The sequence below is a fragment of the Choloepus didactylus genome, chromosome 24 (genome assembly GCF_015220235.1).
Source record: "Choloepus didactylus isolate mChoDid1 chromosome 24, mChoDid1.pri, whole genome shotgun sequence".
NCBI classification, from domain to species: domain Eukaryota; kingdom Metazoa; phylum Chordata; class Mammalia; order Pilosa; family Megalonychidae; genus Choloepus; species Choloepus didactylus.
This window is the reverse complement of record NC_051330.1, coordinates 6,121,559-7,274,991: the sequence shown is the minus strand read 5'-3', so window position 1 is coordinate 7,274,991 and position 1,153,433 is coordinate 6,121,559. Positions and strand designations below refer to the sequence as shown.

General features: G+C 38.5%; 6 protein-coding genes, 2 long non-coding RNA genes and 5 pseudogenes across 27 annotated transcripts; 7 read left to right on the top strand and 6 right to left on the bottom strand.

The window, feature by feature from the left end:
- Positions 1-188,135: 188,135 nt before the first annotated feature.
- Positions 188,136-226,347, bottom strand: THBS2 (thrombospondin 2). Its single transcript, XM_037817632.1, has 22 exons — positions 226,270-226,347; positions 223,205-223,279; positions 221,114-221,670; positions 219,905-219,989; positions 215,008-215,204; positions 212,603-212,743; positions 211,700-211,796; positions 208,945-209,115; positions 208,392-208,568; positions 207,216-207,389; positions 205,953-206,080; positions 205,702-205,854; positions 204,948-205,166; positions 201,507-201,614; positions 199,408-199,567; positions 197,087-197,205; positions 196,150-196,384; positions 194,149-194,376; positions 193,424-193,695; positions 192,787-192,884; positions 191,424-191,563; positions 188,136-190,305 (listed from the first exon to the last, which is right to left on the bottom strand). Exons 2-22 carry the CDS (start codon positions 223,254-223,256, stop codon positions 190,298-190,300), a joined length of 3,519 nt encoding a protein of 1,172 aa, XP_037673560.1. The 5' UTR covers positions 223,257-223,279; positions 226,270-226,347; the 3' UTR covers positions 188,136-190,297.
- Positions 226,348-226,855: 508 nt separating this feature from the next.
- On the top strand, positions 226,856-348,123 carry LOC119519862. Its single transcript, XR_005214099.1, has 3 exons — positions 226,856-226,875; positions 311,006-311,070; positions 348,058-348,123. It is a non-coding gene; the product is annotated as an uncharacterized LOC119519862 (long non-coding RNA).
- A 79,036-nt stretch (positions 348,124-427,159) lies between these two features.
- WDR27 (WD repeat domain 27) lies at positions 427,160-891,627 on the bottom strand. Of its 8 annotated transcripts, none has more exons than XR_005214116.1 (26): positions 891,466-891,627; positions 877,738-877,933; positions 865,895-866,030; positions 860,774-860,898; positions 845,473-845,586; positions 844,176-844,227; positions 843,048-843,118; positions 841,995-842,115; positions 840,683-840,803; positions 840,090-840,193; positions 838,680-838,747; positions 838,242-838,363; positions 837,751-837,833; positions 836,607-836,685; positions 826,754-826,831; positions 824,181-824,278; positions 812,624-812,713; positions 805,881-806,002; positions 804,534-804,667; positions 793,011-793,108; positions 774,917-775,038; positions 734,993-735,090; positions 728,366-728,468; positions 692,844-692,942; positions 677,858-678,004; positions 505,350-505,434 (listed from the first exon to the last, which is right to left on the bottom strand). XR_005214116.1 is itself a non-coding variant. In XM_037817758.1 (26 exons), the coding sequence occupies exons 2-25, from the start codon at positions 877,924-877,926 to the stop codon at positions 546,225-546,227; spliced, it is 2,481 nt and encodes an 826-aa protein (XP_037673686.1). In that variant the 5' UTR covers positions 877,927-877,933; positions 891,466-891,627; the 3' UTR covers positions 544,465-544,476; positions 546,177-546,224. The 8 variants fall into 8 exon arrangements, 5 of the variants coding, with proteins under 5 accessions (XP_037673685.1, XP_037673687.1, XP_037673686.1 ...); XM_037817758.1 differs by lacking the exons at positions 505,350-505,434; positions 677,858-678,004 and adding exons at positions 544,465-544,476; positions 546,177-546,278; XM_037817757.1 differs by lacking the exons at positions 505,350-505,434; positions 677,858-678,004 and adding an exon at positions 427,160-427,350.
- LOC119519699 lies at positions 531,139-532,751 on the top strand (annotated as a pseudogene).
- LOC119520015 lies at positions 561,455-562,667 on the top strand (annotated as a pseudogene).
- On the bottom strand, positions 585,554-585,863 carry LOC119519698 (annotated as a pseudogene).
- Positions 891,628-891,742: 115 nt separating the features above from the next.
- On the top strand, positions 891,743-895,022 carry C24H6orf120 (chromosome 24 C6orf120 homolog). The gene is made up of 2 exons (XM_037817630.1): positions 891,743-891,815; positions 892,223-895,022. Exon 2 carries the CDS (start codon positions 892,257-892,259, stop codon positions 892,812-892,814), a length of 558 nt encoding a protein of 185 aa, XP_037673558.1. The 5' UTR covers positions 891,743-891,815; positions 892,223-892,256; the 3' UTR covers positions 892,815-895,022.
- PHF10 (PHD finger protein 10) lies at positions 893,769-917,617 on the bottom strand. 7 transcript variants are annotated; one of them, XM_037817623.1, is made up of 12 exons: positions 917,496-917,607; positions 913,953-914,059; positions 907,691-907,821; positions 907,002-907,085; positions 906,087-906,220; positions 905,852-906,001; positions 905,120-905,229; positions 902,294-902,447; positions 900,072-900,227; positions 895,501-895,609; positions 895,029-895,217; positions 893,769-893,918 (listed from the first exon to the last, which is right to left on the bottom strand). In XM_037817623.1, the coding sequence occupies exons 1-12, from the start codon at positions 917,586-917,588 to the stop codon at positions 893,833-893,835; spliced, it is 1,503 nt and encodes a 500-aa protein (XP_037673551.1). In that variant the 5' UTR covers positions 917,589-917,607; the 3' UTR covers positions 893,769-893,832. The 7 variants fall into 7 exon arrangements, with proteins under 7 accessions (XP_037673551.1, XP_037673552.1, XP_037673553.1 ...); XM_037817624.1 differs by having other exon boundaries at positions 907,002-907,079; XM_037817625.1 differs by lacking the exon at positions 917,496-917,607 and adding an exon at positions 916,621-917,306.
- A 9,476-nt stretch (positions 917,618-927,093) lies between these two features.
- DYNLT2 (dynein light chain Tctex-type 2) lies at positions 927,094-955,662 on the bottom strand. The gene is made up of 4 exons (XM_037817852.1): positions 955,485-955,662; positions 934,393-934,599; positions 929,428-929,586; positions 927,094-927,357 (listed from the first exon to the last, which is right to left on the bottom strand). The coding sequence occupies exons 1-4, from the start codon at positions 955,608-955,610 to the stop codon at positions 927,247-927,249; spliced, it is 603 nt and encodes a 200-aa protein (XP_037673780.1). The 5' UTR covers positions 955,611-955,662; the 3' UTR covers positions 927,094-927,246.
- Positions 955,663-955,724: 62 nt separating this feature from the next.
- Positions 955,725-1,083,547, top strand: ERMARD (ER membrane associated RNA degradation). 7 transcript variants are annotated; one of them, XR_005214100.1, is made up of 27 exons: positions 955,725-955,809; positions 959,902-960,070; positions 961,412-961,551; positions 962,488-962,589; positions 962,856-962,945; positions 964,088-964,185; positions 965,044-965,180; positions 966,381-966,495; positions 967,266-967,368; positions 971,712-971,741; positions 972,864-972,932; positions 988,851-989,024; positions 993,296-993,379; positions 998,374-998,447; positions 1,002,290-1,002,415; positions 1,002,830-1,003,048; positions 1,004,482-1,004,595; positions 1,019,232-1,019,436; positions 1,051,777-1,051,829; positions 1,054,746-1,054,786; positions 1,056,051-1,056,192; positions 1,061,658-1,061,765; positions 1,067,824-1,067,878; positions 1,076,527-1,076,610; positions 1,076,709-1,076,809; positions 1,078,280-1,078,342; positions 1,080,458-1,083,547. XR_005214100.1 is itself a non-coding variant. In XM_037817610.1 (18 exons), exons 1-18 carry the CDS (start codon positions 955,801-955,803, stop codon positions 1,019,233-1,019,235), a joined length of 1,857 nt encoding a protein of 618 aa, XP_037673538.1. In that variant the 5' UTR covers positions 955,725-955,800; the 3' UTR covers positions 1,019,236-1,019,960. The 7 variants fall into 7 exon arrangements, 4 of the variants coding, with proteins under 4 accessions (XP_037673538.1, XP_037673535.1, XP_037673536.1 ...); XR_005214101.1 differs by lacking the exon at positions 1,061,658-1,061,765; XM_037817610.1 differs by lacking the exons at positions 1,051,777-1,051,829; positions 1,054,746-1,054,786; positions 1,056,051-1,056,192; ... (4 more) ...; positions 1,078,280-1,078,342; positions 1,080,458-1,083,547 and having other exon boundaries at positions 1,019,232-1,019,960.
- On the top strand, positions 980,521-983,667 carry LOC119519865 (annotated as a pseudogene).
- Positions 1,014,937-1,018,025, bottom strand: LOC119519866. Its single transcript, XR_005214103.1, has 3 exons — positions 1,017,894-1,018,025; positions 1,017,363-1,017,470; positions 1,014,937-1,015,088 (listed from the first exon to the last, which is right to left on the bottom strand). It is a non-coding gene; the product is annotated as an uncharacterized LOC119519866 (long non-coding RNA).
- LOC119519827 lies at positions 1,042,314-1,045,744 on the top strand (annotated as a pseudogene).
- Positions 1,083,548-1,153,433: the final 69,886 nt, after the last annotated feature.

Sequence of the window (1,153,433 nt, the reverse complement as noted above, 5' to 3'; positions counted from 1 at the left end):
TGTTTTCCACAGTGGCTGTACCATTTTACATTCCCACCAACAAAGAATGAATATTCCTTTTTCTCCAAATCCTTTCCAACATTTGTTTTACTTTCTGTTTTTCTAATAGTAGCCATTCTAATGGGGGTGAAATGGTATCTCACTGTGGTTTTCATTTGCATTTCCCTAATGACTAATGATGTTGAGCATCTTTTAATGTGCTTATAGTCATGCATATACCTTCTTGGGAGGAATATCTATTCAAGACTTTTGTCCATTTTGGGGTGGTTGCTTGTCTTTTTGTTGCAGTTATAGGATTTTCTTATATTTTCAGGATATTAAACCTTTATTAAATATGTACTTTTCAAATATTTTCTCCCATTCTCTGAATTGTCTTTTTACTTTCATGATGGATTCATTTCATGCAAAAAAAAAAGTGTTTTTAATTTTGATGAAGTCCAATTTACCTATGTTTTCTTTTTTTTTGCTCATGCTTTTGGTATAAAGGCTAAGAAACCAATTCTGAACACCAGGTCCTGAAGCTGCTTTCCTATATTTTCTTCTAGAAGTTGTATAGTTTTGGTGCTCGTATTTAGCTCTTTGATCCATTTTGGTTTAATTTTTGTATACGGTGTACAGTAGGGTTCCACCTTCTTTCTTTTACATATGGATACACAGTCTTCCCCATACCGTTTGTTGAGGAGACTATCATTTCCCCCTCAAGCGGACTTTGCCCCCTTGTCACAAATCAATTTGTCCTAGATAGGAGAATTTATTTCTGATCTCTCAATTTGATTCCATTGATCTGTATGTCTGTACTCAGCCAGTGCCATGCTGTTTTGATTACTGTAACTTTGTAATAAGTTTCAAAATCAGGAAGTGGGAGTCCTGCAAATTTGTTCTTCTTTTCCAAGATGATTTAGGCTAATTAGAGCCCCCTTACTCTTCTATATACATTTGATTCTTGAATTTTCCATTTAGGCAAAGAAAGGTGTTAGAATTTGGATTGGGATTAAGTTGAATCTGTAACTCACTTTGTGTAGAATTGACTTCTTAATGATATATATTCTTCCAGTCCATGAACTCTAAAGTACTTCCCATTTATTTAGGTCTTCTCTGATTTCTTTTAGCAATGTTTTGTAGTTTTCTGAGTGCAAGTCCTTTACTTCCTTGATTAAATTCATCCCTAGTATTTGTTTTAGTTGCTATTGTAAATAAATTTTTTTTAAATAATTCTCTTTAGATTGTTCATGGTTAGTGTACAGAAACACCAATGATTTTTGTATGTTTATCTCGTACCCCACCATTTTGTTGAATTTTTTTATTAGCTCTTTTAGCTTTGTTGTGGAGTTTATAGGATTTTCTACCTCTAAGATTCCATCATAAGCAAATAGGAGAAGTTTTATGTCTTCCCTATTTGGATGCTTTTTATTTCTTGTTCTTGCCTAATTGCTCTGGCTAGAACTTCCCTGATTTTAGAGGGCAAGCTTTCAGTCTTTCCCTTTTAAGTATTATGTTACTTGTGTGTTTTTTATATATGACCTTTACCATGTTGAGGAAGTTTCCTTCTATTCCTAGATTTCTAAGTGTTTTTATCAAGAAGTGGTCCTGGATTATGTCACATGCCTTTTCTGAGTCAATTGAGATGATCATGTGAGTTCTCTTCCCTTTGTTCTATTAATGCGGTGCAGTTCATCAATTGATTTTCTTATAGTAAAGCACCCTTGCATACCAGGCAGAAACCCCACATGATCACATTATATAATTCTTTTAATGTACTGCTGGATTTGATTTGCTATTATTTCACGGACAATTCTTGCATCTATATTCATAAAGGATATTGGTCAATACTTTTCTTGTGGTATCTTTATCAGGCTTTGATATTAAGGTGATGTTGGCCTTGTATTCAATTTTTTGTAGAATCTGAGCAGGATTAAAGTTAATTTTTATTGGAATTTTTCATAAAAATTCACCAGTGAAGGCATCTGGTCCTGGGCTTTTCTTTGTTGCAAAGTTTTTCGTTTTGAGTGAACCTGTTTACTTGTTATGGTTCTGTTGAGCTCTCCTATTTCCTCTGGAGTCAGTGTAGGTAGATTGTGTTTCTAGGAATTTATTTGATGGCATACAGTTGTTCATAGTATCTGCTTATAACCCTTTTTGTTTCTGTGAGTTAGCTCTTTTTTCTTTGCCAATGTTGCTAGAGGTTTGTTGATTTTATTGCTCTTTTTAAAGAACTAACTTTGGTTACACTGATTATTTCATTTATGGTCACTCTAATCATTTTGCTCTCTTTAGGTTTAGTTTGTGCTTTTTTTAGATCCTCCAGTTGTGAGGTTAGGTTTATGATTTGAGATCTTTACTACTTTTCAGTGTTAGCATTTAAAGCAATAAATTTCCCTCTCAGCCCTGCCTTTGCTGTATCTCAGAAGTCCTGATATGCTGTGATTTCATTTTCATTGCCTCAAAATATTTCCTCATTTCTCTTGTGATTTCTACTTTGACCCATTGGTTGCTTAGGAATGTGTTATTTAATTTTCAAGTATTTGTAAATTTTTCAGTTCTTCTGTTATTGATTTCTAGCTTAATTCCATTGTGGTTGGAGAAGATACATTGTATGATTTCAACATTTTTAAATTTATTAAGACTTTTGTTTTCCCGTTACATATAGTTTATCCTGGAGAATGGACCATGTGCCCTGGAGAAGAATGTGTGTTCTGCTGCTCTTGGTTGAAGTGTTTAGTGAATTTGTTAGGTCTAGTTGGTTTATAGTATTGTTTAAGTCAGCATAAGGCTGCTGGTTTTGAATGATGACCAGAACCAGAGAAAGCTTTGCAGCAAGTTCAGACTGCATACAATATGCTCTACCCCTTAGACTTCATGATCTACCAGAACCTATTTGTCCACAGCTCACAGGAATGCTGTATCAAACCCCTGGCAAAAACCAGTTGGAGAATCACAGCCCAGATCTTTAGGATTTTGGAACAAATCTGTAGCCTCCCCCTTAAATAATTATTTTCCTTTTGAGGAACAGCTCCTTTTTTTCTACTGGAATATCTAACTATAGGGCATCAGATAACAATATGGCCCGATTTTCCCATCATGGGTGTTGTTTTATACCCTAGACATAAATTTGGGGGAGGCTCAGTGATTACTCCATTCTTTAATTGACACTTTCCCTTCATGACTCTCAGAAGCTCCAACAGTACTACCATTAGAAGGTTTTAGAAAGTTTTGTCCACTGACATAAGGTCCCGTCTATAACTCCTCACTTTGGGAAACATAAAGGAGGTATGAGAACATGTCCATGACTGTGGGATAAACTGGTCTCACCATGTACCCTCAGCAATCTGAGTCCGCTGCTCTATTGATAAATGGAATGTCTAGTTGAAGGCCTAGCTGAAATGTCAGTGGAGAGACAATTTCTTAGATTAGGCTTTCAACCAGTGACTGATATATGGTACTCTGTAGCTTACCTGTGCATTTACTGTGTAGAGCCATTTACACGTGCTAGAATGCATAGAAAAGGAAGACAAGAGGTGTGCCCACCCACAAATTCATGCTTCCTGCCCTTGTAAACGTGCCCCCTTAGAGGTTGGAGGGTCTGTTCCCTTGGTAGGATGGCAATGCTTCAACTAGAGATACAGTGAGGGTTCCACTGAAGTGGAAGTTGTGATTACCACAGGCTGCTCTGGGCTCCTCATGCTAAGGGACAAATAAGCAAAGAAGAGAGTGTCTGTGTTGTTATCATAAGGAACTAGTGTTGTCACTAGACCACAGGAATGTGTGTATATGTGCAGAACGCAGGTGATGTGCATGGGAATCAGGACATTTACAGAGGCATCTCTTGGTACTTATGTGTCTGGTAATTGCTGTTAATGGGTGATTACAGCAAGAATGAACCAACTACCACAAGGCAAATCAGTGTTGGGGATGAATGGCTGCATTGCTGTACCAATTTACCAAATCACACCAAACAAATTTCTACACAAGACTGAGGGAATCCAGAAGAGTAGGGAGGATATAATGAATTTCATTTATGGCCCTAGCACTAGCTGCTGCTACTACTACTACTACTACTAGTGTGTTAACGTCTTTCACTAACTTTGCATTAAGTATTCAGGGAAATTACAACTGATCAAGTAAAGAGCCCCACTTAAAGGGAACTCTGACCAAAATTTTATTGCCTCCCCTTTCAGGAAAGAGCAAGCTTTGAATTTTATTACCTCCCTTTCAGGAAAGATCATGAGCTTTGAATGCTGACAAACAAGGATTCATACGTACAAATGGATTCCCCATATTTAGTATGGGACTAGATATGGGGTAAACGGTTGCATCTGAGGCACTCAGGAGGTGGGTTTACAACAAACCTTGTATACCTTTTCAGATTTCCAACTGCCTCCTTCCTTTGGAAAGCTTCTCTTCACCTTTTGGACCATGAAAACATGGCCTGCCTGCTTATCACATTCCAAGTCTCTTTTCACCAATTCACACTCAACTTCCTACCTGGGATGAAATGCTATGGACATTTGGCTTCTTGAATGGTTGTGGAGGGGCCAGATAATGTAACCCAAAAGTATATGTGAGTTAGCTCCCCTTAAGGTAAACCTTGACCAATAAAAATAGGAGACAGGAGGTGGGAATTCAGCAGATAACCCCCCTTCTTTAGCCTCCATGTACTTCTCTGAGCTGTAGTTGCTCTTTCTCCTAAAAAAGTTTTCAGAGAAGTCCCATGTTCTGAGTAATCATGCCTGTCAAGTAAACTGCATTCTCATCATTTATTTTTGGTAGCTTGTCGTTAACACTGACCAACAGAGCAATGCATGCATTACATTCTCTCACATCTTCCTTTGCTTCTCTTCCCCTTGTTTCTCACCCATGCAGTCCAGGGCTCGTACCTGCCAAATAAAGTGTCAATACTTTAATCCTTGCCTCAGGCTCTTTGAGCTAAGACAAACACTTTCTAAAAATTTTCCACAGAACTGTATCCAGAATGGAAACACTACTTCAGAAATACAAAGATAAATTAGATGTCTACATCAATTACAAATAAATTAACTTTCTGAAATTTAACTTTCTACAAGTCTTTAAAATATCTCTTACACTACCTTATACATGAAAAATTAATTCTAAGTAACAGAAGGGGTTATAAATAGTCTCTTATTAAAATTAGAATAAAATATTTTTCTTATGTTACCTGTATTGTATTAGGCTTGCTTGTGTGTGTGGGGGGGTGACAGAGTGAATATTTTGGAATGTATGTTGAATGTCAAGTCACTATTTCCAGTATTGAACTAAATGAATTATACATTTTAACTCATCTGCTTTCTCTGGTTTATAAACATAAAAACTCAGCTGCTTTTTATAACGACATAATCTTGAAACACCACCATAAGAATATTTAACAAAAACATAAATCCCAATACTCTTTCTTATATAACTAAGTCTAAGAGTATCACTTATTTTCTTCCCAGTGAGCTTCATGAATTTCAATGCTTTTCTATCATAATAAAATACATATATCTGTTTTTAAGGTGAAGACAGCTCCCAGTGTGTTTTGGATATGTATGTGTGTGTGTGAGTGTGTGTATTTGTGTAATGACTAAGGTGTACTGGTCTTTTTGATTATTCTCCCTTTTCCTGTAAGAATCTACAGAGTGGTGCACTAAACTGCCTCAGTGAGAAAAAGTATGCTGATATCCAGCTATCTCAGGCAGGCACTGTGGTCTGGGCACGGATCGTGAGCTTTGAATGCTGACAAACAAGGATTCAGATTCCAACTCTTCAATGCATTAGTTACATGAAACTGTAAAAGTTTTAAAACAGATTAAATTTCAGTTTTCCCATCAATAAAATGAGAATTATTTTACCCAATTCTCAATTTCTCTTATCAAAGCAGAACTGCTAATGAGCTATATTGGACAATATGGTGGCAATGACTGGGAATGGAGAATAGAACAAAGAGTGGGACAGAAGATGGACTTTTTTATTAGGGAGTTTTTGTTAGCTTAGTTCACTGTGCTATTTGAACTCTCTGTGAAAAATCTTATTTATGTGCATTTTACCAAAACAACATAAGGTTTATTAATTCTTCAGCTTTCCTGTTTGTGATAGCTTTATTAATAAACTTTTATTTGAAATACTTTCAAATGTATAGCACAGTTGCAAAAATAATACATGATCCATACAGAGAACTCCAACATATTTCCCACCCAAATACCAAGATCCACCAATTTTTAACATTTTGCCACACTTTCCATATCACTCTATTAATCTATTTCTCTATGTATCTGATCATATCTATGTCTTTCTCATTGTCTATGATGTATCATCTTCCTAATCTATCTATGTATCTAACTATCTATCTAATCATTTTCTAAACATTTGAGGAGGTTGTATGCATCATGCTCCTTGAACACTTAATACTCCCATAAACATTTCCTAAGAACAAAGACATTCACTTATTTAAAAATAACCACATTAAATACAGTTATCGAGTTCAAGAACTTTAACATTGATATGAAGCATGCAATCTATATTTCAACTTTTCGTATTCCAATAATGGCCTTTTTGAGCCTTTTCTCCTCCCTTGTTAGATCCTGCCCAGGATTAAACCACATTGCATTTAATTGTCATTTCATTTTAGATGTGATCTCTCTTTTATTTCATTATGGAAACATACATACAACATAAACTTTTCCATTTCAACCACTCCCAAGCCTACTATTCAGTGAGATTATTACAATGTTACATCCACAATGTTCTCCTGCCTTCATCACCATCAGTTACCAAAACTTTCTCATCACCCCAGACAGAAACTCTACACCCATCATGCGTTAACTCCTCATTTCCCACCCCCACCCCATCCCCTGGTAACCTGTGCTTTACTTTCTGTCAATGTACGAATTTGTATTTTCCATCTATTTCATATAAGTGGAATCATACAATATCTGTCCCTTTGTGTCTGACTTATTTCACTCAGTATGCAGTCCTCAAGGCTGATCCATGTTGCACCATGCATCAGAACTTCATTCCCATATAAGGCTGGATAATATTCCATTATACGGATATATTGTATTTTGTTTATTCATTCATCTGCTGATGGACATTTGGGTTGCTTCTACTTTTTGACTATTGTGAATGATAATGCTATGAACATTGGTGTGCATATATCTGTCCAAGACTCTGCTTTCAATTATTTGGGGTATATACCAAGTATTGGGATTACCAGGTCACAAGGTAATTCTAGGTTTAACTTATGGAACAGCCAAACCGTTTTATACAATGACTGCACCATTTTTACATTGCATCATTAATAGGCTAAGGTTCCTATTTCTCCTCATCCTTGCCAACGCTTGTTATTTTTGGTGTTTTTATCAATAGCCATTCTAGTGGGTATGCAATGGTAGTTTGTTGTGCTTATAAATTGCATTTTCCTCATGATTAATAATGTTGAACATCTTTTCATGTATTATTGGTCATTCATATATCTTCTATTTATGTTTTTTGCCATTTTTTAATTGGGTTGCCTGCTTTTTTATTGTTGATTTTTGGTGGTTCTTTACATATTCTGGATATTAAACCTTTATCAGATATATGGTTTCCAAATATTTTTCTCATTCTGTTGGCTGTCCTTTCACTTTCTTGATAATGTCTTTTGAAGCATGACAGTATTTAATTTTAATAAAATGCAATTTAGTTATTTTTGGTGTTATTGCTCATGCTTTTGGCATAAAGTCCAAGAATCCATTATCTAATACAAGGCTCTGAAGATAGTTCCCTGTGCTTTCTTTTAAGAGTTTTATAGTTTAGCTCTTATATTTAGGACATTTGATCCATTTTGAGTTAATTCTTGTGTGTGGTATGAGGTAGGGGTCCACTTTCATTCTTTTGCATGTGAATATCTAGTTTTCCCAGTGCCATTTGTTGAAGAGACTATTACTTTCCCACCTTTTATTGAACCTGGAACCTTGGTCAAAAATCATTTGTCCTCGGTGTGTATTTATTTCCACACCATCAATTCTATCCCATTGGTCTATGTGACTTTCCTTGTGCTAGTACCATGATATAACACTGTAGCTTTGTAATAAGTTTTGGAATTGTGATGTGTGTGTTCTCCAACTTTGTTATTCCTTTCAAGATAGTTTTGGCTATTTGGGTCTCTTGCCCTTAAATATGAATTTGATGATTAGCTTTTCCTTCTCTGGAAAGAAGGCTGTTGGAATTTTGATTAAGAGTGTGTTAAATCTATGTCACTTTGGGTAGAATTGCTATCTTAATGATATTAAATTTTTGAATTAATTCTTTCCCTTTTATTTAGGTCTTTAATATTTTTACTATTCTTTGTAGTTTTCTGCATGCTAGTCCTTTCTATCCATGTTTAATTTTATTCCTAACTTTATATTCTTTTAGTTACTATTGTAAAATGAGTTGTTTTCTTGATATTCTTTTCAGATTGTTTCTTGCTGTCATATACAAATATTACTGACTTTTGTGTCTTGATCTTGTAACCCATCACTTTGCTGAATTTATTAACTTTATAGTAGTTTTCTTGTAGATTTGTTAGGATTTTCTATACAGATAGGCAAATAGGGATAGTTTTTCTTATTTCTTTCAATTTGGTTGTCTTTTGTCTTTTCTTGTCTGATTGCTCTGGCTAGCACTTCCAGTGCTGACTATCGATGGTGATAGCAGACATCCTTACCTTGTTCCTAATCTTGGAAAGTTTTCAATGTTCAGTATGAAGTTAGCTGCAGGTTTGTGATATGTGTCCTTTCTCATGTTTCCTTTTATGTTTTTGCAATCTTTGATATTTATTCTGTTATCCCTAGAATTTAGATACTGAGGCATCTGTTCCTTAAGCATGTAATATCTAGAATTAGATTTAATTGAATACCAGGCGCTAACAACAACAACAAAAGATAGAAAGACAAAGAAAGCACCTTTCCCTGTCTTTCAAATTGGCCTTTGCAACTGCTCTTTTTCAGAGTTTAAGGTCCCTAAAGACACATCTAAAGAATAGCCTGAGGCAAAAGCATAGGCCCCTCCCCAGTCATTGCTCTGCATTTACCATGCCCTGGGCTTGTGCACGTGGCCCTAGGATTTCTCCCATTCACAAGGATCTAAACAACCCTCTTCCTCAGAAAGTCCCTCTTCCTCGTCCAGGGTTCCACGCTGCATGTACCAAAGTCAGCTCTTTGTTCCAGATGGCTATAACTTGTAACACAGTGACTGCCCTGCAAACCAACTCAACATGCAAGGGAAGTTCTAGGATAGCAAGCTTGCAACAGGTGTCCTGATTCTGTCCTTCAGTCTACCAACTGAACTGGCCCACACATACATGGACCCAGTGTGTGCACAAGAGTCCCTCTGCCTCCACTAGAACTGGACCAGGGATGCACACTGGGGCACAAGCCTGAGAGGATGAGAGTGCCACAAATGTACTGTGGGGTCCTACTGATTTTAAGTTACCTTTTCCTTGAGTTGGAGCTTACCCTGTTATTGCAACATTTTAATTGTTTTCCAGAGCTTTGAGAAAGATGGTTCTGGCAGCTCTTGTTTATTGCTCCAAACTTCTGGGGGTGGGGGACAGAGCCCTGGAGTGTCTCATTCTACCATCTTGATGTCCACTTTGTGATAGCTTTTTAATGTGCCAGTTTTGCTAGGTTACAGTGCATAATTATTCAATAAAAACTAATATGATGCTGCTGTGAAGGAATTTTTCAGATGTAATTAAAGTTCCTAATCAGTTGTCTTTAAGTAAAAGAGATTATCCCGTGGACCTGCACTAATCGGTTTGAAGCCCTTAAAAGCAGGACTGGCAATTTCCCAATGGAGAGAAGGAATTCTGCTTATAAGCTCAAGCCATGGAGTTCCAGGTAGTACATGATCTTCCCTTCCTGCTCTCCAAATTTTTTGGACTTGCTTAGCCAGCCCCACAGTTGCATAAATCAATTCCTTGTAATGAATTTCATACATACTTCTCTGGCTGAACTTTGATGTCTATGCCCTTCATTTCAATCCAATTCTACAAATACTTATTGAGCATCTACTATGTGTCATAAACTTAGCTAAACACTAATGCTAGAGAGCTGTGTAAGTCATGGTCTTCATTCTCAAGATATTCAGTGACTAGTAGGAGAGATAAAAAGTAAGCAAAGGGCTGCACAGCATGCTAAATGTAGCATTAGAAGAAAATCTTGGGTAGAGAGGAAGTGACCAATTGTTTGTGAAAGGCCACAAGAGACTTCTTCTGAGAAGACATGGGATAAATAATTTTTCAGTATTCATTAGACAGATCAAAACGGAGCAGGGAATTCCAGTCAGTGGGAACAGCCCAGATATATGAAAGGCATTCTTATTACTATAGTTATTCAATAATACCGAGGCAAAAAGGAAGAGGCAAGGGCAGTGATCTTGAAGGTCAGTGTCTGGTGCTTGGACATTATCCTGTGGCAATGGGAGTCAACAATATATTGACATTTGCATTTTAGACCTGATGCATTTTGCACCAGTGTGGACAATGGATATGGACTGCACAGGTAGAATTGTCTGTCATCACACCTGCCTATGGAGAAGGTGAACCCTGCTGAATGGAGGGCCTTTCCATCTACTGGACATCCTGATGGCGTGGCGATAGAATTTGGAGGTAGAAGTCATAGGGAAATAAATGGCTCTAAAGGGAATAATAGAGGAAGAAGAATCTGTAGTTCATGAGGAAGTATGATCAGAAAGAGATTTAATAAAGGGAAGAAGAAAAAAAGTTTTTAATTTTTTAAAGATCTATTTGATATATGACTTTTTGTGTTTTCTCCACATTGGGATTTGGGACCTCTCCTTTTGATTCCCTGCTTTTCTATGTAGTATATTTTACACATTAATCCTCTAAATATTTAAAATTTAATCTGTGGGCTGTGCAGGAAGGATCAAAGAAAAAGTGCTGTTGGTCCATGATTGGGTTTTAATTCCAGCAAAGATTTGAACAAAAAAACCAGTCTAGAGACATAGTAATCCTCAGTAATCCTCTGATGAATGGTCATCAGAGATGACCATGAAAAATAAGATCCTCTCCCTGGATTAGCCATATAAATAAACATTGGGAGGAAGCATTAGACTTTCCCGTGTCATGGAATGTACATTTGAAGTAAGCTTGTCTATACACTTCAAGGAGCCAGGGTCCCATCTGTTACTTGGTTACATTTGGAAAGAGCCAAAGGTTAGATGTGCTCCTCTCCTTTATTCTGTACGCATTGTGGTGACCTCACTCCTAGTTCGTTCACATCCAAGAGTTACAAGAGGGGTTGTTGCCAGCGGAACATCTTGGCCGTTATTTTTCAAGTGTGTTTGGAGGCTAAGGAGAAATTTGTTATTTTCCTTGACCAAACAGAACATGTGAAATATAATGATTGCTATAAGTATATTTTGGGCAGTCTTCCCCAGTGGTCAAAGCTGTGAAATTTAAGTATTACAAAAACATAATCACAAGTTTTAATACCTCAGTTTAGGACTGCAAAAATGTGGAAACACAAGAAATATGGCTTAAAATTAACTGATAGCTGAAGCTAGTTCCTCTCAAGTCACAGGCCAGTCTACCAACTCAGGAGTCAAATGCTTTCATAATTTTTAACTAAATTCATATAATTTTGTATTCAAATTCGGTATGTGCAGAAAAAAGTCATTTATAATTACATATTATTTTGTGATTTTGCTTAGATGTTGTAAGGTTTCAATTTACAGTTAAAAAAAAAAAAGGTTTCCTCTCTTTGCCCCTGCCCAGCATCAAAAATATATGGAAACCACTGTGGTAGCAGCATCAGTAGTTTGCAATGTTATCATTGAGCCAATCCACAGTTCTCACTGAAATAAATTTTGAACACAGCAGGCCACATTGTCAAGCACCTCCCATCAAGTACCAATTTTTTCATAACTCAGAGTCCCAAATGTCAAGAACTGCAATCCCCCACAGAAATAGCAGTTAAAGTTTGGACATAATTACATTGAAACTTTACCCAGGAGGTTTTATGCACATGGTGATTTTTAAGCATTAGAAAAAATGGTTGCACAGCAAAATATTCATTTGGGAACACATAAATTCTGATTAAAGTAGCCCACTAAATTATATTTAAGTCATGTTGTGACTGTTCTGGTATACGAACTGTTCCGGTTTGCTGATGCTGCCATTATGCAAAATACCAGAAATGGATTGGCTTTTATAAAGGGGTTTATTTGGTTACAATGTTAGTCTTAAGGCTATGAAGTGTCCAAGGTAAGGCATCAACAATAGGGTACCTTCACTGGAGGATGGCCGATGATTTCCGGAAAACCTCTGTTAGCTGGGAAGGCATGTGGCTGGCATCTGCTTGCTCCCAGGTTGCATTTCAAAGTGACATTCTCCAAAATATCAGTGTCAGCTTTCAACGGCCATCTTCGAAATGTCTCTGTAAGCTGCTGCATCTCTGAGTTCCTTCTGTTTGTGAGCTCTTTTATATGGCTCCAGTGATTTAATTAAGACCCATGCTGAATGAGTGTGGCCACACCAACATGGAAATAATCTAATCAAAGGTATTACCCCCAGCTGGGTGGGTCACAGCTCCGTTAAAACAACCTAATCCAAAGGTTCCAACCTAATGAAGACTAAATATATCTGCCCCTACAAGATTACATTAAAGAATATGGCCTTTTCTGGGGGACATGATATATACAAACCAGCATACTAACTAATGCCATTTAGCATGCTATTAACAATTTAGGTGGTTCAAGCATTCATTTTATTGTTGGCTATATAAGACTCAGACACATGAACCTTTAAATAATTTCTTTTCCCATCTAATTATAAAAGAAATGTAATTATTGTGAAAATGGGTTTCTTACAAATTTTTAAATATCCTGTAATCATACTACTCAGTGATGATCACTGTTAACATGATAATAAATACATTGACATATGCATTTCTCAATTTCCATAAATAGTTTTTAAGTGAACCATAGTGTACCTTTGAAACTTGTTTATTTTATAACGTAGAACATCTACTGAAAGCTTAAAACATAATTGCAGAGCTTAAGATCTTACTATATAAATAGGAACTCTCATGCATTGGTGGTAGGAACATAAAATAGTTCAGCCTTTGTGGAAAAGAGTTTGGCGCTTCCTCAGAAAGAAAAACAAAGAATTACCATACCACCTGGCAATCCCACTTCTGGGTATACACAGAAAAGCATTGAAAGCAGGTACGTGGACAGATATTTTACACCAATATGGATAGCAGTGTTATTCACAGTAGTCAAAAGGTGGAAGCAACTCAATGCCCATCAGCAGGTGAATGGATAAACAAAATGTGGTTTATACACTCAATGGAATGTTACTCAGACATAGAAATGAATGCAGTGCTGATTCATGGCACTAGATGGATGAGCCTTGAAGACATCATGTTGAATGAAGTCAGACTCAAAGGGAAATATATTGTATGATTCCATGTATATGTTATAGAAAATGCGTAGAAACAGAAAGAAGAGTACATGTTACCAGGGTCAGGGGTCAAGGGGGAATAGAGAATCAATGCATAATGTGTGCAGGTTTCCGTTGGGGAGAAGGAAAAGTTCTGGTAATGGACAGTAGTGAGGGTAACACAATATTGTGAATGTGATTAATCCCATTGAGCATTATGCTTGGGAGTGGTTGAGATGGGAAAGTTTATATACATATATTTCCACAATGAAATAAAAGAGAGATCACAACTAAAGAGAAATGACCATTAAATGCCATACATAATCCTGGGTGGGATCTAACAAGGGAGGAAAAAGGCTCAAAAGTTCATTATTGGGTTATGAAAAATTGGAAGTTGGAAGAAAGACTGTAAGCTTTGTATAAATGTTAAAGTTCTTGAACTTGTTAACTGTATTTGATGTGGTTACATAAGTGAATGTCTTTGTTCTTAGGAAATGTAGATGGGAGTATTAAAGTATTCAAGGAGCATGATGCATACAACCTCCTCTCAAATGTTTATTACAAAGAAATTTCAAGAGATAGAGTGGTAGGATGACACAGCAAATATGGCAAAATGTTGAAAGTGATTAAACAGATGGGTCATGTATTATTCTTGCAACTAGTCATAAGTTTGGAAATATTTCAAAATCGAAGTTTAAGAAACAAAAATCTTTTTATATAAAGTAAAACCCTATGTAATCACCAGTCAAGTCAACAAATACAAAGTTACCAGGGATGTGGGAACAGTTTGCTGAAGGGCTGCATTGGCTGGGCAAGCCAGAAAAACTCAACTTTGGGGAGCCATAGGAGAAAACTTTGGCACCCTTCTTAATCCCCTCCCAGGGCACTTCGGAGTACTTTTGGACCCCTTCATGTGTCCCTGGCTCTTTTGGCTGGAAATATCCTCTCCAAGGTGACACTACCCCTCCCTGCCCCTAGAATTTGCCCTCCAGGCAAAAGCAGTTTGAGATAACGAATGGAGTGTGAAAACTATAGAGGTAGACAGTCTGGGACAAAGTCTTGCTGGTTTCAAGCAGCCAGAAAAGGGAGTTCTATCTCCTGGGAAACAGAGGGTACAACCAAAGTCCTGTAAACAGGGGAACTGTGAAACAACCAACAAGCAAAAGCCCAGGAGAAGACAGAGCCCAGAAAGACAGGGAGAACCCAGCACACCGCATTCACCTTGGGCAGACCTTCCTGGCAGAGGGGCAGAAGCTCAAGAAAATCCCTGTGTTGACTCCAGCTGGCTCCAAAACCAAGAAACAGACATCTCAGGGAATAAAACTCAGAGTTAGCATCTTAAAATATTAAAATTTACAGTGCACAGCAAAAGAGTACATGACAAAGAAATGGGAAATGATGGCCAATCCAAAGGAAGAGGCTCAAAATATAGCAAACAACAAGGAAGAAGATAAGAATGTGATTATACCAAACAAAACCTTTAAAAAAATGGTCTTAAAAATACTCAAGGAGATGAAGGAAAGTATAAAGGAAGAACTAAATGATATTAGGAAAGCAATGAATGAGGAATATGAGAATCCAAGTGTGGGAACCCTGGGCCCCAAGTGTCTTGAAGAATGCACACAGCAGTTTGCTTGACTTAGGACAGATAATGCTTGACCTATTCCCCTTGTCTAAATGTAATCTATAGCTACCTCCTCCCTGAGACTCCCTGAGATACAGTTATCTTCAAGATAATCTATAATCCTCCCCTCCTCCCTGATGATTACAATCAATCCCTCCCTACATTGCCAGGCTGCCTTATGCTCTCATACCCATTGGAATGTTGAGCCCTTATAAGCAGCTTATTCAGCCTCTCCAAAGGGCAGAATATTTTCACATTGAGCTCTGAACCTGCTGCCATTCAGAGCAGTTCCTGAATCCATTCAGAGAAGCTCCTGCATTCAGGGCAACATGACTCAACTTCCTCACCCTATAGGTGAGCACCCAAAATAAAAGCTCATGTCTCAGAATGTATCTGGTGCTTTATTTAGTCCTTTGGCTACAAAAGCTTCTTGGACCATGACACCAAGTAAAGAGAGAGATTTTAAAAAGGAACCGAAAAAAAAAAAAAAAATGGGATTGAAAACCACAATTACTGAAATGAAAAATGTCCTGGAGGGCTTCAAGAGCATTGTGGAGCTAGCAGAAGAAGGAATAAGCAAATTTGAAAACAAGCCACTTGAAATCAGTCAGGCTGAGGTGCAGAAAGAAGAAAGGAAGTATTAAAAGTGAAAATACTCTGAGACAGCTGTGGGACACCATCAAGCATAGCAAATATATGCATTGTGAGTGTTTCAGAAAGAGAAGAAAAAGGTATAGAAGGAATAGTTGAAGAAACAATAGCAGAGAACTTCCCAAACTTGGCATAAGACATGATTAAGAGTCTCAGAGAAGACCTACTGGATGAATACAAAGAAAAATATATCCCATCATATATGGCTTACACTACAGAAAGCAAAGGATAAGGAGAGTGTTCTGAAAGCTGCAAGAGAAAAGCAACGTGCTACATACAAGGGAGTCCCAATTAGACTGAGTGCCAATTTCTCATCAGAAACCATGAAGGCAAGGAGACAGTGCATTGAAATACTTAAAGTACTGAAAGAAAAGAGCCGCCAGCCAAGAATTTTATATCTGGTGAGACTCACTTTCAAAAATGAGGGAGAGATTAAGACATTCCTAGATAGATGAAAGTTGAGGAAGATAATCACCACTGGATCTGACCTACAAGGAATGCTAAGGGAGTTCTTCAGGTTGAAATAAAAGGACACTAGACAATGGTTCAAAGCAGCATAAAAAAATAAAGACCTGTGGTAAAGGTAACCAATTGAGAATTTATAAATATCAGTATTACTGTATTACTGTATTGTGTTGTTTATGAAAGTTGAATTGTTATTTCCTGCAGGTGCTAAAATCCAAACACATAAAAGTAATGACAAACCTACATTTTTGGAAATACAATGTTCAAGGATATAAGAGATAACAAGTCCAAAAATGATGGGGGTGGGCAGAGAGGTATAAGAAAAGTACATGTATATCCTATTGAAGTTAAATTGGAACTGAACAAAATTTCATTTTATATTTAAGATGCTAAAAATGTACCCTGTGATAACCACAAGGAAAACAGATGAAAAGTACAGTCAGACAGAAATGAACAGCACTCATATGGTACAACACAATATAGTAAATAAATATAAAATAGGCCTCAAAAGAAATGAGGGGCAAGAGGGTAAAAAATTTCCAAAGGCATTCTGGTTTTCTAAAGCTCCCATTATGCAAAATACCAGAAATGGATTGGCTTTTATATAGGGAGTTTATTTGGTTACAAGTTTATAGTTCTAAGGCCATAATAGTGTCCAAACTAAGGCATCAACAAAGGATACCTTCCCTGAAGAATGGCCGATGGCACTTGGAACACCTCTGTTAGCTGGGAAGGCATGTGGCTGGCCTCAGCTTGTCCTTTGTTCCTGGGTTTCTTTTCAAATTGGCTTTCTCTAAAATATCTCTGGGCTTCTGTCTCTCTTAGCTTCTCTCAGCTTTCTGCCTGGTTCTCCTAGGGAATTTCTCTCTAAGCATCTGGGAGTCCTCTCTTAGCTTCTGCAGGACAAATTCTGGGCTTCATCTCTTAGCTTAGCATCTCCAACATCCTTCTGTCTGCCTCTCCCAGCATCTCCAAGTGTCTCTGCTCCAGCTGCCCTCTCTCTTCCTGAGCCTCTTAAAGGACACCAGTGATCTAAATTAAGACCCACATTGAATGGGCAGGGCCACACCTCCATGGAAATATCTAATCAAAATATCTCACCCACGGTTGGGTGGGTAGCATCTCCATGGAAACAACCCAATCAAAAAAGTCCCACCCTAAATCAAAAACTAATAAGTTTGCTCCCACAAGACTGCATTAAAGAACAGGGCTTTTCTGAGGTACATAATATATTCAAACCAGCACAAAAGGCTAAATAGCAAAATGGCAGAATAAGGTCCTGTATTATCAATTCTGACTTTAATTGTAAATGGGTTAAATTCTCAAGTCAAAAGGCAGAGATTGGAAGAACAGGTAAAAAAGTATGATCCAACTATGCATTGTCTGCAAGACACTCATCTTAAAGTCAAAGCCACAGCAGGTTGAAGGTGAAAGGATGGGAAAAAACGTACCATGCAAGTATTAACCACATCCTCTCCAACACTTGAAGTTTTCTGTTTCATTAATAGTTGTCATTCTAGATATCTCATTGAGGTTTTAAATTACATTTCTCTAATAGACAGTGGTGTTGAACTTTTTGTGTGTCTTTTAACCATTTGTATATTATATTTGGAGAAATGTCTATTCAAGTTTTTGCCAATTTTTAAATTGAGTTGTCTTTTTTTTTTTGTTGAGTTGTAGGTTTTCTTAATGTATTCAGGATATTAGACCCTTATCAACTATGTGGTTTCCAAATATTTTCTCCCGTTGAGTAGGTTGTCTTTTCATGTTCATGGAAAATCCTTTGATAATCAAAGCGTGGGTACCAAATTTGATGAGGTTCCATTACCTTTTTTTTTTTTTTTTTTTCCTTTTGTTGCTTGTGCTTTGGGTGTAGAGTCTAAGAAACTATTTTCTAACACAATTTTGAAGATGCTTCCTTATGTTTTCTTCTAGGAGTTTTATTGTCCTAGCTCTTATGTTTAAGTCTTTGATGAATTTTGAGTTAATTTTTGTATATGATGTGAGATAGGGGTCTTCCTTCATTCTTTTGCATGTGAATATCCTGCAAGCATCATTTGTTGAAGAGTCTGTTGTTTCCAAATTGAGAGGCCTTGACAGCCTTATCAAAAATCAATTGACCATGGTTGTGTGGGTCTATTTCTGAACTTTCTATTTGATTCCACTGGTCTATTGATCAATCCTTGAGTCAGTACCATGATGTTTTGACCAATGTAGTTTTGTATTATGTTAGAAAGTGTCTGTCCTCCAACTTCATTCTTTTTCAAAGTTGTTTTGGCTATTTGTGGCAACTTATCATTCCAAATAAATTTGATGTTTGGCTTTTCTATTTCTTCAAAATAAGTGTTGGAATTTTCATTGGGATTTTGTTGAATCTGTAAATCATTTGGAATAGAATTGACATATTGCATTATTTAGTCTTCCAATCCATGGTCATGGAATATCCTTCCAATTAATTTGATCTTCTCTGAATTCTTTTTTTATATAACTGCATAAAAGAACATTAATTTAATTTTGGCCAAATCTTGTGGTTTGGAGCAGACCCACGGTGGTTTAGTTTTTCTACTCACCCCTACCTTCCTTAGATTATTATGAAGTAAATCCTAGACCTTCTCAATATATTTTTTGTATTGCGAAATGAGGTGGAAAATTTTAATTGCATGATGGGAGGACATAATATGTATTTGAACCCTGTAACCACATAAGATTGCAATGAAGAGGACACAATTTAAATTTTAAGTTAATACATCAAGCCTAAATTTCAAATGAATATGCAGGAGTAAAATTCTTTATTGAAGACTTTCCTTTTAGTGTATGATTAAGTTTTCAGATTCTAATAACTAAACAGGATCAACATGTGGGGCATACACACCTCCTGGCAAAGAGGCTCCTTATTCTTCATTCATACTCAACTTTTTAAAATTCAGTTTTATTGAGATATATTCACATACCAATCATCCATGGTGTACAATCAACTGTACATAGTACCATCATATGGTTGTGCATTCATCACCCTAATCTATTTTTTGAACATTTTCCTTATACCAGAAACAGTAGAAATAAGAATGAAAAATAAGTGTAAAAAAGAACACCCAAATCACCCCCCACCCTATTTTTCATTTGGCTTTTGTCCCCATTTCTCTACTCATTCATCCATGAAATGGATAAAGGAAATATGATCCACAAGGCTTTCACAATCACACTGTCATGCCTTGTAAGCTACATCGCTATACAATCATCTTCAAGAGTCAAGGCCACTGGATTGCAGTTTGATAGTTTCCCATATTTATTTACTTCTAGCTATTCTAATGCATTAAAACCTAAAAAGGATAGTCTATATAGTGCATAAGAATGCCCATTGGAGTGACCTCTTGACTCCATTTGGAATTTCTCAGCCACTGAAACTTTATTTCATTTCATTTCACATCCCCCTTTTGGTCAAGAAGATGTTCTCAATCCCAAGATTTCAGGTCCAGATTCATCCTCAGAAGTCATATCCTGCATTGCCAGGGAGATTTACACCCCTGGGAGTCAGGTTCTACATAACGGGGAGGGCAGTGAGTTCACCTGCTGAGCTGGGTTAGCTAGAGAGAGAGGCCACATCTGAGCAACAAAGAAGCACTCTGGGGGAGACTCTTAGGCACAATTATAAGCAGGTTTAGCCTCTCCTGTGCAGTAACAAGCTTCATAAGGGCAAGTCTTGAGATAGAGGGCCTGGCATACCAAACCATCAGTCCTCAGTGTTTTTGAGAACATCAGCAACAATCCAGATGAGGAAGCCCAACACCTCTGCATTTTCCCCAGGTCTTCAGACGGCCGTGTTTACTTTGCCCAAATTACTTTGGGATGCCTCACTATTTCACAATAACTTACACAAACCTACCAGGTCTCACTTCCTATTCAAAGTTCCATGCAATTATGGTATTTGAACAAATTGTATGAGTTAAATTGTTTAGAAAGTATAGATCCTGCACCAACTAAACATCTCTTCCCTTGGTCTCACATGGAATTTGAAGTTCTAAAACACAGTCAGTATTGTCCTTTACCCTTTGGCCCAATTTGCCCTAGTCCTAACCAGATCTGCTTCATTTATGTCCCTAATTGAAGTCTAGATTCTTTTTCAGCTTTTTTAACAGTTTCTGTAGGTGCTGATATTGATATTCATATCTGCTGAGCTCTAGCTCTGAGTTCAGGTGTCATGCAGATACCCAGAGTTCCAAGGATTGATCAGGTTATACACAGCAGGATCAACATCTCAGAATCTTGAGATAGCCATTACAATTCAGGAATAAATGTGAATGCTTAAAGAGTTTACAATGTAGGGACCCCTGATAAGCTGTGCTCTAACATTCACTTCTGAGTTTACACATTGTAGTTAGTCCATATTTGCAAGGCATTATTGTGTTTGCCTTTGTTTCTGGTGTAGTTCACTCAAAATGCTGTCTGCAGGATCCATTCACCTCATTGCATGTCTCACAGCTTCACTCCTTCTCACAGTTGCTCAATATTCCATTGTATGCACACACAAGCGTTCACCATTCTGTTCCTCAGTTGATATACCCTTAGGCCACCTCCACCTCTTGCAAATCATGCGTACTGTCTCCATAAACACCAGTGTGCAAATGTCCATTCATGTCCCCACTCTCAGATCCTCCAAGTATATGCCCCCTAATGAAGTTGCAGGACCTTATGGCACCCACATACTTAGCTTTTTGTGGAAACACCACATTGTCCTCCAAGAAGCTATACGATTCTGTCTGCTAACCAACAGTAAATATGTACATCCCTCTCTCCATGTTTTCCCCAGCACTTTTATCTCATTTTATATTTTCCTTACAGTTTTATAGAGCTATATTCACATGCCAGATAATTATCCACAATGTGCAATCAGTTGTTCATGGTATCATCATATAGTTGTGCATTTATCACCACATTTGGCACTTGAACATATTGATTACTATGGAAAAAAGTTATTTTTAATGAATAATAAAAAAGATAATAAAAGTGAAATTGTACACTAGGGTCAGAAGACAACACAACTATCAAGAATCACATATCCATCCCTTATATCCCCTCTCAAACACATTTAGCTTTAGTATATATAGCCTTTGTTACATTTAATGGAGGGTTATTACAGTGTTATTTTTGAACATAGACTCTAGCTTGTTTTGATTATATTTTTCCCCAATACCATCCATTTTCCAACACTCTGCATGGCTGATATTCCTTTGTTCTCCCACATGCAAGAACATTTTTATATTTGTACATTCAGTCACAATCATTGACCACTCCAGTTGTTGCTAAGTTAAAGAGTCCCAGTCATTATCTTCTGTCTTTAGCTCAGGTGTCATAGATGTCCCTAGCCCACCTCTTTCAGCTTTACTCATGGACATCTTTGATCAGTGTATTTACAATATTGTGCTACAATCACACAATAGTACACTATTACTGGATCTATACAGTCAGTCCTGCTGAACGTTCTGTAGTCCTTCAGCATAACGAGCTCAATCTTTACCCACTTTCTCTCTCTTGATAGTCTGTGTTATCAGCCTTTAACTCTTAAAGTTTGCTCATTAATGTTAGTTCATATTAGTGAGACTATACAGTACTTGTCCTTTGGTTTCTGGCTAACTTCTCTCAATGTAATATCCTCAAGATTCATCCATGATATTATATGTCTTTGTTGTGTCTGACAGCTGTGTAATATTCCATCATGTGTATGTACAACAGTTTGTTTATCCACTTATCCATTGATGGACATCTGGGCTGTTTCCATCTCTTGGCTATCGTGAATAATGCCATGATAAACATTGGTTTACAAATGTCCATTTGTGTCTTAGCTTTCAGTTCCTTTGAATATATACCTAGTAATGGAATTCCTGAGTCATATGGCAAATCTATACTTGGTTTCCTGAGGAACCACCACACTGTCTTCCAGAGTGGTTGAACCATTCTACATTCCCATCAACAGTGAATAAATGTGCCTCTTTGTCCACATTGATTTTCATATGTCGAACCACACTTGTACACCTGGGATAAATCCCCTTTGATCATCATGTGCAATTCTTTTAATGTGTTATTGAATTAGATTTGCTAGTATTTTTGAGGATTTATGCATCTATTTTCATAAGAGAAATTGGTCTGTAATTTTCTTTCCTTGTACTATCTTTATCTGGCTTTTGTATTAGGGTGATGTTGGCCTCACAGAATGAGATAGGGAGTTTTCCCTCCTCTTCAATTGTTTTGGAAGTTTGTGCAGGACTGGTATTAGTTTTGCCTGGAATGTTTGCTAGAATATATCTGTGAACCCATGTGGTCCTGGGCTTTTCTTTGCTGGGATGTTTTTGATGACTGGTTTAATCTCTTGTAATTGGTCTGTTGAAGTCTTCTATTTCTTCTATATTCAGTTAGGTTGTGTTGTTTGCATGTTTCTAGGAATTTGCCCATTTCATCTAGGTTGTCTAATTTGTTGGCATATGGTTGTTCACGGTGTCCTCTTATGATTCTTTCAATTTCTGTGTGGTCAGTAGTAATGCCCCCTCCCCCATATATGATCTTATTTATTTGTGACTCCTCTCATTATTTTCTTGTCAGTCCAGCTACAGGTTTGTCAATTGCACTGATCTTTTTCAAAGAACTAACTCTTGGTTTTGTTAATGCTGTCTAGTGTTTTTTTATTCTCTATTTCACTTATTTCTGCTTTAGTTTTTGTTATTTCTTTGTTTCTGCTTCCTTTGGTTTTAGTTTGCTGTCCCTTTTCTAGTTCTTCCAGGTGTGCACTTAGGTCCTTCATTTTAGTTCTTTTTTTTTTAATGTAGGCATTTAGGGCTATAAATTTCCCTCTTAGCATTGCCTTTGCTGCATCCTATAAGTTTTGATTTGTTCTGTTCTTGTTTTCATTCATTTCAAGATATTTACTGTATCTCCCTTCTAATTTTTCTTTGACCCACTGACTGTTTAAGAATGTATTATTTAAATTCCATATATTTGTTGATTTTCTGGTTTTCTGCCTGCTGTTGATTCACAGCTTCATTCCATTATGGTAAAAAAAAAAAAGATGCTTTGTATATTTTCTATCTTTCTCATTTTATTGTGACTTGTTTAGTGACCCAACGTGTGGTCTATCCTGGAGATCAATCCATGTGCACTTGAGATGAATGTATATCTTGTTGTTTGGGGGTGAAACATCTGTATATGTTAGGTCTAGTTGTTTAATCATATTGTTCAAGTTCTGTTTCATTGCTGATCTTCCATCTAAATGATCTACCTATTGATGACAGGAGTGTATTGAAGTCTCCAAATATTATTGTAGAGACATTTATTTCTTCCTTCAGTTTTGCCAGTATATGCCTCATGTATTTTGGGGCACCATGGTTAGATGCATAAATATCTACGACTATTATTTCTTCTTGTTGGATTGCCCCTTTTATTAATGTATAGTGCCCTTTTTGTGTCTTGTAACAGCTTTTGACTTGAAGTCTATTTGTCCAATATTTGTGTAACTGCCTCAGCTCTTTTTTGGTTATTATTTGTATGGATTATCTTTTCCATCCTTTCACTTTCAACCTGTTTGTTTCTTTGGGTCTAAAGTGAATCTCTGGTAAATAACATATAATACTTCTTTTATCCATTCTGCCAATCTGTATCTTTTGATTGGGAAGTTGAATCCATTAACATTCAGTGTTATTACATTAAGGCAGCACTTACTTCAGCCATTTTGCCCTTTGGTTTTTATATGTCATATCTTTTTATCTTGCTATTCCTTTATTGTAGCCTCCTTTTCTGTATAGCTGATCTTTTGTGAGGTATCTGACTGATCCCTTTCTCATTTCTGTTTCTGTACATTTTTAAAATACTTTCCTTTTGTTTACCCTGAGGTTTGTACTACACAACTTACGTCTATAACCTACTAATTTGAAAAGATACTGACTTAGCTTCAATAGCCTTCATGTTCTCTGATTCCATATCCCTTGGTTTCCTTTCTTTATGTCATTTTTTTCTCCCATATTTCCTCTTTATATTTTGCATGTCCCTTATCAAGAAACATGACTTTTTCCTGTTTAATTGTTTCCTGATCCTGGTAGGAATTAATGAGTAGAGCTGTATATTGAGGATGCAGTACTCTTGTTTTTTGCATTTACCCTTTAGTTACCTTTACAGAAGATCTTCACTTTTTTATATTACTCTAAGCCACTATTTCCTGTCTTTTCCTTTCAATATGCAGAGCTCTTTTTGGTAATTCGTGTATGGTAAGTCTTTTTTTGATGAACTCTCACAGTGTCTGCTTATCTGTGAATATTTTAAGCTCTCCCTTATTTTTTAATACATTTTTTATTGTGAACTTTAACATATACACATAACAGTGTTAACTTTCAAAGTATGATTTATCAAGCAGTTAGAGAGCAAATTTCAAAGAATGTCATGTGTCTCCCTTATTTTTGAAGGGTAGTTTTATCTGATAAATAAACTTTTTTTCTGGCAGTTTTTCTCTTTTAGTACCTTAAATACATCATACCACTGCCTTCTCATGTCCTTGGTTTCTGATAAGAAATTGGCATTTAGTCTTATTGACGCTCACTTATATGTGACAAATTGCTTTTCTCTTGCTGCTTTTAGAATTTCCTCTTTATCTTTGACATTGATATTTGGATTGTATGTGTCTTAGAGTAGGTCTATTAGGGTTTATTCTGTTTGGAGTATGTTGAGCTTCTTGGACATGTAAATTTATGTCTTTCTTAATATTTGGAATTTTTTTTGACCATTATTATTTCCTCAAATATTCTCTCTGCCCCTTTTCCCTTCTCTTCTACTCCAGGGAGACCCTTGACACATATGTTAATACACTTCATGCTGACACTCAAGTCCCTAAGACACTGTTGAGTTTTTTCTATTCTTTTCTCTATCTTTTCTTCTGACTGTATGATTTCAATTGTCTTGTCTTCTAGTTCCCTGATTCTTTCTTCTACCTTTTCAAATCTGCTGTTGTATGTCTCTAATATATTTTTAATCTTCATTTTTTGTTCCTTCCATTAGCATCATATTTGTTATGCTTCTTATTAAACTTCCAAATTCTTCTTTATGGTCACATAGACTTCTTAATAGTCTTTAGCTCTACATCTATTATTGGTTCATTTCTATCCATATTTTCTTTCATCTCTGTGAATTAACTTTCATCTCCTTGAATTTTATTTAATTTCCTTGAATTGATTTATATTTGTTTGAACCTGTCTGATTAGTTGTTCTAAATTCTGTGTCTCCTCTGAAGTTTTAATTTGTTCCCTTGACTGAGCCATATCTCCCTCTTTCTTATTATTGCTTTCTAATTTTTGGCTGATTTCCTCATGTCTGGTTATTTTGAAGCATTAATTCTGAAGTTCAGTGTCTCCCTCTTGCTTAGGGTTTTATTGTTGGTTGGCTTTGCATTAAGGGTATTCTTGATGCTTGGTGCAACTTATTCTGGACCTTTAGAATAGCTGTGTTATCCTGTTCAGGTTTTCTCAGCTCTTCTGCATGTGATTCTTGCCCTGGTAATGCAGTACAATTTTTAAGATTTCCCTTTTTGTGCTTATTTTGTTTAAATTCCAGAAGAAAGCTTCCTTTCCTCTGTTCCCTCTCCAGGACCTTGATCTGTTCTGTTTGTTTTTGTGCAGATTTTTTCCCCCAGCTCTTATGATTTGTTTACATTCTCTCCCTTACTCAGTGTCTCTTTTCATTATGCTTTTCAGTTCTGATGACCATCCTGTCTTACAGCAGTTTAGTTCCTATTCTGGTTTGCTAAAGTTTTTATGAAAGAGTCCAGAAATGGATTGGCTTTTATAAAGGGGATTTATTTGATTACAAATTTAGAGTCTGAAGGTCATGAAAATTTCCAAATTAAGGCACCAACATAAGTATACCTTCACCAAAGGAAGGCTAATGGCATCCAGAAAATTTCTGTTGTCTGGGAAGGCACGTGGCTGGCATCTGCTGATCCCCAGTTGTGTTCCAGCTCCATTCTCAGCTCCTGTGCATTCTTCAAAATGTTGCTCTTGGGGCATTTTTCCTCTCTTAGCTTCTCCCTAGCAAAGAATCAGCAAAAGTTTGCTTTCAAATGCTGTCTCCAAAATGTCTCTCTCTAAGCTGTAGCTGCTCTGAGGTCCTTCTGTTTGTGAGTTCTTTTATATGACTCCAGTGATTAAATCAAGACCCACCCTGATTGGGCAGGGTCCATATCTTCATGGAAACATTCAATCAAGAGGTTGCACCCTAATCAAAGGTGTCACTCACAGTTGGGAGGGTTACATCTCCATGGAAACACTCAATCAAAAGGTTCCAACCTAATCAACTCTAATATGTCTGCCCCCACAAGAATGCATCAAAGAACATGGCATTTTGGAGGACACAATACATCCAAACTGGCAGAGTCCCCCATCCCCCTTTGCTTGTGAGGCTTTTCAGCCTCTGCTTTCTCCCCAGTGGGGTATATCCAGAAAGGTTCATTTTGCATTTAGGTGGTCCAGTAAACAGACTGGATTGAGTGCATGCACCTCTTGACATCAGTTCTGCCTTTGTCTCTTTTTTTTCCTGGGTGCCCTTTTGTATGTTTTCTGCCCTGGATCTCTGCTGACTTGGGTCCCAGTGTCTGGATATGTGTAGGGTTCTGACTTACTGCTGTGCGTGGCTCTATGGGCTGCACCTGTGGCAGGATGGATCTGGGCTGTGATGCCTCTGTGCAACTTCCAGGTCACACTGTATGGAGTGAAAGGGGGAGTCCAAGCCAGCAGGTCCAGAAAAATACCCCCGCTACCTGATTTTAGTGTTTGTTTTTCTTTTTCTTTAATTAAGTGTTTGTGGAGTCCTTCTCCATTCTGTACCGTACTCCAGAGAGCCAAGCAAGTGGGATTTGTCCTTTTATTAGTTGATTTTGAGGGGACACCTTTCCAGGGGATGATCTACATTACCATGTGGTTGATGTAACCAACCCTACATATAGATTTTTGATCAAATCATTTCACTTTTCTTAGCTTCAATATCTATATGTCTCTAATAAAAATACTAAAATAAAGCATCTCAATGTTACATTTCAATTTTAATATTCTTCTCTGATCCTTTGAATTTATTGTCTCTATCATGGAAAAACACATGGTATTGCATATTCAAACTCATATGTAAGAAGAGGTGTATCCATGAGAGTTCTATAGATAGAGTGTTCTGATTACATTACATTGTATCACATTACAATACATTACATTACATAACATTTTATCAGTCTCCATACAAACTTGACAATCCAGGCTCTGCTTGTTGGGATAGTTTCCACATGAAATTGAAGAAGAAAATAATAGATGATAGACAAAATCTAATTTAATTTGTCTTCAACTAAGCTACTTTGCCTCTTGATTCTGTATGCCAGATATAAATTTGAGAATGAGTTTTTAAAAATCCATGCTTTATTTTCCTTTAAAATACAACCATATTTCCAAGCTATTTTTTGTTGAAACACATGTGTAGCTTTTAAATAATTGGCACAGCTGGATATGAAAGATTGATTGTGCTTGATGACTCCTTTGAAAGAAGGTGAAGTAAAATTCCCAGCCTGAAGGATTATACTAAATGTAGAGCAACCTGGCTAGAGATTGCCCTACAGATTGAAATTTCTTTTCCTGGAAGTTGGAATACAAGCTTACTATACTGTTGGGAGATGTGGGATATAGATTTTTTAAAAATATTTGAAAAGATGTATTATTTAAATTAGGGATAAAACAGTCCTTTGAGCTACAATACACATTTATCAGGATTAAATAAAACAAATGTGTTTGAGGCATGCACAAATGGTCTGGATCTTGGATTTAAACTGCCAATGTCCAGGAAAAAAAAAAGACTAATTTTTCTTATAGTTTGTGTTTTCTTAAATTTATTTTAAAAATGACTTTAAAATAATTCCATCTTCAGTGCAGTTCAAATTCTGGGGCAGTAAATGAACAACATATGGTGATTGTTGAATTTGTTAAATTTTATAAACTGAATAGGTTAGCCTTCTCAGATCACCCAAGCTGGCCTAAGAATAACAGCTGGGAGGTCTCAGAAATGCCTTGCATTCATCTCTCTTATAGCCCTTTGCACATTCTTATCTATCATTTTGTAAATTACTCTTGGAACGTGAAACCATAATTTGCAATCTTCTTAGCTTACAGAATAGAGTGAATAATGTACCTATATTTGATTTGGGGAATTAAAATATGATAATATTACATTGATGACATCTTTACTTTGATATCAGTGCTTTGATGAAATATTTAATGATGATGCTATCAGCGCTTGGAGGTATGATGACATTATTACAATATGATGATATTTCTTTGGTAGAATATAAAAAAATTGAAACATATTATCCCACCTCAGTTTTGGTATTTTATCTCTCATCTCTTCATGTCACCCTATAGATTTCATATGACTCTAGTATGACCCTTTATTAAAATAGTACCCAGAGCTGGACAGCAGTCGGATCTCTTTCTGCCAACTTCACACTCTTCATCTCTTTTCACAAGTATGAGTTCCATCTCATTCTGAGGGCTTTCTTGTCTACTGTTCTCTCACCTCTTTATTTTACACAGCCATTAGGTCTCAGTAAATGTCAAGTTCTTCTAATACCATCTTAGCGTCTGCTTCCAAGAGGACCACAATAGAAAAACTTAAGTATAAATTAAATATAATTAAATACAAGTTTAATAGTGTCTATTTTTCTAAGTTGGATCCTCTGTTTTGGTAAATTTCTCTTAAATTCTATAATATATTTCAAACAATATAAAATTGTTCATTCTCCAGCACTGTGATTACAGAGTATGTATCATTTGCTTTTTAGCAACTTTCACTTTCAAATTCTTGTGTAAGGTATTAATATAAAATGTCTGTTCATGTAATTAATTTTTAAACCATTTTAAAATAACCTGGAATCTTTTACTTATAAATGTGAGGAATTGTTCTGTGATTTAAAGTCTTTAAGCATGGAACTTCAATATGTAGGCAAGATGCAACAGATTTTCAATCCAGGATCTTCCTTAAAGGTTTAAAACTAAATGAAATGATCACTGCTGGTGGAAAGAAAAAAAGGCCAAATTTTAGTGGGAATTTAATTTGTATCTCATTGTTCAAACCCTGGTAGAAAAATATTTCTAAACATTTACTACTTTATTGTTTTAAAAGGGGTTGGGATAAATTCTGATAAATATAACCTATGTGGCAACTTCTTGATTATAAATCTTAGTTTTTAAGTTCTAAGAATTTCCTCAATATTCAAGATGAATAATTCAAATCGACTCAAGTTATTTAATGACATTATTGATTTTTGAATTTTGACTCAAAGAATATTTATCACATTATTGAAAAAAATAAAACCTTGTATGTTTTTGGAAAAAAAAATTTCTTTTCTATGTATCTTCCTTCCTGGCTGAGTCTACAACTTTAAAAAATAATACTCATATGCCTGTGGTTACCCTTTATGCAGTACTTTTGCATACAAGTCTACTTGAATCTGTTCATTACACACCTCTAAAATTTGTTTCCACTTGACTTTTCCAAATCTTTCTTCCCTGTGCAAACATTCTTCTCATTTCACACTTCCCTAAATTATGGTTTCATTATTTAAATTGATTAATGGTTACTTAGTTAAAGACACCTTTGTATAAAACACATTTACAAAAGATAAGTTCTTCAGGAATCAGAAGAGTGTCATCTCACAGCTTTTGAGGTTTTATATAAAATTTGTAAGTTGTTTCTGTAACTAACAGATTTTATTCTGTAATAACTTCCATATTTTTTTCATTAAATTTTTATTCCCAGTTATTTCATGTAGATTTCTCTCTCCAAAATTTTATACTAAGTTCATATTACTTTGTTTTTTTTTTAATTAAATTCAGTTTTATTGAAATACATTCACACACCATGCAGTCATCCATGATATACAATCCACTGTCCACAGTATGATAACATAGTTATGTGTTCATCACCACAATCTATCTCTGAACATTTTCCTTACATCAGAAAGAACCAGAACAAGAATAAAAAATAAAAGTGAAAAAAGAACACCCAAATCATCCCCCCATCCCACCCTGTTTGTCCTTTAGTTTTTATCCCCATTCCTCCACTCATCCATACACTAGATAAAGGGGGTGTGATCCACAAGGTCTTCACAATCTTTCTTACACAACTCCAAAAGCAAGTTTTCCTTTAACTTGCCTAGGTCAGTAACAGTTTCTCAAACAGAAAAACAGTGCACATCATCCATCTCTTCATTCCGGTATTTTTTCCAATAAGATGAAATCTTTATTAATCAGGGAGTCACTTAAATAATCACGTCATTTAATGTTTCACATGTGCATAAATTTTATGTTTGCATTATATTCAGAGCATGAAATGAAATAATCACCTAATGTTTAAAAGTATTATTTATTTCATCACCATTTACATCCTCTCAAAGCTTTGACTTAGTACTTAGGCATCTAGAAAATAATTTAAGGTTACATTTTCCATTTTTGTATTTTAGCGGATTATAAACTAGAAGGGATTGTGGTGGTTTGGAGCTAAATGTACCTTGGAAAAACATGTTCTTAAAATTAGTCCATTCCTGTGGGTGTGAACCCAGTGTAAGTAGGACCTTTTGATGAGGCTACTTCAGTTCAGGTGTGCTCCACCTCAATCAGGATGGGCCTTAATCCTTTTACTGGAGTCCTTTATAATAAGAGGATGAAATTCAGACAAAGAGAAAGAGAAAGCCATAGAAGCAAGAGGCTGAAATCAATGAAACCCAAAAGAGAAGGGGGAGACCAGCAGACAGTGTCATGCGCCTTGCCGTGTGGCAGAGGAGCCAAGCATTCCTGAAACCCAGTCTTCAGGAAGAAGATGCCTTGATGTGGCTATTTTCTCAGCCTCTGAACTGTAAGTGCATAAATTCCCATTGATCAAGATGAACCATTTCAGGGTATTTTGTTTTAGGTGTCCTAGGAAACTCAAATAGGATTACAGATATAAGAAGAGAACAGACAAGAAGTGCCTGATCAGTGTTAGGTATCAGCGAGTGGAAAACCATTAGGGAGCTGCCAGTTAAGAAAAAACAAAAACAAACAAACAAAAAAAACCTGTTTGCTATTTACCAATAATATTTACTTCAGAAAGTACTATACGCATGACTCTGTTCTAAATCCTCATTTCCCAATATAAAGTTTAATATAGCAATATTTTATATAAGAATGCTGAATAAATTTATAAATGGCAACATCATTTCATGATGTCAAATATAGGCCCACACATATATTTGTGATTAGGATGGATAATCTCAGTATTTTTCAGGTGGTCATGATATAATGGAATACAGTGCTTGACCTAGAGTGCTAAATTACTGTTTTCTATATGAATGTATGAATGAAGGAACAAAAAATTGAATGAATGGGTAAACAAAAAAATTTTTCCATGTGCTATTTATGGAGAATCTGAGGTATACTTTGCATATTATAAATGTGGCAGCATTATGGGATAACTAACAAACATCATATATGGAATTTCATAAATTGGGTTCAAGAATTATTCTGATGGCCTAAAGCAAGTCATTTAACACTTTGTACCAAAGTTTATAAACTGTGTCACAGTTTATAATTTTAAAAAAATTATAAAATAAAAATATGTGTTTGGTCCACCTTACAGTGTTTTTAAGATAATTAAGTTGGAAAATATATGTGGAAGTGAAAGTACTTTGTAAATTCTACAGCACCAGAAAATCTATGAATTTTTTAAGGATTTAAAAAAATAACCCTTAAGACATCCTCCTTACTTTGGTAACTCAAAAATGTGTTTATATTTTCTGGATTATCTAAGGTCAAACATGCAATATCCCCCAAAAGCTTGTTTTGAGAAGGTCTTTTGTGGACCTAAGAATTCAAATTTTGCTTTGTTCACTGACCCAGAAAATTCCATTCCCATTTTATGTCATTTTTACCATGGAATAAAAAACAGTTTCAAAATAGATAATACGACACCAGAAATTATTTGCTTGACATAAACACAGACAAAATGGCATTATTGCTAGCATGGATTCATTAAAATCTGCTTTTTTCCCCAATAAGAGTTGAGAAAATCACCATATGTCCTTAAGAGAAGGCTGAGGAAAAAAAAAATTCAGATAAGGAAAGGAAAGACTTCTTTGAATGGGGCTGTCTTTTCTGGTAGTTGCCATAAAGACCGAACCCTTACCAAAGGTTGACAGCTGGGGTCCAATTGCAGAAGATAAATGTTCTGAGACTGAGAGATACAGAATCCATAGTCTAAAATGTTTCACAAATTCCTTTTGCTGACTATGGCTTTCCCATTCTACATTTGCCTAAATACTTTTCTTTCTGAATTATTTTATTGTGTATGAAAGGGGGGAAGGGATTTTTAAATCCTTACACAACAGTCCAGCAAATATTCAATTCTTACCTCTTATACAGGTAAGTAATGAACAAAAAAATAGCAATTTCTTATTGTGCACCTATTATGTGCATGAAGGCACTATTAGCACTGGTGATTAGAGCTAATTCATAATTTCCTTGCAGTTATCAGGCAGGTAGACCTGGGTTCTTTTTTAAATAATTTGGAAGTCCTAAATGGACTAATTATCTATTGAGCCACTCTAAAGTTCCTGACAATTCTTAGGGAAATGAACAAAAAAACTAGTGGGAAGTAAAATTTGCATCAAACTGCTTGCAAATGCGAAGCTCAAATGCAAGGCCTCTCCTTTCAGCTCTTAAGAGGGTCATCCAAGAACCTAAAGGAACTGGAAGCAGAAAAAGAAAGGAGTCATTCAAGAAATTTAAGGGGAACTTGATGGCTGCCAAGCAATTCCACACTAGATGACTTATTGATCACGATTTGTAAATGATTATGTTCTCATTTTCGAGTGATATTTAGAAAGAAGCTCCATTAGAAATGTTTGCTCTGAGGCTGAATATCTTTTGAAAAGGTCATGGTTTTTTTCTTATTTTAAGAACATTCTTCATTTTCCTTTGACCATTGACTTTATCCTTTAGTTTGAGTGCTATGTTTCTGCTTAGGCCATCCAAAATACAAAGATACAAGCATATTCATCAATATCCTAGACCTATTAAAAAAAGAAAAAGAAAAAGAAAAAAAAAGGACACTAGTTGGCATATGAGTAACCAATGAAATCTGCCTGTAGATTTTGGAGTAGCTCCTGCAATTCTCTGTAAAAACTCTTAACAATATGATGCTCTGTGTTTTTGGCATAATAGAAAGCAGATGTCAGATTCACAATGTGTTTTCACAGGAGAGAGGAGTGGGAGGATTTTGAGTTTTGGTCACTTTCTTCAAGATGTTTTGATCTTAGTGTGTATCACACTGGTGTTTCTTAAAAAAGAATGATTCCAGATATTTCGCTCTGTTCTCATCAAGAAAAGTTGAATGCTAACAATTAGTAAGTAACTCGATAATCAGATACAAAGTGGACTCAATGAGATGTTTAAGAAATTTGGAAGAAGCTGTGATTCTGAGCGTGAGTCACACTGAGGTCACTCTAGATGGCTGGAGATAAGGATTGAGTCAACTTCCCTAAGGAAATGATACAATGCTCAAGGCCCCTCCAACAGTAGGTGCTTACAACATCAGGTCTGGCTGAGTTCTCAGTGAATGAATGAGCCTGCAGAAGAAAATTGGTTTACAATTAAAAGCTGGGCTTGATGCAAACTTCGGCCTTGTGTTTGAGCTTCATGCAACCAAATGACATTTCACTTAAACACTGTATGCACCACTTACAAACAAGGAATTCTAGACACCATATCTTGGGAGGAGAAATTCAAGTTAGACAGATCACAGATCCAGTACAGAAAGTTTGGAGACTTTTATGCATTGCTCGGCCAGATACCATTTCAACATCTATTTCTGTAACTTTTCAAAATATTATTTTTAACTGACTTCAAAATAAACAAGGCCAGCAATATCCAAGCATTTTTTTTTTTTTTTGCCTTGTACCCAGGTTAGCTCATGAATTGAGTTAGTAACACTTCTACAAGCTATAATATTCTTTTATATCATTAACCAAAATGAAAATAAAATATTTTTACATACTGTGGTTCCTTTGGGGAACCATCTACATATTTATAGAAATTATTTTAAGACAGGAAATTTGATTCTGCATTAGGGAAGTTCAGTATCAAGTGATATACAATGGCGAGAGCTAGGTTTATATTTCATACACACAATAATCCATTGTAAAAAAAATTATACTATAATACTTTGATCCATATTACTATTGATAGACATTTGTATTGTTCCAAGTTTTAGGCCAGGAAGCTATAAACATACTAGTACGTTTTATTTTGGTGTGTATATATACATATTTATGCTGTCTGAGAGCAAAATGGTGGATACCTTGTGCAAAACTGAAAATGTGCTTCATCAAACTCCAACTACAATTAGCATAACTGATGAAGAGCCCCAGATGCTGCAGTCTGAAACCCATCGTCATGCTAAGGCTGCACTGCTCATGGGCTATTTTAGTCAATGACTGTATGAACCTTGTCACTATGGCAGAACCGTTCCACAGAACTTCAGGGAGGCCTGTGGTTCTGAGGTTGGCTCTGACAGTGGACTTTGACTTTAGGATTTCTCAACAGCATTGCCAAAGCATCTGTAGACTGTCTTTAGGTCTAGGATATGTCCACCCAACTTTCCCTCCTCTGCCCTTCATCTGGTGTCAGATTTGCATCTCAGTCTGATGTTTCTCTCAGTCATCCCTGGACCCTGGCTGATTTCCCCTACACAAACATTTCCCCTTGTAAAATCTGTGCACATTGACTCTCATCTTAGTCTCTTCTTTTGGGGATACTAGTTGATCAGGGTGCCCACTAACTTTCTTTCACATCTCCTTGATAGTGGTATCTTCCCACTTCCCAGTTTCAGTTTGTTTTACTGCTACCGGCTCATCTAAAGAGTGTCCTTAGGCTATGGGAGCAGGTTAAACAACAGGGAGAGAAGAGACGCTTAGGAATTTATAGCCCTTCAAAGAGGCCATCTCCCTTGTCTCAATGCAGGACAAAAGCAGGGATTCAGTTTTGACTTCAGAGTGCTCCTGGATCAGGTGAGGCTGAGACTTCACTGGAAATCTCTTCCTTACTTGGCTTTTTACATTTTCTTATCCTCTACACTGAATTTACTTTACCAGTTTCTCTTTGGTATACTTTTTAAATAAATTACGTGAAGTCAAACCCTTGGATCAGAGCTGCTGGGAGAACCCATCCCAAGACAACATTTACCTGAAAGTGGAACTCTTTGGTCTTAGCATGTGTGTATATTCAATTTTAGTAGATGATACCAGCAGTTTTTCAGAAGAGTAGTGCCAATTTACCACAAATAATATACGATACTTCTAATTGCTTCGCCTCTTTGCTGTAATTTGGCACTGTCAATCATTTACCTTGTAGCTTTGCTAATGGATGTGTAGTGACATCAAACTATAGATACAATGTGCATTTTCTTGATAACTATTGAGGTAGACCACCTTTTCCTGTGTTTATTGGGATGAGAAAATTGTTTGTCCATTTTTCCTCCTGGATTGTCTGTTTATCATGATACTCTGTAGTAGTAGTTTTCATGTGATTTGATTACAAGTGCTCTATCATATTTTGTGTGTGGCAAATGTCTTCTGTGGCTTGTCTTTTTAACTCTTACTGGTAGGAGTTTTTGAATGAACAAAGTCCATAATTTGTATGTATTCCAATTTATCTTTCTTTTTTCTGTTTATGGCTAATGCTGTCTGTTTGGTTAAATAAATCTTTACCTTTCTCAAGTTCATGATGATATTCTCCTATGTTGTTTTCTAAAAGCTTTGTTGTTTATCTTTTAATTTTAGATATAAAATTTATAGTTTTACATTTTACTTGAAATTAATTTTGAGATATGATGTGAAAAAGACACAAATTTTGTATTTTTCCCTCTGCTTAGCCAAATGACCAGAACTTTTCCTTTGTCATAAATCAGTACTCATATATGAGAGGGTCTGTTTTTAGACTCACTATTCTGTTTCATTGACTTGTTTATCTGTCTTATGCTAATATCACACCATCTTAATACGGTATCTTTACACTTACTCTTGATATCTGATAGGGTAATTCTTTTCATCTTGTTATTCTTCCTCAAGTTTGCCTTATCTATTCATGGAACTGTGAGTTGAATTTCTCAAATACATTTAGAGATAAATGTATAAATTTTATTATTATCTTGTCTATTTTCTCAGGAAAAAAAACTGCTATGGTATTGATTGGAATTGTATTGAATCTATAGATCAATCTATAAACAGCTAATAACCTTTCATATTTTGCCTTTTTAATTTCTCTTGATGCTGTGTGTGTGTGTGTGTGTGTGTGTGTGTGTGTGTTTAGAGGTTTTACACATCTTTCACCATATTCTTTCCTGTTGAAATTTTGATAGTACTGTACATAATACCATCGGATAAATTTCAAGTTTTTTTTTGTTGCTGGTATACAAAAATAAAACTGATTCTGCATGTTGACATTGTAGCCTGGGACCTTGCCAAGTTTACATACACGTTTTTATAATTCCTCTTTACATTCTTTCTGTTTAAGTCACATCCTGTGGGAATAATGTCATCATCTTATAGTTTATTATTTTTTTATATTTTTTGGCATAAATGTTGATTAACAATAACCTATTTTCCATTGCTTAAGAGGAATTCCAGACATCACACATATATAAAATACCAAATAGGGAGAAAATTTTAATATTAAACCACAAAACATAATTTAAAAAAAATAGTTATTTTTAAAAATATATAGAAATTCAAAGCCAATTTTTTTACTTGTTAAAGCAGGCTTTAATGAACAGGTAAAAATAATTTATTTTAGGGTTGATATGTAAGCAAATTCCTCACTGTATTTAAGTTTACAATCTTTCCAAAACATTTTTTTCCTATAATTTAATTTGTTCTGATACTCTATGGAATGGAGATTGTGCATCATAATTTTCATCTCTAAATTAAAACTTTTAAAATAATTGTGAATGAAATTCAGGAGGTGGTGAAAAAGTGGCCTTAAGTGAAGTGACAAGGAGATAAATCATCCCCTGGCCAGTGTTGGTCTTTAACCTGAGACTCCCAAATACAATAGCACATGAAAATAGTAGAGAGACAGTGCTGGTCTGCAAAAATAAGCATTGGTACTGATGGGAATGTAAGTCTTTCCAGTCTATCTCATGATGCCCTGAGGGACTGAAGCAAGGGTTCGTCACCGGCTCGCCATCCCAGAACTTGCCCTGTGTGCAGAAAGCAGGTAATAGAGCAAGAGAGCAGTCAGGTTGTTGCTTCCTGGAGCAAGGGATTGCATCTGTAGGACATACAGGGAAGTGTTTAGGACTGGGAGGAGACCACTTTCTATAGACAGGGGACATTTGTATCCATGTAAACAGGGGAAATCCTAGGGCCCACATGCATGCCCTAGACAAGATGCATATGCAGAAAGGAGCAGGGAGGCCCTTATGTTTTTGTCTCAAGCTTTTCTCTAAACTCATTGTATGGATAAGATCTGAAAGACAACACTCTCTGAGGCCAATCTACAAATACTGGGAAAGGTGTTTCCTTTTTTCCTCATTTTTTTTTTTTTTTTTTTTTTTTTGTGATAGCGCCTGGTATTCAAGGAAAACATTGTCATAACACTAGCTGAATACAAGCTTGCAGAACAGACACCTCAGAGTCTAAAATCCATTGATAGCAAAATATCAAAATGCCTATCCAGGTTTCAACAAAAGATTACAAAACATACAGAGAAACAGCAATGGCAAAGGAGAAGATTAAATCATTAGACACCAATTGGAGGATCCAATCTGGGACATACCAGGCAACGACTTCTAAAATTGATCCTAAATATGCTCAAGGAGCTAAAAGAAACATGGACAAGGAAGAAAGAAATCAAGAAAACAGTAGATGAACAAAGAAGATATCAAGAAAGAGATGGAGATTACATAAAGGAAGCAAACAGAGCTAAAAACCGCAGTAATGGAAATTTAAAATTCCTTAGAGGAGTTCAATGGCAGAATGGAGCTGGCAGAAGGAAGAATCAGTGAACTTGAAGATAAGATAATTGAAATCATCCAGTCTAAGGAGCATAAAGAAGGAAGAATGAAGAAAAGTGAACAGAACCTGAGGAATCTGTGGGACACCATTAAGCCTACCAATATATGCATTGTGGGAGTCCCAGAAAGAAAAGAAAGAAACTCTGCAACATATTGTGTCAAGCTGTTGATAGGAAAAGATAAAAAGAATTCTGAGTGACAAATAGAGAAGCAAACTGTCACATACAAGAGAGTACCAATAAAATGCAGTGTCAATTTCTCATCAGAAACCATGGAGGCAAGAAGGCAGTTAGATGACAAAAAAAAGTATGGAAAGAAGAAAATATGTCAACCAAGAATTCAATATCCAGCAAAACTATCTTTCACAAATGAGGGAGATATTAAGACATTCCAGATAAATAAAAGCTGAGGGAGTTCATCACCACTAGACCAGCCCTATATAGATGCTAAAGGGAATTCTGCAGAGTGAAAAGAAAGGACAATAGACAGTAAATCAAAGCTGCATAAAGAAATAAAGATCTCTGGTAAAGGTAGCAACATGGGTAAATATAAATACCAGTACTTTTGTACTTTTGTTTGTAGCTTCAGTTTATACTTCCTACTGCATCTTAAAGACAAATTCATAAAATATAAAGATAAATCAGCAGTTTTGGGTTCATAATGTATAAATGTAATTTGTGAGAAGAACTACATAAAGGTGGGAAGATGGAGGGGTATAGGAAAGTAGTCTGCGTATACTATTGAACTTGAGCTGATATCAAAGATATAAGATCATTATAGATTTAAGATGCTGAATTTAAGCCCCTGGTAACTACAAAAAAAAAAAAAAAAAAATCAGAGGAAATGCAAGCTCATAGAGAAAGAAAGTAGAGTACAGGATACCAGGGGCAGAGGGTAGGGGTAATGGAGAGTTAATGCATAAAAAGTACAAAAGTGTAGTTTCTGCTTGGGAAAATGGGAAAGATGTAGTAATGGAAGGTGGTGAGGATGCCACAAATTCTGGATGAGTTCCATTGAATGGTATGCCTGGGAGTGGTTGAGATGGGAAAGTTTATGTTGTGTACATACTCCTATAAATAAAACATTGAAAAAGCAACATAAATGCAATATATGATCCAGGATTGGATCTAACATGGGAGGAGAAAAGGTGCAATATGTAATTGTTGGGTCATATGAAAATTTGGACATAGACTGTAAGGTTTTATCAATGTTAAATTTCTTGAACTTGATACCTGCTCTTAAGATTGTTACATAAGTGAATATCCTTGATCTTAGGAAATGAACATGGCAGTATAAAATCCTCAAGGAGCATGATGCATACAACCTACATGCAAATGTTCAGAAAGTGGAATGATAAACAGACAGATAGATGGATTGATAGATAGAAAGATGTGGAAAAATGGGTAGGGGTATTTGGAGTTCTCTGTAGGGTTTGTATTATTTTTGTAACTGTCCTGTAAGTTTGAAAGTATTTCAAAATACAAAGTTTTGTTTTTAATCTTCAATCTAGGTCTGTTTATGTGTTTTTAAATATTTCATATTTTGTGATTTTTTTTCATTATAGTCATCTGTCAGCATTTTAGTTATGAGCAACAGAATCTAACTCAGCTCACTGAAACAAAATGGTGATATATTAGAGAATAATAAGGATAAGCGAATTGACAATTATCCAATTGAGGAAATAGTTGCAGCAGAGACATTTATGGCTTACCGTGTATCCAGCTTTCTGTTTTGTTGATGAGATCTTTGGAGTAGAATGTTTCACCACATTTCCTAGCCCTCTTTCATTTAACCAGTTGAGACATCTATAGTGGTGTTCTTATAGATTCACATTGTATATGCTATGTTAAGCTATGAACTTTTAGAATTAATAGTTCCTCCAGAAAAACCTGGCCCATGTTGATTGATAAAACAATATTGGAAAATGAAGACAATGCATTGAAAATGTGAAGATGCAGAAAACACAACTACTATTTTTTTTAGAGAAAACACCAAGGGTAAATATCCCCTTGCATAAAAAAAATAAAATAAAATAAGCAGACATCACTTCGACTGCTTCTAATAAATAATTCTTATCTATTTCTACATCTTTCATTCCTTACGGATTAAAAGTCCCAAGTGGGAGAATAAAATTGGTGCAGCTTGGCTCAGTTGATGATTGTGGTAGATTGAATCATGTTCCCCACAGACATGTTCAAGCCCTAACCCCCGTCCTGTGGGTGTGGACTCATTTATAAACAGGGATCTGCAAAGACACTGTCATGACAAAGCCAAACTGAATCTGGGTGGGCCTTACTCCAGTTTGACCAAAGTGCATGGAAGCAGAGGAAATTCAGATGCAGTTAGTTAGTAGGAGCCAGGGGAGGAAACAGGGAGACAGATGGCCATGTGACAGAGGCAGAGATTTAGCTATGGGCTGCTGGCAAAACACCACCAGACAGTTACAGATCTAGGAGAAAGCCTGATCTTGTTGACAACTTGGTTTTAGACTTCTAGCCTCTACACTGTGAAACAATTAATTCCCATTGTTGAAGTCAATCAATTTGTGGTATTTGTCAAGCATCCCTAGCAAATGAACAGACTGATGTTACGGAGAAAGGAGATCTGACCTCTTTGATTTCCTTATTGGGAAACATTATTGGCAGTATTCTTTCTCTTACCAAGACTAACTTGCAAGGACTACCAAAAATAGAAAGGGAGAATGACTGCAGATAAGCCCCCAAATTACAAATGTACCCTGTAGTTCACCGCTTGGCAGCCCAACTATCCACACCCATCCAATTATCCCTATATACACTTCAAAAATAAACATTTGTGCTGAAATAACATGCAACTTGAATAGCGCTTAGACTATAGGAGAAAACTTTTGCACCTTATGCTATGTTCTGGTTTGCTAATGCTGCTGTTATGCAAAATACCAGAATGGGAATTACTAGGTTACAAAGTTACAGTTCTAAGGCCATAAAAACATCCAGAGTAAGGCATCAACAAGAGGATAATTTCACTGAAGAGAGGCGGATGGTATCTGGAACACCTTTGTCAGCTGGGAAGTCATGTGGTTGGCGTCTGCTTGCTCCCAGTTTGTGTTTCAAAATGACGTTCTCCAAAATGTCTCTGGGCTTAGCTTCTTGGGGCAAACTCTGGGCTAGTATCTCCAAAGCATCGGCAAAACTCTGCTTTCGATGGCCATCTCCAAAATATCTCTTTCAGCAGCAGCACTGAGATCCTTCTGTCTAAGCTCTTACAGGACTCCGGTAAACTAATCAAGACCCATGCCAAATGGGCGGGGCCACATCTCCATGGAAGTAATCTAATCAAAATTATCACCTGCTTTTTGTAAGTCACATCTCCATGGAAACAACCTAATTGAAATATCCCAAAAGATTGGATTAAAAGACCATGACTTTTTTGGGGGGGATATAATATATCCAATCTGGCACACGTTGTATCTTCGATCTGTGAATTTTGGCGCTGGCTGAAGCCAAGAGTTCCCATGCATGCTGACAGTGTACACCTCTGCTGCATCTCTCACCTATTCTGCTTCACAGATTTTTCTGTAGCTGCATAAGCCCCTTCAACCAGTGCCAACTAAAGCCAAGCACAGGCCAATCATAAGGACTCTACAGTTCTAAGTTGAGCTATGGTGGACAGACGCTAGGGTCTCCCTCAATAATTCCAGCCTCCCGGTGTTAACATCTTAGTATAACATCACACTTCTTGGGTATAATGGGACCTGTGACTTGCTTCTAACCAAAAGAGTATGATGACGAAGGGGATGGGATTCCGTTCTTTTGATTAGGAGAGTTGTATGGCAAAGATGATGGGTTATCATTGTCATGATTATGTTGCATTTCATAAGACTCCATTTAAGCAGATCTGAAAGAGAGGTTCTCCTGCTGGGCATGTAGAATAAAGCTTCTATGAAACGAACATTGTTTCATAGGCCAATGGCGGGGAACTGCAGGTGTCCTCTAGTAGCTGCGGGCCTCATCTGCAAGGAACTGAAATCTGTCAACAACCTCGGGAGCTTGGAAGAAGTCCCCAAATTCTTCAAAACAGTCCAGCCTGGCTGATGCCTCTACTGCACCCCTGATGACTCCTGACTCATGGAAACTATGAGCTAATAAACGGGTGATGTTATAAGCCATTGAATTTGTGGAATTTGTTATGCAATAATAGAAAACTAATACAATCCAAAAGAAATTAGTGCATATTTATCAAAAGATGCAGATGAGAATGTTGACCTCAGATTTTTTCACAATAGCCCCAAACTAAAAACAACACAAATGTCAGTCAAAAATAAAATGGAAAATAAAATGTTCTATTCATACAATAGAACACTCCAAAGCAATAAAAAATAACTATTGCTAAACCTAAAAACATGGATGAATCTCACAGAATTTATAGTCAATGAAAGAAAGCAGCACCCAAAAGTGGCTAAAGAAAAACTAAAGCTAATTATCATTTCTTAATCTTCTTTTCTTAGGTGATTTTCTTAGATAATTATTTTTTCCTAGGTAGCAGTGGTTACCTCTGGAAGATAGGAAGAGGATATTGAATGAAAAGGTTATGAGGTTACTTTCCAGAGTGATGGAGATGTTCCGTATAGTGATTTGGATGTTGATTACTTGATTAACTATATGGAAATTCATTGAACTGTGCATCCAAGATAAGTGCATTTTTTACACTTTATGTATGATACACTTTAATTTAAAACATTAAAAAAATAAAAACAAAAGGAGGGTGAATTACATCTGGGCAAGATTTTTTGCTATCAGGGATGTGTAGTTCCTTTGAATAACTGCATTTTATTTTCTTTCAAGTAGGGGGATGTCACCTGCTTACATAAGTGACACATGGGATGAGAGATCCAGGATTTGAGGAGAATGCCAAATGTTTGAAATAGTTGTTTCAAAGAGTGACCAGAGAATCATCGTTGGATTACAGGGCAGAGTTAAGGGTATGTTTGAAACTGTGGTCATGAGTTTTAGTAGAGACAACTTGTGTGAAGGACTTCTTGTTTGCCAAGAAGAAAGAGGTTATGAAGTTTGGAATTTTGCAATATGGGCATAAGGGAAAGATGGATAGCAAGATTCTAATTGGGAAAATAGACTGTGAAACACAATGTAGAGGAGGAGGGAGAAAAGAGACAGATTCAGATATAGGAATTGAATGGGAGAAGGGAACAAACTATAGGAAGAGATCCTTTATAGGAATGGGGAGAACAGTTTGTTCTAGGTGAAATTCTAAGGTTCAGTTATACTTTTTGGTGGTCTGAAGTAAGGTAGAGTTGGATGTTACCCAAATTGGAAATGTCAAGAAAATGTGAGAATAAGAAGCATCAGAAATGATATCACTTATTTATTCAGAACATATGTGATAAAATAACAATTACTTTGAAAAAAAATTCTAGAATTCCTCTATCTTTTAAATTTGAGAATATTTCAAAAAATGAACAGCCAAGAAAAAATGTCAAAATAAAAGGTATTATATTTGTTTAAATTGTTATTTTATACTTGCAAAATTTCGACAGGAGCATCTAAATTATGCTACCAGGGGTGACAAGTTTTATTTTATTTTTGCTATTTTTCAAAGATTATATAAAAAACTGGTATTATTTTTTTAAAGCAAAGACACTAATAAAATTTTATGTTTATGTTCCTGAGTTCAAGAATATCAAATTTATTCTTAATGGTTGTGCTAAAACTATCTTTCAAGCTGATGTACCTATTACAGCATGATAGCTGATTTGAAGTAGCAAACAGTAATTTTTGTCACGTGAATCCCTTAATGAATATGTAAATGTATATCAAAACTATTTCTCTATAAAGACAATGAGTATATATACATGTGCAATTTAGTTTCCTCAAAAGTAAGTGTAAAGGTTTAAAACTATTGCTTTTGTCAAGAAGTGGTAGGAAATCGTCTTGTGGATCCTATGAGAAACAAAGGACAATTCTGTCTAGATAGAGCTGGAAAAATAAAATTGAAACTGGTTAAGTAGCTTTCCTTTTAAAAAATTTATTAATTATTTATGACAGAGAATTCTTATATGAACTCCATGCATATTCAGGTAGTCACAACCCAACTGACAAAATAAAATGCTATCAGTATAGTTATAGACACCGATTCTTTCTCAGAATGCATCCCTTTCCTTTCTCCCATCAAGAAACAACATTAATGGAAGTTTCACCAAATTTATGATTCCCACAATATATTTAGTTTTTATAAGTCTACCCTTTTCTTACAGACATACCAAGTGTGTACACAGGGACAAGCAAAAGTAACTAGCACTTAATGATGTTTATTTATTAGAAAGCATGCACTTGAGAAGTGGACAAACTTAAGTGATCATGAAGTCACATTCGCAAATCAGCTCTGGACATCCGAATCTGTCATAGCAGCTTGCATTATCGAGGAAACTGGACATGAGCAGACTTGGTTTCCCACACCAGCTCCACTCTTGGTATTCTGGGTGGCCTGGGGAGTAAGATGATACTCGGTTTCTCAATCTGTATCTGGAGATGATATACTAGCCCCAGAGTAGCTTCAGCTGAACACTGATGGAACACCAGCCAGGCACTGGGGTCAGCCTGAGTTCTTTCAGCCCCTTACAGGAATTTTGACCATCCCATGGACCTTGATATACTGTGGCCATGGAAATATTTGGGACTCGACCAAGATATCCCAGCTGCCCCTCTGCAAGAATTCTTCTTATTGACCCTAGATAATTGCTGCATTGCAAACTCAGGAAACTATGTGGTCTGCCCCACTCCAAAGGAGCACTTGGAGCTCTAAAAAAAATTCCACCATTGCAGACAGCGCATTATAGTAGAAAGTTTCAAATCTTGATTCCCTCTGTACTGTAAGATCTTAGGAAAATTCTTTAAATCCCCAAAGTGTCAATTTCCATCTGCATAAAATGGGAAAAAAATAACTCAACCTCGCAGGAGCAGATAGTAGGCATTCCAAATTCGCTGGTGTTATTGATCAAAATTTGTGGAATGTAAAATTTTGATAGTAGATAAAAGGTAAAGTATATTTTTAAGACAAGGCATGGTTTTTTTTTTTGAATCTGTAAAATGACATTGGCAGATTATGTAGCTTACTAATGAGTGTAGTATGTTGGAAAGAAAGAGACAGGCTTTGGAGTCTAACATATACTTGTTCCAAATTCCTGTCTGGCACTAGTGGTTATATACATAAATTAAATAAGCATTTATTTCTCCCTTACCAAGAAGTTGCTTGAAATATTTAATATGCAACTTTAGTATCCCTTTCCCTAAAGCTACCTTTAGGACTAACTCCAGACTACATACATATGGATAGTCCATAGCAAAACATCCAGCAAAAGGTCAGCCACATAAGTGTCTATATGCTTACTTTTCCCTTACTCTTTTGCTCCCATGGAGCTACCATAAATCAATCATGTAGAATTCTCATTTATTCTTGAGGGATAGTTGGTCTTAGCAGATTCAGGGAAAAGAAAAACAAAAACAAAAATAAACAAGCAAAACATATTGGGTAACTTGAGATTAAGCCAAAGGCAACCCTATGCTATGCATATTCGGAGATGAGTGAGGATAATCGCTTCAACACCCCTTGGCTTAAAGATCTGGAAGTCAGTCAAGGAAAATTATATATATGATCAATGCAGAAGGTCAGAGCATACGCAAAGGCTAGTGAGGATTTGGAGAAGATGATGGATTCCTTTTTTCTGGCTACATATTACCCAGCAGTCATTAAATAAATAGTCACTAAATCTTATCATGTGCTTCCCATGAAGAAGTTCTTGTTTGCAAGGAATTAACAATTTATTTGGTAAGACAATATTAGTGCATATGGAGCACAATAGAACAATCTGAGAAAAGTAAATGTAACTGTTCATGTGTATGATGTCCACTTAGAAACCTGGAGAAAAGGTAGACTTTCAATAAGGACTGAATGTCAAAAATGATCATTCTTTGGGGAACTGTGGCTACATATCTTGGTTTTTGTATATTGCATGTGGCCAACATCTAACATTTCTGTCAAAGAAAAGATGGGTTACAGACTCCTTGATTTTCAGTGGTGGCATGCTAATATGTGAAGATTTTTTTTTTTTTTTTTTGCTAGGTCATCAACATATGTTCAGCTTCTCGTTTCACTGAAAAAGTGTCCATATGCAAAGAAATCCTACAAAATAAGTACCAAAAACATAATTTACATTGCAACTGAATGACATGGCCAAACTGCATATATTGTATAATTTCTAATAGGTAGGATTAGGAAGAAAATAAATCAGTAGGAAAATAAAACAATATCTTCCATTACAGCAGTTTGGATTCTGCCCTATCTGCAGAATGTTAATATCTTCATTGAATAATAACAGCACGTGAAAACAAGAGGAGTATTTGAGGAATGACATTTAAGTCAGTGATGTTGCACTGTAGAAAATGTAATGGCAGTTACTTTAGATGAACCTATGAAGGTAGATTAGGGTTGCTTAGCAAGCATTTGAATGCCAGATGAAGGAGCTTCTACTTGATTCTTTACACAATGAAGAGTCAGACATGTTTCCTGAAAAAAAAAAGTATACATAATTTGACCAATTCTAGCATGCAGTTAGAAATTTATGTCTGGAACAGATCTAAAGAGGCCCATTTACAGCCCCTAGCCTCAGTTTTTCAAAAGCATTATAATGGCTAGATCCATAAACACAGGGACATAGGTAGTAATCCTAAGGTCAGCTGTAGAATAAAGTGGGTTCTAGCAGCCAAAGGCCAATCCTGCCTTTGCAACCACCCCTCCCGCTCCAGAACTGTGTGTCCTTCATTTACCGTTTACCTCCCTGACCTGCCAAATTTGCCTTCTGAATCCTTACTCATCCTTCCAGTTTCACTTGCTGATGAGAAGGCATAGAATTGTACAAAAATATCAAATAATACTGGGGGATAGTCAAAGGCATCCTGAGTTTTGAGGGAGATGTTATAGAATGCACTGCCTCAGATAAGCAGGAAGTTGTAATGCAGAAAAGTAGGGTCAGAGGAGTATAAAATGTGGCTGTAGAGGTAGATATGGACCAGGTCAAATATGGCCTTGGAAGCCATATGAAGTATTTTCATCAATATCCTAAGGGTAATAGAAAGCTCCCTAGAAAGGGAAAGATATGTGCGGTATCATTAGATTTTTTTTTTTTTTCCTCCTGCTCTTGGACAGAGGCAGGTGCAGATAGAATAGATACGAAACTATTGCAGGTGTATAGCAGAGATCTCATGATATTTTGGACAAGAATGGTGGGGTAGTGGATAATTAAAATTTTAATAGACTTGAGAGCTTTTTTGAAATGTTATTTGATATGCCTTGGTTAATGGTTGGCTATTGCAGGAAAGTTAAGTAGAGGTGACTGCTACGTCATTAGCTTGCATTGCTGAACTGACGGTGGCACAGTCATTCTGAAAAAAAACATTAGAACATCAAAACTAGGATTTAATAGTGGGGAGGCAGAATTTATATTCAGCTTGCCTGGTGCCTTTGAAAGAACCAAAAGGGAGTGTCAAACATCCAGGCAGATACGTAGTTCTGGAACTCAGAGAATACATTTGGATTGGAAACTCATATTTGGGAATCATTTGCAAATAGATGTCAAACCAGGGACATGGCTGAGATTGCCTAGAAAGAGAGTCTAGAATTGGAAGAGAAAATGGCATGGGTCAGAGACTCGAGAAATTCCAACATGTTATGACTGGTAAGAAAAAGTGTAGGCCTTCAGTAGAGGCTGTCAGTGAGAAACCAAAGAACGTCAAGAAAACTGGGGAAATGTGTTATGGAAGCAAAAGGCAAAGATTATGTTTAGAAAGTGGGTATATTCAATAATCCAAATTGCTGCTGAAAAGTTGATTAGGGTGAGACTTACAAGGGTCCCTGAATCTACAGACATGGAGGTCATTGGAAGCCCCAGCAAAAGGTATTTTTGTGGAGTGATGAGGAGAAGTTAGTTTAGAGTGGGTTGAGGAGCAAATGAGAGATTATGACATGGAACTTCTGACTGTTTGATAATACTGCTAGTGCCGATCCAATATAGACTCATATTCTTTACTAATTAAAATCCATTTCTATTAGGTGCAGCAATGTGCCCAGATTAAAAAAAGTAAAATTTAAAAAAAAAATCAAACTAAATATTTTGTATTCTCTTGCAAATAAAAATGTAATTTTGGCACAGTTTAGGCTGATGACATATCAGGTATGACTTCTTAGAGTGCTACTTTTTTTTTTCTTTAGATTTTAATTCAGTTAACTCTTTCTTTTTGTCCTGCCCCTTATTCTCCCTTACTACCACATGGAATGCAGTTTCAGTGAGGACAAGTGCAGGATGCTAAGGAGGATGGAGCAGGGAGCTAGAAGGAGCCAGGGCCTTTGATGAATTTCTTGAGCAGTTGCTATGGCCCCGGACGGCTTCCTTCAATATTTCTTATTACCTGAAATAAACAGCTTCCTTTTGTTTAAGCGTCTATCATGGGGTTTCTCTTATATGAAGCTGAAATCCATTATTATCGATAAAATGAATAGCGCCAACTCTTTAGAGAGATCTCATTCTAACAGAGGAGAAACACAGAGCTATCACTGAAGCATGTTTAAAAGCTACGGGAGGGATACAGTTGTGTGGGAATGTTTGAATAAACAAAGGAGAAAAGAAACGATCGTCATCATGACTGAGAAATTAGTCTCAGTGAAGATGGAGTCTGTACTCTCTTAAATATGTCTATACTCTCTTTTAGTCCCATTTTTCTGGTCTCTCTGGAGACTTACTCTCCTAGCTCCTGTGATCTATTATGACTTGTGCCCTTTTTAACCTATTTGCTTCATGTGTAGCCTTTAGTACACTGATGACTATAAAAAGTCTTGCCATTTTCCCAGCAGGTTCTAAGCATTCTGTCTGTGGCTAAGGAATGCTGTAGCTTTGTGTAATCTGCAGGCGTTTGGTCTCATGCTTTCTGAGGAAATCTAGAGCCTCTGTACAGCAAGGAATAGTGAGTTTTAACACACTTCTGTATAAAGAATTGTGTCCTACTTTATTAATAGAGTTAAAAATTGATGTTGCTTTATGCCCTTCCTGCTGGACATAGTAAAATTTTCCCAGCAGCTGCAACTCAATGGAATTTGGAGAAATAGACACTCAAGTGATAATAAAATTATGTATTAAGTGTGAGGGGAACTCAAATAAAAGAGAGTCCAACCTTGGGAATATCTGAGCCACCCACTGAGAAGGTGATATTGAAATTCTTTATAAAAGGATGAATAGAAATTTGCTCGGTAAGGAGTGAAGAGACAGTGCACCAGGCAGAGGGTGCAAGCCTTGTGTGCTTGAAATGTGGTATTGGGTTCACATCTCTGAACTGATGTTTGTATGTAGAAGATCATTGAGAGCTGAGGGTAGAAAGACGTGGGAGTTGGATTGAGCAGTGATCTGTGGAACATTCCTTCGAGTTTTAACTTAATCCCAGAAATTATGGAGGATCACTGAAGGAGTTTAAAGACGTGAGTGAAAGGACATGAGTTATATTTTGCAAAGTCAAAATTATGGTGGAGAGGAACAGTTGGACCACTCACCATTTGCTCAGCTAACTTCACCTCATAGTGCATATATTAACTGTCATTTTCCAGAAGGACAGACTCTTTTCTATGCCATATCTGTCTCACAACAGTTATAAAGGAGAAGATAGTTTAGGCTTATAATTATAATAAATCTTAAAATGAACCTGGAAATATGACCTTCAAATGTGTAATTTTAACTTAAAAGAATAACCATGTTCAATTCGTGTAGTTTGATAAATCATCCTTTCATTTGTAACTAAATCTATGTTCAGATTAAAGCCTACTTCACATGAAAAAATTCTCTTACTTCTCCTTTTCATCGTTATCTTCTCCCAAAAAACTCCATGAGTAAATTTGAACAACTTGATAAATGTGGAAATATATGCTAACTGATTCTTTGGAAACAATTTTGGTAGATTGATTTATGTTGCATTATACAAAATCAGACCACAGTAAAAAGAATATTACACTTTAGAGATCTTTGTGTTTCATTAGAAATGTATTCAACTAAATTATTTTTACACTTGGAAAACTACCCATTTTACACTCTTGTAATTTTTTCTGTGTGCACTCTAACTTGGGATACTTAAAAATATTTTTCACATTGTTTAAAAGTATATATAATTCCATATCTGTAATTTAACAGACAAAAACCCATTAAGTAACTTTGTGTGTTTGGGATTCATATAATATGATGTAAAACATATCACTTTTAATGGTTTCTAAAGGCTATTACAGAAAAGTAATTCAGACAACTATGCATATTTTTCTTTTTACCCAATGGCATGAGGATTTGGGATATATAAACAAAGAGAAACAGACATTAAAACCAAGTGGAAAAAAACTATTATATTGTCTTAACCACGTCCTACTGTAATATGCATCTCTCCTAGAGTATATTAATTGTTGACTTGGTGTCTCTATGGTGTCTCTAATGTTGAGGCTTCTTAGTACTTATGTACTTTAAGAAAACAAAGGTATTATTTAGATGCTTCTTTTTCAAGAAAAAATAAAACAGAATTGCATTGAATTAAAATTTGTAAAAATATGAACACTGACATCTGAGTCTCTGTACAATTAATTGTTGAATAGGAGTTAAAAAAAAAAAAAACAACTCAGAAACTTCTAATTCAACTAGATATTGCTAAAATCCTTTTTCTATCATCCAGTGACAACGAACTGACTACTTCCAAGGAGGATCAGCCCATTGTGCCATAACATGGGCTTTGGAAAATCATACCTAGTGTACCTATTTTTTCTTGAGATAGTGAAAAGGCAAAGTGGGGTTCTTCCTGCTATCTTGAAAGTGGAGAAAACCACAGTCCACAGCTGAAGACTGGTCTCAAGATGCTTTGTATTCTACATTTTTAAGTTCAGTGAACCCCAGTGCTTGGGGCCCACCAGTTGTTATATGGCTTATCATAGGCTGTTGATCACCAGTCTTCCTGCATCCCCCACCAGGTCCTTCAAGCAGATGTGCACACACCCTCCCACAATATAGAGCCAGCTGGGAGGAGACAAAAGTTGACTTTTGAATGAGGGCTACTCCCATCCCCACCACCACCACACCACATGGGCACACTTCCTTTCCCTATGAAGGGAGAAAGGGACACCTGCATTTCTCTCTTATCCACAAGCTGGGGCTATGAGTGAAGGGTGAGTGTGCATGCATGTGTGTGTGAAAATACAGAGAAAGAGCTACAGAATGGCTACTAAAGTATAGATGAAGACTGGTGTCTTATTCCCTGGTTGGATGTCAACTTAGTCACCATTCTGTTGCATATATCATTCTAGCACACAGGGAAAAGAAGGCTGCAGGTGTTAGTGCCAGGCAGAGAGGAAGAAGGACTTAACTCAAATTTCTGGTTCTGGGCAAGTAGAAAAGGTGAACTTCAAATGTGTGTATGAGCAGCAGCCTTGAGGCTGTCCTGAGTAAATGAGGTTGGGGACTGCAAGGTTGTTAGGAGTTATAGGAACAGTACACAGAAGACAGTAATAAGAGGCCAAGTTGATTCTGATAATTATATATATGTGTGTGTGTGTGTGTGTTTGCATATATATCTGTAGTAAACACTTGGAAAACCACTAAATTCTTAAAAAGATGTACAAATCATAAGTTAATAAAGGAAATAAAACAGAACCATGAAAAATTCTCATTTACGTAATGGAAGACAACAAAGGGAAAGAAAGGGGAACAAAAAATAGAGCAAACAGAAAACAGCTGGCAGGATGGTAGACTTTAATTCAATCACATCAATAATATAACCTTAAATGTGAATAGTATAAACACATTAGTTAAAGGAAAAAGATTGTGAGCTAGGATAAAACAGGGAAAGACTCAACTCTTTAATATACTTATAGACCCTCTGTATGAGAAACCCAGATTAAATATAAAGATATAGCTAGGTTAAAAGTGAGGACATGGAGAAAGATATACTGTGGAATCACTAACCAAAATAGAGCTAGAGTAGTTATATCAGAAGGGAGACTTCTGAACAAGGAATATATCAGAGGCAAAGTAATCAATCTTCCAAGAAGACATAGCAATCATAAATGTGCATGCACCTAACAACACAGCTTCAAAATACATGAAACAGCAACCAATAGAACATGGAAGAGAAATACACAAATCCACAACTATAGGAGTTGTGATGATTTGCAGGTTTTATGGACCCCGAAAAAGTTCATACTCTCAAAGCTAATCCATTCCTGTGGGTATAGACCTATTGTGGGTAGGACCTCTTGATTAGTTTATTTCAGTTGAGCGCGGCCCAGGTGGGTCTTATCCTCTTACTGGAATCCTTTATAAGAGGATGAAATTCAGAGAAAATGCAGAAAAAACCACAGAAAGTCAGAGAGAAAGACACAGGCACACAGAGATGAAGACACAGAAGACAAAGAAAAAGACAGAAACTCAGAGAGAAAGCCATGGACCCAAGAAGCTGAAAGGCATGAAGCAGGAAGAGAGGGGAGAGACCAGCAGGTGCTGACATGAGCCTTGCCTTGTGACAGAGGAGTTCAGGTATTATCTTGAAGATACCTTGATTTGGACATTTTCATGGCCTCAAAACTGTCAGCTTGTAAACTAATAATTTCCATTGTTAAAAGCCAGCCCATTTTATGGCACCTGCATTTCAGCCACTTTAGCAAACTAAAACAGAAGACATCAACAGTTCTTCCTTTTTTCGTTTTTGGCAAACATGTAGGCAAAAAAGTCAGTATGGCTATAGATAATCTAAACAACAACCAATCTAACCTAATTCATATTTATTAAACAATACACAAAATAACTGGCCAGGACTCTTTAAAAGTGCCAAGTTCATCAAAGATGAAGAAAGATAAGGAACTGCCATAGAATGGAAGAGATGAAGATTTATGAGAACTAAATGTAATATGGCATCCCAAATTGGATCCTGGAACAAAAAGGGACAATGGTGGAGAAAGCAAGGAGATAAGAATAGAGCCTCTGGTTTTGTTACTAGTATTGGACCAATGTTAATTTCTTAGTTTTTATCATTGCATCATGATTGTGCAGGATTTTAACTTCAGAGTGAAGGGTATATGGGAAATCTCTTTGTAACTCTTCTGTAGGTCTAAAATTATTTCAAAATAAGATATATATATGAATATAATTGTGTAAATAAAAATTGTTTATCTGCTGCAAAATAAAAAAAGGGACTGAGTAACTGAAATAAGATTATTTTAATAATCAAAGTTGACTCAAAATTAATGATAGTGACTGAAATTTTCTTATTGGAATCACTAGAAGAGAGGCACTCAGTAGAACCCTGTTGGTAGCTATTGACAAAAATAAAATAAATTTAGACCCCGATGTGTTGTGATTCTCAATCAAATCAGTTTCATAAACACTGACCTAAGTTTTGTTCTACTGAGAACAGTATCTCCTCTTTAAGGAGCCCTGACCATGATTTCTTGCAAATAAGGGGAACATAGATATTTCCTTTATTACATTACAGCACTTTAACATGTAAAGACAAATATCATGTCTTTCTTTAATATTATTTTAGCTTATTTCAATATGTTGGGCTACTTATGGGTCATATTATATTAAATTTCTGCTATGTAGAATTTAATTTCAGGGAATATCACAATTCTAGTGAATCAATGATGAAAATATGATAAATATTGCTAAAACATGGAATTATCTTTAAATAACTAAATAATAATATCAATTAAATATAAAAGTTCAAGCCCCTTTTATTTTTCATGTTGTCTTGATAATTACCAAAGAATGCTTCCTTTTTACTCTTCTAACAAGAAGAAATATTCAAATGACACATCAAGGCTTTAAGTTACTAAATAAAGCAGCAACATTTCATCTGGAAGTATAAAGCTTTTCCCTTGAAACTGCTTCTAGTTTTCCACATTAAATCAAGGATAAAACTTGGCTCAGTGCTTGCCATTTATTAAGCCTTTCTTTACTTTATGCTAAGCATGCATTTCCAATGTAACTCTGTTTTCTCCCTGTTGGGTAGCATGTAGGCTCAAGAAGGCAATCATTTCTGTTTTAGATTGATACTTCCGTTCAGTAGTGTGCTAAGCTTATCCATGTTTCACACCAATGTTTTAGCTTAAGAAAAACACACTGCATCAGTGACTCCATCTACACTATAAAGTGTTTGGGGAAAGAATAATCCTGGGCATATAAGCAAGGCCAACAGTTTAGTGTGGGAACTGGATCCAGCCTATATGACATTTCATGGCATTGTTAGATCTAACATGGTGTGTTCTATTTCACTAAGGGGAGTTTCCCAGCTACATGAATTTCAACTAGTGTATGATTATGGCATTCTCACCTTAAGTACTATCTGAATAAACATAAATAACCCCCATCACAATATCATGTGATACAATAACAATCTCTAGAAATCAAAGAAACAGACATTAAAATAAAAATGAAACATCAAGCATGCAGTACCATCAGATGATATATTTCAAATTTTTCAAGATTTAAATTTGATAATTCTAAATGGTGCTGAAAGTGAACATTAGATTTTTTCTGGGAGGTGATTTGCATATACATATCATGAATCTTTTAAATGGCTATATCCTTTGACCTAATATTCCTACTTCTAATAATCTATAGTAAGGAAATAATCAAAAATAGTCAAAGATTCATAAAGATTCATGCACAATGATGTTTATTATGATACTAATAAAACTAAAAACTTGAAATTGCCCCATAGATATAAAAAGAACAATGGTTAACTTATATTCCGTCTCTCTCCTTCACTTTCCACTCCCCATAGGTGTGCAAAAATACTTTTGCTACATTTAAATATCACATATTTGAAGAATATTTAATGTCATGCTAAAATGCTCACATTATAATAGTATCTGAGTAAAATGAGGAAGAGATTCACCAAATATTGATGTTTTATAAGTGAGACTGATACATTTTAAAGTTAGAGAACTGAAGCACATCATATTTGGGTAATGTGGATCCATACAGGTCAATGAACCGTTCATATACTTAAGAAAGGAAAAGGAAAACTAAAAAGTTTCAGCTTAAAGTATATTGGGAAATTGGGTTCATTTTCCATATTCCCTAAATATATCAAAACTCCTGGCTTAGCCAAAAACTAACCCACAGAATATCTGGGAACAAGTTTCCTTTTCCTTTTTTAATTTAACCCAGTTTTAAGGTTTCATCTACACCATCTATATCTGGTACTCCAAAGGCAGAATGCAACTTTAAAAAGCCATTTTTTTTTTAAATTTGTCTCATGCAACTCATTCATTCATTTAGTCAGTCACTTATTTATTTTAAAATTCAAAATATTGGGGACTTTTAGGGAAGATGGCAGAATAGGGACTCTCAGGGCTCAGTGCTTCAACCATAGTAACTATTAAATAAGCGGGAATTGTCTGAAACAACTACTTTAAAACTCCAGCTGCTAGAAGGAAACTGAACAGCATCCAGGGGAGAGGGGTGTAGGAGGCTGATAAATAACAGTAAGGAACTATAAATTGCTCTCTGTGCAGTGGCTACCAGCACCCACCACCCACTCTCATGGCAGGCTCTGGATAGCTATCTCTGTATAGCTGCTACTGGCAGAAAGGGACATAAAAATCCTCTTCCCCAAGAACAGGGGTGGGTATGGCTGATCCCTGATCATGGCATTTGATTGGCAAATTTGGACCACTGGGGACACAGCTCTGAGGGCAGCTATTGTTTCAACACACCTGGACAAGGGCAATGGGAGTCATTGTTCCACCCCTCCTCAGACAGGGTCACAGATGGTGGGGATTTAAAGAGGCAGCACTTCCTCAGGAATGTGGGGGAGAGTTAGGTGAAGGGCTGCATTGGTTGGGCAGGCCAGGAAAGCTCAGCATTGGGGAGCCACTGGGGAAGCTTTTGGAACCCTTCTGACACCCTCCACAGGTACTTTGCAGCCAGTAGAAGTGCACTTCATAGGGCTCTGGACCTATTTTGGCTGAGAAGGACTGAATTGGGAAAGTTCCTCCAGAGCTGAGCCTCCTCCCAGAATTTGCTCTCCAAGCAAAAGCAGTGTGAGACAATGAAAAGAGTGTGCAAAACTATAGAGGCAAGACAGCCTGGAACAAAGGCCTGCTGACGTCACACACTGGGAGAGGGAGGTCTGTCTCCTGGGAAACAGAGGGGACAACAAAACTCCTGCAATCAGGGGAACTACAAATCAACTAACAAGCAAAAGCCAAGGACAAGACAGAGCGCCAGGAAGATAGTGAAAACCTTGCACACAGACCTTTTTTTCTTGAGGGGTGAAACTCAAGAAAATCTCTGTCTCACCATAAACTCATTACGATCTAGGAAACAGGAATCCCAGGGAATAAATTCCAGAGTTAACACTTTAAAATATTAAAATGTATGGGGTGCAACAAAAGAGTACAAGACAAACAAAGAAACAAAGAATAAATCATGGCGTATCCAAAGGAAGATAATAAAAATACAGAAAATAGCAATGAAGATGACAAGAATGTTCACATATTGAGCAAAGCCTTTAAAAAATATTAAAAATGCTTAAGGAGATAAATCAAAGTACAGAGAAAGAACTAAACAGTATCAGGAGAGCAATGAATGAACACTATGAGTGTCTAAGGAAAGAGAAATTTTATAAAGGAAACAAACAAGACTACTGGAGTTGAAGCCCACAATAACTGAAATGAAAAATGCCCAAGATGGTTTCAGACACAGGATGGAGCTGACAGAAGAAAGAATCAGTGAACTTAAAGATGAGACACTTGAAATGAGTCAGGCTGAGGACAAGAAAGTAAAAATAAATGTCAAAAGTGAAAATACTCAGATACAGCTATGGGGCACCATCGAGCACACCAACATACATGAATGAGAGTACTAGGAGAAGAAAGCAAGAAAGGGGCAGAAGGATTAGTCAAAGAAATATTGACAGAGAATTCCCAAACTTAGCAAAAGATGTGAGTACGAACATCTCAGAGAACACCAAACAGGATAAAAATGAAGAAAGATACATCCTGTCATATATTGATTACATTGTCAAATACAAAACACAAGGGGAGAGTTCTGAAAGCTGCAAGAGAAAAGCAGCATGTTACATGCAAGGGAATCCCAATTAGATTGAGTGCTGATTTCTCATCTGAAACCATGGAGGTAAGCAAGCAGTAGGTTGAAATACTTAAACTGATGGAGGAAAACAACAGCCAGCCTAGAATTTTATATCCAGTGATGCTGTCTTTCAAAAATGAGGGTGAGATTAAAACATTCTCAGATAAACAAAAGCCGAGGGAGTTCATCACCACTAGACCTGCCCTACAAGCAATGCTGAAGGGAATTCTTCAGACTGAAAGGAAAAGACACTAGACAGTGATTCAAAACAGCATAAAGAAATAAGACCTGTGGTAAAGGTAACCATTTGGGTAATTATAAATGCCTATATTATTGTATTTATTATTTGGTATGTAACTCCACTTTGTACTTCCTAAAGGTACTAAAATGCAAACGCATATAAAGTAATGATAAACTAGGCTTTTGCACATACAATATACAAACATAAAAGTGGTAACAAGTAAAAAGATAGTGGAGGAATAGAGGGTTATAGGAGAAGTATATGTGCATGCTGTTGAAATTAAGTTGGTATCAATTCACATATAATTGTTATTAATTTAGGATGTTAAACGTTAACCCTATGGTAACCACAAGTAAAACAGATGAATATTGTATCCAGATAGACATGAGAAGGCACTCAATATGGTACAACATAAGAAAGCAAATAATTATAAAAGCAGGGTTTAACTGAAGTGAGGGGCAAAAATGGTATTCAACTTACAAATCTAAATAGCAAAATGGCAGAAGACCTGTACTATCAGGAGTGACTTTAAACGTAAGTGGATTAACCTCTCCAGTCAAAAGGCAGGGATTGGCAGAACAGATGGAAAAGCATGACCCAATAGCTAGAAACTCAACTTAAAGTCAACGATGCAAATAGGCTGATGGTGAAATGATGGTAAAAAATATGCTATGAATGTAGTAATCAAAAGAGAGTGGAGTTGGCTATGCAAATATCAGATAAAATACTTTAAGTAAAAAACATTTATGAGGGACAAGGATGGTCATTACATATTGATAAAGGGGACAATTAAAAGGGAAAACATAACAATTAAAAACCTATATGCACATAGCAGCAGAGCTTCAAAATATATGAAATAACTGCTGACAGATTTGAAGGGAGAAATTGATGCTTCTACATTAATAATAGGAAACTTTTAACACACCACTCTCAATAACAGATAGATCATCTAGGCAGAAGGTCAATAAGGAAGTTTAAGACTTGAATGATACACTGAACCATCTAGACCTAACAGACATAAATAGAAGACTGCACCCAACAAAAAGAGAAAACACATTTTTCTTGAGTACATATAGATCATTCTTGAAGGTAAACCATATGTTGGGTCAAAAACAAGACTCAGTAAATTCACAAATATTGAAATCATAAAATACATATTCAATGACCACAACATAATGAAGCTAGAAATCAATAACAGAGGAAGAAAGAGAAATGCACAAATAGGTGGAAATTAAACAGCATACTCTGAAAAGCCAATAGGTCAAAGAGGAAATCAGAAGAAAAATTTGGAAATATCTTAAGGTGAATGAAAATTAAAATACACTATACCAAAACTTATGGAATGCAGCGAAGGCCATGCAGAGAGGGAAATTTATAGCTATAAATGCTTACATGAAAAAAGAAGAAAAATTTCAAATCAGAGCCCTAACCTCAAAACTGGAAAAATTGAAAAAAGAAGAGCAAAGGAAACACACAGCAAACAGAAGGAAGGAAATAAGGAAGATTAGAGTAGAGATAAATGAAACAGAAAACAAAAAAACAATAGAGAGAGTCAACAAAACTCAAAATTGGTTCTTTGAAAAAATCAGCAAATATGACAAACCTTTAGCTATACCATAAAAGAAAAAAGAGAGGATATAAATAAATAAAATCAGAAATGAATAGGGGGACATTACTATTGACCCCACTGAAATAAAAAAGACTGTAAGAGGATACTATGAACAAACAGTACAACAATAAATTAGATAACCAAGATGAAATGAATGAATTCTTAGAAACACACAGACTATCTACATTGACTCAAGAAGAAATAGAAGATCCTAAGAAACTGATTACTAGTAAAGAGAGTAAATTGGTAACCAAAAACCTTCCAGCAAAGCAAAGCCTGGGACCAGATTGTTTCACGGGAATTCTAGCAAACATTCTAAGAAGATTTAACTCCAATTCTGCTCAAACTCTTCCAAAAATTAGAAGAGGAGGTGACAATCCCTAACTCATTCAATGTGGACAACATCACCCTCATACCAAAGCTTGATAAAAATACCACAGGGAAAGAAAAATGCAGACCAATATCTGTTATGATTATAGGTACAAAAATCCTCAAGAAAATACTTGCAAACAGGATACAACAGCATATTAAAACAATTATGCACCATGATCAAGTGGGATTTATCCCTGGTATGAAAGATCAGTTTAACATAAGAAAATCAAGTATTGTAATATACCACATTAACTAAGTGAAGAAAAAAAAAAACATTATAATCTCAATCAATGTAGAAAAGCATTGACAAAATACAGCACCCTTTCTTGGTAAAAACACTTAGAACACTAGAAATAGAAGGAAACTTTCTCAACATGATAAAGGCCATATATGAAAAGCTCACTGCTAAAATCATACTTAATGGCGAAAGACTGCAGGCTTTCCCTCTAAGATCAGGAACAAGACAAGGATGCCTAATGCCACCACTCTCATTCAACATTGTACTGGAAGTTCTAGCCAGAGCAATTATGCAAAAAAAAAAGAAATGAAAGTCATGCCAATTGGAAAGAAAGAAGTAAAACTAATACATGAATTCAGCATAGTGGCAGAGTAAGAGATCAACACCCAAAAATGAGTAGTGTTTCTATACACAAGCAATGAACAATCAGAACAAGAAATGAAGAAAAAATTCAATTCAAAATAGCAACCAAAAGAAACAATTATCTAGGAATAAATCTAACCAAGGATGTAAAGGACTTGTACACAGAAAACTACCAAACATTGCTAAAAGAAATTAAAGAAGACCTAAATAAATGGAAGGATATTCTGTGCTGATGGATTAGAAGACTAAATATGTCAATACTACCAAAGCAATTTAGAGATTCAATGAAATCCCAATCAAAATAACAAAAACCATTTTTGCAGAAATGGAAAAGCCAATCATCAAATTTATGTGGAAGATAAGGGGCCCTGAATAGCTAAAGCCATTTTGAAAAAGAAGAATGAAGTTGGAGGATTCACACATGATCTTAAAACTTATTACAAAGCCACAATAATCAACACAGCATGGTAGTGGCACAAGGACAGACATATAGAACAATGGAATCGAATTGAGAGCTCAGAAATCAACCTTTACATTTTTGGCCAACTCATTTTTGATAAGGTGGCAAAGACCAATCAAGTGGGAAACAATAGTCTCTTCAACACATGGTGCTGAGAAAATTGATCTCTATTTGCAAACAAAAAAGGAGAACCCCCAACTCACCCCATATAGAAAAATTAACTCAAAATAGATCAAAGGCCTACACATAAGGGATAGAACTATCAAACTTCTGAAAGAAAACACAGAGACACAGTTTCAGGACCTTGTATTAGGCAATTGTTGCTTAGACTTTACAATGAAAGCGCAAGTTAAAACCGAAAAAGTAAAGAAAAAGTAAGAAAAGGAAACAACAAAACTTCATCAAAATAAAAAACTTTTGTTCCTCAAAGGAATTCATCATGAAAGTAAAAAGCTAACCTACACAATGGGTGAAAATATTTGGAAACCACATATCCGATAAAGGATTAATATTCAGCATATATAAAGAAATCCTTCAACTTAACAAAAAGATAAACATCCCAATTGAAAAATGGGCAAAAGACTTTAACAGGTATCTCTGCAAAGAAGGTATACAAAAGGCCATAAAGCACGTGAAAAGATGCTCAGCGTCATTAGCCATCAGGTAAATGCAAATCAAAACCACAATGGGATACCATGTCACACCCATTAGAATGGTTACTATTAAAAAAGAAGAAATTAAAAAGTACTGGAGAGGATGTGGAGAAATAGGAATACACATCCATTGTTGGTGGCAACATGGAAGACTATTTGGCATTTCTTGATAAAGCTGAGTATAGAACTTCCATATGACCCAACAATCCCACTACTAGCAGGGGCGCGAGCATAGATTTTCACAATGATGTTCATAGCGGCATTATTCACAATTGCCAAGAGATGGAAGCAACTCAAGTGTCCCTCAACTGATGAATGGATAAATGCAATATATACATACAACAGAATATTAATCAACCATAAAGAGGAATGAAGTCCTGATACATGGGAGAGCGTGGATGAATCTTGAGGACATCATGTTAAGTAAAATGCTCTAGACACAAAATGACAAAGATTGTATGATTTCACTGACTTCAAATAATTTGAAAAAGCAAACTCATAGAGTCAGAATCTAGAATATAGGTTACCAGGGGATGATGTGAGGAGAGGGAATGGAAAGTTAAGACTTAAAATATACAGGGGTCCTTGTTGAAATGATGGAAATGTTTTGGTAATGGATGGTAGTGATGCCAGTACAATACTGCAAATGCAATTAACAGCACTGAAATATATATCTGAATATGATTAAAAGGGGAAACGTTAGATTGTATATATGGTAACAATAAAAATTTTTAAAAATCCATGGATCTACACTACACAAACAGTGAACCCTATGTTAATCCATGAACTTTAATTAATAGTATAATTATATAAATGTGCTATTATCAATTGTAACAAATATTTCACACCAATGCATGGTGTTGGTTGTTGGGGGGCATATGGGTGTCATGTGTTTTATGCATGGTTGTTCTGTAACCCACAACTTCTCCAATAAAGGCAAAAAAAATCAAGTATTTCTCAAAAATAATCTGAATTTAGGGCCTCTTTTGAAAACCCACAAGGGGTGGTAACACTATGCCAGAATCCTATGTCACACTAACCATCCTTTCATCAAGAGCTTGCTCTATGTTTTCCCCAAATCCCTGTCAGGCATCAATTATGGGCAGCTACATGATTTACATAATACCTAGTAGTTGTAAGTATTTGAATTTCTTTCTCCTGGCCAATGGTTCAAATCCTGACCCCTGAGTATCTGTTGAGGTCCTTGAATCCAAATGAATTCCAAACATAGTATGTACACTTAATACATAAAAGTTCAGTTAAGATGACATGCAATCCAAAAACCTTTAACATTTAAAGAAGAGCCCTCATGTTTAAATAGTCTGGAATCACAGAATCAATGATTAGTCGTTAATCTTTATCAATGTAATGACAAAATCAAACGTGTTAACCCTCTAACCTTGAAGGTAGGGAACGTTATGCTGCAGTAACAAACAAGCCACCCTCACATCTCTGCGGCTTAAAATAACAATTATTTTTATCTCACTTATGCTATATTTTCAGCAGAGGCTTTGTTCCTGGCAGGATTTTGAGAACAATAGGGATTGCTTGTTCCTGTGTCAGAGGCAGTATCTCATACTGGAAATTAAATGTTCATTCCAGAACTGAACCTCTCCTCTTCCATCCCACTAATTTCCCCCTGGCTTGTTGTTTCAGATTGAGCCGTGTCCCCCAGAAAGATATGTTCATGTCTTAGTCTGCAGTACCTCAGAATGGAAATAGAGTCATTAAAGATGGAATCAGTTCATCCAACACGACTGGTGTCCTTAGCAGAAAAGCAGAGGGGAAGAAGGCTGTGGGAGGCAAGAGGCAGAGGCTGAAGTGCTGCAGCTGCAAGTTACTGAAAACAAAAGATTTCTGGGCAACCACCAAAAGCTAGGAAGATCAGGGAAGGACTCTGCCCCACAGGTTTCAGAGGAGTGGGGTCCTTCCACACCATTGAATCTATCCTTCAGCACCGCAGGACAATAAATTTCTACTGTTCAAGCCATCCAGCTGGAGGCAAATTATTCTGGCAGCCCTTGAAAAACTAACACATTTGGTGTCTCCCAAATATAAGGAGACAAGTAATTACCATCTCCCCATATGCCTGAAAAGCAAAGGACTGTGAGTATTTGTGGGGATACCATGAAGGTCTCCCAAAGTCCAGGATCTCTGGAGCAAGCACTGGAGTTGGAAGCAATGATGCAATTGTCTCTAAATCTGGTCCCAATGTGGCTTTTCTTAATTCATAGATCTGCAAATAAAAAAAAAATTAAAAAATGGTATATTCTCTCTCAACACCCAATAGGAACACAGACACAAAGGGGGGGAAGGGTGGAGCGAGAGTGTCACTAGTCTGTGAGAATTCCAAAATCCCCGGAGCAGATATGAGGGTCCCCAATCCTACGATAAGGAAATGTTCCAGAGCATTCTAATGGTTCAGACAGCATTCTCACTGGGCCCTTTGAAAGGTCTTCTCCCCTATCTTTTGTGGCCGTATCTGACGTAAGTATTGGGGACTGGAAACTTTCTCAGCCTGCTGCATCCCCACAAACTTTGGGACAAGAAGTCATGTTTTAAATATCAAAAAGCAACAGGCATGTTAAATCCAGCACATGTTTTATTGTTTGTTTTTGGGGTTTTTTTTTTGTTTGTTTCTTTTGGGCAATACAACTCGCTTTAAAATCTTAGTAGATTTGTTATCTATTTGGTTCTAATTTGAACCCCATCCCCAAAACCACACTCATGATTCCTTCCCAGTCCAACTTCTTAGATTTATTCTATTTCTTTGCTTTCTTTCCTTCATGTCCCTTCTCCCTATCAGGATTTGGTGGGAGAGTTATACCTTTAGTCCCTTTTTTTCAAAGCTCTCTCTTTTTTTTTAACCATGTAAAGATTCTACTGAGAGCTGAAATCTAAATTGTGCTTTTATCCTGTGACTTCATAATCTATTCAGAGGTTTTAAAAATTGAAGCAATGACTATATCTTGATTTGTTCTCTGCACCAGCGTTGGCCTTAATTGCCCTTTGTCTCTCAAAGGCCCTGTCATGTTTTTATCTCTATTTATTTACATATCTATTTTTCAGTTTGACATTTTGAGTTTGAGAATAAGTTGCTTCCTCCAGCCCTACAAGTTCCCAAATTCAGGAGGACTCTTTCTATTCCCTTTTTATTCCTGCTTGCAAACTGGTCACTTGTTTTAGTTTATTTATTTATTTTGTTAGGACATTGTCAAATGCAGCCAGTAGTAACTAATATATGCTACTAACATCCTATTTTCCAACCTCTTCCCTTAGAGCTACAGGTTAATAGGATAGCTGTAGCATCTTCCTTTCATTTTATCACCAATGACGGTTTTACCAAATGTCTCTCCACCATTAAAATATGGTTTTGCCTTTCTTTCAGTCTCCAAACGCAGTTTTCTCATTGCCCGCTTCCTGGCCCCTAAGTTAGTGCCACATATTTTAGCTCAGCATCCTACTTCTAGGAGCGCATTTTTGTAGTACAGGTTAGGTGTTTCCATAGTAACAAGCAATCCCCTGCATCTCAGTGAATTTAAGCTACAAAATGTTCTCATTCAAAGTGCGCATATGTTTCTGGTCAGCAGGGGGTGCAGCTCATCAGAGACACTCAGATACCCAGGTCAAGAGTCACCATCATTCTGAATTTCACTATTCACCACGCTAGGGTAAAGAGAGCTCCTGATGGTTTCATACCTACAATTAAATGCTCAGCCTGAAAGTCCACATCTCACTCGGCCAGACATAGTCACATGGCCCTACCCATCCACGAGGTCATGCACCTGTCTGGAAAACAGACAGTTAAGAGATATTTGAAGAACTGCCTTAATATCTACCACCCTTCCCAAACACCTTTCATACCCCCGATTCTGAAATAATAGTTGCGTTATTTTTTCCTCTCAAGTCACCTGAGAAAAGATTGGGTTTCAAAAATGATTACTTTCAAAACCAATAGAACTAGTTAAGAAGAAAAAAAAAATGAATTCCTAATAGCCTGAAAGAGCAAAAACATTTACACTCAAAGAAGTATTAATTAATCATCCTGATTTTTCTTGGCTTGGGACAGCATAGGGCACATGATTCATCAAATGTTTTCCAATTAATTGGCAAGTATTATCCTCCAACACCATTTAAAAGGTGTGACTCTAAAATCACAACATGAACACAGATATCCAAACTCTTGAATCCTGGACTCCATCTTGCCAATCCTGTATTTTCCCAAATTCCCAAGTCCTTTGATATAGGGAGTTAATTGATTTCCTTTCTCTCAATATGCTTTCGAGTTGTTGGAAATAAGTGTGACCCGTGCATGCTCTAAGTACAATTCACCCATGTCCTCCCAAACCTGTTCCAGGATTCTAGGAGATTTCACTAGGCATCAGACACCGTTGGCTCATCACCAAGGTTTCCACTATTTTCAAGTGTGTCACTGAATATTTCCATTTGGCTGATGTTACTCATCATTTGAAAATCTGCGGCTGTATCTCTGTAATAACTATACATTGCATTTTTTTCATTCTACAATAGAGGTTGAGAATATAAATCCTATAAAGCAAAACACATGTAAGAACTTGCAAATGCTTTTAATTACACAAGTTAAGCTTAAATCATGGTATATATGAAAATGATTATTTTATTAGGCAATATGGCCAACATAATTTCAGAGCCTTCCTATAGTTCAAAGAGTATACTCATAAATGTACTTATCTTAGTGTCAAATTTTATTTAGCTAGTTCAGGTGGGAATTGCATATCTGAAAACATAATTAGATCTAAAGAATTAGACTATAACTTTTAGTTATAGTCACTAAAGTTTGCTTGTGTGTTAAAAATATTGAAATTTTAAACAACTGTGAATAAAGCGTGCAGCTCACAGAAAATGCAAAAAGCAAAAAAAGGGTTTCCGTTAAATGTCTTAAATGATTAATAAGACCCATTGCACATTAGCATGTGGACAGCAGGAGTCAAAGAAAATATGACAGATGAGCACTTAACACATTGGGCAGGGAGAAAATGGAAAGGAAAAATACCAGCTGTCTAATCACTGTCAGGAAAGAAGGGACAAAGAACAACTGCAAAACCAATGTTTGTTCGTAAATTTTCAAATTACTCTCAAGTTCTTGTTTTCCATCTGCAGGCCAGTCTTCCCACTCCCCCACACTACCTTGGAAAAAGTAACATTCCATTGAATAAAGAAACAAAGGAAAGAATCTTTCTGGAAAATGGGGGAAACATACAGAATATAAATGCTCCTTCATGTGGTACCTAATAACTGTGGAGCAAGGAATTTCCACTGGAATGCTGGCATTTCAGATCTTTCCAAACCGGCATTTTTGGTGGAATTACTGAATAAGCATATACATTTACTGTACTTCTTTCTGAGCTCCCATGACAGGGTCTTATTTTCATATGAAAGTATGATTATGGGGTGGAAGTTTATTTTAATCTACTGAAAATTCCAGGTCCTTTGAGGCTTTGTTAAAAATCGATTCAAAGAGAATATCAATTTTGCTCTTGAAACTAGTTAACAAAGAATATATTCAGTTTTTTTTTGTAATGAATGGATTGTTGAGAAGAAATAAGGATATGTTTTCCAGGGGTAGCTGTTTTTGGACATTATTTTTCTTTGCATCACAGCCTTCTGAAAAATTTATATCACAAATAAGAAATATGTAGACCCTCAAAGTTAAAAATTATGACTTCCACTAAATCTATGTCCTATAGCAAAAATAAATTCTGGAAATTGCTCATATAAGGAATAAAACTGTGAAGTGTCATACTACTGCATGATAATCTGATCTGCCTGTCATAAACCTGATTATAACTTAAATAAGACAATAAATATTCGAGACTAATGGATGGTAGGAAACTAGATATATATTCAACTTTAATCTGCAGTATTGACCAAGTTACAAAAATATCTCCTCTATATCCAAGTGGTGAGATGCAGGCAATGTAGCGTCAAGATATAACTTAGAAAAAGGGTAGCAGTAGGTCATGTAAGGTAATGAACAAATGATAAGAATGTGGTATAATATTAAGCATGGGTATATATCCATGAATAGTTATGACAGTTTTGAGAAAGTTTACACCACTACACTTATTTTTCCATATCTTCCAGACTTTCTCTACATTGAAATTCACAGTTAATTGCAAACATATTTGAGATAAGCAAGAATCATAGGTTCCTGAACAGTTCTTGGAAAGATAATCTAGTCTAACTGCCCAAGCATTGTATCCCTTCCACAAGTTGTCATTCAGCTTTTGCTGGAATGCATGTTGTAGTAGGGACTCCACAACCTCACATGTAATCCATGAGAATTATGTTCTTTCTTTAAGCTAAAAGATGTTTCTCCTCAACTTCCATTAATTGGTTTGTGGAATATACCAGTAACACAGAGATAGGGCATGCTTCTACTACCTTCCACAATCCCAGTTTTAAGATAGCTGTCATATCCCGACTCCTTTATTCATTCATCTCTGCAGCTCAACATTTCTTATTTCCTTCAATTCTAGTTACATGACTGTGTTTCCAGAAATTTCACTCTGCTGGTGAGAGTTCTTTACACTTGAGTTCTTCAGGACATTTTAAAAAGTTTTTGAGTACTGAATTCAATACCTAAGATGTGAAATAGTGAAGGATCATACCTTACTTGCCTTTAAAACTTTCGTAAATAATTCAGTGTCTGGTACAAAGAAAAAGATCAGATAAGAAATAGATTAAACTCAGTTCAGTTATCTCCTTAGAACAGCATTAGACTCGGGGTGACCACATTACTCTGTTGAATTATACTGAGCTTGCAAACAACTATAAACTTCAGCTCTCTCCCACTTTAACAGTTGTAGAGCATGTTTACCCTTGGTTCCATATCTGCTTGTTTCCCTCCCCCAACCTCAATTTGTGCAATTGAAAAATTTTCCACTTATCAATTAATCTGTCAATATTTTTTCATGTACAACTCAACCCAACATTCCATTTATTGGAAATTTTTGCACCTTAAGTGAGTCTTTTGGAATATCAATTCTTCCTTCCAGGCTTTCATCATCTACAAAGTTGGTAAGAAAACCTCCAAGCTTTTGTATCAGTTATCTATTGTTATAATTAGACTATATAACCAGGACCCACAAAATCCTGGTAGCATAAAAGAAAACATTCTCATTGCTCATGCATCTAGAGTCACCTGAGGAATGGTTGGTTGCCTCAAGATTCAGCTGCACTTGTTCACATGTTCTGAGAGTCAGCTAGCTGTTGGCTGATCCAGATTGAGCTTTGTGATTAGGGCAATTTAGCTCTGTTCAATGTCTCTCATCCCCCAGCAGACTAGCCTGGACATGTCCCTAAGGGGATAACAGAAGCCCAAGAAAGCAAGCCCATTTTGCATATGCTTTACAAACTTCTGCTTTCATCATGCTTGCTGACATTCTATCACCCACTGCCAGTCATATTATCAGGCTCAGAGTCAGAGTGAGTGTACTGCAGAAGAACATGGAAAAGGACTTGGATATGAGAAGAGAAGACGCCACCAATGTCGTATTGTTCTTCATGAGCGCAATTATTCATGTCTTTCCCTGTGAAAAATATACTCACTTCCATCCCAGGACCTCCAAAAATCTCGTCCAATCACAGCATCAATTTGAAATCCAAGATATCATGATCTATATCAGCTCCTCTTTGTACAGAGACCTTAAAACAAAAAAAGGAAAGTTATATGCCTCTTTCTCCCACAAATGCATACAACCAATATACAGTTGAGAAACAGAGCTAGAATAACATCAATTGGCAATCCTATTCAAGTAGAACATTTATTTAATTGACCCATAGTAGTCATTGGTGCAAAGCAATTTTAAACCCTGATAAGTAAATGTTGCTAGTACCCCTGCCAGGAGGTAGGAAATGTGCTTTGATGAGCCCCTATTTCTTCTTTGAGGGTAGCTTCCTTATCCATTGTTCTCCTTGGCTCTTGGCCTTGCCTCCTGATGTCTTTCCTTTCAATCATTCCATGTGGCCCCTTCTGAAGAGAGTATTGCAAAATATCCCTTTGAAAAACTTATCATTTTGCTCCTTGCCTATAGAAAGTTGGGAATCCAGATGTCCTATTGCATTTTGAACAATCTCATTGCTGTTTTATTTCAGGCTGGAGGGGCATCTGCTAATATAACTATCTCAAAAGTTTTGTGGGGTTTTTATGCAACTGACTCCATTTCACAGGGTGTGCCAAATGTACATTTAAAATTCTTTTCAAGACTTGACTCCTAATCACTGCTACTTCCGGAGCATCAGGCTGCCATGCAAACCCTTTGTCCAGGTGAAACAATGTGATAAATACCACTTCAATATTTTTAGAAAAGTTATGAAAGGATCTTACAGCTGCAGACCTGGTTAGAGCATTCTCTGAGATCTTTGCTTGCCTCATGTTTGCTAACATGTCATTGGCCAAAAAGTATCTCATGGTGAAGCCACGTGTCGGACTAGGGGAGGTGCAAAATTACATGGCAAAGGGTGGAGAATTGAGGTCACCAGTGGGATCTACTACCTGTCTCAAGAACAATGTCTGGATATCCTGACTGGGAAGGGCAGTGGGAAATTGTCTGGGGCAGGAGGAAGGGGAATCTCTGTTAATATTTCAAAAAAGTAATGGTAATGTAATGTACACTATATACAGATAGAATAAAATTTTGAAGCAAATAATAACACCTTTCAGTATCTTTTCCCAAATGATGAAAATAAGGATGATTATTCTTTATTTGTAATTTATATCATGTTTCAAATTTTCTGTCATCACTATTTGATTAAATGATAATCTAAAAACAAGGAAATTATAAAAGAATACATGTATATCTAAACTATATGACATTGGAACATGATTAGACCATAACATTGAGGGAAAAGAGCATGACATAATAAAGGCAAAGAAAAGAGACCTGCCAAAATGGTAATAGTTGCTACTTTTGCAGAGTAGAATTGCAGTTATTTTTACTTTTTATGCATTTCTACATTTTTTCATTTTTCTCCAAGTGTTTAAGATACTTATAAGATCATAAGTGTATATTAAACAATATATTTTAATCATCAGTGCAAGACAAGAGATTTAGCATATATTTACTTCTTATGTCCACTTTTCTCCCATACCATACACAATTCCCTCCCAGTCAATATCTCCTAGAACTGGAAAATCAGATATTGATGGGCATAAATGTTTTGGAGGACAGTAATGAAATAGAAATAAAAGCATTCACAATGTAGTGAAATAAGTGCCCTAAAACAGAATTAAACAAATAATCAAGTTACAGTCATGGGATATGGGAGAGATATTTATAAGTCATAGGATGGAAATAAGTTTTAAGATAAGTACAAGAACTCAGTGAAGATGAACTATAGGATGCTGTGAAGGAGGGATGGGAAAGAATAGCAGGAGATGAAGCTGGGAATATAATCTGATGGGGAAGAAATTTATATTCTACACTGAGCATTTCATGCTTTACTTTGTGAGAACTAGAGAAGCATTTGACATTTTTAACCTGTGTTGGGCCAAGATCTAATTTGGTGCTGTAGATAACTCTGGAAAGGAATGAGGAAGCTGAGTCTTCCATTTAGCACTGATGGAAACCGGACTTTCTTTTAATAGGAGCTCAGGGTTAAACTGTTAATTGATTTGTTAATTTGTAGAATTTGGACATCTTCAAATTACAATTCCTATATGGTTTCATCCCCATTCCACACACAAGTCACTAGCCACTAGCTTCAGCTTCTTGGTTCCTCCTTCATGCTCTTTGCATATGTTAATCATCTGATCTCAGATCATATTTGCCAAATCATCTGATCTCAGATCCATCTTCCCTTCTCGACATATTAGAAAGGGCCTGTGAGAGAATTTGGCATCAGAGTCTTGGTTGCACTGTTATTAATTCTTTTTTTCTGAGATTCAGTTTTATCTTTTGTAAAATAAAGATTATAATAATACCTAAGTAACATGCTATGTTAAATGAATGAGATAATGCATTAGGAAATATTTTATAGATGACAAAGCTATGCTGCTTTTCTCCTCTATTGCTATTTTTCTAAAAGATTGCAAAGTAGAACTCACTTCTATACTTTACAAACCCATGCAGAAGTTCACAGAGAATATAACTCATCACAGAAAATACTTGGCTCCCTCATGCTGACAGTGATAGATTTGAAGCTTCAGGATAGTATTTCTGATACAATTCCAAAAGGGTCAAAAGTTTAGATATTCCTAGCATACTAAACACTCAAAAAAGTCCTGTTCCCTTTTATATTTTCCAAGCCTCTTTCTTTTCAACTCTTCCAGAATGCCAGCTGAAGGACAAAATAAAACAAAGAAAATGTGTTTCTAGTCAAGAAATTTTAAAATAAATATGTAATGATATTTTGGACAAAGTTTTCCTTTCCCAAGATAAAAATAATTGGAAGTTGCATATGATAATGATTAATGTTGCCTTTTCATATCACAAAGCACAGTATTCTACAACAATTTACAAGCTGACAAGTAAGACTGTAGAGCACTTAAAGTTCAGAGAATTGTGAGGCCAACCAGAAGTTACTGCAGAAGGTCTGTGCGTGCGTCAATGTGAAACAGTCGAGGGAAATATACATCCCTGTTTATATAACCACAAAAATCTCTATATACCATATTTACCAGTGTAAAATATCAATGGCATATCTTCACCAAGTTTTCTTTTAAACTTTATTTCTTCCTTCTTTAACTTCTAACACCATTGTGCTACTGCTTCTTCTGTGACACTGGATATAGTTGAAGCTGATGGGTTATGATATTTTGAACATAATGGTCCTAGATTTTATTATATTGCTTGTCAATAGTTTTTCAAAAAATTCTCCCCAGCACTCACTCTCCATCTACCCCACTCCATAAAACATGGACTTTATATTTTTTCCCCCAAATGAATATCCTTTACTGATGACAATACCTTGGTTCCTCCTTCATGCTCTTTGCGTACGTTAATCATCTGATCTCAGATCATATTTTCCAAATCATCCCCAGGTGAGGAAGTTTGATATTTCCACAATTTCCCCCAGTCTCTCAAGGGATCTTTGCAAATACTTTTTTATTCTTTGCCTAAAGTACTCTGGGATGTGTTGGGGCTTCATGCTAGCCTGTGCAAGTCAACCAGATCTCACTCCCTATTCAAGATTCCATGTAATTATGGTGCTTGAATAAACTGACAACACAAGTTAAATTATATAATGTGCTACAGAAAATATAAATTTTGAACCAAATAAACATCTCTTCCTTTGGTCTCACACAGAAGTTTTAAAACACGGCCAATATCATCCTTTACCCTTTAGTCTAATTTGCCTTAGTTCTAACAAGTTCAGCATCATTCATATCTCTAATTGAAGTCTGATTTCTTTTTCAGCTTTTTTATCAGTTTCTCTGTGGGGTAATGCTGACTTGCATAGCTGCAGAATTCTAGTTCTGAGTCTCAGGTGTCACACAGATAGTCAAAGTTCCAGGGAAAGACCAGGTTATATACAAAGAGTACCAAATCTCAGAATTTATAAGTACCTATAACAACTCAGGAATAGATAAGACTGCTGTAAGAGCTTACAATCTAGAAACCTTTAAATGAGCCTTTCCCTGATAACCTGTTTGAACACTCTTGATACATAGTACATACTCACTGAGATTCAATTGAATGAATGGAAATTTTTCTTTGGTCATAACTCTTGAAGAAAGGGCTTTATAGTTACTTGGACAGTTGATATAGAAATATGAATTGCTTATGATGTCAGCTCTATTGGTGAAAGACCTTCATTTCTCTTGATTGATTCTCTTTATTGTAGCTATCCTACTTCAGGTATTGCTTAACACTTACTAAATGTGCCTGATGGATTGCTGCTCTTGGGATATGCTGAGAGCAAACCATGTTCATGGTTAAATAAATGCAGCAAAATGTTGCAAACTACACCCCCTTGCCCTTTGGAAAGTGTTGCAGTCAAAAATCAAGAAAACGTACAACGACAAAACTGCTAAGCTTCTTTTTCAATTACGTTTGACCACAAATCCTTTTGCTTGTAATATTCCTTAACACTCAGCAGAGTTAGCCTCAGAAAATACATTTTAGAAAGTGCTTCCCAATATTGGATCATGCAAGATTGTTGAGGTGTAAGAGAGGGAAAAGAAAATCATCATTAAAAAAAGTTATCATTTTTGGGGGGTAGGATGGAGAGTACCAGTGCTCCTAATACCAGTCCACCAGAAGAAGTTCCTGATGACATTAAATTATGGGGAAGATGTAAGAGCACTCCCACTGCAAATCAGAATAGCATGATGGCAGACACAAGCACAGCAGATGTGGGAGTTGGTCAGATGTCAATGTAGTGTTGGCCATATGACAGCCTGATAGCTTGGTTTAAAAAGACAGAGCTTTTTAATGGAAAGACAAATAAAAATTAAAAAAATGAGGCACATTAGACATGAAGTCATTAATTTTGTTTTTTGTCTTCAGGCAGACAAGAAAAGAGTTTTTAAGGATAACCCTACTATTCTGCCTAGCATGTGAAATCCCTCAATGTCTATATCACTGTTCTCATCCAGAATTAGTTATCAGCCCAATAAGACATATCCTACAATTTAAGACTTATTTTATGTATAATTGACATAAAAAAAATTTATATTTTTAAAGTGGGCACTTTGGTGTTTTCACATAGATATGCATCGGTGAAAAGATCACCACAATCTAGAAATGAACATATCCATCTCCCCACAACAGTTTTCTCATGCCCCTTTGTCATTGATCCTTACCATGACCCCTTGCTCCTATTTCTGGTCTCCAGGTAACTACTGATCTGTTTCTGTCACCTATAGATGAGTGTGTATTTTCTAGAATTTTATATAAATGGAATCACATAATATATTATCTTTTTTATCTGGATTCTTTCACTCAGTATAATTATTTTAAGATTCATCTGTGTTGTGGCATGCACACAGATTAATGCTGCATTGCACAGCTGTACAACATATAGTCATTCACCTCTTGATGGATATTTGGGCTATTTCCAGTATTTTGCTATTACAAATATAGGTGATGTGAACAGTTGTAAACAAGTTTTTGTACAGACAGATGTCTTCTTCTCTCTTAGTTAAGTACCAAGGAATGGAATGACTGGATTATATAGTAGGATGTAAGTGTTCAATTTTAAGGAACTTCCAACTTGTTTTCCAAAGTGGTTGTGCTATTTTGCATTCCCACCAGCAGTGTGTGAGAGCTCCAATTCCTCCATATCCTCAATAACTCTTGGTGAGATAAGTCTTTTTGTAATTTCATTCATTTGATAGGTATGTGGCTGTATCTCATGCTAGTTTTCATTTGTGTAACCCTGATGACTAAGCATCTTTCAGTTGCTTATTTGCAATCCATATATTTTCTTGAGTGAAAAGTCTGACAAAATATTTGGCCAGCTCATTTATTTGGGTTGTTTGTTTTCTAATTAATAAATTTTCAGTGTTCTATATATTCTGGATACATGTCCTTATCAGATAGACATATGATGTGTGAACATTTTAACTTGTCATTTAGTTTTCTTGACACTTTCTTTTGAAGAGCAGCAGTTTTAATTTTGGTGAAGTTCATTTTTTGTGTGTTGTATCTAGGAAATATTTTCTAATCTAAGGTTCTAAAGATTACCGCCTATGTTTTGTTCTATATTTATAGTTGTAGTTTTGACACTTTGACTTACCCAAAAACAACAGCAATATTTCCTGTGAGCATTCATGGGTTTCCAGAAAGCAATAACAGAAACATCTCTTGTTCTAAAACACTATCTAAAACAAGGTAGGCACTTAGCAAATATCTGCTGAATAAATGAATCAATAAATGTCAAGTAGTAAAATTATATTTACTCATTTTTAGATTTATTTTGAAAGCTCTTTAATTTAAAAAATTGTTAATTTTTTTTTATTCATTCAGCTGAATTTGCAGCCTTTTATTTTGAAAACATCTCTCTACTCAGCAACTACTTTGTCAGGAATGATGACCAGTTCAAAATTGTGACAACTCCTAGTCTCCATCCTTAAAGATCATAAAGTTTATCATGGAGACAAATCATATTTGACATCAAATACCTTTATCTTAAATTGGAAATTCTAAATGGTGTGCACTGCATACTGAAAATAATTTATTGGTGTGCCAGGTCACTGATTCCTCAACTCACAGAGCAGCCAAAAAGCTAGCCAGCTAGAGCTCCTGGGATGTTATCCTCTGTTTACCAATAGTTTTAACAATTAACTCCAATGATGCTGTTAAATATTATCACTGTATGTGTCTGCCATGATCTGAACACATTTGGGGAATACTGTCACTAATAAGCCAAGACTATATATGGTTAATGTAAAAATGAGTTTAAAAGTGAGACTACTTTGGTTGGAAGCAATAGAAGTTGACTACTGCTAATTTAAAAAAAAATAATCCAAAGGTAGAGTACCAAGACTTCACAGAACTGATTGTTCAGGAATCGAGAAATTTCAGGATCTCTGTGAAATTTAAGCCAAAGGCAGATGATCATAGCAAGAAGAGACTGGTTAGAGTATTACAAGTAAGATAAAGGCATTTCAGCAACTTCATTGTTCTTACAAGAGTCAAAGTCTAGGGCGGGCATGTCCACCCGGCTGATCTTCGGTCACAAGTCTGCTTCTTAGACTTTGCCTTCAAAAAATGATCCAAAGAAGGATCATCCCTTTAAGATTCTGTAGTGATTGTAAAAACCTAGATTTATTAACTCACAAAGAATATAAAGAAATTGAAATTCTATGGGAAAGTGATGACATGCTGAGTGAATGACAACAACAAATGTCCATGGCAATGGGCAAAATAAAAAATATGTTTTATTAATACAAAAGCAGCACGTTCCTATGTCAACTTACAGAGATATTGAACTAGAACTTGATAGACAAATAAAGGTGAGGAAAGCTTTCCAGGAAGGGGAGATCAGAAACACGAGCCAGGCAAAAGAGGGGGTCCGTATGTGAGGGCCATGTCACCATGACATCTGCCCACCTTTGATCTCTGGGATTATTGTCACTGTTTTGGCAAATTAAGCTGTATCCACCTCATCCCTCGCTACCCACAGGAATCCTTCCAGAAGCTGTAGGCTCAGTTCCAAAGGAAAGAATTTCCTAGACACAGAAGGACCTACCTCCCAGGGAGAAGTATGTTCAAAAGTAGTAATTAGGGATGACTAGACAATTCACACAGGAAAACAGCTGGAAGGTTTTTATGGAAAACTAAGTTGGATTCAGATAGGGGAATATTGGTCACCTGTGATATTTAAAAATTAAACAGCTGTCTGAATATATATTCCAGAAATGCATCTGGAGTTGCCCAATAAAAATATTTTAAAGGTTGTCACATTCCCAAACTGTCTCTATAAATCAACAGCGTATCCTTCAGTCATCTTTCATGCACATGTTCTAAGTTTTAAAGAATTTTATGGACTTTGAAAATATTTTATATGTATTTTTTAACATCTTGATGTTAAAATACTAACTTCTTTTTCTCTAGTAAGTCCCTTGCAGTGCAAAGGCATATTAATAAACATAGAAAAATCTGATATAAAATCAAAATTACCATTATTTCCAAAAATTTTGCAAAAACAGACTTTCTTTCATTAGCTGACACAAATTTAAGAAATACTAGTTGTGAATGGTCATATATTTACATACTGGATTATTTTTCTTTATAATACTTAAAACTCTCCTCTCTTTGAGAGGAAAAGGTGAAAATGCATGTTTCCCCTAACACACACACACACACACACACACACGTGTGTGTGTGTATGATTTAGAATTTTGGTGGCAACTGATGGGACACTGGTAATCTAGTTTGATGCATTAAGTTAAGGATCACAGGTTAGATAACATCAGAAACCTCCCTTATGTCCCTTTTGTTATCTGGGTGAGCACAGTAAAATGAGTAGAATATCATTTTGAGAAGAATGTGAAAGTTCATTTTAGAAAACCATGGTGGAATTTTCTCTCCCCGAATTGAGCTGGGGAACTGGGAAAGTTGTCCCCTAAGGACTGAAGACGGTTTTGTTCCTGAACAAATGGTGTGACGGGGCCTAAGGGTTCAAACCACTGCTTTTCAGCCAGAGGATAAGGAAAAAGGGCTCTTGAGCTCTAAAGAATATAAGGAAAGTCATGGGAAAGAGGGATCAGGAGAAAGGGATTTCCTAAATCTATGTTGAAGAATATCAATAAGCTCAGAGAATGAGAAAACATATTTGTAAACTCATATATCTAAGGGATATGTATCTATATAAAATCTGTTAAAACTCAATAATAAAAAGGCAAATAACTTAAATTAAAACCTAGTTACAAAATGGGAAAAGGATACAAAAAGACATTTCCCAAAGAAGACATATAAATTACCAGTAAGCACATTAAAAGATGCTCAACATAATCAGCCATCAGGCAATTGCAAATCAAAATCACAATGAGATACCACTTCACCCACCCACCCCCAGATAATAACAAATAATGGTGGGAGTATGTATAAATTGGAATGCTAAAACACTGCTGGTGGGACAGTAAAATGGTGAAGCCACATTGGAAAATAGTCTAGCAGTCCCTCAAAAGGATAAACATAGTTTACCATATGACCCAGAAATTCTGCTATTAGATATACATGCAGGAAAAATGAAAACATACATCCACGCAAAAATTTGTATGGAAATGTTCATAGTAGTATTACTCACAATAACACAAATGTAGAAACAACTCAAATGCCATCAACTAATTAATGGGTAAATAAAATGTGGTATATCCATTCAATGGAGTTTTATTTGGCAATAAAAAAGAATGAAATATTGATATATTCTATAAGATGGATGAATGTTGAAAACCTTATGTTAAATGAAAGAAGCCAATCACAAAAGACCACATATTGGTGATTTCATTCATAAGAATTGTCCAGCATAGGCAAATTTATAAAGATGGAGAGTAGATTCATGATAACTGAGAGCTAGTGTTTTGTAGGAAATGAGGAATCACTACTAATGATTATGGGGCTGCTTTTTGGAGTGAAGAAAATGTTCTAAAATTGATTGCAGTGATGGGGCACAATTCTGGGAATGCACACAAAAACACTGAATCTTTCATGCAAGTGAACAGAAGAGTATGTGAATTATATCTGCGAATATACAGTAGAGTATGTGAATTCAAGCTGCAAGTGTGAACCGCAAATAGGAGGAACTCAGAGAAAATCATGTTCAACACATCATAATTAAATGGCTGAAAAACAAAGATTTTTTTTTAAAAAAAGCTTTTAAGCAGCCAGAGAGAAACATCACTTTACATATAAGAGTCATCCTAGATGGGGAAAGGGGTTTTAATTTAGTTCCCAGAAGATATTTGGCAACATCAGGGAACATTTTGGTTGTCAAAACGGTGGGAGGTGGTGCAAATGACACCTAGTAGACAAAAGCCAGGAATGCTGCTTAAATTGTTCAGTGCATGGGAAAGACCCCCAAACAAAGAATTATCTGCATCAAAGTATCAACAGTTCAAAGACTGAGAGACCCTGTAGGGGGAGAATGATTCAAAGGAAGACAGATTTCTCATAAGAAACAACAGAGGCTAGGAGATAGGGGAACAACATTGTTAAAGTTCTTCAAGTGAAGAACTATTAACCCAGAATTCTAAATGCAATGAAAATATCCTTCAGGCATGAAGGTAAATGAAGTCATTCTCAGAAGAAGGAAAACTAAGATAATTCATCACCAATAGACCTTCTTTAAAAGAAATGTTAAATATGTTATCATACTGTGGACAGTGGATTGTATATCATGGATGATTGTATGGTGTGTGAATGTATTTCAATAAAACTGAATTTAATAAAGAAAAAAAGAAATATTAAAGAAGTTCTTCAGGTGAAAGGGAAGTGATGACAGGGGGAAAGCTGGGACTTAAAAATGAAGAAAGAGCAACTGAAATGGGAAGATAATCTGGGAAATGATTACAGACTATTTTTCTCCTCTTCAGTTATTTAAAGCAGTTTTGAAAGCAAAAAATTTAACATTGATAGGTTGTAAATGCATAAAGATATAATATTTTTAAATGCAATTTTATTGAGATATGTTCACATACCCTACAATCCTCCAAAGTGTACAATCAGTTGTTCACAGTGTCATCACATAGTTGTGCATTCATCACCAAAATCAACTTTTTGAAAATTTTCATTATTCCAAAAAAATAAGAATAAGAATAAGCATAAAAATAAAGGTAAAAAGAACACCCAAAACATCTCATTCTTCTTTTCCCCCTATTTTTCGTTGACTTTTTATCCCCATTTTTTTCTACTCATCTGTCCATACATTGTATAAAGGGAGTGTGAGCCACAAGGTTTTCACAGTCACACAGTCACACCATGTAAGCTACATAGTTACACGATCATCTTCAAGAATCAAGGCTACCAGATTGCAGTTCAGCAGTTTCAGGTATTTCCTTCTAGCTATTCTAGTACACTAAAAACAGGATATCTATATAATGCATAAGAATAACCTCCAGAATGACCTCTCAAATCCATTTGAAATCTCTCAGCCACTGAAACTTATTTTTGTTTCATTTCTCTTCCCCCTTTTGGTCAAGAAGATGTTCTCAAACCCTGGATGCTGGGTCCAGGCTCATCCCCGGAGTCATGTCCTGGGTTGCCAGGTCCCACGTACGGGGGAGGGCAGTGAGTTTGCCTGCTGAGTGGACTTACAGAGAACAAGCCACATCTGAGCACCAAAAGAGGTTCTCTGGGGGTGTCTCTTAGGGACAATTATAAGTAGGCTTAGCCTCTCCTTTGCAGTAACAATCTTCATAACAGCAAGCCCCAAGATTGAGGACTTGTCCTACTAAGCTGGTGTCCCCAATGCTTGCAAGAACATCAGGAATTCCCCTGCTGGAGAAGTCTAATATTTCCACATTTTACCCCAGGCCCTCAAGGGAGCCCTGCAAATACTCCTTACTCTCTGCCCAAATTACTCTGGGATATATCAGGGTTTCATGCTAACTTGTACAAACCAAACAGCTCTCACCCTCTATTGAAGGTTTCATGTAATTATGGTGTTTGAATGAACTACCATATGAGATAAATTACATAGCATGCAACAGAATGTACTGATTTTGCAGCAAATAAACATCTGTTACTTTGGTCTCACGCAGAAGTTGAGGTTTTAAAACACAGTCAATATCATCCTTTACACTTTAGTCTGGTTTACGTTAGTTCTGATCAAGTCCATTTCACTCATATCTCTAATTGAAGTCTGATCTCTTTTTCAGCTTTTTTAACAGTTTCTGTATGGGGTAATGCTGACATTCAAAGCTGCTGAACTCTGGCTCTGAGTCTCAGGTGTCACACAGATACCCAAAGTTACAGGGACTGATCAGGTTATACACAAACAGCTCAGCACCTCTGAATTTAGAGATAACCACTATAACTCATGAGTAGATGTGACTGCTATAAGAGCTTACAATGTGGGAATCTTCACCATAAGCATTCCCCTGATACCCTATGCTCTCAGATTCAATTCTCAGAGTTTAAACATTATAGTCAGTCCACATTAGTGAGGCATTATCATGTTTGTCTTTTCGATTCTGGCTTATTTCATGCAACATACTGTCCTCAAGGTCCATTCGCCTAGGTGTATACCTTACAACTTCATTTCTTCTTGCTGCCATTCGGTATTCTATTGTACTCTGTTTATCAGGTGATGTACCCTTAGGCCACCTCCATCCATTGTGAACCAGGCATATAGCTGCATAAATACCAGTGTTCAATGTCCATTCATGTCCCTGTTCTCAGTTCTTCCAATTATATAGCCAATAACCTCTCTCTATACCCTGATAACCTGTGTTCTCAACTATCAAATTTCATTCATCAATGTTAGTCCATGTTAGTGAGACCATACAGTTTCTGTCCCTTTGTTCTGGTTAATTTCACTCAACATAATGTCTACTGCCTACCATTTTGTCTTTTGGAATTTATATGTCAGATCTTATTTTATTTGTAATTTTTCCTCTCGTTCTCTTTTTACCCTTACTGATAGTTTCATTTCTACACTCTTCTCCAAATCTCTGTCTCATATTTTTTCCTATCTCCCCTTAGTGCTCCCTTTAGTATTTCTTGTAGAGCGGGTATCTTGTTCACAAACTTTCTCAGTGTCTGTTTGTCTGAAAATATTCTAAACTCTCCCTCATTTTTGAAGGACAGTTTTTCCAGATATAGATTTCTTGGTTGGCAGTTTTTCTCTTTCAATATCTTAAATATAACATACCACTGTCTTCTTGCCTCCATGGTTTCTACTGAGAGATCCACACATAGTCTTATTGACCTTCCTTTGTATGTGATGGATTGTTTTTCTCTTGCTGCTTTCAGAATTCTTTCACTTTGACATTTGATAATCTGATTATTAGGTGTCTTGGCATAGGTCTATTTGGATCCAGTCTTTTTGGGGTATGCTGTGCTTCTTGGATCTGTAATTTTATGTCTTTCATAAGAGATGGGAAATTTTCAGTAATTATTTCCTCCGTTATTCTCTCTGCCCCTTTTCCCTTCTCTTCTCCTTCTGGGACACCCATGACACATATATCCATGTGTTTCATGTTGTCATTCAGTTCCCTGAGACATTGCTCATATTTTTCCATTCTTTTCCCTATCTCTTCTTTTGTGTGTAGGATTTCAGATATCCTGTTCTCCAGTTCATGAATCCTTTCTTTTGCTTTTTCAAATCTGCTGTTGCTTGTCTCCATTGTGTTTTCATCTCTTCTACTGTGACTTTCATTCCTGTAAGTTCTGCCAATTGTTTTTACAAACTTTCAAGTTCTTCCTTTGTTTGCCCAATGTCTTCTTTACATCCCTCATCTCTTATTCCATATCTTCCCTCAACTCATTGATTTTTTAATTGATTTAGGAGATTTATTTGATTAATTAGCTGTTTCAATTCTGATATCTCAGTCGAAGTGCAAGTTTGTTCCTTTGACTGGGACATATCTTCACTCTTCCTAGTTTGAGCTGTAATTTTCTGTTGTCTGGACATCTGTTTTCCTTGATTACCCCAATCAGGTTTTCTCAGGCCAGATGGGCCCAGGTTTCAGGAGGAGGCTATATTTATTATCAGGTTTCCCTGAGGGTGAGACCTAGAAGATTGTCAGACTTCCCTTTGAGGCCTCTGGACTCTGTGCTTTTCCTAACCTGCTCAGCAGGTGGTGCTTGTCAGCCCACAGCTCCAAACCTGCATAAAGAGTTTCAGTGTATTTAATTCTCAGTGGACCCTGTCTGGGCTAGAGACCAAAGGTGTCAAAAGCCAAGCTTATGCTGTTTCTGTTGTTTTTTTTTGGTTGTTGTTTATTTTTTTTCCAGTCCCTAGGGTCTGAGTTCTCTGAGGTAGGGCAGCCACTTGAGTTGGGCCCCACACACCCCTTTTCTTAGGGAAGATAATTCCCTTTAGGGAATTATCTCCTACACTTGAGTTTTTCCTTTTACTCTATCTTAACTTCACTCTCACCTGGGTCAGTGTTGACAATTGAAAATGCCTGAGGCTTTCTCTAATGAGCTGCTTAGAATGTGAGAGAGAAAAAAAGGAAAAAAGCAAGAAGTCCCCTTTCAGAGCCAGTCCCCAGCCCTCCAGTTTACCAGGCAAGAACTGCAATTGTTACCTTGTTGTGTTGCCCCTTTTCTTGGGACACAGCCTTTTCCAGTAATCTGAGCTCAGTGCACCCCAAAAGCCTCTGTTCCTATTTATTTATGTACTTTTTTTTTCCGTCAGCTCTGCCTCCTATTTACCAGGATAAACCTTTGGGTTCCTTTCCTGCTTGCCTGGGTTTATCTGTGCTCATAGCATGCATTCAGTAGTCCAAATTTGTCACTTAAAACAGCAATTGGAGCTTGGTTGAGCTACATTGCATTTCCCCAGACAGATACTTCTTCTTTCTCCCAAATCAAAGTGTTCTAACTTGGCCTGCCATGCCAGTGGGGGAGGGTTGCCAACTCTGCAGTTGGGGGAGATTTACTTACAGTTCAGTGCTGCAATCTCATCTGTTTCACCCATTCCTGACTGGCATACATTGTTGTCTGATCATGGATGTCACCCCATCAGTTGTTTCAGACTATTTTCTCATTGTTCCTGGCTATTTACTAGCTGCTCTAGGTACTAACTAAATTCCACACCTCCCTATGCCAGCATCTTGCTCCATCTCACAGTAAATTAACTGTTAAGTTCAATGAGGCTCTCCTCTGCTCAGAACTCACCAATGAACAAAGTCCTCACAGTGGTCACCAAGGCCCCACTATATCTGACCCCATTTCCTCTCTGACCTCCTCTCCTACTGCTCCTCTCCAGCCACACTGGCCTCCTGCCTGATCCTTGCACAAGACAAGTGCATTCAAAGATATAATATTATACCTCATTCCCTATACAGAAATTAACTCAAAATGAATAATACACTTAGATGCAAAATAGAAAATGCTAAAAGTTCTAGGAGAAAATATAGGAGAAAATCTGTGTGAACCTGGTTTTGTCAATGAGTTTTCATATCTAACACCAAATCCATAGTCCATGAAAGAAAAAAAGTCAATAAATTGGACTTCATCAGAGTTAAAAACTTTTGCTCTGCAAGAAACATTGTTAAAAATATGAAAAGATAAGTTCAGCCTGGGAGAAAATATTTGCTAATCATTTATCTGACAAAAAACCTTGTATCCACAATTTATAAAGAACTCTCAGAACCCAACAATAAGAAAACAAAGAAGCCAATAAAATATTGGCAAAGAATTTAAACAAAGACTTCACTAAAGAAGATAAGAAGATACACAGGCAAATAAGCACGTGAGAAGAGGCTGAAAGAAGTCATTAGGGGAAAGCAAATTAAAAGGACACTAAGAGACTACCACACATATTCAGAATAGATAACACACACGTACCCACACACACATATACAAACACACAAAATAACCAGTGCTGATGATAACACTACACAATAAGAAATATATTGAATAGTTCAGAAGTAAATCTATGTACTGTAACTCTCATACATTGCTGGTGAGAAAGCAAAATGGTACAACCACTCTGAACAATATTTTGGCATTTCCTTACACAGTTAAATATACACTTAATCATATGACTCAGACATCTCACTTCTAACTTACCTTTTAGAATGAAAACTTGTATTCACATAAACCCTGTACATGAATATTTATAGCAGCTTTATTCATGACCACCTAAAACTGGCAAGAACCCAAATATTCTTTAATGGGTGAATGGAATACCACTCAGAAAGGGGAAATAAAGAATTATTGATGCATGCAACATGGATGAATAAATGCTTTATGGTAGGTAAAATATATAGGCTCTAAAGATTACAGATGGAGTGATTCCATTTATATGACATTCTGGAAAAGGCAATATTCTAAGGATGGAGACCAAATCAGAGGTCCTCATGGATTAGGGGTAGGGTGGGAGGTGGCATGAGGAAATTTTTGGAGGGTGAGAAACTCTTCTGTATCCTGAGTATGGTTATTGGGTATGTGACTTCACACATGTTAATACTCACAGAAGTGTACACCAAAAAAGAGTGACTTTTACTGTAGGCACATAAAAAATAAATTAAATAAAACCTCAGGTGTGGATAAAAGGATATTATACAAATAATTCATATAAGCTGAAGCCTATATAAAATACAAATTTACTGGGGTAAAAAATTGTGCTTGAGAAACCAGTGACAATACATATGTCAGAGTATTTTACCATTTTCTTACCTGCTTTGTTGAGACGTCTCTGGGGCATTTAAATCTCTTCTATTGAGTATTCTTAAAATGGCGTAGAGACGGTTTTCATGGCTATCATTTTGGATCACGTAGTTCCTTATTTAAAATCTTGGGTTGTGTCTTTTGTCCTCAGAAACAAAATCCTCTTTGGGTAGATATTAGGGGGTGTCTTTCTTTCAACAGGATGCATCCAGTTTTGCCAAATGATAATATATCATCCCAAACTATAATCTTGATCAAAATCCATATATTCACTTTGGAAACTATAGGGAACATAGAGGTAAATAGTGTGGGAAGGAGCTCATGAAGGGTTCCCGCCACTGTGTACAAGTTTATAGTGTTTTTAAGAAAAGCAACCACCATTAAAGCTCCCCATGCTATACCTCTCAAGGAAAAAAGAAATTCTGTTCTTGAGGCTTAGTGTCTCCTGGAATTGAATTAAATTAAATGGTTAAGTGTTTTGCCTTTTGCCCATTAAAAAAAAAAAAAAAAAAAAAAAAAAGGAAAAACCAATGAGGTTCAGTTACCCAAAATCCATGAGCCAAAGATTAAAATGGAATTTTTGTACACATTATGTTTCAGACCACTGAAATAAAAACTTCTCCCTCAACACTGGCATTTCAAAGGAGGTAGAGAAAGAATTTCCTGAATTTTCTTTAACAAAGAATCTTAAACATTGGTTTTCTGTTTCGTTTTGCTTTGCTTTGTTTTAACTTTACATAAACGTACAGAGTTTTTTTTTTTAAATCAAGACTTTAATGAACTCAAAGGCATTTTGTAAAAAGGAACGCTGTTTGATACATGTTATATTTTGGTACTTTAAACTGATTTTATTTCTGGCTTCATGTTATCTTGAGTCTACATTTTGAACATTGTACAAATTATGTGGAGATAGTTTCTGTCCCTGACTTTTTCTTATAAATTCCAGAAACTTGTTATTATGAGTGACAATTATATATCATAAATATACATATGTATTTAGGAAAGAGATAAGCTACCACAATTCACAAGACCAGTTTGCAGGAATAATTTAAGTAACATAAATTAAATTAAGAACTAGCCTGCTTTTTCAATACTGGCATATCTGAAGTGACCAATTTAGGATTACAGATAAATGTATTCAAGATTAGATTCAGAAAACATTCACTCAGTTAAACAATTATTATACTTTGGGCTTGAATGTCAAATTACTATCAGCTTTTTACTTTGGATTAATTTAATGCCTAACTGTTCAAACTCTTGAAAATTGCCTGACTTGTCGTCAATTCAGAATCTTAAACAACTGGTTGAGCTGTACTATTGTGTGGGAATATTTTCATTCCTGCTGGATTTTTGATTCTGAAAATTTTCTTAAATTATTCCTTTTATGATTTTCTCATCTCCATGTTCTCTGTTCTTTCTGGCATATTAATATTCAAATATTGGATTCTTTAGGCTAATTGTCTAATACTCCTATTTTTTTCTGTCTTATTTTTCTCTCTTTTTGTTTGTCTTTCTAGGACATTTCTTCAGCTTTATTTTCCAAACTGCCTATTTATCCTTCCTCTCCTGGTATTATATATTGATTTCCAAGAGCTTTTATGGGTTTCTGCATATATTCTGCTTTTATAATAACTGGTTCCTGTTCTATAGGTATAATGGCTTCCCCTATTTCTTATAAAAAATAGAGTTTTTAAAACATGTTTTCTACTCTCTGAATAGTCTCTTGTTTCATACAAGTTGCTCCTGTTTGCTTTGGTCTTTGGCTTTCACAGGAGATACTTTCCTTAAATATCTGCCTGTCTACCCATATTTAAGAGGGGCATTTGAAAGTTCATTGGTTTTATGTGCTCATTCTGTTCTTCTTTAGAGGATTTCCCATCAGGGATGTTTATTGGGGTTGCCTGTCATGTAACTATCTTTTGGTCTTTTCTCTTTGGTTGGCCAAATTGCCCAAAGAAAACTGTTCCAATCCCCTGCCTGGGATGTTTGTATTTGGCTTCTATTGTTTTGACAACCAAATGGGTGATAAAAGCTGAGTGTTTTAACACTAAATGTTTAAACTTTTGCTCAGTTCCCCTAGTTTTCAATTTAGTGCCCCATTCTCAACTGTACCTGGTGTCCTTAGTCCAGACACATTCTGTTTTTACCTCTCCGGAAAATGAACATCTTTTTTTTTTTTTTTTTTTGCTGGCAGCAGCAAAGCAGAAGGTGAAATATCTACCTGCTTCTTGAACTTCCATCCTTCCAGTCTTCCAGCATTTACCCACAACTACCCCTCTACTTTGGACTTGCTTAGAGCCTCTGATTCTGAAATTGTTGCCTGTAGCCTATGTTACTCCATGGCTTACTCCTTCCTGCCCACGTGTAATTCAGCTTTTTCAGATTTTCTGTTGATTGTAATTTACTAATCTGCTTTTCAGCTTCCAAAGTGTTGTTGTTGTTGGCCCTCTTTCTATTCTTTTTTTCTCCTTGCTGGTTTCTACCTTTTTAAATGGGATCTCTAGAGAGAAGAGAGATAAATGCATTGCATTTGGTGTGATGTCTATAGTTCTTCTGTATTTTCGATTCCAGGGAGTGATACCCTGTTCTCCCAGGAAGTCAGCCAGACATATGAGATCCATCCTATACTTCTTCTTCATGCTCATTTCCCCACACCTAATCCACCACTAAGTCTCATGGATTGTACATTATTACTGGCATTGCCATGAATCCATTGCCTGCTCTCTAATGCTGGTAAGAGGCCCATATCACTTCTCATCTGGATTATTGCTATTTTATTTTATTGGTCTTCCTGTCTTCCGTTTAGTCCCCTCTGATTCATCTTCTTGGCTTCAATCGTAATTTTCCTGAAATGTGAATGTAATATATATTACCTTCCTGCTTAAACCCATAATGGTTCCACGTGGCTTTCAGAATGAAATACAAATAGCTTACTTTAGCACACAAAGCATCAAAATCTGCCCTCTGCCTCCATTCTATTCCTACTTCTTTCCACTCTCTTCTACATAGTGTTCACTCCAGCTACAGACTATTACTTGCATTTCCTGAAATTGAGCTTCACATTTTTATGTAAGCAGTTGTATTTCAGATGATACCCATCCAGTATCTCAGGGCCTCACCTGTCCGGTGATGTTTTGCAAACTCATAGTGTTTGCTGGAATGGCCGGGCACGAGTGAAGGAGCCTGTAGCTGATGGTAGTCTGCTGATTCCAGCTGTGTAGCCCCATTAGTGTGGCTGACCCTCATGTCTCTTTTACCTTGTGATGAGGATGCACTCTTAACTCCTGTTGAATTTATCTGAGTCAGTTGTTTTTATCTGGACTACTCTCGTGGCTTGTCATGAGCCTCTTTTATTTTCTTCTGGAGAATCTGTGAGATTATGTTATTTATTTACTTAATTGTTTGAAATCTGTATCCTCTTCTCACTGGAATGTCGGTTCCCCAGGCATTATTTGTCTTGCTCATCATAGTAAGTCCTGCTCGTGCAATAGCCAAGGCTCATAGTCAATATGCACTCAATAATATATTCATTATGAAGTTCAATAACAAATAGTTGCTTAGAGAATAAATAAATGAAGTAACGGCTTCCTCTCTGAAGCTACAATTAACTCCCCTTTCCCAGTATCTACCATAACCAAATAGGAAGGTTTTACTGTCTGTTATAGTCTATGTATTCTGCCTTGTCTCTCAGCAGTTAATTTTTTGGTGCTAGATGTATGCCCGAAATGATACTGATAATTTCTATCATCTCCATTCTTGGTCAACCTCTGGCAAGGACAAGATTAAAACCTCCTCATCATCCCTAACTTGGTTTTCTGCCAAGGTTTTGAAACTTTGAAATTCCCTTCTTTGCCAGTATGGACACAATAGAACATCTGATTTAGAAAAGACATGACCCACTTCCCCCCTAACCCAGTTCTGCAATCTCAACCAGTGTGAAAGACACTGCAGATTAGATGGTGCATCTTCTGTTTCCAAGTCAGTTCTCCCTCGTGTACCTCCAGCAAAGCAGCCGTAGAAATGAAGCATTTGCTTCCCCAGCCTATCTTGCATGCAGGTGTGGCCACATAACACAGGTTGATAGGTGAGATGTTAGCAGAAAGTGCTTTTTAAACACAGTGCCAGGCACATAGCACAAATGAATATTAGAATTCATAATGAGAATATTGCTGGTGGTGAGTGTCAGCTTAAGAAAATGAATTATTGTTAATAAACCTATGTTCAACCTTTTCTGCCTATTTTAAAACAAACTCACTGTTTCTAAAGTTTCTGAAACTTTATGAAATTAAAATAACATCAGTTTGTAAGAAGATTTATTTTTGTGCTTTGCTATGACTGGAGGTATATAGCCCATTAATTTATCTCTGTATAATATTTGAAATACAGCTTAGAGAGGAAACTAAAACACAATGCTCTTTTCCAACAATTAGAATTGGAATTTCTTTCAAAAAAAAGAGGAAAAAAAAAACGACTCGCCAACTCATGCTAATTCTGGAAATTGGCTTTGAGGAATTGTCTCCATTGATTCAGAATAAAATAATGTGGCTTGATTCACCAGGAGTTCTTCTGTGTGGGGGCATGAGCTGGTGACAGATAAGAGGCTATGGAAGACTATAAAAGTATCACAAGGTGCTGTGTAACTCCAGCTGCAAACCTGCAACTTACTAAGGGGTGCATATGCAACTCTGAAATATGTTTGAGATTTTCTTGCTTAGATGAAAACTCTCAAGCAGTAAAGAGCTCATGGTGATAGATTCTCAATACTCTTTTTCAAGTTAGTTTTATAATGGTATGCCAACATTATTTTTTCCCAGCTATTTCAAGTACTGTTTTATTTCTAGGCCCAAGATTTCAAATTTTTCATGGCCGTTTATTAACATTAATTAACATTTATATCTTATTTTAGTTTCTAAAACATTATTTAATGTGTGTTATCTAATTGTCATAAGGGAACAAAAAAATCTATGAATCTTTATAAGATTATACTTCCATTTTACAGATAAGAATATGAGGTTTAGAAAAGATTAAGTCTCTTGTTCCAGGTAAAAAGCAAATTGATGACTCAAATCTAGATGTGCTGACACAGGCTGTGTTCAATCTACTCCACTACAAAATCAGTGGGGATAAAAAAATTAAGCAGACAGAGACAGCAGAGATAGAAAAGAAAAATTTAGGTGAATCTTTCTGGGCTGCCAACAAACCTAAATCTAATTCAAAGAGGTGGTATTAGATAAAGAAGGTAGGATAGGGCATTTTCGTTTATCTTCTACCCAAGTAGGTATTTCTCATTTCTCAATCCTGTCATTTATATAATCTTCTCAAGAAAAAAAAAAAACTTGAGTGTGTGTTTTGTCTACCTCTGCTTTCTCCTACAGCCCTGTTTTCCCTTCCCAAGTCTATCTTTCCTTCTGTCCGTCTTTCCAGCATCATCACCCACCACCCTTCTATAATAAGGCCAAATGAGCTGCCATTATGTCCAGAATTGGATTGGATCATTCAAAATGCCCACAAGGGCCAGGAAATGTACAAAAATAAAAGTGGACCAGATGTGAGATGGAGATGGGGCACACGAACTAGTTTAACACTCCACTAAAATTGCTATAATGAAACACTACAAACAGGGTGAAAAATGTGAAATGACACCTGGTATCAGTGCAGGCGAGCAATGGGGAGTCACGAGAACTGTGTGGGACTGGAGAGCAATTGCTTGTATCAAAAAGCCCACTTCACTCAGCTTCAGCTCATGGTTGCCTTGTAAGATGGGGACTTGCTATACTCCTTTCTGGGTCCTTCAGTTTGGTTTACCCAGAAACTTCAGCATCCAAATTCATACATAAAATCTTCAAATTTAAAAATTCAATTTTAAAATCTAGAAACTAATTAAAAAACATTTAAGCTCCGCATGAACCTAAGGGTCATTTATTTGCTATGTAACTTTGGGCCCATTTTCTAACCTCTCCTGAGTCTTAGTTTCCTCATTTATAAAATGGAAACAACTATGTAAAATTTTTGCATGTGAATTGAGTTAATCCAATCAGCACAATGCTTTCACCCCACCAGCACTAGAAAAATATTATCTAATATTATATTGCTATTTGATTTGCCTGTATCTCCAGCATATTTCTCCAATTAGATTTTAAATAATATGAACACAGGGAGTAAATGCACACTTGGTGCCCAGGAAATATCTATTGTTTGATTTTAATATATAGGGTAACTCTAATTAGGAATCAAATATATAGGGCAACTCTAATTAGGAATCACTACAGAGATGGAGAAAAATTGGTTTCTCTTTTTTTCTTCCAGGAGAAAAGTAAAAAAAAAAAATCAGACACAGCATAAAAAAATAAGCAAATACAAATGTATTTTCTTAAAAACCAGCAGATGAGCCTTACTCAGCACTCTGCTTTTCTAAATCTCATTCTCAGAATATTTCAACAGCTTCTATAACACGTAAGAATATGTAATCCATTTAAATATCAATTCCTAGAGTAGCAATTTCTTCTGAACTTATTAACTAATTTTAATAGTGGCTTTTCTGCCTTAAATTTTGAGAGAGGGGTACCTTTTGTGCCATATTTGAATAATAAGGGGGAATTTTAAAATATATACAATCCAAGTTGAAATGGCAAAAAATATACTCCACATCTCCCAAAGAGATCAAACATACCAAAAACACTAGTGGTCCTTCTTAATAAGAAAGTGATTTCTGGTGCTAGAAATATAAAAACAAAGTATCCGTTTCTGGCAGGAAATCTTAGTTATTTCTGGAAAACCTTGTTGGAAAATGGGGAAAAAAACGTGTAATAACATAAAGTGCATATGATTTGTTCTCATAAAAAAAATTTTTTTTTGTGGAAAGATTTCACTTTTACATTAGTCAGTTTTAACATTGTTAAAGAAAGATTCATGTTGCTTAGATGACGGATCATTGAATGCAATGAAATTGCCTCGTTGGCGGAAAGATACCTTAATATAAGCAATTGCTGGCCTTGATGAAAGAGAAATAATTGGGAGCAGAGCTGGCAGGGATTAAATTCCAGGGCTCAGTCTTGAAATAATATCCTGAAGAAGGTGTGTGTTCGCCAGGAAGCAGAAGAGGGGGTGGTGTTGTTGGTGTGTGGAGATAGCATTGCTGTGAGCAAAGTTAAAGTTCTTAAAACACAGTTCCTTAGAAACTTTGAATAAGAATTTAGTCTCACTCTGTTATAGAGATGATAGATGGACTCACTTTCTTTGTCCCTTAGTCTTGTTGTGCTCACCTTTCTGACTGTCCCTGATGTCTTTGGAGGTAATTTGCGCCTTATTATTCTACCAAGTAAGGGAAGGCAGACAAAAAAGAGCAGAATGTGCAACAGATTTAAGCAAATGCCTAGCAGGAAGGGAATGGGTATTTGCAAACAGCTTCTTGGGAAGATTTTACAATTGACTATTTTTTTTTTTTTTTTTAAGTCTTTCATTGAGCAATCCTTCAGATGCCCACCCTGCCCCAACAGCTTCTTTTGTTCTTTGCTTTTGGAAAGGAATCCAGAAGAAATAGTAGCCTCCGGCAACTTGGGCCTTCAATAGCCAGCAATGGCCTGGACACACACGAGCCTTGGTCCAAGCATTTGAGAGCTACTGGTAGCTATGGCAACCTCAGTGTTCTCTGATCCAGGCTGGACTCTGGCTCCAGAACAGCTTTTCATTCCCAGACTAATAGGCTCCAGCAACTCCTGAAAACATACCATCCAGGAAGTCCAATTCCCTCCCAAAGGACATTTCCATTAAGCTCACCTCCACTTGAATAAACCGCCCAACCATCTTTCTGTTATTCATCCATCTCACCTACTCCAGACTTCATTAAAACAAACCCATGTATTTCACTTTCTTCACAACAAAACTTTGCCTCTGGGTACACTTGTGCTTTGCCATTCCTACGGCCAGAGGAGGAAGGAATCCATGTGGTAATGTCCCCGAAATTCAATGTCTTCCTTCCAAAAGTTCACTTGGTTTATGTTGGCCTAAGAACAGGCATTGGTAAACCATGGCCCATGGGCCAAATCTGACCCTCCACCTGTCTTTATAAACAAATTTTATTGGACTACATCCTGCTCATTTGTTTACCTCCTGAGTAGCTGTGCTTTTGTATTTCAATGGCAGGGTTAAGCCATAAAAACAGAGGCTGTATGGCCAACAAAACCTCAAATATTTACTGTCCAGTTGTTTTCAGAAAAAAAGTTTGTTAATATCTGTGCCTAGCTATTAGGAACTCCATGTTCTACCCAAATTTGCATCAGGGGTTTGTATTTGACTAGGAACTAACAATTTTCACTTCCCTCTTTTAATACTAGTGATACATCATCTTATTTTGCATATACTCTTCAGTCATCAGAGCACTTTAACAAACATCTTCTTTGCTGCCTCACCAAAACCCTGTTTCTACAGGAATGGCAAGACTTTCAATCTCCATTCCACAGAAGAGAAAACTGAGGCTGGGGAAATTTAGTGACCTTCTCAAGTTCAAACACTGAAAAGCAGAGCTGTGCCGTTAGCCTCTGTGTGAGGATGTGTGTCTTCCGTGTTTTCTCTAGTAGTTCTGTTTCTCAGCCAGCATGAGGGGCACAAAAGAGAATTGGGGGCAAGCATCTTTAAAAAGACAACCCAACCACATCCCCTGATCTCCAATCCCTTGGCTCCAACCAGCTGCAAGGGAGACTGGAAAAGGTATTTTGTAGTTGAGGAACAATGTCCTAAAAGAAAAGGGACAGAATGGCTCCAGTCAATGGTTACTTTTCTCTACTAAGAGATTCTGTTTCTGTAGCATAGATCTAACTGCTGTCCAAGGATTTACAGTATAACATGGCAGATGAGAAAATAAGTCCCAAAAGACATCTGGACAGGTTAGGAACATGGTATGAAAGATTTTTTTCTGGCCTCTATAACATTTTTTTTTTAAATTCAGTTTTATTGAGGTATATTCACATACTATACAGTCATCAACATTGTACAATCAGCTGTTCACAACACCATCATATAGTTATGCATTCATCATCCCAAGCAATTTTTGAACATTTTCCTTACACCAGAAAGAATAAAAATAAGAATAAAAAAATAAAAGTAAAAAAAGAACACCCAAATCATGCCCCCAATTCCACCCTATATTTCATTTAGTTTTTGTCCCCTTTTTTCTACTCATCTGCTCATACAGTGGATAAAGGGAGTGTGAGCCACAAGGTTTTCATAATCACATTGTTATACCATAGTTGTGCAAATCATCTTTAAGAATCAAGGCTATGGGGTTGCAGTTTGAGAGTTTAAGCTATTTCCTTCTAGCTATTCCAACACACTAAAACCTAAAAATGGATATCTATTTAATGCATAAGAATGCCCTCCAGAGTGACCTATTGACTCCATTTGAAATCTCGCAGCCACTGAAACTTTGTTTCATTTTGCTTCTCCCTTTTGGTCAAGAAAATTTTCTCAATCCCATGATGCTGGGTCTGGGCTCATCCCCAGGAGTCATATTCCATGCTGCCGGGGATATTTACACCCCTGGGAGTCAGGACCCACGTAGCAGAGGAGGTCAGTGAGTTCACCTGCCGAGTTGTCTTAGCTAGAGAGAGAGGGGCCACATCTGAGCAACAAAGAGGTTCTCTGGGGAGACTCTTAGGCACAGTTATAACTAGGTTTAGCCTCTCCTTTGCAGTAACCAGCTTCATAAGACAAGTCCCAAGATCGAGGGCTCAGCGTACTAAATTGTCAGTCCTCAATGTTTGTGAGAATATCAATAATAACCCAGATGGGGACATCCAACATTTCTGCATTTTCCCCCAACTCATCAGGGAGGCCCTGCATATATATTTTTATTCTATGCCCAAATTGCTTTGGGATGTGTTGCTATTTCACACTAACCTGTACAAACCTACCAGATCTCACTTCCTATTCAAAGTTCCATATAATTATGGTGTTTGAATAAACTGATCATATAAGTTAAATTATTTAGTTTGCTGTAGAAGATATGTATCCTGCACCAAATAAACATCTCTTCCCTTGGTCTCACACAGAAGTTGAAGTTTTAAAACACAGTCAATATTGTCCTTTAACCTTTGGCCTGATTTGCCCTAGTCCTGACTAGATTCTGCTTCATTCATATCTCTGTTGAAGTCTGGACTCTTTTTCCACTTTTTAAACGGTTGCTATATGTGCTAATAGTGACATTCATATCTGCCGAGCTCTAGTTCTGAATTTCAAGTGTCACATAGATACCCAAAGTTCCAAAGACCAACCAGGTTATACACAAAGAGATTGGCGTCTGAGAATCTGGAAATAGCCATTACAATTCAGGAATAGATTTGACTGCTGAAAGAGCTTACAATCTAGGCTCCATTATAAATAATTGTTCCCCTGATAGGCTGTGCTCTAAGAGTCAATTCTGAATTTACACATTGTAGTTAGTCCATATTGATGAGGCATTATAGTGTTTGCCTTTTTCTCTGGTGTACTTTATTCAAATTGCTATCTACAGGATCCATTCACCTCGTTGTGTGTCTCACAGCTTCACTCCTTCTCGTAGTTGCTCAATATTCCATTGTTTGCACACACCACAGTTCACTATTCTACTCCTCAGTCAGTGCACCCTCAGGCTACCTCCACCCATTGCAAACCATGAATACTGCCTCAACAAACACCAGTGTGCAAATGTCCATTCATGTCACTGCTCTCAGATCTTCCAAGAATATATCCCATAATGAGGTTGCAGGACCTTATGGCACCCACATACTTAGCTTCTTCTGGAACCATCACACTGTCCTCCAGAAAGGCTACACCATTCTGCCTCCTACCAACAGTAAATAGGTGCATCCCTGCCTCCATATTTTCTCCAGCGTTTTTATCCCTGTTCATACTTTTCCCTCAATTTTATAGAGCTATATTCACATACCATATAATTATCCACAATCAATTGCTCATGCTACCATCATTTAGTTGTGCTTGAATCACCACAATCAGCACTTGAACATATTCATTATTATGAAAAAAACTGTTGTAAAGAATAATAAAAAAGATAATAAAAAGAAAAATAAAGTACCATACAATTCACTATAATAGTAAGCTCAGACAACAACATCACTACCAAGAATCCCATATCCCTCCCTTATGTCCCCCTCTCATACACATTTAGCTTTGGTATATTGCCTTTGTTACATTTAATGAAAGCATACTGGAATGTTACTATTGACCATAGACTCCAGTTTGCTTTGATTGTATTTTCCCCCATCTATAACTCTTGAAGTAGTGGAAACAAGAGTTTATTTTGAGATAAATAAAAACCCATCCATCAAATTTATCATCATTATACCTAACACAAGTGTCTTCTTTCTCATTAAAGCAAGTAAGTGAATATTCTGTCAAATTATGTTTTAGAAGAAACAAATAGAACATCAGGAGTAATGTTTACAATCTCCAACACTTTAACTTGTTCAATATTGCACCATTTGAGAACTAAGCAAAATTTGGCCTATTTTTTATGTGGCTGGGAAACCTCCTGGAATTACAAGGTGTGGTGGGCCTTTGGGAGGTATCTAGAATAATAGAAGAATAGGAGCTGTGAAGTCAGTAGACTTCTGCAAAAATTCTCACTCTCCCTCTTACTAGCTATGTTACATCTGACAACCATTTAACCAGCGAATTTCAGTTTCCTCATTTACAAAATGAGAATAATATACTCTATACCTTCAACTGAAAGCCATGTAAACATTAAACAACAAAAGGTCACAATTGCTAGATACATAGAAAGCCCTCAGTCAATAAATACTAGCTCTCCTTATATTTCCCTATTGCAAACATTGTCAAATATTTAATGATTATTAGCAAACTTCATGAAATGCTTCCATGGTTTGTGTGCATATGTGTGTGTGTTCTTACATTGTCATTTGAGGAGCAAAATTTAAGCAGATTGCCTTCATACCAGTAATCACTCTTTTCATAGAGTTCATTGTCCTAGCACAATAATCATAAACGTCAAGGATCTTTATATTTTTTGGGTGTGGTTCAGAGAATGCTTTGGATAATCCTGGAGATTTCCAAGCAGGACTGGGAACCATTATCAGTCAATATAATTGTAGATAATACCCTTTTCATACTCTTGGGCTTCCAAGAATTTCTACCAACTAAGCTAACTATAAAACTATCTTTAAACATAAATATAAATTTTAATAAAATATATGTATTCCTGAAATGCTGATCCTAAAATAAATATCGGTAAAGTGAATCATCTTCTCTGATGGATCACATTTCAATGTAGGAAAAAATTTTTGTGATTATCCCTGCTTGGCATTTTGGATAGACAGAGACTCTCAAGCATAAATTGTTTTTTTTTTTTTATTAGTTGGATTTGTAAATGTGTTGGTGTATAAAGTTGTATACATTTCCATAAGAATTTCCTTAATTCATTTCTTTAATTCAAAGCATAACAGAGTTTGTTTTTCACTCTACTGATGTAATTTCACAACTTTTTGGAGTAGTGTATATAGTTTACATTTTATTTAATTTACATTTTAAAGTGGAATTCAAAGGTTGATTAGAACAAAAGTACTCCAATTGGCAAAAATCTATTTTACTCTTAAATAAACTTTAAAGAGAGGATGGGAAGGCATTCAAAGATGCTTAAAACCATGCTGTAGAATGCGAGGTAGAAATGCTTTCAGAACCCCATGTTCATAGCAGCATTATTCACAACAACTAAGAGATGAGAGCAACCCAAATGTCTGTCAACTGATGATGGATACACAAAATGTGTAATATACCTACAATGGAATTTTATTCAGCCATAAAAAGAATTGAAGTTCTGATACATGGACAACATGGAAGAACCTTGAAGACATCATGCTGAGCGAAATAAGCCAGACACAAAAGGACAAATATTGTATAACCTCACTAATATGAAAGAATTAGAATAGGCAAATTCATAAGTCAGAGACTAGAATGCAGTGTACTAGGTGCTGGGATGCGGGTAGGGAATGGAGAGTTAACACTTAATTGGTACAGAATTTCTGTTTGGGGTGATGGAAAAATTTTGATAATGGATGGTGGTGATGGTAGCACAATATTATGAATGTAATTTATACCACAGAATTATATATTTGCATAGGATTAGAAGGGGAAATTTTGGGTTGTATATATGTTACTAGAATAAAAATTAAAAAAACACATAGGACTGTACAATACAAATAGTGAATCTTAAAGTAAACTATGAACTATGGTTAATAGCACAATTATTATAATATCCTTGTATCAGTTGTAACAAAGTTATCATACAAATGCAGATCATTAATAGTGGGAGGGGATAGAGGAGAACTCTGTATTTTATGTATGATTTTTCTATAAACCTACAACTTCTCTAATAAAAAAAGATAAAGTCAAAAAAGGAAATGCTTTCAGAAACTAAGCCATCACTACTCAATGGGCACTGAAGCAATGCAATAGGACTTAATCAACTGTCATTTATCCCCTTTAAGATTTTTTAATATTGCAAAGGGAAAAAATAAATTAAGACAAAATCTAAGTAACCTTCTATATTACAAAGAATAAAATATGTTGAAAAATGCACATTTTCATTTAAAACTATCATATACATTGTTTTTTTTTTAATTTCATGATCTTTTAGCAAATAATTCTACATATTAACCAAATAGAAGTAACTACTGCAGTGAGATGCCAGATTTAGCTTCTCTGTGCCTTTCTGTAAATATTTCTTCTAACATTGCTAGCCACCGTTTACTGACAAAAAAAAAATTCACTCTAAGTTCCACATCACATTTTGTATGGGTAGATTTAAAAACGGAAAATTCACCTTTTGAATTGCAATACATTCAGGAAGGAAGAGCAGGTTTATCACCAAGAATTGTTTTTTTAATTAGAGTAGAAAGAAGATGGTGGCATAGAGAGGACTGGAAGCTAGTTAGTCCCCTTGGGACAACTAATAAACAATGAGGAACAATTAGTAAATAATCTGGAATAACTGCTGGGGGGCAAATGTGACTGTCCACACATCATACACCAACCTGGATTGGGAGAAATGCCTGAGATCACAGCATAAAATCTATAAGTAAAGACTGCAGACCAAAGCCAAAAGCCCCTCCCCATGGCAGCCTGAACTGCAAAGCCTTGCAGTGCTAGAGAGCAGCTCTCTCTGAACAAGCAAATATAACTCAGCTGAGCTCCAGCTTGGGTTTTGATTAACAAATGTAGGCTGCTGAATACAAGCTATGAATCCCCAACAAGCAGACTGAGGCTTTTAGTGATGACGGACCTTGAAGAGCCAGAGGATATCTCTGTGACGGGAGGGGAAGCCCAGAAGACTGGGTGCTATCTCTGGTCAGTGGGTGAAGCTGCGGGGACTGTGGACTGGCCCTGAAGGGGGACTTTCTGTCTCTTTTTCTCTCTCTCAGCCTGGGGGCTCAATGGAGAAAGCTGCAGCTATTTTCAGGTCACAGCTCTCTGACCCAGACAAGAGTGGAGATAGCAGAGTCAGAGAGACAAAGAGCCTATTTAAATGCAAATGAAAACTCCCTAGGGGGCATTTCTTCCCTAAGAGGAAGGAGGTGGTGCCCAGCCCTACTGGCCTCCCATTCAGAACCAGACCCCAGAGCTTGGGGGGGAGGGGACAGCCAAAACAGAAACTAAGGACTAAGGGGGCCACACCTCCTCACACCAGTCAGGAGCCACAGGCTGACAGGTGCCACCTGCTAGGCAAGTTAGGAAAACCACAGCGGCTTGAGGCTTACAGGGTGTGTCAATCTTCTAAGACACATATTCAGGAATACCTGGTACTGAATATTGCCCCCTTCTGAGATCTGAGCCTGTTCTTGTCTGGGAATACCTGACTGGGGTAACCAAGGAAACCAGATGCCTAGACAACAGAAAACTACAACCCCACTAAGAAAAACAAAGTTATGGCCCAGTCAAAAGAAGAAACTTACACTTCAACTGAAATACAAGAATTGAAACAACTAATGGTAAATCAAGTCAAAAAGATTAGGGAAGATATGGCAAAAGATGTGATGCATATAATGAAAACACTGGGTGAATATGAGGTAGAAATCAAAAGTTCAAAAAAACAACTGGCAGGATCTATGGAAATGAAAGGCACAACACAAGAGGTGACAGACACAATGGAGACACATCACAGCACAGCAGATCTCAAGAGGCAGAAGGGAACACTCAGGAACTGGAGAACAAAACACCTGAAATCCTACACACAAAAGAACAAATAGGGAAAAGAATGGAAAAAATATGAGCAACAGCTCAGGGAACTGAATGACAACATGAAGCGCATGAATGTACATGTCGTGGGTGTCCCAGAAGGAAGAAGAGAAGGGAAAGGGGGCAGAAGCAATAATAGAGGAAATAATCGATGAAAATTTCCCATCTCTTATGAAAGAAATAAAATTACAGATCCAAGAAGTGCAATGTACCCCAAACAGTATGGATATGAATAGACCTATGCCAAGACACTTAATAATCAGATTATCAAATATGAAAGACAAAGAGAGAATCCTAAATGCAGCACAAGAAAAGTGATCCATCACATACAAAGAAAACTTGATAATACTGTATGTGGATTTCTTAATAGAAACCATGGAGGCAAGAAGGAAGCAGGGTGAAATATTTAAGATACTGAAAGAGAAAAACCTCCAACCAAGAATCCTATATCTGGCGAAACTGTCCTTCAAATATGAGGAAGCGTTTAAAATATTTTCTGACAAACAGACAATGACAGAGTTTGTGAACAAGATACCTGTGCTACAGGAAATACTAAAGGGAGCACTACAGACAGAAATGAAAAGACAGAAGTGAAAGGTTTGAAACACAATCTTGGGTGATGTTAGCACAGCAATGTAAGGACACTGAACAAAGATGACTGTGGGTATGGTTGAAGGAGGAAGGTTAGGAGCATCTGGGGCAACAGCAGGAGAGAGGAAAGATAAAGACTGGGACTGTATAACTCAGTGAATCCTAGAGTGTTCAACAATTATGATAAAACGTATAAATATGTTTTTTCATAAGGGAAAGCAAATGAATGTTGACCTTGCAAGGTTTTAAAAATAGGGTGGTATTGGGGGAAAAATACAATCAATGCAAACTAGAGACTATAATTAAGAGAAATATTGCATCATGCTCCCTTTAATGTAACAAAGGCAATATATGAAAGCTAAATACATATAAGAGATGGACATAAGGGAAGGGTATGGGACTCTTGGCATTGGTGATGTTGTCTGACTCTATCTATTTTAGGTTAATTCTATCTTTCCTTTTGTTGCCTCCTAGCTGTCATGTTTTGTTTTGTTTTGGTTTTCTTTTTTCTATTTCTTTTTTTCTTTTTCTTTTGTCTTTCTCCCTTCTTTGACTCTTCCTCCTTCTTTGTGGAGGAAATGGAGATGTCTTTATGTAGATAGTTGTGAGGGTGGTGAATACATATATACGTGTCTATACAGGGAATTATTGATTGTTTACTTAGGATGGAATGTATCGGGTGTGAACAAAACCATCTTAAAAAAATGAATTGATGAAGAAATCTTGAGAGCACTATATTGAATGAAATAAGTCAGACACATAAGGACAAATATTGCACAGTCTCACTGATATGAACTAATTATAACATGTAAACTCATAGACATGAAATATAAGTTGTCAGGATATAGAATGAGGCTAAACAATGGGGAGCAGTTGCTTATTATGAGTAGAATATTCAACTAGGTTGAACTTAAGTGTTTGAAAATGGACAGAGGTGATGGTAGCACGTTGTGAGAATAACTAACAGTGCTGAATGGTGTGTGAATGTGGTGGAAACGGGAAGCTCAGAGTTACGTATGTCACCTGAAGGAAAGTTAGAGGTTAAAAGATGGGAATGTATAAAACAGTGAATCCTGTGGTGGGCAATGTCCATGATTAACTGTACAAATGTTAGAAATCTCTTTCATGAACTGAAACAAATGTATGAAACTATAACTAGAAGTTAATAATAGAGGGGCATATAGGGAGAAAAGTATACCTATTGCAAACTATATACAACAGTTAGTAGTATTTTAACATTCTCTCATCAACAGTAACAAAGTACTATACTAATACTATGAGTCAATAATTGAGGAGGTGGTGGTTAGGGGTATGGGAGGATTTAAGTTTCTTTTTTCTTTTTTTTTTTTTGTCTTTATTTCTTTTCTGGAGTAATGAAAATGTTCTAAGAATTCAAAAAAAAAAATTAATTGTAATGGATGCACAGCTGTATGAAGGTACCTTGGGCAATTGATTGTGCACTTTGTATCTTTGGATAATTGCATGGTATGTGAACAATCTCAATAACAATATATTAATTTAGAATATATTTTCTTTGCATTCAACAGGAAAAAGAAAAATTAAATATTGTGATTGGACATCAAGAAAGCTTCTGCATAGCACAAGGTTAATAAAGAAATGTTTAAAGCTCTGCCTCTAATTCAAGCAACATCAATTCATTCAGAAAACATGTATTTGGAACTTACTCCATGTCTGCCTCCAGGTGTTTGCACTTGCTCTTTTCTCTACCTGGAATGCTTTTCTAGGTAGCTGTGCAGCTGTTTACTTCCTCTTTTAGTTCAGTCTTCACTGGACCTGAGCTCTCTGCTGAACATGGCATTTCCACCTTTGCTATTTCCTGCCACCATCCCTACCCCTGGATAGCCCGTCTTTTTCTATTGTAGTATCTGAATTCAGATTATGCATTTTGTCTATTTCCTATGTCTCTCTCCACTAAAAAGTAAACTCCATAATAACAGGATTTGCTCTGTTGGAATAAATACATGTTGATTAATTTTTAATTTGGATTGATAAATGATTGTCAAGCACTATGAAATGCATATCTGCGACTGCGTGGAGTTATAGAACTCAGTGTTCTGCTGAAAGAGCTCTATCTTTAATATTCTTGCTAAGGCCCATAAGTACATAGTCAGCTATTAAAATATATTTTGTGTGATATGCAAAATCCATTGGAATATGAACAAAGAAAGCTTTAAGCTACATCATTTGGAACATGGATTACAAGTTCAAATTTTATGGGGATTATGTTCTCTGAAATACTTCAGAGTCACTGAAACACACCAAAAATGGTTTCCAAATATAAATCTGAATAGCAGATCCTCCATAAGTACAAATATCCTATTTCGTTCTAGCATCCTGTGATTCACAGGCAGAATCAACAAAAATCTCTACCATACGCCAAACATAACCACTGGCAGCACTCATCACGTAAAACTGTGGTGTTTATTTGAAGAAATGTTTACAAGTCTCCAAAACCCTCCACACATGAAGAAGATAATTTCTCTGAAGAATTAAAGTATACATTCTGAATTGGGCCCAAGAGCAAATCCCATGGATTTTCCACCCAAGGCAAAATGCAGGCCTTATAATGAATGCAATGTGTTTTCAAAGATTGGAAGAAACAAAAACCACCAGGAGTAATTCTCTTCTTCAATGTCTTTGGCAGAAACTGATATATAAACAGGACATTTTTTAAAAGCAGCTAGCCTGAGAATTGTTTATTTCATTCTCCTAAAAGTGGGAGCATCATCTATTTCATCAAAACACAATGGAATAATTTTCTTCTTTTGGAAATGTAATAACAAAGACACATTATTCACTGTAGCAGGAGCAAGCTGTCTTTTCTCATTTCCTATATTAACCACCATCTGTGCATATAGCTACAACAGATCTTTATTTTTCTTGAGGGAGACAAGAGTAATGCATGATAAAATTCATTAAGAGTTCCTCTCTGGATATGATCCAGAAAGGAAAAGGAATTCAGATTTAGAGAAAAGGAAAGGGCTGGTCAAAGGATTCCAAAATTAAGTCTTTACCATAAGCTGGGTGGAGACTTACATGACTTTACCCTCAATAGAAATATGAGAGTCATTAAATAAAATGTTCATGAGTTCTTTTCTATACTGAATGCATATGCTGTTTGGCTCTAGTTTGAGTCTGTAGGGGTTCTTGAGGTTCCTTCTCAGTAGTCGATAGTTTTTTATTTTTCCTCCACAAACAGATCCCTCTTCTCCAATTTCCAATTCCCCAATTTTCCAGTTTCCCAGCAAAGTCAGTGGTACCCTAATCATCCTGATTCTCCAAGTTCTCAACTTTGAAGCCATGTTCTAAATCCTCCTTTTTTTCTCCACCACCTCCAGACAATCAATTGCCATGTTGTATAGTTTTTGCCATTTCTCTCAAAATGGAAACCTTGCCATCATCACATCTACCACCCAGTTCAGGCTGGTAGAGAGAAGGAGAGAGATCATTCATCAAATAATGCCCCATCCAGTATGTGGGACCTGACTTCCAGGGGTGTAACTCCGGCAACGTGGGAAATGACACCCAGGGATGAGCCTGGACCTGCTCCAGTGGCTGAGAGATTTCAAATAGAGTTGAGAGGTCATTTTGAAGGTTATTCTCATGCATTACATAGATATCTCTTTTTAGTTTTTAGTGTACTGGAATAGCCGGAAGGAAATACCTGAAACTGTTGGGCTGCAACCCAGTAGCCTTATTTCTGGAAGATGAGTGTATAACTACATAGCTTATATGTTGTGACCCTGTGATTGCAGAAAACCTTGTGGTGTACACTCCCTTTATCCAGTGTATGGACAGATCACTAGAAAAATGGTGACAAAAAGTAGATGAATAATAGTGGGGTGAGGGGATGGAATATTTTGAGTGTTCTTTTCTACTTTAATTTTTATTCTTTTTTTTTTTGGAGTAATGAAAATGTTGAAACATTGATTGTGGTAATGAATGCACAACTATAAGATGGTACTGTGAATGATTGTACATTTTTGATGATTGTATGGTATGTGAATATATCTCAATAAAATTGAATTAAAGAAAAAAAGTTATTTTATATTCTTAGATTATTTTTATAGTATCCTGAGTGTTTACAAAAACAAATAATTATATTGTTTTAAGGCATTGTCTTATCTGAACCATCTATTTTTTTCCCTGTGTCACTAATACCATTTAGCTTAGTATTTTTCTCTCATTCTACTTGTTTTCTTTATTGAGCTTTGTGTTCATATTTACAAATGGGATACTGAGTTGAGTTTTCTAGGTAGTTAGTGTGGGTTTCCTCTGGTGCTTTATAGCAGATCTGCTCCCAGAATTGCGTAAATTCAAATCTCTATAACAAATATCTATATGTGTGTGTTTAATATTTGTACATTTATATAGTATATGTAATATATATGCATACAATACATATGACTATACTGGCTCAGTTTCTTCGATTAAACCACAATTTATAGAACTTGCTATATCTTTCTGATTAGTACAAAGATTAAGAATTAACTGTATATGTGTAGGGCTTGATAATTGATGAGCAGGTGGGAAACCGGTCTTTTGGCTACGGATCCCTAATTACTGAAATGAGAGCAAACAATTGGAGTGTCTGAACTATGTACATGGAATGGGAAATGGGAAGAAGTTAGGTATATATAGGGAAACAACTATAGCATCCTTACTTTCAGACACAGCCCCTTCTCACTCCCACACTCTGGAATTTCCTGTCTGCAATTTTGTCAGATAATTGTATTTCTTCTCTTCTATGTTTTCTTCCTGAATATTTGGAGCCACTACTTTTTCTATTTCTTTTCTTCTACGATTTCTTCCTGAATATTTGGAGCCACTACTTTCTCCACCTTTCATCAGTCAACAATTTTCCATTTTTCTACTATCTTCTGGGAGATTTTTGGAATTTCTTGTACACAACTAATAAGTCCCCTTTTCTTCCCTTTGCTCTTGTGGGTACATTCTTTTTTTCCCCTCTTTATTAGAGAAGTTGTGGGTTTGCAGAACAATCATGGATAAATTTCCCATTACCCTATTATAAACACCTTACATTGGTATGGAACATTTGTTACAATTGATGAAAGCACATTTTTATAGTTGTGCTATTAAACATGGTTTAACTTAGAGTTCACTATGTAATGTAGTTCCATGAATTTTTAAAAAATATTTTTATTCTCTTACCATTAATATAATCTAACATTTCCATTTTAATCACATTCAAATATACATTTCAGTGCTATTAATTATGTTCATGATGTTGTGCTGACATCACCACCACCCATTACCAAAACATTTCTGCCATTTCTACTAGGAACCCTGTATATTTTAAGACTTAACTTCCAATTTCCTATCCCCAACCCTTCCCCTCGTAACCTATATTCTAGATTCTGACTCTTTGAGTTTGCTTATTCTGTTTCAAATCAATGAGCTCATTAAATTTTTGTCCTTTTGTGCCTGGCTTATTTCACTCAACATGCTGTCTACAAGTCTCATCTATGTTGTCACATGTATCAGGACTTCATTCCTTTTAATGGCTGAATTCTATTGTATGCCTATAACACATTTTATTTATCCCTTCATCATTTGATGGACACTTTGGTTGCTCCATCTTTTGACAACTGTGAATAATGCTGCTATGAACATGTACATTCTTTTGATACCATTATATTCAAGTCTCAGAATGAAAGAGAAAATAAGATTGTAGTAGCTCTTTTCTCCTTGAGTTACATCTACATGAGCTGAAGTTGAAAACATAAATGGAGGTTATATTGCAAACAATTGAAAAGTGAATGAGAAGGGAGAATATGCAAGCAAAGATACAATGTATTCTTTTTGAGGACAAAAACATTATAAGATAGAAAAGGTTGTGTATGATTAGCAGAGACTTTTTTTTACCTTATTTGTTTAGAATCAAATACTTCAATATTTTTGATATACTGACACAAAGGAGCCAATTAAACAGAAGACGTTGAAGTTATCATTTCATATGCGTAGTATAGTGGCTATGGGCTCTACTCATAGGATGTATTCTTAGAGTTAGAATAATGGCTCTTCCAAATACGCGCTCTTTGGTTACTTAAGTTTACTGTACATCAGTTTCCTCATCTGTGGGATGATAATAGCAGTATCTAACTCATAAGATTGAGGACAGAAGTGGATTAATTAATTTATGCCAAACATTTGGAGTAGCAAAGAATAAACACTCAATAAGTGTTGAGTATTATTTTTACAAAGAGGGTATCAAATATATAATTAGCCAAGTTAAAGTTTATGAGCAGGGCATTCATTCGTTTTCCCATTTTTCTGATACGTTCTTTCAATACCTGGGACTATGTCTCTACATTTTAATGATAGTATTAGCATGTTTGAGAAATATTCAGACCTGACTCATTCTTTACATGTTAACATTTGAATACTGGACCTGAGACAACCTAATTATGAAAAATAAGTTTTATTTAATATTAAATATGCTCTATTGGAAGTCAGAAATATAATACAAGAATGAGAATTTGATTTTTCACCAGAAAATAATTACAATATTTTTATTTATGAAAATTTAAATGACTTGCAGAATTAACACATGAATAGAATCACGTATTTCAAGCCCAATTTTATGTGATCACTTGCCCACTGAGTAATACAGTTCAACAGTGTTCTATGGATCACTTACAAGTTGAAAGCAAAATACCTGTTTCTTTTACATAATGAGAAACATCATCACTTGGACACGATGGGAATAATTTGACCATTTGAAAAGTAGTTGCATCTGCTGTGGATTTGGGTATGTTTCACCTCAGTGATCAAGTTTATGAGAAAACAAGCATTTCTGGTTGGGGGTTTGCTGGTGAAATAAGTCACAGCAAGGGGAGTTGCTTTTCTAATAGCAGAAATCCGTCCCTTCCAGGTTTCCAGATTGGTAGCTGATGTATTGTGGGACACTGTTGATATTTTAATATTCTACCAGTTTGTCTTGAAAACACGTTTTTAGCATGAAAGGATGTCAATGTTCAATACTTACAAAATGAAAGTTTTATCTATGTGTTCACCACTCGTTACTGTTGACCTCTCAGATTTCTAGACTGGCGTCACATGGAATTAAAAATCTAGAGAATTCAGTGTATATTCTTTTCAAGCATCAGTCTTCCTGGTATCAAAATCTTACTCAAATAGTATTTACTGGTAAATTTAATTCATTCAGTCACTGCTTAGAGTGTCCTGAGAATTCTGACTCCTTTTACCTCGATTCATCAGTTCACCAATAATTTGCTGAGCACCTGCTATATGTCAGGCTCTGTTACATGTTTTTGAAAGACAAAAAATGGGAACAGAAAAAAGAAAAAAAAAACCTACTTTCATGAGGATTGATACTCTAATGAGAGAGGAGAGGAAATATCATAAAAAGCAAATATAATGATTAGTAAATTATATGTTAGAGAATGATAAGAGCTATGTCAATAAAGAAAAAAATAGAGCAGAATAATGAGATGAAGAGTGTGGGTAAGGGAAGCTGATATTCTTTTTTTAAATCTAAGTTTAGTAAGAATGACATTTCTAAAAAGAGTTGAGAAAATTGGCCAGGTGTGAATCTAAGGGAAGGGGAATCCAGGAAGTTAGAAAACCCTGTGCAAAGATCCTAACTCAGGCACATCTCCAGTTGTGTTCAAAGAATAACTAGGAGACCAGCATGGCTAGCTCTGAGTGAGTGGGGGGTAGGTGTTTGAGTTTCCTAGGCTGCTCAAGCAAAAACCATGAAATGGCTTGGCTTAAACATTAGGAATTTATTAGCTTACCATTTTGAGGCTAAAATAAAGTCCAAATCGAGGCATCATAAAGGAGATGCTTTCTCCCCAAAGACTGTGGTGCTCTGGGGCTGACTGCTGGTGATCCTTGGTCCTTAGCTTGTCACATGGCGAGGCACATGGCGGCCTCTCCTGGTCTCTTTCTTCCCTAGGGGCTCTGTTTCAGCCTCTTGCTTCCTATGGCTTTCTCTCTCTTTCTCTTTCTCATCCTGATTGAGGTGGGCCACACCTTAACTGAGGTAACCTCATCATAAAGTCCTACTTACAATGGGTTCACACCCACAGGAATGGATTAGGGTTACGGACATGTTTTTCTGGGGTACATGCAGCTTCAAACCACTGAAGGGGGAGAAAGTTAGGAGATGGGATCAGAAAAGTAATGGGGATGGAGGGCATTAGGATCCATGGTCAGGATTTTGGATCCCCTGATAGAAGTGGAGAGCCACTCAGAGTTAAAAGAAAAGTGATTTTTATGTATGAAAGTTCCCTCTGCAGGAAAGTGAGAGAGAACACAGGAATGTCAGTGAGAAAGCTATTGTAATAATTAAGGCGAATGATGATGGTGGCTCAGAGCAGAAGGTAACAAAGGAATGTCAAGAAGATAATTGTATTCTGGATGTGTTGTAAAGGAGATCCAACAGAATTTGATAAATTGTATGGTAGTTAAAAGTTAAGGAGAAGAATCAAGGGACGTTTCAAAGTTTGGGGCCTAAACAACTGAAAGAATTTTTTTTTTTTTTTTTTGCTTTTGTTTTGTTTTGTTTTTATCACCTAAGATGGGAATGGCTGCAGGTAAAGCAGGCTTCAGGGAAGGTTAAAAGTTCAGTTTATACATTTAAAAATTTCAATGTCTATTAGACTTCTAAGTGGAGTGTTGAGTGGACTCTAGCATATATGTTTGGAGTTCAGTGGAATGATTTCAACTTGAAATATAGTTTTAGGAGTCATGAAGCTGGTGTTTTAAGCCAGATAGAGAAGAGAAGAGAAAAGGACAAAGGAATGGATCTTTGGTTACTTCAATTTTGAGAAGCTAAGGAAAAGAGGAAGCAGTTAAGGTGACTGAGAATGGGCACCCAGGAAGGTGAGATGGAAACCAAGAAAATATAGAGCCATGGAAGCTAAGTGAAGATCAAGTAATGAGATGAAGAAATATTTGCTGACAAACCAAATAAGATGAGGATTAAGGACTAACAACTGAGATTGGTAGTGTGTAGTGATTTCCTAACATGGTGTCCATCAACTATTGGGGACAAATCCTCATTGGAGTGGATTTAAGAGAACAAGGGGGAAAAGTAATTGGAGGCAGTGAATATGGACAACCATTTCAATGAGTTGTGCTAGGAATGAGAGCAGGGAAAAACAGGTTAGGAAGATGTTTTATTTCTTCTGTTTTAAGGTGGGAGAAATAACATCGTGCTGGTCAACGGTTGGGAATGATCCGACATCAGTGGTCCATTTTTCCATTTCTGGTAGCAGTTTCACCTTACTGATGTAAACATAATCCTACCACAACACCACCATCACTAATTTCATAGATTATTGGGCAGCATTTGTGGTCCTTATTCTTGAATCAGTAAAAGACATGTTAGTTTACTGCAATAAAACCACACAGTGTTATCCAGGCGTTATAACTGGTCTCCAAAATGGCCACCAACGATCCCAGCTTCTGATATCCTCTCATTTCTGTACTCCTCCATCCATTGTATCAGGGTCAGTCTGTGTGATCAACAGAATGTGGCGAAAACCATTGTATGTCTCTTCTGAGATTCGGTTACAAAGGACGGTGGCTTCCTTCTTGCTTGGTCTTGCTCTCTCTTTGGTTGTTCTCTCTGGGGAAGCCAGTAGCCATGTCCTGAGGCAGCCCAGGGAAGAGGCCCATCTGGAGAGGACCTGAGGGCTACAAACAGCAGTGTGAATGAACCTTGAAGCAATCAAGCCTTCAGGTAACTGCAGACCTAACCAAAACCTTGACTGCAGCCTTAACACAGCCTCTGAGCCCAAACCACCCAGCCAAGCCATTCCTAGATCCCCGAGTCTTGGATAATGTGTGTAATAGAAATCATTTGTTGTTTCCAGTTGCTAATTCTGGAGGTAAATTGTTATGCAGCAATAAATAACTAATACACCAATGTAGACAGACTTCATGGAATGGAGATTTTGCCAACCAGAAACAGGCTTTACTTTGAGGCTTACTTAGTACCGAGGGAAGAAAGAGACATGAGAAGAGTCTGGAACATCCAAAGTCAACTTTCATTGTATATTCATTTCTGTTTCCTTGCTGAAGAGGCATTAAGCAAAAGTTTCACTCTTTGCAAGTCATCTCTTACATGATAAGAGATCATGTATATTATGTACATAGTTCACTCTCTATCATCTTCATCCCTGTGGCTTCTACTATTAACTTTTTATATTCTCAACATCTCATGAAGGAGAACATAGATTCTATCCCTGTGGTCAAAGATTTCTGTAAGTGCCAAGTAACCCAAGGGGTGCAGACTTCACATTTCCTCTCTGAGGAGCCAATGATGATTTCAAAAGAAAATAATAACATTAATAGCTAACATCCGTGAAGCCCTTTACAACTTACAAATGTTTCCCCTAGCAGTAAATCTCATTTTACATCTGTAACAAACCAGTGAAGCCAAGGCATTATCCCCATTTGCCTGATAAGGATGTAAAGTTCTATAGAGGCTAATTAGCTAGTCCCAAGTCAGAAATGAAAGGTTGTGATGATCACTGGGAACAAAACTAACAAAAATAGGCTACCAGTTGAGTTCCTTTAATCCACTATTTGTGTTGCACAGTATGTGTGAGAGATGGGAACAAGACCAAGTGGGCAGTTTGGGTTGTGTTGTGTTTGTTCGATTCTTTATGATCACAGCATGTACCAAGATCCCCTGCCTCCTTCCGAGCCCCTCTCCTTCAAGACGGGCCCTCTCAGCACCATGTATTTCGTGATCCAATCATCACTAGGAAACATTTCCAAAAGAAATAAGAGGGTTTCTGAGTTTTTTCCTTGTTTTTATTCCAGTGAAGACTCTGAAATAAAGAGGAGACAGCAGGATACCAAATAACGAGGAATGTTAAATAATGAGGGATGTTAAGAACTTGCTGGCAGTGGGATATCAAGAAGAAAGTAAAAAGAAACAATAACAACATCAGTTCCCCAGGACCCTCCTCACCCTCTTATCCTAACATTCCCTTTCTTCTTGAATTCTTTCCAAAGGAAAAGCTATTAAACAAATAAATCCTATCTGAGGTAGGCAAGGGGGGAAAATATTCATTTTTGTTTGTTAGAAAGTGAAATATGACAGTGTATCTTACATACAATCTGGTTTGTACTTCTTTGATTTCTTTTTCTTTTTTTAAAGAAGAAAATAAAAATCTTGCATATTAAGTTCTCATATTGGAATTCCTGGAAATCATTCTGGAGTCAAAGACTTTTGTCTGTTTAAAAAAAAAAAAAAGAAAAAAAACATTTAGAGGTTTCTTGCAGCTCTGGGACTAAGGCCCACAGACAGGGGTTTTAATCTCTTGTTGCCAAAATTTAAGCACTACGTGGCAGCCGCAAGACATGCAAGCATCTGAGTCTACAGAGCAGGCTCTCGTTGCTGAGGAATGGATTCAAAGAGCTGACTGACCCCAATTGTTTGCCTTTGGCCTCTAAAAAGAAAGGTAGAAAACATAGGTGGCCTCTTTCATAATGTAAAATTAAATGAACTTGATTACAGATGCAGGATAATGAAAATCACAATCTGAAATGTGGAAGTTTTGTTACATTCCAAACCGAACATTAACTGTCAGGCATTTTTCTTCTTACCCTCTTGCTAAAGGATGGCCTGGAATTCAGTTCTCTTTTCTGGTGCCTTCTGAGAGTGGCAGAATAATCAACAATGCAATACTTTTATGGAAATTATTTAAGATTTTTATTCATAAGCTATGGATGATGTTGGTAATCCTTTCTTCCTAGTAGGCTCATAAAAGTTTGCAAACTACTCCTAAAAATGGTCCAAGAGTCGCCAAATGATAGAACCACAGTGTGTTAGAAGTCATCCAAACCAAGGGCTCATGAAACCTATTAATATCCTCCAATCTGTGCCAAGGAATCAGTCAATCTTTGAAAACCTTCAATGACAGGGTCTCACTGCTGTCAGGGGCAGTTTGTATTACCTAATGTAAAAATATATGTGACTAATGTACTTTTCCAAAGCCAGAAGCCTATCACATTCTATTAATGGGCCCCCTCCTGGAAATTCAGAGCTACCAAAATTTAGAAGTTGTTTGGCAAATAATATTAACTTTGTTTTTCATTGAAAAAAATTCTAGTGCTATTGACTGATTTTCCTGGAATCCCATAATATCTCACTTATTTTACAATGTAACTTAAAAATCATGTGTTGGCCATTAATTGTGCACTTTTCCTTTGGTATTTTCCCCCCACGATTGCTTATTGCAAAGGAGGACTCTTTCAGCTACATTTTTGTTAAGTAGATTTTTGTAAGATTGTTGGAGGAACAAACTACCATCCATAGCATTTTTCCCATGGGAAAATGTATCTAAGTCATTCACCAAAGTATGAGGAGTGTTTTTGAAAAATATTCTTGTGTTCTTGAACACATCCCAGTGGTTTCCCTTATGAGAAGGGGTGTAAGAAACAGTACTATGTAATATTTTCTACATATTTGTAATAAGACTAGTCAATATCCCATCCTCTCCCTTCCTCCTGTTATTTATATGCCCTTCCCCTCTGATACCCTATCTAATTTTAGCAGATTATATAGCCACCCAGCTAAAGCCCATATTTCCCTGCCTCCCCTGTTGCTAAGTGTGACTATTGGATTAAGCTCTTCCAAATGACATCTGAACAGATGATATGTGTATAATAGCCAAGCTACTTCCTTAAAAGCAATATGCTTACCATCTGCTTCTATGCCCATTTTTAGTTTCTCTTCCTGTGGACTGGAATTTGGAAATGTTGCTGGTGAGTGCACAGCTTTAACCAAATGAGGTAGGAGGTCAGAGCAAGGACACTATTTCCCTGGATGCCCTACTGCAGCTGAACCTCACATCTGCTCTGGACCTCCTGCCTTTCTTGAAACTGTGCTGTGGGGAAAAGCTAATCATCTACTTTGCTTGAGAACTTGCATTTTGGTAACTTTTTTGCATCAGCTTAGCCTGCATCCCAACTGTGCCAGTTCGATGTGTTATGTCCCCCAAAACACCATTATCTTTGATGTAATCTTGTGGGGGCAGATGTATTAGTGTTGATTAGATTGTAATTCTTTGAGTGTCTCCGTGGAGATGTGACTCACCCATCTGTGGGTGGTGACTCTGATTGGATAATTTCCATGGAGGTGTGGCCCCACCCATTCAGCATGGGCCTTGATTAGTTTACTGGGGCACTATATAAGCTCAGACAGAAGGAGCAAGCTTGCTACAGCCAAGAGGGACACTTTGAAGAACACACTGGAACTGAGAGAGGAGCTTCAGCTTACAGAGACATTTTGGAGATGGCCTTTGAAAGCAAACTTTTGCTCTGGAGAAGCTCAAAGAGGACAAACACCCCAAGAGCAACTGAGAGTGACATTTTGGAGAGAAGCTGAAGCCTAGAGAGGAACGTCCTGGGAGAAAGTCATTTTGAAACCAGAACTCCGGAGCAGACACCAGCCACGTGCCTTCCCAGCTAACAGAGGATTTCCGGACACCATTGGCCATCCTCCAGTGAAGGTACCTGAATGTTGATGCATTACCTTGGACACTTATGGCCTTAAGACTGTAACTGTGTAACCAAATAAACCCCCTTTTATAAAAGCCAGTCCATTTCTGGTGTTTTGCATTTGGCAGTATTAGCAAACTAGAACCCCAACTAAACCAAGGTTTTCAATGTTTTCAGTCCTGTGTATGATAAGAAGTTGACTCCCACTGCCTCATTTTATCTCCATAACAAGTTAATGAGATTAGTACCTCTATTTTTCAGATTTTACAACTGAGAGAGAAAAGTATTTTTTTAAACATAATGACCTAGTAAGGGAAAGAGTGGGGATATGAATCTAGCTCTGGTTAATGTTGAAGCTTCAACATGTGCATCTGCAGAGCATTACCTGTGTGAAGCAATCAGGGATATAGTTTTTCTGTTTCAATAGCTAGAGAAGCTGTAAGACTACTCACGCTGGTAGTACTTAGATAGCTAGAGTGTGATTGTCTCGTGGAAGATTTCCCCTTTTCCAAATCCAAATTCATCTGAATGTTGTGGTCTGCATTACAAGCTTGGAGTGAGCAATACATCATCCAAATCGAACAGGGAATTGAAGCCAGTTACCCGGAAGTCAGTGACAGAAAAGGGGTGTTGATCTTTAGGGTCACCCCTATTTTCCTCTCTGTGACCCTATGAGGACTCTGTGAAGGGAAGGGAGTTTCATTTCTACTAAAGCAATAAATCAGAAATGTAAGAATTTATGCAACTGCTCCAATACTAACTCAAATCACTTCTTGGCAATTTCAAGATCCAAATGCATGATACTTCTAATATCCTGGCTTTCAGTTCTTTGTGCTCTTAGGAAATTGTTCTCCAATGACTTCAGCTCCTCTCTTGCATGACTTTTCCTTTGTCATTATTGATACCTTCAGCCCCTTCATAATCTCAGTTTCTGCATCTTGCTCTGTGACCAGTATTCCCTATTTTTCAGTTCATTCTCTCCAATCTAGTGACACTGACAACCCTTTGGCCCTACAGAGAGCTCCAATCCATTGATCCTTATCAGAATTTTAGGTAAATTTCTCATCCTTTTGATGTCCAATCTCCCTTCTTTAGTCCATCCAAATTCCATGATCAATCATCATAATTGCCCCCTTGCCTACAATCTTAACCTTTTTGGATTTCTCTTGATTTATTGAACTCATGTGGTTAAACCATAACTCTGATTAAATCACTCTGTTTCAACTCCATGTCTGCAACTATGCAAGGAACCATAGGTGGTGAAAAGCTTAAAACCGTGACAGGGTTCTCCTTGCTGCCAATAAGTCATAACATATTTCCCTGTACATTCATCCTCCCAATTTCCTTGATGACTGTTTTATACTTTCTCTTCTTTCCTCAAACCTACAGCAATCCTGACCTCATGCTTGCTCTCAGCTGCTGGCCCTACTTCCTGTTCACTGAGAAATAATCTGACGAAAGTCCACGCATACTCACAACTGTCATGGCTTCTTATCTCCCAGCATCTGTTCCAGTGAATCCTGCCTTCCTCCCTGTTAACCATGATCTGTACTTGCTCCATCAAAAGCAAATCCCTCCATTTGTGTACAAGATTCCATTTTGTCTTGTCTACTCCAAGGCATCCATCTACTAAATCTCTATTTACTACCCTGCATCTGTTTTTTCCTACTGGATTTTTCCCATCAGCAAACAAACATGCTGTCATTTGTCCCATGTTAAATGAAATTGAAGAAAAAAGCAAAACAAAATACTTCTTTTGACTATACTTTCCCTGCCAGCTGCCTTTCCATTTCTCATCTACCTTTTGCATAAAACCTCCTTGAAATGCTCTCTATACCCCCACCCACCAATTCCTTTCCTCCCATTCTCTCTTTCTCCCAATCCAATCAGATTTTCATCGTCACCACTTGTGGTAGGTTTAATCATGTACCTCCACAAACACATATTTTTAATCATAATCCTTATTCTTGTGGGTGTGAACTAATTGTAAATAGAACCTTTCATTCTATTTACCCAACTGAATGGGAGTGGGTCTTAATCCACTGGATACCTTGTAAAGAGAAGAAACAATGAGCTGTGGGGAGGAGATAGCCACAGAAAGAAGCCAGAAGTCAGAGGAAATAAGAAGAGTAGACAAAAGGAGAGTTCATCGCCATGTGACTGGAGGCTGAGATACAAGCCAGGGAGGTCCAAAGATTAACAGCAGCCAGCACCAAAATGCTACAGGTTTCAGAAAGCAAGCAAGCCATGCTGACATCTTGATTTTGGACTACTTATAGCCTCAAAACCATGAGCAAATGAACTCCCATTGTTTAAGCCAACCCATCATGTGGTATTTGTCATAGTGGACCAGCAAACTAAGACAACACTCCACTAAAATTGCTCTTATTGTTGCCAAGAACTCCAACTTTGTCAGATCCAAAGATCTGATCACTTCTTCCTGCTTGGTCTGAAATTCCTTTCCTCCAGATATCCACATGGCTACTTCATGGCCCTCCTTACATCACTGATCAGGTGTCACCTTTTCAATAAGGAGTATACTGAGCCCTCATTTTAATATCTCCACCACTACCTCAAGTACTCTGTGGTCTCCCTACCCTGGTAAAGATTTGTCCATAGCACCTATCACCATCGAACACACCATGTAATCTACCTACTTTCTCACTATCTCTAGAATTTATTTGTTATTGCCACTTTGTAAAATGTAAGTGGCACACAAGATTCTATCAAGGATCTTTATTTTTCAACTGATAAACCCCAGCACCTAGAATAATCTATATATTCAATCAAAGAAGGCACACAAAGATTCGTTTTTGAATGAATGAAAGACAGCTATTGCCATTTATTGAATGACCACTTATCATCGCCAGCTATGCTAAGTGCTTTATGTGTATTAGCTAACTAAGTTTTACGTTCAGCCTGCAGGTAGGCTTTAGTATTTCCATTTCATGCATGAAAACATTGGAGCCCAGAAGGGCTAAATAGTCATTAAGTAACAGAACCAGGGTATTTTGGTTCTAAAGTCCACACACTAATACAATAATGCTATACTGTCTATTGTAAATTATAACCAGTAAGATACATTGAGGGGGAAAATGCCTTTTACCCAACTCTCCCTACTGAGGATTTTAAGATGAAGAACACGGCTTAGAGAGTTTCCTAACTGATGTTCCCTCCCAATCCAATAGTCATACTACTAACAGAGTTCTTATTCTAAAATGCACATTTCATCATTAAATTCTGATACTTAAATTCTTTCAATGGTTCATCTATGTTTAAAATTAACTAAAAACTCCTTAGCAGAATATATCAGTTAGGATCCAGTCAGGAAAACAGAATCCTCTTGAGATATTTTAAGCAGAAAGAATGTTAAGAAGAGAATTGGTCACTGCAAGGATGAAAGAACTCAGAAGCCAAACAAGGAACAAAAAGTCCACTTAGAGAGCCACACTAGAGAAATCTGTTACTATAGAGGGACGATGGGAGAAGGTGCTGGTGCAGCTGGGGAGCTACGATTACCCCAGGAGCTAGAACCAGGGTAGGGGCCGTCAGTAGGGATCTGGGACCAGCGGTTGAGAGGGGACAGGGAGCAGCCTGTGGGAGATGGAGCCACGGAGAAAATGATGCAACTGCTGCAGACACTCTGCCCAGGATAGACAAAGGGCAGGAGAAAGCTTGGCTTCTGCCTTCTTCCCAATTTCCAATCTCCTGCCAGCACCTCCCACTGATCAAATGCAGTCGAAAGCCAGGGAAACAAAATTGGCAGGAGTGAGGCTGCCTGCAATACAGAACAAAGCAGGGAAGGGTGAGGACTGTCCCAGGGCAAAGAGACAAGTGACAGCACACATGGCAGAGGCACACAAAGCTCTTCACAGTTTGCCTCCTGGCCACTTTCTCCGTTGCTCACTCCTCTCGCATCTTTTCCTTGCCCTTCAGTGGTAACGTACTGCTTGTATTTCTTTCTGTGTGTCCTGAGTTTCACATATCTGTGCTTCTGTAGTGCTGTCCCCTATGTATTTTCAAGAACCAGCTCAGCTGTCACTTTATAAAGACTTCTCAGGCAACACAACTTTACAGGCAACCTGTTTTCTCCTGGGGAATACCTTTTACTTTGTACACACAACAAGCATGGGGTTTATCACAGTTTAATTTTTATGTGTGGGTCTCTCTTGCCAATTTTGGAGATTTTGAGGGATGGTATCATATTTTATGTGTGTCTTCTCCTGTGCACAGCTGGACACAGAGTGATAAGCCTTTGAAGAATTCTGGAGAATATTTTTATGTTTATTGAATAAATGAAGGAACCAAAAAAGTGATTTAATGCCTTTGGAAGATGCTCCAAGATTCTCAGGAGACGACTGGCCTAACAGGACAGTGTGTGTCACCCTCGAGCAGAGCCAACCCTGTCATTCACTGGACCATGCAGAGGTGAGGCACAGAAGACAAATAATGCCCCATGGCGTATGCCAACCATCAGGTAACAGAGCAAAGCATGCTGCAGAGGCCCTGGTGCCAGGGGGATGAACTGACTAAGTTGATCCAATCAGGAACAGAGAAGAAATCACAGGAGGTATTTTCTATATGCAACTGGCACCTGCAGCGTCTTTTTATAGGGGAAAAGTGGGGAGTAATAAAATGACCCAACAGAGTCAAATCAGAATAGCCGATCATCTTTGAAGGCATACAAAGAAAAGGCATAATGTTTTCTAGAAAGGAAAATTGGGTAGAATTTATTTTTAATTTCTTTTCTTTGATCCTTGGCACACTCACCTTGGTGGCATGCTATTACAAAGGAAAAAGAAAGAGTAAAGTAATTGTGGATGGCATGGCCAGCATAATTCTTCCTGTGGAATGACATGCTCCAAGCGGGGATGAAGCATGGGCACTTGATGCTGGTCAGAGCACTTACCTTCTCTGGGCTTGTTTGCTCATCTGTAAAGGATTGCACTGAACTGGTTGCTTAGCAGTTATTAAGCGCTTGCTGTGTGCTGGATACTATGCAAAGTGCTTAATTTTAACCCTCTGAAGTCGAACCTACCCAAATCCTTGCTAAGATCATTTGCTATCTATGATTTTAAGATTGGCATGTAAGAAGGGAAGGGATATTAAGACTAAAGGGGAAGAATATAGGGGTCAAGGCTAAATTTCACTGTCTTCAGAGTTATAGAAAGAGCTGACACTAGAAAGCCCACTACTGTGATAAGACAGTTGTTGGGGGGAAAGCAAACAGTGGTGTTTCTTTTGCTTAAGTAACATTATTAGTGGCCTTTCTACTAACGCTTTTAAAATTTTACTAAATAGCAATAACTGCTGTATTTCCCATTATGAAGTTTAAAAAAGAATGTGTTCAAAGATTAATGAGATTTGTGGGTCAAGGTTGTATTTTTATCTTCAAACAAATGTTACACCTTATGAAGATTTCAGGTTTCTTGAGAAAAGACATAACTTTTTTTTAATAAAAAATCTTATGTTCATTTCTTATATCCACCATTAAATAATTAGTCAAGGAGAACTGATCCTGAGCCTAGTTTAATGCCCCATACCCCTGTGAGACCTTAATAAATATTAATAGCAGCAATTGAATCATTAATAAGGAAAATATATTTTCTTAAGAGGAACCAGAACAAGTGTGACTCATAAGAATAAGCATTTAGCCAGTCATATAATGCTGTCTTTAAAAACAAACATGTGTGTTGGACTAAATAAATGGGGATTTACCTTTTTAACTTAACCTTTATGTCTAATTTAAACCACAAGAGGATTTCAGCTTAAATCTATGTTTATTTAAAAAAATAATAAAAATCACTTCCCTATTTATGAAGTTCCTGCATTAACAACAATGAAACATGTTGAAATTTTAGAAATGAGTATTCTAAAATATATTTTGCTTTTCCATGTTATATACCCAAAAAGAGATATTATTTAACAAGTCACATATTATGGTTGTAAGCACATTGTTTTTAGTAGGATTCTAAAATTTTGCTCTCTTACACAATTAGAAATATGTTTTCAAATACTCACTTCATGACTAGCTTGTCAATTAAAATTGATTAAACTCTTCTCTAATCAGTATGTTTATGAAAATATCCAAATGAATAGATTAATTGCCCAGTATTTTTTAACCTATCGCTGTCTTCATACTTTGTCCTGATATAGCACTTAGAACTTCAGTTCAGTGATGCAAGATTTGGTGGGCACAAAGGGTTAGCAAAGATTAATGGGTATTAAATTAAACTTTCTTCATTCTGGGTTCACGTTTCTTTACCAAAGCCATCTCTATTGGTTGATTCTATTAGGTCCTCTCAGATATTCATGATTTCTTAGCTTAATACTCAAACTATAGAGATTGACTCAATCAAGCCCCAGTGGAATGATTTTTTTAAAAAATGCAATTTCACACACCATACAATTCATCCAATTGTATCATAAATGACAGCCCCTATCATCACGTAATTGTGCAATCATCACCACAATCAATTTTACAGCATTTTCATTACTCCAAATAATAATAAGATAAAATAAAATATAAAAGAAAACCCAAAATATCCCATAAACCTTGTCTCTCCTATTGTATTGGTTTGGTGCATTTACTGTTGATGAAAGAATATTGATGTATTATTGTTAACTATAGTCCATAGCTTTCAATAGATACTTTTTCTCCCATATTCTCCTCTATTATTAACTCCTTGTAATAGTGTCATATATTTGTTTTAGTTCATGAAAGAACTTTTTAATATTTGTACTGTTAATCACAGGGATTGTCTACCAGTAGATTCACTGTGTTTTACATTCCTTCCGATGTTTTCACCTCTAGCTTTCCTTTTGGAGACACACATGACTAAACTACCCCTTTCAACTCACAATTCAGCACTGTTAATTATACTCACAATTATGTACTACCATCACCTCTATCTGTTTCCAAACATTTAAGAACAAACTCGTTAAATATTCTGCATGTATTAAACAACCACTCCACATTCTCTAACCTTATTCTATCCCTTCGTAACCTACAATCTAGATTTTATGTCTATGAGTTTACATATGTGGAATGATTTTGGTGGCATGAACATACCAAAAGTTAACAGAAAATAAATTGCACCTAAAATTAAGCCAGGTTTTCCTTGTACATTTCCAATTTTGAAATGGAATTTAGATGGTTGACTAATCAGAGTGTATTATTTTACTTGTGTCTTCTAATATAAACCTTTTCCTTAAATACGTATTCCTTGTACTTTATTTTTATATACTGGATTTTTTTTTTAAATGGAAAGTTTTGAAAACTTGGAGGTTAACTCATTTGTGCTGAATGTTTCCATTACTCTGATTGATAAAGTATGGTTTGGTCATAGCTGCCTCTCTTCCTTCAACCTTGATGTTGACAAGGAATTTGAGGCTAGTTGAAGAGTGATGGCTTATACTACCCAGATAGTACAAATCACTGTGCTTTAATAACCAAATGAACTATTTGTGGCTCTCAGAGAGAATCATCACCACCCATTCTTTACAAAGATCCTCTTTGGGGCAAGACTAACATCACATAAACCTTCAGTGTTGCACAATGCTCTCCATAATATGAAGGCATTCACAATAAGCTTTAGATAGGAATCAGTAAAAATGCATTCCCATTTCCTGACAAGTACAGAAACTGTAAGGAAATGGAAATAAAAGGAATGTTCTCTTGTTCTTATAATTCCAATCTAGTTAAGGAGGTGAAATGTGCATGAACACACACAAACAGATGCACATACAACTCAACACATACGTGCGATACAGTGCTTCCAAGCTAAAAGTGAAACATTTAGACCAGAAAATAAACTGCCCAGATTTAAACTCTATAGTCTAAGAGCAAATCCAGAGTCATGATTGGTGTAATCCAAATTAATGTCCCTTCATAATAAGGGCCAATGGTAAACAGAAGATAAGGAAGAGACACAGAAAAAATGTGTAACACTCAAAACACCAAAAGTCAAACCACAATTGCCGCCATGCCTTCTGATTTTCATGAATGTATCATCTCTTCTTCCCCCCCTCCATGTATAATTTTAAGTAGCTCATCACTCTTAGATGTGACTACATGCTACAGCAGGTGTCTTCATTACCAAGACATTTCCTTAATGATGTTTGAACATGCCTGTTTAGCAATTTGACTATTAGGACCCCTTACCAACACGTTCTGCTGATGAGCACTTGGGGAACTATCTCTGGATGCCAAAGAGTTTAAAATTGTGTTTGTAAACCCCCCTTCTATCTCCCTTCTGACTATATTTTATTGGTAGTGGAGTTTTGGAGCTAATGGAAATGAGTGGAGAAATAGCTGTTCCATTATGCTAATTAATCTATAAGATTTACATATCTATGGGCCAGAGTAACAAGCATGTCTATGTATAGTTGTAGTTTATCACCAAAACTTTCAGCTTTGTCTTAGCTTAGTATGCTTGCAGAAAAGCACAATAAGGAAAGAGAACAGATAACTTATTTTCAGATCTAGGGTCAAGTGATAGGTAATGAATACCTTAGAGTTTTCTCAAGGTTGCTCATCTCAGTTAATCAGAACTGGAAGCCCGAATTTAGTATTTAAACCCTTGGAATGAGGACTTAATTGGCTGAAACATACCCTGGTTTGGGCTATTCAGGACCTTGGGCATGAAAATTAGGTTCAGGAGTATAAGGAGGTTCTAACAACGATGACTGGATAGAGACACGATTTAGTGAGAGGTACAGAATGCATCTGCAGATAGCATAGCAGAGTGAATAAAGATATTTATTAAGCACTTTCTATGTGCCTAGTTCCATGTTAACTACTTTTTAAGGATTATGTCACTTTCCTTTCACAGAAACATATGCATTAGGTGTCATTATTATTCCACATTTCCTGGTGAGGAAATGAAACTTAGAGAAGTTGAGTAAATTACCCAAGATTATTCATTTAATAAGAGCTACAGTCTGAATTCCAACCCAGGCAGAATTCCTCAAGAGCCAGAGTGTTAATCACTAAGCTTAATCGTACTGTGTCTAGAACCTGGTTTCAGATTTAGGATCCATCACAGAATAAATGCGTGACTTTAGGCAAATTATTGAATGATTCTGTACCTTAGTTCCTCGTCTGTAAATACATGAAAATACTAGGACCAATGTCACAGAGTAATTGTGGAGATAAAATGAAATGTTTTCGTTATAGTTCTTAATACAGTGCCTGGCACATGGATAATGCCGGAGAAATATTGTAGCAATGATAACGATGATGGTGGTGAAGATCACGTTAATGATTAAGATGTTCTTTTAGCATGGGTTAAAAGCAATGGAGTGCCAGGATTCTGGTAGTTGAGCTTTAATAAAGTGAAGATATAAGTAAATTAGCAGCGTTCAATATTCTGAAAGCAAAATTTAGACTTCCGGTGGACCAAGATGGCTGTATAAGATGCACGAGAGTGCTGTTCTCCAACATAATCTTTGAACTACTAGCAAAACTGGCAGAACCACCTTCCTCAAAATTCTGAAAAAACAAGTAAAGGGTTGCAATAACTGGGCAGGTGACAAATCAAGAAAACAGAGCTGTAAAAATGGTAGAAGACGCTCATGACACCCCTACTGGCCTCTGTCCTACCTCTTGCCCAGTGGACGTGGTGTGGAGCCAGACTGCACTTCTGCTGTGATTTCCTGAGCCTATTTTGGGGGCAGCAGAGCATCTCTGTGTGGATACCTGCATTATGGGATGCCTGTAAGCCAGCATCAGCCTATTGGTTGGGAGACTGAAAGCCTGAACCAGGAAACTTTGTCTCTGGCTTGGCCTCCCAGAACTTGCCCTACAAACAGAAGCAGCTTGGAGACAACTAAAGTTGTGTAAGAAACAATTCAGTTAAAGTGGTGTGATGATTGGCTCTAGCACATACAACAGAGTACAGGGAGTAGAGGGGGTGATTGGATGTCTGTAAATGGGGACATTCCTAAGGCCACAAGCAAGCACAAACAAGGTATAGGCTCAGAACAGATGTCGCGGACCCTATCCATCACTTTTGCATCAGTCTAATCATGATAAGAGGGTTAAACTCTGAAAGAGAGCACTAACTAAGGAAGAGCCAATATGCAAAGTCTGTAAAACTTGTTTTCTTGGCATTGGTTTGGCTGTTTTATTACTGCCTAACACTCAAGAAAATGTCTGGCATATCACTGGCTGGATACAAAATTAAGGAATACTCAGTCAGCTCAGGGACTAAATGCCAGAATTAACACATTAAAACATTACAATTTATGGTATGAAAAAAGATTATAAAATGAAGAGGAATGGAAAATGATGGAATATCCAAAGGAATAAGATAAAAATGCAGAAACTGCCAACAAAGGAGACCAGGCATTGTACTTACTGGACAAAGATTTTTTTTAAAATGATATTCAATATGCTCAAGGAAAGGAAAATACAGAGAAAGAACTGAAGGCTTTCTGAAATGCAATGCACAAACAATATGACAATCTCAAGAAAGACACAGAAATTTTAAAAAAGAACAAAACAGAAATGCAGGAGTTGAAACACAATAACTGGAATGAAAAATTTCCAAAAGGGTTTCAACAGCAGATCGGAGTTGGCAGAAGAAAGAATTAGTGAAATCTAAGACAAGACAATTGAAGTAATTCAGGCTGAGGAGCAGAAAGAAAAGAGAATGAAAAAAAGTATGCAGAGTCTATGAGACATGTAGGACAATATCAAGTATATCAATATAAACACTGGGAAAGGCCGAGAAGGAGAAGAGAGAAGAAACAGTGGCAGTGAATTTCCCAAACTTAATGAATGACATGAATATACAAATTAAAGAAGCCCAAGGAAAGCTAAACAGGAAAACACAAAGAGAACAATGCTCAGACAAATAGGAGTCAAATTGTCAAGGGACAAGGACAATTAGAGTTCTGAAAGCTACAAGAGAAGAGCAATATGTTATGTACAAAAAAGCCCCATAAGATTGAGGGCCAATTTCTCATCAGAAACCATGGAGGCAAGAAAGCAGTAGGAGAAAATACTTAAGACACTGAAGGAAATTAATTTCTAACCAAGAATTATGTATCTGGTGGGGCAGTCTTTCAAATATGAGGGAGGGATTAAGAGTTTCCTAACTAAACAAAAGCTGAGGGAGTTCATCACCACTAGACCTGCTCAACAAGAAATGCTAAAGGGAATTCTTCAGAATGAAAGGAAAGGACTCTAGACAATAGATTGAAGCAGTATAAAGAAACAAAGGCCCCAGATAAGGATATCCACATGGATAATTAGAAATGCCAGTACTATTGTATTGTATACAGATAAAATTTGTAACAAGTACAATGAAAAGGGGGTTGAGAGGCATGGGGACAGTGTCTGTGTATGCTGCTGAAATTAATCTGGTATCAAATCAAGTTTACAATGTTAAGTTTAATCCCCATGGTAACCACAAAGAAAAGATCTGAGAAATATATTCAAAAGGGAATGAGAAAGGTCTCAAAATGGTACACTAAAAAAAAAAGAAAGAAAGAAAGAAAGAAGGACATATGCTAATGGATATAAAGATTGAGGGTCAAAAGGTTTAAGACTTACAAAGATCAAATATAAAAAGGGCAAAAGGGTGGAAGGGAGTAGTCCTACGTTATCAGTAGTCATTTTAAATGTAAATACATTAAAATCTCTGGTCAAAAGGCAGAAATTGTCAGAATGGATAAAAAGCATTAACTAACTGCATGTTCTTTACAAGCTACTCACCATAAATTCAAATTTATAAATATGTTATAAGTAAAAGGAGGGAAAAATTATACCAAACCAACAGGGAACTGGTATCTATACTGACATCAGGTACAACAGACTTTAAGTCAAAAATTTATGAGAGATAGAAAAAGGTCATTATATACTAACAAAGGGGTAAATTCAACAAGAAGACAAAACAATTATAAATATATATGCACCTACTGACAGAGCTCTAAAATATATGAAGCAAATATTGACAGATGTGAAAGGAAAAATAGGTAGTTCTATATTAATAGTAGGAGACTTCAATACCCCACTTTCATAGTGGATACAACATCTAGACAGAAGATCAGTGAGGAAAGAGAAGACTTGAATGACACCATAAACCAGCTAGCCCTAACAAACATATATAGAACACCTCACCCAACAGCAGAAGGAAACACATTTTTCTCTGGTGAACATAGATCATTTTCAGGGATAGACCATATATTAGGCCACAAAAAAGACTCAATAAATTAAAAAATATATATTGAAATAATACAATGTATCTGCTCTGATCACAATGGAATAAATCTAGAAATCAATTGCAGAGGGAGAATGGGAAAATCCACAAGCACACACACATAAACAACCAATGGGTCAAAGAAGAAACCACAAGGGAAATTAGGAAATATCTTGAAATGAATGAAAATGAAAATACAGCATACCACAACTTACGGGATGTAGCAAAGGCAGTGATGAGAGGGAAACTGACAGTTCTCAATGCTTACATTAAAAAAGAAGAAAGATCTAAATTCAGAGATGTACTCTACAACTGGAGGATCTAGAAAAAAAGATCAAACTAGACCCAAAACAAGCAGAAGGGAGGAAATAACACATAACCAGATGGCTTCACTGGTGAATATTACCAAACATTCCAAGCAAAATTAATACCAATCTTGTATTACTGCTTCCAAAAAGTTTTAGCAGAGGTAATAATTCCTGACTCATTGTTTGAGGCCAACATCACCCCAATATCAAAGCCAGATATATACCACAAGAAAAGAAAAGCCCAGACCAATATCCCTTATGAATACAAATGCAAAAACCCTCAACAAAATATCAGCAAATTGATTCCAACAGCACATTAAAATAATTATACACTGTGATGAAGCAGAATTTATCCCAGGTATGCAAGTCTGATTCCACATAAGAAAAGCAAGTAATGTAATATACCATATTAATAGAATAATGGGAAATAAAGCAAATCATCATTTCAATTAATGTAGAAAAGACATTTGATAGTATCCAGCACCCTTTCCTGATGAAAACACTCAGACAACTAGCAATCAAAAGAAATTTCCTCATATATGAAAGACTCACTGGTAACACCATACTCAAAGCTCTTAGAGCTACTAAATTCAGCAAAGTTGCAGGGTATATGAGCCACATGCAAAAACCAGCATTGTTTCTATACACTAGTAATGAACAATCTGAAGAAGAAATCAAGAAAAAATTCCATTTATAATAACAATTCCATTTATAATAAAAATTAAAACAATCACATATTTAGGAATAAATATATCCAAGGGAGTATAGGACTTGTACACAAAAAAACTACAAAACGTTGCTAAAAGAAATCAGAGAAGACAAATAAATTGAAGGACGTTCAGCATTCATGGTTTGGAAGAGTAATACTGTTAAGATGTCAATTCTACCCAAAGTGATTTACAGATTCAATGTAATCCTCATTAATATTACCAAAGCCTTCTTTGCATAAATGGAAAAGTCAAACATCAAATTTATTTGGAAGTATAATGATCCCAAATTGCCAAAATCATCTTTAAAAGGAAGAATTAAGTTGGATGACTCATGCATCCTGATATTAAAATGTATTACAAAGCTACAATAATGACAACACTATAGCACTGGCACAAGGACAGACATATAGACCCATGGAATAGAGTTGAGAGTTCATAAGTAAACCCTCACATCTATGACTGTCCTAGTTTGCTAATGCTGTTGGAATGCAAAACACCAGAGATGGATTGGCTTTTATAAAAGGGGGTTTATTTGGTTACACAGTTACAGTCTTAAGGCCATAAAGTGTCCAAGGTAACACATCAATAATCGGGTACCTTCACTGGAGGATGGCCAATGGTGTCTGGAAAACCTCTGTTAGCTGGGAAGGCATGTAGCTGGCATCTGCTCCAGAGTTCTGGTTTCAAAATGGCTTTTTCCCAGGATGTTCCTCTCTAGGCTTCAGCTTCTCTCCAAAATGTCACTCTCAGATGCTCTTGGGGTGTTTGTCTTCTCTTAGCTTCTCTGGAGCAAAAGTCTGTTTCAAAGGCCATCTCCAAAATGTCTCTGTAAACTGTGTGTTCTTCAAATTGTCCCTCTTGGCTGTAGCAAGCCTGCTCCTTCTGTCTGAGCTTATATAGTGCTCCAGTAATTTAACTCAGACCCACCCTGAATGGGCGGGGCCACACCTCCATGGAAATTATCCAATCAGAGTCATCACCCACAGTTGGGTGGGGCACATCTCCACGGAAACACTCAAAGAATTACAATCTAATCAACACTGATACAGATGCCCACACAAGATTACATCAAAGATAATGGCATTTTGGGGGACATAATACATTGAAACCAGCACAATCACCTGTTGATTTTTTACTCAATTAAAAAAAAATGGGCAAAAAGTTGAACAGACAGTTCTCCAAAGGAGATCTACAAATGGCCGATAAGCACATGAAAAGATGCTCAACATCATTAATCATTAATGAGATGAAAAGAAATCCACAATGACATACCATTTTGCTCTCCCTAGAATGGAAACAGAAAGTGTTGGAGAGGATGTGGAGAAATGGGAACATTCATTCACTGTTGCTGGGAATGTAAAATAGTGCAGCTGCTGTTGGAAAACAGGTAGTTCCTCAGAAGCTAAGTTTAGAATTACCATATGACCAAGCAATCCTGCATCTAAGCTTTTTCAAGCCATCCTCTGCATGCAAATTTTGATTCTGTCAGCTCTATAAATTATCTTACAATTATGGATAAGATGTGGGGTCTTATTTTAATTTAATTAATTTCATTAAAATTGCTCATAAAATCTAATCACAGTAGGGAATTCCAGCTGGCATAGAGTTTACTTGATGGAGCAAGAATCCCCAACATCTTCTGTCACGTAAGTCTTCTGAAACTCCTTGTCGGTTCTCAGAATGAGGCATTTCTCTATTTTTAAGACAGCAAAATCTGATCTCTTTTATTGTTCTGGTACTCAGCTGTATATCTCTTTGTTTCTAACCATGGGGAAAAAAGCTTTTATTTTTATTGCTTTCCAACCACACAATAAGCATTTTCTCATCTGTCTCATGAACTGAAGAAAGGCTCTTGATACAGTGCTACGGCTGTTTCATGAGTTGTTTTATTATCTTCTGTCTTCAGCAGAGCATCTACAGACATCCAACATCACCCATGATGCCCCATCATGGAGTGGTTATTTCCTTAAACCCTTAAATACACCCATTGAAACACTCAACACCTCCACAAAAATTTTGAAGTAGAAATCATAAGGTGGTAAATAATGATACATTACCACAGGCAAATAGGAAATTGAAAGTTTAAGCAAAAATGAAGACCAAAGCAATAGCCCAAACCAAGAAAGCAAGGCCACAGTGAAATTGCTGCGTGCGTGGCCCGTGCGTCCGGGATGCGCTGGGAAGGCAACGCGGGGGTGGCGGTGGCTGTGGGGTGACTCGCCCCAGTGACATTTGGCCCTGGGAAACATATGCTTATCAAAGGAATATTTTAAAAACGCTCTATGAAAAGGAACTTTGACTGAGAAAGGAAATGGGAGAACCAAGATATTTAATTTGTTTCAAAACTGTTATCAGCCAGGCAAAAAAAACATAGATGTTTGTGGGCACTAAAGGTGAATAATTTCAAGTTGGTTTGCACTATTTGCAAAGCATGTCTGGAATTTACCAGAATTTTGTTTTAAGCTAGTCTTCAGCATTTCATCAGTAAGCAAAGAATGCTAAAGGAAAAAGGAGAGAAAAGAATGAAGAATGCTCACCAGGAATTTCCTATTTGAGCCGGGTTTGCAGGATTTGGGCCCAGGAATGTATACGCTACTGTCACATTACTGCCTATTTATATAATGTGTAGGACAGTATCTACTAAGTTTATTATTAGGCTCATTTCCCAGAAAGAATGAAGAAGTGCAAAAATATTCACAAATCCCGGAGCCAGAAGTAGCACACTTACTTAGCCTCTGGATGTATGTGCCCCCTTATATGTAAAACAAAGAAATATTCTTGACTCCAGACTCACAGAAACCTCCAGGATTAGATGAGGGAGAAGGAGGTATCACTATAGATAGTTTACAAAATGCTACTTCATGTAATTTTTTCTTTCCTATAAGAAAATAACATATTCAGTAATTTTATTTTGAAATTAAAAAGCTATCTCTTGAAAGTGTGTTGAAAAATACATCTTCTGGCATCAGTTTCATATAAGAAATAGGTCTGGAACGGTTTGATGGAAGAGGTGAGAGTTATGCTGATGGAAAAAAGAGGGGCAGAGAGAGAGAGAGGCCAAGAGCCAATGAAGTTTAGGGAAGACGAGCACGTACAGTCTACAGGGGGCAAGGGCAGAGAATGTGGAAAAAGGGAATTATTGCTTAATGGATGCGGAGTTTCCATTTGAGGTCATGAAAAATTTAGGTAATGTATGTTGGTGATGGACACACAATATTGCAAATGTAATTAATGCCATTGAATTGTGTGCTTGAAAGTTGTTAGAAAGTAGAATTAAAAGGGAAAAAAAATTAAAGGACAGTTAAAAAAAACATTCCTTGAACATCAGCCGATCTCATCGGGGCTGATGAATGCAATGATGTTGAAGCAGATCCCACACATCAATGAACGAACAGCACAAACAAACTTGGTCATCTCGTTTGAGAAAACAATTCATCATTTACTATTGAGTAAAAATTCCTCAAAAAGTTGAATATGTTATCTGAGTTAAGACTAACTTAGATCAACTTCAGGCACACGTTTCTTTTGGTTCTAAAACATGCCAGTCTCATTTCCACATTGGAGCCTCTTCATGTGCTATTATCCGTCCTCAGAACATTCTACCTCAGATATCACCTCCTTTCAGCTCACTACCCCATCCTTCCTGACTCCCAGCTGTTGATCTCTATCTCGTGACTATGTTTTATTTTCCTCACAACATGTATCACTCTCTGAATTTCTCTTATGTTGGCATTTGTTTATTTGTTATAGCTTAGCTCCGCTAAGTAGCTTGTAAGCTCCATGAAAACAGGGACCTCCAGTGTGTTGTTCTGTGTTGTCTCTTTAGAACCTAAACTTGCCCGGCACAAAGAAGGCTCTCAAATAAATAGCTTTTGAATGAACAACTATCCAAAGAAGGTCTAATAAATGCAAGACACACAAGGATGTAAAGTTGAGAAGAACACAATCCTTGCTCTTGAAAACAAAAAACTACACTGCCAGGAAGAGTGTGAGCAGAATTTCAGGAGGCCTTGAGTATCGTAGACATGACTTAATGAGATGGCGGCATCTGGGATTGAAAAATATAACTGTGCCATGGCATGGTACTGTACATTTTACAAAGGTTTTCAGTTACATTTTCTTATTTTGAGCATCAAAATAAGGGTAAAATGTTTATTACTATACTCATTTTACTGATGATGAAACTGGAAAGCAGATTTGGTCAGGACACACAGCTATTTAATGACTTAACTGTCCTTCCACCAGAACTGGGGAAGACAATGTAAGACCATGCAAAAAAATCCATAGAGAATGATAGAGCAAGAAAAAGTTTCCAGCCTAGAAGAGTGGAAGACTCATCAGAACTGAAAAAGTGGGGAAGATAGGATGTTTCCATTTGGAACATGCTGAATTTGAAGAGCTTCCAGAAATCCAGGTTAAAATGATCCATTGGCAGTGTGAGATAGAAGATAGAGTAAGAGATAATGGTTTGGAAATTGAATGTCTATAGAAGATTGCTGAAGCTTTTTATGTGGATGTGATTAACTGAAATATAGCATTAAAGAGTAAAAAGAAAACATCAAATGACAAAACTTAAGAAGTATTTGCAATGTGACATCATACTGAGAAAAACAGATAATATAGAAGAAATAGTTCCAGGAGACTGCTGCACCATGAAATGCAATAGAAAGGTGATTGCTTAAAGAAGTTGGAAGTCACTGTAATGGTATGGAGCTATGGACCTCAGGAAAAAAAAAAAAAGTTTATAAACCTAATCCATTCCCGTTGGTGTGAGCCCATTGTAAATAGGAATTTTGATGAGGTTACTTTGGTTAAGGAGCAGCCCATCACAATCAAGATGGGTCTTAATCCTATTACTGGAGTCCTTTATAAGCAGAGTGAAATTCAGACACGGAAAGAGAGAAAACTACAGAGAGAGAAACCAGAAGCTGAATGTCAGTGGAACTCGCAAGAGATGGAAGAGACCAGGACACACCACCATGTGCTTTGCCATGTGACAAGCCAAGAACCAAGGATCACCGGCAGCCAGTCTCAGAGTGTCACTCTTCAGGCAGAAAGCATCACCTTGATGACACTTTGATCTGGACTTTTCCCTAGCCTCAAAACCATGAGCTAATAAATTCCCATTGTATGTGCCAACCTATTGCAGGGCATTTGCTTGAGCAGCCAAAGGAAATTAAAGGTCACCCATGTTGCAAAACCTGCAAGTATAACAATGAGAAGGAGGCCTAAGGAAAAGCTATTGCATTTAGTCACTGAGATGAAACTGATGGTGTCCTTGGGAATTACTTGTTAAACTTCACTATGTATACTGATGGCCCGTACATCTTGAATTCAGATTCAGATTCAGCAGGTCTGGGTGGACCTGAAGTTTTTCCTTTCTTACAAGCTCCCATTTGATTGGTGATGCTGTCTGTCAGTGGAGCACATACTGCATAGCAAGGTTGTAGAGACTAATGTCGATAGAGGAGTGGAGTTGAAGTTGGGTTCTATGTAAAGAGTTCAGGAGTAAGAGGGTAGTGAGGAAGCAGGAATAAGACACACAGACTACCTTCAAGGGATTTGCAATTGAAGGTTAGGAGAATGGAAGTTTAAGGGGATAGTCGGGTTAAAAATTACATGTTTATTTTAACGTTTTGTTTTGTGTTGTTAATTTTGGACAGAAGGGTCCTGGAAATGTTTGCTGTCAAAAGGGTCATTTGATAAAGGAGTCCCTTAACATATGTTATGCTACCAAAATGTCAGAATCAGGGAGCATTTCGAGTTGCCCTTGGGGTTTGAGTGCACTTTCCTCTATTATGATGTCAGCACAAGCTATGAAGACATGACAGCCTTCACCATCAGTCCAGTCATGAGTAAGGGAAGGCAGGGAAAAGTGGAAGGAGAAGGTGGTTTTATGTTGCAAAACGAGTTAAGAATAGGCATATCCCCAGCAATTTTGTCTGACCAAATTATACTTCTAGACTCATGCCTGTATTTTATATTTTTAAAAGCTCAAATTGTTTTACAACTCCTGAAACAACATCATCTTGCCATTTGTTTCCAATAACGTATTTGTAACATTGGGAATATTTTAAAATCTTTTCCCCTTTTGAACAAACAAAGAAACATTATTCCTTAAGACTGATGACTGAATTATTTTTATATAGCTCCCTTAAAAAGAGAAAATAATTGTTGCATAGCATTTTGAAGACATCAAAGACTTCCATATGCATCATACCATTGAGTACTTCCAAACTTTGAGGTAGATGATATCATTCCCATATTATAGACAAAGAAACTGGGACTAAAAGAACTTAAGGAAATTGCTCAGGCTGGTATAGACAGTGAAGATGGAGCCAATATTCAAGCATGAGGCTCCTGACTCCAAAGGATCATGGTCTCTCCCCTCAAGAGGGTCAGACTCATTTGAATGCATTTTTATTTCAGCAGTTACTGGAAGAAGCAAGGGAGCAGACCATGGATTATTCAGTGACCAGTGCCAAGGTTGAGAGATTCTCACATTTGTAATCACTGAGGCAATAAAACGGTGCTTTGTTTTACTAGAATTACGTCATCTCTCAAACAAAGAACCACGTTAGAAGTCATGTATTATTTTCTTTATATACTTCAGTATTATTTGGTGCTGTGAAATGTGAAATTGATTTTGATAATTATTTCCCAAGGCATGCTGAAAACTTACAAAAATATCTGTTAGCAGCACATATGCCTTGTATTAAGATCTTGGGTTTCACAATCAAAAGATGTGTCCCTTATTCACCTACAAATGATTTGGCCTTTGACAGAATGACGTTGCGTTCTGTATTATGTAAACATTCCCCCAGGTTCGGTTTCCGACTGCCCTCTATGTTCTCTACCCTTGCGCCCTGGATGATGGCAAACAGTTGCATCGTTTCAGCTGTTTGTTACCCCTATGCCAACTCTTCCCCTCTGCCACAAACATCTGTACCTAAAGCATTGAATTCTCTTCTAACCTCCAGATTAGAAATCACATTTCTATATTTTACCATGTTTCCAAACATATTTCCTCATCACTGTTGATGGAGACAGCAAATATCTTTTGGCTCTATAGGTATTGTGGTAAATTGTAGTATGTACTTGTTTTAGTTTCCTAGGCAACTCCAGCAAATATCATGGAATGAGTTGGCTGAAACTATGGGAATTTATTAGCTTACAATAGTGAGGCCAAGAAAATGTCCAAATCAAGGCATCATCAAGAAGATGCTTTCTTCCCAAAGGCCCGGTGCCAGTGATCCTTGGCTCCTCTGCCACATGACAAGGGACATGGAGGCATCTGCTGGTCTCTCTCTTCTCTTCTGAGTTTCATTGCTTCAGCTTCTTCCTTTTATGGCTTTTTCTCCCTTTGTCTGTATTTCATTCCATTTATAAAGGACTCCGGTAATAGGATTATGACCCATCCTGATTGAGGTGGGTCATGCCTTAACTGAAGTAACCTCATCAAAAGGTCCTACTCACAATGGTTTCATACCCACAGGAATGGATTAAGTTTAAGAACCTGTTTTTCTGGAGTACATACAGCTTCAACCCACCACAGTACCTCAATTTAGACATGTTCTTAATCTTAACCCACATTCCTGTGGGTATGAACTTATGGTAAATAGAACCTCCTGAAGATGTTATATTTATTTATGGTTTGGCCAAGCTGAATGAGTGGTAGGGGAGATGTCTTAATTTGGATTACTGGATGCCTTATAAAGAGCCAGAAGTGAGAAGTCAGCAGGGAACCAGAAGATTAGGGAGAGAACATCTGCATGAAGCTGGAAAGCCAAGGAAGCCCTAGGATTCCCAGCAGCCAGCAGCAGAAAGTCATAGCCTTCAGGGAAAAAACAAGCCTTGCTGATACGTTGATGCAAACCTTAAGGTGTCTGAAACCACGTGCCAATAAATGCTTCTTGTTTAAGCCAACCAATTGTGTGGCATTTATGACAGCTGCTCTTCTGAATTCATTAGGTAGGATTTTTGAATTTGGGTTCAGGTGGAGATCAGATAGGACACAAATGGATAGCCAGAAGCAATGATGCTTGAAACAAGATAATTTATTACTTACAGGTCCTGGAGAGGGTGCCACAAAGGGTAGATGTGAAGCACAAGAAGCTGGGGGGCTCAGCCAGCAAGTCGGGAGCACACAAGCAGGCAGAGAGAGACCTATGGGTTTCTGTCTTTATTGTGGTCCAGGGATGGCAGTTAGTAGGTTTCCTGAATGAATTAAGGTTTGGTTAGCTTAAAGCAAATACATATGAAAAGGGAAAAGGAATGGGGTTCAAGGGCAGTGGGATGGGCAGCTTATCATTTGAGGCCAACTGTGGGCTCTGAGTGAGGTGTGTGTGGTGTGTGGGTGGTCGTGGCTGGGTGGAAGTGACTGAGATACACCGTGGCCTGGGCATAGAAGCAGGTAAACAGCAAAGAGACAAAGGCCAAGAGGCCCTGGTAAAATGGAAGCTGAGGCCATGCAAACACAAGGGAGATTCAGGACAGTGTGGTGTGTGTGTGTGTGATAGGAGCCCAGGCAAAGGAAGACAGGGATGCACCACGGTTTTGTAGTGCACTGAATGCTCATGATGGGTCGGGCACGAGGCTGAGAATCTGATATGGATCAGCTCACTTAGTCCTCTCAACTAACCCACAAAGTTGACAATTTTAATATCCAGGAGAAAATACAATACCAGCCCCATAGAATCATCGTGAGGATTGAAGCAGCCAATGTGTGTAAAACCTTTAGAATAGTACCTGACATACAGTGAGTGCTCCATAGATGCTCTCATATTATTACTTTTGTTACTTTAATTATTATGGATACTCCTTAAGGCACCACTGATGGTTAAACAAGAGACCCAAGGCTGAAACCAAGCAACATAGGATCGCAATATTTCTGGTTCTTATTCTCTTTCCTCGATTGCTTTCTCAAAACATAGCTGTTTAATTGATGATGCATAATTAAAATTGATTATTTATCTTCTCTTTATGGGAACTGTTTATTTTTCTAAGCCTTTGGAGTTGGCAGAACATAGTAGTTAGGATCACCAGCTCTGGATTCCAACTACCCAAGGTCAAATCCTGTCTCAGCTAATTATTTGCAATGTGACCTTCAGCCAGCTGATTGACTGCTTCGTGACTCTGCTTACTCATCTGTAAAATTGAAGTAATAGGTAGTATTTGGGCGGTTTGGATAATATTATTTGTTTAGAGCACTTAGCACAGAGCCATACTCCCAGTAACTAATCTGTAAATATTTGCCATATGTAGTTTTTGTCAAATTCTAAGCTTCGTCCAATTCTCATCCATGGTGCATTGGTAATTGTTTCAGAAATGTTAGGAGACCCTGTTCAGAATGGCATTTAATTGTGTTAAGCTAACAATTCTCTTTCTTTCTTTTTTCTTTCTCCACCAGTTAAAAATGACTATATAAATTATGCAAGCTTCCTTGTACTACTCTTTTGAAGGATAAAAATGCCATTGGGTATTATTTCTCCCCACATACTGCCTGGGCCCCTAACTCCATATCCTACTGTTCCCATCAGTTACCCTCAATTCTTGCTCTGCTGAACTGGGAGTTCCCTGGAGCCCTTGCTGCTCAAACTGTGGTGCAAGTCCTACCAAACTGGGCTCCAGAGAAGGAAGACAGAAGCAAACGTAGAATGGAAAATAATATTCAACCAGATGATATTAGATTTTTCTGAAATAAACAGTTAAACTTATAGAGCAAAAGATCACTCAGTATTCCAGACAGAAAACTAAAAGATAAACCTGATTTCCATCAAGATCTCTTCTGATGAAATTATTGAATTTCATCGAAAGAAAAAATGCTTCAGGTATCCAGGCACTTGAAAGGAAGAAAAGAAGGTTGGCCTCAGACTGTTCTAGGCAGCTCTTAAAATTAGAGGAGAAATGCTGGCATAGTTTTAAAGAAGGAAAAGTGAGAGTCTAAGATTTTATACCAAAGTTGATTTTCCTCAAGCAAAAGACAGCAGTAGTCAGACATTTTCAGGCACACAGTATAGTATCCAGTAGCTCCATATCATCCAATCACCAAAAGATAAATCATCATAAACTGTGTCAAAATAAATCAAAGCACAGAAAATATAATTGAATCAATGTAAATATAGAACTAAGATGGATTGCAGGAAATATGTGAGTATAAATTCATTTAAAAACCTGAGAGTTGGGAAGAAAGGAGGTTGGATAAAGTCTAAGAATGCTCATTTTTTTACCATTCAAAACCGGGAACCAATAAGTGTGAACTGGAGCTGAAACACATAGTTGGTTAAGTGCCATCTTAAATTCTTTTGAAAAAGTTTTTAAACTTCAGTGTGTTATTCTAGGAGGTATAATCTCTTTTGGTATTGAAAATATGTATGAATTTTGACAATTCTCCTTTGTTTATATTTATTTCCTTTATTGGGTTAAATTGTATAAAATCAAACCTCATATTTTTATTATACAATAAAGTTTATACCATAATAGTATTTTCCTAAACATGTTTATTTCTTTAAAACAAATTCTTTCCAAATGCACAGAACTGTTTGTGATAATGCTCAAAGATTGTTGGCATTGGTGATTTCTGGGTGGTATAATTTGTGTAAATTTAATTTTACTCTCTTCCTTAGAATTGTCTACAATGATTTTTATCCCTATTAATAAATAAAACCATTATTCTAAATGTTTAAAGATTAATTACTTAAGAATAAATAAGTAAGATATGGGGCATAGTGAAGGATTGAGATGACTTGATTTTGGTAGGTGGGGATAAGATGTGGAAGGTGAGTGCATCTGAAGGGCAGAGGAGGGGCTCAGGGTTGACTATGTTGGGATTGATTTTCCATAAGGGTCCCCAGGTCACTCAGTAAAGAGACTGAACCTCAGAGAGGTGGAAGATGCAGAGTTACGGCATGGCTCAAAAGAAGCCATCAAGATATAAAGAATAACTGAGGAACAGCAGCATCTAAGAAGGAGAGGAAGAGGATCCTGAGAAGGTGAGCTCAGAGAGTCTGGAAGCCAAGGGAGCAAGGACCTTGTGCCAGTTTGAAACTCTTATGGACCCCAGGAGAGCCATGATCTTTTAATCCAATTTTGTTGGGTGGGACATTTTGATTAGGTTGTTTCCATGGAGGTGTTACCCTCCCATTCATGGTGGGTCTTGATCAATTTATTGGAGTCCTTAATAGAGCAAGAGACAAAACAGACCCAGATGCTTGGAGATGTAGACAAACAGACATTTGGAAATTCTAAGCTAAGAGATGAAGCCCAGAGATTTCCTTGGGGGAAGCTAAGAGAGGATCCCCAGATGGTTAGGGAGAAATGCCCTGGGAGAACAAGCCAGGAGACACAGGAGCTGAGAGAGAGAAGCTAAGAGAGACAGAAGCCCAGAGACATTTTGGAAAAAGCCCTTTTGAAACCAGAACCCAGGAGCAAAGGACCAGCAGACACCAGCCACGTGCCTTCCCAGCTGACAGAGGTGTTCCAGACACCATCGGCCTCTCTTCAGAGAAGGTATCCTCCTGTTGATGCCTTAGTATGGACACGTTTATGGCCTTAGAACTATAAATTTGTGACCTAATAAACCCCCTTTATAAAAGCCAATCCATTTTTGGCATTTTGCATAATGGCAGCTTTAGCAAACTGGAACAGACCTTAAGTAAACAGTAGTGATCAATACCATGAAATAGAGGAGGACAAGGATTAAAAGGTATCATTTGGATATGGCAATATTTAAGGAATTATTCTTTATTCCTAGTGAAGTTGCAATCACTCCCATTTGAGCAGTAAGTGGGGGGTGAAAATTGTGAAAGAGCAACCATGGGGAATTCATTTTAGAAGCTTGCCTGGAAAGGGATGGGCAGATGCAGTGTTAAATGGAGGAGACTGCAGGGTCATGGAAAATTTTTTAAATGGAGGAGGCTGTAGCTTGTTTACACTCTGAGAAAAAAGAACAATTTTATGGATTATGTGCGATAAGGGGATAACTGAATGAAGTTCCCTAGGAGAGGGTGGAGTCTGGAATCATTGCATAGTAAAGGGTGGTGAGCAGGAAAGTCCTGTCAGACTCTGAGAATGAAGGGAAAGAGACGGTTGGGTGTAGGGGTGCTCTGAACTAGGTTAGGATGGATTTTAAGTTTGGGTCCTGCTGAAGGTCATATGCAACACAATGGGGAACCAAGGCTATAATTCATGACAAAAGACAGGATGTTACTCACAGGTTCTGGAGAGGGAGGGGGGCAATGAGGGGTCACCCAGAATCATGATTGGCTCTGGTGGCACCACCAGCAGGCAGAGAGCACATAAGCAGAGAGAGAGGGGCCCATGGGCTTGTGCCTTTATTATGGTCCAGGGGTGGATGTTATTGTGCTGGTTTGGATATATTATGTTCTCCAGAAAAGCCATATTCTTTAATGCAGTCTTGTGGGGGGCTGACTGATGAGTCTGTTGATTAGGGTGGAACCTCTGATTTAATTATTTCCATGGAGGTATGGGCCCCGCTTATTCAAGGTGGGACATGATTAATTCACTGAAGTATTTAAGAGAGCGAAGAGCCGACACAGATGCTGATGCTTGGAGATGCTTGGAGATGCAGACAGAAGGACGTTTGGAGATGCTAACCCAGAGTTTGCCCCCAGAGAAGCTAAGAGAGGACCCCCAGACACTTAGAGAGAAACATGGGAGAACATGCAAGAATGCACAAGAGCTGAGAGGGAAAAGCTAAGAGAGGACCCTGAGATGCTTAGATACACAGAAGCTGAAGAAGCTAAGAGAGACAAGCCCAGAAACATTTTGGAGAAAGCCATCTTGAAACACAACCCCGGGAGCAAAGGACCAGCAGACATCAGCCATGTGTCTTCCCAGCTGACAGAGGTTTTCCAAACACCATCGGCCATTCTTCAATGAAGATATCCTCTCGTTGATGCCTTAGTTTGGATTCTTTCATGGCTAGATAACTGTAAATTTGTAACCTAGAGGATCCCCTTTGTAGAAGCCAATCCATTTCTGGTATTTTGCATAACAGTAGCACTAGCAAACCAGAACAGTTAGTAATTTTCTGGGAGGCAAGGATTGGTTAGTTTAAAGCAAATGAGCTGGAAAATGGAAAGAGACTCAAGGTCCGAGGGTGGTGGGGATGGAGAGCTTATTATTTGGGGACCAGCTATGGGTCTTGGGTGAGGTGTGCAGGTGGTAGACACTGATGGGGGATTAAGCTCTAATGGCTTTTATGCCCCAAGGTTGGAAAGCTGCTTACTGACTAGGCCAAAAGTCAGTGTTGGTGTAATTAGCTGAGCCAAATTAAGCTGGAGGTTGAGGCAACACATAAAAATTTTTGAGTTATAACAAGGGGGTGTGTGTTGGCTGGAGGAGGGGTTGTGGTGAGTTGAGGCAGTTTATGTTTAGTTGTCCATTGCTGCAAATAAAATAGTAGATGCTATTACCTGCTGAGAGTGAGAGGGAGCATTTTGATAAGAGAATGGGTGGAGTGATGGGTTTGGAAGAGCCCCAACTCATATAGTAGTGGAAAGGAATTAAAAATCAAGTATTGAAAGACTTTGAAAACACATAGTGGATATGTAATAACTGCTTTACAAATGAATGAATGAATGAACAAGTGGGTGAATTAAAAAATGGAAATACAATTAAGTCTCCTTATTAATGAACATAACAAAAGATTTCATCTTTTTCTGCTTACAAATATTTTTGCATGTTTTTATAAATATTGCATTTATTAAGTACAATAAACAGTTACTCTGCAATATTTTCACAGAGAGCAAAAGAAAACATGAAGTCCAGTAAATCAATCTATATTTTAATAAAGAGAAAAGATCCTAAATTCTCAGTGTGAAACTTTGGGGGATCTTATCAACCAGGGAAAGAACAGAACCCTTACTTGTAGGTTTCGATGTACATCCAGATACTGTGGCTTGGTTTCATGGTTGATTTTCTTCAGAGCTTGAGACCTCTGTACTGGCTTTGAGACTGTAAGATTGTTCTCTTAGCTATTGAATCTTTCTTTTCCTTGACAGGGAGAAGAATGAATGTAAATATGATGACATAATTAGGACAACTTTATGAGTTGAGATCATGTAAGATTTCACATAGCCCCTGACCCAGTTTTAACTTAATTAGTGCAAAAATAAAGACTTGAGCTTTTGAGAATCTTTAAAAATCATAGTATAGCCAAAAGATTTATCTCACAGATGATGGTTTCCAACCCAGCCAAAAGCAGCAAATAGTTGCCAGTTTTAAAATGAATTTGTTGTGTGGAGACAGAAATTCAGCATATTTTTAGTACACATTCATTTCATGGAATATCTTGCATTGGGGTTATAGCATTTTAGCTTACTGTGACATACAGCCTGATGGATGGAAAATCAGAAAGCAAAATTTAAAAGCACCTCAAGAGATATTGTTATACCTAATAAGTAAAGGCTGGTTTTCCATCTTATTCTAAACAATTTCTAAGCTATGTTGTCAGATAAAGATGATATTTTATTGATGTTTGCTCTTTCTCGGCAATCAATAGATTGCTTTTGATGAAAAATATCAAACTACTTTGCATGGAGACAAAAAGGGGCTCTAATAATAAACATGATACTGATATATGCTAATTCAAGTATATTGATAAATGTGAAAGTAAAACGCTCTCTCTTGAATCGTAAGTTTCATTGTTACTAACCCCCCAAAAATGACCCAAACGATAAATATTGCACTTCTTCATTAGTTAATACGTTCAAAAATTATTATGGCAGAGTACTGGTGCAACATGGCATTTCCTTAGTATTTCTGCAGTGTAAATGTTTAAAATTACTCCTTTAGGATTGGCTTAAATTAATTTTCATGAGTTCAGGGGATCTCTTGAAGGATCAAGACACTAACTCCTTCTTAGAAAGTTTCAGTTTTATTAAATTCTTTCGTGGTGCCCTTAGGTGGATCAGAGACAGAGATGGGCAGTGAGATTCTTGAGATGAAGACAGAAACATTAGCTGGTCTCCTGGCTTTAGTAAAATAGTTAAAAGAAAATGTGACTCTGAGTCCACAAAGTGTCTTATTCAGGATCCGCCTGGGCCCAGTTATTCTGCACCGTTCTTGCCTGCAAGCAAAGAGGTTCTATGAGAATTTCAAGGGACTCAAAATATTGGGATGCCGCCCAGTTTTTTACTGTATTTTTTAAACACCCTTATCTGCCCATAACTTGGAGGAAAGACCTTTTCCTTTTACAGAATTGCCTGAACAAAGATCCACACTACAGAGTTGTGGTGACTGGAACAGGAGCTAAGCCTCAAAAATTGCTTGGACATTCAGCCCACAATGATTGCACTTTGCTTCAGAAAAAAGGTGGAATTTTAAGTCAAAAGAATGATGTACTCTCCTTGCCTGCTTTAAAATGTGTACAAGCATAATATAGAATGTCTAATTATGATTGGAGATTAAAAAACAACAACAGCCTATGTAATAGTTTATTTAGCATCAACTACACATTTTCAGATAGTCTATGTGATGGTTTGAAGCTGCATGTACCCCAGAAAAACATGTTCCTAAATTTAATCCATTCCTGTGGGTGTGAACCCATTGTAAGTGGCACCTTTTGATGAGATTACTTCAGTTAAGGTGTGGCCCACCTCAATCAGGATGGGTCTTAATCCTATTACTGGAGTCCTTTAAAAGGAGAATGAAATGCAGAAAGAGAGAAAGCCACGGGACACAAGAATTTGAAATTCAACAGAACCTAGAAGAGAAAGAAGAGGCCAACAGGGGCCTCTAGATGCATTGTCATCTGACATAATGGATCAGGACCAAGGATCAAAGTCAGCCAGTCCCAGAATGTTACAGTCTAAGGGGAGAAGGCATTGCCTTGACAATTCCTGGATTTGAATTTTTCCCAGGCCTCAAAACCACGCACTAATAAATTCTCATTGTTTAACTCTACTCATTTCATAGTATCTGCTTGAGTAGCCAAGGAAATCAAAACATCTTATGTTACAAGCTTTGTAACATCTATCTCCTTTGACATAACACTTTTAGATTGTAAATCTTGGTCTTATTTACCACAAGGGTTTATAAAGCAATTGATCACCTCTTCCTGATTTGTGAGACAGAAACCCGAAGTCTGTATTTTCCCTCAATTACAGAAAGATGAGTATTTCAAGATTCATTAAAGTTTTTACTGCCAATGTAGAGAAGAGTCATATGATGTATTGTTGTTTAGGAGCCAAATATCTATCCAAGTTGCTAATTCCCAAATTTTGTTGTTACCCTTCATTTTGTCTTGATTTGCTTTAAAAGTTTAGCTTGTGTTTGCAAAATAGGAAAAGCTTTAACTACTCACAGTGAGTCAGGAGAAATCAGAGGAGTATTCCATGCATCAGGGGATATCTCTATCTCCCCAATGGCGCTTTGGGGGTCTTCATTTCTGGGTCATTCCACCAGATCTAAATAGCCTGATACTGACTCACTTGTCATCTAAAACATGGACGGGTTCTAGTGACACTGTAGACTAAGTCTACAGACTGAATATTTATAGAAGGTCTTTTTAGACTTAGTCAATGAAAATGATAGTCAATGGCATTTCTTATAAGACTGGTCTCACAGCTTTCACATATGTAAGCTGAAGTCTCAGACTGAGTGATCTCAGGAATATACTGAGTGAAAAAGACTGTTATAATAATAGATTTGAAGGCATAAAACCTACCAGTCCTACATCTGCCTATCATACATGGGTGGATTGGGGTAATTTCTTAACCATCTCTAAGTGCTCATTGTAAGATGATAAAACAGATTTATTACTTAATAAAATAATTATTTTTACCAGAAAGCTTTGATAAAATAAAATAATATATGTGAAAGTAGTTTAAAAATTTAAAAAATGCTATTCCTATATGGGCAATTACCAGTATTTTTATTACCAATATTCCTGATATTAGCATTCAGTACAAATTATTCCCATTTGAAATTTATATAAAGTAACCGGTTTCATTCCAGTAGCACTATCCAAACCAGAGAGGATAAAAACAGGCCATTCAGAAAGTGAAAGTTTTAATGAGAACTGATCACTGTTTTACTTTCCACAAGGAGACAAAATGAGATGATACCATGCACCATGGTTTTGTGGGGATGACATACTAAAGGACAATTTTCTAAGCCTCCTCTTTGATGAGGGCATGTGTAAATGGCCATATTTATCCTACCTGTTACCCCATAAAAATAAAATTCACAAATAATAAATATAAAATAGATCAAACATCAATAATTCCCTAGCAAATAAATTAAATAATTGACATGAAAGAGCCCATCTTAGGAAATACTGCTGATGACATTTCCATTCATTTAAAGCAAACCTTGAATTTCTTCCAGTGCCAAAACATTTTTTTGTTCTGCTGCTGTCACCTGGCATGGAGCAAAGATTAGAATTTCTGAGCACTTACATTTATCATCTTTTGTCTTACCGGGGGGTGGCCATTAACCCCGATCAAATCAACGTAGATTTGGGAAGAGCATCCTTGAGGAGAGCAGGATACATATGGAAAAATGGAGCCTGACTTCATTCTACCATTAGCCTTTCTTTTTATTCCACAGAATGTTTCAGCAGCACATGCTATGGGCAATGAATATCTACTTGCATGTTGACTTATGTATTAATTTAATGCATATGTCTTATAAACTTATTTTGTTTTCCCGAGAAAGTTCCCAGGAGAAAAGTTAAAACATCCCATTCATTTCATTTCCCATCCTTCCCTCTTGCAAGCTATGAAATATTATTTCTTCTCAGCAAATATCACCTAAAACACAACTACTACTTGGTAACAGGGTGGAATCCTGTGTAAAATCGGCCCACATTCTTCCTGTGGATACAGGGCCTTGACATTATTCTGAAGAAATTCAAATAATTTCTTAATTATTTAAGAAGTTTTCAAGCTCTCCAAATTAATAGCTCCTGGATGTCACTCAATAGAAACAGATTCTGATGAAGGGTGAGGATTGCAAGCTCAATGCCAACACCTGGGACCTACACAGGAAGACCTTCCAACTTTCTTCAGTGACATTAGAAATGGAAAAACCAACCCAAACAGATTAATCTCCTGACCAGTAAGTTACTTATTCTTCCTTTGCTTCCTTTGTCAAGTATAAGGAATAAATCGTTCCGTTAGTAATGGTCTACAATTCCTTCATGAGAACGAAGCCCATTTTAATTTTCTTCTGCTGTGCCTCATTTTAATTACTTCTCCTCTCTGTTGACAAACAAATAATTCAATGGTGCCCTTAATGAAGGCTCTTTCATCTGTGTTATTTATTCCACCACTCATGCACTGCTTAGCTTTATATTTCACACATTTCACGTGAATCAGGGAAACGTGTCACTTGACTCACTATTATTTTCTTTTTCCTTTCCAGAACTTTAAGTAATTAGTCGTATCTAACTGGTTGCCCATGTTGTTCTTTTCACCTGCAGAGTGGAGTCTTGTCAATATGTTGGCAAAGCAGTCACCGGGGAGACCAGGAGGTGGCCGCTTGGTGGAGACTCTTTAGGAGATGCCATATCTCATTGTGTCCTGATAATTCCATTGTGGATTCTGTTTATTCTATTTTTAATGCCAGAGACTATTTCATCATAGTGGAATGCTGGGAGGGCACAGTTTGAAATTAAGGTGGTAAAGAGGATTGGCCATTTCAGCATGATAGAAACACATGGCCTATCCCAGGATGAAAAGTTAATTTGTTCTGCGGAGGAGCAATTTTCAGATTGGATTCCATAGCAGTGCATGGTAACTACTGAGAGCTGGGAAACCAAATGGTAGTTTCATCAGCTCTCACTGATTTCCAATTCAACTTGTCCAATGTTATCTATTTTAAATGTTGTTACATTGGAGCTGGGACTATTCAAACCATTCTTTGTTTTTCAAGGGGCTGCCTGTTATGCTCGCCATTAGGGGCCTCTACGGGGAGACTCTAAGGCTGGAGGAGGTGAGGGACGTGTTTCGTCCTGTTTCTCCTTTGGGAGTTACCCACCGATGCTTCATCAACACAACAGCAGCTGTGTCTTTCCGTGTCAGCAGCTAAAACTAGTGCCCGGTATCATCAACACTCATAGAATCAACTTCATCACACCCCTCTCAGAGGTAACAAAGCCCCTCCTCTGAGATCAGAAATGCCGGCACAAACTGACTGGCAAATCCTCTTTGAAGACCTGGTTTCAGCTGCATGATCGCTTCCTCTAAGTTTCCAAATTTTAGTGATTCCAACCTCTTCCTTTTGCTTCTTCAGCCCTCCGGGTATGGCACTTCTTGCAATGGATACAATCAAAATACCTTTAAGTTCTATTTTTACCTTTCTGTTACCTAGTTAAAAACTATATACATTGCTGACAATTTTTTATGATAAATTCTCTCCATTCAAATAACTGGGGAGGTTTCTGTCTCTTGACTGGACTCTCACAAACCTAATGGCCAGCCAATTAGATTTTCCTTGGGGTTTGGATACCTTACTGTCCTTCTGAATATGTGATTTGTCAATGTGAAATCTATAGCCGCTGCAGTCATTTGGCAATAAGAGCATTGAAATGATGATGAGCCATGGCAGGAACACAAGGACAAACAAAATAGCATTATTAAACTTTTAAATTCTCTGCCTTCCAGCTACAAGATCCAATAAGCAACCAGTATCATTTAAGACAGTTTGATTTAGATGTTCTTTAATATGCAGCATAAATGTCCTAAATGATCCATGTCCCATGATCTGACTTCTATGTTCTGTCATCTGTGCTGTCACCACTCAGTGGTCTGTCTTCTCTGACCCTCCTTCCCTTACTCTGAAAAACCAACCCAAACAGATCAATCTCACTTGAATTCTGTGGCACACAATAATATCTTATCATGTATTGGTGTTTCCTGATTCTTGTGTTTAGTTTTGGCTTTCCAGCTAGTCCAGCTTATTAGAGCAAGGTTCAGGCTTTCTCTTCTTATATGCCATATGTCAGTAAAGTCTGGCATACAAGTAAAATTATGTTTGGTACTAAAAATGTAATTTCTAACTGAATGAAGGTCTGCTTTCAGCCATAGGTAGGGTAGATCATTTTCTGTACCATATTTTTTGGCATTTGTTTGTATGTTAGTATATATGCAGAAGAAGTATTTAATAGCCACAACCCAAGAGCCTCTTGGGGAGAAAATTAGATTTTTTGTTTTTAAAAGATCAATCTCAGATACCTGGTTGGAAAATATAGCAGTGTACGATGCTCCAGAATCTTTGAACAGCCAACAAAAACTAGTAGAAAATAAATTCATTAACCTCCCTCCTACGTGGGACATGAGTCCCAGGGGAGTGAATCTCCCTGGTGACGTGGGGCACAGATCCCAGGAATGAGCCTGGCATTGAGGGATTGAAAATGCCTTCTTGACAAAAAGAGGGAAAAGAAAGGTAACAAAATAAGGTTTCAGTGGCTAAGAGATCTCAGATAGAGTCGAGAGGTTATCCTGGAGGTTACTCTTATGCAAGCTCCAGCTAGATATCCCAAATGGCCACAGTATGCCACGCCCTTACCAACAGTAGTTCTGAAATACCTAGGCCCCTATCTGAGACTCTATAAAAGGTTCACTCTGTAAATTTATTTTTCAGAAACTTAAATCCTCCAGAGTGTTCCTATGCCACATCAGTCCCCAAACCCAGAGGCATCAGCCTCTTCAAGAACATCAACCTGATGCATCCTCCTTTTGTCCCCATAATGAACCTTTTCAATATGAACAAATTAGGGTGCTCACTGCCTAGATACCCCTGAAGAGCGAGGAAGTGATTAAATGAGAGGAACAGGTAGCAACAAGATAGGATTTAACAAAGGATTATGAATACTGAATCTTTATATAAATATATATATTTTTAGATGCTAGGATATTAGAATAGCTAGAAAGAAATAACTGAAATGGTGGAACTGTAGCCCATAACATTGTTTGAAATTTGCTCTATTGCTACTCATTAAATTATACTCTGAAAGTTACAACCTTTCTGTATATATGATATACAACCTTTCTGTATATATATGTTTCACAACAAGGAAATAACTGAAACTGGAACTATAACCCATAACATTTTTTGAAATTACCTGTATTGCCACTTGTTAAATCATATTTTGAAAGTTATCACCTTTCTGTATGTATCCTATATTTCACAATAAGGAAATAACTAAAATTGTGGAACTGTAACCCATAACATTCTTTGAAATTTACTCTCTAACTACTTGTTAAATCGTACTTTGAAAGTTAGCACTGTTAGCACTGTTCTGTAGATATGTTATATTTCACAATAAAAATGTAGAAACAAACAAACTAAATCTAGCAGAGCCATGTTTCTCAAAATTCTGGAAAAAAGTTAAAAGATTGCAGTAAGTGGGCAATGATGAGTCAAGAAACAGCAGCGTGAAAAATGGTAGGTGATATCCTCTCACCTCCCCCTCCCCAGGGTGGTGTGGAGCTGTCCTAAAGTCCAATTACGGGCCCCCAGCCCTCTTCCAGAGGGAGCAGAGTAGTCTCTGTTGCACACTGGGATGCCTGCATGTCAGTCCCAATATATCAGCTGGCGGCCTGAAAGCATGAACCGGGAAACTCATGTCTGGCCTGTCCTCCCAGAACTTTGTCCAGGGCAAAGGACCCCTTGCATTAAGTCATACAGTAGAGCAAGCAGGAAAGGGTGAAAATCTATTTCAAATGGAATAGAGGGAACAACCAAATTCCTGTAAACTGAAATCCTAAGACCATGAGCAAGCACAAGCCAAGGACAATGAGCAGGCTCAGTGCAGCCCAGATCAGACTGCGGGAACCTGTGTTCGCATTCGCCTCTGACTGATTTCTTGATAGGAAGGCTAAGCTCTGAAGGAGTCCACCAGCCAACACAGAACCTATTTTCAGGGACTGTAAAAGGTGTTTTTTGCTTTGCTTTGTTTTTGTTTTGTTAGCTCCTGGCACTGAAAGAAATATCTGTCATTTCACTAGCTGGGTACAAACTTAAGAAACAGACAGATCAGGGACTAAATCTAAGAGTTAACACTTTAACATATCAAAATGAGCAGTGTGCATCAAAAGATTAGAAGACAAACATAGAAACAGGAAATGATGACCCATCCAAAGGGGCAAAATAAAAATCCAGAAATCATCAATGAAGGGAACAAAATTTTGGACATACCAAAGACTTAAATATATATATATATATATATATATATAGACACACACACACACACACACACAAACACATATATACACCCACACACACAATATGCACAAGAATATAAAGGAAAAAAGAAAAAGAACTAAAGATTATGAAAAAAAAAGATTAACAATATGAGAATCTCAATAAAGAGATAGAAAGCTTCTTTTAAGAAACCAAATAGTACTACTCAAATTGAAGACCACAATAACAGAAAATTCCCTAGAGGATTTCAACAACAGATTGGAGCTGGCAGATAAAAGAACAAGTGATATCAAAGACAAGAAAATTGAAATAATTCAGGGTGAGGCACAGAAAGAACAAAGAATAAGTGTACAGAGCCTAAGAAACTTGTGTGACACCGTCAAACACCATTATATATGTTAGGGGTCCCAGAAGAGAAGGAAGAGAGAAGAGGCTGAAGGAATATTCAAAGAAATAATGGTAGAAAACTTCCAAAATTTATTAAAAGACATGAATATGCACATTCAAGAAGCCCAACAGTCTCCAAACAGGAGAAATTGAGGAGAACCATACCCAGAGACTTAGTATTCACAGTGTGCGATGTCAAGGAGAAGGACAGAGTTCTGAAAGCTGCAAGAGAAAAACAATGAGTTATGTAAAAGGAATTCCCAATAAGATTAAGTATTTTTCATTAGAAACCATGGAAGCAAGAAAGCAGTGGGATGGAATCTTTAAAGTGCTGGAAGAAAACAATCGCCAACCAAGAATTTTATATCTGTGAAGACTTTCTCTAAAAACAAGGGAGAGGTTAAGACATGCCCAGATAAAGAAAAGCTGAGGGAGTTTGTCACCCCTAGACTTCCCTCCAAGCAATGCTAAGGGAAGTTCTTTGGACTGAAAGGAAAGGTTGCAAGAGAGTGGATCAAAGTGACATAAAGAAATAAAGACTGCTCCTCGTAAAGGTAACCTTATGGGTAATTATAAATGCCATATTATGTCATAGATTTTGTTATGTAACCCCACCTTTTGCTTCTTAAAGTTTCTGAAATTAAAATGCATAAAATATAATGCTAAATCTATGGTTTTGGACATACAAAGTATAAAGATATAATTTGTAACAAATACAACAAAAAATGGGGGGCATGAAGGTGTGTAGGAAAAGTATATGTGTATATGCATTTCACGTTAAGTTGGTGTCAAATCAAATGTGATTGTCATGGATTTAGGAGGTTAAATTTTAGCTCCATGGAAACCACAAAGAAAACATATGAAAAGTATATACAGAAAGAATTGAGAAGGGATACAAATTTATGCAATACAAAAAGTCAAGTAAAAGCAAAGATTAACAAGACAATTGAGGGTCAGAAAAGGTACAGGATTTACAAGGACAAGATAGAAAACAGCAGAAGAGAGTCCTGTATGATCAGTAGTTACTTCAAATGTTAATGAATTAAACTCTTCAGTCAAAAAGTAGATATTGGCAGAATGGATAAAAAAGCACAACCCAACTACACAATGTTTGCAAGAGACCCACCTTAAATTCAAAGACACCAGGTTGAAAGTGAAAGGATAAAAAAACATATACTATGTTAAATAGCAACCAAAAGAGAGCTGGAGTAGCTATACCAATATCAGATAAAATAGACTTTAAGTCAAAACTCTTTAATGAACAAAGATGGTCAATATTTTCTGCCAAATGAGTCATTTCAACATGAAGACACAACAATTGCAAATACATATGCACCTAACAGCAGATTCCCAAAATATAGGAATTAAATATTGACAGATTTGAAAGGAAAATAAACAATTGTACATTAATAGTAGGAGACTTCACTACATCACTTTCAGCAATGGATAGGACATCTAGACAAAAGATCTATAAGGAAATAGAAGACTTGAAAAATACTATAAACTAAATAAATGTAACAGACATATATAGACCACTTCACCCCACAGAAGAATAAGCATTCTTCTCTAGCACATGTGGATCATTTTCCAGCTAAACCATATGTTCAGCCACAAAACAAGTCTCAATAAATTAAAATATATTGAAATAACATAATGTATCTTCTCTAAACATAATGGAATTAATCTATAAATCATTAACAGAGGAGGAAATGAAACAGCCACAAATATGTGGAAATCAACACACTCCTAAACAACCAATGGGTCAGAGAAGAAATCACAGGAGAAATTAGGAAATATTTTAAGGTGAATGAAACATATAAAAACTTATTGGATGCAGCAAAGGCAGTGCTAGAGGGAAATTTACAGCTCTAAATGCTTACATTTTTAAAAAAAAATAAAGATTTCATACCAGGAACCTAACTTCAAAATTGGAGGGTGTATAAAATGAAGAACAAACTAAATCCAGAGTGAGAAGAAGGAAGGAAATAATGAAGATTAGATTGGAGATAAATGAAATAGAAATAAAAAAAATATAGTCAACAAAACCAAATTTAGTTATTTGAGAAGATCAATGAAAGAGATGATTTTAGCTAGATTGACAAAGAAAAAAAGAGAGGACACAAATCAGTAATCAGGAGTTAAAGAAGGGAAATTATTACCAACACCCCCAGACGTAATAGGATTATAAGAGGATATTATGAACAACTGTATGTCAACAAATATTAGATAACCTTGATAAAATGGACAAATTCTAGAAACACACAAACTACATAAACTGACTCAAGAAGAAACAGATCTCAATAGATGAACAATTAGAAATCAGATTGAATGATTAATTAAAAAACTTCCCAGCAAAGAAAAACATAGAGCAAATATATTAACAGGACACTTACCAAACATACCAAGGAGAATTAACACTAATCCTGCTGAAACTCTTCCAAAAAACTGAAGAAGAGGGAATGCCCCTAACTCATTCTATGACTCTAACATCACATAAATACCAAGCCAGATAAAGATAAATATGAATGCATACATCCTCAACAAAATACTAGCACACCAAATCCAACAGCACATTAACAGAATTATACACCATGATCAGGTAGGATTTCTTCCAGGAAGGGAGAAAAGCAATTAATGTAATATACCACATTAAAAGAATGAAAGGAAAAAAATACATAATCATCTCAATTGATGCAGAAAAGGCATTTGGCAAAATGCTATACCATTTCTTGATAAAAACACACAGAAAAACAAAAATTGAAGGAAACTTCTTCAAGATGATAAAAGGTATATATGAAAAACCCATCACTAACATCAGAGTCAATGGCGAAAGACTGAAAGCTTTTCCTCTAAGATCAGGACAAATAAAAGGATGCCCATGTTAACACTGTTGTTCAACATTGTATGGGAAGGCCTTTCCAGAGTAATTAGGCAAGAAAAATAAAGAAAAGCCATCCAAATTAGAAAAGACTACAACTTTTCCTATTTGCAGTTAACTTGATCCTATATACAGAAAATTCATAAAAATCCATAACAAAATCATTAGAACTAATAATGAATTCTGCATAGTGGCAGAGAAGAAGATCAACACACACTCAGTAATGTTTCTATACACTAGTAGGGAGCAATCTGAAGAGGAAATCAAGAAAAAAATTCCATTTACAACAGCCAATAAAAGAATCAAATATCTAGGAATAAATTTATCCAAGGATGTAAACAACTTAAACAGAAAACTATAAAACATTGCTAAGAGAAATCAAAGATGACTTAAATAAATGGAAGGGCATTCCACGTTCATGGATTTAAAGCTTAAATATTATTAACATGTTAACTCTACCCAAAGCAACTTACAGATTCAACATAATTCCTATTGAAATTCCAACACTCTTCTTTGCAGAAATGGAAAAACCATCATCAAATTTATATGGATGTGTAAGGGGTTCCAAATAGCCAAAGCCTTCTTGAAAAGGAAAAATAGATTCCTGATCTTAAAACTTATTACAAAGTTATAGTGTCAAACAGTATGGCACTGGCATAAGGACATATAACAATGGAATCAAATTGAAAGTTCGGAAATCAACTTTCTTATCTATGGCCAATTGGTTGTTGACAGTGGTGCCAAGTCCACTAATTGGGAAAGAATCATCTCTTCAACGAATGATTCTGGAATTACTGGATATCCATATGCAAAAGAATGGAGGTAGATTCCTGATTTATACCATTTACAAAGGTCAACTCAAATGGATCAAAGACCTAAATTTAAGACCAGAACTATAACACTCCTACAAGAAAACAAAGGGAGCGTGTTTAGGATTTGTGGTACACAAATGGTTTCCTAGACTTTACACCCAAAGCACAAACCACAAAAGTTAAAATAGATAAATGCTACCTCATCACAATTAAAAACACTGTGCATCAGAGGACTTTTTCATGAAAGTAGAAAGATAACAAACAATGTGAGAAGATATTTTGTAACCATATATCTGATGAGGGTTTAATATCCAGAACATGTAAAGAAATCCTACAACTCAAAAACAAAAAAGCAAACAATGCAATTAAAATATGGGCAAAAGACTTGAATAGACATTTCTCCAAAGAAGATATGCAAATTGTCAAAAAGCACATGAAAATTTGCTCAACATCATTAGTTATTAGACAAATGCAAATGAAAACTCAATGAGATTGCATGGATGTGGGAAGTAAGCGTAAAGAAATGATCAATAAAGACTTACAATTTTCCTTCTTCGGGTATTTGATGGATATTGGGTCCAATATCTACGATTAGGAAAATGTTTGTTAGAGATCACTCTGATGTTAACTCCATGTGACTTAAATGACAACAAAGACATGTCACCAAGAAAGATCACTTTTTGAATTTTTTTCTTATAAAAAGCAATGTCATGTAGTTTCTGCCAATGATGTAACTCACAATAAACCTTAACTTTTAAACAAGAGTGTTGGGCATTACTTGTAAGTCATTTGATCACACTTAGCAATTATATGTTAAATTAACATAACGTAAAGAAGGAAAGAAACAAGTGTTTATTGAGAATCTACTCCTGGGTCTTTTCACAGAAGTTATCCTGCTTTATGATTGAATATAATGCTTATTATTTGGCTGGACTGAAGAGCATTCAATGTTACCCAATATTTCTTTGGCCTTTGGAAACACCTATAACCATAATGAAGGCAACATAAAAATTGTGCAACCTCCTGGAATAGTGAGCCTTTTTCCATTCTAAGTGATCAGAAATAGGGATTTATGGGTTTTTATACATTTATTTCTCCCATAAAGTCTCATATCTGTGCTTTAGAATAGTGCAAACAGAAAATCAGACACTCTGTTTTTATCGTTGAGACAGAGAGACATTAATGATGGAAGATTAACAACTGGATTCTGTTGTTTTGAGCAGAAGTGTACCAGTTCCTGAACTGCTCAACGCTGGGCTGCCTGCAAATGATTAACCCCTGAATTTTAAGTAGAGAGGAATCTGTGGCAGTAGCTGAGAGTAAAATATAATTTCTGTGGCTTGTCAACTCCTTTCAAAGAGCTCATACTATTTTATTGCTCTGGTTTTTGCATTTCTCATCATCAGCAAAGTGTCTGTTACATGACCCATTGCAGTGGGGTAGGGTTTGTTGTTATGCCAGAAGCTAAAGTTGACATTTGAATGTTTGAGCTGTGTTGTGCTAATTAGATGGTGCCAGGTTTTTCATAAGTATGGCTTCTCTGTTCTACCCAGCTTGTATGCTTTCCATATGTGGAATACAAACATGGTGACAGCCTCTTTAGTTCCTTTCAAGTAGCTGTCTTAAACTCAAACAACTTTGCCATTGAATATAAAACATATGGAAGGTAGTAAATTCTTTACTAGTGCTGTCACTTTATCTAACATGGGTCTATGGTAGAAATCTGCATCATTATGTTATTGATGACAGATCACAGAACATAGTTTATTGTCAAAATATTTTACTCTTTGTTGCCAGATTTTACCTGAGCAGTTGCTGATGAATTCCTAGTTTGCCTTGTTCTGTTCAAGAGTCCAATTTAGTGTGCAAATTTTGAGCATACCTGCAAGGCACTAGGATGATGTCTTCCCACCCACTGCAGCTTCTTAGACAAACTTCTTCACTAAAAGTCCAGAAAGACAAACCCATGTACCACGTGGCCCTGCCCATCCAGCCAAGGCTCGCTGGACCGACAGTGGGCAATACACTGAGGGGGATGAATTAACAAGCTCTCCTGTCCTTCTTCCTCAATCTCTACATCACTTGGGGAAATTTGGGAACTTTATAACAAGAACAAAAAAATAATTTATTATATGCAACGTTTTATTTTCAGCATCAACAATTTCTATCACGAATCAAAACCTACCATGAGAAGTTCAGCCTCTCCATTTGCTTTTGGAAAAACATCAGTACATGTGGTGTGGTGACTCACTTTTAAAGCCTTTTTTTAGGAAATACTGTTCTCTGCCTTAAGAATTTGAAGCTAAGTAGGTCATGGACTCCTGGACATGGTGATGAGACATTAGAAGTCCCAAACCTGCCCTAACTCCCCCCTCATCCAGGGTCTTTTTGTCAGCATGTCCTTGAACCCAATAGCATCAGTATCTTTACAATGAAACCTGTTTTCTTGGAAACCAGAGTGGTTTCCACTCCTGACAACTGTGCACACATAAATATGTGATATATGGTCCCTGTTTATGTTGAATTTTTGTCTAATGAAAGACAGATTCCCAAACAGATAATTTTAGTGTAATGTAAATATTCAATTGTATTTGTTACAGCAAAATAGTCTTGAAATTTTAAGGTAAACTTTGCTTGTAAAGAAAACTAAACTGAAAAATGTAAACCCATCCCTAGAAATGACATAATCTATTTTAGCAACTAAATCTTTTTATTTCAATCTGTAAGTAAAATTGACAAATTATATACATAATTTTTCTTTCCAATTATATCTGGAATTATTAGTGCTTTATCATTATAGCAACAAGAAAATATGACATATAAACACAAGTATATAGCAGTATACACAGCTCTTTTGCATTAATTTTGCTTTGTTATGATCTGTTACTTGTTTTTCCACATCGAAGTTGTGACTTTCTTTGATCTGCACCTGTCATTTTGTGTAATATATCTACATGAGAAATTGCAGAGAAAATGAAAGGGATTTTTATAATTTATCAAAGTTGAAATATTAACAAAGCATATTTACTTTACAAAAATAAGAACATACATACATATGCACAAATTAGCCCATCTCCAGAGGAATTCTTTGGAAATGTATCAGCTATCCTTTCTCAAGTTTGCAGAAAGCATTTAAAGAACAAAGAAGCCATTAGCATTATTGGCTCTAACTTTCAACAGCTACAATATATAAATCCTTTTCCAGATATTTACTAGCAATTTTCTACATCTTAGAAACACAAGCTTCATTGCTTTTTTCTCAAGTGTAGATATGTTCACATGTACTCGTGTGGTTTGTGTCTTTCAAAACGTGAAGATGTTTTGGTCTACTCCCAGTCACCTATCTGAAAATTGGCATATTTATAAACTTATATTGATAATTTCTTAAATTTTGTTTAGATTTTATTTCCTAATGTGTGTGAGTGTGTGGGCATGTTTGTGCTTACATATGTGTTTGTGTGCATAAAGTGAGTGAGGAAATAATTTATGTCATTAAATTCTGCCTCCTATATCCAGAAAATATGTTAACCTATAAATATTTTATAAAGACATTTCATTTATTTCAACCCACATTATATTTTAGAGAAAAAAAATTAATTAGATCCCAGATGACATGTAAATCTAGATGTGACATTAAATCTCTAGTTATCTAAACTAAAACTGTACTTGGGATCAAATTATCCAAAGTATTTTGCTGCCTAAGATTTAATTTGTTTTCAGGAAAATCATGATGAAGACAATTTAATGGGATATCATTAAGAGAATATGCATGTATATAGGCAATAAAGTACTAATATACATGTATGCAAAAACACCCAATGAGTTAGAAAAGTCTTGATAGTCAAAAAATAAAGGAATAAGGATTAGAGAATTTTTGTTTTTTGTTTAATACTTGCTTTTATTATATGCCATCTATTTTATGTTTGTCAAATTTTTATCAACAGGTTTTCCACTTGATGTTTTTGTTGTAACAGACATGGTTTCCAGAACCAGATGTCTCCTCAAAAACTGCTACTGGAGAGAAGTCATCCATATCCTCTAAGCTCCAGTTTCCTCCAGCTCTAAAATGAAGAAATAAATCTCCAGCCTTCCTATCACAAAGGGTTTCTAAGATCTCCAAAGGTCTTATTTACAAACGAGTCCATACATTAACTAACAGAACGTCTTCAAAGTCCTGTCTACAAATAGGTCCAAACCCACAGGAATGGGGATTAAGACTTCAACATGTCTTTTGAGGGGGGTATGATTTATTCCCCAAAACAATCATTACTTAAAAGGATCAAAATATAGCTTTGATACCCAGCATATCAGATAGCATTGCTGTCACCAACAAGCACAGATGTTTGAACACGATACCCAGCAGATCAGATAGCATTGCTTTCACCGACAAGCACAGATGTTTGAACAACTTTGCAGGGTGTGTTATGCTTATAAAATTCTTCCACTGATATCATCTCATGGTTTTCCCTTGTTGATTTGGGAAAGCAGTGTTTACCAACTGGTGGAATACTTTTATCTAAACAAGTCTCTGGAACCAGGACCTAATCAGGATTCCCTCTGCTCTACTTATATCATCTTCTCTACTTAGGCTCTAGGAAAATGAGATCTATGAGTACAGAGACACTGTCTGTCTTGCCCCTACCGTATCCTACCTAAGTACCTGAATAGAGCTTAAACTATAGTAGGTTGAATGACTGACTGACTGAATGAATGCATTTAGTCTTATTGAGATCAAAAGATTTTCTAAGACCACATGAGGTTGTTTCCCCATTGACGGATTCCTTACCCTCATGCTGCTTATCTTCCTCCTGCCCCCACGTCCTCCCCACCCATCTCACACAGATTCTATCTTCCTCAGGACAACTCCTGAGTGGTACTAATTCCTGCTTCACAAGCCCAGGAACTAGGAAGTGGACATTTCAGAGGAGTCTTAGCCATCCTTCATCTGGCCAACAGTTGCATCGGGTTCCCTGAGTTTGCACCAGCCCTGACCAGAGTTTGGAATGTCCTCCCCAACCCTTCCCATGTCCCTCCCACATCCCAGACTTAGAAAATGCAAGTGTCTGAGTATGCTTGTGGGGTAACATTTTGCACAGTCCAAGGAAATCTAACCTTGTGAATCTGGGTCCCTCCTATCTACAACCATCATTATTAAGCTTTTCTGGGAAGCTTGGAATCTTGGTGTCTGACAATGTTTAAGCTGCTTATTGAAGTTAAATGTTGAAAGTTTCCATTTCATAATAAGGTAAAATCTAGACATCTTCTCACTAGCCATTAAGAGAACCACAAATGGTCTGCTGAATTTTTTTAAAGAAATACATTTAGGTCATGTTTTTGTAAGCAATTTGACAGCTATTTCTGGATTTGGAGCTTTTCTTGAGTAAGAATTCCTGGTTTAAAATATTGGAAACTACTTTAATTAAAAACCAAGAAAATATACAAAAGTTCATTAGAAGATTAATGCTGTTTAATTTAGTGTTATTAAACATGTTACACTTTCAGTTTATTAAACTACAAAAATCCAAACTAAAAATAAGCCACACAACAGTGACTACAGTAACTGAAGTAGGTCTCAAAAAATACTTGGAACTTTCAAACTCTGGCTACAGAAATGATATGTAGGATCTCTGAAACCTCAATATGGACATGGATAATAGTGTTAATGTGAAATTTTGAGTAGGCAAAGAGGAATTCAGTGAAAATAGGAGAGAAAAGCAACATGGATTGAACAGCTGCTGTGTGTCTCAGGAAAAGCTCATACTAACTCTGCAAAGCAGGGAGATTTCTCCATGCTACAGATGGGAAAACCGAATTTCTGATGGTCTGAATGATTTAGCTAGAGTCACACAGCTAGATCTATGACAGACCTAGACTTGGTAGAAAAAACCTGTGCTTCTTATGACAAAATAGTGTCTTTTATGAATGTTAACTTTTCTTCATGCAACTGAAGATTTCTCAAGACAAAGACTATAAACTAATAACCCAATAGTCAATGGATCATGATTAGGGATTCTGCTCCCCTCGCTTATTTGCTTTATGATCTTACACAGTTGAATAACTTCTCTAAGTCTCCTATCAGGGTCATAATTTACAAAAATTAGTAATTCGACCTGCCTGCAGTAGCTTATTGGTTATTAGAATTAAATGAGAAAATAAGGCATCAAAATCCCAAGTTTTCTTTTTCTTCTATGAATCATGTTTAAAATTTAGTTTTATTCCATCGGGATGTATTTCGATAGTCCTTTTCCTTTCCATCATTTTACTGCTAAACACAATAAGCAAACAGAGGGGCTAATAAGAATATGTGTGTGTGAGAGAGATGTTACAAAGATCCCAAATCTACTACCCTGAAGATCTCTAGTATCACGTTTCTTATTCATTTAGAATACTGTAGTGGTTTGAAGCTGCATGTACTCCAGGAAAACATGTTCTTAAATAGAACTCATTGCTGTGGGTATGAACCCATTGTAAATAGTACCATTTGATGACGGTACTTCAGTTAAGAGGTGCCCCACCTCAGTCAGGATGGTTCTTCATCGTATTACTGGAATCCTTTACAAGAGAATGAAATTCATACACACACAGAGAGAAAAGTCACTGAGAGAGCCACCAGAAGCTGACATCAACAGAATCCAAAAGAGAAAGGAGAAATCCAGAGACACTGTCATGTGCCTTACCATGTGACAAACTAAGAACCAAGGATCGCCAGCAGCCAGCCACAGAACATCAGTCTTCAGGAAACAAGCATTGTTGTTTCTTGTTGATATCTTGCTTTGGACATTTTCCCAGGCTCAAAACATGAGCCCATAAATTCCCATTGTTTAAGATGAACCATTGCATGGTATCTGCCTGGGCAGTGAGGAAACCACAACAGTGCCCAAGTGGAACCCTCCTTCTGCCCTCTGTTTTTATCCCTGAGTTTGGATCTATGGTGTCCTCCAGCCCCCTGACAGAATTCTTTGAGGAGCCACTCAAGGCGCTTTGCTCCTTGATGCCCCTTTCTCAGTTGGAAGATGAAAACAGGATAGAGGGCATCCATCTTGCTTGGTGACACCTGTGTCAGAGATGTGCTTTCACTGCCTTCTTCTTACTTTCAGCATCTTCTCTCAGCTCTTATTCTCTCCAGTCTAAGGCTCTCTTCTCATCCCCAGATTCAAGGTGAGAATTTCCCCCAAACTCACCTCTAAAGACTGTACCCTTTGATTAGGTCTTCCTGAACAGAAGGGAGGCTTCTCTTCCCACTTTCTACCCCTTCAAACTCTCCAATTCTCCTTCACATCTCCCATCTGCATATATCACTGCTTGATACTTTTGAGTCCCCAATAAGTCATCCTATTTTTCTTCTTCCCTTAGTGACTAAACTTCTTGAACAGGTGGTACACAGTGACCACTTCCACTTTTTTACCTGCCCTTTCCTCAACTCCCAGTCCTCAACTTCTTTTCTTGGCTCTGGGCTGAAAACACTCTCTCCAAGAGGTGCCATGAACGTTGTCATCATCAGATATAATAGCTTCTCCATTAGTCTCATTTCCTTTGGCCCCTATGCAAAAAGATTCATGGAATAAACAGATCTTCTCCACCCTTGCCTTGTCCAAGTGGGAAAGTGACCTGCTAGCCTCTGCCAATAAGAAGATGCTGAGGTGTCTGCTGGAAAGAAAGCTACTGCAAAGCACAGAGACCAGGCTGTGAAACATACCACATAGAGCTAGAGCAGGGAAAGAAATTGCAGGGATTCTAATTCCAAATATTTTTGGTAGTTGCATCCAGTTTTGCAGAAGACCTTGAAACTTTTTTTTTAACAAATAGTCAAAAATGTGTCATATAAAATCCCTCAGATCCTTATACTATGAAGACAGTGATGCACAATGTAGAGGTTTGGGTTGGGGGTTGGTATAAAGAAAGAAGAGAGAAAAAGTGGGGCCTTTAAATGTAGATTACATGTACACTTGTGGCATGACTATTCCTGTTGTCTGAAATTAATCCCTGCTCCCTTATTCTGGCTGTCAGCTTTACTCAAGAAATAATGCAGAGCCTGTTCCAGGAACTGGGGAATCCTCTTTGCAAATGGATTCTTTGCACTCCAGGGAATTCCAGTGCATAACACGAAATGCCGCTTTGAACTTGAAATAGTGACTCTCTCCGAAGAATATCCTAAGTTAGATATATTACTCAGCTCCAAGCTTTTTGGATGAAAGTGGCAGATATATAATTAAAATACCAGAGAACACAACTAGTACCTTGAACAATTCACTGAAGTTTCATGTGTCCACTGAGAGATCTTTGGCTGAGAACTGATCTGTAGTAGAGGAGACCTGAAAATACAACAGGATGCCAAACCATGGATTCATTCCCCCTGTGAAGTGGACAGATACTCAGGTTTACAGCAAAATCTAAATGGGGATCCTATAGTGGATGCTGCTATTTCACTGTGTCACATCACCTTGGACAACCTCTGACTTGAGCTGCAGCTGTGACAGCCAGTCCCCTTGCTCTTGATGGCTTCTCTCTTCAAATGCAGACTGTGTCTCTCAGCTCTTTTGTCTCAGGACTCACTGCTTTCTAGTTAACCTACAGGGAGGTGCAGCTCTGAATTATGGGGCAATTAAAGGCACTTGGAGTTTAGCATCAATGGATTAATGCCCCAGACTCCTTTTCTACAGAGAAATGATCCTTCATGATTCCTCAAAAGGACCTGAGAGAAATTGAGCTTTAACTGCCCAGAGCAGAAACCAATTCAATATTGTACACTTCTGTTTTGTACCCACTGCCACTTTCTCACCGTCCTCCTCCCCTTTCTCTAGGCCCTAGGGCTGACTATCCTTTTTCAAATAACACAGTCTTCTTTTAGTAAATCAGCCCACAGTAGAATACATCTGTTTAAAAAAAAAAATGCATTCTATTGGAAGGTTATACCCAAGACAGTTTGATTAAGATTGTGGTGTTTCTTAAGCACCTCAGCATCCCATTCAGAGATTATTGCTTGGGGAGGTCACCGTTTGTGGTGGTTGAGCTCATCCGTTACACAATGATGTCTTTCTCTGAGGTTTATTTAATTCTCTGTGGTTCATGCTTGAGAGGCTTCTTGAAGCTAGTTTTCGCATTTCTCACAACTATCCCAGAGTCTGTTATGAAGTAGGAACTTAATGTCAGATTACTTATGGCATGATGAAAGTGCTTTGAGCACTTCTGAGCCCTAAAATGTATTACATTATCCTTTCCAAATTTCCTTAATCTCATTTTAGTCCTGCTGAAAATTTTATGGAAGTTCTACTTATAGAAGTTCCACTTATAAAGTGTTTACATTATAAAATGCTATTTGTGAAGTCCATTTGTTAATAAGCTGCACCATACAAGCAACTATTGTCTATACATCTATGTAAAATTAAATTTCACTTGAAAACTATCTTGAAAGATTTGATTCAGACTTTTCTTGCTTTTCTACAACTCTTTTAGAAATTTTATCCAAAGATGTTTTTAATTTTCATCATAAGTAAATTTATGTAAGGTTTTATAAGCACATGCGTACTTACATACACACACACACAAATAACAACACAGTGGTCAAGACAAAAATGTGCAATCAATGCTATTGAAATATTTTCCTTGGGACAGAATTAATGTGCTTTTCCTGGCATGTAGCTTTGTTAAAACCTAGCTAAATTCAAATGTTGAAAGTTTGTGAGCAAAGGAAATTCTGTACATGAATTTTCAATTGCTTTTGTGGATTTGATGTATTTCTTCTGGGGACAGTATTCAAGGCAAAGTAACTATTCCTTTGATACTCTCTTGGGCAAGATTCACAACTAAGAATTTCCTTCCACATTACTTAAGGAATGCTTATCCAGTCTTTTCTCATCTCAACCCTGTGTTTGCTGATGTTGGAATACAATATTTCTTTCTGACACAGATTTTTTTTTCTCTAAGAACATGTCATTATGCAATCAATTCTCCATAATCACAGGTGTGCACTAACAACTTACGACAGCAAAGATTGGTGGTTAAGTGGAGCAACTGTAGGGTCAAACAGACACTGCAGTGTGATCTTTGGTGATCCGTCACCAATAAAGATTTTATTAACTCTACCTCATAGTTCTTTTTCTTTAAATTCAGTTTTATTGAGATATATTCACATACCATACAATCATCCATGGTGTACAATCAGCTGTTCACAGTACCATCATGTAGTGCATTCATCACCCCCATCTATTTTTGAACATTTTCCTTACACCAGAAAGAATCAGAATCAGAACAAGAAATAAAGGTAAAAAGGAACACCCAAATCACCCCTCATCCCTCCGTATTTTTCATTTGGGTTTTGTCCCCATTTTTCTACTCATCCATCCACACACTGGATAAGGGGAGTGCATTCCACAAGATTTTCACAATCACACTGTCACCCCTTGTAACCTACATTATTATACAGTAATCTTCAAGAGTCAAGGCTAGTGGGTTGGACTTTGGTAGATTCAGGTATTTACTTCTAGCTACTCCAATATAATAAAATCTAAAAAGTGTTATCTATATGGTGCATAAGAATGTCCACCAGAGTGACCTCTAGACTCCGTTTGAAATCTCTCAGCCACTGAAGCTTTATTTCATTTCATTTTGCATCCTCCCTTTGGTCAAGAAGATGTTCTCAATCCCACGATGCCAGGTCCAGATTTATCCCCAGGAGTCATATCCTGCGTTGCCAGGGAGACTTACACCCCTGGGAGTGAGGTCCCATGTAGGGGGGAGGGCAGCGAAATCATCCACCAAGGTGGCTTAGTTAGAGAGAGAGGCCACATCTGAGCAACAAAGAGGCACTCGGGGGGAGACTCTTGGGCACAATTATAAGCAGGTTTAGCCTCTCCTTGCAGCAACAAGCTTCAAAAGGGCAAGCCCCAAGACAGAGGGCTCAGCACATCAAGCTGTCAGTCCCCAACGTTTCTCACAGTTCTTTTGAAAGGAATAAGTTAAACAAAGTGGATAGGGAACTTAGAGCAGTACCTGGTCCATAAAAAACTCTCTTTAGTGCAAACTACCATTTTACCCTTTCCTCTTAATTGCTCCTAAGGTAAGCATTTTCACCTTCCCAGTATTTCCTATTACTTCAAGACCCAAATCCCAAACTCTTTCTCCTTTGTTGATAAACTTTCCTGTTAGTTTCTAAGAAAGTAATTAGCAGGGGTAAGTGTGCTCTGTGGCCTTTTTATCCTCATATAAACTTCTGTTTCAAATCCTATTTCTCCTCTCTTTCCTTTTCCCTCCAGAATCCTGTAGAGAAGTGTTTTTCCAACTTTCCACTCCAAACCTGTGCTTTCAATCCCAGTTCTTCCTCCCTCTTTCAGCACTTTGCTCTCCCAATTATTCTTTATCCAGCACCTTCTACAACTTTCTTTCAAACATCTCTTGTGTCTTAACATCCCTTCAATTGACATTCCTGCCCCTTCGAGCCACCATGTTGTTTCTTGCCTTCTATCTGCTCCACAGAAATTTCATTTATTATTATTATTATTATCAATTTCATTAATTCACTTTAGCTCTTAAAATAGTCCCATTAGAAATGTGTTATTTCTGCTGTATAACAGATGAGGACACCAAAGCCCAGAAAAGCTAAATAACTTGCCCAGAGACAAATAACCGGCATAGCCAGACCATGGTGGAGTACAAAGTACATGCACTTCCCTTATGCTAGCCTTCCTTAACATGATACACTCTGCCCGAATTTTTAAATTTCTCCAAAGGAGGACAATAACACACTTCCATGGAAATGAAAAAAAATAAACTTCATTGACTGCTTATTATACGTCTGGACGTCTATGAAGAGCTTTACATATAGCATGTCACTTAAACATCAAAATACTGAGTGATGGTGTTGAAATGGGTATCCTCATTCCACACATGATAACACTGGTGTTTAAATAATTTACCCAACACCTAACAGCTAACACATTTGAATTTAGGAATTCTTGCCTAAGAGTAAGTTTTTAAACTACTACATTACACAGCCTCCCTCGAAACACAATATTTGTATAATAATTATTTACTAACTTTAACCATTTTTGCCCAAATGATTTTTTAACTGAGCTAAGATATTGAATAATATGAGATCCACTAATATATGGCTATGCCAGAAGTCCAGGTAAGGAAGAAATGTATATTATTTTTTCTGAAGGGCTGATATATTGCTTTCTAGTGAAGCTACCCTCACCCATCCTGAGAGTGTGAGAAGGAGACCATGGGGACATATGGCTAAACCATCAAACAACTCTGCTGTGCAGACTCCTAAAGCTCCAAGCCAGCAATATTATAATCTCCAAAGACATGTTTGGAAGTTAACATCCCTCATTCCCCGTCAAGAAAAAGCATGATTATTCTGGCAGAAAACAGCAGCTTTCCAAAATCCAAGTTGGCAAAAAGATGGAATTCCTCATGAGACAATTTCAGATGAGCCTTTTGCTTTCTCTCCAGCAGGCTGTTTTCAGCAGAGCCCTTGACTGCTCTGTTGAATGAAATACACAACAAAGTGTCAATAAAGAGGACCAGAATCCTTGTGCTTCTGTGGCAATTTATTAGCTGAGTAACCTTAGATAGGAACAGAAGTATTCTGAGCCTCAATTGCCTGATAAGTACAATGGGAATAAATATTTAACACAAGGATATTTTGAAAATTTAATGGATTTATAGGATCTCTCTCAGTTCTGGACATTGGGCAAATAATCAGTCTTCACTCATTAAACACACACACAAACACACATGCTTGCACACACATCTACCCTATGGCATCTCAAGAAACTTTCTATCAAATACAGTAGTTTTTAAACATTTTATGATCATGGCCCCATGTGAGAAATAATGAAAGCAATAGACTTGCTACCTGGGAAAACAACCATGTCATATAATCTATTATGTATGAGATAGGGTAGTCCTTGCACCTCGTATATATAATTTCTGTCTGGGTAAGATAAATGATGCATGTAGTTGCATAACATGAATTTGGTGGCTTGGAGTCGTATACCCTAGAAAAACATGTTGTTAATCTTGTTTCATTCCTGTAGATGTGAACCCATGGCAAAGAGAACCTTTTGATTAGGTTATTTCAGTTAAGAAGTGGTCCAACTGATTCAGATCAGTCGTTAATCCAGATTACCAGAGTCCTTCATAAACCGAGTGAAATTGAGGGAGAGAGGAAACCACAGGGAGGTGCCAGTAGCTAGAAGTCAACGGAACTCAGAAGAGAAAGGAGAAGATGCCGCCATGTGCATTCCTTCACGAAGGAAAGACCAAGGAGCCCTCACAATTGCCAACGAGCCAGAAGATATCGACCCCAGGAAGAAGCAAGCCTTCTAACCTCTGAAACCATGAGCCAATAAATTCCTGTTGGTAAGTCAACCCATTGTGTTATATTTGTTTTAGTGGCTAGAAAACTAAACCAATGGGTGCATGATGGAAATTGGAAAGGGCTACATTCAAAGTAGAGGCAGTGCTGTGGAAATTTTGAAGGAGAGCTCACATAAGAACTTTGCAAATTTTGTGTCAAAATGAAAAGACGCAGAAAGATAAGTCAATGGATTTTTCTTAACTACTTCTTTAGCAATTCTCTCAAAAACAGAGGTAAGTCTAGGTAACTGTCTCCTTTCTCTTCTGACCTCCGTTTTCTCCCCCCTCCCATTCTCTCCCCTCTGCCATCCCACTACCTCAAGCTTTTTTATACACCTTAGCAAAGTAAAGGGGAAAAGAACACAAGCATAGTGAGTAACTGTGCCAGTTGTATGTACACATTACATACATTACCTCTTTTTATCTCAGGAAAACTGAGGGAGGAAGGTATCATTGCCCTATTTTAGAGACAAGGAAATTGATGCACAGAGAATATAAATTAATTGTATGAACAGTAGTGGCAGAGATGAAATCAGAACATAGATATCTCTGGCTCTAGAGTGTGTTTGATTCCAGTCTGTCTTTTCTTTCTATCTATGTCAATAGCACTTCCAGGGAATAGCACAAATAAGACACATGTGATCCCAGAAGGAATAGGGAACAGAAATTAAGAGAAAATTCACAAAAGAATGGGAGGAGTTTTGTTGACATCATGGTTTTTGTCTGGTTGGTTCTGCATGTTTGACTTAAACCTTGGCTTATAGATCACAAGCGTCTTAAGTTCCATTTAAGTTATTAGTTTGTCTATTTCATTATTTGAGTATGTACTACAGTTATGATTCTTTCTCCCTTTTTTATTTTTTTATTGAGGTGACATTCATATAATATAAAATTCACCTTTTTAAAATGTACAGTTCAGTGGTTTTTAGTATACTCACAAAGTTATACAACCATCACCACAATCAATAATGTTTTCAAGGTTCATCCACATTGTAGCATGAATTTGTATATATTCCCTTATAAAGCTGAGTAATATTCAAATGTATGGATATAGCACAATTCATTTATTGGTTAACACTTAAAGGACATTTGAGCTGTTTCCACTTTTTACCTATTATGAATAATGATGCTATGAACATCACTGTACAAGTTTTTGCATGAAACATGTTTTGATTCCTTTGGGTATATATCTAGAAGTAGAATCACTGGGTCATATTATAATTCTATATTTAACTTTCTGAGGAACTGCAAAACTGTTTTGCACAGTGATTGTATCATTTTACATTCCAATCAGTAATGGACAAGGGCTCCAATTTCTCCACAACTTCACCAACATTATCATTTTCCATTTTATATTTTATTACAGTCATCTTACTGAGTTTGGAAAATTCTGAGTTCCAGAAAGCAAGTCCCTGGAGAATGGTGCTGCATGTGAGGGTTTAATTGAACATGGAACCAGTAAGCCCTTTCAGTGCAAGTCAGGATTGGAACTACAGTTATCCAGAAAGGATTTGTGGAAAGTTCTTTTGTCTGATGGTCTGGACACCTGTGTATTACATGCAAAACCATCAAGCTTTTTGTGAAATCTGTATTAATGGAACCACTGCCAGCTTGGACTAACATGGACAGAAAAGAGACAGATTGAAGGAAAACTCCCTTTGAGAGAAGAACCATAGAAGTTGAGGTCTGGACCAAAGACATCTTCTAGGGTCAAGAGAGTGGATCCACCTCTGTGTGTGAAAAGGGTGAATAGGCAGACCTTCCACCCTGTTGTTCAGGAATAGTGCTGCCACCCAGTCTTCAGAGAGAGAGAGAGTGTGGAGCAGATTCCCTGGGGATTGTGGAGAGTCTAATCATCATCCCACTGTTATGGGAGGGTTGAACCTGTGTCCTGGAGATGACAGAGAGTCTGACCATCATCTGGATGCTTGAAGAGTGTGGAGCCTTCACCCCAGTGTGTGGGGAGAGCCTGGCCACTGTGCAAGCACTGAGAAAGGGTGGGGCTGCTGCTCCGTCAGAACTGCAGGACAAAATATTGTTCTATGGATGACTCTTACACCTTGAAATCTAATGGAGTATGCCCTGCATGGTTTTGGAATTGTTTGAGACAGGTACTTCCTGTTTTCCTTCCAAGTTATCCCTATGAGAATAGAATGTTTATTTTATGCATATCCCTCCTTTGTGCATTGGAAGCAGGTAACTTGTCCTCTAGGTTCCGCAGGTCCACAGACAGCGGGGAATTGTGCCCCAAGACAGAGCACACCTATAATCGATTTTGATGGGACTTTGTACTTAGCATTGTTACTGAAAAGGCCTAAGGCTTTTGGGATATTGTGATGAAATGAATGTATTTTGTATGTGGAAACAACATGTCTTCTATGGGCTTCTGAGGGTAGGGTGTGGTGATTTGAAGCTGTATTTACCCCAGAAAAACATGTTCTTACATGTATTCCATTCCTGTGGGTGTGAAGCCATTGTAAATAGGATCTTTCGATGAGGCTACTTCAGTTAAGGTGTGACCTACCTCATTCAGGATAGGACTTAATCCCATTATTTTAACAGTTTTTAAATGGAATGAATACAGAAAGAGAAAGAGAAAGGCATGGAAGCAAAAAGCTGAAAGCAATGAAAACAGAGGTTACCATGTTCCTTGTCAAGTGGCAGAGGAGCCGAGGATCACCACCAGCTGGTCTGTGGGAAGAAAGCATCACGTTGATGATGCCATGATTTGGACACTTTTTTGACCTCAAATTGTAAGTCCATAAGCTAACTAATTCCAGTTGTTTGAGCTGAAACCATTTCATGGTTGTTCCAGTTTGCTAATGCTGCCAGAATGCAAAACACCAGAAATGGATTGGCTTTTATAAAGGGGGGTTATTTGGTTACACAGTTACAGTCTTAAGGCCATAAAGTGTCCAAGGTAACACATCAGCAATCGGGTACCTTCGCTGAAGGATGGCCAATGGCGTCCGGAAAACCTCTGATAGCTGGGAAGGCACGTGGCTGGTGTCTGCTCCAAAGTTCTGGTTTCAAAATGGCTTTCTCCCAGGACGTTCCTCTCTAGGCTGCAGTTCCTCAAAAATGTCACTCTTAGTTGCTCTTGGGGTGTTTGTCCTCTCTTAGCTTCTCTGGAGTAAGAGTCTGCTTTCAACAGCCATCTTCAAACTGTCTCTCATCTGGAGCTACTTTCTCAGCTTCTGTGCATTTTTCAAAGTGTCCCTCTTGGCTATAGAAAGCTCGCTCCTTCTGTCTGAGCATTTATAGGGCTCCAGTGAACTAATCAAGGCCCACGCTGAATGGCCAGGGCCACACCTCCATGGAAATTATCTAATTAGAGTTATTACATACAGTTGGATGGGTCACATCTCCATGGAAACACTCAAAGAATTACAACCTAATCAACACTAAAAGATCAGCCCACACAAGATTGCATCAAAGATAATGGCATTTTGGGGGACATAATACATCCAAACCAGAACAATGGTACATCTTTAAGCAGCCTAGGAAACCAAAACAACATCCTTTGCCCATTTTAAAAATGTGTTGTTTGCTTTTGCTATTGGATTATAAGAGTTATTTTTACATTCCGGGTACCAGGCCCTTATCAGAAATATAATTTGCAATTATTTTCTTTCATCTGTAGTTTGTTTTTTCACTTTTCTGATGATGTCCTTCAATGCAATTTTTTTTTAAATTTATCGAAGTCAAATTTACCAGTTTTTTCTTTTGTTAGTCATGTGTTTAAGACAATATCTAAGACTCCTTGGTCATACCCAGAATCTCAAATATTTGCTCCTGTTTTCTTCTAAAAGTTTTAGTTTTAGTTCTTGCATTTGAGCTATTCATCCATTCTAAATTACTTTTTGTATGTGGTATTAGGTAGGGATCACTCTTACGTGCTAGTTATCCTAGCACCATGAATTGAAGGGGCTATTTTTTACCATTGAGTGTTCTTTGCGCCCTTGTGAAAATCAATAGGCCATAGGTGTTTGTGTTCATTTCTGGACACTCAGTTTCATTCCCATGGTGTATTAGTAGGTGTGTATGTATGTGTGTTTTGTGTGTCCTTACAAAAGAACTGTTTGTGGTAAATTTTAAAATTGGGATATGTGAGTCCTCCAACTTTGTTATTTTTTGTCAAGACTGTTTGACTTTTTGATTTTTGGTCCCTTGCAATTCCATCTGAACTGAGGATCAACTCTCCATTTCTACAAAAACAAAGCTGTTGGAAATTTGATGTGGATTGTACTGAATATGTAGATCATTATGGGAAATAATACTGTCTGCTGTATGATAAAGAATTTGGCTGGTCCTTGTCCCAAGTTCTTGGAAGATACCCTGTAAATCTTTGGAATTTCCTGTGATAGGAGTATGTTTTATTATTCATGGTTTACAAGATGACTTAGGATAGAGACAACCACACCATTAGTCATAAGACAGTGGCTGGCCACACCAGCAAACCAACCATGCAGTTAGGGGGTTGACTTTGAGCCACATCTTATCAGCTTGACCTCTGGGGAAGGGAGAGAATCTGGAATTGAAACCAACTATGTTAGCATTGATTCAATCAAGTATCCCCACTTAAAGACCCCAATAAAAATTCTGGGCTGCAAATTTGAGTGAGCCTCCCTGATTGGAAATACACATCAATACACTGGGAGAAAAACTCATCCTGATTCCACGGGGAGAGGATGAGGCAGCTTGCCTTTGAGACTCTCCACAATCTTGCCCTCTGTGTCTCTGTATTGGGATAAAAGAAATTATATTTGTCATCATCTTGCCCAGCTTGGTCTTAAGTTCCCCTTTTGAGTGACCATCCCAATTAACTTTGCCCAAGTGTAACTACAACTAGCAAACTCTTTACCTCTACATGGTTTGAAGGATAAGGGCCAACCTCAGTTTCTCCAAATGACCCCTGCTGCTTCTGCTTTTAGTGCCATGTGGTTTGTCTTTAATCCCTAATGTCTGGGAAAAGCCCTAACCCTCATTTTTGGGTCATGATAAAGGAAAGAGCCTGGGAACTACATTCGGCTCTTCTCCTTGCCCTCTCCGCTAACCCTCACAGGATTCTAGGTTAGTTAAGCTCCAGTACCCCCAGCGCCCTCATTCTCCCCTCTCCTCATCCTGGGCCTTTGATCTAAGAAAGCTGTCTTTTCATGCATTCTCATCTGGATGGCTATCTGTGTTTGTATCTCATTTCTGGAAGAACTTCCACATAACATTGAAAACGATTGGCACAGAGAGAAGGGTGATTTGATGCTGACCATTGTGGCCAGGTGGCAATGCCTTTAAACAACTCTTGTCTTACTAACATGCTGTCCCAAGTAGCTAGCACCATTTGGGAAGGCTCCACCGCCTGCTGGCGTTCGTCGGTGCTGCTTTGCATGGCCGCCCTTGTGTCTGTTTGGTGTTCTCTCGGTTGCCCACACCTTACGGCAAATCCATTAAAGGCCTGGGGACCTGTACCAGAGACACATGGGTTGGCTTCCAGAGACCACTTGGTTTGGTCACCTACCTTAGTAGGGCAAGAGTGGGGACAAAGGGAAAAGGAACACAGGACCAGGTAAGAACAGTGAAAATTTGGTATAAATTAATTGGATATTGTCCGTGAAGATACAGAAGCCCACATGAAATATAGGAGGTGCTGTTCTCAGGCCTATGTGTCGTAGGCTACCCCAGGGGTAAGGACTTAGGGCACTGCCATTGGCTGCCTCTGCCAAATCATCTGGGAGCCCGAGGATGGCACTGTACCGAGACAGGAGCCTTCTTTGGTTGTCCTGTCTGAGCTGTGTCTGCAAGACTTCGTATTACTCCATCCTTGGGTTTAGGGAATATAATCCTGTCAGAGCACACAGGAAAGGAGAACACTCCTGATTGGGGTAACGTGGCACCCCACTGGGCAGAGGGATGCGAGGATCTGCGACCCTCGTACCAGCTCCACCTAAGTGCCCCGGCTAGCTCTCCTCCCCACTGAAGAAATGTAAGATGCCCATGGCAACATGCCCGGGTTTTGCTGAGCATCACATCAGATCAGCAAGGTAAAGAACAGTCTTATAAGCATGGGGTCTGGAGGCCCTGCCGGTGACCCAGCTGTCCTGGTGTTAGTAACGGTGGGTCCTGACCCCTCTGAGGGCCATTGGGACACCCTGGAGAGAGGTGTGGCAGATATGAGACAGGGCAAAGGAACCCCCCACTAAAATTTTTCCTACAACAACCAACAAGGTCAAATCAATCTCAGATGGGTACCTGAAATTATACTAAACTGGAAATTCAAAACATTCTTAAAGATTTTGTTCAGCCAGAGGGAGAAATGGCAGTTGGCTGGTTGCTAAGGGTATTCAACATGGATTGGAATTTTATGTAACCCATCAGGAGATGAGACAATTAGCAGACAGACCCTCAATGGCAAAAAGTTAATGAGGTCCCATTGTTACTTAAAAAGATTCAGATGATACAATGGGCAAAGCATTTCTTCGGAGAAAGGGACCCAGAATTTGTCTCTTACTTCAGAGAGGTCTTCTTTGATTCCAAGTCAAGAAAAATTTTCTTATAGGGAGCCCCTCCCTACAACTTACCAGGCAGTCTTGTTCTGTCTTATCAGAGAGGCTCATTCTATCTAGAGGCTGCAGATTGGGTGGAGCTATTGGCAGAATTTGAAGGGGGCTCTCATCATAGTCACAGATACTGGCTTATCAGGCCCAGGCAGCCACCCTACAGGGGACCACAGGGCCCCTTCCCTGGACGGCCCTGTAACTGCCCCTCCTCCTGCATTTCAAAGGCCCAGAACCCCACCTTCCAGGAAGTTGTCACCATTGGAACAATTCTTGCTGTTCTGGTTTGCTAATGCTGCCATTATGCAAAATACCAGAAATGGATTGGCTTTTATAAAGGGGGTTTATTTGGTTCCAAATTTACAGTCTGAAGGCCATGAAAATGTCTAAACTAAGGCATCAACACAAGTGTACCTTCACTGAAGGAAGGCCAATGGCATCTGGAAAATCTCTGTTGTCTGGGAAGGTACATGGCTAGCATCTGCTGGTCCTGGGTTGTGTTCCAGCTCCTCTCTCAGCTCCTGTGTGTTCTTCAAAGTGTTGCTCTTGGGGCTTTTTGTCCTCTCTTAGTTTCTCCAGATCAAACACTGAGCTAGTATCTCCAAAGTGTCAGCAAAAGTTTGCTTTCAGCAGAGGTTTCCAAAATGTCTCCCACAGCTGCTCTGCAAAATGTCCCTCTCAGCTGCTCTGAGGTCCTTCTGTTTGTGAGCTCTTTTATAGGACTCCAGTGATTAAATCAAGACCCACCCTGAATGGATGGAGTCCATATCTCCATGGAAATAATCCAATCAAATGTTTCACTCAGAGTTGACTGAGTCACATCTCCATGGAAACACTCAGTCAAAGAATTCCAACCTAATCAACACTAATATGTCTGCCCCCACAAGATTACATCAAAGAACATGGCATTTTGGGGGACATAATACATCCAAACTGGCATGCTTACTAAACAGCTACCCTGAGTGGTGGCACCTTTAGCTTTCACTTTTCCTACTCTAGGTGTTGATGCTTGAACACCTTGCCTGGAATAAGATAGAATCCTTGACTCCCTTGGTGGACCATGCCAAATGGGACATCAGTGGACCTGCCTCTGACAAGCAAGGTGATAAATGCTGCCATATCCCCTGAAACCAGGTACTGTGGCTTCCAGCCTATAATCCAAAAGCTCCTCAGAGAGGGAGTCATTAGACTTTTACTATCTCCCTATTTAATAGCCCTACTTGGCCAGTGCTTAAAGTCTTGTGCTGGTTTGAATGTATTATGTCCCCCCAAACACCATTATCTTTGATGTAATCTTGTGTGGGCAGACCTATCAGTGTTAATTAGATTGTAATTCTTTGAGTGTTTTCATGGAGATGCACCCCACCCAACTGTGGGTGATGACTCTGATTGGATAATTTCCTTGGAGGTGTTGGCCTGCCCATTGGGTGGGTCTGAATTAAATTACTGGCACACTATACAAGATCAGACAGAAGGAGCAAGCTTATTGCAGCCAAGAGGACTACTTTGAAGAAAGCACAGGAGCTGCAGATGAGAGACAGTTTGAAGATGGCTGTTGAAAGCAGACTCTTGCTCTGGAGAAGCTGAGAGAGGACAAATATCCCAAGTGCAAATAAGAGTGACATTTTTGAGGAACTGCAGCCTAGAGATGAACGTCCTAGGAGGAAGCCATTTTGAACCCAGAACTTTGGAGCAGATGCCAGCCATGTGCCTTCCCAGATAACAGAGTATTTCCAGACACCACTGGCCATCCTCCAGTGAAGGTACCCGACTGCTGATGTGTTACCTTGGACACTTTATGGCCTTAAGACTGTAACTCTGTAACTAAATAAACTCCCTTTTATAAAAGCCAATCCATCTCTGGTGTTTTGCATTCCAGCAGCATTAGCAAACTAGAACAGCACAATAGGCTATTTCCCAAGCCATGCCCTTTGTCCCACTGGGAACAGATTTTGGATTAGAGGCCTTGGCTACTTCCAAGTATGCCTCTTGGATTCCTTGGACCAAGAATGGCAAATCCTGGCTGTTTATCAGGTGCTTACGGGGCCACAACCAGTCCAGTCAGCCTGCACACACAGACCCCATAACACTGTGGGTGAGAAATTATTCCTAGCAGGAGTTGGTCAGATGCCTTGGGAACCCCTGACATTGTGGCTGTTGTCTGAAGTGCAAGCAAACTTGCAAAGATTGTGGCTTTAACACGTGAAATCCGATCTAACTTCAAATAGTTAGGGTCAGAATTGCATAGTAGTCGTGTCAGAACTGTTTGGGCAACCTTAACATAAATTAAGTATTCCAATCCATGAACATTGAATGTCTTTCTGTTTGCTTAAGTCTTTAATTTTTTTCAGTAATTATTTGCAGTTTTCAGGGCACATGTCTTTCACTATCTTGATTAAATGTATCCCTAGATATTTCATTCTTTTAGATGCTATTGTTCTTCTGAATAGAGTACTTTGGGATAGAGTTGTTATTTTAAATTCCTTTCCAGATCATTTGTTGCTGGTACATAGAAAGGCAACTTATATTTTTGCAATATTATTGAGATATATTCACACTCCATACAAACCATCCAAAGTATACAAAGGCCCACAGTATCATCACATACTTGTGCATATATCCCCATGATCAATTTTAGAACATTTTCATTACTCCAGAAAAGAAATAAGAATAAAAAGTAAAACCCAAATTCTCCCATAGCCATTTTTCCCACGTGTTGTTGACCCATTGTACTAATGTGGTACATTTGTTACTGTTGATGAAAGAGTATTAAAATATTACTGTTAACTCTAATCCAGTTTGCAATAGGTACATTCTCCCCATATATCCCTCTATTATAAATGCTTTATAATAGTGTTGTATGTATGTTCCAGTTCATGAAAGAACTTTTTTATGTTTTTTTTTGTATTTGTACAGTTAATTACATTCATACTTCCCTACAAGATTCACTGTGCTAAACATCCCCATGTTTTAACCTCCAACTTTCCTTCTGGTTACGTACATGACTCTAAACTTATGCTTTCCACCATATTCACACACCATTCAGTCCTAGTAATTATTCTCACAATAATGTACCACTGTCACTTCCATCCATTTCCAAATGCTTAAGTTTAATCTAGTTAAACATTTTGCCCACATTGAGAAACTGTTCATATTCTTTGGCCTCATTCTATATCCTGGTAACCTATATTCTACATTTCATGTCTATGAGTTTACATATTATAATTAGTTCACATCAGTGAGATCATACAATATTTGTCCTTTTGTGTCTGACTTATTTCATAACTTACCATAACTTCCTCAAGTTTCATCCGTGTTGTTGTGTGCTTCAGGACTTCTTTCCTACTGCTGTATAATATTCCATCACATGTGTATACCACATTTTGTTCATCCACTCATCTGTTGATGGACACTTGGGTTGTTTCCATATTTTGGCACTTGTGAATAATGCCACTATGAACATTGGTAAGCAAACGTTTGTTTGTGTCCCTGCTGTCAAATCTTCTGGGTATATCCCAAGTAGTAGGATTGCCAGATTGTAAGACAACTCTATACTTAGCTGCCTGAGGAATGCCAAACCATCCTCCACAGTGGCTGTACCATTTTACATTCCCACCAGCAGTGAATAAGTGCTCCTATTTCACCACACCCTCTCCAACATGTGTAGTTTCTTATTTGTTTAATAGCAGCCAATCTAGTAGGTATGGGGTTATATCTCATTGTGGTTTTGATTTGCATTTCCCTAATAGCTAGTGAAGTTGAGCATCTATTCATGTACTTTCTAGCCATCTGCATTTCCTCTTTGGAAAAATGTCTATTCATGTCTTTTGCCCATTTTTTAATCAGGTTGTTTGTCTTTTTATTGTTGTGTTGTAGGATTTGCCCATTTTTTAATCAGGTTGCTTGTCTTTTTATTGTTGTGTTGTAGGATTTCTTTATATATTCTGGATCTCAAACTCTCATCAGATATGTGGTTTCCATTATTTTCTCCCATTGAATCAGCTGCTTTTTCACCCTTTGACAAAGTCCTTTGAAGCACAGAAGTATCCAGCTTTGATGATGTCCCACTTATCTATTTTTCTCATTAACTGCTAGACTTTGAAGATATTTCCCCATATTTTCTTCTAGGAGTTTTATGCTACTGGCTCTTACATCCATGTCTTTGATCCATTTTAAATTAATTTTTGTATAGGTTGTGAGATAGAAGTTCTCTTTCATTCTTTTGGATATGGATATCCAGTTCACCCAACACCACTTATTGAAGAGATTGTGTTGTCCCAGGTGAAAGGATTTGAGAGCCTTATTAAAAATCAATTGGCCATATATCTGAGGGTATATTTCTGAACTCTCAATTTGATTCCATTGATCAATATGTCTATCTTTATGCCAGTATCATGCAGTTTTGACTACTGTGGTTTTATAACATGCTTTGAAGTCCAGAAGCGTGAGTTGTCCCACTTCATTCTTCATTCTTTTTCAAGATGTTTTTGGTATTTGAGGCTATTACTCTTCCAAATAAATCTGATGATTAGCTTTTCCATTTCTGCAAAGTAGGCTGTTGGAATTTTAGTCAAATTGGCATCTTAATGACATTTAGCCTTCCAGTCCATGAAAATGGGATGTCTTTCCATTTATTTAGGTCTTCTTTGATTTCTTTTAGCAATGTTTTGTAGTTTTCTGTGTACAGATCCTTTACATCCTTAGTTAAGTTTATTAGTAGATATTTAACTATTTTAGTTGCTATTGCAAACGGAATTTTTTTGATTACCTCCTCAGATAGCTTGTAACTAGTGTATAGAAACCCTATTTTTTGCATGTTGATCTTGTATCCTGCCACTTTGCTGAACTTGTTTATTGGCTCAAGTAGCTTTGTTTTAGTTTTTTCAGGATTTTCTAAATATACGATCATGTTTCTGTACTTAAAAGCTTTACTTACTCCTTTCTGGTTTGGATGTCTTTTTTCCTTTTTCTTGGCTAATTTATTTAACTAGATCTTCTTTTCTGCATCAGTCGAAATGTCATGTGGTTTTTCTCTTTTGATTTGTTTGTGTGGTGTATCACATTAATTTATTTTCTTGTGTTGAATCACCCTTACATAACTGGAATAAAACCCACTTGGCCATGGTGTATAATTCTAATATAGTGATGGGTTCAATTTGAAAGCATTTTATTGAGGATTTTTCCATCTATATTCATTAAAGGGATTGGTTTGTGGTTTTCTTTTCTTGTAGTATCTTCATCAGGCTTTGGTATTAGGATGATGTTGACTTCATAGAATGAGTTCAGCATTGTTTTCTCTTCTTCAATTTTTTGGTAGAGTTTAAGCAGGAAATATCTCAAGACAAATGAAAACAAAACACACCATATTAAACCTAAGGGATACAGTGAAGGCAGGGCTGAGAGGGAAATTTATAGCCCTAAATGCCTACATTAAAAAGGAAGAAAAAGCTAAAACCAAAGACCTAACTGAACAACTGAGAAACTGTAGAAAGAAAAGCAAATTAATCCCAAAGCAAGCAGGAGGAAAGAAGTAATAAAGATTATCGCTCTCTCTCTCTCTCTCTTATTATCCTTTCAGTTACTCTTACTGATAGTCATCACTTTTTTATATATTTTTTATTGTGAAATATAACATATATTAAGAAAAGTGGTAACTTTTATGCTGGTTTAGATGTATTATGTCTCCAAAAAAGCCATATTTTAAAATGCAGTCTTGTGGGAGCAGAATTATTAATCTTTTTGATTAGGGTGTGACCTCTTGATTGAATGTTTCCATGGAGATTTAACCATACCCATTCAGGGTAGGTCTTGACTAGTTTACTGTAGTCCTTTAAAGGGAACTCTCACAGAGAGCAGCTGAGAGAGACTTTTGGAGAGCTGCTTGGGAGCTGATACTTAGAGATGCTTGGAGATGCTTTGATATGCTAGCCCAGAGTTTGCTCCAGAGAAGCTAAAAGAAGACAAAACACCTGAAGAGCAGCTGAGAGAGAGGTTCAGAGAGATAATAAGGAGCTGACAGAGATGCTCAGAGATGCTTGAAGTCGTAGACAGAAGGACATTTGGAGTTGGTAAGCTAAGGATGTACAGGACCTGAGAGAGGAGCTGAAACACAACCCAGACCAGTAAGACACCAGGCACGTGCCTTCCCAGATGACAGAGGTGTTCCAGACGCTATCCGCCATTCTTCAGTGAAGGTATCCTCTTGTTGATGCCTTAGTTTGGACACTTTGATGGCCACAGAACTGTACATTTGTAATCTAGTAAATTCCCCTTGTAAAAGCCAATCCGTTTCTGGTATTTTGCATAATGGCGGCTCTAGCAAACCAGAACAACTTTCAAAGTACGATTTAACAAGTAGTTAGTGAGCAAATTTCAAGGAATGTTGTATTACAGTTCCACAATTATAGTTATTTCCTTATTGCAAGATATAACATAAACACAGAAATGTGATAACTTTTAAAGTACAATTTAACAAGTAGCTATAGAGCAAATTTCAAAGCATGTTATGGGTTACATTTCCACCATGTCAATTATTTCCTTCTAGCTATTATAGTACCCTAGAAATTAAAAATATATGTGTGTGTATATATATAGATTCATTATTCGTAATCCTTTGTTAAATACCATCTTGTCTGTTGCGACCCCTCTCTCTCTTTTGATCACTGTCTTAATCTTCAGGGATATGTGGGCAGTGAGCACCCTAACTTGTTCATATTGAAAAAGGAGTGTCCACATTATGGGGAAGGTGAAGCATCTGGTGGATATCTTGAAGTGGTTGTTGCCTCTGGGTTTTGGGACTTATCTGGCATAGGCACACTCTGGAGGATTTAAGTTTCTGAAAAGTAAACTTAGTGAATGAAACTTTTATAGAGTCTCAGATAGGGACCTAGGTATTCTTTACTATTTTCAGGTCTACTGTTGATTAGGGCTTGGCATACTGTGGGAATTTAGAATATCTAGCTGGAGCTTGCTTAAGAGTGATCTCCATGATAGCCTCTCAATTCTATTTGAAATCTCTTGGCTGCTGAAACCTCATTCTGTTACCTTTCTTTCCCCTATTCATTTCTTTTATACTTTCCTCCAAGCCTCTCTCTCTTGTCTTTTTTTTTTTCAGCTGCCGGATCATTTCTTGCAGGCCAGACCTCTTGTTAATAAACTCTCTCTGTGAATATTTATCCGTGAATATTTTAAGTTCTCCCTCAGTTTTGAAGGACAGCTTTGCTGGATAAAGAATTCTTGGCTGGTAGTTTTTCTCTTTCAGTATCTTAAACATATCATACCACTGCCTTGCTTCTATGGTATCTGATGAGAATTCAGCCCTGAACCTTATGTGGATTCCCTTGTTTGTGGGGAATTGCTTTTCTCTTACTGCTTTCAGGATTCTCTCCTTCTCTTCAGCATTTAACAATCTGTTTAGTATGTGTCTTAGAGTGGATCTATTCAGATTCACTCTATTTGGGGTACATTGGGCCTCTTGGATTTGCGTATTTACATCTTTTATAAGGGTTGGGAAAGTTTTCAGCCATTATGTCCTCAAATATTCTGCCTAGCCCTTTACCCTTCTGTTCTCCTCTGGGACAACTATAATGCATACATTTGTGCATTTTGAGTCGTCAATCATTTCCCTGAGACTCAGCTCAAATTTTTCCATTTTTTTCTCCATTTGTTCTTTCGCATGTTTGAGTACAGTTGATCTGTACTCAACTATCCAAACTCAACTATAGTTTGGATATCGTTTCTGCTGCCTCTTCAAATCTGCTGTTGTGTGTCTCTAGCATATTTTTAATTTCATCTACTGTACCTTTCATTTCTGGAAGATCTGGTACTTTTCTATGTAATCTCTCACATTTTTCATTATGTTGTTCTAGTGTCTTCTTAACATCTTCTCTTCCTTTAACCATTTCATTGAAATTGTTTAGGAGATTTGTTCGACCATCTTTGATTGGTTGTTCCAAATTCTGTATTTCCTAGACTTTTAATTTGATCATTTGGTTTGGCCATGAATGTTTGTTTCTTAATGTGCCTTGTAATTTTTTGCTGGTTTCTGTGCATCTAATTATCTTGATAAAATTATTTGGAAAGTTGGTTCCCCTTTCATTTAAGATTTTGTTTTGAGTGAGTGTTGAAGGTTTCTTTGGTACTGGGTTCGTCACTATTTCACAGCCAAACCAGGGCCACCATCCCATGCAGGTGGTGGGAACTGAACCAAATGGCCCTAGAGAAAGGGTCAGGAAAATAAGTTCTCAAATGGCACATCCCTAGCCTTCCTGGCAGGCTCTCTTTGGCAACCTATTCCCCACATTCCTACAAAGGTAAGTTTTTTTTTTATCCTTCTGATCCCTCTGTTTCTACAATGAGAAGGGACAAAGGCCTCGCAGTGCTGTGTCCAGAATGGGCCAAGGCTGTGGGATCCTGCTGTCCCCTTTCACTACCCAACAGTTGAGACAGGAGCCTCCTGTGTCTCTCAGACCACTGCAGCCCACCGGGCAAGACCCAGGTTCACTCGGGGCTGTTGGCTTCAAGGGTGGGTTGTGAGTGCCTGGGCTAAAGCAGAGTTCATTCACGCACTGCAGCTTCTCTGTTTGTGGAAATAGTGGGCATGCAAGCACCCCGGGCTCTTGTGCAGACAGGTTCAAAGCTGAGAGATCCAGAGGATCACCTTCTCCAGCCAGTGGTTAGAACCAGATTGTTCCGTATCCCCTGCTTTTCACAAGAAGAGGGACTCCTTGTTTCTCCCAGCCTGCTGCAGCCCTCCAGATGAGATCCAGACACAGAGTCAGCAGGCTTCAGGGGTGGGACATGGGTGCTGAGCCCTCTGGTGCAGATCAATCTCTCACCACAGTCTCTGAGTTTGTGCAGCCAGTGGAGCTGCAGGCTCCTGGGCTGTGGGACCAAGAGGGTCAACATCTCCAGCCAAGGGCTTCTCTGAGACTGAGCCATGTTTACTGGTGTTGGGGAGAGGAGAACCCCAGTGGAGATTAGTCTCTCTCCACAGTCTCTATCTTGTGGGACCAATGGAGCCACCAGCCTAGCAGAAAGACTCTAGGCTGTGGGACTGAGAGGATCAACTTCTCCGGCCAAGAATTTGCCCAGGACTGCATCGCATCTGCTGGCCTTGGGGGTGGGGGATAGGCAACAGGAACTGCAATGGAGATGAGTCTCTTGCAACAGTCGCTCAACTCATGGGATTAATGCAGACACAAGGCTCCAAGCTCCTGCATGAGAAGGTTCTAGACTGTAGGACCAAGAGGGCCACCCTCGCTGGCCCTCGGTTGGAGCAGGACTATTCCATGCCTCACCAGTCCCACAGCTTCTAGGCTCGATGGGGAACAGGGGCACCCGATGCTACAGTTGAGCTCACTCACCAAAATTTCTGTCATACTTCTCTGTTTTCTCATCCAGCTCCTCCTCATATGTTGCAATGATCTTCCGAGCCCTAGAACCGCAGCTTTGGAAATTCCTGCTTGTTTTCCAGGTGCTTTTGGTGGAGTAGTCGGCTCTGCCCATCCTTATTCCACCATCTTCCCAGAAGTCTTCACAATTTATTTTTGAGTGTTGATCTTGTACTCTGCAACTTTGCTGAATTCCCCAGTTTTTTCATCCCAGAAGAATACAGCACTAGAGAGGAAAGTGCTTGGGATTTGAAAGCTGAATTACTTTAAAGTCCTTTGAATGGCACATTTTGACATTCTAGCAATGGGTTTTAGAAGAGTCAGAAAATTATACTCTTTTATAAATAATAAACAATAGTTCAAAAGGATAGTCAACTATACGAATATCTGTCCAAGAGAGTGAAGATTAACCATTTTGCTTATCTCGTTGCCCAAATCTATGGTTTCCTGTCCAATTCTGGAATTGCTCAGGGCTCAACAAACTGTGGTGAAAGTTGATCATCCCTAAATAGCAAGATATTGAAATTCTGAAATCTGATACTCTCTGTCCTCATTTTTCCACAGTAGCTTAAAGTTGTTAACTATATTACCAATGATTCTTATCTACAAAATTATACTTTTTAAGAAATTACTCCTTAGGGAGATGTTGGTGTCTTCATGGGGCATATATTGTATGTATGCCTTTGTGTATGTACATATAAATATATATTGAGTATATAACTAAATATATTTTAAATACATATAATATTCAATATTCAATATATTAATAAATTTAGTATATACTTGTTGTTTAACAACTGTCATTTGCTCCTGAAATCATATTTAAAAAATTAATGGGTAAAATCGTATGCAATCTCTTTCAATCCAGGAAACCTAAAAAATTTTCATAGAAAAATAGATTCACTGAACAACAAAGCAAATTTATATAAATAATAAACAATTTGAAAGTAAATAAATAGTACATAAAATAAAAATCAATCAAATTTTGTCTCCCCCTGAGTACCTCTTTCTTGCTCAGATGTGACCCTTTCTCTCTAACTAAGCCACCTTGGCAGGTGAACTCACTGCCCTCCCCCATGCATGGGATCAGGCTCCCAGGGGTGTAAATCTCCCTGGCAATGTGGGATATGACTCCCGGGGATGAACCTGGACCTGACATCATGGGATTGAGAACATCTTCTTGACCAAAAGGGGGATGCAAAATGAAACAAAATAAAGTTTCAGTAGCTGAGAAATTTCAGATGGAGTCGAGAGGTCACTCTGGTGGGCATTCTTATGCACTATATAGATAACCCTTTTTGGGTTTTAATGCACTGGAATAGCTAGAAGTAAAAACCTGAAACTATCAAAATGTAACCCAGTAGCCTTGACTCTTGAAGACGATTGTATGACAATGTAGCTTACAAGGGGTGACAGTGTGATTGTGAAAGCCTTGTGGATCACACTCCCTTTATCCAGTGTCTGGATGGATGAGTAGAAAAATGGGGATGAAAAACTGAAAGAAAAATAGGGCAGGGTGGGATGATTTGGGTGTTCTTTTTACTTTTATTTTTTATTCTTATTTTTACTTTTTCTGGTATAAGGAAAATGTTCAAAAAATACATTGGGGTGATGAATGCACAACTATATGATGGTGCTGTGAACAATTGATTGTACTCTGTGGAAGACTGTATGGTATGTGAATATATCTCAATAATATTGAATTTTAATTAAAAAACAACCAAATTTTATTGCATTATTATTTTTTCCTCTTTTTAACACCTCATTTTTCAAAATCAGCTTTTTGGAGGCTCATTGTTAGCTTGTAGTCAAACCACCCTTTAAACAAAAAGTTATAACAGAAAAAACTCTCAGGATAAAATAAAGGCTGCACTAGAGTGCTTTGGAAGTCATGGGAACAACCAACTAAAGAATTATGGAAAACTCTACCTTCCACCCATCTTTTAGGTCAAACAGTTTTGGGTCTATCCACCACCACATGACACTTCATTTAAATTTGTCCCATGTCATATTCTCTGTCTACAGCTGTTGTGTCATGTCATTTGGAAAATGGGTCTCTGCTTGAAGCCGTAATGTCAAGATACCACTTCCTGTAATACATTTGATATGTTTGGGGGTGAAAAAGTCATCCTATAGAATAGATGATGACTGAAAAGTGGTAAACTTTTTCAAGAGTCATGAGGGCTAGCAGTCATGACTGAAAGTCATTTATGTGAGATAAGTGTATAAATAGTAAAGTCCGTCTGCTACTGCTACCAGATGCCTCTGATGTGGGCTGAGCGGACACATGTAGCCAAAAGGGCTCAGTGCCAGTCACAGCCCCGCCAATAGGAAAGAGAAATTGTTTGGAGCCAAGAGGAACGCCAAGAGACATCCTGGTAGAAGCAAATCTTGTCTAACACCCTCCCCCTCCACATCGCATAAGGGTAGCAAGGAGTCAGAAGCCATTGTTGGGTTGACTTTGCTGCTCACAGCCCCGAATTTTTGGCATGAATGCCCACGGGGTTTCTCAAAGTTCAAGCTCCCTTTACTAGTTGGCAAAGGACTGCTGTCCGCTCTGCAGACCACATGACTTCTGCCAAGGTTTCCATCACTGAGAAGCACGGACCAGAGTGTCGCCAGAGAAGATATTTCCCTTTTTTAAAAATGTTTCCTTCACTGAGAAGGATGGTTATGATTTACTAAGGATCTATATAAATAGTATTTGTGGTCTGTTCTTTGCTAAAGAGCTTTATCGGAATTCTCCCTTTTAATCCTTAGAAGAATCCTAAAATTTAGCTATTAGCATTCATATTACATTTAGATCACTTGACCACAGTCACACAATGATGAAGTGGTGGCAGCCAAGATCTTCCCCAGGCTTGCCTCCCTCTAAGCTTTTTGTCGTGCACTGTATCACTCTGCTCAAAATACTTTGCAAAACAGAAAATTGAGAAAAATCTGCCTGAAGGTTTTGAAACCCCAGTTAACCTATCATTCAGAGATGTGCGTGGCCCCAGCAGGCTGAACTTCTGGCTTCCAGCGCCCTATTAAAAGTTTCTAGGCTATTCCTGGAGTCCTTTTCTCCTCCAGTTCGGTAACTTGGGGACAAGAATGTTCTATTATTTAATCAACCAACCCATCCCACCTGAAAATGTTTGTGCATACCCTAAGAATGAGTTGGCTAATCAGTTACTGTGTTACTTGACAGTTTAGATCTCGCAAGTACCCTTTGGCTGAATTTACTCCTCGTTTCGGACGATCTCCAGCTTCCTCTAGAATATGACTCAAAAAATCATGTTGAGTGAAATAAGCCAGAACAAAAGGACAAATATTGTATGAACTCCTTTATGGGAAATAGCTGGAATAATGAGACTCAGAGAGATAGAAAGCAGATTCGAGTTTATCAAGTCTGGGGTAAGGGTGGGGGAGAGATAGAAGGGAAGTTATTGCTTAATGGGTGCAGAGTTAATTCATGTTGCTGAATTGTGCTCACGAAATTGGTAAAAGGGGAAATTTTGTGTTGTATATATACTACCACAATACAAAATTTTTTAAAAATCCCTTGATTGAAGGCTTGTAATTTTACATTATATTTTAGAACCTTAAGCAGAGGGGAAGGAGGGAGAAATATAGAGAAGCTTCTCTCACACTAAATCAACAGATTCTAGATAGAAATTGAGGCAATAGGATGCAGTGTGAAAGACACAAGATGGAATGGACACTTCATCCCTATGTCAGTTCATAAATGCATTAAAAATTAGTCCTAAAAGAAAAAGGTTCTGATACAACCAGCAACATTGAAAGAGAATGTAGCAGTCTGTCAGATAACTTACATTTTTCAATAAGTTACAGAAAACTATTTCAATGTATGAAACATTTCTATCATTGTTTTAATGTCTGACTTCTAAGCTTTACTATAAACATAGATATAATTTTTGTTTCTTGAGTAAAATGTACATTTAGACTTCCCCTAATCGTTATCCATCATCCACCCCAAATCGCTTCCCTTATTATTTTGTTTCTAAACTTTTCAAAGGCTTCCTGAGCTATATATGTAGGCCCAGCATTCTCCACTGTTTTATGTAACCCAAATTAGAAACCAGGGACCTCCAGTTCATATCTTGTCATCTTAAATGCCCTTTCCTATATCTTATTGCTTCACTGTCTGACTCACTCCAGCCTACCTCCAAAATCAGCCAAATAAACTTGTTTTTCTTTTCAATCTCTCTTGCTCTCTTTTTCATGCTCTCTCTCCTCTTACATCCTATGTCTTTCTCTCATTTTTTCCCCTATTTTTGCCTCCACTATAGTATTCACAAATCCCAAAAAAGCACTGTGATACTTCTACAGAAATACCAAAGCTACCGTGTTGTTTGTTCTCTGCTCCTCCTATTGATAAGCACGAGACTTTAAAAAATGAGCATTATAATTTGAAATCTGTGCTTACTAAGACTTTTGCTCCTTTTGAGCGCTCTTCCTCTCTCCAGTTTGGAATGAGAATGGGTCAAGAGAAGTCAGTTTGTATTAGTGAGAGTGTCCCTTGTTGTTCCATTTTTTTGTAGTCATTTCAGTGATGCTTGCCAAAATTCACTGCAAAATTCTCTTCCCTTGTTTGACAATGAGAAGCAGAAAGAGGGATGAATTGCTAAACGATTGTATCACACATAACAGTGGGTGGTTCAGCAGGATAGAATAAGAATTGTGTTAAATAGTGCCTGTATTTTAACTTGTGAATGATAAAAGGGGAAAAATCTGTAACCAAGCAACAAGTTGTTTAGGTTACAGGAAGCAAAATATTAATCCCTCCATATTTGAATTTTTCTTCCTGTCCCCCCAAAAGGAACCCTGACAATTATTTTTAAAAAAGGGAGAGAGATTCATTTGCAGAAAACCTTTTTACAATTTATTTCCTGTTATTAATCATCAAAGTATAAAAATGAGGCTCTAGCTAAATGTAGGACTTCGGTGGTGAAATTTTGACCTTGTGAACAAATAAATAAATATTTACAGTCTTTGGCAAAACAAATGAATTTCCATTAACCTGTATGAAACGTTTGTTTAAAAACAACATAAATAATTTACAAAAAAATATGGTACATTCTAAATATTAACATCATCATCCCCACACCATTGAATGGTTTGACCAAACACCACCGAAACAGAAAACCTGCACATTCTTTACAATCGTTACATTTAATGAAGTCTCCCAACCCTTTGCTGCTCCTGGGAATACAGTTACACACACACACACCAAAAACAACAAAACAACAAAAACAAAACAGAAAAAAAGTGCATCAAAACAAAACAAAATGAAAAACTAACCTCAGAGGAAGCAACAAAATAATTGTATCAAAATGCGAATGAAGTGTGTAATTAAGACCAAAGTTATGGTTCCTTTCTATTTGACATAAAAATGAGATCACTACTCACAGGAAGGGGAGAAAGATTTGCCCTACATCAGACAGACAAGAAAATCTTCTTTTATTAAACCCCTTACGTGGAATGGGATTAACTAATATATCCTACAGGAAGATCATGCAAATTAAAGCAAAAAAAGAGCTCAAACATGGGAATATCACTGCATGGCTGATTAATTGGTGTATCTGGTAAGACTAAATTATGGTATGAAGCAATCAATTTTTTAAAAAATCCTATATACAGCAGAGAGATAGCAGTAAAAAATGTTGTATTAAAATTATTGGCAACTGTATATTAAGGTTCCATTTATAAACTCTTCATCATTATTTATTTATTCTATTACATTTTACAGCATGCTTTATTATGACAATATATCATAAACCCTTATATTTTGACAGGCACATATTTTGCTGTAACTGTATCTATATATTATTATATAGTGTTATATGTTTATTTCTAGAAATTATACTACTTACGTATTATTTGGCATACTTAAAATAAGTTATTGGGAATGGAGTTGCATTCCATATTCATTTAATAAATATTAACAAAACATTTATAACTGGAACCTTAAGAAATGTGTCACCAAATTAGGTAAAAGCAACACTTCCATAATTTGCAAAGCCTAGAATAGGAATTAGATACCAAAGTGCATTTGCTGATTTGCCTACTTGTCGTTCTTCAGAAGTGGAAATGGGGAAAGAAGCTCGAGCAGAAATTCTGGTGAGCAGAATGCAAAATCAAATGACAATTGCCAAGAATTCTCTCAATGTTAAAACAGCAAGAGTGACCAATTTAAACTAAGGTACTTCGTTCTGTTAAACTTATACTTACATTAAGTTTTGCCATTACCAGGTTCATATCCGGAACCAAGTTAAATCCATATTGCAAAGATATTCCTTTCTTGATAAAACTGCATCTGTGCATAATTTGAGGCGTTCCATTGTAAGAGAATTGGGGTGGGGGAGTATTATAATCATTTATTCTTGTAATTATTTTATGTTCCAAGTTAATTGATTTCCTACATCATCTGCTGTCAGGCCAGAGTCTCACATGGTTGTTATCTTCTAACTTCTTCCTTATTGAGGCATAGCTGCAACCTTGAGTTGGCTCTTTTTTATCTAATTGACCTAACAGGATTTGTGTGTTATTGTAGAATAGCTCTAATCCAAGAATGGTGATAACTTTAACACTGCAAGTGGATTAACAATATTTTTCCTGCTTAATTTACGATAATGGCTTAAACACAGTATCCTCTTCAACTCCATATACATATAAATACAACAAGTAATTACATTTTATATGTAAACGTCATCTTTTTAAACAAACAAGAAGAAAAAGCAACGTAACATCATGCTCGATTTTCACTCCACATAAATTCTCATCTATTATAGAACTGTTTTTCCAGTAGTGGGCTGGATGTTCGTCTTCGGGTTCTGTTATTATTTATCCTCTGAAGGCACTTGGGCTAAGAGTCGACGACAGGAGGTGAATAATCACTTTGAGTAAGGGTGAGGACAGGAGGTGCTGCTAGAGAAAGAGAAGCTGGGAATACCAGGATGCACCGAGGTGTCTAGGTAACTCAGCATGTACAGTACATTGCTGGAAACGCAGCAAGTCTTGTTTAGGCATCTAAAAAAAAAGTGATAAACTGAATTAGGATCTCACCACCATGGATTTTGCTTTATTTTGTTTCATCTTCCCTATAACCTAAAACATCATTTATTATTTTAAACAATTAAAATAATGACAACTACCACATGGATGGATGGATGGATGAATGAATGGATGGATGGATGGACAGATGGATGGATGGATGGATGATTCGATGGATGGAAACATGAAATGTTTTGAAAGGCAACCAAAATGAGGAAAAAGAAAACTTAACCAGAAGCAAGCAGAGAAATCAAGGTTCTGGACTTCCTTTCATGTCTTTATTTATCTGTATAATTTTCATTATGTGAGTTTCAAGAAACATCCTTTAGCCTTATTTCATCATCTGTAGAAAGGGGATGTCTTCATATCTTCTTGAAGACATGGGTTGGACCAGATGAGTCTTAATTTCCCTTCTAGGTCTATAATATTATGACTCAGATATGCTCTAAAGAAACAACTACCAAAAAAGTCCTTCCTTTCCTTCCCCCTCCCTTCCCCCCTCCCTTCCCCCTCCCTTTCCCCCTCCCTTCCCCCTCCCTTCCCCCTCCCTTCTCCCTCCCTTCCCCCTTCCATCCTTCCTCCCTTACCCCTTCCTTCTTTCCTTCCACCCTTCCTTCCTTCCACCCTTCCTTCCTTCCACCCTTCCTTCTTTCCTTACTTCCTTTCTTCTTCCACCCTTCCACCCTTCCTTCCTTCCTTCCTTCCTTCCTTCCTTCCTTCTTTCCTTCCTTCCTTCCTTCCTTCTCCTTTTTCTTAATTTTCATCAAGGGTAGCAATCTAAAATGCCTTCAGTGTCCCAGCAGGTAAAGAAAATATAGGAAGCTGTAGGATATAGTACAAAGGGGATGGATGGTGCCTGTGAGCTATTGGAAAGTGTTTATCCTGCCCAAAGGCATTCACACTCAGTTTGAAATAAAGGATCAGCAACTGAACAACGAAAAATATGTTTTGTGCAGTTCAAACAGAACATCTGTTAGGGATGAGTCACTAGTTTATTATCCTAATTTTTAGCTTTTATAAAAGGAAAAGTGTGTTTCTTTCTCATTCTGTAGGCCTCAACACCTTCCCCAGTGAAGTGATGTGATCAAACCAACCTCGGCATTCATATTTGAGATCCGAGAAGTAGACCATTTCTTGGGAGAAGACAAACAGTCCTAACCGTCCACCAGCGTAAGTCTGGTCGTAGAGGGGTCCTGAATCAGCCATGACCTGTTTGCCTTCATGGACTAATACTCTGAAAAAGGAAAAAGGGGGGTGTGGGGAGAAAAGCAAAGAGAGAAATATTAACGCAGTGAAGCACAGTCACCAAGGGCTGGAAGTTGGCAGTGATAACAGCTGCTGAACCAGTAGAACCTGCTCATCTTTTTCTCCTGGTTTCAGCATAACCAGTGGGAGTGATGCTTAATTTTTTTTCAACCACTGGTCAGTAGTTATGAAGCACTGATTTAAAGCTCTCCTTCCTCATACCTCATACCATTGGCTCAATTAATTAGTGCACTTACAATCACCTATGCAACTGTGTTCCAGTAGCCTTCTCTTTGAAGGACCAAAAGACACTTTGGTAAACTCTGGTGAAATCAGGCCCTTCCTTTTGGCTCAGGGGCCAGTTTCTCCATACTTCTATCACAGTTCTCAGGACCTTCATCCTGTATTAAAGTTACATACTCACCTGCTTTTGTCCCCACCAGACTGTGAGCTACTTGAAAGCAGGGACAAGAGTCTCTCCCACATGCCTACAACAGTGTTTGAGAGATTAATGCTTCTGACAGAAGGTTGGAGTGAGCAAGTGAGTGAATCAAAGCCTCTCCATGGAAACATTACATACACGCGGTCATGATGGAACATAACCTGTACAGATTTGTTTATGACTACTGAGACGTGCATTTCTGGGGTCTACGAAGAATCCAGCTGGGTCGTGTTTCTTGTTAACTAAATTTAACTTCAAAAAAAACTTAAATGTGCACATTTTGTTTTAATCAAAATTAATTCAAGCCAAGAGAACAAACTCATCTTGAAATGACATTTGTGAAACTTTTATTCAAATAAATGTTTTAAATCCAGTCATTTTGAAACATCAGAAATAAATATGAATATGCTCGTCAAATGATGCCCAAGCTGATTTGGGGAGATAAGGATATTTTGATTGGATTTTCTTTCCCATGCGCAAGGTATGAGTTAGAAGGAATGATGTCCATGGTTCTCCAACTTATTTTAACAATAAAATGAGTCTCATTTTCCCTCTTTCAATGATATTTTAAAAATAAATAATGTACAATAAATATCTGGGGCAGAAAAGAGAACGTATTTAAAACTGAAGAATCCAGAGAGGGGCATAGAAGTTAGAATTAATTTGGGATCCTTTGTCTGTTAATATTCAAAGTTGCCAACCAGCGGAAAGAAGTCCTTGAAGTGGGAAATCATCTGATAAAGACGAAGATAGAACTTAGATGCCCTTACCTTATATAACCTGTCTTAGGTCTGTGAGTCAGATGCCACCTGTAGGCTGTATAATCTTTCCAGCCGATATTTTTGGGGTCATGCCATAACGTACGCACCTGGGGGAAAAGCCATCACCGTTGAGTATAGTCGGAAACCTGAATATCTTAGCCATGGTTTCATAACACCAAATGAGAAACAATTTACTGTGTAAATTAACCCTATGACTATATGGTGCTACATCTGTCTAGAATATTCCATAGTACAAATCTCTAGTGCAGATACAACATCTATTTTTAAGAAGCAACATAGTCTAGTGTTAAGGGTACACATAGTCAAGTCAAAGAGTCATAGATTTAAACTCTGGATCTGCTACTTCCTAGATGAGGGATGCAGTTCTCCTTCTCCCTAGAAGAGGGGTAGAAATACATCTAATTTGCAAGAGGATTAGCAATGGTGTTTATGAAAGTGCTAGGAATGGTGTCTTTAATTGAGTAGGCACTCAATAATTCAGGACTATAGTTATTTTGACTGGAGTAAAGTTAAATTATAAAGTAAGGTTTATCTTCAGCATGGGTTAGGACTGCATTACTGAAATATCATGTGAATGATGTAGAGGAAGATCCACGTGCATCCACCTGGGCCTTGCTCTGCTCACCTGCCCTTCCGTGTTTCCGGTGTGCCACAGAGCGTTCCTCAGGTGCTCTCCGGTCCCCGTCGTGGAGTTCACCACTTTGAGGGACACTCCGGAGTAGCCGTAGGCCCGGGTGGGCTGGTCTTCCCAGTAAGTCTGGGTGACCTGCTTCCACATAACCACATAGAACCGGCTGCTTGACTGATAGCCGAACACGAAGCCGGCATAATCGTCATCGCGGTCCGTGTTGACGTAGAAGGTGCCACTGAAGTCCACGGACCCGAATTCATCAAAACCTGGATTCCAAGAGGACACATTCTGGATTTAGTCAGAAACACACTTTAAGGAGATCCCTGAATTAGCCCTGTGGTCATTGAAATGCAGATATAAAGTGGTTGAGGTTGGCTTGCCTCCTCCATCCAACCCACGTTCGGTTACTGTGAGATAAATGAGTTTTATGTGATTGATTTGGGGGGGGGTTACCACTTATAAAGTTATGGCAGGTTTGTAGTGTATTATGGTAATGGATATTTTAAAGACCAAGTCCATATAATAAAATGGCTTATTGAATCTGAAGTGTCTGTCCTGAATATTTAGACAGAAGTTTTACCTCCCTGCAAGGATGTGGGCTACTGGAAAAATCACACTAAATCCCATCTGCATGACGTTAAGGAGTAGCCTGTGTTCTCCTTGGCCCAGTTCTACTCAGGGGGCATGATGGTGTCACATAAGGTATTTTGGAGGCTCACCTACAGCAATGCCAGGGTCCGAGTTGGCAGTTTGAACCAGCTCCTTGCCTTGGTGACGAATAACCCAGTTGGGATCAATCTGAGTGGTCCCCTTTGGGTCCAAGTGAACCATCTGGAAGTTCCTAAAGTCAGTTTCGCTGATGGCGTTGTTTTCAGGACACACGTCATCGATATCGGGGACGCTGTCATTGTCAAAGTCATCTTTACAAATATCACCCCTCCCGTCACCTAGCCACAACGGGCCACAGAAATAAAAAAAAAAAGAAGAAAAAGAAGAAAACAAAGTAGATTGTCAGCCATTGGCTTTCCATTCTGTGTCTGAGCAAAGTTAATGCATTATTCTCTGAAAACTGAAATGCCTTGCAATGTTTTATAGATTGTGGAGTCGTGACACTCTTCAAAATGATGCTAAAGAGCATAAAATGTAATAATAAATAATGCAGCAAGGATAAGTGAAATCAGATTCCTGAGTTATCACTTCTCACCTCTCTCTGAACTCAAACTGGAGGAATGATATCTGAATGACTGTCAAGTTATATCAAACTGAATTTCCAGCTTTCTGTTCTGATAATTTTTAGAACTTCGATTATTTCCTTTCCTAATCATCCCTGACTATCATCTGTCTGTTATTTAAGGCAGAACGGTCATGTTAATGGTTTCTCTCGGGGAGATATGGACTCCCCTTTTTTGGAGACTTCTTGTCAAATTTTTCAGGGAGGTGGGGATGAAATGGCCCACATGCCCCACATACTATACTGGTATAAAGAGAGAGGTGATCTGTCTGATCTCAGCAGCTCTGCAGGTCCGTGGCAATAAAAATAATCCTGCAGGCCGATTATGAATTACTACATTAGCCCGTTTTAGTGTCTGTTGTTCTAGACAAAGAAAAACACATCAGGTTTGATTTGATCTCCCATAATATTCTTTAAATTATTTTTCAGCTCTGCTCATTAAGATGTATTACACACTTACTGTCTGGCAGCACATCATCATGTATAAGGAAATTAAAAAAAAAAAATACTGAAATACTCCTCTGCATGTCAGCTTCTCTGCATCCCACCCCCATCTCAGGTCAACAGCCCCAGACTCTGCTTGGCTTGTTAACAAGCAAACCAACTTCCCCAAACTGAGAAGCTGTGTGAGATTGAACTCATCTGTTCTCACATCAAGATCGAGCTTCCTGTTTTCTGTTAAAATCCCTTTGTGATGCTCTCAGAGATGGTCACTTAAGCTGCACTTCAGACCCCAGTGAGTGTTTCCATGTGCCTCTTAGTCATGTTGGCTGAAAGACCCAACAATTCCTTATCACAGTTATTTAAGGTTATGTGTCCTCTGGAGTACACTGCAGTCAGCCAGGATCCTTCTCTATAAGATCCTTTCTCAAGCTTCAGTGAGAAGCCAAATAACATCCCCAAATGCCCTTGAGCACAGCTGGCCACCTTATTTTTTATTTAGAGACCATGAAATGAAAGATTGCAATTCATCCTGATGGTTTTAACTTCCTCAAGCTCCCATATTGCTAGAGACCACTTGTTTATATTCACTGCTGGGTTAAACAGATTTTTTTTTTCTTTGTAGTTCTGCTTTATTCATGTATTTATTTTTTGGCCTCATCCTTGAAAAATAGATCTTCACTGTCATCTCACTGTCATAATATGCCAAATCACTGCTTCATCCTATATCATTTCTTTCTTGGAAACTGTCAAAAGTTTTGAAAACTATCGAGATGCTAATATTTTCCTCATCCCAGCAAACAGAAACACATACTTGAAGCATGTCATCTGGTGAATAATAGACACACAGAAAAAGACCAAAAGTGTCCTGAGCAGGTCAAGCAGAAAAAAATCCAAAGAACAAAATAAACTTATCTTCCGTGTGTCTAACGCCTTAAGACATCCGCCAGGAGTTGTAAGAAGATTTCATCGCATGAGAACTCTGCCTCTGCAGCATTGTCTTCAGCCAGTTTTCCAACTTACAAACGAACTGAGAAGCGTCACCTACCATCTGAGTCTTCCTGATCTGGGTTGAAGACGAGCCGGCAGTTGTCCCTGTCGTCAGGGATGCCATCGTTGTCATCGTCGGAGTCACAGGCATCCCCCTGGCCATCGTTGTCGTGGTCAGCCTGGTTGGCGTTGGAGATGTAGGGACAGTTGTCCTGGTTGTTCTGGTGACCGTCCTCATCAATGTCTTCATTGTTATCACACTGGTCACCAACAAGGTCATTGTCCACATCAGTCTAACCAGATAGAGCAAATGGAAAAAAGCATATGTGCATTACGCCTTGAAATGCAAAAAATGATTTGCAATGTTAGGCTGAAAAGAAATCATCAGGATGTGCGGGTTGGACTGTCTTATTTTATGGTGTCAGAGGCTGAGATCCATGGAGAGGAAATGACCTGCTTGACATCACTCATCTAACACAACTGGGGCTTGAATCCAGGATTTGTGGCCCAGTGACCTTACCTTCTATGCTACCTCTCTACAGGGATTCATCTCACTTAAGCAAGACTTTTGCTTCTTTACTGGAAAAAATTAAATCCTACCATGTTAAAGTCCCCTTTTCAACATTATCTGCTGCAATAGAGTCTATGAACCATATTCTATGAACTGAATTAATAGGTCTTATTTGTTTCATCTGAAGGCAAATCTATAAATGCAGCCAATTTCCATGCTTCTATGAGGGAAATACAGAGAGGATTAGGCAGAAACACTCTCTTGCTTTCAACAGTGAGACTGAGGTGTCCGCTCTTCTGACCTGTGGACACTGAGATACAAAAGTCATGCTTAGCTTTGAGTTCAGTAAATGTTTTCAATTAAAATTATTGAAAACCCTATGTTGTCATGTCTTAGCAGAGCTCATGGAAAACTGTAAAGGCATATATATAAAATTTATAAGACCTCAGGCCACCTACCCCTGCTATGGACAGAAGCTAATTACCTGGTCAGGATTGTGCATCAGAGGACAATTGTCACAGTGGTCACCCACTCCATCACCATCGGTGTCTCTCTGGTCAGTATTGTAGACGTAAGGACAATTGTCTCGTTCATTGAAGACATCTGTAGGTATTTAAAGAAAGATGATAGCACGGCGAGTTTAGAAAAAGTACACCGTTTTACCTATTGCATTAACCAATTTACAGTCAAACTGTTCTTTAATAAAAAATGATCTAAGAATATAGAAGCATGTAAAGGTGTTAGATTCATGGAAGGACATATACCGTGTTTCCCTTTAAAATTCAAATTTCCTTAGTTTAAAACAGAATTGGCTCTTGGAGATTTCTGGGTAATGTCACACAATGAGGAATCATTAAATGTGTTCTCACAGCGTATGTCTCTGAGCTTGCTATATTGATTATTTTCCTTCAGTGTCCATTTAGCAGATATGTACTGAGTTCCTAGGAATTTATTAGCTTCCCAGTTATGCTGACTTATGCTGTGCTTTAATGTACGTAAACTAGGAGGATAACAATGTTAGAGGTTCATAGAATTTTAGATGTAATACCTTCTTGAAAGAAATATGAAAATAGATCATGAATTCTATTAATATTGTAGCTATGAAAAAATAAGAATCAGCAGTAGACTACAATAGACCCATCAGTAAAGAGGCACAAATGACAAACCAAAACATCCCAAATTGGTTAGTCAGAAGGAAGGAGCCTCTCAGCTGGTAAACTCACTGCCCTCCCCGCTATATGAGACATGACTCCCGGGGATGAGTCTGGACCTGGCATCGTGGGATTGAGAAAGCCTTCCTGACCAAAAAGGGGAAAAGAAATTAACCAAAATAAAGTCTCGGTGGCTGTGAGATCTCAAATGGAGTTGAGAGGTCACTCTGGAGGTTACTTGTATGCATTATATAGATATTTCTTTTTAGTTTTTAGTGTACTAGAATAGCTAGAAGGAAATACCTGAAACTGCTAAACTGCAATCCAGTATCCGTGATTCTTGAAGCCAATCGTATAACTATATAGCTTATATGGTGTGACTGTGTGATTGTGAAAACCTTGTGGCTCACACTCCCTTTATCCAGTGTATGGAAAAATGAGTAGAAAAAAAGGGGACAAAAAGTAAATGAATAATGGGGGGAAAGGAGTATGAGATGTTTTGGGTGTTTCTTTTTTACTTTTATTTTTATTTTTATTCTTATTTTTTGGGATAATGAAAATGCTCAAAAAATTGACTGTGGTGATAAATGCACAACTATGTGATGATACTGTGAACAATTGCTTTTACAGTTTGGATAATTGTATGTGAATATATCTCAATAAAATTGCATAACAAAAACAGGGAAGTAGCCAAGGCAAAGCTGTAAAGCTCTGTCTTCCTCTTAGTCAAGTGGAATCTAAGGAGGAGGTAGTGATGGAAGCAAAAATTGATACTAGGTAGCTGGGAAAAGCTATATAAACAAAATGCACTATGAGGCAAAATAGTTGGTTAGAGGGAACAAATGGTTGGGGAGAGAGAATCAACAAAGTCATTGATAAGGCTTACAGCTAGTACCAGTTGTGACAGAGCTGGGGGCAGAAAATGAGCTTGTGTATTTGCTTGGCCCAAGCTGGCTGCTGCTTCTATAGAAATGCTTGCTTCATCTCCACATACGCTTTGGAAAGGAATAAATGAAGTGGGTGACGCAGTGCTCTATTCACTGGATAAAGTCACAGATGATTTCAGAATGAAGTGACACTGCTTTAAGAACCTGTCAACCCCGTGTGATGTCAGAAGTTACCATGATTACATATACTGTTTCGACTGTCTGAGGCTACCTCAACTCATTGAAGAGGAGCTTTCCATTAAATGATCATATGAGGGTATGAAGGCAAACATCCTAGGAGAGATTACACAGGAAAGATAAATAGCTGTTATCAGACCATTTTTAGGAGCAAAAGCACAGTTTGATGAGGAGAGAGAGCTGGGTCTTTGGAATTTTGAAGGGAGGGAATGTATGGAAAAAAAAATGCCATAGAGGAGATTAAAGGCAGAGGACTAAGAGATTGGGGTCAGGAAAAGGAAGATGCCAAATTTATAGGTTTCTGAAGGGTCGCTGCTCACCCCTTCCACTGACCCAGGAGAGAAGACAGGTTAAAGAGGCAGAATAAGGATAAGCTTTTATGAGAACAGTTTTGTGGATTCTTTGATCTTACATTACTATATAGATGAAGTTGAGCTTATCCAATAAACTCAGAAGGAAACATGGAACTTGAAAATACTTCTGATTGTGAAGCTTACAATACATAGGTTACAATGAGTAATAGAACTCACCATCTCCATCGATGTCCACAGAACACGCATCCCCCTCCCCGTTGTTGTCTGTGTCAATCTGGGCAGGGTTGTGCACATAAGGACAGTTATCACAGCGGTCCCCAACCTCATCCTTGTCATAGTCAGCTTGATGGGGGTTGAATAGAAGCTGGCAATTGTCCTAGGGGAAAAAAAAAAGGAAAAAATTTAAGAAATAACTTATCAGTGTTTGCTGGGTTGCTGATAATATTTCTTAGCACTGATAAGTTATTTGCTCAAAGTAGATCAAAATAATCAACATAGAAACAAATGAGGATTGTACAACTAAGTGATGACAATGTGAGATATGGATGGATGATCATGGATATAACATACAGTAGGTGAACTTAGGAACCCCCTACTTGATAAGTCAAGTCCTCGATACTGAGGCTTGTTTGGGTGAAACTTAGGCCATAAAGAGGAGGCTGAGTCCACCTGTAATTATGCCTAGGAGTCACCTCCAGAGAACTTCTTTTGTTGCTCAAACATGGACTTTCTCTAAGCCCAACTCTGCAAAATAAATTCATCACCCTCTCCCTGGAGATGTGGGACAGGATCCCCCAGATGAATGAGTCTCCCTGGCAATGAGGGACATGGATTCTGGGAATGAGCCTGACCCTGGCATCGAAAGTTAAGAATGCCTTTCTGACCCAAAGGGGGAAAGGAAAGACAACAAAATAAGGTTTCAGTGGCCAAGAGATTTCAATCAGAGTCAAGAGGTTGTCCTGGAGGTTACTCCTATGCAAGCTTCACCTAGATATGCCAAATGGCCACAGGATGATAAGCCCAATTCAACAGTAGTCCTGAAAACTCTGAAGTCTCCCTATCTGAGACTCTATAAAAGTTTCACTCACTAAACCTATTCTTCAAAAACTTAAATCCTCCAGAGAACTCCTATGCCAGATAAGTCCCAAATCCCAGAGGAAACAGCCTCTTCAAGAACATCAACCAGATGTGTCCCCTTTCCCCATAATGTTGACACCCTTTTTCAACATGAACAAGTTAGGGTGGTCACCGCCTAGACATCCCTGAAGATCAGGAAAGTGATTAAACTAGAGGAAGGGGTAGCAATAAAAAGACAAGATAGAATTTAACAAAGGATTATGAATACTGAATCTCTATGTAATTTTCTTCTTAGTTGCTAGGGTGTTGTAATAACTAGAAGGAAAGAATTGAAATGGTGCTACTACAACGCATAGCATCCTTTGAAATTTGTTTAATAGCTATGTGTTAAATTATAATTTGAAAGTTATCAACTTTCTGTATATATGTTATATTTCCCAATAAGGAAATAACTGAAACTGTGTAACTCATAATTTCTTTGAAATTTGCTCTCTAAGTACTTGTTAAATTGCACTTAGAAAGTTATCACTTCTATGTATATATGTTATATTCTATGATAAAAAATATGATGATAAAAAAAGAAACAAATGAAAACAAATAAAGCCAATTAACTGTATTTAAAGGCTTGCTTGATATCACATCATTTTATAATTATTTATGCATTTGTTTCCTGTTAGAAATTTGGCAGTTTTCTTGGACAAAGATGATATACCATATACATCACAGTGAGGATAGTTAGGTAAATATCAAATGAATGTATGAGTCAACAAATGAGTCAATGAAGTAATGAAATTCAGATGTGAATAAAAATTTAGGTTATCCATCTGTGCTAGTGCTGCACTATGTCCTAATATGTTAATTACTTATGTTCTGCATCAGTTTTCTCAGATGAACAGCAGTATTTTAATATCACCATTAAGTCCAGTACATCACTTACTGGGTTCATAGCCTTGCCCACTGCTGGTGCCCATCACGATGAAGGGAAATAGATCAGTTACATTTTGTGAAATTAAAATTAAATAAAACTATTACAAACATCCCAGACAGCTCCATGCTTGGGTGAATCTGCTTTTGTAAATGACTAGCATTCTCTATCAGTGACTGTTAAGAATTACTTACACGCAGATACTCGTCAAGATATTGGTATGTACAAGACCATTTAGTATGAAACACTCATCCTTCCTCCCCCGTTCCTGAAATCAAGAGAAGACATCCAAATGGCACAAGAACTAGCCTACCTTCTCATCATTCACACCGTCATTGTCATCGTCATCATCACAAGCATCACCGATGCCATCTTTGTCAAAATCTTCCTGCCCAGAATTAGGGAGATGGGGGCAGTTATCCTGGAATTAAAGCAAGTATAGCAATTATAAAAACATTCTGAAAAGCCCCCTCTCTCAGCAGTAACACAGGTAAAATAAAATAATAATTGATATGGAGCTGAAGAAGTAAATGTCACATTTGTCCTCAACTGAAAGCATAAATATAAGAGATATCTTGCTGTTATGATCAGAGGAATATGCAGCTCTTTTGAAGTCCTGACCTAGAAATTATGCTCCTAGTATTAGAGAAATGCAATAAAAGAATCTTGTTTTCTGATCCCTGGATTCCTGTGAAGTTGCCAGACAACTTCAGAAACAAGCAGAGAATAAAGGACTATTCCTCTCTGAAAGGGTAACAGCAGGGATTTAGTGTCCCCTTTCCTTCCCACAACCGTCAACTCATAAATCAAAAGCCAAAGCTTATAGTCTCGTCAATCTCATTAACCAATACGTTTCAAAGAAAAGAGCCTTTGGAAGGTCTATGTTATTTGTTCAGAAACTGAGGCTTAGAACTTGCAAGAATCTCCTCTAATTCGGCTCTCTGCAGTATGTGAATGACACACGTAAGCAAAATAAATAAATAAAGTCATTTCATTTCCATCTGACCATATCATCATTCAAAGCTGAGCTGAACAGATGCTAATAACTTGAGAGAATTGGAAATATCAGAAAGGGGTAGATGGCAAAGTATTTTTCCAATCACATTAACATTTTTGTTGCAGAACCAACTGCGGTCACTGTGGATCTTTCATGCTCATACAAGCACAGAACTTGGATGCTACATCTCGAGCCAGAGTTCAACATTAACTGATGAAGTGAAGAGCGGGTACTGCTTGGGATGAGGGACCCAGATCCCAGAGAGGGGTGAGCTAGCAGAAAGAAGGGCTCAGGACCTGTGCACCAGGGTAAATAAGTGAACCTCTCTGATGGGCTCCAGGGGTCCCTGTTAACAGTCTGATCTTGAGATCTGTTTGTCCTTGTAAATCACGTGTATATATTTGGGAGTTCTGATGAGCCAATTTTGAAGTTATTAAGTTCCTGCCCCAAATTTTACAAAAATGAAAAATGAGGTGGCCCTTAGAGCAACACAGCCTTCACTTCATGGGCAACATTCCTTTCCAGTGTGTGTGCTGTGATACCAAGTGTACTGTTAATTCCTAGTGGAAATCTTTAACAATAGTTGTATCCAGTAGGCATCCACTCCTCTTAGGGAATGAACAAGCTTGCCAGGTGAATGCATTATTTAAGGAGATGGGGGGAAACAGAGTCTGTGTGGTTCAGGGGAGATACAGTGGGGGTTGGAGGCATTGCCCCACTTGTTTCAAAGCAGAATTACTTTTCAGTCCAGTCATTTGCTATCTCTAACCAAGAGGGATTGAGAAAGAAAATTAAAACGGAAACCTTGCTCAAAATTTGCAAAAGTCAATAAATATGAAATTAAAGGATACATTATACTATCAAAAGATGTGTTTTGTAAGTTTGTAGCATTTGCACTTCTGAAGTGATGAAAGCATAAAGCTGCACCAATGTATTTGGGGACATCCTGTAGAGGGAACTGAATGGTGACCCCCAAATATACATCCACATCCTAGTCTCTGAAGCCTGTGAATATTACCTTATATTGCAAAAGATATGATTAATGATCTTGAAAGGAGGAGATTATCTGAGATTATCCAGATGGGTCCTAAATACAATGACATGTATCTATCTAAGACAGAGGCAGGGATTTTGGACAATCACACAGAGGAGAAGACACACACAGAGGAGAGTGTTCTGTTACATAAAGATGGGCTGGAGACTAGGTGGTGCAGCCATAAGCTAAGTGAGCCAAAAAATGCCTGGAGCTTCCAGAAGCTGGAGAGGGCAAGGAAGAATTCTCCCTCAGAGCCTCTGGTGGGAGCCCAGCCCTGGCCACATCCTGAATTCGGACCTCTGGCTTCTGGAATGATGAGAGTGTAGATGTTTGCTATTTTAAGCCACCAAGACTCTGGTAGTTTGTTACAGCAGCTACAGGAAACTAATACAACCCTTTATAAATTCTAAGGAATTTCCATTCTCCCAGCTGGCTGAATTACTTTCTTATTCTATAGAACATTAGGGTCTTGCAAAGAAAGAAGACTGGCCTAATTCAGCTAAAGAAATTTTAGCTTCTCTACTCTTCATACAAACTGTGGACCCCGTGCTATGCCATCTTCTTGCCTCCTCCTCACTGACTGCAAGACTCTTTTTATGCATTGGACATTTATTAAGGCTCTGTGTTCCCTCCCAGTTCCTCAAAATGAGCAGGGTAAAAGTGAGACTACTTTGTATAAAGATCTCTGGAATGGAAGGAAATGCATGGGCAACTGCTCAACCTGATGATCAAAACCTATCAGGCAACTCCCCCCTATGTGGGACCTGACTCCCAGGGGTGTAAATCTCCCTGGCAACACAGGATATGACTCCTGGGGATGAATCTGGACCCGACATCCTGGGATTGAGAACATCTTCTTGACCAAAAGAAGGATGTGGAATGAAACGAAATAAAGCTTCAGTGGCTGAGAGATTCCAAAGAGAGTCGAGACGTCACTCTGGTGGACATTCTTATGCATTATATAGATATCACTTTTTAGGTTTTAATGTATTGGAATAGCTAGAAGTAAATACCTGAAACTACCAAACTCCAACCCAGTAGCCTTGACTCTTGAAGACGATTGTAAAACAATGTAGCTTACAAGGGGTGACAGTACAATTGTGAAAACCATGTGGATCACACTCCCTTTATCCCGTATACGAATGGATGAGTAGAAAAATGGGGACAAAACCCAAATGAAAAATAGGGTGGGATGCGAGGGGGTGAGCTGAGTAATCTTGTTTATTTTTATTTTTTCCTCTTATTCTGGTTCTTTCCGGTGTAAGGAAAATATGAAAAAATAGATTGGGGTGATGAATGCACAGCTATATGATGGTACTGTGAGCAGTTGATTGTACACCATGGATGACTGTATGGTATGTGAATATATCTCAATAAAACTGAATTTAAAAACAATGCATCAGGCAAGAGGGCTGAGAGGAGCTGGCTGCTGGCTCTGGGGACATCAACATGCAAAACTCCCTTTCCATCACACAGCAGTGGCAAAAAATCTGTACTCCTCATTCTGCCAAGGTCTCCAAAGAGGAAATCTATGTGGAATGCATGAGGAAACTGGAAAATTTCAGAGTTTCTGATCATTTTGGACCAATTCATTATTCCCAAACCTGCCACAGTTCCTCCTGACTAAGAACCACTAGAGCTTGGGAATGGTGCAAGCATTTTAGCCACCGTATATTCCATCCTGCTCCTTTATCGTCACCTTCCCAAGCCTTCCCACTTACCTGGATACAGTGGTAGGAAGCATTGGTGGCACAGACCAGGTTCTTATTGGGCCAGCCGTCCAGATCAGAGTCTTCCCCGCAGATGAGCCCGTCGCCGGCATACCCAGTCTGACACTCACACTTGTACATGGGGTCGCTGAAGTGGCCCAAGTAGATGCATTCTGCATGCTTGTGGCAGTTGTGAGTCATGTCTTTGCACGGGTTTTCAGGTTCACACACCTGTGGGATGGAAGGGCTGAATGGGTCTCCAGCACATATTGACACGTGCTGTATGGGGAGTGTGGACCAGGCACTCACGGGCAAATGTGCATGTGGTGCAGCTTCTGTCTTGGAGTAGAGCTGTCGTGGAGATTAGGGCTGCCATGCAAGAATCAAGAATCTTGGAATTTTACTTTTTTCTGGAAGTGATTGTGAAGCTTTTCAATTTATTTCACTGAGCAGTGCAGTGTTTCTGAGCCTACATAAAGCGTGCAGTGAGATATCACTGAGACAAGAAAATTAAAAATTATCACCCTGATCCTCACGGTTTCCTTTGCCTTAAAACTCACATCTGAGTTCACCATACAAAAGAACCAGCCAGATGGATTGTAGAGGTTAAGACAGCTGTCTTGCAATTTCTGATTGAGGAATTCCTTCCTGCCATTTTTTTCCCCAGGAATGTTGCCCCTTTTTCTTCTCCGTCCCCCGCTCCCTTCTGCCTGGACACTTGTGTGTTTCCTTTCATAATAAATATAAAAAGAGCCACATCACATACTTGCTTTTCTGTTCTGGCCGCCTCCAGGCCAACCCCGAAAGGCTGGCCCCCTTTGTAGCGTGGGGGACACGGCAGGCAGTGGAAGCCGGGGTTTGTGTTCACACAGCGGTGAGCCTTGTTGGTGGAGAAGCAGACATCTGTGACCACGGCGCACTGCAAGGGGACAGACAGGCCCGTGATCTCACCGGTCTCTCTGATCTCCACGTGAAGTTCCGCTGCCTGACGCGGGCCGGGAGGGGAAGGGCACCCACCTCGTCCAAATCCTCACAGTGGGTGCCGTTGCCAAGGAAGCCAACTGGACACGAGCCGCAGGACCACGAGCCATCCGGGAAGCTGTTGCACTGGGCGCCAGGAAAGCAGGGGTTGGATAAACAGCCGTCTGTGTCCAGAGGAAGCAAAGCAGAGTGAGTGAGCAAGGCCCAAACCTCATTCGTGTGTTAATTAAACAGGAGACCAACTCACAAAAAGACAAAAACCCTGGCTACGGCTGGAGAAGCACTTGATTTCCATACTGCCACATGCTCAGTAGTTTACTTATAATAAAATAAGGTTAACTAAGAATACTTGGGTGATATGCATATAGTGTAATATGAGAGAGTGATCAAAAGCTAAATCACTAAGAATTTATTCTTAAATGTAAAAATGTGGTAGGTTACAAGGATTGTCCACATTATACTCCCTGTGATATACAATACTCGGTGATATACAATACTCAATATTGTATTGCATAATTTGGGTTTTCACATAAAAATACTAAAGGAAAATATAAAAGCAGTTATCTCTGTGTAGTGAGAACAAATTAATTTTTTTTTCTTTCCCATGTTATCTACATATTTTCCAAAAATTTTACACTTTTAATTAGAATAAAAAGCAGTTAAGGCTTAAAATGTACACGGTTCCTATTTGGAATAATGGAAATGTTTTGGTAATGGATGGCAATGATGGTAGCACAACATTGTGAACATCACAACAGCAATGAAATACATACCTGAATGTGATTAAAAAGGGGAAATGTTAAATTGTATGTATGATAACAGAATAAACATTTAAAAAAAAAAAAAATCCATGGAACTATACTACACAAACAGTGAACTCTAAGCTAAACCATGGACTATGATGGTACTATTATAAAATGGTACTATTATAAAATGTGCTTTCATCAATTGTAACAAATGTTCCACACCAATGCAAGATGGTAATAATAGGGCAGTGTATGGGAATCCTGTATTTTATATATGATTGCTCTGTAAACCTATAACTTCCTTAGTAAAGAGGGGAAAACTTAGCAAAAAAGGAGAGGAAGAAGAAGAAGAAAAAGAAGAAGAGGAAGAAGAGGAGGAAGGAGAAGGGGAAAGAGGAGGAGGAGGAGAAGGAGGAGGAGGGGGAAGAGGAAGAAGAAAAAGAGGAGAAAAGCCAATAATTTCTTCAACAACTCCTCTGGTTAGCAAGTCCAGACAACACAGACAGATCCACGTTCCTGGCATGGTGGAGCTGCTCGTCCAGTGCACACCCACCAACTGGGCAGCTCCTTTTGTTGCACATCTGGTGTTCCTTGACATCGCCCACACAGTCCTTTCCTCCATACTGGGGCTCTGGGCTGTTGCAGACCCGCGTTCGCTCCCGAATCCCTCCAGCACAAGTAACTGGGCAGGCTGACCATGGGGACCAGGGGCTCCAGCGACCGTCAACTGCAGGATTAGCAGACACGGAGAAAAGCACGAAGATTGGTCACACAGGGCAGAGAATGCAACTTCACACCGATGTGGCACGAGAAGGAAAAGCACGATGAGGCAAAGTTGCCACACTTTGGACAAAAAGTTGGTGCCATTCTATTTTGATTGAGCTACAGGTAAGCCAGTGACTGTGCCACTAAGTCCTTTCTTGATGATAAGATTTGGGTAGCGATAGGGATGATGAAATTTCAAGGGGGTTTATTTTTACCTCTGAGAAGAAAAAATCACACAACCTCTTCTCTCTGGAAGCTTCCAGCGGTTTACAAAGGGTTACTGAATTACAGGAGCACCACCAGAATACAGAAGCTGTGCTCATCTCTGAAAGTTCTTTAAAACTGAATTTCTTTTTAAACGGTTATCACTAATCTTTTGCACAAATGAACATCTCAGTAATGAAAGGAATCACCCTACATTCATTCTCTCTTCTCCTGAGTGTTAATCTTTGTGAATTAAGCTACCTTAAAGCAGGTTCTGCATGCTGTGAACTATTTTACCCACATGTTTTCTGGAAACACTGACTCTAGCTTACCCCCATTCCAAGGGAAAAGGCCATTTTTTATGAGACACGTTGTTCTGTGCCATCCACTGTTTCACCGAGTCCAAACTCACTACTGCAACTGCTTGCACGGCTCTGGTGCATTCTATTTTTCCTTTTGTTGTAGATAGAAGCCTGTGCTAAGCGTGGATGAAATCAGAGCTAACGCACACAAGGTTAGTTAGTGCTGAGTGCAGGCAATCGGCCCCGATCCAGAAGGCCAAGTTCCAAAATCAGGCCAAGCCAAGGGGATTGCAGAGCATTTTATATTCCTCTGGAACTGTGCTGGGCCTTTGTTTCATTAAACCTGGACAGGGCTGAACACGGACTCTGGCATCCAAGAACCCTTGTGTCTGTGATCGTCCACTCAGAGCTTTCTCACAAAACCAAGCTACAAAGGACGCACCATTTCACACACTTACTGGGACACGGGGCGCCCTGGCAAGGCTTTGTTTCCCGTCCACTTCCTTTGCAGTTCTTCCCCCCCATCTGCGGAACCGGCGAATTGCAGAGACGGATACGCGTGATGTTGCCCGTTCCACAGGTCACTGAACAGGAAGACCATGGGGACCAGTGGCTCCAGCCGCCATTCTGCCGGACTAACAAATGGAGAAGCACAACGCCAAGAGATCAGTCTGCTGCGCTGTTTAGCAACACGGAAATAAAAATATTCACTCAGAGGCGCTGACCCCACACCAGATGTTTGCCTTCTCAACCAACTGTTATTTCACAGCTGGGAAGGAAAGGAGATGAGAGCCATTACCGAAAGCCAGGACAGAAAAATGCAAGAATCCTTCAACAAAAGGATCCTTCAACAAAACTGAGAGGCCGATTCACAGTCTATCCAAAGCTGCAGAATGTAACATGGACCCTTACAAAATGAAATGATCGGAGAACATGGCTTGACAGATGGCCTCCTTTCATGCATCTCACAGGTATCAGGATTGGAGGAACAAAGAGCCCTCCGGCACTTACTGCGGTGGTCGCATTTTCCAAGGCTGCACACTCTCGTCTGGATGGAGGGTCCCAGGCAGGTGTTGCTGGTGACATCACAGGACCGGCCCCTCTGCTGGGTCCCCGAGCCACAGGTGACGGAGCACTCGGTCCACTCTGCCCAAGGAGACCAGCCTTCTTCACTGTCCATGTCTGTGGTCAGAGGAAGCACAAAGCACTCTCGTTGATCCTTCCACTTGATGGATAACTTCACAAAACCAAATAGGTAAACGAGTCATGCAGCATATTTGATTAGAACACGCATGCTCAGGAGTCTAAATATAGTGTACCACTTTGTGACAGATGGCATAAGGGTGCTTTCTGGGTGAATAAGAGCTTCCAAACAAATCCAAGGTTACGAAAAGTCTGTTACCTTGACTGGAGGTCAGCAACTGTCTTCCAAGTAAAGAATGGAAAGAAATTAATTTGGTAGATGTAGGTTTCCATTTCAGTGACTGGTGCATAATGTGTACTATAAGACCAGAAACTGCAGCGTCTGTTTTCTGAGTGTTAAGGATATTTTAACCCCATCTGTGACCAGCAAAGTTGTTTAATAGATTTTTACAAAATATTATACAAAAGAGTGTGCTGAATTGTGTTTCCATGAGGCTTTATTAAAGTTATTAAGATTTAATTTATTTCCATATTAACCGTCATTTGATGATTTACATATATATAATAATGAAATATTTCAATTATTAGTTAAAATTGCAGGTCACTAAATGCAGTCCCAAATAATCTAAATTGGTGAAAAATGAAATAAAAAGGCAATTTCTTATAAAATCCTTTAAAGGTAATTACAATCCCTAAAGGAAGAAAATAGTAAGTTAGTGCAAGGGATCATTCTGATAAGTAGTAAAAGATGCTTTTCATCCTCCTATCATATTCAGGTAGTAGAGAACCTGCCATACAAATTTTCTGTGATTAAATGCTACAGACAGGGGACAAAAAGATAGGCAAGGGGGCCCTTTTCTGTGCTATTTGGCTCTTGATACCATAAAACATCTCCCTCTAATTTGAGAGTGGACCTTTGGATGATCATAACTATAATTTTATTCTATCCAAAAAAAATCAGATTTTGTGAGTATCTGCTAAACGCATAATATGTCAAGCACTTCCAAATCTATTGCACTGTTTTTTTTCACCATCAAAATAATCCTGTGTATCAGATGTAATTATTCCATATTTTACATGTAATGGATCTGACACTCAGAGCAATTGCATTTTGCCCAAAGTCATAGAGTGATGGAGCCTCAGCACATGACTCCAAATCCATACTTTCTACATCTAGGGATTAAGCATACAGAGGATGTCATACAATTTGGGGGGCCACCAGCAAAAGGCAGATGAATTTCCCACCAGCAACTAAAGTGAATCTCCAGCTCAACGTTGTTCTAGATGTGTAGGAATTCCAAAGCAACAGGAGAAAGCTGGAGGGAAGCTGTTGCTAAAACCAAGCTTCCAGGGGCACTGGGAAGCAAAATGTGGCCCAAGTTTTGTTTCATCAACCCCAAAGCTTCTACCCTAGGAATATAAAGATGAAAAATAGAGTAAGAATGAACCAAACATACCATGAGCAACCTACTTGAATCGATTTTGAGCAAACATACCATAAACCAACCTACTTGAATCGATTCTGCTGGGTGAAATGAGGAGTGGAAAGATGATTGAGACAGTTCCTGCATTTAAAAGCATCCATGCTTCGGGGAGGCAAAATGATTATCATAAAAGCAAAAGGACAAGTGTCATGAGAGAGACACAAAATACCAGGGGGGTTCACAGAAAAGGGAGGGGAGGAGAATCCAGGAATGTTTTATGGAGGGGATGGCATGGGAACTACCTTTGGACAGATGACCTTGATTTTCGAAGAGCGGAGAATAAAAGATTGAGAAAATGCTTGAGCCCAGGCATAGCAAGAGGAAAATTCTGTATTTGGTTTGAAAGGAGCATAGCATGTATGTGGTGGGATGGTGGGAGCAGAGATTTGGACGCTGACCTAAAGTATTTATCAATTACCTCAGTAGTTGGGAGCCAATTCAGTCTTGTGAACACACTGGATTTCCTTAGAGTGCTACAAATAAAGATGCGTAGTTCCTTCCCTCCTGAATCTCTGTTTCTGTTAACTTGGAACTTATTCCTATAACTTAGAGTGTATTATATTGGTGATGGTGTTTGTTTTGCTGGTTTCATTTTCTTTTTTCCACAGGATGTGTTTATAATGATTATTTCACTGTCTTAAGACAGTCATAAATTTAAGTTGTAGTCTCTGACTCAGTGGTCTGTATTTATATCAAGGGTTTACGCTGAGCCAGAAATTCAGGGTTCCCCTATCTATCTATCTATCTATCTATCTATCTATCTATCTATCTATCTGATCTCAGGCAAGTTGTAGCCTCACAGGGCTCAGTTTCCTTATCTGTAAAGAGACATGACAACACAAGTTTTTCAGATGCCTGCATTTCTAGTACTTACAAACTCCTTGCTGGTAGTCGGTCAGCAATGACAATGAATGACCTTGGGAGTGAAATGGTCTCCTGCTACTTTCTTTCTCATCTATTTGTATACGCTAGACTAGACTACCTACCAAAATAAGAGATAGGTAGGTGGATAGATAGACAGACAGATAGATAGATGGATGGATAATTAGATAGAGATCGATAGAAAGATTAGATAGAGATAGATAAAGAGATCACTAAAAAAATACAGAGACCCTGTTCACTTTGCTGATAGTACTTACCATGGACACAGGAAGGGCAACATTCACCTTCAGCAAAGGATGGGTTGGCACAAGTCACTGGTGGGCAAGTTATTTGGTGGCAAACAGTTTTAAATTTCTGCAAGTAAAGAAAAAAATTCATATGACTTGCATTTTAAAAATAAACTTTTTAAAAACACTAGCATAAGGGCTGGCTTGCACAGGGTCAATGGAATGGCTATGTTTTTATAACCCTTAGATCTTACCCATGATAAACAGAAGGAATTTAAAAATATAGTCATCTCTTCTTTCCTTCGTGCTCAGAGCCTAATATAAAGGAGAGCATGCAAAATGGCTCTTTACATCTGTTTCCTTCCTTTTACCATTCCAATGACAATTAAAAAAAAACACCTTCCACGTACTCCACCTCCCACAGAGGAGAAACAGGTGGATCATGGAAGCATGTACTGTTTAATTTAAAGACCATCACCAACGGAAATTGAACCACATTAAGTAAGGAGAAGAAAGCACACTGTCTAAAATATTTTTGCTTGTGAATTGCATTTCTCCAGATGGTTCTGCTGAGCTTCAATGTCCTAACAGAATTACACACAGGCTTAGAGGAGTACCTGGCATGGGTACAGTCTACTCTGCCTCTAAACACCTGTGTGACATTGGCCAAGTCACTTCACCCCCCTGGAGTTGGGTTTCTTTACGTGCAAGACAAAGACCTTGATTTAAATCACCTTCATTGCTGCTTCTACGTCCATGACTCATACTCAGGTTTCCTTACATGTCTAAATACATTTGACATTTAGCAATAGCATACTACCAGTTTTCAGATGATTAAGCTATACCCAGTGCTAAATGGCGGCAAAAGAGGAATGGTCACGTGTGCATTTCTTTCTTGCCACACCAGAGAAGAGAAAGGCCTTTGCCTCTCACCTTGCAGGTGCAGGTGGTACAGCTGTCTACCACCCAGGTTTCATTGTCCGCAAAGAACCGGCCATCCTGCCAACATACTGACATATTCTTCATCTTCGGGCGGCCACCAATGAGCTCCCAGAGAAACTGGTTGTCATTGGACTGAAAAGTTAAGTTAAACATTTAAAGTATAAACAAGCACATTTGTGGATGTGAAAGAATGCTAATCCATAAAGAATGTTCCTCCTAAGTTAAGTGGTAGAAACCACTAGCTGTGTATTACAACCCTGCCTGGAGAATGGTAGAGCTTAATAAAGGTTGACAATGGTGAAATCTATGCAGAGCCTTCTGTTAAATATATTCGTATCACTGAGACCATCATGAAAGTGTCCATGCTTTTTTGCTGTTGTTTTCTCAACTGTGGCTCCAGTCATTCATAAGCATCTAAATGATACATATTCTTAAATGCATGTTGCCTTTACTTATTCATTTAATGGATTCTGCTCCTCGGATTGATGCAATCTGGAATTATATCTTAATATTCTTAATTTCCTCTCTAGTAAATACTAGATACTCAGCAGGAAATCAATGAGTGGCTTGTTTCTTGAGCCAGCACTTATGGCCTTTGAAACTGGACTGGCTCTTTTCCTGCCCACTTTTTCCAATGCCAAGGAAAAAGGCAGACATAATCCATATTTCTTTGGGGCATACAGACTAGTGAGGAAATTAGACAGTTATAAAAACAAAGACACAAATAAATGAAAAGTACACCAAGGCTCCCTAAATATGTCTGTGGTTTACCTTCCTCTTTCTAAGCTAATGCTATGTGGGTACTTTTCCCGCTAAGTAGTACTTTCTAATTTGGGAAATAATGAACCCTTTCGGAATCTGATTTAAGGCAGGGCTCTCTCTTACACAAAAGGAAAGACGTTTACCCACCCTGACTTTTTTGTGCAATTTCAGGGAGTTTACAAATTCCTTAAACCCCATACACCATGTTAAGCAACCTTGTCCTCAAAGCTCTTTTCAAAGTGAGAAAAAGCCAGGTGACAGGTGACATACTCATTTCCTCCTGTCCCGTCCTTTCTGTTCTGAGTTCTCTTCCCAGGTGGCCCCTGTGATCTGTGCATACACAATCAGTATTTCAGCACCGCACGGATGAAACCCTCTATAGTTCTTGACATGCCCTGGAATTAAAAGCAAGGCTGTGTACTGCAACCTTCTTCAATAAGAAAGCTCCAAAGGCATACTTATACCGGGAAGAAACTTCTTTCATTAAGATTGCCCACCAAACAGAACAATCTGGTATTATATCTTAATATTCTTAATTTCCCCTCCAGTAAATACTAGATACTCAGCAGGAAATCAATGAGTGGATGGAGGGATGAGTGCTGCAATTATTTCTGCTTTCTCTTACTGCCCCAATGCCCTGTACAATCCCGGGAAATTCCAGAAAGTGCACCCCCCATCCTTGGCTTCATTCTTGAGCCAGCACTTCTGACCTTGGACACTGGACTGGCTCTTGTTCTGCCCACTAGCTTCTAGGCTTCCCCAAATCAGAAAACATTTAGCAGCTCCTCTGACTTGGAGAAAAGGATGGAAACAGAGGCAGGGGATCAGGTATTATTTGCAAACCCAGTCAGAACCCACCCACCCCCACGCACACATATACACACACTTTAAATAAAGCCTCTCTCTGCAGTAGCCTCAACAAGCAGGTCTCTCTCTCTTCATTATTCTTTCCCACTTCCTATATTGCTTCTCTCTTGACATCAACTATCTAATGTCCTTTGGGGGACAAATCATAATCACCTTTTACTATGCTTTAGCATAGCCATTTGGACATCGCAAGATAATGTGGCTAAAATGAAACTCATTACTTTCTGCTCCCCTTTACTAAACTTTTAATCAATCACTTTAAAGCACTTTGCACACATTTTTCTCTCTCCGACATGCAGTAAAGAGGAAAATGGGTTTGACTTGTATCATCTTCTGAACTGCCTTCTGTCTTTAAGAACAGGCTAGACTTCTCAAACCTCTTCAGCTTTTCCACTCAACACTAAATCCTTTAAATAAATGAATCTCTGTCTGTATTTTTTATTTTATTTATGGGTTTTATTTACTCACAAAATTCAGAATTAATTTGGAGAATATCTATCTCATGACCGCATTTTTCATAGGATACTTGGGAATGTCTACAGAAATTTCCTCTAATTCCCCTACATACGAAACAAACATCCCTGAAGAACCTGCCATAAATTTCCATGTACTAACAGTTGCTTTTAAAATAGAGTCCAATGCATTTTCAGACAAGCAAATGTTTAGTCACCAGAACAACACAACTTTAGGTAGATTGAGAAGGACCTATTCTGTCTCATTCAAGACATCTACACTTATAGGCCCTGCTTCATTCCGTAGACACCTACCACTTTGTTGAGGTTTTCACTGAGCTGGTTCACAATGACGTGGAGTCCGGAGAGTTCGTTGATCATCTTGCCCAGCTCTTCGCAGGAGCGTTCACACACTTCAGGCTTTTTCTCCGTGCTTTGGCCAACGTACTCTGTGGTCACATGAGGGCTGAGATGGAGTGTCTCTGTGTTTTCATTGATGGAGTTGACTTCAGCTGACAGGGAGACACATCAAGGACATTGAATGGGATGGTCCAGAGGTGGCAAACGGTGGTGGTGAGTTTGACCTTAGAATTGTAAATTGGTACTCAGAGGTGAGGATGAGCCCTTGTTGGTTTTTGGAGTAGCTTAATGCTAAATTAAATCCAAGACCAACAAGAAGAGTCAACGTTCCCTGTTCCCAAGTATGACCTTTGCCTTTGAGAAAGCAGTCCGTATTATTCCAGAAGACTACACTTTCTTGAGGTTAAAGAATAGATTATTGGTGAAGCAGTATTTTAATTTAGTTATAGTAAATATAAAGGGCATTAAACACTTACACACTTGGAAATGGCCTTGATTTATGTGCGTTGTGTGTGCCAGTTTGTATATATTATGTCCCCCAGAAAAAGCCATATTCTTTGATACAATCTTGTGTGGACAGACATATTAGTGTTGATTAGATTGTAATTCTTTGAGAGTTTCCATGGAGATGTGACCCACCTAACTGTAGGTGATAACTCTGATTGGATAATTTCCATGGAGGTGTGGCCCTGCCCATTCAGCATGGGACTTGATTAGTTCACTAGAGCATTACATAAGCTCAGACAGAAGGCGTGAGCTTGCTACAGCCAAGAGGGACACTTTGAAGAATGCACAGGAGCTGAGAGAGGAGCTGCAGTTTACAGAGACATTTTGGAGACAGCATTTGAAAGCAGACTTTTGCTCCGGAGAAGTTAAGAGAGGACAAATGCCCCGAGAGCAACTAAAAGTGACATTGTTGAGGAGCTGCAGCCCAGACAGGAACATCCTGGGAGAAAGCCATTTTGAAAACAGAGCTCTGAAGCAGATGCCAGCCACGTGCCTTCCCAGCTAACAGAGGTTTTCCAGACGCCATTGGCCATCCTCCAGTGAAGGTTCCTGATTGTTGCTGACTTACCTTGGATATTTTATGGCCTTAAGACTGTAACTTTGTAACCAAATAAGTCCCCTTTTATAAAAGCCAATCCATTTCTGGTGTTTTGCATAACAGCAGCATTAGCAAACCGGAACAATGTATCTTAGGTAGAACTAATAGTTTCTTGTCTTTCTGACAATTTCTTATTGTTATCCCAACCATAAATCTGTTTCTTCAACCACATAATCTCCATATACTCTGATGACTTCTCTCATCTCTTCTTTTACCCCTCTTTTCCATCCCCAAACACCCTTTTTCTTATGCTCCTTGTACGGCATCAAAACAAAGTCTTGCTGTCTTCATGCTCAAATAACCAGTTTCCTGGAGACCTCACCTTTCTTTTCCCTGAAGTTCATGCCAATTTCTCTGCTGGGTTTGGTGTCAATTCCCCGATGTGTTGAGTATTCTATCTTTCACTCCCTCAGAAATTGTACCAAACCGTCTGAAGTTTTAGTTCATGGGAGAGATGTGGCTATGATAAATAATTCACAAAACTGATCTGGGGCAGGTCCATAAACAGAAGTCATAATCAGATCAAGCTGGACCTGTTAGAGGTAGCCAGTGCCGAGGGCTCTAGGAAAGAGCTTGTCTTATTTATTCATAATTCACATTCCAGTTTTCTCTCTGGAGTAATGATCAAAATTGTAAATGTTTTCCTTCTTGCAGACATTCCATTATTGAATTTTTACTTTAAAATGCTACAATTCTGTCAGGAATTCCATTACTGAATTTTACTTGGTCATAAATTCTTGTTGCAATATGCATCTAGCTTATAAGTATATAAGCCTATAAGCATACAAACACATATGTAATATATATATACACACATTAGTATATATATGTATTATGTGTGTATGTGTATTTATATATGTGGGTGTGTGTTTGCTTATGTTTGTGCATATGTATGTGTATGTATGTGTGTGTCTGTGTGCATGTATGTAGTGATTTCTACTTAGGGTAATTCACTTTCACTTATTTAAAAAATTCCTTGACTTATCCTGGCTAATTTTTTTTGCTCCTCTAATAATTTAGCAAAAATTAGTATATCTCGGTGTTTCCCTCCTGCTTCTGTCATGAATTCAGGTTGACCTGGTAGCAAAACCTTCCAACGAAACTGCATTTTCTTTTGTGTTTTGGTCAATATTTTCAGTTATGAAATAATAATGACTTCATACCATTACAAAGTTAATCTAATTCTTATAACAGTAAAAAGAGCAGTGTCATTACCGAGCATCAATTCATGAGCAAACTGTTTCTACAGACCCAACTTCTTTAAATCCAACCTGACCAGTGAAAAACAATTGAAGACTTTATTGCAAAGCACTTAAAAATGAGACACTGCTGTTCCAGGTGTTTTGGGTAGACAAACCCATGGTTAACCATTACATAGTGTTAAGATTAGGAAAAGTTTAGAAAAGGTTTACAAGTATATAAATCTATACTTATTCTGTATCTTGAGACAACTGATTTGGATTTTTATGTGTCTGTTTCTGTAAGAAGGACTAAGGGTTTCCAGTCATTTTAATTTAATTTAATTTGTTCTTAATAGTTCCATGTACTGTTGACTCATAACTCTGAGTTCAGAAAATATCTAAGGATGCGACATTTGTTAGAATGTATGTTGCTAAAAACAAACAAACAAACAAACAAAAAACAGAAAAAAGAAAACTGTGCTTGTTTGCATAAAGTTGTCAATTATGTTTGACATAATAGGTTAGTTTTAACCACTGACCTGCATGATAACTGACTCATTATGCCACTAATGATCTATCTCTAATTTAATTCAACCTGCATCCAATTATGATACCGGGATTTTTTGTGATTAGGAGCATTTCTAAGGGTATATTTTCTCTTCATAAATTTTATTTGTATATATTAGTGCACATACATATGTATGTGTGTGGGGGGGTGCATGTGTAATCTAACAGACTGAAACAAATTTATTGCAACTACAACAAAAAGTGCCCAAAAGTACAGCACCCCGGGACTCCAGGTACCTAGGGAAGAGCCCTGCATTACTTAAAATTCATATCAAAGCACATATTACTCAAGAGAGGATGACTCACTGATGTTGGCAATTACATTTTAGATAACAGGCAAAGTCAGGGTCATGTCAGTGTTAAGGTTAGAGTTAGGATTAGACTTAGGATAGGGCACCTTCTGTTCTCCTATCACTGATGATAAAGTGTCTCTCTTTCCTTTCTCTACCTTAGGTTATCCAAGTGTCAGCCTAACTGAAGCATATGTCTTAAATTTATTTCTAGCTTCTTTACTTAAATAAAGGTAAGGTCCTCCTTCCAGTTAGGGCAAAGAATAAGCACTTCTTTTTCTTTCCCTTTGCTGTAGGATTGAACCTTTCCCTATGGGATTACAGTCATGTCAGTTTAATGTCTTGGCCTTTTCAGAGCTTTTACCAATCTTAATGGCTGTACCCAAATAAGGGCAATGACCTAACTCAAGAGGATTGTGGAGTGGCATTTTAGCAGGAACTGGAAGATAAGGAATAAGATTTGGTCCTGAGCCACAACGGCTGTTGCCAACAAGGAGTTTGGAATTGAGAGCATGTGTGATATAAGGGAATAAAAATGTCCCTTATCCCTCGACAGTCCAGCCAAGAAACACTGTTTTAATTTTTTCCTACTTTGTACTTCAAAGTGCTCTCTACTTCAAATCTTAACCAACAGATTGAAAGAGATGCAGCCTTAGATTGAAGGACAGACAGATCCTTAAACTTTGTCAACTCATGACAGAGCTGAAGCCAAGGAGCAATCTGAGGAGTAATTTGCTCAGGGCAAAGGAAATGGAAAATATTAAGGAATCTCAGAGGAACTGAATAATCAGAACAAGAACTACCGGCTCTGAAGTAGACCGTTAGATGGTAGAGCCAGAGTTTGCATTAAAGACATCAAACCCTACATACTCCTGACATGCTGATCCATAAAAGAACAATGTATGTTTCCCATAATTTACAATGGGAAGGACCACGTTGTCCTAATGAATGGATCCCACAACTGAAATCATGTAGCACATAAGAGCATTTGCTTTGGAATCTCTCAAACACCAATTATTATCCCAACTTCTTAATAGATAATTAAATCTGGTAGCTAGCAAAGCCTATGTGAGTCTTGGTTTCTTCATTTGTAAAATGAGGACAATGAAAATAGCCATCATGTAGAGTTATTCTGAAGATCAAATAATATATTGCATTTAAGGTGGCTGACAGAGTGACTTTCATAAATTGAGCACTCAAGAGGATGTTGGTAAATTATAGTTGGACACATAATTCAAAATGGTAATTAACAGACAATGTAGATGATATATGGATGATTCAAGTAGCATAGATTTTCACAATTTGACTGTATCAATAACTAAGGATAGAATAAGAAAACTTCTATAAATCAGGTTTGACAAAAGGTCTGTGGTATTACCTTATACAGATTAGCTTCACAAATAGATAGGCTGGAAATCACATTAAATCAATTTAAAATTCCAGTGAATTCTTTGACTTGTAAAGTGGGAAGTTTTTTGGATTATTAAAATCTATCCAATATTAAAACTTCAAGCAATTTATCATTTTCTATTTTTAACATGTCTAAATTGACTAGGCAACTCCCTCAAGTACAATGATGGTACTTTATTCAAAGATTTTTATTTAAATCCCCACTAGCACACAGTTACACATGTACACACACACACATACACATCATAGAAGTTAAATTCAAGAAAGGAAATTAAATACATTGTTCAAAATATACTTACTTTCCTGGCCTTGCTGGCAACCCTTCTTGCTTAGAATATCTTCCACAGAATTTTCAAAGACTAAGTAAAAATTCTGAAGTAAGCCCTGCAAATATACACAAACAAATAATGGAGCAAGAGACATACACTTTTAATGCCTAGTTAAATGTGATTTTGAAATATAAAATGTAATATTAAAATAGAATATTTTCTTCCATGTTTTATACTCAACACTTTGAAATCTCTCTATAATTGATTATCCCCAATATATGTTACTTTTGAAATTCATTTTTAGGCAGGACACAGAAAATCAGAGTTTAGTATAAGAAGATGACGAACTAGAAGAAGAAAGTATTCTCTACAGAATAACGGTGTCCCCAAGATGAGTATTGGTAGATCTTCTCCTTTGAACATGTTGAGACAGATATTCTAAGCTATTTTTTTTTTCTGCTCAGGGATCTGATGATTACAGTGTGCTTGCATTTGTCTTAGAGATTTCCACTGATCCAGTCATGGTCCTGTGTAGACAATGGGTCTACAAAATCTCTCCCATTCCTTAGCCATAAATCATTCTTTACAGGAGTTGGATCAATCACGTTTAGCCATATGGAGCTTCCTAATGAAGCTTGGATTAATTCAATAACAAGCATCTCTAGGTCTTTTACTCAACTGAGTTTAAATATATATATTACGAAAGACACACACACATACACACACCCCCACACACACATCTGGAAGAGAAAAATGTACTAACATTTTTAACACATTTTTACTAACTAGAAATATCCTCCTCCAAAATATATTTTAACAGAAATGAACACAGAACTATTACCTCATCAGTCTATGTCCCTTCCCTTAGAGAGAGTTATTAATTTGTTCTCCTGTCTTTAATACTAAAAAAAGAATTAAAGCATGGTTTCAGCTATAATAAATGTGTCTGGAGTTATCAGCCCAATGGGGTTGATTGCTGGATGGTCAAACCAATACCCAATCTGTGGAAGTCAATGACCACCTGTGCAGGTAAGAAAATGCACATGGTGACATCTTGCTCTGTTTACTCCTGGGGTGTGTGTGTGTGTGTGTGTGTGTGTGTGTGTGTATGGTGTTTCTCCATGGCCAAGCTTCACCCTCTCAATCATAGACATTGCATTAAGAAATGCACTATTTTGTCATTTCTCAGAAAAGCTTATTCCTCAGCCTTACAAGTGTCCACAGCCCTGATGCACGTACCCTGAAGTGATTCTCCCGAGTAGACCCTTTAGCCACGTACATCCTGCTCTTCTCGGTTTTCAGGCGCTCATAGAAGGGCTCGTCCAGGGTGAAGCTGTCAATCAGGTCGCAGCCCACGTACAGGCTGTAGGTCTCGCCTGTCACTTGCACCGTGATGTTCTTCCACTGGGAGTCGGCCAGGCCCACGTCCTCAAGGGAGACGACGTGCTGGAAGCCATCTACCCAGTAGGTGAGGTCCAGGGTGTCCGCTGGACCATTGGAGACAAGCTCGAATTGCCTCTGGGAGATGCCCGGGCCCTCCAAAGCCAGGAGGGTGCCCCTCGACTTCCGGTCCTGCTTCAGCGTGGCCGTGAGAAAGAAGCCTTCTTTCTGCTGCATTTTCTTGATGATCCTGCTGAGGTCATCTGCGGTCACGGGAGGGATGTAGTCAAAGCGGACAAAGCGATAAGCTGGCACCGTGGGGTCAGGCCCTCGAAACTGCTTGGCACCTATAGTCTTTCTGTTTATGTTGCTGGAGCTGAAAAGGTCGAAGGATGTGTCCTCATCCAGGTCACCAGCTGTGGGAAGGAACAACAGAGGAGATTTATCAACAAAGAGGGGGGCATGTGCTCACAAGGATAGACTCTCCTTAGAATCAGAATAATAATGCTTAATTTTATAGGCAAGTAAATTAATGAGGTCCCTCCTTCCCTGTTTTGACAAGGCAGCCTGTGCCATATTTTCAATAAAACCACGATTTATCCCAGTGCTGCCCGAAGTGTGGTCCCCCAAAGAGCAGCTGGCCCATAGTTAAGTTTCCATCCTCCACAAGGCAAGGAGCTTGTGTCTGAATCAATGATGTCACTAAGCAGAAACCGTTTCGTTCGGGTGACATTTTTCATGGCAAGACTTTCCGGATGAGGGAGGCAATGCATCAATTTATGTTCTGACACAAGTTCTGTGTCTTGCAGCAGACATGGTTTTGAGCCCTACTGATTTCTGCTGTCCTTCCTTTGCAGATCTAAAGCTAAATTGCAACCCTCCTCTCTTACACCGTTGGATTGCTCAGGGAAAAAAAAAAAATCCTAGAGAAGAAATGGATATGTATCCCAGCTATCAATGAATTTTCAGAAAGCTATAGTTGTTTTCTTATTGAGATCTTCTTAGTTAAAAAAATTATGCTGGTATCTAATTTGTAAAAATACCTTCTCCCAGTCATGTTGCATGCTATGTGTAAGAACTTCAGGCAATGATTGGTCTCAAATCATTCTCAAGGAGATGCATACTTCTTCTGTAAATGCATCATTCTTCTGTAAATAAATGGTTTTTAATCACCATCTCAACTACTGGCAAGAAAAGTTACCAGATCTCACCAAAATAATAATTCTTTAAATAATTCAAAATAATTAACTGAATGAGAAGTTTAAATAAAACATAAATTTTCATAAATAATACTTGGCAAATTAAAACTTTAAAATACACGTTGTTACTGATAAAAGTATGAATGGACAACCGTTCAATAGGACCATTTGCCAATATGTGATAAATCTTCAAGTTAATTTAAACCTTTGACTCAGCAATTCTACTTTTGGAACTTATTCCAAGGATATAATCACAGATATTTGTAAGGATTTATTGCCAACAATATTTGTTGTGGCATCATTTATACTAGTGAAAATAAAACAGAATCTAAATGGGAAATGTTCTAAAGAAAAATTAGAGTTTATCCCTTTGAAGAATGACCATAGTCATTAAAATTCATGTTGTAAGAAAATCATCACATGGGAAAATCTTTATGATATTTATTGTTCACGGAATAAAAAGAAATTATAAAGTATTAAATGGCATATAGTAAAAGTGCTGAAAATATGCACAGCAAAATGTTGTCTCTTAGGGTAGAAGGGTACTTGTCCTCTAATACCTGAATTTTACAAAGTAAATCACTTTATGTCATAAGCACTCAAAAAGTCAATCAATGTTATCTTTAAAATGACATCGAGAAGGTTCTAAAAGTTAGATACTCCAACGAACTTAATTTTGTCTAGTCTCTCGTCTTTTAGTTAAGCTGCATCCTCCAGGATCAGATCATCAGAAGGCTCTGGTTATATTTACCTTGAGTCCTGGAGACAACCCACACACCCAGCAGGATCAGCCTCCACAGCATCCTGCCTCTCCAAAGATTATCTCCTGGGAGAAAACCAAATACTTGTCAGTTCCCAGTGGAATATGCAACTGCAACTTTTAGTCTAGCCTGGAATTTTTAATCATATGACCATTTAAAAACAGTTCTATGCCAAAAAGAAAAAAAAAAAAATCAGAATCAAATGAATTTGGGAGAAGCTAAAAATATACTTTTTTTACTTTTCAAATGGGTTTTTCTGGCAAGTATTCATTGACCAGAACTGTGCTAACTGTGTTCCAGATATTTGTACCCTTGAATCCTCATAATGACCCATGGGGCAAACACTATTATTATTATCCCATTTCACAGATGAGAAAATGGGGGAGCAGAAATTTTCAATCCTTGCCCAGAGGAATGCTGCCGAGAAGTAGTGCAGCCAGGATTTTAAACCCAGAAAGTCTGAATTTAGAAAATACCCATCATGGTGAAAATATATCTGTGAAAGATTTTTTTTTGCAAACATTGCCCCACCCCACCCCCAAAAAACAAAAACCACATAACTTATAACTTAATAAAATAAATATTAACTGTGCATAAAATTTAAATGGAGAGTTAAGTTTGCGTATCATGCTTAATGAAAAACATAACATTTTAGTCAGTAATACTTTTTACCCTGCTTTTCTATTTTCCTCCAGGCCTGTTTTTCCATTCTTGAGGATTTTAAATTGGCACGGTTCGACAGACACTGGACCTGAGTCAGCAGAACTGGGCTGAGGCCCAGACTCCAAAGTTAACCCACTGCTGGGTCTCAGCTTGCAGATCACTGGGACTCAGTTTCCCCATTTGCTAAATGAGCACGTGGAGCAAATGATACCTGTGGTCCCTCCAGTGGTACGTTTGCATCCATCTCTAAATCAAGTCTAAAACTCCCCAAATTGAATAGGAAAGCTCCTTACTCCTGATGTTAAAGAAATCCATGGAGACTGCCTCTCCAGAAATATTTGGTAAACTGGAAAGAGTCCTTTCAGCAATGGAGAAATACTCCCCAGAACCTCAGGTCTGCTTTCCGGAATCTAGAGGTGAATTTTCATAATGCTTTGCATAAGTAAATCTGTGAAGAGTGGTCATTGATTGGCTGTTTTGAACTATCCCACTGCAGAAGGCAGTTCCATAAACTAAACCCCAGGCTGCCGTGTTTAGAGCTTGCTTCTGCCGTGCACTAGCTGTGCACACGAGGGCAACTTTCCTACCCTCTCCGGGCCTCCATTCCCTCATCCATAGAATGAAAATAGTCCTTCAAAAGAGCCACCTCATAAGGTTGATATGAGAAAGAAAGTAAACAAATTCACATTTGCAAAATGCTCAGAACAGCATCGAGCTTAGCAAGCATACAGGTGTTTGTCAAATAACACATCTAGAATGCTTTCTACTACAAGTTTTCAGTAACAATGACAATGGGGGGGAGGAGGAGGAGATAGTTAATTAGGACCTTCATAAAGGGTTCTAATGAGGATTAAATGAAATACATAAACACTCCTACTTAGACTAGTACCTGGCACACAGTAAGTGCCACATAAGTGAATTTAAAATAAGTAGTGATGGTGGGAACATCTGGCATGCTTTTTATTGTGTCTTTTCATGATTTGACCGGTTGTGTACTATCTAGTAGACACCACTTCACTGTTCTCCAGTTTATCCCTTACTTTACAATTGCATTCTGCTATAGACTTCTCGTGAGGGCTGGCTCTGGTAGAAGTGACAGCCATCCAAAGAAAGTAAACTTTAAAATTCTAGATGCTCAGCTTTACGGGTTGTGACTTAAACAGATGAATAACTCAGTTGCTAACAAAATCAGATCATCTCTCTGTCTCTGACTTGAGGCAGATTCCTAAAAATAGTAGAAGTATTGGAAAGTATCAGTAGTCTGTTATTTGTCAACTGAGAGTGATGACCCTCTTTTATCCCAATTCATTGTTACAATGAAAAAGAAAGAAAAATGATCAAGAATCACTTGAATAGTTATTACAGTCTTATAGCATCCCAAGTTATTAGATCATGAGATAAATATTATAGATACATGTACACACATCATTTTCATTACTGAACCTAGATTTTATTTCATACATATGCATTGCCAGTTTATGGCTATATTTTCCAAAGGAAAAGAATTCCAAAGCCTTTCTGCAGCAGAACATAATCAGAATTTGTAAAGAACTTTTCAACTTCTTTTCTTATCAATAATCAAAGCAAAAAAAAAAAAAATAACTTCACCGAGAGATAATAATTTACCTCCATAAAGAGTGAAATGAGAAATGCTATGTTCTTCAAATTGTACTCAAGCTCCTATCTATTGGCAAACAAAACCGACTTTCCATCTGTAGTAGTCATGCAAATTTTCATATGCAAATGGTTTCCCCAAGCTTTTAAAAATGACTGCATTCCATGGCAGCAATAGCATTTTTCAGGCTTACTATAGATTAGACAGACTATAGTAAGTAATTATATTAGTAATTATAGACTTACTATAAATTACTAACAGTGTTCAAAAATACTTTTTCCATTACTTGTGATGTTTAGAATTGGAAGCTCTATAATCCCTCTGATTAGTTTTCTAATCTAAACAATTGTTTAAATCTAATCTAAACTATCTCAGGGATATTGTTTCTAATCCCTTTTTCATGGTCTTCCTCAATAACACACTTAAATATGGGATCTCCTCATTCTGTATTTGCAAATATAAGTGTTTACATAGATTTGCAGACAAGTACATAACATGAAAATAACAGGAATCATTCAGAGTTGCACCAGTGGCAGGGAAGATACTAACGTAATCACTGCAAATAAAATGCTTAAAATGAGTTTATTTGCATAAGTTCTTTAATTAAGTAGTAAGGTGTTAAGGTGTTCACAGATGCATCTACCCACCTTAAATTATAAATCTAGAGGCTTGTTCTCTCTCCCCTCATAAAAATTAAAAACACTTTTTAAAAAATGATAATTCAATCATATGGCTTAGTAAAAAAAAAAAAAAAAAAAAAAAGAACAAAAACCTTACCTTGTATATTGAAAAGATGCAGTGATGACTGATTTAAATGTTCCAGAGCAAGTCCTTAAAGAATATGATTTTTGCTGGAGTGGAAAAAAAAAAAAAAACTCAGTTTTCTACTCTGCAAAACAGCTCTCCAGTGGCTGGATTCCTCCCACTGGCTTGGAAGCAGCAGTTTGCTTCTTTATATACTCTTTGTTTTCTGTGTAGTGCTGTCAATCAGACACACGAGGAAGCACGTTTAATTCATTTCTTCACGGAATGACATAATTCCCCCTTCTGATCTCACCATTTGCTCTGAGTACCTGGTACATGAGTCCAAATCCAGCCCCCTTTTGTGCTGAGCACCACCCCCTCCTCTGCTCTCCACCAGGAGCACTGCCAGATTGGGAACGAGGAGGAGCCAGACAGGAGAAAGGGAAAGCCTAGGACTTACTTCTCCTGTCTTCTCTCAGAAAATTAAACGCTGTAAATACAATCAAGATCGTCTGGAATTCCCCATTCTGCTTAAGAGAGAATGCACACCTTATGCCTCAAATGTCTTTAAGATTACCAGTTATGATCATAATGCTTCAGAACCAAATAAGCAACCATCATGAGACACACAAGAAATAAGTGAGTATAAACAATTTGTTTATTTATTGATATTGATGAAGCAATTATACTAAACGAATCAATTATTTTTTATATGCAAAAGAAAGTTTCAATCTCAAAGAACTTTGACAAATTTTACTTCAGAAAACTAAAGGCCTACAAAAGAGTATTGCAGTTTGGGGAGATTTTATTTTAATCCAAAAACCTACTTCATTTGCTCATTTTTGATAATATAGGAGGATCTCTTCCTGCAGATACTTCATTACCTGGCCAAATCCGTTTGGTACATATTTTTTTGCAACAGCATGGAACAACCCATAATCAGATTCCATAAGTCTCAATTAGAGGGACAGCCTAACATGTGGGTTGTGCAGAATGAAGATTCAAAAAAAGTAAAAATAGTGGCGGTAGGCAGACACCCCGACACAGGCGAGCGCGCCATTGGGCGTCGGACAGACAGAGGACATGTAGCATCACCCAAGGTCAAGGTGTACAGGCTTCAGTTCTAGGCAGACTGTGCCAGGGTGCCTGGGTGTTAAATCTGGGGGTGATATGTGTGACAGTGGAGACATCAAATCTTAGCTAAAGAGAGCATGCGTGGAGAATGCACTCAGCCACCTTGCATCTTTGACAGGGGAACAGAACCGAAGGAACCTGGCATACATGATGGCAAGATCCACATCAGGTTGGGAGTTGTAGAAGATCGGGGGGAAGCAGGTACAACAACATAGCAGCCAGAAGCCAACAATGCTACCAGAGCTGATGTCCAGTTCCTGTGGCTCCAGCCTGGGAATGCAAGAAGAGGGGCAAGGAGAGGGGGAGAAATCGTCAGTGAAGGATGATGGTGGTTGTTTGCTCTTTTGCATTTTGAAAGCTTTTTTTTCTTATGGCAACTGTTCATTCATCACTGATTGGACAATGTCAATATCTCATATACAGAGAGAAAAGAGACTCAATGAAGGTATATGTCTGTTTTTTTTTTTTTTTTTTTTTTAAGGTAAGAAGCTACTATCTTGCTCAAGGTCAGCAAATTGGTGGCAAAATCTGAATTTAAAGAATCTGGATTCTAATTTATGTAACTAAATATATATATCTCAAATTCCAAAGAAGAATGTCAAGCCACAGTTTTCTTTTAAAAAATTAGGTGGATAATTGCCCATTTATCAGTTTATCTTACCTGGTTTATAGGTTGGTCATTTCTGTGGCCAGAAATTGAAGGGTTGGATCTCTCACTCCATCCTACCAGTTAAATGTGCTCTTTAATACAGTTCTTCATTTATTCCTTCCTTAACTTAACATACATTCACGGAACACAACCAGAACATGCAAATTACTGCTAAACATCTCAAGAATATTTGGGATGAAGAAGACAGTGATACTGCTTTCAAAATCTAGTAGGAGAAATGAGCCATGAATAATGATGCTACGTGATTAGAGACCACGTGCACAGGAGAGCGGCAGTTTGGCACCACTGGGCTTCAAGAGGAGAGATTGGCTCCAGCTGGGAGACTCAGAAAAGTCTTCAGAGAGGAGACAGAATTTGAGCTGATTGGCATAGGGAGGGAGAATATCGTAAGGTGGAGAAAGTAGCCCATGCAAAGACACTGAGATGGGAAATTAAAAACATGTGAGGGAAAAGTGAATAGGTATATCTAGAGCACAGGATGCATCAAGAGATGGAACAGAATCCAACCTATGGTTTTTGAAATGCTTTCCACCAATGATTGAAAGCATTTAAAGCTGTTTGTGCCGCATGATGAAAATCATACTTTATGGTCACACTGTGCTGGTGAATAAGAACTAGAAGACGTGGGAGAGGGAAGGCTCATCAGCTTCTCACTTGGGTAACCTCAGCTAGTGCAAAGGGACATGTGATGATGAGCCAACAAAGTAAAGTAGGAGGATATGGTGGGAGAGCTCAGGCTTTCTTGGAATGTAAATAGAGATTTGAATAAAGTATGCATTATTGGGTGTGGGGAAAGCATGGTGAAAGAAAGAAGGAAGAGAAGGATCAAAGCAGGGCCACTTTAGGCATAGTTGAATTGCCAGATTCCTGAAACTTCCATTATTACAGTAATTATTTTTAAAGAAGTCAGTCCTGTCCTATAGAGTCTCCTTTATGGTGGAAATTCCTGTAAGGGATACTTTCTGCACTATTCTATCAGAGATGACTTTTGTGGAGGAGGGGTAGGGTGATGTTTGATGCCCATACTATGGCAAGGAAGGATAGAAATATGAGAATAACAGAACAAGAAATGTGTAGGGCTCTGTACTCAGCCCTGACCTGTTGAGTGTTCCCATCAATGACTAACTGAGCGTGTGTGGAACACAGTGAGCAAACTTGCAATTGAGACGAAGCTAGGAGGGACATCTATGCATCAGATGATGGAACAAAAAGATCTTGAGAGGCTGAAAAAAAAATGGACGTAATCTAATCATCTGATTCATGATCATTGTCCAAACAAGAGGTCAGCTTGTTCTCAACAGGCACCAGGCTAGGCCAGACCAAAGCTTCTGGATCCTGGACATTGAACACACCCAAATATGATGGGAAATTGAGAAGAACAGGATGATTGATGAAGAGGGGAACCAGAAGCCAGATGGAGTTCAAAACCTGAGAACAACAGGGACAAGCACTGGGAGACAGACCCTGGAGACAGTCAGCACCTTGATGTCCAGAAACATCTGGACAGAACAATCTGGACAGAACGAACTGGACAGAACACAATCCAGGGAAACCGAAAACAATGCATACAGAGAGCCAGCAAGGCAAAGTGGGTACAACATGAAAATTCTGGATGTGTATCTGGTCTTCAGGCTGGGAGGACAGAAAAGAATCAAGTTGGGGAGACTCTAGTCTTAAAGCAGATAAGCAGCCCCAAAGAAACAGACAAGAACCTGGTCATTAACTCAATTCAATTCAAGAAATATGTCCTGCACTACCATTATGTGACAGGCACTGGCTAGGACCTGAAGACATAAATGATGAAGACAGCAGATCTGGCTCCCACCTCAACAGCTTACAGGCCAATGAAAGAAGCAAATAAGCAAGCACATCACAGAGCAGTGGTGTAAATGCTGCAATAGGAAAGGTGGGGTGTGGCCACAGCAGGTGGGAGCAGATTGTGACTCTGTCTGCAGATCAGGGAAAGCTTTGCGGAAGAAGCGTTGACTGAACATGACCAGAAGCTAGTAGAAAGTGGAAGTCAGGAAGTCCATCTGGAAGTGTTCCAGGCAGAAGAGTAGGCTGAGGAACTGAAAACATCAGCGAACACTCTGAGAAGCCAATTAAAAAGCTGTCACAGAAATCCACACAAGAGAGAATAAAAGCTTGCTGGGCAAGGATGGTGGCCAAAAGGTGAGGATGACTGAATGGATTCAAGGGCTGCTTAGACTGTAGAATCAATAGATCTTTAAACTTGGATGAGGGGAGCAGAGTGGGTTGGGGATGCAGGTCCAGCATCTTATTGAGACTGGGAATGTGGAGGGAACTGCCCTAGAGGGAAAGAATGAGTTTTTAAATTTATGCATTGAAGCTTTTGTGAGACCTAGAAGGTACCTATCTGGTAGGTAGTTAGAATATATATAGGTCTGAAGTTTGAATGCTTGATTTAGGTATCTTCTGAATTCAGATGGTCATTCAAGTCATGGAAGAGTGGAAAATGAGAAGAGAGAAGAAATAAAAAGAAAGGGGGCTTCAAACTTAAATATCACAAAGTCAATTAGGGAACTGGTTTCCAGAATCAGGATCTAAAGTCAGACTTGAGTCAGCACCAAAATTAACCTGGCTGCTGAACTGAGGCTGAATTAACATTTCATGACTAGGGATGGGATTAGCCCTATGACCTACCTCAACCTGAAAATGGGAAATAAGAGGGTCTTGCTATGGGGAGGACAAAGAGGAGTCCCAAGCAGCTCCTCACAACAGTATAAAATGAAAAATCATTATTTAGGTTCAAAACTCAACTCCACCTGGGCTATCCCAAGTGGAACACAGCAGTTAGTGGTCCAGGTTCCTTCACAGTTGATATGACTTTTCTAATGCAATTTTACCATACAGTCATCCAAAGTATACAATCAGTTGTTCACAGTATCATCATACAGTTGTGCATTCATCACCGTAATCAATGTTTGAATGTTTTCATTACTCCAAAAGAAAAAATAAAAATAAGAATAAAAATAAAAATAAGAGTAAAAAAGAACACCCCAAACATCCCACACCCACATCCCCTCCCGATTATTCATTTAATTTTTGCCCCCATTTTTCTACTCATCTGTCCATACACGGTATAAAGGGAGTTGGAGCCACAAAGTTTTCACAATAACACAGCCACACAGTGTAAGCGGCATTGTTATGCAATCATCTTCAAGAAACAAGGCTACTGGGTTGCAGTTCAACAGTTTTAGGTATTTCCTTCTAGCTATTCCAATATACTAAAAACTAAATAGGGATGTATATATATATACAGTGCAGAAGAATGCCCTCCAGAGTGACCTCTGGACTCTATCCGAAATCTCTTAGCCACTGAGAAATTTTTCTTTTTTTTTCATTTCTCTTCCCCCTTTTGGTCAAGAAGATTTTCTCAATCCCACGATGCCAGGTTCAGGCTACAGTTAATATGATTTTGAGCTATATTTATAGAGGAAGTGTTCATAGCAATTAAAATATAATCTCCCTATGTTCTTTGATGTTGCAACTACACCAAAATACTGTGCTCCATTCTAGGTATAAGATTTTTAAAGGGAAGTGAAATTTTGGCTGGAGAGTAGAGGGAAGGATGAGCAGAACGGACAGGGGACAAAGGCAAATGTTGATGGAACTTGAACTATGGACACCTTAGAAAAGACATAACCACTGACTTCTATTACATGAAGAATTGTTGCAAAAGGGATTTTTTTTGTGGTTTCTGAGACAAAATTTGAGTTATGCATGAAGGAAATAGGAAAACTATTTCTGGGGTCATTAGAGCTGACTGTGGGGCAGTGAGCTTCTTGTTACAAGAAGCATTTAAGCATCAAACTGACAACCACCTGTCACAAATGTAAAAGAGGGCAACTATGCATTGATTGGTTATGGGACCATAAATAAATGTCTCATTCATTGTTGTAGTCTTATTTTAGTACCTAGAACAATATCTGATATGTGTTCAGGGTAGTAGATGCTTGGTAAGAATATGTAATTTTTTAAGGAATAAACAAATGGATAAATAAATAGAATGAGTTCTCTGTTCCTTTCCATGCCAATATGCTGAGTCTATGATGTTCAGATAGAATCTTAGAAAGAGGGGAAATTCCTTGCACTGTTCTCCACTGGGGAATTCTCAGCGAGCCTAAAGTGAAGTTACCCTGGTCTGTGTGGGGAGCTCGGATCCGCAAGGGGAGGAGTTGGCCGCAGTAAGGGGAATTGAGTCCGTTGGCATTGAACCCCAATCAGGCCTTCGTTGAACTAGCTGGCTGTGCCTTGGGAGATTCCCAAGGGGAGATGCTGACCAGAGGACCAAGGGTTGGCCTCGGTGTTCTGTGACACACCAGTGAGGTCTTGGTGACATACCCCTGTTTCCTGATGCTCTGAGAGTTGGGCAACAGTGAGCTCAAGAAGCTGTTGGGATGCAAAATGTCACAGCTGCAGGCATCTGTTTTCTCTTAGTCTATCCTTGGGCTTAAAAATCACTGCAGGACTATGAGTAAGCAATAGGCTTTCTCATCTGCCTCCACTGGGTGGGGAAGGGGGAGGTTCCAGGAACTTGCTCTACCATAACTAACCGCAGTGGAGAAACAACAGTTTGTGATTTCTTTGTGACTCTTCCCAAGATTGGTAGCAAGAAGGAAAAAATTCTGAAAAACAAAATAAAATAAAATAAAGCTCATGCAGCCAGAGGCCAGACTAGATTAGATAATGGGTTATTTTCATTCTTGGTGTGCACTGAGCACTCACTCAGAAATGCTCGAGCTTGCCTTGGAGAGGACCAGTTGGAGACGGGTTCCATCGGGCATTTGTGAGATAGGGTAGATGTGAGGGGCCCCCCTTTTCCCTGGCAGAGGTGACGTAATGTGGAAGGAGAGTGTACTCAGCAACCACAAAGCCCAAGTGTGAGACCAAGTCAGCTGTGTGGCATGGCCAATGTCTCTTCTCTGGACCTTAGATTTCTCCCCTGTAAAATAGTAATAAATAACAGAAACTATACCCCAAAGGGTGGTAGTGAGGATAACAAGAGTCCCTCTCTGTGCAAGCATGCTGTAGGTTGCAAAGCACTAAAATCTCATTATTCAGAGCATGGTCTGTGGGGTGCCCAGGAGATTTATGAAGAATGCACAATCTCAGTTCCCACCCCAACACTACTGAATCAGAATCTGTGCTTCACCCAGAGCTCCAGGTAATTTGTATGCACATTACGATTTGAGAAGCACTGCACAAAAAGGCTGTCCACCTGCAGCTTTGATTATTTTAGAATGCTGGAGGCAGTGCTAACCATCAGCTCTCATCAGATGATCTCTGGGAGGTGTTTAGGAAGTAGGTCTCAGACCAGAGAGTGAAGCAGAGAGAGAATGATGTGTATAAAAAGCACAGATCACCAGGGATGAGTCTGGACCCAGCATCGTGAGGTTGAGAAAGCCTTCTTGACCAAAAGGAGGAAGAGAAATGGAACAAAGTCAAGTTTCAGGGGCTGAGAGGTTTCAAATGGAGCCCAGAGGTCATTCTGGAGGTTACTCTTACATATTACATAGATATCCCTTTTTAGTTTTTGAGTGTATTAGGATATGTAGAAGGAAATACCTGAAATGCTTGAACTGCAACCCAGTAGCCTTGATTCTTGGAGACGATGGCATAACTATGTAGCTTACACGGTGTAATCATGTGATTGTGAAAACCTTGTGGCTCACACTCCCTTTACCAGTATATGGACAGATGAGTAGAAAAATGGGGACAAAAAGTAAAAAAATAATAGGGGGGAATGGGGGATGGGTTGTTTGGGGTGTTTTTTTTTTAACTTTTATTATTATTATTATTATTTTGGAGTAATGAAAGTGTTCAAAAATCTGGGGTGATGAATGCACAACTATACGATGATACTGTGAACAACTGACTGTATACTTTGGATGATTGTATGTTATGTGAATATATCTCAATAAAATTGCAAGGAAAGAAAAGAAAAAAGAAAAGGAAAGGGGAAAGAAAAAAAAAAACAACCCACGGAGTCAGAACTGTCTTCCAAGAATGAAGCTCCGGTACTTGTCTCTCAGCTCAGCGCTCTTTTCTCCAGATCACGCTGTCCCCTGGTTACGAAATGCAGTAGCACCCAAGCCTCTGTGAACTAACTGTATTTCATTTATTTTTTAAACCCTCTGAGAGGCTGTAAAAAGAAAGAAAAAAACACATATACCAGGGGGTTGCTGGCCCTCTGATTTAGCTATCATACGTCTGTATTATGTAAGCCACAAGGGCAAAACCCCTGCTCATGGTTAGATAGCCTTCTCCAAGGATGCTGGACATCTTCCCTGTGCTGGATCTCTGCATCCAACACAGTGGTGCAAACTAAGCCCTGAAGCGCTGCTGAGCTCCAAATGCTGGCATGTCCCAGGACCCTTGTTTCTCCATCCACACGCTCTCCATCGGGTCCAAGGTTTTAAAAATCATCCCTATGCCAATGGTTACCCTGGTTGGCTTAAATTTATATATCCAACTTCTATTCGAATGCATCAATTGGATGTAAAGCTTTTCATATCCACAAAAACAGCCTTGATTCCCTAACCTTCACCCAACCCTATAGTAAAAGGCTCAATCTTTTTCAGATCAGTAAATGTCACTCTTCACAAGTTTCTCAAGCCAACAATCTATGAGTCATCTGTGATTCTTATCTCGCCTTCATGCTTCTTATCCAAAACCTCTGCAATGCCTGTCAGAGCAACCCCAAAACTTATCCCTGATCTGTCATTTTTTTCTGTCACCACTACAATAACCCTAGCCTTTGCCACAAACCTCTCTCTCTGGATTAATGCAGTGTAGAACAGTCATCACGATGGAAGTTTCCAGGCCTGACTGCTGCAGCTTCTATCCTTATTCAGACATAAGCATGAACCCTCAAGAAATTACTTAACCGCTGTGGAGGATTGATCATGCCCTACATTAAAGGCAAATTCAGGTCCCAATGCTCAGCCCTGTGGGTTGAACCATTTGTAAACAGGACCCTTGAAGATGCTATTAGTTAAGTTGTGACCAAACTGAGGGAGAGTGGGCTGTCATCCAATATGGCGGAAGTCCTTATAAGCAAAGGGGATTGGACATGGCGGAAAAAGCCACAGGGAGCTGCCAGAAACAAGAAGTCAGTGGAAACCAGATGAGAAGGAAGACACCACCATGTGCATTGCCATGTGACAGAAATTCAGGGAATTCCAAAGATTGCCAGCCAGCCAAAAGATACTGACCCCAGGAAGAAGCAAGCCTTCTAGCCGCTAAAACCAGGAGTCAATAAATTCCTGTTGTTAAGCCAACCCATTGCATGGTATTTGTTTTAGCAGCCAGGAAACTAAAACAACCCCGTTCTGACTAAATGTCAGTAAAATGGAGATAATACTACTTTCTTATTATAGGAAAATTGTAAGCTCCATGTAGCACAGAGAGTGCTTAGAAAATGCCTGGTAGATATTAAATAAGTGTTAGCTACTCTACTACTGCAATAGTATCCTATTGTCTAATTATACTTAGAATAAATTGCAAACTCCCACAATGTTCTTTTATGATCTGGCCCTGCCTACCTTCTGGCCTCATCTTGGTTCTTTTCCCTTCACTCACTATCCAGCCCACTGGTCACCTTTCTGAACTTCAAATGTTCCCCATGGAGCTGTGAACTTGTTATTCCTTCTGTCTGTGTCACTTTTTGCAACAGATCCTCAGATGGCTGATTATTTCTATTAATAATTATCCAAGTCTCAGCTTGACAGTCTCCTCCTCAGAGTCTTTTTGGATCAAGAAATCCAAAATTCCTCACCACCATATTCCAGTCACTTTCTCCTATGGTACCTTACGTTAGTTTCTTCTTAGCAGCTCTCATCTAGAAACATCAGCAATCATATTGTATATTTGTTAACTGGTTTATTGTGTCTCCTCCCTCCCATTGGAATAACAGTTCCTCTGAAATATGAGGTTTGAAAGCAAGGACACTGTCTACTTCACTGTTTCTGTAGGGCAAACTGGGATGGATTCTGGCAAACAGAAGTTCTCAATGAAAATCAGTTAAATGAATGAGTGAGTGAATGAATGAGCATTTGTAAAAATGTTCCTGCTCTGGGTTATGAGTGTGAGAGATGGTTAATTGGGGAGAGATGGAATGTAGCCAAGTTTCTCCAGCCAGAATCTGATTTGTCCTAGCCATATGTGATCAGAGGCAGAAGAATTCTGATTATCCAGCCTAAATTAATTAATTAATACTTTTATTCATTTACTTAATCAGTAAAAATTTAATTAATTACATAGGCCAGGGACTGGGCTAGTTAGTAAGTATATATTAGAATGTATAGTACCCAAGACTCTACCTTCATGGAACTGAGAAGCTGATGGAATGAAGACTTTTTAAGGAGCTACTTCTTATAGAATTCCTTAACTAACCCTAGAGGAGCTATCAATGCCAATTCTTACAAAAAACACTTCTAAGGTACTACTATCCCGAATCCAAAAGAATCCAAAACAATGGATGGACTGCTTTTCCTTCAGAAAATCCTCCTTGATGCCATTTATCTCAGCTGAGCTTTGGTAGCCATGTTTTCAAAATCATAGTTCCAGCTTAGTGCAAGAAAGCAGCTATTCACCGATTCCAGTAAAACCACAACCATATGGTTTGAAGACCAGCTGAGATGCAGATAGGATTGACAGCCTGTTGTAAAACCAATTGAATTGTTTCACAAGGACATCTGCATGAATGGGTGGTCAACCAGTTGAATTGTTTCACAAGAACATCTGCATGAATGGGTGGTCAACCAGTTGGATTGTTTCACAAGAACATCTGCATGAATGGGTGGTCAACCAGTTGAATTGTTTCACAAGGACATCTACATGAATGGGTGGTCAACAAGTTGAATTGCTTCACAAGGACATCTATATGAATGGGTAGTCAACTCATCTCTGATGGGAAGGATGTTGATGGTGCAGTTGCACTTTTCCTAGGAAACAAGCATTTGTGCTCTAAGAGGAAAAATAAAAAGAAAACTAGGAAGTGAATCTGAGTTATATATGTAAAGGATGAGGAGTAGATTCAGTATGACAGAAGTTTAACACACAGCACTATTGGACAATGGGCCTTTCATAACAATAAATTTGTCCTGCTACTTTCACACTTTCAAATAAAAGCGTAGATATTTTACTTTTATGTAGAAAAGAAATTCAAAGATTACCAAGGTTCCAGCCTGATACTTGCATCTTTATCTTAATTTATTTTCCCTATTATTTCACATACTAATGTGGCATTGAAATACTGCAGAAATAGACTTCTATTTGCTTCAAGTTCTTTAAAACTTGAAATTTGGAAGGGTTGTGGAAACAGGACAGAAAAGAGAGTCAGGAGACGCATGCTCTGGTCCAGATTTCATGCCTCACTTCAAGCATTCTTCTATCAAAATATTCTCAGATTTAATATTTTAAATTTCTATGATTAAGAATTTTGTAGATTGATACTCAGCTTTTCTTCCCATTTCTAACTTTTGACAGATTAAAGCATTTTAGATAACTATACAATCATTTCTTTAAAATCAGTTTCAATAAGCAAACACTGAGTCCCCTCTATGAGATAGAGAAAATATCTCCATGTGCACATAGAGAGCGGTGACGGATTCCACTATTACAGCCCTCATCCATTTAGCAAATATCTACTGAGGCCTTCTGCATGCCAAGCAGTCTTCTGGCCTCTAAATGTATAGCAACAAACAAAAGCAGTAAGTTTTCCTTCATGAAATTTCATGCCTTCCTGAAATTCACATTCTATTTGGGTGTTGCGGGGTGAGGATGGGAAGACAAAAAACAAAATAATTAAGCAAAATACACATTACGTTATATGATGATAAGGAGAAGGTGATATGGCTGTGGAGGAAACTAAGCAGAGAAAGGGAATAGAGAGGACTGGAAGGAAAATAGTAATTTTAAATCAGGTACTTAAGAGAGTCTTCACTGAAATGGTGGCATCTGAGCTAAGACCTGAAAAAGATGAAGTGAGATCTCTAGGAGAAGAGTTTTCTGGCAAAGGGAGCAAAAGCCCCAGGGACGTGTGTAGACCTCCAACTCCATCCCCCAGACAGATCCTGGCTACCTTCTCTATTTTAGACGTTTCTGCACTGGGGAAGAGAGTTTCAGGCCTAGAATCATGCTTGGATCATTTGGGTGGAGAAGTCAAGTTCTCCATGGTCCACATGGAGGAATCAACCATTCAGTGGGCATGGCCCCAGGGACCCTTTGTCCCCTAAGAAGGAACATGACCAAAGGAAGGCTAGAGAAGGTACCCTTACACTGTGGAACCCTTGGCAGTCTCTCTAGTTGAGTACTGCTAGCTGCCCTGTGGAAAATAGAACAGGGGAAGAAGCAGGAAGACCAATTAGTAGACTATGATCATATCCCAGGTGGAAAATGATAGCAAAGGCCAGTTTGGTAGCAGTGGACATGGTAGAAATGGGTAAGGTATGAGATGTATTTTTAAAGCAGGGCCAACAGGATTTTCTGCCATTTGGATGTGGAGTTTCAAGGAAAGACAGAAGTCCAGAATGTTCAAAGATGAACCCAAAGTCTTTGGTCTGATCAACAGGAAGGAAGGAATAGTCAATGAGATGAAGAAGACCATAGAAAGAGAGGTGAGGGAGGATGAGGAGATCAGGTTTGTACTTGTTGCCATGAGGAAGGTGATTGAACACCCAAGTGGAGATGTTCATAGGCAGTTGGGTATATGAACCTGGAACTCAGCAAAGAGGTCCTGCTTAGAGATCAATTTGTAAGTCAGCAGCATATTCGTGGTATTCATTAGACAAAGTGACATCAGCAAGAAAGTAAGGAAATGCAGATAGAGAAAAGAAAGGTCCACAGGCTGTGCCATGAGACCCTCCAATATTAAGAGGTTGGCAAGATGAGAGGAAACCAGTTTAAATGAGACCAAAATTGCCAAAGGAGGAGAACAAGATGGTCCTGGGGTCCTGGAATACAAGTTGTTCAAGGAGGGAGCGATTGATTGTGTCAAATGCTATGTAAGTCAAGAAAATAGAGACTGAGGAGTGACCATTTGTAAACTTAACCAGGACCATTTGGATGGAGTGGTGAGGTTAAAAGTCTGATAGGAATGGGTTCAACAGAGAATGTGAGAGAAATATTAAACATCAAATTCAGCATAAACCCAGAGGATGATTCTTTCTGTAGATTTAGTTTTCCTGAGCCTGAGAGACTTCCAAATCATTGGTTAGAGTATATAGCCAACTAACAGTTTAACCTAATAACTTTCTTATATTTATGTTGTTTAATAAGTAGTTTAGTTTATTACTAATAAACATCAATTAAATACATTTTTAAATTTAATTATCACCTCCTGAACATTGCTGGGATATAATCTCCTTGAATGTGTTCATGTTTTTGCACAGTCCAAGTTCTCTGAGCAACCAGCACTATCAAACTTGCTTAAAGGATGACTGAATGAGAAATATATCTTGGAAGGTTGATATAATTACTTTCTTTAGACAAATGTAGACATATCTCTCTAGATGCATTTGGATACCTTCCAGGGAAAAGACCTTCAACCTCTCCACCCAGAAGTAGTTTTTTAATTACAATTTTTTTTTTAATTTCCATGGTAAACATCTCTCTCACTGGAAAGAAAGATGGATAGATATGCCAGCCATCCTTTATAAACTCAGAGTCTTAAAATTTTGAGGCTCCTCCCACATAGTGCAGCTCCACTGCTCACACAAAGTAAAAATTGGCCCGCATCACTTCATCCCCTTTGGGGTTAGGATATGGGAAACCATCACCAAGATGCTTTCTGAGTCATAAACAGTCTATTCTCTGATCCAGAGAGCTCATATTTCCTCTCAAAAGATAAATGCATAAATAAAATTAATAAGCATGCACTATAGAAATATAGAAGTACAATCACAACAAAGTAAACATCATATGGTCTTAAACAGCACAGCTTCTGTAACCAAAATGGTGATCCCTAACCATTGTCTCAAGTTTATTTATGCACCTGATCTGTACTTTTGTCACTTCTGAATGCATAGTCCACCATGAAGGTGGGTCATGCCGATTGATGAGATAAAACATTACAATTACCTTCCCTCAAAGAAGGTACTCAAGAGGGACAAAATGCTTTACTCAAATAACAAAAATAAAGAAGACAGTTCCCAGAGCTAAAGAGGAAACCAATAGATTGCTGAAGATTTTTAGGAAAAGGAGGAAGTAATTTGGGGCAAAAGGATCAAGAAGAGGTTTTATGGAGAGAGTAATATTTGGGTTCACCTTAAAGAATAAGTCATATTTTGACAGATTGGTGGAAGGTAAAGGGGCAAGGAACAGCCTTAAATGTTTATCTCAGAAATGAGAAAGTATGGTGCATGTTTGTAAAACAAGAAGCAGTCCAGTTTGGCGAGAGAGATAGCTGAGCATGTGAACTGATCATGTGGACTGGTGTAAGGTCTTGGATTTTGGATGCCAAGTTAAGGTGGTCTTTATTATGTCCTCTTGAAAATAGGGCCCTATTTAAAAAATTCTGGTTAAAGGAGTAATATCACCAAAATTGCACTTGAGAAAGATTATTTTTCCTTCAGTGTAAAGATAACTCATATGGTGGTGAAATGCAAAGCAAGGCAACCATTTAGGATGTCTCCAACTCCAATAGTCAAATGAGAGTAGAGAAACTAGTTCAGATGCAAGAAACACTAGGTAGGTATATGAATAGAATTTAGAAACTCATTGGAAGCATATGTGAGGATAATGTAGTCCAATATATCTCTAAATTTGAGGATAATTGCATGCTTCTGGATCATTAATAAAGGGAAGATGGAAACAAGAAACCATATCAAATTCATATTGGTAGCGATGGACACCATTTATTTAGTGCCCACTCTGTGCTAGTCCTTCTCTTGGCCGTTTGAACATGTCCTCTCTAATTTTCCCAACAAAATCATAAGGTGAGTATTATTAGCCACATTTTGCAGAAACTAAGAATCAAAAAGCTTAAGCAGCTTAGTCAAATTGACAGAGACTGAGCTGGCATCTGAATCTATGTCTGCTTGCACCGAAACCTGTGCTCCATTCCCTGCACCTGTTGTCTTTCCTCAAATGTTGTGGAGGTTATGGGAATTCATGGTGTTTGTAGAAATGGTAGCAAAGATTTCAAGTAGAGTGCACAGTACATCGCTGAAAATTGTGTCCTTACCTGAAATATTAGAGCTTGAAATAAATGTCAAAATTTGTCTCCAAGATAGCACTATGGGTTCCCTGAGGATAGGATCTCTTTTTAATTCTCATAAACTCTAAATATAGCACAAAGGCTCTTAGGAAATATTGTACAATGACTTACCGACTCACTAACTGACAGACTAACAGAAATTGGCAAAGAAACACAAATCAATGCCATGTGAGTAAAGATAATTCTGAATTGCCAAGGGAGAGAATTTAAAGAGAAAGGATTTAAAGATAGAAACATGGGAGCATCCCACATTTATGAAGTGGTAGGATAAAGAATCAGAAGTATATGCCTGACGTCTTGATAAATTTAAAAATGAGCTGTCATTGAAGGAAATGAGCTTTGTCTTCCTGGACATTGAGAAGGTATGTAGACCAGTGTTTGACATCATTCAAAGAAACACTCTTAAAATCTGAACATGATGCTTTGGTCCATTGGCAACATCAGAAGGTGTGGAAGATGGCAAGTCATCTCAGGTCAACTATTCAGGTGTGCTAATGCTACTGTTATGCAAAATACAAGAAATGGATTGGCTTTTATAAAGGGGATTTATTAGGTTACAAATAAGGCCATAAAAGCACCCAAATTAAGGCATCAACAAGAAGATACCGTCACTGAAGAAAGGTCGATGGTGTCCGGAACACCTCTGCCATCTGGAAAGGCCCATGACTGGCATCTGAGAGTTTCTGGGTCTGTGTCAGCTCTTAGCTTCTCACAAGGGCAAATCCTGGATTATATATCTCAGCTTCTCTCAAAAACTGCCTCTCTCAGTCCTCTTTCAGCTCCTTTTCTCTGTGAGCTCTCTTGAAGGACTCCACTGATCTAACTAAGACCCATCAGAATGGGTAGGGTCACACCTCCATGAAAATGATCTAATCACAAAGTCTCACGTACAGTTGGGAGGGTCACGTCTCCATGGAAACAACCTAATCAAATATCTCACCCTTATCAAAAGACTAACAAGTCTGCCCCCACAAGATTGCATTAAAGAATGTGGCTTTTGTGGGGAAAATAATAGATTCAAGCCAGCAAACCAACCAATCATAGATTTAAGAGCAATGATACTGAGAAAATGGGTTCAATACATTTATTTTCAAAGACCAATTTCATTAGCTGGAAGGAAGGAAGTAGTTGGTACTCCTAATAAGAACTGAGTTCTTATCAGATATTCTACATCACCTTTGGGCTTCACACGACTCCCAAATATCCCTATCTATGAGTCTTGGTCACTGCGTAATGTTGTAATATATCAGGAGTGGGCTCAGGCTAAGAGTGGGAACCAAAATAGGAGAGTGGGAAGAAGAAGAAGCTGGATACATGGAAAAAGGGTTGGAGAAACTGGATAGCCATAGAGTCTAGCTCTGGTAAAGCAGAAAGGCAGTTACAATAAGTGCAGGCATTATGCAAGCAACTGCTGATATCAGGGTTTTTAACTCAGCAAGTATAACACAGTCGTGGAAGATGTTGAGGCAGCATTAAATACTCAGATTCAACCAGGCTGCAGTCACAATGTGCTAAACAGATTAGGAATGAGGACCTTGTCCCTTTAGTAAAAGGTGTGAGAAGAACTAAACAGGGTATAGGGCCCTGGTGAAGTCAGTGCAGATTTGGAGAAGGGCCTCAGATTTAACAAGGAAATGATGTCCAGAAGAGAAAAACTGAGGGTATGTTATGCTGACAAGTGTCCTCAGAAATGGACTTAGGGGTCTATAGCAAAGATCAATTCCAGCACCAGAAGACAGTGGGGCTGGGACTGTGGCTTGTGTCAGGCACTGGGGGAAGGTTGGCTTTAGATGGCACCTGGCTTTTGATGGTTCTTGGAGTTAGGATGAGACTGGAAAAGAGAGATGGAGAATTAAGACAGGGAAAATAGTTTGGAGAACTGCCCATGACTGAGTCAGGAAGGACACATATCATTAGCAAGAGAACATTCTCTTCCTCAGGGAAAAATTAAACTAATTCATTCCAAGGCTTCCTGTGTGTGGCATCATTCAATATGAAGAGTGTGCATCCAAATTTGAAAGGCACTCAAATTTATAGTGTAGAAGCAATTTCCAAGACACAGTCTGAGCAGATATATTTACTCCACCAGAGGAGCCACTGAAGACATATTTATGCTAACCTGAGGTTGACACCCTCCCTAACCACCTCCAGCCTCCATTTAGAAAATAATCTTCATTATAGAAAATTCAAATAGGCCAAAACAACAAGGAGGTGGTGGGGTGGGAAGGGGTGGCGGTGATGGGGGTAAGCAAAATCAATCACCGCCTTACTATGTTGAAATAGCCAATGTTCATATTTTGGTAAATATCATTTGTCCTTTTACTTTGCTAAATATGTCCATTTTTATAAAAATGAAACTCATGTGCATAGTGTTTTGTAACCTGCTTTTACACTTAACGATATATTGTGAACATCTTTCAAGGTCAAAAATAAAAGCATATGCATCATTCATCTCATACAGGATGTCAAGACATTTCATGAGGAAATGCACTGGAAGGTGTGTACAATAATCTCACACGGCACAATATCTCAGTGTGCTCTACAAAAACTTGGAAAAAGTTGCTTCTGAATGAACTTGTTATTGAACTTACAGAACTGCCCACATTTAGTAGACCTCTGAGAACAACATATTGGCAAAATTTATTTTAATAAGGGATTATTTACATATATTCATAGTGCTCAACATAATATAGATTTCTGGTGATTTTATTTTTTTGAAGCTTACAGGCTTTCATCCTATTACATAGCTTTCTGATAGAAAACCAGGGTATTCCAAAACAGCCACAGAGCAAGAAGATAAGTAACTGTTTTAATTATGGTTAAATCTATTCACTATAATCAAAAATGATTAAATAAAGAAGCCCTCATATTAACATCACTTTTCAATGTCATTTTGCCCTCCTTTGCTTAACTTCGGTAGTGTTTTGCTCAATATTATTTTTCTAGGGGGAGACGTCTTGATGCTGAATCATTCTCTTTGTGTGGAGTCCTAGGAGACTACACACATGGCAGTGGGGTTTTCACAAACAGATTCATGTGACTGACATTTACACAATATTTTTGTAATTAGACAGGAATTCTCAGCATGGAAACAAAATGGGAAAAACGTTCAGACCATCATCTTTGTGCTAACTACTCACTTGTTGTGTGTGCTTGCATGTGTGTGCTTTATTATTTGGAATTCATTATTTAGTCAAAAAGAGCAGAGGATTCCAGTGACTATAAAATATTCCAAATAGAATGACAGATGTAAATATGATTCCTCATATTGAGCAAGCATAACCTTTTGCAATGTGCAATCACAGAAAAGAATTTAGAAGCATCCTCTTTCTTTTCAGTGTCATTGCAATTACTGATAAGGCCAAATTTTGCAAGATGTCCTAAATTTCATGACTCATAAGAAGGACTCAGGTCCTTCATTTCTCTCCTCAATTATGGGTTGTTTTGAAAAGAACTTGGCTATGAGCAAAAGTTAAAAACGGAAAGAGGGACAACCAAAGGGATTCCTCTGATAAGTACAGTTTCTCACTAGTTACAAGTTAATAGCAAGCCACAAACATAATTTTTCCAGAATGTATTTAATCCTCAGCAGCTATCTTGAAACCTCAGTAAAGAGGAGGAATCAAAACTGAGCTGTATTATTAATGGAGTTCAACAGGAAACTCTTTTAATTTATATCTGTGTTACTGAAAGTGCTTCTTATCATGTTCACTAATTATATTTTTCTCCTTTTGAAACCATTGAAACATGGAAAAAATAGATATATTCTCTGATGATAAAGTATTATAAATGATTTCATTTTATTCATTCAGAAGAGCAATAGCAAGAGCTATATCAGAGATCTTTAATTTGGAATCAATGTTGAAATCTCTAAAAACTTCTGATGTTATATGCAAATATATCTGTGAAGGTGTGTCTGTGTTTCTTGGAAGAGGGATTAGAGATTTCTATCAAATTATCAGAGCAATCCATGGCTCTAATTAGGTTGAGTGTACTGCCTTATCTTTATACAGAATTTTGGAGATTATAAAGAGCTTGCCCTCAATGAGGGCAGACTTTGTTTTTCACTTTTTTCCCCCACTACTGCATCCCTAGCATCTAGAACAGTGCCTTGCATATATAAGTACTAGCAATGAGGTTTCACATTCTTATCTCTACATCTGCCCTGTGAAGTAGATTATTAACCCCATTCCATAGGTCATAGAAGCTCAGAGAATTTAAGTGGCTTAGCCAACACTAGCCTAGTAGACCAGGATTTTGATGCATTTCTTGCTGCAAATTCAAGCTCAATTTAGTCAATCATGAGACAGTAACTGGTGGCAGAGATGGACTGGAGGGTCATAGACCTTGGGACAGAGTCAAAAGCCCTTGTTACGTGCCTTTGATTTATGGACTCTGCCATAAAAGCAAAGATAAAACTTAACAAAATAAGGAAATTCCATGATCCAATTATTTGCACCCTAATTAAATCGAGTTTTGCAATGCCAAACAAAAACAAGCAGGGCTGTAGTCCATGTTTACTGTAATAAGTGAGAATAATCTGGGCACGAGAATCTCAGCTGGAGAAAAACTTGGAAAGAAGCACTTCCACTTGCAATTTTGGAGTTTATGACAGCAGAGAAATCCTTAAATAAGTAGCTGAAGTTAGAAAAGAAGTTACTATTTAGAGATTGGCTGTTGCAGATGTAAAAATTACAAAAATGGAAGTAGCAAATATGAGTTCAGATCTGGGTTCAAACATTAAATATGGTGTGCCCTTGGACAGTGTTTTAAATTCTCCAAAGGTGTTTTGACATCTCTGCTATCCCAGAAACCAGTCTAGAGCTGCTTTCTCAAAATCATACGCCAGAATCTCATAGGGGAAATTATGTAACCATGTAGATTAATATTTAAATCAAACCATTAAATGTTTGTTTATACTTATTTACACATCACTTATAAAAGATTTCTATAGACAATGTATTGTTCCAATTGCTTTACAATTATTAACTCATTCAACTTTATAGTACTGTATATGGTAAAGGGAATAACTGTCTTACTTGCTGCTTCTCTTAAATCTGTGTTCAATCCCATCCCAATTCTCCAGGCTGGGATAAAATCAGTCACCCTTAGGCAAGTCCTAGGATATGGAAAATAAAGTGAGTCTACTTGGTTGTTTTTTGCAACACCTCTGAGTCTATTGTGACTTAGAAAAAATTGTGCCCTAAACAGATTTGTACTTTTATTCTTGGAGACATTTCTTTACTACAAAATAGTGCCTGAGTAGGTATCATTCCCTTGTCAAAGCCAACTGCAAATAAGAACAAACAAAAAACAAAAAAACAAAAAACCTTTAGGGACTCTTACACTTCCAGAAATAATTAAATAACAGGGCTTGGATTCCCCCCCTCCCCCGAACCAACCAAAAAAAAAAAAAAAACAAAAACAAAAACAAATGAAATACATGAAACAATAATATCTCAGATACTGGACAGCAAGCAACAAAAGATAGTGAAGCCTGAGAGAAAACAAACAAAAGAGGGGAGCTCTAGCACTGTCCTGACTTACTGCCTTGGGAAGCTTCCAGGGCACAACACAGCCTGGCAAAATCCAGCAGACACCTAGAGTTCTCCTTGAGTTGAGCTGAAAGAGATGAAATCCTGGCAAGACAAGGTAGCTAGAATTTGCAGGATGGAGTTTGAGAGAGGAGAGAGCAGAAAAGAACGAATATTCCAGAGTCTTGCAGAGGGTCCCCTCAAGTATTAAGAACACTAATCAGAGAATTCATGTGTGGAAAACACTAATTACAGAAAGAATTAGAAGGAAAAATCTTAGTACTCACAAAGGGCCTGGAATATGTCAATCCCCACTAGCCTGACTGGCAAACTTCACATTTCATGATATTGAAAACTCAGAAAACTCTAGTTGGGAATTATTATCCCTAAACTAAATTCTGTTTTCATTCCTCCTAATCAGCCTTAAAAGCATGACTTGAAAGGATGAAGCCATTTCCAAGAAACTTAATTGAATAGCAAACTGGAGTCAAGAACATTTATCCTTATGTGAAAATTTTGCAGCTTGCCACAAGGTAAAATCTACAATGTGTGGTATCCAATCAAAGATTACCAGGAAAGTAAATAAGGAAAGTCAAACTCATAATGAGAAGAAAATTAGTGTATTAAACCTGATCCAGAAATGACACAGATATTAGGATGAGCAGAAAATGACATTTTTACAGTTTTTATGACTATATTCCATATCAGAGTTAAGTAGAAGCATGAAAGATATTTAAAACACCCAAATAAAACTTCTATTGATGAAAACTACAATTTTATTTCATTCACTAAAATAATTCAGTGCTGTTAATAGCACTCACAATGATGTGCTACCAACACCAATGTCCATTTCCAAATATTTACAAAAACCTGAATAGAATTTCTGCACAAATTAAGCATCAGCTCCACTTTCTCTACCCCCTTTCTATCCCCTGATAACCTATATTCTAGATTTTGACTCTGAGTTTGCCTATAATAGTTCATATCAGTGAGATCATACTACATTTATCCTTTTGTGTCTGGCTTATTTCACTCAGTTTCATTCCATGTTGTTACATTCATCAGAACGTCATTCCTTCTTACAGCTGAATAACATCCCATCACATGTATATACCACATTTTGCTTATCCATTCATCGGTTGATGGACACTTGGGTTGCTTCCATCTTTTGGCAATTGTGAAGAATGCTGCTATGAACATCGGTGTTCAAAATGTCTGTTTGAGTCTTTGCGTTCAGTTCTTCTGGGTATATACTTCGCAGTGGGATGGTTGGATCACATAGCAATTCTATTCTTAGCTTCCTGAGGAGCTGTCAAACTGCCTTCCAAAGCACGTGCACCATTCTGCACTCCCACCAGCAATGAATATGTTCCCCTTTCTCCACATCCTCTTCAAAATTTACAGTTTTCTGTTTGTTTTAATAGTGGTCATTCTAATAGGCATGAAATGATATCTCATTGTGGTTTTGATTTGCATTTCCCTAATAGCTAGTGATATTGAGCATCTTTTCAGGTCTGTTTTAGCCATTTGTATTTCCCCTTTGGAAAATGTCTATTCAAATCTTTTGCCCATTTTTTAAATTGGGTTGTTTGACTTTTTATTGCTGAATTTTAGGATTTCTTTATATATTCTGAATATTAAACCCTTATTAGATAAGTGGTTTCCAAATATTTTCTCCCATTGAATAGATTACGTTTTCACTTTCTTGACAAAATCCTTTGAAGCACAAAACTTGTAGTTTTGAGGAGGTCCATTCATCTATTTCTTCTTTCATTGTTTGTGCTTTGGGTGCAAAGTCTAAGAAGCCATTGCCTATACAAGATCTTGAAGATGTTTTCCTACATTTTCTTCTAGGAGTTTTATGGTATTGATTCTTATAGTTAGGTCTTTGATCCATTTTGGGTTAATTTTTGAATAAGGATGTCAGGTTTTCCCAGCACCATTTGTTGAAAAGACTATTCTATCTTAGTTGAGTGGACTTGTTAGCTTTGTTGAATATCAATTGGTCATAGATGTAAAGGACATATTTCTGAATTCTCAATTGCATTCCACTGGTCAGTATGTCTTCCTTTATGCCATTAGCATTCTGTTTTGATCACTGTAGCTTGTAATATGCTTTAAAGTTGAGATGTGTGAGTAACAATTTTGTTCTTTTTAAAGATGTTTTAGTGACTTGGGGTCCCTTACCCTTCCAAATAAATTTGATAATTGGCTTTTCCATTTCTGCGAAGTAGGCTGTAGGAATTTTGACTGGTATTGCACTGAATGGGTAAATCAATTTGGGTGGAAGTGACATCTTAACAATATTTAGTTTTCCAATCCATGAATGCAGTGTGTCCTTCCATTATTTAGGTCCTCTTTGATTTATTTTATCAGTGTTTTGTAGTCTTCTGTGTACAAGTCCTTTACATCTTTACTTATGTTTATTCTTAGATATTTGATTCTTTCAGTTGTCATTGTGAATGGAAATTTTTTCTTGATTACTTTTCCAGTTTGCTAAAGCTGCCACTATGTAAAATAGCAGACATGGATTGACTTTATAAAGGGGATTAGTTAGGTGGCAAATTTACAGTTCTAAGGCCATAACAGTATCCAAACTAAGCTTTCAACAAGAGGATACCTACAATGAAGAAAGGCTGATGGTGTCCGGAACACCTCTGTCAGCTGGGAAGGCTTGTGGCTATCGTCTGCTGGTCCTTTGTTCCTGGGTTCTGTTTTCAAATGGCTTTCTCCAAAATGTCTCTGGGCTTCTGTCTTTCTTAGCTTCTCTCTCTCAGCCTCTGTGCATCCTTGCTTGTTTTCCCAGGACATTTCTCTCTAAGCATTTAGGAGTCCTCTTCTAGCTTCTCTGGGACAAACTCTGGGCTTCTTCTCTTAGATTAGCATCTCCAAACATCCTTCTCTCTGCATCTCCCAGTGTCTCCAAGTGTCTGGGTCTGTGTGGGCTCTCGCCGTTCTTAAGGATTCCAGTGATCTAATTAAGACTCACCTTAATTAGGTCACACCTCCATGGAAATAATCTAATCAAAAGTCTCACCCACAGTTGGATGGAATACATCTCCAAACAACCCAATCAAAAATCCCATCTACAATAAATCCATGTCCACAAAACCAGATTAAAAGAACATGGCTTTTCCTGGGTACATAACTGTTTAAAACCAGCACATTACACCCCCTGGACCCCAGAAAGCCATGTTCTTTCCAAATACGAAAATACATTCATTCCATCACAATATCACAATAGCTTAAATCATTTTGGTAACAACAGATAAGTACAAAGTCTTATCAAAATCAGTTACAGGCATGCTTTGTCCTAAGGCAAAATTCCCCTCAGGCTCTGCTTCCAATATACAAAAGAGGGACAGTCATAGGATAAAAGTCCCAACTGCCGCAGGAGAAACTGAAAGGAAAACAGGGGGTCACAGGACCAAAACAGTTCCAAAAAACTGGGGGGCAAACTTCATTAGATTTCAAAGTCTGAGAGTCATTTATAGAATGACATTTTATCCTCAGGGCTTGAGAGAACAGGAGTTCACCCTTTCCAAGGGCCTTTGCAGCAGTCCTTTACTCGCCAAACATGGGGGTGAGTGATCCAACGTATCTATGCTTTGGGGAGACCACTTTCTTCTCAGCCCCACCCTCCTCAAACATCGGGGTGATACCCAGACTCTCTTCCATCTCAGGGGCACATGGTCAACCCCTTCAGAAGAGTAGGGTGGTGTCCAGGCTCTCCCCAATCCATGGGGAATGTGCTTTTTCCTCTCTGAGGCCTGGGGCAGCAACACTCAAGGTGGAAGGCCTGCCCTCTGCCTTTGGGGAAAACTTATCCTCTTCACATGCATAGACGGGCCTGCTCTCCTGGCCTGAGACATCTTGGCCTCAGACCTCAGCTTCCATGGTTTCACCTTTGAAGAAATTTTTCATTCGCTCTAACCCTGTTCTGTCCCTTTTAGTCCGGACTGGCAGTGGTTCCATTTATACAAATCTCACAAAAAGTTTGTTGGCTTGGCATGCAGCATACAGGAGTCAAAATCATCAGACAATAGGACTTTCCACAAATATTTCCTGGATAACTCCATTTCCAATCCTGGCTTGTTCTAAAATGCCTGACTGGTTCCAGGTTTTGTAAAATCTTCACATGGGCATTAGCTTCTGGGGTCTTGCTTTCTGGAAGGCCAGAATTTTCCAGACCATCAATTTCTGGTTTTTAGTGTCCAAGTGTTCTGTTCTCAGTTTATTTCTTTCCTCTAGAATTTTATTATAAGCTGCAAGGAGAAGTCAGGCTGCATTTTCCACATTTAGTTTGAAAATATCCTCAGCTAAGTATTCTAGCTCATTGCTTTCAAATTCTGCCTTCCATCTAATCCAGGACTCAATTTTGCCAAATTCTCCACCATTTTAAAACAGATTGCCTTTCTTTCAGTTGACAATGACACAGTCATCATTTCTGTCTAAGGCCTTATCAGAAGTATGTTTAGAGTCCATATTTCTACCAACAGTCTCTTCAAAGCAATCTAGGCCTTTTCTATCAAGCTCCTCAAAATTCTTCCAGAATCTTCCCATTATCCATTTAAAAAGTCATTCCAACATATTTGGTATTTGCAAACTCAGAAGTACCCCACTCCTGGTACCAAAATCTGTTCTGGTTTGCTAAAGCTGCCATTATACTAAACACAAGAAATGGCTTTTATTAGGTTACAAATTTACAGTTCTAAGGCCATAACAGTATCCAAACTAAGCTTTCAACAAGAGGATACCTTTATTGAAGAAAGGCCAATGGCATCCAGAACACCTCTGTCAGCTGCAAAGTCATGTGGCTTCTTTCTGCTGGTCCTCTGGTTCTGGTTCTGGTTTCAAAATGGCTTTCTTCAAAACATCTCTAGGCTTCTGTCTCTCTTAGCATCTCTCTCTCAGCCTCTGCGCATCCTTGCTTATTCTCCAACGGTGATTCTAAGTGTCTGGGGGTACTCTCTTACCTTTTCTGGGGCAAACTCTGGGCTTCATCTCTTAGCTTAGCATATCCAAATGTCCTTCTGTCTACATCTCTCAGTGTCTCCAAATTTCTGGGACTGTTTGGACTCTCACCTCTCTTAAGGACTCCAGTGATCTAATTAAGACACACCCTGAGTGGGCAGGGGTCACACCCCCATGAAAATAATCTAATCATAAGGTCTCACCCACAGTAGGGTGTGTCACATCTCCATGGAAATAACCCAATCAAAAATCCCACCCACAATAAGTCCATATCCACAAGACTGGATTAAAAGAACATGGCCTTTCCTGGGATAAATAACAGTTTCAAACCAGCACAATTACCTCCTCAGATTGCTCATTACTTGATTTTTTAGCTCTGGTAGCTTTCATTTACTTTTGAGACTTTTTATATAAGGGATCCTGTGATCTGCCAATAGTGAAAGTTTTACTTCTTCCTTTCCAATTCGGGTGACTTTATTTCTTTTTCTTGCATAATTGCTCTAGCTAGAACTTCTACCACTGTGTGTAATACCAGTGGTCACAGTGAGCAACCTTGCCTTGGTCCAGATCTGAGAGAGAAAATTTTCAGTCTTTCACCATTGGGTATGATGTTAGCTGTGGGTTTTTTACATATACACTTTATCATGATAAAGAAGTTTCCTTCTCTTTCTACCTCTCTAAGTTTATTTTTTTAATCAATAAATGGTACTGGATTTTGTCAAATGTCTTTTTCTGTGTCTTGCAAACCAATCATGTGGTGTTTCCCCTTTAATTTTATCATGTTAGCATATTACATTAATTGATTTTCTTGTGTTGAACCATACTTGCATACTTGGGACAAAACCACTTGATCATGGTGTATAATTCTTTTAATGTGCTGTTGGATTCAATTTACAAATATTTTGTTGAGGAAATTTGCATCTATGTTCATTAGAGAAATTGATATGTAATTATCTTTCATGTGGTATCTAGCTGGATTTGTATTAGCTCAATATTGGCTTCATAGAATGAGGTACGTACTGTTCCCTTTTTTCTCAATTTTTGGAGTAGTTTGAGTGATATTGGTATTAATTAATTTTTTTGGAATGATTGGTAGAATTTACCAGTGAAACCCTCTGGTCCTGGGCTTTACTTTACTGGGTGGTTTCTGATGATTGAGTCAATCTCTTTACTTAGAATTAGTCTATTGAGGTCTTCTATTTCTTTTAGTCTCAGCGTAGGTTGTTCATGTATTTCTACCAATTTGTCCATTTCATGTAAGTTGTCTAATTTGTTGGAATACAGTTTATCATAGTATCCTCTTATGGTCCTTGTTATTTCTGAGGGGTTATAGTAATGTCCCTCCTCTCATTTCTGATTTTATTTATTTGCATCTTCTCTCTGTTTTTCTTTATCAGTCTAGCAAAGGGTTTGTCAATTTTATTGATCCTCTCAATAAACCAATGTTTGGTTTTGTTGATTTTCTCTAATGTTTTTTGTTGCTGTTGTTGTTGTTCTCAATTTTATTCATTTCTTCTCTAATCTTTATTATTTATTTCCTTCTGCTTTCTTTGGGATTAGTTTGTCATTCTTTTTCTAATTCTTCTAAGTGTGCCATTAGGCCTTTGATTTTAGCTCTTTCTTCCTTTTTAATGTAGGCATTTAGGGATAAAAATTTCCCCCAAGCACTGCTTTCGTTGCATCACATAAGTTTTGGTATATTATATTCTCATTTTCATTCATCTTGAGTTATTTACTGACTTCTCTTGCAATTTTTTCTTTCATACACTGATTGTTTTAAGAGTGTGTTATTTAACTTTCATGTATTTTTTAATTTTCCAGTTCTCTAACTGTTATTCATTTCCAGCTTCATTCTTTTATGACCAGAGAAGGTGTTCTGTATAATTTCAAACCTTTTAAATTTATTGAGGCTTGTTTTGTGACTCAACATGTGGTTTAATCTGGAGAATAATTCATGAGCACTTGAAAAGAACATACATCTGCAATGGGTGCAATGTTCTGTATATTTCTATTAGATCTAGTTAATTTGTCATATTGTTCAAGTTCCCTGTTTCCATATTGAACCTCTGTCTAGTTGTCCCATCTGTTGATGAGAATGGTGTATTAAAGTTTCCAATTATTATTGTAGAGATGTCTCTTTCTCCTTTCAGTTTTTCCCTTGTTTGCCTCATGTATTTTGGGGCACCCTGGTTAGGTGCATAAATATTTTTGATAGTTATTTCTTCTTGGTGGATTGCCCATTTTATTAACACATAGTGTCCTTCTTTGTCTCTTATAACAATTTTGCATTTAAAGTCTGTCAAATATTAATATAACTACCCTGAATCTTTTTTGGTTACTACTTTTGTGGAATGTTTTTCCATCCTTTCACTTTCAACCTATTTGTATCTTTATGTCCAAAATGTGTCACTCATAAACAGCATATAGGTGGATCATAACTTTTTATTCTTTCTGACAATCTGTGTCTTTTGATTGGGGAGTTTAATCCATTACTGTTCAACCATTTTATATTTTATTTTTATGTCATATCTTATTTTTGTCTCTCTTTTTACCCTCTTAGTTATACTTATTGATAAACTTACTTTCTATAGTCTTCTCCAAGCCTCTCTCCCCTGTTTTTCCTTTCAGCCTGCAGAACTCTTTTTAGTATTTCTTATAGGGTAGGTCTCTTGTTGGTGAACTCTTAGTTTCTCTTTATCGGTGAGTATTTTAAACTCTCCCAGAATTTTGAACATCAGTCTTGCTGGATAAAGAATTTGGGGCTGACAGTTTTTCTCTTTCAATACCTTAAATATATCATACCACAGTGCCTTCTCACCTCCATGGTTTCTGCTAAGAAATTGGCATTTAAACATATTGCAGTTCCCTTGTATGTGATGAATTGCTTTTCTCTTGCTGCTTTTAGGATTCTCTCTTTATCTTTGGCATTTGACATTCTGATTAGTATTTGTCTTGGAGTAGGTCTATTAGGATTTATTCTTTTTGGAGTCTGTGAGCTTCTTGTACATGTATATTTGTGCCTTTCATAAGAGTTGGACAATTTCTGGCCAGTATTTCCTCAAATACTTTTTCTGCCCCTTTTCTCTTCTCTTCTCCATCTGGGTTACCTATGATGTGTATGTTTGTGTGCTTTGTGCTGTCATTCAAATTCCTGAGACCATGCTCAATTTTTTCTGTTCCTTTCTCTATCTGTTCTTCTATGAAATGTAAATTGTCTCTTTTCTAGTTTTCTGACTCTTCTGCCTGTTCAAATCTGCTGTTGTATGCCATTAGTGTATTTTTATTGTCTTTATTGTGACTTTCATTCCCATAAGTTCTGTTATTTTTCTATTCATACTTTCAAATTATTCCTTAAATTCACCCAGTGTTTCCTTAATATCCTTTATGCCTTTAGCCATATTTTCCTTCTTCTCCTTGAATTGATTTAGGAGATTTGTTTGAACATCTTTGATTAATTGTTCCAAATTCTGTGCCTCCTCCAAAGTTTTGATATCTTTCTTTGACTGAGCATATCTTCCTGTCTCTTAGTATGGATTGCCATTTTTTGCTGATGCCTAAATATCTGGTTATCTTGATAAGTTTACTCTGAAGGTCAGCTTCTCTCTCTTGCCTGGGGTTTTATTGTCAATTGGCTTTGTGTTGAGGCTCTTCGTTGATTTGATTCAACTTATTCTAGAGCTTTAGAATTGCCCACGTTGGACTGTTCAGATTTTTTCAGCTTTCTTCATCTGATTCTTACCCTTGATATGCAGTAAATTTTTTAAGTTTGTACTAATTTTTTCTCCCCTAGGGAAAAACCTTCCTTTCCTCTGTTTCTTCTCCAGGAGTCTTGATCTCTTCTGTTCGTTTTTGTATTGCCTCTCACTATTTTTTTTTTTTTTACTCTCCTTTCATTGTCTCTAGCTGCCTTTGCCAGGAGGGCAAAGTCAGGGAGGAGGGTCAGCCCAGAGAGGACTTCCACATCAGTATTTCCCAGCCAAAACAGGACCAAGGTGCCTCAAAAGGGGCACAGACCAATTCCAAAGAGGCCTGGGGAGAGGATCAGGAAAGAGGCCTAAAGGCCTTATTAATAGCTCCCTGAAGCTGCACTTTCCTGGCCTACCCAGCAGATGGCACTCTTCAGCAAGCTGTTTCCATCAGCCCTACATAGCCCTGCTTCTTTCCATCTCCACTGCCTTTGCCCTGTCATGGCGGTGTTGAGACAATGGTGCAGCCTTCCCTGCCTGGAGCTGGCTGAAACAGCTGAGACCAAGCAATCAAAACTCACTGGTTAAGAGCCTGATCAGTACCTGACCTTGCCCCCTGGTCCTTCTCCACTTTTTTCTTGGGGAAGAGGGCTTCCATGTTCCTCTCTATCAGCAGGAGTCAGCTGGGAACCGAGCCCCAGACATGTAGCTTCAAGAGTGGGGAATGGCAGCCAGCAGGCACCACCAAGCAAGTCACTCACAGTTTTTTACCCCAGTGTCTCAGCCCCTTTGTCTCACTCTTCCCTGGATGATGAAGAGTGATCCTCTGGTCTCCAGAGCTCCAGAACACTTGTTTAAGACTGTTCCTGCCTGCCCACCAGCTTTTTTTGAAGGAGATATGAGCACTGCAGCTCTATATTCCACCATTATCCTCAGAAGTTCTGTTGACAACTACAATTGTTGAGATGAAAAATATCTGTATGCCTATTAGATACTACAGGAAAAAAAAAAGGTTAGTGAACTTGAAGACATAGTAATGGCCACCATTCACAATAAAACACAGAAAGGAAAAGGATTTAAAAAACTGGACAGCCTTAGTGAGCTATAGGACAATTTCAAGCAGACTTATAAATTAGTAATTGGAGACCCCAGATAAAGAGAACAGGAAAATAGTTGTCAAACTTTTCCAAATTTTATGAACTGCATGAAGCAACAGACCAACGAAGCCCAATGAACTCAGTCATAAGTTGCAAAGGTAACTAAGTACAGACAGGATGGCCTTTCAACAAATGGTGCTAGATCAAATGCACATACAAACCAAAAAACAACAATTACAAAGAAAGAACTTCACCCATACCTTGAGCCATATACAGAAATTAATGCAAAATGGATGATAGACCTAAGGTTAAAATCTAAAATTCTTAATGTTTTAGAAGAAATCTGGACAAAAAAATGTATGGCCTTGATTGAGGCAAGGAATGAATAAATGAATGAATGATTAGTAGGCTTAAAATGAGAAAACATAGGTGAAAGTCTTTGATAACTAGAAATCTCTATAGGAATAGATGATGTAATTATTTTGTTTTTGAAATGGAAATGGGAGAAATCACTTGGATGCTAAGTGTCTAGTTTCCAAGCTGCTAAACAAATACCATGCAATGGGTTGGCTTAACGACAAGAATTTATTGGCTCATGATTTCAGAGGTTAGAAGGCTTGCTTTCTCCATGGTCAGTATCTTCTTGGTGCCTGGCAATATTTAGGGTTCCTTGGCTTTTCCATCACATGGCAAGGCACATGGCTAAATCTTCTATTTTGTCTTTCAGGTTTCGCTGCTCCCAATGGCTCCTTTCATTCTCTGCCTGAATTTCATTTTGCTCCTAAAAAGATTCCAGTAATTTGAATAAAAGCCCATGCTGATTCAGTTAGGCCACATGTCAACTGAAGTAACATCTTCAGGAGATCCTATTTACAAATAGGTTCACAGTCACAGAAATGCATGTTTTTATCTGGGGTACATAGCTCCAAGCTACCACACTAATTAAAGTACGTATCATTCTACACACAAAGATCTCGAAAGATTCTTCACACTTGTCTAAAATTGCTTTCTTATTGTATGATTATAATTAATGTTTTCAATGATAGTATAGGTTATGTTATTAAGCTTACACAAGTTGTATTAAGTTTTATAAAAGTAAAATAAATAAGATGAAATATATATATTTATATATGTAAAATAAAAACATAATAAGTAAAAGAAAAGTGATTTGCTCTATGCTTCCTGGAGTTGATGGCAGATTAGTGGCAGCAGTTGGGAAAACAAACTTACTTTCCAATGTTTTAAACAAATTCTTTTCGTAACCACAGAATGAAGTATACAGTAATTTGTAACACAGGAATATTTTTTAATGCAGGATTTCCATAGTGTTTCTCCATGTTTTTGAATACAGCTCATTTCCTGTAGCTATGTTTTTAAGTGTAGTTTATGTTTTTATTTCTTTTCATTACACTCAATCCTCGTTCTATAGCTATATACATTTCAAGCTTAAAATTATTCAATAGTACATTAAAACATATTTATTTCATCCTAAAAATAAATATAAATCAGGTCATAATCATTTTTGTGTGGTGACAAATCTGCCCAAGACAGTTAGTTTCTAACAATAAAATGCTTTTGTTACATGCAAAATGCAAAAGAGTAAATTTTTGTACCTAATTTGTGAAAGAACTATAAATTTCACAAATAGTTCTTAACTTTAAAAGCGCACAAGCACTCTTCAAATTATGTCAACCCAAAATTTGCAAAAAAAAAAAATAATAATAATAAAATAAATTAAGCCTGCCAGTATAAACTGAGCAAAAAATAGTAACTCACCCTAAACCTTAGGATTACAGGAGTTGAGGACATTTACTAATTGTGCCAGTTTGGATATATTATGTCCCCCAGAAAAGCCATATTCTTTAATGCAATCTTGTGGGGTAGACTGACTAGTCTATTGATTAGGGTGGAACCTTTGACTGAATTATTTCTGTGGAGGTGTGGACCCTGCCCATTCAGGGTGGGTTTAATTAGATCACTGGAGTCCTTTAAAGAGAGCTCCCACAGAAAGCAGAGGGGGACATTTTGGAAAGAAGCGAAGAACTGATGCTAACACTTAGAAACACTTGGAGATGCAGACAGAAGGACATTCAGAGAAGCTAAGCTAAAAGATGCTAGCCTAGAGTTTGCCCCAGAGAAGCTAGCAAAGACAGAAGCCTGAGAAAGGATGCAGAGAAGCTAACAGAGACATTTTGGAGAAAGCTATTTTGAAACCGGAAACCAGGAGCAAAGGATCAGCAGACGCCAGCCATGTATCTTCCAGTTGACAGAGCTGTTAGGGACACCATTGGCCGTTCTTCAGTGATGTTATCCGCTTGTTGATGCCTTAGTTTGGACACTTGTGTGGCCTTAAGACTGTAAGTTTGTAACCTAATAAATCCCCTTTGTAAAAGCCAATCCATTTTCAGGTATTTTGCATGATGGCAGCATTAGCAAACCGGATCACTAACTTAAACCTGCACTAACTTATCTTTTCCCCATGCTCAACTGCTCAGGACAATTAACCTAGTGATGAGGGACACCTGGGTCTGAGTTCACCTTGATGCTTTCGGGTGAAATTTTCAACTTCTCAAAGTCTTTATTTCCTCATCTCTAAAACAGGTGTAATAATAGTACTTACCTCATGGGAGTATTCTGAGGATCAATGAGATAAAGCATGCAAAGTACCGTGAGCTGGACTCGGAGCAATTGATCAGATGATAGATGTTAGAGATCATTACCCTTAGTGTTGTCACCATAATGATTATTCTAGACTGGATCACAGAGTCTGCCTAAACATCATTATGAAGATGGTCTTGGAATATTAATTCTAAAAGTAGTTATTTATATACTATCTCTTAGATTTGTAAATTTTTTTAAAAAGCCTCTTCAAGAATGTGTCCTTTTAGCTGAATGAAGCTTTCCTACAATTGTGGAATCTTGCCCTTTTCCTGTAGCTAAGCCCTCTTAATCCACTTCTGCAACCTATTATGTTCTAGCATTCCTTTGGGAATTTAGTTATCAGGGGTCTAGTTGGCTTACTATAGCCTACAAACATTTAGTTGTACACAAACAGGTCCAGATATGGAAAAAAAGAAAATAATCTGAATTAGGAATCACAGACCTGGCACTGGATAATTATAAAAACCTGGGCCAGGCACTCAAATTCTAGGTGCCCCAATTATCTCATTTTTAAAATTAAATCAATGGCAGATGATCTATAATTTCCCCTCTAGTGTTAGAATTCTATGTGTTACCTTGCAATATTATATCTCACAGATTTTAATCCTATTGTTGTGAATTTATCCAGAATTTTACAAAAAAAAAAAAAATTCATCAAGAGGTGAAGGAAAGAAAGAACCCCAATGTTTGCTCATCCTTGTCCGGTACTATCACTGACTTTCTACTCAGTAAATTCAGAATGCTAGAAGTAACTGCTGTTCCATAATTAGTTAATTTTTCTCTACGTGACAGCCTGTATCTGCCTCATGTATTTTGTTGACCCAAAAGACTAAACCTATAGGCAGTTTATATTACCCTATAGACAAGACAATATTGATATCACCTAAATGGAAATAGTGAGACATAATTAATATCAGCACAATTCAAGCAACTTACAAAGACTAGTGATTTATTCCCCTTTACAGGAGTTTTCAACTCAAATGCACCAAGTAAGTGGATATTTTTAGTGTTTGAACCAAAAGTGCCTCTTAACTGGCAAGTATCACCCATGTGTCCTAATAGTTAATACATTAGCATAATGCTCAAGAGAACTAGACGTTAGCACTTAGTCATGATTTCCTTGGGAAAACATGAACTTTATAAATCCTTCCAAAGAAAGCAAACTGTTTCGTAATATGAACATGTAATCTGACACAAAAAAATAATTACAAGGTAGGATTGTTAGTTGTAATAGTATGGTAAATATGATCTAGGTCAGTGTTACCACAAAACATTTTTTTAAGAAGTTAATAGCTATTCTGTGAGGGAAAATAATGCTGGTGATTTTTTTTCCCTTCTAAAATGTACTCATTGAATATTTTGGATGCATTAATAGTTCTTGATATCATTATATGATATTCTCCCCTTAAGAAAACTGAAATGCTATACAGGAGAGCACATAGATGCAGTCACATAGCTGTAGCTGGGTGCCATTTGCTAGCTGCACATTATCCAGAGATGAATGCAGATGAGCCAGACATATGCTTGTCTGGAAATGTTTTCCATAAGAAGTGTTAAAATATCTGTCCTAGAAAGGTAAAGGGATGTAGAAAATAAAACACTGCATGTTCGTAAAGAATTATTTGATAAACTGCCTGAAGTAGGCTCTAAGACCCTAAGGGATCTACTTGAATGACAAAGATGGTCCTGAAATTGCCTTTTAAGAAAGATATTTTGATTAAATAATTATTGCTTTTTAGCTGACTGAGGTGTAATAGAAAGGGATCACTGCTCAACTTCAAATTCTGAGCAGTTTGCAATGACAAGCCTTCATCCTCTCTCTCTCTCTCTCTATCTCTCTCTTTCTCTCTCTCTGGGTCTGCTGGTTGGCTTTGTCTCAGATTGGCTCACTTGGGCTGGGCTGGGCTGGGTACCAGGCCATGGGCTGGGTTCAGGAATGTCCACTCATTTCCTCCCCTCATGGGACAGGCAGCTACCAGGGCCACTTCTTCTCACGGTGGATCATCAGAGTCCAAAAAAGTGAGCAGAAACACACCATCCTCCTGAAGGCCCTGGTCCAAACTGGTACTCTGTCATTTCTGCTCACATCCTGTGGGCAAAGCAAGTTTCACAGCCCAACCCAACATCAGGGGTGCAGGGAAATATATTCCACCCTCTCTAGGGGAAGTATTACAAAGACGTGTAGCCAAGCCCATGGGATTAGCATCCTAATGCCGGGTGGTATGAAGAACAGTGGACAACCTGCAGTGTAGAGACTGTGAACACGCAAACAGGAGAAGCCTTCTCCACCCTTTCTCCACACTGCATCTACTCACTCTGTATAGATGTTGGGCAAAAATCTAAAAGAAAGTCAATCTGAATTGTCTACTGAATGATGCATCCACAACAAATAGATTGGCTATTGGATGTAGAGTTATTACTTGCATAATTAGCTAAATATTTATTGAGAGACACTTAATCTTGGAAAGATTAAGTTTCCCACATGAAGGCCTTTGAACAATGCCTCAATTATTTAGTTGTATAATGTTCATTTTTTCCCACTGTATAATGGATATTATATACTGCAAAAAATTAGAGAAATAGAATAAGTAATTAAAAAATAAGTAACTCTCACCATTAAAGACTCATCTTTGCCACCGTTTTGCAATATTTCCTTTCAGTCCTTTTGTTGTGCGCATTTTGTTTATAATTATAATAATATTTCAAAAATAATTCTCAACATTGACAGTTATATAGATGAATATTTATTCTGAACTGATTTTCTAAAATCAAAGTGAATTTCTTAATATAGTCAGGTCTTGGGGGAAGACAGCATATTGTTTTTACTTAAAAAATGCAATAGCCAAACAATGATAAACAAAATAAGTGAAATATACCAATAGTAGTCACAGATCTTCGCCATGTCTTACGCAATGCTTCCAGCTTATCCTATAGAAGGCAATAGCCGTGGTGGGCTACGTTCATTGGGAAGGAGGCAGGGAAGAATCCACATTGTATTCTATATGCTAGATACACAACATTCCTATTGCAAATCACCCATGAAATTGCAATGTCTGTGTCTCCACACAACACTTAGGTCTAGAGATTGTGTCTTTGGTTTATGAAGTCAACTCCCTGAAGATAAGAAGCTAGGTTGGAATCATTCACTATTTAGCAAACGTCTAATATATGTATGATATTTTGTGCTAGAAATTTTACATTTTACATTTTAAATATAATACTAAAAGCATACACTAGAGAAGCATAGGAAAGAGAAAAATTAATTCTTTGCAGAGGGTATATCAGGATGACTTCAAAGATGTTACTGCTGGAACTGATTCTTAAAGAATATTTAGGATTTCAGCAGATGAAACAATAAGGACGGGAGCATCTCAAGAAGAGAAAACTGCATGAACAAAGGGAAGAGACATAAACGTATGCAGCATTTGTAGAAAATACTCGAGTGTTTCTGGAATAGAGGTGGATAGGAATGAGTGAGAAGAAAGGAAGCTACAGAAGTCAGGCAGGCCAGACTGCATTATGTCAACACTGGGGTTTCGGTTTATGCTTGTCTGTTTTAATATTCTTGAATTTTTTGAATGTCTAATAAAGGTACATTAAAATTAAAAAAACAACCCTCAAAGGATATTTTTGTGACAAGTAAGCCTCTCTCCCATCCACACTTCTGCCTCCTAAGTTCCCATCACCACAATTTTCTCTTCCAAGAAGCAATGCTACTATGAGTTTCATGTATATTTCCTTCCAGAAGTAATACATCCACATTCACCCACACACATGCATGAGCAAATATTCATGCAAGTGGCAACACACTATACAAAATTTTCTGCAACTTAATTTTCCACTTAACAATTGCCCCAGGTTAGGTTCCCCAGAAGACATCTGTCCGTAAGATAGGATTCACATGCCAGTAATTTATCAGGACAGCGTTCCCAGGAGAAACCAGTGAGGGAAGGGGGAAACACAGCAGCAAAGCAGTGGAAGCCAAGAAAGGGTGTCATTTCAACAAAAGCCCGACAAAGGCAGGGCCAGCTACATAATTTCTGGATCCCAGTGCAAAATAAAAATGCCCCTTGTTCAAAAATTATTAAGATAGCAACAGTAGAGCATTAAACTAAGTGCAAGACTTTTCTAGCCCAGAGCCCTGTCTGACCTCAAAGGTCTCAGCCCATTAAGCCAACCCCGACTGATCCTGTAGGGGAAACCTGGACGTAAGTTATGCCTATATTGAGAGTTTGCAATTAATTTGAGGCAAGGAACTGGGCTTTCATGGTTCCATACTTATCCGTCCTTGGCTACGGGCCGTCCTTGGGGCATTCATCTTCTCATGTACTTCAGCTCTTTGCAATGCAGGTGAAATAGCTTCAGTGCCTGAAAGGGCCTTTTTTCAGGAAGAGTAGCAGGTGCTACTTTTTTTCTGGGAAATAACCAGGCTATCAGGAGCAAAAGGATAACAGAGCTGACAGAGTTGCCCAGAAATGGTGAAAAGGGTCTGAGGAAATCTAAGGGGATCTGGGCAGAAAAATGACAGTGTTTACTACAACAATATATTCTTTCAGCATCAGCATATATCAAGCTGCTGCACTTTTTGCAACGAATGCATACCATCTCACTGTTTGGATAATTTGTATATTTAAACCAGTAGCCCCATTGATGGGAATTTGGGCTGTTTCTAGGCTTTTGCAATATCATAACTGTACCCTGACAGTTATCCTTATGCTATTTCACACATGTGATAATACAGCTCCAAAATAGTAGGTCAAAGGGTGTGTGAATTTTTAAATATTGAAAAGTGTGGCTAAGTCACCCTCCATTTAATTTGTGCCAGTTTATACTCCCTCCAGCAATGTATGGTGGTAGCCAATAGTTTTTTTAAATGGATGTATCAGTTGATAAGTTCTACATTTTAGAAAATCATTCCAGCTAGAATACTGAGGATTGGTTGATTAGGGGAGAAAACCAGGAAAAATTAAAAGGCTACTGGCTTAGTCCATGCACAAAGTCATGAGAACTTCAGAAATACTGAGGAAACAGAGATGGCGAAAAGGGGCTGGAATTTAGAGACATTTAGAATGAGAACTGGTGTCCATGGGTGATGGATGGGATGGGAGTGGTTGTGAATGGAAGAAAGAATTCATACTTTTACCTTGGATGGTAGATTGAGTGGGAATGGATCATCTAGGAAAAGGATTAAAGGGGAAGGTAGTTTAGGAGGAATATAACAGATTATAAAGGACGTCTCATTTGGCCGTTCTAGTTAGAGATGTCCAGGCAGTCAAGTATGTGAGTCGGAACTCGGAAAAAAAGTCCAGCACTGAGATGTTGACTTGGAAGACATCAACTTTTGAGGAGACCACTGAAGGCATGGATTAAATAGCTACGTGTACCAGTTTGCTAATACTACTGGAATGCAAAACACCAGAGACGGATTGGCTTTTATAAAAGGGGGTTTATTTGGTTACACAGTTACAGTCTTAAGGCCATAAAATATCCAAGGTAACACATCAGCAGTCGGATGCCTTCACTGGAGGATGGCTAATGGTGTCCGGAAAACCTCTGTTAGCTGGGAGGGCACGTGGCTGGCATCTGCTCCAAAGTTCTGGTTTCAAAATGGCTTTCTCCAAGGACATCCCTCTCTAGGCTGCAGTTCCTCAAAAATGTCACTTGTAGTTGCACTTGGGGTATTTGTCCTCTCTTAGCTTCTCCGGAGCAAGAGTCTGCTTCCAACGGCCGTCTTCAAAATGTCTCTCATCTGCAGCTCCTGTGCTTTCTTCAAGGTGTCCCTTTTGGCTGTAGCTCCTCTTCAAAACATCACTCACAGCTGCACTGAGTTCCCTCTGCCCATCAGCTCATTTATATGGTTCTACCGATCAAGGCCCACCCTAAATGGGTGGGGCTATGCTTCCATGGAAATGATCTCATCAGAGTTATCACCTACAGCTGGGTGGGGCGCATCTCCAAAGAAACACTCAAAGAAATCTAATCAAAACTGATAACGTCTGCCCACACAAGATTACATCAAAGATAATGGCATTTGGGGGACACAATACATTCAAACTGGCACACTACGATACCCTGGAAAATGGTAGGTTTAGAAGATTAGAAGATAGAAGATCAAAGACTGCGAAAAAATCAGCAGTTAGTGGATAAAAGGAGGAGCCAGAGAAGGAAATGGAAATATAGCCACCAGAGACGTAGGAAGCAAACCAGGAATGCGGTGAAAGGAAGTCAGGGATGGCTCAGATCATTTCTCAAGATTCTTTCCAGCTATATAAATGGAAAAGTGATGCAGAATTGTTCTCAGTTTGGATAAAACCTCACCTGTCATGTCTTTTTGGAATGGAAAGCATTCCTCAGAGATTACTTTAAAAGGGTGTTGACGAGCATCTCTTGGAGAAAATCTAATTCTCCTGACTTTTAGAAGTCACTTCTTTCTGCCACTTAGAGGAGCCACATGTATGACTTGTGAAAATTCCTGTGAAGCATCACTCTCTATTGTACTCCATTCATGAGCTCTGAAAAGCATACTCCAGATCTTTGAGTAGATATCTAATTCAGGAAAGTCAGGCACTCTCCACTCTGCACATCAAAGTTACTCCCTTTGGGAAGAGAAGGTTGAGAAAGAATGTAGAGAAGATATTTGTTTCCATATTTAGTGATAAAACAATGGCTGCATGGATTCCAGCAGTGACTTACTTGAAAGTTATCAGTTTCTATGATGATGAATGGATTTGGTTTATTGAAGTCCATAGCAAACAGCAAAAGAGAAATTTTGCTCAACTGGATTGTTCAATTGCATCTAATAATGTATATCATAGTCAAAGCAGTGTTTTTGGAAAACCTAATTATAAAAACATATCTATAAATAAGCAGTGAATAATTTTGCCTTAGTGACTTTTCATCACAGCCACTGAACTCTGAGTCATTTCCATGAAAATTCTGTTGTTGTTACATCTGTTGCCTTTGTAATCCCTACCACCAACCAATCCTGCCCCTCCACTTAGACCCTGTAATTGGTTCTCTAGTCAGCTTGACTTAAGACCTCAACAATAGCCACTCAGTCAAGAGGCTATAAAAAATTACAGTGATTTTTTTAACTCTAAGATTATTAATACTGCAACTTATTGTGTGACCTCCAAATTAAAGCTAAATCAAAAGATAGTGACAAGATTCATTTACTTCTACAAAGTTGTAGAACCTGGATATCTAGAAATGATTATATTTATTTCAAATATTTAAAGCCCCTGCAACGATATCACTTATTTTGCTAATTATTTCCCTGAACATATGTGTTGGCATTGTTTATTTGTTAGGCTAAGAATAGGGTGTTTTTTTTTTTCATGCCAGATAAGTATGAAAAGTGCCAAAGAAGTTCTCTCCTATTTCTTCATATTGTGATTACAGGATAGGCAGTGAGAGACGGCATTTGAGAGTTTAAGATTGGTGCAGAACTGGGACCTGTAATTTATGTAGATTTGTACATTAGCTGTGTACCTTGGGCACATTACATATAGCCTTGCAGAAGGGTCTAAATAAGTGGATGCATATAAAATAATAACTCTTACATAACAGGTTTATTTTGAGGATTAAATAAAATAGTCTATGTAAAACATAAGATGCCAAGCATATAATAAGATATCAATTAATGGCACTGTTGCAATCATTATATTTAATTACATTGCATAACATGTGGTGTAGTTATGTGGAGCATGCAATTTTGAATGTAAATTTAGCAGTCTCCAAATATGCATGTACTGATGCAGACTATGTAAATGAGGTGGGAATTTACCAATGCAAAATATCCCCTTAGACATTCATTTTCTGTGACTTAATCAACTACTCAGATTTGTCCTATTAATACTTACGCTGATTTCTTTCCAATAAAATTCATAGTAGCAGAACAGATATTTGTGTTATCTCCTGCATGGTACTTTCTGGAAAAGGAGGTCCATAATAAAGAAAGGGAATAAAGAAGTGGGATAGTTCAGGAATTGCATGAGTTTGGGACATGAATAAGCAGATGAGAATTGTTTTATTTGTTTCTTTTAATTAAAAATTCTGAAGCCCTCTACCATATCCCCTAAAATTGGGGCAGGAAGATTTGTTGTATCAGGGAAGAAAATCAGTTGCAAATGTGTCCAAACAGTTGAGAAAAGCATGTCAGACAATTGTTTTCTCAACAGAATATGTGAAATGCATTATGAAGTTACTAAGATAACTATATTATTTAGATCCCCTATATTATAACCACTGTGCAGAAAGGTAGTGTCAATAACAGGTAAGAATAATTAGCACAGAGTTCATATTAAATGTTGGTCTCTGGGTTAAATATTCTCCCTGTATTTTGTCATTAATTCTTGATAGGAAAAGAAAGAGGGAAAGAGATTTACAGGATAATATGAGAAGGAAGACGATCCATGCCACTCTTATCTTTTATGACCCTTGGAAGGAGCAGCTTTGTCAGGTGACAGAGAAGCAAAGTGCAAATGTGGTTAGGAGCCAGCTCAGACATCAACTCCCTCCAGCGGAGAAAGGGGGTGTTCTCCTCAGCTCCTGAGAGAGAAGAATTGTGGGTCAGAATCCAAGACACCTAATCCGTATTTACTACTGAGCAGGGTAGTGTTATTGTAAAAGTTCATGTCTCTATTTTTGGCTTTCACGTTCATTCCACGACTCTCACAACACTCATTTCCTTCTCGACACCCTCTCACCTTTTCTCTTCTCTTCTCCTATAACACACTTTAAGCCTGTTTATCCCCACATTGGTCTTCTATAAAATAGAGTTAGCTACCAGGGGCAAAATCATGAGTTTTGAAGATGGGACTTAGGATCTATGGAAAGAGACTTTCATGGGCTTTCAGTCCTATAATCATGTTGCCGTACAGCATTCAACAGAGAGCCTTTGTGTTAGTTCGGTTCTCTAGGGAAACACAACCAACAAGAGATGTCTGTAAATATAAGATTTTGTAAAAGTGTCTCATGCAACTGTGGGAATGCATGAGTCCAAATTCCATAGGGCAGGATGCATGAGTTCAAATTCCATTGGGCAGGCAGCAAGCTGGCAACTCCGATGAAGGTCTTCAATGAACTCCCCAGGAGAAGCTGGCTGGCTGAAGAAGTGAAGGTCCTCTCTCTTCTTCCTTAAAAGTCTTCAACTGATTGGATTAAATCCAGCTGATTGAATTCTCTCATTGCAGAAGATACGCCCTTCATTGACGTCATCATTTACAGGTGCAGTCAACTGACTGATGATTTAATAAACCAGGCCCCTGGTTTATTAACCAGGCACAAATGTCCTTGCAGTAATGGCTAGGCCAGTGCTTGCTTGACCAGACACCGGGGCACCATTACAGGGCCAAGTAGACACATGAACCTAACCATTACAGACCTGCTTTGGGTAATAGGCACTCCCCTGACAGCAATAATATGACATTTGTGTCACTCATTTGTCATTCTTTTTGCTTCATAGACCCCCACGCATGCTTCACAGTTTAGAGAATGGGGTTAGCAACACAGGATTTGAGTTCTCCACACTGAATAACTTCTGACCAATGACCAGAACCCAGTTCAAATGTGGCTTGCTCCAAGAGCACTTTCTGATTATCCCAATTGAAATTTATAATTTTTCTTTAAATTCTCACTTTTACTCCAATGTCCCATTTAAGTGAGAATAGTTCATTCCTTCATTCATTCATTCATACAAACAAAAAGTGTTTCTGTATTCTGAAATCTTGTGCTGAAATCTCAGGTCATACAAGCCATGATTTTGCAGAATTTATTCACGGATAGCGCCTTTGTTATTTTGCAGATGTAATTGCAATGTTGCAATGGAGATTTTTTTCTATTTAAAATGGAAAAGGAAGTTCAAAGCTCTGGCAAATTACAACATGCATTTTACTATTTAAGCTGAGCATCCTTTGAAATGAAATGAAAGCCAAACTGTGGAAGTTTACAGCTGTAATATATGCCAGCGTTTCCCTTCACTCTACTGAGTCCGCTGTAAAAGATGGCAATGTATCAGATCTTCCTTTTTTTGTATGTCTGAACGTGTTTTATTTAACCTTCATTTTTAATGCAATTTTATTGAGATATATTGACATAGCAGATAGTCATCCAAAGTGTACAATCAATGGTTCACAGTATCATCATATAGCTGTGCATTCAATGCCACAATCAATTTCTGAACATTTTCACTACTCCAAAAGAAATAAAAATAAGAATAAAAATAAAAATATAAAAGAACACCCAAAACATCCCATACCCCATTTCCCCCTTTTATTGATTTATTTTTGTCTTTGTTTTCTTACTCATCTGTCCATACACTGGATAAAGGGAGTGTCAGTTGCAAAGCTTTGCAATCGCACAGTCACACGTTAAGAGCTCTATAGTTATACAATCATCTTCAAGAATCAAGGCTACTTAACAGTTTCAGGTATTTCCTTCTAGCTATTCCAATACCCTAAAACCTACACAGGAATATCTATACAGTGCATAAGAATAACCTCCAGATGACCTCTGGACTCTATTTGAAATCTCTCAGCCACTGAAACTCTATTTTGTTTCATTCCTTTTCTACCTTTTGTTCAAGAAGCCTTTTTCAATCCCATATGTCAGGGCCAGGCTCATACCCAGGAGTCATGTCCCACATTGCCAGGGAGATTTACACCCCTGGGAGTCATGTCCCACAAAGGGGGAAGGGCAGTGAGTTTACTTGCAGAGTGGCTTAGAGAGAGAGAGAGGACACATCTGAACAACAAAAGAGATTCTCTGGGGTGACTCTTAGGCATAATTATAAGTAGGCTTAGCTTCTCCTTTATTGGAAAAGGTTTCACAAGGGCAAGACCTCAGATCTAGGGCCTCCCTACCAAACTGGTAGTCACCAATGCTTGTGAGAATCTCAGAAATTCCCCAGTGGGGAAGTTTAATATTTCTACATTTTCCCCCAGTCCCTCAAGGGGGCTTTGCAAATACTTTTTATTCTCTGCCCAAATTACTCTGGGATGTATTTGGGCAACACACTAACCTGTACAAAACCAACGAAATCTCACTACCTAGTCAAGTTTCCATGTAATTATGGTATTTGAATAAACTGACCATACAAGTTAAATGAGATTGTGTGCTACAGGAGATATAAATTTTTGCACCAAATAAACATCTCCTCCTTTGGTCTCACACAGAAGTTGAAATTTTATAACAGTATCAATATTGTCCTCTACCCTTTAGTCTGATTTGCCTTAGTCCTAACCAGATCTGCCTCATTCATATCTTTAATTGAAGTCTGGTTTCTTTTTCAGCTTTTTTAGCAGTTTCTGTAGGGAGTAATACTGACGTTCATAGCTGCAGGATTCTGGCTCTGAGTCTCAGGTGTCACACAGATACCCAAAGTTCCAGGGAATGGCCAGGTTGTACACAAAGAGCTCAGCATTTCAGAATTTAGAAATAAACATAACAACTCAGAAATATAAGTGACTGCTGTAAGAGCTTACCATCTAGGAACCTTTATAATAAACCTTCCCCTGATAAATTCAACTCTCAGAGTTTGCACATTATATTTAGTCCATATTAGTAAGGTGTTATAATATCAGTCTTTTTGTTTCTGGCTTATTCCACTCAATATACTGTCCTCAAGAGCCATTCATCTAGTTGTATACCTCACAACTTCATTCCTTCTTGCAGCTGCTGAATATTCTGTTTATGCATACACCGGAGTTCACGATTCTGTTCATCAGTCTATGTATGCTTAGGCCACCTCCACCCACTGAAAATCATGAATACTGCCTCCATAAACATGTGTGCAGATGTCCATTCACGTTCCTGTTTTCAGTTCTTCCTGCATCAAACATTTCTAACAGTATTCCAATATCATTTTTGTTGATGACTCTGAATACAATAATGGATTATTTAGTAACAAAATAGTCTTTGAAGTCTCTGTATGATTCTTGATAGTCCTTCCAGATTCCTGAAAAACAATACAGTCTCTGCTTCTGAGGATAGATTGTACCATGTAACAACTCATTCTTCGTCAATGATTGTTAAATCTTCATTGGCCCACACCTAGATCTTTTCAGAAACCCACTACCACTTACTTATTCATTACATTTCAAACAGCAACGTGCTCTCTTTGCCACTGATGCAGAATCGTCCAAATGGCTCTCACAAAATGGGTCAGGAAAATAGAAATACTGCAGAGTCAGCCTAGTGGTCAGAGCACAAAGCCCCTGGCCCTGATTTGACAATGAGCCAGCAACAGACACGCGCTTCTCACTGGCATCCCAGGACCTGAAAGGAAAGCAGCAGGCCTGCGTACACTCTGCATTCATCACCAATTGTCCACCATGCAAACACTGACTGTTAGGAGTTTTGCTTCCTTTTTTTAAAAATTCAGACTTTTGATGTTTAGAGTAAGATAACCCTTCTTCAATACTCTATTTTTGGAAGCCTTTTGAAACTCCTATTAGAAATATCCAATTTCCCAAGCATCTCTGAATTCCAGTTCACTGGTATATAATATACTCCTTATATAAACCTTATGTGATGTTCAAAGGTACTCTTAGAGTTTCTTGCAAAGATGCAGATGTCCCAAGAATAGCTTTTGTTTTTAAAGTATAAAGCACTACAAGCCATTCAATTGCCAAAAGATGGAAGCAACCCAAGTGTCCATCAACCAATATGGATCAACAAAATGTGGTGTATACATACAATTGGATATTATTATTTGGCTGTAAAAAGGAATTAAGTTCTGATAAATGCAATAGTATGGATAACTCTTGAACACATCATGTTGAGTGAAATATGGTATGGTCTCTCTCATATGAAATAATTAGAATAAGCAAACTCACAGAGTCTGAATCTAGAATATAGGTTACCAGGGGATGGGGTAGAGATAGGGAGTAGGGAATTCAGGCTTAAAATATACAGATTTCCTATTTGGATGGAAAAGTTTTGATAATGGATGGTGGTGATTGTAGCAAAGCTTTGTAAACATAATTAACAGTGCTGAAGTATATATCTGAATTTGGTTAAAAGGGGAAATGTTAGGCTGTATATATGGTAATAGAACAACATATCTGAATTTGGTTAAAAGGGGAAATGTTAGGCTGTATATATGGTAATAGAACAACTATTTGTAAAAACATCCATGAAACTGAACTACACTAATGGTGAACCCTAAGTTAAACCAAGGACTACAGTTAGTAGTACAATTCAAAAATGTGCTTTCATCACTTGTAACAAATGTACCATATCATTGCAAGGTGTTAATAATAGGGTGGTATATAGGAATCCTATATTTTATGCATGATTGTTCAGTAAGCCCACAACTTCTCTAAGTAAAAAAAAAGTTTGATTAGAAAGTATTGGCCTTCCTCAAGGTATTTCTGAAAAGGTGAGAGTCAATTGGCTTTATAACTTCATTAACTTGAAAATACTCCTTTGTGGGTGGTAAATGATACTTTCAGGGATAAAAATTCAGTCAGCCTTCTACAAGGCAAAACAAATGCTTTTGAAACCTCTCCAACATAAAAGATTCATGTTGAATATTCACTTCCAAGTCCAAGCCAACCCATATTGTAGTATTAAACATATTGACCTTTCTTTAATGGCTATTCTCAATCACCTCTCACAGCACTTCTTGATTTTGGCCAGAACTGAGATGGGTGCTGCCAAGATGCTGAGAAAAGGGAAAAAGATTTTTCCTGTCTTTTCCTAGCCAAGTTAAAGACAGGAAGGCACAAAACCAACCAACAAAGTCTGTTTCACCGGAGTTCCAAGTACTTTGTTCAACATATCATGATAAGTTGTAGGTAATCAAACTTTGATTTTATCTTCGATGCACCTCTCAAAAAGTTTCTGTAGCACCAACAGTCAAAGGCCAATGTTTAATCCTCTTCTACTCTAGGCAAGAGGGATTTGTGTTGGGTCACCAGGACAGATTCCAAATATTTGTAACTTCATCTTCATTGGCTTCTCAGAGAAAAAGTTTTGGAAACCAACTTAGAAAAAGAGTTGAAAGTTTTGTTCCATAAGCAAAAGGAAAACTAAGATTCAGTGATGCTTAAACTTTATAAATCTTACTACTGTTATATTTTTAAGGTGCCCATCTGAAATTCCACATCTGGAACATTTCAACAAGTGAGAGGACAAGCAATGAACAGCATTCACTTCCATAGAATATTGTACCTAGAACAACACTGAAAGTTTCAGAAATATACCAAACGAAAAATCTATGTCTTTAATGAATTTTATGAGTGAACACAAAAATTAAATAGCAATTACAAAAACCTTACAAATAAAAAAAAAGTAATATCATCTACATCTCCAAACAGTTCAAATGCTGGTGAAGCTGAAAATACAGTCTGTACATAAAGAATGTATACCCATTCATTTATCTTTTTAAAAACTTTTATCCTAAAGCCTTAAATGCTACTACCAAAGAGAGACATTTAATCAAAAACGGATTGTTTTTTCCCCTGCAATGTAAATGATGAGAGGTTTCTTATCAGTCAAGTACATCTTATTGTAAATTGATCTAATCAGATTATTTTCTTCCTAGTTATCAGTTTATGATCCATTCCAGTTTAAAGGTTTTAGTGAGCAGTAAACAGAGGTATTTACTAATCCATGGGGCCCTTTGGAGAAGATAGGATAAGATGTTTCATGATTATCGTTAGGTACTGATGGTTATGACTTAGTTCAGCTGATGAAAAGCTCCACAGAACATTTGTTTAAATGGAATAGAAGTTCATTTCTCTTTTACATAGAAGGAGCAGCCCAGGCTGCTAAGTTACCTTGGTGTCAGGGATCTACACCCACTCTACCTTCTTGCTCTACTCTGTATAGATTCTACTCCAAGTTCATCTCACAGTCCAAGAGGGCTGCAAAAGCTCCAGACATATTTCAACATTCCAACCAGCAAGATGGAGAAAAAAGAAGGAAATGGACAGATGCCCTTTCTTTAAAAATACTTTCTAGAAATTGCATATAATATTTTCATTTTTATCTCACTGGTCGGAGCCTAACTAACATAGCCACAAATAGCTGCAAAGTAGGATGAGAAATGTCATCTTTATTCCAGGCAGACATTTGCTCTCTGTATTAGTTTCAATGGCTGCCGTAACAAATTACCACAAACCTGGTGGCTTACACCACCTGCTTATTGCCTAACAGTGCTGGAGGTCAGAAATCTAAGACCCACTCTACCAGGTTGACATCAAGATGTCAGCAAACTGTGCTTCCTTAGGAGACCATAGACAAGAATCCATTTCCTTCCCTTTTCTGGCTTCTAGGGCTGTGTTCCTTCCATTCCTTGGTTTGTGGCCCCTTCTTCCATCTTCAAATTTGGCAGCATAGCATTTTGCTTCATTGATTACATTGCTTTCTTCTTCTCTGCTGTAAAATCTCCCTCTTCGTCCCTCTTACAAGGATATTTATAATTGCAATTAGAGCCCACCTAGATAAACCAGGTATTCTAGTTTGCCAATGCTGCCAGAATGCAAAACACCAGAGATGGATTGGCTTTTATAAAAGGGGGTTTATTTGGTTACAGTTACAGTCTTAATTAAGGTCATAAAGTGTCCAACATAACACATCAGCAATTGAGTACCTTCACTGGAGGATGGCCAATGGTTTCTGGAAAACCTTTGTTAGCTGGGAAGGCACATGGCTGGTGTCTGCTCCAAAGTTCTGGTTTCAAAATAGCTTTCTCCCAGGATGTTCCTCTCTAGGCTGCAGCTCCTCAAAAATGTCACTCTTAGTTGCTCTTGGGGTATTTGTTCTCTCTTAGCTTCTCTGGAGCAAGAGTCTGCTTTCAATGGCCATCTTCAAATTGTCTCTCATCTGCAGCTACTCTCTCAGCTTCTGTGCATTCTTCAAAGTGTCCCTCTTGGCTGTAGCAAGCTTGCTTCTTCTCTCTGAGTTTATATAGTGCTCCAGTAATTTAATTTAAACCCACCCTGAATGGTTGAGTTAATACCTCCATGGAAATTATCCAATCAGAGTCATCATCCACAATTGGGTGGGGCACATCTCCAAGGAAACACTCAAAGAATTACAATCTAATCAACACTGATATGTCTGCCCACCCAAGATTACATCAAAGATAATGGCATTTTGGGGGACATAATACATTCAAACTGGCATACAAGGATAATCTCCCTATCTCATGACTTAAGTCTCTTTTATCATAATAGACAACTTTCACAGGTCCTAGGGATTGGAATCTGGATATTTTGGAGGACCAGTATTCACCCTACCAGCATCCTCTAAAATCTTGTGTGGACTGTATTTCTGAGGAAGGAGAGAATGAGTATGGGGGTGGGGGTAGGGGCAGGGTCTTTCCCCCAGGGATGAAGTAGGAGCCTCTGGGTCTTCTGTGAGGACAGAGACCCACCAGCCTGAGAGGTCGGGAAGACGGATGCAAGCAGTAAAGCTGCCTCAATCCAGAATGGCACTGTCTTGAGACAGCTCTCTCCCATAAAACAAAAACTTGACTCCCTTCTAGAAAAAGAGAAGTGGAAACCTGCCATGACTTCAGGGCAGGGTCTGGTCCTATCTGTTTACTAGCTCTTTTCAAAGAGAAGTCAAGTGACAAAGATAGATGTGTCCTAGATGTCTCTGGAGCAGCCATAATTCAAAATGACTCCCCTCTCTACTGAGGACTTCCTCTGATTCTTCAAGATAGAAATTCCAGGCCACCAAGATGTAAAGACCAACCAGAGGTGTTTCATTTTGCTTTTAATCCCAATCCAGGAAATGAGGACCTTCTACAGTAGCTGTCCTGCTTCCAGCCAGCTGCCCATTTCACGCTGCCCAAGCGGTCAGGGACCAGTAACCTGCCATTTTTTTCTTCAAGGACATGTAAACGGTGGGAAGTTTGTCCAAAATCCAAAGCCAAGTTCAGTGCAAAAAAATGGGAGGAGGTTTCAAAAAAAGAAAAATTTCTGACTGCTTTTATTTCTTCTCATGGGGCAGAAATGTGTCTATGGTGTCACCCAATCATACGCCTTTACCTTATTTGGGGAAAATTTAAAGGGAACAACTCTACAACTTTTAACCTCATGTGGGCACAGAAAATAAAGTTTCTCTCTATTGTTTTATACAAAGAAACCAAGTCAACCCAATTTTCAAATATGAGAATGACTTTGAGAATGAGTTTAATCTGTAAATGTTTTATTTACTAATTCCTCTGTGTGGTTTATATTCTAGGAAAACGATATATGGGTCAGGTTGTTTCCATTTGTAATTGCAACTGCTTTCCAGGATAAAGAAAACATTCTTACATCTGAGTGTTTTGAGTCTTCAGGCCCAGGTGGGGTATCTGATGGAAGGTTTGCCACACAAAAAAATTAATCCCATATAGGTAAAATGAAAATTTTAATTTCCCAGATTACCTCTAAAACCCAACGTTCTTAAAAAAATTATTAGCCTCATTAATATGCACATGATCTAGGATTTTTCTAGGTTTCCATTCATTCATCATTTACTCTCTGTATGCTAGCATGTATCTTGTGTATGTTTCTAGTTCTGTGCTAAGTGCTGAGGATATTGGAGTCCATTCCCTTGTGCAATGTAGAGCTGACACACTGAACAAGTAATTACAAGTGTAGTAAGTTCTAGGAAGGCAGAAGTAGCAGGTGTTAAGGAGCATAAATTTGGAGTTTGTAAAACTAGTTCTAACCAGGCATGCTCATTAAATTTTGATTCACTGATGTTCTGACAGATCTATGACTCAAAGCATTACAGAGGTAAAACACAGAATAGAGCTGTCATTCATTGCATATTTGATTTAAGAGAATCTTTAATATTGCTTTGACATGCTTGTCTTCAAAACCAAGTGAAGTCTTAAACTAAATGAGTATGCCAAGTGATTGAAGTCCCTCCGGAGTCTCAAACATTCTAGATGAACTATTTTCAATTATGTTAGCCCAGCCTCCTGTCCACACCACTTCCAGTTGTTCTTTTTCCTTTCGTCAGGGAAACTGGGCCCTTGTGAATTTGTTTTCCAACCCAAGAGAGCATCAAAGGAGCACTTAAATGAAAACCACCTCTCTGGGTCACAGAACTCTGTATAAGAGTTATTTCCTTCTCTAAACAGAGCAGATCTTATATTACAGTTTGAATCCTGCTACCACACTCCTGATAACAAACTTTGAAAAACAACTCCCTGACTTATTGGCATGCCATGATGACTTTCAAAACAAATATTTTGACTTTCAAAACAAATATTTTGATTCATCAATTACTTGCTTACATATATATATATATATATATATATATATATATATATATTTGTTTCTGTAATTTCCCTTTCACTCATGTATATGGTACAGGATAAGAAAATAAAATTTCCATGATTGTTGTGAAGCATACCTTACATATTAAAAAAAAAAGCAAGATAAATACTATTTACAAGCTTCTTATACTCACCAGAAACTTTTTTTTCCTGGTCTATGAATATTAGATACATAAATGAAAGGAGAGCTTAAGTTCTTTAGACTGAAAATATTTAGTTAAGCAGAGCAGAGCCACTTCTTCCAACCTGGGCTGAATCTCAGTCTTGAAAAGATGCAGCCCAGGAGAACACCTGTCAGAGGTGATGTGGCTCTACTTCCTTTCTTTGCCCCAGGGTTCCTAATGTGCGCTCTTTGAGCCTGGGAAGCAGATAAACTCGTTCCTGATTTTTTTTTTATGATTTCCTGAGTTATTCATTTAACCAAAAACAGAGAAACAAAGTTTTGAATTAATTCATTCTTCACAAAATTGCATTTAAGAGCAAAACTGGGACAGAACATCTCTGGGCAGGTGCACAAGAAGCACATATTAGAGATGGCTTCCGAGGGGCAGCTGGTGGCTGCAGAAGAGTACGACAGAGACACTTTCTCCTGGAGACTCTTCGGTACATTTGTAATTGTGCATTGTATGCAGGTATTAACTATGCGGAATGATTAACATTAAATTTAAATATACCCAAAGGTATAAAGATGGGAAAATGAAATTTAGATTTTCTTAAGGATGTGTCCATTCTTTCCATTATTTACAAATGGTAAGCATACCCATGTATTCAACCCAGCTAGTTACTATGGATTTTTTCATATGTTAAACAGCCCTTCTCTGAAGGAAATGAAAACAGGTTTTCATTCTCCAGTCTCTATATAACCATAATATAATAGGACCACATTTACAAATCACAATAGGAGCAAATGTTACGATAATGCAGAAGATCTGTACAAAAACATGAGTTCTGCAGAAGGTTCATGATGTATATTCAGTATATTCAGGAGAAATTTCTTTGAGTAGTGATGTGGTTAGGTCATGAAGTAAGTAACAGGCTTTAATTTATGGGAAAAAAGAAAAGGCAGGAGAACGTTCAGAGTAAAGAGGAGTCCCGGAGAACTGTACAACAAATGCCATACAGGGTAAGGAAGATAGTAACTTTTTCCCAAGTGGACGTTCCATGTTAAGTATAAGCATTGTCATAAAGCTGGTTCAGAGTGAGGGTTGGGGAAGAGGGCCTGATAAGGGAGACTAAACATGCACTGGAAATATGAGAAATAAAAAAGAGTTAAGATAACTATGCTGTTAGCCCATAATGATAATCCTAATAACTAATTAATTTTTTCCAATAATTATTTAAGTATAGTATTAGTTCTTTGCATTACTAGCTAGGACTAGAAAGAACTGTAAAGACCATGTTAAAAATATTTTACAAATTAGGAAAATGAGGTGCCAAAAGTTAGTGATTGTCCAAAGTCACTCAATCCGTGGAGGTCACCATTTTGCTTGGCAGCAGGCTGTGCGACGCCCAGAAGTTACCATGCTAGAGCTGACGTGGCATGTGCAGCCTGGGATCAGATCCAGACACTACACTTGTCTGTTACTCTTCCGGTTGCTAGGAAGATGTCCAGATACACTTGGTCCAAGTAGCAACTTAGCTTCTGTATCCAAAGCTCAGAGTGTTCCATCTTGTCATCTCAGACTCTGACAATGTGAACAAATCTGTGAATTTTTGCACCTAAAAGAACTCTTACAGAGTGCACTGTTTCTGTGGAATCAGGTATAATAGCCTGCCATTTTTGGCAAAAAGCCATGACACTTGGCTCTTCAGTTTTATAACTGCAGATATTAATGCCTCTGAACTTTCGTACAAGGTATATGTATTTCTTCAGGTGTGCATGTCAAATAGCTAATTTTTCCTCGAGACATGGCACTTTACATTTGATCTATACCTTGTGGAGGTTGGGTGTGATGTTTAAAACAGGCTTTTCTACTCAAGACTCATTATGCTGTGTAGAAAAAGAAAAAAAAATGTAGTTATAAATCATACTGATTAGCCTCAGACACAAGAGAATAACAACACTAAAAATGTAATCAAATCAGAAACTGGGACATCTGATTCACATAATCACAAGTATGTCCTCAAATAAAGCAGGAAACACAAGCATCACTGAATTGTCAGTGGCACAACTGATTTGGATTTTCAGGCAAAATAAAGATATATTTTTTAAGCAATAGTCTTATGAACTATGCTGAAATCCAAAAGAACCACAAGAAAATTTAACTTACTACACTCAGCTGCATCACATTTAATTTAGAGGAGAGGGGAAAACCAAAATCAGTAATTTATTCATGTTTTAATCCAGTGACATCTTGAAGATGATTGATTTTTTGACAGTTCCCTCCACCTAGAAAAAGATTCTGTGCATCTCCAGTCATCCTTTCTCCCTCATGGGCTGGCTCCAATTCTTTCCCCTAACAATTACTTATGTAGATTCCAAGAGTCACCCTCAGCCCCCTTCTTTTCTCACTCTCTTTACTCCTACAGAACCACATCCATTTCCATGATGTCAGCTTTCACTTACCTGCTTCCAAATTTACAGATCCAGAACTCCTTTGAGTTTCCAATCACATACTAAATATTTCCCAACACTTCAGATTCCTTTCAGACAAACACAAAGTCATTGCCTTCTCCCAAACTTCCCTTGGATCTCCTGAGATAGGGGATGACAAAAGGATGAATCATTCCAGAACCCAGAATCCATGGATTACTTTTCTTCATTTAAGAGAACTAACTCCAAAGTATCTCCCCAATCCTGCCCCTTTCATCCTTGTCCTCTGTTCATCCTGATTGAATCCCTCATCATTCCTCACACAGAGAGCAGGACAAGGTAGAAATGTTTCTTGAATATTCTTGAATAATTATCATTTGTCAGCACTTTCCATATATTACACACTTAACCCCCACATCGATCTAAACAGCTGAGTGTTCGTATTAAAATGTTCTGGTGTAGGAACTGAAGTTCAGAGAGATTAATCAAATTGACCAATATCACATAGCTGGTCCAGAATAAAATTGATATTGGAATGCAGGCTTGTCTGGCTGTAAATCTCGTACTTTTGAACCAAAAGAATCACAACCTCGTATACTAACAATGTACCAAATAAAAATTAAGTGCTTCGGATAGAGTGTCACAGGCAATTGTCACAACAAGGAAAATGTTATTAACCCATCACTGCTTAGAGCCAAGGGTCACAAAGGTTATGTAACTTGCCTAAAATTACACAATTAGCAACGGGATTTATAATACTAACACTTTCAAGATATCACGTGTTTTCAAGTCCATTGTAGTAATCTCATATAAATGATCTGCTTCCTTTAGATTCTTTGCTGTCCACACTCTATCAGAATTTATAATTTGAAGTCAGATATTCTAAGATAGATCTGATTTTTTACACCTTGAATGCTCATTCATTAATCAATAGGCAAAACCCTGGTTTCTTAGAATAGCATTTAAGAATCTTTACAACCCACTGCCAGCCAATATTACCTTCTGCCCAACAGTAGTACTGAGTTGTAAATTCCATAATTGCTTATATCTCTGTACCTTGTACATGCTGTCTCTTCTCTCTGGAATTTCTTTCCCATTCGCCCATGTTTGGGATTCATCTGATTAGCCCTTTCTTATCTTGCAAGACAGCGATCGCCATCAATTATAATAAAATCATGGTTGGCAATTTCTGACACTTACAGGATGATATTATTAATTCTTTTGAAGCATGGGGGTGATCTCTGAAACTTGAGGGCAGCAAAAACTGTTACATTTATTCAGGCTATTGGGAGCAAATGGTTTAGATGAGGGAGTAAAAGAATATGAAGATAATCAAGATAAGCATCAAATAAAAATATGGTCAATCTCCTTCTTCTGGGTGATTCATTCGCATCCCTTTTATCTTCTGAGCTCCCAAATTTTTGTCTACTTGTGTAACAGTTGACCTGCCCCAAACATCTTACGTTGGAAACTCAGGTCTCAAACCAGCCTTGGCTCCCAGATTCCAGTGGTTTTCATCACTTCTTTTCAGGGTCAGAGGGGTCTCTCCCATGTCTGGTTTTATTTTGAAAGGTGTAAGCCTGGCTCTTGTTGCTTGCTTTTGCTTCCTTTTATCCTTTTTTGTCCTGTCTATTCCTGGATTAAGAGCTCAGCAGGTTCATGACGTCAATTCTGCATTTAGAGCCCTAAGTTCCTCATCTGGCAATGAAGTATGAACATGTTCATGTTGTGTGGCTATGTCTTTTTATTCAATTATTTACTGTTTATATAACACCCCTGTGTTTGGAATGCAGACAGTGTTCAAAACACGAACAAACAGCATCATCATGATTAAAAGTCTCCTTTATATTTTCATATCCTTTCACTTCCTCATTTAAACCATTTACTCCCAAAAGCCTTCGCTGCCGGGGTGGACATTGTTCCCCACGAACTCTTTTATATTTACTCAAAATTTTTAGATTTAGATATTCATCTCTGAAGCCAAAATAGCTGTTCAAGAGGCTGCTTTTGAAAGCACACACTTTACATAGGTGTGGAGAGAAATGTTCTCTCCTGGTAAGACTTCTGACAGCCTCACTCTTTCCCCAGTTGGTTGTGACACAGCATTCACCTCGGAGACTCTGGGGATTTTGTGGTGATGGGGTCATTCCGGTTGTGTAATCAGCCTCACAGGAATAATCTCCTCACTTAGAAAATATGATCGACTCTCTCTTTACTAGGTGACTCATTCTCATCCTTTCATCTTCTTGACAGTCAGGATTTTGTCTGTAGCTGCCTCAAAATATTCTTTGCATTTCATCATAGTTTAATATTTTATAAACTTGTGCTCTTCAGCAAATAATTAAAACCATCCGTGGCCTCTCGGAGTAGGAGTCAATTGAGCAACGTCTAATGAGATATTTCCGGATCTTACAGATGACTATTGTATACACTCAAATCTTTTCTATTACTCACTTGACATCTAAGTTTGACATTTAAACTTTAAATGGGGGCTCTTTGTTACCAAGTGATTATACAAAGAGACACTTAAAACATTCAAAGTAGGTAATAATCAGAACATTTTACAAACATGACTAAATCAGACTGTCTTTAATACATCCATTGCAGGGTAATAACTGGAATTTGGTGGTTTGAAATCAAACTCAGAACAAAGCATATTCTTTGCTACCATGCATTTCTTACAGTTTAAATGGTTTCTCCACTCATGTCAACACAATGTCCAAGGTGAAGTTTCCTTACATGAAGGAAAAATTTTGACTATTTCCAACATCTGATAAACATTTGTTCAATGTAGACGTATATTTAATCATCACTCAGATTTATCTCAATGAGGAAACTATTCCTTCCTTGTAGAAACGGCAGGAAATCAATACACTGGTTACCAATCAACTCATTTCTTCTGAACTTCTGATGTTATGTTCCATAGTGCCTGTGTAAATCTATATCTCTCCCAAACATACCCCACAAAACCTGTAAATAAAAATTGGACTTGATTGGATTTTTTAATAAAATATGTTGAGGTTTAATTTTCACACTGTGCAATGAATACACTTTAAGTGTAAAATTCAGTGGGTTTTAACAAATATCTATATCTATATCTATATCTATATCTATATCTATATCTATATATATACACAAACACATACATACATAACCAGGTCATCATCACCACAACCAAGTTATAGCACACCTCCATCATCCCAAAAGATTCCCTTGAACCCCATTGCAGTCAGATTCCCCTACAGCCTTGGACTCAGGTCAATATTGATTTGCAATTTGTCACCATAGGTTACGCAACCATACAGTATGTGACCTTTGATTTATTTTTCATTTTTAAAATCTTCATTGATGTATAATTGAGATAAAAGAACCTACATTTGTTTAAAGTGTATAATTTGATACGTGTTGTCATGTGCATATCTGTGAAATCATCACTTTAATTAAGATCATGAACATCTCTTCAGCCTCTAAAAGGGTCCTCGTGGCCCTGTAAAGTTCTTTCTGGCATGAGTGTGAGAACCTCCCGGCTAGAGCCTTTGGGAAGCCCTCATATGTTCATGGGCTTTACCTCCAGTCGTTTCTCATGCTGAAAAGGCAGAAATATGTCCTTGTATTTTTAGCAGATGGAGGGGAAAGGTAACTATTTGAAATATGCCAGATTATTTACTGTCTAGGGGAAAAGACACTACCAGAGCTTTTTGTTGTCTGACAGAAGAGTAAGTACCTAATTCCAGCCCCCTCTCACATTCCTGTCCCTACTAAGGGGAAAAAAGGCTAAAAATATTTATGAATTTCACAACTCAAGGGTGCAAACTCTCTAAAACCTGAGACTTAATGAGAAAATTGTAAAATGCTCCCACTCTCCCTTACCTTACCTCCTCACCAACAGGGCTCCTGTTTAAAAACAAGAGAATTCCGTATGAGAGAGTTACAAGTCTCCATTAAGGAGAATTTCTTAAGGAAGTGCAAAGGCAACAGGGGAGACAAAAACTAAAGGAATCTGAAGCTTGTGGCACTACAGCTAAGGCAATATTCAACACAGAGCAACCCCTGGGAAGACTTTATGCTGAAGGGGCAATTACCTCGGTTTCAATGGCCTGATTCATTGTGTCCAGCTTTCAGTAAAACAAATTACATTGATTTGTTTCTTGCCATGATAAAAGGCAAGGAAAAACACAGTCTGACAAGACTAAGCAAGTATCAGAATCAGAACCAAATACAACAGAGAATTTAAAGGATCAGAAATGGAATTTGAAATAGTTATGATTATTATGACCAGTACTCTAATGGAAAAATAAGATAAAATGTACAAACAGATGGGTAATATAAGCAGTGAAATGGATACTCTAAGGAAGAATCAAAGGAAATGCTAGAAATCAAAAGCATTGTAACAAAAATGAAGAATGGCTTTGATGGACTAATCAGTAGATGAACACAGCCAAAACTGGAATCACTGAGTTTGAAGATAAATCAATAGCAATTCCCCAAGCTAAAATGTGAAAAGGAAAAATAATGAAAAAAACAGAAGGAAAATATCAAAGAATTATGAGACAATTTCAAGAACTGTAAAATATTTATAATTAGAATACCAGAAAGAGAAGCAAGAGAGAATGAAGCAGAAGAAATATTTGAAGTAATAATAGCCATGCATTTTCCAAAATTAATAACAGACACCAAAAATACAGAATCCAGTATACTCAGAAAATAATGAGGAAGGTAAATAATAAAACAATAATCTATACATAATATATCACATTTAAACTGAAATAAATCAAAGACAAAATTTTAAAGGATACAATCTTGAAAGAAGTCCAAGGAGGGGCAAAGGTGGAGGGAATGCATCTTAATAGTGAAAAAAAAAAGACAAGAATTAAAATGCAGACAGCCAGAGAGTGGAGAGAAATATTTCAAGTGTTCAAAGAAAACAACAACAATGACAACAACCTAGAATTGCATATCCAGTGAAATTTTCCTCTAAAGCAGAGTGAAAATAAAGACCTTTTTGGACAAACGAAAACTGTGGAAATTCTTCACCAGTAGAAATGCCTGGCAAGAAATGTTAAAAGAAGTTCTTAAGAGAGAAAGAAATTGAAATAGTTAAGAAACTTGGATCTACAAAAAGAATGGAAGAGAATCAGAGAAGGAATAAATTGAAGGTAAAATAAAATATTTACTTTTCCTTATATTTAGTGTATTTAGTAACCGTAACATATGGATAAAGGAAATGAATTACAGAAATTCCATAAAGGACAGGAAGGAGGAATGGGATTTGGAGTAGCAATTAATACCAAATACGTTGTAACAATTTGGAATTGTTGTAAAGGATCTTCACTATACGTGAAGAGGTATAGTGGTATTTGCAGGTAGACTTATATAAGTTTTAAAAGTATATTGAAAACTCTAAAGCAAAACCGCTAATTAAAAAAAAGTATAATTAATATGTGTGCCAGTTTGAATGTATTGTGTCCCCCAAACGCCATTGTCTTTGATGTAATCATGTGTGGGCAGATGTTATCAGTGTTGATTAGATTGAAATTCTTTGAGTGTTTCTTTGGAATGTGCCCCACCCAGCTGTGGGTGATGACTCTGATTGGATAGTTTCCATGGAGGTGTTGCTCCGCCCATTCGGGGTGGGTCTAAGTTGATCAGTGGAGCCATATACATGAGCTGACATAACAGAAGGAACTCAGTGCAGCTGAGAGTGACATTTTAAAGAGGAGCTTCAGCCAAGAGGGACACTTTGAAGAAAGCACAGGAGCTGCAGATGAGAGACAGTTTGAAGACAGCTATTGAAAACAGATTCTTGCTCCAGAGAAGCTAAGAAAGGACAAAAACCCCAAGAGCAACTAAGAGTGACATTTTTGAGGAACTGCAGCCTAGAGAGGAACATCCTGGGAGAAAGCCATTTTGAAACCAGAACTTTGGAGCAGACACCAGCCACGTGCCTTCCCAGCTAACAGAGGTTTTCTGGACACCACTGGCCATCCTTCAGTGAAGGTACCTGATTGCTGATGTGTTACCTTGGACACTTTATGGCCTTAACACTCTAACTGTGTAATCAAATAAACCCCCTTTTATAAAAGCCAATCCGTCTCTGGTGTTTTGCATTCTGGCAGCATTAGCAAACTAGAACAATATGCTAATAGGGATACAGTTTACTTGAACAACACTATTAATCAACTTGATCTAATTGACATTTATAGAATACTCTACCCAACGATAGCAGAGTATATATTCTTCTCAAGCTCATATGGAACATATACCACATGCTGAACCATAAAGCAGAGTATTTTCTTAGACCACAGTGGAATTAAATGAGAAATCAATAATAGAAAATTAGGTGAAAAATCCATAAACATTTGGAGTTTAAATGACACACTTCCAACTAATATATGAAGAAGAAGTTTCAAGGGAAATTTTAGAAAAAAGATTTTGCACTTCAATGAAAATGAAAATGCAACTTATCAAAATTTGTAGAATGCCAGCAAATCAGAACTAGAGGGATATTTATAGCATTAAATGGACATACTATAAATAAGAGAGATCAAGAATCAATCATCTAAACTGCCACATTAGGAAATTAGAGAAAGAAGAGCAGATCAAGCTTAAAGCAAGCAAAAGAAAATAAATAATGAACATTAGAGCAAAAATCAATGAAATTGAAAATAGGAAAACAATAGAGAAAATCAATGAAACTTAAAGATGTTTCTTTGGAAAGATCAATAAAATTGATCAATCTCTAGCCAAGCTAACCAATTAAAAAGAGAGAAGACACAAATTATTAATGTTAGAAATGAAAGAGGAGCCATCTCTACTAATCACATAGGCATTAAAAAAGGATAACAAAAAAATACAATGAAAAAATCTATGTCCACAAATCTGATAACTTATATGAAAGGGACCAGTTCATTGAAAGACACAGACTACTAAAACTCACATAAGGAAAAACAGATATTCTGAATAGTTCTATTGATTAAATAAAGTGAATCAATAATTAATAACCTTCTGTGCTGTTTGGATCTATTATGTACCTCACAAAAGCCATGTTCTTTTTTTTTAATTTTATTTTGAAATAAATTCAAAGTTACAGGAAAAATTGCAAAAACAATACAAACCCCATACACAGCATACCCTGACCCGCCTCCCCTGATACCCCGATCCATCAACTTTAACATGTTGTCACACTGCCATTTCTTTCTTTCCCTCCCTCCCTCCCTATCATCCGTCATCTATTGCTCTGTCTTCTGAACATATGAGAGCAAGCTGCACACATCCTTGAACAAACACTATAATTCACATATACACTTCCCATGAACAAGAACATTCTTTTATGCAATCCCATTAAGTGCAGCTAAGAAGTACAAGAAATTCAACATTGATACAAAGCTTACATTCTATATTTCCTTTTTTGTTCTTATGTCCCAACTGTGTCCCTTTGAGCCTCCTGTTCTCCATCCTCAGATCCCATCCAGGGTCATCCTTGGCATTTAATTGTCATCTATTTAGACTGTCTTTTTTTTTTCAATTGTGGAAACATATATACAGCCTAAATCACCCCATTCCACCCCCTCCCTGGCATTCCATTAGTGGGATTAATCACTTTTAGAATGTTGTAATGCTATCACCTTCCCACCATCCATTACTAGAAATTTCCCTTCACCTCAAACAGCAACCCTACACTCATTTCTTAACTCCCCATTGCCCCTTCCCCCACTTCTCATAAACCATAGTCTACTTTTCATCTCTATGGTCATATTCTCTGATAATTTCTTTGTGTTTACTGCGGGGTTTAAATTTAACCTCTTAAATCCATAACAATCTTGGTTTTCTTTGATACCAACTTAACTTCAATAGGACCTGTAAACTATGTTCCTATACTCTTCCATTCCCCCACCTTTATATAGTTCTTGTCAAATATTGCATATTGTACATTGAATCCAAAACCACTGATTTGTCATGAGAGTCTATGTATTCTATATCATATAGGAAGTAAATAGTGGAGTTACAAATCAAAAATTATTGACTTCTATTTGTATTCCATTGTGGTCAGAGAATGTGCTTTGAATATATTCATTTTTTTTTTTTTAATTTATTGAGGCTTGTTTTATGTCCCAGCATATGGTCTATTCTGGAGAAAGATCCGTGATCACTAGAGAAAAATGTGTGTCCTGGTGATTTGGGATGTAAGGTTCTATATATGTCTGTTAAAATTCTCTATATCTCTCTCGCCTTTCTTTGTTTCTCTGTCAGTAGGGCTCCCTTTAGTATCTGAAGTCGGGCAGGTCTTTTATTGGCAAAATCTCTCAGCATTTGTCTGTGAAAAATTTAAGCTCTCCCTCAAATTTGAAGGAGAGTTTTGCTGGATAAAGTATTCTTGGTTGGAAATTTTTCTCACTCAGAATTTTAAATATGTCATGCCACTGCCTTCTTGCCTCCATGGTGGCTGCTGAGTAGTCACTACTTAGTCTTATGTGGTTTCCTTTGTATGTGGTGAATTGCTTTTCTCTTGCTGCTTTCAGAACTTGCTCCTTCTCTTCAGTATTTGACAGTCTGATCAGAATATGTCTTGGAGTGGGTTTATTTGGATTTATTGTATTTGGAGTTCGCTGGGCATTTATGCTTTGTGTATTTAAATTGTGTAGAAGGTTTGGGAAGTTTTCCCCAGCAATTTCTTTGAATACTCTTTCTAGACCTTTACCCTTCTCTTCCCCTTCTGGGACACCAATGAGTCTTAAATTTGGATGTTTGATTTGATCTATCACATCCCTGAGATCGATTTTGATTTTTTTGAATTTTCTCCATTCTTTCTTTTGTTCTTTCATTTTCTGTTCTGTGGTCTTCTAGGATGCTGAGTTGTTGGTCAGCTTCCTCTAATCTTGTATTATGAGTATCCAAAGTTTTTTAATTTGGCCAACAGTTTCTTTTATTTCCATAAGTTCTTCTGTTTTTTTATTTACTCTTGCAATTTTTTCTTTATGCTCTTCTAGGGTCTTCTTTTTATCCTGTATATACTAGAGACATCAGTACAAACCCATGTTTAGTTTAGTATAGATACAGAGGATTACATACAGAAATTTTTATAGATATTAATATATACATAGGTTAGTATGTCCTGTCAGCTGAAAGGGCCTAAAAACAAAGACATCCCAATGTCAATGAGCACAAGTGCCAAGATCTTGGTTTCTAGTATTATCCTCTAATAAAAAGAATCAAGTTTCCTTGCAGAAGTCGCTCATTGTAGACTGGGGGAGGAAAAACACAAGGTGTGTCCAGACCATCTAATAATGATGAAAATAGGACTGTTAAAAAAAAAAAAAAAGCCACAAAGATGAGGGTGTGTCAAAGGGACACAGGAGCCAAATAGAAAAGTTCCCAATGGCAAAACCTGGAAAAATTTGGGGCAATAAAATGAGTAAAATAGTATTGTACTATAACCCAAAGTATAAAATAAAGTTCATATGGTTATAAATAAGTTATTGAATAAATGAATATTTGGGGGGAGAAGAGAAAAATCTCCTATGTATATGAATTCCAAATTTTTGTTGATAAACTAACCTTAAATAAGTAGAACATAACTGCCCACTCCTTAAGTGTGGCTGCACATAATAATTTCTGCCCAAAAAGTACAGTATGGAGAGGTGTGGAAAAGATTGAACTTCAGTGGATAATTCTGGCAAACCTTACCTCAGCCAGGTGATCAAAGTCAACATCAACAGTGACAAGTCATGTTGACAGTATGTACCCTTCATATATGTGATCAAAATAGCATTTCACCTCTGTGATCTTACTTCCAAAATCCTATAACCCAGTCTTGTCTTAAAAATATATATATCTAGACAACTCCCAATTGAGGAACAGTCTACAAAATGCCTGATTAGTCCTTCTCAAAACTGTCAAGGTCTTCAATATCAAGGATTGTCTGAGAAACTCATAACCAAGAAAGACTATGAAAACTAAGGAGCATGAAAACTAAATGTAATGTGGTATGCAGGGTGGACCCTGGAACAGATGAAGGACATTAGGTAAAAGCTAAGAATATCTGAATGGGCATTAGTTAATCATAATGTATCAATATTAGTTCATAAATTATTTTTAAAATACCATATTAATGTAAAATGTTAATAATAATGGAAACTGAATGCAGAGTATTTGGAAACTCTCTGTGATGGATACACAATTGTTCTGTTCATCTAAAACTGCCCCCCACATGCACACAGTTTGTCATTGGTTGTTGCGTATCAGTGATCCCACTGAGAAATAGAAAGAAGAAGGTTTACAAAAATAGAGAATATATGGTTAAAGTCTATGGAGAGCTGCTATGTCAGGAAAGACTTGAGGAGACATGATCCCAAAAAAACAGAGAAAACTGGGATTTGGGTCCAATATCTGGCACCATTTTCCCTTGAAGCAGTTGCCAATGTGAAAGGAATTGCAGAAGAGATAGGAAGATGAAAGAAAGAGCTAACAAATGGCTGAGAAGCTAAGCTGAGCTTTCCTCCATCTTACAGAACATGGAGTACAAAATTTGGAGTTTAGAACTCACAAAGAATGAGAAACCTGATGTAGTGCACAAGACTAAAGTAAAATACTTACAAAGGAAAATGACATTATCTGTGACCTAAATTATCTTTAATTTTTCAGCAGTTAGTCAAAACATTTGAATGCAGAAAGTCAAAAATTGCCTGAAAAGTGAGAGAGAAAAAAAAGAAAAGCAGAATAGAAACAGGACAATACATGCAGATCTGATTTATAAAGAATTAAGATAACTATGATTAGCATGTCAAAAAATTAAATGACAAGATGTAAATTTTTATCAGAGAAGAAAATATAAGATAAAAGTAATCAAATGGAAATTTTAGACCTGAAAAATACAAATGAGATTAAAAATTCAATAAATGGCTTAAAAATAGACTCAACAAAGCAGAAGAGAGAATTGATCAATTTGAAAATAGGCCAATTTCAGGCTGAAGCATAGAGAGATCAATGGAGGGAAAATATAGAGCAATCATAAGAGAGAAGCCAAATATGGTAAAAATATCTAACATACATGTAAATAGATTCCAGATGGTGGGGGGGGGGGAAGATTAAGCATCAAAAGCATTATTTGAGAATTTTCAAAAACTGATAAATCAAGTCAGAATATCAATTCAGGAAGTACAACAAATTCTAGTAAAAAAAATACAAATACAATACAAATACACAAATACCAAAGGCATACCAACATAAAACTGATGAAAATTAAAGTTGAATAAATTAACACACAAGCAGCCAGAAGAAGAAAAGACATGGCTTTCAAAATATCAACAGTAAGAATGATAGCTGATTTCTCAATAGAAGAAAACAAGCCATAAAAGAGTAGAATGGTATCTTCAATATTCTTAAATAAATGGTCTAGCTAGAATTCTATAACCAAAAAACAATAATAACCCTTATAAATGGAGCTGAAATAAAAATAGTTTCTGACAAATAGGAAAAAAAAAGAAAGAGAACAAGAAAGATCACCAGCAGGTGAGCTCCAAAGGAATTAATAACAGATATTCTTCAGGTGGAAAAGAAGTGACTCAGACGGAGTCTGGAAAATGTAAGAAGGGGATGAAAAGAATATGGAGGGGAAATATATGGACAAATCTAAGAGAATATTGATTTCACAATTCAATGAATTGTCATTAACAATAGCACAAATACCAGATCACAAATGGATTAACCAATTCTAAAGCCCTGACATTTCTCCTGAACTGATCTAAGTATTAAATTGTATAACACTTTAATAAGTCTAAGATGTATGATAATCAGTAGGACAGCCTCTAAAAGAATATTAAAGAAGGTATGACAAATAAAGATCATGGAGTTATAAAAATAATTGTTCTAAAAGAAGACAAGAGTGGAGAAGAAAAGAGACACAATGCACAAGAAACAAATGGAAAAAATAACATTAAACCCAAATATGTCAGATACAACATTTATGTTAGCAGACTTTGTTTTGTTAAAAGACAAAGATTATCAAATTAGATGGGAAAATAACATATGTGCTGCTTAAAGGAATCCGATGAGTCAAACAAAACAACTAACACATTTGACCTAACTGGCACACATAAAGCATTTCACCCAAAAACTACAGACTACACATTTAAAGTGCACAAGGCATATTTATTAAGGTTGATAATATACTGGGCAAAAGGTAGGTCTCAACAATTTTTTTTAATGGAATCATGAAGAGCATATTTTTTTAGCAGAGTAGAATGAATAAAAAAATTAATAGCAAAAAGATATCTTGAAAATCCTCAGTGTTTGCATAGTAAGATAAGAGTTCCAAACAACCTATGACTCATAAAAAGAAATAACAGAAATTTAAAAACTGATAATGATAATGAAAATGATATACCAAAGCCCATATAATACAATAATGCTGAAATGAGAAATAAATTTGTAGTCTATTAGTCTAAATTTATAACCTAAAAATATTTATTTCATGGAAGAAAATCCCTAAAATGTAATCATTTAACTGTTCAATTCGTGTTTAAAAAAAAAAAAAAATTAAACACAATGAAAACAGAAAAAAAGAGATATTAAAGACAAGAGCAAAATTATGAAATAGAAAAGATAGAATCAAAACCAGAAGCTATTTCTCAGAAAGACTAAGCAACAATAAAAACAAGTTTATCCCTAGCAAGAGAGATTAAAAGAAAAAGAAAGCCAAAATAACCAATATCGGGAAAGTAAAATAACAAATACTAAAATGACCTAAAAAGACGTTATAAACAATTTATGCCAATAAATTTGAAAATTTAGATGAAATGGGCACATTCTTAGAATACCAGACTGATCAAAATTGACACTCTGGAATGCTTTTAGGTAATGTGAATCTTTCACTCCCCACCCTTTTATTTTTTTTTAAATCTCATGATAGCTGGCATTTGTTCCCATTACTTGAAATTGAGTAATTCTTAACTAATGCAGTGTAACAGTCAGGAGGACAATAAAAAAACAAACAAGTGGCACAACATGTTGTGTTATCGTTTTATAGAAGATTTTATCATTTAGCTTAAATGAATTGATTTTTAAATTTTATTCCTTTACTCATTCAACAGATATTTTACTGGGCCTACTCTTGAGTCAGGTGCTGTGGTAGAATCATGAATAAAACAGACATAATCTTCCTTGTTTTATTTTGGAGTTCAGAGTGTCTAATATTGTATTATTAAATGTTATTTTTTGCTTTGTCTACATGTTTATGCTAAATGAAATTACAACCCTTATAACTAGAAACAGTCATTAATTAAAGATAGGAAATATATGAAAATGGATATGTATGTGGCACATTTGATCAGGCTCACAATATCAAACATACTGCAAATAGTACAGCAGGTAATAGAGATGAGTTAAAAAAAAACAAAAAATGCAAAGCAATTTAAAGACAGAAAAGAACAAAGGTAATTATATACACTGGATTTCACCTAAGCCCTAGGAGTGTTATAAGCATGAGAATTTTGCAAAATACTTTCATTAACTTTCCCTTCATTTTTAAGCAGAATATAATGAGTATTAAGATAAAAAAAGAAAAGTCAAATAACCTATTACCAAAAGAACAAATCCCACATGAAATCCTGCACATAGAATTAAAGTAAGCTACTACATCACACTTGAAAGAGAAGTGCACAATAATTGTTTTCTTTAATATTTCTATCACTGTAAAGTGCAATAGTAAATAGCAATTCAAATACAACTGAAAAAATTGTCTTTATAAAATTAGAAGAATATCTGTGCTGTCATCAATTTATCAGTTAATTAATTATGTTAAACCTTTACAATTCACCTGGATAAGATGACAGATATTGGACCCCTTTTCATTTTGTTATCTGTGTGTCTTAAGTTCATGCTGATGAACATGAAGATTTGTGCAAAACCTAATAAAAAAGCAGGAAAAATTATTAGGCATTGTTACAGTTTGCTAATGCTGCCTGTTATGCAAAATACCAGAAATGGATTGGCTTTTATGAAAGGGGGTTTATTTGGTTACACAGTTACAGTCTTAAAGCCATAAAGTGTCCAAGGTAAGGCATCAACAATCATGTACTTTCCCTGGAGGATGGCCAATGGCGTCTGGAAAACCTGATAGCTGGGAAGCAACATGTTTGGCAACTGCTCCAGTGTTCTGGTTTTGAAATGGCTTTCTCCCAAGACGTTCCTCTCTAAGCTGAAGCTCTTCAAAAATGTCACTATTAGTTGCTCGTGGGGCATTTGTCCTCTCTTAGCTTCTCCAGAGTAAAAGTCTGCTTTCAAAGGCCATCTCCAAAATGTCTCTGTAAGCTACAGTTCCTCTCTCAGCTCCTGTGCATTCTTCAAAGTGTCCCTCTTGGCTGTAGCAAGCTCGCTCCTTCTGTCTGAGCTTATATAGTGCTCCAGTAAACTAATCAAGCCCACGCTGAATGGGTGGGGCCACACCTCCATGGAAATTATCCAATCAGAGTCATCACCCACAGTTGGGCGGGTCGCATCTCCATGGAAACAATCAAAGAATTACAATACAATCAACACTAATGCATTTGTCCACATGAGACTGCATCAAAGATAATGGTGTTTTGGGGGTCATAAAACGTTCAAACTGACACAGGCATATAGAGTGTTTTTTAACATAACAAAATATTTCAGCATACTATAATGATATCTTTTTTGATAGTGACAAATCAATTGCCAGGACATCCATAAGAATGCTAGTTCATACAAAAGTTGTGCTAAAGAGAATGGAATTTCATTTTTAAAATGTATACGGCAAGCAATTGCTTGGGTATCTGGATAGAGCAATCGACAGCCAGAATTGTAGCCATGAAAATGGATGCAACCCTCAGCATTTCTATTTATTCTAAGAAAATTATCAAGTACAAATTTTCAGTGCTATAGGGTAGACTTACAATAGTTCTCTTGACACTGACTTGCAATTTCACTTTTATCAGATTTACTAAAATGGGCACTTCTGTTGTGACACTCATTTTGTTCCTCAGATGCAGTAAGAGTTAGATTTCTGTTACACTAACCAAGAAACAAGCCCCATGCTCTCACTTTTCACGGGAGATGATAATGGGAGAGGTTTTAAAGAGTTGAGTTCACTTTCAAGATCTAAGAGTCACTATCTGTGCAATTGTATTTGGCTTTTGTTGGCACTAATTTTGTTTCAGTGCTGGTACTTGAAACCACTCAATCTATTTGCTTCTGTTCACTATGCATGTCCTTCCAAAAATGTGTATGAACCATGCTTTATATGTTGGCCTCCAAGTTTTTTAATAAGAAACTTTTGTATTGACTTGCTCTTTTTCTTCGCTTTGTATTTCCATGTCTGAAGGTCTGCCCTGGGCAGTGAATGGATAATGAGGCTCCTTGGACTCCCATCTGTGTCCTCAGCAAATGGGGCAAAACACTGTAGGTGACCACTAATAGGGCTTCAAAAGAATGTCCTTGTTGGTGGCATTCTAAATGCCAGTGCTCTACCCACTGGTGGAATACAATCCCCAAGACACCTTGTTTTAAATTCACCCTCAACAGCAATTTTTTGTTATTGGTACCTTAAACTTTACTTCTTAACCCTATTAGGTTTCAGGTACAGTGGAATGAAAAATACCTCAGAAGTCTATTACAAATAAATGAGCTAAATTATGGGAAAAAATCTATCATCTTTCAAAGCGGTATTTGATTATGTCCTCATTCTAATGTTCTGTCCATTAAATTATGGCTTTAAATTATATACATTTTAAAAAGTCATTTCTAATGACACAGACAGTGAATTCCACATGTTGCTTTTTAAATAAACTTTCTATTTTAGAACAGTTTTAGGTTTACAGAAGAATTATGAAGGTAGCACAGAGTTCCCACATATCTTTCACCATGTTCCCTACTGTTAAGAGCTTATGTTAGAATGGGACATTTGTTATAATTAATGAACCAATATTGATATATTTTTGTTAACTAAAGCCTGTATTTTATTCAGAGGTCCTTCATTTTTATTTAACACCCTTTTTCTTTCCGGAATCCCATCCAGATACCATATTGCATTTAAAAGTTGTCTTCTATTGACTGTGAGTTTCTTAGTTTCTTAGTTGTCCTTGTTTTTGATGCAGAGCTTTCTTTTATGACATGAAGTTAGATGGAAGTTGTAAGGTAGTTTCAGGAAATGAGGTAGGGAAATGATTTTGGCAGATAAAGAAGTTCCATTAAATTAATAGATCTCAAATCTAATAGTTAGACTGGACTGTATACTTCACTGATATTCTTTGTAAAAGAGACGAGCACATTTTGGAATTGCAGGGTTGCAGTTTCCTAATTACCCCTGAAATTTCAATGATGAAATTAATACCTTAAATAAAAATACAAATATACTTGATTACATTGAATTTTTGAATAGTTAATAGAAACATCTGAGATTATTTTCATAGTATGACATTTGAGTTATTATCTGTTTTAGTTTCCTAGCTGCTAAAACAAATACTGTACAATGGGTTGGCTTAAATAATGAGAATTTATTGGCTCAAGTTTTGAGGCTAAGAGAAGTCCAACATAGACGCATTAGCAAGGCAATGCTTTCTCACAGAAGACTGTGATGTTCTGGGACTGGCTTCCAGCAGTCCTTGGCCTTGGCTTTTCTATCATCTGGAATTGTACATGGCGGCATCTTCTCCTTCTCTTTCTGTTCCATTGACTTCCAGATTCTGGCTGCCCTTCCATGGTGAATCTCTCTTTCTGACTTTCAATTTGCTTATAAAGGACCAGCACTCAGATTAAAAGTCCAACCTGATTCAGTTGGGCCACACCTGAACTGTAGCACCATCTTGAAGAGCTCTTATTTACGATAGATGGGTCCATACTCACCAGAATATAGATCAAGATCAAGAACATGCCCAAAATGGATACACTGGGGTACACAATTCAATCCACCTCATTGTATGTAATCTTAAAAAATATATTTAAATAGCATTTTTCTGCCAAATGCTTTTGAGATCTTTAGAAGGCTTCATTCAGAACTTTAGCTGAGTGTTAAGCTGCTCATGCATAAGAGAAAACTAACAATACTTCTAACTATGTTACGTGCAAATGGTTAGCATAGGTACCATAGAATTTTTAACAAATATTTTTCTGCCGTTCAGTATGGCAGCCACTAGCTACGTGTGGGCAGTGAACACTTGAAATGGCTAGTTTGGAGAGTTGGAGACATTGAATTTTCATTTTAATTAAGGTTAATTGATTTGAATTTAAATAAATGTGGCTACATTATTTAACAGTACAGGATTAAACTCCCAATGAGTTGGAGAAAGTGAATTTTAATTTTAATTAAAATTTAATTACTTTGAATTTAAATAAATGTGGCTACATTATTTACCAGTACAGGATTGAACTCCCAAATTAAAAAGCAGAGATTGCTCAATTGGTTAAAAGCCCAGGTGTACTTACTATATGAAGCCTCAATAACTGATAGAAAAGTAGACAGAGAATCATTAAGTATATACAGAACTTTTACAACATTATTAATCAATTTGACATATAGAAAACACCATACAGTAACTAAAATATGCATTATTTTCAAGTGCATATGGAGCATATTTATTAAGTTCTTTTCAAAGGTTCACATCTATGCCATACTATGGACCAAAAATGAGTCTCTAAACATTTAAAAACGTTGAAATCGAACAAAATATGATCATTCACTACCAGGAAATTAAAGTAGAAATCAACAACAGAAATATGTGGAAATCTTAAATTGTTGATCATCGAAAAACATGCTTACTGGTAAAAGAAGAAATCACAAGGGAACTTAGAAAATATTTTTAACTGAATGAAAATGAAAACATAATATCAAAATTTGCAGGATGCAAGCTCCCAGACACTTAGTCTTCATATTAAAAGTAAGCCTTACTGTTACAATGCACAATGGAAGACTGCTTATAGAGCACAGACCTTTGTATATAATTTTTAAAAAGGCTCTTTAAAATAATTACAAAGAGTGTTTGCTTTCAGATGCCATGGATTACATTTTTATGGGCATGACTATAACCATTTTTATAAAGAGTAAGCATTGTATAAAATAAGAAATAAATACAATTATTCAGCTTCCTTTCACATTAGCGTTGTTAACCCTTTAACCTCATCTTTTTGCCCCTTCAGATGCAGTTATAGGGGAGATACTTTTGAAACAGTTAATGTTTTGTGATTTTCTTTGTGATAGCTGTTTCAGCTTTTTTTGTTCCCTCATATTTTTCTCTTATAAAAAGTTCATTTGATACTGTGATTTGTTCATGTAAAATATTCTTCTTTTATTACACTTTGTTGTGGTCATACTGTGCATCACAGATATTTCTCCGGATAGTAACAATCTAAATACCTAGTTAGTCTTACTGATTCAGCTCTACTCTTTGGACCAAAACAACCTAAAAGCAAGTAGTTTCACACCTGTTAGGGCAGTTACAACTGTCATACATTTGGAATGTTATGAGCCCAAGCTGTCTTTATATAACTTGAATTACATCATGTATTAGATTTTTTATAAAATATGGCCAGTTTTTACATAACTTATTTCTCTGATCATTTGGTCCTATCTATTTAAGGTTATGGAAAACTAATTTTTAAGGTAATATGTGGCCGGGGTTCATTTTCACCATGAGACCCATATAAAGAGAAAGCAGTTTTCTATATTTGGTTGTGATACCTTTATCCTCATTATATAAAAATGAAGGACAAGTTTATTGAACAAACTGAAACAGATTCTCTTCATTTTATCCCAATGCTGTTGTCTTGATTATCTAATGTAGTATTACTTTCTAATTTTACTGCTGCTTCTGTTGGAGTGAGGTTACATGGTTGATTTGTACAGCAGATAAACATAAACTACATTATGGGATGGATAGTCAATGGTCTTTGAATAATTGGGTCCCAAGTTTTAATATTTTTCTAAGTAACATGTTCAAAGACTTGAGTCATACCTGTTTGTGAGCTGAACTATGATTCATTTGAGATACTTAAATATGCATTTAATGGGTTGGATCTTTAAAATTATTCCTATGTCATTTGGGAATTTAATATGTGTTAGTGAGTATAGCATCTAGGACAGGTGAGATTTCTGGTTTATGCAATCCATCCTGAAATATTTTTCATATATTAGATGCCCAAGTTTTGTTATTGTTTTGTTTTTTGTTATTTCTCACATTGTTTTAAAATAGATGCTTTCCTACATAGTACAATATTGAATCACTTAATAGTAGACAACACATATGACATTTAACAAATAATCGGTTTGAACAAGTTTGGATTCATTCAGCAAATTTTAGTTTGGCCATTGGTTTTCAAATATCTAGTATCTGTGGTTGCATATTGTAATTTAGGTAGAAAGCAAAGACCAATTATGTTTAAAATTGAAGGAGACCAGTTCATTGTTTAAATATGTTAGGTTGTTTATAATCCTGGGTTCTGATACGTAAATAGACAAGCCTTCTAAGACAACTACACTAGAATACTTATTCTCTTCATCTTCAAATAGAGAACTTCTGATTTCAATTAATTGATGTATTAATGAACATTAACATAATTTAGGGTTGGAACAAATTTAGGTCAATTAGTCGTGTAGCCCAATGTCCTGGCACCATTGTCACAGGTGTCTTTCAAGCATGAATATTGGATTTTTTTCCTTAACATGTGAGGAGAAAAGCATAAAAGAAGACTGATGCCATGCCATCTAAATAGGCCTACTAAAAAATAGTAGGTGAAAAAAATGCAAATTATTTCATGCAGTGAAACACTATTCAGTGAAAAATTTAACAGCAGCTACTACGTATAATTGATTTCATACCTGAAATGTGCAATTAATGTACTTCTCCCAGGTATTTGCTCAAACCAAAGTGTTTATCTATACAAATGACTTAACAGTTTTTATTGAAAAGAATATTTTCAGGAACACAGATTGCAGTTTTGTGTGCATAAATGGGTAAAGGTTCTTTTCTCCAATTTATGATTTTTAAATCATAAATTTTTAAATTCTGAACAAATTGAAGGTACAGAAAAATCTGGAGTGATTATGGTTCTGATTAAACCATAGTTTGAGAGCAGAAAGGGCACATTCTTTGACTAAATTGGGGGGAATAAAAAATTTCAACAAGAACAAAAATTTGCAGGATGCAGCCAAAGGAATGCCTGGAGAAAAATTTATAGAATTAAAAGCTTTTATTATCAAAAAACGTTCTCAAATTGATTATCAAAGCTACCACCTTAACAAACTAGAAAATGAATGAGAAATTAATCCCGAAATAAACAGAAGAAAGAAAGTGAAACATAGGAAGCAGGTACGTAGAATACAGAAAAAATCATAGAGAAAATCCATGAAACCAAAAGTTGGTACTTTGAAACAGAAAAAAAAAGATTAATCTTTCACCAGAGTTATTGGCAAAAAAAAAAAAAAGATAAAATTAACATTTGAAATAATAATTTTTCTGAATACTATTTAAAATAGAATAACATACAAAATATATTTAGGGATAAATTTAATAAAATATGTGCAACTTAAGTACAATGAAAACTATAAAACGCTGCTGAAAGAAATGAAAGAGAACCTAAATAAATGGGAAGCCATGCCTTGTTTATAAAACAGACAATTCCATACTATTAGGATTATATTCACCCCAAATTATTGGTAGATTCACTGAAATCAAAATGAACATGTCAGAAGGCTTTTTTGTAGAAATTGATAATCTGATTCTAATTTATATGGAAATACAAAGGGATTGGAGAAGCAAAAACGATTTTGACAAAGAACAAAATTGAAGGGCTTAGACTCTGATTTCTAGAACAAATGTAAAGCAGCAATAACCAAGACACACACACACAGACAGACACACACACACTATCTTCAACAAAGATTCCAAGATAATCCAAAGGGGAAAAGACAGTCTTTCAACAAATGTCACTGGATTGACCAAACACAAATTTACAAAAATTAAAAACAGAGTCTCAACCCAAAACTCACCCTGCAAATACACATTAACTTGAAATGGATCATAGATCTAAATGGAAAACCTAAAACTATAAGATTCTGGAAGAAAAATCTTAATGACCTTGGATTAAGAAATGATTTCTTAGACCAGCAAAAGGACAAAGCATAAAATATAAAAAAAGATAGATGATATACGGATATAAAGAAAAAGATAAGAAATAGATATAGACACAGATAATTATTAGATAGAAAGATGTAGATATGGCTAGTATGGATCCCATTGAAATTGAAATATTTTTCTCTTCATAAGACAGTTGAGATATTGAGTGTACCTCATATCTGACAAGGAAAATTCCTCCAGATATATAAAGAACACTTTTACAGTTTTGTAACAGGAAAACAAACAACCCAGTAAAAAATGAGCAAGACATTTGAACAAAGATTTCATCAAGACTAACTTATGAATGGCCAATAAGCACATGAAATGATGCTGAACACCATTCCTTATTAGGAAATGCAAATTCACACCACAGTGAGATACCAGTGTATATCCCTTGAATTGATAAAATTAAAAAGACAGTACCAAGTGTCAGAGAACATTTGGAAAAATTGGCATCCTTAGGCAATCCTGGAGGTAATTTTAAATGGTATAGCCATCTTGTTAAAAATGGGTAACTTTATAAAAGGAGTTAAAGCTATGTTTACCAATGTAACAGTAATCTCAGTCCTAGGTATTTATTCAAGAAAAGATAAAATCAGATGTCCACATAATGACCTATATTCACAGCAGCTTTTTCATAATTGCCCCAAACTGGAAAAGGCCTAGAAGTCTATGAACTGGAAAGTGGATAAACAATTTTTGATATATCCATACAATGTAATACCATTCTAGAATGAACAGGAACAAATTATGACCTGCACAACATGAAAAAAGTTTCAAAACTATTACACTAAATGAAGAAGTCAGACTAGAAACTGTACACTCTATTATTTTATTCATATAATTTTTTAAAAGATAAAATAATAGTGACAAAAATCAGATCAATATTTGCCAAGGACTGTGTATGGGGTAAGCAATAACATTTTTAGGGTGGTGGAAAAGGTCTAAATACTGATAATTAATGAAATTGGTCTTGGTTACATGACTATATACTTTTGCCAAGACTCATTGAATTGTAAACTTAAAATTAATGAATTAATGTAATTTATACATCAGCCAAACTCATACAAAACAAAAGAAAACCATTGAAGAGAACTCTGGATAGTCGTAGCAGCAGATTAGAACAGTAAAGGAAACTTAGTAAATTGGAGTATCTGTTTCACAGGTTGTTTGTGCATTGCGTGGGTTAATAGTTGTAGTAACGTTCTATGTCTGTGCCAATTCTAAGTCTCTGTCTGTGCTTATACCTATCCCTACATCACGTTAGGTCTATGTCTATTTCTATGTCTATAGCTACCTTTATGCTGTGTCATCTTGTGCTGGTTGGATGTATTATGTTCCCCAAAATGCCATTATCTTTGATGTAGTCTTGTGTGGGTAGGAAATGTATTCATGTAGATTGGGTTGGAGACTTCTGATTGGATGTTTCACTCACCTGTGGGAGAGATCGTTCACTGGATAATTTCCATGGAAGTGTGGCCCCGCCCATTCAGCATGGGCCTTGATTAGTTTACTAGGGCACTATATAAGCTCAGACAGAAGGAGCAAGCTTGCTACAGCCCAGAGGGATACTTTGAAGAACACACAGGAGCTGAGAGAGAAGCTGCAGCTTAAAGAGATGTTTTGGAGACAGCCTTTGAAAGCAGACTTTTGCTCCAGAGAAGCTAAGAGAGGACAAATGCCCCAAGAGCAAGTAAGAGTGACATTTTTGAAGAGCTGCAGTCTAGAGAGGAATGTCCTGGGAGAAAGCCATTTTGAAACCAGAACTCTGGAGCAGATGCCAGCCACATGCCTTCTCAGCTAACAGAGGTTTTCTGGATGCCATTGGCCATTCTCCAGTGAAGATACCTGATTGCTGATGCCTTTATCTTGGACACTGTATTGCCTTAAGACTGTAACTTTGTAACCAAATAAACCCCCTTTATAAAAGCTAATCCTTTTCTGGTGTTTTGCAAAAAGGCAGCATTAGCAAACCAGAACAAGTGCCATCTGCAATCCATCACATACAAGGGAAACTCAATAAGTGCAGATTTCTCAGCAGAAACCACGGAGGCAAGAAGGCAGTGGTAGGATATAATCAAGATACTGAAAGAGAAAAATTGCCAACCAAGAATTCTGTATCTGGCAAAAGTGTCCTTCAAAGATTAGGGAGAATTTAAAATATTTACAGAGAAGCAGACACTGAGAGAGTTCATGAACAGTTGACCTTTACCAGAAATATTAAAGGCAGTGCTACAGATAGATAGGACAGAACAGGAGAGAGAGGTTTGGAGAAGAGTGCAAAAATGAAGATATCGGGATAGAATGAGAGTAGAGATCAGGCATTTGATGTTGAAGGAGTAGAGAATGTTCAGGAGGATTGATTGTATACATCCAGAAATGGATAGCATAAGACTGTGTGTTGGAAGCACCATATTGTAACTACACTGAACAAAGACGACTATGAGTAGAATTGAAAGAGGAAGGCTAGGGGTATGTATGACACCAGAAGGAAAGATAGAAGATAACGACTGGGACTGTATAACTTAGTGAAACCTAGTGTAGCCAAAGATTTTGATTAAATGTATAAATATAAGAATGTTTTTACATGCGGGAGAGCAGTTGAATGTCAACTTTGCAAGGTGTTGAAAACGGGATGGTATTGGGAAAAAATATAATGAATGCAAGCTAATGTCTATAGTTAATAGTAAAAAAAAATGGCAAATGAATGTGTGTGTGTATACATGTCCATGTATCTATGGATTTTTAACAAATGAATTCTACCCTGTCATTTTTAAAAGGAAAATGATGGCATTGTATTTTCAAAGATCATATAGAATAAAATACAATGGCTCAATTTTCATAAATAAGAGATGGTTGGTTTATGTCTTTTCTTCCTTCTAAAACATCTAAATGCCTAGCACACAGAACACGTTTTCAACCAGCATTGTACTGCTATAGCAAATAAGAACAATGCTGAGTATAGCAATCTTGGAAATGTAGGGATAATATAAAAGAAGAAAATTTAAAATTTTAGAGCAAAGAATAAAGCATGTATATGAGTGCATTTCCGTATATGTTATATTCATTAAAGCAATTGATCTAAATCAAAATTTGCCCTTTTAATAACATACTATTTAAGAAATATACATTGTATTTAATCTTGTACAAGAAAGAGATGCCCTTTCTTCCTCATTTATTTATTTATAAAGGCATATTTTTTGTAATTAATAGACTTTACTTTTTATTCGCAGAAAATTTTTACTTTTCTATTTAAGAAAAATTGAGCAGATAATAAAGAGAACTCCATACATATCCCCCAAGCCAATACTCCCCATCTCCACAACATAATTTCCTCTGTTATTAAAACCTTGCATTATTACACATTTGCTACAATTAATAAGCTAATATTGATACATTATCATTAATTAAAGTCCATAGTTTATATTAAGGTTCACTGTTCATGTTGCACAGTTCTATACTTTGAACATATATACACATGGGTCTATTTATGGACCACCCATTCTTTTCCATTGATTGATGTGTCTATTTGCCAGTACCAAATTGTCTTGATAACTCTAGATTTATAGCTTGAAATCAGCTAGGGTAAGACCCCCAACTTTGTTTTTATTTTAAGTCATTTTGCTTGTTCTAAGTCCTTTTCTGTTTCATATAAATTTAGAATCATCTTTGAAATTTCAACTAAAATTTATCTGGAGTTTTGGTTGGTGTGTATTGAATATGTGGCTCAGTTTGGAAAGAATTACCATCTCAATACCATTGAGCCTTCCAATTCATAAACAAGGTATTACTTGGTCTTCTTTAATTTCTTTCATCAATGCTTTGCAATTTTCAGTGAGGTAGTGTTAGATGTCTTTTATTAGATTTATTCCTAAGTATTTTATATTTTATACATCACTGTTATTGCAAATGTTTTTCTATTTTCATTTTCCAATTTTTGACAGCTGACATACAAATATACCACTTTTTTGTGCACTACCCTTATATCTTTGACCTTTCTAAAGTCACTTATTAGTTAAGGTAAATAATTTTGTATATTTCCTGAGATTTTATACATAAACAGATTATCTGCAAATAAGAATAGCTTTACTTATTCCTTTCCAGTGTTTATTCTTTTTTTTCCTCACCATATTGTAATAGCTCATGTCTCTGTTACAATATTGAATGTGAATGGAATTAGGAAGCCAGATCTTCTGTGGAAACAAATCAGTCTCCCATCATTAAGTATGATGTTAACTAGGGTTTTTATAGAAACCATTCATCAGTTGAGGATATTTGTTAGTGTTCTTAGTTTCCTGAGAATTTTTTTCAGCAAAAGATGTTGAAATTTGTCAAATGTTTTTCTTTATCTATTTAAATGATCATTTGTTTTCTTTCTGTTTTATTTTGTTAATATGATAAATTAGCATTGATTGATTTTACAATGTTAAACAAATCTTGTATTCCTGGGTTAAACTTCATTTGCCATGAAATATTACCTTTTAATATATTGCTGGATGCCATTTGCTAATTTTTTTGTTAAGGATTTCGCTTCTATATTTATGGGGAATGTTGGTTTTTAATGTTCGCTTTTGTAATGGCTATGCCCAGCTGTTTTAAATTTTAATTCTTTTAAGATTTTCTCTTTATTTTTATATGATGAAACAACAAAGAGCACCTCTATTACATTTGATTGCAAAGAAGGTGGTCCACACATGGTGAGAGGACAGGGATGGCAAAACCAAGAAACCACTGAAACCAGAAGTTACAGTGGGAAGGACTTGCCTCATTTTGTGGATCAACATCATGAGCTTCCTGAAGAACATTTACTAAAATGGGCTGTGAGAGTGACTAACTTAGGAGCAGGCCCCTTAGTTTTGAATGCTACAGAATGGAGGAGCTTGTTTGGGTTAATGCAGGACCCCCAGGTTACTATCAAACAACCACAAAGGGTTGTACATGATCCAAACGCACAGTAGGTTGTTTCCGGTGGACTGTATAAAGGCTGCTGTCAAGTTCGTTTACCCTGAGAAGGTGAATTATCCCTCCCTTCCTTTAAATACTAAGAGGAACTCCCCAAAAGAAGCAGCTGATATGTTGCATATGCATGCCATGCTGAATCGGCTTTGTTGTGATTGGGATGCCCATCCACTTAATGTGCCCTTACTTTAGTCATGGCAAATGCTGTGGTTAGGGGAGCTCCTTCTGCATGGGCACCCCAGGTTACCTTACTGCTGCAAAATCAAGCAATGGTCTGAGAAGTTGTATTGGATTTGTTGTCTAGGCTTCCCCTTATGGGTCTTGCAATTGCTATGAAAATTAAATTGACTCACAAAAGAATGGAAAAGACAGAGGAAATAGTCAGGAACTCATCCAAGCCAGTGTGAAAGTCTTTTACAGGTTATTAAGGAGCGGGAGGAATAAAGTGGAGACACTGATGGGGTCAACACAAAGTATTAATGCAGCACTGTTGGAGGTTGGGTGGACTAATGAGAACCCAACATTGAAGGGGCTCCATTTACCAAAGTATGGAGGGATTTTAAAAGCTAGAAGGCAAAGATGACATTAAGAAAGCTCTCCTCTAATTGCTGGGGGTTATGGTCCAGAAAACCAGTTCAGATAAAGACCAAAGGAGTGGCAAGCATTTCTTAATCTAACCCCCTGCTGGGGACTCAAGTGCATATGTACATGTGAGGGTCACATGGCCAGCAGGTCCTTGCAGATTCTTCCTGGATTCCTTCGTATGGGAGCTAAATGCACTGTGATTCCAAAACCTACTGGTGAAGTCCTAACAGAGGCTACAATTAGATTGGCAGGATGTGGGGATGCAACAGTTAATGGCACTAAGGTAAACATCTGGATGAAAACTGGAATGTTTTAACAGACTGTATGCAAAATGGTTGCATCTCCTTTATCTGGATGTCTTGTTAGGCTGGATATTATGTCTGACTGGGGAATGGCTTCTCCTACCTAATGTTGTAAAACAGAAGGCGTGTACGTTCACCCTTCAGCCAGTATTAATGGGACATGCTAAATGACAACCTACGGAATTGCCTGAGCCCATAAGGATTGTTAATTTGAAACATTATCAGGTTCCCAGTAAACAAAAAGAAATTACCTCTTGAATTAATCATATGTTAGAAATTTAAAGAGCTAAAACCGAGCAATTTTGTTCCTGTGGCCCTGAGTGGCCTGTGGAAAACGTAGATGGCTATTTGTGGTGGTTTGACGCTGTCTGTGTCCCCAGAAAAACATGTTCTTCATTTTAATCCATTCCTGTGGGCGTGAACCCTTCGTAAGTAGGACCTTTGATAAGGTTACATCACTTAAGAAGGTGAAGTCCAACCAATCAGGATAGGTCTTAACCCTATTACTGGAGTCCTTCATAAGTGGAATGAAGTTCAGGCAGAAATAGAGAGAAAGCCCCAGGGAACAAAAGTTGAACCCAGAAGAGAAGGGGGAGACCAGGAGACACTGCCATGTGCCTTGCCATGTGATAAGCTAAGGACCTCAGGATCACCGGCAGCTAGGCGCAGAATGCCACAGTCTTTGAGGAGAAAGCATCACCTTGATGTCACCTTGATTTGGACATTCTTTTAGCCTCAAAACCATAAGCAAATAATTTCCCATTGTTTAAGCTGAGCCATTGCATTGCTGTTTGCTTGAGCAGCCCAGGAAACTAAAACACCCAAGAAGACTGACAGTAGATTTTCAAAATTTGAATAAAGTAGTACTGACTGCTTCATTCAAGCTTCATTAAATAAAGCACTGCTGTATTCAATAAACTGCTGCTTTTATTCAGTAGTTTCTGTATGGTTTCAACAATGTAAACAACACAACAAGCTAAAGGATGGGCACTTAATGATTGATCTTGCAAATACTTTTTTCTTCCATTCTGATCTCAGAGCCAACCACACTTTCTCTCCTGTTGGAAGGATCCCAAGTTTATATTTATTGTGTTGCCAAAGAATTATTTGGATTCACCAGCTATCTGTCATAATCTGGTTAGAAAGCATTTGAACTTAATGCAGCTCCTGAGTGTTATAATATACTACACTGATGATGACATGATAATATCAGAAACTGAAAAACAAACTAAGACTAATGCGCAATGGTATCATACATGACTAACAGAGCCTGGTTGACAAATTCAGCCAAGAGCCAAGGACTCACCCAAATGGTAAAATTCTTAGGAATAACCAGGGAAGGAACCACCCATGACATTCCACAGGCAGCTAGAAATGAACCACTGCCATTGCCTACCATGGAACTAAGCAGAAAGCACAGAACTTGGTCAAATAATTTGGATTTAGGAAGATGCATGTACCCACTTATGAGAAGACTACTAGCTCTTATTCATAAATCTACCCCAAAGAAGGCCAGATTTGAAAGGAGACCTGGACAGCAGCAAGCTACATCTGAATTGCAGAAAGGTTCTGTCAATGCCTGTGGGCCCTTATGATCCACACTCCTATCTGATTTTGGAAATAATCTGCAACTCTAAATTGATGCAGATTGGAGTTCATGGCCAAAGTCTATGAGTGCCACCCAGTGGTGGTCACTGGGATTTTGGACCATATGCTACGCAAATGAAGCAGTATGGTACCCGCTGTTTGAAAAAAGACAATTGTTGGCTTGCTGTTGAGTATTAATGCATAATGCATCTATGACTGCAGGATTTATAATAATCTTGAAACCTAAAGTGTCCATAATGTCTTGGATAATGTCAACGAAATGCTCTTATAAAGAAGGCAGTGCACAGAAATCTTCCATAACAAAATGGAACTAGTTTATACAGGAATATGCTACTGGAGGAATTCCAGGAGGTACTCATCGTATTCATAAGCAGGGAGCCTCTTTTACTCTAAGGCCTGTTTGAGTGTCTGAGAGCTGCTAGATCCTATTGCCACATGGGCAGTGATCTACAAACAGTTCTCTTGTTTGGCCAACAAAAAACTGCTTGGTATACAAATGTCAGATCCAAGGTTGACAGCGTTCTGTTTAGAAGGTCAACTGTACTGTGACTCACTGATACGAAAACTCGAACTGAAGAAGGTAAGAACAAAATAGCTCAGTGGGCTGAATCACATGCTGTTTTCATTGCAGTGATGGGAAAATTAGCTAATGACCTGCCTGTATGGTAAGACTGGGGACAATGGAAACCTGGCCTATTAAAGGGATTCCTGTATGAGCCATAGACCTATGGAAATCACCATGGGAGCTTAAGGAGTACATTCAATTAGGATATCCTGATGCCTATCAGAAGAACTCCTTTCCAAGATCAGATGGTCAATGGAGCCAGCTAAACAATATCCTGGTGTGCCAATTTGAGGTGACCACCTGGGTCCAAGAAATGAGCAAACATGGGTGTGCCAATCTGAGGTGACCACCTGGGTCCAAGAAATGAGCAAACAATGCAGAGATGAGCTAATTGCCATCATATTCCTCTTGCACCTCAGAGGCCTAAAATGTCAACAAGAACTTGTCTTCCAGCAAGAAAGAAACTGCAGATGACTATGAGGCAGAATGTCCACACACAGAGCTGTCAAGTAGACTCTATCAGACAGAAATGAATACTTCCTAAGGACTGGGCTTGGCATATGCAGTGGTAGATGCACACACTCAAAACACTATAAAAGGACTGGAAGAGAAGTTACTCTACCTCACTTGGACCATTGAGTCGTATTTCTTAAGACTACAGAACAAAATTTACAGCTCAGAGTCCAACAATGGGCAAAGGGATAGCACATCAGATAGGCATCTCATTTTGCATATCATCCTCAGAGTAATAGTTTGAAAGAGAAATAGAGTGGGTAATTGAAACATTCATTTCTAAAACAAGAGGAGACAAAGACATGAAGGGCTGAGCTACGTGACTTCATGAGTGTGTGCTCTCACTCAACATGAGGAAGGAAAGGGCAGGTCCCCACTCAATAGATTCCTCCAGTTTTCTGGAGAATTTGGGTAAAGTGGGTGGAGTAGAATGTATATCTATACAATTGTGCCCATCACCTCAACCTTCTTTTGTCCCACCTGATGCAGTGGTTCCAGGACAGGGCTACAACTGCAGATACTGGAAGTCTGGATGATCCCTAAGCAAGAAACTTTAACTATATCTTTAAGCCCTTGTTTCAGAATTCCAAAGGGCATGATGGGGGTGGATTGTGCCTTAATGCTTGGGTGGGCTGTACAGGAAAGAGTTAACTCAGCAAGCTCAGGTTGTTCAAACCTTGCACAGTCCCAAGAACTTGCTTCTGCAGGACTAACCCCTGGGTGGCTCCTGCAAGATCGGCTCAGAAACTTTGGCATCTTCTGCCTGATGAGTACATTTTTCTATACCAGAAGCCTTGGCCACATGGTGCCAGTTTGATCAGATAATTTATGCTAACAGTATGATTCATGATGAATGCCTGTTTATGCTCCAAGGGGCTGGAATCTGAGAAGCTGTGATCAGTCATGCAAGTGCTCCTTGTCCAGTTGTCTATTCCCTTATAAGAACTATGGACAACAAGGCCCATGGAGATTCCCAGGATGATGATACTTCGCATGTGCTTCTGTGTATCGTTGCTGGGGGAATTAAGCATGTCTGTGTGATTCCTCTGGGACAGACCATCTGGAAGCTTGCACCAGGCTTCTATTGGACTTTACTCCATGTGCCTTTTCCCCTTGCTGATTTTGATCCATATCCTTTCACTGTAATAGATTGTAACCATTTTAATAAGAGCTCTTTAGCCCTGTGAGTCTTTCTAGTGAATCAACAAATCTGACGGTGGTCTTGGGGACCTGAAAATATTGTAACTTTTAGCAAATTTACATGGTATGCTTACATGTGGTTCTCTTGATTTGCTAGGTTTGCTGGAATCCAGATTGATGTTTTTCAGCAAATATGGAAAATTTTAACCATTGTGGCTTCAGGTATTTTTTTTTTTTTCCTGCCTCATTTTCTCTCTTCTCTCCATCTGGGACTTAAATGAACTAATGCTCAACTACTTTAAATAATCACACATATCATTGAAGCTTTAGTATAGATTTCGTAGTCCTTTTTTTTTTCCTCTGTGCTTTAGTTTGGAAGGTTTCTATTGACTTGTCTTTAAGTTTTACTGTTCTTTTATTCTGTAGTGCTCTTAAGCCCCTGCTGATTTTTAATTTCTGATATTATGTTTTTTGATTCTAGAGTTTCTATTTGGTTCTTTTTCTTTGTTCCTATTTCTCTACTCAGGTCTCCCTTCTGTTCACTAAATATGTCCATCTTTTACTTTAAACACTTTAAATCCATGAGCACATTTATAATAGTTGTTTTAAATTCTTTTACTGTTCATTCTACCTTTTATACCACCTTTGGGTATGTTTCTACATATTTTTTTCTCCTATATATGGAACATGTTTCCCTGTTTCTTTGCATGACTGGTTAATTTTTTTAATCCAATTTGATTATACAATTGCTGTGAATGCAACATTTTTATTTTCCTGGGTTGTTTTTTCTTCCTTTAGGAGTATTGAGTTATGTTTTTGGCATAACTCATGGATTAGCCCGATCCTATGGTGACTGGGTTTGGGCTTTGTTAGTGCTGGTCTAGAGTCACCCTATTTCCTGGAATTTCTGGGATCTTCATTACATCCCTGGAGTTTTCAGTGAGATCTATCCACTTATATTACATGCATCCCTATTTGCAGAGAAAATATCCCAGAGAAAATATTTGGAAAGTATCTTTCCAGGCAAGACAAATTTACCATAATATGTAAAGTGAAAATTATTTTGACTTTTAAAGATGTCACTTTTATTTCTCCATCTAAGCTTTAGAAAGTGAAACTAAATATTATGCAGTGCTATCTTGGCTCTCATAGATTAGAGCTGGAAAGCTGCTTAATATTAATTATGTCATATTTATTATCAATTACTTCAGAGGTAGACACAGTTCTAAGGCCATGGAAACTTCCCAATTAAGGCAACAATAGGAAGATGCCTTCTCTGAAGAAAGGCCAATGGCATCTGGGGTTCCTCTGTCAAATGGCCAGAATCTGCTAGCCTGTCCTGGGGTTAGCTTCTCATTTCCATTGCTCCTCCAAAATGTCTCTGGACTTCTGTCTTACCTCTTGTCTCTCAGCTCCTGTGCATCCTTGCTTGTTTCTCCTTGCTTAGAATGCTTCATCCTAAGCAGCTAGGGTTCCTTTCTTAGCTTCTCCAGGGCAAACTCTGGATTTCATCTCTTAGCTTCTCTCCTGGTTCTCACTTCAACAGCTGTCTCCAAAATGTCTCTGGGCATTTTCTCTCTAAGGGTCTGTGCCAGTTTAGATATATTATGTCCCCCTGGAAGTCATATTCTTTAAAGCAATCTTGTGGGGGCAGATAAATTAGTGTTGATTAAGTTGGAATCTTTTGATTGTTTCCATGGAGATGTGACTCAATCAACTGTGGGTGAAAGTTTTGATTAAATTATTTCCATGCAGATATGGACCCCACCCATTGAGGGTGGGTCTTGATTTAATCACTGGAGTCCTATAAAAGAGCGCACAAACAGAAGGCACTCAGAGCAGCTGAGAGGGACATTTTGGAGAGAAGCTAAGAGCTGACACTGCCGCTGACACTTGGAGATGCTTGGAGACATTTGGAGATGCTAGCCCAGAGTTTGCTCTGGAGAAGCTAAGAGGGGACTCTGACACTTAGATGCACACTAGCTGAAGAAGCTAAGAGAGACCCAGAGACATTTTGGAGAAAGCCATTTTGAAATACAACCTGAGAACACAGGAACAGGAGACGCTAGCCACGTGCCTTCCCAGCTGACAGAGGTGTTCCAGACACCACTGGCCATCCTTCAGTGAAGGCATCATCTTGTTGATGCCTTAGTTTGGACACTTTTATGGCTTCAGAACTGTAAATTTGTACCTTAATAAATACCCTTTATAAAAGCCAATCCATTTCTGGTATTTTGCCTAACAGCAGCTTTAGCAAACCAGAACAGTGTCTCTGAGCTCTCTTCAAAATATCTCTGCCTTTTATCCTGTCATACAGGATGCCAGTAAGCTAATTAAGACCCACCTTGGATGGGGTGGGTCACATCTCCATGGAAACAACCTAATCAAAAGATCCCACCCACAATAAGTCTGCCCCTATAAGATTAGATTAAAAGGACTTGACCTTTTATGGGGTACATAATAGACTCAAGCCAACATACTGTTTCAGAATCATTTTAAAAATTTATCTGTGTGGTTTTTTCACCTGTTTTGAATTAGATTAGATGGATTTTAAATTTGGGTGCAGATGGAGGTCAGAGGTGACACAACGGGAAACCGAGTCCATGAGGGAATGAGAAAAGGTAGCATGTTACCAACAGGTCCCAAAGAGAGCAGGTGCCAGGAGGGTTCCCTGGGAAACACCATCAGCTCAGGTGGCTCGGCCAGCAGGTGGGGACCCACATGCAGGGCGAGAAGGACCTGAGGGCTGGTGCCCTTTTTGTGGTCCAGGGTGGAGGTTAGGAGATTTCCCACAAGAGCTAAGGATTGGTTAGTTTAAAGCAAATGCATGCCAAAGAGAAAGAGACTGGGGGTCTTAAGCTGGTGGATGGTCCAAACTGATCATTTGGGACCAACGATATGGGTTCTGGATGAGGTGTGTGGGTGGGAGTGGGTGTGCCTGCAGATGGGGGTTTTGGTTCTGGAGGTGTTTATGCCGCAGGGCTGGAGAGCTGCTTATTAACTAGGCTGAGCCAAAGTGAGAAGGATGCTGAGCACACAAAAGTTTCAATGGTTATAACACTACCAACCGTATATACATTAAGATTCGTTTGTTTCTTTATGTGTTTGGATTTTAAGAAAGTGCACATTAAAATTTATTTAAATTTCAAGATTATGTCAATTATTTACATGTCTCCAATGTCCAAGGTGCAAAACAAATTATATTCAAAAAAAAGTCTGGATTCCTTTTAAAAATAAAATACACCATGGGGTCCCCCCCCCCATACCACTGTTCTCCTACTGGACACTACATTATTTTTCTAATAATTTTATTAGGGTATATTTAATATATATATCATAAAATTCACTCATTTCATCCAATTTTTTTCTTATTTGTGAAGAATGCTATGCCTTCCGTTTTTACGCAATTTTATTGAGATATAATCACATAACATACAATCATTCAAAGTGTACAATCAGTTGCTCACAGTATCGTCTTATATTTGTGCTTTCATCACCCCAATCAAACTTTGAACATTTTCATTACTTCAAAAATAAAACAAAAATTAAAATAAAAAAGAACATCCAAAACATCCATTCCTCTCCTCCCCTCACTGCTCATTTACTTTCTTTTAATACAGTTTAATTGAGATATATCACACACCCTGCAGTCATCCACAGTGTACAATCACTCACAGCACCATCATACAGTTGTGCAGTCATCACCAGAATCAATTTTTGAACCTTCTCCTTACTCTAAAATAAAAATAAAAGCAAAAAAGAACACCTAAATCTTTCTGTCCCCTCCATCCCACCCTATTCTTCATCTAATTTTTGTCCCCATTTTTCCAACCATCTTGGACACCACTTTTTAAGTTCTATAGTTTAATACAAGGAGAGACATATGTATTGTATTCTCTATTTTTTTAGAAAAAATAAAGTGCTCTTTCAAACACTGTTTTCCTTCTTGAAGCTATTGATTTAAATGCAAAAAACCAATGCAGCACACAATTCACACTACAAAATATTTGTTCTGCTCACACTCCTAGGAGATTACCATGTATTGAAGAGGAGGAAACTGTTATTTATTGAGTGTCTACTATGTGCCAAATTGTATAAACTGTACACAAGTTTATACAAGTTTATACAATCTGAAGTATAAACTACTCCATCTCATTTAATCCTGGAAAATCATCTTGTGAAGTAGGAATTATTTTCTCCAATTTAAAGACTACAAAATTGAACGTCAGGCAAAACTTTCCCACAGTCCTGGTGCCAAGACACACGTGTGGGTTCGACTTGCCCCAGCGTCCACACCCTTTCCACTGTACACGATAGGATCACATCCTAAGCAATATTTACTTTCAACTTCTCTTATGTTGTTGCATTAGTATTAAACACCACCCAGACCTCTGTAATAGCTGATTCGCTACTTTAACAAGTTTCATTATTTTAACAGAAGACATTCACTTTCTGATCATTTAAAGGAATGACTCATAACAGAGAGTTCAGTTCACTTAGCTAATTTCCAAGAAAAGAAAAGAAAACGTTGAAAATAAATCTGTTTGTGAGTTGTGTGGAACGGGCAGGTGGAGAGTCCAAGAGACTGACCAAAGTAGCACGTCCATCTGCTTTAGCTTCCTATAGACCGCGCCTTTGAAAACAAGCTTGGTGACTTAACTCTGGGCGTTAGGGGAAAACATTTTGAAAACACCAGCAGGAACATTGTGTACAAAGTCACTCCCGTTAAAGAAACTCTAGATGAGTGAATGGAGCCTCATCAAAGAAAACACACTAAGCGACCAGCAGTAGATGTTTGCTTTGTGTTGCCATAAACATCAACATATGTTTTACAGATCCTTTATAACAAACAAGGAAAATATTAAAAGTAGAACTAAAACAACTTTCTGTGACTTCGGCACTGAGGAACGACTGTCTAGAAGATGTGCAAAGCAAAACATAATGTTTTATGTCCTCCCAGGGGCGTAACTAAGACTACGGTGAGTGATGGACAGCTTGGGAAACAGAGCAGGAGATGGCTAATTTCTGCTACCTTATGTCCATTTTTCTTTAAAGCAAAATTATTTTTATGACATTTTTATTTCCTATTTGTATTTTTTAAAAATTTAAGGTGGTATTCCTAGATTCTGAACTCTTATAAAGCAAAGAACTCTGTCACTTCGGGAAACACACAACAGAGGTGATAGAATCCCACCCTCATGGTATTGTCAATTTCTATTTGTGCAGTAAAACTTCAAAATAAGTTATTTTATAAGAACTAACTTTTAAATGCCAAAATTAAAAAAAAAAAAAAAACATGAACTTGTGCCTACTCTGGACTGGGCAAGTGCCAGATGGTGGCAATGCAGAGATGAATGAGACACATTTCCTGCTCTTAAGAAGCTCAGAAACTAGAGAGAAAGCAGAAGTAAAAATAAGGTTACAGTAGCTACATGTACAGGGTATTTGGAAAAACAAAAGGAATGTGGAGGATGTACATAACTCAGCTGAGATCAGGAAATGCTTCCAATAGTGAAACATTTTCATTCTGGACATAAGCTGAGCTGAGGCAGGGAACTTGTTTTTCTGAAAAAGATATTGCTCAAAAAATACCAAGAAAAATGAGCTGGCTTATAAGGAAACATTTTAATGCATATTTAAGCTCAAAATAATTACACAGGAAATCCCCAGAGATCAAAAAGCCGATGCAAAGTAAGTTACACGTGAATTTGCAGCCTTCCTGGAGACATTTTTGCCCATTTGAGAAATCCAAAGCCTGGAGTTTTACTAACCACTTAGTGAAATCATATATAAATCATGCTCAATAATGAAAATATGTCTGCCACATATGGCTGTCAATCACTTTAAATGTGGCTTGTGTGAGTGAGGAACTGATTTTTTTAAAAATCTGGTATCATTTTAATTCATTCAAACCCAAATAGCCTCAATAGGTGGATGGCAGCTACCACCTTGTGCTGTGCAGAGACAGTGAACCCTTAGCCAAGAAACCATCTTGAAGTGGTGGCTGGAGGATAGTAATTCTCTCTGAAGCAGCTCGTACTCAATGTGGGTCTCTAAGATTTCCACTGATTAAGAGCAGCTGATTACAAACTTGAAATCTGTAATTATAAAACACAAGGGAAAAAAACTATCAAAAGCAATAGTCTACAGAAAAATGTAGGAAAACTAGACTCTTAAGGACTTCAGATACAAAATGCGAAACAATACAAGTACAATATATAAATTAAAAAACAGTAAAATTAAAAATATTAGCAAGAAAGTGGAGACAATGAAAAATAACAGGTAGATTTGGGAAAGAACCAAATAGAACTTCTAAAATATACACACACCTGTATGAACACACACACACACACACACACACACACGTGTTTGCACTCACATATACATATATATTTAAATATATACATATGTATTTAAGATGAAAAATTCTCTGGGCTTTTTCAAACAACATTTAGACAAAGTTCAAAAAGTGTTCAGTGGGACAGAAAATACTTCTGTAAATATTACCCAGAAAGCAATACAAAAATAGAGATAAAATATGAAGAAAAAATAAAAGACATGAGGCAATGAATAAAAGGCAAGAGAATATCTAACACATACTAAATAAGAGTTCCAGAATGAAATAAATGTGAGAATGGAGAGTAAATATATTTAAGGAATAATGGTTGCAAATTCATGTAATTTAAGTCTACAAGGAAATAGCACTGTATACCAGCAGAGTGGCTAAAATTAGAGACTGGTAACACCAAGTGCTGGAAAAGATGTGGAGCAACCAGAATTCTCATGTCTGAATGGTTGGGGAGTCACAGTTAGCAGTAGCTTCTGAAATATAATCTACAAATATTATGTGTCCCAGAAATTCTACTCCAAACTACATACCAGACATAAATGCATGCATATATGTACCAAAAAAACATGTACAAGAATGTTCATAGCAGTATTATTTATAATTCCAAGTAAATCCCAAGGAGGTTTCCATAGTATGGATAAATACATTGTAGGGTACTTATTCAATGGAATACTATATAGCACTGAAAAATAAACAACTGCTGAATACATGGCTGAATCTCACAAGTACAACAATGAGCGACAAAAGTGAGACACAGATTTAGTTCTACTAATATAAAGTTCATAAACAGGTAAAATTACCCGTGGTGTTGGAAGTCATGAAAGAAGCTCAGCTGTAGATGCATGTGGGTGTGGCTGAGGAGCATTTGTCATCTACGCTGCCAGCCATACTGCATTTGTTGTCTGGGTTCTGCCTACACAGATATGTCCACTCAGTCCTACATCTTATAAACTGTCCAATGAAGATATGTGCACACTTCTCCATAAACGTTCTGCATATGCTGTACCTCAATAAGCATGTTCACTTAAACAGGAAATCAAACAAAATTGAAAAATACCAAAGTAATTCTCTGGTGAGTTATTTCATAAATGATTTATCTTTTTATTCAAGTGGAGTTTTTATTTGCCTTTTTGTCTACCAGAAAAGAAGATGAGTCGAAATAACAAAGCCGATGGCTATAGGAATTGTAATATCCAGATAATGTTTTCAAATCAAGTGCACTGCCTTAATGATAGACAGCCAAAATATAATTCTTACTTTTTTTTCTGCTTATGTCTCTGAATTTTCTTTGCCCTTCCATCCCCAGTACAGCTTCATCAGCAGTCCTCACATCCAAACATTCTCTTATGTTTTCTGGTGCACGTAGTGATTCACAAACAATTCCAGCTGAAGGTGTAACTGTGAGAATTTTCCTGGAACATGGCTTCTTTGGAGAAGTTTCACAGAAGAATCAAAGCAACAGCCTTCTGAGATTCAAGGCTTTATTAAAAGTTTTTCCCCAAAACTTAAATTAATTCTGATGGTAACCAAAGCAGCTCTGAGAGTTGGATCTGAAATGAGCCCAGAGCTGACCACCTGGGTCAATAAACCTAAAAGCACAGTTTCGTAAGTTATCATGTTTTTATTTGTTATGTCATTCATTCAACCATATAGTCACCAAGCGTCTGTGGAACTCTTACGATGAGCCAGATACTGAATCACTGAAGGTATGAAAATGAAAAGATCCAATTCCTGCCCACATGGTATGCAATTCTCCCTATGGGTTCCCAAAATTTATTTGTTCCCGTGCCTGAGCACATAGCTGGACTGCATTTCCCAGCCACCCTGGCCTTTTGGTTTCTTTTCCATCGGCATATGTGGATTTCTGCTGAACCAGCCACACGCACTTCCCAGTTTCCCTTTTGATTAATGGCATACATTTTCCAGACAACCAGTTGGAATTTGGGCTTGGTATATGGCTAGAAGCCCTAGCAAACTTGGCCCATATAGGAATAAATTACATGGATTTGTGCTATTACATCTCAATAGCACAATGACCCACAGAATAGGGAAGGAAGTAAATGTCTAAAAATCCTGCAGAAAAAGTAGGTGTGAAATACAAGATAGGAAAAACACACAGGTTTTAAAAGAAAAGCTATATTTATTGGTTGCTTATCAATGCTCAGACATTGGGCTTACTGTGATTACCTAATTCAACTATTATATTGAATCTCACTCTTCCCAATAAACTATTCATGAGCCACTTGAACTGTGGCTAGTCTGATCTGAAATGTGCATTGTAGGTAAAATGTTCACCTGACTTTGAAGACTTAGAGGAAAAAAAGAGAAATGTAAAATAATTCTACATTGATTCCATGTTTAGATGATAATGTTTTATATGCAATATTAAAAATGATACCACCTATGTCTTTTCACTTATTTAAGTAAACCAGAAAATTTCAGAAATCTGTGTGGCTCACATTAAAATTCTATTGGCAGCACTGAGCTATACAGTCCTCTAAAGATGCTTATAAACCTCATTAACAGACAAAGAAACTAAAGTCGAGAGGATTAACTTGCCTGGGGAAAATGAAATTGAATCCACATTTGTCTCACTCCAAAACTGACATTCTTGACCTATGTGCTATTGGATTTGCTTTCCAAAATGAGATTCAATTTAAAGAATTCATTTTATAAAATTAAATTTTAAAAGATGACATTGAAATGTTTTTCTGCCTTGCCTCTCTGATTTTTTTTGTTTGTTTGTTTGTTTGTTTTTGTTTTTTTTTTTATACTACTTGGCTCAACCAAGATTGTCCCTGGCCCCCAATCTTCCCTTCCTCCATTCTCCCACACTTGCTGCCTAACAAAGCTCTTTCTTCCAGTTCCATTTCTAGTAGTTATATGGCTACTATTACTCTGATGTATAGGCTGGGTTGACCATGTATCTGGCAGCCTGTAAGGTAAGGCGGAAAGGAACTAACCCTAACCCGAACCCTAACCCTAACCCTAACCCTAAACCTAACCCTAAACCTAACCCTAACCCTAACCCTCTCTTTCAAGGTCTTTTGATCTTTTTTTATTGTTGTTGTTCCAGACTCCCAGGGATCTTGGCGCTTAGGAGGGCTCTACCTCATGGGGTAGGTGGAGAATTATGCAGGGATGATTCCTTACACTGAATCTGAAGTTATAGCAGAAAAATTCAAACTCTTCATCTCATCTACCTCTCTGAGTGCATTGCTCTGTGTTACTTGATAAATATTATTAAAAATTTTACTTAAATAGCATACCTTAGATTGTACTCTATTGCTGGGTTTTAAAAGAAGGGTTCTATTTCTATACCTGGGAAGCACACACACACACACACACACAAACACACACACACACCCAGGGCCCTTCCCCTGCCTCCACCGTGATGATAACACAATGGCGCTATCACCAGGAATTAGTGAGGAAAATCCAAGGAGAAGGAGATTTACACAATTTAGTCCTGGCTGTCTTCCTTCCATTTAGGAATTCTACCTCCATTGACAATGTGGGAAGGAATGGGTCTAATTTTTTTAAAGAAAAGTGGTAGTTTCCTTGCAGCAGCCCAGATTGAAATTATTCTTCTATCCTGTAATCTCCTACAATTACTGCCTTTACAACTTATTTGCAAAAACAACGTGCTCCACTTTGGGACAAATTGACTATGTTTATCTCACTGGCATTTTGGGTTTTTATCTATTTATATATCATATTCCCACGTAGATGGTAAATTTCTTGAGGTCAAACATCCAATCTCATATTCGTTTGTTGATTGGATTTAGATTACTGGAAGTTTTATAAGACAGGAAAAACAACAGGTCTTTTCCATTCCCACATTGCATTTTATTCAATTTTAGTTTTGCCCAGGAGTGGCTCAGGAATAAAGTATTCTACGTCTTGGTCTAAATTTGAAATTGAATCCTTCTGGAAATTCTTTTGGGTCAGTTGGCTTTTTAATGGCCTGCTTGAGTCTTCAGTATTTTCCGCAGTTCCAAATTCCATTCAACTTTCAGCATACTTGCCAAACTGGTGTGGACAAGTAGATGCCAGTGGCATTTCTGATTCAAGCAAGAAGGGGAGGTTGAAAGAGAATGAAACTGACTTTTCAGAGAACTAAGGAGCTCAGAATAAAAGCCAACTCAAGAAATTTGACTAATCGAAGCCTAGTTCTCTTCAACATCCAATAACTGGTTAACTCAGTTGAAAAATGCTGATCACTTGGTGAAAAAGAGAAATCATTGAAGTTGCTTGTTGCAGTCATTTAGATAAAACCGGGTGAATAACAAAACAATCAGTTGGGAACACTTTCTTTAATGAGCTGAACTTGGTAGGGGTGAAGGGTAAAGTAACTATTTTTCCACTACTACTCTTGCTTTCTTCTCTTTCCCTGAATGAACTTCTGGAACGGGTGATCACACACATATACATTGTTATTTCAGTGTAATAATCAGAAGTCCACATACTCAGCCAATCAAAGCTTCTGCTCACCTCTCCTCTTACAATCTAAAGGTCTTTTTTCAAGTTCAAAAATCCATTGGGGACTCCCAGGGGTGTAAATCTCCCTGGCAATGCAGGATATCATTCCCGGGGATGAATCTGGACCCGGCATCATGGGATTGAAACATCTTGACCAAAAGAGAATGAAACTAAACAAAGTTTCTGTGGCTCAGAGATTCCAAATGGAGTCGAGAGGTCACTCTGGTGAGCATTCTTATACATTATACAGATAACCCTTTTTAGTTTTTAATGCATTGGAACAGCTAGAAATAAATACCTGAAACCATCAAACTGCAACCCAGTAGCCTTGACTCTTGAAGACGATTGTATAACAATGTAGCTTACAAGGGGTAACAGTGTGATTGTGAAAACCCTGTGGATCACACTCCCTTTATCCAGTGTATGGATGGATGAGTAGAAAAATGGGGACAAAAACTAAATGGAAAATAGGGTGGGATGGGAGGGGGTGAACTGGGTTTTTTTTTTTTTTTTTTTTAATTCTGATTCTGATTCCTTCTGGTGTAAGGAAAATGTTCAAAAATAGATTGGGGAGATGAAGGCACAACTATAAGATGGTACTGTGAACAGTTGATTGTACACCATGAATGATTGTACGGCATGTGTATATTTCTCGATAAAACTGAATTTAAAAAAAAATCCGCTGGGGGAAGGAGGGGCGCTGTTGGCTTCTCTCTCATACTCCACTAAAAAAAAATTTAAATAGCCTATATAACCTGTAGCTACCATCTTAGATCTCTGTAGGTTTGAAAGCAGGGTTAAGAGAGTGAGGGCATAGCAAGAAACATTACCTGACTACTATAGTCGTTATCTAGCATGGTGCTTGCTGGGAGTGAAAAATTCTATGGATGACTCTTTTCCTTGCCTGTTCATCATAAGCTATCTCCTTCCCTTCCAATTACTGGTGCAAAGATGGCAAAAATAAAAGCACCAACCAACCAGTTCTAGTCACAAGCTTTCCTGAGCATCAAAAAAGATATCAGAGCCTAGGCAGGATGATTCTGGATAAGTTCAGCTGCCCTCATCTCCCGTCTGTTCGTCATAAAGAGACACCCAAGTGAGTGGCCCCTCTGCTCCAGAACCTGGGAATTTTCCATTGATACTCTCTTATGGGTTTATTGGACAGGTGTGATTCTGTCCAAGGTCTCCCATACACCAAGAGCAATTGAAAAAGATCCAGGTCTGCAGAGAGGAGCTAATGGCCAGGATGGCACCATAAATCCCTCAGGGATGGACTTCCATCTTTTGATGAGAAAGGAATGTGTGCAACTTAATGGGTTCCCTCCTGTGGCTAATTCTAGTGGGAGAGATGACAGCAAATACTTCAGCTAAGACTCACCAAAGTGGGAAAGTCTGCTCTGGTCTTTCGGGCATATCTGGGGAGAGTACATCCCTAAGGCAGCTCCCAGTTCACTGGACTTTGGCGTTCTGGGCTGGTTGCTGCCTGATTGGGAAAAGTATCTGCTTATTCTCAGCAATGTGCCTAATGCATTTTTTCCTCTTCTGATCCTCAAGATTAATTGAGACAAGATATTAAATACCCATAAATGCCCTCATGCTGGCCTTGGCTTGCAAGCTAGGTGCCCCAAAACAGAGGCTACCTACTTTCTCCCATGTGGAGCACAAAGAAAACTAAGCCCATTTAGTACTTGATAACTGAATAAAATAAGATGCTTGCATCACAGAGTCACTATTCAGGTTTTGTTGACACTTCAAACCAGCTGCTTTATAGACTTGCTTTATTTTTCTAAACCAAAAAAAAAAAAAAAAAAAAGTACAAAGCCAAAGGAAGCATTTTATAGACTTGAGAATGAATTTTAGTAAAAGATCTTGAATTAACAGTATTTGATTCATAAATCCTTATTAAAATTCCACAAGTTGCAAAAAATGCGAATTATTAGAGTGCACCCTTCTTTAACCCAACATGCCCAGTAAATGGAAACACATGGATGCATTGTTAGGTTCCAAGGGGTATGTATGGTCAGGGAAGTGGACCAAAAAGGCCACATCCCCAGAACTGGGTGGGGGGGGATAAAATAACTAACTATAAGTGGAACTTGGAGGAACAAATGGGGAGGAGACGGTGGGCTTTAAGGAGAAAGAAGAATAAGGAAAATGTACCTGAGAATATAAGACTAAGGGAGCAGACCATAGATAAGTATCTAAGTAATGAGGGGAAAAGACAAAATTAGGCACTTTAAGAGAGATACAGATGATGTTCTGAATTTTTTTAAAATGTAGAAAAGACTGGGAAAAAAGAGGGAAGGGAATAATAATTGAATGCCTATTGTGCACCAGGCAATTCTCTTTACTTTAGTTACTATACTTAATTCTCACAAAAATTCTATGAGGTAAAAATGTCCATATTCATTTCAGTTCTGAGGAGACTGAGGAACAAATAGATTAAGTATTAATCTCAAGGTCACACATTAAACAAGAGGCTGGGCTCCTTCCAGCTTCTCCTCTGCATCAGGATGCCTGTCTTCAGACTTCTTGGCCTGACGTAGTCTACAGCACGTGATTGGAACAAGTTTCTCTACCAAATATAATATTCATAGGAGATTAGAAAATTGATTTTCTGTTTCATAAATGTCATTTGTGAGTCTGGGTAGTATGGATTCTTCCCCAGAGACTGACCAACTTTGGGTAAGCTGGTCAAATGGAGTTTTGATATCATCAAAATCCAGGGTCTGGTTTCTTCATCCTAAGCTTTGTCATTAAAACATTCTGCAGTCTCTTTACCTGCCTTGACAGAGTAGCATGTACAATACCTTCTTTCCTTGGCACACACTTACTGCTAAGGAAGCATCAATACTGATAATGAAGGATTTCTGACTATGAGATACACAGATGATTGTCAGTGTACTTCAAAACACTCCCTTTCTTTGGAAAGTTAGAAACATGAACATTTGCCTCTCATTGAAACTTATAAGAAAATGGTGAAATTATATTAAGGCTACAGAAAGAAAAGGACTGCATGCAGGTAATGTGACAACAGAAGAATCCTATCCTGGTCCTCTGATGTTAAGGACCTCACAGTGTAATCTGTAGGAAACCAAACCATATGGTACAATTAAAGAACAGTCAAGGATATGTTTATAATTGAAATGGTCATTGTTCTGGTTTGCTAATGCTGCCAGAATGCAAAACACCAGAAATGGATTGGCTTTTATAAGAGGGGTTTATTTTGTTACATAGTTACAGTCTTAAGGCCATAAAGCATCCAAGGTAACACATCAACAATCAGGTACCTTCACTGGAGGATGGCCAATGGTGTCTGGAAAACCTCTGTTAGCTGGGAAGGCATGTGGCTGGTGTCTGCTCCAGAGTTCTGGTTTCAAAATGGCTTTCTCCCAGGACGTTCCTCTCTAGGCTGCAGTTCCTCAAGTGTCACTCTTAGTTGCTCTTGGGGTGTTTGTCCTCACTTAGCTTCTCCAGAGCAAGAGTCTGCTTTCAACAGCCATCTTCAAACTGTCTCTCATCTGCAGCCCCTCTCCCAGCTCCATGCATTCTTCTGAATGTCCCTCTTGGCTGTAGCAAGCTTGCTCCTTCTGTCTGAGCTTATATAATGCTCTAGTAAACTAATCAAGGCCCATGCTGAATGGGCAGGGCCACATCTCCATGGAAATTATCCAATCAGAGTCATCACCCACAGTTGGGTGGGTCACGTCTCCATGGAAACACTCAAAGAATTACAATCTAATCAACACTAATACGTCTGCCCACACAAGACTGCATCAAAGATAATGGCATTTTGGGGGACATAATACATTCAAACTGGCACAGTCATTGTCTGCTTTATCAGCTCATGGAACAAGTGCATTTTTTTCCTAATTAATTGCTTTAAATCAAGGATACTATCATTAGTAGAAAGCATGTTTCTTTCACTTGAGACACACACACACCCAATCCTAGGAACTTGTGAATATGTTATGTTATTTGGCAAAGGGGAATTAAGATTTCTAATCAGATGATCTTAAAATAAGGAAATTATCCTGATTATTCCATGTAATCACAAGGTCCTTAAATGGGGAAGAGGGAGACAAAATGGGCAGGAGCAGAGAGACGGCACTTTGAGAAAGACTCAACAGGCTATTGCTGACTTTGAAGATGAAGGAGAGGATCAAAAGCCAAGGAATGCTGGCAACCCCTAGAAGCTAGAAAAGCAAGACAATGCATTCTCCCCTAGAGTGTTCAGAAAAGAACCCAGTCTTACCAATATTGGATTTTAACCCAGGGAGACCCATTTCAAACTTCTGACATCCAGAACTATAAGACAATAAATATGGGTTGTTTTAGCCCACTGTGTTTGTGCTAATTTGTTACAGCACCCATAGGAAACTAATGCAGACACCCTCACCCATCCTCGGACCTTTGTATGCACCCAAGGAGAACATCACTTCAAAATGACTTGTCCTTTAGATCTTTGGTGCCTTTTCCTTTGAGTGGACTTTTTGTGAGGTTAACTGCAAAACAACACCTTTTGTGGTTCTCTACCCTAATCTGAAGGATGTAGGGAGGGTCACAGGGCTGTCTTTCCCAGAGGTCCATGAGTTTTGTACACAGATTGTCTTTCCCTCCCCACAGTGATCTTGGAGCCTACTAATCTCATATTTTAATAGCTAATAGGATAATTCAAGGAACATCTGAGTAGAAAAAGTTTAATCCTAGATGAAGTGCTGTGTTAGGTTATAAAGAGAAGTGCCGGCAGCATCTCTGCCAAAAATTTTAGAATCTACTTCATTGGAAATTCTATGTAATTCAAGGCTAACGTATGTGACACAAAAGCAAGAAAAGAGAGATTAATGAGGATTTCAACAGTCAAAGAATTTATGGAAGCAGTTCAGTGTAGAGGGAGAAAATGCAAAGACTTTGGCATGAGACATATAGTTTGAGTCTGCCAATGAAGTATTATAGGATATTGGGTGAGTGAGTTAGTCATTCTAAGGCTGTTTTATCATCTTCCCTAAACAGATAATATTAATAGCACCAGCCCCCCTGGACTATTAAAAGAATGAAGTAAAGCAAAATAGCAGATACTTTTTGAGCCCTACATCACATCCCTAGCTCTACCTCTGATTTCCACCTCAGCTACAGTTGCGGACAGTTCTGTGTGCTCTGATATCATCCCACCTCAAGCAAGCACCTGTGTATTGCTACTTTTTTCTGTTTCAGGCTTTGTTCCTAAGCCTCAGAAAACCACTCAGCTTGGAAGAGTGAGAAACTTCACCACCACAGGGCAACCCTCGTTCCCTGGTATACAAAGGCCAGTGGATAAATGCCCAGACTGCCATCCTTTAAGGATCACTCTGGGAGGCCCCCATCTTTTCTCAGAGTTAATGGTGGGGTCGAGCAGCTACCTGGGAAAATGACCTCCATTGTCTTTCCTTCCTTTCTTGTCTCATGCCCTTCTCTTTCACTCCTGTTGTCTTTGGTCACCTCCCAAGTTGGCTTCCTGCACCTGAGTGCTAATCTGAGGCTCTGCTTTTGGAAGACAAGAGCATTCCAGAATGAAGTCAGCTAGGACAGAACACAGAGGCAGTCACATTATAACTTTTTTGCAGGGTATTAGTCAAGGTTTTCTAGGGAAAAAGAACCAACAGGAGATATCTGTAAATATGAGAGATTTTATAAGTGTCTCATGCAACTGTGGGGATGCACAAGTCCAAATTCCATATAGCAGGCTGCAAGCTGGCAACTCCAATGAAGGTTTTTGATGAATTCCCTAGGAGAAGCTGGCTGGCTGAAGTAGAGATGAAAATTCTCTCTTCTGACTGCTGAAGTCATTGCATTTCCCTTTTAAAGCCCTCAGTTGATTGGATTAAATACCTGTTATTGTGGAAGATACTTCCCTAAGTTGATTGAAGATGTCGTCAGCCATAGATGCAATCAACTTACTGATAATTTAAATCCATGAAATGTCCTTGCAATAGAAATTAAGTTAGTGCTTGCTTGACCAGACAACTGGGCACCATTACGTGGCCAACTTGACACATGAACCCAACTGTCACAAGCAACAGCCCTGGTAGGGGGAGGTGGGAAATGTATATGAATAGAACCGATGGTCACAATCTAGAAAGAAAGGCTAGGTTTACCGTTTGATCTTATTGTGGAGACAAGAATTCACAAAAGGCTTTCAAATAAAAGGATGGGTCTAGCATCACAGTTCTCAAATTGTGCACCAAGGCCCCCTGATGTGCTATCATATACTCATGGTGGTGGTGGTGGGGTGCCACTAAGTATTTCAACATTTTAGAGAGATACAGCAACATCTACACGTATGACCCTGCCATTACTACTAGTCTATGGTTGTTCAAGATTTCAACAAATCCTTACATTCCTTTCAATGAAGTCACATCTTTGGGAAGCTGGGTTTCTGTAAGTTGCTTGATTCAAAGAAAGTACCCTTAGAAAATCAATATGGCAATGAGAAAGTGAAGATGGCCATGTCCAATATGTTTCCAAAGTGTGAGAAGTTATGCAGTGCCCAAAGGGGAAATAAATACAGATTCAGTTCTTTGGAACTAACAACTTAATAAACAGAACTGTTAGGTATTTCCTTTGATCTCCAGCATCAGGAAAAAAAATAAAAGTACTAATACCCTAAGATTGCCATAAACAAAAACTTGAGAATCTCTGGTTCAGCAGATGAACAACGTGGTAGTGATCCTCAGAAGAAAGGTGCTGGCGTCAGGAAAGCTCACGGGAACAAACAAAAATGTAGCAAACTGTGACATTTCACCTATTCTCATTAAGCACTCAGTGTGCTTAAAATAAAGTAGGAAGCCCTAAATCTGAGCCCATCAACCTGCCCTGTGGGCAGTCTATTATGAGCATTGTCTGCTGGCTCCACTGGCACAAAAAACAGGAGGGAACAAAAATCACAGGTTTTGTCCAGTGAGGTGAGGTGGAGGAAGAGCCCGCAGGTAAACCAGAAGGACAAGACTGAGAACCTCTTTGGTCATCACAGTGCAACCATCAACCATCAAACTGCAATTAGAAGCTGAGTGGCTCACTGGTAAAGGCTTGGTGCCAGAACGGTCCTCTCCCCCAAATGGTGAAATTTTGGCTATATGCAGCTACTACTGTAAATCAAAAAACATTCTTTCATGTTCAAAGTGGAATAAAAGTATTGTTGTTAATGGCCTATTTTAAAATCACAGCCATAGTTTTCCTTAATTTTCAAAAGCATCATTTTGGAAATGAACAGTTACAGAGAATTACTTGCATGGCATGACTAAAGCAGACAAAATAACTTTGATAAGGCAGAAGCAGTGTGTTTTTGCCTTATGTGCATTCAAATAGTTTTTTTTCTTTTGTTATTCTCTGTAAATTGTTTTTCCTAGACTGGTAGCTTTGCTTTCAGATTGCTGATGATGATAGCTAAAAATTATTTCCCATGTCGGTTCCAATTTAGCCATTATATGCAAAGTTATGTAGGAGTTACTGTGATAAGTTAAAAGAAAACAAGGTAGAGACACATTCTACTGAGAGTTTCCATTTTAATGGACAAGAGAAATACAATTATAATAACCAGATAGGATCAGTAAATATTCTGCCCAGGTAGGTAGGCTTTCCTTCTAAGCCTCAAGTCTTTTTCACAGCTTCTGGAGAGCCTCCACCAATGGATTGGAGTCAGGGCATGGGCCAAAGTCTATTTCCCTTTCAAGATTTATGATATTATAGGTACCTTTAAAAAGGCGAAATTTGCACCCTTGAATCAGTGAATCATCTCCCTTATATCAGGAGAAAAGAAAATGTTCTCCTGTACTGAAAGGAAAAATTTAGTCACAACATAATATGGATTGTCCCACTTTTATTTTTTCATGTATTGACTTTATGTTGACTAAGAAAAAATTGTCCAAAAATTCTACCACATGTAGACATACCCTGCTTTCCAAACTGTGTATGTGTTTGTTTCCCCTTCACCATATACCCATAGCCTTACATATTTGGCCTCCACATAAAAGAAGTATTTTTCAATAGTGTTTTGAATTCAACTCATACTAATTTCTTTTTTAAAGTCAGACTTGCTATGATCAGTCCAAGTTCCTGCAGTTTTTCATTTTACAAGGATAAATAAAGAGAGTGCTGCTTTTTTGGTTACCTTTACTGTGTTCTGGATTGAGAAAGATGGAGGAGATACTGTGTCTCCAACTTTTATTCATACAAATGGCAACAGGGAGGTAAAAAGATATGAAAGCAGAGACAGAAGAAGATTGCAGCATAGAGAGGAGTGGAAGCTAGTTTGTCCCCCTGGAACAACTAATAAAAACCAGAAACAACTGGTAAATAATATGGAATAACTGCAGGGGGACAAATGTGACTGTCCACTCATCATACACCAACCTAGATAGGGAGGAATGCCCGAGATCACAGCATAAAATCTGTAAGTAAAAACTGCAGATCTGATCTGGGAGCCTCCTCTCCCCACAGCCAAAACTGCAAAGCCTAGTGGTGCTAGAGAGAAGCACTCTCTCAGCAAACAAATGTAGCTCAGCTGAGCTCCAACTGGGGTTTTAATTAACAAAATGGTCTGCTCAATACAGGAAATGAATCCCCAACAAGCAGACAGAGGCTTTTGGTGATGACTAACCGTGGAGAGCCAGAGGGTGGTTGCAGACGGGCCTTGAAGGGGGCTTTCTGTCCCTGTTTTGGCTCAGTGGAGAAAGCTTCAGCCATTTTCAGTTCCCAGTGCTCTGACCCAGACAAAAGTGAAGATAGCACAGGCAGAGACCATTCAAATGCTAATGACCTCTCCCTAGGGGGTCTACCTTCCCTGAGAGGAAAGATGTGGGGCCCAGCTCTACTACCTGCCTTCCATTCAGAATGAGACCCCAGAGCCTGGGGGAAAACAGCCATAGGCCACACCTCCTTACACCAGTCTGGAGCTACAGGCTGACAGGCACCACCTGCTGGGCAGAAAAGCACAGTGACTTGAGGCCTCACAGGGTGTAACAATCTTCTAAGACAAGCCTTCAGGGAGATGTGACACTATTGCCTCCTGCTGAAACCTGAGCCTGTTCTGCTCTGGGAAAACCTGATTGGGGTAACCAAGGATATCACATGCCTAGACAACAGAAATCTACAACCTACACTAAGAAAAATGAAGTCATGGCCCAGGCAAAGGAACAAACTTACACTTCAACTGAGATACAGGAATTGGAACTAATGCTAGATCAATTCGAGAAGTTTAGGGAAAATATGGCAAAAGAGATGACGTGTATAATGAAAACACTGGATGTACATAAGGAAGAAATTAAAAGTTTGAAAAAAAAGCTGGCAAAATCTGTGGAAATGAAAGGCACAATACAAGAGATGAAAGACACAATGGAAACATACAACAGCAGATCTCAAGAGGCAGAAGAAAACACTCAGGAACTGGAGAACAAGGCAACTGAAAGCCTACACACAAGAAAACAGATAGAGAAAAGAATGGAAAAATATGATCAACATCTCTGGGAACTTAAGGACAGAATGAAATGCAGGAATATACATGTCATGGGTGTCCCAGAAGAAGAAGAGAAGGGAAAAGGGGCAGAAACAATAATAGAGGAAATAGTCAATAAAAATTTCCCATCTCTTATGAAAGACATAAAATTAGGGATCCAAGAAGTGCAGCGTACCCCAAACAGAAAAGATATGAGAAGGCCTACACCAAGACACTTAATAATCAGATTATCAAATGTCAAAGACAAAGAGAGAATCCTGACAGCAGCAAGAGAAAAGCGATCCATCATATACAAAGGAAGCTTAATAAGACTATGTGCGGATTTCTCAATAGAAACCATGGAGGCAAGAAGGGAGTGGTGTGATATATTTAAGATACTGAAAGAGAAAACCCATTAACCAAGAATCCTATATCCAGCAAAACTGTCCTTCAAATATGAGGGAGAGCTTAAAATATTCTCTGACAAACAGACAATGACAGAGTTTGTGAAAAAGTTACCTGTTCTACAGGAAACACTAAAGGAAGCCCTGCAGACAGAAAGGAAAAGACAGGAGTGAGAGGTTTAGAACACCATTTGGGGAGATAGTAGCACAGCAGTGTAAGTACACTGAGCAAAGATGACTGTGAGTATGGTTGAAAGAGGAAGGTTAAGACCATGTGGGACACCAGAACAAAAGACGAACGATAAAGACTGGACTGTGCAACTCCGGGAAACCTAGGGTGCTCAACGATTGTAATAAAAGGTACAAATGTTTTTACATGAGGTAGAACAAATGAATGACAACATTGCAAGGTGTTAAAAATAGAGTGGGATTGGGAGGAAAATACAGTCAATGCAAACTAGAGACTATAATTAACAGAAACATTGTATTATGCTTCCCTTAATATAACAAAGGCAATATACCAAAGCTAAATGCATATGGGGTGGGAGGGATAGGGGAGGGGTATGGGACTCCTGGCATTGGTGATGTTGTCTGACTCTTTATTCCACTTTAGGTTAGTGCTATCTTTCCTTTTGTTGCTTTCTAGCTGCCATGTTTTGTTTTTATTTTTGTTTTTGTTTTCCTCTCTCTCTTTTTTCTTTTTCTTTTGTCTCTCTGCCTTCTTTGACTCTTCCTCCTGCTTTGTGGAAGAAATGGAGATGTTCTTATATAGATAGTGGCAGTGGTGCTGAATACATAAATATGTGACTATACAGAGAACCAACAACTGTTTACTTAGGATGGAATGGATGGTGTGTAAACAAAACCGTCTTAAAAAAATGGGTTGATGAAGAAAACTTGAGAGCACTCTATTGAGTGAAATAAGATAGACACATAAAGACAAATATTGCAGGGTCTCACTGATATGAACTAATTATAATATGTAAACTCATAGACATGAAATATAAGTTACCAGGATATAGAACAAGGCTAAAGAATGGGGAGCAGTTGCTTGTTATGAGCAGAATGTTCAACTAGGGTGAATGTAAATGTTTGGAAATGGACAGAGGTAATATTAGCACATTATGAGAATAACTAACAGTGCTGAAAGGTGTGTGAAGGTGGTAGAAAGGGTAAGCTCAGAGTCACGTATGTCACCAGTGGGAAAGTTGGAGGTTAAAAGTTGGAAATGTATAAAACGGTGAATCTGGTGGTGGGCAATGTCTGAGATTAACTGTACAAATATTAGAAATCTCTCTCATGAACTAGAACAAATGTATGACACTATAACTAGAAGTTAATAATAGAGGGGCATATAAGAAAAATATATATACCTATTGCAAACTATATACTACAGTTAGTAGTATTTTAACTCTTTCATCAAGAGTAACAAATGTGCTAAACCAAAACTATGAATCAATAATGGAAAGGTGGTGATTAGGGGTATGGGAGGATTTGAGTTTCCTTTTTTTGTCTTTATTTCTTTCCTGAAGTTACGAAAATGTTCTAAAAATTGAAAATTGAAATGTTCAAAAAATTGTGGTAATGGATGCACAGCTGTATGATGGTACCATAGGCAATTGATTGCACACTTTGGATCTTCAGATAGTTGTAAGGTATGTGAACAATCTCAATAAAATATACATATTTATATATACATATATATGTATATATAAAAGATATGAAAGCACTTCTAAATTAAGCCACAAGCAAGACAGCAATTTAACGTTCATGAGAATTCTTTCCCACAACTTGATCTTCCATCGGAGAGAACAGGACAGCTGGGGAAACTGAGGGATAGTGGGCTAATGCCAACAGCTGGCAACTCTCATCATATTCAGTGTTTTCAGCTTCTGAGCTCAGCACACTGCAAAAATGTTATAATCTTTCCAAAAAATTATTTTTCCCCCTCCAACCACTCATGTTAAGAAAGAAATTCTTACCCCACATTTTATTTTAAAATCAGAGTAATATGGCTACCAGATTACTGAAAATCAATTCTATTAAAGAGCAAAGAAATTAAAATGAAAATGCATCTTCCAGTTCATATGTCCCAGCTGCTTCACATTAAAGATAGCCTTTTGCCATAGTCAAAACTATCTTTGCTAAAAACCAGGTTGCTTCTTTTTTGGAAGGTAATGCATCCTGCTTTAAAAAAAAAAAAAAAAAGGCATTAATAAAGGCATTCGCCCTAGAAGAAGGAAAATTCCTGGAGGCAGGGATGTGGCTGTCAGAGGGCCCAGAATAAGTCTTAGCCCATAACAGGTGCTTGTGGGAGAAGGAGACATGGGCATATTTAAGTGTTGTTTTTTTTTTCAGTCACTTGCACAAATGATGACTTAGGAAAGAAAAATACAGCAAATCGATTATCACTTTCTAGATCTATAAATTGCAAATTATTTTCTTTAAACTAATAGATTGAAAAAGGAAGATGATGCAGAGGCTGTCATGTTTTCAATCTGGGTAGGCTGGCAAGATAGCTGATGCATCACAGCCCTTGAGTATAAATACTTGATTTCTAATTTTTTTTTTCCCTCCAGGCTATATTATTAGGTTGATATTAGATTTAAAACTGCTTTTATGATGATGGCTCAGTACTTTAATGAAGATGGCTCAGAAGACCAAAAATGGCAGGGAGAGAAGTGCAGTGCTGGCTCTGCATTTGTAACACTCTTTCACTCAAAAAGTGTCTAGTTAGCATAAGAAGTCTTTCTGTTTAGCAATAGATAAAAACTGGCTGACTTTAAGTCATACCTGGTCTGGTTTATAGAATTTCCTCTTATTGGTCTCATTTCTGGTGATTTATTCTTCCTCAGGGTCTTAAAAAACGTAGTATCTCCACTTGCTTTAATGAAAAGGGATGATACCATAGGCCAAGAATAGGAAATGTGTAATTTGGAAATACCAGCTTGGAGGCAAGAGCTTTCCTGAAGCTAAACTCCTGTACCATTCCTCCACTTAAATGATTGGGAATTTCTTCTTCAATCTCAGGTTTAAAGCCTGAGAGGTTGGAGGCACCAAAGGTCAAGACAGATAAAGGCAATTTCCCCTTTCATTTTATTGTACATATAAATATTGCCTCCAGTAAGCCATTTTTTTAGAGTGATTTCTAACACCCAAAATTGCTACTACTGTATTTTAAAATAATAGCCTATATTTAGAGGTTAGAACTGTGGGCTCCATTCTTGTGCAGAGTAGCAAGGGATACCGATGGCTGATAATTGCTGCTGATGATTTCATTTTTCTAGCAGACTTGCCAATGTATAACTCCAAGCAACTTATTTTTGTCTGGAAAAGGAATATCTAACCACATACATAGTTAACCCAAAGCAATCATTACTCCCGAGTATCTAGCATTTCTCCTATCTACACATATCACATAATAGGAAGAAAATAATGAAAACTGTTCAGTATTAGGATCTGCTTTTTCTAAGGCAGTATTCAACATTATACTTTTAGACTTTTTAGTTTTCCATATCCTTAACAATTACTGGTTCTCCCAACTGGGTAAAGCATTAAACTGATTTTCTTACAATACCTTATATATTTTACTCAATAGAGTAAATAAATAACTGAAATTAATTACTAATTAATCTCATTTTATCTGTTTGCACCAAGTCTTGGGAATCCCTCTCTACCATAGTTAACACTCTTGGTTTCAAGTAATAGGAATCCACTCCAAAACTGCTTATGGAAAAAAGGAAATTTGTTAGAAGTGCAACCCTAGTAACCCCCAGGGCCCAGCCCTTTCTCTGCCTAAAATTGCATCTCCTGCAGAACAGTCCAACAATAAAAAGGTATCAAAGAGCAATTCCAATCCATAATTGATTTTTAAACATTAAATAGGATCCAATTCAAAGCCTACAGCAATACTTCTCAAAAATACCTTTTCCTTCCCTCTACAATTTCCTCAGACTCAAGTCACTCATTCACCAAACTTCTCCCCAGAACCCAGTGTGAAAAACCTTCATGTCCTTCTCCTGACTCCTTCGTAAGAAGGATGTAAGGGCTTACTTGAAGGATATGAACCTCCTTTTTCATTTCCTTTTGTTAGCCTTTACTTTTTAGCCTTCTCTCCATTCTAAGCATTTCCTTGAGTTTACCACACATAAAGTCTGGGAACTAGGCTTTCAAGAACTGATTTTTTTTTTGCTTCAGAGATGGACCAGAGCTCTGGATTGAATGTGCCATGAGGTCAGGTTCTGGAGCTGCTCTGGTTCTCGCTTGGAAGCTGGGTGCACCGTCCACCTCCCTGCTCAGTACCAGCACCCTCATCCGTCAGCTGACAGGAGTATCGGCCACTGACGACTCACAGCTGAATCCCTCCCCATGCACTGCCCTTGGCCAAAGCTGCCTCACCCAAAGTTTCACCCCTTTCCAGACACTCCCCTTATTCGGTGATCAGCCCAAGTGGAGCTTCAGGCCATGTAACTGGGTTGTGCATGTACCTTGTGGGAAAAAAGAGATTTGACTAAAAGTGAGAATATATTTAGATACATAGGCAGTGATAAATGGCTTGGCACTTTGGTTAGGGGGCCTCAAGGGAGCAAGATCAGATGAATGAGACAAGGAGAGCTCGAGAAGTGACTTGTAGATGGACAAATGGGAGTGGGTACCATGAAGTATTGGATTGGGTGCTAAGAATTGTGGGAGGCAAAGTCTTTGAATTGCATGTTAATGCCCCCAGAGAGGATCCATTACAGATGAGGCACACAAAAGCAGGTAGACAAAATGACTCAGCTGGTTGACATCAACCAACCTCTATATTCATCCATCCTGATGCTAGCAGTAAGATGGGGGCTGTAGCATGGGGTCCTACTTATCAAGGCTGATACAGCTACCACCACTGAAGAGTATCTAACCTGGCAGCCACAGAAACCACTCCTGAAGCCCTGATTTGGCTGCAGCCATTGAGAAAATCAAACAGCCACTTGGTAGCAGCTTGACTGCTTTGGACTTTTACATTCAGAAGGAGCAACAATTCATCTTGACTGTAATCAATACCCTTGTAGAATCTATTCAGTCAGCTGGTTTGAGACTCAGATTTGGATTCAACGACATAATTCATCAGCTATCTATGACGAAGATGAGATTATGTGTATGTGGAAATCCTCAGCTATTTTCCTCACTCCATCCCTGCATGCTACAGAGAATTTTGCATTTGCCTATTTCACTTCTCTTTGGCCTGAGATCAGGTGTGGATAGTTTGAAAAAAAGGCAAATATCAGATACCACCAAATATATCTACTCTAACCCACAGCACAAACTAATATAAAACTAATATAAATCTCTTTTATGTGATTTATATTAGTTTGTGCTCGGGGTTAAAGTAGATATATTTGATGGCATCTGAATATAGGCTGTGGTAAGAAAAGACAAAGCTTCATGATTCCAAGTCTCGTTTTGTGTTCCTCCAGACAGATTGCAGAAATATGAGCCCTGGACTTCTAGTACCATCTCTAGGCATATTTATCTAATATTATACATAGGAATACAAGCTGTATTAAGTTTTAGACATTAAGGGACTATAAGGCATCAATACCCCATTTGTATTTGTTCCTTAAAAAAAAAAGAATGTGTGTTCTTTGAAGAATATATTTAAGCCATCATATCTCAAATGTCTCTATATTAAAAACATGTGACTAATGCATAAAAACTAGTGTGCATATTTTGAATATCGCATCTCTTCATGTGACCTTCTCAGTTAATATTTTACTCTTTTTAGAGCAGTGGCTCAGGCATCTAATCACATCTTTTTTAAGTTTCAAATTAATATAAAGATATCCTATGTCATTAAAGTCATTTCCCCCCTTTTTCCTGATTCCACAGGATGGCATAAATATCCTCACTAAATAAAATTTCCAGTCTATGTAATAGTATAAAAATTTTGAAAAGTCTCTCCAAGTATAAACTATAAGGTAGAAAATAAGTACTTCCTTAATATACAAACAAGGGACCTGGCCCGTAATGGAGTCTTCAGTTAAATTAATGTTTGTAAAATAGATAAATAATTGACTAAGTAAAAAATTATATACACTGATGCCTCCTGCTAATTTGTTTAACATATCGTTAACAAGTTGAGTTGCTAACCAATAATTCTGAACTTATGATTCAAAGAAAATAATTTCAAGTCTCTACCTGGAGAAAGAAACCATAAACGTGAAACAAATAAAGTCTAAGTCTATATTTTGAGTGTTTTCAGACTGGGTATTGCATTTGTGTTCAGTGTCTGCTTGGGGATAAAAATCAAAGAAAATACCATCTACTAACATTTCCTATCAACAGCATGAAGGTCATTCCTATGCCTTTCCAGCATGTTTATCCATCCTGTTATTTTCAAAGCCCTCCACTGGAATCTTAGATAAAGTTGTTTAAATATTTGCTGAATCTGGTCTTCTAGGCTGTCAACCTCAGATTGTGTTCAGGAAAGCTGAACATTATCACACATGCTAGTTTCTAATGCATTTGAAATCAGGACTCTCCACAGACATCAAGAACTCAGAGTAACTTTTCTGGAATTAGATGAAATAATCCTAGCAGAGTATTTACATATTTAATACTTGTAAAATGTCAACTATAAATATCATTCCTGCCAATGACCTTAGGATTTAGGAAAGCAGATGTGGCTTAAAAAAATCCTCGGGGAATGGTAAGTAATTGTTTAGGCTTCAAAAGGACATCACACACCAAAGTCACATTTCTATAATTTCCTTTGTTTCTCACATTAAATACCTAATAATGTGTCTGGACTACTACATGCCAGTTCTGAAGTTGGGGATGTCTTTCAAGTTTTCATAAAAGTTAGAGACCTTAAATGGGAAAGGTGAGGGATAGATAGTTCTATAGGGTTCCAAGGAAAGGGGTAAGCTAGCAAGGTGGAGAGCCTGCAGGACCAGAAGCTGGGATAGTTGGATAAAAGTACTAGCTCTGCCAGTGACTAAGTCTACCATGATGGGTAAGTCAAAACCCCCATGATCTCCTCTCCTGTCAAATGAGACTAACAATATTCTCCCAACTCCCTTAGTGGACTGCTATGAGTATGAAATGATATAAAACACACAGAAACACATGCACTTCTAAAGTATAAAAAGACACAAATTAAGCTGCATAAACATACAAACATGAAGCCATATAAAACATATGAAACATGGAGTTATGAAGGCCATCATTTTATAATTAAAGAGTGTGATGGTGAGGAGAGCATTCTCCTGGAACTTTTCATCTCGTGCAAGGTGTTGTAAGGTAAGAAACAGATCAAATGTAACTGAGGAGTTAGGATTTAAGGACTGATTATGATAACTGAATCATTATGTAGATAATCCTTCTTTACTTACTGGTATAGACAGAGGGAAATACCTGAAATCTCTGAACTGTAATCCAGCTGCCTTGATCTCTGATAATGATTGTAGAGCCTTTATCTTGTGCCCTTGTGGTTGTAAAGACCTTGTTACTAACCTTCACTTGTGCCCATTTATCCAATTTTTCAACTTTAGAGTCTTATGATCACTAAAAACAGCCCCCAATGTTTATTAATTAAGGGTCTTGGGTCAGCCCAGAACTAACCGACCCCAAGTCCAAGGTTATCTTGATAACCAAAGCTGGATCTAACCAAAATGGGCCTGCCTGATGTGCGCAGCAGCTTAGACTTTAAACTACAAGTCACCTATTCCTCATTATAATACTGAAAACCATGCCCATCACCGTATTAATGCCACCATTTTCTTACATGCGTTCTGTGACTAAGCATGTAATGAATCTGCGCATGTGCAATAATTAGATCACCTCTAATTACATCATCTGGGGCCATTGTGCTCATTATCTTAAAACATGCTCATCTTTTGATGCCATAAAACTCAGAATTATTGTAGTTCAGGGAGACAGATTTTGGACCAATATGCCATCTGCTCTCCTGCTTTGTGCCTAGCAGTAAACTCTTTCTCTCTTTGAAACCCCAGTTTGTCTCAGGAATTGGTCATTTGAGCACATCTGGGAAAGAATCCACCACCTTGGTCCAGTAACAAAGAGGGATTGAAAGCATCTGAAAGATTTATTAAACTCATGGTTCACTGGGGAGAGCACAGGACACCTCACAGGGCCCCACGGGGAAGACGCTAAGGTCGGTTACAGGGTGGGGGGAAGAGGGGAGTGGGGATAGACGGAGAGAGCATGCACGGCACTGAGCAAGCCCCTTTTATTGTGGTTTCTGCAGGAAATGTTGAAGGGTGAGGCAGTGGTACACTCACTACTGTGGGATTGGCCTGCTAGTTTTATGGCACCTCCACAAATTCAAGGGTGTTCACTTATAAGCAGGCTGGGGTCAGAATTATCTAGTAGCAGATGTATAGGTGGGGCTTGGTCAACTGGGAGCATCTATAGATGTTAAAGCATCACTTTACAGAAGATAGAAAGTATGGTTTATCCATTGTGCACTGGGTAGGCATTTCATGGGATTATAATTTATAGAAAATATTACAACTTCTCCACCTAAAGCATTTCTTATTAGGACAAGAATTTTTCAATGTGTTCTGGGTGGCTAATGAATCTGATGACGTGTGGGTAACATTATTTACTCACAATCTTATCATCTGCAGATACTTTGAGAATTGTCCCATGGTTGTCAGATTGAATAAATGTAAAATCTTAGGATTTAAAAATGCTTGTTTTCTGTTTCTAATCCATTTAAATACATCATCCATTAAATATATAATATCCTGATAAAATGCACAATATCCTGGGAAAAATAATACTGCGAAAGAAAATTGATTTGCTTCACCAGGTTTGTAGCTGTAGGTACTCAGAGATCAGATCAGCTGCCATGATTTAAATTACTTTGGAATGAACTGTTCATTATCTGAAAATTGAGGAATACATAAATGTGCATTCCATAGTTGGAAAATCCAAAGGAAAGAGAGTAAGAGACAGCTAGGTCCTCAAATTAAAATAAATGGCTTGGAAGCAGGAAGGAGAGAGCTTGGAAAACTTAGTAAAAGATTGAACTCAAATTATTTCAGGAACAGGCAGTTGTAGGGAGTACACAGTAGACATGAAGAGGGTGCTGGTTTAGTCATCTCAATCCCTCCTGCAGTTTGGAGATTAACCAGGATGCAGCCTTATTACCATTGATGGTTATATTAATGTGGAAAGTCACACTAATTTATTCAAATCTCTTTATCAAGGGTCAACTATTGGTGACAGACACTGATCTAGATAGAAAGGATATGTCAGGGAAGAAAACAGACCCAAACCCTTGCCCTCATGTAACTTATTTTCTGGTAGAGAAGCAATTACCAGTAAAGAGGCAGATTCCAAAAGAATAGATTTCTATGTATCAGGCTGTTCCATTATAAATTGAGCATCTTTTTTTAAAAAAATAATTCCTAGGAAAGTAGGACACTAAAGAATTACCAACTGTTTGCAACTCAGTGTTATTTGGCTTAATGGATTTATGGTATTCATTTGAGAATAGGGCCCTGGGAAAACAAGATGGGGTAGGGGGGTTATTTGGGACCCCTAGGAGGGCAGATCTGGGGAGCAGGTGAAACTGATTATATAAAATCATAATTTGTTGGAAGGAGCAGACTCCAGCCACAAAAAGGATGCTCACTGAAAACATAAAAAAGGCACTACATCTACAATTTTCCCCCTAAGAATTTGCCTTTGTTTAGTGCTTAATAAACACAATAGTAAGAATGAGGAAAACATACCTTTGATTAATTATAAAGCTTCTAGTATACCAAAGAAAGCAGCAAAACAGTGCAAGTTTTGTGATGATGATGATGACAATGATGACGAAGGTGGCGGCAATGGTGGTTTTAAAAACTCTCCATGTACACTGAAATATTTTTGAGAACATGCTCTTTTGCCCAAATGCCTCAGTTTAAATACATTAGAAAGAGTTCAGGGTTGGGCAAACAAAAATGCATTGTTTTGGGCAAGTCTTGTTTTTCTGTAGGATCATAATGGCAAGAATTAAATGACGTAATGTGAGTTACCAAACATTAATATAGAATCACTAAATCTCCTATCAACCTCATGGTCAGGTACTCTTATTATCCTTATTTTACAGATGAGAACATTGAGGACAAGAACTGAACTGAACTGCCTAAGATCACACACCAAGTGCAAGGTGAAGCTGGGATTTGAACCCAGGGAGTTAGGCTCCAGAGTCCACGTGATGTGTATAGACAAAAATATATATATCCATAAAATACATAAAATGCACTTTAAAATCTCTGCAAATGATGGCTCTTATAATTAATCCCAAATCTCCTTTGAAAAGGACAGAAAAGATACTAAATTTGGGTGGTCTCCATAATTTTTTATGGGAAAAGACACAGACATGCACACATGGAACCATATATATGTGGAAAGCTAAAATATTAACAACAGATTTGATTAGATTATTTAGGCCCATGGTTACTAGAGTTTGTTTTCCTGAATACACATAAATTAGGTATTTATTAGCATCTCTTTAAAATTTATTAGTGTCTGTTTAAGATTATCTGTGAATATCTTGAATTTCCATATTTATATCTGGTTTCATTCCTATAAAAATGACAGATATAGCTTTCCCTATCTAGTTTGACCACAAAAATCAAAGAAATTGTACTTTGATTTGGCCAAAGTATAATTTCTTACAAGAGACATGTAATATGTGTGGCTAGTACATGGCACCCACAATATCATGGTTTTGAGTAAAAACAGGTGAATGGAGCAGAAAAAGAAGATGGCAATTGACACGCAGCCTAACATTTTCCTTCCTTCCCTATTTACAACTTTGTACAAAGACAGGTCAGAGATCTCCGGAGTGAGGTCAAAAAAGAACTCTGATAGTGATTTCTCAACCGCACCAGAGAAAGCTACAGGCAGCCCTGGAAATCTGGATTTCTATCAGCAATAGCCTCAGTAGAACTTAGAGAAAGAAGATGAAAGATGAGTGAAAATAAGAATGATGAAAATTACATACATTATTTTCCAAATATTCTGGGTATAGACTTACAAGGGACAACATCGCCCTGCCTTTTTTGATGTGGGTAGGCCAGCATTAGGTGTATCTGAGGACTGACAGCATTTGAGAACAGTTTACCAGTGAGACGAGGGGTCTCTGTAAGAGCTAGTGTCTCTCCTTAGGTGGGTGAACCTGGCCCCAGACTTAGCCAAGGTAAAACTTGGACTCCTGCCCTAAAGTTCGTTCCACTGGTCTCTGGAAGCATCAGGTGAAAGTGAGGTTGATAAAAAGCAGCCCAAGAGGACACTGGAAAAATAATTGTGTAACTAGAATCAACTAATGGTTCATAACACAATCTTTTCATATATAAATTTATTTTATGATACTGAAAGAATTGTAAACAAAATCGTTGGCTTCAATCGAGGAATCTTAGCAAAATACAATTCCTTTGAGTATAATAAAGGGATTTTTAAACACACGAAATCATACTCACCCCAAATTCTTAAATGACACGGTGGAACTACTCTAAATTTACTGCTGGGATAATACAATTTAACAAATGTTCTCTAAATCTCAAAGTATGTTTTCCAACATTGGTTGCATAAATCATGATAAAAGAAAATCTAGCATGTGCTCCCAATCTTATTTGAATATTTCTCCAATTGGAGCACATAATGTTGGTTTAGAAGATGCCCATCATATGGAATCAATCTTATCATTTATTTGGAATCTTCTTTTTAAAGTGAATTTTTAATATTTTAACATGGAGTGCTATAATTAGAAACTATAGAATATAAAATGAAATTGTGAGAAGAAGGGTCATTTAGGAACTCACCAAAGAGCAATTAGCTATTTAAGTAGAAAACTCATTTCTATGATTTCTCACCCAGCCCCTTCTGAACCACCTTAATCCACCCATTTTCCATACTACTACCAGCTCACAGAGAAGACACAACCATTTCCGGGACTCTCGTAGAATCAGTTTGCTTTTTCTCAACCACATCTTCCTCTAACCCTAGCAATGCCTGTCTCTGAACAATTGTTCTGTGAGTAACTTGGAGTTTGCTTTTGGCCCTATGGATTTTACAGCCCAATTTTATTTTTCTCAGTGTTACAACTCATTTAATGATGTAGTTTAACCCTCTTGCTCCTCAAGTACTCTTACTACCTTCTGAAGAAAACTAGCTCTGCCCCTGTAGGAACCAAGTCCATCGCTGAACACCTTTATCTTGCCTATGTGATGTTCAGCCACACATGAGGGGCAATGCAGGATCCTGATACTTGACCAGAATCAAAAGTCCCAGCAATCTTTCCCTCCCATTTCATTCCTTACCCCTCCCCCAGCCCTCCAAACTGGAAAAGTTTCCGCCACCCCCATGCCTTGAACTGGGAACGTGATACCACGGAGGGTAGCACAGAATACCTTTCTCTTTTTTACACCTAATTTTCAGACGACAGTGGAATTACCAACTCTGAACTCGTTTCAGGTGGTGAAATATATATTAATCTTCAATTCTGTCTGATTTCCTCCACAGTATCAGAGGAGACCCAGTAAAACTTCCAAGTTTCTACACAAAGCTGCATGGACCTTTGGGTACTCAGAACTAACACATTGGAGGATCGAAAAGAGAAGAGTCCCCATTCTCAGGGGGGTGCTCACTGGTAGGACTAGCTTCCGGAACCCCTTCAGGGAGGACTCATACAGGATTCTCAGTCGCTCTTCTAGGCATGTTCTGTGGCTCAACCACCACTGTAGACCAAATCCATCAGAAGCGGGATCAGCATGCCACTGAATTTCCCGAGGACTTACATTAGTTTGGATGGGGCTCACCTCACCTCGGCTGCAATTATTTCACATAGGTGGGAGAAAGGAAAATGTCCACTTGCTGAAATTGCTCACTCCCAGCTGACACCAGGGAAGCAAACATGTCAGGATGCAGGACAGCTGTCTCTTAGTCCCAGAGGGTCACCTTGTAGGTAGATCTCTGAGCGTAGCAACACTAGCTCCATTTCCAGGCATCGCCCAAGTCCACTAGCAATGGGAGAAACCACTTAGGTCCAGCCTGTATGCACAGTAGAGACAAGAATAGTTCTGCAAACTCATTGAAGTGAGGGCAGCTAGATCCTGTCTCCAAGTCAAATCCAAGGTGGATTCAAGAACTTCAGACAGCTTTCAGGTAAGGCCCTCGTCTCTCAGGTCCAGATCCCTGCTGGGCCAGAGCCTCTTCCAATGGAGATAGACATTTGTCATCCACAAATCCTGTCCTTTTCCATTATTTCCCTGTCACTCACAAAGTCTCAAACACTCGAAGGAAGAGACCCATGATCTAGCCAATTTTTGCAGCATATACCTCTTTACTTCCAACCACTTCCACCAGAACTGTGTGGAAGCCCCACAGCCTTCTGCCCATCTCTGACCCCACCAATTCAGACTACCCAGGTGGACCTACAATAGTTTATTACATTCCTCCATAAAAAAAGACATAACTCCACAGTTACTGCAGTTCACCCATCACTGACTCCAGATACATATTCATTCGTCTTGGACCATCACAGTCCTACACCAGCTTAAGTCTCCCTTGGGGGGCAGTCTCCATAAGAGAAGGTCAACCAGTTATCTGCTTCCACTTTTTCAATAAAAAAAGAAAACCATATACTTATTGTATTAGCAAGGGTTTTCCAGAGAAATAAAACCTACAGGAGATATATGACAGATAGATAGGTAGATAGATAGATAGATAGATAGATAGATAGATAGATAGATAGAAAATGAGTTCATCACACTATCATAGGGATTGGCGAATCTGAACTCCAAAGGGCAGACCACAGTTTAGAAGCTCAGATAAAGGTAGTGGTGAAGCCAGTTGGCTAGAAATTCTGGCAAGAGCTAATGCTGAAGTTGAGGCAGGATGTCTACTTCTGACTTCTGAAATTCATAGTTCTGGCTTTTAAGACCTCCAACTGATGGATGAGGAGATTCCTGACATGGCTGAGGGCAATCTCCTTTGTTGATAGTTGATAGAGTCAACTGATTAGGGATGCAAATCCCATCTACGAAATACCCTCACAGAAACAAGTAGGCCAGTGCTTGACCAAACAACTGGGCGCCATACCTTAGCCAACTTGACACATGAAATTAACCATCACTGTCCAACCCTTGTCAATTTGCCACCCATACACATCTTCTCAACCATACATAATCTCCAAATAAAGATAATAGCATTGTCACAGTTTGCCTAACATAATATAGCTGCCCTGCTTACAACCAAAAATAAATTATCCCTTTCCCTTTAAGAGGATGCAAGTCCTTGGGTGATATACACTATAATCCTTGATATTCTGTAACTTGAATACCAGCAAGTAAAGTTAATACAACTTTTTTTATATGATAAGGGGATAAAACAGGGAAGACATCAAGAATATTTGAGATACATGTGTATATATATCAACATATTCTAACAAAATAAGGGGAAACTCAAATTACAATCACAGTCCTCATTTCTGTTACTGATCATATGGTCGTAGCTCATATTTATAATTACTTTCTTCCACTACTCATTCTCAGCTGGCTGTGGTTCTTTGCCTGGTGGGGTGACCCAAACTTTCATTCCTGAAGGGTCTAAGCCATAAACAGCCCTGTCTATATTGGGTTGTTGTACTTGTCCACTGACTTTAGTCATAGCACACAGAAGTATTAAGAGATCCCCTAAGGGTTCTCCTGTATTCCAGGCAAACTCATCCTCATCCCCATTGCATGGCAGCAGTCTAATTTCCCCTTGGTAATCAAGTTCAATCACCCCAGACAGTAAAGTAACTTCAGCAAGGTTAATAGTGAGTGGTACCACTCCCATTTCTACCCTTTGGTCCTGGGTCCCATGAATCCTGGCTATGGGAGAAGCAGCACCATGGGGTGGTGGCTGCTTTAGACTATATACACTTTTCTGAAGAGTATATGCCCCAGCCCTTCCAGGTATTGCCACCCAGTTGGCCCTTAGGGACACCGGGATAGACACATACTCTGGATAAAGATTTGCCTTCCCTGATGCAATGCTTCTGCCAAAACTACCATCTGTGGACTAACAGAATGCCCTTTCCACTGTCATGGTAGTCCACACAGCATTGCTTCTGATCAAGGAACTCACTTCACAGCAAATGAAGTGTGGCAATGGGTCCAGGCTCATGGAATTCATTGCTCTTACCATGTTGCCCATCCTCCTGAAGCAGCTGGATTGATAGAATGGTGGAGTGGCCTTTTGAAGACCCAACCATAGCACCATCTATCTTTTATAACCACTCGCTTCACTGGGTTCAGTCCTCCCTTCAAAGACTCTTTCCACCATGGATTTGCACAGTGTGGAGTTGAAGTAGAAAATGCTGGAAGTGCTACCTTCCTGCTGGCAATGCAGCCGACTCCAATACTTAAAAGGGAACAACCAGCAGAGAGGATATGGGAGTGCATCTCTTTCTCCAGGAATGCCTCAGTGTTCAATAGAACCTCATTCTGGATGAAATCAAGAAAGCCCTAGCAAGAGGGTATTGTGTCTAGGGGTGTCTGTGTGTGTATGTGTGTGAAGGACAACCATACGTTTCCCAAGATCTTGATCAAAAGCACTGAAGCATACAGCTACAGCTCTCTCTCAAAGAGACAGACCCCCTCCTAGGGGCTTATACAGCAACCACTTGTGAGGGCAGGGGGCAGGGAGGAGGAAACATGTGTGATTCGAGAGAGAACATTTGAAATATTTAACATAATCTTATGGATGGACATTTTAAATTATTTTAACAGTTTATAGTTTAAAGCTTTTTAAACCAGTGTATAAAATCATTATGTTCAGCCAATTTACGTAGCTAGAGGGGTTAAGCAGATGGTACACTTTTTACGAGAATATACAGCACATATCAGAATCTCCAGGAATTTTTCTTTCTTTATCAAAAGGGATGTGAATTGTAGAAGCTGAAAAGAAGGGAGTTTTGGATGAACTTCAAGGAGTTCACATAGTAAACCTCAGTATTATAGAATGCACAGCAATGAAGCACAGTGTCACAACAAATGGACATTCTGACAAAACCATCTGCCCTTAGATATAGCAAGCATTCTGAGTGCCTGAGAGTTCAGAAACTTGTTGTGAAGCTGCAGAGGACTGCCAGAGCTTTGGATTGTTCCCAATTATAATCTTGGTGATAAGGTAGCCACAGTAAACATAAATTACATTCTTCCTGCTTGAGTCAGAGAGAAAAATCACATCTGATATTCAAAACAGCAGTGCCTTGAAATTCTGTAAACCACAGTGGGAAAGGTTAATGGGAAAATTAATCAATTGAGGGTTGTAGTAAAGAATATCTAAAATTTACCTGAGGAACTGGAAGTTATCTGCACTTTCTTTTAAACGACTTGAGTTTAAATGGAAGGTAATCCACTGAACGACTGACGTTAACCTTAACTTTGGGGATTCAAGAGGCTCAAGGATTTGCCACTATGAGCTTTCTTTTTCAAGTTGTACATATTTTTCTCTTCTAGATAACCACAAAAACATTCAGATATTTTCAGCACTAGCTGCTTTATATGAAAATATCAAAACTTCACCTTGTTAGGACTTATTGGAGTCCATAAGCTAGAGAAGAGTTTTGAAGAACTTGAAACTTTGAGAAGGAGGCACAGTGCTGGATGGAGTGAACCTATATTCTAAAGAATGTGACAGGTAATGGGGGGGCACACGTCTCAAACATTACATCATCTTGAAAGCACAGTAACTGAACCTTGCACTGAGGATGAGGAGACACCCAATTATACCAAGAATATATTCCAACCATCCCAAATATTTTTCTAGAGGCCTAGTAAGGCAAACCAGGGCATCAAAACACCCTTGCCCCCGGATGAGAATCAATATGCCTCCTTTGGCGATGAAGAAAGGACATTCTTGACTTAATTACGCATCTTAATGAAGGAAGCTTTTTTCTCTTAAGTGTCTTCAGGGCTGTGCTGTTTTAAATCTATGATGTCCCCCACAAAAGCCATGTTCTTTTAATCCAGTCTTGTGGATGCGACTAATTGGGGGTGAGACATTTTGATTAAATTGTTTCCATGGAGACCTGACCCATTCAACTGTGAGTGAGACCTTTTGATTAGATTATTTCCATGGAGCTGTGACCCCACCCAATTCAAGATGGGTCTGGATTAGTTTACTGGAGTCCTTAAGAGAGCTCAGGGGCTGACACAGACCCAGATGCTTGGAGATGCAGACAGAAAGATGTTTAGAGATGCTAAGCTAAGAGATGAAGTCCAGAGTTTACTCCAGAGAAGCTAAGAGAGGACCCCGAGATGCTTAGAAAGAAACACCCTGGGAGAATAAGCAACGATGCACAGGAGCTCAGAGGGTGAAGCAGCTAAGAGAGGACCAGAAGCCCAGAGACATTTTGGAGAAAGCCACTTTGAAACTAGAACCTGGGAGCAAAGGACCAGCAGACACCACCCACGTGCCTTCCTAGCTGATAGAGGTGTTCTGGACACCATCAGCCTTTCTTCAGTGGAGGTATCCTCTTGTTGATGCCTTAGTTTGGACACTTTTATGGCCTTAGAACTGTAAATCTGTAACCTAATAATCCCCTTTATAAAAGCCAATCAATTTCTGGTATTTTGCTTAATGGCAGCTTTAGCAAACCAGAACAAGGGTTGATTGGCAGGAAGGGTTGTCTTCTTGGAAATTTCTATAGCTTCCAGCCAAGTTTAAATTGTTACACTATGCTGGGCTGGAAAAAGGAGAAATTGCCTGGCTTTTTACCAAGCATGTATGAGGAATGCTGGCTGTCAAACAGAAGTCATCTCTACACTCTCTCTCAGGGCTGATCCGATCATTAGACGCTGACCAAGGTCTACCACTTACAGCAACAGGCAAGAGTCTGACCACTTCTGATTAGGAAACCCTGAAATTTATAGCCCACAAATAGGCAACCCAATATTCAATTTCGAACCTAGACTAGTCTTCCCACTCTCTCAGGAAGATGAAAAAAAAAAAAAAAAAAGAATGTCTTTCAGGAAAGATGTTAGGAAAATGCCACAAAGCTTACCTTGATATTCTTTAACTAATGCATTAAAGTTCGAAATGCGAACATTTATTTAATTGATGTTGTGTGAGAAAGCTGAAAGAAGTCTGAAAGAGCCTAAGTAAGCACTCAGGCCATTATTTTTTTTTGGCATATTTGTGCCAGGTAAGGCTATAGTAAAACCAAACACTGGGAAAAAGGGGTGCATTTGCCAGATAAAAGCCACATCCCAGAAGCCCTTGTAAATAGAACCAGATCCCAACACAGCAGGCCTCTGAACAGGGAAAAAAAAAAAAAAATATATATATATATATATATATATATATATATATATCTGAGAGAGAGAGGGTGATGGAGGTTAGCTGAGAAACAGTGAAAGCCCTTCATTCCTTCATTCATTCAGTCATTCAATCATTCAGTCAAACAAAGTATATGGAGCCCTTACTACTAGCCCAGGTACCTGTCCAGGTGTCCAGGTATCGGGAAGTGAGCAGCAAACATGACAAACAGGGACCCACTCTCAAGAGACAGAAAAAGATCAAAGAAATCATATTACCAAATAATAATGATGATGATTACAACAGCTTTGATAAATGCTAGGAAGAAAATGTACAAGGTGCTGTGGATGACGAAGCAGGAGGTCAGGCAAGGCTTCTGGGGCAAGTGACATTTCAATGAAGATGCTAATGAAGAGCAGAAATTAGCAGACAGAAGAAACACGTACAGGCACACCTCAGAGATACTGCAGGTCCAGCTCCAGACTCACCACAATAAAGTGAATATTGCCATAAAGCGAGTCTTATGAATTTTTTGGTTTCCCAGGGCATATAAAAGTTACGTTTATACTGTACTGCAGTCTGGTAAGTGTACTGTAGCATTATGTCTAAAAAATGTGCATGCCTTAATTAAAATATGACACAGACAGACACAAAGTGAGCACATGTGGTTGGAAATATGGTACCAATAGATTTGCTCAATGCAGAGTTGCCACAAATGTGCAATTTGTAAAAAAAAAAAAAAAAACAGTACCTGTGACGTGCAGAAAAGCCATCTCAATAAAACGTGCTGTGCCTGTATTTGCAAGACCTGTGCTTGAGCCTGCGTGCAGATTGGAAGTGCAGAGGATGCATCATTCTAGGTGGAATACAGTATAAAAAGTGCTCAGGGGCAAGGAATGCACCCATTAATGGATCTGGGCTAAAGCCAGTGTGGCTGGAGCATAGTAACACGTTGGAGCACAGTAAGAGATCAGGCTCAAAGAAACAGACAGAGGCTGGATCATGTGGGGTTTTAGGCCACATTAATGATTTGGAATTTACCCTACAAGCATCAGGAAGACACTGGAGTTTTAACCATGAAAGTGGTAGGGTAATTGTCTCATTTCCAAAAGTTCCCTCTGGCTACGTTTGCACATTAGAATACAAAGATATCGCAGAGCAATAAGTAGAATATTCATAACATATTAATTAGTAATAATGGATATATTACAATGCATTACCCTTTACCATTTTCATAATTTCTCTAAGAGTTTCAAGAGATAGCTATAAGATCTGCATTTCTTTTCTTAATTTATTTGTATTGTGGCAACATTTCTACCATACAATTTGCCATTGTAGTAATTTCTAAGTGTTTAATTCAGTGGCATTAATTACATTTACAATGTTGTGCTATCATCACCACCTTCTCCCACCAAAATGTCCTCATCACCCAAAACAGAAACTCTGTACCCATTAAGCAATAACTCGTTAATCCCCCTTCCCCCAGCCCCTGGCCTTCTCCAATCTACTTTCTGCATTTCTTTTAGCAGAGAAGCTTCTACTCCATTGCCAGCTCCTGAATTTAAAGGCTCAGTCCTTTCTAGGATGGCTGCTGCAGGATCCAGGCATGGTTCTAGAGACAGAGTAAATGGGATGGAACACGCAACCTTCATTTACCCCTTTCAGCCTGGTTCTCTTCCTAATACCCAGCGCTGTGGAGCCTTGGCTGGGGCCGGGGGATTGGGTCACTCTACACATGTTCGCTCGGGTCCTCCTCTGCTTGTCTAAGCAGAAAGTGGGGTCACAGTCTAATGTGCTTTCCCACTGCATCCTTTATCTCTCCAACGTACTGTCCCCACACCTCTCCTGTCCTTCTTTGCTCAGCTATTTGCCAGATTTTCTTTTCTTACTTCCAGACCCCAGTTCCCAACTTAAATAATTATTGTGTAATTATCATAGTGTTTCATAATTATATTAGAACTGAAATCCTTGCAAAAAAGGGAAAGGCATTCAGGATCCAACCCCTGTTTATGGGAATCAGGCAAGAGGAATACATCCCCTGGGGGAAGCAGTGCTGAAGGCAGAGCTCTCTCCCAGTTAGCTGAGACCCACTTCTGCTGGCTCTTGCCCTCATCTGCTATCCTAAGACCTCTAATACGGGCAGAGCGTCTTCACCACAAGTGTTTCTGGACTCTCCAAGGAGCACGCCACCTGTGCTCTTAAACTAATTTTGTTGTCAGCTACCAAAGGTGTCTGCCTTTACTTCTTCCTGTGCCATATACAGCTGCTGCTTTTGGAGAAGACCAGTGAGTGCCTCCCTCTGGGTACATCACTTGCTTCCACACAGGGGCTGGCAGCTGTGCGCTCCTGTTTCTACAATGTAATGTGTAAAGTCCATGCCGAGTTCATGCACAAGTGGAGAAATAGCTTGCTCTAGTGTCAAAGCCATCGTTGCTGCTTGCATCTGCAGTAACTTACAGAGCTTTTGGTGACCCAGCTCTTTTCAGTATTTACTTAGAGTCTTTCCACATGGCTCTTGGCAAATACTCATTTAAGAGAAACACTAAAATCTGCACTCTCTCCTCCCATGGCTAAGGCTCCGTAAATGGGCCAAGTGTGACCGTTTAGATTACTTCCCTTAGGAGAAGTTCTTCTTCCCACAATTCCTTTTGCAAATGGACTTTCCCAGGGTCTGCCCCAGCAGTTCTCCTAACAAGCCTAGAGAGTTTTGAATCCCAGAAAGTGGCACAGCCTATGTGCAAGATATCAATATCCCTTTTCACGACTGACCCGTAACAGAAAGAAGCAACCTGAACTTAATGAGAATAGGAGCTGCCTCATAAGGTAGTGGGTGTTCTGTCATAGAAATGCCCACTGTTTGTCTGGGAATCCACTTCTCTGTGCTGTCAAGGAAGGAAACATCCATCAAATAGACAGTTTCTCCAAGCAACCCCTCAACCCAGTTCAAACTTAAACCTTTGTAACTAAAAGCGGACTCAGAAAATTTAAGAAACTTAAAGCACTTAGATATTTCTTTAAATTTTATAGTAGTTATCAACAAAATTCTCATTTTGGCTTTTCAATAGTCTAGATTTGCATACAGGCCCTTTGTATCTCTTTTCTTAGTTTTCTAGAACAAAACATTTGCAAACATGCCCACCATTTACATCTGTATTCTTCAAACCAATGTTTTTACCCTCCTTCTTATTTAGGATTCTCCATTTCCAGCACTATTTCCCTATAGTGTAATGTTTTAAAAATGGTTTTGGGCGGGGCAAGATGGCAGATTGGTGAGCTGTATGTTTTAGTTACTCCTCCAGGAAAGTAGGTAGAAAGCCAGGAACTGCGTGGACTGGACACCACAGAGCAATCTGACTTTGGGCATACTTCATACAACACTCATGAAAACGTGGAACTGCTGAGATCAGCGAAATCTGTAAGTTTTTGCGGCCAGGGGACCTGCGCCCCTCCCTGCCAGGCTCAGTCCCGTGGGAGGAGGGGCTGTCAGCTCCGGGAAGGAGAAGGGAGAACTGCAGTGGCAGCCCTTATCGGAAACTCATTCTGCTGATCAAAACTCCAACCATAGATAGACTGAGACCAGACACCAGAGAATCTGAGAGCAGCCAGCCCAGCAGAGAGGAGACAGGCATAGAAAAAAAACAACACGAAAAACTCCAAAATAAAAGCGGAGGATTTTTGGAGTTCTGGTGAACATAGAACGGGGAGGGGCGGAGTTCAGGCCCGAGCTCAGGCCCTGAGGCGCATATGCAAATCCCAAAGAAAAGCTGATCTCTCTGCCCTGTGGACCTTTCCTTAATGGCCCTGGTTGCTTTGTCTCTTAGCATTTCAATGGCCCATTAGATCTCTGAGGAGGGCCCTTTTTTTTTTTTTTTTTTTAATCCTTTTTTCTTTTTCTAAAACAATTACTCTAAGAAGCCCAATACAGAGGGCTTCAAAGACTTGCGGTTTGGGCAGGTCAAGTCGGGAGCAGAACTAGGAGAGCTCTGAGACGGGATGCAATAATCCAGTGGCTGAGAGAGTTCACTGGACACCACAGCTTCCCAAGAAAAGGGAGCTGTCCACTCACAACCATCATCCTGGTGGACAGGAAACACTCCTGCCCATCGCCAGCCCCATAGCCCAGAACTGCCCCAGACAACCCAGTGTGACGGAAGTGCTTCAAATAACAGGCACACACCACAAAACTGGGCGTGGACATTAGCCTTCCCTGCAACCTCAGCTGATTGTCCCACAGTTGGGAAGGTAGAGCAGTATGAATTAACAAAGCCCCATTCAGCCATCATTTCAGCAGACTGGGAGCCTCCCTACACAGCCCAGCAGCCCAGAACTGCCCTGGGGGGACAGCACTCACCTGTGACATAGCACAGTCATCCCTCAACAGAGGACCCGGGGTGCACGGCCTGGAAGAGGGGCCCACTTGCAAGTCTCAGGAGCCATACGCCAATACCAAGGACTTGTGGGTCAGTGGCAGAGACAAACTGCGGCAGAACTGAACTGAAGGATTAGACTATTGCAGCAGCTTTAAAACTCTAGGATCACCAGGGAGATTTGATTGTTAGAGCCACCCCCCCCCTCCCTGACTGCCCAGAAACACGCCCCATATACAGGGCAGGCAACACCAACTACACACACAAGATTGGTACACCAATTGGACCCCACAAGACTCACTCCCCCACTCACCAAAAAGGCTAAGCAGGGGAGAACTGGCTTGTGGAGAACAGGTGGCTCGTGGACGCCACCTGCTGGTTAGTTAGAGAAAGTGTACTTCACGAAGCTGTAGATCTGATAAAGTAGAGATAAGGACTTCAATTGGTCTACAAATCCTAAAAGAACCCTATCAAGTTCAGCAAATGCCACGAGGCCAAAAACAACGGAAAATTATAAAGCATATGAAAAAACCACACGATATGGATAACCCAAGCCCAAGCACCCAAATCAAAAGAGCAGAAGAGACACAGCACCTAGAGCAGCTACTCAAAGAACTAAAGATGAACAATGAGACCATAGTACGGGAGACAAAGGAAATCAAAAAGACCCTAGAAGAGCATAAAGAAGACATTGCAAGACTAAATAAAAAAAATGGATGATCTTATGAAAATTAAAGAAACTGTTGATCAAATTAAAAAGATTCTGGACACTCATAGTACAAGAATAGAGGAAGTTGAACAACGAATCAGTGACCTCGAAGATGACAGAATGGAAAATGAAAGCATAAAAGAAAGAATGGGGAAAAAAATTGAAAAAATCGAAATGGACCTCAGGGATATGATAGATAATATGAAACGTCCAAATATAAAACTCATTGGTGTCCCAGAAGGGGAAGAAAAGGGTAAAGGTCTAGGAAGAGTATACAAAGAAATTGTTGGGGAAAACTTCCCAAATCTTCTAAACAACATAAATACACAAATCATAAATGCTCAGCGAACTCCAAATAGAATAAATCCAAATAAACCCACTCCGAGACATATACTGATCACACTGTCAAACACAGACGAGAAGGAGCAAGTTCTGAAAGCAGCAAGAGAAAAGCAATTCACCACATACAAAGGAAACAGCATAAGACTAAGTAGTGACTACTCAGCAGCCACCATGGAGGCAAGAAGGCAGTGGCACGATATATTTAAAATTCTGAGTGAGAAAAATTTCCAGCCAAGAATACTTTATCCAGCAAAGCTCTCCTTCAAATTTGAGGGAGAGCTTAAATTTTTCACAGACAAACAAACGCTGAGAGAATTTGCTAACAAGAGACCTGCCCTACTGGAGATACTAAAGGGAGCCCTACAGACAGAGAAACAAAGACAGGACAGAGAGACTTGGAGAAAGGTTCAGTACTAAAGAGATTCGGTATGGGTACAATAAAGGATATTAATAGACAGAGGGGAAAAATATGGCAAACATAAACCAAAGGATAAGATGGCTGATTCAAGAAATGCCTTCATGGTTATAACGTTGAATGTAAATGGATTAAACTCCCCAATTAAAAGATATAGATTTGCAGAATGGATCAAAAAAAAATGAACCATCAATATGTTGCATACAAGAGACTCATCTTAGACACAGGGACACAAAGAAACTGAAAGTGAAAGGATGGAAAAAAATATTTCATGCAAGCTACAGCCAAAAGAAAGCAGATGTAGCAATATTAATCTCAGATAAAATAGACTTCAAATGCAGGGATGTTTTGAGAGACAAAGAAGGCCACTACATACTAATAAAAGGGGCAATTCAGCAAGAAGAAATAACAATCATAAATGTCTATGCACCCAATCAAGGTGCCACAAAATACATGAGAGAAACACTGGCAAAACTAAAGGAAGCAATTGATGTTTCCACAATAATTGTGGGAGGCTTCAACACATCACTCTCTCCTATAGATAGATCAACCAGACAGAAGACCAATAAGGAAATTGAAAACCTAAACAATCTGATAAATGAATTAGATTTAACAGACATATACAGGACATTACATCCCAAATCACCAGGATACACATACTTTTCTAGTGCTCATGGAACTTTCTCCAGAATAGATCATATGCTGGGACATAAAACAAGCCTCAATAAATTTAAAAAGATTGAAATTATTCAAAGCACATTCTCTGACCACAATGGAATACAATTAGAAATCAATAACCATCAGAGACTTAGAAAATTCACAAATACCTGGAGGTTAAACAACACACTCCTAAACAATCAGTGGGTTAAAGAAGAAATAGCAAGAGAAATTGCTAAATATATAGAGACGAATGAAAATGAGAACACAACATACCAAAACCTATGGGATGCAGCAAAAGCTGTACTGAGGGGGAAATTTATAGCACTAAACGCATATATTAAAAAGGAAGAAAGAGCCAAAATCAAAGAACTAATGGATCAACTGAAGAAGCTAGAAAATGAACAGCAAACCAATCCTAAACCAAGTAGAAGAAAAGAAATAACAAGGATTAAAGTAGAAATAAATGGCATAGAGAACAAAAAAACAATAGAGAGGATAAATATCACCAAAAGTTGGTTCTTTGAGAAGATCAACAAGATTGACAAGCCCCTAGCTAGACTGACAAAATCAAAAAGAGAGAAGACCCATATAAACAAAATAATGAATGAAAAAGGTGACATAACTGCAGATCCTGAAGAAATTTAAAAAATTATAAGAGGATACTATGAACAACTGTATGGCAACAAACTGGATAATGTAGAGGAAATGGACAATTTCCTGGAAACATATGAACAACCTAGACAGACCAGAGAAGAAATAGAAGACCTCAACCAACCCATCACAAGCAAAGAGATCCAATCAGTCATCAAAAATCTTCCCACAAATAAATGCCCAGGGCCAGATGGCTTCACAGGGGAATTCTACCAAACTTTCCAGAAAGAACTGACACCAATCTTACTCAAACTCTTTCAAAACATTGAAGAAAAGGGAACACTACCTAACTCATTTTATGAAGCTAACATCAATCTAATACCAAAACCAGGCAAAGATGCTACAAAAAAGGAAAACTACCGGCCAATCTCCCTAATGAATATAGATGCAAAAATCCTCAACAAAATACTTGCAAATCGAATCCAAAGACACATTAAAAAAATCATACACCATGACCAAGTGGGGTTCATTCCAGGCATGCAAGGATGGTTCAACATAAGAAAATCAATCAATGTATTACAACACATTAACAGGTCAAAAGGGAAAATTCAATTGATCATCTCAATAGATGCTGAAAAAGCATTTGAAAAAATCCAACATCCCTTTTTGATAAAAACACTTCAAAAGGTAGGAATTGAAGGAAACTTCCTCAACATGATAAAGAGCATATATGAAAAACCCACAGCCAGCATAGTACTCAATGGTAAGAGACTGAAAGCCTTCCCTCTAAGATCAGGAACAAGACAAGGATGCCCGCTGTCACCACTGTTATTCAACATTGTGCTGGAAGTGCTAGCCAGGGCAATCCGGCACGACAAAGAAATAAAAGGCATCCAAATTGGAAAAGAAGAAGTAAAACTGTCATTGTTTGCAGATGATATGATCTTATATCTAGAAAACCCTGAGAAATCGACGATACAGCTACTAGAGCTAATAAACAAATTTAGCAAAGTAGCGGGATACAAGGTTAATGCACATAAGTCAGTAATGTTTCTATATGCTAGAAATGAACAAACTGAAGAGACACTCAAGAAAAAGATACCATTTTCAATAGCAACTAAAAAAATCAAGTACCTAGGAATAAACTTAACCAAAGATGTAAAAGACCTATACAAAGAAAACTACATAACTCTACTAAAAGAAATAGAAGGGGACCTTAAAAGATGGAAAAATATTCCATGTTCATGGATAGGAAGGCTAAATGTCATTAAGATGTCAATTCTACCCAAACTCATCGACAGATTCAATGCAATCCCAATCAAAATTCCAACAACCTACTTTGCAGACTTGGAAAAGCTAGTTATCAAATTTATTTGGAAAGCGAAGATGCCTCGAATTGCTAAAGACACTCTAAAAAAGAAAAACGAAGTGGGAGGACTTACACTCCCTGACTTTGAAGCTTATTATAAAGCCACAGTTGCCAAAACAGCATGGTACTGGCACAAAGATAGACATATAGATCAATGGAATCGAATTGAGAATTCAGAGATAGACCCTCAGATCTATGGCTGACTGATCTTTGATAAGGCCCCCAATGTCACTGAACTGAGTCATAATGGTCTTTTCAACAAATGAGGCTGGGAGAGTTGGATATCCATATCCAAAAGAATGAAAGAGGACCCCTACCTCACCCCCTACACAAAAATTAACTCAAAATGGACCAAAGATCTCAATATAAAAGAAAGTACCATAAAACTCCTAGAAGATAATGTAGGAAAACATCTTCAGGACCTTGTATTAGGCGGCCACTTCCTAGACTATACACCCAAAGCACAAGCAACAAAAGAGAAAATAGATAAATGGGAACTCCTCAAGCTTAGAAGTTTTTGCACCTCAAAGGAATTTCTCAAAAAGGTAAAGAGGCAGCCAACTCAATGGGAAAAAATTTTTGGAAACCATGTATCTGACAAAAGACTGATATCTTGCATATATAAAGAAATCCTACAACTCAATGACAATAGTACAGTCGGCCCAATTATAAAATGGGCAAAAGGTATGAAAAGACAGTTCTCTGAAGAGGAAATACAAATGGCCAAGAAACACATGAAAAAATGTTCAGCTTCACTAGCTATTAGAGAGATGCAAATTAAGACCACAATGAGATACCATCTAACACCGGTTAGAATGGCTGCCATTAAACAAACAGGAAACTACAAATGCTGGAGGGGATGTGGAGAAATTGGAACTCTTATTCATTGTTGGTGGGACTGTATAATGGTTCATCCACTCTGGAAGTCAGTCTGGCAGTTCCTTAGAAAACTTTCGATCCAGTGATTGCACTTCTCGGTATATACCCGGAAGATCGGAAAGCAGTGACACGAACAGATATCTGCACGCCAATGTTCATAGCAGCATTATTCACAATTGCCAAGAGATGGAAACAACCCAAATGTCCTTCAACAGATGAGTGGATAAATAAAATGTGGTATATACACACGATGGAATACTACGCGGCAGTAAGAAGGAACGATCTCGTGAAACATATGACAACATGGATGAACCTTGAAGACATAATGCTGAGCAAAATAAGCCAGGCACAAAAAGAGAAATATTATATGCTACCACTAATGTGAACTTTGAAAAATGTAAAACAAATGGTTTATAATGTAGAATGTAGGGGAACTAGCAATAGAGAGCAATTAAGGAAGGGGGAACAATAATCCAAGAAGAACAGATAAGCTATTTAACGTTCTGGGGATGCCCAGGAATGACTATGGTCTGTTAATTTCTGATGGATATAGTAGGAGCAAGTTCACAGAAATGTTGCTATATTAGGTAACTTTCTTGGGGTAAAGTAGGAACATGTTGGAAGTTAAGCAGTTATCTTAGGTTAGTTGTCTTTTTCTTACTCCCTTGTTATGGTCTCTTTGAAATGTTCTTTTATTGTATGTTTGTTTTCTTTTTAACTTTTTTTTCATACAGTTGATTTAAAAAAGAAGGGAAAGTTAAAAAAAATGGTTTTGAAGAACAAGAGCATATCATGTGTCTCTTTGTAGAGCAGCAAAAAATATTAAACTGTCAAAAGCTGACATGTTACTTTATATCGTGTTACATCATATAGTCAACACCAGCTTCAAACATAAGATGATCTGTTGATGGAATCAAAGCGTACAAAACATCTTAACAATTAAAAATTCTACAACTAATTTAATTTATCCTGTCAACCCCCAAATGATCTCTGTTTAGATATAATTCTCTTCAACACAGCCCACAGGCCGCAGATCACTCGTCAAAAAAATCACAAGTCAGATGGACCTTAATGTTCAAAAGTTAATTTATCCATCATCTCTTCCATAAAAAAAATTGCCCTTAAACAAAAGGGAAGCATATTATTGCTTATTTCTTTTCCACTGATTTCTTCATACACACATTCTTATTTTTAAGCTCCTCATCCAAAATCAACATACACTTCCTAAGTTTGTGCCTAAGCCCAGGAATCACCCTATATGCCGTACTGGCCACACCCAATAAGGGACTACATTTTGAAGAGACTTTCCTCTAAATATCCCATCAATTTTCTTTCCTCTCTATCCTTACTGCCACTGCCTATTTCTTTTCTTTATAATATCTTGCTGATGCACAGAACGGAGATGTATTCACCATGAAATAATGAAGCTTAAGATTTCAAGTTTCTTAACTCCTGGTTATGCAATGTTTGTGTATGTGAGTCTGTGTGTGTTTGTGTTATTTGCAAAGTTATTCTAACAGCAAATAATTAATACCTCTATCTTCCTCCTCAGAATCCCCCCTTGTGTTAGGAGGCATTGGGAGGATTCTGGACATTTTGGGGGACCAGTTAAGAGTGTTTCAGTCAGGAGTACACGTAGTTTGGCTTAACGAGATCTTTTGAGGTGGCCCCACAGTTACTCCTGTGCATAGGTGTCCTAATACTACCTACTGAGTTTAGACACAACCTTCTGGAAATGTGCTCACTTCCAACTGTAATGGCAACACTTAGAAAATGCACACTTTCTTACATAATATTGCATTAATAATGGTGATTCTTTTTTTTTTCTTTTCCCAAATAGAGCTACTTAAATTACATATGTTTTAGGCCACACAAATCCTGTATCTGCACCAACCAGGTTCACACCCTCCTTAAAATCCTGATTTGTTACATGTCTAGACTCGTCCAAGGCCTTGTTTATTCCTTTATTCTGTGTCACATCCTCTCCTCCACTTCCGTGCTTTCCCGGGCAGTTGAACTCCAGCCATACTGAGTAGCCTCTCCTACCCTAACCCACCTGGGCTCAGCCGATCTTAGAAACCAACTATTAATACATTCTGGCTGTTACTCACCAGATTAGAAGCCCCCAGAGTCTAAATCAAGTGCTTCAGGCCTTTTAGAATTGTTTTCCAATGGTGGCTGCCCCATTTTACATTCCCACTGACAATGTAGGTGGTAGGTGTAATTCTCATTCTCCACATGCTCTCTAGCACTTATTTTCCTTTTTTTTTTTTTGGATGTAGCCATTCTAGTGTATGTGAGATGGTATCTTATTGCAATTTTGATACATTTTTTCCCTGACTGCTAGTAACTTTGAGTTTCTTTTCACATGCTTATTGTTCATTTGTATATTTTCTTTGGAGAAATATCTATTCAAGTCCTTTTACCATTTTTTTTTTTAAAATTGGGCTGCGTGTCTTTTTGTTGTTGAGCTGTAGACATGCTTTATAAATTCTAGATAAATTTATCAATCATACTCTTTATCAAGTGTATGAGTTCCAAATAATTTCTCTCATTCTGTAGGTTATCTTTTCACTTTCTTTATAAAATCTTTTGTTGCAAAAGTTTTTAATTTGTCTGTTTTTTCTTCTGTTCCTCTTGCTTCGGGTGTAAAATCTAAGCACCCACTATCTAACACAAATCCTAAATATGTTTCCTATGTTTTCTTCAAAAATTTTTATAGTTCTCATTATTATATTTAGGTGTTTGACTTGTTTTGAGTTAAGTTTTGTATGTGGTGTGAGGTAGGGGTCTACCCTCAGTCTTTTGCATCTGGATATCCAGTGATCCCAGCACCATTTGTTGAAGAGACTGTTCTTTCCCCATGGAGTGCACTTGGCACCTTCATCAAAAATCAGTTGGCTAGAGGTCTGAGGGTTTATTTCTGATCTCTCAGTTTGATTCCATTGGTTTATACATCTGTCCTTGTGCTAGTACAGCATTTTTGTGATGACTGTAGTTCTGTAATAAGTTTTAAAATCGGGAAGTGTGAGTTCTCCAGCTTTGTTCTCCTTTTTCAAGGTGGTTTTGGTGCTTTGGGGCTTTTATCCTTCCATATGAATTAAATAATTGGCTTTTCCATTCCTGCAAAGTAAGCTGCTGGAATTCTGATTGGGATTGCATTGAACCTATATATCGCTTTGGGTAAAACTGACATTTTAATGTTTAGTCTTCCAATCCATTAACATGGAGTGTCCTTCCATTTATTTAAGTCTTCTTTAATTTCTTTCAACACTGTTTTGTAGTTTTCCATGTACAAGTCTTTTACATACTTGAGTAACTTTATTTCTCGATATTTGATTCTTATTACTAGTGTAAATGGATTTTTCCCCTTGATTCCTACTCAAATTATTCATTACTAGTGTATGGAAACACCACTAACTTTTGTGTGTTGATCTTGTCCCCCACCACATTGCTGAATTTGTCTATTTGCTTTAGTAGCTTTGTTACAGGTTTTTCAGCATATCCATGTATAAGCTCATGTCATTGGCAAATAGGGAGAGTTTTATTTCTTCTCTCCCTGTTTAGATTCCTTTTGTTTCTTTTCCTTGACTAATCACTTTAGTTAGAACTTCCAGTATAATGTTGAATAACAGTGGTGACAGTAGACATCCTTGTCTTGTTCATGATCTTAGGGGAAAAGCTTTCAGTCTTTTACCACTGAGTATGATGTTAGCTGTGGGTTTTTCATATGCCCTTTGTCATGTTGAGGAACTTTCCTTCTATTCCTGTTTTCTGAGTGTTTTTATCAAATGGTTTGCTGAATTTTGTTAAATGTACATTTCTGCATCAGTTGTAATGATCATGTGTTTTTTTCCTTTGTTTATTAATGCGGTGTATTACATAAATCAATTTTCTTATATTGAACTGCCCTTGCATACTTGGAATTAATCCCACTTGATCATGGTGTATTATTCTTTGAATATTCTGTTGGATTTGTTTTGCTAGTATTCTGTTAAGGATTTTTGTACCTATATTCATGAGGAATATTTGTCTGTCATTTTCATTTTTGTGATATCCTTACCTAGCTTTGGTATCAGGGTGATCCTGGCCTCACACAATGAGTTGGGAAGTGTTTCCTTCTCTTCAATTCTTTGGAAAAATTTGAGCAGGATTGGTGTTAGCTCTTCTTTGAATGTTTGGTAAATTTCACCAGTGAAGGCATCTGGTCTGGGACTTTCTTTGTTGGGAGGTTTTGGATTGCTGATCTATCTCTTGATTTGTTATTAGCCTGTTGAGATATTCTACCATTTCATCGAGGTTGTCTAATTTGTTGGCATACAGCTTTTCACAGTTCAAAATAAATTTTTTAAAAGCAATATCAGCAACATTAATGAATTCAGTCCCTATATTTAGGTTTACTCAAAGAATGACCAGATCTCCTCATTTTCTAGGGCCAGTCCTAGAATTTGACTGTGGTTGGAGTTTAATTATTAATAACAGCCTCTTTCACTCTCCAAAGTGTCCCAATCCAGATGATAAGTTACATGGTCACCCAACTTATATACCATAATTATATACACAATTTCATATCCTAATGAAAATATAAATGCACCTATTATTATAATTATATTATTATGAGCATGTGCATTATTTAAAATAACTTGAATTTTATATAAGAAATGGTTAAATAAACCAAAGAAGTATAAGAATGTTTAAGAAATAAAATGTGGTGGAATAAGAAATCTAGTAATTTTGGTACATTGGGAGGAACTTGTCCATGAGCACAGGACAAGTTTGGAACATCCCATACAAGACCATAATTATAAGTATTTCACTTATGAGACAAAGAGTCAAACTTTTAACATGACACAGAAGAAGACTATGTTTTTCTTTTCTTACATTTTCCCTTCAGCTAAGAAATGAAAACCTTTTCTAAGATTTTAGGGAAATGATAGACCACCAACTAAAATCATTACCATGAATAAATATAAAGGAATATACATTGAGTTCTGTTGTGTTGATGTGCAGTAAATGTCTTTATTATTACATATAGCCTGCTCTAATGTTAAAAACTATAGATTATATTATAAAAAATAAGTCCTTTTGCCTCTGCCCGTATTTGACATCAGCTTGAGCTAGTCTTTCAAGTTCTACTCCACAGCTCTACATAATTTTCCCCATACTACTCCAAAAATAAAAAACAAATGATCTCAACACACACACACACACACACACACAAACACATGCAAACACACATCACATCACATTCTTGTCAAATGTTTGAATATATTTATAAAAACATTACTTTTTTCTTCTAAGCATTCTGCCATTAAAAAGGAAAAGGATAGCCACTGAAGGGGAAAAAAAAAAAAGAAAGAAAAGAAATGTAAGGATTGAAATAAGCCCACAAGCAGAAATATTTTTCCTGAAAGCAAGCAGGTCTCATCATTCTGTTTAGGGCCTGCTTAACAGTGTAATAGTCATAAGGCGCTGGTTTCTTTCTTAAATGCAGACAGAGATAACAGCCACACTGTTCAATATTTGAATTCTGACCAATGCTTTTGTTCCTGAAATATGAACAGGGTGACAAAGATGTATTCGTTCAAGACACAAGTGCGTGCCTATCTCGGGTGCTATGTAGAACACAAAGATGAAAACTACCCAATTCCTACCAGCCAGGATTTTAATATCTAACAGGATATATTTAAACCAGTACAAAAAATATTATAATGGAACCCACAATATAAATATCTTAAAGAAGGCTAACGTCCTTCAAAAGTAGCACTTTTAGACAAATTTATGTTCTTCAAGTTTTAGGATAGGAAAAAAGGACACAGATTTGCTCCTTGCTAATAAAATTAGATTGCAAAATATAAAAGTAAAATTACAGGGGAGAAGGTGAGAATGAACCACGTGGTGTGGATTAGAGTTGAAGACATCAGTATGAACTCGTATTTAGCCTAATGTAAATACTTTGTAGATGCTTTTATGTCTAAATAATTGATATTAATTAGTATACCTACCCGGGATACTATGGCTGACTATAGAAGTAGGGCAGGAACTTCTTGAATTTGGAGCATCTTGTCATGTCAAAAAGTAAGGAAGTGATTAAAAAAAGTAATAAAATGATGAAGTCAATAAAGGAACACAGGAACCAACTGACAAAGCTCCCAAGGGCCAAAGCTGGAACAATTTGAGCAACAAAATAAAGTAGCATTTGGTTATTGCCTAAAGGATAACATAAGTTATCATGAATCCATGGTGATATAAATAAATAATTGAATAAATAAATAATTAGGGGAGAAGGGCCAAATCTCTAATGCGGAAGAATTCCACATAATTTAGGTGGAAAGGCAGTGGAGCACGACTCTCCACTTCTTAAGTGTGGCTGCACATAATAACTTCTTTCCAAAGAGTACAATATGGAAAGGAGGGGAAGCAACCTTATAGTGGAAAAACCTGACAAACACCACCTCAGCCAGATATCAAAGTTTATCAGCAGTGGTAAATTGTGTTGGGAGCACATATCCTTAAGAATAGTACTTCTCCTATATGATCTTCCTCTTAGAATCCCAAAGAAATGTAGTATAGCCATGGAAAAAATATCAGATACACCCACATTGAGGAATGTCCTGCAAAATATTGACCATTATTCCACAAAACTGCCAAAGTTATCAAAAACAAGGAACGTCTAAGAAACTTTCACAGCTCAAAGCATTGTAAGAAGATATGACAACTAAGTTAATTTTGTATCCTGAATGGGATCCTAGAACAGAAAAAGGAAATCAGGGAGAAAGTAATGAACTCTGTAGGAAGCATGGAGTTTAGTCAGTAACAGTGTATCAGTCAGGGTTCTTAGCTGTATCAAATGTACCCTAGTGATGTCAATGATCAGAGAAATGGGGTGTTGGGTAAGTGGGAATTCTGGGTACCATCTTTGCAACTTTTCTGTAAATTTAGACTACTCTAAAATAAGTTTAAGTAAATATATTTACAGTAAAATAGCAGATAAAATGTGCTCAATTATATTCCCAAAATAATGTACACAGACACCAAAGAGCACTTAGAGTGGAACCTACTTTTATGCAAATATTATAGAGAAAAACATCACAAAATAACCAAGTGAATATTTATCAGCCTTTAAAAATTTTAGTTTTCCTTAATGATAAAGATCATTACCAAAATTTCCCCCATCACTATTGAAAGAGAATTGAATTAAGAAAAAAAAATTAGTGGCACTTAAAAGAGAATAACATTCTTCATATCAGACCAACTCACCAAATTTACAATTTTTCCACCCTTTCAAGAGTCATAAAATTGCACGTAGAAAGAGCAAGTTTTGTAGTGGCCCGTATCATTTTTTGAGAAGCAGCTAGAAAGGATGATATGTTTAGCAAACACTTGAACTGTAACAGGTAACTTTGTCATAACTTCAGGTGACTATTTTTGGGACTCCAGAAAAATCAACATATCTATAATCCCTCTTGGCAGTCTTGGCATTTTTTTCTTTTACATGTTTCATCTCAAATAATAATACCTTGGAGATTAACATTGGATTCATTAAAAAAATACTGTGACTAAGTTTAGAATTTCTCCTGCTTAATTTAATATCTGTATAATGTGCTTCTCTTTGAGCTACTTGAAGCAAATAGTTAGCCTTTGTAAAAAAAAAAAATAGGTGAAAGACAATTCACCGAGTGGAAATAACTTAAATGTCAGGTGTCTTCTGAAATCATTGCATAGTTTCAGAAAGAAATGAACTCTTAGAACTCTGACTGTTTTAGATTTTTCAGCCAAATAAAAGCTTAGGGATATTGTGTTCTAATCAACTTTGTTTTTTATTGACTATACTAAAATTTTCTAAGATATATATACAGAAAACAAAAATTTCCAAGCATGGTCTTCAAGCTTATTTCGGATTTGTATGAAAAATCTACTTGGCCCCATCTTGGCTCTCAGGAGAGGATAAGTGATAGAAAAAGGATAGAAAGGGGAAGAAAGTTAAGCAGGAATGTGGCTTCAGGATCTCTGGAGCACAAGGGAACAGAGAGTCATCCCCTCTTCTTGAGGCAGTGGTTCCAGGGTTTTGTACCCCAGCGTCAGCCAGCTATTCACTGAAGTCTCCCCAGTAGAAGTGGATGAGAATGAGCAAAACTCCCCCCTCACCCCACCCCACCCAGAGGAGGCTTCTCGTTAGCTGTGGGCAGTTCTCCAGGGAAGGGGCAGTGTAAATTCCATTCGCCAGCTACACTGTGGCTCGGGCTGGGCAGAACGCCTCAGCATCCGTTACACACTGCAAAGGTGCGTCTACCTTTTCTCATTATGACATTTGCATACTTTTCCATTACTCTCACCTTAAAATTTGCATGCTTTTTTTTTTTTTTTTTTTTTTTACTAACAGTGGTCTTTTCTACATCATGATTCTTCAACAAAAGTCTTAACTTTCATGTTTTCTACATTGCTTTGCCTGGAGGAAAAGGCCCAGGTCTAGGAGATAAGTGGCCCGCCTGGTTTCTAAACATCTAAACACAGTCATTCATTGTCTACTCACTAGCTGGCTAAACTGGCCTTTCTGTTCTGCTTTTCTCAGTTCTCAAATAGCAATAATATATGTTATGTGCTTTACCTACCTCAGAATATTTTAAAGCTATCATAATATTCATAGTTGTTCATTTTTAGTGCCATCACTCATCAGGCATTTTAGAAACATCATCTCATTAAGTCCTAAAAGCAATTCCATGAGCTCTGCGTAACTCCTTCCCTTTTATACATCCCATCATGTAACGTGAAAGTGACAGTGTGTGATGCCAACCCAGATCTGTCCGACCTCAGCACTCCCGTACATTCCATCTACCTGTTGAAATAAAGAGACATTTAAAGAGCAAAGAGAAGAGGGCAGTGGAAGGTGGCAGAAAAGTCCCTTGAGTAAAGCTACAACTAGAGACATAACTACCGAGAACTAATTCTGGGACTCAGACCCCTGAAGGAGTCCTTTGGAGAGCAACATGCAAGGAAGTTTTCGGACTAGACTCCCTCCAATTTCCCAACCCCTCTCTATTAGCATTAGACATCACTAGTTGGCCTGAGTGTAATGAGAAGGGGGTTTCACTCCTCAGAGTTCCAGGGCCTTGGGGAAAGCAGGCGGCCATGGCCAGGGCTGCTCCCCACCAGAGAACACGGAAGCCAGGCATGCGGCTTTACTTGCCAGGGGGCGTGCATGGCCAGGGGGCTCAGCTGTGGGGGACCCTGGCTTTGGAAGGGCAGTGGCTGTGAGGGGCTATCTGTGAGCTGCCCAGCGTGAGTTTTCCCCCAAATGCTATAAGTCTTCAGTAGCATTACTAAGTCCTCAAAATGCAGAGGGCACTTAGATTTCATGTCAAAAATTGCAAAGCATCCACAATCTTCATTCTGGAATGCTTAGTAACGAATCAACAGAGAACGAAATGTGAGAAAGTCCGATGCGAGCGGGCGCTGGAATTGGGGTCGCAGGTAAGGTTGACTGCACCGCTGAAGGGCAGGAGGGCACCAGCCAATTTCTGAGATAAATAAGACAAGTGATAAAGGATGGCCTTCTATATCTAACTCTAAATCATGCTCGACTTTTTCCTTACCATCTGCTGAGGCATTGGAGGGGATATCATTGTATTATTTATGAAGCTTCACAGATTGATAAATGTTAAATGTGACGTTCTCTATCCCCAACTGCTTTTTTTCTCCCATTATTTCCTTAACGATGTCAATAAACGTGATTGATTCCAGATGCAGGGGAAACAGGAGAAAGTTACACATGGACTTAAGAAAAGCATCTGATGGAGAGTAACATCCCTTAGAGTATAGAAAAAAGAGATATAAAGATTCATGTAGCTATATATACTTTACATTTCACTTACATGTTACATTTCAGTGCTATAGATGGGATATTTTCTTACATCTGCTTCTATTAAACATCAGCTTCTGAAATCATGTTCTGACTTAAATGATTCAGAGAAAAGAGTTCTGGAAAAGTATCCCAGCATGTTCTCCATGGAAAGGAACCAGGACTGAGATCCTGAGTAACTGTAGCTGTAAGGGAGGAAATGTAGCTGGGGGAACAAATCCTGCAGTGCGTTGACCCTAAAAGCTCTAAAACAGGTTTTGTTTCTCACTCACATCACGTGTAGGCTGTGAGGGCGGTGGCAGGTGGGCTGGAGGCCGTGTTCCTCACTGTATCTCTATCCCACCTGTCTTCTCATCCCAGGACCCCGGCAGGAGGTGCAGCCTCTCCATGGGAGAAAGCACCCATGCAGCAGAGCAGTGAAATAGCTGACCAGGCAGAAGCCTTCTGTGCCAGTTTGGATGTATTACGTCCCCCAAAATGCCAAGTTCTTTGATGCAGTCTTGTGGGGGAAGATGTATAAGTGTTGATTAGGTTGGAACCTATTGATTGAGTGTTTCCATGGAGATGTGACTCAATCATCTGTGGGCAAGACCTTTGATTGGATAATTTCCATGGAGGTGTTACCCACCCACCCCCATTCAGGGTGGGTCTTAATTACATCACTGGAGCCATATAAAAGAGCTGACAAGCAGAAGGAACTCAGAGTGGCTATGGACAGACAGACATTTTGAAGATGGCTATTGAAAGCTGACACTGACACTTTGAAATGCAACCTGGGATCAGCAGACACCAGCCACGTGCCTTCCCAGCTAACAGAGGTTTTCTGGGTACCAATGGCCTTTTTCCATTGGTGTTACCCTATTGTTGATTCTTTACCTTGGACACTTTATGGTCTTAAGACTATAACTTTATAACCAAATAAATCCCCTTTATGAAAGCCAATCCGTTTCTGGTGTTTGCAGAGCAGCAGCATTAGCAAACTGGAACACCTTCCAAAGCCTTTCCTCAGACCTGGTGCACTGACCCAACGACGAGGCAGGCACCTCTGCTCCACCTAATGGGAGGAGGTACAAATCACACAGCAGGGTTAGAGATGTGCAGTCCCATTATGGAAGGAAGAGTGAATGACTGTGAGCAATAAAACCATCTACCAAAGACACTGCAAACCAAGTTAGAAGGTCTGTCCTATAATAAATAGAAAATCATTGAATGCTTTGGAACAAGGCTACAATAAAAATGGTGATAAAGGACATTTTCATCTAGAAGTTGTTTGCAAGATAAAGAATGAAGATGGATGGGAAATGTTCCAAAATCTTAGATGAGAGGACATGACCACTGTGGGGACTGACAGTGGAGATGAAAAGGAAGGATAAGCAAGAGAGACCTAGAGACTGTTCAAAAGAAACATTGGTGGAATTTAGGGTCATTGAATAGCAACGATCCTTAAGTTAGTCATTGGGTCTGACTTAATGAAGGCTTATAAAAACAGGGGGAGGAATTCAGGCCAGCAATCTAACAAAGCAAGACTTCCTATGCTCCTTCATGATCCATCACATTCTATGAGGGTCACCATATAAAACCACTCAAATTTATTCCACGCATTTATGTAGGAAGAAATGATAACTCTCAGAGATTTTCAGATATGCAAACTAATAATAGGCAGAATGATCCTTAATTTTTGCAAAAGGCCTTTAGTTACTGCAAATTCTCTAAATTTGTCAGAGTTTAGAAAATGGCAACCAGCTGACATAATTCACCTCAAGATATGTTTTCTTTGGCCAACAGATAGCTTCATTTCTTTAAATGAGTTATCAGTATTTACCAATATTGGGAGAATTCACATAAGAACACAGATTTCCTGACCTTCAACATCTGTCAGTGGGCAAACGGCTAACCAGGCAAATGTAACCATCACCCAATCCACTTCATCAATTTATATTATGTATTTGAATGATAAGACCTCTTTTAGACAAAGAAAGTTTGGATTGATAGATGCATCAGACAATTCAGAAAGATACAGAGAATAGAGTTTAAATCAGACATCATACATGACCGTTACTTTCAATAGAAAATGCCTCAAAAATTAAGAGCTTATACTTTTCTCTTTGGAAGATATGCTAAGGTGTATTTTTTTTAGTTGTCATCTTAGTAATAATTAAGAGTAGAGCAGAGGGGGAGGTGGGGCAAGATGAAGGATTGGTGAGCTGTATGTTTTAGTTACTCCTCCAGGAAAGAAGGTAGAAAGCCAGGAACTGCATGGACTGGACACCGCAGAGCAATTTGACTTTGGGCATACTTCATACAACACTCATGAACACATCGAACTGCTGAGATCAGCAAAATCTGTAAGTTTTTCTGGCCAGGGGACCCATGCCCCTCCATGCCAGGCGCAGTCCCGTAGGAGGAGGGGCTGTCAGCACTGGGAAGGAGAAGGGAGAACTGCAGTGGCAGCTCTTATCAGAAACTCATTCTACTGATCCAAACTCCAACCATAGATAGACTGGGACCAGACACCAGAGAATCTGAGAGCAGCCAGCCCAGCAGAGAGAAGATAAGCATAGCAAAAAACAGCAAGAAAAACTCCAAAATAAAAGCAGATGCTTTTTGGAGTTCTGGTGAACATAGAAAGGGAAAGGGCAGAGCTCAGGCCCTGAGGCTCATATGCAAATCCCAAAGAAAAACTGATCTCTCTGCTCCCTGGATCTTTCCTTAATGGCCCTAATTGCTTTGTCTCTTAGCATTTCAATAACCCATTAGATCTGCAAGGAGGACTTTTTTTTTATCTTTTTTTTTTTTTCTGTTTCTAAAACAATTACTCTAAGAAGCCCAATACAGAAAGCCTCAAAGACTTGCAATTTGGGCAGGGCAAGACAAGAGCAGAACTAAAAGAGCTCTGAGACAAAAGACAACAATCCAGTGGCTGAGAAAATTCACTAAACACCACAACTTCCCAAGAAAAGGGGGGTGTCCGCTCACAGCCATCATCCTGGTGGACAGGAAACACTTCTGCCCATTGCCAGCTCCATAGCCCAGAGCTGCCCCCAGACAACCCAGTGTGATGGAAGTTCTTCAAATAACATGCACACACCACAAAACTGGGTGTGGACATTAGCCTTCCCTGCACCCTCAGCTGGTTATCCCAGAGTTGGGAAAGTGGAGCAGTGTGAATTAACAAAGCCCCAATCAGCCATCATTTCTGCAGACTGGGAGCCTCCCTACACAGTCCAGCAGCCCAGAACTGCCCTGGGGGGATGGCACTCACCTGTGACATAGCACAGTCATCCCTCAACAGAGGACCAGGGGGTGCACAGCCTGGAAGAGGGACCCACTTGCAAGTCTCAGGGACCATATGCCAATACCAAGGACTTGTGGGTCAGTGGCAGAGACAAACTGTGGCAGGACTGAACTGAGGGATTAGACTATTGCAGCAGCTTTAAAACTCCAGGAACACCAGGGAGATTTGATTGTTAGAGCCACACCCCCCCCCCCGACCGCCCAGACACACACCCCATATACAGGGCGGGCAACACCAACTACACATGCAAGCTTGGTACACCAATTGGACCCCACAAGACTCACTCCCCCACTCACCACAAAGGCAAAGCAGGGGAGAACTGGCTTGTGGAGAACAGGTGGCTCGTGGATGCCACCTGCTGATTAGTTAGAGAAAGTGTACTCCATGAAGCTGTAGATCTGCTAAATTAGAGATAAGGACTTCAGTTGGCCTACAAATCCTAAAAGAACCCTATCAAGTTAAGAAAATGCCAAGAGGCCAAAAACAACAGAAAATTATAAAGCATATGAAAAAACCAGATGATATGGATAAACCAAGCCCAAGCACCAAAACCAAAAGATCAGAAGAGACACAGTACGTAGAGCAACTAATCAAAGAACTAAAGATGAACAATGAGACCATAGTACAGGATTCAAAGGATATCGAGAAGACCCTAGAAGAGCATAAAGAAGACATTGCAAGACTAAATAAAAAAATAGATGATCTTATGGAAATTAAAGAAACTGTTGACCAAATTAAAAAGATTCTTGACACTCATAGTACAAGACTAGAGGAAGTTGAACAATGAATCAGTGACCTGGAAGATGACAGAATGGAAAATGAAAGCATAAAGAAAGAATGGGGAAAAAAATTGAAAAAATCTAAATGGACTTCAGGGATATGATAGATAATATAAAACATCTGAATATAAGACTTATTGGTGTTCCAGAAGGGGAAGAAAAGGGTAAAGGTCTAGGAAGAGTATTCAAAGAAATTGTTGGGGAAAACTTCCCAAATCTTCTAAACACCATAAATACACAAAGCATAAATGCCCAGCAAACTCCAAAGAGAATAAATCCAAATAAACCCACTCCGAGATATACTCTGATCACACTGTCAAACACGGAAGAGAAGGAGCAAGTTCTGAAAGGAGCAAGAGAAAAGCAATTCACCACATACAAAGGAAACAGCATAATACTAAGTAGTGAATACTCAGCAGCCACCATGAAGGCGAGAAGGCAGTGGCACGATATATTTAAAATATTGAGTAAGAAAAATTTCCAACCAAGAATACTTTATACAGCAGAGCTCTCCTTCAAATTTGAGGGAGAGCTTAAATTGTTCACAGACAAACAGATGCTGAGAGAATTTGCTAACAAGAGACCTGCCCTACTGGAGATACTAAAAGGAGCCCTACAGACAGAGAAACAAAGAAAAGAGAGAGAGACTTGGAGAAAGGTTTAGTACTAAAGAGATTCGGTATGGGTACATTAAAGGATACTAATAGAGTGGAAAAATATATATGACAAACATAAACCAAAGGATAAGATGGCTGATTCAAGAAATGCCTTCATGGTTATAACGTTGTATGTAAATGGATTAAACTCCCCAATTAAAAGATACAGATTCACAGAATGGATTAAAAAAAATAAACCATCAATATGTTGCATACAAGAGACTCATCTTAGACACAGAGACACAAAGAAATTGAAAGTGAAAGGATGGAAAAAAATATTTCATGCAAGCTACAGCCAAAAGAAAGCAGGTGTAGCAATATTAATCTCAGATAAAATAGACTTTAAATGCAGGGATGTTTTGAGAGACAAAGAAGGCCACTACATACTAATAAAGGGGGCAATTCAACAAGAAGAAATAACAATCATAAATGTTTATGCACCCAATCAAGGTGCCACAAAATACATGAGAGAAACACTGGCAAAACTAAAGGAATCAATTGATGTTTCCACAATAATTGTGGGAGACTTCAACACATCACTCTCTCCTATAGATAGATCAACCAGACAGAAGACCAATAAGGAAACTGAAAGCCTAAACAATCTGATAAATGAATTGGATTTAACAGACATGTATAGAACATTACATCCCAAATCACCAGGATACACATACTTCTCTAGTGCTCACGGAACTTTCTCCAGAATAGATCATATGCTGGGACATAAAATTTAAAAAGATTGAAATTATTCAAAGCACATTCTCTGACCACAATGGAATACAATTAGAAGTCAATAACCATCAGAGACTTAGAAAATTCACAAATACCTGGAGGTTAAACAACACACTCCTAAACAATCAGTGGGTGAAAGAAGAAATAGCAAGAGAAATTGCTAAATATATAGAGACGAATGAAAATGAAAACACAACATACCAAAACCTATGGGATGCAGCAAAAGCTGTACTGAGGGGGAAATTTATAGCACTAAACACATATATTAAAAAGGAAGAAAGAGCCAAAATCAAAGAATTAATGGATCAACTGAAGAAGCTAGAAAATGAACAGCAAACCAATCCTAAACCAAGTAGAAGAAAAGAAATAACAAGGATTAAAGCATTAATAAATGACATAGAGAACAAAAAAACAGTAGAGAGGATAAATATCACCAAAAGTTGGTTCTTTGAGAAGATCAACAAGATTGACAAGCCCCTAGCTAGACTGACAAAATCAAAAAGACAGAAGACCCATATGAACAAAACAGTGAATGAAAAAGGTGACATAATTGCAGATCCCAAAGAAATTAAAAAAAAATTATAAGAGGATACTATGAACAACTGTACGGCAACAAACTGGATAATGTAGAGGTAATGGACAATTTCCTGGAAACATATGAACAACATAGACTGACCAGAGAAGAAATAGAAGACCTCAACCAACCCATCACAAGCAAAGAGATCCAATCAGTCATCAAAAATCTTCCCACAAATAAATGCCCAGGGCCAGATGGCTTCACAGGGGAATTCTACCAAACTTTCCAGAAAGAACTGACACCAATCTTACTTAAACTCTTTCAAAACATTGAAGAAAATGGAACACTACCTAACTCATTTTATGAAGCTAACATCAATCTAATACCAAAACCAGGCAAAGATGCTACAAAAAAGGAAAACTACCAGCCAATCTCCCTAATGAATATAGATGCAAAAATCCTCAAAAAAATACTTGCAAATTGAATCCAAAGACACATTAAAAAAATCATACACCATGACCAAGTGGGGTTCATTCCAGGCATGCAAGGATGGTTCAACATAAGAAAATCAATGTATTACAACACATTAACAATTCGAAAGGGAAAAATCAAAGGATCATCTCAATAGATGCTGAAAAAGCATTTGACAAAATCCAACATCCGTTTTTGATAAAAACACTTCAAAAGGTAGAAATTGAAGGAAACTTCCTCAATATGATAAAGAGCATATATAAAAAACCCACAGCCAGCATAATACTCAATGGTGAGAGACTGAAAGCCTTCCCTCTAAGATCAGAAACAAGACTAGGATGCCCGCTATCACCACTGTTATTCAACATTGTGCTGGAAGTGCTAGCCAGGGTAATCCGGCAAGACAAAGAAAGAAAAGGTATCCAAATCGGAAAAGAAGTAAAACTGTCATTGTTTGCAGATGATATGATCTTATATCTGGAAAACCCTGAGAAATTGACAATACAGCTACTAGAGCTAATAAACAAATTTAGCAAAGTAGTGGGATACAAGATTAATGCTTGTTTCTAAATGCTAGAAATGAACAAACTGAAGAGACACTCAAGAAAAAGATACCATTTTCAATAGCAACTAAAAAAATCAAGTACCTAGGAATAAACTTAACCAAAGATGTAAAAGACCTATACAAAGAAAACTACATAACTCTACTAAAAGAAATAGAAGGGGACCTTAAAAGATGGAAAAATATTCCATGTTCATGGATAGGAAGGTTAAATATCATTAAGATGTCAATTCTGCCCAAACTCATCTACAGATTCAATGCAATCCCAATCAAAATTCCAACAACCTACTTTGCAGACTTGGAAAAGCTAGTGATCAAATTTATTTGGAAAGGGAAGATGCCTCGAATTGCTAAAGACACTCTAAAACAGAAAAACCAAGTGGGAGGACTTACACTCCCTGACTTTGAAGCTTATTATAAAGCCACAGTTGTCAAAACAGCATGGTACTGGCACAAAGACAGACATATCGATCAATGGAATTGAATTGAGAATTGAGAGATAGACCCCCAGATTTATGGCTGACTGATCTTTGATAAGGCCCCCAAAGTCACTGAACTGTGTCATAATGTTCTTTTCAACAAATGGGGCTGGGAGAGTTGGACATCCATATCCAAAAGAATGAAAGAGGACCCCTACCTCACAGCCTACACAAAAATTAACTCAAAATGGACCAAAGATCTCACTATAAAAGAAAGTACCATAAAACTCCTAGAAGATAATGTAGGAAAACATCTTCAAGACCTTGTATTAAGCAGACTCTTCCAAGACTTTAGACCCAAAGCACAAGCAACAAAAGAAAAAATAGATAAATGGGAACTCCTCAAGCTTAAAAGTTTCTGTACCTCAAAGAAATTTCTCAAAAAGGTAAAGAGGCAGCCAACTCAATGGGAAAAAATTTTTGGAAACCATGTATCTGACAAAAGACTGATATCTTGCATATATAAAGAAATCCTACAACTCAATGACAATAGTACAGACAGCCCAATTATAAAATGGGCAAAAGATATGAAAAGACAGTTCTCTGAAGAGGGAATACAAATGGCCAAGAAACACATGAAGAAATGTTCAGCTTCACTAGCTATTAGAGAGATGCAAATGAAGACCACAATGAGTTACCATCTCACACCAATTAGAGTGGCTGCCATTTAATAAACAGGAAACTACAAATGCTGGAGGGAATGTGGAGAAATTGGAACTCTTATTCATTGTTGGTGGGACTGTATAATGGTTCAGCCACTCCGGAAGTCAGTCTGGCAGTTCCTTAGAAAACTAGATATAGCGTTACCTTTCGATCCAGTGATTGCACTTCTCGGTATATACCCGGAAGATCGGAAAGCAGTGACATGAACAGATACCTGCACGCCAATGTTCATAGCAGCATTATTCACAATTGCCAAGAGATGGAAACAACCCAAATGTCCTTCAACAGATGAGTGGATAAATAAAATGTGGTATATACACAAGATGGAATACTACATGTCAGTAAGAAGGAACGATCTCGTGAAACATATGACAACATGGATGAACCTTGAAGACATAATGCTGAGTGAAATAAGCCAGGCACAAAAAGAGAAATATTATCTGCTACCACTAATGTGAACTTGGAAAAATGTAAAACAAATGGCTTATAATGTAGAATGTAGGGGAACTAGCAATAGAGAGCAATTAAGGAAGGGGGAACAATAATCCAAGAAGAACAGATAAGCTATCGTGGGTAAATTTAACGTTCTGGGAATGCCCAGGAATGACTATGGTCTGTTAATTTCTGATGGGTATAGTAGGACCAAGTTCACAGAAATGTTGCTATATTAGAAAACTTTCTTGGGGTAGAGTAGGAACATGTTGGAAGTAAAGTAGTTATCTTAGGTTAGTTGTCTTTTTCTTACTCCCTTGTTATGGTCTCTTTGAAATGTTCTTTTATTGTATGTTTTTTTTAAATTATTTTTTTTAATTTTTTTATTTTTCATGCAGTTGATTTAAAAAAAAAAAAGTTAAAAAAAAACAAGGAAAAAAATATGTAGGGCCCCCTTGAGGAGCCTGTGGAGAATGCAGGGGTATTGGCCTACCCCACCTCGATGGTTGGTAACATGCCCACAGACATAGGGGACTGGTGGTTTGAAGGGCTGAGCCCTCTACCATAGAATTTACCCTTGGGAAGACTGTTGCTGCAAAGGAGAGGCTAGGCCTCCCTATAATTGTGCCTAAGAGCCTCCTCCCGAATGCCTCTTTGTTGCTCAGATGTGGCCTCTCTCTCTAGCTGAGCCAACTTGAAAGGTGAAATCACTGCCTTCCCCCCTACATGGGATCTGACACCCAGGGGAGTGAATCTCCCTGGCAATGTGGAATATGACTCCCAGGGAGGAATGTAGACCCGGCATCATGGGATGGAGAACATCTTCTTGACTAAAAAGGGGATGTGAAAGGAAATGAAATAAGCTTCAGTGGCAGAGAGATTCCAAAAGGAGCCGAGAGATCACTCTGGTGGGCACTCTTACGCACAAAATAGACAACCCTTTTTAGGTTCTAAAGAATTGGGGTAGCTGGTGGTGGATACCTGAAACTATCAAACTACAACCCAGAACCCATGAATCTCGAAGACAATTGTATAAAAATGTTGCTTATGAGGGGTGACAATGGGATTGGGAAAGCCATAAGGACCACACTCCCCTTTGTCTAGTTTATGGATGGATGAGTAGAAAAATAGGGGAAGGAAACAAACAAACAGACAAAGGCACCCAGTGTTCTTTTTTACTTTAATTGCTCTTTTTCACTTTAATTATTATTCTTGTTATTTTTGTGTGTGTGCTAATGAGGCTGTCAGGGATTGATTTAGGTGATGAATGTACAACTATGTAATGGTACTGTGAACAATCAAATGTACAATTTGTTTTGTATGACTGCATGGTATGTGAATATATCTCAATAAAATGAAGATAAAGAAAAAGAATAGAGCAGAGGAAGAAAGCGAAGTGAGAACGTAGTCTCAGCTGGAGTCCAGTTACCGCCTAATATCACAGAAAGTTCTGGAGGACAAATTTCCTCATGGGGTTTGTTCCACCTTGGGGCAAGAAGGCCGGCGCTTGTATTCCAGTGTCATGGCCAGGTTTGCTCCCTGCTGGGGAGGAGCACAGCCTTCCTGGCCGAGGGCAGTTCTCTAGAAGAGGACACAGTGCGTGTCCCACCAGCCAACCCTCCCAGCAGTGAAGGACAGGAGCCCCAGCAGGTGACGGGAACCGGGCAGGACACCCACTAAATGCTGCCAAGGCAGTTACCAGCTACCTTGTTGTCTTAAATACCTTGCATACTTTTAAACTAGGGTTTTCTTAAAATTCGTCTTTTCTAATGGCGGTCCTTCCAACCTCAAGATTCTTCATGCAAACACTAATTTTCCAATCCTTTCTTCATTGCTTCCTCTGGTGGAAAGGGTCTAGGGCTGAGCTAAATTATTATGCTTCTTTACTCCAGTTTTTCCCATGCTCAAATAGGAATAATAAATGATACTTGTTCTCCCTGCTTCAGAATAGTTTTCTATAGGTAATAGATAAGAAAGTTACCATAATGATAATAGTTGTTCATTTCGGTACATTATCTCTAAGTCAGACTCTTTTTCAATACCATCTCGTTTAACCCTCACAGCAATTCAAGGAGTCCAATATCAATTCCTTCCTTTTTCTCGAATGTGGTCAGAGAACTTGCAAACGGCAGAGCCAAGATGCCAGAACTCCTTTGTGTTCCATTCTACCTCTTAAAATTTCACTTAAAGAAATTAAGTTTAAACTGGAAAGATTTGGGCAAAAGGGAGAAAAGAAAGGGAACTGAAATATGGCCAGGAAAATAATTGTTGTGAAGCTGGAAACCTAGACACAGGATCAGTTAGGGGACAGCACACAATTCATCTGATTGAAGTAATACTCATGATGAAGGACAAAAAAGAAAGGAAGGAAGAAAGAAAGGGAAGGAGGGAGATGGGCAGGAGAGAGAGGAGGAAAAGAAAACAATGTAAAAGAGAAAATAACAGACTCCTTCTAACTTCCCTCCCTTCTCCTTCCCTCCACAATGATATTAAACTTAAATAAATTGGCATAATGTAATCACAAGTAGATAATTTATTCACCACTTTTGAACTATTTAAGGCACACCATTACAGCTGCCATAAATTAACAGAGGCCAGTGTGGTCCAAACACTTTTGTGAATTATACATCAAGATCAACTGTAAATACTTCTCAAAATAGATTGGGAGAAAACACAACCTAAAAAGTTGACAAGCTAAAAGTTGAAGGCCTTGACTACTCAAAAATGTTTGAAGTTAGGATAAACTTAGAACTTTATAGACCCAATTAAAATTAGCAAAGCAAAACAAATGTATTAAAACTCAAAAGACCAAAATTACATGCAGAAAAATCCTGGAACCATTTGATGTTTTCTTTTCCTTGTGCTTCCATGAACAAATCGATTTTAATCAAATGAATGATAGTTAATAATTTAAGTCAACTAAATAAACCTCATTCTTATAAGAACACACAGTTTTCTGCTTTTAACTGATTTTGTGTGTCATTAGAATTTATTTTTGAAAAAAACACAATTAGGATAGAGTGGAAAGCTTGAATCTAAAACTTGGATCTCATTCTTCTCTCTTCCCTTAAATTCCCTCAAAAACTAGAGTAAGAAGATACACCTTTTAAAGAAGAAATCTAAAGGAAGTCCTCTCCTCCACTTCCCCACCCTCAAAAATGGAAAAGAGAAGGAGAGGAGCTGTCCTGAGAAAACTTTCATTCTAATTTAAAAGTATATTATTGGAAGCAGATTGGGGAAAATTTCCCCTGCTTTCTTCCATCATAAACCATCTTTCCTCTTCAGCTGGGTTCAGTGTGACTTCTGTTAGCTGCATCGGGCAGCAGACACATATTTGGGAACTGCCCCTTCTTCAGTCTGGTGTCCATGAAGGGATGAAAACATCTGAATGACATGCTGCTCAGTGGGTTCCTGGACCCCTGAGGTAAGACATACATGAGCCTCAGTTCTATGGTCAACAGAGACACTTTTCTCTGAGAGCTGGATGAGAGAGCTTCTTGCTTCAGTATCTAGGACCCCAACGGTGGCTGGCCATGGAGGAAAACAGGTTTGCTTGGATGCTTAGTGCTTGGACTGTCTGAGAGTGAAAACCCAGAGGAAGATAGTTGATGGCAGAACTACTGACAATGAAACCAGTGGAATCAGTAACCTTCAATGATGTAACCATCAACTTTACCAAGGAAGAGTGGGCCATGCTGGACACAAACCAGAGAAAGATGTTCAGAGATGTTATGCTGGAGAATATTAATCATCTGGTGTTCATGGGGTATCAGGTCTGCATATCAGATGTGCATTCACCATCAGAACAAAGAGAACTGTGGAGAGAAGGATTAAGATTTCTCCAAGTACAGAGTCCAGGCAGGGAAAATGACCATAAAAAAGAAGAAATGATAAACATGCAACATATCTCTAAGAAGGACACATCTACCAATGAGACAAAGCAGATTTCTCACAATGAAGAGGATCCCCTTGAAAGTAGTGATTTGGGAAAATATTTTACTGACTCCAAAATAACTGACATGGGAAAGAAATCCAATGTAAACAAACAATTTCAAAGAGTTCTCAATTATCATTCACTCATTGGTCAAAATAAGAAAATTCAAGCTGGATGTAAGTCATACAACTGTCATCTATGGGGCACAGTCTTCAGAAGTAGTTCTGGTCTTATGCAACATGAGAAAATACACACTGGAGAACCGCCACATGGCTACCATTTGTGTGGGAAAGATTTCACTGGTAGTTCTACTCTCAGACAACACAAAAGAATTCACACTGGGGAGAAACCATATGTCTGCAGTATGTGTGGTAAATCCTTCAGTCATTCTGCTACCCTTAGGCAACATGAAAGAATTCACACTGGAGAGAAACCCAATATCTGCAATATATGTGGGAAATCCTTCAGTCAATTTGGTAACCTTAGGCGACATGAAAGAATTCACACTGGAGAGAAACTGACTACCTGCCATATGTGTGGGAAATCCTTCAGTCATTGTGGTCACCTTAGGCAACATGAAAGAATTCACACTGGAGAGAAACCCAATGTCTGCAACATATGTGGGAAATCCTTCAGTTTTTATGGTGCCCTTAGGAGACATGAAAGAATTCACACTGGGGAGAAACCATATGTTTGCATTATATGTGGGAAATCCTTCAGTCAACTTGGTAACCTTAGGCAACATGAAAGAATTCACAGTGGGGAGAAACTCAACATTTGCAATATATGTGGGAAATCCTTCAGTCAATCTGGTAATCTTAGGAAACATGAAAGAATTCACACTGGGGAGAAACCATATGTCTGCAGTATGTGTGGGAAATCCTTCAGTCAATCTGGTACCCTTAGGAAACATGAAAAAATTCACACTGGGGAGAAACCATATGTCTGCAGTGTGTGTGGGAAATCCTTCAGTCGTTGTGGTAACCTTAGGCAACATGAAAGAATTCACAGTGGGGAGAAACCCAATATCTGCAATATATGTGGGAAATCCTTCAGTTATTTTGGTACCCTTAGGCAGCATGAAAGAATTCACAGTGGGGAGAAACCATATGTCTGCAGTATGTGTGGGAAATCCTTCAGTCAATCTGGTACCCTTAGGAAACATGAAAAAATTCACACTGGGGAGAAACCATATGTCTGCAGTGTGTGTGGGAAATCCTTCAGTCGTTGTGGTAACCTTAGGCAACATGAAAGAATTCACAGTGGGGAGAAACCCAATATCTGCAATATATGTGGGAAATCCTTCAGTTATTTTGGTACCCTTAGGCAGCATGAAAGAATTCACAGTGGGGAGAAACCATATGTCTGCAGTATGTGTGGGAAATCCTTCAGTCATTGTAGTCACCTTAGGCAACATGAAAGAATTCACAGTGGAGAGAAACCATATGTCTGCTGTACATGTGGGAAATCCTTCAGTTATTGTGGTACCCTTAGGAAACATGAAAGAATTCACACTGGAGAGAAACCATATATCTGCAGTATGTGTGGGAAATCCTTCAGTCAATCTGGTACCCTTAGGAAACATGAAAAAATTCACACTGGGGAGAAACCATATGTCTGCAGTGTGTGTGGGAAATCCTTCAGTCAATCTGGTACCCTTAGGAAACATGAAAAAATTCACACTGGAGAGAAACCATATGTCTGCAGTATGTGTGGGAAATCCTTCAGTCATTCTGCTACCCTTAGGCAACATGAAAGAATTCACACTGGAGAGAAACCCAATATCTGCAATATATGTGGGAAATCCTTCAGTCAATTTGGTAACCTTAGGCAACATGAAAGAATTCACACTGGGGAGAAACCATATGTCTGCAGTATGTGTGGGAAATCCTTCAGTTACTGTGGTACCCTTAGGAAACATGAAAGAATTCACACTGGGGAGAAGCCCAATACCTGCAATATATGTGGGAAATCCTTCAGTTGTTTTGGTACCCTTAAGCAACATGAAAGAATTCACAGTGGGGAGAAACCCAATGTGCCAGTTTGAATATATTGTGTCCCCTAAATCCCATTATCTTTGATGTAGTCTTGTGTGGGCAGATGCTATCAGTGTTAATTAGATTGTAGTTCTTTGACTGTTTCTATGGAATGCACCCCACCCAGCTGTGGACAATGACTGTGATTGGATAATTTCCATGCAGGTGTTGCTCCACCCATTTGGGGTTGGTCTAAGTTGAGTCACTGGAGCCATATATAAATGAGCTGATGGACAGAGGGAACTCAGTGCATCTGTGAGTGATGTTTTGAAGGGTGCTACAGCTAAGATGGACACTTCAAAGAATGCACTGGAACTGAGAGTGGAACTTCAGCTTACAGAGACATTTTGGAGACAGTCTTTGAAAGCAGACTTTTGCTCTGGAGAAGCTAAGAGAAGACAAGCACCCCAAGAACAACTGAGAGTGACATTTTTGAGAAACTGAAGACTAGAGAGGAACATCCTGCAGGAAAGCCATTTTGGGGCCAGAACATTGGAGCGGGCGCTGGCCACTTGTCTCCCAGCTGGCGGAGGTTTTCTGGACGCTGTTGGCCGTCCCCTGGTGGGGGTGTCCAATTGTTGATGTGTTACCTTTGACACTTTATGGCTTTAATACTGTAACTGTGCAACCAAATAGACTCCCTTTTGTGGGAGCCAGTCCATTTCTGGTGTTTGGCATTCTGGCAGCATTAGCAAACCAGAACATCCAATGTCTGCAATATATGTGGGAAATCCTTCAGTCTTTGTGATACCTTTAGGTGACATGAAAGAATTCACACTGCAGAGCAACCACATGTCTGCCATCTATGTGGGAAATCCTTCTATATACATGATAAACTTAGGAAACATGAGAAAGCACAATGAGGGGAACCCATAAGTTGGTCATCCATGTGGGAAATCCTTCGATCTACATGAAAAACTTAGGCAACATGAGAGAACACACACTGGGGAGAAACTACTAAGCCTGTCATATATATAGGAAATCCTTTCTTTTATGTGGTAAACTTAGTTTACATGAAAGAACTCCCAGTGAGAAGAAACTATACACTTGCCATGTGTGTGGGAAATGCTTCACTGATAGTCTCAGATGACATAAGGTAATTAACACTGGGGAGAAAACATTTCTCCCATCTAAATAGGAAAACCTTTAGACATTATTCTGCTATTGGTCATCAAAGAACTCATTAAATATGCTTTGCTTATGGAAGAGTCTTCAGCCATAGCTTTAACATTTAAAACAAAAGAATTCACATAGGAGTGTAATAAATTTCTCTGAATGTAGTAAGTGGGTTAATGCTTTTATTTACAATCTATCTTTAAACAACATGACTTTGCTATTTTAGGATGAACTCAAAGTCTGTAATTACCTATACTAAATTTCAGCTTAGCTCCACCTTTGGTATACAAGTATTGCTCAGAGTGGGAATAACTCCTAAACCATAAATATGGACAGAAATATCCTTACCAGGAGGAGGATATTCTAGGAGAACAAGATATAATATTTGATGGAGTGACTACTCAATGAAAAAATGTGAGAAATTCTTTACTTACAAAGCAATGTGTAGAATACATGTGAAGTTTCACATTGTATAATACATTCTATGTATATGTAGAATGAAGAAAATTCTTTGTGTATTTAATTTACCCATCAATGTTAAATTTCTCATACTGAGGAAACATCAACACTAAAATCAAGGTGAAAAAGTGTTCAGCTGGAGTTCACACCAGGAATATCAGAATGGGAAAAATAACTATCAAGAATGCTTTACAACAAAATTCAGAGATGAATTCAGAGTTTTTCCTTTTGACATGTTAATGAAAAATAAATTAAAATGTAGGATTGTGAGGTGATCTGGAACTGCTGAATGCAGACTTTTGTAATGAGTTGTAGGCAGGGAAATCAGAATTCTTGTCAACAGATTAGCACATGTACATATTTATGAGGTAACAGCTGTGGCTGAAAATTCTAATTTTCAACTTCTATTTCTTCATACAACTCTAAACATAATTATGATGACTAGGTTAAATCAGAAAATTTTTAAATGCTAATTGACAAATGTACAACCAAAGAGGATCTGTCATAATTCTTATACACTATTAAACAAGTATGTACAGAGCAATAATGAACAGAACATAGATAAACAGACAGACAATTTGGGAGTCATTTCTGGTGATGAAGACATTTTCCTTTTTAAATGTTTTTATTGGTCTTTCAACTTAAAATGAAAGTAAAATTAGATCTTAGAATAATAAGATTGTAAGTCCGGGCGTATTTGGGGACATGGGAATGGAAAATCTCCACAGTCCTGATAAGGCATTTGCTCATGCCATACATTCAAAATATGGTGCCATTATCTCTCTCCAGGAGGGTGGCTCAGGCAGTGGCAATGATGGGACACTTTCTAAAGGGGCTGAGGTAATAGGTGTTTGGGCAGTTCTGGGCATGACTTGCCCCATGACATTTCCCAGCCATGGGCTATGTTCTGGTTTGCCAGTGCTGTTGGGGTGCAGAATACCAGAGATGGATTGGCTCTTATAAAGTGGGTTTATGTCCTAAGGCCATGATCATGTCCAGGCTAGGACATCGGCAGTGGGGTGCCTTCACTGAGGGATGGCCAGTGGCGTCCCGGGGATCTTTGTTGGCTGGGAATGCCTGTGGCTGGCGTCTGTTGCTCCCCGGTTGTGTTTCAAAGTGGTGTTCTCCAAATATCAGCATCAGCTTTCGGGAGCTGTTTTTAAAATGTCTGTAAGCTGCAGCAGAAAGCTCCTATATGAGCTCTTATAAAGGGCTCTAGCAAACTAATCAAGGCCCATACTGCATGGGCATGGCCACATCTCCATGGAAAATGTCTAATCAATTATCCACAGTTGGGGTCACATGTCATTGGATACAATCTAATCCAAAGCTTCCAACTCCATCAACAGTAATATATCCTCCCCCAGAAGACTGCATCAAAAACATGGCATTTTTGGTGACATAATACATTGAAACCAGCACAGGCTCCAAGAGTAACTCCATATCCCTGAACTCTGGAGATACACAGGGCTGCACCAGATACCAAGAGCTGCACCAATGATGGTGCCCAACTAGAGGTTTGAGGAATACCAGACTGAGCATGTTGGACATATGCAGTGGCTGCTGTGGCTGCCACCTGGGCAGTCCCTGCAATCCCCCAGTTGCCTGCAATGCTCCTGCAGGTAGTGCTTCTTTCTTTCCCTGTGCCTGGAAAACAGAAGGAGATTGGGCACATCAGCCACCCAGAGTGAAGCCAGCATTTCCACCTGCCTGCTGCTTGAAGTTTGGTCACCAGTTCACCAATATGGCTTTGAAGAGACTGTGGCTTGAAATATGGACTCTAAAGATAGCTCTGATGTGGACTTGAACAGAAATGTTGAATGGGAGAAAGTCTATCTTTGATTTAAAGTGGCAGAGAGTTTTGTAAAATGAGTTCTGCTTTTGGAAGGAAGGCATAATTTGAAAATGATGAACTTGGATACTTAGCTGAAGAGATTTTAAAACTAAGAGTTGAAAATGCAGTCTGATTTCCCCTTGCAGCTTATAGTAAAATGTGAGAGGAAAGGGATATGCTAAGAATTGAAGCCTTGGGTGCAAAGAAACAAGAAATCACAAGAAATCAATGGACTGCAAAACTCTGGGCTACCAGGACATGATACCCCAGAGGACAGTGCCCCATGTGAGGATTTAAAAGTACATGGAAACTGACTGCCATTTCAGTACAAGCCAGGATTGGAGATACTGTTTTCAATTAAGGATTTGTGGAAAGTCTGATTTTCTGGTGGTTTTGACCCTAGGATGCTTGCAACAAGCCAACAATAGCTTGCAATATGTGTATAAATGGAACCACTGCCAGTTTGGGCTGGAGGGAATGGAGAAGAAAAAAATTGGAAAAAAAAATTCTTCAAAGACAGAACCATGGAAATTGAGATCTGGAGTCAAGAAATCTCTGGGAAGGAGAGAAGAGAAACAGAAGCATGTGGAAAGTGTGAGTTTGCCCTGGAGTCAGAGTGTGGGACTTCTGCCTCAATGCTTAGGAAGAGTGCTGCTGCCTGAGGCCTCAGAGAGATTGGAGCACACTTCCTGGTGATTGTGGTGGGCCTGTTCAGATAAGGTTGAACATGTTCCCTGGAAATGGAAGAGTGTTGGGTGCCACCTTGGTGCTTGTGGAGGGTGTGGCTGAGAAGGATGTGGTTTACCCAGTGCATGGATGTGTTGAAGTTCTCACCCTAGCATTTGGAGGAAAAACGGCTGCCATATAAGACTTTGGAAATTGGTGGACTCCTGCTGTCACAAGCCCCAAGGATGAAACATCATTTGATAAATGATTCTCAGACTTTGAAATCTAATGAAGCATGCCCTGTGTGTTTTAGTAACAGTTTTGGTACTGTGAACCCTGTTCTCCTTTTAGTTTTTCCTTAGGCAATGGGAATGTTGATCCTGTGACAGTCCCTCCTTTGTATATTGGAAGCAGATAACTTGTGATAAGGTTCACAGGTCCACATCCAGAGGGGAAAGAATTTTGTTTTAGGACAAGATCACATCTGTGACTGATTTTGATGGGGTCTTGTACTTACCTATTGTTACTGAATGGATTTCAGCTTTTGTGATATTGTGATGGAATAAATGTATTTTGTATTTGGAAAGACTAGGTCTTTTGGGGATCTAGGGGTGCAATGTGCCACTTTGGATGTATTTTGTCCCCTCAAAAGCCAAATCATTTAATACAACCTTCGGGGGGAAGATGTATTAGTGCTGGTTAGGTTGGAAACTTTTGATTGTGTTTCCATGGAGATAGGATTCAATCAACTGATTAAATTTTTTCCTTGGATATATGGACCCTGCCATTCAGAGCTGGTCTAGATTTAATCACTGGCATCTTAGAAAAGAACTCACAAATAGAATCAGCCCAGAGTAGCAAAGAGGGACATCTTGGAGGGAAGATAAGAGCTAAGAGCTGACACCAACACTTACAGATATTTGGAGATGCAGACAGATGGATGTTTACCTACTAGATGAAGCCCAGAATTTTCCCTGGGATATGCTAACACGGAATCCCCTGGTGCTTAGAGAGAAATGTCCTAGTAGAAAGAACCAAGGATGCATGGGAGCTGAGAGAAGCTAGAACAGAACCTGGGATCAAAAGTTGCCAGCCACCTGCCTTCCCAGCTAATGGAGGTTTTCTGGAAGCCACTAGCCATCTTTCATCAACTGTTGTCTCACTTTGGACACCTTTATGTCTTTAAGACTGTAACAGTCTTAAAGACTTTGTAACAGAAGAAAATCACCTTTATAAAAGACAATCCATTTCTGGTATTTTGCATAATGGCAGCATTAGCAATCCAGAACAAGTAAGATGAATCTCACAGTATATTTTAAAAATAAAACTGCCCTTGATGGTCTCATAAAAAAAAAAAAAAAAAAAAAAAAAAAAAGTATATTATTAACAAAATATCTCTATTTAGAACTCTAAATAAAACTCTTCTTTTTCTCATTAAAAGATGGAAATTATGTGCATTAGGCCATTTTAAAAAAATATATAATTATTATTCAAGATCGTGGGGTCACCCACATTGCACAATTCCCACAGGTCTCACTCATATTTTATTCTTGGATTAGGGGTGACAACATTCTAGATTTTGCAGGTCAAAAATACTGCCTGGATGACAATTCACAGATCAAAATTTTTGGAATAAGGAAGTCAATGAATTTAAATATTTTTTAATTACTCTGTAAACTATTTTCTTACAATGGATCTCATTATTGTCTCCCCTCCCTCCCTCCTTCTGTCTCTTGCTCTTGCTTGTTAAACTAATATATAGTATTTATTGTCTCACATAAAGTCACACCTGAGTAAGAAATATACATGTTAAAATTCCAGACCAGAATTTATAACAGGAAATAGGAGGTGTTAAATGGAAAGACTGACAGACCTTCAATCTGAAACCAGATGCGAATTCAGCATTACCCTACCAACTTTTACTTTGTAATGGAAAAAAAAAAAAAAAAAAAGGGTAATTTTTGAAAAAATTTACCTGTGGGTGAAGATTATTATTTGTTCATATTCATTCTCATTATATTTGTTGTTCTTTGGCGAGTGGAATTTTTTTCTGAGTTGAGGAATGATGACAGTTTCAGGGAAAATTGGCTAAGTGGCTTTGTTTTCCACTCATATTCTTATTAGTTGGCTTTATTGTCATAATTGGCTCAAAAACATTCAACTTTGACTGACTTTGAGTCTACAGTAATGCAAACTGTTCTCAAGACTAATTTTCTGAATTCCCTAATTGTCTCCATCTCAGGTTGACCTTACTAAACTAATAGAAGCATGGTGTCAGTTATTTCCAAATGGTCCCAGCTTCTCCACCCAGATCCAGCTTCAGACATGCTTACAGCGTGACAGCTCTAGCCGCTGCAGCAAAACCTCACCAAGGGGAGGCTCTGTTTGTTTTCTAAGTCTGGACATCATCCTTCACTCAGCTGTTTGTCATTAGGGCCTTAGCAGTAGCAACGAGAAACCACCTACTGCCAAGATGCTGAATTTTGACACAGGCTCAGCCAAATTCACTCTGCTGGGTCCAGAGGGAGGTGAGAAGAATGGAAGGAGATGACATGGTTTCCATATTGCTAGTCATTCTATGGCTTTTAAGTATCATTTTAATATATGCTGCACTTTTAAAAAATGTACAGGGTAAGGTGACATTTGCTTTACAGTGCATTTTTCATTTCATTTTTATGACGTAAACCATTTAAAAGGAGCTGGGTTCATGGTAAGTTAATGGAGAATCACGGAAAGAGGAGTCCCACAGTGGAAATATTTGGAAGATGTCTCAGGCAGCTGCTTTAAATCCAGTCTCAAGCCCAGCACGAGAGTCATGACTAGGTCACTGCATACATCAGATTTAAAATATATGAGGCGATTAAAAATAAGGGCTGCATTTTTGTACCCACTGCAAGTTAGGAAGGTTTCTTGGCAATTCTTCTAAAGGAATTTTGGCTTGTGATCCTTGGGAAATGGGGTGACTCTCAGAAATGGTGAGCACTTAGAATAGTTGCTGGAAACATCCAGTGAGGCTTTGGATTCCTTCTCAGAAAATGCTGGTTACTTTGCTTGTTGTGTTAGCTCTCCTCCCCTCCTCTATACCTCATATGTATCTGCATACCACATTAAATAATATGAATGTACCATGTTTTATTCAGCCAGTTCCACATTATTAGACATTTTAGGTTATGCCATTTTTGCTATAAGCACAATCTTTTAACAATCAGTATTGTGCAAATATTTGAACACTTTAACATATATTTCAAAAGGCAATTTCCATTTCTGAACTTTCAGCTCAGTAAGTTTCATGAACAACCCTCCCAATAAAAACTGTTAAAAATGTTGAATGGAATTTTAAAATCATCTTTTTAACTGCATCGCTGAACTTGCAAGTAAGTAAGGACTCTTCAGTGGCCAAAAGTAAAGTTTAAGTGAGAATTTAGAATGGTGGAAGGACACCGAAGCTGGCCATGGCTCTTGGCACCTGCAAACTCTAACACTTTTGGACATCTAATGGCTGCTCGAGATGCAGGGTATCTGAGTAGAGAAGATTCCTATGTAAGACACCAGCCCAAAGTGCTACAACTGCCTTAAAACAGAGACAGTTAAAAAAAATAACTCGTCTCACTTGCCATGGTGCTAGGTGGAGAAGGAGAAATCCACAAACAGAAAGTTTGTAACCATGAACCAAATCTTACCCTGGATTGTGCCTAAATTCAGACCATACCAGGTAAGAAAGAGTTATACTGGGTTGTTAGTCACTCTGTCTTTACTGACTTTATTTTATTTTATTTTATTTTTTATCTCATTTGTTTTCACCTACTTGTTCTATCAATTAAAAGTAGTGTTAAAATCTTACTATGATTATGGAATATCTATTTCTATTCTTCATTCTATCATTTTTGCTTCAAGATTTGAGGTTCTTTTAAGAGGCATCTATACTTTTACAATTATTATGACTCCTTGATGAATTGTCCACTCTACTTCTATGCAGAGTTCCTCTATATCTTGCGTAATACTAATTGTGTGGAAGTCAATTTTATCTGATATCAATACAGCCACTCAAACTTCTTATTCGTACCATTTGCATGGTATATCTTTTTCAATCCATTCATGCGGGATACTGATTACGTGCTTCAACTTGGCGGGCCTGGGCCGGGGGACCGGATCCGCCCCTGGGGAGGGTGGTGGGCACGGGCGATAGCGCCCTCCACAGCCCCCCGGGCCTGAGAAAGTGAGGCCGGAGGCAGGCCCCATTTCCTCACCCAAAAACCAACCGTTAGAGGAAGCTTGCCAGAGAAAACTGCCTCCCTTATCTTGCCACACACTCCCCGTTGCCAGAGCAACTCCCCCACCGCCAGTGCGCATGCACCGTTGCCAGAGCAACTCCTGCCCACGGCAAACAGCTTCCGCGTCCTCTCAGAACCAATCCTAGCCTTTCTCCCCTCAGCATTACCATTTAAGGCTCTTACACCCCCACTCCAACCCCGCCCTCCTTGCCAGCCTATATAACCTGTGCTCACCCCTGAATAAAGTTCCTTTTGTTCTACCCCCACTGGAGGAAGAGTGTCTTGTCTTTCCCTTCTCGCCGCCCTCCACACCTTGCACGCCACCGCCGGGGACCTGGCCAAGTCCCCCGCCTCGCCCTCGCCTCCGGGAAAGAGCCCCCGCCGCCGGTACCCTCCGAGCAACGCCGAGAGCCGAGGGTTCAGCAACCGGCCGCCATCCCCCCAAACGATTTAACTGCGACCGCAACTGGTGCCCCGTGTGAGGCTGGTCCTCTCCACACAATGGTCCAGTAAAATCACCCGCTCGCCCAGACGCCTCTCCAACTCCCCTTCTCCTCGCCTGCAAGGTAAGGGCCGCCTCTCCCTCGCCGCCCCGCAGAGCCGCCTCTCCCTCGCCGCTCCACGTCCGGAGCCGCCTCTCCCTCGCCACTCCGCGCCCGGGCCGCTCTTCCTTTCCCGAATTAACCCGGCTATTGCCCCGGACTACCTTTCGTCTTCTCTTCCTATGTCCCCCATTCCTCCTGACACTCTCTCTCTTCCCCTCCATTACTTTGCTGTAGTCCTCTGTGTCTTTGTTTCTTTGTTTGGCGCGGTGTGCCTCTTTGCGACCGCCCCCCCCCCCGACTGCTCCCGCTACCAGAGGGTCCTGCTTTCTGCTCTCGCCGTCTCCTTCGGCCTTGCGGCCACGGTTTACCTCATTCTCCTTGCTCGGTAAACAACCCCCCCCCTCCTTTCCCCTCCGCTATGGGTAATCGTCTATCCGCACGCCAAGCGCCTCAAGTTCGCGCTCTGGCGGGTCTCCTAGACACACATCGCTGTAAGGTGTCTGTCCGGCAGCTGCAAGTATACTGGGACCTCCTGCTGCCCTTTAACCCATGGCTCACCACTTGCCACCTTTGGGACCCCGTCACTTATAATCGCCTTATTGATCGGGTCACCAACGCCATGGAACATGAGAGCAAGCGCTTCCCTCCCGGCTTGCTCCCCACCTTAATAATCGTCCGCTCCTGCCTTCAAGGCTCCCTCCCCCCTGATCGAGGCCCCATTAAATCCAAGGAAGCCCTATCAACTCAATTAACAGATTCAGACAGTGAGACTAATGCAGACCACGATTCGGACACAGAATCCTTAGTCGAGCAGATTAACAACGCGCTCAAAGTCGCCCCCCAAAAACGAAACAATACCGAGCCTCGCCAAGATGGCGAACTTCCTCCTTCGTCTTCCATCGAGGGGAGGAAGTGCTCCGGCGATGACGTCAGCCCTAAGCCGGGCCGGAAACCGCGTGCGCTTTACCCCGCCCTTCCACAGGGCGGAGCTAGTCCACCATCTTGTGCCTTGAACCCCGCCCTTTCACAGGGCGGGGCTGATCCACCATCTTGTGTCTTAGCCACGCCCACCGCGCCGCCTTCTTGCGATGCTTGGGGCCTCCCACTCCCGCCTCTCCCTCCGGCGAGCTCCCCCTCGGAGCCGCTACCGGCAGCTGCCGCCGCTCCTTCCACCCTGCCGACTAACAACCCCTGGCTGCCTTCAGCACCTCAAGGCAACCCTTGGGGCAACGCTCCCCCTACCCCCACTCCCGCGCCAAGCCTCTTCAAGCGCGTCCTCCTTTCTCTCGTGCTTTTCGCTGCTTTCCTCTTAACCTTGCCCCCACCCCACAGAAACCGTATGACTGGTATCCCATTGACTTAGATACTATCAAGCAGCTTCGCAGGGCCGTCAAGGAGGACGGGTTAGGTAGCCCATACGCTTCCCAAATACTGCAAGATCTCGGCATGGACTATTGCATCCCCCAAGACTGGGCCTCGCTTGCCCGTTCCATTCTTAACCCCGGTCAGTTCGTTGATTGGCGTGCCCACTTCCAGGCGGAAGCAGCTAGGCAAAGCGAGCAAGACGCAGCCACTGGAGTCTATCATCACCCCGAAGCTTACTTGGGCACGGGAGCGTTTATAAATGCATCTGCTTATATTAATGCACCTGCCACCTTTTGGCCTATCCTTCGGGGAATCGCCTTACGAGCGTTTGCCAACTGCTCCGCCTGTCGGCCTAATAAATTCACCAAGCTCTTCCAGGAGCCGAGTGAGCCTTTCGCCACCTTTGTCTCCAGAGTCGAAGAAACCTGCGCTCGAAAGGTAAGTGATCCCCAGGCCCAATATTACATGTGCCCATCCTCAAATCCTGGAAAATCGTACTGCAATTCCCCCAATGAGTACTACTGTGCATACTGGGGGTGTGAAACATTAGCCACTAATTGGAAGCCTCCTGTTCCTGATCAATACCTTACCTTAAAGTGGGCCCCTACAGGGTGCAAACTCCCCACAGTTAACTGGCTCGGCCAAGAAAGCGAGGGATCCTGCACACATCTTAATCTTACAGTGCAGCTGCCCACTGATCCCTCCTGGTTACTCGGTCGAACTTGGGGCTTCAGAATCTATGAGAAAGGAGCCGACCGAGGATCACTTATTCTCATAAAAAAGGAGGCTGCAAGCCAACCATGCCAAAATACTGCTTTAAAAACACCCTCTGGCATCGGTCCCAACCAAGTCCTTAACCCCCTTAATCCACAGCCCTCCAGCCGCACCTCAACTACAAGTAGCGCATCCGGAAACCGCACCTCAGTTACAAACAGCGCATCACCAACCCCACCACCCCAACCTTTTCTGCCCCCCTCTCGTTACTCCTCTCCCCTCCTCGGCCTTATCCAAGCAGCCTTCACCTCAGTGAATTCCTCCAACCCCAATCTTACCTCCTCCTGCTGGCTTTGCCTCTCCACCTCCTCCTCCCTGTATGAGCCCGTTGCCTCCAACCTCTCCTTCTCAGAAAACACAGAGGACAGCCCCTCGGAATGCAATTGGAATACCTCAGCCGTCCCCCTAACCTTTCATTCAGTCTCCTTTACAGGAAAGTGCATCCGCCCTCGCTCAAGTAACTCTCCCAACCTCACAGCTTGTGCCAACTACTCATCTCCCAGCAGCTCTGCCAAGTTTCTTATTCCCCACAACTCCTCCCAATGGCTCTGCTCCTCTACAGGACTTACCCCCTGCCTTAACGTGCAAACCCTCAATACAACTAATAAAACTTGCCTCCTAATTGTCCTTATCCCTAGGGTCCTATACCACAGCGAGGAAGACTTCTTCCTCCGCCTGGAAAGAACTGCAGCTCCTGCCCCTCTGCAAAAGCGAGAGCCTATCACCGCCCTCACGATTGCCTCCCTCCTAGGTCTTGCAGGCGCTGGCACCGGAATCGCTGCGTTAGCCAGTCAAGGCTCCGCCCTAACTCACCTCCGGGCGGCCGTTGACGAGGACATTTGTCACCTACAAAATGCTATTTCCCATCTTAAAAACTCTGTTAACTCCCTCTCTGAGGTCGTGCTCCAAAACCGCCGAGGTCTCGACCTTCTTCTCCTCAAAGAAGGAGGCCTTTGCGCCGCCCTAGGAGAAGAGTGCTGTGTATATGCCAATTCCACAGGTCTCGCCGAGGACAGCCTAAAGAAAGTCCGAGAGAGACTAGAACAATGCAAAAGGGACCGTGAAGCCGCCAACTATTGGTCCCACATCTTTGCCCCCATCCTCCCATACCTCCTCCCTCTCCTAGGCCCCCTACTAATGATTATTCTAGCTCTCACCCTAGGACCCTGGGTTATCCGTAGACTTCGCCAACTTGCTAAAAGCCAGGCCAATACCAATGCTGCCCTCTCATCATTTGTGCAAGTCCAGTATCAACGACTTGCCTCCACTGAAGAAGCTGACCCTCCGCAGCGTCACCACCCTCGTCCATCCCGCAAGAAGCGAGGCCCCTCTCGAGCGCCCGGGCGCCACACCAACGTCAAGCTCCAGCCTCTCTAAGCAACCGTCAACCCCTTTTCCCCTCCCCGGCCTCCCCTTTCCCTCATCCCTTAGCGGATCTCTCCGGTAAGCTTCTTCCTGTAATTAGAAAAGAAGGGGGAAATGCGGGATACTGATTACGTGCTTCAACTTGGCGGGCCTGGGCCGGGGGACCTGATCAGCCCCTGGGGAGGGTGGTGGGCACGGGCGATAGCGCCCTCCACAGCCCCCCGGGCCTGAGAAAGTGGAGCCGGAGGCAGGCCCCATTTCCTCACCCAAAAACCAACCGTTAGAGGAAGCTTGCCAGAGAAAACTGCCTCCCTTATCTTGCCACACACTCCCCGTTGCCAGAGCAACTCCCCCACCGCCAGTGCGCATGCACCGTTGCCAGAGCAACTCCTGCCCGCGGCAAACAGCTTCCGCGTCCTCTCAGAACCAATCCTAGCCTTTCTCCCCTCAGCATTACCATTTAAGGCTCTTACACCCCCACTCCAACCCCGCCCTTCTTGCCAGCCTATATAACCTGTGCTCACCCCTGAATAAAGTTCCTTTTGTTCTACCCCCACTGGAGGAAGAGTGTCTTGTCTTTCCCTTCTCGCCGCCCTTCACACCTTGCACGCCACCACCGGGGACCTGGCCAAGTCCCCCGCCTCGCCCTCGCCTCTGGGAAAGAGCCCCCGCCACCGGTACCCTCAGAGCAGCGCCGAGAGCTGAGGGTTCAGCAATCGGCCGCCATCCCCCCAGACGATTTAACTGCGACCGCACATTCATTTTCAACTTCTCTGTGCCTTTATATTTAAAGTGTGTCTCTTGCTGTTTTTGTTTTTTTATCTACACTGATAATCTCTGCCTTTCAATTGGACTGTATAGACCACTGACATTTAATGTAGTGACTGATGTGATTTGATTTAGGTCTGCATTTTATTTTTTGCTTCTGTTTTCCTTTCTTTTTTGTTCCTCTTTTTCTTCTTTCCTGCCTTCTGTTGGATTTTTTTAATGATTTTTAGTATTGCATTTAAATTTGTAAATTGGATTTTAACTGTATTTCTTTTTTATTAGTTTTATTTGTTGATCCAGAGATTTCAAAATACTTATGTAATGTCTCCCATTCTACTTCGAGTTACGATAGTCATTTCACAACCACACAGGTCCCTTGATACATAAGGCTATTATTGCCTTATTTGTTATGTCTATCTACATTGAAATATTAAATTTTTGCTTTAAACTGTCAAACATATATTAAAACCTTAAGGGAAAAGTGTTTTACATTCACCCAGTGTTTGCCATTTCTGATGTTCTACATGATTCCTGGAGATTGAGGTTTCCTTCTGGTATCACTTTGGTACTTTAAGGATATTGTCTCTCTTTCTTCTGCTCTGCATGGTTTCTTTTTTTATGCAATCTTATTGAGATAATTCACACACCACACAGTCATCCAAAGTGTACAATCAACCACTCACAGCACCATCACACAGCCATGTGGTTAATCACCACAATCAACCCCAGAACATTTTCACCATTCCAAAAAAAAAAAAAAAAAAAAAAGGAGAGGAAAAATTAAAGTAAAAATGAACACTCAATACATCCCTTCCCCCCATACCCATCCCCCCTTTTATTCACTTACTTCTTGTCCCCATTTTTCTGCCCATCTGTCCATACACTGGACACAGTGTGAGCCACAAGGTTTTCATAATCACACAGCCATACCACATAAGCTATACAGTTATACATTCGTCCTCAAGAACCAAGATGATGGGATTGCAGTTCAACAGTCCTAGGTACCTCCTTCCAGCCACTCCAATGCTCCAAAAGCTACAAAGAGATATCTGCACAATGCATAAGAACAATATCCAGAATGACCCTTTGACTCCACCTGAAACCTCTCAGCCACCAAATCTTCACTTTGCCTCATTTCTCCTCCTGGTGAGGAAGGCCCTCTCAATCCCATGGTGCAGGGTCCAGACCCATCCCTGGGAGCCATGTCCCAGACTGCCAGGGAGACTCACATCCCCAGGAGTCATGTCCCACACAGTGGAGAGGGCAGCGGGTCCACCCACCAGGTTGGCTTAGAGAGAAAGGCCACATCTGAGCAACAAAAGAGGTTCTCTGGGAGCAACTCCCAGACACAACTGTAAGTAGGCCCAGCCATTTACCTGCAGCAACAAGCCCCACAAGGGCAAGCCCCAAGATCAAGGGCTTAGCCTTCTAAATTGGTAGTCCCCAATGCCTGTGAGAATATCAGGAATTCCCCAGGTGAGGAAGCTCAACACTTCCACACTTCTCCCAAGTCCCTCAAGGGAACCCCACAAATTCTCCCCCATTCTCTCTGCATGGTTTATGATCAGAAATCTGTGGTCCTTTAAATTGTTGTAATATATCATTTTTCTCTGGTTACTTTCAAGATATTCACCTCTGATTTTCAGATACTTGACGGTGTGTCTCATTGTGGTTTCCTTGAAATATATCCTTTTTGTAATATGTAAAGTTTGGGCCATTATTTCTTAAACTGTTTTATCCCACCCCAATTTCTTTTTCACACCCTCTGAGTCTCCAATTCCATATATGTTCAACTTTTTTACATAATCCCATGGCTTCTCAGGCTCTGCTTTGTTTTGCTTTATTTTTCCATTTTCAGTTTTTTTCTTTTCTGTTCTTCAGGTTGTATTTTTTCTATTGACTCATCTTCACATTCCCAAATTTGTTCCTCAGTCATCTCCACTCTACTATAGATCATATCCAGTATTTTTTTTGAAAATGCATATTTTTCAGTTCTCAAACTTCCCTTTTTTGTTGTTTTATATTTACTATTTATTATTTCTCTGCTGAGATCTCCTATCTTTTCATTCATTTCAAGTGCATTTTCTTTTGCCTCATGGAGCATAGTTATAATAGCAGCTTTAAATCCTTTGATAATTCCACCATTTCATTTCATGCCAGGTTTTGTCATCTGTTATGTTTTCCCATGAGAATGGGCATATTTTCCTGGCTGTATGCTGAGTAATTCTGGATTATATTCTGGACATTGTAAATGTCATACTATACAGATAGTTTCTGTTACAATCCTGTGAAGGACATAGCAGGCAAACTCCCCAGCTAATTTTGGGGGTAAGTTCTTTCTCACCTTCTGTGGGTATTGATCCAAATCTGAATTTGCATGCTTGGGGCTTAGGCTAAGAATTGTGTGGGTTTATATACAGAAATAGATGATCTCCTTCTCTGTTTTCTCCCATTTGGGATTCTTTCCTCGCTCTCCAGCCTGCAGATGTTTTCCCATATTTCCTATGGCCAGAGTATGGCAGAATATTTACAAGGTTTCAGACACCTACACCAAGCTGTTCTGTGGCTGCACCACACCCCTTCCCCTATTCCTCCCCAAGCCCAGGTCAAAACTGGAAGAGAGAGAGGAAAAAAAAAAAAAGAACTCATCACTGTGTAATATTTCTACAAGTTCAGTATCCCTTCCGCAATCTGCCTGTGTTTGTTTACTCTTCAAAGCCCTCAAGTAGTTTTTGTTGTTGTTGTTGTATTTTGATCAGAGTGTATAATTTTTATCAAAGGAACTATAGGAGGTTTGTACAACTATAGTTGAACTGCAACTAAGTCTCATTTCATAATTTTTCTTGAGGCAATTTTATTATTTCATAATTTCCAAGACCTTTAAAAGTGTATTAGCACAGACTTTTCTTAAATCTCTTACAATTATTTTAATTCTTTCTGTATCAGAAGAAAAAAATCCCATTTCTTAGTTATATTTTTGGTATTTAAATTTTCCCTTATAATACCCTTGTTGTGCCTGTCATTAGATTATCAACTTTAATTTTTACTCCAATAAAGCAACTTTCTTATTTTTACTTTATTATGTTCTGCTTTTACTTATATTTATTACACTTTCCATTTTTCTTGCATTTTTTAATTGTACCTTGTCTAAATCTTTAAGTCCTTATCTTATGTATTTTATTCTATCAAAAAATGTTACTAAATGTGTGTAAGATCTTGAATTGCCTGCTAATTGCAGTCTTAATTGTACCTCACAGATTAGAAAATTTGGTGTTAAAAATATATGTGTTTGGGGGGCTCTGTTTCTATTTTAGATATTAATTGTATTTTTCCTGTTTGATATACTGTACTACTTATGTTTCTTAGAATGTATTGTGCTTTACTTTATGGCCTAATATAGGATCTTATTTTTTATATAATCCTCAGAAATTTGAAACACTGTTTTAAAGGGAAAGAGGTATATGAATATTATAAACATATTTTGTAACTCTTCTTGATCCATCAAAAACTGAGCGACAGACTTGTATTAGCTAGTGCATTTTTAGCAATCTCTTCTTGTAATCTTTGCAGTTTTTGTTTCACAAAATTTATTTCAGGTTATTTAGAGTATGAAAGTCTATGGAAGTTATGAATACCCTTTTAACATTTTAAAATTTTTATTAAGAGTGAGGTCCCAGGTTTTGTGAAGCTTGAAGTTTGTATGGTTTGAGGGGTCTCTTTAAGAAAATTGTACACACCAAATTAGGAACAATTGAAAATATTTATTTAGAATAAGAAAATAATTTATATAAACATATTAAAAGTGACTATTTCTATAAGCATTGTATAATCCAGAAAAACGGCATGTTTGAAAAATCATTTAACTGCCCAGCACAGCTCTGTCATACTTTAACTATTTCATTATTTCTTTGTAAGATCGCATTAGGCCATTTGACTTCATTGCATGACACTGGGTAAGTCAGCAGAGAGGTGGTTAGGGCATTTTGGGAAGCCATTCCAATTTCAGGACCCACATAAAAATATCCTGCTAAACCTAAACCAAGGGTATTCCTAAGCCAGATTTGAAAATGCTTTTGACAATTCCAGTCCTCTTGCCATAGTGGGAAATATGACTGAGGGAAATTTGAAATTAAAAGAGACAGTGGTCTTTATTGATTGCAGCTAAAATGTCATTTGCAAATTTCACAAAAACACATGGCCGTAAGAACACACTGCCAGGGACCCACGTTGGAAAGGGCCCATGCTGTAGAGCAGCCTTCAAGTGTAGGAATTGTTAGCATCACAGTAAATCCACTTCTGATTTTAATGATATGAAAATAACATATTCATTGGGTACACTGTGCTTCTCCCCCCATCACCAACTAGAAGTCGTCAACCGTGGCACACACATCTGAGCCTGAATCAGGCTCCCTAATCTCCCTTTGACTTTACATTTCCCAGAAACATTAGGCTCCAGAAAACACTGGAACAACATTGACAGTTTTAAAGAAAAATTGTTTAAATCAAACAACCACTCCTCCTTTACTCCTTCAGTCAAGCAACACACATTTAATAAACCATTACTATTCTCCTCAAGTAGTTTTTGTTGTTGTTGTATTTTGATCAGAGGAACTATGGGAAAACATCTGTAGGCTGGAGAGCAAGGGAAGAATCCTGAATTGGAGAAACCAGAGAAGGAGATCATCTATTTCTACCATTTCTATTCTAGTTGCTGCTGATACAGCTCTGAATAAAATAGACAAAATCCTTGCCCCAATGAAATTTATGATTTTGCAGGGTGAGGAAGGCAATGACTAAGTAAAACATACAGCAGGACACATAGTTATCAGGGGTATAGAGAAAATAGTATCCAAATATAATAGCCCCTTAGCCATAGAAAAACATTCTGTAATATGCAAAGAATTGGGATGAATTCAACCAAAAAATCCTTCCTGAAACCACTTCATGAGATATTGAAGACAATTAAGAAATGTAAATGGGATACACCAATTAATTTGGAAGAAGAATACAAGATTGTTAGAGAGCACATTCTTTAGGTGAGGCAGACATGGATTTCATTCCTGACTCACAGTCTCTGACTCTTGTGCTTCAATTTTGACTGGTTGTGTTTCCTCTAGAGAGGGAAATCTGTAAAATACGGATATCAAAACCTATCTCATTGGGTTGCTGTGAGTGTTAAGCAAAACAAGAAAACTGCAATCGCTGACATAAGATGAACACTAGTAGGTACTAATTATTTTAACTAATCACTTAATTTATCACAACAGTGGTGATCATTTTAAATGAAAATATTATTAAAAGATGAATCTAAAATTAACTGAAAAGACAATATTCAACTAATGTTATGTCTCCAAGAGACTTATTTACAACAAAGCAACTCATAAAGGTTAAATTTCTTTAAAAAACACAAAATGATGCAAGTGAAAAAAAAAGCCAATAATTTATGAAGTGTAATTCAAGGTAAAATAATTAAATATACCATATGTAATTGTGCTGAATGCAAATGGGGTAAATTATGTAAAAACACCTATCATTGTACTTGGTATATTGGTAGGGAATCATTAGCCTTCTCTAATATACACTTTTAGACCTCTTTCTTCATCCTTCACTATGACTTTTAGATTTGCTGTTCATTGTCATCTGTCTTTTCAAAATGGAATGGACAATTTTTTTTTTTCAGATTTTAGAGCTGTGCTATGCAATATGATAGCCATAGCCACATGTGGCTATTTAAGTTTAAATGACTTAAAATTAAATAAAATTAAAATTTCCACTCCACAGTCACACTAGTCACACTTCAAGTGCTCAATAACCGCAAGTGCCAAGTGGCTGCCATATTGGATAGCACATAGACGTAGCATTACCATCATCCCGGAAAGTTCTACACTATTAGTCTATTTCCCACACATTTGTCATCTCTGCAAAGTTTATCTGTTGGTTCTTCAGTTAAGCAAGCCAATGAATATTTTGGGTAAGAAGAGCTTTAATGCATGGAATTATTAGTAGGACTAGCGGAGCAGAGGTGAGGAAGGCTACTTTCAGGAAATCTGGGGCATTCAGTAATGTACTGGTTTGAAGTTGTTACGTACCCCAGAAAAGGTCATGTTCTTTTAATCCATCCCCGTGGGTGCAGATCTGTTATGGGTAGGACCGTTGAATTAGGTTGTTTCAATTAAAATGTGACCAGCCCAATTCAGGGTGGGTCTTAATCCTTTACTGGATTCCTTTATGAGAGGATAAAGGACAGAAAAAAGTCAAAGAGCTCAGAGAGACAGAGACACCCACAGAAGCCAAAAGAGCACTGAAGCCAGAAGCTGAAAGCAATGAAACCCAGGAGAGAAGGACCAGCAGATGCTGGCCATGTGCCCTGCCAGGGGACAGAGGAGTCCCAGATGCCAGCAGCCTTTCTTCAGAGAAGGTATCCTCTTGTTGATGCCTTAATTTGGACATTTTCATGGCCTTAGAATTGTAAATTGCAAGCTAATAAACCCCTTTGTAAAAGCCAACCCATATCTGGTATATTGCATTTCGGCAGCTTTAGCAAACTGAAACAGGTAACTACAAGTACATCACCACCATTGGCCTCAACCACCTGCAGTACTGAGTTTGCCTGGAAGCCACTGCGGGGTCATATATATATATATATATACACACACTACCCTCTTCTGCCTGCCCACAACTGCCTCCAGAAGTAAATAGGTTTCTCTTTCTCTTCAAATCTGGCCTCTGCCTTCCAAATCTTGTGCCAGAGGATGAACTTACTAGAACCATGTTTCATGGAGGTCTGGGACATGCAGTTTCCAGCCTTCTGCTCTAACACTGTGGCAGGTGTTTGAAAGAGTGCAAATCATACTGTCAGTTAACAACAGCCTGCATTGTCCTTTTCCTTTCATTCTGTAAGCAAGTCTCGTGTTTTCCAACATATTGTTGATAAACTTTTTGTAATGACAATTTTATTCTTTACTGATTTCGATAGTGTTTAATTTGATATTTGCATAAAATATTTCCTTGTTTCAGACAACTTTCTTTCCCTGTTAGAGTGTTTCAGCTTGTTGTCCTTTGACCTTTTTAGGTTTCTCCTTACACCTGCTCCAGCTTCACATCTTACTTCTAAAATCTTTTTTATTCCCCCATGCAGTTTTCTTTTTTTTTCCCCAAATTATCCATTAGAAAATCTGTTTTAGAGGTCTGTTCTTCCCCAAGCTTTCATGATAATACTCCCTTTTTCTTTTATTGCACATTTTATTAATAATTTTATTTATTTTTATTTCATTGTACATTTTATTAATATTTGCTGAACATTCACTACACACCACACACTGTGCTAGAGACAGAAATACAAAGGAGAGCAGGACAAACAGGCACCCTGTCTTCATGGAACTTAATCTTTGCAGTGCTCCTGTTTATTCTTGCTTAGATCTTTTTTTCATGATTCTTAATCTTTACTGAGGAAAGCACTGAAAAAATCATGCCTATACCAACACAGGGTATGAATGTCTACTTTCTATTCCAAATTGGTACTGAGATAATCTCCCTCTTGGATCAACAACTGGAGAAGTTGTCCAATTTCCAATGTTGAGCACTGTTCTGCAGATTGAGGTAAGGTCTTCATCATTTCCTACATCCGGGTTTCAAGCTTCAAGCAGGAAAAAGGTGCTTAAAGAATCAGAGGCAGGATACAACTATTGCTTTAGGGTTCATTTACTATGACAGCCTCTAGGCCTTTCAGGGCTCCCTCTGTCTCTGATCACAACCACCGACAGCCCCACTGCCTGCATCGTGCACACACACGTATGTTCAATTGTGCCTGCAAGGACCCAGTGCTGGGAGCTCAGGGCTGGGGTTTCAGATGGATGGAAAGAGGATGATTCCTGGTGGGAGTGGCTTTGGGGAACAAGAAACAGCAATCTTGCTGCCTCTGAAAGCAGAACCCAGCAGATGCAGTGACAGAGACTTCCCTTGAATGGGATAGAACATGGTAGGAAAGAACCAAACTTTCTTAACCCCTTTGTGAAAGGTCTTGCTCTTTGTTTTAGAGGTGGAAGAGTAGGAAAATTTTAAATTTTTTAAAACTCTGAGTCCAAATTCTTCTGCCCTGTTATCATTGGAAACTGTGTCCAGAGTCTTAGAAAATATTGGTAGTTATTTTGTTTTATAGTATTTTTTTTAAGTTTTTGGTGTTTCCTATGTTTCCCTGGCTGTTTTAATAGGAATTTGGAAAAGGTCCCATAAGGAAACATTAGCAGATGCAATCTTAAACAAGTACTGATTAGTATTTTAAGAGTACTTAAGGGTTTTCTCCATTAAAATATTCCATGATAAATCCTTTAGTAAGCATTATAATTTTTTTATAAAGTAAACCAGCAGTGCTTCATGCATTGGTTCCCTAAATGTTTCTTTTTATATTTATAAGAGGCACTTTACATCCTAGAATTATGGATTGTGATTCCATGTGATTTAAAATAATTGAGGTTTATTTTGCCAACCCACACTGCTCCTCTAAGTTAATGACCTCATTTTTAATGAGCTCTTTTTGAAAAAATGGGTAGAGGTGGATGATGTAAGGTTGAAATGCTAGTGGCATTTATTCTACTGCTGGACAGATTGCTGAGGAAAAGATGGTCAAGGCATGGGTCAAAAATACCTCTTTTAGAGAGGCTAAACCTGCTTATGATTGTGCCTAACAGTCTCCCCCTGAGTGCCTCTTGGTTGCTCAGATGTGGCCCTCTCTCTCTCTCTAGCTAAGCCAACTCAGCAGGTGAACTCACTGCCCTCCCCACTACGTGGGACCTGACTCCCAGCGGTGTAAATCCCCTTGGCAACACAGGATATGACTCCCAGAGATGAATCTGGACATGGCATCGTGGGATTGAGAACATCTTCTTGACCAAAGGAGGATGCAAAATGAAACAAAATAAAGCTTCAGTGGCTGAGAGATTGATTCCAAATGGAGTCGAGAGGTCACTCTGGTGGGCATTCTTATGCACTATATAGATAACCCTTTTAAGGTTTTAATGTATTGGAATAGCTAGAAGAAAATATCTAAAACTACCAAACTCCAACCCAGTAGCCTTGAGTCTTGAAGACAATTGTATAACAATGTAGCTTACAAGGGGTGACTGTGTGATTGTGAAAACCCTGTGGATCACACTCCCTTCATCCAGTGTCTGGATGGATGAGTAGAAAAATGGGGACAAAACACTAAATGGAAAACAGGGTGGAATGGGGGGGATGATTTGGGTGTTCTTTTTTACTTTTATTTTTTATTCTTATTCTGATTCTTTCTGGTGTAAGGAAAATGTTCAAAAATAGATTGGGGTGATGAATGCACAACTATATGATGTTGCTGTGAACAGTTGATCGTACACTGCGGATGATTGTAGGGTATGTGAACATATCTCAATAAAACGGAATTTTAAAAATACCTCTTTTATGATAAATTTCACCATTACGAATTTCCTTCAGGATTATAGTGACTATAATGAAACAATCTCTCGGAGAGTGTGGGCAGAGCCCTGCTTTAGAGTAAATAACACAGACGAGGGGTTGCAGAGGGGAAGCAGGGAGGAGAAAGAGAGAGGAAGCCACCTGCACAAATCAGCATGAAGAGCCCTAGAGAGAGGAAGTCTCCCTGGAGGGGCTGGAGAAGGGTAAGGGAGGGCAGGGTGGTGGGGGTAACCAAACCCCCAGAACAGTGCCTGCCAACTTAACACAAGGGGCTGTCTTCTCGTGAATCATCAGAGGTTCATGGTCAACGAGGAGTTATTGCCTAATGAGTAGAGGTGCAGAGTTTCTGTTTGAGGTGTTGAAAAAGTTTGGGTGATGGGTGATGGGAGCACGATAATGTGAATGCAATTAATACTACGGAATTGTACAATTGAAAGTGGTTAAAATGGGAAGTTTTGAGTTGGATACACATTACCACAATAAGAAGTTTTATAAAGTCATGATAGAAAAGCTCATTTTGATGGTAGAAAATGATCTGGGCTACAGAGCTTCAGTATTACAATAACAAAGTTATTTCCCTGCTGGAGTGTCAACAGAAGAGGTCTTTGTAGCAATAAATGTATATTACTGGGCAAATCTGGCTCTCGGTTACATCTGGCTTTCCTAAGGGCAATGAACTCACCATGTTTTTTTGTTTTGCTTTTTTTTTTATTGCCACCAACAATATTATTTGCACAGAAGCTCCTTTACATACTAACCACTTTATCGTGCACTGTTGTGATAAACAAAACACAAAACTGCTCAGAACAAATAGCTATGTTTTTGTTGTGCTCTGGCTTCTGGTTGAACCCGGACGACTTTGTAAGAGTGGAGTCAAACTGGTGTCCGTGCCTCTGAGAATGCCCTCCTAGCTTATCCCCAGCCTTCAGGTCTCAGCTTAGTTGTAAACTTCCCCTAAGAAGCCTTCTCCCATCCATAAAAGTGAGTAAGGGTGTCTCTTGTGCAGCAACCACATTTGTCATGCTGCAACAACATCCACTTTTCACTGACTTTGTCCATTATAAGACTATGAGCTCCTATTCACCATTATAAATCCAGATCTTGTTCAAGTCCCCAGCACAAGGTAGAGCTTCTGCAAATGTCTGTTGAATGAATGAATGAGGGAATTAATGAGAAGGGCTATAATGGTGAACAAGACAAACTTGGCCTGCAAGAACAAGGATTCAGAGAAGCAACCCTGTGCATTGCTCAGAAAGATAAACGACTGAGAGAGGCAAGCTGCAAGTGCTACAGGAGAAGAGAGCTACAATGTCCTGGACACAGCACAGGTGATAGCAGAAATAGGTAACTCCTGTCTTTAGAATCGGAAATAAATCATGCCTATTTTAAGAATAAATAGGAGTCACCCAGAGAAAGGCCAGAAAAGCACCTTCCAGCCAGCGAGCAAAACGTCTACAAACACAGAGTTTGCATTGGTTTGCAATTAATTTGCTAAAGGACAGATAGAGTTTCATATTCAGAAAAATATTGTAAATAGCTTGACAGAAAACCACTTTTGGCCATTTTTTATGCAATAACTCAATATGCCATAAAGCACTCTGTTAATGATACTGTAATAGCCACTTCCTAGCTTTTGGTGAAGGAAATATATGAGTTTCTCTGATCTCCCTTACAGCTTGTTTTAGAAGTAAACACACACATGCATACACACACATACACATACCCCTGCAAATCTTGTATTCTTCTGACTCAGTCATGCACTTAGAAGGTTTGGCAAAATCTGAACCCCCTGGGAAACAAGTTATTTCAGTGGAGGAAAAGCACTACATTTATCAGCAGTGGACATTTTGGATTTTTAATTTAATACATAGCTGGGTCCCTCAAAATAGTTTAGTTTGTGCAGATTTAAAAAACACATTTTTATTAAGAACTGTTTCTTTTCAACATGTAAGAAAGTGCCCAAGAAGATAATTGGCACCTAATAAATGCTTGTTTTCTTAGTGATTTCAAGATTCTATATTGTTGCTGCCCTATCCTTTCACATTTTAAACCCATGAAATAGGAGAGATATACCATTTGTTACCCACCAATGTATCAGTGGTGCCTGACGAATAGCAAGTTCTCAATAAATACTTGTTGATTAATTCAATGAGCACAGGAATAAACATCATCTAGAACTTTGAGTTACTTCATCTATTTTGTGGAAAATAAGAATTGGCGAGTAAATATTACTTTCTAACAGAGATCACAGAGCAAACAAATGCCGCAGTATAACGTGTTTGGAGGGTCCGGTTTTATGTGTCCTATAAAATGCATACAAACTTTTTCTATTTTGTTTACTTTCCTGCCCCCAGCCCCTCCAAAAATGCCTAGTACATACTAGGTGTTCAACTAATGAATGAATGAATTCATGTATAATGCACTCTTACATGCATCCATACCTAGAAATAAGATCAAACTTCAAATACCATTTTATAGCCTGCCAATTACCAGAAAAATACATGTGGTAAACACCTTTCCATGTCACAAATAGATTTTTTGGTTTGGTGAAGATGCAGCCCAGGGTATCTATGCCATCTGTTGCCTCATTATAGGGTTTTGAGCGCATCAGACATCATGTATCAGGATGTGTTTTCAGCCATGATTTGACTTGGGTAATTTTTAGCAACAAAGGGGAAAGCACCACTCATCTAGCCTCTATTCTCTCTCTTTTCTACTTACCTCCCTCCCCAAATAGGCAGATCTCCTTTTGTCTCTCAGATCAAGTAAAAGATTCCAAGACTGACATCGCATTAGTCAGTAGGGATACAGTAGTAACTTAGATATAGTCTCTGCCTCCAAAGATGTAATAACAATAGCTTCCACTTCAAATACAAAAGTAATTCATTAATAAATGCTTGTTGTTTAAAAAAGTGACTGAAACACCAGAGAAGTATATAGAGCAAAATACAGAAGCTCCCCTTCAACCATCCATATCATAGTTTCCTTCTGGTAGATTCTCACAACGTAGAGCTTTGGGGTACATCCTTGCAGAATATATCAAACTGTACACAATTTTTTTTAATTAAAATTACTTTGTTTATCAAATAAAAACATTTCCAAACAAAACAAAGAAATTTAAATATATTTAAGTACATAATATTTAAATTTTATTTATTTAAAATATATTTAAATATATTCAAACACAGGCATAGGCCCACACACATCACTTTACACACAAATACATTCTCAAAGAAAACTGTCAGGTAGCAGATAACAGGCATCTCCAAGAAACCACGTCTCCTTCCTACCCTACTCATTGTTTGATGTTTTAGGTACCCAGAGATCCTCGCAGAGCCCTCCCCTCCCCCTGCTATGCTCCAGAACCTTGTTCCAAGAGACGCACAGGGCCATCTGGGTATAACTGCTATAGTGAACATCAGTTGAACTTCCCAGAATCCAATCCAACACGACCCGATTATTTTGTTCCTTTCAATGATCACCCCTCTTCCACTTTCACACCATGGGAATGCTCTCACTCCTTGGGCTCCAGGGGTGCTCTATGACCCCAGTTTGGCCAAGCATAGCATTCTACTTCCCAGACCAGGGTGACTGATTCTACCATGGACAGATGACAAGTCCAGCCAATTACACTCAGTCTCAGGACTTAGGACTTTTTTTTTTTTAAAACTTATCAAGTAACTTGCAACCAAGGTTGCCAGGCGCTTAAGTATGTCAGCCCTAATATATAACAGTGGACATTTTTGCTCCCAAAGGGGAAGAACCAGCCTGAGAATAAAAATGCCACAGAGGATATCAGAGCTGGAAGATGACAGACAGATTCCTGGAGACACCATCTAAAACCCTTTATGCTTCCTGGACATGTGAATTGGTTCAGTCCCTGCTCTGCTAAAGAGTGTCTGTGGTGGGTGTTTTTAAGCTTGCAACCAAAAGGTGCCAATTAAATTCAACACTGTTGGCTACAGCAAGAATTAAAGCTAATTTCCATGGTAAAGAGGTTCTCAACATTTATTTACTTCCATTTCTGCACATTCTGGGAGTACAAATCTAATGCAAAGTCTTATTGTTTCCTTAATATAGACCAAGTATTAAATACAGAGGTATTTGGTCCCAAGGATCATTCTCCTTGAGAAAAGGTAAATGCACAAACCGCTGAGGAATTCTGAACTATTACCTGTCTCGACAGCAAAGAAGTTCACTGTAATTGACTATTCTAACTAAGGCTTAATTTTGGAAACTTATGTTACCAAGCATAAATGAAACCAAGCAAAAATAGGAAAGCAATTTGAAATATGAAACAGCCATTACCCCACCAATACTACTTCAAGCAAGAAATTAGGAAGCATGTGAAAAAATTACTTCAGGTTTTCAGGCTTAGAATCCCATATAAAAATGTTTTATTGTACAGGGGGCCTGCCGTATACCAACAGCATTCACCAATAACCTCCTCTAGAAAACATTGACAGTCTTGGCATATGTCAAAAAATAAAGTCACATAGATGCTATTCTGTCCCTAATTGAAGACCTCATCATAATACATATTCAAAATGATGGTCATCTACTTTTCATCACCCAAATCTCATAAACTCTTGGGGGAGTTGAGAGAATAGAATGCTGACCTGGTAAGGTTAGTAGTCGCAGAGGATAATGATTTTCACTCTTGCAGGATAGCAGGAATTGTTGACACAGACCTTAGTTTAGAAACAAGCACTTAAGTCATTACAAGTGAATGTGGCTACAAGAGTAAATGCAGATTTTCAGAATTAACAAAACTATGCACAACCCCACAAAAGGACTACAGAAACTGTTGACAGGCATCATCATGCCTCCCAAGAGTACAATAGGTACCTAGTAAAATGTTAATCATAAAAGACAGCACGCTTTGTCAAATTTATTTTGCTTTATTCTGTAATGTCAGTGTAAATGCCGAACTCAGTTAAATTCATACAGTCCAGAGATCATTTTTGGTTTATCTGCTGAGTGTTAGCTTCTTGACACCATTTTACAAATCCACAAAATGAGCCAAAGGAAGGAGTGACACTAAGTGAAAAAAATAAATAAATAAAAGATCCTTGACATAAAAAATGATCGTAACTGAGAAGAAATGGCTCAGATCCAGATAGGGTATAATACAAAGTGGATACACAATCTCATCTTTAAAATAAAAGTCAAAATTATCTTTAGTGTCTCATCCATCACCTGCATCCATGGTGGAAAAATACAGTAACAACCGATCTTTGATCACTCACTGTATGTCAGGTGCTATGTTAAGCACATTACATAAACAGGCTTGGGGGAAAGTGATCAAAGGATTTAGTGCTAAGAAATTTTTTTAAAAAGTCAAAGGAAATGTTCAGCAAAAATTGTTCAAGTCAGTATCTCCATATAATTTAATAATGCTTTTTAGTATCAGGGGTGATAGATGAAATGTAAGCTGATTTAACTCATTTAGTAAAACAACTCTCTATTTGAAAATACTTGGGAAATTTTACTTTGTGAATTACTGTGTCTCTGAATCTGGTCAAATAATTCCTATTTTTTTTTTTCTTCCTTTATCTTTCAACTCCTCTCCTATGAAAATCCACCCTGATACATTTGCTGTATATCCATAAGTATGCTTCTCTCATTCTAAAGCATTAAGCGTGGTTTCATATGTGAATGGTTTTTATTTTACGTAGAAGGTATTGTGCTGTGCTGTAGATTTCATCCTTCACTCTACAGTGGGATGTTCAGATCTATAAACTGATTTTATATATTTTTTCCTTTTAACATCTGAATAGGAATCCTTAAGATGCATCGTGTAAATTTTATCTATTCCCCTAATGATGAACACCAAGTTATTTCCAACTTCCCCGTACCAAAAAAAATGCTTCAGTGAATGGATCCTTGTACATATCCTTTTTAGACCTGCTCTGGGATGTATAAGCAAAATTCTAAAGGGTGAGCCATAGAGCATAAAGCTTGTGTACTCTTGTGCTTTCCAGAATAGCTGAACCGTTGGTGCTTTCACGAGGGGTACATGGAATTCACTGTCGTTCAATATCTTCCTCAATCCTTGGTATCGCTCACATTTCTAATTTGTTAATTTAAAAATAAGTGGAGTAGCCAAAATGATCTGAAATATCACGAAAGCAATAAAATTGCATCTATTTTCAAGATAAAGTTGATAATTCAGAAATTTCCTTATTGTTTGATAACTATTCCAAATTAATAAGATATTTTTGAACAAAAACTCATGTATGGAAAGCATATGTATATGAATTTGAAGACATTTCTCATGAAAGAAAGAAAATGTTTTACTATCTTGGACAAGTCTTCAAATGTGATTGAAAATGTTTGATTCATAAGTTGGTCTCTATGTAACCAAAATTCCAAATACATTTGTGAAGAAAGAGGCCCAAATAAAATGAGACAGAACAGTGAACTTGAACAGATGGTTATTTTCAGTAGTATCTAATATACGTGTGTGTATATACATGTGTTTATAAAGTACAAATAACATTTGAATAGAAATTTTTAATTATATGTAACAATACATTATATATACACATATTTATATGAATTATATGCCACATTTATATAGTCATATATTTTAAATTATACAAAATTATAATGATTATAAACTTCTATAAATATAAATATTAATTAAAACCAGAGAAAATGGGCATCAGTGAAGCAGGACAGTCAAGAGTGTGGAAAGGGAGAGTAAATTTCCCAGTTCTGCACAGTATACATTGTAGTGAAAATCACCAATAAAATTAAGATTATTGAAATAGAACAAAAGCCCAGAATTTCACTACCACATGTATAAATCTCCATATGTAATAATATAAATTTCATCCATTCTTTCAATACATTAACAATGAAAATTCAAAGACAAAATTTCAGATTTTCTACCTTCAAACGTCTCATACTTTATGATATTTATTTTAACATATTGATTTTCACCCTTAAAACCTCTAAATCTGTTAGCTTTTCCCTATCCCATTGGCATTATCTTGGTCCATGTTATTCTCCCTCATGGAGGATTTTAAAAATACCCGATGGACTGTAAGTACCTTGAGCACAAGAACAGCGTCTTGAGAAGTAGAGTCTTGCAATAACTAGAATGCTGGACATTGGAATTAAACAACCTTAATTAATCAAACCTTAAATTAATCAAACCCCGTACTCACCAAGCGACAGGCATTTGGCTTTTTGCTCTCTAGTATCTATCTTCCCCTTCTTGAGGTGGTTGTGCCCTGAGTTGGCTCCTTCGAGCTACCATAGCCTTCTCTTTTTAGCTATATTATTTGAGACACCTGACTCACTACTTCGTCTCAAATTGAGATCAAATGATCCAGGATAAGTCAATCATCCCTTTCCATTGTCAGATCATTGAGACTGCATTCCAGGACATCTCTTTGATTTCTCAAAGAAGTAAATCAATCCTTTTCATTGGGGAATATGCAGTTGTAGAAGCTTGTTACTTATGTAAAGGTAAATTATATGAAAACAGCAGTACAAAGAGCAACGAGTAAATGGAATTATACTACTCTATGATTTTCACATATGATGTAAGGTGCTACAAAATTAACTTTAATTTTTGCCCTGTGACAAATTAAAGCTCTATGTTGCAATCCCTAGAGCAACCAGTAAAATAATCATAAATAGTCAGATAGATATAAAAAGCCAGTAGTGAAAATCAAATAGAATACCTATAAAATATTCAATTAATTTAAAGAAGGCATGAAAAAAGTATCATTTTTTTTAAAGTAGATGGGACATACAGAAAACAAATAGAATCAGATGGTAGATTCAAAATCAGCCATATCAGTAATTACATTAAATGGTACAATGAAAGGCAGAGCGTCTCAGACTTGATTCCAAAAGTAGAAAAGCACAAGCCAAATATTTGCTTCCAATAAAAGATGAACTCCACATACAACAGCACAGACAGATTGAAGGTAAAATGATGGTGAAGATATGTCATGAATATTAACATAAGATAAGCAGTATTTTGAGCCATGCAAATTCAAGACAAATTTTACTAGAGAGAAAGAGAAACATTTTAAAATAATGAGGGGATCAATTTATTAGGAAGATATAATAATCATAAATGTATATACTCCTAATAGCATTGTTTCAAAATGCATGAAGCAAATCTGGTAGAACTAAAGGGAGAATTAGATAATTTCACAATAGTAATTTGAGATTTTAACACCACTCATACAGTAAAGGATAATAAAGCAAATAGAAAAATTAGTAAGTATATGGACAATTTGAACCATAAAATAACTTGGCCTAATTAACATTACAGAAGACCTCACCCCAAATCTTAGAATATGCTTTCTTGTCAAGTACACATGAAATATTGACCAGGATAGGCCATAAAATGTCTTAATAAATTTTAAAATGTCTCAGCACATTTTGTAGTACAGAATATGATCCCTGACCATGATGGGCTTTAGTAATTGGTAAAAATAAGCTATCCAAATATTCCCTTGGAAAGTTCACAACATATTTCCAAATAACCCAAGTTCAAATAACTACCCTTTGAATATCTTAGTGTTGTTATTGTTGGTGATTTTGCTCTTCGGTTTTTTTTCTTTTTCAATTATTAACTTATCAAACTACCTTATACTCATTTTCCATTGTTTTGTCTTTGATTGCAGCAGTTCTCCAGTATTGCTTTCATACGTTTTCTGAATATCTGCATCTCCTATAAGATCTTCAATTTCACTTGCCAATTATTTTCATTTTATTTGTACAAGACGAGCAAATGGGATGGTGATTATTTTAAATTGGAAATAAAATTTTAAAAGTGGCTAATTTTCTAAGTGTTTAGTTTATTATTGAATATTTTTGTTATGATCTCTTTTGCTTCACTATGCAATCTCATAACTTTGGAGATTTTTATAGGTACAGCCACATAAATTCTAAGGACTATTATGCCTACTTTACACATCCTTAATTATGGGTAAAACATCCTATGTAATTTTCAGTGGAAAGGTTTAACACAAATTTATATCTCCTCTATTGGATTTATATGTAAGTATGTGTGTATTTACATAAATATGTATGCAGATCTTACATATGAAAGACTGGGAGGAATATACAAAAATGAAATTAGTTGTTGGTTAAGCAAATATATATATTTTTAAGTTGCTTTCATATCATTTCACAACTTTTACAGTAAAAAGTGATGAAAACCTCAGAGCATTGAGTGCAGTTGCGTAAGTCAGGATGGTTAATGCTAGCTGCTATAATGAGAATCCTACATCTCAGTGGTTAAATAAAATAAAGTTTTATCTCCCCTTCACATCACAGTTGATTGGGTCCCAAGTCAGGAAACTTGACCCACATCATACCTCACTGACCTTTGGATTGGGTGATTGTTAGCTCATCTGGGATTCTATTCCAAGTGGTAACTCAGGGATTTGGCATCTTTCTATCACATGACTCTGCCATCTCTGAGTCCCTTACTTTCAGCTGTACTTATGGGGCAGAGAGAGGAAAAAAAAAAAACCAGGAAGACTATGTAGGGCATATATCTTCAGGCTTGGAATTGGCAAATATTACTTCTACCCAATATCATTTGGCAAACTTGTCACATGGCCTCAATTTAACTGCAAAAGAGGCTGGGAAAGACTGTTTTCCCATGTGCTCATAAAGAGGAAATGGGATTGGTAAGCACTTAGCTGACCAATTTTTGTTGCACTGTCTTTTTCCAGCTATTGGGAATATCAAGAAACAAAGTTCTAGACAAACAATGTTGGAATTCAGTTAATAGTCTCCTTGGTTATTACATTTTTACTTTTATCATAAATTTCCCAAGAGTCTTTCCCACTACATAGGGCTCAACCTGACTTATCATTAAAATAATTTCTGCTTATTTATTAACTCTATAAAGCATTATTTAATAATGTGAACATCTCTCTAAGTAATTATGGCAGCCCTAGCAGGAAAAAAACATTACTTTGTCCTCATTTTACTGGGCTAGGCAGTATACATGAATATTTTTTGAGTTTCACAACAACTTTAGGATTAAGTTATTGTTATTATTATATCTATTTTATAGACAAGGAAATTGAGGCTGAAAGGTTAAATGAGTTTGTAAAACCATGCCATTAGTAGGAGGCAAGACAGATTGAGCGCTCTGCCAGAGTCCAATCTCTCTGAAACCATTTCTGTACAAACTCATCAAAAAATGCTGTCCTGAGGTTGAATTCATATACTGAAACATGAAACCCTTTAAATGAGGGACCGTGATCTAATCATCTCTTTGTCTCTAGTGCCTAGCATGGCACTGGGCATGTAGCAGGCATTCAATAATTGCTTGTGGCTGTGGATTGAAGCTAATAGCAAGGCTCACTAAAGCTCCATAACATATGCCTTTATTTTGGGCAGAACCCTTGGTAATGGTTTTAGTATTCATGAACAGACTCTTTCCTCCTCTCTCTCAAATATTGTGGGATTTGCCTTTGTGTAGAGCCAATATATTGCAAAAATATTTTGTGGGTTAGAATTTGCTATCTTGGTTATGGGTATGGAGTTTGGAATTTTTAGTTCCCAATAAGGAAAGAAAATTGCACAGCCTTGAGAAGTTGGAAAACAGCCAAATAAAAACCCAGGTGACTTGATAGAACTTCAGTGTGTTTTGATCTCTCCTATTCTCCAGCAACCCACGGAGTGACTAGAAAGGGAATCCCCACACTAATTTTCTATTTAATTTACGCATAATTTGATATAAATAATTAAGAACACAACATCATTTTGGAAATCCTGAAAATTCATTTTTATTGGTTCTGGTACTGGGTGTTGCATGATTGTTTATTTGATGTTGCTTAAAAATAGTTTTACTATCTACATGCAATTTGATTTTGACTAGAGTAAGGAGAGGGAATAGATAGATTACAGTCTATCTTTTGCAAAGTACTTTAATTTCAACCAATATTTTCTCAGTCAAGTATTTCTAGGCAAAATTATAAACAAAGGCCATTTCTGAAAAATTATCAGAATAAGATCAGTGATAGCTCCCGAAAAATATTTCTAATCAGAGTCAGAGCACTTGAAAATTTGGAATAACATGATACATAATAAAATATAAACTGAAATCTCAAAAACTGGTTATATGGTAATATATTAGTCAGGGTTCTCTAGGGAAACAAAACTAACCAGAGAGATCTGTATATATGATGAGATTTTTGTAAGAATTTTCTCATTAAACTATGGGGATGGGCAAGTCCAAATTCTATGATAGGGCAGGCTGCAGGCTGGGAACTCTGATGAAGTTTTTTGATGGATTCCCCAAGAGAAGCTGGCTGGCTGAAGTAGAGATAGAAATTCTCCCTTCTGACTGCTGAAATCATCACTTCTCCTTTTAAAGCCTTCAACAGATTGGATGAGACTTCTCTCCTTGTTGGAGGTCATCTCCTCAGTTGATTGTAGATGTCATCAGCCATGGATGCAAGCAGCTTACTGATGATTTAAGTCCTCAAAGTATCCTCACAGTGAAAATCAGGCCAGAGCTTACTGGACCAACTGGGTACCATAACCTGACCAAACTGACATATAAACTTAGCCATCACAGGTAACAATAATAAGGCAAATTTATTTTCCTTGTTGTTACTGCCATAACAAAAATTAAAGCTTTGTCAAGTACACACTTGCAATGTATTATAGGCATCCCTAAGTAAAGCAAGAAAATGAATCATTGGACTTGATTAATTAAAAGCAAACCATGTACCTGATTACTCAGTTCTCTTGGGGGGAATTTGAGGATTGAAATTATATTCTCAGGGATGAAATAAAAATGCTGTAGTTGGGTGAGCAAATCTTTATTCTCAAATCATTGCAGTCTGCAAATCATAAAATTTTGGACAAATAGGTGGTTTTATGCACCCTCTGGAAGGAAATAAGAGAACTGAGTAGAGTAAATACACAACAATGGAAGGCAATTTCTCAAGGATTGGCTAACAAAGTTCACATTTGATGATGGATGATGCAAGCAATACAGGGTTTCACAACAATAAGCCAATTCAAGGATACGCTGGTAAATAATAAGAAATTTGACAATACAAAGAGTAGAATTAATTAAGCACATTGTGGAAGTTAGACTAACACCTTATAGCCAAATCATACTGCATCCATCATCACAGATATTTTCCTTGATGAGATCTGCTACTTGGCCACATTTCAAACTGCTTAAATAAAACCAATATGGTCAAATGTCTCACTGATTTCTTAAAGCTGTATAGAGCAAAATTTAAAATACCAGTAAATGCTAGCTAACATGTCAATGGCTCCCTTTAAAATAAAAATCCATTAGCTGTAGGAAAATTGTTGTCGATGAACTCTAAATCATTAAACTTTCCTCGGTACTGGAGAAAGTTTTGACTGGAAATCAAATACAGAGGAAAACAAGATAACCCACTCTATATCCTAGGCATTGAGTCCTTTCACCTCCTGGTTGATTTCTTAGAGGTTTTTGTTATTTTATCTACTAGGGAAAGGAATCTAATAATAAGCAGGAAGCAGGGACAGAGAAGGAATTTGGGGAGAAAAGCCAAAGCAAAGTCAGAATAAATTTTCCATAGAGTAGATGTCTTCTCAGTGTGCATAGCACTTATTCTATACCTAATGCCTTCTTACTAGAATTTCAATGTGTGGTTCCAAAAACAGCTTCTAGAAACCCAAAATTGTATGGACTGAAAGGAATGTTGAATCCAGTTATTTGAAATAACAGGTACCATAAAAGTTCAGGCCATGCCAGGCCCACAGGCACCACTGTCTTTGTTCCCATTTTTTGTTTCTAACAGGCTTCAGTAGTTACCAAGATGGATTTTCCTCACTAAAATAATTTGTTGTTTTGCCTTTCAGGAAATACAACACAAGAGGGAAATCTGTTTTTGAAGAAAAGCTCATAAAGTTTCCTAGACTCTTCATGACCCTGGTGTGGCGTTACTATCGCTGTGTCACAGAACTTTCATTCATTTTACTTCTCTATATGGCTTTGAACATACTCCTGCCACTGTCTGGCTGGGTTGTAAGTCTACCTCCTAACTAGCCAGTAGTCTAATAAGGTATTAAGCAGTTCTCCCAGGTTCAAATTCCAACTCTGCGTTTACCAGTTTGGTAACTCTCAAAAATTTTTAATTTTTAATTGTTTCTCACACTCTCCCAGCTGTCTGCAAGTGGCTTCTCTGCCCTCAGCAAAACCATGGTAGGGCAGGCCTGAGATATTTTCCCAGTTCAGGCTCTCCAACCTCACCCCATAGATTGGCACTGACATGCACGCACCCCACTATGCACAGGGGCCACCCTGCCACCTCTGGAACAAGGCCAGGGACCCAAAAAGGGAGCAGAAGCTGGCCACACCCTGTGTCGAGGTGTAGAAGGTGCAATTCCCAACTCTGGGTTCCTTGTTTGGCTTGGCCAATGAAAGTCACACTGAGCCAGGCTGAGGAGGAAAAGAGTTTTTTTACACTGCTGGAAAATTTCCCAAATCAGCCTCCTCGATGTGATTTTTCAATTGTCTTTTATACCCATCAGAGACAAAGAGAGATAATCATCTTAGTTAACAGGTAACAGAGGTCTGGTGAATTTCAGTAGTTTGTCCTACTTCCTAAAAGATTTACACCTTTTGACACCTGTGAATGTGTCTCCCAGTCTAGGGAGATAGATGAAAGACTTATTTGTATCTGAGAGTGTTCCTGTTTGCTAAAGCTGCTGGGATGCAAAACACCAGAGATGGACTGGCTTTTATAAAGGGGGTTTATTTGGTTACACAGTTACAGTCTTAAGGCCATAAAGTGTCCAAGGTAATGCATCAACCATCGGGTACCTTCACTGAAGGATGGCCAATGGTGTCCAGAAAACCTCTGTTAGCTGGGAAGGCACGTGGCTGGTGTCTGCTCCGGAGTTCTGGTTTCAAAATGGCTTTCTCCCAGGACGTTCCTCTCTAGGCTTCAGCTTCTCTCCAAAAGGTCACCCTCAGTTGCTTTTGTGGAGTTTGTCCTCTCTTAGCTTCTCCGGAGCAGAAGTCTGCTTTCACCAGCTGTCTTCAAACTGTCTCTCACCTGCAGCTCCTCTCTTAGCTCCTGTGCATTCGTCAAAGTGTCCCTCTTGGCAGTAGCAAGCTCGCTCCTTCTGTCTCAGCTTATATAGGGCTCCAGTAAACTAATCAAGGCCCATGCTGAATGGGTGGGGCCACACCTCCATGGAAACTATCCGATCAGAGTCATCACCCACAGTTGGGTGGGTCACATCTCCTTGGAAATACTCAAAGAATTACAATCTAACCAACACTAATACATCTGCCCACACAAGATTACATCACAAATAATGGCGTTTTGGGGGACATAATACATTCAAACTGGCACAGAGAGGTTTGGGGCAATAGAGTAAATCTTATTCAGTTCTGTGTGCAGACTTTACATGTACATATTGCCCCTTTGTGACACTAAAAGCTCTCAGTATACCCCGCTTCCAGCTTTGAAGGTTACATTTTAAGGCCAGGTTACAATTTCCAGCTTACTTACAGTTTTAAGATTATATTTAAAAAGTTACTGTCACAGTGGAGGGGGGAGGGGAGATTCCACCAAGGGCTTCAGGAGCATCCTCTGCAGCTTTTCAAGCTGCCTAATTCAGCACCTGCCTGGTTAATGCAGCCCTTTAAGCTATTTTCCATAGTTCTGAGGAAGTCTGCTGGCTTTAAGATGCCTCCACCATCTCCGGGTAATGGAACAATGGCTACCCTCAAGGCAGCCTCCGGCAATCTGAATTAGCTGGTCAAAGGCAGAGATCTGAGATCAGACCACACTGTTGGAGTTGTAGGACTAGCCCTTTATGCTCCACCCTGGTATCAGTGAGAAGAGTCAGACACTGGAGCTCCAGTCCCGACTGCTGCCCACAGCAAGGCGGGGGGAAGGAGATCATAGCCACTGCAGGGAAGGTGAAACTCACCAGTCTTTGTCACAGGTTACCAGCCCTTTCCTCTAGCATCTCCTGCGCAGTGTTACCCAAGATTCCAGAGTTTCAGAGTGGTTGATTCAGACAGTCCAGTAGTTGCTTGTTCAATAGTTGTTTGGGTGGAGGGACTGATTCCCTGAGTTTCCTTCTCCACCATCTTCCCACAATCCTTTTCTTTACCATTGTTCCTGATGGCAACACAAAAAGATGTATAATAGAGAATGTTCTGGAAAGCTTTGAGATACTTCACAGTATCAAAGGAAAAGCAAACCAATCAGACCTCAGAAAGGACAGGAGAGAAGCCCCGTCTGTCTAGGTAGCTGAAACAAATGGACAGACTCAGCAGGGAGCTGCCACTGGGGTGAATCTGTCTCTGCCATGTCTGACCATTAGTTGCTAAACAAGATGTAACAAAGTTATAGATGGTAGACTGTTAGCCCTACCACCGGCCAAGCCCTTTCACTAACATCATGCTATGGGTGGTGGTGGGGAAACAGGAAGGTAAAAATTGCACAGCTCTACTGGCACTGCACGTCTCAATTCTACTTCTTATCCCAAGTAATCTCCCAGAACCCCTTGGCCCTTTCCAAGAACATGCAACCTACTGTCCAGGGCCAGGCAGAGTTTGTGCAAAGCACAGCCTGGTGCTGCTGTGAGACTGAAAAACATGCCAGGCACAGAAGGAGACATAGGTCTACTGCGACTTACGAACAGGAGAGATTCTCTGGTGGCAGCCGGTCCAGCAGGATGGTGCTCCTGAATTAATAGGAGTGCAGGGGAGTAATATGCACATGATTTTAGAACAAAGGCATTCCATATAGTGTGAGGACACTGGGTCTGTAGTACAGTCATAAAAGGGGCTTAAGACCTGCTGTTTTACTAAGAATAGTGTTTAAGACTAAGATACAATCAATGTCATTTTACTCCTGTGGGTGCATTCTTCCCCCCCCCCCAGGAAGATTGTTTCCTTTCTTGAACTTCATCCTTGGCTAAAGCAGGCCTGCAACATGCCATTTAGGAGGGGGCTGGGGCCTGGGCTGCCACACCTGCCATGCTGCCCCCTCCCTGTCAGCCCCTCTACAGGATGCTGTCTCTGCCTCCTTGTGATATTTTTATTGACAATGTATATTCTACCAGACAGCTTGCTACTTTCTGTAGAGCAGCAAGTATGTTTTGTATATCTGTTTTTCCAGTTTCTAATGCAGCCTAATGCATAATAGACACTCAAGAAACATGTATTGATGACAAGCCAGTGGACTGGAAAAGGGAAAGGTTCTAAACACAGGAACCCATTAGAAGGTTACCTTTGTGAAATGGAGGTCTAGAGAAACAAATAAGTCATCATTTTCTATGGTTGACAATATCTAGGCAACTCTCTCTCTCTCTTTCTCTCTCTCTCTCTCTCTCTCACACACACACATACACACACATCACAAACACACATGCCAGTATGGAATCTTCTATACAAACCCCTCCCCAGATTAAAGTTTTAATTCAGCTAAATTCAACAAACTCTTACTGAACACTAAAGATGTACCAGACCCTATTTGGTATCTATGTATTTTGCATTAAGAATACTCATCAACTCTTAGAGGATTAGCGTTTGAGGTTAATCGTCAGTAAAAAGTTAATGCCATGCCCATGAGCATCTAATTTGTTAGAGTCTAGTGTCCTGGAATTCCCAGGAATCCTGGGACTAACTAGGTGTCATTGGCTAAAGAGTCACCACTTAAAATACTGCATGCTCTTAGAATTGAGCAAATTAAAGCCAGCATCCACATTTTGGGGAATTGTCCCAGGTTATCCAGGAAGTCTTTGATATTTAGGACTCACAATTCCAAAGTTAAAAATTTGCTGCAAAACGGATTATTTTTTCTGATGAAACTGAGGCTTAACTCATTAAGTCACTCCCCACTGTTACCCTTCTAATTAATGCACTGTAAGGAGGGGAAACTGTATTCTTTGGTTGCTAAGTAAAGGTCAACATAGAAAAAAATGTAAATTTAATCAAATTTTATACTTACCATAAATCCCTTTCTTGTCTCATGAAATTGCTTGCAAAGACTTGCAATTATATGCAGAAATGTAAAAGAATCATGTGTTTTTTAAACTGACTATATTATCTCATGTATTGTATGCCCCTGGGAGCATGACTTTCCATATAAGAAACTGATATTGCAAATCTGCTAACAATAGGGTAAGTGCCTTGGGTTACTTTCCCAGGATTGTTGATGGATTTCTTCTAAGCCAACATGCCATTTAGAAGTTCTCTGTGTAACTAATTGCATGTATTTTCAAGCTTTTCTTTTCTTGCCTAACCAGAATCCTCTTAACCACTAGTTCACAATTATTGCTATGTATTGAGTCAACTAGGGAGCATTTAAAACATATTAATGCATATAAGCCCCACCCCATACAAATTATATCAGATTTGGGGGGGGTGGGGAGGAATGTAAAAACAATCACAGCTACATTTTAAAACTTACACCTGCAATTTAAATGCTCATCTCTGTAGCCTTCAATTTGCTCCACTCAGCTAATTCTGATCCTGTCTGTTAGTTTTCCAGGCTTTTAAGACAAATACCACATGACGAGTTGGATTAACAACAGAAATTTATTGGCTTACAGTTCCAGAGGCTGAAAGGCTTGCTTCCTCCCCGGGTGGGTAGCTTTCTGACTGGCATGAGATCCTTGGATTGCTTAGCTTTCCCACATGGCCATGTCTTCTCTTTTCTCTTCAGGTTCCTGCTAACCTCCAGTTTGGGGCTCCTGCCCATGACTCTCTCTTAACTAGACCTACACTAAAAATAACCTCTTTGAATCGTCCTCTTAACATTGAGTTCACACCCACAGGATTAGGATTAAGATTAACACCATGTCCCTCCCCCTGGGACCCCTAACTCAATTTGCCACACTGACTTTAGACCACTTCTTTTGAGCACATAAGAGAGGAGAGAGTAGAACCTTCTCCTCCAGGTCCAGACCTCAAGTTGTTGGGCTGCAGGAGCTTTCTCCTCTGTGCAAAACAGACTCTCCTTCTGACCTGACAACCTTGACTAGAAAGCAGGTAAGTCCCAAGTATGGGGATAAGAAAAGCCAGCCTTTCTCACAGCCCTGTATATCTAGGATAAGTTTCATAGAAATTTGTCTTACCACAGTTGGCATCAACATCACCTAGGGACTCGTTAGAAATGCAAATTCTCAGTCCTCACCTCAGACCTACTGAGTCAAACCTCCGTGAACACAGCCCAACAATTTGTGTTTTAAACACACACACACACACACACACACACACACACACACACACACCCCAGGTGATCCTGGTGCACACTGAAGTTTGCCACCCACTGCTCTGTACAAAATCATAGGACCCCCATGCACTTTGGGGTGGCAGCCAGATTTTGGTGGTTCTTAGAGGGTTCTTGACTAACCACTTTCAGCAGGTTTGAAACATTTCAGGAAGAATTGGGGGCTTTGAAATGATTGGAAAGGACTAAATGAAGAATTAGCCTGTCTAAAACATCAATAGCACTCAACTGAGAAGTTCTGCCTGGGACCCATTTCATAAAGAGAAGATCCCTAGTAAGCCCAGGTGTTCAAGAACTCATTTTTAAAGATAAGTGGCCGTGGGATTGGGAAAAGGGCAAGCCCCAGGGCAGAATTTCTAAGGAGGACTGCTTTGTGTTTCAGCCTTTCCTCACTTCTTGCCTCCTTCCCCTCACCAAGTAGTCACAACAACCAACCCGCAATACGTCCACACCCCATCATCACCACCAGCGCAGACATTGCCAAGTGCTTCAAAATGGCTCATTGTCTACTCTTCTTCTCAGAGTGTCAAGCCTATTTCTCCAATGTGCCTGGTAAAGAAAGTAGTGTGATTTAACTAAATCCCACTAAAGAGGTGTAAGGAATTTTTAACTCCGGACCAGCCTGCTCGTAGCCCAGGATACAGATTCACGTGGATGTCAACCGGCTCCGTAACTCTTCATTTCCTTTTGGGCTCCCTCCAGCTGGCTGCATCTCTCTGCTCAGGTTAACTTTTCCTACACAACTCCTCCCTTCAGATTCTGCTTCTTTCTTTTATGGGGTCCAGGTTCCTATATCTGCCTTGCTTTTTCCTACATGCTGCCCACAGTTTAGTGTGTCACCTGTTTCCTCAGAGAGCTCTGATTAATACACTTTTTCCTTAAAATTTTGAGGCCATTTGCATTTTTAAAAGGAGAGTTGTTAACCAAAATGAATGTCTAATTGGTAGTGTTTTCTGCAGTGAGCAGGAGAATTATGCAAGTTCTGCTTTGTTTTGTATAGTAGCAAAGCATATTGGAAAAAAATAAGGGCCCTCTTCCAGTTCAAAGATTCTGTGTTTTCCAATATGGATAGAATGCCAAGAATCTAAAAGGACATGCTCTCCTTTTAACAGGTCACAAAGATCTTTATGAAATAAAAATAATAATAATGTTGAATAATGACTCCACTGTTGGCGAAAGGCCTCTAACCCATTCAGTTATGTGCTGCCTCAGTGACAGCTAGCACCTCACTGCAAATGGTCTGCTTCCAAATAAACAGGATCTGGAATGGATGGCACCCAGCTAAACCCCCGCTCTGGAGATTGGAATGGAAGAATTTACTTCCAAAACCTGTTTGGACTCATGTGTTTTACCATGGGAAAATTAAAAGGAAACACTGTTATCAATGAAACAAAGGTTTAGAAAAATGCTGCTGCTTAAAATGGGCATTTTCTCTAAAATGTCTTCGTATCCCAGTCATTTATCTAAAAAGGTTTGGTCCACACACTGACAGCCAGGTTGATCTCCTGGTTCCTTTACTATAAATAACTGTGTGAAAGAAAATCACCCGTTAAAGAAATAAAGCTGCAATCAGTTGTTCAACACTCAGTATTTTTGTTGACATTTATAAGCTTTACAGTGATTGTGCCAGTTTGCATATATTATGTCCCCCCAAAAAGGCCATATTCTTAAATCTTGTGGGGGCAGACGTATTAGTGTTGATTAAGTTGGAACCTTTGGATTAGGTTGTTTCCATGGAGATGGAAACCACACCCCCCCAACTGTAGGTGATAACTCTGATTAAATAATTTCCATGGAGGTGTGGCCCTGCCCATTCAGCGTGGGCCTTGATTAGTTCACTGGAGCCCTATAAAATCTCAGCCAGAAGATGCTCACAGCTAGCTGCAGCTAAAGACACATTTTGGAGATGGCCTTTGAGAGTAGACTTTTGCTCCAGAGAAGCTAAGAGAGGACAAACGCCCCAAGAGCAACTAAGAATGACATTTTGGAGAGACGCTATAGCCTAGAGAGGAACATCTTGGGAGAAAGCCATTTTGAAACCAGAACTCTGGAGAAGAGGCCAGCCACGTGCCTTCCCAGCTAACAGAGGTTTTCTGGATGCCATTGGCCATCCTCCAGTGAAGGTACCCGATTGCTCATGTGTTACCTTGGACACTTTATGGCCTTAAGACTGTAACTGTGTAACCAAATAAACCCCCTTTATAAAAGCCAATCCATTTCTGGTATTTTGCATTCCAGAAGCATTTGCAAACCAGAATACTGATCTGTGTAGATGTTTTCCTCTTCATACTTTCATGTTTGTTTTCCTCTCTCCACACTCTAAAAAAAACAGAATGCAAAAAAATAAATAAATAAGAAAAGAAACACCACTCCTCCACTCTCCCTCTTTCAAATAGTCAAGGGCCATTTCTTAACTACCTCTTTCAAACAACAAACAAAAAGTCTACATATTGTTCCCACAGCGAGATTGTTCACCACCTCTGCTCAGTGTAGCCTCAACCCACTCTCCAAGCCATCTCCCTTTCTAGACTCCACCTGCCTTTCTTGGCCGTGCTCTAGAAAGGGAACTCTTGATCCCTGGTTATCTCAGCCCCAGGCCCACATGTCCTGAGGGACCCGACTCCACCAGCAGACTGAATGCTTGCCTTGTGGTCTGGGGCTAGTGAAGATGTTTCCTTTCGCCATCTCTCTGCAGTCTTGACTTTGCCACTCTCTGGCTTCCCTTACAGGAAGTTGCTTTAGTTCCAGAACTGAAGGTGGGATTCCATTTGCTTTGCCCACTTCATGAGGTCTGGGAGCAAGTGGGTATTCTGATAAGAGTGTGCGACAGGGAGGACCTGGCTTGGGCTAAGCTGGTTTGAATCCCAGCTCTGAAAATCTGCAGAATAATTGGAGAGAGAGACAAACAAACAAATAGTATCATTAGTAGTGTCTGATGATTTAATAGAAAACTGAACACAGTGAAGTGGGAAAAAGTGGTTATTGTCAGGAAAATTCTCAAAGAGGAGACAAAGTGAGTTGGAAAGATGAATCAGTGTTAGTCCAGCAGCTGAGACACTTCATGCGCAAAGGCAAGGAAACCAGAATCACCGGAGGTTTAGAAAACGGCACGTCATTCAAGCTGACTGGAGCCCCAAGTAAAAACACAGGACAAGAATAGGCCCATAGGTGAGCAGATGTCAGCTGTGTCAACGTGCCCCCTCAGGAACTCTGTGGCTCCTTGTGAGCTTGGATATTTGGATCCAATCCTTCATTACAGTTGACATCAGCTCAAACCTGAGATTCGGTAGCTTCCTAACTGATATCCTTATTCCCCCACCTCCACCACCAGCATTGCCAATGTTACACATCCTAGATAGCAATGCATGGGAGACCTTATTAGAGGTTTGGGGGCCATGGTCAGGGGAGTTCAAGTTGCAGCATCACAGAACACTAAGTAACCATTTACAAACTAGGTGACCCTGTTCTGTTGCAATCCCTCAGGCATCTTTGCCAGTTTGGCCTCCAGAGTCTCACCTTGTGACTTACCCTTCTCCTCCCTCCCCCACTCTCTCCTCTCTGCTTATCTCTCCCCTACCCCAAGTGTCTGTTTATTTGTTAGCTATCTTTTTAATCATTCCATAAAACCCAGCTTTGGGGTCTCATCTTCCATATCCCATCAGGTATCTTCCTGAACAAAGGCAATCCCTTGCCCAAGAGGGCTGCTGGTGTCAGCTTGCAAATGAATACTGTTTCTTACCCCAAAACACACTTATCCTGTGCTAAGGGATTTGGACTTTTTCTCATAAACTGCAAAGCTACTTGAAACCCTGAGCAGAAAGCTAGCGTGATTGGATTTGTGTTTAGAAAAATCACTCTGGGTAAACACAGATTGAGTGGGAGGACTGGTGGTTGGACTGGTCCATGGTTGGACTGTTGGAAGAGTCCAAGTGAGAAATGATGAGAGAGCAGATATGGAAGGGAGAGGATGGCAGAAGGGAGATCTGAGATAACATTGCCAAGATATGGCTGCTAATTAGATAAGGGGTCAGTGAGATTAAGGGACAGGTCTCAAATGACTCACAGATGTCTGGCCTGCATACGTTGATGAACCGTTGTAATTTCACTAGAGAACACAGGAGAAGTAGCTTTTGGGGGGAACATGTAGATGTAGAGGTGTTTGTGTGACATCCAAGTGAAGCTGTCCAGTATGCAAGTTTGTCCAGTTTGTCTTCTACTGAAGCTCATGTGTTGAAGATATAAAAATGTGAAACCTTATATAAATATTGTTAAATCCATATGGGTACCAACCACAAAGGGCGCCTGTAATATGAGAAGAGGGGTGCTCAAAGGTTACTGCTCTGGCAATGCTAACCTTCCCTCCATCAGAGGAGAGTAGCTACATGGAGCAATAAAATAGAGCAAAGAGAAGTTGGAGATATCTTTAGCTAGTCTGTATCTCTAACTCTCAGGTATCTCTCTTTTATCTTAATTCCTCAAAACTTTTAGTTTATAAAGAAAACATATATGTCAGAATTGGAGAGTGGAAATGGAAGAAGGATTTCTGACTCCTTTTGGAAATGTGAGCTTGGAGCTAGGTCTAGAAGAGAATGAGCTGTTTGACATGAGAGACCCAGCCTCACCAGCCACAGTGGAGGTTCCTGGCACCAGACTGAGGGAGTCGATCCTACCCACTTTTGCAGGACATAATAGGAGAAGCAATCTGGGGAAAGGTCTAGATTACAATTCTGAACTCATAGCACAGCCAAAGGGAGGAGGCCAATGGCAGAACCTTAGAGCCATGGGGCTAAAAGGTCCAGAACTATAGGCTTGAGCTACTTGCAATATCCAGAAGGGAAGGGAAGAATCCTGTTTCTTAAGTTCCCAAAATGTGGACCTGTAAGAGCCAGCATTTTCTCCCACAGGTTAATCCAAGATATGTTACTGGAGCCTTTCCTCCAGCTTTGTGGGAGCCATGCTGCAGCCTGGGACTTCATTGTGGTGATCTTGGCAGTGTTACAGTATGAGAGATCAGTCCTGAAGATTTAAAGACCCTGCAACAATCCAGAGTGTCAACATTTCCTACAAGCTTTGTGAAGTCAGGCACTGGGCGAGTGTCTCCTTATCTGGCCACTATGATTTTGATTAGAGCTAGTTATGTCTTTCCATCCATTCTCTGACCTTCCCTGATAACTTCTATGTCTCTCAGGTTTCAGGGCCACTGCACCCGGTAATTGATCTCACAAGTTCTGTAAAGCCCTTGACCCATGGCATGTTGTTCTGAGGAATTTTGATACTCTTAGAAAAGGTCATCAACATGAAGCACTCCATGGAATTTGGGTTAGTGTGAAGAAAAGGAGTCTGCACAAGAGATTGTGAATTAATAGAAAAATAGCATGGTAACCAGGAGGAGAGCATCTAAGATAAGACAAAGCAGCAAAGTATTTAAAAGCAAATGGAGATATTAAGAGGGCCAAAACTGCAGGAATGAGTTAAAGGCTGAAAATAATCCAATGGATTTGGCAATTAGGAAATCACCAGTAAACTTTGCCAAAGGAGTTTTAGAGTGGTGGTAAAGCATCACCAGCTGTACAGTACTGAAGAATGAATGGTCAAGCAAAAATGTCTGCAACACATGTCAGATGGAAGGGTAATACTCCTAATATATAAAGAGTTCTTACAAACAAATAAGAAAATCAAACATTGCAAGGAAAAATGGGTAAAAAATTAAAAAGAACTTAACAGGATATTAACAAATTAAATATAAAAGACCACATTAGTAGCAGTGAGGGATAGATAAAATCATTGTTCCTCTTTTACAGATGAGGAAACTGAGACACAGAGAGGTTTAATAACTAATGCAGGACTTTTATGTAGTTTAAACAAGATAACACACACACATTTCTTACAATTTCATTACATAGCATAGTGTGTGTACACTAAAAACCACATACTTTTGCACTCAAATGATATTTATTGTTTACTATGTATATTAACATTTTCTCATAAATGTTGCAAATATTTTCCCTGTGCCCCTATCTAATCTATAACCCCTTCCAGAGATAAACATTATTACGATTTCAGTAATAGTTTTTGCCTCTTTTTGAACTTCCCAGGAATGAAACATCCAGTGTGAAACATCCGGTATGTTTCATATGAACTCTTTTGTGTCTGGTTTCTTTCACACATCATAATATCCATATGATTCATCCATCTTTTTGTGAATACTAGTTGTTCATTCTTTTTATTGTGCTATAATATTCCATTACATGATTACAACATAATTTATTTATCCAGTCTCTTAATTATAGGCATTTGCATTGTTCCAAGTTTGGGACTATGATAAATAATGTTGCTAAGAACATTCTAATAAATATATTTTTGTGAACCTATTCACTCATTTCTCATAGTTATACACAGAGGTAGAATTACTGCACTATAGGATAGGTATATATTCAAATTTAGTAAATATTGCTAAACAATTTTCCCAAAATGTCTGAACTGATTGATGTTCCAAAAGGCATTGTGTGAGAGTTCTAGTTGCTACATCCTTGCCAATAATTCCAATAATTATTTTCATTCTCTTTTAATCATAAGCATTTTAGTGAGTGTGATGTCCCATGCCATTGTGGTTTTAATTTACATTTTCCTGATAACTTGATTTTCTTGATCACCTCCTTATATGCTCAATGATCATTGAGATATCCTGTTTTTTGAAGTCCTATTACCTGTCTTTTAAATTGAGTTGATTGTCCTTTTCTTACTGAGTGTAGAAGTTCTTTCTATATTGTAGATATAAGTGAAAGCATTTAGCCTTTTTAGTTTCTTAATGCTGTTTTTTGATGAATAGAAGTTCTTAGTTTTGATAAAGCCCAAGTTATCTTTTTTTTCTTTTATGGTTAGTGCTTTCTGTGTCCTCTATAAAAAAATTTGCTTCCTTAAGATCATGAAGATATTTTCTTATTTTTTTTCCTAGAAGACTGTGGTTAAATTTGACTTGAAAAAGATGTAAGGAAGCAGAGGGAGACAAATTGAGGAAATCACATTCTTTTCATTTTAATGATTTAGTTTCTCGCTCTTACTACTGATAGATCCCAGAGAAAAACTTTAGTCTAAAAATATAACCATTGAGCTGGATTAAAAACCAGCATATTTAAGCAGAAGAAGTGAACTCACACAGGGGTAGAAGGTGAAGGAAATTAAAAGCAGAATTACTCTGATCTAAAGAGAAGTGCCCTAGCACATAAAAATTCTTGTACAAAGCAAATTGTCTCCATGCCTGGGATACCATCGTTGAGGAATGATTTATACAGGTCTCATAAAATTGATGTTCAACCAAAGGACATGAGTTCAAGTGACTTCTCCCAGCCTGGCATAAACAACCACGCCTTGTGCCAAGTGAACATGACCATGCAGGTCCTGTGACATTCCTATTGCCACAAGTAATTGTTATCATTCTAGCTTCAGAACTGATACCAAGTTTTGCCTCTAAACTTTATGTTTCTTTTTTCTCAAAAATTCCAGAGAGCATAAGCTTCTACGATTGTTGTGTTGCAAAAGGAATGATTTGGAATTCTGGTGAGGAAAATTTAAACTGACATTTAACTTTACTAAAAACTTTCTGCTGCAACCAGCCCATATTCCAGTGCAAATGGAGCAAATCCTTGCCCTTTTTATTTTTTTTTTTTTATTTTTTTTTTTAATCATCATTTTATTGAGATATATTCACATACCACGCAGTCATACAAAACAAATTGTACTTTCGATTGTTTACAGTACCATTACATAGTTGTACATTCATCACCTAAATCAATCCCTGACACCTTCATTAGCACACACACAAAAATAACAAGAATAATAATTAGAGTGAAAAAGAGCAATTGAAGTAAAAAAGAACACTAGGTACCTTTGTCTGTTTGTTTGCTTCCCCTACTTTTCTACACATCGATCCATAAACTAGACAAAGTGGAGTTTGGTCCTTATGGCATTCCCAATCCCACTGTCACCCCTCATAAGCTACATTTTTATACAACTGTCTTCGAGATTCATGGGTTCTGGGTTGTAGTTTAATAGTTTCAGGTATCCACCACCAGCTACCCCAATTCTTTAGAACCTAAAAAAGGTTGTCTAAAGTGTGCGTAAGAGTGCCCACCAGAGTGATCTCTCGGCTCGTTTTGGAATCTCTCTGCCACTGAAGCTTATTTCATTTCCTTTCACATCCCCCTTTTGGTCAAGAAGATGTTCTCCATCCCACGATGCCGGGTCTACATTCCTCCCCGGGAGTCATATTCCACGTTGCCAGGGAGATTCACTTCCCTGGGTGTCTGATCCCACGTAGGGGGGAGGGCAGTGATTTCACCTTTCAAGTTGGCTTAGCCAGAGAGAGAGGGCCACATCTGAGCAACAAAGAGGCATTCAGGAGGAGACTCTTAGGCACAAATACAGGGAGGCCTAGCCTCTCCTTTGCAGCAACCGTCTTCCCAAGGGTAAAACTTATGGTAGAGGGCTCAACCCATCAAACCACCAGTCCCCTATGTCTGTGGTCATGTTAGCAACCATGGAGGTGGGGTAGGCGAATACCCCTGCATTCTCCACAGGCTCCTCAAGGGGGCACTACATCGTTTTTTTTTTTTGTTTTTTTTTTTTCCTTGTTTGTCTTTTGTCTTTTTTTTTAACTTTCCCTTCTTTTTTCAAATCAACTGTATGAAAAAAAAAGTTAAAAAGAAAACAAACATACAATAAAAGAACATTTCAAAGAGACCATAGCAAGGGAGTAAGAAAAAGACAACTAATCTAAGATAACTGCTTAACTTCCAACATGTTCCTACTTTACCCCAAGAAAGTTACATACTATAGCAACATTTCAGTGAACTTGTTCCTACTACATCCATCAGAAATTAACAGACCATAGTCACCTCTGGGCATCCCCAGAACGTCAAACAGCTTATCTGTTCTTCTTGGATTATTGTTCCCCCTTCCTTAATTGCTCTCTACTGCTAGTTCCCCTACATTCTACATTATAAACCATTTGTTTTACATTTTTCAAAGTTCACATTAGTGGTAGCATATAATATTTCTCTTTTTGTGCCTGGCTTATTTCGCTCAGCATTATGTCTTCAAGGTTCATCCATGTTGTCATATGTTTCACCAGATCATTCCTTCTTACTGCCGCGTAGAATTCCATCGTGTGTATATACCACATTTTATTTATCCACTCATCTGTTGATGGACATTTGGGTTGTTTCCATCTCTTGGCAATTGTGAATAATGCTGCTATGAACATTGGCGTGCAGATATCTGTTCGTGTCACTGCTTTCCGATCTTCCGGGTATATCCCGAGAAGTGCAATCGCTGGATCGAATGGTAGCTCTATCTCTAGTTTTCTAAGGAACTGCCAGACTGACTTCCAGAGTGGCTGAACCATTATACAGTCCCACCAACAATGAATAAGAGTTCCAATTTCTCCACATCCCCTCCAGCATTTGTAGTTTCCTGTTTGTTTAATGGCAGCCATTCTAACCGGTGTTAGATGGTATCTCATTGTGGTCTTAATTTGCATCTCTCTAATAGCTAGTGAAGCTGAACATTTTTTCATGTGTTTCTTGGCCATTTGTATTTCCTCTTCAGAGAACTGTCTTTTCATATCTTTTGCCCATTTTATAATTGGGCTGTCTGTACTATTGTCATTGAGTTGTAGGATTTCTTTGTATATGCAAGATATCAGTCTTTTGTCAGATACATGGTTTCCAAAAATTTTTTCCCATTGAGTTGGCTGCCTCTTTACCTTTTTGAGAAATTCCTTTGAGGTGCAGAAACTTCTAAGCTTGAGGAGTTCCCATTTATCTATTTTCTCTTTTGTTGCTTGTGCTTTGGGTGTAAAGTCTAGGAAGTGGCCTCCTAATACAAGGTCTTGAAGATGTTTTCCTACATTATCTTCTAGGAGTTTAATGGTACTTTCTTTTATATTGAGATCTTTGGTCCATTTTGAGTTAATTTTTGTGTAGGGGGTGAGGTAGGGGTCCTCTTTCATTCTTTTGGATATGGATATCCAACTCTCCCAGCCCCATTTGTTGAAAAGACCATTATGGCTCAGTTCGGTGACTTTGGGGGCCTTATCAAAGATCAGTCGGCCATAGATCTGAGGGTCTATCTCTGAATTCTCAATTCGATTCCATTGATCTATATGTCTATCTTTGTGCCAGTACCATGCTGTTTTGGCAACTGTGGCTTTATAATAAGCTTCAAAGTCAGGGAGTGTAAGTCCTCCCACTTCGTTTTTCTTTTTTAGAGTGTCTTTAGCAATTCGAGGCATCTTCCCTTTCCAAATAAATTTGATAACTAGCTTTTCCAAGTCTGCAAAGTAGGTTGTTGGAATTTTGATTGGGATTGCATTGAATCTGTAGATGAGTTTGGGTAGAATTGACATCTTAATGACATTTAGCCTTCCTATCCATGAACATGGAATATTTTTCCATCTTTTAAGGTCCCCTTCTATTTCTTTTAGTAGAGTTATGTAGTTTTCTTTGTATAGGTCTTTTACATCTTTGGTTAAGTTTATTCCTAGGTACTTGATTTTTTTAGTTGCTATTGAAAATGGTATCTTTTTCTTGAGTGTCTCTTCAGTTTGTTCATTTCTAGCATATAGAAACATTACTGACTTATGTGCATTAATCTTGTATCCCGCTACTTTGCTAAATTTGTTTATTAGCTCTAGTAGGTGTATCGTTGATTTCTCAGGGTTTTCTAGATATAAGATCATATCATCTGCAAACAATGACAGTTTTACTTCTTCTTTTCCAATTTGGATGCCTTTTATTTCTTTGTCTTGCCGGATTGCCCTGGCTAGCACTTCCAGCACAATGTTGAATAACAGTGGTGACAGTGGGCATCCTTGTCTTGTTCCTGATCTTAGAGGGAAGGCTTTCAGTCTCTCACCATTGAGTACTATGCTGGCTGTGGGTTTTTCATATATGCTCTTTATCATGTTGAGGAAGTTTCCTTCAATTCCTACCTTTTGAAGTGTTTTTATCAAAAACGGATGTTGGATTTTGTCAAATGCTTTTTCAGCATCTATTGAGATGATCAATTGATTTTTCCCTTTCGAGTTTTTAATGTGTTGTAATACATTGATTGTTTTTCTTATGTTGAACCATCCTTGCATGCCTGGAATGAACCCCACTTGGTCATGGTGTATGATTTTTTTAATGTGTCTTTGGATTCGATTTGCAAGTATTTTGTTGAGGATTTTTGCATCTATATTCATTAGGGAGATTGGCCGGTAGTTTTCCTTTTTTGTAGCATCTTTGCCTGGTTTTGGTATTAGATTGATGTTAGCTTCATAAAATGAGTTAGGTAGTGTTCCATTTTTTTCAATGTTTTGAAAGAGTTTGAGTAAGATTGGTGTCAGTTCTTTCTGGAAAGTTTGGTAGAATTCCCCTGTGAAGCCATCTGGCCCTGGGCATTTATTTGTGGGAAGATTTTTGACGACTGATTGGATCTCTTTGCTTGTGATGGGTTGGTTGAGGTCTTCTATTTCTTCTCTGGTCAGTCTAGGTTGTTCATATGTTTCCAGGAAATTGTCCATTTCTTCTACATTATCCAGTTTGTTGCCATACAGTTGTTCATAATATCCTCTTATAATTTTTTTAATTTCTTCAGGATCTGCAGTTATGTCACCTTTTTCATTCATTATTTTGTTTATATGGGTCTTCTCTCTTTTTGATTTTGTCAGTCTAGCTAGGGGCTTGTCAATCTTGTAGATCTTCTCAAAGAACCAACTTTTGGTGATATTTATCCTTTCTATTGTTTTTTTGTTCTCTATGTCATTTATTTCTGCTTTAATCCTTGTTATTTCTTTTCTTGTACTTGGTTTAGGATTGGTTTGCTGTTCATTTTCTAGCTTCTTCAGTTGATCCATTAGTTCTTTGATTTTAGCTCTTTCTTCCTTTTTAATATATGCGTTTAGTGCTATAAATTTCCCCCTTAGCACTGCTTTTGCTGCATCCCATAGGTTTTGGTATGTTGTGTTCTCATTTTCATTCGTCTCTATATATTTAGCAATTTCTCTTGCTATTTCTTCTTTAACCCACTGATTGTTTAGGAGTGTGTTGTTTAACCTCCAGGTATTTGTGAATTTTCTAAGTCTCTGATGGTTATTGACTTCTAATTGTATTCCATTGTGGTCAGAGAATGTGCTTTGAATAATTTCAATCTTTTTAAATTTATTGAGGCTTGTTTTATGTCCCAGCATATGATCTATTCTGGAGAAAGTTCCGTGAGCACTAGAAAAGTATGTGTATCCTGGTGATTTGGGATGTAATGTCCTGTAGATGTCTGTTAAATCTAATTCATTTATCAGATTGTTTAGGTTTTCAATTTCCTTATTGGTCTTCTGTCTTGTTGATCTATCTATAGGAGAGAGTGATGTGTTGAAGTCTCCCACAATTATTGTGGAAACATCAATTGCTTCCTTTAGTTTTGCCAATGTTTCTCTCATGTATTTTGTGGCACCTTGATTGGGTGCATAGACATTTACGATTGTTATTTCTTCTTGCTGAATTGCCCCTTTTATTAGTATGTAGTGGCCTTCTTTGTCTCTCAAAACATCCCTGCATTTGAAGTCTATTTTATCTGAGATTAATATTGCTACACCTGCTTTCTTTTGGCTGTAGCTTGCATGAAATATTTTTTTCCATCCTTTCACTTTCAGTTTCTTTGTGTCCCTGTGTCTAAGATGAGTCTCTTGTATGCAACATATTGATGGTTCATTTTTTTTTGATCCATTCTGCGAATCTATATCTTTTAATTGGGGAGTTTAATCCATTTACATTCAACGTTAAAACCGTGAAGGCATTTCTTGAATCGGCCATCTTATCCTTTGGATTATGTTTGCCATATTTTTCCCTCTCTCTATTAATATCCTTTATTGTACCCATACCGAATCTCTTTAGTACTGAACCTTTCTCCAAGTCTCTCTGTCCTGTCTTTGTTTCTCTGTCTGTAGGGCTCCCTTGAGTATCTCCAGTAGGGCAGGTCTCTTGTTAGCAAATTCTCTCAGCATTTCTTTGTCTGTGAAAAATTTAAGCTCTCCCTCAAATTTGAAGGAGAGCTTTGCTGGATAAAGTATTCTTGGCTGGAAATTCCTCTCACTCAGAATTTTAAATATATCGTGCCACTGCCTTCTCGCCTCCATGGTGGCTGCTGAGTAGTCACTATTTAGTCTTATGCTGTTTCCTTTGTATGTGGTGAATTGCTTTTCTCTTGCTGCTTTCAGAACTTGCTCCTTCTCTTCTATGTTTGACAGTGTGATCAGTATATGTCTCGGAGTGGGTTTTTTTGGATTTATTCTATTTGGAGTTCGCTGAGCATTTATGATTTGTGTATTTATGTTGTTTAGAAGATTTGGGAAGTTTTCCCCAACAATTTCTTTGAATACTCTTCCTAGACCTTTACCCTTTTCTTCCCCTTCTGGGACACCAATGAGTCTTATATTCGGACGTTTCATATTATCTATCATATCCCTGAGGTCCATTTCGAGTTTTTCAATTTTTTTCCCCATTCTTTCTTTTATGTTTTCATTTTCCATTCTGTCATCTTCCAGGTCACTGATTCGTTGTTCAACTTCCTCTAGTCTTGTACTATGAGTGTCCAGAATCTTTTTAATTTGGTCAACAGTTTCTTTAATTTCCATAAGATCATCCATTTTTTTATTTAGTCTTGCAATGTCTTCTTTATGCTCTTCTAGGGTCTTCTTGATTTCCTTCATATCCCGTACTAGGGTCTCATTGTTCATCTTTAGTTCTTTGAGTAGCTGCTCTAGGTGTGTCTCTTCTGGTCTTTTGATTTGGGTGCTTGGGCTTCGGTTATCCATATCGTCTGGTTTTTTCATATGCTTTATAATTTTCTGTTGTTTTTGGCCTCGTGGCATTTGCTGACCTTGATAGGGTTCTTTTAGGGTTTGTAGACCAGTTGAAGTCCTTATCTCTAATTTATCAGATCTACAGCTTCGTGGAGTACACTTTCTCTAACTAACCAGCAGGTGGCGTCCACGAGCCACCTGTTCTCCACAAGCCAGATCTCCCCTGCTTAGCCTTTTTGGTGAGTGGGGGAGTGAGTCTTGTGGGGCCCAATTGGTGTCCCAAGCTTGCGTGTGTAGTTGGTGTTGCCTGCCCTGTATGTGGGGCGTGTTTCTGGGCAGTCGGGGAGGGGGGGTGGCCCTAACAATCAAATCTCCCTGATGATCCTAGAGTTTTAAAGCTACTGCAATAGTCTAATCCTTCAGTTCAGTCCTGCCACAGTTTGTCTCTGCCACTGACCCACAAGTCTTTGGTATTGGCGTATGGCTCCTGAGACTTGCAAGTGGGCCCCTCTTCCAGGCTGTGCACCCCGGGTCCTCTGTTGAGGGATGACTGTGCTATGTCGCAGGTGAGTGCCGTCCCCCCAGGGCAGTTCTGGGCTGCTGGGCTGTGTTGGGAGGCTCCTAGTCTGCTCAAATGATGGCTGAATGGGGCTCTGTTAATTCACACTGCTCCCCCTTCCCAGCTCTGGGACATTCAGCTGAGGTTGCAGGGAAGGCTAATGTCCACGCCCAGTTTTGTGGTGTGTGCCTGTTATTTGAAGCACTTCCGTCACACTGGGTTGTCTGGGGCAGCTCTGGGCTATGGGGCTGGCGATGGGCAGGAGTGTTTCCTGTCCACCAGGATGGTGGCTGTGAGCGGACACCCCCCTTTTCTTGGGAAGTTGTGTTGTTTAGTGAATTTTCTCAGCCACTGGATTATTGCCTTTTGTCTCAGAGCTCTCTTAGTTCTGCTCTTGACTTGACGTGCCCAAATTTCAATTCTTTGAAGCTTTCTGTATTGAGCTTCTTAGAGTAATTGTTTTAGAAAAAGCAAAAAGGATTTAAAAAAAAAAAAAAAAAAAAAAAACGGCCCTCCTCAGAGATCTAATGGGCTATTGAAATGCTAATAGACAAAGCAACCAGGGCCATTAAGGAAAAGTGCCCAGGGCAGAGAGATCAGCCCTGCTTTGGGATTTGCATATGCGCCTCAAGGCCTGATCTCCGCCCTTCCCCTTTCTGTGTTCACCAGAACTCCAAAAATCCTCCGCTTCCATTTTGGAGTTTTTCGTGTTGTTTTTCCTCCATGCCCGTCCCCTCTCCGCCGGGCCGGCCGCTCCCAGAGTCCCCGGTGTCTGGCCTCAGTCCATCCATGGTTGGAGTTTGAATCAGTAGAATGAGTTTCCGGTAAGAGCAGCCACTGCAATTCTCCCTTCTCCTTCCTGGAGCTGACAGCCCCTCCTCCCCCGGGACTGAGCCTGGCAGGGAGGGGCGCGGGTCCCCTGGCCGCAAAAACCCACAGATTCCGCCGATCTCAGCAGTTCCACGCTTCCATGAGTGTTGTATGAAGCACGCCCAAAGACAGACCGCTCCGCGGTGTCCAGTCCACGCAGCTCCCGGCCCCCCACCCACCCTCCTGGAGGAGCAACCAAAACACACAGCTCACCAGTCTGCCATCCCGCCCCGCCCTTGCCCTTTTTATTAAATCAAAAGTCAAATCATCCCAGTCGTCAGGTCTTTCTCCACTCAAAATTTGCAGATAAATCTATGAGATCTTAGGGCATTTTAATATTAATATTTTGGGAATTATTAAGGGACTTAGCTAATGAAAACTGCTTTCCTTTCATTTTCTTTTTAATTTTCATTAGCAGCTTTTATCAGACAATCTTAGGAAGAGGAGGTCTCAAAAAGACACTAAAACATCTAAATGTGCATGATCAACCATTCTCATCTCCCTGCGACTTCTCAGAAATCTTTTTAAACTTTCATGTAGCTTTCTTTCATCTCATGTTAAAATTACAAGAAGAATATAATTGTAAGACGTTGGTAACTTATCCCTTCCCTGCCATCACTTCTTATTGAAGTCACCATCTCTTAGGTTCAGAATTTCCTTCTCAGCTTCCACCATTGGTTTTAATTCTGACAATTCTGTCAACATTGCCAGTCTTGCTTCAGAAACATTTGCTCTTGTAGCTTTAGTTCCAGATCTGGGATATGCCACATTCTGACCATATTCTTCATCAATTTGTATTTAATTCAAATATCTGTTGAATGTGAGACTTCTTATTCTTCATTCATCACTCACCAAGTCACAGGCCTTATGATAAGTTCTTGTGTTATTTTTCTTTCTAAATATTCCCCTTTTCTCTCAAAAATGCCTATTTTCCTCCTTTTTTTCAATAAAAATAAGGTTGCCCCTTTGAGCCTCAGGCAACTGAACTCCTCAACTGATGTCTTCTGTCAACCTCAAACTTTTTCTAGCATATTCATCCAGCACCTAACTGACTTATCTTTCTCTCCATTACAGTTTCTACCACCTTCCTCAGTAACTGTCATGTCCATGTAGATAGCATGCTTTCGTCAGCTTTCACAATCCCACTGGTCTCCACCAACCCTTAGCTCTCCATTCTCTCAGCCACACTTGGGTCCGTGGCATCTCACCCACCGTACTTTACGTCTGTAATCATGACCTGAAGAATTGGCCCATCTGTTCACAACCTCTTGTCCTTCCTGACACCTTTTTTTGACTATTCTGATTCCATGACCCATTCATCAGCCAGCCCTCTACTGTGTCTTCATCACTACTTACACAGCTCAACATCCAAGGCCTATCATTTCATTAGCATTCTTTCCAATGCACTAAATTAAGTTTTCTCTGATGCTCATCTCATCCTCTTGGAGAAAACTCAGCCCTCAATGAACCCAACTATTCCTGTTCTCTTTGCCTACATATGAGCAACCTAGCACTTCTGTAGAAAATTTACAGCACAGCAGACTCATTTCATCAGAAATTGTAATCACTAAACTCAAATGGGTTCTCGGGTCTTCATGAAAGTTCTGTGCCATTGCCCAGGACCTCATGGACTCCTATCGAACTTATCTGCAAACTTGCAACAGCAGCCTTCCTCTCCACCTCTGGGGTTTTGACAGGGGCAAGGAGTTTTCATTCTCTTCTCTGCCTCCTGTGCAGGATCCCCATCACTTTCACATTCCCAGGAACCCGGAACAAAGCATCCCTTCATCTTCCCATATGTTCAACCCTGCGTCTGAATCCATCTTATTGACATATCCATATGATCAAGCCTCTCACTTCCAACTGCCCTCCAAACCACACGTTACTGTCTGGTTACCACTACAGTTCTCTCTCCTGCTATATAGAACATCTTCTTAAGAACTGTCTATTTACATATTTGACATTTCTTTGTTTCCTGCTTGCTCCTCAGTCCTCAAACTGGCTTCTATCCTAACAATCTAATGTATTAACTCTTATTTATACCAAAATGACTCCATAGCTATAAATCCAAAGAAAATATTTTAGTCCTTGTTTTAGCAGCATTCCATATTGCTGACCTCTCCTCATTTTTGCAGAATTCTCTGGCATTTCTATACTACACCATTATAGTTTTTCTCGACTTCACTAATTATTTCCCCCTCCCCAACCCCAGTTTTTTGTAAGGACTAATTTTCCTTTTCCAAGACAGGAAGTGTTTGCATTCCTGAAAGCTCAGCCTTGGGTCTTCTATTCTTACTCTGAATTTTCTCTACATCATCATATCCAGACCTGCAAAATTCAAATATCATCCACACACATTTAATCAGTAACAGTGTGTATTCCCAAATCTCTTGAGCTTCATAGCTGACTGAAATTTATATATTCTGGAATATACAAAATATATAAGTGGCTGGAATATTTATACAAAACTTTAGAATAAGAGGGAGATAAATTAGATATGAGGGGGTTCTTTATGATGTTGTTGGAGTCATGGGGTTCCAGTTACACCCAAACAGCAAAATTGGCTCTAAAATAGAAGAAAATATTTAGCAAAACCTTATCCTACGCAGATTTTCTTCTGGGCCATCAGAAGCAATCTAAAATAATATTTTAAGGGAAAATCTCTCACTGAATATTAAACAATGTTCAACGCACAGGAAATAAGGAATGGGATGAGATGGAAAAAAAAGCAATCAGTTTCATGAGGAAGGGACCACAGAAAACAGACATATGGAGCTGACCCTGGGCTTGCAGGCTTAGTCTTCATACACCAGAGCCTTGAGAAGTACCTGGCCCTGCCTGTTTGCCAAAACCTCACCGCAGAACCTATCATCTGAATAGTCACCAACCAACGTGGCTTGGTTTCATCCCTGAAAATACTGAGAGAAAAGTGATAAAGCACTGTTCACTCTGTAGTGCCCTGTTTGGGGCAAATTTCTGGGTCTTTCTCTATTTCTTTACTACCATTGGCAACGACAAGGACAACCAAAATTGGTGGTCAACAGAATAGCACTTCCTAATCTTCAAAATAATGGCCCTAAGTCATTAAGTTATTACTGGTCCTAAGATATAAAGATGCAGAATTCTACCAAAAAGATAAATCTGTAGATAAGTCCATGCTTCAAATGCAGAAAAGTTTGCTGATATATTTCAAAAATATTCCTAACCACACAGAGTTATGTCTGATCAGCCCTCAACTGCCAAAATAAATTTATAAAATTTTAATGCGAATGAATATTATGCTTAATTGAATTTTCAGTATAGTGCAAAACTCCCCCTTCATAATTTAACACAATTTTTAAATAAAATTTGAGGTAGAAAATATCTTGCTGCTACACAGTGTGCTCTGGTTTCCTCGAATAGTGTTTCTACTGTCAACTTTCTGATTATAGGTTTTTAAAGAGTATAAGACAGGGTACCTGGAAAATCCCTGCATTTTCATACCATCTGCTTAGTTTCCTGGCTGCTAAAAGAAATACCATGAAACGAGTTCAGCTTAAACAACAAGAATTTATGGACTCATGGTTCTGAGTCTACAGGAAAGTCCAGAATCAAGTCATCATCAGGGTGGTGCCGTCTCCTAGAAGATCGTGGCTTTCCACGGCTGGCCTCTGGTGATCCTTGGTCCTGTGCTCCTCTGCAACGTGACCACACACATGGCAGCCTCTCCTGGCCTCTCCCTTCTCTGCCAGGTTCCGATGACTTTCAGCTTCTTCCCATGGCTTTCTCTCTGTGGCCTTCCCTATACAGCCTTCAGGAAGAGGATTAAGACCCAGCCTGATTCAGTTTGGCCACACTGTTCTAGTTTGCTAATGTTGCTGGAATGCAAAACACCAGAAATGGACTGGCTTTTATAAAAGGGGCTTTATTTGGTTATAAGGTTACAGTCTCAAGGCCATGAAGTGTCCATCAACAAAGGGTACCTTCACTGGAGAAAGGCCATCGGCATCTGGAAAACCTCTGTTAGCTGAGAAGGCCCATGGCTGGTGTCTGCTTGATCCCAGTTTGCATTTCAAAATGGCATTCTCCAAAATGTCTGCATCAGCTTCCAACGACCATCTTCAAAGTGTCTGTCTCAGCTCCAGCTCCCGATGAGCTCCTTCTGTCTGAGCTTATATAGTGCTCCAGTGAACTAAACAAGGCCCACGCTGAATGGGCGGGGCCACACCTCCATGGAAATTATCTAATCAGAGTTATCACCCACAGTTGGGTGGGTCACATCTCCATGGACACTGAACCAGTAGGTTCCAACCCAATCCACACTAATATGTCTGCCCCCACAAGAATGCATTAAAGAATATGGCTTTTTCTGGGGGACGTAAATACACAAATCAGCACACACCTTAGTGAAATCAATCTCAACAAAAGGTTCTGTTTACAAGGGTTCACACCCACAGGAATGGCTTAAGTCTAAGAACATGTTTTTTTCTGGGATATGTGGCCCCAAGCCACCACACCCTCTGTGAATGACACCTGGAAAAAATTGGCATATAACTATATCTTCTTCATCTAAAGGAAAGAAATTTAAAAAAAAAAGTATTTAAATGTAATTTATCTATAGAGAAAAAAGTAGAGATTGACAATTCAGTTAATTTGAGTAATGGTCATTAAAATAGAATTTATATCCAACATCATCCCATATCATTGCTTGTAATCATCAAACTAGGATTTTTTTGTTTGTTGTTTCCACTGTGGGCAATACATAAAAAGAAATCCTGTGAAAATTGACATGATGGAATGTGAGATGGGACTTTTATGACCACCCTGGAATTAGAGGCTCAGCCCCAAAATTGAAGACAAAGAGGCAGGTGCCCTCATGTTCTGGTGAAGGCGACAAACACATGGGCTCAGATACGTTCCCCCAGGGATTTCTGAGCAGCAGCATAACTGAGCCCAGGAGCCACCAGCAGCAGTCCTACACCACCAGCCCACAGCTGCCCGGGGTTTCCCCTGCCTCACATCATCGTCCGGGGAAGTCAGGGTACCCCGATCCTTACAAGCAACCCAACCCCACGTCTCATCTCAACTCTGGCTGAACAAGTTCTAAAAGCAGATGATGCAAAACTAAACACTATGTTAATGTGCTATAGCTAGTCATTTTGGAAACTGAATTTTGTGAATATAAATAAATAAAATCTGAGTATAATAAAAATTTAATTGAGCAAGACACTTGTGTCCTATTACATAATACAAGATTATATTACATTTTTATAAATGAGGGGAAGAAAAAGTCTTTTGTTTCTATGAGGGAGTATTTGTTGCCTTTTATCAAAACCATCTGACCCTGTTCTGGCCAATGAAATACAAGGGGAGCCCACTGTGGGTCCTCAAGGAAAGAGAAGGCAGAGTGCTGTCCCCAGCTTTAAGCCCTCGAAAGTGGACGAGTAAGGACCTAATTCTTGAAAATGCTGAAGCCGTCTCGTGACACTCAAGAGAAGGCCGAAAAATCACAGAGAAACTCATAATCCTGACAGCTTTGAGCATGTATAACAATGCTCCTGGCTCTTCTGTTTAAGGCACTATTCAGCCATTGTTCCTTGCAGTCGAAAGCACGCCCAGCTAAAAACAATATTCATGGGACTATATGGTGCAAACAGTGACCTCTGTAGTAAGCCATGAGCTATAGTCAGTAGTCCAATTATAAAAATGTTCTTTGATCAATTGCAGCAAATGTACCACACCAGTGCAAGGGGTTAATACTAGGGTAGTATAAGGGAGCTCTGTGTTTTATGCATGATTTTTCTGTAAACCTATAACTTCTGTAATAAAGAAAAGCATGCCTAGCTGATGTGTAAGGGAGGAAGGAGATGCTGCCCTACCAGGCTAATTCAGGGGGAGGCAAAATTTGTGGGGATCAGAATGCTTACAGAAAGGTGAGATGGGTGTTCCTTTCCCAGTTGAACATCTGCTGAGGATAAGATGTCACCTCTATGCTTTTCTGAGAGGGACAACAGAGTTGGACAGCTAGAAAGAGGAGGAGACAGTAGAGCTCTCTCCTTTTAGTACAGGAAAAATGTATGCATTTCCACAGTCACCACCAAGATTACCTGGCTAGAGCAGTCTTGCAGATAGCTCACTCCAGGAGGCTGACTGCTGGGTGAGGGGACCTCAGCAGCAAAGGGATGTGGGGTACTTGGCCGGTGGCAGGAGCTGGACATCCCATGTCAGGACAGCACATAGTTGCAGGGCTTCTTAGGCCCACAAAGAGCCCATAAGTACACCCAACAAGAGCACCAGCATTTGAGCACTGCCTTACAGTGGGTATCCCCAGCCTGTTAATGACAGTCTGAAAAGCAGGAACAGCTGCAAAGATAACCCCTGAAATAAAGAAAACACCATCTGTTCTGGTTTGCTAAAGCTGCCATTGTGCAAAATATCAAACTTGGATTGGCTTTTATGAAGGGGGTTTATTTGATTACAAAGTTACAGTCCTAAAGCCATAAAGTGTCCAAACTAAGGCATCAACAAGAAGATACCTTCACTGAAGAAAGGCCGATGGCATCAGGAAAACCTGTTTTCTGGGAAGGCACGTGGCTGGCATCTGCTGATCCCGGGTTCTGTTCCAGCTACTCTCTCAGCTCCTGTGTATTCTTGGTTCTTTCTCCCAGGATGTTTCTAAGTGCCTGGGGGTCCTGCCTTAGCATGTCCCAGACAAACTCTGGGCTTCATCTCTTAGCTAAGCATCCTTCTGTCTGCATCTCCAAACATCTCTAAGTGTCAGCTCTTAACTTCTCTCCAAAATGTCCCACTCAGCTGCTCTTAGGGTGTTTTCATCTCTCTGCTTTCTGTCTGAACTCTCTTTAAAGGACTCCAGTAAACTAATCAAGACCTACCCTACATTGGCGGCATCAAATCTCCATGGAAACATCCAAGCTGGAGTTCACACCTTAATCAAAAAGATCAATCGATCTGCCCCTGCAAGATTGCATTAAAGAATATGCCTTTTTCTGGGGGACATAATATATGCAAACTGGCACACCATCCCTTTATCACCTCCCAGTCCCAACACACACAAAGAACCAGGCTTTAAAGAGAGGGAATTTGCTGTCTCAGACCCCAATCCCACTTACTCCACCCCCAGCTCCAAACCAGCAGTCAGCACTCCCACTCAAACTGGTCTGAGGATGAAAGGAGACCAGAGTGAAAATTGAAACCACAGCTTTAATCTGAATTAAGTTTGAATAACCAAATGTGGCCACAAAGTTACAGAAAATTGGCAAAATGATATCAATGAACTGGAAAAGGAGATCCAACAGAGCCTGGGAGAAGACAGTTAATGGGAGAAAGCAGAGCCATTTTATCTTCTCAAGAAACCCAGTTGCATCAGCCAACATACCTCTTGTCCACGTGGGACAAACGATTTAGATCCACAGTGAGATAGAACAGAGCAGGCTGGAAAATGGTTCTCCATTCCATGCCAAGTTCATAGCCCTGTACTTTCAAATGGAAACAAAAATTTTTAAATATTCAGATTCACTTGGAAATGTTATGGATGGCAAAAATGTGGCTACATGTTTTTTGGGGAATAAACTCTCTTACACATTAAATATATTTTTTCATATTAGTCCAATGCTACAAATTTAAGTGAACCAAACATATGGATCGAATTTTCTTTAAAAATCTCATGTTTTGAAAACTAAGCCAAAAAAAAAATCCTGGCAATTCTACTAAAATTATGTTTTTTTCAAATGGTTTATGCTTAGAAATTAGAAATGTTTGCTGAATCCGAAAACTAACAGTGTCTACCCATTTCAGCTAGAGTATTCAAAGTTTTTGATTTTAAACCTGAGCAGTTAGTGTTGCTAATTCCCATCATTAACAAAATTCTATGGATTTTAAGAATTTCTGATTAGAATATCATCAAACTTGTGCCTTCTCTCTCATATTTTCCTTTGCAATTAAGTAGCTCCAGAAATAAGTCATTTAATTTTCAAATTGGTTTTCTAATTTTTTTGATCTAATTTATTATATACTTATGCTGAATGATAATTAAGGATACATTCCAGGCATAACTATTAAAATAATAACATCATTATTAATTTTTAAACACAACACAGTATTTCAGCCACAGTAAAGAATATTCAAATGAGTAGTAGCTGCTAATGCACTCACTTTAGGAGGCCATTATTTTCTGGGAAATAAATTTTATTTTGAATTTTGAGGACACTCTACTTACAACAAACAAATCAGTGTCTTACTTTATAGTCACATCTTATTTTTGATCAAAAATAAAATTCCAAGATTCACATCTAAAAAAAAAAAATGGTGGGTCCTGTGATTGGAACTTATTTGTAAAATTCTAATATCTTTAAGGAGGGTATTCAAGCGTTATTTTGTATTTACAAAACAAATTTAAACTTAGTTGAAAAAAACACAAAAATTCCTTCTGCAATCAAATCTTCCACTTTACCTTCAGTTAGTCATTCTCCAAACATAGATCTTAATCATTATTCTGTTTTATAATTTACCACTTACATATGTGTCCTAATATATACATATAAAATATATACATGCATATGAATATATATACATATATCCTAATATATATGCACACACATATATATTTAAAATACATTTATATATATTTTACGAGATATATACATACACAAATATTCATATATGCATGTATACACACACATCATATAATGCATGTGTGTGTCTGTGTGTGTACCCAGCTTAGCTTTGAAACACTGAGTAGCATTTGGCAAGGTTGTGTTACAAAACGTGCATTGGATGGCCAAAAGGTATATGGTCAAAGAGAGTGGGCCGAGGTGTATTATCTGCTCAAGACCATTGTCCTTCCTCAAGGTCAAAGCAGAACACTTCTTAGGATGAAATAGTATTATTCTCAGCCAATCCAGGCAGTAGAGATGGAAATTCCCCCTTCTGACTGCTGAAATCATCAGTTCTCCCTTTAGAGCCCTCGACTGATAGGATGAGACTTCTCTCATGGTGGAAGGCGTCTCCTCAATTGACTATAGATGTCATCAGCCAAAGATGCAGTCAACTGACTGATGATTTAAATCCATGAAATAGCCTCACAATCAGCGTAACAATCAGGCCAGCATGTGCTTGACCACACAACTCAACACTATGGCCAAGTCAAATAGTCTCCACCATATTCCTCCTTTTTATAGTTCTGTCCTTTACCCCCAATTCCAGAGGTAGTTGGTGCAGCTTATGCCAGAGTCTTTGAGGATTCTGTAGTATAACCCACCTGCTGCTGCTGTCTTGGGATGTTTTTTTTCATCTGCTAAATCAGTCGCAATTAATCTAACTGCTTTCCATCTGCCAAAATATCATTGCTGTTTTATCCCTCCCATACATGCCTTCCTGTGGATTTATTTCTCTTAACAAAATCCCCTTACTTTAGATTTGATGCATTTTCTAGAGAAATATTAAATTTGTCTTTCCAAACATGACCTTTAATCTAGATAATGCTAGTTTTCTTCAAATTCAAGTTTTTGCATATGACTCAAATTTATCTGGGATTTATTTTTATTTTGATAGATATTCTAACTGTATGCTTATGTAAACAAAACTTAACTTTCTCAAATGCAACTATTGAATCATGCATGCTTTCTTACATTAGATAGTCATTCTGCCATTACAAATTAACCTCTTAAATCTGTTTAGGTCTATTTTAAGATTATCCAATCCTTTTGCACCAGTACTCTCCAACACATACACACACACACACATGCATACACACATGCACAACACTGCTTTATTTGGTGTTCTCTGAAGTTGCTGTCCCAGAATGGATGAAGGAAGGCAGGGAGGGGACTGGGAATAACCCCCGATCATGTCAAAAAGCAGCATCTGCATTCGGGGAAACCGGCCATTTTCCAGTAGTAACTCTAGGTGTCCGCAAGGAGTAGACTGTGGGGCTCCAAAATGTGTCTTGTCTTCTTTCAAGCACATTAGTTGCTGCGTTTTAGGAATCAGGGCATTAATGGACTACCAACTAACTGCTCTCATATTGGCCTACTCACTTGGCTCAATAGTTTGTGGAAATTCTCCCAGCATTTTGGAAATCAAAAGCATATGAAAGAGCATGGTATATTTGGGCAAATGCCCCAAGCCAAAATTCAGTACTTTCTCAAGTATCTTAATAGGCATGAACTTTGCCAATAAAAATAAAAATAAATAATAAGATAAATAAATAAAAGTAAAGGTTAAGACAATTTCTTCTGATTAGACAAAGTTGGAGATTCGTGTTGCAGATGGAACAACATCTTTTCTTCTAATCTAATCATGATTAGATGTAATATCTTTTTTGTTCTTTCCGTGGATCACAGAGGAGAAAAGGATAGGGAAATTGTAATTATTTCCCATGGCCCACGAGTAACAAATTGCCTATGGCTGAGATGGAGAGAAACTTCTAAAAGCATGTGGCCTCATATTGTCAGAAAGAGTTTTAGATGCTAAGTTGTTTCAAACATATAGAACAATTCAATTAAGCACACAACTCAAGATAATGACTCAGGATGTGTTTGAAAGAAGCATTCCAATGAAGTCTAGGGTATGATTGAAAAGTAATTCAGAATTATTAAGACCATGAAGATTATTTGGACAAGAAGTCAGACAAATTGAGTTTTAGTTCCAGAATCTCCTTTCAATCACTTGTGTGACTTCAGAAGCTAAATTAACCTTTCAAAGTCTTAACTTCTTCATCTAAAATGAGAAGGCCAGTGTATATGAGCCCTGGGTGTCTCAGAGGTCTAAAATCTCTATATGAGAGATATTGCCTTCCATCAAGGATGGCATTTCTCCAACTGGCCATGGAAAACAAAGGAGGTCCCAGAAGGCTTTGGAAGCCAGATTGGCTATGATCGTGGATCGTGGCACTGTGGGACATGGGAACCACTGGGGCAGGCTGGTTCTTTTCAGTTGCAAAGCCTCCCCCGTACAATCTCTTTCTCAAAATTTTAACATCTTTTGAATTGCCCAGAGAGAGAGAGATGATCCAGCTGTTTGTTGGATTTTTATTGCTCAAGAATGAAAGTTGGACAATGAGAGACAACATGGGCATGTCCCCACATTGTGGGATTTAAGAAGTCTGAGCCCTCCCAGTGTCAACATAGGTGGCTAGCAAATGGAAGATTCCTCCTTTGAGCATCACCTTAGACCTATTTTCCAATGCAAAGTAGAGAAAATCTCCAAATGCTGATAATGGAGTTGAGTTTGGGATTCAAGATTGTTTACACCTGTGCACCCAAACTACAGTTCCTAAGAACTGGTCTGTGAATTTCTAACATCCAATATTTACCAAAGAAACTGTAATAGGTATATCAGGTAGGGCTATTTGGTGGTAAGAAATAGTATCCCAATTATACTGATGGTATAAAAAGCAGTTAGAACATTTACTATCAGGAGGTAAAGTGATCCATGGCACCAAGAGAAGGAAGGCACTCAGGCCTTGTTTTACTCTTTGGCTCTGCTTTTCTATACATGACTTCCAGAATTTTCTCTCTATAGGCAATTTTTTTGTATTTGTCCTGCTTTATGTTTTCCTTTTTTTTTTTTTGCTTCTCTTTTCCATATGGTAGACAACATCCAATCCACAGCTCCAACCTTAACTTATTAAATTTGTGTCGCACTTTCAAATTCCCATATGCTGATGCAGCCAAGGGGTAAGTAGGTAGGTTCTGTTACATTAACCAAGGGCTAGTTCTAGGATTAAAATGGGAAGTCCACAAAAAGGACAGGCCTAGAAGCAACTCCTATAGATGTCACTACATCGAGTGTGTGACAGAACATTATCTTACTCTCAAGGGGAAATAGAGTTGCTCTTTTTTTAATCTTGTCTTTTTTTAAAAAAATATTTTTCTTTCCTCCGGGAAATCAGTATGATAACTAGTAGAAACAATTTATCTAAAAATAGTCCTTTATGTGAATCTTTATTCAAACTGTTTAAAGTAGCCATTTCATAAAATGTATTTTCCATTTCCATTTTTGAAGCCCCATCTGGACTAAATGATTACATATCAGATGACTTCAGAAATGATGCTACATGGATGGTCTTCAGATAGATAGGGTGAGTCAAGTTTTCCAGTTGGGCCCGAGGCCCATTTTGAAGACCTGGATGCAGAGATTATGTCACACACTAGCCTAGATTCTAGAACACACAAGTCAGATTTAATTGGGGTCAATGATCTGAAAATGAACAGAAGTGGAAAGAGAACAGACAGGCTTTCTTGTGAGTTGCAGGGTGACCTGAAAGTCAAAGTGTATTCTTTAGAAACTGAGCTGTGTGTCTGGCCAGCAGCCTGGAATTCAACGGTGGGAGAACCAATAATCAGTGGTGCATTGGAGAATACAGATAGTAGAAATCATTATGGAATGTTAAGGCCAAGTAGAAAGAAAAATATTAGGACATTCAGAAAGGCTTGCATCTGAAAACTGCTTTTTAAGTCAGAATAGAAAATCTGCTTTTAAAAAAGAAACACTCCCATATGGGGGGCTCTTGGGAGCTGTAAGCCAAGATCAAGGATTTGATAGCAAGTTTCTCTCCTTTTGCATTGTAACCAGCTTTTTAGAGGATTGACTTTTGTGTATGGCATGTTCCAGAATATACCTTAGAGCTTCTTATCTCTCTAGCTTTGCTGTCCTCTCCTCTAGGAAAGACCTTGGTGTTCCGGTTTGTTAATGCTGCTGGAATGCAAAAGATCAGAAATGGATTGGCTTTTATAAAGGGGGTTTATTTGGTTACAAAGTTACAGTCTCAAGGCCATAAAGTGTCCAAGGTAATGCATCAACAATTGGGTACCTTCACTGGAGGATGGCCATTGGTGTCCGGAAAATCTCTGTTAGCTGGGAAGGCACGTGGCTGGTGTCTGCTTGCTCCAGGTGATGTTTCAAAATGGCATGCTCCAAAATGTTGCCCTTGGGGTATTTTGTCCTTTCTTAGCTGCAGCTGCCCTTCAAAATGCCACTCTCAGTTGCTCTTGGGGTGTTTGTCTTCTCTTAGCTTCTCCAGAGCAGAAGTCTACTCTCTACAGCCATCTTCAAACTGTCTGTCATCTGCAGCTCCTCTCAGCTCCTGTGCATTCTTCAAAGTGTCCCTCTTGGCTGTAGCAAGCTCGCTCCTTCTGTCTGAGTCTATATAGTGCTCTAGTAAACTAATCAAGCCCCACATTGAATGGGTGGGGCCACACCTCTGTGGAAATTATCTAATCAGAGTTATCACCTACAGTTGGGTGGGTTGCATCTCCATGGAAACACTCAAAGAATTACAATCTAATCAACACTAATACATCTGCCCACACAAGATTGCATCAAAGATAATGGTGTTTTGGGGGACATAACACATCCAAACCAGCACACCTTGTCACACTGTTCTCCAAGATCAGGTTCCACACCTCCTCATTAAAACCTTCCCCAGCTGCCCCAGTCTGAGATCTTTGGATGCAAGTTTAAATGAACAAATAAAATTATTATCTATTGTCCTTTATTCAAGACAAAACTGAGCTTGTCTAATCAAGATCTATGACCCTTATCCTCTGGAATGTTTTGTTTATTTCTTTAAATTGTTGCTTAGTGTCTACCTTTTGGCATCCTTTCTATGTAGAAGTACTAAGCTCATCCAATGAAGAGAACATTTAAATATCTGACATTTTACTGTAGTCAGGTACTCTAAGGAATACACAATTCATTCAACAAATATATTATGCAAATGGTTGAAACCCCTGTGTTCTCAAATCATCTGTATGTTTAATACTACATTTAGTACTTCCTTATTTTCTTAAAAAAAATACCCAACTTTACAAGATATTATGGATGACTTGAAAATTAACTGAAGATTTCATAGGGTGATTAGGGGACAACAGTTATGTCACATACTATCCAGCAGTTTCTTAACTGGGTCTCCCAATTAAGAGGTGGAGGCACCCCTATTTTTTCCTCACATTCCGTTTATGTTACTATCTAGTTCATCTCTCTTTGTTCTCTTGCTCCTTACCCCTTTGAAATTCCTCTAGAATTCTGTCTTAGTTTCCCAGTTACTATGACAAATACCACACAATGGGTCAGCTTAAACAATGGGAATTTATTGGCTCCCAATTTTGAGGCTAGGAGAAGTTGAAAATTAAAGTGTTAGCAAAGTAATGCTTTCTCCTCAAAGTCTATAAAGTTCTGGTGCTGGCTGCTGCCAATCATTGAGGTTCCATGGCTTTTATCCCTGCTTTGTGTCACATAGAGTGTCCTCTCCTTTCTCTTCTGGGTTCTGTTGCTTTCTGTCTCCTCCCCCTGGCTTTCTCTATGTTTGAATTTCTTCTGCTTATAAAGAACTCCACTAATCCTGATTAAGGCCCACCGCATTCAGCTGGGCCACACCTTAACTAAAGTAACATCTTTAAAAGGTCCTATTTACAATGCGTTTACATCTAAAGGAATGGGATTAAAATTAAGAGCATGTTTTCTCTAGGTACATAACTCAGTCTACTATAACAATTACTGTATTATAACTGACCTAAAGCAAAACAAAACAAAACTCTGACATTTGTAAATTTTGCATGATATATCTTTTGCCAATAAATCTTTTTTCTGTATATTTTTCCTTCCAAATTGTAGATAATTTGTTTCACTGTGCAAAGAACTTTTAATGGATTACACATTGCATATCTATTCTAAAAACAAAATTCTATTTAGATTATTGCCTCGTTCTCTAAATTTGCTTGAATTCATTTTTCCTCCTCTGATAATGAAAGCTTTGTTATATAATTATAAGATCTACCTTGTCCAAAATATACCTTCCTAATAACTTTGCCATAAACTTAAAGCCATGTTTTTTTTTCCTCTCTCTCTCTGATGATGATTTTCTAAATCATATTATCCTTCTGTTCATGGGAGTATGGGGAAAGCTACATTCTTTAACCAAGAATCCCTAATATTCAGTGAGAAATAATGACAAATTCTAGCTCAAGTTTTGCCTTATGCTTAACCATAGTATATATCAACATATGTCTAAAAGCAATAATTATCAACATTTAAATAATGCCATCCTATGTACCAAAGTAAATTTCTTCCCTTAAACACTTCATAAACAAACAGATGAAGGCACATCTAGATAACAATACCATTGATTAATTATTTTATTTTACCTTTGCTGGACATGTTTGTCTTATGGGTTTCCTTTCAACATTATACATCACAAGATCAGCAACGCTTTATAATTGAACACTAAACAAAGAAAGAATCCTCTTTATGTTATGTCTGAGTAACCGTGCTTTGCTTCGAAACTTCTGTGTATTTTTTGTGTGCTTATGTCAAATGACTGGGCTTGCACATGGCTAATATAGGACAGTAAACTGAAAGGTAACGGAGAACCCCTTGATTCAGGTGAAGTAAACAGAATAAAGAGTGCCGGAAACAGAGGAGGAATAATTCTGAAGGATGGAAAACTCAGGGAGACTTTTAGCTTAGGGAACTTGCAGAGTGAGACAGGAATGACATGAATTGAAGGTGAACTTGGGAAACCAGATGTTTTGCCTCCTTCTGTACCCAGGGACGGGGCAGAGCTCTGTCTGGGCCAGGGGGAGAAGCAAAGCATAACAAAACTAACAAAGAAATACAGATGCATTATGAGTACAAGGAGAAAATGACTACTTTCCAGAAGCAGCCAAACTTGGACTCCTGGACAAAACACCCCGGTAAAATGTCAGTACAGCATGCTTCCTAATCCAGAGAGAGCTGGAATCTTCCACTACTATGTGTGGTTGGAATTGCCCTCCTATCTATATCCGAGATGTTGACATCACCTGGAACTACTTGACTTCCAGAACTTCCATTCTCTGAATGTAATTTTTTTTGTATCTTTCACTTACTTATGTCCACTAAATTTTATAGATTTTCACCAGCTCTTGGAGTACCAGTCCTTCCACCTCTCTTTATTTTCCCAGAATATCACTGCCTCATGGCTGCACATTTCCTTTCCTACATCCCACTGTCAGAACACTGAACAGCGCTCATGTTATTCTGATTTCCCTCAACAACTTCTTTTTTGGCTTCACCAATTTGAAAGCTTTTGAGGCAGAAACTATTCATTTCCTCTACTAGTTATAGTGCCCAGACTATTCCTTACAAAAATTTAGTTTTCAGGCAGTTGTAGTGAGTTTTTGACAAGTCAAAATATATTCAACTTAAATAACTGCCCCTTATCCTCAGGTTAGAGCATGTTTTTTATTTTTTGTGTTAAAATGCATTTTATTTTACTAAATAATGTTAATAGTATATGGCAGATTTTTAAATATTTCTTACGGTGGCTGTTTTTTTTAATTAATCTTACTTACCAAAATAAAAAATTGGCAACTTATTCCATCTCCTTTTAGCTTTTCCATTTTACTTGTTTGGAAACATTCGGAAGTCTGGGATCTACTGGCCTAGACCATGTAATTTTTGGTTCAACTCACCAAATATTTGAACAACTACTATAGGCAGAACTTGTGCTAGGCACTAGAGATGCCAAGACAAATAAGAAATAATTGCTGCATTTGAGGGGTTCAGTTGAATAAGAGAAAAGACATAAAATAACACTGTAATACACTGAGATAAGTGCTACAATAGCGTGGGAACACAGCTGAGGAAGTAGATAAGTCTGTATGAAGGAGATAAAGACAGCTTTCTAGACAAGAGTATTCCCAACTGATCCTCAAAACTCATTATTATAGATGAATGAACAGAAATATGCCGAGAAACAGATCCATGAATACATGAGAAGTTTATTTTTGGTCTCTCAAAGCAGTAGGGAAAGAACTTTCTACTCACTGAATTGTGCTAGGAAAATTGCCGTTCTTATGAAAAATTTGCATCTTTAGCTCACTGCCTCATACCAAACATGCAGATAAATATTAGTTAGATTAAATACCTGTTCTGGTGAACTATTGTTTCACAACAAATTACTACAAAATATGGCAGCCGAAACTCATTTTATTTTGTTCAAGATTTTGTGGGTGGCCTGTCTCTTTCCCAGAAGCATCAGCTGGGGTGACTTGACTTGGGGCTGGAAGATTCACTTTAAAGACATATGAGATCCACTGGTCGAAAATCTTACCTACTGGTTTAAGACAACATCAAAAAACCTACAGGGTTTGTGCTAGACACTGGTGATGCCAAGACAAATGAGAAAGCATTGCTGCTCTTGAGAGGTTCACTCAAATGGGGAAAATGACATAAAAGATAATTGCAATACATAACTAGCAAGTTGAGATAGCCGTTGTTTAGTAACTCAGCCAGGGCTATTGGCTGGAGCCCCTATTCCTCTCCACATGGACCTTTCCACGGGGCTGCTTGGACTCCCTCCCATCATGGTGGTTTTCTTACACAGCTATGGGTAAGACACTGGGATGAACCTAGATATTGGCACGGTGTCACTTCTGTCATAGAATCATGGTTTAAGAGCTCCACTGTCTGCTCAGATTCACAGGGAGGGAAGCCTGACTCCATCTCACAACGGGAAGAGTAGCAAGGAAGTTTCAGCCTTCTTCAAGCTGTACAACACCTCAACCAAACATTACTGGAATATAAACATCACGAGAGCAGGCATTTTTCATTGGTGTGTTTTTTTGATTTCTATATCCCCAATGCCTAGAACTGTGCTTGACTCATGGTAGGCATTTTTGGTAAATAGAATAATGCCCCCACAAAGATATCCATGTTCTAATCTCCTGAATTTGTGCATTTGTTACCTTGCACGGCGAAAGGGAATTGAAGTTTGCAGGTGGAATTAAGGTCACTAACCAGCTGCTGTGAGATGAGGTGAGCCCAATCTAATCACATCCATTCTTAAAAGTTGAACAAAAAGACTACTTATTTATTCAGAAATATTTCCTAGATATGAAGATTTTGGGTCAAAAGTTATGCATTACTCTTTCTAAAATTTGGACTAAACAATCTCCTGAATCTATATGCCTAATTGGTGGTCAAAATAATCTCATTTTTAATCTTCATTACCTTGAGTTGTGATAATTTTTAAACATATTTTATTGCTTTTCCCACTTCCTATTGCCTTCATGAGAATATGCATCATTTCTGTATTGATTTATAAAACTTTTTCACAGCCCTGAATTCCTCTAGCTCTGGCTCCCCAGCTCAGTGACACCACTGTCTCCAGCCTAGGTTTCATATCCCTGTTTCATCATCTGGAAAATGTCCCAGGCAGAAAGCCATGGTAAGGTGGGCTCTCCTTGTGTGTTTCCCTTTTATACTGGATCAGATCCCTGCACAGCCAATTGTCCAATGCCCTGGAGATGGTCTCATGTGTTTGTATGATTTTATAGTTGCTTAAAACAGGAGGGCAAAACTGGTACCAGCTACCTTTTCATGGCCAAGAACATAAATCTCATATACATACTTTTTGGGTAAACATATTTATGCATTGTTATTGGATATATATTAGAAATGGAATTGCTAGTCCAAAGATAGGTATATGTGCTGCTTTAGCAGTTTCTATTAAACAATTTTCTAAAAGTTATTTACCAGTTGAAATGCCTTCACTTTTAGATACGCTACTGACAAGGAAAAAATATCTCTTCAACAGATTTTTATTCAAGGAGAACATTTTGGTAAATTGTTTTCCGAGTCTTACAGGTCTTATAAAATCTCTCCATTGTCCACACCTGAACTGCTTGGCTCGATGTGCATTCTACAGGCAGAATATTTTTTTGCCTCATAATCTGAGAACATTGCTCTTTTACCTCCTCAAATTGATGGCTGCAGACAGGTCAACCAGCTTTTTGTAGTTAATCTGTTTTTAGTTAGTTTTCTGTCAGAATGTTGAAAACATTTTTCCTTCTTGTTTAAAACTTTTGCTAAGATGTGTTGTGCTGTAAGTATTCTTTTAACTATTTTTCTTGTGAAGTTCTTTCTTCCATCCAGGAACACTTCCTCTATCATATCTTGGATTATTGCTATGGGTTCTCTGTCACCACACCACTTGCCATCCATGGCTCTACATATTAACTCAGCATTTGCCATCCTCCATATCTAGTATCTACTGCTGCTACATCTTTGTGTTTTTGTCCTTCTTTACAACCTGAGAGACCTTCAATTTTTTCTACCATCCTTGATTTGCTTCCAGCATCATTAATTATGCTCTATATCTACCATAATTCAGATGACCAGTGTTAGTTTTATTAGAAAATTTCCTTTTATCATTTAGATCCAATTTTCATCTCAACATGTTTTAGGTGATATATCTTCTCTTATTTTTAAAATAATTTTAAACACTTTCCTGAAATAATTTTCTTCATCTTAAAGAGCATCTAAAACCATACTCTTCCTCTGTACTTCAAATATTTTTAGCTGTAACCTTCCCCCTCTACATGGGACATGACTCCCAGGAATGTAAATCCCCTTAGCAAAGTGGGACATGACACCCTTGGGTGAGCCTGGACCCAGCAATGTAGGGTTGAGAAAGCCTTCTGGACCAAAACGGGGAATAGAAATGAGACAAAATAAAGTTTCAGTGGCTGAAAGATTTCAAATAGAGTCTAGAGGTCCTTCTGGAGGTAATTATTAAGCATTATATAGATATCCCTTTTAGCTTTTAGTATATTAATATAGCTAGCAGGAAATACCTGAAACTGCTGAACTGCATCCCAGTAGCCTTGATTCTTGAAGATGATTGTATAACTATATAGCTTACACTGTGTGACCATGTGGTTATGAAAACCTTATGGCTCATACTCCCTATAGCCAGTGTATGGACAGATGAATAGAAAAATGGGGACAAAAAGGAAATGAATAATAGGGGAGATGAAAGGTATGGGGTGTTTTGGGTGTACTTTTTCACCTTTATTTTATTTTTATTTTTCAGAGTAATGAAAATGTTCAAAAATTGATTGTGGTGATGAATGCACAACTATATGATGATATTGTGAACAATTGTACACTTTGGAAGATTGTACGGGTATGTGGCTATATCTAAATAAAATTGCATAAAAATATGTTTAGCTGTAAAAATATTTTGCATTTTTACAGTTTTCTGTAGTCTTTTTTTATAACAGCCTCCAAATAATACTGTTTCTCCACTTTATTCATAACAAGATAATTTCTGTTACAAAAAAAGTCACAGAAAGAATAAGTGAATTTCTCTTAGTTTCACTCTCTTCCTTTAATATAATGGTTAAAATCTCTTCTCACACATAATAGGAGAGAAAATAAGGTGTGCAGCTAGTAGTCTAATAGTTAATTCTTCATACTTCATGGCTTACTTTATGCATTGAAAACAACATTAACCACATGGTTTACCCAGATGTATTCCACCATGCACCCCTTTAAATTTTCTCGGTATATACTGCACCACCACTGGTTTTCTTGTAATGAACACTGTGGCAGCCCCTGGCCTGAACAAAACAGGCCAGCGGACCTTGGTGAACAGCAGTCTGCATGGCCTAGGTAGCTAATGTTTAACCTACCATCTTTGTAAGCCAGTAAAGAGAAAAAGGGTAAATTGTAACTATAAACGGGAAGTGAGCAGGAGGTGAGAAACTCTAGGTCTCATGAAAGAGCAAGAATGTTAATCTGGTCTACCTGCTTTCTGTCCCCAAGTGTTACCGCTCTTGTGGTTATTTAAAAACCCCCATCCTATAATTTTTCCCTTCCTGTCACAGGATGCTCTCCCACCCTTGGGAATGTCTTTGTCTTAAACCGTTATAACTGGCTTGCTGTCCTCTTTCAATTGCACAGCCAACTTCCTTGCGAAAGCAGTACCCACCCGGCGAGAAAAAAGCCGTTTGATTTCCACTGAGTTCTGCCTCCCTGTAAACCCCAAATAAAGTTCATGTTTCAGAAAATGCTTGGCATCTTCTTTGGTCTTTTGACTGGCAAAGCCCCCTCGGGCTTTGACAGACGCCAACCCATTTCCTAATATTTGTAGTATTTGTATCATTTCAAGAAGATGACAGCAGAAAGGGATGAAGGGAAAGTCGTGTGCACTGCAGAATTCTACCTCACAGGCAGTTCCAGAGGAGTGAAGAATATGAATCAATTCATTGCTGCATAACAAATGCCTTAGAACTCAGTGGCTTCATCTCTCAGTTCCTGAGATCCAGGTACCCTGGCAGAGTTTAGCAGGTGCCCAGCACTCGAGTCTTCTATGTGACTGTCATCAAGCTGCTGGCCAAGGCTGTGGTCTCATCCAGAGGCCACCTGGAGGAGGAAGCCTCGTGGACACTCTCTCGTGTGGCTGCTGGTGAGATTTAGATCTTCATGGGCTGTGGGCTGAAGGTCTCCGTTCATTCCCATGTCTCGGGGTTCTCTCCAAAGCACAGCTTCCCCTCGAAGGAGGGATGAGTAAAAGAGGAGGGTGAATTAGAGGGGTGCAGGATGGAAGACATCTGGGTAAATAGTGTGGTTAAAGAAGGGCCTCAAGGATGGAAAGCCATGGTGTTTTTCAAACCTAATCTTGAAAGTGACATCCCATCCCTTCTGCCAAATTCTATCCATGGGAAGTGGGCCACTAACCCATCCCACACTCAACCGGAGAGGGTTACCAGGAGGCAGGGATCATCCAGATATTTTGCTGGATTAACAAAAGGAGGCCAGTATTTTACAGTATTTCATTTATCCACTTTAGAGGCTGCCTACCACAGAGGATAATCTGCCCATCTTCTGGATGGACCAAGAGGTAACATTGAGTCATCCATGAAGAACAAAGTCTTGTCTGACTTTTCTCAATTCATCTTCTTGAGTATTCATATCTGTAACTAAAAGGTATTGTTGTTTAATTCTGTTGGTCTGAATTTATCAGATAAATGTTGAGAATTTATCTGTCTTCATTTGTATTTGTTGTGAGGTTTGATGAGAGGGGTTGTATTGGAACTTGCTACCTAGACATTGAGAGTCTTACATTTCTATTTTAAATGTACTTTTGAACTCAATATACCTTCTTAGGTATAAATAGATTTGGAATTACATACATAAATCATGTTAATTTATTATATGAAGAACCCAAAGCAATGGTAAAAAGTATCCATAAAATTTTGAGTTTTGCTTTTGTTTATTCCTGTGAGCATGTATGTAGAAAAATCCCAAATTTGATAAGGGCATATTTGAATTCTGTGTGATGTAAATACACCACTCCATCCCCTCAGACATTTTTCAGAATTAACAAAAAAATGAGACAAGTATTTTTAATTTTTTGTTTAGTCAAAGTAATCACTGTAGTTGATAAAAATATAATAAAATTACAATCATATCATGGAACAGAGGAAGAAAAATTATTTAAAACAGTAGGAACTCCATTGTTTTAGGGCCTTTAACATGTACATTCTTTAACAAACCCATGAATTATGGCAACAATCATAAAGAGTACAATTGTTGCTCCAGTGTTTTCTACCTAAGTTGGAAAATCACAAGTCTTTACCATTGTTACCATGATTTTTTTTCACAGATGAAGAGACAGATACTTAGCAAACTTAAGAAACTTTCCCAAGTTTTCCCAGTAAATAATTGGTGAAGCTAGGATTTGAACCTGGAAAGTCTGACTCCAGAACTCCTTGTCCTAATTTATATACTGCTTCCATCTGGGACATCGTGAATATCTGAATATGTGGATTGACCTAGATGTTTTTAGTAATAGCTGAATCAAATCAGTGCTACTATCTCTTTTCTTTGGAAAGTTCTTGTTTTCATTTCCTAGGCTGCTGAAAGCAGAAACCATGAAATGGATTGGCTTAAACAATGAGGACTTATCAGCTTACAGTTTGAAGCCCAGAAAATGTCCAAATCAAGGCATCATCAAGGAATGCTTTCTTCCTGAAGAGTGGCTGCCAGCAATCCTTGGCTCCTCTGACACATGGCAAAGAACATGGTGGCATTTGCTGTCTCTTCCTTCTCTTCTGGGTTTGATTTCAGTGTCTTCCTTCCATGACTTTCTCTTTTCTCTCTCAGTATTCATTCTGTTTATAAAGGACTCCAGTAGAGGGTTAAGTCCCATCTTAAATGAAGTGGGTTACACATTAACTGAAGTAGCCTCATCAAAAGGTTCTACTTACAATGGGTTCACCCCCACAGGAATGGATTAAATTTAAGACCACGTTTTTCTGGGATACATACAGCTTCAAACCACCACATTTCTTATCCAAAGAAATTTGGCATACCAAGAAGAGCTGGTTTGTGTTATTTCTTTTAGTCGAAACAAAATTATGTTAGAGATATTTTAAAGGAAATAATGGAAAAAAATAATACTACTGTAAATGAATTTTGCATGTATAGATATATCCCTCTTTACCCTTATCCTTTATCCGATTTCATAAATGTGGTAATATGTCAAGTTACCAGTCGCCTCTTAAGACTTCTGGTGCTGAAAGGGAGATCCTATCTCTTGCTGAACTATCGCTAGGAAAAATCTAGTCTTCTTATGCCTTTTCCATGTGGTTAGTTGCATCTCTCTCTGCTCCAAAATTGAAAAGGCCAGGACATCTCCCCTGGTGGTTTTAAGATTTTATAAATTGGAAAATATATTGCTTCCTTGGACTGTGCAAACTAGAGAGGATGAAAGATGTGGCTCTTTTTTTTGGGGGGTGGGGGTGCTGCACATTTATTTTCCCACATATGGTAATCTCTTGAATCAGTGTGAAATAAAGGGGTCTAAGATTTACAAATATATTTATTAATTTCTTTATTATAGTGATACCTATTTCTCTGCATTTCAGCACCTTCCTCAAAATGTTACTTATTTTTAGTAGAAGTGAGAAATAGTCTAAAATTTTTAAATCAATGTTTCTTCCCACTGAGAAATAAAATAAGTGAACAAAAGTTAAGAAACTATAATAAGCCAAGGCAACTGCCACTTTTCATACTTTCAGATGGAGCCAGAGGTCATTTCTGTACACTTCTTAAGAGCACAAAATACCAAAACCTCTCAGGGCCAGAGCTCTCTGAATATTGCTGTTTTTAATTTTTACCTCAAGTAGTTCAATAACACATCTTAGAATTGTTAATAAAATGGTGAATTAGATGTTCCTGACTAATGACCCATCAAAACTCTGGCTTGAAATGCAATTTTCACCATTTTCAATTCCATTCCAACTAAAATAAAACTTGGCAAAATTACTAAAATTGTCCTTTAGGTCCCCACTTCACAGTGTTATTTTGTTTAATTATCTTTTTGGCCCTTAAAAGTATAATTGTTTTTGTTTTTTATTTTCCAGGGGTCACTCTCATATTCATTTAGTCCATTTGACATGGAAATTTGCAATGAAAAAAAAAAAAAAAACAAGAAATTAAAGAGAATAAAGGGACTGGCATAGTATTTCAGGTTCGAATTTCCTTTTGTTAGTATTATTTTTCTTTGAGGAGTATGCCATTCCTGGTATGGTTTTAGAAATAGCTCTCTGTAATTGTTTTGCACGATGGCAGTACACTGTCATAGAATTGTGATGGATTAAGGTGGGCGGGAAGGAAAATGCTACTAAATCCTATTTTGCATGGGACCGACTTCAAAACCTGAATTTCTTTCCTAAGAAACTTTCTAGCTAGGCTAAATAAAGAGTAGTAAAAGACTTGAAAAATTAGATTTCCATCCAACCAATTTTATGACATTTTTTATACCCCAAAATACTTTCTATTAAGAGGCACTTCCATTCAGGGTTATGTGTCTAACACAAACGAACATATCAGCAATTTGCTAAGAAATGTGGGCAGCCAACACTAAAGATAACGCAGTCCATAAAGTTAGTATTTTGACTCGAATTCACCTGAATTAACCATTGCTCAAATTCACTGACCAACTATTTAAACCTCCAAGTGACTGGTTTTTGCAAGGAGCTGAGATTTTGTTCAGGGAGACTGGACAAAATATATAGTTTCTTCTCCCAGCTGAGGAAATAGACTTGCTGATGTTGAGTTTGTTTCCAGAATGAAGAAATATCTGTAAACCAAAAGACATAGGTCTTTCTATAAAAAAATTTTCGGTATGGCAATACTTGACCCTGAACTCAAACTGGCTGTGATCATAGTAAGAACTGAGCTTTGCAGATGCAAATTAAAGCAAATCTCCCTGCCTGATCAAAGTCGTTAGAGGACCCCTAGTCTGGGGGAAATCTGCATGGCATCTGCTGCTTCTGTTTCTATGTGCTCCATCCTTGGCAAAATAAACCAGGAGCTTAATCTACACCTTTTCTTTCTTTGCCTTACTGCACCACTAGAACGTCCAGTACAAGGTTGACTAGAAGTTGTGATACAGGCATCTTTGTCTCATTCCCAGTCTCAGGGGGAAAGCTTTCAATAATTCACCTCTAAGTTTAAGATTCATTGTAGGTTTTTTTTTTAAGGATAGTCTTTAGGAAGTTTCCTTCTTTTCTTACTTTTCTAAGAGTTTTTGCTGTAGTTGGTGCAATTTATTGCATATCAATTTAACCTTAAAAATGCTATTGAAAAATAATCATTTTGTGTTGGTTGCAGCTAAACAGTGGTAACAGTGGTAAGAGAGAAATTTATAGTTCTAATACTTATTTTGGAAAAATTATCAAAGCTTCTGTTTCATGTATCTAAAAAAGGAACAACAAATCAAACTGGAAGAAAGAATAAAGGAAATAATAAAATTAAGAAAAGTCAAATCAGTATAAAATGATATATAAAAAGTTTGCATTTGGCTATTGTCTATTAACATAGGAGATTCTATGTGAAATACAATGTATCGATGCCTGAGAACTCCTTTATGTCCCCGTGGAAGAAGGGAGACATTGCTTTTTCTTTTTAGACTTAAGATGCTTAAATGACACTGATAAGAAAGAGTATTTGGACCAATATTTGTAGCTAATTCCAGGAAACTTGAACTTCAGTTCAATAAGAAAAAAGATAAAGGAGGAGTCTTGATATCAGGGAAATGCTTCTAATTATACTCTCAATTATGGCACATCAAAGGTAGAAAACAAAAGAGAAAGGGGAGGCTCAAAAATAAAAGAGAGAAAAAAATAGATTACATATATCCTGCCATTAGAACAAGGGGAAGGTATCTGAGTGAAGATAGAGGTAAACGGAAACGTTAACCAAAAAGGGTCACCTTTTTTAAAAGTAGGTTTTCTGCTTTATTATGAAAATGGTTACTAGTTTCTCTATCACTTTATTTCACCTCCATTGCACACTGTGGCACCCAGAATTTGGTCTCTCATAATTTTTTTTTGTATTAACATTTTTTAACTTTTTTTAAATTTTTAATGTATTTTTTGTTGTGAACTTTAACATGTATACATAACAGTGATAACTTTCAAAGTATGATTTAACAAGTAGTTAGAGGGCAAATTTCAAAGAATGTCATGGGTCATAGTTCCACAATTACAGCTATTTCCATTATTGTAAAATATAACATACAGACAGAAAGAAGTTAACTTTCAAAGTAGAGCTCAACAAGCAGTTATACAGGTAATTTCAAAAATTGTTATGGGTTACAGTTCCACAATTTCAGTTCTTTCCTTATTATGCAATATAGGGTATATACAGAAATGTAAAGACTTTCAAAGCACAAGTCAATGAGTAGCTATAGGGCAAATTTCAAAAGCTGTTATAGGTTACAGTTACACCATGTCATTTACCTTCTTCCAGATATTCCAACACCCCAGCATGTGTGTGTGTGTGTGTGTGTGTGTGTGTGTGTGTGTGTGTGTGTATGTAAAGTTTCAGTATTCATGGACCTTTGTTAAATCTCATTGTGTTGGTTTGTATATAATATGTCCCCCAGAAAAAGCCATATTCTTTAATGCAATCTTGTGGGGGCAGACGTATTAGTGTGGATTAGATTGAAATCCTTTGATTGAGTGTTTCCATGGAGATGTGACACAATCAACTGTGAGTGACCATTTGATTGGATAATTTCCATGGAGGTGTTACCCCACCCATTCAGGGTGGGTGTTAATCGGATCACTGGAGTCATATAAAGGGGTTCACAGGCAGAAGGACCTCAGAGCCACTGAGAGTGACATTTTGGAGCAGCTGTAGCTGAGACAGACATTTTGAAGATGGCCATTGAAATTAGACTTTTGCTAGTCCAGAATTCTCCTGAGAGAAACTAAGAGAACACCCTCAGACATCTAGAGAGAAACATCCTGGGAGAAAGCCATTTTGAAGTGGAACCCAGGAGCAAGCAGACACCAGCCATGTGACTTCCAAGCTAAGAGGTTTTCCAGATGCCACTGGCCTTCCCTCAGTGAAGGTACCCTGCTGATGCCTTACCTTGGACACTTAATGGCCTTAAGACTGTAACTTTGTAACCAAATAAACCCCCTTTATAAAAGCCAATCCATTTCTGGTATTTTTCATAATGGCAGCATTAGCAAACCAGAACACTCATATATACTTATAGTATCCAAAGAGCCTCTTGAAGAGTGACTAATTCCAAATTTTGTGCAGGACAATGCAAGACGACACTGATATGAAATCTTGTGGAGAATGTAAGACAACCTTAAAAATTCTTTTGTTACCATATTTGTTATTTTTTGTTTGGGTTTGGGAGAAGACTTCCAAAGAAGTCTGGAGGTGCTAACAAAAAAGTTACCTTGAAGGGGTCTCCAGAGGCAACTAACTGGTAACACTTTGAGCATCAAATACAACCAAATAATTACTCTCACTTCTGGCCAGTTGAGTTTGTAAAAATCTATAAGTTAGTGGACCTAAAGGAAAGAAGTAACAGAAAGAATTCTGGGGCAAGTCTCATGGTCAAAAAAAGAAAAAACAACAAACAATTAATTGATGCCCAATTATAAAAAATCTAAATAAATGACCAAGGTAGCTGGATATATGACCTCCCACCAAGTATTAGGAAGTGGTCAATAGCAAAAAAATTTGTGTTATAATCTTCCAATCAAACACAGCTGTCCAGATAAAATAGTAATATATCCATCAGGGGTGCATATAGAAAGTCAGGTTTGATCTGAAAGTGGATATATTGCTCAGTTCCTCCAAGACACTGACTGATTTTTTCCCTCAGAGGAATATCTAGCTTTGCTAATGTTGGTTGGGTTCAAGAACCAGGAAAGACTCATGTTGGCAAACATTCCCTTAAGCAGAAGCTTATTGATTGTTTTGGCAAGGTCATTCAGAGTGGTAAGGTAAGACATGAGTGTAAAATTACAATCCATATCCGCTGGAGCACTACTTTCTAGTGCCATTATTTCTGAAGGCATTCTCTTTGATAGTGGACAACGGGAGCCAAGGAAAGCTTTGCTGAGATGTGTTACATTTTGATCTCCCTTATATGGCCCACTCCCAGTAAGTTTCTGTAGTCTTGGATAAAATAAATTGAGATCTTTATCAAAAATTACGGAGAATATGGGTAGGTGTATTCTCTGCCTATAGATCAGCAGTCCATCTGAAATCTTCCACCAATATATGCCTAACTTGATGACCACTTCATACAGTAAGGATCTGGAACCTAAAAGGGCAGAGAGGGACGTTTAAATGATTGTATGAGATGACACCTCTCCATTCAAGAGGGGAGGAAATAAAACTTATTTCCTTTTTGCACTAAGGAAGCTGAAAACCACAGCCTGCAAGATGAAATAGAAACAGATTAGGTTGGCAGGGGCATCTCATTTAGGTTGTCAGGAAGCAAGAAGCAGGATCAAAGGCAAGTTACTAAGTTAGGGCAGTGATTTGTCAAAACGTGTTCTTTGGTGACTGGTTCTGGGTGACTTGAATTCATTACATGGAAATAACTGATCCTTTGGCTAAATATGCTTGGGAAATGCTGGGTTCAACCAAAAATATATGTGTTTATTTGCCGTGAGATTTTTCAGAGCTTTTACCCTGATAGTCTGCACTTTAAGACTCCCGATGGTGAGAGCACAGGATATAGAACTCTTTTTCTGGGCACATCTTGAGGAATCACATGCCGGGGATTTCACAGAGGCTGTAGCTCCCTGCTTACCCTCATCTGGTTTATAAAGACCTTCTCTGGGTGTGATGGTTTGAGGCTGTATGGACTGCAGAAAGATCAAGTTCTTAAAGCTAATCCATCCCTGTGGGTGTAGACCTACTGTGGGTGGGACCTCTTGATTAGGTTATTTCGGTCGAGGTGTGCCCCAGCTGGGTCTTAATCTTCTTACTGGAGTCTTATATAAGAGGGTGAGATTCAGAGAAACACAGAGAAGCTAAGAGAGACACAAGATAGAGATAAAGATACAGAAGCTAAGAACGAAAGCCACAGACAGAGAAGCCAGAAGCTGGAAGCAAGGAAACCTGGGAGAGAAGGGAGAGACCAGCAGAACTGCCATTGCCTTGTCCAGTGGCAGAGGAGCTGAGGATCCCAGGCAGCCTGTCTTTAGAGTCTGGGTGTCATCTTAATGGTTTGGACATTTTCATGATCTCAGAACTGTAAGCTTGTAAGTTAATACCTGCCAGTGTAAAAGCCAACCCATTTCTGGTATATTGCATTTCAGCAACTTTAGTGAACTAAAACACTGGGATTGACCCAAATCTTTTTCATGTGTCGTTACATAGTACTTAGTTACTTAGTAACGTCATATGCAAAGGAAAAGTACTTAGTTACTAAGTACTTAGTTACTTAGTAACGTCATATGCAAAGGAAGAGAATCAACCACGAGGGGATTTATTGTGAAGAGTGCTGGCAATACATAAGCAGTTTGAATACTTAAAGTGGAACTAGGTGAATCATAATGAGAGATTTTATCTACTTCTCACTCACTGGCAGGCCTGGAATTTGCCTAAAACTAGATGATGGTCTAGTGCTCGTTTGTGATGATTCTAGCAAAGCAGTTCATAGAAATGTATTTACCTAAATGCAAAATGCCTATGAAAGCGTTGCTGCAGCCCCTCCCGTATTAAACAGAATGAGCAAGAGGCAGCCCCTGTGGGATGACATCGGGAGGGGCAGGACAGGATGCAGAATGGATTGAGTCATGCAGAAGAGCAAGGCATGAAGGCTTTTGGCAAACACCAAAGGTCAGTGTTCGGAAGGAGAACAAACTCAGAACAGGGTGAAGAGTACAACACTCCATTGCCAATCCAAGGGGGCTTGGTGGAGAGGAGAGCAGAGGTGATGGAGCCAAAGGGGACAAGGACACCAGAAAAACTGAAGAGTGAGGCGGGCTGGGTAGGAGGTGAGCTGAGCAGGATTTCTGAGGTTGAATGCAAGCACCTGTGTCAGATTTTTATACTGTCCCTTGCCAGCTTGCCTGGATGTGCAGCTCACAGTGAGAGCGGCTGACACTGAGTAGATACCCTGGCCAAGCCTCAAGAGAGTTTTGCTCTATATTTGCGGAGAAGAAACACAGCTCCTCTCTGTTACCAATCATCAGAAATCCTTCTTCCCTTTTAGGAATTTCGAATTCCCCAAATGTATGTAAAGTACTTTTTAGCTTTTTTTCTGATATGAATGGTACCATATTGACTTCAGATCCTGAAGTCAAAAATAGACCATACACATTAAGCACTTGAGTTGTGTTTTTAAAAGTGTTTTGGCTTTTCTAACAGTGATTTCCAATTTTGCCTCGCTTTTGTTTGTTTATAATACATTGGTTTAGAAAGCACTTTCATATAATTATTTGTTTAGTGTATACAAACAACCATGTTAGGAATAATGTTCTACACATGTCAAATAGGCCAATTTTGTTATGAAAATTGTTCAAATCCTAATTGATTTTCCTCTGTCTGCTTATTTCATCAGTTATTGAAAAAGTATGTTAAAATTTCTCATTGTGATTTGGGGGTTATTAATTACTTTGTTGAATGCTCACACTTGTTTTATATACCTGAAGTTATTTTATTAGATGCATAAAAATTTAGGATTTTAATATTTTAATATTGATGCAATGTTCTTCTTTATCTCTACTGATATATTTTACCTTAAAGTTTATTTCACTCTTATTGTTGTGGGTATATATGCTTTCTTTTGATTAGTGTTCACATGGTATATCTCCTTTCCATCTCTTTCAAAATTCCTGTGCCTTTTTATTTAAGGGACATCATATATTTAGGTTTTCTGTCTTTTGAAGCTGATAATATTTATCTTTTCATGAATTCATTTGCTTGTAATCCCAGTTTTTCTTTTATCTCTTTCTTTTGGAGTAATCAAGTATTTTTATTTTCATCCTCTATTAGTTCGACAGTTATATACTCTTTTGCTATTTTTTCAGTAGTTATCTTAAAGATTACAATATGCATACTTGAGTAATAATAGTATTTTTGCCATTTTCAAGACTGTGCAAAATCTTATAGCACTTTAACTCCATTTACCACACACTAGCATCTTTTGTGAAATGGTTGATATATATTTTAATTGTAGAAATACTTAAAAACATGACAGATAACATTTCTTTTATTTTGAACATTCATTTGTATTTCCCAATATATTTGCTCTTTCTTCTGGAAGTGCTTCCTACCACCAGGATCTTCTGTGACTAATTCTACCAGTTGTCATTTGTTGCAAGCATCCTTATTTTTGAAGGATGTTTTCATTGGGTATAGAATTCTAGATTGGCAGTTATCTTCTTATAACCTTTTAAAGATGCCGTCCGTTTTCTTCTGTCTGCATGGTTTCTCTAGAAACATTAGCTGTCAGTCTCACTGCAGTTCCTTTGAAGATGTTATGTCTTTTTCTCCATCTGTTTTAAGATTTTTTTTCTCTGTCTTTGATGTTCTTGTGGTTTTACCATGATGTGATTGGTGAGGCTTTCTTTTCATTTGTCCTGTTTGAAGTAATCTATGATTTGATGTTTTATTTTTCAGTTTAGGAAAATCCCAGCCATTATGTCCTCAAATATCACTCCTAATCCATTCTCTCTCTCCTGATTCTAAAATTCAAGTTATATAAATTTTAAACCTTTCACAGTATCCCGTATGCTTCTTATCCTTTTTTGAATTTTCCATTTTATTCAATTGGTGCTTGATTCAGAATATTTTTTACTGACTGATCTCCAGTCCATTCCACCTCTTTTCCACTATTTCTAATCTGCTATTAAATACAATTACTGAATTGTAATCTTTTTTTAAGCAGTCACTCTATTTTTCAAGTCTAGCATTCCTCTTTAATTCTTTTATAGCTTGCATTTCTTTGGCCAAATTCTCTATATTTTCTTCTGTTTTCTCAAACATTCTAATTAAATTTATTTTAAACTCCCCATCTAAGATCATCTGTAGGTTTAGTTCTGCATTTGTTTGTTTTCATGGTTTACATTAATATTGGTCTTGTTTTGTTTGTTTGTTTGGCAGCCTGGTAGTTTCTTGTTTGCTTGACATTAAGTTGAAGACTGTAGAAGTTCTGGCACGTATTTTCTTTCTCTATAAAAGATTTAATTTTCTTCTGGCAGTTTGAGTACTGACAGACCACCTTGCTCCATTTAAAATTAGGTTTTATGTATTGTTAGGACTTGTCAGTTTTCAATTTATGCTTATTTCTCGGGCACAGCCTTTACACCTAAGGCATGCTACTTCTGGGATCTCAACTGAAACCCTGAGGTGTTTACCAAGACCCCTCTTTGGCAGACCCTGAATTCTAAACTCTATATCCCCAGCACCACAAAACTGTTCATACTTTTAGCCTCCTAGCCCTTATTGCATGTGGGTTTCCGGAAGTCTCTCATGCATAGCTTAACGTTCACCAAATGTCTCAGGGAAAAAGTGCATGCAGAATTTTGGGCATTTATCTCTGCATTTCTCTTTTCCTGCCCAAGTCATCATCTCTTTGTTATGCTTAAATTTCTACTTGTGCCCTTCCATCCCAGCAAGGGTGCCGCGGGCCCCTGGACACTGATTTCAATTTGGCCTGTCTTCTCTGTGCTTCAGATTGGTGAATTGCCTGAATGAAAAAGCAAGGCAACAGTTTTTATAGTTGTTCTTGGCAGAAGGTTGGGAAGGTTAGGCTGATAGTCTCGTACAAACTATTACCTAATGACTAGAAGTGGAAGTGTTCTGATTAGTTACAATATGGCTTAAATATGGCTCTGGCTACTTTGTAGACAATAAATTGAATGGGACAAGAGCAGAAGCAGAAAGAAAGAAAGCTGTTGCTAGAGGTGAGGGGGATTCGACTGTGGTAGTGACTTTGGAATTGGACAGAAATAGATGTATAAGGAATATACTGAGGAAGGAAAACCATCCAGTAGATTGTTCGACCAATATGAAAATCCAGGATGCCACCTGGCTTTTGACTTGAGCTATTGAGAGAAAAGTGATGCAGTTTACTGAACTGGGGGGAAACCACAGAGAAACTAGTTGTGTATGTACAATGTGGGGAAATAGTTGTGAAGAATCAAAAGTTGTATTTGGGGTTTATTAGTTTAGGTGCCCATTAGATCTTCAATAGCGATGCCAATCAGAACAGCTGGTTACAGAAGTCTGGAGCTTAGGAGAACTGTCTAAACTGGAATTTTGGGGATCAACAATATGCACATGGTGTTTAAATCCATGGGACAGGATTAAATAACATGGGAAGAAAATGTAAATAGTAAAAGAATCACTCCCTGCTTTAAAAAGCTTTACATTCCTGAAAATCACTATTGCTACTACTACACGCACACAAACCCACCCTGAATGTGTTCTTAATGATTCTTTATTAAAAGGTGCTGAACTCTGTCAACCACCAAGGAACATTTAGCAGCACTTGGGTGACCATTTCTGCTTAATGACTTTAAATAGGATCACATTCAGGAGCATGCATTCGGAGCAGAAAATACTACTTAAGAGTCCTAAGACTGAATTCCTTAAAAGACAAATATTTGAAGTCTAATTTACACCTCAAATGTCTAAAATGAAATACAAAAATTAGGATGAATAAGCAAAAATCTACTGCAAAATCTACTCCCTTAACTGTCTCTAATATAAATAAAAATTACACAATAATTGTTGTATATATGGCTGACATAAAAAAATAGGTTTAGAAATCTATGGAAGAAGTTGGCATTCAGGAAAGAGGGCAAAAGAATTCACTGACTCAGAAGTAAATAAAGACTGTAGAGCATAATATAACCAAATACTGTACTCGTGGAAGGCATTGACAAATAGCATGAGTTAGGTGTGTGTTGGCACAAATTTCAGTAGTCTCCTTTTCTCTCTTAATTTTGTGCAGGAAGTATAATAGGGCCACTTAATAGGGCCACTTACTGAAATATGTTTCTAAACTGGAGATCAGGATACTCTTTTGTTTTAATTATATTTAATCCTACCTGTTACTTTAAGTGCTCATGTTTTGTTCTCAAGGATTCCCCACCATCTCTGGTGGTGGGTCAGCATAAACCATGTGCTTGCTTGGCCTCATTTGCTAAGTATGTTGAAGATGACATCTTGAGGAGACGACATCCTGAGGATACCAAAACCGGTGATGAATGAACATTTAAATGAAGACTTGACCCCTTTGGGGTAGATCTCGTTCTCAAGTCATTTGGCAGTTCTAGGGTTCTGTTGATACATAAAGGGAGACAGCCCTACTTTTCATTAAAGGAGTTGGAGAAAAACATGCTTGACCCAACATACACATACATACACATTTAGAAAACAATGAAATAATCAATGGGCACTGATACAGGAAACAGTAGAGCTGGCTTTTTGTGTTTATTGAAGTTAAAGTGTTTGAGGAAAGGTGAAGTTACAAGTGCTTTCAGAATCTCACCACTGGTCTTACGCAGTCAAAGTTTGACAAAGTGTAAAACTATTGTTCTCATAAATTTGGCATTTTCCATTTTGTCCTTCTATCTCATAGTACAGATTTGGAAGGGCATAACTGGGGAGTTGTACATTGACTTTATATTCCTTCCTTCACTATTAATAATTATATAGCTACCATCTGCTGGGTGTTTTCCTGTGATTTGAGTACCATGCTTGAGTCTTTACCTATATGATTTGGGTTAATCCTCACAATGCTACCAGATAAGACTTATTATTCCAACTTGAAAAATGAGGAAATTGGCATTAAGATAGCTTAAGAAAGCTTTTTTAGATTGCACATCAGGCAATGTCAGGGGGAGAATTTCAACCCAAATCTCTCTGAAACCGAAGTTTAAGCACTTGGGCGCTATATTCATTCTGAAGAGCAGATCAATGAGCTAAAGCAATTTTAAAATACCTTAGCTTCATTCTTTTTCTTAATGGCACCCAGATCACCGGTTATTTTAACTGTTAAGCCCCTTCCCACCATTCTCACTGACACCTCCACTTCCTCTCCAACCTCAAATAATGCAAAATGAGAATCATGTAACCATGTATCTAAATGTTTGGGGTTGAGGAAGCCATGAACAAAAGGAACCTCAGGGTTGAATTACTTCCTGCCCTGCATACAAGTTCTGCAGCCTTGGACAACTAACTTACTTAGCTCAGGCTACTGGTTTCCTCATCAGTGAAATAAGTGCATAGAGCCTACATCAGTGAAATAAGTCCATAGAACCTAACCTACTTACTGCATAAGGGTGCATGACGGTTAAATACAACTTTTTAACTGTTTTGATAACTATAAAGGGCAATTCAAATGTTAACTACTATTACTATTGTTGTTAATAAGGTTAAAAATTATCTGCATCACTGTGAGTTGCTCTTATTTTAGGATATGGGAAGTGTGCAACAGAACTGGGGGAAAATATACCTTCTCAATCTGCCTATCAAAAGAAGTGTTCCTGGCATCTTGGGGCTACCATTCATTCACAAAGACAAACTACAGTCTCTCTCAACATCTGGTACCCACTTATCCAAACTAAATTGCAAATGCCAAAAAAGATTCTGCCTGGGATATCCCGTTGACTTAGAATAAAAGAAGTAAGTGCCAAAAAGCACGAACAATGTTTTAAAATATGCAGGATAGCTATTAAATAACAAAAAAAACCAATGGAAAATACATAAGTGGGATTAATCAGGATTTTGCCTTTCATAGTTCTGATTCCGTGGGTTTTAAGTGCCCGGAAGACACACTGACATATGGGATCATATTCAAGTAGATTCACATGTGCTTTGAATCTCTGGAAAGAAGGGTGAAAAGAGGTCTTATTAAGGAAAGCATGCAACAACCCTCTATACTCCACATGAAAACAAAGATGCCAAAGATGGTAAGTGCTGATATGAGCCTATCGAAATCCATTTCCCACCTCTGTTCTCCTTTATGGCAGAGAAATAAATAATTTGGTTCATGGATCTAACCTTCTTTCCTCACCTCATAGATACTTCTGGGAAAAAAGAAGTCACAGCATCCTGGGGACAACCCTGGTTGGTTTATTTCATAGGGATCCTGTTTCCCTCACCCGTGATAGGCTGAGACAAGAACATGTGACACAATTTCAGCCAATGAGCCATGAGCGCTAAAAAATTCTACTGGGTGGGGTGCTTTGGGGAAAAAGACGGGTATCAATTATATTTTTCTCCTGTGCTCAGAGCTTCTCTTGCTTATGTGTATTCATGCCTGCACGTGTTGACAGAAACTGCAGTTGGCTATGGGGGACAGGAAGACGTGTTAGAATGGTAAAACAGGGAGCTAAAAAGACCCTGGGGCCTTGAGAAGGCTGCTGAGAAGCTCAGTATACCAAATACAAGCCACACGACTTCAGAGCTTCTCATTATGTGAAAGAATAATTTTTATATATCCTTTAAGTCATATTAAGTTGGATTTTATGCAACCGAAAACATTCTGATATGAGCTAGAAGATTGTATTTATTGCTGGTGATCAAAAGAATAGAAACTCCTTGCCTTACAAACATGCTTCAGCTAGATGCCACACTTGAATTAACTTAATAAATATAAATAAAATAAGAATAAATATAATAAACACCCATGTACCACCCTTCCACCCACATCTATTAATTCCATTTTGTAGTACTGATGTCAGGTTTTATTTTCAAAAACTAAAATATTACAGATATAATTCAAGCCTCAAGTGACCCCTCCCTTGAAAGGAAAATATAATTTTTATATATAAATATAGATAAATAATTAGCTACAGCTGTGATGAAAGAAGTCAAAGGAGAATCCATGAAACCCTTTTAGAACATAAAATTGTAAATTAGTCAATTAATAGCATAAAGAAATGAAGCACAAAGAGAGAAATTCAAGTGAAATTGTCATGAGGACTGGCGAATGGCCTTGTGTTTAGGAAATAGTTTTCTTGTTCCTCTGTGGCTGACTTTAATAAAATTACATTGACTTTAAATTCAACTTCCAAAGAGCCAATATACTCTTTTGCCACCCTCTGTAAAATGTTTAGAATGGTTGGGGAAAATAAAAATAAATATGACGTGTTTCTTGTTATTGTACCATGGATTACGAGCACTAAATGTGTGCTGCTCTAGCAAAGAACATTGTTTCAGAACTTGGATCCAGGTTGTTGGTAGAAAACAGGACATGTTATCATACATAAAACTGCCTAGAAAAAGTTTCCTAGGAGAAAATATGTCAGATGTTCAAAAAATACAAAATTAGTTGGCATTGAATTAATCAGTTAAACTGCTTCCATTCAGCAATATAATCAGTAGACACTCCAAAAACAGTTACTGAGAATGATTTTTTGCTCAAAGTGTATACAAGAATGTGATAATAAGAAGAAATCACAGAAGATCATAAACTATGTTAAATCTTCAAGTCTTATGTGAATATCACCAAAAGTTTTCATTGAATTGTCCCTTGCTATCTAAAGCTTTATGCTAATATTTGAATCTTTACCAGGCCTGAATATCAGCAGTTAACAAACAAATGTGAAAATAGACTCTACCACTTCACAAGCAATTTATAAATCTTGGAAGCACAAGAAACAAACCAACTGTAAAAATTCAGGACAAACTGGAATGAAACAAAGTCACTGGCATCTCTGAATTATTTCATTCAAAGGGAATTTGTAATCCATAAATCCAATGAGGAATTCACTTCTACCAGTATGGTTTTTCTCTGATAGAGATTTGAGTGAGATCCCAAATGCTGCAACTTTCTAAGGCATTACTGACAGCTACTGTCACATGTAAAGAAGGGCCAGGCTTGGCTGCCTTAGTATCCTTCCCACATGGGGGAGGCGGAAACAGTGAGCCAAAAGTCGTTTGTCTCCAGGTTATGGGCTTTAAAGATTGTGTGGTTTCTTTCCCAGGAAAATGAAACATCTCCTCCAGTTCTACCATATGTTGCAGAATTCCAACTAGTAAATATTTAATCCTTTCTATCATTACATGTGGATAACATTTTGCTTCAATTAAGAGAGTTGCTCATCTGGAGAATGCCTGAGAAGAATTTAAACCCGTTTCCAGTCAGCCTTTCCACCTGACTGCTTGGGGATGATAGAAAACATTATGTTGCCTCCTTGGGCTGAGATGTCACCTGACGCAGCTCATAATTTTCATTTGTAGCTTTTATTGTTGAGCCACTCTTGAAGATTTAGTTTGAAATACTATGATCCAGGAAATCAGACAAGAGAGAACATCCATGGATGGGAAAAAAGTGGAAAGGAAAGGAAGTTCTTACTGTTTAGCTCAGGAGTTAAATGAACACTGGTTTAAATGCACTGTTCCAAATCTTCTATGTTTCTTTCAGGGAAATTGATTTTATATACTACCTCAGCTGTAGTTACCCCAATTTTTATATGTGCCTTCTGGTGTAGTTCTCCATTCCATTTGGACATAGAAAAATATCCTTCCATGGGACATGACCAGTCAAGAGGCCTCTTTTAACCATCTGCTAAGTTCCTACTCATTGCATTCTAAGAATTATTGGACAATTCTGAATGATCAATAATTTTATATTTATCTCTTCTTTCTAATGTGTCTCTCTCATGATTCTCCCTAGGAAATTGGGCACTGCTCCCTTCTTCCCCTACCCCACCATACTTACCCTTTTTTGTTCTCTGACAGAAGAGCTCTCTATAAGCAGGACTGATCACAGACGCTAGTTAATAACAGCAGTAGACAAGCTCTTCCAGCTTTGCTTTTGGAAGGCCTTCCTGATCACTGTGCGACCAGCCTTCAGCAAGGTTTTTAAGCCCTTCAGAGGTTTTACTGTTGCAAAACTCAAGTAGGATGTGTAATCTAAGCTAATTATCATCCAACCATGTTTTCAGTGTATATATAGTGAGTGCATGATGGGGACTTGCTTGTTTTACTTGCTGAATGACTGATCATGGGAAACCATTATTTGTATATGCCCTTGGACCAAAGAAGCAATGAGGCACCAAGAGAAAGAATAATTTTTTTTTTCCTAAAAATAATACTGCCAAGACCCAAGTTAACATTAATTCTTTTGGACCTGCTTAAACTTTTAGTAATTTGCTTAGCGTTTCTGCAACTAGAGTATGCATATTATCAATTATAAGAACTCATGTTTCTTTAAGAGAGATTTATATGTCACTTCTGCTTTAGAACTGCTCAAAAAAATACATTTAGGTCGAAGTTGACAGCATTCCCTGAGACTTTGTGGTTGCTAATTAACATAGTAGCCAGAGTAATGTTTTTGAAACCTAAATCAAGTCAAATCACTTCTCTGCTCAGAATCCTCCAATGGTTTCCCATATCACTCAGAGTCCTCCAACGGCCTACAATGATCTCATTATAATTATGTGCTACATCCTTGCCTAACAACTACCTGTCTGAGTTCATCTCCCGCTTTCCTCCTCCTCTTTACTCCGTTCAAGCCACAAGAGCGTCCTTGATGTTTCTTGAACACACCAAGCTTGTCGCTGCCCAGGACCCTGGCATTCAATTCTACCTGGAACACTCTTTCCCCAGTTATCCAAGATGCTCACTCCCTCATTTCCTCAGCTCTCTACTAAAATGTCGTCTTACCAGTGAAGCCATGCCTGATGCTCCAGTTTGCTAAAGCTGCCATTATGCAAAATACTAGAAATGGATTGGCTTTTATAAAGGGGATTTATTAGGTTGCAAATTTACAGCTTTAAAGCCGTAAAAGTGTCTAAACTGAGGCATCAACAAGAGGATACCCTCACTGAAGAATAGCTGATGGCATCTAGAACACCTCTGCAGCTGGGAAAACACATGGCTGGTGTCTGCTGATCCTTTGCTCCCTGGTTCTGGTTTCAAAATGGCTTTATCCAAGATGTTCCTGGGCTTCTGTCTCTCTTAGCTTCTCTCTCTCAGCTCCTGCGCATCCTTGCATGTCTCTACCAGGGTGCTCCTCTCTAAGCATCTGGAGGTCCTCTCTTAGCTTCTCCGGGGCAAACTCTGCACTTCATTTCTTAGCTTAGCATCCCCAAACGTCTTTCTGTCTGCATCTCCAAGCATCTGGGTCTGTGCCCAGCCCTGAGCCCTCTTAGGGACTCCAGTCAACTAATCAACACACACCCTGAAGGGGCAGAGTCACACCTCCATGGAAACAAATCTAATCAAAAGGTCTCACCCACAGTTGAGTGAGTCACATCTCCATGGAAACAACATAATCAAAAGATCCCACCCATAATAAGTCTGCCCCCACTAGATTGCATTAAAGAACATAGTCTTTCCTGGGGTATATAACAATTCCAAACCAGCACACCTGGTTACCCTAAATAGACACCACCCAGCACTCCCTACCCCACTGTCCTGTTTTATTTTTCTCCAAACACTTCTCACTATATGTTTATTTCTTTTGTTTAATGTTGTCCGTCCACTAAAGTGTAGATCCATGTGGGCAGAGAATTTGTTTGTTTCACTGTTGCATCCCAGCTTTTGGAACAGAGCACACAATAGGCACTCAAGAAATATTTGTTGACTAAATGAGTGAATTGATAGATACTTACTGTCTCCAAAGCATTGTAGATACAGAGAAAAATATATGAATAAAGGTCACAGCCTTTAATGAACCAGGAACCAACCAGACCAAACATGGATGCACGTGCATTACTGGAAGAGGTAAACAATAGGAAATAAGTGCAACGTGAAGTAGAACCTAAGGGCTGTACGGGTTGAGAAGACATTGGACTCAAATGCCAGTTGACATGGCCTCAAAGTTTCCAGCAAACTCAGAGAGATTATTTTCTGAAATTTTGGAAACTAAAAGCAGGATTAATAATTTGAAATGTGAAGACTAGTTCTGAGAGACTTATTGTGGGAAATGTAGTCAGTGACCATCAACAAAGAAACTTGCTTCTACAAGCAGACTTTTCCTAAATAAAAGCAAAATTTTTCATCAGTTTCTGAGATTGGACAGAAAATAAACTAGATATTTTCAGTAGTCAAAACTATAAACGAAAATCAGATGTGATGGAAAGTGGCAGAATTTTTTAAAAATAATAGTTTCCCCCTAATCTTATAAAAGAATCATCAACTTCCTTTTGAATTGAAGTTAAAAAAAAAATAAGTTGCAAAAGTGAACCTAATGAAGAGTTCTTGACAATTTTTCCTCCCTGCAAATAAACCAGTGTCATCACTAACTTCATCTTGGGGGAAAAAAATCCATTAGGGCAAGAAGGAGGAAGAGGTGACTTCCTAGTAGTTGAGATTTTCTGGAAAAATACAAAGAGGAGATTATTTTTAAACCTCAAACTCCACTGCGTTCCGCTAAATGAGCAGGAATGGCTTCCACTCTGATTCACTCAGACCACTGAAGTCTTCATCTACTCTCTCCAACCTGCTCTTCTTTCTCAAAAGACAGAGTTCGCTTTTCAGTGTCTCCAAATTTCTTGAATCTGTTTCCACGTCAAAGAATGTGCACAGCTGCAGTGAAAGGAAGGGGCATTTCCCCCATAAGGACTACTGAGAAATTGGCTCATGGAAAGTTTTGAAGCTTGTGGTAGAAAACAGTGGGTTGTGAGAAATATACATTTCTGTGCCATCCTCATGACCTCTGATGTCCGTAGTATGCCAAGGTCCAAGTGGTCTCTACTGTCACTTTCTCTATCAGAAGAAAAGTAACGTTTCTCTGGAAGCTTGGATGCTCCTTGATAGGTGGAAGGGTATGTGGCTCTCAGGGCTCCTGAATATTTGGCCCACTGATGACCTTCTAGAATGAAAGGGGGCATTGTTGATGTTAGAATAGCTGGAGGGGGTGAGTTACAAGAAAATACTGAAAGAACCAATGTATGTCCAACTGATGACTCAAAGGGGTCAATCAGCAGCAGTAGGAAAAGCTAGACATTATGCCTAAGTATTTGAAGGGTGACTTCGAGGAAAGAGCAGAATGGTATACATTTGTGTCAAAGCGGGTATGGGATGATGCAATCAAAAACAGGCCTTAGGCTGGAGGATTTATTAATGTTGAATCCAACTGAATCCCCCATCAATCAAAAAATATACATTTTAAGGATCTAAGTTATTAAAATCCATATGGAGAGGGAGTGGGGGAATGATCTTCCAGGAGAATGCTATGAATCCTATATTCAAATTTAATTAAGGCAAAAGAAAAATGAATGAATGGGGGAGAAAGTTTGCCTGACATATCCACAGCAACTTATATCTTGTGTCCTTTTCTCATAGTAGGCGTGAGGATTTTCGTTGTGATATGGAGGATATTCTTCTTTCATCTTTTCTGTCATCTAGAAGTTCTATCAGTAACAAGGAGGTACTGGAAATTCTTCATCTTGCTCAAGAGTGTGGGAGCAATATAATAGGAAAAGTATTTGCTGCAGCCTTTTTCCATATTGTTTGATATTTTCCAGTTGCATTAAAAATTCATGTATAAGGTGTCAAAATAGGGTGGCATATGGGGAAAAATACACCCTCTTGTGTAAACTATAGTTATAGTTTATGGTACAATTATAATGTTCTTTCTCCAGTTGTAACAAAGGGACCACACTAATGCAAAGTGTTAACCTTGGGTGGGGGGATATATGGGAACACTGTGTTTTTACATGATTTTTCTGGAAAACCTACAACTTCTCCAATAATATTTTTTTAATTAATGAACCATCATCTGTGTGGGACCCAATGCTGCCTCCACTAGGCTGAATCATTACATTTCACAGGACCTTCTTTGCATTCTCTCCTACTCCTTGTGGTTCTCCTGAGAATCCTCATGATCTACCTCCTCCATCCTATGTCCATGCGGGCAAAACTCTGCTCAATTCTTGCTGCACAGCACTCAATTAAGAATGGATTGCATCATGGTTCCTATATGTTTTATTATTATTATTATTATTATTATTATCATTATTATTATTATTATTATTAATTGTGCAATAGGGAAAACTGAAAAGCACAAGAAGCAAAGAACACAAAAGTCATCCAGAATCACAAGCAGTTTATAGTTTGACATATCCTTAGGTCCTTTATGTGTAGACACACAACTGAGCATACATTTTTATGTGGTTGAGATCACACAGAATGCATCATGCTTTTCATGAATATTTACCAATTCAAAGTCCCAAAGCCATAAATATTGGGATAACCAATAATACATGACACCAACTCAATTGGGGGGGTGCGGGGTGGGGAGGTGGAATGTATTCCTGCCTTTCTTGTAGACAAAAATTTCAAAGACAAAAATGCAACAGGCCTCTATAGATTTTGGCAGTTGCAAATACTGCATTCCCTTAATGCCCAATTTAAAATGAAACATAATGCAAGAGACAATAAGTATAATGCATCTAATAGAATTCATTGTCAGATCTATATTGAAATAATTGCAAAGTATGTTTCCACTGAATTATTTTAACAATGTTTTCCTATGGCACAGCCAAGAGATATACACATACAATGGTTACATCAAAATGGAAATATGAACACAGTTGCATGCATCCCTCCCCCTGTACTTTATTCCCCTGCTCTGCAGCCAACCTAATGAACAAATTCTGATGCCTACTGCTCAGAGGTGGTTTAATATCCTACACATTTTAACAGCTGAGTATGCATCTGTCTTTTTCACTTTATTCATAACAATGCTACATTGTTCAACTGTGTCAGAATTTCCAAGAGCACCAGCCCTCTTTCCTTCCTGCACCAGTCTAACTCTCCACAATATGTCACTCTGCATGTTTCGTACTCAATTCCATTCTCCAATTTCTGATCATTTTTATGAATCAATAGGGTCTCTATTGGTTGTGAAAATCTGCTCAGTCTTCATCATGTACTGTCAACTTACTCTCCTTTGGAACTATAATCCTGATGTCAGCTAAGGTACACAGATCTTAAATCCAAATAAAGTTGGCATGAGCCCCACCTCACTTCATGTGGGTGTCCTGGACCCCTCCCAACCTTACCAGGTGCTTTGGGAGATGACTTATGTTGCTCAAAGTCATTCAACGTGTGCTATCTCTTTTGTTCAGCATCACCCCAGGCATGGAACACCATCCTCCTCTTTGAGTTCCACAGTAAAAAAAAGTGACTCAGACAAAGCATTTGTATATGGAGCTGATTTTCTAAAAGTCTGGGACAGTGGCATATTGTACACCCCTCACAGCTCCACCTCCTCTGCAGTTAAAGACATAGACTTTCTTGCTTGCTTTAGGGTTCCCTTTAGATGCTCTGGAAGCTCTATTTCCTTCTCTCAGCTCTAGGCCAATTCTAGCACATTTGGAGACACAATACTGTGTTCCAATAAAGTCCCATCCACTCCAGATTCTGCTTCCATAAACTAGCTGAGTTAAGTTATTAGAGAGATAAACTAACTTCATCCACCAGCTTCTCCAAGGAAGATGGAAAACTTTAAAGATTATCTTTCCTCCTCATTTCCTGCTCCTTTAAAAGGCCCAAATAGCTATAGTCAGTTTCTAAAAACCTTTACTTTTCATTACATAACTAGGCTGTGTGATCATTAAATTTTTCAAGCAAATTTCAGCTCAGGAGTTCTGACAAACCCCTCATTATTTTTTTAAATTTTAAGCACATCAAATTTATAGTAATATAAAATTTGTTTTATTAATTGTCTGTTAGAGATAAAAAAAATTATGTCTGAGTTATTAAAAGAAAAATAAGGAAATTCACTTTGTCCCCCTAGTAAACCAAGTGTTAGAGGCTTATTGTAGTAGAGGTGTGATTCAAATCAGTTTTAAAAACATATTTTCTCTTAATACTCAGTATTATGAGTAGTCAAAGGAAATAACTGTATATTGACTAAGTCGACACTCCTAGCCTCCATAATCAGCCCATTCACACTGGTTTCTCACAAGATAATCATCCATCTGAAGTTTCTCTGTCACTGTTTGTTTTATTGTCTTGTATTAAAATTGTGGATTTGTTGGATTATTTCTAGATCTCAGATCTCCTGGGTATAGTGGGAACCAGCCAACAATGTGATTATTACTTATTTCTAAACAATGGGATCTGGGTGTCACCAAACAAAAAGAAAAAATAAGAACACACATTGAACAGCACAACTCGAGGCTGAAGTCATAGCAAAACTGAACAGTCAAGTGAAGTCAGAAACATAAAGAAATGCCAAAGTTTGTGAGACACTCAAGTCCAATTCCTGGGATAATGGTGTCTATGTTGTCAGTTTATTTGTTGGGGAAACAGCCAAAAAACACAGGGTCCCAAACCGATGTCTGTAGAATTCCATTTGTTCCTTCAGATTGCTCCTGCTTCATTTATAACAAAATTTGAGGACAGGTTTGAAATAGTTATAAACCTAAAACTAAAGAAACCTGGGTGGAAAGAGTAGGCATTTTACCCAGAGAAGCTGCACATAAAGGAAGTTTCCTCAATGTAGCCGGGGTTTCTTGGCTCATGGCACACCCAGGTGCTCAGAAGGCAGATGATGATTCTTGCTGCCATGTTCTGTTCTTCTCTCTGCAGCTGGAAGGACACTAGCTAGGCCACCCCTGGTCATGAAGTGGCTCAGGCTAGAAGCCCAGAAGGCATCTCGGATCCCCCCACATCTCCATCAGGACCATCAGCAGGTCCAGTTTGCTTTCCTTAGAGATACGGGTCAAATACGATGCCATCCCTCTCGCACTGCTGCCCCCTGGTCCCAGACACACTACCTGAGGGGTGTCCTGGCTCCCACTTCCCCCCTCCCACAAACCCAGTGCCCTCTCCATAGGGAACCCAGAGAGGCTGTTCTTAAATAATAGAGAAGAACAAATCATTTCCCTAGAAGCCCTAAAAGGATTCGGTATGATCTCATCACTGTTCTCTCCAACCAAGCCCTCAGCTACTTTGCACCTTCCCTCTCTTTAATTCAACCACAGGCTCCTCTTTCTGTTCCTTGAACACTTTTCACTCCTACCTCAAACCCTTTTCACTTACTGTTCCCTCTGCTAGGAATGCTTTTCCCCCAGACCTTCATAGGGCTCCTTCCTTCACACCCCCCAGGTCTCAGCTCAAATGTCCTTCAGAGGAGTTTTTTTTCCCTGATTCCCTCCCTATAAAATATACCCCATCATACTCAATCACCTCACGCTCTGGTAAGAAGATTAAGACCCATCTTGAATAAGGTGGTCACACCTCAACTGAAGTAACTTCAACGAAAGGTCCTACTTACAATGAGTTCACACCCACAGGAATGGATTAAGTTTAAGAACACATTTTTCTGGGGTACATACAGTTCCAAAGCACCATATCCCGTGACTAGCATAATGCCCAGCACATAGTAGGTTCTCAACAAATATCAGTTGAATGAATGGATGAATGAACAGCTGTATTTACTTTTGTATTCTCCATGCTCAGCACATGCTTGGCACCCAGCAAGATTCAAGTAGTGTAGTGATGCTCACTAATCCCACCAAAGGGACATTTTTTTTTCTGTTTTCTTCATTACTATGGTCCAGAACCCAAAACAGTGTCTGGCATGCAAAACACACAAATCATGTGTGTGACTGGACGGTGCAAGCTGTGCTTTCTCAGTACTCAGGGAAGAGGAGTGACATGGAGCCCAGTCCTTGGGAGGATGACTCTTTGTTGAGTCATGGGGAGAGTTTCGAACTCCCATTCTTCTAAGTACCCCAACTGCCAGGGAGCAGAAATTGGCTATTGTCTTTTCAAAGTCTGGAAAGCCATTGAGCTCTACTTTTCAAAAAATAAAAATTAAAAAAATTAAATTAAATTAAATTAAAAAAGGAATTAGATTGAGCAATTTGTCTCCCATCCTTGAAAGAAAATGTCTCACCCCAGGAAGGAAAAGGAGGAAGTTCCTGAACTTACTGACGGGGACTGTGATGGGAGTGAAATAGTTAAGGACTAAGGGTTAGAGTTTGGGTCATTTTAAGTGAGAACCTTCCTCCATGTTTGTATGCACTGTGGGTAAATTTTAGAGTGCTCTGACTTTGAGCAGAAGACAGTCATCTCTCTGACAAAGAAGTTCATACCTTCCTCCCTATGGGGATCTAAGAAATGTATTAATCTGCCATTAGGAAAGGGTGTGAGATTTTACCTGAAATCACTTAACAACTAGGAGAGAGAGCAGGAAGACAATGTATACAGAAGACGCCAATAAATTCTCTGGTGTCCTCAGTTTCTTTCTTAAAATTATATTAATTATATCTATAGGGCAAGAGCAGGAAAACATTTTTTCTCTGCAACTTCCACTGCTACCTGATTCCTTAACTTAGTGTTGAAATCTGTTCCGTTCTGAATTTCACCGACATTCTCAACTGTGGAGTGACCCATTTGTCCTGAGACAGGATTGGGAGCCAAGCTGCTCACCAAACTACTATCTTGCCCTACTTCCTCTTGATAAGTGCAGAAAAATGGAAAGCCCATTTCCAGGCAAATGGGCAAAATTATTCCAGAAAACAACAAAGCATCTGATAAACTTGGGCCAAGTGGATAAAGCCAAGATCTCATTTTTCCACCCTTTCATTCCATTCACAGTAGGCTTGCAGGGGGTGGTGAAGAGAGAGGGAATCCATTGGGAGGGTAGGAGGAGAGAACATTAGACATTTATTAAAATGCCAAAGGTCTAATCTCCACATTAAGTCTGTGTAGTTATATCAGAAGATTGAATCATCATTTCAATGAAGTCTTAAGGGAAAAAAATAAAGTCATTAGGAAAGCATAACAATTTTATTTTTATTTTTTGCTAAATATTTAGAGTGGGTCACTCCATTCTCTCCAACACTTGATTTTCCCCAATGGAGAGCTGCCAGACTAGGCCATCTCCCCTGCCCTATTTTTTTATATTCTCTGCTGTCTTTCATAGTTTCCCCTGGGTAGACTCAAAAAGGATGACTTGAATCTTAACAAGCCAAAAAATGAATCTTCACCCATTTCGGAATATTTAGACAAATGTTTGGCTATAGAACTTTAACCCAGCTCTCAATAGTTCTGATATATTATCTTCGCTTGAAATAAATGTATTTTTCAAAGTGTGTTCCACAATTTTCCATGAAAATGTTGACATATTTCAAGGAAAAAATGAAGTTAGTGGTCTAAAATATTTGGGAAACTATGGGCTAAGTAAAATTAAATAGCTTCCCTTACTGCAGGGCTTCTTAGTTTCTTCATTATGCTAATGTGCATTATGAAGCTCTAAGAAAGAGAAATACACAGCATTTCTTAAACATATATAGTCACAGCATCTTTTTTATTTTTGTTTTAACAAAGCATCTCACTGGGAAGTGTGTACTGCAGAACATATATTAGAAAGCTGAACTAATTTATAAATGAGGGCTTGCCTTTCCTATTAAATAAGGTAAATTTATTGGCATTAGGTGAAGTATTCCCACTGGTGAGTCAGCATATTTAAAACACGAAAATATTTACTCATATTATTCTCCCCAGTAACCACATAAATTAGCAAAGCCAATTCAGGCTTTGATCATGATACTGGCTGTGTAAAACACTGGAAAGCATACAAGACTGGAGGCAGGGAGACTAGTAAGGACTCTGAAGCAATAGCTCAAGGAAAAAGATAAGTTAGACCTGAAATTTTGAGAAGTAGTTTTGCAAACTATTAGATTTGTAATTGAATCAGTGTGGGAGGTGACAGATGTGGAGCCAAGGCCCATTCCAGGGTTTTGGCTGAGACACACGCACCACCAACTGATACAAGGAGCATAAGAGATGGATTAGATTTGAGGGCAAAAGATGAGTTAAGTTCTGAAGTTCTTGAGTTGGATGTGCCTTTGAACTATCAGCAGACACTTGGATATGTGAGTCTGAAGGTCTAGGCTAGAGATACACTTTTGGAGTCGACAGCATATTGGAAGTAGTTGAAACCAAAAACTGATGACATCAACTAAGGACAGCAGTGGTTCAAACAAACACTCTTGGACAATACAATGATAATAATAATCAAAACAATGATGTAATCCATGGCAAGAAGAGCCAAGGAAGAACAAAGTATCATGGAAAGACAGGAGTAGCAAACTTCAAGAAAAATGGAATGATAATCATTGCAGTTAGCAATGATCAATTACCGTGTGCCAGCAGCCATGCTGAATGCCCTGTTTATATTGTCTCTTAATACTACTACACCTCCCAGCAAATTGGAATTATTATAATTTTTTCAGATGAGGAAGAGAGGTTTAAAGAAAGTCAACCATTTGTTCAAGGACCCGTAACCTGTAAATGCCAGGGCCAGAATTTAGTGAACAGATCTAGATGCAAAGCCTATGCTTTTAAATGCTGTGCTCTACATTTTCAACAGTCACAAATGCAGCGGGGTGGCCCAGGAAGAGAAGAACTGAAAATAATGTGCATAATTTTAGTTAATTTTTGATGAGTCACTTTCAGTTGAATATGTAGGGCAAAGCCCAGAAAGCAATGGTTAAGGAAGGAAGGAGACATGAAGACATGGGAGGTGAGAAGTTAGGATGAGAAGATAAGCAGAGAAAAGTTCACTAGAAGATGGGCAGCATCAATGTGTTAGGGAGCAGTGGGCTCAGGATGAGACCTGAAGATGTTTACAGGCTCAGGGAAAGGAGCCCATGATGGATGGTTTGAGAGCTCCTAGGTGAAGGGGTATAGATGATGGAATAAGATCCTGAAGAAGGCAGGAAAGGTTAGGAAATCCAGAGCCCAGATGGAAGGATTGGTTTAGGTTTTGGAAGGACACTCCTACTGGGATGGGAGCAAAGGAAGAAAGGAAGCAGATAAACGAGTGTTACAGGGAGACAGTTGTGGGAACTTCATCTCCAACAGATGTCTTTTAATACTGAGAAGGAGAATCCCCCTTTCAGCGTGAACAAGTTAGGGTGCTCACAGCCTAGACACCCCTGAAGATGGAGAAAGAGATTAAGGGAGAGGAAGGGGTAGCAACAAGCAAGATATGATTGAGCAGAGATCTATGAATACTGAAACTTTACATAATTGTATATTTATTTTTGGATGTTGGGATGTTGGAAGGGCTGGAAGGAGGTAAATGACATGGTGGCACTGTAGCCTATAGCATCCCTTGGGATTTGTCTATAGCTGCTCGTTGACCTGGGCCTTGAAGGTCTCCACCTTTCTGTGTATTCCTTGTATTGCATAATAAGGAAAGAACTGAAATTGTGGAACTATAACCCATAACAATTTTTGAAATTACCTATATAACTGCTTGTTGAGCTGCACATCGAGCGATGACACCTCTCTGTATGTATGTTATATTTTACAATAATGGAAATGACTGAAGTTGTGAACTGTGACCCATGACGTTCTTTGAGGTTTGCTCTCTAACGACTTGTGAAATCATACTTGGAAAGTTATCACTGTTGTGTTTTTAGATTAAAGTTCACAATTTAAAAAATTCTGAGAAAGAGGAAGTTAGAGTCTTGATGGAAGTATAGGTGCTGAGGAAAAGAGAAGAGAAAACTAACTAAGCTTTGTTTTTCAAACATTTTAGACCCTGACCTAAAAAAGAATTATGCTTTATATTGCAGCTTTGGACACATACATATACAAGTGAAATTAGAGTTTCACAAAGCCATATGAAACACTAGTGTGTTCTCTGTGTGGTTTACTCTGGTCTATTTTATTCATTTGTTTATTTGTATTTTTAAATGCTGTTCATACTCCACAAAATTGATTTCACAACTCCTTAAATCGATTTGATGTGCCACAAATGGTTCAAAATGCTCAGGGAAAAACACAGTTTTAGAGAAGTATGAAGAAGGCTTTCCAAGGAGGGTTAGGGGTCCCTGGCCACTGGAGATAAGCACCTGACTGGCCCCAGCCCACATGGTCATGTACTTTCCCCAGAGGCTCTCCCAGCCTGTGTGCACGAATGGAGAAGGCTGGCAACAGAGAACTGCTCCACAGTGACGACTTTACCAGATTACGGGTAGAGGAGACACACAAGAGAGAGACCAGGAGCAAGGGATTTAAGGATGTGGATAAGGAAAAGAAAACAACTCTGGCTAATTTAAGTATAAAATGCAATTATCAAATGGGTAGTGGGTTTGGGGTGATGGAAAGTCCTGGTAATGGATGATGATGAGCATAAGGCCATGTTATGAATGCAATTAATCCTACTGATGGCAGGCTCGGGGCGGGGCGGAGATGGGAAAGTTTATGTTGCATATATGTTATCACAGTTAAAAAAAAAAAGGCAACTAAAGAGACGACAATTATATCCCAATACTTGATCCTGGATTGGATCTAACCATGGAGGAGTAAAGGCTCAAAGGGCCATTACTGGGAACTATGAAAAAAATGGAATATAGACTGTATGCTTTATATTAATGTTATATTTCTTAAACTCGATAGCTGTACTTAGGTTAGTTACATAAATGAATATCCTTGTTCTTAGGAAATGTGCATGGCAGTAGTAAGTGTTCAAGCAGTGTGACATATACAACCTACTTGCAAATGTTTAGAAACTAGAGATGTATAGATCAGATAGACGACAGATAGATTGATAGATGATAGATAGATAGATAGAACGATATGACAAATGTGCCAAAATGCTAAAATCAGTGGATCTGGGTAACTGGGTGTTGAGGGAATATCTTGGAATTCTTTGTATGACTATTGTATAATTTTTGCAACTCTCTTGTAAGTTTGAAATCATTTCAAAATAAAAATTGCAAGTACAATTTAACAAGTAGTTATATAAGAAATTTTAAAGAATGCTATGGATTACAGTACCATAGTTTCAGTTATTTCCTTATTGTGAAATATAGCATACATACAGAAAGGTGATAACTTTCAAAGTACAATGTAACATGTAGCTAGAGAGCAAATTTCAAAGACTGTTATGGGCTACAGCTCCACCATTTCAGTTATTTCCTTCTAGCTGTTCTAATACCCTAGCAATGAAGAAAAATAATTATATATTCAGTATTTGTAATCCTTTGTTAAATTCTATCTTGCCTGTTGTTACCCCTTCCTCTAGTTTAATCACTTTCCCCTTTCTGCATGTATGTTATATTTCACAATAAGGAAATAACTAAAATGGTGGAACTGTAACCCATAACATTCTTTAAAATTTGCTCTTTAGCTTCTTATTAAGTTGTATGTTGAAAGTTAACACCTTTCTGTATATATGTTATATTTCACAATAAGGAAATAAGTGAAACTGGAATTGTAACCCACAACATTCTTTGAAATTTGCTCTCTAACCACTTGTTAAATGACACTCTGAAACTTATCAGTTTTATGTATATATGTTATATTTCACAATAAAAAAAATTGGAAAAAAAAAAACTTTAAGGAAAAAACAAGTGTGGTTGCCCTGGACAGACTCAGAATAAATTTCAACTTCTCTAAAAAAAATTAAAATAAAATGATGGTGGGTGTATCCCAGGATCACCCGGAGTGCTGACTGGCCAGGTCCAGGGGCTTTACCCACCAGCCCCCCACAGGGCTGGCCTCATAAGGACGTGGCTGCCGCTGCCCCCCAGCACTGGATGTGTGACTTGTGTCATCTCTGCTGCCCAGGGCTGGATACAATAGGGCGTGGGGCCCCTGGCTCCAGGAACCAGATTCTCCTGCAGCCCCTGCTGCTGCAGAGGGGGTATCTGCCAGTCCCCCGACTCTGCTTCTGAGTGCAGAGCTACGCCATGTGTCCACGCCTTGGGTGCAAGTGGGCTGGGAAAGGACACATCTGGCATTTTAACCTCAGGAGATGAGGGATTTCTCGAACAATGAATGTGTGTTACTCTAATGCTATCCAAAAAGAATGTTTACTTCTAAAATGAGCTTCCTGTTAAACACGGCATTACAATATTGGAAAGGTTGATGCCTATCTGTTTCTGTGTATAGAACAGTTGTCAGGGAAGAACCCAGCCACTGAAAAATGTGCCTCCAGATTAATTTTTATTAATGGGGCTTGCTCTGCCTTGCCTGCAGACAGCTGCAAACATAGAAAGATTTTCAAAACAGTCACCAACTTTGGTTTACCAAGGAAATGATTGGATTTTGAAGAATGCCCATCTCCTTCTTTTGTAGAAATTAATGACCAGTTTCTAATCCCCACTTGAAAGTGATTTGCTTAGGGTAGAAGAATTTGGATGAGTGAGCCTCCCACCCACTATGGTTTACATAGCAAAGCACTCTCCAAACCTTCCTGAGAGATGTCAGCAGCCTCTGCCGGAACTCTTTTCTTTAGCAGTGGGTACTTGTCTTGTCCTCTCTCACCCATGACAGGCTCTATTACCAGGTCAAACTTAGAAGAAGAAAAATGGCTCCTTGGAAAACCTGACTCACCCTGTGGGCTTGTTTCCTGCAGACTCTCTCCCTGTATTATCCATAATCAAACCCCTTTATCAAGTGCCATCTGTCCCCTTCACTCAGATTTTGAAAGCATGGAGGTGGTGGGCATAGAGAGAGAAAGGGGGTGTGAGAGTCTCGATCCGTGAGAGCTGTGATTTGCCTTCTTGGGTACAGAACGAGGGTCCCTTGAAGTGATGGGCTGTGACTCAGAAAACCGACCCCCCTGAGGAACAACCAGCAATGGGATCTAGCCAACTGTGGCCACGTCAAATCCGGTGAAGAGAAGGAATCAGAGAAGGGGATGGAGGACCGTGCCTTTGCCAAAGCCTTGAGCAAGAAATGAAATTCATTGAGCACTTTGGACTTACTGAGAAGAGAGAGAAATGAGGAAGAAAAGGTGAAAATAAAACATTTTCTGGATCAGATGTAGAAGGAATGCATTCTGCTATCATCTGCATATGTAATGGAAGAATTTGGGATCCAATGGCCTGTCTGTCATGATTAAGGGGATTGACAGCAAAGGGAAGAAAATAAATCTTGAAGTTGCTAAGAAGGACAAGTAGCTTCCAGGGACAGACAAGCTCATTTTGAAAAGAAGAGAGGAGCCCCACACAACATTGTAAAGTAGGTCATGGGTCTTCATCCACCCCCTCCTGGATCTTCCTCACACCTAAGTCTCCTTTCCAGGTGCAGATCTGGTGTTCCGGTTTGCTAATGCTGCCGTTACGCAAAATACCAGAAATGGATTGGCTTTTATAAAGGGGGTTTATTTGGTTACAAAGTTACAGTTCTAAGGCCATAAAGTGCCCAAACAAAGGCGTCAACAGTAGGGTACCTTCACTGAAGAAAGGCCATTGGCATCCGGAAAACCTCTGTTAGCTGGGAAGGCACGTGGCTGGCATCTGCTTGCTCCCAGGTTGCATTTCAAAATGGTGTTCTCCAAAATGTCAGCATCAGCTTTCAACGGCCATCTTCAAAACATCTAAGATGCAGCAAGCAGTGAGCTCCTTCTGTCTGGGCTTTCATAGGGCTCCGGTAAACTGATCAAGACCCACACTGAATGGGTGGGGCCACACCGCCATGGAAATTATCCAATCAGAGTCATCACCCACAGTTGGGTGGGGCACATCTCCATGGAAACAACCTAATCCAAAGATTCCAACCTAATCAACACTAATATGTCTGCCCCCACAAGACTGCATCAAAGATAATGGCATTTTGAGGGACATAATACATCCAAACTGGCACATCTGATATCTCCTTTCCTCTTGACCTTCCCATAGTTCAAGGTCCTTGGGATTTACATGTTTTAATGAGCACCAACTTTGAAGTCCAATTGATTTGTATTGCATTTCTAAGTTACTTACCATCCGTGGGACCTTGATCCTCATGGACCTCCATGGACCTCATCTCCAATTCCTCTAAAATTGAATAGGCATATCTCTCTTGCAGGGCTGCAGTGAGGATTAATCCAGATGAAATATATGCAGCATATTCTAATTTTACATCCATGCATGCAGATGTGTAGAAAGTTAACTTTATTTCTATTGAAGCAAACTTGTAGCCCTCAAGTCCCAATTTCCAGAATGTACTCTTGCCAATTCCAGATAATTCACTCTTTTTCTGGTGAAATTTAGTCTCTTTGGGACAAGTACTCTAACCAATATGGAATCCCCTCCCCCCAGCTTCCTTTCTTTCTCATTCGGGGTGGTCTGGCCCCCTCTGAGCTGAATTCATTTCCCATCCTCTTCTATCCTGATGTCCCTGGTTCCTGAACTCTGTGTCTTCTCGTCTCAACCACGGCTCTTTTCAGCTCCATCAGTCCCCTTGACCACATCCACACCCCTGTAGGTAGGCTTGGCGGCTCCCGCCTTTCTTGCCCAGCACTTCAGTAGCCTGGGTGGAGCTCTGAAAGGCTGTCCAGACTGAGACTCATCTACCAGGACGACCGCCCCCAGGTTCCACTATTATCCTGCTCAGGTGCCATGTGGGACCTGGCACTTCTCCAGGGGGCTGTTGGCTCCAGGGCCACTACCTGAACAGCCAGCCTACGAATCCCTCAGAACAGAGTCCCCAGAACATTCTGGAGTTTCCATTGAGGTTTCCATCATTCCAGTCCTGGCAGGGGACACAGCCAGGGTCCCTTCTCAGAGACCCATAGTCACGCTAGGCACGCTCCTTCCTATATCCTCCTCTTTCCCACCAGTTAAACAGTATTTCTTTTCACAGTGACAGGACAAACTTTCTTATCATCAGGCATTCTTTTGCACTCCATTGAAACCGACATAACCAGATTTGTGCTTTGAGCAAGCTTTGGTTATTAAGATGAGTAGTCAAGATTTTAGAATTCCAAGAACACATTTTTCAGTCTCATGCCCCTGGCCACAAGAACACCTTATTCTTAAGACGACAGTTGCTGCCATGGGCTTTAAACAGTATTTTATTTGAAAAAATTTGGAATTCAAAGCTGAGCAGCGACTTCACAATTCTCAGCCCTATCAGTCCTCACTTGCCCACCAGGAGAGCTGCCCCCCGTGTCCTGCTCCCCGTCCTGACACTCTCCACCTCACCCCCTCCTCTCTGGCTATGCCCACCTCTTTCCTGCCCGAGAGACACAGTGCAGGACCTCCTCTCAGCACCACTGCTGCAGAAAAGCCCCACACTTTTAATCTAATCCTCTCCTTCGGGTGAAGGCAGCAACCTCTCCACTCACTTCCTGCTCAAATTAGACCCTCCTCAAAACCTTTCACCCCCCCAAAACTGGGTCTAAAACAGCTCTTCTTGCCTCACTTTCTTCTTCTTGCTCTCTTTTCCTATATTCTATTACAGCACATTGAGATACTACATTTAAAATGAATCTTGCACCTTCTTTCTTTGCTTACTTTTTATGCTTTCTCCCCCATTCATTTATTTAACATCTGTTTGTTCAGCATCTGCTCTGTGCCGGGCACTATTTTAGTCCCTATGGATAAAACAAGGAGCAAATGTAACAAAACTTCTTGTCATTCAAGGGGTAATATTCCTGTCCATGGAAGTGGACAACAAGTATAAGTGAAATACATGGTATTTTAGATTTAGTAAGTTCTAAGAAAATAGAGCAGGGATGGGGGATACAGAGGGTCTAAGAGAGTGACAATTTTGTATAGGATGGGCAAGGAAGACCTGTCTGTGCAGGCAGCTTTTGAGTCAAAATTTGAAGGAGGTGAGGGAACCAGTCATGTGCCAATTAGGGGAACAGTGTTCTAACAAGATGGAATGGCATGTGCAAAGTCCCCATGCTAGGAGGACTCTGAAGTGTTGGAGAAACATTATGCAGGGGTGCCTTGTGCAAAGAGGAGGGTGGCAGAGGATGAAGTGAAAGAAGGAGCAGGGGAGATGCTACAGGGCTTGAGGCCATGGTAAGAGCTTGGTGTTGATTCTGAACGAGATTGGAGCCTTTTGAGGGTTTCTAGCCAATAATTGACTTGATCTAACAGCTTTTAAAGAGGTTCATTCTGGTGTCTGTGCTGATAAAAGATAGAAGAGGGGATTGTATTGATTTAAAAAATGGCTATAATCAGAAATAAATAGGCACAAATATAACAGTTTTATTTCCTGCACACATAAAGCTAAAATACATGTTCCTTCTAAGCTGGAGGCTGTCCTGTAAGATCCTTCTATCTTGTGTCTCTGCCATCTGTAACGTGTAGTTTCAAGATCAATATGCTCATCTGTATCAGGCTCCAGAAGGAAAGAGGACATAGAGGATGAATATAGGAGGATTTTATGGGCCAGGTCTGGAAGTGGTACAGAGAACACACTCACTCCTTCCCAAGGGAGTCAATCCAGAATCCCGTCCAGCCATTGCGTCGAGCTCAGAACTCAGTATCTCTAGGTTATGCCCAGTCCTCCCCAGCAGCTTAGATGTGAATCCTTGTGGACGGTGACATATTAACTAAAAGGACAAGTTACGCCCCCCTCTCCATCACCCCCATCCACACCCACTATATAATTAATGAAGCAGACACAGGCTAACCACAATAAAAAGTCCAATGGGGAAGGGGGAAAAGGGGAAACAGGCAGCTCTCACCAATCCAGAGAAACGGCAAAATCTTGCCCAGTGTCACCGTTGTGCAAGTTCCTTGATTACTGCTTGCCTCTGCCTGCCCACTGTTCTCTCTGCCTCCAGCTCCTCTCTCGGAGAGGGTCTTCCTTTCCTGTTATTCTCTGTGGCCACAACACATGGGGATTAGGTGGCTTTCTTTGCCACTTCCTGTTTATTCATGTTTGGGGACCCAAGGGTAGTTTTAACATTTGAACACTCAAAGGCTTTTTTAAGTCTGGGTGTTTGGTTTATTTGGCCATGTAATTCCCTTGACAGCTGAGTAGACTTCTGATCCATTTGCTTCCAGGCAGCTCCAGTAACCACATGGGTATCATTTCCAGGTTTATTCTCAAGCATCATAATATTTCTTTGCTTTGCTGCACCATATCTGCCTCTCAATGCCATCTGTGGGAGAACAACACCCAATCTGTAAACCTCTGCAACAAGGCCAGGTCTCTCACATCAACTGAGAAGCTTGCTTTGTCCTTCACAGCCTTCTTGCATTTTATTTCTGATGGTTGGGAACCTGGAAGCAATGAGATCTTCCAAAATTTCCAGATCTCATTATTCTAGGTCATTTCTGCTTGAAAACTGGAACATTCTTTTCTGTGCTACTTTCTTTCTTATTATGCTTTTTTAAAAGGCAGGAAGTAAATCCAGAGAGGGGGAAAAGGGGAAGTGTATGTTTGGTAGATATGGAGTGTTCAAATAAAAATAACTTGAAAAGAAAATGAATCCAACATGGAATACTGCTGTGACAGTTCAACCAGTTCTGTAACTGAGAAGTTAGGATTAAAGGCCTGATGGTGATTACTGAATCATAATATCGATCTTCCTTTTTTACTTTCTGGTGTTTTAGAGCAGACAGAGGGAAATACCTGAAAACTGAACTGTAATCCAGCTGCCTTGATCTCTGATAATGATTGTATAGCCTTTATCTTGTGCCCTTGTGATTGTAAAATCCTTGTGACTAACCTTCACTTCTCCCATTTATCCAGTTTTTCAACTTTAAAGTGTTATGATCACTAAAAACAGCCCCTGATGTTTATTAATGAAGGGTCTTGGGTCAGCCCAGAACTAACCCATCCCAAGTCCAAAGTTACCTGATAACCGAAGCTGGATCTAACCAAAATGGGCCCGCCTAACATGGGCAGTAGCTTAGACTTTAGCCTACAAGTCACCTATTGCTCATTATAATACTAAAAATCATGCCCATCATCATATTAAGTCTGCCATTTTCTTACATACATTCTGTGAATAAGCATGTAATCAATCTTAGATCAATATTAGATCACTTCTAATTATTTCATCTGGGGCCATTGTGCTCATTATCCTAAAATCTGCCCATCTTCTGATACTATAAAATTATCAAAATTACTGCAGTTCATGGAGACAGATTTTTAGGCCGATAGACCATCTGATCCACTTCGCACCTAGCAATAAAACTCCTTCTCTCTTTGAAACCCCAGTGTCTCAGGAATTGGTCATTTGAGTGCATCGGGCAAAGAATCCATGGCCTTGGTCTGGTAACACTTCTCTAGAGCAGTGGGTCTGAGCATCAGGATACTTGGACGTCTTGCTAAATGCTGGCTTCTGGAACCCACCCCATAATTCCCATTGGTAGTTTTGGGGTGGGGCCTGACGAGTCACCTTCCAGGTGATGCTGATGGGGCCGTCTGGGGACTGTGGCTTGAGTACCACCGCTTTAGAGCTACAGGCTCAGTTGCCAGGTTGTCTGTTTTTCCAGTCATTTAGAATGGCAGTTTTACCAAATATTTACCCCTGTACAGTGTGTAGCTCCATCTCTCTAGCTTCCAAATTCATTTTCATAGTGATCTGCCACTCAAATCAGAAAAGTTTTATTGTGGCGGCCTCCACATCTGGTACCAATTCTGTCAGGTAAGCTAATTCCAGCTGCTGTATTACTACTAATAAAAAAATCTATAGGCTCAAACACAGTAGTTTTATTTTATGATATTTCTAGTTAATCTCTTACTCAGAGTCCAAAACCGGTTTTTCAGATAAGTGGGCAGCTTTCCTCAAGCAGTTTCAGGGACCAAGATTCCTTATGTCTTGTGGGTCTGCAGTCTCCACCTCATGGTTTCCAAGCTCACTGGATTCATCTGATGCAAACCACAGAAGGGAAAAGAACGAAACTTCACAAACTCTTTCAAACTAGGCTCCACTTCAGAGTAAAGCTCCCAGCTCATTTTTGTGGCACAGAGTTATCCTCCTACATAATAACTACTATAAAGATCTCTCACAAGCTGAAAAATCATTCAAAGAAGCAGAAATGGATCTTCTCTTGGTAGAATTTTGAACACTGCGATCAGCTGGAAATGTGTTATCTGGTGGGGAGAAAGGCCGTGGCTCTCCAAGTTCCTTTAACCATCGCATTATACATGGCCCATCTGAAATGCCTCTTCGAGTACCAACTGTAGTGGCTTGAGTTTATATACCTCCAATTTACTAGACACGTCCCTGGTCCTGGGTGTGAACCCATTGGAAATAGGATCCCTTGAAGATGTTATTTTTAGTTAAGAAGATGTGGACCAACTGAAAGAGACTGGGTCTTAAGCCAGATTAGTGAGTCCTTTATAAGCAGAAGAAATGTAGAAATAAAGAGAGCCATGGAGAAGGAGCTGGGAGCTGGGAGTCCGCGGGAACCCACAAGAGAAAGGAGAGGACATGGCCACGTGATGGGAAAATCAAGGAACTCCAAGCATTGCCAGCCAGCCAGAATGCTGCCAACCCAGAGAGGAAGAAAGCCTTTCAGCCTCCGAAACTGTGATAACTAAATTCCCATTGTTTAAGCCAAAACCAGTATATGGTATTTGTGATGGCAACCTAGTAAAACCATGACACCGACTCAGGAGTAAAAAGCTTTTGAAGAGGAAGAGGAGCTGGCTGCAGGTAAACTATCAAATAGGCTTTTCTTTTTATGTTTATAGCTATACATAGTTGTGATATATATATATATATATATATATATATATAAATCGATACCTTGCTGTATATATATATATCATCTGACTTTTGATGGTCATTGACAAGAGTGAGATAAGTCCTAGAATTTAAAAAACTCAGCTATGTCCTGCCTCATAAGCTAGCGTCAATTGTTAGATATATTCAGACAGCAGGAATTAATATTTATCTTTCCTTCTGTTTTCCCAGTGTTGTGTTTGGAACTGATAAAACCTTTTCCTCCCTTCTTAATGGCATTAATCACATCTGTAGTGATAGGATTCAAACAACTGCTTTTTTGTCCTCACATTATGCTCTCCTAAGCCTAATAGTTTAGACTCTAGTAACTGCCAAAATTGCTGGAAATAATAAACCACATCTACACTCATCTGTTAATGTCTTATGACTGAAAGAAGTTTTACAAATACACACCCAGTATCTGGGGCTGTGAATGTTGCAAAACCTTCCTTCTTAGGCCTGTTTTTTACTTTTGTTTTGCAGGTAAAGCATCACATTTTTATCCCTTCATTTCCTTAAGATCATCTATTTGTAGGACAATATTTTATCATTTTTTTTTTCAGCCTCCACAGACTACCACCACTTCTTCTAGAAACATCCCCAGGGTCCGCTTCAGGGAATTGCCCCTCCTCATTGAAGACTGTCGTGGCTTCCTGCGTTTCTCCAGCCAAGGGTGGACTCTTGTCAGGGCTGAAAATCTGGAGTGAAATGAAACCAGGTAAAACCTCTGAGCTGTTTCCTGTTAGTGGAAGTGTGTTGTCAAGCCCGCTGCCAGTTTCTGCCACCTGGGCCCCTCTGGCTGCCCCGTGCCCTGTGCCACATCAGTCCCGCTCTCCACCACTCTGCTCCCAGTATATGTCCTTCTTTGAGTCTTCCAGGGTTATTTCCTGTCACTTGTGATCAAAGCCCCCTTCCTCCTCCAATACTGCAGTCCACAATTCCAGACCACCAAGGTGAAATGAGGAGACCGAATTCTAAAGGACAAAACGAGGGCATTTATAAGAAATAAATATCTATGCCCAAATGAAGACCTATGAGTGTAGTAAAGGGGGGGAAAAAAAAGCATGATTTTCAAATGGCTAATGAAGATTGTCACCAAACCTGGCCTCGATATCTCCAAATCTTGTCTAATCCCAGACCCCTGCTGCAGTTTGCCGGCAAATGGAAGCCCGAAAACATTTGTCCACCTCTGATCTTAATAGGATTCCCTTACTTCCCATAGGCTAATCTTTACATTAAGTTAGAAAATTGTTTCGTTGTCCTCATGTTACTTATTTGGAAGATAAAATTTGATAGCAATGGTTAAGCTTGATTTTAAAAGTATGGTTATAGTAGCTTTATTTTAACAAGCAACTTTCCAAACCTATCCAGAAAATGCCATTTTTTCCACTAATGTAGGTACACACTTTTTGGCGCCCTACTACTATATTGGCTAATGGAGATGGGTAAAACGTTATAACATTTCAAGATGCAAGTATTTGTGTCCTTATAAATAGAGACTACTAGTGAGCAGGGTCTTCCCTGCCGGTAAGTGCAACGTCCACACCAGGCATTTGTCTGCAGCGATCAGCCCAAGGAGCACATAAAATAACAATTACATGAGGAATCTAGACCACCCAGCTTACTGGGGAGGGGCCACGGGACCTTCCTGAGGAAGAGGAGGGCAGGACCTGTCTTCTGCATTTAACCATGTACATCAGATGTCAAGGACATGAATTTGAAGGTGACCCCCAAAATATTCAGGGGTCTCAATATCAGAGAGAAGGAGCTGCCTCCAGCACAAAATTCCATGAATGCTAAGGCCCTGGAACTTCTTTGAGCTGGTGAAGAAAGCCTCCTGAAAGGGGCAAAGGGGAAGCAGCCTGGCATTGTGGAAAACAGCCTCAGGTCATGCTCACCTGGTTGCCAACCTGGCTTTGACACATCCCAAAAAGTTGTTTAATGAATCTTATCTCCGCTTTCTTTACTTGTAAACTGACGATAATAATGGACAACTTGCACGTTTGGGACAGCCACTGTGCACGTTGTCCTCACTGTGCACAGTGCACATACACAACTGCAAATGAATGTTCTATTCGTGGAGACTTAAGATGTTTATTATAAACATAAGATGGGAGATGTTTATTATTTTTTTAATTACTTTATTTATCAAACAAAAAAAAATTTCCAAACAAAACAAAGTGAAGCAATGGGAAAAACCAAATATCCTGAAATAAACTTCATTCCTTCCATTATACTCCTACCATACTAAAGGAAAATTAACAAACCATAGTCAAACTTCAGCATTCCCATACCATTAAGATCAGCCTCAGTATCTTGTCTGTTCTTATTAGATTATCGTCCCCCCTTCACTAGCTGCTGTCCGTCTCTAGGTCCCCTATATTCTACAATATAAGACACTTATTTTACATTTTTCACAGAATTCACATCAGTGGTAGCATTCAATATCTGTCCTTTTGTGTCTGGCTTATTTTGCTCAGCATTATGTCTTCAAGGTTCATCCATGTTGCCATGTGTTTCACGACATCGTTCCTTCTTACTGCGGCGTAGTATTCCATCGTGTGTATATACCACATTTTGTTTATGCACTCATCTGTTGAAGGATATGTTTACTAAATGGTAGCTATTGTCCTTTAAACAGCTTCCCTGTAATTCTGTCCACACCCGCACACTGCTCTGGTAAGTTACTGACTTCCTTTATCTAAGTCCATACGAAACTTTACATATTGCAAGCCTAGACGATCATTCTGCCATCAACCACCACCCACCCTCTAACTTTCTGGGCCCGATGACTACCCTGCTCGTGTGTCATTTAATGATGGTCTCCTCTGGAAAGAGCGCATCTGGCTCCAAATTCTGCAATGCTTTTTTTCCATGTCAGCCTCTGCTGCCAAGGTTATAAGGTCCTAAACCTCCCACATCAGATGACTTCACTAGCACTAAAGGATGAAGTAATCTTCACGTTGACCCTTTGCTGCAGCTAAACAACCATTTCTGAGAGTCATGCACACCCACTACCATGGGGGCTGGCCAAGAACCCCATAACCTGCACCTCCAAGGTCATCCAACAAAGCCGCTTCCTACGGCTCTACTTCAGGACTATTGACGTGCATTCCAGTGAGGGGTCGGCCCCATTTTTTAAGCAACATCTCTAAAGTCCCAAAGATGGCGAGAGCAGGTGATTTATGAGCTAGTCTTCAAGGGAGGGTGGAGTCTTTCTTTGCACTCATCTGGATTTTGCAGCTTTGGTGGCAACTCGACCATGACCAAAATCAAGTAAAGAAATTGTGTGCACATATAAGCAAGGCTAAAACATCAGCTCCTGCGTTTCCAGTGTGTGAAGTGGAAGTTCACGAGACGGAACAGAGTTCCTGTCCTTTGGCCAGTTAACATTTGACCAGTAGCTGCAAACCTCCAGAGCTGCACTTTGGCCCCCCTTGTCCCCTCATCTTCTTTTCCTCTCTTCTCCGGAGTAGCAGGCCAATGGGAAGGGAACTGGAGTCAGGGTAAGCAGAGGAGGGATCATTTTCGTTCTCTGTCCCCCTTGAGAGGCTGTCACACCCCTCTGGGCACACAGGAACCAGAGGTGTCTTCTCATTTCCTCACCCCTAGAATGATGACAAAATAGTATCAAACCCTCAGATCTGTGGAGAGGACTAAATGGGCTAATGCATGTTAAGTGCTTAGAAGAGTCTGTCACACAGGAAGCAGTTTGCACTTGCTCTCGTGATTGTCTTCAAATATAATTAACACTAATTGCCTGCCTGCCACAACTAGCTGGAGATGAGATGATTAAAAAAATACCAAACATACCATGGGAAAGTGTGATCCTAGCATAATAGTTGCTGCCTGTGTAGACTATAGCTTTGGGTTCTAGTTCACAAGTTTCTCAACTTTGCTGATTTTATGTTGATTCTGAATAAATGAACAACCTCATGGGTGATAGGCTCCCTGTCTACTGCCTGAAAACCTCCAGGAAATGCCTGGTGGAGACAGCTGGGCTCTCCACGGGCTCTGGAACCAGACTGGCTGAGGCTGTAGTCCTGGTTCCATTCCCAGCTATCGGGCCATAAGCCCCGGATCCCTTATGTGTGAAATGGGATCACTGACAGCTATGGTATTATGGAGGGTGGGGAGGAAGATGTAAGTGAATATGTAGACAGGTTTTAAACAGTGCCAATCGCCTAGCAAGCACGATCTGCAAGTTAGATGTCATTATTATTGCGAGTAGAAATTTAAAAACAAGATTAGTAATTGCTATGGGACCTTCCTGTCAGTCCCCTCTAAAGCTCAGGGGCGGCCTGGAATTGTGCAATGCGTGTAGCCGTGGCTCCCACTCGGCACGCCCTGCTCCCCGCGGAGGGGCCGGGCAGCTGCGTGGCCAGCGCGGACACCTGCTCACAGCGGAGGTCTGGCAGCCCACGTCTCCCATCTGCAGCTGCGGCCTCGCCCTCGGGGCTCCCCATCGAACCCAGTGGAAAGAAGATGATGGCTGCGTCTCTGATCCTGTCCACGCAAACTGAAGGTTTAATGCTCCTTAGCTCAGGCACTAGTCATGCCGTTCAGTGGCTGCCTGCTCAAGTGGTTTTGAAATTATGCTCCCCAGAGTCCTGCCGGGGCCTTGAAGAATACTCAGAGGTCACTGGGTTGGGGACAGGTGGAGAGGGGGTGAGGCAGCTGGGTTGGAGGCCTCAATCCCTGAGCCACCAGAGATGCCCCCCTTGAATCTGTCTTCATATTTGGGGTTTCACAATGAGACAGGGTTTAAAGAAAGAGTTCCATAGCTTAATGTAGGAAAGAAGAATGGAGGGAAGGAGTGAGGGAAGGAGGAAGGGAGGTGGGAGGGAAGGAAAGAATGCTGAAGAACAAAGAGCTGGTCTCTTCTTGTGCCACCAGGTGGGACGACAAGGAGCACCTGATCCTAGGAGACGGGAAGCTTGAGCTCTAGGCCCCCACCCATTCAGCAAACAGAAATTGAATTGGGCTGTTCCAGACCTGCTGTTAGAAGCTGAAGATGCAGAAACAAATAATGAGCCACAGACTTGTTTTCAGGGAGTTCACTGGTGGGTGGGACAGACAGATGAAGAAATGCTGATCTGAACGGGTAGGTGATTCCCTTTAGTAAGAGAAGCCTGCTAAGCCATCGCAGTGAGGGACACACAGGGCCTGGAGAGGATGGGGGGCAGCACACGCTGGGGCTGAGCTGTGCGGGGAGGCCAGCTTCCACAGGGCAGAGAGGGGCCTGCTGGAAAGAGGGAACGACGTGAGTTAAAAGAGCAGTCACGAAAGCACATGGGAAGTACAGAGACGGCCAAGGGTCACAGCGCAGGAGTGAGTGATGAGGATGGGGAGGTGGATGGGGTCAGCCACGAGGGGAGGCCATGCCAAGGTAACGCATCAGTAATCAGGTACCTTCACTGGAGGATGGCCAGTGACGACCAGAAAACCTCTTAGCTGGGAAGGCATGTGGCTGGCATCTGCTCCAGAGTTCTGCTTTCAAAATGGCTTTCTCCCAGGATTTTCCTCTCCAGGCTGCACCTCCTCAAAAATGTCACTCTTAGTTGCTCTTGGGGCATTTGTCCTCTCTTAGCTTCTTTGAGTGAAAGTCTGCTTTCAAAGGCCATCTCCAAAATGTCTCTGTAAGCTGAAGCTCCTCTCTCAGCTCCTGTGCATTCTTCAAAGTGTCCCTCTTGGCTGTGGCAAGCTCACTCCTTCTGTCTGAGCTTATATAGTGCTCCAGTAAACTAATCAAGGCCCATGCTGAATGGGCAGGGCCACACCTCCATGGAAATTATCCAATCAGAGTCATCACCCACAGTTGGGTGGGGCACATCTCCATGAAAACACTCAAAGAATTACAATCTAATCAACACTAATACATCTGCCCACACAAGATTACATCAAAGATAATGGTGTTTGGGGGGACATAACACATTCAAACCGGCACATTGGGGTTTGGCTCTTCCACTGTGGCCCAGGATTTCCCAGCAGTTTCACACCAGCGCACACACAGAAAATATCTGCATGGCACGGCTGGGTAAACCAGAGGGGATTTGGAGCCTCTAAATGGGGCAAGAGGAAAGAAAATGCACTTTTTTTTCTTTATATTATAGAATCATGATATGAAAAGTAGAACACAAAGCACAAGAGAAGATCTTAAAATGCTGAATTTAAACTACACATCCAGCAAAAATCTTTCAAAATTTTAAATGAAAACATTAGCTTGTTTTTTTTAACATAACTCTTTTACATCAGGATTTATAAATAAATGGGCTACAAAAAGTTCTCAATTAGGAATGTTTAATGAATGACCCTGATAATCTCTTTGCATAAGAAACAAATGACAACAAAACCTTTTTCCTTGTAAGTAGGTGATTAGAAATGACAGGCAAGCATCACCTCTTCCTCTGATTGACAAATGTCCTGCCTTGCCATCAAGCAAAAATTGGATAAATTGATCTCTTTAAATTATACTTCAAGTATGTGATCATTCCATAAGTCTAACTTTTCCTTTTCTCTCATGAACACATATAAGTGAAATTCTATTCCAGTGAAATGTCTAAGAATCAAGTATTTGAAAACAATAATGACACTCTTCCAGAAAAATACATAGATGCTTCTCTACTAATTTTCTCCTTTAGGATTCATATTATTACCACCAACTACATATGACTAGAAAACCATATTTAATATCACTTTTCCAAAGTTGGTTTCACTTTACCATTATGAACTTGGTCATTATATGTTAATATATTTCAATTATATCCAACTGGTTCATCACAAGATGTCAGTTAAGTAAACCATTTTTTAAAGACAATACTATCTGAAACAAGTTGGCAAAATAAGAATCAACAACAAATCTTTCTTTTTTGAATTCTTTTTTAGCCAACAAACAAGTGATAAAACTTTCTTTGGGTGGTGGGACCTTTTAATAAGAAATTTAACAAAGGTATTCAGATTCCATTATTTCATGTAAAGCTAAAAATGAACGAAACAATAATGGTTTGAATTTTATTAATTCACCATCTAGATAACATCTTTTAATGCAGAAGCAAGATATAGAAGCAAATTGTTCCATGCAGGGCATCTCTCTGTGAGTAAAACTACATTTGTTTGAATTTTGGGATTTGCAGAACAAAATTTTGATGATCTTCTCTAATATATACAATGACATGGATGAACCTTGACATCATTTGAGTGAAATAAACCACACACAAAAGAACAAATACTGTCTGATCAAACTGATAGGAAATAACTAGAATAAGCAACTTCACAGACTCAGAAACTAGAATACAGGTTACCAGGGACTGGGGTTGGGGTAGGGAATGGGGAGTTTATGTTTAATTGGTTCTGGATTTCTGTCGGAGGTGATACAAAGTTTTGTGAATGGATGGTGGTGTGGGTAGTACAAAGATGTGAACATAATACCACTGAATTATATATTTGAACTTGGTTAAAGAGGGAAATTTTAGGTTGCATATATATTACTAGAATAAAGATTTTTCAAAATCATAGCACTTCACAACAGAAACTGTGAACCCTAATTAAAACTATGGTCTATAGTTAATAATATAATTATCACAATATTGTTTCACCAATGGTGGCAAAGCTACCACACTAACACAAGGTGTTAATAATAGGGAAAACTGTGTATAACGGGGGTAATATGGGAACTTTATATTTTCTGCATGTTTCTGTAAACCTCCAACTTCTCCAATAAAAAATATTCCTTATTTAATAAAACCTAACAGATGGAAAAAGGGATAAAAGGAAGGAATGAAAGTAGGAAGGACAGAGGGTCAAGGAAGAGAAGGAGGAGAAGGAAGGAAGATCGGCAAGAAGTAAGGAAGGGCCATAAGGAAATTTTATTTAAGGACATCTAATACCAGATAATAATAAAAATACTAATGGAAATTAAAATTTTACTACTACATAAAAGTAAAACTTATAAAAAATTAACCCCAACGCAAAACTAAGTATTTTACAACACATTTAAACAAATCTTGGTGATGATAGGAAAATCGTGACTAAAGGAAGACCATTCTCCTTAGCCCCACGTACACACATGTCTGTCTGCTGCTAAGTACAATGAAGAAAGCCTTAGGCACCAAATAAATAATTCTAGCTCTCAGGAGGTATACAGAGAGAGAGAGTCATGAAGATGGTGTCAGATAATTTCAACTGTTGTAAAGTCTGAAGAGGTTTTAAGAAAGAGATTTAAAAGTGTTTAGCATTATAAATATTTACCGCCATAAGATCCTGCAGCACACGTGCCACCCATTGCCGTCCAGGTCATGTGTCACGAACACAACGTGGGAGGCTCTGCTCTAGGTGACGAGCACCTGAGTAAATGCCGATGTGATGGTTGTTTCTCTGAATGATAAACTTCTGATGGCAGGAGTCTCTGAAGGACGGGAGAACGCTATGAGATCTTCCTGCTTGCCTGTGAGAGAAGGTGCAGGTGTGGACCTGCCAAGCACTGTAATGCTGGGAAATGGACAGCATGGATGTGGGGGATGGGGGGAAGGAGCCCAAGGCAGTTCTGAGGTTTATGGTTTGGGCGAACAGACAGATGGACACGGGAACAGAGTAGGCTAGAGATGAATGGTAGTGAGTCCAGTTTAGGACATTACTTTGGGTTGCTTTTTGGGGAGATGGATGGAAATATCTCACAGACATTAAGGAAATGAAAATAAACAAGAATGAGATTTCTACATTGAAGAGATATGCATAATATCTGAACACCTCTGTTGGGTGGGATCGCTCAGGAATAGTACTAAGCAAGTTCTAACTTGAGCAAGTCTCTTAACCTCATCACTCCTCTATAAAAATGAGAAACTATCACTTTGTCTACTTGAAACCCAGGGCCCTGATAAGATGACTCTTAAGCTTAAAAAGCATTCCTCCTAAATCAGGCTTATTTAGGATGTATTTTAACATAATGAAGGGAAAGGACATTACAGAACTTCCAGGTGGTTCTAAATAAGACACTAAACATTTGGACACTTGGAAAGCTCATGCAGAAACTGATAAACTGTGAGATGGATAAACACCAAAAGAAATCATGTAACCTCCCAGTTGCTCAGTTTGAATAGTAAACTAAAATGAGCACAAGTAGTTAAAGACTTTCCTCTGAAGAATTCTATTTGAGTTTAGCAATTAACCCCAGTATGATTGGTTGTGGATCAGTCACCATATACCTGGATTTTAGAAATGTGGATGCACATGTAAATGTTTTCCTGACATGCAGAGACCTAGTGACCTGAAGGGGAGTGGTGGTGGTGGTGGTGGGGGGTGTTAGGGCATTTGTTCCAAAAAGTATAAAAGACGAACAAGATGGTGGCATCTTGAGGGTGCTGTTCCCTCACAAAATCTTTGAACAACTATCAAAAACTGGCAAAGCCGTCAGAGAAGAGTTAAAGGGTTGCTATAATTGGGCAAGTGCTAAATCAAGAAAATACAAGCATGCTCTTAGCAACCTTGCTGGCACTCCCCGAGCCCCTCTCCTCTGTGGTGTGGAACCTGTCCTCCCACTGTGGGTCCCCGGTCCTGTTCTGGAGGGAGCAGATGAGCCCCTGTGTGCTTTCTGGGTGCATGTGTGTCAGGGCCAATCTGCTGAGTGGCAGCCTGAAAGACTGAACCAGGAACCTCCTCTCCGGCTCACCCTCCCAGAACTCACCCTGCAGGAAGAAGCAGCATGAAGACAGCTAAAGCTGTTTAAGAACATTTAAGTCAAAGAGGCTTGGGGCCTCAAATAGCCAAAAACATCCTAAAAAAACAAGAATGAATTGGGAGGATTTATACTTCCTGACTTTAAAACTTATTATAAAGCCACAATGGTCAAAACAGCATGGTATTGACACAAAGATAGACAAACATATTGATCAATGGAATGGAATTGAGAGTTCAGAACTAGACCCCCAGATCTATGGTTGACTGACTTTTGACAAGGTCTCCAAATCCCTGAACTGGGACAGAATATTTTCTTCAATAAATGGGGTTGGGAGAACTGGACATCCATATCCAAAGGAAGAAAAGAGGACCCCTACCTCACACCCTATACAAAAATTAACTCAAAGTTTATCAAAAACCTCAATATTAAGAGCTAGAACCATAAAACTCCTTGAAGAAAATATAGGGAAACATCTTCAAGACCTTGTATTAGGAAGTAGCTTCTTAGACCTGATACCCAAAGCACAAGAAACAAAAGGAAAGATAAATAAATGGGAACTCCTCCAGACTGAACACTTCTGTGCTTCAAAGGACTTTGTCAAAAAATGAAGAGGCAGCCAACTCAATGGGAGAGAATATTTGGTAACCATATATCTGATAAGGGTTTGATATCCAGTATATATAAAGAAATTCTACAACTCAACAATAAAAGGACAAACAACCCAATAATAAAATGGGCAAAAGATATGAATAGACATTTTTCCAAAGAGGAAATACAAATGGCTAAAAAGCACATGAAAATGTGTTCATCTTCATTAGCTGTCAGGGAAATGCAAATCAAAACCACAATGAGATATTATCTCACACCCATAAGGATTGCCGCTATTAAACAAACAGGAAACTACAAATGTTGGAGAGGATGTGGAGAAATAGGAACATTTATTCACTGCTGGTGGGTATGTAAAACAGTATAGTCACCGTGGAAGACAGATTGACGGTTTCTCAGAAAACTAAACATTGAGTTGCCCCATGATCCAGCAATTTCACTGCTCGGTATAAACCCAGAAGATCTGAAAGCAGGGACACGAACAGACATTTGCACACTGATGTTCATAGCAGCATTATTCACAATTGCCAAAGGATGGAAACAATCCAAGTGTCCATCCACAGATGAGTGGATAAACAAAATGTGGTATATTCATATGATGGAATATTATGCAGCAGTAAGAAGGAATGAGGTCATGAAACATATGACAGCATGAATGAAACTTGAAGACGTAATGCTGAGTGAAATAAGCCAGACACAAAAGGACAGATGTTGTATGATTTCACTAATATGAACCACCTAGACTATGTAAACTCAGAGTCTTAAAATGTAGAATATAAGGTACCTAGAGAGATAGAAGCTAGAGAAGGGGGAGAGGTTGCCTATTATGAGCAGAATTGTTAACAAGACTGAACTTATATGTTTGGGAATGGATAGAGGCGATGGTAGCTAGTTATTGGGATTATATGGAATAGTGCTGTACTGTAGATGAATTTGATTAAAAGGGGTTGTTTAAAGTCATATATGTCACTGATTAACATCGTTTTAATGAAGCCTTGAATCGGACATTTTCACGGCCTCATCACTGTAAACTTATAAGCTAATCAATTCCCATTGTAGAATCCAGCCCATTTTATAGTATCTGCTTTGAGCAACTTAGCAAACTTAAAACCTGGGATTCTATAATCTCAGTAAATTACCAATTTCCTGTTTTTGCAGTCAGCCTGTATCCTAGCCATCAACAAGCAGTTGGTAACCACTGTAATTTACGGCAAGATTATCTTAGAAAAAAAGATTGAGAAAGGCCTTACCCTAGGAGCAGGACATTTGGGGGAGAAGTTTAGATTCCCTCAAATTTCCATAATCTATTGGAACAAGCCACAGGGACTTGTGTTTTGTGCCTTGGGGCAGAACACAACATCTAAAAGAAAATGATCCTTTTTGTGCTCTGAATTAGGACTTGCTATTTCTGATCTCCAGGTTTTCTTTTCCTATCAGTGCCTTTATTAAAAGTGAAATTGTACCACAGGAACTCACGTTTGGAAGCACAATTGGTGGGGAAGGAGCATGGGAAGCACTTGGAAATGTATTTATTTTCTAATCAAAGGTATGGGGTACTAACTAAAATATGCCTTCATGCTTCAGAGTTTAAACTAGATCTAGTATTCTGAATCTTTCCTTACTCCAGAGAATGCTATTTTACTACACTAATAACAGTTTCTAACTATGTAACATTATATAATATACCAACATTTTACGTATATTCTCCATCAAGCAATTAGAGGAATAATTTGTTTTTGTAATATTACGAATAGTTTTTGAACAAATATTTCTCCTTCTCCTTCCTTCTACTTCTTCCCCCTCTTCCTCTTCATTCTTCCTCTTCCTTCTTCCTCTTCCTTCTTTCTTTTCCTCTTCCTTCTTCCTCTTCCTTCTTTCTTTTTCTCTTCCTTCTTCCTCTTCCTTCTTCTTCCTCGCCCTGCATCACCATCTTTTGAGGAGAGCTTTGCTGCTGCTGCTATTTCTGTTTAAAAATCCTTTTTTCCTCCAATAATAATATTTTTACTGTCATAAAGAAACATATGAGATTCACAAAGAAAAGTAGTATACATATTGGCAAATATATATGTATATGTGTGTATATATATATTTATACATATATATGGCAGATAGATAGATGATAGATGACACACATCTTTATATGCAAATCAATATCCAGATGATATGTGCACTACACAAAGGCCTTAAATAGTATTTGAAGGCATTGTGGTTCCATATGATTGGTCCAAGTCAACAGTAGTCCTGAAAACCTTAAAGAGTGCCCGGATCCCTATCTGAGACTCTATAAAGGTTTCACTCACTAATTTTATTTGTTAGAAACTTAGATCCTCCAGAGAGCTCCTATGCCAGCTAAGTCCCAAAACCCAGAGGCAACAGCCTCTTCAAGAACACCAACTAGATGTGTCCCCTTTGCTCATAAAGTTGACACCCCTTTTCAACAGGAACAGGTCAGGGTGGTCACTGCCTAGACATCCCTGAAGATCGGGAAAGAGATTGAACTAGAGGAAGGGCTAGCGACAGACAAGACGGACTTTAACAAAGGATTATGAAATACTGAATATTTATATAATTTTTTTCCTTAGTTGTCAGGGTATTCGAATAGTTAGAAGGAAAGAATTGAAATGGTGGAACTGTAATCCATAGCATCCTTTGAAATTTGTTCTATAGGTACTTTTAACAAGTGGTAATTCGAAAGCTATACCTTTTTGTATGTATATTGTATTTCACAATAATGAAATGACTGGAACTACGGTATTATAAGTCATAATAACTTTGGAAATTTCCTACATATCTACTTGTTAAATCATACTTTGAAACATATTATCTTTTTGTATATGTTATATTTTATAATAAGGAAACAACTGAAACTGTGGAATTGTAACCTATAATATTTGAAATCTGCTCTCTTCCTACTTGTGAAAATGCACTTGGAAAGTTGTCAATTTTATGTAAATATGTTATATTCTACAATTTTAAAAAAATGAAAAATAAAAGCACTGTGGTAGCTGCAGACTGTTACTCCCATCTTTTCGTTCCGTTGCACTGACGGAATTGTGTCCCTGAGCCCTTTGCCCAGTGGCTTTGCCTTGCTTCCCTCTCAAGCAGGCTCTTCACCCCATTCATAGAGTTGGGGTTTAGCCACGTGACTTAATTTGGAATGCAAACAGGCATGCCGTCAGTAGAGGCTCTCAGCGGGCTTGCATCCTTTGCCTGGCACCTTGAACTAAGCAAACTTCCATAAAAAAGCTTGTCCAAGCAGCTGCTGGTTCCAGAACGAGGAGACACGTGGAGCAGAGCTGCCTGATGCTGATCCCAGTCTTAGCAGCACTTCAGCAAACCCTGAGCCAGAAATAAGCAAATGTGGGTTGTTTGTTTTACTCTGTGATCACAGCAAAACCTCCTACAAGCTGTAACTCCCTTCCCAAAATGTTTTCTGTCTTTTCTGTTGACTTATGATATCACAACCAATACTAAAATTTATTATTAACTTGAGCGGATAAGAATTAAAATATGGGTTGTGTATTCACTGACTATTTAAATAATTTACTTACACTTGAATTGTTTCAAGGATTGACAGCATCTCTCAAGTCCTGGCTTCATGACAATCTGTGCAATTAACATCTGGAATCTGAGACTATGGCATATAGAATTTAGGCTGTATAACATATTATGATTATATGAATTACTATAATTCATATAATTCTATATGAATTATACATCCATTTTCAGTGCATTCTGGGAATCATTAACTCGCATCTAGTGAAAGACACCCACTGGTACGTACCCTCTATCTCCAGTCCTTGAAATAGTTGATTGTGAATGTTTTCCCCTAATGGGAAGGATAATGTATACAAAGATTCATTGCAAACTCCAGGGGAATTCCTGAGAAATCTCACACCATTTGAATCTGATGAGACTAGAGGAAAATATGCAATAAATTGTGGTTTTCTCTGACACAGTACAGCAGACATGACATCAAATGTGGGAAGATTAACATTTAGGGAAAATGGAAACAAAGGAACCTCTTTAGCCACACTGACTCACCGCGCGCTGAGATAACGCACTTCCCTTAGTCCTGAAGCAGCCTTTGTGTAGTTGCCTCTTTCTTCATAATCCTCTCTGCCGGTCTCCCTTCCACCCCCGGCTCTTGCTGAATGTCATTCGGGAAGTCACTTAGAGCCAAAGGCTCCAGCATTAGAAGAGGGGATGGAAGCAAGTTTCCATATAGAGATGGGAGGAGGAAGAGTTCAGAAAATATGTTGATGGAAAGGTAACATTTCCAACTTAGAAAGGCATGTCTGCGATGGAGAAAATAAATGCACAAACGTTTTATCCATAAAAGTCATTTATAATTAAACTGGTTTTAACAAAAAGGCAAGAAACGTAGAAAGAGGAGACTATGCATGTAAAAATAAACTGATCTTTGAGAGTGAGAAGGAAAATTCCAGCACCATTATACAAGCAACTTAAAATGGTGTTTCAATATTTGAGGGAGATAATTACCAATATCTAAAAATTTTCCTTTCCATTAATAAATTTTATTGTATTTTCTTCTGTTACCTTCCTTTCGGAAACTAATTTGTGAGAATCAATACTTTGGCACTTATACCTGAGGGAATTAGAACAGCATAGCTATGTCCTCTGACCCTTACTGGTTTTTGAGTGGTGGACCTTGGAAATCTAAACCAGTATGATAAAGACCAGCTAGAGGCAAAACCACAGTTACTGCTCTGTGGGAATGTCATCTGACAGCCAGCTGACAGCACATTATCCCCCAGAGACGGGAGGACAGTGGCCTGGAGCACTGAAGAAACTGCATCTTGAGACTAACTGGTCATGCTAAGTCCACGACCTTATTCCTTTTGTCTGCTGCTGTTTCCCAAGTGCTCAGGACATGCTCTGGAATATAGTAGTTGCTCAATAAATATTATTGCATAAGTAAATAAATAAAATAGTGGTGAAGTTATATACAACAGTTCTACAGCTAAGTTTGTTTGACCTGTCACATGCCATCACCCAATCTCTTACCTGAAATCTGGACAGAAGTTATTGTTCTTAAGAATTTTTTAATTGAGATGTTATTTACATCTACTGGCACATTCAGTTTTGACAAATGCATATAGTCATGTAATCCACATGCCCCTCACCCCAGAAAGTGCCCGCATGCCCCTAATCAGATAACCCCCTTTGCAGAAACCTCTGATCTCATTGCTATCACCAAAGATTTGTTTTAAATATTCTAGAATGTCAGCAAATTTGAATTGGAGAGTGTGTACTTCTTTTTTCTGCTTTCTTGCATTTAGCCTAATATTTTTGAAATTCAACCTTGTTATTGTGCATATCAGCATTACATTACTTTTTATTATTGAGTAGTACTTCATTTTATAAAGTCTATTTTATAGTCTATTGCTTTCCTGATGATGGACATAAGAGCTATGTCTAGTTTTTATTATTATTACTATTGTTTTGAATAAAGCTGTTATGAACATTGCTATTAAGGCATTTTGTGAACAGATATTTTCATTTTTCTTGCATAAATATCTAGAAGTAGACTTGCTGGGACACTGAATAGCTGTATGTTTAACTTTCTGAGAAACGGCTAAAATTTTTTCCAAACTGATTGTTCCATTTTACACTCTCTCATCAGTAATTGAGAGTTATGGTTGAACTAAAATCTTGCCAAAATTCGGTGTGGTCTATGTTTTTAAGTTATTGTCATTCTAGGAGGCATGTTAGAGGTGGCTCATTGTGGTCTTAATTTATATTTCCCTAATTATTAATGATGTTGAGCAATTATATATTCATGTGTATTCCTTTTTAAAATGCCTATTCAGATATTTAGTCCATTTTTGGTGGTTTTTCTTTTTAATAAAATTTTTAACGGTTCTTCATATTATCTAGATACAAGTCTTCTGTCATACATACATTTTAAATATTTTCATCCATTCTGTGGTTTGCCTATTTATTTTCCAACTGATGTCTTTTGAAGAGAAAAATATTTTCTTTTTTTAATTGAGTCCAAACTATCCATTTTTCTTTAGTGGCTCAAGCTTTCTGTATCTTGAGAAATTTTTGCTTACCACAAGTTTGCAAAAATATTCTCCTATGTTTTCTTCTAGAATCTGAATAGTTTTAGCTTTTATGTTTGGCTCCATATTTTTTGTAAATTTTGGGGTAAAGTGTATGGGGTTGAGATTAAATTTTTCTTTGTAGATGTCCAGTTTTTCCAGCACTGTTTGTTGCTATGATTTTCATTTCCTCATTACATTGTTTTGGGACCTTTTTCAAAAATCATTTGACCATATAAATGTGGATATGTTTCTGGACAATCTATTATTTATTTATCTATTTGACTAATCTTTCGACAATGCCAGATGGTCTTAATTACTGTAGCCTTAGTGTAAGTTTTGGAAATCAGTTAGCATAAGCCCTCTAAATTTGTCCCACTTTTTCAAGATTGATGTGGCAATTCTAGGTCTTTTGCATTTCCATATAAATTATAGAATCAGCTTATCAATTTCTAACAAAATAAAAAAGTCCATTATCATTTTGAACGGGATGGTATTCATTGATTCTATTGATTAATTGGGAGAGAATTGACATTGTAACTACATCGAGGCTTCAAATCTATTAACACAATATATGTAAACACAAAATACCTAGCTTTTCTTTAATGACTCAGCAATGCTCTACACTTTAATATAGAAGTTTCACACATATTCTATTAAATGCATCCCTGAATATTTTATGCTTGGGATACTACTGTAAATGGAACTGTTTTGTAATTTCTTTTACTAATTGTTCTTTGTGAAGTTACAGAAATGAAATTTCTTTTTGTATATTGACTTTGGATCCTGGGATATCACTAAATTCATTTAGCAACTCTACTTTTTGTAAGTTTCTTAGGATTTTCTGTACATAATTGTGTTATCTATGGAAAAGACAGCTTTACTTCTTCTTTTCCCCTGTTTATGGCTTTTATTTCTGGTTTTTCTTGCCTTCTTGCACTAGCTAGTATCTCCAATAATATGTTGATTGGAAAAGATGGAATTGTTTTCCTTTTCTCATTCACAAACTCAGGGAAAAGCATTTAGTACTTCAACATTAAGTCTGACAATAGCACTTGGTTTTTTGGAGATGTCCCTTATCAGTTTGAGATTCTATTAGTTTATTGAAAGTTTTTTTCTTTTAATCATAAACAATGTTGAATATTGTCAAATATTTTGTCTGCATCCATTGAAATGATCATATAAGGTTTCTTCTGTTAATGTGATCAATTACATTAATTATTTTTCATATATTATGCTAAATTTTCCCTTAGGCAAATTTTATATAATATTATGTTTTCTATGATGCTGTATTTGAAATGCTAATATATCATTGAGACTTTTTTAGTTTCTTTTTTCATGAAGAATACTGATCTATACTTTTCATTTCTTGCATTTTCCTTCTGTGGTTTTGATATTAGTGTTACATTGACCCCATAAAATGTTTTGGGCAATATTCCCCCTTCCCCTGCTTTCTGAAATAGTTGGGGTAGATTTCCTTAAGTGTTTCATCAAGTTCACCAATGAAACCAGTTAAGCCTCAAGTTTTATTTGTGAACTGTTTTAAAATCATAACTGAATTTCTTTCAGTTGGAATATGGTAGTATTATACTTTCCTACTTATCATGTCGGTTTGGGTAACTTAAGTTTTTCAAGGAATTTGTCCAGTTCATCTTAGGTGTTATCTGCACTGGCATAAACTTGTTTATAATAATCTCTTATTATTCCTTTAATGCCTATAAGATGATTGATATTGGTGATTTGTGGGTTTTCTTCTTGCTATGTTTTTCAATTTTACTAATTTTTTTTTCAAAGACTCGACCTTTGGCTTTACTGATTCTATAGTCTATTTCCTACATGATTAATTTCTGCTACTTTTGTTTGTTTGTTTTACTTTTTATTTTGAAATGCTTTCAAACTTAAGAGGATAGTTACAAAAGTAATGCAAACCTCATACAGAGAACACCAGCATATCCTTACCCCCATACCCACTGTGCTGGCTTGGATGTATTATGTCCCCCCAAATGCCATTATCTTTGATGCAGTCTTGTGTGGGCAGATGTATTAGTGTTGATTAGATTGTAATTCTTTGATTGAGTGTTTCCATGGAGATGTGACCCACCCAACTGTAGGTGATAACTCTGATTAGATAATTTCCATGGAGGTGTGGCCCCGCCCATTCAGTGTGGGACTTGATTAGTTCACTGGAGCCTTATAAGAGCTCAGACAGAAGCAAGCTTGCTACAGCCAAGAGGGACACTTTGAAGAATGCGCAGAAGCTGAGAGAGTAGCTGCAGATGAGAGACAATTAGAAGATGGCCGTTGAAAGCAGACTTTTGCTCTGGAGAAGCTAAGAGAGGACAAATGCCCCAAGAGCAACTGAGAGTGACATTTTTGAGGAACTGCGGCCGAGAGAGGGACATCCTGGGAGAAAGCCATTTTGAACCCAGAACTTTGGAGCAGACGCCAGCCACATGCCTTCCCAGCTAACAGAGGTTTGCTGGACACCATTGGCCATCCTCCAGTGAAGGTACCCAACTGCTGATGTGTTACCTTGGACACTTTATGGCCTTAAGACTGTAACTGTGTAACCAAATAAACCCCCTTTTATAAAAGCCAATCCGTTTCTGGTGTTTTGCATTATGGCAGCATTAGCAAACTAGAACACCCACATCCACCAATATTAATATTTTGCTACATTTGCCTCTCTATCTATCCACTTTCTGAACACTTGAGCATAGGTTGTATATACTATGCTTCTTGAACACTTAATACTGCCACGCATATTTCTGAAGGACTAGGATATTCAGTTGTGTAACCACCTTAAGTGCAGTAGCCAAGTTCTAGAAATTTAACATTGATATAAAACTTATAGTCTGTATTCCAATTTTTTCATATGTCCCAATAATGTCCCTTGGAGCCCTTCCTCCTCCCTTGTTTGATCCCATCTGGGATCATGTATTGTATTTAATTGTCATTATATCCTTAGTTGCTCTTCCTTTCACTTTTAATTGTGGGAACACATACACAACATAACCATCTCAACCACTCCCAGGCATACTATTCAATGGGATTCATCACATTTGCAATATTGCAGAACCCTCACCACTTTCCATGATTAAAAGTTCCCATCAACCCCCACACTCTTTGTGTATTAACTTCTCATTTTCTCTCTACCCCTAGTCCTTGGCACCCTGGATTCCAATTTCTGTCTTTAGGAACTTGCACGTTCTCTGATATTTGCCACGGGGCTTAAATTTAACATTCTAAATCTCTAACAATCTTGTTGCTTTGGTACCAACTTAACTTCAATACTATACACAAACAATATTCCTACACTCCTCCACTCCCCCACCTTTATGGAGCTCTTGTCACATATTACATATTTGTACATTATGAATCAAAAACCACTGATTAATCATTACATTTTATGCATTGCTTTTTAGATACTATAGGAAGTAACAGTGGAGTTGCAAACCAAAAATACAATAGTACTGTCATTTCTATTCACCCATGCCATTACCCTCACTGGAGATCTTTACTACTTCACACGACTTCAATCTTCAATTGTCTATTGTCCTTTCTTTTCAACCTGAAGAACATTACTTACTATCTCCTACAGGGATGGTAATAAACTCTCTCATGTGTTGTTTATATGGGAATGTCTTGATCTTCCTCATTTTTGAAAGACAGTTTTGGTAGATGTAGAATTCTTGGTTGGCAAGTTTTTGCTTTCAGCACTTTAAGTGTACCTTCCCACTGCCTTCTCGCCTCCCTAGTTTCTAGTAAGAAACAGGCACTTACTCTTTTTGAGGCTCCCCTGTACATGGCACATTCCTTCTCTCTTCTTTCTCTTTGATATTCAACAGTTTGATTATAAGATGGAATGGTGTGGGTCTATTTGGGATTATTCCGTTTGGAATTTGTTGAGCATCTTGGGTGTGTATATTGATTTCTTTCATTAAATTTTGGAAGTTTTCAGTCATTATTTATTTGAATATTTCCCCTGCCCCTTTCCCTCTTTCTTCTCCTTCTGGGATCCCACAATGTGTATACTGATATGCTTTACAGCAGGCTCTGCTCACTGTTCTTCATTCTATCTTTTTTCTGCTCCTCACACTGAATGATTTCAATCATCTTATCTTCAAGTCTCTGATTCTTTCTTCTGCCAGCTCCAATCTGCTGTTGATCCCCTCTAGGGATATTTCAATTTCTGTTATTTCGTCTTTCAGCTCTGTTTGGTTCCTTTTAATAATTTCCATCTCTCTTTATATTCTCTTTGTGTTCATCTATCATTTTCCTGATTTCCTTTAGTTTTGGCCTATGTCTTCCTTTAGCTCTTTCAGCATATTTAGGATCATTTTTAAAAAGTATTTTTTTCTGGTATATCCCAGATCTGATCCTCCTCACTGATGATTTCAAATGGTTTAATCTTCTCCGTTGTCTGTGCCTTCACTTTCTGTTTCTTTGTGTTTTGTAACCTTTTGTTGAAACCTGGACATTTTGATAGTTTAACGTATTATTGCTAAAATTTAGACTCTGATAACTTGTATCCAGCTAGCATTATGACAGAGCTCTCCTTGATTGCCAGAAGATAACAAAAGAGGAAGGAAGAGGAGGAAGAGGAGAGGGGGGAGGAAGGAAAACAGAAGGGAGAAAGAAAACACCTTTCTAGTCTTTGCAGATTGACTTGTGCAAGTGCTCTCTGCCAGGGCTTGTCCATACAATGAATTTCGAAAATTCCTCCAGGTCAAAACACAGCAGCCTCCCTGACTCTTTCTGTGCATGCATCTTGTCTTAGGCATACACCTGTGGCCCTGGGAATTCCTCATATCCATGGTTCCAAATGTCCCCTCTTTCCTAGGAAATAGCTTCCTTATGGTCCTGGGCATTGACTGGTGTCTTACAGCTAGCAAGCCTTGCCTCAAGTAGCATGACCTGACTGCTGTCCCACGGGGTTCCACAGGAGAGCTCTGTGAGCTGCCTTCTACATGCAGGGCAAGTTCTGGGATGGCGAGTCTCTCGGGGTCCACCGGGCAGATTGGGCCAGATTCCCATGCTCCCAGTTCACTCATGACGGTTACTCTGCTCTCTCTTGTACCAGGACCAGGGGCCCACGCCGGGAGCATGGGCCAGCTCTGCACCTAGCCAGTGAGGGGTGGAGGGGGAGCCACCCAGGGTCTTACAAAACCCTACTGATTTTAAGTAGACTTTTCCTTGATTTGCACTCACCCTGTTACTGCAGTCCTTCAACTGTTTTCTGGAGCTTTGAGGAAGATGTTTCTGCCAGTTCCTGTTGGTTGTTCAAAGCTTCTGTCAGGGAGATGGAGACCTGAAGCTTCTCATCTCCCCATCTTGAACCTCTGTTCCTATTTTTATTATTTCCTTTCTTCCACTTACTTTGGGTTAATTTGCCTTTCTCCAGCTTCTTAAAATGGAAATAATGATTACTGTTTTTATCTCTTTCTCCTTTGCTAAAAGAACTATGTCAATCCATAAACATCCTCCTATGGACTATTTTAGCTGTACCCCAAAAGTTTTAATATGCTGTGTTTTCATTTTCATTCACATCCAAATACTTTATAACTTCTCCTTTGATTGTTCTTTGACCCATGTGTTATTTAGGTATATATTGTTTACTTTCCAAATAGTTGAGGTGTTGTCTAAATAATGTTATTAAATTCTAATACCATTGTTGTCAGATAACATACTCTTATGATTTGTTCTTTAGAAATTTATTAAGGTGTGTTTCATGGTCCAGCATATGGTTTATCTTGAAGAATGTTCCATGTACACTTGAGAAGAGTATTTATTCTGCTGTTGTTGGGTGCAATGTTGAATAAATTTCCATTAGGTAAATGGTTTGATATATACTTACTGAATTTTTGTCTACTTGGATTACAATACTCTACCAGTTATACATAATGAATAAAATAATAAAACAACAACTAAAACTTTACAATATGGTTGATAACTTCTTTCTTCTTTCTGCTGTGATGCTGGCACTGCCCTTTTTTTCTGATAGGCATGGTGTTAGAAAAGTATAGCTACAACTTTCTTTCTCTTATTTTTCCTGAATATATCTTGAATAAACTCAAAGAGCTAACTTTTACCTGAGGAAAACTCCTTACTGGACATTTTTACTTATATTTTTTTCAAATAGATCTAGACAAGAAGAAGTTCTCTTTAGAATTTATTTGCCCGGTACTTTTCCATTCAAAGAGAAAGGATGGTTAACTTAGTTTAACTCTAAATTTTTTTAAAAGAAGCATAAGTTTCCTTTTGAACAACCATGGCAAACTGTGTGGACTTGTTCCATATCTTTGAAAGAAGAAATGTTAATTCATTTCTTTCACAATGGAAGATAAATCAGTATGGTTTCACTTAGGATGGTTTTTATTTTCATATTTTCTCATCCGTCTGTAACATATTTAAATAACCCAGAGCTTATTCACTGCAAATGGAATGTGATTTGACATGGCTTCATACCTCTGTCACAACATCTTGTCTATGTCCTCTAGGACAAAAAGTAAAAGTTCAGTTTTTTAGTGGAAAAATTTAGTTTTTTTTTTTTTTTTCTTGGTAGCTAGGAAATAGTTGTAAATTATAGGAACATGGTCCATTCTGGACAATAGAAGACTGTTCAATGTCTTTGAAAAGATCATGAACTAAACGCCTGCAGTAAGAGAACAGAATAAGTGACAAAGGAAAGCTGCATCAAAAAAAGAGATGTGCTCAGGCAGAGCCATGACTAAGGCACGATAAAATCATGCTAGATGCCCATACGAGAATAAATTGGGAACATTCAAAGACTGAAACAGAGCCACCAATAATCACCATGTCAGATGGGGATGACATAAAACTCCATGGGAAGCCAAGACCCAAATGTGGAAATTATCTTTCCTGAATCTTGCATTTTAGAGAGAAAAGGCAATATGGCATACATATTTGCCCTGTTTAATTTTTGTAATTTTCCTTTTCTTCCTGCCAATAGCTTCTTTTGTCATCCAGATGGGTAACTACAATTTTAGTACATACAGTTTTAACTTGAAGCTTTCCCTCTATAAGAAGTTGCCATTTCAATTCCAATGACAGTAGACTTCAGTGGCCTCCAGGTTGCAAGGCCATCTGCTCCCATCACAGTCACCCCACCAGCTGAAGAGTTAGAAAAATGCCAGCCTGGAGGCTGCTCAGGGTGGATTCCACCCCACAGACTTCATTCAAAAAGGAAAAAGAAAGAGAAGAACTGTTTACTCCCATGACTATATTAGTAAATTTAGCATCAAGAGTGGAATAAAATTGCTTCATCCAGAACACTACAAATTGGATTAATGTCATTCTGGATAGAAATTTCTTGTAGGTCGTGTAACTGGAGTTCAATAAGCGTCACTTTCCCTGGAGCCTACGTATGGAGAGATTTACGTTTTCCCCATTTTCTAACACTCAGAGGGGATGAGAGTATTTGTATTAATACAAATTTGCTATTAATACAACTTCAGAAAGTCAACGTCCAAGTCATCTGTTGGCAAAAAAAGAACAAGTGTAGGATTCTTTAATCTCCTCATGAGGCCTCTTTGGGATGTTTTTGTCCCTATTACTGCATGTAAGACACATGCTGATTTGGGGTTTCTATATCCAAGCGCCTCGCGGTCTTGCTGGAGCAGAATGTTTCTGTTTCCATCATCAGGCATCCTGTGCTTTCTTTTTGGCTGTTCACATTATTCCTTCTGAAACACTCATGTATAAGTGGCCATCTTTACCACATAAAATTCAATTTTCTCTAATTAAATTCAAAATTGCAATATGACCACTCTCGTTTCTAGTCCAATGTGTCATTTCTCTTCAGTTAATGTTGCTTTATTTCCAGTCTATTCTTGTTCTACTAGAATCTTTGCCCTCTTATCATATGCCTTCCTTATACATCAGGAAAAGTAGGCATTAAACAGCATTAATTTACTTTTTAATCCTTTGCTGAAAAACTCAAATGAAGTACTACACATTAAAGAAGCAGATTAATCAGAGTTGGGGGCAGTAAATGCAAAATATTTTCAGAGCTTTAAGTCTCAGACTTCAAGGGACTTATAACCTAAATAAAAAGCATCACTATGTCAATTATCCACTTGGTAAGAATCACAGGCAAAAATTTAAATTTGGACTCACTCTCCACTGCACCTTTATAAACCATCTCTTCGATGTTCGCAGCTGCAGTGTGCTCAAGAGAATACTACGAAGCTATTAATAGCAATGAAATTAAAATGAAGTGGGGAACATATAAAAGAAACAAGTAAGTTATTCCTAATTAGGGCCTGAACCAAAATTGACCCAAAATACATTTTTGTCCAAAAGAAGAAAAGAAGTGGGAGTGGAAAGAAAAGAAGGAGGGAAGGCAGGATTAAGAGAAAGATAAATTTTTCCATCATATATATTATTGCTTCCCTTTCTTGAGAAACATATTTGGTGGATACATATGAAACTGCCATTTCTGGGGGTTGAAAATGGTTAAGTATTACTAATTTGATATGGTTCAACCTACAATATAAACACAGACAAACCTGCCGAATATCTGAAAAGAGTTGGGGGGAAGTTCTGCAAATGCAGAAGGGCCAGCTCACCACTTAAAACCATTCTTTCAGCCTGTAAGGATCTAGAGTTTCTTGCACAGCCCAAACTTTTATCTTTTTCTCTGTTTAACAATCAAACATTCACTAAACACTGATCATAGCATCTTTTACTATGAAAACACCCAGATAGCTTCCTCCCAAAGTCTGAAAACATAAAGACAGTTTTGTTGAAGCTAATGAAAAGGAATGAACAGGTACACTTGAAAAGAATGTCTTCAAATGGAATTTCAAAAATGAATAGATGACTAAGGATTCTTGAAAATAAATTAGGTAAGTACCAAATTCAGCCTTCCAAACTCCTTCTTGAACATTCACCATTCCAAATATGTTTTGAAAACGCTAATGTTTGAGACCTCTTCGTTAACAAAATTTAGATGTGGTAATTGTGAAGAATGAATTTGCTCTCTATTAGAAAGAACAAGAAAATGAACTCTCACTATAAATGATTATTCTTTTCCAAGAGGTTCAAAATTGGTATGAAATGGCCTGAAAATATCCTGCCTTATCACACATGAATTTTTCATGTTCCCTTAGTGCAGAGGATTGCATTAGTAGTCATACATGTGAATAAATGTATGTGAATACAAATTTTGTTTTCTAGTTTACATTATTGAAATATAATGTTTAAAAATCATTAATTTTGAAGTTAGCCTATAAAATCTCCATTTCCATTGTAAGACTTCTGGGATTTTCATTAAAATTTATTTAAAGTGAATTATTTAAAAAAATCAATAGCTGAAAATGGTACATTTAAGATTTCCTTATGTTTTAGCAATAAAGTTTTATTTTCACACGCAAAAAGATGAATAGAAATTGTTTATACCAGAATCTGTTCAGCCTGTCCCTTCCATAGCAGGGCTTTGGGTAGTCTACGTTCCCATTCTTGCTTTGTTGTCTAAAAAAACATGAATCTGCTATATGTTGTGCAAACCCCATGATATATACAGCATCGTAGGAATCATTTTATTATTCAGAATACCAAAAAAAAGAGGCTTAATAGCCATCTCGTTATGGAGATACTGCAGAGTTAAGGAAAGCCAGGCCCCTCCCGCTTCTCCGCATGGGTCAGGATTCACCCCCAAGTGGCTGCATGGCCAGCGACAGAAAGGTGCATGGCACCCCATCCAAAGCTGACCTACATCACGCGGGCTCCCTGCCTGTCCCCACCACCAGGCGCCCACTTGGGCGATCTGAAACAGGATGATCATAAAGAGCCTTTTCCATAACGAGGGGCAATGGGAAGTCCATGCAGTCTGGCAGAAGTGCAAGAACCCTAGATTTGCACTTTCCTCTCTGACCTGACAGCACTGAGCCTTAGTGTACTTATCTGTAAAAACGGAAAATACCTACCTCACAAAATTGTTGGCAGGATTAAATCAGATTAAGCTAGCTGTCGTTGACTGAGTCTTATAAACCATAAACTGCTTTTTTTAAAGGTTGGTTATTATTTACTTGATGTCAGCCACCATCCCTTGGCAGGTTACACTGGACCCACAGCTGCATCACTGGCGTTTCCCTCCATCCCTTCCTTCCCCCTTTCTGGCTCGTTGGAAAGGGATCGTTTGCTCTTCCCCCGTCTAATCTCCTCAGTCTAGCCTACAATGTCTTTTATCAGCTAGGAAACCCTTCTATTGCCACTCATTTCTACAATGGTACACCTATAATTTTGTAATTTTTACAAACCTCTCACACACATTATTTAATCTGAGTTTTCACAATAGCCTTGCTAAGTATGCAGGCTGGAACTCATTTCAAAAAAGAAAACTATGATTCTGAGAAGCGATTCCTCCCAAGTTAATAAAACTAGTCTACGGCTGGGCTTGGACTTTGAGTTCAAGTCTCTATCACACAGGCTGACGTTATCCTAGTTAAAGTATATTTAGAAAACTTGGTTCAGTAATTTTCTTTAGATACACACTGAAAGAGATCAGTGTCTCTTAATCTGATTAATTCCATGAATTTTCTATGGGAAAATAATGCCTCTAAATGGATTTTCCAAAAGGAAATTTCATCATTACTTTCACTATGACAGCTTTTGTCAAGTATTTGGAAAACGATGATGATGATGATGATAATCCCTATCAAGCCCACAGGGTTATTACAACAAATGAGATAATGAAGTGAAAGCACACTACATGCAAAAAGTTCTATATGAATATATATTTTTATTACCACTATCTGATGAAAGGAGAAGAATCAATCACTTTTATGTTACAACACTTTCTCATTGCTTGAACAAATCTGTTTTTACAAGGCCGATGAAATAAAAAATTACATATTATACTGGCTAGACAGATTATTTTGACATCGTAACACCAATGTCTACAATTCCTTTGCTGGCCTTTGCAAAAGCATTTCAGCACCACTCTATTTCTAAATTAAGCTGGGGATGTCTTCTGAATTCACAACAGTCTAATCCTTTAGCCCCCTAGTCAATAGAGACCCCACTAGAATTCTGCCATCTTCTTCAGCTTTGTCCTCCTTTTTGATCACAACTGTCTTCAGTAAGTCCTCTGAAACACAGTTTGTACTGTGACTTGGCACAGCTTTCTTCTTACCAGGAGCTTTTTCAAATTTATTTTTTGCCCAAAGTTTTCCCTTGGTTCTCGATTGGTTGTTTTTGTTTGTCTGGGTAATAGACTTTTTCTTTGAGATGTTATTCAGCAATTATTATTTACATTAAATCATTTTAAATTCCTTTTTCTTAATCACATTTGACATAATTGGAATTATGACTTGTTTTGGAGAAATTTTAGATCAAAATCAAAGCAATGTATGACAGCAACAAACCTTAGTTCTGAAAGTCATACATAAAACTGAACATGTTAGTAACAGCAAAATGATTTAATTCAGAGTAAGAATATTAAATAAGGCTCTATGAGCTTGCTTGACCTAAAACTGCTTCATTGAACTAACATTCAAAACTTCTTTTTAACAAAGGGAAACAATATAATTACTAGAAATGGATAACTCGGTTAGGAAAATAGAAATGATTATTCTAAGCTTATGCTTACAAAAACTTTGCAAAAAAAAAAAAAAAAACAAGGTATGCGTATTTATGGTCAATGTGTGAAAATACCAATGAGGAATCCAAGAAGTCAACCTTGTGACATTTCTTCGGAGGTGGAAAAATAGTGTGCTGCTTTTCTTACAAATGATGGACAATTGAGGCTCCAGATAAAACGGATTGTCTCCCACCATCATAGTTTCCCTGAGAACACTGAATCTCACCAAGGAGTTTTCAGGCTGGTGGGTAATATGAGGGGTGACACTATATATTGCTGAAATCATCTGGGCTCTGGAATTGTTCTAGAAGCATCTTGACTTTCCTAAAGATCCTAGAAAGACTTGGTTCCAGGGACATTTGGAGCCAGCTACATGCAGAGTCAATTTCCCAAGACAGCTTTTTGTCTATTAAAAACTCATCCAGTGGAACACCTCAAACTCTTACCTCTATGGGAGGAAAGGACCAGAAGCCAAACTGCGCCCAATGACTAACCCTCCCAGGGCAGAGGGCACATTTACTAAGCGATCAGCCTTGGGCACCTTAGTCAGAAGACTCAGAAATGGTTTAGTAAAATTTACTGTTTTATTTCCTCAGCTCCAAAAGTGAATTCCCTTTTTAATTTTTTAGAAAAGATTAGATTAGGATACAATATCAAATTTTTTTTAATTGAAGAACATTCTGTTTTAACTTGACCAAATCCTGTGCACAAGTGTTGCATGTCATTTCAATTTTTCCAGTAAGGGAGTTCTCCCTTTTGAAGATCAAGAATGCTTACAAACCTGAGTTTGGCATAAATACAGTGGTGCCATTTGCAGAGAGGAAATCTGAAAAGCAGTCCATACTATGAAAAACAATCCACTGATTCTGGCCCAGTGCTTGAAGAACTATTTCTTTCTTTTACCAGGTGGTTCCTTTCAAAGTTCCTGGGCCAAGCTTCACCGGTCAGCGGCTATCCAGCTAGAAACAACTGAAGTTTACCATCCAAGGTGACTGTGGCGAGCTGTGATTCAAAAATAAAATACCAGGTGGTTTCAATCACCTTTCATTAATGGAAAACACTGTACAAAGAATAAGCTTAAAATATACATTGCTCTTATTTGAATTTCCTAGGACATAGAACAAATTGTGTTAAAAATAATAAAATCTACCACAGGTATTAAACTTACACTTGGTTAATCCAAACTGCATTTCATAGCTACTTTGATATTTTAATGTACCTTGGATCAGAGTCAATCTGTCTACACTGGCCAAAAGGGTATAAGACAACCTTTTCAACTGTCTGCACATTATCAATTAATTATGAGAGCTAAAGAACAAATTACGTCAGCTTCCTACTGTTAATTTATAGTGGGGTTTCATGTGACGGAAGGGTCCCTAAAATATTTTGGGCCTCTTGTCCCAAATCCTTACCCTACTCCTCCCCAGGGGAAGAGGAGAGGCTTATTTAATTTGTGAATTTAAGACAAAGAACGAGGCATGCATAGTTTGTCTCTTTTCTCTTTTTCCTGCAAAACCACATCATAAGGCATGCTTTCTTCTCTGCTGCCAGCCACACATTGACTTAGTAGGGTGGGATCAGTACTTGTGAGGGAAGGTATCTGAATTCTGGAGAGTGTTAGCAAGCTATTTTACCACATATAAGCCATGCCTTCCCATTTGCTTAACTACAATACATGTGACATATTGTTCTCCATCTGCCTGACTCCCGGGTCTAACTCTTAACTTCTGAACTCAGGTGGGAAAAGAGTACTATTTATTGACTCCAAAAACCCAACATGCACTCATCTGACCAAGCACTTTGAGAAACAGACTGGAACTTGGAGAGCAAATACATGACAAGACTGAAGTTTCTGCTGCACATGCCAGCACTTTCAGCTTCACGAGGTGCAGCCACGTGGGATTTTTGTCTTGGCCAGTCATGGTGGGTTTGGGCTTTGCTATTGTGTTTCAGCAAGATCTGAAGCTGGAAACTTAAGCAGATGAGTTCCGTGATTACTGTACCAGTTTGGATATATTATGTCCCCCAAGAAAAAGCCATGATCTTTTAATCCAATCTTGTGGGATATTGGGATTAGATTGTTTCCATGGAGATGTGACCCACCCAACTGTGAGTGACACCTTTGGTTTGATTGAATGTTTCCATGGAGGTGTGGCCCTGCCCATTCAGCATGGACCTTGATTAGTTCACTGGAGTCTCGCTCGCTGCTACAGCTGAGACAGACATTTTGAAGACAGTCATTGAAAGCTGATACTGACATTTTGGAAAACATCATTTTGAAATGCAACCTGGGAGCAAGCAGATGCCAGCCACATTCCTTCTGAGCTAACAGGTTTTTCCAGATGCCACTGACCATCCTTCAGGGAAGGTACCCTATTGTTGATGCCTTACCTTGGACACTTTATGGCCTTAAGACTAACTCTGTAACCAAATAAACCCCCTTTATAATAGCCAATCCATTTCTGGTGTTTTGCAAATGGCAGCATTAGCAAATTGGAACAATCACCATAGAGCCTTAGTACAGTTCTTGCTATAGAGTTAGAGCCAAATCTGACACTGTAGAGCTAGATCAGTAACTCCAAATCTCATTCTTCATTCTGGGCTTCATTGCGTGGTTGTCTGTGAGTCAAGAGGCATCTCCCTCCAAGAGTTCCAAAATCGGCTAATTTTTTTTAAATTACCTAAGCACTGAAAATGGCTTTAGATTTCAGAGACCTCAATCATCTCTTTATCCTCCCCAAATTAGTGGAACTGCATTTTTTAAAAAATAAAATGAGATTGGGGCCATTTTCATGAATTTGATGAAAAAATGAATGAGGTTTTTTCCCCTTCTAAAGACTAAGAAGGTAATTTAAAGAGCCATAGCCAGAGAACATGACCATTAGGAACCAGGTTTCCTTAAAAATGAACTTGAGTGATTTGAAAAACATGCTATCTTCTAAACTTTTAAAACAGAAGTGAAGCCCAGCTTGTGCAGTCATGGGGGAAGAGAAGATGGCGGCTGACAGGGAGCTGCCTCCACTGGGGACGGGAAGCCCACAGACCTAGAGCAGCTAGAGGATGGAGAGGACCTGTTCACGAGCACTGTTTCCACCTTGAGTCAAGTCCATCTTCTCCAGAACCAGCTAGTCTTTCTGCAGAAGATATTAGTACAAACTCCAATGGTCCAAAACCCACAGAAGTTGTGCTAGATGATGGCAGAAAAGGTCTTTATGGGAGCCATGGAAGAAGTTTCTTTGGACAGTCCAGAAAGGGAACTTATACTATCTTCAGATCCTTCTCCTACAGTTACCCCGTCACCCCTACTACACTCATTGCTCCAATAATCGAATCAAAGAGTATATCTGCTCCTGTGATCTTCGGTAGATCCAGGGAGGAACTGAAGAAAAAGCAAATGGAGATATTTTTGATATAGAAACTGGTGTGCCAGATCCAGAGAAAGTTGGTGGTAGCATGGACGCTTATATGGCATATAGGGTAACAACAAAGACTTCCCTTTCCATGTTCAATAAGGGTTAATTTTCTGTTAAAAGATTCAGTGACTTTCTTGGCTTGCACAGCAAATCAGCAAGCAAATATTTACATGTCAGTTATATTGTGTCACCAGCTCCAGAAAAGACTATAGTAGGCATGACCAAGGTCAAAGTGGGTGAAGAAGATTCATCATCCACTGAATTTGTGGAAAAATGGAGAGCAGCTCTTGAAAGATATCTTCAATGAACTGTAAAACATCCAACTTTACTACAGGATCCTGATCTAAGGCAACTCTTGGAAAGTTCTGAGCTGCCTAGAGAAGTTAATACACAGGCTCTGAGTGTGCAAGGACACTGATGATGGTGAACAAGGCTGCCGACACTGTCAACAAAATGGCAATCAAGGTGAATGAATTTGATGCATGGTTTGAAGAAAAGCAGCAGCAATTTGAGAACCGGATCAGCAACTTAGTGTTGAAGTCTTGGTCTGCCATAGGAAAGAACTTTCAGCCAACACAGCTGCCTTTGCTAAAAGTGCTGCCATGTTAGGTAATTCTGAGGATCAGACTCCTTTACCTAAAGCTTTGTCTCAGCTTGCCAAGGTTCTGGAGAAGACAGACCAGTTACATCAAAAACAAGTTTTTTTCTGACTTTTAAAGTGTTTTCAGAACTTTTTAATGACTACATTTGTCTTATTGCTGCAGATGAAAGATGTATTAGACAATTGAGTAAAGTGCTGGCAGAAATGGGAAGAGGCTTAAAGTACTTTACTCAAAAAAAAGGTGAAACTGAGGCAAAGTGATGGTTGCTAACAAACCAGATAAAATAGAGCAAGCTGAAAATGAAATAAGAGAGTGAGAGGCCAAAGTGCAACAAGGAGAAAGAGATTTTGAACACGTCTTTAAAATGATTCTAAAAGAAGCAGGAAGATTTGAGAAAGAACAAGTGAAAGATTTTAAAGCTGTTATTATCAAGAACTTAGTATCATTAATACATACACAACAATAGCTGATAAAATACTGGGAGGCATTTCTACCTGAAGCCAAAGCCACTGCCTACCTAACAAGAAGATTATTCCTGTTAAGAAGATCTAGGATGATTGTTCCAGCTATTCTGAATCCCACAATGAAATAATTTAAAACCATCTAAATAAATTACTATATATTTTATGAATTACATGTGGTTTTTTATATATATGCTCTGACAGTTTATTACAAGCTGAATGTCCTGATTCTCTTTGAATTAAGTGGACTGTGACATGACATTCTGCAGTACTTTATTGAATTGAACACTACTGTGTCTTAAATACTTGCACCAAAAAACGCACTGCAAGGCCAGAAAATTTTACAATATTTTTTCTTTACAATATGTTCTGTAGTATGTTTACCTCATCATATGAAGTGAATTATCAATGCATTGACTAATGTTCACTTAAACATTCCTGTACAGAAATTATGATTTTGTGATTATAGAAACATAATGATATTCCTTATGAAAAAAAAATACAGAAGCAGTGGAAGGATGTAAACAAAATAAAGGAAGCTAGAATGGTAAAGCTAGAGAAAGAGAGAGATTTCTCTGGAGAAAAGTTTAGGTCTTGTAGGACAGATGAATTAAATAAGGGGAGAAAAATAATATTGTAAAGGAAAAATAGACAAATATAAGATAAGAAAGGGAAAAGCAGATGCACCCATGTCTAAGAGCTCCTAGAGAGGGTTTTAAAAATGAGAGGATATTTTTGTTGTTCCTTGGATAGAAACTACTCATGCAGCCCAAAGACACCTAACAAGGATGGAATTAAGATCCCAGATGGACTAAAATGCTCTCCCATTACAAAATGCCCTTCTAAAGCTGTTTACTCTAGGGAGTTTGTAGTAAAAACAATTCTGGAGCCACGCCCTTAAAGATTGGAACAGCTATACCGCAAGGTTCTAAAAATTTGGACAGATTGAAGAGGGGAATTCATAAGATTAGCATAAGATATGAAGGAATTCCTGGATGAGTTTCACAGTAGTACGGTATTATTAATTGCCATGCTTCTTGGACACTGATGGAACAATGCTGAGATAATATGAAGTTAGTTCTCTACAGAGAGCAAAGCAAAGATGAGGCACTCTGAAAGCAAGTCAAGTGGGCCTATTGGGGTAGATATTAGTTGATATTCTCCACTTTAGAAAGGTGAAGGTATATTAGATTTGTTCAAACAACAGAAGCTATGGTAGAGACAGTACTCATTCATTTTACAACTCTCATAACAGGACACTCTACATGATGAATCTAGAGAAATATGTTAGAAAAACAAATGTCTGGGTCAGAAAACATAGGGAAACAAAAAGGGAAGATGAAGCCCAAACCAGCAAATGCTATTAAATCCACATGAAATAGAGAAGGAAAGCCACAGCCTTAGGAAATGCTGAACTTTATTTGAGCTTGCCACAGGGGCAGCTAGATCAAAGAGGGGGATGTCTGTGAGGGAGATAGAAGAATGAAAAATAAGAAAAGAAGGAATGCATTTCCCATTTTTCAGTTCCATCACCTAATTTTTTCACCTATACATCAACATCAGTATCAGTTGCTATTGAGGAAATTTTTAGCTGGGCTGAGCTGACTCTCTAATGAAATTGTGCTGGTTATCTTTAAGCTTATCAATTGTTTGTTCAGGTAAACAATTCTCACCAGTATTTAGTCCAAGTTGTACAATGTATTTGGATTATTGTCATTTTCAGCTACAGACTCAAAGACATAATCATTTTAAAGTACCTCACGAGTGTGTAGACTAAACTCTTCTATAACTGCTTTACAATCCTGAAGATGTTTTTTATTAAACATCATCTTTATTAAAGAATCACTAAGTAATAGTTGGATCTTCCATGTTACAATCACAAAATTAAAACATGTATTTAAAAGTGGAAAAAGTATTAAAATATTATGGACAAAAAAAAAAGAAATGCCAAACTGTTTCTATAGTTTGCTTTTTTTATAATACTATTAAAGAGCTGCCATTATAAAGTGTATATACTCTTCAATAAAATATTTAATCAGGTCCAAAGTCAAACAAGATCTTAATGAATATTGATGAGATCTTAAATTTAGTAGATGAAAGGAGAGAGGAGGTAGCTAGGAGAGCCACTGCACCCAAAGATGGTTTGTAGACCACAATAAGGTGCAATCCATCAGGGCCCTGTGTGAACTGATGACCAGGATTACAGAGAAGACTCAGCAGATGTTGGCCCAAATGGATGTTTAATGAGGACCAGATGCTCCTCCCAAAGGATCTCGGTTAATTATAAGTGATTCTTGCCCCCAAACTCATCAACAATCCTGTGAACCTGAGGTCAGTGTCTTGGGATTGGAATGGAGCTAACTTAAGACTGCTTCTGCCCATTTAACAAAGGGAGTCATGAAATAGAAAATTAAAATGCTACATCTCTCACACACCTCCGTTGGTGGACTGAGATCAGTTCCTATCACAAGAAAGCACATCTATTAAAGAATCACTGTGTGTACTGTACTTGGTACTTTGCATTACTTTCACTCCCACCGTGTAGACTTACGTATTTTCAGTGGCACGAGTACTTTGCTCACACGCACTTCATTTTGTCCATCACCCTCTTGGTGCTTCTATACATGCTTACAATTTTTTACACTGATATTGTTTTCTGCTTTCTTAAATGATTAAATGAATCAAACTTCATAAAATCAGAAATAAAAGCACTTTTTGCATTCTTACTGTGTACAGATGATGTCTAAATCTAGATTATCTACCAATCTACCTATCTATTAATCTACCTACCTACCTACCTTCCTATCTACTTATCTTCCTACCTATCTACCTACCTACTTATCTATCCACCTACCTACCTACCTATCTAATTATAAATCTATCTATGAAGTCTTACTGAACTCTTCAACCCTGCAAAATACGGATTATCATTCACAGTTCACAGTGGAGTATCAACCCAGAATAGTGTGTCATTTGCTCAAAGCTACAGCTCAGGTCAGTAAGTAGCAAAAATTAAGATTAAAACACACAATTTTTTAATCCAAAGACTAATCATCTTTCAAGTATCTGATAAAATCTTCCTTCTCCCTGAGATCTTCTTTAATTTCTTGACATTTTGAACTTTAATGCCCTGCTAACATATTGTGCTCTTTTGACACTTCCAAATAGATTTCAACTTCCTTAAGGGCAAGCCATATCTTAAACTCCTTATGTGTCCTCTCCATGCCTAGAACAGCAGTGTACAGGGTAAATACTCAATATACCTGGTAACTGATTCAATTTAAACTCAGCATCTCAGATACTACAAATGTCAAGAGACACCTAACGGGTAAATACAGATTCCCTAATCAAGCATAGAAAGAGATGAGAATGAACACTGCATTAGAAACATGAATGCAATATTTAGAATAGTTTATCTGGTTTTCAAATTTTAAAAATTTTCCACAAAAGAATTACTGGAATTTTGATAACAATAACAGTAAAATATTATAAAAAAAGCAAAATGGAGTCTGCAGTTGCATTAGATTAACTTTTCCATAATGAAGAATCAGACATGTTGGCCACTGACAATCTTCCCTTAGTCCATGAAATGTTATACAAATCTTGATGAACTTCTGGTAACGAAAAATCTCCTAGATTGGAATAAACTTACAGAGCCATTCTAAGAAGCAAAGAGAAGCATCTGACCTTTTACTATTTGGTGAACATTTTGTAAATTCCTTTCATAGTTTTAGTGTAGTGATTATGAACACAGGCTTTGGGATCAAATCTTGTCTCTATCGTATATTCACTGTATTATCTGGGGTAAGTTATTTACACTCTCTTTACCTCAGTTTCCTCACCTGTAAATTGCAGTGATAATATTACCTAGCCAGGAGTTGTAAGGATTAAATGAGTTAATACATGTAAATCACCTATTGCAGTACCTGGCACATAGTAATCATTCTATAGATGTTAAGAATTATTACAGAATCAAATAGATGACAGAGGGATTTAAATAGATAGATAAATAGAGATGTATATGAAAATAACCTATGCAATTTTCAGACTGAGTATACAATTACATAATAGATAAATAGAGATGTATATGAAAATAACCTATGCAATTTTCAGACTGAGTATACAATTACATAATCCTAAGAGTAATAAGCTGATATTTACAGTACAGATTTTGGCCTAAATATGTTTATTGCTATAGAGGAAAACCTTAATTCTTATTTCAAATAAAAGGTTAAAAAAGTAGGACATCAAGTTGGAACAAAACTGTACTTAACTTATGAGTCCCCAAATAATTTTACACCCACAGATATGTGTCAGATTTATTTAAAAATTTCTCTTTAACTAGACTGTATCAGAGACCATGGTGTCAAACCACACACACGGTGGGTAAAGAAAAATGAGATATAGCTGTTCTTAATAATTGCAAAACACTGCTACAAATCTCATACTAATATCTTGGAACATTCATAACTCTTGCTTATAACAGATCTTGAAGCAAATTAAAAATAATTTTCAGATAGCTGTGGCACTTCTATTTCCAAACCCTTGAACCACTAAGGAAAAGGAAAAAAACAACAAACTCCAGTGTATAAACACTTTAGTTTGTATTCACATAAATTTTAGTTTGAATTTGGCTAAGAATTTAATCTCTGAATGTCCAGTCTTCACATATGTAAATAGAATATACACTGTGTTCCCAGATGTCTATCTGCATTAATTGATTTTATATGGATGAGGTGTTGTTTGGAAACCTGAGAAACAGGGACAAGAGAAAGACATGGAGTTGATTGCCAGCCAGGCTCAACGAATGAGACTTGAGCTCTATGGAAAAGTGAGCTACTGTCCAGTGGGTAAGTAATTTTATTTTCTTTATTAGGGAAGCTGGGAGTTTAAAGAAAACCATGCATAAAATACAGGATTCCCATATACCACCCTATGATTAACACCTTGCACTGGATGAGTTATTTTCAATAAAGACTTTTTAAACACATAGGAACATGAGAAGAGTTCCTTTGAAGCCAGGTGACAAAGTACAACACAGACTTAGGAAAAGGGAAATTTTCCCCTTTCCCTGCAGAAAATATCTAGTTTTCGTACAGTTAGGAGTACAAAGATGCTGTAAAAATTCAGAGGACATGACTAACTCTTTTGGCTGCAAGGGACAGAAACACAACCTGAAATAGGTTAGCAGAAAGGTATTTTATTACACAGTTATTAGAATGTCTAAAGGAGCTAAAGAACAAAGATGGATTCTGGAATCAGGAAAAGCCAAAGCCATAGAATTAACAATCACCAGGTCTTTATTTTTCATCACTTGTATCTTTTCCTTGATATGTGTTTTCCTTATTCTTTCTCTTTGGAAGTCATGTGTTTCCAATTCTCTACTCCACTGGCAAGAGAAAACAAAACAAAGAAACAAACCAAAATAAACAACCAAAAACCTAGATCATTTCAACTACCAGTTTTCGTCTTCAGCCACTGCCTCTTGCAGTTTCAATTTCAAAATTTGGCCCAACTTGGGTCAAGAGTTCAGTTACTAGCTGCTCCCGTGATCACCATGTGGTGAGTGGAAGCTTCCCAGAAAAATCAGTAAGTTTGACAAACAATGAGGGACAGAGACTATTCCTATTGTGAAATAAAAATAGGACATCCATCTAGTGGGGTTCTCTTTGCTCTTAGGACTCAAATCACCAGAGTAAGTGCTCGACTTCAACTGAAACACGGGCACTTGTTTCACCTCTGCATATTCCAACGGTTCTGGCTTACACTGTACTCATTAAAGTGTGTAATTGAGCTGGCAAGAAAATAAGGACAAAAACGGAGAAGACACTGACAACCAGAATGATAAGTTAATGAGGTCACATTCTGCCTGCTCTGAGTAAACCCAGTGATTTCTGTTACAAAAGGGACTTAGACTGCAAAGGCCACATGGAAACCGAAGTGAGGACTCAGGCTGTTAAGTGGAAGGAAGTCGGAATTGAGAAAAACACATACGGCCAGAATTGTCATACACATCAGGACTTAGTGAAATGATGAACTACAAAGATCCACCCACATGCCCAGGTAGAAGTTGTGCTGGTTTGAAACTGTTATGGACCCAGAAGAGTAATGATCTTTTAACTCAAACTTGATGGGAGGAAACAAGTTGATCCATGAAGATGTGACCAATTGAACTGTTGGTGAAACCTCTGATTTTATAATTTCCATGGAGGTGTGGACCCACCCATTCAGGGTGGGTCTTGATTAATTTACTGGAGCCCTTAAGAGAGCTCAAGAGCCAACACAGACACTGACGTTTAGAGATGCTTGGAGATGCAGACAGAAGGATGTTTGGAGATGCTAAGCTAAGAGATGAAGCCCAGAGTTTGCCCCAGAGAAGCTAAGAGAGGACCCCAAGATGTTTAGAGAGAAATGTCCTGGGAGAAAGAAGCAAGAACACACAGGAACTGAGAGAGAGGAGCTAAGAGAAACCCAGAGATATTTTGGAGAAAGCCACTTTGAAATGCAACCGAGGAGCAAGGGACTAGCGGATGCCAGTCACGTGCCTTCCCAGCTGAAAGAGGTGTTCCAGACACCATCATTCATTCTTCAGTGCAGGTTATCATCTTGATGCCTTAGTCTGGACAATTTTGTGGCTTGAGAACTGAAAATCTGTAACCTAATAAATCCCCTTTATAAAAGCCAATCCATTTAGCAAGCTGGAATAGATGTTAAGGACACTGGTCTGTCTTAACCTGAGAAGAAAAAATGTCCTCCAAAATTAATAATCACAGAGCTTCCCTTATGAGAGTCTGCAGTTTTAATTTATACTCTTTATTTGATACAAGGAAGACCAAGTCAAGAAACAAACAAAAAATGTTTGTTGAGACATTTGCATTTGGGAATAAACCCTACTTATTTAAGCTATATTTTAAAATACAATGTCAAATTCAGTTGGCTCATACTACTTGGGATTCACACAGATTTGTTTGGAACTCAAATGGATCTACAATTGTCTTTTTTGCATTACATTTAACCAGTTTTAGAATAAAAAAACAATACCCTACATTTATTGTGGAATGAGTGGAAACCTTGTGCATTGCTGATAAGAAGGCAAAATTGCACAGCCACTTTGGAAAACATTCCAGCAGTTTCTTATCCTATAAAACATCCCCACCTGGGGAATTACTGATATTCTCCCAAGCACTGGGGACTACCAGTTTAGAAAGCTGAGCCCTCAATCTTGGGGTTTGCCCTTATGAAGCTTTTTATTGCAAAGGAGAGGCTAAGCCTACTTACAGTTGTGTCTGAGAGTCACCCCCAGAGAACCTCTTTTGTTGCTCAGATGTGGCCTTTTTCTCTAAGCCAGCTCAGCAGGTAAACTCACTGCCTTCCCGTCTACATAGGGCATGACTCCTGGGGGTGTAAATCTCCTTGGAAACATGGGACATGACTCCAGGGGATGAACCTGGACCCAGTATCATGGGATTAAGAAAGCCTTCTTGACCAAAAGAGGGAAAAGAAATGAAACAAAATAAAGTTTCAGGGACTGAAAGACATCAAATGGAGTGAGAGATCACTCTAAGGCCATTCTTATGGGATATATAGATATCCCTTTTTAGGTTTTTGTGTATTGGAATAGCTAGAAGCAAATACCCGAAACTGTTGAACTGCAACCCAGTAGCCTTGATTCATGAAGATGATTGTATAACTATATAGCTTATAGGGTGTGGCTATGTGACTGTGAAAACCCTGTGGCTCACACTCCCTTTATCTAGTGTATGGACAGATGAGTAGAAAAATGGGGACAAAAATTAAATGAATAATGGGGGGAATAAGGGGAGGGGATGTTTTAGGTGTTCTTTTTTACTTGTATTTTTATTCTTATTTTATTTTGTTTTGGAGTAATGAAAATGTTTCAAAAATTGATTGTGGTGATGAATGCACAACTATATGATGGTACTGTGAACAACTGACTGTACACTGGATGATTGTATGGTATGTGGCTCTATCTTAATAAAACTGAATTGAAAAAACATGGGTTGCATGTATATGTAAAAAACACGTGCTTAAAATATGATCAGATATACCACATCTAAGAATTTATCCAAGAAAAATTAAAAACATACGTTCACACAAAGAGTTGATCTTGGATGTTTAGAGCAGCTGTATTCATAATTGATAAAAACTGGAGACAAACAAAATGTCCATAAACTGATAAACGGAAAAACAAATTGTGATACAGCCATGCAATGGAATGCTACTTGGCAATTTTTCAAAAATGCAAATGCAGGTAGCAATATGAATCAATTGCAAAAGCATTAGTTTAAGTGGAAGGAGCCTTACCCAAACGGCTAACACTACATTATCACATTTCTGAAAAGGTCAATTTACAGGGACAGAGATCCAGACAGTGGTTGCCCAGCAGTGGTTGGGAAGAGAGGGAGATTAACCGCCAAGGGGCTGGTGTGAACTTTTTGAGTGAAGGGAACATCCTGCACCTTGGCTGTGGTGGAAGTTACATGACTCTATACATTACATTTTAATTTCTCATTTCATTATATACCACAAAGCTGAATTTTACTGCATGTAAATTAAACGTCAAAAAATCAATTAAAAACCATTAAAAGCAGCATAGCATCATGATTAGAAGCACAGATTTATGACCAGTTTGCCTGTGTTTGAATCACAGCTCTGCCATTTTCCAGCCACATCATCTCAGTGAAGTTAAACGACTTCTCCCGCCTCAATTTCTTCATCTATAAAATGGAGATAATATAGTCCCTACCCCAGAAAATTGTTCTGAGAATTAAATTAGTGAATATAAATAAGGGCTTAGAAGGGTACCTGGATATATTATTAGCATTATGCAAATATCATTACCTGTATGACAACTAGGAATATGCCAAAAGTATGTCTCCTCCAGTTTGACCAGGATATGGGAAAAACATAATCTCTAGTTCCAGAATTTACCTGTGAGCTCTGAGCGTGTACTGAGAGAGACAAGAAAGAAAGCATTTTATACCAAGAAGGAATGCTGGGTTGAAAACCGAATCCTGCCTCTCTGCTGGTGACTTGCAGATTATTTAACTCTCTGAATCCAAGTTCATATGAAAAACAAGGAGCTGGGCCAGTCCTTTCTCAGCATTAGCCTGCTATGAGAACTTGCTATCCTCAGTTAACTAAGCTCAAGTTGTTAGTGAAGGAATGGTAAACTTCAGTAGTGAGATCCTGGAAGGACAACATAACTAGTTGAAGGTAAGGCCCAAAATAAAATGCTTAAAATGAAATAAGCCAAGGCAAGCCATAAGTATAACTCATAAATTCTAGGAGTTTCATACATACTTTATTGCTGAATATGGCCTAAGAAAAGACTTAAAAAAAAATCTGCCACCGGTGTTTATCCACAAAACATCCTACCTTTCCTAACTGTAAAGGAATTCCCAAATACAGAGCATCCTTGCTAAAAATCAGAAAAATCATTGCATTTAGTCTGAACAGTGATCATGAGTAAATCTCTATTTCACTTGTGGCTTCTATATTGGAGCTTTAAAGACAATCGATAAAAAAATACCATAAAAGAAGCACATTTCCTCTAACTCACAACGCTGAACTGTTTTATGCTCAAAGATCAATTATCCTCTCTTCTACTTTCAATACCGGTCATTATCTGTCTCTCCCAGCTGGAGTTAATGAGAAGACTATAGAAACACCAAAGAAATATGAAATCATGGAAGAGGGAAAAATTCACATTCCATAATTCCTGTGACTTGGCTATGTCCCTGTTTGTTAACACTGCGTTGTACAGAACTGGCGTGAAGGAAGAAAAAAACCTTGAACATGTAGTTGGAATGAAGAGAGAAATTCATTTCCCTGTTTTATTGTTGTGGACACAGATTCTGGTCTAATTAAAACACTGGCAGGCAGTCTGGGCATGGATGAATCAGTAGCTCACTACCAGATTCTCTGGCACGGTTAGTTGTTTATCTTTATGCTTGAGATATATCCAGAATTTGCCTATTTGCATGCTTTGGAATATCTCTATGGAAGAGAGGATAAAGGCCTGAAATTTCTTCATGAAGAAATTGTTGTCTAGCCTCATTATTCAAAAGAAGAAATTTAGAAAGGAGTGACTCTCAAATGTTCCCTTAAAGTAAATTTTTAAGATGCTATTCAACACTACTGTTCTTATCCAATTCCTTAGAATATGAGATATGAAAAGAAAGGAGAAAATCAGTTATATAAGAATAATTGGCCCCTGTCGATTTAAATAACTTTTCCTTTATGAGTAGAGCATACTGCATTGGTTTTGCTATTTCTTCATCCATCATAAAAATCCCCTTGCCTTACAATACTTCTGAATTTTGTTTATTTTGCAGATAGCTAAAACCAAAAAAGAAAATTTTCCAACTCTCTTCTTTTTTTTCAACCTTACAAAAATAAAAATAAAAATAAAAAATTTAGAGATTACCAGGGAATAAAAGCAATAAAAAGATAAAGGAGTTCACTGTGATAGAGGTAGAAATAATACAGATTTACAAGTTTTATGGGCCTGGTTACAAATGATATAACTTTGGATAAATTTCCTAGTCTTTCTGTAATTTCATTTCATTATCTGTTAAATGGGGAAAATAAGAGTAATTATATTTCATAGAGTTTTATGTGGATTAATATATACAAGGTATGTAATATGTATATTAATATGAATTCATTAAATAGATTAAATCATGTCTATTTTCATTTTAGTCTTCAATTTTTCTATAGCCCATCTTTTGCTGAAGCTACTTTTATAAAATGATTTGGTTTTAGAGCTTAAGGGAAATCAACATAGTACCACCTTCAAGTTCCTGACTATAGGACATTTTACTACTTACTTTCTTTTAACATTTCCTTTAATCAAATCTTCCAAAAATTCATGATCTCCTTCAATTAATGCATAAGCATTTTAGTCAGGTCATATAATTTCAGGGGTAAAGGGAATCAGAGAAAAATCTAGTTAAATCGTCTTTATTTTCCATTGCTAATATTGATACAGAAACATTATATTCATTTGTTAAAAGTCATACAGCTGGTAAATAGCAGAGCTAAATAGAAACTGGATATCTTTCTATACAAAGTTTCTATTTTCTATGGGTAACAATTATATTAATTCTCTGAAATTAATATAGGCCATAAAACATTACTCTCTACAATGGAAACATTTACCATTATCTCAGAGATACTTTTTTTAATGCAATTTTATTGAGATACATTCACATACCAGATAATCATCCAAAGTGTACAATCAGTGGTTCACAGTAACATAACATAGTTGTGCATTCATCCCATAATCAATTTTTGAACATTTTCATTACTCCAAAAAGTAAAAATAAGAATAAAAATTAAAAAGGAACACCTAAACATCCCATATTACTTACCCCCCCCCTTGTTTATTTTTTTGTCTTTGTTTTCTTACTCGTTTGTCCATACACTGGATAAAGGGAGTGTCAGTCGCAAGGTTTTCACAATTACACAGTCACACCTTAAGAGCTATATAGTCATACAATCCTCTTCAAGAATCAATGCTACTGGATTACACTTTCAGGTATTTCCTTCTAGCTATTACAATATACTAAAAACTACAAAGGGATATCCATATAATGCATAAGAATAACCTCCAGAATGTCCTGTCAATTCCATTCGAAATCTCTCAGCCACTGAAACTCTGTTTTATTTCATTTCTTTTCCCCCTTTTGGTCAAGAAGGCTTTCTCAATCCCATGATGCCAGGGCCAGGTTCGTCCCAGGGAGTCATGGCCCATGTTGCCAGGGAGACTTGCACCCCTGGGAGTCGTGTCCCACACAGGGGGGAGGCAGTGGGTTTACCTGCAGAGTTGGGCTTAGAGAGAGAGGAAGGCCACATCTGAGCAACAAAAGAGGTTCTCTAGGGGTGACTCAGGCATAATTATAAGTAGGCTTAGCTTCTCCTTTGCAGGAGTACTTTTCATAAGGGCAAATCCCAAGATTGAAGGCTTGGCTTTTTAAACTGATTGTTCTCAAATAGATACTTTTGACTGAAGCAATATTTGCAGATTCAGTTGATAGATAAAAATCCTAAAATTTGTTTATATTAGAAAATATTAGTTTCATGATCAACCTTTTAGAGAAAAGCTTGAAAATTCACGACCATTTTCTCCACTGTAGGCATTCAAACCAGCCTAGACAGTTATGTTTTATTTTATGAGACTTCAAAAAAAAAAAAAAATCCCATGATGTGGCTCAATATTTAACCGGCCTCAGTTTAAAAGGCATTTTGACATATGATCAAAACGTTACATGCCTCAGTTTAAGCCCATTGTCTTGATTACTCAGACTTCAAGAATAATTGGCTATTGATCAGCTCCCACTCCTGACCAATTAAATCAGAATGTCTGGGGATGGGGCCTGGGCATCGGAGCTGAAAGCTCTCCAGATGATTCCTTTGTGCAGCCAAGGCTGAGCTCTCCAAAGATTTAAATTCTATAATTTCATTACTTCTCAAACATCTCTAATCCAGGATAAATATTTCCACTTCATTTAAATTTGCTGAAGTTCAACATGTGGAAATGTTTTGTGGTAGTCTTTTTGGCTATATCTCCGTAAATTGTTCCAGTAATTCGACTTCACAAACTATATCCTAAAGCTACTTTTCTCTTTTGCGTGCACAAGGCAATCAAGCAGGCCTGGGCCTGGTTCGTGTTTCGATGAGGACAAAAAAGGTGTGAGGAGAGGTAAACTCTCCTTCATGACTCAGCGTTGAACCAACAACAACCCGAATAGATTCTGGACTAGCTAAGTGGTAGCATTCCCAAGAGGAGCAGGAGAAAAAGGCCATAGAATACTCGTCACAGTTAAAGATTCCATGATCTATTTCTCAAGCACAAGGTCATAAGCCCAGGTGTCCTGGCAAGAACCGAATTCGAGCAATTGTGTTCCTTCTGACCTTGAAACTTCTCTGCACTTTTTATTAGAATAAGTCTAACCTAGCTGCTGTGAGCTCCTGTGGGAGCAGTTAGAGCCATTACTAGAGTTTACCCAAGAACTGGCTGCTTTTCCCTTTAGAGGAGACAAACCCGGTGTGAAGTTTATATAATTCGTCTGCTTGTTTCTGAAAAGCTTTGGGACTTGACAGGATGACCTGTATGTGTAACAGTGCAAGCACAGTGTCAGATTTGTACTGCTGAATGACTGGAATGTAGTGACTTGGGCGTGCATGGGAAAAGAGCTCTGACAGCAGCTCACGCTGATTCTCATGACCGTCTCTGCAGTGGTGAGGTGCGCAACGGGAATTCACGTCTGTTTTGCAGAGGAAAGAATCAGCCAACCTGCCAAAGTCCATTCTTTGTGGTGGTATAAATACTTTGCCAGTTCTTCTGTCCCAATGTTTGATCTCTTTGCACATATGAATTGAACAATTCAGTCTTTAAAGAAGTGGGGAGGAAAACCAGGCAAGTTTGGTTTGGGTTTGGGTTTTCCTTAGCATCCCAGGTCTCTAAGTCAACTGGGAAGAGAATTAAACACCAAATAATGTGTTTCAAATAACTAGAATATGTGCTGTACCTCTTTCTCATTCTATATCTCTGAAGAATCATGGAGTGTCTTCATGTCCTAGAAATTTCCAGGAATGCAACATCGTAACTTTGAACTGCTTGAAATGTCTACCTGTATTGATGACAGGGCAGAAGTTCAGATCTTGAAATTTGGAAAGGAAGATGAACTTCCAAATGTTCAACCAACTTTGTATGCTGCTTTAATGATCCACAAAAAAAATAACATACGGCTGCATAAGATAATTTTGGACTGGGATAATCATGCCAGTGTTTTGTCAAATAGAAAATATAGATCACTGTTAAAGAATCTAAAAATTCTTTTTTTAAAGGAGAGGAAAATTGCTAAAGAGTGTACGGGAATTAAACAGCTCCCTGGAAAATGGATGAGGTGAGTTACAGCCATCAACTAAAAATGACAAAAGGGAGAGAAATGTGCATTTTCTTATAATAAAGATGATACATGAAATATCTTTATAGGTTCTTAGAATAAGTGAAATGAACTTGATAGTAACAACTCTGAGGTTGCCTACTGCAGACAGGAGAGGGTACTTAGAAATTATTTTTAAAGTTAGAAAACTAAAAGAAATGTGAAATTCCACATTTCTAACTCCTTTTACAGTTATATGCTTCAATATCTAAATGGAACTTTAAGTCAAGAATAAATTTTTAATTCATGATTTGAGGCATCTCCTTTATTTTAAACATATCGAAATGATATATAAATATAACAAGAAAGAAAATAAACCAAAAAAGCCAGACTCAGATGCAAGAAAATATCACCATGAGCAGAAATAGAATAGAAGAACAAAGCTTAAGAGTTGGATCTGCTGGTTCTGGGTCCAAAATCAAGTAGAAATGGTGAACCAAGAGCTAGATGGTGGCTCCACTTTTCTGGGAAAGAGGTTGATATATACTGGGACCTGGAATTACAGTTGAAAGTAAGTAGTGTGTCTGGGGGGGGGGGGGCGGGCAGCAGGGGAACACAAAACGAGCCACATGAGAAGATAATGACATAAGTTGCCAAACGGTTAGTTGACTAGAACTGGGTTATCTTAAGCAACTTCACAGGACAGGAACTATTACTCCAATATTACTCTGAACTGAGGTCTCAAAGGATTGAAAAGAAGTAACTGAAAAACCAAAATTCATGGAGAGATAAGAAAAGAAAGGGAAAGATTGAGAGAGTTCTTCAACTAAAAATAAATCTATAAATTAAAATTATCAAACACATTAATGTTGAATGCTAAGAAGACAATCAAATAACAATTGAAAAATAACTGCATTCCAGACAAATTTGAAATGAAATAATCTGAAAAATGATTTTAAATAAGTATGCTTATAGTCCTCAAAGAGATGACTGAAAGGACAATAGCTAAATTAAAAAAACAAACAAACAAGAAATTATGAAAAAATGGGAGTGAAATAGAAGACGGATATGTTAAATAACATATTGGAAATTTTAAAAATGGATATAAAAAAAAAAAAGAAAAAGGAAAAAGGCCGGACATTGCTTCTCTAGACAAACACATCTGGAGAAAGAACTAGTTCATTGGATTATGATATTAAGGAATCAAAAAAAATTCAGCTTAGAGAAACAAACTGATTTAAAAACATGAAAGATCAGTAAAGAACCATGGATGATAGATTGAGAGTTTCAAAAATATCCCAGTAGAAGTCAGAGGCAAGAATAAAGGCAATTTTGGAGAAACAATATCTAAAGAGGAAAAGGATGAAAAATGTCCAGCACTTAGAAAAGATAAGGTTCTTTATATTGAAGCAAATTCTCAGTAACGGGCAGAATTAATAAAACTTAATCCAGAGGGAGAGGCAAGATGGCAGCATAAAGAGGAGTGGAAGTTAGTTAGTCCCCTGGAGCAACTAATAAACAACCAGGAACAACTAGTAAATAATCTGGAACAACTGTGGGGGGACAATCATGACTGTCCACACATCACACACCAGCCTGGATTGGGTGAGACAGCTGAGACTGCAGCATAAAATCTGTAAGTGAAAACTGTGGAAGCATGCTGGGAGCCCCCTGCCCCCACAGCAGGCTGAGCTGCAGGACCTCACTGTAAGAGAAAGCAGCATTCTCAGGGCCAGCGAATATAGCTCAGCCCAGCTCCAATTGGGGTTTTAATTAACAAATGTGGACTGCTGAATACAAGCTACAAACACAGACAAGCCCCTAACAAGCAGCAAAGTACCCTAAACTCACTCCCAGTGGAGAGGAGGTGGGGCTGACAGGAAAAAATAATAATTTTTAAAAAGAAGGAACAATACAGAGGCTTTTAGAGACAACTGATCTAAGAGCCAGAAAATGTCTATGCCCCGGGAAAGAGAGCCCAGGAGACCAGGTGTTCTCTCCATCTGACTGGCAAAACTGGGGGGCTCTGGACTGGCTCTGAAAGGGGCTTCCTTTCCCTTTTACTCTCTCTCAACCCGAGTGGCTCAGTGGAGAGAGCCTCAGCCATTTTCAGTCTGCAGCACTCTGACCCAGACAGGGGTGGAGTTGACAGTTAAGAGAGACAAAGGAGGAATTCAAATGCAGAAGATAACTCTCTAGGGGGTGCATCTTCCCTGAGAGGAAGGAGGGGGCCCAGCTCAAGGCCCTGCCCTCCCTTCAGAACTCAGACCCCAGGACCTGGGGAAAACAGTCAAAACGGAAACAACCTAAGCTGAGAACGAAAGGGGCCACACCTCCTTACACCAGTCAAGAGCAACAGGCTGACAGGCAGGTTAGGAAAAGCATAGTGGCTAGAGACCTCACAGGGAAGTCTGTTTATCTCTAAGACACACCTGCAGGGAGACGTGAAACTAAATATAACCCCATCTAAGACTTGAACCCCTTCTGGTCTGGGAAAATCTGATTGGGGTAACCAAGGAAACCAGATGACTAGACAACAGAAAACTACAAATTGTAACAGGAAAAAAAAAAAGATATGGCCCAGTCAAAGAAACAAATTTATACCTCAATTAAGATACAGTTAAGACATTGTTTCACTTTAATGAAAAAATCTATTAAAGATTTTCAAAGAAATATGCTAAATCAAATCAAAAACCAAGTCAATGAATTCAGGGAAGATATGACAAAAGAGATGAAGGCTATAAAGAAAACACAGGGCAAACATAAGGTAGAAATCCAAAGTTTGAAAAAACAACTGAAATAATCTATGGAAATGAAAGGTACAACACAAGAGATGAGAAACACAATGGAGACATGCAACAGATCTCAAGAGGCAGAAAAAAACACTCAGGAACTGGAGAACAAGACACCTGAAAGCCTACACACAAAAGAACAGTAGGGCAAAGAAGGGAAAAATATGAGCAACGTCTCATAGAAGGAAGAAATAAGATACAAGAAGGAAAAAAAAAGCAGTGACTACAGAAATTGATAAAAGTGTGCCAGTATCAAAACTCTAAACAACAGGAACAGTAATAAAACTCTAGACAACAATATCATTTGTTGCATAGTTTAAGCATGTTAAGATCATTATCTTGTCCAGAGGAAATACAGATATAGAATAACTTCGGACTTTTTTATGTAAATGTGGATCTGAGTACATAAGTTAAAATTTTAAGGGTAACAGAATGAAACAGAACTGAAATCTTTAGCTAACAACCAACACTGAAAAAAAATTTTTTAAAAATTATATCAACCTTGCAGAGGCCAAAAAGAATCAAAGAATAAGCATGAAAAACAGTAAAGTTCATATGTAGGAATAAGTCTATATAGATCAATAGTCTATAAAAATTGTGAATTTAATATCTCCAGTTAAAAGACAGAGACTATAAAATTGGAATAAAAATCCAGCTATGAAAATCCAAAGTAAAGGGATGGAAAAAGACGTGCAACACAAATAGTCACCAGAAGAAAGTTGGTACAGCAATGTTAATATCAGATAAAAGAAAAATTTAAGTCCAAAAACATCAGTAGGGAAGATGAATGCAGAATAAAAAGAAAAAGAAAAATCCCCAGAAGATAAACAATCACAAACTGTGCAATTGGCAACATCGTGTCAAAACAACTAAAGAAAAACTGGAAGAATTATAAGGAGAAACTGATGAAAGCATAAATACAGTGGCAGATTTTAATTCATCTCTATTAGAAACTTATATCTCAGATACACAAAAATATTAGTAAGGCTATAGAAATTTGAAGAACAATATTAACAAGTTCAACGTAAATAATAAGTAGAATCCTGTGCCATCAAATACAGAATGTATTCTTTTATTCAAACACATTTGGAAATTTTATGAAAATTAACCTGGGGTGAGGTCACAAAGAAAGTCCTTTGAAAAGAATTTTTCAAAGAATTAATATCATATGAATCATAGTATTTGTTAATAGTTAATTTGAAGTCAAATGCTTGGAAACACACAAAACATGCATTGCTAAGTAACTTATTGGGTAAATAGGAAACCATAGTAGAAATATAAAAATAGTTAAAACTAAATGAAAACATAAGTACTCCATGTCAAAATGGTAAGCTGAAACTGAAATGGTACTTTGAAAGAAATCTATAGCTTTAAATACATTCATTAAGAAAAAAATAAAAGTCTGAAAATAGTAAAATATCCAACTCAATAAGCTAGAAATGTACAAATAAATGAACTAAAGTAGCAGGAAAGAGCGAAGGAAAGGTAAGAACAAAAATTAATGAAAGAAAAATTAAACTCTAGCAAGATTCAACAAGACCAAAAACTGTTTATCTGAAATGACTAATAATGTCCACACCCTTTCCAGCAAGATTGACCAAGGTGAATGAAGGGATGCATAAACAATGTGAGAAATAATGAGGACTTGCCAATCAGAAGTTTTAACCCATTTTAAAACACCCCAAATCTATTTGGTTTTCTCCACTCTCCACTGTTAACATACTGCCTGAGTAATACTCGCTCCTGAATTTCTGGAATAGCTTCCTAATTGATCGCTCTGATTTTTCTTTCCCTCCTCTATCTGTTTCCCTCAGAGAAGACAAAAGGATTTTTAAATGAAAAACACATCCTGTCCCTCTTTTGCTTAAAGCTCTATGACTCCTGTTGTGCTTTGGATGCAATCCTAATTCATTACCTTGATCCCTGATTGCCTGCTTAATGGGGTCAAGTAGTGTAGCTCTTGGTGGGCCTATTTACATGCTGCAATCAGCATAAATCCACCTATCAGAAGTCATAGCATGTGGCCAGCAAGAAAGGGCTCTGCAGCACCAGCCTACAGAAATGCTACCTGACCTCCAGGACCAGGAGAACCATCAGACCCAAAGGTGCTAGAGATACCCATGGCAAATAAGGATACTGTAGGGAATCTCTGACAAAACCTAACAGGACAGGTACAGGGGATGACTCCAAGTTTCTTAGCAAGACTGTGACTTCTGCAGCAAACAGCTATTGCTCTGCTCCCAGCATGCTCCTCAGGTCCAGCAGGGGCAGAGCACGTGGCCAAACTGTAAGACACCAAGTTGTACGTGGCTGGAGCTGGTGATGATAAATCAGGTATTACCCAATTAGCAAACCCTCCGAGGTCAGGCAAGAGCAGCAGCAATCCATGGTACAGAAAAAAAGGGAAAATCAAAATCGGGACCAGGCAGATCCAGAAGGCCCAAGTGGCACAGTGATTTCAGTTGCTCCAGCCAAGACCAACCAATCTCCAGGCCCATGAGTGAGCCGCTCCCAGAGCAGCGAGCCCCAGCCTTCTGTGCATGCAGAAGGAAGCTCAGCCGAGATCGGTGGGGGCTGGCCCAGATCCACAGAACTTCCAGCTGACCCACAGACTCACAAGCAATAATGTTTATTATTTTTAAGCCTCTGAGCTTTGGGGTGGTTTGTTATACAATAATATTTAACTGAATATAAAGGCCAATATTTTAAATATATATATATATATTTAAAAACTACTACACAACTAGAAATACCCCAAAACCTTTATTTTTTCTGCATACAGAGAAGAAAGTTTCAGAAAGCTTCTTTTTTTGCAAATATTATGCTACTAAATCATGTGTTAAAATAAACCTATAAGGGACCTCTGGGAAGATGGTAGAATAGGGAGCTGTGGGACTCAGTCCTTCCACCAAAGCAACCGTTAGGCAGGAAGGAACTGTCTGAAACAAGTGTTTTGAGACTCTGGAGGACAGAAGAACACTGCAGAGCATCCAGGAAGAGCAGGAGGAAGAGGCTGTTAAATCACGGTAACGAACTGTAAACTGTTCTCTCCCTGTGGCCTCTACCAGTGCCCATTCCCCACTCTTGCAGCAGCTGACTGTGAGTCCAGTTCCTGGCCAGCTAGTGGCGACAGAAAGGGACCTAAAGACTCTCCTCCCCAAGAACAGGGTTGGGCATGGCCCATTGCTGAGCACAGCCTTTGATGGGCGAATTCAGAACCCTGGCTCCTGGCTCTGACGACCTGCCCCAGATGGAGGTGGCAGCAGCCGCTGTTTCAACCCTGTCTGGACACGGGCAGAGGCGGAGGAGATTTGAAGACGCTGCACTTCTCAGGGCTGTGAGGGACACTCAGCTGAAGGGCTGAGTTGGCTGGGCGGGCCAGGAAAGCTCAGCTTGGGGGAGCCATGGGAGAAGCTCAGGGCACCCTTCCTGATCCCCCACCCAGGGCACTTTGGGGATAGTTTAATCCCCTTCGTGGGTCCCTGGCCCTGTTTTAGCTGGAAAAGACAGACTTGGGAAAGTCCTCTCCAGAGTGTTTCTCCTCCCAGAATTTGTCCTGCAGGCAAAAGCAGCTAGAGACAAACAAAGACACACATTGTGAACACAATTAACAGCACTGAAATATACATATCTGAATATAATTAAAAGGGGAAATGTTAGTGTATGTATGGTTACAGAATACCAAGTTTTTTAAAAATCCATGAGAAGCTACACTACACAAACAATGAACCCTAAGTTAAGCCATGGGCTTTGATTAATAGTATAATTATAAAAATGTGCTATCATCAATTGTAACAAATGACCCACACCAATGCAAGAAAAGGTGTTGGTGGTGAGGTGGTGTAGGGGCATCCTGTATTTTATGCATGATTGTTCTGTAAACCCACAACTTCTCAAACAAAATTGAAAAATAAAATAAAAATAAAATAAAAAAGCTCTTTATGTGTTTTGTATAGCTTTAAAATCATACATGTAATATATCATGTATTATATAAATGACACCTATGTGTGTATGTATCTATGTGAACATTTTACATAGGCTTTTGAAAAATGAGTATCATATCTATCAACATTCTTAAAATAGACAAAGATAACTCAATCTCTTGCCACAATTAATAATGAGGAAGCATTTCTCCTTAGGAGACAAAAAATATAATTCCAGCAATATAAGAGTTAAATGTAAATCTGAAGTTCTTATTTTTTCCGATTCTGTTACTTTCAAATGTTACTTAGATACAATATAAACTTGTTTATTTTCTTGTTGATATGTAATGAGAAAGGAACAGTGGCATGTATATTTTTCATTTTTAATAAACTAATGCAAATACAAAAATCATTTGCTAATTTTACTAATAAATGCATTTCTAATTAGGCTCTGAGAGGATTAATATATAATTAGCCTGTATATCTGGGCATATAACAATAATGAGTTTAAGATATTTTACTCAGAATTAAGAAAAAAGAAAGAAAAATCTGTTATTTGAGTCAAGTCTCCATGGGGTATCCTGGGCAACATACTTTCATGAATCTCAACTTTCCCTCATGAAAAATAGTGATAATGCCATCCCCACAATATCATAGCAGGATTAAATGAGATAAGAACCTAGAAGTGCTAGGTTCTTATCTGATTTAAATAAAATGAAGTATGGCAGGTTTAAGTCAACAAGGGATTACAATTCTGATGTGGAGAATTATCCAAACTGAAAATATGCACACAAATAATAAAAAAATGTACTTCATTGGCTCTTTCATCTGTTCTAACACAAGAGTTTCCTTTAGTAAATGAAGAAGAAATTACCTGTTAAACGTGGATTCAACATCTACGGTCAACTGATTTTTGACAAGGGTGCTAGCCCATTCAATGGGGAAAGAATAGTCTCTTCAACAAATGGTGCTGGGAAAACTGGATCTCCATATGCAAAAGAATGAAAGTAGACCCCTACCTCATACACCAAAATTAACTCCAAATGGATCAAAGGCCTAAATATAAGAACAAAACCTATAAAACTCTTAGAAGAAAACATAGGGGAGCATCATCAGGATCTTGTATTAGACTTTATGCCAAAACCATGAGCAACAAAAGAAAAAATAGATAACTGGACTTCATCAAAATTAAAATCTAACATGCTAAGGACATTATCAGGAAAGTGAAAAGACAACCTACAGAATAGGAGAAAATATTTGGAAACCATATATTTGACATGGTTTAATATCCAGAATATATAAAAGAATCCTACAACTCAACAATAAAAAGACAAATTCAAACATGTGCAAAAGATTGAATAGACATTTCTCCAAAGAAGATACACAAGTGGCCAACAAGCACTTGAAAAGATGCTCAACATCATTAGCCATTAGGGAAATGCAAATCAAAACCACAATGAGAGACCATTTCACACCCACTAGAATAGCTATTATTTAAAAAAAAAAAAAAGAAAAATAATAATTGTTGGCAAGGATATGAAGAAATACAAATGCTCATGCAATGTTGGTAGGAATGTAAAATGGTGCAGCCTCTGTGGAAAATAGTTTGACTTCTAGATATATACCTAAAAGAACTAAAAGCATAGACCAAATATTTAAAACAGGGATTCAAACAGATACTTGCATACCAATGTTCATAGCATTACTCGCAATAACGAAAAGGTGGAAACAATCTAAGTGTCTATCAACAGAAGAATGAATAGACAACATATGCTACATAAATACAATGGAATATTACTCAGCCATAAAAAGGAATGAAGTTCTGAAACATGCTACAACATGGACGAGCCTCATCCATATTAACTCATCTTGTTGAGTGAAATAGGCCAGACGCAAGAGGACAAATATTGTACGATCTCACTGATTGAACCAATTAGAATATGCAAATTCATTGAGTCAGAAATTAGAATTCAGGTTATGAGAGTCAGGGGTGGGGGTGGAGAATGGGGAGCTGATACTTAATTGGTGCAAAGTTTCTGTTTGGGGTGATGAAAAGGTTTTGGTAGCGAATGGTAGTGATGGCAGCACAACATTGTGAATGTAATCAACAGCACTAAACTCTATACTTGAAAGTGGTTAAAATGGGAAATTTTATGTTGTATATATGTTACTACAACAATTTTTTTAAAAACCATAGAACTGTACAATGCAAAGAGTAAACTCCAATGTAAACTATGGACTGCACTAATAATATAATTATATTAACAATGATTCATCCATCATAACAGATGTACAAGGTTACAATGGATGAGTCACTAATGCACAACGTTAATAATGTTAATAATTGTAATGAACAATGTTAATAATAGGGAAAACTCTGTTTGCGAGGGGTGGGTATATGGCAACTGTACTTTCGGTAAACCTTCAACTTTGTAAACCCACAACTGCTCTAAAAAACTAAAAAATAAATTTTTAAAAAGTAGATTCAGAATGTAAATAGGTACAGAACTTCCTCTTTGAGCAGAAATATTTATCCATAAGACTGCTGCTTGCTAGCCGCTGTAGTTTTCCTCTGTCACAAGTTCCAGCAAGCCAAATTCTCTGAAAGCCCAGAATCGGCATTGTAAAAACTGGCAACTAGTTATTTTCTATTAGGATATAAATACTCACATTCTACAATATAATGCTCAAACAGAAATTGTGTAAACACTAAATAAAATGGACACTACGAAAATCAGTATTGTAACAGAATATAAAAAACTTAATCTTATAAGCCATAAATTCAGAAAGTGAAATATAAACATATATATGGATAAGGTAAGAGTTTCCGGGTATAAACAAAGCAACTTGATGTTACTTAAAATAAATAGAAGATGATTAAAATAGAAAACAATCAGCTACTAATTAATAAGAAGAAAATTTATCATAATCATTTCTGAATCGCTATTTAAAGAATTGATAGGATTATGGTAACTGAAGTTTTAAAGAAGAAAGTTAAATATTACCTATTACAACTTGGTAATTTGGCTGAGGAATCATACATGTAAATTCAAGGATTGTATGACTCAACAAATAGACATCAATTCTTCACAAATTGATCTACAGTTTTAATCTATAAGTTTAATGCAGTTTTTAACATAGCAAGGTTTTTTGTAGAAATAGACAGGCTTATCTATAATTTGTTTGGAAAGGCAGAAGGTCTAGAATAAACCTACCCAATACTGAAGTTTACTATATAGCCACAATATTAAAGAAAGTGTGGTATTGGTAGAGAGAAACAAAAATCAATAGAATAGAATAGAAAGCCAAGACATAGACCCACGCAAATATGACAAAATGATTTTTGAACAAAGGCATAAAATCAATTTAATGGAGGAATGATAGCCATTTTAACAACAATGGTGCTGAGCACTTAGCCATCAATAAGCAAAAAATAAACATCTACCTAAATCACACACCTTATACAAAAATGAACTCAAAATGGATTTTAAAAAAAAAACATAGCATAAAATCTTCAGGATCTAGGGGTAGGCAAAGAGTTCTTGTACTTGACACTGAATACTCAATCAATAAAGGATAAATGATACAGTGGACTTCAGTAAAATTAAAAACTTTGCTCTAAGAAAGATGCCTTTAAGAAGATGAAAAGACAATCTATGGAGTGGGAGAAAATACTTGCAAACACATATCTGACCAAGGACTTGTATCTAGAATATATGAGGAACTCTCAAAACTCAACAGTGAAAATACAAAAAATCCATTTAGAAAATGGACAAAAAATAGGAAGAGACATAACACTGAAGAGAATATACAGATGGCAAATAAGCATATCAAAAGATGCTCAATTCTTACTCATTAGGGAAATGCAAAGATATCATTACACACCGATCAAAATGGCTAAAAACAATAGAGAAACCACCAAATGCTGGTGAGGATGCAAAAAAACTGGATCACCCCATACACTGGTGGTAGGAATAAAAAATGGTGCAGTCAATATGGAAAACAGTTTGGGAGTTTTATATAAAACTTGACATGCAGCTACCACGCCACCCAGTAATTTCATTCTTGGGCATTTTCCCCAGAAATTTTGGTAATTTTTGTTCACACAAAAACCTTTGCACACGAATGTTCACTGCCACCTTATTCATAATAGCCTGAAACTGGAAACAGTCCAGGTATCATTCAACAGGTCAGTGGTCAAACTGCAGTACACCCATACCATAAAACACCACTCATAATTAAAAAGGAACATATGATCAATACACACAACAACTTGAAAATCTTCAGAGAATTATGCTGAGTTAAAAAAAAATCAATCCTAAAAGGTTACACTGGTTATTCACTTATATAACATTCTTGAAATGACAAAATTATTATTGGTTGCCAGGTTTATCAGCCAGGGCTCTCCAGAGAAACAAAACTAAAAGGATGTGTGTGTGCGTGTACTGTGGAGAGAGAGAGAGAGAGAGAGAGATTGATTTAAGGAATTGGTTCACGTGATTGTGAGGGCTAGTAAGTCTGAAATCCATAGGGTGGAGGCAGCAGGCTGGAAATTCCCGGAGAGTTAATATTGCAGCCTTGGTCCATGTGGGAGGCTAGCAAGCTGAAAACTCAGACAAAGGTGGATGGTATACTCTTGGGGCGGAATTTTGTCTTCCTCTAGAAACCTTGGTTCCTCGCTCTTAAGGCTTTCAACTGATTTGATCAGGCCCACCCACAGTATCGAGGGGGCTTTACTGAAAGTCAACTGACTACAGACACTGATCACATTTAAAAAATACAATCACAGCAACAACTGGGCTACTGTTTGACCAAACAACCGGACACCCTGGTCTAGCCAAGTCGACACATAAAATTAACCATCACACCAGGGGTTAAAGGTTTGGTCGGGGTAAGAGGAGCAGGTATGGTTGTAAAAGGGTAGCAAGAAGGATCCTGGTGGTGAAGAAACTGTTTTATATCTTGACTGTTCTATACCTTGACACATGTATGTTGCATAGAAACACACACACACACACACACACACACACACACACACACACACACACCCACACACACACGAGTACAAGTCAAATTGGGGAAATCCAAACTAGATTACAGATTGTATCAATTCTGGCTGTGATATCATATGAGAGTTGCAAGATGTTTTCATTGGGGGGCACTAAGAGAAGGTTGTACAGGGTCCCTCTATTATTTCTTGCAACTGCTTATGAAACTGAAATCATTTCAAAATAAAAAGTTTACTAAAAAAAAAAAGAAAAGTAATCTGGAAGCATAATGAGTCTCTTTCCTATGATAAGAATTTTGCAGGTATTTTGATATTTGTAGCTAACAAATGATCTTATGCAGCCTCCTGTTTAGTAATTTGGTGATTTCCTAATTACCCCTCTTGTTTTTCCCACCTCTACGAAGAAGTCAGAAAATTCACATCCCGATACTTCCTTACAGGTAGGTTGTAGGCAAATATTCTAAGACATTGGTTTTCAAAGTGTGGTCTGGGCACCCCTCCTTTCAGAGAATTTCCTAGTTCAAGACTATTTTCATGCTCATACTTAGATGCTATTTGGGTTTTTCACTCTCACTCTCACAAATGTATGGTGGAATTTTCCAGAAGTTCCATGACATGTGGCTTCTGAATGCAGAAGCACACATGAGAATCCAGCTGTCCTGCACTAAGCCGCATGTTATAGAGATTTCACAAAATGCAAACAATGCCGTCCTTATTCATAATTTTTTGGAATATGTAGCTATGCAAAATATGTAATTTATGTTACCATGTATGAATTTAATAGTTATTTTTAAATAAATTAATAATTTTTAAAATTTTTCTCATTTTTAATTTCTAATATGATAAGTAGAATAGATAAACAACCATAAATGAAAGTTCTCTGGAGTCCTCAATAATTTTAAGAGTGTAAAGGGGCCCTGAAGCCAAAATGCTTGAGAACCGTTGCCCAAGAAATACTGACCCCACACACCTGTAAGATGCTGCCCAAAGGGCACGCGAGGCTGTCACAGTAGGGGAGTTCCCTTCCGGAAAACACAGACATCAGGCACCTAATTCGCTGAAGGCCTCAGTGGCCAGTTCCAAGTGTCACCAGGGCCAAGTTTAGTGGCAATGGTTCTCGTTAAAGCAACCCCTAAGGTGTGTGCGGACATCGTTCCTGCTTGCACCTTCTTGAAGAGCTACCAGCTAAAATTTCTTTAATGACCGTGTTTTGTTCTTTAAACTAATTAAAGCAGATTCTGCTGTTCTCAATTAAAAATCCTAACTGCCCCAGCAGCTGGTCCTAACAGTAATTGCTGTCAATAAGCCCCAAATATGAGAATATGGGATTGGCTGTCTGATCCAGTTACATGATAAAAATAAAACACATGTGTATTTATGCAGAAAGAGACACTAGTATTTATGGAAGGGAGTTGGCAAAAACATCTCTTAAATTATTGTCTGTGCCTACTAGAATGAAATGCCTTCTAAAGGCAAAGCTTTAGGGGATCACCCTACTATTCTGTTGGATGGTTGCCGGTATGAAGAATTTGAGCATACTGGATGAGCTGGCTGCTAAAGCTTGCCCTGAAGAACTTAAACATAGTGAGAAGCTCTATTAAGGCACCAGAGAGTTTCTGTATCTGCCCTAAAATACTTATTTATGTCTTACAGCTACAGGACTGACACTAAAAAAGTCCTTCATCTTCCTAAGCTAAAATGTACATTGTATTTATAGCCTCACCAGGTTTCTTGTGTGAGAGGCCAGAACTTGATTGGGATTCAGGGTAATTTTAAATTTCAAATCCAGTTAAGCCTCTTTTGCAAGGTGGAGTATATCCTCCTGCCTTGTCTATGAATTGGTTCTGGTCTTGCTTCAAGACACTGTAAAAATTTTCCCTTTCAAGAGAAGCCAATTCTCTTCAGGATACATCTCCATGATTTTCTTTTACTTTTGCACCTAGAGCTCAATTTCAGCATATGCCAGAGAGGAGCCAATTACAAAGTGAAACCCAGGAGAAGAAGGTTTATACACAGATGTGCCAGTTTGGATGTATTATGTCCCACAAAACACCATGTCCTTTAATACAATCTTGTGTGGGCAGACATATTAGTGTTGATTAGGTTGGAATCTTTGGATTAGGTTGTTTCCATGGAGATGTGACCCACCCAACTGTGGGTAATACCTTTGATTAGATTATTTCCACAGAGGTTTGGCCCCACCCATTTACTATGGGTCTTGATTTAATCACTGGAGTCCTACAAAAGAGCTTACAGACAGAAGGACCTCAGTGCTACAGTCAAGAGAGACATTTTGGAGATGGACATTCAAAGCAGACTTTTGCTGACACCTTGCTCTGGAGAAGCTAAGAAAGGACAAAAACGCCCCAAGAGTAACATCTTGAAGAATGCACAGGAGCTGAGAGAGGAGCTGAAACACAACCTGGGATCAGCAGATGCCAGCCACGTGCCTCTCCGGTTAACAGAGGTTTTCCGGACACCATTGGCCTGCCTTCATTGAAGGTACCCTATTGTTGATGCCTTATCTTGCACACTTCATGGCCTTAAGACTGTAACTTTGTAACCAAATAAATCCCCTTTATAAAAGCCAATCCAATTCTGGCATTTTGCAAAATGGCAGCAATAGCAAACTGGAACAACAGAGAAGTACAATATTTTACCAATTTATATCGGCAAAATACTGGGAACATGTTTAAGGATGGATTCTAAGGAGGCAAGACCAAGGAGGTAGAAAAATGGTTTTACAATGAGCATAATTACTCAATATGGGTATCTGTATTTTAGATTCAGAGTACACTGGGCTGGGTCTAGCTGGTTCTCATTATTTATTTGATTGGTTGAATACATCTGTGCCCAATGGTGGCCTGTGCTAAATGACGTTGATATGACAGAAATGCCTTGGTATATTACCAAGAAGGAAATCCAAAGACATTGTGATATTGTCATGTGAAGTCACTTATAAGCCATACCACACTCAAATAATGACACCCTCACCTAAGACAGCTAAGACGATATCCCCTTCACCACATCATTAGGAAATGTATTAGGAGAAGGCACCAAAGAGTGCCCCTGTTGCCATGCCCAGTGCTCAACCCATCACAAAGCCTATCTTTGTGTGTTTGAAGCAGCTTGGCTGGGACTGTCCATGGGGACCCATGGCCACCAGCATCTATGGGGTGCCGGGGAGAGTTGTAGACTGTGCCCCCCAGTCTGCTGCTCCCTCTGATATAGCCGCTGCTCCAGAGGTGGAGTCAGGGCTGCACCTCTCTATATGGATGTGCAAACTACTACTCCTCTGGACCCGTGGGTGCTCAATGCCATGCTTCCTTACCTCATCAATTATTATGAGAACCCTTATACCTGAACACATGCTTATGGCTGGAGAGTGAGGCAGCCTTGGAACTTGCTTGCCAGCAAGTAGCATTTCTGATTGGGACTGACCCTCATGAGATCATTTTCACTAGTGGTGCTATTGAATCCAACAGCACAGCAATTAAAGGGGTGGCCAGTTTCTATAGGTCACGGGAAAAGCACTTGATCACCACCCCAACTGACCACAAATGTGTCTTGGACTCCTGCCGTTCACTGCAAGCTGAGGGCTTTCAGGTCACCTATGTACCAGTGCAGAAGAGTGGGATCATCCACCTGAAGGAACTGGAGGCTTCTCTCTAGCCAGATACCAGCCTGGTCTCAGTTATGATTGTGAACATGAGATTGGAGTGAAGTAGCCCATTGCAGAAATAGGGCAGGTTTCAACTCCAGAAAGGAGAATTTCCACACTGATGCAGTCCAGGCTGCTGGAAAAATCCCACTTGATGTCAACGACATGAAAATTGATTTCATGAGCATCAGTGGTCACAAAATATATGGTCCTAAAGGGGTTGCTGCCATCTACATCCGCCTCCATCTCCGTGTGTGTGTGGAGACCCCAGAGGGGCCAGGAGCCAGGTATGTGGTCTGCGACAGTGCTCACACCCTTGGTGGTAGGGCTGGGTGCTGCATGTGATGTGGCACAATAGGAGATGGAGTGTGACCACAAGCAGATCTCAAAATTAGCAGAGTGACTTACACAGGAGATAATGAGGAGCCTTCCAGATGTGGCATTGAATGGGGACCCAGAGCACCATTACCCAGGCTGTATCAGCCTCTCCTTTGCATATGTGGAAGGGGAAAGTTTCCTGCACCTCTGCCTCTCTGGAGCCCTCTTATGTCCTTAGAGCAATTGGCACCGATGAGGGTTTAGCTCACTCTTCTATCAGGTTGGGTATTGGCCGCTTCGCTACAGAGGAGGAAGTGGACTACACCGAGAAGTGCATCCAGAATGTGAAGCATCTTTGAGAAATGAGCCCTTTCTGGGAGATGGTGCAGGGTGGCACTGACCTCAAGAGCATCAAGTGGACCCAACACTAGAAGAGTGGGCCCCTGACTTTGTGTATTGGCCTGGGCCTTCTTGTCTCTTGGACCCATGCACAGCCAAGCACCTTGTCACACCTAGTGGGTGCTCCATATTCAAACCAGAATTGCTATAGCTCAGTTGACTTCAGCATCAGTCCGTCTCCAAGACAGAGACACAAGGAAACTCTCTTACCCTGGCCACACCTCCTCTGGTGGGGAGCATTCGTCATTTCTCTCCAGGAGTCCTCTGGTCTGGGTGGACATTCTCATCCTGAAGCAGTAGGGACATTGTTATGCTATTGCTCCTGGACATGTCGGTGTTCTTGGTGGGGAGAGAGCCAGAGGAATATTCAGGGGCTCCAAAGCGCTAGGTGGACATTTGAGTCATCACTTTCTGCTTCTTGGCTGGAATGGCTCCTTCAGGAACAAGCATGATCAACTTAGATTTAATTTTTTTTTGGCTCCAAAGATCACCTCTTTACATTGACTGTACATCAAACGGAGAGTTACTTAGAAGGCTTATCTCCTGTTTCATCCTCTTTCTTTTCTCCTAACACACTTAGAAATATCTATTTGACTCCAACTATTATTCTAATAATTTATGTTTCTTTCCTTGAAATTTGTTAATTTGCAGATTGGAGGGATAAATTAACTTTCTCATTAAAAAAAATGTATTAGTGAGAGAAAAGCCAACATTTTTGAAAAGCACTGCAGCAACAAGTCTCCATAGGCCAGATACATAGTGGATGATGCAGCCACCAAATAGATGATGGATTCCTGGGTTGGCAGAGGCTAAGTAGCAGCCCTCAGCTCCTCGACACAAGGAGGGCATGGTTACTATAACAGGGAGAAGGACAAGAGTCATAGCAGAGTGATCTGTCCTGCAGTGATCACAAGGGGCAGCTCATTGATTATGGAATCTCCAGTACTAAAATATCAGTACAAACCTTTAAATTCCCACTGAGACTCCCAAGAGAGTAGGCTAGTCCAGGAAGTTAGGTGACAAAAGTTTGGCTGAAGTCTATCTTGCAGTGGACCTGGTGGATCTGTGAACATTCTGTGGTTTTCCCTGGTTCTTGGATGTATACTTGGAATAGATACACTCAGCAACTGGCAGACTTCCCTCACTGGCTCCCTGATCGGGAAATAAGGGCCATTGTAGCAGAAATGGAAAAGTCGAGTTCTACTCGGTAATAAAATTTTAAGCCAAAAGCAATATTGCATACATGGCAGAGTTGCATAAACGGCAGAGTTGCATACATGGTGAGTTGCATACATTAGTGCTGCCATCAAAGACTTGGAAAAGGAAGAGTTTTTATTTCCAATAATCCTGATTTATTTCACTAGCTTGGCCTATACAGAAAAAAAGCTCCTTGAAAAATGATGGTATATTTTATATGCTTAGCAAGATGGTGACTAAAATTGAAACTGCTGTTTCAAATGAGTTCTCTACTGAAACAAATCAATGTAGCTCCTAGCCTCATGTTATCAACTATTGCTTTAGGAAAGGCATTTTAATTTCTCTTATTGCAATAAGCAAAGAATTCAGAAGCCATTTATTTCCACTTATCTGAGACAGTTGTATGTCTCACCATCTTGCCTCAGGGCCATATTAACTCTGAACTGGGTCCTCATTCACCAAGCAGGAAACTTGACTGTCCAACCATCTCAAAAACATCATGGCAGTCTACTAAATTGAGAACATCTTGCAAATAGTATCCAGAAAAGGAGAATTAGCAGGTATTCTAGTGGTAAGACACCATTTGCCTCATATTCCTGTTAACTTGCTGATCCAAGGAGAAGGAAAAACCCCTAAAACAGATCCACACAATTTCTCTGAAGACTTTAGCGGAGTGGCCCAGCCATGTCCAGTCTAGATTATCCAATGTGCAGCCAACCACAGATCTGCAGCATGAAAGGAGCCTCCCAGCCACCACAACCTGAATCAGAGCCAACCAAGCCAAACCACATATTTGTGAGAACAAATGATTGCTGTTTTAAACTGCTGACTTTGGGGATGGTTTGTTATGCAGCATCTTTAAGCAATAGCTGGCAGATACACTGCCTCTGGCACACATAACAGAGGGTAATTGGGCTTTTTCTATGTGTGAGATTTTGTGCCAAAATTGATTAGTTAATTTACACCACATAGATCCAACCATATGGCAAAATATAGGAAGTTTTTTTTTTTTTAAGTTGATGCTTAAAGATTTAATAATAAGGAATCTGGCCAACATGAGAAAATGCAGTGAACTTTTTGGCAAGCAGTAGATAAAAATACATGAAGAAACAGATCTTTTTCTCAGCAACTGTAAGATACATTTGGATATTCTCTTTAGGTGATTTTGTACTATTGCTGCATCTTAATTGGCCCTATATTTATCTTACTAGGTCCTACTCCATGATGACTGAGGATGCCTGGGATATGATTAAAATAGTATTCTGAGGTTATCTGATGAATAACCTATGGAAACCTAAATACTGCCTTTCCATACCTACCCCTAAGACCACCAAGGCAGGAACGAATAAATAAAGGGATAGCGTAAGTAAAGCAATACTTTCCTATGTGCTTGGGTTTGGCATCCAATTATTCCAGAAAGCACTATCTAACTAGGTAGGGCTAAACAAGTTCAAAGCTTTCCCTAAGATTAAATTCGAAGACAGGATCTAATCCCTCCAATGTGAAGACAAGTTGGTATATACACTAGCTTTTACCAGATGAAAAGCAGCAGGAGCTCAGACGGGGTTTGCTGCAGGACCTCTAGCCCTCTCTCCCAATCTTGAGCAACAGTCTCTGTGCCTGGAGGATATTTAAATAGGACTCAATGATTGAGCAGTTCCAGGGAACCAGGAGAAGAAAGGGTGGCATGCTCATATTTTAGAAAAGAGAAAAAAATATGACTAGACTTTCTCTCACTGAGAGTAGAATCCTATCCTCTTAGGATAATGACTATTTAGATAGAGGAGAGAGCAGGGCAAGACACATATGTGATATGTATCCCTTTGAAGTTCCTCCCACTGAAACCGAAGTTCAATATGATGTCCTAGAATTTGATCGAGCCATATCAGATACCTCCTATTGGGAAGCGAAGCACTTACTATGGACACTGCATCAGTTTTCCATTGCTGCAACAGCAAATTGCCAGAAACTCAGTGCATTCAAACAACACAACTATATTATCTCACAGTTCTGCAGGTCTGAAGTCAGAAATGGGCCTCACTGAGCTAAAGTCAAGGTGTTGACAGGGCTGTGTTTCTTTCCAGAGGCTCTACGAGAAAACCTGTTCCCTTGCCTTTTCCAATTTCTCAAGACTAACTGTATTCCTTGGCTTGTGGCACACGTCCTCCATCTTCAAAGTCAGCAGCATGGCACTTTTCCAACCCTGCTTCTATTGCCACTTCTCCTTCCCTGACTCTCTCCTGCCTCCCACTTCCACTTCTAGGACCACTGTGGTTACTAGGGGCCCTCCCGGGTCCTCCACGATGATCTCCTTATCTCAAAGTCAGCTAAATGCCAACCTTAACTCCATTCAAAACCTCACTATCCCTTTGCTATGTAACCTAACATATTAAAGTTTCCAGAGATTAGGGCTTGAGCAACTTTGGGGAAGGTCATTATTCCACTCATCACAGAGAATGACCCATTTTTTTGGAGAGGAGTTAAAAATAGAGTAGAGGGAGGATTTTAGTGAAGTCTTGAATTATTCCACAGGCCATTTGGCTGGTCCCTGAAGTATTAACAGCTAATATTTTGACATTTACATCAAATTAAAGAAGACAATGTTGCCATCGCATTTCATGGGCTTTATTAAGAGCACATAGATCAAAAGATACCTAATAGGCTTGTCTCTTACTACATTCTTTTAAAAAGTCTTCCTTTGGCCATATTGGGAGCAGATTAATTAGAAATGGAGGAGTTGGACTGAAAATATTGTGATGTCTGGTTGATTAAATTTCTCAAGCCTTTAGATGAGAACTTGAGTTCAAAGAAACTGTAAGAGTTCCCACTGTTAATTAATCTGGGACCTTCGTGTGATGAGTGTCACTGAAGCGGAGGTGACACACAGAGCAACTATGAGGGAAGCTCTGAGAGATGTGTAGCCAATTGCCACATTGTAACCTCATGTAATAGTGGGTCCAAAGTTGAAGACATTTATAAGTGTATTGATTCTCCAGTCTCCAGTCAGGAAAATGATCTTCACCAATCTTGATGACAGTGACCTATCCTTCACCCGTACAATGAGCAAACATTTCTGGGAAGAAATACGACTGAGGACGTTCAGGGAATAGAATTCCCTTTCTAGGCTTCCAAAAGTTGTCCCAAGCTATTACAGCCTGCCTGTTGTATATTGGTTCATTATACGGTCCTTTTATTTATTTATTTATTTTTGGAAGGAAGATGAGAGAGTTTGAAAAAAATTCTCACATGTGTTTTGATGGCTTCTCAGTGCATGTGGCTTGCTAACATTTTCAACTTCTGCTATAATTTTCTGGGCCTGTCCAGTATTCCCACAACAATAAAATGGAAGAACCAACTTTCAATGAAATTCCAGTCATTAACAGATCCTTGCCCAGTTATGCTAAACCTGTAACCGTTGAGCTAGGAACAGGCATAAGATTTCAGCCAAGAATCCATAAAATTAAAAACCAAAGCAGTCTATTTTAAATTATGTCCCTGATATAGTATTCTGAACTCCTATGCCATGAAAAGGAAGACTTGCTAATAAGTGGAAAAAATTCTGCTTTAAAATAATACTAATAGGTTAAAGTTAAAAGTATGCTAGGTCCTGAGATATTGAGGGGGAAGTATACAGCTGTGTAAAATTTACTTTGAAATGCATGTATCAAAAATCAGATGCATTACTGAATGCATAGAAGGCTAGATAGATGGACAGTTATGTTACAAAGCAAATATGGTTACATATTAATAGTTGAATCTACATAAAGAGAATTTGACAGATAACTGCAAAATTTTTTCAACTTTGCTATTAGAAAAATTTCACAATCAAATGTTGGAAAAACAGCAGACTTCTGTCTTACATGATGGAATTATGTAACTTACTCTATTCTTTCAAGGTTTTTATGAACATCATCTATTTTAGCCTATCCGATTTTGGTGAGAAAAGTAAAAACTTTATCTTCTACTTCTTTTATAATTTCTCACAGATCCTTACATAAGATATGGCAAGAATGGCAACATTAGTTGGCAATAATTTTACACATAAACCAATAAATGATACAGAGTATTCCATTTGACAATGAGAATGCTGAGATTAAGAAAATTTTCCTTTTGTAGTGAATATACATCATTTAATATTGCTACTTAAGTTTTTACAGAGTATTCTGAAGATCCTGGAAAGTTCCAATCAGGTAAAAAGCACTCACTAATTATTGAGATTTAGTTCTATTCATAGGGACTATGGAGAGAGAGAATGAGTGAGAGATGAAGGAAAAAGTTAATGTGAGTAATTTCTCTGATACGTCTGTTACCATGCAAATTACCCCATCAATCTTAAACCACCAGAGCAGCAATAATAAAAGCTAATATTTATTGAGCCCTGACCACAGATATTCACAGGCACCACTTTATTTAAGCCTCAAAGCAATCCTGTAAGGTGACTACATGAGTTATCCCCTTACTATACACCAGGAAACAGAGACTCAGATAGTTGAGTAACTTTTCCTAGGTTAGCTGACTTGTTCTACATAGAGCTGATAGTCAAGCCCAAGTAGACTATAGCACTTCACTACCCCAAGTATAGCTGTCAGACCAGCACATCACCCCCACGTGGGGGTTTATTACAAACAGATTCTCTGACCCACCCCAGAACTACTGAACTAGAATCTGCAGTTCAAAAGACCCCCGGGTGCTTACAACGCATATTTAAGATTGAGAAGCACTGAGAGACCAAATTCTCTTCACCATCATTCTAGTGGTTCTCAAACTTCAGTGAGCTCAGAACCATCTGGAAGGCTTATTAAAATACAGATTGCTCAGAGACTTCCAGGGAAGATGGAGGAATAAGGAGCTCCAGGACTCAGTCCTCCCACCAAAACAGCCACGAAACAGGCAGGAACTGTCAGAAACAGCTATGTGGAAACTCCAGAGGCAGGAAGAAATGGGTACAGATCCAGGGAAGAGCGGGAGGGAGAGGCTGATAGCCTACGGTGCAGGACAGTGCCAGCACCCGTTCCCCACACTCGTGGCAGGCTGCTGTGGAGTACAGTCTCTGGCCACCTCAGTGGTGACAGAATGGGACGTAAAAAACCCTCTGCTTCAAGAATAGGGGTGGACATGTCCGATCACTGCTCACAGCTTTTGATAGAGAGAATTCGGATCACTGGGGGCCCAGCTCTGAGGGCAGCCATTATTTCAACCTTCCTGGGGCACATGTGGAGGTGGTGGAGACTTAGAGACGCAGCACTTCCTCAGGGCTGCAGTGGACAGTTATGGGAAGGGCTGCAGTGGCTGGGCAGCCAGGAAAATTAGGCTTTGGGGAGCCACCAGAGAAGCTCTTGGTGTCCTTTCTGCTCTCCTTCCAAAGGCACTTTGGAGGTGTTCTGCACCCCATTTCTGGGTCTCTGGACCTGTTTTGGCTGGGAAAGACTGACTTGGGAAAGTCCTCGCTGGGGTGACACTCCTCCTAGAAAGCAAAAGCAACTTGAGGCAATGAAAGGAATATAAAAAACTATCCAGGCGGACAGTCTGGGACAAAGGCCTGCTGGTTTCAAACACTTAGGATGGGGGGTGGGGCTGCTTCCTGGGAAACAGAGGGGTTAACCTAACTCCTGTAAATAGAAGAACTCCAAAACAACTACAAGGCAAAAATGCAGGACAAGACTGAGTCCCAGAAAGGCATGGAAAACCCTGTACACTGTATTTGCCTTGGAAAGACCTTCCTGAAGGGAGAGCTCAGTCTCAAAAAAATTTCTGTCCTATCACCAGCTGGTTACAAAACCAAAAACAGACATCCCAGGGAATAAATCCCAGAGTTAGCATCTTAAAATACTGAACTGTATAGTGTGCAAAAAAAAAAAAAAAAAAAAGAGTACCAGACAAACAAAGAAATAGGAAATGATGGTTCATTCAAAGAAAAAGGATAAAAATACAGAAAAGACCAACAAGGAAAACAGGAATGTGGACATAACCAACAAAGCCTTTAAAAAAACATCTTAAAAATGCTCAAGGAGATGAAGGAAAGCACAGAGAAATGCGGGACACTGTTATCGAGTTCCGACTTGGCGGGCCTGGGCCAGGGGAACTGATCAGCCCCTAGGAAAGGTAGTGGGGCACGGGTGGTAGCACCCTCCACGGCCCCCCGGGCCTGAGAAAGTGGAGCCGAATGCAGGCCCCATTTCCTCACCCCAAAGTACAACCGTTGGGGAGGGCTTGCCGGACAAAAAACCCCCCCCCCCCCCCCCGTGTCTTACCCGCACCCTCCACCCTCTTCGTTACCGGAGCAACTCCCGCCCCTTTTCAATCAACCTCCGCGCCCTCTCAGAACCAATCCAAGCCTTTAACCCCTACAGCTACCCCGCCCTCTAAACCGCCCGATATAAGCTTGTACTCTCCCCTAATAAACTCTCTTGGCTTCTTCACCCTCAAAGAAACGTGTCCCGCCTGTTCCTTCTCGCCGCCCTCCACACCTTGCACGCCACCGCCGGGGACCGGGCCCAGTCCCCCGCCTCGCCCTCGCCTCCGGGAAAGAGCCCCCGCCGCCGGTACCCTCCGAGCAATCCCGAGAGCATAGGATTTAGCAACCGGCCGCCACCCCCCCCCAGACGAATCAACTGCGACCGCAGAGAAAGAACTTAAAGATATCAGGAAAACAATGAATGAACAATATGAGAAATATGAGAGTATAAGTAAAGAGACAGAAATTTTTAAAAGGAACCAAACAAAACTACTGGAATTGAAGACCACAGTAAATGAAATGAAAAATGCCCAGAAGGGTTTCAAGAGCAGATTGGAGCTGGCAGAAGAAATAATCAGTGAGCTTGAAGACAAGACACTTGAAATGAGTCAGGGTGAGAGGCTGAAAGAAAAAAGAAATACTAAAAGCAAAAATAGCCTAAGACATTTATGGGACACTATCAAACACATGAATATACAAGTTATGGGAATCACAGAAGGAGAAGGGAGAGAGAAAGGGGCAGAAGGAATAGTCAAAGAAATAATGACAGAAAACTTCCCAAACTTAGCAAAAGATGCGAATATGCACATCCTAGAAGCTTAGAGACCATCAAACAGGATAAACATGAAGACGCATACAGCCTGTCATATATTGATTTTACTACTGAATGGAAAGGACAAGGAGAGGGTTCTGAAAGCTCCAAGATAAATGCAGTATGTTATGTACAAGGGAGGCCCAATTAGACTGAGTGCCAATTTCTCATCAGGAACCATGGAGGCAAGAAGGCAGTGGGTTGAAATACTTAAAGTGCTGAAAGAAAACAACTGCCAGCCAAGAATTTTATATCCAGTGAGAATCTCTTTCAAAAATGAGAGAGAGATTAAGACATTCTCAAATAAACAAAAGCTGAGGGAGCTCATCACCGCTAGCCCTGTCCTACAAGCAATGCTGAAGGGAGCTCTTCAGACGGAAAGAAAAGGACACTAGATGGTTCATAGCTGCATAAAGACATAAAGACCTGTGGTAAAGGCAGCCATCTGGGTAACTATAAATGCCAGCATTATTGTAATGTATTGTTTGGCACGTAACTTTACTTCATTCTTCCAACAGGTGCTAAAATGCAAATGCATAAAAAGTAATGATAAATCTATGTTTTTGGACATAAAAGGAAAATGATATAAGTGTTAACAAATTCAAAAAAACTGTTGGGGGCCAGGGGGTATAGGAAAAGTATATATGCATGCTATAGAAATTAATTTGGTATCAAACCAAATATGACTGTTACATATTTAGGATGTTAAATTTTAACCTCATTGTGGTAGTTTGGAGGCTGTATGTACCCCAGAAAAGATCCTGGTCTTTTAATCCATTCCTGTGGGTGCAGACCTACTGTAGGTGGGACTTTTTGACTAGGTTATTTCAACTGAGATGGGACCCACCTCACTCAATCCCCTTTATAAGAGGATTCCAGTGAGAGGATACGGATGAAACCAAGAGAGCTCACAAAAAGCTCAGAGAAGCTGAGAGGAAGCCACTGAAGCCAGAAGCTAGAAGCAATAAAACCCGAGAGAGAAGGACCAGCAGACATCCCCAGGTGCCCTGCTATCTGAAAAAGGAGCCCAAGCTTGCCAGTAATTGGTCTTCAGAGAAGGTATCGTCCTGTTGTTGCCTTAATTTGGACATTTTCACACCCTTAGAACTGTAAACTTATAAGCTTATAAATCCCCAATGTTAAAAGCCAGTCCATTTCTGGATATTGCACTCCAGCAGCTTTACCAAACCAAAGCACCCATAGTAACCACAAGGAAAATAGATGGAAAATATATACAGATAGAAATGAGAAGGCACTCAATATGGTACAACACAAAACAAGTGAATATAAAAGTAGCCAGTAAACTAAGTGAGGGGCAAAACTGTATGACTTACAAAGGCTAAAGCTAAATAGCAAAATGGCAGAATAAATCCTTATATTGTCAGTAGTGGATTTAAATGTAAATCGATTAAACTCTCCAGTCAAAAGGCAGAAACTGGAAGAATGGAAAAAAAGTATGACCCAACTATATGCTGTCTGCAAGAGACTCACCTTAAACTCAAAGATACAAGTCAGTTTAGGGTGAAAGAATAGAAAAAATATACCATGTAAAATAGAAAAAATATACCAAAAGAGAGCTGAGGCAGCTATACTATATCAGATAAAATAGACTTTAAGTCCAAAACAGTTATAAGGGAAAAAGATGGTCATTATATACTGATAAAGGGGACAATTCAACAGGGAGATGTAACAATTACAAATATATATAAACCTAACAGCAGAAACCCAAAATATACGAAGTAAATACTGACAGACTTAAAGGGAGAAGTTAATGGGTCTACACCAGTAGTAGGAGACTTTCAACACTCCACTCCAATAATGGATTGAACATCTAGTAAGAAGATCAATAAGAAAGTACAGGACTTGATTGATACACTAAACCAACTAAAACAGACATATATAGTACAATGCACCCAACCAAAACAGAATGCACATTCTTTTCAAGTGCACATGGATTATACTCCAGGAGAGACTATACATGGGGCCACAAAATAAGTCTCAATAAATTCAAATATATTGAAATCATAGAATGTATCTTCTCCAACCACAACAGAATGAAGCTAGAAATCAATGACAGTGGGAAAGATGGAAAATTCATCAATATGTAGAAATTAAACAACATACTCTTAAATAATCAATGGGTTAAAGAGGGAATTGGAAGTGAAATTAGGAAATATCTTGAGGTGAATGAAAATGAAAATACAACATAAGATAATTATGGGATGCTACAAAGGAAGTGCTGAGAGGAAATTTTATAGCTCTAAATGCCTACATTAAAAAAATAAGAAAGATGTCAAATCAGAGGCCTAACTTCAAAACTGGAAGAACTAGAAAAAGAAGATCAAATTAAATCCAAAGTGAGCAAAAGGAGGGAAAAAACAAAGATTAGAGCAGAGATAAATGAAATAGAAAACAAAAAAATAATAGAATCAATAACCAAAAGTTGGTTCTTTCAAAAGATCAATAAAATTGATGCATTTTAGCTAGAGTGACAACAAAAAAAGAGAGAGAACACAAATAAAAAACATCAGAAATGACTAGGGGGACATTAGTACCAACTGCATTGAAATAAAAAGGACTATAAGTGGATACTATGAACAACCATATGCCAATAAATTAGATAACCGAGACAACTTGACAAATTATTAGAAGCACACAGACTACCTTCATTGACCCAAGAAGAAATAGAAGAACTCAACAAAGCAATTACTAATAAAGAGATTGAATCAGTAATCAAAAACTCCCAACAAAGAAAAGACCAGAAACAAACTGAAGAGGGACGAACACTCCCTAACTCATTCTATAAGGCCAATATCACTCTCATACCAAAGTCAAATAAATATACCACAGGAAAAGAAAATTACAGACCAATATCTCTTATGAATATAGAAGCAAAAATACTCAACAAAATACTAGCAAACCAAATCCCACAGCATATCGAAAGAATTATACACCATGATCAAGGAGTATTTATCCTTCATGTGAAACATTGGTGTGACATAAGAAAATCAATTAATGTAATATACCACACTAACAGAATGAAGGAAAAGAAAACACATAATCCTCTTGAAGCAGAAAAGAAATACATCTTGATCTATTTGACAAGATACTAAGCACCCTTTCTTGAAGAAAAAAACAAAACAAAACAAAACAAAAAAAACTTGGAACACCATGAGTAGAAGGAAACTTCCCCATCATGATATAGGGCATAACTGACAAGCCCACAGCTATCACCCTACTTAATGGTGAAAAAAACTTAAAGCTTTCCATCTAAGATCAGGAATAAAGCAAAGATGCCCACTGTCACCACTGTTATTCAGGATTATACTGGAAGTTCTTACCAGAGCAATAAGGCAAGAAGAAGAAGTAAAAGGCAACCAAATTGGAAAGGAAGAAGTAAAACTTTCCCTATTTGTATTAGCTACTAGAGCCACTAAATGAATTCAGCAAAGTGGCTGAGTACAAGACTAACGTCCCCAAATCAGTAGTGTTTCCATACACAAACAATGAACAATCAGCGAAAGAAATCAAGAAAAGAATATCATTCACAATAGCAACAAAAAGAATCAGGTATCTAGGAATAAATCTAACCAAGGATGTAAAGGACTTGTATCCAGAAAACTACAAAACATTGCTAAAAGAAATTAAAGACCTAAATAAGTGGAAGAACAAACCAAGTTCCTGGGTTGTAAGACTAAGTACCATTAAGATGTCAGTACTTCCCAAAGTAATTTACAGATTCAATGTGATCACGATCACAATTCCAACAACCTTTGCAGAAATGGAAAAGCCAATCATCAAATTTATATGGAAGGGTAAGGGGTCACAAACAGCTAAAGCCATTTTGAAAAAAGAAGAACGAAATTGGAAGACTTACACTTCCTGATCTTAAAACTTATTGCAAAGCCACAGGAATCAAAACAACATGATAGTGGCACAAGGACAGACATATAGACCAATGGAACACAATTTAGAGCTCAGAAATCAACTGTCACATTTATGGCCAACTGATTTTTGAAGGGTGGTAAAGGTCACTCAATTGGTAAAGAACATTACCATTGCTGGAATTACTGGACTCTCCATTTGGAAAAAAAAAAAAAAAAGCACCCTACCAAACACCATATAAAAAAATCAACTCAAAATGGACCAAAGACCTTAATGAAAGTGCTAGAAGTATCCAACTCCTAGAAGAAAACCTAGGGATGCATCTTCAGGACCTTGTATTAGGCAATAGTTTCTTAGACTTTACACCCAAAGCAAAAGCAACAAAAGAAAAAATAGATAAATGGGACCTCATCAAAATTAAAGATGTTTATTCCTCAAAAGTATTCATCATGAAAGTAAAACAACCACCTACACAATGGGAGACAATATTTAGAAATCACATATCTGATAAAGGATTCATATCCAGTATATATAAAGAAATCCTTCAACTTAACAACAAAAAGGAAAACAACATAATTTTAAAATGGGCAAAAGACTTGAACAGACATTTCTCTAAAGAAGATATTCAAATGGGCAGAAAGCACATGAAAAGATACTCATAATCGTTAGCCATCAAGGAAATTAAAACCAAAACCACGAGATACTATTTCAGACTCATTAGAATGGCTGCTAAAAAAAAAGGAAAATAACAAGTGTTGGAGAAATAGGAACACTCATTCATTGCTGGGGGCAATGTAAATTGGTGCAACTGTTGTGGAAGACAGTTGGATGGCTCTTCAAAAAGCTAAACACAGAACTACCATATGACCCAGGAATCTCATTACTAGTTATATACCCCAAAGAATTGAAAGCAGGTACTGGAACAGATATTGGCACACCAATGTCCATAGTGGAATTATTCAAATTGCCCAAAAAACGGAAGCAACCCAAGTGTCCATGAACTGATGAATGGATAAATAAAATGTGCTATATACACACAATGGAATATTATTCAGCTGTAAGAAAGAATGAAGTCCTGATACAGGCAACAACATGGATGAGCCTTGAAGATATCATGTTGAGTGAAATAAGCCAGTCACAAAAGGACAAATATTGTATGATCTCACTGATTTGAAACAATTAGAACAAGCAAACTCATAGTCAGAATCTAAAACATAGGTTACCAGGGGATGAATGGGGATAGGGAATGGGATGTTAAGGCTTAAAATGTACAAGGTTCCTATTTGGAATCAAGGATAGTGGTGAAGGTAGCACAACATTGGGAATGCAATTAACAGCACTGAAATGTATATATCTGAATATGTTTAAAAGGGAAAACATTAGGTTGCATGAAAACAGAATAAAATTTTTTTAATAAGCCATGTAACTACACCACACAGTGAACCCTAAGTTAAACCATGGACTTTAATTAATAGTACAATTATAAAACTGTCTTATCATCAATTGTCACAAATGTTCCACCCCAATGCAAGGTGTTGGAGGTGGGGTGGTATATGGGCATCCTGTATTTTATGCATGATTGTTTTGTAAACCCTCAGCTTCTCTGATAAAGAAAAAAATACAGATTGCTGGGCCCCATGCTCAGGGTTTTTTATTTTGAACAACTGGGCAAGAGTCTGAGGTTATGCATTTCTAACAAGCTTGCAGGAGGTGCTGATGCTGTCAGCCAAGGGATCACACTTTATGAGGAACTGCATTATCCTATATTGCCTTCCAAAGACCAGCTCAGCTGCTATATTTATCAGATGCATATATACTAGCTAAAAATATGCTAGCCATTAAACTGATAAATCACACTTCCACCAATTAGCTCTACAGTACAGATATGCATTTTTAGAACATCTTCCTGTTTTCAATGGAATTGTGATTTCTCTGCAAATGTGTAGTGTTTTCATCTGAGCCTAAAAATCGAACATGCCACCACTTTAGAAGCTATACTTAGAGAACTTCCAAGCATTAATTTTTCCACTTTTTATCCATTTTGGTCTTGTTTATACTTTGCTGGGAAGAAATCGAGAAACACATCCCATTCATTTGAAATTTCCAGGAAAAAACTTAATCAATATACATGTAATAATTCATGTACTATGTAAAATACTCTTCCTTGCACAATAAATGTTGAGCAACTGCTCAATTTAATGCATTTCCACGTTGACAAAGCTTGGAGTAAGTGATCAAAACAGAATTTCAAGGCTCTTGTTGGTGGCTATTTTATTGGAGTAACTTTGCCCAAATAAATATCTGGGGCATAAAATCTTCAAATCTTGCCTTCCTTTGTAATGACTCTCTGTGCTCCAGTTTGCTAAAGATGCTAAAGATGTGCTCCAGTTTGCTAAAGATGCTAAAGATGTAAAATACCAGAAATGGATTGGCTTTTATAAAGGGGATGTATTAGGTTACAAACTTACAGTTCTAAGGCCATAAAGTGTCCAGACTAAGGCATCGATAAGAGGATACCTTCACTGAAGAAATGCCAATGGTGTCCACAACACCTCTGTCAGCTGGGAAGGCATGTGGCTGGCATCTGCTGGTCCTTTGCTCCCAGGTTCTGGTTTTCAAAACGGCTTTCTCCAAAATGTCTCTGGGCTTCTGTCTCTCTCAGTTTCTCTTTCTCAGCTCCTCTGCATCCTTGCTTGTTCTCCCAGGGCATTTCTCTCTAAGCGCTGGAGGTTCTCTCTTAGCTTCTCCAGAGCAAACTCTGCGCTTTGTCTTTTAGCTCAGCATCTCCAAATTCTTTCATTCTGCATCCAAGCATCTGGGTTTTGGCCCCTGAGCTCTCTTAAGGACTCCAGTAAACTACTCAAGACCCACCTTGAATGGGTGGGACCACATCTCCATGGAAATAATCTAATCAAAAGGTCTCACCCAGAGTTGGGTGGCTCACATCACCATGGAAACAACCCAATCAAGAGATCCCACCCATAATAAGTCTGTACCCACAAGATTGGATTAAAAGAACATAGCCTTTGTGGAGGACATAATAATAGATTCAAACCAGGACAGTCTGGAAGTCCAAGAAAACCAAAACATTGTGGTACAAGTCTGATTGAATAAAGAAGAAAAATATAATCATCTCAAGAACAAAAGAAAGCAACATAGTACCATAAATTTACAAAGCATATTAACAGAGTCAAACATACAGTTATTACGGGTGTGTTGTATATCTACCTATATCATCTTCCAAAATGTATGCCCTTTCAATGAAACCTTTCAGCACCTTGTCTTAACAGACTGTACTGATATGGAAGGTAAAAATAAGGTGAATAAAGCGTATGGACCAGATATGTGCTATTATAAATGGGACATATCCTTTGACAAACCAGAAGTAGATACTAACATGTGTAGATTTGGTTATTGGACCATTTCCATTTGCATTTTTAATTTTGATTAGAAATCTATTCATTAATTTGACATTAAAATGTGTATCTTTATTACTTGCCAGTGGATATGGGCTTTAAAACATCGTATGTAGCATATTATCTCTGCAATGGGTCACATCCATGTAAGAATTAAAACTGAATGAAAACAACACTGTTGAGCTGCTTGAGTGTTGAGATAACATTGCTGGAAACATCAATGATCCATTTAAAAATAAGGCAAGTTATTTCAAGTGTTTTCCTTGCCTCTTGATCAGCCAACAAATGTGGCTGATATTGGTCAGATGAGAATTTATGAAAGATGTTGAGAAAACACAAATTCAGTATAACCTGGAGCGAAGTCTGCCAAGATGTGCTGCAAGTAATGGTGCTAAACATGTGTGGATCAGAAAAAGGCTTAGTTGAAAAACTTACAAAGCTTGTGAAAATGTAAGGTATTTAAAGCCTATGATTCTTCATTGTATTATTTGTCAGCAGATTTTTTGGAAAATATTTGAATCTATCATGTGTCATTGAATCAGTAATGTTAAAGATGGACTTCATTCATTCTTACAAACTTAACCTTCATTAAGGTTAAGTACTTCAACCTGACTTGCCCTAACACCAAGCAGGTTACTGACTAGTAGCTGTAAAGTTTTATTGCAACTTCTTGAGCTCAGGATCGAGACCAAAAATTTTCTGAGAGAACTGTCCTTTACCACTCATGTAATAATGGCTGTGGAATTAGCTTTAGCTGCAGACATGATAATGTTTTGTAACTAATTTAACCAAAACTTAGAAGGCAAAACAGTGATTATAGACAAAACTTATGCTATGATAAATTTATGTGGATAACTAATGCTTGAATCACAAATAGTATCAAGTTGCTTTATATGCTTCTTGTGCTTTCAAAAGTTGTAACACAAAGCAAGCTCTCCATTCCCACATAAATTTGAAGTGGAAATATTTTCTGGATTTGAACTACAGTTCCAGCAGCATTTTTTGAACCTCAAAGCAAGGGAAAAGGAAATTTCCATATTTCAAAATCTTTTTGTGCATTTGAGGAGACTTCACTTAAAGTTCAATTGGAAATGATTAATCTGCAATGTAATGACATGCTAAAAGGCAAATATCAAGAGAAAAAGCTAATAACATTCTATGAATACCTGCCAAGCAATGAATATGCTCAGTTAAAATTCAGTATTTATCAATATCAGTATTTAACTATCTGTGTAAAAACACATTTTCAAAAATTAAATACATAAAATTTTATCACAGAATAGCACTAATGTGAATATTTGCAATTGATTTTGATGATAGGGAACACTAACTTTGAACCACAAGTAAGCAAAATATTATCCAAAAACAATCCAAGAATTTCATTCTTCTCATAGATCTATATATAAAATAGATCTATATTACAAAAAAAGAAAAACCACACTCATTTTTATTATTATATTTTGCATACCACCAATAAAATAATCATGTAAATTTGTCTCCTTTCTTCATATGTAAGTATGTGTATACCATCCTCAATTTTGCCTTCTGACCCACAAAGCCTAAAATATTTACTATTGAGCCCCTTGCAAAATAAGTTTGCCAGCCCTCTTCTAGACATTATCTTCGTCCTCAAATTATACTTAACATTTAGGCTAATGTCCATATCTGTCATCATCTAATATGGTTTTAAATTATCATTCATAGAAAAATAGATGGATGGACGAATTGAAAGATGGATGGACGAATGGATGGATAGATACAAGAACAGATAATTTACTGTTTTGTAATCTTTAAACACAATAATCCATGGTCATTAGTTGACTGTTCCCCTATAGTATGATTATGATAAAATTCTATGATTGAGAAGAGTATGGATTTTCATTTAAATAGTTGCTATCACACTCATATATCTGTAGGTGACAATTTACATTGTTTCTCTTATAACAAAGGAATTCAAGCCAAATAATGTTAAAAATAGCTTTAACTAGTATGGTAACTGGTATAAAATGTTATAAATTATTTCCTTCTAAATAGAAAAAAAGAACTATAACTGAAAGAAATATGTATTCAAAAATTGTCCTCCATATGTTAATGGCCTCTGGTTTATCAAATTATAGTGTCTTCTTATTGAATGCAGAAATTTTATATCCATAGGTTTTGAAATTTTAAACTATTCTTAATCAAAAACTCTGATTCCTGTTAATCTTTTTAATAATTGATACTTTTATTTTAAATAATAATATGCTATTTCTATTTTATATCTAAATGTAATTAAAGTAAAATTCCTAGATAAAATTTAATAGCTATTATAATATTTAAAGAATTCTTCACCCTAAAATCATTAGCAGCTCAGCCAGTATATTGGTCATATCTAGCAAATTTCATTTAGTCAACCATCAAGGAATTCAATGTGTATTTTTTTTAAAAGCTAAACTGAAAACATAAATGGAACCATAAATGATTCTTTGATATCAATTTTTCAAAGTTCCAATGTTTAAGTTTTGAGAAAACTTTAAACAAGTCATTTCTGTTGTCATGTATCACCGTTAAATTAAACAAACAAATTATTTTGTTGCTTCAGTCTTTAAAAATTATGAAATTATCCAACCCTAAATCTTCTACTCTTCCTGGCTCCTTTTTTTCCCTTGAGGGAAGGAAAGAACCAAACATGAAGTTTTAGTCTGTAATGGTTCACACCCAATTTTCAACCCGGGCTTTAAAAAAGTGAATAGGAAGGTTTTTCCATAAACAAATCACAGTATCTCCTGAAACTAACATTTCAATAGAGTCACCACATGAGAGTTAAGCAAATAGTGAGTCACTCTGAGTTGCTCTATTACATGGGAGTCTATGAAAGATTTTATCCAAGGCATTAGTTCAGTGTTCTAGTTGAACAATTAATTGTTTAGATTATTTTAATATAGGAAAGCCAAAAATTTAAAAGGAAAAAAATGTCAAACATTTCTAAACCTACTCACAATTTGGCATCCCAGATAACCAAAAGGAAAAAAAAAAAACACAAAAAAACTCTTAAGTCCATAATACACAATCATAGAGCCTCAAGGGAACTTCAAACTGAGTCACTCCATTTAGCCACTTTGTTCTGGAAAAGGCTATGACAAGCAGACAAGGTTTTATGAGTTTTACAGCCATTATTATTAAGTCTCATAACAAGCCTGTGGGGTATTATTGCCCCCATTTTACAGATGAAGGATACTCATCACAAAGGCCCAAGACCACACAACTATAAGACATAACAATGCAATCGCACTGCCTCTCCTGATGACACACTACAAACTTGAGTGTTTCAAACCCACCTTGGTAGGGCCTAGGAAATGCACAGAAATTATGGTTAAAAAAATGCATAGGTTCAGAATTTTTTTTTCTTTCAGCATATTCCAAGCTGCTTTATTTAATTATGTCAAAGTAGGGCCGTGAAAATACCAAAATAAGAAACGTAGCATTTCTGAAATACATCTAATATGAATATCTCTTCTTCAAACAATCCGTGGGTTTCCATACCATCTAAATGGTAACAGTGGCTACCTGTTTATACCAAGGTCAGCTATGTTCACGCACAAGGTTAGGGGCTTTACATGTATTCGTATTTATTAGTATTTCTACTCCTCACTACAACTTTGTGATGAAATGATCACTGTTGCCATTATAGAAATAGGGGGTCAGAGAGTTTACCTGCTCCAATTCACATATGAATAATAAAGACAAAGTGCCACATCCCTTGGCATCTATGGGAAGTTAAAACCTCACAAACCCCAGCCCAAGTGCAAAATCTTAACCAGCCTCAACCCTATACACTATCAGGCCCTGCTCACTTTTTCTGCTTCGCTTGTGCTTCATTCCAGACAGATTCCGAACCTTTTTCCTGGGGAATTCTTTTGTTATTTTTGGTGTAATAAATTTCATTGCACATCCATTGGTGCGGCTGTGTCATTCATCCTGACATCCTTATAAATTCTTGGGAACAGGGAGAGGGGCACTGCCCACCCACCATTCAACAGAGGATGTGAAGCACCCAAATAAAACAGAGAGAAAAATCTTCCAGGCAAGAGGAACAGAAAGCATAAAAGCTCTGAGAATGAACAAGCTTAATATGTTTGAGGAAGAGAAAGGCCAATTTGGCTGAAGCTTAAAAGGGAAAAAATGATGGAGAGGTAAGCAGGGGACAATTAGGCAGGGCATTTTAAGCCCTGGTAAGGAGAGTGCACGGCCAAAGGGAACATAAAGGAAAATGGTCAATGAGGAAATGATGCAAGATCTAGTTTTACCCAAGAAAATGCACAAAGGAAAAATTTTAGTCCAAGATCCTTTAGTATGGCTGTAACTTTATTACACAAAGTTTGTTAAAATAACAGATCAATTGTTCATCCAAGAAGAATAACAATGGCATGTGGCTAAAAAACCCTGTTCCATGTATTTTAGGTATTAGCATTATAGAAACAGATTCGCAACGTTTGGAGGATTTGAAACTGTCTTAGTATTTGACAAAAGCCTTATGGTTGGGGAATTCTAAGGTGAGTTTATGTTGTGCCACAATTAAACTAACAGGGATGCTTGCTCTTAGCTACAAGAAATATAAACACCCATAGAAACATCAGAATTCAATAGAAACACATTTTTTAATTTGGATATTAAAGATAATAGCTTGAGTCACTTTTGATTTGGTACTAACAGAAGGTCATGTTCCTTGTTCCAAGAAAGCATGGAAAAATAGTGCCTGGGTGGTAGTACTAATATAGTCTTTTTGTTAAAAAACAAAAACAACAACAACAAAAACAGTGAAGAGACAAGAAAGAGACAATATAGAAAACTAAGGCTAATAGAAATGGTAATAGAAATGGTAATGTTAAGATATGCATGAAATCACCATCAATTCTAAAGGCAATGGAAATAGATTAAGAAAATATATCTCCAAAGGAAAAAAAAAAAAGAAAATGAGAAAATATGCAAAAGTTGTTCCAATTATTTATTATTGCACTAAAAGCTACCCCAAAACTTAGTGGTTTAAAATAGCAATCATTTTACTATTCTATTTCACAATTTTGTGGGTCAGGAATTTGGGTCCCCACGAAGGGAGTGTCCGCATGCGGACACACACACACACACACACACACACACACACACACACACACACACATGGCCTCCCCAGCATGGTGCCCTTAGCACAGCAGCTGGGCTCCTTGCACTGTGGCTCAGTCCCCAGGGATGAGCGTTCTACAACAAAGGAGAAGCTGTATTGGGTTTGCTTTTCTTCTTAATGTATACATTTTCCTTCCACTTAAAATTCCCAAAATAAATATAAACAAATATGTTCATATAAATGTAGAAAATATTTCTGAGATACTAAAAATATTATTTGTACCCTTCTCCCATCCTTCCAGGTAAGGGAACCAGGAGCTAAAAGGTATTTAAAATTAGGTGGTTGGCATAAAGCTAGAAAAGGATAAGTTCCCTTTTCTCAACCCCTGGTCCCATACCACAGAGAAAAACAGTACTAATAGTTTCCAGATTATTTCCATATGTATATACAAACTTACGTGCACATATGTAATTCTTTTACCATTTTGATGGCTGAATATTCCAATGAACATACAAAACTTACTTGGAAAGTGTTCTATTGTTGTTTCTAGTTTTGTTTTATTAAAATACAATCTGAGATTCTTTTAATGGGTTATTTTATCACTTTTACATTTACTTTGATAAAAGATATATTTGGCCTTAGTTTGTGGTCTCATTTTATTATATTTTTATGCTTTCCTTCAAAAAATATTTTATGTTCATGTTTTCTTTTTAGGGATTTTTCTTCTCATCTAATACCCACTACTTCTACTCAATTTATGGCAGTAATATTACCATTTTGATAATATGAAGATTTATCATACTTATATTCAGTTCTGAGAAGTGATACTATCAAAAATCTTCATCAGAGAACCTGAGTCTGGCCACTAGATCCCACTCATGGAAGCTGATGACTCAAGGCCTGAATATGAAATGTGAGCTTATGGAAGCCCAGATCTTAGCTGAAACCCAAGAAACATAGTTTTCTCAAAGTCAACCAACCCAATTTTTAGTGGATCTGGGACAATGAATAACCAGGTCCTGTTACAGCTCCCTTGTGTTATGCTTTTAATTAAAAATATCAAATTGATTAAAGCATGAGAGGATAATTCCTGTCCTGCTGTTAACAGAGCTACTGTTATTGATTGTATTTATGCATTATCCTTATAATTTGGGGGGATATCCTAAGAAAAAAATACCTTTAAAACCTTGTAGATAATTTGGGTAAAACTTTAAATACTTCTCATAATAATTTTAAAATGAAAACGCAATATCTATACCATATATATTGTCACATCACCTATTGTACACAGTTTATAGTGATAGATATTTATGCATACTGCAGTTGGCAATAAAGAATAGTTTTTTGCTCTCCCATAGTAGGCTACAGGTCTCAAAAGCAGAGTTCCTGAATCTCTTAAAGCAGGGTTTAAAAAAAAACAAACCCTTCTTTGAAACCTCAAAATAGTCTTTCAGCAGTCAATACTATAAAAAAGAGTCAAGATGTTTATTACTATTTATTTCTTTTTTTGATGTTGGGGGGAGTGGTGTCAAAAAGTTTGGTTTCTGCTTCAAAGAGCTTTCCCAAGGAGTGCTGATTCATTTTCATGACATGTCATCAGGGACAGACACTGTTCTTCTGACTTTCATGACAGTCCGAATTGAAGGTAATGTGTGTGTACGTGTTCTGAAATACGGTGCATGCATCTGGACACCGGGCAGGGTGGTTATTTGTGTTCTTGTTCTTATATGAAAGGAACTAGTACTCTGGCTTCAAGAACAAATTTTAAAAAAATCACAAATCCAACTTGTCTTTGACTTGAGTATGGGCTAATTACTAAGGGGCCATTCAGCAATAATGGTCTAAAACCGTGTGAACTGCCGTTAACTAAGGGACTGCTGATTCTAAGAACTATGCAACCTGTAAGGGAATGAGATAAGGATTACAAGCCTAGATGCTGAGTTCAGAGCAAAATATCAGTAACCTTCCCACCTTTGCAGTACCTATAAATAAAGTGGAGGGAGGGGGAAAATAAGAGTTATATAAATAATATTAAATAAAAAGTTCATGGAGAACTGGAAATTTTTCATTCCAATATGATAAAATGCTTGTAAGGAAAATAACAACTTAAGGCAGAAGACAGTTACATTTTTGCTATTCAGAACTTCTTGAGAGCAAAAGAATGACTACCAATCAAGTTCCCTGGTTTAAACTTAATTAGTTGTCTTAAAACATCCATGTGATGCCTTAAAAATTTAAGACAGAAAGTAAAATCATATAGAAAGCCAGAAACTGCATTACAATTGGACCAATGTTTGCTTGTAGTTTTTTGGTATCCAGAACCTTTTTTCCACACATTGCACAGATGCCCTTTTGCTAGGCAAGCCCTGGCAGTAATGAGAACCTGGTTGGTGCACAGAACTTTTACAAATCCTGCAAGTGGAGAATTTATGCTTTCCATGTGGATCAGATCTTGCTATTTTGATGTCAAAGCTTTGTTTTCATTCTGCTTTCTTCCACCACTTTCTGTGGTAGTCCTTGCGCCATCTTTCTGCGTATCTGGAGTGATGACAGTACGAGTTTCTTTTCACATTTCTCGCACAACATCCTTCCACCGATGGTTCTCTCGGAGGAAGCAGCCTGTACCGGTTTGTGGGCTCGGCCTTGGATCACATCACATCTCTTCTGTCATACTTAATTGGTCTAACCGGTCACAAGAATTCCCAGATTGAAGCCGAGAGGACACAGACCCCGCCTCTTAATGAGACAAGTATAAAAGAATTTGTAGTCATCTTTAAAATTACCATTGAAGTAATTCAGAACCTTACTTTTTGTCTCCTGATACAGAACTTTAGCAAAGATGTATAACAAAGTAAATCTTATTTATCCAGTATGACATTTCACACATATTCAGAGATAACAACTTCCGCAAAACAACCAGGCAATAAGTAGGAGCATCTAGGAATAGAATATGACATTCCAAGCTGTAAATTACTTATAAACAAAGTCCTGAAGGAGCTGCTAAAACAGAAACCTTTCTAATGCAATGTGTTAGAAATTATGGTCATTTATTCATTTGTTAAATTAATATATATTGCATATCTACTATTTGCTAGGTCCAGTACTAATAGATACTGATACAGCAACAAAAAAAGCTGAAAATGCCTTCTGCATTCACTGTTAAAAGAATTAAAGTACCAGAGAACACAGGTAGAAAAAGCTGCCCTCCTGTAGAGCAGAGCCACCAGCAGTCACTGAATTTGACAATGGCCTCTGGTTGGTGATTTCAGAGAACTGTGTGGCATATAATAAATCAAGAAAGTGAAGGTCAATTGGTACCGTATGTGATCAGTTTGCTGAAAAATTCCAAATCTGGATAAGATGCATTTTTTTTTCAGGATGAATAAAGATAAAACAAGGAAAACAACATCTTTACTACAAAAACAAGACAAGACTATTATAAGAAATTTATATATATATGACAAGTTCAATCATAAACACAGATATTTAAAAATGAAAATGATAAAAATATTATCAAACAAAATCCCTCAATATTTTAAAAGGGTAATATATTAAGACAATATTGGATTTGTTCTAGGAATAAAAGGTTGATTTAACATTAAAAAAAATAATTCTAACTTACTATACTAACAGAATAAACAAGAAAAGCTCTGTGATCATTTCAATGATGCAGAAATAGCATGCGTTAAACATTAACATCCATTCTTTTTTAATACAGTTTCATTGAGATATATCCACATACCCTATAATCATCCACAGTGTATAATCATATAGTTGTGCATTCAGCATCCATTCTTAACAAAGAAGGATAGAAGGGAACTTGTTTATTTTGACAAGGGTAACTACAAAAAAAAGATAATAATAAAAGAAATCTACATCATAGTTAGTGGTGAAATGTTGAAAACTTTCCCTGTAGGATTGGGACAAGATCTTCCTACTTGTATTCAACACTGCATTATATGATTTAGCCAGTGTACTAAAGGAACAAATAAATAAAATAAAAAGTGACGGGATTTGAAGGGAAGAAGTAAAACTGTCATTTAGTCACAATCTAGATTTATATGCAAGAATCTGAAGGAAGAAATAAAATTCTCTTTAGTCACAGATTTTATCTTTATGTAGAAAAGAATCTTCTGATATATATTTTATAATTAAATACATTTAGGAAGGTTACTGAATATGAAATTAATATAGAAAAATCTAATGCATTTCTATATACTAACAAGCAATATACAGTAAAATGTTTTGAAGATACCATTCATAATAGCATCTGAAATATCAGCCCCCCCAAAAAAAATCTAAAAAAAATACGTGTAAGATATTCTACACAGAAAAATTTTAAAGATTATTAAGAGGAGACCTAAATAAACAGAAAGGTGCACCCATTGCATGGATTGGAAGACTCAGGATTATAAAGGTGTCTTCCCAAACTAATCTATTGATTGAACGCAAATCCAGTCAACCTCCCAACAGGTAATTTTTATGAAATCTAACAAGATTAATTTTAAATTAATGTGGTGTGATGGGTTAGAGGTGTTATAGACTCCAGAAGATCATGTTCTTAAAGCTAATCCACTCCTGTGAGTACAGACCTATTGTGGGTGGAACCTTTTGATTAGGTTATGTCAGTTGAGGCATGTCCCGGGTGGGTCTTAGTCCTCTTACTGGAGTCCTTTACAAGAGGGTGGAATTCAGAGTAAACACAGAAGAAAGAGAAAAAAGACAGAAGCTGAGAAAGAAACCCACAGAACAGAGAGGAAACCATTGAAGCCAGAAGCCGAAGCAACAAAACCTGTAAGAGAAGGGAGAGATCAGTAGACCCTGCCATGTGCCTTGCTATCTGACAGAAGAGCTGAGGATTGCTAGCAGCCTGTCTTCAGGAAGAAAGTATCATGTTGATACTGCCTTGATTTGGACATTTTCACGGCCTCAGGACTGTAAGCTTGTAAACTAATAAATTCTCATTGTAAAAGTCAACGCAGTTTTGGTATACCGCATTTTGGCAGCTTTAGCAAACTAGAACATATGGAAATACAAATGGCCAAAGTATCCTTGGGTGTCTAAAAGAGTAACAAGACAGCAGTACTTGCTCAATTGGATATTAAACTTATTATAAAATGAGTGTAGTCTGAACAGTATGGTATTGGAACAAAGATATAAATAGACTGAGTCTAAACAGGATTGCTCAGAAACAGACTCATGGATATATCAAAAGAGTTGCTACACAAGAGTGGTCAATCTGCTCAACAAACGGTGTTGGGATAACGAATCATAAAAATGAAAACAAAATTGAACTTTACTCCTACCTTGCCCAACTCACAAAAAATGATTTCCAAATAGACTGATGATCCTAAAGTGAAAGGCAAAACAATAAAGTTTCTACAGATAACACATAAGGGTATCTTCATGACTTTGGAATAGGGAAAGACTTCTAAACAGAACCCAATAGGCCTGGCCATAAGATAAGACTAGAGCACATTCATATTAAGAAACATCTGTTCATCAATTCACACCAAAAATAGACTGCGAAGGCAAGCCATAAGTTGGGGAAGATATCTGGAACACATATCACTGAGAAATGTATACATAACTTCCTACAAATCAATAAAAATGATAACCCAAAAAAGGATTAGATTGAACAGATGCTTTGTAAAATACGATTGCCTAATATCAAATAACCATATGAAAAAATTCTCAACTTCATTATTAATTAAGAAAATGTTAATTTAAACCACAATACAATACCACTGCACACACATAAGAAAGGCTAAAATTAAGAAGACTGAGAATGCCAACTGTTGATAAGTACGTAGAGCAAATGAAACTCTCATACATGGATGACAGATCTGTAAATCAGTACAACCTCTGGAATACTGGATTTATTTACCAAAATTAAAAATGCATATACTTTTCCTAGCTACGTACACAACGGAAATGTGTGCACGTGTACACAAGAGACATGGATGACAATGTTCAGGTAGCACTATTCATAATGACTAAAAAAAAGCAATAGATACTGTTTCATTTATCAAAAGTTCAAAAGCAAGGAAAAGCATAATGTATGTGTTAGGGATGTGTATTTTAAAAAATAAAACTAAAAGCAAGGAGGTGATTACCAATTAATGAATAGTGCTTGGGAAATGGATACAGTACTTATTGGGTCAAAGGCCAGTGATAAATCATGGAGTTTTATGTGTTTGTTTTGTATACTTTCCTTCACTATGGTATTTTTCTGAATCAGAAAGGAAGATGGAGAAAGAATATCAACAATAACAATACAAAAAAATCAATGAAAGAAGATTGTTCCTAAAACGATGAGAAAAAAGTTCAAGGCAACAAAAGATGCATGCTCCACTTTAACACTCCATAGTCATTTCCAATAAATCCAAAAGTAGTTACTGAAACTTCCACATCACTTGAAATTTTGTTTTATAATTTTTTATAATGCATTCAAAGGAGGCCAGAATTATAACAAAGATGCTTACTATCACCATTCTGATATAACCATGTTTTGAAAATACTATCTAATAAAATTAGAGGATGAAATACAATAAGGAACATATATGACAGAAATTAGGAACCAAAATGATTATTATTTGTACATGAGTGTTTATTTTAAAAAGGTAAGGAGTTTGAAAATCTATAAATTTCCTCCATAGCAATAAAAAAATCTTAGGAAATGCAATGGAAAAATACACTGTAGACCATTTCAGAAATATAAAATGAATATAAATAAATATAAACATTTATTATTTATCTATTGTTAATATAAAAATATAAATGAGGAGAATAGGAATGAAATATTGGATATTCATAATGAAATTTATGAAGGATCTAATTTTTTTCAATAACCTAAAAAGAGTCATATAAAAGAACACTTGAACAAACAGAAAGGTATATCATGTTCTTGGATAAAAATATTCAAAATTATAAAGACGTCAATTCACTGTAAATTGATTTATGAGTTGAATGCAATCCTAATACAACCTCAATGTGACTAAATCATGTTAACATTCACCTAGAAAATGAAATCACAAATCACAAAAACACCTGAAGAAAATGACAGTGAAATGAGGAAATCCAACTACCACTCCTCTATACAAGCAAAGAAAAATATGGCAGAACCATCAGAATCAACTTTTTTGGAACTATGGAAATTAATCAAAGAGTTACAGCAACCTGGGGAGAATTATTTTTTTAAAAAAGCTGAATCTCAGTAAGAACTGTGATATTTGTGGTGTTTTTTCATCAAGTCCCACTCCCCATCCTCAGCTCAAGGGTAGCCCTGAAAATAGCAGCCCACATTCCCTATACCTCTGGGAGCAGAATGCATCTCACTCACAAAGAATTTTAATTACCTGTTTTGACCTATATGGTGTCTCCATGGAAGACTGGCTCCAAAGGCTTCTTTTTGTTTTGCCTAAGTTGGAACTGATTGATGTTAAAGCTGCTACCTGACAGACATGAAAATATTACAGGCTAATGCTTTAGTTGTTTCTGCCTGTGATGAAGGTATATGGCAGTTAGATCAAACATCAGACAAACCAAAAACCTTGGGAGGAAAGGCTGGGGAATTGGATGTGCATAAAGGGCTCTGAAAAGCTCTGACATATTCCTAGGAATCCAGAAGGCCACATACAAGAACTAGAAAACAAGAAGCAAAGTAAACCCAAAGCAAGAAAAAGGAAGGAATTAATATAAAGTGGAAATAAATAAAATAGTGAATAGAAAAACAATATAGAAAATCAACAAAACCAGAATTTGTGTCTTTAGAAATAGCAACAAAACTGATAAACTCATAGCTAGAACCACCAAGAAAAAAGGTGACTCAAGTTACTAAAATCAGGAATAAATTAGGGGACATTATGATTGGCCTTACAGAAATAACAAGGAATATAAGACAATACAATGAAAAAGTGTGTGCCAACAAATTAGATAACCTAAATGAAATTGACATATTCCTAGCAACACACAAATGACAAAAAATTGACTCAAGAAGAAATAGAAATTTTGAATTGGCCTATCGTAAGTAAAGAGATGGAATTAGTAATCGTAAGACTTTCAACGGAAAAAAAAGCTCAGTACAAGATGGCTTTACTGATTAGTTCTACAGAAAGTTTAAAGAATTATCATAAATTATTCTCAATATTTTCCAAAGCAAACAGAGAGGAGGGAACAAGTCCCAACTCATTCTTTGAAGCCAGAATTACCCAGATATAAAAACTAGACAAAGACATCATGAGAAAAGAAAACTACAGAACAATATCTCTTATGGATGTCAATGAAAAATCCTCAACACTACTAGCAAATGGAATTTACCAATATGTAAAAAGGATTATACACCATGACCAGTTGGAATTTCTCCAGTAATGCAAGGTTGGTTCTACATATGAAAATCAATTAATGTATTATACCACATCTGTAGAATTAAGGGGAAAACACATGATCAGCTCAATAGATGTAGAGAAAGTATTTGACAAAATCCAATAGCACTTCATGATTAAAAAAAAAAAAAAAAAACAACACTCAGTCAACTAGGAATAGAGGGAAATTTCCTCAATCTGATAAATGGCTTCTATGAAAACAGCTAACATCATACTTAATGGAAAAAGATTGAAAGCATTTCTCATAATATCAGGAATAAGATGAGTATGTCTGTTCTCACAACTTCTATACAACATGGTACTGGAGGTTCCAGTTAGTGGGGCAACTAGGAAAGAAAGTGAAATAAAAGGCATCAGGATTGGAAAGGAAGAGGTAAAACTATCTCTATTTGAAGACGGCATTTTCTTGCATACAGAAAATTCTAAAGAACCCACTAAAAACTATTAACAAATAAGTTCAGCAAGGTTACAGGATACAAGATCAACACACAAAAATAAATTCTGTAGAAATGAGCAAACCAAAAATGAAATTAAGAAAACATTCCATTCTCAATAGCATCAAAAAAAAAAAAATATCTAGGAATAAAATTAGAAAATAGTTCCAAGGCCTGTAAGAATAAGCTTATAGAACAATGGAATATGATTGACAGTCCAGAAATATACCCATACATCAATGGTGAATTGATTTCCAACAAGGTTTCCAAGACCATTCCATGAGGATTGCATTTTCAATAATAGGTGCTGAGACAACTAGATATCTACATGCAAAAGAATGAATTTGTACCCTCCTACTTAAAACATATACAAAAATTAACTCAAAATGGATCCAACACATAACAAGCTAAAATCATAAAACTCATAAAAGGAAATAGAGTTATAAATCTGTATGACCTTGGATAAGGCAACTGTTTCTTAGATATGACCACAAAAAGCACAAGCAACTAAGTAAGAATGGATAATTTGGACTTAATCAAAATTAAAAAAATTTTTTGAGTCAAAGGACATAATCAAGAGTAAAAACACAACCTACAGTATGGGATAATATATTTGGAAAACATGTATCTGATAAGGATACATAGTGAACTTGTACAACTCAGCAATAATAAGATTACCCAATTAAAATGTGCAAGGAAAACCTTATGGCTCACACTCCCTTTACCCAGTGTATGGGCAAATGAGTAGGAAAATGGGGACAAAAAGCAAATGAATAATATGGGGGAGAAATGGTATGGAACAAATTGGGTGTTCTTTTTACTTTCATTTTTCTTTTTCTTTTTTGGAGTAATGAAATTGTTCAAAAATTGTGGTGATTAATGAACAACTATATAATGACACTATGAAAAATTGTTTTACACTTTGGATGATTGTATGGTATGTGAATATATTTCAATAAAAATGGTAAAAAATAGTCAATGTAGATAACAATGTGAAAAAAATGTGCAAGGAATTGGAATAGACATTTCTTCAAAAAGATATTTGAATGGCCAACAAGTTCATGAAAAGATGATCAACACCATTAGTCATCAAGGAAAAACAAATCAAAACCACAATGAGATACCACTTCACCCCCATGAGGATGCTACTATCAGAAAGACAGCCAATAACAAGTGTTGACAAGGATTTGGAGAAATTGGAACCCTCATACGTTGCTGGTTGAATTGTAAAATGATCCATCTGCTGTATAAAATGGTTGGAAGTTATTCAAAAAGCTAAATGTAGAATTACATAGACCTAGAAATACAATCCCAAGTATATACCCAAAGGACCTGAAACATGTTCACCCAAAAACTTGCCACATGAATGTTTATAACAGCATTATTCATAATAGCCAAAAAGTGGAAACAACCCACAAGCCCATCAACTGACAAATGGATAAATGAATGAGGTATATCCATACCATGGAAAATTGCTTGGCAATAAAAAGGAATGAAATACTGTTAGATGCACCAAATGGATAAACCTTTAAAGAGGTATAAGTGAAAGAAGCTACACTCAAAGACCACGTATTGTCTGATTCCATTTATATGGCATGTATATTGAATCATGTCCCCCTCAAAGTCAAGTTCAAGTCCTAAACCTATTCTGTCAAGCGTGAACTCATCTGTAAATAGGATCTTCAAAGACACTATTTAGATAAGGCCAAACTGAATCACCACAGGCTTTAATCCAACATGACTGGAGTCTTCATAATCAAAGGAAATTTACTAATTGTAAAAAGCATTATACACCATGACCAATTGGAATTTATAATAATGACATAATAATAGTGATATAATAATCCTTCACTGTCTCCTCATGACATATACAGGAAAAAGCCTATTTCTCTTTATTGTGTTGTGAAATTTTATCAGTTTGGGGTTATGTCCAATTTCTAGATCTTGCTTCAAGGTGGGCCCAAAGTGAAAAACCGAGACTTCCCATGGGAAGCCACTCACTTCCGGTTAAGAAAAAAATAACTGGCCCTAATTTATGGGGAAATAAAAGAAGAGGCAAATATATAGAAAAGAAAGTAGATTAATTTTTGCCAGGGAACTGGGTGTGAGAGTCTTGGGACAGACTGCTACTAGATATGGGGTGATAGAAATGTTCTGGAATTCACAGTAATTGTGGTTGCACAGCATGGTGAATATGCTAAAAAACACTGAATTGTATGTGGGGGCAGCAACAGATAAACAATGTTGGCTGCAGTATTGAAAATGGCTTAAGCTGGTGATGGGAACGTTGGGTTCATTAGAGTTCTTTAGAGTATTCTCCCTACTTTTAGATATACTTAAATTTTTGCATAATTTTTTTGAAAAAAAATACAGCTGAGAAAAACATTTTAAAGAATATTGAGGAGTAGCTATCATGGAGCTACATAATCAAAACAGGTGGGACATATGGAACAGAAAACTACGTTAAGAAACCAAACTAAGAATATCTAAAACATTATCAAATGGTGGATTTGGAAATATTTTTATTGTGGAATATAACATATATACATAAAAGTGATAACTTTCCAAGTGCAATTTAACAAGTAGTTAGCAAATTTCAAAGAATGTTATGGGTTAGAGTTCCACAGTTTCAGTTATTTCCCTATTGTAAAATATACATGCAAAAACGTAATAACTTTATTTAAAATTTAAATATTTTTAAATATTTAAAATTAGTAAGAAAGAAATGATTACTAAACAAATGATGTTGTGACTGGAGAAATAATCAGAGAGGCATAAAAATGTGTTTACAAAGTGCTCATCATAGTATTATGCATATTAGCAAAACAGATTGAAAGCTATCTGAAGGTACACTAGGAAATTAAATAAATTGTATACACCCATATAATAAAATTCTATGCAACTATCAAAACAATTATGTGAAACAGGCTCCAAAACAGTATTTGTAATAGGACCTTATTTTTGTGTATATGCATTTGTATGTGCAGACACACACATATATACCCACACATATTCAGGAAAAAATATCTGAATGTTAATACATCAAAATGTTAATGATTACCTCCGGTTGGTAACTAATCATTTAACTAATGATTAAAAGCTGTTATGCTTTTTCCTTTTGTTTATTTGCTTTGTTTTGTTCATTTATATTTTTTATTCTCCAAAATAAACAGGTATTTTTCTTTTAATAATGGGAAAGGTTTAAGAAATATCTCCAAAGTTAAAAATGAAAATGAGTCTACTAACATTCTTTTTGTGTATATATATTTTAAATTTCCCATAAAAACACCACATATACTACCCAGCTTCCACTATAACAGAGCTTTATTTTATATGTAAACTGAACTGATTAAATTATACTTGAGCCACTTTTTAATTCAACTCTAAATTATTCTGCAATGAATCACAGAAACAAATTAGCTTTGTACACAGCCCATTTTAAAATGGACCACCTTTCAAAAATGTCTATTAGGCACACAAGCATTAAAATTTGCAAAGGCCTTGATACTTGGGAGCGTTACATGCGGAAAATTTTGTTATTGTGTCTCCTCCCTTGCTATCATTTAGATGTTCAATTGAATATTATTTGTCCTTGAGTCCAGAAAAGGTTACCATATTTTTGTAATTCACCAACTTCATTAGCACTGTGCAACAACCAGCAATAACAGAAGTAGATGTGTAATAGGAATCCTATGTGTTGAGTATAACAAAAAGCTGCCATCTATTTAAAGACAAAATTTTACAAGTTGGGTTTAAGAATCATTTACAAAGAAATTGAGCAGAACTGAAATTACAGTCCAACTGTCACATTCTTCTACTGTGACCACAATGTGCTCAGGGCTGAAGGCCACAGCCATGAGTGTTTGCAGAGCAGGCTTGTTTGCCAGGTCATTGGGAACAAATAGCTTCCACTAGCCAGATATTAGATCAACAATCATTAAATATAATATGAACCATCTTCCATGGCCATAGCTCAAAAGCTACAAACACCAACAGTTGCAAAGATATCACTGGAAATGTAAGTGTCCTATTACACTGATTGGTCAGTGCACTGTATGAAACACCTGATAGTGACCCTAGAATAACCCCCATGGACTTCAAAAAAGGAGGACAATAAGCCCTAAGTTACTAATTTTACAGTTTTGTCCTCCTTCTTTCATTAGTTTATTGTTCTACATATCAAAATTTACAATTTACTGTCCTATTCTCTATGAGTTACACACATTAGTCCCTATTTTTTGCTTCACAACACATATAACTGTGGGTTTTGAGGAAGAGAAGTAAACAACCTTACATGTGTAAAAGCACAATCTCAGTTTTGGGATCTGATTCTGTGGTTTCATTTGCCCACTCACCGTGTGTTGGCTGCAGTGGGTGCATAGGTGCTTATGTTTGCTGTTGGTATAATAAAATACTATTCTGCAGGCAGGAGATCAGTGTTCTAGCAGCCATGCACCCCACCCTCCATCACTCACAAGGCATTTAACCTCTCTGTGATAGACGCCTCATAAGTACATTAAATAAAAATTACATATTAATTACCACAAGGTTGAATTCTAAAGTAGTCCTGAGCCATAGGTCTCAATTCTATTAGAGAATAACTTTTCTAAAATGTGTTGCAAGCTTCCCTAAAACATAACAAACACACACACACAAACACACATACACATACACACACACACCTACCTTATTTCTGGGATGCTGTTCTGCATTTTAAAGAATTTTTATATACTTTAATGTCATAGCCTCCCTGATACACTAGTCACCCCATATCTGTGTCCTTCATTAGAATATGTTCTATGAAAAGAAAAAGTTAGGGACTTAACCAATGTCAACACACAATGAACTTCTGTAAGATGAGTCAAATCTTCCTACACTCACTCTTGAGCCCTTTTTCAGGGCAGCACTGCCACTACTGTGAAAATGTTGGAAAATTCTCTGTGTACAGCCTATCTTAAGAAAAACTCCCAAACGTAGATAATGATAAGCAGCAGGCATAACCTTGCATGAACAATGGATGAACAGAGAGAAATAAGAGGAAGTCAAATAGAACGGAGCAGAGAAAAGACCCAAAACAGAAAAGTGGTAGAGATAATACTTTAAAACAGGTTAACAATGGGAAGGCTGGCCATCAATGGACTATGTTCTTGGTATGAATGCAACACATTATTAGTCGCTGGCAATTTCCCTCAAACTTTATTGCCCACAAATTTGATACATGTAATATTTTCTATTTATATCTAACATCAGTGTTATTTCTTTCCTTATTTTGGTAAAGGAAAGTTATCCTCACTAAGCTCTATTATCTCTCTCTACAACTCAACATTTAAGAGACTTTTCCCCTCCTTAACTTTTCTTTTATTGAAAAGGGTGGAAAATAAGGATGGGAATCCTATTACAGGCCTCTTTGTAACTAATCATTACATTCCTTTTATTTTTAAGGAATACCTAGCTGTTATTCATTAAAAAAAAAACAATTTTTTTGAGACATAACTAACATATCATACAATTCACAAGTTTAAAATGTACTAATTCAGTGGCTTTAAATTTAAAATGGCCTTGAGTATAATCAAAGAGTTGAGATTGTGATTCACAATCAATTCTAGAACATTTTCATTATCCAGTCCCCAACTCCAGAGCCCGTGACCGTCACCTCTCAATCCCCCACTCTCCCAGCTCTAGGAAAATATTCAACTATTTTCTGTCTCTATAGATTTGCCTATTCTGTATATTTCACGTAAATGAAATCATACAATATGTGGCCCTTTGTGACTGGCTTTCTTCACTTAGCATGAAGGTTTCAATGTCCAAATATGTTGTAGCATGTATCAGTACTTCATTTATTTTTATTGGCAAACTGTGTTCCCATGTACAGATATACCACATTTTATTCATCCACTCACCAGTTGGACATCTGTTTTGAATAATGCTGCTATGAATACTCATGTACAAGTTTTTACATGGATATATGTTTTCATTTCTCTTGGGAATACACCTAGGAGTGAAATTGCTGGATCATAATATAGATCTATGTTTAACCCTTGAGGAACTGCCACCCTGTTTTCTACACTGGCTGCACTGTTTTTACATTCCCACCAGCAGTGTCTGAGGATTCCAATTTCTCCACATTATCGCTAACACTTGCTATTAGGTCTTTCTTATTATAGATAACCATCCTCCTAGGGGTGAGCGGTATTTCACTGTAGTTTTGATTTGCATTTTCCTAATGACATTACGTATCTTTTCATGTGCTTGTTGACCATTTGTATAACTTTTCTGAAGAAATTTAGATTCTTTGCCCATTTTAAATTGGGTTATTTGTCTTTTCATTATTGCATTGTAATAGTTCTTTACATGTTCTGGTTACCAGTCTCTTACCGCTTATATAATTTTAAATTTTTTCTCCCATTATGTGGGTTGTTTTTTCACTTTTTCAGTGTCCTTGGAAGCACGTATGTTTTTAACATTGATGACGTCCACTTAATTTTTTCTAGAGTTACTTATGCTCTTGGTATCATATCTAAGAAACCATTGCATAATCCAAGGTCTCAGATTTACACCTATGTTTTCTTCTAAGAATTTTCTACTTTCAACCTGTATATTTAGATTTCTGGTGCATTCTGGGCGACTTTTGGTGAATGGTGTGAGGAAAGGTTCTAAATTCATCTCTTGTGCATGGATATCCAGTTTTCCTAGCATCATTTGTTGAAAAGACTGTTCTTTCCCCCAATGAATTGCTTTTTTCACGCTTGCTGAAAATCACTTGACCATAAATGTGAGGATTCATTTCTGGATTCTCAATTCTATCCCATTGATATATATTTTTATCCTTATGCCAGTATCATACTCTCTTGATTACTGTAGCACTGTAGGAAGTTTTGGAATCCAACAGTGTGAGTTCTCTACCTTTGTTCCTTTTAAAGACTGTTTTGGCTATTCTGGGTTACTTGTATTTCTATAAGAATGTTAGGATCATCCAGTCAATTTCTGTTAACTAGTCAGCTGGAATTTTGGTAGGGATGGAATTGAAACTACATATCAATTTGGGGGTATTGCTATCTTAACAATATTAAGTCTTCCAATCCATGGACATGGGATAACTTTCCATTTATACAGATCTTCCTAACATCTTTTAACAATGTTTTACAGTTTTCAGTGTACACGTACATCTTGGATATCTTTGGTTAAATTAATTCCTAAAATTGTATTCATTTTGATGTTATTTTGAGTGGAACTGTGTTCCGAATTTCATTTTTGGTTTGCTCATTTTTATCACAGAAGTGCAATTATTTTTGCATATTAATCTTGTATCCTTCAAATTTGCTGAATTGATATATCAGTTCTAATACTTTTTTTAGTTGTTTCTTAAGCATGTCATGTCACCTGCAGATGGAGATAATTTTACTCCTTCCTTTCCTATCCTGATGCTCTTTATTTCATTTTCTCACCTTGTTGCCCTATCTAGAACTTTCAGTACAATGTAGAGTAGAAGTGGTAAGAATGGACATCCTTATCTCATTCCTGATCTTAGTAGGAAATTATTTAGTCTTTAGCCATGAGGTAAGCTACTGACTGTGGTTTTTTCATAGATGCCCTTTATCAGGTTGAGGAAGTTCCCTTCTATTCCCACTTTGTTGAGTATTTTTATTATTATGAGGTGCTGAATTTTGTCAAATGCTTTTTCTACATCTATTGAATCAACCATGTTGTTTTTATTTTTTATCCTATTGAAATGATGTATTACATTAATTGATTTTTTGGATGTAAGACCAACTTTGCATTTCTGGGATAAATTAGACTTCATCATGGTGTAAAATCTTTCTACATATTGCTGGATTCAATTTGCTAATATTTTGTTGAGGATTTTGTGACTATATTCATAAGAGATATTAGTCCATAGTTTTCTTTTCTTGTGATGTTTTTGTCCAGTTTTGGAATCAGGGTAGTGATGGCTTCACAGAATGAGTTTGGGTATATTCTCTCTTCTTCTATTTTTTGGAAGAGTTTCTAAAGAATTGGTATTAATTCTCCTTTAAATGTTTGCTAGAATTTACCAGTGGAGTCATCTTGTCCCTTTCTTTGTGGGAAGTTTTTGATTACTAACGTAATCTCTTTAATTTTTAAAGGTCAGTAAGTTTTTCTACTTCTCCTTGAGTCAATTTCAGTAGTTTGTGCCTTTCTAGGAATTTGTCTACTCCATCTCAGTTATCATAGTGTTCCCTTATAATTATTTTTATTTCTGCAAAGTTGATAGTAATGTACCCTCTTTCACTTCTGATTTTAGAAATCTGAGTCTTCTCTCCCTCTTCCCCTTACTCCCCCCACCTCAGTCAGTCCTACCTCTTTTTCTTTATTTCACTACTTTGGGAATTTTATATATTCTAGTTTCTGGGTATACTAACTTGTCAGCCAACTATAACTGTAATTACTTGAATTCTCTAATCATCTACATGAACATATTAGTATGAAAAACACCTTTGAATATCTACTGAATATTTGTGAACAATTTAAAGTGTAATTTTGCAAAATTATCTAGAAAATAAAACAGTTAAACATTCGTAGGTAAACTTCTAAATTATATTGAAAGGCTACCATCAGATGGTTGGAAAACAGCACAAAGCAAGGATTCGAAAGGCCTCTATTTATCCACTCTGATATGAACTATGGCCTAGCTCTATAATTTTCAGTAAGTCACTTTCTTTAGGCTACCAATGGAATTAGATGATTTAAGGTCCCATCTAATATTAACATTTTATAATTGTTTTATATAACCTGATAGTATATTAAACTACTATAATAGAGAACCTTAGGAACAAAGAATAAAAATCTGTTCAGAATCAAAATATGAAGATAGTTCTTGTGACTTGCATATCATAGGGTAGTGCTGTTTAATGCCCAAGTTAATACCATTTTCAATTTTCATAATGGTCTTTAAAAATCAAAGATTTACCATTAGATTTTCTTGAATCTGACCATTAAAAATATCAGATACATGCAAGAGTACCATGAAGTATTTTAAATTATTAAGTTCAGCAAGAGGGAAAAATAGACTCATTTATCAGAAATGATTTTTTTCTTTCTTTCTTTCAAAATCTGACATAGATCATAAAAAGCCAAAGGCAAAATCAAGGCAATAAAATATTTTCCAGTAGTTCACCTTATCCCAGGAAATGAAGATTTGTTAACTGTTGCACAGATGTACTTAACGTGGCTTAAAACAACTGTGCCATGTTTTAAAATATGTCATAATAACTTAACAATATGTGTCTGATGAAACCTAGACCACCCATACTTGAGAACTTTCCATCTTTCTTAAATTATCTATAACACGTAACTTGGCAAGTTAGGAAAGGAGAACAAAGGAGGTTAAAGAAGAAGTTTAGAGATTGCATTTTTCTCAACAGATTTGTATAAGCTGATAATAAAAAAAAAAGTTATTAATTAGCTTTGATACTAAATTAGCTTTGATACTAATATATTCACTTTGAAGTAGTGCTTCCAGCAGAAAATACCAATGCTAATCCACAGTTCCAGATTTTATCTCCATTAAACCCAGTACCTTTACCACATACTTTCGTTTAAAGGAATTAAGACCAATAACCACACACAGGACCAAGAGATCACTTTAAAGAAGCAAAATCAGAAGTTGCCAGCATGCCTGTTAGAGTTTGTCTCTGGAAAAATACTAAATTATCCTCTGTCAATAACAAAAACAGGCTCAAAAAGAGTAAAAGGATGTGCTGTATTAATAGTTCAAATGAGAGTGAAGCCTTCTGTAGTTTCAGACTTTAGGGCTTTTTCTTTTAAAGATTCCCTTAAGGCATATATAAAATATAAAAATATAATCACCAGCCTTTGTATCAAGACCACACCTACTGTATGTTTTATATAATGCCTTAGGACACTAAGCACAAGTGAGTCACCAGTTCTGCATGCCCCCCTAGCACCTATAGCTATTAAATATTTGCATGCATTCATCTTCTAAATTATGTCACGTATATTTAGGAACACTGATTCTAGCTACTGCCACTATAAATATGTGGTATGTTTATAGATATCTGGAAATATCTAGGTTTTAAAATGTTTAAAGTGTGGAACTAATGAAGCTGGGATTATTCCCATATGGATTGCTTAAAAATGAAGAAAAATGTTACAAAGAAACACGACTCTTTTAATTCCAGTTAACCCTCCTACTCCCACAAAGGTAGGATCAAGCTCATTCATGCAACAAATATTTATTGGGTGAATTCTCTATCCCAAGCAATATTCTAGGCACTGAGGATCAGGCATTTGAACTAACAATGATCAGATTTCCTATCAGATTCATACAAATCGGAGATCAGGTTTTACTAGTAATTTCAAGGATGCAAGTCATCAAGAGCCACAGGTAAAGCAGGACGAGATCTGGGGCATCCTGTGTAGCTCCTCAGGTCCTTCCTTCCCTCCTAGGTCTCTGGGTAAGTTGCATGGTCTGTATCGCACAGCGGTGAGCATTTAGGTTATGAAATTTTTCTATTTGTTACTTCAGAGAATTGTATAGCTTTCATTCATGACATTATCTAGGGAGCAATGACTAACAGATCCATAGATCATAGATTTATTTACTATAATTCATCTTAACCCAGGGACATCCTGCCAAAAGCACCATACACACATGGAGACACACACACACACACACACACAGAGAGAGAGAGAGAGAGAGAGAGAGAGAGAGAGAGAGAGAGAGAGAGAGAGAGAGAGACTCTCTTTTAGCAGATATCATGAGTTTATTTACCAAGGGGCCGTTATCACTGTGTTAACAAAATTAACCCAGGTCACCTGCCTTCTCTCTTTTTCCTAGAGTGCCTCCCCCAGTATTCCTGGAAATTGGGAGAGAAATGGATCAGAGGCCAGCTGCTAAAAAACCTTCATCCCTGTCAGCAAACAAGCTGGCAGGATTCTTGTTCTCTTGGAGCTTACATTCTCCTGGGATAAGCAGCAAAAAACAACTGTACAAATAAATAGACAAGATAATTTTAGAGAATTATGTGCTATGAAGAACATAAAATGGAGTGATAGGACAGAGAATGAGTGAGGGAACTGCTTTAAAATGGTTGGTCAGAGCTTTCCTTGAAGATGCGAGATGCAAACTAAGACTGGAATGACAATAAGAAGCCATCCTTGAGAAAATATTTGGAAAAGCATTCTATACAGGAAAACTAGCAAGTGCTACAGTCCTACAGTGGAAAACCTTGGTGCATTCAAGAAACAGAAAAACTGCCAATATGGCTGGAGAAGATTGGATGGAGGCTGGAGAAGTGGTCAAGGACCAGATGGTACAAGACCTTAGAAGCTATGGTCAGGAGCTTGGATTTTATTCTGTTTAACGTGAAACACCGTTGGCTGGTGGTAAGAGAAGAGGACATGATAGGATTTATGTTTTAGAAAGGTCATTCTGGTTCTAGGTTCAGTGGAGGCAGCAGTAGGACACAACAGAGGGGGTGGACAGGAGCAGACTGAAGCACGTGAGCATTTATTAAACAGGAAGACTGGAAGCAGGGAGGAGGGGACTGAAGTATTCCAGGTGAGAGACAATGGTAGCATGACTAAGGTGGTAGAAGAAAAAAACGGCAAGAAATAGAGGGATTTTGATTATGAATTAAAACTTCATCCAGGAGCATTTATATTATATCTCAGTAAAGTTTAAAAATGTATGGCCAATAGGTTTGGGGTCAGGGGAAGTTTTTGGTAATGGATGATGGTGATGGTAGCACAACATAGTGACTGTAATTAACAACACTGAATTACATATGTGAATGTGGCTCAAAGGGGAAATTTAAGGTTGTATATGTTACAAGAATTAAAATTTAAAAAAAAACCATGGGAGTGAACAACAAAAACAGTGAACCCTAATGTAAACTATGAACTATAGTTAATAGTATAATTACAATGATATTGTTTCATCAATTTTATCAAATGTATCACACTAATGCAAATTGTTACTAATAGGGAAAACGGAGGTGGGGTGGAGTGGCAAATGGGAACTCTGCATTTTCTGCATGCCTTTTTTGGAATCATGTTTATTATGATACCTATTTTTATTTGTACAGTCTTTTTTTAAAAAATTGATAGTTTGCTTATCTAAAATAAGTTTCTCTCAGAATGTAGGATAAATGACAAGATATACAAGAAAAAACAGACTCAAATAAAGTGTAATAAAGATCACTGAAGGAAAGAAAGAAAACAACCAAGCAAATGAAAGTAAGATAAAGAAATGTGTAATAAGTGTTCAGAAAAAGGTGGTTGAAGTGGAAGACAGGAAAAGAATATTTATGAAACTGGAGTTCCTGAAGAAAAAAAATAACCAATGGAACAGAATTAATATTTAAATCTGTAATTAAGGATACTTTCCAGATAAAAGAGAACACGAATCTGCATATTGAAAGTGCCCACTGTACCCAAGTAAATTAAACCAAAACAATCTACTCTGAGACAAAAGCTAGACTTTAAAGATAAAAAAAAACCCCAAGACCTCCAAGCAAGAGCAAACCAATTACAATGACAAAAGAATTAGACAGACATCAGATTTCTAAAAATAAAAAAAAACACAAACAACCCCCCCCCTCGCAAAAAAAAACACACACACATTAAAAACTAGGCCACATTGGAGCACCATTTTCAAAACAACAATAAAAATGTGAAGGATTTTACATCCAGTCAACCTGTCCTTCAAATATTAGGCTATAGAAAAACAGGTTTAAACATTTAAGAACATAGGGTTATTTTGTAACCATGAGCCCTTTTTGAGGAATATAATAGAAGATAAGCTTTGTTCAATAAAGAAATGACTAGAAAATTTTCAGAAAAGTACTCATGATCACACTAACCCTTATGAATTACAATAGTAAGAAAATCTAGCAAAAAAGGAAACAGAAACAAATGCCCATTGAATTTTGTTACTCTATCTGAGAAGTATGCACTGAAACATCCATAAGTAAATAAAATATCTTGAAACAATTTTTTGAAGATCCTAAAGTAATAAATATTGATGATTTGTCTTAACATGTGACTTAATAAGGATTAACGATTGTCTTAATGAATAAGTATTTCCCAGGCTTTCCCCTCTTCCACATAAAAAGAAAATAAAAACATAAATCAGAGGGACAACTTTATAAATTCTGAAGATAAACACACTGTTAAATAAGTTCACTGCTACTGGTTCTGAACTTTTCATAAAAAGTGACTTTTGCTTCTCATGGTAAATTACACCTAAAATAAAATTAACCATTTTAAAGTACACAGTTCAATGGCATTTAGTACATTCACAGTGTTGTTCAACCACAACCTCAGTCGAGCTCTAAAAAATTTCATCATCTCAAAAGAAAATCCTGAACCCATAAGGCAGTTACTGTCCATTCCCTCAACTAGTTCCTGTAAGACACTAATCTACTTTCATTCTCTATGTTCTTACCTATCCTGGATATTTCATATAAATGGAATCGCAAAACATGTGACATTTTGTATCTGGCTTCTTTCTTGTAGCATAATGTTTTCAAGGTGCATCCATGGTGTAGCAAGTATCAGTACTTCATTCTATTTTACATCTGAATAATATTCCATTGCATGTCTATACCAATTTGTGTTTATCCATTCATCTGTTGATGGACATTTGGGTTGTACTCACCTTTTGGCTACCATTAATAGTGTTGCTATGTCTTTTGTTGATGAATTCTCCTAGTTTACATTTAACTGTGTATATTCCAAACTCTCCCTCATTTTTGAAGGACAGTTTTGCCAGACAAATATTTCTTGGCTGGCAGTTTTTCTATTTCAGTGCCTTAAATATATCATACCACTGCCTTCTCACCTCCACAGTTTCTGATGATAAACTGGCACTTAAACTTATTGCAGTTCCCTTGTATTTGATGAATTGCTTTCCTCTTGCTGCTTTCAGAATTCTCACTTTATCTTTGGCATTTGATATTCTGATTAGTATTTGTCCCCGAGTAGGTCTATTAGAATTTATTCTGTTCAAATACATTGCACTTCTTGTACATGCATATTTATGTCTTTCATAAGAATTGGAAAATTTTCAGCCATTATTTCCTCATTATTTCTTCCCCTTTCTCCTTCTCTTTTCCTTCTGGGAACCTGTGACGTATATGTTTGTGTGCTTCGTGCTGTCATTGACTCCTCTGAGACCCTACTCATTTTTTTCCATTCTTTTCTCTCTTGCTCTTCTGTCTATGAGATTTTGATTGTCCTCTCTTCTATTCTGTTGGTTCTTTCTTTAGCTTGTTCAAATCTGCTGTTGTATGCCTCTCATGTATTTAGTCTCTTTATTGTGCCTTTTATTCCCATAAGTTGCTATTTTTCTACTCATACTTTCACATTCTTCTTTATGCTCACCTACTGTCTTAATATCCTTTATCTCTTTAGCCATAGCTTCCTTAATCTCCTTGAATAGATTTAGGAGATTTGTTTGAGTATCTTTGACTATTTTTTGTTCCAAATTATGTGCCTCCTCTGAAGTTTTAATGTGTTCCCTTGGCTGACTCATATCTTCCTGTTGCTTAGCATTGCCTGTAATTTTTTGCTGATGTCTAGGTATTTGATTATCTTGAGATTACTCTGAAAGTCAGCTTCTCTCTTGCCTGTGGTTTTATTATTCATTGGCTCTGTGTTGATGCTTTTCTTCTACCCTTGGTTCAACTTATTCTAGACCTTTAGAATAACCCGTGTTTGACTGATGAGATTTTTTTCAGCTCTTCTTCATTTGATTCTTGCCCTGGGTATGTGGTAAAATTTTTAAGATTGTGCTATTTGTGCAATTGTTTCACCCCCAGAGGAAAGCCGTCTTTCCTCTGCTCCTTCTCCAGGAATCTGGATATATTCTGTTTGTTTTTGTTTTGCCCGTATAATTTTTTTTTTTTTTTTTTTTGGCTCTCCTTTCATTACCTCTAGCGGCTTTTACACGAAAGGTAATGTCAAGGATGAGAATCACCCCAGACAGGACCTTCCAAGTCAGTATTCCCAGCCCAAACAGGGCCAGGGACCCACAAAGAGGGCACAGATCAATTCCAAAGTGCCCTGGGAAGGGGTTCAGGAAAGATGCCAAAAGAGCCTTTGTGAGGGCTCTCTGAAGTCTTTCTTGAAGGCCAGAAAAGCCTCTTCAGGAAATGTTTCCCTGCTTCTTTGAATCTCCACTGTATTTGCCTCTGTTGGGGGTGGCGTTGAAACAATGGCACAGCTGTCCCTGGCTGGAATGGGCTGGAAGAGACAAGACCCAGCGATCTAAACTCGCCAATAAGAGCTGTGATCAGTACTTGACTTTGCCTTTGTGGTCAGCACTTTTCTTGAGGAAGAAGGCTTTCATGTCCCTCTCCATGTGCAGTAGCCAGATAGGAAATGGACCCCAGGCAGCTAGCCTCAAGAGTGTGGGATGGGCACTGAGAGTTGCCACTGAATGATTTGCTCAGTTTTTCACTGCTGTATCTCAGCTCTTCATCCTGCTCTTCCCTGGATGCTATACAATGTTCCCCTGGTCTCCACAGCCCCAGAAGCATTGTTTGACAGTTTCTACCCATCCACCAGCTGTTTTGCAGGGAGGAGTGAGCACTGCTGCCCCTTACTCGCCATCTTCCCCAGAAGTTTTTCCTGCTGATTTTGATTAATTAGCTCTTAATCTTTCTAGTTCCTTGAGGTGTAAAATTTTATTTATTGATTTGAGATATTTTTTCAATGTATGCAATTATAGCTATAAACTTCTCTGCAAACACTTCTTTCACTATATCCCATATATTTTATGTTGTGTTTTCATTTTCATTTGTCTACCATGTTTCCCTTCATTCATCATTTTTTTTCAAAAGTACTTTAAAATATCCCTTGTCATTTCTTTGATCTATTAGGTGTTTTTGACCCTAAAGGTGTGTTTTTGACCCATGTATTTGTGAACTATCCAGTTTTTCTTATGTTACTGATTTCTAGCTTCATTCCATTGTGGTGACAGAAGATACTTTGCAAGATTTCATTATTTTAAAATTAATTTGGACTTGTTTTGTGGTCTTAACATATCATTTATCCTGGAGAATGTTCTATGTGCACTTGAGAGAAAAATGCATTCTACTTTGGGGGGTAGGGGATGTTCTAGATATATCTGGTAGGCCTGCTTAGTTCATAGTCTTGTTCAAGTCCTTTATTTCCTTGTTAATATTCTGTCAGGTTGTTCTATTATTGAAAGTGCAGTATCTAAGTCTCCAAATATTATTGTAGAACTGTCTACTTCTCCTTTTCATTCTGTCTTATTTTTTGCTTCATGTATTTTGGGGTTCTGTTGTTAAGTACATGTATGTTTATAACTGTTATATCTTTTTTATGGATCGAACCTTCTTTGATTCCTGTAACATTTTTTTAACTTAAGTCTATTTTATTTGATAATAGTATAGATATCCATTTGTCTTTGGCATGAATATCATTTTCCATCTTTTCACTTTCAACTTATCTGGACATTTGGTCTAAAGTGTGTTTCCTGCTGAAAACATATAAATGGATTATGTTTGGTTTTTTAAATTCATTGTGCCGATCTCTGCCTTGTAATTGGTGACTATAATACATTTACATTTAAAGTAATATAAATACTGATAAGGAAGTATTTATTTCTGCTAATTTGCTACTTTTTGTCTACACATCATATCTTTTTTCTTCCTCAATTCCTTTAAAACTGTCTTTGTGTTTGATTTTTTTTTTTTTTTTTTTTTTTTTTTTTTTTTTTTTTTTTTAGTGCACCATTTTGGCTCTTTTTTTTTTCATTTCCTTTTCTGTATATATTTCTAATTATTTTCTTAGTGATTACCCTAGGGATTACAATTAATTTCTTAAACTTATAACAAACCATTTTTAATAATTGTTCAATAGAATACAAAAACTCTGCTCCTATACAGGTCTGTTTCTCTCCCCCCCTCAATTGTTGTTTCAACAAATTACATCTTCTACATTGTGTGTCCATTATCATAGATGTATAATTAGTTTTACGCATTAGTTTTTTAAATCATATAGAAACAAAGGGGTTAAAAGCGTAAGTACACTACTATTTGGCTTTCGTGTTTATATATATCTATATAGTTACCTTTGCCAGTGTTATTTATTTCTTTATATGACTTTCACCTGAAACATGCCTTTTAACTATCCTCATAGGGCAGGTATATTAGCAATGAATTCCCTCACCTTCCAATTATTTGAGATAGTCTTTATTTCTCATTTATTTTTGAAAAATAGCTTTGTCAGGGATAGGATTCTTGTCTGACAGTTTTTCATTTTCCTTCAGTGCTTTAAATACGTCATCTTACTGTAGTCTGGACTTCACATTTCTGCTAAGAAATCAGATAAACTTATTAATGGTCTCTTGTACATAAAGAGTTCCTTCTCTCTTGATCCCTTCTATATTATCTCTTTGTCTTTGTCATTTTACAGTTTGATTATAATATGTATAGGTGTGGATCAGTTTGCATTTATCCTTCTTGGAGTTTATTGAGTTCCTTTGGGTATGTACATTCTTGTCCTTTATAAAATTTGGGAAGTTTTTAGCCATTATTACTGCAAATATTCTTTCTTCCCCAATCTTCTCTCCTCTTCTTCTAGATTTCTTTCATGCATATGCTGGTACACTTGATGGTGTTCTTTAGGCTCTGTTCATTTTTCTTCTTTCTCTTTTCTCTCTGCTTCTCAGACTGGGTGATTTCAATCTACCCATTTCATGTTTGCTGATTATTTCTTCTTCCTTCTCAAATCTGCTGTTGAATCCCTCTAGTGAATATTTAATTTCAGTTATTGATCTTTTCAACCTCAGAATTTCTATTTGATTCATTTTTATAATTCTTATCTCTTTATTGATATTCTCTATTTTTGATACATTCTTCTTGTTTCCTTGAGCTCTTTCAGCATATTTAAGAGAGTTGACTTAAAGACTTTGTCTAGTAAGTCCAATGTATACCAATGTATATGCCTCCTTGGGGACGTTTCTTTATTTTGTTTTATGAATGGGCAATGCTTTCTTATTTCATTGCATGCCTCATATATTTCTGTTGAAACTGGACATTTTGAATATTGTATGTGATAACTTTAGAAATCAAATCACTCCCCCTTAGGAATTTATTTAAATTAACAATAATAAATCCACTAAATTTAAATATAAATGAATAATTTATGAAAAAAAAACTATATTTTCTAACAAAGCAAAACGAATTAGTGAGATGAGTGGTGTGGTTTTATATTTTTTCAAATCTCATCAATATGTAGCTTAATAGAAGGCTGTATTCTCAAAAGTGTTTCTGCATTCATTCTGTTGCAATATGCTGTGTTGGTTGAAGATACGTGGTTGGATAAGGGATAAGTATTTTAATAGTCCTTTTGGATAACTGTGAATACTCTTCTTTGATACTACACCAAAGCACAATGAGCACATGTCTCTTAAAGGTTACATGAATATGGCATCTGAAACCACATCAATGAAATTTGTGTACAGTATCCTGAAGCACTAAAAAGTAGTGGGTCTAGCTTTCACTTTAAATGAATCTTTTACCCATGAATGATTTTTTAACATCATGCATCATGTAGATGCACTGAACCCAGTTCACTGAGTTACACAGCTTTTCAAATGTTGACACATTTCATTATAAAATAAAAAAAATCATAGTCTACCATAACACCAAGCTAAAGAATAAAAATTATATGATCGTATAAATGCAAAGAAAGCATTTGACAAAAGCCAAAGCATATTTAGGATTAAAAAAACTCTCAGGAAGTTAAGAATAAAGAGGTATAACCTCAACTTGGTAAAGAGCATCCGCAAAATGCCTACAAGTAATATACATAGTGGCTAAAGAGTGAATGCTTTCTCCCTATGTTTTGGAATGAGTAAAAGATGCCCACTCTGACATTCTTATTCAACATGGCCCTGGAAGTTCTAGTTACCACAACAGGGTAGGAAAAAGAACTAAAATCTACATACAAATTAGAAAAGAAAAAATAGAATTTTCTCAACTTTCATATGACATGATTGTCTACATAGAAAATCCCAAAGATTCTACCAAAAAAACCTCCTGAATATAATAAGTAAGCTCAGCAAGGGAATAGGATACAGGATCAACATACAAAAATCAATCACAAAAATCTACATGCTACCAATTAACCTGTGGAAATGGAAATTGAAAACACAATGCTATTTACAATAACCCCTAAGAAAATGAAATATCAAAACATACACTTAACAAAACATGCATGGGATCCATATAGTGAAAAATACAAAATGTTGATGAAAAAAATAAAAAGAGCCTTAAATAAATGAGAGACATATCATGTTCATGAATTGGAAGATTCAGCATAATAAAGATGACAATTACCCACAAACTTATTTTTACACTCAATGCAATTCTTACCAAACCACAAAACAGATTTTTTTTCTTAAGAAATAGATAAGCTAATTCTAAAATACATATGGAATGTCATAAGCCAAAGAATAGTTAAAACACTCTAGACAAAGAAGAATAATGTGAGAGGAATCACTCCTTCCAGTCATACAGCCAGCTAAATAATTACATGACTCAAACCAGTATGGTACTGGCAGAGGACAGAAAAACAGATCAGTGGAATAGGGTAGAGAACTGAGAAACAGACCCACACCACTATTCCCAATTGATTTTTGATGAACGTGCAAAAGCAATTCAATGGGGGAAGGACAGTCTTTCCAACAAATGGTGTTAGAGCACTTGGATATAAATAGACAAAAAAAAAGAACTTTCCCTAGTTCTCACACATTATACAAAAATTAACTCAAATGGGTTGAAGACGTAAATGTAAAAATTCAAAGTTATAAAACTTCTAGAAAAAAATAGGAGTAAATCTTCACAAATTAGGGCAAGGTAAAGGGTGTTTAGCCTTGACACCAAAACACAGTTGATAAAAAGGAAAAATAAATTGGCCCTCGGTAAAATTAAAAATTTTTGTTTTGCAGAAGATCCCATTAAGAGGATGAAAAACAGGTTACATGCCGAGATAATAAATTTGCAAACCACATATCTAAGGAAGGATTAGTATCTACAATTTATTTAAAAAAAACTCTCAGAACTCAACAGTAAAACAACAAGTAATACTATTAGAAAAAGGTTAAAAGACATGAGCAGATATTTTCACCAAAGAGATTATATAGATGGCAAATAAGCACATAAAAAGATGTTCAACATCATTAACTACCAAGGAAATACAAATTAAGGTAACAATGAGATATCACTATACACCTAATAGAATGGCTAAAATAAAAAATAGTGACAACACGAAATACTGGCAAGGACAGAAAGAAACTCAGACATTGCTAGAGGGAATATTAAATTGTATAGCCACTCTGGAAAACCGTTTGGCAATCACTTATAAAACTAAACATGCAACTGCCATATCACCCAGCAGTTGCATTCTTGGGAATTGTTCCCAGAGAAATGAAAACATATACTAACACAAAAACCTAGGTTCAACTTGGGGTATCTGTGTGACATTCAGAGCTAGAGCTCTGCAGATGTGAATGTCAGTATTAGCACATACAGTAATTGTTAAAAAAGCTGAAAAAGAGCCCAGACTCCAATTAGAGATATAAATGGAGCAGATCTGGTTAGGACTAGGATAAACTGGGCCAAAGGGTAAAGGTCGATACTGACAGTGTGTTAAAATTTCAACTTCCATGTGAGACCAAGGGATGAGATGTTTATTTGGTGCAGGATCTATATTTCCTAAACAATTTAATTCATACAGTTTGTTTAAATACCATAATTACTTGGAACTTTGAATAGGAAGTGAGACCTGGTAGATTTGTACAGGTTAGTGTGAAACAGCAACACATCCCAAAGTAATCTGGGCAGAGAATAAAAATATATATGCAGGGCCCCCCTGAGGAGCCGGGGGAGGATGCGGAGGTGTTGGGCTTCCTCCCCTGGATTGTTGCTGATGTTCTCACAAACATTGAGGACTGGCAGTTTGATGTGCTGAGCCTTCTATCTTGGGGCTGGCCCTTATGAAGCTCGTTACTATGAAGGAGAGGCTAAACCAGCTTATAATTTTGCCTTTGAGTCTCCCTGAGTACCTCTTTGTTGCTCAGATGTGACCTCTCTCTCTAACTAAGTCACCTTGGCAGGTGAACGCACTGCCCTCGCCGCTACATGGGACCTGACTCCCAGAGGTGTAAATCCACCTGGCAACCCAGGATATGACTCCGGGGATGAATCTGGACCTGATGTCATGGGATTGAGAACATCTTGACCAAAAGGGGGATGCGAAATGAAATGAAATAGTTTCAGTGGCTGAGAGATTTCAAATGGAGGCAAGAGGTCACTCTAGTGGTCATTCTTATGCACTATGTAGATAATCCTTTTTAGGTTTTAATGTATTGGAATAGCTAGAAGTAAATACCCAAAACTATCAAACTCCAACCCAGTAGCCGACTCTTGAAGACGATTGTGTAACAATGTAGATTACAAGGGGGGGCAGTGTGATTGTGAAAGCCTTGTGGATCACACTCTATTTATCCAGTGTATGGATGGATAAGTATAAAAATGGGGGCAAAAACTAAATGAAAAATAGGGTGGGAGGAGGGGGGATGATTTGGGTGTTCTTTTTCACTTTTATTTTTTATTCTTATTTTTACTTTTTCTGGTATAAGGAAAATGCTCAAAAAATAGATTGGGGTGGTGAATGCACAACTATATGATGGTGCTGTGGACAACTGACTGTACACCACAGATGATGGTATGGTATATGAACATATCTCAATAAAACTGATTTTAAAATTAAAAAAAGAAAACTACGCTCAAGAAAGTTCATAGCAGCTTTATTTGCAATAGCCAAAACTGGAATCAGCCTAGATGCCCCTCAACAGAGGAATGATTAAACACACTGTGGTATATACCATAGAATATTACACAGCTATTAAAAAAAATGAAATATTGATACATACAATAACTTGTATCAATATCCTGACTTAAAAAATCCAATTCCAAAAGGTTAAATGCTATATGATACCACTAAAATAATATTTTAAAAATGAAAAAAAAATTAGAAATGGAGGAAAGATTAGCAGTTGCCAGATTTTAGCAATGGGGGACAGGGTGGGAGGAATGTAGTTGTGATTATAAAAGGTCAACAAGGGGGAAACATCGTGATGGGATGGGTTAGTGTCTTGACACACACACATGCACACACTCCAAAGAGTACAAGTAAATTTGGGAAAATCTGCATAACATTGGTGAATTAAATTAATGTCAATATTTTGGTTGTTATATTATACAATACTTTTGAAAGATGTTATCATTGGTGGAAAACACGTAAAGTGTATACAGGATCTCTCTGTATTATTTCTTACAACTACATGTGATGCTAAAATTATCTTAATAACAATTTCCAATTAAAAAATCACAGGCATTAATATCACCACCAATCTCACTGGAAAAGTCCTTGTGTATTAGGAAGCCATCAAGATCTCATCATGCAATTACTTGCATTACTGGACGCAAGTAATCTGTAATTGGAATTTTACACTTGAAAGTTCTAATGTTATTGTCAACAAATGCTATCATCTGTTTTACTTGAAATGTCAGGTTCACATGATTTGTTTAAAAAAAAAAAAGTCTGCCGAATACCTAATCTGAATGACAATAGCATTCTTATACAGCAAAAATGGTATTCATGAAACAGGCAGCTAGTTCAACTTCCAAATCAAAGTGACACAGTGCTTTTCCTTCAGACAACCATTGCACTTGTTTTTTTTGTTGTTGTTGTTCTTTTTTTTGGTATTTTTTGTTTGTTGGTTTGTTTGTTTTAATTCAATTTTATTGAGATTATTCACATACCATACAATCATCTGAAGTGTACAATCATTTGTTCATATACAGTTGTGCATTCATCACAATTAATTTTTCTTCAATTTTAGAACATTTTCATTACTCCAGAAAAGAAATAAAAATTAAAAAAGAAAACTCAAATCCTCCCATACCCTTAAACCCCTCCTCCATTACTGACTCATAGTATTGGTATAGTACATTTGATATTGCTGATGAAAGAATGTTAAAATATTACTAACTTTGGTACAAAGTTTGCAATAGGTACATTTTTTCCTATATACCCCCTCTATTATTAACTTCCAGTTATAGTATCATACATTTGTTCTAGTTCATGAAAGAAATTTCTAATATTTGTACAGTAAATCACAAACATTGTCCAACACAAGATTCACTGTGTTATACATTCCTATGTTTTAACCTCCAACTTTCCTTCTGATGACATATGTAACTTTAAACTTCCCCTTTCCACCACATTCATACACCATTCAGCACTTTTAGTTATTCTCATAATAACGTGTTACCATCATCTCCATCCATTTTCAAATGCTTAAGTTCAACCTAGTTAAACATTCTGCTCATATTAAGCAACCATACCCATTCTTTAGCCTTATTCTATATCCCGGTAACCTATATTTCATGCCTATGAGTTTACATATTATAATTAGTTCCTATCAGTGAGACCATACAATACCTATCCTTTTGTGTTTGACTTATTTCACTCAACATAATGTCCTCAAGTTTCATCCATCAATCCTTTTTTTTAAGATGGTTTTGTTAATGCACCGTACATTCCATCCTAAGTAAACAATTTATGGTTCCCTTTATAATCACGTAATTCTGCATTCACAGCCACCAACACTATGTACATAAGGACATTTCCATTTCTTCCACAAAGAATGAGGAAGAGTCAAAGAAGGTAGGGAGACAAAAGAAAAAGAAATAGAAAAAAATGACAGCTAAAAGCAACAAAAGAAAAGACAAAATTAAAATAAAGTACAATAAAAGAGTCAGACAACATCACAAATGGCAAGAATCCCATACTCTTCCCTTATATCCCTTTCTTATAGGCACTCAGCTTTGGTATATTGCCTTTGTTACATTAAAGGAAGCATAATACAATGTTTCTATTAACTATAGACTCTAATTTGCATTGATTGTATTTTTCCCCAACACCCCCTCCCTTTTCAACACCTTGCAAGGTTGACATTCATTTGTTCTCCCTCATGTAGAAACATAATTGTACATTTTATCACAATTGTTGACTAATCTGGGTTTCACTAAACTACACACTCCCAGTCTTCACCTTCCCTTTTTCCATCTGGTGTCCCACACATGTCCCTAACCTTCCTCTTTCAATCATACTCACAGTCATCTTTGTTCAGTGTACTTACATTATCGTGCTACCATCACCCAAAATTGTGCTCCAAACCTCTCTCCTGTCTTTTCCTTTCTGTCTGTAGTGCTCCCTTTAGTATTTCCTGTAGAGCAGGTATCTTGTTTGCAAACTCTCTCATTGTCTGTTTGTTAGAGAATATTTTAAGCTCTCCCTCATATTTGAAGGACAGTTTTGGTGGATACAGGACTCTTGGTTGGTGGTTTTTCTTTTTCAGTATCTTAAATATATCACTCCACTTCCTTCTTGCCTCCATGGTTTCTATTGAGAAATCCGCACATAATCTTATCAAGCTTCCTTTGTATGTGATGGATCACTTTTCTTGCTGCTTTCAAGATTCTCTCTTCATCTTTGACATTTGATAACCTGATTATTAAGTGTCTTGGCATAGGCCTATTCAGATCTATTCTGTTTGGGGTATACTGTGCTCCTTGGGTCAGTAATTTTGACTTTCATAAGTGATTAGACATTTTCATTGATTATTTCCTCTATTATTCCTTCTGCCTCTTTTCCCTTTTCTCCTCCTTCTGGGACACCCATGGCACATACATTCATGTGGTTTTCCTTATCTGTTCTTTTGTGTGTAGAATTTCAGGTTTCTTGCTCTTCAGTTCCTGAGTGTTTTCTTCTGCCTCTTAAAACCTGTTGCTGTATGTCTCCATTGTGTTTTTCATTTCTTGTGTTGTGCCTTTCATTTCCGTAGGTTCAGCCAGTTGTTTTCTTCAAACTTTCAAGTTCTTCTTTATATTTCCCCAATGTATTCTTTATGTCCTTCATGTCTTTTGCCATATCTTCCCTCAACTCATTGATTTGAGTTTTGGAATGTTTAAGGAGATTTGTTTGATTAATAATTAGTTGTTTCAATCCCTATATCTCAGTTTAAGTGTAAGTTTGTTCCTTTGACTGGGCCATAATTTTGTTTTTCCCTAGTGTGATTTTTCATTTTCTGTTGTCTAAGCATCTGGTTTCCTTGATTACTCCAATCAGATTTCCCCAGGCTTGAATGGGCTCAGGTCTCAGAAAGGGGTTATATTCAGTATCAGGTTTCCCTGAGGGTGTGTCTTAGAAGATTGACAGACTTTCTCATGAGGCCTCTAGCCACTGTGCTTTTCCTAACCTGCCCAGCAGGTGGCACCTGCAGTCTGTTGCTCCCCACTGGTGTAAAGAGGTGTGGGCTCTTTAATTTTCAGCTTAGGTTGTTTCTGGTTTTATTGTTTTCCCCCAGTCCCTGGGGTCTGAGTTCTGAAGAGAGGACAGGCACTTGAGCTGGGTCCCACCTCCCTCCTCTTAGGGAAGATATACCCGTAGGGAGCTATCTTCTGCACTTGAATTACTCCTTTGTCTCTCTGACTCTGTTAACTCTACCCCTGCCTAGGTCAGAGCACTGAGAGATGAAAATGCCTGAGGTTTTCTCCACTGTGCCACTCAGAATGAGAGAGAAAAAAAGGGGAAAGAAAACCCCTTTCCAGAGCCAGTCCATGGCCCCCCAGTTTTGCCTGTCAGCCAGATACTGCTTGGACTTCTATGCTCCTCTTCTTGAGACACAGGTTTTCTTGAGTATTCTAAGCACAGTTGTCTCCAAAAGCCTCCATATTTTTTTTCCATCAGCCCCACCTCCTCTCCACTGGGAGCAACCTCAGGGTACTTTGCTGCTTGTTAGGGGTTTGTCTATGTTTGTAGCTTGTATTCAGCAGTCCACATTTGTTAATTAAAATCCAAGTTGGAGCTAGGTTGAGCTATCTTCACTTGCTCCTGACAGGGATTGCTGCTTTTTCCCACAGAGAGGTTTTGCAGCTCAGCCTGCCATGGGGGGAGGGGGCTCCTGGCATGGTTCCAGAGTTTTTACTTACAGCTTTTATGCTATGATCTCAGCCATTCCAGACTGTGTACAATGTGTGGACAGTCACAGTTGTCCCCAGGAGTTGTTCCAGAATATTAACTAGTTGTTTCTATTTACTAGTTGCTTTAGAGGACTAACTAAATTTCACGCCTCTGTATGCCACTATTTTTCTCCCTCCAACCATTGCACTTTGATATGCAGCTCAAGTGCTTTATGTTTATGCTATACTTTGTCACCAAAATATTAAAAATATGCCTACTAAAGAATCAAGATTTAACAAATGCAAAATTTTGTACTGTATCATCAGCAACATTCTTACTTTTTCTTTTGCTTTTTTTATTTCCTCTAAGTGTATGCTGGTAAAGAACACAATGGTTAATATTATACCTTACTGCAGCTATCTTGATTTGTGCTAAGATGTCAGCAGCTTTACTCACCATTGCCTTCGTACCTGGTATATGTATACATGATACAAATACAGCATTTAGGATGATGCAGAAATAAATCAATTTCCCTCAACATTTATCAGCCTGTATCTCATTTAAGATTGTAAAATAATTTCAGTTCAACATTCTTAGAATTAAAAAAAATGTTCATTGTGAACCACTGCTTACATTTGAAATATTTCTATCCATTTACTGATATTCTATCATAAATCTCTCCTCTGGGAATAACTTAAAATATTCTGAAACATATTTAGTTTCAAAAGAATTTTGAACACAACAAAGTTTTCCTCTAAATTAAGAGGAATAAATCAAACAATGAATACAAATCAAACAATGAATCCAAAAGATGTATGTACAAATTTAGTCTCCAAGAATTTTCCTTTCTTTGCTCTAAATGTTAAGAAGGAAAAAAATGCAACAAAAATTCACAATTGAACAGTTTTTGTTAGTTCTAAACCACTTTAAAGTCGAACTTAAAATTACAGAAGAAAAGCTTTTAACAGTCCTTTCCATCAGGCTCAATCTCATCCTGCTGTCCACAGAGAGCTAATTATCACCTGGAACTATATTATATCTCTAAATCTAACAGCTCAAGTGGGTTGGATTGGCATTTGCTTCATGAAACCTTACAGATGTGTCCATTTTACTTCTCCGCTATCTGGCATGTACACGAGAAAGGAAAATTAGGACAGTGACCCAATTTAAAAATCACCAGAGCAACTCAAATTCCACTATACATAAAAAGAAAAGAAAGATATATGAGAGAATGTCACTGTTGTTGCCACTATTGATGTCATATATTGGGAGGTATACATAGGCCATAGATTCAGAAATCCTGACTTCTTTCTAGATCTAGATTTACCATTAATTGTGTGACCTTGAGTAAATCACTGAAGCTCATCTACAAAACAGAGTGGCTCAACAGCTATAAAAACTCCAAAGGATTACAAACTTATCCTAAAACTGTATAATTCTATGGCAAAATGGATAGCTTCTTCATAATTCCCAGTGATTGGTATAAATAAGAAATATTACAATGGGCCAAAACTATTAACCTTGAGGCTTTTGTCCATTCATTAAATGACTGAGACTACTTCATTGTTTTAAACTCTTGTACTAGCTTTGTTTCTTTCATTTTGTTTTTCTGTTTCATTCCCCTATCAGGTTTTTCTTTTTACTCTTGGCAGTTGCCTATGCCTGGTACCAAACAAACTAACTCAACAACTGTCATAGAGTCACTAGTGTTAAAATAGTGGTGTTTTACTTTATCTTAAACTCAAATGTGCAGAAATATAGCATTATTTTTCTAACTGAACTCAGCTTTGCTCTCCAGGGACACCACCTCTTTGCAGGCAGCAGAAAAACTGTTGAACTAGCCATTTCAATGTCACTCAGCCACTTCCAGGTTAAATTTTTCTCTTTTGAATAAATATTCAGCTAATTTCAAGATTTAAACTCAGTCCATTAAAACTTCAGATTCCACATCTGGATTGTTCTTTCCACCGCTCCCCTCCCTGATCTCTGCCCTGGGGCATTTGGGAGCACAGGAGAGCTCAGGCTAGGATCAGAGTGGTGTGATGATGGTGGGGGTGTCTCCTCCCAAGAGGCTTCTGGGTGTTGACCTCTTAACCCACCATAATGAAGGTTAGTATAATTTATCATATGATATCTTGACAGGCCACCGGGATAGCGCTTAGAGGGCTCAGCCATCTCCTCCTGGCAACTCGGCCTCCACTCAGGCTGTCTCTTGTACAGAGGCTCTCTGAGTTCTGGCTGCCAAACCCATTTGATCCCTAAAATTGGGAGGTCTACCCTGTGACCTCACCACAAAAATCCCCTGGCAAGCTTGCCTGCCACCACGTTAGCTACCTTCTACTTTCCCTTTTGATTCTTCTTATGCCCCTTGGAAACCAAGGGAAATTCATGAGGTGTCTAGGACGGGGGATACGATGTTTAATTTTATGTGTCAACTTAGCATGGTCATGGTGTCCAGCTGTTTTGTCAAACACTGGCCTAGCTGTCACTGTGGAGGTGTTTTGTAGAAGGCACTAGCAGCCGCAATCAGTTAGCTTTAAGTAAAGGAGATGACCCTCTATAACGTGGATGGGCCTCATCCAGTCAGAAGTCTTAAGAGCAAGAAGTGAGAGTTCCCAGGAACCAGAAGGAATTCTACCTAAAGACTATACCTTCTTCTCCTTCTCGAGTTTCCAGCCTAAGGAATTCCTACTTAAGACTTCAATATCACTCTTCCCGTAATTTCCAGCCTCCAGCCGACCCTATGGAACCGGGACTTGCCAGCCCCACAATCCTGTTAGCCAATTCCTATAATAAATCTCTTAATATAGACACATATATCCTCTGTTGATTGTTGGTTCTGTTTCTCTGGAGAACTCTGACTAACACAGGGGAAGAATAGTATCCCAGCCTCTTTATTTACCCTTGCCAACCAATTCCACACTATTGCAGCCATCCTCCTCTTGCCTCTGAGTATACCTGAAGCTGTCTCTTCCCTGATTTCCAGGTGGAAATAAAGGCATAAATACTTCTGCCTTCAGAAACTCAAACCTTTCAGGAAAGCCTCCAAACCTCAAGCAAAGTCTGCCATGGATTCAATGTGACAGGAGTGACCATACAACAGGAACAATTTTAAGAATGAAAACCCTCATTTTAAATTCTCCATTTCTCTTTTAAGAATAAATGTGCTCTACTTTTGTGCATCAAAGGACTTTATCACGAAAGTGAAAAGACAAACTACTCAATGGGAGAAAAGGTTTTGAAAGCACATATTCAATAAGGGTTGAACATTCCAAATATATAAATAAATCCTACAACTCAACAATAAAAAGACAAACAACCCAATTCAAAAATGAGCAAAAGACTTGAACAGACATTTCTCCAAAGAGGATAGACAATGGCTAAAAAGTACATGAAAAAAATGTCACTAGCTACTAGGGAAATGCAAATCAAAACCACAAATGAGACATGATTTCATATTCACTAGAATGGCTACTATTGAAAAAAAAAAACAGGAAATTACAAGTGTTGGAGAGAATGCAGAGAAATATAAACACTCATACATTGCTGGTAGGAACATAAAATGGTGGAAGACAATTTGGAAGTTCCTCAAAAACCTAAGTATAGAACTACCATATGACCTGGAAATCCCTTTACTAGACATATTCCTAAAAGAATTGAAAGCAGGGACTGAAACAAATATTTGCATGTTCATAGCAGCATTATTCACAATTGCCAAAAAAAAATGGGAACAACCCAAGTGTTCACTAACCAATGAATGATAAACAAAATGTGGTCTATCCATACAATGGAATATTATTCAGCTATAAAAAGGAATGAAGTCCTCATACATACAACAACATGAATGAACCTTGAAGATATTATGCTAAGTGAAATAAGCCAGAGACAAAATAACAACTATTGTATGATCTCAGTGATATGAAATGATTAGAATGAGCAAACTCATAGAATCAGAATCTAGAATATAGATTACCTGGGGCTGGGGTAGAGTAGAGGATGGGGAGTCAATGCTTAATTTGTACAGAATTTCTACTTAGGTTGATTGTATAGTTTTGGAAATGGATGGTGGTGATGGTAGCACATTATTGTGAGTGTAATTAACAGTAATGAATTATATATGTGAAAGTGGTTAAAAGAGGAAATTTTAGGTCATATATATGTTACTTGAATAAAAATTAAGAAATAAAGCATCGGACTCTACAATACAAACAGTAAACCATATTGTAATTGATGGACTATAGTTAATAGTACAATTATAAAACTTTTTTTCATAAATTATAACCAATGTACCACTCTTATGCAAGATGTCAATAGTTATGGGGAAAAATAAATTATAATATAAACTATGTACTATTGTTCTGATTTGCTAAAGCTGCCAGAATGCAAAATATCAGAAATGGATTGGCTTTTTTAATGGAAATTTCTTAGTTACAAATTTACAGTCTATGCCCATGAAAATGTCCAAATTAAGGCATCCAGAGAAAGATACCCTGACTCTGAACAAAGGCTGATGGCATCCGGGGTTCATCTGCCACATGGGAAGGCACCTGGCAATGTCTGCTGCCCCTTCTCTCCAAAATGTCTCTGTGCTTCTGTGTGTCCTTGTTTGTTCCTTACGGGGCATTTCTGTCTCTGAGCTCTTTCCCTGAGCTCTTTTAAGGACTCCAGTAAACTAAGACCCACCATGAATGGATGGCATCATGTATCCATGGAAACAACCTATTCAAAAGATCCCACCCACAACAGGTCTGCCTCCACAAGAGTGAATTAAAAGAACATAGTCTTTTATGAGGTGCATAACAGAGTCAAACCAGGACAACTATAGTTAATAGTATAATTTTAATATTCTTTCATCAATTGTAACAAAGGTACCACACTAATGCAAAGTATTAATGCAGAGAGGGTATATGGGAATGCTGTATTTTTTACATGATTTTTCTGTAAACCTACAACTTCTCTAATTTAAAATTTTTTAAAAAAAGAATAAATGTACTCTGAGTGATCTCAAATAAAACATGAACTTTCTAGTATACACTTTATGATGACAACTTAGCTTGTTCAGAGATTATGTTTATTGACAACCTTGTTCTTGTCCATGTTTTTTAAGAGTTAAAGTGGTTAAAAAATAACCCCCAATAAGTGAAAAGTTATTCTATGTCATTTTATTTACGAGTTCCATAATGGTTATAATGGTCATTGAGTCATCTAAGTAAAATTTCTGAAAACCAATCTCAGCATGTGTAGATTGTTTTCCCACCCAAGTAGTAGATGAAAATAGGGCATGAAGGTAAAAGATGCTTAAAGACAATGTCTTTTTTGCTCCAGCTAAGATGTTTTCAACTTCAGGAATTCTGGTGGAAGAGGCAGAACTTCATTCATTAGTATTGGAACTTGATAGTATTTTAGAGTAAAGAGGAAGTACAGTTGGATATATAACACATGCACCAAATAAATGCAACTAATCTCTAAGCAGTCAACTGTGGTGGCTTGGAGCTTCGTAGCTCAGAAAAACATGTTCTTAAACTTAATGCATTCCTGTGAGTGTTAAGCCTTGTAAATAGGACCTTTTGATGAGGTTGCTTCAGTTAAAGTGTGGCCCAAATGATTCAGGGCAGGTCTTAGTCCTATTACTGGAAGCCTTATGGGAAAGGAACCAGAGGGAGCAGCCAGAAGCTGAACATCAGGGGAGCCCCAGAACCAGGAGAGGCCACCTTGTGCCCTGCCATGTGGCAGAAAAGCCCAGGACCAAGGACTTCTGGGAACCAGCCCCAGGACGCCACGGTCTTCTGGGAGAAAGCATCGCCTTGATTTTGGACTTCTCCTGGCCTCAAAGCCGTGAGCCAGTAAATTCCAGCTGTTTAAGCCAACCCACTGCATGGTATTTGTCTCAGCAGCCAGGAAACTAAAATAGTTTTTAGTACCAGAAAGTGAGGTGCTGCTATTACAAATACCTAAAACGTGGAAATACTTTGGAGTCGGGTAATGGGTAGAGGCTGGAAGAATGGTGAGGGATGAAAATTAAAGTGAGAGCTGTGGATAAAATTTGTATCATCTTAGAGAATACATAACTTGTAATAAATAGAATGTTGGTAGAAACATGGATGTTAATGGAACTTCTAGTGATGACTTAGAAGGAAATGATGAATGTGTTATTGGAAACTGGAGGAAAGGAGATCCCTGTTTTAAAGTGTCAGAGAACGTGGCAAAATTGAGTTCTGGTGTTGGAAGGAAGACAGAACTTGAAAGCGTTGAACCTGGAGATTTGGCTGAGGAGATTTCCAAATAGTGTGTAAGGTGCAACCTGGCTGTTTCTTACCGCTGATAGGGAAATTAAAGAGGAAAGGGATAAGCTGAGAACTGAATTCTAAACACAAAGGAACCAGAAATTGATGGTTTGGAAAATTCTGAGCCTATCCAGATAGTGTGGTCTGAGACTAGGGTATGAGGCAGCCCTACCAGGGCCCTCCCAGAGCTTCTGGAAAGTGAGCCCCCAGAGAACAGGGCTCCACGTGAGGTTTGGACTGAACATGGAACCAGTCACCACTTCTGGAAGTCAGGATTGGAAACACAGTTCTGCAGGAAGGATCCGTGGAAGGATCTATTGTCTGATGGTTTTGATCCCTGTGAACTGCATGCAAAGCTGACAAGGTCTTTGCAAGATTTGTATGAGTGGAACCACTGACAGAATGGAGTGAAAGAGACAGACAAGGGATATACTGGAGAAGAATGACTTCAAGGGTAGAACCACAGAAGCTGAATACTGGACCAATCTCCTCGGGCCAAGAGAGAAGACCCACTCGCATGAGAAACGGGCAGGTAGGGGCAGGCCATCTACCCTGATACCTGGAGGGTGTAGGCGTTGCTCACCATTGTTCAGGGAGAGTGCTGCTACCTCAATGCTCGGAGATGATGGGACTTGTGCCCTGGCATCCATGGAGAGCCTGGCTGCCACCCCAGTGCTCAGAGAGGATGGGGCTTTCACCCCAGTGTTCATGGAGAGCCTGGCCCCCAAATGCTCAGAGAGGATGGGGCTTTCACCCCAGTGTTCATGGAGAGCATGGCCCCCACCCCAGTGCTCAGAGACGATGGGGCTTTCACCCCAGTGTTCATGGAGAGCATGGCCCCCAAATGCTCAGAGAGGATGGGGCTTTCACCCCAGTGTTCATGGAGAGCATGGCCCCCACCCCAATGCTCAGAGAGGTTGGAGCCTTCACCCCAGGGTTCAGCTGCTGCACAAATGCCTGGATGTGGTGGAGCTGCCACTCCATCAGGTCTAGAGGATAAAACACCCAACCACAGATGACTCTCAGGCCTTGAAATCTAAGGGAGTTTGCCCTGCTGGGTTTTGGAATTGTTTGGGACCAGTGCCCCATTTTCCTTCCAATTGCTTCCCTCCGGAATGGAACTGTGCATCTTATGCCTGCCCCAGCAGTGTATATTGAGAGCAGATGATGCGTTTTCTAGGTTTTGCAGGTCTACAGACAGAGGAGCTATGCCCCAGGATGGACCATAAGCAAAACCGATTTCAACAACACTTTGTACTTACATTGTCACTGCAATGACTTAAGGCTTTGGAGATGCTGTGATGGAATGAGTGTATGTTGCACGTGGGAAGAACATGTCTTTTGGGGTCCAGAGGGCAGATTGTGTGGCTTGGTGCTATGTACCCCCCAAAATATGTTTTTAAATGTAATGCATTCCTGTGGATGTGAATCCCTGTAAACAGAATCTTTAGATAAAGGTTACTTCAGGTAAAGTGTGGTCCAGATGAATCAGGGTAGCACTTAGTCCTATTATTGAAGGCCTTATAGGGATGGTCACAGAGAGAGACAGAGAGAGAGAGAGAGAAAGCCAGAGGGAGCAGCTAGAACATCAGGGGAACCCAGAAAAGCCAGGAGAGGTCACCAAGTGAATTTCCATGTGACAGAATAGCCTAGGATCGAAGACTGCCAGGAGCCAACCCTGGAACGCCACAGTCTTCTGGGAGAAAGCATCGCCTTGACGACACCATGATTTTGGGCCTCTCCCAGCCTCAAAACTGTGAGCCAATAAATTCCTGTTGTTTAAGCCAACCCACTGCATGGTATTTGTTTTCGCAGCCAGGAAACTAAAACATAAATCAAGAAATATCATTATCTTTTCTAAGGACAATGCTTGACATTTTATTTGTATGAGTTATTAATTTTCATGCAACAAACCTATCAACTAGTTTTTAGAATTAAAACAGAACTTGAATGGTAAATTTAGTTCTTAAGAATTTGTTGATAATATGCAACCATCAGGCAATAAACAATAGTCAACATGTTATTCATCTGAAAAATATTGAACATTTGGGAGTCAGTTTCTTGTGGCTCATAAGCTGCGATCACCAGGTGAAGCCCTGGCCCACTCTCCACCAGTAACACCACATGGCACACCCCCTCACCTTGTGCAAACTCCAGAAGATGTAAGGTGAGTGCCACTTCTACCCTACAAAATCAGTTTGCACACTCAGTATCCCAGCTCAGTGGATGACAAACTTCTAGTTTGCCAACTCGAGTCAAGGATGAAGTCTACGTTTTTCTTAGAAATAGACACTTTTGTTAGGATGACTGTTTTTGGTCCAAAATGGCCTTCAGTACATGAGCAGTGGCCTAAAGGCATCAATATCCTGACACCGGAGAAGTGCTCATCCCAGGACTCTAGAGAGGCACCCGCTGTGGGGAACATGATACTCCAATAGTGGTTAATACATGTGACTGCAGATTGAGCATGACAAGCTGCAACTTTTAAGTCACTTGTTCTTCAATTTCAGTCAATGTATCTGAGTCTATTTGTGAACATTTGCCAAGAAGAAGTTTTGCTTTATGAAGTGAGTACGAGACAAGGAAACCCAGCATTTGCTGGTATAGGTTCCTGATATTCAGGCAGAACCAGGTGAGGGCAATGCCTCTTATTTTCATGTGGTCATTGTTGGACCCCTTTAGGGAGGGACTTGAAAACATAAACTATTACTTCCAGAATATTTCATGGCAGCCATAAATTACATTTATGACAAAATGTTTCACCTACTGTAGACTCACTTGGAAGAAAACATATTCCCAAGTACTGCACAACTCTGCTATCAGTACAGTCTGTTAAATGCTTCCAAACCAAATAATCCATTAACAAATGACAGAGGGGAGCAGTGAACAACCCAAGGCCCAAGCAACAAAAACAAGTAGAGAGGAGGGGGCAAGATGGTGGCATAGAGTGGTGTGGACTTTGGTTATCCTCTAGAGCAACTAATAAACAACCAGGGACAAATAGTCTGGAACAACTGCTGGAGGACAACTGTGATTGTCCACTCATTGTACACCAGCCTGGAATGGGTGGAATGGCTGAGATCACAGCATAAATGCTGTAAGTAAAAACTGTGGAAATACGCTGGGAGCTCCCTCCCCTCATGGCAGGCTGAGCTGCAAGACCTCGCTGTGGGAAAAAGCAGCATTCCCAGAGCAAGCAAATATAGTTCAACCTAGCTCCAACTGGGGTTTTAATTAACAAATGTGGACTGCTGAATATAAGCTACAAACATAGACAAACCCCTAATAAGCAGCAAAGTACCCTGAGGTGAGTCTCAGGAGAGGAGGTGGGGCTGACAGAAAAATAATAATAATAAAAAAACACAGAGGCTTTTAGAGATGGCTGACCTTAGAGTGCCAGCAAATGCCTGCGTCCCAGGAAAGGAAGCCCAGAAGACTAGGTGCTATCTCTGGCTGATAGGAAAAATTGGGGGAACATGGACTGGCTCTGAAAAGGGGCTTTCTTTTCCTTTTTCTCTCTCTCAATCTGAGTGGATCACTGGAGAAAGTCTCAGCCATTTTCAGTTTGCAGTGCTCTGACCCAAACAGGGGTGAAGTTAACAGAGTCAGAGAGACAAAGGAGTAATTCAAGTGCAGAAGATAACTCCCTAGGGGGTGTATCTTTTCTAAGAGGAAGGAGGTGGGGCCCAACTCTAGTGCCTACTCAGACCCCAGGCCCTGGGGAAAACAGTCAAAACAGAAACAACTTAAGCTGAGAACTAAAGGGACCACACCTCTTTACCCCAGTGGGTAGTGACAGGCTGACAGGTGCCACCTGCTGAGCAGGTGAGGAAAAGCACAGCAGCTAGAGGCCTCACAGGAAAGTCTGTCAATCTTTTAAGACACACCCTCAGGGAAACTTGACACTGAACACAGCCCCATTGAGACCTGAACCCATTCTGGTCTGGGAAAATCTGATCAAGGTAATCAAGGAAACCAGATGCCTAGACAAGAGAAAACTACAAATCACACTAGGAAAAATGAAGATATGGCCCAGTCAAAGAAACAAACTTACATTTCAACTGAGATACAGGAATTGAAACAACTAATGCTAAATCAATTCAACAAATTTAGGTAAGATATGGCAAAAGAGACGAAGAGTATAAAGAAAACACTGGACAGACATAAGGAAGAAATCGGAAGTTTGAAAAAACAATAGGCAGAATTTATGAAATGAAAGGCACAGCACAAGAGATAAAAGACACAATGGAGACATTCATTAGCAGATTTCAAGAGGCAGAAGAAAACATTCAGGGACTGGAGAACAAGACACTTGAAATCCTACACACAAAAGAACAGATAAGGAAAAGAATGGAAAAATATGAGCAACATCTCAGGGAACTGAATGACAACATGAAGCACATAAATGTACATGTCATGGGGATCCCAGAAAGAGAAGAGAAGGGAAAGGGGGCAGAAGCAATGATGGATGAAAAATCAATGAAGAGTTCCCATCTCTTATGAAAGACATAAAATTGCAGACCCAAGAAGTGAAGTATACCCCAAACAAAATAGATCTGAATAGACCTACTCTAAGACACTTAATAATCAGATTATCAAACATCAAAGACAAAGAGAGAATCCTGAAAGCAGCAAGAGAAAAGTGATCCATCACATACAAGGGAAGCTTGATAAGACTATGTGTGGATTTCTCAGTAGAAACCATGGAGTCAAGAAGGTAGTGGTGTGATATATTTAAATAACGAAAAGAGAAAAACCACCAACCAAGAATCCTATATCTGACAAAACTGTCCTTCAAATATGAGGGAGAGTTTAAAATATTTTCTGACAAACAGACAATGAGAGAGTTTGTGAACAAGATACCTGCTCTACAGGAAATACTAAGGGGAGCACTACAGACAGATAGGAAAAGACAGGAATGAGAGGTTTGGAACACAAGTTTGGGTAACGGTAGCACAGCAATGTAAGTTCACTGAACAAAGATCACTGTGAGTGTGGTTGAAATAGGAAGGTTAGGAGCATGTGGGACACCAGAAGGAAAGAGGAAAGATAAAAACTGGGACTGTACAACTTAGTGAAACCTCAGGTGCTCAACAATTGTGATAAAGTGTACAAATATGTTTTTACATGAAAGAGAACAAATGAATGTCAACCTTGCAAGGTGTTAAAGTACGGTGGTTTGGGGAAAAAGTACAATCAATGCAACCTAGAGACTATAGTTAACAGAAACATTGTATTAGGCATCCCTTAATGTAACAAAGGCAATATACCAAAGCTAAATGCCTATAAGAGGGGGATATAAGGAAGGGGTATGGGACTCTTGGCATTGTAATGCTGTCTGACTCTTATTTTATTTTAATTTTACTTTATTTTAATTTTATCTTTTCTTTTGTTGCTTTTTAGCTGCCGTTTTTTTCTTTCTATTTCTTTTTCTTTTGTTTCTCTACCTTCTTTGACTCTTCCTTTTTCTTTATGGAGGAAATGTAAATGTCCTTATATATATAAATGGTGGTGGTGGTGAATGCATAACTACATGATTATACAGGGAACCATTGATTGTTTACTTAGGACGGAATGAATGGTATGTGAACAAAATCGTTTTTAAAAAGCGTGGGTTGATGGATGAACCTTGAGGACATTATGTTGAGTGAAATAAGTCAGACACAAAAGGACAGATATTGTATGGTCTCACTGATATGAACTAATTATAATATGCAAACTCATAGACATGAAATATAGGTTACTGGGATATGGAATGAGGCTAAAGAATGGGGAGCAATTGCTTATTATGAGCAGAATGTTTAACTAGGTTGAACTTAAGTGTTTGGAAATGGACAGAGGTGATGGTAGCACGTTATTGTGAGAATAACTAAAAGTGCTGAATGGTGTGTGAATGTCGTGGAAAGGGGAAGTTTAGAGACACATATGTCACCGGAAGGAAAGTTGGAGGTTAAAATACGGGAATGTATAAAACAGCAAATCTTGTGGTGGACAATGTCCATGATTACCTGTACAAATATTAGAAATCTCTTTTATGAACTATAACAAATGTATGACACTATAACTAGAAGTTAATAATAGAGGGGTATATAGGGAAAAATATACCTCTTGCAAACTATGTAATACAGTTAGTAGAATATTAACATTCTTTCATCAACAGTAACAAATGTACTATACCAATACTATGAGTCAATAATGGAGGAGGGGTGGTTAGGGGTAAGGGAGGTTTTGAGTTTTCTTTTTTCTTTTTATTTCTTTTCTGGAGTAATAAAAATGTTCTAAAAATTGAAAAAAAAATTTAATTGTGGTGATGAATCCACAACTATATAATGGTGCTGTGAACAACTGATTGTGCACTTTGGGTAATTGTATGGTATGTGAATAATCTCAATGAAATTGAATTAACAGAAAGCAAGCAGAGCATGAGCTGGGACACATGCTAGGAATAATATTTAAATATGGCCTGATCACTGAGCATGCATCACTTCCCCTGGTCTTCTAAGTCCTCTTACTCTTCTGCTTACATTTAATGAATACAGGCTCAAAACACTTCAAATATAAGTCCAGACATCTTCAGTACTTTTGGTGATTAAATGCATATTTGTAAATCTTTATCTTATTTGACTCACTATTGCAATACATGAGCAGAGGCTAGAATGTTAACTGAATTGTAGTAAAATTTAAAAGCAGTGGCCCCTCTCTATTTTATTCAGTTCTCCCATCATGGTGATAAATGCCGTGAATAAAGGTAGCTGTCAGGGTTAAATGAAAGTGTGGGTTTTATTTCCTATTTCTTTGTTTCTTTTTATTGGGAAGAGGGGCTTTATTTTTTCTTTCCTGGCTCCTTTGTCTTTTAATGGCGATGCTGAGGCATTGTTTAAAGCTGCTAACTAGTATTTTAGAATATTCCCTCTAGTCACCTCTAAACATGTTTCACACTTATAGATGGATAAGCTTGATTGTTTTAACAAAAATGGGGGCATTAAACAAACACCAAATCCTTCACTAATAATATCGTGATATTTCTGTCAAATGTAGAATCTTCTGTTCAAGAAAAAGCTTGTGATCCTTTTGCTTGGACTGTCAAGGCATCTCTAAATCTTGGCTTTAATAAAATTACTTTGCAATTCTACTTTAACTTTATATAGTTTATTCAACTGTGTTTATTTCATTTTCTGAATGTAACGATTGATTTACAAATTAAAACTCCAGTGGATTGTTTTGTTTTGGTCATCACCATCTGACAGATTGAACTGGAAGAGGTGGAGTTTGTTTGTTTCTTTACACCACTGTGGATTTGTGATAAGATACTGCTGAGTGAGTGAGTACTCATAAACTGGCCTTGAATATACATAATGCTAAAGTATTTGACATTTTTGTCCTCCTGGAAATTTCAAGAACATGTGCTTATGTTGTCTGAGTAATGAAAAAGTCATTGGTTTCTTGACACAATTCTTGGAAAATTACTGTACAGGAGCAAGCAGCAGTTGTGGCTGATGTCTAAAATTTATATGTGTTGAGCCACATTTTGTCCAGCATTTAGACGATGAACATTTTCTTAGTTATGTCTGAATACCTCATGCGTGACCATTTGTGAGTGAGACTAGGAAACGCTGAGCTGATTATCACTTGCAGTTGGGTGCAGGATTTATTAGACTGTCTTATAGACCTGATGTCCAAATCTTACACCCTGAGTTGGAATAAATAAATGTCAAAGGTAAAGCATCAAACCTTCATTTAGTGATTCATGCTTTTGTCCCCTTAATGGCTCTTTTCAGAAATCCTTAGTTTCTTTAATCTGATATTCTGTAAAATTAGCTATCCTTTTTCTTCATTTATTTAGTCTTTTCCCACCGACCTCTGTTCTTTTCTCAACTCTCTTATCTGATTGTGGTTATTTTTCAAGTCATTGATGTTGCTGGTCATAACCAGGTTAATATTAACCTGTGGGTTGGCAACTTTCTAGCAGTTTAGAGTGATAGATACTGTAGCCTACCTGAAGATATTTTCCCCCACTCTCATTGAATGTGGTGCAATTTATTGAGCTCCTGTGTAGGAGGAAGAATTATCAATAGTCAATACACAAATGCCTCGGATGAATGGTAACTGGTACCCTTCAAAATAAACAGTTTGCATGGTGAAAACAGAAGAGTGCTCAGGCTTCTCAGACAGTGTTCCCCTGACCCAGAGCTTGTCCTCATTTTGCCCTCCATTGGCTATAGTCTGACATTTTGTACATTGACATTTCCATTGACAGCAAGCCCTGAGGCTTGTAGACCTTAGTCGAGCTACATCTTCTTCCAGCTATTTGTAGATGAAGTCCCAATCACAGCACGAAAGCTTCTGATGACGATAGTTCCTGCCTTTATAGAATTATTCCTGGATATATATGCGAGATAGATATACTTGACATATGGCCCAAGTGACAAGCCCATTTGTATTAGTTAGGGTTCTCCAGGGAAATAGAACCAACAAGAGATATCTGTAAATATAAGATTTTATAAAAGTGTCTCACACAACTGTGGGGATGCACAAGTCCAAATTCCATAGGGCAGGCAGTGAACTGGCAACTCCAATGAAGGTGTTCAATGAACTCCTTAGGAATCGCTTCACTGGTTAGCTGAAGAAGTGAAGGTCCTCTGTCTTTCTCACTTTAAAGTCTTCAACTGATTGGATTAAATCCAGCTGATTGGATTCTCTCATTGCAGAAGATGCTCCCTTAGTTGATTGTAGATGTAATCAGCCACAGATGCAGTCAATTGACTGATGATTTAATAACCCAGCCTTCTGGTTTATTAACCAGCCACAAACGTCCTTGCAGTAATGGTTAGGCCAGTGCTTGCTTGACCAGATACCTGGACACCATCACCTGGCCAAGTTGACACATGAACCTAACTATCACAGGGGGACACCAGTTAAAAGGGGGATACTTGGAAGTTTGGTGACTGGATATGGCAGATGAGGGGAAAAAATGTTTTGGACAAATTTTCAGATTAATAACTGTGCTATATTGTGGATTTACAGAACAATCGTGCATAAAATACAGTATTCCCATATACCACCCTATTATTAAAACTTTGCATTGGTGTGGTACATATGTTACAAGTGATCACAGCACATGTTTATAATTGTACTATTAACTGTAGTCCATGGTTTAACTTAGGGTTCACTATTTGTGTAGTGCAGTTGCATGGAATTAAAAAATTTTATTCTATTACCATATACACAACCTAACATTCCCCTTTTAATGACATTCAAATTTATATTTATTGCTGTTCACTATGTTCACAATGTTGTGCTACCATCACCTCTATCCATTTACTGAAATATTACCCATCGTTCCAAATAGGAATTCTTTACATTTTAAGTCTTAACACCCTATTCCCTATACCTACCCCAGCCCCTGGAAACCTGTATTCTGGATTCTGATTCGTACTAACTGAGCTAAGAGATATCAAAGGAGGAGTGGATTTTTTGGCAGAAAAATGCTATGTTGAATCTGAGGTATCCGTGGACTCTCCAGTTAGACACCTACCCTGGGAAGTTGGACACATGAGCTGGTTGTCCACTCTAGGAGTGTGAAGTATAAATGAAGATGTGGGAAGAGAACCAACAAAACCTGAAGTCATGAAAATCAAGGAAAGGAAAATGTTTTAAGGAGTAGAAAGAGGAAACAATTCAAACATCAAAACAAGCTTAGTATGATAAAGAATGAAAAGTATCTCATGGATTTGACACTCAGGACATACCAGCTGATTTTAGCAAAATCTCTGAGCTTCTGTTTTTAATCATGCAATTTCCTATACAAAGTTCTCTCTATCTTGAACATCCATAATTAGCCTCCTAGCCTATATTTTAAAATGTCTTCATTTTTTTCCTCAACCTCTAGAGAACAAGGATTTTGTTTAGATTATTAATAAACTAAAATGAGATCTTAATAAAACTTTTCAGAAGGGCACCTTATGATTTCCTTCTTTACTTCCAGTTCAAAATACATCCTATTGAAACAGGAAGATCATATACTAACTTTGAGGTCTTTTTATGCCACCCATCCATTTTCCTGCTCTGAATTTCTTTTAACAACCTTTATTCCTAGTCCAAGCTCAGAACTTTCATAGCTATGATCCTTTCATATTTGTGAAATCTTTTGTTAGAGCTCTTTAGCATATTACTTTATACGAACCCACATTTCCTCAGCTATCCTGACAAGCAAGAAAACATGTTCAAGCTTACATTTTAATGCTGAAAGTTCTAGCTCCCTACTCTTTTTGGATATTTCTTTAAGTTCAATTAATTCTTGACTAGAGACAATAGGAGTGCTTTCTCAAATCAGAAAATAAAATGACTTTTTCCACCATTTTAGAGACTTTCTGAACTGACTGAAAAGGCAACCGTGTGTTGTAAATGACTTTACTGTTCAGATGTCACATGAACTTTTTATATAAAGTACACTTTCAGGAAAACAGTATAAATCATTACAAGAATCTTCAGTTACTTTATATGTTTCTAAAAGGATATATTTAGTATTAATAAGAATCCTTCCTGACAACCCTGACAAACCCTGGTGGTGGTGTCAAATGTAACATCAGAAGTCAATGGATGGAACTTTGAATAGGAAGTGAGATACGGTAGGTTAGCATAGGCTGGAGTGAAATAGTGACACATCCTAGAGTAATTTGGGCAGATAATAAAAAATATATTTACAGCCTCCCCCTCCCCAGCCCCAAGGATCTGGGGGAGGGTGCGGATGTGTTGGACATCCTCACCTGGACTGGTGTTGATGTTGTCACAAACATTGGGACTGGCGGTTTGATGTGCTGAGCCCTCGATCATGGGACTTGCCCTTATGAAGCTCATTACCACAAAGGAGAGTCTAAACTTGTAAGTAATTGTGCCTAAGAGTCTCCCCCTGAGTACCTCTTGGTTGCTCAGATGTGGCCCTCTCTCTCTCTAACTGAGCCATCTCGACAGGTGAACTCGCTGCCCTCCCCCCTACGTGGGACCCGACTCCCAGGGGTGTAAATCTCCCTGGCAATGCAGGATATGACTCCCAGGGATGAATCTGGACCCGGCATCGTGGGACTGAAAGTATCTTCCTGACCAAAAGGGGGATGCAAAATGAGATGAAATAGTTTCAGTGGCCGAGAGGTTTCAAATGGAGTCGAGAGGTCACTCTGGTGGACATTTTTATGCACTATATAGATAACACCTCTTAGGCTTTAATGTATTGGAATAGCTAGAAGTAAATACCTGAAACAACCAAACTCCAACCCAGCAGTCTGGACTCCTGAAGACAATTATATAATAATGTAGATTACAAGAGGTGACAGTGTGATTGTGAAGACCTTGTGGATCACACCCCCTTTATCTAGTGTATGGATGAGTGGAGGAATGGGGATAAAAACTAAAGGACAAATGGGGTGGGGTGGGGGGATGATTTGGGTGTTCTTTTTTCACTTTCATTTTTTATTCTTGTTCTGGTTCTTTCTGATGTAAGGAAAATGTTCAGAGATAGATTGTGATGAACGCATAACTATGTTATCATACTGTGGACAGTGGATTGTATATCATGGATGATTGTATGGTGTGTGAATGTATTTCAATAAAACTGAATTTAATAAAAAAAAGACATTTAATAAATTGTTATAATGTAAAAAAAAAAAAAAAAAAAAAGAAGTCAATGGATGCTTCTCTTCCTTTGGAGAACACCTGCACTCACCCCCTTCAAGTGTGTACTTTCGCATTAAACTTTTTGGCTGTACACACTGACTAGTCCTTCAGTTCTTTCCTACGGATGAATCAAGAACTTTCACGGCGTCAGCCCTTGGTTCTCGACTTCTCTGAGAACTCCCAGGGCTCTCTGGCATCAGCCTGGTGACCAAGAAGGGACCTGACAGCACCTCCTACAGCACGCAGTGGAGAACGGATCACCCACCAACAAATCAAACTCCAGCTGGCCTCAGTAGCAACCAACAGTGCACCATCCAGACCACTGGGCAACCTAACCTTTGCTACATCTAGACCCCAGTCAGGGGGTATTCTTCCTTTGTGGGCATAAAACCTATCGCAGCCTACCCCTGCGGTGGTCAGGGACATGGACTTTAGTATATGTGGCCCCAGTACTCAAGCTAAAAAGTGGAAATGAGCTTTTTCCACTCCCAGCTTCCCAACCTTTCATCCCAAACTGGAGTAGAAGAGCAGTCCCATTCCTAATCCCACTCACAGCGACCATTGGATTGGGGGAGCTGTAGCTACTGGAGCCACAGGAATAGCCTATCAGAGTGGATCTACCATAATATTCCCTCAAGCTATCCACTAGCATTGAACGGTCTCCACCTTAACCCTTCTCCAATCCCAAGTAAATTCATTAGCGGGTGTCGTCCTCCAAACCCGACAAGCCCCAGATGCCCTTATGGTGGCCCACAGAGGAACAGCTGCATTCCTGGGAAAGGATTGTTGTTTTTATGTTAATCAGAGCTCAAAGATAACACAGGATATCAACTCCCTTAGAGACCAGGCCACTCAATTGTCTACCCAGGCCCAAGATCTCCCATTTGATTTGAGTTTCTGCCACCTGGGATAGGTGCCATTCTTCGCTCCATCCTTTTCTGTTTAATGGGGCTAGCCACCCTGGCTCTCATCTTTTCATGTATGTTTCTCTCTCTCTCTCTCTCTCTCTCTCTCTCTCAGAACACTGTGCCTCAACAGTAAGAGCACGCCTCATGGTACAGATCGGACACCCTTATAAGATGTCGACAGACAACCAAGGGTTAGCACCAGAACAAGAAAGATGCAAAAACCCATACCATCCCAGAAGAGCCATTATATATGACAGCCAAATAGTTCTGCTCCCATTAGAAGCAGGGACAATGCCCCTTCTGTCAGCAGGAAGAAGTTACAGAAGGCTGACCTCCCCCCTTCAGCATCCCTTAAGATTGAGGGAGGGAATTCTCTGAGAGGGGAATGAGGCAGGTTAGATAGGGAAGGAGGGAGGGGGAAGTAACCCTAAGCCCCACAAATAGAAGTGCACACCTAGTCTTCACACACCTAGCTCTCATTCAGGTCAGCACCTGAAAAGAACCAATGAAAAGTGCAGCTCATCGATCCCTTATTAGCATAACTAGAGGGGGAAGGGCCCCTCCAAGTCCTTATAATGCAAGGATGCCAATCTCAGAGGGCTTCTCCTCCTGTGGAGAATGCCTGAGCTCTCCCCCTTCGAGAGTGTACTTTCACATGAAACTTTCGGGCTGTAAAAAAAAAAAAAAAAGAAAAAAAATCAATGGACATAATGATGGATTATTATTCAACAGTAAGAAGGCATGAAGTCCTGAAGCACATGACAGTGTGGATAGACCTTGAGGACATTATGTTGAGTGAAGTAAGTCAGACATAGAAGGACAAATATTGTATGATCTCACTAATACGAATTAATTATACTATGTAAACTCATGGACATAAAATCTAGAATATAGGTTACCAGAAGATAGATTAGCACTAGAGAATGGGAAGAGGTTGCTGAACATGTGCAGAATGTTCAACTAGGTTGAATTTAAATGAGTGGAAATAGATAGAGGTGATGGTAGCACATTATTGTGAGTATAATTAATAGTGCTGAATTGTGTGTGAGTGTGGATGAAAGGGGAAGTTTAGAGTTACGTCTGTCACCAGAAGGAAGGCCAGAGGTTAAAATATGGAAATATATAACTCAGATAATCTTCTGGTGGATGATGACTGTGCTTACAGTACAAATATAAAAAGTTTCTTCCATGAACTAGAACAAATATACCAGTGCTATTATAAGGATTTAGTAGTAGAGTGGTACATGGAAAAAAAATGTACCTACTGAAAATGATGGACTATAGTTAGCAGTAATATCTTAATATTCTTTCATCAACAGTAACAAACGAACCACACCAATGCTAGGGATCAATGATGGGGCAAAAGGGGTACAGGATGTTTTGGGTTTTCTCTCTTTTTGTTTTGTTTTGTTTTTTTTTTTCTTCCTGGAGTAATGAAAATGTTTGAAAATTGATTGTGGTGGTGAATGCACAACTGTGTGATGATACTGTGAGCCGCTGATTGTATATTTTGGATGGATTGTATGGTGTGTGGATATATCTCAATAAAATTTCATTTAAAAAAAGTCAATGGATATTGGCTACTTCCCAACATAATGAGAGACAGTTGACCCCAAGCTCTATTGAGGTAAAGGAGTACAGGGACCTGAATTACAAGCTTAACTACAGACCTACTTCAAACTTGGAAAACCTCATGATGGCCTTACCTTCCCAAATTTTATCTCTGAAACCAAGTTACTGTCAGTGGCTTATTTGATGCCACCTTTTAACAATAAAATGTCTAGCTATGTGTTGTGAAAGGGGAAGGTATGTATCTTTGCTGTGGGCCTATAACTATGCCTTCTGTTTCTCTCACAACAGTATTTTTCATTACAATAAGCCATATTTCTTTCTTGGGAATAGAACTCAAGATCCAAGGCCAATGAAAAGTTACCCTAATATTCAAGGTTCAGAAATGTTTTCATTGGTAATACGGAGCCATATGGCTTAAGTCATTTTTCTCTTATAATTATTTTCTCATATGAACAAACAGAAGATATTTTAACAATCACATTTTTGAGATTAGAGGCTACACAGAATTTTAAATTATTACTTAGAATATATTTATTTTAAAAACTTCATAGATGATAGGCCCATTAGATTAAAAAACAGGTTATATCTTCAGTTGTTGAATAGATCAATAAGACAACAGGGATTATTTTATGAACATGTATTTTATTCTTTTCTCTTGATTGCCATTGAGAAAAGATAATGAAAAAGTATTGCTAGCTCTACCGGAGTTCCCTTAATAACTTTGTACAGTGGTCCTCTTAGATAAGGCTGACACGATTCTGTTTATAATAACATCCTTCTGCCACTCTCTCCTTACCTCTTTCCAACTGGGCTGTGGAAGGCTGTGATTTATGACGTCAATTATTTAATATCGCTGCAAAAATAACTCACAGAGAAAGAAGCCAGACACAAAAGGTCACATATTGTAGGATCCCATTTATATAAAATGACCAGAATAGGTAAATCCATATGACAGAAAGCAGATTAGTGGTTGTCAGGGGCTGGGGGGAGGGGGTATGGGAAATGACTGCTTAATGGGTACGGGGTTTCCTTCTGGGGTGACGAAAATATTTTGGAACTAAGTAGAATTTTTATTACCAATATGTAAAAGTGATTAAATTGCTTTTCTGTGCATATATCCCATAATTCAGGATTTTGAAACTTCTCTCAAAGACCTCTACCTCTCCATTTAGGCTCAGACAATCACTTTTCATTGGGTTCATTATTCACATAAATCAATGAGCTTTACAGCAGCCTATACCATTTTAAAAGTCAATTTCCCCTGGTTCCCATGGGAGGATGTGATCAGCTTGTTTAGTTAATTCTGCAGACAGGTAGGGAACTGCCAGGTCCCTGGATAAGGAGAGCTGTGGGGCAAAGGAGCCTTATCCTCAGGAGAAAAAAAAAAAAAGAAAAGTCCATTTCCAGCTACCTGCAAGGGGTTGGTGTGTGTTTTGGCAAGGGGAGCTATGGAAGGGAAACATGGATGGGAGAACATGATGATGAAGAGTTCAAAACTGACCTAATGTTGCAATCAATGTGAAGTAACTCTAAGTGTGCCAAATGAACAGTTTTCATTAAGCAACTGGATATTTTGCCTTTTAGGTGTGACTCTCCTGGTTCCACATCAATGCAACCTAATTTGTCATACATTTAAAGGCTACGCTTCCGTTTCTAGACAATTTGCTTTTCCCTGCTGATTAAGGATGTCACTTTTTTCCTTTAGAATACAAATATCAAAAGGAAGCCCTGGCATCAATTTTTTCTTTTTAAAAATAAAAGCAAGATTAAAATATTGTCTGCAAATTTTCTTTGAGTCTTTACAACATTCCCTTAAATAGAAATTAGGAATAAAATGTCCCAAAAGGATGAATAAAATGTAATAATAAAATGGAAAGTCATCCAGGGGTGTATGTCTCCCTGGCAACGTGAGACATGAACGGCAACCAGTAGCTTTGATTTTTTATGATTGTATAACTAAGTAGCTTTCATCTTGTGACTGTGTGATTATAAAAACCAGATACCCTCTTTATCTGGTCTATGGTTAGATGAGTAAAATAATAAAGATATGCATGGGAAAAATATAGGATATAGGGTACCTAGAGATAAACAGTAGCTAGAGAAAGGGGAGCAGTTACCTAATATGTACAGAATTGTTAACAAGGTTGAACTGACACGTTTGGGAATGGATAGAGGCGATGGTGGCTTGTTCTTGGGACTGTAAGAAATAGTAACATATTGTAGGTGAACTTGATTGAAAGTGGTTGTTTAAAGTCATGTATGTAAATAAGTTCTTGCATGAACCACTATAAACATAAAAAATAATAATAGAGGGGTACATCGGGAAAAACAAAGCTATTGAAAACTATGGACTGCAGGTAACAGTAATATTTTAATATTCTTTCATCAACAGTAACAAATGTACTACACCAATACTATGCGTCAAAAATGGGGGGTGAGGATAAAGGGTAGGGGAGGATTTGGGTTTATTTTTTTATTTTTATTTCTGTTCTGGAGAAATGAAAATGTTCTAAAATTGATCATGGGGATAAATGCACAACTATGTGATGACACTGTGAGCCAGTGATTGTATACTTTGGATGATCTGTGTGGTATATGAACACATCTTAATAAAACTGGAAAAAAAAATGGAACGTCAAATAAAAGTAGATCAGCTGTTGCACAGTGGATGCAGGATTTCTGCTTCAAAACCTTCCATGCCATTTAGTGACTGTGTGACCCGGGGTCAATCTCCCTCCCTGTACTGTCATGCAGAGCAAATCACAGAGGGGCAGAGCAAATCACAGAGGGGTGTTACTGCTAACATGTTAAGACAATATTGTATTCCAAAGCTCTGGAACCATTCAGATATTTTGAAGAGGCAAAATGGAGTAATAGAGAGAACACTGGGTGAGAGCTGGAAGGCCTGATTTTAGTCAAGTTTAGATTTATGACCTTCTACCTAAGTGTACTGCTCTAAATCACAGGGTTGCTTGATGAATAAAATGAAGAGATCCTCCTTTGTAATCTTTTAAGTCATTTTTACCTCTAAAGCGTTATTATCCCAGTTCTGCTAAAATTTTACATGAACAGACGAACTAACAAAGAAGTCATAATTATCTGAGGCAATGAAGTAATAACCAAGTGGAATGCTGTTTCCCAGTTAAGGTAATCAAAGAAATTCAATAGCAAACTAAGCAACTAAAGCTAGAAATGTGTGGTTGATTTCTGACAGCCCGTTGCACAGTTCCCTCAACCTCAAGATCTGGAAGAACTTAGTGGCTTGGCAGGACAGAGCGGTGGAAGGGTACATATGTATACAGTACTCTAAAGGAAAACCTGATGTTTTTTGCAAGAAGGAGGAGAATGTGCCAATTAACACAGGCGATTCATCTGATCAAGAAAATATGCAAAAAGAACTGCAAATTGCCAGGAGTTTTGTCAGTAAATCACTGATGTGTTATGATTGATGGCCCTATTTGTCGAATCTGGAATTTTTATATAAATCATTAGAGACCAAACACAATTTTAAATATTAAAATGGCATGGGGTATACAACGAAGTAAAATGTTGAAGCATTACATATCCTTAAATATATAAATATCTTAGTATTCCAGGTCTCAAACTTTTGGAGCAGCAAAATAAAATTTGTTGGGGCATAGCTTCTTTGTTCATCCAGACCCCCCACATTTGAGTTCAAGTGCTGACTATACAACCAACCTGGGTTTTGGTTGACAAATGTAATGTGTCATCGCAAAAGAGGATTAACTGTACTTTCTAAGTTGGCACATTAAAAAACCCTCCTAGATTATATTACAGCCTAAATTTTATACTTGCTTGGTTTATAATGATTTACCATTTTAAATGTTGTAAAAGGAGATTGACTACATAGATTAGTTTCTTAAAATTCCATGTGGCAGATTTGCATTTTTGCCTCCATCATGAGACAGATACCCACAGATGAAAAGCACTGTAATTTCAAAGCAACATCAAAATGAATAAAGCTATCAAAAATAATTAGGCTATCCTTACCACATAAAAATATGGATTAATTCATTTCACCAGCATTCACTGAGCACTCATTGATCTTTACTGGTAATTAACTTGAATAATGGTCACAAAAATCAAAAGGAACTCAAATTCTAATGTAGAAGAGAGGCATATAAATAGATAATTCCAATATAACACAGTAAGTATTCTTTGTCTTAGAATTACGGATGCACTGAGGTCTGAGCTGACTCTATCTCAGGGGAGACCTCTAAAATAAGGCAGCATTTGAACTGGGGCTGAAGAATAAGCAGTTGTCTATAAAGAGAAGAGTGGGAAAAACATATTCCAGGCAGACATGAATATGGAGTAGTCAAAAAGCCTAGGATGTCCCCAGAAAAGTAAAACTGTGCACAGTAACTGGGTGCAAAATTTTTGTTGGGGAGAAACAATAAAGAAAGATGACGCTGGAAAGGTTTACTTAGCTAAGCGTGATAAACCTTGTCTGCCAAGCTAAGGAGTTTGGAGTAAATACTATGGAAAGTGGGGAGGATGGAAAAAAAAATCATTATTTATATTTTTCACTAAAATCCTTGGGGGGGGGGCGACAACAAAATCGTAAAATAATAGAACAAAACTATGAGCATACTATGCATGATTTCAATGTACAACATAATTTACTGATAATGTACTCAGTAATCTTACAGAATAATATTTTATCATGGAACCATTAGATCCTAAAATATTTCAGAGGTCTTATTAGGAAAGATATTCATGTTCTTCACCATACAATTACAATGACAACCATACCATTGGGAGAATAAACTAAAGCTCTCTTTTACAATTATAAAAGATTCAATATTAAACAAGAGATTTCACCTTCATCACACAAACCAAACAAGAATGACAACTTTACACGTTTTCCAATTTTGTAGAACTCATGGTGAATTTCACACAGCTTTGTGGAAGATATTTGCAAAAACACATATGTTAATAGAAAGATGCAAATCTGGTTTGTATTTAAATGCCTCCTATCAAAAACATTTCATGAAAGGAACTAGAAAATATTTGAGAAATTACTTAAACAGGATATAACGCCACATTGTCATTTAGATATACCATTATTACCTATACTAATTTCCTATTGCTATTTTAACAAACTGCCACTGATTTAGTAGCTTAAACAACACAAGATTACTGTCTTAGAATTCTGAAGGTCAGGAGCCTAAAATTTCTCATTGCATTAAAATCAAGGTTGGCAGGACCAAGCTCCTTTCTGGATGTCCTAGGGACAAAACCTTTCTCTTGCCTTTGACAGCTGATAGAGAGGGCTTGGGTTTCTTGGCTCACGGCCCCTCCACCTTGAGAGCCAGCAGTGGCGGGTGGAGCTTGCTCCCATGTCAGCACTCTGACTGATTCTGACTATTCTGCCTCCTTCCTCCAGAGGTAAGGGTTTTACGATTACTTTCAGCCCACCCTGATGGTCCAGCTGAATAGCAGCCATAATTCCAACTGCAACCTGAATTTCCCTTGCCACCTGTGCTGGTTTGGATGTATTATGTCCCCCAAAACGCCATTATCTTTGATGCGGTCTTATGTGGGCAGAAAACATATTGGTGTTGATTGGGTTGCAGACTTTTGATTGGATGTTTCTGTGCAGATGTCATCACTCAACCTGGGCGAGATCTTTCATTGGATAATTTCCATGGAGGTGTGGCCCTGCCCATTCAGCGTGGGCCTTGATTAGTTTACTGGAGCACTATATAAGATCAGACAGAAGGAGCGAACTTGCTACAGCCAAGAGGGACACTTTGAAGAATGCACAGGAGCTGAGAGAAGAGCTGTAGATGAGAGACAGTTTGAAGACGGCTGTTGAAAGCAGACTCCTGCTCCAGAGAAGCTAAGAGAGGACAAACACCCAAAGAGCAACTGAGAGTGACATTTTTGAGGAACTGCAGCCTAGTGAGGAACCTCCCAGGAGAAAGCCATTTTGAAAGCAGAACTTCAGAGCAGACACCAGCCACGTGCCTTCCCAGCTAACAGAGGTTTTCCGGACACCATTGGCCATCCTCCACTGAAGGTACCCAATTGTTGATGTGTTACCTTGGACACTTTATGGCCTTAAGACTGTAACTGTGTAACCAAATAAACCCTCTTTTATAAAAGCCAATCTAATTCTGGTGTTTTGCATTCCGGCAGCATTAGCAAACTAGAACACCACCTAACAAAACATGTTCACAAGTTCTAAGGGTTAGGAAGTAGACATCTTTGGAGGGCAGTTCTCCCTATCATACCTATTCTTGCCAAGCTGACCTACAGATTCAATACAATCCCCTTTAAAAACCCAGCAGGTTTTTTTTATTGACATGTTGATTCTATAATTAATACGTAAGTGTAAAGAAACTAAAACAGCCAAAACAACCTTAAAAAAGAAAGCAAAGTTGTAATACTTAAACTAACTACTTTTTATTAAGCTACAGTAATCAAGAGAGTTGTGGTATTGGCATAATGATAGACAAATAGATCAATGGAAAATAAGAGTCCTAAGTTGACCCACACTTACACAGCTAACTGATTCTCAACAAAGACGCCAGTGCAATTCATTGGGAAAAGGAAAATATTTTCAACAGGTGTTGCTAGAGCAAGTGCATATTCATATGGAAAAAATGAATCTTTACCTATACCTTCCACCATACACAAAAACGAATTCAAGATGGATGTGCAGGGGAGGCTCTCAGGGCAGCTCCAGATCCCAAGCTCCTGCTGTCCACGCCCTTGTACAGTCCTCAGCCCATGAGTGCTGGCAGGGCCTGTGACTTGCTTCTAACCAATGGACTACAGTAGAGATGACAGGATGTATGTGGTTATGAGACTAGAGCTCCTTTCCTACTGGAGGCTCTTTGTTTTCCTTGCTGGCTTTGAGGAAAAGTGGTCATGTTGGCAAACCCCGTGTGACAAGGAGCTGTGGGTGGTGTCTGGTATATAGCCAACAAGAAATGGAGCCCTTCAGTCCTACAACACATGGAACTAAAACCTGCCACCGATCTGAGTGAGTGCAGAAGCAGATCTGCTCCTAGTCGAGCCTCATATGAGACCACAGCCCCAGCCAACATCTGCTTTGCAGGACTGTGATGCCTTGAAAAGAGGACTCCGCTGAGTCTTGCACACAGAAACTCCAAGATAATAAATGTTGTTGTTGTAAGTCATTAAGATTTTGGTAATACTGTTATACAGCAATAGGTAGCTGGTACAATGGATCCTAGGTCTAAGTACAAATAGAAAACTATAAACTTTCCAGAAGAAAACAAAGTAGAAGATCTTTGCAGCCTTGGGGTTGGCAAAGCTTTCTTACACACATCACAAAAAGCAATGACCAATAAAATAAAAAGTCGCTAAACTGGAATTCAAAGAAACTAAAAATTTCAGATCATTAAAGGATAACAATGAAACATAAATAAACAAGCCACAGAATAGGGGGAAATATTTATAACACACATATATGACACATGACTTGAATCCAGAATACAGTTTTTAAGTTCTGCAACTCAATTATAAAAAAATACAATTTAAAAAAATGGGCCTATATGCCTATGATAAAGTGTTCAATATCATTTGTTAAAGAAACACAAATTAAACCCACAATAAAATGCCACTACCCATCCACTAGAATAGCTAAAATTAAAAAGATTAGCAAAGCCAAATGTACCTGAGAACATGGACCTAGGACTCTCATACATCGCTGGAGAAAATGTAAAATGGCACAACCACTTTGGATAAAACCACTGCCAGCATTTACTGGGCAGTTACTTTCTAGTAAAGCATGCCCCTATTCTATGATACAGGATTCCACTCCTAAGTGCTTACCCAAGGGAAATGAGAACATATGTTTACATACAGGCTTAATTAAGAATTTTCACAGCATAAAATACATGGTTCTACATTAATATGAGATTTCATACGCCACTTTCATAATGGACAGAACATCTAGACAGAAGATAGATAAGGAAAGAGAGGACACAAATGATAGTATAAACCAACTAGACCTCATAGACATATAGAACACTTCACCCAAGAGAAGCAGAATACTCATTCTTCTCCAGGGCACATGGATCATTCTCCAGGATAGACCATAAGTTAGGACACAAAACAAGTCTAAATAAATTCAAAAATATCAAAATCAAATAAGAAGACAATCTCAAATCAGAGACCTAGCCTCAAATCTGGACAATCTAGGGAAAAAAAAAAGAGCAAACTAATTCCAAAGTGAGCAGAAGGAAGGAAATAACAAAGATTAGAGCAGAGATGAATGAAAGAGATGACTGAAGAAAAATAATGGAGAGAATCAACAAAAACAAAATTTGGTCCTTTGAAAAGATAATAAAATAATAAATGAACAAAACTTGAGTGAGAGAAACAGAGAAAAAGGGATAAAATCTCAATCAGAAATGAAAGTGAGGACATTAATACCAATCTGACAGAAACAAAAAGGATTATAAGAGGATTCTATTACCAAGTGTACGCAAACAAATTAGATAACCTAGATGAAATACACAAAATCCTAGAAATACACAAACTACCTACATTGACTCAAGAAGAAACAGATCTCAACAGAACAATTACAAGTAAAGATATTGGATGAATCATCAAAAGCCTTTCAACAAAGAAAGGCCAAGACCAGATGGCTTCATTGGTAAATTTTACCAAACTTTCTGAGAAGAATTAACCCTAATCTTGGTAAAACTCTTCCAAAAAATTGAAAAAGAGAGAATTCTTCCTCATTCATTCTAAGAAGACAACATAGCCCTAAGCACACGGTCAGAGAAAGACACCACAATGGGAAGAGAAAATGAAACCAATATCCCTTATGAATATACATGCAAGAATCCTCTACAAAATACTAGCAAACTGAATCCAACAGCACATTAAAAGAATTATACACCATGTTCAAGTGGGATTTATCCAAGATATGCAAGTGTGGGTCGATATAAGAAAACCAATTAATACACAACACTAATAGGGAGAAGGAAAAAAATACATAATCTCAATTCATGTAAAAAAGGCATTTGACAAAATCTAGCAACTCTTCTTGAAAAAAGTGCTAAAAAACTAGGAATGGAAGGACTTCGGCAACATGATTAAGGGCATATAAGGAAAATATGTGCTAGCATAATATTCAGTGAGGAAAGACTGAAAGTTTTCCTTCTAAAATCAGGAACAGGACTAGGATGTCCCTTCTTACCAAGATTACTCAACATTGTACTGGAAATTTTAGCCAGAGCAATTAGGCAAGGAAAAACAAAAGACATCAAATTGGAAAGGATGAAGTAAAACTTTCCCTATTTGCAGATGACATGATCCTATATAGAGAAAATTCTGAAAAATTCACAACAAAGCTACAAGAGCTAATAAATGAATTCAGCAGAGTGGCAGGAAACAAAGTCAACATGCAAAAATCAGCAGTGTTTCTCCATGATAGTAATGAAGAATCAGAAGATAAATAAGTAAAACAATTCCATTTACAATAGCAGCTAAAAGAATCAAGTACCTACAATTAAATTTAACTGAGAATGCAGTGGTTTTGTACGTGAACCACTATAAAACATTGCTAAAGAAAACAAAGAAGACATAAACAAAAGGAAGGACATTTCATGTTCATGGATGGGAAGAGTATGTAACATTAAGGTGTCAATTCCACCCAAAGCAATACACAGAATCAACACAATCCTAACAAAACTTCCAACAGCCTTCCTTGCAGAAATGGAATATTCAGTCATCAAATATATACTGGGGAGTAAGAAACCCCAACTAGCTAAAACCATCTTAAAAAGAAAATAGAAGTTGGAGGACTCATATTTTCCAATTTTAAAATTTATTACTAACCTCCAATAATTAAATCAGCGCGGGACTGGTAAAAGGGCAGAAATATAGACCAACAGAATCAAATTGGGATTTCAGAAATAAATCCTCAACACTATGGCTGGCTGGCTGATTATTTATTTATTCATTCATTCATTCATTCATTCATTCATTTACTTAGCCAAAAGAGATTTTTCTAAAATTAGTAAAGTTGTGGGTTCACAGAAAAATCATACATAAAATACAAGATTCCCATATACCATTCTATTATTAAGACCTTGTATTTGTGTGATAACATTTGTTACAACTGATGAAAGCAAATCTTTATAACTGTACTATTAACTATAGTCCATGGTTTGAATTACAATTCACTCTTTGTGTTCTGCAGTCAATGGACTTTTAAACAAATTTTATGCTAGTAACATATATACCACCCATAATTGCCCCTTTTAATCACATTCAAATATACAATTCAGTGCTGTTAATTCACTCACAATGTTGTGCTACCATCACCACCATTCATTACCAAAACTTTTCCATCATCCCAAATAGGAACTCTGTACATGTTAAGCCACAATTCCCTGTTCTCTACCTCACCCCATCCCTTGGTAACCTGTTTCCCAGATTCTGACTCTATGAATTTGTTTATTTTAATTATTTCATAACATTGAAATCATACAATATTTGTCCTTTGTGTCTAGCTTATTTCACTCAAGATATCTATAATGTTCATCCATGTTGTCACATGCATCAGAACTTCATTCCTTTTCAAGGCAGAATAATATTCCATTGTATGCACATACCACATTTTGTTTACCCATTCATCATTGATTGACACTTGAGTTGCTTCCATCTTTTGGCAATTGTGAATAATGTTACGATGAACATCAGTGTGCAAATATCTGTTCAGTCCCTGCTTTCAATTCTTTTTGGTATATACCTAGAAGTGGGATTGCTGTAACGTGGTAATTCTGTACTTAACTTTCTGAAGAACTACCAAACTGTCTTCTACAACAGCTGTACCATTTTACATTCCCAACAACAATTAATGAGTGTTCCATTTCTCCACATCCTCTCCAACACTTGTAATTTTTTTGTGTGTGTGTTTTTAAAATACTGGCCTTCCTAGTGAGTATGAAATGGCATCTCATTGTGGTTTTGATTTGCATTTCCCTAATGGCTAATGATGTTAAGCATATTTTTAGGTCCTTATTGACCATTCGTATATATCTTCTTTGTTGAAATGTCTATTCAAGTCTTTTACCCATTTTTTAATTGGGCTGTTGGTCTTTTTATTGTTGAGTTTAAGGATTTCCTTATATATTCTGGATACTAAATCTTTACCAGATATGTGTTTTCCAAATATTTTCTCCCATTGCATAGGTTGTTGTTTTACTTGCATGATAAAATTCATTGAGGCACAAAAGTTTTTAGTTTTGATGATGTCTCATTTACCTATTCTTTCTTTTGCTGCATGTGTTTTGGGTGCAAGTCTAACACACAGTGCTGAAGATTCTTTCCTATGTTTTCTTTTAGAAGTTTTAAAGTCTTACTTTTATATTTAGGTCCTTGATCCATTTTGTGTTGATTTTTTTATATGATGTGAGGTAGGGGCACTCTTTCATTCCTTTGCATGGAGATCTAGTCTTCTCAGCATCATTTGTTGAAGAGACTATTCTGTCCCAATTGAGTTGGACTTTGTCCCATCATCAAAAATCAGTCGGCCATACATGTGAGGGTTGATTTCTGAACTCTCAATTAGATTCCATTGATCTATAAGTCTGCCCTTGTGCCTGTGACATTACCATGCTGCTTTGATTATAGTAGCTTTGTAATGTTTTAAGACTGGGAAATGTAAGGCCTCCAACTTTGTTCTTCTTTTTCAAGAAGATTTGACTATTTTGTGTCCTTTACCCTTCCATATAAATTTGATGATTGACTTTTCCATTTCTGGGAAGAAGGTTGTTGGAATGGTGATTGGGATTACATTATTATATTGAATAGAAGTGATATCTTAAATATTTAGTCTCCCAATCCATGAACATGGAATGTCCTTCCATATTTTCTGTCTTCTTTGATTTCTTTTAACAATGTTTTATAGCTTTCTCTGAACAAGATGTTTATATCCTTGGTTAAATTTATTCCCAGATACGTGATTCTTTTAGTTGCCACTGTAACGAATTTTTTGTCATATCTTCTTCGGATTGTTCGTTACTAATGTATATAAATACTACTCATATTTGCATATTGATCTTGTACCCAATCACTTTGCTGAATTCATTTATTAGCTCTAGGAGCTTTGTTGTGGATATTTCAGGATTTTCTGTATCTAAAATCATGTCATTTTCTTCCTTTCCAATTTGGATGGCTTTAATTTCTTTTTCTTGCCTAACTGCTCTGGCTAGAACTTCCAGTTAATTTCAAATGAGGTCAACTGATTTTTGACAAGGGTGTGAAGTCCACTTATTAGGGAAAGAATAGTTTTTAATGTGTGGTGCTTAAAAAACTGCATTTCAATAAGGCTTAGAGTGCAGGTGAACCCCTACCTCACATCATATATTAAAAAAATAACTCAAAATGGATCAAAGACCTAAATATATGAACCAAAACTATGAGACTCCTAGAAGAAAGCACAGGGAAGCACCTTCTAGATGCTGTGTTAGTCAGTGGTTTCTTCAATTTAACACCAAAAGCACAAGCACTAAAAGAAAAAAAAATAGGCAAATGGAGCTTCATCAAAATTAAAACTTTTGGGTATGAAAGCACTTTGTCATGAAAGTAAAAAAAGACTACCTACGGAAAAATCTACATATTACATACTAGGGACTATAATTAATAGGAATACCATACTAGTATTATACAAATACTAGGGACAAATAACTGAGAGCTGACAGGAGCTATGAGATGTTTTGGGTCATGAGAATTGTTTAAAATGGAGAGTGATGAGGACAGCTAAGTGACAATAATGTGAGATATGCTTGAATTATTGTGGATTTAAAATATGCTATGTGAATTTAGGAATCCTCTGCTTTATAAGTCAAGCTCTCGATACCGAGGCTTGCTTGAGTGAAACTTATGGTTGTAAAGGGGAGGCTAAGCCCAGCTATAATTATGTCTAGGAGTCACCTCCAGAGAACCTCTTTTGTCGCACAAATGTGGACTTTCTCTCGCTAAGCTTAACTTGGCAAATAAATACATCATCCTCCCTCCGACACAGGAGAGGACCCTCCAAAATGAATGAGCCTTCCTGGTGACATGGGACATGGATTCCAGGAATGAACCTGACCCTGGCATCAAGGGGCTGAGAATGCCTTTTGGACCAAAAAGGGGAAAAGAAAGGCAACAAAAAAGGGTTTTAGGGCTAAAAGAGTTTAAATAGAGTCAAGAGGCTGTTCTGGGGGTTACTCCTATGCAAGCTTCATCAAGATACGCCAAATGTCCACAATATGATAAACCCAAGTCAACAGTAGTCCTGATAACTTTAAAGAATACCCAGATCCCTCTCTGGGACTCCACAGAAGTTTCACTCACAAAGTTCATTCTTCAGAGATTTAAAGAGCTCCTATTCCAGCTAAGTCCCAAAACCCAGAGGCAATAGCCTCTTCAAGAACATTAACTAGATGTTCCCCTTTGCTCATAAAACTGACACCCCTTTACAACATGAACAGGTTAGGGTTGTCACTGCCTAGACATCCCTGGAGATCAGGAAAGTGATTAAACTAGAGGAAGAGGTAGCAACAGACAAGATGGGTTTAACAAAGGATTATGAATACTGAATCTTTATATAATTTTCTTTTTCTTATTTGCTAGGGTACTAGAATAGCTAGAAGGAAAGAACTGAAATGGTGAAACTGTAACACATAGCATCCTTTGAAATTTGTTCTATAGCTACTTATATAATTGCAATTTGAAAGCTACACCTTTTTGTACATATGTTGTATTTCACATGAAGGAAATAACTGAAACTATGGAGCATTATAACTCATTACAACTTTGGAAATTTCCTACACATCTACTTTTTAAATCATACTTTGAATGATAGTTAGTACCTTTTTGTACATATTTTACATTTCATAATAAGGAAAGAAATGAAACAGTGGAACTGTAACCTATAATATTTTTTCAAATTTGCTCTCTAATTACTTGTTAAATTGCACTTGGAAAGTTATCACCTCTATGTATGTATGTTTACTACACAACAAAAAAATATGATTAAAAAAAAGGACTACCTACACAGTGGGATCAATTATTTGGATGCCATGTATCCAATAAAGGTTTAATATCCAGAATATATAAAGAAACCCACAAATCAACAACAAAAAGACAAAGAATGCAATTTAAAAATGGGAAAAGACTAGAATAGAAATTTCAACAAAGATATACAAATGGCCAATAAGGACATGAAAATATGCTCAAATCAATAGCCATTAGGGAACTATAAATCAAAAACACAATGAGAAGCCATTTCATACCTACTAGAAGTCTAGTATTAAAAAACAAAAACAAAAACAAAAATTACAAGTATTGGAGAGGATGAGGACAAACAGGAGCACTCATTCATTGTTAGTGGGAATGTAAAATTGTGCCAGGGCTGTGAAAGACAGTTTGGCAGTTCCTCAGAAAGCTAAATACAGCACTACCATATGACCTGGCAATCCCATGACTAGGTATATACCCAAAAGAATTGAAAGCAAGGACTGGAACAGATATTTGCACACCGATGTTCATGGTGGCATTATTCACAGTTGCCAAAAGATGGAAGCAACCCAAGTGCCCAAGAACTGAAGGATAAACAAAATGTAGTATATAAACACAATGGACTATTATTCCTCCATAAAAAGGAATAAAGTTCTGATACATGTGACAACATGGATGAAACTTGAAGACACCATGTTGAGTGAAATAAGCCAGACAGAAAAGGACAAATACTGCACGACCTCACTGATAAGAAACAATTAGAATAATTCAATTCATAGAGTCAGAAAATAGTGTACATACAAGTTACCAAGGGCCAGGGTAAGGATAGGCAATGGGGAGTTAAGGCTTAATTGGTACAGTTTCTCTTTGGAATGATGGGAAAGTTTTGATAATGCATGGTTGTGTTGATAGCACAATACTGTGACTATAATTAACAGGAAATGAATTATATATTTGAATGTGGTTAAACAGGAAATTGTAGGTTGTATGTATTTTACTAGATCAAAAATTATTTAAAAACCACAGGCCCATACAACACATACAGTGAACCCTAATATAAACTATGGACTATAGTTAATAGTATAATTATAATAATTTGTTTCATCATCTTTAACAAGGGTACCACACTAATTCAATGTTTTAACAAGAGGGAAAATGGTGTGTGTCAGAAGAGTTCTATAGAACTTTATTTTCTATACAATTATTTTGTAAACTTACCTCTCTAATAAAAATAAATTAAAAAGGAATAAGCATCAGAGCTCTGATCCCAGTGTAATCCTTGCTTTTAAATGTTAGATTTCCATATTTCTGGTAAAATAAGTGGAAGTCATTGGTTGACATCCAAAGTATAGACAATTCAATGATGAGTAAACTTAACAAGGAAAAGATGGCTTATCCAGCAAGATGGCCTATTGTGGAGAGCCGTCTCCCGGGACGGGCATAGCGCATGCGCTGTAAACCTGCTCCAAAGTCCCCCCGCCCATCGAGTGGTGCCAAGATGGCGCCCACATCCTGCTTCCGGCTTCTGATGTATGTAACCACCCGCTGTATTCACCAATCATGCTTGTGTGCGTGGCGTTAGCCCATTGGATACACGCAAGGTTTATAAGAAAGTTCCCGGGCAAAGCTCGGGGAGACAGCCCACAAGGAGCCGTACCTGACGGCCGCATCGAGGTTGTTCTCCCCCGAGGTGTCTCGCCCCGGGTGGAACCTGTAAAGATGATGATTGCCTAGTCCCATTAAAAGTTTATCTGCTTTACCACTGCGAGTCCAGAGTGATCACGAGTGCGTCGGGTAAGACATTGTCCGCACCCTCTCTCCCCTTATCTCTCTGGTCCCCATCGCCGGCCGACCGAGGACTCGAGGCGGGGCGGAGAGAGCGCCGGACAAGTGGTGGCCCGTACGGGGAACTCATTCGCGTTCCCCTCGACCCGACGGAGACGTGCTCCCGGGATCCGTGGTTTGACCTCCGCGACTGATCACCGCGAGAAGGTAAGCACCCCCTTTTTTCGTGCGAGGACTAGGGCCCGTGGGCGTTCAGGTAGCCCCGGGGACTCGGAAGAGCTCTCCGAGTGATTAAGAGATAGTGCCGACTGCAAGCATGGGGCAGTCTGAAAGCTCACCCCTATTAACCCCCTTAAAGACCCTTTTGAAACAGCGGGGTATCTCAATTAAGAGAAGTTCTCTCCAGCGATTTCTTGATGATGTGGCCACTTTTGCCCCCTGGTTTCCCTGCTCTGGCAGCCTCAACCTGCCCTCTTGGATGAAACTTGGCCGTGATATAGACCGAGCGCGCCAAACGGGTGTCTGTTTGGACCCGATTCTAGTCCTTATATGGGAGACTGTTAAGGGCCATATCGCTCCCTCCACGTCACAGTGGAAAGGCCCTGACCCGGTGCTCGGCTGGGCCGGAGGCTCTGTTTGTGTTTTTCCCCAGGAACCAGGACGTCAACCAGTGTGGGTTCCGGAAAGACTGGTGGGAACCGTGGCATCACCTGGGGAGGCCGGGGAGCAGCTGTCAGAAACGCCAACAAATATACGGCCTGGGCCATTGGACCAAGCCTCCGGCCTTCAGGGACTTGAGAACATTAGGAAATTGAAGCCTGTTAGTTTCGACCTTTCCACACTGGGCGAGACTGTAAAAAATCTGTGGGACCAAGTCACCTCTTGGTTCTCTTGGCCCAATTTGACTAATTGGATTCTCTTGATGGTGGGACCATTGGTGGGATTAGTCATTGTTAAATCTTTGCTAGAACGCCTGTTTCAAGCGCGGCAGTACCGTGTTACCACTAAGATGGCTATGTCCTCCACCTTTGATACCCCCAACAGCGACCATTCTGATGGCCATACCCCATCCTGGCCGCCTCGGGCGGGGCACTCGGGAGCGAGGTTTGTAGCTAAGCGCGCAGCTGTGTCCCGGGTATAACGGGCGACGCCAGCAGTCATAATTTTTGTCTCAGGTAGGTCCCTAAGGCAGAGTCATAGTTGTGGCCAGACTTGACTCTAGCCAATGCATAGGGACGCCTAGTGACGCCTCCGACTCTGGTTAATGCTATCCCTGCCCCCGCCTTTGTCCCCCAGTTGCAAGGCAAAGCACTGCAGGGAGAGTCATGTTGTTTCCAGCTCACGGACTCTCCTGTCTCCATATGAGGTGAGCATTCTGGTCGGTGCTAGAGGCTCCGCCGCTAAATGGCTGAGACCTAGTCCAGACTCCCCAAAGCACCGGAACAAATTGTGAGCCATCTGGGTTCACGGGAGCACACTCATCACTGGGGACACTGGGTCGATATAAATAATAAAGGGGGAGATGTGGAGAGCCGTCTCCCGGGACGGGCATAGCGCATGCGCTGTAAACCTGCTCCAAAGTCCCCCCGCCCATCGAGTGGTGCCAAGATGGCGCCCACATCCTGCTTCCGGCTTCTGATGTATGTAACCACCCGCTGTATTCACCAATCATGCTTGTGTGCGTGGCGTTAGCCCATTGGATACACGCAAGGTTTATAAGAAAGTTCCCGGGCAAAGCTCGGGGAGACAGCCCACAAGGAGCCGTACCTGACGGCCGCATCGAGGTTGTTCTCCCCCGAGGTGTCTCGCCCCGGGTGGAACCTGTAAAGATGATGATTGCCTAGTCCCATTAAAAGTTTATCTGCTTTACCACCGCGAGTCCTGAGTGATCACAAGTGCTCCGGGTAAGACGTTGTCCGCACCCTCTCTCCCCTTATTTCTCTGGTCCCCATCGCCGGCCGACCGAGGACTCGAGGCGGGGCGGAGAGAGCGCCGGACAGCCTATTATAACATCTTCTAGGTAACTTAATGCAGAATCTCTCAACATGTGATCTGAAGTCCAACTGCAACAAAATCCTCAGGTTCTTACTTAAAAAATCAGAATCACAGTCTGAGGTAGGGACCCAGAAATCTTCATTGTTTCAGATATGCTCTAGTAGATTTTTATGCAAATGAGTTTTCAATACCATGATTTTCCAATTCAATTATATTTGTTGCTCAGCTAAAATAAACCCAGTCCTTTCCCAGCACACTAAGCCAGAAAACTGTATCATTTTGACCTTTCATTTTGAGTACTGTTGGTGAGAAGGTATTCACATTCAAATACTGGAAGAAATTCTGCTATTAAAACTCAAGTTCAGAATCTTTTGCTTTGCACTGTAGAACAGAAGACACTCTCCCTGGAAAGTAACAGGCTTGACAGGCTTGGATGGTTTACAGCAAAAATAATAATATCCTACTGTGTTCATAGATTGGTGCCCCATCCCTTCCCAATGAAGACAGTCTGTCAGCAACCACAAATCTTGAACGAATCCCTTATTTATGTTTCATCTTCTTACTTTATCATTTGGACAGGTTATGCCTGGATTATAGTGAAAGATCAATACTCTGTGTGGTACATTTTTTGGCTATTCTAGAAATTATTTGGATATTAAAATGAATAATGCGCCAATGGCAGGATACTTCTTCCTCTGTTCCGTAGGACATTTAAATCCACGGTCTACAGGATGGGACGGCTACACCTGAAACCGGCCAGGCAGCATCAGGCCAGGGGGTAAAATGCCTTTTATAACAGGGTGACCATAAAATTATGGTGCAAACTTAGATACTCCTGACAATGAAAGGTGGCCATGGGAGATTGGGAATAAGCCACGAACTTCCGGGTCAGATGAGGGGGTGTGGCTGCTCACCACCTGCTCCGCGGTCCTTGCAGTCCAGGTGATGCACGCACAGCCAGAGCAGGAAGGGGAGGAGGACCACGAGAGCAGTGGCAGCAGCACGGAAGATTCCTTAGAAACTGGTAAGCGTGAAGACACAGAAACCAGTAAGGAAATACCTGCTTAATCTATTAGAAACAAAATGGAAGCAGAAAGGAGGAGTCAAGAAGACACGAGAAAGGATTTGGTGACTGAATGAATTAGATTTTGACCAAGTGAATAGGGTGAAGTTGAGAGTGAGGATGTAAGGATAACTCCAAGGTTCCCAGCTCAGGGGGCTGAGTGGGTGGGTGGTGGGACAAATGGACAAAATAAGGAAGAGGGCAAGACTGCAGGCTTTGGAGTAAAATACTTTGCCTGGGTCAGAATATGGAATTTGAAGTGCTATAGGGCTTCCAGGTGGAAATTCCCAGTAGAAAATGGAATTTGGCTCTAAAGTGTAGAGATAAGTTGGGTAAAGGCCTAGAGTTAATAGTTTAAGACATGGAAAGGGATGAAAAGTTCCAGAAACCTCCCTCAAGAATGAAAAGGTAATAAAACTTACAGCAGATGCCTGAAGGAAACCTGTACTTTGTTAAGCATAAGTTTCCAACCCAGCTATACTGGAGCTCAAGTGGAGCTGGACACTGGCATTTTATAAAAAGTTCCCAAGTGATTCTAAAGTACAGCCAAGATTGAGAACCACTGAATTCAAAGGTAAAGGGAGGAAACAGAATTAATTTAAAAAAAAGAAAGAAAGGCCAAAGAAGTGACAACTAAACCAAGTACAAGCAGTAGGTGGTAATAAACCAAATAGATGCTTAACAAATACTTTTGATAAAAAGGCTGATCCTGAACACTCCAAATATTCAACTAATACTAAATCAGATCAAATATAGCTACTGTTTCAAAAATGTGCTTCTACTAACATCAATATATCAATATATCTCTAGGTATCCTATGATTATTTTCAAATTAAAATGTCAAAAATAATTTTAAAAAATTATATTAAAGAAGAGAAGGTATATCTACAAAGGAGTAAGTACATATCTATTTTTCCACAAAAGATAAAAAGATATGAGAAACTGTTCACAAAATATGAAATGATACAGAAATCTTTTTTTCACTTCAACATAACTTTTAAGTTATGAATATAATCAAAACAGAATTCTTTCTTAGTTTAAAATTTAAAAATCCAAATCATAAGGGTAAGAAAATATATTTCCCAAGTTCAGAACTTAGCTTAATTCTGTGATTTCTGAATCCACATTTGGAGGAATTTAAAGAAATTAGTCACACCAAATTGGGGTGGATTCAAGAAGAGGGGGTTGGAGAAAGGTTTAAAAGGGAGAATCGTTTCTTCAGCTCCTCAGAAATGTTAGACCCAGAACCCAAACTTGCGTATACTTGAGATAATGTAACTCTCACAACAAGTCAGGTGGGACTATAAAATCAGGTGCCTAATAGTGGGATGGAGAACATCTTCTTGACCAAAAGGGAGATGTGAAAGGAAATGAAATAAGCTTCAGTGGTAGACAGATTCCAAAAGGAGACGAGAAGTCACTCTGGTGGGCACTCTTACACACAATATAGATAACCCTTTTTAGGTTCTAATGAATTGGAATAGCTACAAGTAAATATCTGAAACTATCAAACTACAACCCAGAACCCTTGAATCTTGAAGATGATTGTATAACAAAGTAGCTTATGAGGGGTGACAATGTGATTGGGAAAGCCATATGGACCACACTCCCCTTTGTCCAGTGTATGGATGGATGAGTAGAAAAATGGGGGCAAAAAAAAAAAAGGCACCCAGTGTTCTTTTTTACTTTAATTGTTCTTTTTCACTTTAATTTTTATTCTTATTATTTTTGTGTGTGTGGTAACGAAAATGTTCAAAAATTAATTTTGGTGATGAACGCACAACTATATAATGGTACAGTGAACAACTGAATGTACGCTTTGTATGACTGCATGGTATGTGAATATATCTCAATAAAATTGAATTAAAAAAAAAATCAGGTGCCTAGACACACAGAAGAGAAGCCACAAAAGACAGCTAGAGGCCTCTCTGTCTGGCCCATGCCTCATCACCCCAGTACAGACAAGAGGTCGGCCCCTGGATTTCAACACTGTAGAAACAGAAGGAAGCCATTTGTCTAGGGATGGCCCTGACTAGACCCTGCCAACTACAAGAACAGTCCTTCGGTTCTGCTTCCTGGCCTGCTGAACAACGTGCTTTCTGACCATTTCTTAACCTACTTCTCTGGCCTTGCCATCAATTATGAGGGAGCTCTTAAAATGCTTCCAATAAACCCCCATTTCTTGATGTATCCAGAGTTGGCTCCACTGCTCACAACCAAAGGTGGGGAAACTGAGGCTAAGGAGGTAAATGACAACTTCAAGGGCATATGCACTTATAAGTACTAAAGATGGGACTCAAATCCAGTTGTGTGATATCCAAAGTCCATGCTCTTTCCTACCATCTACCTAAATATCCTGTGTTTTACGGACTGTTTAAGTACTTTGGTATTTCCTACCAAAACTGCAACATATAATTAAATGGTAGTCTGTTTGAAATCCATGTTTTAAAAAAAAAAAAATAGGAGAAAAAGTCATTCTCTGAGATGTTGCATTCACTAAAGAAACAATCCAAGATAGTTGCTACATTAAGAGAAAATAAAGCCAATTTATTCAGTCTTAGTAAGCTTAATGTATCACAGGACATAATTTAAAAGATTATGTAGATCTGGGAGATAGATTGTTATATGTAGCTTACACAGCACTGGATTTATCCTGACATATTTTGCCAGTCAGCAACTAAGAATTGGCAGACAGAGGCAAGTGTTTCCTTTCCAACAAGCAAAAGTACTAATGCTGTTTTTATGTGTTTTTGCCTGGACTTAAAAAGGCCAGTTCCTAAATGCAAAGCTTAAATTTTTTTTTTTGGTAAATTTTTATTCCTAGATGAAACTTTAGCCTAAATCAATCACCAGAAGACTGAATTTTAGTGTCACATTCTACACAGTATTCTAAATTAGAAACATTTAAGTAAATTAACACTCTATTCCAAGAGAGAACATTGCCCACATGACATATTATCTGTTTACAATTTTAGGGGGGATGCTTAGCTCTCATCTACTAAAAACACCTCTAACAGATATTAGAAATCTATAATACATATCTGTTTCCTTACTTACTTTAAACAGCGGAGAAATCAAATATTTTCCTGCATGATAAATGTGTTTTATTACATTAATGCTACAAAGTTTTTGAGTATATATGTTTAAAACCACTTTACTTTCTTTATTTGATCTGTTCCTAAAGAGTTAAGTTTGAGTTTTGCAAACCAAGTACCATTTTCACATTAACTATATTATCAGTTCAAGTATTATTTTTATAATTGATTTGTCTTCAATAATCTGGTTCTGTTTGTCTATCACTGATTACTCATTAAAAGGAACCCTTTGATTTCAAGAAATAACAGAAAAACGTTGTAATGTAGATGCCATTTAATCGAGCTCTACTTTTGATAGCTAAAAATCTTGAGATCAGTTCTGAGAGAGAGAACAGGGGAGAACTTATGTGGATAGAAAAAATTATGCTATATCTGAGTGGAAGAGAGAGTGATGAGGTCTGACAAACCACTCTTGGCTTGGGGAAGCTCAACAAAGGAAAAGAGCAAGGCTGTGTCTTCCTGAGCGAGGACAGAAATCAAGTAATCTGTTTGCTTGGTCCACGAGGGTGACCACATCCTGACTTGAAATCTTATAGTTTGAAGGGGAAAGTCCAGCAACACACCAGAGAACCCTGAAACCAGTTATCTGTTTTAAGGCACTCTGAGAAGATTCTCTATCTTCCTTATCATTTTTGCAAAATTTGATTGTATTACTGCCCCTCCAAATAGGCTACATTATAAAAATGCTGAAATAGTTTTATATGGCCACTTACTAATTTTCACAGATCTGGCAGACAGTATGAGGACAGTTTGCACTGGGCTGTGATTTACTAAAGTATTTTTGTAATTTTTTTTAATCAAACAGCAAAGACATTTGGATTTAGGAAAATCTTTTGGCTAAATCAATGTTAGATACCATTAAAGCACTTCCTATTGTGCTGGGCATTGTGCTATTCCCCTTCTAGCTTCAAGCATGTAATGACAACTAACTCTAGGAGGGAGGCGATGTTAGCTCCAAAGCCCAGATGATGAAGAGGGTATTAACATGATCAAGTACACAAAACTAAGTGAAGGGGGCACAATTTGAACCTGGGTCCTGATGACTTGAAAGCTCAGATTCATAACCACCCTGCTTCTCAGGGCTACATAATTCTATTTACAAAAGGTACTTTTCTTCCCCCTAAAGGAACAGTTTTACAGCATACATTTAAAAGATCCCAAAGACTGGTGGTTTGATGGGTTGAGCCCTCTACCACAGGTTTTACCCTTGGGAAGACGGTTGCTGCAAAGGAGAGGCTAGGCCTCCCTATGGTTGTGCCTAAGAGCCTCCTCCTGAATGCCTCTTTGTTGCTCAGATGTGGCCCTGTCTCTCTAGCTAAGCCAACTTGAAAGGTGAAATCACTGCCCTCCCCCCTACGTGGGATCAGACACCCAGGGGAGTGAATCTCCCTGGCAACGTGGAATATGACTCCCGGGGAGGAATGTAGACCCGGCATCATGGGATGGAGAACATCTTCTTGACCAAAAGGGGGATGTGAAAGGAAATGAAATAAGCTTCAGTGGCAGAGAGATTCCAAAGGAGCTGAGAGGTCACTCTGGTGGGCACTCTTACGCACAATATAGACAACCCTTTTTAGGTTCTAATGACTTGGGGTAGCTGGCAGTAGATACCTGAAACTATCAAACTACAACCCAGAACCCATGAATCTCGAAGACAATTGTATAAAAATGTAGCTCATGAGGAGTGACAATGTGATTGGGAAAGCCATAAGGACTACACTCCCCTTTGTCTAGTTTACAGATGGATGAGTAGAAAAATGGGGAAAGGAAACAAACAAACAGACAAAGGCACCAGGTGTTCTTTTTTACTTCAATTGCTCTTTTTCACTCTAATTATTATTCTTGTTATTTTTGTGTGTGTGCTAATGAAGGTGTCAGGAATTGATTTAGGTGATGAATGTACAACTATGTAATGGTACTGTAAACAATCGAAAGTACAATTTGTTTTGTATGACTGCGTGGTATGTGAATATATCTCAATGAAATGAAGATTAAAAAAAAAAAAAACAAAAAAAACAAAAAAAAGACATAATGCTGAGCAAAATAAGCCAGGCACAAAAAGAGAGATATTGTATGTTACCACTAATGTGAATTCTGTGAAAAATGTACAATGTTTTATACTGTAGAATGTAGGGGACCTAGAGATACCAATTAGTGGAGGGGGAATGATAATCTAATAAGAACAGATAAACTATGGAGGGTAATCTCAAGGTTATGGGAATGCTCAGGAATGATTATGGTTTGTAAACTTTCTTGGATATAGTAAGATCATGTTGGAAGCAATAGAGTTATTTTAGGTTTTTTTTTTCTCTTATTCCTTTGTTTTCTTAGGGGTTGTTAATTTTCTTGGGGTATGGTAGGAACATGTTGGAAGCAATGTAGTTATTTTAGATTATTTGTTTTTCTTACTCCTCTGTTTGGACATGGTTTATTAATTAGGTTATTTATTTTCCTTAATCCATTGCTTTGTTTGAAATGTTGTGGGGTTTTTTTGGTTGTTGTTTGCCTGTTTGTTTTTAATTTTTTGATAAACAAAGTTAAAAAATTGAAAAAAAATCAGTAGAAAAATGGGAGTAAAAACTAAATGACAAATAGGGTGGGATGGGGGGATGGTTTGGGTATTCTCTTTTCACTTTTATTTTTTATTCTTATTCTGATTCTTTCTGATGTAAGGAAAATGTTCAGAAATAGATTGTGGTGATGAACGCATAACTATATGATCATACTGTGAACAGTTGATTGTATACCATGGATGACTGTATGGTTTGTGAATATATTTCAATAAAACTGAATTTAAAAAAAAAAAAATAAAAATAAAAGATCCCAAAGACAAAACATGTCATCAGAGAAATGGGAAAAGAGGCATTATATTTTACTGAGTGTCACTTATCTCCAAATGGAATTGTAGTGGGCACCTAAATGTTGAATTGAATTAACATATTCTCTCTCAGAAATAAACTTTTCAGGCCTATTTCTGATGAATAAATGCCTGCTATAATTTTTAAAATATTCTTTATATTGGCTTCAGTGTGAAAATAGTTCCAAAATACAGTATGTTTCTCAGTGTCTCAGCTGCTGACAGTACAAGCATAAAAAGGTTTAGCCTTAATAGAGTTAGTAAATATGCAATTTATTTGGAAATTCCTTTTAAAAAGGTAAACATGAACTTTTCATTTCCATCAGTCACCTCAAACTTCCTGTAATCTCACATTTTCTTTAAAGGCATAGAAAAGAATAGAAGTCTAGCCCAACATCATTTGTTTCCACTTTTTACCTCTACATCGAAACTTATGAAAAAATGGTACTTTTAAACTGTTTAAAAAAACACAGGCAAAAAAATAAACACAAAAAACAAAACAAATAAAAAAATTAAAAGAAAGATAAAAAGGAGGAAAAAAAAAACAGGCCACTTCTGATTACTGAACTTATTTAAGATTCAAAAAACCCTCTCAGGTCAAGTCCAAAGTAGGTAGATTTGCAGTCAGCCCACAAATGCAAGTATATCTTGAGAAGAAAATGGAAAAGAATATCCTTTGCATAATTAAATCATTATTAAGGGATGATGGTTTCAAAGAAAAGTAAGGTTTGTTAAACATCTAGAGTAAGACAGTTTTCCACTTTGTACCATTGATAGGTAATATGCTCTTCTACTAGCTGTAACATGAAAATATGTCTAAAAAAAGAAAGCTAGTTCTACATTTCATCCTTTGAGTAGTCTTTATGGATAAAGGCATAACAGAGCAGTGGTTAAGTTTAAGGGCATAATCAGTGGAAACAAAATGCTGACCTTGACTTCTCTTGCTGTAGATGCTCACAGTCATCATTTAATGTCTCTGAGCTGAAGTCACTCGTATATAAAATAGAGATAATAACACTACTGACCTCTCACTTTTGATGTGACTTTTTAAAAAGCAAGTGTTAATAAAGTGCTTCTCCCAGGACCCGGTGCATAAAAAGCAATTCATAAATGTTACTATTATTAGGTGTACAATCTGGTCTCCTTCTTAATACAGCATTCATTTCACTTTCCTTTTAATAAAGTGGCATCTGAGAAGCAAAATGAAATTGGAGAACTGCTTTCTAAGTAAGAATAATCAGATTTCAGTCTGAAGAATTCAGAATCTATTTGGATCTGAATTATGTAATAATACAAACCATAGTTTCTGCTTGATCATTACCAATTACACAAATGTGTACTTTAATACAGTTGAGACTGGGACAAAATACAGACTTTCCAAACTGGGAACTCAAATCCAAAGACAAAATTAATATTTAATATGGTTGGATTCTGTATAAATTACAAAAGTAAACATAAATGCACATAATGGTCCAGGGAGGAGGTGAAGCATATAGCATGGAAAAAAAGTGAATATTGGATAATATACTAAATACCAGATGAAAAGTGAGAATCAGAGAAATTTGAGTTATTGGGATCTACTGTGATCCTTCCTTGGTCTAGCAGCTAGCTCACAGCAGGTGGGGCTGTCTCAAAGAGGGCATTTGGGGATGAACTGGATGTTCTGGGTTGTTACAATAACTACCAAGATGTATCTGACATTAGTCAGGAAGGACTGGGATGCTACAACTCTTGCAGTGTATGAGACAGTCATGCACAATTAGGATTTGTGCTGTGGAGAAACACTGTTCGAATGTAACTTCCTATGGAAATAAGAAATCTGAGTTTAACTGACTATAGAATAGGGCTTCCTGACAGGATGATTTGTATGGAAGAATAGTGCATATCTCCATTTTCGTTCCATAATGTATATAAGCTAATTCAGTAGTAGCAAACACGTTTGGACCAGTGAAAAATTTCCAATAAGGAGGGGTCCTTAAGTTCTCTCTAAATACTCCTATTTCTTACTGAGACTTCCAGGTGAAAATGAACACATGCTATTAATCCTTAATGGGACCTCCTTCCCACCTAGCAACCAAAAAAAAAAAAAAAAAAAAAAGAAAGAAAAGAAAATGATGACAAGTATCAACTAATCAACTATAACATCAAAAGCAAACGCTAGCAGACATTCTGAGGCAAAAATATGGAAAATATTTTCCAATAACCACAAGACTAAAGAAGATAGATTGAGAAATTTTGGCCTACACATGTGTCACCCTGTGAAACAATTCAGCTGTACTGGCCAGAAAGAAATTTCTAAAAGCTTTTCTGCTCCCTAAGTCTCATTGCCTGACCCCTGGTTTAGAAACATCAAAAGACTAGGGCACCACATTTTTCTTTTTCAAAGTGCTAAAACAATTCTCCCCATTCCAAAGGACTTACCCCTCCAACAGCACTTCTTTTTCTACATGTCTTTGGGGACTAAACTCCAACCATAAACTATGTAGCCTGGAAAAGAGAAGTAAAGGCAGTAGAACGCTGTATTCTGGAAGAGTTAGACCTACCCGTTATAGAGAGATAAAGTCGGAACACTGAGCATGAACCCATCTCTAGATGTAGATGTTGGGGGTAGGAATTACTAGCTTCAAAGTGCAGGATCCATGAAGTGGAAAAAACAGTGTCTGTATTTGAGCATGAGTAAACAGAAAGCCATGAGGGCTATGAAAACAATACTGTCACGCAAGGAAAGGGAACATTATCGTCATGACAAGAAGAGCTGATGGCTGAAAACGACCTTCTAAACCAGTGGTTTTCAGGCTGTGAGCTGTGGAATGTGAGGGTCTGAGCAACTACTCGCTCAGGGGCCACCATGGTGAGGAGATAAAGAACGACTAGGTGAGGTTGCAGGTTTCCAGCCACAGCTGCAGCTGCAAGAGCTCCACTTTCATCTGTTACATATTGGATTATTGTGCAATATTTCATTTGAGCAAAGTGTTTTAAAGTAAAAGAACAACAATAAAAAACTGTTGAAAACCACGTCTAGAGGAAACAAAACAGGTTTTAGAAAATCTTTGCTTAGTGTTTTCTATAGACAGAAAAAAAAAGAAGTCCTTTATGAAACATAAGGAAGGATCAACAAGAGATGATGAAAGGTGACATAAGAGTGGATGGGCTAACCTAAAACAGCACTAAATAGAGACTAAAAAGGCAAGCATGTATATAAAATCTACACTAAAAACAACAGATTTTAGATTGTGGGAAAGAAAATTTATGTCATAGAATCTATAGTCAAAAAGCATTCTCATAATGCTGGAGAAAAGAACAAAGGCTTTACAATGATTGTTTTCTCTGTTCAAAGATACTAAAATCAAGATCAAAGGTTGACAAACAATGAAGATCCAATGTTTAAATAATACATATTCCAGAAGTGGAAATAAAAAATAAATAGAGAATATTTTACAATTCCTTAAGGATTAATGGATCTATGCAATAATTTTCAGTGGCTGAAATGTTAATATTTGTGTTTAGTTATTTGATTGAGAGATTTTGTATCTTATAAAAAGTAGAAGTGAGAAAAAATACAGTTTCATTCTTTCAGAAAATGTACCATTCTCCACCTACTCCACACCCATGAAAAATTTTTCATTGTGAAACGAGGTACCATAATTTGAATATAAATCACAGGATTTACCTCATGTTGTGATTTTTTTAATGGGTTTTTAATAGCATTACAGACAAACTGTATGGCATCCGTGATTCTCGCACAATGGAGTATTTCCTTTCAGTACTCATTCCAAGGAGGAGACTCTTTGTATGGAAAGACTTTGAGATCCCCCTCTCCCATCAATGTAAAACACAGAAGAATAACAATTCCACAAAGAAAATATTAATAACAGAAAAACTATGGTTGCAAGCACCCAAAATCCTAGACTCAGCATTGTAAAGCTATGGCAAAGTGAGCTTCTGAAATGACAAGATGTCTTATATACAGAAGAAGAATTACTTGTGGCTCCTTTTGATTTTTTAATTATAATTCAAATTATTAAAGGTTTAAAATTTTAAACCTAGTTTCCTAAGCCTTTAATTCAATATATTACTTATATTTAGAAATCTAATAAATTTTAGCAATCACTTGCAAAGTGAAATTTGATTTATGTTCAATTTATTCATGACAAACAGATTACAATTCCTTAGCAATAAGTTAAACTTAGAAATTAAATTAATTAGCATTTTTAAACTCCATTTTTAATTTAATATATTTAGATATCCTTGAATACTTTAGATACCAAAAAATTAAAAGCAAACTGCTCTCATATTCTTAATCAATCCTCAAAAATCTAATAATGTAAATTTATAAATATGGTGAATCTCAAGACCTCTTAGAAATTCAAATCCTGCTCAAAAACCTGGTAAATTTTTATTTTTCTCAACTAAAATGGCACAATTCTAAAATCAATTCACATTTCAAATTAGAATTACACAGCTAATCTGTCAAATATTTTATTTTTTTCCTTTGGTTCTTTTTTGGTTTTTTATTTTTTTATTTTATTTTTTGTCAAATATTTTAATATGTCAAAATCGTTATATTATTTAAAACACTTTTAAGTGTTAATTATTCCCAGATTATCACTAAATCTGTTAATACAATGGATTTGATTACTTCATCAGCTCTATATTTAATTCTAACCCTAAAGAAATCTTCTCCCAATCTGAAATAAACTGGGGAAACACCATTTTACAGGAACTGGAATTGCTTAGTAACCAAAGGTTTTGCCAGCTTACGACGCCTCTTTTGTGACTTCTTCAGCTTCATCACCTGACTGAATATGGTTTCCTTATCTGTGTTTCTGGTGTGTCACAGTCACAGTGCATCCACATGGATTAGCATATCTTTCACGGCTTTCTCTGGTTCTGTCCCCAAAGCAATAAAGTCATGCCCTTGGGGAAACCAAGTACAGCATCCACAGAGCATTTTGGATTGGGATCGGGTAGGGGAAGCCACGCCTTCCCCGGAAGGCAATGATTAAATGCTGGGTTGTTACAAACTGAACTGTGAATAAGGACAAAAAGAACAAAAATTGAAATGGAAAGTTCTAAATGAGTATTAAAATCATGTGGAACCTAGAGGAAAAATACAAGTTCGAAATATTCTCTTAACCACATTGGGTAAGTGCTATCCTTAGTAAGGAGATAATAAAACTCACAATATATATTTGTTACTTCATTGTCTAGACAATGCTTTTAGGAAATCATGCAATTCTCCTTACGAAATGTAGGTTTAGTCATTCTCAACTAATCCCTCTTATCTTTTAAAAACGCAAGTCAAAAAAAAATCTCCTCTGTATGACAGGACACTTAGGAGAGTCTACATGACTCTTGTGGTCAGAACACTAATGGTCAGAACAGGCCTCACCACAGAAGTGTGCAGCTCAGCCTGCGCCTTTCTTAATGAACTTTCCTGTTGGGTGTGTGTTCACTGCTCTGTAAGTACCACCACATGAGCTTATTTTAATTACGGGCATTTAGAAAGAAATAGTATAATCTTACTCCTGATCTTATGACTCCAAACTAACAAAATCATTACAAGTATCACAAACTTCTAATGTATTTAAAAAACAAGGAAAATACTTTTTCCAGATACATCCTCATATTGCTTAGTAATTTTTTTTTTAAATCTTAGCAAAAGATGACTTGGGGAAGAATGTTGGTGATTTAAAAGTTCCCAACAACACTGTAATTCTATTTGTATTTTTCCCCCTACAGATTAATTTTAATGACTCTTTAATGACCCTACTATAAGCAAATATTTGATATTTAAAGTGAATGTTACTTAGGGCTTTTAAAATTGCAAGCAGGAATTTTAAAAGCTCAGGATATTTGGCTAAAGAAATAAGCTAAAATCCTACCTCTGTAAACCTGGGTAATTAAAAAAAACACCCTCTTTGATCCTCAGTTTCTTCATCTATTAAATCGGTATAATAATAACTTGAAATATTGTTCTGAAAAGTAAATGAAATAATGTATGAATCACATCTTTCAGAACAAGTCTGATTCATAAGTAATCTTTTACTCTTTGTGCTTCAGTTTGGGTAACTTCTACCGACCTATCTTCAAGTTCTCTGATTCTTTCCTTGGCTGTGTCAAATTGCATGATAAGGCTGTTAAGAGCATTCTTTATCTCTCTGAGTTTGTTATTTCTAACATTTCATTCTACTCTTTCAGAGAGTTTTCTCTCTGCTCAAATTTCTCATCTATTCATTTATGTTGCCTACTTTTTTCACTAGAAATTTTTTTTTTAATTCAGTTTTATTGAAATATAGTCACAAACCATACAGTCATCCATGGTATACAATCAACTGTTCACAGTATGATCATATAGTTATGCGTTCATCACCACAATCTATTTCTGAACATTTTTCTTACATCAGAAAGAATCAGAATAAGAATAAAAAATAAAAGTGAAAAGAGAATACCCAAACCATCCCCCCATCCCACCCTATTTGTCATTTAGTTTTTACTCCCATTTTTCTACTGATTTTTTTTCAATTTTTTAACTTTGTTTATCAAAAAATTAAAAACAAACAGGCAAACAACAACCAAAAAAACCCCACAACATTTCAAACAAAGCAATGGATTAAGGAAAACAAATAACCTAAAATAACTACTTTGCTTCCAATATGTTCCTACCATATCCCAAGAAAATTAATAAACCCTGTCCAAACAGAGGAGTAAGAAAAACAAATAATCTAAAATAACTACATTGCTTCCAACATGTTCCTACCATACCCCAAGAAAATTAACAACCCCTAAGAAAACAAAGGAATAAGAGAAAAAAAAAACCTAAAATAACTCTATTGCTTCCAACATGATCTTACTATATCCAAGAAAGTTTACAAACCATAATCATTCCTGAGCATTCCCATAACATTGAGATTACCCTCCATAGTTTATCTGTTCGTATTAGATTATCATTCCCCCTCCACTAATTGGTATCTCTAGGTCCCCTACATTCTACAGTATAAAATTCACTAGAAATTTTAACATATTAATTATAGTTATTCTTAAATTCCCTGACAGTGTCAATATCTGGGTCATTTCTGAGTCTGATTCTGTTGATTGTTTTGTCTTTCACACTTGGTTACTTTCTATTTACTGCTGTTTGATCTGTGTTGTAATTTTTGAATGAATTGGATGTCACATATAGAGGAACATAAATATTTATGCCCAGATGGGTGTGCCAGTTTGGATATATTATGTCCTCCAGAAAAATCACATTCTTCAATGCATTCTGGTGGAGGTAGACTGATTAGTCTGTTGATTACGGTGGAACCTCTTGATTGAGTGTTTCCATAGAGATGTGACTCACCCAACTGTGAGTGATACCTTTGATTAAATTATTTCCATGGAGGTGTGGAGCCCACCCACTCAGGGTGGGTTTTGATTAATTCACTAGAGTATTTAAGTGAAGAACCAACACAGACCCAGATGCCTGCTGACACTTGAAGACACTTGGAGATGCAGAAGGACATTTGGAGATGCTAAGTTAAGACATGAAGCCCAGAGTTTGCCCCAGAGGAGCTAAGATAGGGCCCCCAGATCCTTAGACAGAAACACCCAGGAGAACCAAGCACAGAGCTGAGAGAAGCTAAGACTGACAGAAGCCCGAGACATTTTGGAGAAAGCTGTTTTGAAACACAACCTGGGAGCAAAGGACCAGTAGACCTCAGCCACGTGCCTTCCCAGCTGACAGAGGTGCTCCAGATGTCATCGGCCATTCTTCAGTGGCTTATTTGTTGTTGATGCCTTATTTTGGACACCTTCATGGTCTTAGAGCTGTAAATCTGTAACCTAATAAATCCCCTTTATAAAAGCCAATCCATTTCTGGTATTTTGCATAACAGCAGCTTAGCAAACCAGAACAATGGGCAAGTCTCTTTTTCTGCTAGGCTGTAGGTTTTGTGGCTTGAGTCAGTAGAGTTAGGAGTTGAGCAGGATTTTGGTTTGGTTGCTATTATGGTTATCTCCAGCACATCCCTGGCTTCAAATTCTTCTAACACTAACTTGTGGAAGCTGCCTGCCCCTGGGTTTCCCTCAGTGTTCACACGTTACCTCCACTTTTGGCCTTCCCTGTGCACCTGCAATATAGGGTCGGTCTCCCTCCATACTTCTGCCTCTTTCCCAGTAATATTCTGTTGATTCTTGTCATTCAATGCTTGCTAATCTACATGCAGAAAACACTGTACACCCAAAGATGTTCACCAAAACATTACTTATAATATTGACACATCAAAAACAATCAAAATGTCCACTACAAATGGTAGAACTATTTTTAAATCAAAGAAAAGTTATTTTTATATTTCCATTTCTTTAATTTTTCCTTATCTTCCATGCCTCTGTAACTTGCCCGAGGAGGGAAAGCACCAGTCACATGGCCTTGCATGGCTCCCACCATATTTACTGTTGTTTTCTTCTGTCCCTGAGATATTTGGTATCACAGCCTAAACCATACCATGTACATTTGGACTCTGGATGCATATATCTGCCTTCACCTCTTTACACAAACAATATGAGACCTCCCACATTATAACTTTGTGTTCTATGGTAACATCACTGATGTGGTCTAATTGCAACCCAGTATAGCTGGAAAGTCCAAAGGAAAATCCTCCACAATAAACCCCACACTATACAGAAATACAAAGTGAGAACTAAAGTATTTTAAGTATTTTGGTATTATAAGTAATGTTTTGGTGAACATCTTTGGGTTTCAATGTTTTCTGCATGCAGATTAGCAAGCATCAAATAACTACCCAATATAAATAAATATGAAAGAGCCTTTACATTATTGAGGTTTTATATTATCTTAAATGAATGTTCTTTTATTTCATTAATTACTGTAAAATTGACAAAAGATAACACTGATGATTTTGATATGATTAACATAAGGTAAATCTGATAATAAAATTAAAACTGCATTTGTAACTCTTTTTTTCAACACATAAAAATGAATTACATCTATTTTTATCTTCTTCTGTGCAATTGCTTTTCTCCATAGCAAACCTGCTTTTATCCGTAACTTTTCTTTTTTCCTGAACTGCTCTAGTGAGTATGATGTCCTGCTCTCTCATCTACAATTTCAAACCCTTGTGCCCATTAGTTTAAATCATGGTCTTCTTTTTTCTCTTTCAACTCTGGCCTTGCATCTTTTCTGGTAGGAAAAAGCAATCTTCCTTGGCCAAAATTTCAGCCAAGATAATTTAACTGTGAAGCATCTTGAATTGGTGTTACCACCCTAAACAGTTAAATATCTAACCTGATATATCATATGACAAAGACACAAATGCCCTCTGAATGTCCAATAAACCTAAGCTGACAGCACATTTTTCTGAGACAAGTGACATTTGACCAAACTCATGTGGTGTACAGCTGCACTTTACTGGCAGTCTGCTTAGTTGCACTGTAATTGTTTCTTAGATTCTGAGCCATTCTTTTGAATCTGTGCTCCCTTGTGAGCTTTTACAATTCCTCTTTCATTTTTAAAGCCCTTCTTTTAGCCATCAGGCATTGTTAGAATAATTTCATTAGTATGAATATAATCCTTTTCTTCCAAAAGATTCTCAAGTCTTATTTTGACAATTGAGCAATAATGGTGATGAAAAATTCCTTTTTAAGCCATATCTTGCAATTAATTCTGAGAGGCTCAAGACATTTTTGAAAGGGGATAATATGGCTTGCAATTAAAATGTATTTAAAAAAAAAAAACTAGTCATGTAATCTGTCTCCTGCCCTTCCAAAAGTTATCCTACATCCCTGCAACAAAGTCTGTTATTTCCCTGTGGTGGTTTGAAGCTGTATGTTCCCAGAAAAACATTATTATGTTTAATTCACTCCTGTGGATGTGAATCCCTTGTAAGTAGGACCTCTTGCTGATGTTACGTCAGTTAAGTGCAGGCACTTCAATCAGAATGGGTTGTAATCCTATTACTGGAGTCCTTTATAAGCAGAATGAAATTCAGAGAGAGAGAGAGTGAGAAAGCCACGGGAAATGAGAAGCTGAAGGTCAAAGGAACCAGCAGATAAGGGAGAAACCAGGAGAGGCCGCCATGCACCTTGTCACGTGACAGAGGAAACAAGGACCACCAGCCCCCAGCCCCAGAAGGCCACAGTCTTCGGGGAGAACGCATGGCCTTGAGGATGCCTTGATTTGGACTTTCTCTTACCCTCAAAACCGGGAGCAGCCTAGGGAAACTACACCACTCCCCATCTGCATCATGCCAGACACTGAATCAGAGCTCCTACAAATGCCATAAGCTCTATTACTTTCCCAGATGTAAAATGGAGAAATTAATACCCACTATGCATAATGCTCATGAATACTGCATTTAATGATCTCACAAATTTAAAGAACGTAGCACAGTACCCAGCACTCAGTAAGTGTGCAGCAAATCTGACTTCCCTCTCCCCATCCCTTAACCGCCATGCAGCACACATTCCCCTCACGTCAGGGGCTGAGTCTCCGCAGGGACAGCCGTGAGGGGCCAGGGGCTGCAACACGACGAGGAAGAAAGGGCTTGAATGATAACAGCTTGTCTCTGCAGGCACAAGTTCAAACCCAGGGACGTCACATAAGAAAATAGTAAGAAATAAAGAGAGATGGGGGGGGGGTGGTAGCAACAATTTTAGCTATAGTATTAAATCTGCTAGAACTTGAGAGAAAATTGGACCCCAACAAACCTGTCCCACTGCATTGCTACACCTCACTTTTACCCATGGTAGTGAACCTATGGCATTGCTTGTTTTGTCTTCCTTTATGGAGAAAAAGGAGACATTTATAAGGTACCTGCCACAGACCCCACACTTTTCACATGTTTTATCCTTTTACACCCATTAGGAAGTAAGTATCTTCATTCCCAATTGACAGACACCAAGAAACTAGGCTTGAGAAGTTAAATGATTTGCACTTTCTCTCTGTTGGGAAGGAGATGGCCTCAAGTCTCTGGGACTCTAATCTACAATTTTTTCCCCTATATACATGCCTCAATGATTAATTATAAATGTTACCATGCCTGGATTGTAATTCACAGGGGCTTTTTCCTACAGATAAAAATTTTAACTCATTGGCTTGATGCATGATTTAATTGATTTTAAAAATCCACAAAAGCTTGATTCATGTATTTCATTTCTGTGAAAAAAAAACAGTTGTAAGGTACATCAGTGACTTAATAAAAGGGAGAAAATGCACTATTTTTAAAAGGAAACATAAAAATTCAAAGGTTCACCCCAATTTCAGAAATTTTTATGACGGAATACCATGGATCTTAAAGTTAGTAAGAAATGAAGGCTTTTAGACTTGAGTCCATTGAAGAAGCACCACAATTTCAGAGAGTTTTCTGGCAACTATGATCAGACAAAATCCCTTTTGGGATAATGAAACTGTATGTGAGAAACTTCTATATACAAAGACAACTAGAACTGCATTACTTTATCATCACTTCTAAAATTCAACAGCAATTTTAGAAAACTTAAACGCGGTAGAGCATATTCACGTCTGAAGACAGTCATCCTCTGTCCCCTCTCCAGGCACTGGGTGCTTGGCTGGGCCAGGTGACGTGCTCAGCCGTGGGCAGACGGGTGGATGTGGACACGCAGGGTCTGAGAAGGAGGCTCAGCTTCACGTGCTTCCCCTACCACAGGCACAGGAAGGTCTTAAGTGGGATTGAACCCTCAGCCCGCAAGAGGTGGCACCCAAAACAGACCCAACCGGGACCCTCAGCCTGGGCAGGGCTGCAGAGGCAGTGTTGCTGTAAACCCCTGACATTGGGGGGGGGGGGGGGTTTGTTATGTAGTGAAACCCAGTCAAAGATAAAAAAAAATACAAGTGCATTTCATCAAGACTGGGATGCATGGATTCTTCAAAATACATTCAGTACTTGTACTGGGCACTTTCTTAGAAGACAAAAGAAAGATGGAAAAATGTTTATAATGAGTACAGAAAGAAATATGAAAACAAGTTAAACGCAGAGTTAAATAGCTATTTTATGTGAATGTAGACCAGTTTAATTGGTTGTAAGGGGGAAAAAAAGCACAAATTTGCTTTTTTTAAAAAAAGGAGTTATTATAAGGGAAGAAGAGGGATTAAGAGTAGTCAACAAGGAAACAAAGTCCCTCCTCCAGGAAACATGTTCCTGTGGGAGAGACAGTCAACAAACAAGCTGAAGTAAAACCAGATAACTTTATGCTGGATTAAGTTCTGTGAAGAAGACAAAAAGTCATGTGAAAAAAAGTAATTGGCATTAAAGGGGACAGTTGATACAGATTAGGGATTCAGGAAAGGTCTTTCTGAGAAAGTGACATTTGAGCAGGGATAAGAATTATGAAAGAGCCAGTCACGTCAAGAGCTGAAGGCAGAGCATTCCAGCCAGAGCGAACAGGGAAGACTGATTTCTAGGCGCGCACCTGGTGGGAATGCAGGAAAAGCAGCTCCCTGATCTCTTCTATGGCTTTGGCTTTTCCTGGCACATTGCTTCCATATTATTCTCTCTCTACTAATGAGGCTCCTTTGCTTTCTAAAGCATTTGGATCATTCGTCAATTCAGTATATTTATGCAGCATCTTATGGACACACAACTTCACCTTTATATTATGACCCTTAACCTCTGCTAGCATGCCAATGGACAGCACCCCTTCAGGTTCCTTAATTTTAATTCCCAAGACAGGGACTCTAATTGGACCAAACTGCCTCAGCAATTTGCCTTAGCTGTCTCAAGAATGACGGTGCCTTTTAAGAGACTTGAATAGACATTCTCAAAAAAAATACATACAATGGCCAAAAAGCACATGAAAAGATGCTCAACTTCATTAGCTACTAGGGAAATGCAAATCAAAACCACAATGAGATGCCATTTCACACCCATGAGAATGGCTGCTATTTAAAAAAAAAAATGGAAAATTACAGACGTTGGAGAGGATGTGGCAAAACAGGAACACTCATTCATTGTTGGTGGGAATGTAAAATTGTGCAGCCACTATGGAAGACAGTAGGACAGCTGGGCAATTCCTCAGAAACTTAAGCATAGAATTACAATATGACCCGGCAACTCCATTTCTAGATATCTACCCAAAAGATTTGAAAGCATGGACTCAAAACAGATATTTGCACACCAATGTCCAATGCCTCATTATTCACAATTGCCAAAAGATGGAAGCACGCTAAGTATCCATCAACTGATGAATGGATAAACAAAATGTGGTATATATATACAATGGAATATTATTCAGCCATAAAAGGAATAAAGTTCTGATACATGTGAAAACATGGATGGACCTTGAAGACATCCTGTTAAGTGAAACAAGCCAGACAGAAAAGGAAAAATTTTGTATGATCTCACTGTTGTGAAATAATTAGAATAAGCAAACCCATGGAGTCAAAATCTAGAATATACATTACCAAGGGCTGGAGTGTGGTTAGAGAATGGGGATTTAATGCTTAAATTGTACAGAGTTTCTATTTGAGTTGATTGTAAAGTTTTGGTAATGGATGGTGGTGATGGTGGCACACAACACTGTGAACAAAATTAACAGCACTGAATTTTATATTTGAATGTGATTAAAAGAGGAAATTTTAGGTTGTATATATGTGACTAGAATACAAATTTTAAAACAAACTGTTCTTTTTCACTTCAATTTTTATTTTTATTATTCTTGTGTGTGTGGTAATGAAAATGTCAAAAATTAATTTTGGTGATGAATGCACAACTATATAATGGTACTGTAAACAACTGAATGTACGCTTTGTTTTGTACGACTGCATGGTATGTGAATATATTTCAATAAAATCAATTAAAAAAAAAGAAAAAAAAGAAAAGCCAGGCAGAAGCTGATGATAAGCAAAGCTTTTAGTTGTGTTGAACTATAAGAGAAGTGTATCTACTGTATCTGTCTGTGTAAGGGTACACAGTGGGATGTAGTGGTACATTCTCGACAATATTCCTGAATAAATGCAATATCAAGTCTCATAAATATTTCCTATATTATTCTTCAATGCAAAATGAGACAAACTAAGATTCAAAGTGCCCTCAGTACCACAGATAGCTTCCTTCTGTACCATAGAGCTTCCAATCCAGTATATACACACACACACGCACACACACACACACACACATACACAGAGAGAGAGAGACAGATCATCAAAACCACCCCCCCAAAAAAAAAACAACACAAAAAGTGAATCCTATTGTAAAAGATGGACTATAGTTAATAGCACAATTATAAAAATATTCTTTTGTGAATTGTAACAAATGTACCACACTAAAGCATGGTGTTAATATTGGGTGGTAGATGGGAACTCTGTATTTTTTGCATGATTTTTCTATACACCTACAACTTCTCCAGTTAAAAAAATGCCTAAAAATAAATGAATTAATTAAGAAATTAAAAAAATTAACAGTGCCCTTGAGTGAGATACCCACCTCCATTTCAAGCAGCTGTGGGAAGCAAGATCATCTGAGACACTAGAGAGGCAGGGTGGTGGCCTGGGGGATGTCCTCATTAGCTTGTAGAAGGGGCCAAGATTCCAAGTATTCCCACTAATTAGTGCTGACAAAATGAGGTGTGACCTAAGCAGAAGAAACACAAATAAAGCCTGGGGGTGGTCAGAGAAAGCGTCAGAAGGGAGATGGCATTTGAACCGAGGGAGCTCATTCATTTGTAGAGCCTACCAGGAGGCAGACACAGCACAAGATTCCATGCAAACACTTCTTCATGCTGCTCCAATGGACCTTTCCAGAATGCAGCTATTCCTGAATATAACACTGTCTAGCTTAAAGTTTTTCAGTAGCTTCCTACACATCCTTTCAGCAAAGATTGAAAAGTCTTACCATAGTTTTGTTCCCTACAGCCCCATATGCAGGTACCGAATCCATTTAAATGTATTGCATTATCTCAACGCCTTCACTCAAATCGGACCCTCTGATTGGAACTTTCCCTGAAGTCTTACCTCAGCTAATCCCTAATCACCCTATAAACTTCAGTTTACATTTCTGGTAGCTGTAAAAACAACACAATCCTTCCACAACACAATCTTTATGTTGGTAAGATCCAAGGCTGCCAAGAGTGTAAAAGAAGAAGGTAAAATGTGGCAACCTTTTTGGAAAGTGACCGTATAATGATATAAACTGAAAACATTTATGTGATTTGATCCAGTAATTCCTCTTCTAAGAAAATTAAACATAAATGTAGGCAAAGAACTATGTATACTATTTCCTAACTATTTAGGATAAAAGAAATTAGTAATATTATGGTGTTATAGACTGCCCATATGATATATGTTACTAAAGTGTACTATATAAACAAGTTTAAGAATGTGGACAAATGCTGACAATAAAACACTGACCAAAATTAGAATACAGATCTATATATACAGTATGATTATGGATAGGAAGGAAGGAAGAAATGGAGGGAGCAAGAGTAGGAGTTCCTTATTAGAAGGAACTGCATCAAATTATTTGTGGTTATATCTACAGGGGAGGTTTCAGAGGTTAGGTGTTATGCTCTTTTTTTATAGAAATATTTTATTTTCTAAACTGAAAGTTTACTTTATGATCAAAAAATGAAAGTTATTTTTCAATAAATAAAGCTTATCCTTCAAAGCTCAACTTCATCACCCCGGGCACAGAAGCAGTTATCCTCCATGAATATTAGCCCATTCCTCTATAATCCTGACTGTTACAGCCCTTGTGTGACCTTCAATATTAATTACCTTACATTGTTGTTAAAACTATAAGGGTTTGTTGAATTAACTTAAATAAAAAAGTAGTTAATTATCAAAGAAAATAGTAACCCCTCTGTGCCAGTTTGGATTTATTACGCCCCCCAAAACACCATGTTCTTTAATGCAGTCTTGCAGGGGTAGATGTATTAGTGTTGATTAGGTTGGAACCTACTGATTGAGTGTTTCCAAGGAGACGTGACTCAATCAACTGTGGGCAAGACCTTTGATTGGATAGTTTCCATGGAGGTGTTACCCCACCCATTCAGGGTAGGTTTAATTAAACCACTGGAGCCACATAAAAGAGCTCACAAACAGAAGGAAGAGAGAGCAGCTTAGAGAGACACTTTGAAGATGACCATTGGAAGCTGATGCTGACACTCTGAAGAACACACAGGAGCTAAGAGAGGAGCTGGAACATAACTCGGGATCAGCAGACTCCAGCCACATGCCTTCCCAGCTAACAGAGGTTTTCCGGATGCCATTGGCCTTTCTTCAGTGATGGTATACTCATATTGATGCCTTAATTTGGACACTTTTATGGCCTTTGGACTGTAAATTTGTAACCAAATAAACCCCCTTATAAAAGCCAATCCATTTCTGGTGTTTTGCAAAATGGCAGCATTAGCAAACCAAAACACCCTCTAAGTATTATCTGGACTACATGATCTCACTCACTAAATTGTCATGGTCCCTATACTTCCCTCATTACCAAATCTGATTGATAAACCCAGGTACAATCACAAGGAAAATATTATCAATAGTTGTAGCATGTACCTCTAATATTTGAGTGTATATGTATGTGTGTGGTTATATGTTATATACATTGTAAACTATATATACACAGTATACATAGTATATATATATATATATTTATGTTATATACAAAGTAAACTATGCTTCTTAAGAGAATGCTATCTTTCTTTCAAAACAGCAGCACCCTCATGGGATCAACATATTGAACATAATCTAAACTCTTGGCTTGTTTATATTTCATATAAGAAGTTTATAATGCTCAAATCAAATTTGATTTATTTGCTAATCTATGATAATAATTTTGAAGTCAACCTTTCCTTTTTTGCTAAATTATGTAGCATATGTCAATGCCCATATTGGTAGTTTTTAAACCTTCACAGACTACAACTTATATTATATTAAACACATAAAAGTCTAATGTGGGACACTAATAATAAAGTATTGGGGGAAGGTAAAAAAGCTGATCACATTTTTATTTGGTTATTCATTAGATTATCTGCTTATTCCTTTATTTAGATGGATTTCCTTGGGATGTTCATATTCAGCTTTTAAAAACCTACATACTAGCATAAAGCCCATGTAGGAAGGCTTCAACAAACAAATAATGACAGAGAGTGAATATATTTTATCAATGGACTATTAAAAAATAAAGCCCTATTTTATAATCATATACCTATATGAACATGAACTGCCAAAACAATTCAATTCTGTCCAAAAATATATTTCAGATATAGGAATGGTATATAAAAACCCCAAGTGCCAATCAAAGAAGTCTGTACCCTCCTCTAGAGTCATAAAACCACGTCTTGTGCTCAACAAACTTCATAGTCTCAGATTCACATATTGTGTCCCTTTGTTCCAGTAAGCAAACAGAAATTCCATAAACTCTAATATTTTGGCAACTAAATATTACCTGAATTAATTAAGCCATAATCAATTACAACAGAGACATACTTCACAAAACCAGGGATGCACACATCTTAAAATAACTAGCATTTGCTGAGCAACATAAAAGGATTGTATTTATATTTACCTCTTTTAAAATGCTCAAAAATAATCAAAGAGTTAAGTACTACAAAGTTAGAAATTTGTTAACACCTGAAATGGGTCTTAGTTCTGTCCAAATTCAAAGTCTGTCTTCTTTCAACCTAATCAGATTAACCAAAATTCACTGAAAAATGGGATTCAGAGAAAGCACTAAAATATTAGAAATTATTAGTTATAATTAATAATAATTATAATATAATATAGTTATAATTAATTATTAGTTATAATTAAAATTATAATTAAATTATAATTAGTTACAATTATAATTTTAATTAGTTATAATTAAAATTATAATTAAAATTAAAAATTCAGTGTCACATCAATATTGGTATTCCAAATACTATATATGTGATTCTGCCTACATTTATAGTTAGGTACACAAACTGTATACATATGGCATTTGTTCACCTGCACACTGCACTAGTATAAAAACTTTACACATCGATGGGACTCACTTATGATGCTAGCTGGTTGGCAACAGCTTGCAGGCTTGGGATAATGCTCTCTAGCATGTGACAAACGTACATTGCTGGTTCTCATAGCCAGGATTCACAGGTGTGGGAATCACAGGGTGAAATAGGGGTGGGTTTCCCCACCTCCCCAGTGATCTACTGCAGTATATATTTCTCCCTTCTTCAGCTTGGGCCCCTGCTGGCCTAGAGATTGTAACTCACTGGGAACATGGGCATAGTTCCATTAAGCTGGAGATTAAGAATTCCTCTGTTCTCTCTAGGCTTCTCAGGCAGGTGAACCAACAAAGAAGGGTATTACTATGTTGACCGAGGTTATTAACCCTGATTACCAAGGGTAAACTGGGTTGCTACTACACATAGGGTAAGGAGGACTGTATCTAGGGCACTTTTTAGCACTTCTATAACTTCATTAAAAAACTAAATAAATAAACATTGGTGAAAACTAAACCATTTCCAATAGGCAAGCCTACTAATGTCCATACTGTCCAGGAATGAAGGTTTGAATCACTACACTAGGCGAGGAGCCATGACCAGCTGAGGTGCTTTCCAAAAGCAAAGACAATACGGAGTGGGCGAGAAAGAAGGTAGTTATAAATACCGGTATTGCAGTATAACAAGTTGCAGAAATGAAGACAGCAATAGTTGGATTTCTACCTTATTTTGAAATGAATATATTTGTACATATGTCAATCAATCCCTGCTGCCATTCCCCTAACATCTAACTTAAGGTGTAATAATAGTTGTTAACCTTATATCTCAGTATTTTAATTGAAAGATGTCCAAAGAAGAGTATGACCCAGCTGGATGAGGAATGATCATCACCCAAACTTGGATAGAGACTTTGTATCCTCTCAGTGGGAGAGGGTTAGCAAGTCCTCCATTGTATAAGGCACCATGTTTCATTTGAGGAAGAACAGTAATTTTGATGGTCTTTATTTGAAGTTAAGTAAGTTTTAAAAGGATGTATATGGATCCCGAACTGTTGAGAGGACTGTGATAGCTCTGCACTGTGTCTACTTAGCTAAGCTGGAATTGCATTTCTCACAATTCCCTTCCCTGTCTGATTGGGTTAGCTCTGGAAACTAGTGACATTTTGTGCCTATGATCTATACTTGTACATAGCTTAAAGTAGGGGTCCAACTTCCTTCTTTCTCATGCAGCTATGCAGTTGTGTCAGCACTATTTGTTGAAAAGATTATGCTTTCAGATTGAATTCACTTGGATACCTGGTCAAAAATTGAATGACCATAAATGTGTATGTTCATATCAGGGGTATAATTTCTATTGTACTGATATATATGTCTGCCTTTATGCCAGCGCCACCCTGTCTTGATTATTGTAGCTTTGTAGAAACTTCTTAAATCAGGAAGTGCTAGTCCTCTAAAAATTTTGTTTCAAGATTGTTTTGGCTATTCAGAGTCTCTTGGAATTTGATATGAATTTTAGGATCAGCTTTGCCATCTCTACTGAAAGGATGCGGGGATTGCACTGGGTAGTACTGTCATCTTAACAATATTAGGTCTTCTAATCCTTGAACACGGAATTTCTTTCCATTTACTTAGGTCTTCTGTAATTTATTTCAACAAGTTTTTTATTTTTCAGTGTAAAAGTCTTAGAGGCAGGGCAAGATGGCAGCAATAGGGAGGTGTAGAACTTATTTAGTTCCCGGGGACAACTAGTAAATAGCTATAATTAACTAGAAAATAGTCTGGAACAACTGATGGGGGGAAAGCCATAATCAAACACACATTGCACATCAATAGTCTGGAATGGGTACAATGGCTGAGATAGCACCTTAGTAAGTAAAGCTCTCCAAATTGTGAAGCTGGCACCCCTCCCCCACCAGCATGGCAGGCTGAGTTAGAAAACTTCACTGTGGGAAAAAGAAGCAGTCCCTGTTGGGAGCAAGGGAATATAGCTCAACCAAGCTCCAACTGTGGTTTTAATTAACAAATTTGGACTACTGAATACATGCTACAAGCACAGATAAACCCAGAACAAGCAGGAAAAGAATGCAGAGCTTTCTCTGGGCAGAGAGGAGGCAGGCTGATGGAAAAATAAATCAATAAATCAATAAAAACAGAGGCTTTTGGAGTCTGCTGAGCTGAGAATACGGGAAAAGGGCTGTATCCCAAGAAAAGGGGCACAAAGAACCAAGTACAAACTCCAGTTCTTGCCTGGTGAACTGGAAGGCTGGGGACTGGCTCTGAAAAGGGGACTTCTTTTTCCTTTTTTTCTCACACTCTAAGTGGCTCATTAGAGAGAGCCTCAGGCATTTTCAGTTGTCACCACTGACCCAGGCAAGGGTGGAGTTAAGGTAGAGTCGAAGGAAAAACTCAAATGTAGGGGACAATTTCCTAAAGGGCTTATCTTCCCTAAGAAAAGATGGGGGCAGGGCCCAGCTCAAGTGGCAGCTCTCCCTCAAAGAACTTAGACACCAGGGCTTGGTGGTGGTGGGGAACAGAAACAGTTTAAGCTTGGCTTCTGACACCCTCAGCCCCTGGCCAGGACAGGGTCCACTGAGAATTAAATGCACCACACCTCTTTACACTGGTGGGGGGCTGTGGTAGGACAAGTGTCACCTACTGGGCAGGATAGGAAAAGCACAGAGTCTAGAGGCCTCACAGGAAAGTCTGATAATCTTCTGGGTCTCATGCTCAGGAAATCCTGACACTGAATACAGCCTTTTCCTGAGACCTGGGTCTGTCAGGTCCGGAAAAATCTGACTGAGGTAATCAAGGAAACCAGATGCCTAAACAACAAAAAAATTATGAATCACACCAGGAAAAATGAAGCTATGGCCCAGTCAAAGGAACAAACTTACACTTCACATGAGATACAGGAGTTGAAACAACTAATTAAAGATTTTCCAACAAATATGCTAAATCAATTCAAAAATCAAATCATTGAGTTGAGGGAAGATATGGCAAAAGATGAGGAATATAAAGGAGACATTGGGTACACATAAGGAAGAACTCGAAAGTTTGAAAAAAAACAATCAGCAGAACTTATGGGAATGAAAGGCACAGTAGAAGAGATGATAAAAATAATGGAGACACATAACAGCAGATTTGAAGAAGCAGAAGAAAGGATTCAGGAACTAGAGGACAGGATATCTGAAATACTACACACAAAAGAACAGGTAGGGAAAAGAATGGAAAAATAGGAACAGAGTCTCAGGGAATTGAATGATAACATGAAGAGCACAAATATATGTGTGTGGGTGTCCCAGAAGAAGAGAAGAGAAAAGGGGCAGAAAGAAAAATGGAGGAAATAATCACTGAAAATTTCCCATTTCTTATGAAAGATATAAAATACAGATCCAAGAAGTGCAACGTATCTCAAACACAATAGATCCAAGTAGACTAACTACAAGACACTTAATAATCAGATCATCAAGTGTCAAAGACAAAGAGAGAATTCTGAAAGCAGCAAGAGAAAAGTGATCTATCATATATAAAGGAGGCTCAATAGATTATGTGCTGATTTCTCAGTAGAAAACACGGAGGTGAGAAGGCAGTGGTATGATATTTTTAAGGTACTGAAAGAGAAAAAATGCTAAACAAGAATTTTATATCCAGCAAAACTATCCTTCAAAAATGAGGGTGAGTTTAAAATATTTTCAGGCAAAAAGACACTGAGTTTGTGAACAAGAAATGGAATGGACAGCACAATAGTGTATGATGGTGACACAATATTGTAATTACTCTGAACAAAGATGAGTGTGAGTACATTTGAGAAAGGAAGGCTAAGGGCATGTATGACAACAGAAGGAAAGATAGAAGATAAAGACTGGAATTGTATGTATAAGTTAGCAAAACCTAGAGTGGTCAATGATGGTGATTAAATGTACAAATGAAAGAATGTTTTTAAATGAGGGAAAACAAATAAATGTCAACACTGCAAGATGTTGAAAATTGGATAGTATGGGGGAAAAACAATCAATGTAAACTCGAGTCTATAGTAAATGGCAACATTGTAAGATGCTTCCACTAATTGTAACAAAGACAATATACCAAAGCTAAATGCCTATAAGAGGGAGATATAAAGGAGGGGTATGGGATTCTTGGTGGTGAGGTGGTGTCTGATCTCTTCATTGTGTTTTATTTTTATTTTTCTTCTATGCTTTGTATTTTTATTCTTCATTTTTTTCTCCTTTTCCTCTTTCTTTGGGGAAGAAATGGAAATGTCCTCATATACATTATGGTGGTGAATGAATAATGATGTGCTTATACTGGGAATCACTGATTGTTTACTCAGGGTGGATTGTAAGATGTGTGAATAAAACTGTTTGAAAAACAAACAGAGGGATACAAGTGCTGGAGAAAATGTGAAGAGTGGGATGTACCTATTCCCTTTTCCAAGGGAAGTAGGATGGCACAGGCCTTCTGGAGGGCAGTGTGGTGGTTCCACAGGAAGCTAAGCATGGGGTTGCTATATGGTCCTGCAACCCTGTTATTGTGTATTTGGAAGAACTGACAACAGGGACATGAGTAGACATTGCACACTGGTGTTTATGGCAGCAGAATTCATGATTCACAATGGACAGAGGTTGCCTAAGGGTACATCAGCTGATAAATGTAATGGCGAACTGTGGTGTACACATACAATGGAATGCTGAGTGGTGGCAAGAAGAAATGAAGTTGTGAAATATGCAATTCATGAGTGGACCTTGAGGACAGTATGTTGAGTGAAATAAGCCAGAATTGAAAAGACAAACATTATGATGCCTCACTAATATGGACTAACTATAATATGCAAACTGAGATTGAATCTGAGAGCACAGGTTATCAGGGAAGGCTTAGGTAAAGGTTCCTAGATTGTAAGCTCTTACAGCAGTCACATCTATTTTTGAGTTGTAATGGTTTTCTCTAAATTCTGAGATGCTGAGCTGTTTCTGTATAACCTGGTTGGGTCCTGGAACTTCAGGTATTTGTGTGACACCTGAGACTCAGAGCCAGAGTTCAGCAGCTAAGAATATCAGCATTACCCCATACAGCAAATGTTAAAAAAAGCTGAAAAAGAGATCAGATTTCAATTAGAGAGATGAATGAAATGGACTTGATTAGAACTAAGGTAAACCAGACTAAAGGGAAAAGAATGATACTGACTGTGTTTTAAAACCTTCAATTCTGTGTGAGACCAAAGGAAGAGATGTTTATTTGTTGCAAAATCTATATTTTCTGTAGTATGCTATGTAAGTTAACTTGAAGGGTCAGTTTATTCAAACATCACAATTACATGGAACCTTGAATAGGGAGCAAGACCTGATTGGTTTGTACAGGTTAGCATGAAACCCCAATACATCCCACAGTAATCTGGGTAGAGAATACAAAGTATTTGCAAAGCCCCCTTTAGGGACTGGGGAAAATGTGGAAACATTAACCTTCCCCAGCTGGGGAATTCCTGATATTCTCACAAGCATTGGGGACCACCATTGTAGTAGGTCAAGTCCTCAATCTTGTGGCTTGCCCTTATTAAGCTTGTTACTGCACAGGAGAGGCTGAACCTAATTATAACTGTGCCTAAGAGTCACCCCTAGAGAACCTCTTGTTGCTCAGATGTGGCCTCTCTCTTTCTAAGCCTACTTAGCAGGTAAACTCACTGCTCTCCCCACTGCATGGGACATGATTCCCAGGGGTGTAAATCTCCCTGGCAGTGTGGGACATGACTCCTGGGGATGAGCCTGGACCTAGCATCATGGGATTGAGAAATTCTTCCTGACCAAAAGGGGGGAAGAGACATGAAACAATATAGTTTCAGTGGCTGAGATCTCAAATGGAGTCAAGAGATCATTCTGCATGTTATTCTTACGCATTATATAGATATCCCTTTTTAGTTTTTAGTGTATTAGAATAGCTAGAAGGAAATGTCTGAAACTATTGAACTGCAATCTAGTATCCTTGATTCTTGAAGATGACTGTATAACTGCATAACTTATATGGTATGATATAAGCTTGTATAACTATATAGCTTATACATATGATATAAGCTTGTATAACTGTATAGCTTATATGGTGTGATTACGAAAACCTTGCGGCTCTCATTCCCTTTATTCAGTGTATGGACAGATGAGTAGAAAAAAGGGGGACAAAAAACAAATGAATAATGGGGGGAAGAATGAGATGTTTTGGGTGTTCTTTTTTACCTTTATTTTTATTACTTTTCAGAGTAATGAAAATGTTCAAAAAATTGACTGAGGTGATGAATGCACAACTATATGATGATACTGTGATATCATACACTTTGGATGATTATATGGTGTGTGAACATATCTCAATAAAATTGTATTAAAAAAAGTCTTATACCTCCTTGCTTAAATATGTTCCTAATTATTTTTATTTTTGATGTTAATGCAAATGGAATTGTTCTTTTACTTTCATTTTCAAATTGGTCACTGCTAGTGTATAGTAATACAGTTTATTTTTGTATGTTGATTTTATATTATGCAACATGGCTGAATTCAATTATTAGTTCTAAGAGTTTCTGTTTATGGATCATTTAGGATTGTGTGTATATGTGTGTATATATGTGTGTATATATACATATATATATGATTTTTTCATCCACAAAGAAAGATAGTTTTTACTTCTTCCTTCTCTATCTGGATGCCTTTTATTACTTTTTTGGCCCAACGGCCCTGGCTAGATCTTCCACTAAAAAAAATGAATGGAAGTGGTGAGAGAAAACATCTGTATCTTGTTCCTGATCTTAGGGGGAAAGCTTTCATTCTTTCACCACTCAGTATAATGTTTCCCATGGGTTTTTCATAGTACCTTTGATAAAGTTGAAGAAGTTCCCTTCTTTACTAGTTTGTTGAGTATTTCTATCATGAAAAGGTGTTGAATTTTGTCAAATGCTTTTTCTGTGACTTTTGGGATGTTCATGTGGTTTGGCCTTTATTCTATGAATAAAGTGTATAACATTTATTGATTTTCATATATTGAACCAAATGTTGAATGGAACTTGTTTTGCTGGGATAAATCTCACATGTTCATTGTGTATTATCCTTTTTATGTGTTCTTGGATTTGATTTCCTAGTATTTTTAAGATTTTTTTTCATCTATATTCATAAAGGATATCAGTGCATCATTTTATTTTCTTGCAATCATTTTGCCTGATCTTGGTATCAGGGTAATAATGGTCTCATAGAATGTGTTGGGAAGTACTCTTTTCTCTTGAATCAAATTATCTTTATACATATAAGCCCATCAACACAGCTTTATAATTATTGTTTTATGCCATTGTTTTTTAAATCAGATAATAGGACAAAAGCATTACAAGCAAAATACATTTATATTGCCTTTCATATGTACCCATATAGCTTCCTTTACCAGTACTTATTTTAATGTTAATTCAAATGACTGTCTAGTTTCTTTTCATTTTGGCCTGAACAACTTCCTTTACTATATCTCATAGGATGTCTGGCTAACAGCAAATTCTTTATTTTATTTTGTTTTGTTTTGTTTATCTGGAAATATCTTAATTTCTCTTTAGTTTTTAAAGGATAGTTTTGCTGGATATAAAACTGGTTGACATCTTTTCCTTTCAACATTTTGAATATGTCATCCCACAGCCTGCTGGCTTCCATGGTTTTTAATGAGCAATTAGTTGATATTCTTATTTAGGATCCTTTGTAGATTATGAATCGATTTCCTTTTGTTGCTTTTAAGACTCACTCTTTGTCTTTGTCTTTCAAAAGTTTAACTATGATGTGTCTAGGTATAGATCTCTGAGTTTATTGTACTTGGAGAGTTTTTTTGTTGCTGTTTCTTTTATGTGTAGATTCATGATTTTCATCAAATTTGAGAACTTTTTAACATTATTTCTTCAAATATTCATTCTGCTCCTTTCTTTCTCTACTCTCCTCTTGAGACTCCCACTATACATATGTTGGTAAGCTTGATGGCATCCCCTAGGTCTCTGAGGATCTCTGTTTTTTCTTTCTTTCCTTTTCTTGCTTTTCTTCTGACAGGACAATCTCAATTAACCTACCTTCAAGCTCACTAATTCTGTTTTATTCCAGTTCAAATCTTCTATTAAGCCCCATAGTGAGTATTTTATTACAGCTATTGGACTTTGGGCTGGTTTGAAGCTGTACCCCCAGAAAAGGCCATATTCTTTTACTACATTCTTGTTGGGGCAGACCTATTGTGGGTGGGACCTTTTGATTAGGTTGTTTCAATTTAAATGTGACCCACCCCATTCAAGGTGGGTCTTAATCCTTTATTGGAATTTTATGAGGATTAAAGACAGAAAAAAGCTAGAGAGAGAAAAACACCCAGAGAGCTTGGAGAGGAAAGCTCTAGGAGAAGCAAGCAAAAACCCACAGAAACTTAAAGAGCCAGAACCAGAAAGCAACGAAACTTGGGAGAGTAAGATTAGCATACTGCAGCCATGTGCTTTCCCATGTGACAGAGGAACCCTGGATGCCATCGGCCGTCTTCAGAGAAGGTATTGTCCTTTTGATGCCTTAATTGGGGCATTTTTCTGACCTTAGAACTGTAAATTGGTAAGCTAATAAATACCCATTGTAAAAGCCAACCCATTTCTGGTATACTGCATTCCAGAAGCTTTAGCAAACTGAACCAGATTTTGGTACCAGGAGTGGGGTTGTGGCCAGGCTCTCCCCAACCACCGGGGAATGTGATCCACCTTCTCTGAGGCCTGAGGTGGCAGCATTCTTCCTGAGCAACAGGGTGGCCAAACTTCCCTCAATCTGCCAGGCATCTGAGAGCCCTGGGTGGTAACAGTCTCCCTTAACAACAGGGTAGAAAGGTCCATCCTCTGAAAATTCTGGGGTAAACTCAAGCTTTCCACTTGCAAGTGTGGGTCCACTCTCCTGGCCCAAGGTTTCTCGGCTCCAAACCTTAGCATCCATGGTTCTGCCTTTGAAGTCATTTTTCCTTTAATCTGTCCCTTCTCTGCCTCTTTCAGAGCAGGCTGGCATTGGTTCCATTCATAACTATTTCACAAAAAAACTTTGTTGGCTTTACGTGCAATTCACAGAAGGTCAAAACCATCAGACAACAGAAATTCCCTCAGATCTTTCCTGCATAACTGCATTTCCAATACTCACATCCAATGAAATGGTTGACTGGAGCCATGTTAGGTTAAACTCTCACATGCAGCCTTATTCTCTGAGAATTTGCTTTCTTGACAGAGAGTTCCCTGATAGAGTCAGTCACTTCTGGACCTAGTCTCAGAGCACACTCTCTGAATAGGCTCAGAATTTTTCAAATCATCAATTTCTGGTTTCTTTTTGCCAGCAGTTCAGTTCTCAGGTTATCCTTTTCCTCTCCCATTTCACTACAAGCTGCAAGAAGACTGTATCTTTCAAACATAGCTTGGAAATCGCCTCATCTAAATATCCAAGTTTATTGCTTTCATGTTCTGCCTTCCATCTGACATCAGAATTCAATTTTGCAAAGTTCTCTGCCACTTTAAAAACAATGATTGCCTTTTCCCCAGTTTCCAATAACACATTTATCATTTCCTTATAAGGCACCACTAGAAGCACCTTTAATGTCCGTATTTCTACCAGACATTCTGTTCACGTGAATTGCGTATTCTCGAAGACAATACAAACTTTCTCTACATCTTTCACTCATTTTTGAATCCACACCATTCTTCCAGCCTCTACCCATCATCCAATTACAAAACCCTTTCCACATTTCATTTAGTTGTTATAGCAGCACCCCACTTTCTGGTAACAAAACTGTTTTAGTTTCCTGCCTGCTAAAACCAGTACCAGGCATTGGGGGTAGGGGGTGGGGGGCTTAAACAATGGGAATTTATTGGCTCATGATTTTGAGGCTAGAAGTCCAAAATCAAGGCATTGTCAAGGTGATGCTTTCTCCCAGAAGACTTTGGCCTTCCGGGGCTGGCTGATGGTAATCCTTGGTCCTTGGCTTTTCTGTCACATGGCAGTGCATATGGCGGCCTCTCCTGGGGTCCATTCACTTTCAACTTCTGACTGATCCTTCCAACATTCTATCCGTGGCCTTTCCTAAAAGGCCTTCAGTAATAGGAGTAAGACGCAGTCTAAATCGGTTGGGCTACACCTTAAGTGAAGTAATCTCATCAAAGGGTCCTATTTACAATGGTTCACACCCACAGGAACAGATTAAATTTAAGAATGTTTTAAAGGGTATAGCTCCAAGCCACAACAATCACTACACTAAATTCCCTGTTGCATATCTTGCTTGGTTATTAAGTTTGTTATCTCCTAATATTCATTCATTCCTCACCATTCCTCAGTCCAACTAGCAATATCTTATTTAAAAGATTAAAAAGGAGTCCAACAACTTCAAAAATACACTAAAAAATTCAAAACAGATGATGGCAAAATAAGAAAAGCAGGTATAGTATAGCAGATGCATGATCTTATTTGATAAACAAGTGAAGCATAATCAAGATGTGTACCTCAGTATTGTTTCTAACAGGAAAGAAAAATTTAAACCCAAATATCCATCAGCAGTGGGCTATCTAAATAAATTAGTGTGAATATGGAAATGAATATTATAATGTCTTCAAATAATAGTGCAGATGGTATCTCTTTAGTCAGTGACATGATAAGACTTATCTACTCCTTATTCAAAAGAGTCAGTATTCATTGAATGTTAACCATGTACCAGGCACTTTAACATGCTCTGGATTGCAAAAATACATTGTTTAGTGAAAAAGAACATTAGGAAAACAGTATGGTCCACTTACACACACACACAGAAACAAATGTATACATATACACAAACACACACACACAGAGCAGGTTAACACACACAGTAATATTATTTTCCAAATCAAGGCCTCAAACTTAAAGGGACAAAATGCAGTAGATATTCCTAAATATTCAAGATTAATTAATATTTAAACATTTTTACAGCATCTACAAAATATTTCCCTCTATATAAATAAGGACATTTACTATTCTATACAACTGATTTGCAACTGATATTAATATATTTTACCATTTGTCATAATTTAAAAAGTTTTTCTTTTAAAGTTTGTAGTCTTCTTTCCACATGAGAAATTCATTTCACAATAATTTTCAAAATTCTCTTCTACTTGCTCTGGTTCTTGCTTTCTTCCTTCACTTTTAACTACAGTGTTCATGCTAGTCCTATATATAACCATAACTGCTATGGAAATATCCATATTTTTCTATATTTCAGTTAGATTGAATGTACCTAGGCACTAAATGACAAATGTTTTAATTATAAAAGAAAACACAATAGATTTTTCTCTCTGCTAAAAAAAGTTATTTCCTAAATTTTTATACCTACACTCAATGAAAACTGCTATGTAATTTTAAACATTATGAAATTTCACCAAAATAAAGTCTGAAAGAAACCAAAAGTATGATTTTAAAATACGGAGTGCAGGTGCTCTAAATACACAGTAAAACTGTACCTGGGGAGCTGATGGGTTGAAGGCCACACCCGTGACCGTATCCGTGTGCCCTGCCAATTTGTGGGAGTAAGTACTTGAACCCATTTCATACACATAAGCCTAAAAGACAGAATGAAAAAATGTTTTATGTTAAAAGAGTCAATAATCAGGCATAAGTTATAAACAATTGAATTACTTTCTATAGCTAAACAAGTGTCAAAGCAACAACTGACATAATTGACAAAATATCTTGTCATAGAATCAAATTTATGATATATGTATCTTTTCCTCTTTTCCCTTTTAGATTTTTTTAACATCTTAATGAATTTTTACCATACTTTTTATTTCCTATCAAACATCTTTAACATACCCTGTGAAGAGTTTTAAATATGTGCTCATATTTGATGACAAATATTAAGAAAGGAGTACAGATCTACTTTCCAACCTTACCTTGAAATGCCAAATTGAGGAAAAAAGGTGATGTTTTATTGCCCTTTCCCATAAAGTTGAGAGAGTACCGTTAAGTATCCTCCTTCCCACCCACTGGTCGAGAGGTTGAGCAATTCAAATAATTAGAATTTTTTTCTGTATCTACTGATAAAATTAAAAACTTAAGTTCCTATCTAATTGTATTACCATACAAAAATAGATGCAAATGTGGCAGGGTGGCCATCAAATGCCTCATTTTAGGGTCAAAATCTGATATCAGGACACCATCCTGATGTAAGAGGGGGGACTCATTCTAATCATTAAGGAACAAAATGTGGTAACAAGTATTTTCTGAAGTCTACTACTAATAAAGAGAAATGTCACCTCAAAGAGGGGAGGAAGGCCTTAAAGGTGATTTCTATTCCCATAAATAAAATATTTTAATGTAAGAATGAGCTCCTCAAAGGTGGACCCCGCCCCCATCAGTAGCTAAACAGTAGCTTTGAAGTAACATCTACAAATAGATTTTTATTATATTTTGAAGGAAAATGGAGAAATAGAGTCTTTGCCTTTTTTCCCTTCTGCCCTAACATATGTTTATTTGAAATGTTACTTTGGAAGTATACTTTTAGTTAACTCTACAAGTCCATATGCAGTTACTGGCAAAATGTTTCAAACAGAGCCTGAGAATCTGCATTTCTGATAAGTTCCCAAATGTGCTGCTGCTGGTTAGGAAACCACACTTTGAGGACAATCGAGCTAAAGTAACTCCAATATTTGCACAGTATATAAATGTTTGCAAAACACTTAGCAACTTTTATAAAATATTTGCAACTGTCTGAGATATGTATATTTGAAATTATTAATATCACCATCTTATTTCATTGAAGAACCTATGACATGTAGAGAGTAAGTTACTAGAATGACCACCAAGTGTCAATACTGAGACTCCAAACTGGTTTCTCTGACTCTAAATTTTTGCTTTCCATTTTACTGTGCTAGTAAGGATAATACATTAAAAACTCAAGGCATCTTCAAACTCTCCTCTAGTTGCACAAGAGTTTCAAAAACTGTTTGCTTTTCTCACTATTATTTCTTCTAAAGTGACTTAATTAGTGAGTCTCTGATCAATTTTAGAAGGTGTGCTGGTATGTATACATTATGGCCCCCAGAAAAAGCCATACTCTTTGATGCAATCTTGCGGGCCAGATGTATTAAAGTTGATTAGGGTGGAATCCTTTGATTGAGTGTTTCCATGGAGATGTGACTCAATCACCTGTGAGGAAGACCTCTGATTGGATAATTTCCATGGAAGTGTTACCCCACCCATTCAAGGTGGGCCTGAATTAAATCACTGGAGCCATATAAAAAGCTGACGAACAGAAGGAGAAGGAACATAGTGCTGCAGCTTACGGAGACATTTTGAAGATGGCTGTTGAAAGCTGATGCTTTGGAGAACGCCACATTGAAACACAACCTGAGAGCAAGCAGATGCCAGCCACGTGCCTTCCAGCTAACAGAGGTTTTCCGGACACCCTTGGCCATCCTCCAGTGAAGGTACCCAACTGCTGATGTGTTACCTTGGACACTTTATGGCCTTAAGACTGTAACTGTGTAACCAAATAAACCCCCTTTATAAAAGCCAATCCATTTCTGATATTTTGTGTAATGGCAGCATTAGTAAACCAGAACAGAGGGTTTCTCAGGATTTATGACTCTCCTCTTGTCTGCTGTTTAGATTAAGTGTATAAGGGAAGTCAAAATGATGTCTCTTTTGTACCCATTATTCCTAATTATAAAATTTAGAGGTTACTATTAATAAAAAACACTTATTGAACACTAACTTTTTGCCACTCAGCTAAGAATTATATAAATATCCTCACGTAATACTCTCTACAACCCTAGGAAGGAAATACTATTATTGTCACAATTCTATACAAGGAAGCCCTGGCCTAGAGAGTTGGGTAATTTTCCAGATGCTAGAACTCCAAATTTTGATTTTTAAATCTGCCTTACTTCTGAATCTGAACTGCTAACCAATATACTTCGCTTACTTTATTATACCTTTTACCTCTTTCTGCCGATATTTCATTTCATTCATTTGCTGTGGTTTATCATTTGTCATTCTAATTGTAGTTTTGTATGTTCACATGTGTGAGGATATCAACTATTTGGTGTTAAATTGTTAAAATGACACAATCATTGTTTGGGAGCTTCCAATAAGGTTATGTGTTCCTGGTCCAGCAATCCCACTCCTCAATATTTACCCGAGAGAGGTAAAACCATATGTCCCTAAAAAGACTTGTACAAAAACATTCCTAGCAACTTTATTCATAAACGTTAAACATACAATGATTTTAGGACTGCTAAGTAAATTGTACCTCAGTAAAAATGATGATTAACATGTGGAATATACTTGTGATACACACATGCACTTACATCCGCACAAACCACATCCCTCTAGGTTCCAACCTGCTGAGGGGCAAGGAGAAACAGATTTCCAGTAACCTTTTGCGGTTTTCTAGATGCAGCCTAGAGGGTCAAAACTCAGCAGAGCCTTACTAACTGAGAGGAAAGTGAGCCCGTGGTCTGAGAGGCAGGTATCACAGGAAAATAACACATTCAGTTCTGAATACTCTAAATCTGGGGTGCCAACAAAGTCTACAGATGACTTTATTGTTATAAATTCAGGAAATAAGAAAGAGGCCAGGACTGGAGTTAATTTGACATCTGTTTGAGCTGTGACCGAGGGTTAACCTGGAACCATGAAAACGATTGAATTTACGACAGAAGATAAAATGACACTACCATATGGTGAAAGAAGGCCAGGTAAATTGTATTTAAGAAATAGTATTTTGTTTTGCTTTTTCTATATGAATGAGTATTAGATGAAACACAACTTTTGGGCAGAAGGTCCTCAACATAAATGAACTTTCTGATCACTACAACTTAACAACATAAAAGCAGTAATTCACAGCACCAAATATTGGAAGCATTTTTATTAGATAAGCACATTTCATAAACTATACTTCTACACAGTGAAAATAATAAATACAAAAGGAGAAAATATACCTTGTATAATATAGTGGAAAAATAAGTAATGATTTGCAAATGATTCAGTTTAACTACGATCCATGTGAAAAATAAAATGTTTTAATTAGAAGTAATATTACATTAATATATTATATAATATATATAATAATATTATTTATGGTGCAACTTCTTCTAGTCAAAGTGAAAGAAGCTGTGTCTAAAACATATTAAGAAACAAATGAGATCTGAAACAAAACTTAAAGTAAATCTTACTTCAATGCTAACTTAGAAACCTGAGAAAAGGGATGAGAAAAATGAAGCAATATTTTTTCAGGCAAAGGATGGGAGTGTGGCACAAACCACATGGGTGCTGGAATAATGCTTTACTCTTCAAAAATATTTTCACAAAAATTGTAAGGAACTGAATGTACTACTGAAAAAGATAAATGTTTCTGAAACAGGACCAGACTGGTTCATTATTATGACTGTTTTGTAAGTCTGCTGAACCATATCTGTAAGATGAAACTTCTTTCTTTCCTTTCTTCTCTTCCTTTCTTTCTTTCTCCTCCCTCCCTCCCTTCCTTTCATCTCATAGAGTTCTTAACATGTGTCCTTCATTTCCCTTTATCCAAAATACACCCATAGAAGAAAAGGGAGAAAAATTGCAAACAGAAGTTAATTCCCTATTTCTGAAACTCCATAATAGCAGCGATATTGCCCACAGGGGAATTGACTATCCTATTATGGTCACTTATTCGTAAAGTATTTCCAGATCTGACATTTTCTCTGTACTGGGCACATTTATTCAGATCACTGCAGTTTTAGTTCATAAGAAAGTAAGCTTTTCTCAGAAGGGCCAATGTTCAAGATTTAATACACAGGCTTTTTTAAAATCTCCCTAAGACAGAACCATTGCCTACTCCCACTAGTTAGAAAATCCCTGACTTGGGCATGCCCAGTCATTTGGCAACACCAAACAAACAACTGGATATCAGTGACATCGCTCCGGGTTCTCCCAACAGGTTTTGAGGATGATACAGCCTCCTCCTCTTGTCTGGCAAAAGGGAATCATGGGAGACCAGTCAAAAATTCTGCCCTTTTCCCTAACACCTCCTCTTGCAAAGATGGCAAAATAAATCTTTGATATAGAACTGTCCTGTCTACTGGTCTAACCATTAGACAATAGAGCAGCAGTAGCTTTTAATAGCCTAGGAATAAATGTTTTATCAACTTTATTTCTAATAAAAAAACTCATCTTTTTTCAGCATCTTTGGGACCTAGGATCAATTATTTAGCTAGTCATCTTTAAATATCCATTAGCTCATTCATTCATTTCTGCTTTCTTTGAAAATATGATACAGCGAAACATCAGGGCAGCTTGATATTGCAAAAGGGTAGCTTTTTTCAAACCATAACTTTGGCATTACCATGTTAAACTTATTATAGTATAATATATTTCCAAATATGAATATTTAAATGATATTTATTAAATGCAACCATGAACATTATTTCAATTTAGCCTTACAATAAGCATTATTAATGCACTCTTACAGATGAAAAAGCTAAAGCTCATAAAGAATAAGTGAATTCCCAAGTTCACCCAGCAGAACCAGGATTTGAACTCATTCAGTTCTGCAAACCAGTGTGAGCTGCACTTTCCAGGACATAACTGATGTTTGGGTGATGTGGGTACAGGAGGAGGAGATAACAATGGAAAAATAAAGGCCACCTGTTTCTATTTCTGTTCCCAATGCCTATGCTTTCAATTTTTTTTTATTTTGAAAAATTTCAAATGCTTGCAAAGTATAGAGAGTTGTGCAATAAGCCCCATACATCACCAAAATACATTACTCAGATTTTGTCATACTTGCTTCAACTATCACACCCTTTTTTTTTTAGTTTTTGTTAATGAAGTATGAAGTATTTTGAAGCAGATTACAATGCTTATATCATTTCACTTCCTATTTATTTTCTAAGTATCTTTAAAAATACAGACATTTTAAAATATAAGCACATTGCTATTTTCACATGTAACTAAAATAAAAACAATTCCTCATCTAATACAGTCATATACATTCCCTAATTTTCTCAAATGCCTTTTTATAGTTATTTTGTGAAATCAGGATTCCTACAAAATTCACACATTGTTACGTCTCAAAAGTCATTTTATTTTTGTAGCAATTCTGTCTCTCCCTGTCCTTCATTTTTTGTTTTCATGCCACAGACTTGTAGAACGAGCTGGATCAGTTGTCCCGTAGAATGTTCCATATTCAAGATTTGTCTGTTCGCTTCCTTGTGATGTCTTTCAACTTGTTCTATCTTCCTGTGCATTTGTTGTAAGCTAGAAATTATTGCTAAAAACTTTATTAGATTCAAGTTAATTTTTAATAAAAAAAGTTACATGTGATTTTATAAAAATATATGTGTATGATCAAGATGAATCATATTCAAAAGCACATAATGTCTAAATTGCTCCATACTTAGTGATGCTAAAGTTGGCCAGGTTTAGGTTGTGACATCATGAGTCTCCATTGGAAAGTTTTCCAACAAACTTTATCTAATGGTTTCACCCACTGATAACATTTGCCTTAATCTATTACTTCCTTTGGGTGGGTGATTTTCTAATTATGTCATTCATTCCTTCTTCTGGAATTCTCATCTAAAAATAAGTGTTCCCTCATCAGAAAGGATATATGAATAACTTGAAATACAGTACACATAGACAAAGCAAGATAAATGCGTAGTTCTTTCCATTTAAAAGTCATTCTTCTGAGTAAGGAATTGGCACCCTGGTTAACTCCAAATGGTGATGAAAATGAGGTTTAGTTTTATGTTTGTTTTCATTTTGTTTCTATTATTTCTTCTTTGGAACAGATTGCAGATATCCAATGCTTCAAAACCAATTACAGATTTTTTTTTTTTTTTTTTTTTTTTTTTTTGATGCTCATTTTCCAATAGAGCTATAGCCCTTGACGGTGCCTCTTATACTTATTGTATGACTTCATTACCCTGATGTCTTCCTTGGTGGCCCCAGATGTCCTAGGCTTGTCTTTACACTTCCTCACCTGAGGAGCTCTGGTTTCTGTAAGTGGAGAAGGGTATCGAAAGGCTACAAGGAGGGCACTGACAGTGATGGCTGAAGGCCACTGCTTTGCAGCAGTTTCAGTGGCTTGAGCTCGAAAATATCGGTCTTTTTACTCATGCACCGTTTCACACTGTTTTAGAGATGCTTTATGTTTTCATAACTGGGAGAGCAAGTTCCCCCAGGGCACTCTGACAATTACTACTTGTTTATTCTTCCAAATGACTTTATAATCAAATTGTCTAGCTACAGAAAAACCTATTGGTATTTTCATTGGGACAGGGTTAATTTTACAACTTAATTACAGAGAACTAACTGTGAGATTGAATCTTCTTATCCAAGAAAAACCAAACACTTTGCATTTGTTCAAGTATACATCTGTGGGGGATGAGGGGTGGGAACTGTTTTCTTCATCTAGGTTTTGCCCAGTTCTTACTAATTTTATGCCTGACTATTTTAGTCTTTTTTAGACTATCTTAAATGGGTTCTCCACTTCCATTACATCTTCTAATAGATACAGCAATAAAGACTACTGAATTCTACATTAACTTAAAGTCCACTTTTAATACTTTCCTAAATCATTCTATTGTTCATATTAGCCAATAATTCTCTTGGGTTTTCCAGATATGAAATCTTATAATCTATGAATAAAGAAAGTTTTAACTGTTCCTTTCCAATTATAGTGTTCCTAATTAAGGTCCCTTGTCTAATTTCATAGGTAAATGTCTCCAATATTTTGTAAAATAGTAGTGGAAGTAGAGAGCATTCTTGCCTGGTTCCCAACTACAACCTCTAGTGTTTTGTTTTGTTTTTTTTTTTCGGTAAGATGCTGGCTTTTGGGCTGAGACAAGTATTTTATTATTTGAAAGAAGTAGTTATGGATTCCCCTTTTACTAAATGTTTTATCAGAAGCGAGTTTTTAATAGAAAAAAAGAATTTAAAAGTTTTCCTAATTATTCTATGCTCTGAAACAGGTTATGTATCACTGACATTATTTGATCTTTAAATGTTTGGTAAAATCTCCTGAGAAATCATCTGGGCTTAGCACTGTTTTGCAGAGGGGCTCATGGAAAATTTTCTCTGTTTTTTCAATAGAAATCAGTCTATTTTACCTCTTTCTTCTTTTGGACAGTGGTTTTGATAAATTCAAATTTCTAGAAATAATGCATATTATTAAAATTTCCATATTTATTTGCATAAATTATAAAAAGCAGTCTCATGGTATTTTAAAAGTTCCTGTTTATGGTTTTTCTCCTCATTGCTTTTTTTCTTACATTTTTTATTGTGAAATATGACATAAACACAGAAAAGTGATAACTTTCAAAGTATGATTTAACAAGTAGTTAGAAAGCAAATTTCAAAGAATGTTACGGGTCACAGTTACAGTTATTTCCTTATGGTGAAATATATTATACAGGAAGGTGATAATTTTCAAAGATAATTTTAATGAGTAGCTATAGAACAAATTTCAAAGAATGTTATGGGTTACATTTCCACTATTTCAGTTATTTCCTTATGGCTATTCTAATACCCTAGCAACTAAAAAATTATTATATAACGATTCAGTATTTGCAATCCTTCGTTAAGCCCTATCTTGTCTGTTGCTACCCCTTCTTGTTTAATCACTTTCTCAATCTTCAGGGATGTCTAGGCAGTGACCCCCCTAACTTGTTCATGTTTAAAAGGGGTGTTGACATTATGGGGAAGGGGCTGCATCTGGTTGATATTCTTGAAGAGGCTGTTGCCTATGGGTTTGGGGACTTATTGGGCATAGGAGCTCTCTGGAGGATTTAAGTTTTCGAAAAATAAACTTAGTAAGTGAAACTTTTATAGAGACTCAGATAGGGACCAGAGGATTCCTTAGGGTTTTCCACCTGTCCTATTGTGATTTGGGCTTGTCCTGTTGTGACCAGTTGGTGTATCTAGCAGAAGCTCGCGTAAGAGTAACCTCCAAGACAGCCTCTCAACTCTATTTGAAGTCTCTTAGCCACTGAAACCATATTTTGTTACCTTTTACCCCTTTTGGTCAAGAAGACATTCTCAATCCCTCAATGCCAGGCCCAGGCTCCTGCCTGGGATCCATGCCCCATGTCGCCAGGGAGACTCAATCCCCTGGGAGTCACGTCCCATGCAGGGGGAAGGGTGATGAGTTTATCTGCAGAGTTTCTCCTTACTGCTTATTAATTATGTATTTATGCTTTCTCTCATTTTAAAAAAATGTGTGTTGGCTAAAGCTTGTATTTTTTTTATTTTAAAAAAAAGAACAAGCATTTTACATTATGTTTAGTTCCAGTGATTTTCTGTTTTCTAACTTGTCTGCTTTTTTCAATGCCTTTCTCCTGCTTTGCTTTCATGTTCTTTTTTTTGGCTTTTTAGTTAGATAATTAATTCACTGATTCTTGCTTTTTAAAAAAATTTGTATAATATAGGTATTTGGGGCTATAAATTTTCCTCTGAGAACTGCTTTAGTTGTATCCTAGAGACAATGATACATTATATGAACTATCATTACTTTCTGGAAATTCTACAATTTCATTTGCTTTACATCTTTATACCAAGAGCTGTTTAACAGAATTTTCATATATAAATGAAAGGACCTTTTTGCTTTTATTTCATTACTAACTTATGATTTGAATGCATTATGTGACAGAATATTGGGTGTTTTGCTCTAAATTTTGTTAACTTATTCAGTTTTACTTTGTAGACTGATAGAGAGACCATGTTCATAAATGTTTGGGGTACACTGAAAGGAAAATGCCTTATTATTAACATACAAACACTGAATTGCATCTATAATGATTATGTTGGTATAGGTTTTCCATAACATTATAATTTTTTGCACTGGATTGGCTGAGATGAGAGATATGTCAAAATTTTCATTATCAGTTTTTGGCTATTTATTCTTTTGTCTCTTACAGTTTCTGCTTTATGATACTTGCTATTTTGTTTATTTTCCTTAAAGAATAAATATTAAAAAATTTTTATTTTTATTGTGAATTGTAAGCTTTGGCATTATAAAATGTCTTTCTTTGCCTCATATATATTTTGATTGAATTATGCCTTATTTGATATCAAGAGCCCATAAGCTGTTTTGTTTTTATTTTCATTTGCATGGTATATCTTTGCCCATCTTTTCTTTCTATCCTTTCTGAATCACTTTGGCTGAAGGCATATCTTCTGCATTCATTACAGGCTCAGGTTTTTTCTTATCTTTCAAGTCCGATCTGAGAGTCTTTTTCGTACATTCCATTTATCTTCATTGATAAGACTGATATTTTGGTCTCAGGTATGTCATATTGTTTAATATTTAATTATTTTTATGCTTATGTTATATTTTATATTGACATAATGTACAACATAAACAGAGAATCTTTCACTTTATGATGTACTTCATTTGCTTTCATTTGTATATTTCTTTTGGCATTTAAGAATGCTTACATTCTCATTCTAGTTAGTTATCTTTAGATATCTTTAAGTACAATAAAAAATCTTTAAGTAAAACTCTTACTTGTCTCCTTTCTAAGACATTGTATGTTAGTTTTCTACTATGACCAATATTGAAATTGTCTAGCCACCACTTCTTCATCCTTCTATTCCCTCTCCCCTACCAACCAATTTTAGTTGTTTGTATTATCTTTCTATGTACACTCTTAAATACACTTAAGATTCCACAATTCTAGTGGAATTATAATTTTAGTCAGCTTCAAGTAATATCCTTTTACTCTCAGTTAATATCTATGAAAAAATCAAGGGACTTATTCTTATTTATAGTTACTCTCCCTCCTCTCTCATTGTTGTATTATTATTTAAACTACTGTAGAAATAACATAAATTATTTTGGTACCCTTATCCCCAACTTTTGGTCTTGGTTGTATAGCTAAATATATTCAATGCTCACCTTCAACTTTTTGCTGAAGCTTCTCCAATCATACCTTCATTTTCCAAAGCTCTTTTCTTCACAAGTGATTCAAGGGAACACTATTCAGTCAGGTCTGGCAGGCTCGTACTGTTCTGGTTTTTACACAAAGGACAATTTCGCTGGATAAAAAATTCTTGGCTCAGACTTATTTCTGAGTATGTGAAAAATGTTCCTCCCAATGTTTTTTAACATAAAACAGTGATTTAGAGAAATAAGATGCCAATTTGGCTTTCTTTCCAAGTATTTGAGCTTTTTATATGGATACTCAAAGGCTTTTTTTTTAAAGAATGTTGACAATCAAATAGATTTACTAAGCCAAGTTTCAGAGCTGACCAGCCTGGGTCAATTTTCCCAGGTGAGCTTTCAATACGTAGAGTTGTATTTTTGTTTAACTTCAGGAAGAGTATTTTTGTATTATAATTTTGAATATTAGTTCTGTTCAATTGCTTTGTTTTTATTCGTCAAAGACTCCAATTATACGCAGACTGACCCTCTTTTGCAACTCTTCTCTATCCTTCATCTTGAATGTTTTTACCACTTTATTTATGTAGGATTTTATTTTTCTCCTTCCCATCTTCTTTTTCCCTTACTGTGCTCTCTGTAGTATCTACTTTAAATTGTATTTCTTCTAATTTGGTCTTTATTTCTAAGCTTTTTTTCCTAACACTTTCCTTTGTCAGGTCACATTTCATATACGGTCCAGCATGTTATCTAGCAATTCCATTTCTGAACTTTTCTGTTTATGCTTTAGCTGTTCTCTTAAAGTTTTATGTGTTTTCTGAATTTATTTCTGCTTATTTTCAAATGTACCTTTAGCTTTCATCTGTGTAATAAACAAACTTTTCTGCTGTTGTCTCACTCTCTGTCAGAATGTAGTTTGCTTCATCATCATCTTTTTGTTTTATTAAAAGGACCATCACATTCAGAGATAGTATGATGCACTTGAACACAAAATAAGACTATAAAGGAAATAGAGAGGGATAAAGGTAGTCAGGCAGGTTGGAGACATTGTGAAGGTCTTTGTAGGCCACACAAAAGATACTTGGTCTTTATTCTACATGATATTAGAGAACCTGTAGAATATGTTAAACAGAAAAGTGGCATGGTCAGCAATAGTTTGTTTCCCAAGCAAACAGGTTTGTTAAAATCTTCCAATAAAATAGAAAATATTTATTTTTCTTCTGAGTTATATCACTTTTGCTTTATAAATAAATATATATGTACATATATAAATAGAAGCTTTGTTACTGTATGCACACAAATTTAAAATTGTGACAAGTCCTTCACAGATTGGCATCTTTATCATAATTAAATCTCCTTAGTTATTTCTAATGCTTTAAGCCTTAAATTCTTTGCTTAAGTATTGTCACAGCAGCTTTATTTCCCATTCTTCTACCTTCAATGTCTCTGATACATGAGACTTTATTTTTAAGGTGCATCTCTTATAAACATCACACAGTTATATGCTTTTTTATTTAGTCTGTCAATCTTAGTCTTTTACTTGGCATGTTTTGTCCATTTCCTTTTATTGTAACTACCGATATATTTGTATTATAATTACTCATGTTTTACACTCCCTTTTATCTCTTTTCTTGTCTTTTTTTTTTGTATTAATCAAATATATTTTTTCTCTATCTCTCTCCCCTGTTAACTTGTCATTTATATCTTCATTTATCATTTGTGCACTCCTATGTAATGATTTAACCTAAGGATTTACAAAATATATTTTTCACTTATTAGTCTAATATAAATTATTACTTTTACAATTTTCTCAATGACCCTAAGTCTTTGGAATGCTTTAACTCAATTTAACCCCTCCTGTAGTTTATGAAATTTTGCAAGGCAATTTATGCATGTATTTTAACCATGCAAGATATTATTATTAAAAATATTTGTTCAGGATACAGATATTTAAGCCCTTACTGGTGCTCTTCATTGTTTCCTACATTTCTGTATTTCTATGTGGGATAGTTTTCCTTCCTGCATAAGGAATTTTTCCTGGGTATTGAATTCTAGGATGGCAATTATGTTACTGTGGTACTTTAAAGATGCCATTCAATTGTCTCCTAACATTCAAAGTTTCTGCTGAGATAAGAGATAACAGTATACCTGTAAAGAATGAGTATTTTGTTCTCTAGTTGCTATATTATCCCTTTTTCTTTGGTTTTCAATGGTTTTACTACAATGTCTGGAGGAGAGTTTTTCCTTGTATTTCATCTGCTAGGGGTTTGCAGACTTTTTCTATCTATAGTTTAATTTTTTCATCAGTTTGGGAAATACTGTCCATTATCTCTTGAACTTTTCAGCCTCATTCTCTATTGCCTTTTCTCCTGAAGCTACATGTTAGAGAGATCATTTTGCTATATCGCATATAGCTCTTGTGTCCTTTTCTGTATTCTCTACTCTGTTTTCCTCTGTGTCAGTTTGGATATTTTCTATTTACTGACCCTCAAATACACTGATTCTATTTTCTGTTGTGTCTAATTTGCTGCTCAATCCATCTGTTGAGTTATTAATTTCAATTGTATTTTTCAGTTCTGGAATTTTCATTTAATTCTTTTTTTTAAAATACATTACTGTTATCTGGTGAAATTTCCACATATATATTCAACTTTTCCTCTATTTTATGGACTATATTAACCATAACTCTTTCACAGTCCTCATCTGTTAAGTTCAAAACTGGGATCATCTGTGAGTCTGTTGCCATTATCTGCTTTTTCTCATGATTTATAGCTCCCTCTCTTGGAAGACTGGTGATTTTTAATTGAATGCTAGAGATTGTGTATTTAAAAATACATATTCATTATAAAAGAATTCCTACTTTCCCATGTATTTAAAATATCTATAATAAAATGTTGGATAACTAATTATTTTTAAAGACTAGCTTTTTATGCAGAACTATAACCTTTCTGTGGGCTTCTTTCCTCCTCTACTAAAGGAAGGTCTTGAAATAATTGGTCTCTTAAGTCTTTCCAGTCTAATAATCCAAACCACTGTATGAGACTCTGTGTGGGACCATATACAGAATTAGAATTCTAGCCACAGATTTTTAGACCTTTCTTTTACCTGGTAAAGACAGAGAACCTATTGGAAATTGGATCTGGCCATTTAAGAAACGCCTATAGATAGTTAATATAATTATAAAGGAGGTCAACACTATTATTTTTGGGTGTGGTACTTAGCAGGCATCATTTTAATTGCTTCCATGTAAAGTATTTATCCTGTAACCACATCAAATGATAATGTGCTGCAGAGGCTTCGTTATTTAACAATGTGATTACTTAATACCCAACTCCAACCCTTGACCTAACAGACATAAACACACACACAATCTGACAACTGAGCAGAAATCACTGTAAAGATACTTTAGTGTTCTCTGACATGGTGCATGTGTCATGATGGCAGTCCAAATAATGGGAAATTCTTCTACTAATATTGTGTTGTAACTTCCATGCATTAATCTTTCACAGGAAACAAATGCTAAATGAAAGGTTTTAATTCACAATTACAGCTATCAGAAAAATAATGGCTCAAGATTGTCTGCATAGGGACAATTTAATTCCTTATGTGTTGATCAATAAGACACGTCTTGTAAATGCTATATACGGATTTATCTTATTTACTCCTATTTGTCTCATATTTTCATAATGATTCTTTCCCCCAAACTCTTTCTAAAGTCAATATACAACACATTATGCTTAATTTGCAGTTGGGTCTCTATTATATTGCTTTGCAAATGTTAAGGATTTTAGAAACATAAGTATTGAATATAAATGTCTTAAAGTACCTGTTTGTTTACTTTTCTTGTGTGTCACTCTTCACTTTAAGGAATATATGAGAATGCCTAGTACCTGGTATCATTCGAAAGTATGGCTAGCTATTTTGTTACATTTGAAAATAATTAGTACATGCATCTATTATCATTATCATTCCTATTCTTTTATAGAGATATGATCCACAACTATAATTTTTCTAGATTATATTGAAGAATTAAATGTATTCCAAGTTTATTATTAATTTTAACAAGCCACAATTTTAGGAGAAAATGGCACAATGGCCAAATGCACAAGGATACATACACATATAAAATTTATTTAAAAGTTGTTCTAAAAATAAGCTAGCCAATATTAAGATGTCGTGGGCAATATAAAAATTAGCCATCCAATTCTGTCAACTACTGGCAGGACAAAATCATTTCCATACCTGATTTCTTTCATCACTATATATTTAGACCAAATTCTAGGTTATTATTCTCTACAGAATATACATACACAGTCGTAAAGATTAAAGAAAATAAAAAAAGGGCTCCTAGCTCTGAGAATTTGAATTCAAAATTTTCTAGGACAGAGAAAATTGTAACACCATGAATTCATTTATTCTAGTATTTATCAACTTTTAATCAGACATGAAATATATTCAGGCTTGACTTCAGATCCACAGAAATCTGAAACAAATAATAGGACAAAAGAATTGGGGTGCACAGGTGCTTCTAACTAGCAGAAAGACTGAGATCTCAAAAGGGAAAAAAATTGGTTTGGGTTTCTGTTTGCTAATTAATTAGACTGCTTTTTTTTTTGTTTTTTGTTTTTTGTTTTTTGAGTCTGTGTGTATTCCCAGGACAGTCATTCCCAGGTGATCACTGGTAATAAAGGGAATCACTTAAAACCAAGAAATAGTGGCTGCTAATCAAAGAAAACATTCTAAAGTAGTTCCAGAAAAATGATATTAAATTTTTGATGGAAGCCTACTTCATAAGGAAGAAAATATTACGTAGATGAGAACTATTTGGATGAGGAAGAATCTACTAAAGGAAAGTTTTGGAAAAGGATGCTAATTTTTGACAGACTTCCTTGTTTATTAAATAGGATAACTAGAACACAGATTAATAAATGTAATGGCCCTTGCAGTCAGATAATAAACATAAGAGCTATGGCATTTAGTTGCATAGAATACTGAGCAAAGTTGCCCAGTTGTTTAAAACTTGAATAACCAGAAACAATTTGTAGAATTTGTAATCATCAAGTCTAAACCTCAACAAGATACCCACTGCATGAATGTTGGCTTTGAATGGCCTGTTTGAATAAGACTCCTGAATTTATGACTTGGGACAATTCAGTAAAGAAACATGAACACTAAAAGTCAACAACAGCTGCTGGTTCACAATGTACCCATCCAAATTGCAAAGGCTTTGAAACTAAACTGACATTGTAACAACAGTCCACAAAAGGCAAGTCAGGCTCTCTAACCAACAAAGTCAATTGCCCACTTAAATAGACAACAAAATAAATCAGCATTCTCCAGAGGACTTTAAAGGAACCCACAGTCTAATGCTATGATACTGGAAATGTACAGGCTACAACAGAAAATTATTCAACATAGAAAGAATAAAGAAAACCTCAAAAACTCTCAAGAAAAAAGAAAATCAATAGACATCAAGTGTGAGAAGACCCGGTTGTTAGACTGATAAGAAAAAGATTTTAAACAAGCTATTATAATCGTACTGAGTAATGTAAGACAGTCCAAAATGAATGAAAAAAAAATGTTTCTAGGCAAAAAAAACAAAAGAAAAGAAAAGAAAAGCAAAAGAAGACATAAAAAAGACACAAAGAGAATTTGAGAATGAAAAATACAATATGAAATTAAAAGTTATAGTGATAAAGAGTAAATGACCTGGAAGCTAAGTCAATAGAAATTACTCAATGGAAACAGAGAGAAAATAGAGCATCAGGAAAATGTGGGATAATATAAAAATGTCTAACATTTATTTCTTTGGACTCCTGGAAGTGAAGGCCAACATATTGGTGCTGAAAATATTGATGAAGAAATAATGACAGAAAATTTCTCAAATTTGATGAAAGACACAAATGTACATGGTCAAAAAACTCAGTAAATTCCAAACACAATTCAAAGAAAACCACAGCTCACAGATCAAAATAAATGTCCTGAAAACTAAGGATAAATAAAAATATGTTGAAAGGCAGAAAAAAATGATATATTACATATAGGAAAACAATGATTGGAATTACTTTAGGGTTTTCATCAAAAACAACTTCAGCCAAAAGACAGCAAAAAAACATTTTTAAAGTGCTAGAAGAAAAGACCTGTCAACCCAGAAGTGAAAATACGCTTTATGAAGGGAAAATAAGATATTCCAACATGAAGTAAAATTAAGAGAATTCATAACCAGCAGACCTGTTTTAAAAGAAATACTAAAGGAAACTCTCCAGGCAAGGGAAAAAAAAAAAAAAGACAAAAAGGAAAACAACAGAAATGGCAAATATTTGGGCAAAATAAGAAACTGTTATTTATCTCTCAAGATCTTTAAAATCTGTATAACCATTGAAATAAAAAAAATTATAATATTATGTGATGGCATTTTAGATATATGTGGATGGTAGTACATATGACTACATTCTAAAATGAGGAGGTAAGAGGACTCATATTTTGGATGTTTCTACATTTCACTTGAAGAGCTGAAATACTAACTCTAAAAAGTCTGAGAATATATTAAATAAGTTTATTGTAATCCCTAGAACAATCACTAAAAATAATAAACTGTTCCTAAAGATATAATTTTTTTAAATAGATAAAAATAGATTTCAAAAAATAGCCTAAAGAAGACAAGAAATATGAAACAGAGGGGTAAAAACAGATAAGATAAACAGAAAACAAACTAAAAACTTACAATAAATCCAAATATATAAATAAGTACATTAAATGTAAAAGGGCTGAACACACCAATTAAAAGAGAGACTGTCACATTATTTAAAAAAAACAAGATTCAAACTTTGGTTGCCTAAAGGAAACCCAATTTAAATGTCATAAGATAGATATATTAAAATTAAGGAATGGAGAAACCTATAACATGCAAACACTAACCAAAAGAAAGCTTAACTTCAGAGAAAATAAAATTACCAGGAATAAAGAGGGACATTACCCAGTGATAATTCACCAAGAAACCATAACAACCCCAGAAGTACAGCATCTGACAAAAGAGCTTCAAAATACTGGAGCATAAAATAATAGCATTAAAATTAGATATAGACAAACCCAAGATGATACTTGGAGTTTCAACACTTCTCTAGCAGTAATCAGTCAAATAAGCTGAGAGAAAATCAGCAAGGATACAGAAGACCAGAAAACACTTTTATCCAACTTGAACTAAACGGCATTTATAAAACACTTCACTCAGCAATAGCAGAAAATATTATTTTCAAGTTCAACAAGATAGACCATATCTAGGGTCATAAAACAGACTTGAACAAATTTAAAGGAAGTGAAATCACACGAAATATGTTCTCCAATAACAACAAAATTAAAGCAGTAATTGATAACTAAAAGACATTTGGGAAATCCTGAAATACTTAAAATTCTTGAAAATTATAGCTCAAAGGAGAAGTCTAAGAGAAAATTATAATTTGAACTGTATGAAAATGAAATTATATTTCAAAATTTGAGGAATGTAAATGAAACAATGCTCAGAAATTTGCAGCAATAAATGCTTATGGTAGAAAAGAAGAAAAGTCTCAAATTCACATCAATAATACAAGCTCCCAGCTTAAGAAATTTGGGGAAAAGATGTAAACCAAAGCAAAAATAGATAAGGAAATATAAGGGAAGAAATCAGTGATATCAACAACAAAAACAATCAAGAAAGTCAATGAAACAAAAATCAGGTTCTTCAAAAGATTAATAATAGTGATAAGACATTAGCCAAAGTGACCAAGAGAAAAAGGAAGATATCACAAATTGCCAATACCAGAGGAAAAAAAGAGGAGACAGAACTACAGAGCACAAATTAAATGGATAATAAGGGAATAAATTTGAAAACATAGATGAAATGTACCAATCCCTTGAAAGGCACAAAATACCAAAAGTGAATCAAGAAGAAATCAGTAATTTGAATAGTTTTATATCTAGTAAACATCTGAATTCATTGTTAAATCTATCCATCCAAGAAAACTGCATTCCCAGGTTGCTTCACTGGTAAATTATAGAAAATATTTTTTTAAAATAATAAAAACAATTCTATACAATCTCTCATAAAAAAATAGAAGAGAAGGGAATGCTCCCCAACTTGTTTTATGAAGCCAGCATTACACTGATTCTAAATTCAGTTAAAGACAGTAAAAAGGAAGAAAATCAAAGAGTAATGTCTCTCATGAACATAGACATAAACATTCACAACAAATTGTTACTATATAATAAACAAAAAGGATAATGGTAAATACAAAAAGGATAATGCATCACAAATGAGTAAAGTTTATCTCAGGAATGCAAGGTTGTTCCAACATTCAAGAATCAATCAATAAAATGAAATAAGCTTCAGTGGCAGAGAGATTCCAAAAGGAGCCGAGAGGTCACTCTGGTGGGCACTCTTACGCACAATTTAGACAACCCTTTTTAGGTTCTAATGAATTGGGATAGCTGGTGGTGGATACCTGAAACTATCAAACTACAACCCAGAACTCATGAATCTCGAAGACAATTGTATAAAAATGTAGCTTATGAGGGGTGACAATGGGATTGGGAAAGCCATAAGGACCACACTCCACTTTGTCTAGTTTATGGATGGATGAGTAGAAAAATAGGGGAAGGAAACAAACAGACAAAGGTACCCAGTATTCTTTCTTACTTCGATTGCTTTTTTTCACTTTAATTATTATTCTTGTTATTTTTGTGTGGGTGCTATTGAAGGTGTCAGGGATTGATTTAGGTGATGAATGTACAACTATGTAATGGTACTGTGAACAATCGAATGTACGATTTGTTTTGTATGACTGCGTGGTATGTGAATATATCTCAATAAAATGAAGATAAAAAAAGAATCAATCAATATAATCCACCATACTAATTATATTAGGATTATAAAAATAGATTCAGAAAAAGCATCTAAAAAATTCAACATCCAGCAAAGTAGGACTAGAAGAGATTTTATTTAATGCAAATAAAAGTTATCTACAGGTAACCTACAGCTAACATGATACTCAATGATGAGAGACTGAATGCTTTATACCCACAATCAGGAAGAAGTCAAGGATATCCACTCACCAGTCCTATTTGATTTATTCCACACAGGATATCTAGCCAGTGCAATCAGGCAAGAAAAATAAATAAATACAATTTGGAAAGGAAGAAATAAAACTGTCTCTATTCGCATATGACACGATTATCTACATCAAAAATTCCAAGAAATCTACAAAAAAATACTTAAATAATTAGAGATATATATTGTGTTCATGCACTGTAAGATTCAATATGGTTAAGATGTCAATTCTCCCCAAATTGATCTACTGATTTAACACAATCTTGACAAGATTTTTTATAGATATAGACAAGCTGATTCTAAATGTTATATGGAAGGTGTGCCAGTTTGGATGTATTATGTCCCTCAAAATTTTTGCCATGTTTTTGATGCAATCTTGTAGGGGCAGATGTATTAGTGTTGATTAGGTTGGAACATCCTGATTGAGTGTTTCCATGGAGATGTGATCCACCCAACTGTGAGTGACACCTTTGACTAGGGTGTGACCTGTTGATTAAATGTTTCCATGGAAATGTGGTCCCACCCATTCAGATTGGTCTTGATTAGTTCACTGCAGTCCTATAAAAAGAGCTCACAAACAGAGGGACCTCAGAGCAACTGAGAGTGACATTTTGGAGATTGCTGCAGCTGAGAGACATTTTGAAGACAGCTGTTGGAAGCTGTCACTGACTGCTTGGAGAATACCATTTTGAAACACAACCTGGGAGCAAGCAGATGCCAGCCAGGTGCTTTCCCAGCTAACAGAGGTTTTTGGATGCCATCGGCCATCCTTCAGTGAAGGTACCCTGTGTTGATGCTTTACTTTGGGCACTTCATGGCCTTAAGACTGTAACTTTATAACCAAATAAACCCCCTTTATAAAAGCCAATCCATTTCTGGTGTTTTGCATTCCAGCAGCATTAGCAAACCAGAAGGGAAAGTGAACTATAATAGGCAAAGCAATTTTGAAAAGAACAACAAAGTTGGAGGCCTTTAAGACATACTATAAAGGAAAAGTGATGAAAACAATGTGGTGTTGGAGAAAGGATAAACACACACAGATCAATGGAATAGCATGTCCATAAACAGATGCACAAAAATATGGTAAATTTATTTTTAACAAAAGTGCAAAGGCTATCCAATAGAAGAAGGACAGTCTTCAACAAATGGTGCTAGAACCAATTGGACATCTATATACAACAACAAAAAATGAACCTTGACCCATAACTCACACCTTACACCAAAATTATGTGTAATTTAATCCATCAAAATGGATTATAGGTCTAAATGTAAAACATAAACCTATAATACTTGTGCAGGTTTGAATCTATTATGTCCCCCACAAAAACTATTTTCTTCAATGCAATCTTGTGGAGGCAGACTTATTAGCCTTTTGATTAGGGTGGAAACTTTTGATCAAATGTTTCCATGGAGATGTGACTCACCCAACTATGGGTGAGACCTCTGATTAAATTGTTTCCATGGAGATGTGGGTGGGTCTTAATTAGATCACTGGAGTCCTTTAAGAGGGCTCCCAGACAGAAGGAACTCAGAGAAGCTGAGAGAGACATTTGGAAAGAAGCTAAGATATGTTATCCAGAGTTTGCCTCTGGGAAAAGCAAAGAGCCAACACAGACCCAGACACTTGGAGATGCTTGGAGATGCAGACAGAAGGATGTTTGGAGATGCTAAGCTAAGAGATGAAACTCCAGAGAAGCCAAGAGAGGACTCCCAGACACTTTGAGAGAAAAGCCCCAGGAGAACCAAGAAGAGAGCTGAGAGAAGCTAAGAGAGACAGAAACCCAAAGACATTTTGGAGAAAGCCATTCTGAAACCAGAACCCAGGAGCAAAGGACCAGCAGACGTCAGTCAGCCAATTGCCTTCCCAGTTAAAAGAGGTGTTCCGGATGCCATCAGCCTTTCTTTAGTGAAGGTATCCTCTTGTCAATGCCTTAGTTTGGACACTTTTATGGCCTTAGAAGTTTAAATCTGTAACCTAATAAATCCCCTTTATAAAAGGCAATCCATTTCTGGTATTTTGCCTAAAGGCAGCTTTAGCAAACTGGAACCATACTATTAGGAAAAAACATAAGGAGAAAATCTTTATGACCTTGGATTAGGTTTATATTTCTTTGATACACAACAAAAGCACAACCACCACAAAAATATGATAAACTGTACTTCTTCATTAAAATATAAAACTTTTGCTCTGAGAAAGGGACTGTTAACAGAATGAAAATACAAGGTAGAGACTGGGAGAAAATATTTGCAAATCACATTGCTGACATTGTGCCCAAATTATATAAAGAGCTCTCAAAATTCAACAAGAAGAAGACAAACAACTCAATTTAAAAAAATGAGCAAAAATTTGAATGGACGTTAAACAAAGAAAACTTAAAGATGGTAAATAAGCTATATGAACAGATTATCAGCATCATTAGTCATTAGAGAAATGTCTTAAAATAACATTGATAGAGGACTACACATCTTTTACAGTGGGTAAAATTTATAAAGAAATGATTTAAAAAACTGGCAATATCAAGTGCTGGTGGATGTGGAATAGCTGAAACTCTCATACACTGTTGGTGGGAATGAAAAATGGTGGAGCTTACTTGGGAAACAGTTTGGCAGCTTCTTAAAAAGGTAAACAGACATTTGCTATATGAACCAGCATTACAACCTCTAGGTATTTACCCTAGAAAAATCAAAACTTGCAATTACACAAATCTGTATGTGAATGTTTATAGCAGCATTATTCATAAGTTGTCCAAAGTGGAAACAACCCAAATGTTCTTCATTGGAGAAACAGACAAATAAACTGTATTATATACTTAAGATGGAGTATTTAATTCAGCAGTAAAAAAAGAACAAATTATACATATGTGCAATCACATAGATGAATCTGAAATTCATTATGCTAAGTGAAAAAAGACAAACTGAAAAGCCTAGAGATATGTATGATTACATTTACATAACATACTGGAAAGGCAAAACTTTAGGGATACAGAATAGATCAGTGGTTGCCAATGGTTATAAAGAGGCAGAATGAAGGTATTTTTTGCATGAAAGAACTGTTCTATATTCTTATTTTGGTGGCACTTACACAACTCTATGCATGTGTCAAAAACATAGAACTATAAAATACTAAATATGAATTTTATGTATGAAACTTTTAAAAAATATATTTAAAAATAAGTGTAAAAGAAGACATTTAGAATAATCTGCAGGAAAATTTAACAAGAGCCTTCTAAATAAGATAAGGGTCAAGAAGAATTCAAAATGGAAATTATAAAATATTTTGAAAACATGATATATAAAAACTTGTTCAAAGATATAAGTAGTCCACTTTGTAGGTACATATTAGAAAACAGGAAAGGATGAAATTCAAAGATTTAATCATCAAGAATTCAGGACAAGAACTCTAAATCAACCTAAGGAATGTAAAAAGAAATAAATAATAAGGATAAAAAGAGAAATCAACAAAATAGAAAACATTCAATGAAGAATACAAAAAGGGTTAAAGATTTATAAATCTTTATAAGATTTATAAAAGATGTATAAAATTGATTCAACCCTAATAATACTTTTTTCAGGGTAAAAAAAATTTTAAAGCCCAAAATTTTCAATAACTGTATTGAAACATAGGCCATCAATACAAATTCATCAAGCATTGATGAAATAATAAGAGAATAGTATGAACAACTTTATGCCAAGTTTTACAATTTGAATAAAATTAACAAATTAATTAAAAATAAAATAATTTACATATGAAAAATCAAAAACTGAATATTCTGACAATTTTTTAAAAAATTTGGACAAATTTTTTTAAAAGAAACAAAGAAAAAATGGAAAAAAAAAAATCCTTCCCACATAGAATAACACATGTCCAAATAACATCAATGATGAATTCTTACAAACATTTAAGAAAATAACACAATCTTGCACAAATTCTTCTTGAGAATTTTTTTAAAAAAGAAGTTATTATCTAATTCTTTTTATAAGGTCAATTTGATTTCAAATCTGAAGAGAACTCAGTAAAGACAAATTGTAAAACAGTATCTCATGATAACAGAAGGTAATATCCTTAGGAAAATAATAGCAAATTGATTGCAGCAAGATATGAGCATTAGTAAATTGATTCCAGGGATATATATATAATATATGTATTACAACAAAATGGGATATATACTGCTATGGTTTAAAAATTAAAAATCATTTGGAGTAATTCACTACTCCAAGAGAAAAGGAAAAGATGAGAGAAATAATATGATCACTTAACAGAAGAAGGAAAATGGCAAAAATCAACACTGCTTTATGATTTTCTTTAAATCTTAAACTACAAATAAAATAAACTACCAAAACTACCACCAACATCATACTTAGTGGAGAAATACTGAAAACTTTCCCCCTGAGACTGAGAAAAAAACTAATTATTTTCCATGTTGCATTGGAGTAAGGAAAGATAAAGAAATAAAAGGATAAGAATTGGAATTGATGTCATCAAGAAGGCTGCCTAAAAAACCCTGGTGATCATTCCCCCTAAGAAATGGGGAAAAAAATAAAAGAAAATAAGAAAAAGGCAGAATAAACTTTCTCAAAACTCTGCAAGATGATTGAGTTTAGAGAAAAACTCAAATGCTGAACAGAAAGAAAAAAAAATGGTGGGAAAGCAACAGGACAAATTGACTAGCTGGGTCCCGCCCCACTCGCAGCTGCCTGGGAATTTGTGTGGCTCACTGTAGTGTCGGTGTTCCAGCTGAATCCAAGTGCAGGTCCCTGAGGCAAGAATGACCCACACTGGTGGTCTGGTGACCAATGTGCATTCAAGCTCGGGTCCCTGAGGCCCTATCCACCCAAGGCAGCAGTCTGGGGGCCAATGCAAATTTCCAGTGTGTTTGTACACTGCCCCAGTTGGCTCCATGGAAGACAGACTCAGGGTGCAGGTCTCCTAACCTGAAACTTCTGGGGACAGAAACACTGTGCAAAAAAGGGGACCTGAGTGACAAAAGCATGGAGCGAATACTGCTGAAACCTGGAATGAAAAGGCAGAGCAGGGTGCAGAAGCAGAGCTGAACTAACCATGGCTGCCACAGAGGAAAAATCTTAATTAAAAAAAAGACCACAACCCAGGGCCTGAGGAAGAGAAGTTGAGGGAAGAAAATCCTTTTTTTTCTGTAGCAAAACACTCACATAAGGTGGGGAGTTCTTGAAAGCGTATGCCCAGGGCAGATATCAGGCTCAGAGAGATTGGAGAACAACAAGAGGTTCAGTAAGAACAGGGCTAAGAGTTGAGAAAGAGCCTTAATAAACAGCCAATCCACACAAAAACCGAAGGGAAGAGGAGGACTTGACTTCTAGAGTCAGCACATCTAAATAATCACATGCCCAGATTTCAAAAAAAGATCATAAATCATACAAAGAAACAGAAAATGATGGCTCATTTAAAGGAACAAAATAAAACAGAGGAAACAAAGACATTGGAATAACTAATCAAAGATATTCAGTCAAATCTCCTAAACAAGCTCAATGAGCCAAAGGAAAATATGGATGTAGAACTAAGGGATTTCAAGAAGACAATGAGTGAACAAAAGGAGGTATTAGAAATTTTAAAAAGGAACCAAACAGAATGTTTGGGGAGAAAAAACACTTATGGAGATAAAAGTATACTAGATACGAAGCCCCAATACATCCCAAAGAATTTGGGCAGAGAATAAAAATGTATTTGCAAAGCCCCCTTCACGGACTGGGGAAAAATGTGGAAATATTAAACTTCCCCACCTGTGGAATTACTGATATTCTCACAAGCACAGGGGACTACCAATTTAGAAAGTCAAGGCCTTGATCTTGGGGCTTGCCCTTAGAAGCTTATTACTGCAAAGGAGAGGCTGAGCCTACTTATAATTGTGCCTAAGAGTCATCCTCAGAGAACCTCTTTTGTTGCTCAGATGTGGCCTCTTTCTCTAAGCCAACTTGGCAGGTGAACTCACTGCCCTCCCCTACATGGGACATGACTCCTGAGGATGAGCCTGAACCCAGCATTGTAGGATTGAGAAAGGCTTCTTGATCAAAAGGGAGAAGAGAAATGAAACAAAATAGTTCCAGTGGCTAAGAGATTTCAAATGAAATCTGGAGGTCATTCTGGAGATTATTCTTATGTGTTATATAGATATCCTATTTTAGTTTTTAGTGTAATGAAATAGCTAGAAGGAAATACCTGAAACTGTTGAACTACAATCCAACAGCCTTGATTCTTGAAGACAACTATATAACTATACAGCTTATATGGTGTGACTGTGTTATTGTGAAAACCTTGTGGCTCACACTCCCTTTATCCAGTGTTTGGACAGATGAGTAGAAAAATGGGGACAAAAAGTAAATGAATAATTGGGGGAATGGGGGGATGGGATGTTTTTGGTATTCTTTTTTACTTGTATTTTTATTCTTATTTTAAATTTTTCTTTATTTTTGATTAATGAAAATGTTCAAAAATTGAAAAAAAATCTTAAGGGCAATGATTTATCTTAAAGCCACCAAGTCAATTTTTTATTTAATACATGAAGCAATCAATGCAAAGTTCTTTTCACATGCCTAACATACATTAAGTATTCATTAATTGTTAATTACAATTTAAAAAAAATGACAAAAAATACACAAGAGGAGTTCAAAAGCAGGTGTGAATAGCAGACAAAATAATCAGTGAATTAGAAGACAGAACAATTTAAATCATTTAGTCTGAAAAGCAGAAAGAAAAGAATTTTAAAAGTGAGTACAGCCTAAGGAAACTGTGGGACAACATGACCTTACCAACATATGCATTATGGGAGACCCAAAAGGAAAAGAGAAAGAGAAAGGGGCAGAAAGAATATTTGAAGAAATAATGGCCAAAAAATACCCCATCCTGACAAAAGACATGAATGTACACATCCAGGAAGCCCAACGAACTCCAAACAGGATAAACCCAAATAGACCTACTGAAAGACATATAATGAAAGTACTGAATGCCAAAGATTAAGTGAGAATTTTTAAAGCAGCAAGAGAGAGATGACTCATCATGTACAATGTATGTTCAAAAATATTAAATGCTGATTTCTCATCAGAAACCAAGGTGAGAAAGCACTAGTACAAAATATTTAGAGAAAGAGAAAAATAGCCAGCCAAGAACTTTATATGCAGAAAAACTGTCCTTCAAATAAGAAAGAGTTTAGGACATTCCCAGATAAACAACAACTAAATGGGTCCATCACCGCTAGATCTGTCCTGTAAGAAATACTAATGGGAGTTCTTCAGGTTGGAAGGAAAGGAGAGTAGATATCAGCCTGGAGTCATATGAAGAAATAAAGATCTTTGGTAAAGATAACCAGGTGGGTAAACACAAATGCCAGTATCATTGTATTCTTGATATGCAACTTAACTTTTTATTTCTTACAAGATTTAGAATAAAATTGAATAAAATATAATCACACTTCTATTTATGGACATGCAAAAACATGCAAATGATTAAGGTGGACCCCTATCTCATGCTCTATACAAAAATTAACTCTAAATGGATCAAGGACCTAAACATAAAAGCTAAAACCATAAAACTCCTAGAATAAAATATAGGGAGAACCTTCATGACCTTGGATTTGGGAGTGACTTCTTAGATATGACACCAAAAGTATGAGCAACTAAAAAATAATGAGATAAAATAGACTTCATCAAAATTAGAAACTTTTATATGTCAAAGGACACATCAAGAAAGTGAAAAGACAACCCACAAAATATGAGAAAATAATTGCTAACCATATATTTGATAAAGGTTTAATATCCAGAATATATAAAGAACTGCTACAACTCACAACAAAGAGACAAGCAACCCAATTAAAAAAGGTCTCAGGGGTGGGGGGTGGGGCAAGATGGCGGAGTGGTGAGGTGCATGTTTTAGTTACTTCTCCAGGAAAGTAGGTAGAAAGCCAGGAACTGCGTGGTCTGGACACCGCAGAGCAATCTGACTTTGGGCATACTTCATACGACACTCATGAACATGTCAAACTGCTGAGATCAGTGAAATCTGTAAGTTTTTGCTGCCAGGGGACCCATGCCCCTCCCTGCCAGGCCAATCCCGTGGGAAGAGGGGCTGTCAGCACTGGGAAGGAGAAGGGAGAACTGCAGTGGCAGCTCTTATCGGAAATTCATTCTACTGATCCAAACTCCAACCATAGACAGACTGAGACCAGACACCAGAGAATCTGAGAGCAGCCAGCCCAGCAGAGAGGAGATAGGAACAGCAAAAAACAGCAAGAAAAACCCAAAAATAAAAGCGGAGACTTTTTGGAGTTCTGGTGAACATAGAAAGGGGAAGGGCAGAGCTCAGGCCCTGAGGCTCATTTGCAAATCCCGAAGAAAAACTGATCTCTCTGCCCCCTGGACCTTTCCTTAATAGCCCTAATTGCTTTGTCTCTTAGCATTTCAATAACCCATGAGATCTGTGAGGAGGGCCCTTTTTTTTTTTTTTTTAATCTTTTTTTCTTTTTCTAAAACAATTACTCTAAGAAGCCCAATACAGAAAGCCTCAAAGACTTGCAATTTGGGAAGGTCAAGACAAGAGCAGAACTAAGAGAGCTCTGCAACAAAAGGCAATAATCCAGTGGCTGAGAAAATTCACTAAACACCACAACTTCCCAAGAAAAGGGGGGCATCCATTCACAGCCATCATCCTGGTGGACAGGAAACACTCCTGCCCACCGCCGGCCCCATAGCCCAGAGCTGCCCCAGACAACCAAGTGTGACGGAAGTGCTTCCAATAACACGCACACACCACAAAATTGGGCATGGACATTAGCCTTCCCTGCATCCTCAGCTGGTTGTTCCAGAGTTGGGAAGGCGGAGCAGTGTGAATAAACAAGCCCCATTCAGCCATCATTTCAGCAGACTGGGAGCCTCCCTACACAGCCCTGTAGCCCAGAACCACTCTGGGGGGATGGCAGTCACCTGTGACATAGCACAGTCATCCCTCAACAGAGGACCAGGGGGGCACAAGGCCTGGAAGAGGGACCCACTCGCAAGTCTCAGGGGCCACACGCCAATACCAAGGACTTGTGGGTCAGTGGCAGAGAAAAACTGTGGCAGGACTGAAGTGAAGGATTAGACTATTGCAGCAGCTTTAAAACTCCAGGAACACCAGGGAGATTTAATTGTTAGAGCCACCCCCCTCCCTGACTGCCCAGACACACGCCCCATATACAGGGCGGGCAACACCAACAACACACGCAAGCTTGGTACACCAATTGGACCCCACAAGACTCACTCCCCCACTCACCACAAAGACAAAGCAGGGGAGAACTGGCTTGAGGGGAACCAGTGGCTCATGGACGCCACCTGCTGGTTAGTTAGAGAAAGCGTACTCCACGAAGCTGTAGGTCAGACAAATTAGAGATAAGGATTTCAATTGGTCTACAAATCCTAAAAGAACCTTATCAAGTTAAGCAAATGCCAAGAGGCCAAAAACAACAGAAAATTTTAAAGCATATGAAAAAACGAGACGATATGGATAACCCAAGCCCAAGCACCCAAATCAAAAGATCAGAGGAGACACAGTACCTAGAGCAACTAATCAAAGAACTAAAGATGAACAATGAGACCATGGCAAAGGATATAAAAGACATGAAGAAGAGCATGGCACAGGATATAAAGGACATCAAGAAGACCCTAGAAGACCATAAAGAAGACATTGCAAGGCTAAATAAAAAAAATCGATGATCTTATGGAAATTAAAGAAACTGTTGACCAAATTAAAAAGATTCTGGATACTCATAGTACAAGACTAGAGGAAGTTGAACAATGAATCAGTGACCTGGAAGATGACAGAATGGAAAATGAAAGCACAAAAGAAAGAATGGGGAAACAAATAAAAAAAATCAAAATAGACCTCAGGGATATGATAGATAAAATAAAACATCCAAATATAAGACTCACTGGTTTTCCAGAAGGAGAAGAAAAGGGTAAAGGTCTAGGAGGAGTATTCAAAGAAATTGTTGGGGAAAACTTCCCAAATCTTCTAAACACCATAAGTACACAAATCATAAATGCCCAGCAAACTCCAAATAGAATAAATCCAAATAAACCCATACCAAGACATATTCTGATCACACTGTCAAATACAGAAGAGAAGGAGCAAGTTCTGAAAGCAGCAAGAGAAAAGCAATTCACCACATAGAAAGGAAACAGCATAAGACTAAGTAGTGACTACTCAGCAGCCACCATGGAGGCAAGAAGGCAGTGGCACAACATATTTAAAATTCTGAGTGAGAAAAGTTTCCAACCAAGAATACTTTATCCAGCAAAGCTCTCCTTCAAATTTGAGGGAGAGCTCAAATTTTTCACAGACAAACAAAGGCTGAGAGAATTTGATAACAAGAAACCTGCCCTACTTGAGATACTAAAGGGACCCCTACAGACAGAGAAACAAAGAAAGGACAGAGAGACTTGGAGAAAGGTTCAGTACTAAAGAGATTCGGTAAGGGTACATTAAAGGATATTAATAGAGAGAGGGAAAAATATATACGACAAACATAAACCAAAGGATAAGATGGCTGATTCAAGAAATGCCCTCATGGTTATAACGTTGAATGTAAATGGATTAAACTCCCCAATTAAAAGATATAGATTCGCAGAATGGATCAAAAAAATGAACCATCAATATGTTGCATACAAGAAACTCATCTTAGACACAGGGACACAAAGAAATTAAAAGTGAAAGGATGGAAAAAAATATTTCATGCAAGCTACAGTCAAAAGAAAGTAGGTATAGCAATATTAATCTCAGATAAAATAGACTTTAAATGCAGGGATGTTTTGAGAGACAAAGAAGGCCACTACATACTAATAAAAGGGGCAATTCAACAAGAAGAAATAACAATCATAAATGTTTATGCACCCAATCAAGGTGCCACAAAATACATGAGAAAAACACTGGCAAAACTAAAGGAAGCAATTGATGGTTCCACAATAATTGTGGGAGACTTCAAAAATGGTCTCAGGAGTTGAACACATTTCTCCAAAGACATTATACAAAGGACCAATAAACACATGAAAAGATGCTCAACATTACTGATCATCAGAGAAATGGAAATCAGAACCATAATGAGATACTACTTCACTTTTACTAGGACAGATATTATTTCTTAAAAATCAGAAAACAATAAGTGTTGGTGAGGAGGCAGAGAAATAGGAAGCATTATATGTGCTGGTGACATTGTTACATGGTGCAGCCACTGTGGACATCAGTTTGGTTGTTCCTCAGAAAACTGAAAATAGAATTACCATATGCCCTGGTAATTCCATTTCTTGATATATATCCCAAAGAGCTGAAAGCAGAGACCCAAACATATATCTATACCACAGTGTTCATAGCAGCATTATTCAGAATAGCTGAAAGGTGAAAGCAATCCAAGTAGCTGTAACAGATGAATGGATAAACAAAATGTAGAATGTACACACAATGCAATATTACGCAGCTGTGAAAAGGAATGAAGTCCTGATACATGCTACAACATAGATGAATCTGGAAGGCATCATGTTGAGTGGAATAAGCCAGACACAAAATGACTATTATATGATCTCACTTATATGAAATACCTAGAAGAAGCAAATTTCATAGAGACAGAGCACAGCATATGTGGCCAGGGGCCAGGGACCATGGGTAGTTATTTCTGAAAGGTTCAGAATTTCTGTTTTAGGTGATGAAAAACTTGAAGTAATGGATATTGGAGATGGTAGCACAATATTGTGAATGTAATTAACACTACTAAGATATACACCTGAAAATGGTTAAAATTGAGAATTTTTAGTTGATATATGGTACTATAATCAAAAAGTAGACCAATAAAAAAAGCTATAAAAACATATGAATTGGAAAGGCATAAATAAAACTGTAACTGTTCTCAAATGGCATGATTATTAACCTAGAAAATCTTTTAAAATCTGCAAACCATTAGAACTTATAAGAGAATTTAGCAAGGCTGAAGGAAATAAGGAAATATACAAACATCAAACAAATTTCCATACACCTACAACAAATGATAAAGAACATTTTAAAAATACAAGTTACAATAGCATTTTAAAAATTGTTTATCTAGGAAAAAGTTTAACAAAAGATGTAAAATTCTTCTACAATTAAAAAACCACTATTGAGAGAAAATTCTAAAGACCCAAAAGATGTACGGATTTATTATGGTCATGAATTAGAAAACCTAATATCATAAAGATAACAAATCTCAAATTAATCCATAGAGTCAATGCAATCCCAATCAAAATCCCAGCATTTCTGTGTTATATTGGTTTGGGGTTTTTTGTTTTGTTTGCTAAACTGACAGCTAATTCTAAAATCATATGGAAATTCAAAGGGCCAAGGACAGCTAAGGCAATCCTGAATAATAAGAACAAAGTAGCAGGACTTAATCTACTATGTATTAAAATGTATTATAAAGCTGTAGTAATTAAATCAGAGTAGTACTGGTTCAAAGATACAAAATACAACAGAATGGAGTCCAGAAACAGTTCTATACACATGTGAGGTATAGTGAGAAAACGTTGGTCTTTTCCTTAAATGTTCTGTGTCAACTGGATAGCTGCATGAAAAAAAAAATTATTCTGGACTCCTATTCACACCATACACAGAAATTAATTTCAAGTAGATTGTAGATCTAAATGCCAAAGGTAGAGTACTAAAGCTTCTAGAGGAAATCTTGAAGATCATCTTCATGTCCTTTGAGCAGTCAAAGATTTCCTAACCAGAACACCAAAAAAAGCACTATCCATAAAGAAAAAAAGTTGATAAATTGGACTGTGTTAAAATTATGAACATCTGTTCATAAGAGCAAGTTATTATCCTCTCTGAGCTTCAATTTGCTTACCTGTAAAATGGGAATACTAAGACTTGTAGAAGTACAGTATAAATAGAAATTGATATTTAAACATCTCACCCAATGCCTGATATTCAGTGAATGTTCAATAAATGTTATATAATAAAAATATTTTTACAATGGCACAATCAGTGACTGCTAACAATAACTGCCTTTCCCCCTTATATATTCCAAAGAAACAGCATCTTAGGTAAAAAAGCTTATCTTATTCTGGATTAGTCTGGTTTATTATAAGATATCACTTGGATAATAGTAATTTCCCAAGATATCATATGCATTTAACATCAAATATGCCTAGGATTAACTTTTAATAATACCCTTACTATAGAAATAGTTTCTTAACAATCCTTACTTTTTAAGTTTTGTATGTGGATGAGAATTTTCACAATCTTTTTGTTTCTAAAAGGAGGTACAATGTTTTCTGAACAAGCATGACAAACCACTTGCCAAGTGTTAAGGAACTTAGCCAGCACTGATGCAAAGGGTTTACCAATCTATGTATAAAACTCCAACAACCTATATATAAAACTCCATCTCCTTACTTTTTTGTTAACTATACACTTTACTTCATACTTGGCTTATAGGAATAAAATAAGACTTCCTCAATTTCAATAATTCCACTATTAATGACTTGGGGAAAAAACTGTATAAACACATTATTATAATTAAATTGCTATTTAAAGTTTTTTGTTTGTTTTTTCCTAACTAGCTGACTTGAATGTACTCATTGTTCCTTCTGCAGCCTTTCCCTTTAAGGCAGCACTTCTCACACTTCTGTGCAAAAGGATCAACCAAGACATCGAATTGCTAGATTTCCAGGTCCTATCTACTAAATGGATCTCGTCAAGCCCCTAGATGTTTATTAAACTAATAAAGCCCTCTTCTTCCTTCTTCAAATATTTCACATATAAAATTGAATTGGGAAGACAAGACAGGGTAAATAAAACCCAATGGTACTACAAGGCAGGATACTTTGAGAGTGAAATGAGAATCACAGATCATAAATATTTTGAGAGTTCAAAGGGAAAGCACTGTAAACATGACTAATCAAGGTGGGGTTCACAATGGAAGCAAAAGTAAGATAGATTTAGAAGGGTGATGAGGCTATGGTTCTGTTCTGCCTCTAGGATCTGCAACCCAGCCCTCACTCGGCACGCAACTCTTCTGATGAAACTGCTTTGGGCCTCATCTCGCAAAGCTAGCAAAGCCACTGGGACCAACTGGCCTCTCAACTCTGTAACTAATGCCAGCCCTCCAGCGTCTCTGCTCCTCCACCAGGGCTGTGGTCCTGTTCTAAGTTTGGAAACTCTGGAGCTACACTGGCCTTGGCAGGTCAAAAACAACTGCCATCTCATCTTTTAATGACAACCACTTGTATCCCGAGTGGTCTCTTAAGACCCTTTTTTCTAGACAAGCACATGACCATTTTCTATCTCATCAAACTCCTTTCTGAATATGTTATAGCAAACTAGGCTTTCACTTAGTGTACTAAGATGAAGGTTCTCCACTGGTCACTTCTCCTTTGAAGTTTTTAAATTTTTAAACTCTCTACTTCTCATTTACTTATTTTTCTTTTTCTGTCTCCTGTCCATTAACTTGTAAGCTTAAGGTCAGATAAAATAGCTTTCAATATGCTTGAATCCCATTCCCACCAGCTAAACTGAATAAGAAAAAAGTATAAAAGTAAATCTGTGACTCTCAGTTCAATCAGAAGGTGATTTTTTTTCCCAAATAAACTTTACAACTTCCTTTAATTTTTGGAAATTTCACTAAGTCTTTTTTGTTTACATAACGCGTATAGACCTGTCGTGGGTTACAATGTGTCTCCCCAAAAGATATGTCCAAGTGCTAACACCCAGTACTTATGAATGAGCCATTATTTGGAAATAGGATCTCTGCAGATGTAACTAAGTCCGGGATCCCAAGATGAGATCATCTTGGCTTGAGGATGGGCCCTAAAACCAGTGACAGGTATCCCTGTGAGAGACAGGAGAGATGGTGGGAGACACACAGATGCAGGGAAGAGACTCAGAGAGAATACCAGGTACACATGGAGGCAGAGGCTGGGGCCCCAAGCCAAGGAACACCGCAGGCTCCTGGCAGCCTCCAGATGCCAGGAGACACGTGGGAAAGATCTGCCCTCAGAGCCTCCAGGAGGAACCAACTCTACTGATCCCTGGATTTGGGACTTCTGTCTCCAGAACAATGAAGGAATCAATCCCTGTGTTTGTGGGGATGTGTATGGCAGCCATAGGACACTCACACGAGACCTTTGCAAATCGGTGAAGGACAAATGGATTCTTTAGTATCTGTTCCAAATCCATCACAAGACATGAAGATATGTTTATAAAATGTGTGATAAATGTGTGCATGTGTTTACAAAATTTGTGGGCAGGTAATTTCATTAGAATAAGCACGCTATTCCCTAAGGGATCAAACTTGGAAAATGAATACTGCAGTTGGATACAGATAATCTGATATATTCATTAACGTTACTATCTTGTAATTCAAAGAAAATATAGCACCTACGCAATGTTTTCCACACAGTAGGCACTCAATAAATATTTGTGCAATTATTAAATTAAAAAAAACGAATGAGTGATGCTTAAAGTATCATGCTTCAATAAAAAATGAGAGCTTTTCATACCTCATGCATTATTATTAAAATAGTATTAAAGCAAGATCTTAAAATACTGACCATAGTTAAGCTTCAAATAATAGACTGTTATCCTAATATGTAATAACATTAAATAAGTCTATAGTTATTTCTTCCACATCACAAGGATTAGGGGCTCGGGGCTCCCACAATCTGGAAAATCTGCATAAAATTTTTTTAAGGAAATTCCCTAGTTGCTTCTCGGTTGGCAGACGCTGCCTCTCTAGTTACTTTTACATTATGTAGGCTAAAATTTTTTAAATTTTCAAACCAGCCTTTGCTGGCCTGAAAATTCATAGGGGTAGATCCTTCCCCTTGTCTGCAGCTTCCATAAAATTCACCCAAAATTACCACTTGATTTCTTACGCCAACCCATGATATATCGAAACCGCAATGGGAAAAGTCACGATGTGGAAAGAATAATTGTACGATATAGCGACAGACAGAACCTCTGCACGTGAAGAAATTAAACAGCAACACAGCACTTCAGTACACACCGATCTGTCCTCTGCACCACGGGCTATGTACTGGCCACAGGGGCCGAAAGAAACTCCACACGGATAGCAGCGGTTTGGGTGCCCTTCAAAACGGCGCTCACACCTACCAAGGAAAAAAAGAAACAGGAGAAAAACACATTTTTAAAAATTTTTAACACAAATTAAAAGAAAGAAACTGACTTGTTGCTTTTCTTCACAAATAAGGAACTTAACATTGAAAGAACATGCTTATGTATGAGAATTATTCAATGGTAAGTGGGTTAAGCTAGAGATCTTTAAAAATAATTACAACATGTTTTAAAATAAATTCACAAAGACAACAAAACTAACAAGGAATAAACTTTTATATATGAAGATTATTAAATGATAAACAGATTATTCTGGAGACCTTTAAAAATAATATTTAAAAAAACTTTTTTAAAGTCATAAATTATTTATCTTAATGATTCAGACTTTAGAGAGGTATTATATTCCATCACAGCTGCTTAAATTTCACCATCAACTATTTATAAGGTGCTATAGGAAATTTCTTTATTCTAAAATCTGCCAGGGAATGGATGCTAATTTTATTTAGAGAATGTCCAGTATCTTTGCGGATAATTAAAGACTTCCTAAGAAAGCATTCGGCAAGTATTTCCCAGCACTGAACTTAGGTATCATGACGGGTACAACAAAAATATGCTCCCTGCTCAAGATGCCTTAACTAGTGGGCAATGTCCTCTATACAAGTCACATATATTAACTGCAGGGAATTTTTTTTTAATATTCATTTTATTGAGATATATTCACATACTATGCAGTCATACAAAACAAAGCATACATTCAATTGTTCACAGTACCATTACATAGTTGTACATTCATCACCTAAATCAATCCCTGACACCTTCATTAGCACACACACAAAAATAACAAGAATAATAATTAGAGTGAAAAAGAGCAATTGAAGTAAAAAAGAACACTGGGTACCTTTGTCTGTTTGTTTCCTTCCCCTATTTTTCTACTCATCCATCCATAAACTAGACAAAGTGGAGTGTGGTCCTTATGGCTTTCCCAATCCCATTGTCACCCCTCATAAGCTACATTTTTATACAACTGTCCTCGAGATTCATGGGTTCTGGGTTGTAGTTTGATAGTTTCAGGTATCCACCACCAGCTACCCCAATTCTTTAGAACCTAAAAAGGGTTGTCTAAATTGTGCGTAAGAGTGCCCACCAGAGTGACCTCTCGGCTCCTTTTGGAATCTCTCTGCCACTGAAGCTTATTTCATTTCCTTTCACATCCCCTTTTTGGTCAAGAAGATGTTCTCCATCCCATGATGCAGGGTCTATATTCCTCCCCGGGAGTCATATTCCATGTGGCCAGGGAGATTCACTTCCTTGGGTGTCTGATCCCACGTACAGGGGAGGGCAGTGATTTCACCTGCCAAATTGGCTCAGCTAGAGAGAGAGGCCACATCTGAGCAACAAAGAGGCACTCAGGAGGAGGCTCTTAGGCACATTTATAGGCAGGCCTAGCCTCTCCTTTGCAGCAACAGTCTTCCCAAGGGCAAGTCCTGTGGTAGAGGGCTCAACCCATCAAACCCCCAGTCCTGCAGGGATTTTTATAATCATTTTAGTGATTTAAAAGGAGAGAAAAAGCACCCTGCTAATTTTATCTGTGTGTGTGTGTTGTATGTGCACAACACAGACTCACACACATACATATGTACACATACATAATAATGTTTTAATCAATACATTATATATTTAGTGATTGCTTAGCGTAATATAATTACCAGGATATATATATGCATATATACACATATAAACATATACATATTTTAAAACAGATATATATAATTAATAGACTATGTGGCAAAAAAAAATCACTAAATAAAGCATAACACTGGGAAAAACTCGGTAACATTTTTTACCCTAAATTATCTAGCTTTGGAATATATGGAATCCTATTCACATAAACACACGCAACCTTTGTGTGTGCCTAGTAATAGCACTTGCTACCACCAGTGTGGCTCTAAAAACAGTACTGGCCCACATAAGAATCATTTAGTTCCGCCCAAGCAGTTTCATAACAATTTCACTTTCAAGATAGATACACAGTTTTTCTATTCACCAAAGGTTGAAACAAGAACAATAAATATACTTACGTCAATATTTTCCTGAATATGTAATACTTACATGAATGTTTTATTTTTTAAAATATATCTTAGGAAAATAATATTAAGACTGTTTAGATAAAGTTTTTCATTAATTTGGTTTCCACAAAATATCTCTAGTTCTATGATCATACCAGGCAGACTTATCTAAGTCTCTAAGATCTTACAAAGCTATTGTCCCAGTTCTCTGGTAACCACAAATATAAACTTTTGAAATATTAATTGTCTAAATTTCAAAGAATATTTTAATCCAGCAAATTTCAGTGAAAGATATGACTGGTTAACACTAAGAACTTACATAGCTAGGAGTCTATTTTAAATAAATTTTCTCTTAAAAGTTGCACATGAGAATAACGAAAGCCCCAGACATTGAATTTGAAACAAGCTCAGCTGTAATTTGCCACAAAGCAGATAAATGATTATTTTCTTTCTTAAAAATAAAATATTATTTTTTCCATTTTGTACTTCTCTGCACTTTCCAAATTTTCTCAATGAGCATGTAGTATTTTGACAAGAGAAAATAAAGGAAATTAATAGAAAAGAAACAACTCAAAAACATTTTTTAAAATCCTAAGACGCCATGTATTTAATTTATGAATTTGCTCAGTCTGTCAAACTCAATATTTTATTTATTGAGTAGCCACTATGCCCTGTGTAGTTCAAATGCTGTAGAGATAATTCTCTCTGGAAAACTCTTGTAGATGGTGCTAAAATTTTAAGAAAAATCACATGAGTTGTACTGTCTCACTGAGAAAAGATATTATTAAATCTTCGTAGACATGCCATAAAAATTTGTCACAAAATTTATCACATATTTCATTTTATTAAAATCCTATTAAAAAGAAGAAAGATGAAAAGTGAAAATGAAACCAGTCATAATCCTTCCATCAAATGACCATCACAGAAAAATATTCTGGTGTATATCCTGTACTTTTTCTCTGCATGTGTGCAGATTTTTAAAATTTTAATTCATACTATGCATACAGTTTCATATCCTTCTATACTGACTTCACAATCTCATAAGCATGCCCTCTGTTATTAAACAGTTTTCTAAAGAACATAGCCAAAGGGCAGCCAGGCGACATGCTCCAAACCCCTTCTTACCCCAGAGACCTCTGCTGAATCATCAGCCTCTCCAAACTTCATTTTGCTTGTTTATAAGTTTGTCTGAGTTCATATATGGAAGTTCTTAGAACAGTGCTGCCATATGAGTGCTATAAAAGTGTCTATAATATAAACAGTATTTTAAAGGCAAATCCCACCATGAAGCGTACCATCATTTGTTTAAAGAATCCTCTATCATTGAATGTTTAGTTAGCTGCCAACTTTTTTCTTTTATGAACATTGATACTCTAAACACTCATGTTTGTTGACTTGGAATAAATTGATAGAAGTGGAATTAGGCTAAAGCATATGCACATTTTTTAAGTTGATGACACAATAAAAGCAAAACAAAGCAGGAAATGGAGTGACGAGTGTTAGTTTATGAGGAAGGCAATTTGCAGTCTGCAATGTTTAATAGGGTGGTGAAAGAAGATTTTACTAAGAAATTTGCACAAAAGTAAATTCCTGATGTGGGTGAGTGAACAAGCCCTGTATTTCTCAGGAGGATGAGTTTAGAAGCACAGCAAACAGCAATTTTAGAAGGAGGCAAATAACCATGTGTGACGTATGGCAAAAAAAGTGTCCACCTGCCACAGGGTTAAAAAGAGATGGAGTCAGCAAGGTGGGCTTTAAATTCCTATTAAAAATCCATAATAGAGACTACAAAGGCTTAGTATTAAGGAGAGAAGTCCAGCCTGGAGGTAGAAATTTGCACATCTTCAACATAAAGAAAGTGTTTAAAGGCATAAAATGGGATGAGATCACCAAGAGACTGAAGATTAAAATAAAAAAGGAGAAGAGACCCAAGGAATGACAGTGAAAACAAGATGAAAAAAAGTGAAACAGTAAAAAAAAAAAGACCAAGAAAGTGGCCAGTGACTGTCAAAAGACAAACTGGAGTCGAGTTTGCAGATTACAGCATTTATTTGGGACACCACAAGTTTTGCTACGGCAAGGAAGTCAAGTCACATGTCAAAAGTTGCTTAAATCCTCTAGGGATGACAAACAATTTTTACAGCCATAAAAAGGAAGTCAGCTGAGTCCTCCTGATGGACAGGGTTTTGTCCATCTTAGAGGAGAGGGTTTAGGGCAAGTTGGCTTTATTTTTATTGGATTAAATGTAATGAACCAAGGACATGATTGGCTATCTGGGTCAGCCATCTTGGTGGGGATTTCAAATTTTAAAAGATATGAAGAGAAAACTCAAGAGAGCACTCAAATAAGAAGTAGGACACAGGTTTTTTTTAGCTCTGAGTGTTCCTCAGGGCTTTCTCTATATAATTTTATCATGAGGTAGGGGAAAAGAAACAGAAGGGAGGAATACTGAAAACCAAATGGAGAAAGTGTTTAAAAAAGGAAGTAGGGCTAAGCTACGTGCAAATACTACCAAGAACAAATAACATGAAGACGGAGAAAAAGCCCTGGGTTTTAGCAATGTGAAAGTCATTAGTAACCTTGAGAAAGGTTTCTTTTGGGGAGCAGGGAGAGTGGTAGAGCCAAACGACTCATTAAGACGACTGAGCTCAAGAAAAAATTAAAAAAGAGAAATTGGAGAATATCCTATTAATTTTTTATGACAGAAAATCACTGAATAAACTATAAAGGGAATGCCTAGAGGTTGCCGGAAGGATGTGTCAACAGAATGAGAAAAACAACTAAAAAACTGTTACCCTCTGTTTTAATTTCCTGGCTATCATAATAAATACCATACAGTGGGTTGGCTTAGTAACAGCAATTTATTGGCTCAGTTTCAGAGGCTAGAATAGTCTTGCTTCCTCCTGGAGGAATATCTTCTGACTGGCTGGCGACTTGGCGGGTTTCTTGGTTTCTTTGGCATGGCAATGTTCACGGTGGTGTCTTTTCCTTTCTCCTCCAGGTTCTCTTGACTTCCAACTTTTGGCTGCTCCCCATGGCTTTTTTTTTTTTATCTGAGTCCAACTTCCTTTGCTTACAAGGATGTCAGCCATACTGGATTAAGGCTCACGACTCCGTCATTTGGGGAAAACTGAACTAATAATATCTTCAAAGGTCCTCTTTGAAGACCAGAAGTGGGGACCTGAACATGCCTTTTGTGAGGGACGTGATTCAATACCCAACAGTCTGCCCTCTGGATACAAAAGACATGTTCTTTCCACACGCAAAACACATTCATTGCATCACAACATCCCAAAAGCCTTTAGCAATTTTAGAATAATGCTAAGTATAAAGTCTCAAAAAATGAGTTATGAGTATGGTCGACCTAGGGCAAAATTCCTCCTCAATGAACATGTGAAAACTATAAAACAAGTTAACTGATTCCAATATACAGTGGTGGGACAGGTATAGGATAAACAGTGAGAGGAAGGGAGACAGTGGAAAGAAAACAGGAGCCACAGGTCCCAAAAAAGTCCAAAACCCAGCAGGGAAAACTCCATTAGATTTCAATGTCTTAGATTCCTCTGTGGCTTGATTCTTGGTTTTCTGGGCCTGATGGCGCAGCAGCTCTACCTCTTCCAAGCTCTTGCCAGGGGCCAAGGCCCCACCCTCTCTGAGCACTGGAATGCAGATGAGCCTCTCTGTGAACCTTGATGATCTCCAGTCATTGGGGTGGCAGCAGTCTCCATGAACAATGGGGTGCAAGGCCACCTCCTCCAAACCCAGGGATGGACCCACCTTTTCCACAAACATGGGTGGGCTTATTGTCTTGGCCCAAGGAGATCTTTTCAGCCTAGTCCTTTGTTTCCATGCGTGATGCTTTGGTTCGCATTGTCAACTTGGCCAGGTGATGGTGTCCAATTGTTAGGTCAAGCAGAAACTGACCTGTTACTGTGAGGACATTTCATGGACTTAAATCATTAGTATGTTGACTGTACCTATGGCTGATGACATCTACAATCAACTGAGGAGAATGTCTTCAGCAATGTGAAAAGTCTAACCAGCTGAAGTCCTTAAAAGGAGAAGTGATGACTTCAGCCATCAATGGAGAGAATTTCCATCTCTACATCAGCCACCAGCTCCTCCTGAGGAATTTACTGATCTTGGATTAAGGTGATTATAGCTTAAAAACATTTGATTACTTCCCTGTGTATCTCTGACACCCAAAGAGCCACATATGTAATTTACTCTCCTTTGTCACAAAGATAGCAGGAGGAATGACCTATGCCAGTGATCCTCCTATCACAAATTTGAAATTACTTTATCTGTTTATAAATCCATCTTTCATTAGACTGGCCAATGTAATTAACCATGACCTTATGATAATTAGAAAAGGAGGCCAAATTGAGTTTATAAATACTTAAAACTAGGTACTTCATGAGGTGTAACAGAAATTGCTTTTCAGATGGTTTCTCTAGCTTCACCCACTCAACTGCAAAAGGGTTGGTTCTTACCTCAGAGTTCTCAAATCCCATAGTTTTATCCCATCACCAATGGCTGTGGTTATGAAAAGATTATAAGCCTCGGATTGTTGGGCCATATAAGGTGATCCCTATAATTGAAGGGGGAAAAACTGAGATGTATTTTTTTAAAGTGGAATTAATAAGCATTATATAAATAATATCTCATAATATCTGAATCTAATGCAAGAAATTATTGCAAACAATTGTTTTCATTTATACTATTATTTCAGAATTGGACTAAAAACACCAATACAAAGTAATTAATAAGGATATATTTCAACCTTAAAGAATATTGGTAAATCTAAGGAAACACATTTATGTATGTTTTCCCTACATGTAATGTTGCTGAAAGTTAAATAATGATAAAATGGCAAAAGATCAAGAAACTAAGATATTATTAGAGCAAAATTTACTTTTAAAGTATAGATCATGAGACATATCCAAAAAAATTTTCTAAAGGATGCCCTTTAATAAGGTAATTAAAATGTAAATGTTAGTCATTAATCTGTGAATTAACAAATTATGAGATACATAGAGCTGATTCTGGGATGAAGACATCAGGTGAAGCCTGGCATGGCCTCAGAGATGTTATATGTCATGTAAGATGCTACCACTTGGAGAACCTAAGATGGCAGCTAGGTTAGACAGGGCAAAAAAACTAGATAAAAGCCAGAAAGTGACCCAGAACACCACTTCCAGCAACACACCAGCCGGACAAGTTCTGCTAAATCCATAGGGACTGTGCATTTGGTGAAACCAGGAGTCTGCATTCTGAAACAAGTTAAGTGAGCCGGCTGAAAGTCTGGTGGCCGTGCTGCAGTGTGGGGAAACCGTGGGTTGGTGTTTGGAGATGGACTAGTTCTTTTTTTAAAAAAAAAACCCAGGGTGGCTGTGGTTACAACAGTGAGAACCGCGCAGTAAAGCACAACAGGAGCGGGCTGTGCCAACCTCTCGGTGTCTGGTGTGGAGGACAGCCCGCTGCTGATTCCCTCAGGGCCGGCGGACAGAGGGGAGCCAAAAGGAGAAAGAAACCGCGCCCCTTGCAGCCATCTCCCGGGCGGGCTGGGAACACTCCTGCCTGGGGCCGGCGCTATAGCCCTGAGCCACACCGAGGGTCCCAGTTTGATGGGGAGTATTTCCTGCAGCACTGCACACATACCACAATATCAGCCGTGGACAGCGGCCTTTAGTGCACCACAGCTAACTGTCCCGGAGCTGGGAAGGTGGAGCTGTGCAAAAAGGGGGAAGTTAACACGCCCCATTCAGCCATCTTTACAGCAGGCTGGAAATGCCCCTGCATGGCCCGGTGGCCCAGGGCTTCCCTGGAGGCCAGTGTGCACTTGTGACATGGCACAGCTTTCCCTCAGCAGAGGTCCTGGAAGAGCATGGCTGGAAAGGGGGACCCAATCGGAAATCCCAGGGACCCTAACCCAATACCAAGGACTTGTGGGTCAGCGGAAGAGACGATCTGTGACAAGATTGAAATGAAGGCTTAGACTCTTGCAACAGCCTTAAATCCCCGGGAACACCTGGGAGGTTTGATTATTAAAGCTGCCCTGTCTCCCTAACCACCCAGACACACACCCCACATTCAGGGCGGACAGCACCAACATCACACCCAAACTTAGTGCACCAATTGAACCCCACAAGAATCAGATCCCCACACACTACAAAGACAAAGTTGGGGAGAACAGACTTGGGGGGAATAGGTGACTCGCGGACGCCATCTGCTGACTAGTTAGAGAAAGCGTACACCACAAAGCTGTAGATATGACAAATTAGAGATCGGTATTTTTCATATCCAGCCCTATCAAGTAAAGCAAATGCCGAGAGGCCAAAAACAACAGAAAATCTTAAAGCATATGATAAAACCAGATGATATGGAGAACCCAAACCCAAACACCCAAATCAAAAAATCAGAAGAGACACAGTACTTGGAGCAATTAATCAAAGAACTAAAATCAAACAACGAGAGCATGGCACAGGATATAAAGGACATGAAAAAGAGCATGGCACAGGATATAAAGGACATAAATAAGACCCTAGAAGAGCCTAAAGAAGAAATTGCAAGAGTAAATAAAAAAAATAGAAGATCTTATGGAAATAAAAGAAACTGTTGACCAAATTAAAAAGACTCCGGATACTCATAATACAAGATTAGAGGAAGTTGAACAATGACTCACATCCTCGAGGACCACAGAACAGAAAATGAAAGAACAAAAGAAAGAATGGGGAAAAAAACGAAAAAATTGAAATGGATCTCAGGGGTATGATAGATAAAATAAAACGTCCAAATATAAGATCCATTGGTGTCCCAGAAGGGGAAGAGAAGGGTAAAGGTCTAGAAAGAGTATTCAAAGAAATTGTTAGGGAAAACTTCCCCAACCTTCTACACAATATAAATACACAAAGCATAAATGCCCACTGAACTCCAAATAGAATAAATCCAAATAAACTCCAAGACATATTCTGATCACACTGTCAAATACGGAAGAGAAGGAGCAAGTTCTGAAAGCAGCAAGAGAAAAGCAATTCACCACATACAAAGGAAAGCATAAGACTAAGTAGTGACTACTCAGCGGCCACCATGGAGGTGAGAAGGCAGTGGCATGACATATTTGAAATTCTGAGAGAGAAAAATTTCCAACCAAGAATACTTTATCCAGCAAAACTCTCCTTCAAGTTTGAGGGAGAGCTTAAATTTTTCGCAGACAAACAAATACTGAGAGATTTTACTAATAAAAGACCTTCCCTACTTCAGATACTAAAGGGAGCCCTACAGACAGAGAAACAAAGAAAGGAGAGAGAGAGATACAAAAATTTAACAGACATATATAGACTATTACATCCCAAATCACCAGAACACACATTCTTCTCTAGAGATCACGGATCTTTCTCCAGAGTAGACCATATGCTGGGACATAAAACAAGCCTCAATAAATTAAAAAAAAAAATTTTTTTATTATATTCAAAGTACATTCTCTGACCACAATGGAATACAAATAGAAGTCAATAACTATCAGAGAATTAGACAATTCACAAACAACCGGAGGGTAAAAATGAGGGGGAGATGAAAACATTCCCAGATAATCAAAAGCTGAGGGACTTCATCACTAGTAGATCAGTCCTATAAGAAATGCTAAAGGGAACTGAGCATGCTGAAAGGAAGGGACACTAAACAATTGACTGAAACCACATGAAGAAATAAAGATTTCCAGTAAAGATCACATGGTAAATATAAATACCAATACTACTGTATTTTTGATTTGTAACTCCACTATTTACTTCCTACAGGATCTAAAATACATAAACTGTAATGATAAATCAGTGGTTTTGGACTCAGTGTAAAATATGTAATTTTTGACAAGAACTACATAAAGCTGGGGGAATGGAGGAGTATAGGAACACAGTTTACGTGTCCTATTGAAGTTAAGTTGGTATCAAAGAAAAACAAGATTGTTATAGATTTAAGAGGTTAAATTTAAGCCCCATGGTAAACACAGATAAAGTATCAGAGAATATGACCATAGAGATGAAAAGTGGAGTATGGGGAGTTAAGAAAGGAGTGTAGGGTTTCTGTTTGGGGTGAAGGGAAGTTTCTAGTAATGGATGGTGGGAAGGTGATAGCATTGCAACATTCTAAATGTGATTAATCCCAATAATAGAATGCTAGGGAGGGGTTGGAATGGGAAGATTTAGGCTGTATACATGTTTCCACAATTGAAAAAAAAAAAAAAAAAGACAGTCTAAATAGATAATGAGAATTAAATGCCAAGGATGATCCTGGACAGGATCTGAGGATGGAGGAGAGGAGGCTCAAACGGACACAGTTGGGACATAAGAAAAAAAAAAGGAAATATAGAATCTAAGCTTTCTATCAATGTTGAATTTCTTGAACTTCTTAGCTGCGCTTAATGGGATTGCATAAAAGAATGCTCTTGTTCATGGGAAATGTATATGTGAATTATATTGTAATTATATTGTTTTCTCAAGGAAAAAAAAAAAGGTGCTACCACTTTAACATCCTGATTCTGATTTAATCATCAGGGCCATTCCACCCTGTCTCACCTTTCCGCACAGCTGCTGTCAAAAGAAATGTTGTAGTAACTTAACATGCCTCCATGAATTGAACTGAATTGAACTCCATCTAAAGAATCATTTCTTCCAAAACATTATTAAATATATTGTGGTTCATAATTATTTCCATTTTCCTTCTATGTCAATAGTATCCAAAATAGAGAGGACTGTGGAAAGATGGTGGAGTAGGGAGCTCCAGGACACAGTCCTTCCACCAAACAACTATTACACATGCAGGAACTGTCTGTAACAACTATTTGGAAATTCCGGAGGCCAGAAGAACATAGTACATCAATCAAGGAAGAGCGGGAGGAAGAAGCTGATAATCTAGAGTAAAGGGCAGTAAACTGTTATCTCCACGAGCTGGCTACTGGCACCCATCCCCCACTTACCACAGGGTCCAGTCCCGGGCCAGCTCGGTGGAGACAGAAAGCAACATAAAAACATCTTCTCCAAGAACAGGGCTGATCACAGCTTTTGATAGTGAATTTGGATCGCTGGGAGCCTGGCTCTGAGAGCACCTATTATTTCAACACACCCTGGACAAAGGGGTGCAGCCACTGTTTTAACCCTTCTGGGACAGGGGCAGAGGTGGTGGAGGTTCAAAGACACAGCACTTCCTCTGGGCTGCGAGAGACAGTTATCTGAAGGCTGGGCAGGCCAGGAAAGCTCAGCTGTGGGGAGCTCCCAGGGAAGCTCTTGGTGCCCTTCCTGATCCCCTCCATGGGGAACTTTGGAGCCAGTGTGTGTCTGCCTCATGGGTCCCTGGCCCTGTTTTGGCTGGGAAAGAATGACTTGGGAAAGTCCTCTACAAGGTGACACTCCTCCCATAATTTGCCTCAGGAAAAAAAGCAGCATGAGACAATGAAAGGAATGAAAAAAAAAACACAGAGGTGGACAAAGGTCTGCCAACTTCAAACTCCAGGGAGAAGGAGGCCTAAGGCAACAGAGGACACAACCAAACTCCCATAAACAGAGGAACATCAAAACAACTAACAAGCACAAGCCCAGGACAAGAAAGTGGCCCAGAAAGACAGGGAGAACCCTGCGCACTGCATTCACCTGGGGAAGACCTTCTGATGGGAGTGGTGAAGGTCAAGAAAACCTCTGTCTTATCACTAGCTGGTTGTAAAACCAATAAAAAGATATCTCAGGGAATAAAACCCAGAGTTAACATTTGGGACAAAAGAGTACAAGATAAAGAAACAGGGAATGATGGCCCATCCAAAAGAAGAGGATAAAAATACAGAAAACACCAATGAAGAAGACCAGAATATAGATATAACAAACAAAGCATTTTAAAAAATGATCTTAAAAATGCTCAAGCAGCAGGGTGAGGGAGGGAACTGCATTGCAACACCAGGCACCTTTCCCGCACCCTGAGGCTGCAGCTGTGTACCAGGCTGTCTTGCCAGCTGGTGAAATGCAGTGCACCACTGGACTGGATGGTGGCTGGTGAAGGTGAAACCTCTTAGTCCCACAGCCTGAGGTCTTTCCTTGCAGGAATTTGGGAACCACCAGGTCCACTGTACCCACAGGTGGGGTCTTGGCTGAGGGGCACAGTGCTACCCCCCAACCCCTGGAGATGGAAGCTTCCAGTGTGCCTGGACCAGGGAGAGACAGGGAGCCCCCCCCCCACTCCGCCTTGTGGAAAAAGGGAGAAGTAGGACAGTTTTGAGCTAATAGTTGGCCAGAGAGGGTGACCCTCTGGGGCCAGGAGCCTGGGACTGCACTGTTACCTGGTCTAGACCCTGCTCAGCAGGCCACTGCCTTCAGGAAGAGGCAGGGTTGTGGGGAAGAGGTGGCCCAAGAGCTTTATCTTCTGGGAAGACTTGGAAAGTACAATCTGGCAAGCTGCTTTTCTGCCCAGCCTCTAACAGCCTTCCAAAAGAGGTTGCACCCCCTGCATGAGACCTGGTTTGGCTGGGGATTACTGACAAACCAAGTGCCAAAGGAAACCTTCAATGCAAACTCAAGCAGCAACAAAATCTTAGACAAGCAAGGGAAACCAACTTGCAAAATAATCTTATTAAGATAATCAGATGCCATGAAACCAGCAAAGAATCTCAAGGCACATGAAGAAACAAGAAGATATGGCCAAGCCAAATGATCAAAGTAAAAAGCCAGAGGAGGCAGAATTTGGAACAACTAACCAAAGAAAGTCAAAAAAATCTCCTAAATAACTTCAATGAGATGGATAAAGAGATAAAGGATATCAAAAGAAACTAGAAGAGCATAAAGAAGAATTTGAAAGAATAAACAGAAAAATAGCAGATCTTTCAGAAATGAAATATACTGTAGATCAAATTAAAAATATACTAAAGCCAAAAAAAAAAAAAACAGTAGATTTGAGGAGACAGAATAAAGTATAAGAGAAGTAGAGGACAGACAACTGAATGAGAATGCACAAAAGAAAAAAAATGGAGAAAAATATGGAAAAATATGAATTAGATCTCAGGGAAATGATTGACAAAATGAAGTAGACAAATTTAAGATCATAGGTGTCCCAGAAAAAGAAGAGAATAGTAAAGGGCCAGGAGGATTATTCGAGGAGATAACTGCAGAAAATTTCGCAACTCTTATAAAAGACATAAATACGCAAATCAAAGAAGCCCAATGTACTCCAAATAAAACAAATCCAAATAGGCCCACTCCAAACACATATTTTCTTCCACTTGCCTTAGGATTAGTTTGCTGCACTTTACTTTCTCTAGACTGCCAAATGCTGAAGAGAAGGCGAGAATCCTGAAAGTAGCAAGAGAAAAGCTATTCACCACATATAAGGTGTTTCAGTTTGCTGAAGTTTCAGAATGCAATATAACAGAAATGGGTCACTTTTTCAAAGGGGATTTATTAGGCTACAAATTTACAGTTCTAAGGCAATGGAAATGTCCATTAAGGCATCAAGACGAAGATGCTTTCTCGGAGGAAAGGCTGCTGGCATCTGGGGTTCCTCTGCCACATGGGAAGGCACATGGCAACTTCTGCTACTGGTTCTTCTCTCCTGGGCTCTGGTTTCAATAGCTTTCTCTCTCAGCTCCCTCAGGGGCTCTCTTAGCTTCTCCAGGGCAAAATCTGGATTTCATCTCTTATCTTTTCTGAGCTCCCCTAAAGGACTATGGTAAACAATTAAGACCCATCTTGAATGGGCTGGGTCACATCTCAGCTGAAATAGCCTAACCAAAATGTCCCACCCACAATAGGTCTGTCCCCACAAGAATGGATTAAAAGAATATAGTCTTTTCTGGGGTACATAACAAATTCAAGTCAGCACACAAGGGAAGCCACATAAGACTAAGCACTGACTATTCATCGGGCACCATGGAGACAAGAAGGCAGTGGTATGATATATTTAAGAGACTGAAAGAGAAAAATTCCCAGCCAATAATTCTTTATCCAGCAAATCTGCCCTTCAAAAGTGAGGGAGAGTTTAAATTTTCACAGATAATCAAATGCTGAGAGAATTTGTTAACCAGAGACTTGCCCTGCAATGAATACTAAAAGAAGTTCTGCCAACTGAAAGAAAAAGACAGGAGAGGCTTAGCAGAGAGTTTATAAATGATGGCTAGCAGTAAGAGTAACTAAAAGGATAAAGAAAAATACCAGATGTGACAAATAAAAGCCAAGGGATAAAATGGTTGAAGTAAGGACAGATTTTATGGTAATAACACTGAATATTAATGGATTAAACACCCCAATCAAAAGACACAATTGGCAGAATGGATTAAAAATATGATTCATCTATATGCTGATAAGCTATTTACAAGAGACTCATTTTGGACCCAAAGATACAGATAGACAGAAAGTGAATGGATGGAAAAAGATATTCCATTTGCAAGCAATACCAAAAATAAATAAATAAATAAATAAAATAAGTCTTTAAATGAAAAATGTTATAAGAGATAAAGGAAACTATATATTAATAAAAGAGGCAATTAAACAAGAAGAAATAACAATCATAAATATTTATGTACCTAATCAAGGTGCTCCAAAGTACTTGAGGCAAAAACTGGCAAAACTAAAGGGACTAACAGTTGTTTCTAAGATAATAGGAGACTTCAACACACCACTCCCTTCAGTTGACAGAACATCTAGACAGAGGATCAATATGGAAATAGAGAACCTAAATAATGTGATAAATGAATTAGATTTAACAGACATATATAAATCGTTGCACCCCAAAACAGCAGGAATTACATTCTTCTCAAGGGCTCAGTGGAACATTCACCAGGATACACCATATGCTGGAGCAAACAACTGGTCTTAATAAATTTAAAAAGACTGTAATTATTCAAAGTACTTTCTATGATCATAATGGAATGAGGCTGGAAATCAATAACCACTGGAGAATAAGAACTTTCACAAATATATGGAGGTTAATCAACACACTCTTAAAAAATCAGTGGGTCAAAGAAGAAATTGCAACAGAAATCAGTAAATATCTTGAGATGCATGAAAATGAGAATACAACATATCACAACCTATGGGATGCAGCAAAGGTGGTGCTGAGAGAGAAATTTATAGCCCTAAATGCCTACATTAAAAAGGAAGAAAGAGCTAAAACCAAAGACCTATTTGAAAAATTGAAGAAACTAAAGAGCAGCAAGCTAATCCTAAAGCAAGCAGAAGAAAAGAAATGGCAAAGATTAAAGTGAAAATGAATGAAATGGAAAAAAAAAAATAGAGAGAATCAATAAAACCAAAAGTTGATACTTAGAGAAGATCACTTAGATTGACAAACCCTTAGGTAGACTGCAAAGTCAAAAAGAGAAAATATCCAAATAAATAAAATCAGAAATGAGAGGGGAGACATTACCACAGGGCCCAAGAAAAGAAAAAAGATCTTAAGAGGATACTATGAAAAATTGTATACCAACAAACCAGACAACTTGGATAAAATGAACAATTTCTTAGAAATACATGAACAACCTGTATCAACTTGTGAAGAAATAGAAAACCTCAATAATCCAATCACAAGCAAAGAGACTGAATCAGTCATCAAAAACCTTCTTACAAAATTAAAACCCAGGTGGGGAGAAATGTGGAACTATTAAACTTCCCCATCTGGGGAATTCCTGCTATTCATTTAAGCAATAGAGCCTCCCAATTTAATAAGACAAGCCCTTGATTTAGAAGTCCTCCATTATGGAAATTATCTCTCCAATGGCAAAGCTAAGCCTACTTATAATTATGCCTAAGAGTCACCCCAGAGAATGTCTTTTGTTGCTCAGATGTGGCCTCTCTCTCTAAGCCAACTCTGAAGGTAAACTCACTGCCCTCCCCATTATGTGGGGCATGACTCCCAGGTGTGTAAATCTCCCTGGCAACATGGGACATGACTCACAGGGGTGATCTTGGCCCTGGCATCGTGGGATTGAGAAAGCCTTCTTGGACCAAAAGGGAGAAGAGAAATGAAACAAAATAAAGTTTCAGTGGCTGAGAGATTTCAAATAGAGTCAAGAGGTCATTCTGGAGGTTATTTTTATGCATTATATAGAGATGCCTTTTTAGTTTTTAGTGTATTGGAATAGCAACAAGGAAATACCTGAAATTGCTGAACTGCAATCCGGTAGCCTTTATTCTTGAAGATGACTGCATAACTATATAGCTTATACCGCGTGAACGCGTGATTTTGAAAACCTTGTGGCTCCCACTCTCTTTATCCAGTGTATGGACAGATGAGTAGAAAAATGAGGGGAAAAAGTAAATGGATAATAGGGAGGGATGAGGGATATGGGATATTTTGTGTTCTTTTTTACTTTAATTTTTCCTCTTCTTCTTTTTTCTGTGTGGTAATGAAAATGTTCAAAAATTTATTGTAGCAAGGAATGTACACCCAAATAATGGTACTGTGAACAACTGACTGTACACTGTGAATGACTGTATGGTTTGTGAATATACCTCAATAAAATTGAATTGAAAAAAGAGAAAAAAAAAGAAATAGTAAAAAAAAGAAAGTAGTGTTTCTATACACTAGTAATGAGATATCTGAAGAGGTAATTAAGAAAAAAAATCCCATTCACAATAGCAACTGAAAGAATCAAGTAGTGAGGAATAAACTTAACCAAGAAAGTAATGGACCTATACACAGAAAACTACAAAACACTGCTAAAAGAAATCAAAGAAGACCTAAATAGGTGGAAAGACATTCTGTGTCTTGAACAGGAAGGCTAAATGTCATTCAGGTGTCAATTCTACTCAAATTGATCTGCAGATTCAATGTAATGCCAATCAAAATTCCAACAACCTATTTTGCAGAATTTAAAAAGTTAGTTATCAAATTTATTTGGAAAGGAAAGGGGATTCAAATAGCCAAAAATATTCTGAAAAATAAGAGTAAAGTGGCAGGACTCATACTCCAGATTTTAAAGCTTACAAAGCTACAGTGGTCAAAACAGCATGATATTGGAATAAAGACAGACATATTTATCATAGACTTGAATTGAGAGCTCAGAAATAGACCCTCAGATCTATAGTCGATTGATTTTTGATAAGGCTCCCAAGCCTACTCACCTGGGACAGAACAGTCTCTTCAATAAATGGTTCTGGGAGACTGGATACGCATATCCAAAGGAATGAAAGAGGACCCCTACCTAACACCCTACACAGAAATTAACCCAAAGTGGACAAAGACCTAAATATAAGAGCCAGTACTGTAAAACTCCTAGAAGAAAATACAGAGAAACATCTTTAGGACCTAGTGATAGAGGTAGCTCCTTAGACCTTATACCCAAAGCAGAAGCAATGAAAGAAAAAAAATAGATAAATGGGAGCTCCTTAAGATTAAATACTTCTGTACTTCAAGGGAATTTGTCAAAAGGTTGAAAATGCAACCAACTCAACAGGAGAAAATATTTGGTAACCACATATCTGAAAAGGGTTTGATATCCAGTATATATAAAGAAATCCAAAACTCAAGAATAAAAAGACAAACAACCCAATTGTAAAATGAGCAAACGACAAAACTAGACATTTTTCTCAAAGAGGAAATACAAAGGCTAAAAAGCACATTATTCTGGCTTGCTAATGCTGCCATCATGCAAAATATCAGAAATGGATAGGATTTATTTGGGTAGAAATTTACAGTTCTCAGGCCATACAAGTGTCTGAACTAAGGCATCAACAAGAGGATACCTTCACTGAAGAGTGGCTGATGGCATCCAGAACAGCTCTGTCAGCTGGGAAGGCACAAGGCTGGCGTCTTCTGGTCCCAGGTTGTGTTTCAGCTCCTTTCTCTCAGCTCCTATGCATCCTTGCTTCTTTCTCCCAGAGCATTTCTCTCCAGGTGTCTGGATATCCTCTCTTAGCTTCTCTGGGACAAATTCTGGGCTTCATCTCTTAGCTTCGCATCTCCAAATGTCCTTCTGTCCACATCTCTACACATCTCTGAGTATCTCTGTCAGCTCCCAAGCATCTCTCCAAAAGTCTCTCTCAGCTTCTCTGAGCTCCTTCTGTCTGTTGGCTCTCATATAGGACTCCAGTGATTTAATTAAGACCCACCCTGAGTGGGTAGGGTCCACATCTCCATGGTAATAATTCAGCCAGAGTTTCCACCCTAATCAACAGACTAATCAGTCTGCCCCCACAAGACTGCATTAAAGCATATGGCTATTCTGGGGGGTATAATATAACCAAAGTGGCACACACATGAAAAAATACTCAGCATCACTCACTAAGGGAAATGCAAGTCAACACCACAATGAGATACCATCTCACACCTACTAGAATAGCCACTACTAAACAAACAGGAAACTACAAGTGTTGGAGAGGATGTAGAGACATAACACTTATTCACTGCTGGTGGGAATGTAAAATGGTTCACCTGCTGTGGAAGACAGTTTGGCGGCTCCTCAGAAAACTAAATATTGATTTGCCCTATGACCTGGCAATTCCACTACTCGGTATATACCCAGAAGACCCCAAAGCAGGGACACGAACAGACATGTGCACACCAATATTCATAACAGCATTATTCATAACTGCCAAAAGATGGAAACAAAGTGTCCATTAACTGATGAATGGATAAACAGAATGTGGTATACACATACAATGGAATATTACTTAGCAGTGAGAAGTAATGAAGTCCTTAAGCATACAACAACATCGATGAACCCTGAGGACATAATGCTGAGTGAAATAAGTCAGACACAAAGGGATATATATGATATGATTTCACTAACATGAACTACCCAGAATATATAAACTCATAGTCATAAAACCTAGAATATAGGTTACCAAGAGATAGAATGAAGCTAGATAATGATGAATGGTTGCCTAACATGTGCAGAATTTTTAACAGGTTGAACTTAAATGTTTGGAGGGATAGATGTAAGGGTAGCTCATTATAAGTAATGGTGCTGAATTGTAAGTGAATTTGGTTAAAAGTGGTTGTTTAGAATCATGTATGTCACCAGAAGGAAAGCTAGAGGTTAAAATATGGGAATGTATAACAGTGAATTTTGTAGTGGATGATGTTTATCATTAACATTATAAATATAAAGTTCTTTCATGAACTAGTACAATTATACAACATTTGTACACATGTATGATACTTGTAGGTTAACAATAGATTGATATATGGGGAAAAAAAGTACCTATTGCTGCGCAAACTACAGTTAACTATACTTAAGAGTAATATCTTAATATCTTTTCCTCAACAGTAACAAGTATACCACACCAATACTAGGGGTCAGTAATGGGAGGGGATAAAGGGTGTGGGATGTTTGGGGTTTTATTTTTTATACTTACCTGTATTTTTTTTTCTTTTTGAGCAATGAAAACGGTTTGAAATTAAATGTGTTGATGATTGCACAACAAGGTGATGACATTGTGAGACACTGTATACTTTGGATGGATTATATAGCATGTGAATAAATCTCAATAAAATTTGCAGAAAAAAAACTACATGGCCTGCCCCATCACTGGGCCTTCCATGGTCTTGCCAGCAGGGAGTCCTGGAACACACACACACACACACACACACACACACACACAATGCTCAAGAAGATGAAAGTACAGAGAAAGAACTAAAGGATACCTGGAAAACAATGAGTGAGCAATATGAGACTCTAAATAAAGAGAAAATTTTAAAAAGAAACAAATAGAACTACTGGAGTTGAAGATCATAATAACTGAAAAGAAAATGCCCAGGAAGGTTTTAGAGCAGATATCAGCTAGCAGAAGAAAGAATCAGTGAACCTGAAGACAAGACACTGGAAATGAGTCAGGCAGAGGAGGAGAAAGACAAAAGAAATATTAAAAGCAAAACCAGCCTAAGACAGCTATAGGACACCATCCAGTGCACTAATATAAGCATTATGGGAGTCCCAGAAGGGGAAGAAATAAAGAAAGGGGCAGAAGGAATAGTCAAAGAAATAATGACAGAGCACTTCCCGATTTAGCAGGAAAAAAAAAAAAAAAAAAAAAAGAATATGTACATAGAAGAAATTCAGAGAATACCTGACAGGATAATCATGAAGAAAAATACAACCCATCAAATATTCACTACACTATTGAAAGTAAAGGACAAGGAGAGAGTTCTGAAAGTTGCAAGAGGAAAGCAAATATTTACATAAGACGAATTCCCCATTAGATTGTGCTGATTTCTCATCAGAAACCATGGAGGCAAGAAAGAAGGCAGTGGATTGAAATACATAAAGTCCTGAAAGAAAACAACTTCCAGCCAAGAATGTCATACCTGGCAAGACTCACTTTCAAAAATAAGGGAGAGATTAAGACATTCTCAGATAAACAAGAGCTGAGGGAGCTCATCACCACTAGACCTTCCCTACGAGCAATGCTAAAGGGAGGTCTTCAGACTGAAAGGAAAGGACATTAGACAGTGGTTCAAATAGGCATTAAGAAATAAAGACTTTTGGTAAAGTTACTCTTTCAGTAATGATAAATGCAAGTAGTATCACAGTGTCTTGTTTGGCATGTAACTCCACTTCTTACATCCTACAGGTGCAAAAATTCAAATGGTTAAACAGTAATTATAAATCTATGATTTTGGACAATGTACAAAGATATAGACAGCAAGAAGTACAAGAAAAGTTGTGGGTATAGAGAGGTACAGGAAAAGGATATGTGCATGCTTTTGAAGTTGGTTGGTATCAAACCAAATATGACTGTTATGCATTTAGGAATTTAAATTTTAAACCCATGGTAACCACAAAGAAAGCAGACAGAAAAATATCCAGACAGAAATGAGAAGGCACTTAATATGGTACAACACAAAAAAAATTAAAAATAGAAAAATGAGCATTAGCAGAAGTGAAGTATAAAAAAGGTATAAGACTTACAAAGGTTAAATGGCAAAGTGGCAGAAGAAAGTCCTACACCATCAGTAGTGACTATAAATGTAAATGGATTAAACTCTCCAGTCAAAAGGCAGATATTGGCAGAATAGATAAAAAAGCATGATCCAACTATATGCTGTCTGCAAGAGGCTTACATTAAATTCAAAGATACAAGTAGGTTGAGGATGAAAGGATGGAAGAAATATACCATGCAAGTAGTAACCAAAAGAGAGCTGGAGTGCCTACACTATTATGAGATAAAATAGACTTTAAGACAAAAACAGTTATGAGGGACAAAGATGGCCATTACATACCGATAAAGGGGAGAATTCAACAGGAAGATGTAATAATTATAAACAAATGCACCTAACAAGAAAGCCCCAAAATATATGAAGCAAATACTGACAGATTTTATGGGGGAAAAGAAGTTTCAACATTAATAGTAAGAGATTTTAACACAAAACTCTCAATAATGGATAGATCTTCTAGTCAGAAGACCAGAAAGTAAGTGAAAGACTTGAGTGGTACTCTAAATGAACTAGACCAACCAGATATATATAGAAAACTTCACCCAACTAAAACAGAATACACAGTCTTCTTGAGTGCATATGGCTCATTCTCCAGGAGAGACCATATGTTGGGTCACAAAACAAGTATCAATAGATTTAAAAATATTGAAATCATACTATGTATATTCTCTGACTACAAAAGAATGAAGCTAGAAATCAATAACAGAGGGAGAAATGTAAAATTCACCAGTATATGGAAATTAAACAACATACTCTTAGACAACAAATGGGTTAAAGAGGAAATCAGAAGCAAAATTAGGAAATATCTTGAGGCAAAATAAAATGAAAATACAACACACCAAAACGTATGGCATGCAGTGAAGGTAATGCTGAAGGGAAATTTATAACTCTTAACTGGTTACATTAAAAAAGAAGAAAGACTGAAAATCAGAGACCTAACCTCCAAACTGGAAGAGGGAGAAAAAGAAGAGCAAACTAAACCCAAAGCAAGCAGAAGGAAGCAAATAACAAAGATTAGAGTGCTGATAGATGAAATAGAAAACAAAAAAATTAAAAGTCAACAACCAAAAGTTGGTTCTTTGAAAAGATCAATAAAATAGACAAACCTTTAGCTAGACTTACAAAGGAAAAAAAAAAAAAAGAGAATATACAAATAACTAAAATCAGAAATGAAAAGGGGGACACTATTACCAACAACACTGAAATAAAAAGGACTATAAGAGGATACTACAAATAACTATGCCAATAAATTAGATAATCTAAATGGACAAATTCTTAGAATCACACAAACTACCTACATTGACTCAAGAAGAAATAGAAGATCTCAACATACTAATTATTAGTAAAGAGATTGAATCAGTCATCAAAAACCTCCCCAAAAAGGAAAAGCCCAGGACCAGATGGCTTTACTGGGGAATTCTACCAAACATTCCAAGATGACGAAATGGCAATTCTGTCCAAACTCTTCCAAAAAAACTGAAGAGGAGGGGACACTCCTTAACTCATTCTACAAGGCCAACGTCACCCTCATACTGAAGCCAGATAAAGATGCCACAAGAAAAGAAAACCACAGACAAATATCTCTTATGAATGCAGATGCAAAAATCCTCAACAAAATACTAGTAAACTGAAACCAGCAGCATATCAAAAGAATTGTACACCATGATCAAGTGGGATTTATCATTGGTATGAAAGGTTGGTTCAAATTAAGAAAATCTATCAATGTAATACACGCTAACTGAATGACGGCAAACAAGCCACGTGACCATCTCAATTGATGCAGAAAAGGCTTTTGACAAACTCCAGCACCCTTCTTGATAAAAACACTTAGAACACTAGGAATAGAAGGAAACTTCCTCAACATGATAAAGGGCATATGTGAAAAGCCCACAGCTAATATCCTGCTTAATGGTGAAAAACTGAAGGCTTTCCCTCTAAGTCCAGGAACAAGACAAGGATGCCCACTATCACCACTTTTATTCAACATTGTACTGAAAGTTCTTGTGAGAGCAATTAGGGAAGAAAAAGAAATCAAAGGCATCCAAGTTGGAAAGGAAGAAGTAAAGCTTTCCATATTTGCAGATAATATGATCTTATAAACAGAACATCCTGAAAAATCACAACAAAGCTCCTAAAGCTAATAAATGAATTCCACAAAGTGGTGGGGTACAAGATCAACATCCAAAAATCAGTAAGGTTTCTATACACAAGCAATGAACAATCAGAAGAAGAAATCAAGAAACAAATTCCATTCAGTATTTAGAAGCCACATATCCAATAAATGTTTACTATCCATAATATATAATGAAATCCTTCAACTTAATAGCAAAGAGACAAAAAAACCCAATTAAAAAATGGACAAAAGACCTGAATAGACATCTCTCCAAAGAAGATATACAAATGGCCAGAAAGCAAATGAAATGACACTCAACATCATTAGTCATCAGTGAAATGCAAATTAAAACCACAATGAGATACAATTTCACACCCATTAGAATGGCTACTATTTTTTTTTAAAAAAAAAGGAAAATAACAAGTGTTAGAGAGGATGCAGAGAAATACCTAGTAGTGGGACCCAGCAATCCTGCTACTAAAATACATGCCCAAAAGAATTGAAAACAGGGACGCGAACAGATATTTGCACACTGATGGTCATACCAGCATTAATCACAATTGCCAAAAGATGGAAGCAACCAAGTGTCCATCAACTGCTGAATGGATAATTAAAACGTGGTATATACACACAGTGGATTACTACTCAGCTGTAAGAAGGAATGAAGTCCTGACACATGCGACAACACGGATGAACCCTGAAGACATAATGTTGAGTGAAACAAGCCAGACACAAAAGGACAAATACTGTATGATCTCTGATTTGAAACCATTAGAATAAGCAAACTCACAGAGTCAGAATCTAGAATATAGGTTTATCAAGGGACAGGGTGGGGTTAGGGAATGGGAAGGCTTAAAATGTATAGGGCTCCTATCTGGAATGCTGGAAATATTTTTGGTAATGGATGGTGGTAATGGTAGCACAACACTTTGAACACAATTAACATGAAATATATAGCTGAATATGATTAAAAGAAGGAAATGTTAGACTGTATACATGATAACAGAATAAATATTTTTTTAAATCCATGAAACTACACAACACAAATAGGGAACCATAAGTTAAACCATGGACTTTAATTAATAGTACAATCATATAAATGTGCTATCATCAATTGTAACAAATGTTCCACACCAATGCAAGATGTTGATACGGGGATGATATATGGGAATCCTGTATTTTATACATGATTGTTTGATAAACCCACAACCTCTCTAATAAAAAAATAAAAAAGAAAATCCAAAATATTAACACAAATTTAATGAAGGGTATTTATAAGCATTTATGTTTAAATATACACATACTAGAAGTGGTTATTCATTTACAAACAGGAAATAAAGGCTTACATAACTATAACAACAATAAACTAATATATTGAGTATTAATGCCATGCCAGAGTTCTAAATGATTTACCTTTAATCCGCTTAATGAACTTAAGTATAAACTATTTTTCACCCATTTATAGGTGCGAAATCTAATGCCCAGAGGGATTTGTTCATTGTCATACAGCTACTAAGCTCAATATAGCTAAATGTTTCACAACTAGTCCCAGATTAGCACAGCTTGATGACTCATGATGTAAAAATAATTTTACACACAGTAAACATTTAGGGATCTTTACTAAATATTGGGTACTATGTGAGGCACTGATATAAAAAATAAAACAGATCTTGCACTGGATTAGTTCACAGTTTAATGGAAAGTCAGAAAGACAGATGACTGCATAGTCATAATACCTTATAAAAATTACTAGTTTGTTGAGACTGAAGAATAAAAACCCAACATAACAGAAATAATGTATAACAGCCAAATATTTCAAGGGGAAAAAATTTTAAATTTGATCAGTTCAATAGAGGATAAAGAAAGAAAAATAAAGCAAAGGAAATACATGATAAATAGAAAATGCAGATTTTTTCTTTAAATGTAGAAGAGAAAGCACAAAATAAGATCAAATGACAAAAACAGACAAAACACAATAGGTAAAAGAAAGAGAGGAGACTCAGGTTGGATTTCAAGAGACACATTAAAAATATATATTTTTTAAAAATGTTTAAAGAAAAGGATGAGGGGAAACAGCATATACTAAGTTAAAGAAAACAACACTGAGTGCAAGTACCAGAAAAAATAGCCATAAGGCAAAGAAAAGCCTAATTAGAAATAGTTACCAAATAAGGATGAAAAGAACAACTCCACACAAAAATATAAGAAGTTGGAACTTTATATATACCTAATAACATGGCCTTCAGATATATAAATCAAAATGTAATAGACTCATGAGAAGAAACTGACAAAATTACAATCATAGTGGGAGATTTTAACATGTTTCTCACTAATATAAAAAAAAACAAGCATTCAAAAATTTAGGAAGATTTAAATAATGTGAACAACATGAATACAATTAACAAGATTGCACCAGTGGACATCTGTGTGGACATGGACCCGACAGCTAGCAAAACACATTCCTTTCATGCACATATGTAATATCTATAAACTCAAACCAGAGAACCCAAGTTTCTCAATAAACACAAAATCTCAACAGATGCCAAGAAAAGTCACTATTATAGAATTCATGTGCTCTGAATACAATGCCATAAAATTAGAAATTAGTAACAATATTTTAGTGACAAAACAGTTGGTAAAACTGAACTCACCCATGTGGAAACTCACATGTGGAAATCTAAAACACACATCTACATAAAGCCTGAGATGAAAAAATCATGAAAATTAGAAAATATTTAGTGCTGAATGAAAATAAAAATACTATGTATTAAGACAGGCAAAGCACAATTAAAGGAGTATTTGGAGGAAAATTTATAGGCTTAAATGCAAATATTAGAAATTCATCATAATGGATAAAATGCAAACAAATAATGTGGAGTAAGAATCAGGTAGCCCATGGATATGTACACTCTGACAGCATTATGTAAAAGACTGTTATGTTACACACTAAATGATACAATATATTGTTTTGAGTGTATACATGGGAAAGATTCACACCAGCTTCATTAGTAGTTATCAAAGAATGAGAGAAAAAAAAAGTAGCAAGAAGTAAATGACCAACATAGGTGACTATTATTTCTGAAAATCTAAAATCTTCGTAAGATTGTTTCACTAAAAAAAAAAACCTGTTTATACCTTTCCATGTCTTTTAGTTTTTCAATTCAAATTAGCTGCCCAGTATTAAATATATACATCAAAAAGGCAAATACTTTATTCTGAGACAGAAAAAACATTAGTAGCCAGGCAAGAAATACAAATCATACAAAGGAAAAAACACCTGCTATGATATTTTGAGATCTCAATCTTAAAAGATTCATATTGTTTTTTCACCCTAAAAATAGACTATACTTAATGTTATAACATAATTTAAAAATAGGAAAATATGGCCATCAATTGTTGATATATATAGTACTCTTGTGACTACAACACAAAAATGAGCTCAATTCTGTCTGCCCCCAAAACCAAGATCACTATAGGAGTACTTCTCAGAAGACATTATTTTAATGTTGGTACACTAAGATGCTCATGGAAAAGCATGACTGATGCATGACTAATGTGGCTATGCTGTTTACTAAGCTGAAAAGAAGTTTAAATGACCTATTTTATATTTTACTGGAAATATGATATTTGGGCCAATTACAATTTGTGCTTCTCATATATTTGGATTAGCTAGGATGACAGCACACAAGTAGCAGTTCCCATATGGCTATGGTTAGTTTGAATACTTTGATGTACATTGTGTAACTGAACAAAAATTTGAGAGATTAAAAAGAAACACAAGCTATTAAAACATAGTACAAACCTCCATAACCTTACTCTCCTTTCCTTTCATTCCATCATATATCATTCAGATGTTTATCTTCAGGAAGTAAAACCAGTTATTTTTCTGTTAAAAAAAAAAAAAACCTCAGAGCTATTTTTCCCAATATCCTACCTCTCATCCAAGAGCATACCACAGTGATTTCCCAAATATTACAATCATCAGTAACAGACCACAAGGATTTGAGGTAGATTCAGGCTACTATACAGTCATTGCACCAGCTGCTACAAAATGCAGAAGAAATTTTAAGCAGTTTCCTAAAGCAAAAACACTTAAAACTCTTAACCAACAGATACAAATATGAGAGGAGGGGATTTCTCCTTGAACTGCCAAACTAGATGGCCGCTATGCCATCCAAGGAACAAAGTAAGGCCATGCCTACATGAAAATGTCTCTATCACAGGCCTATCACATAAAAAAGAAGTTTTGCCTAAACATTTCCAGTGAAATCTTCTAAATACCACTTTTAGAGTATACTTTACGTGTAGGATACTGTCTTCAGAAAGCCAGTTTCAATTGCACATATGTCAATTAAGAAGGAGATACCTCTTCTAACTTTATACACCTATTTGAAGACAGCTAATATTTATAACTTCCTTCTTCTTTTTGTTTTTGTTTTAGGCTTCTGGTTTTTGCCCTCAGTCAGAACCTCAGGTGGTTGGAGTCCTTTACCTGGCAGGGCAGCACCAACCCAATGGCCCTCCCTTTCTCAGATGATCTGGTTGTGCTGATTTGAATTTATAATGTACCCCAGAAAAACCATGTTCTTTTAATCCAATCTTGTGGGGGCAGCCAGCCCTCTTGTGGGTGGGGCCTTTTGATTAGGTTGTTTCCATGGAGATGTGACCCACCCATTCAAAGTGAGTCTTAATCCTTTACTAGGGTCCTTTAAGAGAGCTCATGAAGAGAGCTCAGAGAAGCTGAGACATTTTGGAGAGAAGCTATGATATGTAATCCAGAATTTGCCCCTGGGAGAAGCTAAGACAGAAGCCCCAAGACATTATGCAGAAAGCCACAAAAAAATCAGAAGCTAAACCTGGGAGAGGACAAGCAGACTCTGGCCATGTCCCTTCCCATGTGACAGAGGAGCCCCGATGTCATCGGCCTTTCCCCAGAGAAAGTATCTACCTCTTGATGCCTTAATGGGGACATTTTCATGGCCTTAGAACTGTAAATTTGCAGCCTAATAAATCCCCATTGAAAAAGCCAATCCATTTCTGGTATTTTGCATTCTGGCAGCTTTAGCAAATTGGAACAGCAGTCATCACCTTTCACTACTGAACTTAGAAGTATAAAGAAGGGCCCCAAAGAATTTATTGGATCCCAGACATAGTCCTTCCTTCCTGTCTCCATTGTGCAGTAGTTACCCGATTTCCCTTGTAATTGGAATCATTCTTTTCAGCCAGTAGTGTAATACCCTTCTTTACCCATTACTCCAGTGGCATAAAGCCTCAAAATATCTAGCTGGCAGTCTGCTCTCCCAAGTCAGAGGCAATAGCTGTGTCCTCTGCTGGAAGCATTCCTCCCTCGGGAAGCAGAACCTCCACACCAGCAGAGTTCCAAGTTGCAGGTGCAGGAAGCCAAGTTTCTGTGAGTGGGTTATTAGGTGTAATAGAAGAGAACTCCCACTTCTTAACCACTGACTGCTGGGCCTGTGTATTCTGGCTATATTCAAAGCATGTGCCTCCTGTAAGACAGGATCCAATCTTATCAGGATGTTTTCTTCTAACAGGTGCTGTAACTAAGTCTTCAGCGTGTCATTCTACCTTTCTATTAGACTCGCTGCCAGGTGATGGGATATATGGTAAGACCAGTTTAATTCCACAGACATGAACCCACTGCTGTGCTTCTTTTGCCTTGCAATGAGCTCCCTGATCAGAAGCAGTATTGTGGGGAATACCATATCACGATATAAAATTTTCTGTAAGACCAGATGGTGGGCCTGAAAGAAGCGAAACATGGGGGAAAAGCAAATTCATACCCAAAAAGTGTGTGTATTCAAGTGAAGAAAAATCTCTGCCCCCTCCATGAGGGATGGGGTCCCAGGTCATCAACCTGCCACGAGGCTGGTGGGGAACGGTGTCGTGCCAAGGTTCATTATTGGTCTCTGCTGTTGGTAGGTGAGTCTCTCAGCAGTAGCAATAGCCAGGGAAGGGAAGTCCATTGTCTACGTATGGCCTGTATCCCTGTCACAATGGCCACTTTGTACACGGACCCATCAAGCAAGAACTAAGTAGCTAAGGAAAGATGCTAATTGATATTTGTGGAAAATGTATTTTTATTCACCTGATTATTGAGAGCCTCCTTCGAAGTGAATGCTTTTAAAGAGAAGTAACATGGAATACAAATCTCTTTACACTCCGTGCCCATTCTGAACAGTCCATCCATGTATCACTTCCCCATATCTGCTTGCCACCAATATTCCAGTACTGTTTCCTTGCAAGTCAAACCATTACTCACTGTCTTTAAATTCATGTGTATCCATCCCTCTTGCCACCTCTCAGACCGGGCTAAGTAAACAACCACCTTTACTTCCTGACCTTGGCTGACTAAGGATTCCGCCACCCCTCTCCCCTTCAGGCCTACTGCTGACTGGGGCCACCAGGCTGTGTATACGGAAGAACCGTTTGTAAACTAGGTCAAGTTGCTTTCTCCTCAGTCAGCTACTCATGGGGCCATAAGTGTGGACTGAGCAGCGGGAGTCTTGGTTGAAGGGGTCTGTGCCACCTTGCCTTTAGAAGGCACCATTTACTGCCCAAACCCAAGTTCGTCCATACCACTTCTACTTGATGCTAGACGACTGCTGCACACATTCAACCTGAGAGCTTGGTGTGTCAGATGAATACCCAGGCCATGACAGGGAACTCAGGTTACACGGTCATTTGCTGTGCCATATTTAGACATTCAGTTTCTAATCTGAACAAGCCAGTCACTTTTTTTTTTAATGAAAATGGTTATATTGCTAAAGGCAGAAAAAGGTATGAATTTGTTCCAAAAGCCAAGAGCTCTGCGCTGTGATTCTATTGATGCTTGTGATAATCCACATAAAGCACCCCTACTCGCCTCATGAATGTCAAGTGCCATCGGATCATCTGAGTCATGAGACCCAAGTGAAAGAGCAGCTTGCACTGAAGCTTAGACTTGATGAAGAACCTTCTTTTACCCTGGTCCTTACTCAAATCTGATGGCCTTACACGTTACTCAGTCAATGGATCAAGAAGCATATACCAATGTGGTATACATTGCCTCAAAAATCCACAAAAGCTCTCTAAGTCAAGCAATGTGCCTTTATTTTTTTCAGTGGTAGGTACTACAAAGTGCAGACTGTGTTTACTCACTGCCCTTTATGGAAAATTGGTGCACAGTGTCTTTGTTGGTTAGTAATGCCACTTGGCCTTTCCTATTACGGAATCCTGTCGGCCCTATTGAAATCTCAATGGTGGCATCAACCACCATTACAGCAGGACTATGGAAGAAAGCCACTGTAGTTTTACAAAGATGCAAGAGCTGCTCATTAATGTATTTCTCAATTCCTTACTGAAGGAAATGTCTTCTCACCCTCTTCAGGGATGTAGTTGGAGGCTGGGTATGCAGGTTGCATGTGACTGATCTATCCCCACATGTCTCTATCTCCCTGAGCCTTTGAACTCCTCCCCCCCAAATCATATTTTATACTTGCCTCGTGGAGCAAGCTGAAATATCACCCTAGTTATGGCTCTTGTAGAAACGGAGTGGTTGGAGGGTCTTGAGAAGAATGTGCACCCCATCCCAAGACAAGCACAGCAGGTGTGCCAGTTTGAAATTATTATGAGCCAGGATCTTTTAATCCAATCTTGTTGGGTGGAACCTTTTGATTGAGTGTTTCCATGGAGATGTGACCCACCCAACTGTGGGTGAGACCTCTGATTAAATTATTTCTGTGGAGATGTGACCCCACCCATTCTGGGTGGGTCTTAATTAGATAACTGGAGTCCTTTAAGAGAGCTCACAGAAACAAGATGCTCAGAGAAGCTGAGAGAGACAGTTTGGAGAGAAGCTAAGAGCCGACACTGACACTTGGAGATGCTTGGAGATGCAGACAGAAAGATGTTTGGAGATGCTAAGCTAAGAGATGAAGCCCAGAGTTTGCCCCAGAGAAGCTAAGAGAGGACCCCCAGATGCTTAGAGAGAAACACCCTAGGAGAGCAAGCAAGAATGCACAGAGGCTGAGAGACAGAGAAGCTAAGAGAGACAGAAGCCCAGAGACATTTTTGAGGAAGGCCACTTTGAAACCAGAACCTGGGAGCAAAGGACCAACCAATGCTAGCCACATGCCTTCCCAGCTGACAGAGGTGTTCTGGTTGCCATTGGCCTTTCTTCAGTGAAGGTATCCTCTGGTTGATTCCTTAGTTTGGACATTTTCATGGCCTCAGAACTGTAAATTTGTAACCTAATAAATCCCCTGTATAAAAGCCAATCCATTTCTAGTATTTTTCCATAATGGTAGCTTTAACAAACCAGAACGCCAGGTAAGGTTATTACAGGGCTTGGAGCAAGGGAAAGCTGGCATCTTCAGACACAGCAGGACAAGATGCTTCCACTAACGAGAGGTTCAGCTGAATTAGGCATTGAAGACTTTCAGCTTCTTCTGACCAGATATCTCTATTCCAAGTTTCAGGGTCCTGGTCTTTCCTATTCAGTGTCTTAACTTTCATGTAAGAGACTTTGCAAGCCTGTGGATATTGTAATTCTGAAGCCCATACAATTAAATGTTGAATATGATTTTTAGTAATATTAACTTTTGGCTAATATACAAGAATTAAAAGACATTTTAGGGCTACCATGGAGGCTTTCTGGTTTTCTGACCATGATTTTAGATGAGACATTAAAGACCTGAGCTAATGTCTTCATAAGAATCCATCCCAAGACATGGTCATCATTACTTGAAATCATGATCTTGCAGTCATAATTACTGCTCTATTGGGCAACATACCACAGGTAATAATCTGATTACATGTCATGCCACCAGCATCTCAATTCCCAAGAGCAAGGGGCTCATCATTGTATTCAAGCTCAAGGACATGGCCAAAGCAATCTCAAAATCCCATCTTTAGGTCTGCTTTTTGGGTCCTCCTAGACCCAATTTCTGTATCAGTCAGAGTCCAGTCAAGAGACAGAAAGCATATCAGTTATCTGAACAGAGAGACTTTAATATAAAGGTATAATTACTGAAAGGGTAAAAAGAGAACACTAAGGTATCGAGGAGGGAGCTACAGGAAGTAGTTACCACCCCTAAGGCTAAGAGAGCAAAGCAAGCAAATACAGGGAAAATCTTAGAAATTTAGCTGAGGGTCCCGCAAACCTGAAACTGAAGTCTCTAGGAGGAGGGACTGCTCCAATGGCGTTAGTGTCTCTGGTTTAGAGGAGGAGCAGGTGGGCCTGGGACCCAAATCTCTGGAGAAGGGTCATGGGAGCCCTCGTGCTGGCATCTGAGGGCACAGGGAGAAGGAAACCCTGCAAATTGGGCTTAGCTGCTCCAACAGGAAAGAGCTATTGCTGCTGAGAAAAAGAAATGATGCTGGGTTTGAGGACCAGCAGACGGGAATAAACAAGTCCCTTCTTCCTCTAGCTTTAGACTAAATTATTCTTTGTGCACATAAAACAAGCAGTCATGTATTGAGTACCACCAATAGCTAATCAGTATAAAAATTTTCCTGACTTTCTCTATGCCAAATGAGGGTAACTTTCCATGGGCCTTGGCAAATGAGTTTAGGAATGATACAGTCTAATATAAAAAGAAACTAAATATGTATATAAATAAGCAAAGAGACAAAAATCTAGTAGGCTATGTCAACATCAAACAAATCAGAATTAAATGTAAAAATGCATTAATGACACTACATACAATGAAGTTGTATGTGAAGTTGTATTCATATGCTGAATAACATCCCAATAAAACAAAGAATCTACCAGAAATGGAAAAAGAAATTAACAAAACCACGGTCAGAGAGGAAGCCTTTAAAATAACTCTTCTCAAGTTTGATCAATTTAGCAGATACAATATAAATGTTAAACTGTTTGGAATTCCTTAGTGATTTTGAAAAATTGGGGCCAGGAAAGAGAAATAAAGTTTTGACGCGGCAGCTCTCCCTGGCTCCTCCTCAGAATTATCAGACATATAATATAAAAATAAAAAAACAGTTCTCAATTATTTCTTAGGAACATGTGGTCAAGTGGTCTGTTCATGTTATTTAAGAACTAAAGACAATGTCATTTCCTTTAATTACAAATAAAAAGACAAAATCAATAATTTAACTAAATAACTTATTCAGTGAAAAGTTTGACAATTATCTAGAAAAGAGTTCAGATGACCAGCAACACAAGGTACCGTGATCTATCACTGTTACTCATTTCACGAAAAGTATGAATTAAAATAATTCCTCTAGTAGTTTGAGGATGATATAAGAATCAGTGTCAAATTATGTCCACTGGTACAATGCAACGAGGCATGCATGGAACCCAATTTCCCAATTAAGTTAGAACAGGCAGGAGAATAAGAGACCCAACTGCCATCCACTTTAAAAGGAAAATGTAACCAAAGGGTCATGGCCAGAGACTTGGAGGCAAACAGCTGTGAGCACATAATTGCTGGAGCATCAAAAAGTCACCATGCAGTTAACTTGGTGGAGTCACAGGGCCCCAGCCATAAAGCTGGGATCTGCTCCACAAAATCCAGTCAAGACCCTGAGCTGGAGGGAACTGGGGTTCTTTTCAGGTTATTAAGACTCATTCGAAGAATGAATCCTGGGACTGATGCACAAGGCAAGGACACAGTAGAAACCTAGTTATCAGAGTAGGGACACAAAAGTAAAGCAGAATTAGCACCAGAAAGACTTGCTAGACCCGAGTCTCTGAGACCCTCATTACTCACCTCTTGTCTGATGTTAGAATTGCTTTTAGAGGCAAAGACCAGGCTCATGATTCAGGGTAAGGTCAAAAGGAAGATAAGGAGTTCAGAGGCTGGTAAGGCCTGACAAGCAGGAGGAAGTCAAGAGCACATCAATAATTACAGAATGAAGACAGGCTTTAGAGTCAATTAAAGTAATCGGCACAAAAATCTCCATTACTTTTAACATCTAATGGAGCCAATATAATGTTAATACATAAGTAAGGATGGTCTTGGTTAGTTTTCTTAACTTTTCTTAGTCCCTGACACAGTAGAATATTGAGTATAGAAAAACTGTCCTCCAAGAGCATAATAAAGTTTTGTGTTCTTAGCATTTTCTTATTAGGACATCAGTAGAAGGATTACTGTTTCTGGATTCTATTCATCATTGTTTACTGGAAATATCTAAATAGCACTTAAAGATCTGAAGAGACTGCAAGTTTATTTAGTAATAATAGTTTTAAAAGCTCTTTTAAGAATATAGAGAATTAAAACCATATGAAATTGCAATTAGAAATTTTATGACAGTACTTACAAATGCTTCCTATAAATTATCTCCTACTATTTACAGAAAGTGCATCGTCCTCCTTTAAATATGTTTTAAAAATTTTCCTCTGGGTCATTTCACCATCCTTCAAACCACGGTTCTTGGCTTTACAGCAAGAATTTTATTTTTTTAAGTTAAATACTATAGATTAAAAAGGTTAATTTGAATGAACAGTGTTTGGGAAAAAGACAATTTCTAATTAGCATAAAATTGGAAATCCCCCCTCCAAGTGAAAATTTTATAAGGGCAATAAAGTTTATTATTGATGCCTGTTGATATTCTTGTTCAAGTCTTCACTTAGTGTCTAGTAGAAACACAGATTGAAATGTTTTCTATCACTATTACTAAAAACCAGTGGCAGACGTGTGGCATACTATTACTAACAATAGATTCTGGCACTCTTGGGGGTATAAAATAATGTACCTTTGCAAACTTTAAAAAAGAAGGTAGCTCTATCATTATAATGCAAATTAACCCCTTAAAACTGCCATTACAGATTTAATGGTCTTTTTTTGACTGAACAAGTAATTTTTGAGCACCAACTGTATACCAGTAAGATGCCATTGTCCCGAGCTAAACTTGTATATAATTGTGCCTAAGAGTCTCCCCCTGAGTGCCTCTTTGTTGCTCAGATGTGGCCCTCTCTCTCTCTAACTGAGCCACCTCGGCAGGTGAAATCACTGCCCTGCCCCCATACATGGGACCGGACTCCCAGGGGTGTAAATCTCCCTGGTAACGCAGGATATGACTCCCGGGGATGAACCTGGACCTGGCATCATGGGATTGAGAACATCTTCTTGACCAAAAGGGGATGCATAATGAAACAAAATAAAGCTTCAGTGGTTGAGAGATTCCAAATGGAGTCAAGAGGCCACTCTGGTGGACATTCTACTGCACTATATAGATAACACCTCTTAGGTTTTATTGTATTGGAATAGCTAGAAGTAAATACCTGAAACTACTACTAAACGCCAACCCAGTAGTGTGAATTCCTGAAGACAATTATATAATAATGTAGATTACAAGGGGTGACAGTGTGATTGTGAAAACCTTGTGGATCACACTTCCTTTATCCAGTGTATGGATGGATGAGTAGAAAAATGGGGATAAAAACTAAATGACATAGGGTGGGATGGAGGGGATGGTTTGGGTGTTCTTTATTTACTTTTATTTTTTATTCCTATTCTGATTCTTTCTGATGTAAGGAAAATGTAAATGTTGTAAATCTGATGTAAGAAATAGATTGTGGTGATGAATGCATAACTATATGATCGTACTGTGAACAGTTGATTGTATACCATGGATGACTGTATTGTATGTGAATATATTTCAATAAAACTGAATTTAAAAAAAAAGATGTCACTGCCCTTGAGACGATCAGAAGCTCAGAGAGACAGATGAAGCACAAATCATTCCCACTACATTGATAAGAGCTATTACAGAGGTATTTATACTTGAAAAAGCAAAGGACCAATTCTACCTGCAGAGAAGCCAGTGGAGGCTCACAGGACAGTTACGGTGAACTGAGTCCTGACACCAATGGCAGAATTCGTGCTCATCAGGAAGGGTCACGGAACTGCAGGCCACAGCAGCAGTGAGTACCAAGGAGCAGCCCGTGGAAACCCTTTCATGCCACACTGAAGTTTATCCTGAAAGACCTGAGAGTTTGTGGTAATATGCTAAATACGGAATGATGTGATCAAATTTTGGTTTTAGAAACAACACTGCTCATTCTGTTCATTATGGAAGGCACACTGGACCCATGAGACTTCAGGCAAAGAAACCAGTCAGGGGACTTTTTCAAGCAACTGCCTTCTTCTGGGATTAAGAACTTCACGATCAAATGCTGGCACCACATCACTGCTGACCTGGAGGAAGCAGCACCGTGACAGACAGGAGAGGGACAGACAGGAGAGGGGCGTAGAGACCCCAGGGCTCAGACAAGACAGTGCAGACAACACGAGGGGAAGAAATAAAGGTAGCAGCACTCAGAGGGGAGACAGCCCAATAAACACGTGGCAAACAATAATAAAAAGGGTTTTCTGCAGGAAAAAGAAAAGGGATAGAGGGCACAGGGGTGCTGTTTCAGTTTTTTTAAATGAGAATTCTGACATGATTTAGCACGTCAAAGTATGTGAATGTATAATTTGATTTAACACTAAACATGAAAAAAGTAAACAGCTAGTAAAAAACAAAAAAGAAGATGAGGAAGAAGAATATAGGCTGTAAAGCCGGACTTCAGATCTGGGTCCAGATCAGAACTCTGCTTCTTATTCTCTCTGGATCTTGGGAAACTGATCATGTCCTTGGGTCTCAGGTTCTGTGTCTATAATGTAGGGTTGCTGGGGCGTTGAGATAATGCACAGTAAGAATTTGAAATAATTCCTGGCATATAGGAAGTACTCAACATACGCAAGCAGCTACCATTGTTTTTATTAACGTAAGAGCACTATATTTGCAATTTGCCCTTCTTTTGTCCTACCTACAGCCCTTCGGGAGTCTTTAAATAATCAGAGCCTGATGAAACCCACAGAAGCTATCCACAGCTCAAGAAAACAGTCTGTCTCTGAGCAATCAGGCTTCCCTCAGATTCTCAGCCTGAGTCCACAGAATTCTAGTTTGGTGCCAGATCTACTACATGCACGGCCTCAAAATACAATCCAAAAGTTTCAAATACCATCAATATACTGATGACTGCTGAATCTAAATCTCTTCTCGACTGTGCCTCTCTTTTCTGATAAAACAAGCATCATTTATGAAGCATTTGACAAGTTGAGCTAAATTCTTTGTACAAGTTATCTAATTTAATCTTCATTATAACCTCATGAGACAGGCACTATTATTCTCATTTCACAACGCAGGATTTGAGAGGCAGGATTTCAATCCAGTTTGGACTCAAAAGTCCATCCTTTGAATCCCTGACCCCTAATGCCTCTCGCTTCTGGTACACGATGACCAGATGAGCAACCTGAATGACATCCACCCCCTACCCGATTCCAAAGGCAAGGGACACCCCACAAAAGGCAGTTACTCTCTAAGGCAAGGCTTTTTTTCAGTCTGTCCCCCACATGCCTCTTTGTATCACATTCACTTACCCTGATGTCTGTCTGCCTGTTAGCCTGGGACCCGGGTGCTCTCTCTCTACCCAGCCTTTTCAGACTTCCACGTGTTGATTTCAGGTCACTGGCTCTCGGCTGGCTCCTCTTAGATCCCCGCACACTGCCAGGGCCATGCCTCCCTGCCCCAGCACGGGTGCCACCCAGCACTGCTCAATGCACTGCTTCCCAGGCCAGCAGTCCCAGCACCCCCTGCCCATCCAGGAATGGGGAATCTGGCAACTGGGTCATCTCGTGGGGTTGTGGGGTGCGCAAAGTTTTCCAAATGATCACGTCTCTTACCCACCCTGCCAATCCCTCTCCAGCCCATGTCAGTGTTGTTCCTCTCCTGTTACCCTGTGTTGAACACAAAACCTCCAAAATCTGCTGACTTTTTAGTCAGCAGTTCCCCATATATCAACTATTGCCAAGCTGATGTACATATACATACACACATATACATCTCAGTCCCATCTATTTCAACTGCTCTCTGTCCTCACTTCGTATCTAGATGACAACAAATGCCTCCTAAGTAGCCCATCTCCACTTAGTCTCTTCTTCCATCCAATGTATACCTTCTAAAACACAAACTGGTTTGTTGCTTTAAATCTTTGGAAGGTTCCCAGTTTTTCGAGATAAAAGTCAGACTTTGCATACAGCCCTTCTTGCCGATTTCCCTCATCTCATCTTCCAGTCTTCTTTTGAGCCCTCTTTCTCCAGCACACTGAGCAGCATGCCATTTCATACCTCCATGCCTTCACCCATCCTAGTTAGCTGGCCCAGGATGACTGGTCCTCCTTCCAGACTTGTCTAGCTGTCTCTACCCCTCCTTTAAACCTCAGCCCAAGACTCACCTCTGCTTGGAAGCCTTCCCTGACTCCTGCTTTGTTCAGATGGTCCACAACACCCTGTACAGATCTGTATCATAATATCACACACACTGCAATCACTGCTATACATTTCTACCTCTAGACTGTGTTTTTGAAGGTAAGTATCATGTCTCATCCGACCATCAATCTACGGTATATAGCACATAATATGCACTCAACAAATGTGTTTTGAATAAAGGTAATTATTCATAATAAAGCAGTTCTGTGAATGAGATATGGATTCCTTATAGCAGTAATTTGAAAACACACAGAACTCATTCTTTAAAAGATTAAGTGGATGTTCAATGAATAAAATACATAATGGCAGAAACTTTCTTGTTGAAATTGGGGTATGAGGAGTGAACCTCCGTTTTTTGATTCCATGGAGCACCACGAGTAATACTTTAGGATCTCAGAAATAGTTTGAAAACCTGGACTCATTATAACATCAAGTTCTTCCCTTATTAGCAATTTTATTTTCCCCCTAAGAAACTTATTATTTCTTGGTAAGAATTGCCCATTTCTAACTTGAAAATCCACAATTTTCTTTATTACCATCTTCAACTATAACATCACGACCCATCCATCTTCCAGTGCTGTAGACTACACAACTCTATTTCCTGGAAAATAATGTGTTCTTTACTTATTCTTAATCCTTGCCTATACCATTATCTCCTAAGATACACTTAGAAATAGTGATGGTCATTACAGTAAATTCAGTGGAAAAAGAAGGAAATTTTATGCTTTAAATCTTGAAAGTAAATGTATTTTAATCAAGCCTACAATTAAATATAAAGACTTTTTAAAAAACAAACCTTTAACTACATTTATTATGCTACAAACAAACTTCACGCATCTTCACTTTGCAAGTAAATACCTGTTCATGGCTTGAAGTGTTCTAAGAAATGTACAATATTTTTTCTAACAAAATACATCTTTAATTCCAGAATCAGACTCAGACTGCATATAAATACATGATAAACAATGCCTCGTCTATTTCATAAAATCAAAAGTATCCTAAGACATGGTTTACTCAAATATTACAAAAAAAATAAAGTAAACAAGAAAAGCTAAAACAAAATCAGCTCTAAAAGAAGAAATAAAGCATGCATATCAAATCTTGGAATCATTTATTGCATGGCTATATATACCAGTCAAAGATACAAAAGGTGAGCAAAACCAAAACCATCCCTTCTCTGATAGTGTGGAGGTGAGACAGACATAAGAACATAATCACATAGACAAATGCAATCACAAACATGTTATGAAGTGTTAAAAGTGGGTTTGACCTAGTCAGGGTATCAGTTCACCTGAGATTACTGGAAGCTCAGACGGTGAAGAGAACAGGAAGAGAAAGTCCATGCAAAGGCCCCCGAGTTTGAATCCCAACTCCGCCACTTATGAGGCAGAACTCTGAGCTTCCCATTAACCACCCGAGCCCAAGTTTCTTCATCTCTAAAATGAGGACAGTAAAATTATGTCATAAGGTGTGAGAATTAAATAGGTAAAGGGCATGACATTCCATAGGTATTCAATAAATGTTAGTTCCCAACTATTATACTCAAAAAAGTCTATCTACTAGAATTATTTTATGGAGTTTAATGATTAATTAGCATTATTGATGTTAATACACATTAACCAACTTTTATGATTTTAAATACTGGGTAGTGTATGGGACCCAAGAAGAATATGGAAAGAACAGTGAGATCACCTGATTTGAGTCCAGACTCTCTTAACTAGCTATAGGGATAGTAGAGAGAGTTATCTTCATCTTTCTAATTTTCTATTTTATGTATCCTCAAATACTTCATAACACCAAAAGTTTGGAATTGGTACATAAAAATACTAAAATAATATCTAACAATATGTAACTAATGTGTAATTCCAGTGCAAATGTAATGTTCTCTAATCTTTCTAGACAGAATAATTTTTCTGCTGCCATTGCTCTTATAGCACTTTTTATATCATTTTATGGTACTTGCAACATTCAACTTTGTGTACATGTTACTCATGTCCATATCCTCTACCCTCCACTGTGTTGTAGTTTCTTTGGAAGCAGGAAACATATCTAACAACAGATTCTTCTACTGCAGCTGGCAAACATCTAGTGCATGCATCATTAGCACTCCTGGGCACAAATGTATTGTGTGAAATTAGGTGCATAAGAAAATTAAGTGCCTTCAAAATCAACATCCACCAACCTGTACAAATTTATGTTTTAAAAATAACACAGTTTCCATTTAATGAACTTAACACATGCTACGAGATTTACGTGCATTCTCTTATTTAATCCTTACAACAGAGAAATACATTATTTTAAAATTTTATTATGAAAGAGGAACAAGGAGAAAAAGAAACAAGAAAATTACAAGGTAGTCAAAACATCATCCCATAGTTTTCCAAAATAAAATAACTTCTCTTAAAAATATGAGAAAAACTGGTTAGCTAAATTTAAAAGAATTATATCTACCATTAAAGTTGGGTTTAATTTTTTTTAAAAGTTACAAGTAAAAAAGCACTTAGAGCTCCAAAATTAGTTTCTGCATTTGAAACTTAAACAGCTGAAATAATATAAAACAAACTCAGGAATAAAATTGAAAAAATAAAAACCTCAGACTGAGCTCTAATATGCCAATTTTCAACCTGGACCAGTTTTTATGGCTTGGTCATAAACTCCACAAAGAAAAAAAGAATGGAAAAAGAAAATGAAAATTTATAATGGAAATGCTGACAGACCGTTTTCCATATGCAAAAAAAAAATCAAACTACAATTGGCTTGAAATGACCACTTTTACTAAGAGTCATGTACAATAATTCAAAAATTAAATGAAAAAAGAACTCCTTTCTAATACTTTGTAAGTAGCATAGAAGTAGCAAGAAGTAGCATATGTCAAAAAGCATGATGAATGTAACATTTACTGCATTAAAGAAAAAACACACATGATATTCACATTTATCTTCATAACTGAAAAACCCTATCTCAAGAATGACAATATTTGGTAAATTTAGTCGATTCTCAATATATTGTATTAATTAAAGACTCCAGAAAAACTGATCCAACATACAACTACATAATATTTCAAGAATCTAGAAAGCTTGATCCTCCCTATTACACATTGGGAATAATAAATTTTTAAATTTTAAATGCTATTTGTCAAATTTCAACCTCCAAAATCCATGTGCTGACAAATCTTTTCAAAAAACCAATATGTCTCTAGATTTACATTTTACTTCCCAGAAAAAGAATTGTATCCTTTGTTTTCTGTTAGTAATAGCTACTGTGATTCAAAGCAATAAATATTTTCTTAGTATACTCTAGGTATAAGACAATTATTCCTATGTACTATAAAGGTCAGAAACATGATAATTTAAGAATTAATCCCACTCCCCAAACCACTTCCAAACTATTCAACTTGAAGTCGAATGTCTTTGCTTGAGAGTTTCACTAAACAAATTGAGCAAATTTGACTTCTACTTTTATATTCTGCATTAAAATGCTGGCAATTAGTATCTCAATGAGATTCATTTGAATTGATAAGGAATTAGAATATCTAAAAATAAGATGAGCATCAGGCTGACAATCATTTTAAGATTTAATGACTCAATTATCAAATTCATTTAAAAACCCAGAAAAATATAAAGCCTAACAATCAACCCTAAACTCAACCCAATCTTACTGAGAAAATAGTAGCACAAGATCATGACTCTTGAATACCGAAACAGTACTCCAATTCCGGCCATAAATTACAAGGCCATAAAATTACATGCTGAGCTTTGGCTGCTATAATCTTAAACACTGCCTGCCCCAAGCACATCTCGCGTTGAAAAAAGAGCACATACCAAGATGTTTTCCCAGAACTTACATGCAAGCCTCTGGCGCTTCAGCCACTTTGTTCCCACTATATATAATCTGTAGAGCGGCTGCCATAGGTGCAGACATACTAGAGTGAACGTGTTGCCAGTAGCTGCAGTGCTCTGTAAGTAAGTGCCCCTAATAGATGCCTCTGGGTTGATCACCCTGGTGTTTCATGCCTCTCTCTTCCAAAATGTAACCAGCCCCTTGTCGGGCAGCCTGGGGCAGTCCCGGCTGAGATTTGCCCTAGTTCTTCTTTCAGGGTGGGTTCTGATGCTGGTACATGGGGTGCACACTCTATCTGCCTACATTAAAAAGGAAGAAAGAGCTCAGTTCACAGTCCTGATATGACAACTGGAAGAATTAGGAAAAGAAGAGCAAAGTAAACACAAAGTGAGCAAAAGGAGGGAAATGAAAAAACCAACAGAATCAATGAAACAAAAAGTTGGTTCTTTGGAAAGAGCAAAAGAAATCAACAAACCTTTAGCTATACTGACAAAGAAAAACAGAGGATGAAAACAACTAAAGTCAGGAATGAAAGGCAGGGGGAGACATTACAACTGACACCACACATATAAAAAGGATTATTAGAGCACACAACCAACAATTGTATGCCAATATACATAACCAAATTAGATAACCTAGATGAAATGGACCAACTCCTAGAAGGACACAAACTAACTTTACTGACTCAGTGAATCCTGTCCTGGATGACGACTGAGATTAATAATGCAAATATAAAAATGTTTGTTCATGAACTAGAACAAATGTATGTCAATATTACAGGGAGTTAATGATAGAGTGGTATATAGGGAAAATGCACTTAGTGTAAACTATGGACCATAATTAATGGTATTGTTTTAATATTCTTTCATTAACAGTAATAAATGTACCACATTAATGCTAAGTGTCAATAATGGGGGGTTATGGGATAAAGGGTATGGAATGTGTTGGGGTTTTTTTCAGTAATGAAAATGTTCTAAAATTGACTGTGAAGAGGAATGTACAACTATGTGCTGATACTGTGAACTACTGACTGTACACTTTAATGGACTGTACGATATGTGACTACATCTCAATAAAACTGCTGGAAAAAAAAAGAAGAATTAAAGATCTTGACAGACAAATAACATGAGACTAAATCAGTAATCAAAAACCTCCCAACAAAGAGAAGCCCAGGACCAGATGGCCTCATTGGTGAATTCTACCAAACATTTAAGAAGAGTTAACACAAATCCTGCTCAAATTCCTCCAAAAAATTGAAGAGGGAACAATTCCCAACTCATTCTATGAGCCAGCATCACCCTAATACCTAAGCCAGATAAAGACATCACAAGAAAAGAAAATTACAGTCAAATATTTCTCATGAATATAGATGTAAAATTTTTCAGAAACAAAACTAGAAAATGAATCCCACAGCACTTAAAAAGAATTATACACCAGGATCAAGTGGGGTTTATCCCAGGTATGCAGGGTGCTGCAACATAACAAAATCAATTTATCGTTACACCTCATTAGAAGAACAAAGGATTAAAAAAAACAACAACACATGATCATCTTAATTGATGCAGAAAAGGTATTTGACAAAATTCAGCACCCCTCTGATAAAAACACTCAGAAAATGAGGAGTAGAAGGAAACATCCTTAATGTGATAAAGGGCATATATGAAAATCTCATAGCTAACATCATAATCAATGGTAAAAGACTGAAAGCTTTCCCCGTAAGTTCAGGAACAGCACAAGGAACCCCAAAGATTGCTGGCCAGTCAGGAGATACCAACCCCAGGAAGAAACAGGCCTTCTAGGCTCTGAAACTGTGATCCAATAAATTCCTGTTGTTAAGTCAACCCAATTCTCAGTATAAGCCTAAAAGGGTTGACAGAAGTGATTCAAACAGATATTTGTACACCAATGTTCATAGTGGCATTTATTCACAATTGTCAAAAGGTAGAAGCAACCCAAGTGTCCATCAACAGATGAATGGTTAAACTAAATGTGGTATTTACATACAATGGAAAATTATTTGGTAGGTAAAAGCAATGAAGTTCTGATATATGCTAAATATGGATGAACCTCAAGACATCATGTTGAATGAAATAAGCCAGGCTTAAGAGACAAATTCTTTTCATCTCACGTAAATGAAATAAGCAGAATATGCAAATTCATAAAGTCAGAAACTAGAATACCAGTTTACAGGGGGCTGGGTGGGGGGAGGGAATGGGGAGTTAATGTTTAGTTTGCGCAGAATTTCTGTTCGGGGTGATAGAAAAGTTTTCTCAATGGGTGATGGTGATGACGTCACAGTTTTGTGAATGCAATTAATACCATTCAATTGTATGTTTGGAAAGGAATAAAAAGATAAATTTTAGGTTGTATATAAGTCAACACAATAAAAAAAAAGAAACAGAACTGTATAACACAAAGAATGAACACTAATGCAAACAGAGGCTGAAATTAAAAACATAATGATAATAATATTATTTGATCATTTGTAATAAAAATACACCACAATGCAAAATGTTAATAATAGGGAGAACTGTGTGTGTGAGGGGGGTATATGCAAACTTTCTGCATGATTTTTCGGTAAACCTACAACTGCTCTAATAAAAAAATAAATAAAATAAAAAGTAAATACATGTCACTACCTGCAGGTCTGTTTGTCTGCCTCAGGGAACCCCTCCAGGTGTCTTCTCCTGCCCTCCATCCCAAAGAATCCAACTCTGGGACAAATCCCATTTTTCCCCATTGCCAAATCCCTGGAGTCTGCTTCTCATCTGAAGCCCTTCAGACTGACACCTCATACAGACTGTCCTCCTGCATCTCAAGTGTGGCTCCACTCCTGGATACTGAGCTTCAGACCATCCTCAGCTCCAGCTCTGAATCCAGGGGCCACCTCCACCTCACACCTGAAGAAAGTTGTATCCTGGTTCCACCACCTCCAGCGCCCACTTACCCAAAAACAACATGAGTAACAGCTCCATCAATGTAATTTAGCACCATCCTCCAGAATTTATACCCTCTTTCCCACTGAAACTGGCTACACAACTTTACAAATTAACACACCATGCCTGCCCTAGTAAACAGAAACTTAAATTAAGCCTGAAATGACATACTGAAACAATGGATAAGCAAGTCTTTTTAGTAAACTTACTAAGATTTCATTTAGCAGAATGATATCCTTGAACTGGAATACAGATTTCAAAAAGCATTCGAAAGTAGACCTTTAACTTGGAAAACCATTTCAAATAAATCAAAAATCTAAATTGTAGTTTTAGCCCAAAAGCCAGAACAGGTTTGTCCACAAGTCTTAAATGCTCTTTTGGACAACAGTGTCTTTTGGACTCAACAGTTCAGGAAGACATCATCAATAAGCAATAATGAATAATGAAATTGTGATAATTTTCATGTCTTAACAAATCTCTAATGCACAGCTGTCGATATTTTAAAACTATGTCTATATCAAAATGGAGTGGCTAATATTGGAACAGCTAGAAGTAAATACCTGAAACTACCAAACTTCAATCCAGTAGCCTTGACTCTTGAAGATGATTGTATAGCAATGTAGCTTACAAGGAGTGACAGTGTGATTGTGAAAACCCTGTGGATCACACTCCCTTTATCCAGTGTCTGGATGGATGAGTAGAAAAATGGGGAAAAAACCTAAATGAAAAATAAGGTGGGATGGGGGGGGTGATTTGGGTGTTCTTTTTTTATTTTTTATTCTGATTGTGATTCTTTCTGGTGAAAGGAAAATGTTCAAAAATAGATTGGGGTGATGAATGCACAACTATAAGATGGTGTTGTGAACAGCTGATTGTACATCATGGATGATTGTATGGTATGTAAATATAACTCAGTAAAACTGAATTTAAAAAAAAAAATGGAGTGGCTATATCCAATAGCCTCCACTTCAAAGAGAAGCTATTAATTTATCAAGCCTGCTTTGCATATTTACATCTATCTGACTATCATCAACCTGATTATTACTCTACTTGAAAATACCCAAACCCTCTACTAAGTTTTCAAAGAGAAAATATTACCATCAAGTCTAAAAATGGGCCCATACAATAATCAAATACAAAAGTACAAAAATTACCATTCGGTACAATATTGAAGTATCTTCTAAGGTCAAATATCAAGGCTTGGAAAATTTAATAATCACTAAAAATCTGACACTGAATTTGGTAGCTAACAATTGCAAAATTGTATCAATACATTTATTTGCATATGTTAAGCCCTTTAAACACAGGATTTTACATACTATATATGTTGTCCACTGAATTACTCACTTTATTCTGACAAATCTGATGGACAGGTCGCGAATGGGCATCTGGTATCAGTGCAGCACTGCAGCCTGCGTTGAGGTCAAATATTTCCAAAGTTCTATTTCGACCAGCTGTAAATACAATATCTGTAATCACTCAGTTAAGGTGTGCTTGCAAAAGAGGAGACATCAAAAGGGAATTTTTCCCAATGAACTTATCTGTGGAGAACGAATAGTTGTATTTCTTCTATCATTAAACTCTAGAACATTAAAAGAATCAGAAATAGATGATTACTTAAGATTTTCTGAACTGCCCCAAATGAAAAGTCTTGATCATAGCATACTTCTACCTCACCTATGAGCCCAGGTCCTTAGGCCCCCAATTATCCAGGAAGATAGTATGAGATCTTTAGCTTTTAACTATTTAACTCTTTTTTAATTATGTTTCTGGTGATGAAAATATTAATCCATCCACAATGCACTTGCTTTACAACTACTGCAGCAAAAATAGAATAAATAATCCAATTATAAATAGTGTTTACATGGCAGTAATATCCCACAGGTCATTATGATCAGTGGCCCCACACTGCTGGTTAGGTGCATGAGAATCATTTGGAAATTATAAAATATACACCTCTCCAGACTCCATGCACAAAGATGCTAATCCACTGGGTACAGAGTAAGACCCAGGAATTTGTGTGTGTGTGTGTGTGTGTGTTCATGCTTATAATATTGTGTTCATATATAAATTTATACATAAAATCTCAATACATATTTATTATGTATTTTTATTATATACAAATTTTTATATTTATATACCTTTTTTTTTAATTCTGCAAATGATTTTCAAGCAAGGACAGATTTAGAATACAATGATCTCAAACTCTGCCAGGAACCCAACAATTCCTACAGTGAGATGTCCTCTATGAGGCTGAGTAACTTAGCAAACAGGAGATGGGAGGCTGCCTGGCTGGGGGCAGCACCGGCCTTCACTCGAGCAGAGAAAGCAGTGGAGTGGTGAAGTGTTCACTCATGAGTCAGTGAACAAAAGGTGATGAAATTTCTGACAGACACATTCAACGATATGCTCCTGAGCATCAAGGAAATAACTGTCAGGAAAAAAAAAAAAGAGCATATTTCATGGAGAGAAACAAAACAACCCTTGGGTCAATGAAAAATAATTTACTACTTGATTATATTGACCGTTAGCCTATAATTCTTCCCCAAATTAGAAAGCTGATAGAAACTTAATGTAAAATGTAAGGCTTATTAGTCAGGATAAAATTCAACAAACATGAATTAATCAGCTAGTTAAGGTCAGGCATTGCCAGGTGAATTAAGAAATGGCCCCTGTAAACTTTTATGGAAGAGAAGCATACATTACTAGCTACCATATCAGAAAGAGAGCAGTAAGTATTTATTTTTATTAGAATAATTGTGAGTTTACAAAACAATCATGCATAAAATACAGGATTCCCATACACCACACCACCACCACCTCACGTTGGTGTGGAACATTTGTTACCATTGATAATAGCACATTTTATAATTGCATTTTTACAAAATTGTGCCTTTGGTACAATTGATGAAATATTATTAAAATAGTTTGATTATCCATTATTTATATTAGCATATTTTCCCCACATTCTTCTCTATTATTACCACCAAGTCATATATTTATTACAGCCCTTGAAGGAACATAGAGGTACTATTAACCATAGTCCATCGTCTACAATTGGGTTCAGTGTGCAGAATAGTCCTGTGTTTTATTTTTTAATTTTTATTCTAGTAATACATACATGAAAAAGATTTCTCTTTTAACCACATTCTCCTGTATAGTTCAGTGCTGTTGATTAAACTCCCAACATTGTGCTACCAACACCACCATCCATTTCCAAACCTTTATCATCAGCCTAAATAGAAATTCTGTACAAGTATCAACTCCCCATTTTCTAACCCTAATCTACTGCCTGGAAAACTATATTCTAGATTCTAACTCTATGAGCTTGCTTATTATAATTAGTTTATATTGGTGAGATCATATGATATTTGTCTTTTTGCGTCTGGCTAATTTCAATCAACATAATATCTTCAAGGTTCATCCAGTTGTTGCATGTATCAAGACTTCATTCCTTCTTACAGCTGAATAATATTGCATCATATGTATATACCACATTTTGTTTATCCATTCAGCGGTTGATGGACACTTGGGTTGCTTCCATCTTTTAGCTATTGTGAATAATGCTGCTACGAACATTGGTGTATAAATGTTCGAGTCCCTGCTTTCAGGTCTTCTGGATATATGCCTAGAAGTGGGATTGCCAGATCATACACCAGTTCTATACTTAGCTTCCTGAGGAACCTGCAGACTGTGTTCCACAGTGGCTGCACCATTTTACATCCCCACCAGCAATGAATGAGTGTTCCTATTTCTCCACATCCTCTCTAAACATTTAGTTTTCTGGGGTTTTTTGTTTTTTGTTTTTTAAATAGTGCCCATTCTAGCTGGTATGAAATGATAATCTCACCGTGGTTTCCATTTGCATTTCTTAATAGCTAGTGATGTTGAACATCTTTACATGTGCTTTACAGTCATTTATGTTTCCTCTTTGGAGAAATATCTATTCAACCCTTGCCCATTTGTAAATTCGGTTATTTGTATTTATTGTTGAGTAGTATGGTTTCTTTATATATTCAGAATATTAAACCTTATTGGGTATCTGGTTTCCAAATATTTTTTCCCTTTGAGTAGACTGTCATTTACTTTCTTGACAAAGTCCTTTAAAGAACAAAAGTTTTTAATTTTGAGGATGTCCCATTTATTTTTTTCTCTTATTACTTGTGCTTTCAGTGTCAAGTCTAAGAAAACACTGCCTACCACAAGATCTTGAAGATGCTTCCCCACATTTTCTTCTAGAAGTTTTACAGTCCTGTTCTTAGGTCTTTGATCTATTTTGAGTTAATTTTTGTATATGGTGCAAGATGGGGATCCTCTACCATTCTTTTGCATATGGATATCCAGTTCTCCCAGCACTTTTGTTGAAAAGACTATTCTTGCCCACCTGAGTCACTTGGCAGTCTTTCAAGTGTCAACTGGCCATAGACATGAGGGTGCATTTCTGAACTCTTCATTTGATTCTATTGGTCACTATATCTATCTTTATGCCAGTGCCATGCTGTTTTGAGCACTGTAGCTTCACAATATGCTTTAAAGGCAGGAGGTGCAACAACTCCAAAGTCATCATTCTTTGTCAAGATGTTCTTGGCTATTCAGGGCCCATTACCTTAACAAATAAATTTGATAACAGGCTTTTCTATTTCTGCAAAGTAGATTGGGACTGCGTGAATCTGTAAATCAATTTGCATAGTATTAACATCTTAATGCTATTTAGTCTTCCAATCAAAAAATGATGCAATGTCCTCCCATTTATTTAGGTCTTCATTTCTACTCTCTCCTCCAAGTCTCTCCCTCCTGAGTTTTTATTTCAGCGTGTAGGACTCCCTTTAGTATTTCTTATAGGGCAGGTCTCTCACTGATGAGCTCTCTGTTTAGGTGAATATTTTAAACTCTCTCTCATTTTTGAAGGGTAATTTTTGTTTTTCTGGATAAAGAATTCTTAGCTGACAGTCTTTCTACTTCAGTACCTTAAATATATCATACCACTGCCTTCTCGCATCCATAGTTTCCGATGAGAAACTGGCACTTGGACTTATTGCAGAGCCTTGTGTGTGACTAATCACTTTTCTCTTCCTGCTTTCAGGATTCTCTATCTTTAGAATTTTATATTCTATTTAGTATGTGTCTCAGAGTAGGTCTATTAGGATTTATTCTGTTTCAAGTATGTTGCCCTTCTTGGACACATATATTTAGGTCTTTCATAAGAGTTGGTTAAGTTCTCAGTCATTATTTCCTCAGATATTTTTTCTGCCCCTTTCCCTTCTGTTTTCCTTCTGGGACACCCAGGATGCACATGTTTGTGATCTTTGTGTGGTCATTTGAATCCCTGATATCCTGCTCAAATTTTTTCCATTCTTTCCTCTCTCTATTCTGCTGTCTCTAAGATTTCGATTGTTCTGTCTTCTAGTTTATGGATTCTTTCTTCTGTCCATTCAAATCTGCTGTTATATACCTCTACTGTATTTTTAAACTTAATTCTGCCTTTCATTTCCATAATTTGTTATTTTTGTGTGTTTTCATATTTTTATTTATGCTCATCAAGGTCTTTTTTATATTCTTTATCTCTTTAGCCATATTTTCCTTCACCTCCTTGAATTGATTTGGGCTTTGTTAAACATCTTTGATTAGTTTTCCCAAATTCTGTCTCCTCCAAAGTTTTAATTTGTTCCTTTGATTGGACCATTATCTTCCTGTTTTACTATGACTTGTAACTTTTTTGCTGATGTCTAAGCATCTGATTATCTTGATGAGTGTACTCAGAAGACCGGCTTCTCTCTCTTTGCCTAGGGTTTTATTACTGATTGACTTTAAGGCTCTTCTTTCACATTTAGTTCAACTTATTCTAGACCTTTACAATTGCCCATGTTTAAGGATCAGATTTTTTTCAGCTCTTCTTTGATTCTTGCCCTGGATCCAATTTTTAAGATTCCCCATTCTTGGGGAAGAGGATTTTTATGTCTCTTTCTGCTAGCAGCAGCTGGCTAGGAACTGGAACCTGGGGTGGCCCACCAGGAGAATTGAGGATGGGGTCCAGCAGCTGCCACACGGTAAAAACTACTCACATTCTTTACTGCATTTATCAGCCTCTTCCTCCCGCTTTTCCCTGAATGCTGTACAGTGTTCTTTTAGCCTCCAGAGCCCCAGAACAATTGTTTCAGATAGTTCCTGCCTGTTTACTGGCTGTTTTGGAGGAAGGAGTGAGTCTTGGAGCTCCGTACTCCACCATTTTCCCCAGATGTCCTCAATAAGCATTTTAGTTAAGATAAAAAATAAAACCAAAAGGTTTGATGTGAGAATCAAAATCATCTATTTAGCTTACTGTATACATTAACTTGATTTTACTATTCCACTGTCTTCTTCACCATAACTTTACTAGTCCAGGAAACTCTTGCCTTGGAACACAAAAGTTAAAAAAAAAAAATGTCCATTCCAAGAACTCCCTGAAAGTCCTATCAATTCTTTAACAGGAAACATCACACAACAGTTAATATCCCATGGCTCTTTGAACACCTTGCCTCATAATCCTTGCTCTTATCATGTGTACTGAACCTACCGTATTATATTTGCACCTTTACTTAATCCTAACCAACACTCCTGAATTGAAGGACCCTCCCCTTAAACCAGATTCCAAAATTTCAATAAATACACTGATTTTGCCCTTCCCCCTCTGAGACACTGCTAACACCCTGTCAAGACAGTGGTCTCCCTTACCACAGTAAGCAATAAAATCAGATTTGCCTTAACAACAGGTTGCTTTTGTGCTATCTGCAGGGCCCAGCAGCACTCAACAGCCCTGGAGCAGGACCCAGTCAGTACCCACACAGCCTTTCACAGAAGCCCGAGACCCTCAATTCAGAAATAATGTGCTCCTCAGAGGCCTCCTAATGCTCCCGCTTGGGTTTGTGTTCTAACAACGATCTTATAGTAGGCAAGCCTGGGTTCCATTTCATTGACTTCCCCAAATGCTGAGTTCATTATGTCTCCTAGAAGAGTAAGAAGCCCTACTTAAGAATTCTGGTGATTGATTAGATTTGTAAAACCGTATCCCTGTTGGAAATCTTCCTTATTACCAATAGCACTCCTCTTTGTCTCTGCCTGTCCTCATAAATTTTATTGTGCACCTATAAAAGGAAAATTCACATAAAAGAGGATGGGTCCAGGCCCCAGCACCAGTGCACTCCTCAAGCCAACTGAGAAATAGAAGTGTTCTTCTCAGACTGGCATCCTTCGGACAAAATTTGCCCTGAGAACTTTCCTCAGTCTTACCTTGTCCATGAGACTGAGACTCTGGTTCTGGAATTGATCTCCATTTCAAACCTTTCTATCCCTCCAGGACTATAAATCTGGTTGAGTTTTGCAGTTGGACAGCCCAGCCATTAGGTTTGGGGGTGCAACACAAAAAATGTATGAATAACTGTTTGGATTGAACAAGATTCTCCTGGGTTTGTCTCAGTTTAAACCTAAGTCTGCACCCCCTCCAGGCAACATTCCTGCTTCTGAGATGTGTTTATGCCACAACCCAAGTTTGTGTGTTTAGCTTTCTGAATGGCATAATTTGACCAAGAATAATTTAGAATTACAGCGGCTAGTTTGGAAACTTTTGATCTGAACAAATATTGTTCATTTGAGAAGCATCTTAGAACAAAAAGGGAAAAATTCTAAACATCCAATAGTTTGCATTTTTCAATGGTATAAGGAAGTATCCAAAAGAAATTTAGATACCAAAATCGTTTTCTTAAGAGATTCTTTTGGCAAGGCAGACTATGAGAAACTCTTTCTTTATATCCCTCTAAATCACATTTCAAACCCAAAAGTCTTTTTCCTCCTTTTCCTCCTCCTCCACCCTTTGTACCTCTGTTTCCCCCTGCCCATCTCTCCCACGGACCCATTCCCTTCCCCAACTATCAGCCAGAAACCCGCAAGGCTCAACTCCCTCTTAAAGTGAAACCTCCTTCAGAACAGGGGAAACCCTGAGGCCCTGGTCTCCCTCTAAGCTAACAGCCACTTCCAAAGACTGTCCGAAGACCAGCCTGGATAGTGAGAAATTTACAGAGGAGTGAAGAATAGTTTTAGGAACACATAATCCGGGGCTCCAAGATTTATACCATTAGTTCTCATTTTAGTGGGAAACACAGATGCAAAAAAAAAAAAAAAAAAAAAAAAAAAAAAAATGGATGGAAAAGGCTTGAAAATAGAAAGATGTGAGACTGACTTAAAAATTACAAAGGAAACCAAAGGGATTTAGAAAAGTTATAGATGTTGGACAGGTCTTTTGAAAGCTGTCACCAGTCTTTTTGTGAAAACAGACTGGACTCTGATTCAGCCCTGCAAGCAAAAAAAGGATGAGCCCACTGTAGACTTTAGGAATTGGCTCTTTAACACCTGTAGACAGCATTCAGAAGTAGATCCCGAAGCAGACAGGACCCCCCCCCCAGCTCTCTCCTCATTTTTTTATAAATGCCCTGAAGCCACAAATAGGGGATTTAATACACAAACAAAAACTAGAATGGGAAACAGCCCCTTTGCCAGACCTTCAGCTTCTCAGAGAGTAGTCAAAGATCTTCAGAAAAACAAAATTAGACACAGAATAAAGTAATGGTCTTACTTATAAAACAAGTTGATACTGTAAAGTCAGTCATTAAATGCCAGAGGAGAGAATCTCTTGATAAAGACACTCATAGATACCTTACCAGAAAGGACATGGGAAAATGAATTGTCAGCATTAGCAAAGAAACTAAAGGGAAAAAAATGGAGTAATCAAACAAAGGTACACTGAGGGGGAATGAAGTACCCAATTTCACATTTTACTCTTAACTCATAAGGTGATATTTTTGTAAATATTAAAGGACAACTTGCAATTTTTATTAACAGGGTACTAAAATATCAACCTTGAAAACTGCCACTGTTATACTATCTCTCCCTTGGCATCAAGAACCTATTCAGGTGGTGGGTATATCTAATAATCCTCACACATTTCCAGTGTCCCAGCCAATAATGGTCACCCTCGGACCTGTAGCCAAGGAACATTCTTTCCTTCTCTGTAACACCACACCCACTAACTTAATAGGGAGGCATTTATCATGCAAAAGGAATTGCCATATAACATGTTCTCCCCATGGTCTCCCCCTTATATTCCCCCAAGGACCTCTCTACTCATAATGAGATCATAGCTAATTTGGACACTGACTTATCAGTACCCTGTGTCTAAATTAATCCCCAAATTGAAGATCAAGGAAGTGCTAAACTTCTTCTTAGCTATCTTGTTTCCTCTTTTTCTGGCTTAAGACTACTCTTAACTATGTTACTTAGCAGGTCCTATTCTTAATATTGCCTCTTGCATCCTTAGTTACTCTGGTATAAGCCTGGCTACAATTTACTCATGAACTGGCTAAAGCATATGACCAAAGTGACTCTTGTGTTTATACGCATCTTCTTTTGGGAGCCACCCAGATTCTTGTGGTATCAGTTCACTATAAAGAATAAGTTGGTTCCCTGGGTAACAATTTGAGTATTCAGAGACTTTTGAGATGGAAAATAACACCACAGTTCAGAAATGCAGAAATCTACAACCCCCTATACCTAGAAAGGAAGGGTCACGTCTTCACCAAAATAAAATTTTGAGATGTTTGGTGGGAACTAGCTTTTATAATCAAATTTTCACGGCAACAGAACTTGGAAGAGGTCTAGACAAAAGATGATAAACATTTAGAGGTTGTATCCCTTTTGTAGAGCATCTACAAGTAAGACACACTACTTTGCTTTAGCTTTAGATATAGCTAATCATCTCAACACTACAAATTTCATTGCTGTCACCACAGTTCTTGATGAGTGGAACCAAAATGTTACAACACTATTTGAAAACCCCTTAAGGATATTTTGGGCAGAAACAGATCACTGGATTGCCCCTTTGTAGCCCAAAAGCCTAATGGCCACTACCCACAAACGAGGCAAGAACGTGCTACCTTGGTGAACTGATGATGGCCTCCAGTAAAGACCCTGACATGATGAGGATCCCTTTGGGGCCATCAGTCTTCCCTCTAGGAAAAAGAGATCCTTAGATAACTTCATTTAAGAGGGGAAAGTACTAGGCCTTGGTTTATGAGATGAAACCCTAAACCACTCAAGGGAAATCCTGGATGGCTTCCTTCTTTTTTCAAGGCTCTTCTCTTTGGGCTTTGTGAAGGGCCCAGACAGTAGGGAGAATCACACCTGCAATAGTTCAGAGAAGAACAGGCACATTAACAATGCCACAAACTTCCAGCCTAAAAGGTTCATGAAATTGGGTAAGCAATGGTGCAAAGTAGAGCCACTTGAGAAATAACACTGTTTGCTCAAGAGGGAACATGCCGCTTTAGGGAAAGAATATTGTACTCATATTACATCCCTGCAGACCTTTCCGGGATTTTTCATATTAATGAAAAGATCAGGGAAGCAAACAACAAAAAAAAACACATAAAATTAGGTAACATATCTAATAACCATATTTCTGGTTCTGCAGGCTCTTCAGACTGAGGATGGAATTTATCCTCACGGTTTAATCTTATAGTCTTCGCCCCTGGCTGAGAAACAGACTAAAAACTCTGGTGGTAAGCCTTCTCTTTCTTAGCGTTTGTGCTACAGCGTTCAGATATGTGGTCTCTAGAGTCGCTGTCACTCAGATGATCCAACACATAATCATTCAGGCAAAAGAGCAGAAACCTAATACTTATAAGGGTGAAACAACCACCCCTGGAAACTCAAATAGTGGTGAAGATCAGGTCTGATCACACCCTCAGATATTAATGGTCTATCTCTCAGCTCAGGCTAAAGAATAACACAAAGGGAGACACTGAGAATAGAAACATTCCACACATTTTACTTACTTTTCAGGAGTGAGCAATCTATGACCCATGGGCCAAACAGAGCCTGCACCTGTTTTTGTACATAAAGTTTTATTGGCACACAGCTATGATCATTTGTTTACATATGATCTATGGCTGCTTTCTGGCTACAAGGCAGAGTTGAGTAGTTACAACAGGAACCATATGACCCACAAAGTCAAAAATATTTATTATCTGGCCCTTTATAGAAAAAGTTTGCTGACCCTTGGTCTAGGAAACCCTTGCTCAGGAACATAAAAGTTGCAATTAACTTTATTGTTCATTCCTGAAAGATTTAACAACTCTTCAGGAGAAAATATCAAAATATAGTTTACACTCCAAGAATCTGTGGACCTCTTGCCTCACAATCCTCAACTTGCTGTGTCCACCAATCTTGAACTATGGTATCATAGCCCTCGCCTGAAACCAGACTTCAAACTCTCAATAAGTGCCCAATTTCATCCTTTCCCCACTTCGTTGAGGCAGGGCTGTAAGCAATAAACTCAACTTTGTCTTATCAACAGGTTGTTTTAGTGATTTTGGGGGGAGGCAGCATTTGACACATGGGAGAAGCAAAGTTAAGTGATCCTTGAAAGATGAGCCTGAATTTGTTTGGCAGGATTGTTGGGGGCACGGTACATAGTACAGTATATTTGAAACAAAAGGGTGGGTATTTCAGAGGCCGAGGGGAATTTGTCTGCAAAGGCAGTTTCAGGCAATACAGCAGAAGGGTTGAATTTCATAATTTATCTCACTTATTCCAGTTAATAAACATTTATGGAATACTTATTCTGAATCAGACATTAATTTGGATGCAGAAAATATAGTGGTAATAGAAATCCCTACCCTCATGGAATTTAAACTCAAATAAGGAGACATACATTCAACAAACAATCACATAAAAGATATTTAATTGAAGTTCAGGATAAATTCTTGGAAAGGAAAAAAGTGAGCTTATGAAAGACTTTACTAGGACAGGGATTTCAGGAAGTCCTCTCTTAAGAGGCAATACTTAAGCCATGAGTGTAAAGACTGAGTAATCAGAATGAAAATAATGAACATTTATAATATGGCTAAAATATGCAAGACAGTGTTCTAAGCACTTTGGACATATTAAGTCATTTTAATTCTTACAACTCTCTGAGGTAGTTACTAACATAATCCTCATTTTATACATAAGACACAGAGGCACAGAGAAGGTCTGAGGCAAAGTTAGGATTTTTAACTGGATAATCTCACTCCAGGATCTGTAATCTTGCCACTTCTGCTATATTACTTTCTCTCAAGATGTATAGGAAGTAAGAAGCTAAGGAAAGTCAAGAGTATATAAAGGCCTAAGGGAGGAAAAATATTGAATGACTGAAGGAAATGAAAGACTGCCAGTGTAGCTAGGGCAGAAAGAGCCTGGAAAATGGCAGAAGGAGATAAGGCTGGGAAATGAACAGTGACACATGATAAAAGCCTTATTTAGTCATAGTAAGATTTTTTCTTCTTTGTCTTTATCTTAAGTACAAACAGCAAACATTAAAAGCCTATAAGCAAGAGTGACATCATCAACACAGTGACATAAACAGCTAATGAAAACTTCTCTCCAGAGATTCAATGAGAAAAAGGACAATTCTGAATAGTTTGAAACTCTGGAGGAGGACATAGACTGGAGTAAGAGCCTGCAAATGCCTAACTGAAGAAAGAGAAGAAACATCAGGTAGGAATTTTCCATCTCAGACCAGCTGGTCATACCCCTTCCCCCTCACTCACTCTCCATGTGGGAAAGGCACAGAAGTAACAGACAGGACCACTCCCACAAGGGACACAGATTTTTAAATCTCTCACAGCAGTGAAAAATACCCTCACTGTTTGAAGACGCAGGGGACAGGGAAGGACATTTCAAAGCCCAGGTCATTGAGGGACAAACAGACTGAGAAAATGTGGACAGAGATGCATTTCCAGCCCTGGGTCTGAAAGCCCTTCCCCCACCCATGAGGGAAGCAGCTGGACAGTCCAGAAAGTGCAAGGACCCTTTTTAGGAACATAGGAGCTGGTTTATACACCCTGTACGGAAACCTGGCCCTGTTTTGGCTGAGAAATAGGGAAGACCCAACTGTTAAAGCAAGGACACAAATTAAATCCAGGTCTTGCTAGCCAGTGGAAACAGAGCACCACTGAAAGCTAGCAGATTTGTATCACCACACACAGTGAACTTGCTGGGGTGCCCAGGGCCTCCCTCCCATCCCTGTGACAAGCCATGGTGGGCACCTGATTTGGGGGAGAACACGGGGGCAGAGCCAATCTGGCAACTGGCCAGGGAAAGAAACAAAGAAAAGAAAGAGATCAAAGTCAACCAACAAGAAAACCTTAGGCAAAACAGAGAAAACAACCTCCAGAATAAACCAATCAAGAAAACCACATGCCATGACAGCAGAAAATCACAAGCCACATCAGGAAACAGGAAGATATACCCAAAGGAAGAAACTAACATCTCAACTGAGATTCAGGAGTTGAAACAACTAATTATAGATGTTCAAACAAATCTTCTAAATCAAATCAATGAGGTGAGAGAGAATGTGACAAAAGAGATAAAGGATATAAAGAAGACAGAGTGATCATAAGGAAGAATTTGTAAGCTTGAAAAACTTACAAATTTGGAATGAAAGGCACAACAGAAGAAATGAAAAACACAATGGAGACATACAACAGCAGACTCATAGAGGCAGAAGAAAAGATCAATGAGGTAGAGTGCAGGACATCTGAAATCCTGCACACAAAAGAAGAGAAAGGGAAAAGAATGGAAAAATATGAGCAGGGTCTCAGGGAACTGAAAGACAGTATGAAGCATATGAATATACATGTTATAGGTGTCCCAGAAGGAGAAGAGAAGGGAAAAATGGCAGAAGGAACAAGAGAGGAAAATTTCCCAACTCTTTTAAAAGACATAAAATTACAGGTCCAAGAAGCACTGCATACCCCAAACAAAACTGATCCAAATAGACCTACTCCAAGACACTTACTAATCAGATTTCCAAATGTCAAAGACAAAGAGAGAATTCTGAAAGCAGCAAGAGAAAAGCCATCCATCACATACAAGGGAAGCTTGACAGGACAAAGTGTGGATCTCTCAGCAGAAAACATGGAGGCAAGAAGGCAGTGGTATGACATTGTCAAGATACTGAAAAATTGCCAAACAAGAATCCTTCAAAAGTGTCCTTCAAAAAATGGGGGAGAGTTTAAAATGCTTACAGATAAAAGACACTGAAAGAGTTTGTAAACAGAAGATCTCCTCTACAGGAAATACTAAAGGGAGTGCCACAGACAGAGAGGAAAAGACAGGAGCGAGAGGTCTGGAGAAGAGTGTAGAAATGAAGCTATGAGGAGATAGAAATAGGGCAGAGATTGGACATTTGATGTCAGAGGAGTATAGAATGTCCTAGAGGATTTATTGCATTGATCTAGAAATGGATAGCACAATACAATGTGATGGTAACACAATATTGCAAGTACACTGAAAAAAGATGACTTTGTCTATGGTTGAAAGAGGAAGGTTAGAGGTATGTATGACACCAGAAGAAAAGATAGAAGATAAAGATTGGGACTGTGCAACTTAGTGAAACTTAGATTGGTCAACATGTATGATTAAATTTACAAATGTAAGAATGTTTTTCATGAGGGAGCAGCAAGAAGGAACGAAGTTATTAGGTATGCAATGAAGTGAATGGACAGAAGGTTGAGTGAAATAAACCAGAAATGAAAAGATAAGCATTATAATGCTTCACTAATATAGACTAACAACAATGTGTAAACCCTGAGAATTTAATCTGTAAGCATGGGCTATAAGGGGAAGGCTTATGTAGAGGTTCCTAGACTGTAAGCTCCTATAGCAGTCACATTTATTGATTTGTAACAGTTATTTCTAAATTTTTGAGATTCTGAGCTGTATGTGTATAACATGGTCAGTCCCTGGAGCTTCGGGTATCTGTGTGGCATCTGGGACTCAGAGCCAGAGTTCATCAGCTGTGAGTGTCAGCACTGCCCCATGCAACAACAGTAAAAGAGGCTGAAAAGGAGATCAGAATTCAATTGGAAATACGAATGAAATGGACTTGGTTGAGATTGGGGTAGATCCAACTAAAGACTACAGGATGTTACTAACCATGTTTTAAAACTTTGACTTCTGTGTCGGACCAAACAAAGAGATGGTTACACGGTGCAAAATCTGTATTTTCTGTAGCACACTATATAATTTAACTTGTACGATCAGTTTACTCAAATGCCATAATTACATGGAACCCTGACTAGGGAATGAGACCTTGTTGGTTTGTACAGGTTAGCATGATGCCCTGATACAACCCAGAGTAATCTGGGCAGAGAACAAAAAGTATTTACAAAGCCCCCTTGAGGGACTGTGGAGAAATGTGGAAATATTCAACTTCCCCAGCTGGGGAATTCCCGATATTCTCGCAAGCACTGGGGACCACCAACTTAGTAGGCCAAGCCCTCAATTTTGGAGCTTGCCCTTACAAAGCTTGATACTACAAAGGAAAGACTAATCCTATTCATAACTGTGCCTAGGAGTCACCCCCAGAGGGCCTCTTTTATTGCTCAGATGTGGCCCTCTCTCTGTCTAAGCCAACAAGGCAGGTAAACCTACCGCCCTCCCCTCTACATGAGACATGATTCCCAGGGTATAAATCTCCTTGGCAATGTGGAACGTGACTCCCAGGAATGAGCCTGGACCCTGTATCATGCAATTAAGAAAGCTTTTTGGACCAAAAGCAGGAGGAGAATTGAAACAAAATAAAGCTTCAATGGCTGAGAGATTTCAAATAGAGTCAAGAAGTCATTCTGGAGGTAACTCTTATGCATTCTACAGATATCCCTTTTTAGCTTTTAGTTTCTTAGAATATTAGAAGGAAATACCTGAAACTGTTGAGTTGCAGTCCAGTGTCCTCGATTCTTGAAGGGGATTATATAACTATGTAGCTTATATGGTGTGACTGTGTGATTGTGAAACGTTGGCCTCACACTCCCTTTACCCAGGGTATGGACAGATGAGTAGAAAAATGGGGAATAATGAAGTAAATGAATAATACGGAAGAAGGGGATATGGGATGTTTTGAGTGTTCTTTTTACTTTCATTTTTATTCTTATTTTTGTTTCTTGGAGTAATGAACATGTTCAAAAATTATATGATGAAACTGTGAACAATTGTTTTACACTTTGGATAACTGTATGTTATATGAATATATTTCAATAAAAAAAGTAATTATGGGGGAGGAGGGGTATGGGATGCTTTCAGTGATCTCTTTTACTTTTATTTTTATTCTTGTTTTCATTTTTTGGAATGATGAAAATGTTCAAAAATTGATTGTGTTATTGAATGCACAACTATATGTGAATGACTGTTGTACACTTTGGATGATTATATGATATATGACTATATTTCAGTAAAATTACTTTAAAAAGAAAAAAAGCCTATAAGCATAAACTGACACAAACCAATCTGTATTTTGTAGGGTGAAAGCAGGGAGAACAGTTAGGAAGCTACACTTGACTCGACTCTGCCTTCAAATTTTATCCAAAATCTGTTATGAAAATCTAAACTTAGATGATGGTGATGATTATACAAGTGAGTGAATATATTAAAAAACTTTGAATTGTATACTTTAAATGGTTGAGTTTTATGGTATATGAATTATATATCAAACAAAATGTTTTAAAAAGCAAAGAATACATATGTGTGTGTCTGTGTGTATATATATATTCAAAACCCAAGCAGTTCTCACCACCTCCACTGCTACCATTCTGATCTAAGCCACCATCACCTCTCATCTCCACTTTTGCAAAACCCTCCTAACTGATCTCTATCTTCCAACCTTGTCCCCTATAGTCTGTTTTCAGCAGAGAAGCCAGAATGATCTCTGAAATGTGTAGGTCACTCCACTGCTCAAAGCCCTCCAAAAATTTCCCATATCCCACAGAGAAAAGCCAAAATCCTTCAAATGACCTTCCATGATCTTGTCCCCTGATGTCTCACCATGTTATCTCCTTTACTCACCTCCACCTCACCCTTCACTCCACTCCAGCCAGACTTACCTCCTTGCTTAAAGAAAACCGAGCTCCTGACCCAGGGCCTGTGCCCACCGTGCCCTTCTCTCAGTTACCCAAAATGGTTTGTTCCCTCATTTCCTTCAAATCAGTGACGGCTAACTTAAGCACCTTAATTAAAGCTGCAGCCCTACTCTTACCAAAATGCTTCCTTTTGTTCACAGCACTTATCCTTTTCTAAAAAAAAATACAGATTGCTTGAATTTATTTTGTTTATTATCTGTCTTGCTCCACTGGATGATGAGCTTCAAGTTTTGTTCCCTTACCTAAGACATACCTGCACTCAGCAGGCATTCAATAAATATGTGTTAAGTGAGTAGTACTTAGCATGAGCCTTGTCAGAAATGACAGAAATAAAAGATGCAAGACTTGAGAAATATTTAATTAAGAGATGTAATCTATAGGATTTGGTGATCTGCTACATGGTGGGAGTGGGAGGATGGAAGACGCCAAGGAAAAAAAAAGAAAGAAGACTAACTCCCAAGCTTTTGGCAATAGCAAATAGGTGGATGGAGAGTCACTTAGTAAGATAGTCCCACAAAAGAACTATCTGTAGGTGGGAGACTGAGAGTTCTACTTTGATGTACGTGATGTGTGAGATGTCAATGAGATTTCCAAATCAAGATATCATATAGCTGTTGGATATGCAGATATTGAGCTAAGAGTGTTCTGAGCTAAAGATATAGATAGTAAAGCCATAAAAGTGGATTACATCACTTAGAAAGAGCATGTTGTATGAGATGAAAGTATAAAACCTATAATCTTGTATGTTCCTATGAGGTAATTTTAATGAATTTAATACATTTAATATATTAAGAACAATTTATAATGTATGGTTCATGTAACCAACAAAATTACCCAATCTTCTATGTTTAGCCCTGAATAATGTTATAAAAAAATACACATAGTAGCAGTATACCTAACCTTCATTGTTTAGCCCTGAATAATGTTATAAAAAGTATATATAATAGTAGTAAAGAGTCCTGGATTCAATAATAACTCCTATGCCAGTAGCAAAATATGCAGAAACCATAATTTATGACTAAAATAACCATAATGATACTTTTCTCCTAGATGTTGTTTTAGTAAAAGATCCTCACAAGAAAATTACATATTACATACCTAACTAAAATACACTGAACCTCAAAACATCTTCTATCAGTCCTTATGAAATTTCAACTATTAAAACCCTTTAATAGAATTCAGCTGTACCAGCTTGCTAATGCTGCCATTATGCAAAATACCAGAAATGGACTGGCTTTTATAAGGGAATTTATTAGGTTACAAAGTTACAATTCTAAGGCTATGTAAGTGTCCAGATTAAGTCATCAACAAGATAATACCTTAGTCAGCTGGGAAAGTACTTGGCTGGCATCTGCTGGTCCTTTGCTCCGTGGTTGTCTTTCAAAATGGCTTTCTCCAAAATGTCTCTGAGCATCTGTCTCTCTTAGCTTCTCTCAGCTCTCTGCTTGGTTCTCCTGGGGTGTTTCTCTCTAAGCATTTGGGAGTCCTCTCTTAGATTCTCTAGGGCAAATTCTGGGCTTCATCTCTTAGCTTAGCTTCTCCAAAGTCCTTCTTCCACAACTCCAGGCATCTCTAAATGTCAGCATCTGTGTTGGCTCTTAATTTCTCTCCAAAATGTCTCTCTCAGTTTCACTTGGGGTGTTTTGTCCTCTCTGCTCTCTGTGTGAGCTCTCTTTAGAAAGGAGTCCAGGGAACTAATCAAGACGCACCCTGAATGGACAGGGCCACACCTCCATGGAAATAATCTAAAAGTTTCCAACCTAATAAAAAAAAAAATAACATATCTGCCCCTACAAGATTACATTAAAGAACATGACTTTTCTGGGGGACATAATAGATCCAAACTGGCACATCAACTTAGATCTATTTTTGAATAAGCTAAAATTTCATAAAATGAATTCCTGAACATTAAGAGGTTTTCCCTCTAAAGAAATTTAAAGTGTTTTTTTAATTAAAAGAGACAATGTTAGGCATTGAAGCTCAAAAATTAAATTTTGGGACTTAACTTTATATTCTACTGAACAGCAACTACAGTGGTTTTTTGCCAGTCCTACATTTGAGATGAGACAGACTGTTCAATTAACCAAAGGCTGTCTATAGTAATTATATCAGTTTATTAAGGAAAAGGTACTAAATTGCTCTGTATTATTCAATAAACATAGACCAGAAAGATTTGGTTAAGTCACCCTGCAATATATTATATATTTTTATTGCACCCAGTTTTGTTTTTTCTTTGAAGCAGTTATCACTACTGAGATGAGACAATTACATGTATAATTAACCCAACAGACCGTAAGCTCCGTGCGGAGAGGAAGTGTCCGTTGGGTTCACTACTGTACCTCAGCACCCAGCACCATGCCGGGAACTTATTAATGCTCAACAAATACTTCTGCCCGGAAACTAATGTTCTTATGTAAAAGTATCAGAATTTCATGAGGAGAGATGTGAAAGGATACAGGAATAAAAGTCATTTACTGCCGATAAACTGGTAATCTCTACTGCATTAGTCATAGAAAACCTGCAAACAGGTTTGAACTTGCTCTTCTGTTTATATCTGGAAGAAGAAGGAAAAAAGATCAATCTTCTTGTTATCTTTCCATTACAACTAAATATCCTATCTTTAAAACCTGAAATGAAAAAAAGCTTTTGTATCATTTATAAAAAATAGCATAGTATGAGTCATATTTTATAACACTAAGGGAATACATGAGTTGGCTACTTCACTGTCCCTTAAGGAAAAACTTTAGTTTTTCTTTAAGAAACTAGTTTCTCCTTAAGGAAAACTTCATTAAAAAATAACTATTTCACTATGTAATAATTCATCCCTATATATGAGAAAACGCATTTTTCTACCAATTCTAAAACAATTATGTATACTTAAGAAGGTAGCCAACTGGTAGAAATCATTTGCATTTGTATTTAAACATAAGTTCTTAATATTTTCTGAAGAGTACCATGAGCAATTAGTATTGGTTAAAGAAATGTATGGTCTTAGCAACACTTAACAATAATTTCAAAAAAGGAAAGTAACATGCTAGTGATTCAAGAGTGATCTGAGCACAGGGAGGGAAGGCTTGAGTAAAGGTAGCTGGAAAAGGAGGGTAGAATAAGATGTTAGAAAAGGAGCTCAGATTCAGAAGGCAGTCAGGCCCCGGACCAAAGACATCTGGTACCACATGGAAGCAGGGTGAGTCCTTCAGGGCAGGCTCAAGGACAGACGGTGGGAGGAAAACCATCAGGCAGAGCACGTGATCTAGATGACCTTGTGACAGTTGACAGGTGAATATGAAATGGGTGGTCAGCATCAGTACCTTTTACAAACACATGAAATGCTGGGATGGGGGAGCTAAGGAAAGCCATAGGCAGAAGCAAGCAGGCAAACAGTGGGTATCGAGAAGGAAAGACATGAAGGTGCCAAGGTCAAAGCTGCAGAATACAGGGACAGGCCTCAGGTCGACAGGGGGAACCACAAAGAGTAAATCTGAGAGCCGATCTTGGGAGAAACGGAAAAGTGTACAGACTGCGTACATACAGACATGAGAGACAAAACCGGGGCCTAGTCCAGAGTGAGGTTTGGAAATGAATGGTCAATAACAGGATGATGGTTAAATAAATTATAGTGCATTCATAAATGAAACACTGCTTAAAATTACATAGAAGGCTATCTAATGAAACAAAAAAGTTATATGATTTGAGAAAAAAAAAAATGTTTGAAAGCTCTATGGCCAGTACAAATGGGGAAAAGGCATTTTGGAAAGAAAAAACAGTGTGAGCAAGGTGTGTATAGTAGCACATCTGCTGAAAACAGAGGGGCTACAGGTTAGACGAGAGTCTGAACTTCTTTAGTGGATACATTTGATTCTTGTTCTAAAATAAAAATACTTTTAGGATCAATGTTTTTCTAATTTTCTTTGTCACCAATTGGGTTGTAGTTTTTGATTATTGACTCTAAACCTGTGTCTGCCTGATAAAGTAAAAGACATTGAAGTAAGAAGGGTCTGTTTGTTTTACTAGTATAACTTTGGTTGGACTACAACCTGCAGTGGTGAGTATAATAAAATAAAAACAGATTGTTTTAAGATGCAGATAAGTAGCATTTCATTTAAGATCTTTCACATTAATTAGTTATGTATAAGTAAAACTGGTTCAGCCAAGTCTCCACCATTTTTCAGGGAACAGCACCCCCCTCTTTGGGGATCTACTTCTCCCCCGACCCCCGCTCTATTCATGGAGCTCTGATGGCAGCTGCCAATCACAGCGGTCGGTGCCCTCCTGGCCAACCCGCCCGTCACATCTCATCCTGAGGCCACAGGCTTGTCTAAGAACTGAGTAACAGGACTCAGTCGGGCCAATCAGAACTCTCAGGAATGTAGCGGGGGGAGACCTAAATCCAGAACTGCCAGCAGCCACTGTTCTAGCTTCAAGTTTTTAATGAGGAAAAAAAAAAATAAAACTAGGAAATAAAAGAAAGAAGTTCCAATAGCTTTAAACCCTGACTCGGGTCATGTTTTCCTCTGTTTGTGATTAGATTATATGTCCCAGGCCTCCTATGCCTAACAATTAAAGCAGAAATTTATCCCTTGCAACCTAGAGCCTTGATTAATATAATTAGTCACTTGTAAATTATACATCAGAATAGAATCTAATCTATATCTAATAATACCTTTTCTTTGGACAACAAAGGTAAAATACGTTTATTTTATAAGATGATGAAAATACAGGGGGAAAAACCAAGGAAAAAACTAAAAGTCTCTTCTTATACCATCTTGGTAACATTTTGATGGATATTATTCCAGGAATGTTGCTAAGCATATTATCTTTTTCTTTTCATAAAATTAGATTCACAATGAAACAGACCATTTTGTAACATTTTTTAATTAAAACACACCAAGAAGATTTCTCAATATCATTAAATGTTCTTCTGAATTAATATTTTAATAATTACATTAACTTAAAGGACATGGATATACCATAATTTAACTGTTTTCTAGTTTTTCAATATTTTGACAGATGAGCAATGAACATCCCTGATATTAATCTTTTCATATGCCCATGATTATTTTCTTAAGATAAAAATCTGAAAGAGGAAATGCCAAGTAGAGGGCAGGCACTTAGAGCTTTTCATACATAACGTACAACCCTCCAGAAAGGCTATACTAACTTATATTCCCATAAGCAGTGTATGAACATATCCCTCTCTCTGAATTTTGTCAACACTAGCTTTATCACTTTATAAAACTTTGCCAATTTGATAGAAGATTGCATATATCATCACAGTTTTTCTTTGCATTTTTTGGCAACAAGAACTGATGAAAATATTTAATATTCTTGCCAGGCATCGGTAAGTTGTTTTATTTGCCATTTTAAAATTTTAGCCATTTTTCTACTGGACAGTTCATGTTTTATTATTTATTTGAAAAGATTTATTTATTATAGACAACCATTGTCTGTCACAAATGTCAAACATAACGCCCTGTTTCTCATTTAATATTTAAGTATTTATGATGATTTGATGTACAGAAGTTTTCCTTTATTTATTTACTTTTATAATTCCCATGTGGGCAAATGTAATATTTTTCCTACAGATGTTATGTATTTCCTTGTATATCTAGAAACACCATGCTGCGCTCTAGCTAATTCTCATAAATTGAACAAACGGCGCTAGCTTTACCACCTCCCAAAACGCAACTCGACTGTAAAGTGATGCTGTAAGGCATAATTCCACAAGGACAAAGAGAACAGAAGAGGTAAGCACAGGACAGGACACAATTTTAAATCTGGCAGACAAAGGGATGGGTACTAGTTGATATGGAAAATCCAAGAAGTCAGTCAATACATAACACTCCCTTGCACACACACTCCCAAAGAAGGTACAGGACTTTAATGCACCAAGAATCTCTGAAACAAGGCTAAAGAGAAGAGAATTGGTTCTCAGCTTTATGAGAAGCAGTTAGGCCCCAGGGATCCTCCTCCCCCACCATATGAAACCAGTTAACTACCCTTCACCCACTGCAGCAAAAGACTGGAAGTTTTACTCTCTGGTTTCCATGATACTGGAGCAGACAAGGGTGGGGCACCACGATTAAAACCAGGTGGTTAAATGAAAATCCACCCATTGAATGAGGAGACTCCCAATCCTTTCTCCAACCTGGCTTCAAGTATACTGGCAGCCACCTGGGGATCCAGTAGAAACTGTGCCACACAGGCCCAACAGCCATCCTTCCCCATCTTTCCTTATAACTGAAAGCTAATTTGTTTAGATGGGAGTTTAATTCTCTTAATCACTTGATCTCTTTATATTTAAAGGATGAATTATAATTGGTCTAAAACAGTTGTGGTAATCTCACTCACCTTGGCCAATAATGGGTCTAAGGAAGGGCATGTGATCCGGTTATGGTAAATAAGACAAAAAGTAAGTCTGTCGATAGGAGAAGCCTTAAAAAGTAAATTTAAGCCTTAAAAAAATAATTGAAAAATAAAAATAAAAATTTTTAAAAGCCTAGAAGAGAACCTTCCTTCTTCATCCTACATTTTATGTGACATGATATCTAAATTAGCAGGAGTATCTATCTTGTCATGATTGGGATAAAAACTAACATTTAAGAAAGGTAGAATGGAAAGGCAGAAAGAGCCTGGCTCCTTGATGACACTGCATTGCTGAATAAACGCCAACAACCACCTGCCTCTGGATGTGTGTGAGCACTGGGAAGGGCTGAGCAGATACTCCTTGTTTCACACACTGTTATTCAGTATTTACTCAGTTATAGGTAAATTCATTTTCAACCAAATACCAAACTTCATACCAGAAATGAGGCCCTACAAGTGATTGGTTCAGAAATATGGAATTGGCTGACAGGAAACAGCAGGGCAATGTTCAGTGAGATTCCAGCTATTCGGAGCTAGAATATTAGTGACCACTGTAATGCACTAACAAATCAGTAAGTCACACTGTTGTCAGCTGTCACTTAGGAGCAGCCCACATGCCAATTTAGGCAAAGCAGGAGAAATGGCAGGAAACAATGAAGTTGTGTACAGGTTACTTCTTGGCATTCTCAGTAAAATACTACAGGAGATAGATAGACATAGATTTTAAATCAAATTTGGAAGAAGAAAGGGCTTTGCTGAGAGATGTTCACTGCCTTTGGAATGCAATCCAAGTTGATGGAGAGTTCCATAATTTGGAGCCCTGCTCGTTTGAAACAGTTAGTCACTGCCTCAAGCTGAAGCAGATACAAGTGGCAGCAAAAAGAGCTGAGGCCTAAGGAAGAAATAAGATTGGGGACACGGACCCTTCTCAATCAATTTCAATAAAGGGCCTCAGCCAGTGGCAACCTACTGGCAAAAAATCATGTTAAGTCTGGGCTGACTCTTGAGATTATTTTTATAATTGCCTTGTGGTAGAAGCCATTTAGCTAAGGGCAAAGTGAGCACAGCAAAAAAGCCACAGTCAAGAATGTTCAGACTTCAACTCAACAACAAAAAGCCAAACAACCCAAATTAAATAGGTAAAGGACTTGAAAAAACATTTCTCCAAAGAATATACACTAATAGCTAATAAGCACATGAAAAGATGCTCAACATAAGTAGCCATGAGAAAAGTGCAAATCAAAACCACAGTTGAGATATCACTTCACACCCAATAGGATGGCTGTTATTTAAGAAAAGAAATGGGAAGTAGCAAGTGTTGGTATGTAGAGAAACTGGAACCCTCCTGCATTGCTGGTGGGAATGTAAAATGGTGAAGCTTCTGTGCAAAACAGTCTGGTGGTTCCTCAAGAAGTCACATATAGAATGACCATATGATCTGGCAATCCCACTCCTAGGTATGTACCCAAAAGAATTTAAAACAGGGACTCAGACATATACTTGTGGTGGTTTGGAGTTATATACCCAAGAAAAACATGTTCTGAAAGTTATTCCATTCGTCTGGGTGTGAACCCATTCTAACTTTTGATGAGATTACTTCAGTTAGCATGTGGCCCAACCCAATCAGGATGGGCCTTAATCTTATTACTGGAGTCCTTTATAAGAGAATGAAATTCAAACAGAAAGTGAGGAATCACAGAGGGAGCAGCCAGCGGCTGAAATCAGTGGAAGCCAGAAGAGAAGGAAGAGGCCAGAAGAGGCCGCCATGTGCCTCATTAAGACCAAGGAACAACAGCAGCCAGCCCTGGAATGCCACAGTCATCAAGGAGAAATCATCGCCTTGATTTGGACCTCCCTGGTCTCAAAACCGTGAGCTAATAAATTCCCAGTGTTTAAGTTGACCCATTGCAGCCCAGGAAATCTAAACACTTATGCACCAATGTTCATAGCAGCATTATTCACAAAACCCAAAAGGTGGAAACAATCCAAGTGTCCATCAACAGATGAATGGATAAAAAGAATGTGATATATCCATACAGTGGAATATTATTCAGGCATAAAAAGGAATAAAGTTCTGATACATGCTATGACATGGATAAATCATGAAAACATTATGCTAAGTGAAATGAGCCAGATACAGAGGACAAATATTCTATAGTCCACTTATATGAAATAATTAGAGTAAGGAAATTCATAGAGACAGAAAGTAAATTCCAGGTTGATGTTACCATGGGCCAAAGAGGGAAAGGGAAAAACAAGGAGTTATTGCTTAATGGGTACAAAGATTCTGTTTGGGGTGATGAAAAATTTTGGAAATAGTGGTGATGGTTGCACATCATTGTGAATGTAATTAATGCCACTGAATTATACACTTAAAAATGGTTAAATGGCCAATTGTATGCTATACATATTTTTACAACAATAAATTTTTTTAATGAAAAAAGAAGTTCAGACTTCAAGGCCATCTCTAACTAGAACTTTGGCTATGGTTACTCAAACATGGTCTTGACTAGAAGCAAATAGCCCTTAAGTATAGTAAGTTTCTCAGGGAATTGTACTGTCAAAAAAGTAAAAACCTGAAAAAGGACTGGCTAGTAACAACCAGTAACTATTCATTCTGAAAGTAATACCCTGGCCCCTGAAGTCACAGCACTAGAAAGAGGACAGCAACTGCTGTACGGGCACCGTGAAGGAAACACTATCCAACACCCACATCTTAGCACAGAAGACAATGCACAGGAAAATTCTCCCACACAACAGAACCACAGGTCATGGGGAACAATGGAGGATAACAGATGAGGGAAATAAACCAAGGAAACAAAGGCAGGGTCTATGGGTGGGGAGTTCTAGTTACTCATGGCCAGCAAGATCTGATAAGCGATATGAGCCAATGACTGTTACTAATTGCTCATTCTCTTTCTCTAAATGGGGATTTTCATTGTAATGATTCTGTTTTATTTTCCAATAGTGTATGATGTACAGATAAGTGGGGGCAGATAACAGGTCAATTAAATAATACATCACCATGCCACAAGAAGCCACATCTGAATATAAGGACCGCACATCACCTACAGATTCTGGGTACAGTGGTTTAGATATTAACTAGAGAAGACTTTCAGGTCATCTTCCTGGGGCGGGGGAAGTGCATTCCTTGTAAAGTGTATATATGAGCAGAGAGACGTAAATGGATATAGGGAAGCCAGGTGCCCACCAGACACAACCCCACCCCCATCCCCAAACATGCACATTTCTCCCCCGTCAGCTTTGTTTGGGCAACAGAGAAGAGGGATTCCTCAGGAAGAGAAGGAAAAACACCTTAGCCCTAAAGTAGAAATCACAACTGATCTAAATAAATTATTGTAATCTCATAAGCACATTTTCCTAGTCAAGAGACTTGTCTAAAGACAATTCTATTCTCTAACCCAGGTCTAGGGAAATATTATAATAAATATAAAGTTACTCAAGAAAGTTACTTGAAAAACCATCCTGCTGGAAAGCTAGATGGTGACAGGCTACTGGGAAGTGAAACAGATTCACAACTTGCAAAACAGATAAACTTTACCAAACTATGACACGTAGAACAAACTATCTGAACTCAAACTCGTTTAATTTAAGCTCATGCAAACCCATGTGTTCCAAAATAAGATCACAGACAAACTGATCTAATAGTTACTCCACACAGTCTTATGTGTTCTAAAGATAAACCTGATCCAGCAATTCAGCTAGTTTATGAATTCCGAGGGTCCTTGCCAAACCATCCCAAGATTAATTCCAGCTCCAAACGCTATAAGCACCCGTCTCTGACCCTCTCCTTTCGAGACACCCCTTTGTTCCCCTGATGTGCATTCACTCTTGCTCCAGCAAGTTAATATACTTAACAGGTGTGTTCCTGGTGGGTCTTTGGCTAACAGCCTTCCACAAATATCCCCCCAATGAAAAACACGGATATGATGTCTGGAAAATCGCGGCTCTCATCTTGAAAACCCAACATGGACTGTTGATGGTGGAGCAGTTCCAATGTAGACTATTGATGGTGGAGCAGCCCCTAATATTACTGAGCCAGGGAACCAAACCCAGCAACTGTCCATCTCCAGATCACTTGTTAAGTGAGGGGAAAAGGGTACAAACCACCCTTCACTTCACGGGTGTTTAGCTATTTGCAACTGAATATCTTATAAACCCTTCTCCCTCCTCCAGACCCTTCCTGCAGCAGAAGGTTAGAGAATTTCTCTCTAGGAAAATTGACCAGGCTAAGGGAAATAACCTATAGAAACCAAAAGTTGGGGTCCTTCCCTGCCTTGTCACCCTAGTGAAGCAGATCATTTGATAATCTTGCTCAGGCAACAATTTCTAATTAGCCCTTTACTGCCTCAGTCTTAAAAATGATCAGAAGAGAACAGATTGTCTATCATTGGAAGAGAGCCTTGAAAATGAAAGATAACTCCCCTCAAAAGGCACAAAGAGAATAAATGAATGAGAAGGAAACAGAGTAAAAATAAACTGAAATTAACCTCAACGATATAAGAAAAGATACCCCAACGGTGAAACAGAAACAGAATACTATTAAAAGAAACAGATTAAAAAAAAAAGTCAAATACAACAGCAAAAAATGAAAAATTCAATAGATTATTTGGAATAAAAATCTTACGAAAACTTCTAAAAAAACAAAATGATAAATATCAAATAAAAGAAATACAGGAAAGAAAGGATTAAAAATTCAGCAGATTGGACTAATATAGGGGTAGACAAACTATGCATTGCAGACTGAATAAATATGTATTCATTCACATATTGTCTGTGGCTGCTTTTGTATTACAATGACAGAGTTGAGTAATTGTGACAGATGATGTGGTTATAGTATTTCCTATCTGTCTTTTTAAGAGAAAGTGTATCAACCCCAAAGCTAGGAGATCCAATACCCGAATAAAGTCAGTTTCATAAAAGAGAACTGAGAAATGAAAGAGAAGACACAAATAAAGAAATGTCAAAAAATTTCTAGAATCAAAAGTCATGAAGTTTACAGATTAAAATGCAAACCAAGTGCATCAGCACAATTGCTGAATCAATAAAAAGAAATAAGGAGAAAATTCCAAATTCCCTAAAAGAATACCAGGTCACAAGCAAAGAATAAGGAAACAGAATGCTGTGAGACTAATCAAAAGTAATACTCTTAACAAATTCCAATAGAGTAATTCCTTCAAATTCTGAGGGAAAATAATTTCTAACCCAAAATTTTGTATCAATCCAAACTATCGACGATTTTCAGACATGCAAGTTCTCAAACACCTTTCTATTAGAAAATATGCCCCACTCAAATGAAGGAGAGGGAAAAAAAAAAAAAAAAAAAAAAAAAGGAAGAGAAAGAAGTGGAATTTAAGACACAGGATCCAGCACTGGAGAGAGGCATAGGAAAATCACAAAGGTGAATCACAAGAAGATAAAGGACTAGAAAGCAAAACTCCATATTGTGGAAGCATGAAGGAAGGCTCCAGGAGAAATGTCCTCAAGAGGGAGAAAAGAAACTGATAGATGTGTTTAAAAATACTGATGGGAGATTTGCACTTCGTCAGAGAGTCTGAGGTAAATTAGTGATAGGTACACACGCAAAAATAAGCAAAAGAATAATAACAACAATAATAGCTTTTACAAATTCCAAGGAAAACCAAAAGTTGTACAAAAAAGGAAATCTACTCACCATACACTTTATGGTTCAGTAGTGAATAATACAGACAAAGTTATAACATTGTAAAACAACATTGTAATGCAACTGTAGGAAGGTAGAACTTGGGGGGAAAAGTAGGAGAGTTAAAATCTCATCTTCCATCCATATTAGAAAATAGATTTATAAAATTCAAATTAAAAAAGATTAAAAATTAGCAGAAGCATGTCTTTAGAAAAATGGAAGTCTACGCCAAAGAGAAAGCACTACAGAAACGAAAGGCCTGCCCTCCGCAGGGAAGCATCAGGCGTGGGAAGAGGTGAAGCAGGGGACTTCTGTTTTTCATTTTCTGTATTATGAAACCACTGGACATTTTTAAATGCCATTGTTTTACAAGAATTAAAAATAAAATTTTTAAAAAGGACAATAAAAATCTGCTAATTCCAAAATGACTAAACCTTACCTGCTTATTATTGGTCTAAAATGACCATTATACTTTCTTAGAGAAGTAGCAACAGCTTTAAGAAGTTAAAATCTTACAGAAAAGGGCCCATTATGGAAATGATAATTAAGAGATCACTGGAGATTAAGAAATTATTAATAAGAGTGGTTCCAAGGGAAGGGAGGAGACACTCAGAGAAGACTGATGAGTGAGGATGAGGGGTAGAGAGCAGATGAAATTCCCTCCTGGTAAGAGCCAGTCTGTGTTGGGGCTCGGGGGTAGGGAGAGAGATGTGCTGGGGGTTCTGCATGTACTGTCAGTGATGAGAGAGAGAGAAGTGCATTTATACACTAGGAAAAGATGCAATAAAGAGGGAGAGGTTGAAAATACAAGAAAGAAAATGGTTAGTGGAACAAGGATCTGAAGGAAGTGAGAAAGTATAGAACCCCATGCAGGCTTCTGAAAAAGGAGTGAAACCTCTTCCCTTCAGATAGGCCAAAAGGAATGATCATGTGGAAAGTAACGGTTATGACTAAGTTAGAGAGCAACTTGGCAATATGGCGTAAATCCGAAAATGTCCTGACTTGATGACCCAACAATTCCACTTCCAGTTTGAAGCTCTTGTACGTGTGCACATGCAGATATATGCAAGGAAATTCAACACAGCAATGTATATTATACTGGAAAATTGGAAACAACTTAAATGACCATCAGTAACAGAATGGATAAACAAGCTGTGGCATATTCCTGTTGTAGGATATTTTACGACAGCTAAAAGGAACAAACTGAAGTTACATATATGAAACATGAACAGGAATAAATCTCAAAAACATAATTCTGATTATGAAGCAAGGTGCTCCTATGTTACATTTAAACACTGAAAAATAAAGTTATATATATAGAGATACAGCAAAAATGTAAAACCGTGGATGAGAACGAAACACTGACTTCAAGAACAGGAAAGAAGGAAAAGAATAGGATTTGAAGGCTGAATCTTCAATTCTCTCTAATATTTCTTTCTTTAAAATTTTTAAAAACAAAAAGCAAAACATATTTGTTAAATTTAGGAGCAGCTAATCAAGGGGTCAATATATTATTCTCTGAATATATCTACGTATTTGAAATGTTTCATAATTTACCATTTTTATTATAGATATTAATTATCCCAGATAACAACAGTTGAACATATTGCAGAACCAAGACAATAATTCAAGTTTTCTAAATCACCAATGACAATTTCTCTCCATTACATCACACCAAATGCCTCCAAATGTGGTAATATAGCAAAAAGGAAGCAAAGTTAACCTTCAATTTATAGAAAAAAAAAGCTTTACAATATATCAAAACAGAGTTATTCAACTTTCATCAGTAGTTTGGTAATATAAGGTTATGACTAAAGTTTGGATAATATTTTTAAATGTAGCACTTTTTCTACATATCACTCATTATTGAAACAATGCTTCCTTTAACCATAGAAAGAAAAGGCACAGAAGAGCAGTAGTAGTTACCTACCTTTTTATCTCATCTTTGCAAGTGTCAATATGATACTTTAGTAGCTGAAATTCAGGGCCAGAAGATAATAAGATAAAAGAATCTATATAATAAAACTGTACAAATTGTATAGGCTTAGAAAACATGCCTTTGCCCTGCAATGTAAATACAAGTACTTATTACCAATATAATAAATTTTAGTTAAAACAATATTGTTCTAAATACGAAGGTCTTCCATCTTAACACTCAACATCAATTCATTCTAAATATGTAACTATAGTTTGCTAGAACTAATTTAAACTTTGGTTTTTCTTACTGACTACCTCTGGAAGATGCTATATAATTAAAAGTTTACTGTAATATATGAGTAGTGCAAATTCCAGCCCTTTAAAACAAAAGAAAATCATGACTTTGCAGTAAACATATTAAGTAGCAAGGATTCTATTAAAACCAAAATTTAAAACATTTTATTGTTTTAAAGCATAGTTCTGAGGTCTCTACTTTCAAATTTATATTGCATAATGGAAGTTGATAGCACTAACAATTCTAAAACAAATTAATTCCTTCTTTAAGTTGTGGGCAAATGCTTTATTCTTAAGCAGAGTCCTATGTCTTGATTAATTTACCATTCCTTGCTAGATTTCCTAACATTCAATCCCCTTTTTACGATGACTTATTAAAATTTATGCTAGTGTCTGAAAATTTCACCACTTTTTATGTGTAATGTCCTTCCTTTTCAATTCCTAGTTCTTAATTTCATGAATTAAGTTTCCTATTATTGCTTACTCTTTTCCTGTCTAGTTGTAAGATTGTTGCCATCTTCCTGTCCCTCCTTCCAAGTCTACTCCCAAGTGATCTCCTATTTGTTCATTTAAACATGTCATTTTTTCACCCAAAAAAGATACTTCCAGCACATAACACTCCCTTGGCTGCTATTAGTACCTCTACTATAAAATCACACTGAATTAATATTTTAAATTATTCAAGTATTTCAGGATTCATCTTATTGCCATTTTTAAACTATAGTACATACAAGGCTATATTTACTGTATGTACACATGTATAGATGTGTGTGTACATTATGTGTGCGCACATTATATATGCACATATTACATATGTATACTGTGTGTTATGCATATATACATGTTACGTGTATGTGTGTGTATATATTTAATCAATATTTTCTAGTGCATTAAAGCAAACTCCTGGTTTACTTCCATTTCCTAATCTTCCGGTTAAAGTAAAACAATGGGACATTTGAGAAGGTCCTCAGTTTGGAAAGTCATAACTATGTGAAAGCTTCAAGACTGCAAAGCTGCTCATTTTGAAATGACTGCCTATTATATATATATATGAATTATTCATTACCAGAAATAATGTGAGTTCTGTACTTCGAACTGACCATATCCGTAATGTTCCGTCTTGGGAAGCAGAAGCCAACCACTTCCTGTCATGACTCCAGCCAACCGAGCTCACTGCACCATCGTGACCTTGATGAAAATAACAGCACGAAATGTAGTCACGCAATTTTTGGCATTTAGAAGTTAATAACCAAGGAATAGTATTTATATAGAATTTTTATACAACACACTGAGAACTGCACTTTAAAGGTAATAAATAACATTTTTGGAGGCATTTCCTAGCTGGAGTGACATCAGTGGGACTGAAACCCCAGGTAAGGGATTGCACTCCACATAAAGGCTTAATGGGTTCTAAAGGAGTTTTTCCCTAAAACCTCAAAAATATGAAGTTCAAAATAATGTGTGCATCTGTGTTTGTCTTAAAAGAAGAAAAGTATAAAATATAGTATCTGTGGATTTAATAATTTATCACATATTTTAAGGAACTTATTCCTTTAATGTTGAAGGAAAAAGTCAAAAAAGACTTACTAAACACACTCGCTTATAATTTGATCATCTGTTGTGGTAGATTTGAAAAGTTTTACCTAAAATTCAAATGGCAGTTCTTGACTGTTGATTTCTGAAGGTACTAACAGGCTAGTCTTTAAACATCTGAATATAAGCAGCAACAATATTTTAATATTAAACTGCAAATTTATCAATTTTATTTAATATAAAGTTAATTAGAGGCTTTTGAAATACACACACACACACACACACATATATATATGAATTAAAATGAATGAATCAACTGAAGACAAGAAGAAAAGAAGGTTAATCTCCCATCACTGGGTCAAGAAAAAGCCATTTGCTTTTCATTATCAAAATGCCTGAAAAAGAGGTTCTAAAATGACAACTGCAACCTGTTTCTTTCAGTCATTAGGACCCATGTGATTTTTTTTCATCACTACCTTTGGCTTTGCTTCCTGACAAACAAAGAATTGGGAGACAGCCAAAACGTGCCTTACCATGTAGCCCCAGCTTCATGCCTGGCAATTTACATTTAAAAAAAAAAAAAAAAGTCAACACTAAATGACCCATAGTTATTATTTACTCCATCCTTGTCCTTTTATTAAAAAAAATAAACTGATGGTCAGAAAAGAAATACAGTAGTATGTACTGGGTGCCTGATATGCTAATCACTGGGCTAGGTACTGAATACATAGTAAATAAGTGCTCCAAAATCACACATTTGGTCAATGGCAATAGCATGTCCATGTGAAGGGATTATCAGTCCAACATCTCCCTGAGCCATGAGCTGCCCCAACTAGTCATATCTGTCCTGGTGGAGCAGCCGGGAGCACTGTGACTGGGTGAAGTGAACATGAGCTTCTCTCTTTGGTTCCCATCTCATTTCTCTATCTAGATTCTCGGTGGGGATATGCCCTTTTTATTAGCACCTGACCCGAGATGTACACTGATTCCTGAACCTTGCCTTGCTCTAGCAGCCATTTAGAAAGGAAACCAAGTCAGGGGAAGGACCAGCCCTGAACCTTAAAATAACCTACTCCTAATGCCACTATCTAATTCCTCAGAAAAGTGGCAGAGCCAGAATTGAAAAGCAAAACCAAAGAGGGCCAAAAATAAATTTTTTTGAGTTTGTCCCTGGACATGAAAATATGTGGAACCATGGAGATGAATGAAACGGTGAGAAATGGGAAAGGAGGCAGAAAAGCATCAGAGCACAAATATGATGGGGACCTCTGGGAAACTGGTCTTGTGTGTGCATCCACAGGGCCCCTTAATTAGTTAAAAATAGGTAAGGTGACAGACACATATATGAAAGAAAAAATAAGCAGTGACTTTCTTTACATTTTAGCAAAGTTGCATATCTTCTAACCCTTCCTGGCAACTCCACCAGAAACAGCAAAGAGAAAACTGATTTACCACTCCACTCATGGTGTTCTGAACAACAAATGTTCTAAGACTTTGCCCAAAGATCAGAGTTCATCTCTAATATCTAAGCATTTTGAGATTAAAACGGTAGAGAATAAGTAACCATGACTATTAGAAAAATCTTCCTATAGTAGGAACTTCCTCTTTGGATCGATTGTCTCTTTCATATTGGTCTCAGGATATGAGTTACACAAGATAATTTAGGGTCAGACAATGCATCATAATATAACCATATCATAGTTGTCAGAAAACCAACAAAAAAGAGGTGGGAAAAAACCAAAAACATTTACAAATAAGTATATAACACAGTTCTGTAACCAACTTGCAGCTGAAATTGAATGAGCAGCAAAATATCTGAAATAACTTTGCTGCCCTCTTGTGTATGTTGCTGGTAATTCTAACAAAAGTGCTATAACCTATTAAGGCTCGAAACACTTATCACTACTGCTTAGCTAACAATAAGAAATAATTTAGTGGGAAATAATGCTTGTAGTTATTATAAAAAATATCTGTGGCATTTTTTACTGAATATTACTTGTGCCTGAGACTCTACATTACCATGAAAGTGCTATTCATTCAAAAATACCTGCTTTGGAAATTCAGATGACGGCAGTCTAAGTCACTCATGTGATTATACATTGCTCCCGGGGAGCTGTCAGTCGCAGCCATTGGGTCCAGTGAAAAGAGCGTGGATCTGGGAGCCTGATCTCCGGCAATTAACTTTATCAACAACTCGCACATAAAACTACAAAGATGCACATGCTAACCACCATCTCCCACCACTACCACCTCCTTCCCAAGCATTCCCAAGACTACAACAAGGGCAAGATGATGTATCAGAGGGATGTCTAAGGTATTACCATTATTGATGGTTTTCTTTATTGATTAAACTGTAAATGGCCCAAGAGTTGGAATAATCTAATCCTGTTTCCCTCTGCTATTACCTAGTACAATGTTCAATGAGTGCCCAGATGCTGACCAACTAAATTACTAAATAAAGTAAAAGAACTCCATAATGCAGAAACCATACTGTGATGCATCTCTGCCTGTACCCACAGTGTCCAGGGATCCTGAGTTACCTACTCAGGACCCTGGTGCTTTATAATTGAAGTACCAGGGACAGCTTTCTCTAAATCCTAACATGAGGACAGTGGAAATTCTTGTAAGACTTGACGAAATGGGTCTTCCATTTATCAGCCGAGCTCTAGTCCTAGACATATATAAATCACTGGAACACCATGGTGTGTCACAAACTAACTACCATGGGAAACTACAGCATTCAAAATTAATACAAACGTCCCTCAAAGGAACAAGACTCTATTTCCTAACTGTACAATGTACACCAACGAGGGAGAAAAGCCAGGGTCCATCATCCTCTTTTCTCAATTTCATTGCTGTCATCTACCCGATATTTTCCAAAGACCTAGCTTCTCATTAGAGCCAAACATAGAGGCTTCCAACCTGTTATCTGTTAACTACTTTCCCCTGTGGTATGAATGGCGGGTTTTAGGAACATATTATGAATGGGATTATGAAGTCTACTGTAGAAGTCTCCTGTTTCTCCACTTGCTAGGGACTCCCACTTGAGAAAAACAATTGACTTGTGTGAGACATAAACTACCCGACGTGGAATGGGCACCAACACGCTGTATTCCTACTTAACAGAGAGGGAATTCAGACAGGAGAGAAAATAACTTGGCTGGGTTCAAACAGCTGAAGAACATAAAACCAGGAGGCAAGTTCTGGGTCTTCTATCAAACTAGTCGAATATCCTATCCAAATGGCTTCCATCTAATTTAAAAGCCATGAGATTTCCTGGTTTTGATTTCAGACTTCAATTTCACTACTTTTTTTATAATACCACAGTCTTTCATTAATTAATATTCTTACATAACTGATGCCAGAATTTAAATATTATAAAAGCTCCTCACTCATTACGGTATGCCATAATGAGGTGGCTCTCATAAGTAAAGTTTTCAGATTCATTCATTCAAGTATTTACTGAGCATCTTCTCTGTGCTAAGTGCCTGGTTAGCAGTTGGGATGGAATTGAAGAACCAGAAATTTTCAGCAATTTTTTATGGAAAACATTCCAAAATATACAGCATAAACACAAAACTCTTTTTTTTTAATTAACTGCTATTATTATTAATGGCTTTCAAACTAGGATCCATTTCCTGGTTGTACTTTCAGATAGCCATAATTTCTCCAAGACAGACTTTTAATTATCAATAATTTTGACCATACTCAAGAAATCAAGAATATACTTAAGTTATTTGTCTTAGAGTTTGATGAAAATAAAACACCCATGTTTCTGTTTTCTGGATAGGTGTTGAGAAACCAATCATATTTTGAGGGTGAATTATGGGGCTATTAAACAAAAGACACGTGAAGTGAAAGGATGTCCCAGAACAGGGAGCATGGGGTAGTAATGGCCGTGCCCCCCAAACAGGGATAGAGCAAGTTTCTGAAAGACTGGTTTGAATATCCACTGCATTGTCTTCATTCCGTGATGTTTTAGTTTCCTGGCTACTAAAACAAACACCACATAATGTGGTGAATTAACAACAGGAATTTATTGGTTCCTGGTTTTCAGGCTAGGAGAAATCCAAAACTGAGGGTCAGCAGGGTGATGTTTTCTCCCTGACGATCTGTGGTATTCCTGGGCTGCTGCTAGCAATCCTTGGGGTTCCTTGGCTTTTTTGTCACATGCCAATGTCCTTTCCTTTCTCTTCCTGGTTCTGTTGAGTTCTGCCTTTGAGGTTCTTGCGTTTTGTTTCATTTTTTTCCATGTCCAATTTCCTTCATGTAAAAGGACTTCAGCCATCTGGACTAAGGCCCACCCTCCTTCAGTCTGGGCACCTCAACTAATAACACCTTCAAAGATCCTACTTACAAATGGGGTCACACCACAAGACCTGAGGTTGTGATCTGCATATGGCTTTTGAGGGGGACATCATTCAATCTCCAACAAGTGACAAGCCCTTCTTCCAACAACAACAACAAAAATACAGAAATATTCACAATCAACATAATTATACAATTTATATCAATTTTTCAGCACCAGAAAAATGTTCACTCTGAGGTTCCCAGAGTACGATGAGCAGCTTTCAACAAGAGTACTCACAGCAAAGGTTTTGCGCCTAGAGGTGTCACAAAATTTATTGGAATTATGGACTGTATGGCTGGGTAAAAGATTAGGAATAAAAACACTTGTGGACAAGTACAAGAATTCCAGGCTGTGATCAGAAGAGAAACCCATCCTTCCGGAAATCATCCAAGAGTAGCCGTTGAAGCAATTCTGCTTTGGTGTACCCTTCAATAGGGCCTGGGCCTCTCCTTAATTTATTATTAGGAGGCTGCTGCAAACTTCAGAAACAGCTTAGCAAGCAGGAAGAGCCAGGACAGCGGTTGTCAACTATTCCTGAGTGGGGGCACCTGCTGAAATGCTTAGAGCCAGCACTCTTGCCAGCTTCCAGGGGTTGAGCCTTGCCCTTCTGATTTGGCTCCCACCAGCCTTCCCGGTTCCATGATCCTACTAACCAACTGTTCCACCTCCCTCCATGCTTCTTGGCAATCATGGAACGTGACAGTTTCCACCATTGTCAAGGTGGTACTGTCATAAAAACAGGACTAGCCAATGAAAGCCTTTTTGTTTTTTGTGTTTTTGATAAAATATCTACCAAGAGTAAGTTTTAAAGCAAGCAGTATCAGGAACATAATGAAGAGTTGCAAGGTATTAAAGTTCTAGAACGAGGAACCTGTATATGTCCGAGTTATGAAGTTCAAATGGCAGTCACTTCAGTACCACTGCTAGCATCTCAACCATGAATCTACTTTCTTAAAAAAAAAAATGATTTTCCTTGTTATATTTATAAAAAGGTCTATGCAAAAATCCTACTAGCTGTCAAAATATATTTTGGTTATATGTCTATACAAGAGTTGTATTAGTTAGGGTTCTCCTTGGAAACAGAATCAATGAGAGATGTCTCTGATTATCAAATTGTAAAAGTGACTCACGCAACTGCGGGAGCGCACGAGTCCAAATTCTGCAGAGCCGTCAACAAGCTGTCAACTCCAAGGAAGACGTCCGACGAACTCCTCGGGAAACGAACCGACAACTTTGACGAACTCCTCAGGAAACGAACCGACAACTTTGACGAACTCCTCAGGAAACGAACCGACAACTTTGACGAACTCCTCAGGAAACGAACTGGCAACTTCGACGAGCTCCCCAGGAGATGCTTCACTGGGCAGCCAAAGAAGAAGTGAAGGTTCTCTAACCGTCCGGCTTATACGCCTCCAACTGATCACCCGGACCAAATCCAGCCAATTGTATTCTCTCACTGTGGAAGCACGCCCCTTGATGAGTCATCAGTCAGCTGCAGTCAATTGACTGATGATCCGACAAACCAGCCCGTTGGTTTATTAACCAGCCTCAAATAGCCTCACAGCAATCGTCAGGCCAGTGCCCGCTTGACCAGACAGCAAGGCCACCCAGCCAAGTTGACACATGAACCAACCAGCACAAGATTCAACTGCACTCATTCCCCTAAAACCTTGACAAATGCTCTGACTCTTCATTACGGTGCATCATCCATAAAAATTGCTGCATTTTGGTCTCATTGGTTTAATAGAGTTCAGTGTATCTGTTTTATTAAAATCTCATTATTTCATTCCCCAAATTCAATCCTCAGTTCTGTTCTGTTATTTTTGTTTTGAAGGAAACAAAAGTAGTTATTAGCAATTGATAACCAGGAACAGAATGGGATCCATCCCTAAATTCACATTAAATGAAGAATTAAGAAATTTTACCTGAAAAAACAGCTGGTGTTCCCTTAAGGTTGGCATCAAAGACTAGTAATAAATGGTTGGCTAGACCACAAGCCAACCGCTGTCCATCTCCTATTTAAAAAAAAAATTAAGAAATATCTCTAATAAATAAAGGACATTATCAATCAAGTGAAAAGACAACCAAGAAAATGAGAGAAAATAGCTGCAAATCATATATCTGATAAGGGTTTATTATCCAGAATATATATTCTATACACAACTAAACAACAAAAGAGACAACCCAATTTAAAAAACGAACAAAGGACTTAAATAGACATTTCTCCAAAGAAAATATACAAATGGCCCAAAAGCATATGAAAAAAATGTTCAACATCACTAGTCATTAGAAAAATACAAATCAAAACCAAATTGATATGTGATGATACTGTGAGCCATTGATTGTATACTTTGTTGCATTTAAAGAAAAAATCCACGAGATAGCACTTCATAACACTAGGAAGGCTATTATTTTTAAAAAATGAAAAATAACAAGTGTTGATGAGTATGTAGAGAAGTTGGAACCCTCCTGCTTTGCTAGTGGGAATGTAAAATGGTACAGCCTCTGTGGAAAACAGTTTGGCAATTCCTCAAGAAATTAAACATAGAATGACCATATGACCAGCAATTCCATTCCTAGGTATATACCCAAAAGTATTTATAATAGGGACTCAAACAGATATTTGCAAACCAGTGTTCATGCAACATTATTCACAACAACCAAAAGGGGGAAGCAACCCACCATCGACCACTGAATGGATAAACAGAACACGGTTTATCCATACAATAGACTATAATTCATCATGAAAAGGAATGAAGTTCTGATACATGTCACCACATGGATAAACCATGAAAACATTATGCTGAGTGAAATAAGCCAGGCACAGAGAACAAATATTGTATGAGTCCACTTATATAAAATAATTAGAATAAAAAATTCATAGAGACAGAGAGTAGACTGGAGGTTGAGGTTACCAGGGGCCAAGTGAGGAGGGGAGAATGGGGAGTTATTGTTTAATGGGTACAGAGTTTCTGTTAGGGGGGATGGAAGGATTTGATAATGGATGCTGGCAATAGTAGCACAACGCTGTAAATATCATTAGTGACACTGAATCTTAAAAATGGTTAAAACGGTAGATTTATATTATATATATATATATATCTACCACAATATAATTTTTAGGAAAAGAGTCAAACTCTGCGAAAGAGGGGGAGCTTGGGCAACGCCATGACCACAGCCAGAAAAGATGGATCAGAACCAGACCTGTTTGGCCCAGATAAACTCACTGAGTTAGTAGACTCAGCAGGAGGGGAAGGACTAGTTTCTACAACTAGCTCCACCACCTGGTTTGACTAGCCCATTCTCTTCCACTCTTGCCTTGCTGTACCCTGCATAAAGGAGCAGAAGCTGCCCTCTGAGACCAGGGTCGACACGGCCTGGGGCAGCATGTGGAGTAATTACGGTACCCCGCCAAAGTCAAGTCAAGGTCATGGTCAGTTCAGGTTTCCACACAGCTTCCTACAGTTTTCTAGAAAGATTAAAACTTGAATCAAAATTTCTCTAAGTTTTAATAAAATCCAACCATCCTAAACTGGAAGAAAATTTTAAAAAGAAATACCTCTATGAATCTGGACCTGACATTGTGGGATTGGGAACATCTTCTTGACCCCAAAGGGGATGTGAAATGAAACGAAATAAAGTTTCAGTGGCTGGGAGATTCCAAATGGAGTCAAAGGTCACTCTGGTGGTCACTCTTCCGCACTATATAGATAACGCTTTTTAGGTTTAAATGCTTTGGAATAGCTAGAAGTAAATACCTGAAACTACCAAACTGCAACCCAGTAGCCTTGACTCTTGAAAATGATTGTATAACAATGTAGGAGGCGGGGCAAGATGGCAGACTGGTGAGCTGTAAGTTTTAGTTACTCCTCCAGGAAAGTAGGTAAAAAGCCAGGAACTGCGTGGACTGGACACCACAGAGCAATCTGTCTTTCGGCATACTTCATACAACACTCATGAAAACGTGGAACTGCTGAGATCAGCGAAATCTGTAAGTTTTTGCGGCCAGGGGACCCGCGCCCCTCCCTGCCAGGCTCAGTCCCGGGGGAGGAGGGGCTGTCAGCTCCGGGAAGGAGAAGGGAGAACTGCAGTGGCTGCTCTTATCGGAAACTCATTCTACTGATTCAAACTCCAACCATAGATAGACTGAGGCCAGACACCAGAGACTCTGAGAGCAGCCAGCCCAGCAGAGAGGAGACAGGCATAGAAAAAAAACAACACGAAAAACTCCAAAATAAAAGCAGAGGATTTTTGGAGTTCTGGTGAACACAGAAAGGGGAAGGGCGGAGCTCAGGCCTTGAGGCGCATATGCAAATCCCGAAGCAAAGCTGATCTCTCTGCCCTGTGGACCTTTCCTTAATGGCCCTGGTCGCTTTGTCTATTAGCATTTCAATAACCCATTAGATCTCTGAGGAGGGCCGTTTATTTTTTATTTTTTTTTTTTTTTTAAATCCTTTTTTCTTTTTCTAAAACAATTACTCTAAGAAGCCCAATACAGAAAGCTTCAAAGAATTGCAATTTCGGCACGTCAAGTTAAGAGCAGAACTAAGAGAGCTCTGAGACAAAAGGCAATAATCCAGTGGCTGAGAAAATTCACTAAACAACACAACTTCCCAAGAAAAGGGGGGTGTCCGCTCACAGCCACCATCCTGGTGGACAGGAAACACTCCTGCCCATTGCCAGCCCCATAGCCCAGAGCTGCCCCAGACAACCCAGTGTGACGGAAGTGCTTCAAATAACAGGCACACACCACAAAACTGGGCGTGGACATTAGCCTTCCCTGCAACCTCAGCTGAATGTCCCAGAGCTGGGAAGGTGGAGCAGTGTGAATTAACAAAGCCCCATTCAGCCATCATTTGAGCAGACTGGGAGCCTCCCTACATAGCCCAGCAGCCCAGAACTGCCCTGGGGGGACGACACTCACCTGTGACATAGCACAGTCATCCCTCAACAGAGGACCCGGGGTGCACAGCCTGGAAGAGGGGCCCACTTGCAAGTCTCAGGAGCCATACGCCAATACCAAAGACTTGTGGGTCAGTGGCAGAGACAAACTGTGGCAGGACTGAACTGAAGGATTAGACTATTGCAGCAGCTTTAAAACTCTAGGATCATCAGGGAGATTTGATTGTTAGGGGACCCCCCCTCCCTGACTGCCCAGAAACACGCCCCACATACAGGGCAGGCAACACCAACTACACACGCAAGCTTGGTACACCAATTCGGCCCCACAAGACTCACTCCCCCACTCACCAAAAAGGCTAAGCAGGGGAGAACTGGCTTGTGGAGAACAGGTGGCTCGTGGACGCCACCTGCTGGTTAGTTAGAGAAAGTGTACTCCACGAAGCTGTAGATCTGATAAATTAGAGATAAGGACTTCAATAGGTCTACAAACCCTAAAAGAACCCTATCAAGTTCAGCAAATGCCACGAGGCCAAAAACAACAGAAAATTATAAAGCATATGAAAAAACCAGACGATATGGATAACCCAAGCCCAAGCACCCAAATCAAAAGACCAGAAGAGACACAGCACCTAGAGCAGCTACTCAAAGAACTAAAGATGAACAATGAGACCATAGTACAGGATATGAAGGAAATCAAGAAGACCCTAGAAGAGCATAAAGAAGACATTGCAAGACTAAATAAAAAAATGGATGATCTTATGGAAATTAAAGAAACTGTTGACCAAATTAAAAAGATTCTGGACACTCATAGTACAAGACTATAGGAAGTTGAACAAAGAATCAGTGACCTGGAAGATGACAGAATGGAGAATGAAAGCATAAAAGAAAGAATGGGGAAAAAAATTGAAAAACTCGAAATGGACCTCAGGGATATGATAGATAATATGAAACGTCCGAATATAAGACTCATTGGTGTCCCAGAAGGGGAAGAAAAGGGTAAAGGTCTAGGAAGAGTATTCAAAGAAATTGTTGGGGAAAACTTCCCAAATCTTCTAAACAACATAAATACACAAATCATAAATGCTCAGCGAACTCCAAATAGAATAAATCCAAAAAAACCCACTCCGAGACATATACTGATCACACTGTCAAACATAGAAGAGAAGGAGCAAGTTCTGAAAGCAGCAAGAGAAAAGCAATTCACCACATACAAAGGAAACAGCATAAGACTAAGTAGTGACTACTCAGCAGCCACCATGGAGGCAAGAAGGCAGTGGCACGATATATTTAAAATTCTGAGTGAGAGGAATTTCCAGCCAAGAATACTTTATCCAGCAAAGCTCTCCTTCAAATTTGAGGGAGAGCTTAAATTTTTCACAGACAAAGAAATGCTGAGAGAATTTGCTAACAAGAGACCTGCCCTACTGGAGACACTAAAGGGAGCCCTACAGACAGAGAAACAAAGACAGGACAGAGAGACTTGGAGAAAGGTTCAGTACTAAAGAGATTCGGTATGGGTACAATAAAGGATATTAATAGAGAGAGGGAAAAATATGGCAAACATAAACCAAAGGATAAGATGGCCGATTCAAGAAATGCCTTCACGGTTTTAACGTTGAATGTAAATGGATTAAACTCCCCAATTAAAAGATATAGATTCGCAGAATGGATCAAAAAAAATGAACCATCAATATGTTGCATACAAGAGACTCATCTTAGACACAGGGACACAAAGAAACTGAAAGTGAAAGGATGGAAAAAAATATTTCATGTAAGCTACAGCCAAAAGAAAGCAGGTGTAGCAATATTAATCTCAGATAAAATAGACTTCAAATGCAGGGATCTTTTGAGAGACAAAGAAGGCCACTACATACTAATAAAAGGGGCAATTCAGCAAGAAGAAATAACAATCGTAAATGTCTATGCACCCAATCAAGGTGCCACAAAATACATGAGAGAAACACTGGCAAAACTAAAGGAAGCAATTGATGTTTCCACAATAATTGTGGGAGACTTCAACACATCACTCTCTCCTATAGATAGATCAACCAGACAGAAGACCAATAAGGAAATTGAAAACCTAAACAATCTGATAAATGAATTAGATTTAACAGACATATACAGGACATTACATCCCAAATCACCAGGATACACATACTTTTCTAGTGCTCACGGAACTTTCTCCAGAATACATCATATGCTGGGACATAAAACAAGCCTCAATAAATTTAAAAAGATTGAAATTATTCAAAGCACATTCTCTGACCACAATGGAATACAATTAGAAGTCAATAACCATCAGAGACTTAGAAAATTCACAAATACCTGGAGGTTAAACAACACACTCCTAAACAATTAGTGGGTTAAAGAAGAAATAGCAACAGAAATTGCTAAATATATGGAGACGAATGAAAATGAGAACACAACATACCAAAACCTATGGGATGCAGCAAAAGCAGTGCTAAGAGGGAAATTTATAGCACTAAACGCATATATTAAAAAGGAAGAAAGAGCCAAAATCAAAGAACTAATGGATCAACTGAAGAAGCTAGAAAATGAACAGCAAACCAATCCTAAACCAAGTAGAAGAAAAGAAATAACAAGGATTAAAGCAGAAATAAATGACATAGAGAACAAAAAAACAATAGAGAGGATAAATATCACCAAAAGTTGGTTCTTTGAGAAGATCAACAAGATTGACAAGCCCCTAGCTAGACTGACAAAATCAAAAAGAGAGAAGACCCATATAAACAAAATAATGAATGAAAAAGGTGACATAACTGCAGATCCTGAAGAAATTAAAAAAATTATAAGAGGATATTATGAACAACTGTATGGCAACAAACTGGATAATGTAGAAGAAATGGACAATTTCCTGGAAACATATGAACAACCTAGACTGACCAGAGAAGAAACAGAAGACCTCAACCAACCCATCACAAGCAAAGAGATCCAATCAGTCATCAAAAATCTTCCCACAAATAAATGCCCAGGGCCAGATGGTTTCACAGGGGAATTCTACCAAACTTTCCAGAAAGAACTGACACCAATCTTACTCAAACTCTTTCAAAACATTGAAAAAAATGGAATACTACCTAACTCATTTTATGAAGCTAACATCAATCTAATACCAAAACCAGGCAAAGATGCTACAAAAAAGGAAAACTACCGGCCAATCTCCCTAATGAATATAGATGCAAAAATCCTCAACAAAATACTTGCAAATCGAATCCAAAGACACATTAAAAAAATCATACACCATGACCAAGTGGGGTTCATTCCAGGCATGCAAGGATGGTTCAACATAAGAAAAACAATCAATGTATTACAACACATTAAAAACTCGAAAGGGAAAAATCAATTGATCATCTCAATAGATGCTGAAAAAGCATTTGACAAAATCCAACATCCCTTTTTGATAAAAACACTTCAAAAGGTAGGAATTGAAGGAAACTTCCTCAACATGATAAAGAGCATATATGAAAAACCCACAGCCAGCATAGTACTCAATGGTGAGAGACTGAAAGCCTTCCCTCTAAGATCAGGAACAAGACAAGGATGCCCGCTGTCACCACTGTTATTCAACATTGTGCTGGAAGTGCTAGCCAGGGCAATCCGGCAAGACAAAGAAATAAAAGGCATCCAAATTGGAGAAGAAGAAGTAAAACTGTCATTGTTTGCAGATGATATGATCTTATATCTAGAAAGCCCTGAGAAATCGACGATACAGCTACTAGAGCTAATAAACAAATTTAGCAAAGTAGCGGGATACAAGATTAATGCACATAAGTCAGTCATGTTTCTATATGCTAGAAATGAACAAACTGAAGAGACACTCAAGAAAAAGATACCATGTTCAATAGCAACTAAAAAAATCAAGTACGTAGGAATAAACTTAACCAAAGATGTAAAAGACCTATACAAAGAAAACTACATAACTCTACTAAAAGAAATAGAAGGGGACCTTAAAAGATGGAAAAATATTCCATGTTCATGGATAGGAAGGCTAAATGTCATTAAGATGTCAATTCTACCCAAACTCATCTACAGATTCAATGCAATCCCAATCAAAATTCCAACAACCTACTTTGCAGACTTGGAAAAGCTAGTTATCAAATTTATTTGGAAAGGGAAGATGCCTCGAATTGCTAAAGACACTCTAAAAAAGAAAAACGAAGTGGGAGGACTTACACTCCCTGACTTTGAAGCTTATTATAAAGCCACAGTTGCCAAAACAGCATGGTACTGGCACAAAGATAGACATATAGATCAATGGAATCGAATTGAGAATTCAGAGATAGACCCTCAGATCTATGGCCGACTGATCTTTGATAAGGCCCCCAAAGTCACCGAACTGAGCCATAATGGTCTTTTCAACAAATGGGGCTGGGAGAGTTGGATATCCATATCCAAAAGAATGAAAGAGGACCCCTACCTCACCCCCTACACAAAAATTAACTCAAAATGGACCAAAGACCTCAATATAAAAGAAAGTACCATAAAACTCCTAGAAGATAATGTAGGAAAACATCTTCAAGACCTTGTATTAGGAGGCCACTTCCTAGACTTTACACCCAAAGCACAAGCAACAAAAGAGAAAATAGATAAATGGGAACTCCTCAAGCTTAGAAGTTTCTGCACCTCAAAGGAATTTCTCAAAAAGGTAAAGAGGCAGCCAACTCAATGGGAAAAAATTTTTGGAAACCATGTATCTGACAAAAGACTGATATCTTGCATATACAAAGAAATCCTACAACTCAATGACAATAGTACAGACAGCCCAATTATAAAATGGGCAAAAGATATGAAAAGACAGTTCTCTGAAGAGGAAATACAAATGGCCAAGAAACACATGAAAAAATGTTCAGCTTCACTAGCTATTAGAGAGATGCAAATTAAGACCACAATGAGATACCATCTAACACCGGTTAGAATGGCTGCCATTAAACAAACAGGAAACTACAAATGCTGGAGGGGATGTGGAGAAATTGGAACTCTTATTCATTGTTGGTGGGACTGTATAATGGTTCAGCCACTCTGGAAGTCAGTCTGGCAGTTCCTTAGAAAACTAGGTATAGAGTTACCATTCGATCCAGCGATTGCACTTCTCGGTATATACCCGGAAGATCGGAAAGCAGTGACACGAACAGATATCTGCACGCCAATGTTCATAGCAGCATTATTCACAATTGCCAAGAGATGGAAACAACCCAAATGTCCTTCAACAGATGAGTGGATAAATAAAATGTGGTATATACACACGATGGAATACTACGCGGCAGTAAGAAGGAACGATCTGGTGAAACATATGACAACATGGATGAACCTTGAAGACATAATGCTGAGCGAAATAAGCCAGGCACAAAAAGAGAAATATTATATGCTACCACTAATGTGAACTTTGAAAAATGTAAAACAAATGGGTTATAATGTAGAATGTAGGGGAACTAGCAGTAGAGAGCAATTAAGGAAGGGGGAACAATAATCCAAGAAGAACAGATAAGCTATTTAACGTTCTGGGGATGCCCAGAAATGACTATGGTCTGTTAATTTCTGATGGATGTAGTAGGAACAAGTTCACTGAAATGTTGCTATATTATGTAACTTTCTTGGGGTAAAGTAGGAACATGTTGGAAGTTAAGCAGTTATCTTAGGTTAGTTGTCTTTTTCTTACTCCCTTGTTATGGTCTCTTTGAAATGTTCTTTTATTGTATGTTTGTTTTCTTTTTAACTTTTTTTTTCATACAGTTGATTTAAAAAAGAAGGGAAAGTTAAAAAAAAAAAAAAAAAAGAAAGAAAAAAGACAAACAAGGAAAAAAAAAAAAAAGATGTAGTGCCCCCTTGAGGAGCCTGTGGAGAATGCAGGGGTATTCGCCTACCCCACCTCCATGGTTGCTAACATGACCACAGACATAGGGGACTGGTGGTTTGATGGGTTGAGCCCTCTACCATAAGTTTTACCCTTGGGAAGATGGTTGCTGCAAAGGAGAGGCTAGGCCTCCCTGTATTTGTGCCTAAGAGTCTCCTCCTGAATGCCTCTTTGTCGCTCAGATGTGGCCCTCTCTCTCTGGCTAAGCCAACTTGAAAGGTGAAATCACTGCCCTCCTCCCTACGTGGGATCAGACACCCAGGGAAGTGAATCTCCCTGGCAACGTGGAATATGACTCCCGGGGAGGAATGTAGACCCGGCATCGTGGGATGGAGAACATCTTCTTGACCAAAAGGGGGATGTGAAAGGAAATGAAATAAGCTTCAGTGGCAGAGAGATTCCAAAACGAGCCGAGAGATCACTCTGGTGGGCACTCTTACGCACACTTTAGACAACCTTTTTTAGGTTCTAAAGAATTGGGGTAGCTGGTGGTGGATACCTGAAACTATTAAACTACAACCCAGAACCCATGAATCTCGAAGACAGTTGTATAAAAATGTAGCTTATGAGGGGTGACAATGGGATTGGGAAAGCCATAAGGACCACACTCCCCTTTGTCTAGTTTATGGATGGATGTGTAGAAAAGTAGGGGAAGGAAACAAACAGACAAAGGTACTCAGTGTTCTTTTTTACTTCAATTGCTCTTTTTCACTCTAATTATTATTCTTGTTATTTTTGTGTGTGTGCTAATGAAGGTGTCAGGGATTGATTTAGGTGATGAATGTACAACTATGTAATGGTACTGTAAACAATCGAAAGTACAATTTGTTTTGTATGACTGCTTGGTATGTGAATATATCTCAATAAAATGATGATTAAAAAAAAAAAAAAAACAATGTAGCTTACAAGGGGTGACAGTGTGATTGTGAAAACCTTGTGGATCACACTCCCTTTATCCAGTGTATGGATGAGTGGAGGAATGGGGATAAAAACTAAATGAAAAATAAGAGTGGGGGGGTGATTTGGGTGTTCTTTTTTGTTTTTATTTTTTATTCTTATTCTGATTCTTTCTGGTACAAGGAAAGTGTTCAAAAAATAGATTGTGGTGATGAATGCGTAACTATATGATGGTACTGTGAACAACTGACTGTACACTTTGGATGATTACATGGTATGTGAATATATCCCAATAAAATTGAATTAAAAAAATATCTCCAATACAATCATAACTCAGGTCAACAAGCAAAATGTAGAATTTTTCGTTAACTTGATGTTTGTTTCCTCAGGTTGAGATAATCTGAAACAAAGAGGTAATCATGCATAATAACACTTTCAAATACTAGCCATCATACGCTGAGGATTTATTATGTGCCACACAGTGGGTCCTTCTAAAAGATATTATCTCATGTCTTCCATACAAACTTATGAAGTATCTTCTTAATCTTAGCTTACAGAAGAGGAATGTAAAAAGGAAAGAGGTTAGTCAGCTCGCCCAAGGATACATGACAAATAAATAGTCTGATCCAGAGCTTGAATCCAAACCAGCCCAAAGTCCAGGATTCCCACTCTTAAACCCTTATGATATTCTGCCTCACATCACAGACATTTTAAGGGGCACATTCAGCTAAGCAGTTACTTTTCAAATATCTCTCTAAAATAGGGTAGAAATACATTACAGACTTAAATCATAATATTTAACCTTGAGGATCTATAGCATCAAGCCCAAGTATCCTACTCTATAAAAGCAAGCATATCAAATATGAAAAAAAGATATTTACTTTACTGATAATACTCAGATCTAATATCCCAAAAGTAAAATATTCTTTAGCTAGAATTGTAGGGAAAGTAAATTCTTTAAAGCAATCCACTTAAAATCTTTTGGAAATAACAAATGGCTCGACAAATACAAAGCTGAAGATAGGGACAGAGTACTGAACTAGAGACACATTATATCTAGCCCTGGATTTAAAGTAAAGGCACATTCTCACTTGCAAGTAGATCTAAGAAGGAGAAACAATTTTTACTTCTGAAAAAAAATGTTGAAATAATTGAACCACCTAGATGAGAACTGAGGCACTATTACAAACTGCCTCCTAACTTCTTTCAAACATAATTTAGAAACAGTGTTGAGGCCCCCAAAAAAGGTGTCTGGTAAAGGCATTAGAACACCCTTGAGAGTGGAGTGGCTGCCATAGAAGCAGACATAAAGTTAGCTCTACAGGGAACTGTTCCAGCTGGGATGCCCGGCCAAGGAAGAGCTACTGCCAATGTGCCAGAACCGATGGCAGCCATCAGACGGCAGATTCAGTTTTCTTCAACCTATCGATGGACCAGACAACCATGTTTGCAGAGGAAATTTGGTGACTATTTTGTTAGCTTTTTTCATCTACAAATAACCTTTCTATGTTAAGCCTTCCTATCAGGTTCATTATAAAAACATGTAACAGCAAACAAAGATTAACTTACACTTAACAAACTTTTATGCTAGTGTTTGTGTGCTGCTATGAACATGACAACTATAAAAGTAAAATGTTCTATAGTAATTCTAATTACAGTCAAATGAAAAATGAAATTTTATTTTAATCTAGACCTAATGTCATATAACTCCAAGTAATTAAGATTTTAAAATACATATTTGCATTAGAAGAGTGGACAGATTTTTTAAAACTTATAAATGAAATGAAACATGACTCCCACTATCCTTCACACACCTGAATACTGAAGACAGCACACAGCAGTTGGTTTGTGGGCTACAGCAATCTGCTTGCTGAGTTTGACTGGCAGAGAATTCTCCAAAGGATATTCTTTACTTTAAGGAATATCAGAAATAACAAAAAAATTAAGAGAGAATTCAAAATGAGATTATGCTAGAAATAAAGTGGATTTTCCCTTATTTACATGTATTATTTTATTTCATTAAACTTGTGTATACATATATAAAGAGTACATATATTCAATATATATATATTTAATGAAATGCTTCTATTAATCAAATAACCCTTTAAAATAGGTTTACATTCCATACTGCCAAAAAATACATGCATTTAAAATAGCAAATGTCAAAGATTTATCATGTTTAACATAAACTGATGTGAAAACTGTGATGATTTGGGGGGGAGGGTTCTCAGGAAAGAGAAAATATATTTTATTTGCCAGCTTCATTCCTCTTTAAGAGTGGCTATCATAATACTAATTACTAAAACTACACATTAATTATATTTACTATGAAAATAATCACATTCTGTTTTTGCCCAAGGAGAGCTGGGAAAAAAGCACTAATCCTAAATTTGGGACAGTAATAGAAATGAATAATGCAGGCCAATCAGGAACTGTCAGGAAGAAAGCACACACCCCCTCTAAAAGGCACAGCCTACCCAGCAACAGCTGATTTTTATTAATGTTGCAAAATCTCAAAATTTCCCAAAAGAAGTTCGGAATCCAAACTTTTAGGCAAAATCTCCCAATTTTTAAACTTCCGCAACCAACACCTCAAAGCAGTGGCAAGACCACAGGCTGGAGAACCAAAGAAATCTTGGCAAATCCTTTAGCTTACCTAAGTATCAGTTTTCATATCTATAAATTGAACATAAAAATACCTATCCTTTCGGGCTAGGATAAGGATTAGATATGATGTAGAAAAGAACAACAGATGTGCAATGACAAAATTGCTACTAGTATATGAAAATACATTGTAATAATAACTGGAATTTACTGAATGATAAATTATATGCATTTATTTATAACATGTGTATTCAGTAACACCTTGATAGATCGGCCTTACAAACCTGTTTCCCAGTAAGACAAAAGTCATCCTTTCAGTGTCAAATTTTGTAGGTATTTAGATAAATCCTTCTCTGAGGACACACTTGCCTATATCATGGACAGCATTTTAGATTCCTCACCTGGCAATCTGTCAGTGGCATGCCCACTAGAGCCAAAATATATAAAAGGCTGCCTTCTCAATTTGGAGAGTTGGGGGCTCGTCATAGAAGAACAGATCACCAAAAAAGGTATTAGAATAGCTAGAAGGAAAGAACTGAAATGGAAAGAAGGAAAGAATAGCTAGAAAGAAAGAACTGAAACAGTGGAACTGTAACCCATAACATTCTTTGAAATTTTCTATATAACTACTTGTTAAATCATACTTTGAAAGTTATCACCTTCATGCATATATGTTACATTTTACAATAAGGCAATAACTGAAATTGTGGAACTGTAACCCATAACAATCTTTGAAACTTGCTCTATAGCTACTTGTTAAATTGTACATTGAAAGTTATCACCTTTCTGAATATATGTTGTATTTCACAATAAGGAACTATAACCCATAACATTCTTTGAAATTTGCTCTGCAACTACTTATTAAATCGCACTCTGAAAATTATCACTTTTATATATGTTATATTCCACAATAAAAAAAAAAAATGAAAAAAAAGAGTTAAATTTAAACTTGTGCTGAATTTCATACTAGCACACAATACGTTATAAGGCTTGAATGCATTTTACTATAAGCATTTGTGTAATATCAATAACCATAATATTAACAATAATAAGGAAAGCAGCAGAAAGTGGCAGGAACAGCAAAAAGATTTAAGCAAAATATGAATACATATGGGTAAAACCAATGATCCAATAAGCATTTTTGTAGGCCTAATGATTTTTCATGTACAGACGTGATGTATATTAATATGAATAGTATTTTAAATACTGTATCCCATAACCTCTGTTGAGATTGTAAGTCTTAAAACCTAGGACTGGAAGAAGCCTCAGAGGTCCCGTCTAACTCCTCCCTGGATAAATAAATGAGGCCTGGGGAAATTTTCAGGACTTGTCCACAGTTACAAAATAGTTGCAGAGCCAGAACTAGAACCCCAACTCCAGGACTGCTGTCACTGCTTGATAAAGGAATCATTTCCAAATTGATGAATTAATTACTGGCCATTCAAAAATGGATATTTAGCATTGTAATTGTTCAAATTTTTCTGTTCAATTATTACCTAAGCAGCTTAGTAAGAATAATCATTAGCTATAATATTTTCTACAACTAAATTTTAACAAGAATTAAATATTTCAAAGTTATTAAGGTGGTAAAAATAGCAGCATGTCTGAAAAATCATTAATATGAAAGAATTAAATCTGATTAAAAGGATATCTAAATACATAAATACTGTAGATACATACATGCATATAAAGCCACCTGTTTAAAAAAAATGAAATGAAGAATTTAAAAGGTCTCTCAAAATTACTTCAAATTTATTTCTAATGCAAAAATTAAATTACATACCATTTGTAATTGTTCTTGCATTTTGAAGATCTTTTACTATCGTTCTTCATACTAGTCTTCAGTGAAAACATAGTTACACTATTAGAAAGAAAACTCTTATGTCACTCTCAAAAGATTAAGAGTTCTAAGTTTCTTAAGACACTCATAAAAGAATACATGTATTGAAATATATAAATACTTTCAGTGTCCCAAGATAGTAAATTTAATAATAAATTCAAATTATATTACTGTAATTTTAAGTACAATAGCTATTCTTCTGTTTATAAAACCATATTGGCTGTTTCAATACTAGAAAATAAAGCATTATCTAGGTATAAAATTTCTGGAGAATACTTCACTATCCACATACAAATTGTGGATTACTAGGGAAAACTAAGACAATAGTTTTTACAAAGATCACATTATAAATTATCTATTGATGAAATTCTGGGAAATTTGTGTGAAAGATTTATAAACAGAAAAATTTTGCTCACAAAGTCAGAATGTCTCTAAAATTGAATACCAAATTTGATTCTTATGACATTATTTTCCTTTGGAGAACAAATTTATTTAATCATAATTGAAGTTAAATCCCATTTATGGATATTGCTTTACAAATCTACTGAAAAACAGATAAAATGAATGGGGTAGTCACACTGAATTCAACTTTTAATATAATTAGCATATTAAATATTGAATATAATTCAACAATTATCTAGAAACAGACCCCCATTTTCCAGATGAAGAAACAAAGACGTAGAGACTTTAAATCACCTACCCAAAGCCACCCAGCTACTGTAACAATACTGAGAGACCTGTCTTAATCTCTTGCTATAGTGTAGATGGCCTGGGCCTGTTTTGCTCACTGTAGGAATGCTGCTTGTGTGTCTACTGGGTGTGTGTTCTGAGTTCTAAGGATACTGTGATAAGTAAGGCAGCCAAAGTATCTGCTTTTGTGGAAACTGTATTCCAGTGGGGGAGGCAGACAATAAAGAATTAAACAAGTAAATACACAATTTCAGAGAGTGATTAAGTGCCATATAGAGAAATAAAGGAGCTAAAGTGGTTAGACTCTGAGGGAGTAGTGGGGGAAGGGTGGGAGGGCTGCAGTTTGGCTGGAAGATGACACAAGTCCTCCTGGGGTGAGGACACTGGAACCGAGGCTTCCGTGAAGCGAGGAAGGAGCCCCACGAACACCTGGGAGAAAAGCATTCTAATCAGCGAACAGACGGCAGAATTTACTGATGCAGGAATTGTTTTTGAGAAATTTCAGATTCATGAAGGACTAGGCAATTAACGGTTTGTTGTACTTGCAATCTTTCAAAAGCATCATTCTGTTTCATATTTCCTTGCCTTTGAACATAACCAGTTTCTGCGGGGAACTCTCCCCACCCTCTACCCTCAAACGAGCAGCCTTGCTAACTCAAGTTCAATGTTAATGCCCCAATGCAACAGCAAAGCTTGTTCTAACAAAAGGCAGTGGAGACAAGCCTCAATCAGTCAAGTTATTTTAAAGCATAATTACTTTCTTCGAGTCCTATACTCCACTACTTTTTCTTCCCCTCACTAGACATGACCTTATTCTCAAATAAGAACTCAAAGGGTTGATCTGACGATTACATGAGTTAACACATGTCGAGATTTAAAGCACGGACTAGGCGGGGCAAGATGGCGGACTGGTGAGCTGTATGTTTTAGTTACTCCTCCAGGAAAGTAGGTAGAAAGCCAGGAACTGTGTGGACTGGACACCACAGAGCAATCTGACTTTGGGCATACTTCATACAACACTCATGAAAACGTGGAACTGCTGAGATCAGCGAAATCTGTAAGTTTTTGCGGCCAGGGGACCCGCGCCCCTCCCTGCCAGGCTCAGTCCCGTGGGAGGAGGGGCTGTCAGCTCCGGGAAGGAGAAGGGAGAACTGCAGTGGCAGCCCTTATCGGAAACTCATTCTACTGATCCAAACTCCAACCATAGATAGACTGAGACCAGACACCAGAGAATCTGAGAGCTGCCAGCCCAGCAGAGAGGAGACAGGCATAGAAAAAAAACAACACGAAAAACTCCAAAATAAAAGCGGAGGATTTTTGGAGTTCTGGTGAACATAGAAAGGGGAAGGGCAGAACTCAGGCCCTGAGGCGCATATGCAAATCCCGAAGAAAAGCTGATCTCTCTGCCCTGTGGACCTTTCCTTAATGGCCCTGGTTGCTTTGTCTCTTAGCATTTCAATAACCCATTAGATCTCTGAGGAGGGTCCTTTTTTTTTTTTTTTTTAATCCTTTTTTCTTTTTCTAAAACAATTACTCTAAGAAGCCCAATACAGAAAGCTTCAAAGACTTGCAATTTGGGCAGGTCAAGTCAAGAGCAGAACTAAGAGAGCTCTGAGACAAAAGGCAATAATCCAGTGGCTGAGAAAATTCACTAAACACCACAACTTCCCAAGAAAAGGGGGGTGTCCGCTCACAGCCATCATCCTGGTGGACAGGAAACACTCCTGCCCATCACCAGCCCCATAGCCCAGAGCTGCCCCAGACAACCCAGTGTGATGGAAGTGCTTCAAATAACAGGCACACACCACAAAACTGGGCGTGCACATTAGCCTTCCCTGCAACCTCAGCTGATTGTCCCAGAGTTGGGAAGGTGGAGCAGTGTGAATTAACAAAGCCCCACTCAGCCATCATTTCAGCAGACTGGGAGCCTCCCTACACAGCCCAGCAGCCCAGAACTGCCCTGGGGGGACAGCACTCACCTGTGACATAGCACAGTCATCCCTCAACAGAGGACCCGGGGTGCACAGCCTGGAAGAGGGGCCCACTTGCAAGTCTCAGGAGCCATACGCCAATACCAAGGACTTGTGGGTCAGTGGCAGAGACAAACTGTGGCAGGACTGAACTGAAGGATTAGACTATTGCACCAGCTTTAAAACTCTAGGATCACCAGGGAGATTTGATTGTTAGGGCCACCCCCCCTCCCTGACTGCCCAGAAACACGCCCCATATACAGGGCAGGCAACAACAACTACACACGCAAGCTTGGTACACCAATTGGAACCCATAAGACTCACTCCCCCACTCACCAAAAAGGCTAAGCAGGGGAGAACTGGCTTGTGGAGAACAGGTGGCTCATGGAAGCCACCTGCTGGTTAGTTAGAGAAAGTGTACTCCACGAAGCTGTAGAGCTGATAAATTAGAGATAAGGACTTCAATTGGTCTACAAATCCTAAAAGAACCCTATCAAGTTCAGCAAATGCCACGAGGCCAAAAACAACAGAAAATTATAAAGCATATGAAAAAACCAGACGATATGGATAACCCAAGCCCAAGCACCCAAATCAAAAGATCAGAAGAGACACAGCACCTAGAGCAGCTACTCAAAGAACTAAAGATGAACAATGAGACCATAGTACGGGATACAAAGGAAATCAAGAAGACCCTAGAAGAGGATAAAGAAGACATTGCAAGACTAAATAAAAAAATGGATGATCTTATGGAAATTAAAGAAACTGTTGACCAAATTAAAAAGATTCTGGACACTCATAGTACAAGACTAGAGGAAGCTGAACAACGAATCAGTGACCTGCAAGATGACAGAATGGAAAATGAAAGCATAAAAGAAAGAATGGGGAAAAAAATTGAAAAAATCGAAATGGACCTCAGGGATATGACAGATAATATGAAACGTCCGAATATAAGACTCATTGGTGTCCCAGAAGGGGAAGAAAAGGGTAAAGGTCTAGGAAGAGTATTCAAAGAAATTGTTGGGGAAAACTTCCCAAATCTTCTAAACAACATAAATACACAAATCATAAATGCTCAGCGAACTCCAAATAGAATAAATCCAAATAAACCCACTCCGAGACATATACTGATCACACTGTCAAACACAGAAGAGAAGGAGCAAGTTCTGAAAGCAGCAAGAGAAAAGCAATTCACCACATACAAAGGAAACAGCATAAGACTAAGTAGTGACTACTCAGCAGCCACCATGGAGGCAAGAAGGCAGTGGCACGATATATTTAAAATTCTGAGTGAGAAAAATTTCCAGCCAAGAATACTTGATCCAGCAAAGCTCTCCTTCAAATTTCAGGGAGAGCTTAAATTTTTCACAGACAAACAAATGCTGAGAGAATTTGCTAACAAGAGACCTGCCCTACTGGAGATACTAAAGGGAGCCCTACAGACAGAGAAACAAAGAAAGGACAGAGAGACTTGGAGAAAGGTTCAGTACTAAAGAGATTCGGTATGGGTACAATAAAGGATATTAATAGACAGAGGGGAAAAATATGACAAACATAAACCAAAGGATAAGATGGCTGATTCAAGAAATGCCTTCACGGTTATAACGTTGAATGTAAATGGATTAAACTCCCCAATTAAAAGATATAGATTCGCAGAATGGATCAAAAAAAATGAACCATCAATATGTTGCATACAAGAGACTCATCTTAGACACAGGGACACAAAGAAACTGAAAGTGAAAGGATGGAAAAAAATATTTCATGTCAGCTACAGCCAAAAGAAAGCAGGTGTAGCAATATTAATCTCAGATAAAATAGACTTCAAATGCAGGGATGTTTTGAGAGACAAAGAAGGCCACTACATACTAATAAAAGGGGCAATTCAACAAGAAGAAATAACAATCGTAAATGTCTATGCACCCAATCAAGGTGCCACAAAATACATGAGAGAAACACTGGCAAAACTAAAGGAAGCAATTGATGTTTCCACAATAATTGTGGGAGACTTCAACACATCACTCTCTCCTATACATAGATCAACCAGACAGAAGACCAATAAGGAAATTGAAAACCTAAACAATCTGATAAATGAATTAGATTTAACAGACATATACAGGACATTACATCCCAAATCACCAGGATACACATACTTTTCTAGTGCTTACGGAACTTTCTCCAGAATAGATCATATGCTGGGACATAAAACAAGCCTCAATAAATTTAAAAAGATTGAAATTATTCAAAGCACATTCTCTGACCACAATGGAATACAATTAGAAGTCAATAACCATCAGAGACTTAGAAAATTCACAAATACCTGGAGGTTAAACAACACACTCCTAAACAATCAGTGGGTTAAAGAAGAAATAGCAAGAGAAATTGCTAAATATATAGAGACGAATGAAAATGAGAACACAACATACCAAAACCTACGGGATGCAGCAAAAGCAGTGCTGAGGGGGAAATTTATAGCACTAATTGCATATATTAAAAAGGAAGAAAAAGCCAAAATCAAAGAACTAATGGATTAACTGAAGAAGCTAGAAAATGAACAGCAAACCAATCCTAAACCAAGTAGAAGAAAAGAAATAACAAGGATTAAAGCAGAAATAAATGACATAGAGAACAAAAAAACAATAGAGAAGATAAATATCACCAAAAGTTGGTTCTTTGAGAAGATCAACAAGATTGACAAGCCCCTAGCTAGACTGACAAAATCAAAAAGAGAGAAGACCCATATAACCAAAATAATGAATGAAAAAGGTGACATAATTGCAGATCCTGAAGAAATTAAAAAAATTATAAGAAGATATTATGAACAACTGTATGGCAACAAACTGGATAATGTAGAAGAAATGGACAATTTCCTGGAAACATATGAACAACCTAGACTGACCAGAGAAGAAATAGAAGACCTCAACCAACCCATCACAAGCAAAGAGATCCAATCAGTCATCAAAAATCTTCCCACAAATAAATGCCCAGGGCCAGATGGCTTCACAGGGGAATTCTACCAAACTTTCCAGAAGGAACTGACACCAATCTTACTCAAACTCTTTCAAAACATTGAAGAAAATGGAACACTACCTAACTCATTTTATGAAGCTAACATCAATCTAATACCAAAAACAGGCAAAGATGCTACAAAAAAGGAAAACTACCAGCCAATCTCCCTAATGAATATAGATGCAAAAATCCTCAACAAAATACTTGCAAATCGAATCCAAAGACACATTAAAAAAATCATACACCATGACCAAGTGGGGTTCATTCCAGGCATGCAAGGATGGTTCAACATAAGAAAATCAATCAATGTATTACAACACATTAACAAGTCAAAAGGGAAAAATCAATTGATCATCTCAATAGATGCTGAAAAAGCATTTGACAAAATCCAACATCCCTTTTTGATAAAAACACTTCAAAAGGTAGGAATTGAAGGAAACTTCCTCAACATGATAAAGAGCATATATGAAAAACCCACAGTACTCAATGGTGAGAGACTGAAAGCCTTCCCTCTAAGATCAGGAACAAGACAAGGATGCCCGCTGTCACCACTGTTATTCAACATTGTGCTGGAAGTGCTAGCCAGGGCAATCCGGCAAGACAAAGAAATAAAAGGCATCCAAATTGGAAAAGAAGAAGTAAAACTGTCATTGTTTGCAGATGATATGATCTTATATCTAGAAAACCCTGAGAAATCGACGATACAGCTACTAGAGCTAATAAACAAATTTAGCAAAGTAGCGGGATACAAGGTTAATGCACATAAGTCAGTAATGTTTCTATATGCTAGAAATGAACAAACTGAAGAGACACTCAAGAAAAAGATACCATGTTCAATAGCAACTAAAAAAATCAAGTACGTAGGAATAAACTTAACCAAAGATGTAAAAGACCTATACAAAGAAAACTACATAACTCTACTAAAAGAAATAGAAGGGGACCTTAAAAGATGGAAAAATATTCCATGTTCATGGATAGGAAGGCTAAATGTCATTAAGATGTCAATTCTACCCAAACTCATCTACAGATTCAATGCAATCCCAATCAAAATTCCAACAACCTACTTTGCAGACTTGGAAAAGCTAGTTATCAAATTTATTTGGAAAGGGAAGATGCCTCGAATTGCTAAAGACACTCTAAAAAAGAAAAACGAAGTGGGAGGACTTACACTCCCTGACTTTGAAGCTTATTATAAAGCCACAGTTGCCAAAACAGCATGGTACTGGCACAAAGATAGACATATGGATCAATGGAATCGAATTGAGAATTCAGAGATAGACCCTCAGATCTATGGCCGACTGATCTTTGATAAGGCCCCCAAAGTCACCGAACTGAGCCATAATGGTCTTTTCAACAAATGGGGCTGGGAGAGTTGGATATCCATATCCAAAAGAATGAAAGAGGACCCCTACCTCACCCCCTACACAAAAATTGACTCAAAATGGACCAAAGATCTCAGTATAAAAGAAAGTACCATAAAACTCCTAGAAGATAATGTAGGAAAACATCTTCAAGACCTTGTATTAGGCGGCCACTTCCTAGACTTTACACCCAAAGCACAAGCAACAAAAGAGAAAATAGATAAATGGGAACTCCTCAAGCTTAGAAGTTTCTACACCTCAAAGGAATTTCTCAAAAAGGTAAAGAGGCAGCCAACTCAATGGGAAAAAATTTTTGGAAACCATGTATCTGACAAAAGACTGATATCTTGCATATACAAAGAAATCCTACAACTCAATGACAATAGTACAGACAGCCCAATTATAAAATGGGCAAAAGATATGAAAAGACAGTTCTCTGAAGAGGAAATACAAATGGCCAAGGAACACATGAAAAAATGTTCAGCTTCACTAGCTATTAGAGAGATGCAAATTAAAACCACAATGAGATACCATCTAACACCGGTTAGAATGGCTGCCATTAAACAAACAGGAAACTACAAATGCTGGAGGGGATGTGGAGAAATTGGAACTCTTATTCACTGTTGGTGGGACTGTATAATGGTTCAGCCACTCTGGAAGTCAGTCTGGCAGTTCCTTAGAAAACTAGATATAGAGCTACCATTCGATCCAGCGATTGCACTTCTCGGTATATACCCGGAAGGTCAGAAAGCAGTGACACGAACGGATATCTGCACGCCAATGTTCATAGGAGCATTATTCACAATTGCCAAGAGATGGAAGCAACCCAAATGTCCTTCAACAGATGAGTGGATAAATAAAATGTGGTATATACACACGATGGAATACTACGCGGCAGTAAGAAGGAACGATCTCGTGAAACATATGACAACATGGATGAACCTTGAAGACATAATGCTGAGTGAAATAAGCCAGGCACAAAAAGAGAAATATTATATGCTACCAGTAATGTGAACTTTGAAAAATGTAAAACAAATGGTTTATAATGTAGAATGTAGGGGAACTAGCAACAGAGAGCAATTAAGGAAGGGAGAACAATAATCCAAGAAGAACAGATAAGCTATTTAACGTTCTGGGGATGCCCAGGAATGACTATGGTCTGTTAATTTCTGATGGATATAGTAGGAACAAGTTCACAGAAATGTTGCTATATTATGTAACTTTCTTGGGGTAAAGTAGGAACATATTGGAAGTTAAGCAGTTATCTTAGGTTAGTTGTCTTTTTCTTACTCCCTTGTTATGGTCTCTTTGAAATGTTCTTTTATTGTATGTTTGTTTTCTTTTTAACTTTTTTTTCATACAGTTGATTTAAAAAAGAAGGGAAAGTTAAAAAAAAAAAAAAAAGAAAAACAAGGAAAAAAAAAGATGTAGTGCCCCCTTGAGGAGCCTGTGGAGAATGCAGGGGTATTCGCCTAACCCACCTCCATGGTTGCTAACATGACCACAGACATAGGGGACTGGTGGTTTGATGGGTTGAGCCCTCTACCATAAGTTTTACCCTTGGGAAGACGGTTGCTGCAAAGGAGAGGCTAGGCCTCCCTATATTTGTGCCTAAGAGCCTCCTCCTTAATGCCTCTTTGTTGCTCAGATGTGGCCCTCTCTCTCTGGCTAAGCCAACTTGAAAGGTGAAATCACTGCCTTCCCCCCTACGTGGGATCAGACACCCAGGGCAGTGAATCTCCCTGGCAACGTGGAATATGACTCCCAGGGAAGAATCTAGACCTGGCATCGTGGGATGGAGGACATCTTCTTGACCAAAAGGGGGAAATGAAAAGAAATGAAATAAGCTTCAGTGGCAGAGAGATTCCAAAAGGAGCCGAGAGGTCACTCTGGTGGGCACTCTTACGCACACTTTAGACAACCCTTTTTAGGTTCCAAAGAACTGGGGTAGCTGGTGGTGGATACCTGAAACTATCAAACTACAACCCAGAACCCATGAATCTCGAAGACAGTTGTATAAAAATGTAGCTTATGAGGGGTGACAATGGGATTGGGAAAGCCATAAGGACCACACTCCACTTTGTCTAGTTTATGGATGGATGAGTAGAAAAATAGGGGAAGGAAACAAACAGACAAAGGTACCCAGTGTTCTTTTTTACTTCAATTGCTCTTTTTCACTCTAATTATTATTCTTGTTATTTTTGTGTGTGTGCTAATGAAGGTGTCAGGGATTGATTTAGGTGATGAATGTACAACTATGTAATGGTACTGTAAACAATCGAAAGTACGATTTGTTTTGTATGACTGCGTGGTATGTGAATATATCTCAATAAAATGAAGATAAAAAAAACTTTAAGAAAAATATAAAAAAAAATAATAAAATAAAATAAAAAATAAAGCATGGACTAGAACATAGTAAGCAGGCAATAAATGTTTGCTACTGCAGCGGCTGCTACACTACTCGGACTGCAGATTCTAGGATTTGACCCATCACATTGCGATGGCTGGTTTACTATGCTTGCCTCCCCATCTCTACAGCATGATCCTTGAGGACAAGAACCACCGTGTTTTGTCCAAATTTAAGTTCTACATCTTTGATGCAGTTAACATTTCTGTTTCCATTACTGACATAAGCAACTTGTAAGTTACTTCGTGTCCTAAGTCAGTTTAATTGAAAATATGTATTAACTCACCATCAAAATATTTTTCAGACACCTTTATTTCTGAAGTCATAGTTGTAAAAATTGTACTGAAAACAAAGAGTCTACTCACTGTGGGGCACATGCATAGCCAGATGACCTAACTTTATTGTGGAAAACCAGTGGTTGGTCCTTGATGATATTCCATACAGCTACATAAAAATGATTTTTAAGAAAAGACAAATATTTAAGGTTGCAATTCTGTTATGGAAACAGGAAAAGACATAGCTTTGTAAAAACAGAAAAATTTGTAAAAACAGAACAATTTCATGATCTACATGTTTAAGAGGTTTTATACCAGAGGTCAGAACAATCAATGCTAGCAAAAGAAGGTTATATTGGGGAAGGTAGTAAAAGCATAAGAAAATAAAATTTTTATCACATTATTTAAATTATATAAATTGAAGTCTGTTTGATATTTGTATACTTCAAATAATTATTGACCAAAACTTCAAACCTGATGCATAGTCATGGCTAGAGTTTCCACTATTTCAAAAAGATTGCCCAAATTGTAATGAAACATGTGGCATATAACCTAATCTGGGACAGTGTCTGAGAAATAAAAACAGGGAATATGTGAGACAGACAGTAAATAAAATTAAATCTTAGGGCTTAGTGATTAACCAAATGTGGTAACGAGAAAGGAAAGAGGAGACATGGATGACTCAGGGATTCCTAGTTTGTACAGCAAGATAGATAAAAATGCTACTGAGATAGGCGAGAAACAGACATAGGCTTAAAGAAGAAAAAGGACTATAACTATTACTATTAATATGAGTTTTACATTTACACCAAATTTGAATCCTATTACCAGCAAGTAACTGAAACTCAGAAACCGAAAACTTCTCTCCAGAGATTCAATGGAAAAAAAAGGACAGTTCTGAATTGTTTGAAACTCTGGAAGTGGCTATAGACTGGAGAAGGACCCTGCAAATGCCAAATTGAAGACAGAGAATATCAGGTAGGAATCTTCCATCCCAGACCAGCTGGTCTTCTCCCGTCCCCCTTACTAGGTCTCATGTGGGAAAGGAACAGAATCAGCAGACGGGAACCCTCCCACCAGGGACACAGATTTTAAAATCTCTCACAGCAGTGAGACATCACCCACTGTTTGAAGACCCAGGGGACAGGGGAGGACATAACACTGCTAACTATAACGGTAACTAAGAGGACTAATTAAATTTGAATTTTTGTATTTCAGAGTACATTATACTAACCAGACTGTTTCTTACTAGCAGGCTTAGTACTTCTTTTCTCAACAATTCCAAAATACAGTGGAGAGGTTGGTAAGACACAGGAACTAAAATAAAACAAAACTGTACTATTAAAGCAGGCAATCATATGGGAGCTGTTTCAATGAAATACACATTTTCAGAAAAGTTTGAAATAATTAGTTCATATACAGTATTTGGAAATGAGGAAAACTAGCAAGCTTATTCTTGTAAGGAAAAATAGTATAATTTAATAAAGTTGCTCATTTATAATTTGTATTCTATCCTGAAATAAAATAGTGCTGCTCATTAAAATAAACTATAAACCACTTGGTTTTAAACAAGATAGAAGCAAAGTCATGAATAATAATTCCTTTCAAACAGGAAAAGTATAAATGGGGGTTTACTTTTATTTCTTAAGGTAGAAAAAGAATTTAAAATTCTACTGATTGATGACAAACATGAGCCAATATATCCTACTTTAAAAAAGACTGTACCTAGCTAACACTGAAAGATTCTTTCCCACATCAGAGCACTGCTGAGAACTCACGAGGGCAGCAACGTCAATTTTCAATATGGCAATCTTATTTCCAAACAGGGAAGTAAGCAAACAAAAAACCTACAAGGGACAGAGTTGTGATATAGTTAAAAATATTGCAGAACAAAAAGGAAAATTATGGATGTACATCCATAATTCTAATACATTAAAAATTAAATTAATTAAAAATTAAATACAAATTCATTTGTATTAATAGGTATACTATTTGGCTGGTAACAGTAATTATAGAGTTTGTAATTCATAAAAGATTTTCATATATAAATCTCATTTAGTAAGCTAGTTGTTATATTATGCTGAAGAAAGTTAATATAAATCAAAGGCTATAGATAAATACATTTTTACAGAAATTACACATAGTAAATGTCTCATTACTAACCTTATGATCAATAGTTTTGTTCATTATTGCACATGATCCAGCAATTTTAATGCTGAGGCTTCTGAAATCTTAATTTTCAGCAAAGAGAAATGAAAGAACAATGTTTAAGTGGTAAGTAGACAAAACATTCATTCATCCAACAAACAGCAGGCACTGGGGCACGGTGCTACAGGCTGGAAGTGAGAGGGTTCTTACTCTCATGCAGCTTATAGTGTAGGGGAAAATCAGACAACAAACGTATAACTGCAAACAAAAATATTTAACTAAAACTGTGACAAGTGTGGAGAAGACTTTTCAGGGAGAACATTAAGCACCAGGATGTGAGCTAGTGACACTGCAGTTGAATCCTTAAAAAAGATCAAGGATTGGCCAGTGGGAGCAAAACAAGAAGCATGTATAAGATGATGACAGAAAAGATTTGGAGAGTTCAAGAAATTAAAAGAAAGTCATGTTGGTGGGATGCAATGAAAAGAGAGCAAGACTTAAGATGGGAGGTTGAAGATGTGGACATGGGCCAAATCAAGCATAGCTTTGGAGGCTAAGCTAAAGAACCCTGACTTCATCCTAAAACTAATGGAAAGCCATTAAAAAGTTTAAAGTGGGGGAATGGCGGAAGTAAACCTGCATTCAAAAAATAATAAGGTTGGCTTCTGTTTACAAAATGGTTGGAGGACAGGGAGATGAGAAGCAGGGAAATCAGTCAGGAGCCCAGTACAGTATTCTTAGCAAAAGACAGTGGTTTCCTCAAAAGAAGAAAAGGTATGGAAAAACTATTTTGAAGTAGGACCGATAGGATTTGGTTATTGATTAGATGGAGGTATCAGTAATTATTTCCCCATTTTTGGCATGGACAGCTCAGCTGAAAAGGGAGCACTAGAGAGAGAACCAGGGACGAGGAAGAGCATAAATTCAACTACAGATGTGTTGGTCTAAGGTACTTGCTACGTGGTCTAGGTACAGATAGCCACCAGGAAGTCCTGATTGGGCTCAGAGTAGAGACTATTAACATAAGAGTCATCTGTATAAGCCTCGGGAGTAGACACAGGAGCGCTGGGACAGAAGAGGCCTCAGACCCACCCTAATGCATGTGGAAAAGATGGACGGAGGAAGAGACATGGATAAAAGATCTGAAGGTGTGGACGGAAAGAGGGAACAATCCCAAGATGAATTGTGTTCAATGTCGCTAAGAGGTCAAGAAAGGGATTCAGCAACACAGAAGCTCTTGATGACCTTAATTAATAACAGCCATTTATTCCAAATGATTAAACATATCTTTTCCTCACATTCAAATGACTAGGCTTCCTACACTAAAACTTTTCTACTCTCTATAATGGAGAAAGAAGAATATTAAAATTATATGAAATTTATATCAAAGATATAAAGAACTTATATAAGAACTTATGATCTTACCTTTGTAATGTAAAAAGGCTTCCAATTCAAAGTTTGCCAAGTTAAAGATGAATAAACCAGTTGAGCTTCCAATCCATAAACATGTGGTACTCTCAGAAGAAAAACTAATTTCAAAAGACAAAAAATCTTACTTATCTTATTCCTTAAGGTTCAAAAAGAAGTAGAGACCACTATGTCTTTGTATTCTCAGCTCCATTCTCAGTTAGATTCAGCATCACAGCTAATTACCCTTACAAGGGGAAGGAGTAGAGATAAAATTCTGGATAACCCAAAAGGTATCCCTATTTGTTACTGTAGTAAATCGGTCCTTAAAATTTATAATTACATTTTGACTAGGCTTATGACAAAATCTGTTTTGGGTTTCCTAAGTATCCACTAGCTGTCTAGTGAAGACAAGTGACTTAAAAGGCCACAAATCTCATCCCAACTCAAACACACTGTTTTTCATTTTCTTCTAAGGTTTACAAAAATTATTTGGTTCTATTTTTATTACTCTATTTGTACACTGCTTCTTTCAAAAATGAATCTAATGTTCACGTATGTAATTTAAGAGTTTTTCTTTATATGACTTTAGCTAAATTCATCATACTTACAATTCACATTCAGAACATAGATTTAATGACAGATCACAGTGTTCAAGTGTCAACACTGGAAATGTTACTTCAGTCTTTCCTTCTTTGTCCACTTCATTTGTAGAGGAAAGCTGACTCTCTTCTAGGGAACAGAATTAATGGTACTCAGAGAAGTGAGATTAAAATTATTAATCAAGTTAAAAGGCAAATGATTGGCACAGTGGGATGTTGCAGTAAACATATATGTTGCTAGAATTCAAGACATGAGTAGAGAAAAACATTTAGGATTAAACATTTATAAAGAACAGGATTAAAATTAAAAACTAAATTCTATACATACGAGACCTGTAAGGGATAAACATGTAATTTCAAGTGTAAAACAAAAACAAACAAACAAACAGAACAGGGAAAAAGATAGCCAGTTTAAAGAATTTAACTCCATATTTCCTAAAATAAGTTGACAGTTTACTTCAGTAATAAATGAGTTACTTACAAAATGAATAATGAAAGCCAAGATTTAAAGCATTAGGAAAAAATAGATATATTGGATAAAAGGTATCTTCTGGCCTACTCTAAAAAGAAATAGTTTAAAGCCATCTACAAAAACACATAAACTAAAAGAAAAAAATAAATAACAACAATGAAGAACAACTTGTAAGGACAACAGAGCAAAAATACATTTGCTATAATATGAAAAATTAATGGGTTGCAAACTCCTCTAAGAGTTGTTAACTGGATTAAAAAGTAAGATCAAGAGGTCTGTTTGTTTGTTTGTTTTTTCCAGTATAGTGTAAGCTCCTGAAATGAATACATTGCTCCTTTTTTTGTGATGTACCTTCAGATAGAGCTTATGGTGATATGGTAGAAGATCTGGGCGAACAGAAGCAACTTTGAGAGGCAAGGAAAATAACTACTGACAGCAGAAAGGAGGGCTGGACAGCACTCAGAGGACAGCTGAGGTGGAACCACATTGCACACCAGCCTATCACATGTAAAAATCCAAATTTCAGGCTTCTCTTGAAAAACTGTTAGATCTGTCTACCTGGACCCCTACTGCCCCATGACAAGAATCTACTCACCTAACAAGCTGCTGGCCCCTCAGAAGGAATGTCTGCCCTCCTTTTCACCACAGCCCCCACCATGCACACAAAAAACACGGCTCTGTTCCCCCACCCCATTCGCATTTATAACCCCAGGCTCCTCCTAAACAGCAACTGTCTTCTACTTATTTTCTCTCCCTTCGCCAAGTCTGATATATAGCACTGTATATAATGCACGATAAATGCTGCAGAATAAAGCATGAAACCATGTTGAAGACTTTGAGCAACATTACCTAACTGGCTGCACAGTCCAGATTTAACCTTTTTAGTGCAGAAACTATCTCTTTTTTTCCTTAGGTCAATACGCGTCACACAACGATAATGATGTCCTTCAATCAAACTGAAGATCCAAAGCTAGAAAAGCAGAATACACATAGATATATAGCTCTTTCAAAAAATGATATGTAAGAAAAAGCAGTAAAAACTAAATGAGATAAGTGAGACCAGACAAAAAACACGACAAGGTCTTTTGGAGACTTTCATTTGATTGTTTTTCTGTATTCTAAAAATAAGCCAAAATTTTGGAGCACTTTACAATTATTGATACGTCACTTAAGAACACTTAATTTAGGTACAGGCATAACTAAATATATTTTAAATGTCTTCTACAAAACACTTTAAGAGAGACTATAATTTGTTGTCTCCAATAGTCCATTTGCATTCTACTCGCTACATAAAAATCCACAGCTTTCAAAGCCATGAAATGTATTTGACCAGATCACTGGGTTATAAGATATAGAATAATCAACATTTTCAGAAGGAAAAAAACTACCTGACTTCCCAAAAACATATTTTTCCAAAGAGACAAAATGTGTTCCCCAAATTTTATCAATAGCAACTTTCAAAAAAGAGAATAGTATCCATGCTTTGTGTAGTAACCTTAAAACATGCCCCCCCAAAAAAGTAAGTTTCGAAAAACATTAAGTATGATCTTCAGAATATGTAAAGCTTCCCCTAATGTTTATATTAGTGAGTCTTAACTTTTGCTAAACATCAAAATCACATGTGGATATAAAAAAAATATAGATTATTTGGCTCCCCTGAAAACACAAACCAAATATTCAGAAGTGGAACCTGGGCATGTATATTTTAAAACATCCTTAACTAAAACTGGTGCCTACAAAAGGTTACTGCCTCACCACACTGGTGTTGACCAGTTTGTTTGAATTACAAAAAAAATACAAAGTAATATTACCATGCAATTATGAAACAAGGTCCTTTGTGCACATGTGCATGTTGTCATAATAAGGTTTGAAAATTGGAATTTGATTTTGTAGCTCTCTCACCTGGCCATCAGCACATCCAGTAACAAGCTGCTTAAGTTCTTCATTAATGAATAAACGTAGGAGAGGATAGGCTATTGAAATGAACAAGGATAGTTAGCTTTAAAAGTACCTGATATAGTTTAAGCTAAGAATGTTTAGAATTTTAATATTTCTTTCAGCTACATTCAAACCAGTCCAAAATCATTTATTCATCAAAGAAGAAAAAACTCCAAGTTAATACAGATTTTGAAAACTCCCTGAGTATGACAAGTTAGGGAAGCTACCCTAAATAAACAGCATGGGGTATTAATTAAACTCTGCCAAACAAGAATTCTGATAAATCACAAACTATTTGTCCAAACAGAAAAAGCCTGGTATAGTCAAACAATTTCTCTGAAAATTCACTGATTGTAAGAAGCTTTATCACATTAGAGTAAGAACCATACTAGTATTCAATACACATTAAACTTGAAATAATGATTCTTAAGTAAGCCAGAAAAAATAAAATTATGGAATTAATGATGAAAATGGTAATTAGATGTCTTATTTTTCTAAAAATTGTTTCCTATAATATCATTTCTTTTAAAAATTACTCCAAGTATAAAATGTCAAGAACATAGAGAGAGAATTAAGATAAATGGATATTAAAAAGATATGTCCTACAGTGTGAATGTGAAAACCTTGTGGATAACACTCCCTTTATCCAGTGTATAGATGGATGAATAGAAAAATGGGGGACAAAAACTAAATGAAAAATAGGGTGGGATGAGGGGGGATGACTTGGGTGTTCTTTTTTACTTTTATTTTATATTCTGATTTTTATTCTTTCTGGTGTAAGGAAAATGTTCAAAAATAGATTGGAATGATAAACACACAACCATATGATGGTGCTATGAACAGCTGACTGTACACTATGGAAAATTGAATGCTAAAAAAAGATGTCCTAAATAAACTATAAATGGCATAAAATATCAACTTTATAATTAAGTTTTCTTGACAGTCAAATAATAATTCCATATAATTAATTTCCGTAAAATAATTGCAATATAATGTCACAGTTCCATTTTATGGAATAATATAATAATAGTAGTAGTAGTATTTGATTAAATATAGCCTAATTACAGAAAACAAAAAAATTTAAAAATTTACCTGTTAACACTGATGAACTGTATATTAATGACCCCTTACAATGATCCCAGACCTTTAGACAAACACATGTTTCTTTAGAAGAGATAAAAATTCTGCTTTTATTGCTTTAACTTGAACTGATAGTATTAAACAAAAATTAATTTATGTGATTAGATACCTATAAAAGAAAATAATAAAATAAATATTTAAATAATAAAACCGTAGAAATGCAATAAAATATGACAAAATCATAGAGAAAATAACTAATGACATATGCAGAAATAACAATCTGGGGGTTTGGAAGAACTGGTTAGAAACATAAGACAAAAACGTAAGAACAAGACAAGAAACATAAGACATTACCCAGGCACTTAATAAACATTAACAAGATATAAGTAAAAAGCAAAGAATTTATGCAATTTCTATCCTCACTGGAAAGTACTTATTTATCCACTTAACCAACATTTAGATAAACCACTTAGTTTGTCACAGGCACAGTTCTAAGTGCTTTCCAAATATTAACCCCTTTAAATTCTCCTAACAACTCTATGAGGCAACTGGCATCATTTCCATTTTATAGATAAGAAACAGATGCACAACAACGTTAGTTTGTTGCTAAAAGGTGGAGCTGGGATTCTAGACCAGGTGGTCTGCTCCAGAACGGAGAAAAGGGATACACTTTAAGTTTCACCCTACAGAAACTTTAAAGTAACAGAGGAAGGTATTTTTCCCAATATTTATTTTTCTCTTTCTCTCTCTGTCTTGCAGATGTGCATTAATTACCTTCAACTTTTCTCTCAATTACAGTTTATAATATCCTCACATTGTCAGTAAATAATAGTACTAATGCTAGCTAATATGAAGTTGAATGGAAACTGAACCTGCATTTTGATTTAATTTTTTTCCTAAACCCAGCTTAGTCCTGGTTGGATCCTCTGGTTTTAGAAAATGGTTCTTCTGCTCTGGGTACCCTAGGAATTACTGTAGAGACACATTTTAACTCTTAGTGGGCTCTGAATTATTCCAGCAGCTGAATCAAACCAGTCTTGGGAACTTGGGGGTCACAACAGGTGTGTCGTCAAGGAATCCAAACCCGGCCTCCCCAGTCACAGCCTGGGCACCCCGGCCAAAGCGTTCAGCACCTCTGAGCCTCAGTTCCTGTATCTAAATTTAGGATAACAGATATCTTACAGAACTGTGGTAAAAATAAAATGATACATGCGATAATGATCATAAACCAAAAAGCACTAAGAAAATGTCTTCCTAAGTACTATTAAACTATCTATTATATCTAAAAGCAGTTTGTTCATCTCCTTACCTTAAAGCTTCTGTCTTCAGATACTGAGATTACAATATTTGCTTGCCAAGTACAAAATTCAACTGCAGTCACTCGACCCAGATGGCCCTCCAGCTCAACTAGTATAGACTGATTCTAGGATAATTTGTGAAGAAAAATTAGGAATTGATGTTTTGATAATTGTTACTATTAAGCAGTTTTACATATATCACAGAAGACAGTTCCCATTAAAATAAATTCTACTTTACAAAATCTTCTCTTCTAAATTTGAAATTATTTGTATATAAATGTAGACGTAAGAAGTCAGATGACTGAGCTAAGAGGAAAGCATAAGGAGTCACAGGCCACACGCACCAGTTTGGATGTATTATGTCCCCCAAAATGACATGTTCTTTGATGCAATCTCGTGGGGGCAGACGTACTAGTATTGATTAGGTTGGAATCCTTTGATTGAGTGTTTCCACGGAGACGTGACTCAATCAACTGTGGGCAAGACCTTTGATTGGATAATTTCCACAGAGGTGTGGCCCTGCCCATTCAGCATGGGTCTTGATTTAATCATTGGAGCCCTGTATAAGAGCCCAGACAGAAGGAGCTCACTGCTGCTGCAGCTGAGACAGACATTTTGAAGACGGCCATTAGAAGCTTATGCTGACATTCTGGAGAGCGCCATTTTGAAACTCAACCTGGAAGAGGCAGACACCAGCCACGTTCCTTCCGAGCTAACAGAGGTTTTCCAGATGCCAACAGCCTTTCTTCAAAGACCGTTGATGCCTTACCTTGGATACTTTATGGACTTAAGACTATAACTGCGTAACCAAACAAACCCCCTTTATAAAAGCCAATCCATTTCTGGTGTTTTGTATAATGGCAGCATTAGCAAACTGGAACACCACATTATCAGCAATTTTAAAAGATAAAAACTAAGGCTAACCCGAAGTAAAATTAAGGAGCAAGCATTTTCTCACCATTTCCTACTTTCTACTTTTCACATCTTACACCCTGTTTTCTGCTGCCAAGTTCCCAGCATAAACCCCTGGGGAGGTAGAGTTGATTCTCAACCTTTTATTGTCCACTTCTCCTTCCCCTTCCCTCCTTCCCTCCTCCCCTCCCCTGCCCTTCCCTTTCATTCCCTTCCCTTCTCTTCTACCCTTCCCCTTCCATTCTTCCTTCTACCCCTCTGCCTCCTCCTCCTCCTCCTTTATCTTTCTCTCTCCTTCTCTCTCTTCCCACCCCCCATCATCAAAACTTATCTATCCAGGGTCCTATACTCTTCAACATCTACTCTCTGTTAAGGATTTACTAAAATAAAACAAGAGAGTATATGAATGGCTTACTAATGACTTGTCCTTCCCTCCTAAATGCTTAAAACCTCTTAATAGCTGTAGTCAACCTCTTGGAAGACAACGTTCCAAGCTAGAATCCCATAACATGCCTTGAGAAATAAAGTAGTAAGAGTATCAGGCATTAGCGCAAAGAGACACCAGACCCCTAAGGACAGGGTGTTTTTCTTGAACTTTATGGCATTCAATTTAGACAAGACAAATGTCTCCTAATATATATACAAAATGTGTATGTGCATGTGTGTGTGTGTGTGTGTATAATTCAGAGTGACCAACAGATATTTGAGTCTAGATTTCTTTAATAATACAACATACAGACATTTATAAGCACATTTATCAACAATATTTAGAATATTGAGCATATAATGCCAATTAGCATCAGATTATAAAAATAAAAGGCAAATTTATAACATGTAAGAGTAAGTATAGTTATGAGACTGAGTGTTACGAGATCTAGATTTCTACTCCCTCCAATTTCTAAAAAGCAAAGATAGTCTATGAATAAGATTATACCCTGAAAATAATTTTATTTCATTTTGATATTTTATGATTGTATTTTATGTTAATTAAAAAGTAGCTCTGCTAAGCCAACTCAGCAGGTGAACTCATTGCCCTCCCCCTTACATGGGACCTGACTCCCAGGGGTGTGAATCTCCCTGGCAATGCAGGATATGACTCCCGGGGATGAATCTGGACCCGACACTGTGGGACTGAGCACATCTTCTTGACCAAAAGGGGGATGCAAAATGAAACGAAACAAAGTTTCAGTGGCTGAGAGATTCCATAATGAGTCGAGGTCACTCTGGTGGACATTCTTATGCACCAGATAGATAACACCTTTTTAGGCTGTAATGCATTGGAATAGCTAGAAGTAAATACCTGAAACCATCAAACTACAACCCAGTAGCCTTGACTCTTGAAGATGACTGTATAGCAATGCAGCTTACAGGGGGTGACAGTGTGATTGTGAAAGCCTTATGGATCACACACCCTTTATCCAGTGTATGGATGGATGAGTAGAAAAATGGGGACAAAAACTAAATGAAAAATAGTGTGTGTGGGGGGGGGAATGAGTTGGGTGTTCTTTTTTACTTATATTTTTTATTCTTTTTTTCACTTTTTCTGGTACAAGGAAAATGTTCAAAAAATAGATTGGGGTGATGAATGCACAACTATATGATGGTACTGTGAACAACTGATTGCACACTCTGGATGACTGTATGGTATGTGAATATATCTCAATAAAAATGAGTTTTTAAAAATGTAGCTTTGCATCCCTACCAAGATGGCAGGGTGAGAGGCCTCAGGGCTCTGTCTCCTCAGAGAAGCTTTGAACACCCAGACATCCCTCTCAAAGCTCCAGAAAACAGTTAAAGGACTGCAGTAACAGAGTGAGCACTTAATTAAGTAAAATGTTTCCTTAAAAGCAGTAGGATCTCCTGGTGCCCTGGCTGGCCCTGCTTCTACCCCTCACCAGCTCAGCGTGAAGCCTGTGCTCCCAGGGGTCATGAGGTCCGGTTCTGGAGGGAGTCAAGTAACCTTCCTGTACAAGCTGGGAGCATGATGTGTGGAGCCGGGCTGAGGGAATCACAATCTCAGAACGTGCCCCACGTGTTGAGGTGGCTCACAGAGCTCTCCTACAGAACACTGTGGGACAGCAGTCAGGTCCTGCTACCTGGGGCAAGAGACTGCTGGTTGTGGGACACACAGTGCAGTGTCCACACCTAAGGAAACTGTTTCCTAAGGAAGAGGGACCTCAGGAACCAGGGCTACATGGGCATGCCCAGGACAAAATGCAGGCAAAGAAAGGACTGGGGTGGACCCTACGCTTTTGCACGGGTCAACCTGCAAAGACTGAGAAAGGTGTTTGCCTTTTATGCTTTTTGATGTTGTTTAGTTGTTGTTAGCCCCTGGTATTCAAAGAAAGCTCCATCATTACATTAGCTGGATACAACTTTAAGGAACAGATGCCTCCGAGTCTAAACTCCAATGATAACACATTAGAATATCAAAATGTCCAGGGTTCAACAAAAGGTTACAAAACAAAGAAACAGGAACTGACAGTGCAGGCAAAGGAGAAGACTGAAGCATTAGAAACCATCAACAAGGAGGATCAGACCTGGGACATTCCAAACAAAGGCTTTTTTAAAATTTTCTAAATATGCTCAAAGAGTTAAAGGAAACTTTGGACAAAGAACTAAAGGAAATCAGGAAAATGATAGATAAATACAAAGATACTATCAAAAGAGAGATCGAAATTATGGAAAGGAACTAAACAGAGTTGAAGACCACAATAAAAGAAATTCAAAATTCCCTGGAAGGATTCAGCAGCAGATTGGAGCTGGGAGAGGAAAGAATCAGAGAACTTTAAGATAAGAATTAAAATCATCTAGTCTGAGGATCTGAAAGAAGAATGAAGCAAAGTGAGCAGAGCCTGAGGAACTGGTGGGACACCGTCAAGCAGATCAAAACACACATTGTGAGGGGCAAGACGGTGGCATAGAGAGGAGTGGAAGCTAAGTAGTCCCCCTGGAACAACTACAAAAAACCAGAAACAACTAGTAAATAATCCAGAATAACTGCGGGGGGACAAACGAGACCATCCACTCATCATACACCAACCTGAATTGGGAGGAATGCCTGAGAACACAGCATAAAATCTGTACGTAAAACCTGCGGATCCAAGTCGGGAGACCCCCTCCCCCAGAGCCCAAGCTGCAAAGCCTCGTGGTGCCACAGAGAAGCTCTCTCCCAGCAAGCGAATACAGCTCAGCTGAGCTCCAACTGGGGTTTTAAGTAGCGAGTGGGAACTGCTCACTACAGGTACGCAGCCCCAAAAAAACAGACAGAGGCTTTGGGTGACGACCGACCTTGGAGAGCCAGAGGGTCACCTTGGACTGAGTCTGAAGGGGACTATCTGTTTCTTTTTTGGCTCAGTGGAGAAAGCCCCAGTCATTTTCAGTTTCCAGGGCTGTGACTCGGGGAAGGGTGGAGACAGCACAAGCAGAGAGAGAGACCACTGAAATGCTAATGACCTCCACCTGGGGGTTCTGTCTTCTCTAGGAGGAAAGGGGTGGGGCCCTTTCCATTCAGAACCAGACCCCAGAGCCTGGGGGAACAGGCCATACCTCCTCACACCAGTCAAGAATTATAGGCTAACAGGCATCACCTGCTGGGCAGAAAAGCACAGTGACCTGAGGCATCAGAGGGTGGAGCAATTTTCTAAGACACACCCTCAGGGAAACCAGATACTGAATATTTCTTCCCTCTGGGACCTGAGCCTGTTCTGGTCTGGGAAAACCTGATTTGGATAACCAAGGAAACCATGCCTAGACAACAGAAAATTACAACCTACACTAAGAAAAACAAAGTTATGGCCCAGTCAAAGGAACAAACATACACTTCAACTGAGATACAGGAATTTAAACAACTAATGCTAAATCAAATCAGAAAGTTTAGAGAAGATATTGCAAAAGAGATAGAGGCTGTAAAGGAATCACTGGGCATGTATACGGCAGAAATCAAAAGTTCAAAAAAAAACTAGTAGAATATATGGAAATGAAAGGCACAACACAGGAGATGAAAGACACAACGAAACATACAACAGCAGATCTCAAGAGGCAGAAGAAAACACTCAGGAACTGGAGAACAAAACACCTGAAAGCCTACACGCAAAGGAGCAGATGGAGAAAAGAATGAAAAAACATGAGCAACGTCTCCGGGAACTCAAGGATGAAACAAAGTACAATAATGTACATATCATTGGTGTCCCAGAAGGAGAAGAGAAGGGAAAGGGGGCAGAAGCAATAATAGAGGAAATAATTAATGAAAATTTCCCATCTCTTATGAAAGACATAAAATTACAGATCCAAGAAGCACAGCGTACTCCAAACAGAAAAGATATGAATAGGCCCACACAAACACACTTAATAATCAGATTATCAAATGTCAAAGACAAAGAGAGAATCCTGAAAGCAGCAAGAGAAAAGCAATCCATTACATACAAAGGAAGCTTAATAAGACTATGTGCGGATCTCTCAGCAGAAACCATGGAGACAAGAAGGAAGTGGTGTGATATATTTAAGATACTGAAAGAGAAAAACCACCAACCAAGAATCCTGTATCCAGCAAAGCTGTCCTTCAAATATGAGGGAGAGCTCAAAATATTTTCTGACAGACAATGAGAGACTTTGTGAACAAGACACCTGCCCTACAGGAAATACTAAAGGGAGCACTACAGGGTGATAGAAGACAGGAGTGCGTGGTCTGGAACACAATTTGGGGAGATGGTAGCACAACAATGTAAGTACACTGAACAAAGGTAACTATGAATACGGTTGAGAGAGGAAGGTGGGGAGCATATGAGACACCACAACAAAGGAGGAAAGATAAAGACTGGGACTGTGTAACTTGGTGAAATCTAGAGTATTCAACAATTGTGATAAAATGTACAAATATGTTCTTTTACGAGGGAGAACAAGCAAATGTCAACCTTGCAAGGTGTTAAAAATGGAGAGGCATTGGGGGAGGGATGTAATCAGCATAAACTAGAGACTGTAACTAATAGAATCATTGTATTATGCTCCCTTTAATGTAACAACGGTGATATACCAAGGTGAATGCAGATAAGAGGGGGGATAGGGGAGGCATGTTAGACACTTGACATTGGTGGTATTGTCTGATTCTTTATTCTACTTTGATTTAAGGTTATTTTTCCTTTTGCTGCTTCCTAGCTGTCATTTTTTTTTCCCTCTTTCTTTTGCCTCTCTACCTTCTTTGACTCTCCCTCCTGCCTTGTGGAAGAAATGTAGATGCCCTTATATAGATAGTGGTGAAGGTGGTGAACACATAAATGTATGACCATGCAGAGAACCATCGATTATTTACTTGGGATGGAATGTATGGTGAGTGAACAAAACCATATTAAAAAAAAAAATGGGTTGATGACAAAACCTCGAGGGCAATATACTGAGTGAAATAAGCCAGACACATAAAGACAATTATTGCAGGGTCTCACTGATAGGAACTAATTATAATATGTAAACTCATAGACATGAAATATAAGGTACCAAGATATAGGACGAGGCTTAAGAATGGGGAGTGGTTGCTTAGTATGAGCAGAATGTTCAATTAGAACGAACTTAAATGTTTGGAAATGAACAGGGGTGTTGGTAGCAAGATGTGAGAATAACTAACAGTGCCGAATGGTGCGTGAATGTGGTGGAAAGGGGAAGCTCAGAGTCATATATGTCACCAGAAGGAAAGCTGGAGGTCAAAAGATGGGAATGTATAAAACTGAATCCTGTGGTGGGCAATGTCCATGATCAACTGTACAAATACTAGAAATCACTTCATGAACCAGAACAAATGTATGACAATACAATTAGAAGTTAATAATAGAGGGGCATATAGGGAAGAACTATATACCTATTACAAACTATATACTACAGTTAGTAGCATTTCAACATTTTTTCATAAACAGTAACAAATGTACTATATCAATACCACGAGTCAACAATTGAGGGGGGTTGGTTAGGGATAGGGGAGGATTAGAGTTTCCTTTTCTTTTTTTCTTTTTTCATCTTTCACTTTATTTCTTGTCTGAAGTAATGAAAAGTTTCTAAAAACTGAACAAAAATTAAGTGTGATGGATGCACAGCTGTATGAGGGTACCCAGGAGCAAGTGATTTTACACTTTGTATCTCTGGATAATTGTATGGTATCTGAACAATCTCAATAAAAATGAAAAAAAAAAAAAAAAAAAAAAAAAAAAAACCACATTGTGGGAGTCCCAGAAGAACAAAGGGAGAAAAGGGCAGAGAGAATATTCAAAGAAATAATGGACAAAAATTCACAAATTTTAAAAAAAAGACATGAATATACATATCCAAGACACTCAACAAACTCTGAATAGGATAAATCCAAGCTGTGGCATATTATAATCAAACTGTCAAATGCCAAAGATAAAGGGAATTCTGAAAAGTGCAAGAGGGAAGCAATGTGCCATATAGAAGGGAGCCTCAAAAAGTGCTGATTTCTCATCAGAAACCATAGAGGAAAGAAGGCAGTGGGAAGGCATAATATTTAAAGTGCTGAAAGAAAAAAAACTGCCAACCAAGAATTCTATATCTGGCACAAGTGACTTTCAAAAATGAGGGAGAGTTTTTGACATTTCCAGATAAAAGCTGAGATGCTAATGAGAGTTCTGCAAAAGGTAAGAAAAGGTATCAAAGCAAACAAGATTGTCATAGATGTTAAATTTAAGCCCCACAGTAACTACAAAGAAAATATCAGAGCATATGCAAGCTCACAGTGACATAAATTAGAGTATGGGGTTATCAGAGGTGGGGGCAGGGGGAAAGGGAGTTTAGGCACCATGGGCATAGGTTTCCTCTGGGAGAGATGGGGAAGTTTTAGTAATGGAAGGCAGTGAGGGTATCGCAACACTGCAAAGGTGATTGATCCCACTGAATGGTATGCTTGGGAGGGGTTGAGATGGAAAAGTTTATGTTGTATATATGTTGCCACAATTAAAAAAAAGAAAGAACGGGCAACTAATGTCATTTCATTAATGACAATAAATGTAATACATGGTCCTGGGTGAGATCTTGCAAGAGAAGAAAAAAGATTCCTAGGGACATTATTGGGACATATGAAAAAAAATGAAATATAAACCGTAAGCTTAATATCAATGCTAAATTTCTAAAACTTGATAACCGCACTTAAAGTGGTTACATAAGTGAGTAGCTCTGTTTTTAGTAATGGTACCTGGCAGTATTATGTATTCAATGAGCATAATATAAACAACCTATACTCAAGTGTTCAGAAAGACAGATGGATGCATGGATGGATAGATAGAATGATACAGAAAATGTGTCAAAATGTTAAAATTGGTGGGTCTGGGTATGGGGTGGGGTACAGTGCTACACTGAAGTTCTCTGTATGGGGTTTCATTTATTTATTTATTTATTTGGTAACTGTTCTGTAATTTAGAAAGTATTTAAATAAAAAGCTATTATCTTTATCAAAAAGTGTTTAGTATCCATTTGAAATCTTTCAAAACAAATCTCATAAATGCAATGTGAACCATTACTTGTCAGCCCACTCAGGTCTGTTAAAGTATTTTCCGAGTAAATTTTTTGACATTTAATGCAGCTCCTTTAAGTAAGGAAGCATGAAAAGAATAATTTATATAGTTTGTATACATATCTGAACCGAACACTTGTTACCTCACTTAATATTTTCATGAATGTTTAAGTGTATGCTTGGGTTCTAACCCTATGTTTATCATTTTTTCTTACTGGAACACCTTGCCTTTCTTCAAATATTAAGTATCTTCCTAGTTCATTTTGTTTTCCTTTTCCTAATATCTAAGATGTTAATTCTTCCAATTTTAATGATTAGTTTTGTTATATATGAAAGGGCAGCCTAATGCTAATCTGCTTAACCATTGAAAGATGCTTGCACAAAACATTTTAAATATCTACAGCTCAAATACCAACTCATCCATGAGGCTTTCCTGGACTATTAAACTGGGAAACTAACTCCCTCTACCCAACTCCTAGAATACTTTCTATCCCTTGTCTATGACTTAACTTAACAATGTAATTTAACTTTTTTAATGTGTGGGCTTCAATTTCACAATTAGAGCAATAATTTTTGAAGGAAAAATGTACACAACTTGTAGCATCCAAAATGCCAAGAACACACTAAACCCATGATAATCAATTAATTATTTATCCTAATATCCTGTGTAATCTAAATTTTTTTATGTGGCTCTCACAGGAAAATTCTTCCTAGGCAAACAATTCTGCTAACCTTCTTAATCTAGGCAAACAGAAGACAAGATGTAATACCGGACTTTGGAAAATCTCCAAAATAAACATGGGTAGGATTTTAACTTTATATGTGGACTAAGTGTAAGTGACATGAATTCAGAGAAAACAAAATATCTTTCTTCAGATTTCCCCAAACACCTACTGATCTGCTTTCTAATTCTTGACATTGTTTTTAATGTGGGTCAAAGCTTATCAATTCAAAGTCAGATACAAAATCTAAAATCAAATTACTTGAAAGGGGTGACATAATACATTTACTTCAACTAATCCTCATTAAGAAATAAGTGAGAAAAGTCAGATTATTAATAGAAAGCAAATTTTGATAAATAGATAAACAAAAACACTATTACATCGGGGTTTTGAGGAGATCACTAAAGAAGGGGAAAATCAGAGAAAGAAATGTTTTACTAAACATTTTTATTTAATCCATGATATCTAGATTTCATGTAAAGGTTTAATAATTTATATAAGAGTGGTATCTGATTCCAGCAGCTTTCCAATTGCTAGATAAAGATCTATTTCCATCCATTTCCCCTACCACCTTTATAAAACTTATTCAATTAAAAATGCTGTTTAAAAGGGAGGGGAGAGGAGACTTCCGGGAAGATGGCAGAGTAGGTGAGCAGAACGGGCTTCTCCATAAAAGTAACTAGAAAAGGGCTGGAGGACACCAGGGACCGTGGTTTTGGGGTGTGACCAGCCATAGAGGGTCCCCCACACTACATGGAGGGGGCACCGACAAAAACAGAGGAGAGGCTGCAGCTGGAGGGACACGATGAGCGTGTTTCCGTTGGACAGCCGGGCAAGGGGGTAGGGGGCGGTCTCACTCCCCTGCACCCACCCGGACAGTCTGCTGGGGGGTGACCGTCCGCAGCAGACAGCGGGGAGCTCCCGCGAGGGAACCTGGCGAGCAGCATCTGCTCTCCCCACACGGAAGTCTGGGGAGTTGCAGCAGCGAGAAGCAGAGAAGGGAGAGGCACCATGCAGACAATCGGGAGCTCCTCCCACAACCCGGAGACTCATGGGCACCAGACAGGCAGAGATCTGGCAGGTGGGGCCCATGTTCACTCCGCGGGTGCCCTTGAGCGGACTCCCTGCCTACCTGCTTGGGGCCCGCATCACAGCCCCGGACAGGCATTCCCCAGTGCACACAGACAAGAGCTGCACTGGCTACTTCCCCACCTGGTTTGGACTCCACCCACCGCAAAGGAGTCCAGAGAAGACCTACTTGAGAGTGCCACCTGCTGGTAGATAAGGGAAACGTCACTCCAGCAAGCTGTACCTCAAGAGTGCCACCTGCTGGTAGGTTAGAGAAACTGTACTCCAGCAAACCAAATTATATATAAATGTTCAAATAATTCTGCATGCCCCAAAATACTTGTATCAAGAAAAGCAAATGCCCAAAGCCAACAGAAAATTACAAAGCATTTGAAGGATCTAGAAGATACGGAAAAGCCAAACAATCAAAAAGCCACAAGAAACACAAAATTTGGAGCAATTAATTAAAGAATTACAATCAAATCTCAAAAACAACTTCAACAAGAGGGCTAAAGACATAAAGGAACTCAAGAAGATCTACAAGAGCATAAAGAATTGGAAAAAGTAAATTAAAAAATAGCAGACCTTATGGAAATAAATGACACTGTGGCTCAAATTAAAAATATACTAGAGACACACAACAGCAGATTTGAAGAGGCAGAAGAAAGGACAAGAGAACTTGAGGACTGTGCTGGTTTGTATGTATTATGTCCCCCAAAATGACATGTTCTTTGATGCAATCTTGTGGGGGCAGATGTATTAGTGTTGATTAGGTTGGAATCTTTGGATTAGGTGGTTTCACTGGAGATATAACCCCACAACTGTAGGTGATTATTTTGAGGAGATTATTTCCATGGAGATGTGGCCCCATCTATTCAGCATGGGTATTGATTTAATCACTGGAGTCCTATAAAAGAGCTCACAAACGGACCTCAGAGCAGCTCAGAGAGACATTTTGTAGATGGCTGCTGACATTTTGGAGATGCTAGATCAGTGTTTGCTCTGGCGAAGCTAAGAGAAGACAAAACGCCCCAAGAGCAATATTTTGAAGAAAGAACAGGAGCTGAGAGAGGACCTGGAACACAACCTGGGATCAGCAGATGCCAGCCACGTGCCTTCCCAGCTAACAGGTTTTCCTGATGCCATTGGCCTTCCTTCAGTGAAGGTATACTTGTGTTGATGCCTTAATTTGGACATTTTTATGGACTTCAGACTGTAAATCTGTAACCAAATAAGGCCCCTTTATAAAAGCCAATCCATTTCTGGTATTTTGCATGACGGCAGCATTAGCAAACCAGAACAAGGAAAGAGTAATTGAATGCAAGCACACAAAAGAACAAATGGGGAAAAAATCAAAAAATTTGAAATGGATCTCAGATATGATGGACAACATGAATCAAACAAATATAAGAATCACTGATGTCCTAGAAGAAGGAGAGAAGGGTAAGGGCTACAAAGAGTGTTTCACGACATGTTGAGGAAAACTCCTGAAACCTTCTAAATGACATAAATATGCAAATGAAAGATGCCCAATGAACTCCAAATAGAATAAATCCAAATAAACCTACTCCAAGACATATACTGATTAGATTGTCAAATGCTGAAGAGAAGGAAAAACTTCTGAAAGCAACAAGAGAGAAGTGATTCACAGCATACAAGGGAAACAACATAAGAATTAAGTACTGACTACTCAGTAGGCATCATGGAGGCGAGAAGGCAGTGGTATGACATAATTAAGATTCTGAAAGAGAAAAATTGCCAGCCAAGAATTCTTTATCCAGAAAAGCTTTTCTAAAAATTGAGGGAAAGCTTAAAATTTTCATAGACAAACAAACACTGAGAGAATCTGTTAACAAGACACCTACCTGCCCTGCAAGAAATATAAAAGGGAGCTCTACCAGCTGAGCAAAAAAAAAAGGAGAGAGAGGTCTGGAGAAGAGCACAGAACTGAAGAGTAATAGTAAGGGTAACTTAAAGGGAAAAAAGAGAGAGAGGGAAAAAAAAAACAAGTGGATCTAACAACTAAAAACCAAATGATAAGATGGCTGGTTCAAGAACCCCATAACAGAAATAACTTTGAATGTGTATGGAATAATCTCTCCAATTAAAAGATACACACTGGTAGAATGGATTAAAAAATATGACTCATCAATATGCTGTTTACAAGAGACTCATGTTAGACCATGTGACACAAAGATAGTGAAAGTGCAAGGATGGAAAAAAAATATTCTATGCAAACTGCAATCAAAAGAAAGCCAAGGTAGCTACGCTAATATTGGACAAAATAAGATTTTAAATGCAAAGATGTCATAAGAGACAAAGAAGGACACTTTATTAATAAAAGGGATAATTCTCCAAGAAGATTAACAATTATAAATGTTTATACATCCAATCAAGGAGTTCCAAAATACATGAGACAAACACTGGCTAAACTGAAAGAAGCAATAGACACATCTACAATAATAGTGGGAGACATCAATACACCACTGTCTTCTATAGATAGAGCATCTAGACAGAGGACCAATGAGGAAATCGAGACCCTAAACAATATGATAAATGAATTAGACTTAATAGATACATATAGATTGTTACATCCCAAAGTAGGAGGATATACATTCTTCTCTAGTACCTATGGAATGTTTTCAGGATAGATCATATGCTGGGGAAGAAAACAAGTCTTAATAAATTTTAAAAGATTGAAATTATTCAAAGCACATTCTCTGACCATAATGGAATGAAACTAGAAATCAACAACCACCAAGGAACCAGATCTTTCACAAATATGTGAAGGTTAAACAACACACTCCTAAATAACCAGTGGGTCAAAGAAGAAATTGCAAGATAAATTGGTAAATATCTAGAGACACATGAAAATGAGAACACAACATATCAAAACCTGTGGGATGCTGCAAAGACAGTGCTGAGAGGGAAATTTATAGCTCGAAATGCATATATCAAAAAAGAAAGAAAGAACTAAAACTAGAGACCTAACTCAACAATTAAAGGGGCTAGGGAATGATCAGCAAACTAATCCTAAAGCAAGTAGACAAAAAGAAATATTAAAGATTAAAGCAGAAATAAATGAGCAGGACAACAAAAAAAAATAGAGAATAAATAAAACCAAAAGTTGGTTCTTTGAAAAGTTCAACAAGATATTGACAGACCCTTAGCAAGAATGACAAAGCCAAAAAGAGAGAAGACCCAAATAAACAGAATCAGAAATGAGAAGGGGATAATGACTACAGATCCCAAAGAAATAAAAAAAAAAATTGTAAGAGGATACTATGAACAACTGTATGCCAACAAGCTAGACAATTTAGAGGAAATGGACAATTTCTAGGATATTGGGGATCTAGTGATAGACAGTAGCTAGTGAGGGGGAATGATAGTCTAATATGTTCAGAAATGTTAATGGTGAATTCAAAGGTATGGTAATGGATAATGGTGACGATTGTTTGTTAATGGGATTATAAGTATCAGAGCTGTATTGAAAGTGAATAGGATTGAAATGGGTTGTTTAAAGGCATGTTTCCCACATATCAGCACCATAAACATAGATAGGGGCTTGCATGATATACTTCCAAGGTAGGACGCTTGCACAGAGAGTTGACAACAGAAGGGTATATGGGAAAAACCAACATATTGCGTACTAGGGACTATAATTCATAGGAATACCATACTGGTACTATACAAATACTAGGGACAAATAATTAAGGGCTGAAAAGAGCTACAAGATGGGTCATGAGAACTGTTTAAAATGGAGAGTGATGAGAAATGCACAACTAAGTGATGATAATGTGAGATATGGGTGGATTATCAGGGACATAACATATGCAATGTGAACTTAGGAACCCCCTACTTTGTAAGTTAAGCCCTCGATCTTGAAGCTTGCTCAGGTGAAACTAATGGCTGTAGAGAGAAGGCTAAGCCCACTCATAATTATGCCTGGGAGTCACCTCCAGAGAATCTCTTTTGTTGCTCAAATATGGACTTTCTTCCTATAAGCTAACTCTTCAAATAAATTCATCATCCACCCCCCGACATGGGACAGGACCCCCTAGATGAATGAGCCTTCCTGGTGACGTGGGACGTGGATTCCAGGAATGAGCCTGACCCTGGCATTGAGGGATTGAGAATGCCTTTTTAACCAAAAGGGGGTAAAGAAAGGCAACAAAATAAGGTTTTAGTGGCTGAGAATTACTATACAAGCTTCACCTACACCACAATATGATAATCCCAAGTCAACAGTAGTCCTGAAAACCTTAAAGAATACCTGGATCCCTGAGACTCTATAAAAGTTTCACTCACTAAATTTATTCTTTAGAAACTTAAATCCTCCAGAGAGCTCCTATGCCAACTAAGTCCCAAAACCCAGAGGCAATAGCCTCTTCAAGAACATCAACTAGATGTGTCCCTTTGTTCATAAAGTTGACATCCCTTTTCAATATGAACAGGTTAGGGGGGTCACTGTGTAAACATCTCTTAAGATCAGGAAAGTGATTAAACTAGAGGAAGGGGTAGCAACAGACAAGATGGAATTTAACAAAGGATTATGAATATTGAATCTTTATATCATTTTCTTTTTCTTAGTTGCTAGGGTATTAGAATAGTTAGGAGGAAAGAACTGAAATGGTGGAACTAGAACCCATAGCATCCTTTGAAATCTGTTCTATAGCTACTTTTAAAATTGTAATTTGAAAGCTACACCTTTTTGTATATATGTTATATTTCACAGGAAGAAAATAACTGAAACTATGGTACTATAACTCATAGCAACTTAGAAAATTTCCTATATATCAACTTGTTAAATCATACTTTGAAAGATACTACCTTTTGCACATATGTTATATTTCATAATTAGGAAATAGCTGAAACTGTAGAATTGTAACCTATAATATTCTCTGAAATTTGCTCTCTAACCACTTGTTAAATTGCACTTGGAAAGTTATCACTTCTATGTATACATGTTATATTCTACAATTTAAAAATATGATTAAAAAAAAGAAGAAGAGGAGGAAACAAAAGAGGAGGGCAGGGTCTAAACACCTGAGAAATCATATCAGCTTTGCTTATAAGCTTCATATAAGATGTTTAAAATCTTACCTCAATATCCAGCATGGATATTTTATTTCCAGCACACACTGCCACAATTTGATCATCTGGACTAAATCTTAAACAAAGCACCTTTCCCAAAAGAGTGCCTATGACAATCCCTCGAGGAATTAACCCTAAAGTGAGTTTAAAATATCAGTGTCAGTTCATCAAATGCTTTCAACATTAGTATAACTCTACAATAACACTGTGAGCAAACTATTGACAATTCCAATCTCTATTCTAAAATTACATGGAGAATAACAATGAGCGTTGACATGATTTTGGTTCTTTAGCAGTATTATTTTAAAGACATTGAATATAAAAAAATTCTTTGAAAACAACTGGGATATAAGAACTGTACATAGGGAAGAGATTTGGCATCATTAAGGAAAGCAGGTCTGTCAAATGCTATATGTGCACACACACACACACACACACACACACACACACACACGTTATGAGTCATGGTAGACTGAGTTATTAAGTCCCAATTCTCCACTATTCCCAGAATCCATTCCCTGAGTCTGCACCCAGCCATGAGACTTGCTTTGACCACTGTCGTGTGGACAGAAGTGACAGGACCAGCTCTGAACCTCAGTCCTAGAGGCCCCACGGGTTTCCACTTGCCCTCTTGCGACTCTATCACTGTTATGAGAACAACATCTCCAGGCCAGCCCACAGGCCCCCAGGTAAAGATGAAATACATGTGGAGCAAAGCTGCTCCAGCCAATCTGCAGGGTGAGGAAAAGCTACTCTGGCTCACCCACAACCCTGTCAGCACAAAATAAATCCTTGTTGTTGTCTGACCCTGCGATTTGAGGTTGTTCTGCAGCACTAATATGGCAACAGCTAAATATTACACTAGTCTAACCAACAAACTATAAAAAAGAAAATATACATAGATCATACTGAAATTCTATTTTGGTAGGGCTAATGATAATGATTCATTCAACAGGTATTTAACAAATACCACATATTATATACCAGGCACTTTCTAGGCACTAAGGACATATCCACAAACTCAATAGACAGAAATTCCTGCCTTTGTGGAAAACTTGCACAAAGGGGGTAGTTAGATTCCAATAAATGAACAAACAAAAATTAAATGAGTCACATGGAATTTTAGAAGGAAGTAAGCATTACAAAGAAAAATAAAGCAGGAAAGGCAACAGGAAGTACAGGATGCTGGTCAGAAAGTGCTCACAGAAAAGGAGACATTTGAGCAAAGACCGAAAATATGTGACAGAATAAGCAGTGAGGTATACCTGAGGGAAGGTATTCTGGTTAAGATGGAATGGCAAATACAAGGGTCCTGAGGTAGGGATATGCCTGGGATGTGCAATGGTACAAGATGAGGTCTGGGAGACAATTGGGCAGGGGGGGAGGTGTGGGAGCTTGTTGGCTTTTACTCTGCGTGAGACAAGAAGGCATTGAAGAGTTTTGAGTACAGGAATGACATAACCAGACTCTAATTTTTAAAGGACGATTCTTACTGCTGTTTTGAGAAGGAAATGCAGGGTAGAAGTAAGAAGACAGAAGACTTATTGCAATAATACAAGTGAGAGAATTTAGGGGCTTAAGCATGGATAGCAGCAGCGGATGTCTGAGAAATGTCCAGATTTTGGATATGTTTTGAAGATAAAGCAGACAGTGTTTACTGATGGACTGGATGCAGAGTGTGAAAGAAAGGACCAAAGATAACTCTAAAGTTTTTGACCTGAGCAATGGAAGGGATAAAGCTGACATTAACAGAGATGGGAGGACTATGAGGAAGAAGGCTTGTGGGGGAGGAGGAGATGAATCGGTAAGCCAACTTGGACATGTTAGTTTTGGGATGCCCACTAGATATCCAAGTGGAGATAAGAAAGAGGCAATTAAATATATAAGACTGGAGTTCAGGAGAGAGAGGTCTCAGAAAGAGATACCAAGGTTAAAACTATCAGGACATATTTTTTAAAGTCAAAGGCTTGGATGAAATTTCCAAGGAAGTGATTTTTGATGGAGCAGAGGAAAAACCCATATTCCAAAAGAGGTTAGGGAGATTAAAAAAAAAAAAAAAAAAAAGCCCATCAAAGTAGACTGAGGCACTTCTATTCAACATTGTACTAGAATTTCTAGCCAGAAGCAAATAGGCAAGAAAAACAAATAAAAGGCATCCAAATTGGAATTCTATTCACATATGACATGGTCCTATATATAAAAATTCACAAAGAATCCACAAAAAGCTATTAGAGCTAATAACAAATTCAGCAAAGTAAAGGGGTATAAGAACAATATGCAAAAATCAGTTGTGTTTCTATACACTAGCAATGAACAATCCAAAAAAGGAAATCAAGAAAAAGAATTCCACTTACAACAGCACCTAAGAGAATAAAATATTTAGGAATAAACTTAAGGATGTGAAAGACTTGTACACCAAAAACTACAAAACACTGCTGAAGGACACCAAAGAAGACTTAAATAAATGGAAACATCCCATGTTTGTGAGTTCAGAGACTTAATACTGCCCAGATATCAATACCACCCAAAGCAATTTACAGATTCAACACAATTCCCATAAAAATTTTGACAGCTGTTTTTCAGAAATGGAAAAGAAAGTCATCAAATTTATAGGAATGGTAAGGCCTGAATAACCAAACCCTTCTTGAAAAAGAAGAACAAGGTTGAAGGACTCACACATGCTGAATTCAAAAACTTACAAAACTTACAAAGCTACAGTTATCAAAACAATATGGCACTGGCATAAGAACAGACAAAGAGACCAATGGAAGAGAATTGAGAGTTCAGAAATACTCCCACACATTCATGACCAACTGAGTTTTGACAAGGGTGCCAAGTCCACTCAATGGGGAAAGAAGAGTATCTTCAAAAAAAAGTACTGGGAAAACTGGATATCCACAGGCAAAAGAATGAAATCCAATCCCTACCTTACACCATATACAAAAATCAACTCAAAAAGGATCAGTAACCTAAATGTAAGAGCTAAACCATAAAGCTTTTAGATAAAACATAGGAGAAAATCGTCAAGACCTTGTATTGGGCAATGAACTCAAATTTGGCACCAAATTCATCAGCAACAAAAGATAAATAAATAAACTGAACTTTATCAAAATTGAAAACTTTTGTGCATCAAAGGACATTATCAAGGTTGTGAAAAGAACCTACAGAATGGGAGAAAATAGTTGCAAATCTGCTGAGGGTTTAATATCCAGAATATATAAAGAACTCGAATAACTCAACGACAAAAGGGAAATGAACCAATTTTAAAATGGGCAAAAGATTTAACTAGACATTTATCCAAAGAAATTATACAATCAATAAACACATGAAAAGATGCTCAATATCATTAGTCATTAGGGAAATGCCAATCAAAACCACAATGAAATACCACTAGGATGGCTATTATTAAAAAAAAAAACAAAGGAAAATAGCAAAGGTTGGTGAGGATGCAGAGAAACTGAAACCCTCCTGTATTGCTGGTAGAGGTGTAAAATGGTGCAGCTGCTGTGGAAGACAGTTTGGCAGTCCTTCAAAAAGTTAAATATAGAATTACCATATGTTCTTGCAATTGCACTCCTAGGAATATACCTAAAAGAATTTTAAACAGGGACTCCAAGAGATACTTATACACCAGTGTTCATAGCAGCATTATTCACAATATCTAAAACGTGGAAACAACCCTAGTGTCCATCAACAGAAGAAAGGATAGACAAAATGTGGTGTATTTCTGGATATATTCAGACACAAAAAGGGATACAATGGGATATTATTCAGACTTAAAAAGGTTAATGAAGTTCTAATACATGCTACAACATGGATGAACCCTGAAGACATTATGTTCTGTGAAATAAGCCAAAAGCACATCTTACATGATTCCCCTTTTATGAAATATCCAGAAATGGCAAATTCATAGAGATAGAAAGTAGCTTACAGGTTACCATGGGCCAGGGGAAATGGGGAATTATTGCTTAATGGTTACAAAGTTTGTTTGGAATGTGACATTTTGGTAATAGATGGTGGTGGTAGTAGCACAATATTGTGAATGTAATTAATATTACTGAATCATACACGTGAAGGTAATAAATGGGGAATTTTGCATTGTATATATTTTTCACAATAAATATTTTTAAACAGAGAGAAGAGAGAGGGAGAGATTGAGAACAAGTGACCAATGAGATAAGAGGAAAACAGAGTATAGTGTCCTGGAAGCCCAAAACAGAAAACATTTGAAAGGGTAAATAAAATACACGAGAAATAAGAATTGACCGAGGGACATAGAATTACGGAGGTCACTGGTCAAATATTATCTTCTAAGTTGAAGTAAAAATCCAAATCAGTATTTCAATAAAAGTATTTGAACCTAACTTTTCAACCACATATCATAAAACTCTTTCCCATCTCACAAAACTCTCCATCACCATGCTGCAATCATACGGGCCCTTTGTCAGTTCTTCAAACAGGCCAACGTTGATGCTTAGAGCCTTTGCAAATACTGATCCATCTGCCTAAAATATTTTTCCCCAACCACTATGCCTCTCCCCAGTACTAACCTTCCCACTTTTCCGCTGACCCACTCCTCATCCTTCAGCTTAAATGTCACCTTCTCAGAGATCACACTACATAAAATACGCCCTGCCCATATACTCTAGGTCAACATCTTATTTGCTTTTCCCACTGCACTTGCCACAATTCACTCTCACTTACTTGCTTACTTGTTCACATGTCTTTGTCTGTAAGTTGCCTCACTGAACTGTAAGTTCCATATGGGTTAGGACCAAGCCTTTCTTATTTACCATTATATCTCCAATTTGAAATATCGTAGGTACTCAAGAAAGACTTGCTATATAAGTAAAGAATAATTCCACCTGCCTACATTTGTTTCAGATTTCCACAAAAATCACAGCTACCTAAGATTAAAACTAATGAGCCTATAAAATCAGCTTAACACTGTGAATAGTATAATATGTGTTCCATATTAAAAAAATCCATCTTAAATGTCTGGTTTCAAAGTCAAAGGAGAGGAAAATGATCCCAAACCTCCTTATTGTTATGAAGTACGTCATAAAGTATATTTAAGGATGAGTTATTCCCTTTGTATGTTTTTAAAATATGGTTTAAATTTCCATTTACCTTGAACTACATTCTCTTTACATTCATCCAGGTTCCACATTATAACATAGTCTTGTGATGCAGAACAGATAAGAAGTGGATTCATTTTATTTCCAAAAGTCACAGCAGTAATTGACTGATGGTGACCTCTTAAAAGCTAAAAAATTAACATAAAACAAAAACGTCACAAATAATTATAGATAACATTTAAAGAATAAAAATACAAAGCAATGTAACCTCAAACTAAGAAATTAAATGGACTGAATTTTTCAAATATTTTTATTTTATATATTCATTGCTAATATTTGTCATGAAAATTCCTGTTTATGTACTATAAAATTATTCTGTCAGCTATTTCTCTGTTATTAAGTATCACATATAACACATACTAATAAAGTGATTCAGGTTACCCTCATCCTTTCATTTGTTCACTATTCATTGATCAAGTGAAGGTAGACTGCCTCCTTAATACATGACAGAAGAGGTAACAACTGGGCAGAATGCTGAAGAATAAGGGAGAGAATGTGGACTGACAGGAGGAGGAGCGCCTTCAGGCTGCTGGGAAAGCAGCCAGTTTAAGAAACTGCTGGTGTAAGTAAAGTAAGAACATGAGCCTCTAGAAAGGCTGGCACCAGGATATGAAAATAATTTTGTAATTTCAACTATGTAAGGGATTTTAATAGAACTCTAGGGAGCTGAAAGCCAGTGAAGAATATTTAAGCAGAGGAATTAAACAATCAGATTTGCTTTTCAGGACTATAAAATTGTTACAGGTATGGAGGAGAGACTAGAGTGGGAAGATACAGGTGCCTAAGAACAAACGGGAAGGCATCAAAATATTCTGCAGGAAATACAACAAAGGTCTGAATTAAGGAGGTGGCAATCGAGAGGGAGAGGAAATGATTAATTGAAGACTTTGTTTCCAATAGACAAAGAGAAATAGAAGAACTTCTGAGTGAATGATAATGTTGATGAGAAAAAAAGAAATACAAAAGGAAGAAAGATGGAATGGGCTAGGGATACATAATTGGTTATTCTGCCCATGGTAAACTGAGGAGATTTAAAGTTAGCATTAAGTAGGCAGTAGGCAGGTCACATAGGCTTATCATTCGAAAGAGAGGAAAAGGAGAGTTCACTTCAAGTATCAGAAAACTAACCTTCCTGATGAGAATGAGACGATAAACTGGACAAAATACATATTTTTTATTTTTATTTTTTTTTTGCAAAAATACAAAGAGCATTTATTCAAGAAAAAAAATGGCTCAATCTCAATAAGAAAAGTGAGCTTTATGGCATTTTAACTTGCTCTATTTCCATTATCTTCTGCCAGCTCTTTTTTTTTTTAATTCATTTTTATTGAGATATATTCACATACCATGCAGTCATACAAAACAAAGCATACATTCAATTGTTTACAATACCATTATATAGTTGTGCATTCATCACCAAAATTAATTTTTGACATTTTGATTACCATACACACACACAAATAATAATAAAAATTAAAGTGAAAAAGAACAATTAAAGTAAAAAAGAACACTGAGTGCCTTTTTCTTTTTTTTTCTTCCCCCATTTTTCTCCTCATCCATCCATAAACTAGACAAAGGGGAGTGTGGTCCATATGGCTTTCCCAATCCCATTATCACCCCTCATAAGCTACATTTTTATACAATCGTCTTCAAGATTCACGGGTTCTGGGTTGCAGTTTGACAGTTTCAGGATTTACTGCTAGCTACTCCAATTCACTAGAACCTAAAAAGGGTTGTCTATATTGTGCATAAGAGTGCCCACCAAAGTGACCTCTTGGCTCCTTTTGGAATCTCTCTGCCACTGAAGCTTATTTCATGTCATTTCACATCCCCCTTTTGGTCAAGAAGATATTCTCCATCCCACGATGCCGGGTCTACAATCCTCCCCAGGAGTCATATTCCATGTTGCCAGGGAGATTCACTCCCCTGGGTGTCTGATCCCACGTAGAGGGGAGGGCAGTGATTTCACCTGCCAAGTTGGCTTAGCGAGAGAGGAAGAGGCCACATCTGAGCAACAAAGAGGGATTCAGGAGGAGGCTCTTAGGCACAATTATAGGGAGGCCTAGCCTCTCCTTTGCAGCAACAGTCTCCCCAAGGGCAAGTCCCGTGGTAGAGGGCTCAGCCCATCAAACCACCAGTCCCCTATGTCTGTGAGCACATCAGTAATCATCGAGGTGGGGAAGCCCAACACCCCTGCATTCTCCACCAGCTCCTCAAGGGGGCTCTGCATATTATTTTCATTGTTGTTTTTTTTTTTTAATTAATTCTTATTTTTAAAATCAACGATATAAAAAAAAATTTAAAAAAACATACAATAAAAAAAAAAAAAAACATTTCAAACAAACCATAACAAGGGAGTAAGAAAAGGACAACTAACCTAAGATAACTATTTTACTTCCAACATGTTCCTACTCAAACCCAAGAAAATAACCTAATATAGCAACATTTCTGTGAACTTGTTCCTACCACACCCATCAGAAATTGACAGACCATAGTCATTCCCAGGCTTTCCCAGAACGTTAAATTTACCCACGATAGCTTATCTGTTCTTATTGGGTTATCATTGCTCCTTCATTAATTGCTCTCCATCGCTAGTTCCCCCACTTTATATCTTTTTTGAAGGTATCAGGAAGCTTCCTAGGCCATAAAGGATGATGATGCCAAGATCCCAGAGGAAGAGAAAACTAAGAGGGGGGATCCCAGCATTGGGGTCTACTTTTCCCCTGAAGATATCTACCATAAAGGCAACTATGTGGCAATTCCAGGAAAGGCAGCTGAGAAGCTGAGATGTTTACGGGACTGGGGCACAAGAAAGAGACAATTAAATGCATCATTTTCAGGGTATAAACAGAAGTACCTTCCTAGTGAAGGGCAAAAAATTCTGTCTTCTCACTAAGTACTTCTGAGAATAGAGTCAACTGCCTTAATGTTGAAGATTCTATTCATATTTTCCTGTAAAACACTCTGGATGGACTTTAATAAATTTATTATTTAAAAAAAAACAAACTACCAAGGTCGGAAAGAAGGGCACACTGCTAAACCCCGTAGGAACCCCAAAGGACCGCACCCTAGGAGCGAAGGTGAACTGGAAAGAGAATGGCCCTCACAAGAACTGAAATCCGGTTTTGAATTACCTTAACCGATTACTGTATTAGGGAGCTCTGGGATTGCCAGTGTCCTTAGCCTAGCCACCTGTCATAAGCAAACAAAAATTCTCTCTGGAAGAAGGTAAGAGCATCCAGACTCTCGAATTAGCTCTATGGGTGGTTTTTTTGTTGTTGTTTTTTTGTGTTTTTTTTTCATATATAAGGTCAAGGAGTCAATAAAAAATAACCAGGTATTCAAAGACAGAAGTCCATTTGATGAAAAACCTAAATAAATATGAAACCATAGAAAAAGACCCACAGTGTATCGAGATGAACGTGAAACCTTCCCAGAACTGACCCAGATGTTAGAATTAATAGACAAGGAAGTAAAAAAGAGTTTTTATAACTTTATTCCACATGATCAAAAAGTTAAACAGAAACTTAGAAAATATAATACACAAACCTAACTTCTAGAAAACTAGAATGACTGATGAAAAACATGCTTGGTGAATACTTTGCAATTCAGACACTGCAGAAGAAAATTTAGTGAGTTTGAAGACACAGCAACAAAAACTATTCAAAATGAAAGCATTACTGTGTTGTGGGAAACTTCAAGTGGCCTAATATACATGTAAATGGAGTCTCCAAAGGTTGGAGGCAGAGAAGGAAGGAATGTTTGAAGAAATAATAGCTGTAAATTTTCTAAATTTGATGCCAGTTAAAAACCCACAGATCCAAAAAAAAAAATAAAAAAATAAAAAAATCTACAAATCCCAAGCATTAAAAAAACTGGAAAACTACACCAAGACGTATCATGACTAAACTGCTCAAAACTAGTGATTAAGAGAAAATCCTAAAAGCAGCCAGAGAAAAATAACACATCACATTGATTAGAGAGTGAAAAAGGAAAGGATAACAACACATTTCATATTGGAGAGAATACAAGCAAGAAGACTGTGGAGCAACATATTGAAGTACTGAAAGAAAAACTGTCAATCTGGAATTCTATTCCCCGTGAAAACATCTTTCAAAAACAAAGGAAAAAATCAGAGATAGAAAAGCTGAAATAATTCACCAGATATGCACTACAAGATGTATTAAATGAAACATTTCAGGCACAAGGAAGGTCCTACCAGATGGAAACAAACATCTACACAAAGGAATGAACAGCACCAAAGATGTAACTCCTTGGGTAAATATATGAAATATATTTCTTATTCTTTAAATGTCTTTAAAAGAAAATTGAGGGAGGAGGCATGCCAGATGGCAGCATAGGGAGGTGTGGAATTTATCTAGTCCCCTAGAGCAACTAGTAAAGAGCCAGTAACTAGAAAATAATCTGGAACAACTAAGGGGGGGGACATTCATAACCAGACAACATCATACAGCAATCAGGAATGGGTGGAACGGCTGAGATCGCAGCATAGAACTGTAAGTAAAGCTCATAAACTGCAAAGCTGGCATTCCACCCCCACTGGCACAGCAGGCTGAGGTGTAAAACTTCGCAACGGGAAAAAGCAGCAGTTGCAGCCAGGAGTAAGGGAATGTAGTTCAACCAAGTTCCAACTGTGGTTTCAAATAACAAACGTGGACTACCGAATACACACTACAAGCACAGACAAACCCAAAGCAAGCAGGAAAGCAACCTAGAGGTTTATCATGGCAGAGAGGAGGTGGGGCTGACAGAAAAAAAAATACATAAATAAATAAAAATAGAGGCTTTTGGAGTCTGCTAAGGCAGGATACTGGAAAAGGGCTGTGTTCCAAGAAAAGGGGCACATAGAACCAGGGACCAACTCCAGTTCCTGTCTGGTAAACTGGAGGGCTGGGGACTGGCTCTGAAAAGGGGACTTCTTGCTGTTTTCCTTTTTTTTCTCTCTCTCATTCTAAGTAGCTAGTTAGAGAAAGCCTCAGGCATTTTCAATTGTCATCACTAACCCAGGCAAGGGTGGAGTTAAGATAAAGATTCAAAGGAAAAACTCAAGTGTAAGAGACAATTCCTGTACCAGTTTGAATGTACTATGTCCCCCAAAATGCCATTGCCTTTGATGCAATCTCATGTGGGCAGATATATTAGTGTTGATTAGATTGTAATTCTTTGATTGAGTGTTTCCATGGAGATGTGCCCCCATCCAACTGTAGGTGATGACTCTGACTGGATAATTTCCATGGAGACGTGGCCCTGTCCATTCAGCATGGGCCTTGATTAGTTTTCTAGAGCCCTATATAAGCTCAGACAGAAGGAGCGAGCTTGCTACAGCCAAGAGGGACACTTTGAAGAATGCATAGGAGGTGAGAGAGGAGCTGCAGATGAGAGACAGTTTGAAGATGGCTGTTGAAAGCAGACTTTTGCTCTGGAGAAGATAAGAAAGGACAAACACCCCAGAGCAATATTTTGGAGAATGCCATTTTGAAACACAACCTGGGAGCAAGCACACACCAGCCATGTGCCTTCTGAGCTAACAGAGGTTTTCCGGATTCCACTGGCCATCCTCCAGTGAAGGTACCCAATTGTTGATGCATTACCTTGGACACTTCATGGACTTAAGACTGTACTGTGTAACCAAACAAACCCCCTTTATAAAAGCCAATCCATTTCTGGTGTTTTGCATCCTGGCAGCATTAGTAAATCTGAACAATTCCCTAAAGGGCTTATCTTCCCTAAGAAAAGGCAGAGGGGCCACCCAGCTCAAGAGGCAGCCCTCCCTCAGAGAACTCAGACCCAAGGGCTGGGGGTGAGAGGAACAGAAACAGCTTAAGCTTGGCTTCTGACACCCTCAGCCCTGGCTGGAACAGGGCCCACTGGGAATTAAATACACCACACCACTTTATGCTGGTGGGGAGCTGCAGGCTGACAAGTGCCACCTGCTGGGCAGGATAGGAAAAGCACAGAGTCTAGAGGCATGATGGGAAAGTCTGACAATTTTCTGGGTCTTACTCCCAGGGAAACTTGATACTGAAAACACTCTCCTCCTGAGACCTGGACCCGTCCGGTCTGGGAAAATCTGATTGGGGTAATTAAGGAAACCAGATGCCCAGACAACAAAAAATTACAAATCACACCAGAAAGAGTGAAGATATGGCCAAGTCCAATGAACAAACTTGCACTTCAACTGAGATACAGGAATTGAACAGCTGATTACTAGTCAAACAAATCTCCTAAATCAATTCAAAAATCAAATCAGTGACTTGAGGGAAGATATGACAACAGAGATGAAGGATATAAAGAAAACATTGGGCAAATATAAGGAAGAACTCAAAAGTTTGAAAAAACAATTAGCAGAACTTATGGGAATGAAAGGCATGGTAGAAGAGATGAAAAACAATGGAGACATACAATGGCATATTTGAAGAGGCAGAAGAAAGGATTCAGGAACTAGCAGACAGGACATCTGAAATCCTACACAAAAAAGAACAGATAGGGAAAGAATGGAAAAATATGAGCAGGGTCTCAGGGAACTATATGACAACACGAAGCACATGAATATACATGTGATGGGGGTCCCAGAAGGAAAAGAGAAAGGAAAGGGGGCAGAAAGAATAATGGAGGAAATAATCACCGAAAACTTCCCATCTTTTATGAAAGACATAAAATTACAGATTTAAAAAGCACAGCATACCTGAAACTGAATAGATCCAAGTAGACAGACAAGACACTTAATAATCTGATTATCAAATGCCAAAGACAAACAGAGAATTCTGAAAGTAGCAAGAGAAAAGTGATACCTCACATACAAAGGAAGCTCGATAAGACTGTGTGCATGTTTCTCAGTAAAACCATGGAGGCCAAATGGCAATGGTATGATATATTTAAAATACTAAAAGAGAAAAACTGCCAACCAAGAATTCTATATCAAGCAAAACTGTCCTTCAAAAATGAGGGAGTTTGTGAACAAGATACCTGCTCTACAAGAAATACTAAAGGGAGCACTAAAGGCAGATACAAGAAGACATGAGAGAGAGATTTGGAGAAGAAAATAGAGAGATACAAAGTGCTGGCTGAAAACTGGATGGTATTGGGGAAAAATATAATCAATGCAAACTAGAGTTTATAGTTAATGGTAAAAATGTAAGAGAGGAAAAAATAAAAATAAGACATGACATGACATATAAAATCCAAAAGACAAAATGGTAGACAGTAGATATTACATTGAGTGAAATGAGCCAGAAACAAAAGGCCAGATACTGTATGGTCTTACTAATATAAACTAGCATTGGTGAGCAACGTTTGAGAGTTGAGAACACAGGTTATCAGGAGATAGAGGTTAGAGATCAGGCATTTGATGCTGAAGGAGTACAGAAGATTCAATAGGATTGATTGTATTGATCCAGAAATGGAATGGATAGTGTGATGGTTAGGTTCATGTGTCAACTTGGCCAGGCGATGGTACCCAGGTGTCTGGTCAAGCAAGCACTGGCCTAACCATTGCTGTGAGGATGTTTGTGGCTGTTTGATAAACTATCAGTCATTGGGCTGCAGCTGTGACTGATGATGGCAATGAAGGGCGTGTCTTCCACAATGAGAGAATGCAGTCAGCTAGATTTAATTCAATCAGTTGAAGACTTTTAAGCAAGACAGATAGAGGACCTTCACTTCTACTTTAGCTGACCAACGAAGCATTTCCTGAGGAGTTCGTCAAAGTTGCCAGTTCACTGCCTGAGGACTTCATCGAACACATTCATCAAAGTTGCCAGTTCATTGCCTGAGGAGGTCATCAAACATCTTCATTGGAGTTCCCAGTTTGCTGCCTGCCCTACAGAATTTGGACTCATGCATACCCACAGTTGCATGAGACACTTTTATAAATCTTATATTTATAGATATCTCTTGTTGATTCTGTTTCCCTAGAGAACCCTAACTAATACAGATAGCATAATAGTGTGTGACAGTAACACAATATTGTAAGTACTCTGAACAAAGACGAATGTGAGTACAGTTGAAAGAGGAAGGCTAAGGGCATGTATGACACCAGAAGGAAAGATAAAAGATTAAAGACTGGGATTCTATAGCTTAGTGAAACCCAGAGTGGTCAAAGATGGCAATTAAATGTACAAATATAAGAAAGTTTTTAAATGGAGAACTAATGAATGTCAACATTGCAAGAGGTTGAAAATTGGATGGTATTAGGGGAAAAATATAATCAATGCAAACTAGAGTTTATAGTTAAATGTAAAAATGTAAGCTGCTTCCATTAATTGTAACAAAAGCAAAATACCAAAGCTAAATGTCTATAAGAGGGGGGTATAATGGAGTGATATGGGATTCTTGGTGGTGGTAATGTTGTCTGGCAATTTCATTGTATTTTATTTTCATTTTTCTTCTATCTTTTGTATCTTTGTTCTTCATTTTTTTTCTTTTTCTCTTTCTTTGGGGAAGAGATAGAAATGTCCTCATATAGATTGTGGTGGTGAATGCATAATTATGTGAACATACTGGGAATCATTGATTGTTTACTTAGGGTGGATTGTAAGATACATGAATAAAACTGCTAAAAAAAATAGATACAAAGGGCTGGAGAAAATGTGGAGAGAGGGATGTACCTATTCCCTGTTGGTAGGGATGCAGAATGGTGCAGCCCAACTGGAGAGCAGTGTGTGGTTCCACAGGAAGCTAACTATGGGGTTGCCATATGGTCCTGCAACCCTGTTACCAGGTATATACTTGGAAGAACTAAGATCAGGGACATGAGTGGACACTGCACACTGCTGTTCATGGCAGCCATATTCATGATTCACAATGGATGGAGCTGGCCTGAGGCTGTATCGACTGATAAATGGAATGGTGAACTGTGGTCTATATATACAATGGAATACCGAGCAGCGGCAAGAAGAAATGAAGTTGTGAGGTATGCACCTAGGTGAATGGACCCTGAGGACAGTATGTTGAATGAAATAAGCCAGAATCGAAAAGAAAAATATTATAACGCCTCACTAATGTGGACTAACTGTAATGTGCAGACTCTGAGAGTTGAATCTGAGAGTGTGGGTTGTCAGCGGAAAGCTTGTGGTGAAGGTTTCTAGATAGTAAGTTCTTACAGCAGTCATATTTCTTCATGAGTTGCAGTGACTATGTCTAAATTCTGAGATGCTGAGCTATTTGTGTATAACCTGGTGTGTCCCTGTAACTTCGGGTGTCTGTGTGACACCTGATATTGGAACCAGAGTTCAGCAGATGTGAATGTCAGCATCACCCCATATAGCAAATGTTAAAAAAGCTGAGAGAGAGATTGGACTTCAGTTGGAGATATGAATGAAATGGACTTGATTAGAACTAAGGTAAACCAGACTAAAGAGTAAAGGATGATATTGCTTGTGTTTTAAAACCTCAACTTCTGTGTGAGATCAAAGGAAGAGATGTTTATTTGGTGCAAAATCTATACTTTCTGTAGCACACTATATAATTTAACTTATAGGATCAGTTTATTCAAACACCATAATTATAGGGAACCTTGAATAGTGGGTAAGATCTGGTTGGTTTGTACAGGTCAGTGTGTGTTCTAGCTTGCTAATGCTGCCCAAATGCAAAACACTAGAAATGGATTGGCTTTTATAAAAGGGGGTTTATTTGGTTACACAGTTACAGTCTTAAGGCCTTAAAGTGTCCAAGGTAACACATCAGCAATCGGATACCTTCACTGGACGATGGCCAATGGTCCGGAAAACCTCTGTTAGCTGGGAAGACACATGGCTGGTGTCTGCTCCAAAGTTCTGGGTTCAAAATGGCTTTCTCCCAGGACGTTCCTCTCTAGGCTGCAGTTCCTCAAAAATATCACTCTTAGTTGCACTTAGGGTACTTGTCCTCTCTTAGCTTCTCCAGAGCAAGAGTCTGCTTTCAACGGCCATCTTCAAACTGTCTCTCATCTGCAGCTCCTGTGCTTTCTTCAAAGCGGCCCTCTTGGCTGTCACAGCTTGCTCCTTCTGTCTGATCTTATATAGTGCTCCAGTAATTTAATTCAGACCCACCCTGAATGGGTGGGGCCACACCTCCATGGAAATTATCCAATCAGAGTCATTACCCACAGTTGGGTGGAGCACATTTCTATGGAAACACTCAGAGAATTACAATCTAATTAACATTGATAGGTCTGCCCACACAGGATTACATCAAAGATAACGGCGTTTGGGGGGACATAATACATGCAAACTGGCACAGTGTGAAACTCCAATACATCTCAGAGTAATTTGGGCAGAGAGTAAGGAATATTTGCAGGGACCCGAGGGCCTAGGGAAAAATGTGGAAGCATTAAACTTCCCCACCTGGGGAATTCCTGATATTCTCGCAAGCACTTGGGACTACCATTGTAGGAGGCCAAATCCTCTGTCTTGGGGCTCGCCCTTACGAAGCTTATTACTTTAAAGGAGAGGCTAAGTGTACTTATAATTTTGCCTAAGAGTCTCCTCTAGGGAACCACTTTTCTTGTCAAATGCGGCCTGTCTCTAAGCCCATGTGGCGGGTAAACTCACTACCCTCCCCCCTACATGGAACGTGACTCCCAGGGCTGTAAATCTCCCTGGCATCATGGAACGTGAGGGATGAGCCTGTACCTTCATCAACTGCACATGTGTGTGCACCAAAAGACATATACAACAATGTTTGTAGCACCATCATTTGCAATAGCCAAAAACAGGAGACAAACCAAATGTCAACCAACAGTAGAAGGAACAGACAAACTGTGGTCTGTTCACTCAGTGGAATGCTAGACAGCTTTGAAAATGAACATGGATGAATCTTATAAACAAAATGGTGAATGAAGGAACTGAGCACAAAAGAATACATGGTATATGATTCCATTCATACAAAGTTCAAACATAAGCTCAACCAGTCTATGGGTTAGAAGTATTGATTGAGAAGACACCATGCCTGGGTTTTGGTTACCCAGGTTGTTTACTTTGTGGTAATTCAACACAATGGACACTTAATATTTGGGGACTCTTTTATAAGGATTTTACTCTTCATTTAAATAGTGAGAGAGATAAATCTGGGGCTCTGGATTTAGGAATAAATTTGTCAATGTAAGTTGTGCCAAAGAAAGACATAAAGAACTGTCTTACCTTAGGAAAAAAGTAAAAACATGAATTCCTTTTTAACAATGATGAATAGCTTCTATCATTAGCAAAGTGGCTGCCAGTGAGACTGAAGGTTAAAGATAAATTTCAAAGCATATATACTTTTGATTCCTAAGTACTGTAACTGCTATTGTCAAACTCCTGAAGCCCAAAACTAAGATAAAAATTATCCTAGTGTCAAAAGTCTTGATAAAAATTACTTTTTCATTTTGTAAAGTGAAAATTTTTTATTAAGAATAATCAGAAAATTGTAAAAGTCATGAAATAAGCATTAGAATCAAAACTAATGATGTCTTTAAAACCCTATCAGTTTGATGCAAATGATTCTGCATTAAATATAATAAACCTTCTTAAAGAAGCATTATATTAAATATCTATGTAATGGAGGGCAGCAATAGTAGCACAGTGTTATGCATGTAATTTACACCACTGAAAGTTCTACTTGTTTTCACTATGTTTGGGTGAACATTTTACTTGCTCATGTTATTACTGAAGAAAAATTGTTTTAATAAAGTGAATTCAGAGAGTTTACTTTCTAAACATAAAAACCTGGCATGTTTTGTTTTATTAACTCCATAGAGGACTAATATTACCCAAATAGCATTAAAAAAAGGAAGATGGGAAAACAAGGTCTTTCATATCATTTGGCTTAACGAAAAACTCACACAATGTTTTCAAATACCTGAGAAGAAGGATTCTTGGAATTCCATATGCAAAGTTCATTTCCATTTAAAGGGAAAGCACAGTAATGCTTACTGCAAGCAAGTTGGACATGAGATGCAGATTCCTTGGATTCAACCAAGTATTCTTCTATAACTATATCGCTGACACAGTCATCGTTACCGGAGAAATTATCTCGTGGCTTTTCCATCTTCAATCTGAAAACACAAAGTACATATAAGATAACCAAGGGTATGATATTTAACATAAGTTAAAAGTATGTTTCCCAGTTTACACCTGTTTTCCAACATCCTTTCTCTCCTTATATCATTCTTAGGTATTACAGTTTTGATGAAAATTTATACGGTTATATAATCCCCAAATCCAGCACTTACCCTCCTAGATATATTCTCAAAAGAAATGCACATGAATAATTACTAAAAGACATTACATATTAGATTTGTCATAATAAAAAAAAATCTAGGAAAACCCCATTTTTCCAACAATAGCAGATTGGAATCATATTGAGATATGTTAATGAAATGTAATATATGGCAACAAAAATAAATAAAAGACTGCCACATTCACAAGCACAGATGACTTTCACTAATAAAATGCTGAACAAAAGGAGCCAGTCTTTAAAAAATATATGCAATGTGATTCCATTTATATAAATTATAAAAATAGTGAAGAAAGCTCTACTGTTCAAAAGATAAAAATTCGGTCTGGGAGGAGGCATACGCATATGGGATGTTGGTAATATTTCAGTTCCATCTGCGTGACGGTTACACAGGTATGTTCATGTTAAAATTCATTAAATTGTATACTTATGATTATGCATTCATTTTCATATGCATTAATATTTCATACATCTTTTTTTAAAGATCCTTTAATTTGAATTTATCTAGTTTCAAATATTTAATTTCTTTCTCAAATAATTAATAGTGCTTCTTTACAAGGACAACATGCAATTTCATGAAGCATTCCATATTTTTGTGTAAATAACAGAGTTGAATTATGTATGTGAATGTGATTGAAGGGGAAAGTTTTGGGTCAAGTATGTTACTAGAATGAAAGTTAAAAGATAAAACACTAGACTGTATAACACAGTGAACCCCAATGTGGATGAAGGACTGAGGTTAATAGTAGAAGTATATGACTGTTCTTTCATGAATTATATATATAATGTATGACACTACTATTAACAAGGTGTTAATAATAGGATGGTATATGGGAAAATACACCTAATGTAATAAATTATGGACTACAGTTAATAGTGATAATTGAATATTCTTTCATCAATTGTAACAAAGGTATCACACTAATGCAAACTGTCAATAATAGGGAGTTATATGGGAATGCAGTTTTTTACATGATTTTTCTGTAAACCTACTTCTCTAATAAAAAATTAAAACAAAACAAAAATATGTTATTTATTCATAATTACTAGTACGGTTGCACACACCCACAATGTATCACTCACATACCTACCTTTTCCCCCTAAAAAGAAAAGAAATCACTGAAAATCCTGGAGAATTTATATTACAATTGCTCCATTCTTCCCAAGGGCTTTCAAATTTAACAGAACTTGATACAAATCCCAGTATTCACAGACCTTGCATAAACTTTCTGGACCTGCTTCCACATTGTAAAACGGAGATAACAGCCACCTCATAGAGTTGTTGTAAAGATTAAGTGATAATATATAAAGCACTGAGTTAGTACTGGCAGTGAGTAAAGTGTTCAAAAAGTTGGTAACTATTACCAATGACTAAGACACAAAGCTATTTCTAAATTGACCAAAGCAAATTGGTTGATGATAAATTCAAAAGAAATCCGTATCTCCTAATTGCTAACCTGAGACTTTTTCAACTATTTCATAACATTCTATACCGTTTAATTAAGTTACTTCAGATTATATCATCAGTGATTCACTTTATATGACTTATAAAGTATAAATTAATGAAAACATTGATAAAAATAAAATTGTCACAGAATTTTATCCCATTTTACAGTTAGCTTCATATATTTAATCACTGCCAGTATATGTAGGATTGAACAGCGGAGCCATCCCTGCTTCCTCCCTGCCACACTCCACTGCCAGGTAGGAGGTAGTGTTGAAAGCAGAGCCAAAAGGATTTGCTGACAAACCGTTGGGCTGAACAAAGATAAGCGAAGATCTAACAATCTGGTGACCATAATGGTTATGCACTTTCTAAGGCATGTGATTTCAACTCACTTTGGAGAGATCTGGAAAAGCTCCTTGGGAAAAGTAGCAATAAAGATTTAGGACGGTTATGTAGACATTTAACCAGCAGCAATGGGGGAAGAGAATGAAGAAAAGGAAGAAGATATTATAGACAAGGGGAAGCCTGGGAAAATTAACGAACAACAGACCAAAAAGCAGTGGGGCAGAGGAGGCATAAATGAATTCAGTTGACAAATGAGAGCTAGCAAAGATTTCTGAATACAGAAATGAGAAGATTATAGCTGCCATTTAAGAAAACTGATGTATTAATTGGACAGTAAGATTCAAGAACGTCAGAAGAAAGAGATACTAGGGATGGAGGTGGGGCGAAGAGACGACTAATGTAATGGTCTAATTTCCAAACCTGAATGTACATCAGATTCTTGTTCAGTAAGCCTGGAGGATGGAATGCTACAAGAATAATTATTATTACCATTAAACAATTGTTAGTTATATTGCCAGTTATATTTCCTTTCTTTCCCCCTAAAAAGCTGCTTCCTTTTCTATTTCCATACTTCTCTTAATGGCACCACTATTTTTCTAATTTCCAAGGATGGAAAGAGAAACCGAATGCTAATTCCTCCCTTTTGTGTGCTCCAAATACGCAATCAGTTATGCAGCACTCTCTCTTTCTTCTTGGGATCATTCATACTGCTCCTCAACATTCACTAAAGAACAAGATTATGTAAATCTGAAAAATACGATCTGTTTTAGACACCTGATGGAATCATCTGCCCAAATCACCATGATTCTCTCCTCTTTGGGCAAGAATCCCTTCCCCAGATCCCATGTGGGCACAAGCTTAAGGAGGCAGGATGAGAGGTAGGACAAGAAATAACTGGGAAGAGAAAAGAACCTCCAGAATGTTCTATGCTGTTAACAATTGTCTTCCAAGAACCCCTTTCCAGCATCCTTCATTAATCTCTAGCCATACCTTTTAAATCAGAAGAGATGGCCTAGAACCTCAGTTTAAAAGAACAGGTACTTGTTACCCATTATTCTCACTTAAGGGCCTCATCGAGAACCATTTGTCCTATTTAACATCATTAACAAGAATTGAACATGTTGGGAGAGGGAGATAATTAACTACAATTAACATTCAAAAAAAATCTCACCATCAGCAGAAAACTAGACAGTAGTCTAAGGTTGAAAAAGTCTCAAGAGGGCAGTGAATCGGGCACCCCCAAAAAACCTCCACTAAATGCCTCTGCACCAGGCAATGAGCACAAAGCTGTAACACAAATGAGAAAATGTTTCAGAACTTACAATTTAGAATACTGAATAGTATACAGTTCTAGAGTTCACAACTTAAATGAGATATGGAAAATGTGAGTGGGGAGGCAATTGACAAATACATACTAAGTTATAGCCCATTTTGTGCAATCTATTGTGCCAGATCCTGGAGAGTCAAAGAAAGCTAAGACCTAGTTTCTCCTGGAGAAGTTTGCAGACTAGTTAGAGTGATAAAGCATGAAAAGAAGAAAAGGTAAGTGACCTCAAAACAAAAAAACAAAGAAACAGAAATATAAGAATAGCTAAAATACTCACTTTAATTTTTTTAAGTGATAAAGAACTGCCATTAAGCTATGTAAATAAACAATATTCAAAAGTGTGCACTGTCCAAAAGAGAGGCTAACCCTGCTTATAATTGTGCCTAAGAGTCTCCCCAAGTGCCTGTCTGTTGCTCAGATGTGGCCTCTCTCTCTAGCTAAGCCAACTCAGCAGGTGAAATCACTGCCCTCCCTGCTATGTGGGACATGACTCCCAGGGTTGTAAATCTCCCTGGCAATGCAGGATTCGACTCCCAGGGATGAATCCAGACCTGACATTGTGGGATTGAGGACACCTTCTTGACCAAAAGGGGGTTGCGAAATGAAACAAAATAAAGTTTCAGTGGCTGAGAGATTTCAAATGGAGTCGAGAGGTCACTCTGGTGGGCATTCTTATGCACTATATAGATATCCCTTTTTAGGTTTTAGTGTACTGGAATAGCTAGAAGTAAATACCTGAAACTATCAAACTCCAACCCAGTAGCCTTGACTCTTGAAGACGAGTACAACAATATAGCTTACAAGAGGTGACTGTGATTGTGAAAACCTTGTGGATTGTACTCCCTTTATCCCACAAGTAGAAAAATGGGGACAAAAACTGAATTAAAAACAGGGTGGGGTGTGGGGGATGATTTGGGTGTTCTTTTTTACTTTTATTTTTTATTCTTACTTTTATTCTTTCCGGTGTAAAGAAAATGTTCAAAAATAGAATGGGGTGATGAATGCACAACTATATGATGGTACTGTGAACAGCTGATTGTACACCATGGATGACTGTATGGTATGTGAATATATCTCAATAAAACTGAATTTTAAAAAAATGAAACAAAATAGCTTCAGTGGCTGAGACTTCAAATGGAGTTGAGAGGTTACTCTGGAGGGTCTTCTTATGCACTATATAGATATTCCTTTTTAGTCTTTAGTGTTTTGGAATAGCTGGAAGGAAATACCTGAAACTGCTAAACTACAACCCAGTAACCTTGGCTCTTGAAGACAACTGTATAACTATGTACCTTACATGGTGTAACTTTGTGATTGCAAAAACCTTGTGGCTCATACTTCCTTTGTCCAATGTATGGACAGATGATTAGCAAGATGGGGGCAAAAATTAAATGAAAAATAGGGTGGGATAGAAGGATGGAACATTTCGGGTGTTCTTTTATACTTTAATTTTTATTCTTATTTTCATCTTTTTTTTGGAGCAATGAAAATATTTAGAAATTGTGGTGCTGAATGAACAACTCTATGATGGTACTGTGAACAACTGATTGTACACTGTGATGATTGTATGGTATGTGAATATATCTCAGTAAAAGTGAATTTAAAAAAAAAAAAAGTATGCACTGTTTACCACCATTCCAAGTCCTGTACCTCTAACTTCAGGAGTAACTCAATGGGGAAGAGAAGACAGAAAAGTGAAGGGGGTTACTGAATTACAATTGGAATTATAAACAGAAGAGCTGAGTTATTAAGCACAACTTTAAGGACTATATCTTCCTCACGCCAATCCTATGTGATAGTAGTACTATTTCATCCATCACTTTACAGACAGGAAAGCTGAGGTACACAGGTTCTAAGTAACCAGCACAGCTAGTAAGTGGCAGTACCGAGATTCAAACAAGATGCAACCTGGCTCCAGAGTTCTGTCCTTCAACCTATTTCTGTGCTGCCTCTCAATAAGGAAAGACATGGTTTAGCTTGAAAGCCTCATATGTTTGAGATTCAAGACAATGGCATACCTAAAGTATTCTTCTCTTGGAATTTTATAAATACTGGATTGAGGGTGGGGAAAGAAATCAAGAGTTTCTTTGGCTGGAAGTGATCTGCTTGTGTTTCTTTGGGGTTTTTTTACTATTTATTTTGTTTATTTGCTTTTTTAATTACTCTAGAAATTACTTTCTGCTGCCCCTGAACCCAAATGAAAACATAATTTTAAAATCCTAGCTGTTTCTAACATAAATATTTAAAAAAGGAATTAAAAAGAAGTATATTTAGAGTTCATGAGACAATTTACCCCATAGGGAGCAGTAAATATAATTCTGTTACACTGATAGGGCTTTCAGTGACCTTTGAGTTTCATAATCTTTGAGCACCAAAGCCAGATAGTTCTTGACCTGCCCAGACTAGGTAAAGCCCCATATTACATACTCTCATCACCCACCCTGCATCTTACCATTATAGCATCCACTTCAGTTTGTAAGCATTAATTTATTTATGATTACTTGATCATTGTCTCCTCAACTGGATTTTTTAAAACTCAGTTTTATTGAGATACATTCACAAACCCTAAAATGATTCACAGTGTATAATCAATTGTTCACAATACCATCATATGGTTTTGCATTCAACACCAAAAGCAATTTTTGAACATTTTCATTACCCCCCAAAAAAATAAAATTTAAATTTAAATTAAAAAAAAGAATAAAAATACAAAAATAATACCCAGAACATTCCATCTCCTCCATCCTCCCATTATTCATTTAATTTTTGTTCCCATTTTTCTACTTATCTGTCCATATACTGGATACAGGGAGTGTGAGCCACAAGGTTTTCACAGTCGCAGACCTCGACTAGATTTTAAGCCCCCTAAAAGCAGGATCTTGTATGTATAATTCAACATTTTATTTCCAGTGCCAAAGACAGTGCCTGGCACATAACAATCAATAAATATTTACATAACATCTGTTATGTAAACATAATGGAATTTAGCAATAATTAAGGGAAATGAGGTCAATTTCAGATAAATGATAAGTGTTGTGAAGAAAACAAAATATGGTCATATATCTGACAAAGGTTTAATATCCGTAATATATAAACTCAATAACAAAAGAACAAACAACCCAACTAAAAAATGGGTAAAGAACTTGAATAGACATTTCCCCCAAGAAGGTATACAAATGGCAAATAACCACATGAAAAGATGCTCAAGATCATTAGCCATTAAGGAACTGCAAATCAAAACCACAATGAGATACCACTTTACACCCACTAGGGGGACTACTGTTAAAAAAAAAAAAAAAAAAAAGAAGAAAGAAAATAGCAAGAGTTGACAATAGTGTAGAGAAACAGGATTCACCGTATGCTGTTGGTGGGAATATAAAATGGTCTGGCTACTGTGGAAAGCAGTTTGGTGATTCCTCAGAAAGTTAAACATGGACTATCCATATGACTCAGCTATTCCACTTCCAGGTGTATACCCAAAATAAATGAAAACAGATATTTGTACACTGATGTTCATAGCAGCATTGTTCACAATAGCCAAAAAAGTGGAAGCAACCAAAGTGTCCATCAACAGATGAATGGATAAACAAAATGTGGTATGTACATACAATGGAATATTATTCAGCCATAAAGAGAAATTAAGTTCTGATATATGTGACAACAAGGATGAACCTTGAAATCAGCCAGACACAAAAGGACAAATATTGTATGATTTCACTTTTAAATGATATAACTAGAATAAGCAAATTCTTAGAGACACAAAGTACATTACTGATTTCCAGGGGCTGTGGGCAGGGGATGGGGACTTCTTGTATAATGGGTATGGAGCTTCTGTTTGGAGTGATGACAAATTTTGATAATGGATGGTGGTGATAGTACAATACTGTGAATGTAATTGATATCACTGAATTGTACACATATATGTGGTTAAAATAGGAAATTTTGTGTTACCACAATAAAAATGTTAAAAAAAAAAAAAAAAAACATAAAATAAGGTAATGGGCCAGGAAATGACAAGATATGCATGGGGGGTTATTTTTGACAAGGGAACTTGATGAGAAAGTAAAGTGTCAGTTGAGATTTAAATGACAAGAAGAAAGACACTTAAGATCTGAGGGAAAAGCATTCCATTCAGAGAAGGGAATGAGTTTGGTATGTCCAAGGCAAAAAAAGGCAGGTCAATGTGTAATGGATAAGGAGGGACCTAGTATAACATGAGGCTAAAAAGGAGGCCTGAAGAGTAGCCGGTGCCAGAGCTCACAAGGCCCTGAAAGCCATGGTAGATCACGAATTTTATTCTCCACCATAGGAGAGTTGGAAGCCGTGCAGTGCTAGGGTCAAAGTCATACCTAAGGATGACCCTGACTGCCATATGAAGGAGGGTAACCTGAAGACATGAAGACCAGATATAGTCTGTTGAGCAGTTGAAGCAATTCATGCTATAACCTATGATTAGAGTCACAGCAACGGAAAGAGCAAAATGATAGATTCAGTAGCGATTTCTGAGCTAGGACTGATGGAGCTTGCTATTGGATTGGTTACTGAAGACAAATTAGAGGAATCAAGGATAACAACTGGAGGACTCTGGTGATACCAAACAAGATGGGAAAGAAGACGACTGGTGAAGGGGTGAGGGAGAGTCATAAATTCTGCTTTGATTATGTTAAGTCAAATGCCAAAACTTCAGTCATGCCCTTCTCTAGCCTTGGAAAAAAAATTTTTTTCCACGTAACTCTGGATGTGAAATGGATGTCTCTTCTGTAAGCTTTGGTTTGTGACTTTTAGTGGCTAACACTCAGAACCATCATGTTTCTCTCATTTCTGAATTATTATGGAGCGCCTCATTTTTGCCCTTTGGTACTGACCATACAAAATAGCATCCATTGACCAAACAGAGTGGATTAGAGTTTAAATACCCTAGAGTACTGTGTTAGGTAGAATAATGGCCCCACAAAGATGTCCATGTCTTACTCCCTGGAACCTATGCCTATATTAGGTTGCATGGCAAAGGGAAATTAAGTTGCTAATCAGATGACCTCGAACAGAGAGATCACCCTGGACTATCTGGATGAGTTAAATGTAATCACAAGGTCCTTCTCACAGGCAGAAGAGTCAGTATCAGAGTGACATGTTGCAATAAGACTCAACCAGCCATCACTGGCTTTGAAGATGGAAGGGGCCTTGAATCAAGGAACATGGGCCGCCTCTAGAAGTTGGAAAAGACAAAAAAACTAATTCTCCCCAGAGACTACAAAAAAGGAACTGACAACTCCTTGATTTTAGCCCAGTGAGATCCAATTCTGACTTCCAACTCCAGAACTGTAATATAATAAATTTTCACTGTTTTAAGCTACTACGTTTGTGGTCATTTGTTACAGCAACAATAGGAAACTAACACAAGTACCTATAAAATGGAAATCTCTAAGGCTGGAAATGATAATGCCCTGCATGTATCTGCACAGTAATCTGTGCCCTACCATGACAGAGGAATGAAGTGAGACTAGAACGAGCCAGCGATCGACAGTGAGACAGGAATCCAAAGACCAGGATGGCCCAAGGACTGAGATGCTTGAAGACCTGGGGCAGAATGGTAATGTCTAGTTTATAAGGCAGGAGTGAAGATATGAGCATTTCTTGGTAGGAAACAAAAAAACATACATAAATAAAATATGAGATGTCAAGTCCAAATGGGACTGATGATGAAAACGTGTGAGGTCAACAGCATGAAGCACGGGGGTCAGCAGAGAAAGACAACCCTGTGAAGACCTAGAGTTCTGCCTCACTGCCCCAAGGATACACCTTCATGTATATTAAAAGTAAAACCAAACAAAATAGCTCTTGGCACCTAATATCTGATAGCCCATGGTATTATTTCCAAAATAAGAATACAAACTATAATTTGCTTTAATTTCCAGATACATCTAATAGATAAAGAAATGACACTCAAAGGCTCACTAGAGCAAAGAGTTTACAAAAAGAATGACTTGAGAATCAAGGAAGAAAAGGATTAATCAGAACAGACGCAATCAGCTTACAGGAGACAGTAGTACGGAACCTCCACTCTGAAGATAAATGGCCAGTACTAGTTTCAGCCCTGATTAGCTGTTATCCTAACTTCTAACCACTCTGTCCCTCAGATTTCTCAGTTGTAACACCTAATTTAGTGCAGCAAGGATTAATATGAGTGAAAGTGTCTGGTTCACTGTAAATCTCTACATGAATATAAGGCATCATCAGCAAGACACATATCTGTGACAGTGCATGAGTTCTAGGTCAGTTAATTTATTCCCTATCTATCCTTCCTTTGATCAGAGATTGGATGGCCCCTACAATCTCATTCTTGCAGGAAAGTTTTTTGTATCTTTAAAATAGTTATTTTCCTATTTCTGTATTATCACAGGCTCTCGGTAGTTTTTTATCAAGTCATTTCCCCTTTCTCCCTGGAACCACTAGGAATGTAGCCAAATTACATTTCCCAGCATCTCTTGGATGCAGCCATGCAAACTGAGTCCTGGTCAATGGAATGTGGGTAGAAATGATGCTACGGACAGGCCTGCCCCTGAAATGCCCCCAGGAGTGATCCTCCACCCTCTTTACCCATCTGCAGACTGAAGGCCAAGGACTCCAGAGGTCTAGATGAGAGGGGCCACGAAATGGCAAGTCCCTGGTCAGCCAAGTTGCTATCTAGTGGAGGGTCACCTGACCGGGAACATGGGGTTGGAATGCTGCATAAATAAGGAGTAAACTTTCACTGTGTTAAAACACCAAAATTTGGGGGTTATTTGTAACAGCCTACCCTGACGAATCCAGAAGTGGGGTACTGCCATGACACTACAGGGCACTGGCTTAGTGAATGAATGGTGGGTGGCAATCGTTTCCTTCCCCCGCAAGCCTTTAGCTTCATATACCCACAAGGAGCCAGTCACTAAGTTTCAAGAGAAACATGAGAGCAAGTATGTAAAAAGAAAAGTGAGGTAGGAAAGGATATAAAGGAAAGAAATCTAGTGGAGTCACAGGCACACAAGGCTGACTGGATGTAAACAGATCAGATGCCCCGTTTTTAAAGGAACTATATAGCCAAAGAAATATGAAGCATAGAATGAATGCACTGACTGTTCAAGACTTAAACTCTTTGAGCCCCTGTATTGACAGCTACAGGAAGTGGGCCCTGTAGGAGGGCTTACTCCTCGCTGACCACTTCAGATGAAGCCATGGAAGGAAAGGGACTGAGGAAAGAACTGAGGGCTTCAGAAGACAATAGACAAAGGAGATTCTCCCAGAGCACAGGATCAGGGTCAAATCAGGCAACTTCTCCCACCTACCCAACTCATCTATGGAATTTAGGAATTGCTATGGACCAGTGTCTGCTATGTGTCTCCCTTTTCTGAGAGGGAGATTCTATTACAAGCTTGGACACATTTAACCACTGTATTTTGGCAGAGTGGGTGGAAAGGGAGAGGAGAAGATAGCTTGTCCTTTCAGTACATAGGTTGCTGGATTATGATCAACCACATCCTGACCTGACAGAGAGAAGCATGAAACACTGGTAAATCCTCAACTTGGTCCCAGCTGCAGTGACTAGATGTCTCCCCTGGTGAGGGGTGTGTGTGTGTGCTCTATGTGTGACGAAGACTGAAATAGATGTTTGGTGACCAGGAGGGCGATTATGCCAGATGCTCCTAGTCACTCATCAAACCATTTCCCTTCTTATGGGCAAAGAGTTAGACTACACTAACCCTGCTTCCCTTGCAATGAAGTACAACCATGTGACTGGGTTCTGGCATGGCAACAGGGGTCAAGGCAGGGTGTGAGCACAAGGAGCATACGCTATTTACAAGCCTAGTCCAAAATCCCTCCCATAGGAGATTCTCTGTTCTCTTTCCCTATCCACTGGCTAAATAGAGACCATCTAAATGACCTATAGAGGGCAGGAGGCAGCAGGAAAAAAGCCTGATCCCTGAGTCACAGCTTGGAGAGAGCTGCCTAAGACAGCCAGCCGACTAGAAATATCCATGTAACACCCTGTGAGCAAAAAATATACTATTATTCTCTTAGGGTTGTTTGTTATAGTAGTTAGCCTATCCTCACAGATAAAAATTGTCTACGCTTTTTTTTTTTTTAATTACACAAGCAATACAATGCAAATGATGTAAACAATGCAGAAATAATAACCTTAAATTTTCCATCCCTATCTCCTCTGTCCATTATTCCATTGCCCAGGAATAAGCAATGCTAATAATTTCACATGCATATGTACAGGAACAAGTCTGGGAGGATAAACTAAATTTATTTGTTTCCCTTTTGTTGTGAAATAATTTCAAACTTACAGGACAGCTGCAAAATACATACATACAGAGAATTCAAACATGCCTCCACCTCCAGGTAACCAGATCCACCAATTTTTACGTTTTGCCACCTTTTCCATTTCATTCTATCATCTATCTAAAATTTGAAAGCAGATTGTACACATCATGCTAGTTGAATGCATTTGCTATGAACAAGGATATTCACTTATGTAATCACCTTACAGATTTTTTGAAATCAGATTCTAGTATATCTAAGGGTAAGTGAGCACTTTTAAGAAAATGCAATGAGAATTAGCTGCTAAAGAGACCATTGTTTCAAAATTAAGTCAGTAAACACAAAACAGATTGTAATTCCAGATAAACTGGAGACCATAAATTTAGTATTCTTTTATTAATACAGAAAAACTATATGTAAATTGGAGAAAATTAGAAAATGCATACAAGAAAAAAAAAACATTATATTCCCTACTACTCAAGTTAAAACCTTGTGAATATCCTTCTAGCTTTTTTTTCTATGTACAAGTGTGTATTTTTAGAAAGAAAATTACTCCCTACTGAATAAGAAAGATCATAATCTTTCCTTTTTAGTGGCTAAGCCAGAAATTGTCCTTTTACTCTTGAGTTACGAAAGCATAATGTGAATACTTTATATATGTTGAGCTCTCATAGTAAAATGACTATGACACCGAAATTAAAGTATTTTTCATGGTTTACTTTACAGCAAAAGAAAATATGTAGTTCTCTATACTAGCCAGGACAAGGAGAGAAGTTCTGATAGAAATAGCACAAAATTGAGCAGTGGCTGATAGCCGGGGTGTGGGAAGAGCTCTAAGTTATGCAGAAGTGTTTCTGTGTCTTTAACTCCTTTCCTAAATTATTAAATGGTTACCCCCTGCCCCCAAAAAGTAACATTACTCTTTATATTTAGCTGCTTTAATTTAAAAAAAAAAAAAAAAACACAAATGCACACTCTTTCTGTTAGCCAGGGCTGAGGAAAGCCTAACTGTACAGACTTTCATTCTCAAATCACTGATTTTGCACTCTTTTGGGGCATCATGAGTTCAAAGGTAAGGACAAATCATTGGCTACTAATAATAGTTATGATCCTGAAGTTTTAAAACCATTTCTTTTTTAATGATTTAAAACAGATTCCAAAATATCCCTATGTTCACTGTCTTGTATTCCATTCTAACATGCTTTCTTTACTAGGAGATAGAATGCGTGGTCACAGCTAGAGAACTGGCTCTCTTAACCTAGGTTCACCAGGGTATCACACACATATATCAGATAAAATGTGAAAACCACTAGTGCTGTCTAAATCACTCAACCCATAACACCAGTACCTCATTATCCACCCAGGTGCAGCTGATCCCAACTTCAGTTAAACCAAACTGAGGAAATAATCAGCCTTAAGACTGCCATGCCAGCTTTACAAACCAGTAAGTGACTGCAAATGTAACAATTCCATGTAATCACAAAAACACTGCAACACGTTTTCTTTTAACTCAACATACTGAGTTGGGGAAGCCAAACCCCTTCAGCATGCTGACCAAAGCAAAAGTTTTGCAGATGGTTGGCAGAGTTGGGGTTCTCAGAACAGAGCACAAGGTTTGCTGCATGCTTTTCAGATGTACACTGTACCCGTTTCCAAAACTATAACTGAGCAAGTTCTACAATGAAGCACAGGGTCTGGAATCAAAACTAAAGTGTGATACTAAAGGAGACAAAAGTCTTTCATAGAGAAATCTTTTCCAAATGACACACAAAGGATCCTTAGCATCGCACTCCAAACTAACGAAATAACTTCTCAACCTACACACACCCTATTTTGAAGCTTTGGGGAGCATTTCAAAAAGGACTGTGACCTTGAGAAAGAAAAGGCCACAAGTACAGAGACGAACCATCTGAGGGCCGCCGCCTCCTACCTGCGGCTCCTACTGAGTCTGGCGCGGACCCGCGCACAGAAGATGCTCGGTGGGCCTCGCGGAGCCCCTAAGGGAGCGTTAGGCCCGGGCTCGGCGGCCGCGGGGAGCCACGGTCCTCGAAGACCCCCGCCACCTCCTCGCTGGGACCTTGCAGCCGCCCCGGCGTCCAGCGTCTCCAGGGTAACTGCCCCGCCCCCTCACCCCGCCGCCACGGCCTCCCTCCCACGCCCACGGCCTCCTTCTCGCGAGAGCTGGGATTCCGCCTCATTTCCGGCTTCCGGCGGCGGCTCGCTCCGCGGCCGCGGTTCCAGATGGTCGTGGTGTGGCTCTGCGCCCCGCGGGGAATGGCGGTGAGTCTCGGGTGCTGGGAGGGCGTCCCTGTCACCTAGACTGTCGGCGCGGCGGGGGACGCGGAGCCCGTTACTTCCTCCCCATCCGGGGCGTCAGCTTCCCGGGCCGCCTCTCTCTCTCTCTCGGGCTCCCTTCCCGCAGGGCGGCCCGGGCCTCCTTGCCGCGTCGCCCCCCGGCCGCGCCTGGTGCCAGTCGGAGCACGGGGGCCCACAAGCAGCTCAGCGCGCGCACAGGCCTCGCCCCCAGCGCCGGCAGCACCCGCCGTCCGCCTGTTTGCGTCCGGCTGCCGAGGACGCCTGGGGATGCGCAGCTTCGCGGTGCATGCGAGCCCCCGGGTAGCCTGAAGGGTGGAAGTGGGCATGTTTGCCAGTTGTGTGCAGTATGTAATCTGTTATTTTACCAACAGTATATTTACAGATGAGGAAGCTAACTAAGTAACTATGGCAGCTCCCTGGAAGAGAGCTTTTCTGATACTTCTAGCATCTCAAGCTATGTCCTTAGTGAAGTGCTTTGAAGAGGAGGAAGTTCCAGAAGAATGGATTCTTCTGCATGTTGTTCAGGGTCAGATAGGAGCCGGGAATTACAGCTATTTGAGATTAAATCATGAGGGAAAGATAATTCTTAAAATGCAGAGCTTAAGAGGTGATGCAGACCTGTATGTATCTGATAGCACCCTTCACCCAAGCTTTGATGAGTATGAATTACAGTCGGTTACTTGTGGCCAGGACATTGTTTTTATACCAGCACACTTCCAACGTCCAGTGGGAATAGGTATCTATGGACATCCATCTCACCATGAAAGTGAATTTGAAATGAAAGTATATTATGATAGAACAATCGAACAGTACCCATTTGGGGAGGCTGCTTTTTCTTCAGATGGTACAGAGTCAAGTCAGAAGCATGCTTACACCCCAGAAGACACATCTCAAGAAGAGGAATCCGTTCTTTGGACAATATTAATTAGTATTTTGAAACTAGTACTTGAAATTCTTTTCTAACTCATTGGACATACTCTGGAGTATAATACCCTTAATCTGTGAAGTTGATTGCAGTTTGCTCTGAACCTTGCATACTTTTACCTGTCTGAGATTCTGGTTACCTTTTCCAGTTGGGAGGATGAAAAATAAAGCCATACACAGTTTTGTTACCTCAGTTACCCCAAAAGTAGGGAAAGCAGCAAGCACACTGTTTGTTGTTTTAAGGATCAAAATTCCTATAAAAAGAATATGCACAATAAAATGTTTAAACTTCATTTTGAATAGTCAGGTGACTAAAAAGAAAGATTATTCAAGTAATTTAGGTTTATATAAAAAATGAAAATAGAGCAACCTTTTGTGCAGTTACACAGATCAGATTAAAAGGTACAATAACTATAATTTTACTTCAGTTAAAGAGTCTAAATGATGTTATAATAATGTGTGTAAGCTTTCAAGGGTTGCTAAAATCAAGTCTGAAACGTAATGAAGGTGATTTATTTACACTTCTGTTAGCATGGACTAAAACCTCAAGCCTATATCCCAAGTAGGGATGGGACCTTTTCTACTTTTTACTCCTGTCCTGTAGCCAGCTAATGACAATTCTAAATCCAGCTACACCAAATTTTATTAGGCCGTTTGTAATTTTATCACTTTGGGCTACCTATTAACATTTTTTAAGTCAGCTTCATTATGCCACCTATGGTGAGCCAGAAACAAGACGAAATAGGAGTTTCATGAAAATGATGGTAATTTTTCGGGCTAGTAACCTTTCGGGCTAATATAAGTTAAGTATTTCAAATTAAGCTGCTAAATATTTCCACTCAATTTCTGGAGATAGCTAAAGTACTAAGAGAAAAATCTCGACCTGGAATTAGTTTCAAGGGTAAGAATGGCTTATCAGGAATAATTCAACTTGTGGATTAGAAGCACAGTTAACTTCAAAAATGTTTTATTGGCATAAAACTGAGAATGTTGTAAATAAACTGGCACCAGATATTTTATTTAAATGCATATTACAATATTGGGGGCAAAAACTATTTTATCCCTCTTTGCTGTTTTTTCCCCTTCTGCCCACTTTTCTGGATGTTGGGGGAGCTCGCTGACAACAGTCACAAATCCAGCGACCTAGGAAAAAAATTGTTAGTTAATATACAATGAAATTTTATTATTACAGGACTAAATTTTAAACCCACTTAAGCTCTCCTTTCGTAGCTATCACTAGTGATACTCACCTGTGGATGTGGAAGAGGAAGGACACTAAGGACTAACTTAAGGAGAAAAAATGAAGTTCCCTTAAAACAACCAGTGTAATTAATCCATGTCATGGAAAATTCAGTGCAAGAGTCAAAGGTGGGAGGGTAAAGGAGCAATGGTATCAGATAGTATGGACTTTAAAAAAAAAAAATTAAAATTGTTTCTGAAATTTCATTGCTATCACACTTAGTTCAACAGAAATCCTAATATAAAATCCATTACTGAATTTGGCCTATTTTCAGCCTTTTTTCTCTGCTGCTCACTTGCAGCTGTGTGTCTAATAGCATTCTCTGAAGTCCTGGTGGACTATACTGACACAGCACTTTAAAACATATCAAGTATTTAATAAAACAATAAGACACTGTACTAGTAAACTCAATGACTTACTACAAAACTATAAACCGCTAGTTAAGTTGCTCAGCTTCTTAATGAATGATTCCTGGGAAACTTAGTTTGGGACATCTGTTTTATAGAGCATTATACAGTGATAACTATGCAAATAAGTTCTACAATTACACAGATATTTGTGTAATGTCTTAGTCCAATTACTGTGATTTATTTTTTGATACTGTGTTCGCTCGAAAGAAATCTGGAATTGTCATGCTGCCTCCATGTACAGAAATGGTTTAACATGTACAAAGGCATAGCAGCCATTCTGTTAAGTTTCTAAATAGATGATGTATAACAATAAAATCAAGGCTTCGAAAGAAATCAGTTGTTCTGTTACTTTAGCTATTGCAGAAGAGGTACACAGGCTCATACTATACACTGACCTATAATTCCAGAACTTTTAGAAGAAGCATTCTAACATTTATTCCTTAAGTTGGGTTTTCTAGGATGGGTAACCAGATGAATATGATTTGTGTAATCACAGATTCGGTCACTTTAATCTCAGTAAAGTCTTTATGCAGCCTTAAAAAAAAAAAAAAAGCTGGGGTAATCCTGTAACTCAATGATTATTTTCCTTTTCTTAATCTTTACCTGATGGAATAGCACCAAGGCCCACACAAAAAGTATGATAACCTCTGTCACACACATCACAGAACATCATTTCTTCTTCATGGTGGGGCTGTCCACATATAATGCACGTTTTACATTCCATACATTGCCATGGGTAGGTCTTAATCATAGAAACCAGCTCCATGGTCATATCCAGGCAAGAAGGATGGCCTAAATCAAAACCAGTATTAGTAGTATTTCAAACAGTATTTAACTTAAAATGGCATAATAAAATCCTAGTTTAATTTAAGACTTCCCAAGAATGGCTATACTGTTTAATGGCCAAAAAGAAGGGAAAATGCCATGTAGAAGAAAGTACATGGACTTTCTCTATACCTTACAAGTTACCCTGTATATTTGATGATTCTTTGAAGTTTAGCTGACAACTAAAAATGCTAGCTTTGAAGCAACAAATAAGGTGGTTAAAATTTTGAGAACACATGTCGATACTTACCACTATTCTCACATTGGGAGCAGTGTATAAGTGATTCAGGCTTTCCTTTCTTGTTGGACTCCTTACCCTTCAGACAAATTCCACATATAGCATTTGGAATGACCTTTGGCTGGAAGGGTAGAAGAGGGCTATAAATTCATGCCAGAAGAACTTACTGTGGGTTCAAAAGGAATTCTGTTATTGTATCGCCTTATTTTTACTTTTGTTAATTTGCTAATGAGGACCTTCTTGAAAAACGTAAGTTGACATGAATATTCTTACCACCTGAGATGGTATTCCGACCCAACTGATGAAAGTTTTAAATTGCACTTTAAAATTTTTAAGTCAATGGCATGATCTCAGGTTAGGATTAAATGTATCATTCTTTACTCCCTACACACTAATGAACTGGAAGCAAAGACTGAATACAATGTCAAACTTCACTAGTACTAGCAGTTAAAAGAGAAAATGCAAGTATGAAATGACCGTTACATGAAAGTTAGTTTAGTCTCGTAAGAGAGAAGTCATTGTTAAATTTATACACTTTGTTTAAAAACTGCTTTCCAAAGTTGTAAAATTACATCAATAAAATTCAAGTTACAAAAATAATGTTTTAAATTTTTAATTCGAATGTTTCATGTATATGCTGTCATGTGCATAAATGTGGAAAATGAAAGGTGATTATCCCTTTTGCATATCTAACAAATTTTAAAAGCCTAAGTTTAAAAAGGCAAAAAGCATTCACTTTGAGATGCAAAATATTATAAAAGGGAAAAAACAAGTTTTCAGAGAAACCAAAAAAATCATAGTCAAATAAAAAAAATCAAACACCCTTAATATTTGAATACTACTCATCTTTCAGGTTAAAGAGAATGCATACTCCAATGAAGGTGTTTGGGATTTAAACATACTGGCAACACATGGAAAAGAAGAAAGAAAAAAAAAGCTCATTCCTAAAATTACTTGGGGAAGAGGACATTTGAGCTTTACTGCCTTGACTAATATATAATGGTTTATGTTATATGAATACGTTAATAAAAGTGGTAGAAAAGGAAGAGCAAGAATGGGCCAAGAATGAAATGGGAGGGGTGGGGTGGGGGATGGGAGTTAAATATGTATATTATTTTACCTAAAATTATTTTAAATAGTTTTGTTATACATTATTTCTGTTGTATTCCAACCCAGCCAAATTCATCTCATGTTTACCTTTCCTAAGAGGAACCTAAAAAAAACTCTGACTTCTTATATACTATTTCCAGCTTTGAAATGTCTCACTGCCACCTTCCTAACCTTAGGCCTAAATTACAATTTGCTGTTACTTCTTTATTTCTTATTCTTTAAATTATCTTTCTTTGCAAAAGATGACAGAGGCATTCAAAAAGAATTTTTGGCTTATTTATTTAAAAAAAGTCAACCTTATACATAAATATAATAAAAACAATAACTCTAAACAATCACAAATGTCTCTACAAAATAATAAATATCATGGCAGTTAAAACATACATATAAAAATTACTGTTAACTATTCTCTATCTCCTATATGTATAACTTTAAACCCTGCTCCCCCCGATATAAGGATAGTGTCACATGCGCAAACGTTTTAAGTCTTGCAGTGTAGTTACCCTTTGTTATTACTGCTACATTGTAAGCGTAAGGTTCTCATGTTTTTCTATAACTAAATATAAATAGCTAGGAAGTGCACTTTTATGATCCAAATTCTGGTTCCAATATGATCAAGTCTGTAACTGCCATAATATATAGCAGAAAGCTACCTCTCAATCCACCAAAACTAAGAAATATCTTTTGGATATGGTACCTGTGCTAAATGTAAAAGATATACGTATTTAATACTTGTAGTTTAGGTTAGATACTGGCATATTAAGTACTCTAATATTTTTCACTAAAATTAGGGAAGTAACCAAACAAAATTAAATTCTAAAAAGAGAACTCCTCATAGGAGATCCTTTACAAAAAAAAGTCAAAAGGAATAGAATGCAAGGTTAGTCATTCACATTCTAGAGCAATTCAAGTTCTACAATCATTAAAATATACATTAAACACCTACGATAAAAGGGATACCAAGAAAATTCCAGGTTTACTTCTAAGCTTAAAATCATAATGTTTTGTTAAAACACTTAAAATTTCTTACCCAACAGTCTTCATCTTGAAAAGAGGGCAAGACAAGGGTGGAAAGTGGGACAGAAAGAGACAGAGCTTTGTAGCATTTTCTACAATGATGCTGCATCTCAATATAAATAAAAAAACACACTTTGTTCACTCAGGCATTCTGAGTGCTGTAGGAGCCACACTGCATCCAGGACTTGAGTACACACTGAAGCACACTAACAGGCTGGGGAAGCTAGGTGTCTTGTGGACTGTGAGCTGAGGACAGACAGAAGGAAACAGCATGCCAAACTCCCCTGAACAATCACAGAATCAATCCCTACAGGTGTCCAGTCCCTGCAGCAATAGCGAAGTTTCACTATTGACAAAGGAATTAAAATGCTCATCCTAACAGTTCACATCTGAAACTGAAGGTGCACAAAAAGTGGTTCTTCATGAACTTACTTTCCTGCTTGAAAAATAACCAAAGGTAAGACACTTTCGTCGTAGCACTAATACAGTGTAGATTTTAATTATATACTTGGAGGCCTGAATCCTAACAATTATGCTTTCACTTCAGGTTAATGTAACCTAAACAACACTGTCCTACAAATTAAGGGCAAGCACTAGTGAATCTTATTAAGCAAGACATCAAATACATTATCATTTTTCTTAACCCTTTTTTAAAAACACATTTATGTATACATGACCTTCAGCTTTAAGCACCCTAATACTTAGGCACATCTTGGCATATTGTACTTTTCACAGAGAGGTTTCTTTAATAAATATGTTCACATTAAGTCCAATCTTTGAAGTAGAAAACATTTTTAGGTACTAAAAATGTTCACAGATTATAAAATGTGTTTTACATATTAAATTCCCTTGTGTACTGTTAATTTAGGTTAATCTATATGTTTTTTTTAGATACTGAGTCAGTGATACTGTGAACAGTTCTTTTCAGCCCGTATTAAAACTTTTATTTCAATATTCCCTTTTTTTTTTGTTACCCATGATTAATCCAGGCTTACTGTTTAAAAGATCTACTTAGTATCGAGAACAATTACAGGCCAATGTACTCTGAACTGCCACTCCAACTGGAATCTCTCATCAGACCAATGGCATGCGTTCATTCATGTAGGCTAACCTTCCGAAATGTGATCTTTGGAATTCATTTGCTTTCAATTATTAAACCTGAATTTAAATCTTTAGTTTTAAAAAAAAAATTAAATAAGCGATATATGTCAAAACAAGTACAAAAATTATCTATCTGCAGCCTATTGAAGTCATCCTTGGAAGCTGATCCTTGCCTGAATGAAGCTTAAAATGTGTCACAGGCTGCAAAAATATGTATTTCCGAGTTATTTATAAAGGCATTTTCTAATGATACGGAGCACACAAATTTGTTATGCTGCTTTTTTTAACTTCATGGAAAGAAAGGTTAACACACAGTTAGAAAATGTTCCGGTGAGGTTGAGGGGACGTTGACTCACAGCCTACTTCAACCTGTTGTTCTTCTGGATTAAATTGCCACAATCACCATTCTGACATATAATGAGATGTTTAACAATTCCACTTGGCAAAACTTTCTGATTAACTTACTCGAAAACTTTCCTTCAATACACCTTCATGATCAAAATAAAAGCATATTCTAAAAATTCCAAACCAAAAGAACTGGATATTTTACTATTACCACCTAAAACATAAAACTGTGCAGCTAATTCCAACTCCTTTTATGATATTCTTAAATCCCTATATACAAAGAAGACTACTGACCTCTCACCTAACCCTTTGAAAGGCAGGAGATAGAGAAAGGGAACATTAAAAAATAATAATGATCATAGCTGTTGGTAACCTAGTTCCTTACTCAAAATAACCAGAAAAAGGTGAGTATATCTAAGCCAAAATACTTCATCCAATAATGTTGTAATCTTTGTCATAGAATTATATAGGCTATTTGCCAAGTATATGCTAAAAATCAGCACAATGTAAAAAACAAATGTTACTATTCTCTATCCCAGAGTTAGCAGAATTTGACAGATCAAATAATCCCTAGATTAAACCCAGATCTTACTCAATGAAAGGCACTACAGAAATGCAACTAAGTCTAACAGTATATCCATCCATACTTCACAGCATAGCATGTTTAGCTATTCTAAATACGAGTATATTTAAACTGCAAACTAATTATGATCTTTGAAATTTTTTTTTAAAAACCCACACTTGCCTAGTTATTATTTAAAAGAAAAAAAGGCTCTCTTATAAATTGTAAATATACAGAAAACAGAAGCTAAACCATCACCAAAAGTGACAGAAAAGCCACCAGGGAAAAGCAGCTGAAAGGAGAGAAACTGACAGAGGAGCACACAACAGAAGAACAGCTAGTGAAGACAGCAAGCAGTAGTTCCACCATCTCAAAACTCAAAATTAAAGTGTTTCAGGGAGAGAGGCTGGTCAGGAAAGAAGCTGAGTCAGGGGCTTTTTTCTTCTACCTTGTACCCAGGAACTGATTTGGACAGTACAGAACGTTTGGAACCATCTTTTCTTGGAGTAGCAGCTTTGTCTTTTGGTTTCTGTTTTCCCTGAAAAGAATCCTCCTGGTTGTCAGGAGGGCTTTCGCCTTCGGAGACATTGCCAGAAGAGCTGTCCTACAGTTCAAAAAGGACAAAGAACAATGCCTTGAAGTTAAGACACTAGAGGCTAAAGTGTGAAATATTCAAAAAAACTTTTGAATACAGGAAATATTCAAAACAACTTTAAAGTGTCTTCAAGTTAAACAGAGAATAAAAAAATCATTCTAAATCTAAGAAAAAGTTTCCAGTGGTGACTAAATCATATTAAAAATAATTTATCCTTCTTATAAGTACAATAGAACATAAAGCTAATTTCATTTATATCAGTAACTGCCATAACCAATTTTGTTTTCTGACTTAAGAACAAGAACAGAATTATCTAATTTAGTTATTATTACAACATATAGCTTCAACATCATTCTGCCATGTCACAGAGAAGCATATTTGGTTCAAACAAAAATCATGTTTAAAATATATATTGTTTTTAATAAGTACATGATTGAGAATTTTCAATGCAGTAATAAATGTCATCGAGGAAGTCCCCAAAGTACACACCTGTGTTTTTATGATGTTAAATTACTTGGGGCCAATATCTCCAAGTATGTAGAACAGTATTTGACAACTTTTAGATATTCAAAGTCTACTGGCTCAATATTTGATAAATTTAATTCTTCATTGTTTAAAATATTCTAATTAGAATAATTTTATGTTCACTATAAATTATGAAATTAATGAAAAAATTCGATTACTCATAACCACTCTGATGAACTCCCTGAGAAAACTATTAAGAATATGAATATATTTCTTTTTTCTGGGAGTGTGTTTTTATATATATATTCTTTATAAATATACACACACACACACACACACACACACACACACACACACACACACACATATATACATGGGGGAGGGGACTGATTCACATACACATACCCTACCTATATATGTGCTCTCATTTTTTAAAATACAAAACTGGAATTATATTACATATTTGTGTATGTGTGTGTGTATGGGCATGGTGTATGTTATTTTTTAAAACACTATGTGCATTTTCCTACATCACTAAATATTCTCTGAATCGAATTTCTAACATGTAAATGTAACATAGTATCATCTACTGTGGATATTAAGACTTATTTCTAATTTTCCATATAAGAAATACTGTTAACACTCCAATGGACACTTCTTCCTAATTAAAATCTTGTCAGCATATGATTGATTCTTAGGATAAATTCAATTAGTGGATTTACTAGGTCAAATTCTGTGAAAGCGTACTGTCAAAATGCTTTCTCAAAATACTGCATTAATTTACACTCCTACAAGCAATGTATGAGACAGTCCATTTCATCATAATCTTGCCATATCTTATCTTATACCAATATGACAGGTGAAAACTCTATTATCACTTTAATACTTAAAAAGTATCTTACTATATGTAACATGTATGTAGTAAATATACTTTAGAAGCTACTGATGATAAGGAAATGCCATGCCCATTTAAGGGTAGTACATTTTCAGGTGGGTGGCTATCATGAAAACTTTATAAATGGCCAACTGCTTAAAATGCAGTGATAAATAAAATCAAAACCCTAAACCATCATTTGGTTTCTGTTCTTCTTCACTCCAGAGTACACCAACTGTCCACTGTCTTGCAATTGCATTTTGCTACAAAAATGGATCATACAGAAAGACCCAAATAATATTTCAACTAATATTTCAACATAGAACTACATGTCAGATTTATTATTTTCCTACAGGAAGCCTGAGATTACTCATTAAGCGACAGGATCGCAAGTTAATGTGCTCCTCCAAACCAAGAAATATACATTTCTTTGTACCAACAGATCAAAGTTTGTTTTGCTCAATATTTAAGCAGTATAGGTGGCTAGCTAAGAGTAAGATTGTAAATTAATTTGCAGTACTGTTACCAACCTGCTCATGATGAAAGCAAAGGGGCTATTTTAAATATAAGACTTACCCGCAATAAATAATTTTTATGAAACCTTTCATGAAATTATATAAACTATCCTTTTTCAAAAATTGGATGGTAATACCACGTGATTCATTATTCCAGAAAAGCAATTAACAAAAATTCAAAGGGAAAGGAAATACCTGCTACTAAAAAGAAATCATCTTACCGAAGTGCCTTTATTTTTTCGTCTCTCCTCACCACGACCGTCTTCAGCATCATCAGAATCACCATCACTGTCTAGAGCAGGGAGCTCAGGATCCAGAGGGGGCTCATACAGAGCTGTATTCAGCGGCAAGTACCGCAGCTCATCTGGGGAGTACCTGAAGTTGAGAGAGGACGATCTTCAGTTTTCCTTTATTGTTACATATGAATGGACGAGCTAATCACTGAGCTAGGAAGAGAGCCTTAAACTTCTTAATTAACCCAAACACTTTTGAAAAATGATTTGAGGTGGTAATTTTTCATTTCAGTGATCAAGTGGTAATAATAAATAAAAAGCCTGAACCTCATTTTACAAGACAGTTGATTCTTATTATCAGAAGACAATGCTTCTTCCTTTTACTACGATACAAAACAAGAGGGAGGAAAAAAAAGTCAGCATACAAGGGTAACACTGTGGCAATATAGAATAGCACATAAGAGCACAAGCTCAAGATCCCTGCTGCCCGGGATCACATCAAACACCACCATTTTTTTTAACTAACTTGCTACTTCTCAGGCTGCAGTTTCTTCACTTCTAAAATGGGCATGATCAACTAATGCAGCCAGAGGAAAACTGCCAGAGAAGCAGGGCTCCTTAAGATAAGTTAATTGAAGAATATATTCAGGATAAAAATAAATCCTTTTTGAAAATTAAAAAATGCAGGGTTGCTGTATCTAAAATTGGCCTGTTCTGAACTATGACGTTGCCAGGGCCAGCCCCGCAGACCAATGATGCATACAAAGATGTTCTCAGACATGCTTGCTGGGCCTTTCCTCCAAATGTGTCTCTCCTATCTCATTCTCACAGGACTTGCTATGAGGTATGCATAAGGGTTTCAATTGGGTCATAATCCTGAGCTGGAACCTTTGGGATAAAGGTCATCTATACAGGGACTGAGTCAATACAAAGACCGGCAGTGGAGAACTGGGTTGTCCAGCTGTGTCTGAGGACACTAACTCAAATGTTTAACTCCAGAAGCAATCAGTACTGGGTGTCAGATTTTGCTGGTAAAACACAGGGATAAGAAACCCACAAAAGGATAGACCACTCAAGATTCTGAAACATTGCTAGTCATGGTACATGGATCTAGCCCCAATTCCCACTCAGGAAATTGGGGGAACTGGAAGCCAAACCTCCCCTCCCACTGTGGAGATAACTAAAAAATTTAAAACTAATGTGGTAGACTGAATTATGTACCCCAATTTAAACATATTCTTAACTTTAATCTGCATTCCTGTGGGTGTAGACCCATCATAAATAGGAGCACTCAAAGATGTCATTTTTAATTAAAGTGTGGCCCAACTTAATGACAGTGAGCCTTAATCCCGATTACCAGAAGCCTTATAAAAAGAACCAGGAAGTCACAGAAGCTAGGAAGGAGAGGACACAGCCATGTGACGGAGGGAAGAGATTCGAGCCAAGGAACCCTAAGGTTTGCAGCAAGCCAGAGCCAGAACACTACGGACCCTGAGAGGAAGCAAGCCTTCTACACTTCCAAACCATGAGCCAATAAATCCCCATTGCTTAAGTCAAAAAAAAATAAAATAAAATAAAGATAAAATGGGTGTGATGATAGTATCTACCTCGGAATTGACGCAAAGATAACATAAATCAGTGCATGTGACTCATAACAGTACATGACATATGATATTATTTAAGAAAGAAAATCTTCAGTAGCAAATTACTTTTAGCTAATATCTGAAGCATGTACCCTAACAAATTTAATCATCAATCTGACACTACAGTTTGGCCACCTCTTCCTATAGGTCCAAGTCAGCACACCGCCTAGTGACAGACGTTTAACCTCATCTCCATTCTCACCAACAGTAAAGGCCTCTCTACATCACACAGGCACTCAGCACTCACTGAACTCGTTGTTCAGGAAGAAACGCTGGATAAGCATTTCCCTCAACTAAAATATCACACCAAAGAGCAAAAGGGTTCACACGTTGGCATATCACTTTTAATAATTTACTGACCAAAAAATTAAAACTTGCTGACCCTTGATTCAAATTTGACTTTTCAATATAAGTATGATTCTATACTCTACCTGAAATTCTATTCTCTAAAGAATAGTCTTTATCCTAAAGAATACATAGTTCCAAAGTAAGATTTAAAGCTAAAATGAAAGCTGAGATTTTGAAACAAGATAAACTTTTAGTCCTGTTTTTTCCTTTTTATTTCATGTTAGAAATAAGAGAGTAGCAGCATTCTTGGTGTACAGATTGAAGAAAAAGCCCAGTCAGGTCAGTGACGTGGCTGGGGGCAACCAGAAGGCTCCAAGTCTACCCTGGCAGCCATTCTGCTTCTCCTTTCAGATCCTGGAGTCCAAGCCAGTGCTTCTCAAACTTTAACTGGCACATGAATCAGAGGCATTTTGTTACAATGCAGACTACGAGCCAGGAGGCCCGGGGCTGTGCCTGAGGCTCCACGTTCCCAGCAAGCTACCAGTGCCACCAGTGCTACTGGACCACGGAAGTGCTCTGAACAGCAAGGTGCTGGAGAGCCTCCAGGCAAGCGAGGAGCGCACAGAAACGACACTAGGAGAAACCCAAACGGGGTGGGCAGAGGAACGGGCAATCGGGCTTCTTCAACAGACTTTCAAATTGTGGTGGAACAGTGTTCTTCTCCACAGAGCCAGAGAAGATTAAAGAACATCATCACAAATCCTACAGAACGTGTTATGGTGGTATTTAAACGGACCCAAACTTTTTTAGGAGGCAAGAACACAAGGCTTTGAAACCCCTCACCAACAGCCAATACTAATGGTAAATAAAAAGTACTGAATACCTTTTGTAATATTCCTGGAATTGTCCGGGGATGAGAGCCACTGGGTAAGAACTAACCTTTGTTCGCTCTGTAGGTAACACTTTGTACTTTCCTTGAGGCACCTGGATAACCTGTGTTAACATGGAAAAAAAAAATACAAAATTGACTTCCATATTAGGAATCAATGCTTCAGAAAAATTTCACCCCTTTTTCTCCCCCTAAAAAAAAGCTACAATTTAAGAGACATTGGTAGCTATAACCTAAGGATCAATTGGTATTTTCTGATTATACACGTAACAGTTTTGTCTGCCTTTCTACCATGACCCTAATTTCTAAGGAAAGGCACTGTAACTCTGCTTATCCCTTACTAGGTCAGCTTAAACAACCTCTCTGTAACTCAATTTCTTCCTCTATGAAATGAGAATAAACCGGTTTCAAGCTCACATTGTTACTGTAAGAATTAAATGAAAATGGAAATCTCTTAGAACACACCTGAAACACATACACTGTAAGAAGCTATCAATTTGTCTCCTCAGCAGGATGTGAAACATAAAGCAAAAGAAATCTCACTACTCCCACCACCCAAAAAAAAAAAAAAAACTGAATATTAATAGGTACATCATTTAAAATGATTTATCTTAATTCAAAATGATTTATCTTAAGTTACAGGGAGGAAAGGGACAAATAGCTGGTAAGAAAAAATAACTGCAGAATACTCTATCTATTGTGATTCATAAATTTAAGTCATCCTACATGTGTTTGTAAGTCGAAATAAGCTCTTCTTTCTTCCATACGTTCCCGGTTTAAGTTGCTGTTAAACTCAGCTGCTTTTTTGGCAGCTTTCTTAATGTACTCAGGCACTTTGCTGGCTTCAACCTTCTGAGTATTCTGTTGTTGCATTTGCTAAAATAAAAACATACAATTGCACATTAGTAAATGTCTATCACCCCTACCCAAATAAAAGATTTTAGTCACATCAATTACTTACAGAATATTCTTTATAATGATCTGTAATTCGTTGACGTTCTTTTTCTTGTAGAATAACAGAATATTCAGCATGTTTGGCTGGGTACTCTTTTATCATTAAATCAATTACTTCATCACTGCGCAATGCTGTTAGACCTATTTTAGACCAAAAAAAAAGTGGAAAAGAATCTCTTTTAAGGCTAAGCAAACAAAACCACTTTTCAAAATGTGCTTCTCCCTTAACTACTCTACATTTAAAAGGTTTTCCAAAAGACAAAGCAAATATTTTAATACATAAATTAGTATTCATAACATAAAGTCAAACAAAACAGCATTTTTCAGTGTATGCAGTTCCTTGTTTTCAAATGCCATACACTAGAAATATTATAAACAGTCGATTCAGATTTCACCGAAAGCATCAGCAGTCATGTGCAATTCATGTAGTCAGTTTTCAGAAGTCAATGTGTCAAATTTCACCAACTGCTGAAATGAACTTCCATGGATATATATTTAAAAACAGTCATTGTTGCAACAAATTCCTCAAAATCAGGTTTCATTAAAATGCTTATAAAGAAAAAATTACAACTAAAACATGGAAATAATTATTAACAATCAAAAAATGAGCAAAATTTGCCTTTTAAGAGAAAGGACACATATTTAAAAAGTCCTGTATAAATTTTGTACATAAAAAATACATACAAACACACACTTTGGAACTTCTGTGAAAATTATTAGAAACTTACATTCTGTTATCAAATATATGCTTAATTCTCCTGTAGTATTTTAATAATACTAAATGACTCAACAATTTAGCATTTGAATGGCTCAATCTACATTATTAACTTTGTAAAATATTTTAGGAAAGAAGATAAACACTCATCCAGTATCACCTCAAAAATGTTTAGCATGAAAAAGGCATAATGAAAGCTTCCATTACCCAGAGTGCACTGAGTTTCCGTAATGACATTTAACTCTCTAAGGTAGAGTTTCTCCTTGTGAGACAAATCTCGTCGCTCTAAATCTCCAAAGAAAATAACAAAAGACTATTAAAAATAGTGTGCATTTGCAAAAATTTTTAAACGCTCAGGATAAAATCACGTTATAAAAGATAATCATGGATTTTTACAAGTACTGCATTTTACATATTCCTATTATTACTGTTAAAAGGACTATAAAAATCTTCCAAATTCAGGAAATAAAGTAAAAAGTAAAATTAAAAATGGAATCATCCAAAGCAAGAATGAAACACAAATAATATTAAAGTGGTTAATAAGGTATTAGCCTTTCTCACATTTAAATACATCTTATATGGTTAACTCAATTCCAAAAGTTAAGGGATAAAAGAATTAAAACCCTTGGTAATAAATATGCTATAGAATGATTTTTTTTTCTTAAATCTTCCCCAGGAAATTCATCTTCCCAACTTTGTTTCCAAATTAGTTTATAAGGGATAAGAGCAAACTGAGAGTAAAGAATAGTAATAAAGGAAAATCAGCCCACGTAAGAATGTAAAATATATTGTAAATAACCCATCCTCAAGGAATTAGAAGTTAACAGTCTATCATAAATAATTACTATTAGCTAAAAGTTACAGTTACTCTGTTACATCAACTGGGACGTAAGTACCTGGGTATTTCCGCTTAAAGGAGGTCACACCCAAATATTCACTGACTTGCTCCTGAAGCATGTAGTATTCTCCTGTTTCATCAGGTGGCCATTTGTACTCTATCAGATTTTCAGCTGGATAGTAGCTAAAGCTAAGCACAGACATACATATTATCCCTTAAGTGGGGATTTTATTAAATTTAAATCATTTTTATTTTTGAGGATATTTTGCAAAACTATTTTAAGTATTGCAACTTCTCGGTCTGAGAGCTATGACTTCCCAAAACAAAGAAATTCCCGCTATTTCATGTGTATTAAAGAAAACTGCAAACAGATAGAAGGAAGAGAAACAATCACCTGGAACATCAAAACAAAAAGTACAATAAAAGTAACATTTTCTAAGATTCACAACTGTTAGGAACTAAGGCATTTTTTTTAGCTTGAAACCCATAAGGCCGAACAGGGTGGTGGTGTCAGCTCTGAATCCTTTCTCTTAGGCTTCAGACCAATAACTAGTGTTTAATTCCACCCAAGGTACAAAGTAATCAACTTTTGTTTCCCACCTGCTGTTAAGTGAGTCACAGCTGAGAACGAAGCAGAACTCTGCAAACTTCTCCATGATTTATACTGTACACCATAATTACTTGTTCTCATTTACTCCACAAACCAGAAGCAAAGAATGGACATAGTTTCAGGGTGCCACTGTATTGTAGATCAATCTCAATACTGAATATCAAAGTCTTTGGATTTCTGTATCGGGGCCAATTCAACCTCCAAGATTCATCAGTGGACTGTAGAGGCAGGAAAGTGACCGTATTTTATGTGACTATCCATAGAAAAAAAGTAATTGGGGAAAAGAAGTGCTTTCAAAAATGGTGCTGGGACAACTGGACAGCCATATGCAAAAGAATGAAGTTGAACCCTTACCTCATGCTATATGCAAAAATTAACTGGAAATCAATCAATGGCCTAAACATAAGAGCTAAAGCTATAAAACTCTTTGAAGAAAACACAGGGGTACATCTTCATGACCTCAGATTTGGCAATGAATCCTTAGATAATGACACCAAAAGCACTTGCAACGAAAGAAAAAATAGATAAATCGGACTTCATCAAAATTAAAAACTTTTGTGCTTCAAAGGACATTATCAAAGAGGTGAAAAGAACCCACAGAATGGGAGAAAATATTTGCAAATCACATGTCTGATAAGGGACTTCTATCTAGAATATATGAAGAACTTGCGGTCGGGGTTACTGCTTCTAGGGGGAGTGGCGGCCGGTAGCCGAGCCCTCAGCTCTCGGGGCTGCTTAAAGGGTACCGGCGGCGGGGGCTCTTTCCCGGAGGCGAGGGCGAGGCGGAGGACGTGGCCGGGTCCTCGGCGAGAGGCGTGCAAGGTATGGAGGGCGGCGATAAGGACAAAAACACTCTTCATCCAGTAGGAGTATGCGCCAAAGAGATTTATTCAGGGGTGATTACAGGTTATATAGGCTGGTAAGAGGGGCAGGGCTGGAAAGGAGGTGAAGCAGCCTTAAATGGCAATATTGAAGGGAGAGGGGCTAGGATTGGTTCTGAGAGGACGCAGGAGCCGTTGCAGCGGGCGGGGGTTGTTCTGGCCACGGTGCATGCGCGCTGGCGGTGGCAGGAGTTGCCTTGGCACAGGGGAGTGTGCGGGCAAGATAAGGAAGTGGGGAAAGGGCAGTTGGGAGAAAGGCGGTTTCCTCCGGCAAGCCTCCCCTGCCAGTGGCATTTTGGGTGAGGAAAAGGGAGCTGCCCTGACCTCGCTCCTCAGGCTCGGGGGGGCTGCAGAGGGCACTCACGCCCGTACCTACTACCCTCCCCAGGGGGTGATATCAAGTCCCCTGGCCCAGGCCTGGTAAGTCGAGGTACAAGCTCAGTCCCCGCAGAACTCTTATAATAAACTTAACAATAAAAAGACAAATAACTGAATTTGTCCATTGAATGGGTCTGAATAGACATTTTTCCAAAGAAGATATACAAATGGCTAATAAGCACAAAAAGATGTTCAACATCATTAATCAGGAAAATGCAAATCAAAACCACAATGAGATACCACTTCACAACTGAAAAAGTCAGATGATAACAAGTGTAATTAAAGACGTAGAGAAACTGGAGCCCTCATAAACTGCTGGTGGGAATATAAAACAGTGCAGTCACTTTGGAAAATAGTCCTACAGTTCCTCCAATGATCAAACATAAGTTATCATATGACCCAGCAACTCTTAGGTATATAGCCAAAAGAAATAAAAACATAGATCCACACAAAAATATGTATACAAATGTTCATAGCATTATTCATGATACCCCAAACTGGAAACCCAAATGTCCAAATATATAAACAAAATGTGGTACAGTTATAGTTTGTTACATTATTTGGCCACAATTACTTGTCTGATATTATTTGTTGGATTCATGTGACAACATGAAGAACCATGAAGACATCATGTTGAGTGAAATAAGCCAGACACAAAAGGACAAATATTGTATGATCTCACTGATATGAAATAATTAGAATAAGCAAATTCATAGTATCAGATACTAGAATACAGGTTACCAGGGGCTGGGGTTGAGGCAGGGAATAGGGAATAGAAGATTCACTGGTACACAGTTTCTGTTTGGAGTGATGGAAAAGTTTTGGTAATGGATGGTGGTGATGGTAGCACAACATTGTGAATGTAAGTAACACAGTGTATGTGGTTAAAAGGGAAATTTTAGATTGTCTATATATTGCGAGAATAAAAATTCAAAAAACAACAACATAGGACTGACAACACAAAGAATGAACCCTAACGTAAACTACGGACTACAGTTAATAGTACCAATAGTAATATCCTTCCATCAATTGTTAAAAAATGTACCGCACTAATGCAAAATGTTAATAATAGGAAAAACAAACTGTGTATGTATGGAAGTGTGTGTGTGGTGGGGTACAGAACTGTACTTTCTGCATGATTTTTCTGTGCACCTATAACTTCTCACATAAACCTGAAAAGGAATGAAGCACTGACACAAGCTACAACATGGGTGAACCTTAAAACACATACTAAGTGAAAGAAGCCAATCACACAAAAAATCACATATTTTATGATCCCATTTGCATGAAATGTTCAGAAAGCAAATCTACAGAGACAGAAAGTAAATCAGTGGTTGATTAGGGCTAGGGGAGTTGGAGGGATAGTGGAATGATAGCTGAAGGGTACAAGGGTTTTTTTCTGAGGTGAAGAAAATGTGCTAAAATTGCCTGTGGTGATGGCTGCACATATCTGTGAATATACTAAAAACCACTGACATGTACACTTTAAATGGGTGAACTGTATAATACATGAATTATAATTAAATAAAGCTGTTATTTAAAAAAAGAAACTGAGCATATATCCTGTTTATTAAGTACAAATTTATCCTTGACAGCATGAAAATCAACAAGATGTGGGTCCAGCTTTCAAGGAGATTTAAGTTCAGTCAGGAAGACTGACAAACATGTAACTTCAAAGAAGATAAAAGACACACGCACAGAGCCTACGAGGCACAGAGGCAACACCCCAGGTCAAAGGTGGCGGGGGGGAGGTCACGGAGAAGATGATATCTTAGAAACTCAAAGAAGACTTAGCCAGAGGCAGAAAAGGAGGGGTGGGCATAGCAGAAATTTTAATTGGCCAAAGAGAAATGTGTAAAAGCAAGGAATGGAAAAAGAACAGCAAGACAAACTGAAAAGCAAGACAAAGTACTGCAGAGGGAAGGGGGTACACGTGGAGAAGATGAAGACTAAAACCATATGTCAAGTCATGAAGGGCTTTGTATGGCACACTAGAGCTTACTTTGACTCGAAGAGATTCGGGTAAACACACAGAACAGTAAGATGAGACGCAAAATGGTCAGCTAGAGGAGAACGGGTTAGAGTCGGGGGAAACCTGCAAGTAGGCAGAACAAAAGACTGAAATCCAAATTTTTAAAATGAACTTAAGGCAGTGGCAATTAAGGATTGAAAGAAGGAACAGATTAGTCATTTAAAAAGGCTAAAAACTCAATGTGATTAAAGTGAGAGGCCCAAGGGAAAAAGAAGTCAGGGATAATTCTCAACTGTCAACTTGGATGATAAGCTGGGAGAGGCAATACAGGAAGAAATGCAGGATACATAGAGAGGAAAAAAATGAATTAATACGTATGTGGGGAAGGAGAGTGGAAAACATAGCTAGGAGGTAAAAGAGCCTTTTGAAAGGGTGTCAGACCTAAGACAGGTATTAGGGAAACCTCAGATCTGATAATAATGGAATTAGATAAATTTACCAAATGAGAACATGCAAAAAAGAGAAAACATCAAAATAATATTGAATAATAGTTTAATATTATTGTATAATAATTATGAATTATAAAATAGTATAATAACGATAAGAACAACAGTAGCTGCCTTTCATTTAGCACTCACCATATACCAGGCCCCATGGTAAGTATTCTATATATATAATCTCAGTCTGTTCAGGAGACGCAGGTAAAAAAATTGAGGTTCAGCAAGATTATATAACTCACCCAAGGCCATCTATTAAGTGGCACAATCAAGAGTCAAAACAAAGTCAGACTACAAAGTCTAGACCCTTCTACGTTAGCCAGAAGCCAAAGATGTTTCAAAAAGGAGTGGGCAACAGTGCCTAATTCTACAGGGAGGTTGTAAACAATAAGAAATGAATTTAGCACAAGGTCATTCTGGGTGGCCCTGGCTGAGCTAAGGCTAGACCTCAGCAGGCTGAGCTGGGACACTGGCTCCGGGACTGAAGGTGGCTCACTCTCTGGCAGCTTGGCTACGACGGGATGGAGAAAGCATTGGTAATACCTAAAGGAGAACAGAGAATCAAAGGAGGGTTGTTTTTGTTTTTTAACATGTAAGAGGACTTCATATTCCCAGGCTGAGGAATATGAGACAAATGAGAGGGAAAAGGAAGACATAGGAGAAGGGAGACAGGGGAAAGAAGACAGAACTGCCAAGGAGCAGAGAGGTGAGAGCAGGGCCACAGCCTGAGGACACACTGCCTACAGCCTGTCTCTCTGAGGTGAGAGTGAAGGTCAAAGTGAAGTAGAGAGAGACCTAGTGCTGAAGAGGGTTGCAAGGCAGCCCTGCAGGCTCAACTACAGTGGAAATCTGAGGGTTGCAAGGCAGCACTGCAGGCTCAACTTGAGTGGAAAATCAGGCATTTTTATTTAGCAGCCATATACACATTTGTGTTGCCCCCCTCCAGCAGCCAGAGTGCAGCCCAGGAAACTAAAACATATACTTTATAAATAAATGGTTCTCTGTGGTTGTCCTAGCACTGGTTCTTTAGCACCCTAAGTAACCTTTCATATCACGTGTGCCACTTACTGCACAAAAGAACTAGTGTCCCACCAGAAACAAAACCTTCACTCTTTCTAAGAAAGGAAATACATGATTTTATAATTTACGTTTATTAGTAAATTAAACATTAATGGGACCCTTTCTTTGTCCATACAGAAATTATCACTCAACGGTTCTTAATTTCAAACCTAAGAATGAAGACCATGAAGATTATCAAAAACATTTTGCTAAAAAATTAGTCAATATTTGAAAAATAAGGAAAATACTAATATTTCACTTGCCTTAATTCCCAATCTCGAAACATATATGTATTGAAAAAGACACAACTGAAATCACTGTAATAATTAAACCTTACAAGTGAAAATTATATTCTTCCAATACTTTCAAAACGTCTTTCTCTGGGGATTTTCATGAAACAACCCCTTTACATTATCTTGATCCTAAACTTCATAAAAATAATCAGAACCAAAACCAACCAGGAATTCTGAATTACTCAGGCTTTGTTTTCTTCTGCTACGTGATCTCTGGCACATCATCTTAGTCCTCAGTTTAGAATCTAATGTCACCCACTCTCTAGAGCACCTATCACCTGCATTCACTTTCCCTATGGGGAAAAAAAACAGCAACTTCTAACACTGGGTTGTGGTAATAGTTGCATAACTCTCTAAATTTACTAAGAGACACTTAAAACAGAATGAATTTTATAGCATGTAAATTATAACTCAACAAAGCTTTTTTTTTTTTTTTTTTAAAGCAACCATAAAAATTGCATTCAGAAGTAAGAGCAACTTTGGCGCCACATCATAAAGCATGAAGAAAATACAGTTTTCAATCTCTGCCTTTGCTGAGGTTTGGGGAGAGGGGAGGGAAGAGGGAGCTAATGCAGAAAAGAAAAACAAACATACCACCAAACATATTATTAAGCAATGAAATGCCAGTACCCAAGATCTTGACTTGAAGTTTCACAACTCCTAGAGCTATCTCCTGAGCCCATTCGCCTCCTTTTGGATGGTTGGGTCCCATCATTTGAATTCTCTTCATTATCATCCTATACATTTAAAAGATTTTGCAAAAGAGAGAGAGAGAGAGAAAGAATAATAAACAAAGAAAGAATGATTATGTGTTCTCCCAGACTTGCCCAACAAATTAAAGGCTTTCTAGGTACAGCTAGTTATACAAACATCACTTCCTATTATCATTAAAAGGGGACAAGAATTTGGCTGGGGCAAGAACTGGAACAAAAGTAAAAGTTGATTATCCACACAAGTCAAAATTAGAAAATGTTCATTGACCCCTGTAAATTCAACTCACTTTTGCTTTCTTACCAACTGAGGTTAAAATACCTTCTGCTTTTAATAAACACATAAAATAACCTCATTACTCTAAATGTAAAGCAAAACCCCCAATCCTACCAGAAAAAAAGTCCATGAATCATTTACAGTGTTTAACTCAGCCCACAGCTGGTTTATAGGAAAATTCTAATTGGCTACTTTAGGTACTTATGTCCCTGTGAAAGGGGGACATAAAAAGGAGTAAATACAAGTTACCAATTCTAACTCTATTAAATTTTTTTCTTACACTGCAAAAATTTGACAAAAATATGCCCTAATAAGAGACATCACTCTATATGGCCATACATATCCCCAAGAAAAAGGAGAGGTTTAAAAAAATTGTTAATGAATACATTATGCGACAAGAATATCAAGGTTATAAATAACCAATGCCTTAAAAAAATGAAAGGAAGTATCATTTGTTAGGAAACTGATTTTTATTCACATCTGAGCCAAGGCTTAAGGTCTAGAAATACAGAATTATTTTTTTTCTTAAATCAAGGTAATTTAACTTTCTAACAATAGCACAACTCTGCTAAGTGCCATGGTCCTTTTGCTGTGTACTAAAATGAAAGCAATCTTGCAAAGGAACACAGAATGGGAGTACGGCCTCGTGGTCAGATGTGCCAGAGGGACAGAGTGGGACATTTACTGGGCACTGCCCCTCCCAGGCTAAGTGCTCAATCCTCTGTGGATCCCTCTGTATCTGTAAAATCGGGCTGATGAGTATGCCCATATGACACTGTGGCTAATGCAAGAATTAAATGTTACATGGAAAGCACTTACAGCAATGCCTAGCAAATAAAAAAGTGCTCAATAAATGTTAGCTGATATTATGCTCATGATAATGATGATTCAAGTCTCAAATGTCTCCAGCTCTATTCTTTCCCAAAGAATAAACTATACAAAATACTCTCTTTTTCAGTCCTTATAAAGTAAGAATACAATCAGAGAGCACTGCAAATTCCTATTAAGGCAAAGCAACCGGGTCAAAGCTGGAGATAGTCTAAATCTATTCTGAGAAAATTTACATTTAAAAAAAAGTATCACAATTGCAACATCTCATATTCAGTACCTCACTCATTTTAAGCATTCAAGTATCTTTTTTTCTATTTTGCTTGCTTGTGAGCATTACAGGGACTTTGATGTCAATTTGTTCGAGTATGTTTCCCTTTGGCTAAAAAATCGAGATACTCAAAAGTAGAGAAAAATAGAAAGTTAAAAATGCAGACCACCTCCAAAGGTTGAAATCTCAACTTCACATATAAGGTGTTTTAAATTGGCTGTTACAAAATTCTAAGTGAATATATTATTACATAAAGCAAGCATTTGGTCAGCTGACCTTTTTCTAGAGAGCAATATCTTTCCCAGTATACTGTGGAATAGGATTAAGCTATCAGAATTTACTTGTAACCTTGATATAGGTACATTTTTAAAAGACTCCCAAATGTACTAACTCAGACATTTGCATTTCAGAGTTACGTGTGGTTCCACCTTCAGATTAACTGCTTCTGTGCATCTCATCCTTGGGATAGACCCCTGCAGCTAGATATGCAGTCAGGAGGTATCGACAGCATCAGATGCTGGAAGTACAACAACAAACAAGACACGGTCTGTGCAGAGGCGTACAGTCTAGTTACTTCCATTGGGGGACACTGGAAGTACCTTCTGAAACAAGTCTTATATACCACAGTGCGTCTACCTTGTAAACCACAGGGGCTCTGTGGAATGGGAAAAGCTGCATATCAGATTATGACAAAATGTTTTTCTCCTGACAGCACACTTAAGGAAAGAATGGGATCTTAAGCATTCTGTTTCCCAGCATCTTCTAACTCCAACTTTTAAACCGCAAGTTAAATTTTGAGATTTTTAAAAATCATTCCACTCTTCTAACTTTTGGTCACAAACCTGTATACAAACTCTAGAAACACAAAGTTTTCAAGTTCATAAATGTAATAAATTTAAAAAACCGAAAAAATGAAATTTATAACCTGCTCATCTAGATTTTTCTCCACTCATCTTTCACTTTAAAACCTTAAGGCCTTCCTACTGTACTGAAAACAATATAAAGTACAAAACTGAAAAAAATACTGAAAATATTAAAACGGTTATTATTAATTTAGCTATCCTACGAAGTTCACTAATGGTTTTCTCATAGTCGTTTACAACTCTATTTTTCTAATGAGTTCAAATATTTCAGAATATTTGCCAAATGAAGAATCTTTTCCAGACAGACTCACTATCCTAGGCAAATACGGAGAAAACTATTCGTATTTACTAAGTAGAACTGTTTCTCCAATAAGTCAGTGGTTCCGTTTTTGGGAAGGCTGCTCAGTCTCCTCATACTCAGAAACTGCCGAGAGTCCGGGAGGAAGGCCGGGCTTTCACCCGAAAGGACGGACGGAGGCGGCGCGGCCTCGCAGCGTCCCCCGCGGCCGGGGAAGGGCCCGCGGCCGGGCTGGGCGGGGACGGCGGCGGCACGGGCGCCACCGGACGCCCCGGTCTCAGTGGGGTCTGCCCCGCGGGGTCCCCTCGACCCCAGGCAGCTTATCTCCACTTTGCTGAGCTAGGCCCGGCCTTCTGGTCCACCACCCGCCCCGCCACAGCCAGGGCGCGCCCGGGGCTTCCGGGCCCGAGGTCCCTCCCGAGGCCGCCCGGCGCCCCCAGGCACGGCAGACCCCGTCCGAGCGCTTCGGGGGCACTTCTTGGCGCCGAGGGCCTGGAGGATCCGAGGGAAAGTAACTTCCGCGGCTCTGGGAAAGCCGGCCGAGGGGCTGCGGGGGGCACTTTCCGGGGAAACTTCCCCAAAGAGCCCAAAAGGGGAGGGGAGAGGGGACCCCGACTCACAACCTTGGGGGGCGGTTAGAGCTGTTAGCGACGCACTTCCTGCCCCTTCTAGGCGGGAAGGGCTCCAGACCCCACCCTCGGGGGCGGCTGCCCGGGCCTCCCGGCCCCCCCGGCCCAGCCCCTCGGTCCCGAGACGCCCCCCGGCCCGGAGAGCCGCGGCTCCCGGGTTCCCTGGACGCCCCCAGCCCCCGCCCGCCCGCCCGCCGGGACCGGCCTCCAGGGACGCGCCCCGCGAGGCCGCCTTTGGGGCGGGCCCTGAGGCTTCCCCCCGCCCCGTCCGGCCCCCGGGTCCCGCCGACTCCTCACCTTCGGCGACTGCGCTCCGGGGGTGGCCGCGTCGCCGTCGCCCAGCCGCGGGGAGAGCACCGTCCCGGGGGCCGCCGCCGCCGCCGCCGCCATTAGCCCGAGCGCCAGCCCCCCGCGCTGCCGCCGCCGCCGCCGCCGCCGCCTCGTCCTGGCCGCAGCCGTCGCCGCCGCGCGGAGAGGCCGCCGCGGCGTCCGCGCCCCGGGCCCCGCCCCCTCCGCCCGCCCGCCGCCTCCCGGAGGCCGGCCTCTGCCGCCGCGCGCCCCGCGGCCCGGCGCCGCCACCGCCACGGCCATGGTCGCCGCCAGCGCTGCGGCTGCCGCGGCCGGCCCGGAGGAGCGGAGGGCAGCGCAGAGGCGCGGCGCGGCGCCGGAGCGGAATGGAGAGCGCGCGGCTCGGCCCCCTCCCCACGTCACCCCTCTCCGCCCGCCGCGCCCCGCCCCTGCCCGGGCCCCGACGCTGCTCGGCTCGCTCGCCCCGCTCCCACCTACCGGCGCCGCCCCGCCGCCAGCGCCGCCCCCTCCCCGGGGCCCCCGCGGCCGCCGCGCTCCAGCCGGCCCTGCCCACCTCCCCGGGGTCCCCGCTCCCCGCGCCCCCCGGCCAGTCCCCCCCACCTCCCGCGCCCCCCGGCCGCCGCCCGCCACCCGGGCCTTCCGCGCTAGCGCCGGGGGATCCGGCGCTGGGCCCCCCACCTCCCGAGCGTCCCCGAGCCCCGGCGCTGCCTGCCGCTCCTCCTCGCTGCCGCCCCCCACCCGCTGACCCAGGCGTGCGCCCACGTTTCCGCCGCCGGGCGGGAGGGACCCTTGTCTCTCGTCGCCGGCCCTGCCTTTGTTCTCCACTCGCGTCCTCTTGGTCGCCCAGCCTCACGTGCGCCTAGAGCTACGGAATCACATTCCATTGACGGGCTCCTTCCCATTCAATCCTGGGCTTTCTGTCATCCGAAGTTTTTCCACATGCACCTCAATGCGGGTCAAATATGAAATGTAAAAGTAGCTTGCAGTTCTACCTGCTTGCATGCGATGTTGTGTTTTCACAAATGCAACCTTTGCAGCAGCCGCCAACAACCTATTAGCGAGCGCGGGGAGGAAAACCGCGGAGCTGTTCTAAGAACTGTGGGTTAAGGGTTCCCAGTCCTGATCACAGACTAAAAGCTGTGATCACTGCAAGGTCCTCCTTATAGTGCCAAGGAGGAGCTTCAGAACCACGCTCACCTCCCTTCCATTGCTGGCTCCTAAGGGTTGTGCAACCTCGGGCATGTCATTTAGCCCAAACTTGCTCATCTGTAAAATGGGGGCAGTACAATAAACCATCGGGTGTGTAAGGTGCTGGGAGAAGGCTAGGCACAGAGGAAGCACTGAGAAAACGGCAGCTGTTCTACTTGAACTGAATTTACTATTAATCCTACTTCCCAGGCTTCACTAGGGCACTTCTAGGACTTCTGTTAAAACCGCAAAACCTCAAGAACTGGACCTTAAAAGAACAGGCTTCAGAAAACTGATAAGATAAGATAGCAAAGTGCCAAAATATGTTGACGTTGCCCTATTAGCGGACTCTATTACCAGAGAAGGTAAATGACTTGTTATTCCCAGCAATGGGGAATGTTTTTGGATTTAGACTAAAATATGGCTTCCCCTTCATTCATTATTTTGGACTACACTCAGCAGACAAAGGTTTTAAAAGTAAAACAAAGGGATATTTTCAGACTATCATTTTAACACAAACGACTTACTTTCACTCTCCCAGCCCGCCCATTTCTGACTTACTCACTTTCCTCAGATACAGCAGCACCAACAACTTGTAGGGTCTTAAACTGCTCCTGATTAAGACTTTGCTTTCTCACACTTGAGTCGGAACAACTTCCCTTTTCCCGCCCACAGGCCTACCAAGGAAAAGCAGACCTAAAGTCCATGGAAGAAGGAGGAGAATGAAGGGCCCTCCATTCCCTTCTGTGCAGTTGATATTGAGACTCAGCACCCCCCACCCCCACCCCCACCCCCACCCCCAAACCCTCTTCATTGATCAGGGTCCTCATTCAGACCTTTAGATTAAATAATAATAATAATAATAACAAACTATTCAGTTATTTAGTTCCACTCTTCTCCCTTGGCTATTCTGTCTCTAGATCAAATAGAAATTCAAAACATTTCATTCCAAGTCAATAAATATTGATCTGGCCTCCAGTGTTCATGACAAACAGCATTAAGAAGGCACTGTCTGGATGCCCCCAGTCCGTATGCTGCTTTAACACGAAAAGACTATAATACAAATATGCAATTGCATTTAAAGACCACTCAAGAGGGAGAAAATGTACTTGGAATTAGAAGAATTAAGAGAAGATTTAAAGGTCAAGATAAAATTTTCAAAGTGTCTATAAGTAAGACATCAACTCAACAGGTGTATGTTCAATTAGAATGAAGATGAGGGTTTTAAGCCCAAAAAAAGGTTGAGAGATCAGAAAATGAGGCATACTAAAGGTATGTCAATCATTCTAGTTTGGCTTGAGAATAGGGCAAGTGAACGAGGATTCTAGGAGTTCGAGATGAAATATACAGGGAAGCAATACCATGTAATGGAGAGAATACAGATTTGGAGCTAAGACTTTGGTTTAAATCCCAGCTATGCCACTCATTAGCAGTGTGCTCATAGGTAAATTATCTAATCCCTCTGCCCTCATTTCCTCATTTTTCAGGTAAGAATAATAATGTCCATTCAATTATTCCACAAAGACTTTATGGCACACTATGAACTGAGTTAGGTTATGGAATATAAGGAATCATTTATTTATTAATGCATCAAATATTTTCTTATTGTTTACTAAGGTAGCCCTGAGTTATGCACTGACAATACTGTGGTGAAGAAGAAAAAAAAAAAGCCATAAAACTGGATAAGACCAGCTACAGACAACAGGTAAATTTAAGTGAGAAGAGTGTCCAAGCCCAAGAAGGCAAGAAAAGGAGGAAGTTAGAGAAGAAGAAAACTGAAAGTGTGGGGTGTTGGGAGCAAAGAATATAAATATTTCAGAAAGAGGAGCTGGTCAGCTATGAATGTCAACTGAGAAGTTGAATAAGATGAGGACAGAGAAATGGCCACCGGATTGATCAACTTGAGGTCATTAGCAACCTTGACATGAGTTGTTTCAGTGGAGAGGTGACAACAAAAGCTAGATTGAAGCAGAGTGAAGAATGAATGGGAGGTTCGGAATTGGAACCAGAATACAGACAATTCTCTTGTGAAGTTTTATTGTAAAGAAACAGAGAGAGTAATGAATATGTTCAAGTGCCGATTGTGGTTATGAATGCACAACTATATGACGGTTCTGTGACCAACTGATTGTACACTGTGGATGATTGTATGGTATGTGAATATATCTATATAAAATTGCAGGTAAAAATATAAACAGGGATACAAGTGCTAGAGAAAACATGGAGAGAGGGATGTACCTACTTACTGTTGGTGGGGAAGTAGAATGGTGTAGCCTATCTGGAGGATAGTGTGGTGCCACAAGAAGCTAAGTATGTGGGTGCCATAAGGTCCTGCAACCTCATTATGGAACATATACTTGGAAGATCTAAGAGCAGGGACACGAATGGACATTTGCACACTGGTGTTTATGGTGGTAGTATTTACAATTTGCAATGGATGTAGGTGGCCTAAGGGTACATCAACTGCTAAACAGAATTGTGAACTGTGGTTTATGCACAATAGAATATTGAGTAGCTACAAGAAATGAAGCTGTGAGACATGCAACTAGGTGAATAGAACTTGATTACAACATTTTTTGAGTGAAGTAGGCCAGAAACGAAAAGACAAACATTATAATGCCTCACTAATATGGACTAACGATGATGTATAAACTCTGAGAATTGAATCTTAGAGCACAGCATATCAGGGGAATGCTTATTGTAACGGTCCCTAGATTGTAAGCTCTTACAGCAGTCATATCTATTCCTGAGTTGTTATAGTTATCTCCAAATTCTAAGATGCTAATCCCTTTGTGTATAACCTGGTTAGTCTCTGGAACTTTGGGTATCTGCGTGACACCCGACACTCAGAGCTAGAGCTCGGCAGCTATGAATGTCAGTATTACCTCATACAGTTTAAGTGTTTAAAAAAAAAGCCGAAAACGAGTTCAGACTTCAATTAGAGATATGAATAAAGAGGATCTGGTTAAGACTAAAGCAAATCAGGCCAACGGGTAAAGGATAATATTGAGTGTGTTTTAAAACTTCAACTTCTCTGTGAGACCAAGGGAAGAGATGTTTATTTGGTGCATGATCTATATTTTCTGCACCACGCTAGATAATTTAATTTGTACAGTCAGTTTATTCAAACACCATAATTACATGGAACTTTGAATAGGAAGTGAGATCTGGTATGTTTGTACAGGTTAAATCCTGATATATCCCAAAGTAATTTGGGAAGAGAATAAAACTATATTTGCAGGGACCCCTGAGGAGCTGGGGAAAAATGCGGAAATGTTGGACTTCCCCACCTGAGTTATTACTGATGTTCTCACAAACATTGAGAACTAACAATTTAGTAGGCCGAGCCCTCGATCTTGGGGCTTGCCCTTATGAAGCTTCTTACTGCAAAGGAGAGTCTAAGCCTACTTATAACTGTGCCTAAGAGTCTCCCCCAGAGAAACTCTTTGTTGCTCAGATGTGGCCTCTCGCTCTCTCTCTAAAACACACCCGGCAGGTGATTTCATTGCCCTCCCCCCTACATGGGACATGACTCCCAGGGGTGTAAATCTCCCTGGCCACGTGGGACATGACTCCTGGGGATGAGCCTGGACCCAGCATGTGGGGTTGAGAACATCTCCTTAACCAAAATGGGGAAGTGAAATAAAACAAATTTCAGTGGCTTAGAGATTTTAAATGGAGTCGAGAGGTCATTCTGGAGGGCATTCTTATGCACTATATAGATATCCCTTTTTGGGTTTTAGTGTATTGGAATAGCTAGAAGGAAATACCTGAAACTGTCAAACTGCAACCCAGTAGCCTCGATTCTTGAAGATAATTGTATAGCAATGTAGCTTACAATGAGTGACAGTGTGATTGTGAAAACCTTTTGACTCACATTTCCTTTATCCAGTGTATGGACAGATGAGTAGAAAAATGGGGACAAAGACTAAATAAAAAATAGGGTGAGATGGGGGGATGGAATGCTTTGGGTGTTTTTTACGTTTATTTTTACTCTTATTTTTATTCTTTTTGGAGTACGGAAAATGTTCAAAATTGATTGGGGTAATGAATGCACAACTATATGATGGTACTGTGAACAGCTGATTGTACACTGTGGATGACTGTAGGGTATGTGAGTATATCTCAACAAAACTGAATTAAAAAAAAAAAAAAGAAATACAGAGAAAGAGGGTAACCATAGAAGCATTGTTTTGTTGTGGTTGTTTTTAAGATAGGGGACCATGATCATAGCTGATGAGAATAATTCAGCATAAAGGGGAAAAAGTCATGATGCAGGAGAGAGAGGAGACAGTTTCTAGAAGGCAACCTTGAGAAGGCAGGAAGGGATAGGATCATCCAGAACACAAGGGCTGAGATGAGCCTTTGATAGGAGGAAGCACAATTCATTCATTGTGTTACTGGAGGGAAGGCAGAGAATATGGCTGCAGATGCAAGCAGGTTCACAGATTGGGTGGTGGAAAACTTGAAGGATTTTGCCTCTCATAGCTTCTCTTTTCTTAATGAAATATGAGCTGAGGCCTATAGCTGGAAGTGAGTAGAGGAGAGGCATACAGGAGATTTGAGGAAAGAGATGATGCAAAAACGTTCTCTCAGAGAGTGGGAAAGCAAATTTTCTAGGATGCCAAGTGGTGTGGCTTGACCCATTGATGCTTGTGGTCAAGAATTTAAAGTGAAACCCATTAGTCTGGTTGCGATATTCTCAGCCAACCTTAGCTGCTTGGAGATAGGCTTGGAAAATGTGGATAATGGTGTTTGTCCAGGAATGGGGTTTTCCCTGTTGAGGAAGGACAAAAGAATTTGGAGTGTGTTTGTAAGGGAGTGATTACAAAGATAGGCCATGGATTGTAAGCTGAAAAAGAACAACAACAAAAAAAGAGGGATATTAAACAGTGAAACAGGTCAATGAATGGGAAATGTCAATGAGAATGAAGGTGGTAAGCTGGAAGGACAAGAGATTATTGTGTGAGAATAACCTCAAGATTTCAGAGGTCATACTAATATCAGTTATCACAAGCTAAGAAATCCTAGTTTCTCAATTCCTTGACCAACTCACCTTCAAAGACCTTTTATTCCACCCCACTTTGGTCATCTACTCTTAGTTCACAAGTCAAATCTTATGAGAGATCTTAATAATCATTGAGAAAAATTACTGTTCTGTGACCTTTAAAATTTCTTGTCAAAACATTAAAAATGCTTACTGCCAATTATAAATGTATAGAGAAATGAAAAATAAACCAATATTAATTTAGTACACTGCAATTTGAAATATTAGAAACATCAAGAATTACTTTATTTCTTTGAAAAAAAACTTATCAAGAGTAGTTCAAACTGTGCTTGCCTTCTTCTCAACCTATAACTTACGATATGGAGAGAGTACCTTTTCTATGCCTTGACAAACTGTCATACTCCTTTCTAAGTTTGGATCAGCTCCAAACATTTTATCCTTTGTATTCTCAGTGTCATGAAATATCTCCAAGAGTTTCTTTAATGCGACTTTTTCTTGTTTTTCTTTTCTTTTTTTTTTTAATACCAGCACCACTTCCTCTGAGACATTGTTATTCTTTTGTCACAACTACCTGCCTTAACTAATCTTTGGAATCTGGGGACACATTTCACAGAAACATCCTTATCTGCATAACAGCTTCACTAGACAGATTAAAATTAATCAATTCATGTCAACTTCTGTTGGCAGTGAAAGGGCCTTCAGTCTTGTAATTAACATTTTATTCCAGTGTTTCAACTAATTTCAACACTTTGGCATGAATGTTAGCCAAACTGACTGATTTTTTTGTTTGTTTGTTTTTATTACACTCTTCAATTCAAAGTAGAAGAAATGCTGAACCACATAAAGAAATTTCCATGAGCCATCATAAAAAACTTTGAGAAACAGAGTCTGATTATAGGATGTTTGGATTTGTGATAGTGGCTGAACTAAATGTTTATGTGACATTTAATGTCATTGGTCTTCATGGTTCTTAGAGGACAGCAGACAATCAGTTCAGAAGTTATGGTCCGGAGTATTTAGTGTGATGGTGAGTTGACTTCGGGGTGAATGCACCTCTTGTACACAGGCTGATAGTAAAGTGACTGTCTAGGTGGGGCAGGGAAAGAGTTTCATGACAGCAGATACAGCCATAATATAGTCTGCGGGGGAAGAGAAGTGGGAAGAAGTGGTACTCTAGTGTCCTCTTCGGTGTGCGTGTGGGAAGGGAGGAAATTATACAAATGTGTATGAGAGATTATTTAAGTACAGAGGAGGTGTATGACCCAACATGAAGTACAAGTGAGGCTAGAGGTGGGGTGACAATGAGAATTGCTGCTAGGACTAGAGATGTTTATAATATACACAAAATCCATTAAGCCTCAGAAAATGGGAGTTAGTATTACATTATGGAGAATCTAGAACATTAAGTGTAGACAGAAGAATTTTTATTTAACCCAAAAAAACAATCAAGAAGCAGAGGGGCAGGGAGTGGCATAACTGAAATTACACTTCCTAAGTGATAACTCCATCAGTTTTATGTGTGGGATGGTGATGAGACTTGGGGTAAAGAGAAGTAGATCTATGGACTTTTATTCCTGGTTATATACTTGGAAGCATTTATCACAATTCATAGAGGTACAGTTGTTTAGTGTCTGTCCCCCAAAATAGAGTATAAGTTCAATGAGAGCAAGGGTCTTGTCCATTTTGTCCCCTAACATATGAGTTGCATCTCATGTAGTGCTAGGAACATGGTAGATTTATAATATTGTTGAACAAACAAATAAACGAATGAAGGAAAGAGAGGAGCTACTGAAAAATACATGAAGGAACTGAGGACCCAAACTATAGACAGGGCAGTGTTTGAAGAAAAGAAGGGACTATTTATAGGCACTTCACAAAACCAGAATCAATAGAATTTAACAACTAAGTCTATATGGGGGATAGGAGAAGGACGAGAGAAGAAAAGAGCTAAAGGTAGTTCTGAGATGTAAAACCTAATAACAGGTGCTACTTTAGGACCGGGTATGCCCCCCAGGACACATGGTAAATGCTGGGCGAAAGTGCTTGATTGTATATTATCTAATGTAATTCTCAAAAGAAACTTTCGAGACAGGTACAATTCTCATTTACAAAATATCTATAAGGCAGTCAACCCAATTACTTGGCAGTATATTTTGCAACTAAGTTATCCTGACAAGTACCTCTGCTTGTCACACCGCTTAGTGTTAGGTTTGTTATTACTAATGTTTTCTGTGACCAAGGTAAGTGAATGATCACTCCTGTCCTGGAGGTTCTTTGGGCTAAAACTGTCATGTGTGTGCTCTGTAGCATGCACTTTTCGTCCTGGATTATCAACTTGTTCTTCTGCTCCAAGTGTTACAGCACACCCAGCACTGCTTTCCAGGAGTAAGCGTGGCCAAGCTTTCGTTCCTTCCCTCAGCCCAACTCCATTTGGAGTCATTCAGGCAGGACTGAGTCACAGCTCAGCTCCGCAACTTTCATAAATGGAAATAATCCCACCAACTCACCACAAACATAACTGAAAAGGAGGTTCTCCTTTACAATTTTTTATCTTCCTGTGTGTTTATAGGTAATCAAACTAGTGGACATTTTTACTGGCCAGTAGGTTTGTCATGGTTTTTCAAGTTTGGATCATAACTATGAAAATCATATTGATTATTGCAGACATTATTGGTTGCACCCCTTAGGAAGGCAACTTTGGGAGTTGACCACCCCTAAGCCACCCCCCGCTTCTTTGCTAGAAGAGACCAAATTTGTATGTTGTTTCCACCCTTTTCACGTGGCTCCAGGGAAGATGGGTTCAAACACCAGGTCTAGGGAATGAATTGTGACTGGTTTAGTCATGGGGATGTGATTAAATTCTATGAAAATTCATAAATGTAAAGAGGAAGTCTGCCAGTAGAGTGGAAAGATGGAAAGAACAGGTCCTTGATCAAATCTGAGGGAAATGAAAAATCTTCTTATTTTTTATGGAATTATGTCAGGTTTTTGTCCTCTTGCATTTGAAAGCAGCCTAACCAGAAACTAAGAAATAGAACATACATTTGCAAGCATTTTGATTAGAGACAGAGGATTTTAGTTAGGGATATACTAAATATATTAAATATATTAACATCTCTCTTTCAGCCTTGGAAATTCCCTTCAGAAGAATGCAAAGTATTAAAATACTTTTCAAAATACATCCACCCTTAGAAGTTTTCCAAACTCTATCTTACCATCTACTTAGTTTGTCATTTTCAAGGTTGCATCTTAATTCCCTGTAGCAAATTCTACTTTTCTTAAATCTGAGGAGAAAGATAGATATTTTCCTGTATTATAATCCACTATAAGAATTCTTATTTATAAGCTTTGGGGCAATTGAATGTTAATGAATGCAGAAACTACAAAGTATAAAAGTAAATATCTAGCTTTTACTTGTTTGTTGTTAAAAGAATACAATTAGGAAGCTTCAATTGGTGATTTAAAAAAGTACTTAAAACTACTAAGAGGCTCACGTCTTTTTGACTAGTTCTTAAGCAAACACTCTTAAGTACATGTAACACACTATTCACAATAAAGAGCAAATACCAAGGCCAGTGCAACGTAAGTTTCAGTTTCATGTTTAGCTGCAACCCAGCTGTCCCAGGCAACATCCCAGATCCATCTGCTGGCAACCTGTGAAAGAAATGTTTTAAAGAACAACTTTAGATTGAATATTTTAGGTAATAAATTTAAATCAACTTTAAGTTTTATTTTTTAAAAAAGATGCATTGGTATATTACAAAGTTATATTTTCCAAAAGGAATTTGTCCGATTTTTCCTTTCAGGGAAAAACTCAATAGCGTTGCTGCCTCAGTCAATCATGTCTTTAATCTGGAGGCTGATGGTAATCTCCGAGAGAACTAAACTAGCAGAGAGTGCCCCCAGGGGCAGGAATAGACATCGGTTCTGCAATTTGGGTGTAACAGCACCTCATAGAGTATTACACTTTGTTATAGTTCATTATAAGGAATTATTCTTCCCACCCTTAAAAGATTTTCAACCCAAAATTTGTTAGAACCTTGTCATGAACTGAAGAAATGACATTAATTATACAAGTAGGCTGCTACATGAAATCCTATCTCCTTTGCTTGGCTTACAGAGCCGCACATGATCTGACTACTACCTACATCTCTGTGGTGGATTTAGAGGCCACGAACTCTTAGCAGCTTCTCCCATCAATAGGTGAGTATTGTCCCACCCTCTGAATATGAGCTGGCCTGTGCTCTAACCAATAGCATGTGATGTTGTGCACCTTCCAAGCAATGCCTTCGAAGGCCCTGGAGCTTCTGTCTGAAATCACCATGTGCGGAAACCCATTTAGTCTACTGGAGGATGATAGACCAGGTGCAGGACCAAGGTGCCCCAGCCAACAGCCAGCACCACCATCAGACTGGTAAGGCCATCTCAGACCTCCAGCCCCAGTTGAAGCCCCAGATGAACCAGTAAAAAAACCACAGCTGATCTAAGCTAAGCTGATCCACTGAATGGTGAGCAAATAAATGGCTGTTGTTTTAAGCTACTACATTTGGGGCCGTTTGTTGTGCAGTAATAATAGCTGATACACTCCCCCCACTCTGTATCATACTGCTCTCCACTAGCTAAATGTGGCCCAACTACACTTGTTATAAACCAAATAGGAAGGGTTCATTCTTTCCTTAGAATCCTCATACTAGATGTTTTCTCTACTTTGAAGGTTCTTCTCCGTGATTTTTAACACAGCTGGTTCCTTCTTGTCATTCAGACCTCAGAGGGATTTTTCCTACCTCTAGACAATCTCAAGTAGTCACTCCGTCAATCTATCACATCACCCGACCTCAATTTTCTATATAGAATACTTATCACCATCTAAAATTCTTCCTCATACTTCAATTTGTTTGCATGTAGTAACTTTTTTCTCTAATTAGAATGTAGGCCTCACGAGAGCCGGGATGGCCTCTGCCTTGAATCCCCAGCACCTCCCCACCTGTCCAAATCCTCCTGCCTGCACTTCAGTATTTAGTTCACTTCTACGAAGCCTTCACAGATTGCTGCAAATACAGGTTTTTCTCTCTTTTCTTCCCAACTCTCATACACTCTCTGTCGACTCACTAGACACTTATATAAACTAGTAGTATTGTATTTTTATTTGTAAATAAGGATGATAATAACCCTACTCTTTATTGAGGGCTCTGTGCTTGTGAGTATGTTAAGGGTTTTTAAAAAGATATTCTCACTGAATCCTCACAACTTGAGGAAGCAGCTTTTATTATCACTATTTTATATATCTGGCTCCAAACCCAGGCTGTTAACAAACAGCCTTATTATTTTAGATCCCTAAACTCTAGATCATGCTCCTTTAATTGACTAAATAAAAACTCCTTAGGAATCATGGTAAAGGTCTTATAATTCTTTGTATTTTTCTCAGTACCTAACACCATTAGTGGTGAAAATAAGTTTATTGGTTAAGTTACCATTAAAACTGGTATGACCAGGGAACAGGATATCCAATGGAATTTAATATATTATAAATAGAAAATTGCCATTTTTAAGGTTAGTCCTTTGCAGATAATTTACCGTAAAATAAAATATATTTAGCAAAACTATCCTTTTATTCCAAAGGCACCTCAGAGTCATGCCTTGAAGTCTTCACAAGAAATATCCAATCATGAGGGAAGAGAGATCTTACATTCTAAATGATAGATGCGCCATCAGTGTGGTACTTACATTTATTGCCTGGCCAGTCTTTTGAATAAATAATATTTTTATAATAAACTTATAACGGTGGAATCCAAATTCTTTGATTGCCAACAGTATACGGTCTGCCAATTCAAGCGACAAATGAGAGAAGACTTTCTCATCATATTTGACATCTTTAAGACTTTCCTTTAAAAAAATTAAGAAAAATATTTTAATTTTCAAACAAAATATTTTCAATAAAAAAATTCAGGTAGAGAACATGTCTAAATAATGCATATATCTTACTTACAAAATACACATATTAGTACCAAACAAACTTAAATGAATTTTATTCTTAACAGTTTATTTCAATAACAATTTTAAAGAAAATATATTGATTTTTGAATTATGTTCAGTTGTTCTTCGTTACTAATAATTAAGCTGCCAAGCAGTTATTACGCAGATACAAAGGGAATTTTCAAAGACGACTTCTGGAAATCCTTAGGTAACGAAAATAACCCTTTTTGAATTTATGTATTTGCTATAATTTAGATATGGGTTTTCCTAAAGCTAAGGTTCCTTGACCACAGAGGCTGTCATTACATTATTATCATCTTCCTCATTCTTAATTAAAGCCACTTCTTCTGTCCAACCTTCCCCTAAGGCCACTCTCCCTACTGCTTTTGTACTTGGGCCACCAGGAGAATGCAAAGAAAATCAAAGATTTTTAACCACATTTTAATGAATTAATTTAAAGGAGACCGACTTGGCTTACAGGCCAGAAAGCATTATCACATCCTGCAAATCATGAGCAAAATAGGCCCCCTAGGAGAGCAGAAAACATATGCCTTTAATTAATTGATTTGATGTATGCATACCAATAATAAATTAACAAATGCTCTTGATTCTAGTGATAACAAATGGACTCCTCCCACCACCTAATTTCATCGGTATGTAAAACTATAGAAATTATCTTCCTTCCATCCTTCCCTCCCTCCCCTTCTAACAGCTTCAAGGATTCTTCTGGATCTAAAACTGGGTCCAGAAGCATCTATTTGCCTGAGACAGTTGGCCTTGGATCTATATTCTTAACACGTAGTAGCATCTATTCTCCCTTGTGGATCTGAGTCAAGATCAAGCTCATTCTTCTCTGAAGACAAACTCAATCCACTGCTTGTCTAAGAACCTCCCCAGCTCCAAGCACTGACCATAACCTTGACCTTAAGGGGACCTGGTTGAGGTTTCCTTAAATCAGTGCTAAAAATGGCAGCCCTTGGGCTATCTACAGCAAAAATTGTAGTTGAGAACTTTGGTTGGTTCCCTGGTATTTTAAAAGGCAGTAAAATGGGGCATGTTTATCTTTGGTTGGCTATTACCAGGTATGAATTGGTAAGAGTCCTAAATACATAATTTTAAGAATGCTGAAGACTGGATAGAAAATAACTAAATTCTTCAATCCCCAGGGATTATCCTAGCTACTTCCAGATTTTCCAAAGTCCTTTTATCCCCATCCCCCCAGCACACCTTTTAGGCTCTAATTCTCTAACCCTGTTCCTCCTCCTCATTCACACCCAGAAGCACCTAGTGTATTTCTCTCCCTTAGGGCTGCAGGCCTCTTGGGCCTCCCACCCTTCAGGAGGTGCTTGGACATACCCAGACTCTTACTTTTTTTCAAGTATGAAGTTGCCCTGAGTCCCCAAGTAAAGCCTTGATGGCTTTTCATTTAAAATGAATAGGTCATAGAGTATAATTTCCATGTTCCCCAAGTCAGGGTAAGGTCTTCCTCTGGTCAACCATCCTCCCTTTTGTCCTTATACCCCCCCCCCACCCCCATCCCCACATTCCTCTGGTTTGTCTAACAGATCCTAGGCCATATGTATGTTAACACTCCTTTTTGAAAAAATAATAAGCCCTCACTATAGGAAGATATCTATAAGTTCCATTAATACATAGTATTCCTGTGTCTAAAACTGTTAAATATTACCTGAACCCCAAGGGAAAATCCTTGCCCTTTTATGATCCCTAGCCATCCAACCACATATTCAATAAGCTGTTCCAGGCCCCATAATGCTCAATGCAGCTCCATAAATTATCATTATGTAAATACAACTTGAAATCCTACTTATAGTCAATAATTTGAATTCCGTCTATGTGGTAGGGCTGAGTGAGAGACACACCAATATGTATTTTCTCACACCCCAAACATTTGCTACTAGTGTTTAAATCAGAGAAGCAGGTAACCAATAATTACTGTATTATATTAAATTGAGTTGAATTTCTTAATTTCAATAAACCATGGGGCATAAGATACAGAGAAGAGTCGGCGTTTATGTTTCCCCACCCTGCTGCAATGGAGACTCAGTATAGTTTGTAATCTTTGTGAAATATCTGGTAACTGTTAGTTCATCTTAGAAATATAAATTATGTCTATGGTAGGTGGGAAGGTATGTCTATGGGAGGTTGAAGGGGGTTCCCCTAAATTTTCTTTGGTCCCTATATATTATTCTTCTCATAAGAAGATTTTGTATCCATAATCTATCAGTATGAGAAAATGTGTTTAAGTGATTAAAGTCAACGCTTAAACTCTTTTTATGATGGAAATTTCTGGGCATTTTATTTTTCCTCAACTTTTTATTAGGAACATTTTTAAAAATAAAGAAAAGTTGAAAAACTAGTGTATTAGGGTTCTCCAGAGAAACAGAACTGATAGGATACACACACACACACAATATACAGATATATCCATATATATGTATCTATAGATATAGATGCACACACACATATACAAATATTAGATTTATTATAGGAATTGGCTTACACAACCATAACGGCTCACAAGTCAAAATTCCATTTGGCAGGCCACGAGCTGGAAACATCAATGAAGGTGATTCATAAATCTGGCATGTGTAAATTCCCTAGGACAGGCAGCAAGCTGGAAACTCTAATGGAGGTGAAGCTGAATTCTCCAGGAGAAACTGGCTGGGTAAAGCAGAGGCAGAAATTCTTCTTTTTGACTGCTGAAATCCTCAGTTCTGGCTTGTAAGACCTCGAGCTAATGGGATGAGGAGACTCCCCACATTGCTGAGGGCAATCTCCATTGTTGGTTGTAGATGCAACGGGCCGTAGATGCAATCAACTGTTTATAGATGTAAATCCATCTACAAAATACCTTACAGTAACAATCAGGCCAGTGCTTGCTTGACCAAACAACTGGACACTGTAACCTAACCATCACAAATAATGATACATGAACTTAACCATCACAAATAATGTAGCAAACACATGCATACTCTCTACCTAAATTCAATAATTATGAATATTTTGCCTTATTTGCTTTATCTCTACATAAACATACATTTTTTTGGTATACCATTTGAAAAACAGTGTATCATGGATCCATCACATTTAAATACTTCAGCATGCTTTCCTAATAAGGGCAATGTCTTACCAAATCCCAATACATAACCACACCAAGAAAATTAGCAATAATTCCATAAAATTATTAATGTCTAGTATTATTCACATTTACATTCAAATTTCCCCAATTGTCCCAAGAAAAACTTTTAATTTTTTGTTTGTTTAAACCAAGATCTAATGTAAACTCCTGCTTTATATTGGTAATCACACAAATAAAACTGCAGACAGTTTTATCTGCCTGCCAAAGTTTCACAATGCTATTTTAATTTATATATAAAAAAATAGGGGCTATTATCCCCAATATTACAGAAAACAAATATTTTGGGAATTGAAGTGAATGAATAGTAATGAAGAATTCCAAAACAAAGGTAATTTGAAAACCATGTGCAAGCAGTTTCCACCTAATAATCAGATAGTCTTCTCTTTCACCCCACCCATTCTCCTACCCAGCTCCCCAACTAACTCTTCCCTGAGAGGTTCTGAAAAACTTAGGGACATTTATAGAATCTGTAAGTCTAGAAAGATAGGAAAAGAAAAGGCTGTGAAGACCAGAATGGCTGAGAGAATCAATACTGGTAGGATTGGGATCTACCTAACTGGTAAACCCCTAGCCCCACATTTCTTTCCTTTCTTAGATTTCTTCCCTCACTTGTTATGCCAATCGGAATATAATTTGTATTAATAGAGGTTCTCAGTAAAGAATTAATTTTGGTACGTTTAAAGGGGTATTAATAATTCATACAAAATAAATTGAATATATGCTTTCTTCCCAATCACTAGCTCAGATCAGTTGTTACTGAAGTGATGCATCTTTTAAACCTGCAGGGTAGGGGTGTGGGGGGAGGGGTGGGTAATTTTTAAACACGGAACACTTCTGGAATGGATATTAGTCTGGGTGCAGTAGCAAAAAAGGAATCTGGCCATCAGGAAACTTCTGAGTGCCTGGTGCCTAGATCTAGGGCCCATAGGTGAAAGGGGGATTCACAAAAGGAGGCCCCACCCCAACAAACTTCCTATAATTAAAAAAATGTTTAATTTGGTTCTTATTAGGAGAATAGTGAAAACAATGAACAATGTACCCTCCCAATCCCAAACCTAGTATAACTACTATTAGTATTAGTATTAGGATTTGAGTATTACAGTTTTGCAAAATTGAACATGCTCTTCTCTGCAAACATGTTGAATTTCAAACAACTATCTTAACTGATCATTAGACTCCAGTCAGCTTAAAGAAGAAAACAGCCTATGTGTTTTAAAGATTTGCTTTTTTAGCCGGGAACCCATTTTTTATACAAATATGTTTTTATTTATTCCTCCAAATATGGGAGAAGCATGAGACTTGAGGGATAAATAACTTATGGTTAATGAGGACTTGAATGAAACAACAAAACTCCATTTAATCTAGCTCATAACATCCATGTGAAGATTACTGAGTAATGACTAGAATGTACTTTGAGATTTTCAGAGATAAATGCTACAAAAAATTGGGGTATTTGTACTTATAAATCTATACAGTTGGTCAAACCCCAGAGCCAAAATCATATATGTATCTCATTTGTATACATCATATATTTTAGGAAATACCTATAAACCTACCTTTAATATCTGCTGGACTTTTATTTCTACTGTATGAGCTTGGAATTTCTTCAATGGCTCCATTCTATATGAATTAGCAAACTTTAATTTTGCCAGGGCACTCTTCCATTCTTTACCTATATCAGCAATTGAGTCGTCAAATGGAGGCTCTACATACTGAACATCATGTATTGAGTCTCTTAGTCTTTCCTTTAAGATCTGTGCATACTGAGAGAGACAGAGACAGAGAAAGAGAAAAAAGGATTATAATTTTTTAATTGTAAAATGAAATTTCAGACTAAAGTACCCTGATGCATGCAGACAGGGCTGACAGAAAGCATGAGAATCTGTTACAAAAGACTTTTATGATAATGTAGTTGCTATTTTGAGGAGACTGGCCTTCAATAAGCTAAATCTGTACAAGGTGAACTGTTTTTAGTTCTTTGCAGTATTTATTAAAGTACTGTGCTGGGTTCTGTGAGAGATGTACAAAGGTATTCATTTATTCAAGATTGCTAGATTCTATGAGGACTGTTCAAAAGTATTACTTTATTCAACAAATACTTACTAAAGTTCTAAAATAAAAAGTGAAAGCTAATATTTACCGAGTATGTGCCAGGTACCCTTCTTCTATGAGTTTTTTTAATGTATTATTTGATCAATCATCAAAACAACTCTAGTCTATTATCCTTATTTTACAGATAAAATCAACTGAGGTACAGACTGTGTGCCGGTTTGGATGTATTATGTCCCCCAAAATGCCATGTTCTTTGATGCAATCTTGGGGCAGACATATTAGTGTTGATTGGATTGGAATCCTTTGATTGTTTTCTTGGAGATATGACTCAATCAAGTGTGAGTGAACTGTTTGAATTATTTCCGTGGAGATATGGACCCCGCTCATTCTGGGCGGGTCTTGATTTAATCACTGGAGTCCTATAAAAGAGCTCACAAACAGAAGGACCTCAGAGCAGCTCAGAGAGACATTTTGGAGAGCAGCTTAGAGAGACATTTTGGAGACGGCCGCTGATAGCAGACTTTTGCTGAAACTTTGGAGATGCTAGCCCAGAGTTAGCTCCAGAGAAGCTACAAGAAGACATAATGCCCCAATAGCAACATTTGAAGAATGCACAGGAGCTGAGAGAGGATCTGTAACACAACCTGGGATCAGCAGATGCCAGCCACGTGCCTTCCCAGCTAACAGAGGTTTTCCAGACACCATTAGCCTTCCTTTGGTGAAGGTATACTCTTGTTGATGCCTTAATTTGGACATGTTCATGGCCTTCAGACTGAAAATCTGTAACCAAGTAAACCCCCTTTATAAAATCAATCCATTTCTGGTATTTTGCATAATGGCAGCATTAGCAAACCAGAACAGACAGTTTGAATAATCTTCCAAGATCACATAACCAGTAAGAGGTAAAACTCTTAATTGGAGAAATAAAATAGGTACATAAAACTACAGAATGCAGGAAGAGATAAATGCACTGAGCAGCTGGAGGGGAGGAAATGACTTATTCATATTTTTATTTTGTGCACTGAGCTCAATGTTTGGGCACATAGAAGGTTCAGTTCCAGGCACTACAGACATGGACATGAACAAAACAGACAAAATCCCTGGCCTCATGAATCTTACAACCTACAGAAGAGAAAAACAAACATACAAAAATGTAATGTAATATGAAGTAGTGATGAGTCCCATGAAGAAAAGTAAAGCAGACTAGGGGAAAGAGCAGCCAAGGATGCTGTTTTAGATACAGTGGTCATGGAGAGCTGCTCTGAGAATGTGCACGAGCGGGCAGACGTGCATGGAGTTAGGGAATGAGCCATGTGAATATCAAGGTGAAAAGCACATCTTATGCAGAAGGAGCAGATGATCACAAAGGTCGTGGAGCAAGAGAGTCAGGAATCCGTGCACTCCCAGAAGAGCAGGGAGGCCAGTGTGGCTACAGTAGAATAAGCAGGGGAAAAGAGGCAGGAAGAGGGGTCAGAGAACCAGCCGAAGGACAGATCACGAGCAATTTTAGGTCGTGTTAGGAATTCTGGATGCTAAGAATGACAAGAAGCCAATGAAGGGGCTTTGTAAAAGGAAATGACATGCAGTGGTTTTTGGTTTAAAAGGATTACTCCGACAGCCTCACTGTAAGGGAGAAAATGGAAATGACCTATGTAACTTGGAAAACTATGTTCCAGCTGGAACTATAAAATTAAAGACAAAAAGAACTGTACATAAACAGTGTAATCTAGATGCTAAATTTGTTTCTCACAGGGGTTCTAGTAAGCAATTCTTAAACAACTTCACATGTATACTAAGATCGAACAATTAAGGAAGTAAGTGGTAGACAATGGAGCCAGGTTTCTTGCTGTGGGAGAAAGAAGTTATAGACAAGCAAGGAGGGAAGGGTAGAATCCTGTGATACTAGATTAGAATTGGAGACATTAGTATGAACTGGAATTTATTTTTTTTTAGTTTTAATTCTTTTCATGTTTACTTGAGTAATCAGATACATACAGAAGTAAATATAGATCTGTATGATGCACGGATTGTATACATACACACATTTCCTAGTTCTGTCCACTGAGAAAGCCTAGAGGCATCAATGCCTCGATAGCAACAAGCACACTTAGTGCCCACATCTTGGTTTCTAAATACCATTCTCCACTAAAATGAACCAGGGCTCTTTGGAGATACGGCTGATTCTAGAACTGAGGCAGGGAAAATACACATTGGGCCTGGAGCATGTTGTAGTTCTAGGAAGTAAGGAAGTGGGGGAACAAAGCAGGGAGAAGACAAGGGGGGGGGAGGAAGGTGGGGAAGGAAAAGATGAAGGAAGGAAGGAAGGAAGGAAGGAGGAAATGGAAACGTGTCAAAAGAACAGGGGCCAATCTGAAAGAGTTCCCAATGGTCAAAGCTGGAACAATTTAAGCAAAACAATAAATAATGGTAGTATTGGATTGTGATCCAATCCAAGAGTACATGCTAATATAAGTAAATGAGCTAAATAAATTAATAAATGGTGGAGATGGGACAGATCTTCCTTACAGAAGAGTTCCAAATAATAAATGCAGAAAGAATGAAGGAAATAGAAAATCACTGTTCTAGTTTGCCAATGCTGCCGGAATGCAAAACACCAGAAATGGATTGGCTTTTATAAAAGGGGGTTTATTTGGTTACACAGTTACAGTCTTAAGGCCATAAAGTGTCCAAAGTAATGCATCAACAATCAGGTACCTTCACTGGACGATGGCCAACGGCATCCGGAAAACCTCTGTTAGCTGGGAAGGCATGTGGCTGGCGTCTGCTCCAGATTTCTGGTTTCAAAATGGCTTTCTCCCAGGATGTTCCTCTCTAGGCTGCAATTACTCAAAAATATCACTCTTAGTTGCTCTTCGGGTGTTTGTCCTCTCTTAGCTTCTCCAGAGCAAAAGTCTTCTTTCAAAAGCCATCTCCAAAATGTCTCTGTAAGCTGCAGCTCCTCTCTCATCTCCTGTGTGTTCTTCAAAGTGTCCCTCTTGGCTGTAGCTCCTCTTCAAAATGTCACTCTCAGCTGCACTGAGTTCCTTCTGTTTGTCAGCTCATTTATATGGCTCCAGTGATTTCATTGAGACCCACCCTGAATGGGTAGAGTAATAACTCCATGGAAATTATCCAATCCGAGTCATCACTCACAGTTGGGTGGGGCACATCTCCATGGAAACACTCAAAGGATTCCAATCCAATCAGCACTAAAATGTCTGCCCCACAAGATTGCATCAAAGATTATGGCTTTTTCTGGGGGATGTGATACATTCAAATCAGCACAATCACCATTAGGACATCACAGTGATAATTACTGCAGGCAAGGTCCACTGATGAATGCTAAAATTAGTGGGTGAAACTTTAAGGAAAATCAGGATATTTACATAACCTCAAAGTATCTCCCCCAAACGATTTATTAAGTACAGTGGTGATGGTTTTAGCATATATCAAAAATACTTTGGAGCTTAATTCCTCTCCCCTGGAATGTGGGCTAGACTTGGTAATTCTTCCAAATGAATAGAGTAGGGAAAAGGAAAAAGAATAACTCTAAAAAGTGGAGAAATCTGGCAGATATTTAACAAAATGATCACAAATAACATCACTAGTGAGAAGACATGTTGGTATAATATACCCCTGCTATGATGTGATGAGATGTGCACTTCATCTCTGTGCTACTCTTCCCCCAATTCATAACCGCAGTAAAATCAGGAAAACATCAGACAAAATCAATTGAGGGGCATTCTACAAGACACCCGATCAGTATACTCTTTGAAAGTGTCAAGGTCATGAAAGACAAGGAAAGACAAAGAAATTGCCAAAGACTGGAGGAAACACAGTAGACATCATGACTAAATGCAATATGGTACCCTGAATTGCATCCTAGAATAGAAAAAGGCCATTAGTGGAAAAAACTGGTAAAATCTAAATAGTCTGTAGTTTAGTTAAAGTGTTGTAGCAATTCAAATTTTTAGATTTGGATAAATATACCATGATTATGTAAGATGTTAACAATAAAGGAACTGGGTGAATGGTATAGAGAACTCTCTCTGTTCTATCTTTGCAACTCTTCTTTTGTAAATCTCAAATTCTTTCAACTTTTTTTTTTTTAAGGATTAAAGGATTAGTTTGTTTCCCCTATGTAGTCTGGACCACAGTCTTCAAACTTTTCTTTCCTCCCATGCCCTCTAAAAGAATTTAGAGAATTTTCCCACACAAATTTTTTTTTTCATCCTGAGTATATTAAGTTTTTATTGCTGCCGTAAAACCTGACCACAAACTTAGCAGCTTAAACAACACATTCTGTTCTCTTACAGGTCTGCAGGTTAGAGGTCTGACATGGTTTCGCTGGGCTGACACCCAGGTGTCAGCAGGGCTGCATTCCTTCCTGAAGGCTTGAGGGGAGATGTGTTTCTTTTCCTTTTCTAGCCTCTAGAGGCCACTCTGTCTTGTGGCCCCTTCCTCCATCTTCAAAGCCAGCATGGTGGCATCTCTCTTCCTTATTTCACATCTTCCTCTTGACTCGCTCTTCTGATTCCCTCTTCCACTTTTAAGGACCCTTGTGATTCTATCAGGCCCACCTGGAGAATCCAGGATACTCTATTTCAAGATCAGCTGATTAGTTACCTTAATTCCATATGCAAACTTCATTCCTCTTGGCCATGTAACGACATATTCATAGATTCCAGGGATTAGGACACCTTTATGGGATTATTATTCCCCCTACCACAGTGAGATTCCACACTAAATACACATATAAAGACATATTAAATACAACACAGTTTAAATTTTGGGGACAGTTCTATCATTGTCATTCAGTGGCCTTAATCTACAAAATTTACTTCTGATCTATATAAGACACATTAAACTAGCCAGACACAAAGTAACAACAAAAAATAGAGATGTAAAACAAACTGTACAATATTACAAAGTAATGGCTATATATATGTGTGTATACTTATGTACATATAAAACTATACATGGATACATATGTGTGTACAAATATATGTGTATGTTCACACACATATTTTCAAGTTAAATACATGGATCTAGAAAATCAGTATGCCACAGAGATTCCTGGGAAGATAATGCTTAAAAAAATAAGGCCATGTTGGTGCTGATTGAAAATCAGCCAATGATGAGATTCTTAATGAAGAACTTAAAGGTTGGAGATAAACATATTCTTTCTTTCTTTCCAGGTTAGTCTTTTTTCCCTATTTGTTTTTGTCTAGATTGTTCCCCATTGTTGTCCATAAACTTCCTTTGAGAGCCAAAGGCCAGCTATTGGGTGATATGTCCAGAGGCCTTATGGATAAGGTCAAACCACCAACCCACTGAAAAACAAAGACAAGCCATCTTTGCATTGCCCCCTCCTTTCTACCTGGAACTCTGGAGAAAAAGTCCTACTTCCTTCAGCAGCTGAAACACTAGCTTTGGTTTTCAAGAAATGCTTTACTTTCAGGCATGATTGCTGTCACTGGGGAGCATTGCCACCCGGCCCAGCCAGCCTTAAAGGACAGGGATGCCCCAAGCATTTCTAAGGTAACATCTAAAACTTTTGTAATTGCAAAGGACTTTAAACTGTCACACCACTCTTTCAACAATATCCTATGGAATTTTAGTATCACAGCAATTTAGTAGGGCCATTATCCATTTAAAAGACCATAAGAGAGTAAGTTGTCATTTAGCCATCAAAAATGTAACATTTCTTTTCCTCTTTGACTTCATATTTCCATTCCACTTTCCCCTAGGAATCTCCTACTTTTAATTCTAAAACAATATATTTTTTGTAACAAAAATGATATAAATTGATATTTAAATTTTCAAAAATTCCTGTGATCATGGGGCTGTGAATATTAAAACTTCTCAACCCAATATAGTTAGTAATACAATTGCTACTAATATGTAAGTAAAATAACAACTTTTGAAAATATTAAACATAAATATTAAAATTTTGTTGCAAACTCATATTTTAATGAGATGGAATTTTTATTTCTAATTAGTTTTTGTAGTCATGGATGAATATTATTTATTGCTAGAGTAAGTCATCAGTTCTTCACCAATTCTAATAGTATTTTACATTTTTATATTATAAGCAATGAAAACCTTGTTCACGTAAATAAGCAAATGAGAACAGAAGTTTTGTTATATCCAAGTCACTAAATTCTGAGTTATTTTCAAGTTATATGCTAAAAATAGTAACCTGTTATTGAACATTATTTTTAGTGATCTATCAACTGACAATTTATTTAGATCCTATTTCAATTTTGTAGAAAGCAAAGAATTAGAAAACCACTTGATTTACAAAAGGATTTGTTACTCAGTCACTATGGACTCATACACTTTCTGAATGCCTACCCAATATTTTAAAATTGTCTGGGGCCCCAGAGATTTTTACATCCTGCAGCAGAGCACAATGCTAAGAGGTGGACAGAAGAGAGAGAGGCTTTTTTGTTTTTACAGGATGGGAGAAAGGCAGTTGTTCAAAGAGAGACAGGAAAGGAGAATAGGCACGCTCAAGCAGATCACTTTTTAATAGTTTAAATGAACTTTTGAAAAGTCCCTGATATACCCAGGGGTATTTGACTCCACTTTGAATACTTCTAGGCTAAACTACAGAAGGGTGGGAGTGGACACTCAGAGTACAGTTAAAAGGTTATTTCAAAGGTTAAGGTGAGAAGTGGTGGTGGCTTGGACTAAGATGGCAGCAATGGCAGTGGTAAGAAGAGGACAGATTTGGATGTCTTCATAGGATAGCTGATAGGATTTGCTGCTGGGCTGGAGGGAGAGTGCAGAAAAGAGGAGTAAAGTATGATTCCTCATTTGTTCGTTTTTTCCCCGAAGCCACTGGTGAGTGGTGATGACATTTTATGAGATGCACAACACTGGAGGAGAAGCAGGTGAATGGAAAGTGGGCAAAGCCAGATTCTCTTAACAGTGAGTTTAGATGCAGAAAAGAGAAGGTTCAAGGGCTGAGCCCTAGGGCACTCCAAATTTAGAGCCTGGAAAGAGAACACAGCATAAAAGGAGGCATCAGTGAGGTGAGACAAGGGAAACAACCTAGAGAATGCGGAGTCCTGGAGGAAAGTGAAGAAAGTGCTCAAAGGCGGTGTGCTGATTTGGATGTATAATGTCCCCTCAAACACCATTATCTTTGATGCAGTCTTGTGTGGGCAGGAAACTTATTAGTGTTTATCTGGTTGGAAACTTTTGATTGGATGTTTCCATGGAGATGTGATCACTCAATTGAGGGTGAGATCTTTCATTGATTGGATAATTTTCATGGAGGTGTAGCCCCACCCATTCAGCATGGGCCTTGATTAGTTTACTGGAGCACTATATAAGCTCAGACAGAAGCAGTGAGCTTGCTACAGCCCAAGAGGGACACTTTGAAGAATGCACAGGAGCTGAGAAGAAAGGAGCTGCAGATGAGAGAGTTTGAAGACGGCCGTTGAAAGCACACTTTTGCTCCAGAGAAGCTGAGAAGAGAGGAAAAACACCCCAAGAGCAACTAAGAGTGACACTTTTGAGGAACTGCAGCCTAGAGAGGAGCGTCCTGGGAGAAAGCCATTTTGAACCCAGAACTCTGGAGTAGATGCCAGCCATGTGCCTTCCCAGCTAACTGAGAATTTCCGGACACCATTGGCTATCCTCCAGTGAAGGTACCCGATTGCTGATATGTTACCTTGGACACTTTATGGCCTTAAGACTGTAACTGTGTAACCAAATAAACCCCCTTTTATAAAAGCCAATCCATTTCTGGTGTTTTGCATCCTGGCAGCATTAGCAAACTAGAACGGGAGGGAATGATCAACTATGTCAAATGATGTCGAGAGATAAAGTGAACACTAAGAAGTGACCATGTGGAGGTCACTGTTAACACTGACAAAGTGGAATATTGGGAGAAAAGCCTGAAAGGAATGTATTCAAGACAGAATGAAAGGAAACAAATTGAAATTCTTTCAGTTTCACTGAGAATTGGAGTAATAGCTGGATACCAAGTCCAGAGACAGATGTTTTTTGTTGCTGTTGTTGTTATACAGAAGATGGAAGAAATTACAGCATGTTTGTAATTTGTAAGTGGAGATTCTGGTGGGAATGATCCAGTAGAGAAAGAATATTGATTATTCAAGGGAGTGGGGGAAAATGTAAGATCAAACCCCTTAAGCAAGTAAGGGAATGAAACCCTGTGCTCAAATCACAGGGGTTGGCTTTAGATTGCAAAAACACAGATCAAACACTCGAACAAAATGAAATACATTATATATGAACACAGATGTAAGGTTAGTAGCTTTGTTCATAGACTTGAAGTTCTCTTACTTTCTTGATAAAATAAAAAGGAAGGTCAATGGCTGAGTGTGAGAATAGTGGAGAGGAAAAGGTATGAAACTATGATCTCAAAATGGAAAGTGACTTGGGAAATGGAGTACGACTGCACAAACATTGAGGACCACTCAACTTTCATTATCATTAACTTAGAGAAGAGCCAGCATATTAGTTTTCTTTTTCTTCTGGCATGTTCAGTTTGGTTTTGGTACCATTGCAAAATGTGGAGAGAATAAGATATAGCTGGGCTGAAATTCTGCCGACTCTCCCGGGGAAGACCAAGGGAGTTGAGGAGGTATATAAAGGAGTAAATTAAATGAGGGGCCCTGAAAGAATCAAAGCTTTAAACAAAAGAAAAACTGGACAAGGGGGAACGGTAGCAGTGAAATGATGAGAATGACTGGATTGGTGATCCCAGTAGAGTTGGATAATTTGGGGGATGGGGGTTCTACTAGGAGTAAACTGAGAAAATAGGAAATAGTTGCAGGTGAGCCAAAAGTTTGAGATTGCAGTTCTGAAAGTGATATGGTTATTGACAAAATCAAAGTAGCAGCGGTTTTCAAATGGGCCATACTGATGTCCTAGGAAATCGTGGTGCTTTTTGACTCAGAAGGGAGGATGCTGCCAGTGGATGATGGAGAGGTGCCAGAGATGACAGATGCCCTGTGTATAAAAAAGTCCAGCAAAATGAAGAATTATCCTACTCAAAATGCCGAAAGTATTGCTACTGAGAAACACTGATAGAGCCCATGGGTGTGGGTGTGGATGAATGAGGTGGTGGGAAGGACAGGGTTGTTGGAAATAAGGTCATGGAACTAAGAGGCTGGGGTGTTGTGTGGCTCATTCTCATGAATACTGACCACCAAAAATGATGACAAGAGTGGCGGAAAGCAATCAGATATCAATCTTCTATGAATGATGGGGAGTAGCTAGTAGGATGGTAAATTATTTCAGTAAGGAGAGGGTGGCAGGTAGTATAATTTAATGACATGTGCTTCAAGTGAACTGGGAAACTTTTAGGAACAAGGAAAGGATAAAGGTTTAGAAGTAACCATGAGGTGCTTAAAGCACACCTATTCCATCTCTGCAGCAGTACATGGTATATGGGATGGGGAAAAATGTTCCCCCCTGACACATCTGCACGGAGCTATGTCTTCAGGAGATTTCCATATTTCAGTTGAAATAGGTGAAGGAAAACTTTGGAGATTTATGAAATAGGGAATTTTGCTAATGATAGACAGTTCCAAAAGAACAGTGGAAAGCAAGGAAGAATGGCATCTTGATTCAGATTAGGGACTGTAGAGAGCTACATGGGATGCACTCTGTTAATAGCAGATGAGGTAGGAGACCTGAGCTTCTTGTGTGGATTGACGTGAAAGAGCATGATAAATAAAGAGACAGGTCTATTAGTTTCTTAGGGGAAGATGGATAATCAATTCAAATGAAAGCCTTCATCTAAGAATTAGCAAAATTCTTTTTGTATTGAGTCTCTGTCAACTTTGGCTTTGTATTCTCCTTTCTCTAGCTTTTGAATCTTGACTTAGTTCCAACCCCCGCCACTTCACTCCCTGGACTCAGAGGTAGACTTTATGCAATAGCTCAGTCTTTAGGACCCAACATTAACTCCTGGCCCTCCTGGGGTTTTGGATAAAAGGAGGAGAAATTACCTTGGCTAGAGAAATAAGAGAAATCTTCAAGAAGTACTGAACTGAAAAAGTGATTTAAATTGGCTAAGAGTTGGCAAAGGCAAAGGCAAGGAAACAAACAAAACAAAACACCCCATATGGTGCAGCTTTCTAACTTCAGATTTCTTAAGATAAGGAGGCAGTGATCTCTTGGCTTTCAGAAACCAGATGATGCAGTCGGTCTCTCCCAAGAAAACTCTTGTGTTTCACACTGGTAGCAACATAGGGATGGCCTGAGTTTCTATCACCTAACAAGCATTCAGCCAAAAAATAAGGTGCCCGTCTCCCCTTCTAGCAATAACAAACAAGCCACAATCTCTCTGTGGGGATTATCTTGGAATCCAACCCATAACTCTCTTCATTTGACCAGGAGAAAGGAAGAAAAGCTAATGTGTGCTTTCTATTCCTGCAAATTAGCTTGGTTCAAAGAATCTTTTTTTTTTTTTTTATTAAATTCAGTTTTATTGAAATACATTCACACACCATACAATCATCCATGGTATACAATCCACTGTCCACAGTATGATAACATAGTTATGCGTTCATCACCACAATCTATCTCTGAACATTTTCCTTACATCAGAAAGAGCCAGAACAAGAATAAAAAATAAAAGTGAAAAAAGAACACCCAAATCATCCCCCCATCCCACCCCATTTGTCTTTTAGTTTTTATCCCCATTTTTCTATTTATCCATACACTAGATAAAGGGGGTGTGATCCACAAGATCTTCACAATCACACTGTCACCACTTGTAATCTATATTATTATATAATTGTCTTCAGGAGTCCAGACTGCTGGGTTGGAGTTTGGTAGTTTCAGGTATTTACTTCTAGCTATTCCAATACATTAAAACCTAAGAGGTGTTATCTATATAGTGCATAAGAATGTCCACCAGAGTGACCTCTCGACTCCATTTGAAATCTCTCAGCCACTGAAACTATTTCGTCTCATTTTGCATCCCCCTTTTGGTCAAGAAGATACTCTCAGTCCCACGATGCCGGGTCCACATTCATCCCTGGGAGTCATATACTGCATTGCCAGGGAGATTTACACCCCTGGGAGTCAGGTCCCACGTAGCGCGGAGGGCAGCGAGTTCACCTGTTGAGATGGCTCAGTTAGAGAGAGAGGGCCACATCTGAGCAACAAAGAGGTACTCAGGGGGAGACTCTTAGGCATAATTACATGCAAGTTTAGATTCTGGTTCAAAGAATCTTAATGAATCTTTAGTTTCAGCTTATACAGACGAGAAACAAGTGATGGGTTCTGAAAGCTGAATTTTTAATTTTATTTAACTGGAATTAATTAAAATTTAAATTTAGATAGCCATATGCAGTTAGTGATTACCAGACTGGACAACACAGATTTAGCTCATGATTCTGCAGGTCAGCAATTTAGTTGGGGCTCAGTTGGGCAGTTCTAGTCTCAGAAGGGCTTCCCCATATATCTGTGGTAAGACAGGAGCTGCCCACGCAGCTGTTCTGGGAGACTGCATGGATGTTGTCTGGGTGCATTGCTTCTACGCCACATGGTCTTTCATCCTCCGTCTCAGGTTTGTTTGCACAGTGGTAGAAGGGTTCCAGGAAAGTTGGCAGAAGCCATGTAAAATCTCTTGAAGCCTGGGCTCAGAATTCACATACTGTCATTTATGCCACATTCTTTTTAATAAAGTAAGTTGAAGTCAGTTCATATCAGAGGGTTGGAAAATAGACTCCATCTCTTGATGGGAGAAACTTCAAGGATACAAAGAGGGGAATAATTGTGGCCAATATTGCAAATAATCTATCACAAATCAGTATATAAAATATTTTATATCATATGCCCTTAATTTTGATGAGCAGAGTTTATCTGTTTAAAAGTCTAATATATAAAAAACATAAACACATTATATACATATATAACCAGAAAGAAATATATATATATATATATATGATATTAACAGTATCCTTCTGATTACAAATGTCTGAAGATGCCAACTGTAACTTTTCCTGTGGTCTCAGGATTTTAGAGGCCCCAAAGGCTGATTAGTGGGTTCAAGATGAGAGAAAAGAGATTGTGAATCTGATTTTGAACATCTACACTCACTTTGCATGAAAAAGTCAGAGGATTTATTAGGGAGGTCTGAGGATATTGGATTTTGACAATTTATTCAGAGGAAGAGTACTATGGCATTTTGCTATTCCCTTTTCTCTACCTTAAACCACATAAGTAAAACTTCAAGAGGATCTTTTGGAGAATGTGACCTGGAACTAGGGGTTGGTAGATGACTGTGGTGAACACTGTGAAATGCCTCCCAGATTCCCTTTCAATGAAGGACTTGTTGCAGGCATCACTCAGCAGTCCACAGCTGCAGGGATTGCCTCTGCTTCAGAGATCTGCTTACCCAAGGTCAAATCCTTCATGGGGTAGAAGTGACTGACCAATGTGGGAATAACAAGACCTAGCCATCTCAGCCGAACTGAGGATAACTCTGAAGAGCCATTCTAGCTCCCGAACTCCCTGTGAGGTCGGCCATGGTTATAATTGGGCCAGCACTGAAGCTCAGTTTCTCTCCCAATCCAATCCCACTTGGTTCTATAGGTGGAACACCTGCAAAAGGTGCTGATCCCAAAGGCACTCTTCAATGAACATCCCGCATGCTAACCTCCATCTCAGAGTTAGGTTTCTCAGAGAACACACCTGCAAGCAGCTATTCACACCTCAACTGTATACAGGGGAGCCCTGGTTCCAATAATGGTGAAGTAGCTTGTAAAGGACCAACCCTCAAAAGGTAACTATAAACTCTGGGCAAAATATCAAACAATTTTTTAAAGGCTCTTCAGAACAAAAAGAAGACAAAAATTAGAGACAATTTTCACCTCAAAAGAAGGGATTGCAATGGGTGAGACTCAGAGCTATACATCTTTCCCCTAATGACATTTCCCAGTATTTGTTGGTTAGGGTGGCTAGAACTCTGGCAGCCAGCCAGTTTTATTTTGCCTGAGGAGGCAAGGAACACAGTTTTGGACTGCCAGAACAACTGGAAATTGAGCTGAGAAATCCTCAAAGAAAGAAGCCAAGACATGAGATCCCCCAAATTTCAGTGTAAATCTCCCCTGAATCCTTCAATGACACCTTGAATGACAGGACAGAAAAACAACTGAAAGGCTAAGAGAGCTGAGAAGAAATTTCAGGTGCTACGTACTGCAGAGGAGACAAGAGTTTTGTATTCAAGGATATCAAGTTAGAGGGACTTGATAAACACCTTAGGCTTTCCATGGAAACCCTGAAAATGTCCACAGCTAAGAAATAAAAGTCTACAAGCTAGTATTAAGGGATTCACCCTGGGAATATGGGCAAAATGAAATAGAACAAGTTCAGGGTGATTCACCTTGAGTAATAAAATAATGACAAAAATATATAAATAATTGAGGGAATAAGGGGTATGGATGGTTTGTTCTTTTTTATATCTTTTATTTTTTTAATTTTTAAAATATTTTTCTTTATTTTGGAGTAATGAAAATGCTCAAAAACTGATTGTGTTGATGAATGCACAACTATATGATGATATTGTGTGCCACTGATTGTATACTTTGGATGAATTATATGGTGTATGAGTATATCTCAATAAAAATGCATAAAAAAAAAAAAAGCAATAGAAGCAGACTCAAAATCCAAATGTCAGAGTTACCAGACAAGGACTTTAAATTAACTATAAAATATATTTTAAATAATCTAAAGAAAAGATGGATATAATGGGTGCAGAGATGGAAAGATTTCAGATTAGACTTAGAAACTGTAAAAAAAAAAAAAAAACCATAAAACTGAAAACTATATTATCTTAAATAGAAGTCATTTGATGAGTTAACAGAGTAGACATGCAACAAAATAAAGGATTACTTGTTTGAAGACATTTAGGAAAAAGTAAATGTACTGAAGCATTGAAACAAAAGATTGAAAATAAAAATGAACAGAGCCTCACAACTATGAGACAGTATCAACATATGTGTAATTGGAATCCAAAAAGGAAAGGACAGAGGCAATGGAATAGAAAAAAGTTTTGAAGAAATAATAGATAAAGATTTTTCAAATTTAATTTAAAAACACAGCAACCTACAGATCCAGGAAGGTCAGCAAATCCTAAACCCTAAAATGGATAAAAACAGAAACTTATCCACATCATTGTCAAACTGCTAAAAACCAAAAATAAAGAAAAAAAATTAAAGCAAACAAAGTAAAAAGGCATTTTACGTAGAGCGGAGCAAAATGAAATACAAATGACTTCTCAAAAAAGCAATGGGAGTTAAGGTGACAATGGAACATCTAAAAGTGCTGAAAGTAAACAGATAAGGAAGCTCTTTACGTACTAATACATAACAATCTCTGAAGTACATTTTAATGCAATTTTATTGAGATATAATCACATAACATACAACCATTCAAAGTGTACAATCAGTTGTTCACAGTATCGTCATATAGCTGTGCTTTCATCACCACAAACTTTGAACATTTTTATTACTTCCAAAAATAAAATGAAAATTAAATAAAACCCCAAAACATCTCATTCCCCTCCTCCCCCCCATTGATCATTTACTTTTCTTTAATAGTTTAATTGACATATGTTCACACCCTATAGTCATCCACAGTGTATAGTCCATTATTCACAGCACCATCATACAATTGTGCATTCATCACCAGAAATCAATTTTTGAACCTTTTCCTTACTCCAAATTAAAAATAAAAGCAAAAAAGAACACCTAAATCTTTCCATCCTCTCCATCCCACCCTATTCTTCATCTAATTTTTTTTCCTCATTTTTCCACTCATCTGTCCATACACTGGATAAAGGAGTGCAAGCCACAAGGTTTACACAGTCAGTCACCCTATGTAGTCCATATAGTTATACAATTGTCTTCAAGAATTAAGGTCACTGGGTTGTAGTTTGACAGCTTCAGCTATTTCCCTCTAGCCATTCCAACATACTAAAAACTAAAAGGTGTTATCTATATAGCACATAGGAAATACCCTCCAGAGTGACCTCTCAACTCCATTTGAAATCTCTCAGCCACTGGAACCCTTACTTTGCTTCATCTCTCTTCCCCTTTTTGTCAAGATCCTCTCAATCCCACAGTGCTGGGTGCAGGCTCATCTCCAGGAATCATTTCTCACATTGCCAGGGGTGAAGTACATTTTTAAGTAAAAAACCAAGGTTCAGAATAGTACATATATTATATCACCAAAGGCGGATTTTACCATGAAGCTAATAAAGGTTTAGCTTAGAGTACCTCTCTTCTAATCACTCTTTAAAGCTCTGTACCTAATTTTATATTATTTGTTCTTAAAGAAGACCCCTCCCACCCAAATAATTTTAAGTTTCAGGTCCCACAAAACCTAGATTCACTCCAATCAATTTGATAAAAGAAGGAGGGATAGCTATCATTCTCTACCTATGTATCTACACACACACACATAAATTTGCATGCATATATTTAGAAAATCCAGGGATCATACAAAAGAACTAGAAACAAGAGTTGCTTCCAGAAAGGGGAAAGAGTGGCTAGGCAATAGGGAAGTAAGGAAAACATTTCAAATTCTCTACCTTGAGGTTATAAAAATATTATCTTCCAATGCCTTCTTAAACTTATATTTATTTTTTGAATAATACAATTATTTAAATAACATATCCACATATCTTAAGTCCAAAAGAAAACAAAAATGTATTGCTCTGATATATACACTATTCCATGCTCATTATTTGTTGACACTGAACATTCATTAAGGAAATATTTATTGAGTACCTATTATGTTCCAGATAAATATTCTAGGTTCTGAAGTTACAGTGGTGAACTTCACCATGATAAGATCCAGGAATTCAAGTATTCTGCTTGTATTAACTCATAATCAAAGACTGTTTTTAAAGAGTTAATATTCTGTTAAGGTACAGACTGACAGACAATAAATGAATGTAAATAAGTTAGTTTAAACAGTGATAATAGCTATGAAAAAAAATCACGACTTAGAAACCCATTACATAAGAATTTTTATTTCCAACTAATTTTACGTTACAAAAATTTCTCTTTATATTCTGAAGCATTTTTAATTGTGATGCCTTTTAAGTGATTTTTTTAAAATATTTTTAGGAGTTATTGCTTTAACATAGGATTATAGTATCCAGCTACTAAACTTCTATTAAATTTAATGTTTTTAAATGTGCCTCTTGACTTTTCTAAAAATATAATAGTTCTACATGTTTCTATCCCTCCTCTTCCTTTTTCATGTCTCACTGTAGAGGCCAGGAGCTTAAAAGTTTATGTATTAAAAATCATAGGGAGTAATATTTCTGCCCTTTCTTTGCCCTCTCACTCTTCCTCCAAGGGGGTTTACTGATTGGTAAGTTGGGAAAAGGCAATGGGATTTAGATATGTAGGAGTTATCTCCTTCTGATGAACTGATCTTTAAATATTATGAAATAACCCTCTTTATCCCTCAGCCTTTGTTCAGAAATATCCTATGCCTGATAATATAGGCTCATTCTGGTTTGCTAATGGTGCCATTTTGCAAAACACCAGAAATGGATTGGCTTTTACAAAGGGGGTTTTATTTGGTTATAAATTACAGTCTTAAGGCCATAAAGTGTCCAAACAAGGACATCAACAATAGGGCACCTTCACTGAAGAACACTGATGGCATCCGGAAAACCTCTGTTGGCTCGGAAGGCACGTGGCTGGTATCTGCTTGCTCCCAGGATGTTTCTCTCTAGGCGTCTGGGGATAATCCCTTAGTTTCTCCCAGGCAAACTCTGGAGTAGCAAAAGTATACTTTCAATGGTCACCTTCAAAATGTCTAAGCTGCAGCAGCTCTGAGCTCCTTCTGTCTGGGCTTTCATAGGGCTCCAGTAAACTAATCAAGACCCACACTGAATGGGCGGGGCCACACCTCCATGGAAATAATCCAATCAAAAGTATTACCCACAGTTGGGTGGGTCACATCTCCATGGAAACAACCTAATCCAAAGATTCCAACCTAATCAACACTAATATGTCTGCCCCCACAAGACTGCACTGAAGAACATGACGTTGAGGGGAACATAATATAACAAAACCAGCACAAGTCTCTAGCTTTCTTTTGAAGTAAGTGTGCTGTTTTGATCATCTGTTAGAAACCTATCTTTTCATTGATTTTGAACTTGGGCAGGGGTAGAGAAGTGTTACTAGCTCTCTATTTTGTTTTTGTTTATTAAGACAAGCTCCTCTAGGGTATTGATTGTCATCTCTCCCCCTCCCGCATATACTCAAGGGATACAATTACACTCCCTTCATTAACAATGGTTTCCACCACAATGATTCTTTACTGGTTGAGGCAAGTGGTTTAAAAATAACCCTTAGCAATTCTAATATGTTGGAAAAAATCACATCTCTACCTTCTCTTCTTTATACATAATATTGGCCTTCGGATTCAGTATACTCTCTATTTAGGACGAAGCCTTTGTAAAACATTTTATAAAATTAGGAATAGGTTTTAAATATGATCAACATAAGAGCATAGACTAAAACAACCTGAGTTTATTTAACTTATTGATATGGTATTTCCTTACACTGAGACTATTTAAGATTCCTAGAATAAACCAAACTTGGTCATGAGATATTTTTTTTTTAAATCTTCATTTTATTGAGATACATTCACATACCACGCAGTCATACAAAACAAATCGTACATTCGATTGTTCACAGTACCATTACATAGTTGTACATTCATCACCTAAATCAATCCCTGACACCTTCATTAGCACAAACACAAAAATAACAAGAATAATAATTAAAGTGAAAAAGAGCAATTAAAGTAAAAAAGAACACTGGGTACCTTTGTCTGTTTGTTTGTTTGTTTCCTTCCCCTATTTTTCTACTCATCCATCCATAAACTAGACAAAGTGGAGTGTGGTCCTTATGGCTTTCCCAATCCCATTGTCACCCCTCATAAGCTACATTTTTATACAATTGTCTTTGAGATTCATGGGTTCTGGGTTGTAGTTTGATAGTTTCAGGTATCTACCACCAGCTACCCCAATTCTTTAGAACCTAAAAAGGGTTGTCTAAATTGTGCGTAAGAGTGCCCACCAGAGTGACCTCTCGGCTCCTTTTGGAATCTCTCCGCCACTGAAGCTTATTTCATTTCCTTTCACATCCCCTTTTTGGTCAAGAAGATGTTCTCCATCCCATGATGCCGGGTCTATATTCCCCCCCGGGAGTCATATTCCATGTGGCCAGGGAGATTCACTTCCTTGGGTGTCTGATCCCACGTACAGGGAAGGGCAGTGATTTCACCTTTCAAGTTGGCTTAGCTAGAGAGCGAGCCACATCTGAGCAACAAAGAGGCATTCGGGAGGAGGCTCTTAGGCACAATTATAGGGAGGCCTAGCCTCTCCTTTGCAGCAACAGTCTTCCCAAGGGTAAATCCTGTGGTAGAGGGCTCAACCCATCAAACCACCAGTCCATGTCTGTGTATTTTTTGAAATGTATGTGCAAAATTAAGACTAACCAAGTTTTCAGCTTTTGATAATCTGCTTAAGGTTTTGGGATCTTTGCAAGCCACAGGAACTTATTCTTGCTAACTGAAGCAAAAATATAACTCATTGGAAAGATATGAAGTAGTTTACAGAATTGAAGAGAACACTAAAGAACCAGATTCAGAAAGACAGAAATTCATGCTATCCTCAATTTGAATAAACCTCAACCATTTTCTTGGTAATATTCCAGAAACAGTTCATCCAATTAGCTTAGTTTCAGTCTCATCCTCACCACAAAGCCAAGGAAAGTGACTGGCAGTTCTACTAAAATTCTATCCAATAGAAAATGAGTTAGTTCTTCAAAGGAAAATTGAGGTGCTACGCCAGAAGAAACATAAAAGGAAGCAGCAAATGTTCATTATATTGATTTGTGTCTTATTTTTTCCTATTCTCAGGAACATGGGAATTATCAGCTACCTCAAAGTGAGAAATGACTCATCAGTGTATTCAGGGTCTTCAGGTACAAGCAGAGGCAAAAAATCTAAATTGCCCGATAATTAGGAAGAAATTGAAAGAGGTATCCAAAGCTGTGACTGATCGCAATCCATACCAAACATGCAATAACCACCTTGGTCCATGTCCCCTCACACCCAGACTTCAGCCAATATTCAGTGTTTGGGAGCATAAAATTTGAAGAAACAACAGATTTAGGCTTCTAGTCTTGCTTTGCTTTTTTCCTTAGTTGTGTGAACTTGGCTTATTTTTCCTCTCTCAGTTTGTCCTTTCCTCCGTAAAATGTAGGCAGCAAAGAACCATCATTACATTTAAGTATTGTATATAAATGTCTTAGCCCAGGTGCTGGCACTCTATATGTACTTTCTGTAGCTTACATTTACGATGCTGTATATCTTAGTCTACTGATCCAAGCTGATCACCTGCTTAGATCCAGCAAGACTTCTCCTTCCTACCTCAGACTTAACCCCTTGTTCACCTGACCTTAAGAGATTCTTAAAGACCTTACCAGTGCTGATCCCTTCCCCCTGCCAGATTTATTTGCCTTTAATTCACTTAAGTGCAAGGGGTATTGAAAAGCCCAGAATCAATTCAGATAAAATTATTAAGATCAGCTTTTAATACTTTCAGGATTTTTTGATTCTCCTAAAATTACCAGTAAGAAACAGAAACAACTTAAAAGTACTTCTACAAAAAACACAACAACAACAAAAAAAAACCTGCCATGTTGCCATAGCTTTGATTCTCTTATTACTTGGGAGTGATCTTGAAATGTTTTAAGGTCTTCAGAAATTAGTGTTCTGCCATTAACTCTACCTCCACCTCCACTGTAACAATTGGGGATCCCATAAAGTATTATGAAAAGAAACTGCTACAGGAGAAGTGGACCACGAGTCACAAGACATAGTCTCAGCTCTATCATTACACACTTGGGTATACCTGGACAAGTTACTTTTTCTTGCAGTGTCTCAATAAAAAACGGTAGTTTTGATTACATAATGGTTTTCAAACTATGGTTACACACAAATACTAGTGTTATGCCACCGATAAATGTGAATATTTTCCGTCAATTTTAAAAAACACCTTAATGTACAGAACATTTTCAATTTAATTTTCTCTCCTGCTTATTCTTCAAATAATGAGCCTGCTGCTATTTATAAAAACTAAAAAAAAAAAAAAAAAAAAAAAAAAAAAAAAGGCTCTCAGTTTGTCATACGTATATTTTTTCATACAGCACACATACGGTCAATTTTTGGCTAGTAAAACTGCCTCTGATGGCACAAAATATGCAAAATCTCTAAAATTTTAAAGGGCAATATTACTCTCAGGAAATGTGCAAACAAAGCAAGTCTTAATTAAAAGAAAGTTGAAAACGTAAAAATTTTGTCAGTTTGTTAAGGTAGCGTTCTAAGCTATATAGCCTAAGCTAAAAGAATCTTAGCACTCGAGTCCAATAGAGGGTACCCAACCCAAGCTCAGGCCTCGGTCTCCGATCTGGAAAATAAATTCCTGCCGTTTTGGGGGTAGTAAGAGGAGGAGGGAACTGAAGAGGAAGAGTAAAGTGCGTCGGCCCCTCGCGGGACTCGCACTCACTGACTCCTTATCGAACATGCTAGGCCTCCTCTCCTTCTTAGCCGTGGTCGGCGGCGTCTGAGAGTTCGAAGGGTTCTGAGTGTTCTGGGGGGAGGACATCTTAGCGCCCCGGCCCCGCTTGTCCATTTTGCCCGGAGATCCAAACCGCCCTCTTTCCCTCAGTCTCCCGGCAACCACCAAGAGTCTGCGCGCCACTTCCTGCGAGAGCGGAAGTGACGTACTCACGCCGCGCGGGGGCGGAAGCGCTACGGTGGCCCGGAAGGAGGGGTGGACGCGCCTGCGACTTTCGGCATGCCCTGGCTGCTGCGACCCAGGAATGATGGAGGTAGAGCGTCAGGGGGGCACCCTGGTCAGGTGTACTTGGGCTCTGCTCTGAACTTCCCTGAACTCAGCGCCTCCGCGGTGCCAGGCAATAATAGGCGCTTCACAAATATTAACTGAATGAGTGAATAACTGAACGTTGGTAGCTGGTGACTGCATGTAGGGGCTGTGTTCGGGCTGCACATTTTCTGCACGGGCGGTGTGAGTCTGCGACAGGGAGACGCATTCGTGCTTCAGTAGTGTCGTAAATGGCTAATAGCTCCTCGACATCAGGTTTCTAACGTGAACCCGAAGCGGGGGAAGCCTGGAGCTTTTTGCTATGAAACATCAGGGGTGTTTTTTTTGCTTGTTTTCTGTGCCTAAGTGTCTCCAGTGGCTCAAGCGAAGGGACCAAAACCTGCAGGGTCAGCCTTACCTATAGCTGATTTGCAAACTCAGTGATGAATTGGCTCCTTGAGTTTTGGAAATACAGTATATCCAGAGCCGCCTTTGTCCTTTAGCGCTCTCCCTGCAATTTGTTCAAGTGGCCGAATTTTTTTATCATCTCCTAGGATTTAAACTGGAATTTGCAAAGAGAGTTTTAAGAAGTAATGTAAAGCCCTTTACATTTGTGTGGAGAGTTATGGGCTATAAAACTATAACAGACAGGTTTTATAGGTACCTAGAGCTGTTAAGCTCAGAGCCAGTATCATGCAAACAAAACACAGACTTATTTTATACTGACCATGACTTGTGTCCTTTAAAAAAAGTTGTGTCTACATAGCACACTAAGCAGTGTTGTGAAGTGCTGTTTAGTAATAATTACCTGTACAGTTCACATTTGTAGATTAAAATTACATAATTAGTCATTCTTAGACCATTTCTGTAACAGTATAAGACTAAATCACAAGAGATTGTGTGTGACTTTTAGACTAGATTCTATAGGGTTGCCTCATGATAAGGATTTCATTCATTTTCCTTCCTTAGGCAATTAAATATTTATCAAGTATCTATAATTAATAACACCGGTAGATACTTTCCTTGAGTACTATGTTCTAGATGCTTTTCAAGTATTATAACAAACCTAGAAGGTGGTAATATTTTGTACCATTTTACAGTTGTGGAACTGAGTTCAGACATGTTAAGTAATTTTTCAAGGCAGGAGGTAGTGGCTGAAGAAGGATTCAAATAAGTCTAGCTGCAAAGCACAGACTTTTTCCACTACTGCATGCTGCTCTAGGAAATTGAAGTAATCAAAGAATAATGGAATGGGGTGCACACACACACATGCATATGCAAGCATACAGGTGACCAGGTAGTAAATGTTGTGAGTTACAATTAATATATTGTGGCTTCTAATATTTATTGATTTGAGGTTAGATTTTATTTCTTAATTAACAGTGGAGTCTTGTCTTGCTCAAGAGAGTATGGGATTACAAGTTAACCTAAAATCAAACTTTTAGAATATATTGATAGGGGATAGGATATGGTTACTCCTAAAAGCTGAGTGGAGACTTGAGGGAGTGTACTTCTGCTCAGAGTGGGAGCAGCCAATCATTCAATAAACTTTTATTAATTCTGTGCCAGGGGCTAGGTTATGTTCTAAGGATACAGGGTGTGTAAGGCATGGTCTTTGCTCTAGGATCTTACAGTTTAGTTGAAGTTGATGGGCAGATTTGTTGCAGGGGTTCTACAATTAAAAGAGGATTCTCTTACAGCCTTAGTTGCCATACTTAGGGCCACCTTTAGTAATAGAGAGTTCATGGGTTTCTGTTCAGAAGTATCAATTCTGTTTGCCACCTCTTATCGCAGAACTACTGCTAATTCCTTTAGGGGTGAATGCTTTTTAAATTGCAGGAAGCCAAATAGATAAAGAAAAAACAAAGAAAAAAAATTTTAATGCAAGAAGCTTTTTTAATAACCCTTGAAAGTATTCTATTTCTGTATCAGTCAGGAGACAGAAAACACACCAGTTTTTGAACTTTGAGAATTTTAATGTAAAGAATTGTTAACTAGGTATGAAATTATTAAGTAGTGTGATGGTTAGGTTCATGTGTCAACTTGGCCAGGTGATTGATGGAGTTTTAGCTCAGGTTTGTCTCACAGTGGGTCCAGTGGGTCCCCGGACCCATTCTGTGGTTATTTTCCCAGTGCCGGAATGCATAATTGGAATAAACATACACAGCAACTGGCAGAATTCTCACACTGGTTCCCTGACTCCTGGAGTGAGGGCTATTATGGTGGGAAAGGCCAAGCGGAAGCCACTAAAACTGCCCCTGCCTAGGAAAATAGTGAACCAGAAGCAATACCAGATTCCTGGAGGGATTGCAGAGATTAATGCCACTCTTAAGGACTTGAAGGATACAGGGGTGGTGATTCCCACCACTTCCCCATTCGACTCTCCTATTTGACCTGTGCAGAAAACAGATGGGTCTTGGAGGATGACAGTGGATTATTGTAAGCTTAACCAGGTGGTGACTCCACTTGCAGCTGCTGTTCCAGATGTGGTATCATTGCTTGAGCAAATCAATACATCTCCTGGTACCTGGTATGCAGCTATTGATCTGGCAAATGCTTTTTTCTCAATTGCTGTCAGTAAGGACCACCAGAAACAGTTTGCATTCAGCTGGCAAGGCCAGCAGTTTACATTCACTGTGCTACCTCAGGGTTATATCAACTCTCCAGCCCTATGTCATAATATTGTCTGCAGGAATCTTGATCATTTCTCCCTCCCACAAGACATCACACTGGTCCATTATATTGATGATATCATGTTGATTGGACCTAGCGATCAAGAAGTAGCAACTACTCTAGGTTTGTCGGTAAGGTATTTGCATGGCAGAGGATGGGAGATAAATCCAACAAAAACACAGGGGCCTTCCACCTCAGTAAAATTTCTAGGTGTCCAATGGTGTGGGGCCTGTTGAGATATTCCTTCTAAGGTGAAGAATAAGCTGTTGCACCTGGCCCCTCCTACAACCAAAAAAGAGGCACAACGCTTAGTTGGCCTCTTTGGATTTTGGAGACAACATACTTGTGCATACCCACAGTTGCGTGAGTCACTTTTATAAATTTTATAGTCATAGATACCTCTCATTGATTCTGTTTCCCTAGAGAACCCTAACTAATACAAGTAAGTATCTGAAAAGATAAAAAGAGATCTCTTAAAGTATCTCCCTCTTGCTTCTCCTACTGGCATATCCTAGTAGGGACCCAGCTGACAAAGCAGTAATGTGGCTTGCAGTAACCCAGCTCTAGCATCACAAAGCAGAATAGAGCGGGGTAGTTTGGATGAGAGAAACAATTGTGAAATAATGGCATGTTTCTTTGGCAATTTCTTAGTTATCTGTTAGGACCCACAAGGGAATAGTTGAAAACCAAGGGTGAGAGTGGAAAGTGAAACATCTCAGGGACAGGAAAGGCAAAAAGAGTAAAATGATTATACTGAGCAAGAAGGGAAAAAAGCTTGCCAGCATCCAAACTAGGAAGCTCCAGAGCTTAATCACTATTGTTAAAACACAACTTGGTACATAAAAATGAAGAGCTCCTGATTCAGGTTAGGCTCAGAGTATGTTCTTTTGCAGATTTTTAGGATGATCTTAGTGCACTGTCATAATTATAGATTTTGATATCATTTAATCCTTAATGGAAAAGCAGTATGATTTGCTGCTTTTTTACACCATTATAGAGTTAGAGGTATGCTTTTTGCTTCTTTTTAAATTCATTATGCTTGATTTTCTGCCTTTGTGCTCCTAATAAAAAATTGCTCATTTTGATAATTCTGGAAGACTAAAGGAATTCTTACGGGAATAATGCACAATTCGTATAGCACATCGAGTTTCTGTGAACTCATATCCTGACAAATATTATGATTAGTAAAATAATTTTAAATCTTTAAGCAATTATCTTTTATTGGGAAAATTTTCTGTGAATTTTTATTTTCAATGTTTAATCACAGTGTTTTAATCATAAAGATCTCATGACATCCAGAAATAGTGTTAACATTAGCTATACCTGAATACGTTCTAAATTAGAATTTTCTTGTGTGACTTAAATACATAATTAATATTCGTCTTTCTTTCCTGTTTAACAATGTGTTTTATGTCTTATATTTCAGATATTAATAGAGGATTCTATTACCACATGTCTTTCTCCATCAGTGTATGATATGATTTGTAAACTTGGGTTTGAAGTCAGAGAAAATTGTGATATCAATACCATTGTATCTCCAAATGGCGAAGTGTGCTGGCAGACAATCACAGAATGTGTGAGTTATACAGAGTCAGGTGTGTGCTTTCTCTCGACACCCATCATCAGTCCATTTAAAATATCTTGACCTGTAGAATTCCCTTTTCGGACGTAGCAGGTTTTTTTTATTATTATTTTTGTTAGAGGATATTATAAGTCTAACTCAAGAGAGAGGGAATCAGTGTTAAAAGAGGGGGAATTGAGGCCACTGAGGCCATAAAAGCATATAGGAGTAAATGAAAAGCTGGGCTAAGCAAACCAGCTTTGGGGTAAGGAGGGATATGGAGGCAGTGAGGGCCGATGGGCTGTGGAGGACATAGGTCTCAGGGCTCAGAGATGATTCTCAGAGCCGGTAATCTAGACAGAAGAGAGAAGGAGAATAAGGAAGAAGAAGGTAGCAGTCGTGGCGTAAGAGTATGAAATGAACAGTAATATAATGTACAGTCATTTTTAATGTCTTCCAGGCACTCCTGTACATTTTTTGGAGCAGGGGTAAGGTTTAGAAAATTTAATAATAGTCATAAAAATTACAAATGACCATACTCTTGGGCTCAGCAATTCCATTTCTAGGAATTTTTTAAGGACAGATATACTTAAATATGTGAAAGTGATGTTTGTGCAGGGTTATTCCTTGCAGTATTGTTTGTAATGGCAAAAACAAAAACAAAGCAAAGAAACAACCAAGTATCTGGCAGTACGGGATTGGTTAAATAAATTATGGTGAATGCATACAATGGAATATTAGGCAGTAGTAAAAAAGAATGAAGGAACTTGTCTTTCTGATAAGGAACTCTCTAAGCCATATTGTTAAGTGAAAATATAGGAGGTGTATGTATATTTGTATTTGCTTGTATGTGTCTAAATATTTCAACATATACCTTATATGCTGTAAAGAGGATGATTAGGTGGTTGGGAGGGAGACTTTCACCTTTTTATATATTTTGATTGTGTACCATGTGAATTTTCAGACCCAACCTTAGCAAAAATTAATTAAAAAAAATAAATTAGTATTATAATACTGTTTTAAAATAATGTCATTAGAAATCTTGCACTCTAATAGAAAATCAACTTACGATCTTATACATGTACAGCATGAACCTGATTTTATATAAACTTATGTACAGGCAAAGAAATTAAAGAAAATCTTTTTTCTCTATTTAAACCTTTCTATATTTTCCAAATTCTCTACAGACGGTATACTTTTATAATAAGTATTAAGTACATTATTTCCTACAATATTTTTGTAGGTTCAGTTATAAACTTATTGTTGCTCTCGTGGAAATTTTATAATTAAAACACTTCTTCTTTGACAACTTAGACATTTTTTCATCATATGATATGTAGCTGTGATACTAAAAATTGTTTTCTTATTCCTTAAGACCAAAATCTGGATTACCAGAAAAGTGTGAGGCTACTGGGTCCTATATGTGAAGCTGTTCATTTGCATTTGGTATCTTTGACTAAGATGCAGTTTGAAATTCGTTATGCATTGTGGTTCCAGTGGACAAATTTTCCAGAGGTATGGCTTTTAAACAACCTTTAAAAATAAAAGATTTTACAAATACAATTGGGAACCCTTATTACTTGCTAATTTTAATGAGGCCTCCTCCATCACCTAGGCCCTCAAACTGTAGAGAAGCCTTGAGGGTTGCAAGAGAAACTTGACCTGTTATACAAAGTTTTCAGTGCCTGTGCTGAGAAATGCATCACTTTGAACAAAGGAAATGTTTTGATATTTTATCATAGGATTGGGGATTGGGGACATTGCACTTAGTACATAGGTGCTTATCCTGGGTCAGAAGAAAAATTGACCACTCCAGAGTACAGAGTAAAACAAAGGCCTTTCCATTGAGAAAATGGAAAGAAGAGACTAGGGATGAAGATGTTTGTCTTGTTAAAGGTGAATTGAAGAGAGGAGGAAGTGATTTGGGGCCAAGCCCAAATCTCATTTTGGTTTATTTGTTGGTTGGTTTTTCTCCATTTCATTTGGCACATTAAGTAACCACAATACATCTGTGACTTTAACAAGTCTAATTCTCAAATACTTTTAATTTCCTAATTCAGAGTAGAGGGATCATCCTCTCTCTTTGTAATAGCTTTTTTAAGTGGCAGAGTGAATTGCCTTATGTTTATCTATTTTTAAGAACTAAACTAAACGAAAATGGGAAATAAGATTTAGATCAAAATATTTAACTTTTTAATTCACAAATTTGCCAGATTTATTGCTGTCAATAAACATTTAAATAAAGGGAGAATTTTCAAAGAACTCAGAGCTTAAAATATTTTTCTTAATACTTTAGGTTTTTGTTATATTTATATAGAAAATGTTTACCTGTAGTACCAAAAAATATGCCAACTGAAACTTTTAGAGGTTTGAATTTCAATAACAGTATTGTTACTTTGATAAATATTTCTTATGGAGTGCAAAATTTAATGTGTATCTTTTTCTAAACAGTTATTTCCTGAGATATTTGATGCCTTGAAAAGTCTACAAACTACTACTGTTTCCCTTAGCTTAATGAAACTGACGTCGTGTCTAGAACGAGCTTTGGGTGATGTAAGTTTAAGAACTGTTTTATTACTGGTCCATTTAATTATTTCGATTAATGTTAAACTGTTTTGCAGCACCCTCAGATTTCTTGATTTTAATTACTGTTTTCCTATAAAATTACAATCATCTGGCATAGATTTTAATATTTCCCTTTTGATGGTGTACTTTTCTCCTGTCATTTCTATAAACACTTGTTTTATGGGTATATTTCTTGGTAACATTAATTGGCTCATTATAATACAATTGTTATAAAAACTTTGTTTGAATTTTAGGTATTTTTACTGACTGGGAAGGAATGCCCCTTTCTTTTAAGAGATCTGCTTGCATCTGAGGAACTTGCTCAAGTCTTTGGGCAGCCTGTGGTAAGCTCGTTCATCTAAAATTTATGGAGTCAGAGCAAAATAAAGAGATTAGAATTAGCTGTACCTTGTTCCTCCAAAATTGATTCTGCCTTAGGGAAAAAAAATTAATTACATCAGCAGTTCAAACATATTCTCCTTTCTCACTTTCCCTTTCAAAATCACTTGTCTTCCAGTCACACACAAAAAGACATACCTCTCGTTATCCTGAATCTTACAGTGGTGATTTATGGTAGAAGAATCTCTCCAGTGCAGTCAAAGAGACAATTTAAGTATATTGCTTTGGTTGATTATATATTAATGATTATACTAATAACTTAATCCAGAAAATAAGTTTAACACTTTAAAGGTATAATATTGCAGTTTTATTCTAAAATAGCACTAATTTTAACGTGGGATATTTTTGTAGGAAAAAAAATTTAGATGTTGATTAAAAAGCATGCATATTTTTCAGAATCTTCTTGAGGGTACATGGTCAAGAGAGTTTAAGGCTAATGAATAATCATCAGGCAACTGAACGAGGTAGGGAGGGTTAAGGTGAAGAAGAAACCCAGGGATGCAATCCGTTCATTAGGACCCCTGTAGCAGATAGGTGTGTTCTTCACTTTAGAGAGAGAGTTCTAAAACGTTTGAGTAATTTACTAACATCATGCAGCTAATTAGTGGCCTAAATGGCCTGGTTTTGGCTTTAGTGTCTTTATTTCACCACATAAGTGTACTGTATTTAATATTGAATTTCTGTTGTCCATTTCTGTTTTATTTTATTCCAATAATAGGCACATTTGATATATGGTATAAAGCAGTACAGCAGTACTGCTTAGTTCAGATACCTTCCTTGTAGTAATTTCATGATCTTGGTTTCACCTCTCCATGCCTGATTTTCTCATCTGTATAAAGAGAATAATAATAGTGTGTGCCTTATAGCTGTTCTGAGGATAAATGAATTAATGAATACATGTAATATGTAACTGGTACATATTAAATGCTCAGTATATGTTAGTTTTATTATTACTATTTATTAGCCCACACTTTTGGTTCTGTTGGTTATAAAGACAAAAGCAAAGATTATCTCTATTATGTTGGTTTATTTGGTAATTCAGCAATTATTTAGTTGTTCAGTAAATTGCTCTCCTTACCCTGATTAGATGGATGTGCTAAAAGTGTTTGTTGGCTCTCCATGTGGACTTAACCTGCGTAATATCTTATGGCATGGCTTTGCATCACCTCAAGAAATTCCTCCAAAGTAAGTTGCTAGTGAAGTAGCTTTCTTTCTTTTTAAATTCACTTAAGAGTTTGTTTTATCTTGAGTTCTGCAAGGGGGAAAGATGTATTTTTAGAAAAATAAGAGAATTCTGAGACAGGATTTTAAAGATAAAATTGACTGTCAATAGCAGAGTAATTAGAATGGTGATGGGGTTATGGTTTCACAGGCTTACCTCCCAAAGGCAATTTGTTTTTGTTTCTTAAATAAACTTTATTTTTAGAGCTATTATAGATTTACAGAAAAATTGCACAGAAAGTACAGAGAATTCCCATATATCTCCTCTCTCCCCCACAGTTCTCTTTTATTATTAACACCTTGAATTAGTGAGGTACATTTGTTACAATTGATGAACCAAAATTGATACATGACTAATAACTAAAGTCCATAGTTTACAATAGGGTTCGCTCTTTGGGAGTACAGTTCTGTGGGTTTTGACAAATGGGTAATGTCTTGTATTCGCTGCGATAGCATCATTCAGAATAGTTTCACTGCCCTAAAAATGCTCTGTGCCCTACCTATTCATCCCTACCCCACCCACCTCCAACCTGTGGCCACCACTGTCGTTTTTCTGTCTCTAGCTTTGCCTTCACCCCAGTGTCATCTGGTTGGAATCATGCAATCTGTAGCCCCTTCAGGTTGTCTCCTTTACTTAGCAATATGTGTGCCAGGTTTCTCCATGTTACTTTGTGGCATGATGGCTTATTTCTTTGAATCACTGAATTGTAATGGTGTTTTGATTTCTTAATTTTAAACTGTTTCTTTTTTTTGAAAGTAAAGCTTTTAATATGTATAATTGAGTTCATTTTTCTAACAGATCTCTGTGGTATTTTCCCCCAGATACTGTTCAATGGTGTTACTGGTGACAGCAGGATTGGGTCAGCTGCTAAAAAGTTACCTTCAACAAATTGAATTTACATTGGTACATCGATCTTTCATAACTCTTAAAAACTCAGAGGATTTGATTGTTTTTCCTGGCAAGTACTACATTTCACATTTTTCTGCTTAATATTATCTTCGTAACTATATTTGTAAAGTGCTTAAGTAGCATTAAGACTTAAATTCTTGAGTTGGAGTAAAGTTTTTCTCACATGGAGAGGTGGCTTTGAAAACTGCCTGAAGAACTTGTAAAACTTTACCACATAAAAAGCCTTGCTTTTTCCCACCATGTCCCCAGGGTTGTTATGTAGTGTTTTTGAGAGGCACAGCTACATGAGTTAGTACTCATGAGAGAAGTTAGCTTATCCCTCAGATGTGCTGGCATACAGAATCACTCAGGACCATCTTATGTTGTACATCTCCTTCTTTCTCTTTCTCTTTCTCTAATTATTAGAGCAATTGTAGGTTTACAGAAACATCATGCAGAAAGTGCTGAGTTCTCATATACCCTCCTCTTGCACACATAGTTTTCCCTATTATTACTATTTTGCATTAGTGTAGTACCTTATTACAGTTGATGAAACAATATAATTATAATTATACTATTACTTATAGCCCATAGTTTGTATTAGGGTTCACTTTTTGTGATGTACAGTTCTTTTTTTTTTTTTTCCTGGTAATTATATACAGTCTGAAATTTCCCTATTCATCTACTTCCAGATATACATCTGAAATTATATCCCCCAAGAGCATTCACCAAATTGTGTCTCCATCATCATTATCCATTGTCAAAACTTTTCTATCACCCCAAACAGAAACTTCATACCAATTGAACATTAACTCCCCATTCCCCACCCGGCTGTGGAGAATTCTAGTTTCTGACTTTATGAATTTGCATTCCATTCTTCTTTAGCCGTTATCCAAAGGCACCTGTATTATAAAGGGTCTCTTATATCTTCTGAAAGATATATTTTACTTCTCTTGGTCAGTATGTTCAACTGGTCAACCCTGAACTCCCCTATTCACAATTGTTGTAGCCTAAATCACCAAAGAGACGCAGTTGTCCATGTTCCCTCTGCGTTCAAGGGTGTCTGAGGTCACCTGCAAGTCCAGTTCTAGTTCAGGGATACCTTCTCTTTGATGGTATGCACCATCTGTCCCACGCGGGCATCAGACAGCATAGGTTTCACTTCATGTAGAGAAAGAGATCATCTGGTTTGTGTCATTGCCCAAGTGTATTCAGACCTTTTTTCAGTTGAGTAGCGTGGTGGTTTTAAAAATATTTTGCTGTTTTGCAGATGTTACTCCTGAAATACTTTCAATATTAGAAGAAGTGATGAAGACATCTACTTTTATATTAAAAATTATGTTGCCATATTGGGAAGTTGCAATAATCAAGTTTAGATCACACAGGTAACTTAAGGGTGGTATTTCAAAGCATTTATTGATTGCTTGGAGGCCAGTCCTTCTTAAAATCCTTTACTTTTCATTCTTTTTTGCTATTTAAATACATATAAACAGAAATGATGGTGACTCAAGAGTAGACTCAAGATAAAATATCTTCATGTAATTAAAAGACATCTTCTAATTATGTTTTGAACATTATATGTCATCTTTTTGATACAGTTGATACAGATAATTATTTTTATAGAATCAACTTTTTAATAATTTTTTGAATTCTTACCAAGAGTGAAATGGTGGTAGAGAGTCATGAAACAAATTTGAAGTAAGGTTTGTCTTTATGAAATTATATCCCTCAAGAGCAGACAATATACTTATGCATTATAAAAATCAGGAAGTCTAAAGAATTGATTTTTAATTCCTATGAGGTTACATTATCTGATGTATTCAGGCCTTGAAAACCCACTGACATCCTGGTATCTGAGTGTTTTTTAAAAGTAATGAAGCAAATTACGTAGATCGTCGATGGCATTTTATTCTGCTGGGCTACTGCAATAGCTCATCAAACAGTAGGAAGCTGTGGAAAATAGTTTTAAAACCACTAGTCTAATGAGACTTTGATTTTGTTTTCAATTTGTTTCTCATATTAGCAAATAATATAAGCTTTCCTTACTTTTAATATCACATTAGTAATATCTGGTACACAGCACAGTTACTGTGAAACTCGTGCCAGTATTGTTTTTAAATGTAGAGTTTTGCTTATTTGTCCTTCAATTCCACAGGTTTGCTGACTGTGCTTTATTATTATTGACTCAACTAGAAACTGGACTCAGGAATGTTTTTGCCACAGTTAACAAATGTCCCAAAAGACTTCTGACAGCAGAGGTACACATGCTTTTATTATTGATGATGATTTTTGCTTTTGTTGTTTTGGCAGTTTTCTATGGCTAATTAAACAATTTTTAAAAAATTATCTTATTTCTGTTTATACTTTAAATGAATTTTTTTAGCTAAGAACTTTCTTTGAAAGGCTTGACTGTCATCTTTTGTGACTTCCTAATATAATGTTTTTATATTTTATTTTTTATTTATTTTATTATGATTGTCTTTTATAGTTCTAGAGTATTTCCAAAAAAGTCTTTTAAACTTAATGATGTCATAAAAGTAGTAACCACTTAGTTTTTTTCTGTTTGACCACAATTAAAGGCTCATCATTTTATCCAAATAAGATGAGACATAATCTGCAACATTAGAATTAGTGAACAGAAATATCATGACCTTGTGTCTCATCCACTGTGTTTAGGAAAGTGTGACATGAAGAAGGGGTATTGGCTTTAGAGCCCAGACAGACCCAGGTGTGAATCCTGACTCTGCCACTTACCAGTTATGCTGTGAACTTGGAAAAATAGTTGATATTATATGTGTTTTCATTTCTTCACCTTAAAAACGGGATCATAATACCTCCCAAGAAAGTTGTAGTATTTAGAGATAATTTGTATAAAATACCTTGAACAGTGACTGTTATGCAATAGATTATAGTAGTTTTTGTCATCACCACATTTCTATCAACTTTTTCCTCCCACTGTTGTTACAGAGTTTGTGAGTTAGCTTCTGGTTGCCCTATCTGCTCCAAGGGTATCTTCAAGTTTCCAGCCTATTTACCTTCTCAGGACCCTTTAACACTGTTTATCATCCTCAGATTTTTGATGCTACCCCCTGGCATCTGCAGTCTCTCCTTACATTCTGCTGCTAGTGACAGAAATCCCAAAATAATAATGGCTTAAATAAGATAGAAGTTTATTTCTTACTCTCATAAATGTAAGCAGTGCAGAGCTGAGATGGCTGCTCCACACTTGCCAGGTACTCAGGCTCCTTCTGTGATGTAGTCTTGCCCTTCTTCAAAAGAGGACTTCTTCCTCATGGCTCAAACTGGTTGCTTCAGCCATCACATCTGCATCCCAGCCAACAGAAGGAGAAAAGGAGAGTGCCTGCCTTGTCTGTAAGCTCGCTTCCCAGATATTACACATACCACGTCCTCTTGGCTAAAACTTAGTCATACCTTGCTGCCAGGGAGGCGTGGAAACATTTTATAGGGCCATTTACCCAACTGAGAATGGAAGAACCTATTGGTAGAGGGTGGGGGAGAATACTTATTATTCTGGTATGAATAGCAGGATCTGCCACACCTTGTATTCTTATTTTTTTTTTTCTTCACTAGATTAGCTCCCTCTTTGTCTCTATAAAATACAAGCATTCCTGAAAATTCTTTCTCAACCTTGTTTCTCTTTTGATATTTTCTTCATGGGAAATCTCACATAATCCCATGTCTTAAATTGTCACCTCTGTGGGAACAACAACAATTAGAAAATATTCTCAACCTAGTGAAATGAAAACCTGACAAAAGTTGTAAGGTGCAGCTAAGGCTGTGCTAAGAGAGCAGTTCAATGCATGAAGTGCCCATGGTTCCTAAGTCATTGTCTCTAACTGACATTTCTCCTGGTCTCCAGAGGTGGTTCACGCCTGTTTGCTGAATATCTTCATATAGGTTTTCCCCAGCATCTCAAACGTATTTTATCTCAAAAAGCATATTGTTTTCCTCCAGTGGTGTTTTTTCTCTGGTATTCCTTTTCCTATTACCACGTATCCTAGTGACTCTGGCACCAAGCTTTCGTATCATCTTTTTCTTTTCCCTGCACTTCATTCTCTGTATCCACTTAGTCACCCGTGAACTGTTCCTCATCTTCCTTCTGTAATCCATTCTCACACTGCCACTAATTATTTTCTTGACCTAATAGTCTTATGTGTTTCACAGTAGTCATCTGCTATAGTGACTTTCCAGGGGCCTCCCAAATAAATTTCACATTTTCTAGCATCCTCTCTTAGGATCTCAGTGTTCTGGCCCTGTCCTCTTTGTATAGTTTATTTCCCATTAGCATCCTGCATTATAAGTTAGGCTCCTCACCACTCTCCAATATGCATAATCTTGCATGCCTTCAAGTCTTTTCTCATATTTTGCCTCATATCCCTTTCTTTCGTAGGATTATCACAATTTTCTGCCTTTTTGAGTTCAGATCAAGGGCTGATGCCACAATAGTGACTTACCAGAGCCTTGTCTTCTCAAATTTAATAGCTCCTCTTTTCTGCATTCTGTGTTTTATTTTATCTTGGAGACAGTTCTGTTTGCCTTCTATGTATTTATGTAGAAGTATCTGACTTGCAAGTTCCTTAAGAGGGGAATGTGGACATGTTTATTCCACTAGAGCCTAAGTCCAGTGCCTGTTGCATACTTTGTTCTTTCTGGTGCAGGGAATTAGTATCCTAATAGTCACAGCTCACATTTCATCATGGTTGAAATTGACTTTGTGATAACTATCCTCAGTTGCTGCTTGGTCATTTGGTATAAATAAATTTGGCTATTTTCTTCTCATTGGACTGCACATATAAAATGACTCCACAGAAGATGTAATTCATCAAGGAATATCTTAAGTTTTAGCCTATTCTCTTTTTTTTAAATTCATTTTTATTGAGATATATTCACATACCACGCAGTCATACAAAACAAATCGTACTTTCGATTGTTTACAATACCATTACATAGTGGTACATTCATCACCCAAATCAATCCCTGACACCTTCATTAGCACACACACAAAAATAACAAGAATAATAATTAGAGTGAAAAAGAGCAATTGAAGTAAAAAAGAACACTGGGTACCTTTGTCTGTTTGTTTCCTTCCCCTATCTTTCTACTCATCCATCCATAAACTAGACAAAGTGGAGTGTGGTCCTTATGGCTTTCCCAATCCCATTGTCACCCCTCATAAGCTACATTTTTATACAACTGTCTTCGAGATTCATGGGTTCTGGGTTGTAGTTTGATAGTTTCAGGTATCCACCACCAGCTACCCCAATTCATTAGAACCTGAAAAGGGTTGTCTATATTGTGCGTAAGAGTTACCACCAGAGTGACCTCTCGGCCCCTTTTGGAATCTCTCTGCCACTGAAGCTTATTTCATTTCCTTTCACATCCCCCTTTTGGTCAAGAAGATGTTCTCCATCCCACGATGCTGGGTCTAGATTCCTCCCCAGGAGTCATATTCCACATTGCCAGTAGCCCATTTTCTTATCCTGAATAAACATAAGATTAATTTATTTATAATGTTATATATATAAGAAAGTACTTTGTAAGACGATAAAGTGCTACACAAATGTTGTTTATTGAATACTTACTGTGGTGTATGAGTCTCTGCAAGTTCAGTGGAGTTCATAAAGATGTATAAGATCCTCTATCTTTTAAGAAGCTTATCTACTAGGGATGAGAGAGAAAACACTTACACAAATCCCATAAAACAAACTAGAAAGTAATGCATGTAGTTTATGGAGTTAAATGAAAAGTTTACCTTTTGGGAGAGAGTGGACATATCTGGTAGATATCTGGATATTTGGACTAGAGCTCAGGAAGAATTTTAGGGTGGGCAATACAGGTTTGGGAGATAAAACTACAGGTTTTAGAGTCATAGTAATAAATGTTAAAGAACATCTGATAATATCAATTTGAAAGCATGTTATTAAGCATTAATAAATAAGGCAAAATTTATTGAGAGCTTACCTACACAAAACACTGATTTAATCACATTATGTGTAAAATCTTATTTAATTCTCCCAATAACTTTTTGATATAGGTATTATTCATATCCCGTTTTATAGAAAAAACCAGGGTCTTTTTGAGTTAAGTAAGTATCCCAGGGTTTCACTTCCTAAAAGTGTTGAAGTTGGGATTAGAACTGTGAAATAATCTGATCGCAGAACCTGTGTTTTTAAACTGTAAACTAATTGCACCAAGAAGCATGTAAAACAAAGACTTTTAATTGGAAAAAATATTAAGATTGTACTCGTGGAGAAATAACAGCTATCGGCAGAAATATTCTATTTGCATGAGTAGTGATTTATGAAGTTCTGGAATCATAAATTTTGTGAATATCTGAACTAAAGTACTGGTTAGGGCAATGTTTTAATGTTGGCTTAATTTTGGGATTTACATATACTTTCATGCATTTTATATAATGTTTATTTTGTTAATTACATTCTTCCTAGGGTTTCTACATAAGGTTTATTTTCAAAAGAAGTTTTCAGATTTGTGGACATGTGCTAGAAGTTTTTCCTATTTTGAATAATGACACTGTACTTATATTTTGCTTTAATTATTTCTTTTCTTTTCTTCTCTGAAGTCAACAGCTCTTTACACAACCTTTGATGAAGTAAGTAGTTAAGCTCATAAGGCATCTTAATACAAATAAAACATTGTATTCTTTTCGAATACAAAATTAAATATCACCTATCATAAATTTACTGGAAAATGTAAGAAAAACATATAGTAGAATTAAATATAGTTGTCAGGCTAATTTTGAGTCATTATTAATCTAGTTTTTAACAGTTAAAGTTAAAAGTTGCAAAATGGCAAGAAATACTAACATCATTGGCTATAATTATTTAGAGGCTTCCATTTTAAATTTAAGGTTATCACTTATGTTTCTTCAGATGAAATATACATCAGTTACTCTGTTATAAATACATAGTATACACAAATGCATTTAATCAGTGGAATTGAGGGAGAAAAGATGAAAATACAGAATAGTAACAATTACCATTGAAAATATCCTTTATCCTCCGTGGAGTATATAAGCTTTTTAGTGTGCAAATCCTAGATGGTAATTCTTATGTACTCTGGTGTACTCTAGGGCATGATACCTTAGAGCTAGACTACGGGAGGAAGCAGGGCAGAGTCTGTGTGTAGCTATCCGGGCCTTTAGATCATTCTCCCATTGGGATAACTCTTAAGTTTCTAAGTGAATGGGTGGTGTGTGAATTAAAAACTGCACCTTCTTACCTGCAGTGTTCGTTCCATTAGGTAAATAGTTTGCTATTACATTAATATATATTTGATAGTGTGAGATTTAAATTAGATAGTGTTGCCAATCAGTATTGGGTTATGTCAGGGGTAGCTGGGTTCTAAAGTTGAGGATGCATTAAGAAGCGACTGCTGAGCACTCCTATTTATATGTATATATGGATGTCTGTATGCATTTGTAATTATATTCATAGAAGTTCATGAAAAAGTAAAATCTCGATGTGAAATTTAGTGCTGTTCTTCTCTCATAGAAATGTTACAAGTTTTAAGTACATTTCTAAAAGTCATTATACTGGTTAAGAAGAGTTTTCCAAGAAGAGTTTTCCAAGACTGTCCTGTTTTCATTTAATTTGCTTGGAATTTATATGGCATGTTATACCAAAGGTGCAGTGTCCCTTGACTCTGAAAGTACCTTGGGGGTGTGTGTGTGTGTGTGCGTGCGTGCTAACCAATTTCCTTTTTGGTGTTTTAGATATTGGCAAAAGAATTGAATGATGGTAAAATCAATCAGCTTCCTCTTTTTCTTGGAGAGCCTGCTATGGTAAAGTATTAGGTATTTTCCAATTTAGTATTCTTGTATTTATGGATATTATTAGCACTTCTCAAAATTGAAATGAATTTTGTTCATGATATGCTCAAGAAAAATATTTCTGAACAGTTTCTGTGCTATATCAAACTTCATCCATTCAGCAGACATTTGTGAAGCACTTATTCTGGCTTGGATACTATGCTTTATGCCACTTATTTAAGTGTCCTTTTTTTAAGGCCTGATGGTTTAGCTGTCCTGTTCCTAAACATTATCTGAATTTGCTGGTTGTATTTATTGTGCTGGTAGAAGGAACCAAAACTTTTCTTATATTTGCTTTGTGAAATACAACAACAATCTAATTGGACCAATGGGATTAAGTGTTAGATAAAATGAGAATTATTAGTTGTTTAGAACTCTTTTCTATCTGTTAATTTTTAAATTTTTATTTTATAAAGATACTGCAATGACTACTTTGGGTTATAAATAGGTACTTTATATTTATTCCTTCTTTTAAAATGTTTGTCTTTAAACCTGCCTTTCAAATTATTCTTATTTCCTTCCACTTTGTCAACTTCTTCTTAATTTGAATAACTTAAATACAAGTATGTTCTGTTTGCAGTTTATATATATTTATGTTATTTGAATACACTTACCATTAATGGCAAGAAAGGACTTCTTAGTTTGTATTTTGATATATCTTGTCCATGAGAATTAAATTAATAAGGGGTATCCTCAAAAAAGTTCTCAGAAGATGATATCCAGAAAAAGTTTCCTACTCCCTTTTTATGGTTGCTTGATTGTTGCCACTCTTCATTTTATTAGTTTATACCAGCATTTGCACTGATACTAGAATAAATATACCCTTTATCATGCTCACACATCCCAAGTTAAAGAGTTAATTTATTTTACATTGTAACCTAAAAACTCTGCCTACAATTCTTTTGCCTAACTAAGAAGACTGTAACTATTGTAGCAAGAAAGTGTCCATCATGTTTGTATTCTGACATATTTGTTCATGTTTTTGTAGCCATGGCATTTAGTGGAGTAAACATAGTATTTAGAAAGAGAAGACTTAGGTTTGAGTCCCATAACCTCTACTTACTAGTTGTACAGTCTCGGATAAATCACTTACCTTTTATTCTGCATCAGTTTATCTGTTTAAAAAAAAATTGGGAGTGGTGTCATGGAAAGTGGTGAAATAACAACCTCTCGAAATCCTTTCTTCCATGAAAGCAATGAGAACAATGATAAAAAAAAAGTTATCAGAATCAACATTTTCAGAATTCTTGCCTTGTAGCAAGTTGCGGAGGGTTTATTCAAGAAAACTGGCTGAATCTCGGTGAGAACAGCAGACTTTGTGGCGTTTTGAATTGCATTATTCCTGTACACCCCTCCCCAGCTCTGCACTCACCTTGAATCCACAGTCACGGTGAAAACCAGCAGCATATGGCAGTCCCCGGAAGAGGGAGAAATGGGTTAGAGCTTCTTCAAGGCCCCGCTCCCTGAGAGTTGGCATTCCTTGATCTTTCTGGTGATTTCCTAGAAGAACCTACTCACAAAACCATTTATTTGAACTGACTCAGCGCTCTCCCAGTGGAAACAGTCTCTTCCCCAAGAGTGTTTCTCAAAAATAATCACAGACAATAGCTTAGCCATTGGGGATGCCTGAGGCCATGGATGACATTTGAGGCAAACAATGGGATAGCCAAAAAGCTTAAAAGGAAAATCTGAGGAATGAGATAGCTATATTAGTAATTATATTAAGTGTCAGTGGATTAAACATTTCAATCAAAAGGCTGTTAGTGACAGAATGGACAAAATGTATGATCCAGCTCTATACTTTCTATAAGAGACACACTTCAGATGGAAAGACACAGGTTGTAAAAGGAAGAAAAATATACTATGCTGACAGTGGTCAAAAGAGAGCCAAAGTAGGCAGCTACACTAATGGCATAAAAAATAGACTTTAAGACAAAAACTGTTACTAAAAATGAGGAGGGATATTTAATAATGATCAAAGGGTCAACCCATCAAAGCTGTAACAATTATAGACATATATGCACCTAACAACAGAGTCCTAAAATAAATGAAACAAATATTGACAGAACTGAAGGGAGAAGTAAAAAATTTAACAGTAATAGTTGGAGACTTCAGTGCTCCACTTTCAATAGTGGGTGGAACAAATAATAGCAGAATATACATTTTTCTCAGAACACAACATTCTCCAGAATAGCCCATATGCTAGGCCATAAAATAAGCCTCAGTAAGTTTGAAAGGAGTAAAGTGATTCAAATATGTTCTCCAACCACAATAGAATTAACTTAGAAATTAGTAACAAGAAAATTTGGAGATTCACAAAATGTGGAAATTAAGCAATATACTTATAAACAACCAGTGAGTGAAAGAAGAAATCAAACAAAACTAGAAAACACTTTGAGATGAATAAAAGCAGAAACACAGCATACCAAAACTTATGGGATATAATGAAAGCAGGGCTCAGAGGGGAATTTATAACTGTAAATGCCTATATTAAAAAAGAGATCTCAAACCAATAACCTAGCTTTCTAGCTTAAGAAACTATAAAAAGAAGATTAGACTAAACCCAAAGCAAGCAGAATGAAGGAAATAATAAAGATTACAGTGAAAATAGACAATATAGAAAATAGAAAAATAATAGAGATAAATCAACAAAACCAAAAGTTGGTTCTTGGAAATGATCAACAAAATTGACAGACCTTTAGCTTGAGTAACCAAGAAAAAGAGAGAAGCTTAAATTACTAAAGTCAGAGATGAAAGGGGTTATTACTACTGATCTTAAAGAAATAAGAGATTATGAAGGAATTCTGTGTAGAATTGTACATTGACAAATTAAATAGCTCAGATGAAATGGAAAGACTTTTAGAAGGACACAACCTACTGAAACTGAGATAGTAGAAATAGAAAATCTGAATAGACCTATAAGTAAACAAAGATTGAATTAGTAGTCATAAAACTTCCTGTAAAGGTAGGCCCGAGACCAGAAGGCTCCACTGGTGGATTATGCCGGATGTCTAAAGACAAATTAACACCGGTCCTTCTCAAATTCTTCCAAAAAACGGAAGAAAGAAAACTCCCAACTCATTCAGTGAGGCCAGTATTACCCTAATACCAAAACCAAAGACACTTCAAGGAACGAAAGGTACAGACTAATCTTTCTTATGAATAAAGATGCAAAAAATGCTAAAAAAAAAAAAAAAAAAAATACCAGGAAATCTAATCCAGCAACAGAAAACAGATTATACATTATAAGCAACTGGGATTTATCCCGGGAATGCAATGTTCAACAAATGAAAATCAATCAATGTAATATTCTATTTTAATGGAGGTCAGAAGTCACACAGAAAAAGCACATGACAAAACCCACTTCCCTTATATGATAGAAAAACTCAAACTAGGAGTAAAGGAGAACTTTAACCTGATAAAAGGCATCTATGAAAAACCCACATCTAACATCGTACTTAATGTTGATAAATGGAATGCTTTCCCCTGAGATCAAAGATAAGACACGGTTGTCCATTCTCACCATTTCTATTAAACACTGGTGGTTCTAACCAGGGCAATTTGGAAGGAAAAGAAATAAATGGCATCCAGATTGGAGAGAAATAGGTAAAACTACTTCTATTTGCAGATAACAAGATTGTGTATGTAGAAAATCCTTAGAAATCCACAAAAAAAAAAGTAAAAATTAAAAGCCATTGGAACCCACAGACAAGTTTAGAAAGTTTGCAGTATACAATATCAATATATAACAATCAATTATATTACTATACACTAGCAAAGAACAATCCAAGAATGAAATTAAGAAAGCAATCCCATTTATAATAGCATCAAAAAGAATATAATTCTCAGGAATAATCTGACAAAACAGTGCAAGAATAGTACCCTAAAACTATAAAACATCATTGAAAGAAATTAAAGAAGACCTGGATAAATGGAAAAGACCAACTAATGCAGATGTCTAGGCAGTGACTACCCTAACTTGTTCATGTTGAAAAGGGGTGTCAACATTATGGGAAAGGGGTTCTTATGTTGAATCACCCTTGCATGCCTGGAATGAACCCCACTTGGTTGTAGTGTATAGTTGTTTTAATGGGCATTTGGTTTCAATCTGCAAGTATTTTGTTGAGAATTTTTTCATCTATACTCACTAGGGAGATTAGCGTGTAGTTTTCCTTTCTTATTGTATCTTTATCTGGTTTTGAGATTAGAGTGATATTAGCTTCACAAATTGAATTAGGTAGTGTTCCATTTTCTTCAATTTTTTGAGAGAGTTTGAAGCAGGAATGGTGTCATTTCTTTTTGGGAAATTTGGCAAAATTCCCCTGTGAAGGATTTTGAATATTTCTTGCCATGTGCTGGACATAATGAGATAAGAGGTGGGAAGCAGGTCTCTGTTTATAATCCCAGTTGGAAAAAAGAATGACTCTGGGAATCAAATAATTCCAAAAGTAAATTGTATAAAAGTGTTTTCAAGCTATAAAATGATATTCAAATGTATTAGAAAGTCCTATCTCCATGTGTTTTAGCTACATTTGAAGGACTTCCAGAAAATCAGAAATACCATTGTATAAAACCTAGTTCACCTGAAAAGAAAAAAAAAAAAGAAAAAAATTCCCCTGTGAAGCCATCTGGCCCTGGGCTTTTATTTGTAGGTAGATTTTTGATGACTGGTTGGATCTCTTTACTTGTGATTGATTTGTTGAGGTCTTCTATTTCTTCTTTGGTCAGTCTAGGTTGTTCATGTATTTCCAGGAAATTGTCCATTTCCTCTAGGTTATCTAGTTTGTTGGTGTACAGTTGTTCATAGTATCCTTTTATGAATTTTTAAATTTCTTTGGGATCCATAGTAATGACCCTGCTCTCATTTCTGATTTTGTTTATTGGGTCTTTTCTCTTTTTAACTTTGCCTCAGTCTAGGTAAGAATTTGTCAGTCTTGTCGATCTTCTCAAAGACCCAACTTTTGGTTTTATGGATTCTATTTTTTTTTGTTTTCCAGCTCATTTATTTCTGCTTAAATATGTGTTATTTCTTTTCTTCTTGCTTTAGGGTGAGTTTGCTGATCATTCTCTAGCCTCTTCAGTTGTTCAGTTAGGTCTTTGGTTTTAGTGCTTTCTTGCCTTTTGATGTATGCATTTAGAGCTAAAAATTTCCCTCTCAGCACCGCCTTCGCTGCATCCCCTAAGTTTTGATATGTTGTGTTCTCATTTTCATTCATCCCTAGATATTTACCTATTTCTCTTGCAGTTTCTTCTTTGACCCACTGGTTGTTTAGATATGTATCGTTAACCTCCATATATTTGTGAAAGATCTGTTCTTTGTTGGTTATTGATTTCTGGTTCTATTCTGTTATAGTCAGAGAATGTGCTTTGAATAATTTCAGTCTTTTTTAAGTTATTAAGATGTGTTTTGTTCCCCAACATATGATCTATCCTGAAGAACTTTCCATGAGCATTAGAGAAGAATGTATATCCTGATACTTTGGGATGTAACAATCTATATATGCCTAAGTGTAATTCATTTGTTACATTGTTTAGGTTCTCAATTTCCTTATTGTTCCTCTGTTTAGTTGTTCTACCTATAAAAGAGAGTGGTGTATTGAAGTCTCTCACTGTTATTGTAAAAGTGTCTGTTGCCTCCTTCAGTTTAGCCAATGTTTTTCTCATGTACTTTGGAGCTCATTGATTGGATGCATGAACATTTATGATTGTTATTTCTTCTTGGTTAATTGTCCATTTTATTAATATATAGTGTCCTTTGTCTCTTATAACATTTTTGCATTTAAAGTCTATTTTGTCTCATATTAGTATAGCTACCCCTGCTTTCTTTTGGTTGCAGCTTGTGTGGAATATTTTTTTTTTTCATACTTTCACTTTCAGTTTCTTTGGGTCGCAGGGTCCTAGATGAGTCTTATAAACAGCATATCAACAGGTCATACTTTTTAATCCATTCTCCCAGTCTGTATCTTTTAATTGAGGAGTTTAATCTGTTCAGAAAGACTATTGTGAAGGAAGTTCTTGAACCAGCCATCTTATCCTTTGGTTTTTAATAGATCTATCTCTACCCCCCTTTTTTTTCCTAACTTACCTTTACTGATACTCTTCAGTTCCATGCCCTCCAGATCTCTCTCTTCTTTCTTTTTTCTTAGCCAGTAGAGCTCTCTTTAGTATTTCTTTCTTGGCAGGTCTCTTGTTAACAAATTCTCTCAGCATTTGTTTGTCTATGAAAATTTTAACCTCTCCCCCAAGGAGAGCTTTGCTGTATAAAGGAGAGTTTTGCTGGATAAAGAATTCTTGGCTGACAGTTTCTCTCTTTTAGGATCTCAAATATGCCATACCACTGCTTTCCTGTCTCCATGGTGTCTGCTGAGTAATCAGTGCTTAGTCTTGTGTGGTGTCCTTCATATGTGGTGAATCACTTTTCTCTTGCTGCTTTCAGGACTTTCTTCTTCTCTTCAGCATTTGACAGTCTGATTAGTGTATGTCTTGGAGTGCGACTATTTGGATTTATTCTATTTGGAGTTTGTTGGGCTTCTTTGATTTGCATATTTATGTCGTTTAGAATGGTTGGGAAGTTTTCCCCAACTATGTCCTCAGATACTCTTCCTAGCCCTTTACTCTTCTCCTTCTGGGACACCGATGATTCTTACATTTTCATGTTTCTTGTTGTCCATCATTTCTCTGAGATCCATTTCAGATTTTTCAATTTTTTTCACCTTTAGTTCTTTTGTGTCTTCGCATTCAATTGCCTTGTCTTCTAATTCACTTATTCTTTCTTCTGCCTCTTCTAATATGCCATTGTGTGTTTCTAATGTACTTTTATTTGATCTGCAGTCCTCTTTATTTCCATAAGTTCTGATGTTTTTTTAATTTACTCTTTCAAATTCTTCTTTATGCTCTTCTAGAGTCTTCTGATGTCTTTATTTCTTTAGCCAACCAACTGAAGTTGTTTTGGAGATTTGTATGTACTTCTTTGATTAATTGCTCCAGTTTCTGTGTCTACTCTGGCTTCTTAATTTGGTCATTTGGCATGTGCATATCTACTTGGGTCTTCTTATGCTTTGTGATTTTCTGTTGGCTTCAGGGCATTTGCATATCTTGATAAGGTTATTTTGAGATACGCAGGATTTTTTGAGCCTTTATATATAATTTGGCAGAGCTACAGCTTGCTGGAGGGCACTTTCCCTGTCTTCCCAGCAGATGGCGTTCTTGAACCATCACTTAACTCTCAAGCCAGCTTTCCCCCAACTTCACCTATGCACTGGGTGGGATCCAAACCAGTTTGACATCCATTCAGCGCACCTCTTCTCCATGTGCAGTGGGGACTGCCAGCCCTGGGGTTGGGGGGTGGGCCCTGTGCAGCTTTGCAGGGAACCCACTTAAGAGTGCAGTGGGTCTGGTAATTCCCAGGCCGCCGAGTGGACCACTCTTGAGCTACAGAGCCACATGTCTCACCCCCTGTCTGCCACGCTCCCTCAAGCCTCTGGGGTTGGGGAATGGCTCCTGGCCCTTCCGTGCATTGCCCTCGCCTCTCCCCATCTCTTGCCTGTGCACACTGTGAGTTTCCGTGGAGGAAGAGTAAATGCAGTCACCACAAGTCCAGTGAATCTTGAGTTCCCTCATGGGAGCTCCTGACCACAGGGCTGTGAAGGGTTGTCTACCCAGCCAGCTGCTGAAATGGGTGCACAGGGTATCAAAAGCTGCTCCCTCCACTTTCGGAGTCTGGCTCCAGCTGGCAGTCCCTGGCGGCAGTCCTGGTCGAACAAACTCACCCTGTTTTCAGGCGCAGTCTCCCCGCCTCTCCATCCAAGTCCCCACTTTTCAGTCGCATCCTTGGACCACTGTTCTGGGTGCCCTGTGCCCATTCTCTAGTCCTTTTCATGGAGAAGTTTGCTCTGCCTTTCATATTCTTCCATCTTCCTGAAAGGATTTAGCGTAAAATCCTAACTAGATTGTAAGGTGGCTCATGAGCAGTCCAGAGGAGCTGGCAGTGGCTCAAGGAGCAAGGGACCAAGCTGGGAGCCATGCCGCACTGAGGGGTGGCCACACAGCTGCCGCCACTGCCACCACCACCGCCGCCGGGGGTGTGGGAGCCGTCGCTGCCTCCTCCTGGGTGGGCACTGTTTGCTGTTGATGCCAGCAGCCTGGGACAAGGGTTTCATCACCTTAAGTGATTTTGAACTGGTGAAGCTATATTCCCTTAAAAAGACAGACAGCTCTTTGTGTGCACTATAGAGTTTGTAGACAGATATATATTGGGTTCATAGTGGCGTAATGCATGCAGACTCCTGCGAGTTCCCCTAAATTCTTATAGGACTGCTTTGCCCTTTGAATCAGAAAGTTGCAGAGTCCAATAAAGAATGGCCCTTGCAGATAAGCACAAAGTCAAGCGACAGCAACTGGACAGAATTTGTGAAGGTTTCCTCCCCCAGGTCATGATCGGCCCCCATACTGTGGAGGTGCCAGTCCTGAAGGACCATGCCACTGTGGCCTTCTGTGATGCGCAGTCCACGTAGGAGATCCACAGGACATGTTTAAATGAAGCGGTGCCATGATGTACCACACCATCACCCTCACCAGGGAAGACCTGGAGAAGCTCAGGGCCTTGAGAGTGATCGTGTGGATAGACAGCGGCTACAACAACGTGGACATCAAGGCTGCCGGCGAGCTCGGCATCACTGTGTGCAACATCCCATCAGCAGCGGTAGAAGAAACCACAGATTGCACCATCTGCCGCATCCTCTACCTGTACCGGTGGAACACATGGCCGCACCAGGTGCTGCAGGAAGGCACGCGGGGCCAGAGCGTCAAGCAGATCCGTGAGGTGGCCTCTGGCACTGCCTGTGTCTGTGGGGAGTCGCTGGGTCCCATTGGCTTCAGTGGCAGGAGGCAGATGGTTGCTGTTGAAGCCAAGGCCTTTGGATTTAACGTCCTGTTTTATGAGCCCTGCTTGCAGGACGGTATAGAGCGGTACCTGGGCGTGCAGAGGATCTACACGCTGCAGGACTTGCTGTATCAGAGCGACTACATCTCCTTGCACTGTAACCTCAGTGAACTTCACTACTACCTCATCAATGATTTTACTATCAAGTAGATGAGGCAGGGGGCGTTGCTAGTGAATGTGGCCCATGTTGGACTGGTGATGAGAAAGCCTTAGCCCCAGCCCTCAAGGAAGGAAGGATCCAAGGGGCAGCCCTTGATGTGCACGAATTGGAGCCTTGTAGCTTTGCTCAGGGCCCATTGAAAAATGCACTGATTCTTATCTGTACACCCCACTGTGCTTGGTATAATGAGCAAGCATCACTGGAGGTGAAGAAGGCAGCTGCTACTGAGATCCGCCGAGCAATCACAGGTCACATCCCAGAAAACTTAAGAAACTGTCAACAAGGAATTTTTTGTTACCGCAGCTCCTTGGTCAGTAATAGATCAGCAAGCAGTTCATCCAGTGCTCACTGGTGCCGCCTGCAGATACCCACCAGCATCGTGGGCGTGGCTCCGGGAGGCCTCCTGCGGCCACAGAAAGGATCGTTCCCGGAGGCATCCCGGTGACCCACAACCTCCCCACAGTGGCACACCCTTCCCAAGCTCCTTCTCTCAGCAAGCCCACAAAACATGGGGACATCGAGAGCACCCCAGCGAGCAATAGCAGAGAAGGTTGAAAGGTAACAATTCACATAAACCTGGACCAAGAGACAGTGAAAAAAAATGATGAACTAAGAGAAAAGGAATCTGATGCATCTTTTTAACTGATTCTGGACTTAATGCATCATTGATGTTGCAGGTTTAAAACTACAAAAGCACTAAAAGCCGAGGTGTGGGAAAACTGAGTCGTGAGTCAGCTTCCAAAAGCGCTGAAAGACTAGGACACGATTTATTAATGACCAACCTCTGTTATTGTGCATTAAGTTTTCCGTCTGCGCATCAAATCACAATGAATAAATAGATCTTTTTCCTTTGTCAGTCCCTTGACACAGCAGGTCCTGAGCACCTTGCTCTAGAATGTTGTACCTAGAGTTCCAAACATCAAAGTAAAAAACATAATAGAGGAAACCCCCATCCTATGACTCAGTCCCTTCGGTCCATGGGGGCTGTTGCCTCTTTCGCTAATAGGAAGATCAATTTACTACAAAATGCGGAGAAAACTGTTTGCCTGTGTTAGACCCCTGCAAGCAGACGATGGCAGACACTACAGGCTCCTGTCCAGCACTGCCTGTCTCACGTCTGAACTGTGCATGGAGCAGGCAAGTTGGCTGAAGCTCAGTGGTGCCCTCTGATGATGCAAAAGAAAAAACAAGTTTCACAAACTGTTTGTACTCAAATATATTTTCTCAGTTTCAGATCCTCAGCTATGATAAAGTCTTGAACTTAAAAGGGTTCAAGAAGAATAATGTTACATTTCCTTATGTCTCAGGAAACACTTTTTATGGTAACTTGTCAGATGTGTATGAACAAACCCACTTTTTAGACATTGATAAAGTTTTGTTTTCTTCACATGATATTTTATAAATGAACATTTCAGATGTGTTATTAGATGTGACTGTAACAAATCCTATTGGATTTGTATCAGCTAGTAATATGTTATAGTCATAGTTTTTTGTGAGTCATTGCCTTTTGTTTTAAAAGATGGCCTATTTTGAGCCTTTGTGTATGTATATTCCAGTTTTTATGGCAAAAAAAAAAAACAAACTTTAAAACTGTCCCAAATGGAAAACCATGGCTATCAGAAGTGTATTTTGTTTTAGAGTGAGTTACCATTACTGTGTTTGTTTATTTGTAAAGGTGGACATTTAGTGTTCAGTACAGTTTTCAATAAAAACTAATAAACAACTTACATTATATATTTGCCAGTCTTTGTGTCATACCAAAACTTTTTCTGTATAGATCCCTCGATTTGAGTTTGATGTAAATTTTTTGTGTGTGTAAACCATAACTATGAGGCATTTACTGATTTCTAGTTTTGGTTTCTATAAGTTGAGAAATTAATGACATTTCTGAAGTAAACTGAGTACAGAATCCTTTATATTTTTTTACTTTTCCCCAATCTTTTATAATTTTCTCACCCTTACCTAATTTGAAACCATTTATTTTCTTTCTAAAGAATTCAACTTAGGTTTCATAGAAACCATAGATAAGTTTTTGTACTCATATCAGTTTGCATAATAATTAACCAAATAACATAATTATGGTAACGAGTATAACAAGTTTGAGAGTACGCACACCTGTTCTGTTAAATATTATCTTAACTGGTAGGAGAAGTGTGTGTGTCCGCCCGTGCAGAGTGCTGTGGGTACTAGCGAACTCGGCAGAAGCAGTGGAGAGTGGCAGTTATCTGTCAGTCAGTTACTAGGATGTTGGGTTACAGCCACGCTGATACTCACAAAGGAAAAATGCAAGTTATGTGAGATGGTCTGCCTCTGCTTCCAAAATGTCTTGAATCCATCCATTTCTCTTCATTTCCTTCCCTTAGTAGAAAACTCCAAGTGAGATAGTTTGTATAAATCTAGCAAGTGATTGAACACATAGCATTCAATGTTACTTCTCTTCTTTCATCGTTGCTGTCTTGCTGTCTGAGGAGTATGTTCTAATAGAGGCTGATCTTGCAGGATTTAATTTTCCTGGTTCTGATTTAGTTCCATTGTTATATTAGTTCTTCCAAGCTCAAAATATTTTTAAGGGGCTTAGAGAAGTAGGTCCCCCCAATAATGTTTCATCAATGCACTGACTACCATGTTAGTCAGATGCGTTTTATTTTGGGTATATATATATATATATATATATATATATATATATATATATGTATCAGCAGCAGATGAGCTGGTGGAACTAAGCCGCCAGTGTAACCATAACCATGTACTCTGTTGCTTTCTTTACACTATGTTCCATTACTGTTGTCCAGTATAGTATGTTAGGAGACACTTCTGGAAAAGCTACACCATAGTTTTTTTTTTTTTTTTTTTTTTTTTTTTTAATATTAATTTTATTGAGATATATTCACATACCACGCAGTCATACAAAACAAATTGTACTTTCGATTGTTTACAGTACCATTACATAGTTGTACATTCATCACCTAAATCAATCCCTGACACCTTCATTAGCACACACACAAAAATAACAAGAATAATAATTAGAGTGAAAAAGAGCAATTGAAGTAAAAAAGAACACTGGGTACCTTTGTCTGTTTGTTTCCTTCCCCTACTTTTCTACACATCCATCCATAAACTAGACAAAGTGGAGTTTGGTCCTTATGGCATTCCCAATCCCACTGTCACCCCTCATAAGCTACATTTTTATACAACTGTCTTCGAGATTCATGGGTTCTGGGTTGTAGTTTAATAGTTTCAGGTATCCACCACCAGCTACCCCAATTCTTTAGAACCTAAAAAAGGTTGTCTAAAGTGTGCGTAAGAGTGCCCACCAGAGTGATCTCTCGGCTCGTTTTGGAATCTCTCTGCCACTGAAGCTTATTTCATTTCCTTTCACATCCCCCTTTTGGTCAAGAAGATGTTCTCCATCCCACGATGCCGGGTCTACATTCCTCCCCGGGAGTCATATTCCACGTTGCCAGGGAGATTCACTTCCCTGGTGTCTGATCCCACGTAGGGGGGAGGGCAGTGATTTCACCTTTCAAGTTGGCTTAGCCAGAGAGAGAGGGCCACATCTGAGCAACAAAGAGGCATTCAGGAGGAGACTCTTAGGCACAAATACAGGGAGGCCTAGCCTCTCCTTTGCAGCAACCGTCTTCCCAAGGGTAAAACTTATGGTAGAGGGCTCAACCCATCAAACCACCAGTCCCCTATGTCTGTGGTCATGTTAGCAACCATACACCATAGTTTTTAAACTTTATACAGGTTGAGGGGGGAATAATCAGGTTGAATGAGCATAACAAAGTAATTTTTTTTTTAATTCCTGACAATCAGACAACCAAAATGCATATGTAGCCATAGAGGTGTACTGTATTCTTTGAAACAAAACTGTCTCCTAATTATTTTGGGGTCAGGATGCAGAGAGTGTTGTGTAAGTTTTTTAAATGTTGCTAAACAAAGCAAAGACAACTTAAGACTGACTGTATGTACGTGTATTATTCATGGGCTCTTTTGACATCTTGGCATCTTTTAGACTAGATCCTAACATAAAACTTTAGATTGTGAATAATATTTTATTAGGTAGCATGTCTTTAAAACAGTAGTGATGTACATTTTTCTTGTCTACTAATATCATTAAATAACTTGACCTGATGTACACATTTGATGACATTTTTTACACGTGTGGTATACTAAAAAAAATGGTGATTTTTTTTTTTTTCAGGAAACCTGGTATGCCAGTCACAATAAGTAAATATGTTGTTTTCTTTTAAGTACTATAGTATGATCTATTGAAAAAGACATGAGACATTTGCAAATTATAAGTGTGTTTTAACCTTAATCTACTAGTCTTGTTGTTATTACAACAAAAAAGGAAAATAGCTTTGTTAGATCTAACTGTAGAGAATTGAAAAGAGGTTTCATTTGGAAGATCTGCCCTTAAAATGGGGGTTCCTTTTTCTGTCCAATGAATAGCACTCAGAATTATTTTAAAAGACTTACTAGCCAAAGCGAATTTCAGCTGCCTCAATTTCTTAAATATTTCTAGCTAATAATTTATAGAGAATTAGCAGCAACATTCAAGAATTTCTAGGGCTTTAATAGCGAAGCATGAAAGAAAACATTATCTTCCTCTTGTCCCCTGCCAGCTAAATATCTATATGTATATTATAGCAAGTGGGCAGAATCTGGTCTATATATGTGTATTATTTGGTCTATCCATTTAAAACTTGGGATTATCACATAAAAATTTGGATTCTGAACTCTCGTATAAAATCCAAAAGTCTGGTAACTGAGCCTTATCAACTGAGTACTGACTTGAGGTGCCCCTGCCCCAGTTTTTTGTTTTTTTGTTTTTTTGTGTGTTTTTTTTGCAGTAAAATAACATTTATTGAATACCCATATGTGCCAAGACCACCTGAATAGTATTTTTTTTTTTTTCACAATCACACTGTCACCCCTTGTAATCTATATTGTTATATAATCATCTCCAGGAGTCAAGGCTACTGGTTTGGAGTTTGGTAGTTTCAGGTTTTTACTTCTAGCTATTCCAATACATTAAAACCTAAGAGGTGTTATCTATATAGTGCATAAGAATGTCCACCAGAGTGACCTCTCGACTCCTTTTGAAATCTCAGCCAGTGAAGCTTTATTTTGTTTTATTTCTCATCCCCCTTTTGGTCAAGAAGATGTTTTCAATCCCACAGTGCCAGGTCCAGATTCATCTCTGGGAGTCATATCCTGCGTTGCCAGGGAGATTTACACCCCTGGGAGTCAGGTCCCATGTAGAGAGGAGGGTAGTGAGATCACCTGCCAAGGTAGCTTAGTTAGAGAGAGAGTGCCCCAGTTCTTGACAACACTCAGCACTAACATAGTGTATCTAGATTCCTGGACATCTTCATTTTTATGTCACCTACCTATCCTGTTACGCACTTAGGATTGTGATCCTTTGGGGACGGGGTGGGGTGTTATTTATGTATATAATTCTGAACAGCACAGAATGAGCATTCTGGGTAAATATACAGTGATCTGGAAAACTAAATTTGGCTTTTGCTTTCCCTTTTTATTTTTAGGATCTTCTGTTGAATTTATAGCTTTCCAGGAGTACTCGATGGAGAAAAGGCCTAAACTTTGTTTTAAAACAGAAATTAATATTAGCTACTGGCTTTTTAATCCATTAGCTGTACACAGACCAAGAGGTGACCTCAGAGTCTGGGGTAAACTAGGAAGTGCACGGATAGAACTTCAAGTTAGAAGAGCTCGATTCTAGTTCCAGTTCTGTGACCTTTGTCTAGTTCCTTAAGCTCCTGGGCATCCATTTCTTCCATCAGTAAAACAGGGTGATGAAACTAGTTCATCCAGTATTCTTTTCCTTCTTGAGTTTCTGAGACTCTTACGTCCCTTGACAGTTTGCCGAAGCCAGTGGTTTCTAACCTTTTTCCTCTACAACCCGTGGACTAGGACGGAACAGCCATCGTTATCAGGCTGCAAAAGATGAAAGGGTGATCCAGAAAAGGGCACATCAGAAAGGACAGAGTAATGAGATGACAATTGCAAGAAGAGAGAAATGAGTTTATTTTTTGATCACCTTGCGTTTCTAAATGTGGACAGCTCAGTCTCTTTCTTGGAGGCAGATGGGAATAAGAAAGAAGAGTTTTACTAAGCAACTCACACCACCAAGGCAGTTCTTTTGCCCTTTGTGTCAGTCCTCAAACCTCATATTCACCTGTCAATTCTGCCTAACGTAGCATGGTAGAGGTCAGAAAGAACAAGGGCTTCAGAGCAAGAATCCCAACTTTGACTTAGTTGTGTGACCTTGATTAAGTCAATCTCTTTGAGGCTCAATTTTCTCACCTGTGAATAGACAATACCACGCCTTAAACATTTCAGCTCGAGGCCTTTACACTTGCTATTCTCTGCACCAAGAATGGCCCACTACCCCATACCCCACCCTAACTTCATCCAGGCCATGGCTTACACATTCCTTCAGTGATGCCTGCGCTGACCAGATTTTCCTAAAATATCTGTCTCATCATTTTCAAACTCCTTATTTATGTATCTTTTTGTTTATTTGTCTGTATCTCCAACTGTAAAGTAAATTCCATGGAGACAGGGACTTTTTTGTCCCCAATACCTAGAAAAGCCTCTGGTGTATAGTAAGTGCTCAATAAATATTTTTAAATAAATGAATAAATGATTAGACTGTATACAAAATATTAATTTTATTATAGTGAATATATTAACAAACATGAAGCATTAGAAATGTGTGTGTCCCATGCTAGCAAAATATTTTCTCTTTATTTTCTGAAAGGAATTTCTCTGGGATTTCCTAAACCATCAGGAAGGTCCTCGTGTAAGAGATCATTTAAGCCATGGGGAGATCAACTTAAATGAATTTCCAAAAGAAATAGCAAATCAGTTGCTTGCATTTTCCCTTGTACTGTTACTCAGATTCATTGATGAAGATCTGTTATCCGTTTTTAAGGTAATGTATAAGAAAAAAATTATTAAATTCTCTGTTATTCAACTATATAAAATATAGTTTATTTTTAAAATGTAGTTAACTTTTAATCATCTTCTGTTTTAATTTGTTTGAGTCACAGTAGCCCTCCATTAGCGCAAATAATTGTGAATTGATTACATGGGCAAACTGCCCAGTTGTAACTCTTTTCAATAAATCAATCACTATTAATACTTAATCTAATCTAAAGTAATTTAACCTATTTCCTAAAAACTGATTTGCCTCTGTTTTCAATAGTGGCACAATACTGAGAACCAAAGAATAAATTATAAAACAAGATTAACTGACTATTAAGAAAATTGTAAATATGTCTATTAAATCGGCATGGTGGGATATTTGCGTCTATCAGTAAACTCTCTTTTATTCTTTTAAAATAAGTAATTTAGGTTAGAACTTTTGTTATTTGCATTTGAATCTTTTTCAGAATACACATGTAACAATTATTTTAAAAATTGTTTGAAACTTCAAACAACATAGAAAAATTAATGTAAAAAATGAAAGGCTCAGGAACCCCATTTCCCATTAGCCACTTTTGATAACTTGGTGTCTAGATGCCAACTTTTTTCTCTGAGAATACCAAAATGGGCCTTTATGAAAGTATCTTCTATTTTGTAGCTAGCATAGTTCATTAACAGTATATTTTTATTATCTTTATTTGACCTTATTCTTTTTATCAGTTGCTTTCCATTCCATTTTATCAATATATCATTTGTTTAAGCAGTCCTTCATTGAGGAATGTGTTCTAATTTTCCCTGATATGGGAAATTCCCAATTATGATGATGAAATAAACACCTTTGTTCATTTGGTTACTTGTGTTAATATTTTTGTAAGTAAATTTATAAAAGTAACATTCTAAGGCAAAAGATATCACTAGGACCTTGTTTTCATTTTATCTCTTTATTTGTGATATTTCCTATCATTTCTAGTGTTTATTGATGTTTGTAATTCTTCTCTTGTGAACTGTCTATTAATGTCTTTTGATCTATTTTTGTCCAATTTTATCTTTTTCATTGGTTTATTAGCCCTAGGAGCCATTTTCAGTGCACATATTGTTTGCTATTTGTCTTTAGGTTTTGATTATTTTTCCTTGTTGGCTTCTGCATTAAGAATCATTCGTAAAGGACCCTTTGCTTTCCAAAATTATACATATATTTGTACATTTTCCTAGTAATTTTGTAGTTTTCTTTGCAATTACATCTTTTGATCCAAGTGGAATTTATTTTGTTTTGGGAGTGAAGTAGGGAATCTAGCTTTACTTTTTTTTTTATATACAGTTTTATTGAGATATTTTCACATACCATACAGTCATCCGTGGTGCACAATCAGCGGTTCACAGTACCGTCGTATAGTTGTACAGTCATCACCCCAATCGATCTTTGAACATTTTCCTTACACCAAAAAGAATAAAAATAAGAATGAAAAATAAAAGCACAAAAGAACACTCAAATCATTCCATCCCCCCCATCCCACCTTATTTTTCATTTAGTTTTTGTCCCCATTTTGCTACTCATCTATCCATACACTGGATAAAGGAATGTGAGCCACAGGATTTTCACAATCATACTGTCACCCCTTGTAAGCTACATAATTATACGATCATCTTCAAGAGTCAAGGCTACTGGGTTGCAGTTTGACAGTTACAGGCATTTCCTTCTAGCTATTCCAATACACATATCTAAAAAGGGATATCTATATAGCGCATAAGTCCAGAGTTATCTCTTGACTCCATTTGAAATCTCTCAGCCACTGAAACTATTTTGTTCATTTCTTCCCCATTTTGGTCGAGAAGATTTTCTCAGTCCTACAATGCCAGGTCCAGGCTCATCCCTGGGAGTCATGTCCCATGTTGTCAGGGAGATTGACACCCCTGGGAATCATGTCCACGTAGGGTGAATAGCTTTACCTTTTTTACAAATTGCTAGCAAGTTGTCCTACACCATTTAGAGAATGATCCACAGCCTTCAGACTGTGTACACTTGAGTCTAGTTATGGACTCTTTTTGTGCATCATTACTAAAGTTAATGATACTTTAACTTAAATGTAAGTTAACTAAAGTTAAATGCTACATTTTAATATCTTGTAATATTAGTATCCCCATTACTCTTCTTTTCTCAGAATTTTCCTGTCTGTTCTCTAATGGTTATTATTCCAGGTGAATTTGTGTACTTAAAATAAACACAAAACCCAAGGCAGAAATATTTTTTAAAAAAGAATGAACTCCTGATAGATTAATTCAGGGATAATTTTCATAACATTGAAAATTATTCATTAATATGTAATGTTTCTCCATTTCTTCATGTCTACTTTTATGTGCCCCATATCCCAAATCTGTCTTCCCCTCAGTCTCTCCCATCTAAGTAAGAGGTGTGGCAATTCCGTCTGTCTAGTTGCTTGCTCAGGCCTAAAGGCTCAAAGTCCTTCTCTTCTTTTTTCAGTTTCTAGTCATTCCTTTTTTTTTTCATTTTTATTGAGATTGTTCAGATACCATACAATTATCCAAAGATCCAAAGTGTACAATCACTTGCCCCTGGGTACCCTCATACAGCTGTGCATCCATCACACTTAATTTTTGTTCAATTTTTAGAGACTTTTCATTACTCCAGACAAGAAATAAAGTAAAAGATGAAAAAAGAAAAAAAGAAAAGGAAACTCTAATCCTCCCCTATCCCTAACCAACCCCCCTCAATTGTTGACTCATAGTATTGATACAGTACATTTGTTACTGTTTATGAAAAACTGTTGAAATACTACTAACTGTAGTATATAGTTTGTGATAGGTATATAGTTCTTCCCTATATGCCCCTCTATTATTAACTTCTAATTGTATTGTCATACATTTGTTCTGGTTCATGGAAGCGATTTCTGGTATTTGTACAGCTGATCATGGACATTGCCCACCATAGGATTCAGTTTTATACATTCCCATCTTTTGACCTCCAACTTTCCTCCTGGTATCTAGTCAGTCCTTAAGAACAGATTCCAAATCTGTAGTTCCCAACATTTCTGTGCCACCACCAGGGCCAAACAATCATAACCTTTCTCCTGGAATTTTGCCACATCTAACAGATCTTCCTGCTTCCTCCCCTGATTTCTCCAGTCTCTTCTCAGCAGCCAGAACGATCCTTTTGCATGTAAGCTGTTTATTCCTTGGTCAAAAAGCACCTGTGATTTCATCTTAGACTAGAAGCCAAATTCTGTACATTGGCCTTACAAACACTGCCCCCCAGCCCTCTTCCATACTTCTTTTTTTCCCATGGGATTTATCATCACTAAATTACACACCATATATGTATTTATCTTTCCTACTGATATGTCAGCTTCATGAGGGCAGAGTTGTTTGTCTGTTTTGTGTATCATCTCTAGAACATGCCTGGTGTTTGGTATGCTGCCTTGTGGATTTGAATGAAGGAGATTCTATACCTTTCTTGTGTAGCTACTTTAGTTATTTTAGTTATTTATTTGTTTGGTATTATTAAGAATTTTAGATGGTTACTGCTTATATGTGGAAATGCTATTAATTTCTATAAAATTTGTCAACAATCAACTCGCTGACTTTTCTTATTGCTTCTAACAGTTTCTATAGTTGACTGACTTGGATTTTCCAGGTATAGGCATAGCAGCTGCAAATAATGTCATTTTTGCTTCTTTTTTTGATATTTATGAGTTTAGCAATTTTGTTGCCAATTATGAAATTTTCTTTTATTTATACTGATTTTTTGCATGTGATGTATCACTAACTCACACGTCATGTGTGTGTCTTTCCTACTAGAATATCAGCTCTCCTGGAGGACGTTTTGTCTGTTGTGTTTGCCATGTCTAAGTTACTATTAAATTTTGTACTGTTTAAATTTCTATTATTTTCTAGATTATTTCAACTTTTGGGATTTGATTTCTTCTCTGGCTCAAAAATCATTTAGGAGAATACTTAATTTTCCAGTTAAAATCTTCTTCTTGTTACTCTTTGTTTCTATTTTTGTTGCATTGTGCACAGAGGGTAGTTGTGGTCTTTGTAATTTATGATTTTTAGTTAGCTTCATTTAAAAATTGTTTTGCTCAATGATTTGACTAATATGCTAAACCTATTTTAATGAAGAATTTTCTTTTGTTATAGCCGAATAGAATTATCTGGAGAAAGATCATGGATAGTTGGGACTTTGTAAGTCAGTAGAAGAAAGTGGAAGCTTGACTAAAAGATGTAGTAACTAAACTAAATTCTTTTTTTTTTTTTAACTAGGAAAAAACAGCAATAAAATCATTGGTTAGTTTTGCAGAAGGCTATAGTTCTTGCTTCCATCCAGTTTCTCAGCTTAAAAAACAGGTATGCAGAATCCAGGGGGGCTTGGGAAAGGGTTATCATATGTGTTTTTTTTTTTTTAATTCAGTTTTATTGAGATATATTCACATATCATACAGTCTTCCAAAGTGTACAATCAGTTGTTCATAGTACCATCATACAGGTCACAGAAGCTGGAGCTGGAAAGTCAATGGAACTGAGCAGAGGAGAGGCCACCTGTGCATTGGCATGTGAGGGAAAAGCCAAGGACCAAGGATCACCAGCAGCCAGTGCCAGAACAAAACAGTCTTCTAGGAGAAAGCATCACCTTGAGAATGACTTGGTTTTGGACTTCTCTTAGGCTCAAAACCATGAGCCAATAAATTCCCATTGTTTAAGCCAACCCATAGCGTGGTATCTCTATTAGCCAGGAAACTAAAAGTTTTTTTGTACCAGAAAGTGGGGTGCTGCTTTTACAAACACCTAACATGGAAACGGCATTGGAATTTAATAATGGATAGAGGCCAGAAGAATTGTGAAGTGCTTGATAGAAAAAGCCCAGATTGCTTTGAAGAGACTTTCTGTTGAAATATGGGCACTAAAGGTATTTCTGATGAAGCCTGAGAAGGAAATAATGAATTTGTTATTGGAAATTGAAAAAAGATGAACCTTGTTATAAAGTGGCATAAATTCTTATGTTAGACAGAAAAACTTGAAAGTGATGAACTTGCCTGTTTAGCTGAGGGATTTCCAAACTAAGTTCTCCTTACAGCTAATACTGAATGAGAGAGGAAAGGGATGAGCTGAGAACTGAACTCCTAAGCACAAAGAAACCAGAAATTGATGGTTTGGAAAATTCTGAGCCTTTGCAGATAGTGTGCTCTGAGATGAGTCAGAAGCAGCTCTTTCAGGGACCTCTCTGAGCTTCTGGAAAGCAAGTCCACAGAGAATAAGGCTCCATGTGAGGGCTGAACTGAACATGGATCCAGTCAACCGTTTCACTGGAATCAGCATTGGAACTGCAGTTATGCAGAAAGGATCAGTGGAAGGTTTTGTTGTCTGGTGGTTTTGATCCCTATGAAATGTGTGCACAGCTGACAAGGATTTTGCAGAATTTATATGAGCAGAACCACTACCAGCCTGGGCTGAAGGGACAGAGAAGGGACAAACTGAAGGAAGAATGATTTCCAGGTCAGAAACATGGAAGCCGGGGTCTGTACCAACGAAATCTCTGGCCAAGAGTATGGGCCCACTGATATGTGTGGAAAGGGAAAGTTCAGCCATGCATTTAGAGGGGCCAGGCCATCTACCCTGGTGCCTGGAGGGCATGGACCTTGCACCCTGTTGATCAGGGAGGGTGCTGCCACCCCAGTGTTTGGAGATGGTGAGGCCTGTACCCCAGCATTCACAGAGAGCCTGGCCACCACTGATACTTGGAGAGGGTGGACCCTTCATCCCAGTGTTGGGGGAGAGCATGACCACTGCAGAAGTGCTTGGAAGGGATGGGCTGCCACTCCATCAGGCCCAGAGGACAAAACATCAACCCATAGATGACTCTCAAACATTGAAATCTAATGATGTTTGCCCTGCTGGTTTTCAGAATTGTTTAGAACCTGTGACCCCTGTTTTCCTTCCAATTTCTCCCTTCTGGAATGGGAATGTTTATCCTATGCCTGCCCCTCCATTTTACATTGGAAGCAGATAATGTGTTTCTGGGTTTCATAGGTCCACAGACAGGAGTTGTGCCCCAGGACAGACCAGATGCTTAACTGATTTTGATGAGGCTTTGTACTTACATTGTTACTGAAATAACTTAAGGCTCTGGGGATGTTGTGATGGAATGAGTGTGTTTTACATGTGGAAAGAACATGCCTTTTTGGTTCCAGGGGGCAGACTGGAGGTTTGGAGCTAAGTACTCCAGAAAAACGTGTTCTCAAACTTGATCCATTCCTGTGGGTGTGAACCCTTATAAAAGGACCTTTAGATGAGATTACTTCAGTTAAGGTGTGGCCCGCCTTAATCAGGATGGGGTCTTAATCCTATTCCTGAATGTCTGCTAGGGAAAGTCACAGAGAGAGAAAGCCACAGGGAGCAGCCAGAAGCTGGAAGTTAATGGAACTGAGAAGCCCAGAGAGGCTGCCATATGCATTGCCCTGAGACAGAAAAGCCAAAGACCAAGGTTCCCTGGCAGCCAGTGCCGGAACAGCACAGTCTTCTGGGAGAAAGCATCTCTTTGATGACATCTTGATTTTGGACTTCTCCTGGCCTCAAAACCTGAGCCAATAAATCTCCATTGTTTAAGCCAACCCATTGCATGGTATTTGTTTTGGTGCTAGGAATAGTCAAAACACCATCCAATGGGATTAATCACATTCATGATCTTGCAGTGTATTCACCACGATATCTTACTACAACTTTCCCTTCACCCCAAACAGAAACATTACACTCATTTTGCATTAATTTCTCATTGCCCCTTCCCCCATTCCTGGTAAGCTATGCTTGACTTTCTGTCTCTGTGAATTTACATGCTCTCTGATATTTTCTTTGTGGTTACCATAGGGTTTAAATTTAACATCGTTAGTCTCTAATAATCTCATTTGCTTTTATATGAACTTAACTTCAATAGTATGTATAAACTATGTTCCTATCCCCCTCTGTCCCCCCCACCCCCACTTTTATGTAGTTCTTGGAACAAATTACATACCTATGCATTGAGTCCAAAACCATTGAATTGATTTAACATTACATTTTATGCACTTTTAGATTCTGTAGGAAGTAAAAAGTAGAGTTACAAACCAAAAGTGTAGTATTAGTTTCTATATTTACCTTTTGTCGTCTTTACCTGAGATCATTATTTCTTCATATGGCTTCAGTCAGTTGTCTATGTATTTTCCTTTTCAGAACTCCCATTAGCATTGCTTATAGGGCTGGTACAGTGGTCACAAACTCCCCCAGCTTTTGTTTACCTGGGAATGTCTTAATCCTTCCCTCGTTTTTGAGAGACAGTTTTGACAAATGTAGAATTCTTGGTTGGCATTTTTTGCTTTCAGTACTTTAAATATGTCTTCCTACTACTTGCTTGCCTCCATGGTTTCCAATAAGAAATCGGCATTTGATTTTACTGAAGTTCCTTTGTACATGACAGGGCGTTTTAGTCTGCAGCTTTCAGAAGTCTCTCTTTATCTTTGGTGTTCAAGTTTGATTCAGCATTGTATGGTGTGGGTTTATTTGGGTTTATTCTGTTTGAAGTTTATGAGCATCTTGGGTGTATATAGTCATCTCTGTCATTAAATTTGGAAAGTTTTCAGCCACTGTGTCTGAATGTTCTCTGCCCCTTTCTCCCTTTCTTCTCCTTCTGGGACTCCCGTGATGTGTATATTGGTACACTTGATGGTGTCCTGCAGGTTCCTCAGGCTGTAGGTTTGGAGCTAAGTACTCCAGAAAAAACATGTTCTCGGACTTGATCCATTCCTGTGGGCGTGAACCCTTATAAAAGGACCTTTTCGCTCTTCTTTCTGCGCCTCAGACTGGATGATTTCAATTATCTTGTCTTCAGGTTCACTCATTCTTTCTTCTTTCAGCTCTCATCTGCAATAGTATCCCTCTAGGGTACTTTTCATTTCTGTTACTGTGTTCTTTAGCTCTGTTTGGTTCCTTTTCGTAATTTCCATCTCTCTATTGATATTGTTTGTTTTCATCTATTGTTTTCCTGGTTTCCTGTAGTTCTTTGCCCGCGATTTCCTTTAACTCTTTGAACATATCTAGGACCATATTTTAAAAGTGTTTGTCTGGAATATCCCATATATGATCCTCCTTATTGATGGTTTCTAATGCTTTAATCTTTATCTTCTCCTTTGCCTGGGCTGTTGCTTCCTGATTCTTTGTATGTTTTGTAATCTTCTGTTGAAGCCTTTACATTTTGATATTTATTTAAATTCTCTGGAATTTAGACTCTGAGCCATCTGTTCCTTAAACTTGTATCCATGTTTCCTTGAATGCCCACAGCTATCAAAAAAATGGAAAAAAGAAAACTTATTTCCCAGTCTTTGCAGATTGACCTGTGCAAATGCTCCCCTTCATACAGTGAGTTTAGAGAACAGCTCAAGGACAAAGTGTAGGGGCTTCCCTGGTCTTTTCTTAGCAGGCATCTTATTTTTGGATAATTGTTTGTGACCCTGGAAATTCCAGTTTTCATGGTTCTGAACATCCTGTCTTCCCTAGGAAACAGTTTCCTCATTGTCCTAGGCTCTGAAGCTAGTAATCCCTTGCCCCAGACAACCACTCCACTGCTCTCCTACAGTGGCCTGCAGGAGAGTTCCATGAGGTACTTTCTACAGGCAGGATAAGATGCGGAACAGTGAGTTCCTCAGGCCTCTACTGGACAGAGATACATAATCCCAGTATATGCATGAGGATTACTCTGCCCCCTCTGTAACCAGGACTAGGGTTCCATACGGAGAGATGGTGACTAGCTTGCAGTCATCTCAAGGCGCCACCCACCTTAGGTCCAATCCAAGATGGCGCCCTTACATGGCTAGAAGTTGCTGTTAGGAACTTGCTGCCTACGCATGGCCTTCCAGCAGGGCAGTCTCAGGGAAATCAGATTGCTTATGTGGCAGCTAGCTTCATCTGGAGCAGGTGACTCGAGCACTAGAAAGAAGGTACATACCATTTCCGAACCAGCTCTGAAATTTGTGCATTCTATAAGTTATAGCCAAGTCACTAAAACTGGTCCTGATTGAAGGAGAGGGGACATAAATCCCACTTTTCAATGGGAACAGTGTAAAAACAATTTATGGACATGTTTTAAACCAGCACGGACATTAACTACCTACTAATCCTATGGTGGTTTCACAGGCCATAGCTTGAGTTCAATAACTGTAACCCACCACCTAGTTTTAAAATGTTAAAAATATGAACATCTTTAACAATTAAAATATGTATTTACTAATAAGTTGTAATATCTGTGACAATTTAAAAACATGTTTTCTAGGAAGTTATTGTAAATCTTTAAATATAATTAAATGTTTCCTTCTTAGGTGCTGAACTGTGAAAAAAGTATCAGTGTTTGGCCACTACTTCCTTTGCCAGGAGATCAAATTCAGGTAACGAGGTAAATTTCAACCGAAGGTCCATGTACACCTAGTAGTTGTCAGTTAAAGTCAGTGTTTTCATTTCCTTGGCTGCTCAATCAAATACCATGCAATGAGTTGACTTAACCAGTGGGAATTTATTGACTCATGGTTTCTGAGGCTAGGAAAAAGTCCAAATCAAGACATCGTCAAGGTGATGCTTTCTTCCTGAAGACTGGTGTTCTGAGGCTGGCTGCTGGTGATCCTTGGTCTTGGGCTTCGCTGTCACATGGCAACGCACACGGCAGCCTCTCCTGGTCTCTCCCTTCTCTTTCGGGTCCCACTGGCCTTCAGCTGTGGATTCGCATTGCTCACTCTTACTATATATCTGAATTTCATTCCATTTATAAAGTACTCCAGTTATAGGATTAAGACCTCTTCTGGCTGAGGTGGGTCACACCTTAACTGAAGTAACCTCATCAAAATATGAATGGGTTCACATTTAAGTTCAACCTCACTGACAATTCTGTATTTATTAGGTAATTTCTCCCCCTTCTCTAGCTTCTGTCTGTCTCTAGGTACCCTAAATTCTACATTTTAAGACTCTGGGTGTACATGTTCAAGTTCAGATTAGTGAAATCATATAATTTTCCTTTTGTGTCTGGCTTATTTCGCTCAGCATTATGTCCTCGAGGTTCTTCCATGTTGTCACGTGCTTCAGGTCCTCATTCCTTCTTACAGCTGCATAATATTCCATCATTTGTTTAACCACTCGTCTGGTGACAGGCTCTTGGATTGCTTCCATCTTTTGACAGTTGTGAATAATACTACTGTGAACATTGGTGTGCGATGTCTGTTCGTGTCCCTGCTTTCAGATTTTCTGGGTATATGCCGAGTATCAGAATTGCTGGGTCGTAGGGCAACTCAATATTTAGTTTTCTGAGGAATGGCCATCCTGTCTTCCATAGTGTCTGTACCATTTTTCATTTCCACCAGCAGTGAGTAAGTGTTCCTATTTCTCCACACCCTCTCCAACATTTGTAGTTTCCTGTCTATTTAATAGCAGCCATTCTTATAAGTGTGAGAATTGTGGTTTTGATTTGCATCTCCCTAATAACTAATGAAGATGAATATGTTTTCTTGTGCTTTTTAGCCCTTTGTATTTCCTCTTTGGAAAAAGGTCTGTTCATATCTTTTTCCCATTTTATAATTGGACTGTTTGTCCTTTTATTGCGTTGTAGGATTTCTTTATATATAGTGGATATCAAATCTTTATCAGATATGTGGTTGCCAGACATTCTCTCCCATTGAGTTGGCTGCCTCCTCGCCTTTTTGACAAAGTCCTTTGAAGCACTGAAGTGTTCAATCTTGAGGAGTTCCCATTTATCTATTTTTTCTTTTGTTGCTTGTGCTTTGGGTATAATGTATAAGAAGCTACCTCCTATTACTAGGCCTTGAAGATGTTTTCTTATATTTTATTCTAGGAGTTTCATAGTACTGGCGCTTATATTTAGTTTTTTATCCACTTTGAGTTAATTTTTGTATAGGTGTGAGGTAGGGGTCCTCTTTCATTCCTTTGAATATGGATAGCCAATTCTCCCAGCCCCATTTATTGAAGATACTGTTCTGTCCCAGTTCAGGGACTTGGGGGCCTTGTCAAAAGTCAGTTGACCGTAGATCTGAGGGTGTATTTCTGAACTCTCAATTATGCTATTTTGACCACTGCAGCTTTATAATAAGCTTTAAAGCCAGGAAGTGTAAGTCCTCCTACTTTGTTCTTCTTTTTTAGGATGCTTTTGGCTCTTTGAGGCTCATTTCCCTCCCAAATAAATTTAATAACTAACTTTTCCAAGTCTGCAAAGTAGGTTGTTGGAATTTTGATTGGTTATTAGATTGAAACTGTAGATCAATTTGAGTAGAGCTGACATCTTGACGACATTTAGCCTTCCTGTCCATGAACATGAAATGTCTTTCCACCTATTTAGGTCTTTGATTTCTTTTAGCAGTGTTCTATGGTTTTCTGTGTAGGTGGTGCCATTTTTAGAGATGCAAAATACAGAAAGGAGAGACAGGTTTTGTGGGGAAAGATAATGATGTTCACATAGAAATATTTAGTAGACAATTAGAAATATGGGTGTTCAGGGGTGTAAATCTCCCTGGCATTGTGGGACGTGATTCCTGGGGATGAGCCTGGACACAGCATCGTGGGATTGAGAAAGCCTTCTGGACCAAAAGGGGGAAGAGAAATGAAACAAAATAAAGTTTCAGTGGCTGAGAGATTTCATGTGGAGTCAAGAGGTCATTCTGGAGGTTATTCTTATGTGTTGTGTAGATCCCTTTTTAGTTTTTAGTGTATTGGAATAGCTAAAAGGAAATACCTGAAACTGTTGAACTGCAATCCAGTAGCCTTGATTCCTGAAGATGATTGTATAACTATACAGCTTACACAGTGTGACTGTGTGATCCTTTATCCAGTGTATGGGCAGATGAGTAGAAAAATGGGGACAAAAAGTAAATGAATAATAAGGGAGATGGGGGCTTTGGGATGTTTGGGGTGTTATTTTTTATTTTAATTTTTTTTTTGTTGTTGGAGTAAGGAAAATGTTCAAAAATTGATTGTGGTGATGAATGCACAACTATATGATGGTACTGGGAACAATTGATTGTACATTTTAGATGATTGTATGTTTTGTGAATATATATAAAAAAATTGAATTTAATAAAAACTTAAAAAAATATATGGGTGTAACATCTTCTTGACCAAAAGGGGGATGTGAAAGGAAATGAAATAAGCTTCAGTGGCAGAGAGATTCCAAAAGGAGCCGAGAGGTCACTCTGGTGGGCACTCTTACGCACACTTTAGACAACCCTTTTTAGGTTCTAAAGAATTGGGGTAGCTGGTGGTGGATACCTGAAACTATCAAACTACAACCCAGAACCCATGAATCTCGAAGACAGTTGTATAAAATGTAGCTTATGAGGGGTGACAATGGGATTGGGAGGGCCATGGGGACCACACTCCACTTTGTCTAGTTTATGGATGGATGAGTAGAAAAATAGGGGAAGGAAACAAACAGACAAAGGTACCCAGTGTTCTTTTTTACTTCAATTGCTCTTTTTCACTCTAATTATTATTCTTGTTATTTTTGTGTGTGTGCTAATGAAGGTGTCAGGGATTGATTTGGGTGATGAATGTACCACTATGTAATGGTACTGTGAACAATCGAAAGTACGATTTGTTTTGTATGACTGCGTGGTATGTGAATATATCTCAATAAAATGAAGATTAAAAAACAAAAAACAAAAAAAAAAAAACTAAAGGACAAATGGGGTGGGATGGGGGGATGATTTGGGTGTTCTTTTTTCACTTTTATTTTTTATTCTTGTTCTGGTTCTTTCTGATGTAAGGAAAATATTCAGAGATAGATTGTGGTGATGAACGCATAACTATGTTATCATACTGTGGACAGTGGATTGTATATCATGGATGATTGTATGGTGTGTGAATGTATTTCAATAAAACTGAATTTAATAAAAAAAAAATATATGGGTGTGAAGTACTTGGGAGAGAAGAGGAGATAGAGATAGAAATTTGGGATTATAGAATACAGCATAAAGATTTGTTTATTAGGAATAATACTTGGATGATTCATAGATCATCTTTTGTCAATGAAATTCATTGCTTTTACTTTATTAAGTCTTTTTTTTTTTTTTTTAACCACTGTCTCGCTAATGATATATTTTCATTTTGTAGTTGGGAAAAAAAAGTTGCCGATTAAGTGCTTTGCTCAGTGAACCGTTAAAATAAACGTAATTTTACGTAGGCACTAATATAGGCATTTTAATTATTGTTATTTATCTTTAAATATTTCATATCTTTCAGATTAGAAGATAATTCTGAAACAAAGTCCTGCAACTCTTTGATTATAAAAATTATGTATGAACTATATTATCATGTACCTGAGAATCATTGTGTTTTTAAAAGTTTGGATAATATTCCTACTGAGAAGTAAGTTTCAGGATATTCAGGGAATTGTGAGAATGTTGATTAAGCATATTAGGATAGCAGAATTAGTAACTCTCTGTGTTTTAAATTTTGTAAACTTCTTAGTAGCATTGGAATCCCACTTTTATTGCCCCCAAAGAGTTGTTGTTATGAGATGTGAACAACGAAGTAAGTTTTGATAATATCTGCATGTGTTTTGTATGTCTCAGGGAAGTTATAAATATGTATTCTGTTTAGGGCAATTAAACATGCATTTATTTAATTCCTATCATGTGCATCCCTTGTGTTTAGCAGATCTAAAATACATAAATTGACCATTACTCCCCAGAAGTTTATAACTAACAGATCCAACATAGGAGAGAGAGTTAAGGATTAGTGTTAGAATATGACACATTGAAGTTATTTTCTAATTTTCAGATGGTCCCAGTTGCTCAGCGAACTTTGCAGCATACCCGTCCGAACTTTATACTGTCCCAGAATTGTACTTGAAGTTCTCATTGTGCTCCGAAAAATCAGCACCCAGTGCCAGCAAGTGTCTGATCAGGTTGTTACCTCCTCAGAGATGAGGCACAAGCAGTGGGTGGAAAAGACTCTTCGATCTCGGCAGAGACAGAACTATCTACGCATGTTAACCAGGTGTGGAGCTTATTTTTCTGTTTTGGAGGAAGCACTTTTGGTCAGGAACTTATTTTTGGAATGAGGTCTTATTTCTTACTTTTGAAGAAACACTTATGTTCAGAGAAAGTTATGGCACATATTATTTTATAATAGTATTCATAATGTTGGTATATGGGAGTACAGGTTCTACCTACCCAAATGAATATTTGGATTTAAGATATAGCAGCAGATTAAGTATATCAGTATTATGGTTTCTTTTCTAATGCTATGGTATGTTTTAGAATTTGGGACAAATTACTAGAATTTTTAGATTCAGTGGTATCTTGATCTTAAAACCTTTATTAGGTATTTTAGAAGGGTTATACTCACTTTACACTCTTACCAGAAGTGTAAAAGATAATGCCAGGTATTTTCATCCTTCCTAAAATAGGATATATATATATATACTTTTAAATCTCCAATTACATTTAAATCTCTATTTAAATTCTTTATTGGAAAAGTGATATCTAATTTTCATTGGAATTTCTTTGATTACCTGTGATGTTGAACATATTTTCATTTTAAAGCCATTTGTGCTTCTCTTTTTATTAATGTCCTTTACTGAGTTTTAAATAATAATAAAGATGATATCCACATACTAATGGATATATGAAAGAGCCTGAACAAGACCATGAGATTTCTAGAAGTCATGTCAAATGGTAAATGAAGGAACTGGGATCTTTAACTAGAAAATATGATAACAGCTTCAAGTAATTGTTGAGCTGTTATATACAACATAGTGTGATTGGTCCTTACCAAATACAAAAGAAAAAAAGTAGAGTCTGAATTTTTGACCTAGTCACAGCTAGCAAGCTTGAGAAGAAAGAAGAGGCATGAAAAGGGACCAAAACATTGAAATGCTGTAGAAAATGAGAAACATTTCAGGTACAGTGCAAGTAATTAATGGAGTCAGATGCTCCCAGATGGCAAAGAGAATGAGGACTAAGTGAAAGATATTGGATGAAGACTTTATGATGTCATTGTGCTCTCAGCGAGTACAAGTTTAGTTACAGAGCCACTAGCAAAGAAGGCTCCTTCGTGTGAATTAGGAGAAGGTGCTCCCATCAGTTAAACAAATTAGAAAAACTTTGCCCTAAGTGAAAAGAATTAGAAAACTGCCTTTTCATCTGGTGCACACCTTGGCAAGTGGAGCAAGAGCTGTTTCTGTTCCCTTGAGCCCGCTCAACACAACCTGCACTGCTGGAAATAGCTGTCATCCTGGTGGGGGTGGAAGGCAGATTTCAGGGACTCGACGAAACAGAAACATTACTCTAGGTATAGACTGTTCTTTTGAAAAGTTTAGATTTAAAGAAGCTTGAAAAAGACGTTCGTTAGGTAAAACATTTTTTTCCTTATGAAAGGAGAAAATACTTAACATTTATCAAATTTTTATTCTTTTGCTTTATATTTAGTATTAAGCTTCTGTCTCCTGTACTTTACCTGATTTTATTGTTCATTGCACTGGAGTTGGTCAGCATTCACTTTGTTCATGAAAAGAATACTTATGAATATCAGCAGTATTTAAAGTAAGTACACATACTATGTTTTGGCAATTTCAATTGATGTTGACTCCTATTGGTTATTTTCTTTGGTGATTTTTTTAACTTATACACATTGAGGTTGGTCCTTAAATGTTCTTTTCTATGCATTTCAGTGTTGGTAAATTTGTAAACTTAAGATGTGTAACAGTATAGGCATATTTCAGAAAATTAATTGTGGTTTAAATTTAATCTTTTCAAAATCCTTCATTCTTTGTGTTATAATAAAGTAACATAGGTACAAACTGGATTAAGATTTTGTAGATAATAATATTGCTAGAAGGAACTTGAGGATGTCATCTGATCCATTCGATGATACCTTTTTGTACTCATGCTACGTCATCTCAGGCGGCTCTGTTGCTACCTTAATGTTCAAAGTCACTAGAAAAGGTTCTGATGACTAAGGCTAGAGGGCAAACTCCCATATACAAATGGTTTAAAACCAGATTTGTTCCATATAACACATTCAGATTTGGGAAAGTCTACTTTTTAGAGTCATCTACATCTAGAGGTCCTTACCTGCATGTAGAATAATTCATGTAACCCCACTTCATATCCAAAGATTCCAAAACTGAGGATATCCATAGGAAAAGAGGCTATGTGAATTCTAGTTTGTGTCTGAGTTACAGCTGGCTGCTAAATCAGCCTGAAAGGGAGTTCACTATTACTGCTATGGCTGCCCAGAAAGTTCTAGAGGTTTCAGTTGATTCTGAACTAATGCTTTGTCCATAGCTGGCACCTCAATACATGTTAAAAGCGATAAATGAAAATATAATAATGGCATTTTATTAAAGGAAGCATAGATCAAGAAAGCGATGGAAAGCAGATATACAGAATATTAATAATTGGTGACTGTAGATCAGGGTGTCTCAGTGTTGGCACTGCTGACATTTCAGACAATAATGCTTGGTGGTGGGGGGCTGCCCTGTGCACTGTAAGAGGCTCAGCAACATCCCTGACGCCTGTCACTAGAGACCAGTAGCACCCCCAGTTGAGAACCAAGCCCAGATGGATTTTCATTGTTATTATTCTTTCAGCTTGTCTCTAGGTTTGAAAATTCTCCAAATGAAATGTTGGGTAAAATTGTAGTGTACGTTCATAATAGACAATATAGGAAAGTTTAAGAACTTGGAAAAAGTAAAAATGACATGTATTCCCATCTGTCAGAGATAACCCTCTGTTAACATTTTGGTGAATATCCTTAACAAAAAACTTTTTAACAAAGTAGTTGTCTCAAAGTGGGATGTATCTCCTGTGAAATAGTAAACTCTCCATCACTGAGGATGGGAGCTATGTGTATAAAGATGGAAATAGAAGATACACTACCCAAATGATTCCTAAGTTTGGTAGAAGACATGTTCGTTCATTCATTCATTAAATACATTGTCCTTTCGTTGCATGCCAGTTTGATCTAGATGGCTTCTAAGAGCCTTTCTGAAATTTTCTATAACTTAAAAAAAATCATATCTGGATTTGATCAAGTGTGATCGAGTGTGTATAAAAAGGTATTTGGATTTCTTAAAACTTTTGGTAGCCCATTTAATTCTCTAATGCCATTTACATTTCAGCATTTTTCTCTTTCATTTAATTTGTATTCTCATTTCTGTCTTGTATCCATATCTTCTTTGTGAATCCTCATACAAAAATTAAGTAGAGTTTATTTTAGTGGTAATTTTAAGAATGAAGAGAAGAGAAGACATTTAAATCATTGCATTTTATAAGGGAATGGATAAAGAAATGAATTTCTTTTTTTATTTTTAAACAGGTTCTTAAAGTCAATCTTACAGTACACTGAGAACCTAGTGACTTATACCAGCCAAGAGAAAAACAAGTGGGATGAAACTATCAGCCTCACACATATAGCTTTGTTGAAAATCTGGACTTTTAGTGAGAAGAAACTAATGTTAATGCATTTAGCCAAGAAATCCACAAGGGCAGTGGTCTTATAAAACACGTATATATCAAGATCCTTTTGTTTATAACAGAAAACCCAACTTAAATAGACTTTAAAACCCAAAGGTAAGGTGTATTTCAGGGTCTTTTGATCAGGGTTTAAGTTTCTATTTCTAAGCAGTTTTTTGATTTGCACTTTCTCAGTTGTTGGTTTGAATTTCAGGCTGACTTCCCTCATGGTAGCAAAATGGCTACAGCAGTTTTTGGTCTCATATCTCCATAAGATATTGTCCAGAGGAAGAGAGAGCTTCTCTTTACCCAGCTGTTACACAGAAATGCATGGCTTTACTCTTAATTTGCCATGTGCCTGCTATTAAAAAATATCTCTGTAGTGGGGATAATGGCTTGCACTTAGTGATTCAGCACTGGATTAAACCTCCATTCCTGAATTAGTTGTTGTGGTAAGGAGGGTGCAATTATGCTGATTTGCTTACACCAATCATGGCCCATTCCTGGAGATGAAGATAAGGTTAATGCAACCCAAATCTCACAGTTAAGAATTGGGGAAGAGCAGTTCCTGAAAGGGAAATGTGAATTCTTGAGGTGGATTGGACTGTGGATGCGGGGTAGGCAGGTTTACCTGTCACAATTTGGTCAGAAAGAGAAGCCAGCATATGAATTCTAGGTATGAAGGGCTTCATGGAGGATTTGGAAGTACTGAAGAGTGAAGATCTGGGAAGTTGCCACTCATAGTCTCAGCTCAAGGAACCAAAATAAATGATTCTCAGGAGTTCACTGGGAAGCAGCTGGAATGCTCAAGAATATCTGGGATGTTTCCACCATGTACCTTAGTTGTCAGCAGCAAAGCAGGTGATTCTCAAGAAGTCACTGAGAAGCTGTTGTGAATCCCACATTTGCCTCTGAATTTGATTGGGACTACCCTCCTTTCTCTTCCACCTTTTAAATCTCATTGGCATGTGTGTGTTAGCTTCTCTGCTGCCAGAGATAAAACGGGTGGGGGTGGTGCTGATTTGACAACAGACAATCCAGTACAATCCGTCTATCTCTTTGCCAACTCAACAACCCCCCCCCCCGTTTTATTTTTAACTAAATTTCTGGATAAAGACAATAAAAAACATCATGTTTCTGCCTAATGTGATACAGCTTTCTCTTGTGCAATTGAAGATGTATTCATCCTCTCCCCAAAAGTGGAGACATAAAACCACATAGGTCAATATGTGCATCTGTAGAAGATATTCTTTTAAAGTGTAGTCACAACTCCCTTTGATATACTCTAACTTAAATGATTTATAGGGTTTGCCTTGTATTAGTACTGGAATGGGAAAGGGAAAAGAAATGACTAATATATACAAATATGTGCTTATCAAAACAATGAAAAAAAATACACAGAGCTACTGTATACCTTGCTTTTGCACCTGGTCATTTGGCAAAATTAGTATTTAAAAGTTCCTTTTTCTACCACACAAAAGTTCCTTTGCCCTCAGCCACTCACCTCTATTGGTTTTGGTTCTTTGCCTGTGGGTTGACCCAAATTTCATGCCTAAAAGGTCTTTTTCATGTGAAGTCTTTCTTGTTTTGGGTAATGGTGGTTTTCCATTGACTCTAATCACGGGGCGTGGAAATACTAAGAGGTTCCCCAGAGAATCTTATAAGTTCCAGACATGTTCCTACCTGCCCCCCCACTTTATGGTAGCATCCTTCTTCCCCCAAGATAATAGGACCAATCACCCATGCTGTTGCAGTAGCCTTTTTTTGTCTATTGGTTCCATGCCATGAGGAATCCATATATCCAGTAGCATTCTCAGCTTGCAGATCAGTGGAACACTTGTCCTTTCCCTTTGGGGGAAGAATTCCTTCTTTTGAAATGAAGACATCTAAGCTTGCAGTCTCACACTGTGAAATGAGAGTCTATAATTTTGCTAGTGGATCATTAGGGATGTAGTAAGAGGAACCATTCCCACTTCACATGGTTCCTGCACCTCTGTATTCTCACTATGGGAAAAAAACCATACCATGTTAAGCCAACAGTCCAGAGCATAAGACACATCTTGTTGGATAGCACACTAACCCCATAAGGTATTACCATCCAACTGGAGTCATAATCAAGTCTTCAGAATGCCTTCTACCATATTATTAAACTAGCTTCTTTGAAGTAATGGAGCACATGCTAAGATCAGTATAGTTCATGGACTTCATTGCTGTACTTCTGCTGTAAAATTAATCTCTAGAGGCAATGAAAGCAACCGTCATGGTGAATGAAACCCTCTGTGAGTCTGTGGTCAGTGGTGCTGGCAGAAGTATTGTGGACAAGAAGGCAGATCTGTTTCCAGAGTAAGGTCTGTTTCAGTGAGGAAAAGTCACTGTCTCTTCTACAATGAAAAGAGTCCAGTGTACTCTGCCTGATAACAGGTGGTTGGCTATTCTTCTGGGATCATTTTTCCTTATTAGGAACAATGTTGGTCTCTGTTCTTAGCAGATTGCATATTTAACAGTGGATTGTAGCCAGATTAGGCTTGGTAAGCAGAAGTTGACACTGTTTTAGTTCCGTACTTCTTGCCATCCATCCTTCAGGCAAAGTGAACAACTAGATCTGTTCCTTGAGGATATGCCTGCTGGTAGGGTTTCCCTTCCCCACTGTCTTTTAGGGCCATTTTTGAGTAGGCTGTAACGCTGCCAACTTTCTCCTTTAGATGGTGTCAGCATATCTAGCAGAAATTTGATCTAACCTTCTGAATTCAGGTGACTGATCATAGAAAACTCTCTATGAGGCCAAAGGTGCAAGATGAGGGAGGTGTCAGTGTAGTGATGTAGGTGGTATGAGAACCAGAGCCATTTGCTTGTGTAATTTTAACCTTCAGGATATGATCAAGCCCAAACGTGTATCTTTATCACTTCAGTTTAACTTAACGATGAATTATTCCTACAATTGCCTCACCTATTGGCTTGATGGGTCAGGTAACAGTTTATGATGGCTGTGGTAGTTTAAAGCTGTCATGTACCCCTGAAAAAGCCTTGTTCTTTTAATCCTTTCTTGTGACCCGGCCCATACAAGGTGGGTCTTAATCCTTTTATTGGAGTCCTTTATGAGAGAATAAAACACTACAGAAGTAGAGAGGTGAAGCCAAGAGAAGTTCCCATAGACAGAAAGCCCCCAGAGGAGCTGAGAGAGGAAGCCACTGAAGCCAGAAGCTGGAAGCAATGAAACCTGGGAGAGAAGGACCAGCAGACGCCAGCCATGTGCCTTCCCATGTGACAGAGCTGTCCCAGACGCTGGCAGCCTTTCTTCAGAGAAGGTATCATCCTGTTGATTCCTTAATTTGGACATCTGCATGGCCTTAGAATTGTAAATTTGTAAGCAAATAAATCCCCATTTATGCAGTTTTGGTGTATTGCACTCTGGGAGCTTTAGCAAACCAAAATAATGGCCAATTCAAGTTTCATGGTACCTGGGAGTTCCATGTCAAATGCAGTTTTTCAGTCTATACCAGGCCCCAAAAGCAAGCCAAGAACTGGTTCTCAAGAGGAAAATAATTATCTGCAGAAGAGGGCATGGCTTTGTCCCAGAACCCTTAGGATCTTTGCCATGGACCTGTTTGTAGCTCGATGTAGCACCCCACTTCACAGACACTTTGAGCACCATTGGGTCTTAGTACTCTTACCCAAGGGACAGAGAAGCTTCCACATTAACCTGGACATGCTTTCTTTTACCCTGACCCTCAGAAAACTGGCAAATCTGTAGGTTGAGTAGTAAATGATCAAAACAGTATATACTGAAGGGGTAAATGTAGCTTCCAGAATCCAAAAGAGGCTCACTAGGCATTTCCCTCTTTCTTAGTAGCTGTGGGTGTACGATGTAGCAACTTATCCTTCCCTGTGGGTGACGTAGCTAACCATTTGCAGATCACTGAACCCCCAGAAACTTCAAGGTGGCAGCCCCCTGAATTTTTATGGGGTTTCTCTCCTTACCCTCTGGCACTCATGTATTTTACCAAGACACCTAGGGCGTCTTTTGTTTCCTGTTTGTCTGGTCCAGGCAGCATGGTATCATCAATATAGTGACCCGTCATGATGGCCTGTGGAATGGCAAGACAGTTAGTGGCCCTGAGTACTAGATTCTAAGAACTAGTAACATATTCCTAACATAAGACAGTGAAGATGTACTGCTATCCCTTCCAGGTGGAAGCCAACTTTCCAGTGGTTTTTGCAGGAGGTAAAGAGAAAAATCATTGGCCAGATCAATAGCTGTAGACCAGGAACCACAGGAAGCGTTGATTCGTTCCAATAAAGAAACCCCATCTGGAGTAGCCTCTGCAATTGGAGTCATTATCTGATTAAATTTGTGACAATCCATGGTCATTTAATAAGATCCGTCTGTCTTCTGCACAGGTGTCACGAGTGATATAAATGGGGATATATAGTAGGAACTGTTACTCCTGCATCCTCAAATCTTTCATGTGTCACTAGTTTCTTAAAGTCTTCCAGTGATGGAGTATTGCTTTAGGTGTTACTGTTTTGTAGAAGAAGGGTAGTTCTAGCGGTTCCTACTTTTCCCTGCTAGACCGTATAGCATGGGTCAGGAAACCAGTGTGGGAATTTCACCAGTTACCTAGTAAGCCTATTTCAGCTATGCATTCAGGCTCTCAGGAATTGGTGAGTTGCTTCACTGAGCCAACGGTGAGACTCACTTCATTTACCAGCTGACTTCCATTAGCAGTCCTCACGGCATTTTCAGTCCCAAGGAATTAACATCACTTTAGAGCTAACTTCCAGTAATTCTCGAATAGTCTGGTTATTGCCCTTTCCTTCATTCACAGTAACCCTGGGAAATAATCACAGCTACCCTTTTGAGGAAGGTTAAAATGAAGATTCATTGCATATGTTTATAGCAATATTACAGATCCTTCCTCAGGGTGACTCAGCCGTCCCTTTATATTGAGGTCTCTGTTTGCCAGGTCTGGAGATTTTTTGCATATACAGAGCAAGGATGACTTTAGTGACTGTCCATCTATTTCAGTCTCAGGGGCACTATGATTAATTAGCCACTACCAATGACCTCTGTAGGCTGGGTCTTGCTGATTAGTTGCCCTGACCATCCTTGCTGCCCATTACAGTAACCATGTGTTCGGTTTGCTAAAGTCACAAATGCAAAATACCAGAAATGGACTTGTTTTTACAATGGGGGTTTATTACGTCACAAAGTTGCAGTTCTAAGGCCATAAAAGTGTACAAACTAAGGCATCAACAGGAGGATACCTTCACTGAGGAAAATTTGGCAAAATTTTGCAATTCTTTTCATGGGTCAAACTTTATAATTTTATTCCTGGTGCCTGCTGGGATTTGATCTAGTTATTTATCTGGAAGCAATAAGAGGTGATGATGATGATTCTTAAGGATAAATGTCAGCAGTGTCAAGTGAGGTCATTTGGATCTTCATGCAAGGAGACACGAATCTCAGACAGTGGGGGAAGGACTGTTACTGCTTGCAAAGGAGGCTCGCTGGGATTTGAGTGTTTTGCTGTTTTTTTGCTTTTTTTTTTTTACTTTATCAACAAACTAAAAAATAAAAACACAACATTTCAAACAAAACAAAGGACTAAGAAAAACAAATAACCTAAAATAACTACTTTGCCTCCAACACATTCCTACCATACCCCAAGCAAATTAACAAACCATAATCAAACAAAGGTATACGGAAAACCAAATAACCTAAAATAACTACTACTGAAGCTAATTTTTTAAATGCAATAGCTTTTTTTTTACTTTCTAAAAAAAATTTAAACACAACATAACAAAGGAATAAGAAAAACAAATAACCTAAAATAACTGCATTGCTTCCAACATGTCCCTATGATACTACAAGAAACTTAAGAAACCCTAACAAAACAAAGGAATAAGAAAAACCAAATAATCTGAAATTTCTACACTGCTTCCAACATGTTCCTACCATACCCAAGAAAATTAACAAACCATGATCATTTCCTGAGCATTCCCGTAACATCGAGATTACCCTCAATAGCTTATCTGGTCTTAGATTATCGTTCCCCCTTCACTAGTTGGTATCTCTAGGTCCCCTACATTCTAGAATATAAAATATTTATTTTACATTTTTCACAGAGTTCACATTAGTGGTAATATACAATATTTCTCTTTTTGTGCCTGGCTTATTTCACTCAGCATTACGTCATCAAGTTTCATCCATGTTGTCATATGTCTCATGACATCGTTCCTTCTTACTGCCACGTAGTACACCGTCATGTGTACATACCACATTTTGTTTAGCCACTCATCTGTTGAAGGACATTTGGATTGTTTCCATTTCTTGGCAATTGTGAATAGTGCTGCTGTGAACTTCGGTGCACAAATATCTGTTCATGTCACTGCTTTCAGATCTGGGTATATGCCGAGAAGTGAAATTGCTGGATCAAAGGGTAACTAGATGTCTAGGTTTCTCAAGAACCACCAGATTGTCCTCCAGAGTGGCTGTACCATTATACAGTCTCACCAGCAATGAATAAGAGTTCCAATTTCTCCACATCCTCTCCAGCATTTGTAGTTTCCTGTTTGTTTAATGGCAACCGTTCTGATTGGTGTGAGATGATGTCTCATTGTGGTCTTAATTTGCATCTCCCTAATAGCTAGCGAAGAAGAGCATTTTTTCATGCGTTTTTTAGCCACTTGTATTTCCTCTTCAGTGAAAAGTCTTTTCATATTTTTGCCCATTTTATAATTGGGCTGCTTGTGCTATTGTTGTTGAGTTGTAGGATTCTTTATACATGCAAGATATCAGTCTTTTGTCAGATACATGGTTTCCAAATATTTTTTCCCATTGAGTTGGCTACCTATTCACTTTTTTGACAAACTCCTTTGAGGTACAGAAGCTTCTAATTTTGAGGAGTTGCCATTATCTATTTTTTCTTTCATTGCTTGTGCTTTGGGTGTAAGGTCTAAGAAGTGACCTCCTAATACATGGTCTTGAAGATTTTGCCTTGCATTATCTTCTAGGAGTTTTATGGTACTGTCGGATTTGAGTGTCAAAGGTCATTGGAACCTACTTGTATATATCATTTCAGTTATCAGAGTCCTTGTTCTTTCCTTTTTAACATCCTAATTAAAACAGGAATTCAGTTTGCATTTTAGTTCAGGCACCTTCAGGATTAGACTTCAGGTATGTTTTTCCCAGCTGCCAGCCAAGGTTTCCCAGAGTTCCCCACAGAAACATATTGCCATAGTGGCACCACAGCCACTTGTAGGGAGAAGTCCACTAGGTATGAGAAGTCCTTCACTATTCACAAGGGGACTTTTAGTCTCTCCTGGCACCTCTTCCTGCCCAACTCATCTGGAGACTGGCTACTTGCTTGCCTGCTAACTAGGTGCAAGTAACTGGTGCAAATAAACCAGATGGCCCCTCTGGGTGTTTTCTGCAAGACTGGGTGAAGGTCAATTTCAGAGTTGTAGACCCAGTAGCTCTGGCACCGGGCATTTCAGATCCATCCTGTACTTTGTGTGTTGGTCTGCAAGCATAATCATCCTCAACCAAGTTCAAGTTTACAAAACTAATATATAAAATGCCAGTTTATTAGTTTCGGTAGAAATATTGTCCAAAGTAGCCAGATAGCTTAAATTTGCATTCTTTCCTGTTAGGCAAACGTATAGGAAACCAAATTATAATAAAAAGTCAGTTTTTATATTTACCATGAGAAAGAGCTGCCAGGGGGACCAAATACATAGTCCATATGACACTCTCTTCCTATAAGTAGACTTTCTGGGAAGCCAAGTCTTGATCAGCAGTTTGCCTGTTGAGAATGGAATCAGACCAAAGTTTAGTAAATAAGGGAATGCTTAATGAAATTAAGTTAAATTGGTACCATATCTCAACAAAAGATTGGTCTTGGGAAGTAGACTGGAATAACTGAAATTAATTGGGTATAATACCCCTCTCATTGTCTCATTAGGGGAGACCCTGCCTTCTGATCCCATGACTGATAGGTAAAGGCAGTTCTCCACTAAAGTATGGGCTTCAAACTTTGATGTTCAGTGGAATTACCTGGAGAGCTTTTCATTAATACAGGTGTCATAACTGTCATTGCCAGGAGTAGGGTTTATAAAAAGGTTTGCATGTGATTATATAGCATATCAAGCTTTGAGAAGCAGTGCCTTAGAAAGAGCTTGGTTTAATGCTTGACTGGTATGTCTTGTCCTAATGTCCATGTCTTAATCCCCAGAACCTATGAATATGCCACCTTACATGTCAAAAGGGACTTTGCAGATGTTGATGAAGTGAAAAATCGTGAGATGGGAAGCTAATTCTGAATTATCTGAATGGTCCCAGGGTAACTCCAAGAGTCCTTATAAGTGAAAGAAGGAGGCAGGAGAGTTCATGTTGGAGCGATGCAATGTGAGAAAGACTCGCCTGGCCATCACCAGCTTTGAGGGTGGAGGAACGGGCCTTGAGCCAAGCAATGAGCACAGTTTCTAGAATCTGAAACATGATTCCAGAAAGAACATAGCCCTGTCGACACCTTGGTTTTGGCCCAGTGAAACCCATTTCAGACCTTGGACTTCTGGACCTGTAAAAGAATAAATTTGTATAACTATAAGCCACTAACTTTGGGGTACTTTGTTATAGCAGCAGTAGGAAACTAATACTATTACTTCCCCATTTTAGCCAATCACTTACGCTGAAAATGATGATTGCAAAAATTTACAAAAAGAACTATAATTGCCAAGTTGATCACATAGTCATGCTCGTCTTACCGATGCATCCTCTCCTAACCTTAGAAGAGGCCAAGCTATCTTGAGAGGGTACTCATCATTGTATGAGGCATAGATGAGTACTGGAAATATGCTCCTAACTTCCCTTCTTATTTGTTTCCCTAGCTAACCAATCTGCTTCCGACACTTACCTTAATTATATACATTAATGTGTTCATTCAGGTTACAGTGACATCTTCTAGGGCTGAACGTCATTGTTTTCCTTTAAATGACGTTATTTATCTCTGATCCTTCTTATAATTGAATCAGTTTGTAATTTAAGTCTAAGTCACACTTCCTCTCACTGTCAACTCTTCAGGAATACCACTAGTCATCTTGGCAGTAGGAGTCACAGTCAGTGTTAGAGACTGATTTCAGGTGTTGATGTATGAGTGACTTAATCCACAGTATAACATATGTGGGGAGACCTGAAGAACTTAAAATAGCAAAAGGTGCCTTGTATGTACAAGGCTGGTTCAAACTCTCTTCCGAATGTTTTTTATTTTCTGTCTCTACTGGCTGAATAATTTCAGCAGACTGAAGTTGTTAGGGAGAAGGGGAAGAGTTGAAGATTATCTGAATTTATTCTCCATCAAAATGATTCTTTTATAAGAACAGCAACAAATCTTTCCAAACTCAGACTCTTCACCATACACATGTATTGGAGAGTAATATATTTATGTATTTGTTTTGGTCCTTCAGAGGACACCAGTGTAGATGCTAAGTGTAGAATGAAATGTTGTCTTGCTTTCATAAGTTATGTTTTTATGAGACATGAGAGGAAATGTTCTGAGCAATATATAAAGAATGCAGGCGGGTCTAGAACACATAACCTTGTTGTGGTTGATTGAGGTCTGGCATCCTGCCATGTCATTGCCTGTCACCTAATTAAACGGAAACCACTTCCCTCTTCAAATTAGTGATTGAATGGCCCCGTCTGCACTGTGTCCTTGTCACAGTCTTCAGTTCTCTATTTCTCCCTTTTTCCTGGCGCTCCAAGCTGTTTTGGCTTCCTTTCTGGAATAGAATTTGGCCAAGAACCAGTCCTGGGGACGTGGGGCTGGATCTGTGACATCTGTTCTCTCCTCAGCTTGCTCACCTTTGTCGTTAACAAGGTGAAATTGATCAGGTAAATCTGCTTTTTGGAGCCTTACTTGGATCCACTTTAATGCCTTTTTCTTGAGTGGTGTTTAAAATTCATTATCTGAAGACTCTCTCCCCCTCTACTTTGTTCAGTTCAGGCAATCCTTAAGCATTCCCTTTACAGGCTGTCTGCTCACCCCATTATCTCCACCCCCAACGTGACATTTAGGACTTGTTCTATTTGATATATTAACTAGTTTGGAAAGCTTTTTGAGGTCAGCAATCCTGTCTTTTTACCTCTTTGATTCCTTCATAAATAAATATAGATTGACTTGTGTCCTGAATATTTGTACTATCATTTTTATAAATGTGCACCCTTTTTCTCCTTCTTATTTTGAAAAATTTCAAAGCTGTAGAAGAGTTTCAAGAATAGTACAATGGATAGCCTTTTGCTCTGTCAATTATATCCAACTATTGCTAACACTTTGCCACATTTATTCTCTTTCTTACTCTCTCTCCCTCAACAGATAGGGAGGGAGGAAAGAAGGTAGATTTTTTACTGAACCATTTGAAATTTGCAGTCATTGCGATGTTTTATTCCTAAATACTCCAGCTTTCACCTGCTAAGAACAAAGGCATTTTCCTACATAACTGTAATGCAATTATCACACTGAGGAAACTTAACACCAGTATACTACTATTATCTAAAACATAGTTCTTATTCAAATTTTTGTAATTTTGCAATAATGTCCTTTATGGCTTATTTTTTGTTTGTTTTCTATCCAAAGTTAACTCATTACATTTAATTGTATTTCTTTAATTTTCAATCTAGTATAGTTCCTTACCTTTTTTTTTTTATTTCCATGTCATTACAATTTTTTAAGACTCCAGATAAGTTTTGCAGAAAGTCCCTCAATTTGGATTTGTTTGTTGCCTCAGGTTTAATATTTTTCAAAGGAAAACTACATACATGTCATGTTCTCAGTGCATCACATCAGGGGACTTACGGTGTTTCTTCCTTTATCAATGATATGGAGTTTGATCCCTTGGAAAAGGTAGTATCTGCCAGATTTCTTCATTAAAATGTATCTTTTCCTTTTGAGTTAATAATTAATCTGTGGGATGATATTTTGAATCCATGTGAATATCCTTCATCCCAAAGGCCTTTCTCCAAGGTTTTAGCATCTATTGATAATTTTTGCCTGAAAGAATTTTGATGGTTATAAAATGATTTCCAACATTATTTCTACATTTATTAGTTGGTGGTTTCCTCAGAAGGAGAGATATTCTTTCTCCTTCTCTCCCCAATTTATTTTTTTCTCTATTTATTAGTAGTATAGCTTATGGATCATGTTACTCATTTATTTAAAATTCTCCAGTGGCTTTCCATTACATTTGGAATAAAGTAAAATTTAGGGTAAATGAAAGTCTTGACCCTGGCCAATAAGGCTCTGAATTACCCAGCCTCTGCTCCCTTCTGACGTCAACTGATAGCACTCCCCCCACCTGTGCCATCCCTGTACCCGAATCACACCCACCTTCTTTCCATTCCAGGAGCATGTCAAGCTTGCTCTTTCCTCTGCCCAGAGTATTTTGCTAGGCACCACATAGCTATTTCTTAATTCCATTCATTTCTTACTTCAATTATCGATTCTCAGGGAGGCCTTCCCTGACCTCCCAGCTCCCCGTCCAGTCTAAAGTAGCCCGTCTTCCCCATTTTCTCTATCACATCACCTTCGTTAAGGCCTTTCCCTGTTTGACTCAGCACGATTTGAGCTTATTTATTTACTTGTCTGTCACCCCATCGCCACTAGAATGTAAACACCACGGGAGTAGACCCCTTGCCCTTTTGGTTCGCTGCCGAAGGTCTAGGACAGGGCCGTGCCCACAGTGGACTCTTGGTAAATATTTGTTGATTATTAAATTCTAACAAATATTGTCTTAGAATATCATTATGGGGAAAGAAGCTAGAGTAGCTAGGTAGTAGACAAATAGGATTGCACCGTATTTAAGTAGAATTCTTAGTATTATTGTGAATAATCCAGTCACTTGTTAGAGGGCCAAGGGGATAGCTTCTCTTCCTAACTTCTCTAGGGTGGAAGCAGCCAAACACCTACACTGGCTGGCCGGCTATGGGATTAATGTGTTAAAGGTTCAGCAACGTTCAAAGTAAGCCACACGTTCTGTGGATATTTTCTAAGCAGTGTCTACAGTAGCCAAGAGGAAAGTTTATTAATTTGGACCTCAGAGACAATAAGTCAGTGCAATTTAAAATGTTATTAGTGGCTAAGTGTGGAACTAATTCCATGGTTTATCATACCATTAGTTTTTCTTTCTTTCTTTTTTTTAATCCGTGTAAACCTGGCTATAGTGGCTATAGTTGGTATATTAAGTAGAGTGTTTCAAGCCAAGAGTAAATGCTCACCATTCAGCATATCCAATAAACATATACAAGAGAGGAGTGTGGGTGAAGACAGTGTTATAAAGGTACAGCAGAAGACCCCTGACCTGTTTTTTGCTGAACATTACCAGAGGAGTCCTTGATTTAATGACCCATTTTCATTTCAGCTGAACAAATATTTGTCAAGCATGCTCTGAACCAAGGTCTGTGCTAATCATGGTCCCTGATCTCCAAACGAAGCCATCAGTGCATCACTGGCCAAGAGTACTGTCTGGTCAGTTCTACACAGACACAATACCTGACTAATTAGGAAAAGAAAAAGAAGATCAAAGCATACACATTTGGGATCTGCGTCGCTCAATCTGGAAGAGCAAAGTTACTATCCAGATAGTTTACTTTTTTAGTGTGTAGGTCTGTTCTAAAAACATTTTCAGTGCCTGCCTTATCCATGTCTTCTCTTGGAAAATCTCCACAGCTGAGTGAACATTGAGTCATGAGGTCGCACCAAGTCCCTCTGGACATAGCTATTTGGACCAGCAGTGGACACCTGCTAGTGGGGAGCTTATCCATCGGTTGGCTGACTTGAGATATTGGGAGATATTCCCCTTGGGGATTTTGAAATTGGAATACTAAGAAGCAGAAACCTCTGGAGCTAGAAGATCAGGAAGCCCAGGGACTAGGTAAGCCGTTTTGAATGATGCTAGTATAAAGCATTGAAAGAGAGAAGAGACAGAAGCAGTTGAAAGGAGAAAGGTAGACATGCCATAAAAATAAATGATTGAGAAGAAAAAAATAGCTAAGCCTAGAGCTGCCTCTGTCCTTCACCTTCGTGAGGCTTAGCTTTGTTGTGTAGCATTTCCTGGATCCCCTGTTTAAGTGACTCCCTTCAACAAAGCCCTTGAGTGAATCTGTGTCACTTACAACCAAAAGATTCTGATTAAATCAGTGCCCAGCCCTAGAGAAGGAAATGTAGTGACCCTCAAGAAATGTTCAAGCCTGGAAGTAGGAAGACCCAGGGGTTAAAGGCCAACAGCTCTGGAGATGGACACATCCAGGTTAAGATGCTGGCTCAGCAATTTACTAGTTTCAGGAGCAGGTTACTTAATCCCTCACAATTTGAGTTTCCTTATCTGTAAAATGGCGATAATAATATTACCTACCTGATTAGGTTGGTGTAAGGATAAAATGACATGATGCTTGAAAATTGCTTAGCACAGTTCCTGGCCCATGACATCTGCTCAATAAACATTAGCTATTGCTAAATGTGTATTTTTGTACGCTAGAAGGAAAGAAATAATTCTGGATTCATTCCATCTAATAGTCAAATTCTCTGTATGTTCACTAAACATTTTTCTTATCTTGAGAATGAAAATAAAATATCCTTTGCACTTCTTTTCCCACTCCCTAATTCATATTCTGAGAATTTTTGTACTGCCTCAGTAAATGAGGTAGTGGTGGAAATGGCTGCCTGACTCTAAGTCCTCTATCGTATCTCAGAGCTAAGAATAACTTTTGGTTGAGCCTAAGAAGTGCCATTTGTTCTGAGTTGGAGCAATTTGTGGGATATGAGCCAAGTATTAATTCTCTCTGTCCCTATGATCTTCTCAACTGTAAGTATTCTGGTATTTGCCAAAAATGCACATCTAGAAGAGAGTTACTGAGCTTAGTCAATGGAAATGCAGCTGGTCATGTCACACTTTTTGTACCACTGATTAAACAGGATATCAGTTGTGACTCATTTCTTGTTTTGCTTTTTCAGGGATTTGGTGAGGAAACTACTTTTATTGAATGACCTATCAATTTCTTGAAGCATTATGCTCTGTTGCATTATAATAATTTAGTTCTATTGATTGAGAACCGTTGAGATCTATTAATGTCATAGTTCCTAAAATGTTATAGGTTCCAGGCCTGTTTTGTTGTTGGGTTTGCATTTTCCGTGGTAAGACACTTGGTGGCACTATTTGGTAAAGGAAAGACTTCCACCTACAGATCCTTTTTAAATATTCATGCACCAGTGGATGAAATGAATGAATGAAAGGCTTTCTCTTTAGATGTAATTAAAGTAAAAGCCTACTGTAAAGGAATGAGTATTATATGATCATCAGTTCATATCAAATGTGTTCTTTCCTTTTTCCTTTGACTGCTAAGAAGTAAAACTAAGGCTTCACTAGTTGATGAAAAGTCAGCCACTGAATTATTATTTATGAACTAGGACTGTAAGGTCCAAACTTGATAAATGAGATTTTCATTTGAATAATATAAATTTTAGGGGAAGGCAAGAACCATACAAAGACAAATGTCATCTTAGTTTAGAATCTTTCGGTCTCAGTGAGAAAGGCTGGGTCTGGGAATGTTATGTAAGGACAGAAATCCCTGGGTTTAAAGCCAGCAGCATGGCTTAATGATAGTAGTGAGAAAGTGAAATGAATCTCTAAGATAACCCTTAATCTTTGTAACTCAGAAAATGAATTCCTTGGGAGAAAATGCTTTGTTGTTTTTTGTTGTTGTTGTTGTTTTCAATGTGACTGATTTCCTGCAGAGGAGACTCTTCAGGGTGAGTATTTGCTATGGAAATTGTCTTCTAATAACTCATCTTTATGACCAGCCACAGAGGCTGAGTTCACACCTTGGTGTTGCCATAAATCAGGCTGTGCTGCCGCCGACAGGGTCCTAGAAGACAGGATGCCGCCTCCACATGGGCATGTGAGGACTCATTTGTGTGGTGCTTTTAAAGGCTGTCAAAGGAAATTCTTAACATTAGTTAAAAGGGAGTAGCTGTGGTTTGGTTTACGACTGCACCAAATAATTTTAATAAAACTAAATCACTATGTTGCTTTACAGTGTCTCTACAAGTTATAGGAAGACCTAAATTGTAGTCTTTCAAGGCCAAACGCATTCGCTAGGGACCTCGAATAATGTAGTATTTTTGTGAATTAATTTGGAATTGTTTAAACAGATCTGTTACCAAATCTTAAGTTTTTTCGGATAAGACTCTAGATAAATGCAAGAAGTTCTGTTGCCATTTAGTTACTTTAAAATAAGAATTTTTATGTTAAGTTAAAAAAAGATCATAAAACTGAGCTACTTCCTAATTATTATAGTTTCTAAAGCCAGCAGGCACTGACTTATTATAGATATTAAATACCACCATTATAAGTAAGATCATTTATTTTCAAAGTATGTTGCAATCATCAGTTGTTCACTTCTGTGAATACTCCCTAAGACAGTATTATTAACTCCTTGAGGAAATGGACCTAAGGAACTCATTACCATTCCAGTGAAAAGGGAGAACCCAGGAATGCTTTTTTGCCATTGCAGTGATTCTTCTCTTTGGTGGAAATATCAATTGGGCGATGTTCTAACCTTCTCCTTCTTGCTCATTGTCATTCCTCCTTATAATTATTGGCATGCCACACTTCTGGTGCTCTGGCTGATATCTTCTCTAAACCATACAATAATCACATTGGGTTAATGCTTTACAATTTGATTATCCCTATGTATACCATCTCAATAATTTATCCTCTCCCGTTAGGGAAACAATATTAACCACATTTTTTCCAATGATAAAAGTAATGATCAGTGAGGTTAAATAACTTTTGCAATGTCACACAGCTAGTGAAATGCAGAAGTAGCATTCCAAAGTAGTTCTTGTAACTACAAATCTGTGTTCATTTCACTATTTCCATATGCAGTGATTCCAGGAGATTGTAGTTAAAACAGAAAACAAAACTTATTGGAACCCATCCATAATTATTAGGGTTTTTTGTTTTATTTAGAGGGAGCTCTGAAATATTTTAGGATCATCCTTATACCACTCTGTGGCAGAGCATATTGCAGAGCATATAAAATTAACTTAGTAACTCTAAACCATGAAAGATGTATTTTAAAAAGCCTATCCTCTGAGATATATCTATTCTCTCACTGTCCATTTTTAAGATATATCATCGCTTTACATGATTAAAGAGTAAAAAATCTCATGATCCTCACCTTTCCATTAATGTGCATTTTACAGTTGTTAGTTCTCTGGATAAGTCCAATTTCTTGCTGGAATCAGATATCTTTATTTCCAGGTCTCTTTTTTTCTTTTCTTTTACTTTTCTTTCCTTCCTTCCTCTCTCCCTCCTCCCCTCCCTTCCTTCCTTCCTTCCTTTTCTTCATTTATTTTACTATAATAAGAGATGACTGAAATTTCTGTGACTTGGATGAAAAGTAACACAATAATAAACATAGCTAATCAGAAAATAAACATTGATAAGCCACCACTATGTGCATGACAGTCCACTAGGGAGGCTGAGGGATACCAAAGCATTTGAGAAAAATCCCCTGTCCTGAAGGAGCTCATAATGTATTGCAAAGAAAAGATAGACCCTGCAGAGGTAACTAACAGTAGAAAGAAGTGAGTGTGAAATGCCCAGTAAATATATAGACAGTAAATGGAATATAAATTCATAAGAGATTGGGATCATAATTCACTTGGATCTGGAAGTCAGAGGGAGTCTGAGGCCAGAGATAGACATTTGGGAACCGTTATGGCCCCTCTTCTCTCTTCATTTTCCTCTGTGCACAGCCCGGATCATGCACTCATGTGACGACTGAAGTTGTGAGATTAGACCTGGGGAGACTGCAGCACAAGGAAAGAGATGAGGACAGAGACCTCGAGAAGAATAGCATTTAACACCCCAACCATTAAAAAAGAAGAAGAACCAGTGAAGAATATTGAGAAGAACCTCACCAGAGTGAGTGGTGGGAGGAAGTCAGAATAATGTCCTGAAAGCCAAGGAAGGAAAAACCTGAAGAAAGAATGATCCCCAGAAATAAAGATGGGAAAGGAGGCCCCAAAACAAGTCTATTGGCTTTGATAATTAGAATATTATGGCAGAGCTCTTTCAGAGGAGTCTTGGGAATAAAGCCAGCTCGTGGTGCCTTGAAGAGAGAGTGACGAGACATGATGTGGAAACACAAATGATAGAATGTGTTCCTAAAGCAGTTGGCAGTGAAATGCAAGATGCTCACTAGGCGATAGGTGAAGGGCCAGCAATGCTGGGATTGAGGAAAGCTGAGTCAATCTGTAGGTTTCAGGAAGGTGTTGGTTAGAGGAGAAATTGAAGATCTGAAACAGATGTCCTTGAGTAAGGAGCAGATGAGATGAACAGGTGTATTGGAGACAGTGAGTGATACCTTTTCATACAAGAAAAGAGGGAAAGAGAATATGGTGCAGATTTGGAATATTTAGAAGTAAAGAGGAAGGGATTTGAAGAAATTTACATGGAACAGCTAAATTGACTTGGCAGAATATGAAGAGAACTGATTTTCAAGGAGTAAGAAGATTAGGGGGTGGAGGGTGGGAAAATTTGGATGAGGCACTGGGGAATGTGATGGGCATTAAATTACAGGAGAACAATAAAATTGCCTAGTAGTAAAGTACACCTGGTTCTGCCATGAAATCTGTTTTATAAATCTCAAGATGTGAGCAAATCAGCTAAATTCAGTTTCTTGTTTTTTTCTCGGAAAAAGATTAACCTTCAACTATCTATAAATAGGAGAAAAGCATATGTTGGCTTTATTTATTTACTTTTAGTCTGGTGCATCATATCCACAAATACAAATTTAGGATTGGGTTAACGGTTAATGTCTCCCATGAATCAATAAGAAGCCCATTTGCTTTGCAGCATTGTTTATGCATGATATGCAGCTGCTGTGGTCTGCATCAAGGAAAGTGAAAAACAGCAAGAAGGTGTAAGAGCTGAAGGCTTCTTGGGGATCAAGATGGACCCATGAGGTGCAGCAACCAACAGAGAGAAACAAATGGTGGGGACTTTGCGTCCCTTCAATTCACTCTGCCTCCAAATGGTTGCTGAAATGTTCAAGGCCATATTGTACCTTTTCCTTCCCTGCATTATATAACACATCCTTAGGTGCTAGCACATCTTCTTCCTCCTTTTTCTCCTCCTCCATGTCTTCCTTTTCACCTCTCTATTATTATTGAGACCATAAGGTCCTGGGCTCTGCTTTGCATTAACCCCAACAACTCCCCACTGCCTTCTACCTATCCCAAAATGGCAAATATGAAATATTCTAAAATCTAAGAATTTAAGACCTTAAATTTCAGGAACCTTTGAGAAATATGTTTTTGTTATTCTTTAATGTCACTCAACAAGCCAAATCTGTCAAACATCGTGCCTTCATTCCTGAGATAACCATTCTTTTAGATAGTCCTGGGGTGCTATCTAATTTCATGATTTTTCACTGTGGAGGTTTTCCAAATTCTTACCAACAGTCACTCCCTTCAGACTGGATGTACTGTGAACCCAATTTGAGGAATGTGTAGCGGTAGTTTTCTCAGCAGGCCCAAAAGACCATTTCTCTGTAGCCATGAAGACTTTTCATTAGGGATCAGTCTGAAATTAAAATGTGTATGCTTTTGTCTCCCCTCCCCGCTCCCTCTCTTCATCTTTTCTAGAACATACATACTAGGATGTTCTTATTTCTTTAGTATCCTTAGGGATGTGATGGAAGGGGCAGTTTTCATATCAGTTTTGCTTTATGCTACCATGACATAGCTGCTTTGCTGAGTAAGCTTCTCCTAGATGTAAATCACACACTTACAGAGAGTATTAATTCTTTCACACAGCAATTATCTGCTTCCTTATTTAAGCACAGTTTCACCATTATCTCAAAACATGGGTCAACTTAAATCTCCAATCCAGGTAAATATTTGATCAAGGGGTGCCTGCTAAAGCTAGTGAGAGGACGAATTCTCGAATTCTCGTCTCTGCTGTTCCTGCTGATATCTGTGTCAGCTCTGCCTAGGGGGACAGTGAGGCTGCAAGGAGACAAGAGGGAGAGTTAGCTGGAAGCTGACAGGAATGGGGAAGTGCAGGACAGAAGCTAACAAAAAGCAGGGGCACTGGAGGGAGGGGGTTGATGGGCAAAATCAGACCTGGACCAGGGTTCAAAAGCCAGGGGTTGCCCACTGGGATCAACTTGGCAGAGTGAGACACTTCAGGGTTCTGTCCCCTCACAGGGCTTTGAACAACCAGCAAGAACTGGCAGAAATATCTTTCTCAGAGCTCCAGAAAACAGGGAAATGACTGCAGTAACAAGGTGAGTGCCAAATCAAGAAAAAGGCTTCTTAAAAGTGGTAGGATCTTCTGGCACCCTGGCTGGCCCCTTCCCTGCCCCTCACTAGCTGGGTGTAGAGCCAGGCAGCACTCCAACTGCAGAGCCCCGATCCAGGTGCCAGAGGGAGCAAGGTGGTCCTCATGCAAAACTGGAGCATTTATGTCTAGCCCAGTCTGTCTGGTGGTGCCCGCAGGGACTTGCTGTCCCAGAAATTGCTCTGTGTATTGAAGGCTGCCTCACAGGTCAGTCTGCAAACAATCGGTGGTTCCCTGTATAGTCACATATTTATGTATTCACCACTGTCACCACTATCTATATAAAGACATCTCCATTTCTTCTACAAAGAAGGAAGAAGAGTCAAAGAAGGTAGAGAGACAAAATAAAAAAAAAGAAAAAATGACGGCTAAAAAGCAACAAAAGGAAAGATAGAATTAAACTAAAGTAGAATAAAGGAGTCAAAGATCACCAATGCCAAGAGTCCCATATCCCTCCCTTATGTCCCCCCCCCCCATAGGCATTTAGCTTTGGTATATTGCCTTTGTTACATTAAAGGAAGCATAATACAATGTTTCTGTTAAGTATAGTCTCTAGTTTGCACTGATTGTATTTTTTTCCTCAATAGCACCCTATTTTTAACACCTTGCAAGGTTGGCATTCATTTGTTCTCCCTCATGTAAAAACATATTCACATTTTATCACAATTGTTGAGCATTCTAGGTTTCACTGTTACACAGTCCCAGTCTTTATCTTTCCTCTTTCTTTCTGGTTCCCATATGCTCCTAACCTTCCTCTTTCAACCATACTCACAGTCATCTTTGTTCAGTGTACTTGCATTGCTGTGCTACTATCTCCCAAAATTGTGTTCCAAACCTCTCACTCCTGTCTTTTCCTTTTGATCTGTAGTGTTCCCTTTAGTATTTCCTGTAGAGCAGGTATCCTGTTCACATACTCTCTTATTGTCTGTTTTTCAGAGAATATTGTAAACTCCCCCTCATATTTGAAGGGCGGTTTTGCTGGATATAGGATTCTTAGTTGGTGTTTTTCTCTTTCAGTTTCTTAAATATATCACACTTTTTTCTTGTCTCCATGGTTCCTACTGAGACATCTGCACATAGTCTTATCAAGCTTCCTTTGTATGTGATGGATCACTTTTCTCTTGCTGCTTTCAGGATTCTCTCTTTGTCTTTGATGTTTGGTAATCTGATTATTGAATGTCTTGGCATAGGTCTATTCAGATCTATTCTGTTTGGGGTATGCTACACTTCTTGGATCTGTAATTTTATGTCTTTCATAAGAGATGGGAAATTTTCAGTGATTATTTCCTCTGTTATTGTTTCTGCCCCTTTTCCCTTCTCTTTTCCTTCTGGGACACCCATGACACATGCATTCATGTGCTTCATGTTGTCATCATTCAGTTCCCTGAGATGTTATTCATATTTTTCCATTGTTTTCCCTATCTGTTCTTTTGTGTATAGGATTTCAGGTGTCTTCTTCTCCACTTCCTGAGTGTTTTCTTCTGCCTCTTGAGATCTGTTATTGTATGTCTCCATTGTGTTTGTATATCTCTTGTGTTGTGCCTTTCATTTCCATAGATTCTGCCAGTAGTTTTTTCAAACTTTTGATTTCTACCTTATGTTCATCCAGTATTTTCTTCATATCCTTCATCTCTTTTGCCATATCTTCTCTGAACTCATTGATTTGGTTTTTTATTTGATTTAGTGTATTTCTTTGAAAATCATTAATAGATTGTTTCATTAAAGTCAAACAGTATCTCAACTGTATCTTGATTGAGGTGTAAGTTTGTTCCTTTGGGCCATATGTTTGTTTTTCCTAGTGTAGTTTGAAGTTTTCTGTTGTCTGTGCATCTGGTTTCCTTGGTTATCCCAGTTAGATTTTCCCAGACAAGAATGGGTTCAGATATCAGAGTGGGTTATATTCAATTTTGTCTCTCTGCAGGTGTGTGTTAGAGATTGGCAGACTTTCCTGTGAGGTCTCTAGCTGCTGTGCTTTTCCTAATCTGCCCAGCAGGTGGCTCTTGTTAGCCTGTTGCTCCCAACTGGTGTAAAGAGGTGTGGCCCCTTTAGTTTCTGTTTTGGGTGTTTTCCCCCAGGCCCTGGGGTCTGAGTTCTGAAGGGAAGGCAGGCACTATAGCTGGGCCCCACCTCCTTCCTCTTAGGGAAGATACACCCCCTAAGGAGTTGTCTTCTGCATTTGAATAACTTCTTTGTCTCTCTGATTCTGTTATCTGTACCCCTGTTTGGTTCAGAGTGCTGTGAACTGAAAATGGCTGAGGCTGTCTCCACTGAGCCACTCAGGTTGAAAGAGAGAAAAAGGGACATAAAGCCCCCTCTCAAAGCCAGTCCACAGCCCCCCAGTTTTGCCCATTGGCCAGAGAGCACCTGGTCTTCTGGGATCCGCTTCCCAGGACACAGGAATCTACTGGTTCTTTAAGGTCAGTCGTCAATAAAAGCCTCTGTCTGCTTGTTAGGGGATTATAGCTTGTATTCAGCAGTCCACATTTGTTAATTAAAACCCCAACTGGAGCTGGGCTGAGCTATATTTGCTTGCTCAGAGAGTGCTGCTTTCTACCACAGCAAGGTTTTGCAACTTAGCCTGACATGGGGGAAGGGACCTCCCAGTGCATTTCTGCAGCTTTTACTTACAGATTTTATGCTTCAATCTCAGGCATTCCTCCCAATCCAAGTTTGTGTAAAACATGTGGACAGTCATGGTTGTCCCCCAGCAGTTATTCCAGATTATTTGCTAGTTGTTCCTTGTTTATTAGTTGTTCCAGGGGATGAACTAAATTCCACTCCTCTCTGTGCCACCGTCTGGCCCCTCATTATGGTTTTGATTTGCATTTCCCTAATGGCTAGTGAAGAGGAACATTTTTTTCATGTGTGTTTTTTTTCAGCCATTTGTATTTCCTCTTCAGAAAAACACATTTTCATTTCCTTTGCCCATTTTATAATTGGGCTGTTTGTACTATTGTTGAGTTGAGTATTTCTTTATGTATGCAGGATATCAGTCTCTTATCAGATATATGATTTCCAAATATGTTCTCCCATTGAGTTGGCTGCCTCTTCACCTTTTTGATAAAGTTTTTTGAGGCAAGAAGCTTTGGATTTTGAGGAGTTCCCATTTATCTGTTTTTTCTTTCATTGCTTGTGCTTTGGGTGTAAGGTCTAAGAAGCTATCTCCTAATACTAGGTCTTGAGGATGTTTCCCTACATTATCTTCGAGGAGTTTTATGGTACTATTTCTTTTATTGAGATATTTGATCCACTTTGAGTTAACTTATGTATAGGGAGTGAGTTAGGGGGTCCTCTTTCATTCTTTTGGTTATGCCTGCCCAGTTCTCCCAGCCCCATTTGTTGAAGAGACTGTTTGGTCCCAGTTCAGTGGATTTGTGGGCTTTATGCAAAATCAATCGACCATATATCTGGGGGTCTGTTTCCAAACTCTCAGTTCAATTCCGCTGATCAGCACATCTATCTTTATGCCGATACCATGCAGCTTTGACCACTGTAACTTTATAGAAGGCTTCAAAGTCTGGAAGTGTAAGTCCTCCCACTTTCTTCTTTTTTAAGGATGTTTTTGGCAATTTGAGGCCCTTTTCCCTTCTGAATAAATTTGATAGCTAGCTTTTCCAAGTCTAGAAAGTAGGTTGTTGGAATTTTGATTGGAATTGCATTGAATCTGTAGATCAGTTTGGGTAGAATTGACATCTCAACAATGTTTAGTCTTCCTAGCCATAAGCACAGAAAATTCTTTCACCTATTTAGGTCCTTTTTTCTTTCTTTTAGTGATATTTTTTAATTTTCTTTGTAGAGGTCTTTTACATCTTTGGTTAAGTTTATTCCTAGATACTTGATATTTTTAGTTGCTATTGTGAATGGAACTTTTTTTTTTTGATTGCCTCTTCAGTTAGGTCGTTACTAGTCATAGGAACATTACTGATTTATGTGCATTAATATTATATCCCACCACTCTGCTGAATTTGCTTGTTAGCTCAAGTAGATTTGTGTCAGAATCTCAGGATTTTCCAAATGTAAGATCATATCATCTGCAAATAATGGCAGTTTTACTTCTTCTTTTCCAATTTGGATACCTTTTTTATCTTTGTCTTGGTGAACTGCTCTAGCTAGAACTTCTAGCACAATGTTGAATAATAGAGCTGACAATGGGCATCCTTGTCTCATTCCCCATCTTGGGGAGAAGGCTTTCAGCCTCTCACCATTGAGTACTGTATTGGCTGTGGGTTTTTCATATATGCCCTTTATCATATTGACAAAGTTTCCCTCAATTCCTACCTTTTGAAGTGTTTTTATCAAAAAGGGATGTTGAATTTTGTCAAATGCTTTTTCAGCATTGTCCTAGTTTGCTAATGCTGCTGGAATGCAAAACACCAGAAATGGATTGGCTTTTATAAAGGGGGTTTATTTGGTTACACAGCTACAGTCTTAAGTCCATAAAGTGTCCAAGGTAACACATCAACAAAGGGAACCTTCACTGGAGGATGGCCAATGGCATCCAGAAAACCTCTGTTGGCTGGGAAGGCACATGGCTGGTGTCTGCTCCAAGTTCTGGTTTCAAAATGGCTTTCTCCCAGGACGTTCCTCTCTAGGCCGCAGCTCCTCTTCAAAATGTCACTATCAGGTGGTCTTGGGATTTTTGTCCTCTCTTAGCTTCTCCGGAGTAAGAGTCTGCTTTCAACAGCTATCTTCAAACTGTCTCTCATCTGCAGCTCCTCTCTCAGCTTCTGTGCGTTCTTCAAAGTGTCCCTCTTGGTTGTAGCAGGCTCACTCCTGTCTGAGCTTATATAGTGCTTCAGTAAACTAATCAAGGCCCATGCTCAATGGGCAGGGCCACACCTCCATGGAAATTATACAATGAAAGATCTCCCCCATAGTTGAGTGATCACATCTCCATGGAAATATCCAATCAAAATTCTCCAACCCAATCAACACCAATACATTTCCTGCCCACACAAGACTGCATCAAAGATAATGGCGTTTGGGGGGACATGATACATCCAAACCAGCACAAGCATCTATAGAGATAATTTGATTTGATTTTTCCCTTTCAATTTTTTTAGTGGGTTGAATTACACTAATTGATACTCTTGGGTTGAACCATCCTTGCATGCCAGGAATGAACCCAACTTGGTCGTGGTGTATAATTCTTTTAATGTGCCTGTGGAGTTGATTTGCAAGTATTTTGTTGAGAATTTCTGCATCTGTATTCATTAGGGAGATTGGCCCATAGCTTTCCTTTGTTGTATCGTTATCTGGTTTTGTCATCAGAGTGATATTAGCTTCATAAAATGAGTTAGATAGTGTTCCTTTTTTTTAATTCCTTTTTTTTTTTTTTTTTTTGTTGAAAGAGTTTGAGCAGGAATGTTGTCAATTCATTCTAGAAAGTTTGGTAAAATTCCCTTGTGAAGCCATCTGAACCTGGGCTTTTATTTGTAGGTAGATTTTTGATGACCAATTGGATCTCTTTGCTTGTGATTTGTTTGTTGAGGTCTTCTATTTATTCTTGGGTCAGTCTAGGTTGTTCGTGTGTTTCCCAGAAATTGTCCATTTCCTCTAAATTGTCTAGCTTGTTGGCATATAGTTGTTCATATTATCCTCATGATTTTTTTATTTCTTAGGAATCTGAAGTAATTTTCCCATTCTCATTTCTGATTCTGTGTATTTGGTTCTTCTCTGTTTTTGACTTTGTCAGTCTAGCCTAAGGGTCTGTCAATCTTATTGATCTTCTCAAAGAACCAACTTTTGGTTTTATTGATTCTATTGTTTTTTGTTCTCCAGCCTTTAATCTTTGTTATTTCTTTCCTTCTACTTGCTTTAGGTTTAGTTTGCTGATCATTCTCTATTGAAGGGAGCATGGTTTGTTTGTTGGCTCTGAGGGGCTCCCAGGGCTTTCTGTATACAGTCTTATCGAGGCTCACCCTAACCCAGTTAGGCCTCATCCTTAGCTAATAACACCTTCAAAGATCCTATTTCTAGTAGGATCACATTCACCGAGCCAGGGTTAGGACTTGAGGCTGTTGGGCTGAGGGGTGGGGGTGCACAATTCAATCCATGTGACTCCTTGTACTGGAATCCTTGTCTCAGTTTTCAGCATCTGAGAGAAACCAAATAGGACAACATGCTTTTCAGCACTAAGCACCTACATCGGTGACTCTTCATGTGTGGTCCCAGGCTGGGAACAGCAGTTTCACCTGGGAATTTGTTAGAAATGCAAGTTCTCAGTCCCCATCCTAGACCTAGTGACCAGGAAACTCTGAGGGGGGGGGGGGGCAGCAAACTGTTTTAACAAGCTCTCCAGATGATTCTGATGCATGTAAGTTTCAGAGCCATGAACCTAGAGGTAGCATTTACTTATCGCATGAAAAAGAGAATGAAGAAAGGAAAGAATAAGATCATGTCCTAGTCACTGAGAGGTCTTAGCCAGAACTGCACAGCCTAGAACCTTCCTGGAGAAGTGAACCTTCCTGGAGAAGTCTGAAGAGCCTTTCAGGCTAGACAAGATATAGAGGAGATCTTCCTCAGAAAGACTTCCAGAAATATGGTGGAGTAGATGAGGCAGAATGGGCTTCTCCTCCATGAAAGTAAAGAGGGGCCAGAGGAAGCCAGGGACTGTGGTTTTGGGTATGACCAACCATAAAGGGTTCTCCACAGTACATGGAGGGGACACCAACAAAAATGGAAGAGACCACGGCTTGAGGGATGGGGTGAGTTTGTTCCCCTCTGGTCTGCCTCCTGTACCAGCAGTAGCAAGACTCCCTGCTGGGCAAAGGAGTGACCAGTGGCTCTGCACTCTGGTGCACCCACCTTGACAGTTTGCTAGGGGGTTATCCTCCACAGCCAGACAGTGGGGAGCTGTGAGGAAACCTGGGAGGCAGCATTTGCTCTCCCCCCATGGATGTGTAGTGGCTGAAACAGTGAGAAGCAGGGAAGGGAGAGGTGCCATAGTGATGAGCAGGAGCCCCTCCCATGCCCCAGAGACTCGTGAGTGCTTGGCAGGCAGGGAGCAGGCAGGCAGGGCCCAGGTTCCACATGCACGGACTCCCTGCCTACCTGCTCAGGGCCCTCATTGCAGCCCCAGGACAGGCATTCCCCAGTGCACACAGAGAACAGGTGCACATGCTACTTCCTCACCTGGTTTGGACTCTGCCCACCACATGGGAGAAGTTCGGGGAATAGCTACTTGAGAGTGCCACCTGCTGGTAGGATTGGGAAACTGCACTCCAGCAAGCTGTAGCTTTACCAAATTATATATAAATGCTCAAATAATCCTGCATTTCCCAAAATAACCCTTTCAAGATAAGCAAATGCCCCCAAGCCAACAGAAAATCACAAAGCACTTGAAGAATCTGGAAGATATGGACAAGCCAAATGAAAAAATTAAAAAGCCGTAAGAGACAGAAAATTTGGAGCAATTAATTAAAGAAGTACAAACAAATCTCCAAAATAACTTCAATGAGATGGCTAAAGACATAAAGAAAATCAATAAGACTCTACAAGAGCATAAAGAAGACTTTGAAAGAGTAAATTAAAAAATAGCAGACCTTATGGAAAGTAAAAGACACTGTGGATCAAATTAAAAATATACTAGAGACACAACAGCAAATTTGAAGAGGCAGGTGAAAGGATAAGACGGTTGCTGCAAAGGAGAGGCTAGGCCTCCCTATAATTGTGCCTAAGAGCCTCCTGAATGCCTCTTTGTTGCTCATATGTGGCCCTCTCTCTCTAGCTAAGCTAACTGGAAAGGTGAAATCACTGCCCTCCCCCCTACCTGGGATCAGACACCCAGGGGAGTGAATCTCCCTGGCAACGTGGAATATGACTCCCGGGGAGGAATGTAGACCTGGCATCGTGGGACGGAGAACATCTTCTTGACCGAAAGGGGGATGTGAAAGGAAATGAAATAAGCTTCAGAGGCAGAGAGATTCCAAAAGGAGCCGAGAGGTCACTCTGGTGGGCACTCTTATGCACAATTTAGACAACCCTTTTTAGGTTCTAAAGAATTGGGGTAGCTGGTGGTGGATACCTGAAACTATCAAACTACAACCCAGAACCCATGAATCTCAAAGACAATTGTATAAAAATGTAGCTTATGAGGGGTGACAATGGGATTGGGAAAGCCATAAGGACCACACTCCACTTTGTCTAGTTTATGGATGGATGAGTAGAAAAATAGGGGAAGGAAACAAACAAACAAACAGACAAAGGTACCCAGTGTTCTTTTTTACTTCAATTGCTCTTTTTCACTCTAATTATTATTCTTGTTATTTTTGTGTGTGTGCTAATGAAGGTGTCAGGGATTGATTTAGGTGATGAATGTACAACTATGTAATGGTACTATGAACAATCGAATGTACGATTTGTTTTGTATGACTGCGTGGTATGTGAATATATCGCAATAAAATGAAGATAAAAAAAAAAGTGTAACTGAATGCAAGCACACTAAAGAACAAATGGGGAAAAAATCAAAAAAATTGAAATGGATCTCAGAGAAATGATGGACAACATGAAGTGAACAAATATAAGAATTATTGGTGTCCCAGAAGGAGAAGAGAAGGGTAAAGAGCTAGGAAGAGTGTTTCAAGACATAGTTGGGGAAAACTTCCCAACCCTTCTAAATGGCATAAATATGCAAATCAAAGATGCTGAATGAACTCCAAATAGAATAAATCCAAATAAACCTATTCAGAGAAATATACTGATTAGATTGTCAAATGCTGCATAGAAGGAGAAACTTCTAAAAGCAGAAAGAGAGAAGCAATTCACCACATACAAGGGAAAAAATGTATGACTGAGTACTGACTACTCAGCGGCCAACACGGAGGCGAGAAGGCAGTGGTATGACATATTTAAGATTCTGAAAGAGAAGAATTATCATCCAAGAATTCTTTATCCTTCAAAATCGAGGGAGAGTTTAACATTTTCACAAACAAATGCTGAGAGAATTTGTTAACAAGTGTCCTGCCCTGCAAGAAATACTAAAGGGAGCTCTACCAGCTGAGGGAAAAAGAAAGGAGAGACGGGTCTGGAGAAGAGCACAGAACTGAAGAGTATTATTCAGGGTAACTTAAAGGGAAAAAGGAGAGAGGGAAAAAAAACAAGTGGATCTAACAACTAAAAATGAAAGGATAAGATGGCTGGTTCAAGAACTTCCTTCACAGTAATAACTTTTAATGTGGATGTATTAAACTCTACAATTAAAAGATACAGATTCATAGAATGGATTAAAAACTATGACCCATCAATATGCTGTTTACAAGAGATTCGTCTTAGACCTTGCAACACAAAGAGACTGAAAGTGAAAAGATGGAAAAAATATTCTATTCATGCTGCAACCAAAAGCAAGCTGAGGTAGCTATACTAATATCAGACAAACTAGACTTTAAATGCATGTCATAAGAGGCAAAGAAGGACACTATATATTAATTAAAGGGATAATTCACCAAGAAGAAATAGCAATCATAAATGTTTATGCACTGAATCAAGGAGCTCCAAAATTCATGCAATGGGTTGGCTTAAACCATGGGAATTTATTAGCTCATGATTTTGAGACTAGGAAAGTGTCCAAATCAAGGCATCATCAAGGTGGTGCTTTCTTCCCAAAGACAGGTGTTTGGGGGCTAGTTTCTGGTGATCCTTAGTCCTGGGTTCCTCTGTCACCTGGCAATGCACATGGAAACCTCTCCTGACCTCTCCCTTCTAGTCTAGTTCCATTGACCTTCAGCTCTTGCTTCCAGCAGCTTTCTCTGTGTGTGTGTGAATTTAATTCTGCTTATAAAGGACTCCAGTAATAGGATTAAGACCCATCCTGATTGAGGTGGATCACACCTTAACTGAAGTAATCTCATCAAAAGGTTCTACTTCCAATGGGTTCACATGCACAGGATGAATTAAGCTTAAGAACATGTTTTTTTCTGGTGTACACACAGCTCCAAACCACCACATGAAGAAGCAGTTTACATTATGCCTATCTTAAATTGTTTCTTGAACAAAGCAGTCATGGATGCACAGATGGGTAAAGACTGGCAGGTAGGTAGGTAGGTGGATTAATTAGACAAAATTTCATCAGTAAACTTAAACTGATATGATGTTCATTTTAAATCTTTCTTGAATAAAATAAGAAACCAGTAAGAAAGCAAGAGGTGAAACACTTAAATCCACATGATACCTTAGTGTTAACATGGCCCAAACACTGATCTCTATGGAAACCGCAATGTGAGTAGGAAAGAAAGGACAGAAGAGACAGTACAGTAAATCCAGTTTATTTCCTAAAACATCATCATTTCCAAAACTTAATTACTATTTCCTTTCAATTCTACTGAGTCACATTATGATCTTGTGGTGACTGAGAACCATGAGTAGCAAAAAAAATTTCACCCCCAAGGCATGGAGCAGGCATTTTCCATTTAAAGGAAAAAAAGCTTTAGACTTTTTAAAAATGTATTTATCTCCTGGGACTTTAGTGAGGGCACAAGGAGAGCAATCAATGTGTCTAGAACCATAAATCTTTAGCATTACTTCCAATATTCAGTTTATGATATTACATGTATCTTGGAGATGTTTTTAAATGTGTCTACAAATACTGCCAACAAGGTTATTTATTTTTGTCCTCTGCAGTGAAGCTGGTAAGACACACATCTACTGGAAGTTGGGGGAGGTAAGAAAGAGTTATCAAGTTGAAAGCTATTAAATTGATGTCATTTTTTTTTCATTCTTCCTGAACTGCCTGTCATAAAACAACTGGACAGGGATTACATTCTCTCTTCTTTTAGTTATAACCAATGGGTGATGTATTTGATAAAGTGGTTGCAAAATGCAGATGAGTTCAGCACCTGTGTTCTGGATCAAAGACTTGTGGAACTGGAATGCAGTTGTCTCCCAGTTCAGAGCTAACTTTTGTTTAAACAAATCAATAGCTTTTTTAGTAAAATGTGATGCTGCCATTTTTCAAAAAGAGTAAATCAGCACTAACTTCAATAACAAAATTCATTATTATAACAACTATATTGGTGAATGAAACCCATTTTCTAGTCTTCCAGGGATTTTCCATTCTGATTCTATGCACCTCCACCTCTTTAGTGTACTTCCATGTTTCTTAAAGGAGCTCACTTACGTGGAATAAACTGCATGACAGAATAATCCAAGAGAAATACATTCAACAAGAATGACAAGGCAATATGGGGCAAATTGCTCCTCAACCAGGAAATGGTAATAGCAAGGTAGGGGATCTCGTTCAACTAAATTCATGTTTGATTAAACTGGGTAGGAACCTCCTTGTAACTCAATAGGGAAAGCATTCCAGCTGCGGGGATAAAAGAGCAGGAGAGAGAGGCGGTGAAGTAAAATAACTTCTTTAAATTTTTAAAGGGTTGTTTAATAAAGGAGGAGATGTAAAGAGTGTTGGTCTGTTTATATTGAATAATACACAAGTGAGTTGCCAACAAATCAATATTATGTATTGCCTTTGTAAAGTCCTAGGTTTTTAAAAATAATTTATAGAGTGATGTCATCAACATGGTGACATAAAACAGCCTCTGAGAAAGCCTCGCTAGAGACTAAGTGGATAAAAGCACAAATCCCACTTGCATTGAACTATGGAGGATGGTAGAGACTGGAGAAGGACTACAGAAAGGCTGAATTGAAGAAATAGGAAAATCTCAGGTAAAAAAATTCCATCCCAGACTGTTGTCTGGTTCCCACTGCCCTCACTTGGTCCCACTCAGCTGGGACTTGCACAGAGGCAGCAGGGCCTGGGTCCCTCCCACCATGGACAGAGACTATAGAGCGACTCATAACAGCAAGTTAGAACTCCGAGTATATCCAGGCACAGGGACCTAAGTCCACAGAGATCCAGGGTGGGACACAAGCTGCTGAGGAGTGCTGCATGCTAAAGAGCCCTCGGTGAGAGAAAGAGAGCATGACAGAAAGGCTGGGTAGAACCGTTGTGCCCTCTCCCAACCTGGGGTCCGTCAGCTGGACCACCTAAAGGCAAACACTTTTCTGAAGTGACCCACTGTTCTGGATTGGCCCCCTCTGGCTCACCAGGGTGTGATACCTTACTGGGAAAGAAACTGGAGGCAGAAAATCCTCAAGAGGAAAAAAGCATCAGTGGGGGAGTGTTAAACTGAACTGATGAAAGATAGGATGGGTCCCAGAACTGAAAAGTGTAAGGAAAATTGGGCACTGAGTGATGGAGAGAATTTAAACAAATCATAGGAGCTGGGGAGAAAAGTCTGCACAAAAACAAACAGAATAGATCAAGATATCCTGTAGAAGGAACAGAGGAAAGGAAGTTTTCTCCTGGAAGTGAAACAATTGTACAAAAAGTGCTGTCTAAAAAGTTGCACCACATATCCAGGGCAAGAATCAGATGAAGAAGAGCTGAGAAAATTTGAAGAGTTAAACATGGGGTACATTAAAGATCAAGACTAAGTTGGACCAAGCATCAAAGAAGAGCCCAAGCACAAAGCAAATGAACAATAAAACCCTAGACGAGGGATAAACAGAGTTTCAGAATTAACTTATCAAGTTAATCAGATGCCTAGATGTTAGTAAAAAATTACAAGCCATACTAAGAAACAGGAATATATAGCTCAGTCAAAGGAACAAAGTTAAACTTCAGAGGAGACTCAGAATTTGGAGAGGATGTGGAGAAACAGGAACACTCATTCATTGCTGGTGGAAATTTAAAATGGTGCAGCTGCTGGGAAATTTGGCAGTTCCCCAGAAAGCTAAATATAGAATAACCTTATAACCCAGGAATCCCGCTACTAGTATATACCCAGAAGCATTGAAAGCAGGGGCTCAAACATATATTTGCACACCTTTGTTCATAGCAGCATTATTCACAATATCCAAAAGATGGAAGAAGCACAAGTGTCCATCAGCCAATGAATGAACAAACAAAATGTAGTATATACATATGATGGAATATTATTCAGCTGTAAAAATGAAGTCCTGTTGCATGCAACAACATGCGTGAACCTTGAGGACATTATGCTGAGTGTAATAAGCCAGACACAAAAGGACAAATATCTTATGATCTCACTGATATGACCTAATTATAATAAGCAAACTCATAGAGTTAGAATCTAGAATATAGGTTCCCAGGGGATAGATTCGAGTAGAGAGTGGGGAGCTGATGCTTAACTTGTATGGAATTTCTATTTATCTTGATGGTAAAGGTTTCGAAATGGATGGTGGTGATCATAGCACGTTATTATCAGTGTAATTAAAAGTGCTGAATTATGTATGTGAAAATGGTTGAAAGGGGAAGTTTTCTGTTGTGTATGTTACTAGAGGGAAATTCAGAAGATAAAACAGGGACTGTATAAAACAGTAAACCTTGTGTTCAATGACTGTGGTTAATAGTACAAATATAGGAATGTTCTTTCATAAATTATAACAATTGTATGATGCTAATGCAAGATGTTAATAATAGGGTGAAAAATACACCTAATGTCAACTATGGACTATAGTTAACAGTAATATTTTAATATTCTTTCATCAGTTGTAACAAAGGTACCACACTAATGCAAAGTTCAAGAATAGGGTGATATATGGGAACATTGTATTTTTTACTTTACTTTTCTGTACTCCTACAACTTCTGTAATTCACAAAAAATAATGATTAAAAAAAGTATGCTAAGTGAAAGAAACCAGACATAAATTACTACATATTGTTTAACTCCATTTACCATAAAATGCAAATATAAATAAATCTGTAGAGACAGAATTAGATTAGTGTTTATTTGGGGCTGGGGAAGGATAGAGAAAGAGAAAAGTGTTCTAGTTTGCTAATGCTGCAGGGATGCAAAACACCAGAGATGGATTGGCTTTTATAAAAGGGGGTTTATTTGGTTACACAGTTACAGTCTTAAGGCCATAAAGTGTCCAAGGTAAGGCATCAACAACAGGGTACCTTCCCTGGAGGATGGCCAATGGCGTCTGGAAAACCTCTGTTACCTGGGAAGGCACGTGGCTGGCGTCTGCTCTGGAGTTCTGGTTTCAAGTGGGCTTTCTCCCAGGACGTTCCTCTCTAGGCTTCTGCTTCCTCCTAGCTTGTGTTCTCCAAAATAGCTCTGTAAACTGCAGTTATCCCTAAAATGTCATTCTCAGTTGCTCTTGGGGCATTTTGTCCTCTCTTAGCTGCAGCTCTTATATAGGGCTCTGATAAACTAATCAAGGCCCAGGCTGAATGGGTGGGGCCACACCTCCATGGAAATTATCTAACCAGAGTTATCACCTACAGTTGGATGGGTCACATCTCCATGGAAATGAATGATTCCAACTTAATCAACACTAACACATCTGCCCCTACAAGACTGCTTCAAAGAATATGGCTTTTGGTGGAACATAACATATCCAAACTAGCACAGTACCTAAATGCTGTCTGTTGTAAGAGGCAGCTTGATGTGATGGCACGAGGATAGAAGCTGGAGTCCAATCTGAGTCTAAGTCCCTGTATCTCCCAGTAATTAATTGTGTGTTCTGGAGCAAGCTGTGTAATCTCGGAGCCTCAGTTTCCTTATCCATAAAATGTGAACAAAAATGGCTTATTGTTTATTGTGTCATTCTTGTATTCAAAGTGCAGCGATTATTTAATACAGTATGTTGGTTCAAGTCCAAACCACTCGTTTTGGCATTCTAAGTATGTTTTAATTCGCCCCCATATCTCCCTAAAATCAGTATCCCTAACAATTTCTCCATATACCTTGCCAGTTCCTGTCTTCTTACTTTGCTTGTGCTCACCATCTCTCCTTTGACTGTCCCCCACTTTCCTGGACCCTGCAAACCATGCCCATCTCTATCAGACCTTGTGCCCTAAGCTCCTCCTAAGAAGAACAGCCCATGGCGACCCCAAGCCTCCTCCTAACAAGTCACAGATGATCAGACCAGGCCATGGTCAGTCAAACTGCAGTCCTCCTGGTGGGCTGCTTTATAGCTTCACACACAGATGTTCACTGAGTTAGAGTCTCTGTCTTGGAAATTTGAACTTGCAGCATCAAGCAAGCGGGATAGCAATGCGGGCTGAAGCTGAAAAGCCATGGGATAGAGAGAAGCTGGAGCTACTAAGTGGGCCACGAAACCAAGATTGTCAGAGCGAATCACCTAATGCTGCTCAAGGGGCTCCAGCAGAGAGAGCAAAGCCGTGGCTCATGTGTTAGCTCACAGCCCAGACTCCTTCCCTCCCCGCCCTGCTGGTGGCCTGTGGTCTGTGGTGGGTTATGTCCTGTATCCTGGGGAGACATGGCCAGGGACATGGGCTAAGGAAGAGCAAGTGGGACCTTCTTTACAGTAACTCCTTAGAGTTCCAGTTCCATAAACCCGAGTCCAGCACCAACCAGAAGACACATATAGACCCTGTCTTCTCTTGAACTGGGGTCAGACATGTATTCTTCATGTTTAATAAATAATTTGAGTTGAACAGTAACCTTGAGGCCTGGTAGCAGGAGCAGAATCAAGGTAGATAAAGAGCAAGGGAATACTACTGTGTCTTAAGCAGCCATTGTCTTTATTTGCCCTGCTTGATTATAAAAGTCAACCAGCAACCAGATACTGATCTAAGAGGGTGTGTCCTGTGAAAGTTTATTTGCAGAAATTTGCTCCATGGAAACTTGTGCTTGTTCACCCACATCCTGGAAGGTGTGAATTGCCTGAATGCAAGGAACAGTTCAATTAAGGTTTAGAAAAAGTGATATTAATGTGATAGAATTTCAATTAAAAGGGAAAAAATTTTAAAAGCTACATTTGAACAGTTTCAGTGTTTAATAAAATTTAATGACACATTTAAAATTAATCTTCACTGTTAAAAATAATCTAATTCAATAAACTTTAAAAAGTGATTTTGCCATCCAGATTAAGTCTTTTTATTTCTGTAGTTTTAAAAAATAATTCTTGATGAGTAGCTTCAAAACCTGTAAGATTCTGTTACTCTTACAAACTGGAAACTATAAAATTATGAGATTCAATACTCACATCAGAAAATTTTTTTTTTCATATTTAGAACTCATGGAAAAGTACAGAGAATAATATAAAGAACTCCTGTGAAGCCAGAAATGAAAAGACAAATGTTATAATGCCTCACTAATATGGACTAACTATAACATGCAAACTCTGAGAATTGAATATGGGAGCATAGGTTATGAGGGGAAGGCTTATTGTAAAGGTCCCTAGATTGTAAACTCACTTTTACTCATGAGTTGTAACAGTTATTTCTGAACTCTGAGATACTCAGCTCTTTGTGTATAACCTGCTTGGTCCCTATTAAGTTCAGATATCTGTATGAAACCTGAGACTCAGAGCCAGAGTTTGGCAGCTATGAATGTCAGCTTTACCCCATACAGCAAGTGTTAAAAGGCTGATAAAGAGATCTGATTTCAATTAGAGGTGTGAACGAAATGGACTTAGGACTAAGGTAAATCAGACTAAAGGGTAAAGGATGATATTGACTGTTTTAAAACTTCAACTTCTCTGTGAGACCAACGGAAGAGATGGTTATCTGGTGCAAAATCTATATTTTCTGTAGCACTCTATATAAATTAACTTGTATGGTCAGTTTGTTCAAACACCATAATTTCATGGAAATTTGAATAGGGAGTGAGATCTGGTTGGTTTGGATGAGTTAGTGTGAAGCCCCGATACATTCCCAAGTAATTTGTGCAGAGAATAAAAATGAATTTGCAAAGCCCCCTTGAGGGACTGGGGGAAAAGGTGGAAATATTAAACTTCCCAACCTGGGGAATTATTGATATTCTCACAAACATTAGGGACTACCAGTTTAGAAGACTGAGCCCTTGATCTTGGAGCTTGCCCTTATGAAACTTGTTACTGCAAAGGAGAGGCTAAGCCTACTTATAATTGTGCTAAGAGTCACCCCCAGAGAACCTCAGATGTGGGCTCTCTCTCTAAGCCCAGTCAGCTGGTAAACTCACTGCACCCCCCCCCCCCCCAAAAGGGACATGACTCCCAGGGGTTAAGCCTGGTTTCATTTTTCTGTTTTCCAAATAATCCTTCAGTAATCCTTTTAGTAGGAGTTTGTAAGTGGACAACTCTCCTAGTCTTTGTATTTTTGAGAATGTCTTTAATTTGTCCTTGTTCTTAAAAGATAGTTTGGCTGAGTATAAAATTTTAGACTTAAGCTCTTGCCTCCTGTTGGGGATTGAATTATATCCCCCACAAAAGGCATCTTCAGGTCCCAAACTTTTCTGGAATGGGAATGTCTAGCCTATGCCTATGCTAGTGTAGGTTAGAAGCAAATAACTTATTTTCTAGGTTTTGCAGGTCCACAAATGGAGAGGAATTTTGCCCAAAGCTGGACCACACCCATAACTGATTTTGATGAGACTTTGTACTTAGTGTTGTTCTAAAATGGCTTCAGGCTTTTGGAATGTTGTGTGGATAATGTATTTTGCATGTGGGAAGATCATGTCTTTTGGGGTCCATAAGGTGGACTGTTGGTGATTGAGCCATATCCCCCACAAAAGGCATGGTCAGGCCCCAACCCCTGGTCCTGTGGGTGTGACCCCATTTGTAAGTAGGACCTTTAACAATGTTATTAATTAAGGTGCCCAGACTGAAGGAGGGTGGGCCTCAATCCCATATGGCTGAAGTCCTTATATGCAAAGGAAATTGGACCCAGAAGGAGATGCCACACAAAGAAGTCAGAAGTTGGAATAACCCAGAGGACAGGTGGAAGCAGCCTGGTAGCTGGAGTGAGCCAAGACAGCAGAACTTAGAAGGATTCCTATGACATCTATGAAGACAGAGCTACGATCTATAGATTGAAGTGCATTTGGTTTCCTCAGCAAGAAGGAATGATGGACAAATGATTCAGAAGGAAGTTTTGTGAATTGCCAGGTTTGTAGAAACCAAAGCTCATTTATCTTGGAAAGAAAGTTACTACTGATCCACAGAGTACATGGACAAGTCAATTTCTCAGTCCAGAGGTTTTCCAGCATATCTGGGATTTTTTGGAGCAACCTATATGTTCAGTTTGGCCCACTGATTTGAACTTTGGGGATCAACCATCAGAAAATGGTGTGATGAACAAGACTGAGATTCACATGGGCTGTGTCCGCACACAGGGCTCAGACCTGAGTGACCCCACGTGGCCGCAGTCCACAAAACTGGTTCTCCTGGACAGCGTGAACCAAAAGATTTGGAACCGCTCCTCATCCACCAGCCCCTACAACACAGACCATCTTCAGGACAGCATCACTGTGCCCTCACCCTTTCGTGCAACCCAGCTCCAACTTCGACACCCTCTTGGCGTTGCCTGCCATCACCTCCAACACTGACTACCCAGGCCTCACAGCTTTGACATGTCTTCCAGCAGTTGGGCACAGCTAAGTCAGCCACCTGAGAATTGAAGAATCTGTACCAATAAATTGCAAAGGTGTGTTTCATCCAGATGAAGGTGATGGCCCCATCTCCCCAGGGTGCTTTCATCTGTGCCACACCTGACCCCAAGAAAGCTGAGCACGTCACTGAGTGATGAAACAGTGCCCCAACAACAAACTGAACTGTGAATCTGAGGAGGGACAGATGGCCCTCCTTGTCACAAACAGCCATGCCCAATATGAAGAAGACCCATTACAGGAAGACAGGGTGTGCTGCTGCCCTACGCACCCCCTCAGGTTGGCACTGAATTCACAATAGCCTTGTATGATTTCTTGTGTAACAGCAGTCATGTTGGAGTGATGAACCACCACCCAGTTTTAATCATGGTTACTGTGCTGGTTTTGATGAATTATGTCCCCCAAAATGCCATTATCTTTGATGCACTCTTGTGTGGGCAGACATATCAGTGTTGATTAGATTTTGGAATCCTTTGGGCGTTCCCATGGAGATGTGATTTAATCAACTGTGGACAAAACCTTTGGTTGGATAATTTCCATGGAGGTGTTGCCCCGCCCATTCAGGATGGCTCTGAATTAAATTACTGGAGCACTTTATAAGCTCAGACAGAAGGAGAGAGCTTGCTACAACCAAGAGGGACACTTTAAAGAAAGCACAGGAGCTGAGAGACTAGCTGCAGATGCGAGACAGTTTGAAGACGGCCGTTGAAAGCAGACTTTCACTCTGGAGAAGCTAAGAGTGGACAAATGCCCCAAGAGCAACTGAGAGTGACATTTTTGAGGAACTGCAGCCTATAGAGGAATGTCCTGGGAGAAAGCCATTTTGAAACCAGAACTTTGGAGCAGACACCAGTCACGTGCCTTCCCAGCTCACAGAGGTTTTCCAGACACCATTGGCCATCCTCCAGAGAAGGTACCTGATTGTTGATATGGTACCTTGGACATTTTATGGCCTTAAGACTGTAACTGTGTAACTAAATAAACCCCCCTTTATAAAAGTCAATCCATCTCTGGTGTTTTGCATTCCGGTAGCATTAGCAAACTAGAACAGTTACTCTGGAAGCCAGAGATGGACAAGTCCTGGGCCGACACTTCTTTGAGGCCGGATCTGTGCTTGCCCAGGAAGAGACAGGAAGCCAGATGAAGACAACCTCAGAAAGCAGCAAGGCTTGGGCTGCACAGAAAACGGTGATGGTACAAAGCGTCCCTTTTGTCAGGACACACATGGCCTCCAGATGCCATCCATCAAGAAATGAAGATCCCCGGATGATGAACTTTTGCATTTGCCAGTGAGAGGCCATGAGAATTAGGAAATGCTATGGAAGGTCAGAGAGTCCCTGGAGCTCTTGCCAACCCTTCCTCAGCACACACTGAAATGCACGGCAGCAGCGGAGCCAGCGCTTACTTCAGAAACCCATCCTTTCAGGAATGAGCTCGTGGAGCCCAGAGAGAAGCTCCAAAACAATCTGAGGTTTTCTTTACACATCCCAACCCCCCAGATCCCACCAGTGTACCCACAGAACCCATCTCTGTGCATTTTTAATATGTGTGTTTGTTTTGTTTCCATATGTTGTGTTTGTGTGTGTGTGTGTGTGTGTGTGTGTGTGTCGAGCCCTCATAAGCAGGACTTTAAGAAACTGGCTCAGAGGCCCAACTGCTCACTAGTGAGAACATCTTTTAAAGGAACTCAAAACTTTACGAGAAGAAGTGTTTTTCTGCAGATTTTGGATCCTTAGACCAGCGATGGTCAACCAGGAATGATGGCGTTTGTGGGCTTTTTCGTTGTTTCTTGGGAGGGAAGGATCAGATGTGGAGAGGGGCATTAAGATATTTATTGGAACCCTTTTCTAGTACCCTCTGTGTCTTTCTAAAATTCATAAATAAGCTTTTGAGCAGGTTCCAAACTTAAGACATCTTTTAAGAAAAGGAGAAAGAGTTCTTAGTTACTGAGTATAAGGCCTGTCAGGCCTGTTAGGAGCTGCTCAGGCAGTAATTTTGCAATTGGAACAAACTAAGATGCCCTGGGCACTGCCGGGCAGAGAGAGGCGATAATTACCATAAATAGCAAATTTGAAAGCTAGTCTTTTCTTCTGAGAACTTGCATTCTTAGTATCCTTCCCTCAATGTAGATAGAATGTTCACAGATCCCACCTCCGCCACCAAATGGCCACATCTCATACGTTACCGTCTTCCCTGCACATCGAAACCCTGCAGACCTTCCCCCAAAACTGTTGCTTGGACAACCAGACAGGGAAACTGGTTTTCTGGTTTTAATATGGAGGGAGAAGTCACCCCAGCAGTATGGCCCCAGGCAGTTACATACTATTATTCAATGCCTGTGTTAGTTAGGGTTCTCTAGGGAAACAGAATCAACAAGAGATATCTAAATATAAGATTTTATAAAAGTGTCTCACGCAACTGTGGGGATGCACAAGTCCAAATTCCATAGGGCAGGCAGCAAGCTGGCAACTCCGATGAAGATGTTTGATGAACTCCTCAGGAAATGCTTCACTGACTAGCTGACAAAGAAGTGAAGGTCCTTTCTCTGTCTGCCTGAACAGTCTTCAACTGATTGGATTAAATCCAACTGCTTGAATTCTCTCATATGCTCTTCATTGATGTAATCAGTCACAGGTGCAGACAATTGACTGATGATTTAATAAACTAGCCTTCTGGTTTATTAACCAGCCACAAATGTCCTTGCGGTAATGGTTAGGCCCGTGCTTGCTTGACCAGACACTTGGACACCATCACCTGGCCAAGTTGACACATGAAACTAACACATCACAATGCCCCAAGTGAAGTTTAAACTCCTCTTGGTGAATCCATGATGAATTTGTTTGATGGGAGTCCCTATCCCTCCTTCCTACCATAAAACCAGCTGTATTACCAATACTTCTTAAATTCTTTTTTCCAAAAGACTAGTGTTTTACTTAAGTGATGTGCAAGCAGACACGATGTTAAAGTCAACCTTCCTGATCTAGCAATTAAAGATAGAAAGAGTAGAGAACTTCATCTCTTGATTCAAAAAGTTTAGAGAATCTCTATTCCTTTTGATTTTAAAAGCATTTAAAAATAATAGAATAAAGACATGTGAAATCTCCTTTCTCCCCTTCTCAACACATCAGATCACCAACTCTTTACTCTGTGTCACCAGGGCAATGATTTCTGTTTATTGAGGCTGTTGTTTTATGAATGTGTGATTTTAATTTTCAATTAACTTTTGCATCTTGAAGAAAAATAACCTGGAGGAGAAAGGAGAAGACATTGCAGTGGGACAGAAAAGCCCAGGACCAAGGATCACTGGCAGCCAGTCCCAGATCACCACGGTCTTTGGGGAGAGCCATCGCTTTGCTGATGCCTCAATTTTGGATTTCTCCTGGCCTCGAAAGCATGAACCAATAAACTACCATTGTTTAAGCCAACCCATAGCAGGATATTTGTGTCAGCAGCCTGGAAACTAGGACAAAACTCAACACTTTTATGAGCGTGTTCCTTTGTGGTCTGGTACTTATTATTGCCAAGGAGAAGTCTGTGTAATCAAAGCATTGTCTTTTTTTGGGGGGAGGGGGGTCTGTCTGCTTTTTCCCCTCAGTAGCTTGTAAGATTTTCTTCTTTATCCCTGATGTGCTTCAGTATTTCGATGATGTGCCTAAACGTGGATTTGGATTTGTGTTCTTTCTGGGATACTTGGAGTGCCTATTTGATCTGAAGACTCCTTTAGTTCTTGAAATTAATCAGCTATCATCTTTTCAAATACTACTTTATCATTCCCTAAGATGTGTATTGGAGCATCTCACTTGATCTTACTTGTCTTTGAACTGCTCTCGTAATTTTTAAAATTTAAATTTAAATTCTCCCATAATCCTTAGTATCATCTTTCATACCACTAAAGCTCTCTTTGTTTTCCATCTAAAGTTTATTCTACCTGTTGACTTTTTTAAAAATTTCAATTTCAATGGCTATTTTTAAAAATTTTTAATTAAGATTTATTCACATACCATACAATCATCCAAAGTATATAATCCATTGATCACATTACCATCATATAGTTGTTCATTCATCACCTGGATCTATTTTTTTTAACATTTTCCTTTACCAGAAAAAATGAAAGCAAGAATAAAAAAAACAAGAGTAAAAACAGAACACCAAAATTGTCCCTCCCCATTCATCTTTTAGTTTTTTTTTGCCCCCATTTTTCTACTCATCCATCCATACACTGGCTTTCCCAATCACATTATCACCCCTCATAAGCTACATTGTTATACAATCGTCTTCAAGATTCAAGGGTTCTGGGTTGTAGTTTGATAGTTTCAGGTAGTTACTTCTAGCCACTCCAGTTCATTAAACCCCAAAAAGCGTTATCTATATTGTGCGTAAGAGTGCCCACCAGAGTGACCTCTCGGCTCCTTTTGGAATCTCTCTGCCACTGAAACTTATTTCATTTCATTTCACATCCCAATTTTGGTGAAGAAGATGTTCTCCATCCTACGATGTCGGGTCTAGATTCCTCCCTGGGAGTCATATTCCACATTGCCAGGGAGATTTACACCACTGGGAGTCAGGTCCCACATAGGGGGAGGGCAGTGAGATCACCTGCCGAGTTGGGTTAGCTAGAGAGAGCAAGGCCACACCTGAGCAACAAAGAGGTACTCAGGGGGAGACTCTTAGGCACAACTGTAAGCAGGTTTAGCCTCTCCTTTGCAGTAACGAGCTTCATAAGGGCAAGCCCCAATATAGAGGGCTCAGCACATCAAACCACCAGTCCCCAACGTCTGCAAGCACATCAGCAAACATCGAGGTGGGGAAGCCCAATCAATGGCTATCTTTTGAGTTCAAAGATTTCTAATTGGTACTCTTCCATATCCCTCTACTTTTAAAATTTTCTAATTTTATTTAATAATCCTGCATTCTTAAAAAATGAGTTTCATTTCTTCAATTATCTTTGAGCATCCTAAACATATTTATTTTACAATCTCTGTGAGACTATCCCCTACTAATAATTTATGTGGATAAAATTCAGTTTTGCTTATTGATATCATGTGACAGCTTTCCAAGCATTGTATTTTCTTCCTGTTATTTGGAATTTGATTTGAAGGCTTATCGTGGGTGCAATTTTTTTGTCTCCCTTCTTCCCCTCCACACCCCCAGCTCCACCCCTGGAGGCCACATAGTTTGGGATTTGTGGTTGCCTCTCCCTGGGCAATCTGCCCTTCCCTTAGGCATCTGGGAAAGAACCTTTTGCTATTTGCTTCATGGTGATGTTGGAGATTTCAGATTCCAGCCATAAAAGCAGCAGGCACTTGATCTTCTTAGTTGAGACGGTGATGCTTTTTTTCTGCTGCTTTCCTAGGCACACAGTTTCTGATAAACCCTCTTCCAGTGAGAAGTGAGCCCCATCTTTCCCCTGGCTTTTCGGCGGGGGGTCTGGCCCAGCCCATCCCCCTGCCAGGAAGCACTTTAACCTTTATTTCCTGGTGCAGGCTGAGCTTCTGGCTGCTAGTTCTGGGCTCACCAGGCCCGTGACTGCAGCCCTCCTCAGTGCTGTGCTTTTTACTCCACTTCTGCTCTCTGGAGAAACTTACTTTGTTTTTGAGCCGACCCCATTTTATTATGAATGTATTAAAATTTTTTTTCGGTTGTTATATGTTTGGATCAGTCGTGAGTATGTCAAAACATGAACTTATGCAGCTATTTTGACTGAAAGCCCAAGAAATATATTCTTCAGAGGCACAAGAACCTGCTTTTAGCTCATTTTGTGGTAGGCCTGAGGATCATTATTTTCTGGCAATTTATAGGTATTTCTGCTTAGGTTAAACTCTTGTCTCTCTTTCCACTAACAATCTCACTAGAGAGGGAAAAGATAAGGAACTCTTTATCCTCAGCCTCCAGTTTTGCACCAGGCAGCATGTGAGACGTTTATATGTGCTCCACGTACAGTCTCTCAACGCTGAGAGATGGAAGTTCCAGTGGTTAAACAATTTCCCCAGGTCACACAGTCAGTCAGTGTGGGCTGTGAATGTTTGGTAGTAAAGCCCATGTGCTTTGCTCTGTACTCTTCTGCTTTCCTAAAGATCTGAAGTAAGGAAAGCTTGTGTTTGGTGGCATTTATTTCCCATTTCAGTCCCCTGTTGCCATTTAAACCCTGGAAAAGCTTTTCTGTGAGTACCAGTTGTCTTGGCTTAATCCAACACACGAGCGAGTTTCTCATACTCCAAAGAGCCCTCAGCATGTAGGACTGGAATTCTCCATCCTAAAACCACACAGCTCATTTTTCAGGCTCTTAATTCCCATTTGTGTCTCATTTCTCTGCTGCCTCTCAAAAGCAGAAGTTTCTGGAAGCAGAAGTTTTCCAGCATGTCCCCTGTCTATTCATTACCCTGTTCAACAGGTCTTTAGTTATTAGAGTTTTCTGAAACTCATATCCTTGGTGATCTTTTACCTTCCTTGTTCACTTCTTTGCTTCTTGGGAAACAATTCCTTAGCTTTTCTGTTGCACTCAGGGATTTTGCAAATACATCCTTTTCCTTCCATTATTCTGTCAATATCCATTGACAACATTCTGTCATTAGAAATTCATTCCTTTGAGTTGAGGCATTCTGTATTTCAGATCACGCTTTAAATGCAAATAATCTCTGGAAAGATTAAACTTTAGGGTATTAATAACACAGTATGTATAAAGATTTGCTTATTTGATTCTATGAATGCTAAACTATGTGGTGAATGGGAAACCAGACAGGTAAATCTTAACAGGGACAGAAGAGAGGAAAACAGCTAGAGAAGCACTGTCCAATGTGGCGGTCACCAGCCACATACGGCAACTGAGCACTTGGAATGCAGCTGGTCTGAGTTGAGATGTGCTCTGTGTAAAATGATAACTAGATTTTGAATACTTAGGCTGAAAAAAAAATCTCCTTAATAAATGTTCTATTTTGATTGCAGGTTGAAATGACAACCTTTTGAAAATATTGGGTTACATAAAATATGTTATCAAGATTAATTTACCTGTTTCTTTTTACTTCCTTAATGTGGCTGTCATCATTTTTCTTTTGGACGGTGCTGATCTAGAGCATGGAGCTCTACCTAGGAAAGTCGGGTCTAGAATGGGTTAAAGAAATACATTCCTGGACAGAAAGACAAGGTAGTTGCATAGCATGAGGTTGCTGAATATAGGATGAACATACGTGTGTGTGTAAGACACCATATAAAAAGAGAATGTAAAGGAGAGACAGCTGCTCCAAGAGAAAACACATTTCACCCACCGGATACTTTTGTCTCAGAATGACTTCTTCTGTAGCAAGGTTTTACTTCTGTACCTTTGAGAGAATTGTTATATCAGGCTGCCAAATATCTGCTAGAGTTAAAGCGATGATCCGTGAGATTTCTTATCATGGGCAAACTATTTGGAACATACTCTGATCTCCTAATGACTTACTTCTGTTCAAATCAATTTGTGTGAATGATGCTGAGAATTAAACTCTCTAAATGTGATCTTTGCTTTCAGGGTACGCCGAACACAGGACTCCATGCAGAATTTCCCCCTCCTGTTTTTCTAAGGTATGGAAGGAGTGGTATTTAATCAAAGAGGGTCCTTGATCCTTAGGTGGAGGAGGGGGGAGGTCCCAGAGGAGCGTTTCCTGCAGGGAATTAACCCTAGGAAGCAGGTTCTGCTCTGACTTACTCGCTGGGTAGTTAAAAGGGGGCTGCACAAACCTTTGCCCCCTGGGAACAAAGGCGAGAGATTAGCTCCGTGTTATCAATCAGCATTGTCAGGAATGGAATAAAAAAGGCTAACATTAAAGGCGTCACCTGTGGAAGCCTTCGTTAGAGCCTCCAGTGGGAAGCAAAAGTCATTCTTCCTAGAGGTTTTGTGTCTGTAAGTCCTCAAATGGGTAGCCCTGAATTACCTTTAAAAATGGCCTCAAAAGACCGGAGATGAAGACTGGATTAGTGTCTTAATCTTAATAGCACAAGACCTGTAGTTAGAGTCCGGGGAACTCGAGGGGATAGTAGCATTGTCTTGAGCCGTCCCCGGCTCGTAGTACTATTAGAGGTGGGCTGGAGAGACAGGATGGAGCTTTGTGCTCCTGGATACTGATCCTTTAACCAGCTTCAGAGGGTGTTCTCTCAAAGCTTTGCCAGCTGACTTAACCGTCAACCCTTGGACAATGGGATTTGTCAAGAACCAAAGAAAGAATGAGAGGAGAAAAGAGATGAAATCTCAGGCTCAGCCTGGGGCAGCACTCTGCTTCTGGTATTTCTGTTGGGAACGATGATGGCGGTTCAACCCAAATCCTTGGGCTGGAGAAGACCCTGAAATGTTATCTGCTGTCCCTCCCCTGCCATGTTCAGTCCCACACTCGAGAGTAACCAAATCAGGGAGAAACTGCACTTTCTCTGGCATTACAATCCAGTTGCAAGAACGGTTTCAGCACGCTGTTGTATAATTTTCATGCTCACAGAAGTCTTGCTTTGGAGCATTTTAGAGCTACCTCAATATCTGGTTTGGATCCTTTGGGCTCCAAGAAAGAGGCAGGAGTGGCCGAATGGAAAGAGCTCCCATATCGGAGCCTCCAGATGTGATTCCAAATCTCTACTCTGTGTCTTAGCATCACCGTGACCTTGGGCAAATCTCACTGCCTGACTGAGTCTCAAACTCCTCTGCAAAACGGGACTTGCAGTATATCCTTCACAAGCTTGTTATGAAGATTCATGACAGTTACACAACATAAAATATGTGCAATCGCTCTGTAAACTGTGATGGGCCATAAGATTGTGCATTGTTATTACTTGTAAGAAAAAATAATGGAGCGGCTGCTGCTACTGACATTTCTATCCTTTTGTGTAACTGACCTGAGAAAGACCCATGGACCATACGTTTGCCTTGTAATTGCAAATATGCTCTGTAAGAACTGTGCTTTGTTTGGCTACAACTGACTGGATGAGAACTCTGCTGTGTGCTTTACCTCGGCAGCAGTCCGATTCACTATTTCCTGGAATATTCCTAACGAATGTCAACTTTATCTCTAAAAGAGAACCTGGGATATGAGCACTCTCAATTCCTTTTCTCTTCCCTGCCTTTGCTCTTATGTCTTTCCTCTCACCCTTCCCTCCATTCTCCAAGCAAACTTTTTCCCTCTGTCTAAAAGGAATTTTGGTTTCAGATCCCATCTTTTGGGTTCTCTGCTGGACTTTGGCTGCCACCCTTGTCCCTTCCTCCGAACACTCTCCTTCCTTCCATTGTCAAGTACAGTCAATCTCCCTTTCTCACGAAGCCAAACAAAAACATGTGATAGCGTCATTTCCTTTGACTAACATCTCTCCATCCTTCGGTGCCAGTTTCCTCATGTATGTGCCCCTGCTTCCCGTCCGTTCCCACATCCTAGCCGCCCTTTCGCTTTTCAGTCCCAACTTGACATTAGCGCTCATGACTCTGCTGATATATCCGGTGGCCTTTCCTTGACTTTCACTCAAACCCCCTGTGGCATTTGATGGATCACTCTTCCGACATTTCTCCTGCTTTAAGTTCTGAGGTGTGGGCATCCCTAGATCTCTGGTCTCCCTCTCTTTTTCTCTCCTCTTTTCCTAATTTCAGTGTCCTGTCCAGTTCTGCCCAGAGGCAGATTCACCAGAAAGCTAAGGGGGGCTTAGATTTCAGTCCCCTCCACTAAGGAGAGACTCTGGTGGGTAAGAACTGCAAAGTTCTCTTTCCAGTCTAACTTTCCCATCATCAGTCTCACTTCCCTTCCTGTGGGCTGGTGTTAGTAAGGCTGCAGACATTTTTTGGGATCTGCCTACTGAGAGCTGAGTTAGGAAGATACTGGGTTTTCAGTTGCCACGTCGTTAGGAAGGCTGCCTCACTTGCGTGTATAATTCCATTATTGATGGCTGTCCCGGTAGAGGAATCGCTTCTAGGAATATTCTCACCTCCTAAAAATTTAGAAAACCAGTAATGAATAATGCAGCTGCAAGAAGCTATTTAAAACTATTAGTAATAAGAAATCAGTTTCTATAAAACATATTAGAGACAAGGCTGAATTATCTTTTTTTTTTCTTAATGAAAAATGATATCTCCAAATTGCTGTCATTTGAAGAGGCAATCAAAGAGGAGTGGTTAAGACAATGTGGGCAAAGTAACATTTAGAGGAGTGCTAGGCAGTTAGTTAAAAATATTGTTATTTGGGATTTAGTGATGTTTATCGTTTTTGTCAGCTCAATAAAATAGGTAATTTGTTTTGTGATTTCTTGTTTTAAGTGTTCACACTTGATTTTCTTTTTTTTTTTTTTTTTAAAGCACAGCCCCTCCCCAATTATAAAACTTTCAGGTTTTACAAAACCTAGTTCTGCACTCATTTATATATTGCTTTAGAGGACTTTACTCTCTTGGTTTGAAAGATAACTTCTTTTCTTTGTGCTCCAAATATTAATCTCCAGGATAAAATTCTCAGTGGTGATTTGTCCTTTGTTTCACAGGATGTTTTGATCCTACCATTTGCCTGGGTCGCTTTGACACGGTGAGCTATCCAGCAGTGACATCTGACTGCGTACGATGGCTGATATTTTCAAGAGGAATGTCACAACACTGATCTTATTACTCCCTCTTTTTACTCAAGCATTTTGGAAGCCTCTTCACAAAAATTAGCTTGGAGGAATGTTTTCTAAATTTTATTCTTAAAGTACACGGGGGTGGTGGAAGGGGGGGGTAGTTTATATAATCCTTTAAAAAAAGCAGACATTAAAATGGCTTTATTCAAATAATTGATCTGAATAGAAAGCCAGACAGATACAAAACTATGACAGTAAGAAAGTAAGAATAAAGGTAAAGAATGTTGTATTTATTAATATGGTTCTTTATAAGGAAACATTAATTAAATAGAAAAGTGAATTACCTACAGTGGCATAATTAAATAAGATAGAATCGATCTGAGAGTGCATGGGACAAATGTTATGTAAAAAAGCTTTGAGTAGGAACACTGTAACCATGAAAAAAATTAACCAATTATACTGCTGACCTCAGCATAAATTACAGTTTTATAATTGTTTATTTGAGTTGGTTGGCATGGAGATTAGGTCAAAGATCTAGATATTTTTCTTAAATCTTCATCTATTTGATTACATGTTAGACTTGTCTCTACAACCATATTTCTACTCCAAGAAATAAATAATTTGTGTGGGTCAGACATAGTCCTACAGTCAGACATAGTCTATTACCCCTTTGTTCTGGAAATGGTGACAGATTGATATGCAATGATATTTACTGGAATTTCTGCCATTAATTAGTAAACTAGAAGTGGTGAGTTGTGAGCTATGGTTGCCAAGTCAACCTTTTTAGTTACCTCAGATACTTCATTTTTATCAGAACAGGGATAAAAGTGCTCCTCTTGTTACTAAAACAAGTAAATAGGCTTAAAATGTTTTAAGCTTTTTGGAAGAAAGTTGTGTTGCAAATCCCCAAATAATTGCTCTTAGGTTGGAACTTTTAGAACTTGTTTTTCTTTTACTATAACGACTAACTTGATAAACTTATTTTCTCAGAAAATCTAAGCGATTTCTTAGATTCAGAGCTGGTTTTAGAGGACACAGAGCCATGCTTTGTACCAACAACAGCTCTGTGTAAGCACCGAAGGGATTTGACTCCCTTTGTAATGAAACAAATTTATTGTTGTTGTTATTGTTTTGTCAGGAGCGAAAGAGAGGAGGTCAGGTTTGTTTATAAAAATTGCAATTCTTACATATTTTTCTTTTGACACTACTTCCATCTCCCTTCTGCATCTCCAGAGGGCTGGGGTTTCCCGCTGTCCTTGGATGACATCTGTGAGGCTTTAATGTCCGGAGAACCACTGCCCCAACTCAAACGTCAACCCAACTGGCACCACCCTGTAGGAGCGCCATCAGATCACGTTGGTGCTCCGAGGCCTGTGTAAGTCATTTAAGGATTCCTGAGCTGCTTGTTGAAAGTTTTGGAATGTTTAACAGTCCCCAGCAAGTGGATTAATTATATACACAGTAGATTGGGCTACTAAGGAGGGTTATGGAGTCTTGCGGTCAGACAATTTAAAGAAATAAGTAGACGATCATCCGTCTCGGATGGACTAGATAGACATTCATTGCCCGAAGAAGGGGTCCTGGATCCGGTTACCTATTAATCCATGATCCTCAGTTTGTAAGGTCATCAGTGAATTAGCCTTGTTTCAACACCATCACAAGGTTAATTTGTAGCATTCAGAGAGAAAACCTGCAGACACTCTGAGAATTGGGTTTTCTTACTGAGTGCAAGTTCTTTTTCACAAAGAAGGATGGTTGTTCTTCTTGTTTAGTTTCCCTTACATACCAAAAGGTTGTCTGAATTTCATTTATACCGTAACGTCCCTGTGCCACCACATTTTTCCCATTGCCTACTGCTTCCTTTGATGCTTAAGAACCACAGGCTTTCCCAGCCATTGTTTTGCCATTGAGCTGTCCTCTGAGTAACAACATTTGAATGCACATTCTTTGAGAAATTTCCTTCTTTTGAGTTGTCTTTATTTATTTTTTTTGTCTAAATGTAGCCTCAAAGACAGGAAGTGAAGGGTGTAAACATTAATTATACATTGAAATTCTGAAACAGTTTTTATTTGAAGTGTGTTAGCCTGTTAATTATCACAATCACCTACCAGGAGAAAAGGGAAGAGAGAATGTAAGACCAAGGTCAGTGATTTGTCCCATTCTTTCTGTTCCATTGCCATTTTAAATTGAGAAAATCCTGTGAAATCAGTGCGTGCTGGCTCTTTCTTAGGCAGCTCACAGGTTTCCTGGGTGAGCTTCTGCTGAGAACCCACAGGCTTTAATCCCATTAGCTCCCCCCCCCCCCCCACATCAGCTGGATCACCACATTGGAGTCAAGTGCATTCAAGCCGTAGCTGCAGAGCTCATTTGGCTGTTCATATACACAGAAGCGATAGGGGAGAGGGAGAGAGGAAAAAAGAAAGGACAGAGGGAGTGAGGAAGAGACAGGGAGAAAGCTGCATTCCACGGAGCTAGCTTTGGATTCCACCAGAACTCTACCAGAATTATTCCCCACCCCCCCCTTTTTTTAAATTCAGTTTTCTTGAGATATATTCACATACTGTACAATCCTCCATGGTGTACAATCAGCTGTTCACAGTACCATCATGTAGTTGTGCATACATCACCCCAATCTATTTTTGAACATTTTCCTTATACCAGAAAGAATCAGAATAAGAATAAAAAATAAAAATAAAAAAGAACACCCAAATCATCCCCCCCATCCCACCCTATTTTTCATTTAGTTTTTGCCCCCATTTTTCTACTCATCCATCCATACACTAGATAAAGGGAGTGCAATCCACAAGGTTTTCACAATCACACTGTCAACACTTATAATCTACATTGTTATACAGTCATCTTCAGGAGTCAAGGCTATTGAGTTGGAGTACAGTAGTTCCAGGTATTTACTACTAGCTATTCCAATACATTAAAACCTAAGAGGTGTTATCTATATAGTGCATAAGAATGTCCACCAGAGTGACCTCTCGATTCCGCTTGAAATCTCTCAGCCACTGAAGCTTTATTTCATTTCATTTTACATCCCCCTTTTGGTCAAGATGTTCTCAATCCCACGATGCTGGGTCCAGATTCATCCCCGGGAGTCATATCCTGCGTTGCCAGGGAGATTTACACCCCTGGGAGTCAGGTCCCATGTAGCAGGGAGGGCAGTGAGTTCACCTGCTGAGGTGGCTTAGCTAGAGAGAGAGGCCACATCTGAGCAACAAAGAGGTACTCAGGGGGAGACTTTAAGGCATGATTATAAGCAGAATTAGCCTCTCCTTTGCAGTAACAAGCTTCATAGGGGCAAGCCCCAAGACAGAGGGCTCGGCATGTCAAGCCGTCAGTCCCCAATGTTTGTGAGAACATCAGCAACAATCCAGGTGAGGAAGTCCAACACCTCCGCATCCTCCCCCAGCTCCTCAGGGGGGCCCTGAATATATGTACTTTTTCTCCACCCAAATTACTTTGGGATGTGTTGCTATTTTGCTCTAACCTATACAAACCTACCATATCTCACTTCCTATTCAAAGTTCCATGTAATTCCCACCCCCTTTTTGGGGGTAAACTTCCACTTCCATTTTGTATCTACACAGAGAAAATGTTCCCCACCATCCACAAGAATTATCTCCTAAATGTCATGGAGCTAGTGATGAGTGAGCAAGCCCTGGACATGGTCACAGTTATAAATGAGCTCGATAAAACGGTTACCATATTAGAAAAGAAGAGGCGAGGTATGTTCAAGGCTGGAGCCTTCCTTAGTTTCCCATCCACTGTCACTTCTTTCTATGTGTGGCAGAGGAAACATGATGAGTTGAGCAAACCACATTAGTTTTTCTTCTTGGTCCACTGCTGGCCGTACTGCGTTGCACATCACTGAGTTCCGGCCAGTGGGGTATACTACTGCCAGGCTTGGCAATGAAAACAGTCCTCAAGGTTCTCCATGTTCTCTCCCTCTCTCTCTCCTCCCTGGCTTGCCAGCCACAGGCAGGGATCTGGGAGAGGACCCCATGGCCAAGAGGATGGCAGAGCCATTAGAGGGAAGGGACTTAGTCCCTGAGTGACTACGTGGAGCAAAGCCCCCCAATCCCCACCCACATTAGACTATGACATATGCAATAAGTTTTGATTTTGGTAAAGCACTGAGGTTTTCTAGTTATTTGTTATGACAATAAGCCTGTCGAGATTCATAGAACAGAAGACATTTAATCATCACTTTACTATAAAATAAATTTCATTGGCTGCACCCTGCAAACAGGGGGGAAGATGATGTGAGAAGAATTACCTTGCGAGGCCATCCTTGGATTAGTGACTGATTCCCCAGGAAAGATGCTTATGGGCCAGAGATTATCAGAGATTGCTCTCAAAGTTAGAGTGTAAATGCCTGGTTAGCTGAGTCTGGTTTCTTTTAGCAGTGGGATGTCGCCTTTAACATAGAATCTAACCAGCTGTGATGTTTCTTTGATAAGAAAATAATACAGCAAAATTCTGAATGGGTAAATGACCACATGCTCCCCAAGAAGAAACTGAGACCATCAAATATTTCTCATCGATAAATGAGACAAGTGGAATTTTATTTTTCTGGATCTGGTCAGAATTAAAACAGGTCATCTTTGAGGGAAGACAGCTCGCCACAGGGCCAGCTCACTGAATCGCCCTGCCTTCGGAAAAATCCTCCCATTTGGTGACTTAAACATTTAAGAAAGACTTGCCCCAACCTGAAGAATTTTCTGGTGACACAGAAACATCTGTTGTAAAATAGCAGGGAAAATAGTCAACCAAGGCTTGAGAGAGAGAGAGAGCAAAAGTGGCATGAGCAGGCAGACAGGAAGACATGGGGGATGGAGGGCAGAGAGCGGGAGCATTTGTTGGTCACTAAATTACAGAGAACCAGTGTGACCTGACCAGGGTCCCCTCCCCTGCCCTGACAGCTGTGACAGGGAAGGAAGGGAGAGAGGAGAACCCCTGGTTTCTTTCCCTGTCTGCTAAGTGTGCCCCAGGAGGTGTGCAGAGAGAAGGTTCCAGGAGAGGGTGCTGGGCTGGTCCCAATGGGGGACACCTGGGGGACGAGCGCACCTGCCCCGAGGAGCCGGCCCATCGTAACCCATCATGTCAACCACAATCAGCTGGGATGTCATGAGATGGAACTGCCTGACGATGATGTCACCTGGCGTGTCATCCCCCTGGGCCTGATCACAGGTGATGGCAGCACCCTGAGCCATTAGCGCTGCTCTTGCAGGGGCTGGGGTCACCCTCCCACTGTGGTCCCAACAAGCGATACAGTCAGTCAAGGTGGAAAAGAGCTAATTCATGACATGTTCCAAATCCAGCCTCACTGCCTGTGCCAGTTTGAATGTATTATGTCCCCCAAACGCCATTATCTTTGAAGTAATCTTGTGTGGGCAGATGTATTAGTGTTGATTAGATTGTAATTCTTTGAGTGTTTCCATGGAGATGTGCCCCACCCAACTGTGGGTGATGATTCTGATTGGATAATTTCCATGGAGGTGTTGGCATGCCCATTCAGGGTGGGTCTGAATTAAATCACTGGAGCCATATAAATGAGCTGACAAACAGAAGGAACTCAGTACAGCTGAGAGTGACATTTTGAAGAGGAGCTACAGCCAAGAGGGACACTTTGAAGAATGCACAGAAGCTGAGTAGCTGCGGATGAGAGACAGTTTGAAGAGAGCCATTGAAAGCAGACTCCTGCTCCAGAGAAACTAAGAGAGGACAAACGTCCCAAGGGAACTGAGTGTGTGACATTTTGGAGAGAAGCTGAAGCCTAGAGAGGAACATCCTGGGAGAAAGCCATTCTGAACCCAGAACTCTGGAACAGACACCAGCCATGTGCCTTCCCAGCTAACAGAGGTTTTCTGGACACCATTGGCCATCCTCCAGTGAAGGTACCTGATTGTTGATGTGTTACCTTGGACACTTTATGGCCTGAAGACTGTAACTGTGTAACCAAATAAACCCCCTTTATAAAAGCCAATCCATTTCTGGTGTTTTGCATCCCAGCAGTATTAGCAAACTAGAACACTGCCCTTGGCTCTGCTTTCAATGTGTTTGGATGTTGTGATTCAAAAAACACACTGATGGGATACTCAGACACCAGGAAAGGAAACTGGGGGAGATGGAGAATGGGCAGGGGAGCCAGATTGCTGATCCCAGAGAAACAAAACATAATCATTCATTTTGAACCACTTCTGAGGGACTTCTGATGCAGGCACCCACACATGGTGGGCTGGGCTGGGGGTGAGCCCAGCTCACAATATAAATAGTTCTAGCTTCTTTCCTGATATTAAGTGTTAGTAGAAAGGAGGATAGAAAGAAGGAATGAGTAGAGCTGATATCTAAGATGGGGAGGGCTCTAGGAGGCAGACAACAGAAAGGGGCTGCTGGTAACCCACACATCAATTGTGTTATCAGCGTCTTCCACTGGCCTTCCCCCAATGGGGATGCTTTTGTAGTGTTTCTCACCAATGCTGAAGGGCTGTTAATCTTTGCTTAATCGAATGCCCTTCTCCTCGTCTTCTCTTTCTCCTTTTTCCCTCTCTTTCTCTTTCTCTAACTCTCTCTCTGCCTCTCTCTGTCTCTCTCTGTCTTTCTGTGTCTCAGTTTGTTTAGAGAGATTTCTATTATTTTTTTTCTTTTCTGTTTTTTTTTACCTCAGCCTGGTCCTATGTAGCCCAATAAGGATTTTCAACCCTGGCTGCGTATTAGAATCATCTGCAAAGCTTTTAAAAACACCCATATCCACAGCCCATCCCAGAGACTCTGATTCTGATCTGAGGGAAAGCCCCAACGTCAGTGCTTTTTGTTTTGTCTTATTTTCAGGTATGTGTTTTTAAGAAACTTCCCAAGGCGATTCTAATGTGAAGTCTGCATTAGGAATCCCTGATGTGGTCAACAATTTTGAGGGGTTGCTTGGGCCATAGTTCTTGGGTAAGTTTGCTCTCAGTAGCACTTTGGCTTTCTCACCATTGTTAGCCCTGGGTTCTGAAGGAGAAGAATTTAGATGGCGTTTCTCACTCAGCCAGAACTTTTGCTGCCCAAAGTTCTGAGGAAACACCGAAGTTGGGGGAAAAATATATAGCTCCTCTGTGGTCCATGCCTGGGTGACTTCTCTGAGTGCTGCCAGCTCCTCGAGGATGGCTTTGCTTTACTTTTGATTCTCACTTGTTTCACATGTTTCTTTCCCTGAGTGCAGTAGAGACCCAAACACAGAGATAAGCCACATGGACATCCATGACTTTCTTTTCTGATGAACATTTTCTCTGATGTTTGACCCTTAAAAAAAAGATGGTAAGAAATGAAATGTGCCTTTCCCACATACTCCTCTTATTGTATTCTCCTTATTCTGAATCAAGCCTGAATCCCTCGGTCTCAGAGTTCAGGCAGCTGTGAGTGAGTTATGGGTGAAAGGGCAGAAGATATCTCAGAACAGTAGGGCCTATGCCAAGCTGAGTAGTGCTCTCATGTCTACAGGGACATCTGCTTCACGCCCACTCTGATGGGCATCAGGCAGAAATGCAGGCCCAGGGTTGTCAGAGAGTCAGTACTTTCATGAGAATCTGGAAATCATGACTTCAATGTGAAATCTGATTTTTGACATAAACTTCTTTTTTTAAATTTTTTTAATTTTCTTTAGGAAACACTGCAGGCCAAATAAACACATCTACAGGGTCCATAAGGTCAGGGGCCATGAGTTGCAACTTGGCCTTTACCCTTTTCCTCCAGTCTTTTCATTAATTCAGCAGGTCTTCATTTAGTTCTCATTATAAATAAGGAATGTCCTTGGCACTTGGAATAAAGCCACGAATAAGATGGCAAAAGGCTCTGCTGTCGTGGACCTTACAGACACCAAATAAACAAAATAATGGCGGATCATAAAATTCAATCAAGACAATTAAGGGATTTGATAGGGAGTGGGTGGGTGGCTGGTTCTGTTAAGACTTTTGGGGAGGAGGTCCCTGAGGAGATGATGTCTGGAGTTGAAATGTGGGTGATAGGTGACAGCAAGTTCAGAGGCCCCCAGGTGGGAATGAGCTCACCAGCTTTGAGGAGACAGGAGAAGGGCTGTCGGGGGCTCTGCTGTCCTTGAAGTGCTGCCCACAGAGGTCAGGGTGGGTGTGGAGATGACGGATGGGGGTGCATCTGCTCCATCACGTGGGCTATTGCTGTAGCCTCCTGGGGCTGCCGTAACAAACAACCAAGTGGATTGTTTGAAACAATGGGAATTTATTATCTCATCATTCTGAGGCTAGAAGAACACAGTCACCAGGGCTGTGTTCCTTCTGGTATCTCCAGGGAAGAGTCTATTCCATGCTCTGCTGGTTTGCAGCTGTTATGTACCCCAGAAAATGCCATGTTCTTTTAATCCATCCATGTGGGTGCAAACCTATTGTGGGTGGGAACTTTTGATTAGGTTGTTTCAGTTGAGATCTGACCCACCCAATTCAAGGTGGATCTTAATCCTTTACTGGAGTCCTTTATCAGAGGATAAAAGGCAGAAAAAGCCCAGAGAGCTCAGAGAGAGAAACACCCAGAGCATTAGGAGAGAAAAGCCCTGGATTAAGAAGCAAGGACCCACAGAAACCAAAAGAGCCACTGAAGCCAGAACCTGAAGGCAATGAAACCTGGAAGCCAGGGACCAGCAGACATCGCCTTGTGCCTTGCTATCTGACAAAGGAACCCTGGATGCCATCAGCCTTTCTTCAGTGAAGGTATCATCCTGCTGATGCTTTCATTGGGACATTTTCATGGCCTTAGAACTGTAAATTTGTAAACTGATAAATTCCTATTGGAAAAGCCAGCCCATTTCTCGTATATTGCATTCCGGCAGCTTTAGCAAAACGAAACAAATGCCTCTCTCCTGGCTTCTGGTGGTTTGTCAGCTGTCCTGGGCTTCAGTTTCTGCTTTGGTTGCCACGTGATGATCTTCTCTCTGTCTGTCTGTGCCCAAATTTCCTCTTCTTAAAAGGACACCAGATGTTTTGGATTAAGGGCCTACTCTCTCCACTATGACCTTATTTTAACTTGCTGAAATTCATCTGCAATGATCCTATTTCCAAATAAAGTCACGTTCAGGTACTGGGAATTGGAATATCAGCATGTGTTTTGGGGGGCAGCATGGTGCTAATTTTGGGCTTTACTCTGTGTGCAAAGGGAAGGCAATGAAAGGCCATCAGCAGAGGAATAACAAGATCTGACTATGCCTTAAAAAGCTTACTCTAGCTGTGGAAAACAGACTACAGGGTGTTGAATGCAGGAAAAATGGCAGGAGGCCATCATGGTAGCTCAGGCAAGAATTGGTGGTGGTTCGGACTAGGGTGATAGCAGGGCAGGTGGAGGAGAGGACGGGGTTGCAGTGTATTCTGGAGGTAAAGTTGACTGCTGGTGGAAATCAAGGTGGGGCATAGGGAAAATGCAGGAATCAAAGATGAAGACTAGTTGTTTTCTGGCCTGAAAAATTGGGTAGATGGTGAAACCATTTACTGAGATGGCAAATGCTGGGGAAGTGGTAGATTTGGAGGAAAAATTCAAGAGAAATCTGTTCCAGTTTGCTAATGCTGCCATTATGCATAATACCAGAAATGGACTGGCTTTTATGAAGGGGATTTACTTGGTTACACAGTTACGGTCTGGAGGCCATGAAAATGTACAAAAGAAGGTATCAACACAAGTATACCTTCACTGAAGGAAGGCCAATGGCATCCGGAAAAACTCTGTTAGCTTGGAAGGCACGTGGCTGGCTTCTGCTGATCTCAGGTTGTGTTCCAGCTCCTCTCTCAGCTCCTGTGCATTCTTCAAAGTGTCTCTCTCAGCTGCAGCACCTCCTTCTGTCTGTGAACTCTTTTATAGGGCTCCAGTGTTTCAATTAAGACCCACCCTGAATGGGTGGGGTAACACCTCCATGGAAATTATCCAAACAAAGGTCTCACCCAGAGTTGATTGAGTCACATCTCCATGGAAACACTCAATCAAAGGATTCCAACCTAATCAACACTAATAGGTCTGCCCCAACAGCAAAGCATCAAAGAACATGGAGTTTTGGGGGACATAATACATTCAAACCGGCACAGAATCTGTTTGACATTCAAGTGGAAATATAAAGTAGGAAGCTCAGGGAAGAGGTCAGGGCAATGGATATAAACCAAAATATCAGCTATGGGCAGAATTCAAAGTCATCAGACTGAATAAAATTGTTTAGAAGACAGTCTGCAGAGAGAAGAAAAGAGAGCCAGACTTGAGTCACTGAGATTCCCAACAGTTAAAGGCTGGCAGAGGGAAGGAAAAAGCAGAAAAAGAGACTGAGAAGACACAGCCTATGAGTTCAGAGGCAAACAAAGACAGTGTGAGATTACAGAAACCAAGAGGAGAAATCATTATAAGAGGCTGTGGTTGGAAGGCTGCCGAGAGATTGATAATGATGAAGTGACCTTCGGATTTAGCAAGATGGGCACGCTCGATGACCTTGGTTTCCTGACTGAAATAGTTCATCAGTTGGCTGGGCTAATGATTGAAGAGAACATCTGGCTCTCTCCCATACGTAACTCAAATGAACGAAAAATTCTTTTTGTAACGATACAAGCCTTAAACTATGAAGACTTTTTTAAAAATTCCTCCTAGATTTTATGATTGCAAAATTCTGGGTTTGTGGCAACTGAAATTTTCTTTATCTTTTTATTGTCGTTTGTGTTGTGCCTGCTTTGCTAGTAATCTAGGTGCATGTTTAGTGTGCTTATTAGGTAATTAAAATTGCTCTAGGTCTCCTTGGCTGTTACCGCACCACTCTCCAATTGTCTGGACCTACGGATGCAGACAGCTTTGTGTGGTCGATGGAATTAAGTCTCAAGTTCTTAGTAGCTTTAAAGACCTTCCCAATCTAGTTGGGGTGTGACTCCCAGATATACCTTCCACCCCTGCCCCAGGCGTGTCGACTCAAGCCCCGAGAGGACTATTTACCGTTGCCTGTATAGGCTTAGCATCCTCCAAGTCTGTTTGCATGGCTTGTAACACCTAGAATATTCTTTTCCCCTCCAGCCATGCAGATACTCACTTCCTTTCCAGGCCAAAAAAACCGTGAGAATACAATATGTTTGCACGTGTGTGTACATGTGTGTGTGCTGTATATTGTTCCATTTCGTGTTGTGTTTCAGAAACACGTTTATTAACCATGCCCTTAACCAATCCTCAAATTTATTGCCCTATAGAACTTAGAGTTGTTTGGTCTCCACATTTTTTTGATTGGTCTTCCTAACAGTAAAAAATTTTGAGCTTGCACTGCTAATATATGTATATTTATGTACTTATGATATATTTATAAAGGATATATAAACTGTATAAATGATATACATAAATGTATATTTATTTATAAATTATGTGCAGAAACAGATGATATGCATAAAGAAAAATGTAGAATTTTAAAAAGGATCAGATACAAAATAAACTAGGCATTGATTTAAAGCTCTAATCTCAGACCTAAATATTACAAGGTGCTCCAGCTATTAAGCTATTATTATCTTGCAACTCCAGACTTGTCCTTCTGTGGTCTGCTTTGTGGTGCTGGAGGTGGGACTTGCCAAGCACATCTTGGTTTTGTCAGCTGCTCCTCGTGAGCCCTGCCAGTATAGGGGTACGAGTGGGAGATTGCCAGGTTGGATGGAAGAACAGACTTCCCTTCCTGCCTGCTTCCTGTTTCCATGCTCTTTATTTTAGCAGTGCTTTTGGAACCTTCCCATAGCAGCAGGGAAACCCAGTGTGTGGTTTTTCCAAGGCTTCTGGAACCAGCTTCGTTGCATTCCACCTCCTCTCCCAGACACTAACACTGGCGGGCACCTCCTCTCTCTCCAGAGGCCCTGGATCCCAGGCTCCTGGGTCACTTCCTCTACGTTTCTAAGTTTGCAGAATTCCAGCCTCCTCCATTTGCCCTTGAAGTCCAGGGGTGGTGGTTGCTTCCTTTCCAGTATCTAGTTAGTGGCCTTACATCTAACATTTCTCTCTAGTAACTTCTTTCTGCTCAAATGCCTGGAGTGACTTCTGTCTCTTGACTAGATCCTGACTGATCCACAAGGTAAAGCCTTGCTGAGAGGACTCGTGTTCTAAAGCCATAGCTGTATGAGCAGGTTCTCAGAAATGATTTTTTTTTTAACCTCCCAAATGGAAAAAAAATACAATCTGCAGTCACAAAATGATAAAGAAACGCTTCCTTTCCCCCCTGCCCCTGCCCCCCATTCTTCCACTCCCGATTCCATTCTGTGGGGGCCGGACGTGGCTGAGGGCTGGATGGTTTTGTGTCAGTATTTCAAGGCCAAGGGAATGAAATAAGCCAAACCGTGCCTGGCTGAGAAAGGCCTCCCCGTCCTGCTCATCATACATTGGGGTCCTGCCAGCGGCTGCAGAAATGCACATGGGGGCTGCGGAGCCTGGGTTGGGTGGTGACTTTCATGCAGCAATATCTCCAAATTGTGACAGTCGGGTTATGACCGTGCAGGAGAATTTTCTTCAGTTATCAAGGGGTAGTGCACTATTCACTCCTCGAGCAGGAGCCCTTCCAGAGCAGGCTTTTTTACTTTGAAAATGGAGCTGGAACAGGCACCCCCTCAAACTTGTAAAGAGGAGAAGCTGAGTCAATGGGTGGCACTGGTCAGGATGAATATGAGGAGAAAGGAGGGAGAAAGGCCCAGGTCCGAGTAAGCCAACCCCCACAGCCAAGGGAAAGTCAGAAATTGAGGAGCCCACAAAAGAGGAGAGCGAGGCCAAGTTGCCAGCTCATGGAAGGAAAGGGTGGTCAGTAGCACTGGCTGTGCCGGCTGTGCCGAGTTGTGAAAACGTCTAGAAGCAGAACTATGGGCCATGCTAGATCCAGCTGTTTCAGTAGAATGATCAGGATGGTAATTAAACAAAAATAAGTCAGAAAGCCACTGAGAGTTAAGGAAGCACAATCTGTAATGCAGAATATCCAACAAATCGATCTACTGACTGATACCATTTTTTTAAGGTAAAAGGAAGCTTCTGAGATACCTGTGGGAAGTTGGGCTGAAGTTACAACAAGGGTAAGTAATGTGCATGTGTGTTTTCTATTTTTTTAATTTAATTTTTTAGGTTGGTAATTTTTAAGTACATACAAATGTAGAGAGAACTATATAATGAATCTCCATGTGTCCACCTAGCTTCAATTATTAACTTGTAGGCTTAGCATCCTCCAAGTCTGTTTGCACAGCTTGCAACACCTAGAATATTCTTTTCCCCTCCAGCCATGCAGATCCTCACTTCCTTTCCAGGCCAAAAAAACTGTGAGAATACAATTTGTTTGCACGTGTGTGTACATGTGTGTGTGTGCTGTATATTGTTCCATTTCGTGTTGTGTTTCAGAAACACATGTTTATTAACCATGCCCTTAACCAATCCTCAAATTTATTGCCCTATAGAACTTACTTAGAGTTGTTTGGTCTCCACATTTTTTGGATTGGTCTTCCTAACAGTAAAAAATTTTGAGCTTGCACTGCTAATATATGTATATTTATGTACTTATGATATATTTATAAAGGATATATAAACTGTATAAATGATATACATAAATGTATATTTTTTATCTGTCTCTGCCTCTTGCCATTATTTTCTACCTACCTACCTCCCTCTCACCTTCCTTCCTTCCTTCCTTCCTTCCATCCTTCCTTCCTTCTTTCCTTCTTTCTTTCTTTCTTTTCTTTCCTTCTCTCCCTCCCTCTCCCTCTCTCTCTCCTTCCTTCCTTCCTCCCCCCTTTCTTCCTTTCCTTTCTTTCTTAAAGTATTTTAAAGCTAATGCCAGATATCGTATCATTTTATGTAAATACCTTGATATGTATCTCTAACAGATAGGGACTTTTTTAAACTAAAAAATGTGCATGTTTCAGTCAGAGTTCAGTCAGAGAAGCACCTAGGAGGCTGGGAGATTATTTATAGTTATACACACACATAAAATAAGGCTTTATGGGAGGGCAAGGCTGTTGTCTTCACATGTTTGCATTTGATGTTGGATCTTGAAGTCTGCAGAAAAGGCACTTGGGAACAGATGGCGGGTATTAAGTGGGAGAAAATGAAGACAAACTGGAAATTGCTGCACTGCACTGGAACCCGTGCTGATCTCTTACTGCTTTCAGCTTTAAGGATGTGGGTGTCTGCAGGAGAAACCAGAGCCCTTCGTCACGGAAGTAAACACACGCCTGGCCCAGAAGTTGGGGAGGCTGAAGAGTCAAAAGCTGGATGCTCTGCTGCTTCTCTACGAGGCAAGACAGCAGATAACCGATGTCAGTGGGAACAGCGTGCAGCGTTCTTGTTCCCATAAACTGAACATAAAAACAATATGCCCTCCAGATTTCATGCAAAATACCATTTGTGGCTCACCCTAACTGGAAACATACACGGAATTCAGGCTAGCCAAGTTGACACGTCGTGATACCTCCTGAAACCATTATCACACCTAACAGAATGAACAGTGATTCCTTACTAGCACCTGAAACACCATCCATGTTCAATTTTACCCTAATTGTCTCAAACTATATTATTCAAATTGGTTTTGTTCAAATTACAGTCCAAACAAGCACCATTCATAGCATCTGGTGGTTGTTTCCATATCAATTCCCCCTTTTATTTTATATCATTTATTTGTTGACACAAACAGGTCACTTATTATTTGACAGATTGCATCTTTGTGGTGTTATTTATCCTCCGTATTTCATTATTTTGGGAGCTAGATCTAGATGCTTATTTAAATTCAGATTAAAAAAATTTTTTTTGTAGGAATGCATTACGAGTAGTGCCCTGTATTCCCCATTGTATCACAATGTTTTTGGACATGCTGTTTTGTTGTCTCATTTTTAATGACCTTAAATTTGAACAGTGGTCAGTGGTACAAGCTTTTTTTTTTTTTTAAGATGCCTAATTTTTATTAGTACTTCTTCATTTTTCTGGAAAATATTTATCCTCACCTAGTTTCAGAATAGGTAGAAACGGGTGTAAATTCCTGGTCTATAATTATAGATGTCTGTCTTTACCACTAATAAATAGGTGTCGAATTGCCATAGGGATGTCTGACCATAAGGTTGTTTGAATGGTTTTTGATGATGCCCTTGAAGAAAGGAAGTTTGGGACAGAAAATTGCAGGCGGACAGCCGTGCAGCATCAGAAGCACTATAATGGATTTTCTTAGTTTTTTTTTTAAATTGGAGATTTTATTGATTGAGATCAATTATTTCCAAAGACAAATAAGACAATCAATTAGAAACAAGAGACATATACGCCAGGCATTAATATACTGAGCATTAAGTTCTTCTTAGTTGATTTTATAAACACAATTAACTGTGCAAAACAAAGCAAAATCTACCATTCTACAAAGTATTTTTAAAATAGATTGGTTTACACTAAACCTCTTTGTCTTCCCCAAATAAGAAGAAAAACACAATACTGACACGAAATCAAATGAGGGAGCACAGCCCTCCAGAGTTAATGTGTTGGTTAAACAGGATAATCCATTTATCTGCTTGGCATTGCTGGTTCTTGGAAGGCAATAGCCACTCACATTAGGGTTTGGAGCAGGGATGTCCTAGATTCATTAAGCATGTGCCCTTGGGCAAGTTACTTAGGCCTCAGTTTCTTCATCTGTAAAGTGGGGTTAATAAAACCTCACAGAATTGTTACGAGGACATGAAAGAGCACATGTGAAGGGTCTAGTATAGGACGTGACATGTGACAATTTTTCAGTAAATATTACCTATTATGGGGGTTCGTGAAGACACTCATCTGGTACATTACCTGGCACTCTATAGGCCCCGGATAAGTATCTTACAATTATTTATCATACAAGGCCTTTTGCTCTACCATTAGCCTGACTTATGAACACAAACGTTTCATGGATTAATGTTAGTTTCCAAAATATTTTCTCAGTGGGTGTGAACTGTTGCTCCCTTAAATAGTTGCTTTAGAGCCTCCTACCGTTTACTAATTATTGTGATGATGACAGTTTATCCATTGCCTGCAGAAATTATCCACACTCTTCATATGGCATTCCCAGTTTTTTTCCAACAGGGGCCAGCAAACTTCTTCTGCAAAGGGCCCACTAGTGAACATTTTTGGCTTTGGGGGCTGTAATATGCATCACAACTATTCCACTCCACACTCAGCTTCGCCATTGTGGCCTGAATGCAGCCGTGAAGATATGGACGTGCGTGAGCAGGGCCGTGTCTGATCAAGACTTACAAACAGCAGCATGCTAAATCCAGCTCGCAGGCTGAGTTTGCCAATCCCTGCTTTTAAAAAATTGATTAATTTATTTTTAACAGTGGTAAAATGTACATAATGTAAAAAATCATTTTAACCATGTAAGGTAAGGAAATGGATTCTCTCCGAGAGCCTCTAGAAAGGAAGGCAGGCCTGCCAACACCTAGATTTTAGCCTAGTGAGACCCATTTTGGACTGCTGGCCTCCAGAATTGTAAGGGAATAAATTTATGTTGTTTAAAGTTACTGATTTTGTGACAACTTGTTACAGCAGCAGTAGGAAACCAACACGGTATCTTACTGTCCCTCGGGTGGAGTTTCTCCAACCATCTGTCATCGTCTAACCGTCTGCTCTGGAATCCCTCGGGAGCTGATGGACTTCTCTCTAGATTTACTGCATCAGAATCTGGGGGTGGAACCCCAGAAGCTGTATTTGTCACCTCCCAGCTCTGGAGAGGTTTCTGCTGCCCACTCAAGTCAGAGAGGCACCATTCTGGAACATTCATTCGTTACTGGTGGCCCCTACGTCTGGGGCAAAATCCTAAGTGTTTTCCAGCCCAGTGGTCTTTCAGGAGTTGGATCCAAATGACGTCGTGGCAGTTCTAGCTTCTTCTGTGTTATCATTAGAAAACCAGCCATGACTCTCTCGACTCCTCAGTCAGCTCATTTGAGTAAATATGATTTCCATGCTTAGCATCTGTCATCGTATAGCACCGTGATTGACTGTGGAAGGAAGAGGCAACCAAACCCACAAGTCACCACCCAGCTTATCTGCCTGAAAGAAGACATCTTCCCACTGACTTCTGATAATTGCATCCTGGACTGAGTGGGGATCTGACAATTCACCAGCTACCAAGTGCTAACCCTGTTTAAAAAACCCTCTCCCGAGATTCCACCCGAGTCCAGGTCCTGTCTCCTGTCCTTCTGTGCAACTCAGATCGTAAATGCAGGATGGAGGGGGTGTTCGGTGCAAACACTGACAGATGGTGACACTTGGTTTCGGCTCCGACAGATTAGCAGGAGAACCCCAGGTTCACGGGACCAATTACCAGTCCAGCCCCTCAGGGAAGAGCCCATCAGCTGTGTACGGGAGGCTTAGCATAAATGAATGGGAAAGAAAAAAACTGCACCCCAAACGCCATATTCTGTGTCTTCCTGCCAGCAGGTTGTAATTAGTTAATTAAATGCCTGGGCTGACAGAATGTCCCCGGCGGGGGGTGGCAGCCAGGCAGGCTGATCCTGAACCCTGAGCAGGAAACATCTTGGGCTCTGGGTTCAGGTGAGCGGTGAACACCTCATGCTGAATGGGCCACTTTTCCTGTAAATGTTGCAGGGAGACTTGGGAGGAGGCCTTGGGGTGGGGGGGAATTTAGTGTCTGAAATCACTGCATGGAGACAGGAAGATGCATGTGTTTCCATAGCTATCCAGACATATACTGATGTTGAGGCAGAAAAAGAGTGAGCAGAAACAGAGAAGACGGACCCTGGGCAGAGATGAAATAGCAGGAAGGAAAATCAGCAGGTAGCGAATGACAGAGGCAAAGAAAGTGCTGGAGAAAAACATTCCTAAATGTTAATTACTCAGACCCACTATGTTCAAAAACAAATTTTTTAATAGTGCAGTGTGCAATCACATAGGCTTAAAAATGAATTTATAAATCTAAAAGTTGCCAGCATGAAGTGAGCTCCTCACAAAACAATGGGTTGCTGGCAAATAGATGCTAGGAAAAAAGAAAGAGAAACTGAAGAGAGGATTTCCTCCGTCTCCCAAAGCCACTCCTCTTTCAGCTGTTCCAAAACGAGCCCATTCTGGTATCTTTCCAGAAAATGTAACCCAGTGCATGTTAATTTTCAACCCTGAATCTGAAAATCAGTGTGGAAACAAGACATTCCCTGAATCCTCTTGCATCTACCACATCTCTCTAGCAACATTGTTAACACCTTATTCCAGACATGAATTTCTCAATTGGGCAACGGCAAGCCTTGGCTTCCAACTGATCTTTATGCTTCCAGACTTGCCCCATTTCAAACCATTCTCCACACTATCCAGAACGTTCTTTGCAATAGTTGAATCAGTTCATGCTATTCCCCCATTTAAAACCCTCCAACAATTTCCCACTGCTCTTTGAGTCAGAACTTCACCTCTTACCCTGGCTCACACAGCCCTCTGAAATCCGCCACCCTCTCCCCCATCCTTTCCCAGCCCTCACTTTGGGCTGGTTTCACAAGATTATACCCAGTTTAGGGTCTTTGTCCTAACTGACCTCCTTGCCTAGAATTCTCTCCCTGGCTGATCGTCACATGTTGATTCCATTTATTAATTTATATTCAGTTCTTTTTCTAAACTCCCTTGTTGTAATAGTTTTTCAATTGATCAACTGATTCTCTAGGTTTTAAAATTTATATCCATTTATTTTCCTGAACTCTCTTGGGTTTTTCCAGAATCAACCATATAATACCATGTCACCTGCAAATAATAATAATCTTCTTTCCCTCTTTCCAATTTTTATATCTCATTTCTTTCTTTTATCTAACTGGATTAGCTAGTTCTTTCTTTTATCTAACTGGTTGAGCTAGTTTATCTAACTGGGTTAGGTATTCTCATTTCTTTCTTTTATCTAACTGATATTAGCTAGTTAGTTGTATCTTTAACTAGAGGTTGATCTGATTCCTGTTTAGTTCGTCTGGTAAATTGGTCTGTATTGAAGACACATAATTTCTTAGATATCTTCCTAGATTCTCTAAGAAAATCATGTAGCCAATTTTATCATCTCAGAAATTTTTATAAATTTCCATTATAATTTGCTTCACCCTGAAATTCATTTGACATCTGACAGACCTGGCAGTGATAGCCAGTTCACTAAAATTTACTCTTTGAGTCTATTTTCACCATCACATGATATTCTAAGTTTGAAGTGTGATGTGCCAGTAAGAAATATAGTCAACAGCTATCACTCTTCCTCCACTTGGAATATATATATTTTAATGAATAGAAAATATCAGGGATACCTCCAGAAATAATTCCATTTTTCTAGAGTCTGAGGATCTTTACACAGTTGGGCATGATTTAGGAGCTGCAGAAAACATAAGTCTCATTAAAAATATATCTGCTGCTAATTTTACTTGAATTTTTGTTGTTACTCCCTCTTTGATTTAAGGCAATGGCTACTCAGAGTGAATATTATTTGGTTGCCTCCCTGGCATACTTTTCAGATTCTTCCCTTCTTAATTGCACCAAGAATTTCCTTTGGGAATGTGCCCCATCCTTCATTTTATCCATGTGGCTTGGATGGGACTGACATCACCCTCAGCTAAAGCAGTCACATGATAACATCCCCTGGACCACAGGGACTCAGAAGTGGGTGCACAACCAGGGTAAGAAGTGGTTGCACAACCAGGGTAAGAAGTGGTTGCACAACCAGGGGTAAGAAGGGTGCACAACTGGGGTAAGAAGAGGGTGCACAACTGGGGTAAGAAGTGGTTGCACAACCAAGGGTAGGAAGTGGGTGCACCAAGGGCAGCCTCAGGGTCATTCGCAGCCTGAGACGGGGTGAAGCCCAAGACTTTTAGAAGGTTGGGGGAGAGATGCCCTCTTTCTCTATGGACACAGAGAGGAAGCACATGAACACTGCAAGCTTCTGGCCTCTATCTTGTGACCAGGAGGAGGGCCATCTTCAAATGAAGTGAACAGAGAAAAGAAAGAAGGTTAAAATCTTCTTGGTGAAATCAACCCTGAAACCTGTTCCACCTCAGGTCTTCCCAGCTACCTTGCCGAATAAATTCCATCATGGTTTAATACATGAGTTTGATTTGATTTTTCTTTTACTTGTTACGTTAAGGTTCCTGATAGATAAAACACTGCTCCTGATATTTGACATATGAGGAGGGGAGAGAGTTCTTGGCTGCCACAGATTGGGTGAGTGAAGGGAGGAGGAGGGCTGGTGGAGAGAGAGAAAGTCTAGTGGGGATGCCTCCAAGGACCTCCCCAGGGTGCAGGGCCTGCGTGTGGTCCTGGCTGTGGAGGGAAGGTGCTAGTGGATGATGGGGAGGAAGAGGGCTTGAGTTGAAGTCTGTGCTTCTGGGAAGCACCCCCTTGTCATATCACAAGAGGTCAGGCCTTTTGTAGCTCCAATGCTGGGAGGTCCTGGTTTCTTCTGCTTTTTGCTCTTATGAGAGAATCAAAGGGAAAACATGCCCAATGGATCCTCCTTGTGGAGTCAGCGCAAGTGAAGGTCTCCTTGCCGTCAAATTTTAGCCCCCTTGGTGGATGGCTCCACTCACTCAGCAGCCAAAGCTAGTAACCACAGGTTCCTCTTCCTTCCGTTCCCCCTTTCTTTCACATTCCGTACCTTACCAAGTCACGTTGCTGCAATTCCAGCCAACTCTCTCCATGGTCAAAGCCTGGCTTGTTGGAGCTGCCCCCATTTCGCATTTAGATGACTACAGGTCCTCTGTCTCCACCCTTACTCCTTTTAATCCATGCCTCACAAAATAGCCAAGTCATCGTTCGAAAGTATAGAAGCAAAGTATGTAAATTTCACTCTCAAAATTCTTGGGTCCCTTTGTGATGTGTTTGGAATAACCCTCTGATCCCTACCCTGGCTTCATGAGGTCCCCTTGACCGGCTCCAGCAGCCCCTCACCTTGCTGCTGTCCTCCTTCAGTATCCTCCAACCACGCTGACCTCTGCTCTCCGGCCTCGTGTCTGTCGTGCCCAGTGGTGGCTGGGTCTGGAATTCCAGCTGCTCGTCCCCACTCTCCCATGCCCGTCCCAACCCTCCTGTTCAGCCTCCAGGTCTTGGATTTGCGACAGGGCCCAGGATGTGGGCCTTGCCTTCTGCCCTTCCAGCCACGCCCCCAGCTCCTTCTTGCCTCTGACTGTCCATCCCTCCATCTTCGCCAGCCTGATTCTCAGTTCTTTTGCATTGTGGGGTCCGGAAAATGAGCGGAAAGAAATGTGGCAGGTGAGGGTAGTGGGAAAGGAGGAAAGATTCAAGAAGGGCAAATGGCACTCCTCGAAGTTTTGGCATTTGAGCAGCTCTGGTGCAGCTGAGGGGTGAGAGCAGAAGGATTTTTCAGAAGTGTTGCTGCATATTTGAACTTAAATTTCCTTGATTCTTCTTTGAGAGATGCCAATAAAGAATAAATTATATAAACTGCCCCATTTAAGTCCTGTTTGGTGGCTAGATAGTGCTTCTTTCACTGCACCTTTAGGCCAAAACTGGATCACATGGAATGATGCCTTATAACAGGGTGACAGTGTAAAAGCCACTTCAGAGCTTCTGGAGAGGCTCTCTATAGTTTCCCAAAGTACTTCTAATCCCTCTACTATCTTCCTTCATGAGCACATTGTATTTTCTCCTTCATAGAATGTGCACCACTTTATCATGACGTGTTTTTCTGATAACCTGTTAATGCTTGTTTCTCCCACTCTACTGTGCATTTCAGGAAGGCAGAAACCAAGTTGTTTTACTCTTCTATTCCAAGCCTGACAGGCAACAGATATTCAACGAGTGTTTGTGCAAGGACCCGGTGAGTTTGTGTTAGTACGTCTTTCCTTTACCCTCATATCACCTGTGCTCTAGTAAAGGCAGCGGTTGGGGCAAACGTCCAGCTGTTTACATTTCCAGGTACTTGAAGGCATGAGGAGGTGGACATATGGATGTGTTTGGAGAGTGAAACCACGAAGCAGATTCCTGGCTGCTCCTTCAGGGAAACAAGAAACAAGCAGGTAATCACAGAATTGTTGTTTTAGAGCCTCAAGGGGCATTCATTATTCGATTCCGACCTTATGAGGGGAAAACATCATGACTATTATTCAGCCAACTGAAAATATTCCTAAGTGTATATCATACTGGATTAGGAAAACTACAAGGAAAACTACAAGGAAAAAAGCAAAACGTGGACCCCACTTCCAAAGAAAAACGCGGCCACGGACTTTTAGAAAAGCTAAGTCATTTGCCCAAGATTACAAACTGGAGGGAGAAGCTGCCCTCTTATTCAGCACTTTTTCAGCTCCTGTATATTGTTCCTCCTTTTTGCTCAAGTGCAAATGGAAAAGATGGGCATGCACTGGCCACTTTCTTTTGTTTCCTGCATATTGCAAATGTGACTGAACAATAACCAGCAAAGAAACAGATTCCCTGGCAAAGAGGCCATCTCCTTATCCTCAACGCCTATTGGCTCTGTCACCCCTATTTGAAGACACACCTCATTAACAGCTTGTAACGAGCACCCAAAAACCACATGCTGGTAAATAATAAATGTACACAGTTATCTGATGTCAGCCCTGACGACATTTTGGACTTTATACTCTGGAATGTTACCTTTGAATAAAATCTTGGAGGCTGGTCTTCAGGGCTGGACTTTCTTTAACTGGGACACCTGGCTTTCTGGTTCTGACTTGGACGGTCATGCCAGGTAGGCTGAATAGGCTCAATAGTGCCCACAGCTATATGATCTGATGGTTATATACCGAGAGAATGCAAATTACTGCATGGGAGTGCTCGTGCTGTGTAACAAACCTGGAGTCAACTTATTGATCATTTTCAGTTATTTCAGTTTTGCCAGTGGATCGCTTTTTTGAATGAGCAACCCAAATTTATGAGTTTGCTTCCTCTCTGCCTCTTAAAATACACTACTGTAATTTGAATACAGTTAAAAAAATTCTTTTGTTATTCTGGGTATTATAAGTAATCAGGAGGCTAGTGCCAACTCTATTCACAGAAAACTCTTCCTTGGGTATCCATGTCCCACTTTATTAGGGGTGGATCAGATATTTATGGAAAGCAGGGGACTACTGTAAAACCCTCAGCTGTTAAATGCAAGGAAACATTTAGCGATGCTGTTTCCCCTGCCACTTCTTAACCCTCTTGCTATTTAGGTGTAGCATCCATGCTGAGCCCCAAGCTGTTGAAATTATTTCCCTGCTCCGTGACCAGTAAAGAATATGAAGGAGCAAAACCTGAACTTGCTAATGAAGCTACTCACTATGAACATATGGGAATGTGATGCATCTAATAACTAGAAAACACTCAGGTGGTCTCGGCGGGTGGATACTGGTTTAGGAATTCAATGCATCTAGCTCAATACCGACCAGTGACAGACCTGGGTTCAAGTTTGCCTTGGTCCCAAACTTGAATCAAAATATAGCCTTTTCCCAGTTACATCCTAATTGCTAACTAGATTGTCTCCATTTCAGGTATCCTACAAACTGGGCAATTTGGAAGAACGATGTTCCTCAGAGAGTGCTAAAGAAGAGATGGTGGGCATTTTCCCATGGTGCTTAAAATACAGGTTTCATGTTTTGAGCGGAATCAATCAGTTGAATTTATTGGGTCTAGGAGGAGCAGGTTTGTCACTGATGAGAACCTGGCACCAAAGAGGAAGAATTGGCTATTATTTTAGGAGAAGGCTTTTATTCTCACAGCCTCAGCTGTCTTTCTAAGCCAAGCCTTAGAACGCAGAATAGTTGCCAGGGCTCAGAACACCAAGACAGGTTCCACTTACTTATTTTTTCCTACTGGAGATTAATCATTCCAATGGGAAGCACTTGGCAATTGATACTCAATAAATGTTGATTGCACTGTACCGAATGAAAACAGAAGGGTGACCTACTATAAACTTTCACAAGTAGGAATGGACTTTCAGGAAAGAGCTTTGATTTCCAATCTTATTTCCCACTTCTTCCCAGCCCTCTGTTCTCTATCAGTCTGGTCTCTACTCCTCTTGCTCTATGAGCTTTGTGCATTTTCCCAGCTGCTCCTTTCGGCTTATTATTCCTTTTATTTATACAAACCCTACTCATCATGCCTCAATGCTAAACTCAATTCCCTTCTAAGTCTTAACCTCTTCATTATGTCACACTGACCATGTCAACCCATAATGATTTCCCTCTCTTTTGAACTGTTACAGCAGCTATTATTTAAGCAACTCATCTGGAACTTAAATATTACCCTAAATTAAAAGTTATACTTTTATATTTATATCTCTTGAGAATAGAGACTGTCTGATATTTTGTTAAATAATCTTTTCACATCACAGAATATCAATGAGTATTTAAAAATAAAAAATTGAGGACTAACTTTCGGGTTATTTTTGTCACTTGGTACCCATGCTTCCCCCTCTACCCCTCAGCTAACTCATTTTTACTCTTTTAATTTACCTGTGTCTATGATACTTTCTGATTCTTACTAATGAGATCTTTAGCTGATAAGGAGACATTACTAGGAACCATCCAAGGAAAGGAGTGGAGAAATCTTGCGGTGCACTGTTATGTAATCACCGCCCGTCCTCAGACTTCAATTTCTGCTCATGATTACCTGACAACCCCCCCCCCCACCTTAGCTACACCTTTATACCTTTCTTAAGCAAGAGGTTTGGCTCCAACGGGTCAGGTTACAACCACTTCCCACCAGAGGGCGCAGCGCGCACGGCTGTATTTGCTCAGGCCTGGCAGAGCGCGCCCCCTCCTGGAGGCTCAGGGTCACACAGGTTCCTGCGCAAAGCCTCTTTGGAAGCTTCTCAAGCCAAGTTGCCTCTTGACACCTCTTAGATCTCCAAAGGAAGTGTCTGGGTTCCCATGTGGTTCAAGGGTTGCTTATGGAGAGATCACTGGGCTCCTTCCTGATTGCTCTTTTTGCAAACTGGGAATGTGAGGCATCTCCCCATCTCCTGCCTGGAAAATGGGAATTTCCCAGCCCCGGTGCCATCTTGATTGTGTTGATGCCATGAGACTGTTTCTTTAATGGTCCATCGGCATTATGAGGTTATTTGCATTCCGGACAAGTGGGGTGTGTGGTTACACTCTTTATATAATTTATACCCAATAAAGTGATGATTTCAGTAAGTCCTAACTACATAGCCTCTGGCTAGGATGTTTTTACTAAGCCTGAAGAAGGCTGAATGTAAAAGAAGTCTAGCTTTTAGCCCAGTGAACTGCAATCAATAAATATGAAAACAGACGTTGTGTCCTAAAACCTGTTGTACATAATCTCAATTTCTAGGTAGAGAGTGAACCTGGTTTTATGAAAGATATGATTCCGTGTGACAATTCACGAGGCTATATCAATGTTTTCTACCATTACTATCATCTTGAATTAGTATGTTACTGAAAGGGTTGGGTTGTGTGTTTGGGTGATGAGAACATGTAATATTGGTCCCATATTTACTATTTCAGATGTCCCTTATGTTACTCAGTGGATGCACAGCTCTTAAAAAGCTGAGTACAACTGAATTATTGTAAATGGACTCACTTAAACTCTGCAGGGTAGTTTACTGTTTTAAGAGACCTTCAGTAGATTAGAGAAACTAATATGGCGCACACGGTTGTATCATGTTTTTCTTCCCAATTTTTATGTCCCTTGTTTTCTTTTCCCAGCACATGACCAAGTTCATTCAGATTGCAATTCAGCTGCAGCTGTGGCAAGCAAAACCCAGTGTTGTGAAAAGTGAAACATTTTCTGGTTTGGCTTTCACGTTGGACTGATGTTTTCCGCCAAAAGGAAAGACATTTTATACTCTTTAAAGATTATGTCCAGCAGGATTAAAATGACATCTGTATCTGCTATGAAGTCAGCTAAAACAAAACATGACAACGAAAGCAAGGGAAGACAAATGTATATTGCATCACGTGTTTTATGGCACAAATTAAATAAAGGCAATTGTATGAAAGTTAGAAAACAGAGAGAAATGTCACATTATGTTCCAAATTCTGGAACGTAGTGAAGACAAAGCACAGGGAGAAAAATTTAATGTGCAAATAAAACCCAATTTTAAAGAAAATATCTGCATGGGTTAAGGTGCCCACATGGTTAGGGTGTGGTAGCAAAGATGGTGGACCCAATTACTCTGCCCGCACCCCCCAAAACCCCACAGATTAATTAGTGCCTTACAGCAACCTGATCTTAAAAAATGGATTGCATAGCTGGTACCTGGAGATATGTTTACCAACATTTCTGTCTCACTCTCGATAGCTATTGCTATTCTTTTTTTGCCAAGTTAACAAAGGTTTTGAGGCACGTGGGGTCCCGGAGAGACTGGAGGTCTTGATGAAAGAAGCTCTGGGCTCTTTGAAGACCGTGGGCTTCCCGAGGGTGGTGGGCTGAGCCTAGAGCCCCTGGAGCTTGATATGTTCCTTTTCTTTCCTTAAATGAGCACTCTTGGCTGACTGGTGGCCTGGCCAGGCCCTGGAGCCTCTTGGCTGCATCTGCTTATCAAGGAATGGAAACACCTGCCTGTCTAGGGCTTCGAGTTCAAGTGCTGCTATTGAAGGACAAATCTTGTTTCTTTCTAGCTGTCTCCCCCTTTTCTCATACTTCTCCTCCTGCATCTAAAGCAGCTTTGTGTATTTTAGGGCCGCACCTCTACTTTACTTGCCTTTTCTTTTTCTTCGCCTCGTAGGTACAGAGCTGAAAATGTCTGCTCCACATGGAACTTGGTTTAGGAGGGAGCCTGAGATCGTCAGCTGACATCAGCACGGCCGTTTAAAGGACACAGATGAGCTTCTGAACTTTCTGCACATTTAAGGCTTTGGTTTGCCAGGGCTGCTATGACAAACACCATAGACTGGTTGGTATAAACAACAGGACTTTAAAGTCTCAAGGTTTTGGAGGCTGGAAGTCTAAAATCAGGGTGTCGGCAAGGCCGACCTTTCTCCGAAGTCTGTAGCATCCTAGTGCAGGTTGCTCCAGCACAGGGTGGACTCTCTCTCTGGTTTCTTCTGAGCTGGCTTCTTCTGACTGATTGCATCCAGACTTCCTCTCCTTATAAGGACTTCAGCCATAAGGATTAAGGCCTCGTCTAAATAAGACCTTCAAGCAGAATAAAATCCTATTCACGAATGAGTCCACACCTTAGCTACCAGCACCTTCAAATCTTATTTACAAATGGATTCACAGTCTCAGGAATGAAGATTAAGACCTGAACACATCATTGGTGGGGACATGATTTGATTCCCAACAAGCAGCCTCTTTGAAATGTCTGTATTTTTGTGTTTCCTCTTCTCCCTTTGAGTCAACAAACAAAGACAATTTCTGTAGGAATTTATGTGGCCCTCCATTGCCTTGCCATGTCTAGGGTTGCTTTGTGGAGGACTGGGAGTCACACCCATTGCCGAGACCCAAATGACCTCTCCAGCTCCCGGGGGCCTGAGCAAGATCTCAGAATATTTTCTCCAGGATGTTTCCAGGAGGAAACACATAGAGACCAAAAGTGGGGGCAGTGTTTGATGGATAAGGTTACAGTGGCCCCAACAAGTCAGAAAGGCAGCCAGTATTAAGAAAGAGAGAACTTAGTCAAGGCTAAAAAATTCTCGTATGCGCTATGGCAAAATCAGATGTGATGTGTTTGTCAGACAGCAGCATAGTGAAATGATTCAGAATGTGGGCTAGATTTTCCACTTCTCAGCTGAGTGATCTTGAGCAAACTACTTAACTCTTGAAGCCTCAGTTTTTCTCATCTGTAAATGGGGACAGTAAATCTCTAAACCTTATGGGATTGTAGTACAGACGAAATAAGATAAAGACCATACAAAAACTGGTGTCTAGCTAGCTCAGTAAATGTTATCTGTTATTCACCCCATTGATGACAAATTACCTTTGTATTAATGAGTGTGGGTGCATGTGTCTTCTTTTGAATTATAAGCCCCTGAAGAAGTGTTACTCAAATTTTAATGCTCAACTAATCACCTGGGAATCTTGCTAAAATAGAAATTGATTCAGGGTGTCCAGAGTGAGACCTGAAAGCCTGCATGTGCACTAAGTTCCCAGGTGAAACCCAGGTAAGGGACCACACTTTGAGTAGCAAAGCTCCTGAACAACACAACTGGGTCTCAGTTCTATGCTGGAAGATGACTAGCACAGACTCTTACACACACTAGACACCCAATAAAACCTTTTTTTTGAATGAATGAATAACTGGTGAGCTGCATAGCTAAAGAGGAGCCCCCAAATATTCAGAAGTGGCCCCAAATATTACATTATAGAAAGAGCACTTAATCTGGTGACAAGCATAGGTTTAAGAATAACACAGGTGAATCTGTGAAAACCAACAATCACAGGTACTTATGATGATGTTCTGGATGTTCAGGGCATTCTGGAACTTTTGAGGACAGCATCACAGAGGATCTTATTCTGTTTCCCCACAACACATTGCCTAGGTCCACCATACAATGGAGAATATAGGGCTGGGTATGATAATTGCCATGACTGATCAACTCAAAAATGTATTTGTTAAGCAACTAGCTCGGCACAGGGCTTTGTGCTCCCATTGCCTACAGATTCAGAGAGTGTGCTCCATTTGGGTCTACTTTGATTGCACCTGTAATGCAAGTATCCCGTGGAGTACTGTGCCGGTTTGTATATTTATGTCCCCCAGAAAAAGCCATATTCTTTAACGCATTCTAGTGGGGCAGACGTATTGGTGTGGATTGGGTTGGGACCTGTTGGTTCAGTTTCCATGGAGATGTGACCCACCCAACTGTAGGTGATAACTCTGATTGGATAATTTCCATAGAGGTGTGGCCCCACCCATTCAGGGTGGGCCTTGTTTAGTTTACTGGAGCACTAGATAAGCTCAGACAGAAGGAACTCATAGCTAACTGGAGCTGAGACAGAAGTTTTGAAGACGGCCGTTGGAAGTTGATGTAGACATTTTGGAGAAAGCCATTTTGACCTTGGGGCAAGCAGACACCAGCCACGTGCCTTCCCAGCTAACAGAGGTTTTCCGGACACCATTGGCCATCCTCCAGTGAAGGTATCCTTTGTTGATGGATACTTTGTGGCCTTAAGACTGTAACTGTGTAACCAAATAAACCCCCTTTATAAAAGCCAATCCATTTCTGGTGTTTTGCATTCTGGCAGCATTAGCAAACTAGAACAAGTGCCTAGCACATTGTAGGCGCTCAGTAAATATATTTTGGATGAAAAGAATGGATAATTTCAGAGAAGGATAAAACATGGGGCTGAGTGATAAGTGTTAAATAAAGTTTGAAGCAAGGTACTGTTAGTATGTAGTGAAAAGAACAATGAGCCTCCAGCAGGAGAATCCAGGAAGGCTTCAGAGAGGAGGTGGCATTTGAATAGTTGCTGCTTCAGGTCTTTGTAATGAGCTGGGGACAGGGGTGGACACAGAAAAACATATATATATATGTACATATATATATATATATTTTAAACCATTTTATTCAACTTTCTAAGCCCATGGGCCATATTTTCTAACTTTACAACACACTCAGTGAGCCTGAAGTTGGCCCATGGACATCAGGTGTCGGGGGCTTGTCAGTCTCTTGTGTACTTTGTGTCTAGACTGCGTGCAGTAAGATGCTTTATAAATCTGTTTTTCATGTTGTGACGATCTTATTTTTATCTTTCATCACTATGAGCTCTGAGACTTGGGTCGCTCACTCCCGTTTCAGGAGCTGATGAGCCACTCTTTGTGCCCTGGCACTCACCGAGGGGGGTGGGCCGGGCCCCGTGGGCCGCTGCTCGGAGTGAGAGAGAAGCCAGGCTGTCTCCTGACCCCATTCCAACTTCCACGACCACCCCAAAGGAACCCATAACTCAAAAATCACATTAAAGGGTTTCTTTTGTGTGGCAGGCTTTTCAGTGAGATCAAAGTAGTTAATGAAAACAATTAGACAGCCTGCACCTCTTGAAAGCCACACTCGAGCCTTCCAGGGGCGAGCAAATGTACTGCTTAGAAAAGCTTGAGAATGAAACGTGGCCCGCTCCCCTGGAGGTAGAGGAAAGAAACAAATCTTGATTGTAGGAACCCAAGAAAGTGGAGTCCGACTCCTTCCCAGAAAGGAGAGAGGATTGTGATCTGGAGCTCCCAGTAAGGAGAGAGGAGTGTAATGGTGAGCCTCCAGTAAGAAGAGAGGGCTGTAACACAGCCTCCCGGTAAGGAGAGAGGGGTGCCCGGCAGAAACAGCTTCCCCAGGACACAGAAAGTATAAAGATCAGACAAAAGAAAGAGTGCTGAGACTGAGGGAGAGGAAGGGGAGGCTGTGTTTCAGTTTCCTTCAAAGAAAGCAGGGTTCCCAACAGTTATTTTATCTCTCTGATAAGAATCACCATCTTTGAAGGCTCTGCAGACCCCTTTTGACCCTCAAGATGTTTGTCTGTGCTTGTGGATGTCTTTAGAACATGGAGCTTACTTCTGTATAAGGGGAGAGAGTCGGCTGGGATCTTAGGAGAATAGCAAAACCGGGGGAAACACTCAAGAAAATGTAAAGGGAGGAACTGAGGAAGATGACAGACATCACATTGTGACATTGGGGGGCTGGTGTCTCCAAAGTGCAGAGATGGCTCATCTTTGTCTTAGGATGAAGTAAGTCCATTTATTATTATGCATTGGAGTATTCCAGAGTTTGCCAAAAACTCACTCGTGCTCTGGAAATAACTGCATGTGGCAGCCCATGGAGAATTTCTTCTTTCGGATCAGTTGACACAAACTGCCAGAGATCAAATGAATGATTTAGGCCAGATAGAGGAAAGCATTTAAAATGTGTTTCGTACAAGAAGTTGTTAGCAATGCTGAACGACGTATTCACGAGGCAGTTAGGGAGAGAACTGTGGACCAAAAGAAAGTTCCCCTTGGGGACTTCCAGATCCTTGGAGAAGTGTTTCTTGGCAAGAAGCAATTGTGGGAAACTCAGGTCAGCTCCAAATTCTGGCACCAGTTATGGAATTTATTACAATAAGAATATTAGATAAGAGAACACGTTAGATAATTAGAACATGGGAAGGGCAGGGTTTCAAATTGTTTCAGAGTTGGCCTTACCCAGTTTCCTTTGGAGGCTTCCTAATCATCAACGGGGCCGCTCCTGGAAAGGTCACCTTGTGAAAACAGCATTTCACGACTCCTAATTCATGTTATTTTCCCCTGTGAATGGCTCTCTCATGTGGGTTCCCTTTATGTGTGAGAAGCACCCATAATTCTTCCAGGAGTCAGTATTGGGAAACTGAAAATGATGCTGAATATTTTACATTTACATAAATTTTAGAGCAAACCCTGAGAGCAATGACTGAGCTGCATTCAGGAAGACACTATCTCAGTTCCATCCCTTTCCCATAAGGATATTTTATTGGTCTTGACCTCTTGTCTCTAGAAAATCTCTGTGCCAGTTTGAATGTATTATGTCCCCCAGATGCCATTATCTTTGATGTAATCTTGTGTGGGGCAGACGTTTTGGTGCTGATTAGATTTGCATGGAAATGCACTCCACCCAGCTGTAGGTGATAACTCTGATGAGATATTTCCATGAAGATGTAGCCCCACCCATTCAGGGTGGGCCTTTATCAGTGGAGCCATATAAATGAGCTGATGGGCAGAGGGAACTCAGTGCAGCTGTAAATGACATTTTGAAGAGGAGCTATAGCCAAGAGGGACATTTTGAAGAAAGCACAGGAGCTGCAGATGAAAGACATGTTGAAGATGGCCATTGAAAGCAGACTTTTGCTACGAAGAAGTTAAGAGAGGACAAATACCCTAAGTGCAACTAAGAGTGACATTTTTGAGGAACTGCAGCCTAGAGAGGAACGTCCTGGGAGAAAGCCATTCTGAAACCAGAACTTTGGAGCAGATGCCAGCCACGTGCCTTCCCAGCTAACAGAGGTTTTCTGGACACCATTGGCCATCCTCCAGTGAAGGTACCTGATTGCTGATGTGTTTTCTTGGACAATTTATGGCCTTAAGACTGTAACTATGTAACCAAGTAAACCCTCTTTTATAAAAGCCAATCCATCTCGGGTGTTTTGCATTCCAGCAGCATTAGCTGATTCCAGCTAATTAGCATTAGCAGCTAACTAGAACAATCTCCAATAGCTAAAGCTTCCCTGCTCTCACTTTGTGTATAATAGTTCATCTCTACACTTACTTTAGAGGCTTTGTAACTACAGGGTATTGCCATTTTTTCTTGGCCTCACAAAACCAGGGCCAAGCCCATGGCAAGGCCAGACGACTCTCCTCCCAGACTTAGCAAGTATGGCTTTCCTCTCGGTGCATCTTCCTCTACAGGGATTTCCCAACTTTTAGGGGTGACCTTACCTGAACCTATATCCTGAGTGAATTCCATGGTCAGTTGGAATAATTCTGTTTAGTGTACACAGGCCTACCTTTGAACGTCATCCGATGTTGGATATCTCTCAGATAGATTTTGGCGGGGGTGGGGGTTGTTTAACAATGAAGAATCTAATTGCTTTCCTAATTAATGCAACCCTATGGATTAGAGATGGCTAGAGGCATTACTTTTTTTTTTTAAATAGAGGAGTTGTAGATTTACAGAAAATTCATGCATCAAATACAGAGTTCCCATATAGAGGCATTACTTGTAAGAGTGCATTTGTTTTTAAAAATGCAGGGAGTTTTCATGTCTGTGTCCACGTCATCCATAAGTGGACTTGTGTTGGTGGCATGGAGACTGTCACTGATCTAGATGCAGCTGACCTCCACTGGAATGTGTGGTGTCTGGAGTTTGCTCTGGTTCCCAGGATCAAATTTGGGTTGGAATTGGTGGTGAGGGGTCCCCCAAATCTCTGTTCAGCTCTGCTGTGAGAACAATAAAAGTTAGTAATTATTTCACCTAATAAACACTTCTTGAGTACAAGGATAAGAGTGTGGGCAAAAGGGAGATGTGCCAGTTTGAAACTGTTATGGACCTCAGAAAAGCCATGATCTTTTAACCCAATCCCGTTGGGTGGAACCTTCTGATTGAGTGTTTCCATGGAGATGGGACTCACCCAACTGTGGGCGAGAACTTGGATTAGATTATTTTCATGGACGTGTGGACCCGCCCATTCAGGATGGGTCCTGATGAGTTCACTGGAGTCCTTAAGAGAGCTCAGGAGACAACAAAGGCACTGATGCTTGGAGATGCAGACAGAAGGATGTTTGGAGATGCTAAGCTAAGAGATGAAGCCCAGAGTTTGCCCTAGAGAAGCTAAGAGAGGACCTCCAGATGCTTAGAGAGAAACACCCTTGGAGAATGAAGCAAAAACACACAGGAGCTGAGAGAGAGGAGCAAAGACTGAAGCCCAGAGACGTTTTGGAGAAAGCCACTTTGAAACACAGCTCGGGAGCAAAGGACCAGCAGACATCAGCCACGTGCCTTCCCAGCTGACAGAGGTGTTCCGGACGCCATCGGCCTTTCTTCAGTGAAGGTATCCTCTTGTTGATGTCTTAGTTTGGACACTTTTATGGCCTTAGAACTATAAATTTTTAACCAAATAACCCCTCTTTATAAAAGCCAATCCATTTCTGGTATTTTGCACAACGGCAGCTTTAGCAAACTGAACAGGAGATGATGGCAAACCTCCTTGTTTTCTGATGTAAGAAATGGCTCAAAAGCCCACACTGTGTCTTTTAATTAAAGTTCTTAATTTTGTCTAGAAATGGCTTTCACCACTGGGCAGACACTCAGAAGAAATGCCACCCAAACCTCTAGCGTGCAAAACCCCACAGCACATGTTTGGCTGCTCTTCAGGTCTGAACTTTAGCAAAGAAGAGATAAAAATGGATAAGAAAGACCATCCTGAGAGACTCCAGATGTTTCTGACCAAAGCCGTGAGTCATATCCTGCATTGCCAGGGAGATCTACAACCCTGGGAGTCAGGTCCCACATAGTGGGGAGGGCAATGAGATCACCTGCCGTGTTGGCTTAGCTAGAGAGAGAGAGGCCACATCTGAGCAACAAACAGGTGCTCAGGGGGAGACTCTTAGGCACAGTTATATGCAAGTTTAGCCTCTCCTTTGCAGTAACAAGTTTCATAAGGGCAAGTCTGGTGACAGAGGGCTCAGCACATCAAACCATCAGTCCTCGATGTTTGTGAGAACATCAGCAACCGTTCAGGTGAGGAAGCCTTATGGGGTGCTGCTTTTTAAATAAAGAATGCCATTATCTGAAAACTAAAATTGTTTATTTGAATTAAAGGGAGAAAGATCTCTATTCTATGACTTTGTTGGGTAAAACTCAGAGCAGGACTTGTCTTGCTTGAAGGTCAGGACTATTTGCTTTCGTGTCTTTGGGCCTCACATAACACACCCAGAATATACTAGTGCTCACTGAATATTTGTCAAATAAACAAATACATGAATATTGGCTGAATGAATAAAAAATAGAAAATGGGAGGCAGTATGATTTGCAGAATACTCTAATTTTATCTCTTTCTCTTCACTGCTGTTTTTTTTTTTTTAATGCCATATACATGATCCCCTCATAACATAGCTATCACCATGGTCCCACAGGAATAGAAAGATAGGGGAGGTGTACATCTGGCAGGATAGCTGGGGTCACGTCATTTAACTCAAGCCCACTTATTTTCATGCACCAACATGTAGGGCCTGGAAGGAGACAGAGGGCAGATCATGGCAAAGGGGGAGACAAAGGAAGGCTGGTGTTTGGGATGTTGCCTGAGCTAGAGAAACACCCTAGTGAGGCTGTGGGAAATCCAGAAGGGATTTCCTCTTCATGGAAGGGAATTTGAATGTCTTATTTTAACTCAGATTAATTTTAAAATGGAGAAGCTAAAATTGGCAACCAGAATGGACACATGGTAGAAGGCTTGATCCCTAATGATCCCTGCCTTCTGGTGAGCACATCCTCGTGGAGACCCTTCCCATATATTCTCAGGGGTTGGAAGATGAGGCCAATAGAATGTAGCAGAAGTGATGGTATGTGACGTCCAAGGCTAGCGAGGTCAAAAACCATGTGCATGCATTGCACTTTCTCTCCCTTCCCCCTTTCCTCCCCTTCCTCCCTCCCTCCCTCCTTCCTTCTCTCTCTTTCTCTCTCCCTCTCTCTCTCTCTCTCTCTCTCTCTCTCTCTCTTGCATTGCTTGCTCTGGGGAAGCAGGCTCCCATTTCATGAGGACACTTAGCCCTATGGAGAAGCCCATGTGGTAAACTGAGGCCTCCTGTTAGCATCTGTGTGAATGAGCTATATTGGAAATGGACCCTCCAGCTCCACTCCAGTCTTCGGATAACTGCAACCTTGACCAATAGCTTGACAACGGCTTGAGCAGAGACCCCAGGCCTGAACCACGAGCCAAGCCACTCCCAGATTCTTGACCTTCAGAAATTGTGTGAGATCACAAATGTTTGCTGTTTGAGCTGCTAAGTTTGGGGGTAATTTGTTGTGAGGCAATAGATAACTGATATAAAGCCTTCATTAGCTGAAAGCAGGTGTCTGAGCTAATGGCCTTACCAGGCCCCTTCCAGCTCCTTGAGTCTATTATCCCGTGTGTGCAGAACCCCACTGTTCCAGTTTGCTAATGCTGCTGGGATGCAAAACACCAGAGATGGTTTGGCTTTTATAAAAGGGGATTTATTTGGTTGCACAGTTACAGTCTTAAGGCCATAAAGTGTCCAAGGTAACACATCAGCAATCGGGTATCTTCCCTGGAGGATGGCCAATGGCGTCCGGAAAACCTCTGTTAGCTGGGAAGGCATGTGGCTGGTGTCTGCTTGCTCCCAGGTGTTGTTTCAAAATGGCTTTCTCCAAAATGTTGGTTTTGGGGTGTTTTGTCCTCTCTTAGCTGCAGCTGTTCTTCAAACTGTCAAGTCTCAATTGCTCTCCAAAATGTCACTCTCAGCTGCTCTGTGCTTGTCTGTCTGTGAACTCCTGTATATGACCCCAGTGATCCAATTAACACCCACCCTGAATGGGCGGGGTGACACCTCCATGGAAGTTATCCAATCAAAGGTTTCACTCACAGTTGATTGAGTCACATCTCCATGGAAACACTCAATCAAAGAATTCCAATTTAATCAACACTAACATGTCTGCCCCACAAGATTGCATCAAAGAATATGGCTTTTTCTGGGGGTCATAATATATACAAACCGGCACACCCACTATTGGTTGCTGTTCTCCCTTGGGACACTCACCCTATACCTCATCACCTATAAAGTGTTCTGTGATGGAGGGAAACAGCTGGGGCCAGCCTTCGTCACCAACAGCTGCTCATCAGGAATAATTAAAAGGCATATCCCTTTAGTGGCAGCCTTCAACAGTACTTCAATTTTCAGAATTCTGTAGGCAAGCAGCCAGTGGATTGGAATCTTAAGAGTATTGTCCCAAATATAACAAAAGTAAAAATACCAAATGAATGCAATAAAAGGGTTACCACTCATTTTTTGTGTTTACTGTTGGTCACTTCTTCGTAAGGTTCTAATGAAGTCAATATCAAGTTTTTTACCTTTTGACTTTGGACTCTGTATCATGTGAACCTTTTGGCCCTGGACATGTATAAATAAAGCAATGGTTTCAAGAACTGGGGGTGCTGTCCAATATGGTAGCCATCAGCTGCACGCGGTGCTTTGAATTTAAATTAATTAAAATTAAATACAATTTAAACTTCAGTTCTATTGTACCAGTCATATGTGGTTTCATGGCTGCCATATGAAACAATGTGGATTATGGAACATTTCCATCATTGAAGAAATTTCTACTGGGAAGTGCTGAGTTAAAGGATTAGAGTTATGACTTTTGCCTCTAAACTGGCTACCATCTTGGCAGTGTGTTTGGCGTTCAGTAGCGTAATGATCTGGCTGTCCTGAACTTGGCTCATCTCCCCTGATCTCAGATGTGAAGCAAAGTCAGGGGTGTTTGGGAGTGAAGTGGAGACTAGCCAAGAACAGAAGATGCTGTATCAAATTCTCTTTCTACTTCCTCAGGGCAGAGGACTGTTCTTAATAATATGTGTTTATTGAAGAATGAACCAATGACATATATCCAAGCAACTCGCTGTTAATGGATTCGTCACCTTGCCTCACATTTTTTAGAGAACTCCTTTTATCACGAGGCTGACCTGAGTTCCAGTCTGTACACGAGTAGTCTTTGGCTTCTTTCTCAAGAGATTCTTCTCCCACTGCTGTCTACAAGCTCGGTGAGACTTAAGCCGTGTCTTCCAAGCATGGAAGGGTTGGTGGGACTTTCCCAATTCCCTGCTAAGCCCCCCACCCACCCATATTGCCTCCAGGAAAGCCTGTTCTCTTACCCACTGTGGAGCCACTTGTGATGTCACTTTGTCATGTGTAACAAATCTCTGTAACAGCAGCAAGTCTCACCCCCAAACTGACAGGCTTGGGCCACTATATTCGACAGCTGTTACCTTTACTTGTCAATGGCCGTCAAACTGTTGCCTATTGATCTCAGGCATAAAAAGGCACAGCTGAACTCATTAAAATATATTTGTCATGGAGCTGCAGTGTTCCATCTTGACCTTTTTGGCCCTTAGTTTTCATTCCTTCTTCTCTTCTCCTTACTCCCACGTTCCCTCCAACCCTTCTTTTTTATTTGCAGACCTCGGGCAAAATGCAGTTCAATTTTCTTTAAGTTGTAAAAGTCATAACTGCTTTCATGCTTCAGGCTCTCAGGATACGGCATCAAGAGCCTGTTTCCCGTCATCATTGCTTTGACGTTGGTTCTGTTCTTTGACACTTCGGCAGACATCCCGACAGGCCTCTGTAGCCTCCATTTCGTTTTGTTGCATCCTTGGGCTGGGGAGAAGGCTGCAGACAGGGTGCCGGTGTCCCTGTAGGTGGCACGCTGGCCACACGGCGCTGCTGTCAGGGTCACTATCTGTAGCCCTTAAGTGGGAGAAGGGGGTGCTGGGGAAAGTGGAGGGGGACGTCTGTGTGGAGGAAGCAGAACTGGAAGACATGGGAACACTGAGTGATCAGAATCACACAGGAGCCAGTTGCAGTGGCAAAAGTAAGTCCATTTTCCAAAAAAACAAAATACCACTTTATCATAAAATTTTTCAAACATACCCAAAAGTAGAGAGAGAAGCATAAAGAACTCCATCATCTGGGTTCAAAAATTAGCAATATTCTGATATTCTTTGTTCAGCAATGTCTGCCCCTCCCTTCCACCCCATGCATTTTACTTTTGGCATTTATGTTTTAAAGCTAATCCCAGCCAACGTATAATTTCATTCATTTATTTTAACAAATTGTCTTTTTTACATTACCACAATATCATCTCACCCAACAACCTTATTAATTCCTTAGTATCATCTAATACCTATCTCTGTTCAATACTCCCTCGATTATCTATAAAGATCTTCTTACAGTGGATGTGTTTGAATTACACTGTAAACAAATTCCACCCATTGCATTTGGATGATGCGTCTCTGAGGGTCCCTTAAACTTTAACAGTTTCCTATCCCATTAAGATATATTTACTGAAGAAACTTGGTTATTTTGGTTGTAGAATTTTCAACACTCTGGGTTTGTTGATTGGATCCTCATGGTGTTTTCCTCTGTTCTCTGTATTTCTAATAAAACACTAGTTAAGTCTACACTAACTTGATTAGATTTAGGTTCAGCCTTTTTGAGGCCAAGAATCGGTCATGAGTTGTGCTGTGTGCTCCCTACTGCTTCAGATAAGGAAGCAAATAATGTCAGGTCGAGAAGCCATGACTTCTCGCTTCCCAGGGAAATAAGCCCAGGAAAATCTACTAAAGACGGTTTCTGAAGGCGGCATGACATTGATGAGCTACCGCAATGGAAAGCTAGCTCTTTTTTCTAACACGGGAAGGCATATTAAAAGTGTCCTTTCATCTACACACAAATGTGTTAGAACCTGTCGTTCTTCCTTCTCCTCCCCATTTTTAATCACAGGAAGAGTTATCATTCTTTATATATTATGCCTTTCTCCTGAGCTATTGGCTTTTGGTTTCATTGCATGGATATGCTGAAATCTCTCCTATCTCAAAATCGTCTGCATTTGCTCTCTTTCTGCTCTCTTTTCCCTCCTCAGCCCACTTCAGTCCGTCTTCCGCTTCCATGATTGCTCTCACCAATATCACTAAAACTCACCTTCACTGTTAAATCCAATAGGGTCTTTTTTGTTAAAATTATTTTTGATTCACTTTCTTCCTTCTGAAAATTTCTCCTTTTCAGGTTTCCATAACACTACTTTTTATGATCCAAAGCTTTTCTTTGGCATGTCTTAGTGTTGGCATTTCCCAAAAGTTCCATCCTTGACCAACTTCTCTTCTAACTACACATTCTTCCTGCATTATCCCATTCACTCCTACAACTTCAGTAAAGAACTACGTGCCAAAGGCTACCAAATCTCTTTATCTTCTCCAGATCTCTCTCTTGAGATCCAGATGTATTTGGTTTAAGAATACTGGCTGTCTCTACTTAGATGTCACAAAACATCCCAAACTTAAGATGTCCAGTTCTGAACTCACCATCTTCCCCTTCAATCCTGCTCCTTTTCTGAGAGTCCCTCCTTGAATAAGAGTGAGCAGGTTTTGGGGTCACAGTTAGCCTTGCAACCATTGGGAATCATGTCTACACAGGGAGCAGACTAAAGCTGTCAAAGGCTTGCAGCCTTACCTCCAGGACATAGTATAGGTCAGCTTGGGATGGGACAGCCAGGGTGTGAGAGTCACTGACAGATAGTTAGGAGACACACTCACTAGGGCTTGTCATAAATATAGGAGCTCACCTCCTCTTGAACACATGGTAGGCATGGCCAGGTCACTTACTTCAGCAAATGAATTGTAAGTGGAAGTGATGTGTGTCACTTCTGGATGGAAACTGTTAGCCAATGCCCAGTTCAGCATGCCTCCTTGCCCTGCCATGGTGACTGTGGAAGCATCGGTCAAATTGGGGTCTCCGTCAGCTTGGGTCTCAAATTACTGCAATGCACAGAGGCCCTGTGCTGATCTGCATTGGAAATGTAGTGTGAGCAAGAAATAAACTCTCCCTGTATTGAACCACTGAGCTTTGGGTTTTTTTGTTACTGTAGCATAACCTAGCCTACACTAACTGCTATAGAAGGTAATAGCAATATTGTATAGCTCTTCAGAGCATTTTGACCTGGGTTTCAGTCCCATTTCCACCATTTATGAAATGTGGGCAGGTTACTCAGTCTTACTGAGCCTCAGTTTTCTCATCTGTAAAGTGGGAATAATAATAGTAACTATGTCAAAAAATTGTGGTGAGAGAACAGAAAACCTCCATTTTTCATGAAAGGATTTGGCTTTATATTTGTGAATTTATTTGTTATTTCAACATGCATTTGGTTTTCAACATTCAATTTAGTAATTATCATTCGGTACTTATATGCACAAAAATTTAGCAGTATTCTAGAGGAAACAAAAGAAGTATTTTCCACGCTTTCATGTTCTCAAGGCGTTTTACCAGCTCCATTCATAGGGGTTATACTATCCACCAAATGAGAAGGAATCAAAATAATCTCAGTTTGTTTCTTATCAGTAACTACTTGGATTAAGTAGGGTAAGAAAAATCGCTGTAACAAACACCCAAAAATGTACATTGGTTCTAACACAACGGAAGTTTATTTCTTTCTTACCTAATGGTGCAAGGCTAATTTCCTAGTGGTGGATGGATCGCTTCTCTGGAGTGATTCAGGGAACTCGCTCTTTCCATCTTGTGGCTCTGTTATCCCCTTGGACCAGATTGTCATATGCACACAGCTTTCAAAAACACTCCCTAGAAAGTGTCATACATTATATCCTCTCACCCCTCATTGACCATGGCTGGATCCAAGCAGCTACCTTCTGGTGATGTTACACTATGGAAAAGAAGATTGAATTTGAGTGGGCAGTTAAACATCTCTGCCATATAACTGTTAGGCAAATTAAGAAGTAACAGTCAAATGCTTTACACATCATTTGGGATTATCTATGAACTTAATTTATCTGCCTATCCATGTACCTTCTCTCATGGATATTGCAAGGGTTAAAAGGAAGGAGCCATTGTTGCTGAAAAGGAACGTAATTTATTTTCAAGGGAACAGATTGTTTGGGCTACTTGGGCTGAGGCATTGAGTTCATGCCGCTGATTAGAGGCTTGTCTCTGGGACACCTTGTGTTGTGGAAATTGCCAAAAGTTCCCATGCTGTGTTCCGTCTCTACCTCCCAGTGCAATGTAAAGAAGTAAACGTTGGATGGGAATGGAAAACAGAAGACCTGTGTCCTCCCTCAAGTTGCAGAGGAGAGGATGCTATGAACCAAGGCATGAGAACAATGTGTGTAAATTCTCCAGCACTTTTAGGCCCAGAGTTTGCCATGTGTAGAGTGCAAATAAGTCAAGGCTGTCTGGCCCAGAGTCTCTCCAGGAGTTTGCAGTAATGATGCCACTAAGTCTCTGTTGCACCAATATTTTCCTCTTTTGGTGGTAAAGAACTGGGACCCTGAGCAGATAGAGATTTACCTGTTGATAAAATATGAGACTGGAGAATGGTTCATAAAGGAATCCTTTCCTGACTCCATGGGTGAAGTTTCTGGAAACCTTTAAGATAGGAAAATTTGTAGTTGATAAAATTTTTATGGAAAAAGTAAGGCTAGGGAACCAACGCTGAGAAAGAAACTATGAAAATCCAACTTAAAAGAATTGTTCTGGTTTGCTAAAGCTGCTGTTATGCAAAATACCAGAAATGGATTGGCTTTTATTAAGAGGCTTTATTAGGTTACAAATTGTTCCAGTTTGCTAATGCTGCCAGGATGCAAAACACCAAAAGTGGATTAGCTTTTATAAAAGGGGGTTTATTTGGCTACACAGTTACAATCTTAAGGCCATAAAGTGTCCATCAACAAAGGGTTACCTTCACTGGAGAAAGGCCACTGGCATCCAGAAAACCTCTGTTAGCTGGGAAGGCATGTGGCTGGCGTCTACTTGCTCCCAGGCTGCATTTCACAATGGCGTTCTCCGAAATGTCTGCATCAGCTTCCCAAGGCTGTCTTCAAAATGTCTGACTCAGCTAAAGCAGCTGAGAGCTCCTTCTGTCTGAGCTTATATAAGCCTCTAGTAAACTAATCAAGGCCCGTGCTGAATGGGTGGGGCCACACCTCCGTGGAAATACTGAACAAATAGGTTCCAAATAATCCACACTAATACACCTGCCCCCACAAGATTGCATTAAAGAATATGGCTTTTTCTGGGGAACATAGTATATACAAACCAGCACACAAATGCACAGTTCTAAGGCCATAAAAGTGTCCAAACTAAGACATCAACAAGAGGATACCTTCACTGAAGAAAGGCTGATGACATCTGGAACACCTCTGTCAGCTAGGAAGGCAAGCAACTGGCATCTGCACATCTCCAGGGCAAACTCTGGGCTTAATCTCTTAGCTTTGCATCTCCAAACGTCCTTCTGTCTGCGTCTCCCAGTGTCTCCAAACATCAGCGTCTGAGTCAGCTCTTGTGCTCTCTTAAGTACTCCCTCCAGTGAACTAACCAAGACTCATTCAGAATGGGCGAGGCCCACATCTCCATGGAAACATTCAATCAAAGGTTCCACCCAACAAGATTAAAAGATCATGGCTCTTCTGGGGTCCATAACAGTTTCAAACTGGCACACTCAGTATTGAGGGTGTAGAGCCATACACTGTTTCAGTCTGTGTAAATTACCCAATGGGATCTACCACCTACGTGATCTGATAGCTAAAAGCAAATGAATTAACTAATTGAACTAAAAAACACTTCCTTCAACTGCTTTGCTTTTAGATTAATTTGAGATGCCTACTCTATTCTCACCATAAGGAATCAGATATGATATTCAAAGTATTCATTAAATTTAATACCCAAGTTGGGATCGACACTGGCCAATCAGAGTAGACATTAGCCTAAATGGCCTATAGAATGGTGTAGCCCCTGCTGGTTCGATAGCATCTCTTTTCTGTAGCAAGTTTCATCATCATGAACATGAATTGTTAAGAGGCAGAGCTCCTGGTTTCTACCGGGTAGAAAGGCACAATATACACTGTGATGAATCTAAAATCACTGTCTTTGGAAGCATATACTGTTCCATATTAAATTATAAGGACAGATGAGTTTGTTTAGCTACCCAGGGTATATTTTGTAGCAGATTCTTAACGGCCGTGATGGGTGCTGGGTGAAACCTACTCTGAAAATCTTCTTCTGAGCTGGAGCTGAGTTTTTGTCCTTGTGCTAGGGCTGGAGGAAAGCTACTTTCTGAGGAAAGTCGTGGCTTCGCAGTAACTGGGTGGTCTTCTACCAAAGAGGGAACGTGGGGCTGGGGTCACTGATGAGGTTTCTTACTTTGCACAATAAGATGCTAACTCTGTTACCTGCTTATCTATTTCCAGATTCCACCGATATGTAACCTAATGAGAACAGCAGCATCTCACAGATAGTCATCTGTTAAGCAGCTTCTGTCAAAGGCGTGGCTTTGAGAAACAATGTTTAGGAAAGGTTGGTTGTGCTGAAGGGTAGGCCTTCCTTCCACATCTCTGGATTGTTCTACGTTAAATTCTTGGGTTAAATGGTCTTTTGGAAGAATAAATCCTTGCCCAGCAAGTTTACCCATTCATTGAATTTCTCTTAACGACTGCACTTGAATATTACTCAACTTTCAATAGTAGTTTTCTTCAAGAACAATCCTATGAGTTTAAGTTTTTCATTTATTAGAAAACTGTTGTCAAGAACACTGTGTTCTATTTAGGACACTCAATACCCACCCCCGTTTTTTGCACTATATGAAAAATTTCTCTTGGAATTGGTGTTAAGAAAATATTTTCTTTTCCTGAGGAACAGAAACTGAAAGTACCTGACAAACTGTTTACACATTTTCCTTGGCTGCTATGAAGCTTATAGGCAAATTTTATACATCATTAAAATAACTGCGTTTATTTTCTATTTTGAAAAAGAAACAATGTATAGTTTCCTCCATTCCTCATCTGTTTCCCTTGATTTCTATTTTTATTGATTCATCTGTTTTTCTGATTACTACCTCAAAACTTTAAAAAAAAAAAATCTGTAGAGTACAAATACAGTTCAATAAATAATTTTTTCCCAATGCTGAGTTTAATGTTTTCATACCACAAATTTGTTTTAAATTGTACAGGTGGAGCTTATGAATCCATTGTGAAAAATAATTTGTGGGAAAAATTCAGGTTCAGTTACTTTTAAATTGTCATTATGTTCCAATTGACTGTAATTTGATATTAATATCTACTTATGCCCTTTCTGTTTTACAAAACTTTTAATTGCATTTTTAAATATGTGTGTTATATGTGTGTGCCTGTGTGTGTATGTGTGTGTGTGTGTGTGTGTGAAGGGGTGTACTGTATATACACACATATAGAGAGAGCGCAGTTGTCTAGGTTTTACTTTATAATTTTCCCGTAGAAGAACTACTCAACCTGTTGTGACTCAGCACACCTGGAATTGGCACTTTTTAAAGGCACCGATATGCCATTTCTTGGGAAGGTTATGAAGAGTTAGCATCTGGAGTCCTGGGTATTTCTTCCCGGACTACTGTGGGTTTTGTTGAAACCTGACAGTGGGCTTGGCCGATGCTTTGGTTACCAGATTTTCATGCTCTTCAAGAAGGCAGATACTGGAAAATTACCTTGCTTCAGCTCAATTTTTTGAACGTAAATATTTTTGACCCAATTTTCATCTATCGACCACCTCTCGTGGCCACATAGTACTCCTGGTACTTTGCATCCATATCCCACGTAAGATATTCCTCAGCAACTCTGCAAAATAGAGCGAGTTAAGACTTCAAAAGATAAAGCAACTTACTCAACATCACAGAACTAACAAGAAGCAGAGCCAGAACTGTCTGCAAAGCTCTTGTGTTTTGCCACTGGGTGACACTGCCTCCTTGTTTGAGAGTAGAGAGGAGCCTAGAAAGGGAAGGGAGGGTAGGGATTTACCAGGTAGATAAGGGAGGTATTTATCATAACGTCCTCTTTTATATAGATGAGGAACGGACACTTGGTCTGGCGCTCAGATAGTGGCTTGGCTTTGAAAAATACATTTGCAGGTCATCTGTTTCAAGGTGGTGATCAAGACGTTGGCTAATGGAAAGCCAGAGCGGAGGGTGGATCCTCTGGGATCCGTAGAGAAGGCTCACACACAGACCCAGCCGAGGAAGAGGGGCCACCAAAGGGCTCGCGAAGACGCGTCAACAGGGCGTGTGGCGCTCAGTCACAACTTCAGGAAGGAAGGGATGACTCACTGCAGAGCTTTCCAGAGCGGGACTACTTATGGGATGCAAAATTATTTTAAGGGGTGCATGGACGTGCACATTTATTTTGCATGTGCATGTTTTATTGTGCCTTTGGAAAGAAACATGCTAGCTGTAACACCTGTGATTTCACAGACATTATTATTTATGATTAGGCAATGGCTGGGTAGCTGTTTGGAAAGCTACCTGAGTCAGATGCCTGAATTACTTGGTCTAGGTGGTATATGGTATTATAAATCCCATCGTGGGGTTGGGGTGGGGCTGTCACAAATAAATTGAAGATTGGGAAACACTGGAGACATAATTTCAGATGCTGGCTGAGAAATAGAGACGTTGTAGGTTTACAGAAAAAACAGGCACAAAATACAGAGTTCCCATCTGTTTCGGTTTGCTAATGCTGCCATTATGCAAAACATCAGAAATGGATTGGCTTTTATAAAGGGGGTTTATTTGGTTACAAAGTTATAGTCCTAAGGCCGTGAAAGCTTGCAAACAAAGGCATCAACAGTAGGGTACCTTCCCTGGAGGATAACCAATAGGTCTAGAAAACCTCTGTCAGCTGGGAAGGCACGTGGCTGGCATCTGCTCTGGGGTTCTGGTTTCAAATTGGCTTTCTCCCAGGACATTTCTCTCTAGGCATCGGGGGTGGTCTCTCAGTATATCCCAGAGCAAAGTCTGGGCTTCACCTCTCTTAGCTTCTCCATAGCTAACTCTGGGCTGAACCAGCAAGCATCTGGGCCTGTGTGGCTCTTTTTAAAGGACTCCAATAAACTAATCAAGACCCACGCTGAATGGGCAGGGCCACACCTCCACAGAAATAATCTAATCAGAGGTATTACCCACAGTTGTGTGTTCACATCTCAATGGAAACAACCCAATCCCAATATCCTACAAGACTGGATTAAAAGATCATGGCTTTTTCTTGGGGGACATAATATATCCAGATAGGCACACCATCTACCCCCTATTATTAAGACACATTGCATTAGTGTGGTACATTTGTTACAATTGATAAAAGATTCATATTTTAATTGTACTATTACAGTTCATTGTGTTGTACAGTCCTATGATTTTAAAAATTTTTATTCAAGTAACATATATGCAACCCTTAGCCACATTCAAATATATATTTCAGAGCTGTTAATTACATTCATAATATTAGGCCAACATCACTACCCTCCATTACCAAAACTTTTCCATCAGTCAATCCAAATAGAAACTTTTTACAATTTAGGCATTAACTCCCTGTGCCGGTTTGAATGTATTATGTCCCCCAAAATGCCATTATCTTTGATCTAATCTTGTGTGGGCAGATGTATCAGTGTCGACTAGATTGTAATTCTTTGAGTGTTTCCATGGAGATGTGCCCCACCCACCTGTGGGTGATGACTCTGATTGGATAATTTCCATGGAGGTGCTACCCCACCCATTCAGGGTGGGTCTAAATTAAATCACTGGAGCCATATAAATGAGCTGACAAACAGAAGGAACTCAGTGCAACCGAGAGTGACATTTTGAAGAGGAGCTACAGCCAAGAGGGACACTCTGAAGAACTCCCAGGAGCTGAGAGAAGAGCTGCAGTTTGAAGACGGCCACTGAAAGCAGACTCTTGCTCCAGAGAAGCTAAGAGGGGACAAATGCTCCAAGAGCAATAGAGAGTGACATTTTGAAGGCAAGCTGTGGCCTAGAGAGGAACATCCAGGGATAAAGCCATCTTGAAACCAGAACTTGGAGCAGATGCCAGCCACGTGCCTTCCCAGCTAACAGAGGTTTTCCAGATGTCATTGACCATCCTCCAGTGAAGGTACCCGATTGTTGATGACTTACCATGGACACTTTATGGCCTTAAGACTGTAACTGTGTAACCAAATAAACCCCCTTTATAGAAGCCAGTCCATTTCTGGTGTTTTCCATCCCAGCAGCATTAGCAAACTAGAACACTCCCCATTCCCTACCTCCACTCCAGCTCCTGGTAACCTATATTCTAGTTTCTGACTCTGTGAATTTGCTTATTCTAATTAATTCACATCAGTGAGATCACACAATATCTGCCCTTTTGTGTTTGGCTTCTTTCACTCAACATGATGCTTTCTAAGATCATCCATGTTGAGAACAGGCTTTTGAAAATGACCATTAGACACCCAGCAGTGACTTGCAGACAGCAGTTTCTATGGGAAGACAGATTGCAAGGGTTTAAGAAGTTAGGATGGAGCGAGACAGCCTCCACCCAGCTCAGCTGTCACTTCCAGGCAGCTTTCCTCAGTTCTCCCCACCCTGCCTTCACACCGGGGAATGCCGATGGGCTGCAAGCCTGGTTTACCATGGCTGGCACGTAGCAGCTTCTCAGTTAATGCCTGTTGAAGACATCAAACTTGTACCCAGCTTTGGAACTTAAATTCCTGGTCCGAATGTCAGTTGGTTTTCCTTCTTTTTGTAATAGGATACGATTGATAAAATTCTAATCCTGCACCATGAAATATTCAAACATGTATATGTGGTTTAACAGAAATGTCACACTTACGGTGAAATTTCAGATGACAGTGAGTCGGGAGATGATATATTTTAAAGGGCAGGGGAAGGGTTAAGGATGGGGTTATCAGTTTACCCTAAGATTTTCCAAAAAGAGAATTAAGCTCCTGGAGCTTACCTCTCTAATCTCCCTGTGTCTCAGGCATCCTGAATAAAACAAACAAAAAGAATTCAGTACTAAATTCTTTTCAGGTTAGGGCAAGCCTGAATATTGCTCAGCAGAATATAAGACTTGTGTGGGGATGTCTGCAGAGTCACCGAATGGGGCATGAGAGCTGGAAGAGGAACCATAGCCCTTTCCTGTGAGCCGCTCATTTTACAGACGAAGTATCCCAGCTGCTGCAGGTGAAGCGACTTGCCCAAGTTCACTCAGTGGACGGACTTTCCCTGTAACCTGTGCCCCCTGGAGGGAAAAGACATTGTTCTCGAAATGACGTGCCTGGAGGTGATTTGGCCAGTGCAGAACTCCATGGAACCATCACCACCCCCCGGAATGGGCAATGCATTTATTTCTTTTAATGAAGTACACGTAGCTAACATAATGACGCACATCCATAGCCCACCACAGATGGAAGCTGACTTCCGCAAGGACTGACAGCACTAAATGCTTTGCACCAAACCTCATGTAGTCCCTCACCAACAATGGTTATCATCATCCCATTTCCCAGATGAGGAAACTGAGGTGCAGGGAGGTTTCGGGTGTTGTCTGGAACAGCCAAGCTTATCCGCAGCCAGCGGGGTCTGAGTGTATAGCCCATGTTCTCATCTGCTCTGACCCAGTGGCCCAGTAAGTAGACTCATTTACCTTTCTTTAGTCCCTGATGACAGAGAGGAAAGCAGGCGGTCGGAAGTCTTGAAAGAGCAGGGACCGGGGCATCAGAGTGGGCACCGAGGAAGCCAAGGGATGCAAGCCCGCTCCTCTGTCCCCTTGCTGTTTCCCCCAGCCTGCCGGGCTCTCCCCTCCTCTCCCTGTCTCCCTTGCAGCACCCTCCCAGCCCAGACAGCGTGGGAGAGAAATCTGGCTTCAGGCCGCGCGGCTGCACCGCGTCTCTAACCGGGCAGCTGGTGAGGGGACGCGAGCCCGTTGTTTCCTTTGCAGTTTTCATCTCCAGCCTTCACAGGCCCAGACTCTGATTGATGGAATTTTTTTTTTTTTTTTTTAAAGCATAGCTTTCTGGAGGCTCAGGGCTCCCCTCCTCACTCACACTGAACATATGCCCATGTATTCCCCGGGGCGGTGTTTTAATGTGTGCATCCATGTGGCCCTATTTGTTTAGCGTGTGCCCCTGCTGCTCTGATGGGACCTGTCGCATGACCCAGCGCTTCCTTCATTCGGCCACTTGCTGCTGTCTAGAGAGGGTCTGTAACCGGGAAGTCTGGGCCCCCACCGGCTGCCCCCTCCCTCCCTCCCAGCTTGCGCTCCAGTAGCTGACGGACAGGCCAGGGCTGCAGAGCAGGCGCGAAAGGGAAGTGAATAAAAGATCCTCAGCAGCTCCCATCTGTTACCACCCGGCGTGTCGATTTATCATAATACTTGCATTTATCCAGCCCCTTTCATCTCGGGGGCTCCAGGAGTTTTACAGGCATTAGCTCATTAACCTGGCCGGGGTTCCAACTGCATGGGCCAAGCTTGAGCCAGGTCACGTTGGGGGTGGGTAAATCCAGTCTTGGGCTCCGTGAAGCTTTTGCCCACCCTGTCCTGGGTCATCCTGTCCCCTCGGCTCTGAGCACGTTCTGCACCAAAGCCCCAGGGGACCTGCCCCGAGCAAACCCCAGTGACACCTTACCTGGCCTGCAGGAGACGTCTCACTGCACGGAACCCTAGCAGAGCGAGTTCCAGATTCCAGACCCGGTTCTCAGAGTTGAGTGATACCGAGTAACCTCCTTTACCCTTCTGAGCCTCAGTTTCCTCATCGGCATAGATGCAAACAGCAACCACATTAACGGCGAAGGGTCATGAAGATAAAGGGGATGCATGTCAGGGGCTTGGTGTGGTGCCTGGCAGAGCGGAGACAAGTTCAGTAAACGTTGCATTTTCTTGGTTATTACTAATGTTGGCAGAGGCCAGCTGCGAGCTCTCTCCACCTGTTTCTGCGGTTCACAGCCTCCCATGCGGTAGGAGTGGCCGTGTGACCGGTCTAATCGGGAGATGTGTCTGGAAGGGATGGAGGTGCTCACTTCCAGCTCCAGGTGGTTAGGAAGCCAGGATGCCTTCTCCATTTTCTCTTTCCCGCCTTGCACTCTGACCCCCGAAGCCTTGTCTTGAGGATGAGGGAGCTTCAGGCTGCAGAGCTTGGATTCCTGAATCTCTGCCTGGAGGAGTTTCCTGAGGGCCCACAGCATCCCCTGCTGCTGGTGGTTAGATAGCAGCTCCTAGCACTTAGCATTCAGCCAAGAGGTTGAATTCTGACTCGATGAGGAAACTTCGGGTGCTTCCTTAGGGTGCAGGGCCTTCCTGATTGACGGAGATTCTGGTAGGAATCAAGGATGGGGAGGCCATAGCATAACAGCGTCACCCATCTGTGACCATTCCCACATGTTCAAAATAATTTAGAGACAGATTTTTCCAACTTGATGATTTACTTTGTTGCTCTAGACAGTCTTTCTTAACCTGAATCCTTGAAACCACCTCACCCCATTTTTTTTCTTTCTAGGTTATTTGAGGAATATCACCAGAGTTTAAGCTAAAAAATACCCTCCCCTCTTGCACTGAACATCCAATCTGTTAGCTTGGTTTTCCTTAGACTAGGGTTTTTAATTTGCGCTCTATGGGACCCCTAGCATTTTCTATTAAAATTTCATGTTGTGTGTCAAGTATCAAGACTGATTAATTGATATATATTAACATAGTAATGTTTTAAGCATATTGGGAAAGAAATAATTCTGAAGATAGGGTCTCAAAAGGATCGGAGGCATTCAGTGTTGAAGGACCCTTGCTTTAAAGCGCTGTCTCTTAAATCTAAGTGACTCATCCCAAAGCCAGTGGTGATCACACTTGGCTTTGATAAGAATCACATGTGTTTGCTAAAATGCAGGTTCCTGGGCTCCACCACAGGGTCTCCATAACTGGGCAGGCAGTTACAATGAGGGTGGTCTCAGCCCATCCCTGTTGCTCTTGTCTTCCATGAGTCCACATCTGTCTTTTCCCATTTTATGTTTTCCAATGCTTTTCTTTTTATGCCATTCTTCTAGAAGCTTCCCTCCAGTATGTTCAGGCAGGCTCTCTCAAGCCTTTCCCACTTCCACCAGCTCCTTTTTGTGCTGTGCCGTTTCTTGCCGGGGAATTTCTGGCTTCCCGAAAATGAGCCTCTTTTGCTATGAAGCATGCGTGACTGGGTGAGAGGACAGGTTTCCTGTGATGGCCCCAGAATCTCACAAGTTGGTGACTTCCTCCCCTCCTTGCACTGGCTCCTGGGTTTGTAAACAATTCTCATGCTCGATGATGTGAACCATGAGCTTCCTGAATTATAGCACAGGGTCGATGAGTGGGTGTGATTACGATTTTCATTACAACAACGGTTATTTTATTCTGTTAATTTATTTAAGTTCTCTCTCTCCCTCCCTCCCTCCCTCTCTCTCTCTTTCTTTCCTTCTGAGGATCCATGATGATTCGAATGATTGACTCATTCACTAGATACCTGATTTCTTCCTAAATTTAAAGGATTTTTTTTTCTTTGTGGTTCACAAATCAAATTGTAGAGCAGTCACCTGGGGCTCTTGTAAAAAAATATAGGGCTCTGGACACCAGCCCGAGATTCTGATTTGGAAAGTGAGAGGACTTACCTACCCATTAGACATGATGGCACAAGGGTAGCCTGGAGATTATGAAAAGGCTTGAGCACCGAAAAAAGGTGTTATTGCCTCCAAAACAAAGAAAACTACAAATCTGAATTTTAATAAATGTTTAATTATATTCCTAAAAAATCATTTAATTTTGTTGTGTTAAACTTTGTATCCACAAAATTTTCATTCCACCAGATAACGATAAATACATTAGATTTTATTCCGCCTCAAGAAATCCCAATTGTCTGATGATTGCTGAGAAATTAGAACTGACTATAAATTATAAGTTACTTGTAGCCAAATTATTTCAAGAGCAAAACTATAAAAATCCTTTCAAAGACAGTAAAATAAGAATTATGTCTGATGTGAGATAAAGGTGCATTTCATTGTGTTTGTTAGGTTGTCAGGTGAAGCTTCCAAAAGCGGGGTTAGGACAGCTTCCCAGAGCCTGGGAAGAAATATGGATTTTTATACAGACATTCCGGGCGGTGCTGGAGTAGCAGGACAAGCACAGGAGACCCCTCTCGTGCATTTGACCCCCTCCGTGAGACCAGAAGCTTCTCCAAGGCAGGATCAGCTCTTGCTCCTCTTTGCATCTTCCCTAACGCCAGCCGTGTGCTTGGCATGGCCTCGGTACTCAGTAAAGTGGGCGAGGAGGACCGCAGCGCTGCAGACGTTGTTTTCGTGAAAATATTTAGCCAACTCTCTGAGAAAAGTCAGACAGGTTGTTTGAATATGTTTAATTAACTGATTAAAATATTTCAACTTGTCACTTTGGCACTGCTAGTACTTCCTATTTTTTTTCACTGCCCTGATACAGAATTCTGGCACAATATTGTAATAGTTGTCTTTTTTGTTCTCATGTCTTTTCCTTCCACTAAATTCAAGGTCAGAGACTACCTCTTTGTCATTTTTCTAGCCTTAGATGCCTGTCACCCAGTAGATAGGATATAAATATTAAATGGGATGATTCTGAATGATAATGGCCTGGGCAATGAGAAAGCCTGGGCTTGGGTAGGAGTGGCTCCCTGGTGGGACATCTGGTCAACCACCTCCCTGTTCAGGCATCCGTTCCTCAGTGTGTAGCACTGCACCCTTCATTCCCTCCCTCAGTGGCTCTGAATCTCTGTGAGGTCCTTGCAAGATAGCGAGCTGGTTCTCTGTGCCCAGAATTACCAGCATACTGTTCACAGTGATACAGAAATCCCTGAACAGGGTGCAAACACTCAGAAAAACCCACCATTCAGCAGTGAACTGTGTACAAGGCAGCCAGTCAGCAAATGTTGGTTGCTAATCATCACCAGATCACACCCTAAGGAGAGGCATTGAGAAGCATTTTCTGGTTTATAGATTCGCAGAGTTCCTAGAGACCGAAGCTTCCTGAAACAAAACAAATCGAGGGGCACCCACGTTTATAGCCCTTCGTTCAAACGGTCAGCCAATTCACTAACTATTTATTTACTTACTTTGTGTGTCTTAGTTTCCTAGGGCTGCATACTGGGAGGCTGAAAAGAGTACAGATGAATTGTCTCACAGTTCTGGGGTTAGAAGACCCAAACAGGGGTGTCTGCAGGGCTGTGCTCCCTCTGCAGTCCGAAGAGAAGAACCTGCCCTGTACTTTTCTCCTGGCCTCCCACGGTGACTTGCCGGTAATCCATGGTGTTCTCTGTCTCTGTTGACACCTGTCCTGCTCCCCTCTTTCTCTCTGTGTCCAGTGGACGCCAGTCCTGTTGGATCAGAGCCCACTCCAATCCAGTTTGGCCTCATCTTAACTAACCACATCTTCAAAGGCCCTGTTTCCAAACAGAACCACCTTCAGACACTGGAGGTCAGGGGTCAGGGCTAGAGTGTGTCTTTTGGGGGGATGCAGTTCAACCCATAAAGCTGTGTAACCAAAGTTGTGCCAGTCACGATAGGCATAAGACTCTCTGAAGCGGACACAAGACAAAAAAATCACGAAATGCACAGCCCATGCAGGACTTGGCACAAACCGGGGTGCACAAGCTGCCTGGTCCAGGGATGGGGGCCAGGCCACAAAGATGAGAGTAAATCAGTCAGGTGGAGAAGGCCAGAGAAATCGAGGTCAGTGTGAAGAAGTTAATTCTTCATTTACAGAGCAACTGCACTTCCCATTTTATAGCCAATATTGGCTCGAATCGCCTGGAAACATTATTTTCTATTTTTATTATAGTAAGCTACTTTTTTTTCAGATTGTGAGAGCTTTTTTCGTTTTGATGTATTGCATTGTATAATCAGTAATGGACCGTTAATGCTTCTGTAAGCTATTTACTTTATCCTTGGATAAATATTAATCTAGTTTAGTTACATACATTACTATATTACTATATGATTTCACACACACATGTCCACATGTCCACATGGACACTTAACTCCATTTGACTCATTTCTATGTTTTAAATATTTAACAAAGATAATACAATGTTATGGGAAAAGCAGCTTAACATCTAGACACTTTGGCCTTCAGAAATTTTTCTGTGTCTTTATGTTTAACATTTCTTTTACTTTTAGTGACAACAAAAAGACATCTACACAGAGTGTATTCAGCAGTGCAAACCCTTTTTGCTGTTTTCTTTTCTGTGTGACATATAATCACAGATACACCTATTGTTTCGTTTGTGTCTATGTAATGATAAAAATTTCTCAGCAACGGGTGGAAAATGCAATCAGTCTCTTGTGTGTTGTCTACCCCGACACCACATCGGTGGGCTGATCTTGGCTTTGGCGATCCCGGCTTGGGCTGATCCTGGTTTTGGCTGAAAGGCCCACCACTGTGGATAGTTCCAGAAAGGCTCTCGTAGCATCTCTGGCTCCACTCCCTGCAGGGCACAGACTTCAGAAATGCTCCGATGTTTATCTCAGATCCCTGATGTAGCTGGAGAGAGAGAAGGAATTTATGGAATTCTTAATTTCCATTTGATGCTCAGCTTGGCTGTTTTGTAACAGAATAGCAGGGGGGTATGCATGTGTCTGTGTGTGTGTGCACGCACGTGTGTGTCTGTGGTGGGGGGCGCAGGTTGTGGGGAGAGTTAAGAGATTCAGGGAGGAATAAACGTTTAAGTTGAGAAGACTTTTCATGCAACAAAACTGGAAGGAACAGGGAGAGTGGATCCTGGGTGCTACCTCCATAAACATGCAACAAATGACAGATGTTTTATGAGCCTGGATTCATTCAATCCTCACGGTCTCCTCCTAAAGTCTGCCCTACACTTACCTTCATTTTCCAGATGAGGAAACTGGCACTTAACTTGATGCCTGAGGGCCTAGAAATCACAAGAGCCCCAACAGGGAGAGTAACCCAGACAGTCTGATGCCAGAGCCTACAATCCTAAAAGCCCACATGATATCATTAATATCTCCCTATTATTTGGCCCTGAATTGCTCCAAAGATGAGGGATGGGGAGGGTGAGAGGGGAGGAGAAACCTTTTATAAGGATGTGGATGTGTTAAAAAAAATAATAATAAGTTAATTGGGGCTAGGGTTGAGCGTTCTCATTTCTTTTCGGTCCTCCCCCTCATTACTGGGCGCCTATTTCCCAGCCGAGCCCTGCAAACCCTGCCTTTGCAGCAACCTGCTCTGGCAGCGGGCCTGGGCGCCCAGCCTCCTTTCCCTTCCCTTCCCCCAGCCGCCCACCCCGCGCCCAGGGCCCTCCCTGCTCACAAGCAAGAACAATGCTACTTTGTGGCTTGGGCAGCAGCACAGGTTGCTGTCAGTGGGACAGCTGTCACTCGACCCCCATGGCCCAAGCCCCCGGGGACAGGTCCCTGGGGCTCTGATCCCAAGGTTGCTTTGGTATTTGGGTCCTTTAATTAGCCGCACAGCAGGTTGTAGCCCCTCCCCCTTACCTGGCCTCCTTTTCTTCTTCTCTCTAAATTGGCTCCAGGGCAACATGCGTGGTTTCCCTCTGCATGGCCGCTTGCAGACTCCCTCCCTCCCTCCCTTCATCTCTCCAAGCTAAATCTGCAAAGTTTTCGCAAAGAGGAACAGCAGAACCACATTTTGTGGTGGCGAGAATACGCCTGCACCCCGGTTGTACACAGGCTTTATGAAGAATGCACAGATTTCCATGTCTTGCAAGCATCTAGCCTTCCCCAGGGCACTTCTTTCTTGCATCAACCTTACTGGCAGCCAGGTCTGGCTGGAGAGAAGCTGCCAGTGGAAATGGGTCCCCCTTGGAGGTGCACGACAGGTCACCCGTGGCAGGTAGGAGGAGGCTGGTATAGGCAGAGCACATGCTTGGGGGTCAATCAGGAATTTGATTCCAGGCCTTCCCGGTCGGGCAGCCTTGAGCCCCTCACTTAGCCCTTCTGGTCTAAATGGCCTCACCTGAAGATGGGATGACACTACCAACCTCCTGTGCAGGGTTAAAAGAGATGATGAATGGACAGTTCCTGATGAGGAGTGAGGCTCGGCAGGTGACAGGGATTCTGGGCAGACCATTTGGGGAGGATGGGGGAAAGATGGCAAGATTTCAGGGAGTGGATCTGTGGGCTTAGCACGGTTAAGTCTCAGTTGCATCTGTCTGCTCCCTAGTATTACACTGACAAGTTAGGATGTATGCACAGGTGCTTTTCTACCTCCTTTTGCCAGGTTCAGTTACAGCTTATCAGCTCAACTAAAGTGCTTCTCCTTGCATGCTTTTGAGGAAGGAATCTGTTTCCTGTCTCCCAGCAAGAGCCGGCTGAGAGACAAGTAGGGGTTGCAGAGGTGAGAAGAAAGGATTCTTTTAAGTAGTAAGTGCCCGTAAAACGCCTACTATGTGCATCTGCTAACAGAAGGGGTGCAAGTCCAAATAAAAATGCCTCTCAGCAGCACCCACAGTGTCTCAATCATTTAACAAAAGGCAGAAATGATCCTGGCTCTTTCCCAGCGTCCGTCCTTCCTCCACCAGCCCCGGCTGCCTCTCTCATAATAGATGGCACGTGTGGGCCCCAGGTTACAGCAGAACGAGAAGAACAAGTGACTTCTTTAAATGCTTCACCCCTGATTATGTAGTTTCAGGAAAACACACATGGGCGTTTCCGTTGTTCTGTGATGTCAAATAGAGAAGACTGACATCGTGACCTGAATAGAAATGCAAAGTTAAAAGATGAAAACTGACAGAAGCGTAGAAGGGCATAGTGGTTTCCATTCAAGGGTAAGTGGGAGGCCTGAATCTCTTGCACGGCTTCATCTTCACAGACCTTTCCTCTTGATGGGTGGCTTCTAACTCTGTCTCACCCGTTTGCTCCGAGCATCGATGTTGAAACACAGCAAAGATGAGGAAGAAGAATTCTGGCAGCTGTGTGGTTAAAAACTTTTGGCTTGATTAATACTGCAAAGTCAAACTGGATAGAGGTCTAGGTTGTTGGCTCTTGGACTGGTGTGAAGTTTGATTTCAGGTTAAAAAAGATGCCAAGAATACTTTTTTAAAAGCTGCGGGATTGTGCTTTTTTAAAAAAAATTAAATTGTGTTTTCAATGAAGAAATACATCATCTGCTTACAAAACAGCTATTAAAAAATACAAGGAGTTCACATACTCTAAAACAAAGCAAAACCCATTCGTGAGACACTACCTATGTCATGAGAAAGCAACAGGAAGACTCTTTGGTTAACTGAAATGAAATACTATGTATCTTCCAAAGACTTGCATTTTTTCTCACATTTTCACGTCTATGAAATCAGAAAATTGATGACACATCAAAAGTAACTGGTAGTTCCTTTTTTTAGTGGTACATAAATAATGGTGCATCTTGCAATCAATGATGTCTTAAATGAGGACTAAACATCATGAGGATCTAGTGCTGGAGGTACCCACTTGTGCAGGCCCTGATGGGGACAGATCCTTGTCTATGGCCTCATTTGAACACTTCAGTAGGGGCCTGAAGAATATAAGAAAAGCTTCTTGTCTGAAGATGTTTAAGTAGTCTTTCTTGCCTTGTGGCCCTGCTTTGACCACACAAGGCATTTTGCTCAGATGGACTCTACTAATCACCCTTCTCCTCAACAAAATACAAGGGTTTCCACTGTCACCACTGTTATTCAACATTGTACTGGAAGTTCTAGCCAGAGCAATTAGGTAAGAAAAGAAATAAAAGGTATTTAAATAGGAAAGGAATAAGTAAAACTTTCTCTATTTGCAGGTGACATGATCCTATACATAGAAAGTCCCTAAAAAACTACAAGAAAGCTAATGGAACTAATAAACAAATTCAGCAAAGTGGCAGGGTACAATCTCAACATGCCCAAATCAGTAATGTTTCTGTATGCTAGTAATGAACAATTAGAGAAGAAAATCAAGAAAAAAAATTCTATTTTCGATAGCAACCAAAATAATCAAATATTTAGGAATAAACTTAACCAAGGATGTAAAGTACTTACGTACAGAAAACTATAAAACGTTGCTAAAAGAAATCAAAGAAGATCTAAATAAATTGTAGGACATCGCATACTCATGGATTGGAAGACTAAATATTGTTAAGATGTCAATTCTGCCCAAAACAATTTATAGATTCAGTGCAATTCCAATCAAAATTCAAATAGCCTTCTTTGCAGAAAAAGAAAAGCCAATTATCCAATTTATTTGAAAGGGTAATGGGACCAAACAGCCAAAGCCATCTTGAAAACAAAGAACAAAGATATAGAACTCACACTCCAGACTATAAAACTTATTACAAAGCTCCCGTGGTCAAAAGAGCATGGTACTGGTACAAGGATAGATATATAGAGTAATGGACTTGAATGAGACTTCAGAATTAGACCCTCAAATTTATGGCCAATTGATTTTGACAAGGGTGCCAACTCCACTGAATTAGAAAAGAATAGTCTCTTCAACAAATTGTGTTGGTGAAACCCAATATCCATATTAAAAAGAATGATGGGGGCTCTTATCTCACACCATATATAAAAATTAAATCTAAATGGATCAAAGACATAAGTATAAAAGCCAGGATTCTAAGAATCCTAGAATAAAATGTAAGGAAGCATCTTTAGGATCTTTGTTAAGCAATGGTTTCTTAGACTATACACTTAAAAAACAAGCAACAAAAGAAAAAATAGATAAATGAGACCTCATCAAAATTAAAAACTTTTGTGCACCAGAGGATTTTATCACAAAAGTGAAAAGACAATGTACTCAATGGGAGAAAAAATTTGGAAACCACATAGGCAATAAGGGTTTATTATCTAGAATATATGAAGAAATCCTACAACTTAGCAATAGAAAGACAAGCAACCCAATTAAAAAATGGGCAAAAGATTTGAATTAGACATTTTTCTAAAGAGGATATATGAATGGCTATAAAGTACATGAAAAGATGCTCAACATCATTAGCTATTAGGGAAATGCAAATCAAAGCACAACGAGATGCAATTTCATACCCACTGGAATGGCTACTAAAAAAAAAAAAAGGAAATTACAAGTGCTGGAGAGCATGTGGAGAAATAGGAACACTCATTCATTGCTGGTGGGAATGTAAAATGGTACGGCCACTGTGGAAGACAGTTTGGCAGTTCCTCAGAAGGCTGAGTATAGAATTATCACATGACCTGGCAATACCTCTACTAGGTATATACCCAAAATAATTGAATGCAGGGGTTCAGACAGTAATTTGCACATCAATGTTCATAGCAGCACTATCCACAATTGCCAAAATATGGAGGTAATCCAAGTGTCCATCAACCAATGAATGGATAAATAAAATGTTGCACAGACATACAATGGAATAATAGTCAGCCCCAGAAAATTCATGCAACAACATGGATGAACCTTAAAGCCATCATGTTGCGTGAAATAAGCCAGCACAAAACGACAAATATTGTATAATCTCATGATGTGAACTAATTAGAATAAGCAAACTCACAGAGTCAGAGCCTAGACTATAGGTTACCAGGGGCTGGATTGGGGGTAGGGAGTGGCAAGTTAATGCTTAAATGGTGCAGAGTTTCTGTGTGGGTTGATTGTAAAGTTTTGGTGATAGTGGGGGTGTTGGTAGCACAGCACTGGGAATGTAATTCATAGCACTGAACTATATTTGTGAATGTGGTTAAAAGGAGAAATTTTAGGTTCTATACATGTAACTAGAATACGATTTAAAAAATATAGAACTGTACAACAGAGTGAACCTTACTGTAAACAATGGGCTATAGTTAATAGTGCAATTATGAAAATGTTCATTCATGAGTTGTCACAAATGCACCACGCTAATGTAAGGTGTTAACAATAGGTGTTTTATGGCAACTCTGCTTTTATGTATTTTATGCATGAATTTTCTGAAAACCTACAGCTACTCTAATAAGAAATCTTAAAAAAAAAAATCAAATCTGGCCTAATAAGATGGAGATTTATCTCCTTTCAAAGTATGAAAAATAGTTTGCAGATTCTGAAGGCCATATGGAAATGAAAATTTCCAAAATCTTGTAAACATAGGTAGCATCACTGGAAATGTGCACAGTTTCCCTACGTAATAAATGTTGAGAAGAAGCTAGAAAGCATTTGGAGGGACATTCCTCAGCGGAAGCCAGGGCAATGTGGGATTCATGAACCATAATTCATAAACACCGGGTGGTTGGCTCATTGCCCATTGGATTTCTCTGTAGTCTTTCCCCACATAGCCCCTTGCTTTTCCTCTCCTTAACAGCTCAACCATATGGGCACCTGTGGTCAACAGAAGCCTGGGAAACTTCTGATCCTGTGCCTGCGAGTTCTGAGTTCCTTCTCAGTCACTAGCTTGCACCTCCTTCCACCTGAGGAAAAGACCCCGCTCCCTCCAAGGGCCCCGAAACCCTCACTCCTCTCCCACCACCTGCTCCGTCTGCTCCCTGCTTCTGGGGAGCAATTTAAAGGCAACACTGGAGCAGTGGTCAGTCGGGAGTTCCTGGGTTGGGCCATCTTTAGTTGCCAAGGGAAACCTGCCTTCCCTCTCGGGGCCGACCCCTGGGTGCGAAGAGGCCCCTGTACAGCTGCCCTTCCTTCCAGTGGTGCTAGGCAGCAAATAATTAATAAACATTCGCTCAAACTATTAACATTTAGGCCCATGGAAAAGATCTAAAGGGGTCTTGTGGAGGGTTTTCTTCCTGGGCTGGTTCTATCTGCTCGAGACCTGGGGCTTTTCTTTGGGAACTGATTCTGAGTCCTTGAATGGGGTGGAAGTGAATGGGTTTGTAGCCAAAGCTGTCACACTCTGCTCTTTCCAGGCCCTCCCAGAGAGGGGCGAGCCGAGCCCGGACGCCCGTCCCAGGCAGCCGATGGGACAGTGGGGTGTCACCTGGCCCCACGAGTTCACAATGCAAAATGATCCAGTGATGGCACGTATCGTTACTGAGGGCAGGGTCTCCGCTTTCCTTTTTAATTTTGTTTCCCTCAGAAAGAAAAATCTATTTCTTTATATTTAGAGGGCTTACCTTTAATCTTATGTTTCCCTTTTGGCTAATGAAGTGGTACACATTGTGAGGAGGAGAAGTTCATATAACGTCATCAGCATATGGAGAGCTGAATTTCAATGGAAATTTAAGAATGATTTCCATTACTAATTAACGTTTCATTCATAGATGTTCCCCTATTTTCCTTCTCTTTATCACACACATACCCACATAACCAGAGTTCCTGCCACTCTCGAGTTGCTTTGTTCCTGGTATAAAAAGAGAGCATTTGACCCTTGTATATAGAGCATTTTGTGTTCCAGATACTTCCCCAAGTGTTCTACTTAAACTAACTCATTTAATCTTCATGATAAGCTTGTGAGGTAGATAGCTTTAGTATTCCCATTTTACAGATTGCGGGTGACTGAGCTTGTACCTCGGCTTGCCAGGCCTGGGCCAGGGGACCTGATCACCCCCTGGGGAGGGTAGTAGGTACGGGCGTGAGTGCCCTCTGCAGCCCCCCCGAGCCTGAGGAGCGAGGTCGGGGCAGCTCCCTTTTCCTCACCCAAAATGTCACGGGCAGGGGAGGCTTGCCGGAGGAAACCGCCTTTCTCCCAACTGCCCTTTCCCCACTTCCCTATCTTGCCCACACACTCCCTTGTGCCAAGGCCACTCCTGCCACCGCCAGCGCGCATGCACCGTGGCCAGAACAACCCCCGCCCGCTGCAACGGCTCCTGCGTCCTCTCCGAACCAATCCTAGCCCCTCTCCCTTCAATATTGCCATTTTAGGCTACTTCACCTCCTTTCCAGCCCTGCCCCTCTTACCAGCCTATATAACCTGTAATCACCCCTGAATAAATCTCTTTGGCGCATACTCCTACTGGATGAAGAGTGTCTTGTCCTTATCGCCGCCCTCCACACCTTGCACGCCTCTCGCCGAGGACCCGGCCACGTCCTCCGCCTCGCCCTCGCCTCCGGGAAAGAGCCCCCGCCGCCGGTACCCTTTAAGCAGCCCCGAGAGCTGAGGGCTCGGCTACCGGCCGCCACTCCCCCTAGAAGCAGTAACCCCGACCGCAACAGATGAGGAAACTGAGGAACAGAAAGGATGAACAATCTTCCCCAGCATCCTGGGGCCAGAGCCCGTGCCCCTTACCATCACGGGAGATGCTTCTCGGGCCATGGCAAACTGCACAGGAGCTCTCTCCCCCACTTTAATGCACTCCCCGTCCTTTTCTCCACACCTTTCTCTTTTCTTCTCTTGTATCTTCTCCCCTCTCCTCTTTCAGGAGTTGGAAATAGCCATTATTTTGCATATACAATGCTCTCATAATATGTTTTTAGAAGCATAGGGCCAAATTTGCTAGCTCCATTTCCAAGCCATTGCAGAGATAACATGTATTTTCTTTGCTGGTAAAATCAAAAGGATTTTTTAGTAGTCAGAGAGAAATTTTTGGAATGGTTTCTGCTTTAGAGCTTGAAAAATAGATGATGAAAGGAAATTGTGCTTAGCCAAATAGGCTTTTAGAATATGGAACTTGGTAAGGTGCTAAATTCCAACATGGAAGAGAATGTACTAGGATGAGGATCAAGGCAAATAAAGCATCTTACCCCTGTCCTGCTGGAATTTAAGCTGCATGAAGCCAGGAATTTTTTCTGCTTGTTCTCTGTAGTATTCCAAGTGCACAGAGCTGTGCCCAACTTTAAAAAAGTTGTAGGAATTCTGCCAGCTGTGGGCCACATCCACGCTACAGAGCCTTCCAGGGGCCAAAGCTGCTCAGATTCTGAGTTGAGCTGTCAGGCCTGCTGGAGATGACCCCACAGCGACTTTGGGGCTCCTTTATTAGGCCAGCTACTGGGGCCACCTGAGAGCAGTGCAAATTTGAGGTATGGGGCCTCGAGACTGAAAAAAATATAATGCATTTGGATACTTGTTTGTTTCTCTTTTATTTTTATTTAGAGCACAAGAGGGAAATGACTAGACTGTTGAATGTTACCTGTTAACTGTACCCAGTGATCAAATTCTTCCTCTCTGCCTATAAAGACATCATTGGGTTTACAAGATTTTAAGAATTAATTTGATACACTTTGCTTTCTTCTCTCTGGCTGCAGAGACCTTTGACATTTCTCAGTGGCTGCATAATCTTGTCTTTGAGATGTTTTGTGATAATGCATTTTATTTTTACGGTAGCTAGCTGGCAAGAAAACAATGAACTGAATCTCTATGAGATCTCAAGCTCCTCTCTTCCTCTTTTAACGTGATGAAAGTTTGCAGCTGGTATGATTCCATGCGACACATGCTTGCTTTCAGAGCTGGGTTTACAGGGTCCTATAAACGGGCTCTCCAGGCTAAAACAACTGCCAGTTAGATGTCTCTTTGGCCATTTCAGCTTTTTTTTTTTTTAAAATGCAATTTTATGGAGATATATTCACCTACCAGATCCTCATCCAAAGTGTACAATCAATGGTTCATGGTATTATCATGTAGTTGTGCATCCATCACTACAATCAATGTTCAAACATTTTCATTACTCCAAAAAAAATAAATAAGAATAAAAATAAAAATAAAAAAGAACAACCAGAATATTCCCTATCCCTTATCCCCTCTATTATTTTTTTATTTTTGTCTTTATTTTCTTACTCATCTGTCCATACACTGGATAAAGGGAGTGTGAGCCACAAGGTTTTCACAATCACACAGTCACACCATAAAAGCTACATAGTTATACAATTGTCTTCAAGAGTCAAGGCTAATGGGTTGCAGTTCAACAGTTTCAGGTATTTCCTTCTAACTATTCTAATACACTGGAAACTAAAAAGGGATATCTATATAACACATAAGAAGAACCTCCAGATACCATTTCAGCTTTTGCCAGGCAAATGTCATCAGGCAGAAATTGAGGAAGTGATTGTCTTTCCATAGATCTGCCATTCCACTTAGGTCCGCCGAGCCAGTCAGAGAGGGGCCTCCTGTGAGATGCGATGTTGATGTTTTCACACCTGTTTCCTTATCTTGTGCATGGTGTGTCCCAGTTTCTAGCACAGTGCCTGGTGTGGCAAGCACTCTGCAAATATTTACAAATGAATAAAGGAAGAAGAAGGGTGCAAGTTTTAATGGCAGACAAAATGATTTCCCAAAGACTGAATCGTGCTGACTTCTGATCTGAGACCACAAAGTCTGTGCTCTGCTGGGCCAGCACAACCTCTGACCCATCTTACTTTTCTACATAAGTCAGTGACTGTTATTCAGCACCAGTGAGAATTCAGCTCCCCTCTGGTTTATCAGGAAGCAAAGAAGGGGAAAAGCCCTGGAGAATCGGAGTGAGGGTTGGCATCTCTGCAGACAGAGGCTGATTCTCCTTTTTTAATGAAATTTTATTGAGATATACTCACATACTATATAATCCATCCAAACTATACAATCAACGGCTCACATTATCATCATATAGTTGTGCATTCATTGCCACAATCTATTTTCAAACATTTTCATTACTCCAATATAAAGAAAAAATAAAAAAATAAAAAAGAACACCCAAAGCATCCCATACGCCTTATACCCCCCCCCATTATTTTTATATTTTTGTCATTATGTTATTACTCATCTGCTCAGGCACTGGTTAAAGGGAGTGTCAGTCACCAGGTTTTCAGTGTCACAGGGTCGCATGATAAAAGCTATACAGTTATACAATCATTATCATCAAGAATCAAGTCTTCTGGATTACAATTCAACAGATTTGGGTATTTCCTTCCAGCTATTCTAATGCACTAGAAACTAAAAAGGAAATCTATATAATGCATAAAAACAATCTCCAGATTGACCTCTCGACTCTATTTGAAATCTCTTAGTCACTGAAGCTTTATTTTGTTTCATTTCTTTTCCCCCTTTTGGTCAAGAAGGCTTTCTCAATCCCTCGATGCCAGGGCCAGGCTCATCCCTGGGAGTCATGTCCCACGTAGAGGGGAGGGTAGTGAGTTTATTTGCAGAGTTGTCTGAGAGAAAGAGGCCACATCTGAGCAACAAAAGAGGTTCTCTGGGAGTGACTCTTAGGCATAATTATTAGCAGGCTTAGCTTCTCTTTTGCAGGAATAAGTTTCATAAGGGCAAGCACCAAGATCAGGGGCTTGACTTATTAAATTGGGATTCCCTAATGCTTGCGGGAATATCAGGAATTCCTCAGGTGAGGAAGTTTAGTATTTCCACATTTCCCCCCAATCCCTCAAGGGGACTTTGCAAATACTTTATTATTTTCTGCCCAAAGTACTCTGGGGTGCATCGGGGTATCATATTAACCTGTGCAGAATAACAAGATCTCATTCCCCATTTTAGTTTCCATGTAACCATGTTGCTTAAATAGACTTACCATACGGGTTATATTAGAAACAGAGGCTGAATCTTTATAGCAGCAACTGTGGGTTGTCAGGCAGACTAAGGGTGGCAAGGCTTGGGCCACCATGCATGGCAACCCTTCAATCCCCTACCAAATCCTGTGTTTCCCACAGTTGAATGTTCCTCTTTATTGATAAGGCCTTCCTGATCTTTCAGTGACACCATCAGTTCTCCTGCTGCCCCTCATCTTTTGACATCCCTCCAGCCCTCCACCAACAGGGGAAAGCAGAGAGCAATACAGTACCCCCAGCCCCCTCCCCAACCCCCAACCACCACATACTCCAACTTCACCCCAACCCAAGGGTACCTTCACTTGTGAACAAATGCTGGGACCACCGGGGGTCCCTCAGAAGAGAGTGCTGACAATCTACCCAGCTGGAGGAAGAAACAAATGTTTGTTTGGACAATTTGCATCTGCTCCTTCATACTACTTCTTCAAACCGGATAAAAGAAAACTCTGTATAATATACACAGAAACCCCTGTTACCGGCAGAATCTTAAAATATTTATACCGCATACAAACAATGCCAAGGAATTCCCTACAAGCCATATATTGACTTAATAAACATAAGGCCATTATGTAACATTTGTCTTGGTTCTATACAGCACGTTATTGATTACAGTGGAATGAAATCTAAAGGCAAAGCTCTCAAGATCAAGATTTTTATATACAATATACTGTGGGAGTTGGCTACCACGGTAAGCCAGGGAGATTGACACAATCCCCTTTTAATCTTTGTAGCCACAGATCCATTGCACTTTGGGAAACTAGGCTTCCTTTTGCAGCTGGAGATGGAGTCAGTTTAGTCTTGTGTGGGATGGGTGTATCCTGCTTTGTTTATCCCACAGCGTCACTCACCTACTACTTCTGGGGCTGCTGGTAGACCTTGAAGCATCCCAGTGTGTTGACATCTCCCCAGCCTTGGCCACCTTTCCATGCTCCCTTTCAGGAACTTTCAGGATCCCTAACAGAGAGAAGGATTCAGAAGAGAATGCTGTCTTTCATACTCCTTCCTCTCGGCTGTGCTCCCCTCCTTGGGACAGCTCTGTGTCTCTCCGTACCATTCCCATCTCCAATTCCAGTATATTTAAGAATAAATGGAAAGCAAATGGAGCGTCTTCCTGCAAAAAGTTAGGATGTTTCTGAAGTATGTACATTTTAATATTATTTATCTTGGGAATAGAGAATAGCCCCCAGTAATCAAAGAGAGAAAAAAATTCAATGTCTCAAATTCATCGTATAAAATGGTCTTATCTTTGCTACCCACTATTTTTAGGTTCTTTGATTCTGGTGACAGGGCTCCTATGTTAATTTTCAGAGTAAGGTTTAGACAGCTTTACCCAGGAGGTCCTTGAGGAATGTGAATTGGCAAAGATAAAATGTCTTAGTGAATAATAGAGGAGCAGGAGCAAATGTATGTAAATAGGTACAAGAACTAGTTCAGAAGTGTCCTTGTGAAAATTGGCATCTCTGACCCTGCTCATCGAATGAGATAACTTTGACAGAGGAACTGTCTTTACACTCCAGCTGGAAAGAAGAGACCTTCCTATATTGCTAACACTAGAGAACTTGGTAACCATACCTTGTCAAGTGCGTGTGCAGGTGAAATCCGACATGACTATGCAATCAGTGGTTTGGGAACCTTTCTGTCATTTCCCTGAGTCTTTTAGTGTAACCCTGAAGCCATGTTCTTCAAAAACATCTGTCTACACATCCACCCATCATTCATCTATCCAGAGGTCCACTTGAGCCAGCTCCATCCGCTCACATATCTTCCCAACTCCATATTCAGAGACTTTGTGTTGACAGCTTGGAACTGGCCATGGTGGGGGCGTTTATACCGTGGAAATCCTAAAATGCCACAAATCAGGGGTCTATACTTTTCAGAGAGCAGGTTGTTAAACCTTTACTAACTTATCACTGCATCCAATCTTCTAGCCTTCCAACCTTCCAACCATTTATCCATCCAACCATCCCTTTAATCCAATCATGGAGGTAAGATGGACCCATTGGAAAGTGGCCAGGTGAAGCTAAAGCACTAGTTAGTTCTCTTTAGAGCAAAAACTTAATAATACTTCCAAAGGACTTGAAAGCTGAATCCTGCTTGATAGGAGTTTTTTCTTCTCCATTTATTTGTAGTTGTCTCATCCACATCTAGATGACACTAATTTTTAGTGAGTTTACCTTATTGAGTATTCCCAAAACATTCAACTTAGATTTCATGGACATAAATCTCTTTATTTTTCACTCTCATATTCCACCAGAATCATCCTTATCTGATTATATTATGCAGTTACAATAATAAGTACAACTGGAACAAATAAGTCTGGTAGCAAACACCACCTGCTCTTGATAATACTCACAGCTCGACTGGAAGGAGCAGAAGTGCTGACTGGAGTGGAGGTTGATTCAGAATGCTTCTACTGTTTTGTTCCTATCTACCGTCTGGTCTAGAGATTTCAGTCTTCCTTCTGAAGGTCTCTCTTTGAGCATTTTCTTGGCTTTGGGAGAATCTCACTTTCAATTGAGCCTCAGGTCTGTAAGCCTAATGGTTTTCTACAAAGCTTGAAACTGGATGTGAAGAGTGATCTGAGTGAGAGCCTGAGCCCATCGTCTCCTGAGTGCTAAGAACATTTGCTGCCAGCCCACATCCATTCCCTCCCCTCCTCTTTTGGAAAAGAGCTATAATTTCCTTTTGAGGACTGGCCCCAATTTTGCCTCTGCCTGGTGGTTCTTCCAGTCAACAGGCCCTACCTTCCCCTAGCTAAAGGATGGGGAAGGATCCAGGCCGGGTCAGTTGGAAAGGGTCTTTCCCTGGATTCTTAAGCCGAATGATACCTGGAGAGAAAAAATATAAATATGAGTAGATTTATTCTAATGTGAGCCCAAAGTAAAATTATAAACGGAGGCCCACATAGTATATATCTAAATATTGAAAAGTGATAAACTGAGTTAACAAAGGGTTAAATAAAATAGTTTTCTACTGAAAAACAAAAATTCACAGACAACATTCTAAAATGTGTAAAACTATGGTTTTTATATGATGAAGATTGGCAAAATATCAAAGACAACTGTATGTAATTATTATTGTGCTTGTTTCAGTATTCTGTTGTGGACTGATAGCGCTTGGATGATACTAAAATAAAGACGTTCATAATTCACAGATTCTGTATATTTCATCGAATTTATTTTTGCCTTTATTTTAAAAAGTTGCTGTTATTAACAATAAAGATTTTCATATAATATATTGCTCTTTACAGTAATGATGTAAATTAGGATTTAAATAGAACGCAATTGTATTTAAAATTGTACATTTGAATATAGATGCACAATAGTATAATTTAAATATAAAGAAACAGAAAATAGTAGTTATTTTGTTTCAAAAGTTGTATTTCTTCTAAAATAGTCAAAATTATATCTAATAAAGTAAAATAATGTAAATTATAATTAATTATAATTATCATTGATTATATTTAATCAATATCAAAATTTTGTTTCAAAATTATTTAAATAAAGCACTTTTACATTTAATTTTTTGAAAATTTAATTAGGTCTTACTAAATATTTTATAAAAATAAAATGGTTTCATAATTAGCCATATAGAATTGTGCCTCTAGTTGCTAAAATAAAGAATTGGCATCATGCTTCATCTATATTGCATCTAGACCTACATATGTACATATTTGAGAGTGATAATTACTATTATTATTATAATTTTTTTTTTACTTCCCATTCCATATCCCCATCCTATCCCCTGGTACCCTATATTCTACATTCTGACTCTATGAGTTTACTTATTCTAATTGTTTCAAATCAGTGAGCTCATACAATGTTTTTGTTCTTTTGTGTCTGGCTTATTTCACTCAACATGATGCCTTCAAGGTTTATCCATGTTGTTGCATCTAACAGGACTTCATTCCTGTTTACGGCTAAAAAATATTCCATTGTGTGTATGTACCACATTTTATTGAGAGAGTGATAATTACTTAATATTGTAAAATGTTTTTCACTGCTTTTTGCAACTGCTGTGATTACCAATTCTTGAGTATGTCCTTTTGGAACTGTGAATTGGAACACAGAGAGAATAAAAAAGTGGATTCTTGGCATTACTGGGAAGCAGTAATTGGCTATGCAAGTATCTATTGCATTCAGCATATCTGAGAGAAAGCATTTAACATGCTAATTTCTCTTTTCTTTTACTGGAGTTCTTCCTGCTGTTAAAAATCAGTACTTCTTAAACTAACTACGGTAAAGGACCAGAGTTTCCAGAATTTTATTTCCAATCTGTTGCACACTTTTCTTTTGAAAAACACAATAAAAATGAATTGCTAGAAAAAATGAAATAAAAAGGGCATGCCAAATGCAAGTCCCAATTTTATTATTATTAAAAATAATATTAAACATCTCAGACGTAAAATTTGCTCTCTCAAATATCTATACAATTTTCTAAGTGCTTGCTCTCAATTTCCACACTTACCCTGCCGTGGACCAGTGGGAAAGGGCCTGGGGAACTTGGACTCTTGAGTCTTTTCAGCACTGCCCCTCTCTGATGCTGGCTGTGACACAACCACAGATCTTCATTCCTCTGGACCCTGGGTCTAAACGACACGTGTTAGGGGAGCAGAGTTTAGAGTTTGGGTTGTGCTGGGTCAGCGAGGAAGCCACCCTCCGTGCAGGGTCACCCACTTGTATTCAGTGAGTGGATGCACGTGGCGTTGGTGATGTGTGTGACCCTCTGCCCAACCTGAAGGCTTTGCACCCACGTCAGCACCCCACCAGCACCCTGGCTCTCCCTCCCTCAGCCTCGGGGACGCTCAGTGCCCCTTTCTGAGCCTCATCCTCTGGTTTCCCCTTTGTTTCTCAGCAATTAATTTTCTGCCTTGGTGAACCAGAATACACGTGTTGCTTGTAACTAAAGGATGCTAACAAACAGAGCTGTACCCAAAGGAGCCCTGTATATGGGGTGTTGGGGGGAAGGCTTGCTGTTTGTGCATGACCATGTTGCCGAACGTGGGGCTGGCCTCAGTCAGACATGAGGGGGCAGCTTTGTGGAAAATCACGGAGGGGGATCTCCTAACTGAACTCGTGTTTCATAGTAAGAAGGATTCCCACCCAGAATCGGCCACGTTATTCGGGGAAAAAAAAAAATTCTTTTTCAACTGTGTCTTTCCTGGAGAATGCTGCTAGCAGGTTTGTCACCAACCAGGCATGTTTTCATTTCACTTCAATTGGTTAAGACCATTGGGAAAAGGACAGCTTGTTGCCAGAAACAATCTTCCTGTCCTTTGGCTGCCTTTCAAAGTGAAAAAGCCAATATTTGAAACAATATTTTGTGAAACAGACTTTTGTCATTCAAGTAGTCAATACCCTTTCCTTTATGCATTCTGGGGACATGGGCAAGACATCACTTGTATATACACAAAAATATCTCAAGTTCCAGTGTCGTGCCTGGATTTGAAAAGTAGAACAAAGTGGCTTTGCAGTCAGAGCTCTAAATACAAAAAACAGGGGGCTTTCTCTTTAATACTTCAAAAATACTTCAAAAATAGCAGATATGCCTCTTGCACAGTCTTTAGAGAGCCCTACTGTCCAAGAGTTTCTCTCCTTATTTATCTCTGAAGTTATCTTTGAAGTCAATTAAAATTGATCATGCGGTGGTGTCTGGGACCCAGCTTGTTTAAAACAGATGAGAGTTTTTGGTATTCATAAAGCATATAATTAAAGAAAACACGTCTTTTGGCCTGCAAGCTGAAGGTGTGGTGGCATGAGTCACAGCTGATGAACGCCCGGCCCCGGTAGACTTTGGCATTTATGTTTTATTTCCTCTGGCTGAAGAGGAAGGGCAGAGGGCATAGTAAAGAAAGGATTGTAACATTCCAGCGAGCAAATTTCTCTAATTCTCATGAGTAAGTGGCTGCCTAACACGGCAGCCAGGTGCTTCCTATCTTCTCATTTCTTTCTGCACAGGGTGCTGTGCTCCTGGCTCTGATCCTTGCCCCTTTCCTCCTTCAGCAACCAGCCACTAGAATGAGCTGAAAAATCTTAAAAGTGATCATTCCTACTCATCACCCCTACTAAAGGCACCCAGACAGATCAGAGAAAGTTTTTGTATATCGTATTGGAAAAACAGAGCTTATTTGGTGAAAAGATGAAGAGCCATTATCTACTCTTTTAAAGGAGGGGCTAATTTAAAATAAAAGAAGGGTCTCCTCTTGGAACTAAAAAATAAATTAAAAAAAAAAATCCCCAAACCACATTGCCCAGATTTCTATTGCATATTCTGAATATGTGCCTTGATGTTGTTTACTGGAAATAAAGTAGGTTTTTCTGTCGAACAGACGTGGGTGAGAATCCTACATCTTCCAATCACTAGTTGCGTGACCTTGGGAAAATAACTTATTTTATCTTCTTGAGCCACAGGTTTCTCTCCCTCTTCTCAGAGTTATGGAGACCTCCTGAGGCAGATGTAAGAAGCATCAGAGTGTTCTGGTTAAAAGCAGCAGGCTTTGAGACCAAATCCTTACCCTGTTATTAACCAAATGACTCCAGGCTGCTTACTTCATTTCTCTGAGCCTTGAGTATTTTCCTTTGTAGAATGGAGATAATTTTATCACACAGAGTGTTTGGGAGGATTATGTAAGAAAACGCAGGTTGAGTTGTGGCAACACCTAATGAGGGGCTGTTAATTTCTTCATGCTGCTGGGAAATCACCAAGGACATAGTCTGTGCTCAGTAAATACTCATTTTGTTTCCTTTCTTTCCAACTTGATTATACATCCAGCTTATAGATGGTGGAAAAAGGAAATTCTTACTTGATGCTTTCAAAAATAACCCCAGATCATTTATAACCTACAAATGCTTCTTGGTTTTCCCATTTGCAGATGATGCCATATTAATTATTTCAACAAGCATTTTTTGCATGCCAAGTATGGGCTAAAATCTGGGCATATGAGAATAAAAAAGACATAAGTGCTTCTTTGTGCAAAAGTGTGAGCATAAGAAAAAGCAGATTTTAAGATTTGGAATAAAGAAAAGATCCACCTTCACTTTAAAGTGGAAATGTTAAAACTGTTGGGCACACCCAAACTGTCCCTTTTGCCCTTGATTCTTCCTTGCCTTGTTTGTTTTTTTCTGTTGCAGGGCTGGTGTGCTGTCATCTTGCTTTGGGACTCTCAAAGGACTTTGCCTCCACTTACCCATCCTCCATGATGCCGGGTGCGGACATCTCCTGACATGGAACATTCCGTGGGTCGTTTGGAGCCTGGGCCTCATGGACGGTTGTGATGTGGCAAGCCAAGAGACGGCACACCAAGGGAAGGGGTAAAAGCCAGGGGATAAAGCTAGCAAACCGGTAGTTTAAACTGGCTTTATGGAGCCGAAACATGAACAGTTCTAGAAGCTTTACTTTCCCTAGATGTTTTTTATGGGTTAATAAATACCTCCTTTCAAAAAGGATGTATTTAGGAAGCTAAACTGTTCACTTCTTAAAAAAATGAATGATCTACTTTACAGAGCTTAAAAGTATGTCAAGCCCTGACTGCAGTAAATCCTTCTCTTGCTGTAATGGATAATGTAAGCAACTTGGGTCGCCGTTTAAACAGTTCCCAGTGTGTGGTATAGCCAGTGCGGCTTGAAATGCCTCTGTTGCTCTAAATAGAAACAGATGTTTGAGCAGCAGAGCCATGCAGAAGTCATTCTTCAAACAGTGGATTAAAACATCTGTCGGGAGCGTTAGAAGGAGCCGGGTCGGCAGCAGCGGGCTCAGCTGGGCCTGCCAGTCAATGCCAAGTACATGGTGGGGGCGAGTGTGCTGGGGGAGGCAGCTGGCGTTGGTGGGTGGACGAGGAGCACGGAGAGGAAGCCGAAGCCTGGTGCCCTTGTGTTCTTTGAGTCATCCCTTAATTTCCACTGTCAGGATATCCCGCGGAAGCCTTAGCAATGTCCTGTTGGCCCATCTGATGTCCCGTTGGCCTTCTTTGGGTCCCCTTGAACGTGCTCTTTTTCTCTCTGACTCAGTGCCTACGGTCTCTGGAGAGATGCTGCATTCCTTAGCTGGCTTGCTGTGTGCCCACTGGTCTGAGGGTATCTATTGTATCTGATACTCTGGGAGCCCTTCTCTGGCGGTTTGGGGTTATGTATCTGTTCCGGTTTGCTTAGCTGCCGGAATGCAAAATACCAGAAATGGATTGGCTTTTATAAAGGGGATTTATTAAGTTACAAATTTATAGTTCTAAGGCCATACGAGTGTCCAAACTAAGGCAGCAATAAGAGGATACCTTCAGTGAAGAAAGGCCAATGGCATTTGGAACACCTCTGTCAGCTGGGAAGGCACATGGCTGGCATCTGCTGGGCCTTTGCTCCCAGGTTCTGGTTTCAGAATGGCTTTCTCCAAAATGTCTCTGGGCTTCTGTCTCTCTTGGCTTCTGTCTCTCAGCTCCCATGCATCTTTGCTTATTCTCTCAGAGTGATTCTCTCTGAGCATCTGGGAGTCCCTCTGAGCTTCTCTAGGGTAAACTCTGGGCTTCATCTCTTATCTTGGCATCTCCAAATGTCTTTCTGTCTGCATCTCCAACATCTGGGCCTGGGTTGACTCTCAGCGCTCTTAAGGACTCCAGTCAACTAATTAAGACCCACCTTGAATGGGCAGGGTCACACCTCCATGGAAATAATCTAATCAAAAGGTCCCACCCACAATAGATCTGCCCCCACAAGATTGCATTAAACAACATGGCTTTTTTATGGGGTGCATAATAGATTCAAACTAGCACAGCATCCAAGAAAAATGTTTTCTTAATTGATTCCTCTCGGTGTGAACCCATTGTACTTAGGACCTTTTGATGAGGTTACTTCAGTTAAGATGTGGCCCACCTCATCAGGATGTGTCTTAATCCTCTTACTAGACACCTTATAGGGAAGGCCACACAGAGAGAAGCCACAGGGAGCAGCCAAAATCTGGACGTCAACAGAATCAGGAACAGAAAGGAGAAAACGCTGCCGTGTGCATTGTTGTATGATGGAAAAGTCAGGGAATCCCAACGATTGCTGGCCAGCCCCAATTTACTGACCCCGGGAGGAAGCAGGCCTTTCAGGCTTTGAAATTATGAGCCCATAAATGCCTGTTGTTAGGCCAAGCCATTGCATGGTATTCATTTCAGCAGCTGAATTAAAACACCTTCCTTTACCAGGGCACCCTCATTCAGTGATCTGACCTGTTAGAAGGGTTTGGTGGGTACTTGGGTCTCATCTCGGATGGAAGTTGCCCTTGGCTTCATCCTGTAACTTGCTAATAATATCTTAAAACCAACCAGGGGACAATGTGGTCCTGGCTTTTGTGGCCCAGCATGAGCTCCTGCTTGCAGGTGGCTGGTGGGAGAGAACCGCAGTCAGAAAAGAAGTTTGTAGTTGATGCTCTAGGGCTAAAGCTTCCCTTCTTTCTGTTTTCTCTCCCCACTTCCCCAAACAGGGGCCAGGGGTGACGGTGTCATCCGGGGTGAGACTGAACTCATGGGCTTTGTGTTCCTAGTGACATCAAACCACTGCAGATTCTCCTCTCTCCCAAGTCATGCAACCGAGGAGAGGATGTGCTTTAAAATTGATGCTCACTGGGGAGAGAGGCTCTCCAAGAGTGACTCTAAACACTGGAGTCGGACTTGGTTAAATTTAAATGACCCTCTGCCAAGGGGTTTATCGCCCTCTCCTGTGTGCCAGATCCTGGCCTGTGTGGTGAGGGGGTGGTTTGTGTGGGTTTGGGGGAGGGTGACGGGATGGTCCGAGGGTGAGAAAGCTGAGTTGCAGGCACTCGTCCTAGAGGAAAGGTTTTGGAAGGTGAATATGCTTAAGGATTGCCAAGGAAGCCCTCGGAGCTGCAGATTCCTGGGCCCCACCTTCACAGATTCTAATTCACTAGGTCTTGATTGGTGTGCCAGTTTGAATGTATTGTGTCCCCCAAATGCCATTATCTTTGACGTAATCTTGTGTGGGCAGACGTTATCAGTGTTGATTAGATTGTAATTCTTTGAGTGTTTCTTTTGGAATGTGCCCCACCCAGCTGTGGGTGATGACTCTGATTGGGTAATTTCCATGGAGGTGTTGCTCCGCCCATTCGGGGGTGGGTCTAAGTTGATCAGTGGAGCCATATAAATGAGAGGACATAACAGAAGGAACTCACTGCAGCTGAGAGTGATGTTTTGAAGAGGAGCTACAGCCAAGAGGGACACTTTGAAGAAAGCACAGGAGCTGCAGATGAGAGACAATTTGAAGATGGCTGTTGAAAGCAGACTCTTGCTCCGGAGAAGCTGAGAGAGGACAAATATCCCAAGTGCAACTAAGAAGGACATTTTTGAGGAACTGCAGCCTAGAGAGGAACATCCTGGGAGAAATCCATTTTGAAACCAGAACTTGGAGCAGACACTGGCCATGTGCCTTCCCAGCTATCAGACGTTTTCCGGACGCCATTGGCCATCCTCCAGTGAAGGTACCCGATTGCTGATGTGTTACCTTGGACACTTTATGGCCTTAAGACTGTAACTGTGTAACCAAATAACCCCCCGTTTGTAAAAGCCAATCCATCTCTGGTATTTTGCATTCTGACAGCATTAGCAAACCAGAATGGTTGGGGTCCAAAGAATCTGAATCTTTCGTAAGCTCCCGGGGTTACTCTGGAGAAAACAGTTCTGCAGGCCCCATGCTGAGAATCAGATAAGTCGAGAAGGAAGTGAATAATGCACAGTTGACTCTTTGTGTTATGGTTTTCAGTTGAAATTTGTAACAAGTGCCTGGGGAACCAAGATGTGCTTGTGTGAGAAGGTCCCGGCTGAGTTCTCAGAGGGGATGCTGCTTTAGGTTGAAGAACAAGGTGATCATCCACGCTCATTTGCCAGGCACTGAGCGAGTCCCCGGGATGTGGGACTCAGGGTTTTAAAACCAGAACATGCCCAGGCAAACACTTCCAGGACGGGGGGCTTTCAGTGCTGCAACCAGGAAAGGCCCAGGAAAACCAGGAGGTGTTGGTGGCCTTACTGGAGAGTTAGTGGGTATTTTCATGGATAGAAGTATTCCAGAGGGAAGTGTGAGGCCAGTGGCAGGACAACACAGGATTTGTTGAAGGAATAATATGGTGGTACCTGCTTTTGTGTATGATGAGAGGCTGGAGGGCTGTGCATGTATGTGTGTGTGCATGTGTGTGCATGTATGTGCATTGTGTGTGGATGTGTGTGCTTGTGTGTGCATGTATGTGCATGTGCACATGTATATGTATGTGTGTGTACATGCCCTTGTGCCTGTGTGTATGTGCATATGCATGTGCGTATGCATGTGCACGCACATGTGTGTATGTAGGAGCATGTGCAGGTGTATGCATGTGCTTATGCGCACTTGTGCATGTGTTGCATGTGTGTGTATGCATGTGCATGTGTGTATGCATGTGTGTGGATGTATGTGCTTATGTGTGCATGTGTGTATGTATGTGCATGTACACATGTATATGTATGTGCGTGCATGTGCACTTGTGACTGTGTGTATGTGCATATCCATGTGTGTATGCATGTGCACACACGTGTGTATGTAGGAGCATGTGCAGGTGTATGTATGTGCTTGTGTGCACTTGTGCATGTGTTGCATGTGTGTATGCATGTGTGTGAATGTATGTGCTTATGTGTGCATGTGTGTGTATGTATGTGCATGTGCACATGCATATGTATGTGTGTGCATGTGCCCTTGTGCCTGTGTATATGTGCATATGCATGTGCATGCACGTGTGTATGTAGGAGCATGTGCAGGTGTATGTATGTGCTTGTGTGCACTTGTGCGTGTGTTGCATGTGTGTGTATGCATGTGTTTGAATGTATGTGCTTGTATGTGTATGTATGTGCATGTGCACAGATATATATGTACATATGTGTATGTGTGTGCATGTATGTGCATATGTACACGTGCGTATGTGTCTGCACACACGCTTGTGCATGTGTGTGTGTGTGTGTGTGTGTGTAGAGTGGGATGAGCTGAGCTGTGGGTAGGCAAACGCAAAGCAGCAGGACGGGAGATCTGGGAGGCATCCTGGGGCCAGTTTGTGTGGGACCTTGGATGTGAAATGCAACTTCCAGGACTTGGGACTTTCTCCTGCTTGCAGTGGGCCAGGACCAGATACTCCAGCACAGCGACTCTATGTCCTCCTCGGGGCACTGCTCCATGGCTCTCCCAGCTCTGAGGAAAGGAAGCGCCTCCCTCTGGATGTTGACGTGGCGTGGGTCAGCCTGGCTGCTGGCAGGGAAGTTGTCCGGGGGTTGCAGCTGCCAGTAAGGCTGTCCTGGTTGGAGGGGATGCAGTCTCATCTCTGCAGCCGTCCTCCCCAAGCCCGTGATACAAGGGAAACAAGCCCTGCGAGCCAGGCCTCCGGGCACTTGCACGGCTGGTTCTCCCAGCTACGGATCCAGGGTGAATGTGCAAAAGATTTTCCTCGCGCTGGAGTTCTGAAGTCCCCGATTCTGGCACCTAAAACTGATCACGCTGTACCATTGTGGGAACAGGAAAAAATAACACTGAGCGCTAACATCCAGTTTATGAGGTAACTCGCTAATAATGTCCCAACCCTCACGTCCCCTGCCGCTTTCCAAAATCCTCTTCTGATGGAGTCGCGGGGCTCAGGTTTCAGTAGCATCCTCCATGTGCTGCATTTGCTGATTCACTGCGGCTCTGTGACACCTCACGCCCGCGATGGGGCTGGGGCTCCAGCTTCCTCTTAGTGGCGTTTTCAAGTCATTACAGCAGAATTAGCGTCTTAATATTATTTTTTCTCAGAAGTTTCGGCCAGGAAAAGTAAGAAGGAAACGTGGATTTCTTCACCTTTTCAAATGTAGACTTTCACAAGTTTGGGATAGCTAATGGCTTAAAATACTCTCTGGAAGAAGCTGATTAAGCCCTCCAGCAATCCTTCTTTTTTCCTCTCCCCTGTTAATCCCGGGGCTATTGCTTGAAAGATGGCAACACAGAAATAGCTCCATGTTTGTTTGGTCCTTGGGATGCTAAACAGCTGCAGGTTTGGAAACATCTGGGGGGCTGCCTGAATGTCTAGTTCTTCATACAGGTGTTTACCGTCGTGGGGGTAAGATTTGTGTGAATCTGGGAACAAAAGACGTAGTTTCCTGGTCTCTGCCACTCACAGGCATAGTTGAAGCTTCGGCAAACAGCTCCACGGGAGTTTACTCAACTGATATTTTACTCTGGTCCAACACAACCACCTTTATATTCACTTAGTCTCAGCATAAATTGATATCATGGGCAATACTGAAAGCTGTGGGAGTGGATGATTTTACCGAGACAGAATGTAGAGGGGAAGGAGAAGGAAAAGGGAGGGTATAAAGGGAGAAGAGAACCAAGGGATGGCTCTGAGAACTCTACTGATGCCCCACTGTGTTTTGAAAGAACAAGCCACATCATGTACAGTGGCCTCTATCACTAAGGAGCTTTCTTTTTAGTATAACAATAGAGTCTTGTCTTGAAAATATCTCTACAGGGAGTCAGGGCAGACAAGGAGGACAAGTAAATTCCACCTGGGGAGGAGGGACAGGAAGGGCTGTGAGAGTAACTGATGCTTGAGCTTGGGTGCCCTTGAAAGATGGGCCAAGGGCATTCTATGGAGACGGGGCAGCCGGACCGAGGGGCAGCGGAGAAGGTCAGCCTGGCAGGCTCGGAGACCTGGGCGGAGTGTGGGGAGCTGGGTTAGGTAGGGTTTGGCTATCCCAGGGATTGGGGCATTGTCCAGACCTCAGCTGATTCTTCTAGAACAAGAAATGCCTACTTGAATAATGGCCTTGGTGTTCTCACAGAGAAGTCTTAACCTGCACGTGATGGGGAGGTTTAAACCATTTCAAGCTAGTTTTCAACCGGTGCTTTCTGAATAAGTTGGGAGTCAAAGATCCTACAGGTTCCCCAGGAATGCAGGAGAGGCAGGTATCTACTGCTGTTAGGATCGCGGTGGCTGTTGGACTTTTACTTCCTAGTGCTGCCTTCAGGAAATGTTTATTAAGCACTTACTTTGCCAGGCACCATGCCCAGACTTGGGAGCTCACCCAGTCCATCGTTATTCAGGATGGGGTTTGCTTTACTGGGAAAAACAGTGGGATGGTGGTGAGGGGGTCCAGGACCCCCTCCCATTTTGGCCACTACTTACTAGGGTGACCTGGGGGAAGTATTTTCCACTCTCTTAGACTCAATTTCCTCTTCTGTAAGAGAAAGGGCTCAGATTAGATGATCTTTAAGTTTGCTCTCAAGACTAAAATCCAACATTAGCCTGACCCCAGCACTCTATCCCAGTCCTTTTGAAAAACTCCTTGCAAGCCTAAAGGAGAAACTTCTTGTGGCTAAAGCGAAGCTTAGCTACAGAGAGTTCTTGCCTCAAGACATGCACGTTGGGTGACTCTTGAATCCGCTCTGTGCCTGCCGAGCTGTCTACACTGGGACAGACCTTGCCCAGCCCAGGTGTTCGGCCACAGTGTGTCACCTGTGTGAGGTAGGGGCCAGGGCTCCCAGGCTCGTCTTCAGGAGATTCGGTGGCCCTGACATCGTGTGTTTGCTTACTGCTGATGAGGGGCCCCTCCCTTGGTATAAAGGTGGCTGAGTGAACACAAGCCAGTACCACTGGACGAAGTACAGGTTGGCGCCAAAGAGACACTCGTGGGTACCATCAGGCAGACACTTTCCAGGGTGAATTCTCCAAACCATCAAAATGACAGTCTCCAGGAAGGTAGAAGATTGAGGGTATTTCTAAGGAATTTGGGGACCACTTGTCCCCAAGATGTTTCACTCTGTGTGTTCTGCTGCCCTCTGGGATGTGCTTGTGGGCAGTGGAGTTTTAGGGCCCCCTCTGCAAGCGAGACCAGAGCCTGGTGACAAAATGTTAGGTCTCCCTCTCCATTCTATGCTTCGTACAGCTGAGGTGCAGCCCGAGCTCATTCTGATTTTTATGGGTATGCTGGGGAATGCATTTTAATGATGTTTTCTGACCTTTGAAATATCTAATGTCATTTTTTTTTTTTTTTTTGCTGTTGTGTTATGAATGCATACTTGGGTAGAGAATTTCTTTCCTAATATACATTGATTTCAGCTTTGCAATTTGAAAAATCAACTACTGAGGCTTTATGCTATTACTTTTTTTTTTTTTCAGAAATGGTCAGATTTTATTCTTTGCAGGGAAATAGGACTCATCTCTCAGAATAGAACGAAAGTCTTAAGGTCATTAATCTGTGTTATCCTGATGGTGAATGTGCAAGTTAAAAGCAAATTGCATTCTGTGCTTCTTGGCTATTTAATATCTTTGTATTTTTTTTTGCTTTCCTGAGTTTCTTTTTTTTTTTTAATTCAGTTTTATCAAGCTATATTCACATATCATACAGTCATTCATAGTGTACAAACAACTGCTCACAGTACCATCATATAGTTGTGCATTTGTCACACCAATCTATTTTTGAACATTCGCCTTACACCAGAAAGAATAAAAATAAGAATAAAAAATAAAAGTAAAAAAAAACACCCAAATCATCCCCCCCATCCCACACTATTTTTCATTTAGGTTTTGTCCCCTTTTTTCTACTCATCCATGCATATACTGGATAAAGGGAGTGTGATCCAGAAGGTTTTCATAATCACACTGTCACCCCATAGTTATACATAGTTATACAAACTACATAGTTATACAATTGTCTTCAAGAATCAAGGCTATTGGGTTGCAGTTTGACAGTTTCAGGTATTTACTTCTAGCTATTCCAATACATTAAAACCTAAGAAGGGATATCTACATAATGCATAAGAATAACCTCCAGAGTGACCCCTCGACTCCATTTGGAGTCTCTCAGCCACTGAAACTTTATTTTGTTTCATTTTGCTTCCCCTTTTGGTCAAGATGTTCTCAATCCCACAATGTCGGGTCCAGCTTCATCCCCAGGAGTCATATCCTGCATTGCCAGGGAGATTTACACCCCTGGGTGTCTGATCCCATGTAGGGGGGAGGGCAGTGAGTTCACCTGCCAAGTTGGCTTAGCTAGAGAGAGAGGCCACATCTGAGCAAAAAGAGGCACTCAGGGAGAGTCTCTGAGGCACCATTGTAAGTAGGCTTATATGCTATTACATTTTAAACTTCATGCAGAACAGATGGGAGAAGGCCACTCTAGAGTTTATTTCCACCTAGAATGGAAAGGGTAACATTTTCCAGCCTCCCGGAGTACCTGCTTGGAGCCCCCAACTGCCAGCTCTTACGGCTTGTTACGCAGTCCCAGGAGAGGCTGAATGAAGTCCTGTTTTTAGGGATAAACCAGCAAGTGGTATTTGGTCTTCCATGAGCACTGCTGTTTTTATTTCTCTGCTGCGTTAATTACAAATCAGTTTAATGGTCCTCTCATTTTCTGATCTCCCGAGCCGTGCAGCGCAGCAGGCTGCAGGGTTATGGTTTCATCACTCCTAGTCTCTGAATTCGTACAGGTCTGGCTTTGCTCCCCCCATTACCCCCCACCTCCCACCGCCTCTGGACTAACTAGACATTGATTTAAACTGACTTCTGTGGACAGCCCCTAACCCCCGTGCCTGGATCTCCCCAACCCTCTAGCATGCTCTTCCAGACCAGTTGGATTGTCACTCTCTAGGGTCACACGTGGGGTTTGGCCCTGGATGCTTTCTTCCCTGCCAAACCCTCATTCTTACCAAGCCCTTTCATGAGTCAAGAACTGAAAAATCATGTAGTGACACATGAAGAGGCCAGAATATTTGAAAGAGAAACAAAACAAAGCAAAACACAACAACACCTCTAGAGTGCCATCTGGAGAATGTGCTCATTGGAGTTAAGAAAAAGCTGGCACTCTGCAAGAGTTCTACAAACTCACCTGAGGCTGGTTGCAAATCTTATAATAACATTCCCTCCAGGTTACTCTTCCTTTGGCAGGTCCTATCACATCCCCAAATGTGGGTGGAAATGCAATCTGGAGTAGCAGTGTGTTCAGTTTGCAGTGGGCCTCAAACCCTGGAAAAGCCAATCCAATTTTAGACGATATTAATAAATGCATAGAACCCTGAAGAAAGGAGGTGATAAATCTGTCCTACTCCTCCCTCAGGCAGCACCTAAATTCTTGTGTTCAGCTTTGGTCAACACATGTAAGAAGAAAATTGTAAGCTCCCTGGGAATAGAACTATATTATAGCTGTCCACTGATCTATCTTCTATACCTGGTATAGTGCTTGGCAAAGAGTAGATACTCATTAAATCGTCTTGTTAGTTAAATAATTCAACACATAATATTGAGAATCTGCAATGTGCTGAGAAATGCTATAGGTCTTGTGAAACAAGCAGAAATAAGAGAAAGTGATTTCTTGAATAAACAATAGGAGCATATCCAGGAGAGAGTGACTGGGAAACTTAAAACTTTGTTGTAATGGGAAGGATCCTGGGGTTGAGAATATTTTATCTAGAGAAAAAAAAAGGCTTATGGAGAATATAATAAATATTTTTAATTTATGACAAGTGACTTTTTGATAAAGGGAGTTAGACTTTGTGTGCTTCGAAGGAGTTAAATTGAGACCAAGAGTGAAATTTCATGGTGGTTGCTTTTCCTTCAATATGCAAAGTGACTTTTCACAATTAAGGTTTCTAAAGCCTTGGAAGTGGCTGCCTCCAGCGGCCACGGGCTTCCTATGACTTGAACAAAGGCTGTTTTGGGCAGAGTTCACATCTGAGATCCCACCATTCTCCAACCTCGTGGGCAGTGGCTCCAGGAGGCCTTGGAGATATGTTTTTGCTTACAACAATTCCAGGGAATTCTGAATGGCTTATGATTATCCCTGATTGCAAGTACTTGCAGGAAAGTGCCACATTGTTGTACCATTTATTTAAAAAAAAGTTACTTTAAAGTTAAGGCAGAAGAATCAGCAGACTTGGGAACAGAACCAGACTCTAAGGACTTTCCACATCCAGGAGAACCCAGAATGGACGTGACCTTTCCATGACTTTGATGGCTTAGCAAAGTGTGCTCTAGATGAAGGATGGGGTGGTGGCAGCCTGCATTTTGGATATCTGCCACCCTGGCTTTGGATGGGGGGGGAGGGGTGAAGTGGGGACAGTATCTGGCACCTGCTCCCCATTTCCATTGTAAATACTTGCCCCAAAGCGTGAAATCCAGCCTAGCTCTTGTCTCGTGGATTTACCTGGGATGTCTAGACACGTACCTTCAGCCACCTGGTTTTTCTAGGGACTTCTTCAGCTTTAACTTATCGCAGGTGACTAAATGAAAAAAGGAAAGCCCGGGAGAAACCCAGGGTGAGTATCATTTGCAGGACAATACATTTCATCTCCATTGATTATTCTAACTTCATTTTCTGCACATTTTCCCATCACACTGATGGGGCCAAGGAGCAGAACTAAAGCGATATTTCCAGATGTTGTTATAAGCTGAAAACCATGTTCCCCCTTCAGTCTTCTCAGTGGTTATGTAAATCAACTCGGTGAACTTCATTTTTGAAATGGGGCTGCACTAATCCAATGATTGTTCACCTTCCGAATTCAGCCAGGCATGAAGTGAAAGAGTGGTTTGTCACAGTGGCCATTTGAAATGACTTTGAGTCCCATCAGATACTTCTACCTCAGTGGCATCCAGCCTCTGGGTCTGGAGTTTTGTTGAAACCAATGTGGGAGGAGGGAGGATAAGGGAGGAGGGGTGTTATCCATGTGGCCCCCTTCCAAACGTAGGCTGCTGATCTTGGGACTGAAGTGGTAAGCCATATTTGTCACATAGCCGCTCCGACATTTGCGGGAGAACTTGGCTGAGGTATATAATTAAGGTCCAGGAGATTCCAGTTATGACAGCGAGTGTGGGTACTCCACAAGATAACATTAAGCTCCTGAAACCTAAGAGTTCAGGGGAGCCAAAGCTCCTGCAAGACAATGTTAGCCCAGAACACTGACTTGGTTTTGATTTTCAATGGCCGTGCCCTTCCCTGTGGAGGGGCTGACCACAGACGGAGCCTGGGGTCTGATTTTGTGTCCAGCTCTGACTTACGTGAATATTTTGTGTCTGGAGTCAGTTCTCCTACCTGAACAGAAGTGAGCAGACTTGCAGTATTTGAATGAGGGAGAAATTACTCCCGCCCTGGTTGGCAATACCCAGAGCCTGCGGTGCTTGTCCTTTGAGAGTGAGGTTGACAAATGGGAATGTGTCCAAGAAAGGAGTTATTTTGATTCTGGGGAAGGGGATGCACTTTGTGGGCTCTGTGAACAGCGCCCTCTGGGGTTGTGCAAAGCGGTGGGCCATCCTTCCTCAAATCTCAGACCCACTGCTTTGCCCCCTCACTCACAGCGGGCAGCCACCCCATTGGCTCACGTTACCCGCCATTTGACGGGAACCCTCTTGCCACCCCACCAACAAAACTGCAGAGTGATCTGAGTTTGCACTCTTGTTTTCCTTCTTTTCTGCTACAATGCAAAAGACGTCTTTTCTTATCTAAATGGAATCCTCCGTCTGTCTATATTTTGCTTCTGTTTCCTTCCACATCCTTAGGGATCTTGCTTTATCAAGTTTCCCTTCTCCACTATATTCACCTTTGGATACTACCATACATACTTCAACCTGCTTGGATCTCTCCTATCTTAAAAACAAAAACCAAACAAGCAAAAACAAAAACAAAAACAAACAAAAAACAAAAGGCCTTCCCTCTGATCACAAATGCACTATATCTTTCCTCCCCTTCACAAAACAAAGCAAAACAAAACATAAATACTTCCTGAAAGATCGTCTGCTCTTTGCTTCAATACTCCTAATTTGCTCTTTCACTCACAGCAGTCTGCCTTCTACCACCATTCCACTGAAACTCCTCTGGCAAAAGTTGTCCAATGTGAATTCTCGGAAAGTTCTGAGGGTGCGTCCCCGCCGTGCCCCTCTCCTAGCTTCCGTCTCTGCCATTCCTTGTGTTGTAGACACCTCACTTCAATCTCTGCCTCCATCTTCACGTCCCCTTGTTTTCTCTGCCCCTCCGTGTCCAGATCTCCTCTCCTCTCTCTTATAGAGAACCAGGCTGATTTCGTTCTGAGATCCTTACCCAATTACATTCCTACGGACCCTATTCCCACATAAGGTCACACTCTGAGGTTCTGGTTGGACACAGATTTGGGGGAACACTGTTCACCTCATGGCATTGCTGAATCTGTTACTTTTTCAATCCTCATTCCTTATTTGGCTTCATGAGCATTTGACATTGTTGTCAACATCTTCTTCCAAATACTCTCTTCCCCAGGTATAACTGTCAGGAAAACAGAAGCCACCTTGGATATTTCAAAGGGAGGAGGATTCGATACAGGAAAACTCATTGCAAAAGTATTAGGAGGCCTAGAGGAGCAAAATTAAGGAGGCCCCACGACGCAGAAATGAGAGACGACAGGAAACCAAGGCTGTCTTTGGTGGGTCTCCCCCAGCCCAGGGCCCTCCCTCAGCAGAAGTTGCTGGAACCTACTGTTGCCGAGGAGGAGCCCAGGACCCTGCACACCCATGGGTGCTGCTGCCAGCAGCTCAAATTGGCATGGATATTTTCCCACTTTCTCATCTTCTGAGGGTGTCCTCCAGAGCAGAACTCAACTTAGAAGGCAGTTGGCTGGGGAATCCTGGAAAAGTCATTTTCAGCTTCCAAGCCCAGGGATTAGGGGAGCATGAGGAGGCTGTGCTAGGCTGAGTGCCAACAGACAACGTTCAGCACTCTTGGCTTTGGTGGAACTTCTTTGTTTCCTTTTCCTCCACTCTCTGTGGTTACTTCTATCTGTGTCCTTTGTCATCATACCTCTCTGTGTGCATCATAAAGCATAGGTTTTCTTGAGATTCAGTCCTACAATCTCATCTCCACTTACTCTATATATTCTTTCTAGGCTATCTCATCCACTTTATCCTAATTATATGCTGGTAATTCTGATTTCTTTTAGGCCAATATGTTAAAAGTTCTACAGGACATCTCCTACAGCATATCCCACATGGAATTCACTTTTCTTCCTCAAACTGGGCCATCTCCTCAGTTCGCTTTTACTCTCTTGCCCAGGTCAAGAATCTAGCCCTCCACCTTAATTTCATCTTTCCCTGTTGCCCTCCCTGTTTTGACCAATCATAAAATCCTACTGATCCCACTTCCTAAATCTCTCGAATCCATCTGCTGCTCTCCATCTCCATCTTCCTAGTTGAGGTCAGGCAGTCTCATCTCTAGCCTAGATTTCTGCAGGAGCTACCTCCTCCCTTCCCTCCAGTCTTGACTTAATGCAATTCATTTTCCACTACAACACCAATCCGATCACATCACTCCTTTGCTTAAATCCCTTCAATGGGCAACCACTCTTCTTAGACAAAGCCTAACATCCTAAACACAGTTTACAGCAGCGTCATCTTCTTAGCCTACCTCTCCAGACTTATCCTTGGCTGTGGATTTCTTGCATCTATTCTCCAGCCAAACTGAGTATCTTTCAGTTCCTAAAACTAGTCTTGCTCTTTACTGCTCCTCTGTCTTTGCAGCCACTTTTCCCTTTGCCTGGATCACTCTGTACCTGATCCCTAATCGTTGTCTGGCTAACTTCTCATCACCATTGAGTTTGTACCCAGAAATTACTTTTACCAGAGAACTATTTTGGTCCCCAACTTTGGGTTCTGGGCCCTCTCTGGGAACCTGTAACATCCTCCGCTGACCATAGTCACTGTAATTATCACACTACAGTGTAATTGCCTGTGAACTTGCTTGTAACCTCCATCAGACTGAAAGAGTCTTGAGACCTTAGGACCTAAGCCTACTGCTTAGCATATAGTCAGTGATAAATAAATAGTGTTGAAGATTACATTAATAAATGAATGCATGAAAGAAAAAGACACCAGGATGTGGAAGAAAATTTAATCCATATTGCATGAAGGAATAACAGTTCTGTTTTGTTATTTTGTTTTGTTTTGTTTGAGAAGAGTAGGCTAAGGTCTTCTGCTTAGGTGTCATCTTTTCTAGACTTTCTCTGAACTACTGGAGTGAGCTAAGTGATCGTCCCCCAGGGTTCTCATAGCACAATAAACACACCTCTATCTTAAAACTTTCAATGTTATTTTGAAAACAAAATCTACCTATTGATTCATCCACCCACCCATCTCTCTGTCATCAATCTATCTAAAATGTATGCGTTCACCTTCTCTGTTGAGTACTTGCCTTACTCAAGCGTCTGGCACAAAGCAGATGCTCAATGAATGCTGTTGATCTGTGATACTAAAATAACACAGTTGTGCTTCTCAAATATTTTAAGGGCTGTCATGAGAGACAGAAATTAGATTTGTCCTTCATCATCCCAAGAGATATAACCAAGATCTGCAGATAGAAGTCCGAAGGACGTCCTAACTTGTCAGCAGTATCCAGAAACAGAACGAGCTTCTCCAGGGAGAGACACTCCATTCCAGGAGGCATTCAGAGCTGTTTGGGCAGTGGTGGAAAGAGTCAAGAATTTAATGGAGGGATGACCCATAAAACCCTTGAAATTCCTTCCACAAAGGAGATTGCTTAACTCCATCTCATTAGAAAGTGTAACCAGTAACTCCCTGGGTTTAGTCTGGTCTTGCTAGGCTGTTTAGAAAGGAAGTGAGAATGGGAAGGAAGAGGTTGAGTTGGCACAGAAGGATCATGCAAGTTTATTTTGCAAATGAGAGGTAGCCATTTTAACTTTTTACTTTCAGAACTTTGGGAATAGTTTCTCTGAACATCATAGATAAGCTTCTGCATCTCATCAGACCCATTGATCTTCAGATATGAAGACTCTCTCCCTCCCACCCTAGTCTGACACCCATCATTGGAGCTGTTGCCAGGGCACGTGGACCCCAGGGCACGTGGACAGACTGACGTGGAGTTCCCCTCCCCATGAGCCTCTCCCACACTCTCCCACCCCACGGCCTGGGCACACACTGCTGTCACTCCTGGAATGCCCTTTAGCTTCCCAGAGCCTTCCGGTTGCTGAAAGTCACAGACCTCGTTGCCTTCTTTCTTCTCCATCATTGCAACTTGCTTCTCTTTCTCTTTTGTTACGTTGGTCTCATCCTTTATCTTACTTCTCATCATTTAGTCTGCACTCAGTGGTTACTTCCTGCCAGAAACTTTCTCTAGTCCCCACTTCCGGGCTGTGTGCTCATCCTGGTCAGGGATGCCAATGGAGCCAGAAAACACAAAGCAGGAGAAACCCCCAGGAGTCTCAATAACCATAGTTTGAATTGATAAGGCACTTTTCAGTTCATTTGGCCCTTTTGGTTACACAATCTCCTTTCTTTCAGTTGCCCTGTGAGGCAAGATAGTGGGCTGACCATCATTTTAATCTTCAGCTGAGGTAACTGGAGTTTGAAACAGCTGGGAGTTGTCCAGAGAAGGATGCTTTAATGGTGGACTCTCAGGCATCCTGCAGGTGATGTCTTGGCTTCCCCGGAGTGACTCAGATCACACCACCCAGGAGGTGACTTGTATTTCCCCTTACTCTTAAGGCTCATTTGCTTAGACATGAAGAAAGAAACGCTTGGTTCATACATTGGTCTGACTTTTTCTGAATAGAAAACTTCATGGAGACAAGAGAATAAATACATTTATCTTTTAGGTCTAATGCAGTGATGAGCTCTGGGCCAGGATTCAGTTCATTCACCTGGGTTGGAGGCATTTTTTGGGAAGCCAGAGTTTCCTGCCTCTGACCCTGGTGTGTACCCTATGACCCCACTCTACCCAGGGCCCTTGGGAGCTTGCAGCTACGGCTAGTCAGCCAGTGGTAAAAAAATAAAAAGGGCCTAACAATTGGGGGAAATGTTTCATTGACCTGCTTTCTTTCTTGGTTATCACTAAAAAAAAAACACCCTCCATGAAAGCACAGGGTTATCTCTAAAAAGCTGCCGCACAGAGTGAGGGGTTGGGGGACATCCCTCTCTCCTCTGCAGCTGGCTTAGAACTGGCCTCAGTTCCAGGCCGGGATTCACCAGGTCATAAACCCTGAGGCGGTGAACTTGCTTTGTGCTTACGGAGCTTCTTTCTCTCATGAATCCAGAGGTGCTTTACAGACCCAGGGGAGTGGGTGCTGAGGGGCACGTGCTAGAAATCTACACACAGGCAGAGTCATCCAAACACACCCAGAGGGATGGGGTGGAGTGTGCAAAAGAGCTCAGCTTCAAGGCGGGAGTCGGACATTTTTGTTTTATTTCCATGCCCATTAGAACACTTTTATTCTGATCTCCCGTGATGTTCATATATATTTTTGTTTGTTTGTTTTGTTTTGTTTTGTTTTTGCTCTTCTACCCTGAGGGTCTTTCTAAAGCAATGCTTAGTAGGCAAATGGATCCCCTGGGGGATTTAGTGAAAATGCAGATTCTGATTCACCATCTGGGGCTGGGTGAGGTTCTGCATTTCTCACCAGCTCCCAAGTATGGCCCCAACTGCTGGTCCAGAGAGTATGTCGAGTAGCAAGGTGAGGATTCAATGCACTCTTACCCAACAGTTGCTCCACAGGTAGCACTTCAGCACAATCGTTGGCGCTCACCCTCACTGTCATCACCATCTCCCACCTGGGACTCAGCGAGCAGCCCTTCGCCCCAGCACTGTCTGCACGTAGAGGTGCAGAATGCAGCCCGTTTGTGGGGAGCCACCCGGACACACGCTCTGGTTGATTTTTCTTTGCAGGTTCCCAGTTGGAGATTCCGCCTCACCCCCCACCCCACTCCAGCCAACACTGGGCCTGGGATATGTTAAATCCTACAGATAATTTTGATAATACCCAGAGCCTATATCCCGTGTGACAGCAGCTCTGGGCTGCTGGAGAGAGTCGGAGCTCCTCTCTGCAGGAGCCTTGGGTGCTGGGTGCAGAGGCAGACCCTGCCCCGCTGTGCAGCTGCAGCATGTCGGGATGGGGCCGGGCAGGCTTTGCCTTCACCCATCTCCGGTGCTGCCTTGGCTGCCTACATGTGCTTGAGCGGCGGGAGGATGATGATGATGAGTAGGGGTGGGGCAGAGAAAACCTCTCTCCTGGGAAACCTGCGTGGTCTGCACTCAGGTGGCGATGGGCTCCCCACCTCCACTCTTGCGGGGAGAAGGGCGTGGATCTCCCGCTCAAGGGCTCCCTGCAGCCGGGGCGTGCCGGGGGCTGCAGGTATAGCAGTGAGGCAGGCCTATGGTTAAGCCCTGGGGAAGACTGTTGGCTTTGGAGACTCTGTAACTTGGAGGAGGGATATCGACCTAAACCCCACGCCCTGACAAAGGGTTCTGGTCAGTTCAGGTGTAGGGGGCCCGCCCTCCAATCCCTGGAGGAGAGGGAGTTGAGACAGGGCGGCCCCTGTATTCCAGGGGCTGCACTAAGCGGTTAGTTTAACACTACAGAGTAAGCTCTCAGATGCTCATGCACCCGAGACTTGATACTCTGGGCCTCTTTCAAATGATCCAAAAGCTACTGGTTATCATCTAAGTAACTGATTTGACTTTCCTACTTAAAGGGCTTATCTATCTCTAAGCCCGTGAGTGATTTGGTTTTCCATCATATTGAGAACAAAATTCAACCACTTGCTTGCAGCTACAGAGCCTTTCGTGATCTGACTCCTGCTTTCCTCCTACCTCCATCCTTGCTACAGGCATGGGGACTTTTCCATGACCAGAACCCACTGAGCCCGTTCCTGCCCCAGGACCTTTGCACGTGTTTGCGTGGCTGCACATTCTTCACCATTTAGGTCTCAACTTAAAAGTCACTTCCTCAGGAGAGCTCCTTTCATCATCCATTCTCTAGCACATCACTCTGGTTTATTCTCTCCAGTAATGACTTCCTGCCATCAGAAATAATCACCCTTGTTTGCTTGTTTATTGTCTCCTCCACCAGAGTTCACCTCCGTGGAAAAAGGGACTTCCATTGTTTTGTTCATTGTGCTGTCTCTGCACTTAGAACTAGATTGCAGAGTGCTTTCTATAGGAGTGGTTCAAAAACAAGTGCTAAATATACCTTAGATGGGGATTGTGTAGCTCAGTGAAGTAAGAAACTGACACAGGAACAGTAAACAGTCTAAAGTTTTGTGGTTGGGTGTTGTAGGAAGAGCACAGGTCTGAGAATCAACAGATATGGTTGTGAATTCCTGCTTTGCAAAATTATTACTGTATTAGTCAGGGTTCTCTAGGGAAACAGAACCAACAGGAGATATTTGTAAATATGAGATTTTATAAAAGCGTCTCATGCAACTGTGGAGATCCATTGTCCAAATTCTGTAAGGCAGGATGCACAAGTCCAGATTCCATAGGGCAGGCTGTAAGCTGGCAACTCTGATGAAGGTCCTCGATGAACTCCCACAGGAGAGGCTGGCTGGCTGAAGAAGAAGTGCAAGTTCTCTCTTCTCCCTTTAAAGTCTTCAACTGATTGGATTAAATCCAACTGATTGCATTCTCTCATTGCGGAAGACACTCCTTAGTTGATAGTATACACCTACAGACGCACCCAATTCACTGATGATTTAATAAACCAGCCTTCTGGTTTATTAACCAGCTGCCATGAATTGTCCTTGCAGTAATGGTCAGGCCAGTGCTTGCTTGACCAGAAAACTGGGCACCATCATCTGGCCAAGTTGACACATGAACCCAACCATCACAATTACCATCCCTGGGAATTAGTCCCTCAGCATTAAAATGCAACAAGTGATTTCTAAATTGCCTTATGAATAGAAAACTTGGTTCCTTTATGTCATGTTATATAACCTGTGTGGTGTTGGGCCAGTAATAAACTCCAATTTTAGGAATAGGGAACCAAATGTTTTAGGTAAATAATATTCTAGCTCAGTGAGCACTGTTCTATATAAAGTCATGGATATATATATATATATAGTACTAATCTAAGTAAACTGCTGCAAAGGGGTTTTTGCAGATGTCATGAAGATCCCAAATCAGTTGACTGTAAGATAGAGAGATGATCTGGGTGGGCTTGACATAACCATGTGAGCCCTTTAGAGTGATGAGCTTTCTCTGGCTAGTCTCAGAAAAGGAAGTCAGAGCAATGAACTCTGGCTGGCCTGGCAGAGAGCAAACACATCCATGTCGTCGTCTGTCTATGAGGGCCACGTGGCAAGGAACTGGGTGGCTTCTCGGAGCAATCTTTGACAGACCGCTGGATGGAAAATGGGAACCTTAGTCCTACAACCTCAAAGAAATGAATTCTGCCAACAACTTACACACTTGAAAGAGGGCTCCAAGCTGAGATGAGCATCATAGCTCCAGCGGACACCTCGATTTCAGCAGCATGAGACCCTGAGAGGAGAATAAAGTCACCCTGAGGAAGCACTGATGGGTCAAGCCCCTGGAAGAAGGTGTGGATGATTTTTATGATGCCCCTAAAATCCCTTCAAGAGAGAAAAATCTGAAGGCTTATGATCTCTAATTGTGTGGATGCAGGGCAGATGTGAGTTTGATGTATTTTATTCCTCAGCATGAACAAGTCATATCTGTTCTGAACTCCAGTTCCTTTATGTTAGTTAGGGCAAAGTTAGGCTGCTATAACAAATAGACCCTGTTATACAGTAGGGTGAAGAATAGGGAAGTTTAGTTTTCTCTTCACTCTTCCAAGATGAGCAGTGTGGGGTAGTTCCACTCCTCTCAACCACACAGGGCCCTGTACCCTCCCAGGATATTGCTTTATCTTCCCTTAGGGCATTTTTCCTTCACGTGAAAGCTGTGGTTCTGTCATGTCTGTGCTCCAGAGGGAAAGAAGGGGAACAGAGGAAGGAGACCCAGTCTTAAAGCTGGTTTGTAGCTGTGATGTACCCCAGAAAAGGCCATGTTCTTTTAATCCATTCTTGTGGGCGCAGATCTATTGTGGGTGGGACCTTTTGACCACGTTGCTTCAATTGAAATGTGACCCACCCCATTCCAGGTGGGTCTTACTCCTTTACTGGAGTCCTTTATGAGAGGATGAAAGATAGAGAAATACCTGGAGAGAGCTCAGAGATTGAAAAGCTACCACAGAAGCTCAGAGAGGAGCCACTGGAACCAGAAGTTGAAAACAGTGAGACCCGGGAGTGAAGGGCCAGCAGAAACCCGCCACGTGCCTTGCTATCGGACGGAGGAGCCCTAGATCCAGCGGTCTGTCTTCAGAGAAGTTGCTGGTCCCATTGATGCCTTAATTTGGACATCTTCACAGCCCTAGAACTATAAATTTGTAAGCTGATACATTCCCACTGTAAAAGCCAACCCATTTGTGGTATATGGCATTCCAGCAGCTTTAGCAAACTGAAAACACTGGGTCTTAAAGCTGGGTATGGGGTGGCACTTAAAGCAATGTTCCATTGGCAAGAAGTTGGCCATATGGCCACACCTAATGCAAACAGTGGAGGGTAGGAAACAGTTTAGACATGTGTTCAGAAAAGAGGGAGACTGGATTTTGGTGGACAACAAGCCATCCTTTATTACAGTCCTCAGTGGGGCAGTAAAGCTTCGTGGTTAAGAGCCTGGGCTCTGGAGTCAGACACCCTCGCTTGAAATCTGACTCTTCCATTTGCCACTTACCTGACACGAAGGCAAGTAATGTAAGCCTTCTGTGCCTCAGTGTTCTCATTTGTAAAACGGGCATGATAAGGTCGGTACCTAACTCATAGGGTTATAAGTATAAATAAGTTTAAAAATGGCCAGCCCTGGGCTGAGCATACAATTAATAAGAGATGTTCACTGCTAGTATTGACCCTAGAAACAAGAGTGCTAGCACCCTCCAATGCCATTTTATTTTTACCCTTAGCAATTTGCTGAGTAGGACAGGGCAGGGTGGTGAGCCTCAGGCTCTGAATGCACTGCACATTCCTCAGCAGAAAGGACTAGAAAAGTGTGTGTTTATTAGCAGCTTTAGCCAATTTGCCATTTATCTTGGTTTAAACCCAAACAGGCTGCAAACCAAGACAAACACTCTTTGATGTCATCAACCTATGACTCAGGCCGTTTTCGTGATGGTTCCTGTGTTGAGGTTCGTAAAGGAAAAAAAAAGGCCTTGAAAATGCGCCAGTGGGAAAGCAACGAACGTGCAGCTGATGGTAAAATCGGGGGTCCCCAGTTGTCCGGCCTGTCCTGGAAGGCCAGCTAGTGTGAAATGTCTGGCATCGATCATTCGATTATTGGGAAGTCATGTACATTCGTTTGCCATCTGACACTGAGGAATTTGAGATGCACTTAAAGCAGTTTTGAGACCGCCTGTTTTAGAAACATGCCAGTTTTTACCTTCGTGTGTTTTAGAGGCAAGAACCTCCTCCGAGGTAACTTAGCCCTCACGCCTCCTTTTTCCTTCTGCTGTGAGACCCTGTGCATTTTCGAGGAAACTGAATCCACACGATTCCGGTTTCTCTGATTCCGTTTGTTGGACGTTGGAAGTTCTACAGCTTTCCTGGTCAGTTTTCATGCCGCTGCTTCTAGAGACAGGAAGTTTATTTTACTTTATTTTTTCTACCAAGACTAAACAAATTGAAACCCCCAAAGGTTTGTGAACACTCAGAGTCTGTGGGGACGAAGAAGGCTTCATGTTGTTTTTCACCTTTATCGGGAAGACTCCACCTCTGCGCTCATCTGGAATCTGTTTAGTGTAACCTTCCAGAGCTGCTGCTTTGCAACGCTGTGCACAGGTGGTTCTATCCCTGCTCCTGTTTCTGTTTTAGGAGGTTGACAGATTAGCTATTTTTCTGGGCAACGGGAACACTCCTTCCAGTAAAGTCTCCCGGGAAAAGAAAGGGTGTTTTCCCCACCCCATCCCATGGAGCAAATTCCCCTTTGGAAATCAAAGAATGGAGACACAGAAAAGAAAGACGAGGGGTGGGGGGTGGTTACGATGCTGATTTTCACCATTTCTGGGGCGGCCTTGGTTGTTTTTTATTTTACATTTGCTAACTCCATTCAGGTACTCACTTTTAAGTTCTTTCAATGTGCAGAAACTTTCCTAAGATAATGGGAAGTTAATGTTGAGTACAAACAGAGCTCCTGCCTTTGTGGAGCTATAAAAGCTAGTTGGAGATCCAGACATGAAACATATATATATGTACATACAAGTTATTATTAAATTAAAATTATGATAAAGAGAAGCACAAGTGGGCTACAGGCAATATCTTGGAAGCAGTCAAGCATGATGCAGATGTTGATGATTAGTATCTGTCTCACTTAACAAAGAGGAAAATTAAACTGTGAAAAAGGTGACCTGCCGACAATTTCAAAATTGGATAGTGGAGGAGCTGGGGGAAAGTGCCGAAGTGTTGGACTTCCTCACCTGGACTGGTGTTGATTTGTCACAAACATTAGGACTGGCGGTTTGATGTGCTGAGCCCTCGATCATGGGACTTGCTCTTATGAAGCGTGTCACTACAAAAGAGAGGCTGAACGTACATATAATTGTGCCTAAGAGTCTCCCCACCCAGTGCCTCTTTGTTGCTCAGATGTGGCCTCTCTCTCTCTAACTGAGCCACCTTGGCAGGTGATCTCACTGCCCTCCCCACTACGTGACCCAACTCCCAGGGGTGTAAATCTTCCTGGCAATGCAGGATATGACTCCCGGGGATGAATCTGGACCCAGCATCATGGGATTGAGTACATCTTCTTGACCAAAAGGGGGATGAGAAATGAAACAAAATAAAGCTTCAGTGGCTGAGAGATTTCAAATGGAGTCGAGAAGTCACTCTGGTGGACATTCTTATGCACTACATAGATAACACCTCTTAGGTTTTAATGTATTGGAATAGCTAGAAGTAAATACCTGAAACTACCAAACTCCAACCCAGCAGTCTGGACTCCTGAAGACAATTGTATAACAATGTAGCTTACAAGGGGTGACAGTGTGATTGTGAAAACCTTGTGGATCACGCACCCTTTATCCAGCGTATGGATGGATGAGTAGAAAAATGGGGACAAAAAACTAAATGAAAAATAGGGTAGGATGGGGGAGGGATAATTTGGGTGTTCTTTTTTACTTTTTTTTTTATTCTTACTCTGATTCTTTCTGAAGTAAGGAAAATGTTCAGAAATACACTGTGGTGATGAATGCTTAACTATATGATGGTACTGTGAACAGTCGATTGTAACCATGGATGACTGTACGGTATGTGAATATATTTCAATAAAACTGAATTTAATTAAAAAAAATTGGATAGTGGTAAAGCTAGAGTGGAATCCTCTGGAAAACTGCCTGAGGCTGTGGTTATGGCAGCTCTCTACTGGAGGCGGCTGACAGCCTTGCAGCATGGCTCACAGGGCGTTTAATCCCAACACACTCACACACAAACCAAAATCCAAAACCCTTGCAAGATCATATATTATTTAACAGCATTTTAAAGATGAGATAATGAGGTTCAGAGAGACAAAATAATTTGCTTGAGATCAAACAGCCGGAAAGTGTAGAGACTGGTTTAGAATCTAGGTCTGCTTGCTCTAGACACTTCTTATTTTACGAACTACCTCATGAAAAGGTTTTTGCCTAACAAAATAGGTTTGCCCACCACACCTTCTATATTGAGAATATTGTGAGCAGTAGCAATAAACCTTGATTTTAGTGCCAAATGCTTCTGATCCTAGCAGAATCAATCCGAGCACTAAGCCATTGCCCCTCCACCAGTTGACCCATCTGGAGAAATAAAGAAGAAAGGTGAGGGCAAAGTCTTAGAAGTGTTTCTTAGTGGCAGTTCTGCTAGAGCTCTCTGAGTTCCCTGCCCAAAGATGGAAGTCAGGTGTTCTTGGGAAGCCATTCTGTGGACCAGAATGTGGGGACACATGTCACTTGGGCTCTCCAACCCAACCCAGCGATATCCCATGGTGTTTTTACCAGGCCCTGCTGGGAAATGTCTCCAAAGTGACACACTTCTGCATGCAGGGAAGTGTCAATGTTGGCCCACTGCAAAAGCAGCTGGATTCAGAAAACTGCGGACAGAGCGGCCCGCCTGTTATCTCACTGGGAACCAGCAGGGCTGCCTTCTCTGTTAGTTCAGAGACCCCCGGGGCTACACAGCCAGAGGATACAGGAAGGGGCGGAAAGACATTGGAAAAGCACTCATGACTTGGGCTGGAGCCAGCTCAACGGTTCTTCAGAGGCAGGAAACCCCCAAGTCTCTCAACAGTGGCCCAAAGGGAAGAGGGGGACACACAGGGCCCACCAACGCCACATCAGTGCTCGTGCGTGGAAGAGAGGACTGATTCTCCTCAACCACAGGGCAAACGGCGGTGGTAGGGGAGCTCGGGGGTGGGTGGGCTCTTATTTTATTATGTAGAAGAAACGTCTTGATTGGCACATCTTGGAGGAAGCTAAGAAGTGACCGGCCTGGGTCTGCAAGGCTCACAGGAATATATCGTGCCAAGAGATACTGCCTTACCTTTCATGAACTGTTCTAAAAATCAACTTTTTTTAGAAACCACAGTTAACCGTCAAGTAACTCTTATTCTGCAGGCTGAGACCAAATGAATGGTCAGCACAGGGCAGGGAGAAGCGCTTTCCCCATCCTCCAGCAGACGTCCGTCCTTGACTTTGGCCAAGCACCTCCACTGAGGACCTCTCTCAGTGTTTCATGTACCCCAAATGGTACACAGAGACTCTCTTCTTTTACTCGAGGACAGGAGTTTCCATTCTCAGGGTGTGCGGCTTCTGCCAAGTCCAGCCAGTGCCCAGTTCTCCTCTCCCTGCTGCCAGGGTCACTCCATCCCCTTCTTCCCTTAGTGTTTCAAACCTTAAGTTCAACGTCAAGTGTTAAAGTTCAACTTTAAATGCTCGAAGTTCAAACTTTAAGTGTTCTCAACCTTTAGCCCGTGTGAGAGGACCTGGGGAACCTCATTAAAATGCAGATTCCTGGGCCCCATCCCCTTGTTTTGGATTTAGTGGAGCTAGTGCAGGGCCTGGAAAACTGCATTGTTAACAAACACACACACTTTTTTTTCTTTTTAAATCCCTGCCTTCCTTTTTCTTTGATTCCTTTTTCATTTGATTTCAATATATTCCCAATTAACTTTTTTATACATTTTCTTATTGCAAAACTTAATATATATACATAACAGTGATAACTTTCAAAAGTATGATTTAACACGTAGTTAGAGAGCAAATTTCAAAGAATGTTATGGGTTACAGTGCCACAATTTCAGTTATTTCCTTATGGTAAAATACAACATATAATCAGAAAGGTGATAAATTTCAAAGTACAATTTAACAGGTAGTTATACAATTACAGATAATTTCAAAAAATGTTATGGGTTACAGTCCCACAGTCTCATTTCTTTCCTTATTGTGAAATGTAAGATCTATGCAGAAAGGTGATAACTTTCAAAGTGCAATTCAATGAGTAGTTATAGAGCAAATTT

What these genes read in the sequence shown, in the direction of transcription:
- ERMARD (XM_037817607.1), top strand. An exon ending in TTTACACAACCTTTGATGAA is followed by an intron (nt 971,742 to 972,863) that starts GTAAGTAGTTAA and finishes TTGGTGTTTTAG; the next exon opens with ATATTGGCAAAAGAATTGAA. An exon ending in TTCTTGGAGAGCCTGCTATG is followed by an intron (nt 972,933 to 988,850) that starts GTAAAGTATTAG and finishes ATTTTCTGAAAG; the next exon opens with GAATTTCTCTGGGATTTCCT.
- C24H6orf120 (XM_037817630.1), top strand. Translation starts at nt 892,257, where the DNA reads ATGGCAGCTCCCTGGAAGAGAGCTTTTCTGATACTTCTAGCATCTCAA.
- DYNLT2 (XM_037817852.1), bottom strand. Translation starts at nt 955,610, where the DNA reads ATGGACAAGCGGGGCCGGGGCGCTAAGATGTCCTCCCCCCAGAACACT. An exon ending in GCATGTTCGATAAGGAGTCA is followed by an intron (nt 934,600 to 955,484) that starts GTGAGTGCGAGT and finishes TGTCTCTCTCAG; the next exon opens with TATGCACAGATCTTAAAGGA. An exon ending in AGACTGGCCAGGCAATAAAT is followed by an intron (nt 927,358 to 929,427) that starts GTAAGTACCACA and finishes TTTCTTTCACAG; the next exon opens with GTTGCCAGCAGATGGATCTG.
- PHF10 (XM_037817623.1), bottom strand. Translation starts at nt 917,588, where the DNA reads ATGGCGGCGGCGGCGGCGGCGGCCCCCGGGACGGTGCTCTCCCCGCGG. An exon ending in AATCAGTTCCTGGGTACAAG is followed by an intron (nt 895,610 to 900,071) that starts GTAGAAGAAAAA and finishes CTACCCTTCCAG; the next exon opens with CCAAAGGTCATTCCAAATGC. An exon ending in CCTTGGTGCTATTCCATCAG is followed by an intron (nt 893,919 to 895,028) that starts GTAAAGATTAAG and finishes TTTTTTTCCTAG; the next exon opens with GTCGCTGGATTTGTGACTGT.
- THBS2 (XM_037817632.1), bottom strand. Translation starts at nt 223,256, where the DNA reads ATGCTGTGGAGGCTGATCCTGCTGGGTGTGTGGGTTGTCTCCAGGACT. An exon ending in TGATGCACAATCCTGACCAG is followed by an intron (nt 196,385 to 197,086) that starts GTAATTAGCTTC and finishes CTATCTGGTTAG; the next exon opens with ACTGATGTGGACAATGACCT. An exon ending in CCGGAAACACGGAAGGGCAG is followed by an intron (nt 192,885 to 193,423) that starts GTGAGCAGAGCA and finishes CTTTTCCCCCAG; the next exon opens with GTGCGTACGTTATGGCATGA.
- WDR27 (XM_037817757.1), bottom strand. Translation starts at nt 877,926, where the DNA reads ATGGAAAAGCCACGAGATAATTTCTCCGGTAACGATGACTGTGTCAGC. An exon ending in CAGTTCATCAGTGTTAACAG is followed by an intron (nt 843,119 to 844,175) that starts GTAAATTTTTAA and finishes TCATTTCAATAG; the next exon opens with CCTATCCTCTCCTACGTTTA. An exon ending in TGGACTGTGCAGCCAGTTAG is followed by an intron (nt 840,804 to 841,994) that starts GTAATGTTGCTC and finishes TCTGTTCCCTAG; the next exon opens with AAGAGAGTCAGCTTTCCTCT.